Here is a 1,153,433-nt window from a genome sequence, read left to right on the forward strand (position 1 = left end):
CAACCTGGAGACATCATATTTTACCCAGCAGAATCCATCCTCTTTTTTTCACTGTGAGTGTCTCTGGATTTTGAGCCCTAGCTCACCCACCTTTCAAGGAAACTTACCGAACTAGGGCATTTATGTATTTACCCAGAATCCCTTGCAAACCTTAAACTGTGCCTAAAACACAGACATGTTCCTCACATCTTTGTGAGGGACAGTTGTGGAATCTGCAGGAACATATACATTTCTTACCACCCAGTGTTCCCCAAAATCCCCTGGTAAAAATTGTGCCTTACTTGTGTGAGACATTATTGCACACTCGACAGGAAAAGGCCGAAAAAGCATCATGGACAGATACATTTTTTCAACTCAAAACTGACCCTTAATCCTACTAAATCCACACATTTCTGAAAGCTAGATGCCAGGGAAAGTCCAATGTGGCATGACTTGCATGGTTCTCACCAGATTTTTCTTACCAAACGCCCTTGTAAATGTTAGCTTAAACATAGCTTTTTCTGACATTTCTGTGAGGGAAGTTTCTGGAATCGATAGGGAACCACAAATTTCCTACCATCCAGTTTTCACCCAAGTCTCCTGATATAAAATGGTACCTTACCAGAGGGGGCCCTAACACCAGCGACAGAAAAGGGACCAAAATGCAACATGGACCAATTAATTGTTTTCACTAAAAACCAATTTTTTTTTTTTGCACAACAATTTGTTTTGAGTGGAACCACCAAGGGAAACCTAGTAAACCTTACATTTCTGAAAACATTTCTGAAAACTAGGCACCAAGGGGAGTCTAGGGTGGCTTGATGTGTGTGTATCTAACTAGGTATTTTTATCCAGAAACATTTGCATACCTCTAACTTTGTCTAAAAACATACCTTTTCCTCACATTTCTGTGAGAACGGTTCTGGAATCTGTGGGGAGCTGCACATTTCCTACCACCCAGCAGTCTCCCAAGTGTCCCTCTAAAAATAGTAACTTACTTCTGAGGGTAGGTCTACCACAACAGGAAAGGGATCCAAATGCACCATGGGCACATTATCTTTTTCGCTAACGACCAACCCTGTTTTTTGCAATTTTGATAGCTGTGGATTTTGAGCCCAATGTTAGATGGCACATAGGGAAGCCTACCAAACCTGAACATTTCTGTAAAATTTACTCCCGTGGGAGTCCAGGGTGACATGCCTTGCATGGCTCTCATCCATTTTTTTTACCTGAATGCCCTTGCAGGGTCAAACGTTTGCTAAAAAACAAATATTTTTCTCACATTTCTGTGCAGGAAAGTTGTGGAATCAGCAGATATTCACCAATTTCCTACCATCCAAAGTCCCCACACATCTCCTGATAATAACGGTACCCATAGTGATTTCGCAGGTTTCCATCACAGAAATATATGGAAATGCATGTTTCCAACCTGAAATCTTGATTTCTATGTTTCAAAAATGTCTTTGATTGTTAGATTTCTATGTATGGCATATAATTCGCTGGTATAGTGGTGAGATTTTGGTAGTCTTTATGGTAGACGTCACTCCTTGTGCTTTTCACTACACCCTTTTTCTCTCATTCTATTTTCCAGGATTTTTTCATGAAGACCCTGTTCAAATGACTTCTTCTGGTCAAAACATTGTTGCTCTTGTTTTGCTTGAACCAGTAACAAACTGTTGTTGAACATAAATAAATATAAAGACTAATCTCATTAGCCTATGTGATCCTTTTTCCTTTTGCAGTCCAGTCAAGTCATCTTGTTTTGGATAAAGCTTCTTATTCTCTGTCACTTAGTCAGCACTCACATGCTCTGCATTGTTTCATGTTTTAACCTTTGAGGCACCATACAGAGAGATGTATTTGTATTTATAAATGTATAAAATTGTAACTTGTTTGCTCCCAAGTGGACTGTCATTATCTACTTTGAGTGCATTGCTCTTATAAGAGCTCTGTGTCTAATGCAAGCAAACCTGCATGAACTTGTTTCTGAGGATTATAGGGTTGCTCTATCATTGATAGCCTCAGTCTCCTGCACCCACCTGGCCCCTTTGCACAGCACAGAGGGTGCATGCAATGCTCCCCTCTGCAAACCCACTTCATTTTCTGTCCTCTACCATGCCACCCACCCATCTACCCACATTACGAACCCTGCACTGGCTTCCTACTCTCATTTATCATCTGAAGACTTTTGCCCAGAAAAAAATGGGTCCACACAGTTATTATCTATTCCACGGAGATTAACTTGTCATGGCCCAATTTATATGCAGGGAGAAGGCCACGCTGAAGCTACAACAACTCCCACACAAAAGCCACTGCCACAACTGCTTTCATCAAATGTGCAGCAACATCTGTCACAGCAGCAATGACAGCTGCAAGCATAGCATGGAATACAACAGTGGTCACAGTAGTAAAGACTTCAGGGACTGTGGGAGTGACCATTTTGCAATCTCAGCAGGTACCAAGAGTGATAACAGATGCAACAACAGCAGGAACTTCAACATGAAGCATATCAGCAGCAGCAAGAGGCACAAAACTAGCCACAAGAGCTTCAACACCAAAAGCAATAACTACAATGATACTTACATGCAGAGCAACTTCCACTGCAATGCTGAGAGCTTCCACTCCTACTGTATTTTCATCCATCGCAGGAATCAATGCTCATCAAGGTTGATGAATCATTGGACCCAGTAAGTAGTATAGTAGAACCATCAACAAAATTTCAATACAAACGCAAACAATTGAAACACCATGAGCAATGTGGCCAAGGAAGGAAAACACCTATCAGAAATAAAGTTAATGGATTTATTACAAACACAACCTCAAAGTCATATAGACAATGCGCAAAACTACGATATAAAGATACATAATCACCAAGTGTTGCCCAAGGCGACAAAACAAGTTTAGGGGAACTAACATTAATAAAACTAAGCATTCAAATGGAATAATGCATATCAACAAGAATATATGAGTTACAGAGATGATGCATTGCTTAGAGTTAACAGTATCAGTCAATTCAAATTAGCAGAGCCAATAAACCTTGGCTGGGCACAGGTCAACCCTACAACTAACCAAATTAGGGAAATACATGTGTGGCGAGAAACACATGTAGGCAAAATATAAAAAGCATAAAAAGGACAAAAATAATTTGGAAAAAGATAAACTCGGGCTGCAAGATACTAACTAAGGTGGGCAAAAGATGGATAACAAGGTACAACATCGCCATATCAGAAGCTCGATCCAGAGTCCTCTGAAGGGAAAAAAAAGGATAACTAAGTCTAAAGGAGCATTTCAAAGGAGTAATGGTTGAAAGGGAGATACCGCTCCAAGGTACAGGGCATTCAGGAATTCTTCATCAGGAAGGCATCAGGATAAGCAAAGCATCTGCAGGTATCTGGAGCTCTGACAGAAAGGGATTGTGGGACTGTCCAACGTTCATATGCCCATCAATATTGTAGAATTCCCAAAGCATTCTAATTTGTCAGAGGTATTAGTCCATGTTACGTTGAAGGGGCATCATCCAATAGAAATCGATCACATGACTCCAAGTTGACACATCTCAACTCTTTCCTAGGTCTGTCTTGGGAACATCTTCCTTCTGTGTGACTCCACGAAAGTTTGAAACAATTGAATATGATGTCAGTCCATGTTTCACAATGTTCTTCCGTCAAGAACACTACGCTGTATTCTCTCAATGCTAAAACAATAGAGCCTATTACCAAATAGCTAAGCTTCAAATGAGAACATAACCTAAAAGAAAGTTCATATTAGGGAATGAATCAGCATTTCTAGCATGGTCACAAATTATTAGCTTCAACAGGCCTAACTTATGTAAAATGCAAACTTATGAATTCAACATTATTAATATTTAATTAATATAAGTAATACATTTCATTTCAAACAGAAAGGCTTTGTTACTGCATTTCATTAAGTAAAACCGAAAAAGTGCATTTCTATCATTGTTGCACATTTAATTAAAACATCAATCATCAGAAATTCAATATTGTTTCTATATGCAGTTAGTCTAGAGCATCGGTACTCACAAACTTTTTCTCGGGGGCCAAAATTGCAGTATGGTTTGCGGCCGAGGGCCGCACTGAAGTGACAGCGGGGGTGGGGCTTATAGGGGGCACAACCACCCCACCCCCTTTTTCAAAACATTGCTAAACAATGCTGCATCTGCTCTCACCCCTACCCCAGTATCACACACAGCACCATCTGCTCTCACCCCTACCCCAGTAACACACACAGCGCCATCTGCTCTCACCCCTACCCCAGTATCACACACAGCGCCATCTGCTCTCACCCGACCCCAGTATCACACACAGCGCCATCTGCTCTCACCCCTACCCCAGTAACACACACAGCGCCATACACACAGCGTCATCTGCACACAGTGCCATCTGCTCACCCCTACCCCAGTAACACACACACAGTGCCATCTGCTCTCACCCCTACCACAGTAACACACACACAGCGCACACACACAGCGTCATCTGCTCTCACCCCTACCCTAGTATCACACACAGCGCCATCTGCTCTCACCCCTACCCCAGTAACACACACACACAGCGCAATCTGCTCTCACCCCTACCCCAGTAACACACACACTACATTAAAAACAAATAAATAAATAACCAAAGAGCCTTACCTGCCTCAATAAAGCACTGTAAAGATGCCACAAATGTACAACGGCAGGCAGGCGGGCGGGCGGCAGACGTGGAGACGGTGACAGGAAGCAGACGAAAAAGCCCCGTAAAAGTTAGCTGCAAGCGCTGACTTTTAACAGGCTTTGGCTTCCCACCACTAGCCAGGATCGTCATGGAAATGCCATAAATAATGGCCGCCGTACGCAAACATAGAGGAGGGCCGCGGGAGCATGCGCAAAGAAGCCACTATTGTGCATGCTCCTGCGGCCCTCATCTATGTTTATGTACTTCGGCCAATATTATATGGCGTTTCTCGGACGTGTCCGTGGGCCGCCAAGGTAGGTCCGTGGGGCCGCTGGCGGCCCGCGGGCCGTACTTTGAGTAACGTCGGTCTAGAGTCTAAGTTACATTATAACATCAGTTTTATCTCTTTACCATGTGATTTAAATCAAATACCACCCATGTCGAACTCTGAATTACAAGCAAGTACACATTTACTTTGCGTGTCAGTGCAGCTTCTACATTTAAGTGTAGCACTTTAACATAAGACATGAACTGTCACATTCTGATAACCTTTGTGACACGAGGGGCTCTACTAAATATTTAGGGCCGAACTTAGGAAAAGTGGTGCTGCAGCCAATGCTGCACCACTTTCTTGTGCCCCTTAGCACCTCCCTACTGCCACCAAGTGTGCACTGTATTTAATATACGGTGCACCATGGCGAAGGATAGGAGCAGTAGCATCAACGTTTTTTACGCTATTTATGTACTGTGCAGGATTAGTGCCAAAATGTTGGCGCTAATCTTGCAGAGTACATAGGGTCCCATTGAAAACAATGGCGTGCTCCCTTTTAATGCCTACTCTGTGCAGGCACTAAAAATACCCGCTAATAATGGAGCAGTGGAATTTCTTAGATTCCACTGCGCCATTTTTGTGGTGCCCCAAACGGGGAACACCCCCCTTGCATACATTATGCCTGGTGCAGGAATAATGTCGAGCAAGGGGTTACAAAGTGGTGCAATGCATGCATTGCACCACTTTGTAAATATGGCGCTGTGAATTTGGCGTCTTTGGGCCACAATAGCTTAATTAAAAATGACGCTAATGTGTCACAAGAAGGCGCTCGGCCCTCTTAAATATGGGCCTTGGACTACATCTCAACTATAGCTAAAACCAAAACAAAGGCCACATCTGCCACTGGAGAAGGGACAACAGCAGCCATAATAGCAAGGACTATTAGAGCAACCACACCTGTAACAACATAAGGACCTTCAGCAACAGTCACATCTATCACATCTACTATCACATCAGTGACCACACCAGCAACAACAGCTAGCAGTGCCCATAACGTCACCTTGTCAAGGACAATAACAGATACCAAAACAACAGGAGCCACAGCAGCAACCACTGCCCTAAGCACAACAGAGACCACAGCAGGAACAATGGCTGCCACCATGGCAAGGACAGCTGTAGTGTTTGTAGTTGTAACCACATCACAGACAACAGCAACAGTTACCACAACAGCAGAGTCAGAAGTTGCCATAGCAGCTGCCACCTCAAGCGCAGCAGTAACCATAGCCATCACCCTAGTAGAAACAACAGCTGCAAGACTAGTTACAAGCACAGTTGGATCCACAGACTTAAAAACAGCTTTAACTAAAATAGTGACCCCCGCCTACACTACAACTTGGTGAACAGCAAAAATTTGAACTGGGACCACAACAGGAGCAACAGTTACCACACAGAGGAGAAATACCTACCACCAGGATAGGGACTACAACAGTGGCCATATTTGTAACCACTAATTAAAACAAAAGAATGATGAGTGAAATGCTTGAAGTAATATCACTGGTAATCCCTCTCAGCCATATTCCAGTCCATCTGTTTTTGCTCATTACGCCTGGAAGACAGGAGGCAACAATTTGCAAAGCAGCTTTGGTTCTGCTACAAAAGGAACATTCCAGCTCGATCTGCTAACTAACATCCACTCTGGATGGCAACACAAGGATCCCAACTACGGTTTTGTCTTGTTGGGCCTCCTCATACAGATACTTAATGGATTATCTGGGGCAAATAAACTAGATTTACTATTAAGCAGTGTCACTGAGTAAAACAAACATGCATTGGCAAAGCTATAACTTTTGTTTGCAAATATATGTAAATACAAGTAAAAACACATCTACGCGGACTATTGGTGCCTCGTCTATGCAACCTGCTGCTTTCTGTGCCTCCTCGCAGTACCATGTTTTTTAACCATATGTTTGTGGTGGCTTGCAATGCTGTGATAAAACACAAATAGTCTGAGGAGATTTCTGAATGCCTCCGTTTGAATGTATAAGCAAAGTAAAGCATAACCTGTTCCAGCTGCTAATGCGTGTTGTGTGATCTACAGGTTAGCCCCTTTTCCATATCTACTGTATACTTTTCCTCCGGGTGTGCTTTTCTCTGTGAGAGTTTTCTTGCTTTCCTTCTCCTCCTACCTTCCTACAGCTGTTTTGCTGTATCCAGCTAAAATATGAATGACGAGTTCGCTTTGCTGATTGATCATCTGCGTTTCAGAGTAGCAGAGAGCTCCGATCACATCCTTTGGGTGGAACTGCAGCCCACTAAGTGGACTGGCCCAGGACCAATACGACTTGTCCGTCATGAAGGCCACCAGTTTTGCGTCCAGCACTTTCAAGTCTCGTGAGATTATGGTTTTTCGCTTATAGGCTTCATGATTTAATTGGCCTGTTCTTAGCGTTGTACGTACCAACATAGAATAGGGAACTGTGAGCAAATATGAACTTGTACAAAGTCACTGGACCATACCACGAAAAAATGGAAAAAACATGATCTACAAATATTCATTTGTTTATCTTGCTTTATTTATTCAAGCAAACAATCGTTCAAGTCTGCAATTAAATAACTAGTACCTTTACCTATATTTAGGTTTACTGTAAACAAGGCTTAATGGGATTCGCTGTGAGGACAGCTTCATCATGTTAAAAACTCCACAACAACCCTACTACTTTGCTAAATGTATGTACAACGTGACTGTTCGAAATACATGTTGAGAACAGAAAACTTTATAAAGTCCAAGGTATCAAAACAGATCAAATGCGAATTTAAGTTTACAGTCCTGCATTTTTCAGCACGGAACATCAGCTTTACATTTGGCAGGTTTAAGTCTAGTTTGTGTTTTCTTAATAAAAAAAAACAAAAACAAATAAAAAACTATATACACAACATTTTTTAAAAACTCTCCATGAAGGAAGATGTTAAATAATATCAAAATTGTCACACACTACATTCATAAAGAAAACCATTTTAAGCCTACAATGACTAAGTAAGACTATAGGAAGACAACCCTTTACACCTTCGCTAACACAGTTCTCTTGTATTTTCCCGTCGGTGCAAAGAAAAACTTACTGAAATATTGTAAATTTATTGCCTAAAAGTTAAGGCATACTTTCTAAGCACAGTAACCTCTTCGCGTAAGAAAGCAAATACAGAAGGTATCTCACTGAGATCCCTTCAACAGTCTATTCAAATATTGAAACTTCAGCAGCTCGAGATGAATTCTATTTATACCAGAAGAGAATATCGATAATTAAAATACAGCAATCAGGTCTAGTTTTCATAGGCCCATGTCTAAAAACGTGAGCCTTTTAAAGGACAATCCTTCATCTCACAGATAAAAAAGTGTCCAAATCAATATTCTATGATCCTCATTAGGAGGGTTTTCTGGTAATGCATTTAAACCAATGTGATATATTTGAAATGTGGCAGGTTGCAATCTTCAGGGCTTGTAAGTCCAAAACTGGACGTTGAGCCCTTCCTTCCCTTCCAATCCCTAGAGCAGGGGTACTCCTTTCCATCTTCTACCAGAGATGCAATGATTTACTCTGCCACTACAGTGGAATGCTGGTGGAACACTAGCAGATTGATAGCACACTATGCCTCGTGGGACTGTACTAACACATTGACTTGGGAAAAGAGATAACTTGCTGTAATCCACTCCATTGTCACTTCCTTAACCACCCTCGTGGTAGATATTATGTTCTTCCTCTGTGAAATAATATATTGTGAAACTGGACTTTCATGTAAGTGAAAATGTTGCTTATACAAAACAAGCACATCTCATGGAAGCACTAGGATATGGGCGACGGGAGACATCACTGTGAAATAAATTCTGCAGAGAATGTAACTCATATGCACTATTACATTATACGATTTGCAGCACGTTGCAATTCCCTAATATCAATTATTGTTCAAGCACAAATACAATTGATTTTCTTTTGGCCTCAATACTTGTAGTTCAAACGTGTTTTAACTACATCTAAAGAATCCACGAACTAGTTAAATTAATTGAAAATCAAAAGATATATTACATCGCACAATATGTAAGAGTATTTTATATACTTTGCAATGCTTGTCTACAGGGAATGGAACTACAATTTGCATCCCTGCCTGATAATGGACACCATAAAAAATGATAAAGCGCAAAGATAAGCTTACAACTGCTTTGCTTAGTGTTTGTAAAATTCTAGGATTAGTTCTAAAATCGTATGCGTCACAAAAAGGGGCTGAAAAGGGTGATATAAGACCGGTTAGCTCATCTGTACCTTTTGTGGTATTATCATGCCTTACACTGGGAACCGAACAAAGTCCAATGGCTGAATATGGATTTTCCATCACGGAAACAAAATGTCCATATAACACTAGGAGAATTGGGTGGTTTGTGCAGAGTACAGAATAGGTGTCACATGTGCTTTTAAAGTTACATAAAGCATCACTGTAGAAGGCACTACGCAGACCACCCAAAGCAAGACTGGCATAGTGCGCTGGAAATAGTAAACTACATAACTGAAGTTAGTGGCTCATGGTTTTGCACTTCAAGCCAGATAAAGTAGTCTGCAGAAGTGCAGAGAAAGAGCTATTGAGGCATAGTAACTGATTCACATACACGTTTGTGTACATTTACTCCTTTTAGGTATTCACAAACTATGTGGCATATTTGTGATAAAGTGTCGCAGTGCAGCAAGTCACCTTGGTGTGCTGCACTGCACTGCATCACTGGGAACGGGCAGGATTGTGCCATGTTTAAGGCAGTACAGCGCATTCTTGTTCATTCTTCTGTGATGGGGCACAATGGGCCGGCTATTGCTGATGCAGGCACCCTTGCACCATGCTACAATGGCACCTTTGCTGCGTGCAGGATTGTTTTTTAAGGAGGAAGGAGCACCTTACTGCAAAAAAACAATCTTAAGACAATTTTTCCTGTTTCTATGTGTGCTGCAGAGTACAGCACAAACAGAATGAGGAAAGACAATGAGAAATAAAGATATTTGTCCTCATTACGCCTCTCCTGGGGAGGTGTATCTTTTTGGTGCATTCCCAGGTTTACCTGTTCATGTAAATCTCATAATGCATCAAAAGCCATAGACATTGAGTGGGAACACCTACGCAAGACCCATGAAAACACCTCCCTGGTGCATAGTAATGCAACCCATTGATTTGCACAGCGCTACATTACTCAAGATTTATGAAGCCACATATGATTTGGCCTTGCGTAGCTACATAAATTTCACCTTTCTCTTGTGTAGCTCTTGCAGCACGTTGCGTGGTGAAATACTGCCACTAAGTGGCTCATAAATATGCCCTTTTGTGCAGAGTTTTATGACTCTGCGCTCCCTCTACTTATGTGTGCGGAGTTCTCCGATTGCTTGAGTCTTCAGGTGCAGAGAACATCACACACATTAGTATGGGGGGTGCTGCGTCATAACATTCTACATGTAGTTTGAAAATACATAAAAGCAGTAAACTTTGGAAAAGTGTAAGTTTACATTTGTGAATCAGGCCCATAGTTTAATAATTCATTTGACCAGCTGATATTCAAATGCATTGTCCTGTTTCCCAAAGGTAACTTACACTTTTGAGTAATTTACACTTTTGAGTAAGTTTAGTATTTGTTGGCTATTCACAAAATCCGAATTTATTCCAATAGCCTACACTCAGATTTTGTGAATAGCCAACACATAGTAAATTCACATAAAAGTGTATAGCCCTCTGGCCCTTCTCTTTGGTGGAGTCAGGTAAGTTACACTTTAGCAGTAGATTTTGTGAAGAGCCAAAAAGTAGTAAACTTACTCAAAAGTGTCAGTGACCTCCATGAATCAGGCCCTGTGCCCTAACACATCGGTTGTAATGCATTTCAATTAGTGAATTAGTTTTGAACCCTGGTTTAGGAACAGAGCATCTCTATGTAATAAGTGGAGTAATGAATGGCACTCTCTTTGTCATCTGTAAGGAAGCATCTCAGCAAGGATGCTGTATTGTGTATTTTCTGTATTTTTCTTCTTTAAAGTGATTATATCTACATTAGATATCTGCTACTGGATATATGGTGAACATCTCATTACATTGTTCCTGCCATTAGACCAGAAATAGACTCTTGAGATGCATTGATACTATAATAAATATAGGGCCACAACACTATTTTTAAAGTGGACATTACTTTGTTTGCCTAGTAACAATAGGTGAGCGTCTAGGCATGTTTGGTTTAGGACTTTTGCTCCAGAACCAATAAATATATATTTTCCAACTATCTAACTAGAAACCCCTTTCCTACCTTGAGTCAGTAAATATCTACAGCATACATGAATATCTACACTTGAATTCTTAGCCAGGGTCTCTACTGCCCTGCTTAAAAGAAGCAATTCATTATCAACTTTTTCCTCTGAACCTTCTGTTTTTCACTTCATTAAGCATTCTCTTCATCCCACCATCTACAGCTTACCAACCACTTAGACACACTAGACATGCACAGACCTATTCCAGAGTGAAACATAACATTTCTAAATATTGTATAACTTATACATTGAATAGTACATAAATAACTCCACACAGTAATCCAGCACAGGCAGTCCAAATTCTACATATCCATAGGGCATATGATCCTAGGCAAGAGCATGGATTCACTGATATCCCATCTGGGAAAACATATGGAGACCTCAGTGTATAGATTTGATGAACCATTAAGGAGAAGGCCTTATGTGCTAATACCTAATCAGTGGTTATTTCTACAAATACACGCTACTATGAGACTGATGATGTCTCAGATTTGCTTTACTTTAAGATTACAAAAGTCTTCTCTCAGAGGACAAAGTCTTTGCACGTGTGCCTAATGGTTCTGATGCAGAAAATAAAAGATTACGATCCAGCAAACTGATTCCTTCTGTTTCTACTCTTTCTGTTGTTGATGAGAGCCTTCAATTTACCATAGTCCACTTTAGTTTTCTGGATGTCTGATTCATGACGAGTCCGCTGTCTACTTTCTTTGCAGTACTGATTGATCATCTGCATTTCAGAGTGGCTGAAAGCTCCAATCACATCCTTTGGGTGGAATTGTAGCCCACTTAGTGAGCTGGTCCAGGTCCAATGAGACTTGTCAGTCATGTAGGCCACCAGCTCTGGGTTTAACACTTTCAAGTTGATCTTTGCTAGAGTTTGCTTGAAACTGTTCTCTGTGGCAATGCAGTGGTATAGCCCTTGGTCGGCGTCCTGAACGGAGCGGATCAGGAGGCCTTGGTCAGTTGCTATTATTCTTTCATTCAGCTTTACCTGAAGAACAAGAGACACATAATTGTCATTAACATATTGATACACAAGCAATTTACAGTAGCAAAACTGCTGCCACTTTCTCTGTGTCTATTTTTGACTTTCAGCATTTTATGTAAAAACATTTAAACTATGATTTAATATTTTATTTTGACGACTTTGTTTTGCAATATTTAGACATGGACCTGAAAAATGCATATAGTATGGCTGCACTGAAACGGAAGAGACAATATTTTATCAGTAGTACAAATTGAATCTATTTGCACTGGGGAGTGGGTAATTTTAAATGCTTTAAATATATCTGAGTCAGACATATCACAGCAACAAATGACGTCTGGTCTTAATGGGTACATAAAAGTGTCACTAAAATAAACAAAAGTTGTTTAACATGGCATGGTACGCACAGACTATTATAGGCAAACAACTGTGTAGTAACACACCAAATGCCCCATTTACGAGTTTTTGCTGCAGGGCAGTGGAGCAAGTCACTTTGCTGCGCTGTCCTGCATCAAAAGGACAGAGCAGGAATACATTGTATTAATGAAATATGGTGCATTCCTGTCCCTTCTGCCTGTACCAGTGTACAAATTGGTGCTTAAACCCAATGCAGTTAACCTTGCACCATGGTGCAACGGTGTCTGTGTTGTTGGTACGATTATTTTTGTGCAGAAAGAGACACCTTCTGCACAAAAACAATCAATGGAAGCATTTGATACAGCACACATAGAAAGAGGAAAAAACAAAGAGAAATAAAGTTATTTCTTCATGTTAAACCTCCTCTGGGGAGGCACACAGTTTTGACGCATTCCTAGGTTTACAGATCCTTGTAAATCTGGGAATGTGTCAAAGCCCATGGGTGTTGCGTGGGTAAACCCACTGCAACGCCCATGGAACTCCTTGACATAGAGTAAGGCAATGTAGCGCTTTGCACTGCCTTGCCTTACTCCATATCTATGAGGCCATGCAAAGCTTTGCGTCACCTCATAGATATGGTTGAGAGGTCTGTGCCATCGGAGCGTCATAAAAAGTGACGTTTCATGACACAGGCCTCTTGTAAATGACCCCCAAATGCATAATTGCTAGCAGTGATGTAAGGTAATATGTCAAAGGTTGAATGACAATGACATCAGGGTTTCACAGAAAGGAGCTAGGGCAGTTCTTTTTGAATTCTGGTAGAGTGAGCTGGGAGCGCCGGCCAGTTATCTATTGAATATTAGTGCTTGCCTACGGAGCTGCAAGCAGAAGTAAGCAAATCTGGCTCTGTGACCATTTCAATAGTCAAGAAGTATGAATTGCAGAATTTCAAAACACCAAGGCACTGGAACAGAAAACGGTGAACTGAAATTGTTGAAATGTTACCGAATAATTGCTGGTAAGGGCTGCCACTCATCACGTATTACACCACTGAATGACATAAACTCTAGAAGAAGGAGGTAGTGGACGGAGGTGTCAGTGATTCCAAAATCGATTTCTTGATCAGCAAAAAATATACATTTTACAAATGTGAAACAGCAGCTGGCATAAATCCGGGAAGTACTACAGACCAGAAATTAACCCATTACTATTACTAGCTTCCAAAGAACACTCTTGCTTTCTTTGATTTTCACATCACATTAAATCATACTTGTACCATATAGTTGTTCAGGCTGTCCCCATCCTGCTGGAGTCCGGATTATATAAATGAATACTTCAAACCTAAAGTACTTTTATGAAGGTACTCTTTCTTCCTCAAAACAGCTCTTTTATGACATACCGGAAGTTGGGTCCAGGGCTATGGTCCTATAGATTCACACATAGAATTATTGCTTTGCATCAGAGTGTCACTCTTCAAAGGCCTCCACTTTGAGGTCTTTCAAAGGCCTCTACTTTGAGGTCTTGCTACAACCTGGATTTTGAATGGAGAAAATCGGTTTCGTACAGAGCCCAAGAATGTCTAAATAATGCATGTTCTGCATTGTGTGAGAGAAAACAAGATATGGGTGTGACCTACCTCCTTCCGGTTCCTGATTCAGTCTTTTACATGAAAGAATTGATCTTAAAGAGATTTTTTTACATTGGTAAATGATGAATATCAATGACAAAAAGGAGCATTGGGCATATCATGATGGCCTTAAAAAGTCTCAACATCTTTTACAATTAATAGAAATTTGAAGAAAACCAAGGTCCCTCTCTTATCTCGCTCAATTACATTACCAAACCAATGCGTACATTATTGAAACTGGTCTGTTTTTTTAGATGTAGGCCCAATGAAGCCATTAGCAATGTTTACACGTGTTGTAATTAGCAAATTATACCTAACCAGATTCACCACAATATTTTTGCCTTTGTAGCACTTCAACTAATATACTAATATTACATCCTACATCCTACTCCAAGTCTTGAGCCATTTATTTATATACTCATTTTCTATTATGATCAATAAAGTACTCTGTTGAACATTTGGGAAGTCGAGTGTTGCTCTTTCATATTAATCTTCCATTAACTTGGCTGCTCATTTTCAGTTACTTGGGTCTCACTTTGTTTCTAATGAAGCTCGCTGTGTTCCCGAGCATGAAAGTCATAAATTTAAGAAACAAAAACAAGTTTGCAAAATCGAGGAGATGTTGATGCTAAAAATGTGATAATCTTCATTGACCTTTCTTTCGCTCTAGGCACCCTATGTTGAATTCCTTATCACTTACACCATCAGTTCCCCTCCTGACACTTACCCTTTAAATTTACCTAGAGTCCTTGTTGCAACCACAGATTTAGGATAACCTTCCTTACTACAGCAGGGTTACTCGTTCAGGAATCCTGGGCTCCCAACTCCAGGTCTATGCGACTCTGAAGAATGGCATTTATTGAGATGCGTAGATTCTTCAAACACTGCATTACTTTCAATGTCTATACTGACTAGATATAAAATTGATTGATGTCCAAAATGTAAAACAAAAATGTCTCCGTTTAACCCCTGTCACATTTTTCTTTTAATGGAAGTGATAGTTCAAAATATGTACATTCCCATACGTGTTAATGTATTTTAAAGGGGAAACCCAAGAAGATTATAACCTTGTGCGTAATAGAAGCTGAAATTACATGGCAGCAAAAATGCTTTTTGAAATAAGTGTCCTAGATGCCGAAGCCTAGTCTTGGGTTTCCCCTGCCTTTTATCTCACTTATCATAGAACATTGACATGGAGCTGAAGCCTGCCTTATGGCTTTGGCACACGTTTCTTCCATATACAGTTACTAAGTGTACTGCTTTCATGGACTTCATGCATTATATTGCATTTTCAGCAAACTTTTCTGGCAAAATTTACAATTTCAGCATCTGGTTATCTGTCAACACAACTCAACTATTCAAACTTAAAATTTACATGGTTGTGCATTTACTGTTCCACTTTATCGAAAGTGTATTGTGCTGCATAGTGACTATTTTCACAAATCAAAGTCCACCTTCACACCTTCACCCAGGAGAAGTAACACTGCTGAGCAGGCCTTCCTACACCACAAGAATGGCGATGTCTGCATAGTTTGAAAAATAGTGCCCCTAATGTAGGAACTACTTTTTTTAGAGACTGATATTCCGAGCTGGTTTATTTAAACCCACCTCTCTTTACCTTTGAAAATGAATGTTTCTTTCACCAGCTACACTGCGTCTTACAGTCCCACACTTCGTTAAATGAGGCTCACTTATTGTCCTCTTCTAACCTTCGCTGGCACTCAGCTCCATATCAGACAGTAAGTCTGGCATGACTTATATTTAGACTACTTAAATCACTCACCATGAAAGTGTGGCTCTATCTTTGGGTTTTTTAAAAGTTCCATGTGCATAAACATCAGTGTATTTTGACAACCGTATACATTTCCAAATTTTTATTTGCGGCATGGCAGGGTCTTTTCTCCATCAAGTTAGTTTGGAATTTCGACTCCTTCTTCGGTCATCAATCTACTGACAGAGGTATAGAGTATAACTATCTTATCAAACAGTGGTATAGACTAAACCTCAGGCCTTCTTTAATATCGCATTTTTCATGAAATCCCTATCGAACTTTTGTGCTAGTAGGCTCTAGTTTTAAGTCATTGTTTCATCTACAACAGTGATCTCACAGAGGCAATGAAAGGTCACTTCTGACACACAATATTACTAGTTCATCATTTGCCATTCTCCCTCTGCTTCTGACATTTGTATAAATCTTTTAGGGTTTTCAGAATGTATTCTTTCAGACCAGTGAAGGTGCTAACTTGGACTGCAATTTGCCTTTTCCCTTTCCATAGGTCGTCTTCGTTACACTGAGTTAATTTTCACCTGTTTCTCGATGCTCAACAGGAGAAGGATGCCAGAATACAGTTGCCAGAAAATCATGTGACATTTATATTATGTCCCAAATATCGTCTATAAAAATATGACTACTTTAGAGCTAATGGTATTGAGTTGACACGCAATGCCAAAATATATTTGTAAACAATATTAAGGGCCAGATGTGCTAAGCATTTTTAATGTCACAAATATTCTAGTTCGGCACTTGCGAGTGTAAAAGACTTTTTCGGATGTACTAATCCCATTTTAGGAGTCAGAAAAGTATTTCTGACTGCTAAAATGGGATTGCGAATGGATACAATTCGGTATTTGAAGGCTATGTGTTGTAGGCATCCCATCCAAATACAGAATCGGCAAGTCATGTAAAAATGCATTGCAGCTTGGTCACAAAACATTGAAAAGTTAATAAGTCCACAAAGGAGGTGGTAGCCCATTCACAAAAGGGGAGGAGTCGCCTCGGAACCCTCCACCTTTGTGAATCAAGAAAGGTGACCAGCGCCTAATCTCAATAAAAGAAAGCACTTTTCTTTTTAATTGCAGCCCCATAACCTTTAGGCCACCATCAGTGAGATTGCCTCCAGTCATAGTGAGTCACAACTTGTGACCGACCACATTAATATTCTCGTGGTAGGTCAGACTGCCACCCACCACTATTCAGGAATTTTAAATGTTACAAACTGACCTATTAGTGCATAGTTTGGCATGAAAAATTATTTACTGGTTACAAAAATACTGGCGGAAACCTGTGACCAATACTTTGGGACCAGTTATTTGTACATCTGGCCCTTAGTAGGATATTATTTCTGTACATGATATTGTGATAGACAATCATAAGGAAACTGCAGTATGTCCACCAAAGCTCTGTTACAAAAGTGGGGGTGTTATGTCATGCTGTACTTTTTTGTGATGAGTTTATGTTGGGATTTTATCATCATGGATGCTTTCACAAAGGAGAAAAGTGTGCTGTCCACCTTTGTGAAGTTTAAAAGTTATATATCCCAAAATGGAGGCATTTTATCTCTCTAGGTATGCAAACTGGAAAGCTGCCTTTATAATTAAAAGCCCCTCGAGCCTTGCCCATTTTGTGTGGTATATGGAAATATGGCATACACCACCCTGTGTGGTACATGGTAGTATGATTTACAGGGCAAGATGCAATTCTAAGACTTTAAAATGGGTGGTTGAAAAATGCTGAGAGTTTCTCTTGTTCCTATCAGAAGGGAATTGATTGCACAGTAGCAGTTTTCAAATGGAAGATTCTGTTTAGTGCATGACTGCACAGGTGCTGTTCTTTGGCCGTAGGAAAGATTCTAGTTAAATAAAGATTATCCCAGAGCTGATGTTTATGAACTAGATGCAAACACACAAGAATACACTGTTCCAGAAAAGGTCAGAAATCCATTAGACACTTCTATACCTAGAAGCAAAAGCCCTCACACATCCATTGGATGTCATGCTTCATTATAGGGCTTGCTACTCGTCAGACTGGCGCTGCAATATCTGACGGGCCCCTCAAAAAGGGTCTCTTTGCCAGAGATCTTCACTGTTAATCCGTGCCGTGGTTTAAAGTGTGTAGAGATCAATTTTAACATACAGTCAAGGAGAGAAAAAGGGGTAAAATTGGTTCAAAACCCTCTGGAAAACCTACAATTTATTGATCAAGGAAGGGTCTTGGTCAAGGTTAAAAGATACTAGGGAGTGGAATAGAGATAATACTCAGCCATTCTGCCAGGAAAAAAAAAGAAATGGATGAAGGAACTACCTTGAACCACTACAACAGGTCAACATGTTTTGCACCTAAAATGTCCATACGGATCAAGTGGCGCATCATCAGGACCAAACACAAAAAATCAAAAAACTCTTCTCCTAAGCTACAGTGAAAGACCACAATGTGTCTAAAAATGTATGCACAGAAACTCGAGTCACTTACTTAAAAAATCTACATGTCAGATAGTCAAACGTAGAAGGAGACCATCCTCAATCAGGGACAAGACTCCAAAGGAACAAGTGTAGGACTGTCGTAGTATTTGCTGGAAGACAGTCCCCGCCAGGAGACCTACCCCAAGGATGCACTCCCAAAATGTTTATGAACTAGAATCTGTGTTGGCAGTCCTCATCAGCGTGGAGAGCCAGGATTCAATTTTCACCGTAAGGTTCAGATACTGTGTACATTAATCACAGTTTGTGGCATCTAAATGATGAACCCAGCCACCCACATAACCAAGTCTTTCTTGTGTTTTTCAGATTCCATAATAGCAATCTTTCTAGTGTTGTAGTTTGCTGGATTTGTGCTATTATATTTCGCTGATTTCAATGACATTCCTGTTAGTGAGTGCTTTGCTGCATCTGCATTGTTATTTGATTTAGTTTTGTACTCCTGCTGTGCCCTACATATCGCCTTGCCTCATTTGTATGAGTGCAAACCCTAGATGTGACTATCAATGCTTTTATATTTTCACATTATCTTTCACTTTGAGTTTGACATTGTGACAGCAATCTTTGTGCTCCAGTCTACTATGATGCTTCGCATAACTGCACATTTTCTTTGGTACATATCATTATACTTATAACTAATTCTGTGGTAGTAGCCAATGTTACATTCTTTGTTGACAAATATGTAGACGTTGACTTCAGCAGCCTCCTTGATTTCCTTTTCCTGCTTCTCAAAGCGAGTGTTCTTTGGTGACATACGCATTACTTATTTCAGTCAGAGAAAACAAAAATTGGCAGTGGGTTCAAAACAAGGGAGAGAAGAAAATGCACCTATTCCTATCACCAGCTTGTGTATGGTCCTTGTAATCAAAGAATATTGATGATTGGATGTGTGCACTGATCACAGTACCTGCCACCAAGGTACTACCTCAAAGGAGTTTCAATAATAGAAATTTTGAACGTGCACCACAAAAGAACAAAGTAATTGAGTCCACTTAGTACATATTATTACAGGAATATCTTCTCTTTATTAAAGTGTCCTTGAGTATAAAAACAAAACAGACACCGCATTTCGTCCTTGTTAGAGGACTTCTTCAGGGCTTATAATATAAATGTGAATAATTTTCTCCGCATTATTGGTAATTCTTGACGAACATAAATGTCGACAAACAGCCACTACAAGAGGTAAACCAAAATTTAAAGTGATAAGGGAGTGGAATAATGGCTGCATGCTCTGCCGGTACAAAGCGCGATCGATGTAAACCGAGTGAGCAGGTTTACACGTACCTATTTCAGTCATCTATATCTTCCATTGATAGTGGAGCGATGCTTGTTGAAGTTCCAACCATTACTGGCTTAAAACTGAGACCTGCGATGATTTTAGACCGATAACCAGGAGACAAAAAGGCAGGCATTTAGACCCTGGCAGGAGGCATGTCAGCCGTCCAGGTCAATGGAGGCTTTGCCTCTGTTACAGTGGAGGACTGTGTGACATATTTATCAATACTTCCCTGCTACATGGGGATCTCTGTGCCTGATGGGCAGCCTCCACTGCAGCTGCTCTACTGAAGGCACTGATCCTTGGTTGAGTGGTGTGATGTGTGATGTGCTGCTCAGCGAAATAGTTTGTTCTGCAAGAACAAACTCCCAAAATGGGACTTCGCTCTCGTGGTACAATATAAACAGTGATCCAATGTGCAGGGACTTTTTTTTACTACACATTGGGGTCACTGCGTTATTTCACTGTCTGGTACCACCACGTCTCACATTGCAGTCCTGGGCAGGGGGAAAAACTGTGAAAGGGGTGACCACCCCATCCTACTGAGGACATGGTGACCACAACTATAATCTGTCAGTGCCATGGCAGATGGACCAAAGGATTCTGCTGGTGGACTTGACTCTGTAGTTATTTTGTCACTTCTAAACAGGGATTGTGAACTGCACGTCTGAAAGAACAGTACACCTGTCATTTTATGCTGGATGCAAAGAGCCATCAAACTCTAAATGAACCTGAACCTGTTCCTCTGAATGTTGGTGTGAAAGTTGCATGGAGGAGCAAGTCGGGTAATATACACCAGCAGGTTCTAAGCAATGGCTCAACAGATATAATACTCCTTTCCTTCTGTCTTCCTTCAAATGAAGGTTTTTAATGCCAAGTTTTCTGATGGAGTTGAACTGGAAGTACTTGTCAGAAAATGGATGCACGTCCTGAAAAGCGTGCTCCTCAAAGGATTTTTCCCTCCAGCTTTTTTCCATCGCTCATTCGAGCTTGGACTGCATACATCTTCTTGTCTGCGATCTATTGCAGTTTCGTGCTTCGTGAAGTTGAGCTTTCCTCTCATGTGCCAGCCTGAAATCCTATTTTTAAAAACGTTTGAATGTATTGAAACCTGGAAATTATTGCAAAAGAGCAACACATCATGACCACGGGCGGTTAACCAAATGTAGTCTTAGGAATTAACTGAAATTATAAATGTTTCAACATTTAAAGAAAAAACACAAGACCAAAAATCTCAACAAGAACACAATCCCAATATCTTCATTTACAGGGTACAAAACATATGATCTCCTGTATGAGCACCATGTTAATCAGGATGCATCAGGGAAGCAGCTGTTTGCAGTCAGTTGAAAGAAAACAAATGCAGCTCTTGTCCTAGTCCTGAATTAGGCGAAGAGGCGTGGCTATGCACCATGAAGCAGGGATGAAGTCGATTGCACTGGGCAAGTGGGATGGGGGTGAAGAGAAACCACAGGAAATGGGCGTATCGGATTTTAAGCAGAATCTCACGTTTCAATTTGTCATGATTGTTTTAGAGAGGGCGGTCTCGAAAGTATTGTGAAACAGCCTACGACATGTCATGATCTAAAATCTGGGAGTGCGCATCAAACCGCGGCTGGAATGGACTTGTGCAGTTCAATTCACTTTTGGTATCTTTCGGGAGTCCTTTTGGCCTACATAGGAAAGGGCTGCGCTCACTGAGTGGCATTGCAAGCGTTCAGACAGCTCCCACACTCGTACGTCGCATCACTAGCACTTGTAGACATCTGCTTTCAAAGGTTACTCAGAGGTTATTAATTCAATCATTTCAGACTATTAACCCCAATAAAATGTCCCACTGAAAAGCTGAATATAAGGTTCTTAACATTTTGGTTTACGATGCTGCAGCGTAGTAACCCCCGCCAGCACCCTTCCTCCCCCCGCCTCCACCCCCCGGGGGTTGTCACTGTAAATATAATATGACAGACTGAAATACAAAACCTTCCAAAAAGTACCTTCTAGAAGCAAAGAAAAGTGTACCGAGAATAAGAAAGCACTTTTTCTTATAGCTCCTTCTATTGACGGGAGACGCGATACAACGCTTCTAAATTACGATGGTAAAAAATTGAAATATCCTGGTGAAACGCCCTCTGTTACATCTATAGGCCTGCCTGGATTTACCTCTTTTCGCCGATCATTGTCTTTCTGCAGCAGCCACTTGACGGTCGCCTGCGGAGATTTGGCAGTGCACTCTAGGAAGGTCGTATTATTTTTCACTCCGAACTGGGAGCTCTCTTCTGTGTTTCTGTACGCTGGAAAATAAGGCAGTCGTATTTAATAATGTACAGGAGTTGTGTTTCATTGTTACCAGAAGGCAATGATGTCTGAATTTACAGCAGGCACTGAGTTAGATTACAATAGCTCGAGTGATCGCGCGCCTGAGCCCTAATCTCCACCTGGGCTCGCTACCAGTCCTGACAACAGCGGTTCCTTTGTTATTGAACAAGGACGCCATTCTGTCCAAGGTAACTATCATTCCAAGGCGCAACCCATCAAGGATAAGCACGACTTAGGCTTCTGTCTTTTTACATAAAAAGTTCGCAGATGTAATGTGTGAACTACTTTGCAAATTCGAATTTATATAATCAATATCTTGCCACAATATAATATAAATTGAAGGCGGCTACACACTAAAAAGAACTATCAGACACAGGTGAATAACAGATGGCCAGAAGAGTGTTCAGAGAAAACGACGAACACAGATCCATTTTGTGAGGAAAACAATTCTGGCATTTGTTCATGTATATGCAAATTAGAACGTTGTACTTGAAACCCAATAACAGTGTTAAGAAGGAATCTGGAAATCTGCAGAATGAAGTCATATTTCTCAATTTAACAGTTCGCTGCAAACTTTAATTGCTCATTGTAACTGATAGCTTTCAAAACTGTGGGCCGTATTTATACTCTGGTTGCGCCGAATTTGCGTCGTTTTTTTCGACGCAAATTCGACGCTAAACTAACGCCAACTAACGCCATATTTATACTATGGCGTTAGAGGCGAATAGCGCCAAAGTTCCCGGAATGTGCGTCATTTTTTAGCGTGAACCCCTTCCTTGCGTTAATGATATGCAAGGGAGGCGTTCCCGTCTAAAAAATGACTCCCAGGCCTTTACGTGGTATTTATACTCCCGGGCAAAAGAGACGCCCGGGAGTTGGCGTGGCTAAAAACGGCGCATTTGCGCCACTTTTTAACGCCTGCTCAGGGCAGGCGTTAAGGGGCCTGTGGGCTCAAAATGAGCCCACAGGTGCCCTCCCATGCCCCCAGGGACCCCCCCTGCCACCCTTGCCCACCCCAGGAGGACCCCCAAGGATGGAGGGACCCACCCCAGGGACATTCAGGTAAGTTCAGGTAAGTATAATTTATTATTTTTTATATTTTTTTTTGGTGGCATAGGGGGGCCTTATTTGTGCCCCCCTACATGCCACTATGCCCAATGACCATGCCCAGGGGACAGAAGTCCCCTGGGCATGGCCATTGGGCAAGGGGGCATGACTCCTATCTTTACAATGATAGGAGTCATGTTGATGGGGGATGGGCGTCGTTAAAAAATGGCGCAAGTCGGGTTAAGACGATTTTTTCGACGTAACCTGACTTGCCCCATTTTAAGACGCCCATGCGCCATTTTCCCCCTACGCCGGCGCTGTCTGGTCTACGTGGTTTTTTCCCACGCAAACCAGGCAGCGCCGGTCTGATTGCGCCGTCTAACGCCATTCCATAAATACGGCGCCCGCATGGCGCTTCAGAATGGCGTTAGACGGCGCAAAACTTTTTGACGCTAAACTGCGTTAGCGCAGTTTAGCATCAAAAAGTATAAATATGGGCCTGTGTGTCAAAGGAAAGAGTGAAAAAACCACCGTGGAAATTGCGACTTGCGTTTTAGGGTCTGTTCAGGATTTCGTATTTGTTAAAACAATGCAGCTGAAAATTGAATAGGAGTAGATTACATGGCTAGGAGTCTGGTGGAAAAAGTACAGCACTTATGAGGCAAAATATTTTGTCTTATCAGTCAAAATGCCTGTAAGTACAAATATGCACACTGGATATTAAAAGTCCGGATACGAAGTGAAGCTAACGGTTAATAGATTCAAAGGATTATTTTCAAAAGGCTTGGGCCCTGATTCCAAGTTTGGCAGGCGGCGGTTGCCGCCCGCCAAGCAGGAACCGCCAATTGGCCGCCCCGCGGTCAAAAGACCGCGGGGGCCATTTTGACTTTCCCGCTGGGCCGGCGGGCGCCCGCCAAGGGAGCGCCCGCCGGCCGAGCGGGAAAGGGCCTGCAACACAGAAGCCGGCTCCGAATGGAGCCGGCGGTGTTGCAGGTGTGCGACGGGTGCAGTTGCACCCGTCGCGCTTTTCACTGTCTGCTAAGCAGACAGTGAAAAGCATACTGGGGCCCTGTTAGGGGGCCCCTGCACTGCCCAGTGGCATGGGCAGTGCAGGGGCCCCAGGACACCCGTTCCCGCCATCCTGTTTCTGGCAGTGAAAACCGCCAGAAACAGGCTGGCGGGAAGGGGGTCGGAATCCCCATGGCGGCGCTGCTTGCAGCGCCGCCATGGAGGATTAGCCCAGCCGGGGTCGGAATGGGCAGGGAAGCACCGCCAGCCTGTTGGCGGTGCTTCCGTCATTTTAGCCCTGGCGGTCGCGAACCACCAGGGTTAGAATGACCCCCTTGGTGTTAATATGAAGAATAGAGGATATCTCCATGTGTTTGGGATATGAGGTGACGCAAAGTTATACTGAAGAGGATTGTGTCCTCAAGAATGAAATTGCAATAAGTTGGTCCCCTATCATTTTAGTCCTGATGAAGACCCGTGTGTGAGCCCGGAATTAGCCCGAGAGCCAGAGGGGGTCGAAACGTCAAAAATTATGTTTGAGCCTGGATGTGTTTTTTCGTTTTTCTGATGAAAGAAGGACTCTAATGGGGATTTAATACTCTTGTAATTATATTAATAATTCAATGTGGTAAAGGTTGAACCAACATGCTTTCTTTTAAATCTCTGTTTTTATTGGTTAGGTGTCAAATTTACATTTCTCTTTTTTCTTCTTATCACGAGCACTCGTTCTTTTGGCACTCTTTCTTGTCCTTCTACTTCTTTGATAGGGGATTTTGTATGTGAATATGTAATATATTTTTGTATATAAATAAAATAAGTTTTTCAAGTAATTGTCCAATTATGCTGCATATAAATTTTAGTGTTTATGTATGTTGTTTAGAATTGGTTCAAGAGTGGGTAATGTAGTCTCTTAATAATCACTGCATAAACGCAGCTGTGACTCTGAAATATCTGTGAAACCAGTTTGTCTTAATACAGGGAGTCACATGACAGCAGATGTCAATGCATTAATATTCAATATTCAATACCAAATCTTTCTAAATCCCCAGCAAAGTGCAGGACTATTAAAGGCCAATTCTTTTATTTCAAGGTGGCCGTCTAAGGCAAGCTGAAATAATGTGCAGGTACAGAGAGATGATCAGATCTGTGGGAAGGTAGCACGAAAACCCTGTTGAGAGCACGTGAACCTTACGAGAGAGGTGTGTGAAGGTGGTTGTTTGTGGATGACTCTAGGGTTAGTTAGGACACTGAACTGTGTATTTAGCACCAGAGGTGAATGGTGTGGGTTCCGAAAGCAACTGAAGATGGCCCAGTCGCAGAAGACCAACACAGGCGTGGCAAAACAGACAAAAGAAACTCAGCTGGGCTGCCTGCGGAGTGAGTACTAGCACTCTATGGAACCGGAACAACACAGTGAATAGAGGGTGGAGTTCAAAGTCTGTCGTAGTTCAAGTGTAAGCTTTTTCACTGGGTATGAGATCATTTAGATGTTGTCCTTATCACTATCCTATCACATCTAACAAAGTGAAAGTTGGAAAGGAAGACAAAAAGATAGACATGTTTAGTCCAAAGTTCACAGAAAGTGGGTAAATAGTTGTTGAACTTAGTTTATAGCTTAATCTCAGGTTTAAGTTCTAAGTATGGTATTGTGACTACGTTTTGAATTTGCAGACCTGATAAAACAAATGTGCAGAGCCAGTCTCTTAGAAGAAACTCTTCTCGAACACTGGTTTTACAAGTGAGGTTTCAATGAAAACTCTAGGTTTGAAGATGGAAAGGAAAGTACTTAAATATTCTGCACCTTATAACTTTTTTTTGCTGTTCAGGCTTTTAAGGGTACCTAAGTCTTTTATGATATCTTATTGGCATTTGATATAGCACACAACTCACCCTGAGGGGGTATCTTGGCGCTGGGGCTCAATCCAGGGAGAGAAAACTAATGATACTAAGAAAGAAAGTAGCTAAAAGAGCCAAGTTTTAAGGAGCTTTTTAAAATGCAACAGATCCGGGCAGGAACGAACATGCAGGGGGAGTTTGTTCCAATGGTGCGGGCTGCGGTAGGAAAAGGTCTGACCTCCAAATTTAGATGTTCAGACCCTTCAGGGGCAGAGCAAAAGCTGGGTATTAGATCTTAGATTTCTAGCCAGGCAGTAAGGAGCAAGCTTTTGCTGGAAATAGGCAGGGCCTACTCCAGAATAGGACTTGAATATGAGGCATAGAAGTTCAAAGATGCCCCCCTTTTTGATGGGGAGCCAGTGGAGAGACCTTAAAGTGGGCTCAGATGAGGTACGGGGAGGAAGATTGTAAACCAGGCAGGCTGCAGTGTTCTGCATCTCCTACTGTTTGGATATGAGTGATTCGCTTGCAGCTACCAGAAGAGCGTTACCATAGTCCAGGCAATTGACTACCAGTGCCTGTATAAGGGCCCTTCTAGTATAAAAGTGGTAGCCACTGAAACACCTTTTTCAACATTCGCAAAAGACCAAAACAGGAACTATATGTAGAGGCAACCTGCTCCTTCATCGATAGGCAATTGTCGATAAGAATGCTGAGGTTCTTAATGACTGCATTAGGTTGAGGGTGAGCACCTAGTTCTGGAGGCCACCAGTCATCTGACCAGCAGACCCAAGGTTTCTTGAATAACACACTCTCTGTCTTACCATCATTGAGCTGTAAGCAATTCTGTGCCATCCAAAATGCAATATTCCGCATACACTCCTTGAATTTGGGCTTGGAGGAATCTGGATTAGGACCCATAGAGACGATCAATTGGGTGCCATCTGCATATGATATCACATCAAGGTCACAAGATGTGACAGCCCGAACCAAAGGTGTGACATAGATATTAAACAAAGTAGGGCTCAGTGCCGAGCCCGAAGGAACTCTTTTGTCTACAGGCATGCTTCATGATTTATAAGGGCTAAGGTTGAGGGTTTGTGTACGGTTACTTAAAAAGCTTTGGAGCCAATCCCGGGCATTACTCTTTACACCAATCTCTGTGAGTCTATGAATCATGATGGAATGAGAGATGGTGTCAAAGGAAGCCGACAGATCTATAAGCACTACCATAGGTGGACATTCGATGTCTAAGGAAAGTTGAATGCTGTTGAGAGCTGCCAGTAAAGCTGTTTTAGTACTATGGACAGCTCTAAAGCTGGATTGAGACAGGTATAATATGCTTTTACTTTCTAAATAACAAGAAAGTTGTTGATCAACTAGACGTTCCAACATTTTGCTAAGAAAAGGAAGGAGAGATATCAGCAGATAGTTAGCAGGATTTGAAGAATCTAAATGGATTTTTTTCAAGATGGATAGCACTTGTGGACTTATGGAACTTCCCCTTTTCTTAAGGAATGGGTAAACAATGCTGTGATCTCTGCAAGCAAAGAGTCAGAGAATATTGTCACTATATGAGGGGGGCCGGGTCAAGAGGAGACCCTGATTTAACTTTAGTCATGGCCTCTGAGGCCATTTCTAAAGTGATTGGTTTGAATCCGTCAAAGGAGGCAGAGAGGCTGTGCCAGGAAGAAAGGTCATCAGAAATCTGACCGTTTGCCAGGAAAAGGGCTACATTGTTGTAAATTGACTTTATGTTATCCTCAAAAAAGTTTGCCAAGGAGTCACACAGATGTTGAGATGCTGGGCTAGGTGGAGAGTAAGCGGCGGGCTTCAGGAATTCATTTATGACTTTAAATAGTTCTTTTGATGAGTTGCCTGCACTAAGCTTTATAGGGTGAATTTTCTGGGCATACTTGAGAATGTAATGATATTTATTTAAGGCTATCTTGTAATTTATTTTATTTGATGCCAGTTTGGAATTTCGCCAACTTCTTTCTAATTTCCTGCAGGCTTGTTTCTATTGCTCAGTTCATCAGTGAACCATGGAGCCTGGGGCCTACTGGAAGTGGCACATGCATATTATAATGGTGCTACAATGTCTAAAGTAGAGATTACAGAGTCAAGGAAATTAGATAGCGCACTTTTAACATCTGAGAAGTTTATGGAATAGTGAGTTTAAAAAATAGAAGCAAAGGAGGAGGCTGAGATATCTCTCCATGGTCTGATTTGTTTGAAGCTTGGCCCTTGTGTTCTGCCATGGGCCTTATGTACGGAAAGCTGAAAGCTAAGCATTGAGTGGTCTGACCAAATCAACGGGGGGGAAAGTCCGGCTGAAGATCCCCCACATTAGTAAAAAATAAGGTCCAGTGTATGGCCTGCAGTGGGTACAGGGCCTCTCTGCAGTCGGAGATAACCCCAGGGTTTCAAGGTCTGATAGTAGTAATAGTAGTAAGAGAGTTTTACACCCCTCTCTCCTCTTCCTCTGTCACTTTCTCCTATGTCTCAACTTCTCTAGTTCTTTTTCAATTACTCTTTCTTTTACTCTGCCTGATTCCATAATTCCCAGATCTGCAGTAGTATGAAAAGCCATTTTAATATTACAAGCAGCTAGAATCACAACTTTGAGCTGACATACAATGGATCATCACAGTACAGCTGCCAAACAAAACTGAACATACTACTGCCCAAGAGCAGGAAACTGGGAAGAGAACATTTGAACCTTGGATGATATTGATGTTCTACTGTGCACAGAGCAACATAATACACTAACATGCTATGATTCAGCAACGGATGCCAATCAGATCATAACAACGGATGCCAATCAGACCCTTTCTCTTCCCAGATTCCTGTGCTCATCTCAGTATTCTGTGTTTGGATCCTGCCACAGGTTGAAGACTAGCATATGAGTGGAGGTTTGCATTCTGTAAATTACGAAGAGGGGTGGACAGAGTTAGCAGTGCTGGAGTATGGAAGTCGGTAGTAGGCGAAAGCCACAGCCCCAACATACTTGGATAGAGCTGCTCCGGCTTGCATCACTGGCACTTCAGATGCTCTTGCAGTGTTGTTAAGCTACGGAGCTTCATAGCAGCCTGCTCACCTGGTTCTTCATAGTAGGGATATGCTGTCTCATGGCTCTGACGAGAGCTCTTCTTCTCTCAAGTCAGCGATACACAACAATGGTAATATCCATGCCCTTTCATGATCTTCTTACACCTGTGTTCCTTTTCACTTTCTTGCAATTTAACTGTGAATTTATGCCTCTGCAGAAAGTTTCCACCACAAATCATGTATTGACCCATTGTCAGTTCTTAGCAACACCTCAGCATCTGTCTTGGTTTGCAGCAGGGAGGTGTTCACCAATAGGCTGGGAGCTTAGGATATTTGGGAAGAGCTGGATTACTGTTGTTGGGAATTAAATATGATACCCTAGTTCAGGGGATTCCCCACCTTTTCACAATCTCACCACCACCTGCCCAGTCAGTAGGAATTTCTTGTAGATGTAACCGCATTATTTATATTTCACCTAAGGCCTGCATTATAATCCTGATGGTGCCTGGGTACCCTTGGCAACTAACCACCACTTGATGCAAGACTCACTGACTGGCCACCAAACAAAAGTAGTTAATATGAATAAAGGTTTCCAACAAGAGTTATGCATCGATGTTGATGGTTTTGCAATGTGTCAGTGTACTATACTATCAATACACTAATTGCGCATAATGTCAGATTGAAGCATTTACCACTATGCTCCAGGTGGGGATCAATAGTACACATAGTATCAATTTTAATGGCTTTACAATTTGTCGATGTACTATACTGTCACCAAGCTAAATGTACAAAATGTCAGACCAAAGTATTTGCCACTACGCTGTTGCTACCAAGTAACAATGAGTATTATGAGTTAGAAGCAGCAAAGCGGTATATGGTACTGATCAACATGTATATATCATATAAGCACTGTAAGAATATGTCAGTAAGCAAAAACTGCGACACTGACAGGACTGATAGTTATCTGACAAAATCGCTATGTTTGTTCAATTTTCTAAATTGTTATATTATAGAAGTTTTTTGTATGCACTACATGTTCCATGATGCCTCATAATAGGTGATTTGGAATGCTAGTATAATTAACAAAGATAGTTAAGGGACTCACCAACCGTGAAAAAGACCATTAGGTCGAAAATCATCAGTGCAGTTGCTATTTTTCTTTGGAATATAGGAATTACAGAGTTCACAGAGTGTGGTGTGATTTTTCTCTTGGATTGTCACAGCTTTAAGGAGAGCGGTCTACCTCCGTGCACCTGCACCAGCTGATAAGCATGTCGTCATTGACGACTTTGTGGATATGATATATATTTCTGACCTTCATCCGTAGTTTAGGAGGCACTTGTTATGGCAGTCCAAGAAGGGCTCTAGTAGCCCCCAATATGGCCCAAATAATCTCTCACCAAATGAAAGAATTCTTGGCCACTTGTGAACCATCTTACTAAGAGGTTTTGTGGTATTTTATCCCGATATATATATTCACACACAAGGTCTTAAAAGTGGTGCACTCTTGTTGCCAATGCTAGCATAGGAGTAAAAGACCATAAAACCTCCTAGTAATTTAACAACCAAAAGGAGAGAGAAACGCTGTACATCCGGAGACTCCAACAGCCGGTATTGTTTATTGGCAATGCAACAATTAACACCACAATGCGTTTCAACATCAAGTCTTTCTCAAGTGGTCACAGTCATTGATATTTCACACAGCTATGCCTTATGTGTAGTCTAAGGCATTTTGGGATTTGTAGTGTCAATTCTACTAGGCATCTGTCCTCGTTGTTACTTTCAGTTCCATTACAGTTTCGTGCTTATTCTTTGCAGTTCACACATTGCATTTCAAACAATCCCATAAATTATTTTCACTGCATGGCATAGTCTAAAAATGTATTTCCAATTTATCAACTCATGATACTTGACCTCTGGATCCAACTCCAATTAATTGTAGGGTGCATTAGTGAGAATCTGTGAAAGGGCACAGGCTCCTTTGATGAGCATTGTAGGAAAGTACCATCTTGCCTGGCATGTTACCCCCATTTTTCACTATATATATATGTTGTTTTAGTTGTATGTATCACTGGGACCCTGCCAGCCAGGGCCCCAGTGCTCATAAGTGTGCCTGAATGTGTTACCTGTGTTATGACTAACTGTCTCACTGAGGCTCTGCTAATCAGAACCTCAGTGGTTATGCTCTCTCATTTCTTTCAAATTGTCACTAACAGGCTAGTGACCAATTTTACCAATTTACATTGGCTTACTGGAACACCCTTATAATTCCCTAGTATATGGTACTGAGGTACCCAGGGTATTGGGGTTCCAGGAGATCCCTATGGGCTGCAGCATTTCTTTTGCCACCCATAGGGAGCTCTGACAATTCTTACACAGGCCTGCCACTGCAGCCTGAGTGAAATAACGTCCACGTTATTTCACAGCCATTTTACACTGCACTTAAGTAACTTATAAGTCACCTATATGTCTAACCTTTACCTGGTAAAGGTTGGGTGCTAAGTTACTTAGTGTGTGGGCACCCTGGCACTAGCCAAGGTGCCCCCACATTGTTCAGGGCCAATTCCCCAGACTTTGTGAGTGCGGGGACACCATTACACGCGTGCACTACATATAGGTCACTACCTAAGTGTAGCTTCACAATGGTAACTCCGAATATGGCTATGTAACATGTCTAAGATCATGGAATTGCCCCCTCTATGCCTTCCTGGCATTGTTGGTGCAATCCCATGATCCCACGGGTCTCTAGCACAGACCCTGGCACTGCCAAACTGCCTTTCCCGGGGTTTCACTGCAGCTGCTGCTGCTGCCAACCCCTCAGACAGGTTTCTGCCCTCCTGGGGTCCAGCCAGGCCTGGCCCAGGATGGAAGAACAAAGGACTTCCTCTGAGAGAGGGTGTTACACCCTCTCCCTTTGGAAAATGGTGTGAAGGCAGGGGAGGAGTAGCCTCCCCCAGCCTCTGGAAATGCTTTCATGGCCACACATGGTGCCCATTTCTGCATAAGCCAGTCTACACCGGTTCAGGGACCCCTCAGCCCTGCTCTGGCGTGAAACTGGACAAAGGGAAGGGGAGTGACCACTCCCCTGACCTGCACCTCCCCTGGGATGTGCCCAGAGCTCCTCCAGTGTGCTCCAGACCTCTGCCATCTTGGAAACAGAGGTGCTGCTGGCACACTGGACTGCTCTGAGTGGCCAGGGCCAGCAGGTGATGTCAGAGACTCCTTCTGATAGGCTCCTTCAGGTGTTGCTAGCCTATCTTCTCTCCTAAGTAGCCAAACCCTCTTTTCTGGCTATTTAGGGTCTCTGCTTTGGGGATTTCCTTAGATAACGAATGCAAGAGCTCATCCGAGTTCCTCTGCATCTCTCTCTTCACCTTCTGCCAAGGAATCGACTGCTGACCGTGCTGGAAGCCTGCAAAACTGCAACAAAGTAGCGAAGATGACTACTGCAACTCTGTAACGCTGATCCTGCCGCCTTCTCGACTGCTTTCCTGGTGGTGCATGCTGTGGGGGTAGTCTGCCTCCTCTCTGCACTAGAAGCTCCGAAGAAATCTCCCGTGGGTCGACGGAATCGTCCCCCTGCAACCGCAGGCACCAAAGAACTGCATCACCGGTACCCTGAGTCTCCTCTCAGCACGACGAGCGAGGTCCCTTGAATCCAGCAACCCTGTCCAAGTGACTCCCACAGTCCAGTGTCTCTTCAGTCCAAGTTTGGTGGAGGTAAGTCCTTGCCTCCCCACGCCAGACTGCATTGCTGGGAACCGCGACTTTTGCAGCTACTCCGGCCTCCGTGCACTTCCGGTGGAAATCCTTTGTGCACAGTCCAGCCTGGGTCCACGGCACTCTAACCTGCATTGCACAACCTCCTAAGTTGTCCTCCGGCGACGTGGGACTCCTTTGTGCGACTTCGGGTGAGCACTGTTTCACTCCACTTCATAGTGCCTGTTCTGGCACTTCTGCGGGTGCTGCCTGCTTCTGAGAGGACTCCTTGTCTTGCTCGACGCCCCCTTTGTTCCCAGACGCAATTGGCGACATCCTGGTCCCTCCTGGGCCACAGCACCATCCAAAAACCCTAACCGCACGACTTGCAGCTAGCAAGGCTTGTTGGCGGTCTTTCTTCAGGAAAACACTTCTGCACGACTCTCCACAGCGTGAGGGATCCGTTCTCCAAAGGGGAAGTTCCTAGCCCTTGTCGTTCCTGCAGAAACCTCAGCTTCTACTGTCCAGTAGCAGCTTCTTTGCACCCACAGCTGGCATTTCCTGGGCATCTGCCCATCACCAACTTGCTTGTGACTTTTGGACTTGGTCCCCTTGTTCCACAGGTACCCTCGACTGGAAATCCATCATTGTTGCATTGCTGGTTTGTGTCTTTCCTGCAGAATTCCCCTATCACGACTTCTATGTCCTTTGGGGAACTTTAGTGCACTTTGCACTCACTTTTCAGGGTCTTGGGGTGGGCTATTTTTCTAACCCTTACTATTTTCTAATAGTCCCAGCGACCCTATACAAGGTCACATAGGTTTGGGGTCCATTCGTGGTTCGCATTCCACTTTTGGAGTATATGGTTTGTGTTGCCCCTATCCCTATGTGTTCCCATTGCATCCTATTGTAACTATACATTGTTTGCACTGTTTTCTAATACTATTACTGCATATTTTGGTATTGTGTACATATATATTGTGTATATTTGCTATCCTCATACTGAGGGTACTCACTGAGATACTTTTGGCATATTGTCATAAAAATAAAGTACCTTTATTTTTAGTATATCTGTGTATTGTGTTTTCTTATGATATTGTGCATATGACACTAGTGGTACTGTATGAGCTTCACACGTCTCCTAGTTCAGCCTAAGCTGCTCTGCTAAGCTACCATTATCTATCAGCCTAAGCTGCTAGACACCCTATACACTAATAAGGGATAACTGGGCCTGGTGCAAGGTGCAAGTACCCCTAGGTACTCACTACAAGCCAGTCCAGCCTCCTACAAGCATGTCCTAGGAAAAGCAAATTTCGCTAGGTGCTCTTGAAATAGCTCACTCCGCCGTCTCCAAATATATAGTGCTCAGGGGATTAGTATCTCATCTCCCATTTGCTGTTCAAACTCACTGGGAGCAGCCACTGTAAAGTCAGTATTCACACAACGAGGTCTTAAAAGTGGCGCACTCTTGTTGCCGGTACTAGCGTAGGGGCAAAGGACCCCAAAACCCCTCAGTAATTTAACAACCAAAAGGAGAAAGAAGCGCTGCACACCCAGAGACCCCAACAGCCGGTATTGTTTAATGGTAATGCAACAATTAACATCATGATGCGTTTTGACATCAAGTCTTTCTCAAGTGGTCACAGTCATTGATAGTTCACACAGCTATGCTTTATATGTAGTCTAGGGCATTATGGGATTTGTAGTGTCAATATTACTAAGCATATGCCCTTATTGTTACTTTCAATTCCATTACAGCTTAGTGCTTATTCCTTGCAGTTCATACATTGCATTTCAAACAAGCAGCAGCAGGGCAACCACAGAAGAGCAGTCCAGATGAGTCTCTTTTGCAGTCCAGCAGTCCTTCTTGCAGAAGTTCAGCCCCGGTTCCAAAGTGCTCTAAAAATCATTGGGTCAGAGCCACTGTATGTATACCCTGGAGGCCTGCTTCTAGAAGGTGGGAGAAGGTTCCAGGAAAGTCCAACCAGTTCCAGGAGTTTTCCGCGTTCCGTACTCTGGCTCCAGACATCAGTAGGGGGTAAACAAGCCCTTTGTGTGAGGGCAGGACCCAGCATATACAAGTGTAAAGTGTGAATGCCCTCTGCCTCTCCCAGCCCAGGAAGACCATCAGTATGTAGATGAATGCAGATGTAACCCTGTCACACCTAACCCTCCCTGACTGATGGTTGTCTGAAAAGTATGGTCAAAGTGGAGCTTTCTCTCTGTGTAGACTGGAGTCAGGCTGCAAAGCACTAGATTTATAAGCACAAAGAAATGCCCACTTTTTAAAAGTGGCATTTCCAAAATAGGAATGTAAAATCCACCTGAACCAGTTAGCAGGATTTCTCACTACCATTCCAAACATAACAAACATGACCCCACTACTCCTTATACATCAGAACGTACCAGATACATGTACATAAAGGAATTCAGAATGAAAAGGTATGAGTGGGGCACCACTCACAGTAGTGAACAATGAAATAGGCTGTTTGTCACTACCAACCCATGTAACACATAAAGGGGGTCATTCTGACCCCCGCCGGCGGCAGAAGCCGCCGGCCTGGCGGGAACCGGCAGAAGACCGTACCACGGTCAAAAGACCACAGAGGTCATTCTGAGTTTCCCGCTGGGCTGGCGGGCGACCGCCAGAAGGCCGCCCGCCCGCCCAGCGGGAAACCCCCTTCCACGAGGATGCCGGCTCCGAATGGGTGCAGTTGCACTCGTCGCGATTTTCAGTGTCTGCCACGCAGACACTGAAAATCTATGTGGGGCCCTGTTAGGGGGCCCCTGCACTGCCCATGCCAGTGGCATGGGCACTGCAGGGGCCCCCAGGGGCCCCACGACACCCGTTCTCGCCAGCCAGGTTCTGGCGGTGGAAACCGCCAGAACCAGGCTGGCGGGAAGGGGGGCGGAATCCCCATGGCGGCGCTGCTTGCAGCGCCGCCGTGGAGGATTCCCTGGGGCAGCGGGAAGCCGGCAGGAAACCGCCGGCTTCCCTTTTCTGACCGCGGCTTTACCGCCGCGGTCAGAATGCCCCCGGAAGCACCGCCAGCCTGTTGGCGGTGGTTCCGCGGTCAGAATGACCCCCATAATATATGATCTACCTTTAACATACACCACACCCTGCCCATAGAGCTATATAGATCCTACCTTAGGGGGTGACGTAGATGCGGTAAAAAGGGAGTTTAGGCCTTGGCAAGTAGTTTGACTTGCCAAGTCAGTGTGACTGTAAACTGTGCATGCAGGCACTGCAGTGGCAGGTCTGAGACATGTTTTGAAAGGCTACTTTTGTGGATGGAGCAATCTGCGTTACAGGCCCACTAGTAACATTTAATGTACAGGCCCTAGGTATATGGTATATCACTTTACAAGGGACTTACAGGTAAATTAAATAAGCCAAACAGGTGTAGGCCAATTATACTAAGTTTTAGAGGTGATAGCATGTGTACTTTAGCAGATTGATTAGCAATTATAAAGTGTCCAGAGTCCTAAAGCCAACATAAAGAGGGTCAGAAAAACAGGAGGAGAAACACAAAAGGTTTTTGGATAATCCTGCAGAAAGGGCCATTTCCAACAGAGATGCACTATACATATACCCAATTAGGTGGCACTTACTAGTTACCCAGTGAAAGGTACTTAAGTTGGGGAGACATTCTGCACAAAGCAGTGGCCTCTTCCTCAATAAATACGCAGGGCAGGATTAATTCTGGCATGATACTCATTTGACAGAAATTAAACCTCAATGGGAAGCACTTAAAGATACAAACAAAGCCGGCTCCCAAGTTGAAGGTCCCCTTCTGTAAGGTACTAATCATTGTAATTTCTGAAATACCTCTAGCTAATACAGGTACATTTCTACAGTTTTGTACATTTAAAATGTGAGCCTACCAAAAACATCCCTGTAACCTTCGGTTTATTTAAGTGAATTAGATAAAAACATATTATATATTTATATGTGCATAGTTTATATTATTTTTATAAAAGTGTTCAATTATATTATATTAATATGTATTATATTATATTATACTATATTATATTATATTATACACGTTATATATATTTTGTATGTATCTACTTTTCATTTATTTACCAATACCTTTTTTGAAACTGGATAAAAAATGTTGTTGCATTTATGGTGAGGTTACCATTTTAATTCCACTCCCTCCCTTATGTCAACAGTGGTAACTAAGGATCTGATTTAGAGTTTGTAGGATGGGCTACTCCTTTACAAACTTGATGAATATCTTGTCTGCCATATTACAATTGCATTATATGAAATGGCATGTGTGATATTGCAGACAAGTTATCCGTCATATTTGTGATGCACCACTCTAAATCAGGCCCTAAGACAACAAACTACCTCTAGATATCACGCATTTCTTCTAAGTTTTGGGGTCAGCAGGTGCAGTACATCTTTTATAACTTAAAAAAATAAATAAGTGCTATGCTAGCTAGTTTCCATAACTTTCCATATAAAGGGGCATATTTCTGAAAGGCTTGCACCACTGGAGTGTCATTTTTTTTGATGCTCCAGAAGCAAAAGCCTCTCACCAATATCTATGAGGCCATGCAAAGCCACTTTGTGTGGCTTTGCATGGCCTCAGAGATATGGAGTAAGACAAAGCAGCACAGCACAAGTCGCTGCATTGTCTTACTCTATGCCAGGGAGGCATTCCATGGCCGTTGCAGTAAGCTTTCCCATGCACCACCCATGGGTTTTGATGCTGCCCCAGATTTACTTAATCACCTAAACCTGGGGCAGCGCAAAAACGTTATGCCTCCCCAGAGCAGGTGTAACAAGGAGAAATATTTTAATTTCTCCTCGTTTTTTCCTCATTGCATGTGTGCTGCGGCAGCAGATGCAGGAAGAGGAAACAACCTCTCTGGATTGTTTTGTACAGGAAGGTGCCCCTTTTTGCACAAAAACCATACTGCATGCGACGCAGGCATCCTTGCACCATGGTATAAGGGTGCCTGCAGTGGCGCTAGGCAGCCAATTGTGTGTGAGCTCAGCAGGAAAGGACAGGAAAGCACCATATTTCATAAATTCCATGTAGTCCTGCCCTCTCACATTGGTGTAGGGCAGCACAACAAGAACACTTGTGTTGCTGCCCTACACCAATTCCCATAAATATGAGCCATATTTATTTGTGAGAAACCTACACCGTTATGATTCCACAACACCTTTTTCATGTGAAAGTATGGGGGCTGAAATTCAGAACCTTATCTCTCATATCAGTTAAACTTAAAACAGTAGTTGAACCTTATTGGAACCGCTCATGTTCTCACAATAAAATCATTGAAATAAAATTATGTATTTTACAGTTATTCAGACTGTTTTCTTTTTAGATTTGTGTTAAATAACAAAAAACGTAATATATATATATATATATATATATATATGTTAGACAACAATCTTAAATAGAAATGTTATTTCATTTTATTTCATTTAGGAATAGACAACAATACCAAATGAAATACTTAAATATATTCCCTTGATTAGCAAAATGTCTCTCAACTTTCTTTTAAATTGACATGAAAGTTAAATGTTTTTTCCAACTGTAAAACAATTGTTTTGGATTTTGATTCACGGTAAACATTATACTTAGGATATTCACTTATTACCCTAGAAATTGCAAACACAACTGTATTTTAAAAGTTTGCCTCATTATGACTTTTAAAACCCTAGCATATTAAGAAATAAAGCAACACGGACTTTGGATATTATACATATTTTCTTGGTTTGAAAACAATTTCCCAATTTAGTAAAGGTTATAAAAAAAAGTTGCTCACCTTCTTTTTAAACAACTGTGAAGAAATTGAGGTGTTGCCTTTAGTAGCTGCAAAACGTTTCTTATTTCACACTTGCCACCCAAAATGGCTATTGATTATACTACGCAGCTCATGAAGCAACTTGTCAGAGCACTGACAATCACTTCGACATTATTCTTGATGGACCTAAAAAGAATGTGTTGATCTTGCTATAAAATGTATACAACCTGCTCCTATAAGACCGAATCCAGTGTGAAGCAGAGTGTACAATGTGTTATTTTCTTAAGCAGTGGTTAGATGTGGGTTACTGTTATGATAAGTATAAATTAGATATTTACAAATTAAATTACAGTCGTGCCACTGATTGTAATTTGTTGCGTTTTGAATCTCTGTGCCTTACCTTTCAAGTTGAATCCTCGGCACTGTGTCATAGGGTTACCATGTTTCACATCCTGCCTACGACTCCGCCTAAAGTAATTAAAACAAGAAACAAATGTAATTATATTTTCTCAGTGACAATTTATTACAGAAATATTAGGCACTGTAGGAGGCGTATTTTTTATATAAATTCATTTTACTTTCCATATCTGATGTACACGATATACATCTTCAAACGTAAACAGTTTAGTGTATACTAGGGATATTCAGTATAATGTGTGCTCTTAAAAATAGATGTGACACATACTATTTTAGAATAATCATACGCTTGTGCAAGTCAGCCCTATGTTTCATACTATGGAAGATCAACAGAGACATTCTTCTCAGTCCAATAGCCAGCAGGCCTCAAGTGATTTGCCTGAATAAAAAACACAATATATGATATTGACTAAGAATGAGATCGTTACATTTTTGGACAATTTATGATGCTAAAGGTCTAGAGTTCCACATTCTTGAAAAAAACGCACCACCATTGTAACAAGATACACGCGAATTTAAGACAAAATCTGTTTTTTCTACTTTGTACTCTAAGCAAATATTCAGTGGCTCAAGCCATAGTCCCAACACAGCATGTGAATGTACTTGTTATGTTACCTTTCCTGCAAACAGGCACACAGTGCTCTAGATGTACACTTGCCCTGTAATCTAGCTTCTTGTACCTTAAAACAGAGAGAAACTCTGAACTTGTTCCACTGTTTCATGGAGTCTAAATGATAACATAATGTGAGAACAGGCATTGACAAAATCACTAGGCCTTGTTTTTTGTTACAGGAAGCATTCGGTAACAGTTCAGCGACATTCAGGTTGTTGCCCTCATCTATTCTAGAAAGAAAATCTTATTATGAAGCAAGATCCTGGCCTACAAGAATCCGGAAGATAGAAGTAGGGGCTTTTTCCCGAACAGACTGCTCTAGCATAGTAAAACTGTACTGTTAAAGAAGAGCGTTCTAAAGAGGAGACGAGAAGACAAAGTCTTTGTTGTAAGTGGTGCACTTAAAAGGAATAAACAGCAACATATTCCATAGTAAATAATGCTGACAAAGGGCAAGTAGTTTCATAAAACCAACAGATGCATGTGCCTTTTACTTTATAGTGAGAAAACGCTGTGTTGTCAGTAAAATAAATGATTTGCATGGGTGAAAGTTAATAGTACTCTTTTTTTTTATACAGCAAGCTAAGTCAGCCAAACCAGAAGCACTTACCAAACAAAAATGGCATAAACCAGCGATTAAAATGTTTTTGTGTCAACAAGGTAAACGCATCAAGGACCACATATCGTGTCTAGTCTAGTCTCACGAAAGAATTACTTTACCCCCATCACCATAACTTAATAAGAACACAAATGGAAAACTGTAACCATCGACACAATGCCAGGGCTTTGACAGAGTTCAACCAAGCAAAGGCAACCTATGTAAACACAGGAAAAGCAATCAATATCGGAAGCTGGCTGTCCCGAAGCCCATTCTTTTTCTGTACTCCTTGCTGACTTTATCAAAGCGTGTCTCTAGACAGACTGAAAGATCAAGAGACGTATTCTTATACTATTTCATATTGTCCATGCAATATTCAAACAGAAGATAAAAAAAAAGGTTTGCATTGTGTATATTCTGATTCTCAGTGCGCAACTGTACCTACAAAGGCATGTGTCTACCTTATGCTGCACACGCGGGGCAGTTTGTAAGCAGAACATGTGCATAGAGGGAGGAGGGTTTTACTCACAAAAGGATGTCCGTTCATATGCAGCCCTTGGCACAGATGTTGCCAATCAGAGAAGTGCCATACTGAGGAAAAACAATAAAGTAAGTACGGCTCACTTGAGACCACTTTCTGCGCTGATGGAGGTCTGTACCTCAATATCTACGCTCACAATGAGCGTTAATGTAAATTGATTCAGTTTTTAACTTTTGTTTTGCGTGAACAAATATGTTGAATGTAACTTTGCATAGCAGTAACAAACTCTACCTCAATGTGTCCATGTTTTTCTCCAAGTCTGTCTCCATGGCAGAGTCATATGTACAAATTCAGAACTAAGGGTCTGGCCAGGACCGTGGCTTTTGGAGATGCAGGAGAATCCCTGAGTGACAGATGTGCCACCAAACATGGTGTTCGCTTCTCCTACAGCAGGTAGGACCTGGGATAGAGTAAGGTATGCTGGGAAAAGGGGACAAATACTTCCTATGTGCTTCATTATGCATGAGTGGCCATGCTGTGCCAACACTTGTATACTCCACCAGGCCCTCCAACAACAAACAGGGCCCACTTGTGAATACAGGACCTGCAGGAAGTGAGGGGGCACTCACACATTTACCACATACAAGCTGCAGCACTGATGTATGACATACTATTTGTGAATCAGGCTATATACACGTGTCGTTTGCATGCTTAGTTACACCATTTTATGACACACACCCATCCAAGGTAAGGGTCTTTCAGGAAGGTGTTTAATGTTTAATTGAACTATACTTTCACACACACAATACATTATATTCGCCAGACCAAGTATTATTTGCAATATGATATGTTTCTAAGAAGCAAAATCATACATTTTTCTTTCCTTTGACTCCTGACCTGGCCTGGTCCGTGCTGAACTAGAAATGTGACAAGGACATCAATATTGAAAAGACAGGTTAGCACGCACTACTGCTGGCGTGCTGTTTGGTACCCCTGGCACTGCCTCTAGGACCAGGGGTTGCATGGCAAGATCATGAAGGAAACAGCAGGCTGCACAGTAAATAACAATCTGCAAGCCATTTGCACTTTTTTCCACTCCTCGACTTTCCCCTATACCTTGAACAGCAAATAGGAGGCTTTTGAAGGGATAAGTGTGCAATAATGGTTCAACACTGTGCTATTGTCGTGGATCATACGGTGTAGGATATGACTTCATACCCTATGACATTTTGGTGACTTTACATCCATGAAGTCCAAATAAATATATGATGGGGCATTCCAGATACTGTGGTGCAGGGTGATTGAAATATTGGGAGTGACACATGACTATTTTGACTCTCCTGCGAGTTGCAAGTGAAAAAGTTTCTTTTACAATAAGGATAGCATATTTTTAAAATTACTCAAGGGAGCACATACATCTTCAATTGTCCACCTCATAAAGCATATATTGAACCGTAGGTGAAGAGATCCACCTTACTTCTGGATATCTATTTAATAATCAGCCTCAAACCTGCCCTTCAATTGTTATGTCATGTACAGGAGTGATGTAAAAGGTTGGTCCTTTGATACTACGACCGGCCAGCTGCAGCAGCAGTAAATGGCCAACATGGCCATATATAACTCTGCATTTGCTGTTCAGTTGAATATTTCTTCAATTTTTCCCAACAAGCTCCTCCTAAGACAACGTGATGCTCAGTCCTCGTGTCAGAGGTTGCTTCTGCACCCGCTTGCAGCTCAGATCTGAGAACAGACTGAAGAGGTACTGCATTAGCTTTGGTGACTGAGTGAGTACGATCTTGATGGTGTACATTGGTTCCAGGAATACAGAAGGCCCTTGATAAGGCGTGCTGAGGCACTGCTGGGCTATGACTGGGGGAGGGAGCATGATTGGGTGTGTTGCGATCATTTTTATTCACAAAGACGTCTGTCATGCTCTCATTTGCATACCCCTCGGATGCTGCACGGCGAAAGGCTCGTCATTATCGCGAGGGTCTAACTCATCTTCTGGTGATATCAGGAATGTTGCTGTATTCCTATATCTTTAAACTAGCAGAATATCACGACAATATGGGTTGCTTTGCAGGGCATCCTTTGGTCTTGTGTAGCCAATGTATCCTGTTTTTTCCATGACCTATCCTTATTCTAGTGTGTTTGAGGTCATGATATAGGCCGTGTTGTGCATTTACGGGTGAGTATCGCTTGCAGTGACCACATTGGCATGGGATTTACAGAGACCTCAGTATTTTTTTGGGAATGGTAAGTTCTGATGATACTTTGGACTAAATACGCCATCCATCAGACGCACACCTGGGTTTTCATACTTTTTGGGATGGGGTGCTGTGTGTATGGTCTGGTGTTTCCTATTGTTCCACTGTAAGATGCAACTTGCTTCTCTCGTGTGACATTGTGTGGTCATGAAGGCTGCCATGGTGGGAAGCCTTGCTGCAGACTTGACATCTACATCTGGGATAGTTGACCCACAATTTTAAGACCCCCTAGCCTTGTATACCCCCTGCTCTGTCTACATGACCCAATTTAACAAGCATTTTCAATGCAACGGGTCTCGCATTTGTTCGAGTTCGAGCTATTAGCATTGTAAAGTTTTTAAAAATGCAGCGCGATCCGCTATGTAAAATGCAGCGCAATCGCCCTGCGTGGAAAATAAACAGATAAAGTAGTTCGGATTCCAGGCTGAAAACATCGAGCCTCGTATGTTTTTGGTACTTTACTGGTGCCGTGTAGGCGGGCTAAACACTGGAAAAGGCATGACCTATGCATGCCTTTCACAAATGAAAGCAAGCGGAATTTAAAAGGCAAGCCCACAAACCAATGTAAGTGACTGATGTGGCATGCGCGTGGTTTCAAGCCCAAAGAGAGATTACTGAATGGACGGAGCACTTTGTGCTCGCCCATAAAAATGGGCAGAACATACATTTGAGCATATTAGGAATGTAGGTTTGTGTTACTTTTTTTGCGAAGAGTCGAAGGCACAATGCACATCCCTTGCCCTGTTATCACTCCAAGCAGATTTATAATTGTACGATAAATATGCAAATAACATGTGCTGAAATTATTGTTCTACTTAAACATAAGGTTCAATTTAACGTATTAATGAAGTGAGGCAACTGACGAATGACGTTTCACAAACACTACAATGCAATGTGACTTCCTGAAGTGCAATCGTTATATCCGGGCTTTTGGAAACGCATATTAGCAACAGCCTTATAGTAATCCCCCGGGAGTCTGTAACGCTTTGCTTCAACAATGGATGCACGTCCTATTGCTTTTCTTGCTCAGTGTTCATTGTGCATGTCAGACTCACGGGCTGTGCACATATCCACGGGCCTGTTAGGGAATCCCTGGTTCCGCTGTAACTTCTATACACCAGAGCCAAAACTCTGACACACGTTTTCCAGTGCTTCCCTGATTTCCTCTTTATGGTAGATGTTTTAATACTTCCAGGGGAGGCAGGTGTTCTGAAGACTGATGATGGGAAGAAATCCAGAGGGAGACCATACACTTTCAGCGGCATGAAGTAAAGGCTGCTGTCTAGACTTGGAAAGAGACTTGGCTCTAACAGCTGATATTTTATCCAGCATGACATACATCTTCAAGTAGCGAGGTTACAGTTCATTTCCAAACCACGCTTTGAACAAAGAGGGCTCCAGCACAGAAAAATGTAGTTGTTCGCTCTCTCCTTCGGAAACATACAGAGTTCTCATATTTAGCCTGTAGGTGATACTCCAAAGAGAAAATAAACCAAATTCCACGTTGTCATTGCTAACCTCAAGTAGATAAAGCAAAGAGTCAAAAGGCAAATACCAAGTCTCAGGGTAAATTCAAAATTGCCTACATATAAAATTCACTCTAAAATGGTAGCATGAGGGTGTCTTTGCTTTCCTTTCCAAAAGGATTTTCTTAGACAAGGAGTATCATTTTACTTACATTCAGCAATTGTTTTATCTAGGTATCCAAAATATGTTCCTATGGTCTTAGAGCTCTCCCCTCTCAAGATATATATTGAGCTTTGCAGGTTCCAGAGCTCTATTTACTAGTTTCTGAATTTGGTTTATTTTGCTTTCTCTATCAATTGCAACTCAACAAGGGCATCAAGGGGTATGGTTGCGGGGTGGGGGCGGTAAGCAGAGGGACCATCACACCATCCGTGTCACGCTTTCCAGGCCTCTGCTCTCCTTCAGAAAAATTTATGTACAGACTTTAAGCTTGTTTTATTAAATAATAAGAAAACTGCTTACAGTGCTAGAGAACTATATTGCACCAGACACCATGTTCATTTTTGCCTGGAGTACGTTATTTTGTAATACTTTGAAATAGGTGCCTATGGCACGTGACAGTATCGAAAGAAATGAAGCAGAGGGCCCTACAATAAGTATAAGCTCCGGCCTTAAAAAATACTGGCATTCACAAACTCCTCCCATTCCCCTTTCAACTCTGGAAATGATCACATTTTATTCTTACACAGAGTGACTGTAAATCTCCTTCCTTGTTGAGAATGGGAATGGATCACCCCCAGATTTGGATGGGGTGTAAGAGAAGGGCTTTTATCTATGGGTTAAAGTATTTTCCCTGCAAAGTCAACAACCATTGACAAAGCCAATAGGTCTCGCTTATGTGAGATCTGTTCACACTGTCAGTATTTTTTAAGCCATGTTCAACAGCAGTATGGCTCCTGTAGAACATGGTAAAACAACCTTTGTCAAAGCCAAATAGCAGAGCTATTCAGTATTTTATTTTATTTTTGCCATGTTGTACAGTTGTGTGTCTACTGTGCAGAATGGTTGAAAGTAAAAAAAGTGCTATGACATGGCTACTGTTGGCCACATCATAGCAGTTGCTTTTCATCCATGCTGCACAAACGCCCTGCTGATGTACAACATGGCTAACAAATTACAAATCCAGATAGTAGAGCTACTTGGTTTATGAATGTTTTTTTGCCTGTTGTTCAGCAGTGTGGCTTCTGTGCAGCATGGATGAAAGTAAATAATAAAAGCGCTATGCCTTTTTTTTTTAACTTTCAGCCATGCTGAACAGCAACTATGCTGCTGTAGAACATATTTAAAAGCTGACAAAACCAATAGATCTTGCATAGGCAAGATCTATTGGCTTTGCCAATGCTTGCAACACATTTCTCTGCCTGCTGACATAAAGTGGTACTCTTGTCCCAAGGCAGGGGCTATGTAATATCCTTACTGGATAGTTCCTCTGTGGTGCAGCACAAAATAAAATGTATACGCAACATATAGTAGAAATAATAGCCACTCATTGTTCGGTTGTGTAAGTGGAGTTCCTTCATAAGCAAACTCTGGACTGTTTCCATAACCACACTACAACAGTTCTGCACCAATATGCTAAATAACACGGATTTCACTAGGGCAGACGATGCCTTATAAACCACAAATTAGACTAACATTATCACTGCTCAGCTGGTGTAAAATGCAGTTTTTGCAGTGGCCAATTTTTGCTATTTTCAGGTGGGCACAAGTCAATGCAAAATGTTCACTCGCAGTGCCAGGTTGCATTTCACGTGGTCACTGTTATATTTTCTGTTTGGAAGACAAACACGTTTACCATAGGATATGCAATTTCATTCTAAAAGTGGTGTACTTAAAAGCGCGACTAAGGCTCTGAGTGGATCAGTGTATTTCAACCTGTGAGTAAACCCCTAGTTGAGCAACCGTGCACAGATGGAGTCAGGTGACTGCCAAAATTCAGAGATTTTGAGATGGAGAAGCTGTGATTGTATTACAAGCCTCCACTGTGTAGTGTTGAGTGGACAGATTGTGCGCTTATATATAACATACAAATTACTTTAAGCAGCTGCTGAATGGCTAGGGGGAAGTGCACAGACTTAATAAGTTGAACCCGGAAGTAATGGTGATTGTGCTATTGCCATTATAAAGAGGACTCCACATATAACAAGCATTTACAATGCAACGGGTCTCGCGTTTGCTCATGTTAGAGCTGATCGTGTTGTAAACTCCTAACCCGACTTTTCACCTATCGGGCAAAAGTGCATTTATGTACATAACCCGAAAAAGTGAAATTAACTGTGTAAAGCGCTCGACTTCTGCTAAGCGAGATCGCGCTCGTAAATTAGAGAAAAAGAAGTCCACGAGCCCGATGGAAAACAGCGAGCCTCGCATGTTTTCTGTACTTGGTCGCTGCGCTCGAGGAGGGCTAGCCACCGGAAAAGGCATGACGTATGCAAGCCTTCGACTAATGAAAGCAAGCAGATTTTATTAGGCAATCCCCACGAACCAATAAAAAACACTGACGTGAAGTTCAGAGGGCTCCGAGCCCTTTTCTAAATACAAAAGCGTCTCGCTGCGATACGCATGCGCGAGCGCATGCAACGCAGGCTCGACCCTAAAAATGACTGTCCTTTCATACGCAATGCTAATAGTGTATGCACTCATTTAATGTAGCCAGTGACATATAGGCTGCAGTCGAGGCGCCTCAGCAGGCACCTTACCCTACTGAGGTAGTCCAACACCTCACAATGTGAGCATGGAAAGACCTGCGAAGATCAGTTGGGAGATCAGCAAAAATGGATCCTCACAGACATTTCGTCACATTGGACGTGTGGCCAGTCACGGCTCTCAGACAGCAGTCTTATATTTCTGCTGCAAAGCCAGAATGCGCCTGCAAGGGCACTGAGACAGAGCTGACAAAATAATGTCCTTTTCGAACAAAGGAAGACACTCCGTGTACGTGTGTAAACAGAGCTCAAATATTGCTGTTATTCCTGTACATTAACATACTGAAGCACCATGGCAGGCTCAGGCATGTCATGATGATACTTTGTTCCCCTCGACTCGTTCTAGTTTAATCATTACAAACAGTTTATTAGGCAATTTAATACCCACAGACCGTGATATAACCCGCTCCGAACAGTGATATATAAACGACGTACAACTATTATTACAGTTATATTCGATAAAACAGTTACATTAATATAATCAACAAAACAAACTTTTTAAGTTCACTTATTTCGTGATGCTATTTTGCTCATGTCTGTGAAAAAAATAATAAAGAACAAAGCATAACCAGCATATGTAATAAAAAAAACAGTGCGCGTTGCAACAGTAAATGGGATTTTCTACTGTTTATTGATAGGAAACTGCAAATAAGGACATTACAGGGAAGAGGAATGTGAAAATCCAAGTTTAAGAAGGCAAATGAGCGCATTCGGTGGCGCACACACCCATGTCTTTGTAACAGCGATGTAAGCACAATAATAGAAGTGATCCCAAACTTTGAGCACGAAAATGAAAGGGGTTACAATCTCAAACAAGGCTCACTGAGAAAACTGCACGGGAGTCCAGCAGAGGGTTTGCTTTCTATTAAAGAAGTGTGCATCAAGGCCACGGTTAGATCAATGTTTGATCAAGCTGAAAATGGACGCAGAGGGCGTCATGCATGTCACAGGCATGTGCTTCTTGTCATGCTTGTGCCTGCACCCACTGCAAGCAGGTGAAGCACTGCAGACTTATTTCTTGTGGGAACGAGAGCCTTGGATGCGCTGCCCATCCTGGCAACGCACTGTACTGACACGCTTTCTGCCTTCCTCATGTTGAGGAGGTCACACCTCTTAAAGTGGCCAAGTGTATGACAGAAGACACGATACCAAGCCTCACCTTCAATGGCACACAGCAGTTGGTCGCCTCCTACAGTACAGTACCATAGTTTGGCACCCCTTTGGATACTTTTATTTGCATTCTGGGACTTATAGCCCCAATTTTTTAATGGGATAAACAGGTCTATAAATCCCAGAATGCACTTAAAAAATACCTTAACTAGACGAGTTATGCTTGGATCTGGAAATGTTGAAAGATCTTGCATTGATGCCTCCATGCCACCCCCCTCTCAAGCATGGGAGGGCGATCATTGTATGTACAGGGAAAAAACTGGAGACCAAGTAGGTCTGTGGTGTTAATGTATACACAGATTGGGCTGTCGGATCACAGTCCATACAGTGTGTCCATAAACCTGCATGGAGAAGTCTTGCAGGCAGGTCCTTCACACGCCACTTGTTCAGGTGCTGCCTGGAGTATAGTATAGTGCAGTGGTTCCCAACCTTTTGACTTCTGTAGACCCCCATTTTATCAATACTGGAGCCCGGGGACCCCCACTGACTCATTATTGGAAACCAGGGACCCCCACTGATTCATTACTGATAATTGGAACCTAATTTTATTAAATTTTCTAAGCAGTCACGGACCCCCTGAGGAGGCTTCGCGGACCCCCATGGGTTCCCGGCCCACAGGTTGGGAACCACTGGTATAGTGGATTATCATGGTCCCAAATGAGCAGCTGAGCCATTCAATTGCAAGTTGAGGGCAGGGTAGGGCTCGGGGGATGGCTGATATGCTTAGGAGAGCTCTGCCACAGCTCTTAATCTCGTTCTCTCTCTATTTCTTTCTTTTAATGCTGCATGTTCACAAGTTGCGGACACCACTTTTTTTTAGTGGGGCCACGGGTTGTGTGATATGTGTGAGAATAGTGCCTGGACAATAATCCCCCATGACCTCTAATAATTGTCCTTATTCACAGGAGGTGAACACCATTTGTACAACTGGGACAGAAAGAATTTAAAACCAGTCCAGCAATACACAATGATTAGCAATAATATGAAGACCACAGATGGAAGGAGGAGGATGGGAGGGCTTTAATACAATGTGTCTGCCTGAAGAGGCTTTTTTATCAGAAGGCTTCACTGATGTCTGTTTTACCTCTAAGTGCCATTCACACATTCACATTAGGAGGTGAATTTAAAGAAGGAAAAAAAGTGTAGGGAGCAGCAGATAGGGAGAGTGGGGGGGGGGGGGGCAGGTTGGGAGCAGCAGACGGGCACTGATTAACTTGAATCAATCTTTCCTGGATCCCTGCTCCACTGAAAGTCTTGGAAGTGACGTTTGCCCATCCCTGGCGAATTAAGGAGGCTGCTAGGAAGTGATACACTGAAGCACACAAATCATAAGTAAAAGCGGGCTCCAAGCCCTTTTTGTAAACAAGAGTGTCTCGCAAGTGAGGTGCATGGTTTAGCGCATGCTCTTGCAGTCTTGACCCTAAAAATGGCCTTCGGGTAGGGAATCCTATTCCGCCTCTTCAAAGTACTTGGCTATGAAGATATGTTCCATTTGGGAATGTCACATGACCTTCTCAGTACTATGGGCCAAATGTAGGAAATTCCGGCTTTGCGTCTAGAAAATTGCGAGTCTGAGCGACTCGCAATTTGCGAGTCGCAAAGCCAGATGCAGGATGGTGTCCCTGACACCATCTGCGAGTCGCAAGGGGGTCGCAGAGGCCCACCTCATTAATATTAATGAGATGGGTCGCAATTTGCGACCCCCTTGTGAGTCGCAGCACTCACAGGGATGGTGGCCTGCTGGAGACAGCAGACCACCATGTCTGTGACTGCTTTTAAATAAAGCAGTTTTTTTGTTTGTGATGCAGCCCGTTTGCCTTAAAGGAATGCATTACAAACGAAAAAATGAAACGTGTCAGTTTCAGTTTTTCAGAGCCATTCACAAAGGGAAGGGGTACCAGGGGGACCCTTTCCCTTTTGCGAATGGGTTACCACCAGTGTGACACTGGTGGTAACTGCAAATTGCTTTGCGACCGCATTCGCGTCACAAAGCAATTCTGCATCGCGATGCGACTTGTAAATAGGAAGGGGAGCACCCCTTCCTATTTGCGACTCGCATTCCCATTTTGCGAGTCGGTAACCAGCTTACCGACTCGCAAAATGGGAATGGGCATCACGATGTGGCTTTTGCACCTCGCAAACAGCGATCTAAGCTGTTTGCGAGGCGCAAAAGCCTTGCTACATCTGGCCCAGAGTGTGGAAACCTGATTCTGACTACTACTTTCTTTGTGAATCAGGCCCTATATGACTCACACACATCCTCTTGATCACTTCTGGCAGTGATAATCCAGTCCCTACATGACCTCATGCACCTTATAGTTACTTGTGCAGCAACTTGTATTTGAGAGGCTCCACTTTTAACAAAACAGTTTTCTTTTTAGCACTCTGCTGCCTCTGGAATAAGTGTTAGGGTATATAAAAAAACTTAGATAATGAATACAAATATATTTGACTTTTATGTTGTGTTTTCAAGAACATTATTATTATGAAGAGCACATTGAAGCTAGAAGTTTGAGGCTCTAAGTGAATTACTCTACTCATTAGAGTTATCTCAGTTTATTTAAAGATAACTAAACTCTCTTAACCCTGGTTGTGTTTAATCCATTTTATTCATTTACATGAACTCGTAGGAGGAGACAATGGGTCACAGAGCAAAATTATTTGCCAATCATGTTTTTATTTTTAACTATGAGCAGAAAAGGAGCCTTTGAGCAGGCTCCTAAATAGAAGCTGCAGTAAATGACACCTTTACTGGTTACTTCCTCTCACAGTGTTATATTTAGATACTTCAAATCAACTTAATGTTCATAGTACATTTACACCCTTGCTCTAATACCATTTCAGCCACTAACAAATAACCTAATTACAAGCAAACTTTAATGAGCTACTACCATCTATGCATATTATTGTAAGGTATCTAACAATATGTTACATTAGCATTTGCCGAATGTTTAAATTGTTAGGGCAGGTAATTACTACAGCTTGTAGTTGTATTGTTTTCCATTGCATTTCATTTTGTGTATCACACATTAGTCTAATTTTTTAGGATTCACCTGCACAGCGCTTGTGCTGTGTTTGTGAAACCTATTGTATTTAATATAAATCTTAAAAGGGGCTTACATCCCGCCCTTGCTTTTCATTAGTTCTTGTGCTTGCCACTTACGTTTCCTCCATTTCTATTGGCTGTAGCATACTATTTCCCCTGTTCCTCATGTGTTTGCTTTTATCCAGAGTACCAAGCTCCAAGTGCTGGTTTCAACTGCTTTTGGGGAATGTTTTTTTTAACTTTCGCCTGCACAGCAGTTGCACTGTCCTTGTTTATGCTCTCTGCAGTTGCTCTCTGTCTCCCATGTTGCTCCCCCCACTTTCCCCTCCCACTCACCACCAGTAGCTCAAATAGTGAGCTTAGCTTGGCCTGCACAGCACTTGCCTTGTGCTCGTTTATGGCTCTCTACAGTTCGTCTCTGTCCCCCAATTCGGCCCCCCTATTCCCTCCTCCATGCGCCACCAGTAGCTCAAATATCAAGCTTATCTTGGCAATTGTGAGACTGCTGCTATCTTGGAGTCAGGCAGCAGTTGAGCTAATAACAAAAGGTGGTGTAAGTGTCCGCGGCTATAATCTATATACATAGAGTTTGCATTGGAGACACCATCAACAACATGGTTGTACCTGAGTATGGTTTGTTTTTTTCTTCTTATGTGGCACTCACATACTACAGTTGCTCCCTCTTTCTTTAATGTGTGCTCATAGCCTATATTGACATTCTAATTAAATGGGAGCAGACAAGATTGATGCAGTGGCTTACGAGGTGTGGGTTGCATCATTCTGCAAGCCTCACTTTCAGCCCTGAGCCCCACCTGCAGAGTCTAGTTTGCTTCTCAACAGCATGTCTGATGCTAACACATGGCATGCTGCTGCAGCTGAGAGTTCGGCCCCTTAACTGCTGCTTTCTGCTACCAGCATGACTCTCACAAGGTAAGCTTTTCCGCTGTACTTTACATTTTCCAGTGTGGCATCTGCTTTTACAGTGAGAGATATTTTTTTCCTCTCAATTTACTGCACTTATTCCAGTTGCAACATACAGATCTCAAACAGCGCAGTACACCTGCCATCTAGCTTTGTCATCTTCTCAAGCTCCGAAATTAAATAAATGTTTCTCACCGCATCCCAAGGGTGCCACATTTCACCCCATATCTTTTTTCGCCTCTTATTGAAAAAAAAAAGTGAGCCATGTGCGTGTTCCTGATAAATGCACAAATGTGGTAAATGCCCGAGTGTAGTTCAGTGACGTGCATTTTACTTAAGCTTGAATGGTGAGCATAGGATGTGATATTCTTCTCTTTTATTAAAATATTATGAAATATCTGTAGTCAAAATGATGCTCAGCCACACTTAGAACTAACAGCCATCAACCCTACTCAAAAGGTCGCTTCAGCTGTATTGATGGGCAGTGCTGAAGACTATTTCTGAGCTCCATATTCAACCTTTGCCTCAAATTGATGTGTGCAGCACTGCCTAAAGTGATCCGGGAAATCTAGTGTGATGTGTATTTTAATTTATTTATACTGCATTTTTCAACATTTCTTTTTCCCTATGTTCTCTCTTTTTACTTCCTCTCTACACCTTTTCTTTGTTTTTTTGTGATTCTTGATTGGTTTGTTTCTGTGTGCTGACCCTCGTTCTGAACCTCCAACGGGCTGCAGTGTGAGCTTCCCTTGGTCTGCGCTGTCTTGATCTTAGGCACCTAAACTACTGAGAGGCCTTTCTTTTTTTTAGTTCATTGCACCCTTGACTGCTTGGTTCACTCCCTAATCATGTTACATTGTGCACAGCCTAGTGTCATTACCCTAGGAATACACATAACCACATCTACCAATGGGTCAGAAGAAGGGTCTGACAACACTCCCCCTCCTTTTCTTCTTCTCCTTCAGTCTCTTGGCCCACTAACCACCCTACCTCACCCTCAGTCCCCCTCCCATTAACCTCACAACACCCAGCAAAGTTGATCTTCTATATACGCATGATCTATGAATAAGAATCACCTAAACTGGGTTGACCAGCCTTCATTACTAGAATCTGACTCAGAAACGATCCATTACCCATACTTCACAAGGCTTTTACACCCACACAGGTGATCCTCACCCCAGGAAGACTGGACAAGCACTTGCAGTTGTTTTTCAGCACTCCCTACTGACCACACTCTTGCCACTCTCCAATACGAATCATTTTCTGTCAGCTGCTTGCTTACCAAAACTATCACATGCTCATTCTTCATGATTTAAATGACTCCTTCAACCCTCTGAGCATTTGCAGATGCCTTCCTCAACACTACCACAAACATCATCAAAATGCACAACAATCTCTGCATCTGGGAATCCATAAACATTTGCTCTCAACTTGATTCAAGTGTCTCCTTAATATGACACATCATAGTGATGGAATATCGTCCCATCACCTGGAGCCAACACATCATCTCTTTCTATGCCAACTTCACTGTAAGCACTGCCCCTGCTCCATCTGACATCTATGCATTACTTACGAAGCCTTTAACCATGTGCCTTTCTCTTGTTAAACACAGTAAATTGCATGGCAGCCTGCTCACTGCCTGTTATTTCCATTAGGCTATTGTAATTGTAACTCATAACACTTTAACAATGTTTCAGTAACTTATATAGCACAACTACTCAACAAGCTACAACTTGCAGCAAAATATAGTGTATTATTAATCACATAGGTGAAACCTAATGCTTTTACTAATGCTTGTTGCTCCCCCATGAAGTCAAGCCATTCATGGATTATGTTGTGTCTGTGAGGTGTGTGTATAGCGCAAACTCAGTTCATATGCAGAGGAATGCTTTACAGAGTCAGAGGCAAGTATACAGTCAGCAAGTTGGCAATTCACAGGAGAGGGTAGCTGGATTTTGACAGTGAAAGTGGACTTTCAGTGCACAGTCATGCAGCGTTCCTTTAAGTGGTGTGTCATAAGCTCTTTCCTAGATTGTAGCATTGATGGAGGCGTTTATAATGATATGGGGATGTTGATGTAGAGTGTGGGTGCATAGATGGCTTTGAAAATCAATCAATCAATTAATTTTCTTTTGGAGCATGACCTGTCACTAATGAGGGTATACACGCACTGTCAGGGTCCAGGGTCTCAATCAAACAGCTAAGTTTTCAGTGTCCCATGGAGCTCCTGTAGAGTAGGGGAGGTCCTGTGGTGCAGAAGGAGGCAGTTGAAGGTTTTTGGCTGCAAGATAGGAGAAGGATCGTCCTCCTTCTCTGCTGTGTTGTATGCAGGGGGTGTGGGCCTGCACAAGGGAGGTGGAGTGGAGGTGTCTAGAGGGATTGTGGAATCTTTGTCGGTGGTTGATGTAGGCAAGTCTGGAATCATGCAGGGCCTTGTACGTACGGTTGATGACATTGAACTGGAATTTCTTCTCAACCAGAAGCCAGTGGAGTTTTCTGAGGTGGGGGTGATGTGGGTGCGATGTGAGAAATTCAGGATGAACCTTGCTGCTGCATTTTGGATGGTCTTTGAACTAGGTGGGCCTCGATTCCCAAGCAAAGGGTGTTTCCATAGTCCCGTTAACTGGTGATAAGGGCTTGGGTGATGACCAGTCTTATATTTTGTAGAACCCTCTTGAAAATATTATGCAACATACATAGGATGAAGAAGCAGGAGGATGACATTGCATTGACTTTGAACCTCATAGTGAGTTTGCTCTCCAGGATGATATTGAGATTCCTGGTGTGCTCAACTGGGGTTGGAGTGGGCCCCAGTTTTGTGGGAGGTCTCCCAGGGGGAGTTGTCACTTCAGAAGATCAACACTTTATTCTTGTGTGTGCTGAACTTGAGGCAGTTATTCCTCATTCAATTAACGACCCTAGTCATGCTTTGGTGGAAGTTGATTTTGACGGCAGTGGAGTTTTCGGAGAGGGAGAAGATGAATTGCATGTCGTCTGCACAGGATATAATGTTGAGTCCATGAGATCTGACTATGTTGGCAAGGGGATACGTAGATGTTGAAGAGGGTGGGGCTGAGTGATGAGCCTTGAGGAACTCCGCAGATTAGTGGTTTGGGTTCAGAGGTGAAGGGTGGTAGGTGGACTTATTGTGTTCTCGCATTGAGGAAGGAGGCAAGCCATCTGAGGGCAGCTACTTGGATGCCTAAGTTGTGACGTCTAATGATGAGCTTGTGGTGAGAGATAGTGTCAAAGGCTTATGAGAGATCAAGGAGGATAAGGGTGTCTGTTTCTCCTTTGTCAAGGAGGGCCCAGATGTCATCTGTTGCCATAATCAGGGCTGCACAGTCATTCTCAGGCTGCCTTTAAGTAGGTCCTGGGAGGGGCACTAGGAGGTGGTGGGCAGGGCTGGCAAAAATGCAGGTAGGAGAGGGGAGGCAGAACGAGGCAGGAGTGGGAGAAAGCAGTGGGAAAAGGCCAAAAAGGGGCAGCAGCAAAAGTGGACTAAGAGGACCCAAGGAGGGCAGAAAAAAAGCAGAAAGAGAGAAAGCAAAAAGAATGAAGGAATAAGGTGAGAACAAAGCAATAGGGAAAAGACTGAAGTGGAGAGTAAGGAAAACAGCTGAGAAACGGGTGGGAGCAGCAGTAAAATTGGTAGGAATGAAAGAAGGAGCACCAAAAAGGGTGGGAAAGAGAGCAGGAAGAGCCTCGAGAAGAGAGTGAAGCAGGAAGAGGAAGAAGAATGCAGCAGAGGAGAGAATGCTTGGAAGAAGTCAGATCCTGGAGCTGGCTGATGGCCAACAGAGGTAGGTGGAGAGATGGACCCGGGTAGATCAAGAAGGGAAACCTGTGGAGTGCCAGCAGGGTAGGAGAATTATAGTAATGTTTCTTGGGTCCATCAATGAGGATACCCTTGAATGAGCAATTATGGGGACTAGGAGGCTCTACAGAAAGCTTTGCATCATCTAAGTGCAAGAGTGTGTGAGCTTGAAGGGCAATTCAGAAGACTCTGGGATGGACACTTTTACTTACTATAGTAGACAGAGCTGGTAAAAGGACCTTAAAAGCTTTGCGCTAAAAGTCTACCCCAAAGCCATGATGCTGAGTTATTCAAATATGTCTCATGGTTATTCTGCCTTCGCCATATTTGTCTTTTCCATTTTATCTTTCATCAAACACAGGATTTACATTTTCAAACAAACTAATCCTATTTTCCCTTGCTTGTCCATAAAAATATTTTACTTTATCCAAACTTATCAACATAGTTCTCCATTCACTGCATCAGTAATCGCTACTGCTCTGTTTTCATCATTCCATTCCGCTGTTTAGAAACTGAGCCACATATGACTGGCTGCATGCAATATCCACACAATTTTCTTGTAGACTAGTGTGCTTCTTAAACATGTATATAAAGGGACAGCAAGCTGATACCAGCATTCTTGTCAGTATAAATAAATAATTTAAATGACTATTTTAACAGGGGAGGTTGAGACGGTAAACATTATTAAAACATGTATCAATCAGTTCTGTATACCCAGGCATTTTCTCAGTAAGCGTAGGCAATCAATTACATTTTTTAAACATGTTAACAAATTGATATTGATTGATATTTACATAAAGAATACTTTGAGGGGATGAGCCATATCCTACAAGTATCTGTCTCTTGGTTATATACCATACATGAGCAGTGATGAGCCTGCTAAAGCCTTAAAGTCTATAGTATTACTGAAAACAGGAATGGTATATAGTCAAGATGAAAGACAACTACTATAGCACACTGCACAGTGTGTAGCAAATAGCACTACACACTTTCCAGATGTTGACAGGTTAGTGCCTGGAGCTGTGCCTTAGAATGCATTCCGGGCACAAACCACTTCCACCACTGCATTCCTTGTGGTGCTGTTGTTTCTAAGTATCAACATCTGTGGGGTGGTAGACCTCCTTCAGAACAATTTACCAAGACTACATACTCAAAAAATCTATTCCACAAAGACACTCAACACAACCTGCACTAATGATATTTGTTTGTGGATGGTTGCTTTGCTCACCTTTTTCCAGTGGGGTAAAACTTGGAGCAGGATTTGCCGTCCCAGGCACAGTATGGATCCCTTGCAAGGCAGCAGTCCGCGCAGGCGGTGCCATAGATGTGACAGCGGTGCAGAGAGATCTGCGTAACACCCTCCTCCGAGCTTACGTACAGTTGTTGCTGCAAAAGATGAAATTAAACATGTTTTGCATTTACGTGGAAAGAAGCAAGTGAAATCCTGCCCAAACACACTACTGCTATTCAACCTCCAAAGTGGATGCAAAACTCAAATAATTAAATTGAAGCTTGGACGCCGGATATTGAGGAATGTTTCCGCGAATTCCACTGTGAGGCTAACCACTGAAAATAACCGCAAATCCAAAATAAACATAATTCAACAATGTTTAGAACTACCAAATTACTTCTTTCCTTTTTACAAATTTTGGAAAATGATGATGAAGCATTTGAATATATTCAGCGAAATTACAGCTCACTCTGCTCAGCTGGCGCGTCGGGATAATGTTTGTGTGTGTGAATTTGATTGTAGTATTTGTTTAAACAGATTTTGCAGTATTTCAGGTTTTCCGCCTTAATTGTGTAGCATTTCAGGGTATTTTCATAAAATCGGTTAAGGAAGTGAAAGAGGAGACTTCCGCAGTTAATTTCAAATATTTCCATGCGCTGTAGATGTTAACAGCCGAACACTGCCGATCAGGAGCATTCGACGTGACATTTTTTAAATTGCTGTTAGGATTTGCCCCTGGACGGTAGTGACTCATTATTACACCATTATTTCCATTAAAGGAGCAAAATCAGACTCAATTTTCACAGCAGAGACATGAGGTTTAGGGAAGCAGCCAAAAGCCTACCCCCTAAAGCCATCCTCATTGAAACCATCTTTGTAGCTTTTTAGGACAACTCATTCCCCCTGCTTAGCAGCTCTAAGTATTCAATGCTGAAAGATATCTCAGTGCTGTATTTGTTATTCATTTCATTTCGTTTTATTTTTATGGCACTTGCACCAAGGAGCGTAAGACTGAAAAATAGAATTTCACCGAAAAATGTTATACACAACTAAATCACCCCAGATATCATGTTGGCAACATCAGAGATACGAAATGGACAATGGGTAGAGAAAGCTCTGGAGTGTAAATAATCTTTGAGAATGGAGTGAAGGCAGCACAGGATTGGTCCAGGTGTAGACTGAACTTCAGCCTGGATAATGGTGCAATGTACGCATGCACACGTTCTGCTTGCTTTAGAAGGGAGAAAGTGCAGATGGATGTCTGCGAATTCGAGGTCACACGTTACTCACATTTGTATGAATTGTATATTCTATTTTTTGCCGAAGTTACACTTGTGAGAAGCATGGTACATATATTTGCAACAATATCATCATAAATATTGTGTCCTAAACACCGTTTATAAAATTCCTAGTGTCGTTAATAGTAAAACATCTACACTCAAAAGGACATATTTGTGAACAAGTTTTAGAACACATTAATTATGTCAAATTATATTTCTGTCAGTGATGTTCTGACGTAGACCCCTGGCATTCCCATTAATGTCGGAAAATAGTGATCAGAAAAATGCAATACAAATGTCGGGAACTTTCCCTTACAATTGTAGCTTCTGGACATTCAAAAATATATGTAAAGGCATTTCCACATTTTCCACAGATTCAAATTTCAATTGAAAGCGCAACAGTTACTCCAGTTTTCACTTGGTGAATATAAGTGGAAGACACAGGTTACAGAAAACAGTTGAACTGGTAAGAAAAGAATGCCAACCCCAAAAAAGATAGTCCCATTTCGTAAACCTAAACACGCTTATTTTAAGGAGTGCGTATAATACAGGTACACAGAATTCGAAAAATATAGACAAGCAAATGTTTCTACAAAAAATCACAATTTACACATTTGAGCAGAAAAATTTGTGAACAACACAAAGAGGTGTAATTTAATAATAGTTAGAGTTTTGTAAGTTACGTCCATTGTCGTAAATAAGGCTTACGATTGTTGACTCAGCAGACAATCAGAGATATATAATTTCATAGTTCAGGAGGCAATAGTGAGAAATTATGATTAAAAGATTTGAGATCAGTGAGATGAGCTGACATTAAGAAAAAAGAGAAGCCAAGAACATACAGAAATTGACAGCATGTGCACCTAAGAATGTGAACAGAATATCTGCAAAGTAAAAGCTGATCCCCCTAAAATCTGGTAGGTATGGAGTGGTGATGTGGGGCCACATCATTGAGTTGGGGACTCACTATTTTAGAACTTGATACAACCATTCCCTCCTCCATCTCCCTACAAAGTGAAGGAAGGTCAGGCAAAAACGAAACAGAATGGAGGGAGTGGGAAGGGTCCAGGAGGTCCCCTCCCTTTTTTTTAAACAAATGTCCCTGGGACTTGGCCCACTCAGGGGCTTTATAATATCAGAGAGCGGGAGCCCGCACTTCATTTTTATTTTTATTTTATGGCAGATCCACCGCAACTCTGTCTGTAAAATAAAAACAATGCTTTTTAGCACTGGGTGGGACCCTTTGGGACCCCACTACCAGAGCTAAGGGGACAGGGTGTTCCTGCTCTGGTCCCTTTTCTTTATTTTTTACGACTTCTGTTGTTGAAGTGTTATCAGCCAATCAGTTCTCAGCACAATATCAGGAGGGGTGGCAAATTCTTCGCGTCCCTATATATACAAATTTGGATTTTCTTTAATTTCTCTAAAACTACTGGATGGAATTACACCAAAATGAAAAAAAAAAACACTCTTTTGGACCAGGACCTACTTTACTCCCAAATTTGGTGTAATTCCGTCCAGTGGTTTCAGCGCTTTCGCTGTTCAAAATCCCAAGGGAAAAATGAATGAATGGGGAAAACATGTTTAGAACCACCCCTTGTCTTTCAATCTTTCTGTCTAGTGCCTGACTTCCGGCATATGTTTACCTACATTCACATCAACCTTACATTTGCTACATATACGGACATCATACTCAGCAAACATACTGGCTGGTTGCATAAAGGTCTCGCTTTAGCTCACAGCCACATCTCACTTTCTTATTCACAACCCTAATATCAGCAAGTCCAGAAGCTGTTTGCAATGTAATCATAACCATGTGTTCTTCATCATTGTTAAGAACGTGCATCACCTTCATTTTTAGTCTAATAATGTGTTTGAATTCAAGACGACTCAGTTCTTGAGTCCGAATTTCACCACATTCACTTGGGGGGATCATGTCCACTCCATAATATCTCATTGTTCTCCAGGTGTCATCTTGGCATCAAGCTACATGGTTAGTTGTTGCATATGTCAGGTCACAATGTTTCACTGCTCGTATGTGTTCCAATATCCTCTAATTTAACATACAAGTACCTCCAACATAACGGAGAGTACAGGCACATTCAATTTTATAAATCACATACTGCGAATTGCATGTTATTCTATTTCTGAGAGGAATTGTCTTTTGGTCTCTGTTCAGGATGGTATGCATGTTTACTCTTGTCACTCTTTTTGTGTGATCAATGTTTCAGTGCTAGGTTTCAATCTCACCTTTTGTAGGCAATTTTGCAGATCCCTCTGTTTATAACCTCTACATTTCAATCTTTTTATTGTCTCATCAAATTTATCTTCCGCATCTAAATCCCTGGAACAATTCCTTCTCATCCTTAGCAACTCCTCATATGGAATGGTCCTGATTAGTAGTTTTGAATGCAAACTTATTCAGTGTAGGATGTTGTTTGTGGATATTTGTTTCTTATATGGTGCAGTGTGGGTTTTCCCTTCTTGAACATACACTCATACATCTAAGAAATGTACACCGAATCTGCTAGTTGAGCATGTGAACTGTAAATCTAGATAATTTTCATTCAAGTTTTTAACGAACTGCATGAACTCTCCAGTATCATCATTCCAGATTAGAAACAAATTATTGATGTAACTGACGAATACAAAATTTTCTATAGTGCTTGTTGGTTGTTGTGTTCCCCATACAATCTACTTCTCCCCCCATACCTTTGTTAAATTCACGTAATATAGGGAAAAGGAAATGCCCAGGACAGTTCTGCACTGTTGTTGGCATATTTCATGGTTGAAGAGGAATACATTGTTGGTTAGGAAAATCTCAATCAAACTTAAAAGCATCTTCAAATGTTATAGTTCCTCCACATTTGATTGCCTCAAGTCTTCAGACCCATCTACTTTTCTTTCTCTGACTTCCAAGTCGGAGGATGTATTTGACAATCTTGCTGTATACTGGGGATAAGAGTTTTTTTCCTAGCACCCAACAACGTTTAAATAAACTGTGTAAATATTTCAGAACATAACAGAATTACGGACAACATTCTATCCATCTTTCTGTGTAATCCTTTTGGAATATTGATCCTCTGTTATGTGAATTTGACTTACAATCCGTAGACATTTCAGAAAGTGAGTATTTGTTATTTTGATATGTTGGAAAACATTGTAAATCATACCTGGTATTGTTGATGTACTGAAACTCCTCCATTTCATAAACACTATTACATTCGGTTTTACTTTCGTTACATTTGGGGTATTTATTGATTAAATGTTGAATAATGTGTGGAATACAATTGGCTTCCACAATAAGACCAGCAGTCCTGATTTGTTCTGTCTGATAGGTAAACCTGGATGTTATTGTGGAATCCAATTCAGATGCCAGTAAATTGCATTATTAATTATTTTTAATTTATTTGTTTCATTGTAATTAAATCCCTTGTAGCCATCCTTGCTTATTTATTTGAAGTACCCAAACCCACAAGAGGATACTGGGTCACCCTCCTTAGCATTGATGGTATCTATGTAGTGCAGCACATTCCTGTCCCTTCAAAATGCGCTGGTGCAATTTTGTCTACCTTGCTAACTAACTAAGGCACACTTGCATCACACTTGCATCATAGTGCAATGGTTTCTGCGCTGTCTGCAGTATTGTTTTAGTGCAGGAAGGGGTACCTTTCTGCACAAAAATAATCTGGGGGCCTTTTTCCTGTTGTGTGTGTGCTGCAGAATGCAGGCTGCACAGAAAGAGGAAAAATGAGGAGACATGAAGATATTGCTCCTTGTTGTGCCTCCCCAGGGGAGGCGTAAGGCTTTGGTGCATCCCCAGGATCATAGGCTCTCGGAAATCTGGGGATGCGCCAAAATCCATGGGTGTTGCATGGGAAAACCCACCGCAATGCCCATGGAATGCCTCGTTGGCACAGAGAAAGGCAATGCAACAACTTGAGCTGCCGTGCCTCACTCCATATCTATGTGGCAATTCAAAGACACGCAAAGTGGCTTTGTGTTACCTCAAAGATATGGTTCAGAGATGTGCGCTGCCGCTGTGTCACTAAAAGTGACACAACCGTGGTGCCAGCCTCACCTAAATATGCCCCAAAATATATGTCTACAGCCTTTAACACAGTGCCATGAAAATCCATTCTTAAACACTTGTTTGTTTTAAAAATCGCTTTTCGCAGTAAATTGGTGACTTAAGGCTCAAAGCAACTGTCTATCTGAGCTGGGGCCTCGCTGCTTATACTATTCCTAGGCTGTGGTTATGCAGGGGTGAAAGGATAAACAACTCCAACTTCTAACTTTGTCAGTCTCTCACAATCACTAAAAATCTCGTAGAAAAAATATTTTTAAGCGGCGTTTTACCTCGACTCCTTACTTGAGTGGACTTCTTCCCTCACTGAGGTAGGGAGAACATTCCACGGTTAGCTTTTCATTATGTATTTTTATGAGCGTTTATGAGCACGCCTTGGAATTTGCTTAGAAACAGATGCCTCCCTTTCCATTAAGAAAGTCGGAAAGGTATAAAATTCACTCTCCACCAGTAGTTTCTCTGGTGTGCGTTTTGAAAAATAAACTCATGAACAGGATTTCCACGGATGGGGGTGTTAGAGGAAATACCTGCGCCTACTAAAATGGAAAGTCTGAGGCCTTGCACCCGTAACAGAAAACCACTTTTGTGAATTGTCTCGTATTTTACGGGGTCTAAATTCGCTATATAACCAGATTTCAAACTTTTTCAATTTCACTGAAATATAGACGGTTTTAAGGTGGCATGACTTTTCACTGCCACACTCTATTCATATAAACTGCAAACATATCGTGTGCTAGACTTCGTTTGGCGTGTGAAGCAGCTCTCTCTACGCCTCGTCTTAAAGCTGTAGACAGGTAGGTATCACACAGGGATGCAGGTGACGTCTACGTGTGGTAATATAATAAAACGAGACATGTATGTGTGGTTATATCATAAAACGAAGGCTTAATAAACCTCATGCACTTTAATGATTACTTTCGGTTTCGCCAGAAATAAAACCTCTATGGTAGCCTTGGATCATATTTCCAAGTGGAATTTAGATGTCACAGAATAAAGTCCTCTTTGTCTCTTGTGATGCTCCAGATAGTGACAATAGAAATGCTCTCTACAGAACAAGAGGTAACACAAGGGTAACGTTATTAAGGGACCTAACAAACACGAGTATTTTGTTCCTATACACATTTTACAAAACGATATGGTAACTATGTTTTTGCACTTTTTGAGTAAATTGTAAAATTTGAGCAGCAGAACGTACTATAACAATCTGCAAAAAAGACATGTATTGGCAAAGTCAACAGGTCTCGGCTCTAAAGAACCAAGCTATCGGCTGTGCCAATACTTTTGCCAATGCAATGCTCACATGGGCGCCAAGATGAATGTGCACGCATGTCTCGTAATGTTAAAATAAGATTTCTATCTGAAAAAAAAAAAAAAAAAACATTCCGAAATTGCCACCGAAGCGCCCACTTGCATCGGGATACTTGCTCACACATTAGTCTACATACATGACGGACCTTTTTTTTAATTTACTAATCCAACAGGGCGGGGTCCATGTTGAAATGGTAATTTAAAATGTTTATAAAGTGAAAAGTGAGAGCGAGTAAACAGCAAAAAAAAAAAGAGTGCCCTGGCAGCGCTTGAACCTGCTGATCTATTGAAAAAATAATAATCTAAAAATGTGACACAGGGAATACGGGTGGGAACATGACAGGAAGTAAGTGCAGAGCATCCAGGGAGTTGAAAGAGAGAATGTGGGGGAGGGGGTGGAAAAAGTAGAGGAAGTAAGCAAGGAATCTCACACTCTCCCATTGAATGCTCAATACCAAATTGAACAGTTACTGATAAAGTCAATAAGCCTCATATTTTAAAAAGGAACATTGGCAAAGTCAATAGGCCAGGCTGGCTAAAACTTCCATCTTTCAGTAGGGTGGAAAAAGTAAGGCTTGCCATTTACGGTGCTCAGAAATGGCAGCAGCTGGGCATGAAGTACAGGGATATTAAATAAGGGAAACAGAAAAAGAGAAGAAATAATAGAAAGAGATAAATGAGAAAAAAATGAAGGGCGAGATGATGAGTTGGAGAATTAATTGAAATGAAAAAAAAGAAAAAGATGCCAAGAAAGTAGAAAGAAGGGTGTAAAAAGCAAAAGGAAATAAAGATCAAACAGGAAAAACAAAGAACAATATGTGGAACAAAATGAAAGAAACAAAATAAATTAAAGAGAAACAGAGAATGGAAAGAGAAAGAAAAAGGTTGAGAGGGACAAAAGCAGACACAGGAAATGAACGAGAGAAAGGTAAGCAAAATGAAGACAGAAAAACTGAGGACGATTTTACATAAGGGCTTCAATGGAAGATGATTGGCTACTTAGTGGACAATTCTTAATTTTAAAACACAGTTCCATTGGAAACCTTCCTGCATCCTGTGAGCAATTCTCCCAACTGCACTTGTGAACTTCACCTTGTACTGAGCTCCACTCTTCTATTTATATTCCTACAGTATAAATAGTTAAACATAGATACATATATAGATATTGGCAGAACAGCATTCATTAAAACTATGGCATAAGGAAACAGAGATTTGTGGATTCTCCCTCGACAAATTTTGGGAATTCTGTGGATGAAGTAGTGAATTTTAAATCCCATTGACAAGACCTGGATATGATTCAGCAACCATTTTGTGTTTGTAGAGGGCTGGGCTTTAGTGATTCCCCCGAAAACTGAATCCTCTGGGATCTATCATACCCATATCATCCTCTATCAAACTATCATACCCATATCTATCCTCTACACATGGATTTTATGTTTCTTTTATAATGTTTGATAAATGTATAGAACAGAAAATGAAAATTGTTGATCCACATGAAACTTAAATTATGTTGGTGTAATTTGCGAATTTCGAGTGACACTTTCAACAGGAAATTCCTCGAAATTACACCATTATGTCATGTCAATAAATTACTCTGCCATTCATGGCGAAATTACAGCATTAGAGTAATGTGAACACCCATTATGTGAGCAGGTGTTGTTTACAGCAATTGTGATTTTTAAACTATTATTTTATTGTGAAATGCATCTGTGTGTCAAGAATTGATGCAAACACACATTTCACACTAGAATGCACATTAAATGAAGGATTTGCATTTCTTTCCTGAAATTGTGCATAAATATACAAAAGCAAATTATGCAAATTTTGCATGCACTTAGATATTTCAGATACTGTGTTCTGACATCCTGAAAAACAAGCGACCAGTGTCATGTTTTAAGACTGGGACATGAAACAAGGCCAATAAGAAATGTGATTATTTTTTTGGGGTGGTTAGACGCCCACCTCAAGCAAATAATAAAACAAACTTGTCAGGGTGAATCCCAAAAGTTACTAAAATAACCTGCGCTTAACCACATGGTAGCTATGGTAAAGTACAGGCAGGCTTACTTAGGGCGAGGTGTAAAGCATTTATGCAGTGCCAAAACAGTACTATAATCAAAACATCAGCCAATAAAAATCTCAAATAAAATAAAAAATAAAGTAAGATTAAAGAATGACACCAAGCAAACAAAAAACCAGCAAGGGGAAATGGAGAAATGAGTTTTTAAAGTTTTAGGGAGGTTAGCCCCAAAAAGCAATAAGCACTAATACTAGTTTATGGTTGTGGTAGAGCAGGGAATAGTTGCACTCTGAGGCCGACTGCGATAGATCTCAAAGTTGGATAAACCAACCAGGATCACCCCATCAAGGATGTTACCTTTGGACTGAGTCTGCAAAATGGAGGATAATGTCTTCCAGTGGGGCAAGGCAGCAGGATGCATCTGGAAAAGTTGATACAAATTCAAATCCAAAGTCTGATTGCCATTGGATGCAGGCATCCGCTAAAGCTGTTCGCTTAGGTGGGGGGAATTTGAATTTCCTGCCCACAGGGGTCCAACCGTTGTCCAGCTTCTTTCCGAGCCTCAGGCTGATCAACATTTATCTTGCTGGGTCTCTGAAATGGGGGTCCTTTCTTGCTAGCAGGCAAAGTCTCAAGGTATATCCAAAAAGGGCTACACAGGGTTAGATACCTTCTTGCCGAGTGTTTGTGAAGAGTCCCATGAAATGGATTTTCCGCTGCAAAGAATCTCTAGGGAGGACTAATCAGCTTCTTCAGTCCAACAAAGTCAAACCTTTGCCAGATTGACTCTGGTGGTTGGTACAGCTCCTCTGGCAGCTGATGGTAAAAATGTATCTCAGTCCCAAAACGAAGCCAGGGTAAGTACCTTTTTACTCAGCTCTTCACCTAAGGCTCCCAGACTTCAGGGGTTGTTATTATGACTTTAGGGCTTGATCTAGCAAAGGCCATGAGCAGAGCCCAGTGCAAGTCCTGTAAGGAGTAGATAGCTGGGAATCTATGGAAAAGTGGTAGCTCAGCTTTTTGTGACTCTATAGCTACACATGAGGTCAGCTCACTCACCTATGGAGTCTACTTCTTTGTCCGAGTTACAAAAGAGAGCAGATCTAGTCCTTCAGAGCTCCTTTCTGGTTACAGCAATCAGGTCCAGTACTCTTCTGATATTCAGTAGGCCTAGAAAGGGTTCTGAGGAGGGTTCATTGAGGTGCCACACTTATGAGGCGCATTAGCTAATTTGTGGGGGATTCTCATTAACTAAGTAGACAGAAGTTAACAAAATTAATCCTACCCATTTTTCCAGAAGTTCCTGTTTTCCCGACTGCAAATGATAGCAAAGTGGACCTTACTCCTCAAATTCAAAATGGGAGAACTCTGCCTCCGTTGTGCACAGCTTTTGTGTTCACCTAGAGGTGTGGCCAGGGAATTAAGCAGGACCCTCACATGTGCCCACTCCAAACAGGTTTTAGGGGCCACTTCCTTATCACTGGGTTTAGAGTCAGCCTGGCTATTGTGAACCACAAAGGCTTGACTTCCTCCAGGTGTGACTTTACATCTACTTGTAAAAGGACAGGCCTCACCTTGCTCGCTTTTAAGTTAACAAATTTCCTAGGCCCAAACCAAATGTCCTTACTTCAAGGGGAAGAACAATATTACCCCACACCCAAGCTATTGAGAGACATAGGCCCAGGTCAGTATGCCTGCTGTGGGAGCAGGTGTTATACCTCATTGCTTGGGAGGCACTGCAATGCCAGCTGTCCTAGGCTAATTCTGAGTCACCTTACTGGGGCTCTGGCAGAAAAAGTATAACTTAACAAAAGTTACTTTTCCAGATATTTAATTAAAATCTGACTTCATCACTTGATTAGATTTTCATAAATATGAGAATATACTTGTAATGACTAATGTAGCAATTCCCTGTCAGAAGTTACAGATTAAAGTTTAAAATCTGCACTTTTAAATTTTACCGGGCTACAGCTATAGGTAGCACAGTGAAAAAAGCTTTTGGAGACTGGTCACTAGGTGAGCATGCCAACTTTAATTTCACACATGTTTCACTTTTAAATATCAAGTGCCCTTCCTTGTGGGCAATAAGGTGTACTTAGGGGTGACTTCTTAATAATTAAAATCAGAGCTTCCCATCTACCAGAAAGGGTAATTTTGACAGATTGTACAGCAAGTTTTTAGACTGCTGCAGTCAGGCTACACATGGTTTTACAAGCCAACTCTGTGGATTGCACAATCAGTGCTGCGGTCAACAGGTGACATTTAACTTCCAGCCCCTGGGAGCATTTTCAACACCATATACCGCAAACTTATAGGCAAGTTAATTATGTCAATTAAGGGTAAATGAAATGAGCACAAGCACTTCAATCCTGTTTAGCAGGGATAAAGGGCACAGAGTTTCCACGTTCAACAAAACAGATAAGGCAAACACTGGAGGATTGTTATGCCATAAATGGTAATTTTCTACAAGACCTCTTCCCTCTGCTTAATTTATTTTCAGACCTTGCAGCTAAGTCTTAGGCTTGAAGTTGTGGAAAGTAGCACAGTAGACTGAAGTTACTGACTCTTCAGCTTGAAAGCATAGCCAGGCAATACTCTTACAGGTCACATTGATTGTGTGGTTTAGTGAAGTATCAACCATTCTAGAAATGAAAGTGACAACCCCATGGTTAAAAAAAGCAATTCAGTCCAATGATTTTGGCAATGAAAGCGCTGGATACTGCTCTTGATCAGCACAGACCCCGGAGTTGCTGCTTGAAACTCTAAGATTGAGAGCAGCGTTAGGACTAGTAAGGTGCTGCTCAAAGGAGAGCTGGTCAGAAACAAAAAAAAAAATTCATATTCTCCTCTGATCAGCAATATTGAGTTGACAGGTCTCTGTTAAAGTAAAGTGACAATAATGTTGCACTTAAAAAAATGTGCAGAAATATACATGACTTCAGGAAAGCACCGGTGTCATTTCCATAGAAGGAAAAAAGATTCACGGCAGTCTATTACAAAATAATTTATCTTTGTCACATCAGACATAAAACAGACAGAGTTAAAGCAAAGTTATATGGCTTGCAAATTTGTTTCCCGTTAGAGTTCATCATGAGTGAGAGAAAGTGACAGACGTGAACGCTTTTTTCCATTATCATTTTTCAACCTCTTTATATTCACTCTAATTTGAAGTCCTCACGCACTCACTGCTCCTGTCAGATGAGAGACTGTGTGGAGACATGATTTGTTCCATGGAATAAAGATGTTAGAAGATGATGAGGTAGTGATGACATCAGATGGAATGTGAAGAAAGAAGTCAAGAGGGTTGAAAAGAAGTGGAGATCTGCTGAAGATGTCTTATAAAGAAATAAAGAAGATATAAGAAACAGATTTACTGGAGTATGACCTTTACATTGGCGGCAAGCTGGTCTGAGCGGGGAACAGACAAACAGAAGACAGACATCTTCACCCCTGGAAACCTACAAATGCATCATTTTCTGGGGCCAAGTTAACTTTTTTCCTATGAGCTGTTAAATGTGGCAGAATTCGTGAAAGTATAAGACTCAGACCTGGAATCCTTGGCGTGGTCTCCTTTCTCTTTTTTTGCGTCTGATTTCTATGTTTGAATGTTGCTGGACTTTGTTTGTGCTGTTTTGGTACTTTGGGCACTTTACCACTGCTACCCAGTGCTAAAGTGCAAGTGTTCCCTGTGCAAATTGTATGTGTAAATGGCTTTTCCATGATTGGCATATTTGATTTACTAGTAAGTACCTAGTAAAGTTTGCTAGAGTTGCCCAAGGACTGTACATGAGATGCCCTGTAAGCATGGCTCAGACCTGCCACTGCAGTGTGTGTGTGTGAAGTTTTAAACTGCCAATTCGACCCCGCAAGTGTACCCACTTGTGAAGCCCAAACCTTCTCTTTTTGTACATGTAAGGCACCCCTAACGTAGGCCCTAGGTTCCCCCATGGGCAGAGTGCAGTGTATGTTAAAGGTAGGACATGTAGTGATGTGTTTTACATATCCTGACAGTGAAATACTGGCAAATTTGGTTTTCACTGTTGCAAGGCCTATCTTGCGCATAGGTTAACATGGGGACTGCCTTTTTAATATCTTTTAAGTGCAGGTACCCTTTGGAAGCAGATAGAGATATGGAGTTTGGGGGTCTCTGAATGCACAATTTAAAAATACATATTTTGGTAAAGTTGGTTTTTAGATTGTAAGTTTGAAAATGCCACTTTCAGAAAGTGGGTATTTTGTTGCTTATCCATTCTGTGCTTATGCCTGCTTGTGTATTCCACATTTGGGTCAGACTGACAGTTGGGCTGGTGTGAATTCCCTCTAGACAGTGAGGCAAAGGAAGCTGGGGTATAGCCTACATATCCTGATGAGTTTCCTGGGCTAGAGTGGGAAGGGAGGAGCTGACGCTTACACCTGAATGGACTGTGCCTGTCCTCACAAAATGCAGTCTCCAACCCCCTGGTGTGTGTCTGGGGCCAGGCCTGGGCAAGGCAGGATCTTGTGAACAACAGAGTCTTTTGTTGAAGTTTGCCTGCTTCAAAGGCAGAAAGGGGTATAAGTAGTGGACCCAAAACCCCAGAATTGTAGATTACTTCTGGAACCAAGAGGAACCTCTGCCAAGGAGAAGAGCTGAAGAGCTGGAGGAAGAGTACTGCCCCTTCGCCTGTGAGTGTGCTTTACTGGGATGGCCTGCAGTTGTTGCTTCTGCCTGAAAGAGGACAAAGACTGGACTTTGTGGTATATTCCTGCCTCTGAAGTGTCTCCAAGGGCCTGGACTGAGTTTGCCTCCTGTTCTGAAGTCTGAGGGGTATCAAAGACTTCCTCTACCAGCACCTGGACTCTGTGCTGAGACTCATACCCTGCCAAGTGGTACCCTATCAAGTCCCTGGGCCCTTGAAAGGTGGAGCTGGTGGAACCAAGGTGGAAATCCATGCACAGGAGCCGTGCAGGGAAAATTTAGATGCACCACCTGCAACGCAGCTGTAAAAATGATGCACCACCCCATTGCAGCTGAGAAATCGATGCACCACCTGCATTGCGACTGGGAAATCGATGAATCACCTGCAGTGCGGCTGGAGAAACGACACAACACCCGCTTGTGGTTGCAACTACTGAAATCGACACAAGCCCCTCACCACTGTGCGGCCAGATTTGGTATGCATTGTAACTGGACGTCAGCAGTGTGAACCTGCCCAGAGCCGAGGTGCCCGTCTGAAAATCGATGCATCACTGTCTTGCGGGAGGGAAAACGACACATCGCTTACCTGACCTGAGAAGAAATGATGCATGGCCTCACTTGCGAGTAAGGAATTGACGCATCGCTGACTTTTCTGATGTACGCTCGCCCATGCAGCTTTATTTTTGACGCAGCCAGGTACTTTGTGTAACATCAACGCATCCATTTTTTTCTAAGGAGTAAGACTCTTTTTATTGTAAAAATTCATAACTTTACTTGTGTATGTTGGATTTTTGTCATTTTCATTTTGTTTGATTTAGATAAATATTGGCTATTATTCTAAGCTGGTATGGTGCCCGTTTTGTAGTGTTTTCACTGTATTAATGTGTGTATTGATACAAATCCTTTACACGTTGCCTCTGAGATAAGCCTGACTGGTTGTGCCAAGGTACCAAGAGAGTGAGCAGGGGTTACCTTCAGTGTGTATCTCCATTGCCCTGACTAGAGTGAGGGTCCCTGCTTGGACAAAGTGCAAACTGACTGCCAACCAGAGACCCTATTTTGAACAATAAGCAATTACTAACTTAGATATTGATACAAAACCGTTATGAACCATTATCAGCTCGTGGCAGAGAGTGGCCGAAGAAGCACGAGGGAAGCGCAGTGAAGCACACTGATTGAACGCGTGGAACGGTAGGAGTAACAAAGAGACAGTGTGATCAAAGATGAGCGCGAGCAAGTGTGCGCAAGGGTGAGGAAAGCACAGTGGAGCAGTGCGACTGAACATGCAGCGAAAAGTGTAGTGAGTAGCGCAATTGAAAGCACGAGGGAAGCAAAACAAGCAGGGCACAATAAAAACTATGAAATACCATTAAACAATACCTGCTGGCTGCTGAACAAGAATCGACTCCCTCAGGCAATAACAAGAATTGACTCACTCAGTCAATAACAACAGAAATAGGACTCACTCAGTCAATAAAAACAGAAATAGGACTATTTCTAAAAATAAAAATAAATGAGAATCTATAAATAGAATTTATAGATGGTTATTTTTTAGCTAATGATATTAGTTACTTTTGTTAATTTGTTATGTTAAGTTATTATTTTAGATTGATATTTTAGTTTATTTTGTTAAAAACTGTATATTTAATATTTAGGGATAAAGTTGATAAGAAAAAAACTAGAGAAAGGAAGATGGCCACCACCATTTTTGTCAACACTGGGGGATCCACGTATATACCTTGGATAAAATGGAAGAAAATATTCATAACTTATTTGCTAGCAATTAGGGGAGACTGATATGGACCACCTAGACGTCAGGCTATCTGACTACATCATTTAGGGATTGAAGGAAGGAAAATTTATGAGGATCTACCACAAGTATCTTTGGGAATGGCTTGCTGGTGCTCTAGAGCTTGTGAAGGTCAACCTACTTATGCGTTCAATATGTCAAGGCAAATGTTAGACATTCAACTCCCCAAAATAATTTTGTTCTTGAACGCCATAAGTTATTTTCAAGACTTCAGAGGGAGGATGAAGGTATTGCATCATACGTGGCAGCACTAAGAGGCCTTGTAGTGTCTTGTCGATTTTATCAATTAACTGACTCATTAATAAGAGACCAAATAGTAAGGTGTACATACAGCAAGAAAATAAAGAAAAAATTATTAATCAAAGATCCCAAATTGGAGGAAGCTATAGAAATAGCTAAAGGAATGGAACATGCAGCATTGTGTTTACAAGAAATAGACAAGACTGGTGATGAAAAAGAATATGATACAATAAATGAGGTTAAAAGTGTGAGTGGAAAGAAAATAAATAACTAAGACAAAATATAAAAACATAAAAGAAAATATAAAGACATACAAGGTAGAACCAGAGTTGAAGCAGAAAACATTTGGATGGAGAGAGGTGAAATGCTTTAGTTGTGATGCTCTAGGTCATATTGCAGCTAATAAAATGTGTGTGGCAAATAATGCTATTTTTAGACATTTTGGTAAAAGAGGGCATTTTGCTAAAGTATATCGAGCCCAAAGTGACTTAAGAGGTAATAGAAATGTGCATGTAGTAGACCAGGAAGATCAGGACAAATGTGATGGAATTTGTGAGGTGATTTTCAGTGTAAATGAGAAATTAGAACAGTCAAATGAAACTGATTGGTGCAAAATTGAAATGATGATGGAGGACAAGGAGTGAAATCTGAGAGTACTGATAGGTTAGAGAAACCTCATTGTCAAATATGTTTAGATAATATACCCTCAAAAGTGTTAATAGATTCAGGAACTTAATTCACTCTTATATCAAAGGAACCATATGGAGCCAAGTGGGCGGGGATGCAAAATTCTCGGTTATGTAAAGCAGATATAAAAGCAGTAGAATATGCAGGAAAGAGAATAACAATTTTGGGAATTAAATGGATGACAATCACTTTCAAGAAAAGAGCTGTCTAAGGATGGATATATATTACAGATTATGGTTCAGATTTGCTGGGGTGGTGCCACCAGAGGGCTTTAGCTTTAATATTAAATCTAAATGCAAAAGAACCACTTATGTAAACAGAAGAGGAAGAAATAGGAGACATAACTGAAGAAGTTGAAGACAAAGAGGATGAAAGATATCCAAAGGTATTTTTGAATTAGTTGGTTTTATTAAAGGGTTTTCCCATATAATAGTATTGAAAAAAAGAGCAAAACCAATAGTCCACAAAGTAAGAAATACACCCAACATGATGTGAGATCTTTTGAAACAAGAATTGGATAAGTTGCTGGAACACAATATTATTGACCCCATTGAGGCCTCTGAAGGGCTTGCACCAGTTGTAATTGCACCACAAGAAGGAAGAAAAATTTGGCAGTGTGTAGATCTTAGAGATCTTAAAAAACAACATTTGGGTAGACAGGTATACGCTTCCTAATATTTCTGACATGCCAGCAGTGGATGGAAAAGGACTAATGTTTAGTGCTCTCAATATGTCATCCACCCACCATCAGGTTAATTTATGTGAACAATCTAGACATCTTACATCTTTTGTTACACCGCTGGGAGCTTTCTATTATAAAAGAATGCCTTCTAGATTGGGCTTGGCCTCCTTGGTGTTTCAAAAAATCATGGAAAATATATTTTGAGATATAAAGCAGGTATTATTTTCAAGAAGAAATATTGATTGTAGGAGAAAGTGTAGATGAACATGATTTGTTGTTTGATGACGCAATGAAAAGGTTGGAAAACACACAATTTTACCATCAAGAAAGAAAAGTGTCACATTAGAAAACATGAGATAACTTACTTAGGACATCCTATAAACAGTAAAGGAACCAAGTCCAAGAAGAGCATAGTAGAAGCAATAGAAATGGCACCAAAGCCTAGTACTAAAGATGAGTTTAAGTCATTTCTAGGACTTGCGGAGTATTGTTCAAAGTTTGGTAAAACATTTACGGAGATTGTGGAACCCTTAAGAAAGTTAATGAAGAAGGGAGTAGAATTTATTTGGAATGAATACTGTGAACATTGATTTGAAGAAATAAAGAAATGTATCATTTAGGCTCCAACATTAGGACATGTTGATGTCACAGGGGAAATGTACATGACTACAGATGCCAGCAGTGCTGGTATTGGTGCAGTTTTAACACAAAGAAATTATGATAAGGAATATGTGGATCGATTTGCATCCAGAATGTTACAGGAAGCAGAAAGGGAATATTCCATAATAGAGAGGGAGGCTTTGCCTTGTTGTTGTGGAATCAATCATTTCAAATTTGATGTGTGGGATATACCTTTCAAAATAAGAACTGATAATGAACCCCTGACATATATCTTTAAAGGAGGGAGTGGTCTGGAAGGAAATGTACACTCCACAAATTTCAAGAGGGTTACTGTTCATAATGGACTACAATGTTGAAGTCAAATTTGTCAAAGGCAGTAAGAATGTGGTGGCAGATTATTTATCAAGGATGCTGATTACTACAGGGGAAGTTGTGGGTGATGTGATTGCAGAAGAAGACAGAATGAATACAGTGCAGATGGCTAGAAGTGTAGAGGAATGGGATGTTACTAAGGAAAAAGATTTAGGCCCTCATTGTGACATTGGCGGGCGGTGGAGGATGCCCGCCAATGCCATCCTGTCATCCCGCCACCTGTGCGGCCTGAACCACGCTGGCCCTATTATGGCTTCCCTGCTGGGCCGGTGGGCAGAAACAAAGTTTCCGCCTGCTAGCCCAGTGGGGGACATGGCCTTAACATTGTAGCCGGCTCCTATTGGAGCCGGCGGCAATGTGGCGGTGCAGCAGGTGCAGCAGGTGCAGCAGCACACCTCGTGCAATCCACTGCCCATAATTCAGGCAGTAGAATGCGCGATGGGGCTGTGCATGGGGGCCCCTGCACTGCCCATGCCGGTGTTTACCACCATGGAGAGGCTGGCAGATGGGAACTCATAATTTCCAGGGCTGCACTGTTTGCAGCACTGCCCTGGCAGATTACAACTGCCAGGACCGACAGGCTGGCAGCAGGCTGGCAGTGTCTGGCTCCGCCACAGTCATCATTTTGCAGTCGGACAACCACTTTGGCGGCGGTCCAACCGTAACCCTGGTGGTCTAGTGGAGCTAGCAGTCACATAGGTGATTACTTTAAGGTAAAGGAACAGTTGAGTATAGTCAATTACAAATTGATGAGAAGAATTCAATTAGTTCCTCAGAGGGAAGTTTGTGGACATATTATTGACACTGCACATGATGGACATATGGGTGAAGGAGTGAGGAAGAGAAAAATGAGGCAATCATATTAGTGGCCTGCAATGGATCGAGAAATAGAAGAGAAAGTAGAAATTGTGTAGCATGTGCAAATAGTTACCAGACTAAAATGATAAGAAAGCCTCCATTAGCAGTGATGGAATTCCCAGGAAAAATCATGGGAAAGGTTGGCCATTGACTTTATAGGTCCAATTTCTAGTTTAGGAGTGAGACATAAATACATAGTAGTATTTGTGGATTATCATACTAACTGGTTTGTAATAAAGACAATGGAACATTTGAATACGACAGGAGTAATTGAATTTCTGGAGGAAGTCTTTATAGAGAAAGAAATACCTAAAATAATTGTATCAGAGAATGGGGTACAATGTGTCGCTAAGGAAATGACGGATTATTTGGATAGGATGGGAACAATTCATGAAAGAGAAGCTCTTTTCTGACCACAAGCACATGGTTTACTAGAAATAATAAATTGTATTATAAGGGGAAATATTCAACTATCTTTAGCAAATCCACTTTTGTGGAGAAAACAGTTAAGGAAGATGATGTTGTCACACAGAACAACTCCACATTCAGTAACAGGAGTTTCGCCCTTTGAATCTTTGAAAGGAAGGGAACCAGTAATAAAAGAGTGTCCTATGTGGGTGAGAGAAAAGAAAATAATGAAAGTTGATCGTGAGATAATAAAACAAAATGTTATTTGTATGCAAGAGAGAAATGTGCAATATTTTAACAGAAGAAAGTGTGTCAAAATGTGTTATTTACAAAGTGGGGATGAGGTTATTCTAAAGAAGGAAGGAATTATTCGCAAAGGGGAGAGTGGTACTCTGTTCCGCAAAGAGTAAGGGAAGTCAGATGTAATGTAGTAATTTTCCAAAACGGAGCAACATGGAGCATGGGAAATGTATGCAAAGTTAAAAAATGATAAAATAATTACGTCAAATGTATTTTCTATTACTATCTTTAAAGTAACAACACAAAAATATGACAATGCAACATGTATATCAATTATCTGATAAGTTAGTACAAAGTATTTAATGTTGTTAAAATATATGTTTTATCAGTATATAAGGGAACAGATATGTGGAGACATGATATGCTCTGTGGAATAAATATGTTAGAATGTGATGAGGGAGTGATGACATCTGATGGAATGTGAAGGAAGAAGTCAAGAGGGGTGAAGAGCTCTGCTCTGCTGAACATGTATTGTAGAGAAATAAAGAAGATATAAGAAACAGATTTACTGTAGTCCGATCTTTACAGACTGTCTCCTCCCTGTCTAGCTCAGTCCAGCCAGTTATGATAAGAGCAGCATTAGGATTGGTTTGTCTGACTCAGGCATGGTAAAAGGACCTGGAGGCTGTGGTGTCTGTACCTCAGGCTCTCTGACTAAGCACAGGTTGCCTCACATGCACAAGAGACAGGTTTATATCCTGATGTTTATTTGGCCCTTCTTAAAGCCAGATAACCAAAACTAGTGCTCGGCCACACATATACAAACTAGTTTGTTAGTCCAGAGCAGAGTTGATAACTGATGGCTGTTAGAAATGGGGTCTTTGGTTGACAGTCAGGTTATCCCCTGTTCAAGCAAGGACCCTCACTCTAGTCAGGGTAAAAGAGAATCACCCTCAGCTAACCCCTGCTTACCCCATTGGTAGCTTGGCAGAGCAGAAAGCTTAACTTCAGAGTGCTAGGTGTAAAGAATTTGTACCAACACACACAGTAACTTAATGAAAACACTACAAAATGACACAACACCAGTTAAGAAAAATAGGAAATATTTATCTAAACAAAACAAGACCAAAACGACAAAAATCTGACATACACAAGTCAAGTTATGAATTTTTCAAGATTAAACTCAAAAATAGCGTTTAGAAACAAAAAATGCTTCGATGAGGTGTTAACACGGCGTCGTGATGGAGTCGTTCCCAACAAGCCGACACCAGCGGCGCCGGACACGGAGTCGCGTAGACCCCCAAGTACAGTACCTTTGGTGAAGAGTGAAAACAAATCAATGGACGAAGTCAGGGATCGCAGTGTCTGTGCGAAATGTTGAATCCACGCACTTCGAGCGGCGTCGGACACGACGTGGTGTGGTGAGTCGCGGACTTCAGCGGGGCTGCAGCAGTGTCGGGCCTGCGGAGGTCGTCGCGTTCCAGCGAAGATCACAGAGTCGGTTGCAGGCGGCGTCACCGGATTCAGCAGTGGAGTCGGTGCGAAGTCGTCCAAAGTCGATTTCCTTGGACTTCCACCAGCTTTCCTTTCAAGGGCCTGGGGACTGGATAGGGCACCACTTGTCAGAGCAGGAGTCTCTCCAGAGACTCCAGGTGTTGGCAGAGAGAAGTCTTTGCTGTCCCTGAGACTTCCAACAACAGGAGGCAAGCTCTAAATCTAGCCCTTGGAGATTTCTTCACAAGATGGAAGGCACACAATGTCCAGTCTTTGCCCTCTTACTCTGGGAGAAGCAGCAACTGCAGAATAGCTCCACAAAGCACAGTCACAGGCAGGGCAGCACTTCTCCTCAGCTCTTCAGCTCTTCTCCAGGCAGAGGTTCCTCTTGTTTCCAGAAGTGTTCTAAAGTCTGTGGTTTTGGGTGCCCTTCTTATAACCAATTTATCCTTTGAAGTAGGCCTATTTCAAAGCAAAGTCTCTTGTGAATGTGAAATTCTGCCTTGCCCAGGCCAGGCCCCAGACACTCACCAGGGGGTCAGAGACTGCATTGTGTGAGAACAGGCACAGCTCTTTCAGGTGTAAGTGACCACTCCTCCCCTCCCTCCAAGCACAGATGGCTCATCAGGAAATGCAGACTACACCCCAGCTCCTTTTGTGTCACTGTCTAGTGTGAGGTGCAACCAGCCCAACTGTCAAACTGACCCAGACAGGGAATCCACAAACAGGCAGAGTCACAGTAATGGTATAAGCAAGACAATGCTCACTTTCTAAAAGTGGCATTTTCAAACACACAATCTTAAAATCAACTTTACTAAAAGATGTATTTTTAAATTGTGAGCTCAGAGATACCAAACTCCATATGTCCATCCGCTCCCAAAGGGAATCTACACTTTAATCAGATTTAAAGGTAGCCCACATACTAAACTATGAGAGGAACATGCCTTGCAACATTGAAAAACGAATTTAGCAATATTTCACTGTCAGGACATATAAAACACATCATTATATGTCCTACCTTAACCATACACTGCACCCTGCCCTTGGGGCTGCATAGGGCATACCTTAGGGATGTCTGACATGCAAGAAAAGGGAAGGTTTAGGCCTGGCAAGGGGGTATACTTGACAAGTCGAATTTACAGTTAAAAACTGCACACACAGACACTGCAGTGGCAGGTCTGAGACATGATTACAGAGCTACTCATGTGGGTGGCACAACCAGTGCTGCAGGCCCACTAGTAGCATTTGATGTACAGGCCATGGGCACCTCTAGTGCATTGTACTAGGGACTTACTAGTAAATCAAATTTGCCAATCATGGATAAACCAATTACATACAATTTACACAGAGAGCATATGCATTTTACCACTGCTTAGCAGTGGTAAAGTGCTCAGAGTTCAAAAGCCAACAGCAACAGCTCATAAAAAATAGGAGGTAGGAGGCAAAAAGATTGGGGATGACCCTGCATAAACAAAAAAGTCCAACAATGGCCATCCCTACTTTTGAGTGTGACATTTCTTAACCCAGTACTACTAGCAAAATAGTAGGATAACTGTACCAAATGAAGTGAAAGTAAAATCACATAATGACCAAAACAATCTGACATTGGACAGGCAGTTGTATCTGAAAGTTTGCAGCCTGGCCAAGAGAGGTGGGAATGGTGGGGTGTAAGAGAGACAGTAGGAATGGGGTCTCAAGCTAAGACAGCAGGAGACTCTTAACCACAATTGGTTATCCTCCTTTTCTGTGTCCTCTAGGAAAAGCCACAGTATGGGGGCACAGTGGGGACTGACACAGGACCTCCTGGTGCTCGATCACTACAGGAGCAGCCCAGTGGCAGCTCCATCTATAATAACCGAAGAAATTGAGGATGGGGAGCAAGGAAGCTTTGAATGTGAGAATAATAAGAGGACAATGATATATAGCAGTTCCTTTTGAAACCCATAACAGTAACGGGATTTTGTAATCTCTCAAGAAATACTGAAATATAATGGGCTTGATGAACAGCCCATCTAGGCTATGCTTAATCATGAAAAACACAAGAGAGTAAAGGACTAATTTGGGTTGACCCAAAACCCATTGTCTATGTTTCACTATGTGCGGATAAATACTGTTTATTTTTTCAAGTATTGATAACATGACGACTACCAGACAGCTATGACTATCTCTAGTTAGATCTGCAAAAGAAATCCCCTTAGGTGTGCAGGGGAAGATGCAACTCATCTAATCAGGACACTTTGAGACCAAAATGTTTCCGGGGCGGAAAACGACTCAAGACAGTAGGGAGAAAAGCCATAGAATCAAGAGCACAGAACTAAGGCAATGAAGCCAACCAATTCTGGGTAAGTGGCTGGCCCTAATTCCACTGTAAAAAATAGGTCTTGCCAAAGACCGTTAAGGGTATCTTTAGCAGAGACGTAATAAAAGGGCAATGTATTTTTGCAAGATTTTTAGTGTACAAGATGGAGGCAGTAAATAATGTTTATACTTTTTTACAGGAAACTTTAAGATGCAAAAAGGCTCAGAAAATGAACAAGGAGTAGTTGAGAAAGATAGACTATCATGTAGAAACTGGGCTGATGGAGGAATGCGTTTTTGACCGAAGATTTAGTTTTGCTTTGCCAGTAGCTCTAATTTGTTATGGGGCTTCAGCGCTAATCAGGGCATCAAGGCATTAGTGTAGAGTGGAACAAAGGATATTGGAAAGGGTGTCTGACCATGTGCTTCTAGAGTAAAAGGGGGCATACCAAGTCCACAACTGTGTGTGTGTGAGGATAACAGAGACACATACATCTATCATAAACCAGTTAAACACAGAAAAAGTGAATGGCTTGCTGGTACTCTAGAGCCTGTGATGTTTCTGTACGAGTAAATACATTTAATATGAGGTGACAAAAACATGACTTTAGATTGTGGCTCTGGCACTTGCAGCAAAGGACACAGACAGCAGGGAGAGGTAGTGGCCCAAGGATGAAGTACAATGTGGTGATTGAGTGTCCCCATGATGTAATGCAGTGGTTCCAAACCTGTGGTCCGGAACACCTGGGGGTCCACGAAGCCTCCTCACAGGGTCCACGACTGCTTAGAAAATTAAATAATATTAACAAATTAGGTCCCCAGCATTCAGTGATGACTCAGTGGAGGGGTCCCCGGATTCCAATAATGATTCAGTGTGGGTCCCTGGGTTCCAGTAATGATAAAGTGGGGGTCCACAGAAGTCAAAAGGTTGGGAACCAAGTGTGTAATGTATTTGGTAAGTATTCCAAGTTTCAGTATAATGTGGTGTGCTAAAAAGAGGATTGGCTTACTGTCCCTAGAATTTGGGTGGTAGTTTCGTGATTTAGTGTCTTTAAGTGTATGCTGCAGTGTGATGAGGGAGAATACATTTGATGCAGCAGAATATCGTGAGTTACTAATTGTAGAATGCAACCCAGTCAGAGTAGGTTAGAACACAAATGATACGCTGTGGTGGGAGCTTCGGGTACCTACTGGCAGTGTAGTGTATTATTTTTTTAGTGTTTTTAAGCCACCAGAACCTCAAGCTGAACACAGGATATCCTTAAGAAAACTACTATTTCAAAAACTACAACACAAATACAATTCTACCGCTGTGCCGTTCAGCCTAACCATGATATTTTTCCTAAAGCCATTGGAATATGCTTCCACAAATAGGCCCTCATTCTGACCTTGGCGGGCGGCGGAGGCCGCCCGCCAAAGTCCCGCCGTCAGGTTACAGTTCCGCGGTCGAAAGACCGCGGCGGTAATTCAGACTTTCCCGCTGGGCTGGCGGGCGGCTGACCGCCCGCCAGCCCAGCGGGAAAGAGGCTTCCACGATGAAGCCGGCTCGGAATCGAACCGGCGGAGTGGAAGCTGTGCGACGGGTGCAGTTGCACCCGTCGCGTATTTCAGTGTCTGCGCAGCAGACAGTGAAATACATTTAGGGGCCCTCTTACGGGGGCCCCTGCAATGCCCATGCCAGTGGCATGGGCACTGCAGGGGCCCCCAGGGGCCCCGCGACCCCCCCTACCGCCATCCGGTTCCCGGCGGTCGGACCGCCGGGATCTGGATGGCGGTAGGGGGGGTCGGAATCCCCTCGGCGGCGCAGCAAGCTGCGCCGCCTTGGAGGATTCAATGGGGCGGCGGTACACTGGCGGGAGACCGCCAGTGTTGCCGGTCCGACCGCGGCTTTACCGCCGCGGTCGGAATCCCCATTGGAGCACCGCCGGCCTGTCGGCGGTGCTCCCGCGGTCCTCCGCCCTGGCGGTCTTTGACCGCCAGGGTCAGAATGACCACCATAGTCTTCTTTGTTGAACAACATACAGTGCTCAGTAAATAGAACAGCAGCTAGGTGTTTTCATCATGCACCCACAATCTGTGACTATTTTCAGGATTTGAGAAATTGCTGTAGTACCTTTCGTTCTAGGACACACTAATTATTTTCTTGCTTGCAAGTATAAGAAAAATATAAATATTATCCTAATGTGTGAGATGTAGTTGTACCTGGTTCACTGCATATACTTTAAGGCACAAAGAACTGAGGATGCTTCCAGTGCTTCCTGGGACCAGTGTCTGCTTTGAGTGAACCATAAGCCTGACGGTAGCAATACATGTTGAGGCTCGATCGATTCTGGCCCTGTGTAGTTAGGGGTGGTGTTCGACTCATTATGTGTAAACCCCAAACTATGTTTCGTTTTGATTGTGGTTAACTTTTGACATCACTCTGGTGCCTGCGCCCTATACACATTTGCCTGCCTATACAGCAAATATCCTAGTGCTTCTTTCTATATTAAATGAGCCATCCAATGAAGAGAAAATAACAGTTTTCTTTACCCAGACCTGCTTCACTAACAGTCACCATCAATAAGCGTTCCACAATGTTCCGTTGTTTATTCTTCCTTTCTTTCATGACGTTAACTTTGGCTTCGAGACACATTGTGACATCGTTCATCCGATGGTCCCTTTAAAGGTTTAACACAAATTGCCTTTAGCCACCGTTAGTCAAACTATAATTCCACCGCTAGCTCTTACGTGGCTGTTAGACTTTCACAGATACACAGTGAAGCAACAGTACTCAATTAAAATATGTGTTTTCTGCTTTGACTTGCCCTGAAAGTGCAAAATATCTTAGCAGTATATCTTAATGTGTCTTGAATCAAGTCCGTAAAACCTGGAGGAAATAAATTAATACAATAGCAAAAAGTTATCTGTACCTTTTTAGATGAAATCTTCATTGTTGTTATAGGGGCACGATTCTAAAAGAAGAAACAAAGAGCAATTATACAAAAAAGGAATAGGGTACCATGCTTCAGGTTATCTCATTTTATAATTTTCAGTGGCAATGGTATATCTGTCTCTCTGTTAACACAAGGTGGGCAGGTTGGTATTCGAGTGACTGACCAGATAGTCAGTGAGAAGAAAGTCATTCAGTGCTCTGGATAAGAATGTCAGAGTATGTAACATGAACAGAATCCTCTCCCGCTCCCCTCCCCCCAAGAAAGGGTACTGGTATCAACATGTATCAAACCCCTTCGTAGTGATGGTGAGAATCTGGAGCCAGGACAGTGCTTTGGTCTAGCACAGTGATACTCAAGGTACGGCCTGGGGGCCGCATGCGGCCCTCGTGACCTTTACATGCGGCCCCCTGGTCAGGAGCACTGGGCTGCTGCTTTCTTATATCAGCACTAACACTGAGAAGGAAGTTAACTAAAAAGACAAGCCTTTATTTAAAGGTTAATTGAAGTTAAAAAAGGGAAGCAACTAAGTCATCCCACACCAGCTAACTTTAAAAATACATTTGTTTCTAAAGGCATCCTGCAGCAAAAATGTAATAAGGTATTTAAATTTCCAAAGAGTATTTCATTAACATGCAGAACTTTGTCACCTTAGTACATCACATTATATTATATCAGTGCAGCCTATGTACACATCGGTCACATCACAGACAATACCTTTTGGCCCCTGGAATAATGTTTGTGAGTACCCATGGTCTAGCATATACTGTTTGACGAGGAAGGTAAGTGATACTCTATGGTGGTGAGACGAAGCTTTTGCAAATTTTGTCCTTTATTCTTAATACATCCTGAGATGGAGCACGCATAGGGCACCAAGGGCCATATTTATACTCCGTTTGCGCCGAAATTGCGTCGTTTTTTTTGACGCAATTTCGACGCAAAACTAACGCCAACTAACGCCATATTTATACTATGGCGTTAGAGGCGAATAGCGCCAAAGTTCCCGGAATGTGCGTCATTTTTTAGCGTGAACCCCTTCCTTGCGTTAATGATATGCAAGGGAGGCGTTCCCGTCTAAAAAATGACTCCCAGGCCTTTACGTGGTATTTATACTCCCGGGCAAAAGAGACGCCCGGGAGTTGGCGTGGCTAAAAACGGCGCATTTGCGCCACTTTTTAACGCCTGCTCAGGGCAGGCGTTAAGGGGCCTGTGGGCTCAAAATGAGCCCACAGGTGCCCTCCCATGCCCCCAGGGACCCCCCCTGCCACCCTTGCCCACCCCAGGAGGACCCCCAAGGATGGAGGGACCCACCCCAGGGACATTCAGGTAAGTTCAGGTAAGTATAATTTTTTTTTTTTTATATATTTTTTTGGTGGCATAGGGGGGCCTTATTTGTGCCCCCCTACATGCCACTATGCCCAATGACCATGCCCAGGGGACAGAAGTCCCCTGGGCATGGCCATTGGGCAAGGGGGCATGACTCCTATCTTTACAATGATAGGAGTCATGTTGATGGGGGATGGGCGTCGTTAAAAAATGGCGCAAGTCGGGTTAAGACGATTTTTTCGACGTAACCTGACTTGCCCCATTTTAAGACGCCCATGCGCCATTTTCCCCCTACGCCGGCGCTGTCTGGTCTACGTGGTTTTTTCCCACGCAAACCAGGCAGCGCCGGTCTGATTGCGCCGTCTAACGCCATTCCATAAATACGGCGCCCGCATGGCGCTTCAGAATGGCGTTAGACGGCGCAAAACTTTTTGACGCTAAACTGCGTTAGCGCAGTTTAGCGTCAAAAAGTATAAATATGGGCCCAAATATTACAAATATGACGTATAATGAGTCTACTTTTACGTATGCCGCCCCACACAACCACCTTGGAGATAATATTATGAGAAGGTAAAAGCGGTTTTCCCAATGGTATCATCACCAAATGAGCTTCCACTTTAAACATGAGGGGAGGTGGATACCCTTGAACGTTTTGACGAAAAAAGGAGAAATGCATGCAAATTGAAAATGATAGCAGTTACGGTAAAGTGGCTTTGCATCTCAATAGCACTATTTTTAATTCAATATTCAGTGATTGCCTGTGTATGATTACAGGCACCCACCAAAAGTCTATACTCCGGTGGGAGTACAGCTGCCTCATTCACGTGTTATACGTTCCTTAATTATCACATCTATCCCCTTAGCCACGACGTTTGATCCACGAAAACCCAAAGAGATAATGTTTAAGCGGAACCCCTCCTTTAAATATTACAACCTTCAGTCGTTTATCTTTACAAAAGCGCTATCCTCCTCTGCCAGGCGCCTTGCAGGCCTGGCTCGTAGCTCTTCTCTACCAGTCTATTTGTCTGCAGGTGGTGGACGCAGTCAATGCACTGACAGCCGGCTCACGCCATAAGCCGACAATGCATTTCCTTGGTAAGTTAGCCAGTCATCAGCACTCACTTTAGCAGCTGTTTGGAGGTTCTTGCTGCGTGCACTTCTACAGCCTTCCTGAACCAGGCATCCTATGAACACTTAAACATTAGCGCCCGTGGGGGTGAGCCAGTGTTTATCTATCCGCCGAGATAATCCGCGAGGATCATGAAACACCTCATATGGGATGAACACCTTATCTGAGAACAGGAACTCCCAATGCGCCGTTCGAAAAAAGACATATATTAAGCTAATCCTCCCAGGCACGCGTAATTCTTCCGAATTAATATGGGATACTAATGTCTACATTAGCTAGGAGATATGGCAGAACAAAGAAATCCGTTTCCACATAAGGCCTTAATTGCCCGGTTCATCATTTGTGTTTGCCAGTGATTGAAAATGGGAACAAGCTGTATTTTTTCCAACGCCATTGTTTATGTTTTGGACAGTTCTCAGGTTCAGAGGTCACACCGCATTAGAGACAACTGAATTTAATGAGCCAGGTCACAAAATTGTTTTTCGAGTCTAAGATAATGTGCATTTGTACACAGTGTGATTAATGCTTGCGAAATGGGTATACATAGACCCTCTGTGCAATGACGTTGCTCAGCACATATTAAGGGATGTGGAACATGCGGATTTTAGACTACCTCTTATTGACAGAGGGTTGCATTGAAATCTGCTCTTGACCATGTCCCATTCCTCTCAGGCTGTCATTAGAACAGGACCACACGGGAATGCACAGAGTAGACTGGGGTTGGGCCGTTCTGGAAACCACAACAACTTTGGCAAACCAGCTGGAAGTCATGACTAAAGTGGGACAATAGGACAATAAGTAGTTCATAGCAGCGTGTTCCACTCTGAAAGCAGACCCTAAACTACAGCCCAACAGGAAAATGCCTGTGTCTGAATAGGCCTGTCCGGTCTTGGCTTGGGGAAAGAAATGCCCCTCCGTGCAGTTTACACCCCATATGCCACAGTTCATAAAATTAAGGACTATGAGTGGCAAAGACACATGCAAGCTGAGTACCTGAGGATACACCAACCTACCCCTGAGAGCACAGCCAAACTACCTCCTGTTCTTGAAACATCTTTAGGTGAAAAATGCCTTTGAATTCCCTTTTGCCTGGGCCCTGACTTCATGTATTCAATCCTAGGACATACCTTTTTGATGTGGAGAATTGTGGGGCATTTAGGGCGCAACAGGCTTCTTCTCATTATTGTGCATTGTCATAGATCATGATTAGTAAAGGCACGTGTTATGGACTGGTTGTTTGAGGTAGTAGTAGCAGTTTTTAGTATTCAGAGCTCCGTTTGGTACGTAGTTGTCTGTGAACAGGGGTTGGATTTTGAAAGAATGTTTGCCTCTGTTACTATGCATACGAGCCAGCCATGAAATCAAAACTCAAGGAAATGTGCTTCAGTGTATAGAGATGGGTGTCAGAAGAAAGGGAGCCAAATTACCATTTTCACAGAGCATTGTACATGAAATGTGTCAATTGCCTACTTAAGAGGGTCTCAGTTTGAAGGAAAACCCTTGAAAGAGGAAGCAACCTCATTGTCAATCATGTAGCTCTTTATTGAAGATGAAGAGTTGTACTAACAAAATTGTCATTCACAAAAATTCCCTGACATCAGGTGGAAAATAAAAGACAATCATGTATTTCAGCAATAAAACACAGAAGAAGATGGAAGCAAGGTGGTGAAGAGTGTGATGAAAAACAAGTGAACAAATTAATTCCAATGCATCTTACCCACTTGATTGTCTCCACTGAATGTGATTTACCTAGGAATTGACATCATAGGAAAATACCACACTTGATCTTTGTTTAAGGACTTTGAATAACAGTGTATGCGCAGACCACCTTCTTGAGAAAAGATGGTCATAGGGCTTGTCTACACCCCTCTGCAGAAAGTAATGGCATTAATTTCGTAAACAAACAAGAAACCTAGGATTGACATCCTTCAGTCCACACTGGATTCCAGAGTCCCTCCAAAACCCACTAAGCCTGACACTCCAGGCAGATAATGGAACATCCCTTTGGGTTACAACACAGTTGGGAACGCCAGAGCCATCCAGCTGGCATGGATGTTTAGCCATATTCTGAGTGCAGTGTTCTGAACATCCTGGCCAGCATTCCTAAACATGCACAATGTTTGGTAAATTCAAGACAGCTCTCGTGGCAAAGATGAAGCATAGAGAAATATACTATATGGGTTTATCAACTATGTGTAGTTGTTTATTAGTATTTGCCTGTCTTATAAAGACCTGTTCCAGCTTTTTTTGTGTTTCTTTGAAGTTTGAGAAATGCAGGGTAGGTCCAGAATTAAATGAACGTTTGTGAATGTGTAGACCGCCATTGGTATCATCCCAAAAAAATTATAGGGGTAGCAGAAGTAACATTGTCTTTTGTCCCCTGTACCCAATGACATTTAAAAAACCTGGTGAATCTTGATTCTTGCTCCTTTTGATGGGCTTGGTATGTTGTTTGCATAAACTAACAAGGTATAAAGACACACCTATTGAAACATTCAGGTATAAGATTGTCTAAATTATTTGAGATTTGTAGATGTACACAAGGGTTTAAAGTAGCAACACCCTGGATTAAGTTGTTTTGGAATGATGCAATCAAAGGACATAATGTATGCTTCAGTTCACAAATTGATGGCATTGTTTATCCCTTGGTATTCAGAATTACCTTAGGTGAGTGTCACACCACGTCACAGAAATATATGAATCAGACTCTTAATGTTTCACTTAAAGTGGTTTAGCTAAATTCATATTGTAAATATGCTCACTCGCAGATTATGGAATGTTGGTCTGGGTGTTCATTAAAGGGTCAATTACGTAGGCAATATAAAGTATAAGTTATCAAGAATGAATAATAAATTATAAACTCTGTGTATCATAGCGAAGCAATCAGTCATGTCCATTGAAATAGACAGGGTGACTCGTTCAAGAATTCACTGTCTTCCAGGCATGTGGTCTTTGACAATTTTCATTGGTCACATATGCAGACAATGAAATACTATTCTTTGGACTTTTCACAAGAATTAACCAGGGCACATGAACTCTCTCAATAATGTATGTGAACTACCTACATAATTTAGAGCTAAACCTGTAAAACATAGATTATACATATATTACATAAGTTGTGTTTGCAATTGAACTTTGAGTAGTGAATGAGATAACCATTATTTTATTTTGTGCTATGCTGACAAGGACTTAGGTTTCTGGAGAAATATATTTTAACAAGGCAAATCCATAGTTGCAAGTTGTAAAACATATTAACAAAGCTAATACTACTAAACTTTCATACGTATTATACACCATACAAAATGTACATTTGTGTTCAAACTTTTACAACATGGCTGTTTCACTAATGCATTTTAATTACCTTGACTTTAAATGAACAAAATTAATTTAACAACACTTTTGAACTTCTTTATAAATTAAACTGTAACACAGTTTAACAAAGTACCTTTACAGTTTTACCTATGTTTAGTTGCGTGCTAACTTATAACTTCACTGGCAACGTTTTGAGAAGGTGACACATTTTTCAGTTTTATAAAGTGATTTGTTTTTGATTCACAGAAAGAAGTCAAAAGGCAAAAAAGGATTTTTAGGAAAAAAACATTTCCATGTGTAAAAAAAATTGAATTGTACAGTTTTTTTTCCCACAAATCCTACTTTTTAACTGACTTTTTATGAAGAAAACTTCAAGAAATTGCCAAAACACAACTTTGTTAATTTGACATATTTAATGGGGTAAACCACATGTGAATTAATCATATTTGTTCCTCTAGATATGCAAATCCTAACCTGTAGAGGAATGAAATGGAATAGAAGTTGCCTTAAATAAGCACAGAAGCGTAAAATGTTTAGATAATCAGTCATTTCGAATTGCCTGGAAACATATTTTTCTGTAACAGGCTCATCATAAAATTTAATTTTATGACATAATGGGCACTAACAATTCAGAGCGAAACAATCTTCACTATGGTTAAAAAAAATAAAAATGTAAAAAACTAGAATGTGTGTTAGAAGCGAATAAAATAATGTATGAAATATTATGTACACTGTATGTACAGCTAGAAAAAGGAAAAATACACTAACCTACCTTGCATTAAACTAACCATAGCTTGCATAATGTAAGTATGCAAATAAATGGAAAAAAAGATGTCACAGTTTTAAAATAGCACTTTATAAGATAACATGTCAATCGAGGTTAACCAATAGAGTGAATCCACAGTAATTATATCTAGACCAGCAAAAAGCAATAGATTCACAACATCGAAGGCTCTGGAGAAGCTTCAGTGGTCATTTGCATACTTTCAGGGGGCCTTCCAGTTTTTGAGGTCAGTGGAGGCTCCAGCTATCAGGGCAGAGGTTCATTTGCCTAAGCTAGACATTCCCGCCTGCCCGATGTGTTCAAAATGCTTTTGGTGCATCAGCCGATGCATTAGATGCTACAAAGGAAAAAATCATTGCCCAGAAGGCATCATTGGTTTTCCTTTTTTTATTTTACTGAAATAAGCTCCCAAAGCTGGAGTTGGATTCCTTAAAATGGAAATATCAATGTTCATGATGAACAGGACAGTATCAAAAATATTCTACGGTTTCTTTGCCCAGGACTGCCATATCTCATGTGGTGATGGTGGGCAGGGAAATCCAGTGCCTATTACCATGCACTAGATTGGAACAACAGTCATTACAGCTTAGCTGCTCAGTGGCCAACAGGGCGTTTGATCAAGGGTTTCCCATGGTTGGGCCAGCAGATGTCCCACCAAGTGAAACTCTGTGGTTCCTCCATCTCCAAATGGATCAGGCAAAGTGTGGGATTGGTTGGCGGCCTGCATCCACCCACTCCTAAATGTGGTCCCTTTTCTTTGTCACCTTCATGAAAAATATATTACAAATACCAGAAGTAATTGACGGGCAACAATTTAACACCTTCTCATACTAAGTATGCACTAGTAGGATTTCATTTAAAAACTTAAGTGATCCTAACACCTGATGGAAAAAGATTGTTCCAGAGGACCAAAGCATACCAGACAAGAGATAAGTTTACATTGAAAAAACCTCTTACTGTTGCTCAAATAGGAGAAAGGAAAATTCAAATAGTTTGAAAAGTCCAACTTTGAATAACACATGCAGTCTCTTCCCCATTCCAGTTTACTGTTGCAGTAAGCTGGATCTAGGAATCATGTGCAGTACCCGGACACAGGAAATAAGGAGAATGTGGGTCCGCACACACTATTCACTATAAAAATATTAAAAATACTTATATACACTGCCTAATCCTGCCGCCATCTCGGATGAGCCATTGCACACAGCATAAAATTTCAGATTTCAAAATTAAAATATTTCAGGGAAGTGAGACGGGAGGTAGATTTCCAACTCATATAGAATGAGATAGAAAACAGTTTAAACACAACTGGGTTTCATTAACAAAACGAGCATGAATTTACAGCATATAAAACATCAGCCGATTTCAGGGTTTCTTTACAGTTTTGTGTCAACTAGATTAAATATCCACTGAAACATTTGTATATTTGATCTCGTGGAAAGAGCTTTAAGTGTTTGCCAAATACTGTTAGATCAAAGTTTTGCGTAAACATGTACACTTGATTAACAGACAGAGATGCACAAACCTTGAAAACTTCCATTTCCTCCAGGATGAGTTCTCCATTTGCTGAGCTGTTGGTAGGCAGGACAACCACTTTCTGCACAGTTCCAAGGTCTGAAATAGAAGGTATGCTACAAGATCAATTACTCTAGGAATTATTATAGCAGTAAAAAGAGTATTTTCTTGCAAAGATTTACTTTAGTTTCAAAACATTTGATGTTGTATATTGCATTAGGGAAACCCCATAGCTTTTAATTCAAGTTTGGATACCTATCAAATAGTTCGGAGTGATTTAACCTATTTTGCTGAAAGACATGCACTAGTAAGCACACTTTTAGACAACCCAAACAGAATACATAGACATAACAAAAAGCATCTATAATTACATTTTTGACACACTGTATTCTGATTAACCAAGGGGAGCATAGGGGCTGTTATAACAAGTGTTTTAGATCACATCACTCAACATAAAGTGGTTGGAAGAGTTCGAGCACAGGAAGCTGTTTATGGGGCCATACATTTATTTATATATTTACTAAGGGTGCTACACTCTTACCTTGCAGCAGATTGTGTGTACCAAGAGGGAGATGGCTAGAGTTACAAAGCCCTGAATGATGAAAGAAATTAAACCATTCTCTAAATCTATAGTTTGATGGATTTTATGAAATGATTCTATTATCCATTTATCGGTTTATTTATCTTCTGTAATTGAACCATGATCGATTTCGCTGTTATTCAGTGCCGTGTGTAGATCACTGGGTGTTATGTCATAGCACCACTGTGAAAATTATCCCAGTATTTCATTTATGTGATACAATTCTAACTTGTAGAAAACCTGATTAAAGGTGAATGTCTCAGGTTTCTGAGGTTGCATTTCCAATTCACATGAAAGATCAGGTATGAAACCCCATATCAGTCATCATTCATGCCCCAAAGTACAACTCTGCCCTCATTTGCTAAAGGTATTTTTAATTTGCGCTGCACTCATAATACTCACCTGCTGCTTTTGCGTTGGTTTTTCAGTGCTTAATTTGTAAATGAAAATGTGCCGGTGCTCAAAGCCCTCCTCTTAAACACGCGGCTGCTGTAATTAGATGTGTGAACATGAAATACTGACGCAGTGTAATCCTACACAGTGTAATCCTAAAGCCAGTTGGGACCTCTTCAATCCATTACAGCCACTCCCTGTCCCTTCAGCTCACTCTTGCAGCTTTTTGCTTTCTCCCATTGTGCCACTTTTTCGTTTTGCTCTTCTTCCATCTTTCCCATATGTGCCTTTTGTTGGCAGTAAATTCTTGAGGCAGAAAAATAAGTGCTGGTGCCCTGCACCAGAAACCACGAGCACAAGTTAAGCACTGGTTTTACTTCCCCTCATCAACAATGAATGCAGCTGTCTTCCCCTATACCACCTGTGAACTGTCATTCTACACACCCTCCCATCCCTGTGTTTCTTCAACCAATATCTCTTCATTCCCTACACTATGGACTTAAAAATGTAAACAAAATACTCCAGGCCACCTAAAGGAGAACCAGCAGAAAGTGGGAAAGAGGTGGAACTAGTGCCTCACATGTCAACAGTTTTCAAAAGAATCCCATCCTGAACGGTGATTGCAATACAAACGTAACACCGAAGGAACATTTGTCAGGTTACAGTTTCTTGTTTTTAAAACCAATGTGTTAGAGCTGATGGGTATTCACTAGTAGGGATTTGCAATGTGGACACCTCAGTCACCTTCATTTTTTATTATAGGTTGGAGGAGGGAGATCTGGATTCAGTGGTGCTCATGTCCAGATATCTTTCTCTTGCGTTTCATAGCAAAGTATAGCTTGTTTTCATTAAACTTTATGGGCGTCTATGAACTCTTATGTAGTGGAATTTGTGATTGCATGTTGATACACATGCTGTTCTCTTTGTTATATCATCAGAATGATTTAGTTGCGAAGAGGAGACTAAGAAGCTGATGTTTGGTTTATTTAACAGTAATTCTATTATACTACGTCTCTGTTTCTCCTGAAAGTTCTTATGTATACTCTTGCATCTAGGGATTGTTCATACATTTAGTGGGAGGAGGTCTGAGAAGCCGAAATAGAAGTGATTGTTGGTAAGTAATCCTCTGAAGGCCATCCCATGGGGCAAATAATTTGTTTCTTTAGTTTTTGAGCAGCAAGATCCCCATCTATAAAGGCACATTAATCCCCATATAAGTGTAATGACTAGGACAAGGCAAAGATAATGTAATAGGATTACTGATTTGATATCAAACGTGCTCTTGAAGGCTGGCATTGAGGGCTACTGTTTGTTGAATGAATACATCTTGTAGCAGTAAGTTCCAGGTCAGCTGCATTCCAAACCAGATAACTCTGGGCTTGATTTTAGGTTTGACAGATGGTACTCCATCTGTGAGTGTGGCAGAAGGTAGTACCTCCACAGTAGTCCCGATGGTCTACTGACTTTCAGATTTAGAGAAGACCACAGTCCCAGCATGTATCTTGAGGAGAACTGCAGTTTTGGTGATTTCCTACAAGGTACAAAATGTTTGGTAGACGGCTGCCATTGGAAGCCTGGCATTTTTTGGGTGCAAGGCAAGTACTGAATGAGTGTGTTTTGAGGGGGGTTCCTCCCCAAGAAAGTATTTAAAAACAGAGCACATAGGTGCAATTTATCAATACTATTTCTGCATATTATTCTTGTATAGTTCACTGAGGCACAGCCAGGGGTTTATCATGGGCCATGATTGAGAGCGGTGGAGTTGAGGCTGACAGTACTGCGTGTTTCTCACAGTGCCTGTCAGTGGGCTAGAAAGTTGTTCTGAATACGTTGATTGAATCCTTAGCCTTTTTTCCAAGCGGAAAGAGCAGTGATCAAGTACTCCAGTTGCAATTGTCATTCTGTGAAATGCGTGTAAAGGAGGTTCACAGTTGTCAAAATACTAACAAAACAAAAGTAAAAAACAATGTAGCTCTTACAAGCAAGTGGTGTGTTGTGTGTTTGGGGCGTTTTAGCTTCAAGGCTGGATCAGAAGATGACAAGAGCCAGCCTGAAAGCTGAACGCAAAAGATTTTTTTCAGTTTTGCAGTTTTAGGATAGTGCAAACTTGACCCAAAGTTATTACAGCACCTCTAAATGAGCATCACGTACACTACACAGGTCATGCTCATTTGGCAAGGGGAAACTGAGAGTCTGATTTGTCCAGAACCACAGGTTGCCGAGCCGACATTAGGTACTGAACTTTGTACCCCTGCCTCAAAGTCGGCAGCTCTTGCAGTAACAACACCCCGATCCATGAAAAACCAAAACGCAGACTGACAGGCAAATATGTGAGGACTCCATCGACAACTTACCCGATAGTGGCACTGTGCTAGGTCTTGATCTGATCTGACTGGTCAGCAGCACGCACACCTGCCCATAACAGGGTGCACCAATCAGGAGGCCAGGAGGAGGCAAAAGAGGCGCTTCTGCCCTCTCACCCTTTGATTTAAATGATGAGGAGCAATGCTGTAAACAGATACTCCATGCCTAAAGCATGTTAACAGCATGCGTGGGACCCAAAGTCTCTGCGATCCCGTAAATCATTCACAGGCAGCATTTTGTTATCCCACCCTTTCCCAACTCTTCACAAATGACAAGTGGGGAAAGGGTGTTGCTTGCAGCCTGTGAAGTGATTCACAAGCAGCCCCAGGAAACAGAGGGCTGCTGCTTGAAATGCCTGGGACTGCTTCAAAATGTACTGCTCCTGCGCTTCATAATTGGGTGGTCTCTTGAGACCCCCAAGAATTGCAAGCCTAGGCTGACGTGTGCTTAGCATAGGTTTGAAAAAAACAAATGGACACTAGTGCGTAACTGTCTCTGGATAGCGCCTCACTGTCTGACTCTCATGTTAGCGAGGACAAGAAGCAGCGAGGCACTGAGGGAGGCACCCGACGCAGGATTTATTTAAAGCCTTAATATTATTAGGAAAATGTGTGTTATGTGTACGTAATTGTTCTCCGCAGTTACCATCTGCTTAACCAGGAAATCCCTTTGGACGGAGCCCCGATGCCCACTGCTAGGAACCACACCTGGCCCTGGTGCTTCTGGGTGCTGTTTAATTTGTCACTCAGTGAGCTGTCTAACATGGATACTGGACACTGACCATGATGTGAACTGAAGACCCACATTTACTGTTTTCATGATCATGAGAATGGGGACGTGTAGTGGGATACTGATGTTAGTGTTAGTGACATTAACACTTACGTCATCATTTAGATCATTTAGACTATGCACTTAATTCCAAAGCCCAATTGAATCAAAATAACCTCAGGCAACCACTGAATCCTAATATGCTAGTTTTTAGTTAATAGCCTTTACACAGTATTACCCATATGGAGTTGTAACCATGTGGACTCATACAACAAGGAGTACATCTGAGAAACAGTAAGGCCCAAACATCAAGAAACCTAGCAGTAGGAACTAATGCTACAACTGGTGCTATATTCGGTCTGCAAGGATGGCGTGCTATCTCTGTTTCTGGGCCTGTGGGAGTGCTGTAAACTGCCAGTGGATGTGACTGCGGACCAGCATCCCAAAAGGATGCATTGACATTAATTCTCACAACGCAGTTGTCTTTGGTCAATGATTGCACTGATGTCCAGCCAGGGCAATCCATGGGTTTCGTACAATTACAATTTACTCATCACCGTTCGTGTCGTGATAAAAAGTGCACTGAAACGTGATCAAACAGGCGCAATATTTACAGGTGCATACTTCTTCAGTGATCTAACGGTATTGGCATATTTGGGTATTTTACTGGGTATTAGCGCCCCGTGGTCAAGAGCTCTATAGACCTTACAAGGAGTGTATGCGCCCTGGAAACGACAGGGTTATGGAAAATGCAATTTGTGCTTTGTTAGAAAAGTTCTTTGGTCAATGATTGCACTGATGTCCAGCCAGGGCAATCCATGGGTTTCGTACAATTACAATTTACTCATCACCGTTCGTGTCGTGATAAAATGTAGGGACCCGTGGAGAGCAGACGCAGTCTAGTCTCTCCACGGGGGCATTCGGGACAGGAAGTGACACACCAGGACAGGGATTGGCTGGGGCTAGGTGGGGGGAGGGTCTAATGGTGGGAGTATATAGGAGGAATGGGATTAGGGGGACGGCCTCTTCCGCGACAGCCTGCCGCGCTGTCATGAAGTTGGCTGTGGGGGTTTTTTCTTGTTCAATATTGTAAAGGTAGGGGGTGGATTACTAGGTTCTTGGAGGAACTCGCGGTGAGTGGGGGCTGCGCGGGCCGTGCCCCGCGATGTCGCCTGGCCAGCCAGGCAAATTTGCCCAGGCCTGTTTTGTGGGCCGGGCCTCGGGGGACAAGGAGCACTGGAAACATGGCGCAGCGCAAGGCGGAGAGGCCGCTGTACAGCGCGTCGTCCGCGGCTCAGGTGCGGGAACAATCGGTTTTCTGTGGGGCGGGTGTGGCTATTCACCCCCACCTGTTTTTTCACAAATTTGCACACCGCATGTTGTTCTTTCCTGGCCAGGCAGGGCGTTTTTTCGGCAGGGCGGGGATAGCCCATTCACGCGGAGTAGGGCCCAGAGGTTGGGAGCGGACGGGGCGGGGGGGGGGGGAACTAGCAGGGCCCTGCCCAGTCTCAACTTTTATTGGTGGTGGGGGGAGGTGGGAAGCTGGGGAACTGGGGAGAGAGGTTACCCGTTAATACGCAGGCTGTAAGGGCATGTAAAGGTAGAGAGGAGAGGCATAGTGGGGTTTGTGTTTCCCCCCCCCAGGGGGTACCAAAGGAGATGGTTTGGGGTGCACCCAGGTGCAGGTCCCACCCCTCTGGTTGAGCATGACAGCGGGCGGGGGGGAGTGGTATGGCGGGGACAGCGGCAACTGTGGCGGTGGCCCCCCCCCACCCCCACCCCTCGTCCCCCTCGGGAGGGTGAAGGCAATGATCTGCGTGGCTGGCAGGGGACATCGGAGACAGTAGGGAGGTGGGCTCGGGTAGCCGGGGGCGGCAGGGGGCTAGTGGACAGGACAAGGAAAGGGGGGACGCTGGCGCCTTGGTCAAGAGGGCCTGAATTAGTCGGAGTAGTAGGAGGGGGTGCCGCATGAGGATCTTAGGAAGGGGCAGATGGCTGGAGCGGCCAAGGGGGCAGGCAGCGCGCAGGTAGTGCATGGCGCACACGGCCATGCAAGTCGACGAGAGTCGAAGTCAGCTGTGGAGGCTGGCAGAAAGGTGGCGAAACCAACGGGGCGCAACACGGCCCTCGGACGTTGGCCCGAAGCACTAGAGGGGTCACCGGCGGCCTTCTCTACAACGTGGGAACGTGGACACCACACATATGGCACACGCCATCAGGGGTAAGGAGCTGGGGAGTGAGTGCTTGACGTATTTTCTGAAGGTGCTAGGGACACGTGTGTGGGAAAGACGATGATGTGGGGCAATTCATTTTGAGGTGGTGTAGAGGTTGAGAGGAAAGGGAGATTCATGAGTACGTGGGACTTTGAAGCGGGAAGGGGAAGGGGCGCAGGTGCGGCGTGACCCCCCCCCCTTTTGTCAGTTAATGTTTTGCAGAATGCCAAGATGGAAATAAGGAATTTTTTCGCAACGAGAATCGCGATTGCAAGGCAATGGTGGACACTGGAGCAGGCGCACAGTGGTGCCAGGTATGGTGAATTGGGGGTCCAGTGTGATACTTTGCTGGGTAGCTACGGTGCACTGCATGGCATATTGGGATGGGGGATTACTCCATACACGGAGTGCCTCGGTATAGGTGCAACACAGGTGGAGCGCCAGGAAGGGGGTAGTGGCCCAAGAGTAAAGAGTTACGAGTGGGGAGGGAGAGACGATATCGGTAAGGGAGACTGAAGGTGAGGAGACAGAGAAGGGGACACAGGTTAAAGCTCTTGTGCAGGGGTTGGACAAAGTTTTTGGTTTTTCATTTTGTGGAGTAAGCTAAAGATGAGGTTGCGGGGAAACAGGAAGGCGTTGATGTTGCGGGCTGCTTCCCAGGAAACAAAAAAAAAAAAAACAAAAAAAAAAAAAAACATTAAATTACATTGAACAATTAAAATAAAAATTATATATATAAAAATGGATGCATGGGTATGGTCCTGGCGCACTAGCTGAATGGGGGTCATCAACATCATTTCAGTTTGGGTCACTGGGGCCCGAGTTTTTGACGCTGGGGCTGACAAATTGCGGTCTGCACCAGAAGTGGCAGTTTCGGAAATGACGGAGTGCACAAAGAAAGGTCAAAGGGAAAACTTGGGAACATGCAAGTGAGGCAGTGGGTTGTGTGGTTTCCCTCACGAAAAGTGGTACTTCAGATTTGTACACACCCGTCATGGATGGGGAAGGCGTTGGTGAATGATTTCATCATCTGGGTGGAGACGCAGGTGGTACATGCGCTAGCGGATGAGGCTAATCGGCTCATTTTGGGGTGTGGCAGAGGCGATGAATGGGCTGAAGGCGACAGTTGAAGCGACTGTCGATTTGAATACTTATGGGGAGATACTGTTACAGTGCTGAGAATTGCTATTGGGGGGGGGGCAATATAGGGGGCAGGAGTGCTCATGGAATGTGTAATCCACTGTCCTTTCTCGGCAGCCTTTGGTTCATTTCTGATTGGTTTCCTTTCACAAGGGGAGTGGACACCGGTCGGGGCTGCACTGGTGAAATGATTTCTCTTTGAGGGATGGACACGGTTTTGGGGTTGGGGGCTTGAGATTTGCAGGTTTTCAAGCAGCTCGCAAAAGGGAGTGGTGTTTCTGTTGGCTCCATGGCAGACAGAGGGTACCAGGGGGGGTACTGGCAATGGAGAATCAAACTGGACACAGTGGCCTTCACGGCAAGATGCCACGAGGCATGGCAGGGATTTTTCTGGGCACTATGCGGTGTAAGGAATTACTGCGATCAAATTATATGCGCATGGGGGGGACAAGGTACGTGGCAGCTGGGTGGGATTTGTTGAGATGCCGGGTGCATACTTTAATTTCCTAAGGGGCCGGAGGAAGGGTATACGGGTGTGGAACACGTTTCTAGCATGGTTTTACACAGGGTATACAGGGTTTTTGGCGAAAACAGGTACTGTATGGCAGGTGCGGATATTGCCTGATGCGACAGGGGCTGCTTGGGTGTTGGCCAATTTTGGGGATGTACGGTACAGCACGGCAATATGGCTGGAACCAAATTTGTTAAGACAGGAGTATGGTGTTCTAGAAGTTTTTTCACTGTTTGTGGTTTGGACAGAATGGGGAGAGAGGTTGGCCACTCGAACCATCAGCACATGTGTGCAATCTGAAGGTAGTGTTTTTTGTTGAACTGACAGAGGGCAAGGGACTTTAGGGTGCTGCATCTGCGGTGGAATTTTCTGCATGCTTCAGGGCTTTGCTCCACAAAATTTTCAAGGCAGCGCGCGTTTAGCTGCCGATGCACTGGATCGTTGGAGGTGGCAATAATTTTGGAAGCCTGGCTCAAGCAAGAACGAAGGCAGGTCAAGGTTTCTGGAGGAATTTTTGGGAACAGGGGCGTGGATGGTCATTAAGCGGGCCGAAGGGTCGTTAGCCCCACCCATGCAGAGAAGTTTCCCGCTTGACATGGTTGGTTTTTCAGATTTGGTAGGTTTGTGACGGGGCAATTTGGGGACTGCTGAGCCGTACTTGGAAAGGGAGGGTTTACGTGGTTTTGTCTTGGGGTTGGAAGGGTTTCCCGCACGTCACAAGGGTGGACAAGTGGACAGGTGTTTTCCATGGGCATTTTGGTTTACAATGCTATCCCGTTGAGAACGATATTGTGGAAAGGTTGATGGGGTTTAAAAAAAAAAAAAAAAAAGAAAGGACCTGGGGTAGGGAACAGCGGTGAACAAGGTTTATTGCGTTTGTCCACCGGTTTGAAATTGTACGTATTGCCAATATGCTGGTTGGGTGCACTGGAAGTGGCATGGTCAGCTTCGGCAGGGTAGATAGGTTTGGGGCTCATATGGGAGTTTAGGAGTTGACGATTGGAGGGAAGTCGGTTAGCAGGTGTGGGGGGGGTTAGTTGAGTGGCGGTTGGCGGGATAATTGGTATTTTTGGTATATATATATATATATATATATATATATATATTTAAAAAAAATAATAATAATAATAATATAATAATAAATGGGGGGCCAGGGAAGCAGACATGGGGAGCACAGAGGGAGTTGCAGCAGCATGGCTGGTATGTGAATGGGGGACAGTTTCGGGACGCACAGGGTGACGTGAGGGAAGGAAGCTGTTTGTCGGGCAAAAGGGGAAATATATTATGCATTTCCATTTGATGGCGGTCTTGAGGGTGGCATTGTCTGGGTTAGGCAGTAGGCCAATTGTCTGCGTGTTTTTTCATTTATGTGGAGCAGCCACGGTGGCAGACAGTTTAGGTTGGCACTGGTTTTCCTTCTGGTGGGTTGGGGTGGTGGTAAAACGCAGTGTCCGTCAGGTGGGGGGCATGAGCAGTGAGAGTCAAGGCAAGAGGTATAAGGGCATGGTAGCGGAAGCAGAGGGGGGGGGTTTGTGATAGTCTACCTTTAAACTATGGTGCTTCTTTGCAGATTAGTCCACCATTAAACTATGTTTTCTTTGCAGGATACATAAGTGGCCCCGGGTAAGCGGACGTGGTTCCATTGCATTGAGCATCATCAGTCATGTGCGAGAGGGGATATATGCAGAGGGGCAACTTTACAGAGGTTTGCTGGACCTTTGGGGTGGCCATCACAACATTTTTGTGGGAGGAAAGAGCAACATGGAGTGGGGAAGCTTGCATTCCTTGGATGCCTATTAGGCCAACATGGGGGCTGTATGGACAATTTGGTTACACCTGGGGATAATGGCCTGGTACGGCTCCCTGGGGCTCACCCTACGGCAACACATGCAACGGGGCATAGCGTATGTTGCCCAGAATGGGCATGGAATTTGTGTTGTCTGGACTAAGCGGTCCTCAAAAGAAGATGGTGAGGGGCAATGAAACATACCCACGAAAGGGGCTTGGAGGAAGATCAATCTGGCTATGAAGGTTTTTGGTTGGGATTCATTACATGAGTGATGGAATGCAAGGGCATTTATGGTGAAGGAAGCGGGCACTCCACAGATGACGGGTGCATTTTTTCTGAAGACGGGGAATGCATATTACATTATGGTAATGTGTCAAAATCAAAAAAAAAAAAAAAAAAAAAGAAAAGAAAATGATGAGCTGAACGGCTTAAGGTTGCAGTGTTACTGTGGGTTCGCTGGTGGGGCAGCAAAACGCCCAAGAGGGGTTTCTGCTGGGTGGCAGTAGATGGGGGAGGGTGGAGAGCCAGATGCGGGCCTGGCCACCCTTCCACGGGGAGAAGAAGAAACAGGTGAAGGATGACAGAGTGGGGGATGCCCGAGACAGGCAGGGGACGGAAGGAAAAGAGGGATTTGTGGGGGAATGCATGTGGATGCTGGAACGGAGGCAAGATTGGAGGAATGAAGTAAAAAGGAAGAATGGGGAGAGTTCAAAGGGGGAGGTTGAAAGGTCGATAAGTTGAAGTTACAGTGGATATCAATGTTATGTTATGTTTGCAATCCTGTCCTAATAAATGGCCTTTTACACTAATAAGTGAGTGTCGACTATTATGTCCCGATGTAGGGACCCGTGGAGAGCAGACGCAGTCTAGTCTCTCCACGGGGGCATTCGGGACAGGAAGTGACACACCAGGACAGGGATTGGCTGGGGCTAGGTGGGGGGAGGGTCTAATGGTGGGAGTATATAGGAGGAATGGGATTAGGGGGACGGCCTCTTCCGCGACAGCCTGCCGCGCTGTCATGAAGTTGGCCACCCACCCGCCCTACATAGGGAATAAGGTAAAGTGAATGGGGGCTAGGGTGATGGGGCAAGAGCAAAGGGGGGAGCATGCCAGAGTTGGGGCAGGTTTGCACAGTGGTAGCAGTAGATGGGGGAGGGTGGAGAGCCAGATGCGGGCCTGGCCACCCTTCCACGGGGAGAAGAAGAAACAGGTGAAGGATGACAGAGTGGGGGATGCCCGAGACAGGCAGGGGACGGAAGGAAAAGAGGGATTTGTGGGGGAATGCATGTGGATGCTGGAACGGAGGCAAGATTGGAGGAATGAAGTAAAAAGGAAGAATGGGGAGAGTTCAAAGGGGGAGGTTGAAAGGTCGATAAGTTGAAGTTACAGTGGATATCAATGTTATGTTATGTTTGCAATCCTGTCCTAATAAATGGCCTTTTACACTAATAAGTGAGTGTCGACTATTATGTCCCGAAGTGCACTGAAACGTGATCAAACAGGCGCAATATTTACAGGTGCATACTTCTTCAGTGATCTAACGGTATTGGCATATTTGGGTATTTTACTGGGTATTAGCGCCCCGTGGTCAAGAGCTCTATAGACCTTACAAGGAGTGTATGCGCCCTGGAAACGACAGGCTTATGGAAAATGCAATTTGTGCTTTGTTAGAAAAGCAGAAAAGCAACTTAAAGAATGCTTTGCGGACGACGTCTGAATGCAGGCCTGGCCTAAAGTTACAGGGGTTAACTGGGGTCAGTGATCAAGTTCCCGCAGGGAAGTTGCTCCTTCTTGTGGCCCTCTGTTAAATCAGACATATGCTCTGCTTGTGCAATAACTGGATCCCAACCACGACCGTTCTTGCATTCGCCAAGTTCAGCCACTTGTGGAAAGACAAAGGCGTTCAGAATTCCCTAATTACAGGCTTCTAGTTTTACAGCAGTCATCCAACCAGCCCGCAGGCACTTTCCCTTGAATAATATCTGGATTTTGATAAGTTTCGACCTGCACTGTGGCTCCCAATGCAAATTATCTGTTTAATGCGAAATAAGTTTCAGTGCCGGGAGAGTTCAATGTGCAAGGAGACTTTTTTATTTATGTTGATGCTATGGAAACATTTGAGTGTTTGGGGCACGTTCAAACAGATGCGGCTTTCCTAGGATGTTGACAAACGTTAGTCATCGGTGTAAATCATCACTGAGAGACTAAAAATTGGTGCGTGATTTTGAAGCCGAGTTTTTTAGTTCAGGATTTTAAAAAGTATTACAGTAAGTGGGAGTATCCTACCCGTGCTCTAATGACCTGATAAGTCACACTTTGCTTTTGACAAGAAATGTGATGGTGTCCTAAAAGATCACGTTTTACCTAGACTCTGTTAACTGTACTACTGGTCACGAAAAGGTTGATCAGTGTTATTTTGCACTCTTTGTGGCAAGGATCACATAATGCTTTATATATTCAGTTTTTTAAGCTAAACTTTTCTTTTGCTTGATGTATTTTGTTTGTTTCATGAGTCGTGGCGCATATACCATTCATGGCAAATGTATTGTATTCTACACATACTCTAGTGGACTTTGATTCAGCCACCTTCCGCCATTGGCTTTGTTGGCACAGGAACCTTCATCCACCAGCTTTATTCATTGCCAATTTGGATCAGCCACAGAAGTACTTTACTCTCACATTCTTTTTATAGACTGGTTTTGGCATATCCTTTAACGTGCATGACATCCTATTTCACATTTGAAAAGTGCACTCTTTAATCTCACATTTAGGGCCAGATGTAGGAAACACTTTGCGAGTCGCAAACGGCAAATTTTGCCGTTTGCGACTCGCAAATGCGTGTTTCCTATGCAGAAATGCATTTTGCGAGTCGGGACCGACTCGCAAAATGCATTTCCGAATCGCAAATAGGAAGGGGTGTTCCCTTCCTATTTGCGAGTCGCAGTGGTATGCAACTCCATTTGCGACCGCGTACGCGGTCGCAAATGGAGTCGCAGTTACCATCCACTTCAAGTGGATGGTAACCCACTCGCAAATTGGAAGGGGTCCCCATGGGACCCCTTCCAGTTTGAGACTGGACCCCAGAATATTTTTTCAGGGCAGGGAGTGGTCCAAGGGACCACTCCCTGCCCTGAAAAAACCGAAACAGAAGGTTTCGTTTTTTTTTTTAAATGCAGCTCGTTTTCCCTTAGGGAAAACGGGCTACATTTAAAAAAAAAAAAAACTGCTTTATTGAAAAGCAGGTCGCTAACATGGAGGCCTGCTGACTACAGCAGGCCTCCATGTTAGCGAGTGCCTATACTCGCAATGGGGCCGCAATTTGCGACCCACCTCATGAATATTCATGAGGTGGGTCATTGCGACCCCATTGCGAGTAACAGTCGGTGTCTGAGACACCGTACTGCATAGCAATTTGCGACTTGCAAATTGCGAGTCGCAGGGACTCGCAATTTGCAAGTCGCAAATTGCTATCTTCCTACATCTGGCCCTTAATTCTTTATCTCATCCATGCATTGTACACGGAAAGCTGCAAGAAAGGTTTGGGGGGACCATGAGGCAAGCAAGTGCTATTGGTTCTCAACTGTGGGAGTTGGGGTCTTGTATCTCTGATCTCCTGGTGTCCGTCCAACTATGGCTCCACAAACTGGGCCAATTACAACTACTTCAAAATATGATTCTCAGTGGTAGTGACCGCAAGCAGTCACAGGCTTCAAGGGAGGTAGTGTGGCATTATTTGAGCTCAGAGCTCATCAGTCGTACAACAGCACAATAAAGAAATGTCTACCCCAGTGTTTACCTAAAAGACAGTGCTTTAATGCATACTAGAACAAAATACTACACATAACAACAGTAAAATACAATTTAGGGCCTTATTTCAAGTTTAGCAGAGGGGTAAATCAACAGAAACATGACGGACATCCTGCCAATCTTATTACAAGCGCCATTTGATATAATGCACTAGTAATAATGCAGGCAGGCTATCTGTCACATTTGTGATAAAGTTACCCATCCACCAAATTCTAAATCAGGCCCTTAGTGTTCCTTGCCACTATCAGGCAGCGCTGCATCTCTATTTGCTATCTTTTCCTGTCTCTCTATGATCTAGGTGATCTCTTTGCCCAGGGTCAATCAATCAATCATAATATGTGTAAAGCGTGACTAGTCACCCACTAGGGTCTCAATGCACTGGGGAGGGGGCAGTAAGTGATAGGCCGTCGATGATCAGGTGAAGAGCCAAGTTTTGAGTATAAGAGGTATAGGCAAGATTAGAGCTGAGGAGCAGTTCTCACTACTTGATGGATTTGCATTCATAATTATGTTTCTTACCAAATGACTTAGATTAGTCCTCAGGACAGATGCCTAAATCCTTCCTCAGTGTGCTTAGGCTCTTCTGAGATGTGGCACACCAATGGGCAGGTTCATTGGTGTGTGTTGTGATGCCTGCTGGATCACCCCCTGCGCAGACATGGAGTAGTCAGCCATGATTCTTTGCAGGTGGTTGAGCTCACTCATGGACTGTCCATAAGAGTCCTTCAAAGGCTGATTCTTCTAGGTACAATTCAGTCACACAGAAGCCAAGTGTTTGGTAAGGATGCAATTGCACCCGCACAAATGTGGTACTCGGGTGATGAAGCAGCCATGCACAGGCCAATACAGTGGTGACATGTCAATCACTAAAAGGGCAATATGCTAGTGATGATGCGACCATGCAGAGTCGAGTGCTCTGGTAATGACGTGGGCAAGCACAGGCTGGGTCTCTTGACCGACCGAGTTTCAGCAATCATGTTCTCAATCTTCACAGTTCATGTCTGGAGCTATGGTGGACAAACCTCAGGCCCACTGACACAGGGGCCCACAGATCACACTCTTCAGTTTTCTTCCTCTGCATGCCCCACATACATTGGGGACAAGCTGCCCATCACTGATCCTGGATAGTGACACCACCTGCAAGTAGGACAGGTTTCTTGCTGATTCGGGACATGTATAGAGCGCTTCCAGCAAAACACTACATTCAGGTGAAGTCCCAGGTGAAGTACTGTCACTTCAAGGAAGTGGCTGTCAGGGAGACACCAGCTCTGCCTGCACCACAATGCTCTGAGGAGTCTCAGGAGCATTCCCTTCCTTGACTTAGAATTGGAACAACATATGGAGTTGCAAAATCAAGCAGCAGGTTGGTATCTATTTTCCAATAACACAAAATAAAATGATGGATGGAGTGTTGAAACTTTTCAAGCACTCACCCCCAGTCACAGTTCTGGGTTTAATCAATCTTTATTTTGCTTGACACGTCACCCCAGATCGGACCCAGCTATATGCAAATCAGTCTTGACCCTGCTCCCAATAGGAGCAGTCCAGCTGGAACTGCCAAACCAGGTCCTCCCTGGACAGGATTCAAGCATCCTGGTTCTGGGTTCAGGGTATCACCCTTCATCAGCCAGGCTAGCTTGAATCCAGTGGTGCAGCAAGCAAGGGACGCACGTCTGGGCATACCCTAGCCACTTAGGGCGCATAAAGCAATATCACAAAATAAAATGATGGATGGAGTGTTGAAACTTTTCAAACACTCACCCCCAGTCACAGATCTGGGTTTAATCCATCGTTATTTTGCTTGCCACGTCACCCCAGTTCGGACCCAGCTATATGCAAATCAGTCTTGACCCTGCTCCCAATAGAAGCAGTCCAGCCCGAACTGCCAAGCCAGGTCCTCCCTGGACAGGATTCAAGCATCCTGGGACTGGTTTCAGGGTATCACCCTTCATCAGCCAGGCTAGCTTGAATCCAGTGGCACAGCGAGCAAGGGACCCACGTCTGAGCATACCCTAGCCACTTAGGGCGCATAAAGCAATATCACAAAATAAGTGTTTGCATTGTTCAGCACTCCGTCCATCATCCTTTTGTGTTGCTAAAATTGCCTTAAGTGGGAAGGTTATGCCCAAATGTGGGTCCCTTGCTCACTGTGCCACTGAATTCAAGCTAGCCTGGCTGATGAAGGGTGAAACCCTGAAACCGGTCCCAGGATGCTTGTTTCCGGTCCAGGGAGGACCTGGCTTGGCAGTTCGGGCTGGACTGTTCCCATGAGGAACAGGATCAAGACTGATTTGCATATGGTTGGGTCCAACCTGGGGCGGCATGGTGAGCAAAAGAACAATGGATTAAACCCAGATCTGTGACTGGGGGTGAGTGTTTGCATTGTTCAGCACTCCGTCCATCATCCTTTTGTGGTATCTATTTTCTACATCTTCAGAACTGGTTTGAGGTAGTTCTCTTATCAAGTGCCCTTTCCAGGCAGAGCCCTTTTGCAGAGTGATGTGTCTCACAACAGTGTTGTATCCAGCTGCAGCACTAACAGCAGAGGCACAAAGAGATGTGAGGTTTCTATTCCTGACTTTCTGAAATTGCAATCAGGGAAGTACAAGGGGCCAGGCCTCATCTAAAGATTCCCATCACCTTCTACAAAAGAATCTGGTTTCCTACCCCTCATCCGTAGCACCTACCAAATGGCACCAAAACTAATCAGTAGCTCAATACAAAGGCCTAATAAAATTCCCAAAGGACGCCTGTCTCTGCTTCCATCTTTTTAGAAAGAAGGGCTCCTCCCTCCTGCTTCAGGAATGTCAGAAATACATTTACGCTGTCTGGGAAAAAAATCACCTCTTAAATTACCTGTATGTCCCTAGTGTAAGAAATGGGGTTTCTGGTTGGCTAGGGTATGCACCTCAGCCAGGCAGAATTTACCCACTCTAGTCAGGGCAAGGGAGTTACATGTCCAAGATAACCCCTGCTCACCCCCTTGGTAGCTTGGCACGAGCAGTCAGGCTTAACCCGGAGGCAATGTGTAAAGCGTTTGCACAACACACACATACATGTGACGCAATATTCCCACCACCAAGGAAACACAACACCAGATTATATGAAAATAGACTGTATTGTACACAACGTAATTATCAGACCAACATCACATAACAGTACTATCCTGCTACCTTAGCAGTTGTCAGAACGTTACACATTAGTTACTATGCAAACTAGCAGTAGTCACACATAACACACAGGTTACTCAGTATTCTGCAACATAAGCAGTAGTCAGGAAACACGTAATTACATTAGAACACTTATCATAAGGATATCATAAAACGCCCATAGTAGGAACATTAGAAAACCTATGGCAAGTGAGGGAAACATATTAGCAAGTCATGTACATAAAAGGAACATGCGCACACATATGTCAAAGCATCAGGGAACAGGTAGGCAATACATCCTAATTAATAAAGTCTGTAGAAAGAACTTTAGATTATCATCATATTGGTCCATTTTAGACAGTACCTGTTTTGATGAAGCAGGCACCCTCCGTGCCTGAAGACAAAGAAGAAAGGGGCCCCCAGCGCTCCTCTGCGCAAGGAGGGGGCCTCCTTAAAGTCCTGGGGAAGAGGGGGGCGGCACGCACCCCCTCGGTACTGTTGACGGGCCCCTCCTGGGTCCGCGATCACTGGGGGCCCCCCTGGGCCTCCACCAGCCCTCCTGAGGGGGGCCCAGGTCGCCCAATACGCCTTAAAGGTAGAGGGGGCGATCGTGCCCCTAGGGCAGTGACCGGGGAGAAGGGAACTCCCGTTCCTCCCCGTGTCCTGCGTGCCCGGGGGCAGCCGCCCTTGTCCGCGGTGCGGCTGCCCCAAAAGGAAGTATCAGGAGCAGGGACCTCCGTTGAGGTCCCTCGCCGGCTTCCTGAGGCCGCTGCACCCGGTCTGGTGCACGGACCGCTCCTCTGCCGTCCCTCGTCCACGAGGGAGGCAGTTTTGAAAGCGGTTGCCGGCGTGTGCCCCGGGGGCGCTCCGCAGAGCGCGCGTCACCCGGGGGCACGACAGGAGCAGCCCCGCTCCTCTCTTCACTCCAGCAAGTGCCCCGGGGGCACAATGAACAGCGCGGTCCCGGTGACTGTCCCCGATGCGGCGCCCGGGCCGCGGCGGTGATTCTGCACCACAACGAAAGCGCTGGGGAGGGCGCGAAGGTCCTCCCCTAAGCCCGGGTTGCGGCGGTGATTTTACCGGCACGGAGGAGCGTGTTTTCAGCTCCAAGAAGAGGCGCTTTCCAAAGCGCTAATTTTGGCAACTTTTTGAAACACTACTCGTGTTTCAGGATCCATGCAGGGGTCAGGGGCACTGCACCCTGCCCCTGGGGAGCAGAATCCCTAGAACAGGGCCACAGATGGAGGCCCCAACACAGGCCAGCACAAAGGGGGGTGCAGGCTAGGTGCAAGTCCTTCTCAGCCACCAGGCAGGTTACAGGTCAGCACAGAGGCAGCAGTCCATGGCGGTTCCTGGTGAGTCCTTCCAGTAGTCTGTGTCCCGTTCCAGGTAAGTTCAAAACGTCTCCAAATTGTGGGGAAAATTCCCCTGTACTTATAGTCAGTTCTTACAGTGTTTTACAATGACAGGGAGAGGAGGTTCCAGCCAGTTACAACTGGTTCTGGGAGTGCCCCCTCTCTCCTTTCAGCACAGGCTCCAAACATCAGTGGGGGGTTAACGACCCTATTGTGTGAGGCCAGGGCACAGCCTTTACAAATGTAGGTGTGCCCCGCCTCTCCTTTCTCTCAGCCCAGGAAGACTATTCAGCATGCAGATGCACCTAGGTGACACCTCCACCCTCCCTGTGTACAGGCTGTCTGAAAAGTATGCACAAAGCCCCAACTGTCACTCTGCCCAGATGTGGATTGGAGTCAAGCTGCAAAACACCAGAATTATAAGCACAGATAAATGCGCACTTTCTAGAAGTGGCATTTCTGTGATAGTAATAAAAAATACACCCACACCAGTAAGCAGTATTTATTATCACCATCACAACCATACCAAACACGCCTACGCTACCCCTCATAAATCAGACAATACCCTTTACACATAAAGCAGGGCATTCCTAATGCAATCCTATGAGAAGGCAGCACTCACAGCAGTGAGACACCAAGTAAGGCTGTTTGTCACTACCAGGACAGGCCATGCAATATGGCACATGTCCTGCCTTTCTACATACATGGCACCCTGCCCATAGGGCTAGCTAGGGCGTACTTTAGGGGTGACTTACATGTAGTAAAAGGGGAGTTCTGGGCCTGGCAAGTAAATTTAGATGCCAGGTCCCTGTGGCAGAAAACTGCGCACACAGGCCCTGCGCTAGCAGGCCTGAGACAGGTTTGAAAGTCTACTTCAGTGGGTGGCGCAAGCAGCGCTGCAGGCCCACTAGTAGTATTTAATTTACAGGCCCTGGGTATAGAGATACCACTGTACAAGGGACTTATAGGTAAATTAAATATGCCAATTAGGTATAAGCCAATCATACCAACTTTAGATGAGAGAGCACCTGCACTTTAGCACTGGTCAGCAGTGATAAAGTGCTCAGAGTCCTAGAGCCAACAGCGAAAGGTCAGAAAAACCAGGAGGAAGGAGGCAAAAAGACTAGGGATGACCATGCGTATGGCCAAAAGTCCAACACAACCCCCTACCAGCCAAAATCCAGGGGAGAACAATCAATACCTTGATGTACTTTCCTGATTGGGGCGATAGAACAAGGACCCAGGCCCACAACAGCAGGGGCATGTTCCAGTTCTATGCCTTCCTGACTCCACTGGGATCTCTCTGTCAATGCGTCCCAGGCAGCCTAGACCAACCCACGGGGATTCTCTAGCTGCCAATGGCCAGAACCAGGCCCCAGGCCATCTAGGAGCCTCTGGTCTCTGAAACCATAATGAGTGGGGGGCGGTAGCCCCAGGTGCAAAGCAACCTGTCACCACTCCATTTCTGATCAGTTCAGGGGCTCTACCCTGCCACTGATCCACCAACCTAGGGTCCGCACCCATAGGTTCTACAGGGGCTAGAGGCGAGGCTCTCCTCCCTCTACCCCTCCTTCTAGGATCCCGCCCTCCTCTCCTAGGAGGGGTATCACCAGAATCCACACTTGCCAGGGTGCTGGGTACAGCAGCCCCGCACAACTTTCTCGCCAGCCCAGGATCACTACCTGGCGACTGACCACCCAACCTAGGGACGACACCCTTGGGTTGCACCGGGGTCCGGGTCGGGCTTCCCCCTCCCTGAACCCCACTTCCAGAGTCCTGCGTCTCCCCACCTCGGGAGAAGCCACCAGAAGTTTCACACGGGGAGGTGAGCACACTAACCGCCCCCCCAACCAGATCAGAGTTTACCCCCTGAACCTGTCTATCTAGTCCAGGGACGACACCCTTAGACTGGACCATTGCCCAGCGAACCAGGACTTCCTTGGGAGCACACCTACCCCCTACCAGATCAGAGCTTACCCCCTGAATCTGGCAATCCAACCCAGAGTCACTACCCTGCGGTTGAACCACTGCCTGGCACACCAGGACTTCCTTGGGAGCACACGTACTCCCCATCAGGTCAGAGTTTACCCCCTGAACCTGATCACCCAACCCAGAGTCACCACCCTGCGGTTGAATCATTGCCTGGCGCACCAGGACTTCCTGGGGGGCACACCTACCCCCCACCAGGGAAACACTTTCCCCAAGGGCCACACAAGAGTCTGGCTGGCGCAGGTCTCCTGACCTCTGCCCATCGGACAGAGTCTGGATTCCCCCCAGCCCAGAAATGGTCTCACCAAGGTCATTCCTGGGGGGCTCTGCTCTCAGAGCTGACCCCTGACCCTCCAGGTTCTCCACTGGGGCCCGCAGCCCCCTCTCAACCCTATGCCTGGATTTCCGCCTCCTCCGCTGTAGAGCGAGACTACCAGACACCAGGACCGGCGGAACGCTATCACCAGCCACCCGCCTAAGTCCTAATGACAAAATGGGATCCTTCTGAACAGCTGGCCCTACGGCACAGGTTAGGCTCACCTCCTGGCGTTCACTCATGGAACCTTCAGGGGCCTGGGATGGTACATTGGGCACCTTGGGCCTCAGCCCAGCCCCATTCCCTATCCTCAGAGACGAGACATGGGGTCCCTCACCCATCCCAGTCCACTGGGACCTACCTGGGACACTCCATTCCTTTCCCACCACACCTTGTTGGGAAACACCTAGACCACTCTCATTAGGAACACCCCCTAATGTCACACCAGACCCTCTGGTACGCAACCAGAAGTCTGCCTCCTTTGCAAGCTCCCTGGGGTCAGAGAGCTCACACACTGACAAGTGTTGGCGTAACTCTGAAAAACAACAACGAAACAGGTGCTCTCTGAGAATCAGATTAAACAGCCCTTCAAAATTGTTTACTGTGCTACCCTTCACCCATCCATCTAGTGCAATGCAGCAATCCTCCACAAACTCATCCCAAGACTGGTGGGACAGTTTCTTACCACCCCTAAACCTTTTTCTGTATTCCTCAGGGGAAAAACCATACTTCACAATCAGTGCGTTCTTCACAGCGGAGTACCCCTCCCTGTCACTCTCTTCTAGAGTCAGTAGGGCATCCCTCCCCTCCTCAGGAATAAAACTCCCTAGGCCAGTTCCCCAATCCTTCTCAGGGATCCTGCGCTCTACCAGAGCCTTCTCATATTCCTTTAACCACTGACGTATGTCACCCCCCTCTTGGAACCTAGGTACCAGATCTATGGGTATGTGAGGAACATCTTTGCTACAGCACTGTACATTGCTGCCACCACTGGACTCCACCTGCATCGCTGGTGAGTCCAGAACCTTCAGACTGCGCTCTAGAGCGAGTCTTTCTCTGGCAAAAGCCCTCTCTGCCTCTGCCATTCTCTCCTGTACTAAGGCCTTCTCTACCTCAGCCCTTCTCTCCTCAACAGCTAGGCGCGCTAACTGCAACTTCAGGTCCCTCTCTTCCCGCCTATCTCTTAGCTCATCAGGCGTCAAGGAATGAGAGGTAGCCCTGCTTCTTACACTGGACCCAGCAAGGGACTCCCTATCACTGGGGCCTTCCCTGTCAACTGGCGTCCCCAACCGGTCATTCTCACCCTCCTGATCAGTCTCTCTACCACTCTCTAGGGATGAGGTCTGGGAGCCCTCCCATTGGGAACCCTCGCTACACTCAGGATCCTCTGGGTACCCCCTAAGCACACTCCCTCCCTGGGTAAATGTCACAAACCTTTCAAAGAAATTCAGAGATCTCCTGAGGTCCCCTTCTACAGGCAGCCCTCTCTCTCTACAGAACCCCTCTAATTCCCCCTGCGTGTAAAACGGCAGGTCCTCTAAATCAAAGGTAAGCCCCATCTTGAAAAGGTACAAATAACTCAACTGTGACAACCACAATACCCAAGCGTGAGAACTGAAAACAGGAAAAATGACCAAAGAGAGAAAGTTAAGAGAAGCCAAACATGTGATGGTCTAAACGCAATCCTTGTAGTGAAATACTGGGTCATAATGGTATTGTGCAAGCGCAAGTCCAATCCCACCACTGCCACCAATGTAAGAAATGGGGTTTCTGGTTGGCTAGGGTATGCACCTCAGCCAGGCAGAACTTACCCACTCTAGTCAGGGCAAGGGAGTTACATGTCCAAGATAACCCCTGCTCACCCCCTTAGTAGCTTGGCACGAGCAGTCAGGCTTAACCCGGAGGCAATGTGTAAAGCGTTTGCACAACACACACATACATGTGACGCAATATTCCCACCACCAAGGAAACACAACACCAGATTATATGAAAATAGACTGTATTGTACACAACGTAATTATCAGACCAACATCACATAACAGTACTATCCTGCTACCTTAGCAGTTGTCAGAACGTTACACATTAGTTACTCTGCAAACTAGCAGTAGTCACACATAACACACAGGTTACTCAGTATTCTGCAACATAAGCAGTAGTCAGGAAACACGTAATTACATTAGAACACTTATCATAAGGATATCATAAAACGCCCATAATAGGAACATTAGAAAACCTATGGCAAGTGAGGGAAACATATTAGCAAGTCATGTCCATAAAAGGAACATGCGCACACATATGTCAAAGCATCAGGGAACAGGTAGGCAATACATCCTAATTAATAAAGTCTGTAGAAAGAACTTTAGATTATCATCATATTGGTCCATTTTAGACAGTACCTGTTTTGATGAAGCAGGCACCCTCCGTGCCTGAAGACAAAGAAGAAAGGGGCCCCCAGCGCTCCTCTGCGCAAGGAGGGGGCCTCCTTAAAGTCCTGGGGAAGAGGGGGGCGGCACGCACCCCCTCGGTACTGTTGACGGGCCCCTCCTGGGTCCGTGATCACTGGGGGCCCCCCTGGGCCTCCACCGGCCCTCCTGAGGGGGGCCCAGGTCGCCCAATACGCCTTAAAGGTAGAGGGGGCGATCGTGCCCCTAGGGCAGTGACCGGGGAGAAGGGAACTCCCGTTCCTCCCCGTGTCCTGCGTGCCCGGGGGCAGCCGCCCTTGTCCGCGGTGCGGCTGCCCCAAAAGGAAGTATCAGGAGCAGGGACCTCCGTTGAGGTCCCTCGCCGGCTTCCTGCAGCCGCTGCACCCGGTCTGGTGCACGGACCGCTCCTCTGCCGTCCCTCGTCCACGAGGGAGGCAGTTTTGAAAGCGGTTGCCGGCGTGTGCCCCGGGGGCGCTCCGCAGAGCGCGCGTCACCCGGGGGCACGACAGGAGCAGCCCCGCTCCTCTCTTCACTCCAGCAAGTGCCCCGGGGGCACAATGAACAGCGCGGTCCCGGTGACTGTCCCCGATGCGGCGCCCGGGCCGCGGCGGTGATTCTGCACCACAACGAAAGCGCTGGGGAGGTCGCGAAGGTCCTCCCCTAAGCCCGGGTTGCGGCGGTGATTTTACCGGCACGGAGGAGCGTGTTTTCAGCTCCAAGAAGAGGCGCTTTCCAAAGCGCCAATTTTGGCAACTTTTTGAAACACTACTCGTGTTTCAGGATCCATGCAGGGGTCAGGGGCACTGCACCCTGCCCCTGGGGAGCAGAATCCCTAGAACAGGGCCACAGATGGAGGCCCCAACACAGGCCAGCACAAAGGGGGGTGCAGGCTAGGTGCAAGTCCTTCTCAGCCACCAGGCAGGTTACAGGTCAGCACAGCAGCAGCAGTCCATGGCGGTTCCTGGTGAGTCCTTCCAGTAGTCTGTGTCCCGTTCCAGGTAAGTTCAAAACGTCTCCAAATTGTGGGGAAAATTCCCCTGTACTTATAGTCAGTTCTTACAGTGTTTTACAATGACAGGGAGAGGAGGTTCCAGCCAGTTACAACTGGTTCTGGGAGTGCCCCCTCTCTCCTTTCAGCACAGGCTCCAAACATCAGTGGGGGGTTAACGACCCTATTGTGTGAGGCCAGGGCACAGCCTTTACAAATGTAGGTGTGCCCCGCCTCTCCTTTCTCTCAGCCCAGGAAGACTATTCAGCATGCAGATGCACCTAGGTGACACCTCCACCCTCCCTGTGTACAGGCTGTCTGAAAAGTATGCACAAAGCCCCAACTGTCACTCTGCCCAGATGTGGATTGGAGTCAAGCTGCAAAACACCAGAATTATAAGCACAGATAAATGCGCACTTTCTAGAAGTGGCATTTCTGTGATAGTAATAAAAAATACACCCACACCAGTAAGCAGTATTTATTATCACCATCACAACCATACCAAACACGCCTACGCTACCCCTCATAAATCAGACAATACCCTTTACACATAAAGCAGGGCATTCCTAATGCAATCTTATGAGAAGGCAGCACTCACAGCAGTGAGACACCAAGTAAGGCTGTTTGTCACTACCAGGACAGGCCATGCAATATGGCACATGTCCTGCCTTTCTACATACATGGCACCCTGCCCATAGGGCTAGCTAGGGCGTACTTTAGGGGTGACTTACATGTAGTAAAAGGGGAGTTCTGGGCCTGGCAAGTAAATTTAGATGCCAGGTCCCTGTGGCAGAAAACTGCGCACACAGGCCCTGCGCTAGCAGGCCTGAGACAGGTTTGAAAGTCTACTTCAGTGGGTGGCGCAAGCAGCGCTGCAGGCCCACTAGTAGTATTTAATTTACAGGCCCTGGGTATAGAGATACCACTGTACAAGGGACTTATAGGTAAATTAAATATGCCAATTAGGTATAAGCCAATCATACCAACTTTAGATGAGAGAGCACCTGCACTTTAGCACTGGTCAGCAGTGATAAAGTGCTCAGAGTCCTAGAGCCAACAGCGAAAGGTCAGAAAAACCAGGAGGAAGGAGGCAAAAAGACTAGGGATGACCATGCGTATGGCCAAAAGTCCAACACCTAGTATATGGTACAACGTGTATCCAAGGCCTGTGAACTGAATGCCACATATGGATGGCAGGACACAGTGTGCCACCACTACAATGACAGTGAAAACATGGCTGCAGGCCTACTTCTGTTGCATGTCTGTGCAGTTTTAAAGCTGTAAATTAGGACTCTATACATATCCCCATTTATCAAGTCTAAATGCTACTTTTAGATATATTATTAAGTCTCCCCTAAGTAGGCCTGTCCAATATGACAGATCCCACGAAGAAGAAGAAAGAGGCAGTGATAAGCAAAACAGATGACAAAGGGAACATCTGGAATATCCTGTGCCCTGATAAGAGGCGTAGGAGTGCAAATGTGCTGTTCCCATTGAGCATCTGTGGCCATGTAGTACCGAGTGTGAGAAACACGAAGGTACAGTGGACCCCTCAGAAATGATGTGCACCATTCATCAATTCATACCAGATGGTAAGAGGGAAATGGTGGCATCCAAAGACTTGTAGACATGAAGAGGAGGGGCAAGGATCCAAGTCAACCCCTGAGCCTGGGGGGAAGACTAAAGTTAAAGGGCAGATGGGCAGGTTGCCTGGTAGACGACCAAGCATCTGCATGGCTCTGTCCCTGCATCTGCCTGTGACATGATGTGGCGGTTGTTGGACTTCTACACTGGGGCCACAACTTATTTGCATTTGGCTATTCCCTCACCTTAATAACAGAGTGTGGAAAACATGATGAGAAGGAATGCAGCCAGAGCAATCTTAATCATTATGAATAATTCAAGCATTTCATCCATTGAAAGCATTTGTGCTTCGTAAAGAGCACCCTGGATGTGCATCGTCTGTGAGGTTTGACTCTAAGAGTAAACTGAACACCGGCAACCGAAGTCTCAAGGACATTCAAACAATATTTTCTGGGTGTTAGCAGATAAAATAATTTACCCCTGCGACAAAGCTGTCTACAACCCCGAACAACAGTTGCAGGGCTTTTTAAAAATGTGCAAAACAGCTTCCAGGATACCTCACTGAGATGTTGCCACATTATTTCATGACCAATTACCTAGGCCCCATTGCTATGTAAAATATCACAAGTCAATGAAATAGAACAGTAAAGAAACCCTAAATGTTTCAAAAAACGCAATGTACCACGGTGAATGTTGCTGCTCGGTCCCGTAGAAATAAACATGAAGATAGATTATTTTGGCACGGATCGATTTGGCTCGAGCTTTACACTGCTGGCGGCAGAAGAAAGGAAACGTCGCTGTTCTGTCCTGCACGGCCGGGTACAACACATGCCCCTCCGTGTCCTGATGCCACAGATGAGGTTAAAAAGAAGTATTCGTAGCATCTTCGGTTCTAAAGTCTCTAGACGTGCACTCTTAGCATGACCTTTCTATTTTGCTATTTACCTTATTGAAACCTAATGGAGAAAGTGCTAAATATGTTTGTGCATGAAGCCCTGTGCTGAGGTAGGAGACAGGTCACCGACAGCGGCAGACCCAGCTGGCTGCATCCCTGGCGCACAGCAGGAGCTCATCACGAGCGTCTGATTGTAATTGGCGCCAGGCGTCAGAACCCGCCTGTCACTTCTGCGCAGCTCAGTCAGTGGCCTGCAAAGCGCTCATCAAACAAATTGCTACAGTGCTCTGTGGTTTCTATGCTTTTCAGTGTGTGTTCAGAAAGACTGTTCCCCAGTATCAGTCCTGAGAGGGTTTTTTTTTTTTAATTTTCAAGATTCTATTAAAGAACATTATTACCGGCGTAGCGTTACAGCGATAGCTGATTCGAATATTGTGAAGTGGAAAAGGCGTGTCGTTTATTTACTTGTGAAGATGGATGGATGGGTGGATGGATCAGCTTTGCACATTGAGTTCTGTATTCCAGGTAGGAGAGTTGAATGTGGTGGATGTGGTTTCAGCTTAGGTCGAATAGATTTGCTAGAAGACTTATGTGTATTGTATCTTTGTTGATTGATCTATGACACAGTGATGTATGTGATGCTTATCATCTTTATTTTAATTGCTATTTGTATGTTATGCTATTTGGTGTCCATAATTATGTGTGCTTCTGGGAAAGCTGAATTTACTTGCTAATTAATTTATGTGTTTTGGATTAAGAATTTTTATAGAATTTGACTAATACAGAAAATAATATGCAACTTGAAAAATGTGCCTACTTGAGTGACCATCATGAAATACATAATGCTTTTATAAAATGAATAACAATATTAATTGAAGTGCCTGCATTTAGACAACTGTGGTAGTATGTCATATTAATGATTTTACACTATGTATTTGCTTTATTAATTATAGGCCTTAAGTTAGCAAGGTTTGGGCCTAGTCTGCATAGCCTCATATTAAGCTGCACTGTTTAATAAAATCGTGGGAATGTATGTCCACAGAGATCAATTCATGTATTGTTCACACTGTGTTGACCAAATGTTAGCAGATATCTTTAACTTTCTCATGAGAACTGCTTGCTAGAAAATCTTGTAGTAGAAATTGTTATACTGTATAGTTTGATGCATGAGACAGCAATGCTTCCAGGAGCTGACAATGGATGCACTGACTGGAGTACAGATGGATACAAAAAAGGTTACCTGACGAGTCTGACGATGGGAACAAGAGAAGAAGAGCCGGTCATCGACATGTGAAAGACAGTTTAGTTATATCTTAGATTTGGGGTTTAATCCTTATTGGACTAATTGTAAACATACGATTTCCTGACCAATGACAATGTGTAAAGCTCTTTAGGTGATTTTAACTTAGCTCAAGTGCACAAAGAGGAGAGAGGCTTATTCTATTCTGTTTGAGGAGCTGAACAGTTTCTGATGATTTGTTTCTATCTTTAACTTTATTGCTTAAAATTATGAAGTAGAATGCTGATCCCTTAGACATTGCTTCGTGAATGGTTCAGGAAGTTTAGAGATCCCTGTGTCTGAACTATCCCCTTCCGCTGCACGTTGCTGATGCTGACCAAACAGATGTCCAACTGATGAAGATAATCATAGCTTGCTGGTCCATATAAGGAGAGGTATAACAAATGCTATTACTCTTGTTGGAAGTTTGTTCTTTATTCCTAGGTACCAACCACTCTTTTGTTAAAGCCATAGCTAGATGCTTTTCCAAATTAACATTGACTCAGTTGTTTTGCATGAAGTCCAAACACGCCATTTTAATCAGAAGGTTAGTTATGGAGTGCCAGAGAATGCTAACACATTATTGTTAAAAAGTTGATTTTGCTCATTTGCTGAACCTAGATGTATGCTATTTGTATTGTGCAGCTATTCTTGCTATTGATTTGTAATGTGACTCTCAAATGTTTAGTGGTCAATGCTTTAGCTAAATTGAGATTCTTTAGAAGATTTGGTCAGCAGGTGTTGTTATGTACATTTACCATTTGGTTTTGAGATTAATTTATGTGATATTAGCTCTGTTAATACAGGTAAATAAACATTCTAACTTTAAAATAAGGGTTTGGTTATTCGCGACCAGATGGGTAATGGTGTGTGAAGATTACTGACTCATCCTCAGCACAGTACAGTGTATAAGGGCAGCAGGTCCCTGCCTGGGTCCGGGGGGGGTGCACCTACAGGTACTTTGCAGGGGGACCACCTTAATTTTCGTTACACCAGTGCAAGGGATGCATTCAGCCTGGGGTACAAGGGCAGCAATGAGAGTGACGAAACAGAGTGAGCGTGTTTTTGAGAAATATCAAAGAAACAAAGTGAATGAAAGTACATGGAAATGTAAGGGATTTGTGGTTTGGAAAATATGGCAAAAACGGGGGATGACAATGAGGATCTACATCAAGCTTTTATTGACCCGGGTGGATCACATTAAACATTGTACTTTCAATGTTATGCTTGAATGCATTTTAAGTTTGTAATTCTCTGGTTATATCATTAGGAAAACGTAGTAAAATAATTCTAAAAAAAGATGGCGACATCGGTTGTGTTTCATAAAAGCATGAAATTAAACTAAAGTGTAACTGCACAATGCATGGCGCACACGCAAAATCTAAGTAATCAAGGGCCAGATGTAGCAAAAAGCCAATTTGCGACTTGCAAATTGCGAGTCCCTGAGACTCGCAATTTGCAACTCGCAAATTGCTATGCAGAACGGTGTCTCAGACACCGTCTGCGAGTCGCTATGGGGTCGCAATGACCCACCTCATTAATATTAATGAGGTGGGTCGCAAATTGCGGCCCCATAGCGAGTCTAGGCACTCGCAAACATGGAGGCCTGCTGTAGTCAGCATACCTCCATGTTCGTGACTGCTTTTGAACAAAGCAGTTTTTTATTTTTTAAGTGTAGCCCGTTTTCCTTAAAGGAAAACGAGCTGCACTTAAAAAAAAAAACGAAACCTTTAGTTTCGGTATTTTTTCAGGGCAGGTAGTGGTCCCTTGGACCACTACCTGCCCTGAAAAAATAGTTTTGGGTCCATTCACAAAGTGGAAGGGGTCCCATGGGGACCCCTTCCAATTTGCGAGTGGGTTACCATCCACTTGAAGTGGATGGTAACTGCGACACCTTTTGCGACCGCATTTGCGGTCGCAAATGGTATTGCATACCACTCCGAATCGCAAATAGGAAGGTAACACCCCTTCTTATTTGCGATTCTGAAATGCATATTGCGAGTCGGTCCCGACTCGCAATATGCATTTCTGCATTGGAAACTGGAATTTGCGACTCGCAAAAGGCATTGTTTGCCGTTTGTGACTCGCAAATAGTTTCCTGCATCTGGCCCCAAGTGCACAATATGTATCATTGAGAAAGATACTAAATAAGCACAATTGTCAGAAAACCTTGATGTACATTACAAGTGTAAGTAATCAGAATGAAGGAATGAGAGCTGGTATTATTTTCCTAAACCTTCAGTCTGAATATGCCAACAACTGCCACACACACCAATTTCATTTATTGTCTACTAAGTGTAAATTATCTCTGGACAAGTCACTTTCTGTAACAAACATCTTTTAGTGCTGTTTACTGCAGAACGCAATGTAAAACAGAGCAAATGCACTAATTGAAATTAACATTCTATGTTATGCCGTTTTCCTTTTGATGGGTGTACATAGCACATTTCTATTATTTGTATTGTCTGGTAGAACGTTTGAAAGTGGGCGCCCTCTCTAAATGCTTCTGTAGTTTCTCATCAATTGCAGTTAAGGTGGAGCTGAGTAAGGCTCGGTCTGCTCAATGTATTGTTTGGTGAAAATGTCATGGGTTTAAGTATGCGTGTTTCATGAGACTTTTAACACGTAAAACAGCATGTTTACAGGGTTTATGATTAACCAAAGGTAAGTGATGTGAAAGGTGCTTACCATTTTCATTAGCTTCCCCAACACCACAGGAGACGCCTGTGTGACTTTCAAAACCTATTTTGACATGGTGGGTACTCCTTATTTTAATTTTATACATTTTATGATGTTTATGGAGTAAAACGCGTTTCCATTTCTTATTTACTAAAGATTACTGGCTCCATATTCTCTGTGGTCACCAGCTGAGTTCATTTTTTGTTCTCGAGATCAAGAACCTTATTTACCTCCTACATTGTTTGCACTTTGAAAAAATATTATATACGTAATGTTTGCTCAGACTTACGTTTTATTTGCTTTATTACCCAAATTAATTTCTAATTTCCTTCCTGTCAAAAGTGCAGGTCACCTCACTGTGATACATGGAATAGTTGAGTTATAACTTTTTTCCTCACCTACATTTCTGTCAGTTTTATGGGCAAGGCACACACACACGCTATTATTTAAACTGACCTTCAGGGGTGATTAATAAGTAGTGATCAATAGTGGTAATCAGTTATATTATGAATACGCTTGCTGCTGTTAGAGCTTTTCACAGTAAAGTACCTCACTATTTCTCTTCACTTGTGTTAAAACTAACCAACGTAAAGACAGAAGATGCTTCTGACTACATTTTGTATGCAGCAGAATTGCTGTGCTAGGCAGTGGTGGATTGCGAATTTGAAAATGTTGGGTGCTCCAATAGTTTCCTCACATTTGAGGGAGCAAAGCTTGACTTTTTTAGAAGCTTTGGTGGATTCTCCCCTCGAGAAAATGTAGAAAAACATGAGCTCGGCTATTGCATCTTGAAGCACAATTATCACATAAATTTGCTAAAAAGCCATTGACTACAAAAGGGTGTCCATGAAATACTCAAATCATTTCATTGTATAACAACCTTACATTCTACTGGAGCTGACCTCATTTTTTTTCACAATTTGCCGCAGGTGTCCCCCAGTTGTCAAGAATTACCTCCAATGTGCCAGGGCCAGGACTATGTCATGGGTGTGACCTTGTGCCAAGAATTAGCTACAATATACTAGTGTCGGAACTTTATGATTGATGCAACCCACATAACAAAATACCTCCAGTATTTCAAGGTGTGCATGATTGCCAGTATCCCATATGCCAATGTTGACCTCCCTTTCACCAAGAATTATCTCCAGTTTGTCAGTGCTGGAAAATTGGCATTAGTGCCCTCCGTATACCAAGAATTGCTGCCAATATGCCAGAGCCAGCATTTTGCCATGGGCGCCTCTATAAGCCAAACATTAATCCAAGTACGCCAAGCCCAGCAGCAGGCTCCCCAAAAAAACGCAAACACTTAGGCCCATATTCATACTTTTTTAGCACTGTATTTGCGTCATTTCTGGACGCTAAAGCGACACAAACTTGCAAAATACGATTGTATTTTGTATGTTTGCGGCATTTTGCGTCAAAAAGCGGCTCACCTGCTCCCAGTCATTCTCATACTCATTTTTCCTCTCACATTCTTTATCACACTCACTCTACCTCACACTAATAATCCATCACACTTTTTCATCACACTCATTCGCTCACACTCTCACCCACATATATTCACTCAATCACATTCACTCACTCATTTAGTTACTCTTTCACATACTCACTAATATTCAATCACTCACTAACACTTAGTCACTCTCTTTTAATCATTGTCGTCCATTCTGAATCACTCTCACTCACTCACGCACTCGTCCCCACATACTGTTACTCACTCACACTCATTCAAGCCAACTCACTGTCACTCATTTTTTCTCTCTCTCACATACACACTTCCTTCTGTACAGCGTACCCCAAAGAACAACATGCATGTATAAGAATCAAGCAAGCAAGAATCACACTCAATGTGTCAAGTCAATTAATTGCACGCTCTGCGGCATGTTATTACACTAGTGGTTGGTGGCTGGTTTTGGGGGAGGACGGAAGGTCTTAGTCACCTGTGGGAGATTGCACCTATAATATCCTACTGTATATTCTCTCTGTATCTCTTCAAGACACATTGAGTGTGACTCTTGATTGCTTGATTCTTATTCATGCATGTTGCTTTTTGTGGTACGCTGTACCGTCACTCTTGTTACTGCTTTTTTTACATCACTTTGTGGGTTCACAGTTTGAGTTTTTTTACATTAATGTTACTTTGGATTACTATGAGAACTAGATTCCCTGTTTTTTTGTATATAGTCTTGATCATACGTCTTTTCTTGTACATCCAACTTACAGCCTTGAGAAGTCATATTGACGAAAAACGTGTCGGCTGTTGTATCATTGGACTGGCTGTTTTCCCATTGAGTCGACTTTGCTTTGGATGAATAACATTTCTATTACGTTGATGTTGAATTTTAATTGACTCAGCACATCAAGGAATGGACTACCAGGGTTAATGTGGTGTGCCTTGGTAAACCAAGGAATGGATTGATATGTGTTGATTGATTTACAGTTGACACAATTGCACCCAATGTGGTTGGGTGTTGTACCAGTTTGGCACCCTTGGCAGTACTATCTGTGATCAATGGACATTGGACTTTTTACTTAAGGTACACACAGGAGGTGAGAACCAAGAGCATAGCCACTTTGTGTTTGTATCATAATAAATCCAAACTTTGCATGCAAGGCCAAAAAAAGTTGGAAAATGACAGGAATATCGGATACAAGCCAGGAGTGTAACGGACTAAAGTGAAATGGTCGCGTTGCCTTATAATGTTCGTCAATCTCCTCTCGCCAGGAGTGAGAAGTTGTGTGAATGCTGTAGTATGCCTAGGTTAGAATGTTTTAAGTCTTTAGAATAATGTATTTTACACATGTATTAAATAATATGCTATAAATAGAGGGCAAAATTGGAAATTAACTGAAGGATTGAAGAAATACCCACAGAATAAATCTGGCTTGATCATTTATATAATATACAGTAATAAACAGATAAAAAAGATACACGTTATTGCCCCCCCCCCCTTCCTTGAGTAAGACTGAATCCACATATGACTGGCATCAATTTTCTGAAATAAGTTTTGAAATGAGTGCCTAGGTACCTTGTATAATGAAATGCCTACCCACTAAGAAGCACTACTCGTAACCCATCACCAGCACTGATCCCTCTCTTAGTTGATCGCAAGATAGCAACATATAATATAGTATCTTTAAAAAGATCCTATTGGATCTGTAAGTGGCAATACACTATTGACCACATCAGCTTTAAAGTCTACCTCAAGAGATTACTATATTTGGTACTGCTCTCGGATACTTTCAGTTTTTACCATACAGCTATCAAGTACTCTTACTTCCCCTACGCATTACTTTTTTCTATTGCAGAGTCCTCTCTACTTTTGCTAATCTGGGGTTTTCTTAACAGCGCTGGGCAGATTAATTCAGTATGCAGGTATTTAGCTCTACTTTTAAGCTGATAACATATATTCTCCTTGACCTAGGGGGATGTGGGTTTATCAGTTGTGACTTTTTTATCCTGCCTCACTACTGTGAGTGAATTGTTGGAGGGCAAAAAGGTTAAAAGAAATTAACTACAAATAAGGATGTGCTTGTGTCCTGTCCTTTTACAGAAAGTGAACTATTTGGGTTTTATTATAAGTGAATTATGCATTCAGAATAACTCAATATGGTGACCCATGCACCTTTTCTCCATGCAAGGATGTTTTGTGATATTATGTCCCGGTTGACTCTGGTTGTTTATAATATGGCAGTCTCTTCGATTGTAGTCTCAAGACTCAATTGCACAGATACATTTTAATTAGATTCCACAAAGAGTCCATTGGCCAGCTTCAAAACAATCTAAAATGTTCCCTATTTTCAGATGCTGTTCCAAATTATCATGTCTCCATCTTGTTGAAATCTTTTTATTGGCTCACTACAGTTGCTAACGCTAGCTCCACCCCACGGTACTGTGCTAATATGTTTGAAGCCCTCATTTGCTTGAAAAATGTAAGCCTTATCATTCTATCGGAGAAGTTTAGACAGGCCCACCATACCTACTAATAGTCCTGCACTACCAGTTTGAAAGAATCAGCAAGAGATTTCTCTGTGCTGGATCTACCATTATGAATTCGTTTTCAGATTAACAACATAAAACTGTACTCATTCCACTTCATAACATGTAAAGCCCACTCAATTCTCATGCTGAAGCAGTGATGTAAAGAAACTTGAAGGGGCCTCCCTGCAAAGTACATAGAATGCTCCCCTCCTAAACCGCTGCCCCCTGGACCCAGTAAGGAGCTCTCAGTGCCAGCTGTGCTGAGGGGCCCTTGGAGGTCGCCCACCCCCCCACACCACAGGGGCAGAGGGCCTAATGTTCTTCCAATGTGTTGAAGCACCAGGAAACCTTTGGTAACTGTGCTTTTTAGAAATAACGCGTGCACAACATAATTTATAATGTAAGAGAAAGTCCTCTTGTGGAAGCTCCCCTTCACTTCAGGGGTAGAAGCTCTTTGCAAACATAAAGTTTCTTTCTTCCAATGGAAAAGAAGCATAAGTAGATCAAAGAGCATTCAGAGCAAGTGACCCACAGCTCTAGCAAGATTCTGTAACCATTATCAATTGTATTTAAAGCCACTAAGCTATCCATGTCACTACACTTAGGGCCTGATTCTAACTTTGGAGGACGGTGTTAAACCGTCCCAAAAGTGGCGGATATACCACCTACCGTATTACGAGTCCATTATATCCTATGGAACTCGTAATACGGTAGGTGGTATATCCGCCACTTTTGGGACGGTTTAACACCGTCCTCCAAAGTTAGAATCAGGCCCTAAATCTTTACCAGGCTTGTTTATCTAAATACAAAGACAAGAGTCTTCCCTTTAAAAATTCATGGAAAACTTCCTGGAAAACACAATGGGGGTCATTCTGACCCTGGCGGCCGGTGGCCGCCAGGGCCACCGACCACGGGAGCACCGCCAACAGGCTGGCGGTGCTCCAACGAGCATTCTGACCGCGGCGGTTCAGCCGCGGTCAGAAGCGGAAAGTCAGCGGTCTCCCGCTGACTTTCCGCTGCTCGTTTGAATCCTCCATGGCTGCGGAGCGCGCTCCGCAGCCATGAGGATTCTGACCCCCCCTACCGCCATCCTGTTCATGGCGGGAAAGCCGCCATGAACAGGATGGCGGTAGGGGGGGTCGCGGGGCCCCTGGGGGCCCCTGCCGTGCCCATGCCAATGGCATGGGCACGGCAGGGGCCCCCGTAAGAGGGCCCCGCAAAGTATTTCAGTGTCTGCCTTGCAGACACTGAAATACGCGACGGGTGCCACTGCACCCGTCGCACCTTCCCACTCCGCCGGCTCGATTACGAGCCGGCATCCTCGTGGGAAGGGAGTTTTTCCCTGGGCTGGCGGGCGGTCTTTTGGAGACCGCCTGCCAGCCCAGGGAAAAACTCATAATACCCTCCGCGGTCTTCTGACCGCGGAGCGGTATAATGGGGGCGGAATTCTGGCGGGCGGCCTCCGCCGCCCGCCAGAATCAGAATCACCCCCAATGACTGGACATTCATTTAAGGAACGCCTTTTAACCAATGCACCTTTAGCATCTGTGTCCCCAGGTACACGACTGATCACGTACCTTCATGGTACTGGCTGCAAGCATTGATTTGTCTAACAGAGGGGACCATCCAGTGAAAGCAATGCTCCATCTCCTTATACTTCTCAATGTAATCCCTGAGAAGCCCAATAAACTCAAAAGTTAATTGGAATAGAATACAATACATATAATGTGATGCAGATCAGTCCTAAACTATTTAAAAATGAAGCTTAATGCTGGTGAGTGTTGGGCAGTTTTATTTTATTCCATAAGGCCAGGCCCAAGTCGAAAATCTAGCTCTCTCTCTCTCTCTCTCTCTCTCTCTCTCTTTCTCTCTCTCTCTCTTTCTCTCTCTCTCTCTCTCTCTCTCTCTCTCTCTCTCCTAGTATTTGGTGCACCAACATTTATTTCACCGGCAGCGAGCTTCACAAATTAAGCCCTGAAGTGATACCTTGAGGAAAAATTTAAAATCAGACAATATAAATATATTCCTTGAAGCCTTTGACGTAGGACCACCAGAACAACGTTGATCCTGAAAAATGAAACTAAAGTAAAAATGCATACTAACAAACGTTTTAACAACGTAATGTAATTCAAATAACATTTGCCAGAGTTTCATCCTTTTTATACTGGGTCAATGATAGAAACAGTAATACTATTGCAAGTTACTAAGACCATACCATAACATTATAACATTATAACATGAACTAAAATGTACACGCAAATATATGTCCTTCTCACCTGTTCCAAGGAACAAGACATGGTATCGCCCATCAGCTGCATTCACCCTGTCCACAGCTATCTTTGTATATGTGTAATCTGTGCCAATTCTGATAATCAAAGGCCTTTTATTTATCGGGTAGATGGAATTGAACATCAAGGGGTGATTTCTAATAAAGGTGACCACATCATCCGGGAACTCCTTCGTTGTCTTTATGTTGGGTGTAAAGGCTCCTCCGGGGCACTGCAGAGAAACATTCAGGCAGAGTAAAACTCACTGGTGAGATATCTGTGGCGCAGTTTGGTACTTTCAGGGCAGTCAAAGTCACACAAAATGTCGGCATTCCACACGTACAGTTATTTCTCAGAATTGTTGTCTTTGTCTTAATATACACCACATAAGCCACCAAGAAAGAGCTGATGTCTAGATGTGTTAAAGGTTTCCACAAACACATTATTTGTGCACTTGGTCCTTTTCTGGATCTAACATCTCATCCAAGTAGCAAATGGAGCCCCATATTACGTTGCCTCTCCTTAAAGGGCAGACTCAGTGGCATAGGCCATTATACACCATTCAGTGCTTTATCATTACATATTTTTAAATGTTTCTACAGGTTTAATCACTATAAAGTAATTATTTTATAATTACTCTGTAAAACTGCCATTTTGTGTGCCTATCTTTTTCTGCCATCACAATTATGCAATTGTATGCCTGAAATGACAGGACCAGAGCTCAATATTTTGACAGGATGCATGGAGTCTACGGCTTTTCAGAAGGATGAGGACCACATTAGAAGTTGAAAATCCAAAAGTTCAAAAAGCAAAATATTAGGGGGACGCCTTATACAACCAAACTTCCTCACAGTCTGAAAGAAGGAGCCCCAGTGAGTATTGAAAAGGAGTGGTGAGAGATATCCCACTTTGTGGGACTCTAGACCTGATCGGTTGAGAATCTGACAGGAACAGGTCTAGACTGAATTGTTGCAAGCACCAGAATAGACCCAGTGAGAGACAATTTGCTAAGAGAATGTTAAATATACAAATGTCCTCTCAATGAAAGCAATATCAGCAAGTCAGTCAATCAAAACACTGGCAGATCAGAATACTCCTAAGTGGAACAAACATTTGGACAAGGAGGAAAGCCATCATATTGAGGAGTGACAACTGAGATAGACAACAAAGCCATGTTTTCTGAACACTGTTCCAATGCTGTTAGGCCCAGGGCTACTTTCTTTGTTGCAGGGGCATTTTTTGATTAGCACTGGTTATGCCGGTTTTGAAAAGTTATGTCTTAACCAAATGCATTCAGTTTTAATGTATTAACCTGAACATCCTTCAGTTGATTTCATGACTGTTTGCATTGTGTTGCATGTTAACTGTCCCACCAGGGAACTTCGGAATAGAAGTCGTGTGCTCAATCTAGTACGGAAAAGAACGTCTTAGTTCCACTAAAATCCATTGTTTTTTCTTTGTGAATATTGACACTGGAATAAGGCTGGAGATCAGGTCCAGGAACTGGCTGATGATCTGGCTTCTAAACTTCATCCAGGACACCATGTGGAACCGACTCACAAGTATGCTGCAAAGCATCATTTTGTATCTATGAAATGAAGTTTTCCCCCAACAAATCCCTTATTTCATTCTGTCGTGGTCATCATTTATCTCACGAGTCAGCAGTTTAAAGTCTGCTTAAGTAACAAATGCTTAGCGGCCAGTTAAATCCTGCCATCACTTACATGTTTGCTATTAGCAGAGGACCTCGGCATGCCTTTCTTATTCAACTACCATAAGCTCTCTGTTTCCATAGTAAACACTGAAAGTATACATCTACCTGACAGTGTGCTGCTGTCTCATCCCCGCCGTCCCCTCGAAAAGCGCTCGTGTCCCTGCTCTGCTCCCTGCAGAGCCTGCAAGGCTTGCTGCAAATTAGTATTCAACCAGGAGAGGTTTTTATAGTGTAAATCATCCTATTTAAACAACCTGAAAAGAATGCCTTCCAGCAACGTTTCTACTAAAGGCAAAGGAGATAAATCGAAAAGCAAGAATAAACTCTCGAAGGGCACCAGTAGATATATTTACAGATCCAGTTTCCCCAAGGCCTCGATCCATAAATATTCACAGGAGTTCAAAACCACAGAAACACTGAGCAAGCAGGGGGAACAAAAATAAAGATACCTCTTTTCTGCCAAGCTGACTTCTGCTAGCTCTTTCCCAATATTAAACGAGAACAAATAATTACTTAGCAGCCAGAGCCTCTGAAATATGCTTCAGCTTCGAAAGTAGTGAGATTTCACACTCAAGAGCAAGGCTCATCCTACCGATGCATGCGTCCGTTCACCTCAATGCTTTTCCAATCAATATTTTAGAAACCTCTGCCTGAATATATTCCCACTCATTATCTGAGGCTGTCGTGTGTCTCACAAGGTTGGCACTTCGATAAGGTAATTAGGTCCCACTAAGAGCCTCATAAGGAGCTCCGTGGGTATATGTGTGTGGATACCAGCAGTCCCAGGTTCATTTAGGCACAATTTTCTCCTTCCTGGGGGAAACATGCGCCCAAAATAACACACATTTACCACCTGCGCGCAGCAAGTGGTACACATGTGGAGCCCTTTGTCTCGATTGTGGTGTGGGGGACAAGAGCAGCAGATAGGCATACTGGATTTTATTGGGTTGGGGGAGCTGTTTTTGCTCCCCTATGCTGCAGTATGGATTATCCGGACCCGGTAAAATGTTTCAAAGTCAGAATCCAGTGTCTCTGAGCCCGCAAATATCAGATCAGGTGTTTGTGGACCTGATAATTCTGGTCCCAGAGACCAAGGAAACTCTCAGTCGGGGTGAGATACTGCTACTGACAATCCAGGGGCACCACCGGCAACACACATGGCAGGCCTCACTGGTGGTGCAAATTACAGAAAACGGCTAGAAAATGTCTTTTCAGTGTATGTGGGACATTCAAATGGAAATGTTCTGTTTGTTTACAGTGCTAAAAATGTGGGCACCAATCATGTGTCTTACATAGTTTAGAAAGGTACCTTGAAATATTTCAGTTATGTGTTAGTTGGTTTGTGGGCAATTCCATACTATGGGCCTGATTACAACTTTGGAGGAGGTGTTAATCCGTCCCAAATGTGACGGATATACCACCAGCCGTATTACGAGTTCCATAGGATATAATAGACTCGTAATACGGCTGGTGGTATATCCGTCACTTTACCGTCACTTTTGGGACGGATTAACACCTCCTCCAAAGTTGTAATCAGGCCCTATGTATGCCTAAAGAAAAGACTCAGATTCTTACTTGCAGAATATACTTCATTGTTTCTAACTAATATATATTTATTCATCACTGATCAACTTTAATTCGTTAACAATCATGATCTTTAATCTGTATCTATCCCCAATTAAAAGGTGTTCATTTTTCATAGGGAGCTAATCCTGTCTGACTATCAAACCCAAATAAAGCTTCTTCCTGTTTCACTTCCAGGAATGAAGTACCCTTCCAGACACCATGCCACTCACTCTGCCTCTCTCTCTCTTTCAGTCGCTCATCACTCCCGTTCTATGTCTCTATCTATCAAAATAACCGACATGAATTCCAGATCTAACAGGAGTGATGTACATTTCCAATTTACTCAATATTCACAACCAACTATACACAATAGTATTATGTCCGTTAGCAGTACACTTGAGAAAAGGAAAGGGACAAGAGGAAGTAACAGAGACACTGGATACCACCACTCTAACTCATTACACTGCTGAGCTTTGGTGTCTACCCCGAGGGTGCTGATGTCTGGTGGTTCATAGTGAATAGCTGAAGACATTTCAATACATGACCTCTATCCCAACTGATGCAAATTAAATGCTTCCAGAGTATCTCTATGTCTAAGACTTTGGGATATTCACGAAACTTTAGAATTCTTGAACTGAAAAACCAATGTACTCTTCACAAACCATATACTTAGGTCTTGTCAAAATCACACTTTCTTTTCGGATATGAACACAATAGTTACTTTTGTTTGAATTCATGATCTCTGGTTCTACTAAGCAGTTCTATTTCTTTCTTAAGCTATAATATAAACATTCACCAAGATTATATACTTCATACTGATATGAATATATGGTCTTTTCACTAAGCAAACACCACTACCTTAAATACAAGATACACTGTGAACAAAGTAACAGTATTTAAAGTGATGAGGATCCTTCCCATTCCTCACCCACCTCAATATCCAAAGTGCAACAAAAATAGTTTCTACAACTTTGTGTTTTTTTCTAAAATGCTCTTTCACCAACGAAATTCAGTTTCAAAGTACTATTAATCACTTAGATTACGTGTCTCTATTCAACTTCAATTCCAGTACTTGGTACAAGGTTTTCATAAGGTCTGGCTATAAGGTCCTGGTTGCAGCGACAAAGTATGTGGACTGTCTAGCATGGAATTCCTGAACCACAAAGAAATTAATATTTGATAACTTAAAAATGTCCACCTCTGTTTTCGAACAATTTGAGATTTAACTGGATTTTGGGAAGTATAAGTTTGCACTCAGGTACCTCTTTGCAGTGTGTCCTCCAGAAATGGGAAGCCTTAGCCAAGTAGCAATGATGTTCTGGGAGCAGTGAAAGCCTTTCTTATACTGGAGTGAAGATAGTGCTAATGAGTTCACAGTATTGTGATGAGCCCAGGAAAGGGCCTTTATGCCACAGACCAGGTTATTCTGTTTCTCTTGTTCGGTCCCTCTCTCTCATTTTCTTTAAGAAACCTTGGTAAGCATACTTCTTCAAATCCCATAGGGCTTCTTGAATACTCTTTTTTGTTCTGTCCCTATGATTCAACTTACTGTTTTTTGTCTACTGTTGTATAACAACATTCTTTTGCAGCATGGTTGGTAATTAAGAAAACTATCTGTCCGTCTATCTATCTATCTATCTATCTATCTATCTATCTATCTATCTATCTATCTATCTATCTATCTATCTATCTGTCTATCACCTAACAATCTATCTAAACATCTGCATAAAGAAATTATGATATCTTATATAGTCTCTTAACATGCTACCCGGCAACCACTTTCAAAAAGCAATTACATACATTGATGTCAACTATCAGCTTAGAGGATCTCTCTCAGGTATAAATTGTCTTGAAGGACATTAGCCTAGTTCCAGAGACAGAGTTTAGAATTTGCAATTTGGCTCGAATGGGCCACTGTATGCAGAAAAGCCTGTGGTTTGTAAGGGACAACACTGACACAAAAGACATAGTTAAGGGCCAATTATTCTTGCCTGCTGCAAACATATGTGTTTCCTGACCATCTCCCATATCTTGTGTCTACTTCGGGGAAGGGAGCACTAGCTCCATAAATGCTTCTAAAAGAGTTAATATTGATCCCCACAAGTATTATGAGTTGACTACAATTACAAGAGGTTTAAACACACAGTTATCATTATGGGATATCAGCTACTATGGAAACTGATTCTTTACCTGGACAATATTATTACATTTATTTGGTTATCTCCAGGTTTTGAAATGCTGCAAAATAAATGAGTAGTTGCTGGCCTGGTACCAACTGCCACTAATCTTGCAAGTAAGCTGAACCTGAGAGCTAGAATACCTAGTCACTGGTTGACATTTTTCATGCTTGTTTGTCCCCCGGTAGAGAGATGCCTGTGATGTTTCTATGATGGTTTTTACAACAAAGAGATTTAAAAAAATAAAATATCATTGATTAATTGGCTTGTTTTATTTTTTTTATTTTTTGAGAGAGAGTTCCAGATTTATATGGTATTAAAACGTTCAATTCATAATACATCATGTTCAATGCACATGAAAGCTTCTTAGTTCAATGTTTCGCACATTAAATCATCTACAAGGCCTATCACCATCAAAATTAAGATATCACTTATTCAACACAAATTATTATTGCACATATCCCTTCAGCCTCTACTTAATCACCCCTACTACAAAACTGTCCTTTACCCCATGATAATCTTATCCAAAACCCTCCCAAAGCTTTGTGTATTTATTATAAGATCCAGATCTTAAAACGTATTTCCTCTCATGCTCCTTAATTATGCCTAATTTAGAATACCATTGCAGAAATGATGGAGCTACTTCCGTTCGCCTGTTCGGCAAAATTAAGGATCTAGCTACTAAAGCTACAATAAAGAGGTGTTTCACTTGCAGGGAGCTGATTTTGTTTTTGAATGAAACTCCAAATACTTTGAATGTCTAGCGGTTGCTCTATTCCCAACATCTCAGTGCAGCTCCTGGCAATTTCATTCCATAATGGTCTTATTTTAGAGCAGCCCCAAATGATATGCATCCAACTACCCATCTCTTCTAATGAACAGCGAAAACATATATTGGAAATTTGACAATAGACGTTGTGTGCCAAAAAGCAGGGGTTCGATATAAAAGCCATCTAGTACAAAACTGCACATGCCTGAAATTCACATCCTTTGACAAGGAAGTATTAAACTCATTGACCTTATTCCACTGAATGACTGTAAGCACAATGCCTTTTTTGACCTGCCATTTGGCTCCAGCTTTTAAAAATATGATATTAGTTTTCTGCTGCCTAAAAAAAGCAACCCAACAGCTGATAGATCTATGAGTTCTGGACTCCAATAAATCTTCTACTAAATCTAGACTCGCAATTATCCTTCTAGGGTCAATTTCTTTTTTAAAAATGTCACATTTGATTATATGACTATTCTAATACAGATTTAAAGTGCCTAATATTAACCTTGATTTCACTCCAACCCATCCAAGAGTCACTTCGCATAAAGTCCATTACTGTGCGAAAGACGTTGCTTTCCGATTTGTAAATTATATTTTTCTTGAGAAGGGGACGATCCCCAGTAAATATATTAGCCAGTCGGGTTGCCCCGTTGATAACAGGCTTATGATAATGCTTAAATAATTGAGTATTAAACTTTAGCAGCCACTTCCAAGTCTTATATCTCACTTTCTTGGGAGTTTTCGTACGCCTAAGGAAGTCAACAATCTGATAAATCTTGAAAAAAATTTAGATCAAGAAAAACAATGTCACTTAAGTTTACCTTTACATTTGAAGGGTTGTAAAATCTAAATGTAGTATGTGCAAAATGTGCAAAATAGTATTCCCTTAAATCCAGGAGGTCAAGGCCCCCTTCCCTTGTGGGGCAATACAATGTGTCCAGCGACAGTCTGGGAATTTTATTGGCCCATAAAAAAGGTGAAAACATTCCCTTAAGCTCCTTGAAAAGCTTGGTCTGCAGGTAAAGGGGAAGAGCAACAAACACGAAATTACACAGAGGAAGAATGGGTATGCGAATCAAAGCAACTCTGCATAAAATGGAAAATGGCAAATTGGTCCATTTAGAGAACAGTGTCTAGATTTTAACAATGAGGGGAGTATAATTTAAAGCATACAAATCATTATTGTACCCAGAAACAAACACTCCGAGGTAGTGCTTGGGATTAATTAGCTAGCAAAATTCAGGAAGTAAAGTACAAGCTGCACAGTTATATAGCAAAACTTGTTTTGGACTTATTCATTTTATATCCCTCAATCTTTTGATATTCTTGAAAGATTTCAAAGGCCTTTTCCTGGATTTCATTGCCAGGTTTTAGAAAAAAGCAATATCATACTGAATAGTTTAATAGGCGTCATGCACTTATCTGGGGTACCACATCTATTTTTGTGCGAATGGCTATTGCTATTGGTTCAATGAACAAGGCAAAAAGTAATTGAGACAGGGGACAACCCTGCTGCATGCCCCTGCAGACTTCGTACGAACCGACTTTGGTGGAATTCATTATTATTTGTACTGTAGCACCTCTGTATAAGTGCATTACCAGCTGTATAAATCTAATGGGAAAGCGGAATTTCCTAAGAATAATAAAAAGACTTTCCCAACAGACGAAATCAAACGCTTTTCAGTGTCTAAAACCATAATCTGGGCTTGCATTTCATTTTGTGCAAAGTAATCCAGAGCTTCAATCAAATAGTTAGTGTTAGTAAATAGTTGTCTGTCTGGCACAAAGCTGCGCTGGTCAGCTTGAATAACAGACCCCATGAGTTTACACATGCGATTAGCTAATAATTTAGCAAAAATGTTATAGTCTGCATTTAACAGACTAATAGGTCTGTATGAATTGGGATTACCCTTGTACCTACCCTTTTTAAAAAAAAGCTTACTTCTACAGCTGTGCAGAAGGACATCAGAATTTTCCCCCTTCAAAAATATAATTAGCTAATTTCAGTTTCTCAAGGTTTACACTGACGTAAATTTCTTTAAAAATTCCACCAGAAAACCCTCTTCCCTGGGAGTTTTACCGCTAGCTAATGATTTCATGGCCAGCTCTACATCTTCTAATGTAAATCTGGCTATCAAGGCCTGAGCTTGGCTTGTTTGTAACTTGAGGATGGGAAGTTTATTTAGAAAATCTCTTAATCAGGTCACATCTACCTGCTGTAGTTTATTGTAGACTTCTGTGTAGTGTCTCAGAAAATCCTTTTGGAAGTCAACTGGATCCATTATAGGAAAATAGGTCTCCTGATCCGTAAGTGAAATTATTTTATTTTGCGCAACCTGTTCCCATACCTGCCATGCCGAAAACCTGCCTGCATACTTACTTTCCTCATATACCTGCTGAACGTACGCGGAATTGGCGACATGACCTTGTGTCGAATAATACTCCTACATGCGGCTTCTTGCTAAATTAAGTACCTCCTTAATAGCGGGTGTTGGAAAGCCTGATGGTGGTGACTCTGGGTTGGAGGGTCAGGTTCAGGGGGTAAGCTCTGACCTGATGCAGGGTAGGCGTGTTCCACAGGAAGTCCTGGATTGCCAGGCAATGGTAAAGTCTGAAGGTACAGACCCTAGGCTGGAGGGTCTGGTGCAGGGGGTAAACCCTGACCTGATGGGAGGGGGGCGTTTTGCCCAATCACCCCCCGGTGTGACTTCTAGGGATGCTCTCCATTGTGGGGGATGCCGAACCCTGGGAGCAGGGGTTGGGGAGAGAGAGACTCACCCCTGATCCCAGTTCAATACGAGGGTACAGACCCTGGGTTGAAGGGCCAGGTTCAGGGTGTCCCACCTGACCTGGAGGAAAAGGCTACTGCTAACCGTAACATGTTGGATTCTGGGGGGGCACTCTTAGTGGGGTGGTGCAGGACCCCAGAAGGAAGGGGAGGGGAGGGAAGCCTCACCCCTGACCCTGCTCCAACCTGAGGGTACAGCCTGCAGGTTAGAAGACCAGTTGCAGGTTAACACCCCTGCACCGGTGGGGAAATTGTGCATGACTGCTTCCACGAGCAGCTTGACAATTCTGGACTCTAGGGGGTACTGCTCCTAGGGGGAGGGTACAGAGCCCCCAAGGGGAGGACCAGTGTCAGGTTGTCATCCCTGACCTGGTGGAAGGGAGAGTGATCGAAGGGTGGCATGCACCTGGGGCTACTGCCCCCCTACTCTCCACCTTCACAGTGGTTGGAGAGCTTTGAAAGGCTGTGGGCCTGGCTCTCATCCCTGACAGCTGTCAGTGGCCACTGTGGCTTGCTGTCCTGGTGGACAGAGTTGCCCCTGGGGGGACAGGAGTCATGCCATGGGGGTACTGTGTTGGCCATGGTGGTACTGTCTGTCCCCTGGGATACATCTGTGACCAAAGTAATGTTAGGTGCTGCACAGATGGTATCTGCAAATGAGGAGAACGGTTCCCAATGGGTTAGCTTAGTGGGCCCTGAGAGTATGGATAGAGGGATGCAACTGGAGTCCGGAAGTGTAGAACTGGAACATACCCCTGCTGTTGTGGGCCTGGGTCCCTGGTCTAACGCCCCAATCAGGGAAGTCCATCAAGGCATTGATTGGTATTCTCTGGCTTTTTGGCTAGTGGGGGTTGTGTTGGAAATGGCCCTTTTTGCAGGGTCATCCCTAAACTTTTTGCCTCCTTCCTCCTATTTTTTCTGATCTGTTTTTGTTGGCTTTAGGACTCTGGGCACTTTACCACTGCTAACCAGTGCTCAAGTGAATATGCTCTCTCTATATATTGTATTGATGATTGTTTTATCCCTGATTGGCATATTTGATTTACTAGTTAATCCCTAGTAAAGTGCACTAGAGGTGCCCAGAGTCTGTAAATCAAATGCTTGTAGTAGGCCTGCAGCACTGGTTGTGCCACCTACATGAGTAGCCCTGCAAACATGTCTTAGACCTGCCACTGCAGTGTCTGTAAATGCAGTATTGCACTGCCAATTTGACTTTGCAAGTGTACCCACTTGCCAGGCCTAAACCTTCCCTTTTTATACATGTAAGGCACCCCTAAGGTAGGCCCTAGGTAGCCCCATGGGCAGGATGCAGTGTATGTTAAAGGTTGGACATGTTCTGATGTGTGTCACTTGTCCTGCCAGTAAAATAATGCTGAATTCAGTTTTCACTGTTGCAAGGCCTATCTCTCTCATAGGTTAACATGGGGGCTGCCTTTAAATATCATTAAAGTTAAGATTTCTTTTGAGAACAGATACAGATGTGGAGTTTGAGGTCTCTGAACTCACAATTTAAAAATACATCTTTTAGTTAAGTTGTTTTTTAGATTGTAAGTTTGAAAATGCCACTTTTAGAAAGTAGGCATTTTCTGTGACTCTGCCTGTTTGTGGATTCCCTGTCTGGGTCAGTTTGACAGTTGGGCTGTTTGTGCATCTACTCTAGACAGTGACACAAAGGGTGCTGGGGTTTAGCCTGCAGATCCTGATGAGCCATCTGTGCTAGAGTGAGGGGAGGAGTGGTCACTTACACCTGAATGGGCTGTGCCTGCCCTCTCACAATGCAGTCTCCAACCCCTGGTGTGTGTCTGGGGCCTGCCTGGGCAAGGAAGGATCTTGCAAACAAAGAGTCTTCCCTTTGAAATTTGCCAACTTCAAAGGCAGAAAGCGGTATAAATATTGGACCCAAAACCCCTGAAAATTAGATCACTTCTGGAATCAAGAGGAACCTCTTCCAAAAAGAGCTGAAGAGCTGAGGAGAAGTGCAGCCCTGGCCTGTGACTGTGCTTTGTTGGGCTATCCTGCAGTTGCTGCTTCTCCCTGTGAAAGGGGACAAACACTGGACTTTGTTGTGCATTCCTGCTTGAAAGGTATCTCCAAGGGCTTGGAGTAGAGCTTGTCTCCTGTTTTGAAGCCTCAGGGACAGCAAAGGCTTCACCATCGAGTTTTGAGTCTACATGCTGTGGACTCTAGCTTGCGAGAGGGTGTCATTCCAGTCCCTGGGCTTCTGGAAGTGAATTTCTGGTGAAATCCTGTCTAACAACACCGGATGACACCGTGAGACTTCGCTAAGGATGTCACTGCATGGAAACCACAATGCCCCCTGCCCCAGAAGTGCGATGACCCCAACGACTCAGCAGACCTTGCGTCGGCGCAGCCGCTGATCCTGTCTGCTGAGATCGGAGTGTAATAAGTGCGATGTCCGTAACATCCGACGCCATCACAGCCCCTGTGGCCCTGTGACATCATCGTGACCCGTGAGGTCACCTCGCAGCATTGTGACTTCACCGGATTTCATATCTGCCAGAACCAAGGGACCGACACCTCGCAACCACCGCTCTGCAGTAAGGACCCGATGCCTCTTCGCCACGCGTCTGCTCCTCTGCCCCGTAGCACCGGAACTGACGCCGCAACAGATCCAATGATGCCTCGCTATCCCGACTCCGTCCACTGGTCTGTTTTCTACTTGCTTTACAAAGGTGCTGTACCTGGGGATCAGTACGACTCCGTAAACGGCACCAGTGCCATCACATTGTGGGAAATGACTCCATCACAATGCCGCTTAATACTAACTTGCAACATTTGTGCCTCTAGGTACAATTTTTGTGTTTTTAAGTACTAAGATCATATTTTTAATGGTGTATTGTGGATTTTTATCGTATTTAGTCTTTCTTATTTAGACAAAATATTTACTATTTTTCTAAACCTGTGTTGTGTTATTTTGTAGTGGTTCACTGTATTACTGTGTGTGTTGGTACAAATACTTTACACATTGCTTCTGAGTTAAGCCTGCCTGCTCGTGCCAAGCTACCAAGGGGGCTAGCAGGGGTTAACTGAGGGTGATTCTCCATTACCCTGACTGGAGTGAGGGTCCTTGCTTGGGCAGGGGGTAGCCTGACTGCCAACCAAAGACCCCATTTCTAATAGCGGGTGTACAAAATGGCGAGCATTAATACTTGTGAGGTTCAGTGCTGTCTCCTACTCTGCCCTCTGAGCCACCAATTGTCTGCGCTGAATTACTTCATTAGAAGTAATATGACTCCGGAGAGTTGCCTTTAATGCTACCCAAATATTCTCGACCTTAGCAGAGTTGGTATTAATTTTGAAGTATTAATTTTGAAGTAATGTGTAATTCCAGTATCTATGTCTCCACACCATTACTCATTCTCTAAATTAATTCTATTAAAAGACGACCTACCCACTACCCTCTCCACCTTAATACCTGTCACATCCTTTTCAACCATGGTGTGATCGGAGAATCCGTTCTGGGTACGCTTGTAATTTTTGTTGGTGCAGATTGCGAGAGCGAAGAAAAAAATCCAGTTTGGACGTGGAATTGCATTTGTCCTAGTGGTATGAAAACTCCTGGGCAGCCGGGTTCTCATCTCATCGGAAATCTGTGAGATTGACAGCACTAGAAAACTGAGACAAACAACTAGCCATACATGGCTTATTCTGCCTACGCATAGCTGTAGAAGAATCCAGTGCTGGATTTGATGAAAATTAAGATCTCCCCGCATAATCAACAAATCTGGTATACTGAGCAACATCTGGCACAATTCGGTTAAGGGTTTGGTATGGTTTGAAATTGGTGCATATAAGGTAGCTATAGTAAGCCGGGTTTTATTTAACATTCTACTTAATAACAGCCACCTACCTTCAGTATCGACCTGGGAGAACGTAACCTCAAATGGAAAATATCTGATAATATAAAGAGCCACCTTACTGTATGCAGCGGTCGCATTCGGCGTATAGCAAAACCCAGCCCAGGGTGTTAACATTCTATATGAATGGTGCCTCTTATCCATAAAATGTGTCTCTTGCAAACGCACAACATCTGGAGAGTGCCCTTAATCCAAGCTTCTATGGCCCTGGCTTTACTTTTTTTTATTAAGGCCATTAATGTTAAATTAGACTATTCTTATGTGATCCTTCAGGCTCCTCATTGTGGATAAGAAAGACTTATGTCTATATTGAATGTCGTGATTCAATTATTGTAAGGGCTAAATTTATTTTCTAGCTGGCCAGACGATGCAAGGTGCCTAAAGTACTAAAGTGACTACTATACATAAAGCACCATGATTGCCCTGTTATTTTAATGTGCCAGAAGTGCCAATAAAACCTAAAGTGCTTGAAATAACTGAAGTAGCTATCTTCGTGGTCACATTCATCCATCAGCATTTCATCAAATACCATTGCCCCATATTTAGAAAATAGATACATCCACTCCTTTTTGATCATGTATACCATGTGATACTTATGACGCAAATGGTGCCTGGATCACAGATGGCTCCCTTCTGTATATTAACATCATTCTGAAGCCTATCTTAACTACTGTCGATGCTAGTATCCTGTCTGAATTCAGTATCAATAAGTGACCCACCCACCCCTGCTATCCCAAGCGCAATCTGTACCTACCTGAAGGAAAAAGTGCCCACATTTCCTCCTTTCACCCCAAGAGTCCATTGGGTGCCATTTTATTGCACCGCCCCTGTGCACTTAAACAACCAGATCCCAATCTGAGAGGTTCTCGACCCAACACCCCTCCCCCCACAATCCAAATAAATCTCAATCAACCAAAGTTTCCCAATACCAGTGGTGCTCCCCAACTGTTACAGTACAAGTTTATGAATACTCCTCCCTATCTACTGTCCTTGTGGCCAAACTCTTCAAGTAACACTTGCACTTCATCTACATCATTAAATAGAAAAAAGTGTCCCCTTGCTAGAACATGAAGTTTGGACTACTAGACAATATTTGCTTGGGCCCCACTGGCTTTGAATGAGTCAATCATCTTAATAAAGTCCTTGCGCTTCTGTGCAGAGGCTGCTGATATATCAGAGAAAATTTGGAAGTGAGGCACCTGTGGCGCTGAAAGAGTTTTCTTTTTAATAGCCTTTGACAAGATGAGCTCCCTCACCCTATAATCAGCAAAGTTTAATAAAATCGTATTTGGATATTTTGCTCTGGGATTTGTTGTGTAGGAACTGTGTGTGCTCTTGTAATAGTTATATCCCCGGACAGCTCTAGAATTGCCTGCTTCAAAAGAGATTATGACCATTCCCTTTCTTGGGATCCTTCACTCCCTTCCGCTACTCCAACTGTGCGGAGAGTTGAGTGCCGATTATAGTTCTCAAGATCCTGTAGCTTGTACTCCAGGACAGTTTTACTTTTAGTCAATTGCGTGACTTCCTGCTGCATCAAGAGAACCTGATCCTCTAATGTCAAGATCCAACTCTCAGCCTCTTTCAGCCTTTGTGGGAGCAAGACCATCACTTCCTCTATCATAGAAAACCTTTCATTGATCATAGTTATCTCATGTGCCTGTACACTCTTCAGATCCCTAATCTCTGCCAGAATAGTGTCCAAAGTACTTTTTACTGATTGAGCAAATCCCTACCCAAGGTCATTCATTTACAGAGGCTGTTGACTTGGCTGGGGGCCCATTATATTTGTATCTACTGCAGACGGTGGCGACCGCCACTTCCGTTTCACTGGCATTGTGAAGTCTCTCCATTTCAACCTCACCTTCCCCACCTTGGTTGTTATTCTGGGGGTTCTGAGGAGTTAATGGGGTCTGCTTGAGGGTTCATTTGACAGGCTGCTTGAGTGTCTGCCAGAGCTGAGGGTTTTACAGGGCTGTTTCCCAAACAGCAGGTGTTGTTTAAAGCTAGAAAGGGGAGATGCAGGGGCAGCTTGCGACCCTTGAGTGAATTTGTCGTTGCTGCTAACATCGGGTCCGCACCTGAAGTATCTAATACCCCTTGTCCCCTGGCCCTTACCAATTCCTCCTGGTTCCTACTGTTATTTGAACCCCCAACATTCTCGCCACCATGGATAACAGTAATAGTGAATTTGTAATCTGCCGGGATTCACAATGCTCTTTGTTAGAACGTTTCTCTAGGTACCTTTGCATTTTAATTTGGAAGCCAAAGACAATTGCCTAGATGCTGCACCATTCGCGTTGGTGAATCTGTGGTGAGGAGTGCGCATACTGCTGACAAGGGATGACATTGAAAATTATCCTTTAGACTATATTCAAACTACACAGGTCTCCCAGATAACCAGGGAAGCTCTTACAGCGGATATAGGACAACACTTGGGGAGAAGTTTGTTGACCTTGATTACAAGATCTGCTGCAACTTGGGCCCCTTCAGAATCATTTGCCCATTTGCCAGGGGGTGAGACTTGAGCCTCCCGACTCCTCAGAGCGTTTTGCGCTCTCACCTGAGTGACCTGGAGGGAAGGAAGCAGGTCATCCTGCTCCTTGTCTTAATGTGTGGCCTCCCCCGTCCTCTACCATTTGTTTCTGCTCAGCCTCCATGCCTTCTGCAGCTTGACTCCACCCGCAGCCGCTTGCTGCCACCTGCTGTTGCTCGAAGCTCGCCTGCCTTTCTGCTGAGCTCGGAGTCGGGGTCTGCAGTTACACAAAGTGAGCCACTGCGTTTGGGTTCAGGTGCACAGCCTCAGCCCATCAGCAATCACTTCCACTTCCACTTGGCCCAGGGGGGTGTGGCTTGGGTTGGAAAGCGCTCTAGCGGTGAGATGTGTGGGGATTAATTGGCTTGTGTGTTGTGAATAATTGGTGCTCTGTGATGGAATATTGCCTTTTTTTCTGCATGGTTTCCCGTTGCCCAAATTGGGAAGCTGTTCAAACTTTGTGTGCCCGTGCCTTTTTTAGGTTTTGCTAAGGACCGTGTTACTGTCTTTTGCTAGATGTCATGTCATCAACAGATCAAAAAAAGGATATAGAAGTGTAGCTAAAAAGTATGGGGGTGATTCTGACCCCGGCGGTCACGGACCGCCGGGGCCAGGGTCTGCGGGAGCACCGCCAACAGGGTGGCAGTGCCCCGCAGGGCATTCTGACCGCGGCGGTTTGGCCGCGGTCAGATGCGGAAAACCGGCGGTCTCCCGCCGGTTTTCCGCTGCCCTGGGAATCCCCCATGGCGGCGCAGCTTGCTGCGCCGCCATGGGGGATTCTGACAGCCCATACCGCCATCCTGTTCCTGGCGGTTCTCCCGCCAGGAACAGGATGGCGGTATGGGTTGTCGTGGGGCCCCTGGGGGCCCCTGCAGTGCCCATGCCAATGGCATGGGCACTGCAGGGGCCCCCATAAGAGGGCCCCACTTTGTATTTCAGTGTCTGCATTGCAGACACTGAAATACGCGACGGGTGCCACTGCACCCGTCGCACCTTCCCACTGCGCCGGCTCAATTCTGAGCCGGCGTCCTCGTGGGAAGGGTCTTTTGCACTGGGCTGGCGGGCGGCCTTTTGGCGGTCGCCCGCCAGCCCAGTGCAAAAGCCAAAATACCCTCAGCGGTCTTTCGACCGCGGAGCGGTATTTTGGAGGGGGGAAGTCTGGCGGGCGGCCTCCGCTGCCCGCCAGACTCAGAATGACCCCCTATGTGTTAGTTCAGTCCTCTTCAACCATTGGCTCCCATGTGTTTTTCATGTTATGCCTTTGTTTGAATAAATTATCCATCAATATAATAGCGCTTTAAGGATGGTTATGTTGTGCCACTAGTGTTCCCATTAGGTTTTGGTGTTTGGATGAAGTAATTTTTTGATTAAACTACTGATCCTAGTAGCTTAGCACAACATTCTCATGTTTATCTGCCTACCAAATGTACCATACTATACCTACCTACCACATTCAATGTACTATACCAACCTGTCATACCCATCCAACATACCTATCTAACTATACCAAATTTACATATAACACCTACCTACTGTACCTAACCTATCATTCCTACCTACCCACCATATCTACTAACCATACCTGCAATGTTGAATTTCTGTACCTACCCACCATATCTAACTTCTTTTATACTATCCTTGCTTACTGTACTTAACCTTTCTTGTCTAGCATAACTAGTCTATCATAACTTTCATACATACACTGCTGACCTACAAACTCTAACCTTTCATGCCTAAGCGGCCTACCATAACTAACATATCACATCATGCTAACATATCTATCAACCATATCTACTATACCTACCTACCTCTCATACCTACCCACCATGCTTAATCTACCACATTACTGTCCCTACCTACCTATCAAACCTACCATACTTAAGTAACTTTACCTAAAGTATCATATCTACGTTAGTTAACCCAACAAATCTTCAGTACCTACCATACTATTTGTTCTGCTGTTTAAAATGTCTGCAGTGCTGCAACAAAATAAAATGGGCAAAGTCAAAAGGGAGGCAGACCTTGCAGAGCCCATTACAAGCAAGGAATGGGACAAACCATATGCGTAAGTTGAAACCTTTTTAAGCAACACCAGATTTAAGTTAATACAATTTAATTAATGACACATGACCTATTTCACATTAGTGACTGCAGAGAATCTCCTCAGACAGGCCCTCTAGTTGTCCAAAAATGCAGAATGCTTGAGGTGAATGTTTTTCATATGACATGGAATTGCTCGCAAGCTTGGATGTTCTGGTCAGTGGTTGTAACAAGGTTACAGCCAACTATGGAGGAGCTTCCTGCTCTAATTCCTAAATATTGCCTACTAGGTATCATTGTGTGGGGTGGGGGAAGATAAAAAAAAGCTGAAATGTGCAGCGTTAAGGGCAAGCCTTAAGGGCAATACGAGAAAAAAGGCATCTAGTGGTACATTGGTGTTGGCTGCAGGGTGCACTAAATGTTAGCTCGCTCAAACTCATGGAAGAGTGGGTGGTAGATGTAGAAACTCCGATGAAGTTTACTACAATAGATGACACAGATGATCTGGCCGAGTGAGCTACAATATTACAGGAATTAACTGACCACCACGACACTAGACTGCTGTGAACCCAGGATATACTGTGAGGAGAACTGCATTATCAAAGTGTGTAATGGTTGCTATATTTAAGTAAAAGATTAATACGAAGGGGGAACAACTGTTCAAAATAAAAGTCCTAATCATTTGATTGGTTGAGTCTGCTAGGTTTACCTGTTCTAGCAAATCCAGGCATGTGGACAGTTGTTGTTGTAAAATAGACTACACCAACTAAATATGATAAATGTACCTCCTACAGTGTTTATTTTCTTCTGAGAGAAGAATGTTACCATTTGTTGAAAAAACAATAACCATATCTTTATTTAAAAAATCCTACTTTCCATACCTAAAATATCATACCTAACGTACCTACCATACGAAATCTAACATAACCTACCCTATCGTACTATTTTCTTATCTCTGAAACTGACATCCGATAACTACTTACCCAGGATACCTACACACCTACGGTATGTACCTCCCATACCTACATGCCATACCTATCTCACATACCTACCAACCACAAATACCACACATACCGACTACATTTACAGTAGCTTACCTACAATAACTCACTTATAGTCTATAACTAACTTACCATACCTACCCTTCCATACTTATGTAACATACCTACCTTCTGTACCTACCACCCAGAACTGGCCTACCTATCGTACCTAACTTACCACAGCATACAATTTTAAACTTTTTCTTTACTGGGTTTGGCAAGAAACACGACAAGCTTGCAATCAATACTAAAGTGTCATCATTTTTTGGATACAAATCTAAAATGCACCTGTTGGCTAGAGGCTGCATGGCTAACTATATCTTATTATTCACCAGGGTTGTGGATGAGGCTCTTTTAACTGACTTAGTCGAAGTACTGGGCATGTGTTAGAAAAGTATTAAAATGTTTCTCAAAAGACACAACTCACTTATGTCCCCCATATAACCTATATACACTAGGACTACTAGTCAGTAAACATCTGGTAACAGAATTAACCATTAACTCCCTCTGCCATAGCAACAAAAACGCTCAATGTAATAGTAAACAAACAGATCTGAACACTGCATATAGATACAATTGTGTATAGATCTGCAAGGACATTTTGATGGAATAGTTTCTTGGAGGAGGGTTTCCTGAGAACTACACAGTTTAAAAGATTTGCCCTATATGGCCTTCATAGAATTTGTTTGGAGTATGATGTATATGGAAAATAGTTTTTTTCTTTCTCTATCGGCAAGATCATGTTGACTTTTCTTTAGAAGTCTACTGTGTTTTTTCTTTAAAGTGCAGAAGGTTTATTAGAGCTGTGAGGAAGCCACCCTCTACACAAACATAGTCTTACCCGGTGACATTTCTCATGTTAGAGGGCAAAGATCGTAAAGCCTTCAGCACAGAAGCGTCTACTGAAGGAATGACGCTGTTGGGTGGACATGTCTGAAGCACATCATTCCGGGTTTAATATTATTAAATAATTGTACTATCTAAATTCGTCTTGCGTCTCAGGGTGTACACATGATATGTGGGCTGCACAATTCCCTCAACTATTTCAGGGGTTCAGAACAAGACGTTACAAAGTAACACTCTTCTGGAGGGAAATGCTGCCCTTAATTAAGAACAACTTTTACAGCCCGTAAAAACATGACCTATTGTAACGCTATGAGGCTGGGGGAATGTTTAAATATGGTGGACGGTATCAGATTCTTAAAAACCCAATACTTTGCTTTTCCGACAACAGCCTAATAGACTCACACTGGTCCCACGGTACAGTAACCACTGCTGAGATCAACAAAAAATAAACCTTTAATTTGATTGGGAACACAATAAACAATAATTGACTTTTGGTAAGCGTGATAATTGACCTAACTAAGCTTTTTATGGCTAAAAACCAAAGCAGTATGAATCAGATGGTGAGGAAACCGTAATAACAAAGATGTTGAGCCGGATTTACAAAAAAAAATTCCTAAGAAGATTTGCTTTCTATCTTGAAGCTGCTAGCTTTCCTTCTATTCTGAAATTCACAAAAACAACTTTTCAGGGCTACGCCTTTGAAATTCATGACTTCTCTATTTCTGGGCATTTTACCAAGACATAATTGATTGCACAGTACAATTTTGCATTAGGGGAAGGCACCTGTAATATTCAACTGCACATTTTCTTTTTTTTTTCTCCATAGGGAAACATTTATCCACGTGTAGAAACCCATTCCCCTCCACTTCCACGACGTCTGAGTGTTTTCCTTCTCTGTTCCCGCCCTAGAAAGGCATTTAGATCATCCTTTGTCTGGTGTAAATATCTGACCACTTCCAGGGTGGGAAAGGGCTCGGGAGAAGTTTACGAATGCTCACAAGCTGACATTTTTTAGGGCAAAAATTCAGAGGGCTCACTTTGCCCTTTAGTGCTTGCTGTCCCCCTTTTGTGTGCAAGTGACTACTGCACACTGCTGTGCTGGCTTAAAAGCTGAAGTAAATGTATTTATGACTGCGTGGTATCCTTTATTGAACACTTAGCTAGCAAACATCAAGGCGGTTACAGCTGTAAAAGTACATTTATGACCAAAGACTTTGGGAATCACCTCGCTCTGTTTAAGATATTGCTTGGGTCTTTTTAATACTATGGAATTTTGTGATGTAACACAATGAGACTATTTGCACAACATTCTGGAGTACCATGATTTATTTGAACAGCATAATTATTTCAGAGATCCCTTGTGAAAAAGATTTCTCCAAACAGATAGCATTTTTCAATGAAGACATGGCAATGATACACTTTGTGACCAACGAATTTAGAGTCAGCTCATGTATAAACAAATTGTTGAGAAACCACAATTCTGCCTTTTTCTTACATTTTCCAAATCTTCTACCCAAGGTAGAGATGCTTATAAATTCTGAAGAGCACGAGTCACGTGAGATGAGATCGGATAAAGACCCTACTAACTAGTATGATAAAAGAGAATGTTAAATGAACATCCCTGTGCCCTGAACATTAATGTACACAACTGCAAATTACTATTTTAAAGAATGACAACAATATTGTTTTGTTTTTGCTACAACATGAGGACAGCTAGATCTGTTATGCTTATAATCAGTGGGGGCTGGTAATTTTAGCAGGGAGGGTGCAGGTGGGCCAGAAATGCACACATACACACTCACTCACATCCGTGCATTTATGAATACCCTCACACACACACCCATTCAAAACATTCACTCACAAATTCATCCCTTCATATATACACACACACACACACACAAAACATTCAAAAACCTAACACTACCTGAACTGCATCTCAGGAGGGAAGCCTCTGAGGTCCCAGGAGGGTTGGCACCATGCTACCCCAGCCATATGCAAATCAGTCTTGACCCTACTCCCCATAGGAACAGTTCAGCCCAAACTGGACCCAAAACAAGCATCCTGAGACCGGTTTCAGAGTATCACCCCTCATTAGCCAGGCTAGCTTGAATTCAGTGGCATAGTGAGCAAGGGACCCATGTCTGGGCATACCCTGGTCACTTTGGGTTATATGTCATGATTCATGCAGTTGTCTCTAAAAAAGTCTTCATTACCTGCAAAGTATTTATAAGATATGTAATTTTTAGCCTGTAGTGATCAAGTTGATGAGTACTATCTAAATAATTGCATTATTTATGATTCATGTCGTTTTTGGTCTTGTTGGAGGTATAATATAGCAATCTACGTTTACATATTCCTGTGTGGAGTATTCATTATTTTGCTGTGTGAGTATGGTTGCATAAATGCTTGCCCCTGGTGAAAAGCCTGTCTGCTCTGCGCGAAGTCACCAGAGGGTGTACACAGGTTATTGTTGGTGTGTAACTAAAATTTGCCCTGACTAGAGTGATGGGTTCTGCTTGGCTTAGGTGCATACCCTAGCCAATCAGGAACCCCATTTCGAACAAATGGTTTGGACTTGTCCCCTCTGCTTCCCTCCGGAGGGTAACTGGCATCCACCAGGATCACCTACATGCCAGCATGTCTCAGGAATCTTCCCACTGTCCCTGCATACATCACCCACATTGAGACCTTTAAAAAGATGATTAAATGTGGGCACATACACTCACTGTTCCTGCTCAGCAATACTGAGTTGGTAGATGGAGGGGGTATTTGGAGGGGGTGTGGTCACCACTATATAAAATAGGCTCATATCACTTTGCTAGCGACAACGGATGAAGACTCCCGCTAGCTAGCATCTCCCACTAGTAATAATAAGGGTATAACGTACACCAATCAGTAAGTCTGCCCTTCGGGCTATAATCCCTTTACTTACACCAATCCATTATAACCTAGCTGGTAACGGTAATATAAGCAAACCAACCCATCCCATTCCTCTGCCTTGCTATGTTTAAGAATATCTACTAATTATTTGTCTTATTTCAGCTACTAAACTATTTTGTATTTATAGCTATAACTATTTATTTAAACTAACGTGCAGAGACTCGGTCTCTAGTACTTTTGTGTGTTGTGTTCGTAGGTGTGTATAATTTAGCCCATAAACGATATGCGATCAACTTAATTTCACAGGTAAAAATGAAGAGTCTTAGTGCCCAAAACAGAAATGTAAAGGAGGTTTAAATGAAAAACGTATTTGCAACCGTAGGCAAGGTGCCAGAAAATAATGGCTCTATTAAATGAAGTAATAACTGGGTGAGAGGACTGCCACTAAATTATTACACTGGCACTCCAGAGTGATTTCATATTTCACGGAGAAGAGACCATTCAGGACAATACTGATACTATACCTCGTGTTTTCAACCGAGGCGCCTTTCCCTCCTCATTCTAATTTGGCCTAGTAGGAAAGGAGATAACCTAAAAAACACACAGTTACAACTTTGTGCATTTCCACGTTCCTTCCAACCTGTATTACTTGGAAAATTGTGCCTGGGAAAGTCTGGGACTATACAGTAGTACTTATATTTCTATTTTATAGTTGTTGATATAGTGAAACAAAAACCCCATGCTCGGGTGCCAGTGTGCTGTAGAAGGCAAGTACAAGGCAAAATGTTGAAGAATCTAAGTTAACAAGCAGTCTGTACAGCATATTTATGTCTGAAAGAGCCAATTACAATTGGTGCAACTAAGTGAGAGACGCAGTGTGGACATTAAATATATATTTAAATAAGAGAATCACAAACCAAGCGATTGGTGACAGAATGCAGGAAACATCATGCATCCCTATCTCCCAACATGATATCCATTTCAATCTAAAACAGATGAGAAAATAGATTTGGCTGTAGAGAAAGTCTAAGACGTTTGGTACATAATCAAAGGAGAGGAAACGAGTACAGCTGTAGAAGGGGTAGAAGGTGGGGGCCATCGGTAAGAGGCACAAGAGGTACTAGGGTTAGAGTAACAGAGTGATGAACAGTCTGTCAAATGAAAACTAGACCTTGCTTAGGAAGTGATTTTTGCGCTGTTTGGAAAACATTAGGGAGGTATCGAGTGAGACCTGCACAGGTAGCTTATTCCAAATTTTGAGTGTATTACTCAAGAATAACCTTTCAATTATTGGTGTCCCTCTATAACCTGGAGGTTTGAGTTTGAATGAGGATTTGTTCCTAGAGCGTTGCTTTCACTAGATTGTTTTAGCTTTTATGATAGGAGACTGAATTAAAGAAATATTTGTGGCAGTAGCATGATTCTAGAGGAACCTATTGAATGGACTAAGACCATGAATGAGCCAGCCACATAACTTGGCGTTTGTGATCAGTTTGGCTGCTGTGGGAAGGATTACTTGGTAGGAAGACGTCGAGTCTTGGGGTGGCCATGGAGCAGAATATTTCCATACCCATCTTGCAGTACTACAAGTGCTTGCACAGCGGATTTTAAGATTCTTCCTGAGGGTAAATTATTTGGTATTGTGCAATAGCTTGAGTAGGTACTTCACATTTGTAATTACTTCTATGAAATGGGAGTCAAAGTTCAGAGGCTTATCCAGTCAGAAACTCAGAGAATTTGCATAGTTTACATTTGTGGGAGGATGCTGAGCTCCTTGAGCTTATCAGTTAAACTTTTGATAACTTCTTGGTGATTGTCTGGTTGCCTTCAGTGGATTGAGCGTCCTTTCGTCTGTGATTTAGCGGAACCAGTACCCTTCTAAAATGAGACCTACAGAGGATTAGCACACAGACTAGTGTGTCAAAGAATTCAGGGATATATACCCTCATTTGGAGTTGTGTATCAGCTATGTGGTGATAGAAAGTAATGTGGGTCTTTTGCAATAGATTGGCCAGTGGTTTCAAGTAACAATTGAGGAGGAACAGAGCCCAAACTGAACCTTGTACAACTTCCAAAGGAAGAGTAACGGGTTTGCACAAGGTATTTCTGATCTTGATTGCTGCTTTGAAATCTACTAACCAGATATAATTTAAACTATTTGAGAAGACAATATTCTCTTCTTAGTCTGCTACTCAGTACGTGAAGAAGGATGTTATGCTCAGTGGGGTTAAATACTGACATGTAGGCCAAGAAGAACAAGTTACCAGTATCTTCCTTCCTTAAACATCCTTCACCTCTCACACAATTATAAACATAGATATTTCCATCCTATTACCTACTTTGAAACTGGTATAAAAAGGCCTAGCAAATTGTTGTAAGATATCAAATATTCTAGCTGGACTGTTGACCATTCAATGACCTTTGCTGAAAAATTTGTCTAGAAATGAGTCTGTAGTTCTCCAGGAGATGTGAGTGGACATACGGAGCTGAAGGACATTGCCTTTTTTTCTACAAACAAGCCAGTCCTACAAGTGACTATGGCCTCATGGTAGGCAGTGATGAGAGTTTCAACAAGATCTTTTGCTAGTTAGGGGCTATCGGGTCATCCAAATATTAGGAGGGTTTAGTGCTGGCAACAACAGCTTTTCAGAGATGGACAAAAGGTTTGTCCAAAATGCTTCAGATACTTTCCTTATGGGTGTGAAGAATTCAGGTTTAGTGGTGAACGGGGACTGTCAATACACCTTCTCAAGAGTTAAGACTTTGGCAAAGTGTTTTGATAACTCTTCAAAGCACAGTTTCTGAAGGGAAGATGGAAAGTCTGAGGGAATGTTCATGAGAAATTTTGAAAAGTGCTCTTGGTTGATGTACAGCATTTTTAATTCTATTTCTAAACAAGAAGGCTTCAGTCATGTAAAAGAGCTTCGTTTAGGATTTCTTCTGACTGGAGAGTAGAGTGATTGCCCTTTGAAAGGGATTTCCTTTATCTCCTATATGATTGGCTGCAACGAGAGTTTACACCCAATAGTGGTAAATCTGGAAGGATCAGAAGACAGCCCTCTAAAAATACTTCAATCGCAGTTGGCTATAAACCACAATGATTGCATAGCCAACCAATTAATATTAGTGTTAGAGAATAAATAATTCACTGTTAGGCTGCTCCTCAACTCTACATATTTTTTAAACCAACATTTTATTTTAAACTAGTGTTTGGAAACAATTGTTACAATTTGATAACAGCCAATGGGAGCATCTGGAGCTATGTTGAGCATGTAGGCATTACAGATGTAAGATACTGAGTGTTAGACCTGACAGCCTTAGGGTGGTCACTCCTAACTTTTTGTCTCCCCCCCTCCACTTTTTGGATAATATTTTTTCTGGTTTTAGGACTCTGTACACTTTACCACTGCTAACCAGTGCTAAAGTGCATATGCTCTCTCCCTTTAAACATGATGACATTGGACCATACCCAATTGGATTATTTGATTAACTTATAAGTCCCTAGTAAAGTGCACTATATGTGCCCAGGGCCTGTAGATTAAATGCTACTAGTGGGCCTGCAGCACTGATTGTGCCACTCACTTAAGTAGCTCCTTAACTATGTCTCAGGCCTGCCACTGCAAGGCCTGTGAGTGCAGTTTTACTATCAATTCGACTTGGCATTTAAACGCAGTTGCCAAGCCGAATACTCCCCTTTTTTCTACATATACGTCACCCCTAAGGTAGGCCCTAGGTAACCCATAGGGCAGGGTGCTGTGTAGACAAAAGGCAGGACATGTACCTGTGTAGTTTACCGGTCCTGGTAGAGTAAAACCCCTACATTAATTTTTGCACTGCTGTGAGGACTGCTCCTTTCATAAGCTAACATTAGGGCTATCATCATATACTGTTTGAGTGGTAGCTGATGATCTGAAAGGAATAGGAAGGTCATAGTTAGTATGGCCAGAATGGTAATACAAAATCCTGCTGACTGGTGAAGCTGGATTTAATCTTACTATTTTAGAAATGCCACTTTTAGAAAGTGAGCATTTCTCTGCACTTAAATCCTTATGTGCCTTACAATCCACATCTGGCTAGGTTCAGTTGACAACTCCCTTGTCCATTCACTCAGACAAACCCAAAACACAGGATGCTCAGCCTCACTTGCATACACCTGCATTTTGAATGGGTCTTCCTGGGCTGGAAGGGCTGAGGGCCTGACACTTACATGCCAAAGGACAGTAGCCTGCCCTCACACAAAGCACTGCCGCACCCCCTACTGGGACCCTGGCAGACAGGATTGAACTGAAAGGAGACCTTGTACACTTCTAAGCAACTCTTTGAAGTCTCCCCCACTTGAAAGGCACATTTGGGTATTTAAACAGGGCCTCTGCCCCTACCAACTCAGACATTTCTTGACAAGACATTCTTGTCACAGACACTTCCTGGAGAAGAAACTGAAACTGAACCAGAACCTGCAACCTTCCAATAAGAACTGCCTAGCTGCCCAAGGGACTCACCTGACTGCTTTCTGAGAAGGACTGCTGCCTTGCTGTTGCCCTGCTGCCTTGCTGCTCTCTGGCTGTGTGGTAGAAGTGCTCTCCAAGGGCTTGAATAGAGCTTGCCTCCTGTTCCCTGAAGTCTCAGGATCAAAAAGACTTAATTTCTGCAAGAAGAACTCCCTGTGCGGCGGAAATCGGCACACAGATGGCAGAAAACTACGCACAGCCTGCATCCCAGTGAAAAATTCACCACATGCCGAACTGGAACGACGCAGCCCAACTTCGCAAGGAGAAGATCAACTCAGCGCCAGCATAGCGACCGTAAATTCGACCCACGGCGCACTCGATCGATGCACATCCGAGCCATTGCAACGCAGCCCGCCTTCCTGAGAGGAATCGACGTAGCGCCTGCCGTGCGGTAGAAATTTTCACAAAACGCCCACCAGATCGATGCAGCCCCTGTGACTTAATTCTGTCAGTGCCAGATTTCAACGCATCATCACCAGGGCATCCGAAAACCCTGCAGCCCAAAGAGGATCCAAGATCGAGCACCGGAAATCGATGCAAAGCCTTCCCTGCGTGGAAAATAAACAACACATCGGGGTGTACTGCCCAAGAAATCGACCCACACCTCCCTGTTTTCCAAGCATCTCCTCCTCTGAGGTTCCTTGCGGAGATTTTGGACTCAATCCAGGTACTTTGGGCTTGCAAGAGACATTTGTTGCTTTTAAGAGACTACAGACACATTATATCATTTCTACAGTGATATTTTCAACATATACTTATTGCATCTTAATTGTTTTGACCTGCATTTGTCCAGATAAATATTATATATTTTTCTAAATATTGTGTGGTGTATTTTTGTGGTGTTCTACTATGTTATTGCATGATTCCTTGCACAAATGCTTTACACATTGCCTTCTAAATTAGGCCTGGCTGCTCAGTGTCAAGGTAGCAGAGGGTGGGCACAGAATAATTTGGATTGTGTGTGACTTACCCTGACTAGAGTGAGGGTCCTTGCTTGGACAGGGGGTAACCTGACTGCCAACCAAAGACCCCGTTTCTAACACTGAGCTTTTTGCACAGTTGTCTTTTTGACTGCTACTCAAATCCCACCCTTCACCGTCTCCAGATTGAACTCGTGATGAGTAATCCCACACATCAGAAACACTTAAAGTAATAAGGTGTGGCTGCCACATTACACACTAGACACAACAATGGCTTCATGATCCTACCTATGTTTTCTTAAGTCTCATATGGACTACCATGCTAACCAATCTCTTATAATGAATCTCTAGTGGGTACCTGCCTTAAAAGGTCCAACTGCCACACATGCACCCTTGGTTCAAAACTCCTCGCCTTTATTACAAAAGAAGTTTACACTTCATCAACATTTAATGTAAAAGGCCTAAATGCCTTGCAGTGCATGAACATATTTCTGTTTGGTAAGAAGTTAAAATGCATCCTCTGTTACATCATCCCCACTCTTTCGTACCTCAATTCCTCCCTCCACTCTAAAGTCCACACACTCCTAATTCAAGAAGTTGATGCTACTATTCATCTGGATCTACACTGAATCAGCCTCAAGGGATAAGAACTTTTTGCACATCCTTCACTGACAGATGTAATGAGACATTTCCTCCAAGATTAGAAGTGTGCCCCATCCTTTGGGGCAGCTCTAGTTGGCAGAAAGTGCTAAGGCAGGGGCAACACCATCCGAGTGCCACAGTTCGAAAACTGTAAAGCCCAACTTCTGGAACACTTCATAAAAACACAGATGAAAGACAGCAAATCTTGGACTGATGTACAATCTCAGTAGACCAACCTTACTGCAAGGAACAGTGGGCTATCACCCCTGGATCACAAGACTTCTCCGGCACCTTCACCCTTAACCTAACTCGGACAGGGGACTTGGCTATTCCATGGCATCTCCACTGCCTATAGTCCTGCCTAAAACAGTGTTGAAGTCGAGAAGTGGTATCTGTGGAAGTTCTTTCTCAGGTGTCAGTCAGCCCATACTTGTTGCCAACAACAGTGAATTGACTTTTGTTGTTATTCTACTACTTGAATTGTTTCCTTTTTCTTTTAACTTTTCAGGTAGGACATAGGGTGGAAAGGAGTTCTCACAAACCAACACTCACCTACATGTACACCACTGGTACCCACTTAAAGCTGGTCTGCCACTCACCTTCTCATGGTTACAGACCCTGAGCCTTGACTACTATACCCATTGCTCTGAAGGTATCATTTATAATGTCAGAGGACTCAACAATCCCTCTAAGTGCCTAGGCAATCTTGGAAAACTTCACTCCCTCAAAAAAAGTGTCTGCTTTCTCCAGGAATCCCACTTCCTGAATGTGGACACAATTAGACTGCAAACCCATAGGTTTCTGGTACAAGATCGCAGTGTTAAGAAGGAGGGCACTGTGATCCTGCCTGCCCGCTCTGCCCCCTTCTTGTTGAACACAACCACAAGTCAAGTGGAGTGGGAAAATGTGTGGTGGTTAACAGTCTCTGGGAGGGCAGCCCGTATGCTTGGCATCTATTTCCTCACCTTACTCTGGGCTAGAACAGTTTCTGTGAGATAGACAATTGTGGCATTCATGGAGTACCCCCTCATGATTGGTGGCAACTTCAACCTCATCCCTTGTGCTTCCCAAGATAAATCACACCAGCACCACTAGGGGACTCTGAAACTGTCGGCAGAGGGGCATTTCTGGCTCACTGCCCGCGTTTACTGGATGCCTGCCAGATGTGTCACTCCCTCACCATCGATTATTCCCAGTTCTCAGCAGCACACCATACATACACCTGAATCAACTTCATTTTTATAGACAAGTATCTAGAAGACACTATAATAGAGGATGACCAACTCCCCCAACTCCTCTCGGATCATGCATCAGTCTTGCTGATCCACTGCTGGGAAGGAGGTGGGAGACCACAAAGTGGAACATGGTATCATAATAACTTCCTCCTCCTGCTGGTGGTGACTGGTATCCAGGAGAAATTCACTGACTATGCATCCCACAATGACACTGGTGAAGTGGACAAATGAAGAGCATGGGACTCCCTCAAGGTGGTCATTAGAACGCACTTTATCCAAGAGGCAGCCAGACTCAAGGGTACGAAGGAACTAACCAAGTCCTCACTATCCTCAGAGTTGATGACACTTGAACTATAACACAAACTATCCCCTTTTTATTATCGCTGGCAGGAGGATTTGGCAATCCGGGGTCAAATGCACACATTAGAGGTCAACAGAGCTAACTAAATGCTTACTCATATGAGAGCCTGTTTTCACGAGAGGGCAACAAGCTGGGTACATTAGTAGCCCACACACTGCAGGCTTAACACATTGGCAAAATCAGGAAAGACAATGTCACATACATGTCAAGGGAGGGTAAATTCCAATCTCCTCACTCTTTCTACCAATCCCTTTAGGCAGTACAGCTACCTTCATAGAGTATCAAGACACATTCCTCAATCCTACGACACTGCCCCAACATTCCGCAGATGCAGCTGTGGAACTCAGTGAGCCCATTTCAGCAGTCAAAGAATTAGCAGCCATTGACTAACTCAAACCCTCCGAGGTCTCAGGACCTGACGGCTTTACCCTACTCTTCTATATGCTTCACTCCACAGCTCCTCCCCAACCTTACCTTTCTTTTCAATGCCATTATAGCAGAACAAGGAGCACCCTGATGCATGGCAGACACATACAGGGCATTGACACCCAAACTGGTTAAGGGCCCAGCCCACTGCCCCTCCTATGGGCTAGTCTCCCTATTAAATATCAACTTAAACCAGTTTGCAAAGGTCCTGGCCAACTGCCTTGATAGATTGATGCCAATCTGATCCATGCTGATCTGGGAGGATACATACTTAATTGGAACACTAGCAACAAAACTAAACTTGCTTTCCACCATATTGATATAGCCAGGAAATAGAGGAGGGCCGCTGTCCTACTGTCACTAGACATTGAGAAGATGTTTTACAAAGTTGATCGGGGAATACACATCAAGGTTCTCCAGAGTTTTGGCCCAGAGGACAGAATGCGAGGGTGGATTTCCGCACTCAACTGTAACCCTGATGCATAGGTAAGGCCAGACTTCACTGATGGCCTGGAGAAGTCACCTGCTCTCATGGGTGGGGAACATAGCTTTCTTTAAAATGACCCAACTACCACACATCCTGTATTTATTTCAAGCCTTTACCTACCCCTCTCCAAATCACCTGTACGACCTACATTTTGGAAGGGAAACACCTAAGACCGGCTTTTAAGACCTGAACCAAACACGAGAGGGAAGGCTGGGAGTGCCTCACTGACTACGGTCTTACCAGGTGTCCAAGTTACGATATATGGTGGAATGGCTTAAAGGGGAGACCAATAAACCCTGCTGTTTCATAGATCAGAACCTCGGGCTATACCACTGGGTGAGGTCCTGTGTACCTGGGTGAAGACCATGAGATGCAGGCTTTTGTATGCCTCCCCAGTGCCTCCCCAGTCACTAGAGCCACTACAGCAGTTTGGAACTCAGTGTCTATCAAACACAGGCTCACCATCTTTCCCTCCTCTCTTACACCTGTCATTGATTACACAGAATTCAACCCAGGCCTCATGATATGGGACATCTACGTTTGGAGAAAGAAGAGTTGCTTTCTCCTTCAGGACTTCTTCATGGAGAACCAAGCTAAAATCTTTGAGGAGCTCAAACACGACTACAGGAGATCCATTTCTTTCAAGTCAGCTACTGAGTCTCACACAAAACTATAAAAAAGACTCATCACAAGGGCACTCATGCCCCTTGAGAAATATCTTCAGTGTCTCACCTCCTTTAAATCTATAGCCTCCTTAATATACAAACTTCAGTAAACAAACTCCATTCCTGCTACGTTGGGGGAAAGACCTACATATAACTCTAGACACTAAACAATGGCAAGAGGTGCTCATCGCACCACCAACTTTGCTTATCACGTTCAAAGCAGAGGCCTGCTGGTGAGGCTGTGGCGGCATCAGCACCATCATACACATCCAATGGTCATAATCACACCTGGAGATTTTTTGGGATGCCATCTTCTCAGTCATCTCCCAGATCCAGGGCTTCTAGGCGGACCCACAGAGGGATTCTATGAACTGCACTCCACAGCAGGCAAATAAATATCCCATCTTTTCTTAACTACCAAACACAAAATCGTCTACCTGTGGGGGAAACCCACTACCCCCACATATGAACTCTGGCTCCTTAAGCTGCGGCACCTGCTGGGCCACGATAAAATTGCCTTTGATCTAGTGAACAAACCACAGCTCTTTCATAAAATATGAAACCCTGTTCTCTCCTATTTGTACACCGATTTTCGGGTAAGAATTGCCGACAGAGACTCTGTAAGTTGGACTTACTTGACCCATGTCTGTTGCCTTGCTTATGCTCAATTCATGTTCTATAATCCGAAGTGTAAGGGATATTGTTTCAACATGCCACTGATCTGGTATGGGGTGGGACTGGGTTGGAGGGATTCTTGGGCCTCATTTGGGGATGTTGTGTTCTTGATTGCAATGTCTGCGCCCTTATTACATCAAAAGCATAATAAAACCCATTGAAATATAGAAGGGTAAAGGTTTAAAAGGGACATTGGGGGAGAAGGCAATGATCTCAAGGACCGCTATCTACTCCACATGATGCTCAGAACTATTATTCGCACCATAGAAGTTATCCTCACAGACAATTATTCCTGTATGAATGGTGACTGACTGTCAAGTACTGTGCTTACCTTTTAATACTTTGGGACTGCTGCAATGCAAGTCACATGGAGTGGGCAGGGGCGTAGCTTGGTTAGTAAGATTTGGGGGGAGGTAGTTTCAGATTATTCTAAAATAAGGCTGGCATATAATGTTAAAACACATAACACGAAAAGCAGGGTGCATCAGAGGGGGCAAAGGGGCAGTGGAAAGGGATGTGAATGTGGATTGGCAGGGGTACTAAGTGAGAGAAAACAAAATGTTTTGTGAAATAACCAACATTTTGAAGACTTTCAAAGCAGGGAGTGAGACTGTGTGTGCGGTTATGTCTGTGTTTAAGTAAAATATTCTTTTGAAATCCGACAGACACTTCACCATACGTGACTGAAGACATTGATATCCAACTATTTGCCAGAAAATACATTTATTAGGGGTGTGTAACGCCCCAAACACCAACCCCCCAAGCCATTCCCCCTGGGAGTGGAGGTATGCCACACCATTCTCCATGTATTCGCAAGGAATCTCAATCTTGACATTCTGAGTTAAAAAGACGCTTGTGATTGAAAACAGTTTAGTGCATTCTGTTTTCTCATCCTTGCAAAACGCCACGTTGATCAGCAGAGGCTTTGCAGTGATAAAAAAACAAAATGTTGGGATGTAATTATCTAAGGCAGTAGTGCTATGAATTTGTTTCTGTTAACCAAGAACTGACATCTCTTAAAGACACTAAGGGGGTCATTCTGACCCTGGCGGTCGGCGGTGAAGCGGCGGTAAGACCGCCAACAGGCTGGCGGTCTTTTTTCATGTATTCTGACCATGGCGGTTACCGCCATGGTCAGCCGCCGCTTCACCGTTCCGACCGCCACGGCGGTAACGACCGGCGGGCTGGAGATCTGGGTCTTCAGGCTGGCGGTCGTCACATACCGCCGGCGGTATTCCAACCCGCCTGACCCCGGCTTACCGCCATGGATTTCATGCGGTTGGGGACCGCCATGCAATCCATGGCGGTAAGTACTATCAGTGCCAGGGAATCCCTTCCCTGGCACTGATAGGGGTCTCCCCCACCCCCAACCCCCACCCCGACTCCCTCCCCTACCCACCCCCACCACCCCTGCCACCCCCAAAAGGTCGCAGGACCCCCGTCCCCCACCCCGATCCCCAACATATACACACACATACACACATACAGGCACGCATCCATGCACATACACACACACCCCGCATTCATGCATGCATCCATGCACATACACAGACCCCCGCATTCATGCACGCATCCATGCACATACACACACCCCCCGCATTCATGCACGCATCCATGCACATACACCCACCCCCCCGCATTCATGCACGCATCCATGCACACACACCCCCGTATTCATGCATGCATCCATGCACATACACACACCCCCCTGCATCCATGCACGCATTCACACGCCCCCTCAATATACACATACGCACACCTCCATGCACACACACAACTCACAACACCCCCCCACCCCCCTTCCCTAGCGGACGATCACCTTACCTGTTCCTGGTGATCCTCTGGGAGGGAACGGGCAGCTCCGCCGACACCGACACGCCAACAGAACACCGCCACAGCGAATCACAGGTCGTGATTCGCTGGGCGGTGTTCTGTTGGCGTGGCGGTGGAGGTGGAGCTACCTCCACTTCCCCGCCTGCCGCCAGTATGGCTGTTGGCGGCTCTTCGTCCGGAAACGGGCGGAGCGCTGCCAACAGTCAGAATGGCCAATGCGGAAGACCGCCAGCACTGGCGGTCTTCTGTACGGCGGTCCCTCTGCGGTCTATTGAAAAGACCGCCGAGGTCGGAATGACCCCCTAAGGCCTTTATTACAAGTTCCCCGTATTTTGGTGGACGGATACCAGGGGCGAATACACCAATTCCACTAGGTTCCCCCAAAACAAAATACTGGGATTATGAGTTACTATCCCTATATCGGGCTATAACGATTGGATCCAGGAATGCTGGGACGGGTTTTGTTTGTTTTCGCCCATTCCGGGGAATGTACCATGTCCAAATATATATCCATCTACCACCTGTTTGTTTTGACCTGTAGTGAGCGTGGAGAAATGTTGAGGTGTGGGTAGGGCCACTGGTAGAGGAGAAAGCTAACTGCAGCCCCCCCCCCCAAGTGGTAGGAGGAGGGAGGATTGAAGGCATACACAGCAGTTTCCTGCAGCTTCAGCAGTCCCTCTGGCGGGTCCAGCTCCTGTCTCTCAGACCCAGGATTACCAGATTCATTTTTTAGATGCTTGGTAAGGTGGAAAACCTGTAATTGCCCAGAACGGTATGATCTAGGATGTACTTCTCTAGGCAACTCATAATAAGGGCGTAAATAATCACAATAATGTTTCAAACTGTTTACGGTTTTATTGTTATGGAAACCGTACCAGTATTAGTCAAGTTTGAGGCATGTCTGAGTTTGGCTCACAAAGCTACATTTAAAGTGGTTCTGCCTTACATACTCACAACTTTAGGCTCAAGCAAAAAAAAGCAAAAAAAAAGCTTTTTGCAAATTTTGTGTGTGCTTTTATTTTCGTTTGTCTATCCGTGGCACTCTACAAGGTTTCTGTAAGAGAATAGAGATCTGGATTTACCACTGCATTCACATTATAATAAACAGTAATGTTCCAATGATAAACAATCTGTTATTGTTTAGAAACTGGCAGGGATGAAAACTGGTGTACGGGGTTCAGGCTACACCAGAATGTAAACAAATGTTCCTGAGTGATCACTCTTGACAACATAATCTATCTTTAGACCTCAAAAGGTGGTTTCCAGAACCAAATATTACTCCAAACCAAGAAAAGTAAAGGCAATACTCAAAACAAGCAAAATAAAAAATGGTAATTTGCCAGTATCCCTGTTGAATTCATGTAAGCGTGTGATAAAGTTTTCCTTTCGTTCTTAAATACTTGAAAAGTTTATGATTTCATCATAGATGGGTCAGCAGATGAGTAATTTCACAGCTGGGCATTAGGATGGGGAATATTTCCCTGTGATCATTAAATAGAAAATTAAAAACTAAGCTAGAATATAGGTATGTCCCGATTAGATTTACAGCCAGTACTGTCAAAATGCAAAAATATGGAATAGCTGGTCCCATCCTCTCCAACAATATAATCTCCGATTTTAGGGCGTGAGAATTCACCTTCGCTCAAAGATACTGAACACCCCTTGTTGTTTACCCGTACAAAATATAGATATTGAACACAAGAACGGTATTCACCTTACTAAATATTAGGAAGGCTTTAAGAAAATGGGGTTTGACAGGAATCAAGTGTACAGTGCATTTGTCCAGTTGGAGGAGAGAATTGTGTGCCATCTTTCACTGCGCTTGATAAGATGCCTACAGTTTCTTGTTTCGACCACAAACTCCTTACATTTTTCATAGCGACACTGCAACATAATCGGTAGACTCCATGAGCAAAGTTCAAAATCGTTTGTGAAATATTTTCTCAACATCGGTTCACTGGAGCAGACTTTAAAGACATTATCTTTCTAGCAGTTCATTAAAATGATACTCCAGAGGGCCTGTGGCCACTGTCACTGTCTGTATTTACCTCAGTAGTGGCTGCGTGCGAGGCATATACTTCCTCGTGTTACCTGAGAAGGTCCCGGACGCTGATGGAAGCCCCGGCCGCCGTCACAAAGCTTATGTTGCAGGGTCTAGCTCTACATTTAGAAATGTTGCGTGGTGATAGGAATTCACTTTCACATCTTTTAAAGAAGCAGATACACTTTCCGACTCCCGTTCATTTTCAATGTAAATAACAGTTTTTTGTTGGACGAAACTAAGGACTGACAATGACGGCTTGTTACATAGTTATATATTTCATGCATTGAAAGCCCATAGGTGTACAAACCTCTGCATATCTGCATAAAGTAAGGCAAGATTTTGAATTTTTGATCGGCTCCCAGAGCCTCAAAAATGTGTTCATTCTTATCATTCACTATAGAAGATGCAGCTGTTACTGTATTAATTTATTTACTTTTCCCTAGGAAGACAACCTATTTTATAAACACAATAAAAGCACGTCTCAAATTAAAGAATTTGGACCAATTTGAGGCCCACTGAGGTCGTCAAATGGGTGAAAAACTGTTTGGTGCCTCGGATTAAAAGAGTGGTGCCACAGAATTAGAAATGGAAGATGTAGTGTGGGGATGGCACAAAGGGGGTACTACTGAATGGGTACATAAACGGTGCAGAAGGGTTAGGGAAGTTGTCTCAATGATGGGTGGTGAGGGCAGTGGTGCAAAGGGTGAGAAGTACGGTGAGATGAGGTTGAGAGGACTGAGTGGGCAGAATGCATTACCCGAGAAGTGAGCATGTTTCACGGAAGGGATGAACGAATGTTGCTGAGGACAAAAACAGTGCTAGCTGAAGGCTGTAGAGCTGAAAGAAGAAAGTGTTAAGAGGCAGCAAGATGGTACTGCATGAGACTGTTAAAAAATTGACTAGGGCTGGAGAATTATGGCCCAGATTTAAGAGGGCCTAGTGCCATCTAACGACACATTGGTGTCATTTTCTTGAGACTAAAGTGGCGTTAGATGGCCAAAACCGCAGTGCCATATTTACAGAGTGGCGCAATGCATGCATAGCATCACATTATAACCCCTTGTGCCAAATTATGCCCGTGCCATGCATAATGACGCAAGGGGGGCATTCCCCCATTAGGGGGGGCGAAAAAAATGACACAAAGAAATCTAAAAGATTTCTTTGTGTCATTTTTTACAGCATTTTTAATGCCTGCTCAGAGCAGGTGTTCAAAGAGGGCACGCCATCATTTATAATGGGCCCCTCTGTACTGAACAGTACATCAATAGCATCAAAAATGTTAACGCTATTGTCCCTACCCAGCGCCATGGTGCACCGTATTTTAAATACGGCACACGCATGGAGGCTCGAAGGGGTGCTAAGGAGCGCAGGGAAAGTGGCGCTGCACTGGGTGCAGCACCACTTTTCTTAAATATGCCCCTATGTCTTTAGTAACATGGAACCTTCTGTACCCATATCTCTATTGGCTTTGTTCCTCATTACTCCTTTACAAATAAAACCTTCACATGCATTCTCAATGCTCCTTAAACCTGTCATTTCACCTTATATTCTTCTCGATATCCAACTTTACTTCTATAAACACCTCTTCCAGTGCAGGATTTGCAGCATTTTCTCAAGGAAACTCAAGAATTATTCCACACCATTGATTTAACGCTGCTCAATACATCTAAATATGAAAACTGTGTTTTGAAGGTCCTTACCACCACCATAGCTCAGTTTTGCTCCTGTTTGGCTCTGTTTTGATTCTTCTACCACCAAAGGTAGATTTCTAACTCTAATAATGTGTTGCTGTAAACACTGAATTAAATGTTCCACTCTAATAATCATTGTTAATGCAATATTATTTTCATGTATCGTATCATCAACACCTGAAAAGCCAACATGCTCTGTTACTTACCGTGCCGGGTCTCGGGTAGGGGATTCTGCCCTGGTATGGAATCATCTGGTGGTTCGGACCCTCCTTGTGTGCAAATGGCCCGTTAAAGACAGTCTGGATGTCAGACATGTGGTAAACACACACTGCAGAGCCTTTAAAAACAGAGCTGCAAAGCAAGAGAAACATTAGTGACATGGATATTTTGCTCTCTGTTACAAATCAGTTAAAAAGCTTCCATGATTTCATTTACCCATTCAAAATGTACTATATTAAGTATTAAGAGCAGCAGTATGGTTGGAAACATTATGAGTTAAGTCTCCAGAAACTAATGAATGGTTTTGAGCAGTTTATGACATCAAAGGGTGTGGTGATTAATAAATCTAAAACCTTTCCCATGGCCTGTGGCCAAAAGGCAAAGAAATACAGGAGTTTTCATATCTAAAATACACAGATTACTACTGTTAGTTCTTTGAGCTATCTGGGGGTTTTGTTCAGAAGTAATGAGTCATGGGAACAGCAAATTGATTCAGGTAAGGACAAGATGAGAAGTAATTCCTGTGCTATTTTTAGATTTGCTGTTAAATTAGGGAATCACCCCATAAACCCCATGGTGAATATTTACAGGGCTAGCGTTTTATCCACGGTAGTGTATGGAGCAGAAGTGTGGGGTTATGCGAAAAAGTACCCCTTTGCAGATAGAGGAAAGTTTTTTAAAATTTCTCTTAGGTCTACCCACATCCACATCTAATTGGATTGTAAATCAGGAGGTGTGTTTCTAATATTTGGAGGACGTGTTGCAGTTGAGTCCCCTGCTCCTATGGCGCAGTATTTGGTCCAAGGAGGAAACTATTTTTACCACACAACTTATACTGGACTGTTTAAAACTGGAAAATGCCCTGTGTATTCCTTGGCTTGCTTATGTTGACTCTTCCTTGAAAACCTTGTTTAGTATATCTCTAAAATCGGACCAAGAGCAGGTGTTGACACACCCGAAGAAATTTCTTAAGGATACCTTTCTGCAATATAGGTTGGATGGTAGGAAAACCACTGAAATTATAAAATCCACTGTTGGTTTATATATGTCCTTTACTCCAGGGGCAAGTAGAGAAGGATACCCTTCAGGCGTCACTAATATGCAGCATAGGTTTGTTGTGACAAGACTAAGATTGGGAATAGTGCATCATTTGGTAGCATTCCCTAGAATGAGATCTTGTCCTCATGAGCTGGGTAGCTGCCCCTGTGATGAGGCTAGTAAACCGAGCACTTTATGTTATTCTGTAAATTTTATGAGCACCTTAGGTTTTCCTATCTCAAACCCCTTTTTATTGAACATAATATAAGAAGATACCTGGCGACACTGGCATTTCTACTAAATATAAATAATCCTCATGTGTGTTACAGGGTAGCACAATATATCCTAAGTGCCATATAGGTTAGGAAAAGCCTTAGTTTTTAGCTTTGTGAAACCTGGATATGTGTAATTGTTTGTGCTGTACTGCTCGTTTTATTTGTTTTACTCATTTTATGATAATTATCATTATGAACTTGGCTGGATCTGTATTGAATGTTTTATCTATTTATCTTTATTTTTATAACTATTTTATATTTGTGTCATGAATTATGATGAGGCGGTGTTGAATGTTTTAAATATTTATTGTTATGTACTTTTATGGTTATTTTGTATTGGCTGAATAAAGTTTTTTAATCAAATCAAATTGAGTCAAGGAATGAAAGCCAGTCTGTGTCTAAATAACATCTGACTGCACGCAAGGCTGGACATCCCACTGGTACCAACAACTTGTGAATCTATCTCCTTTGTGGTTGGGAAAGGGTTCAAGTGGCAGCACTGGCAGGGGATAGTGAAAGGAAGTCACCTTGAAGATAGAGGTCAGGGGGCTATGGTTATACATGTTCCGAGAAAGGGTGGGCCAACAAAAAGTTGGGCATTGGACACAGATTCTCCCATTCTTGACTTTCCTCATTTCTTAGACCCTCATCTCTGCATGTGTCATCTTTTGGTCAGTCCACTGCCTCACTCTTTTTGTGAAGACACCCTGCCTACTGTCTGACTCCTCTACATTCTACTTTTAATTCATTTATTAGGCCTGGCCCTTGAGGCAACTTTATTTCACTAGACTATTTTTTCAACAAAATACATAACTAATATGTTTAGAGGGGTTTTTGGCCAACAGTCGTCATCCATTGGGCTGGTAAACTGGCATTCACATTTTGCTTCCACTCATCATTTCATACAACCCACTTTTCCATTGGCTTCCTTCACTTCAACTCACTGCACAAACCTGTTCACATCTAGGTAAAATAGTTTCTTTCTTTTCAATGGCAAAGGTGGCATTCTACTTTATTTTCATATTAACTTTAAATACCATGTATTTTTTTTAAGTTGTTGTTATAAAGACTTTAAGTAACATTGCAATACCGTAGCTGCCCGAGATTTGAACCCTTGGTTTAGAGGTATTTTGTCTTCTTCATAAATAATAATGATAATGGCAACATTAAAGGCTTGTTCTTTAAAACAATCACTAATAAAACAGAATCACAGATTTTGGTAAATGTCAGCTGTTAGACCAGGCATCTTTTGGCATGCTTTCCCCTAACTTTTTAATTTCTGACCTCCTGTTTTGATTGTATGCTGAAATACGTTTTTGCTGGCTTTAGGACTCTGTGCACTTTTTCACTGCTGACCAGTGTTAAAGTGCATGTGCTCTGTGTCTCCAATGTGATACATTGGTCTCTCTTTATGAATGGCATATTTGATTTACTGGTAAGACCCTAGTAAAGTGCACTAAGTGTGCCCAGGAACTGTGAGTCAAATGCTACTTGTGGGCCTGCAGCTCTGATTGTGCCACCCACTACAATAGCCTTTCAAACATGCCTTAGGCCTGCCACTGGAGAGTCTGTGTGGGCCTGCCACTGGAGAGTCTGTGTTTGCAGTTTTAAACTGTCATTTAGATCTGGCATGTACATCCACTTGCCAGGCCCAAACCTTCCTTTTTGTTACATGTAAGTCCCCACTAAGATAGGCCCTGGTTAGCCTCCAGGGCAGAGTGCAGTGTATTTAAAAAGTTGGACAAGTACTTTTAAGTGTCTCTTGGCCAGATAGCGTAAATCTCCTAAATGTGTTTTTCCCTATTGCTATGACTATCTCTCCCATAAGCTAATGTTGCGGTTAGCTTTAAACCTCTTTTAAGTGAGTGTAATTTTCAATTAGGTTTCTCTGGACTCACAATTTAAAAAAACACATCTTTTGGTAAAGTTGGCTTTTAAATTGCAGGTCTGAAAATGACACATTTAGAAAGTTGTAATTTTCTTACTTTAACCATTCTGTGCCTTGTTCTGTCTCAGAATACATGTCTGGGTGTAGGTGACAGCTACACTTGTGTATTCTCTCTAGACAGCCACAACAAAGGAAGGGCTCGGTGTGACCGACCATACAGCTGCATTCAACAGCATACTGATAGTCTACCTGGGCAGGGAGTGAGAGAGGTATTTCACACTTATATCCCACAAAGGGCTAATTTACACCCTAATGATAGCCTGGAGCCAGGGCTGTGTTGAAAGGGATCCTTGTGCACTCTAGAGAGTTCCTTTGACACCACCCCTTCATCAAAGGCCTTTTTTGGGTATAAGTACTGGACTCTGACACCATATACTTAGAACACGTCTGGACTGAGGACATTCTGCCAGGAAGAAGTACTGCTGTGCTGCCAGGAGGTACTGCCACTCTGCTGTTGCTTTGCTGGCCTGCTGCTTCTTGCCTAGTAGGGAGAGGATGGACTTAACTTTCTGCATCCTGTAACCTAAAGTTTCTCCAAGGGCCTGACTGAGCTTGCCTCCTGTTTCTGAAGTCTCGTAAGACTTCACCTGTGTCTTGCTACCAGCACCTGGGCTCCTCTGTTGTGAATCCTGCTCTTCCAAGTGGTGCCAAATCCAGTCCTGGGCCCTTGGAGGTGAGGGTGGTGCTGCAACTCAAGAAACTGACACATCAAATCCGGCGCATTGATCGAATCCCGTTGCCTGCACCAAAGCTGTGGACACCGCTATCTGACTGCACAGCACAATGACCTCGGCCTACAACGCAGCCCTGACTAACCCGGCGCAGCACCAATGCATCTGAACTGGTACACATCACTTCTGGAAATCGACACATCAACAACGTTGCCCGATCAGGAAATGACACATCACCTGCTATAGCAACGCATTCCCTCCTTTGGATCAACGCATCGTCCCCGACCATTGACGCAACCAAGGTATTGGCAGCGAGTCTGCATGACTCCTGTACCTGGCCCATGCTCCATCGCAGTTGAACTGAACCTTTGGATTTGCCTTGGTCCAGCTCGAACAGATAGTCCAGTTGGAGGTACTGACTTCTAAGCACTGTTTTTTTTATTTAATCTTTAGAAATTCATAACATGACTTGTGTATGTTTGATTTTTTCTGAATTGGTCTTGTTTTACTCAAATAAATATTGGCAGTATTTCTAAACTGGTATGGAGTACTTTTGTAATGTGATATCACTGTGTTACTGTGTGCGTGCACAAATAATTTACACATTGCCTCTTTAGTTTAGCCTGACTGATCTGTGCCAAGCTACCAGAGGGTGAGCACAGGTAAACCTTTAGTGTGTATCTTACTTGCCGTGACTAGGATTGTGGTTCCTACTTGGACACAATGCAAACATCTGCCAACTAGTGACCCGATGTCTAATACCAGCATATTATTTTAAACAGATGACAGCCACACTTTCAAGGCAGCATGTTTTATTTTTTATATTTGTGATGCATGCTTGAAATAAACAGATAAATAACCACTACACCAGCTTGCCAAGACGGAACTATTGGCTTTGCCAATGATTGTTAATCTTAAGTACTGAATTTAATTTCGAATAGAATTTCTAGAGTGCAGCAATGGACCAATTGGGCATCACGCATTAACTGCAAAAGAAGGCCTGAATAACAGTTTAATTAAACAACCATGCTTTGAATTTGTTCCTGAGAGCCATATGATTTGGTTCTGGTCCTAATTGAAGAGGAAGCTAAATCAAGAGTTGAATGAAATGGAGGTAAAAAGACTTCCATCCGCTCGCTTTTCTGATTCTAGGAACTGACAGTAGAGAATCAGAAGATGAGCAGACTCCATGCTGGACAGTAGCGTTAAATAAGGGTTTTTCAGGTCCATTGGGCCCATCCCAGAGGAGGACTTGTGGCAAATTAAGAATGCCTTAACGACCACTCTTCTGTCACCAGGAAGCCAATACAGACTGTTTAGATGAGATGACAAGAAATTTGCTGTGGTAAACCTAAAAGAGGTCCTGGGAGCTTTGTTTTCAATCAACTGAAATCGGTTCAAAATGGAACAGGAAGATCTACATACAAAATTAAAGTGGTCAAGTCTAGTCATAATCACTGCCTGGGCAACATTCTTAAATTGATGTATAGGCAGGGAGGGCAGGAGCATATGCAGCGGACATAAATAGTAGAACAAGGTTAAAATAACTTTAATGATTTTGGACCAGACTGATAGCTTGCTACAGAAAATCACTCCAATTTATTTTGCCGGATCCACAGGAGTTGGCAGGCGTGCTAGTTCAGCAAGACACAATCTAGAATACCAAAGAGAGACCAAACTACCAAATATCAATACCTCTGTTTTGTCTCAATTTAGTTTTAGTGTTTTAGTCACCATTTAAAAGATAATCTCAGACAAACATTGCCCTCATTAAAAGTAATATTAATTTATATTGTCAGAATACAAGTTTAAACCCAAAGAATGAATAAGCTTTGCCAGAGGGGCCACATACATTAAATAATGTTGGGCTCAAAGATATGCACTACAGAACACCACATGTGAGAGATCGAAAGGTTGAACGATAACAGGAGGGCTGAAGAGCTTGGACCCTGAACGTCAAAAATGAAGTTAGCCAGTCAAAAGCTTTCCCTAAAATACTGCCCAGTGGAAGTCATTTTAAAGTGTATAATGAGATACAACGTCAAAGGTGACACTCAGATGCAGTTAAAGTAAACCCTCTATCTAGTGTTTCACGTAGAGACTTAGTAGCTGATTATAAAGCCAATCCCATACTATGCATTTACTCATTACCTTATGATGAGCAGAGGGCTTCTTCAAAACCGGAATTAGAAGTGCCAGCTTCAAATTAGTATGAACTACAGTCAAGAACAGAAAAGCATTGCATAGGTTGGAAAGGACAGGAGTACGTCAGAGGCTACTAAATGAAGAATGCGGGGAAGTACGGATCCAATGGGGAACAAGATTTGGTTTGCGCAAAATGTTTTTCAATTGCTTCAGTGGTAGGAATCCTGGACTGCATTCATGGATCCAATGACTTAAACAATTCAGATTGAGATAAATATTTTAAAACATTTGAACTAGAGAAGTGGGTAGCAAGTTTACTATCTTTTTCCCAGCATATAAAGAAAGATTATCACACAGATTTTGAGAAGGCATAATGGAGGTAGCTAACTGTGAAGGATTACACATGTTTGGCAGTTGTGAAGACTTCCTGCATGGAGAGTTTAGCAGCATAAATTTTCCTAACAAAACATGTTCTGCAAACCTGTTTACTTTTATTTATATGTTGTTTTAACGCTGGCTGGAAGGCAACATCACCTTCCAGGCTACAATTTAATTGCCAGGCTCTCTATAGTTTCTTACAGCCTCACTTGGCCTTAGCTTAGCTCCTCTGTATGATAGACAGTTTATCTTTAGAAATGTTGCCCCATGAGCAGCATGTAAATGAGCACTGATTCAAAGTCAGACAAATTAATGCACGGCTAGTACACCTCGCCCCTACCCCTGAATAGGGAATGGCATTATGATCTGATCAGCCAGATATGAGAATTTGTTTTATATAGCTCTTTTCGAGCAACAATAGGAAAAAATATGACTTGTGGAATTCGTTGCTTCACCAAATATTTTCAAAGAGTCCTAGCCATATATTTATTATAGGCATAGATCTACCTCGGAGCAAGACATGGCAGCTAGCAAAAGTTAACAGTCCCCAACGCAACGAAGTTAGAGCAATTGATCGAAATTGGTACAGTGACATTGGCTAGTTCCTGGCTACAATGAATATGTGAGCCTGGTGGTTGGTAGAGAAAGAACCCAGACAATAACAGAGTTGTCAGTGCAATTTTAAAAAATAATGACTCTTCTGAGCTACGTATTTTATCCTGGGAAGTGGACATTATTAAGAAAGTTATATAAATAATGGCAAGGTCCCCTTTTTGTGTACGACGATTGTGATGAACAATCAAGTAACCTGGTGGAATGGCAACTTAGAGGTCAGAGTTAGATGCCTCATGCAGTCACGTTTCTGTTACAAACAACACATCTATCTCATGAGCAGTGATAAACAGATCTCTTTCTTCCTTATGTGCAGACACAGAACTAACATTAAGGAGAAAATAGAGCCTGGCAAGTGTGCCATCCCCATAAAGCATAGTATTAGCCGAGGGGTGATATGCCAGATGTTGTGTTTTTCCTATATATCAAAGGTAGGGTGCTTTTTGTGGATAAACTACTATCGGTTTGAATTGCGTTTTTAATTTCCATCAGCTCAGATCTTGAGCACATAACTGGGAGGTGCAGAATCCAAGGCGCCTGCTGCAGACAGGCTTTTCTTGCTTGGTGACCCTAGAGTGGGTGTGCCTCCTCCCAAGATGGCAGCCAAAGTACAAGAAAGTAAAAAGAATGGAAGGACTATTCGTGAAAAGGTGTTGGGCTGTCTAAATAGTCTTTTAACTACCACCTATGACCACAGAACGACTAAAAATGTGCCCCAGTGTTAAAATAAATTTTAAAACACCATTGGCTCAGGTTGTAAAAAAAGAATAGCACAATTCATCAGACACAGTCACGCTAAATGAGAAATTCACCAATAAGTCGTAAAAGGTACCAGAAAAAATGAGGATCAGTGGCAGAGTGAAGACAAAGCGCAAACACTGATTTGAATTCTTTTCTAATTGGAATTGCATCGGAGTGTCCACTTCTGGAAGGAAACATCAGTTTCATAGGTTTTATCCAAATGAAAACAACTATGATGATGATGATTCCTCATAGAGGTAGGTGACGTGGTGAGATACATATCTGTATCCCAATAGGGAAACTAACTACACATTGACGAACACTGAGCACATAGTTCAATGTGGAGGCAAGGCCTGAGGTAATAGTGTTTGAAGTGTTCAAGAGAGTTTGAGCAGGTGTAATTTCAGGGGTGGGAGTGTAGAGCATCAGGAAAGGTGAGCAAGATAATGAAGTGAGGCCATGATGGGCAGATGAGAGTAGAGAATGTGCAGGGACATCTGACTGGTGCAGAACGTGCGAGTCAGCAGGGAAAGTGCTAAATCATTCCAAACGAAAGGCTTTAGGAGAAGGTAAAGTGGAAAAAAAGTGACAGAGATTCTCCACAGGCAGGATATGGTCGTAAAAGGATATGGGAGATTAATAGAACAGGGATACCTACACTCCTCTGAGGGGTGAATAAAGAACAGATGATGACGCAATAAGGTCACCATCATGTGAAGGTTCTAATAGGAATGCTTGTGAGAATGACCTAAGTACTGTGGGCCCACAAGACAGAAAGTAAACTCTCTAACTGATGCGTAATTGTAGTGATTACAGGTGTGTAAATATGGCACACAAGTAGCATTGCCAATGTCAACTGAATTAACTTTAGTAGTAGATTTCTTTCAGAGATAGCAGAGCCTAACATACTTTCGCGATGAAATGAAATCACAAATCGCCGTGCCACACTAATACATAAAGCAGTCCCTTGTTTTGACTTCCGCTCTTCTCTCCCTGTAAACCTGGCATCAGCATGCGCTCTCGGTGTTAATGGGAGTGTAGTACTAAGGCCTGCAGTGTCCTAAGTGTCTCACATTTTGCAGGAGTCAATGTGTTGCCATGAAAGTGCGCTGTTAAACACGGCTCGCCTGTGGCATCCCCCAGCGATCAGCAGATGGCCTCGGCTTGTGACGCTCATTCTGGTGCAGTTTTGGAGACAAATGTGTGCAGCGCATTGTGTTCCTTCGAGTTCATGTGCTTGGCTTTGTTGCCAGCTCCACCTTTGTGATTTCATTCACGGTTTGCTCTTAGTTAATCTTTAGCTCTGTGTTTATTGTCCAGTTGTGAGAAAGTGCAGTAAAGTTGGTTCATGCTTTTATATATACAACGTTGTAAATTACCCCCCTCAGCTCCATTCATCCTTTGCACCGCCTGTTCTTCTTCCTCCCACCGCGCGCACACCCACTCACGCGCTCCAAGCTCGCTAGAGATGAAAAATCCTAAAGGCTGCCTTACTTTGTGAGTTCATACTGGTTATCTATCCCCGAAGATACCCCCTCTATCAGGCTATTTTCTGTATTGAATAAAGAATACCTAATAATAGTCTCTGAAGAAACACTTTACATAAGCATGTGTATAGTTGCAGGTTTTTCGTACTTGTATGTACAACACTCTTGTTTTTACCTTCTAAAAGATGCAAAAGTAAATTAAAAGGTTCAATCAGCTTCAAGCGGTACACTTACATGAACAGTCCTTTTATTTTACATATATTCAAACATATCGTGTTTTCTAGTCTCTGTCTCGGATTGGATGCTTTTTATATGCTTAGCTCTCATACACAAAGGATGCTTTCATACCACCAACAGTGGAGCTTTATCACTTAGGATGAACATAGGGTGAACACAGGGTCAATGCAGACCATGTGCTGTGCGGTAGCTTTCGGTGCAGGAGTAGTTTAGCTCGGTATTGTGTATTTAGTGGTAAAATGCAGGTTCAGCTATGTTACATTTGTAGGCCTCATCATCAGATTCAGAGCATGTCTTCTGCTGTAAATAGAACTGATACTCAGTTGTTTATTTAGCTGGTGCATGTTTTATGAAGTTCTTACTGAGTAACAATATGACTAACAGATTTGGCTCTAATATCAGTTGAGCAAACCTTTATAGAATGACTGTTCACTGGTATGCATTTTTTAAATTTAGTAACAGCTTGCACTTTCAAGACCACATGATTACCAAAAAAGTGTCCTGGTGCTAAAAGGAACAACATGGAGCAAAACAATCTAGGCTAAGCAAGAGTACCAGATAGAAAAAGAACAGATTTGTTAAAGTTTTGAGATAAGGTTTAAGTTATGATCAGTAGATGGAAGGTGCGCCAGAAGTTTGTCCTAGTGATCCTTTAATGTTTTCCCCCAAAGTTCTATATTGCCTCTTGTCATCTTCCACATGTCGGGCAAATCTCTGGGTGCTCCACCCACAGATACAGCAACAAAAAGGATCAATATGCCAGTGATAGACAACTTTACTTGAGTGGATCACCTGCTTCAGAAATCCAATGCCTCAAACATTGCCTGCACACCATCCACACATGTATGTCCAGAAAACTGAACTAGACAGAATTCCCATTATTTGCCGAGAGCAAGAAATAGTACACAATTGACTAAATGGCATGAAGATTGATGGCTTCAAACCTCCAGCTTTCACTGAATGCCAATGAAAAAATATTACTCTGCTCTCTAAAAATTATTCAAACACACAAATTAGCATTAAACACACTTTATGGGTCAGGATCCTTTTTGTATATTCTTTGGGTAAACGATGCAAAATATAGTGAATTATTGTCTTATTCATATTGTCTTGTGCAAATTCCATTCAAATGTAGCCACAAGAGCTATCCAAGACAGAAAGCCAATGCGTTTCATCACCTTGGAACTTTTTCAGGGCTAAAGGTTCTGAATGAGCAATTTAGCGATGATGCAGGATGTGTGCACAGAATATTTGTACATACCAAATCTTCCATAGGGAAGAGTAGTCATAGATAAAGGGTCTTCAAGCTTTAATTATGGACCAGTCACCAACAACAGTGTACTTCCTCACAGTGAGTAAACTTGTTCACTTATACAGAATCGTCTCAAAAGTGCTCTTTGAATTTCAAATGAGAAGAATATCAGTAATAAAAGAATTGACTGCATTATGCATCAAGGACTATTTTCTTTATTTACCCAGAGAATATGCAAAAAACATACTGGGTCCATGCCATGAATTTAATGCAAATGTGTGGGTTTGAATACGTTTTAGAGTAATATTTTCTTATTAGTGTGAATTGGGATTTTTTTCCCTTATTGAGGGTTTATGGTGTCCGATCCCTCATACTCATGCACGTTCTTTAAATAATTCTTAGGGGATAGTGATAGGTGCAGGTTTTCTTGATTGTGCCCAGCTATCCATTGTATTTCTCTGAATTCTAAGCCACTTGGATTCACAGTGGACACCAAAGTCACCCTCAAAGAAAACAGTGTCAAAAAGCACAAAGACAAACTGCTGTCTGCTCTCTCTCGCAAAGAAAGCAAAACAGTTCATTCCAGAAAATGAATGCTGAACTGCTGTTCACGTACTCATGCATCTGGACAGTCGAAATGTCCTGCACCATGACCACTCAGATTTCACATTGCATCCCTCCCTTAAGGACACCTTAAGCAACACAGCACGTCTCATCGAGGACCTGAAGGAATAAGGTCACATCACCCCCATTCTGCTGGAGTTTCATTGGCTTCTCCAGCTGCATTATTTACAAAGTCATCCCAACAAACATCCCCACTTTTGTTACAGACAAGGTTGAAATTTCTGGCGATTCTCTGCACCCTGCATCCAGGACACCATTGACCTGCAGACTAAGAAGTATGAAATATAAGAAAACACAAGTCAGCAGACCTTTCCTATCAATTAGACAGTTGTCTGGAACAACACCCATATATGCATCAGGATGGCCCCTGTGCTGCTCCAATTTAGAAATGAATTGAAGACACGCTTCTTCAAACAGCACTACGTCACAACACATTAACAGTTCACAAACCAGCTACCTCTCTTGTCATTTTCTGACTTCATGTTTACCTTTGACTCTGTGCAGCACATGGCTGCCTTTTCTCATGTGTTGTAGAAATATCACATACATACACACATACAGTGCTTTGCGGCAAGAAAAGAGAAGGCCTGACCACTGGCATGGGCACGATTCTGCTGAGGGCCCAGAAGCAGTTTGGCAGCACACAATCTCAAGAGGCATGACGTGGTGTAATATAGGAATTTGATTTGGCGTTAAAGGGGGCAAACCACGTGAAAGACCTTTTAGGTGAAGCAAAGGGATTTAAAAATGGATGCTCACTACTAAGCATCAAGAGGGGGCAAAGGAGAAAAGGCAGGATTTTCCTGAGTAGTCCAGTTTAGAAACAAAACACAGCCTGAGAGAATTCTGTTAATCTGAGTTGGGGGAGAGACAGAGATGAACCCCAAAGTTTCATGAAGAGATGGAAGGAAGAGAGAAGTACCAAGATGAGTGGCCCAGAAATTTGAAGACCAAGCTCGAGGGCTGTTCTGGCCACTGATCATCATCAGTGTGAAGCTTTAAGGAGTTGTTGGTCGTCCATGAGACGATATAAAGAATGCACTTTTGAAATGTCATCCTTGCCACACAGTATTGGTCGTCAAGAGTTACCAACATTTGGGTGCTCTCCAGTATCACATGACGCAAAAAAGTAAATGAAGGATCAAATAAGTTGTGCAAATAGAAGAACATTGAGGGTGACAAGAGTAGGGCTGAGTGGCAATCCCAATGGGACCCCCTGGGAAGGTTACTTTAAGTGTGAAAGGTAAAGGGGAAGAAAGACTAAACACAGTCTTGAAGAAACAAGATCACAAATGCAGGAGGATGATCAACAGAAAGTTGTGAGAGACCATATAGAAGGCTATGAAGATCTTGAGCCGGATCAAGATCTGAGATAAGAGCATGTGCAGTTGCATATAAATGACATATTTTTTCTCAGCTGCTGAATATTCATAAACTCCAGAGGCCGTATCATGAACAGCTGCTTTAGCTCAGGGCACAGCTAAGAAACAGAAACAGGTGAAATGACTGTGCAGTAAGGAAAAAATGTGTATCTCGCCTGTTTTCCACTTGTGGAACGGGGGCAGATCTGTGGGTTAAAAAACAAATGCTAAAAGCTCAGTTGCTTTTAGACACACACTGAGGGGTTGGGCAATGTAGTTACCTTACTGTTAACTGCATTGGAAACTCTGCCTGGAGCCCTTATGGTGCACTTAAAAACAACTACCTCAGTAGAAAGGTCTCCGGGCCACACCTGCCTGCATGTCTTCTTTGCTCACTAGCACACAGTGTTTTGAAGAGCAGTGCCAGGGTCCAGTCATTGTAAATATATGCAATGTGATTATGATTAACTTAATCATAATGGCCTGCTCCTGACAGTGCTGGATGGCACAAGAATTCCTCGTCCATTCCTCAATGCCAGGAATTCTTGTTTTAAATGGCATTTCCCATGCATCCTCCTCTTTTTCCAATCCAGGGTAGGCGGGCGGGGTAACATCAGCATTACGCACAGTTTTGCACCTGCTTACTGTGGACTGAAAAAACAGGAACTTCGCTCGTGCCTTTTTTTAGGTAATGTCTAAAATATGTACTTATAACTCTGAATTTCTGTAAGTCAATGCATGACTTGCAGACAGAGGAGCTTGAAGCAGACAGAAAAGCACTTGTCACTGTTTTCAAGCTGTGCTGTCAGCAGTGTATGTGTGCATTTACTCAGAGACATTCCTAGTTATATGTATCTCCTTTAAACAATGCAAACTGGAGAAAAAAAACAGGCGCCGGGTTTGTGGTCGAGTTTGCCAGCGCATGTGTTTGTGGTAGGACCCAGGGAATTTAACCACTATTTATTCCTGCATTAAGTCATTTTTTTCTAGCTTGAATGTGTCTCTTTTCCAGAACAAAAAGCTGGCTTTGAAGAATTCTGTGCGAGTTAAGCGGAAGAAAAGTTAAGTGTGCATGTCCACAAAAAATATAACCCCGAAAAGCCCCCGAGTAAAATGTTAATAACAGCATGAAACAAGAAAGCATAACCTTTAGTACCGTAAAACAGACTTCCAATAAAGCTTTCCATATCTAAAATGTAGATAAGTTGTTTACAGAGAATTCTCTGCACACTTCCAGTCAAGCCTTTCAGTAGCTCATTAGAAATGTTTGCTGTGGGCTTTGGTCCATTCAGACAATGTGCCTTTGTTCGTTTCTGAATCAATTTCTGCCAAAAATGAAGCCTGTGAGTCACAAACCAATGCTTTTTTAATTTCTCACACAATTCGTTTTTACTGCAACTAGGAATGAGTCTGCTTTTGTTGCTATTTTTGTATCATTTATTGATGCTTCAGCATGTCAGCCTCTTCGGAAAAGGTGGTCTGAGCATTAACACTATGGGCCTCATTTACCAGGCCCTATCTGCACACTGTGCCACGGAACGTAATTTTTTTTTATACTCCGGTGGCGCAGTGTGCCATCCCATATTTACAAGCCCACACAAGGCCATCTAGAGTGGCTTTTCATGGCCTTATAAATATGGGCCCCTTTCATGTAGAAAACTGCATGAAAAGGGCATTCTATGGGTGCTGTTGTGGGTGTTCCCACGCAACACCCACGGAATGCTAAGGAATCTGATACATTCCCAAATTTACAAGTCTGCGACCTCAGAGGTGGCTTAGAAGGGATGCAACAAGGGAGACATATTTTCACTCCTCCCCATTTTTCTTCTGCATTCATTCTGCAGCACACATAGAAAGAGGAAAACACCTCTAGTGATTGTTTTTGTGCAGGAAGGTCTCCCTGCTAGGCAGCCCATTATGGGCCAGTGCTGGTCGAGAGGATAGTAATTCACTGAATCTCCTAGATACAGTGCGTTTCTGCAGTTTCCCAGTGGCGCAGGGCGGCGCAGCAAGTGCTTTGCTGCGCCACAGGGTCAGGTGCCACACAGCTTGTAAATAAGCCCATTAAAGTCTTGCCAGGGTCAAGACTTTAAAGGTGCACTTTGCACTTTCTGTGCCCATCCCCCCACTGAGACAATTCCCGTAATAACTTTGGCTAATAACTGGAACACGTTCTCACAGATGGAACATTGAAAGCAAATGTGCGTGAGAAAATATTACAAGCACATTCAACTGACAGAGACTTGTTTTTTGATTTGCTTATTTCCTTTGTGTATTTGTTGGATCAGGCATGACATCACACTGTCTGACTGCTACAGTGAATTCAAAACCTGTGTATGTGGTGTAGAAGCTAGAGCTGGTTGGTAGAATTGGTATTCAGGTAGTTTAAACACTTCGGTTGCCATAGAGACAGTTAAGGGGCCTGCTCAAACCTTTCTTAGGAATGGGGAGTGAACGTGAGTCCACGCTCACTTTTGACAAGGTTTGAGAATTTTGGACATTGTTTATGTATGTGGGTGTGTGCTATAAGCTGCTTTGTGGGTGCATCTCACATGTTACATGTTTGATGAAATGCATGAATAATGAATGGTGATATTCAGTACGGTGACAAAAAATAACAATATTTCTGAGGTGCTGCATGAGGTGCAGCATGTGAAGAGTATCATAAGGGAGCTTATATATGAAAGAGACTGTTCACTTAACATTAAAAGGACAGAAAATTTGTAGAAAATTGTGCACGGTTTGGAATCACAAAACGTGGCTGGTGAAAAAATATCCATTCAAGTACAAAAACAGGGACAGGTGCGCAGTCATCATCTTTATGGCAAAGGGTCTGTTTGTGGGTGTGGGTATAGGTGGAGGCAAGATCTCCTCTCATCCTAGTTTTCTTTCTCTTTTGAGTTTGTCCCAGTGTTTGGAAAAAAATGAAGACCCTCTGTGTCCTCTTTCTCCGTGGTTTTTGTTCAATAGCAGGCTGTTTGCAATGTTGAACATGACAGAACTTAAAGTTGTTTTATTGCACCCTATGTTAGAAATTGGGCTCTGGTTGGCAAGAGTATGCACCATGTCCAAGTAGGAACCACAATCCTAGTCAGGGTAAGTCAGAAACACACCGTATATTAACCTGGGCTCACCCTCGTGTAGCTTGGTACACAGGAGGCAGGCTTAACTTAGGAGGCAATGTGTAAAGTATTTGTGCAACACTTAAAACAGTAGCACAGTGAAAATATCACCCAAAAATACACACCAAGTTGAAAAAACAGATCTTAATTTAATTTGTGCCAAACAAGACCAAAATGACAATAATCCAATAAGCAGAAGTCGAGATTTGAATTTTTAAAAACATCTTCCATTGTAGTGTTTAAAAGCTAAAAGTGCCAACCAGGGTTATCTGGTCCTGCGAGACCGGGGTAAAGGCAAAGTTCAGGCCGACCGTAATGGAGTGTGGGCAGGATACAGGGACTAACCTTATTCCATTAAAATAGTACCATTGATGGAGGGTTGCGTCGATGTCGGATATCCTATGTGAGCAGCAGAGGAGGTGATGCGAAGGTGATGCATCAGTTTTGATCCGCACAGTCAGAGGATGCGTCGTCATTGAGCCACGCAGTCACTGATGCAATGTCCTTGATGTGCAGCATCCACCCTTTTGCAATAAGGGCAATGAGTCAACATTGAGCGGCACAACCAGGTGATTCAAAGGCAATGTGTCAGGTTTCATGGTGATGTATTGATCCAGAGGTGTGCAGTCTGCAATGCAAAGTCCTTGTCCTCAGCTGCAGCGGTGTTGCATTGACATCAAGGTGGGATGCAGCTGTTCCGGTTCCGATCAGTGCAGGGTTGCAGCACAGAAAAACCCACTTCCTAGAACCCAGGACAAGGTTGGCATCACTTTGCAGGTGCTATAGGAGAGATGCAGGCAGTCTTTGATGCCCCTAAGACTGCAGAACAGGAGTCAAGCCAGTAATCCCTTGGAGCCACTTGGGTCTGGGAAAGAAGAGATGCAGGTCAATTTCTTCTCACTCCCAGGAACGGAGGGCAGGATTCAGCAGGACAGGCACAGCAAATTGGGAGTCCAGCAGAGTTGAAGTCCTTTCAACAGCACAGCAGTCGTTCGTCCTGGCAGAGTATCCTCAGGTCCAGAAGTGTGCTGATTTGGTAGAGTAAGAAGTCCAGTTCTTATACCCAGTGGTGCCTTTGGAGTGGGGGGTGACTTCAAAGAGGGGCTTTGAATTGCACAGAGGTCCTCCTTTCCTGCCCTGACTCCAGACACACCACATGTGGTAGGCAACTCTTTGGTGTGGGGACAGTGACAGCTCCTCTCTCCCATCTAGCTCATGGGAGGTAGATAGGTAGGTACCAGAATACGGCAGCCCTACCCCTTTTCAATCAGAAATTGCACTTAATAAATTTATTAAGAACTGCACAGGGTTATCCTATGAGAGGGGTAAGCCTCACAGTAGTGAACAACAGATTTGGGAGTTTTTCGCTACCAGGACATGCAAAACTGAAAAGTATATGTCCTGTCTTTTACTGACACTGCCCCTTTCCCTATAGGCTACCCACGGCCTACCTTAGGGGTGTCTTATGTGTAATAAATGGGGAGTTTAAAGCTTAGAAAGGGGTTTTAAATGCCACGTTGACATGGCAGTGACACTGCACATATAGGCTCTGCAGTGGCAGGCCTGAGACATGTTTAAAGAGCTACTTAAGTAGATGGCACAATCAGTGCTGCAGGACCACTAGTAGCGTATAATTTGAACACCCCGGGCACACATAGTGCTCTTTACTAGAGAGTAATAAATAAATGTAATATGGTAATTGTGAATACACAAATGTTACCATATTTTAGTGGGGCACAGGCACTTTAGTGCTGGATAGCAGAGGTAAAGTGCCCAGGGTCCTAAGGCCAACAAAAATAGATGTGCAAAAAGTGAGGGAAGGCATGCAATATGTCTGGGGAAAGACCACCCTAAGGCTGTCAGGTCTAGCACTCTGCAAACCCAAGTTTCTGTACTGTTCAGCCCCAATCTGGATAACCACATTGTCTCAGTGCTAATGTGGGCGCCCCCAAAAAAATATGCTCCAGATCCTAAGTCTCAATGAGCAGAAGTCATACCTTCAAAGACTGAAGATCTTCTGGAGAAAAAGTATGCCACATTTCAAAGATCAACCCAGATCCCCTATCACCTAGTGAGGTAGGCAGAAAAATGGACTGCAGGTGTAGGGACAGGTTGTTCAGTGAATTAAAGGAACAAACAAGTGATAGTAAAGTGATTCAGAAATTTAAATGCTATAACTCCTTCAACACTGTGACGAAGATGGGCCTTTTCAAAATATTGTAAAGTTAGACATTTATACTGCATGTTTCAATAAAATGGCAGTGGGGATGGTTATGGACAATTGTAATATGTGTCTTTGTGTCAGAAGAGTTTGACTGTTGTCAAGGGATCTCACTCATTTCAGAATAAAGTAATCCCTTAAGTATTTGTGTTAGCATCTAACAGGGAGATGTTTGGAATAACTGAGTGGTAGCATTTCCACTTATAAGGAGAGGTCCACATTTGCAGGTCATTTATCCCAACAACACTAGATTCACAGAAAGTCTTCTCTCTTGTTTATAGGGTTCAATGCATGTGAGTTTGTTTCTGGATGAGTTTTTCTATGTATGTGTGTATGCATGTGTATGTGTGTGGAGGCCGAATAGGAATATAGTAGTAGTAGTCCAAGTTCAATAGATTTTATTTCATTAAGAAATGTAACCATAAAAGCACAAGACTTCATTACATATTAAAAAATACTGATACAAAAACTATTTATTCATGGATTTACGGCAATAAGCAGCACTTTTGAAAAAGGTAGTCATTAAGAGTCTGTAAGATAAAAAGTACTGCCCTGCACCGCCTAAAATTGTGCAATGTTAAGATAGGGAATAAAAATAATCAGGTAAATTTCATAAAATTTGCAAAGGTAAAATCCAGTAATATTTGCTTTAATACTTGATTGTACAGGTAAGGCGGGTGACTGTCTTTCCCATAGCAGCCATATAGAAGACATAACGAAATGCAAATAGAGCCAATTCTAAATCTCAGCAGTAGGGATCTCTCCCACTGATTTAGATTATACAATAAGTAGGGTTCGATTCCTGTTGCCGTCTGAGAGAGAAGGTATTGTTTATTAGTTTCCTTAGTGGTGTCCCTCAGATCTCTCTGGCGACACCTGACATCCATAAGAGAAAGTTTAAGTCCAATTTTATCCAGCTTCGTTATGCAGGTAAAGTTTGTAAAGAGATCCAGCCTACCTTGTTGAGAGAGAATTGATCACATATGCTAGCCAGGTTATACTCAGCCACTGCTCACACCTCAGGCAATCATTTATCACCTGCTGCTTTAAGTGGGCAAAATAATTGCTCCATAGAGGTGTTCAAAGCGTTAAGGGTGCAAGCTTAATTCAGACTTCAATAGAGGGAAGCCCTTTACTCATAGCAAACAAAATTGGGACAGCTGAGGGACTGAAATAAAAGACTCCTACAAAATCATTTTGTCTTCTACCTGAATGCTTTTTACATTGTCGTAACCCAAAACACTTGACCCATATGTTGCTCATGAGACACACTGGGCCTTATTATGATTTCAGCGGATGGAAAATCCAGTCAGCCGAAATCCCAATGGGTAGGTTGCTGCCATTGTGTCTGCCTTCCTGCAGGGCCCATTACAAGTTTTCCGCTGAGTCAGCAGGCAGAAACCTCAGATTACGCCCACTGGCCCAGGGGAAATGGCCTACAGCATTGTCTCTGGCTCGTAACTGAGCAGGCGGCAATGCTGTAGGTTGCAGGGTGCACCAGCACCCTTGCAATGTTCACCATCTGCAAAGGAGACAGTGAACATTGCAGTGATGCTGGCCAGGGGGCTCCCTGCACTGCCCATGCCAAGCGCATGGGCAGTACTGCACCTGTTCTCTGCGAGCCTTTTCATGGCGGTAACCGGTGGTGGAGAATGAAGTTACCCAGGTGCAGCGCTGCTTGCAGCTCTGCCCTGGTGGATTAGGACCGCCATGACGACTAATCCTGGCAGTGGTGGTGATCCGACCGTGGTGCAACCTCCGTAGTCGTAATTTTCAGCTTGGACTGCCGCATTGGTGGTGGTCCGACTGCCACCGCCAAGTTTGTAATGAGGCCCACTGTGTTTCAAAAATATTTAAGAAAACAGCTAGCGGTTTGCCACCTACCTGTAGCAACCTTCTTTACCACCTTACCCCTTTGCTTTGTTTCAGAGCTAAATCTAAGTAAATCATTTCAGGGAAATTGTGTTTCAGTATGTCCCTTCTTGACCATTCTACTTGCAGTTGCCACCTATTCCACATCTCTTGCTATCAGAACAGAAAGGGGCAATTGAGTCATGAGAATCCAAGAGGGTCGTCTAAACGTTTCCTTCCTCTCTTTTTTATCCTTATCACAGACCACAAGGAGAGGTATCATTGCAAGTTTAAAATCCCTTATAAATGGTGTGATATGAGAGAACATTTATTTTATTTACAAAAGACATACAGGGTGATTGTGTCACTTTCAAGTCATTTCACAAACTGCTACAATACAAGGAGGTTTCATCCCAGTGCTGAACAGTAGTTATTTGCATATGGAAGAAAATTGATGGTGGTTAGTTCTAGATGTGATACTGCTGTAGTCTGACATACTAAGAGGCAAATTTACTAATCTTTGCACATGTTTGCATCACAATCCAGCACAAAATGTTTTTTTTTAATTGCCTAAAAGTAACACACATTATTTTGCATCATAGAGCATTCCATGGGTGGTACAGGGGCAATCCCATGCAACCACACATGGGTGCCCTATCTACTAATATAAGTGAACAAGGTAGTGTGCCAAAACATGATGCTTTTTTAAGAGTGGTTTTACCTTGGAGAAATCCTTTTATTGCTCCAAACCCTTCCCACTTTGCAAGGTGCAAAAAGATTTAAAGTGGGGAAAGATTTATAGTTTGTCTAGGTAAAGTGTTTTGTACCCAAAGGGTACCCAAAGGGTAGTCTTCAAGCACAAAGCCATTGGTCAACATCAATCACGTTACATACACACCCTTGCACTACGATGAAAAGGTGTGTATTGGGTGCTAAGAAGTCTAATTGTGCACCAGCACTAGGGAGAGAGCAGGACAATCAATATCTAAGTAGATATGTCGTTTTTATGATCTCTCTCTCTCTCTCACAAACAATGCAGAGCCGCAACTTCTGTTGCTGCACTATGTGAGGTTTTAGTAAATATAACGATATGTCAAATAGATTGTTTAAATCAGATTTGGCATAAGAGCTAATCATCTCTTCGGAATGCAGTGGAAGACTTTGAACCAAATTTACCAGTACACTTTGTAGTGCACTGCAGTCTGTAGTGGAGTTTTAAACTGCCGATTTGACCTAACCATTTATTTGTAAAACTTATAGGTCACACCTAAGGTAGCATTAGAGAGCTCATAGGGTAGGGTGCATTGTTTTTAAAAAGAAGGACATGTGGTTTTAAGTTGTACATGCCCTGGTAGCGAGAAACACTCATTACTCTTTTATCACTACTGTAAGGGCTACGTCTCCCATAGGATAACATTGGGTTAGCTTATTACATTTAATAAATGTTAACCTTTGTTTGGAAACTAGTAGGAATGTCATATTTGGACTCAAATGAATCATATGTTAAAATAATTGTTATTGGTAAAGTCAGATTTTAAGTCACAATAGTGAAAATGCCACTCAGAGAAATTGGCATTTCCTACCCTAAATTCTGTAAGGCTTCCTAGGAGATTCCAGCTGCCTGGGCCTATTAATGGGCCCGATAAAGAAAAGATATTGTGCCCAGACAGTGAACAATAGGGAACTAGATATGGGCAGGATGGTTGGGGGTGAAGCTGCCCCATTTCAAAATGCTTGCCACCAGCACACACAAAGTAAACTGACATTAGCCTTTTGTCACTCTAGACCTCTTGGAGCCTTGGCAGGGGAAGGTAAGAACCTTTCAGAACCAGATGTGGGGGTAGCTTAGAAAAGTCTACAGGACTTCCTGTACCACTCTTCAGTATACTCTGGGGCCTGCAGACATTACAAAAGAAGGACTACCTTGTTCCCTGGAGGACTTCCCTTCTGCCTGAAGCCTGTCTTGGTCCCCAGAGGACTGCCCTGCTGCTTGAGGCTTGTTTCTCAGAGTACTGCCCTGCTGCTATCAGTGGACTGCCCTGCTGCTTGATGCTTGCCTTGTTCCCCAAAGGACTGCCCTGCCGTTTGAGGCCTGCCTTGTTCCCTAGAGGTCTGCCCTTCTGCTTGAGGCCTGCTCTGCTTTCTGTGAAGGAAGACAGGACCTTCTTCCTTCATCCCAGGCTACCTAAGTGACTCCAAGGGTCAGTTGGCTTACCTCATGTTCTGAGCTACAAGGACACAGCAAGCTCCAGATGACTCCCTGAAACTGCCCAGTTGACCTACTGTAACAAGACCTGCCTGTGCTTGTGACTGGACCTGCCTGAGCCCCGCTGGCCTCTGTCAGAGTGTGTCCCTGATCCCCAAGAGGTGCCTCCCAGGTCATGGACTGGCATGAGTTCACTCCTCTACAAGAAAAGAAGAAATCTTGAAGCTCTAGAGTTTTTGCACAGGATTATTTCAGCATGATACACCTTGTCCCTTTGTCAATCAGGGTTATTCACCCAATAGGGTATCCAGGTGCTTGCAGTTTCTGGAAGCTTATTTGAACAGCCAGGTCTTGAGGGCCATTTTGAATTCCGTAAGTGAGCTGATGGTCTGGAGGTGCGTAGGGAGGCTGTTCCAGGTTTTTGCTGCAATGTGAGAGAAGGAGTGACCTCTACTTCTGCTTTGGTAGATGCGGAGAGTATGGGAAAGTGAAAGGGAGGCAGAGCGTAGTCTTCTCAATAGTTGGTGGAAGTTTAGGCTTTGTTAATGTGTGCAGGTCCTTGGTTGTGTAGAGCCTTGTATGCATGGGTCAGCAGCTTGACTTGGCATCTCTTCTGTACGATGAGCCAGTGGAGATGCCTGAAGTGGGGTGTGAGTTTGTTGGGGAAGGCAGAGGATGTGTGTGGCTGCTGCGTTCTGTATGGTTTGAAGTTTCTGAAGAATATGTGCAGCAATTCCTATGTAGAGGGGGTTGGCATAGTCCGATCGGCTGGTGATGAGGGCCTGTGTCACAGTGCGTCTCATGTGCAGGGGTAGCCACTTGAAGATCTTATGTAGCATGCACAAAGTGAGGAAGCAGGCAGAGGAGATGGTGTTGATCTGTGATTTTATGGTGAGCTTGTTGTCAATGATGCTTCAGAGTTTTCTGCAATGGTCGGAGGGAGTAGGTGTGGGTCCTAGTTCTGATGGCTACCAGGAGTCGTTCCATGTGTTGATGCTCTTGCCAAAGATCAGAACTTCAGGCAGTTGTTCTTCATTCAGTCAGCAATGCTTGTCATGCATCTGTGGAAGTTGGTTCTGGTGGCGGAGGGGTCCTGGGTGAGTGAGAGGATGAGTTGGGAGTCCTATGTGTAGGTAATTATGTTGAGACCATCGGATCTGAGGATGTTGGCCAGTGGGGTCATATATGTGTTGAAGAGAGTAGGGCTGAGGAATGAGCCCCGGGGAACACCGCAGGTGATCTTCTTGGGTTCAGAGGTGAAAGGTGTGAGGTGGATCATTTGGGTTCATCCGGTGAGGAAAGAGGTGATCCATCTGAGCGTGTCCCCTTGGATGCTGATGTGATGGAGTCTTTAGATCAGCATGTGGTGTGATATGGTATCAAAGGCTGCCAGGAGGTCGAGGAGGACTAAAGCTGCTGTTTCTCCTCAGTCGAGGAGGGTTCAGATGTCATCAGTGACTGTCATAAGACAAGTTTCAGTGCTGTGATTGCTGCAGAAGCTGGATAGGGAGGCGTTGAGTTGTTGGTTCTCCTCTGGATGTGTCATGAGTTGCTTGTTGATGATCTTTTCCAGTACCTTCACTGGGAATCGGACAGGGAAATTAGCAGGTAGTTTTTGGGTTTGCTGGGGTCAGCGGAGGCCTTTTTGAGTAGTGGTCGGACTTCACCATGTTTCCAGACTTCAGAAAATGTTGCAGTGGTTATGGAAGAATTGAACAGGGTGGTGAGTTCCTGGCTGATCCTTTGGTTTCCAAGGTTGAAAATGTGGTGCAGGCATGGGTGTGTTTGAGCGCCCGAGTGGATGGATTCCATGGTGGAGGTGATGTCGTGGGTGGAAAGGATGTTCCAGGTGGTCAGTGTGTGGTTCGTGTCGGTTACAGTGGTGGTGTATATATCAAGGAAGTCCATAGGTGTGGTTGGGTTTTGAAGTTTCTGTATATGGACGCAATCTTGTTGTGAAAGTAGTGGGCGAGATTGTCGCACAACTCCTGTGAGGGAGTGATGTTATTTTTGCTGGCAGCTGGGTTGGAGAATTTCTTAACGATGTTGAAAAGTTCCTTGTTGTTGTTGGCACTGGTTTCAATGCATGCGACAAGGGCGGTCTTCTTAGTTGCCTTTAGCAGACAGTGGTAGAGGTAGAGGGAGATCTTAAAAGCTGCTCTGTCAGAGGCATCCTTGCTGGCACTCCATCTCCTCTCCAGCTGTTTGTTGTCTCATTTTGCTGCTCTGAGTTCTTGGGTGGCCTTTTTGGAGGATTTTCTCTGGTTGTTGCTCTTCATGGGGATGATGCTGTTGGCGTAATTGGTGAGCCAGGCATTTAAGTTTTTCACTCCCTGTGCAAGGTTGGTGGCAGTAGTGGGTTTGGAGGTGCTGAGGGCCTCTGCCCAGCTGGTCTCCGCGATTTTTTGTTCCACCTCCAGTGACAGAAGCTGGTCATCTTGGGGGTGGAGGTGCGGGGGCTAGAGATGCTTAAGTGGACAATGGAGTGATTGGTCGATGTCAGTTCTGTGACATGGCTGCATTTGACGTGGTTGCTGGAGGTGAAAATGTGGTCCAGCCTGTGTCCTGCAGTGTGTGTAGGGTCTTGGATGATCTGGGTCAATCTGAGACTGCTCATACTGTCAAAGAGGTGTGCAACGTTGTTGTTGGGACTGGCCCACTGGGTCTGGCCCGTGCTCCATCATGGTCAGCCTGACTTGTGTTTGCCCAGGTCTAGCATGACCAGATGACTGTGAATGACACTTTGTGCTTTTAGGAGCTATACTTAAGTAAAACATTAAGGGCCATATTTATACTTTTTGACGCAAAACTGCGCTAACGCAGTTTGGCGTCAAAAAAATTAGCGCCGGCTAACGCCATTCTGAAGCACCATGCGGGCACCGTATTTAATCAATGACGTTAGCCGGCGTTAGCCGCCGGCGCTGCCTGGTGTGTGTGGAAAAAAACGACGTACACCAGGCAGCGCCGGCGTAGAGGGATATGGAGCTTGGGCGTCAAAAAATGGGGCAAGTCAGGCTGAGGCAACTGTTTTGCCTCAACACGATTTGCGCCATTTTTTTCGACTCCCAACCCCCATAGAAATGACTCCTGTCTTAGCAAAGACAGGAGTCATGCCCCCTTGCCCAATGGCCATGCCCAGGGGACTTATGTCCCCTGGGCATGGTCATTGGGCATAGTGGCATGTAAGGGGGCACAAATCAGGCCCCCCTATGCCACCCAAAAAAAAATAAAAAATACTTACCTGAACTTACCTTAATGTCTCTGGGATGGGTCCCTCCAGCCTTGGGTGTCCTCCTGGGGTGGGCAAGGGTGACAGGGGGTGTCCCTGGGGGCATGGGAGGGCACCTCTGGGCTCCTTCCGAGCCCACAGGTCCCTTAAAGCCTGCCTTGTCCAGGCGCTAAAAAACGGCGCAAAAGCGGCCGTACGTCATTTTTTTTGACCCGCCCACTCCCGGGCGGGAATTTTGCCCGGGAGTGTAAATACGGCGCACATGCCTCGGAGTCAATTTTTTAGACGGGAACGCCTACCTTGCATATCATTAACTCAAAGTAGGTGTCCACGCTAAAAAATTACGCAAACTCCATGGACTTTGGCGCTAGACGCGTCTAACGCCAAAGTATAAATATGGAGTTAGTTTTGCGTCAGAATTGCGTCAAAAAAAAAGACGCAATTCCGGCGCAAACAGAGTATAAATATACCCCTAAAATGTTACATCTCTGGATCTACTTATTGGATGTTTGTCATTTTGATCTCATTTTATTTATTAAAATATATTCTATTTTTCTAATCCCCATTTTTAATCTCACTCTCTAAATCAGGCACAAATACACAGGCAGCACTCAACGCTAATATTATTTTAGCACAAGTGTTCTGATGCCTGATTTGATGGTCAGGTATACATTATCCTGTCCGCTTCAGACTTGCTCACTTTGGGGCAGATTTACAAGCCCTTGGCACCGCCTTAACACTTATGACACCAAGGCAGCATTAAGGAGGCCATTCCCCCGTGCCACATTTACAAAGTAGCACAATGCATGTATTGCACCACTTTGCAACCCATTGCGCCACATTATGCCTGCATAATGCAAGGGTGGTGTTCCCACACCCGGAGGCCTGAAAAAATAGCACAGTGAAATTTACAAGATTTCACTGCACCATTTTTTCGGTCATTTTTAATGCCTTCTCAGGACAGGCATAAAGGTGACGCACCCATAATAATCCATGGGCCTCCCTGTGCTTTGCTGCACTAGCGTCAAACTTTTTGACGCTAGTGCAGCAAAACGCCACAACAGTATCAAAAATGTTGACGCTGCTGTGGTAACAACCGCCATGGACCACCATATTGTAAATACGGTGCAACCATGGCGTTGTTAGGGAGAGGAAGGGTTATGCAAGAAAAGTGGCGCATCAGGATCGATGCTGCACTTTCTTGTAAATTTGCCCCTTTGTATGCATAATCTCTTATTTTGCGCTTAGCCTCCCAGATGACAAAGTTATTCTTCCAGCTCAGACTTCATTGCCAAATCAAACAGCTTGTTCTAGACCGAGATCTTACAATCAAACTGCCTGTTTTTGCATTTCAGATTGAATTGTGTAAACAGTGATTATCACACATAGCCTGGCTCCTTGCTTCTCAGGCTCCAGGTGGGGGTTGAATGTAACAGTGCTTCTGTTGTTGGGACCGAGTCATCAAGACCACATCACTCTTCGCCTGATAACCAGCAAACGCCCAGCCGTGGCAATAAAAACTAAGGCATTTTGAATATTTGCTCGGTTTAATAATTATTAAGACGTGGGCAGGAAGGCCCGCATGACAGGAACTAGAAGTTACTCATTTCAAGTTAACACAATATATTGTACTTTTACCTGAGCATACAGCTTCAACAGCCCACTGTATAATTAATTAAAAGACTCTGCCACTTGGTCATATAAAGGCATTCCCTGTCACTGGGAATTCCCAGTTGTTTGATGACGCATGCTATTCTTAGAGGCAGAACACTATCATATTCATTACATGCAGTGGTAGTAAAGAAGAAGAGGAAGAGAGAACAGAAGCACCCTAGAGAATTATTAATTTACATTGGAGACGTAATACAGGAGAAAGAGAGAGAGATACAGTCATGGGAAAAAGAACGCCCTCTCTATGGTTTTACATATTAAGAAATATCTAACATTCATCTAAGCACTCTTTTTTGGATCATTGGAAACGGAGAAGCAGGCAGAACACTTTCACCGTATTCATCCAATCAAAATTGTAGCTACCAGTGCATATTATACCTTTTAGCCACTCATCATTTTGTCAGAACTATGCATTCTCCTAAAGAGAATGGTCCACCCTGTTCCTCAACAAGATCTGTTTCTAGTAAAGATCAGAAAACACTGACTCCCCATAAACCTCTGATAATCAAGAAGTAGATTTAGACCAAATGTTCTGCTTCATGGTGATGGCCATCGGGTTCTCCTTGCCTATGTGCTGCTGGATCCTCTGTCTTTGGGCACGAGATGCCAGCAGCAGCTGGTGACCCATATTAGAGAGGTCTCCAAGCAATAATTCTAGTGGCTTTGATAAAAAAATCACACTGACCCTGCTAAGCATAAAAGCTACATTAACAATCATGAGTATGCTGAGAATGAAGGAGACGCTTTGTCTTATATTCTTCCTGACTTAGACCGCAGGATCAGTTTCATCATTTTTCATTTAAATGGGTACTTTGGGCGTGACATGTGAGAAGCATTCAGAATGCACCAATGTCCTAGTTAATAGGTCCTGTCAGTAACTGACTAATGAAATGGGCAACTTGAAAAGGTCCCAGCAACAGAGGACTGCATTTGGCACATCGGCAATGAATAAACGCATTACTCCTGTTCTGAATGCTCTCAGGCTATTCCTGATCGAATCTATAAGCATGTTTAAATTGGCATGAATCACTGACATAGCCCTGCACGAAATACTTAGCACAGAAACTTGGACTATCAAGAGGTAGCAGTTCTTTCACATTTACTAAATTCCTTCACCTGGAACGTTCAAGAAACTCGATCGCTCCTGAGATCGGTACTGACCTTTAGCTCAAAACCTTCAAGAAGAACTTAAAATACCTATTGATGCACAAATGCATAATAAGCTATCTATTCATTGTTGCTTTAAATATGATCCTAGTGCGTTTTTCTCATTCTTGTTTGACTAATTACTTCACTTGTAGCCTCTCTGCTGTTACACTTGAATGCTACTGTATAGTTCCACCATTGGATCTTGTTTGTTCTCTATAAAACTGCAAATAAATACATGAATAATAAACATGAACATGGTTTGTCGAAGGTTATACATTATTCCTCAAAATATGTGGTGAGTTATACATTATTCCTCAAAGTATAAGAGGGTTGAGAAGATGGGGACTTCTTAGCATATCTCTTGTACCTTCCATTTTTCTTTAGCAGATGTGTGGTAACCTAGGTATGCGTAGGTTTGAGTTATCAAATGAATTCTGTCAGCAGGCATAGTTTTTGTCATATTACATGCACATGAGAAATATGTAAGTTTGAAGTAATATCTAAAAGTAAAGAATGTGCACATTTTATAGAGCAATTAAAACATTTGCGAGATCCTTTCATTTTGGAGATTTGTGAAGGTTTGTCTGAGAATCCTATCTTCACTTCACAGATGATGCCCAGTAAGCTCTAAAAGCATGTGTGCTTGCTTTTGTTGTCAGGTTCACAGCCCAGCAACTTGGACGGAACTTCTCTGTTGAGGGCATAATCTAGATTGATTTCCACATACTGAGTCCTCCTCTGCATTGGCACAAGAATGCTAATGGCATGGGCTGCTACCCAGAACAACTCACAACATTGACTCACGCTTTTACATCCATCACTTTTTCAGTGAGTTCCCATAAGTGACATAGGTGTACCGAGAAGAGGGTCAGATGCTTACATTGCCTGTAGATTCAGACTACCTACCATTGATGAGGTTTAGTACGTCTTAAGTTAGTCAAGTGTTGCTTGTGTTGTCATGTAGCAGGATCATTGCCTAGAGGTTCAGGCTAGACCTATTTTTTGTTTTGTATTCTGGACTGATTTGCACATGATTTGAACCCATATCTATGCAGGCTTAGTGCATTTCTTGCTTTCATGAAATGTTAGTTAAAACACAGCCATCCATCATTTTGTTTGTCTATTTATCGACACTGTAAAGGAATATCTAAACATGATTGACTGTCATTTCTACCACGTTTTGGCTTGTATTACTGGAATCTAAATCATATCCTTCATTACCGTGAATACCCACCTCACTACAAGGCTGTGTGCCACATGGGGACAGCAATTCAACCTAGCTTTATCTGTGAAACAATCTAAGATACTTTTTTAGGACATAGGACGTATGTTTCCAATGACATCCATCATTAAAGGGATTCAGGAGCTGGTCTTCGGCATTATCATATCATCAAGAATATGAACTACCAGAACATTTGTCAAGTTCTAAATGCCTACCAAATGTTTGGTATTGAATTTAAATGTTTACGTTTTCTTATATATCTTAAACAAGATACAGATACTATTTTAACTTCCTTCAAGTCCTTTTTAATTTTTTCAACCAGTATGTTAACAGTCTGGCTATCAAATCAATTTTAAACTCTACAAGTGTAGAACATTTCACTGCAACTGATGTTCAGACTTTATAAGTACAAGAAGACGTCCCAAACGTCTAACTAGAAATTCAAACTTCTAACCACTGATAAAACGTTTTAGAACGTTTAGCTTGAAATTCAACATTTGTATTAACACTCGTGCTTTTTTATTTCGAAGCATAAAATGTGAGAATTATGAACTATTTCAAATGTCTTATCTGCTAATTTTCAATTTCTGAAAAATGTGTAGAACCTTTAGCTAACAATTACAACGTTTTGCTAATCATGTGTTACTATAGGCAGAAAGTGCAAAAAGAACAGATGATGGACGGAATGCAGAGCAAATCAAACATTAACCCCCAGTCACAAAAATCTGGGTTTAATCCATCGTTTTTTGCTCACCACGCCACCCCAGGTTGGACCCAGCCATATGCAAATCAGTCTTGACCCTGTTCCTCATGGGAACAGTCCAGCCCGAACTGCCAAGTCAGGTCCTCCATGGACCGGGAAAAAAGCATCCTAGGACTGGTTTCAGGGTATCACCCTTCATCAGCTAGGCTAGCTTGAATCCAGTAGCGCAGTGAGCACGGGACCCACGTCTGGGCATACCCTTCCCACTTGGGGCGACAAATGCAAAAAGAACAGATGATGGACGGAATGCAGAGCAAATCAAACATTCACCCCCAGTCACAAAAATCTGGGTTTAATCCATCGTTTTTTTGCTCACCACGCCACCCCAGGTTGGACCCAGCCATTTGCAAATCAGTCTTGGCCCTGTTCCTCATGGGAACAGTCCAGCCCGAACTGCCAAGCCAGGCCCTCCTGGACCAGAAACAAGCATCCTAGGACCGGTTTCAGGGTATCACCCTTCATCAGCTAGGCTAGCTTGAATCCAGTGGCGCAGTGAGCACTATATGCAGAAAGTGACACATTTCTTTGAATTGATTCTTCAATGTGCATCACTTAACACCCAACAAACATTGAACCAGGGCCAGTGTTGAATCAACGGATAAAACCTTGCTTCCATGAGTCCTGTTGCCCCATATCAATTAACAATTTAGACATCCCTGTCCCCCATGCTCAAGGGAGATTAATCCATGGTTCCACGCCATCCATATACAACAATATTTCAACTCTTCTATATGGCAGATAGTAATAGTCATAGCATCTGACGGACAATCTCCCTTCATGTATCAGCTTCAAACATTCCTATCGCTGTCCACCTTGGTGGACACAGGGTACACACCATTCCACTATTCAAAACATGCATTAGCAGTCCCCATTTGCTCACAAAATCAATACCCATCCTTCTCTACATTACTTGCCAAGCCTGCCAGTGCTACAAGTGGCAAGAGCTTAAGATACCACTATGAGACTGGTGGTGTCTCTTTCCAGTTAAAGGCTATGAACAGTTCTGCAGCTCCCGGGCATTGGAAAATCACATACCATTCCTGTTGTCTTAGGCATTTGTATCATGTCGACCTCAAGCTGAGAATCATGACTGCTGGGTCATCAGGGAAAGGACAAACCAGTTTTTGCTGTAAGGTATTCCTCACTTCAACCCAGGATGATTTTTTTAATGGGCATTCCCACCACATATGCAGTGGTGTACCTTGTAGACCAGCTGTTCCCATCCTGTGGTCCGTGGACCCCCAGGTGTCCGTGACACATTCCCAGAAGGTCTGCAGGCCTAGGCTGGCAGGAAGGCACTGCTCCAGCTGGGGCCTCAACAGAAACATGTGCATGTTTTTATATTTGTTAGTTCATTTGTGTAGCAGTGTTAAAAGCACTGCAAAGTATCTTGCAAGCTTTCAGACAAAAATAAAAGCATCAAGATAACTCTAGTGTTTAATGTACCTGCTGGATAGAGAGGGAGTTTTGTCTAGTGATAGTTTTGACTCATCTAAGGTAGCATAGATGGTTAATATGCCTGCTGCAAAGAACTTGTGTCATGCAGAGAAAAGTATTTTGTGTGCATAGCACAGTGCCTTACTGTTTTTGTCACTGAGATTCTTATGTTACTGTGAGGTTCATAAGTGACAATCATAATTCCTGTTGCCAGTATCCTTTCTGCCAGGGATTTCCTAGCAGGGTTGTCGCCAGGAAATCCCTAGCAGAAAGGAGACTTATAATACTATCAGTGGTATAAGGTGGACTGCTGGGCCGAAGGTGGTACACCTTCAGCCCGGCAGTCCTACCGCCCTGGCGGTACAGGCGGTCAACTGGCTGCTTTACAGCCCATTCACCGCTATGATCATAATTTGTCGGTCCTGCTCTGCCACACTGTCGGCGGTGTTACCACCACTGCCGGCGAGTCGGGGCAGGACCGCCAAACTCATAATGACCACCAGTGCAACCTCTCTTTTTCATCTATGCCAAAGTTTTACTTACACTGATTTAAGGATTGATTGCTCCATCATTGAACATGTATGATGGCATCTTCTATCCTCCTACCCTTCATTTTCAGAACGTACCCTCATTCAGTGCTGAGTGAAATCAGTATTAGAATGAAACTGTGTATTAGGGGAAGGGAATAAGGTCTGGTTTCTCTGCCTCGTTAACTTGCCCCACATATTTAGTGCTGTGGCCACAGGCGTACTTAGGTATACATTTGGAAGGCTGCATTTCCTTCCCAGCCATACAATATCCCTAGTGGTCTGCTGTTTATGTATGTTCTATGAGCAAACATGGCTTATAGGTATTGCAATTTGAACCCAATTTTGGAATTTTAACATATCCTAAAACAAAGTCACAATTTGGGCATAAAATTATGAACACCATTGGCCCTAGCTATGACATATGTTAATGAACATTTTGGAATTACTCGGGGGAGAAAATTCCTCAGGACTATTTAGTGCTCCAGCACTGTTTAGCATTACAGATACTTTTATACTATGTGCTAATAAGAATGTGCTCACTTTGTACAGAATATTAATGAAACCATGAACGTACTATTGATGGTAACCACTGCATCTCTTTTTTCTGGTGTTGTATTTATGGAGCTCTCTAAAGTACCTTGCAATATCATGCAACATTAAAACAGATTAATATCATTTTACAAATACATGACAGTGGGTTTCCTATATGTATCAATTGTTCATCCTTCATGTCAGTCACCATGGAATGTGTCAGCTGATGTATTATGGAATACACAACTTATTCCTATTGCAAAAAACACATACTCTATGACACCATCTTTTTTGTCTAGTTTCTTAGTTAACCTTGGTTAAATGGTAGTGTCCTATTGTTTCCACTTCATGACATATTTCACACAGGTTTGGGAATAATTCCAGAGCTGCCTTTGACAGCATTAGTTCTGTTGTGATTAAACATGTTCACGTCATAAGCTTCTCAACGGATCTCAACACACCATCCTCTAAGTTATTGGTGCCACCGAAGGCTGCTGTAATTTGGTATCTGGAAGATAACGGCTACCCAGTTGTGACCTGTAGAATATCTAAATCTTTCATGAACGTTGGAATACTTTTAACCTGGAAATTAAACAACTCACCAGTACGTGGATACACAACTGATCTATTAGCTATTAGTATGGCACTGGTAAATGGGGTTATTTTTCTGGGAAATACCAGCAACATTTCTAATGAGAACATCATCAAACTGCTCATCAGAGCCAGTTCTAGTCTTGCTAAGCAGATGAGGGCATCTTCATATTAGACCAGGAAGATGTACTACAATGCTAAAGAGGGACATATATGATGTCTCTGGGACACCAATGGGTCTCTGATCACAGGTGGGACAGTTTGATTGAAATTAATTTTTTAATAAGTTAACTTGGCATGAGCTGCTCTTCGGGGCATGTGACATTTGCATTGGACTATTGCAGGCATCTCTAGCCCATTAATCCCATTAATTGTCAGTTACTTCATCCATGGAAAATGGGTAAACAGGAAGCAATCCAAATTGTATTTGAATGCCCCAAAAAGGCAACTAGATCACAGGACTGGGAGCTGGACTCAGGGACTGCATTCGGCACTGGCCACCGCAACATAACGGAAGAGCAGTCTGTGTGCACACACTGCTGCTGGAAACAAAAGGGAGCCTGGCCACTATTGGTAATGAAATAGACTCTCTCAAACAAACACCTTTATGATATCAAGGATCACCTAAGCAGGCAACAGGCTAGACTGCATATACCAGAATGCAGAATTTCAGACGCAAAGATGATTCCTCAATGCAGACAAAGCTTCAGAAAGAACTGGAGCTGGAGCTGGAAAAAGTAAAGGCCAAGAACAAAACCTTTGGAAGCTCGCTCACATAGGTGTAATTTGGTATTACATGAATCTGGGAATATTCCAACAGGCGGTGAGAGAGGACTTTGTTGAAGACATGTCTAATTGATATCTTTAGCCCCAGAAATCTTTCTGAGGTGTTCATCATTGAAAACACACATAGATCCCTAGTGCTTCACCCAGTCAACTGAGCTCTGCTGCACCCAATCATTGCCAAGGCAAAAATGGAATTCAACATGAGTCCTCCTCGATCTCTTTTTTCCTAGATTTTACTCAGTCGGTACAAGAAACCCATAGGAAATTCAGTCACGCCAAGAAGAAACTGCATTCAATACGCCATGCTATATCTGGCCACATTAAAGCTCACCTTCAAAGGTAAGCCAAAAATGTTTACCTCTGCAGAAAACATATCTCCATCTGAAAACCTGGTGTGCCAAAAGAGAGAGAGAGAGAGAGAGAGAGAGAGAGAGAGAGAGAGAGATGGAGAGAGAGAGAGAGAGAGAAAAAGAGAGAGAGAAGCAAACACTCGCCCACCTCCTCATCTAGCCACATCAGTAATGTGGAGTGATGGCCCATGATCTGTAGCTCACCGGAGTTTTGACATGTAACATAAGGAATACTATCTAACCTCCTTTATGCCTCTTAGTTTTAGCTATAACTGCCTCTATATCATTCGTATTTTGTGGGTCTGGAGAATGCTCTGCCTGGATTACAGCTGTGGAACTTTGGGGTGCAATCACATTCAAGATGGGGCTTGAGATGTGACAGCTCATACTATCCGTAAGATGTACTATTCAGATAAATGTCCAATAATTTTCACTTTGGTGTTGTTAATACAATATTTCCCATCAACCCTATCTACATTTTTCCATTCAATGAATCCAGTATAAAGTGAAACAAATTCAAGCACCCATTGTTAGTATTGCATAAAGGAAAAACATACTGACCATGAATTAAGATGGTTAATCCTAGAAAAAGTGGAATCTGTTTGACGTACTATATTAAGAGAATATGTAATTGGTGGATGTCTACAGTAGTACATTTAATACATATTAGATTATGTGTTAGCTGCATCATAGATTGTTTATTCTTTAGTCTAAAATAGGGAGCACTTCACCTCTACATTTCTACTATAGAGCTTGGGACCATCCCTACATGGTGTCTGGAGTAGTTGCTGTTCCTGGGTCCTATTAATGTTAGGGCAGTGAGTAATCAACATGCTGTTGCAGAGTGCATAATAATAGCTGCAACTAAGTGTTTGTTTGAGCTTTAGTGCAAACGTATCATCAAAGATAACAAGGGAGACACTACTATTGAACTCCTGTAGGGATATTGACACCTTTCTAAGATGGCACCTTTAGAAGAGTTTTTTGTTAAGCGACAGTCGGGGAAGTTATTAATCTACATAGAACCAGGTAGTATGTAGTCACAGATAATTTTCAACGTTAACGTTTGGAAGTGCACAATAACAACAGTAACTAAGTGCTTATTTAGCTTCTTTACAGATTCATAGTTATAGAAAATAAGGAACACATCTTGTTCATACTCTTTGAGATTGATACCTTTTTAGGGTGGAGGCTCCAGAGTAGTCACTTGTCCGGTGACCTATCCATGCCAGAGTGGTGGGCATTCTATGCGGCACACAGTAGCATTTAAAAACAGCTGACTTTTAGTGTTGAAGTTGTGGAATGTTTAAATATAGTTGCAACCAAGTGCTGGTTCTAGCTTCATTGGAGAGTCGTAGTCATAGACAGTAAGGAACATACCCTTATTTTACTCTTTCTGAGAGATCGACATCTTGCTAAGTTGGTGCTTTCAGAGTAGGCACTTCTCAGGTGACTTTTCCATAGCGGGATGGGTATCAATTGACATGGTACAAGGTGGTGTTTAAAAACAGCTGATTCTCAGGGTACGTTCTTGGTGTATTCTCATTTTCCACTACAGGGACGCCGGCTGGATTTTTGTCGACTCGGGATACTGGCTGCAATTGAAGTAACTAGAAAATCAGGTAAATCTGTTTAGTCTGGCATCTTGGGAACAGCTTCCTGGCTATAGAGTCTTTGCTAAAGGTACAGGGACTAGAGCTTGGAGCCAAATGGCCCTATGAATTTACTATTATTTTACTCAGATTTTACACTTTGAGTGAGTATAACACAGTCTGTTTATGTATTGCCCTACCTTCAGAGAAGTGAAGTATTACAATCCAAATACTGATTCCGCTCTTGCAATAGAGATACTCTGTAAAGAAATTTGAAACAATTGGAAACTTTAGCACAATGTTAGAAGTAGACTAGTTATGTGCCCTGTAGAAGAACATACACCATATTGTCTATTGTTGTTTCCTATAGATAATGCCCCTCTCAATAATCTGCAGGAACAGTGGCATAACATAATGTAGAGGGAGCCTTGTGTAGTGGTGACATGTGGGATTCTTGCTGTCATATTGGGTATCTTATTATAGTTTTGGTATCAAATATTCTCTATACTTCTTTTTTGTTAGCATGTCTGAGATGTACTTGTGACAAAATCACAAAAAAGATGCAATTGTAATTTGGATATCATACCATTGCCTGGACTTGAACTACATAAGATCTGTACGTCCAATTCAGGGGTAAATGAAAATGTTTTACCTATAGATAGAGCACACTTCACACATAAACTATGTTTTGTAAGTAGTTGGAAATATACATATACCCCCATTTCTCTTTATGGGATATAGACCTATGCTGGCTGTAAGTGATATATGGTTGGACATGTGCACACTAGATGTAAGGTGGTAATGGTGTTACTTAATAGTGGATGTATTTTCTTTTTTCTAATAATATCATGGATTCATTTAGAGTTGTGTAGCACATGTTGCTCTATGAGGTGGTAGTAGCTTTCCTCTTTGTCTACTCTGTGGGGTAATCTTGGAATGCACAATGCACTCTTTTCGTTTAATCTTTACACTGGGACTTTACTGATGATAGAGTGGGATCTGGTGAAGACCTATTGTACATATAAAAGAACAATTTTTATGTTAAGCTCATGTTAATGGAATGTGTGGCAGTTATTGTTTTTAAAATCTTTTTAGAGATTCCACCACGTGTTGGATTGTATTGACCAAAAAGATAAAATATATTAGCTCCTAAAGAAGGTGGCTTGAAGAATGTGTAACTCACCGAAACATACAATGACGATTCTTTGAAATACCAAGCTCAAAATGCATAAATTAAAAGCTAAAGAAAAATGGTCTCTTTCATAAAGATATCCGGACTGGGGAGCCATAGAATCTGTATATATGGAATGTATGAGAGAGAGGTATGAGTGAGATAGAGTGCTTGATGAGTGGGGTAATCAAATTGTCAAAATGAAATGTATTGGGTTGTCTTGATTTTATATATATTGTGATATTGTTTGTGAGATCCATGTACAAGGTTTTTAAGGATTGTATTTATTCAAAGAAAATTGTTGAAGAAATGAAATATAGGAATATTTCAACAAACTTTTAAAAATAAAGGAAACAAAATGAAATAAAAAAATTACAGATAATAATTAATTTCATGGGACAATGTAGATATGGTTGATGGGAAATATTGTATTGATTGTAGTTGTTTTCCCCCTTTCTTGAATCTTACAGTATATATTTGGGGGTTCTCTGTACTGGAACATTTTACTTTGGGGTTGCTGCCTAGTGCTTATTTGTCGAGAAGTTTGGACTTGGTATGATAAGCGCCTTGGGGGCAGTAAATACAGGTGAACAATTAAGGACTATGAATATTGCATCATCACTTACTTATATATTACTATGACATGCACAGTAGATACAGAGATCATTTCCCGGAACATTTCCCGGAAATAATAGACATGGTATAGATATTGCATTAATCCAATAAACTCACTTAGCTACCTAGGAATCAACAAATTTGCTATCAAATTGGGAGCATACTGCTGTGTCTCCTCCATCTCTGCCTAATCTAGGGGGGAAGCAATATTGATGTAACATGGGTTACAGCTCCAGCTGGTGAAAGGATAGAATGGACAAACTGGGGCCCTTTCTACTAGTCCAGTGTTTAGTGGGCTTGGCGCACATTACACTTTTTAATGTGGAGAACCTAAACTTGGAAAATCCCGATATTATCCCGATTTTATCCATGAAGTTGGGATGTGGATTGCTGGTTTTGACAATGCACCATTACATACCATAAGAATGTTTGAGTTGGACAGCACTGGTGTTGGCTCTATTAGACAAAGAAGCACTCGCCATAAGCTACACAACATTATAAAACAACTTGCGCTGGTAGCTCAACAACGCACTACACAACCCACAACCAGAAATTACATTTTTTACTTGGTGGTGCATTAATCCCAGGCCACAACGGAGTTTTTGCTGCGTTCCAGGGATGTCGTGGGGTGGCTGGAATCCATGTCATGTTTACCCAGAGAACTCTCAGATCATTTACTGGTCACCATCACACATAACATTCTATAGTTACAAGCCTGCAGGGACTGTGGAGGCTATGTCTCTCTCAAATGCTGGATGCAGTCTTCAAAGAGATTCAGCAAGCAATGAAAAAGTACTTTGAACTGAATCAGGGCTAGGTAGCTTTTTATCACAATATGGGAAGTGTTTAAAACAGTCATAAAAAGAGTTTATATAAAAAAGTAATGGCATGCCTAAATCAATATAGAGCCAAATTAATGGATTAAATAAAAAATTAAAAAATTGGAACGGAGATGTTAGAAATTGGGTTTCTAGTTAGCAGAGGTATGCACCCTGTCTAAGTAGGGACCACAATCCTAGTCTGGTTAAGTCAATCACACTCCCTAAATTAACCTGCTCTCACCCTCTAGTAGTTTGGCACAGAGCAGTAAGGCTTAACGTAAGAGGCAATGTGTGAAGTATTTGTGCTCCACTTAATTACAGTAACACAGTGAAAGATATCAGAAGAAGACTGCACCACTTTTGGGGAAATAAAGATTATCTATCTGAGTAAAAATGATTAAAAGGACAAAAATCCAATAAATACGTATTAAGTTATACACACTCAAAATATGTAATTAATTTCAGTGCTTAAGAAAAGATGTGGGCTCTCCTTCTAAGGGAGTTATGGTAAGCTTCTGTCTTATACTCTGACCTGTCTTTCTCTGAAGCAGAGAGACCAGCTAGCAGTAAAGAATGCTTTCCCTCTCCTTAGATCTCCTTGGTGTGGTGGGGGTTTACAAACAGGCTGCATGGGCCTAGCGGCACAGTACCTGGGGAGTCAAGATCACGACTTCGGCTGTTGTGGGCCTCGGACAGGGTGGGCATTGGTCAAGGGCACAGTGCTCAGGTGCAGATGGGGCTCAGCAGCAATAGAGACCTTTGTGAGCCTTTGGCCCCGAGGCGTCTGGGTAAGGGTGCGTTTTGCTAGGCAACCGAAAGGAATCCCATGCCGCACGGGACTCCCGACACTGACTGTAGCGAAGAAGCACTGATCGCAGGCCCTTGGCTCACTGAAGAGGCATCATTGCTTGACCTTTGGGGAGCGGGAGCACAGGGATAACCAAGGTACAATGCAGGCAGGCTCACCGGGTGGTGCTGGAGCGAGAATGTGCACCACGCTCGATCTCTAGGTCGCTCCAGCAGCAACAGACATGTACAAAGGTTGTAGAGGCAAGTTCAGTCCCCCCTCACTGCAGAGGTAGCAAGCAGCAGGTCAACACAGCAGAGCACTGTACAAAGTGGCATCCTTCTACCAGTACAGCAATCAGCAGACAGCAGGCCAATACAGCAAGGCAATTGGCAAAGTGGCAGTCCCTCCTGGCAGCATAGGTCCTCTTGTTGCAGAGTCTCCTCAGGACCGCATAGTGAACTAGTTTGGTGGGGTTTAGGGCCTAGTCCTTATATCCAAAAATACCTTTGATATGGGGGCAACTTCAAAAGAGTCCTCTGAAGTGTACAAGGGTCCCTTTCATTCTAGCCCTGTCTGCCAGGCTTTCTGTGGGGTTAATCAGACCTTTGTGCGGAGACAGGACACCACCTATTGAAGTGTGTTAATCCCTCCTCTTCCCTTTGCCCAGGAAGACCCATCAGAATGCAGATGCAGCTGAGTGCCCTGTGTTTGTGGCTGTCTAGAGGGAATTCACAAAGTGTTGCTATTACCAAGCCCAGATGGATATTCAGAGACAGGATAAGGCACAGAATGATTAAAGTAGGAAAATGCCAACTTTCTGAAAGTGACATTTTCAGACTTACAATTTAAATTCCAACTTCACCATAAGCCGTGATTTTAAATTGTGAGTCCAGAAACAACAAACTCCATATTTCTATCTTCTCACAATTGGAAATTACACTTCAAGACACACCTGCAGTGTTCAGACTATTCCATGTATCTTATATTGCTACAGGCAGTATTTGTTTGAAGGTTGCAGAGAGAGTTTGTAAACTTTGAAAATCTATTGCATGTGTATTTGTACCATTGTGCTTTAACCTGACTGAACAGTCTTCCTGAGAACTGTGTGTGGTTGTGCAAACTGTTAGAAGATATAGGATTATTAATTGTGCCCTGGAAGAGAAAGGTTATTAATATTCTTGTTTGCATGCCATTCGCCTTACCCTTTGAAGGTGAACTCATGCTGGCACAGCCTCAGATTTATAAGACTATGATTTAACCTGATTTGTGTGTTATTTGATGCGTACGCATTCTGATTATAATGTGCTGCTAACCTGTTTGTTGCTTTCTGTAAACCATTAGCTTTTAATTAACATTCATTGTTTGATACTAAACATGTCTCTGTCCTTTTTGTGGAGACTAATGTGCTTCCCATAATATTGAATGTATTGATGTTTGACCAGGCTCAGGTGGGGAGCACCAAAATCCTTTAAGGATTAACATCAAATTAACACCACTCCTGGTCCATCCAGACAAGTGCTTTATAATCCCTGAATTGTCATTAAAGAAAAGCACTAAAAGCGAATTAACAGATGTATCGCAAAACTGAAAAGCCTGTGTTTGAAAGGAAAATGCGTGTATTTTCAGAACTCATAAGTTGATGTCTGAAGAAAAATGGGTGAATTTCTAAAATAAATTTAAATGTGAAATTTGAGTGAAAAATCGAAAGGTGTGGGAAAACATATTACTATATTACCTTTGTGCAGGAGCATGCAACTGTATCTGTCATATATTGACCATGTAAAGGTGGCATTCCAAATTGCTAAAGCCTTCTTCACAATACTGCTGGCAACCCTGCCTCATGCAAAGAGATGATCACCACTGGTAATCTTGCTTCAGGTGACCACAAGTGATCTTGTATGATGTGGTCACTATTAAAACACTAAAAATATTAGTAGCTCGGTATGAGTTTTGTTAAACATAAGTAGCTTTTATTAGAGAAATGTTGGAGAGCCATGATTTAGGAAATATTACACATTTCTGAAAGTAGTTTTCAGTCCGAACTTTGTAATGTCCTAAAACAGTGGGTGGCCAAAAAAAATGTGATATGGCAGTAACTCAAGTAAGGTTTCTTCAGATCACTGATTATAATCTTTCTTCCAGGGGTTCCAAATCCCTTTAATGTGGGCGTGATGCATTTTTTCCATATGCTGTTTACGAAGCTGTGAGGCCCACATATACACTTTAAAACTGTTGAAAGCATGTGAGTTTAAATAAATATGAAGCAGAGAAAACAGAAAAAATCAATAACATATGTATACGGGTGGCAGAATGTTCTATAAACATTAAATGAACAAACCTAACATGGCCGTGAAGGGACAACAAAAACTGAAATGTGACTTACTGGCAGGTGACAAAGAAACTTCCAGTTCTAGTCCTAGACCCTCATTACAACAGAATCGCTAATCTCAAATAGCCCACACCAGGAGGATTGGTAATTCCTGGATGCTGTTTGATCACAGTATTAAAAATATTGCCCTATAAACGGGAAATTTGTGTTATCACAGTGATTCCTGCAGGTATTTATCCAATTCAGGATATTTTTCTGGGGAGAAAATCAGCTGTTTGACGCGGCTACTTTGCTACCACAAACATTGGAGTAATAACACGTGAGAAATGACCACATGTGGCATTTACACAGTACTAGAATTCCTCATTCAACTGGCAACCTGAGTTCCAAAAGTAATAAAATATCTGAGGCATGTTATTATTTTCCGATTAACCTCACATGTTCTCCTCACCTTGCTACCACTTCCTGCATTCCAGAATCTGACTGCAGATAGCACGTGGTGCCAAAGAAATCACTAATAAATAGACACATTATTAAAATAAATATATGTAGCTCACTAATCAATGAGAGCAAATCATTGCTACTCATGTTTAATTGTAAATTTGTGTCGCATTCCAAGTAGAACTCAGAATCTGAATTTCCGCTGCTTTTGGAATGTATCATAATCTTGCCAGCAACGTCTTAGAGTTGGGAAATGATGCACATTATTTCAAACAGCTTGCAGCCACCCACCATGAATACACATTGCTCCAACTCGAATTAGCTTGGCTGGGGCTCACCATTACAACGAGAAACTAAACAGGGCCTTTAGTGAACGGACGAAAACAACCATAGACATCCTTGTCTTAACATGGAAGCACATTTCAAAAGATAGCTGAGACTGAGCATTCTGCAGAAATTATGACAGGGTGGGGAGACTTGAACACCATGCATAATATAATTGTTTACAAGCAAATGACCCAGATAAAAGTATATTTTAAAAAGCAGCAAAATGCTGAGGTTGCATCTGAAGTACGGAACAAAGCAAGCAACTAAGATGAAAAGCAACATTACTCACACAACAGCATCCATTATTTGTTAAGGTAGGACCTATCAAGTACAAACAGTAAACTACATCGCACACATTGTATCTTTATCCACAAGGCAAAGTTCACACCAGTAGCCATGTTGGGTGAGGCAACAGAATAGCATTTAGATCCATGTCCAAACAGGACCAATAGTCTTCGAAGATACCAGTCAAGTGTCTTTCAAACAGCTGGCTGTTTTATTTTGCGTGTTCTGTGACAGTGATCCTCTTCGTGCAGGGAAATTACAATATGAAAAGGATACAGGAGAAGGAAACTACTTATATAAAAAGGACTGAAACGTAAATGAAATAAGACATTAAGCTTTAGCTCAGGAACTCACCTTCTTTATTCAGCCTTAACAGACGTCAAAAATATTGCCTATGAGACACTTACACCTCTTGTTCCAACCCTAGTCTAACTGTCATGGCCATCATGACCTCATACCAACCCTGCGTGGTCCCTGTCTTTATCCACTATCTGTGGTCTGTGGTTGTTTCTGTGGAAGGAGTTTCGTATTTCAGCACATGACTCATGGAAAGATGTATGCCACTGCTCCCACGTGGTCATGATAATGAAAATGTTCTCTTTTGTTGATTTGTGTGGCACTATGCCCATAGGATTGAATTTAATTTTGCATATTTATGGGTCATCACTACGTGTAATGGATCCTTTTGAGTGCCCTTAATAATATTGATGGGGCCAGTAACAGATGTTATGGGTCCATGTCCAGGTTTTACCTGAGGGCTTCGGTTTCCAAAAGCAGTAGAAATTTATAGGTGAATCACCAGAAGGGAATATCCAGAAATCAGCATGGAAACACTAATTTCTGAAGGTTATGACACAAAAACATGTAATGGGGAGTATTTTCACACACACCATACCAATATCCCCAGTGTTGGTACTTAGGGTTTGGTGAGGGTTGGGGGAGGGATATTAGGATGAAAAATTATAATCCAGTCCTAATTTACAAACATGTGGCCTCAATTTCAATACCAGTGATTTACAGCCCTTAGTCAATCTACACCAGCTAAATTTCTCAATATAAATTTCTAACCAACTGGCGATGCACATTCTTGCAGACAAAAGTAGATCATGTTATGGAAAATGGCAAGAAAAAGCAACTAATTCGAAAAAAAACAAAAATGTAACAAAATGCCATAAAATGTTTTAAATAAAATGTGAACAGTTTACGGCGGCATTTTGTTTCAGTAAACTATGTGATGTTGAATTTGTAATGCAATCTGCAGTAATCATTATAAGTAATTGCATTTAACCTTTAGATTGATTTGAAGAAATCAACTCTGATTGACAACCTAAGCATCAACCTATGAGATATAACATATGTGATATAAGGGCGAATATCACTTGGGTTTGCCCCTAAAGTCTGCTTTCTGAAAAAGGGGCTTTTCACAGTGCCCCTAAATTTTGTTTACTGTGATTAATTTCTAAATGTGTCTCATCATCATTAAATGAATGCCAGTGATCACTGATCTCGTTGCTTGAATTACATATGTATTTATATTAAGTTACTGGATATATCACATAAAAAACCTGCAGAGAAGATTAAGATGTTTGCAGAAACTTTGTGTTGGATGGTGATAAGTGTACCTGGCCTGAACAGACAGAAGAGAATGGGTGGAGGGTTGCATAATGGAAGATTGACCACATCTTCAGAAAGTGTTGGAAGATTTTTGGGTGGTCCGATATGCTATGTTTGCAATCAAAGGTAGCGTTTAGGGGTGAATGGGCAGACTACGTATGCAAGGGAAGACAGAAAGATGGTCATTTCAATACAATATAATACATTTTGATATTTATGTCTAATGTATTATAATTTTCATTGCAATGAGAAAGCCTGTGTAGTAGGATTGAACAGTAAAGCATGGTAAAAGTTTAGCAGAGCCAGTGCTTCATTTGTGAATAAAAACGTGCCGGTGCCCAAAGCCTCCACTGAAACACATGGCTGCTGCAATTGAATGTGCGAGCGAAGAATACTGTAGCGTGAAGCCATCTCCGGCCCCTTCAGTCCATTTACATCCACTCCCTGTCCCTTCAGCTCACTCTTGCACCTTTCTGTTTTCTCCCTTTGGAACGCTTTTTCGTTTTTCTCTTCCTCCATCTTTCCCATATGTGTCTTTTGCTCACAGTAATTATATGAGGCAATAAAATAAGTGCCGACCCTGACAAATAAGTGCCGGTGCCCAGCACCGGAAACCAGCAACACAAATTGAGCACTGAGCAGAGCGTTATAACCCATTGCAATGTTGTTCATACCGATCTACCGTTCTACTTCATTTAAAGAACATTTAATACAATAATGCAATGAAGATAAAGAAATATGCAACGCCTTGGTACAGCAATAGAGGCTTTGATAAGAATGTCCTCATGTCTTATCATATATTTTCCAACTAACCCAAGATATCAGATGAGAACTGTTGATGACGTTCTAGCTTTAAATTACAGGTTGGTAGATAAGGATAAAGGGAATTATTTGTATTAAACAGCCCCTGCTGGCTCCCACGCTGAGATTCATGTTGCCTGTAGCGTGACCTCAGTTCACCTTGCTGGAGTGCGCTAATAACACCGCAAGGCCTCATGCAAGAATTATAAACTAAATAGCTTCGTTGCCCCCTGTACATCATCAAAGCGGTGTGAAAGCAACGATAAAGTCTTTTTACTGATTGTGGAAACCAAGAAATGCAATATAATGTAATAAAGCAATCATCCTTTGTAGTAGCATTCGAGGTGAAATGAAAATACGTTATGGTTCTTTCGGAATGAGTTGCCACGTGTGGTAAGAACCCTCTGTGTCCAGCTGGTGTAAGAGCACGAGTCCTCCTTTCACTCTAGCTGAAAAACGAAGGCTCCCCTGAGAAAAGTAGCTGTGGTGATGTTTACATTGACAAAACATACACATACAACCTAACATTCCAGCCTGTTACCCGATATTTAAAAACGTACCTTGAAGTTGTGAATACTCCATACACCAAAGTAGTCCGAGGGTTGTCCGTTTCTAAGAAAAACACATCCTCTGGTGGAAAAAAGAACATTTAATCAGCTCTTAGTGCATTTATTAATATTTGGAAAAAACACACATATATATATATATATACACACGATATTTTGTCACCGAATCTTTCAGAATTCAAATGGTCATGTTTATAAACTATTATGACTCATGGTTTAGGTAGCTCACTGGAATGTATTAACATATGTTTGTAGGTGCTGTCCATGGTCACTCAGGTAGGCTTGGGAAGATTTGCTTTGACGTTTTTCTGGACATCTCTCATTGAAACGTCCAAGGATCTGCCTCAATTGTTTTTAATTGCAGCCTTCAATTGTTAACACCGGTGATTTACAGGACTCCATAATAACTTCGTTGAGAGTTTTCAAAGAATACCATAGATTTCCCCAAGATTATGTTACACTGTTCTGGAATTGATCTAATAGATTGAAAAACTGGCTAGTTAGCTAATTCTGCTTCTTACAGAGATGTCCAGTGGGAAAGCACATTTCTTGATATCTGCTATGACAATTACTGATAAAGGTAGACCGTACAGTTGATCTGTATCCTTTGCTGTTCAATAGTGCTATGTGGCTGCTCAAGTTCCCACTGAGCACAACGTGCTACCAGCAGAAATCAGAAGACCCCATGGCTCAAGAATTTATTACTTATAACTGCCCTAGAAGAGGACCTTCAAGAGCCGGCACAACGTGACGTGAGTACTGTTAGAAATGGGTGTAGTATGGTACGGTGAGAGGAAGAACAACCATAGAATGAAACTTCCCAAACAGGTATGTATTCCAAGATAAAGGTACGTTTCTTTATTTGGGATCCACGGCAGGCACACACGTCCAGTACAGAAGAAACCAGGACGGCAAGTGCCAACTGAAGAACATCAGAACCTTAAGAAAGGTTCTAAGATGATGAAAAAAAGCATAACGGTTAAGAGAAAGAAAAGATACACATACAAATGTAAATATAACATACACATATTACAATGGAGTCTCTAGTATACACCCTTGTCCACATAGGGACCACAATCCTACTCAGGGTAAGTCACACACAATCCAAATTATCCTGTGCCCACCCTCTGGTAGTTTGGCACTGAGCAGTCAGGCTTAATTTAGAAGCCAATGTGTAAAGTATTTGTGCAATAAATCATGCAATAACACGGAATAGCACCACAAAAATACACCACAAAGGTTTAGAAAAATACAATATATTTATCTGGTTAAATTAAGGTCAAAACAATGAAGATTCAATAAGCACAAGTTGAGATATCACTTTTGCAAGATTAAAAAAAAGTCTTAAGTCTTTGAAATCAACAGTTGTCTCTTGGTTTCACAAAGTACCTGGTTTGCGTCAAAAATATCACGCACAGTGACCACAGAGGAGGAGATGCGTGGAAAAATAGGGTGTGCGTCGGAATTTCCAGTGAGGCACAGTAGATGTGTTCTTTCTTTCCTTGCTGCAAGGGAATTTGGTTGATTTCCGGCACGCAGTCTTGGTTCCTCACTGCAATGCGGTGATCTTTTTGACACCCACGGACAATGCAGGGAAATCCTGGGGTGCAGAATGAAGTCACAGGTGTTGCGTTATTCCAGTAGGCGATGCGTCTCATTTTCTGTCGCACGGCAGGTGCTGCATCTGTTCTTCACTTGGGAAGTCAGGCTGAGTTGTTCCAGTTTGGATGTGCGGCGATTTCTCGGTCACACCATAGCCATGTATCGTTTCAGGCAGGCTGTGCGTCGATTTTCGGGGCACAAGGAGTTCCTTGAAGAGATGAAGTCTTTTTGTCCTTGAGACTTCAGAAAACAGGAGGCAAGCTCAATTTAAGCCCTCAGAGAGCAGTTCTCAGCAAAGTCAGAGGGCAGCAAGGCAGCAGGGCAACAGCAGGGCAGCAGTCCTTCTCAGCAAAGCAGTCCAGATGAGTCCTTTGGGTGGCCAGGCAGTTCTTCTTGACAGGTTGCAGGTTCAGGTCCAGAAGTGTCTGGGTTGGTCGGGTCAGAGACCCAGTTTATACTCCAAAGATGCCTTTGAAGTGGGGGGAGACTTCAAAGAGTGGTTTTGAAGTGCACAAGTTCCCCTTTCAGTACAGGTCTGTCTGCCAGGGTTCCAGTAGGGGATGTGGCAGTCCATTGTGTGAGGGCAGACCACTAGCCTTTGAAATGTAAGTGTCAGGCCCCCCCACCCTTCCAGCCCAGGAAGACCCACTCAGTATGCAGATGAGTGCAGGTGTGACTGAGTAACCTGTGTTTGTGGTTGTCTGGGTGAAATGCACAAGGCCTTGCAGTGGCAGGCCTGAGGCATGGTTAAGGGGCTACCTATGTGGGTGGCAGAACCAGTGCTGCAGGTCCACTAGTAGCATTCAATTTACAGGCCCTGGGCACATGTAGTGCACTTTACTAGGGACTTAAAAGTAAATCAAATATGTCAATTGGGAATGAACCAATGTTACCATGTTTAAGGGAGAGAGCATATGCACTTTAGCACTGATTAGCAGTGGTAAAGTGAGTAGAGTTCTAAAACCAGCAAAAACAATGTCAGAAAAGTGGAGGGATGCAGGCAAAAATGTGGGGGATGACTACCCTAAGGCTGTCAGGTCTAACAGGTACTGTTGCTCATCCTAAGAAAGGATCTATATTCTACAGAATCATTTGTATTGTTTAATAGTCATAAGGAGGATTTTGTTTGGTATTATACTTCAGGGGACTCAACAAAGGGATACCAGTTTTACACTTCTAGGTGAATGCACTGGCTCGTAGATGGCGACATGTGAGTGTTTCACCGCAATAGGTCTTGAAAATGCATATCTGCATGCCCCAATGCTTGCACTGTCACCAGAACATTCACTAGTTTATTCAGCTATTCAATTTCAAAATTGAGGTAATGTTTTTGCAAGTATTGTAGCCCATCTCGTAGGTCAGTTTCACCTCGTGCAGTTGCAGGACACCTGAACCTAGGGACTTGTCTGATTAATCCGTCTGTGAGCCAGTGGTCTTAGGGGACTCAGAGAGTCTATGCAATGCCAAGCAAACTCAGAATCTTAATCAATACCAAGCAACCTCGTATTTAGTTTCAGAAATTCCTATATGTCATTAGAGTGACATTTTGCATAGACATCAGGGTAGGATTCAAGCATTGCAGGAACATCTGCCTCACTGTTTGTGAAGAATGCCACAATGAGGTCTCGTGTATGAGTAGAACTGGACCATGTGGTAGTGGTCATCTTCTGTAAGCAATGGGAAATATTAGACATGGAGGCTGATTTTGCATAATCGAAGATAAGGAGTTAAGGGATTTAAAGCTGTAACTCAGAAATGAGACTAGCACTGGAACCTTCTTCCCCAATGACAATGTTGATACTAGAAGAAGAAATATTGGGAAAGTGGCCACCAGGCCTTTAAATATGAGAACACTGGAAATGGTCCTGCAAAATACACCTTTTCTTTTACGGGCTAACTCAAGAATTTACATTATTCTTTGCACATACAAAACTTTTATTAACTTGTACCAAGTATAGGTTGTTATTGAGGCCCAGAATATACATCAGTCAAATAAATGTCTTGTTACCCTCGTGGGTGTGCATGGTGCAGATAAAAGGAGTGGTCAGTCAGACTGCAGATGAGTCTGAGCTTTCCTCCCTCACCAGACTTTGCAATAGATATTCTTAAGCGAAAGCTGTCTGCAGTTTGGGAACCCAGCATTGGGCCTGTGTGTTTCTCAGTACAGTAGCGCCCTTTGTTCATCTGCTTGTAAGCTCCCTATTCATTAGTCCCGAAGAGGAATATTCTGCTGTTTCCCCGGCACAATTAATATATGCAGATGGCTCAAGTGGCTCATCTGTTTGCCTTATCTGGTACCTAGGATGAGTTGGTTGTTCTCATATGTGCGGCGCTACTGGTTACCTTCTCCACAGCAAGGGTGGAGATGTCAGAGTTCCAGTCTGTTTTGCATAAAGTATTCCACTTTGAACTTAAAATAAAGAGAGTGTTGCACTGAAAGTCACAGTGGTTTATCTCCAATCGTGGTAGCGTGTTTTTTGGTGAAACAGTTGTACATATAACTGAACGCTTTGGTGCATTATCAAAGGAGATAAAGAACAGAAGGAGGAAAAGTGACATGTCAGTAGTGTTTCCATGACTTAAAAGAAATCCTCACCCTGATGAGTCAATTCATTCTATTCCTTCAGTCTACTGTGGCTCCTTGCATGCATGCTACACACACACCTCTGAGGAAAAGGTACGCAGACAAGTAAAGACATGGTATTCAATAGAAGAATCAGATGCTGCATGTTCATTAGCAAAAAACATAGTCTAATATAAAAGTCAGTGCTGCGGACTCCTCATGGTTTAGGGCCATACCTCTAGTATGCTTTTGATTAGTCACTAATGACCTTACGGAACAACCTACTCCTTTAGGAATAACGAATCAGCAATCTTCAGACAATGCTCCAAACAGAGACATCCTATTTCTGGAGACACCACTCTTCTAAAGGAGGCCACATTTCGAACGCCAAACACCTGAGCTTCTTCCCCACATGGGCAACCTGTGGCACTATGGCAGCCTCTTCTGGCAACCACTGTCCCCGTATTAAAAGCAATCTGCCGAAGTATGTAAAAAGACTCAGTATACGGACCCCTTGTCTCCCTGTCAGAACACTTACATTGAAACAACATGTATGCCTATATGATCTAAATGTGAGAATACATTGGTTTAGATCAAGCACCAACAAGGTCATATCTGAAAATATGCTGTTTTGTTGTGGAATCGATATTCCTACGGGGCAGACATAGCATTTCTGCACAAATATATTTACTGAAATGAGTATACAGTAAAAGATACTGACAAAGAAAGATGTTATGCTTAACACATTTACGTGCATAGATAACGAATGCATCTTATTTACCTTTCTAATACTGGGTCTGATACTCGCTACTACCTTAGAACTGTCCTTGAAGCCAAAGAGCAGTAGAACAATTCTAATGACGTCCCGAAAGTTGGAGGTGGTGGTCTTTGAAGCCTTCTAAGGCATCAATGAAACCACTAGAGCACACAATTTAGTATAATAATGAAATGAAGTGCAATTAAAAACTATTTTGATGAAGGATAACATTAGTTTAAACATAATCTTACCTAACTCATCAAAGTGTGTTTCAGTCCCATCGTCTTCCATCACTGAGCACACTAGCTGTGCCTTCAAGAATGTGGTCCATTTATTGACAAGACTGCGCTGGCCACCGATGTCATTCTAAAAAAATTAAGCAGAGCTTCAGAAAAACAACAAGCAATGCTCTTCACTGTTATTCACATTGCTTTAAAAAGATGCTCAACAAGGATGTAGATTGACTCTGACACTGTTTAGCTCGACTTAATCCTGAATTTACTTAACACATGCATATCCACTGTTTAAAATTCCTCCTGTTTTCAACCCCAACAAAAATAGTTGTTTATTTGGGCCAGCCAATAATAATTAGCACACTCTGATCTAAGTAGGGTATACCATTAATTTGAGCCTTTTGAGGTCTATGACAAGGGTGCTGTTTTGTGCCATTCCTTTTTAATGTATAAATTCTTAACATGAGTGTGGGTGATTAAACTCCAGCGGATCCAGAACGCAGCCGCATGTCTCATCCTGAACCTCCCACGCCATGAACACATCTCCGTCCACCTCAGACTCCTTCACTGGCTACCCATCAGCAAAAGGATCACTTTCAAAATCCTCATCCACGCCCACAAATCCCTCCACAATAATGGACCCGCCTACCTCAACGAAAGAGTGAACTTCCACACACCCACTTGTCTCCTCCGCTCGGCTGACCTTGCCCTCGCCACAGTCCCCCGCATCCTTTGCACCACCTCTGGAGGCAGATCCTTCTCCTACCTTGCCTCCAAGACCTGGAACTCCCTCCCCACCAACCTACGCAAGACCCAGGACCTCCTGACCTTCAGAAAACACCTCAAGACATGGCTTTTTGAACAGTAAATTGGCATCCCCCCGATTTTATTCCCCCCCTCACAGCGCCTTGAGACCCTACTGGGTGAGTAGCGCGCTTAATACATTTTTTGATTGATTGATTGATTAAGTATTCTTTTCTTTGCAAAATCTAAAGTATTTATTTTCTGGACAAATAGTTCAGCTACAGCTCTCCAGTCATTCTGGAATTTCTGCCACAGGTGGGTGTAGCAAATTGTTATTTTCTTCATGCTCAATCCAGATTGTTCACTATATATAGATCCTATTTTTGCTGTTTTTTTTTTTAACTCTGTGCATTTTTTACACCATCTAAAATGGAGTAAGGAGCCTATGCTCCCCTTGGACATAGCTAAATAGCCATACCATGATTGACATATTTAACTTTCCCTTATGTCTATAGTATACGGTGTAGAAAATGCACCCAGGGCCTGGAAGTTAAATGCCACCTGTGGATTGCAGCACATATTGTGCCATTTATAGGGTGGGCCTGTTAAACATGCCTACTTGCCTACCATGCAGCTTGCAAAGCTGCTGTCATACCTGTAAAAATAGATTTTTTGACAGGCAGGAACCTCTGTTTTTAAGTATTATTATATCAACCTTGGGTACACCATGTTATCCACAAAGTAGGGTGCAGGATATTTTAAAATGGAACAAGTATTAAATAAAGTATGAAATATGAAATAAAAGTTGGTATGTTCCTCCAGTGTCTAGCACCCAAACACTATTTTCTCTGGCCAGGCTGTAGCTTGATCCTCAAAAAAAAACAAAGTGCAGATTATAAATTTGATCTTTTAACTTGTGACAGGAAATGGCTACAAAGCTCATTTAAAGACTATCTGTAATATTTATATTTATTAAAAGTCCTATGTAATGGTCAATTGTTTTTCTAATTAATATTTAGGGAAATTGATGTTCAGAAAGTCACCATTTGACTTCCTGGATCTCCAGAAAGCTAATATTCATTAACCTATTGACAGCTGGGGTGGCAATGCTTGAACTTAATACAGTGTGAAAACTGCTCCCAGAACAGGAACAATAGCCTGGGTGTGAGGAGGTGTTTTGCTCCTCTTGCATGAAGCTCAGTTGGGGTGTACCCAGGAACATCACTAACCTTAAACGGAGCACGGTGAGGCCTGCCCTTTCACATGTAAATGTAAAATGAGTCCTGAGGGAGACAAGTATTTGTCCCTCAGGCCCACACCAGACAGTCTGGCCCCAAAGCCAGTGAAAGGGAAGCTGTACCCAGAACCAATTTTGAGTTACCAAAAAGGAGGGGGGCAGGTACTTTTTCAGGAACTTATTTGGGAGGGAACATAGGCTCTGGCAAAGAAGAGTGTGTAGGCCTTTGTCTGGAATTTTATATCCCATTTGTTAGGGAGTCCAAGAGTAACTCCCACCTACCAGCTAGTGCCAGTCATTAATGGGGCACCCCAAGGCACCATAATCAGGATGCTTTCTGGACTGCAAAAGATCAGAAGATCACTGAACCCTGCTTGCAGTAACCTGAGAGGAGGTCTGAAGGACTGGACCTGCTCCCTTCTGTACCAAGGACAAATAACTTGATTGACCTCCTGTATGGGACACAACAAGCTGAAGAACCACTTTTCCCTGGATGTCCAGTTACCCAGTTACAACTGGACCTGCACTGGACCTTGCACAAGGCATTTGCTGCACCAAGACTTGAAGTCCTAAGAGCACCCTGAAGTCAGGGAGCCCTAGAGCTGAGGAAAAAAAAGGCTTACGACTGCACAGTTTAAAGACTTTGACAAATTCTGACTTCCAGCTGCTGAAGGACTGTGACGAATGACCAGACCAGATCCAGCTAAGGTGAAACTTTTCTGGGCTGAAGAAACAGGTTTGTCCTGCTTGGAGCAGTAGCACATCACTTTCAGCAGGCCCTCGTTGAGAAAGTATGCAACCACATGGAGCCTTCTTTGGATGCAGCCTCCCTCCTGCACGAGGAATCAGACCTAAGTCTAAGTCCCAAGGCAGAAATCTTCACCAGGCAAAGACGCCAAAATATCTGACTAGTGAGACAATGGCCCAGGTCACAACATTTGACTCTGAACTTTTCCTGCCAAAATTAATGGCTTCAGCTGGACCTCTTTCAATGCCTATCAGACTTGGGTGAAACCTTCCCAGATACAGCCTACTGCTTCACTCCTTTGAGAGATTCTGACTCTCATTTTGCAGACCAAGTCAAAAGCTAAAATCCTTGACCGGGCTGCACTGTTTGTTATATCAAAATTCAGGATCCAGTGCGATAGACCTCAACTGTGCCTAAGTCCTGGTCTGCTGCAACTATAGGCTGTAATTTGTAATTAGCTCTTTTTGGCACTGTTTGGCACTGCTTCCACCTTAACTTTCAAGTTATAGTTTAAAAACCCATGTCAACAGTTTCTTTTATTGGAGTTTTGTCATTTTGTTTAGTAAAATGTACTCTTTTGTTCTAGTTCAATTTGGGACTTTTATCTTTTGATTTATTGACTTTATCATTGTTTTGGTACTGCATAGCTATGTATATATTGGCCTAAGAATAGCCGGTCTGCTCTATACCCCGCCTACCAAGGGATTGAACACAGGTTAAATTAGTGACCTTTGAGGTTCACCTTTAGGGCATGGTGTTCTAAATTACTGGAGATGGACAATCGTGCAATTCTAATATTAATATAATAATCCACTTTCTTGTAGTAGGTATAAAAGGCGGAGACACAAAATCATTCTGAGGTTTATAATGCCTAATCAGGAAAGGCATGTCTACATTAGGAACATCTTTTGATTATCTAACATAGAGGGGTTTTCCTGGCTTGTTAGTTCAAATTATATTGGTTAAGGATGGGTTTGGGGAGGCGATGTGGCAGTGGTTATCAGTAGGATCAGCCACGCCCAACTGCGGACTGATCCTGCAGCCCATTTTGGCATATGACTGGTGACGGACCAAAGCCTTGACAAAATAAATAGCAAACTTCCTGTTGTTAAAGTTTTCACTGCTATTTTTTGTGGTTCTTAACATTGCTCATTCCATGAAAAATAATGCTTTCACGAATGATAAATGTGATTATACTTTGAGTTAAAAACTCATAGTCAAACTGCATTGAGTGCACTGATTTACAGGCACAGGTTAAGAAAACGTATATTATTACATATCTAATTTTTTGAATGCATGACCTTTACATTGCTTTGCTCAATAGCAATGAAAGATAATGACGGAAAATTATGCATCATCCATTAGACTACTGGAAGGTAGAGGAAAGGACATGTGGAACAGTGCAGGAAATAGTGGTATTGTAGGTGGGCCTAGGTTCAAGCAAATAAGAATCACACTGGAAAAGTTGGATGTAATGCACAGGTCATCCAAAACACATGGGTAGGAACTCATAGCATCATATTTGATAGCTGCACTACTCCTCCTATTGAGCACACAAACAGTGATGAGAGGAATGGAAGGCAGTGGTAGCCCGGGACATATGTCCCAGCATGCACTTGACCTACTTAGAGTGTTCCATCAAACTCATGAAGGGTAGTACGAGGAATGCTTGCAAAGAGTTTAACCACTGTCAATCACTTGGGGTGGCATTGAAACCCATTGTTTTTTGCCCATCATGCCAGCATAGATTAGATCCAGCTATTTGCATTTGGTCCTGCTCCAGGAGGAATAGTCCAGCCCGAGCTGCCAAGCCGGGTGCTCTCTGAACCAGATCTCAAGTAAGCGAAGCTCGGTTTGGCCTCTTCGGTCCTCTTCAATTGGGTGCAGCTTAGTTCCAAAGGCACAGTGAGCAGGGAACCCATGTCTGAACAATTTCTTGGTAAAGTTGTATTTTTAATAAATATTTAGGAAAAATAACTTTTAGAACATTATGATGTACCTTCTTGACCCTCCAGTAGCCTAATAAACATTAAGTTACTGACAGCTAGTCTGCCAATATTTGGCCTTAATAAAATGTGCACGCTGCCTCCCAGAGCAGAAACAATAGCCTTGTTTTTTTTAAGGTGTTTTTCTCCCTTTGCAGGAAGAGCAGTTAGGGTGTACCCAGGAACACATCCTTGTGTGTTTGGTGTTTAGTCCTCCTATTGCCTTGAGCAGTCCATCATTTTTTAAACCATGACTAGCTATGCATTTTGTGTAGCCACCAGTAGTAAAAAAAGCAAAAGTTGACTTGTAAGCCTTAAGGCTTTTCAACTTCGCACACAGCTACCTTGCTTTCATGTAATTTTTATCTTGTATATTTTGTCCTCCATTCCCTCCTTCATGAGATAACAATGTTGTGTATGGAAACTTTTTATTTCAAATGAAATATATAATATATATTTATATATATTAATGAATGTATATTAAGTGTGAGCAGTGATTACGTTCATATTTATTTAGAACACTGCTGCAATTAGTAATATTAATGAACAAACATTAAAGTAATTCTGTAGATCTTGCTGGCAAAGAATGTAATGATGTGGTATTTAAACACACAAGCCATATTTTGAAAGACCATACATCTGTCCAACTCTCATTTCATGCATTCAAAAATACACACGGAGTTCAGAATTATACCGATGTTAGGATTCAGCTTCAGACACTGATGACTTTTTAATGTGCCTCACATATCTACCCTGCCATTACGGAGCAGGAAACATGCTCATACAACCACCACGCACTGCTTTTACTCTCATCTTGTTAGGCTAATTAAATGTACTAAAATAGCAGAGAAACAAATGCTTACTGGGCAGATTCTGGCAATCATTGAATGAATCTGCTTTGTGCTACCGCTGTTATCCGTCAGCCGCTCTTTGAAGAAGAAATACACTTTGGCATCATTAGGATGTGAACCATCTGGGAGGAGCTGCGCATCCACAAAAATTGGCTCTGAAAGAAAATAAATTAAATTGCAGATTCTGACAACACAAGTGAGTTTTCATCTAGAATTCAAAAGTTGTGACTTGCACATTGTTATGGAGTACATGTCTTTTGTGTAAATGTTTCAGGAATGGTCATTTTTTTTATTCACAAGGTACTGAAATTTACAAAGCTCTATTGGTGAGAAACTCTCATAAATTCAGTTAAGAGTAAAACTCAGTGCTACGATCCTAACTCTTTTGAAGAGGGTACAAACCTTTTTCCAAAATTCCCTGGTAGTTGTAGTGTGATTCACTGAGCCACATTTTCCGAAATAGACTGCAAACGTTTTTTTTTTTTTTAAAGGTGGGTCTTTATCAAACAGGCATCTTTGTAGAAGCCCGCATACTAAAGCACCTTTACATAGAAGTCTCTTTTTTACATCAACTGAGGAGTGCTCTTCATTTAAACACAATGCCCCTCAGTACGAGTTTCGTAAATCGTGACAGGGTGGCAACCACCTCACCACAGTTATTAAGACTTTCCCGCAAGTTTGGCGAGCAGCAAACTCAGTTGTCGCCCACCGGCCTAGTTTGAAAACAGGCTACAGCATTGTCTCAGGCACATAATCGAGCCAGAAGCAATGCTGTAGCCCGCAAGGTGCACCAGCACCCTCGCAATGTGCATAGCAGACAATGAACATTGCGATAGTGCCAAGTGCATGGGTAATGCGGTGTTACCGCCATGAAAAGGCTGGTGGAGAACATGGTCGTAATCCGCAGTGCAGCGCTGCATGCAGAGTTGACCTGGTGGATTATGATCTCCGCCATCAACAGGCTGCCGGGATCATGGATCCTGGTGTGTTGGCAGATCCCTGGAGGTCTGACCACCAGGGTTGTAATGTGGTGGTCGGGCTGCCACAACAGAGGCAGTCCTGACCGCCACACTCATAATGAGGTCAAATATATTCTGTAGCACTTACAATTAGATTTTTGTTATCCATTATGGAACTTTATTGCCTCCTAACAGGTATCTGAATGTATGTAAAAAAATATCATATTACCTGCACTGCTCCCCCTCACAGGATTTGACACCTCTAGCCACAAGGAAAGTATAAAATATGGAAAAAATCCTGTCTGGGAAATGGGAATGGGAATGGCTTAGAGTCTAAATCCCTTGCTTGGACTCCCATTTATGTACTCTGATTCAATTCCCATGTTATTTATACCATTCCAATCCTAGGGACTGGTTTATTTCCTTGACCCCACCAACAACCCCTATGTTTGTGGAGGCTGGAATATGGAGGTGTAGATTGGATGATCACTATCCAGACCCAATAGATAACCTGAGGTATGGATGCAGTTATCACAAAATAATAATCAGTGGAGCAGTTACTATGTTACAAGTGTTTTGATGAACACAGAAAAATACCCACTGTGCATGTTTATTGATAAAGTTATTATGAAACCTTTGGAGATTAGCAGCAGTAGGAAATGGTATTGAAAATAATTGGATGATGTAAAATTAAGAGTATATACAAATCTAACAATTCTTACAGAGAGAAAAATTAAACACAGAAAAGAAGGCTGGGTGAAATATTTAAGCTTTGCTTACTGAACACACAAAATGGCACTTTTATAACTAACATGCATACATGTAAAGGTGTTATTAGGCAGATGCTTTTTCAAAAGACATAAAGAATAAATTTTAGTCTTAAGAGGAGAAATAGCAACATTGTTACCAAGGATGACTACTTGAGTCACAATAGAGCACATTTTAATAAGCCCACTCAAACCACAATGTTGGCCAAGTGGACTTGTCCTGACTGAGGAAGTAAAAAGCTTCACTCAATCAAAGCAGTGAGCAAAGAAAGATCAGTTTTTAAAGTTTAGGGATGAAGGATGCACCCTACCTTATATGCCTTGTTATATATATTTACCTGTGTGGATTATTTGCAGCAAAAAGGTATTAGATTTTAATTACATACATTTAGGATATTGATTGATTGCAAAAGATTTTAAAACAAATTTTACAAGAATTAATTATTCTTTGAAGACAAAAACAGTTTACTATCAAACTTGGTATTGTAAGCTCATAATAAATATTATTATTATGTTATATAAAAATTATCATTGTCATTATTCAAAGAGCGACTACACAACAACACCCACAACAGCACAGAACTCTTCAACATCGTCAAAGAACTCTCCAACCCCAGCGCCAGCTCCAACGTCATCACGCCCTCACAAGAACTCTGCAACTCCCTCGCTACGTTCTTCCACCGAAAGATCGCAGACCCACACGACAGCTTCGGACCCCAGACCCCTCCGCCCACCACCGAACCAACAGCCCCCACCACTACACTCAACGCCTGGACCCCCATCAGCTCTAAGGAGACCAGAATCACCATGAACACCATCAACTCCGGCTCCCACTCGGAGCCGTGCCCCCATCATATCTTCAACAAAGCCGACTCCATCATCGCCCCCTTTCTCCGGAGCATCATGAACAGCTCGTTCTCATCTGCCACCTTCCCCGAGAGCTGGAAACACGCGGAAGTCAACGCCCTCCTGAAAAAACCCACGGCTGACCCCAATGACCTGAAGAACTTCCGCCCCATCTCTCTTCTCCCCTTCCCGGCCAAGGTCATCGAGAAGACCGTCAACAAGCAGCTGACCAATTTTCTTGAAGCTAGCAACTCGCTCGACCCTTCCCAATCAGGATTTCGGGCCGACCACAGCACAGAAACCGCCCTCATCGCAGTCACCGACGACATCAGAACTCTGATGGACAACAGAGAAACAACCGCCCTCATCCTCCTGGACCTCTCGGCTGCCTTCGACACCATGTGCCATTGCACCCTAATAACCTGCCTCCGCTCCACTGGAATCCTAGGACAGGCCCTTGACTGGATCATCTCATTCCTCTCCGACAGAACCTAAAGAGTCTACCTCCCGCCCTTCCGCTCAGAACCCACTGAGATCATCTGCGGAGTACTCCAAGGTTCCTCGCTCAGCCCAACCCTCTTCAATATCTACATGAGCCCCCTCGCCGACATTGCACACAAACACAACATCAACATCATCTCCTACGCCGACAACACCCAGTTGATACTCTCCCTCACCAAAGACTCAACCACAGCCAAAATCAACCTACAGGAAGGAATGAAAGACGTCGCAGAATGGATGAAGCTCAGCCACCTAAAGCTGAACTCAGACAAGACAGAGGTCCTCATCCTTGGACAATCCCCTTCACCCTGGGATGACTCCTGGTGGCCCACGGATCTGGGCACCGCACCAACCCCCTCAGACCACGCACGCAGCCTCGGATTCATCCTGGACCCCCTCCTCACTATGACCAAGCAAGTCAACGCCGTCTCGTCATCATGCTTCCACACCTTACCCATGCTCCGAAAAATCTTCCGATGGATCTCCGCCGAAACCAGAAAGACAGTTACCCATGCCCTCGTCACAAGCTGTCTGGACTACGGAAACACCCTATACGCAGGGACCACCGCAAAGCTACAGAAACGTCTTCAAAGCATACAGAACGCCTCCGCACGCCTCATCCTCGACATCCCCCGCCACAGCCACATATCCGCTCACCTGAAACACCTGCACTGGCTCCCCGTCAACAAGAGGATCACCTTCAGGCTCCTCACCCACGCACACAAAGCTCTCCACAACATGGGCCCCGAATACCTCAACAGCCGCCTCTCGTTCTACACGCCCACCCATCAGCTTCGCTCAGCCAGCCTCCCCCTCGCCACCGTCCCACATATCTGCAGAACCACCGCAGGAGGAAAATTCTTCACCTACCTGGCAGCCAAAGCATGGAACTCCCTCCCCGCACACCTAAGAACTACCCAGGACCATCTCGCCTTCAGTAAGCGCCTCAAGAAATGGCTTTTCGAGCAGCAGTAACCCACCCCCCAGCGCCTTGAGACCCTCTCGGGTGAGTAGCGCGCTCTATAAATGCATTGATTGATTGATTGATTGACACTAATAATACTCATCTAATGAGAATATTACTACTACCGCTAATAATAATATTAATAATCATAATCATAATCATAATCATATTAAAGCCCCATCCCCGCCTAGCAAACTAATGAAACTCTCTTTGCTTTAATCAGTCCCACAAAAAATGATCAAACTGTGAGCAAAGGTTTGAGGATATTCCATTTGGCAGGTAAGTTGGTCTCACTCACTCAATTTGATTACATAACCCCCGAACTATCAAAAACTGCATTGGCACCCAGTCATGGAGATGATAAAGTTAAAAATGGTATGTAGAAGGTTTGAAGACATCTATTCTGGCTAAATCAATCAATTTCTCTTCATCCTACACAATTCATAAATAAATAAACCTCCAAGGAGCAAAGAAATACTCACGCTTGAATTCTTCTCAAGAGTTGTGTCCTCCCTCTGAAACACTCCTTCGAGCTCAAATGAGAGGTCAAGAAAATCTCATATTTTGTACAAATGTAAACCTCTCCTATTCAAATGGCACTTAAATTGGCAACTAAACCTCTCCTAAATTCTCACTACTATTTAAACACCTCTTGTTCCCTTCCCTTCCCGTAATCCCTTGTCCTCTGCCTATGTGCTGTGTCAGCTCACTTCTACTCCATCCTCTCTAGTCTCCTGTTCCCCCTTCCATACTCTCCCCACTCTTTAGCATGTCTAATATAAACACTTACTATTATTGAAATAACCTCTTATCGTCCCTATCAGGACCAAATAGTTTGCTGAAACAACTATTTACTATGGTTAGTAAGTTGTTCAACTATGTGTTTTGTCATTGTCTGTAACTTGAAATTTCAGTTTCCATTTGTTTGTTTAATTATAAAGCACCCACACATCTACATAGCAGAACACAAATTGTAAAGCAAATATGTTTGGTTTAAATTTCATCCCTAACTAAAACATTAAAACATCCTTCTATAATGAAATATAAATCAACGAAAAGTACTGTTTCTAAATAGGACATGACACATTTAATTTATGATGTTTCTGATTACTTTTGAGATGTATTATAGTCCCTCATGTACTGCACTGAAAGCACACCAAAGGAGCATCAATAATAGACTAAGCAGCCAACAGCATGAGATGAGAGGTAAAACTTGGTGGAACAAAGGCCCATCCTATATGTATTTTAAAGAACTAGTTGGAAAATGTCTAGTAGACAGCTGCACTGTAAAGTCAGGTCTAAAACTATGTAATAAACAAAAATAAAAATAAAGAGGAGTGATTGTAATGTGCATGTTAAAATGAAAAAACGCAAAATTGAATTTGCATCATTGCTGAAATATCATTCTTCCATTTATCAAGTTTCATTGACAGGGATCCATATTTCTGTCTTTACATGGGGCGTTGACAAGAGGAGGAAAATGGAATGGAGTACATTTTAATGCTTTAATAGTGCTAGGTACAGACTGTACTGTGTAGCTTGTTAGTGGAGGTCTGATAATGTTAACTTTTGATCGCAAGCCTATGCTCTCTGATTTATTAGTAGGAGCATGCAGAAGGGTTTGGTAGCTGATGCATCAACATGTTTTTCAAATGTCATCATCCAGGAGGTAGTGCTTCCTGTTAGGGGGAGATTCTCTGGACAAGCACATCCAACTCATCAACGTGCATTGTGTGTTTTGCAACACATAAACAATACACCCAGTTTTACTGTAACACTGACGCAAAAGAACATTGTTTTCACACACAGCCAGTTCCTATATTAGAGAAGAAGTAAACCTAGAAAATATAAGTTTTTGGGTCACACCTCCAAGTGTCTGTGGTGGGGAGTTGTTGTGTGGGGGTGGTCAGAGCACAGATCTCTCAACACTTCCTTCTGAAAACTATGCTAGCTAGAAACTAGTAAATACTGAGGGCAGCACCGCTTAATTGGCAGCCACACTTCAGGTCTCCAATACAAAAAAGTCTGCCCTTTTATACATGAACTCCACAAACTAAGAATGTTCCTACATGGTAGTTTTCAGGCAAAGACCATTTTGTACGTGAAGTAAGAGGAGGTGCCACCATTGTGTGTCAATTTGTTGTAATGAACAGAGTCTGTGCAATGTTTCTAACATTTCGCAGGTGGTTGTGTTTTTTAGAAATATTGAACAGAATAACATTCTAAGTACTGGCTCATAGAGATGTAATCAGTAATATGTTATCTGTGCTACTATATATGAGCAAATGTGAACATTTTCAGACTTTGTACACAGAAACTAACATTTTGTACAGGGTTTGTGTTATTTTTATAACACAAACCACACACAAAGTGTTATGCTAATTTATTTTTGGATAGTTTCCAAAAGTAACAAAGTTGCGCAATGAGCTGTTTTGCATTACTTTACATCAAGGGGGCAGATCATAAGTGACAAATGGTCATTCCCACACGACCACCCACTGGTTTTCATGCAAATCCTTAACTACAAAATTAATAGATAGGGATTTGCACCAAAATAAATTGAATGCCTCTTTGATGGAGGAGTGACGAGGAGAAATGTGTTACTTTCTCCTTGTTTTTCCTATTTACCAGTGTGCTGCATTGTACAGCAAACATACAAATACAAAGCAGGAAAAGTATTAAAGGATGGTTTTATAGTGAAAGGGTCTTCTGCAGTTCAAAAACGAATCGTTACAGAACACACCCAACCTTGCACAAGGGTATAAGGGTGTGTGCATTGGTTCATGGCAGCTTAACTGCACCAACGCAGGGGAAGAGGAAAACAGCATCATATCTTACTAATATTAGTTTCATGCAATGTAGTGTTGCATTGCATGTATTTGTCATAAATCTGCACCACTGTGTTTACCCTAAAAGCAATGAAGATGCATTCTCTATCTCTGCTATAGATTCCTATTACTCTCCAACTAGTTTTAATCCACTTCCATACCCAACCCATTCATGTTAAGTGCTGTTGTCACATCAGCTGCTCGAATTAAGATAACATTTCTTTGAGGAACTAAATGAAAATACAATAGATATTTGGAAAAAAACATTTGCAGTGGACGTCCTCTTACCACTTAACCACTTAGAATTGTGTTGGTCGGTTCTCACTGCATTACGTTTGGTTACACTTCGGAAAATGGCTGCATCAGTTCCCATGAAATCGATATACATTCCTGAGAATAGTTCTTCATCTAGAGAATTGAAATGAAGACAACAGCGAGACATGAATTAATGATGTGTGAAAGTAGAATTGCCATGAACAAGAAATTACTAAGCTGTTCTGGAAGAATATAAACGAAACAGAATAAATTCGTGAAGCAAATTCCTTTAACAAATAATAACATAAAAAGTAGGGGAGAATGCAATATCAACATCTATGTTATTGGCTCTTCATAACGAAGCCACAGAATTTAGAAATAAGCTATTTACTCCAGACATGAATGTAAAATATTAGTCACAATTTATGTCCACACAGATCTGAAGAGCCACTCAATTTCTCTGGCCCCCAGAAATGCAAATACGCTAATTGCAAAATACACTATTTCCCTGCTAGCTCTAAAACTGCACAGTGAACAAACAGTGGCACAATACGTAGATGCTACAAGTGTATTAGGAACTTTAATAGTTTATAGCATTCAACTACATGTATATGAAGTTTAGTTTTTTTTAGAGAAAGTGTCAACATACCACTCAACGGTGGGGTGTAAATGAAGTGTTTTTAAACTTCTTATGATACCAAAGTGCCCTGGTGACACACAAAATAGGTGCACATATCCGTTGTGCCACAAGGCACTTTCTGTAATATGGCCCTTGGTAGTTACTCTGCTTTTCACAATTACCGTCAATATTAATGTTTTTTTCAATAATTAGGAGAGTAGAACTTTCCTCTACGTTTGCTACACCAGAACATAAAATAATATTACATTCATCACAAGGCTGTAATACATTATTTCTTACTTCTTTAAACTGAGGGGAAAAAATTACATTTCCGTGATCTTAATCACATACATTACACACCAGCAGCTAACCAAAATAATAATGAAGTTTTCCTGCAATATGAAGGGGCATTTTTCCAAGTTCTCCTACTCTGAGACTGGTTCACCTAATGTCAGGAATGTGTAATAAAGGAGATTGTGCCCACCTTCCTGTCAACATTCCTTTTTGGGTTTACTATTTTCCTTGCAACAAGAGAATTTTGTCTCATATACTTCTTGTAGTGACGTCATGCTCCGCTTCTCCTGGCCCTCTATGTGAGCATTAGTGCCTGCTCTTTAGCCAGATGAGTTACTGCAGACTAGATGGGTAAGAGTCTTTTAGTACTAGCTTGGGTAAAAACTCAACCTGGAATATATGTAAAGGAATATCTTCTCGTGTGCTCTTATGAGGTGCTGAAAAATTATTAACCAGTTGATCTGATGTATCTTCTCAGAGACAATCAGGTGCAAACATAACTCCCCCCTCAATCCCTCCGTATGTTTTTGCTTTTGAAATGTTTTGAGAGACTTTGTCATTTGAACTTTTGCTAATTAAATATTTAAATTTATCTGGATATTCTCAATGAAGGGCAGCGGCCTGATTGAGCAAAGTCTACACAAAAAATCAGAAGAATAATGTTGTCCTAGACTGACTAAATATGCATATTGGCACTATTGGGATGATGATCAATATCAGACCAAACCAGAAAGTATTGTGCTAATCTTGCATCAACACATTGACAGTCTCTTTTATGTGAGTAAAAAGGAAAGAATGACTGATAAACATTACTGCGTTCGTCTCTTTGGCAATATCACAGGGAGAGTTTAGAAAAGCCCCTGTTTTAAAATCCATGTGGAAATGTCTTTTGAAATATTTTGATTATAGACAAGCAATTGAGGAGACCAAGGAGTTGTAATAGAGAACGTTTATTCTCTCCTTTCCTTAAAAATAGCTTGTAAACCTGTAGCAAAATGGGACTGACCTGTCGAAAGGCATGAGTGGTATGATAAAGCTTGAGACTTTCTCCAGGTATCGACACCAAAGCAGGCTTGTCTTTCCTTGAAGGCACAATATTGCATCCTTCATTGAATACATGTTAAGTATTTGTATTTCTCTTGTAAAATGTATGCTGCATTTTCTTCTTGAATGGTCCGTACGAGATGGATAGGTGCCTAGCATGTTTCTAGAGTGCCTTTGAGGTGTGGTTCCTATTATGAAACAGGACTGCACGTGTGGGACAGCGGAACTTCAGAATATGGGGGAATGAGTCCTTCCACACCATCCCTAGTCCCGGTTCCTGGCAAGGACACAGCAGCTCAACTGAATCCCTAGCCTTACATGGAGAAGGTGATTTGTGGCAACATGAAAAATGACACTCTGACTCCAAAGGGAAACCGTGGAAACCGATCTTACCCTTTCGTCATGTTACTCATGTGTGCCAAGGTGAATACACAAAGAAGATACATGCTGAGTTTTCAGTATATTGATTGAAACTAACATAATCTTACATAGAGAAGATGAGCTGCAATAACTAGGCAGATGAAATAGAACAAAATAATCAGCATTATTAACAGGGTGAAAACAACGAACATTCTCACTATTGTTAGTTGGTTCTAGAAATTTGAGAGATTCCTACTTGGCCCTATTATCCTAAGGAGAGCATATTTGGGTGTACCTTTCTGCCTGCCCAATCAAAGGGATTAGCCTTAGCTTCATACCTGAAACTGCTGTCAGGAGTCTGCCTGTGTGGTGAATGGCCAGCCTCATCAGGAAGCTGGTGGATCAGTGCCAGTAAAGCTGCATTGTCGAGCACAGTGGTCCCGAGATGGTCGTGGCTGGAATGTCCCTCTGACCCTTCCAGTCAGCACATTGCTTATATAATAAAACTGCACTGTTTTAGAAGATGCAGCTCTGACATGATGCTTGGTCTTGTTATTAGAAGCTGTGACCTAAACTGTCAACGTGGCAGCCAGAACATCTCGTTCTGTAAGTTGCCTGACTATGTGCCTAGAAAGCCAACTAGAAACAAAAATCACAGCCCCTCGGTGTCGCCTCACTCAGTTGCCTCCACCATGGTGAGGGGAACAAGTGGAATGTAGCAAGGCTTACATCAGATTCACTGCCCCTCCATCCAATTCAAAGGGTATTCCCATTTACAATGATCAATGCATGTATTTAGGCCTCCCATGGTGACAGCACCAAAATTAAAGTACCAGCTTTGATTTATAATTGGTGAGTGCAATGAAAACTTTTCCTGGTCCTAGCTGCAATGTTCAATTGCAATGCAATCACGTAAACTAACACAAAAAAAATGTAGACTTGGATTTAAAAGGATGGTATCAAAGAAGACCACAATAGGTTTTATGTATGCAGATAATACAAAAGAATAATTCTGTATTAATCTACCTCTGCCCTCTACTGCCTTGATGGTTTCAAGGAACTTTACTTTCTAGCTGCACTAGTGTTTTTCAGAAACTCTAATTAAAATAAAATTAGACAAAGACAGGTATTGGCATCACATGTGCTCAGACACAGACATGCGCAACCAAATGAGATAATAACAAAATACAAACAATTTGTTTTCTCTCCTTGTTGCTGCACTTATGTGGACTGAGTTTCTTGAAACTAGATATCTCAAGATCTTGGCATTTTACTTACTGATCATCACAGAAACAGTGTTCACCTTTGGATTGAAGGAGCAACGTCCCTTCCCAGACTCACTTTTATAGTCAATTAAGAAAATATGGTCCTGCAAATAAATAAAACACGTATATTGACATTTGAAAATTCTAAGAATTTGAACAATAGCATACTAAAATCTGTGATGTTTGGCACTATTTAACACTTGTAGTTTAAAGTAGATTTATCCTTCCTGTTTTTCTTGTTACCCCTTCCAAGCCAAACACTTTAATATACTAATCAGACCCTGTTAGAATGTGGGTCTCTAGTTGGCAGAGGTATGCACCCTGTCCAAGTAGGTACCACAATCCTAGTCAGGGTAAGTCACAACAAGCCCTAGATTATCCTGTGCTCACCCTCTGGTAGCTTGGCACAGAGCAGTCAGGCTTAACATAAGAGGCATTGTGTAAAGTATTTGTGCAACACACAAGCAGTACCACAGTGAAGACACCACAGAAACACTCCACACTGTGCTAGAAGAATAAAGTATATTGTTATGAACAGAAGAAAAAGACCAACATGACACAAATGCAATCAGTAGAAGTCAAGATATTAATTTTTACAGAATAAATGAAACTGCAGTGCTTAAAAGCAGAAAGCTCAAATCCTGGCTGTCTGGTCACTATAGACCAGGTCAAAGTCAAAAGTCCAGGCTGACCACACTGGAGGTCAGGCCAGATACAAGACCCATGCAGGGCTTGCTGAGCAGAAGTAACTTGGTCCTTGAAATGTGTCGGTTTTGATCGGTGCTACAATGTTGATGAGACAGTTCTGGGTCCATCCTGAAGAAAGTAGTGATGTGTTTCAGGGCCACGCAGAGGGGACAATGCGTTGCATAATCAGCAATGTGGTGCTCCAATTCTCATAGCAGTGACGCATTGTCCTCAATGGAAATGCAGTGTCCTCGATCCTTGCAGCAGTGGCGATGTGGTAGTGAAGCATCAACGGCAAAGTCAAAGTGTCAGTTCTGATTGGCGCAACAAGGTCGATGCACAGTTCTTTGCAGGAGCAGCCAGAAAAAACAACTTCCAAAGGCCCAGGAGTGTGTTAGCGCTTCGTAGCATGGCAGGACTCATAGCTGGCAGGGTCCACAGACTGTAGCTGGATTGTTGGAAGTTCTTTCTGTCCCTAATACTTCAGGCAACAGGAGGCAAGCCAGCAATCCCTTGGAGTCACTCTGGGTTCAAGTGATGCAGGTCCTGTCCTACTCACCTGGGGAGGGGAGCAGCTGGCAGCAGGGCAGCTCAGCAATGCAAGAGTACAGCAAGGCAGGGATATAGTAGAGTTGAAGTGATTTAAGCAGCACAGCAGTCCTTCCTCCTGGCAGAAATGAAGTTCTGGTGTCATGAGTCCAGTATTTATACCCAGTTGTGCCTCTGAAGTGGGGGAGGCTTCAATGAAAGCTTTGAAGTGCACAGAGGTCCACCCTTCCTGCCCTTTGTGTGTGCAGGTACAGCCTATTCAAGTGTAAGTGCGAGGCTGAGCCCAGCCCTTCCCTCCTGTCCTCCTAGGAGATGCACGCAGTCACACCCTGGTTCCCTTTGTGCATGGCTGTCTAGAGGGAATTCGTTAAGCCCAGCTGTCACCCAGCCCAGACGGACCAGAAACATGCAGAAGGCACAAGATAGCTAAAGCAAGCAATTGCCAACTTTCTGGCATTAGTTAAATTACAATTTAGAATCCAACTTTACCATAAGTTGTGATTTTTAAATTGTGGGTCCAGTGACACCAAAGGTGACAAACGTATCTCTTCCTGACTGTGAATTACACTTATAAGATGTGATAAGGTAATCCCAATGATAGCCTATGGGATAGATGGGGCTTGCAGTAGTGAAAAACAACTTTGGCAGTTTTTCACTACCAGGACATGTAAAACATAAAAGTACATGTTTTAACTTTTAAATACATTGCACTCTGCCCTCTGGGTTGTTGAGAGCATACCTTAGAGGTGACCTTTATGTATAAAAAAGGGGGTGTCTAGGCCTGGCAAGAGGTTTATCTTGCCAGGTCGAGGTGGCAGGGCAAACTACACATACAAACTCTGCAATGGCAAGCCTTAGTCATGGTTAGAGGGCTATTTAAGCGGGTCGCACCATGAGTGCTGCAGGCCCACTAGTAGTTCTTCATTTACAGGCCCTAGACACTTGTAGCACACTTTTCTAGGGAATTATAAGTAATTTAAACATGCCAATAGGGGTGCTTAAGCCACTGTTACCATGTTTAGAGCTGAGAGCACAAGCACCTTAGCACTGGGCAGCAGTGGTCAACTCTTAAAACCAGCAAAAACAAAGTCATAAAATGGAGGGAAGCTGGCAAAAAGACTGTCAGGTCTAACAGACCCCAACAAGGACTTTATCGGTTTGAATTTCGCAGCTCACATTTTTCTGTAAAGCTCCCATGAAAATTTGAAAATTAAAAAAAGGGAACCAGCACCACTTTTATTGGTACTGCCAATAAAAGTGGTTGGGGCCATTTGCAGAAGAGTTGTATTCTTTAGTCCTTTTCTCATGCTGTCCCATGTCACCTATCCCCTCCCCTTACTTCCTGTTATCACTCTGGATCCCCTCTCTCCACTGCCTCAATTCTCCTCTGGACACCCTTATTCCCTTCACTCCTCTTTCCTATGTTTCCTGTACTCATCTTCCCTATAGCCCTGTCTCCTGTGCAACCCATTCCCTGTATCTTCGATGGCCACTGCCCCAATGACCCAAGACTCCTCTGCCCCCATGACTCCTTTGCATTCCCATCCCCTGTGACTCCCCCTTCATCGTCAGTTTCTGCCCCTATTTCCCCCATTTCACCTATGGGAAGCAGGTTCCAGTGAGAGGAGAGCTTTCAAATGGCAATCTGCACTCTCTCTAGCAGCAGACAGCATCTTGTTTCACATGCAGAAAGCTTGAACAAGCTATTTCCTTTAATATTTAGATGTGGAATTGCTTCCTTGTTGTAAGAACAATATGATACCTAGAGTTCAGGGTCCAACCAGGTTATTCTTACAATTGTGGGATTTACACAGAAAGGTTGTCTTGACTGATATTTAGTGGAGTACGGCATGATAATAAAATAAGGCATATGAACACAACTCTTGAAATTGTAGGGTTAATTGCTGGGTATTCATAATCTCATAAACCCCCCACCCCCACTGATCAACTTGCATTCTCACTGCAATAGTGAAACAGAAAGCACTGCTCTGAACACTTTCACCATCGCATTGGGTCAAGTTTCTACTTAATTCTTTTCCTCTGCCTGCCACCCCTTCTATCAATTCTCTACTTAATTATTTTCCTCTGAATGCCATCCTTTCTTCTTTCTACGTGTACACTTCTCTGATTAGGCAGTGACCTCCCGCTCTTCTAATAGAAATGGCAGGAGCTGGGAGACAAAAAAAGGGCAGAGGTGTACACAGAAAGCATAGTCAGAGAAATGATGTAGGGGAAGAAGGAAAGTAGAGAGTGAGCTAAAATAGAGAGATGAGTGAGGTAAGAAGTTAAAGAGAGAAGGGGAGGAAGCCAGAGTGACAGATACAGGGTGGGAAAATGAATGAGAAGTAGGTAGAGAAAGAGGTAAAGAGATAGGGATGGTTATAGAGTTAGATAAAGTGAGCTAGATGTAAGGAGATGGAATGTGATGAGGTTCTTCAAGGAGTGCAGTAAGGTAGAAAGTGAGGTGAGTTTGAGAGAGGTACAGTTAGGAATGTAGAGAGGTGAGGTAGTGGGAAGAGTATAAAGTGATGGAAGATAAAAAGAGTGAAGAGGAGAGATAGACACAATCTGATAAGTGGCATAGACAGGTCAGATAAAGCGAGGAGCAAGATAGAGGGAGAGGAGGTGAATGATAAATGATTGCATAAAGAAAAAGTTGAAGTATAGAGACGTTAATTAGAGAAACAGAGGAAACATTGATGGGGAGGTAGGGAGAGTGAGAATCTAAGATAGAAAAAGAGTTTTAAGGTAGTCAGAAAGGAGAAACAAAAATGAGATGGATAATAAAGAGAGAGGTAGAGACAGATGTTAGGAAGAGAGTTTGAGTCGAAATACAGAAGCTAGTCAAGAAATGAAAGCGAAGAATATAATGACATAATGACAGAGAGAAAAAAAGAGGAAAAGGTAGTGAAAAGGAGGAGATGTAAAAGAATAAAGGCCTGATTTAGAGTCTGGTGGATGGGTACCCTGTCACAAATGTGATGAATATCCTGTCTGCCTAATTATGAGTGTTATGATATAGTACACATAATTAGATTATCAGAATATCACTCAGGTTTGTGATGGAGTACAGATCTGTCAAACTCTAAATCAGGCCCCAGGAAACTGAGGGAGTTGAGGCAGAAGTAATAGAGGTCAAAAGAGGAGGTGGAGAGGTGGACAGATGAGGAATTGTACACAGTGTGAAATACATTGAGAGGTGTGGTAGTAAGCGAGGGAAGGTGTGTGGGCTGGAAAGAGATGAAGTCAAGAAAGGGCTGAGAGAAAGGAAAATGAAGGTGAGGAATAAAGAGATGGAGACAGAAACTGAGAGGTACGTTTTGTGAAAAAAAATAAACAGACAGAGAAGATAAATAGAGCTGTGATGGAATAGAGCAATGATGGACAAAGAAGGGGATGAGGAGGGAGAGATGCAGAGATTGATACAAACAAATAGAGAGGTTGTGCTAGAGGTAAAGCGCAGTGGAGTACAGAGGTGCATTCACAGAGGGATGTGGTAGACATGGGTGGCGTAGAGATAGTTGAGCTGGAAAGGTAGAAGTTGGGAAAATAGAAATGAAGAGATAGAGTGAGAAAGAGTGAAAACAAAAAAGAAAACACAGGTAGAAGAGATTAGATAAAGTAAGAAGAGAGAATGAGGAAAAATATATTTTTTGTAATTTAAATGTAACCAACTGCCTCAGAGTATGAGGGTTAAGTTGGGCAGCACAATGTTTTTTTTTTGTTTCTGTAATTACTCTAACAAAGAACCTGCTCTGAGGTTTTTTTATTTATGTTTTTTATTGGTATTTCAACATTGTAGAGTCATCACATAATAGTGTCATGGGTGACATGTTTGACCCACAACAAAGTATCAGAATATTATCATGTAATATATATGAGTCCTGTTATTCCTCTCATCGTCTTTTATACAGATATTTTCTAACACGTAAAGCAATTGTTCATCCACGTTTTGTATAAAACTTTCAAATCTAGAGACATGTTCCCCGAACAACTTCCTCCAGCCCCGTACCACATGCCCCTGCTTCCATATTTCTGGTTAATTTTAAACTTGTACGAACCCCCAGATAGAAAGCTGATATGTTGATTGTGTGACCTGCTTTGTAGAAGGTAGAAGGTTTGTGCAATGTTTGCAGACAATGCCACTGCCGGCCCACCAGTACTATTCGCATCAGGTCCATCTCTCTCTGTTTATGGTAATCCCATAGCTAACCATTGGTGGGGTCTCCCGAAAGTTCGGTCAACATCCGTGTCATCTCCACCCAAGGAAAGCAGGTTCTCTGCCAATTTGTCATCTCGCCTAGTCTGTTGCATGATGACCCTCCTTGGCTCCCACCAATTGTATAATGTCAGACTTCCAGGCCCAGGCAGTGGGGGCTCTGGGACTCAACCAATGAATCATTATACGTTGCTTGACCCCCCCAGCATTGTGTATCGGCTGCTCAACTTTTTCTTGGGTTTTTATAGGATTAAACCTAAAAGGCAAGATTTGATCATGTAGGGGACCACTCATCCAGTGACTAGTTTTATATTGGCCAGTATCTCAGCCCAGTAGTCTGCAATACATAGGCAGCACCATACGATGTGTAAGAAATCCGCAGACAGACCACTACAACAGAGGCTTGCTGATGTACTATTAGGGTAAATAGCATGGAGCCGTTTTGGCGAGAGATATGCCATGGGGATGTAGCTATAGTATATCAATTTAAAACATGCATTTACATCTTCTTCCACTCTTCCATTCTCATCACTATCCCGCTGACACACCTCTTCCACCTGGAGTGGTGCTATCAGGTGATCCACCAGTAGTGTTCAGTATAGTTGAATCATTTGCTTACGCCCCCAGCTGGGATAACATCATAATCACTGTCTGTGTGGGCTCAGGGGCCTCGGGGAAGGAAGGCCAAAGTTGCCTGGCAGTGGCGGGCATTCTCACATATTGCATAAATTGCCAGCGGCCAAGTCTAAACAACTCGAAAGCACCCAGAACCTGCTGTAAAATTAGGCAAGCCGCAAGAATGTTTTTTGCAGTTATCACTCAACCAAAGGCTCTCCTGTAAACCTGGGCCTTGGGCAATTACCCACTTTGGTCATTCCCTAAAACAGCTCTTCTCAAAATATTCTGCCAAAAAAATCCTGGGTGTCTACCCAGTGATAAGAAAAAATAGGTAGTGTGAGCTAAATATAAGGTGATGGAATGTATTGGGATTCAACAAGGGGTGCCATATGTAAACAAAAATAATGCATCTTCCCATTAGTGTTTATTGGTGCACATTGGTCTGTATAAACAAACTTTTTAGTAGTTTTCATTATGCAGCTATAGATGAAGAGATTTCACACACAAAATAAAGGCCATCGAGTATGTTGATCACTCTTTCTTTGGAACATTTGAAGACCCTATTAAGTCGTCATGGCTGCCCAAACTGTAATTGCTCTTTGTAAGCTCAACCAGGGCGACTAAACATGATCTGGCATACTTACGAAAAAAAGATAATTACAGAAAATGATATCCAATGAGAGTGGTCATTGACAGACATAAGGAACATTGATGTTGCCTTGACATGCTATTGTTTGCTAGATACTATTAATGTCTGTATTACGCTTCATGCATTCTTTATGCAGTCATGATGACCGACCAGTGACAAAGTGCAAGTGCTCTCTGACTAAAATGTATTGGTGATTGGTTTATCCATGACTGGCATATTTGATATACTAGTAAGGCCCTAGTATAGTGCACAAGGTGTGCCCAGGGCCTGTAAATCAAATGCTACTAGTGGGTCTGCAGCACTGATTGTGCCACCTACAGGAGTAACCCTGTAAACATGTTTCAAATCTGCAACTGCAGTGACTGTGTGAGTAGGTTTGAATTGTCAGTTCAACCTGAGAAGTGCATCCACTTGCCAGGTCCAAACCTTCCCTTTTATTACTTGTAAGTCACCCTTAAGGTAGGCCAAGGCAGCCCCATGGCCAGGGTGCAGTGTATTTAAAAGGCAGGACGTGCACTGGTGTGGTTTAGCTGTCCTGATAGTGCAATACTGCTAAATTAGGTTTTCAGTGTAACAAGGCCTATCTCTCCTAAAGGGTTACATGGGGATTGCCATGGAATATCTTTTTAAGAGAAATTTCCCATTGGGAGCAGATAGAGACATCGAGTTTGGGGTCTCTGAACTCACAATTTAAAAACACTTCTTTTGGTACAGTTGGTTTAAATTGTAAGTTTGAAAATTACACTTTTAGAAAGTGGGCATTTTCTTGCTTAACCATTCTGTGCCTCTGTCTGGCTGTGGAATACACGTCTGGGTGAGGGTGACAGTTGGGCTGTTTGTGATTTCACTCGAGATAGTCACAAAAGGGGAGCTGAGATGTGCCCTACACATCCTGGTGGGTCTTTCTGAGCTAGAGTGGTGGGAGGAGCTGACACTTGCACCTGAATAGGGCTGTGCCTGTCCTTACACAAAGCAGTCTCCAACCCCCTGGAGTGTGCCTGGGGCCAGGAAGCAAAGGCATAGTCTTGTGCATTACAAAGACTTTCCTTTGAACTTTGCCTACTCCAAAGACCGAAATCAGTATAATTATTGGGCCTCTGAGACCACAACTTTAGAACACTTCTGAACTGAGGACATTTTGCCAGGAAGAAGAGCTAAATGCCATAGGAGGGACTGCCATTGTGTCTGTTGTTTTACTGTGCTGGCCTCCTGCTTGCTGCTTCTGTCCAGGGAGTGAAAGGACTGTAGTTTGCTTTCTATATCCTGTTTTTTAAGGTTGTCCAAGGACTTGAACTGAGCTTGCCTCCTGTTAGAAGTCTCAGGGACATCAAAGACTTCCTCTGCCAGCACCTGGGCTCTCTTGCTGAGAGTCATGACTCACCAAGTGGTGCCAAATTCAGTTCCTGGGCCCTTGGGAGTGAGAGCTGGTGAAATCAAGGACAAACTAAGTGCATTGACTCCAGAGCAACTTCGGAACTGGCGCTGCTGTCTGACTCCACGCTGCTTCCTGCACTGGAGCCGTGGTCTCTGCTGAGTGCAACGACCGCGACCGATGCCAAAGGCCTAATGCTGTTGCAGCACCTCCAAAGTCCTGACACAACCTGAGTCCTGAGTGCCGTATCACTGACATCCAGGACACCCAACTCAGACTCCGCCGCAGCACCTGTGGCCCTCTTGGTGAGAATGCGACACGTGGAAGTCAACACTTCACGTCTTGACCTGCTGGATTCATTTACCATGCCAGATCACAAAGAACTAATGCCTCACCACTAATGCTGCATCACCTCCCCTGCAACCGTAAGGAACCAGCGCCTCACCTCCCCTGCCTCGCAGTAAGGAACTAAAGCCTCACCTCCCTGGTAGCAGTAAGGAACGAATGCTGCACCCGCTCCAGCAACTCCTCACCTCCCTGACTCCATGCAAAGTCTTTGTTTCCTCGTTTTTTAAATGTACTGTGCCTGGGGTCCATTCAACTTCATGACCGGCCTGCACTCTCTTGCAAGTGGCATTGGACTGTTGGGAACTACACCATCAACTACGTTGTGATAGCCCTAGTTGGACCTACTGTGTTTCTATGAACCTTACTGAGATTTAATCTTTAACAATTTGTATCTTTGCTTGTGTATGTTCGATTTTTGTCATTTTGGTCTTGTTTTATTGACATTCATATTGGCTATTTTTCTAAATTGCTGTGGAGTCCTTTTGTAGTGTTTTCACTGTGTTACTGTATGTGAGTACAAACACTTTACATATTGCCTCTGAGATATGCCTGACTGCTCGTGCCAAGCAACCAGGGGGTGAGCAGGGGTTATCTTAGCTCTGTGGCTCCCTTACCCTGACTAGAGTGAGGGTCCCTACATGCACAGGGTGCAAACCACTGCCACCTGGCGACCCCATTTCCAACAAGTGTCTTGTGGAGCAATCACATCCATAAAAAGGGATTTCTCATCTAGATAGTCAGACAGCTCAGTAGTCGTGAATAATTCAGATAGTTTGCCATCATTGAACCAAATGTATTACTTCTGTGAGGTTGCAAGGCTTGCAAAGCTTGCAAGGATTAAAAGAGGCAGGTTCCTCATTTTTCACAGCAGGAAACCATTCACACAACTGCTATTTGACAACAATACCCAGCCCCTTTTTTCCATGCCCCATGTATTTGGTGCACCAGAACTGACCCACAGCACCTAAGATTCCACATCAAACATGTCCTTGCTTGGTTCACGCAAATGCTCCCTCTCTGTCCCTGAGATGACCTTACCTGGCCCCAGCTGCTCCCACATTAAATATGTCCCTTGCCACTCTAGACCCCCACACCAGGGCTTACTTTATCTAGTCCATGGCAATCCCACTTTATAGTCTTACAGTCCAAACTAATCAAATTGATGGCTCCATAAGGCTGCTAATCTCCCCTAGCCACCAACACTATTGGCTTTGCCTTCCCCTCCATGCATCTCTTACCTGCATGAGCCAATAAATGGACACCACATAATTCCTGGCACAGGATATCATGCCCTAGGGATACCCTTCTTAAGGAACTCAAACCTTGCAGTTGGTTGGTTGGAGTTACACTGCTTAGGGAAAAGTTGTGTAAAGTCAGAAATCTTTTCCTGATAATTTATTCAGAGATTACAATTTCTCACAACGTTGGTGCTATTTTCCCATCAACCAGCCATGGCGTGACATTGATCAGTAGCAGGAAATCACAGGACTGTAAATGTGGTTTCCTGACAACATGGATCAAAGTGACTGCCCTAATAAGGGAGATTGCACAAGAAGCAATGCTCAACCCACAGAGATGCTACTTTCTTGATATGTGCTGAGTCATACACCATGTTCCTGCCTGGCACATATCTCTGAGCCTCTGCAAAGTGTTGGTGTCTCAAATCAAATCAGCTACTCACCCGTAAGGGTCTCAAGGCCATAGGGAGTAAGTCATCTGAGCTTCAGTTGAAGATCCAGGTTTTAAGGTCCTTTCTGAATTGAGTCAGAGATGGTGACTGTCTGAGGTGCAGCGGTGGGGTGCTCCAGCTCTTTGCCGTGAGGAGGCGAAGGATCTTTCACCCGCCGAGGACTTCCGTATGTGGTGTACGGTGTACGGTGGCTAATGCTTGTTGAGCGAAGATGTCTGGTGGGGAAGTAGGAGTAGATGCAGTGGTTAAGGTAGGCGGGTCCTAGGTCATGGAGGGCCTTGTAAGTGTGGATGGGGAGCTTGAAGTTAATTCTTTTCTTAATGGGAAGCCAGTGGAGGTCTCTTAGGTGGTTGGAGATATGTTTGCGGTATGAAATGTCGAGTATGAGTCTGGCGGAGGCATTTTGGATGTGCAGTAATTTCTTCAGGTTCTTCTGGGTGGTACCGGCATAGAGGGCGTTGCCATAGTCAAGTCTGCTGGTAACCACGGCATGCGTTACGGTTTTGTGTCAATCCTTTGGGATCCATTTAAAGATCTTCTAGAGAAGTCAGAGTGTGTGAAAGCAGGAGGATGGGACTGAGTTGACTTGACGGGTCATGGAGAGCGATGAGTCCAGGATGAAGCAGAGGTTGCATGTATAATTTGTTGGGGTCAGGAGGTGCTGAGGGCCGATAGTCACCAATGGTTTTCCCCAGGCTGATCTGGATGTTCCCATTTGGAAAGGATCTCAGTCTTGTCGGAGTTGAGTTTTAGGCAGCTGTCCTGCATCCAGGTGAGGACTGCTTCCATCCCATTGTGGAAATTCTTCTTGGCAGTAGTGGGGTTTTCAGTCAGTGAGATGATCAGCTGGGAATCGTCGGCGCAGGAGACAATGTTCATCCCATGGTCCCTGACGATGGATGCGATCGGGGCCCTGTAGATGTTGAAGAGTGTGGGGCTCAGGGAGGAGCGCTGTGGAACTTCGCAGCTGATCTACGAAGGTTCTGACAGGTAAGGTGGGAGCTGACTCTCTGTGTTCTGCCAAACAGGAAAGACCGTATCCATTGTAGGGCCTTTCGTGAATGCCGGCTGCGTTGGGCCTGTCACAGAGGGTGCGGTGTGAGACCGATGTTTCACTTTTCACTTCACGGAGGTATTATCTCTCAGTTCACTAATGGTAGAAAGAAATATAAAATCCCACACCCAAGGATACATGCGTAGTTGGGAACTTTTGCACTTCACTAATACACCCCTAGAAAACACCCTACAAGAGTCCTTGGGCCACCTCTTGATACACAACATGGAAGACTCTGCTGCCACTGTGTTCTCCCGCCATAACTCAGTTCCATATTGTAGGTGAGCATGAGCTTGAATACACTGTATTTGAGTGAGCCATTATCAGGAGAACGTTCTGGACAGTCTTGCAAATATGGCAGGAAAGGGAATCTGTCTCATTATGGGTTTTCTCTGCCGGTGATGCTTAGTAATGTCTGTGTGTTGGTCAAGAACATTGAAGTTAGTATAGCTTTTTTTTGTTTTCCATTTAAAAAAAGACAGAAAGCTGCTCATGAGGCACAACGGGAAGCTTAAGTTCGCAGAGAACAATCTGAGACATAAATACATTTACTTCCATTGGTAAATCTGCCAGTCAGCATCAGCCTAGTGATCTGAAAGCTGCTGTGCTGCTATTGACGTAGGCGGAATGAGCTGTGTGCGCACAACCTGGGCAGGAAGGGCCTGACAGACTCCAGACAAGCAAGAAAGCAGTTTCTGTAATCAATTGATTGGAGACAGTGGGGTTCACGGAAGCCACGCTTTCCTTTCCTCTATGATTGCCATCAGCTGTAATCCCTTCTTGCAATTTGTGTCTTCTTCAGTGCGTCGGGTTTGCCAAATTTCAAACTGCACTCAAGAGAGAGTGCATACTGTTTAATGAATTTCTCGGTTTAGCCCGAGAATGCTACTTTGTGTTTACAGTGGTGGAGACATGGCCAGGAGCACTTACAGTCAAACATGCGCTGTAGTGGTGGCCATTTCGGGCTTTCTTTAGGAATGGTAGTGAGGTTAAGCTATATCTTTTCCGTGCATCTCAGAAGCATAAAGTCCCTTGTTTAGCATAGCATTCAAAATGGATATTGCGATAAAGCGGTAATCATGCTACCACATTGATTGGATTTATTAAAAGTTATTTCAGGTATACTGCCTTTTCCCAAAGAGTTTGAAGTAACTATGTATCTAAAACATAAGGTTGAGACAAAAGACTGCAGAAAGGGGAAGGACTGGGAAACAAAACAAATGAATGTTCAGTTTAAGGTTCCTTCTGGTTTGAATTTATATGGGGACAGAAGATGGGAAAAGGAGGAGGAAAAGGTAGAGAAAACGTTTTTAAAAAGAAGAAAGTTATACCTCGAACTGTTTGTTACCAAATTGAGAATAAGATGTATTACCATAAAATTAGACTTTTTTTTACAGTAATAGAAGGTAACTTGTACCAGTCACTTTTCAGCATTTATGTTCGGAGCAGTAACCAATATATCTTTGTAATTCTTGAAGGTCACGGTTTTTCGGCTAAATGAGTACTTTTCTGATTGAATGGTGCATATGACATGACAGAAGTGAATCATACAATTTGCAAAAAAAGGGAAGGGACGATTACATTTTTAATGAGGAATGACAACAAACTATTTTACCTCTGAGACTTTTAATCCTCTTTCATTCAATTAGGTCAACATAAACAAAATACCATGATATTATCTTCAACATACTTGAACACAAAATGTGAGTTAATACTAAAATGGGTGTAAATGCAGTTACATTGGTGGCCATCAAAGTTGTAGTGATCAGGATAATGAATACAACGTTTAAAAATGCTTCTTCACACTTCTGCGCCGTGCGCACCCTGATACAGTGGACCATTACAATGCTACATTACCGTGGGGGTGGGAAGCGCAGAATGTCTACTACCAAATGGGTGGATCTAACATGTTGCCCCCTTAATAGGAGGTATGTGCATTCAACAGACCTGTGCAGGGGAAAAGCAGCAAATATCATTTACTGAAAGTGCTCACACATCCAATGATGCACAGCGACCCTATTATCATGTAATCTGAAACAGATGTTTTGTCTAGCAAACGTCATAAATTGCAGATTGCTCTAAAACATCATTTGTATAGCAGAACCACAAACAGTTTTGCACTTCAGATGGAAAATCGAAATGTGCATGAGGCAGACATTGGTTATGTTTTATTGAGTTGCAGTGCAATTCTTCTGACAATATAGAAGGCAAGCCGTGGGTGGAAACAAAGAAATATTGACCAGACAAATATGTCAAAAGTATCCAGCCACTGAGGAACCTTCCTTGAGTGCCAAATTCAAATTTCTTCTGCTCAGAGCTTACCACAAAAAACAACAGCTATACCAGGACCTCGGTCAACAGCTGCCTGACTTTGTGGCACACTCCTGGGTTACAGGCTGGTTGGTGCCTTACCCCACTGAAGATTTTCGACTTCCATTTTTCAGACTCAGTCCCAGTGTAAAACTTCTCTACAGGTCAAACCTGGTTTCTGTGTCTGACTCAGCTCGATAGCAATCAGCCTCAAATCATGCCTATGTACTGGTCTACTGCGACTAATTGACAAAGGATGGACCTTAATGCTTTTTGACAAAACATCTATTTAAATGTTCAAAAATTCATATCTCCAGTTTCCCTCATTGGATGTTTGTCTATTTGGTGTCATTGCATTAATTAAAATGTAGTTCTCTAAACTGGTTCACGATTTTTCTTGTGTTGCCCTTTTATTACTGTTTTACTACTGCATAAACACTATACACATTTCCTCAAAGTTGAATGTGTCCCCTCTGCAACTTAGCTACCTGGAGTTTGAGCTCGGATTAATTTAGTGGTTCATTCTGACCAAAGATTGTGTTTATTACTGTACCTGGGTCATCATCCAGCCCCCTCTTCTTCCCCCCTTAATTTATGATCCTATTTCCTGTACTCTGGTTACAATATCATGACTCATTTGGGAATTCCATGCATTAATGCATGTTGACGATTAGGACCTCCTCAGGTAAGCCTTGGGTAAATTCATATACCTGACATTGAACATTTGACAGTCCCACCTACTTCATCATACATACGGGTCCTATATTAAGTGTCTTGTGTTATTCTCACAATACCTTGTAAAATGGCATTTTGTGATATAGTTCCTACAGTAATGACGCCATCACTATGATGAATACGCTGTGCTTTTGAATGTAGCAAAGAATTAACCTCATTTTTTGTGTGCATTTGGTACTTTAGAACAGCACCCTTAAGTAGCCCTCAGATGATGTACAATGGTATACAAAACTTTTAACCTATAAATGGATAAATACCCAAATAAATATACTACAGGTCTAACTATATTTAAATCTATTATTGTGGGGAAACAAATTATATGAAAAATATTGGCATAATAAATGATGATGTTGGTATCATACTTTAAATACTAACCAGCGGTAAAAGTATGACATACATTTAATACGATTTCAATCAAATATACAAACAAAGAAAGTATAAAGTAGCTGAATCACTTACTTCAGACCGGCGTCCTCTGTTCACATAAGTACATACAGGGCTGAAAGCACCGCTACCGCAAATATACAAGTGTGTTCGATTGTAACTCTGGATCACACGCACAAAGTTGCCGCAGCCGTGCTAAGGAGAAGCAAAAATGACAAGTTCTAAATGTATATTGTTTTTGGTTCATTAAACTCAAGGACAGATAAACATTACTTTTCTGATGCACTACTTCGCAATTTTGAAATTATGTATGATAACAAATATCGTTATTTCTTGCAGGTTTTCTTGATACTTCACAACGTTTGTTGGTTAGGTGTGAGATTGGTTTTGATTGTTTAGAATCGTTGTTTAGCCGCGATTTAATGTACTGAGCCGTTTAGCTTTTCTGGTGAAATTTCATACAATGTTGGAAGTTCTACAAAAATATATTTTGTAACTAAATATTGATTGAACGAAGTCAGAAATATGACTTCTTGAAACGATTCCATGACAGACATCAGAAGTTAAAATTACATTTGATATGTTCTGAGTTTTTTAAACATGTTTTCACTGTTTCCTCTTGATTGCAAATATGTTTCATGTGGTACGATGACAAGCAGTTATGAATACACCTCACAAAAATACCTATTTGGGTGACAGTGCACAAGTATGAAACGACTCCAGGAAGCAATTGGCAGAGACAAAGCTACAAAAGCTCTGTTTCCATCTCCTGTGAGCACCATCCACTTCTCTGGACCTATTAAACGTGAGATGTATGGCATGCATTTTCCGCCTAATCTCTGTCCGTTTGCTGTGTATACACATCCTGTCTCCCTCATGCCACCCAAGATCTGCAGAGACTGGGGATTTAATATGTATTTGAGGGGTGTGCTGTGCTGGTGATGCAGATGAAATTGCTGTTCACCCGAAGGGAAAAAACACATCGTGGGAAACGCCATCTTTTAATTTCAAATGAGGTGGATTTTAACGAACGTATCTCTTCGCTCTAGTAAAAAAAAAAAAATTGACGGGGATCTGGAATGTTCTACATACGTTCTCCCTCATAAAACTGATGAATTGCCACACCACTTATAAACCTGCAGCAGGTCCTCACAGGTGTTTCTTCTCCACACGTGCACTTATCTGCTCATCAGTCACTGCCTGATGAGGTGAAGGTCTAAAGCTAAACAGATCGCATATTCCGTCCATCGCACACATTCTCTCCGTTAATGGCACCTGTTTGAAAATACTAAAGGGGCCTTTCGCCCTTTGTTTTAACGAATCTCAAGTATGAGTAATGAGCTGGCAGAAGGAACTTTCTTTGACTCGCGCCTTTTCAGTTTCGTATAAAATGGCGGGGGCTGGGCGCGATCTTTCAACCCTGGGTGTTTTATTATATCATTACCATTTAATTTAGGACGGATGGCGAAGGGGAAGACTGAACGAGGGAATTCATTGGATGCGGACAGGGAGCATGTCAGGATGGTGAAAGGATCACATCTGAGTGTCAATGTGTCCAGGCTGTTAGCTAGATTAACCAAGGTTTGGCTGCAGGTAGGACTTCTTCTTGTAGTATTCCTGGCTTACTCTTGGAATTCAACAGTAAGCCAGAAATACTCTTATTCTTCGAGTTCATCCAGGAGTATGTTACACTATCTCTTTGCCAAATATTCATAAGTGGGCCCAGAATGTATAACCAAATGAAATAACAAAAGCTTCCAGTACCAGAATTTGAAAGTCTTTGTTTAGACAGGCTAGTTTTTCGGTCTGGCTCTTGAGCCAGCTTCAGCTATTTCGCCCGACTATTATTTTTCAAAACATTTATACATAATATGTATACATAGAGGGGCTTTTGGTCATACGTTGGTCTGTTTCATTGTGATCCACATTTTGCTTCCACCCACTGCAGCATACTCATAGGGCAGGGGGCCAACCACATTACTCAATGGATTCCTTCACTCTGAGTGACCGAACAAAGACATAGTTCTCTTTTCATCAGTGACAAGCTGGTTTAAAGTGTGTTTTATTGTATTTATATTCGATAGCAACTGAATTATTGGCTGATTTTCTTGCATTGCTTTTGGTGCCCATTTAGATGGTGATTCGTTTTCCATTTCCTTTTTTAAACTGGTGTAGTTACGTATTTAGGTCACATAGGGCCAGATGTACCAAAGGATTTTACCCATTCTGTGTCTATGAGAAAAAGCATTCGTTCATATGGCCCAAAGTAACATTGCAGCTGACTGCATTTTGAGTGCTTGGTTTGATGTAGATTTATTCTTGTTCACTTCACAAATAATAATTCTAGAATGGACAACCAGGCAACTGAAAAGTGAATCTTTTAAAAATAAATGAGTGATTATTTTTATTTTTTTATGTGGCATTTATTTTCATTAAACAATAAATGTGGACTGATTGGATTTTCCAGTTCTTATTGATTTTGCAAGTAAACCTTCAGGATACAAAATGTCAGGCACACTAAGAACTACATTCTTACCTAAGAAAACCTTTCCTTCATATATTCTGATTTTTGAGAAAAATATTAACAGATGATTATGGCATCAGAATGCATGCTTCTTGGTTACAAGAAAGCACCTTTGCAGTTAGACCACACTCCTACAAAAATAGGGATAACACAATGCAAATTGTGAATGTAATATTTGAAAAACAATTAGGACTACCTTTGCTTTATGTTTTGTTAGCTGAACACGGAACCAGCAAAACACCTACACATTAAAGGAAATAGAAAGAGCTTGTAGGACCGCTCCCCGGTGCTGAAAATTTAGGCCCAGATTTAAGAGGGCCTAGCACCTCCTTATGCCACTTTAGCACCATTTTTGTAATGCTAATGTCAGCCAAAGAGGACAAAATCGCTGTGCCAGCTTTGCAAAGTCACGCAATGCATGCATTGCCCCACTTTGTAAACTTTTGCGCCATATTATGCCTGTGCCAGGCATAATGTATGCAAGGGGGTGCTCCCCAATTAGAGGAGCTGAAAAAATGACTCTAAAGAAATCTTGCACCATTTTTGGGGCATTTTTAATGCCTTTTCAGAGCAGGCGCTAAAAGGGGGTACACCATTGGTTACAATGGGCTCCTATGTACTGTTCAGGGTTAGCACCAAACTTTTGGCAATAGCGTAAAAAATTACAGCACTATTGCCCCCTACCCTGCGCCATGGTGCGATATATTTTCAATATGCCTCACACATGGTAGCGCAAGGGGGGTGCAAGGAAAGTAGCACTCCACTAGGTGCAGCACCACTTTTCTTAAATTTGCCCCTTAATGTTTTATTCTTCAACCACTTCTCACGATGTAATTTACTTTCACTCCTTCCACTCTCTCACTCTCCACACATCATGTGCAAGTGCCATTAGTAATACTGGTTGCTAAGCAATGTTGTGTTTTGCTCACTTCCTTTCTGGTAGAGCCAGCCTTCTTAATGATCCCTTTCCCAATTGTCTGAGGTCCCGGTGAACACATTGACTTATAAACAGCCCAAACAGCCCACATATGTTGACTTTTATTCGGGCACTACTGCACTTTGACTAGCGTTGTGTTAGATTCAGGAGGAAACTATTACATTATTCTTCCATTATTTAACCCTTTCTAAATCTTACAATTTTGTAAATGGATATTAATTTTGCTGAGCCCACTCTTCTTTCTTTGAAATGCAGGATGTCTATAGTTTACACATCCACAGAAATGTATGGACACTATCGTTGCTCACTGCATATATATTCAAAGAAGCACTTGTGAGTTTAAGCATATGAAAGGACACAGAAATATAAATTTGAAATAATCTCCATAATCCATTTCAAGCACAGCACACACTGTAGGAGCACAAAGTGCATGGGCACAGCAGAGAATGTAGCAGGAGAGCACAGAGTGCTGGAACTCAGCAGAGACTGCTACAGCAAAATAGAGACTGGTGCAACATGGCACAGTAAGCAGGAGCCCAGCACAGACTGCCGGATACATCACACAAAATGCAGGCCCTTGGCCCAGACTGCAGAAGCATAGCTGAGACTGGAGTGGCAAAAATAGACTGATGGACAACAGCAGAGACTGCTGGAGCAAAGCAGAGAATAGGAGCGTAGGACATTTGGCAGGAGTATAACAGAGACTACAAGTGTATGACGCCGGAGTTCGAAGCATAACTCAGATTGAAGGGGTACAGTAGAGACTGTAGGAGCAGAGCAGTGCAGATAAAAACACCATGGCCTGATGGAGCACTGCAGAGACCGAAGAACACTATGACTGCATTGACACATTGAGAATGCAAGAAACCAGCACCGATTGGAGGAGCAGAGCACAGACTGAAGAAGCACAGCAAAGCATAGGACTTCAGGGGCAGTTCATCTCAGAGACGTCTGTAAAAGACGTCAATATCACAGCAATAGAGCCAATATTCAGCAGCAGTTATTTTTACTCAGTATGCCCCATGTTTGCTCTTCAAACCCTTTGCCCTCTGTTTGCCCTTTTTATGCCTTTTCGTCATTTTTAGGTCTAGGTAGAGACAGTTTTAGCTCTCCTAATGCAAAGAACTGGGAAATCCAATAGATCTGGCTTGTAACTGCAAGTGGTAATTTATTAATGCATTCACCTGTCCATACACTCAATCACTCATTCCTGCACTGTTACTCATCTTCACATTCATGTTACCTTTCATTCGCCCATTGACTCAATCTTGCATTCGCTGACTATCTGTTCCACAATCCACGCAGACAAAGCACAAAGAACACAATGCACGCTATAATAAGTGCCTAAGCTTAACAAAGCTGAACAAAGACAACCAACGCAGTCAAATGGTGATCAAGAGTAGGTTAATAAATAACAAACCAGAGGTTAAAAAGAGGGGGCACAGGAAAACTTGGAAAGTGGAACCAAGCAAAACTGTTCAATAATGTGACCTGAGCATTGTGGAAAATAAGACAAGCATTGTGGGCTGCTTATAATGAGAAGTCCTAGAGCTTCTCATTTGCAGGGTTCACTGGCAATGACTTTGCAAAATATGCATTCTGCTTTCTGTGAGCTATTGTGAAAATCATGTATTAATGCTAATAGGCCTTTAAGGGAGGATTTCTTTACAGTGAGTTAAATAATGTAGTGTAGAAAGGTATTCTGTTACATGGAACCTGAGCTATTACCATGGTAAACTAGGCATTTGCGATTGGTTAGCCCTTATGACAAACCCTGGGGGGGATAGATTTGTGCTCTGGGAGTCCCTGCTATTCTGTTTCAGGGTAGTTCTATACTGTTTTGTCAGCTCTAATTTTGTACACATTTGTAATTTTATGAATGTATGTTGATGGGTGTTTTTTGACAAAGCTTGTGCTCAATAGAGAAGTTCTGAGATATTTAACTTACCAAGTTAATGATAAAGGCTATACGCTTGATAGGTTCTTTGGGTAACGTTATGTCCAATGTCATAGGTCTGATCTGTTTATTATGAAAATGTATGCCAAAGTCAGTAGACCTGTCCAAATCATTGTTAAAAATGTATATTAAAGCCAATAGGCCTTTACTGGTGGATTATTATTACACTTTATTGAAGCCTGTAGGTAGGTATTGTCTTACATGGATTTACCTACATATATTACTGTAATTGAACAGGGGTTTGGCGTTTCTTACTTTTCTGACAAAACTCTGGGGTAGAAGATTTACATTGTAAAGATCCATGTTAGGCCCTCTTAAGAGGGGCTATATTTTGTTTTGCCAATCTAATTGTTTTACATATTCCTAATGTTATGGTTGTATATTTGATTATTTGATTTTTTTTAAATGATTTATTTATACTTTTACGTATACATCAATTCAAATTCCAGCTAGCAACAGTTATGACATTGTTGGTTACATACATGCAATACATTGGATCTTTGTAAACAGTCTCACATTGATAGACCATGCCCATTTCACGGGACCAATAATTACAGCATATTACAGTAGCAACATCGAATCAGTATCCCTGGCATCCCGGATTAATAGTGTGTGCTGAAAATTCACGTTAATCGTAAACCTGCAACCTACCACGTTGCAAACGGTTGATTCGTATGACTTATGCATATCACTCTTTCTCATCTATTCTCCCTCTGTTTCACCTGTCTATTTTCCAACTAAGTACCTGTGATAAGGTTCGTAGTATTTTTTGGGCCGACTTTTGGGGGAATTAATTAATTCTATGTGTCTGTCTGTGTGTTGCAGTATAACATATCCGAGTGCCTCTCTTTTAAGGTCAGTAGGGCCCACCGTCCCATCTCATAGCTATCCTTTGTTTTGCTAGCAGAATACCCATCGAGACCAGACGTCAGCTTTCCTTCACCACTTCGCTGTTGTATCCTAGGATGGCCAGGAGCGGTGTGCGCTCCAGCCGACCACCCACAATGACCTCCAACTCAGTAAACATGCTCCCCCAAAAGCATTGTATGCCCAGGCAAACCCACGCCATCTGGGGCAATCAGATGTATCACGTAGCCCATATCTGAATAGTCTAAGGGTGTGTAGTATGTCCTGTTAATGATTTTGAAGTGGATGAGCCGGTGCCTTCCATTTAGTGATATGCTTCGTTTCACTGCACAACAGTATCGCCACTGTGTGTCCCTGAACTGTGTCCCTGTGTCTCTTTGCCATTCCACTCTAGCTTTCGTTAACCCCATTCCTCGAGCTTCCTGTAAACTGTGGGCCATATTTATGAGGGAGTTGCGTCGCTCTTGCACCACACAGTTGGATGCATGTGCAAAGAACTCCAAAATTTGATTTTTCAAGCCACACCACAAGGCCACCTTGATAAATCAAGAGTAACGCAACACAGAGGAAATTGCTGCATGACTCCCCACCAGGGAGATGTTACATGGGAGTTGCAATGGATTTTGACTCATTCCCAGGTTTTCCAAAAGTGAGAGAGCCAACAGTGCCTCACATGTTTATTTTGCCTTGTTTTTTCCACCTTCTATGTGGGCTGCATTCAGAATGCATGGAAAAAGGAAAATGCCTCAGAGGATTGTTTTTGTGCAGGAAGTTGCCCGTTCCAGCACAAGAAAAATCCTACTTACAGTTCAGGCACCCTTTCACCATGGTGAAATGGCACCGCCGTAGGGAAAAGCTAGCAATGTAATCTATTCTTTAAAATACAGCACATACCTGTCACGCAGTGGAGCAAGGTGACTTGCTACGCTGTGTGACTTTCTTATAAATATACCCCTGTTTTTTTATTACCAACATATATTTGTAATTCCTCAATCATCCATATCTATTTCAATAGGATTATTTCAGAGGAAAGGATAGAAGACTCTTTGGCATAATGCACCACATGGATAGTATCATCTGCCTGGCAGACTATGTGATTTGAATGGTATGTGCTGCAAACGTGTTATTGGTTCAATCAAAGCTTCACACACATTTCCATTATCTTTTCAGATGTTGTGATACATAATGTCTAAGGGTTTACAGCTTAGTTAAATTTCATTTTGACGATACACCAATAAGGCATTTAGAAAACCAACACCCTTTTTAGCTTATGTTTGGCTGAACTCCAGGTGCTCTGAGGCAGAGGCCAAATTTTCTACATTTAATGTTTTTTGTACTTACTGTAGGATCTTTGCCAGCCATCTTGCACTCTTCAACTTTGTTGGCTGATGCAGGCCAAAAAACCTGTTGGAAAATATTAGAAATAGCATTTTTATTTATTTTGTCTTCACCTAATATATTCTCTTCACTATTTATACGGTCAGTTGTATTGAATAAACATCACTAACAAATGTGCATAGTCTGAAAGTGTTTTCTTAAACTGATATTATAAAACCGAAAACCTTGGACGCTTGGAAAAATAGAGAGAGATAAATGGGTGGATGGGTTGATGAAGGAAGGGATAGAGAGAGAGAGAGAGGATGGATGATAAATAGGTAGCTAGAAAGAGAGAGAGACAGACAGACAAACAGGCAGATATTGTCAAATTATTTATGTAAATGACACATTTCACCAGACTTTTCTCACGTCTATCCTTTCTCCTTACCTTTGTGTGTTCAGTTGTGATCACAAATGATTGAGTTATACCGTGTCCCCCCTAGGCCACTGTAAACAGAGACTCCCACCACTTCCCGTCTTTCTGGTTTCTTTTACTCAAGTAAATGGCTATTTGTTTGTGTTGAGACTAAGGGCTCGAATCATTATTTGTCGGATGGCCTGTCATTCCACCTGGGAAATTGAATAAATTACCAGAGGACCGTCCACCAAACTTTATAAATGACCGCCAAGCAGGTAGTCATTTACAATGCATTTGGAGGGACCGCCATAACAACGGTTTCCGCCAATGTGTTTCACTGGGTTTCATTACCATAACACTCAGGGAGGTTGAGCATTATTACCTTTTACTCTCTCTCAATGCCAGAATTTTCCTGGCAGTGACGGACAGTAAAAATGGCTATATGTCCACTCATCCTGAGTGGGTGGTGGACATATATCCATTTCTACAACTGCCCCTACTCTGTTGGTTCAGTGGAGAGGTTTGGTTATGGCAGTAATGGATGATCCACCAACATTTAAATCAAGCAAGTGGAGCATTATGTTGGTGTAAGAATAACCTGTTGCCATTGCCATCGCAACAGAGTATTGTTAACACCCACATGTAAATCAGGACATAAGAGTCTCCAACCATCAGCTTATGTTTTCTGGAAAAAAAACAAATGTTCATCTCAATTACACTTAATTTTGGTTTACATTTATTATTTCAAGTTAGCAAAATTCTCTAATTATGTAGGCTGGGTTACATACAAGACAGCCACTTTCAGGCTCCTCGTTGGAGGAGACTGGTCTATGCACTAGTGATTTTATATTTTTAAAGAGGAAAGCCGTCCTCACCTTGAGCTGTCCCTATAGACATTGACTTAATTATTTCAGCAGTTTCAGTGTCAAATAAATAATTCTCAAAATCATCTTGTAGTTCTAGTCAGACTTGGCAAAGGGAGGCCATTTAAGAAGTTCTGTCTGATTACAAAGAGTAGTGATTAGAGAAGAAGGAAGGATATTCTTTCATTATTTCTAACAGGAATGTGGTTTGAAATACCATTATTCCTAACAGGCACATGGTCTGAAATACCTCATTCAGCTATTTCACATTCATAGAGCTTGGAATGTAGGATTCTACTCAGCAAGAAACAAACTATGCAAGTTTTATTTCCAAGGATACATGATAGAAATGTGTATTTTCTGCCCCTAGGATAGAGACAGTGCCATGCATACTGTAACATATGGTTTGAAATTAGGTTATTGATCAAACCTCATTCATTGAAATGCCACAGACCTGGGCAACCTGGCCTGTCTAGAATTGGATCTAGGACTGTGTTCCAATCCCTGCCTAGTATGATTTTTAATTTGTCAAATACAGTTAACAGTCTATAGCGCTTGGTGTGAAATTCAGTTTTAGATCCATTGGGGCATAGAAAGAGGCAGTGATAAGGGGTACCCATTAGAGATAGGTTTGTGAATATATTTTGATCGTACTTGTGGGACCATGCACTCCTAATTTGATAAGACACTCTTTTATGAAAAAGGATGGCTTCTCCATCTTTCTTGTAATACAAGGGATGAGGATGAGCATCATCATTAAAGCATTTGATTCCAGAGGAGAAGATAATGTTACGCACCCAGTCTACCGTCAATTTCCAAATTCAGTTTTTAAATAAGTGTGTCTCCCGTAATAGGACTTCTAGGTACCTAGATGCCATAGGGTTTTCCTTTGTTTGATGTACCCCAAATGACCATTGGCATTCATGGACCATATTGAAAGGCCTCTGCTAGTAGATTTCACAAAAGTGAAGACTGACAGTTATCTTGCTGTGCAGTGTGGAGTCGTACTTTTCTGTGATCGAGCTCAACTGCATTCCTCCTCCTGGAAGGAAGCCAGCTGCTCTCCTCTTTCATTTTCAGTGGTTTGTAGGTGGCTGAAACCAAGGACCAGAAAAGATCTCAGGAGGGTGATAATACTTCAAACCTGTCCATAAGGTATAAGGAGTTATTAGAGTTTGTAACAAAGGCAAAAGACAGGGATGAAAAAATTTAAAAAAGGACAACAGAAATGCACCAAAGTGCTTTAACTCTGGGAGCTTAGGCTACGCTTGATGAGTACTGTAGGTCTGGTCAAATAACAGCAGTGCAGAACTTACACGCACCACATTATCCTGATGCTTAGTGTAAGCAGAAAGGAGTGTTAGTTAATTCTTTAGTGTTAAACCTCACTTTTTCCTGTCTTCAGAATGAGCATCTTCTAGAGCTCGGTCCCTCATCACATCACTGCAATGCAGGAACAAGGATTTGGAGGACCTTGAATGAAAACAGTGGTTCCATTTCAAGGCTGTGAATCTATAATTCTGTTACCATGCAATAGTTAATATGGCCAACATCGATCCATTGAAGCTCAACTGGAGTCTTAAAGACACATGCTAGTTCTTCATGGTCATAGAAATCTTTGGATTTACCATTAATGGTAATGAGCATGATGACAGGCCCTAGTGAACCATATCTCATATCTTTCTTTTTGAGTATGAGATGCATTACAAGAACATTTATTTCTTGGGAAAAGTCAACCACAGATAACACTATCGGCCTTATTATGATCCTTGTGGTCTAATGACTGCCAGTGTTGCAGTGGCAGTCGGACCGCAGCCAACATTACGACCACAGCAGTAGCTTTGCAGTCAGACTGCCAGCACTGTGAGTTTTCGTCCACAGGATGGACTGGCGGTGCTCGTAATCCGCCAGGACAGCACTGCAAGCAACGCCTCGCTAGGGATTAACACCCTCCTCTCCAGAAGCGGTTTCATGGTGGTAATCCCCCCATGAAAAGGCTGGCAGAGACGGGGTGCAAGGAGCCCCCGCAGGGGCCACTGCACTGCACATTCACTTGACAGATTGAAGATACATTTCTTTCTAGAAAATACAGATCCCTGAAGAGGTTGTACACAATGTCAGTAGAACAGGTAATGAGACTTACTTTATCAAGCCAGAAAGAAAGAAATGGCTGTGAGGAAGTGAACCAGGAAGTAGTGTGCTGATCAGGCCCAAGTGAAAAATAAAAAATACTGCAAGGTGCCACAGGACTGTGAACATCCCATTTCAACATAGTCAATGATAGCACTGGAGGATGAGGCATGTATATACAGGTCTGCCTTAGTGTTCCCTTGTCAGAGGTTTCAGCCCGTCATTGATGATTGTGCTATGGGTACTGTAGTGGGTTGGAGTCTCGGTCCAGACTTTATTTGTCTTCTGCCTTCCCTGGTTGGGAACTTCAAATGAGCATGTGGAGGCACCTTCGACCAGCAGACATGGCAGCACCAGAACCTCTCACCTGCAGGTGAGAGCGTGCGGTGGAGGTGACGTGATAAGGAGTGAAATGGCAGTGGTAGATACACTACTGGGACCACTAATTAGCTAAAAATACAGAGATCACTTATTCTGGTGTGAGGACGGACTCTAGCCTGAGGACAGGGAGGTTCCACTTTAGCTCTGGTGGAAGCTTTGGATAAATAAGACATGATGTTATAATCAGCTGTAGAAAGCAACAGCTCAGTGGGTCTCTCATGCAAGTCATTCAACTTCCATGCAGTCAGGTTCCATCTATTCCAACTCCACTTCTAGCAATTTAGTAGAGGAATGGCCACAGTGATTGAGACAGTGATAATAAAACAGTGGTCAGTTCTTTTAATGGAGATTAAAGTTATGGGCGTTCACAATTAATGGTGTTGTGAATGTGATGTGATTTACACGATTCGCCTCTTGGATTGAATGTATACATTCGAAATTTCTAGACTGTTTACTACGAATTAATATATTTAGTGAAGGGGGATATTTTAGTCCTTCTAAAAATGTTGCTTATTATTGAGTAAAAAGACTTTTATTAGGAGGTAATATCTTTTGTGCGGCTAGCCTTTGCACAGATTTGTATTATGCTTTATTGGTATTTGCTCTACCCTTAGTACACTCTTTTGTCACAAACCATTTAAAGAGAACTACCCTTCCACTACTAGGCACAAGTGCTGCACCTGCATTCATAGCATTAAAAAAAAAATGTTGGTGATCAGTGGCATTCGAGGACTGCTCATTGTTCACACACATCCCACAGAGATTTCTTTCAAGATTCCAGCAGGGCTGCATACCAGACAGTTGAATCACAAGATGGGAAGACTGATAGAATCTTTCATAGTTTAATTTTTAACGGATACTTCACGTCTTACCTATTTACCCTGAAACTTAAAGGTAAACTCCCAATTCCTTGGCCACTGTTATGAGTTTTACATTTATTTTTTATTTATTTTCGGAGGAATATTTTGGCAGAACCACTCTAAGCTCTAGGATTAATGTGGTTATGTGACTTTTTGCACATTGGGGCAGATGTACCAAGAAGGCATTTTGCGAGTCGGAAATAGCGATTTTTAATCGCTATTTCTGATTCGAAAAAAATGCAGTGTCTCACATTTGCGATTCGGTAATAGCGATTTCTTAAAAATCGCAAACGCTATTACCGAATCACAAATTGCGATACCGGCCCCATTCGCACCTATGGGCCTGTTATCTGCGAATTTTTTGCATTTCCTAAATTGCGATTTCTGAAGTGGAAATCGCAATTTCAGAAATGCAAAACCCCAGGGTGCTGGGGGTCTAAGGCCCCCTCTGCTGCACCCCAAAATAATTTTTTTACAACATGTAAGGTGCACACATGCCAAAAGGGCATGTGTGCTTTAGATGTAAATTTTAAAAATGCATTTTAAATGCATTTTTAAAATTTGCACATGGTTACAACCAGGTTCAACCTGGTGGCAAATAGCGATTCCTAAATGCCCAATTCGCATTTAGGAATTGCTTCTTACATGTCCTTTAGAAATTGCAGTTAAGGAATTCTTATTTGTGATTTCTTATTTAGAGTCGCAAGTTGCGACTCTCTATACAGGGTCGCAATTTTAAAGAATCGCTATTTTTGCGATTCCTTAAAATTGCTTTCAGAATGCCTTTAATACATTCTGAAATGGCTTTTTGCATTCGCAAACGGGCATTCGCACCGTTTGCGAATGCAAAACGCTTTCATACATCTAGCCCTTTCTTCCTTAGTCCCTTTTACAAAAATATCATCTGTACAAAATAGATTCTAATACTATAAAGACACACAAGTCTGACTGCAGGATTTGCAAGCTGCCAGAAGCATTAGACCATGCATTCGAACGTTTCTTGTTGATGTTACTCCTGGTAAAAGAACCTCGTCCCAGTTTTTCTCCTGGGGATGCATCATCCACAGGAATAAATATTTACCACTTTCACACTGTTTGGAGAATGTCATCGTTCTCCTGGAGCATAAAAAACAGAAATTTACATACATTTTAAAAACTATTTTTGATATCCCCAGAACTGGAACCTAGTCACAAGAGCTATAAACCTTTCTACAGACACTTCAATAAACCAGCTATAACAAAAGAACATTAGATCAAAATACAGCTTAAACAAAGGCACATTAGCAATAGTTATTCTCGAAGATGTAATCTGAACTGGTAGTTCTGCAAGTCTTTTCTGAAGGACAGAAAATTTAATTTGAGTGATATGTCTATCGCAGGTGAATGGCATGAATGTGCTGATAACTGATGTCAACACTCTATAAACAGGACAATTATTATTTTTAAACAAAACTATGATGTTGTGAGGCTACAATCGGCGCCCAAATTACTTTTGGTTATAAATGATATACAGACCGCTGAAAATAACTAAAACTCCTTCAAAAGTCAAACAGTGTTGCTGCTTAAATCTTTAATAGGATTAAATGCATGTCCCCTACTTATTGCTGTTTTACAAGATACGTGAGAGCTTCCACTCATGTTTGCCTTTTGTGTTACACAAGTTAAAAAGAGGCATCTGGAATTCTCCAAAAATTCAGTCATCATTAATTAAAGTAAGATCCTGCACATGACTATTAGGACTGCTCACCAAGCACACATTTTAAAACTGCGGATTATTATGGCCTCTGCAGAATGCTTTCAAGAGAACATTTTAAAGTAGGCAATGATTTCGAAAAACTAGCGTTTTTCTATTTTTGTTTATATATATTAGTATGTGTTAAAGTCGCTTTCTTTTTGTAAAGTGTCAAGATCGTATTTCAAGCGCAGTAGGGTCTACAGACAGTTCTAACAGTAAACACTCGTTCTCAGAGGAGAGTACCTATATTTTAGGCAAATTGTCCGATGCTTGAATCATAAGCTGGGTGGTGCCTCCTCGTGAATTCTCTTGTATCTACTTACATGGATCCTGAGTTTCATTGCCTTTCCTATCTTTCTGCTTTCCTGCCTTGCACTCCCCAGATCATGTTCACATTTAGCTTTAGTGTGAAATTTGGAAATCCATTCCTCCTCTGAATGCTTCTAATTCAAACAAAACCTTTTGTTTGTTAGACATGCACATGGTTACAATCTAACTTGTCCAGTGCAGCTGATAATGTGAAATAAAAGCTGGAAAACTAAAGCTATACATATGTTACAATTTATCAGATAATTTCCCTTTCAAGTGGGAAGGGTGTGTGCTAGAACAGGAACACACACTGCTGTGGTTTTCCTGTTGAGCGAGTGGCATGTTCAATAACAAATAAAAACAAAGGGAGGTCACAAGTAGGAAATCAATTCGCCCATTATTGTGTAAAGTGTGGTACCCCCGATATGGCAAAAGAGGAAGGGATGTACCTTCCAAAAATGCATACATTAAGCAATAAGTGGGTCCCTGCTGCACATCTAATATTACTACTAAAATATTTTGACATGTTGATACCAGCCAGTGAGATACTGATACTGCAACGTGTGTTATTTTCCCATGTTACTATTAATGGCTAATCTCGTGTTGTAGAGATCAAAATGAGGTCAAACATGCGGTATCTGGCTATTTCATATTTTGCCTTTTTAGGGCCTCTTTTCTTCATACACATTTCACTAAGTTTTCCAGTATAATGTTGATTTCGGTGCAAACTTCCATTTGCATTGCCTGAACACTCTTATTTAGTCAAAACAAAAAAGAGGCTGGCGGACTCTCTTGTAAGGTCAGTTGGAAAGATTATTCCCAAATCTTTGTTATATCCTCTCCTTTGAAGATGGTCGGCTTAAGGAAGCTTCATTCTCCTTGCTCCAAGTTTTTTTAAGGAGTTTTTTTTCTCCTAAAAAAGGACATGACCCCTCACTCACACTGGGTGACACGCTTCATCATCAGGGCTTGTTCATCAACATCTTATTAGTGCAAGGTGGGTTAATCCTGAGCTCTTTCGAAAAGTATAATCCTACAGACTGACGTATGATGAGGGCAGTGTGTGTTATACTTTTCCATTACATTGTTTCTAATACTACAGCAGCATTCTGACATAGCCAAATGCAAATTGAGCACACTGCCCTTGATTGGGGATACTTCTTTCCCTGTAAACGTTCACACCATTGTGCACATACTTTACACCAAATTCTGGAGATGCATTGGGTTGTGTCAGAAAGATACTGTGTTAACGAAAAAGTGTATTGGAAAAGTGTAAATGAGATTGTAAGTGAAGTGTGACTGGCGCATTGATGACGTGAAATGAACATAAACCGAATTGCAAAGAAAATTACAGATCCTTAGATGTATGCAATCTGCACCTTAAGAAGGATGCTTGGGCAATTTTGGTCTATTTTGGGTGCACCCTTGGTCAAAAATAATTACTGATACCCCTTATTTTAACAAGATAGCTCTATAGTGCTACACATGTTGCTGTCTCAATGTATCAAATCCATCGACACAAATACTGTTGGCCTTGAGAGTAAATACATTTCTGTATAACAAAACATATATATCCATTACATAATGCTAATGTTTAGAACAAACCTCAATGTAACTTTGTGTATTTATATCTTGCCCGTGGGGGACATTTCAGGTTAATCTCATAGATGGTTCTTTTCAATGTTCCATTCATTAACGTGAAATTCTCTTACATATCTACAGATTATCTGTAGCACAGATATACTCACGTAGTTTGTGCATAGAAAATAATGAAAGCATGGGTATTTAAAAAGCCCGCAATCCTGATGGTCTCCTCTTCAGTTTCCCGATTAAGTAGGTTTTGGTATGATTCATGCTCCTCAATGAAAATTAGTGAGAGTGAAACCTCCTCAAAACATGTTGCAAATTGGATTGCCTCAGAACCCTCCTACTTTGATCAGGAAGGGAATTGAATGACAGAGAAATGTGTTTATTTTTCCCAAAATCACATTAATTGTTTAACCGGAAAACACAGGGCTGAAAAAGAGGTCAGACTAGTAGCCTCTACCAAACATCTCCCTCATGGCATGGAAGTATTGAGGTGTGAATATGGTCCAAAATATGACCATCAAAGGATAGCCACTGTGATTCAGATATATAGGGGTGTTCAAGGGGTTTCTATTCTCACTGAATCAGGACAAAGGAATACACATTTGGAATGAATCAGAGTGACACCACTTATTTGCATGTTTCTTATTTTATCTAGGACTCAAAACAGTGGCACTTAAGTGTTGAGAGTATTAGGCTTGCAGCTGGCAACTATCATGATGAAACCCATATTTCCTTCAAATTGAAGGATTGGCAGTTCAATAATCTTGCACTCTGGAAGCACTTGCTTTGAACTTACACTCAGAGAATCTTGGCTTATGTTATTTATATTCAAGGACAGAATGTGGTCTTTGCTGCCAACATAGATACGGTCTTGATCTTCATCCATCAATAATATCCTGTAGTCCAAGGGGTTTTGGGATATGCTGTAAAATTCAGAAGTCCTTGTTTCCTTGAGCTCTGGAAAAGGAAACACATACATTTAGCATGCTCCTCTCATTAATTAACTTGATAAGTAGAATGCAAAACACAAATGGCTGCTGAATATGCAACAGCACACAGATGTGATAACTGTAACAATATAACTGACGAGCATTGCTTAAATTTGCCATTTGAAAAACAACTTTTGAATTTAGGAAACACATTACAAAACTACAACAAAATGATTAAAGTGTTTACATTCTGCTGTGATACAGCTCTGATTCAGACTAAACAAATTGTGTAGTGTCAATACCAAAGTACAAGAGCTCTAAATAAAATCAGCATGTACCTTCATGGAAGGACAGTCCGCTTTGGTACTGAAGTGAACACCATAGTCTAGGAGATAGGACAGAGATTGTATTGACCACAAGCTTTTCCATGCCATTAGGTTTTTGGCTTGGAAATGCCTGCTTCCACCTCTAAGAGCATGCACATCTAAAACCCACATATGTTTTCCTCATGTTTCCACAGGGATCAATGGAATACTTTGAATACAGGTCTGACAAATTGGGAATGTCAAAAATGCAAAGGAAAGGGAGAAAAGAATCATTAATTGTCCTCAATAATAACTAAGAAGAGACTATTTAAAATGATTCCTGTTTCCTGCGCTTTCAGTCAGAGTGAAAAGATATGAACATTGAGTAACCAGACTCTAAGACTTCACATAGAACAGCTCCATTATATAAAGAGTTCAGGATGCATCACATTCTGTTGTGTCAGTCTTGTGTCTGTCACATTTTGGCCACTTCTTTACTGATAAATGTGGCAGGGGGCATTAGGATTACCGACCGATTATTTGACCAGTTTTGCCTATCCAAGTAAGAGATTGCGAACTCTCCTGAACAGACTTCCTCCTTATGGGGGATTTGCACCTCAGTTAGGGAATACACTTTCTATACTAACCGATTATGGTCTTAAAAGTACACTCTCCAAAGAGGTGCAATTACAGGTAGTTCACAAAGTGCAAAAGTTGTTGAAAATCACATTTTTTGCCTAGGTGAAAGGAATTTGACAGTAAATAATACATCCATTGATTTTATTACATTGAACAAATAGGACTGTTTTAATGCTTCTAGTACTTTCTACCATGAATTATATCACAGAACACAACATGTATACTAAAGCAATTGAAATTTATTGCAAACAAGAAAATAAAGTTTGACAGTGAACAAGTAGGGAAGAGATGTTACTGTCGAGAAATTAGCATAGTGTTATGGTTGCTTGCTGAATTCAAGATCGTCAATTATAGCAACTATTTAAAATTGGGTAGTTCATACTTTAGTTAATAATGCTAAATGCACAGGATACATATTATAACCTTACAGATATTCACTGGCTTAGCACAAAAGTTGTCTGTGTGTAGTGTCAGCTTATTTGGATAGCTACAGCAATATCTAATTTATGAGAAATAAATTCAACATTTATTGTAGTTCTAATGTCTTAATGTGGGTGGAAAATGCCACTGCGGCTCAGGATTCAGAATATTGATTTAGTATGTGGGATCAGTATTTTGAGATCACAGGGCCATCTCAATTCACCCTCATTAAAATTAGGCCAGTCACCAGTGATGACAGGCTGCAGCTCCTTCTGTTGGTGGTTTACCACTGGCAGAAGTCTCACATGTCGGTGATGTGCATGCCGTAATGAGATAGAAGCTTTCACCTTGGTAGGGCACCTACCACTAAGTGGATGTTTCTGTAACTGGGCAGCTGGGATCTTATGATGACTTTGGTGCTCGTCTAACACAATTGTGTGATTATTGGCAAACCACTTAATCTTCCTTTGCCTCCAATTGTAAAAGAAGATGTAATACAAAAATGTAAAACCGCGTCTACTGTACACAATGTTAAATTGTCTCCAAGACATCCCATTGATTTACCAACACATACAAATATACAAGTGCATTCCTTACATAATGTTCATTTCCATTCCACAGTGTAATATATGTACAGCAAAATATTTCTGCTTGTTACTTTAGAGTGGAAATATGTATGTAATTTTAATTTATAGAGTCATGCATAGGTTTTATGGTTTTATCCTTTGTATTGTTCAATCTGCGATTGTGTACTTGAACATTCATTATACCTTCAACCAGAAATCCATCTGAAAATTAAAAACTCCAGCCTAAATCTAGGGCAAAGGCGGAGATACAGAAGTGTGTGGCATTTCAGTTATTGGGGAATGTCTGAACTTGAAGTGACCCTTCAAAATATCTCGCTTCCTGAAGCACTGAAGTTATTTGTCACCAGTGTTTCTTATTCTTACTAAATCGGTGTATAATGGAATTACACATTAATACAGTATTTCTCCAAGCTTTGTATTGTTGAGAAATTGAAAACATTTCATAGCAGTTCCTTGAAAGCAGCCTGAAATGTGTCTCGTGCTGTAGTAACACATTGCTTGCAGGATTATGGTTGTCTCTGCACAAAGAACCGACTGTGGGAAGTGCGAGGAACAGTAGAGAAGTGTTAATATAGCTGCAAATTGAGAAGCCGATTCAATACCAGTTTTCTCCACAGATCCTGGCCCCACCCCCTGGCCTTTGTCAGCCTGCAGGATCAACAGCTCCATGGTGTGAAAGCTGTTTCAGTGGAGGTTTACATTGTATACATCTGAGTACCCCCTTACAGTGGACTGAAGAAACCCTTTTATTGCCTTCCAAAGTTTAAATAAAAGGTCCTTAAGTTACCACATTTCCTGCTGCTTGGAAAAGGGTCCCGTCAGAAGTTTTCATGCTGTCTTGTGGCTTTTCAAGCATCAGACAAAACTTTTTCTGCTTAGTTTTACTAGAAAGGCATTACTTTAGCCAAATATGTCACTACTTACACGATGCTTCTCTAAAATATTTTACAGCGCTTTTAAGCCTATTCATGCCTGTCTGTCATTCAAATGCCCAAAAATGCAGACAGAATTACAGTAGTCCCAATGTCGCACTACAGAATGATTTGCAGAAAAGAAAGGTACATGTCCAATAAAAACATATGCTTTCTATTCTAGCCATCCGCGCACTTTATGTCAGATCAGTAAATTTAGTATATTTTGCTACGTGATATTTTACAGACATTGCAGTTGGTGTTACCAATCATGCGCAATGTTTTCTGCTGGACTTACAGTAGTGACAGGAACATGATACATCACATGAAATAAAGCGATCTAGCCAGCTGACCCCTCCTACATGTAGGTCAAGAATGTGATGAACTTCACAGATGTGCGGTTTTATAAACAGAGAATAAATGTCCCAATAGTCTCAGAAGTAGACACATTAAAACATCTTCCAAATAATGCATTAATATGTCTCTCTGCTCCTCCTCCTATTTCTTTCAGCCTCTTCCAGTCTTTGGGGCTCGTCTGTATGCAAGCAATTACAGTATGTATCTATTTATATATTTGCGTAATCCTGTATAGCCTTTTGTATTTTTTATGTCAGCAACTGTGTACAGCATCTCTATTGATGTGGCTCTCTTAAAGTCGCAGACTCATGAACTACAGCACGCCTTTTGATTGGACAATGTAATATGTTATTTTGTACAGCATACACCTATCTAAAGGGCCTTGTGAAGCTGGCATCTTAACAAGCAACACTTTACAATGTATGCACCAGCCTCTTTATGGTTATTCTGAGGACAAGGTATGCAAAATCCCATACTACCAAGCATTTACTGGAACTGATACAGCAGTAGTTGGATGTGTTTCCAAGGGGCATAGTTTCTATTGATGCAGACTGTGTTTTAGCATGGGGGCCCAGAGGGTTGATGGGCCCACTAAATCCTGATTATTACTGTATTTTACAATCCAAGCACAGCCAAAGGGCTCATTTTCTTCCTTGCACCAAGGCCCATGACACATTGGCACAGCCACTGTGTGCAGCTGAGGGCTTGGGGCATTCCATATTAAGAAGGCTGCAACAGAAGAGGACTTACCACCTATGCATTTCCTCTGAAATTGTAGCACTCTCTTTTGGCCCTGATCATCTGATCACGGTGCTCGAGTTGGAAAGTAAGTCAGCTCATCACTTACCAGGAAGGGCTTTCCCAGCGATAGCACAAGGGAGCAAGCACATAGATTTAAACATGATCCTAGAGATGACTATGGGGCAATGAAATCATCAAAATAAAAGAGTGCTTAGGTTTGCAGTCCATTAGAGTGATTCGAGCAAATCAATGTGCAATTAAGAATAATCACTGAGTGATATTTAGACAAGAAATTTCAAAAGAAAGCATTTGTATCAATGGCACAGCGGGAGAAGTAAATTTCTATTTTGAATCTTTCACCCTATTTCCTATTTTGATTCCGACCTGACACAAGTATCCACAGATTCGGTGCATCAGCACAATCCCCTGGAAAATGGACATATGGTTTCTGCTCTTTTTAGGGTCGAGCATGCGTTGCATGCGCTCGCGCATGCGTATCGCAGCGAGATGCTTTAGTGTTTAGAAAAGGGCTCGGATCCCTGTCGACGTCATGTCAGTGTTTTTCATTGGTTCGTGGGCTTGCCTAATAAAATCTGCTTGCTTTCATTAGCCTTTTCCGGTGGCTAGCCCTCCTCGATCACATCGACCAAGTACAGAAAACATGCGAGGCTCGCTGTTTTCTGTCCGGCTCGTGGACTACTTTTTCTCTAATTTACTAGCGCGATTTTGCTTGGAAGAAGTCGAGCGCTTTACATAGTTAATAGCACTTTTTCGGGCTACTTACCTAAATGCACATTTGCCAATAGGTGAAAAGTTGGGTTAGGAGTTTACAACGCTATCAGCTCTAACATGAGCAAACGCGAGACCCGTTGCATTGCAAATGCTTATTAATATTATAATGTGCTCGTCCAATCTAGACCATCTTGGCCCAGGGGGTGGGGGGAGGGGGACACAAGGGACTGTGCAAGGAAAAATACAATAGCTGTTGAACAATTAACAAAACAGGAAAGTTTTGAGGGTTTTTCTGAAATCAAGGTGATTGGCCATAATGTGCATAGTTAATGAGAGACTCCTCCAGAGCTTTGGACCCAGATGGTGCAGTGATCACCCCTTTCCATGCTAGACTGATGCTTTGGCTCTTTAGGCATCTAGTGTAATTAATGCTAGTTAATGAGAATACTTGCCTGGGCAGCCCAAGTCAAGCATGTTATCCCATCGGCAGTTGGACAATATGCATATATAAAAACTGTTCTGTAAACACTCTGCTCACAAGCTTCTATAATTATGGATTTTTCTGGTGCAAATCCACTGTTCTCTCGATTTAGGAGGTATTAGGGAATCTTAACCATTTACTCAGGTTGAGTCTTTGATCAAGTTTCATTGGCAGGCCTTCAATCACTTTTGAAGACAGTTCGTCACTCCATCCATATGTGCAGAGGTTATGTTAAAGGAATCCTACATGGTGCTTGATCTTTCTCTCTGGGGCAGTTCCAATGCTACATTCACTTCACATATAATCACCTCACATCCTCTATTCAAGGACGCGCAATCACTGTGTGTGGCAGAGCAACAGCATGTGGTTGTTCTGCTTTCCTGGATCTAATGAGCTAGCAGTTGCAATTAATACGTATTGTGACCTTCAACAGAATTTGAGCAAAGGAACTGTTAGCTAGGTTGCGGTAAGGCAGATGATATGGAAAGTAAACATGCACACAGCATTAGTATGCAAGCGGGTTTTGCTCAAACTCCTACTCTTGGTCTAGAAATTTCCAAACAGCTTTACTTATTGATGAAATAAGGTTTTTGTGGCTCATGCAGCATACCCTCTTGGACTAAACCAAAATCTTCACTAGGCCAGTTGGATATTTAAATAACATAACAGATTGAGAGTAGTGTCGGATAATTGTATTTTTGAAAAAATTGTGAATGAATTTAAAAACAGAAATCTGCTGATAAACCAGCTGCATTTCTTAGGAGTTCATAATTTTTCTTACAAAAATGTTGTTTTCCCCCAGGAACTAACCAGCTTCTCCTAGATCAAATTAGTTTTTTGGAAATTAATTATTGTTCTACAAAAATAACTTTGTTTATGTCATGAATTAGTTTTGTCACAGGTATAAGGCAGATCCATTAGATAAGAGGTGGATGATTTGTGGTTTGCTGCAAAGCAGAGGATCGGCCAAAATGTACCAGTTTTGCAAATTATCTTCGACAAATTCTACTTCGCTGCAAATATGAATGTCTGTGCAGAAATGTATATTCACAGAAGAAGAAGCAATGTGAACAAGCATTTACAATGCAACGGGTCTCGCGTTTGCTCATGTTAGAGCTGATCGCGTTGTAAACTCCTAACCCGACTTTTCACCTATTGGGTAAAAGTGCATTTGTGTACACAACCCGAAAAAGTGAAATTAACTATGTAAAGCGCTCAACTTCTGCCAAGCGAGATCGCGCTTGTAAATTAGAGAAAAAGAAGTCCACGAGCCAGATGGAAAACAGCGAGCCTCGCATGTTTTCTGTACTTGGTCGCTGCGCTCGAGGAGGGCTAGCCACCGGAAAAGGCATGACATATGCTTGCCTTCGACTAATGAAAGCAAGCAGATTTTATTAGGCAAGCCCACGAACCAATAAAAAACACTGACGTGAAGTTGACAGGGCTCCGAGCCCTTTTCTAAATACAAAAGCATCTCGCTGCGATACGCATGCGCGAGCGCATGCAACGCAAGCTCGACCCTAAAAAGGGGTAGATTTAATAAGGAGTGTGTAGGGAAAAGCATCTGGGGGAAATGGTAAGGTGCTGAGAGGTCACATTCAAGTGATGTATGAGTAAAGAGTGAAAATGCCCATTAAGACCAGTGACACATCAAGAAAACCGCCAAGGATGGAAGGTGCCATACTCAATGTTTCCATACTGAACAAGATCACACTTAATAATAAAACGGAGACTAAACAGTGCCTGGTGCTCAGCAAACGTTTGCAAAAACCCCTCTAGTAAGATCTGTGCTTTCATTTGCCCTCACTGAGAGACTGTATGATAGAAAGGGCTGATCATATACTGTGGCTTTAGGGAAAGAGGGCTTTCGGCATCTCATACAAAGAAGGCTGACGATTATCTCCATTAGCAAGGTCACAGTAACAGAGAGCGAAGGTTGCTACTATAATGTTCTATTTCAGTGCCGTGGTTCAACCTCCAGCATTTAGAACACTTGCCACAAACGTACTCCAAGCAGTATCTGTCAAGAAGCAGAGGTGGTGAATGTATTTTTCAAGAAACCACTGGTATGTAGCCTTCAAAGAACGATTTTTCAATCATAAACAGCAGCCACAATCATCATACTACAGTAAGAGTATCGCCATCTAAGCATATTTAACAAGTAGAGGTGGAGGATTTCTACAACTTTACATAGACTCCACCTATCTGTTGACCAATGTCAAAGTGAAACATCATTGGTTGTCTCCAAATGGCAGAGATGGGGAAGACGATTTCACTTGTCCAGCTTGAGCAATCCAGTTGAATTCCTGCCAAGTGAAGGGACTGCACATTCCAAGGAGATTACTTATTTATTTCACCATCTTTAAAATACGTCACCCTTCTTTCACATACAGGCTACCTTTATCCCTCAAATCTCAAACACAATGCCTAAGCAGAAACGCCTGGTTCATTACTGGCGCATTAAGCTGGATGTTGGATATGACAATGAGCCCCCCTGCAGTGCTGCCAGCAGATCCATAACTCTATCAATAAACACATTAGAAGCTTAATGTACCATGACACCAGACTGCAATGTATGATGGAGCCATAAACATGTCACGAAAACGCTGGTCTGTGTATTCAGGATAATGAATGCCTTCATTATAGTCTTTCATTCCTTTCATTTGAATAAACTGAGGTAACAGGTGTGATTTACACTGTATTGATGTTTTCATTAGGAATTACGGACAAACATTTCCAAGGTGCCTGGGGAGCTATAACATTGACCCATAGCTTAACTAATTGAAACATACATATTTTGCTTCCATAACTTTCTTTTCACAAGCTATTGTTCTCATTTTAAGGGCATGTCGAAATAAACATTTATTACATTATTACAATTGTTATACTTGAATTAAGTACAGAATCATATTTAATGGTTATAGTATTTTATACTTTAATGAAATATCCATGAAGACCAGTGTATAACCCATAACTTAAATAAATGAATTAAACCTTTGTTAAACTGTCCTGGCTAAGTTGCATAGATTCGTTTTCTTCAAAGTATCTGCCCTAAAGTGTATTTAAATTGACAATGCATGTGTTGAGCATTTTTGTCTTCTGTGTGTTTAATCCGAAAATGAGTGTCAATGTGTTTGTGCAGGTCTGTGCTCAACCTGATGCTGCGCATAGATGTATATCTGTGTGTTTAATCTGCGGGTGTCTCCATTCATGTATGTGAATGTGTATGTTAAACCAGAGGATATGTGTGTGTTTCACATCATTACTGTCTATTGTAAATGAGTCACAAGTACGCTGCAAAAAAAATGCTACTTTTTGATTAAGTCTTAGTCTGTCTACCCAGGAGAATTATTGCTTGTACTTGAGACAAGCCCCATATCAATTCACATATCACTATTCCTTCTTTCCGGAACAGCTGCCTGTGAAGATCACTGAATTTGAGTAAAGACCTAGAATGTTCAGGTAGCTCACAGATTGTGCCTGCACTAGGACACAGGCTGCTGGAGGAGACTCATTTTTAAACAATTCACTTTTCCATGTAGGAGGCTCTATATAGATATGAATAGTTCTTCACTTGACTATTACAGGTTACTCGAATAAATGAGCCTCTGAAAGTATTCCTTTCACTTTGTTTGTATTATATTTTTAAAGTGTTACATGTCCTTTGTAGTCCATGAAGTGTTTGTCTATACTTTGAAAAAGTAGTCGCAGTATTCTACCTGATTTGCAAAGCTAATTCTTCCAGATGATTCTATGGCATAATAATGATTTAAAAAATATCATGATACACAAATATCACATAAAAAATGTAGGGATATTAAATATTAGGGTTGCAGATTTGAAATGTGGATAACAAAAATATCATCTACAAACTATTGAGGTACGAAATAACAACATTATATAGGTAAGTCTATATAAAAAAGTATTTACATCTAAAATAATTTATAAAAAAAATAACATGTACATTTATACATCCACATATACATTAAACATTTTAAACCAAATACTACTACAAGAGAAATAAAAGAATAACACGTTTTCTGTTCTAAATTACTTTTATCTTCTTTTTCTCTTAGAGGTGCTTCTTAAATATTTATTGGCAATGCAATACATTGAACATTCTATTTATTGTTAATTTTCTTGTGTGAACAGTTGCTTCTGCAAAAGATGACTTAAGTGTATGTGTGTGTGGCCATGCTCTTGTGGCACCATTATGTATTTTGTTTATGGATTTTATATTATGTATGTTCTTTTATGATTAAATGCATACAATTGAATAAAAATTGGGTTTTATTTACTTTGAAAGTATAGCAGATATATAAACAATGAAAATCAATTAAAAGTATACAATATAATTACTAAATAAGTAAAACCTAAAAACACTATTTAAAGCAATATTGCTAAGTTACTAAATAAAATAGAAATATCAAAATACATTGAACATATACTGTGAAATAAAATCACAAATATAAATATAAAAGACTAACGCCCGTATTTATACTTTTTTAGCGCCGCATTTGCGCCGCTTTTTAACGCAAAAGCGGCGCAAACTTACAAAATACAATTGGATTTTGTAAGTTTGCGTCGCTTTTGCATCAAAAAGCGGCACAAATGCGGCGCTAAAAAAGTAAAAATACGGGCCTAAATGTTACAATGCAACAATAACATGAAACAATAAAATGAAAACAGAGGCACAATTCAAGAATACTAGTATAAAATATACCGCTTAATAAAAATAGATACAGCTCTAACATAAACAGAAAAATAATACAAACATTACATCTAAGGTAACAAACATAAAAAGGTTGAAATAAATATTAAACCATTGGAGTCCATTAAAATAAAAATGAACCCAAAGAAATTAATACAAATAATATAATTCAAAAGTGAACAAAAAAGTTAAAAACAAATAAATGTTGTAGAATAAAATGTACCACTCCCACTTCAACTTAAAATCAGTTTGGAAAATATTGCACTTTTGAAGAATAAAAGTAACTATTATCGCTCCAACCCAGGCAACAGAAGGAAACGTAACCTAAGCAACAGTAAAGAAAACATTGGTCTTTTCAAGGGTGGGATTTACTATAACCACTGCTACCTAAGCAGCAAAGCTGGGCTTTGAGGGGGTCGGCTATACTAATCCCAGTCCACTCCAATTTAAGCAAAGTTGATGAAAGTACTGAACTTTGGAGGGGTAAGATTTACTATTCTCACTTCAACCTAACGAACAATAGGGAAAGTGTTCAACTTTGGAGGGGCCAGTTTTAGTATTCTGACTGAAACCCAAAGAACAGTAGGGGAAGTGCTGGATTTTGGTGTGGTCAGATTTACCATTCTCACTTCAATCTAGGCAACAGTAGGAAATGTATTGGACTTTGGGGGTCAGAATTAGTGTTCCCACTCCACCATAAGCAACATTGGTGAAAGTATTGGCTATTGAAGATTTCATATTTAATATTTCCACCGCAGCCTAATCAACAGTTTGGAAAGTGTTTGACTTTGGAGGGGATAGAGCTACTATTCCCACTCCAACCAAAGAACTAGTATGAAAAGCACTGGACTTTTGAAGGGTCAGGTTTCCCTTTTCAACCTAAACAACAATAGGGAAAGTGCTGTCATTTTGTGGGGGGCACAGGAGAGTGTGATTCAGTATTTCCACTCCAACCTAATGGAGGAAAAGTGTTGGGAAAATATATAATAATGATTTAATTATTTTAAAATATTTTAAAAATAACATTAAAACTAATTTAATAAATCAAACAAATTAATTAAAAAGTCTTTTTTTTAGAAAAAACCTTTTCTATAAACAACCACTCTAAAAAATTACTGTTAAGAATGTACTGTATGAAATTGGATTAATATTTCTGGTGGTTGACTACCCCCTTCAAGGAATAATCATAATTCTTGTCAGGATGAACCCTCAAAGGGGCTACACTTAAGCTCAGTCCCCTTGTAGTGATGGCAAACAGCAGACAGCCTTAACCCAGGGCAATGTGTAAAGTATTTTTGCAGTAACAAAACAGTAATAAAGTCAAACTGCTAAATAATCAAAATCTCAAAACAAATTAGAAAAAGCAAATTAGAGTTAATAAATACAATTACACAAAAATGGTAAACATCCAATACAGGAAACCCGAGATATGAATCTTTAAGCTTTTAAGTAGAAATAGTGCCAAGAAGCAGAACAAGTGGCAATGAAAGTCAATGGTTGCCATAGACGGGGACATAGGCACGATTTGAGGCAATGGAGGGTGGGCCGGATACACCAAACAGGTTCCTCCTGGTCATAATTTTACCTTATTTTACCTTATGAGTTAGTCATGTATCCTCCAATGAACTACAGGAGCACACTTCTGAAGTCCCCTACGACCTCAGAGGCTTAGAGGCTTAGAGACTCACAAGCTATTGGTCAGAGGCCAACAGCAGGCTCCAGTCAATGTCAAGTGGCCACTAGTTAGTTGGCCAGCTGCAGGTTAGTCATCTTGTACCTTGTTATATCCCTGTAGTAGAACAGAAGGTAAGCTTCATGACTCTTGAAGTCCACTTTGTCCTGGGTACAAAAGATACTGGAGGAACAAATCCAGTCATCTAGGGCTCCTCTTAGGTCACAGACAGCAGGTCTGGTGCACTTCTATTCTTCAGGTCCAGCAGTGCTTTGACATAGGTGTCTGGAGGTGCCACAATTGTACACTAGCAAGTGGGTATGAATAATTCCTGGCCACGTCCTAACTAATGGGAAAACAGTTTCCAGGCCAACCCTAACCACTTTGGGCATATTAATTAGCCTTTGATAGTTCAGAATGGTAAAGGGGCACTTTCCAAAAGTTACAGGTCCCATTCCTGAGATCCAGTATTAGTTTTTCTCTATGGACCAGCCATCCTTTTTACATTTAAAATAGCTTTAAGGTGCTAGTTACTGTAATGCCATGTTAACTTTGCATTTCTACATGTCCTACTTTTAAACACAATCTACCCTGCCTTTTGGGATACAAATCCTACATAGGTACATAGGTTCTGTAATCCCCACATTGCACTTAACATCTAGGCCTTGGGTACAGCTTGTACCGCATGTTAAGGACTTAGGTATGTTATATTAGGAAAAAGTCAATTCAAACATGACTACTGTGGGATTAAAGACACTTTAAAGCTAGGTAGCAGGGGTAAAGTGGCCATGGCTTCTTGTTTTCTTGTGTATGGTTTCTGATGCCTAACTAGAAATGTTGTTCTCAAGTTTCCAAATAGCTGATCTTACTCACCATAAGCAGTGTGCCACAGTAGTATAAACCCTCCTAAGAACACCATTGTTAGTGCAGGGCCCGAATGGGAACCCATAGCAGCCGTGGAAAATTTTAGTCAGAGCAGTCCCCATAGCATGCATAGCGAGCAAGCTTGGGCTCTACAATGGGGCTTGGAGGGTTCTCCCCCTCAGGGAAATTTGGGGGAAATGGCAAAACAGTGCATTTTACAACACAAGGTAAATGATGACCTTACAGTGCACCAGGATATGGCAGTCTTTACTGGGGCTCTTCAATGATTGCTTCACCATCACCCGCTAACAGTGCCTCACACCTCTCTATAGTCATCTCTCACTTGTATTTCATTTGTTTTATAGCACCTCTCTTACCACATAGGGTGTTGGAACACACATACAAAGACAATGAACTATACATGTGTAACTCAGTGTATAGAAAACGTTACATGAGACAAAGGGGACTACAAGGTGTAGGATTCACATGTCATCCATACTGGTATGTATTTTTTAAGAGTTCTTGGTCCGGGGAAACAGAAACTCAGGATTTAGAACATAACAGTGGCTAGGGTTAACTTTACTAATAACAATTTATTTCTACCCAAACCCTTTTAAGCAAAATTAGGATAATCAAAGACTGAGAAAAAACATTACTTTCTAACCAGTACCATGCAGTCTGCATGCAGATCTTTGATGGCAGTTTGTAGCTCACTGCGCTAGATTATGAGTCTAAATTAAGAACTGCACAGTAATATAATGATGTATGTGACAAGAACAGTATGCCACTGAGCTATTCACATAAAAACTGTTCTGTGATCTGCATAGTACATGTTCTTTGCAGCAGGCATATAAACCCTCTGCGCCAGCTTAGATGAGTCAAAACTGCCACAAGATAAAACTTCCATCTCGCTCCAGCAGGTACATTAAGCACCAGAGTTATACAAGGTACTCCGTATTACTTTAAAAACTGCTGTACTCCTACAAAATCGGTCCCTCAGTAACAAAAGTGGCTCCCCACCCTTCCAGCCTCCCGGGGAGATGCCTGACACCCAGTATGGCCAGTCAGGTCTTGTCTCTGTGTGTACTGTGGTAGGCCTCTCTCGGTTTGAGAGAACAGTGATAGTGCACTTTGACATTGGAGTGGGTCATAATGTCCTCACAGACGTTTATGCAGACTACTTTCGGCTTTTGCTTTATGTAGACTCTCATTCGAACGTGTGACCAGATTGCAGTGTGTATTACTCTACAATACAGGAGAAGCACTTGAAATGCATCTGCATCCTGTAATTGGCTTTCACCTTAGCTTGAAACTGTTCCAGGTTTAATCTGCAAGGACATGTCTAGTCTACTGCTGCCTCTAAGGCACACTTCACTACCTTTATTTCTAGTCTGACTTTCTAAATCATGTTCAGTAGCTCCTTGCGGTGAGATATTTGGCTCTATTAGTCTCTGTTGGTCACTCCCTCACAGGTGATTAATGCGCTTTGAAAATTGACATAAGTTAACATAATCATATCATTTTTGTGCCATTTTTGCTGGGGGCTAATAATTTAAGCCATCTTTTTTCTAAGGCCTTTTTCACAACTTGTAGTACCTTACAAACTAGGAGCAGTTGTAATTATGCTAAATATGCTAATTCTTATATCTTATTCTTATTATTAATATTACTATTATTATTGTTATTATTAACAATAACAATGATAACATTAAGAATAGGAATAGGAATAAGAAAAAGAATAAGAATAAGACTAAGAATAAGAATGTTTTGTAGCAGCAATATTAGTGTTGTTATTGTTGTTGTATTTGAAATTGTTATTGTGTTCCCCGCTGAACAGAAGCCAGGTAACACAGGACATGACTTGCTGTTTGTTTTGAAGTCTAAAACAAGAGGGTTGAAATTGGGAAAGATTTTGTAAGCCTTCAATGCTCTTCTCACACAAATATCAAGAAACCAAAATGTGGTACTCTCTCATTTCAGACACAATGGCAGGTGCCCCACAGCATTGTGTACAAGACAGGACTATTAGCAGTGAAACAAGCCTACTTAGTAACAATGAAAACAAGGAACTAGCAAAGCCAATAATTCTTGCCTACTAGACAACAGTTATTGGCTTTGTCAGTGTGTATCCATGTTGTACAGTAGTACAGCTGCTGTGCTGCGTGGCTGAAAGTAAAATAAAAGCTCTATGATGTAACCATGGCTGGCCGTGCCGTAGTGCAATTATTTTTACTTACAGGCATTCTGCACAGTAGCCGTGCTGACATGTGACATTACTAACAAAACTGACACATTTTTAAAAAGTGCTGTGATATGGGTAGCGCTTGCCGCATTATAACACTTTTTGATTGATCAGGGTAGGGATTACCACGAAGGGAGGTGGCATGGAGGCAACAGGGACAGAGAAAAAGAGGGGGAAAAAAGTACTTTTTTTGTTTATTGTGGAGGAGTGGTGGGAGGCAAAATGGAGGAAGTGGGATAGGAATGGTGGGGGCGAGCGAATGCAACAACATGAACAGCTGGTGGGATGGGCGGGAAAGCAACACATGGACAGCCAGTGGAAGGAAGAAGAACAACATGGACAGCAGGTAGGGACAAGACCAACACAGACAAAGGGTGAGGCAACTAACAGCACAAGCAGGGGAGGGCAGTGGGAAGGACAGTAACAACATAGATAGCAAGTTGGGGCAAGCAATGACATGGATGCGGGTGGGGCAAGCAAACAACACAGACAGTAGATGGGGCAAGCAATAACATGGACAGTTTGAGGGTACAATCTACAACACGTGACAGCAGGAGGGAACAATAGCAACAAGGTCAGCGACAGGTGAGGCAAGTAACATGGAGGGCAAAGCAACATAGAGGGGGGGCTCTATTTGGGGGCCTGAAACAAAAACTCAGAATGAGTACATGAGGGAGACTGATGGAAAAGACATACACTCTAGTCAAGTGCTTAGAGAAAAAAAGGAGCAGTGGAAGGACACAAGTACTTGGCAATGCTCTTTAGGCAGGACAAAAACAAAAAGAGGAAGTGAATGCCTTGCACACCAACTTATGGAAAGCAAGCAAATGAAAATAACAATGAAGCTAATCAATGGTAAGCATTGGGCGACCAATGTGTTGCATGCGACAGCCCAAGTGTTGTCTCAGGAGAGACATAAAATGTACATCCATTGAAACAGAAGGCCCCTCAGGCTCAAAGATGAGGTAGCAATCCTAAAGGCAAAAATATCCTGAAACCACATGCATATACCTAATAATTGAAAAATGAATTGAAGAACTATAAGGAGGTGAAGAATGACAAAGGGAGGAACATCAGAGAAAAAGAATACCCTCGATTAACAATAGACATAACTTGGAAAAAATGATATACCTTTCAATGCAACTTTCTTCCTATACTCTGAAAGGAAGTTATCTATACCATGGGAACAGATGGAAACACCAAAGTACGGCAAAATGCCAGTGCACAAAGGATCAACAAGGAAATGTTATTCACCGTCTATGCAACTGTAAGTCCTGCAAAAAAACTTCAGAGCATCGCACATGGATAATGCACCAGTACAGATAAGAAACTGAGAAGAAGAATGTCCCTTGTCTGATATGGAACACACACCATCTGAGTTACACTATACATAGGCAGGAGGTGTGTAGCAAAGGCTCCTTGAAATTGAAAGGAAGAGACTAGACATAGGTTGAAGTGCCATATTAGTAATACAATACTGATAGAGCAATTTTTTTGTAAAACACGTGTATTACTTTTTATGAGAGCAAAAATAAGATGAAAGTTAACCTAAAAGCCTCTTTAAAACTGAGCCGAATAATTGTACAGCCGAATCAAATAAAAATCAAGGAGGACAGGGAAGTCTAGATTAGAAAAGGAAATAAGGCGAGAAAAAGGAAAACAAATAAGTATGGGGATTTTGAAAGAAATCATGTTATCAGGAGGTCTGACACTCCTACTTTTAGATTTTCTTCTGATCAACGTAACTAGAATGCTGAAATTTTGGGATGTGCAGGTTATTTTGCATCTGAAGTGGGTGGTCCTAAAATAAACAGCTCTTCTACACACAAACATTCACGCACTGTTTAAAGTTCATGTACCATAACCTTTATCAGTCCCATCTTTGTGTTTACACCTAAAATGGACAGCTGAAGCGTTCGACTATACTTTACTCCAACAAAATGAATGCGAAGTGCTCAGATAAGACACGCATGTTTAGATATCAAATGGATGAGGGAGGGGGGCTTCCAGTTCTAAATTCATGCAGCGGCCCCACATCAGGGATCCCTAGTGCGCCTAGTGCAAGCGCGCGCAGAATAAACAGAAGCGGTTGTGGTAAGTGCCTTCTGGGTACTGAAAATGGCCAAGTGAAACTGTATATGGCAACCAAATTAGAATGGGGAAGGGTTATATAAATACACAATCCTTCAGCTCAAGGTGGTGCTGTCCTCGAAGACGGGGATCGGTCGGCATTATGAATATAGCTATACATAAACCAATGATTGCACTTCGCGTGCTCGTCGCCTGAAATCTAAACTGCCAGCGCTCGCGCTTCTCTGGAATGCTGGATGTAAGCATCCTTTTGGACACATTGATGTATCGTAGCTGAAGTCACGTAAAGAAACGCCGATGGCAGAAGCCTGGATTTTCTTGTATGAGTATTATCCCTAAGTACATTGACAATATGAGCACTGAAAATATTTAATTGCACGTTTGACAATTGGTTTGAGGGCAATTTAAGCTGGTGTGAGTTTAGAACCATATTTCATTATATTTTCATTACGTATTTCGTGTGTACAAATATGCCTGCAACTGATACAAAAAGGGAGGGTGGGTGCAAAGATGTCCATGGCTGCTTTTTGCAAAGTAAGACCGTGGGGGCACCTCGAAGGAGCGCTCATTTCACCCCGTTTTGTGAATCAGCATACTTCTTTCTCTATTTTCAAATTTTTTGGTGTAACTGCCTCTAGTCGCATATTCCCACGATGCATTTGCAAAGGCAAGTAGTGTGATTTTTCACTTCTAATGTTTCTCTGCCTGCTTTTTGCAGCCAATTGTATTATGATCATACATTTTCCATTCAAATATGGCCTAATATACAAATCTACGCCACAGGTTTTAATGACAGATCAGATCTCGATTTATTTTTGCTTTTGCGAATGACGTACATTTGAGCTTGACAAATTTTCTACCTATGGGTGCAATGCATGTGTGCACTTAACAAGAATGACAATCTGTATGTTAAATTATCCACTATGCCAGCATAATTGGACACATTTAGAGAATATCATACTGTGCAAAGAAGTGCACATTTTTGTGGACATGGTGAAGAGTTATATAGCCAACAATGTTCAATCAACATTTGGACCTGGATGACCCACTTACTATGAATATCATATTAAGCCAGGGGCAGCTCCTCCATTAGGGCGGAGGAGTGTTGCCCCCCTGCCAACAACGGCAGCTGCAAAGCCTTTAAAAAAAAGGATAATAAACCTGGTTTATTATCCTTTTCCTTGCAATGGGCAGGGCCACGGTGGTGACGAGTATGAGGGGGAGTGCTCGGCGACTCGGGCCAGCCAAACACACATGCATACAGAGCTCTCTCCAACCTGCTGGGCTGGAGAGAGCCTGCACAGGCTCCCAGTCTGCCTAGGATGGTCCTGGCTAGATGCTCCCAGCCAATCCTGACGCTGCTCTGAGCAGCGTCAGGATTGGCCGCAGGGCAGGCTGGGAAGTTTTCAAATGTTTAATTTAGCTTCTTTATTTGTATATATGTTATTTATTTCAAAGTATTAACTTTCATATTATTTAATTTTGCAAAACAGTAGTAGATCCCAGGGGATCCCTGGACTACGGGTTAAGAACCATGCTCAAAAGTTAAGACCCACACTTTTTTTTACATTTACATACAGTTTGCTCTACTGAAGAACCCATGGACTTAATGGTGAGTGTGGAGAGGAAGCGATATTGCCATGTACTTTAAGTTTCTCCTTAGCCTTTTTTAGGCTATTTGTGACTAAATGAAGATGGAAGTGCCTGGGCACAAGAATGATGGAATTTATTTAAAAAAAAACAAGTGGATAGAAATGAGTAAATGCAGTTTTATGAGTCATGTTCACATTTTACAACGTGCATCAACGTGCTTCAGCTAAAATGCACTAAGCTTACCAAAAGCATATATGTTTTCTCTATGTGTAGATAATAATCGTTTTAATAGATATTCAAATGTGTGACAGATATTTAAGCATTTCTTTTACTGAACACTGTGTAACCATGTAACAAGTAAAAAAATAGCTTCTCAAAGGAAAGTTGAAGAAGCATTTTCACACACTACTCTGGTGCTACTCATAAATGTAACACTTGCTATTAAAGGAAATAAAGCAGACAATTTGGGAGCGGAAATAAATAACACTACTTTTTCTAGCGCAATAAAATTGAGGTGTGGGATAAACATAGACCACCCAATACTCTTGTCTAAAAGTGATTTATTTTACTTTCTTCTATAGAGTAGAACCTTATACAAATAGATATTTGTGCTCTAGTGATGTGTTGAAACCGCGCATGTGTTTTCATACACTAACATGGTTGCTTATCCTCTACTTATAGATGTCCAAGCGGCAAGACGTCCATGTTGAATTGCAGGTAAGATATATTGCCTCACGGTTCCATAACAGGCAAAATTGCAGTAAGCAGGGTCAACAGTAGTTTTTATGTCACATCCCAAGGTATTAATTTTTCATATACTTTTATTTTCCAGGCTGAGCCTCAGGCAGCCACACTAACAGTCCCATCACCACAATGTCCTATTGCCAGTTCCTACGGTGGCCCCAAATATCAAAAATATCTGGTTGGAATAACAGTTTATATGCAGCAACAGAGACAGGTGTGAGCTCACAATGTGACACCCATGTTGGGTAACCTGTAGGTCAGTTTCCTTGATCTTGAGCAAAAGGAGTCCAAGTAAGCAATCTTACTTCCCCAACAGGAAACTTATTTTTACAGTTCAAGATGCAGTCTTCCTGTCTTTCAACTCAAACCTCAGCGGTAAGTGTTTTCACAGGACGTTGTTCATGAAGCACCAGATGGCGTATTTGCCAGTACATGCTACCAGCATCTTCAGAAGAGCCACAGGACTGTTGTGTTGGCAGTGGACTTGCTCCTCTCACAAGTATCTTGCTTCCTCAGTGTTGCAGGCTTGTTGGATCAAGGGGCAATGACAACAGTACCAGAATAAGTTGTAGACCAGGCAGTGACAGCACACGTCCCTCCATATCATCTGCGATGGTGCTAGGTAGCATGTCTTTTGGTTGGTTGGGTGTGCAATTTTCTTCATGCACTGCACAGAGAGACTGGGTGAACTCTCAAGTCTTGGTTGATGACAGCTGGATTCCTGATGTCAGTTAGCTTGTCCTTGGTGCTTCACAAACCAGGAACACAGTTGGGCTTTTCCTTCATAGCAGTTTTTGCTCCTCTTGGGATAGGTACTCTTTTTAACTTGGCTTGCATTGATAAATACACAAATATCAGTACAAGTGTTTGGCGTACATGTCAGCAGAGCTTTACACAATTTGAGCCACTAGGCCACACTACCACTGAAAATGATCTGCTCAGAACTATTGCTATTACTACTACTTTATGTCACCAACGCAGGACATGAACCACAGTCCCATGTCATTATAGTTGGAATGCCTGGGACACTCCCCCAGGTCACAGAACAGGTCTTGAACATAAGCCTTATTATGGTCAGTTTAAGGTTTTAGCCCACATGCTGTACTTGCATGCAAGCTAGGCCAACAAAAAGCGGGAATAACAGTTTCCCATGTAGTTGAGCAATCTGGGCAATGGTTTCATGCCTGTGTACCATGCAGGGTACACTCCCAATAGTGCGCGTGCTTCAAAATGAGGTCATTTGCCTTTGCAGCACCAAATAAAAGTGAACTAACTAGTATTAGTGTGGCCACTAAGACCATTTTACCCCTTGCCTGTACAGAGAGGTATCGATTTCTGCTCAGAGAGAGACTCATTTTGGCAATAGTTCTCTGCTTTGCCCCACCTCCATCAGTAGGAATCACCCACTCATTTGCCATTAGTTTACCAAAACCATGGGCTAGATGTGTATGGCCAAATAAAAAAGTTCTGTACTCTTTGAAACTATAAATATTCATGTTAAAAATGTATGTTACACTGTACCAGCGTGCGATTTGTAACTAAAGCCGCAATTAGTATTTCTCCAACTGCTAATTAACGTGGACTGGTATTACCGCCTTGTAGTGCAATTCATTCGAATTGGGTATCTCACCATCTATCTATCCACCGATGTTAGAGGTGGTTACTTTCACCAGAAAAAATCCCCGATGTTGAAACTCACCCCCCTTCACTGATTGCCTGTTCACTATGAACATTACAGATCATCTGGAAAAGGTCATGCCCACTTCATAGCAGTAAGCTCCGGCTATTTACATAATGAGGGCCAGTATCCATGCTTTAAAACATAACATTTTTTATAGTTGTCTGCGCTACCCCTTGGACACAGAACATACAGAAAATGCATACTTCTGCATCAGTGCCATGAGAGACCTTGGAGAGCAAATATATGCCAGTAATGAGGCCAGACCCAAGAGGAAAATTCTGAATTTTGGAACTGATTCACCAGTTTATTACAATCGATATGTTTTGTTACATATAAAAATTCAGTAGTAAGTCACATGTGCACCAATAGCTCACAAAAAATGGTTTGTGAACCTCCATGTGAAATATTTGAAGTGCATTGAAGAGTTTCAGTCTGCAGCAAATACAGTATGAGCAACTTTAGCCATCTCTATTATAAATAAAGATTTAGTTTTATGTTTTTGCTAACTTAAAAGGCAGGCTACCATCTTCTATTAATATTATGTAAAGATAGCGGAAAATAGGAAGGTTACTCTTTTTAGAGTTAGAGCTTCGTTGGTCAGGCTTGTTCCATTTACATTACCTATATGTAATTTTGTGAATATAAATGAATTGCCAATCAAGGACACAGAACAGCACATTTATTCAATCAATCATTCTTTTATATAGGAATGCAATCCATCAATTTGTTTGGGATTTATACTGAGCTGTTGATGATATCTCATAATATCTCTGATTAAAGGTGAATAAAGAACCAATGACAAATCCATGATTGGCTTAAACCAGTTTGGAATGACCCAATCAGGTGACTCTAATGTATTTACATAACATACGCCTGTTTCCCATATGAACTTTACAAAGATACAGATCTCATTATTGTTCTTCGGAAACAGTTTGCTTTCATCCAACTTTCTTTCATTTTATTCTTAGGTCTCGCCTACATACAGCTTTTAGCTGTCTGTTGCCAAACACCTCCCGGTTATGTCTGTCTTTTTAAACTATTTACACCCTTCCCCCCAACCAGAACCTCTGTTGTTCCCCTCCTTCTTCTGTTGATTGTCAACACTAACAAACACGCCTGCTCCAGCGTTGGTCCCTGCTCTCCATGTTTTTTGTTGTAATGTTTTAAAGGTCCCGCCAGCTAAAATTTGGTACTGGGCTGCTCCTCACGAAAATATGTTCATTATTATACTTTTTTAAATTTACTTCTCGAAAATGGGCGGACACCATCTTGGAATGGCACATTATTGATTTTATTCGGTCTTAGTTTGCTTTTAAAGGCACCAGTATTAAGTAAACAATAAGTTACTAATCGGAAATGGGGTGCAAAGTGTCCAGCTCTAATAGTCTGCATTATTTTAAATTTTTAAGCCATTATTCACGAGAAACGCTTCTCCCTTAATCTTTAATCTTGTATTCTTCTGTACAATTCAACATCCTAGATGTTTGTTTGTAGTTCTTGTGTAGAGTAGATTCTCTTCCGAAATTATATCAGGGTTGGTCTCTTGATAAGGCACTCCCACCACAGTCTTCATATCATAGTCAATGTGCCCATTGAAAACAAATATAAATTCTCCATTTCCGCAATGTTACACAGCTTAGTTGCTTATTCTTTATTCAGAGGTGGGATGCTATCCTTCCATTTTATAGTTAATACCCGTCCTGCTGCCAATGTGCCCAGGAGATGCAGCAAACTCCCTCTTCTTCACCAACCTTTCATCCTCGAACATTGGACTTTGAGTTTTTGTTTTGAGATTTTTTTTTTTTTCAAAATTGAATAAGACAAGAAACTCCTAGAAACTACAAGCAAATGAATCACTGCAAAATGTAGTCCACAGAAGTGAAAGTCAAGACAGTTAAAAAATCAAAAATTGTCACCAGATGTAACCCCAAAACAAATGCTACATAACTCAACATTCGTTCCTATTGACCTTCAAACTATAGCGTTGCATAACACTTTGCACATACAAGTGGGCGATTGGTGGTTAATCAATTGCTTTTTAGTTTGCACTGTAAAGGTGTACCATATCGGCTAGTTTTGCAAAAATGTTAAAGTTTTCCTGGGCACTGGAGAGAATGAAAAAAACGAGTCTGTCGTTTTTATTTCATTTCTGGCATAAGTGATGTGTTTATGCATCAGAAGTCTATTATTATACCATGCACTTTTATAAAATGGCCTTGCAAAACACAACACTGCTATCTCCCGATTGGAAATTAAACTCCCAGAATTAGGCGTCCATGGAGTTGCTTAAATGTGTCCTGAAATGCCGCAAAAAAGTCAGGAATTCTTTTTATAACTGGACCCCAGGTCGAAGAGCAGGAAAGCTGACTGACGAATCTGAAAATGAATGAGAGAGAGGCCTGGAGCATATCTGAGGAGTTTATCATGTTTATGCTCAGAGCTGGCACGCTACACGTTTCACTCTGCTCAGCCTTTATATAATGAGTGGACTTTGCCCTTGCATGTGGTTTGCTTTTCATTTATTATCCCTCCCGCTTACACTAGTTACATTCTGTGTACAGGTTGCTCTAGGAAACCACTACTTATTTAACTCTTTTCACTTTGTCAATTTCATCATCTATCACGAAATTACAGCAACCTGCGATCAGCTGTAGATCAGTGGCGAACATCAGTGCACCTTGTGAATATAATCACGCTGTTATTCAGTTGACTAGTGAGTTTCCTATCTTGGAATATTAACACTTATGCACAAAGTACTAGAATCATGGAATACCAGAATGTGAACTTGGACTCTGCCTTTCAGTGTAAGGTGCCAATTTGGTGTGGTTTAGAAACTTTGAGCAATAATCAAATGACGGCTTAAGTCAACACAGTGTTCACTTCCTGCTTCCACATCCAACGCCTGCTGTGAATAATCTTCAACTGGTTGCCTTAGAACACCAGATGGACCCTCACGCAAACACTTATTACCAGCAGGCTTGACTATGGCAGCACTCTCTATGCCAGAAACTCCAAGCAAATCCTACACAGACTCCAGACCATCCAGAACACCGATGCAAGATTCATACTTGACCTCCCATGCTGCACCTACATCACACTGCACCTCAGGAAGCTTCACTGACTAACCATTCACAAGCACAGCCAATTCAAACTTCTCATGCACACATTCGAATCCCTACACAACACAGGACCAGAATACCTTAACAGCTGCATACACTTTAACTAACCCACCAGACACCTATGCTCTGCCTCCCTCTCACTCATACACATTCCCTGTACAGTAATAGTATAATCAAAACAGCAGGTCACTCATTCTCTTACATTCCACCCAAGGCATGGAACGACCTTCCTCTACACATCAGAGCATCCTCCTCATTTCTTGAGTTCTGCAAGAAGATGAAGACTTGGCTCTTCATATAAGCATCTTGGGAATCACAAAACTTCACACATGCCCAAGCACCTGGATACCCTCTCTGGTGATTAGTGCGCTGTACAAATTAGTATAACATATTATAAAAATGCTGCCCTCTGACTCTGAAAGGGATGCCTTTCAGAAATAATTGTAATATTACAATTTAATGAATTAATCAATAAACTGAAGGATGTGATGTCTTTCATGTACTGAAGATACATGACTGATTGAAAAATAACTGCAATTAACTCTGATGATCAAGAATGTGAAGTCAGATTATTGCTTTATTTTAATAAAAAGTGATTCACATTTTTCAATAAAAACCACTGGTTTTCTGGATTTTGAGATCCTCTTCAGGCGTTTATGATTTATTTATGCTTCTGATATTTTCGATTAACCCCATCATTTACAGCCTACCTTCATTTTGCAGTAATGCCACATTAATGACTCACCAAAACAATGTGTAAACACTGAGGGAGAAAAACAGCCTTGCTCAGTGTGTGGATGATCTGGGAATATTGAAACTTTGGATCTTCTGTTGGGTTGGAGTGCGATACATTCAGAACTGCACAGAAAGTGTGTTCTTGTCCTGGATGCAAGAGCAACAGGAACCTTTCATGTAGCAGTGTATACTTGGGCCCTCAGAGAATAAGGTCATGAAGACTATAGAACAATTTGACCCTGTGACGTGCAGCATGAGACAATGTAAAAGTCTCTCTTCAGTGGCCAATTGGGCATATAATCTCTTGAAACCTCTCAGATAAGAAAAACAATGTAAATAGTGATGAAGACAGTCACAGCTTGGAGTGGGGCTCATAAATGTGTACACACTTGTCAAAGATATATCATCGGTATTTCTGCTCTAAGAAGGAACCATTTTTTTTCTTAATATACAAAATTGTTCTGATTCTTTTTAGTGAGAATAAAATGATCGTGACTGGCTGAGAAATTTAGTTTCTCATTTATGTGCCAGTTGGGGACTTTACCGCCTGGTGTCCATGGGAGTGTTGCACTGGTGCTCCTAAAATGAAAACTAAGGGCCACTTGTATGAACATTTGGAATTGTGATTTCCTAATTGCGATTCCATGTGAATCGCAATTAGGAAATCACAGTTCCAAAAGTAAGAAACTCCACTGAGTTTCTTTTGCCATTCCTGGTGGGTCACAAATAGACCTACCTCATTAATATTAATGAGGTAGGTTGCAATTTGTGACCACCTTGAATTGCAAAAATCACAGAGATGGTTGCCTGCTCAGCTCAGCAGACCACTATGTCTGTAATTGCTTTTGAATAAAGCAATCTTTTGTTTTAAATGTAATCCGTTTTCCTTAAAGGAAAATAGGATGTGTTTAGAAAGACAAAAAACAAGAAGTTTAAGTTAATTTTTTTAAGAGTAGGCTCTTAAAAAATGTTTTTGCATGCAATCACAAAGGGGAAGGGGTCCCTTGGGTTCCCCTTTTGCGAATGGGTTAGCACCAATCTGAAACTGGAGCTAACTGTGACTGTTTTCAAATTGCATTCATGGTCACAAAACAATCAGACATACCATTCAGATTTAGTATTAGCAAGGGACGCCCTGAACACACCCCTTCCTAATACTGAATTGCAAAACCCAAATTGTGGTGCAGTAACAAATTACCAAATCGCAATTTGGGCTTTGTACATCCGCAAAAGCATTCTGCAAATCGACCCATTTGCTACTAGAAAAATACTTTGTACATGTTGCCCATAGCTCTTATTTATTTAAAGCAGTATTTTATTGCTTGAATTGAGGCACTCGTCACTATGCCTGGGGAATATTCAGTGGAAGAACAGAATATGGTCCTGGCAGTAGGATCGATCATCACTTTCTGTAAGTACTGCTACATTTCACATCTGACACTTAAAGTGTCTTCTCTTTTACAGAGAAAATTGAACTAAGTTCTGGCCATTCATCCAACTGGCACTGTATGGCAGGGATGAGAGTTACAAAGTGGCTGAAATAATGAAATGGAGGAAGGGAAGGACATATTTCAAAAGATTGGATAGCTCAAAATTGTACACGTGAGAGGGAATAATAAAGTATTTAGGAATTGATGGGCATAACCAGGGATGAGGAGGGGCAAACCTGGGTGCCACTTTAACCCTGGTTATGGGTGTCTGAAAGCCTGTTTGTTGTAGTTAAAGTAGATCAAGATGTTTAACCCCGCCTTATAAATCTCCTGCTATCATAAACAAACATTAGCAAAGCCACTATGACTTGTCTTTTCAACCTATTGGTTCTGACCATGCCTTTTATCTTTACGTTGCAGCAATGGCAAAAAATACATTTTTGAGGATAAAAATAATTAAAAATGTGCTCAAGGCTCAATAGCATGTTTATGTGTGGCTCAATGGCATGTTTATGTGTGGCTGACTCAATGGCATATTTGTGTGTACATGTCACGCCGTGACTTTAGTGAACTAGCATGATGATGCAACTGCCATTTTATTTTTTATTTAACATTGCAAGATGTCAGGTGCCACTTGAAATGGTAAAAAACATGAATTCAAATGTGCATGAAAGTGCTTTTTTAAAATGGAGTGGCTGACAGCAAATAGTTGTGAGAGGAGGAGTAGGGGAGCAATTGAGATGTTGGGGACGTGGGTGAGGTAGAAGTCAACGAGGAGCAGCAGGGAGTTCCATGGGGGTACCTTGGGAAAGAGTAATGCAAGCCATTTTTCTATTGGCCTATTTCAATGGCCGTTCAGTAAATGTTGCTACCTGCTCTGTACACTGGCTCTCAAGAGGGCTTATGTGTACACAATCCAAGCATTGCAGACCCAGTAGTGCTATAAAGTGGCTTTACGCTTATTAACTAATGTACGAAATGGATGTCAGAAATGCCCAGAGCAAGAATTACACCCCCACCTTACAGTCCATCTTCACCTTTGGCAGAGCCTCCTTCCTTTTCCCCTGATCCATTACTTCTCTCTTCTAGTTAGACTTCCTCTTTACACTTTGCCTCCTTTCAATGAATTGCTTTACTTTGCTGTCCTCGTTCCCTGTTCTAAGTGGTGCAGTCACTCTACCTGTCTTTCTTTCAATTTTATCTACTACCTTTTCTCGATTTCAGGCTCATCTACTCTCAAATGTTGTCCCGTTATTTTTTCTGTTCTTCTTCATCTCTTTTTACTCCATTCCTCTCCATTACCCTGCCTTTCTCCCAGATTTTATATTTACAAATTAGCACTGCAAAATACGTATAGGGAATAGCTTGAAAGGATCACCTGTTGCCTTTTTTCTTACTGACACAATAAATAAGTGCATGTCTTCAATGCACATTAACCTTGGGTCAACAGTTACAGTTCCCTCTCCTCCACCGTGGATGTTATATAAGGTGCATAATTTATTTTTGGAATTCCTTTTAGAGTGGATCGCTATGAAACAAGGACTAGCATATAATGCAAAGGTTACACCCCTGATCTCCGTAGAACCAAATGAAGAATTATAGAAAAAAAACATTAATAAATGGAGATCATTGTCTAGTTAATATATTTAGGAAATTATTTTAAGGCGATATGGGTCAAAATCAAGCCAGGGAAGTTGCTAGTCAATCAACAAGACATTTTAAACTTCTGGATGGCTTCTCCATATTAGGTCTACCTCGGTACTTTGTACTTCTTCTGCCTAGTCAATTTCTGTTTGGAAGATCATCTTCATGGAGTGCACACATAACCCCTGCACGTGCCTCTGACAGGGATGGTTTCAGGAACATGGCAAGGCTGTTTCAAAGATTTATAAAAGACGCTGAAAAAAATATTCACTAAAACAAAATATACTAGATGCTCTTTTGTAAAGTAATTGGTGGCAGGGATCTTTCAACTTGTAAATACTGCCAACTTTCTGTGATGGCACTGATACCACTGTGGGGTCAAGGGCTTTCTGGTGGCATGCAGGGCTAAGAGAAGGGTAATGCTGGGTAATAGCAGGGACATGATAATAAGGAATGTGTTAGGGAAATGTGGGGATTGATGAGAGATGGAGACTGCACATGAAATCTGAAATAGAGTAAGGGTCAGGGAAGGGATTGAAGGAAAGTTGGGGGTCACTGCACAGCATCACACCTTACTGAACACATTATCTCACATCATAACAGAACATAACACACTTGACTGCCAAGCCAGAATGTGCAAGAGTTATCTGTACATGTTGGGAGATGTTGTTCTGAAGTGTAGTGCTCTATATCATACCTACTGCACCACCACACCTACAGTTCAGCCAGGGATACTAGAAATGAGCCTCTGGAAAATATTTGTGGGGTGGAATATGAGAGTAGGTGCTAACGGTCTACTTTCCCCTGCAGGTCGATTTTGCATAGCTGGATGAACCAAAATATGGAAAAGTTTAAAATCCTAGTGTTTTAGTAAAATTGGTAGTAAAGGTTGCTGACCCCAAGGGCAAGGGGAATTGTAAGTAATGGGGTCAGGTGACAGAGCACGTTGACTATTGTGTCTGTATTTCAGGATATACAGTCCCTGCAAGTGGGCAGTATCTGGGACAACTTCATAAAGTGACTGTCACCTCTCTCACCAACTTGATTTAGCAGAACCCTGTCAAGTAAGAACCATGGTGGTAATCAAACCACAGTTCAAGGAGCCTCAAACAGGGAACCAGGGGCAATGGAGTGGAAAGCGAAATTGAGAAAAAGAAAGTTGAGTAATGTCAACTTTAGAGGACACATCTAATAGGAAAAATAAAATATCAAGTCATGAAGACACAGAAACATCTTTGTTCAAATAGAAAGAATTCTAGACAATGGGACTGGAACAAGGTGGCAAAGCTGACCAAAAACAGGACAGATGTACAAAAATTCCATATACCTTGAAATAGTAAAAGTTGGCTAGAACTGCACCCTACTTCAAGAATGAAACACCACAGAGATGTACAGCTGGGCCTCAAATATATTACTTTACTAGTCATCCTCCAAACCACTCACATGACGGAACATCATACACTCTGTATAAGGACCCCCACAACCTTTCCTGCAAACAGAGAGCCCTAGATAAGACAAATCTAAGACAAGGTAACAAAACATAGCTGCATCCCTTAGTTAAATTGCTGATCTGTGCATCCCACAAAACCTCATCCAGGTACATCCTGATCTGCAATTTGGCTACTAAGGCAAGGAGATATCATTTGCCTCTGGAGAGTCTCACTGCCCAGGGTGTTGTGAGCTTAGACTTAGCACAAAGACATGTCCTTGGCGACTCACAATTCTCAGCCTGCCAAATGTATTTCTTTCCACCACTGTACTCATTCTTCAAAAAGCCGAAGGTTATCTGCCTGTGACCTGGGAGAAACAATTTCTCGGTTGGCTTTCCAGAAGCCAAAAATCAATTACTGCAAGATTCAACAAAAAAATGTGTTAAGGGGGCTGGACGATGATGCATGGTAAAATGCCAGCATGCACACAATAATTCTCCTAACAGACACTAACTCTAGAATTTGAGGAGAAAAGAAAAATGAAATGCTGCTCCTTAAAGTAGGTAGATCCTGTAGAGAGGGTGAAGAACGTATTTATAAGTAGGACAATCTACATTTAGAGGAACAAGAGGGAATAAAACAACGTAAAAAAATATAGGCGATTATGGAATTCCATCGAGACAGTTTAGTCCTCAGCTTCGCCGGATCAAAGAATATCTATTTCTGTACTTAGCTGTTACACTGATAGTGAGGACGACCAGTGAACTAAGTAATCGCTTTAGAAAAACAGTACAATTGTTTTCTGAAAACATAACAAAGGCGTTTGACTCACTGCAGTGAACTTACTGTAAAATAAATAAGAGTTAGAACCGATTAACATTTAATCCAGATGACTCACTGCACACGTCATAGCTGTGACTGCAACCCCCCGTATTTCTACTTTTCTAAAAAGATGCACAGTAAAGGAATGTCAAGGCGATGCATTTGTGAAGAGGGATTACCCTTCCTCTAAGGTCATGTAATCCTTCCAAACCAGATGTTTATCTTGGAACAAACAGGTATGCATTTTGGTCCCAAGAGAAAAAATTATTAGTGTTCTTTATATCAAGAGCATTCTGGAGTAAGCCAGAAAAAGGTTTTATTTTTTCAGTGAATTTCCATTTAGCTGTGCCTGGGTCAGTGGCTGTACTTCACAATTTCTGGTAGCACTTAGTATGGCAGAAGGCTGTCTTTATTCTTTTTAGATTGCCAGAAACCTGGGATAGATTGTCCTGAAGAGGAAAATAAAGCATCGTGTTACGTGAGCTAGACTTGACATCCAAAGAAAATATCCCAGCTCTAAGAATCCTTAAAGGAAATGCAGTACGCAGGCATTTAGAAATAAATTTGTACTGAGTTCCACATTCTAACTAAAAGTATACTTGCCTTACGTGCATATTGTGCAGTCAATCATTAATCTGGAATTAGGCATTTTGGCTAACTACTGTCTATGAACCCACACCCGTTGTCATAGATAAGATGGGTGATGTCACCACAATTCTTCGTCCACATTCCTATTCATTGTACTTCTTTCTCCCACCTTGCTACAGGGTCTTCCCTGATTTTGACAGCCCCAAACAGTTTAATATTAAGTGGAATATTAAGAGACATAGGAGGGCACTATGGAGGCACATCCCCTAACATAATTATGGGTGGGGCAAGATGTCTAGATGTGACCCCTGTTAAAAAATAAATTACTGCCTTCTATTGCTGAGGAGATGCTACAGCTGTCGCTCTTTAATAGTTTAAACTATCCGCTCTCAGTCTTCATGACCATTAGCCACACAGTAAGAACTGTGTGGAAAAATGTGGCACAATGGTTAGAGCAGCAGACCCTAATGCAGAGATCTGGCCTGGGCCCAGGGTTCAATTCCCATCTCAGCAGGTATTGGGCTCAGTTCCCTTGGACCAGATAATTCTCGCGTTGGTGCCTAATCTGATTAATGGGTCCCACTCTGGGCAATAGCTTACTTAATCTCCACAATGGACCTCACAGCACTCGGATTTTCTCCCTGGTGCTGTCCAAGAGTGGGCACGTCACAGGGGAAAAGCCAGGAGGTGATCTACAGTGCCTTGAGACCCTAACGGGTGAGTAGTGTGCTATACAAGTGTGAAGTTTACAGAAAACCTGCAGGATGAACTGGTGCCTGGTGGTGGATTTGCATCTTGCTGCCAGAGAGCAGGTGATAACAGATGTTGCCCTCAGTCTCACTGGTGACTTCTTGGGCTCTTACTGGCATAAAAGGAATGCAGGTATTCACTGCACATGGCTTGGGTTCGAGGAGGCTTCAGTGAATCTCTCTCTCTCTCTCGTTCTCTTTCTCTCTTCCCTTACCAGGGTTGTTAAGATGTATTTGCTGCATTAGTTGCATTTTTTGTTCCCACTATATTTATACTTCAGATTTGGGATTACCATTATTTTCTTGGTATTACAATGCTAGTATTTTGTCCACATCGATTAAATCTGGGTCTCAGCATGTCTGTGTGCTCCTAGCCCAAATAGTGCTTGGCGGGTTCTCCTGGGGCACTGGTAGGTTGATTTGCATCGATGTGGTCAAGTTTCTTAGGTCTGGATGTCGGTTTCCTTTTTCTTGATGTCCCGCTCGGCATCTCAGTTTGGTAAAGGTTGTTGATTGAGGCGGTTAAACCATTGACGGAGGTAAGCAGGTTGGAGCCTCTACTGGGTTAATTATTAAGTGGCGTGCTACACATTCCTCAGATTATGTTAATTTGTTTTTTAGGTGCTTACAATTAATTCATGCTATCATAGTGGGATTGATGGCATACGCTCCGGTGCCAGTCTTCAGTGGTTTTCTCTATTAAGCTTGCTGAATATTTTGTTACAATTGGATGGAGGTAAGTGTAGGAGGCTGGCCTGGCTTATAGTGGGTACCTTGTGGTACTTATACCCTGTGCCAGGTCCAGTTATCCCTTATTAGTAGAATAGAGGTGTTTCAAGTAGCTTAGGCTGATAGAAGGTAGCTATGGCAAAGCAGCTTAGGCTGAACTAGGAGACATGCAAAGCTCCTACTATACCACTTATATCATATAGCACAACATCATAAGAAAACACAATACTCAGAGTTACTAAAAATAAAGGTACTTTATTTTTATGACAATATGCCAAAAGTATCTCAGTGAGTACCCTCAGTTAGAAGGTAAGTAATATACACAAGTTATATGTACACAAACCAAAAACAGGTAAGTAATAGTAAGAAAAGGAATGCAAATAGTGTAGAATTACAATAGGATGCAATAGGTGAACATAGGTGTAGGGGCAACACAAACCAAAGGGTGTCCAAGATACCCCACCCCAAGACCCTGAAAAGTAGGAGTAAAGTTCCCCTACTGCCCCAAAAGGACACAATAGTCGTGATAGGGGGATTCTGAAAGAACCACAAACACCAGCAAAGCACTGAAGATGGATTCCTGGACCTAAGGACCTGCAAGGCAAGAGGACCAAGTCCAAGAGTCGCAATAGTGTCCAGGGGGGGGCAGGAGCCCAGGAAACCCCGGATGAAGGTGCAAAGTGGCTGCCTCCGGGTGAAGAAGCCAAAAATTCTGCAACAACGAAAAGGGCTAGGAAATTCTCCTTTGGATGGAAGATGTCCCACGGGGTGCTGGATGTTACAGAAGTGTTTCCACGCATAAATACCACAAACAAGCCTTGCTAGCTGCAAGGGTCACGGTAGAGGTTTTTGGGTGCTGTTGGGGACCAGAAAGGACCAGGATGTCGCCCCTTGGAGGAGGAGACAGAGGGGGCGCTCAACATCTCAGAGCTCCCCAACAGAAGCAGGCAGCACCCGCAGAAGTACCAGACCAGGCACTTAGAAGATTTGTGAACCAGAGTCATCTCAGAGTCACAAAGGAGGGTCCCACGACGTCGGAGTCCAACTCAGAGGGTTGAGCACTGCAGGACAGAGTGCTGGGGACCCAGGCTAGGCCTTGCACAAAGGAGTCCTTGGAGAAGTGCACAGAAGCCGGAGCAGTACACAGGTTTGCAGTCTAGCGTGGGGAGGCAAAGACTTACCTCCACCAAACTTGGACTGAAGGATCACTGGACTGTGGGGGTCACTTGGATCTAGCTCCTGTGTCAAAGGGACCACGCTCGTCAGGACGAGAGGGGACCCAGAGGACCGGTGATGCAGTCTTTTGGTGCCTGTGTTAGCAGGGGGAAGAATCCGTCGACCCACGGGAGATTTCTTCTTGTCTTCCAGTGCAGGGTGAAGGTAGACAGCCCCCAGAGCATGCACCAACAGGAAACAGTCGAAAAAGCCGGCAGGATGAGGCGCTACAATGTTGCTGGTAGTCGTCTTGCTACTTTGTTGCGGTTTTGCAGGCGTCCTGGAGCAGTCAGCGGTCAATCCTTGTCAGAAGTCAAAGAGGGAAGTGCAGAGGAACTCTGGTGAGCTCTTGCATTCGTTATCTGAAGAATACCCCAGAGGGGAGACCCTAAATAGCCAGAAAATGAGGTTTGGCTACAAAGAAAGGAGGTTTGGCTACCAAGAGAGGTAAGAACCTATCAGAAGGGGTCTCTGACGTCACCTGCTGGCACTGGCCACTCAGAGCAGTCCAGTGTGCCCCCAACACCTCTAAATCCAAGATGGCAGAGGTCTGGGACACACTGGAGGAGCTCTGGGCACCTCCAATGGGAGGTACTGGTCAGGGGAGTGGTCACTCCCCTTTCCTTTGTCCAGTTTCGCGCCAGAGCAGGGCTGGGGGATCCCTGAACTGGTGTAGACTGGCTTATGCAGAGATGGGCACCATCTGTGCCCATCAAAGCATTTCCAGAGGCTGGGGGAGGCTACTCCTCCCCAGCCCTTCACACCTATTTCCAAAGGGAGAGGGTGTAACACCCTCTCTCAGAAGAAATCCTTTTGTTCTGCCTTCCTGGGCCAGGGCTGCCCAGACCCCAGGAGGGCAGAATCCTGTCTGAGGGGTTGGCAGCAGCAGCAGCAGCAGTGGAAACCCTGGAAAGGCAGTTTGGCAGTACCCTTGCTAGAGACCCGGGGGATCATGGAATTGTCCCCCCAATACCACTATGGTATTGGGGGGACAATTCCATGATCTTAGACATGTTACATGGCCATGTTCGGAGTTACCATTGTGATGCTACACATAGGTAGTGACCTATGTGCAGTGCACACATGTATTGGTGTCCCTGCACTCACAAGTTCGGGGAATTCGCCCTGAACGATGTGGGGGCACCTTGGCTAGTGCCAGGGTGCCCACACACTAAGGGGGTCATTTTGATCCTGGCGGTACGAGAACGCCAGGGCTAAAATAACGGAAGCACTGCCAACAGGCTGGCGGTGCTTCCTGGGGGATTACGACCACGGCGGAAGTGCCGCGGTCGCACCGCCAGGGCTGGCGGTTTTCTGCCCCAATGGCCCCGGCGGTAGTAATCCATGGGATTACGAGTCCCCGACCGCCATCCTTTTCCTGTCGGTTTGAACCTGACAGGGCCCCATGCGGCTTTTCACTGTCTGCTATGAGACAGTGACAAGCGCGACGGGTGCAACTGCACCGTCGCACGGCCGCAACACCGCCGGCTCCATTTGGAGCCGGCTCCATGTTGCGGCCCACAATCCCGGTGGGCCAGTGGGCGGAAACTCGGTTTCCGCCCACCGGCCCATGGGGATGTCAAAATGGGCACCGCGTGAGTGTGGCTGCATTGGCAGCCGCCCGGCGGTTACAACTTGGCGGGCTTCGCTTGCCGCCCGCCAAAGTTGTAATGACCCCCTAAGTAACTTGGCACCCAACCTTCACCAAGTGAGGGTTAGACATATAGGTGACTTATAAGTTACTTATGTGCAGTAGAAAATGGCTGTGAAATAACGTGGATGTTATTTCACTCAGGCTGCAGTGGCAGCCCTGTGTAAGAATTGTCTGAGCTCCCTATGGGTGGCAAAAGAAATGCTGCAGCCCATAGGGATCTCCTGGAACCCCAAAACCCTGGGTACCTAGGTACCATATACAAGGGAATTATATGGGTGTTCTAGTGTGCCAATGAGAATTGGTAAAATTAGTCACTAGCCTGCAGTGACAATTTTAGAAAGCAGAGAGAGCATAAACACTGAGGTTCTGGTTAGTGGAGCCTCAATGATACAGTTAGGCACCACACAGGGAACACATATAGGTCACAAACTTATGAGCACTGGGGTCCTGGCTAGCAGGATCCCAGTGACACATATCAAACACACTGACAACATAGGGTTTTCACTATGAACACTGGGCCCTGGTTAGAAGGATCCCAGTGAGACAGTAAAAACACTCTGACATATACTCAAAAACAGGCCAAAAGTGGGGCTAACAAGACTAGAAAGAGGCTACCTTCCTACAGTAAGCGTGGTAAACTTTATTCATTTATTTAGCTCAGGTGGCGATACAAACACTAGTTTTCATAACCTCCAAATAGTTTTTATTATTTTAGGAACCTGTGATTGGTTTACTTGGGTTTTGTGTAATTATTGCCACTTTCCCCTGAACACTCCTAACCTGGGTTTGGAACTTGGCTATCTGAACCTTGATTAACTCTTGGAGGCTAGTTTACTTGAGAACTCTAGATATGCAATCTTGATTTGTGAATTGAACACCACTGTGAATGATTTTGTTTTTGATTTATAGGTTATTAGGGGAACATGCCCCTTATATAGAACTTTACAGAATTCACCCTCTGCCACGGTTCTTAGGAGCATATTGCTGATTGATTCTGGTCATTGCTTCGTGACGTTGGTCTAAGTTTATATTTATTGTAATTCCCTCTGATTTACTTATAAAGACAGTGGATTTTAGGTGTACCTACCTTTTAACTCAGCCCTAGATCATGTTCTTAATATCTCTGATTCTCTTCCTCTCTCCTTTGCCACTCCTGAATCATCTACACAAGTTATTGCCCTGATGGTGACGCTTAAATAAAAGGGGGCAAAACGCTGCCCACATCTGAGAGAGCGAAACTCGGCAGTTTGATTTATTACATGATATTTTCTGAACCTTCTTTTTCAATACTTAGTTCACATTCTAAAATCAGATATTTTTTGCCTACGTGCTGTTTTCTTCTTTCTTTTAATGTGTTTCACATGAGCCATTCACAGGCACTGGTTCACGAGCACTATGGGGGTCATTCTAACTCTGGCGGGCGGCGGAGGCCGCCCGCCAGAGTTCCCCCCTCCGAAATACCGCACCGCGGTCAGTAGACCGCGGAGGGTATTCTAAGTTTTTCCCTGGGCTGGCGGGCGGTCGCCAAAAGACCGCCTGCCAGCCCAGGGAAAAACTCCCTTCCCACGAGGATGCCGGCTCGTAATCGAGCCGGCGGAGTGGGAAGGTGCGACGGGTGCTGTTGCACCCGTCGCGTATTTCACTGTCTGCCAAGCAGACAGTGAAATACTTGTAGGGGCCCTCTTACGGGGGCCCCTGCAGTGCCCATGCCAGTGGCATGGGCACTGCAGGGGCCCCCAGGGGCCCTGCGACCCCCCCCTACCGCCATCCGGTTCCCGGCGGGCGGACCGCCGGGAACTGGATGGCGGTAGGGGGGGTCGGAATCCCCTCGGCGGCGCAGCTAGCTGCGCCGCCTTGGAGGATTCCAAAGGGCGGCGGTACACTGGCGGGAGACCGCCAGTGTTGCCGGTCTGACCGCGGCTTTACCGCCGCGGTCAGAATGCCCTTGGGAGCACCGCCGGCCTGTCGGCGGTGCTCCCGCCGACCCTGGCCCCGGCGGTCTAACCACCTATGTGTTCACTTTGCTTTATTCACTGCACTTGCTGCACTTATTGTAGAGAAACGTTGATGCTGCTCTATACATTTTCTTGTTTACCGATCTGATTATATAAACATGGTAACTTTCTTGGTGCTTTCCTTTTGTGCTCCTATTCGTTATGCATTAAGTTGTTGCTCTACTGAGACCTGTTGAGACAATGTTGCAGATATCATTTCGTCATCACACATATCTTAGAAGGTTGGGAGTGGCAACAAAATGAAAGATCTGATTGCCTGAACTGTGTTAACAGCACTTCCAGCACAGGCAGAACTTTCAGGCTCCCCAGGTTTATACACGAGGAGTTCATTAAATCCATGTTTTTCTTTGCATTCTGGGACTTGTAATGGAGATTTTATAATGATCAACAGGACTTTTTCACAAGGTACATTTTTTTTATGCTCCACCACTTTCAAAGTTTGCATTGTTATTGTTTATGTGACTGTACCAGTGTTTGGTTTATTAAACATAAAACTTCTCATATTTTCTCTGAGAATTTATTTGCTGTGCAGTCCAAGATACTAAATGCGAACTAACGCTCTCCTTATTAAAACCTGTTTGCCTTTGTGAGTCTTTTGTTTGGAAAGTTGGGGTAGCACTGATGAGATTTGGAAAAGCAAGAAGGAGAAGATATGATCGCGGTGGTTTATTTAACATGTCCAAACAGTAGAAAGCTAGATCCTCACAGCAAAGAAAACACAATAACTACGAGTGACAAGGGTACAGTGCACCGAGAAAGGGGAGCTAATGGGAAAGTCCAGGAGGGGGTTGAATGTAAATAAAAGAAAGACAAATTCCATTGGGGCATAGTTTGTGGTAGTAAGTAAGGGAATCCTTCAGAGAGGGGCTTGAAGTTAGGAGGCTTAATTAAAAAAAAAAAAAAAAAAGTGTAAACAGATAACTAGAGGATGAAATGGCCAAAATGGAAGGGAATGAAGGGAAAGAGTGTAAATGAGGGCTCCTAAATTAAGTTAGTGAAAGTGTGAAGGAAGGACACAATGTAGCAAACACATTTGATGAATGGAACATGCAAGAGGAGAGGAACAGTGAAATCAGAGGTACAGTTATGAGCTGTAGATAAATGTAAAAAAAAAAGGTAAAAAAGAGACCAAGACCAGAACCAAGCGTGGGACTGAAAGACGACATTTGAATGTGTGACACCTTCTCAAAACATCTGTTTACTTGGAGTCATCAAGGGCCATATGTACGAACACATTTTCCCATAGACACAGAATGGGCAAAACTGCTTGCTACATCTGGCCCCAAGTTTCTACCTTCATTAACAAGAACGCCATGAGGACCCTCAAAACAATTTCAAAAATTTGATTTAAAATCACCAAATATCAAAAATCTATTCTGTTAGATATGTTTACATGTATTATATTTCTCAGTTCATTAAGTTTAGAGCTGGCGTCTATTATTTGCTATGGTAATGATCCAGTGCAAATCATTTTTCATTTTGCATCTGGCACGCCGTTCTGTACTTTGGAATCCTAAGAATTTTTCAAATTAACTTGTGCTTCAATATTTTGATAAGACGATGACTCTGGAAAAATGATACATGAAGGAAATTGTTGATGATTGGCGTAACCCAGTACTTGTCTATCAAGTGCCTTTTAATTAAACGAATGCAGCAAGCCTTGACTTGCTGCCATATGTGATAAACCTGTAAGACGAACTGATGAATTAGGGTAGACAGGAAGACTGTTGTCGAGATGGCAAAATACCAGTACATAGGGCCATTGACTCTGTTGTGCAACCTGCAAGCACCACTTTTCAAAGATAATAGAAATATGAAATGTTATGAAACTTGCTTCTTGTAAGATATTTGCAATGTTTAAGATAAGGGAATTTTTGTTCTGCACTGTACTGTGGAGTTCATATAGGACCACTAAAATACGCATTCCATAGTAGTCTAAGAAGTCATGCTATTTATTGCATAAAAGATTATGAGTGCACCAATGCAATAGATACGAAAAAGTGTACCTGTGATGACATGATTGGAAGCTCACTGGCTCTCTTTGTCACACAAGTGCCACATTGCATGCCATATAGGAAATATGATGGCACAAAGGTACTGTGCAGTGCCTATACTGTGGTACATGTATAGCACAGGCATAACAGTTGGGCAGTGGAATTCCTCAGAGATATTATTAGATAATGGCAGACTAAATTCAGAAAGCTGTTGGTAGTATGTATGGTTTACTCCTGGAAACGTATCAGTAAGCCAGACCTGACTAATGGGTGAGACAGGAGTAGACCTGGCTCAGTGTTTTTGATGTCTTTGTTTTAGGTATTTCGAAAAGCAGATGTGATTTGTCACGTTTTTCTCTTGCAATGTTGAGTTTGTCATTAGGATGCAAGTGTAAGTAAAAAGGATGGCTTTGTAAGTAATGCATGAGATTTTCGATTGTGATGCAGTCTCTGGTGTGGATATGGAGACTTAGGACCTGATTTAGAATTTGGCAGGGGGGGTTATCCGTCACAAATGTGACGGATATCCTGTCCGCCATATTAAGATCTCATTATAGCCTATGGAGTTATTAATACGGTAGACAGGATATCCGTCATGTTTGTGATGGGGTAACCCATCCACCAAACTATAAATAAGGTCCAGAACTCCTCTGTTAGGGAGCCTGACTCTTTTTATACTGTTTTACACTTGGGTTCCATAAAGTCAATTTAATCTGCTGATTCCACATCAAATACTGATCATTATGTGTATGATACTGTAGGACAAAACAACAATGTCTAAACTATGCCTGGGATGCTGCTCCCATAAAATCTTCACAATGCAGAAACATAACTGGAACTCACTGCCTGGAATGTCTTTTTGTACACTTGAATTTACTTCATTTGTGTGCAATTGAAATTGGGAACAAGACTGGGGCATAAAAAGCTTTGTCACACCCATTAAATCTATTGACATGCCCTCAACTGTTTCCAACAGTGACAGCAACCCCTATCACTCGTTTGGAAAAAAAGAATTGTTGTTACAGCCTTAGAATTATCACTCTAGGCAGAACTTTATTCAGAATTCTCCTACTTTCTGTAATGCTCAAGGTAAAGTTGTAGGTGTTATATTGATGCAAAACTCAAATTTTCATTCAAGATCTAACTGCGGTTCAATTCTCCTATTGCCCAGCTGTTGTGTATTGTCAAACAATGGCAAGTTATTGTGTGGAATCATCAATTAGTCCTAAAATGTTCGTGTCATTTCTGCCTCAGCCTTCCTCATCAACTTCTTGCTATACCATAAAGCATAGTAAACTCTGGTGATTAGCTGATAAAGCCGAGAAGGAATTAGTCTATCTCACACCTGTGGGTAAATGGCTCCTAGTAAAGACTACAATATAATTTATTGTTTTAAATCTTAGTAAAAATGAAGCTCTAAATGGGTCGAAAATTCCTAGACATCCGTTTTTGTATTTCTAGGTCCTTTGCTTCACCATAATAACTTCGTAATAATGGCCTCATTCCATAGTTTCCGTTAGGCTTTATTTTGCTTTTCCTACAACAGGCCACAGAAACAAACCCCCTGCCTTCCAACGTTCGGATAAACATCAAACTCTTTTATGATTCAAGAGGCTATCCAAGACACTTCTATGTAATATTCCCTAATATGTGGCCTTCATTGACATATATAACGTTAAATGTCCACAAACCAAAGTTTCGAAATGTTTTTGTTTGTTTCGATATGACACATCACGGAAAAGAACAGCTTAAAGAGAACCTAAACAAGTCTTAAATCAAGCCAACAAACAACCTAACCGTCAGCTCTGAGAATATGGCCTTACTCTTTGAGGTAGTGAAAAAGTATGTATTCTGTTTGACTATAAATTTACTATGAAACACCAAGGTCCTCATTACGAGTTTGGCAGAAAGGCTTACTCCGTCACAAACCTGATGGATATCCCACCCGCCGTATTACAAGTTCCATTATATACTATGGAACTTGGAATACAGTGGAAGGGATATCCGTCACCTTTGGGACAGAGTAATTCTCTCCGCTAAACTAGTAATGAGGCCACGAGTGTTTGAAGTGGTTCTCATTCAGCAGAGAATTATGAGGCATAGTGCTCAGTTTCTTTCACTACTCCACAAAGAGCAGGCCAGAACAACCTAATGCTCTTCCATCTGAATGATTCCATTGGGGCTTACGTAGGCCTCTCAAAATATCTACAACTTAGCCTCTAAATGATTCAGAATGTAAAAATGCAGGTTCTACTCTCTATTAAATCCAATGTACATATAACATTGACTTTGATGCCTTTGCACTAAATCACTATCGAGGAACTTTCGACTTAGTTGATCCTACTGCTGAAGAGGACCCATTTCATATCAAGAGGTCTTTCCACTACATATCAGCAAAAAAAAGTTGTGATCTCCTTGTCTGTGCCATCGTTAAAACTATGAAGTAGTGCATCAGTGGATGTACCTTCTCTTTGTTGGTCACAAACGGATCCAGTGTACTCTTTTTTGAATTACATACAATGACTAATATTTTTGACTGTAGGAACCACCCCCATTTCCTCTTTAGGGGTGACCCTGACTCAGCAGATTGTATTTAGTTATTTTTTGTCTTGCCAGATTAGCATCCATAGACGTTGAACACAAAGCGTAACACAACATAAAAACACAGCACAAAGCAATAAAACATACCACAACAAAATTTAACACAGCATCACATACCAATGTAGGGTAATGTAATGTAGCTTGACATAAAACAAAACGCAATAGAACATAAAACAAAACATAATAGCATAACATCACATAACCACATAACTTGCATAAGCCAGTTTAGCCTATGGGGTGCACTATAAGAGTGGTGATTTTACCAACTCTCCTTCCTCATACAACTTCAACAGACTCTAAGTCTTTTTGCACAGTCCTTCACATCTCCTTTTATTGCTTTGTGCTTATTGTCTTTATCTCTCTGCCGGTCTCTCATTTTTAGATTTTTCTCTTCATGCCAGTTCAGAGGTGACTGTGTTCTTTCTGGCTTCCTTCTTTCTGGTCTTGCATGTCTCCATTTCCCTTGCATACCACTGTTCTGCCTTAGTACACCATGGTCAGCCCTGTGATTCCATTATGTTTATATTCACTCTATAACCGAAATACAACTACGCTGTACCTCCATCTGCTACACACACACACACACACACATATCTTCTTCTTGTTCATCCTCTCCGTGTACTCATGTCCTTCCATCTCCCATGTCACAAATTTAAATGTCCATTTTCAGGACCCCTTTTTTCTTCACTCTCCCCGTTTCTTCTCAGACAACCTCATGTGCCACAAACAAAACCTTGAAACCCTAATACACAGTGGTGGCCCCTCTGCTATGGCAGAGCAGCGTTGCCCCACTGATGAAAAAAAGCTGAAAAATAAAGGGATAATAAAGCTATTGTATTATCCCTTTATTTCTTATGCCTTCGTGGGGTGGGGCAAGGCAAGCTTCCTCCACGTAAAATGGAGGAGGAGTAGTATATACACTTTTAAGTGCACATGTCAGGTTAGCTGGCTGTCAGAGGTCAGCCAAACTGACATGCGCACTTAGAAACTCTCTGCCCGGCTGTATTTTACAGCCAGGTGGACACCAAGCGGAGTGCCCCACTCTCCCCCTGTCCAGCATTTCTTCCGCTCAGGACAATCACTGCACTTCTTTCATGCTGTGTGTTAGACTTTTCATCCTTGGCGTGGTCTCCCTTAACTTTTTGCCTCTGTTCCCCAGGTTGTTGATGTGTGCTGGACTCTGATTTTACTGTTTTTGTTACTCTGGGAACTTTACCACTGCTAACTAGTGCTAAAGTGCAAGTGCTCCTTTACAAAATGAGTATGTAATTGGCTTATCCATGATTGGCATAATTGATTTACTAGTAAGTCCATAGTAAAGTGCCTTGGAGGTGCCAGGGCCTGTGAATCAAATGTTACTAGTGGGCCTGCAGCACTGGTTGTGCCACCCACAAAAGTAGCTCTGTAATCATGTCGTAGACCTGCGACTGCAGTGTCTGTGTGTGCGGTTTTAACTGCCAATTCGACTTGGCAAGTGTTCCCTTACCAGGCCTAAACCTTCCATTTTCTTACATGTCAGACACCATTAAGGTAGGCCCTAGGTAGTTCCAAGTGCAGGGTGCAGTGTATGGTTAAGGTAGGGCATATAGTAATGTGGTTTATATGTCCTGACAGTGAAATATTGCTAAATTTGTTTTTCACTGTTGCAAGGCCTGTCCCTCTCATAGGTTAACATGGGGGCTACCTTTAAATCTGATTAAAGTGTAGATTCCCTTTGGGAGCAGATGGACATGTGGAGTTTGGGGTCTCTGAGCTCACAATTTAAAAATACATCTTTTAGTAAAGTTGATTTTAAGATTGTGTGTTTGAAAATGCCACTTTTAGAAAGTGAGCATTTTCTTGCTTATGCCATTTCTGTGACTCTGCCTGTTTGTGGATTCCCTGTCTGGGTCAGTTTGACAGTTGGGCTGGTTGCAACTCACACTAGACAGTGACACAAAGAGAGCTGTGGTGTAGCCTGCATATCCTGATGTGCCATCTGTGCTAGGAGGGTGGGGAGGCGTGGTCACCCACACCTGAAAGGGCTGTGCCTGCCCTCACAGAATGCAGTCTCCAACCCCCCGGTGAGTGTCTGGGGGCTGGCCTGGGCAAGGCAGGATTCCACATTCAAAAGAGACTTTACTTTGATATAGGCCTACTTCAAAGGAGAAATTGAGTATAAGAAGGGCAACCAAAACCACAGACTGCAGAAACACTTCTGGAAACAAGAGGAACCTCTGCCTGGAGAAGAGCTGAAGAGCTGAGGAAGAAGAGCTGCCCTGCCTGTGACTGTGCTTTGTGGAGCTATCCTGCAGTTGGTGCTTCTGCCAGAGTAAGAGGGCAAAGACTCGACTTTGTGTGCCGTCCATCTTGAGAAGAAAGCTCCAAGGGCTTGATTTAGAGCTTGCCTCCTGTTGTTTGAAGTCTCAGGGACAGCAAAGACTTTGCTCTGCCAGCACGTGGAGTCTCTGGAGAGACTCTTACTCTGCCCTGTGGAGCCTATCCAGTTCCTGGGACCCTGAAAGGAGAAGCTGGCAGCCTAAAGACAAGGAAATTCATGCACAGAGCGCCGCGCGGGGAAAAGATCAAAGCAACTCTGATCTGCGGCCAAAGAAACGATGTGCCGCCGGCTCCGCAGCTGAGAATCAACACTCGCAGGAAACGTGACCCGAGAATCAACACACGGAGCAGGACAAACGACGCGCAGCATTGCTGACGGAGGCTGGGAGATCACCACCCGCGCTGCGGGGTGTGGCTGGATTTCCGACTCAAGTACTGCTGGGCATGGAAAAACAACCCAAGACCTGCCCGGACTCGAGAGTGCTGACCGGATCGACACATCGCTCTCCTGCGGAGAGAAGAAGCGATGCGCCCGACCCACCGAAAGGAGAAACAATGCAAGGTCCCACTTGTGAGTGGAATCAACGCATCACGAGCCCTTTTTGAAGCACCCAAGGTACTTTTTCACGCAAACAGTGTTAGTGTTTGTTTAAAATTACTTAAAGACTCTTTTTGCATTTTTATTAATAACTTGACTTGCGTATAGTGGATTTTTGTTGTTTTGGTATTGTTTTGTTTAGATAAATATTTCCTATTTTTCTAAACCTGTAATGTGTCATTATGTAGTGTTTTCATTAAGTTACTGTGCGTGTTGGTACTAATAAGTTACACCTAGCTCTCTGAAGTTAAGCCTTCTGCTCTGCCAAGCTACCAAGTGGGTAAGCAGGGGTTAGCTGAGGGTGATTCTCTTTTACCCTGACTAGAGTGAGCTTGAACAGGGGGTAACCTGACTGTCAACCAAAAACCCAATTTCTAACACTGTAACAGCATGAAAGAAGTGTTGTGATTGGTTGGGGAGAGAAGACAAGGCAGCTGGAGCAGAGAGGCGCATCATGGAGAGGCAGGTAGGTTTATTTATTTTTTATTCATCTGCCGCCCAGCCTGCGCCTTCCACTCCGCACGCTGTCCCGCTCTGGTAGAAGCTGCGACTGTTAATACTTACTTCTTTGCTTGGCAATTTCATATGCAACTATCCCCCAGTGGAAGTCTGCATGCAGGGGTGGTATCTTCCTAGGGGAGTAGGAGGGTTGCCCCACTCTTTGTGACTTGTATGTAAAACTCTGCCGACAGGTTGTGGGGGAAAACCCCCTCACTTTCAGTGTTTGCCTGAATCATGCTTAAAAGGGCATCAACCCAGTTACCAACTGCAACAAGAACTAGCTGTACCAGACAGCACATCACAACATGGTTTTCCATTTAAGAACGATTGTGTAATATTATTAGTAGTCACGTAAAGCGCTCGAATACCATCGGGTCAAATTCCTTTGATATAAAGCCTACAAAAATAAAAGACATTAATGTAGCAGCAAGTACAGTATGCAGGCCCCGCCACTTATCGAGTCACCACTCGCCGCTGCCTGCCATTGCATTGATAATTCCGTAGCCACTTCATGGACCTCTGACCGTGTTCAATTCATTCTGAGAGTAACAAGTTCTTATCAGGACTATCTATTTGCTGCACCTTCCATGTTTACTGCAAGCTCTCAATATATCTATCACTTTCGCAAACACAGCACCTCAACGTGCCATCATTCTTGTACAGGACGTGATATGTATCCTTAAATCTGCTGTTCCTATTCTCCAGCAAACCTACCCCAGCATTAAACACTCAACGCTAGTCCCCAGCTGACTTAGGTACAATTTACTAGTCTGCATATCCTACTTGTGCCTTAAATATGCTGCTTCCATTATTTCCAAACGATTCCGAGTGCCCCTTTTTCTCCTTTCAAGCACAAAAATATGTATTTCAATTGTCCAGACCCTCTATATGACATCAATGTCACTGTCATGTAGTTTCTCTCTTTTTCCGTTAGTGCTACAATTGCTTTTCTTGCTGGCTGCATGAGACTGATGTGACAACATTGGCTAATGGCAACCTGAGTGGCATTTCCAGGATCCTATTTCTAGAGCCTGTATCCTAGGGAGGTCCAGCTTCGGCCGAGGGTGGCTAGGTTCATTTTGGATATAAAATGTATTTACATAACATTTATTGAAGTGGAATCTCATTTACAAACTCAGTAGATATCCTCCATCTATGGCATGGATGCAGGTCTCGTGGGCTTAGTCTAGTATTGGAACAGTCTACATATAATGCTCCAAAAAAACACAATTTTCGTGGCAAAAGTCCTCATGTACAGGAAGGTGATAATGGGACATCTGAAAAAAGTTAAATGTCTGCCATTCTTTGTACGTCTCATTTAGAATGCAGAATAGTGTTGTATTTTGAGTTGTACAGCAACTTCTGACTCTCTTATCGGATACATCCTTTTCACCGACTTGCCAGTATTACAGATTTAATCAGAACGGATGCTCAAATTTATGGTGGCCTCTCTGATGCCATTTCCACCAGCATCCTTTCAATTCAGGACCCCATTGTGGATCAGAACAGAAAAACTCCAAACATGTTACCACCACATTAGGAACACTCCAAGCATATAGGAAACATTTGTTAATTTAGGGCAGAAGACGGACCATTTTTTAGGGTTATGTTCAGTAATAACATAAATCACAACATCACAAAACAAAATAAAATGATGGACAGAGTGTAAAAACTTTCCAAACACTCTTCCCCAGTCACAAATGTAGGTATAATCCATCGTTATTTTGCTCACCACGTCACCCCAGTTTTGGACCCAGCCATATGTAAATCAGTATTGACCCTGTTCCCCATGGGAACAGTCCAGCCTGAAATGCCAGGCCAGGTCCCCCCTGGACAGAGAACAAGCATCCTGGGACCGGTATTAGGGTATCACCCTTCATCAGCCAGGCTAGCTTGAATCCAGTGGCCCAGTGAGCAAGGGGCCTGCAGCACTCAGGATCTGATAATCGCTGAGGAGTCGCTGGACAACTGGAAAAACTCTAAAGAACCTGAAAGGACCTCCAGGCTTCACAAATTGCCAAGGAACTCCCTCCAGAGTGGAGGTACCATTCTAAATCCACAGGGAACCAACAATCTAGTGCGGTCTGCTTCACTGACTGGATTCCTACTCCAGAACTGGACACCGCAGATAGACCAAACTTCTAAACAGAGACCACAAGGACACACTCTGCAAGTGTGTCAAGTTTCGTGGCACTGCACCCTCCAGCAGCTGACCCACATCAATACCATGGATACTGGTCACCTGACTTCAGGCATCAAGAAAAACAGCCCACCCAGTAAAGTAAAAGGTCTGGGAGAAAGCCCCATTCGAGGATCTTCTACCAGAGTGCCCCCATTGTCCTGCAAATTATCTTTAAACCGACCTACCTCCTGCTTCTGAGGGTTCCTTTTCACACAGCTCCTGGATCACCATCTAGCTCAGCATCCGGCCACCCTGTGGCTTGCATCAAAGAACCTGCTGTGTGCTGAAGGTCCCGTACCACTTGTGACCTTGACACTCCAAGGGAACTCCTAGGATCCATCTTTAAAACCCCCTATGCAGACCTTTTCCAAGTGGTCCCCCGCAGTGGTCAAAGACCAGCTCCAGAGACATTCTCCAGCTGCTCCCGCCATAACCGGGAGCCGTCTGAACTTCTGCAGCTGACCAAAGGAGCCATTGACAACCTCGACCAACCTACAAAAGGAGAACTTGGTAATTGCTCTGCCTGATTTTATATGTATTTTTAAAGGTGATCCACCATTGATTCTTATGGTGCGTAATTATGCACAAAAAGACTATTTTTATTAAACTTCAAAAATTAATTTCTCGAAAAAGAACTTGACCAATTTTGATGGTCTTAGTCTTAAAATGTTCAAAAAAATCTTAAGTATTTTTTATAAATTGGTCTCGAGTGTGTGAGTTGCAAAATTGATACTGTGAGCACAACAAATGCTTTGCATTAATCCAATATTGGCCTAACTGCTCAACCAAGGTATCATAAAAATGAGATCATTAGGTGGTCTAGTTTTTACTCCTGTAAACCAATGTGTGGTTGCCTGGACCCTCTGCACAGTGTGCCTAGCTTTGCACACTACATAGAGGGCCAGCCTCCTACAGTTGGGCTTTGTGTATTCCCCCTAGACAGTCACACAAAATGGGAGTTTAGGTGTGACTGGATGGGCCATCACTGCCAGGATGGAGGGAGGAGCTGGGCCCAGCCTCACTTACACCTGAATAAGCTGTGTCTTGCCTCCACATGAAGGACTTAACAACCCTGATTTGTCACTTTGCCAGCTTGTAGCCAGGGCAGGGGGGGAAGGGAATCCTGTGCACTTCAAAGATGCAGTCAAGAAGCTTCTTGCACCTTCCAGAACTAAGACATCACTGTATAAAAGAAGGACCTCAGGCACCACCACTTCAGTACACTTCTGGACCTGTGGATACTCTGCCAGGAACAACTGTTGTGCTGCTTAAAGGATGTCTCTCTGCTGGACTGCTACTATGAAGGAGCTGCAGCCTTGCTGTGCTGACCTGCTGCCTGCTGCCCTCCGGAAGAATTAGACCGGCAACTCAATATTGAACCCAGGACCCCAGAGTGACTCAAAGGGCTGGTCTGCTGGCTTCCTGATCTGAGTCTCAGGGGCATAAAAGGCTCCCCAAAAGCTCCTGGACCTGCCCTCAGAGAGTTCCTGACCCACAAGAGGTGGCTCTCAGGTCCTGGAACCTTGTTGCAGCCCTTGTGCTCTTATATTTTATGCTCTTCGCATAAGCAAATGAGCCCGTTTGAACAGGAACCATGACGCTTGCATGGAAAATCAGTGTGAGCTGCAACAAGCCCGTCTCTTCCTGCAACAAGCATTGATGGCTGCGGAGGACCACCAATGTGCAGTACCAGTCCGTCCATCCACTTGCCGCCCGGCCTGCTCCTCGCACCATGCCAAACACTGCCAGTGACGCTTTCCTTGCTACCGGCGACTTTCTGCAATGTGAATGGGACTCTTGGCACAAAACTTGAGAAGGTAAACCTTCAGCAGGACTAATCTGGAACTGTACCCAACCATGCTCCATCGCAGTTGGCTTGAGCTTTTGATGTAACCTGGTCCATCGCGACCAGATAACCATGGTTAGTGCTTTATGCTTTTCGGCGCTATTTTGCAGTTTATTCTTTAAAAATTCATACCTCTGGTTCTACTGATTGGATTTTTGTCATTTTGGTCTTGTTTTCTTACTAAATTTAGCTTTATTGTTCTAACCTGGTGAGGGATCTTTTGTGTGGTGTTTTCACTGTTTTACTGTTTGAAGAATTGCACTAATACTTTGCACATTGACTCTAAGTTAAGCCTCCCTGCTCTGTGCCAAGCTGCCAAGGGGTTGAACACAGGTTAATTTGGGGTTTACGTGTGTCTTAACCTGACAAGAATTGTGCTTGCTGCTTGATCAGGGCTCACACCCCAGTCAACCTAAAACTCAATTTCTTACAGTAGCCAACATTAAAATTATAACAAGGATAATGAATATTTAAACCGACTGTCTGAAAAGAGGCATTCAAGTGATGGGTTACCACTCTTAAAAATTGCAAAACATTGACTAGTAAAACCTAGTAGTGTGACCCCAGGCCATTTTGTCCCTAGGCTGGCAAGCATGACTCTAGAGAGATTTAGGACCTGATTTATGAAAAGTTAGTGCTGCCTTTACGTCATTTGTTTTCGCAAAAGCAGCGCTTACGTTTCAGAAATCACACCCTTAGTGGTTTATTATGTGTGAGCCTGGCATGTTTACAATGAAAACCAGTCCTCAATCTGACTGCATGTGTATAGGTGCCTTCTTCTACTCAGTGTGCTCCTCAGACAGTTACTCTAAACAGGATAGCCAGGGCTTCATTTGAGCCCGTAGTTGAAGGTGGGGCCCACCAGCGCTAATTTTTGGGGACCTACACTTATTTTTCCTCATCAGAAATTAACGCAGAGCAAGAGAGAGATAAACACACAAGGGGGAAAGAAGGAGGAAGTGTCTGGAGTTGGATGAAAGAGTCCTGAGGAGGTATCATGACTATGCAGCCTTGGTATTTGGCACACCGTCCTAAAATTGGACTGGCAGCATGCTTCTGGTCAAAACTTTGATCACTAGCACATATATGTTTACAAACGAAGCACTGTTGATAGCATAGACAGCTAAGAAGTTACAACTCTTGTAAGACCATTGTAGTAGCGAACCGAATCAGTATTTTTGTTGCCTCGTTCTTCAACTTTGTTAGAGAGGTCTATGGAAAGAAAGCAAGCAGTCGAGATCGATTGGTGGAATTGCTACCTCATTAGACTTTGCTAGCTACTTAATGGTGTTTCCCTCATTAGAAGTGCTCAGGTGGTACTACGTTTCAGGTAACATATCAGAGTTGGAAAATATTTACTCTTTTTCTTGTTTAGTCTAGGGACTCTCTTACTTATCTGGATATTTGTCAATTTCTGTCACTTTTTCCATGGAACACACATCTTGACATTGAGGCGGGGAGGACCCATTTGAATATGTCATCTAAACAGAGAAGGGATTTCAGCATCTTTGAGCCCAGTGGCAGGATTCTATTCTAATATGTAATAAGTAATATGGATCATCATGAGTTGCAATATATGGATTTATGGTAGCCTAGCCAAACCAATAGATGAATTTAGAGGTATCAACCAATCCTTGACATAAGGAAGGATGGGTAAAATAACGATAGGTACAAAATGACAGGTTAATTTAGAAACTGACCATCTAAACCAAAGCAAAGATCCGAAAGTAGCATGGTGACAACCAGTACATTGGTTTGAAAATGTCTGAGGAAAACTCTGCAGTTGCTTTCAAGAGACTCTAGATCCTTGGCATCATTTAAAAACAGCAGAGATAAAGCAACACATACATTGTAATTGTAACTCATTATTAGCAAGAATAGATATGCTGCTATAATTGCCTTAAGAGTTCTTGTTAAGTCTGACCTTGTCACGGCCTTAGCTTTCTCATCAGCCTCCTGTCTCTTAACAGAAATATGCTAATATGTGCATACTAAGGGAATATTGGTCAGCGTTTATCATCCACTGCTCTGTACAAGTGTTACCCTCATGTTGCTTTGCTTCTGGACACCCTTCATAGAACATGTGGCAAGGGATCAGTCCAGTTAATCCACTAGCTGTCTTGAACTGTAAGTGGTGGCTTTTTGCCTGCTTACATATGCACAGCGAGCTGACATTTACTGCACTTATACTGCCAGACTGGTGTGTCTGGACTGCTGGGCCATTCTGTTATTTAATTTGCAAACTGCTTATGTTTGCCAAATAAAAGAAAAAGAAAAATTGCACTTCAGTGCCAGACTGGTGTATATGGGTTTCTGGGCCACTCCTTTAGTTTTTTTGCATAAAGCATTAAAAAATGCTTCTGTCCAGCATAGAGCATGAATGAGGCAACAGATCAGTCCACTTCATCCATTGGCTGGCTTGTACTATGATTGCATTGTACCTGCTGAACTGTGCACAGCCACCCGAGAAGGAGTGCACTTTAGTCCTGGGCTGGTCTACCTGGGCTTCTGGGCCAATTCTTCTATTTTTTCCATATGTCTGCCAGACTTATTGGTGTTGCCAATGCTTTTTCAAGTACAGGTATGTAATCACTGTTTTTTTTTTTTAAAGAAAAATACTTTGTTAACTGTATAAAACAATTTATTTAACTTGAGTTCTTAAATCAATCCTATTTTTCTGGGTGCGAGAGGGTGTTTCACTGTAGATCACACTGTTAAAGCTACAGCTGAGAACATTAGCGAATCTAATTTTAAGGAAACGCATGTTTCATCCTAACAGAGTACATTGGGAAATGCCTTTAGAACATCACATCCTGATGGAAGGATCACCCTGCCAAATACTTTGAGACACTACTTTAAGGCATAGTTTTACCACTTCAGTCTGCCAAGAAAAGTCATCACTGGTGCCATGTCATTTTGCAAAGGGACATTATATTCTTCTCTGGAACTATGCAAAAAGGCAATTTCTGCGGTGACAAAAAACAGAGCATAGAAATATTACATTATTGCTTGAAGAGCATTTACTGAAACTGAAAATAGAACCCGAATGCCAAACCCTGCTTTGAAGCGGTTTAAGAAACAGAATAATTCCCTGTGTTTCTACTTCAACATTACAGATCACGGCCATGTAGATTTACCTCCCCCTTCTTCTGGTTCGATATGCTTTGGTTTGGCCCCTGATTCACTAGGTCATATCTTGCTGTGGAATGTTGACCAACGTGTTTTTTTTAGGTCTCACTGCTCACTAGGTCCTCTGGAGGCAGTGGCATAAGAAAACTAGAAGCCCCGTCCCCCACTTAGAAAAACAGACTCATTCATGGGGTCTCAGGCCAGAATGCTGTGCAGGCCCCTGGTGCTGGGAGCCCCCGCACCTCGGGTGGCCTTTGTTACACCACTGTTTCGAGGCCCAACAACATTACCTGGTCTTTTAGAAACCGTTTCAATGAGGGGGCAGTTTTCTGCAACAGCCGTTTGCCTTGCAATATACAATGCACACTCCGCTGTGCACCTGATGCATTTCACAAGTTAGTACACAAATGGCAACATACCTCGTGACATGCTAATACATGCACCCTTGCAACATACTCTATTCGGTCTCCTGTGCTGTTCATTCTTCTATGAGCCTCTGTAATTTAATCGTACCTTGCCAAAGTCCAAAATCTTTTTGGATTTGACTATATTCCTATTAGGTACTGCATGAAAATCTGCCAATAGAAATATTATTACTTGCTAGATTGTCGAATATAAACTTGCCTCGAAAGGAGCATTGTATTATCACTGTACCTTATTACGCTACAAATCTGAATGTTTTGCTAAGCCGAAATAATGTAGCACTACAAATTAAAATTTGATATACTCGCCCAACATGAAATAGGGTAAGTTTACATTTGAATTTTGGGTGCAGAGCCCCAGGGTCCACATTAAGGATCTATCTCACTGCCCCACTCTGCATCATGACATGCACTTAAGTCTATGCACTGGGTGTAGACTGGGGCAATATGTTGCTTCATAAAAAAGGTGCTATTCCCAGTGCAGGTGTAAATCTGCAATCAGTACATTAGTGAAGTAAGGACCATCAGGAGATACTGCAGCATGCAGGTGCAGTGAATGACTCCACACACCTGCAGGGGGATGTCTGAGGTGTTTTTGAGACCTACTTTTCTCCCTATCAAAGGCGGCTCTCAGAGGCACACTGAACGTGTGGCATCTGCATGAGATGCATAATCAATGTGTCTTCTGAGGTACTCTTTTCCTTGCATTATAAGGTTCGGGCACAAAGGCAAATCATCCTTCCTTTTGCATGAGGCTATACAATGTAAATGAGGACACGGCCTTTTGTGGTGTAGCACCGGCACGACCTGTATTAAAGAGGGGGCAGTGCAAGTGCTTGTGGCCCTTTCTGTAATGCCCTGGAGGCTCAAAAAGCAGACACTCATGCATGACATGCCCCTTAGGGCACTTTGTATAGCACAGCTCTAGATGATTTTTTGGCTGGAGGATCAATAGCATGCATGAAATAACCCTACACTAAGCAAAGATCCTTGTTATGGTAAATCACCTGGAACCTCAGGTGAACATTATAAAATAACTGACACTATAGTCTTGAACCTGGTCTTCCAACACCCTGCAGCATTGGACCTACTCTTCCAACACCCTATAGCCTTAGGCCTAGTCTTCCAATGGAAGTCCTCAGTGCGTTGCAGTATTCTGTTACCTCTTGCTTGTTGAGTCCTCCCCAGACTGGTATCTGCTGAATGACTAGGCCACACACGGCACAGTGGATCATGCTTCTTTCTTTCTCTGCATGTACCTGTGAACTCCAACATTCTAAAGCAAGCTCTCATGCATTTCATTCTAGTAATTATGTCATACACTGATACAGAGTCCTCTGGGAGCCACAAAAATTATGTTCCAAAACATGCAAGACATTACATCTCCCCTGCTGTTAAATAAAAATGAGACAGACACACATATCTACACGTACAATTAAATCTCTTCAATGAATATTTTCAGTGCTTTGATCTGTTGACCCGATCTGGTTACTGGCAATAGTAAATGGTTGTCTTTAATGTCAAAAGTTGGCAATGATGGTGAGGAATCAGCAACAGTCACTGAGTTCTCAAAATTGGTCATTCTTTCACCATCTTGAGTTGAAGATCGAAGAAACACAAGCCTGAAGTGAGAGGAGTCTCTGGTAAAGGACTTCCCTAGTCAGTGGGAAGTCACAATGTATCCTTTTGTAGACACTACTTGAAATGGTTCAGTATTGTAAGGAGCATCAGATTTTCTTTTCCATAGCTTTCGAGCGATTATCAAATCTTTTTTAAATGAGCAGTCTTTCGCATATCGCCACTTGTCTGCATAGATTTTCATTTTCTGTTTTTGAACCAAGTCCTTTGTACACATAAAGTTGTCATTAGTACCTCTCTCTGTGGTCCATTGGGGTTTCTTGGTTGCCATTGCTGTCCTGAACATCAAAGTCGCAGGGTTTTGACCTGTGGTCAAGTGAGGCATTGAACGATAAGCTCGTAAAGGAGAGAATAATGAGCTTGTAAAGCAGAGTATAGTACTGTTTTCAAACTAAGCTTCTCCAGAGGTGCACACTGCATGTCTTTCTTTAGCGTACTCATAAAAACACTCAACAGGTCCATTGGCCTGGGGTCACATGGGTGGGATAATTTGATGCTTTATGTTCAGATGATCCAGAAATTCTTTAAAATATTTGTTGTTCAAGGGTGGACCATTGACAGACTGCATAATGGCTGGTAAACTCCATGTTGCAAATCTGCCATCAAGCTTTTTGATTACTCACTCAGGTGTAGTGGATGAGAGATCTTTACCAATGGAAAAAGTGAATATTCATCTATTATCACCATTAAATGCTGTCCATTGTCAAGTGGACCAAATAAATTGATGGCTACTTTCTCCCAGGCATGTTTGGGGAGTTCTGAAATGCTTAGCTTATGTTGAGTGACTTTGGTTGACAGGCAATTGCATATGTGACCGGTTTTGATCTCCTTTTCAACTCTTCCCTCTAGGTATGGAAATCAAACTTGGAGAGCTCTCTTTGTAGCAACAATACCACAATATCCTTTGTGAGCCACTGTTATCACTTTTTTGGAAGACCCTCTGGAATCAAGATCCCCGCAGAATTGCTCCTTCCTGAACTATGGATAATTTATCCTTGAAATTCTAGTACTTTTAATATTCACTATCATTACTTAGATGTTGATCATGTCTGTTTCTCGACTGATGTGTAATTATATCTTCTAACTTTAAAACATCACTATCATGACTCGTATCAGGGCCAATCTGGGCTAGCAATACAGCAACTTGATTGAAATTGACGTAGGCCTCAGCCGTTTTAGAAGAAGTGCCATAACCTTGAATGGTCACTCTCATTAAGTAGTCAGCATGATTTTGATCCTTTCCAGGTCGATGCACAATTGTGTAATCATACACTTGCAAACCTAGTCCCTATACTTCAATTTTAGGAGACACCTTGGCCTTTGGATTGAATGGTAGGGTTTGATGCTCAGTCACCAGCATAAAAAGCTTTCTGTACTGGAATACATAGAGATGTTCACATGCCGCTACTACAGCCCAACCTTTCTTTTCAGTCTGTGATTAAGCACTTTCTGTTTGAGATAAACTTCTAATAGCATAGGCCACCATATGTTGCCAAGGGGGCTAGCAGCAACCACAATCTTGGTATAGGGCTTTGGATTGAAGTATGCCATTTCTGTAGCATTTATTTTCTATGGCACGTTTGAATCTCTTGAAATATGTTCCACATTCTTGTGACCATTTAAAAGAAACATTTTTCTTTGTTAACTCTCGTAATGGAGCACTGACAGTGGCAAAGATCTTCATGTATTGTGAGCAGTAGGTGGTCAATCCAAGAAATGAACGTATCATTGAAACATCTTGTGGGGATTCAGCATTTGTTAAACCTTGCTCTTTTGCAGAATCAGGCATCATGCCCCCATCAGACAATATGTGGCCAAAGAATTTCAGTTTTGTTTTATTGAACTCACACTAGTCGGCATTCAAAGTCAAACCTGCATCACTGAGTAATTGACATACTTGTGTGAAGGCTCTGTTGTTCTCCTTCTGTGACCAATATGTCATTGGTATAATGAATTGCATTCACAACAGGTTGTATGAGGTGTCATGTGATGTCTTGGAAAAGCTCTGTAGCTGATGAAATACCAAAAATGAGGGCTTAATTTACAAGGCCTTTGCCCCACTGTTGCATCTTTTTTTTTTTCCGCAGCAGTGATGCTAGCAGTGCTCTACACAGATCCAGATTTACATACTGATGCATTGGGCCTAATGCATCAGTTTGTAAATCCTTTGCCAGGAATAATGTACTCAGGGTAGGTGTTCCCCTGGAAAAAGCCAAACAGAATCACTGCGTCATTCTGCAAATTCACTACTTCAGAATTTTACTGCCTGATCAGAGCAGGTGTAAAATTGATGTTGGGCTTTTCTCTATGGGGGCCTCCTTGCTTTGCTAGAGTGCGTCATTTTTTTTACGCTAGTCCCGCAATACGTGAGTTTAGCGCCAACAGATGTCAGATGTGTCAGAATTTCTGACGCATCTGTGAAAATGTGTGCCATGGAACTCTGTATTGTAAATGCAGCACATCCATGGCATCATTAGGGGATCGTAGGGCAGCGCAAGAAATCTGGTGCATCGGGACAATGTGTCAGATTCTTGTAAATGAGTCCCTAAGTATCTTGTATCTAAACAAACCAACATGTGTAGCAAAGGTTGTAATATATCTGCAGTTTTCATCTATTTCTAACTAATGATATCTTTTATTTAAAACAAGTCAAGAAAAGATCTTGGCACCATTTATTTGTGTAATCATGTTTGCAATGTGCAGCCCTGGATGTTGCTCTCATTCAATTGCTTTGTTTGCTTGGTGCATATCAACTCATAGGCACACAGCACCTTTATGGTCCTTTTTCGGCACCACTATTATGGGAGAAACCCATGGCGTTGGACCAGTGGAAAATTCAAAAATGTCATGCTTTAGCAATGATTCAAGTTCTTTTTCAACAGCTTCTTATAAATGAAAAGCAAATGGTCTATGTCCCTAAGCAACAGGATGGACATCCTCACTAATTTGCAGTTTTATTTTCAAAGTCTTTATCTTTCCCAAACCATAAAACAAAGATGTGAATCAACTTACTTTCTCATGATGAGCATTCATGTTGTAATTCACTGAAATCAGTCCCATGTCAGCAACTGTGTTGAAACTGAGCAAACAGGCACCTGCTGTTGTACAGTGAAGTACACAAATCGGTGTTTGGACTTTTGTTTTCTTATGTTTCACTGTTGCCATAAACAAACCTTTACTCTTCATGGGTGTCATTGCAGCACTTTGGTCTTTGACAGCATGAGCCATGGTAACGGAAACAGTTCATTGTACTTTTCTTCAGGCATTACAATTATTGAAGCACCATTATCGATGATGACAGGTATTTGTAGGAGGCTCGCCCTCTATGTGGTATGTCAGTGCCGTGTAGAGAGTCCAGGGGATTCCCTAATGAGTGGAAAGGGGCTTGCTATGCAATCCCAAAGTGCTCTATTTGGAGGAAGTGTGGTTGAGCAGCCTGAGGCTTAACACAGAGGAGTCCAATCTGCAAGAGTTAAGGTGAGTGGTGTGCAAGGTCCAAGGCAGCACCAGCAATACACTACCAGCAGCACAAGGGCGGCCTGGTGCAGCGTGAAAAACAGCATTGGGTGCCAAATGTGTTTCAAAGGAGAGTGGTCACTGTGAAAAGAGGCTGCAGGTTCTGGCCAGGAAGCCAGTCGGCTGAACGAACAGCAGGGCTCAGGCCTCACAATGTTTGGGCACAGGACCTTTGGTCCTCTTCTCCGCAGCTTGGGCGATGGGTGCAAAGATGTCTTTAGGTACTGTTTTTTTCTTACCGGAGGGGTCACAGAAGAGGGAGGCTGTGTGCAGAGGCTGCAGGAATTGTCAGGGAGTCCAGGAGGGAAGTCCAGGAGTGGTGGTCTACTTGAACCCGGTTCAGAAACGGCGGTGCAGTGGTGACTTCAAGTGTCAGGCTTTGGTGGTTCCGGAGGCTTCAAAGTCTCTTCTTTTGAGTTTGTTGGAGAACAAGTCTGCTGTTCATGGGAGGTCTTGAGTCTTTTTCGAAGGCAGGCAGATCTCCCAGGTTTCTGGAGACACAGCTGCAGGACTAGTCAACCTTGGTGTAGATTTTTGATGAGGGATGCAGACAGGCCAGCGGGTTGGTACCAGGTCAGTTGCTTCTTTTTTCCTGTTCTGCTTTTGTGGCTCTTTCGGGTCCTTGGTCTTCCTAGGTCATCAGGATTTGGTTCTTGCCTAAATACTGAATTTATGAGCGTTAGCGGTGTGTAGAGGAGTAGCCAATGGGTTACTGACCCTTGGGGTCACTATGCCCCCTATATGACCATTTCCTGTGAGAAGAGAGCATAACCAGCATTCCTAGATATGCTATCTCAAAGATGGCTACCACTGAAAAATCGTGTTCGCCTCAGCTGAGCCCATCTTAGAGGTGGTACTAGTCTGAGGGTGGCCTTCCTACTTGATTAGCTCATTTTCCCACCAGTCCAGGTGCCACGGGGCTCTGGACAAGAGGGCTGGCTTCCTCTCCTGTGAGGAGAAGCCTAGATTCACATTTCAAAGGCGGTAGGCCTTGTGATGAGCCCCACCTCCCACAGGTCATCCGGTGGGAGGTGGTGTTACATCCTCTTCCCAGACAGGCTTTTGTTCCGGGCCTCCTGAGAGCAGAAGATTCTCACCCTAGGGGGCCAGAACAGTGTCTTGGGTGGCAGGCTGGCAGAAACCAGTCAGTAAGCACATCAGAGGCTAGTAGGTTTTAAGGTGGGACCTCTAAGGTGCCCTGTGTGTGCATGTACTGATAGGTCCATCACTGGAATCAGTGTGGGGTTTTCAATAAGAGATATTTGATACCAAAAGTCCCTATCTACAGTGAAACCATCATGTAGCTGGGGTACTCGTATTGACCAGTGTCGACCACATGCATTTAAAATGGCTTCCCTAGCCACTTACAATGTCTGAGAATTGAGAAAGACATAGCAGCTATTGCAGATTGCCCTCACATGTAATATAATGCACCCTGCCTTAGGGCCATCAGGCCTGCTGTAGGGGTGACTCACATATACTGCATGCAGTGTTAGGGGACATGGCACACAAGGATGTGTGGCGTGTTTTTACTTATGTCTGCACCAAGACACGCAGCCTGCAATGGCAGCCTGTCATGTGCTTTGTGAGGGTCCCCTTAGGGTGGCACCCCTTAGGGACCTTCTTGAGCACCTCAGGCCCTATGTACCAGGGGTACCATTTCAAGGGACTTACAGAGGGTGCTAAAGGATTTGCCAGTTGGGGAAAGAATCATACAGTTTAGGGAAAGAGATCTGGCACTTAGGACCTGGTTAGCAGGAACCCAGTGCATTTTCAGCCGAAATCACACCAGATACAGGCAAAATGTAGAGGGTAACCATGTCAAAAAGAGCCACTTTCCTACATTTTTGAGCATCCATTTATTTTCAGTGTAATCTTTGGACAGTGTTGGTATAATTTTGTTATTTTGATATGTCGACTCTTCTTTGACTTTTCTCCTCACAACCAATTAGTCCAACATGTAAACGTTTTTCTGAGGTAAACATTGACATGGCACAATCGATTTCTTCACTTTCACTTATTATTGAGCCTGAAGAACTGTTTGATGATGATTTAGATGATGACTGACTTAGTTTAGTATATATTTGTCTCAATTGATGTCACCACTTGACCTTGTGGACGCGCATCAATCACTACTTCTGTAACGTTCTTGTGGCCATTTTGTCTTCACGTTGTGATGCTCTTATTTTTTACTTCACGCTGCACATCATCACAAAAGAGTTCTCTTTACCACAGCCTTTGCACAACTGCCAATGGGGAGACATTTTTCTTTGTGTGGTAATGCAAATCTACATCTGAACCACAACTTATTTTTGCAAGTAGATATCACTTTGTGTCCTTCAGTCTTTTGCTTCACGTTACTTTTCACATTCATGACTGACTCGCTCTAGGCACCTCTGGCCTCCTTGTCGGCAGCTTGCCTCTCAGCACATTCCTCAGCTCTGGCACCCATCAACACTCGCTCCAGACTAGGAGTTTCCTTCAGCATTTGTTCCCTAAATGAACTGGACAAGCATTCATCAATTACTCTAAGCCTCATGGTGTCTTCATCATTAAATTAATTGAACTTACAGTGTTTGATAAATGTGTTGTCTGCCCGCATATTCATTGATTGTTTCACCAACTTCTTGACATTCTTGACTCAAGATATATCATAGTCAACATTTGGTACTGAATTAAACTTGAAATTCAAAGTATTTTTGATCTGACCGTATGTGACCGCTTTGATAGTTCTTGGCATTTTCTTTATGACTTCTTTCTCACTATCACCAGAAAGATCTTTGAGATATTTGATAATCTTCCTGTTATCAGTCTCTTCAAGTGCATCAATAAAATTTTCAAATGCCTGTATCAATGCAGTCCATCTATCACCATTATTTTGCTTTTTCAAATGGTGGTGGTGGTTTGAGGAAGGCGGCAGCATTGTAAACCAGTGTGGAACTTACTCAGAGTAGCACTTTCCCTGGCTTCTCTGAATGGAAATCAGGATCTGTTCCATCTGTGACTTGGTCCTGGCCCTGTGATGGACCAGCCTCAGGGTCATCCTTGATGGGCGCCATTGGCAGAACAGCCTTCGGCCGAGTTTCTGGCAGCTGTGAATATGGACCACTTCTTTAGCACAACCCCTGTGCTTCTTCTTGGGCTCAGCGCCGGCTGTGATGCAGCGACTACAGTGGGCTCAGTAAGTCCTTTACTTTTTTCGTTGTATACTTTAGTTTGTATTGTTTTGCATCTGGTTGATGTACCTTTAGTGCTATTTTGTATTTGATAATTATCTTTGACTGTGCTTTGTAAACCTGGTTGAATCTTCCTTTAAGGTTAACGCTCTGTATATTGTATAACTTTATTTTGCGTGGCAGCATGGTACCTTTTTGTCGGATCATGGTTTCTTAACTAACGATGCGTAGACTTTCCCATGAAGCTCTCTTTCCATTCACACGCTTTATACCTGCCAGAGTTGCACTTTGACTCAATATACCAACGGTTAACTCTGCACTTTGACGAAGACACATGTGGTACGCACAACAGTTCGCTTGGACAACGGCAAACTCACCAAGAGAGTACTTTCCTTTTCAGGTTACTAATCCCATCCTTATAACCAGATGCAACCTTTTCCCTAGCCTGGTACCTGCTGAATGACTAGGCCACACATGAAGCTGTATTCACAAGCCTCTATTGCTCTGCATGTACCTGTGAAGGTTAATATTCTAAAGCTAGCTCTTGTGCATTCTCTTCTAGCAATTATACAGAGTCCAGTACTCCAAGAGCCTGAAAGGTTCCTTCTAAATCATGCCAGACACTACACCACTGAGTTTACATTGTCCCATAAATAGCTCTTAAATAGTCAACAGCTCAGAACTACCAGTTCTCCAGGAACTGGTAAAATGATACATAAATCATCAATTGTGAACAACTATGATTAAGGTTAAGTAATACGATTCGACGCCCGTTGCAATTATGTCTCTTCTAGTGAACGTTATTTTAAAGTATAAAAACAACTTTGTAGTCTTGAGGAAAAATTCCTCAGTGTGGATACGAAATGCATTCGCTGACGACACGACGCCTAACATATTTAAGCGCTTGTTCCTTTACCTTGAGCAAGCTTCCTGAATAATCATTGCTGGCATGACCTCCAGATCAAACAGAGCCCATGCATACTACAAATGCATAAATCCAAGTATGCTTAACCTGGTGAACGTGAACCCCATTTTCAGTCAGCATAGATGCAATTGCAAAAGAGGCATTTGTCTCCTTTCTCTCACAATCAGACACGTATCATTTCTGCCGGAGCCCGCAAAGCATGCCACCGGCAGCACAAAGGCAGGCTCTCCAGGTCACACCCTGGAAGATTCTAGGAGAGGCAACGGCTTCATCGCAGTGTCGCTGACGCGCCGCCATGTCCAACAGCTGCTAAAGTGAAGCCCGCTGCCATCTGTGAAAAAGAGATGTCCAGCTGCCGTTCCGGGCTAACCTTCCATTGCTAGCATTCTGCAGCTTGTGGTACACGCATCTCCACTGAGAGCTGCATCACGGAATTCTCCACAAGCTGGAATTCCCTGACAGAAACGAACAGAGGTGGGATTGAAATGTTACCAAGAGTCAACGGAGCACCATGACACGCAGAACGCAGGTCCTTGAAAATAGTGACCGGCAAAGCCTTGTAAATAGTTCACTCCAGTTACAGAGTTGTTTAAGCAGCATTTCAGCATCTGTCCGCTGAACAGCCAAAACGGCATAAGGGTCTTGTAAAAATCCATCTGTGAGAAAATGCGATGCTTCACTTGTTTAGCAGGTTCAGTGTTGACTAACAAACTGCAGGGGCCCTCCTTGAGAGTTGCTGATTTAGAAACACCATATCACCTTTAATTTGACTCTTCCGCCATCGGTTATGGTAATCGATTTTATCCCTTGCCATCAATTCCACTCACCGTTGTCTTCATAACGCGGCTACATGTGTTAAACACTAATGGCAAACATCTGCTGTAACTCGTTACAGTGCTTAATATGTACTTGTTGTTTCCGGTGCTGAGCACCGGCACTTATTTTTCTGCCTCAAGCAATTACTGAGAGCAAAAGACACATGGGAAAGACGGAGGAAGAGAAAAACGAAAAAAACGTCACATTGAGAGAAAGGAGAAAGCTGCAAAAGTGAGCTGAAGGGGCAGGTTGTAGCTTTAAATGGATTGAAGAGGCCCGAGATGGCTTCAGGATTACGCTGTCTCAGTACTCAGTGTTCACACATTTAATGCAGCAGCCGCGTGTTTAAAAGGAGGTCTTTGGGCACCTGCACGTTTTAACTTACAAATTAAGCACTGCACTAGTAGGTCACGAGCTCAATCCACGCCAAGGCTAACACAGCCTTCCATTTTGGATAGCACAGCCTTCCATTCTGGTAAAGTTGTTATGCTGTGTACCATTAGATCAGGTGCCAAAAATGCTATTTACATCGCTTATAACTGTCATTTATTACCTTCACGTTATTAATAATAAGTCCTTTCAATGCTCCCAGGGAGGATGGCTTTTACTTTCCGTTGCCTCTTGGCCATTTTACTAAGCTCGAGTTTGTCGTTTCTTCTGAACTATAGTTAGACCGTCTCCTTGCAATGGATGCAGTGAGATTACTTGCTACATTTTACATCCACAGATGTAAAATCATGTAAAAGAGGCCCTGCTTGATGTGCAGATGTTGCTCCACTTACAAGTGGCTCCTGTTGTTGTGTTAGGGAGATACACAATGCAAATGGATCGTAACTCAGTGGACCTTCTAAATATTGATGAATATTTACAATATCTTTCTTACATATATCTGCAATTGTAAATTTCCACCTATACTGTACAGTACTTTTGAAAACACTCCTATTTTTGCAGTGAGTAAGCTAAGTTGTGTGCTCCTACAAACTGTTTTATGAACTATGGGAATATGACACAATGTCATGGATTTTATGAAGGTTGCTTAGTATGCTCTATAAGAGGAACTCTTCAATGACATTTGCTAGATTACACGGGAAACGGCCTGAACGCCGACTCCGTAACAACGAAGTCGTGGACAACGAAAGCGGAACAACGCTTTCATTAACCATGACTTCGTTATTTTGTGCCTTAACCACGCATGTGCTGAACCACGCACATGCGTGGTTAAGGGACAGAACAAGGGAGTCGGCTGAGGAGGACGAAGCAACGAGTCAGGTAAGTGGGGCTGTTTTAGGGGCAGGGTGGGGGGTTGGGGTATTTTTAGTTTTAGGGGTGGGGTGTCAGGGGGTTTTAGTTTTAGGGGCCGGGGTGGGGGGTTGGGGTATTTTTAGTTTTAGGGGCGGGGTTGGGTGGGGGTTGGGGTTTTAGTTTTAGGGGTGTGGGTGGGGGGTCAGGGGTTTTTAGCTTTGGGGTGGGGGCTGGGGTTTTAGTTTTAGGGGCGGGTATTTTTAGTTTTAGGGGCAGGGGTGGGGTGTTGGAGTTTTAGCTTTAGGGGAGGGGGTGTTGGGGCGGTTTAGGTTTAGGGGCGGGGGAGGGAGGGTAGGGGTATTTTTAGTTTTAGGGGTGAGGGTGGGGGGTCTGGGTATTTTTAGTTTTAGGGGTGGGAGGTCGGGCGGTTTAGGTTTGGGGAGGGGTATTTTTAGTTCTAGGGGCGGGGTGGGGGTTCTGGTATTTTTAGTATTTGGTGGTGGGGGGTCGGGTGGTTTAGGTTTTCAGGGGTGGAGTGGGGGATTGGGGTGGTTTAAGTTTTAGGGGCAGGGGTGTTGGGGTGGTTTGGGGTTTTAGGGCTGGGGGTAGGGGTAGTTTAGGTTTTAGGGATGGCATGGGGGTTGGGGTTGTTTTAGGGGTGAGGGATGGGGTGGTTTTAGGTTTTAGGGGTGGGTTGGGGGGTCGGGTAATTTTAGGGGTGGGAGTTAGGTTTTAGGGGCAGGGTGGGGGGCTCGGGGTAGTTTTAGGGGGTTGGGGTACTTTAGGTTTCAGGGATGGGGGTTGGGGTTGTTTTCGGGGCAGGGTGGGGGTAGCGGTAATTTTAGGGACGAGGCGGGGGGTTGGGGTAGTTTTAGGGGCAAGGGTGGGGGGTTGGCGTGGTTTTAGGGGAGGGGTTGGGGGTCGAGGTAATTTTTAGGGGTGGGGGTGGGGGACCAGGTGGGCGCATGCTGGAACCATGCATGCCTATAACTAATGCCTTTACCAGAAATGCCTTTACAACAAAAAATAATTGTTAAGGCATTCGTGGTAAAGGCATTAGTGGTAACAACGCAGTGGTTGTTCCAACCTCGTTGTTTAGGCATGCGTTGTTCCAGCATACGTATTTCCGACATACATTCAGATTACACAGCTCAGGGAGCTATAATATGTGTGCACTGAATTCCATACTGCAGTTTTTGCTATTTGTAACAACTATAAATGAAATGTGTTACTACTTTCCAGTGCAATGGTATTAAATAAATAGACCTTGGAAGAATAAAATACTATTTTATGGTTTTGCTGGAATTCCAACTTGTGAGCTTCAAAGAACAACCGATTCTGGCAGCTAGCGCTTGCCTTAGGGACCACATCTCGTGAGCTGAAGAGCAGAGTTAGACAAAGAAGACTTACAGTAGATCCTAACCTAGAAATGAAATTGGTTAAACCTAAAAAAACAGTAGTCTGTGGCTGATTTGCAGAATTGTGCTGAAACAGCCTATGACACAGTGTTACTTCAAAATCCAACCATTTGGTGCGAATCTGCATCTTCAGGTGAAAGGGTGGGGCCAACTTGCAACCAAAGGGTAGAAAATTCAAGCAAATATGTAGGCTATGGTTTATGGAAAGGGAGAACTTCCAGAAAAGAGATGAAGATATGTGTAAAAATAATGAAGAGAGGTATGACAAACAGAGGTAAGGAGGAGTTAATTCTTAAATGGCTAAGACGGATAGACATGCATGCATTGTAATGATATCTGCACTGTCATTAAAGTAGGTCTTACTACATGGGGAATAAAGGAATTTAAGAAAAAAAAATGTTTCGTGATAACTAAGGAAGGAAGTGAAGATGAAATGTATGTTCCATATTTTAAATTCTTAAAAAGCACATGGTGCAAGGCAGAATGTCATTTAAAAGTAAATGAGCATTGCAGACAATCTGCTATTGAAGTCAATGAGAAAATGTCATGCCTCCGATTTCAGGGTGGCTGGATCTATTTTTAAAGCCTGAAGAAAGAGGAGGTGGGGCGGCAAAACTAGAACTTTGAAAATAATGAAGAAATATATCATTTAAGTGAACTAATCGTACGGTTGGTAGCAACCCTTTAACCTTCTGTTTTTTTAATTTAATAATTCATTTATTTACAGTTTTATATATAGGGCGAACCAGATCTGAGAAATGACAGAGCGCTTTGTTATTGTGTGATATTTTCATGGTGAACCTTAATACGTGGTGAAATGAGCAGTGTCTGAGAATGTGATAACAGGTGTATTTCGTCAATATGTAACCCTTTATATAAGAAAGAAACATAAATAGGGTTTGAAAAGCACAGAAACCACCACTGTTGAGTACAGCAATAACATTTTTGCTTGGCAGTTTCTGAAAAGTCTATTAGACAAACACGATTTGTGTTTCTGTGTGTAAATGTAGTCTTATCCGCAAGGATATATTGAAGCTATACGTCAAAGGACCTGGAATGGAACACTGACAACACTCTATACAAGTACCCAGTTTATGAATCCAAGAAGGAAGGAACCACTCATCCAAGAAGGTAAATCTGCAGCCTTGGTATTACACAGATCCGACAACTGTAGCCCTATCCTGCTGAGCAGTGTCATTGGTGTATGAAACGCCTAAGTATTCAGGAAGTGGAAATATGCTCCATTCCTGCTGAGTAAACAAATGTGCTTCCCAATGGCTTAAGATAATTGCTACTTGCAATTACCGCATTGAGGAAAAGCAATTTTCCTGTGCCTTTTCCAAATTCTGAATGCTCCACTAAGCATGATGTACTACTACATATTAACCTTAAAACAAATTGCATGCTAACGTTTAACAAATTAAACGAGTAAATCTCCGGGAAAAATGATTTTAAATGAACAATTTGTTTCCAATTTGCCTGTGTGCATGGAAAGTATTTAATGTGCAAACACATTTGTTTCTGTCGAACTGGCCTTTCCTTGCCCTAGCAGAGTTATGACAGTTGCGATTAAGAAATCACTGAAACAAATATGTTTTTGACCTCACATAACACGTTTATAAACGTCCATTTAACAAAATGATATATATAGTGAAGCCATACACTGTTATTACTTTCCATGGAAAAGTATCTAATTTTTAAAGCCTACCATAAATTGAAGATCTATGCAACTGATTGCTTAACATTTATGATAGTCTCAAGGCCAATAAACAGTCAACAAATGGTTCTGCTGTCAAAGTAACGCAGCACATAGTGGTATCAATTACCCATAGAAAACAGGTGGGAAAACTACATCAAACTCAGGGGCAAATGCAGAATGTTCAGACTCATTGCAGAAAAAGGATAATATTTCTTCAGTGAGGATAGAATGGCATAGTAGTAAATGGCTATTAGGCAATATTGTTCAGCATTAGTCAAAGTTGTGGTTTAAATATTAGTCTTGATTATCTAAGAACACTTTATACGTGCTCTGGGATTCAAGAAAGAGTAAACTCAGCCACATTAGAAATTCTGGTTGACCGATAGCAAATGACTTCATTTATTTTGAATTTTGTAGAGCAAAACATGATACATAAATATAATGAAACACTGCACGAAAGCATAGAATAGAGTAACAATTCATTAAAATAATAACAATAAAAAATGATTTATGCATGAATCAGAAAACATAACAATTTTAAAACAAAAGAGATTTTTAAAAAATTGGAAACTGGCACGAAACTGTGGCCATATAAAAAAAAAATTTGATTACTGATCGAAGTCAATACCATAGAAGGCAAACAGAACAATGTTAAGTTTAGAGCAGGGTAGTCTACCTTAAAAAATATGTTTTACGGGATCTGTAAAATCAAACGAGGAGTGATACAGCTCACTTACACGAAATTTTCAAGTAAAGAGGCAGCTGGAGCAGTTCATAATGGAAATATTCACGTAAGAGCAATTGAATTTATTTTCAAGTGACACTAAAATTAAGAGCGGATTCCAAGGTGAAAGCCAAACATGTCACCATGAAGAAGTCATGAGAGATACAAAGAAGACAACTATGTGTTTCTTGAAGATTTACCCAAGAAAGAAAACAAAAGAAAGTATGTCTTCATGACATTTAGTTTTCAAAAACCACAAGACATCCAGGCTTCAAAGACACATAGGGGGTCATTACAAACCTGGCAGACGGTGTTAAAGCGGCGGTAAGACCGCCAACAGGCTGGCGGTCTTTTTTTGAGTATTATGACCATGGCGGTTACCGCCATGGTCATCCGCCGCTTCTCCGTTCCGCCCGCCAGGGCTGAGACGACCGCTGGGCTGGAGACCTGGGTCTCCAGCCCGGCGGCCGTGACAATACCGCCGCCGGTATATTGACCCGGCTTACTGCTGTGGATTTCCAGCGGTAGGAACCGCCATGAAATCCATGGCGGTAAGCACTATCAGTGCCAGGGAATTCCTTCCCTGGCACTGATAGGGGTCTCCCCCACCCCACACCCCGACTCCCTCCCCTAAACCCCCCACCACCCCTGCCACCCCCCAAAGGTGGCAGGACCCCCCCTCCCCACCCGACCCCGACATTACATTACACATACACACCCGACACGCACGCAGGCACCACCAACACACATACACGCACACACCCCGACATACATGCCAACATCCACAGACACAATCAGACATGCACACCCACATTCAAACATACACGCACAGATCCATACAGATATACCTACAGACATACATGCACTCATTCCCAAAACACACAACACCCCCGCAAGCATACACGCACTCACACACCCCCTCTACATACACAGACGCACACCCCCATGCACCCACACAACACACAACACCCCTCCACCCCCTCCCCTAACGGACGATCGACTTACCTGTTCCGTCGATCCTCCGGGAGGGGGCGGGAGCCATGGAGGCAGCTCCGCCGACACCACACCGCCAACAGAACACCGCCGCGCTGAATCACAGGATGTGATTCGGTGGGCGGTGTTCTGTTGGCGTGGCGGTGGAGGTGGAGCAACCTCCACTTCCCCGCCGCTCGTCAGTATGGATGTTGGCGGCTCTCCGTCAGAAAAACAACGGAGGGCAACCAACAGTCATAATACGCTGAGCGGCAAATTAGAACTAGGCGTGATCACTGTGTGGGTGAATGAAAACCCATCTTCCACCTGTCTACCACAAGCTCCAAGTAAATGTTGGCATGTGGGTTTTTGACATCTAATGAACTGCTTAGAAAACATTACAGTATACTAGAGTCACATCTTAAAGCTGGCAACTGTAAAGGTTTACACATTTTAAAGCAGAGGAAGCTTGTTTCCATTAAATAATACGTGAAGTTTTCAATCAGTTTTGGCTCAAGTACTTCAAATTCAGTTCTCACACATATCCATAACCTATCATTTGGGTAGGGAAACATTTCATACATGTTTCTTCCCAGTGCAGATTTTTTCAGCTCTTAAAATCTTGATGAATTTTGCCTGAAAACATGTGATTACCCACTGAAAAGGTATCCTCACATTAGTCAAAGAAGCAGACTCTTAAAAGGAGGAGAAAAACAAGAGGTTTTGATAGTTTTTAAAATCTAGTATATTTACAGAGAAGGCAAGGCATTGAAAGCTGTAAAAGTAAGAACTGAAAAGGGTCCTCTGTCTAGGTGAGCCCTGCAACATTTGGGAACAAACAAGCAAACGATCGGCTGATCCAGAGCATAGATGTACAGAGGACATTTGTAACTGGGGCTCATGCATCTTGATAAGTTTCCACGGAAGACCTTACAACACAACCATAAGGCCTCTGATCATCAGCTTTTGAATTTGTAGCCAGTGTAGAGACTTTAAATGAGGCAACAAAGAAATATTGGTTTTGTCAAAGAATAAAGCAGCCACATTCAGGATATGTTGAAGTCTGGTTAGTGGATCAGCTGGCAGGCTGATGTGTGCACAATTACAGTAGTACAGCTGGGGGAATAAACATTCTAGGACTAGAGAATTAAGGAATGTAGCTGGGGCAAAGGGAATGATTTTCCTTATTACTGGAAGGATAAAGAGACAGGTTGAAGTAAACTTATCAATGTGGGTTTTGAAAAAGAGCTGAGCCATACATTCGACCCTGCAGTAATGGTTCTCAAAACTGGAACAATATGGGTTATTGGTACTGTCTGACCACCTTCTTCTGAGGAGACCAATCATTTCAAAGAAAGGCCTTTCTCTCCAATATGAGAGAAACGGAAATCCCAAGTTGCATGAGAGAATTTGTCAAAGGCTGCTGATGAGAGGTCTAAGAAAATCAAAGCAGCTTTGCATCGTCCATCTAGTTCATAAAAATGCCATTTGCTGCAGACACAAACAGACTCTCCATGCTGTATGATGAACAAAGCAGTCTATCATATCAGTAACTTAAAAAGGCTGAGCTTTGTTAACTAGGCTTTCCACAACCTTGTCGCAAAAGGCAGACAATAATTTGACTTGTGGATAGCCACCTGAAATGATAAGGGGTGACACATTTACAATGAAATCCGTTGTGATTTATTTGAGTTAAGAGTCATATAAAACACCCCAGCCAACACAAGCCTTCTCTCTGCTCCTCTCCTCCAACTGTCAGATCACCTGGTTACTGTCACTAGGTTCTCATAGTAACCGTAGCCAGGTTCCGTAACAAGGTTCCAGTGAAGGTACTACATACAAGTTCTACATACAGAATGCCACACCACCTCTTTGTGGTTCACGGTGAACTTTTTTAAAACTGGTAGTGCAATTGTTTCTATTCCCTGGGGACACCTCGAGCTCGAAATAAGGTATTACGAAGTTTGGCCAGAAGAGGAATGACAAACGGGGTGAGAGCTTTTACCACTTTCACTGGGTATAGGCCTGAGGGGATCACGTTGATTTTAACTGAAATGAGAGTATTGTTGGCAGGAAAGCAGGTGGAAGGAGTGTTGCATAACTGTGATTCTTGCCACCTCACTGCTGCATCAGACCAGTAGTTGCAGAGGCACCAGAAGAAAACTTATCGGGATTTTATTTACTTTAGACTGGAGGGAGAAAGAGCAGAATGGTTGGAACACAGGGCAGGGGTGGGGGAGTCGCTGTATATTTAATAACACTCGGATTAACACAATGTTTATAGATTGCAAAACTCTTTTACAGTTGGCAGCTGATTTAATCCTGCTATGCGTTATCTAGCCTTCCAAATCGAAACATTTTCTTGTACTTTTGTAACTCCACTATGCATAAAAACTTACCATGTATCAAACATGAGGTGCAGTGTTCACCTGGAGTGCCCTGGTTCTTGCAGTGCCTTTAATGCCGTTACCTAAGCCAGAAGCCAGAGTGGTGATATGGTGGGTTGGAGAAGATTAGAGGCCCTTAAGGGGCCTGCAGAGGTGCCCTTGTTAAATATCAAGGCACACAATGAAATGCCACCCTCTAATTTGTGCCAGTCTACTGATCAGAGGAGAGTGATTGGACGCCGTATGCTCTCGGGTCTTTTGGTGGCAAAAGTGTTGTTAGAAATGGGGTTTCTGGTTGGCTAGGGTATGCACCTCAGCCAGGCAGAACTTACCCACTCTAGTCAGGGCAAGGGAGTTACACGTCCAAGATAACCCCTGCTCACCCCCTTGGTAGCTTGGCACGAGCAGTCAGGCTTAACCCGGAGGCAATGTGTAAAGCGTTTGCACAACACACACACACACATGTGACGCAATATCCCCACCACAAAGGAAACACAACACCAGATTATATAAAAATATACTGTATTGTACACAACGTAATTATTAGACCAACATCACATAACAGTACTATCCTGCTACCTTAGCAGTTGTCAGAACGTTACACATTAGTTACTCTGCAAACTAGCAGTAGTCACACATAACACACAGGTTACTCAGTATTCTGCAACATAAGCAGTAGTCAGGAACACGTTATCACATTAGAACACTTGTCATAAGAATATCATAAAACGCCCATAGTAGGAACATTAGAAAACCTATGGCAAGTTAGGGAAACATATTAGCAAGTCATGCCCATAAAAGGAACATGTGCACACATATGTAAAAGCATCATAGTACAGGTAGGCAATATATCATAATTAACAAAGTCTGTAGCAAGAACTTAAATTATGATTCTATTGGTCCGTTTTAAGGAATACCTGGGAATGATGAAGCAGGCACCTTCCGTGCCTCGAAGACAAAGAAGAAAGGGGCCCCCAGCACTCCTCTGCGCAATGAGGGGGGGCCTCCTTAAACTCCTGGGGAAGAGGGGGGCGGCACGCACCCCCTCTGCACTGCTGACGGGCACCTCCTGGGGCCCGCGCTCACTGGGGACCCCCTGGGCCTCCACCAGCCCTCACGAGGGGGGGCCAAGGACACCAATACTGGTATGGAGGAGGGGGGCACCACGCACCCCCTCCGCTGAAGGACGGGCCCCTCCTGGGGCCTGCCAAACACCACAAAAGGGCCCCGCGGCACGGGGAGCCTCCGACGAGGCCTCCACCGCACCTGCCCAGAGCTGTGGCCTAACAAGGAGGGAGGGGGCCCAGCGAGCCTCGGTCCTCCTCCGACGAGGCCACTCGGGCCTCAAGGAATGAATCGTGCTCCTCCGGGAGCGAGGGCTGAGCCTGCCAGGGCTCCCAGCTGGCCCGGCCGCTCCTCAAGCCAGCAACACGGAGCACTTTGGAGGCGGGACAACTCTGCTGGTTCCCCGCGGATCACTGGAGCCGCGCCCAGGCTGCCCTGCCCGACCGGCAGGTGAATTCACCTTCCCCTGGGCCGCGGTGAGAGAAATACGGGAGGAGTCTCATTGGTGCCCCCGGGGCACTATCAGGAGCACGCCGGCTCCTATCTTCGTCAGGTGGTGCCCCGGGGGTCTGATACAGCGCGTTTCACTCGCGCTTGATGGAAGCAGCCTCCCCGGGCTGCGGCGGTGATCTCGGCCACCACAACACGCTCTCTGAGGGCAAAAGGAAGCCCGGGTCGCGGCGGTGACGGTCTCCAGCCACCATAAACAACACTCAAAAAATAAAAGGGGAATCCCCAAAAGGAGCGCTTTCCTAAGCGCTAGCTTGGACATCACGTGAAGCACCCCCGTGCTTCAGGGTCACTGCAGGGGTCAGGGGCCACAGCACCCTGCCCCTGGGGAGAAAAGGTTCAGGAAAGGCCCACAGGTGGAGGGGCCCTAGCAACAGGCCAGCACAAGGGAAAGGCAGCAAGTGGCAAGTCCTTTACAGTGACCAAGCAGGTCACAGGTCAGCACAGCAGCAGCAGCAGTCCATGGCGGTCCCTGGTAAGTCCTTCCAGCATTTCTGTGTCCAGTTCCATGATGTTCAAAGTCTCCCAATTGTGGGGAAAATTCCCCTGTACTTATAGTCAGTTCTTACAGTGTTTTACAGTGGTAGGGAGAGGCGGTTCCAGCCAGTTACAACTGGTTCTGGGAGTGCCCCCTCTCTCCTTTCAGCACAGGCTCCAAACATCAGTGGGGGGTTAACGACCCTATTGTGTGAGGCCAGGGCACAGTCTTTACAAATGCAGGTGTTCCCCGCCTCTCCCTTCTCTCAGCCCAGGAAGATTATTCAGTATGCAGATGCATCTCTGTGACACCTCCACCCTCCCTGTGTACAGGCTGTCTGAAAAGTATGCACAAAGCCCCAACTGTCACTCTGCCCAGACGTGGGTTGGAGTCAAGCTGCAAAACACCAGAGTCATAAGCACAGATAAATGCGCACTTTCTAGAAGTGGTATTTCTGTGATAGTAATAAAAAATACACCCACACCAGTAAGCAGTATTTATTATCCCCATCACAACCATACCAAACACGCCTACGCTACCCCTCATAAATCAGACAATACCCCTTACACATAAGGCAGGGTATTTCTAATGCAATCCTATGAGAAGGCAGCACTCACAGCAGTGAGACACCAAGTTAGGCTGTTTGTCACTACCAGGACAGGCCATGCAATACGGCACATGTCCTGCCTTTCTACATACATGGCACCCTGCCCATAGGGCTAGCTAGGGCGTACTTTAGGGGTGACTTACATGTAGTAAAAGGGGAGTTCTGGGCCTGGCAAGTAAATTTAGATGCCAGGTCCCTGTGGCAGGAAACTGCGCACACAGGTCCTGCGCTAGCAGGCCTGAGACAGGTTTGAAAGTCTACTTCAGTGGGTGGCGCAAGCAACACTGCAGGCCCACTAGTAGTATTTAATTTACAGGCCCTGGGTATAGAGATACCACTGTACAAGGGACTTATAGGTAAATTAAATATGTCAATTAGGTATAAGCCAATTATACCAACTTTAGATGGGAGAGCACCTGCACTTTAGCACTGGTCAGCAGTGATAAAGTGCTCAGAGTCCTAGAGCCAACAGCGAGAGGTCAGAAAAACCAGGAGGAAGGAGGCAAAAAGACTAGGGATGACCAAAAGTCCAACAAGTGTGAACAATATTGCCTGGTGATCTGCTCAAGAAGGGCCCAAAATAAATGTAAACCTTGTTAGCTTAGGGTCCGCATATAAACACCACCACACCTTAGGGTCAGCAAGCTGAAGATTCAGCATGTGACAGCCACAGTGTGCGGGGACATTAATTACTTGTTGCAAATTTAACATGGCGCAAGGGTGAGTGCATTCAGAAGCCTCCCTGGAAGTGTCACCTACGCAGACATTAACATTGCACAGGAAGATTACTTTGTCAGATTTAAATTTCAATGGCACAGGATGTTAAAAAAAGAATTCACAAAAGAATTTTAATGGCCCAGGAGGGCGGTGACCTAAAATCATTTTTTTACTCAATAAAGCAGTGATTACAATATTAAGAGACAGACGTTCTACATGCAATTGAGAGTGCACCAGTAATTTCGAAATGCGAAAAGGGTGCTTGCAAATGGTGGCTATTACACAGCCTGGGCGATATATGCATCCGAAGCACAGAGTCTAACAGCAGTAAGGGACCGTGAGAGCTAAGCCAGGCCTGAAATAGGCTTTGAACTAAGTGTCTGACATAAAGGGAAAATCAAGATGGTGGCCTATAGTGAAGTTACGGAGATCAACCTTGCGTTGCAGGTCCAAGATGTTACTATAGCTGCTAGCAATGGCATTACCAGTTTCGGGCTTCCTGGAATATGTTCCTGGTAAGGCAGAGTCAATATTGAAATCCATCGGCCATGTTCAGTGATTAGTTGTCAAAACGTTTCTTTAGCCAGTTATTGTTTCCATCCATTTTGGGATGAAAACATTCTACGGTAAGTGAGTGAAGAAGAATAACGTTTGATCATACAACACTACCACCTTTTCAACCTTCAGTATTTTTTATCTTCATTTCATTAATTATAAGGGCCAGTTAGTGCATTTTAGGAATAGTGAAGTTATACTAATGTGAGCAGTCGTCAACGTGAGAATCATTTCAATGTGACACAGAATCTACCTCCGCATCTAATCCCTTGATAATACCGTGCAGGTGGAAATTAAGAATTCGATATTTCAATTGCACATCTCAGTGCAGGGAGAGTAGCACTGAAGTGCAGGGAAATGGACAGATTGGGTGCTAAAACGTCACTTCTCTGGACACCTGGCTCTGTAAAGAGGCGGGGCTAATGTGATGAACAGTAGGGCCAATAAAGAGACGGGGGGATGATGTCACTGTGAAGATATTGACAAATATACATGATGCCATTTTAGATATTTTAAACCTACATTCCAGGCAGAGCTTTAATAAACGAATCACTATGGCAATTAAAATTATACCAGAGTTGCTAAAGACTAGGTCATCAGGCAGTCTGGGAAGGCAGTAAGGAGAGCGAAGATTTCAGCAGAAAAAAGCACTGTGGAGACTGCTAAGTATGGAGGCAGACCCATTTGATGCATATCCTTGAAGGGAGAAACTTCCGTTTTCTGAAGGAAGTCTGAATCCTGAAGGGAATTCATCCATGGAAGTGCCTTCACCTGTAATATTGCAGAGAGGATGAAATTACACAATTCCTTATATCAGAGGATTTTCTGTAACCACTCAATGATAATCGAGGGCACTTTCTCTTTCCGATAATACCGCAAAATTTCCATAAGTGAATGTGTATGCTGGTATTTTGAATAATGCGAATTCCCTATCCAGACTGTTAGTACAATGGATACGTTTGATCAGTATCTAGTATAGCACACACCTCGTTGCAAGGGCTGTCTCGAATCATTAAAGGCCCTCTGCCCGAGTTATAGGCCTGAGCCACTGGCAGAGGCTAATAACAATGGAAAGGGTTTTCTTTCCAGAGGAGTAAGGGTTGCACAGCTTATAGAACGACCCACATACTGAGAATAACATGCTCTAAATTAAAGATGGGCACAACACAACCTTAACATTGGAATGTAGGAGCCGAAATTCTATAACTGCGATTACTGGGCCTCTGCTGCATTTCAAAGCTTTAATAATATAACTTGAAGGACTGCAAGTTTTCCAGTACAGCACAATGAGGTTTTCCGTCTTCCTCTATGTGGCTGTTGCAAATGCCCCCTGGCCAGATTCTAGATCCATTTAATCATCCAGGTTCAGCAAAAAGCGCATTTGGCCCAGTTGATTTCATTATGTGAAACATGCGCTGACAGGGCAGCGCTCCCCAGTGCCTTCAAGCATTTCAGAGATGCCAGCAGCGGGAGGAATCTCATCTGAGAGCAGAAGGGAGGGCAGCGCGGGCATGTCTGATGATATCACCGGGGGCGCTTATCACAAAGACTGGTCATTTGTATTCCGTAGTAAGACGCATTTCCAGGGAAAGGCAGACTGCATCAGCCTAGGCTCCAGGAACGAATGAAGAAGGAGGGGGAATGAAATCCACGTTGTCAGCATCAATTGTCTTTTAAGTGCCCCCTCCTTTTTCTTTATTAATGTACATAGCAATAACCACATAGATCTGAGACACGCTTTTAGAAGGCAGCTCCCCCAGAGTAGTCATCGGGTCTAGGACGGAGATACTGCTGGCCCTACATATGGTGATACAGAGGATCAGAGGTGATGAACTAGATCTGGCCAAAAAAACAAGTTGACGTTTGTTAGAAATGGGGATTTTCGTTGGCAGTCAGGTTACCCCCTGTCCAAGCAAGGACCCTCAGTCTAGTCAGGGTAAAGGAGAATCACCCTCAGTTAACCCCCGCTGCCGATTTCGGTAGCTTGGCACAAACAAGCAGGCTTAACTTCAGAAGCAATGTGTAAAGTATATGTACCAAAACACACAGTAATTCAGTGAAAACACTACAAAATGACACAACACAGGTTTAGAAAACTAGAGAATGTTTATCTAAACAAAACAAGACCAAGACAAAAATCCAACATATACAAGTCAAGCTATGTGTTTTCAAAGAATACAAGTCTTAATCCTTAGATAACAGTGAGAAAGCTGTTATTTCACAAAAGTACCTGTGTAGCATCAAAATAAAGCCGCACAGGCGAGTGTGCCTCGGAAAAGGGCAGCGATGAGTCGATTTCTCATTAGCAAGTGAGACCATGCGTCGTTTCTCCTCCAGTCAGGTCAGCGTGCATCATTTCTTCTCTCCCGCAAGAGAGCGATGCGTCGATCTGGACAGGCACCTAAGGTCTGGGCCAGCTTTGCATTGTTTTTCCGTGCTTAGCTATGTTGAATTGAAAATCCGGTTGCACAGTATCTCAAAAACACGCTGTGTGTGGTTTGAGTCATTACCAGCCTCCATTAGCTGGTGTTGCGAATCATTTCTCCAGCTGCATTGTGTCGATCTTACAGCCGTGATGCAGGTGGAGCATTGATTTCAGCAGCGAAGCCGGCGGCGTGTCGTTTATCAGCCACGTCACAGAAGGAGCGTTGAAACTTTCCATGTGTCGTGGTCTGTGTGTGGATTTTCAGTCTTTGTCTGTCAGCTTCACCTTTCAAGGGACCAGGAACTGGATAGGGCACCACTTGGAAGGGCAGGAGTCTCAGCAGACAGTCCAGGTGCTGGCAGAGGAAAGTCTTTGATAGCCCTGAGATTTCAACAACAGGAGGTAAGCTCAGTTCAAGCCCTTGGAGGTTATTAACAAACAGGAATGCACAACAAAGTCCAGTCTTTGTCCCCTTTCACAGGCAGAAGCAGCAACTGCAAAACAGTCACAAACAGGACAGCACTTCTCCTCAGCTCTTCAGCTCTTCTCTTTGGCAAAAGTTCCTCTTGCTTTCAGCAGTGATCTCATTTTCAGGGGTTTTGGGTCCTCTTCTCCTACTCCTTTCTGCCTTTCAAGTAGGAAAGTCTCTCTTGGTTGTAAGATCCTGCCTTGCCCAGGCCAGGCCCCAGGCACACACCAGGAGGTCAGAGACTGCATTGTGTGAGGGCAGGCACAGCCCTTTCAGGTGTGAGTGACCACTCCTTCCCTCCCTCCTACCACAGATGGCTCACCAGGAAATGCAGGCTACACCCCAGCCCCCTTTGTGTCTCTGTCTAGAGAGAGGTGCAAACAGTCCAAATGTCAAACTAACCCAGGCAGGGAATCCACAAACAGGCAGAGTCACAGAAATGGTATAAGCAAGAAAATGTTCACTTTCTAAAAGTGGCATTTTCAAACACACAATCTGAAAACAAACTTTAGTAAAATATGTATTTTCAAATTGTGAGCTCAGAGACCCTTAACTCCACATGTCCATCCGCTCCTAAAGGGAATCTGCGCTTCAATAATATTTAAAGGCAGCCCCCATGTTAACCTATGAGAGGGACAGGCCTTGCAACAGGGAAAACTGAATTTGCCAGTATTTCACTGTCAGGACATATAAAACACATTAGTATATGTCCCACCTTAAACATACACTGCACCTTGCCCATGGGGCTACCCAGGGCCTACCTTAGGGGTGTCTTACAGGTAAGAAAAGGGAAGGTTTAGGCCTGGCAAGGGTACACTTGCCAAGTCGAATTGGCAGTTAAAACTGCAGACACAGACACTGCAGTGGCAGGTCTGAGCCATGTTTACAGAGCTACTAATGTGGGTGGCACAGCCGGTGCTGCAGGCCCACTAGTAGCATTTGATTTACAGGCCCTGGGCACCTCTAGTGCACTGTACAAGGGACTTACCAGTAAATCAAATATGCCAAGCATGGAAAGCCAATTATACATACATTTTACACATAAGCACTTGCACTTCAGCCCTCAATCGCAGTGTTAAAGTGCCCATAGTAAAAAAAAAAAAAAAAAAGAGTCCAGCACACAGCAACAACCTGTGAACAGGGGCAAAAAGTTAGGAACATTCAAAGCTCTGGTTCAGAAGTTGGCTAGTAGCGATACAAAGAAATTCCCCTGATGTAGACTGTGGACTGGTTCATGTTTATGAAGAAATTCTTACATGGGGAAGGTGGACGCTGTAAGCAATGGAAAAAGATTAAGCCCTCTTGGGAGATGTGGGAATATGACGAGAGGATCACTCCTGGCTGACCACATCTGAGGGATGGGTACTGCTTGAAGAGGATTCTGGCTCAAATGTAATATAAATGTTATTGATAGTGTATTCACTGACCTGAATATAACTGTTGTTATTTCTCATGCTCACATGACGTTCACATGCACAACTGTCCACATCACTGATAGCTTTGGACACTTTTCAAAGGAAAACTTTAAAAAGTCTGTACAGCAATGACTGGACCCAACAAGATTCTGGACTGGATTTACAGTTTGGCGGATGGGTTACTCCTTCATAAACGTAACAGATACCCCATCTGCCACATTAAAATTCTTATAGGATATAATGAGATCCTAATACTACCGACGGGATATCCGTCACGTTTATGACAGAGTAACCCTCACTGCCAAACTCTAAATCAGGCACTCTATCTATTAGCATAGTGTGTACAATGTTGGTGCTCAAAGAACACCGATGGAAGGAGCTCTTCTCGCACACTATCAGCAAGACTGATATTCATTTATAACTTACTTCGGTGTTGATGCATAAACTCGCCTACTCTGTGATTTCAGTATGAGTACAAGAGACCTGTTACTTTAGGCTAGTAATCTATCCTTTCTCTATCCACTCGGCTCCTGTGTTTGTATGGGGAGGGAATATGAGTTTCACGAAACACAAGCAGCAAACCAGGGCGCCACCTTAGGAGCTGCTGCCACGCGACAGATGCGAGGGTGCAAAGCTGAGGCGGTCAAACATTCACTGACAAGAGGACCCACAATGAAATATTTACCACTGCCTGAACTGTCTGGACATTTTGAGAAGAATGTGAGTTGTTATTGACTGTGGGAAGAACTGGAAAATCCATGTACTGGAATACCGACTGAACAAAAGGGAGACTGTATTTTAATTTCCTTGTGCTGAATCATTGACAAAATACAGAGTTCCTTTAGCTTCCTCTGTGGTTTAGAAGCAAAAGGCTTCTCTAGAAGGCCAAGAATAGCTTGAAAGAAACCTGTAGAACCGTGATGTGAGCTCACCGACAAGCCTTACTCATTTCCTACATATTTTTGGCAATATGTGCTGTGCTTTAGCTGCTACATCACTGGCAAGATAGCTGATAGAACGAAGTGCTTGTTTCCACATCAGTGCGTTCCCTACAGTTCACAAGTTTGACAAAGCCCGGCATCCTTCCGCGGTTGAAACATGATTTCTTTTAAATTGGTAACCCATTTTGCACAGCGAATCACATTTTTCGAATTAAACACCTTACTGTTGATCAAATAGGCCAAACAGTGTCTTACTTTAGCAATAGTGATTCAAAAATGTATTACTGCCAACCCGAGTCTGGTATTTCAAGCAGGACGCTATCGTCCAAATGTTCCTTCCACAATTTGATTCTCCTACAAGAGCTTTCTACATGACCCCGCATGACCCTGCAAGTATGAATGTAATACTTCCACACTCAAAGTCTCCCACTAGGCAATATTTTCATGAAGGGAGTGGAGTGGTTTTCCGATCTGGTATAACAGGGAGTCTTTCGAAGAGTTAAGTTTCTCGTGCCACACTAAGAATGAACCTTCCAGGCTTTGGGTTTTAACCTAGGACCAGTACTTGAAATGGAAAAATAGAAGTGCAGGTACTCTGTACTAGAATACCTGCTTGCTTCTGAGAAGTGCCGGTACTCTCCAATGAAAAGTATTACGTTTAGCTTGAGAAGTGCAGGTACTCCCCCTCTCAAAATAAAAAAGTGCTGGTACTCAGTACCGGACAGTACCAGCCCATTTAAAGCACTGCCTGGGACATTTGTTTTTTTCGTGAAGTCTAAGTAAATACTTCTATGCAGACACCTTTGCTCTGTTAACAGATTCAGTACTTCTTCTTGTGCTTTTTGCCCACGGGACAACTAGTGCTGGCTACTTTTCCTCAAAATGCACCTCACAAAGACATGAAGGAATCAAAAAGTTACTCACGTTTTGGGGAGTAATTCGCTTTTTTTTGCCTCCCAATGTTCAAATAAATTGGCTACACAACCCACAGTCGATATTTAGACAAAATATTGGAAAAAATACTGTGTAGACTAAATATTGTGTCAATAATATCGCAAACAAAATATTGTGAAGGTAAGTTTCAATTAATAAGCAAAGTTTTACTATATATAGCTCCTCATATATATATATTAACAATATATCTACATATTCAAAGTACGTAGATGTGGAGCTCAGAATAGCAAATTTACACTTACCTATTTGCACTTACCTTCTCAACATTTTGGTCCTCAATATTTTTGACACACTATTCTGTCCACACACTATTTCTGTTACTGATATTCTGCAAATCATCCCCCCTCAAGCAGCACGCTATAGGGAAGGATGGGGGGTAAGCTCATCTTATGTTGTGATAGTGGAAATGACTATCCTCTGAACCAATATGTTTTAATCACTTGTTCACTTGTTGCCATGGCTGGAGTTGGTTTCATTGTTTTGCTGTGGAGGTATATTTGAGAACTATTTGTTTTATTATTTTTAAATTGATTTTAATAACATTTTATTAACTTATTATTTACATTCACATCTCATTCGCATGTCAGATACATCCGTACTGTGTGTTTAAGCCACCAGCTACACAAGAAACACATCACTGTATCATCATGTATGATCACAATACAAGTTGCATGTACGATAGCCCAAAGTTGATATGATGTGTCCAGTCACTTCAGTTCTTAAAATAGTCCTGTATTTGTCCTAGCCGCATCTGTCTACCACTTTGTGGCTATTCTCTGTCAGAGTGGGGTGAAGGTTTCCTTTAATGTTTAGTCCTCTGAGTTTTCTCCATCTCCCCAACACTTTTTCAACATTTTTGGGGTATTCCCTTGACTTATATACAACTTTGTCGAGGAGCGTACACCAATCTATATTTTTTCCAGACCTTCACTGATTGATGTGCATTGTTTTCCCCCAATTTTGAGCAACTTCTCGTTTAGCCAACATAAGTGCTAAATTACAGACTATTCTTTGGTATCTTGCATTGTGATATCCCTCCATCTTTCTATGATTAATATGTGTGCCAGTAGTCGAAAAGTGACCCCCCACTATCCTACCAATGGGGTTCTTAACTTTATACCAGAATTGCAGAGGCAATAAAACAAAATGATTGAGGCTTCCAGTTGGCAACATCACCTAAGGCCTCTGTCAACCCAGACCTCCTAGATTTCTAGAACTGTACCCTAGTGTATTATATGTGTTGTTGGATCTTTATTTGTACGAGTTTGAATCCCGCGTTGCTCACTACCTTTTTTGGGTGTCTACAGGCTTTGCTCCAGTCTTAGTTTCCAAGTGCACCTAAACCCTGTTACCAGTTATTCTTTAGAGACATAAGTGACCCCAGTGTGTTACTGACAACTGTTCTATATAAGTGGGTAAATGAGCTGCAAGCAATCTGTATTTCAGTGGTGATTTTTCCTGTATACTGTGCAACAGTGGTGCATATTGTCAAAGGGCACGCCAAAGCTGTGTATATTTGTAATGCTGGATATTCAACAGTTCAAATTCCAGCTCCCAGGTTTTGAAGTCTTTTATACTATTTGGACCTCAAATATTTCTGATTTTGGAAATACCATTTTTAGGTTGACTCTGTGTTTCCAATCTATTTTTGGTAAGATATATGCGAAATCCTAACCACAGTGTATGTATTATCCATCCAGGTCTGTGGTATCCACCTGCCATGCAACCCTCTCAGATAGTCCCTGGGACCCAGTACATGTCTATCATATTTAACTGCCAGATTCTCTTCTGATCCAAATGCTCAATCATTAATTGTCACCATCTCTGTTGCCCAATAGTATTTTTCAAATTGGGTAACACAATTCCCCCATCATATAGTCCTGTGCATAGGGTAGTCATAGCTATCCTGCCCCCCTTCCCCTTCTCAAAGAAGGGTTCTAGTGCCAGTCTTTATTTATTTACAATATGACTCTGGAATTAGATAGGGTGTATTTTGTAGTACATATTAAAATTTCAGCAAGATTATCACTTTTAACAGGGCCCATTAAGGAGAGTGGTAATTAGCAAATTTTGCAAATGGGATATAATGGTTTTAAATGTATCCACTCGGGGCATCAGATTCCTCTCAATTAAATTATCTGCCTTTTGTGATATATATTCCCAAATGTTTAAAGTTCTCATTGGTTAATTGTAATGGAACTAGGATCTCTAACCAAGGAATACATATGAATCCATTCCTTTAGAGGATATATTATCCATTTTGGCTCAGTTAATGCAAAATCCAGAGTATTCCCCATATCGGTCAAGTATCACCAACAGTCTCTGAATGGACTGTTTATAGCAACACATCATCTCAGAATGTGCCCATAAATAAATAAGATCAACTTAATCTGGAAACCACCAAAGTCTCCTAAGCAATGCCTCTCCCTAAGTCCAACTCGCTAGTGCTTCTAGGGCCAAGGCAAACAGGATCAGGGATAGTGGGCACCCTAGACTCGTTTCCCTTCACAAAGAAAATGGTTCCAACATCTTGACATTCACCTTGATTTTGGCCATCAGGTTTGCATAAATCAGAAAGATCCAGGACCTAAATGCAGGGCCAAAGCCTATATGTCTTCATACCATCAATAAGAACGCCAATTCTAGGTAAGCAAACATCTTTTTGGCATCTTGTGACACTATTGTCCTGGTTCTTGTACCCCCCCTAGTTCTATGTACGCACTTCAAAAGGCATCTTAAGCTAAGTGTCCCCCTCTAGAACATGAAACCTCATTGGTTTTAACAGATTAACTTAGTCATAATAGTTTACAAGTGGCTAGCCAGTACTTTCCCCCAAAGTTTAACCTCCACATTTGTCAGGGAGATGTGCTAATGTGAGGCAGAGTCTTCCAGATGTTTACCCTACTTATGAATAAGCATTATGGTAGCTCTATGCAGGCTGAGTGAGAATTGTCAATCTTAGCTGGTGCCATAGAACATATCTCTGATTGGTGGTGCTACTTTGCTAGCCAGGCATTAAACCATTTCTATGGGAAGCCATTTGGCCCAGGAGATTTTCAGCTCCTTAATTGTTTTTTCGCTGCTCATATTTCATCCGCGCTTTTCTCTCATTCTAATTCCAAATATTCCTCTCAGGCCATCTAAATATTCAGAAGGTCTCTCACAAAACTCTCCAGCTCCTCCCCACTGCAGTGATTTTAGATTCATACACCTTACCCAGATATCCTGAAAAAGTTTGTTCTATCTTCTCTGCACCCCTCTCCAGTAGATATTCGACTGATCCGTCTGTGGCTTTCTTCTCTTCTGCCATGAGTATACCTGCTTTGTTGCCTACATAGTGTAATATATGCGGTTTGCTGTGGTATTGTGCCCTGCCTTCCTGTTCTGCCAGGCATCTGAACTCCTCTTTCAATATATGCACCTGTTGTATGTGGCCTGTACCCTTTTTTCAAAATATGCAACTAATGTGTGGCCTATTTGGGAGTGATTATCCCTGGTCACATTATAATTTCAACAGTTGTCACTCGATCACCCCAGCCTTTGCCCCCCACTGTCTATGTTTCCACCACCGCCTTATTTGATACTGATTCACCTTAGGGTTGGGGTTACCCTCATTCTATACCAATAGATTTGGCATTGGCCACCAGTCTTTTGGCTCTGTCAATGCATGTTTTGTTCTGTCATGGTTTTTGCCAGTCTTGCAAAACTTAATTTCTGGGAAAGCTGCAGATCCATTAAAAACATTGGCTAAAAGCAAAAACGACCTTTGTTTCCCTCTGTTTATGTTTTAATCTGACCTCTCAATATCAATTTATATGATCCCATATCTGTACATCTGATTATATGAAGATCTTATTCTCTTTGAACTACCAGTCTCTGATATTTACTAGGGTTTTCATTACTTCTTGGTAGGGGAACCGTAGAATTAGCTAGTATTGGATATCCTTTTATATTCCCCTTTGACAATGTGTCATGTCTGTATGTATGTCATAGGCTAGATAGCCTTTTGATGAGCTCCCATATGTACCCATTCAGCCCCAGGGTTGATTGTGGACTTTCTTGAACACTACACTCATGTATTACATCATCTGATCATCTGGCAGAATACTTCCCCTTGCACAATTTTCCATAGGTGCCCCAGCCTTTCTAGATGTTAATCAGCATACAGATGACTTGTCTTCTTAAAGCAAATAGGCATTGTCCCACATGGCTGTGCATTCACTTAACTGCCTCACCTCTATTTTGTGTTTTTCCCCATAGCTGCTTGCCTCTTCTCTCCATGGGTGTCCTCTCAGACTGGAGTGGTGATCAGTGCAGCAAGACTTTGTCAGGGCTGTACCTCCACACCGATTCACCTTTGCCAGTCCAGTCATGCAGCTCCCCACCCTTCCCCACGCACTGGTTTATGTCTTGTTGAATGTCCCTGATATTTTCTGTGAGGTGGTCTGGAGGTCTTCCAGCCTTTGCTTGAGTATGCCATTTCCTAGAGCTTCCTGTTCTCCTTGACTCTGTCTGGTTTCTACGTCATTCCCATCCCCAGTTCATCAAGTACACATAGCCTCCAATGAGCATGTGTAGCAGTGGAGGGGAGGAGGAGAATCTTCAAATTTATTTGCATTCCATCTTCGTGTTCTCTTTCGCAGTGGCTCCTCACTGACTGTATATTTCCATTTTGAAAAAGTAAAAATGTTAGCCACAATACTGCCTGAAGGCCAGGGTTCTTGTCAAATTTGTGCTATCTGAAACTGGACCCCAGGATTAAGCCACCATCTAGCCTTCGTGCTAGGCTACACTCCTCTATTGTTTTACTAATGTTTTATGCTTGACATGGTTTTAATTACCAATTCAATCTCATACAATATTATACTTTACTACTTCAGTGGACAGCCCTTCCCACAGGCAATCAACCTTCCTCTGATAACCCATATTTGGGCATTTATCAGATGTCTAGCAGAAGTGTACATTAAAAAGCATTATACACCATTGGTCCAATTTCACTTATGGAAGACATAACTCAAACACCACACACTAAACCGAAGTGATTCAGGTTTATGTGCATAACCAAAGCCATTTAGCTGGCAAAGCACAGCCAAATCAATGTCAGTGTTATGTACCACACAAACATACATCCTAGTAACACACAGATAAAGTTAGGATACACATCCCTCCCTCAAGCACACCACATCACATCAAAAGACACTGACATGGCTAGTAATGCTTTTACACAAAGCATTGACAAAGCTGATTAATATTACATTCACACTCCAGTGCTAACCAAGACAATACAAAATACCTGCTGAAGTGTAAAACAAACCAAAAAAGGATTTTTTTCTATATAATCCATGGATGATAAAAAGAATGAAAAGTTTCATGACAGAGTGTACTTTTAAAATGTAAAAAACTTCCTTATGCATTCCAAAGAAGGTGGAAGAATACACCCAAACAGTCAATGTAAATAAAGTGATATCAAAGTACTCATGTGAGCTGATTCAAGATGTGACTTACAATGTCCCATGTCAATTGCTAGTAGTTCCTGAGCCAAAGATGCCAATAGGTGAAGGAGCATCAATCACAGCCCCTGGTTTACAGCATGTATAAAATACAAAAGATTCCCAATTAATGGCTTAAGCACTATTACATGTTTGATCTAAAAAGCATTATATTCTGAAAGAGCAGGGGGTAATTGATGCCGAAAGATATTAGAAAAAGTATTGGCAAATGTCATTAGATATGGCAAAGAAAAAGTTTTCCAGAGTTACTGATACACTAAACATAGATTAGTCTGCCATGATGTGAAAATGGGGTCTGGATATGTTGAAAATAACTCAAAAAGAAAACTATATGTTTCTTTATCAGTAACATGGGAACTCACTTTTTTGCATAAAATATAATTTTTAGCAGCTGACAAACTGCTGTTATTTAAGAAAATTCTTATGATATCAAAAGTTATGAAATTTGTGCTTCAAAATCCTGAAAACGTAGGGCCTGATAGAGAACTTGGCAGACAAGTTACTCAAGAAATATCAATATCATAGGATATTCCATGACAGAACGGATCAAACCAAGGACAATAGGATCCCTTGTGTGGAGACTCCTATTGACCTCATTTGGATCCATTCCTGTCACTGACCCTAGGCCCAGCCACACAAGTGGGCAGAGTTTTTATTGGCACAGGTGGGGCAATGCAGGGTGGTAGGAATCTTGTGGATTCCTGTGGATTATGGAAGTTTCCATCACAGAAATGTAGGGAAAATGTGTGACTTCAGGCAAAGCTGGAGTTTTGCAGGGCATTGTGGGGAACAGAAAGGAGTAGGGTGCAGGTAAAACACACTACCTTGGACGTCCCCAATGTCTAGTTTTTAGAAGTGTCTGGGTCTGGTAGGTTTTTCCAGGTGGCAGCCTCCAAAGGCCAAAAAGTGCAGCCATTCACCATAGTAAGCAGGAAGAAACTGGAAGTTAGCCAAGCTCTCCAGGCCCATATGTAAAATCTACACCAAAATGAGTCAAATGTCATCTTACTTGCCATTGGAATGAGATGCTTGAGTCCACATGGGGATCAAAAAGACTGTTGCCTCATTCAGTTGGAGTGAGGGCATAACCACGTCCCTTGTTGTGGGCAGCCCTCACCCCTCTCTCTTTTTTTTAATTATCCGGTTTCTAGTGGGCTGTCTGCCCACCAGGAGGTCAGATTCGGGGTAATTATCCCATCTGACCCACCTCTCTTTAAAAAAATAATAATAATCCCCTGGTGTCTAGTGGGCTTTCCACCCGAGGGGCAGATCCAGGGTAATAATCCCCATCTGCCCCCCCCACAGAATGGCAGAAAGATTGTGCTCATTTTGGGGGGGAGGGCATTGCCATGCCCATTGTGGACAGCCCGTACCTCTACAGTAACAGAAAAAATGGTCTCTTGTATCTAGAGGGCTTTCTGCCCACTCCCCCAGAGGAGCAGAAAGACTGTGCCCATTTCTGTAAAGAGGGGTGTGGGCATTGGCATGTCCGCTTTGGGCAGTCTCCACCTCTACGTTTAAAAAAAAGAAAAATCCAGGTGCCTAGTGGGTGGTTAACAATAAACAACCTATCTATTAACCACACACAAACACACACCAAAAAAAAACATATTTAATCAAACTATTGTCTTCAGTTCAACTGAAGGCCTTCCCAGATCTATATGAGAGGAGGCGCAAGTGCAGAATATGATACAATGTTATGGTATTTGGTGGATGGCGCTAGATACATGAAAAATCACGACACAAATGCTGCGAATGGACGGCACATACAGATCAACTCCGAGATCATGGTTGCTACCACTAGCGTGACAGCATGGCTACCCTCTGGAGGTCACCAAAAGAGGCAGGGATTCACAACTATTCTGCAGATGCGACCATTTCATATAATATATTTGCTTACTTATGGCAATAGTAGATTATGTTTATGTGATTGCTTGATTCATGGATTTTTTTTGAAAATAATAGAATGCAGGCCTCTTGCTTGAGCTTCAAAGACATAACGCCTGCAGTATTTATATGAACTCTAGATGGGCTGTTTACCGAGTGATGGAATAATAAACAGAAAGACTGGACGCGTGCACAATGAAATCTAACAGTGTAGCCTTATTTGAAAAGACTTCCAGAATAATGTATGCGTTGGCAGAAATCACAAAGGATTGTTGTACGCTCAAAACAAGCTTGGAGAATAGTGCAGTCTATTTATTTCAATTAAACAATGTTTAACCTGCTAACATGTAGGGATTACATCTTGAAGATTCAACATTGTTAGCAGTTTGATTTCGTATGCTACATTTTTCAAGTTGAATTGGTGGCAAAAGCAATTTTACAATAATTTATGTTTGTAAATCAAACAATGACTCCTTATGACTAAATGCACTCTAGGCGCTCTTCCATGTTCCACTGAGGATGCCTAACTTGTTTTTACAAGTGAGGGGATTACTATCAAGTCATCATAGTCATCTGCCAAACAAAATTAGGGTAGCTCGACTAAGGTCAAAACAAGCGGGATATTGAGTCAAATAAGGACACAAATTGTAGACAACCTTAACAGACAACTAGAAAATAGCATCTGAGGGTTTTTGTTACATCGATCCTGCCCTCAAGAGGACATTTAAGGCAGTAGTCAAGAGACATAGACACATCTGTCCTGGGCGCAAACGGTCAGAGGCATAACAATGCTACATCTAGGGCTCTGTAGTGGTACTCTGAAAGCTTCTCACAGAGGGATGGACTGCGTGATGCAAGTAACTGCAACAACAAACACATTAAGATATATGTTTCACATAGATATAACAAATAAGAGAGAAGAAAAAAAGCAAAAAAGTACAGGAAGACCAATTAGTGACATCTGCTACATCAATGAGCGACATCACAAAGGCCCTCATTCCAACCCTGCAGCGCCGCCATGGGGATTCCGACCCCCTTCCCGCCAGCCTGTTTCTGGCGGTTTACACCGCCAGAAACAGGATTGCGGGAACGGGTGTCGTGGGGCCCCTGGGGGCCCCTGCACTGCCCATGCCACTGGCATGGGCAGTGCAGGGGCCCCCTAACAGGGCCCCATAAAGATTTTCACTGTCTGCTTTGCAGACAGTGAAAATCGCGACTGGTGCAACTGCACCCGTCGCACCCCTGCAACTCCGCCGGCTCCATTCGGAGCCGGCTTCCTTGTTGCAGGGTCTTTCCCGCTGGGCCGGCGGGCACCCTTTTGGCGGGCGACCGGCGGCCCAGCGGGAAAGTCGTATTGACCCCTGCGGTCTTTTGACTGTGGAGCGGTCTTCCGACGGGGTTACTTTGGCGGGCGGCCTCCGCCGCCCGCCAAAGTCAGAATGACCCCCAAAGAGCCTTAATATGGAGGTGTTTGCTCCTAACTACCAAACACATTGCTAGGAACATCAGCTTCAGCCTTCCACCGACAACACATGAGCATTTCTGGTACCTCCTAGAGCAACTGCATTGTCAGACATGTCTCCTAATGTGAGACTTCAGAAGGTGAGCACATTGAAAAGAAAGTTTGGGTTAAGGGACATTCCAGGGTTACCACTTGTCATCCACCTTTACTACCTGCCACTAGGCAACATTTAGCACAGGGAGCTCTTCCAAGAAGCAGTGCCTATTTGTATCTGGCAAAGCCTCACAGAGTCCCAGGCAACTGCCCCCACCTCTGCCTGTTTCACCATCAGACTTTAGCCTTGGACTTCTCTGAGGACAGACTAATCCTGAGAGACAGGTAGACAGTGCTTCAAAGTCAAGTTCTATCCTGGAACTCTTTGGGGGTTATTACAACTTTGGAGGAGGTGTTAATCCGTCCCAAAAGTGACGGTAAAGTGACGGATATACCACCAGCCGTATTACGAGTCCATTATATCCTATGGAACTCGTAATACGGCTGGTGGTATATCCGTCACTTTACCATGACTTTTGGGACGGATTAACACCTCCTCCAAAGTTGTAATAACCCCCTATGTCTTGTACAAAGGCCTCTTGATTGATGCCTGACAGGACAAACTGCTCCCTGCCCGTTCTTCTTGCTTCCTACGCCAAACATCTTCTGAAGGTGAGCATGCTGAAAAGAAGGTTTGGGTCGAGGGACTTTCCAGGGCTATCACTTGTCATCAATCTTTACTACCTGCCACTATGCAACACTTAGCAACAAGGAGCTCTTCCAAAAAGCAGCATCTACTTGTATCTGGCAAACCCTCACAGAGGTCCAAGCAACTGCCCATCCCTCCCTTTCACCATCAGACTTTAGCCTTGGACTTCTCTGAGGACAGGCTAATCCTGAGAGACAGCTAGACAGTGCTTCAAAGTCAAGTTCTATCCAGGAACTCTGATTTGTATTTGAAAACAATGGAGTGCTGCAGGCTTTTACTGGCCGGTAAAAGCCCGCAGCGCCAACATTCCAATGTTTGCTTTGTTCACAGCAACAGCTGTAACATTGCAATGTATTGCTCCTACAATATCTGGATAACGTGGACAAGGCAAATATTTAGTTGTTTCTGCTTCAAATATTGGTGATATCTTTTATTTCACTAGCACAGCGTTTTTACAAAATCACTGGTCCACATAAAATCATTTTTTGTACGGATTAGACTTAATTAAATAGGCCTTTGACAATATTCGTCTTCATTTATTCTGCCCTGAACATTTCATATTGGGAATGTGTAACCAATTAATATCAATTAGTACCTGTTGTATTATGCTCGATTAATTTATACAAACGTGCTGCGGTAAGCATAAATTATAGCAAAGCTGCTAGTGACACACTGACTTTCAAGCCGGAGTTGTTCCCAAGAGTTAACTTAGCATAAAGCAGGCTTCTTTGAATACCAAATCACATTTAGTGGATTAAAGGGTTTTATATATGTGGGACTTTCGAAGTCACTAGATATTTTTGATCAGCGACGAATGACAATAAAGTCAGATCCGTCTTCTCTTTCACTTCTTTTGTAGGTAGTAAATTAGCACGTTTAGCTTAATGTAGCCTCCCTTTGAAGATGGATCAATGTGCACATTTTGCCTCAAAAGCCCGGTGTGCTCCACTGGAGTTAGAAAGGAGAAGTAAAACACAACTCAGGACAACACATCCTTGATTAAGCTACAAATGAATACAGTAGGAGGAAGTTAAAGACACCTGACAAAATGGACTCTCATCACAGTTCAAGCAATAGTCAGAGAAAAGCTACTGCATATCACAGTCTCTTACATCAGGGTCGTGATCAGGAAAAAAGTGAAAAGTTTTTCATAAAACTGCCATATGCAATTACATAATGCCCCCCTAGCAGTTGAGAAGTAACAGAGTCTGGGACAGACAGAGGGAGCGTGCTTAGACTATACTGTGCTTGCTTGTCTTTGTGGTACAGGTGGTACAGCGGATGCACTACCAGAGCATGAAGTGCCTCTTCAGGTTGACGTTCTATCCCAAAGACCCCATAGAGTTGTTACGGTGCGAGCCAGCTGCCTTTGAATATCTCTACATTCAGGTAAAGAGCTGAAGCTGTGAAAAAAGTGAGTGCCCTGCATGCTAGTTATCGAGAGGCAGGCCACCAATAGCTATTAGCGTTGTAAGCTCCTACGCAGACTTTTCTTGCCACACAAATTAAAAGAAAAAAAATGCAGCACGATTGCGCAATGTAAAATGCAGCGCGATTGCGCTGAAATTGAAAATGAAAAAAATAAGCGCGATTGCGCTATGTACACCCCAGCGAAATCGCGCTGCGTGGAAAATAAAAAGATAAAGTAGTTCGGAAACCATGCTGAAAACATCAAGCCTCGTATGTTTTCAGTAGTTTACCGGTGCTGTGTGGGTGGGCTAAACACTGGAAAAGGCAGGACGTATGCATGTCTTTCACAAATGAAAGCAAGCATATTTTAAAAGGCAACCCCATGAACCAATGAAAGGGAGACTGACGTGACCTGGGCGTGGTTAGAAACCCAAAGAGAGATTACAACAGGGAACGGAGCGCTTTGCACTCGCCCCTAAAAACAGAGCCTGCACAGATGTTGATGATACACCACCCATACAAGATCTGTAATAATCGTAATTGGGAAAGTAGGATTGGAAGAAATGAATAAGGGAGGCATTGAAGAGACATAGGGCCTGATTTAGAATTTGCAGATGGGACATTCTATGACAGACGTGATGGATAGCCAGCCAGACCTAAAACAAGTTTATCCTATACTATGGCACTTGTAATATGGTGGACGGGATATCGTTGTGTTTGTGACGGAGAATTCCATTCGGCAATAGAAAGCTGAAGAATAATACTGATGCTTCTCAACTGGACATGGTATTTAAAAAACGTAGGAATCCACAACTGACTTTCAAATGCGAGACTGTATTCTTTTTATTTTGTGGCTTTGAAAATTAGCAATAAAGGACTAATTGAAGCATTGTGTGGATAGTGTTAGCTGAATGATACACGTTGACTACAAATATCTGATGTTGTGTCAAATTGAATAGTATTGCATCTGACTTCAAGATGGCTCAACTATGGCCGTGAGGACTCATTCCTCTCTAATAAAAACTGCACAGTTTTGAACATTATAATCACCTTAAATCTCAATAAAGATATGAAAATGCCCTAATTTATGTCACTAATAATTCATCTCCTTGTTTTATGGAGATATATATATATATATATAATGTACTCACCATTCATCACTTAGACACAGAGATCACAAAAGTGTTATGGTTGATTTTAGCACTGAGGACCTCATTTACGAGGCCCTAGCGGCACTCTGCAACACCGGAGCATAATTTTTTTGATACTCCAGTGGCTCAGTGTGCCGGCCCATATTTACAAGGCCTTGTAAATATGAACTCATTTCATGTATAACACTGCATGTAAAGGGCATTCCATGGGTGTTGCTTGGGGTTGTTTCCCACAGCAACACCCATGGAACCTGATGGAATCTGACGCACTCCCAGATTTACAAGTCTGGTAATGCGTCAGATTCCTATGCCACCTCAGGGGTGGCGTTAAAGTGGCGTAATGGGGAGAAATAACATTATTTCTCCCCGTTTATTTCTCTTTGTATATCTGCTGTATTCCGCAGCACACATAGAACGAGGAAAACACCATTAATGATGGTTTATGTTCAGGAAGGTTTCTCTTCCTGCACATAAACAATCATCCCTGTATATACACATATATGCAATTAAACTGACGGCTTTTAAACAAAGGGAATTTTATGTGTATAGTAAGTTACAAAACACAAAGGGCCTCATTTACAATAAAATGATGCAGTGTGGTGCTGCAAGCCAGCTTGTTGTGCCTTACTGCATCATTTTGAAAGTGCAGGGATGTGTTGTGTTTACAGATATATGAGGCATCCCTGCACTGGTGCACAAACTGCTTCCTAGTGCCATACAGGGATGATTGTTTATGTGCAGGAATAGAAACCTTCCTGAACATAAACCATCATTAATGGTGTTTTCCTCTTTCTTATTCAGAACTTACATGAGGATGGGTGTTAAGTGCAGTCTCTGATTGGCTCCAATTAACGTAATCATCAACTATATCCAACTGACTTCTGTTAATTATCTGATTATGCAATGATCTGGCTGGGTTGTAAAATGCAGGAGTCAGATTGCAGCACTGGGTCATCCTGGAGGCGTTTTCTAAATCCTTTCAAGAAATGGTAAACGTTCTAGGGGTTTTGGAAATTCCCCACCAGATATAAAACATGAGCGCTTTATTCAAGCGCCTCATTGAGATCTCTTCTTCCCAGAAACCCTTAATTTTCACAAGAGGAGCCAGTTCTTTAATGAGAACAGAGTGTCTCGAACCGGTGATATTGAACTATGACTGCAGCCCGGCAGTGAGATGTGATGGAGGCTGACACAGTGCGCGCCATTGTTGTGGGTCGTGTTCATGTCAGCCTGCCATGGTATGCAGTTCATGCTCTTACATTTCCGTGAAACAGGAAAATCCTCCGGTTTATTGGAATTCGTGACATTATGGTAAAGAAACGAACGTATCTGTGCAGTCAACCAACATGGGGTCTTCAGCAGAGCAGTGGATCAGCACCATCCCACTCCACAGGAAGCCAAATACTTTGAATGTTCACCCGCGTCTACTCCTACTTCCCTAATCCAAAAAACTGGAGAATTAAAAGGACACAGTGCAGATTATATTTAAACATTTTCAGACTTCGGGATCTACATGAAGTTTATAGTTACAAATTTTTTTTTCAGAAACCTTTTATAAAATAAGAGGCAAGTTGGGAAACTGGAAAGTACAACATTTGACAAGTATGAACGACTTCTATCTCTAATTGAAATGTCCTTTGATGCCTCTTTCACCCGCATATACCCATGAGACTCTAGATGGGCCCTGATTTGAGAGAGCAATAGCACTGCATGGAAGCTGTGCTGAAGGGTGGCTATTAAAAGGAAAGAATGGGTTTTGTGATGCAAACAGGAAGGGTACAGATGAAGTGGCTCTTGAGTTAAGATTTTGGATAGTATACCAATTTGTGGATCATTCATAAAGGATAGCAAATTGTTGATTGCGTTCCCATGTACTCTTTCCCTTGATGAGAGTGACACGAGCAATAGGGTAGTGACTCAAAGTGCATGAGGGAATGAGGTGAGAGCCATAAGAGCATTACTTAGTTACCCCAGGTAACAGACATAATAGCTTTCGACCCACTACTACTGCAAAGGGACTATGGGAGTCTCATTTAAAGAGGTGCAAAGAATGCAACAGATTACGGCGTATCGAAGAGATGTATCTAGCATTCAAAGAAATTATAGCAAATAAGGCACATTTAGAAGATTGATGGGAATCAGTATGGAGTCTATAGAGCTGGGTTGGAAAACAAGCAAGGGAAAAAATTTAGTTTGCACTAGTACCGGGGATGTCCTCAAATGTATATGAGGTGAGGGTTCATTCCATATCAGAGCCTGCAAATAAGAATGAGGGACCTCTGTCTCCAGCATAAAACGAAACACACGTTCCCATCTCCATCCCAGCGTTTCATAATCCCACATCCAAACAAATCTGACACCCAAATGCTCTAACTCCCTGCAAGGAAGTGAAAAAAAACAAGAGGGTGAATTACAATCCTATAATATTACCAGAAAGAGTGATAAGAAATACAGTGACCTAGAGGTAGTGACTAGGGGCCCAGTATATGACCATTACAGATTGCGACTCAAAATTTGTGTTTTTTTGTGAGTCACACATTGGGAGTCACGATCTGTAATGTACAACAGTCTGAGACACCGTTAGCGATTCCCAAATGGGTCGCAAAGGACCGGCCTCATTAATACTCATGAGGCAGGTAGGAATTTGCAACCCATTTGGGGATGGCCACACTCAAAGGGATGATGGCCTGCTGGGGACCATCATGTCTGTGACTGTTTTTTCTATAAAGCATTTACTTAAATGCAGCTTATTTTCCTTAAAGGAAAATTGGCTGCCTTTCAAAAACAAAAATGAAAAGTTTCTTTTCATTTTTTAGGAGTAGGCATTGGTCTGTGAGACCACTGCCTGCTCTGAAAAAACATTTTCACTACCATTCACAAAGACAAAAGGGTTCAGTGTGGACCTCTTCCCATTTTCAAATGGGATGACACCAGGTTGAAATTGGTGTTAACTGCAATTGTTTTGCAACCACATTCCCGGTCAAAAAACAATCATACATGGGCCTGCGAGTCGCAATTAGGAAGGGACACCCTTGGAACACCCCTTCCTAATTGCAAGTCGTAATCCCTATTTTGAGAGTCAGGAACAGAATGCAGACTCACAAAATAGGGCTGGTACATTGTATAAGGCCATTTTCCAGTTGCAAAATGCAAAATTTGCCTTTTGTGACCGCAAAATTGCTTTGTACATCGGGCCCTAAATCTTAACATGTGCCTTATATATATATATATACATATACACCAACACAACGATTCGAAGTGATCTAAGCCACCATGGCAGCAATAATGGAGAGATATTCAAGGTATTGCAGAGAAAGATAAGAGCACAGACGGGCTGTTCAGAGGTGCAGGTTGACAAAGTTAACACAGCATATTAATGATTGGTCAGTAGAACATTCTCTCTCATTAGAGTAGTCGTTCACACACTCCCTTCACAAAAGACAAGGAATACAACTGTTGAGACATTTCAGCAGTACTGTAACACGTGGGCAGTGGCGGCCCGTCCTTTAGGGCAGAGGGGCCATGCCCCCCCCCACCTTTTGCGCCTCATGAAGAGTGTCTGTCAGGCTGAACAAAGGTCAGCCTGACAGACACTCTCCATGTTCAGCTCAGGCAGCCAGGAGCAGACATGCGAGATTTGCGCACACTCCTGGCTGCCTGAGCTGAACTTTGCTGGGCTGAGGAGGTCACAGCTCCTATGGGCGTGACCTCCTTGGCTCAGTAAAGGGGCCTCGAGGCCCTCCCCTGGGTGACGAGGAAAGCGTCACCAATTGACACTCTCCCTGTGCGCTTCAGGTTTAAGCCCTGAAGTGCCCAGGGTGAGTGTCAATCAGTGACACTTTGTCACAGAGTGGGGTAGGGTCAGCAGTCTCACTGACCCCATCCCACTTTGTGATGAGGCTGGGACTGCTGGCTTCCCTCATTGGCTGACCTAACCCTCCTGGGACCTGGAGGCTGAAGGTAAGTGTGTGTGTGTGTGTGTGTGTGTGTATGTGTGTGATGTTTTAAATTGAATGTTTGGTGCACACGTGTGTATGTTTGAGTGTTATAAGTGTTGTTAATGGATGTGCATGCATGCATGTGTGTGTGAAAGAATGAGTGTGTGTGATCTTTTAAAATTAATGTTTGGTGCACGCGTGCATGTTTGAATGGTATGAGTGTTCTTAATGGATGCGCGTGCGTGCGTGTCTGTGTGTGAAAGAATGAGTGTGTGTGTGTGTGTGTGTGTGTGTGCGTGTGTGTCCCGCCCGCCCCCTCCCTTCTAAAGCTGCCGGCCGCCACTGCACATGGGTGTAATATCAGAGTTGATAATAAGGAGGCACAAGCTTCAGCTTATTATCTAACATTATTGAATACATAAGCATTTTGTCAAGATCAAATAACCCAAGTCAGAACAACCCACACATGGTAAGTCTTTAATATTAGACTCCTTGATCTTACGATTTCTACGGTGTAGTAGCCACACAAAGCTCTTGATGCTTCTTTCTCTCCTCTTGGAGCAGAAATATCGACAATAAGTTTCTATTTCAACATCTGCATACAGAATTAATTTTAGTAGGGAACAAGACACAATATCCTCTCTTCTAGATCTCTGTCCAGTTAATGTATACAGATGTTATTGGAAAAGTACCTGTAACTTTAAATGCATCATCCAAAAGGGGAAAAAGAAGTTACATTAAGGAATAAACAGAATAATTAGTTTGACAATACTACCAGAACTGCAGAAATTGACAGACAACACTTACAGCACGCATATCTGTAAATAAAAGTAAGAGTTAGCCTCATACGATGACATACAAACATATTTAGATCATATTACAAGAAAACCGTTCTGCGTGCTACTAAAAACTTTGGGAAAGTCTTGGCAATGTCAATGGGACATGATTCTGGTTAGAGGTATATAGATTATTCCTCAACAAGTCCTTGGCTGGCTTCCTATCAGAATATTTCTAACAAATGTCGGGATGATTTGAACCAAACCAACTAGTGAATATTGCTTGAGGCAATTAGTTGTGGAAATTAGTCACCCTTCAAGATTGAACGTATCAACTTTCCTTTGTTAAAGGTTCAGGACGTTGTTTCTATGGTCAGAAACATTAAAGAACCTCATCTTCAGAAGATACCTTCTCACACTTACTGAAGGATAATAATGAGTATGTGGTTGAACACCTGCAGTCAGTCATATACTGTTCACTGAAATTTAAAGGAGTACCAGGTGAAATAAAATGAGCAGTGATCGATCTACTAAAAGGCCAAAGGCAAATTGTAAAGCTCAGTCAAAGCTACCATGAAGGACCAGGTCTCCTATATACATGGACAATTATGAAAACAGGTATTATGACCTTCATTTGAAGCCTCTAAGGGGTAAATGTAGAATATCAACCAGGATTTAAGCTAAATAAGAACCCTGCATCTATGGTACTCCTAGGGCAAGAACAGCTAGCTCTAGAAGACAAATCCAGGCATAGTGCCGTGAACTTATTAGTTCTGTCATTTACTTTTGACACTGTGGACCATTCCATTCTATTGTAATGCATCAATCTGTAGATGAGAACAAAAGGAACTCGCCTAATGTGAGTAGGTCACATTTGACCAATAGAGGGCAGGGTTGGGTCAGAACTTTATACTGCAAGAGGTATATTACTAACATCCCAATTATTCTGAAATTTCACTTTAGATAACATGCATCAGCACTGGTCTTCTGTCTAGAGACAGTGTAGAGGTGCAGGAAGCAACATTACTTCTATCTTAATGTCAGCAATATTGAGGTCTTGTTTGTTATCCTTCTTAGGTGGTCCTTAATTTTATTGGCCTAGGAACCTCTGGTGGACAAAAACTGGATGGGAAGGGTGATGAACAGCCTTCAGGCATTAAGGGTGAAAAATAATTCTGTATAGTATAGGCAACCTCTCTGAGATCTGTCCTTATTATCCAGGCCAAAGAAAACAGAATTGTGATTGGTAGAATGCTTGCAAAAATGGTTCAGCCACTGGCAACTGCTCGACTGCATTCCAGTCACTTGCTTTTTGCCGACTATGCTACCTCAATCATGGGCCTGCTATATCTAAATCAACATTGTTCTTGTTCCAATTGGAAAAGTCCACTGTGAACTGACTGGCCAGGTCCTCTATAAATGTAAACACAAGCCACCCAGACCACTTTCTGCGAATTAAGGCCTAGTAAGGAAGGCATTGTTTGAGTCCTGTGACACAGTGAGTATCCAGGCTCCAAAATGTCCATAGTAAGATACCACAAAGCAGTGTATATTATGATTACTAAAAAATTCAAAGGTAACACTGCATGATGGTACAATTCATTTTTGGAAAAGTTAACAATAAATAATCATTTAATTGGGATTCTTCATTGCGCAACTCTTTATTACTGGACAGAGTGCTTCATAGACAGCCCCTTATTAAATCTTCATATACTTAAAACAGGCATGTCTGTACATGAGCAGGGGCATTTGAGGAGGGTGAAGTTGAATCATCTAAGAAGAGCTTTTTTATAAATGGTCATTATGTCAGTGCCACCAAGAGACAGAGGATAATCTTCTCTAGTCAATATCAAAGTAACTTTTAAATACGTCAGGCAACTCTACCAACTGGAACATTTGGTTTGTGCAATCGTTTCACATAGTTCTAAACTGAAGCTAATGTTAAGAAAACAAGCACTCATTCCTGTCTGATAACCTAGCGGCCACACACTAGCAGCTGTCAGCATCGAAACAGAATCTCTTTATAACGTATGTTTTACATGAACTTTGGAACAGCTCAACTCACTGTTCTCGCTTGTTTATTACCAGCAACTCAGTGGCAATTAAAGAAGAACAATTTCCATCTCACCAGCTGCAAATATTTACACAAGGACCTAAAATCTCCAAGCTCATTGGCTTTCCAGGAGCAATCACGAAAGACTCGTTTACCATGTAATATTCCAGAAATTGCATACAGCACATAAGCAGTGTGGCATCAATTCAGAGTAATGTGTATTTGTTACACACCAAGCAGGAAGACCATCAACAAAAATGATATGCCTCACTGGTACTTGTGATATTCCGCTCTTATCAAGTATACTTTCTATTATGATTGCCAAAATCCCAATCACAAATACTTTATTAAAAACAAAAAGCTCCTGCCTCTCATCATGTTGTTTCCACTGCTTGTTTTCTTTAATCACCCAAGAATTGAGAAGGAACATTGACATTACAGGTAATTAATTTGGGAGGACAGACACACATTATCTCATATGAGGGACAAACAAAGAAAAGAAAACAATTACGCTAATTTGGGAATATGCAGAAGTATACATACATACATTTGGCTTTTTTGAGGATATGAGTTAGTTAATTGTTTTCTGTAAATGCATGCGTCTTTCCCAATGCCTCCCCCCAAAACAAAATCCAGTTTATTGCCAGGTAGAAGAAGCCAAACCCTATAATGATGACCCAGAGCAATTTGCCTGCCCTTCCCACCGCAGCAATGTTTGACTGCAGTTTTCTGGAATGGTTAAAGCATAGTTAAAAAATTAAGACATTCACACTGGCTTAAGAGTTGCACAAATAAACTAAACAACATTTGCAATTGGATTAGTCGCAAATATTTGAAAAGGTCATTTAAAGGGCATTGCGTGAGCGGCATTTAGAGCTGTAAACATGTACAAGTTCTTAAATGCATTTTAATGAGGCTTCATTTGTACATAAGGGAAGGAAGAAGTTTACTATTCATCTTACACTAACAAAGCACAGCCCATCGATTGTGCACCAGAATTAATGAATGTTTAGAAATATTTTGATTTGAACAAAGAAATAGAACAATGACAAGATGTGCTTCAAAGGGAGTCACGTACACTTTAGTGAAGTTGTCTCTTGATGGGATTTGAGGAGTGATTACATCAGCGAGATAGCTAACATTGAGACACCACAGAAATGCAAAACCACCTAACCCCTATGCAGTAATAAAGTCTGCTGTTAAACCCCTATGCAGTAATAAAGTCTGCAGTTAAACCCCTATGCAGTAATAAAGTCAGCTGTTAAACCCCTATGCACTAATATAGTCAGCTATTAAACCCCTATGCAGTAATACAGTCAGCTGTTAAACCCCTATGCAGGAATAAAGTCAGCTCCTAAACCCATATGCAGTAATAACGTCAGCTCTTAAATCCCTATTCAATAATAAAGACAGCTCTAAAACCCCTATGCAGTCAGGTCTTAAACCCCTATGCAGTAATAAAGTTAGCTGTTAAACCCCTATGCACTAATAAAGTCAGCTCTTAAACCCCTATGTAGTAATAAAGCCAGCTGTTAAACCCCTATGCAGGAATAAAGTCAGCTCCTAAACCCCTATGCAGTAATAAAGTCAGCTGTTAAACCCCTATGCAGGAATTAAGTTAGCTGTTGAACCCCTATGCACTAATAAAGTCAGCTCTAAAACCCCTATGCAGTAATAAAGTCAGCTCTTAAACCCCTATGCAGTAATAAAGTCAGCTGTCAAACCCCTATGCAGTAATAAAGTCAGCTGTCAAACCCCTATGCAGTAATAAAGCCAGCTGTTAAACCCCTATGCACTAATAAAGTCAGCAGTTAAACCCCTATGCAGTAATAAAGGCAGCTCTTAAACCCCCATGCAGTAATAAAGGCAGCTGTTAAACCCCTATGCACTAATAAAGTCAGCAGTTAAACCCCTATGCAGTAATAAAGGCAGCTCTTAAACCCCTATGCAGGAATAAAGTCAGCCCTTAAACCCCTATTCACTAATAAAGTCAGTGGTTACACCACAAAGAAAGAGCAAGTGGTTGATCGGTCTCCAGCTAATCAGAAGCCTCTGTACATTACGAGTGTATGAGTTTATATTATGAGTGAAATAGTCGTCAGTTGTATAGTGTCTCTTGATACTACCTTGACATCAATCCAAATTCGTTTTGCCCATGAGTTAAAGGAGTAATCTGTTGGTGACAAGCTCTGTCCTTAACTGCATATTTAATAGCAATCATGTAAGGATGGTTTCTCAGCCCATTAGGAGCACAGCATCTGTTAGTACAATCGTTGGTGCATTAGAACGGAGGGGGGAAGGTGTAAATTATGATCACCTTCCATGTGCAAGTGGATGCCAAGTGCACCATATTAAAGGAGCCCAAAAAGTCTAGGAATTCTGTCATAGCATAGGCAGCCCTGCGTGGTTATTTGTTCAGTATTTCATGGCAAAATTAGGGGACAGATCTGACTAAGAAGCCGGTGCACACTTGTTCCAGTTGGTGAGTTTAATTTCCAGAAAATACAGAATACCTACATAGCACTTCTATTGTATTCGGGTCCCTTTTGCAGAATTCTGTACACTTCCACAATGGCTTTTCCGAGATAATCAAATGAACTAATGTGGCGCAAGGAGGCGCTAGGGACTCTTAAATCCGCCCCTTGGTTCGTGAAGGTTTCCATAACTAATACTCGCCAACACTTTCTGCATTGTTTCAGAGATGAACAACTCATTTCAAAATAATGAAGATTAAGGTAAACGCGTTTGCAGTCAGAGTTACATTTAGAAATATGAATGTGACTAAAAGAAGGGAGAGTATTTCAGAAATGGGTGACAATAAAAAAGGCCATTTTAGAAAATGACTTTCATTTGGGTGCCCCAGGCAATGGGACTGATTTAAATATTTAAAACACATGTTATATAATACATTTGCATGCAATAAATAAATATACAGTAACGGCTCACATGCTTTATAATTTGGAGTTATTGCTGCATCACTTGGCCTCCATCAATTAATGAGCTCAGATAGTAAGATGACATGGTTATTAAACAAACCAGGCAACACAGTCTAAATACCTAGGCAGCTGCCAAATATATTTTGGCATAATAACAAGGCATTCTGGCCAATAAAAAGCACTTCTATCCCTTTGTGTTGAGGGTTTATGTTACTTAAAAAAAAAATGTATTTCTGATCTTACAAGTGTGAGCGATTAGTGTGGCTTGTTTAGGTAGCCGCGATTATGAGACAATATCATGGCAAGTAACGGGGGCGAGGGCATAGTGAATAAAAAATTACGATCCCCCTAAGCATATTTTGAGTCCAAATAGACATTTCGAGAGTTCATCAAAGTTCCCTTTTTTTTATTATACCTAAAATGTTAGGATTGTGAAGTGCAGACGTATATCAGGCAGTGTGCTTCGTTATTACAATTCCTGATCTTATTTCACCACGCAAATTGCCACCGTGTTGCATGTGTCCTCTTCTTAACGATAGTGTCCCATGATCTCATTTCATAGATTTAGTGTTTGTCATTTATAATTCATGTTCAAGAAAAGAAGTGTTATTAGCCTACTGCAGATATGTGCACCTTTAATTTAAATGTCTCAACTTTCTGAATAAGGGCGTATTTCAACCTGCAAAACAGTCATAACAGAACTTTTATTTTTCTCAGGGCCCTGCCTGGGCTTCGGCAGATTATGTGATATGTCTATATTCTGGAAGGACTTCATCTACACCTTAGATGTGTTACCACACCATCGACAGCTGTCTGGAGGTAGCGGAATTTGTACACTACTACCCACTCTGTGATCTACTACCTCTCGTGCAGGCTCGTCTGGACTGCAGGCCCATGATTCCAGATACGGTGCTGAGGACTCAAGCTGTAACCCGGTGACTAATCAGGTGATCCAGAATAACACTACCTACAGCACAGGTTTATGAATGAGCAGTAGGCACGTGCACATTTGGTGGCATCTGAAGAGAAGCAACCAATGTATAAAGCCTATTGGGGTGTCTTCTTGAATCTAGCAGTGCCAGTCTGGTACAAAATTGTGTCCGTTTTGAAACCAGTAATAAGCAATATTAAAGGGCTTGAGGTGTGTTTTGAAATAATGTGTTTTGCTTGAGAAAAAATGCAAACGATCAAGCATATAGGCCCTCATTACGAGTCTGGCAGTCTAAAGACTCCCAGAATCACGTTGGCGGTCCGACCACCGCGGTCCAACTGCAGACGCCGCCAGGTTGCCACCAGTCGATAGCCTGGTGGTCTCCGTGATTGTAATCAGCCACAGTGGCCCTGGATGCAGCACCGTCCTGGGGATTATAACTCCCCAATCCTCCAGCCTTTTCATGGCGGTTGGACCACCATGATAGGCTAATGGAATGGGGGCATAGAGGGCCCCCTGCACTACCCATGCATTAGGCATGGGCAGTGCAGAGGCCCCTATGGACAGCCCCACCGTGCTTTCCACTGCCTGAATTACAGGTCCTGCTGCACACGCCACATCTCCACATTGCCGCTGGCTCGATTACGAGCCGGCTCAATGTTAAGGCCCTGCTTCCCGCTGGGCTGGAGGGTCGAAACTCTGTTTCCGCCTGCTGGCCCAGCGGGAAACTAGTAATAGGTCCGGAGGTGTTATTGCCGCACTGGTGGTCAGATGGCGGTATGAGTTTGGCGGCCCGCCAAATTTGTAATTAGGGTCATAGTCTATTCTCTATAAAGTTCAATTCAATTACATGATCGAATGAGCCGGGGGTTTGGTGGATTTTATCAGACTGGTTATACATGTCTAGTTGGATGATGCTATGATGTAAAGAAGTGACAGCATGTATTTTTCAATGGCTGTAACTTGAGAAAGTCTATTGGGTCCTCTTTTTGTTTTTCTGAAGAAATAGGGACTCCTCCCAATAGCGTCTGTGCCACCCTTCACAGAACAGCATATGTGGAAGGTGTTGTGCCTCCTTAGGAGTGTAGCATATAGAACAAAACTACAAAGGGTGAAAAATCTTCTAAACTATCTTCTACCTCTTGGATCAACATGATGGTGAACTCTGAAGCGGAGCAAGGCAAGAAAGCTCTCCCTGAAATAAAGGAAGAGGAAAGAGCGAAGCATTAGCATCTAGAAATCAAATCAACAGAAGTTTCATCTGCTAGAGCGATAAATCAATGACAGCAAACATTGACAAAGCAAATAGGTCTGTTGTTTGGCTGCCAATCGTTTTGACTTTGTACCTGCTTGTTTTGTTTTCAAATAGATTTTATAAAAACTGTATTGGACCTCCCAAAACAAAAACAAAACATTGGCTAAAACCAAAAATATTTTTGGTCTCAAAACGTTCACATTGCCATAGTAGTCCATGTCACTCAAGGGATCTACTTTGTGTGTGGATGTGCTCTTGGTGAAAGAGCAGAATGCCTTCCATAACAATGAAGTTAGCCACATGTTGAAGAGGGCTGACTCATGCCCCATGGTGCACGCTGTAGTAGGTAGACTGAAAATGTGAGTGACACAACAACAGAACAATAGATAAAGAGGGGAGGCTGAAAGCCCCTATGAGTAAGTATATTTTTTAGTAAAATCACTTGGTGTTAGTTAATGTCAGACCTTAAATTGGTAGCGAAAATACCTCCTTGTGAAAGATTCAACCACAAACCAACATCAGAGGAAGAGACTCTTCTACAGCTTGGATTGGACACCTTGCGTAGCTCTGTATGGATAGACCATCAGCTTGTAAATAGCAGATTAGAAGTGTTGGTCATATTGCTTTCCTGAAGCTAATGGTGTCTGTTTAGCACATGAAGAAGAAGTCTGACATCCTTTGCTTAGCACTGAATTTTGCAGTCCCACTGCTCTCAAAGCTTGGTGATCCACGCAATTCACAAAACACCCCTTTGGATAACTACACGCACAGAGCTCTAGGGTGACCTACTATGCCACGTGCATCCAAGGTGCATTGAGGGTGCGAGGAGCTATCCTCCTTCTCCTGGAGGTGTATAGACTCTGGTAAGTTCACAGTACAGCCATCACTATGGGTAGAGTTCTTTGTATGGATGTAACAATTTTCTGGCTATGATTCCCTCCTTCCTTACAACACTCTTTTGAAGTCAATGAATCAATCAATCAATAAGATTGCTTTGTGGATCTACTCTCGATGTTCCAGGGCTTAAAAATCATGCCAACATTAGGAACACCTCAAGTGAGTGTAATGTGACTATATTTCCATGGTGAGAATGGGCTGGGTATACATTTAATGTTAGTTGAAATGTAAGAAAACACATTCTTCATGCGAGAAAAAATTAAAGAAAAGCGTAATTGCCCTGATGTGAAAGCTTTTTTTACACACACAATATTACGCTGTACAATTATACAGAGGTACGATTTTCAGAAGTATTGCGGGTGTTGCATATTTAGACGAATAATTTGAGAAGCTTTTGTGAATTCCAAAAAAGAATATACCTGCTTCCATGCGAGTGAGTAATCCTACTGTGCAAATACACACACATTTTTGAGACTCAGACAAAGACGTTTTTAGTGCCATTCTTGATTGAAAATAATTATACACGTTATGTAATTAAACTACGGTAAACTTCACCCTACTTGCGAATTCACCTCTATGTGAAATTGAGCAAGGATTGCGAGTGCTGCTTACATTGTGCGCAGAGAAGGGGATCTCGTCTATCCTAGGAAGGAAGCACAGAAACCCGTAGGAAATGGATGCCAGCCTACTGCCTGTTTTTGCAGCTGCATGAATGGGTTGAATGCCGCTGATAAAACAGATAGAATTCCACCCTAACCTCATTAGTATGCACCTATCAGAAGTAACAAAACATTTAATTCTGGCACCATGTCTTCACGATTCATGTTATTCTACCTTAATACCCGGTCATTTACAAATTACACATCCGCATGAAGAAATGAGATCCTCTCCAGAGAGTGCTCGGAGTGCTCATTCTATGGCTGGGTAGGCCACTAGTATAAAGCACACAGGCTGCAGTATTCAGCAGCATGGATGGATTTTGAGCTCAGATGCCCATTGATTCAGTTACAAACTGCACTTTTTTAAAAGAAGCACTTGCAATGCAATTGGTCTTGCATCTGTGAAAGTTAGAGTTCTTGGCGTTGAAAATGGCATTTTTTTGACTTTTGTTTTTTTGTATGCAGTGGAGAGATTTGTGCATAGCGCTATTACCTTGGACTGTCTATACACTCTGTATGAAATTACAACTCCTCGTCAGGGGTAGTAGTAAGAGCTATCTAAATGAAATTTAGTTTTAACAGTGCGGTTGCTTTCGACATATGAAGCAGCGTGCTACCCTTTCAGGGCATGTGCTCTAACGCCTTGTTGGCGGTACAAAGGGCTACATAAATGCCTCTTCAATACAATGACATTTCGCATATTATGTTCCTTTTGTTATACATCTCAGAAAAAACAGCTCGATTGGACTAAAAGCTCGTGATTAAAATGACCACATTTGACACAGAATGCTTTTGATAGCTCAGTCTAGGGATGTGGAAAGGAATTATCCATCCCTTGACTTAAAAGTAATTGCACTGAGGGGAAGAGGCTTGCAGAGAAGTAACACACCTACATATACCACAAATTATGCACAGAAGGCTGGTGACCAACTTTCTAATTAAACGCATGACAGTAGACGCATTCATGGAAAAGAGTTGACTTGAAATACCGCTTACTACCCCTGAAAAGGAGATATGCCGAAAAAGTGTATAGGTTCCCTTCGACCTGCACTGAGTTGTGAAGTATTATACAAAGGAGAAATATTTCAAAAGTTTATGCTTAAATGCATGTTCGACAAACGAGACAGCATCATTAGAAAAAGGGCAGCCAGTGAAGTGCTATCCCATGCAGAGACTAACTCTGCTGTCACATTTTCTTTAGTGATCAGAGATGGGCCCGGCACAGGGGTCCTGTGCCAGGAACCGTGAATCTCCGACAAGCCATTCCGTGGGCACCCTCCATTATGATACCAAGATAGTTCACCTCCTTAACACTGGACATCTCAGTGTCTGCTGCACCTCAACCCCTGAGGACACTTACGGACCTTTAGCCTGCCGGAACTGCATCCTCAGTTTCAGCCACAACAGACAACCGGAACACCCCAAAACTGAAACCACCGACGCCCGCCACAACCTCATCAACTGCCTTCGTCTGAATATACGTTCCCTCCATAAGCACGCCACCGAACTCTGGGACCTGATCGACCCTATCCATCCAGACAACGCCTTCCTGAGACCTGGACCAGCCCTTCTGCCGGACCCGACATCACCATCGCATTCCTGGACGGCTGCAACTTCCTGAGGAAGGACCGACCCTCCCGTCCAGTGGGAGGACTGGCCATCAAACACAAGTCCTCAATCTGCATCATGGTCAACACGGAGGAACACTGCACCACAATGGAACACCTACACTTCCTGATCCACGCCACTTACAACTCCTCCCTCCAAGGCACCCTGGTCTACAGATCTCCTGGCCCCCGCCCACCCTTCCTTGATGCCATTGTAGACATCTCCAGCAACCGCGCCCTGGCGCCAACCAACTATATCCTCCTGGGTGACTTGAATTTCCACCTCGAGGACCATAATGACGAAACACTGCTTCCCTACTTGACAATCTCGCCACCCTCAGCCTCAGGCAACTGATCACTGCACCCACGCACGCCGCAGGACACTCGCTAGACCCCATTTTTACTTCAAGTAACCAGATCACCATCAAGAATACCTGACCGACCAACACTGCATACACTTCACTGTCACTTCACCCAACAGCCACCTCTGAACCCCCAGAGCCCCCCACAGGAAATGGAACAGAATCACCGACGAGCAACTCACCATGACTCTCGCCAAATCAACCCCGCCCCTCACTGACGACGCCAATGCCACAGCACTCAACCTCAACTCCTGGATCACCGAATGCACCAGCTCCTTAGCCACCCCTCCGATCAACTTCGGTCAAGTGCTTCCCAAAAAAAGCAAGCTGGTTTAATGCCGAACTCCAAGAATCCAAACACACCTGCAGGCACCTAGAGAAGAAATGGAGAAACAACAAAACCAGCAACGACCTGGCTTCCTTCAGAGCCACCATTGCCACCCATCAGCAATACATCAAGAGCACAAAAAAAGCTGCCCTCTGTGAACGCATCAACACCTCGCCGCACAACACGAGAGAACTCTTCACGGTAATCAACAAATTCACCAATCCTCACTCCGAAGCCACCAAAATCCCCCCATCGCAAGACCACTTTGACAAACTGGCCACTTTCCTCCACCGCAAGATTAAGGACATCTATGACAGCTTCCTCCCGCAGAACCTGCCCAGCGTCAAAACCTATGACCGACGCAGCCCCCCAGAACCCACCCAAACCGTCCACAGCTGGTCCACTCTCACCACATAAGAGACTGTAATCATCATGAACAGCATTCACTCCGGAGCTCCAACAGATCCCTGTCCTCACCATATCTAAAACGGAGCCAGTGCACCCATCAACACCGAACTGCGCAAAATGCAGAACGTCTCCATCATAACGGCCACCTTTGTGAACACTGGAAACACGCCGAAGTCCGCCCCTCCTGAAGAAACCCACAGCCGATCCATCAGAGCTCAAGAATTTCACTGCTACCCTACCCAGCCAAAGTCCTGGAAAAAGCCATAAACTTGCAGCTGCGACAATTCCACAAGGACCACAACTTTCTGTGTACCTCTTGGACTGGGTTCCCAACAGCCAAAGCACGGAGACAGCTCTTCTTGCAGCCTCCGATGACATCTGCACACTCCTTGACTGCAGCCACACTGCAGCACTCATACTCCTCGACCTCTCAGAAGCCATCAACATGGTCTCCCACAGCACCTTTTGCACCAGGCTCCATGGCGCAGGAATCCACGGAAAAGCCTTGCAATGGATCCACTCCTTCCTCACCTAAAGAACACAGAGAGTCAGGCTCCCGCCCTTCATATCCAAACCAACAGATGTCAGCTGCAGAGTCCCTCAGGGATCCTCCCTGAGCCCAACCCTCTTCAACATATACATGGCACCGCTTACAGCCATCGTCAGAGACCACAAAATGAACATCGTGTCATATGCAGATGACACACAACTCGTCATATTCCTCACTGAAGACCCGGACAAAGCTAAGAGGAACTTTCACACCGGGATGAAAGCCGTCGCCGCCTGAATGAGGGAGAGCCGCCTCAAGCTCAGCTTGGACAAGACCGAGCTCATCATCTTCAGAAACTCCACCTCAGCCTGAAATGACTCTGGGTGGCCCACATCAATCAGCACACCACCTACTCTGATTCACCACGCCCACAACCTAAGAATCATTCCCGGCTCTTCCCTATCAATGACCTGACAGGTAAACTCAGACACCTCTTAATGCTGGCACACACTCCGCCAACTCCGCAAAATCTTCAAATGGATCCCGGTCGACTGCGCAAAATAATCACCCACACCCTAGTCACAAGAAAGCTCGACTATGGCAATGGTCTCTACGCCAGCACCACAACAAATAACATCAGGAAGCTACAACTCATCCAAAGCACCACCACCAGACGTCCTGAACCTCCCCTGACCTGAACATATCTCCCAAAACCAGAGGACCCTCCATTTGCTCCCAGTAGAGAAGAAAATCAACTTCAAACTAGTCACCCACATTTACAAGGCCCTTCACAAGATTGGACCTGCCTACCTGAACCATCACATTTCTTTCCATAACCCTGCCAGACCCCTCCGCTCTGCCAAGCAGTTGCTAGCTACCATCCCAAGCATCCGGAAAACCACTGCTGGAGGAAGCTCTTTCGCATACCTCGCAGCTAAGAGCTGGAACAACCTGCCACAGACAAAGCCCATCTCTTACCATCTTCAGAAAGAACCTCTAAACATGGCTCTTCGAATGAGGCCCAGACTCACCAGCAATGCCTTGAGACCCTCACGGGTGAGCAGTTGCGCTTTGTAAAAATTGATTGATTGATGTCCTTCCGTGTAGCGCCCAGAAGTGAAGTCAACTATGAGGCAGTTTTACGTGGAAAGTTCAAGGTGCCCCATGACTGGAGGGATGGGGGTAGGGATGACAAAGCCAACATGAGCATAAAATGGAGGCCTTTCACGAGGAGAAGCAGGCACCATCTGTTCAATAAACTGCCTGACACTAAACAGCTGGAAACAATTAACTCCAAAACCACTGATCGAGTTTGCACTGCATTAAAATTCAATGGCAGTCATGGAGCGTGACGCGAAGGGGGTGACAAAAGAAAGAAGCATTTGCAATGCAACGGGTCTTGCATTTGCTCGAGTTAGATCAATTGGCATTGCAAATTTCTAACTGGACTTTTATTGCCACATGAATTGAAAATGAAGTGTAAAACAGTTGACAGAAGCAAGCCGATTCAAAGAACCACCGCCTCCATGAGCGCAAGAGTTATTAACTCCCTGCCTGAATATCTAAAAAGGCTCACAACTGTGATTTAAGGCAAACCAAAGCCAGAGGAGGGGCCATCACACGCTGTAACAGGAGGAAGAGTGACGTAGTGTGATGGCCAACAGAAATGTTTAGGAATGATCACTTAGTTAATACGCCGGGGGAGGGAACTCAGCACACAAAAGATGGACATTTCACAAAATGCACCAATAAAACGAAGCATTTAAGACGAGCACAACAAAGAATGAATAGCAAGAGTGGGTGTGGTGAAAAGCCCACTGAGAGATTACAAGAGGCTCTACCCTAAAAATGAGTGTACCCATACTAAAGTATATGGCCGATCGTGCAATAAACCATGCGACAGGGTCAGTCTCAATGTTGGTCAAACGTAAAGCACTTACCAACAACATCAAGGGATTTTTGAAAGGCAGGCCCAGTAATGAATGAAAGTGATGGCCGTGAGATGGGCGTGGTTAAAGCCCACAGAATAGATTACACAACATGCTCAACCTAACAATAAAGGGAGAGACAGTAAAGCACATTTGACTAAAAGTAAATGTTTAAATAACTGCTCATATTTGCATTGGAAAATGGCCACTGGGTTTCTAAGTAGCAAACAAATACCCTTGGGGGAAGTCAGGATTTAGCCTGTAAAACATGGATGTACTTATTGAAATATGCCTCTCTCTGTACATAGTAAAGAAATAACTTATGAGTTTGTGCTGTGTCTTGTATTGATTATAGTTAATGATATGTGAAGGCTATGAATCATGAAAGCTTTGCAGGCATACCAGTGGTGGCCAGTGATTTTAGCAGGGGGCCACATGCGCACACACACACATTCACTTACACCCATGCATTCACACACAGATATCCATTCACAACATTCTCTCACAATTACACGTACATACATACACTCATAGAATGCACCAAACATAAAAAAAACATAATACTTCTCTTCACTGCACCTCTTTGAGGGTGAGGCATTCGGAGGCCAGCCAATGATGGAAATAAACAGTCCCTCACTCATCACAGAATAGGATGGGGTCAGTGAGACTGCTGACCCTACCCCAGGGCTTACAACTGATGATCCCAGGTCCGAGGCTATCAATAGCACTCCCACTCATCATGAGAGGGAAGGCGTCAAGGTACGTTTGCCAGACTGGGGAGGTCATGTCAGTAGGTTGTGAAATCTTCAGCCCTGGTAAAGTTCAGCTCAGGCAGCTAGGCACCTGTGCATTTAGGGCTTGTCTAGTTTCTGGCTGCCTGACCTTAAAAAAAGAGGAGTATCTCTCAGGCTGACCTTTGCTCAACCTGACAGACACTCTTCTTGTCAAGGAAAAAGTTTGTGGTGGGGCCCCTGCACCTGTATGTGCTGGCCCCTTCACCTGAACGTACTGGCTGTGGCTGAGGAATACATTAAAAAAGTAGGTGATCCCCAGAATGTAAAAATTGATGCTACCGCCAACTAAATCTTTATGTAGTCCTTCTCTACTTTTTGATATTCAATAACATGGTTTTCTATTTCACAAATTTTAAAATCACAATGTATCAATCAAGCAATCAAGATTTATAAAGCGCAGCTATTCACCAGATAGGGTATCCAGGCACTTGTAGGTCCCTGAGGCTTATTCAAACAGCCAGGTCTTGAGGGCCATTTGGAATTCTGGAAGTGTGGTGATTGTACGGAGGCGCATGGGGAGGCTGCTCCTGGTTTTTGCTGCGATGTAAGGGAAGCAGCGTCCTCCACTTCTGCTTCAGTAGATAAGGGGAGCATGGGCAAGTGAAAGGGAGGTAGAGCATAGTCTTCATGACTGTTGGTGGAAGTACAGGCGTTGATTAATGTACACGGGTCCTTGGTTGTGTAGAGCCTTGTGTGCATGGGTCAGCAGCTTGAATTGGCATCTCTTCTGTATGGGGAGCCAGTGGAATTACCTGAGGTGGGGTGTGATGTGGGTTTGTCGGGGAAGGCCAAGGATGAGTCTGACTGCAACGTTCTGTATGAGGTTTGCGGTGATTTCTAGGGCATTGCCATAGACATGATGGCTGGTGATGAGGGCCTGTGTCATAGTGCGTCTTGTGAGTAGGGGTAGCCACTTGAAGGTCTTACGTAACATGCGCAAAGTGAGGAAGCAGGCGGAGGAGACGGTGTTGACCTGCGCTTTCAAAGTGAGCTTGTTGTCAGTGATGATTCCAAGGTTTCAGGCATGGTTGGAGGGAGTGTGTGCGGTACTAGGTCTGATGGCCACCAGGAGTCTTTCCATTTGTTGCTGCTATTGCCAAAGATCAGTACTTCTGTCTGCTCTGTATTCAGCTGCATGCAGTTATTCTTCACCCAGTTGGTGATGCTTATCATACATCTGTGGAAGTTGGTTCTGGTGGTGGATGGGTCATCTGTGAATGAGAAGATGAGTTGGGTGTCATCTGCATAGGAAATTATGTTGAGACTGTGGGATCTGACAATGTTGGCTAGCGGGGTCACATATGCATTGAAGAGCTTGGGGCTGAGGGATAAGCCCTGGGAGACACCACAGGTGAACTCATGGAGTTCAGAGGTGATCTCCTTGAGTTCAGAGTTGAAAGGTAGGAGGTGGATCCTCTAGGTTCTTCCGGTGAGGAAGGAGGTGATCCAACTGAGCGTGACCCTTCGATGCAATGTAGTGGAGCATTTCAATCAGCATGTGGTGGGATACGGTGTTGAAGGCTGCTGAGAGGTCGAAGAGGATCAAAGCTGCTGTTTCTCCTTAGTCAAGGAGGGTTTGGATGTCATCGGTGGTTACGAACAGGGCAGATTTAGTGCTGTGATTGCTGCTGAAGCAGAATTGGGAGGCGCTGAGTAGCTGGTTCTGCTCCAGGTATATCATGATTTGCTTGTTGATTATCTTTTCCAGGACCTTCATGAGAGGGAGGCAGCTTTTGGGTTCACTGCGGTCGGCAGAGGGTTTTTTGAGTAGTAGTCTGACTTTGGTGTGTTTCTAGGCATCAGGAAATGTTGCAGTTGTGATAGAGGTGTTGCGCAGGGTGGTGAGTTCCTAGCTGATCCTTTGGTTTCTAAGGCTGAAGATGTGGTGCGGGCATGGGTCTCTGGGACCTCCGGGGTGAATGGATTTCATGGTGGAGGTGATGTCCTGGGTGGAGAGGATGTTCCAGGTGGTCAATGTGTGGTACGTGTCCGTTATGGTGGTGACATATCTTTTGAGGAAGTCCATAGGTGTGGGTTGGAGTTCAAAGGTTCTGTATATAGTTGTGATTGTGTAGTGAAGAATTAGGCGAGATTGTCACACAGCTCCTGTGAGGGTATGATGTTGGTTTCACTAGCAGCCGTGTTGGAGAATTCCTTAATGACATTGAAAAGTTCCTTGATGTTGCTGGTGCTGGTTTTGATGAGTGCAGCAAGGGCTGTCTTTTTTGATGCCCTCACCAGACAGTGGTAGAGGTTGAGGGAGGCTTTGAAGGCTGCTCTATCAGAGGCATCCTTGCTGGCACGCCATCTCCTCTCTAGCTGTTTGCTGTCTCATTTTGCTGTTCTGAGTCCTTTTCGGAGGATTTTCTTTGGTCGTTGCTCTTGATGAGGATGATGCTGTCGGAGCAATTGGTGATCCAGGCACTGAAGTTTTTCCTTCCCTGTTTGAGGTTGGTGACAGTAGCCTGGTTGGAGGTGCTGAGGGCATCTGCCTAGCTAGTCTTTGGGATTTGTTCCACCTCCAATGGAAGGGGGGGGCTCTGGTCATCTTGGGGGTGGAGGTGCAGGTGCTGGAAATGCTAAAGTGGATGATGGAGTGATAGGTCCATGTGAGTTCTGTGTCATGACTGTATTTGACTGGTTGCTGGAAGCAAAAATGGGGTCCAGCATGTGTCCTGCGGTGTGTGTAGGGTTGTGGAGAATCTGGGTCAATCTGAGGCTGTTCATACTTTTGAGGAGGTGTGCAGTGTTGTTGCCGATGTGAACATTTAAGTCACAGAGGCAGATGTAGTCCTTGAAGTCTAAGGCTAGGGGTGCAATGAAGTATGCGATGGTGTTGCAGAAGCTGGGGCGCAGGCCTAGGGGTTGGTATGCCTGGGTTCCTCTAATGGTTGGTTTGTCTTCCATGTCAAGCTTGAAGTTGAGATATTCCATGGTGGTGGTGATGTTGTCCGTGATGATGGTGTACTGTATGGTCTCTTTGTGGATGATGGCTGTTCCTCCTCCCAGCTCGTTAGTGCGGTCCTGGTGAATGACTTTATATCCCTCGGGGATTGAACCAGGTCTCAGTGAGGAAGACGATGTCGGGTGCGAGGGTGGCGATGAGGTCCCATAAGTCAGAGGGATGCTTGCATAGTGAGCATGTGTTGAGAAGGGCCCATGCGAGTTGGTGTTTTGTTCAGGTGGTGTCTGTGGTGTGTTTTGAGTGGGGCTGGTTGGTGGGCTGGTGTGTGTGCTGTAGCAACTGAAGTAGCAGTGGGTGCAGGTGAAAGATCCTAACATGAAGCATGGGTCAGTGTGGTGGCAGTGTTTGCTGCAGTGTCCGGGTTCAGGGTGTGGAGCTTGGTGATGGTGTATCTTCAGAGGGAGGGAGGACCAGAGATTGTGGCACAGGGCATGGTGCAGGTGTGGACTGGCACAGATGGGCTTGCCTTTGTCATGCCTTCGGTGCGCCAGCGGTGCACCCACTGTGTGTGATTGTGCTGTGGCCCACATTAAGTAGGTCCTGGAGTGGTCGGGGCTTCTGTTGGTGGGAAGAAAGGTCCGTGCGTTTATGTATATTTGAAAGCTATATTTTGCATACTGGTGCTATTTTATCCAGCAGAAATGGATTGAATTTTAAGTTTCCAATAATCAGTACAGTTGTTAATGCTTACAGTAGAGAGTCAAAAGGCTATTTAGGCTGCAAAGGACTTTCCTCTCCTTGAAGAATCAAAGGTTCTTATATTATTAATATGACTGTATTGTTCACTGGCACTCCCTACGTTGGCTTCAATGTGAGGAATTGATTGATCATGGGTGCTATTTCCCATACAGTGCTTGGCAAAGTAACAATTGCTAATTACACAATGATGTTAAATTGCAATACATTGGTAGTCTTTTGTGCCGTGGTAGCTCTCACGGTGGAGCACTGATTGCCATTGCAACTCCATTTCTGATGAATAGAGATGCACCCCTTTCCTTGCTTAAGATCAGTATAGATTTTTCTCTGAGCTGGGTCTTCAATGAGGAATTCTACTTTTAGCGAGATAGTATTTCAAGGAAGAATGTTTATTTTGGAAATTAAGAGAGCACTCTTGAATTACCAGATCAGTATGGCCTTACCTAAGCCCTCTTGCACTGTGATTCGGATCTCATTTAAAGACACTGGTACTTCCCTAACAATTTTTCATCTATTGACATCTTTTATTATTTATACAGTGTTTATAGGATATTTTAATAATATTCAAAGGGTGCTACATTTGTGCTACTTCTCACAAGGGGAGTTACACAACACAGGGTGTGCCATTTGAAGACTATTTAAAGTAATACAGAATGCTGCACTGTGAATAAGCTTCAATAATGCACAAGGCACCACTCTTTATAAAATGGTCTCTGTAGATAGACCTCATGCTTTCACCTTTGCATTCTTTGCATTACAATGCAACCTCAAACCTCTAAAATCATGACTTGTGACCTCAAATGCAATTCTAATAGAGAATAGAGGTATCATTTGCAGATACATATTTATGCAGAATTGTAGAAAAATTAAGTCAATTTATGTGCAACTCTGTGAAATGGCAATTTTGCTAAAAAATGTGAAAATCTAAACTCTGTGAACAACAGCCACTCCCATTCTGCTGTTCTCATTGTTCCTGTGCACTTGCAGGAACTTTTACTATGTCTACCACATTACTGCACAATGTAGCATAATAGCATAGTTTCAGGAACTGTGAATAGCAAGAGTAATGTGAAATTACCAAAATTATGCTAAATGACTCCAGTGTAACTCAGATCTCACCTGGGTTTAATAGAGATGCGGGTAAAGTAAAAAAGCTTTTCAGTTCGCTGGATCAGAATAAGAATTAAGAAAGCAGGGGAATAGTTTAGTTGGTGAAATTCGGGGAGTGTGAATCTTAAAAATCCCAATTGAAAAAGCAGTGGGCCACAAGGTGGAGAAGTGAGATGATCAAGGTTTGAGATGGAATGTTCCCATGAGAAACTGGGTAATTAATAATGTGCATTATGTGAGCCTCTGTCTAGAGTGGCACAGTGGGTGAAAAACTATGGGTTGGAATGCTACCCGAGCAGTTGCCAGTTGTTAGACTATTTGCAAGCATTGACTGCATCACCTTTTGGGTCTTTGATTTTCAGTAGTATGTCTGGAATGCTGCCTGGAAAGTTTATGATGCATCTTTGCAAAACTCCTACAGCCTATGTTTGTGAAGTTCAAAAAGCAGCAAATGTGCACCCATTCAAGGAATACTTTCATAGGTCCAAATGTACTACTGTTTTTGTAAACCAGTAACTAAAAATATATATTTAACTTATGGTCTAACAAATTTAGCAAGTCAAAACCTTCCAATGAATGAGAACAATGAGAAAAACCATCACAAGCATTACAGACCCAACTCAGGGACCCAAACCCAACAACCAAGTGCATTTATTTGGGGGGAGCCACACCCTAAGCCCCCCTTAAAGCCACGTCCCTGACAGCAAGTGTGTTATCAGCACATCCTATGAGCTTCTTCCTTTCCTGATGTCATCTGCCAAGACATTTTCATGTTGGCTGGGTGATTTCATGGGACACCAACTGTGTAGAATGTGCCTCCATATTCTATGTAGAAAATCATTTGAAACTTCTTGGATGACTTGCTGTTCTCTTCCAATTACACTGACTAAAGAGTTCTAAAATGCAGTGTTATTGAAGATGAAGTAGTAATACTTGACTTGTCCCTGAATTGCTTACTATTTGGGTGGTCTTTGGCTATTTGTCTTCTTTGCATCAATTATACTGTAAACAAATCATTAACAATGAAACAATAATAATTACTTGTAGAACAAACATGTTGAAGAAGAGATTCAGCTTGTGCTTACTGAAAGTAAAAGTCATTTTAGATTAAAACAGCACTGTGCACTTATCAGAGATGCACATTTTTCACACATTCCTATGCATATGAAAATGTAATATACATAGGAATACGTGAAGGGCTGTTCCGTTAAGTATCCATGAAAAACATGATAAGGGAAATAAACAAAGAATCTAAACACCTAGCAAGTGAGGATTACATGATTTCAATACAAATATTCGATATTTGAGAACAATCACTTGCATTAAAGCAAAATACATTATATTCACTTATTTATGTGCTTTTATATGCATAACATTGTATTTTATGAGAATCTATGTTTGTAATGTAGATAAATCAGTCCTTGTTCAATTCACTGCATATCGTTGCTTAATAACCAGTGGCAAAGCCAAAAGGTCACACCTATGCAAGAGCTATTGGCTTTGCTGATGTCTTTCATGTACAGCAGCGTGGCTGTGGCTAACAGTAAAATGTGAACAAATGCAATATAGGGCAGCAAGCTCTGGCACTGCATCATTTAACTTTTTTTCGTGCAGGGCAGCCAAGCTAGCATGAGGGAAGGGGGTGTAGGTACAAGCAAACAATGACGACAGGGAGGCTTGGGGTAATAGGAACAGCATCACAGAGAAGGGGTGGGTGGGAGGGGGAAGAAGCAATATGGAGAATGGGTGGTTGTGAGTGGGGAGAAGCAACACAGACAAGGGGTGGTTTGGAGGTGAAGGAAGCACCACAGGCAATGGGGGAGGGGAAAACTAAATAGTACCTCATTCACAGCATGAGCAGTGAATGGACACTAATGAAGGGGGAGCCATGTGTGCTTAGTCCATTCTCTACAGCAACAAAAAGAAGTGATGCTTTTCCTGCTCTGGCCAATTAGGATTCAACAAAGAAGAGTGACAATGAAGACAATGATTGTTAAGAACTGAGTGGTCTCCAAGCCCTTTATTGTAAACAATACACTCTGCAGTGACAGCATGTGCGCTGTCAGTAAGCGGGAGCTAAAAAACAAAAATATTTCTGACCACTCTAAGCAGTAATGCATTTTACAATCGATCAATATACACTTTATTCGATTTTAAAACTTAAAAATCATAAAAGTGCTTTAATTCTTCATCAGTTAATTTCACCTAAAGAATAACATTTACTGCATACTTAGAATTAATGACATAATAAAATCAGAGTATACCAATAAAACAAACTAAAACTAACCATACATATTTGTAATATGGTTAGATTGTCTAAGGTGTAAAAACTACTTAAAATTAATATCATCATAGAGTCCAACCTCACCTGGATGCCCTTCCGCCCCCACCTAGGCCCCTCCCACCTCCCTGCAATAATGAAGGGGGTCACTGTGTGGGCGATGTGTGGACTGATGCAGAGGGTGTGCTGCCTGCGTGCCGTAGGCATGCAAAGGCAAGCCCATCTTGGCCCAACAGTGCCTGGACCACTCCCAGACTTGTCAAGCTTCTGGCTGCCTGACCTTAAAAAAAAGGAGTGTCTGCCAGGCTGACCTTTGCTCAACCTGACAGAAACTCTTCGTGTCAGGAAAAAAGGTTGTGGTGGGGCCCCTGCACCTTTATGTACTGGCCCCTTCACCTGTATCTACTGGCCGTGGCTGAGGAATACATAAAAAAAGTAGTAGAACCCTAGAATGTAAAAATTGACGCCAATAAATCTTTATGTAGTCCTTCTCTACTTTTTGGTATTCGGAACCCTGCCCCCTCCATCACTACATCTCCAGGGAGCTCCTGGGCCTGAAGACCAGGCAGCACATTAATCTGTGCTTCACTGCCATAGGATCCTTCATGTGTAAGCACGCCATCACATTCATATCCGAGACATGGCTAAACCCTTCCTCCAATCCAGACATCGCCATGGCCATCCCAGGCAGATACACGATGATACACCAGGACCACAATGACAAACATGGCAGAGTCATTGCCATCATCTTCTAAGAATCTATCCAGTGCGCCATCTCTGATGACTACCCAACGCTTTTCATGGAACACCTCAACTTCTGTCTCCAAACCAATGCCAACACCACAATGAAAGGCATCCTCATGTACAGACCCAGCTTTCAGCAACACCATCGCTAACCTCATAGCCCCCCTAGTTATCGAATCCTTTCATTATGGTCTACTGGGTAATCTCAAATTCTACCTCAACGACTACAACGATGCCAACTCCACCTCTCTCCTAGAAAACCTCAACAGCATCGGACTCAGCCAACTTGTCACCAAACCCGCGCACAAAGACAGATTCACACTGGATGCCATCTTCACCTCGAGGGACAGAATCAACTTCTCACACACAACCAAACTCACCTGGATGGACTACAACATCATCCACTTCACTATCTCCAATGGTCAGCACATCACCTCCAAGCTCCCAGATCCCCCCACCAAAGCTGGGTTAAGGAAACCGAAGCTCACTTGACAGAGAACCTGTACACCCCACAACCCAAACCTATGCCAGACCTCAACCAGGCCATACAAATCTTCACCTCCTGTATCACCAAATGCACCAACAGAGTCACCCCATTAAAACCAGCAAAATCTACCAACACCTCCAGGTCAGCTAGCTGGTACACCCCAGAACTCAGAAATTCCAAATGCAACTGTCAATGACTCGAGAAACAATGGCACCTTAACAAGGTCCCCACAGGAAGATCAGCCTACAAGTCACACACAGGCCCTGAATGACTACCACTTTATCATCAAGATGACCAAGAAAGAAGCAATCGCTGCCCGAGTCGACACCGCAACCAACCACACAAAAGAACTCTTCAAAATCATCAAGGATTTCTCCAACCTGGTAGCCACAGAAACCACCATCATCCTTCACAGGAGCTCTGCGACCCCCTCAAACACTACTTCCACAACAAGATCTCCACCATATACATCTGGTCCCCCATCACCAAACAAACCACTGCAGCCATCATGGTATCCAAGTCCTGAAATGGCCTGCCCATCCACCTCAGAATGGCCCACTCCCTGGTGGATTTCAGAAGGAATCACATGACGTGGCTATTAGACAGATAAGCAGCTCCCACAGTGCTCAGATATCCCTAGGGGTGACAGTGCTGCCCTTTATAAATTATTGATTGATTGAGAGTGCACGTTATAAACCAACTTAAAACTATCCATCCAGTTTCTTTCTGATCTAAATAGCTTGTCTGCTATATGACATTACATAAGCACAGACATCCTTTCTTTGGATGTTTTACAAAAACACCATTACAGCTCTGCAGTGTCTTAACAGATATTTCTTTAGCACAGACTTTGAGTGTACACTTGAGGACATTAAAATAATGACAGAAACATAGAAAAAATAGCTTCCCTTGGGTAAACGTTTTATTGCAGGGGTAATTCGCTAACTCTTGTGACCAATCCGCTCAAAGTGGGAAAGTCACAATGCGATGCACCATGTTTAATCTAAATCGTACTAGCAGATATCATTGATGGCTATCATTGATATGAGCCATATAGGATTCCATTCCCTCATCTCAAAGTGTGGAATATGATATATTGATTATCTTTATCTGCAGATCTGGCCTGATCCAAATGCTGAAGGCACAATATAAGAAACTGGGTTTCTAGTTGGCAAGTTTATGCACCCTACCCAGGTAGGGACCGCAGTCCTAGTCAGGGTAAGTCAATGCCACAAAATACATTAGCCAGTGTACACCGTCTGGTAGGCTGGGGTAGAGCAGGCATGCCTAACTTAAAAGCCAATGTGGATAGTGCTTGTGCAATACACACACTATAACCACAGGAGGTACACCACAAAAAGACTCCACATGGAAGTACAATAATAAAGCTCATTTATCAGGTTAATTTAAGATCAGCAAGATACAGATCCAATTCGTAAATGCACAGATATTTGCTTTGCGGACTCAAAATAAAACAAGGTTGAAATCCAAAGATGTGATCAAAGAGGGGGTGCTGGGAACTCCTCGGCACAAGTGTGCAATCGATTTTCTAGGTTATGGTACTGTCCTGGCTGTGCTCCTTTCGGTGAGCAGATTGGTGATTTTTGGGCATGGTCACCAGGGAAACAGGTGGAGACAGTGGGAGAACGGTGCGGCAGCTGAGTTGAGAAAGGCTGCTTCAGGTGCAAGGAGAACATGGGCTGCGATGACTACTGGGGCTGCTCCAGGTGATTGCAGCTGCACATGGTCCCGTTGGACAAGGCAGCTTGGGTGGATTGAAGCAACGGGCGGCAAGGGCTCAGCAGGGCCACTCCTGGTGTTCATAGATGCAAGTTGCAGAGTTTGGAAAACTTGTTCGGAGCTGATTGAAGCAGCGAGCGGTAAAGGTTCAGCAGGGCCGCTCAGGGTGATCAAAGAGTTACAAGCAGCAGAGCTTGGCAAAGCCGCTCAATAGTGATTGAAGCAGCGAGTGGAAAAGGTTCAGCAGGATTGCTCTGGGTGATCAAAGAGTGACAAGCGGCAAAGTTTGGCAGAGCCGCTCTGGGGTGATTGAAGCAGCAAGTGGCAAAAGCTCAACAGGGCAGCTCTAGGTGATTGAAGATTTAAAAGCAGCAGAGTTTGGCAAAGCTGCTCAGGGGTGATTGAAGCAGTGAGCAGCAAAGGTTCAGCTGGGCCACTCCGGGTGTCTGAAGAGTTGCATGTGGCAGAGTGTGGCAAGGCTGCTCGGTGGTGATGGAAGAAGCAAGTGGCAAAGGAAAGGAAAAAGCTGCTCAGAGTCACTCTGGGTTTGGTGAATAAGTCTCGAGCTACCAGGCAAAGATTAGCAGGCAGCAGGGTGGCACAGCAAAGCAGGTCAGCAGTTTCTGGGAGCAGTCAATCCTGGCCGAGTGGCAATCCTGGCACACAGAAGTCTTTACTCCAGCTGTGTTTCCTTGAGTCCAGAAGTGTACTGATTTTAGTGGGTCTGGGACCCAGTACTTATACTAGAAAGTGCCTTTGATGTGGGGGGTGACTACAAAGAGTTCTTGTGAAGTGCACAGACCCCTCTTTCAGGTCAGCTTTGGCTCCAGACTATCAGTGGGACATAATCAGCCCCTTTGAGTAGACTCTTGTCACTTCCCTTTGAGGTGTAAGTGTGAGCCCGTAACCACATCCTCCCCAGGAAAACCCATCAGTATGCAGATGCATGCAGATGCAACTGAGTATCATTTGTTGTGGGTGTCTGAAGGGAATGCACAAGTGTAGCTGTCACCTAGTCCGAGCCAGACGTGTATTGAAGATACAGGGCAATGAGTGCAGAAAAAACACCCACATTTTAAAAGTGGCACTTCTAAAATAATAATAATAAATCTGACTTTACCAATAAGAAGGATTTATTATACCCATTCCAATGGTCATAACCATGCTGCTGCTGCTGCTGCTACTCTCAGATCAGGGATTACAATTTAAATGTAATTTAAGGAATTCCCAATGCTGGCCTATGAGAGGGGCAGGGCTCACTGTAATGAAAAACAAATGTAGGAGTTTTTCATTACCTGGACCTGAAAACTTAAAAGGATATGTCCTGCCTGTTACTTACATGGCACCCTGCCTTGTAAGAAAAAGGAAGTTTAAGGCTTGGCAAGGGGTTTTAAATATCAAGTCACAGTGGAAATGAGATTGCATACACAGGCCCTACAGTGGCAGGCCTGAGCTATGTTTATAGAGCTACTCAAGTGGGTGGCATCAGACACACAAGTAGCATTTAATTTACAGTCCCAGGTACAGTCCCTGGCACAGTTTACAAGGGACTTATAGGTAAATTAAATATGCTGATTGTGGTTACACCAATGTTACCATGTTTTAGGTAAGAAACACCTGCACTTTAGCACTGATCAGCAGTGGTAAAGAGCTCAGGCTCATATTTATACTTTTTGACGCAAACCAGCGTTAGTGCAGGTTTGCGTCAAAAAGTATAGCGCCAGATAACGCCATTCCAGGACGCCAGCTAGGTGCCATATTTAAGGAATGGTTCTAAGGCCTGGTTAGTGTCAAAATACATGAAACTAACTAGGTAGGGGAGGCATAGGGAAAACTGGAGTTTGTGGGTAAAAGAATGGTGCTAGTCAGGTTAGAGTCAAAATAATGACTCTAACCTGACTAGCGCCATTGTTAGACGCACAACCCCCATGGACATGACTCCTATCTCAGTAAAGAAAGGAGTTATGCCCCCCAGCCCAATGGCCATAGTCCCCTGGGCATGGCCATTGGGCACAGTGCCATGAAGGGGGGCCCAAGTTAGGACCCCCATGGCACTTTAGAAAAACAATAATTTACTTACGTGTACTTACCTCTACTTACCTGAGATGGGTTCCCCTCTGATTTGGGTGGGGGTGTCCCTGGGGAGGGCACCTGTGGGCTTATTCCATGGTGTTCCACCGTGGAAATATGCCCACATGTCCCCTAACATGCTGCCCTGACCCGGGCATTAAATAAAGGCGCTAATCAAGCTTAGTGGCATTACTTAGGCCTGCCTCCCTCCTGTGCTTGATTTTTGCATAGGAGTATAAATAGTGCACCTTGGCCTTTGAGTCATTTTTTGCCCGGGAATGCCTACCTTGCATCTCATTGATGCAAGGTAGTTTTCTGCAGGCAAAAAATTACTTTAACTCCAATATTTTGGAGTTAGACATGTCTAGCGCCAATATATAAATATGGAGTTAAGTTTGCGCTGGAATTTCGTTAAAAAAAATAACATAAATCTGGCACAAACAGAGTATAAATATGCCCCTCAGAGTCCTAAGATCAGCAAAAAGATTGTCCAAAAAAATAACAGGAGAAAGGCAAAACGCCTGGGGATAAGCCTGCAAGAAGGGCCATTCCCAACACTCAAGATCTGTAATTCCCTCCTTCACATCCAACATACTAGGATCATCAAATAAATGAGAAAGTTTCAACATATTATAGAGGTTTGTAATATATCTTAACCTAGGTATGTGACCTGCATGGTCGAGACATAAACAGCCCTGAATTATCATTCTATTTAGTTATGCCTCAGCCGATACCCTGTGCCAGTAAAAGAAGTTGTACCTTAATGAGATCTCGAACAAACAGTACTTCAAGTTCACTGTGTTGCAGAGCGGACAGACGGATAGCAGGGACTGAGAGCAATGTCTTAAGACACACATTTTCTGACTGTTGTATCCTGCTTACATTCACATGTCCCCAAATGGATGCACTATAGGTTGCCACAGATATGTATTTAGCTTGATATATCATATTTAACTTGCACATGGGCTTTATGCCTGCCCTAGAAGAAAATGCAAATAGGGCATTGGAGACCTTCATAAATTGATCATTTCTAGATGTTATCTGCTGAGAAAGTCTTAATCTGTGTTAATTATGTATCTTTCACATAGAAAGAGCAGGAGGCAGCTCTATTAGAGCCACAAGCCATAGTGAATGACTTAGAAAGATTGATCTTGAGGTCTGTCATGAATAAATCAAAGTTGTTAAAAAATAATTGAAGGGCTATTGGAGTCCAGGCCATTAAAACTGTGTCATCCACGTCATGGACGGAGTTGGCCGAGGGCACGTTCCTGCACCTCTCCACAAGCATGCTCTCAAAGTCGTTAATATAAATTGTAAAGAGTAAGGGTGCAAGGACACATCTCTGCCTAACCACCATGGCAATGTGGAAACTGGCAGTGCATTCTCCATTGATGACAAAACCCGCCCTTGCTGCTGCCCCAATGTAGATGTCTCTGAATATATTTAAGATGGACAACTCCACAACCATGACCTCCATCACTGAAACACGGTTGAAAGCGGGTGACAAGTCCATGAGAACTAAGTAGATGTTACCTTCTTAAAATCCCAATAATTCCGAGTTACGAAAAAGGGATGACAGTCCTGTGACAGAAAATATACAAAATACATTAGGAAGTGATATTTTCATCTCAAGAGAAGAGATGATTTTCTATGGCTCTTGCATCAAATTATCTAAAAATATTGCTGGCTGAGAAGGCTTGTGAAAATGTTTTACAAAGGATGTTGTTGTTTGAACTCATAATGCAAAGGGTTCTAGCACTTGGAAAGGTTATGTCATCTTTTATGTCATATCGCTTCATGTAGTCCGATTGTGAGACCTTTCTATTGATCTGCTACCAGTGACGCTCGTGGAGACTATTTAGTAAAATACATAATTCCAAAGAAAGACAAAATCTCGTGATACTTCCAATGGCATTGTCTGAAAGCAATTGTAAAAGAATTATTTTTGTGTTACAATACATGTTACAATACACCATAAACTTGAGTTTTCTATTTTAGAGCTAAACAAAATTAAGAATTAATATCCCTTCAGAACAAATTGTGTCTGCCAAGTTGCAGAAAACATCTAATGTCAATGCATGCATCTTTTGTAGAAGTAAAACAGATCAGTGGCTCAGACAGTTATTCTTTAACCCGATAAGTGCGGGGGTCGGCCATTGGCCGACGCCCGCACTACCTCCGTGGTGCGGGTCACGACCAGTGGGCGACGCCAGGGAGGGGGTTAGAAATTCCTCTTTTTGAATTTTTTTTTCCACTACCCAGGAGACACAGAAGCTTTTCCGTGTTTCCCCCCACTCGCCCCTTTGTGATGTCAGTGCGTCACATTGTTGTTTTTCCCATCGGAGCAGGAAGTGGCCTTACGGCCCTTCCTGGTCCGATGGGGAAAATGGCCCCAAGTGGCCTTCCTCATATTCGGGAAGGCCTCGTATGAAAGGCGAGACTCTCCCCTTTCATACGAGGCCTTCCTGAATGCATTTCCTGGGCCAGGAAACACCACTAGACACCAGGGATTTCACTTGGGGGGGTCGGCCCCCTTGAAAAATGGGCTGCCCCCCCTGGGCATTTTTTGTTATAACGAGGTAGGTGGCCCCTGGGGGGGGGGATTGAGCGCAATCATGCTCAATCGCGCCCCCCGAGGGGTTAATTTAAAAAAAAAGAAAATAAAATAAATCATTTGACAGGGGGTCGCCCTTGGGCAATACTTTTTTTTGTAGTTGTAGGGTTTCCCTGGGGGCCATTTTAGCCCCCAAGAAAACCATACAACTGCTAAAAAAATATAGATCTATATATATATATATATACATATATAGATCTATACATATATATATATATATATGTATAGATCTATATATATATATATATAGATATATCTATTGATACATATATGTATATAGAGTTATATATATATATATATATATATATATATATATATATATATATATAGATAGATAGATCACTTTTGTCAATGCATGTGTGGTTTACCTGGGGGATGCAATCGGCCCCTTGAAAAACCAGACCCACATATCAAAGTGATATATATATATATATATATATATATATATATATATATATATATATATATATAATTTGACACCAATTGTCTTGTAGTTGCAGGTTGCATCTTCAAAGCAATGCACATACTTCATCTGACGCATTTCAACTGTAGCTTCTAGGCAGCAATAAAAAAAGTCAAGTAAGGCTTGTGATTATGTTTGTGCTACAAAACGATCAGACTTTTCTCTAGTGGCAGTTTTAGTGCCATAGAGAAGCGCCGAAGGTTTATATGCCTACTGCAAAGAGCAAATCTGTATTTTATGTAAATAGCGGAGTACATTAGTAAAGTGTGCCATTTCCTACGCTATAATACAAATGAACTGTATGTGCGGGATGGGTGGCGGCTATGGAGAGATGAAAGGCACTTTCGCTGGATAGTAATGAGGGAATCCGAGAAGGAGGACATGGGAGTGGGAGCACTAATAATGATTGTTGGACTGGGCGTAGGAGGTGCTAAAGACTGTGACGAATGGTATGTGAAAAAGTGTTTTTTGAGTGTTTTGAAAGAACGTGCTGATTGAGGGACGAAGCGCAGGCAAGGTGGCCCCTACTGTTGGACGTATCACACACACACCAACAATTTTGTGACTGTCTACGTAGGCTAGTGTTTTAGAGCAACGTTTAGCTAATAGCAGAGATGGCATCTTGATGGATGTCTGCTGCTGACGCAATCACTCGGTTATAGAGGACAGCTCTGATATAGGATCAGAGACTGAGACAGCAGATACTGAGACAGCATCTGAGGGACAGGACAATGGCGCAGACTCTGGGAGTGATTTTTCAGTTGTCTAAGTCCCATTTGATAACTCCTCCTCCAGTAAATTATGAGGGAGGTGATGGTGACAGTCTTGCTGTCCCTTGGCAAGCACAGTCTGCAACGGGGCAATAGTGGGTTAGCCCAACCCAGGGAGCCGGTGAATGCGGCGGCAAGCACAGAGAGAGAGTGCTCTCTTGGGAGCTCCCCAATTTAGTTCAGCACCAAATTCCACCACACAAATCGTATTATGGAGACATCAGAATTATCTATCACAAAACAAACTGGTTTTGTAATGCAGGCACTGTGTTTTTAGTCCTGGGTTTGTTGGCCATATACGGAAACATACTAAACCCAAACATTTCTGGAAACTATACATCCGGAGGAGTCCACAGAGGTGTGACGTGTGCGGATTCCCCAAAGTTTTCTTACCCAGAATACCCTGCAAAGCTGAAACGATGAATAAAAACTAAATTTTTCTTGCATTTCTGTCACACAAACCACAGGAATATGCTGGGATCCACAAAATTCCTACCAACCAGTGATTCCTCACCTGTCCTGATAAAAACACTACCCCACTTGAGTGCCTATACCTAGTGCCTGCGTCAGGAATGGATCACTCCAGGGTCAACAGTTGCCTCATGTAAGGACCAACATTGACCGTTGTGTGATCTATTCCTATCGCGGGCACTAGGCCTACCCACACAAGTGAGGTACCATTTTTATCGGGAGACTTGGGGGAACACTGGGTGGAAGGAAATTCTTGGCTCCTCTCAGATTCCAGAACTTTCTGTCACCATACTTTCTGTCACCGTAATGCGAGGAAAAGGTGTTTTTTTGGCCACATTTTGAGGTTTGCAAAGGATTCTAGGTAACAGAACATGGTGAGAGCCCCACAAGTCAGCTCATCCTGGATTCCCCTATGTGTCTAGTTTTCAAAAATGCACAGTTTTGGTAGGTTTCCCTAGGTGCCAGCTGAGCTAGAGGCCAAAATCTACAGCTAGGCACTTTGCAAAAAACACGTCAGATTTCAGTGCAAAAATGTAATGTGTCCATATTGCCTTTCCTGTCGCGAGCATTAAGGCCTACTCACGCAAGTGAGGTACCATCTTTAACGGGAGACTTTGGGGAACACAGAATAGCACAACAAGTGTTCTTGCCCCTTGTCTATCTCTACATTTTTTCCTTCCAAATGTAAGACAGTGTGTAAAAAAGACATCTATTTGAGAAATGGCCTGAAATGCACATGCTAGTATGGGCACCCCGGAATTCAGAGATGTGCAAATAACCACTGCTTCTCAACACCTTATCTTGTGGCCAATATTGGAAATACAAAGGTTTTCTTGATACCTATGTTTCACTCTTTATATTTCAGCAAATGAATTGCTGTATACCCGGAATAGAATGAAAACCCATTGCAAGGTGCAGCTCATTTATTGGCTCTGGGTACCTAGGGATCTTGATGAACCTACAAGCCCTATATATCCCCGCAACCGGAAGAGTCCAGCACACGTAACAGTATATTGCTTTAAGAAATTTGACTTTGCAGGAAAAAGTTACAGAGTAAAACGTGGAGAAAAATGGCTTTTTTTTCAGCTCAATTTCAATATTTTTTTATTTCAGCTGTTATTTTCTGTAGGAAAACCTTGTAGGATCTACAGAAATGACCCCTTGCTGAATTCATAATTTTGTCTACTTTTCAGAAATGCTTAGCTGTCCGGGATCCAGTATTGGTTTCACACCCATTCCTGTCACTAACTGGAAGGAGGCTGAAAGCACCAAAAATAGTAAAAAGGAAGTATGTCCCAGTAAAATGGCAAAATTGTGTTGAAAAATGCGGTTTTCTGATTCAACCCTGCCTGTTCCTGAAAGATAGGAAGATGGTGATTTTAGCACCGCAAACCCTTTGTTGGTGCCATTTTCAGAGAAAAACCACAAGCCTTCTTCAGCAGCCCTTTTTTCCAATTTTTTTTAAAAAAACTACATTTTAGGTGTATTTTGGCTAATTTCTTGGTCTCCTCCAGGGGAACCCAGAAACTCTGGGTACCTTTAGAATCCCTAGGATGTTGGAATAAAGGACGCAAAGTTATGAAGGCCTAAGCGCGAGCTACCACAAATAGCCAAAAAAGGGCTCAGCACTGGGGGGGAAAGGCTCAGCAGCTCAGAGGTTAAAGAACGTTCAGTCAGTTTGTCAAGTAGTTTTCTGAATGTAAGTTTTCTGTTAAACACATTTGTAATACACAGCCTGTCATCGTAGTACTAATTTCCAATAACATTCTGTTATTCAATTAATGTTGATGTTCCTTTGCCATTTGCGGGTATTCAGATGAGATATAATGTTGCAGAAATGGTTATATATGTATAAGCCTGACTTAGCCGATGAAGAGATATTACCATCGAAAAGAACAATTTGAAAGGATAAACTCCAATCCAAGTTGAAAAACTCAAAAATGCAGACAAGTGGAAGCACTGGAAGACACGGCTAGAAACTAAATATATTTTATTGAGAAATATGCACAAACAAGATAGAACAATCACAGTAGTTTCGCTCAAAATGTGCTCTGACAAAAGAAAACGGAGGGTTCCCAAAAACATAGGTATGGAGATTTGCAGCTCTGCCTGAATGCATTATTGCGTTTTTTAATTTGTTTTTTAGATTTAGAAATGTGCCCGGAAGTTTGTTTAGGTAGAGGTTTCCAGGCATACTACTAGAAATGGCATGTGCTATCTCCCATGGGCACCTGCTCTACATAGCATAGAATGGAAGCTCTATGTACCATAGCACATTTTTCTTCCTTTGTGTTCATTCAAGGGAAACATTTTACCTACTCCTTTGGTATGTGTTCACTCCTGCAATCACTAGGGTGGATGAGTGGATGGTAGGCAATTGGGCTAGGCAGAGCGAGTGGCTTTGGAAAGCATGTAGCCATGGTCAGACTTGGTTCTGGCCTCATGAGAAGTTCAGGCAGGTCTTGTGGTATCTGGGTTATGTGATGAAATTGTGCCAATCAGCCTGTTGAAAGGAGGACTGCAGTGAGAGGAAAGAGTGGACTTGGGAACTTCCATGAAGGTGTCCTTTCAATCATCATGGGATATTATTAGGGCTTGCACTACTATGCATAATTCACTTAAAGGCATGAAAGTTTTTTTTAATTTTTTTATGGAGAACAATGCACTTCTGGCTAACATTGTTATGTGGTCAGTCTGTGAGACTATTGATAGAGAGGAATTAATCCAGAAGTAGTGTAAATCCTGAATAGTAAGTAGGGAATATTGTTATACCTTAATATTTTAGCCAAATATTGATGACCAAACATAGTAAGTATACATAGTTTTTCTGTACCTAACTCCACATCTGTGTATTGTGACAATATATATATATATATAAATATGTGTATATGTATATATGTATTTTGCTAAGGTATGAAAATATTAGTTAAGAATAGTAACTGTACACTTCCCTACATGGACTTACCCTTTGATATTTTGGTCCTCAATATTTTGTCTACAGTAGTAAGGTATCACAATATCCCTCTAGTCGATATTCCAGACTACAACCTCCAGATGTCAAGGGGCTTTATTTCACTTAGTAGAGGGTGGATGGCTGATGTAATGAATTGAAATACTTTCAGCCACTCCTCATTGAATTTGTATTCCTGGTGCCTCTTAAACAGAATGAATTCTGTTTTCTTAGGGTTCAAACTACAATGTCATCTAATTGTGCAGTCTAGAAGTGTATCTAGTATACATGCCCACTACTAAAGAACCACAAAGGGATGTATAGAAAGTTTATAAGAGATAGAATTACCACAACACCTCCCTTCAATATTATCTACACATACTAACATCTAGCACCCACAATGAAGTGGTAGTCAATTTTAGAATGCCTTTTCCCAATCAGGGTTTCTTAGTGAAACCAGGCATATAAATTATAATATGATGGATGTTTTTGGCCGGATTTCCAAAATGTAATATATCTTTCATGCACAAAATGCACATTAAAGTTGAAGTAAGTGCATGACCGAATTCACAAGCCAAATGTGGACAAACTGCTGTATGTACACGCTTTAGAATTTAAACAAGCAAACTAAATTCCTTACTTAAGGTCATGACTAGGGGTGCGGCAGAAACAAATACATAAACCTAATTCTACAACATGCACATGTTTTTTGCACCCACACTGTCCTTTCCTTCCCCTTCTCAGCAGGACCTTTGGCAAAAAAAGGTCCAATGCCCACAGGGGACTAGTGTATTCTCAGTCTACAATACAATGCTCCATACAACAATATTCATGTGGTTATTACATGTTAGTATAAGAGAATTATTCTCAACTCGTTAGGTTAGGATTAGGAATTAAATCGTTGCAGTACTTTGGACGGGCCCTATAAATCAAGTCCACACAAATACACTGCCCCACCCTGGTGGCTGTAGCCAAGGCGGTGTGCTGAAATAAAAGTCCCACGAATTCGATACTTCGTTGTGCATAGAAAACCAGGCTCCACAGCAGTTACGCAACCAGTTTTGACTTCCTGCAACCCAAACCTATATTTGTAACAGGGTTACTGTGCCCCGCAAGGCACAGGGAAACAACCTTAAACTGTGATTAAATAAAAAATAAAGGCATTGACATGAATACACATTCTCTTACAGTAACATATTGACAGAGAACAAGCGACTAACACTTAATACCATGTGAGCATTATTTGCACCAGTCATTGTCTGTCTTTAATTGGTCTTATCTTTGCACTAGCCAGCTTCCCCTACACTGTTCTCGTCTCAAGACCATAATTACAAAGTTAATCTGTGTCTGCTTTGTAAAATAATACGATTTTGTTCATCCCATATCGAAAACAAAGTTATGAAATGAATCTGGAATTTCACATTTGTTGTCCTGGGCGTGGGAACAGCTGTTCCTAATAAGAACATTTTTCTGGCCTGTCAAACTATTACATCAACATTTTTACATACAAATGCTGACCCGCCCTGCTGGCATGATGGCCTCACTGGAACAAGCAAACAACAGATGGGTGGTAAACTACACTTTGTTGTGTAGAAGGTAATTAACAAATTAAGGATGTTTACATTCAGTGTGGAAGATGCGGTATAACGTGAGCATCTTTGAGTACATACCACGTGAATATGTGTGTGTTTGTTTGCACTGCTAGCAATCTGTATGATTGTGCAATGTTCCATTTCCCTCTGAGACAAATGACATGCCTCCCCCCCGCTGCAATTAAAGAGTAGTTTGCATTGCTGGAGGGAGACGGGCAGAGTATTGTGTGCGGATGTATCAGCTGAATGGTAATGATAGTTGGTGGATGTGGGCAGATAGAGAGCTCAGGAGAAGGTAGGCGAAGAGACTGCATGTTTAGGAGAAAAAGGAAGGAGATAAAGATATCATTGGCGTCACAAGGTGTGGCCGCCTGGGCCTACTGAGGGCAGGTGGAAGATTAAAATGACGTGATACAAGCTTGAAAAGTGAAACAAGCTTGCTTTGCTTTATTAAATGTGTTGAAATGGGACACCGTTATCTAAAGCGGGATGGGAGAGCCTAAGAAGTGGGTCAAGGTGTGGTGTGGGGTTTTAGAACATTATTGTTAGAAGATTTGCTTGGAAGTTTAAAAGTAGTCATTTAACAGTGTGAGCACTGCTTGAGTTCAATAAAGTGACCTATTCCACAATGCGCAAGTGTGCCATTGAGGGGTCCCTGTGCCAATTATTAATGGTGGTAGTAGTGGATCCCGTCATTTGGGGCCATGTAAAACTCCAGAGTTGTAATAAAAAACGACGAAGGCCGGATCCAACATTTGACAAGAGGCCATAAAATCTTATTCAACGGGTACTTCGAGGTATAATAAGGAGCTGGGTTGTGCAGAGAGCCCCTGCAATGTAGCTACTTATAAGATGCAGTTGCTCTAAAGCTGCAGCCATGACTTTGTAAGCATGCATATTTTTCATTACTATGTTTAAAGAGGATGAGAAGGTTCTACAGTCATGATACACAGGTACAGTGTCAATGGTGTTGTTTAAGTGGATTAATTAACACAATCCTGTTGTATTTAGTAAATGTTTCAGGCTTGAAGTTCACTTTTGGAATCTCGATGCACTAAGTGCAAATTCTTATGGATGCAACCTGTGTACCAGAATTCAAAACCTGACATTTCTGCTATGTTGTATGTGTGATCTTGAACAAATACATGTCATGCATCTTCTTGTGTCTCATTACATTACACTCACCTCCAGGGAGAGGTATTCATAAAAGTGGGATGGTATTAGACCTGGGATCCTTGGCGTGGTCTCACCTAACTTTTTGCCTGTACTCCCCAGGTTGTTATTACTGTGTGCTGGACTCTGTTGTTGCTGTTTTTATTACTCTGTGCACTTTGCCACTGCTGATCAGTGCTATAGTGCAAGTGCTCCCTATGTGAATTTGTATGCATAATTGGCTTTTCCATGATTGGAATATTTTATGTACTAGTAAGTCCCTAGTAAAAGTGCACTAGAGGTGCCCACGGCCTGTAAAATAAAATGCTACTAGTGGGCCTGCAGCACTGGTTGTGCCACTCAGCTGAGTAGAACTATAAACTTGCCTCAGACCTGCCACTACAGTGTCAGTGTGTGCAGTTTTAAATTGCCAATTCGACTTGGCAAGTGTACCCACTGGCCAGACCTAAACCTTCCCTTTTAATACATGTAAGGCACCACTAAGGTAGCCCCTAGGTAGCGTAGCCCCATGGGCAGTTTGCAGGTTATGTTAAAGGTGGGACATGTACTGATGTGCTTTTCATGTTCTAACAATGAAATACTGCCAAATATGTTTTTCACGGTTACAAGGCCTATCTCTCTCATAGGTTAACATGGGGGCTGCCTTTAAATATCTCTTAAGTGCAGTTTCTCTTTGAGAGCAGATAGAGATTGGGAGTTTGGGGTCTCTTAACTCACATTTTAAAAATACATCTTGTGGTAAAGTTGGTTTTAAGATTGTTAATTTGAAAATGCCATTTTTAGAAAGTAAGCATTGTCTTGCTTTAACAATTTTGTGATTCTGCCTGTTTGTGGATTCCCTGTCTGGATCAGACTGACAGTTGGGATGTTTGTGAATGTCCTCCAGACAGTGGCACAAAGGCAGCTGGGGTATAGCCTGCATATCCTGATGAGCCATCTGACCTAGACTTAGAGTGGAGGAAGCAGTGGTTACTTACATCAGAATGGGCTGTGCCTGGCCTCACACAATGCAGTTTCCAATCCCCTAGGGTGTGTTGGGGGCCTGGCCTGGCCAAGGCTGGATCCTGTAAACAACAGAGACCTTTCTTTGAAAATGGGCAACTTCAAAGACAGAAAAGGCTCCCAAAACCCCAGACTTTAGATTTCTACAAGATTTCCTTCTCGCACCAAGAGGAACCTCAGCCAAGGAGAACAGCTGGAGAGTTGAGAAGTGCTGCCCCTGCCTGTGACTGTGCTTTGTTGGGCTATCCTACAGTTGCTACTTCTTCCTGTGAAATTGGACAAAGACTTGACTTTGTGATATATTCCTATTTGAGAAGAATCTCCAAGGGCTTGGACTGAGCTTGTCCCTTGTTCGGAAGTCTCAGGGCCATCAAAGACTTCCTTTGCCAGCAGCTGGACTCTCTGCTGAGACTCCTGCCCTGCCAACGGCACTGCCAACGGCACTACCTGTGCCCTTGAAAGGAGAAGCTGGTGGAAAAACCAAGAAAAACCAAGCAAACCAACTTCGGACGATTCTGGATGGATGTCGCTGTTGAATCCTGTGACGCTGCTGGAAACCAAAATCTTGGTCCTCTCTGGAGTGTGATGACACCACAGGCCTGACACCGCTGGAGCCATGCTGAAGTCTGAGACTCCGCAGAAGTCGCCGCACCACGTCATGACCACCGGACATCTACTCCACCAGAAGTGCGCTGATCCATTGTTTCGCACCAACGCCGCCTCACCTCCACCGCTCTGCAGCAAGGACCCGACACCTCTTTGTGACGCCTTCACTCCTTTGCTCTACAGCACTGGAACCAACACCGCCTCAGATCCAGCGACCTCATGATTACCTACTCCATTCAGTGGTTATTTCCTCATTTTCACAAGGTACTGTTCCTGGGGGTCCATGTGACTCCGTGACCGGTGCCACTGGCTTCAGGTTGATGGGAACGACTCCATCACAAAACTGTGATATCAAGTAATCGAAGCATTTGTGTATCTAAGTGCTATTTTTGTGTTTGATCTTTAAAAATTCATAACTTGACTTGAGTATGTTGGATTTCTGTCATTATGGTCTTGTTTTGTTTAGATAAATATTGGTTATTATTCTAAACCTGTGTGGTGTCCGTTTTGTAGTGTTTCACTGCATTACTGTGTGTGTTTGTACAAATACTTTACACATTGTCTCTGGGTTAAGCCTTTCTGCTCATGCCAAACTACAAACAGGGTGAGCGGGGTTATCTGGGTGTGTTTCTCCCTTTCACTGAATGGAGTGCGAGTCCTTGCTTGGACAGGGTTAACCTGACTACCAACCCAGGACCCCATTTCTAACAGATGGACTAATACATCTATAGGCTGCTACCTCTGCATGGAATTCTGCCATCATGAGTTAAATACCTCATAATGGGGAATAACATTGGGTGTGGATATACTGCGTGGAGTTCCACACAGAATTCTGTGTTCCAAGGGGTTAACACTCACATTTACCATCTGCTTTGAGTAGTTGGTAAATGAGAGCCAGGTTGGATGGAGGGGGCCTGGCAGGATCAAGAATGGGAAAGAGAAGAATAGTGTTGGCTGCCAAAGAAAAGGCTTTTCAGGGGCTGTTGGACGAGGCCTGGCTGCTCTTCCATGCAAAGTCTCATCCACATATATCAGTCGGCATTATCATCCTGTAAAATCAGGTTCAGAACACTGGGCCGCTTCTCGTCAGGTGCACCAGAATTCCATACTGTAATTCCACTACATTTGACTGGGAAAGAAGGCCTTACTGACAAGAATGGGTTGAATCGGGCAATGCCTAAATTGGTAATTAGGGACATCAGGTTGGAGACTGGCTTCAATTTGTAGGGCAGAAGAGTTTAATGACCTCTTCATTCTTACTACTGTGACATTATCATCATAACAAAGATCTTTGGTGTAGTTCAACACAGGTAAAATGCCATTCACAATTTTACACATTTACAAGCCATTCTAATATCCTTCTCACTCTACATGCAGTGCCTGCTTAGTCTATGTTTTAACAAGACTAGATTCGGGCCTATGGAAAAGTAGCCAAACTTAACACACATACCTGCTAAATTCAGATTGTTAAAAGTATAAGATTAAAAATATCGAAACCATCTTCTGACCATAATTCTTCTGCTATGACAATGCTCAAACGACATTGACTAACTCCACAGGTAATAGTGTCTCCCCATCAGTCACACGTTGCTTGAAAGGCAGTGTCTCAAAGATCCTAGCGTGTAGTAAAACGAGGGGTCATCATCTCCTTCCAACTACTGTCACTACTTCAGCCTCCTAGCAACCTCTGTTCAATGTCAAAGAGACATGAAAAACTGCCATATTTACAGTTTGAGAAATTGGTTTAAGGCAGTAAGATGTGTTTTTTCTATCGAGTCTAAGCTTTATCTGTCTTGCTAACAACATGTAATAAGAAAATCAAGGTAAAAATGCATGCATACTTACAATATAAAGGGGCTTTTAGTTAACACTCATCATCATTGAAGTGTGATTCGCATTGCACTTCTGCAGCACACAGCATGGATTGATGGTATTTTGCTTGTGTACATGTACATATCTGCATAATAATATGTGGTGTTCTTCAGTCTTATGGCTGGTGGCTATGCTCTCATTTCATATTTTCTGTTATTTTTGTGATGGGTGATTTTTTTACATAAGATGCCAACGTTTTCCCTTTTGTTCTCTTTTTACTTTTTATTACCTTGAAACTTGTAATGCCTATTTTTGCAATTTTTTTAACAAATTGTATGCATGCATTGTGCTTTTGTTCTTTCTTTGAATCCAAATCCAGAAATGTGTCCAGGCGTTGATGTCAGATCAGTTTTTCGTGGCCTGTGTGCTCAAGGACAGTTTGGAGATTCCTGTTAAAAGTATAAATCCAATCAATGAAAACAAAGGAACCAAGAACTACTTTAAGCTCAGTGAACTGTCAAGTACCTCTTCTCAGGGCTTTGACCTTCAGCGGATACCGAGGTTGAACAGTCTACGCTTACATTTAGGCGGTGATGTTGGGTAAATCACCTAGCTCAGGTGGACGTGTATTACTTGCAATACATTTAACGTCCAATCAGTGCCTTTTGTAAAATATATGACTTTTATTATTGTTAAGGAAAGAGTCTGCGTAACTTGAATAGGTTTTATGGCTGTATCTCTTTAGGTGACTAACTGTGTGCCATCCTTAACACACACACACATATACAAGGGATAATCCCTAACTAATAGCCAACAGCAGTTGTATCATTTGTGCACAGTTTGATGTGTGATAGTCTTTGCAGTTACCAATGAGCAATGCACTGGGGCTGCACACAGAACTGGGCATGAGGTGGTGAAAGCTGAAGTCAGGGCAATGCAGGATCGAGTGCCACGGGAGCGGGTGCAAATGCCCACCCATTGGAGCGAGATAGAAGAGGGTACAGTGGAAGCTGCAAGAGGATGAACACAGGCCTCACACACGCAACCGCTGCTGATGCAAAAGGCGGCAAATGACAGCTGGAACACATTGGTCTCAAAGGTCAGTAGTTGCTGGCAAAGGATGGAGAAGAAGCGTGCTGATACGAATATATCAATAAAGGGCATAGACACATCTCTCATGAACGCTGGGTGCGCGGCAGGATGGAGCAATGCAGGGTGCAGGTATATGGCTGTCAATCTGGTTACAGGACAATGCACGCTGGCTGCACACAAGGGAAAAGGTAGGCCAGGCAGAGCAGAAGTTCCCAGATCACATTTTTGCAGGCTCTGGTATTCCAATTTCCTCTTGCCAACGCACCTGCTCTGGCAGGATGGGTTCTTTGCCTAGCATGATTGGCAAAGGCATTTTTTTCTCAGCACCGGCAGTATGGTAAGTAACCCTATAAAACAGACAGTCAATGGTTCTACCACTGGTATCCGCTACTCTGATGAGCAGAGTTTCTCAATATAAAGGTGAACTCTGAATATACCAAAGGGGCTGATATTGATTCCAGGGTACAGGTGGCCCAAGCCAGCTGCCCTAACAATTTCAAAGGCAGCCCCAAGTCTTTGATTAGAATCAGTGAAGTAAAAGTGCATTTCTCTTTGTGTGAACCAGATCTCCATAACAACTAGTTGAAGGTGAAACTGCATCTCCTTGCAAGTAGCACATAGCAGTACAGTATGGACCAGAATGCCTTCTGTAAGGGTTGTGAAACTGGGTTTTGCTTCCAGGTCACAGTTAGGGTTTGTCTGGCTAGGCCACATCCCGACCTGCTAGAACAGGTTTGGTGTGAGCCCAGTGCAACAAAAATGCATACCTTGTAATACTGATTTTAGCTAGACAGTCCACTACCTTCACAAAGAATTTTAGGGCAGCGGAAATCTAAGTATCAGTTCAAGGAGACATGCGTACAGAAGGAAGACAACCAACTCTGATTACTACACCTATAAATGTAACAGCAACATACAGGGAAGACTCTTACATAGGTATCCCATCTCACATATCATCCAACCTCACATACTTTGACACACTTCACACCCAATTAGGGGGAATCCGGGACCCAGTCATAACATACTACACCAATATACTGTGACAGTAAGTATATTACCTCTTGACTGGGGTTCAGGATAAAAAGGTTTGTACTAAATTAAGAATCTAGTGGGTATACAGAATATTAGTGTGGCAATGAGACATCAGCCTATCAAAAAAAATAATACAAGGGTTTTTTCTTTCATTTGCAGAAAAAGCCCTGATTAAATAGCGGTACGATTCATACGTAGTTTTTTTTAAACCTACATCCCATGTGTCCCTCATTAAATTATGTCCAACTTAAACGGCCCTGCTGAAACCTGCATTCCAATCAACAATTTTATTTGAGAACTTGACTTTTTTAATTACTAAATCTTTCATTGTTCCTTCTCTTGCCACAATGGAAGAGACAGAAGAACAGGTTAGTGCCAAACAACCCACCAGAGCAAAAAGAGTATACTAATAAAAAGGGGGCCTCTACTAGTGCCCAGCAGAGCAGGATATCCAAGAATTTGAAGCACTCAATAAAAACAGGGGAAACTGCCAGAACAGGCAACTTTTCATTAAGAGACAGAGACACTAAGGCTTTACTATGGGTTGCACGGGCGTTTGTGTAAACCTGGAAAAATGCTGTGCTGAAGTCACAAGCATTTGTAATGGTAAGTAAATTGATGTACTTCTTTAATAAGACCCTCTTAGTGAAATGACGTTGTAGGGCAGAAAATCAGCACTTACAGCTAGTTTAGTATAGAAACTGCATTGACAACTTTGTATTCCTGAATACAGAGAACATCTTACTTTTTCTCAAATGCCGGAGTATGTGCCAAAGATAGTTTGGACGCAGATGAGAATGATAAACAACGAACGTCATTCCAATTTGAGGTGAACTTTAGCAAGACACAGCCACAAATACTAATACCTATTAAGGTCGAGTTCAGTACAGTGTGCTTTACTGCAGCCTGGCTATTTCTGCTATGGCTGCCCTTGGAAACTCACGGAGTTAGCTCAGTATGCTCTCCACCGACAGGAGAATATTCTCACCAGATAAGTTTGTAGGACTCTAAATTTTGACATCTTAAATGTAATTGACACCATCCCCCAGACTGAAGACGGATCTAAATCTACGCAGCGTATGTCACAGCCTGCTGTGCACGTGCAAGAGTGTCTGGAAAGAGACCCAAGTGTGTTTGGGATTCCACAAGGAGACTCCCAAAGGTTACTTTAGTTCTCAGACTGCTCGGGAGAGACACTATCAATGTGAATTCCAGGAAGCGGAGACGGTCCTGTGTATACCCTCGACTCTGAGTGCTCAACAAAATGCCAGTCATCACAAAAAGATCCTGTATCTTGACTTTCTCTCCATACTGATTTTTTTAGACATGCCATACCTTAGAAAGGCAGGGCACCAAAACAGCTGAAATGTTAACAGCTGAAAGCGTGCATGCTGTGTACTCATGCAACCCGCATTCCAGCCCAAGCAGATGTTATCAAAGTGGTTTACTGTTTTCACCAAGCCGGTATGTTGTCTATCAGCTTTACGACCACCTGTCAGTATATGGTGTTCTTTCATATTGAGAGTCCACACAATATCATAATAATACGTGTAACTGCTTATTTTGCATGAGTTTAACCGATTCTCTATGGGTTAAGGTTGCACTTGACATACGATTTAATGATTAGTCAGACATAACCATTATGTACCTTTAACTCCAATGTGATTATCTATTTTTTATTAACAATGACAAACATATTTCTGTAAAACGTTTTTTTCTGACCAAAAAATCACCTGGACCTTGCTTGCAATTCGTTTCCCCCGTAATTGTCATAACTATTGCAATATCAAACCTGTCAGTGTAGGGGGGGTCATACAAAAATTAAACTTTGCTTATATCAAGTTAAGGTTTCCTTTTAATTTCGGACAATGTTTGTTACACAATATGTCTGCTACCACTGCACCATACATACCCACGACAACCTCAGTTGTGTTTCCTGTGTAATTTCTGCCTGCAAGAACAAAATCAACAATAGATGAGGCATGTCAGGGGAAGTAGAACATTGTTTGGTTGAAAAAATGGAGGCAGACGTGAAACTATTTGCTACTCCTGAAGCAGGTTGCAAATGTGTGAATTGTGTGAGTAGTGAAGTGAGGGCATTTTGAAAGCCAGTCGATGCCTTGTTGAATGAATCCTATGAGTCACTAAGGACGATGGTATAACTCATCCAGAGACCTGTGCAATGTGTCTTCTGCACTTCAATAGTCTCTTGGTTTGCCATACTTAACGACATGTTTGATGTCTGCTCTCTCTCATCTTCATGCCTCCAATTTGGGTAGTTGATCCATGCAGGTTCTTGGTGCTGGCGAGTACTCTGGCACTTAAGAACCACACATATTCTCTTTAACTCTGCAAGACTACAGGTCAACAACCAGGTCCTGCTCACATAAGAGAAAAAGTACTATGCAGCTTACATGGCAGTTTGCAAACGTTTTAGAGCCAAAAAAAAGTGAATGTCCATGATTCCTCCCCCTCTATTTTCACTATCAGCGCAGCAGAAGCAAAGCTATGGGAAGCCACAGCTGCTGTGTGGCAGTCACTTGTAGGTATCCAATGAAACCCTTAGGACAGGAAAGATCCCAACATTTTACACTGAAAACACATCTTATAGTCTGACGTAGTGCTGTGTGCTTGACTTTGAACACCACTAGCTAGCACATTACAGATTACCAAGAATCTTCAGATGCATCTCTACACAGCCTAGGCATAGCATTTCACAATATTTTTCAAATTCAGATGTTACAATGAAGTATCATAAACAATAGATTTCAAGGCCACTCTCGAGAAAAGTCAACGGATATTCAGCACTGGCTCACCAACATATTGAACAACCTCACAGAAAAGCTGCTGCACATTACTCTCCTGAAGCAGTTGAAAATACACTCTCACAGTACTCACCATACAAAACACAAATCTTACCTTGATCAAAGAGATTTTCAACACCAAAACCAGAAAATCAATGAAAAGGTTCTTGAACAAATAAATATCAATAGCCAACTCATAACATTATCAATGGGGCAATGCCAGTATCCCCACAATCAAGAACTCTGTGGCACCAGAGGTCGTACTTTGTAGAAATAGTCCAGAAAGATAGAGAGTCTATAACTCTGACAACCCAATGATATCTACTCACGGGATGACATGGGGTATCACCACTACACCCCAGAAGCATCACACCTCAACGTGGTGTCTTCACTATAACATATTCTGAAAATATGCTGCTGGCAAGCGTTAGATCGTGCAAGGAATCATGAGATCACTGTTCAGCTGCTATCTCTGTCAGGCATCCATATGCTCTAGCCAACCCAGTCCTGTCCGTCCTTAGTTCCATGAAGACAGTTAAAGTTGGTGCAGCTCTGAATTGCTCAATGACCACCACAGAATAAAAAAAGCCACACATGACCCAGTTGACAAACACAACTATCAGTCTTCTCTTACAATCTCACACCTTGAAGAAAATAGTTACTGTTTGACTTTAAACCCACAAATAAGCATGCACGTTCCTAAAGGCTACCACTTTTGATAGGGTAACCAACACAGATCTCCTCCACTGCTTCTGATCAGTAGCAGATATTTCACACATACTCTCTGAGGTTATTCATTCCCTCCTTTCTGACTGAAATTACAAAATAAGAGTGTCAATAAGTTTGCTTTCTTACACTTCCTTTTGAAAACTCAAGGCAAATCTCTGATGTATCTGCACAGGAATCATCATATTCATTTTCATGCACCTGCTATACTTTGTGCTAGAGAAGACAAGGATCAATTCTCAAGGAAGTCAAAAGTCCTTGAAGCAAAAGAGTGCATGGTAACATGTTCTAAGTCTTTTAGGTTCCAAAACTAAAAAATGGTTAGACGTATACCCCAGCTACATAAATGAATGAATGAGGCATGCTTGTATGACCCTCTGCAAAACTGCAATTTCCATCAAAGTCTAGGAAGGAACCTAGGCACAATTTAGTATGCAAACCTTCACTGGTTTGCATCCTTCACAATGTTTTATGTAATTTTGATACAGTAAAAGAAAAAGTGATCTACACCCGGATGTCCAAAAGGTTATGGTGATTATTTTTGTGTTGTTTTGAAATATATATATTGAATGTAAATATACAAATGAATTCACAAGTACCAAGTTAATATTTGGATCCATGAAAATGTGTATGTGTTGCTCCACTATTATATTGTTGTAATGTTTACTGGTCTGGTTTTTCTGGTTTCCGGTTCACACATCTTGGCAGCAGATGTGTTATAGTGTTAGAGCATCTTGTTTGTTCATAATACTATCCGATAAATTTAAAGGGATGTGCAGGTGAGTGAGTCATTGTTGCCTTTATTCTGTTGAGATACATCTGAAAAAGCCCTCCTTTGGACATCCATTCAACAATATTTTGAGTTATATGATGTTCCTCCTAGTGATAAGGGATGTGTATGAAAGGTTCAGATCTGCTATCCAGCAAAACATACACAACGACTCGTCTAATGTTTAGCACGAAAAAGACAACTTGTCTTGAAAAGTCAATTTCAAGTCTTATAAAAAATAGGACTCAATGTAACCTGACAGTGTCGCATAAAAGCACATGGGGGCATTTAATTAAAAGGAAAACAAAAACACTTTCAAAGCCTTTTCAAGGACAATCCCTTTTTTGGCTCCCATCAACTGGACTGGTGGTTCACCATGCCTACCATCTCTGTAATTGATTAACTAAAACTGTAAAGATATAATAATAAGTAAAGCTTTATATAAAGTGAAGTGGCAAACCCAAAATTGGATTCTGCCACGGCTGAAGACTAATAGTGAAACACTAATTAATCAACTATGTTTTGTCAGCCTAAGCAGAATAACAGTGGTAATGTTTGGATATTGAGGACGTTCATGACATGAGGTTTCTCACTATTCAGATAATGCTGGCATTGCATAATGGTAGTAAATCATGGCATACTGAGGGCATCCATGACATGACGTGCCCCTCCTAGTATACTGTTCCACTTCGATGTGATAATTGTTGGCATATAGATTGAAATGTATGTGCAAGCATGTCAGAATCTACCCTTGTGTGCTAGAAGCATATCTGAGTACCACATGCATTTGACATCCTGATGTTCGGGCACCAAACATGTATTTACTGATACGCAATGCCGCAATTTCAGTACGGAAATTGTTTTCTAAACTTTCGTTTTTGGGAGTTGAGTTGCTTACCCAAGTAAAAGGTGTGTATTTGATAGGGTAGAGTGTGTATTTTCATAAACTCAAAGCTGATGTTTGGCAATCAAATTATTTCATTTTCAAGTATATATTAAGTTCATGTCTGAGTGATAACTGGTTTTGTTTTTTGAAACCCAGCCTTAAAAGATCTAAGTAACCTTTCTTTTCTACAAACCAATGTTAATACCATTAGTAATATTATTTCTGAACCGGACTGCGATTGTGAGATTGTGTTTTTTTTCACTGCCCATTCTAATCAGATTGTCCGTTTTATACGATTGACAATCTACTTGCACAGAACAGGATTACACTACTAAGTGAAGTATACCAGTGAAGAAACTTGCTATGAAAAAAACATAGGCCTGGGAAATTCTATTTTTTCTGAAATGTCTGTATAATCCATGTCTTCTTAAAATAATTTAGAGAAACGGTGCTGAAAAAAATTCACTATTTTTTTCAAAATAAATCTTGGGGTGCTGAACACCTAGCTCCCTTAGGGAGGATCAAATTTGATGGGTATGCTATAAAGGTTTTGCAATATTCCATAAATGCCCCATTCAGTCTAAATCTACACTGGCAGTTCAGCAAATGTAAGTGAAAATTGCATTGCAAAGTACGTTGCTGGGCTGACGGTTTACAAACGTTTACAAACCTACAACTGATGGCATGATAGTTTTGTAAACAAAATGTAGGACAAAATATTGCTGTCAACCAGAATTTTAGTTTAATCTATGTTGAACATGTCAGCATTTTGGCATGCTTAAGGTGCACCACAGGTAAATCCGTCTGCGCCAATCCGTGCCTGACCACTGCCAGCTGCCAGGAACCCTGCATCACTTAATTTAAAGGTCTCAACTAGGCAGCGCATGCGGTGTCTCTTTTCCACCATTATAGTCTTGGACGTGTAGATGTGAGAAGGACGAGAGGAGGAAAGGAGATGTGGAGGCATGGAGGCATGGGGTGTGAAGCACACTGCTCGGAGCAGCTTGGAGCTTTATGGTGTACACTGCCCCACCTCTCCCCGGACTTCCCGAGCTTGGGCTAACCCAGCTGCCTTCTGGCAGTAGGTGCCGAGCCTAGGTGCCGGCTGCAGCTGCAGTCCAGCGAGTGCTGCGGGCAGTACCCCACAGCTGCAGTCCAGCTGCAGGAAGGAAGACGTGGCAGGACGCAGCAGGACAACAAGTCATGGAAGAAGGAAGGAAGCGTGTGGTACGTGGGATCCTCCTTCCCCCCGGGTTGGGTCTATAGGGGGTGTAGAAGTCCAGCCGCAGTCCAGTGAGCCGTGAAAGGAGTGTGGCCCCAGCTTTGTTGCCAGAGCCGGCAGAGCAGGCAGAACGGAGTAGTGGGACATAGTGTTAAGGGTGGAGCAAGGAGCACCTCTAAGCACCCCCAAGTACGCCGCAGTCTCAAAGCTCCCCAGGCTCCCCAGCCCTCCAGGTCCCAGTTCTGTTGGTGGAAGGGGAGACTTTGTCTTTTGATTGATTATTGATTCACGTCTGGCCATTGATGCTGCCCACCACCTTCTTAAAGTTGTGATGAGGTGAAAAAAAAGGACTGAGTAAGAGCACTGAAGGAGCTGTAAAAAACCTAATTTGGGGGGGAAGCAGAAGTTTGGAGCTGTGACCCTCTGCGGTGGAACGGAAGCGGCTGATATTAGTTCAGTGTGGCCAGCTCTTCCTAGCCTCTCCAGGAGGGCTGCCTCCACAGTTGGTGTCTCAAAAGTCTTTCTGGGAGTTTCTGTGATTGAGGATTGAACTGCTTGCCCCGTTTGAAAAGATGACTGCATCCACCTATTTCATTCTTCTACCGATTCTAGGTGCTCTCCTTACTAAGGTACTGGTAGTGGTTGAGGGCGAGTAAGCCCCTTTTCTGCAAGGATGACTGCCAAACGCCTGCAAAGGAGCAGGACTTTGTTTAGTCGGGCATGCAAAAAGACTAAGGCCCTCAATATGAGGCTGGTGGTCCATGGACCGCCAGACTCATGGTGGCGGGTGGACCGCGGCGAAAGTGGCCCACTATATTATGACTGTGGCGGAGTCTCCACGGTCGAAACCCCGCCACTGCGGTAGCCGCCACCAGGCAGCCTGGCGGTCTCGATGTTCTGAGTCCTATTCCGCCAGCCATTCCATGGCAGTTACCACACGCCATGGAAAGGATGGTGGGATGGGGGAATCTGGGCCCCCATGTACAGCCCCATCAAGCATCTCACTGCCCGAATTACAGGCAGTGAAATGGGTGATGGGTGCTGCTGCACCCACTGCACTGCCACATTGGTGCCAGCTCCATTAGGAGCCGGCGTCAATGTAAAGGCCCTGTTTCCCGCTGGACCGTAGGGCAGAAACACTGACCCAGCAGGATGCTCAAAATCGGGCCAGCGGGGACTTGACCGCACTGGCGGTCAAATGGCAGCAATGAGTTCGCCCGAACTCATAATGACCCCCTAAGTCTAATCCCCAAAGAAATAAGGGTATTCCCCACTTTAACATAAAAAGTATAAATTCCATCCTCTCTTTCATCCAAAAGGAGCCATTTGAAGAACCGATCCTTATTGAACTAAACGGTTTAGCCACTAGCCGTGTAGACAATGGTAGTGAAAATGTGGATTTAAACCTTGGTAGGGGAAAGTCCTCTTCCTCCAGGGGGGACTCTGTGAATTACATCCCTCATTTGGCGAAGGAGGATGGCATTTCTGGAGTAGGGGACTTTACCCTCCCCGATATTGACTTGAACTGCGTATATGGTGTAAGGATTTTTTATGTTAGTTGTCCAAATATGCCTCTGGATGCTAAACCCAAAATTAGTTCCCGCAGTCTAAGGCTGTTTAGTAGCTTCCTTACTGATCATTCACTCTCCCGATTAATGTCTTCATGATGCCAGAACTTGTGTGCTCTGAGAATCTTCCAAGTGGCCTCCCAGATCAATGTTTAGTACTTTTGGAGTCCTTTAAATGTCTTGAGAGAATCTTATCATCGATTTTGGTACTTTTAGAAGAATTACTAAACAATTCAGATCATACTCAAGACATATTACTATCTATATTGAAAGTCCTGTTAGATCAAAAGGATGTTAAACCAGGCCTGAATGAGAACATTTTGATGGCCTCAAAGGATGCTCATCAAAAATTGGGGTGTCAAGGTCCTAGTCCAGTTTTGCTCTCCTCGGACCTTCGTGCCCCCGTGAATTCATTTAATCAGCCCACTCATTCTGATCAGGGGACTCAGGTGGGCAAACCACAAGTGCATTTGAAATATTCAAATTCACAGCAGAGAGTGTTGTCTATTCCTTGGTTATTTACAGCCCATTTTCTACAAGTAAATCGGCCCCTACCATCCCTGAACTTGTTATCTTGAAAAATGAGCTAAATCCTCAGGCGGCCCCTTTTCCTATTTTTATGCCCAAAGCATACCCTCATTCGTCATTAGTGGAGCTTAATGGGATCTTGGCTGTAAAACCTGCTAAAGAGAGGAAAAAGGGTAAGAAAAAAGGGGAAAAAAGGGAAAAAAGGGGAAACAGCTAATCTCTAAAAAATAACCCACGAAAGGTTACATTTGAGGACATGGGCCCTGCTGCAACTTCCTCCAACTGGGAAGAACATGAACTGGTCCGGAAGAAAGAGAGGCCCTAGGACATCAGAACCATTGGATCACCTCCCCCACGGGGGAACAAGACTCGACCCCTTCGTGGGGTGTGCAACAGACTAATCCTCCAGCCACATTGATCATGGTGTCTGATTTAAATCCATGTGCTGCTTCTTTTTGTAATGTGAACGCAAATGCAGTGTTATTGAACCCTACATCTGATCTTTATAAAGGTGGGGAAGTACACAGTAGAGAGGAAGTCACTAAAGGACATACGGAGACCACTGAATGTCCAGAGTTTTCTGCTTTATTTGATCTGAATTTAATTTTAAATTGTTCTCTTTTAATCTCTTGTTTAACAGATATAGAGGAGCTAAAATGTATTGAAAGCAGGGACATTTCTCTGGTATTTCTTAATCAGAGTGTAGAAGCGATAAAGACAAAAGTCTGTTTTTTCTCCAAAATTGTTAGAAATCTGATCTTAGTTAATTGTGAGCAGCTGCAGCGTAAAGGTATTAATGTGGTCCGTGTATTGGGAAAAGAAATTTCATTCAATTGGCAGCCGCCCCCCCCCCCGTTTTATATTTGAATGATACCAATCCTCACCGAGTGCATGACCATATTTCTTCCTCCTTGGAAAAAGTGAAAGTTTCCCTTTTCCATGTTGAAAGAGGGGTGAAGCTTATGGATGATGCCCCTTCACACTTTTCAGGTTCCAAACAGGAAGACTGGAGTTGGTTGGCGGGGCTCTAAATAGCATTTGGGAGAAGGGAAAGTTCTTACAACCCGGTAATTAACCTTAATCTCTCTGTGGTCTCTTGGAATGCTGCAGGAATAGGTAACCATCTGAAAAATTTGATCTTATTTGTTCTTTAAAGGCTGACTTAATTTGCATCCAAGAGACCAGGAGCATATCTGATTTCATCTGTCCCGGGTATACGGTACTATGCCTAAAGGCACAGCCTTCTAAGAAAGGACATGCACAATGGGGTATTGCTATGTTGTTAAGTAACACCCATAAATGGGAATATGTTCGTTTTCCAGTCTCCTCAAATGGTTTTCAGATAGTGAGAGTGTACCCAATATTGGAGAATGGTAGAAAAAAACCCTTACTAATAGTAAATGTCTACATTCCTCCAGCTAAAGATTATGATTTAGCTCTACTACATATGTTTAATCATATTTCCGCTATCTATTCAAATTCACAGGAAAGTGCTGAGGAGTTATTGATAATGGGGATTTAAATTGTAAAATTTCTAATCTATCTCTTTCCATCTTTTGCAATTCAGAGAGGGAAACTGCTTTTAATATCCCTTCCATCTTATTCTCCCCCAGAATTAGGACGGATAATAGGGGGTACATTTTATTGAAAGGTTTGAGGGACCTCGGTTGTATCATCTTAAATGGGAATTTTCTTTCAGATACCCCTGATGCCTTTACACATAAATCTCTGCAGAGTACCTCTATTATTGACTACTTTCTGTCCTCCTATGCTATCGTCCAATTAGTGGAGGACATGATAATCATTGATACACCATTTGGTGATCATAAGATCCTTAACCTATCGTTAAAAATACAGTTATCCTCTATAGAGACCTGGAGATTTAAGGGCAAGGATATTGGTTTTAATGGGAAAAAGTGTAGAATCCATTGGACTCCTGCTAAAATAATATCTGTTAAAGAAGTGCTTGAATACTCAGTGAGATATTTTGACGAATGGAGAGAGGATCCATTAAATTACTTCGACGAATTTATGGGATACATAATTCAAAGTGATCAGCCTAAGCGTATTAAGCCTCCTCAAAAGAAAGTAAAGCTATCTGTCTTATTTACTGTTGAATAGAGAAATCAATGAATTGGTAAGGCAAGAGTATGAATGGGAATCTAAGGATAGGAGTAGGAAAATATCCTTATTAAAAAGAAAACGAGCACAAATGAAGTTAGGTATAAGGAAGGAAGAGGCTGAACAGAAGTAGATCACATTAAGGGAAGCTGCTGTGACTAAAAATTCCTGTAAATTTTAGGCTATTATCTCTGAAGGTTGTGGAAATTGTAAATCTTCTATTGCCCATCCGATAGCCGAGGCTGATTGGAGGGAGTATGTACTCTCCCTATACGCAGGAAATCAGGATATGGAGCCAGAGGAAGTGGACCTGAGTAAAAAGTAAAAGAACTGAATTAGATAGCTTTGATCCCCCCCTCTGTGACTGAGATCTAGGGGTTAACAAGGTGAATGCGAGCATCCGGAGCAATGGGCCATGATGAAGCTCCGATGGCAATAATTAAACAGGAACCTCAGCTCTGGGCAAGAGTTCTCCACCCAGACTTCTACGTCTGCTATTTACAAGATAGAGACTTGGACTCCTGGACTGGGAGCATCATAGTTCCCGTATATAAAAAGGGAGATAAATCTCTTTCCATAAATTATCGTCAAATTGCACTGCTGGACGCAACTGGCAAGATATTTGCGACAAGTATATTAATGCATTTAAATTCTTGGGTTGAGAAAAATGCGATACTCCCTTTGGAACAAGCATGTTTTAGAAAGGAACATAATACTTTTGGTAATATTTTATTGATACAAATAATAAATGAAAAATACATTCAGGTCATGGACTGACTAGTATATGCTGCATTTATAGATTTCTCTGCGGCTTTTGATAGGGCCGATTGGAAGATCTTCTAGAAGAAATTATAAAAGTTGGGTGCCATGCCAAACGTGCAACATTTGGTCATATCTTTGCACTCTTCAACCTGGTGCAAAGTTCTGTTAGGAGGAGAGCAGGGCCTATCTTCTAAATTCCCCCAAAAAATGGTTTGAAGCCAGGATGTTTATTAGCACCATTGCTATTTTCTTTATATATCAATGACTTGCCTGGTTCCTTATGGAATGCTGATGGCTTTGCCCCCAGAATTGGAGGGCATTCAATCACTTGCCTTTTCATGCTGACGATATAATTGTGATTGACCTTACTCCGAAAGGTCTAAATCAACGTTTGGCCACTTTAAATCACTGCTCTATACAGCATAATTTGAAAATTAATATATCTAAGTCTCAAGCGGTATGCTTTCTAGGGAAAAAATCAGTTAAGAAAATTATTTTTTTGGGGTCCCTGGGTCAACAAAGTTGGAGCGGGTAAAAACCTATTGTTTCTTGGGAAAAATGTTATCCTGCACACACAACGACCAAGATCACATTTGTAATACCGTTAGTAAGGCTCTTTCTCAAGCACAAGGTTTAGTGGCCCTCTTTAACGTAGTTGGCCGGTGCCATTTTCTTCATCTACTTACTACTTACCAATGAAAAATTCCTGCCACCTTTTTGTATGCTATAGAATGTACAGAGATCTCTAAATGGAATTTCACTTGACAAGGTGGATGTGCAGATCCTAAGAAGCCTGGCCTTTTGTAACAACTTGGTCTCAGTGGCAGCTCTAAGGCTTGAATTTGGTATCAGGAATATCTTTGTACAGGGCCTAACAGCGGTGATCCGGAGGGCTTTCTGCCTAACCCGTAGTATGGAATCCACACTAAGACACTTAGGCCCTCATTCTGACCTTGGCGGTCTTTTCGCAAGACCGCTGAGTTACCGCCGCGGTGAAGACCGCCGACCGCGGCGGTGTGCCGCTGTGCGCATTCTGACCGCTGGGAGCGTTCCGCCGGAAAACCGCCAGCAGCCACACTGGCGGTCGGCGGGAAAGTGGAGACTGGTCAACCTCCACCGCCACGCCAGCAGAACACCGCCCACAGAATTACGACCCACATTTCTGTGTGGCGGTCTTCTGTTGGCGGTCTTCTGTTGGCGGTCACGTCCCTATGGCTCCCGTCGCCTCCCGGAGGACCAACGCACAAGGTAAGTTGATCGTCCGTGAGGGGAGGGGGTGGGGGGGTGTTGTGTGATGTGGGCGTGCATGGGGGTGTGCGTGTGAGTGTGTAGAGTGGGTGTGTGAGTGCGTGTATGCGGGCGGGGGGTGCTGCTGTGTCTATGGGTAATGTGTGCTGTTCGGCAGGTGCGCATGTCGGCATGTATGTGTGCGGGTATGTGTCCCCGTTGTGTATGTGTGTGTAGGGGGCGTGTATATGTGCATGTTGGGGGTGTGTGCATGTCGGGGTACATGTATGTGCATGTCGGGGTGGGGGTGGGGAGGGGGTTCGTACCACCTCTCGGGGGTGGCAGGGGGGTGGAGGGTGTGGGGGGAGGACTCGGGTGGGTAGTGGGGGGTGGGGGAGACCCCTATCAGTGCCAGGGAAGGAATTCCCTGGCCCCGATAGTGCTTACCGCCATGGTTCGCACGGCGGTTCCCGCCCGCAAGAAACCGCGGCGGTAGGCAGGGTCATAATACCCTTGGCGGTCTTGGGACGACCGCCGGGCCGGAGTGCGCAAACTCCAGCCCCGCGGTCATGACCGCCGCGGCGGTCGGAGTGGAGAAGTAGCGGTCGGTCGCGGCGGGGACCGCCGCGGTCAGAATGCCATTTTTAATACCGCCGGTCTGTTCGCGGTCCGACCGCCGTCTCTCCGCCGACCGCCAGGGTCAGAATGAGGGCCTTAGCCTTCATAGAAATCTTCAGAAGATTAAAAGAAAAATCCAAGTTATTTAGAAACTATAATCTTGCTGTGCAATTGATTGAGCTTGATCCGGATCTGATTCCATCGCTACCACCCACTGTTCTTAAAAAAACAGAAAAAAGAAAAAGAGGCAACTTGGCCCAAAGGCTTTTCCCTGGAGTTTGAGTCCTCTCTTTTAAACAGGAGACTCGTTATATTAAATAAATCAGTGATTTTTCAACATTCTCAGCAATACCTCGCCTGGAATCTCCCGCATAGGGTGAGGTGCTTTTTCATTCTGTTGAGACTAGTAAGAGTGCCTAACCTCCAAATGGGATGGATCTTCTAACAACTGTGATCTTTGCCAATTGGAGGTGCAGAATCTTAAGCATGTATTACTTGTTTGTCCGGCTTTAGCTACATTTAGGAAACAATTGTTGAAACCACTCTATTTGAATTTTAATATTCTTTCTACCGGAGTGGCCCTGGAATTTCGTATAAGCCACCTAATTAAATATTTTATTTTAGGATTTTTTTTTTTCAAGTCATTTTTAAATTTATATTGAGTTTTCCTGTATTGGTGGTTACAAGATGAATGTAAGTGAACTACCTCTGCAGTTTAGAGGCTTTTTATATGATTTTTACCGTGCAATAAGGAAGAGTGGTCATCTTCTTCTACTGAGTTGCAGGGCATGATAATAGTTTATAATGCATGATTGACGGGCAGAGGGCTGGTTGTTTTGTATGCTACAGATCACTTCTTAGTTTGGATTTTAACTACATGCTTTACATTTGTCCTTATGGAAGATAATACTATTAAGCGCTAAGGAATCTAATAAGAGTGGCCTCTCCTTGAGTACTCTTTTTTTGCACTGTATGAAGCACTTTATTGGAAGTATACTGTAAAGAGTTAGAGGTGTTGAGTTTAATGTCTTTCCATATAGAAGCTAAATCTTCTAGTCTGATGCACTTTATAAATCTACAGTACTGTTTGAGATTGATTATGGAATATAAGTTTGATGGAAGCATTGTGATTGTTTTACAGATAATGTAATGTTATTATCCAGTTTTACTTAGGAATTTTATCTTTATAGTTGTATGATATTGTATGTATTATTTTTGCATGTGGGCCACTTCCGAGTTCCAATTCATGAAATAAATAAAATTGTAAAAGTTGTCTGTGTAGAACAGTCCATCTGCCTACGAAGCACAATATAAATTTGTTACAGACTTCAGAATGTTTCTTATTGCATAGAGTTCTCATTAAGATATCTTGGGCTCATGTCCCTAAAATAAAATTACACTAAGTATATGCTGGGGTTTGAAATGGATGTCGAATCACCAAAATGTAGATGTGAAGGACACAGAAAATGCCTCTGACACAAGGCTTAGAAATGGCAGGGTCAAGCTTTTCAAGCCAGTGGTAGCATTATTGATGGCTGTGTGTTGTATCTTGAAGTAGTTACAAGTTTACACAAACAATTGTGTGAACACTCAAACATTGTGTACATTAGTATGTGATGTTTGAAGAGGGTATGTTGAGTCGGTGAGGGCCATTTGAACCCATCCATCCAAGTTGTGCAGTCAGTATTGCTTTCATGCAATTCAACAGTAAAGTGTCATGGGAAAAACTTTTGTTAACAAAAACAAAAGACTGAGCGGGCCAATAAGATATGCACAGGCACACTTACAGTTCACATTAAACAAATAACACATTGTGATTACTAATACTCTATGGTCCAGTGTTCTTATAAGTCATAAAGCAGTGCTCTCTTTATTAAAGATATAGATCTGCCTCTTAATGATTTATGTATAAGTCTTTTAAAGTTAGAAGTACAACCCAATCCCACTAACCATGCGGCACCCGAGTGTAACTTGTATTTCTTTCACAATAATGGGCACATGAAGTTCACATGCTCGTGTACTCCTCAGGAAAAATATACAGAAATAGAAAATGTTCCAAAGTTGACCACACAAGGCTACTGGCGACCGTCATTATCCCCCTCTTGGCTCTTGTGAATGGAATTTTAAACAAACCAAATAAGTAATTCTGTTGAACTGTTTCTCTTTGCCAGATGTCGGCACACAAAAATCTAGCATCTGCTTTCGAAAAAGGGTCTGTTGAGTTCTCTGAGACATTAAAGAGAAATATATCCTACTCTGTGTGTGTGTGTGTAAGCATCTACTTCTACATATTTAACACTTCCCAGAAAGAAGACACGACCAATGATCTAGAAAAATGAATACCATCGTTTTTAAACGCAAAGTGCAACTATAACTGCTTTATATGCACAAAATGATAGTTTACAGGAGCAGAAAAATGTGTTACTGATTTAGAAATGAAAAACGTGTATTACTTTACAAATTCCCAAAACATATATAGCTACATATATTCCCAAATTCCCAAATCATACACAGCTACATGTAAAACCAATATAGTAAAAGTACAAACTGCAAATCACGCTTCCACAGTTTCCACAATTACATGCAAAATTAAATAAAATGTGGCATGCTATATCAATACATTCCTTATTCACAAGGGTATTTATTGTAACGTGCGTCCTACGTATAGAAACTATTTCAGTTCAGGCTGCCATCAGAAGATTAGAGAGAACACATAGCGATTCACTGTGGAAGTACACAGCTCTGATCTTAACCGCTTAGGTGCCACTGGCCGACGCCCACACACCCTCCCTGGTGCGGGTCACGACCAGTGGCGACACCAGGAAGGGTATCAATAAATCCTCGGGTGCGTCGCACCCGAGGATTTATTATTTTTTTTAAACACCCCCCGGGAGACACGGAAGCTTCCGTGTCTCCCCCCACCCCCCCACCCGCCCCTTTGTGACGTCAGCGCACCTCGCGGCGCGCTGACGTTGCAAAGGTGTTTTCCCCATCAAAGCAGGAAGCAGCCTTGCGGCCGCTTCCTGCTTTGATGGGGAAAACGGCCTTTCTCACGTTCGGGAAGGCCTCGTAAGAAAGGGGAGTGTCTCCCCTTTCTTACGAGGCCTTCCTGAAAGTGTTTCCTGGCCCCCCTGTCGCAGCTGTGCTGCGATCGGGGGCCAGGAAACACTTTCAGGTTTCCTGGCCCCCCGATCGCAGCACAGCTGCGATCGGGGGGCCAGGAAACACTTTGAAAAGGCCTCGTAAGAAAGGGGAGACTCTCCCCTTTCTTACGAGGCCTTCTCAAACTGTTTCTGGCCCCCGATCGCAGCTGGGCGATCGCGCCCCCCCCCCCCCCCCCAGGGGATTGTTTTTTTTTTTTTTTTTTTAATAATAAAAAATAAAAAAATGACAGGGGGTCGCCCGTGGGCAGGGTGACCCCCTGTGGGGGCAATTTTTTTTTTAGATGTTGTAGGGTTTCCCTGGGGGCCATTTTGGCCCCCAAGGAAACCATACAACAACTAAAAAAAATAGATCTATATATAGATCTATATTTATATATCTATGTAGATAGATATATCTATGTACATGGATATATCTATAGATATATCTATGTACATAGATATATATATATATATATATAGAGGTAGATCTATATATACCAAAGAGATTTATAAAGTGTGCTACTCACCTGTGAGGGTCTCAAGGCGCTTGGGGGGGGCGGGGGGAGGGAAAGGGGCTGGGAGGTTCACTGTTCGAAAAGCCAGGTTTTGAGGCTCTTCCTGAAAAGAAGTAGGTTTTGGGTCTTGCGAAGGTGGGTTGTGAGGGCGTTCCAGGTTTTGGGTGCAAGGTAGGAGAAGGATCTGCCCCCGGTGGTGGTGTGTTTGATGCAGGGGACAGAGGCGAGAGAGAGGTCAGCTGAGCGGACGTTTCGTGTGGGGGTGTGGAAGGTGACTCTCGTTGAGGTAGGCAGGGCCTGTGTTGTGGAGTGATTTGTGTGCGAGGATGAGGATCTTGAAGGTGATCCTTTTGTCAATGGGGAGCCAGTGGAGGGATTTGAGGTGTGGAGAGATGTGTTCGTGTCGGCGGAGGTCGAGGATGAGTCGTGCTGCTGAGTTCTAGATGCGTGTAGTTTGCGCTTGAGTTTTAGAGTGGTGCCGGCGTAGAGGGCGTTTCCGTAATCAAGCCTGCTGCTGATGTGTGCGTGAGTGACAGTTTTTCTGGTCTCTGTGGGGATCCATTTGAATGTTTTTCAGTATACGGAGTGTGTTGAAGCATGAGGAGGTGAGAGCGTTGATTTGTTGGGTCATCGAGAGGGAGGAGTCTAGGATGATGCTGAGGTTGCGTGCGTGGTTGGCGGGGGTGGGTGCAGGGCCTAGCGTGGTGGGCCACCATGAGGGGTCCCAGGTGTTTTTGTGTGGGCCAAAGAGGATTATTTTGGTTTTGCTTGAGTTGAGTTTCAGGTGATTGGCTGTCATATATATATATCTTTTGTCAATATGTGGGTGGTTTCCCTGGGGGGAAAAGGGTCCGACTTGTCTAGTGGCAGTTTTAGTGCCATAAAGAAGCGCAGAAGGTTTATATGCCTACTGCAAAGAGCAAATCTGTATTTTATGTAAATAGCTGAGTACATTAGCAAAGTCTATGGAGAGATGAAGGGCACTTTTGCTGGGTGGTAATGAGGGAATCCGAGGAGGAGGGAGTGGGAGCACCAATAATGATTGTTGGACTGGGCGCAGGAGGTGCTAAAGACTGTGACGAATGGTATGTGACAAGGTGTTTTTTGAGTGTCTTGAAAGTACGTGCTGATTGAGGGAAGAAGCGCAGGTAAGGTGGCCTCTACTGTTGCACGTATCTCACACACCATCGATTTTGTGACTGTCTACGTAGGCTAGTGTTTTAGAGCAACAGTTTAGCCAATAGCAGAGATGGCATCTTGATGGATGACTGCTGCCTACACTCGGGTTATAGAGGACCGCTCTGACATAGGATCAGAGACTGAGACATCAGATACTGAGACAGCATCTGAGGGATAGGACAATGGCGCAGACTCTGGGAGTGATTTTTCAGTCAGAGGAGTCCCATTCGATAACTCCTCTTCCAGTACATTATGAGGGAGGTGATGAGGACAGTCCTGCTGTCCCTTCGCAAGCTGTTTGTGCAACTGGGTAATAGTGGGTTAGGCCAACCCAGAGAGCAGGTGAATGCGGCGGCAAGCAGAGAGAGAGTGCTCTCTTTGGAGCTCCCCAATTTAGTTCAGCCCCAAATTCCACCACCCAAATCATATTGTGGAGACATCAAAATTATCCATGGCAAAACAAACTGGTTTTGTAAGGCAGGCACCTGTGTTTTTGGTCCTGGATTCGGCGGCCATATAGAGAAACACACTAAACCCAAACATTTCTGGAAACTAGACATTCGGGGGAGTCCACAGAGGTGTGACTTGTGTGGCTTCCCCAAAGTTTTCTTACCCAGAATACCCTGCAAAGCTGAAAAGTTGAAAAAAAACTCAATTTTTCTCGCATTTCTGTCACACAAACTACAGGAATATGCTGGGATCCACAATATTCCTACCACCCAGTGACTCCTCACCTGTCCTGATAAAAACACTACCCCACTTGAGTGCCTACACCTAGTGTCTGTGTCAGGAATGGATCACCCCAGGGTCAACAGCTGCCTCACGTAAGGACCAACATTGACCGTTGTGTGATCTATTCCTGTCGCAGGCACCAGGCCTAACCACACAAGTGAGGTATCATTTTTATCGGGAGGCTTGGGGGAACGCTGGGTGGAAGGAAATTTGTGGCTCCTCTCAGATTCCAGAACTTTCTGTCACCGAAATGTGAGGAAAACTTGTTTTTTAGCCACTTTTTGAGGTTTGCAAAGGATTCTGGGTAACAGAACCTGGTCCGAGCCCCGCAAGTCACCCCTCCTTGGATTCCCCTAGGTCTCTAGTTTTCAGAAATGCACAGGTTTGGTAGGTTTCCCTGGGTGCCGGCTGAGCTAGAGGCCAAAATCTACAGGTAGGCACTTTGCAAAAAACAGCTCTGTTTTCTGTGATGTGTCCACGTTGTGTTTTGGGGCATTTCCTGTCGCGGGCGCTAGGCCTACCCACACAAGTGAGGTATCATTTTTATCGGGAGACTTGGGGGGACGCTGGGTGGAAGGAAATTTGAGGCTCCTCTCAGATTCCAGAACTTTCTGTCACCGAAATGTGAGGAAAACTTGTTTTTTTAGCCACTTTTTGAGGTTTGCAAAGGATTCTGGGTAACAGAACCTGGTCAGAGCCCCGCGAGTCACCCCATCTTGGATTCCCCTAGGTCTCTAGTTTTCAAAAATGTACAGGTTTGGTAGGTTTCCCTAGGTGCCAGCTGAGCTAGAGGCCAAAATCTACAGGTAGGCACTTTGCAAAAAACAGCTCTGTTTTCTGTGATGTGTCCACGTTGTGTTTTGGGGCATTTCCTGTCGCGGGCGCTAGGCCTACCCACACAAGTGAGGTATCATTTTTATCGGGAGACTTGGGGGGACGCTGGGTGGAAGGAAATTTGAGGCTCCTCTCCGATTCCAGAACTTTCTGTCACCGAAATGTGAGGAAAACTTGTTTTTTTAGCCACTTTTTGAGGTTTGCAAAGGATTCTGGGTAACAGAACCTGGTCAGAGCCCCGCGAGTCACCCCATCTTGGATTCCCCTAGGTTTCTAGTTTTCAAAAATGTACAGGTTTGGTAGGTTTCCCTAGGTGCCGGCTGAGCTAGAGGCCAAAATCTACAGGTAGGCACTTTGCAAAAAACAGCTCTGTTTTCTGTGATGTGTCCACGTTGTGTTTTGGGGCATTTCCTGTCGCGGGCGCTAGGCCTACCCACACAAGTGAGGTATCATTTTTATCGGGAGACTTGGGGGGACGCTGGGTGGAAGGAAATTTGAGGCTCCTCTCAGATTCCAGAACTTTCTGTCACCGAAATGTGAGGAAAACTTGTTTTTTTAGCCACTTTTTGAGGTTTGCAAAGGATTCTGGGTAACAGAACCTGGTCAGAGCCCCGCGAGTCACCCCATCTTGGATTCCCCTAGGTCTCTAGTTTTCAAAAATGTACAGGTTTGGTAGGTTTCCCTAGGTGCCAGCTGAGCTAGAGGCCAAAATCTACAGGTAGGCACTTTGCAAAAAACAGCTCTGTTTTCTGTGATGTGTCCACGTTGTGTTTTGGGGCATTTCCTGTCGCGGGCGCTAGGCCTACCCACACAAGTGAGGTATCATTTTTATCGGGAGACTTGGGGAGACGCTGGGTGGAAGGAAATTTGAGGCTCCTCTCCGATTCCAGAACTTTCTGTCACCGAAATGTGAGGAAAACTTGTTTTTTTAGCCACTTTTTGAGGTTTGCAAAGGATTCTGGGTAACAGAACCTGGTCCGAGCCCCGCAAGTCACCCCTCCTTGGATTCCCCTAGGTCTCTAGTTTTCAGAAATGCACAGGTTTGGTAGGTTTCCCTAGGTGCCGGCTGAGCTAGAGGCCAAAATCTACAGGTAGGCACTTTGCAAAAAACAGCTCTGTTTTCTGTGATGTGTCCACGTTGTGTTTTGGGGCATTTCCTGTCGCGGGCGCTAGGCCTACCCACACAAGTGAGGTATCATTTTTATCGGGAGACTTGGGGGGACGCTGGGTGGAAGGAAATTTGAGGCTCCTCTCAGATTCCAGAACTTTCTGTCACCGAAATATGAGGAAAACTTGTTTTTTAGCCACTTTTTGAGGTTTGCAAAGGATTCTGGGTAACAGAACCTGGTCAGAGCCCCGCGAGTCACCCCATCTTGGATTCCCCTACGTCTCTAGTTTTCAAAAATTTACAGGTTTGGTAGGTTTCCCTAGGTGCCAGCTGAGCTAGAGGCCAAAATCTACAGGTAGGCACTTTGCAAAAAACAGCTCTGTTTTCTGTGATGTGTCCACGTTGTGTTTTGGGGCATTTCCTGTCGCGGGCGCTAAGCCTACCCACACAAGTGATGTATCATTTTTATCGGGAGACTTGGGGGGACGCTGGGTGGAAGGACATTTGAGGCTCCTCTCCGATTCCAGAACTTTCTGTCACCGAAATGTGAGGAAAACTTGTTTTTTTAGCCACTTTTTGAGGTTTGCAAAGGATTCTGGGTAACAGAACCTGGTCAGAGCCCCGCGAGTCACCCCATCTTGGATTCCCCTAGGTTTCTAGTTTTCAAAAATGTACAGGTTTGGTAGGTTTCCCTAGGTGCCGGCTGAGCTAGAGGCCAAAATCTACAGGTAGGCACTTTGCAAAAAACAGCTCTGTTTTCTGTGATGTGTCCACGTTGTGTTTTGGGGCATTTCCTGTCGCGGGCGCTAGGCCTACCCACACAAGTGAGGTATCATTTTTATCGGGAGACTTGGGGGGACGCTGGGTGGAAGGAAATTTGAGGCTCCTCTCAGATTCCAGAACTTTCTGTCACCGAAATGTGAGGAAAACTTGTTTTTTTAGCCACTTTTTGAGGTTTGCAAAGGATTCTGGGTAACAGAACCTGGTCAGAGCCCCGCGAGTCACCCCATCTTGGATTCCCCTAGGTCTCTAGTTTTCAAAAATGTACAGGTTTGGTAGGTTTCCCTAGGTGCCAGCTGAGCTAGAGGCCAAAATCTACAGGTAGGCACTTTGCAAAAAACAGCTCTGTTTTCTGTGATGTGTCCACGTTGTGTTTTGGGGCATTTCCTGTCGCGGGCGCTAGGCCTACCCACACAAGTGAGGTATCATTTTTATCGGGAGACTTGGGGGGACGCTGGGTGGAAGGAAATTTGAGGCTCCTCTCCGATTCCAGAACTTTCTGTCACCGAAATGTGAGGAAAACTTGTTTTTTTAGCCACTTTTTGAGGTTTGCAAAGGATTCTGGGTAACAGAACCTGGTCAGAACCCCGCGAGTCACCCCATCTTGGATTCCCCTAGGTCTCTAGTTTTCAAAAATGTACAGGTTTGGTAGGTTTCCCTAGGTGCCGGCTGAGCTAGAGGCCAAAATCTACAGGTAGGCACTTTGCAAAAAACAGCTCTGTTTTCTGTGATGTGTCCACGTTGTGTTTTGGGGCATTTCCTGTCGCGGGCGCTAGGCCTACCCACACAAGTGAGGTATCATTTTTATCGGGAGACTTGGGGGGACGCTGGGAGGAAGGAAATTTGAGGCTCCTCTCAGATTCCAGAACTTTCTGTCACCGAAATGTGAGGAAAACTTGTTTTTTTAGCCACTTTTTGAGGTTTGCAAAGGATTCTGGGTAACAGAACCTGGTCAGAGCACCGCGAGTCACCCCATATTGGATTCCCCTAGGTCTCTAGTTTTCAAAAATGTACAGGTTTGGTAGGTTTCCCTAGGTGCCGGCTGAGCTAGAGGCCAAAATCTACAGGTAGGCACTTTGCAAAAAACAGCTCTGTTTTCTGTGATGTGTCCACGTTGTGTTTTGGGGCATTTCCTGTCGCAGGCGCTAGGCCTACCCACACAAGTGAGGTATCATTTTTATCGGGAGACTTGGGGGGACGCTGGGTGGAAGGAAATTTGAGGCTCCTCTCAGATTCCAGAACTTTCTGTCACCGAAATGTGAGGAAAACTTGTTTTTTTAGCCACTTTTTGAGGTTTGCAAAGGATTCTGGGTAACAGAACCTGGTCAGAGCCCCGCGAGTCACCCCATCTTGGATTCCCCTAGGTCTCTAGTTTTCAAAAATGTACAGGTTTGGTAGGTTTCCCTATGTGCCGGCTGAGCTAGAGGCCATAATCTACAGGTAGGCACTTTGCAAAAAAACAGCTCTGTATTTTGTGAAAAAATGGGATGTGTCCACGTTGTGTTTTGGGGCATTTCCTGTCGCGGGCGCTAGGCCTACCCACACAAGTGAGGTATCATTTTTATCGGGAGACTTGGGGGAACATAGAATAGCAAAACAAGTGTTATTGCCCCTTATCTTTCTCTACATTTTTTCCTTCCAAATATAAGAGAGTGTGTAAAAAAGACGTCTATTTGAGAAATGCCCTGCAATTCACATGCTAGTATGGGCACCTCGGAATTCAAAGATGTGCAAATAACCACTGCTCCTCAAAACCTTATCTTGATCCCATTTTGGAAATGCAAAGGTTTTCTTGATACCTCTTTTTCACTCCTCATATTTCAGCAAATAAATTGCTGTATACCCAGTATAGAATGAAAACCAACTGCAGGGTGCACCTCATTTATTGGCTCTGGGTACCTAGGGTTCTTGATGAACCTATAAGCCCTTTATATCCCCGCAACCAGAAGAGTCCAGCAGACAAAACGGTATATTGCTTTCAGAAATCTGACATCGCAGGAAAAAGTTACAGAGTAAAACATAAAGAAAAATGGCTGTTGTTTTCAGCTCAATTTCAATATTTTTTTATTTCAGCTGTTATTTTCTGTAGGAAAACCTTGTAGGATCTACACAAATGACCCCTTGCTGAATTCAGAATTGTGTCTAGTTTTCAGAAATGTTTAGCTTTCCGGGATCCAGCATTGGTTTCACACCCATTCCTGTCACTTACTGGAAGGAGGTTGAAAGCACCAAAAATAGTAAAAATGGGGTATGTCCCAGTAAAATGCCAAATTTGTGTTGGAAAATGTGGTTTTCTGATTCAAGTCTGCCCGTTCCTGAAAGGTGGGAAGATAGTGATTTCAGCACCAGAAACCCTTTGTTGATGGCATTTTCAGGGAAAAAACCACAAGCCTTATTCGGCGGCCCTTTTTTCCCATTTTTTTGGAAAAAACTAAATTTTCACTGTATTTTGGCTATTTTCTTGGTCTCCTCCAGGGTAAACCACAAACTCTGGGTACCATTAGAATCCCTAGGATGTTGGAAAAAAAGGACGCAAATTTGGCGTGGTTAGCTTATGTGGACAAAAAGTTATGAAGCCCTAAGCGCGAACTACCCCAAATAGCCAAAAAAGGGCTCAGCACTGGGGGGGAAAAGGCCCAGCAGCTAAGGGGTTAAATATGCTCAGCTAAGATACGGAATTCCATCTCTCTGCTCTGGTTACAATCACGTAGAAGCAATCAAGGTAAATTTGTCAGACCCTTCTTGCCTGCATTATTATGGATGGAGGCTGATGTCACCAGCAGATTTCCATCCCCCTGGTGAGCTTCATGGTGAGATCTATGGATATGCAAAAGCAGGGCAATCACCAGGCTCCTCCATATTCATAAGGAGTGTCAGTGCACAACATGTGGTGCGCAGTCAGACATCTTAAAACGCAGCGATCATAATGGTGAATCAGACACACTGGCAGACACGTGACTCAAATTAACCCAAGGGATTAATATTTCAGCCTGAAAATGGTGAGCTTTTTATTGTGACTTAAACTGAATATGTTTGGATTAGAGTTGTTCACGTGGCTAGATTGTTTTTAATTAAAGGAAAGAGGCTAATATAACTCTCTGCATTTTTCTAATATATACAAAGTTTGACATTTACTGAATAAAATATGACAAATATGAAAAATCTTGATTAGGTCAAAAGACCAGTATACATATTCAAATGTAAAACAAATGCCACAACATACATTTTATTTGTTGACCCTATCCAGCATCTTTTATCACCAGCAAAACAGCTGAATTTCAACAAATCAAATAAAGCCAAAATGCAAAATGAGTATTTAACATGCTTCGTTAAAATTATAAGCACATATCTTTCGACATCGTGGCAGTGCCATTCCCACACAGGCCAGAATCATATAAGTTCACTCTTCCTCATTTCTAGTGCCAAGGCGAAGAGTTGTAATTGATCTGAACAAGATATCTCCTAGTGGAAAAAAGAAAAACAATGCACAATAGCAGATTGCGTGCCAAAATATCTGCTTGCCGAAGTACCTCAATTTTATGAACATCTACCTGTTGTCAGTCATTCCACTAACTTGTCCTCATGAATGTTTTTGAGAAATAATCCATTTAAACATGTCTTCTTTGCAAGTGAACACATCTGTTATGTAATTCATTGTCCGTGGCAGAGGTTCCTAAATAGAATGATATCATTGTGATCACATGTTGCAGCAGGACAAAGAGAGGTGTGAACTATGTCTTTATATAAAGAAACTGAAGAAGCGAGATTAAAATACATGTGCTATCTTCCAAGACTCGACCTTTGGGACTCCATCTGTAATCACTGCACAAGGCTTTCATTTCATAAGGTGTGACACGGATAACGCTGACTTTAAAGCAGCTGTGACAACGCTTATATAAAATACACAACAACAAAAATCAAGCTATGAACTTGAGCACAATGCGAATTAGCAACAAAATGATGCATTATATTTAAACAAGTCTAGTTTAAAACTTCAAATGAATGTATCCGGCAAACAATAGGTAAATCTTTTTAATTTGCTCGTTGGTTTCCCTGAGTGTGGGAGTTTATTCTTGGAGAAGGGATTTGTTTCCTGATACACATTTTCTTAAACATTTATAGCTCAGAGGCTCCATATTGAGCCCAGATCATGCAATGAATTATAATAGGGACCACAGTCTGCTTGCCGTCCAACTTTCCCTTCATCATTCACTTTATCTCTTTTTCCCCCGTTTCATCCTCTCACTTCCCTCCTCCCCCAACCACCCTCCATCCCTCTTCTTCCTTCATTCCCTCCTTCGTCCCTCCCTGGATCTTTCTCTTTATTGATTCATTTATCCCTCCCTTACAACTTTTTGGGGAGTAGGCAGCAGAAAAAAGAGGGAAATCCTTTAGTAGACTCTTGATATATATACATTTCAATTTATAAGATGATTATCATTTGTATTTAAGCCAAGGAATGTCCAACAATCCATTTTGGAAAGATCCGAGGCAACAACAAAATAATCTGCTTGTAAAATATGTGTTTATACTGCACTTTAGCAATTTCACCACAATACGAATTCCTTCTGTGAAACTGGATGAAGTGTCTCTCCGAGTAATTGCTGTATTAACGGGCTTCTGCAAGGAGACCTGAAAGCAGGAAATTCAAATAGATCTCAACCGGATGTAGCTATGCACAGTTGAATGCTTTACAAACTTTAGCACTTTATAGTGAAAATTTAGCCTAGTGTGGTGCTTGTTCATTTTAATATCAACTGTAGTTCACCAGGAAAGAAAGTGGGGATCAGTTCAAAATGTTGATCAAAGCTACATTTCAAGTATTTAACCAATTATCCTCATTAGACATGTACACATCTTCAGTGGCATTGCTATTTTCAGTCAAGACTATGAACGTGCTCAGTGTAAAGCAGGAAAGATAGTTTCACTTAAGTGAGAAAACTGAAGAGATTATGGAATGAAAGGTGTGAAGGAGTGCAAGAATCAACAAATTAATGTCTCCTATTTAAAGGTAGGATATTCAGGATATTAGTAATGAGAGCTGAGTGAGAACCCAGCCAAGTGTCTGGCTTTGATCTTAGAGCTCGTGCACAAGCCGAGCCCCGAAAATGTTTACTATGTAAATCATACAGCAAATATTATGCAGAATAAACGCTCTTCAAAATTCAAAAAGGTTCATTTCTTTGACATGCAGCAGCTTTGACATTATTATCTGATGAGCATTGCACTAAAAAGTACTTTATCAAAAAGTGATAGTTTTTAAATATGAACCATTGGTGAATTAAGAGACAATTATCATGTAAATCCTGTAGGTGACCCAGATTATTATAGAACAACACTATAGTCTATTAAATCAAACACAATAGGTTTTTGGACAACTTGTAGTCTGAAATGACATATTTGAAAGTGCTTGCATACATAATAATGAAAATAGTGTTTTGTGGAAATAAAATATTTCCCTAACATTATGCAATATAAGCATGGAAGCCACAATTTATCTGGGTTTGCTGGTTTTCTTTGTACAAATCAGTAGTTATTTGCATTACCTTATGCTAAGGTGTAGGAAGTTGGCTCTGTATGTACTATTTCAAAGTAAGGAATAGTATGCACAGAGTCCAAGGGTTCCCCTTAGAGGTAAGATAGTGGCAAAAAGAGATAATTCTAATGCTCTATTTTGTGGTAGTGTGGTCGAGCAGTAGGCTTATCAAAGCAGTAGTGTTAAGCATTTGTTGTACACACACAGGCAATAAATGAGGAACACACACTCAGAGACAATTCCAGGCCAATAGGTTTTTGTATAGAAAAATATATTTTCTTAGTTTATTTTAAGAACCACAGGTTCAAGATTTGCAAGTAATACTTCAAATGAAAGGTATTTCAGGTAGGTACTTTAGGAACTTTGAATTAGCAAAATAGCATATACAGTCTTCACATAAATGACATATAGCTATTGTAAAACTAGACACAGTGCAATTTTTAACAGTTCCTGGGGGAGGTAATTGCTTGTTAGTTTTTGCAGGTAAGTAAACCACCTACGGGGTTCAAGTTTGGGTCCAAGGTAGCCCACCGTTGGGGGTTCAGACCAACCCCAAAGTTACCACACCAGCAGCTCAGGGCCGGTCAGGTGCAGAGGTCAAAGTGGTGCCCAAAACGTGTAGGCTTCAATGGAGAAGGGGGTGCCCCGGTTCCAGTCTGCCAGCAGGTAAGTACCCGCATCTTCGGAGGGCAGACCAGGGGGTTTTTGTAGGGCACGGGGGGGACACCAGTCCACACAGAAAGTACACCCTCAGCGGCACGAGGCGTCCGGGTGCAGTGTGCAAACAAGCGTCGGGTTTTCAATAGGATTCAATGGGAGACCAAGGGGTCTCCTCAGCGATGCAGGCAGGCAAGGGGGGGCTCCTCGGGGTAGCCACCACCTGGGCAAGGGAGAGGGCCACCTGGGGGTCGCTCCTGCACTGGAGGTCGGATCCTTTAGGTCCTGGGGGCTGCGGGTGCAGAGTCTTTACCAGGCATCGGGTCTTTGAAGCAGGCAGTCGCGGTCAGGGGGAGCCTCGGGATTCCCTCTGCAGGCGTCGCTGTGGGGGCTCAGGGGGGTCAACTCTGGCTACTCACGGTCTCGTAGTCGCTGGGGAGTCCTCCCTGTGGTGTTTGTTCTCCACAAGTCGAGCCGGGGGCGTCGGGTGCAGAGTGCAAAGTCTCACGCTTCTGGCAGGAAACGTGTGTTGGTTCAAAGTTGCTTCTTTGTTGCAAAGTTGCAGTCTTTGTGGAACAGAGCCGCTGTCCTCAGGAGTTCTTGGTCCTTCTAGATGCAGGGCAGTCCTCTGAGGCTTCAGAGGTCGCTGGTCCCTGTGGAACGCGTAGCTGTAGCAGTGTCTTTAGAAGTGGGGAGACAGGCCGGTAGAGCTGGGGCCAAAGCAGTTGGTGTCTCCGTCTTCTCTGCAGGTTTTTCAGTTCAGCAGTCCTCTTCTTCTTAGGTTGCAGGAATCTATCTTGCTGTGTTCTGGGAGCCCTTAAATACTCGATTTAGGGGTGTGTTTAGGTCTGGGGGTTAGTAGCCAATGGCTACTCGCCCTGAGGGGGGCTACACCCTCTTTGTGCCTTCTCCCTGAGGGGAGGGGGGCACATCACTAATCCTATTGAGGGAATCCTCCATCTACAAGATGGAGGATTTCTAAAAGTCAGAGTCACCTCAGCTCAGGACATCTTAGGGGCTGTCCTGACTGGCCAGTGACTCCTCCTTGTTTTTCTCATTATCTCCCTTGGACTTGCCGCCAAAAGTGGGGGCTGTGTCCAGGGGGCTGGCATCTTTGAGGCTCACTGCTAGGCGTTACAGTTCCTGCAGGAGGGAGGTGTGAAGCACCTCCACCCAGAGCAGGCTTTGTTTCTGTCCTCAGAGAGCACAAAGGCTCTCACCACATGGGGTCAGAAACTCGTCTCTCAACAGAAGGCTGGCACAGACCAGTCAGTCCTGCACTGAACAATTGGGTAAAATACAGGGGGCATCTCTAAGATGCCCTCTGTGTGCATTTTTTAATAAGTCCAACACTGGCATCAATGTGGGTTTATTATTCTGAGAAGTTTGATACCAAACTTCCCAGTATTCAGTGTAGCCATTATGGAGCTGTGGAGTTCGTTTTTGACAGACTCCCAGACCATATACTCTTATGGCTACCCTGCACTTACAATGTCTAAGGTTTTGCTTAGACACTGTAGGGGCATAGTGCTCATGCACCTATGCTCTCACCTGTGGTATACTGCACCCTGCCTTAGGGCTGTAAGGCCTGCTAGAGGGGTGACTTACCTATGCCATAGGCAGTGTGAGGTTGGCATGGCACCCTGAGGGGAGTGCCATGTCGACGTAGTCATTTTCTCCCTAACAGCACACACAAGCTGGCAAGCAGTGTGTCTGTGCTGAGTGAGGGGTCCCTAGGGTGGCATATGACATGCTGCAGCCCTTAGAGACCTTCCCTGGCATCAGGGCCCTTGGTACCAGGGGTACCAGTTACAAGGGACTTACCTGGGTGCCAGGGTTGTGCCAATTGTGGAGACAATGGTACATTTTAGGTGAAAGAACACTGGTGCTGGGGCTTGGTTAGCAGGGTCCTAGCACACTTCTCAGTCAAGTCAGCATCAGTATCAGGCAAAAAGTGGGAGGTAACTGCAACAGGAAGCCATTTCCTTACATAAGGTTTTTTTAACCTCAGTGCATTTTTTGCAGTTTTATATAGCACAAACTCGACCTGGGGAGATTAACTGATTTGCCCAGAATCACAAGCTGTTGAGTCGACGCTGAGACTAGAACCTGGGATCCCACGTCTAAGCCAACAGCTCTGTCCATAACGCCACCTCCCAGGTACACGGAAGAAGCCCTTTAGTTATGGGCTCGAGGTTGCAACAGGACTTTGACCTGCCCCACAGCCAGGTTCTCACTTTCTGGGGGCACATCTTGGGGAAATGAATGGCTTTGACACACCACTGCTTCTATGTGCTCCCAGCATGTACTTTGCGACATTACCATTAAAAACCCTTTTATAAGGAAAGGAAACAAGCACTCCTGTGCGGATAGATGTAGGAGACTGGCCTGGCTTGTAGTGGGTACCAGAGTTACTTACACCTTGTGCCAGGTCCAGTTATCCCTTATTAGTGTAGAAGAGGTGTTTCTAGCAGCTTAGGCTGATAGAAGGTAGCTATGGCAAAGCAGCTTAGGCTGAACTAGGAGACATGTAAAGCTCCTACTATACCACTAGTGTCATATGCACAATATCATAAGAAAACACGTTACACAGAATTATTAAAAATAAAGGTACTTTTATTTTTATGACAATATGCCAAAAGTATATCAGTGAGTACCCTCAGTATGAGGATAAATTATATACACAAGATATATGTACACACCACAATTAGGTAAGTAATAGCAAGAAAAGTAATGCAAGCAGTGTAGAATTACAGTAGATTGCAATAGGAGCACATAGAGATAGGGGCAACACAAACCATATGCTCCAAAAGTGGAATGCGAACCACGAATGGACCCCAAACCTATGTGAGCTTGTAGAGGGTCACTGGGACTGTAAGAAAACAGTGAGGGTTAGAAAAATAGTCCACACCAAGACCCTGAAAGGAGGTGTAAAGTGCACCTACTACCCCCAGAGAGCACAGAAGTCGTGATAGGGGATTCTCCAGGAAGAACAAACACCAGCAATGCAACAACAGTGGATTTCCGGACCTGAGTACCTGTAAGACAAGGGGACCAAGTCCAATAGTCGCAACAGTCTCAAGAGAGGGCAGGAGCCCAGGAAATGCCAGCTGAGGGTGCAAGGAAGCTGCCACTGGATGGAAGAAGCTTGGAGTTCTGCAAGAAAGAAGAGAGCTAGGGACTTCTCCATTGGAAGGCGGATGTCCCACATCAAGATGAAGCTTGCAGGGGTGTTCCCACGCAAAAAGACCATAAAAAAGCCTTGCTAGCTGCAAGGGTCATGGTAGAGGGTTTTGGGTGCTGCTGTGGCCCAGGACGGACCAGGATGTCGCCACTTGGAGGAGGAGACAGAGGGGGTGCCCAACAACTCAGGGAGTCCTCACAGAAGCAGGCAGCACACGCAAAAGTACCTGAACAGGCACTTGGAAGAAGAGTGAACCGGAGTCCACGCGAAGTCACAAAAGGGAGTCCCACGATGCTGGAGGACAACTCAGAAGGTTGTGCACTGCAGGAAGGAGTGTCGGGGACCCAGGCTTGGTTGTGCATGAAGGAAATCCTGGAAGAGTGCACAGGAGCCGGAGCAGCTGCAAAGCATGCGGTAACCAGCAATGCAGTCTAGTGTGGTGAGGCAAGGACTTACCTCCACCAAATTTGGACTGAAGAGTCACTGGACTGTGGGAGACACTTGGACAGAGTTGCTGAGTTCCAGGGACCACGATCGTCAGGATGAGAGGGGAGCCAGAGGACCAGTGATGCAGTCTTTTGGTGTCTGCGTTAGCCGGGGGAAGATTCCGTCAACCCACGGGAGATTTCTTCAGAGCTCCTGGTACAGGGAGGAGGCAGGCTACCCCCAGAACATGCACCACCTGGAAACAGTCGAGAAAGCCGTCAGGATGAGGCGATACAAGGTTGCTAGTAGTCGTCTTGCTACTTTGTTGCAGTTTTGCAGGCGTCCTGAGCAGTCAGCGGTCGATCCTTTGGTAGAAGGTGAAGAGGGAGATGCACAGGAACTCTGATGAGCTCTTGCATTCATTATCTAAAGAATTCCCCAAAGCAGAGACCCTAAATAGCAAGAAAATGAGGTTTGGCTACCTAGGAAGGAGGATTGGCTACCAAGAGAGGTAAGAGCCTATCAGAAGGAGCCTCTGACGTCACCTGCTGGCACTGGCCACTCAGAGCAGTCCAGTGTGCCCCCAACACCTCTGTTTCCAAGATGTCAGAGGTCTGGGACACACTGGAGGGGCTCTGGGCACCACCCCTGGGACTAGCCAAGGTGCCCCCACACTGTTCAGGGCAAATTCCTCAGACTTTGTGAGTGCGGGGACACCATTACACGCGTGCACTACATATAGGTCACAACCTATATGTAGCGTCACAATGGTAACTCCGTACATGGCCATGTAACACGTCTAGGATCATGGAATTGTCACCCCAATACCATTCTGGTACGAGGGGGACAATTCCATGCATCCCCGGGTCTCTAGCACAGAACCCAGGTACTGCCAAACTGCCTTTCCGGCTTCTCCACTGCAGCTGCTACTGCTGCCAACCCCTCCAACAGGTTTCTGCCCCCTGGGGTCTGGGCAGCCCAGTCCCAGGAAGGCAGAACAAAGGATTTCCTCTGAGAGAGGGTGTTACACCCTCTCCCTTTGAAAATAGGTGTGAAGGGCTGGGGAGGAGTAGCCTCCCCCAGCCTCTGGAAATGCTTTGATGGGCACAGATGGTGCCCATTACTGCATAAGCCAGTCTACACCGGTTGAGGGATCCCCCAGCCCTGCTCTGGCGCGAAACTGGAGAAAGGAAAGGGGAGTGACCACTCCGCTGACCAGTACCTCCCAGGGGAGGTGCCCAGAGGTCTTCCAGTGTGTCCCAGACCTCTGCCATCTTGGATTCAGAGGTGTTGAGGCACAATGGACTTCTCTGAGTGGCCAGTGCCAGCAGGTGACGTCAGAGACCCCTCCTGATAGGTGCTTACCTCTTTCAGTAGCCAAGCCTCCTTTCTTAGTAGCCAAACCTCCTTTTCTGGCTATTTAGGGTCTCTCCGCTGGGCTATTCCTCAGATAACGAATGCAAGAGCTCACCAGAGTTCCTCTGCACTTCCCTCTTCGACTTCTGCCAAGGATCGACCGCTGACTGCTCCAGGACGCATGCAAAACCGCAACAAAGTAGCAAGACGACTACCAGCAACATTGTAGCGCCTCATCCTGCTGGCTTTCTCAACTGTTTCCTGGTGGTGCATGCTCTGAGGGCTGTCTGCCTTCACCATGCACTGGAAGCCAAGAAGAAATTTCCCGTGGGTCGACGAAATCTTCCCCCTGCCAACGCAGGCACCACACTTCTGCATCACCGGTCCTCTGGGTCCCCTCCCATCCTGACGAGCCTGGTCCCCGGAACATAGGAACTGGGTCCAAGTGTCTCTTACAGTACAGTGGCCCTTCTGTCCAAATTTGGTGGAGGTAAGTCCTTGCCTCCCCACGCCAGACAGCAAACCTGTGTACTGCGTGATTTGCAGCTGCTCCGGCTTCTGTGCACTTTTCTAGGACTTCCTTTGTGCACAGCCTAGCCTGGGTCCCCAGCACTCTGTCCTGCATTTCCCAACTCGCTGAGTTGGACTCCGACGTTGTGGGACCCTCCTTTGTGACTCTGAGTTGACTGCTGTCCTCAGATCCTCCAAGTGCCTGTTCCAGTACTTCTGCACATGCTGGCTGCTTCCGTCAGGGCTCTCTGAGTTGCTGAGCGCTCCCTCTGTCTCCTCTTCCAAGGGGCGACATCCTGGTCCTTCCTGGTCCCCAGCAGCATCCAAAATCCTCAACCATGACTCTTGCAGCTAGCAAGGCTTGTTTGTGGTATTTCTGCCTGGAAACACTTCTGCAACATCCAGCACGCCGTGGGACATATTCAGTCCAAAGGAGAAGTTCCTAGCCCTTTTCATTGTTGTAAAATCTTCAGCTTCTTCCACCCAGAGGCAGCCCTTTTGCACCTTCATCCAGGGTTTAGTGGGCTCCTGCCCCCCCGGACACTTTTTTGACTCTTGGACTTGGTCCTCTTTCTTTACAGGTATTCAGGTCCAGGAATCCATCTTCAGTGTTTTGCTGGTGCTTGTGGTTCTTGCCGAATCCCCTATCACGACTATTGTGTCTTTCTGGGGTAGTAGGGTAACTTTCCTCCTACTATTCAGGGTCTTGGGGTGGGGTATTTTGAACACCCTTACTGTTTTCTTACAGTCCCAGTGACCCTCTACAACCTCCCATAGGTCTGGGGTCCATTTGTGATTCGCATTACACTTTTGGAGTATATGGTTTGTGTTGCCCCTAGACCTATGTCTACCTATTGCATCCTATCGTGATTCTACATTGTTTGCACTACTTTTCTTACTGTTACTTACCTGTTTTGGGCTTGTGTACATATAATTTGTGTATATTACTTACCTCCCAAGTGAGGGTATCCTCTGAGATACTTTTGACATATTGTCACTAAAATAAAGTACCTTTATTTTTAGTAACGCTGAGTATTGTGTTTTCTTATGCTATTTTGCTATATGATTAAGTGATATAGTAGGAGCTTTGCATGTCTCCTATTTCAGCCTAAGCTGCTTTGCCATAGCTACCTCTAACAGCCTAAAATGCTAGAAACACCTCTATTCTACTAATAAGGGATAACTGGACCTGGCACAAGGTGTAAGTACCATTAGGTTCCACTATAAGCCAGGCTAGCCTCCTACAGATCGGTCTTAAGCGCTATCCTTTGTTCTAAAACACGCAATATCCTCACTGCAGATGGAGGAGCACAAGGTGGCACAAGCAATAGCCCAACCAATAGAGAACGATGGACATCAGGCATCCCCCAAGGCTTCTTCGAGAATGGCTGTAGCCCAAATGATGAGCACTATTGAAATCACATCTCCGGGGCTGTCAGAGGGTGCAAACAATATAAGGTGCTGAGAATCCAGCAGGAACAGGAGGAGTCAAGGGGCAGCCCTGGGCAGTCAGTTAAGAGTACGTTTGAGGTGATTCTTGCTGAGATCAGAGAATTAAGAACAGCACAATCTTTGGAAATAGCAGCACTTCATGAGAGACTTACAACAATTGAGAAAAGCAAGGCCAAAGTTCCAGAAAGCCTGAAGGAGGCTGACTCTTAAATTTCATATTTAGAGGATCAGGTTCAAGCCATGCAGCAGGAAGTTAATCAGCTGAAAAAAACAGAAAGGCTTATTGAAGGACAAATTGCAGGATTTTGAAAACTATAACAGGCACTCAAATCTTTGGATAGTAGGGAGTCCGAAAGGAAAAGAAGGGCCTCAAGTACTTGTTTGGGGAGAAGATCTGTTAAGGAAGACAGTTCTGGAGTTAATGGGTGACTTAACTATTACTAGGGCACAATGAGTGCCAGCTAAAATCTCCGCTAACGCTAAGCATCCACGTACAAGTTTAATTATTTTGCCAACCATCAAATCAAAGACAATATCTTGTCCAAAGCCATTCAAAGGAGAACTTTTTCCACCATGGACATTCACAATTTAGAATCTTCTCTGATATGTCTGCTGCTACATCGTGAAAGCGAAGAGACTTTGTCAGGGTGACTCATTTATTTAAAGCCAAAGGATTCCAATTGTCTATTGTACAGCAGTCTAAGCTTAAAGTCCTAGTGAAGGGTCAATTTTATCTCTTTTCCGATGTGGGAGAGGTCCAGGCCCTTCTTTATAGTTTGTCTAGCTAGTTTTGAAATTTGACTTGAATAAGTAACAATGAACGAAACGGGCACACAATGTAGTTTTACGATGCAAAAAACAATTTCCTTTGGTGGCTGAGAGGGATATGGGGGGGCGGTGGCTCTCTAGGTGCTCCATAGCACAAGTGCAAGGGGTGTACAATATCATGGCACCCAGGCTGCTTTTAGGTGAGAGGGAGAAGGTGTGGGAATGCTCTCTCTGGGAGGTTCATGGGCCAATCACAGGAGAGTGTTCAGGAGTGAACGTAGGTCATGTGGTTGATATTCATAAAAAAATGAAGTTTGCAGATGATTATGTGGGGAGGATGCACCATTCATTGGCCACAGAAAAGCAAGGAGAAAAGCACACAATGATTAATGGAGCAAAAGCACATTTTTTAGTATACTGGTTTCTTGGTGCTGCTATGATATGCACCTCTGCACTTTATCTAAGGTATAGTGCAACTGGCAAAGCAGAGTTAAAAAATGGTAAAACAATGCTTGACTATTTCATTCGTATATTTCTGCATCACACTTCATTTAATAGATTCGGTCTATTCTTAAATCTCAACCGTAAACTAGATGAAGATGTATAAAGACCATCTCTGCATAGCCAGGTTTAATGCTAGTGGTCTCAATAAAAAGAGTAAAGCCCGGGCAAAAAAAATGACCCAGCAATGCAACACATCATTGCATCCTGGTTCCACACCCTGACAATGCTTAGGAAGATTTTCAAATGGCTCCCAAGCAACACTAGAAAAACTGTCACTCACACCCTAGCAACCAACAAGTTGGACTATGGGGACACCCCCTAAGCCAGAATAATGAAGAAAATCACTAGAGGACTAAAACCATCCCATTCAGAACTTGACAGCCAAACTAATCTCAACTTCCCACATAGAACTCACATCACACCACACTTCCCAATCCACAAACATGCTCATTTCAAACTCTTCAAACTTTAGTCCCTATCTACCTGAACAGTTGCATCTCCTTTCACCAACCACCCAGACACCTCCCCTCCTACTGGCACACATCACATGCATACACAGAAACAGATTAGGAGGATGGGCATTCTTTTACATCACTCCTGAAGTGTGGAATGGCCTCCCACTTCACTTCAGAGCCACCTCCTCTTTTCTTGTATTCCGCAAGAAGCTGAAGACCTGGCTTTTCAATTATCCAAACTACCTTAAGCACAGGTAGGCAAACACACAACAGCTCAGTGCCAGGATACTGTTGTGGGTGATAGTGAGCTTTACAAATACATATAACATAACAGGGATAACTATTAGACCCCTTTCCCTTTCTGAATGTAAATAAATGTTTGCTGGGGGGGTAGACAGTGTTCCAGGTGGACACTGTCCATTGTCAAACTATTTTTAAAACATTGTTTTTTAAATGCAGTACTGTTTTCATTAAATACAAATGGGCTGCATTGAAAAAAAGTGATTACAAACATGGTCTGTTGACCCCAGCATGCCTCCATCCCTGTGATGTTAACCAATGATAGTGAGTCACTATTTGAGAGATGGCTTATGATTACTGATGAGGTATTTCAGATCGCGATCCACTACCAATAGGAATATTTTTAATGACCTAGTAACACATACCTCAGTTCACAAAATTCCACACTGATCACAAAATTATGCCCAGTACTTTGTGGCCAGTGCTTCTTGCATCTGGTCAATATTTCTCTAGCTGAAGTCTTGTCTCCTTTGTTTGTCCAACTAGTGTTGTCATTTCTGTTTGAATGCTGCATAAATACTTTCCATATTGCCAACATAGTAAGCCAGACTGATTTTATGCCAAGCTACCAGAGGATTTAACACAGGTTAATATAGTGACAGTGAACTTTGGGTTCACCCTGACAAGGATTGTTGTTGCTTGAGAATTGCTTACTCCCCTCTCCAATAACAACCAAATTTCTCACAAGTGGGAGGCAGTTGATTAAGGGAAATCACTGCAATATAGAATGCTCTGAGAAAGAGACAGTGCACCGCTGTCCAACTTCGGAACATTAGAGCTTCATTTTGTGGCACACGTCTATAAAAGAAAACCTTGGTGGAATGAGTCTATGTCAAAAAGATTATATGTAAATCACCCAGCAGGAGTTTGGGGATCCAAACCTCATGGAGCACCAGATTACCAACTTCAGTTGATCATGGATGTGTTCCAGACTTGACCACACAAGAGAGATTGGTAGGCCAGGATACTAGTATTCATCCCAGGATGCCCCAACCCAAAGGGGAGAGGGACATGCACCCTTCTCCTCAGCTCCGGCAGGGCCAAGGACCTCCTCCACTACTATCCAGTAGGAAGAAGGGGGAGAGGAAAATATAGTTATAGCCTTGCTGTGCTCTGTGATCCTTTGTTCCTGCAAGGTGATGAAGATGTCATGGTTACTCCCCAACAACTGTGATAGGAAAATATAATACAAGAGCAGCACTTAAGGAATAAGACAGTCCCCAGATCGTTTATCCTTTGTCACACTAACTGCTACATGAAACTTGCAAGCTGATCCACTCCAGCCGCAAGGTGAACCCCTAGTCCAGCAGGAAGAAACAGCATCTAGGAATCCTGGTCACAAGAGCCATAACAACCACATCAGAGGGAGTGAGGAAGGATAGGTGGATGGGTATTTGCTTTGAGAGTCAATGGCAATGCAATGGCATATGTGAATAGGAAACAATATGTCAATATGGTAGTTTTGGGTAAAGTGAAGGTTAATGAAGCATGACCACCAGACTGACTGGGAGAAAAACATCGCTCTGAGAAGCATACAGCAACCCCACTGATTCAAGTAGAATGAAGCAGTATTTTTGTAAGATCAGAAGTGCTGATGAAGCACGCCCACCATAAATGAATGGTCACCCACAGAGTCTAACTGACTGGTGGACGACTCTCCCCCACCTCCACCGACATGACAGACTGACTGAAAGTGAATAAAGCATGGCTGTGGGTTGCTTGAATTGTTCATAAAAGAGTAAAGCATAGCTTTCTCAAGTGTACAGTCTCAACTTCACCAATACCATGTAAGCCAGACAAGATGTATTGATAGAATGTGCTAGTATGGAATGATTGTCCAGTAAAGATAGAAATGTCTGGAATTAATTGTTCACTGGGGAAATATGTAAAGCTATCACTTTGATTATAGATCACAAAGTGAACCAATGACAAAAGGGTGCAGCTTAGATTTCCCAACTAAAAAAAAACTGTGGGCCACAGTGTGAAGGTGCCAGATGACCAAGGTTCAGGGTGGACTGTTGCCATGTGGAGAAAGGGCAGTACTGATTTACATTAGGTGCGGCTCTGTGGCTGATTTGGAGTGTGGCAGACAGGTACTTTGTTGCAATGGCGAGAGAGCACCCTTTCTTCCAAACTCAAGGTCCGCCCGCCGATTTTGATTCATAAGAAGTAAGCTGTCTGAGTGGATGGTCTGATGGGTTCTTTTTTTCTACTATGCATCACTGCCATGTAAATCCTGTGGGTGAGGGACAGTAAATAAAGAAAATGACCCCCCACAAAACTGGAGATAATGCTGAGGGGTCATTAGTTTTTTTTAATTTTCGAAAACAAACTAAAGCTTTGGAAGTTTTGTGTTTTTTTACTTATTAAAAGCTTTGGAAAACTTTGATGGCCAGCCATCATGTTTGATGAGAGGATCTGTAAAACATTTCCTACACTGAGAGAAACCATCAAGAAGGTGTCTCCTGCAAGTGTACAGAGATGTCCCCAGGCTGCAAAATCCTCTGTCACTCTGTCTGCCTTTACTCCATCTGCTAAACTGTAAATCAGACACTTTGTCTAGTGTGACACAGTGAGAGAAAAAAGTGGTTTGGAATGCTGCCCAGACGGATTGTCAGTGGTAGGGCTTTTGCCAAGCACTTGTGGTAGCAGCTTTTGGGTGTTTGATTGCAGTGGTATGCCACGAAACATGAGACTGGCATACCTTTCCGGGCCTACTGCTGCCAATGTTTGTGAATTCTAAAATGTACTACATTTTAATCTATTCAAATAGTACTTCAATTGGTGCAGATTTACTAGTTTGTTTGGTAAATCAGTCTCCAAGGGCCATATTTGTAAAGAAGTGGTACAATGTAGCATAGCAAGCAAAATTGTTGTGCTGTGGTGCAGCGCCTAAAGAGAGCAGAACTGCACCATATCTTGAAAGAAATGGTGCAGTTCTGCTGTCTCTTCAATCACAGGGACCCATTGGGTTGCCTAGCACCAACGTGCAAGGGTGTCAGAATGCAAGGGTGTCTGTGATATGGTTAGGATAGTTTTGTGCAGCAAGGGGCACATTATTGCACAAAAACTAACCTGTGAGGTATTTTCCTCTTTGTATGTGCACAGAGAAAATAAGAAGTAAAAATAGTTTTCCTCATTATGCAAGCCTTGGGCTTGGGCACCGTTTTGATGCAAACCCATGTCTACAATTCTTTGTAAATATAGATTTGGGTCAAAATCTATAGGTAGATACACAGAAATGCCCATCCACAACCCATGGAATGCCTACCTGGAGCAAAAGGCAGTGCAGTACAAGGTGTTTCTTTACTTTTCTTACATATCCATGCAAATCACGTGGCTTTATAAATACCAAAAAGGATTTTGCGTTGGGGCTGCGTCAAAAGCGTAACACAACCCAGACACAAAATCTTTGTAAATCAGGTTCTATGTAAATATGGGTTTGCATCAGAATCCATTGGTGGATCCACACGAGTGCCCATTCACCACCCATGTAACTCCTAACGGACATAAAGTAATGCAAGGCAGCATAAAGCACTGTGTGGCGTTACTTTGACTTCCAAAGACACTCAAAGACATGTGTGTGGCTTTGCAAATACCAAAAAAGGATTTTGCATAGGGATGCGTTCAAAAAGTGACTTGAACCCGACACAAAATATTTGTAGCCTGGGCCTAAATATATTTAAGATCCTGATCAAACAAACGAACATTTAAATACCTCTAAGTAAAATCAGGATGACAAGATAAACCAACACCGACATAGCAGACCCGACTCAGTATCATCAGACCCAAGTAGCAAGGAAAGAATGTAGTTATTTGGGGATATCACACCCCAAACACTGCCCTTTCGCACCCGAAAGTACTTCCCTGCCCATGACAGATCACTTGTAAGTGAAAGCAGTCAATGAAATGTGGCTTTTATTTTTATGAACAAATAAAGGTGGCCTCCATCACTGCAACTTGGGTGGAGAACTGTGTTGGGGTGCCACTGTTAAGTCATGCTCAAATAGATTCCTAGACCAGAAAAAGTTAACTGGACCTTGGTGTTTATCACAACCTAAATAACAGAACGATGGCTGAAAACATAAGAAACCACCTTCAAGTATTATTAACAGCAGTGGATGGAAAATATTTAGATAAAGCAGATTGATCATGATAAAGTATTCTGAGGACATTTTCTTGTGCACTCATGTGTGAAACTGAATATTATAGTACACTGAAAAGAGCGGTTTCACCCTTTTGGTGAGACACATATTTACAAGAAATTAAAGGTGTAGCAACTATATTGACCTATTTATTTATTTAAAATAAATGTGCTGTGCATATTGTTAAGCATAGAAGGCCAATGCACACTAAGGGCTCCGGTTTTAAATTGTGTCAATGTATGGATGTGTTCCTTAACGCGCCAGTGGAGTGCTGAAAGGTGTCAGGTTTACAAGTCTTTCAAGGAAGCAGTCAAGATCTCTTTGTGCAAAACCAACATAAAGCCCTTTTATAAAGCAAGCTGACACACTCGGTCACAAATAAAGGTAACATTGCTGCAGACTTGCGTGAAAAGTTGATTTTTAAAAAGTTAGAAAAAAAATCTGGACATCTTCAGAGAGAGTAAGATATTATGGCTTTTAGAATTGTCAAAATGCCGCATTGTCCCTTTAGAAGTGCCTTTATGTAGAAAGAATACCCTAACGGCAAAACTCTGTTCATTGAATTTGTTCTTTGAGAACGTGTCCGTTTATATTCGGATTTCGCCTTTTTGTAGGGCTGGCTGTAGTATTTTTTAAGTCTCAGCCCTTGCAGATGGCATCTGTGTCATTAGAACAATCACAAGATTTATGATTATAAAGCCCACACAGCACCAGCAAAGAGTCCATTGAGGAGAAGAAAAAACACAATCGCCCTTGATATACAGCCACCATTACAAGCAAGGCAGTGACCTTCTGACCGAGGGTCACACGGCTCCTCTGTATGTTGAAAAGATGGACGATCCCTACGAGCCCGTCTAATGTTCGTTCAAAGGCATACCAAAGCTCAACAGCTACCCATCGCAAGTGTAGAAAATGCGGATATTTGAACATTTTAGCTACAGAGTCTAACAAAACCACCAGGGCCGCCTTTAGGACTTAGGGTTCAGCAACAAGAAACACAAAGGGGCAAAGGCTGTCTCTTTTCGCACCCTGCGTCGGTTGGCACTTGAATTTAGGAGCCAACTGTACTTTGTCCAGCCGCTACTTGGCGCTGCACAGCCTGTGCATTCATAATTTTTCGAATTTTCCGTGCCTACACACATACATTAACTCGGAAAATCTCCGAATTAGTGCATGAGATAAAGACAACAAAACTGGGAAACGGGCAGCCACAATTGTCTTTCTGTGCTTCCGAGCTGTGCTGTCTACAGTTCACACATCACCTCATAGATTTTGAAGTTAATGTATGTGCTGTAGGGAGCGCATTTTCTGCAAAAACAAATGGCGGGATCGCTCTGCGCCTGTGCAGCAATGAGAGCAGAACCGTGAATGACATGGCCATATACAGGCCGTGTTAATATTCAACAAATGAGTACTCTCCTTTTTTCTATTTTCATCCAGGGTATGCAATCCTAGACCCTCTTGCTTAGTATTTTAACCTTAACAACTACTGTGTCACTCTATGTACCCGTGGTTGGCCTTGTTTCCGCCGATATATTCTGAAAGCTGACCCTACTAAGTGGCTTGTATTTCGAATTAATGTATTATGAAGGATGAAATCAAATAGGACTTCCAATCTTTCCTCCTTGCTGCATTTATATGAAATCAAATTATGCCAGTGTTTTAGAGATATTAATCATAAATATCCTATCAACACCAGACCCCTGATGAATAGGATACACGTGGACTTCCGGCAATAGCTCGTTACCTTTCAACGCCATGCGGCATAGAAACTTGAAAACATGCTAAAACTATCTTGGTGTATTAGTATAGGGAAAATGTAAGCATACACTTTTTCCAGCAAGATTTGTTTTTTGAGGTCAAGGAGGACTATCTCCAAGTATAACAATCACCCTTAGATTAGTATGAAATACCTGAGATATCCTATGAATGTTACGTCTTGAATATAAACTGTGTGTAAAACTCGCTTCTGCAGTCAATGATAAATCATAGAAAATCATAATTTCAAGGACTATTGAGGTGCAATTTGTAGTGCTTTTTAATACGGCCCCTACTTTGTAGAACACACCATAGAGAGTTCAAAAATTATAAATGCATATGTACATTTAATTTGCCATTCATATAGCCATCCACCCCACACATACAGGTAGCCAACCTTCGATCTACTAATGTAAAGTCTCCGTAGAAACCTTAATCTGATTAATTAGTTTCCTGCATAAGAGTTGCCCCATCCCCCAACAGTTCTGCTGAAGAAGTTTAATGCACTGATGAAGAGTTTATTCAATCTTAATTGCTCTCTATATAGTTAAGGGCTGACCCAAAGGTGAGGCTGAGGCAAGCTGCACTCTAGAATCTGTTTCCTAAGTTCTAAATTATATTACATCGATCTCTGTAATGAAGAAGTGAACTACACTAATGATTAACATTTGTAGATCTTCTTGGTTAGTTCTTCATCCACCTCAAATTTCACATCACCAGCAGCAAGCATGTGTGCTATAATGTGAATGTCCCTGTACAGCATTTACACATGATGATTCAACCTTTTGCAGCAACAAATTTATCACCACAAAAGAGGGTGTCTGTTACGGTTAACGTACTATGCGCAGTCAGCTAAACGGTTGAGAAAAGCAAACCAGGACAATTAATTTAATTTTCCAATTTAAGTTATTACATAGTTTAAGGAACAAAGCAAAAGGCAACCTTGTGGTGCATACAACTGAAGGAACATTGAAAAAAGGCTAGACATTAGAGCAGGGTACAAGGTTTTTTGTAAGGCACTAAAGCGAGTTTTCAGTTTTTATTAGTTAGGAGCAGGGAACTTGGCTGTATTTTGAGGAAACGGTACCCAAAACTGGAGATTTTTCACTGTAGACATTTTTTTAGCTTAAGTGGTAAATTGTTATCTTATTTATGGTGCAGAAAATTCTCTTTTTTCCATTAAAGTATCAGCAAGGGAATACATGACTACTGGCAAGTTTTGCCTGAAAACCATTTTCACCTCCCTTCAGTTTTTATTAGTTAGGAGCAGGGAACTTGGCTGTATTTTGAGGAAACGGTACCCAAAACTGGAGATTTTTCACTGTAGACATTTTTTTAGCTTAAGTGGTAAATTGTTATCTTATTTATGGTGCAGAAAATTCTCTTTTTTCCATTAAAGTATCAGCAAGGGAATACATGACTACTGGCAAGTTTTGCCTGAAAACCATTTTCACCTCCCTTCAGAGAGGAATAAAAAGCTGTCATTACTTGTGTGGCTAATATTGTTGAGAAGGAGCCTATCAATGAAGCTTGTTATTCTTGTTTACGTGCCACACGTATATTTACATTTGCAGTTTGCTCAATTGTCATGGTGGCCTGTTTGCTAGTGCCAGTGACCTATTCTGTAGTCAAAAGATCATAGCTGACACATTATGGGAAAGAGGACCCTAGTTGCGCCCATTGCTGACAAACATGGGACTAGTGATTACATGGGCACATCACACTTGGCCAAAGCTGATGTAAGAGGTGGAAAGCATTCAATGATTGTCATGGAGACTGAAACCCCTAGAAAGTAGGTAAAGAAAGCTAGATATAAAAGTCATTTAATAACATTCTTTATTGGAAGAAGATAATGGTATGATACACGCATCACTGAGAAATGAATTATGAGGATGTCTACAAATCTTATAATAAAGTAGATGGCACTTACTAATTTGATCTTGAACATGAATATATATATATTCTCTTAATTTGGGTAAAGGTGCATATATTGATTTGGTCTCTGATACAGTATCAACATTGTTGAGCGCTCTTGGATTCTATTTTATTTACCGAGCACAACGGCTTGCCAAACCTCCAGGGATAACTGAAAGCACTGTGAAGATCCCTGGGATTTAAAACTGCTTTGAACAGCTTTACAGAAGCTTTATTAAGCTTTGCATTATATTCAAAGTGCATGTTCAGGTCACTCCCATTAAAAACTTCCAGGCTGAACAAGATCCAACAGTAGTTGTTGAAAGGGTCAACAAAGCACATACTTGTTATTTAGAATTAAGAATTGAGTTTTGTTTAGAGAGGCAGGTGGACTAGTGCTACAACCTTTGGTGCATACCACCCCAGGAAAATAAAAGTGTTTGCGGAGTCATTATTTATATTTCTCAGTAGATTTCCTCATGTCTATTCTTTCCCTTTAAAGGGTGTTACAATGTATTTCTGTCTATGACCATGAATACCTTTGCTACAACTGTGCGGAGACAAGTGCAAATAGTTACTGTTTGTTTCTCCCTACACATGGAATACCACACTTTTTCTAAATTCCAATATTTGCCAACAAAAGCTCAAATTACAAAGTGTTATTCAGTGAGTAAGGGTGACTTACTTCTGAATTGTTATCAGTAAGTCACACTTTCCAGTGCAAAATCACTTGTTAATCGGGTCCAAGCACTACAATGTTAAAATCAATAGCTTTTTTTAACACATTTTTCGTGGTAAATTATAATTTTTTACCACAAGCAGAACTCATTGTAAGTCTACTGGCCTTATTTTGAGTTTGGCAGATAAGATACTCCATCACAAATGAGGTTGATAGCTGGTGTGCTGTATCACTAGCACATTATAGTGCTGAAATGGCATCTGACTGCTTGGAGCCCTGACTGGCTACAGCTTCCAGCCTTGATATGCTGAAGCATTTTCAGAATCAAAAAAGTGATTAAATCTAAAGGTAAAAATTTGCAACGGAGCAAGATAGCAAATTCAGTCCAGATTTGTTACTCTCAGACTTTTGGAGCCTAAAACAATGGTTTCAGAGGGATCTTGATGATTTATTCAACTTAAGGAGGCCCTCTCTGGCTTCAGCCTTGGACCTTGCCCCAATGGAATACTTGGCCCCCAGAAAAAGACTAGGTCAGTAGGTAAAAACTTGCACCGAGATTACCAGATTGGTGTACTCAACCTCCACTTCACCTGAAATCTTGCTTGGTCTTGGTCAACCAGTTTTGATTGGCACTTTTATTTTTCAGAGCACTTTTGTCTCAAAACGAACATTCATAACTCCACTTCTCTGGGGACTGCCAGCTTCTAGTGCCATAACTATAAAAAATTCTTTAAGAACTGTGTTTTTTCTTAACCAGATTATGTTCATTTAGGTTCTGCCTTCCCACATGAATAACCCATTTCTCGACAGTTACTAAGAATGTATTTACAAATTAACCTCACTTCTTATTTTGAATGTTTGCTGTTGAGATCTGTGTGTAACTCGCAAGATCAAATCTTGGAAATCTGGGAAAATGATGTAGGACATTTTTGCTGCTCATGCTGTTACCAAATGTATTCTTAATTTGGGGCTTTGGATCTCTGCTGTGGCCTAAAGAATGCTATCAAAACAAAATGCTGCCACTGTATGCAGTTTAAAAAATGGCATTCCTCTTCCCCTCAAGTGCAGATACTGTAGGATTCATCTGACATCAAGTTAGGCTAGTAGGCCGAAACTGGGAGGTGTGAAGTGTGAATAACTAATATATTTAATTAGTAATAAAATATTATATGGTAACTGTGGCAGTGAGATGGCCCTCTCAGCCTGCAAAAGAGTTCTTTCAAATGTGCAAATGTAAAGTACCTCAGTGGCAGCCCGGAAGATAAGATTCACAACATAAAATGAATTGTGTCCAAAAAATGTCTGTTTACATCTTGAGACATGGTCGTTTGATGTTTTATTAATATTTTTCTCAGCCAGAAGTAAATTACTGGGAAGTGTACATGTTCATGGCAGAGATACATTCAATTAACTCATGCCAGTAGCCCTACTACGAGGTCTGGCAGTTCCATATTTCAAAGGTGTCTTTGATAAGGGAACAGAAAAGGGGCAGAACTGAAAAGATTTGCCCGATTCTGCAAAAGAACGTATGCAAAGGAACTTTTGTCTGGTTTCCTCGCAGAGTCAGCACCTCCCTTCCACTCTGTCATAGTGCTCTGTGGGAAGTCATGCCTGTTGGGTGGACTAAAGGATAAGGAAGACATTTGTTCCCTTGGCAGGCTTATCTGAGCGAAGAGGGCATTGAAGCTTCCCATCTAGCAAGAGAGATACTATAGACATTTAGTGGCATCAAGTTGTCAGAAAATGGAATAAGGAGGGAGTATGAAATAGTGCTGAATAAACTTTATATGCACAGTAAAACCAGAAGAATCCACTGAACAATCAATGAGTTCCAGTGGATTGAACTTATAAAGAACACTGAGTGGACAGTTAGCAGTTGAGTCATCATGGCCTCCTGTTGATTTTTGGTGCTTGGAAAATTAGAAGAAACACGCAACAGAGAGACTGTGTGGCCACTCAGAGGAATCCCAATAAACCATTGTTTTTGTAAACATTTGTAGATTTAGTTCCAGAGGAGGTACCACATCATCAGCTTTATCTAGAATGATTGGATAAATTAGGAACCAGCCTTGAAGATCTGACAAAAGCACCACTTGATCACCTAAAAGTTAGCAACATTAACACAGGTAGCCTCACTGCAATACACTGTTCATAGACCTCAAACCTGGTTTACTGGCCTTTGTGAATGACCTTTGGCTAAGGGTGTGTGACGAATCCTCTTGATTCTTTGCAGAACTCAGGTTGTTGTCTTCTCTCCTTTTCATTCAGCCACTTTATATAATTGCTCCTGCTCAAGTCAAGATATCAAGAGTTAGCTAAGGTTACTCCTCATGACACCTGTTTCCTCTGTGTTTTCTGCTGTTTGGGCTGTGTGGGAGTTCAGTTAAAGTTAATTTAAAGATTGTGAACTCTTTCCCTATACCCATTGCCATACAATTCAGCCTATTAGGGCAAGTAAAATAAATGTATTTGAGTTAGACAACAATATATTCTCTTATATTAATTGCTTGGAAGCTGGTTAATTTCTGTACAGGTATTATTGTTGTTATTGTTGTTATTACTGTTATTGTTATTATTAGTGTCAAAACCAACAATACTAATACTACTACTACTACTACTAATAATAAAAAAAGTTATTGTTGTTGTTGTTTTTGTTGTTGCATAGTTATTATTGTTGTTCTTATCATCATTATCTACTCTATATTTTCAGAGGGTGATGGAATGCAAAATATTTTTTAAAAAATTGGCCAGTTTAATATTTCTGCACGTCAGCAAACAAGAACATTAATTTATATGAAGGTGAACTATAAGTAACTTAACATCTGAATATTTGTTCTCCTAGTTCTCTTCCATCTGGGTAACACCAGGATACAAGAAGCTGAAAATATGTTTTAAAAAGTTAAACGAATGACTGCTAATAGGCTAACACAAGTAAGTGCAGGCATGTTAACATTGTGTCTGCATGCGCTAGCACATACAAGCACAAACTAGTGGCGTTGCCTGTGCTTCAACCTTTCATTTTACTTGCAATGAAGTGGGCACTGAGCAAACAAAACTAACACAGCCAAGTGCTTTCCGAGCAGAACAACATGAAATGTGATATGAGTGAAAGAGTTTTTCAATACATCTTTGACATTACTCAGTTATTTGTTTGACACAAGAAAGCAAATGGGGGACAAGGAGTATGCTACTGTTGCTGAAGCTAACTCGTATAATAAAAAGATGGAAATCCTATTTTAAAAAATCACACTACATCTTACAACCTCTAACCGCAGACACTGTATAGACATAGGCCCCTGGTATTATTCAGAAGAATGTGTGGTTGTTTAGAATGCATTACCTGTAGATAGGCTGCTGTTTCATTAATTGTGGAAGTGTTTGTTTGAGTGATATGCACTACACCACAGAGAGAAGGTGGCAATGACAACATATGTGTAGGTTAACTAACCTCAACCTGACTAAAAATCTGCACTTTGGAACAGGGGGTAATTTTGACAGTATGTCAGAAGAAGGGTATGTGAGAACTTGTCAGGTGGGATGTTGTACAAGGATGTGTGGTGCACAGGGCTAAGAGGTGAATCAATGACATTGGCTGTCGCACTCAGCTTCCTACCCATCCCCCTTATCTCCTCTTCTCTTCAGAGTGTCACATGAAGACCTGCTGAACAGTGGCACAATGTGTCTGGCTTTCCAAATCATTTTCCTCAGGCACTGAAGATGGAAAAATTAACAATGTTTCAAATGGAAGCTAGCACGCACAGCTGGCTAATACACAGGGAGATGTTTGCAGGCCAGAACAAGCTCACACCTTTAATAAACAAGCCTGAAACAAGGGCAACATACCTTGAAGCGAAAGCCAATATAAGGCCAATCCAGAACAACCCCATTTCCCACTTGCAAAACCCCAAAAAAGGCACAAAGCTGCATATGAATAAACCAAATAAATATAGTGCATTCACATCCTTCAAGTAGCCATTTCCTTATCACTCTGAATGCACCTTTGGATGTTGATTTCAATGGGATACACCTTGTTTTCAAAAAGGCTTCTGCTTTCAAAAGACAGTCTCTGCACTCTTTTGCTGCTTTTAAAAGCAAGCACCTCATGCAAAGAAAAGGAAGCATTCCATAAAAGGTGGATTAATCAATCTAATAGCCAATAGTGTGATGGTAAGAAGGAAATATGCCTTTGGGATGATAAAAGTTATAAATCTTAAATCAATTGCTGAAGGGAGATTTTAAAGGACACCACCACTTGTAGGGGGCTGACCCAAATCCCACTCTCTCTAAATCTATTCAGTAGAAAAGGCTCTGTCTATGCCAAGACTAAAATACCTGTGTCAAATTAAATGAGCATTATGCATGAATAGTCAGAGCAAGTGCCTGTAATTAATATGTAGGTAACAGCCTGCAGTTTTGTTTCTACTTTAAGAAAAGCTGATAACCCAACTTTCAAAAACATCTGCAACAAAAGTGCTATTCTCCAGGTTATACATCACTCAAAATCATTGAAACCGCATACTTATTGCTCGGATTACATGGCAATTGATAACTGTTGATGCATTTGAACTTTTCCTCAGATTAAATACCACTCAATAATTGTCGAGTGAGGCTACTCCTCTACCATTAAATGTTTTATCCCTGGAGGTATTCTTCAGGTTGGTCAGACTTTTGCAGCTTGTTTTGCAGTATAGTTACTCACTAGGTCAACACTGCTCTTAGTGATGTACAAGAGAATAAACTTATCCTGTGAGTTTCCCTGCGCGTAGCAATGCCTTTCACAATTGAAGAGGCATGCTGGAAATAGAATTCTGAGCACTGGCTGAGAAACAATGCCTTGGCTTGTGTCACACATTTCTCAGTAGCCCTAGGAAATATTGCCTGTCCTTGGAGTCAATCCACTGTGACTTGAAACACAATCTCAGATCCGGTTGCATTACTAGTGCTTGCTCTTTTGTCTATGCACCACACTAGCGCATCCCTTTTAAGGTCCTGAATCTCGCTCGTTTGGCCTTTCAAGGTTGTTGCCTCAGGGCCTCCACTCTAGACTACAGTCTTGTGGACAGTTCCTCTCCAAAGGAGATCTCAGCTGGGAAGAAGTAATTTCTATGTTCTTTCATCTCAGCTGTTGAATTTCTCATGATGTGCCTTCAGATTTGGGGTAGAATAATGTGATATCGACGTGCACAGAAGGAAAGTCATTTATTTATTTTGCTAATCCTTCTCTTCCTGAAATTAATGCCCAGCTATGTTGGACTGTATTAATTTATGGAATTTGACCCTACGTCTTCTAAGTGAACATGAACCTCTCTAGTCACACATGCACGCATACACAGACACAGACACACACACGTAAAATTACTCCATGGCACCATTTCAAAATTGCTTGAATAGACGTCTTTTTAAGGAATAAATATTTGAAAAACACACATGTAAAAATATTATTCTAGTGTGAGTTCATCTGAAAGTGTTTGCTGGGTTATATTTGCTGCTTCAAATCACAATTATCACAGACATGAACAATGCATTTTCCGCTAACTACATGTGTTTTCAGTCCAAGAGGTTACAATAAGGTGATGTTTTGAGATTAACACGTATGCAGATCATATCTGCATACATGCTAATGTCTCTGTGATCGTCAGGAATTTATTGTAACAAAGGTTTATGGTGATATGAGGCCAGCATACTAGGTTACTTTATTGACTGAAATGATTAAATGATACGGGCCCAGAAAAGCTCAGCAAATAATTAACCCTACCCAAAAGGGCAAGATATGAGAAAGGATTGCTATTTGCTGAGTGATATCAGCTCCATTTTTAAATACAGATGGATACATCATCTATGCTTATTCAACACAATGATGGATGGGCTAGCTAAAGTAAAAGTATGCGATACAGTGACGATTGCTGATGAAGTTGCTCTTGCAGTGTTCGAGAACACGAGTGAGCGTAATTAAAAGACAAGCGAGCTTGATTATACTGTTATGTTCAATAGAAAGACAACTGAGAGCTTTCCTTTCCGTGGCGTTCTATTTTCAGGAAAATATTGCAAAGGGTGTATTTTTAACAGGCGGCAGTCACTGTAGATGGACACATGCAACTCCTGAATCACTACTATTTAAGGACACAGAGTAGCACGTGTTTGCAAGCAGGACAATTCACAGACCAAGAGCTGCTTGTGTAATGCTTGTTAGAAATAAGCAAGGGAATATAGGTCTGTGTCTGACTGTGATCTGATTTGCTAGAAACTATGTAATTCAGCGAATGTGGTAACTGACAGGTTTCAGACCAAAACCTGAAGACAAAATGAAAGATCAATGCAGAGGTGAAATGAAAGATACATTGATTCACTTTGTTTAGCTGTTGATGCCTAAATGAGGCATTGTTTTGCAAGCGTGCAAATCACGAGGACACCTTGGAAGTCGATACACTAGCTACTGCTGCAACAGCCCGGAAAGCTGTGCACGACTAGAAACAACATCTACTGCCAATCGAGTTCACCTCAAGGAGACTTCACCAAACCAAAAACAATTTGAAAAAAAAGGAAAATCGTTTGTGTTTTATTTCCTTAAACCACAGAAGAATATGTGGAGTAAACTGAATTTCGTTTACTTTTCTCTTTTGTACAGAATAACTCCTACAATTACTCCTACAATTAAGTACAAGCATAAGAGCTTCAGTCTGCAAAGAGTGTGTAGGACTCCTAAAAACAGCGTATATGGTGTTTACGCCCATCGGCAAAAATGGTTGCAACACAGTAATCATGTAATACGTGGCATATATCATGGACCTCCCAAAATAACACGATATATAGAGTGTTAGGTGACCTAGAGTATGTATAAACAGTAACCTGTTTATACTACATATGTATTTGATAGTCACTTTACAAACTGTCAAGTGTAGAACATTGAAAGGCTTGTTTGACTTACACTTATCACGAGCAATCAAAGAATAAACAAATCAAAAGTGGGAGGACAGTTGATAATTGATTTGACCTGTGACCATCAATGAAATGCTAGCTAGAGCAAAAAATGGGTTCAGCTTCTATAGGCTAATGTTAAATGTTAAATGCTTCATTGGCAACAGTCCTTCAAGTAGATAGCGATTGTCGAAGAGTTAACAAACATTGCTATGTGCAATTGATTTAAACTATCTAGATACATGTTAGAAGATGCCCAGGGTAGTCTTTGTATCACAGACAGTGTTCAACAGTGAGCTACAAGATATCTTACGATGAAAATGTTAGTACAATATCCTTAGGCATGCCTTAATTGTAGACTGCAGTGGCAAGAAGCCTGAACCTATATAACCATACAAAGAACACTTTGTCAAATTCCATCCGTAGCGACATTCATTTGTAGTATGATCTATGACATTCATCAAAGGAATGAATAAACTCAGCATTATTAAGGGGTCATAGCTTTGTTAAGAAGTGGAGTAAACAGATGGAGAATGAAGCATCAATTATACTGAGACATTGTAAAACATTCTTAGTCAATGGACTGGGCCATGGCTCTGGCTGTAGCAGTAAACAAAAGATTAAATACTTATATTTACCTCAAGTGAGGTGGAAGGTATGATTTCTTCTTTGAGACATAAAACAGTGTGTTTCACTAGTCACAAAAACATTTTTACATCACAGACACTAGTTTAACAGAAGCAGATGTTTCAAGAGATTGCTGCGACTTTAGAAGGAGTCAAGACATAGTGCATATTTTTAAGATGTAATTTCTTGAATCCGAAAATATGTTCTGGTGAGACACTTTGGTTGTTTCCTAATTGAAAGATGTGCTAGAGAGTCCCTGTTATGTCTTTGGTAAGAAACACAGGTAATTGTATAGCATAGCACTGCAATTCCTTTTGTATACTTGTGTTAAAATGTCATAGTAACTACAGTAAATGGCATAGAATTTGCTGCACAATGTGCCTTGTCTTTAATAATATACCACATACCTTTCCTTTCAACGATGCATCACTTAGTAAACTCTGTCACATGACACAAGTAGTCCTGCATATGACTTACATACTAGGCCCCTCAAGTTTCTCAGTCTCATGCATAAGTGGCACATCCAGCTTAGGTTTTGCCTATAAATTCTTACACTTTAATCCAGTTTATTCCATAATTAATTCAGGGGCTAGAAAAAAAAAATCTGAATAAACTACACATGAATGAAATAGTGAATACTGAGAGCATGGACACACTGGTTTCTGTAAAAAGCCCATTAATGTACTGAGCTTTTGCACTAGAATGTAAAGTGTTGATGCAGTCACGTTCAATATACATTTTTGAGCTAATGAGAGAATCTAGGTTGTAGGAAATGTGAAAAAGCCTTCTTTGGGCATGATCATTTGGGAGAATTCCCCATACTATAGGTCTTAACTGGTTGTGCAAGTTTGAGTTTAAAAAAATATTTTTATTGAGGTATAAAGCAATATTCATGGTACAGGGGTATACAAACAGCAGAGTTACAGAAACATGACTCACAGTCAACAGGTCCTGATCATCCTGGGATGCAAGGGATATCAAAGTAGCAGTGTACAGTAGCTGTTTCATAGAGACAAGCCCTTGGGTATAACACAGATCAGAAAAAACAACAAATGGAACATACCCATAATCCCACACCCACTCAGCGGTTTGAGTTAAGGGCTTTAAAATGAGAGGCACCTCTATTCTTGATGTGCAAGACCACTAGGTCTCCATGCCCCATCTCAACAGAACCACAACAGCACCAGATCATACATATCTGATTACGCATTCTTTCCACCATGTCTATAGAGTCAAGATATTATCATGCAGTGTATATCTATGCATGTAAGAGGGGGAACAGGAAGGGTATTGGTCATCCTTGGTGAGATCATTAAATTGTTCTAGGATCATATTCCAGGCCTGAGTAATAAAGTACTTTCACAAGCCCACTCTCTACTCCCTGTGAAGCAGTGTACTTTCTGCCCTCCCACAAGAGGCCACCGCCCTAGCCCACACCTGCCAGGAGGGGGTCGTGGATAGCTTCCAATGCATAGTAATGGTGTATTTTACTAAGATCAGGGCTAAGTCTAGGAATTTAAGAACAGGCCTTTCCAGTTCAGGTCGAGGAAATAGGCCATCCAAATCCCCCCCCCCCCCCCAACCACCCTCTAGATTCAGGCATGGTGAACCCAGTCATAGTGCTGATCACTTGCAATAATCGGGGCCAGATTGTGTGCAACTGGCTGCAGGACCAGAACATATGGAGAAGGTCCGGCTTGGGAGGGAGCATCGCGGACAGCATGCGTTGACTCTGGGGAAGATCTTATTTATTTGGGCCATGGTGTGGTAGGCCTTATACTAAACAGTGGATTGGAAGTATTGGAGTATATTTGAATGGACCCTTCTAGATAACCTATGAGGGTTTTCAAGGACCCTGGTCCATTCAGTGTCATGGAAGAGCCTGGAAAGGTCATTCTCTCATGTGGTTTAAAGTAAGAGGTGACACCTATCGGACCGATGCTGAAATGCTCTGTAAAGCCATCAAATCTGTTTCTCTCACATTCCGGCTGTGTAGAGTACCTAGTATACCTCATGGGCCAGGAGCTTGCAGAGTCATGTGTGTAATAATGTGTGAAAGGAGTGGAGAAAAAGTTCATTCATAGGTAAGGGACTCTTCCTGTGAAAGATCAAAGTCCGTCAATAGTGTCTCATCATCATGGAAGAGATTGCCCGTGACTGAGCTATCCAATGCATGCCTGGCTTGTAAATGCACCACATGCAAATGCCCTATGGGCAAGGACAGTCCTAGCAGGACAATTTCAGTAGCAAAAGGTTTTTGCTTACCTGTTAACTTGTTAGTTCTGACCAGACAAGCCCTTGCCAGCTGGTAAAATCCCTTGGGCTAGGGAGGTAGATGAACAGAGGGGAACAGGTGATAATATAAATGACCAACCCTATAAGCAGTCAGTGACAGCTCAGTTTCATATAAGGAACAGCCAGAGATCTAGCAGGTTGTCCACTGTAACTGTGCAAAATGTGGGAGAGCCAGCCCTTCCACATCTACCGGGAGTTTCAGTGTAGCAAGTGACACCCAAAGTCGTCCAGACCGTCATATTAATGCAACCAGGGAGGAGTCCTGATGCCAAAACCAAGAACGTGACAGGAGAAGGGGAGATTAGTAAAATAATTTAAAAAATCGGGGTAACAAAATCATTTTCACCAGGGCAACACGGCCAATCACTGACAGGGTCAAGGATGATCAAAAGGATATTTGTGAGCGGAATGTTCGCATCACACTGTCCAAGTTGTTATCAGATAGCTCCTTAGGTGTATGATAAATGTTGATGCTAAGCTATCAAAATATAGTGCATGACAATTACAGCTGAGGATCTAACCATGAGGGGCACAAGGATCATCCCCTGTGGTGTAAAGGAAATATACAAGATTTTGTACAATTCACCCTTAGACCTGAAATAGAAGCAAACTCTGAGAACATCTGCTCAGTGTCTGATATGTCAGAGCTGTTGTTGCAGACATGCAAGAGAAGATTGTCCACATACAGGGAGACAATGTAAGTGGGTCCTTGTAGTGTTATCACCCAAGTTGCTCCCAGAAGGCAAAGCCGGGCCACCAAAGGCTCCATAGCCATTGCAAGCAGTAACAGTGACAGGGGAGGACAATCCTGCCGAGTGCTCCTACCTATGGACCAAGCTGAAACACGCCCCCCACCAGATTTTACTGAAGCTGAAGGGGCAGAGTATAGAAATTTTATTCATGTCTACCAGAGCAGACCTATCCAAAATAACCTCAACACTTTGGGGGTCATTCTAACTTTGGCGGGCGGCGGAGGCTGCCCGCCAAAGTTCCCCCGCCAGAACACCGCAGCGCGGTCAAATGACCGCCGCAGTGATTCTGACTTTCCCGCTGGGCGGGCGGGCGACCGCCAAAAGGCCGCCCGCCCGCCCAGCGGGAAAGCACCAGCAACGAGGAGGCCGGCTCCGAATGGAGCCGGCGGAGTTGCTGGTGTGCGACGGGTGCAGTTGCACCCGTCGCGATTTTCAGTGTCTGCTACGCAGACACTGAAAATCAATGTGGGGCCCTGTTAGGGGGCCCCACAACACCCGTTCCCGCCAGCCAGGTTCTGGCGGTGAGAACCGCCAGAACCAGGCTGGCGGGAAGGGGGTCGGAATCCCCATGGCGGCGCTGCTTGCAGCACCGCCGTGGAGGATTCCCTGGGGCAGCGGGAAGCCGGCGGGAAACCGCTGGCTTCCCTTTTCTGACCGCGGCTTTACTGCCGCAGTCAGAATGCCCCCGGAAGCACCGCCAGCCTGTTGGCGGTTCTTCCGCGGTCGTTGGCCCTGGCGGTCCATGACCGCCAGGGTCAGAATGACCCCCTTTATGTGTGTAGTCCCAGTGCAGGGAATCAAAGGCTTTCTCCAAATCCAACAAAACGCAGGCCACTTTCGGAAAGGAAGAAGCTGACTAATTCTTAGTATTCCAGAGCCTGCAGAGATTCAGAGCGGTGTTGTGACCCAGTTTAATTCCCATTTGATCCTTGTGAATTTAACTTGGAAGTTCCATTATTAAGAGACAGGTGAGTAATTTGGTTAAGATTTTATAGTCCGTATTTAAAGAAGAGACTGGGTGATAGCATGCTAACTCTGTAGGATCTTTATGGGGCTTCAATAGTGTAGAAATCAGTGTGGTATTAAGAGTTGTGGAAAGAAACCCCTGGGAAAAAACACCCTCATTTAAAAGCAATAACTGGGGTGCCAAACGTGGAGAAAACTGTGTGTAGAATTCAGCTGGTAGGCCATGGGTACCTGGGAGTTTGCCACGAGGCAGAGCCTGCAGGACCAAAAGAATCTCAGGGTATGTAATGGGGGAGTAAAGAGACTGCTGAGCTTATGGCATTAGGCATAGAAGCGAAAGGTGGGCAACAAAATGGTCAAACTGGGCATCCATAGGCGATGATGGAGCAGCATATAGGGTTTTATAAATGGCTTTCTGAGCATGAGCCGTGCCCACGGAGGGGAGCATGATAGCGGGGTGGAATCAGGTAAACGGGGGGGGGGGAGCCAATAGTGCCAACACACAACTCGATGTGTCCCTTTCATTGTGGACATTAGCTAAGTAGGTGGCATGGTTGTGAAAACTGCGCAATTTGATAGTGTCAAAGTATTCAGTGAACGCCTCCTGCAGCTCATCGTCAGGGAGAGCACTACTGCTTGTTCCAAAACTAGCCGGGTTAATTCAGCTTTCTCAATATCCCGAGAAACCACCCTACAAAACTCCACCATACTTTTAATGCATTGCTACCTTGTGACAACCTTAAAAACCTCCCACTCTACCAAATTGGAGGAGGTGGTCCCAATGTTGGCCTGAAGAAAGTTGTCAGTATGGTCAGAAAGCACCTGGGTAACACAGGGTCTTCCAGCATTGGAACCAAGAGCCTCCAAGTGGGGATCACAGAGGAAAGAATGCCTGAGGTCGCCATCATAACTAGAGGGTTATGATCTGATAACATGGGTGTAACAAAGGCCTCCACAGCTCCTGCAGTGCGTGGGTCCCCTGAGCTCCAGGGGTCCCCCTCAGCACAGTACCCAGGCCTGAGAGCTCTTGAATAAGTCCAGAGGGTGCCCCTCCATGTACTTTGCAGGGGGAGCCCTCACGTTTTGTTACACCACTGTCCTATAATACCTGAGGTTGATAGCGAATGGAGGTCATGTTGCTGTGAAGGGACATATCACAAACAAAACAATCCGATTGAGAAAGCAACTTATGGACTATGGATGAGCAGAGTACATAAGGTGCCATATGTTATCTAAGGCCCAGTGAACCAACAACTATTGTCACAGCATGTCAGAGTTAAAGCAAGCATGGGATTGTGGTAAAGGGGGCTTTGGTCGGTCCAGGTAAACATCCAGAATTAAATTAAAGTCATCACCTATGACCCACAGGCAGTCAGCAAGTTCACGAGTAAGGTCATCAAAAGGGCCCAAAAGGCCAATTTATTGGCGAGGGGAGCGTACATGGTACCCATGTTCCACAGGGGGGCATTAAGGAAGCCGCTAATGCATACAAAGTGGCCATTGGGGTCAATTTGAGCTTTTTTTAGCCTGAAGGGGACCCACTCCTGGATCCATATGTGACCATGCGACATAAGCAGAGAAACTTGTATTTATTTATTACCTGACCTTTCCACTTAGCATGCAGACTGGTTACCTCCACTGCCACCAGGTGTGTCTCCTGTAACAGAGCAATGTGTGTATGACAATGGAGTAAAGCTGTGTGCACTTTACAACATTTCGTTAAGGAGTTCATCCCCCTGACTTTTCAGATAATCAGATTATATGAGCCAGTGAAAGAGACGACCAGAGGGACTACCATGAGAGTTGGGACCGGAGTAATAGATTTGGGAGGGTCATCCATGTAGTATAAAGAACAAGGAGGGTCTAGGGAAGTAGCCAGCATCATAATCATTCAGCCAGGACCCACAAACTAGTGGAATGCAAAAAGCATTCCCAGGACAGAACAAAACCGGCTGTCCAAAGGTACCATAGAACACAACAAAAGCACAACAGTCAAATGAAGGAAAGGAGAGGAGAACAAGACAACACTGTGACTGTTTCTGATACATAAGTGCCCAGTGAAAAAGGAGGGTATAGTGGTCAGTGCAGAGTGGGACATCCAACTCTGCCAATAGAGTTGAATGAAGGATAGGCGCCAGAGGATCAAGTTATGTGGCAGAAGTCGTAAAGAGTGGGCTAGCAGGGTCCCCACATGTGCCCTCTAAAAGCATGGACAGAGCCTGAGTCCAACAACACCCAATTCAAAAGGAGTACCATGGAGACAGTGTCAGAGGGTAATCACAGCTGCTGGGAGTCATCCCAGATTGGCTATAGATTGAGTGGTAAATGGTGGTATGGAAGATGTGTTGGAACCAGGTTCCTTCAAGGAGGGTTCTTCCCCTGAAACAGCTGACTCTGATGAAAGCAACCGCGGTGGTGCGGAAAGACCCTGCAAGGAGGCTACCAAGGAGGCTGCTTCTAACTGTGCAAGTGATGGCATGTTGCATCATGCCCTCCGAGTGCACAGTTCCCAGACCATGGTTGGGTTGTGGTCCAACCTGCAGGCAGATGGGGATGGAGATTGGGCACAGCTGGATGCTTATTTGTCAAAAGTCTCCATCTATTCCCATTCTGCCTCCGATTGCATGAAGAAATGGGTACACTGGCTGTCTGAAATTGGTAACTTAGAAGGAAATAGTAAGGCGTACTTAAGTCCCATTTCACCCAACTTCTTCTTCACCTGTGTAAATGAAGCCCTTTGCTTCTGCACCGAGAGTGTGTAGTCAAGGAAAAACATCACCTTCTCATTGTCAAGATTGGCAGTGCCTTTTTCCTGGGCCGTGGTCAGGATAGCATCACAGTCATGATAATGCAATAGTCTGGAGACCATGGGGTGGGGCAGGCCACCAGGGGAGGTGCAGAGCTCGCACTTTATGTGCCTGTTAAAGCACAAAATGAGGGTAAAGCTCATCAGCTGAAACATCACATCACCCCTCTCTGCTCCCTCCTGCAGACCCACAATCCACAAATTGTTGCAATGAGAGCTGCCCTCTGCATCATCCAGCTTACTGTGTACAATACGTAGACAGTCTAGAATTGATTCTCTTTGCTCTTCATTTCAGCAGTGGCTTCGGTATTCATGTTTCTGTTGATCATCCCTAAGGATTGCCATATCGTTAGTAAATGAGTCAAACTTGGCTTCATGGCTTCCTGGGATTTTGCAATGGTCACCAGTATCTTGTCCAGTTTATCTGAGAGGAGGCCTCCATGGGTCCGGACATCAACTTCCCAAGAGAGTTCACAGTGCCTGCCACGAGTGCCGTCTGTGCCTAGTATGGCGGCAGTAAGGACTGCATTGCATGTAAGTGGTGGGCTGGAAATGAGGCTTCCTGTTGTTTGCGTTCCTTCTCACATCTATCCATGGAGGGGGGAATGCAGAGCAGTGAGGGAAATGCGGCAAAAGTACAAATGTCCATGGGTGGGCACTAACATGTGAGTATTCTAGGACCTACCTCACCCACGCTCAGCAACAGCAGAGAGCTGTGGGGGCATGAGCAGTCCCATCCACAGTGGCAGTTAAGGGTTGAGGGCCCACCACACTTTCTCCAGAGACTCTACACCTCAGTCCATTAGGGGCTTCCCAACACAGCACATGTACAAGACTCTGTGTATCCCAACCAATGCCCAGCAGAGAAACACTAAGCATCACTTGCCTCCAAACTGTGTATAAGTCTGTTGGCTATCTCACAGTGTTGATACCAATTGCTCACAAGGTATGGGCTTCTGACTTTCAGGGCCACCACCAAAAGTGCTTTATCCCTGCAGGGCCAGTGTTCACCTCCTGGAGAAGCATAGCTCCTGCCACGGGTTCCCACGGGACTGACACGAAATCAGGATCATCGCCCAAGAATGCCGCCAGCACTTACACCTCCAACAAGCTCAGTCCCCAGTGCAGCAGTGCACTGAAATCTGCAGCAGAGTCGATCAGCGGCTTGCAGGCCCAGCCCTGCACCGTGGCTCCCAAAGCATCTTGTGGAGGCACTGCGCACAGCTCTTCGAGAAGGAAAAACACCCATAGGGGTTGCCCGCTGCCACAAAAAGGGAGGATGAGTGGTGCGGAACCGCTATTCCACAAGGATTCACATGAATGATGGCGGCGTCGAGGAGCAGTCCTAGCCAGCGTCCTCTATGTCTGGCAGTCTTGCGGCACCCTCATGCATGTTTGAATTGACATCAAGATATCATCTGCATCATGTGCAAAGTAGATGTGGTCAATATCACTGGGAAGCTAAAGAAATGTGGAGTCAAGAATGAAGAGTGTACATACAAGCAAAAGGACAATAAAAAGGAGGGGAGCTTTGGTACTGTAGATATGCATCTCCGATCTGATAATATATATCAACTACCACAATCTTCTAAACTAATCACTCTCACACACATTTATCCATCTATGGCATACAAGTGGAAGGTAAGACCAAGCTCAAATTGGGAAGCGGATGTAAATTTCACAGAAGTCTGGCATGCAGCATGAAGTGAAGTGGTCCAGCATGACTTGGTACATAATGTAGGATAGAAAGGATCTGAATCAATTCAGTGAGCTGCGTATGGCCTCCTGGCCTCGAGTTGCCAGTGAATATCTGGGAGTGGGATGGTGTTCTATTCACATAGCAGATACAGGCTGATGAACATGGATTGTGACCTTCTGTTTTAAAATGTAGGAAGGTCCTGTTTGATGTAGACTGATTAAGCATGGTACAAGTGATCAGCGACAATCTGTCGTTCAGGCATGTTGATGATACATTAATTTGGAAAAACTGATCTAAATTGATTTAAAACCCTCTCCATCAGTCCTTAAAGGAAGGCTTTGTGAGTACTTCTTCCAGCTCTGTATTATGGGAGATTATAAAAGCCATCATGTATTCTAGCATTGCAGGTGAAGAGTTTATGGCTGTCGCTCTCAATAAATGAAACAACATGAAGTAGAACTGCCACAATAGAAGAATCCACTGGATCAAAAATATGAGGAGGGGCATGGTTCTTCTTTCTCAAATAACAGTTAGATTTTCCAGGTTTATGAGTATCTGGATAATAGGAATCTGCCTTTTGTTGCCCTTGTCTAAGCATTTAGGCTGGGATGAAACAGAAGCAGAAGTGGTCATGCTTCTTGAACACCTGTCCTTCTTCCCTACAAACCTTGTGACTGATTCAAGTCACTAAGAGTGCTTCAATGCACTGGAAGATCTCCTTGATCACATGATACAGGGACCATTGTTCAGTGTCTGATCCATGTCTGCTTGTGGTGTCATCTACATTCTATAAGCATACAGTGCATGGTGGTCATTGTCCGTTCCAGAAACAGTGTAATTGGATTAATAATGAGTTATATTTTTATTTTTTATGCTCTCCTGAGGAGGTGAAACCAACATCATCTCCCCAATGTTAGTGACATATATTGCATGGAGCTCTTGTACCTCCAGCTGCCAATGTAGACCATTATTCGTATATTCTGTGCGCCAAATTCTCTCTGTATTGAGTGGAAGGCTGGTAACAAACATTTTGTACCCTTGACTTACATTCTTGAAAATAGGTGTGAGCATGTTTAAAGCCTGCGAAATTTCTGATGTTATTTAGTGAGGAGGGAACAACCTGGAGTTGTGTAGGTCACTTGTGGCATGTAGAACGTAAACTCTCTTTTAGGCGGGTGGTGTTTCGCTATTCTTGCTCCAATAAAGAGCAACTTCACAGTTTTCAAGCATATGCATTTTTATAACATTGCAGTTGTGCTCATGAATTCAAAAGTGAAGGCACCTGATTTTTCCAATCAATTTTATCCATTTCACATTGGTTGAATAGCTTTTTTCTTATAAGTAATAATTAGTCCTGGGTGAAATTTCATTTACACTGATGTAATCTTGCATAATTACAGGCATTTTGCATTAAACTCGCTAAGCAAAATACCAGAGATTGCACCTTTGCACCAAGTTGCATAATTAAGATGTCAGTCAGGTAAAATCCTACTGTGGAGCAAAGGTGAAAAAAGCGAATGGACAGAACATGAGTGTCTGGATTTCACTTGATTTCACCTTTTTTGGGGCATTTTCATGTGATTTGCCAAAGTAATTTATGCAAATTTCTCCCAGGGTTAGCAAAAACTCCTGTTCCTAACTTGTAGCGCAATAGCTATCACACAGGTTTGCAGCAATGCCTTACTTCTTCATTTGATACGTCTCCCTGGCCTGGGGTCGCTGCTCTGCAGTGTTAGAAGCAACATGAGTGCGCATCACAGGGCAGAGGCAACTATGAGGGTCATTCCAACTTCGGCGGGCGGCGGAGGCCGCCCGCCAAAGTTCCCCCGCCAGAAGACCGCACCGCGGTCAAATGACCGCGGCAGTCATTCTGACTTTCCCGCTGGGCGGGCGGGCGACCGCCAAAAGGCCGCCCGCCCGCCCAGCGGGAAAGACCCAGCAACGATGAAGCCGGCTCCGAATGGAGCCGGCGGAGTTGCTGGGGTGCGACGGGTGCAGTGGCACCCGTCGCGATTTTCAGTGTCTGCTAAGCAGACACTGAAAATCATTATGGGGCCCTGTTAGGGGGCCCCTGTACTGCCCATGCCAGTGGCATGGGCAGTGCAGGGGCCACCAGGGGCCCCACGACACAAGTTCCCGCCATCCTGTTCCTGGCGGTAAGAACCGCCAGGAACAGGATGGCGGAAAGGGGGTCGGAATCCCCATGGCGGCGCTGCTTGCAGCGCCGCCATGGAGGATTCCTATGGCCAGGGGAAAACCGTCGGGAAACCGCTGGTTTCCCTTTTCTGACCGCGGCTTTACCGCCGCGGTCAGAATTGGCCAGGAAGCACCGCCAGCCTGTTGGCGGTGCTTCCGCAGTCGTTGGCCCTGGCGGTCCATGACCACCAGGGTCAGAATGACCCCCTATGTGTCTTTATCTCTACCACATTTATGACATCATCGGACTCTCCATCCTTTCTATACTTCCAGGTGTCCTCATCTGTCCAGGATCCCAGTCCCGCCCAGAGCTATGAAAGATATATTGCTTAGTCGGTTCGGTTAGGTCAATATACATCATTTTAAGGGGACTTGTGATTGAGCTTTATGGGCCCCAACATTGCTAGTCATCATTGGTATAGGATCATTACACATAAAAGTGTAGCCTTGTAACTAGTATAAAATATGTTACGGTAGAACCTATAAAATTGCCTGAGACTGACCAGTCAATCTTAAAGCTTCTCTGCTTGCCCGTCTGCCTTGTCTGTATTCCTTGAAAATAAAGATATGCACATGTTTGATCAAATATTAAACAGACATTTGATGCAGTAATCATATTTTCATGGTGACCCATTTTCCAAATTATTTGAATCAAACTTAAGACACTTAGTATCATATTATTTCTGCTTCTAAGGCATGTTTTCTCTAACGTTCATGTGGGGACAAAGAGGCTCTTTTGTATTTTTCTCGCAACACTTGTTTCAAATTTGACCTTGTTCTAGTCATAAAATGTTTCAAAATCGGTGCCTCACAGAAGCTCATCAAACGTCCATGATAGCTGCCCTGCTACACGCCAGCAAATAATCTAGCATTATAACTCCCAAACCCCACACCGACCAAGGTTTTAGGCTTGTGTTGCTGATTAAAAAAGCTTAAACTAAACCTTGCTCAGGAACCCAAAGGCCCCGGTTCTCTTTCGCATTTTCCACAGAGGCCTGAGCGCGCGCACTCCCGCCTCCTCCGGTATTCTCGACACGGCTGCACCCACCGGATATGCATATATTCATGAGACAAGAACTTCTCAAGCCTGTGTAACAAACACTGGTCTAATCCCTCTGTAATGTAAAGTACACATTCAACATAGCAGAATGAGCAAAGCACTTGAGGAAATGAACCTTTTTCTTCATAAATTGTGTTTTATAAAATTGCATTGGGAGTTTCTCTTTATAATTATATTTGTTCTGCATTTTCTTCTAACATTTGAAATTTAACAATCAGAAAGAGATCAGATGTTTCGTGCGTTTCAGAGCTGCGCGCGTTCCCTGATGGCAAACAAGAGGGGATTATATGCTGACTGGAATTCTCTTGGGTCGCTGCTGGGATGTGAAGAACAGAAAGTGACCTTGTCCGGCGGGGCTCGCCTTAATATCTGTTTTGTAATTCTACACCTCGCGCAGCCACACGCACAATATTGGCCCTTTCTGCGAGCGCTGCTTACAAGAGAACAAAGTCAGCGGCATGTGCACTGCTTGGTGGACTCCCTGTTTCTGAGCTGCGCATTTAAAAACTCACGGAAATGTGGGGGAACTCCTATTTTGCCACTCTCACAAACAGGTGGAATGAAAACAATCCAGAATGTTCGGAAATTCTTCGAATCAGTGAAGGGCTGGTGAGTCACTGCTGATTACTTCCATCCACGTTTAAGCCAAGTACAAACACTGCTATGCAAAAAATGTTATCAGCCTTTCCTTAAGGAAAGGTATTTACAGCGAGCATTCCGAGAATAGAGGAAAATACAGAGAGCAAAGCAAACCACGCCGTTTCCTCGCAAATCATTTAGTTTTCTTATTGTGTAAGTCCTTTGTAAAATAAAAGAAGGTGGTCGTGGGGGAATAGGAGTTGGCATATTAGAACAGTTTTTCATTGTACCTGACTAAAGACGACCCCCTTACAGAGAATTCATTGTTTAATTTGTTTGGCACTTAGCTATTAACTACAATTGCCGCATTGTGCAGAGGTGTAATCCAATGCATTGGGTATTTCATCATTATCTCCCTAGCCTTTAACACACTGATTAGCAATGTTTTGTGTTTGGAGTAATTTGTTGAATAATTTTAATACTTTTATGTAGATAAGGTAAGGTGCCTGGGTGGTGCAACCTATGCGGTAAGAAAAAAAGTAGTAAAAACATAAGTGCGTCCAACTTTAAGGCTGGAGTTAGTTGGCTGCCTTTATTATACAAGGTGCACGTGCGCGCCATGCCGCATGTGTGCTCACATAATATACCCCTTCATGTGTGTGCTAGTGCACACTAACTCAGTGCCCAGGCTGGCCATGATGTCCCAGGCTCCCGGGATGAATTGGCCACTAGATTCATCAGGCAGGCCCGGGGAGGCTGGAGTCCTGCAGGCCGGTGTTTGAGGGCCCTTGGTCACCACCGTCACCTCAGCTGATATCTGCAGATCCCCCTGGGTTTAATGCGGCTGCACCTTGGGGTCATATTCAGAGATAGAGAAAGGGAAAGAAGACAGTGTTGAGGGACAGAGAGCAGAGGGAAAGATATACAGAAGATGGAGAGATCAGAGAGGGAGGGAGTAGAGAGAGGGGGGAGAGAGACAAAGGATGGACAGACAGAGAGGAGAAAGGACGCGTGCAGCTTTGAACATTTTTGCAGGGTTTCCTTTGTTGTGTAATCCGGCCCTGCTAGACGTCACCACCGAAATTGCAGGGGCATGTGCAAAGGCACACACCGTCAGATTAGTGGACAGCGTTTTAAAGAGAAGTGTGGGATTGAATTAAATACCTCAATCTACATGACTCGTGAAATCAGTCATGTCTACCAGCTGCAGAAAGTCTACTCTCGACCCTGAACAAGACACTGTCAGCAGGGTCAGGCAGCTTCAGGGATCCCAGCAATGCAATGAGCTTTAATCAATGACCACTGGGGGGTGGTGTGGGCCCCTCGGCACATTCTAGTGATAGGGATTGCACAAGTGGGAATATGAGATATCTCTTTGGAATAGGGCTCTGCCTCAGACAGATGAGGTTATCCTGCTATAAAACCTGCCAGAGGTCCGCTTATACCTCGCACTGATACAGCAGCTCAATAGCATCCATTTTGAACATGCTTGACTTCAAATGTAACTCTTGAACTAAGGTGCATGCTCTCCTCAATTATTTTTGGAGTGCCACAGTTTATTTCTACAGAGGGGGGAGATAATGGGATTAATTTACTTCTTGAATTTAAATTATTGAGAGTTTTGAGTTAATCAGTTGATGGTAAGGTGAGTAGAATAAAAACTGTTGCATTAGAACTTTTTTATGACGGCCTAACTTTGAAAGGGGTGCCCAAGCTGTTAGATACACAAAGGCAGAGGGAGGACAACACTGCCAAACACAACTTATCAAATTAAGTACAGGAGTGGCATGGCTGCATTGTGACATAAGTTTTGTTTACTGATATACTAGTTTACTTGTGTCTTGTAAGTCACAAATTCGAACCCCCAAAGACTCTAACCAAAAGTTTCATCTAGTCACATTACATTACAGTAATTTAACTCAGCAAAAGCATGACAGTAAGGCTGATATAAAAGCGCTTTTTATTTTTAAAGCTTTGATCAATTGAATATACTGTATTCATATTTTAGCACCTTTCTGATAAATTGCATGGGTCCGCTTTTCTTCCTATCAACGTAAATAACAGCTTCTGTGAACTACAATGTAAGGACAGTTTGTCACAAATCAGTAGAAATGTTTACCCACTGAAAAGCAAACCAGCCTTACAGTTTCACCACCTCTCAACTTGTGCTACACTTCGATCCATAATAAGCAACCACCAAAGCAGAGCTTCGCCTGCTCATTTTAAGCCAATAGATGGGACTTTACTGTTTGTTACAGCCTGAACATTTGTTTTAGTCAGCACACTTTTGTAAGCAAATCATTTTCTTGAGGCACGTGATCTGATTAAAGAAAAGCTCTTGGGTCATTGTATCCCCCAGAGATGTTGCTCTCGACCTAGTCCAGCATAATCCTCGAGCTGAATCCATAACTCCCACAAAACACAAATCAGGTCTTGTAAACAAGAGCATGTTTGCCACCCTACACAATCTGGCACAAAGAATTCTCATTAGAGGAAACCTGTGCACCAATGCTGGAAAAAAGAGAGAAGGAGGCCTACATGAGAACAAGTACATATTATGATTTGCCAATATTTTAAGCATCTCCCAGATAAAGCAAGAAATGCTTCGTGCCTAGTGATTCTCCAGAACCTTGCTATACAAAACCTGGAAACAAATCCTCTTTTCTGCTGAAATCACAGCATGGCGTCTGCTCAAATAAAGTTTCTGAGAAAGATTACCAGAAGAGGAAGAAATATCCAAACCTCTGTCCACGTTGCAGACATAAAGGAGGCCTTCTCCAAAGATTGCAACTAATTTTTCCAGTATACTGGGTTGAATCCACAAATGGATGCTTCTCTAGAACCCGCCTTGTTCATCTTGAATGAAACCAGACCAGGCTCTCTTGATATGGCTTCATATACCAGCAGATCACTTAAGAGTGTAAGGCTAAAGTACGAATTCCGCATGGCAGGTTGGAGATGTGTAAATGGAGAAATCTGGGTATATGTGCTGCAGCTAAAATCCCACAAAAATCTTGTCAGTGGGAACCTTTAGAGGGAGATGAAATACTTTAAACAAGTATCCTTGTCTTACTAGTTGTGAGTGTGGGTTTAGGTGTCGATTCTCCCCACACTTGAGGTGTGCGGGTATATTGACATGACAGTAGGACTTACATGCAATAGGAAACACGGTCCATATAGTGTGGGCAGGGACCTACTAAATATAATCTACAGATGAAAGGTTCACTGGGCTTATTCATAATATTCCGTACCATGTCTGAAACTACAGTAGATCCAGGATCAGTACACGTTAGTGAACTCTCTGCAAAACCTGCAAGATGCTGGGCACATGGTGGGGTAAGTAGTGATTGTCACAGACGTTCAGACCAAATATAAGTTGCAATCAGAGGTAAAGTGAGCAGGGTGATAGTGTGCAGGAGCGAAAATGCAAAACCTTGCCTACAAAACAGGTACACAAATGTCAATCAGGGACAGAAAATGTACATGTCTGGACTTCACCTTTGAAGATAAGCTTGATTGTTCTGCCGAGATCGCCAAACTTCCTCCTGCTTGTTTTTTCATCTCTGGCGTTTGAGGACAATATTGCCAACTTTGTCTGATAACACATGGTTCTCAGCTATTTTTGCTATAGCTTGTTCACGGCTCCATTTTTGTAGTGAACAAGCTACAACTTATCAAAACACGGCAGCCACCCTGAGCCAGATCATATCTGGGGGTTACTTGTTGAGCATCCATCACAAAACAGCTTAATTATCAGCACTGGCTTCCTTTAGCCAGGCTCACTGAAATTATGCAGCAGCGGAGGGCCAAATTATGCAGCAGGGCTGAGTAAATTATACATCAAGAAAAGGCAAATTATGTGGCATTATGCAGCACATTATGTGACGAAATTGCTTCATTATTTTGTCAATTTTAAACTTGTTAAAACTGTCTGAGCATTAGTCTTTAGTACCGGTTTACACCCAAATATAGCAATAAACTACAGAAAGGTGACCAGTCAACCTTTGCAAAGGGCCTTGCACTGCGCAGCAACAAGTGTTGTTTCGTTTTTTGTAACTTTTGAACCTATTGAGCTAGAAACATTTTCTTTGTTCAAATCTGCAGATTATGTAGCAGATGATGGATTATGTGGTAAATGCAGCAAATCTATAACTATGTAAACATCAATGCAGCTGCACAATTCTGCAATTCCAGTGGTCCTGCCTATAACCAAATCAGTGCTATTTAAGAGCTTGAGTCCTTGCCATAAAGTCACCTATAGTAATAGCTCTTCTTTTGTGTGTTAGTCCTTTCCTAGCTGGTATATCATGCTTGGCGTCCACCTGTCGCTTTAGGGTGGTCGCTTGTTTTCTTATTCAGTTTGAAAAAGATGGAATTCTCTGCATTGTCATTTGTGTATCATCCCTAATCATCTAGCATTTAAGAAATCTTTAAAAACTTGGTTGCTCTCAGAATAATTAATGTTCCTGGTGGCATATATTGGTTAGTGGAGGTTAGCTTTAGGATGCTCCAGGAGGTAACTGCGCACCCTATACAACACATAAAAATATATGGCTAGAATGGGGCGGAAAAGCCAAATTCTCACACAAGGACAGGGCAGGAAGAGACGAAATAGAGATCTCCCTCTAATAACAAGAGAGAAAGAAAAGTGATAAATAAAAAATAGAACAATTTAACAAATTCATTATAGCAGCTGTTTGAAATAGAAGTCTGAAAGCAGCTGAAGCAATGGAGAATGAAATAGCAGCAACACTAGGTATACTAAATCTTTAGCAGCAGAGGTAGATCAAGGATTCAAATCAAATCATGCACAGTAGATGCAGAGGAACAAATGAAATGACTTAGCGGTAAAGTAAGACGCAGGCTTCAAGGTGAATGTAGGGAAGACATAAGTGGCTTTCCCAGAGCCCTGCCTAACAGATGTGACTTCTCCTATGCTAAGATACTTGTAATAAGTGGGATAGGATATCTGTCACATTTGTGATGGACCACCCATCCACCAAAGTCGAAATCAGGCCCTTAGGGCGCTGATGTTGGGATGAAGTATTTTACCTTGGTAGATGTCTCCCTTTGATGATATTTCAGACTTTTAAATCGGTATCCTTGCATTTCAGCTGAGCATGTGCGAAATTTCAAAGTGTGCAGACAAATTTATATAAGTTTTTAAAATGTTCTTTAAACTTCAAAAGCTACAGAAATAACAGAGCTTGCACAATACTCGAAAAGAAAGTAGGATAAATGTAACTGCCCATTGTTGTGGTAGGAAACTATTCCCACTGCTGCTCAATGCCTCAAAGAGCCGGCACCGAGTGGGCCTTTGCTGCCTGCTTGCTTTAATAATTTGGCTATCCAACCTTGGCAATAATTTCTCGCCACAGAATGTTCCATATGATTTGAGCAGGGCTTCCTGCAGCATGAAATCGTCCACATAGGCATATCTTTATTCTTTCAGCTACAACGGCATACAGTACCACAATAGTATAAAAATGTGTGGGATACACAACAAACATAATATAATAATAAGAAATCAGCACAACAGGCAAACCATGTGGACTAAACTGCAATCAACTTTGCACGCAAAATGTAAACTTTGTCCGATGCTACCACTTTGAATGCGGGAAGACTCTCACTTGCAAAAAGAGCCCTATTTGCTGGCTTTATTTGTCCATCTGTGCCAACCTGATGCTACGATAGCAGGTGACGAGTCTAAGTGTCAGGATTCAGGGTGGTTTCATATGAACAAGTCGGGCATATCACAATTCATTAAAGCACACAAGGTTCTTTCATATATGTTTTATGCAATCAGCCACCACAATGAGGGCGAAGAGTTTTCAAAACGTCTGGATTTTTGCTTGCAGTGAAAATACCTATTTTCTCTTGGGTCCCACAGCTAACAGACCACCCAAGTCTACAGGTTTTCAAGTATTCACATCAGCTGGCAGGATATATAAGCAAGCGGAGCACCACAGTGGTGGTGGAAGCAGGTTCTGGGTGCTGGCTAGTCCACTCTAGTAGACAGGTTAATCACAAAAGAGTCTATGGCACAAGGGAACAGGCTTACTCTTTTCTCTGAAAAAATCTGGAACAATTTTCAGGCTCCAGAACTGCTTCAAACCTCATTGAGCACCAGCAGGGCATTGTAGGACAAATATCAGGATTTTAGTAGGGACATTTTTAAGTATAGCTTGCCCCATTTCCAGGGTGTCCTTAAACTAAACCACATCCACTTTTAAACAAAGAGGCTTAAAGAAAATAGTGAGTGTTCTTATCTGGTCACTCAGATTTCGTCTGCTCTTTCACGTAATTCCAAAATAAATTGGGGCAAGATTTGTTCTACTCATTAAATCTCAATTTAGAGTAATGCCATGAAACAAACCTGATGGAGTAGCTCTAGTGATGGACTTTGAGCTTGCAGAGGTGGCCTGCTGCCAGTCAGTGCAAACAATAACTCACAGTGTAATCAGCATGAAGCCTCCTTCCAGCATCCCAAAGTGGTACCTCAGTGTAGGATTACCTCTTCCCAAATAATGCAAAGCTAAAGCTGAAGGCTACATCTTTTTGTAAAACGACTGTGATTGGTTCTACCTCAAGATAACACTATGTAACATTTTATGAAGTGATATTTTGCTAACAATCCCTTGTAAATAATTAGTATTCAATGGATAAGCTTCAGCTAAAACTGTCCGATGTCATCAATGTGTGCATTACTACCAAGCAAATACGAACTTAGGCTTTAAATAATAAGATAGACTACTAAATATAATGGCCTGTAGCCATTCTCGTTATCCTTGAGGTTGAGACGTGCAAGCACAATGCCAAAATGAATGAAAGCTGCACAGAAATAAACATTTCTATGAAGTTCATTTTAAACATAAGACATTGTTTTGTAGGAGTTATAACATGCACAAGTCATATTTAATAGGTGTATTAAAAAAATAAGTATTTCTTTTAAAAGCACTTGCACATATATCTGTGTTTACAAGTGTAAATTACTGGTTGGTGTCAACAAAACATGACTATATACTCGCAAAGGAATTTAGGGGGTCATTCTGACCCTGGCGGTAAATACCGCCAGGGCGGAGGTTGGCGGTAGCACCGCCAACAGGCTGGCGGTGCTCCGCCGGGCATTCTGACCGCGGCGGTACAGCCGCGGCCAGAAGCGGAAAGCCGGCGGTGTACCGCCGACTTTCCGCTGCCCATGGGAATCCGCCATGGCGGCGCAGCTTGCTGCCCCGCCATGGGGATTCTGACACCCCATACCGCCATCCTGTTCCTGGCGGTTTGCCCGCCAGGAACAGGATGGCGGTATGGGGTGCCGTGGGTCCCCTGGGTGCCCCTGCAGTGCCCATGCGAATGGCATGGGCACTGCAGGGGCCCCCGTAAGAGGGCCCCACAAAGAATTTCAGTGTCTGCTTTGCAGACACTGAAATTCGCGACAGGTGCAACTGCACCCGTCACACCTTCCCACTCCGCCGGCTCCATTCTGAGCCGGCGTCCTCGTGGGAAGGGTGTTTCCCGCTGGGCTGGCGGGCGGACTTTCGGCGGTCGCCCGCCAGCCCAGTGAGAAACCCAGAATGACCGCTGCGGTCTTTTGACCGCGGTACGGTCTTCTGGCGGTTCCCGCTTGGCGGGCGGCTACTGCCGCCCGCCAAGCTTAGAATCAGGGCCTTAGTGACTAGTGGAATTACACCAACACAATTTTTAATTGAAGGCCACTCTCCTCACAAAGGCAGAAAATGGGGGTTTCTGACAGGGCACACCTGTACAGTTATCTAAACTTCCAGAAATTCACAATTAATGGGAATTCCTACACTGGTTGAAACCCTCTATTTACTGCAGTCACAGGCAAGACTTAATCCAATGCTTAATTTGAGCCAGCGGTTGCAGGTGGGGCCTACTGACACTTATATTTGCACCTGAACTTATCTTTCCTCATCAGACTTTGACTCAGAACAACAATGAGAAAAACACAAAGGGCAGAAAGGAGGAGGAGGAGAGAGACATGAAAATAAGGACAAAGGGAGTAGCAGGGATGAAGTTAAATTGGTAGTTTAAAACTGCACACACAGACACTGCAGTGGCAGACCTGAGCCATGTTTCCAGGGCTACCTATGTGGGTGGCACAACCAGTGCTGCAGGCCCACTAGTGGCATTCGATTTACAGGCCCTGTGCACCTCTAGTGCACTGTACTAGGGACTTACTAGTAAATCAAATATGCCAATCATGGAAAGTCAATTACACATATATTTTACATAGGAGCACTTGCACTTTAGCACTGGATAGCAGTGGTAATGTGCCCAGAGTAACAAAACCAGAAAAAAACAGAGTCCAGCACACATCAACAACCTGGGAAACAGAGGCAAAACGTTAGGGGAGACCACGCCAAGGATGCCAAGTCTAACAGAGAGCATTACCAGTCTATGTATACACCTATACTTTACATAGAAATGAACAAGTCATAGCCCAAACCATACGTCTACTACTGTATTATGTCAATAATGTACCTTCTATTGTGCTTACACCACAGTAAACCAGTGAAGAGCAATCACATCAGTGCATCACAGAAAAAGCAAAATCTACCACACTCACAATCCCCTGCACCCAGTACTATAAATTGAAATATTGGTTTGGGAAATCCATAACTTAGGGGAAAAGCAGAAAATGGATGTGGTCATTAGGGGTTCTTTCTAATAGGACGGTACCAGCAAACTCAGCAGTGGCCCTACTTCTGTTGGATTCTACTAGCCAGCAAAATACTTCCTTGGTGCATCATTACTGAAATGGTAGTACCAACAGTGCAGGCAGTCTATGTACATAACCTTGAAAGATGTCTGTATGAATAACCTTGCAGGCAGTCTGTGTGAATAACCCTGCATGCAACCTATGTCAATAACCTTGCAGACAGTCTTAGTTAGGAACTTTGCAGGCAGCCTATATAAATAACCCTGCATGCAGCCTATGTAAATAGCATTGCAAACAGTCTATGTGAATATCCTTGCAGATAACCTATGTAAATAACCTTGCATGCAGTCTGTGAAAATAACCTTGCCACGCAAATAACCTAGCAGACAGTTCATGTAAATAATTTTGCAAACAGTCTGTGTAAATAACTTTGCTGGCAGTCTGCGTAAACACCTTGCAGACAGTCTATGTAAATACCCTTGCAGGCAGTCTGTGTAAATAACCTTGCAGTCTACGTAAATTACCTTGCAGACAGTCTATGTGATTAACCTTGCAAAGAATCTACGTATTCACCTTTGCAGACAGTCTGTTTAAATAACTTTGCAAGCAGCCTATTTAATTAACCTTGAAGGCTGCCTATGTAAATAACCTTGCTATCAGTCTATGTAAATAACCTTGCAAAGAGTCTGTGTAACCAGGCAATCCATGTAAATAAACTTTCAGGCAGTCTGTGCAAACAGGCTTGCAGTATTTACAGAAAGGACAGGCAATCTAAGATGGTAAAATAGCTACTTGTACTAATGTTACCTCAAGCCACAAATACTTTATAGGCAGCGTCATGAATGACACTCCCATCGGAAATTCCCATCACAGATAAAATACCACATTAAATGTGTATGTGTGACTGAAATGGAGAGCAACGCTCGACTGAAAATCAAAAATAGCCAAAATCACAGCCAAGGTTGTCACTGATGAGAAAGGAGGAGTCTGACTGTCCCCTGTCCTGATCTCCGCCCTCCATCTCCCTTATGGATAGATGTGATTTCAGTGCTGAAAATGCGACGGTAGCAGATGGTTTCCACTTTCCCTGCACTTTACTATGAGTGGTATATGAACCATTGCCTCATTTTGGGAGTAAGGTTGGTAACCTGTAGATGCAAAACCACCAGGATCACGTGCCAGTTCTGAAGTATGTTGGGGGAATATTGTTTTAACAGGCAGTGTTCATCTGTGTCCTTTATTTAGCAATTAGGAATCAGTGCAAGAACATTGCTTTGTTATCCTGACTTTTTATTTTATCACCAGTTACCTGTATTCACTCGGGCATGCAGCATGATTCCTTCGTGTGACTCAGACCAGACCACTGATGTTTGTCTACTCTGGAATTCCTTGAAATGTCAAGACTGGAGTGAAGGACAAAGTATGTTAATGAAAAGCGGTTGTAGTTTTTACTCTTTGGGAACTGAAATTTATCTTCGAGATGTGGACTGAAATGAATAAATGAATTTCACAGACGACAAACAATCCAATTAATGGAAAATAGTGGACATAAATTAATAAAATATTTTGAATATAGTTTTGAAAGTTCATAGGCACATTTAATGAGGTGGTGGGTGGTGCATAGTTCTGGTTCCAAGCAGTGACAGGCTGTGTGCGCCTGGCAAGGCCATGCTGGTCACCAAAAGCAGCAGTGGCAAAAATATTCAAACCAAACACCCCGTCCTCCATTTCTTTGTCTCCCTCTCTCTGTCTCTTTCTCTCTCCTTCTCTCGCTCTTTCTTTCTGCCCATCCTGTGAAGGCTTCCATAAATGACACGGAGCTGAAGCCTGGGGCGACGACCCTCGACCTTCAACAGGCGGCTCCAATGGCTCTAGCCTGGCACAGAAGTGGCACTAACACATCCAAGGCAGAGCTGTTGTCAGGGTAAATCCAGTGTGAAGAGGTCCCGCTGCCCAGATGTATATCGCATTAAAGAAAGAGAGTTTGATGGTTTAATGTAAAGATGTCATACATAGTCATGATGATTCACTCATCATTATGCACAGCAGAAGCCACTCTGATTTATTCTACTAGAGTACTGGGAAAAGTGCCTGAGAACCGGAATCAATATCTGCTTTAACTGAAGATCCTTTGTAGTTTATCCCGTTCGGCGAAGTGCTCTCTGAGCCTGCCTGGGAGATGGATTCAGTACTGATCCTCGCCGCACCGAGTAACAGCGAGGAATCTAGGAGCATCGAGTTACTGTGACATACAACCTAAACGAATGCGGCACAATGTATGTATTCTAAAGAGGCCTGTGCCACCAGCAAGGTCCGGAAACGAAATACAGTGTGAGATCAGATTGAGGTAAATAGTGCCAAGGCCTGTTACTATTTTCAGCTCAGTTCGAGTGACCGAGAGAGTTACTGCTCCCACAAATAAACCAAGGAAGATAACTGCCATGGGATCTTTTCATCAAGTCTGCAGGTGCCCCAAGCCTTACAGGAAGCGCCCAGATGATCCAGGCACTATGAGATGAGCTGCATACAGCAATCACTCCAGGGCACAGGCTGACTGACTTGGGTGTTGTAGGCTCGTGACTTTGTCCACTTGTTCTACAAGGGATCATTGTGGGCTGAAGACACTCTTGTCTGTGCTGGCATGGCAACAATGCACATTGCGCGGCATGATTACATTACACTCTGCCTCTGGAACGGTTCCACCATTTCGCCCTGGTCTCATCACAGGAAGTTATCAACATTTCATTAGTTAACTTTAGAAAAGACAATTGTAGTTGAGATATTCAGTATAAGCTTGTACGAAATTTTGTTGCTTCTCAGAAAAGCTGCCTCCGATACAGGAATCTGAACATCTAACAAGGACAAAATGCTTCTGTGACCTTTCAATCTATACCAGTGCACCAGCAGGGAGGCAACACAACCATCTTGCTGTGCGCCTACTCCCTGCCTTGAGACCATTACTTCGCAGTATGGTATAAGCAGTACAATATAGCTTATAAAAACGCACGCTCTTAAAATTCAATTAATTTAAAGGTATACTGCATACCCACTGTTGTCATACATGTAGTACACGTGGGTGGCTAGTAAGGATCACTAGGACACTGTGAGAAAGCAATGGGACCCTAACACAGGAAATCCAACAAGGGGTGCAGGGACTCAGAGATGGGGACAACGAGAATAGCAATGGGGCATTTGGATTAACCAGATATCAGTATATGTGACACATTTTAGCAACAGTTACATACTGCGTTTTTTAAATCGCACCTAACAATGGTAAACACATGCATCCTTGAAATTCAATTTCCAGGCGCAGAATATCACCCATGTCCTTGGCATGATTTACCTTTAGTCACTGGGATTTCTATAAAGGGCACAGAAAAAGAAGAGCAGCCACAAATGAATTTCAAAAGCCATGGCCTATGCACTTAAGAGCCTCTGTTGCAACACATGAACAACAATTGTGTGCTTTACACAACGTACCATCCGACCAGTACTTGGGGGCTCGTTTGCAGGTTTTCTATAATTGCATCCAAACATATCACACAATGACAAATATACACCAAAAACAAGCCAGACCTGTCGGCCTTGCCAGTGCTTGCTGTCATTATCAGAGAAATGAGTAACAACAATGTGATTGTGATTAATTACAGTTAAAAATGTTTCCCTTCTGAAATTAGGACATTGTGAATTACATTTGACACATATGTGACCATCACTCTGTGCCACTTACTCTCTGCAGACAGGGCACGGATTTAATGACCACTGACCAAAGCTTGAATACCGTTTTACCCACTGAGAGGCACCGAAACACTCACACTGCCCTCAGGCTCCACTCCAGAGTTCTCAATAGTGCCCTATCATGAAAACTGACTAACAACCTGAACTCACCCAGACACCAAAAGGTGAATCAGTTTTCAATATGCGCTATACAACATTGCTATGTTGCATGAAAAAAGCTACACAAACACAGCAACTAATAAAACAAACATGCTTATGGAATACCCTCACTAGTGTAGTCTTGAAAGCCCCCTCAATTGGCAAGAAAAAGGTCCCAGTTTTATTACATGCAGACAATGCAGTTTTATTATTCAAAACTCCCAATGATCGTAATGTTCTATTTCAGGAATTTGTTTCCTTTATGGAGTCATTGGGTCTGGTCACCAATCAAGCAAAGACTTTTATTATGGTATGTAAGCCCAGACACAATAGGAGGTGGAATATTACTTTAAATGGTCCCCCACAGACTACGAAGTTTTCTTAATTGGCGGTTGTTATGGATGCTAGGTCCAATTGGGGGACATGAGCAGCCAAAGTGATGCAGAAATGTGTCAGTGCGATTGGATGCATCTTCGACCTGGCTAAAACAAACAATTGATTAAAAAATCTGTAGCCCCTCCATTGGAGGTCTACAAGAGTAAATGTCTCCCGATGCTTAGCTACGGTGCTCAAATTTGGGGTTATGTGAACTCAAGTCCTCTTCAGGTGGAACAAAATACAGCCCTTAAAAGGCTCCTGGGAGTCTCTCCCATATGTGCTACCTTTATGCGGTCCATCAGGAGCATGGGATAGAGTATGCTGAGCAGGCAATCAAGGTCTTTACCCTGCTCCTTTGGTGTTTCATCTGGGTCAATCTCCATGCAGCGCTAAATAGAGAAGACATTAACGGCTGTCTTGCAAGTGAGAAAGCCTGAAATTCCTTGGTTTAATTATATTAATACTGAATTAACAAAGCTGGGCAGGCTGTCTCTATTTACCAACCCCTCCTCCACACGGAAGACTGATTTTGTGTGAGTTTAAGCTGCTTTCAAGGCCAGAGTAGGAGCAGAGAGGGAGCATCTGGAATTTTATAAATGGTCCGTCGGAGACTACGCTCATTCAGGCTAGGATTTGTAAGGTTGTATCTTGGCTTCCCTCTTGGTCAATTTGATCCCACAAAAGTCCTGTTATGTCCATGAGATGGATCGTCCCCTCAAAACGTCTTACATTTTACTTTCTTTGGTAGTTTTTTTTAAAGACCTGACAAAACAGTTTCCAATTCCAATTATACAAAGTAGGGGAATCAGATCCCCAGGTGCAGCCCTTGTTTATTTACAATTGGATTCTCCTACTTGCTATACCATTTGTTACTTCCTGAAATGTGCTGTCAGCAGAAGAAAACTACTAATGTTTTAGTCTGATGGCCTAACTTCTGTATGAAAGCTGTAGGCCTTCTAATGAATTTTTCCTATGTGATTTAGACTCTGCAATTTGCACTTCATCTGCACTCTTTCACACTGCTGGCTTATTGCTTTCGCATAAGTTGTTGCCTCGTCTGTGACTACCTTATGTTTTCATTGAGTTTTATATCCTACTGCAATTATCTATATATTTTACTTCATTATTTAATGTGTCTAATTGTGATGTTAACCCTGTATACTTTTACGGTCACATTTATGTCTGAAATAAAGTGTTTTTGACTCTGAATGCAGGATGGAGTATAACAGGCAATGTAAGCAGGGACTCCAGCACTGATACAGATTACTATAAGGATTTTTACAGGCATTGTTGAGGAATTGATCAATGTTTTGCCTGTAAACCTAGGGACATAAATACTGGGTTAATAGGGATCCATTTCAAAATCATTTTTAAAATACTGCAGTCACAGTCCTGACGAAAGCTGCCCTGCTTAAATCCTTGCCTTTAGTAGTTTCCCCCCCTGGCTTTAGTTTTATTTCTCATGCAGTGTCAAGTGTTTGCTCTGAAGAAACATGAATAGATTCACCAAGAAGGAAATCGGACAAGGAAACCAGGAAGGCCTAAACCACTGCCCTCCACTTCCTAAAGGCGGCGCTCTTTCTGCTGCTTTCTATAAGAACTCACCCTGGGAGATCTGAGCGCTACTTTGGAAACATTTGCAGCCTGTTTCTGTAGAGAACCACATGGCTGAGGGCTGCGCGTCGATACAAACAACTAAAACTGCTGCTGTTCCATGTCATCAAAAAACAAACAACACTTTTATTGACATTTGATGTATTATCTCCTGATAATTGGCAGCATACTGAAAGTCTGCTACAAAATGTTAAACAAATGATAATTAATAAAGGCTAGTGATGTGCGAAGGAATCTTGAATGAGAGGGAAGTACTTCTCTTCACATTGCTTTTTTCTAGCTACATAGCTAAAGTATGAAAAATAATGTACCACCAAACATTTGGCTATACTATTAAGCAAGTGTTTAAATGACCCAAGTGTGGCAACCGAGTAGAGAGTTTTGTCACATTCACAATTGTTTTTTTTTTTTTGGGGGGCTTTTAGCACAGATCTGAATCCATGAGTGCGTTACAGTGTGAAAAAGAGATCTAAGTCTTACCTTCAAATGTCAGGTAGACCCTTGCCTGCGGCTGGTATATCCCATTCACAGTAGCACTGCAAAGAAGAGTCCACATCAAGAAGTGGGTGACGGAGAAGGCCATCTCTTCCGATTGGTGATCCGAAGTCTATAGGGTAGGCCTATATAAAAATAAAACTTTTCATACTCAGATTTCCATTCAAACAAATCAATCGCATGCAAACAAGGATGATTCTTTTGAGTTTCTTCATTAAGAATCCTGGCCTAACCGAGCAGTGGTGTATCTAGTGTGGCATGGGCAAGAACAATGGACCCTTGTAATTCTATTTAGGCACATTGGCAGGTAAATACAGCCATGTTTAATGAGCAGAAGGCCCCCACGCCCTTGGCCTCAAGTGACACTGCAACTGTTGCACTACTGATAGAACGTACCAGTTTTAAAGTTACAAATGGTGTCTTCTTGGGTCTGCTTTGTGCATCGGGGTGTATAGGAGCAGTGAGAGATGCAACTAGTTTAACAAGACCGCCAGGTAATATTAACAGACTTCACAAAAACTAGTACCAGGAGCCACGAGTGATCACTCTAACATTCTGCAGAGACGTACAGAAGGGGACGGGAACTCATGTATTAGCTAGGACAGTTTGAAACTTGTCAACTGAAATGTCGCGACGGCTTACATTACTGAAATAATGACATTATTGTGATGAGACATGAATTGCATGCGGAAAACTGATTGCACATGGGCATCATAATATGATTATTCTTAGGACCCTGAATGGAATGCTGAGACCGGCTTGGCTTCACTGACTGCTGCTGTTTGACTGGTTTCTAAGTTCAATGAGTGTGACTCAGGTGCATGAGGCAGACAGGCAGTGGACATGGTTATCTTCCTGTGTGGGTGAGACTAGGGGGCCAAGTGTTAAGCTCTTCATTTGGACATGCTAGCAGGCGTTAACACCTGTCACTTGGCCTTACCTTCAATATGTGCCCACGCCTTCAGCTCGGGCCCGTACAGATGGCACTTAACGCCTTCGGAGGGCATTAATTGTCATTACAGTCCTCACCAGCTGGCCATGCAAAATATAATGAAATGGAATTCATCTACATTTTGACAGCTGTGGCTGGTGTGGCCAAACGTAAAAACAACTTCGAAGGATGTAGACTTGGCGAACTGTGGAGTAACATGTCGTGACTAGGTATTTAAATGTATTTCTTTGATGTCAAACCATCTCCTCGGGTTGGAATAGGAGACGGGATGAGAATGCGCGGGTCGCAAAGGGCGCGCCTGCCGCCCATGCTGCATCTGCCTTCACCCATATCATGCTATCAGCTAACGCTGACAAATAATTAGGGCATCGGGTAACTTTGTTGCCACACAAATCGACAAAATCAACGCTGCTTGTAATTGACCGGATACAGCATGTGTTGGCAAGAATAAAGCAATGTTTGTGGGCCCACTGACTGTTCGCCAAAATCCCAGAGCAGTCAGCTCTGAAGCAGGCTCCCCAACCGCAGAGTCCAACGGCGCCCTGTCAGCCTGGGTGAAAGCTGTTACTAGCACATGGGGCTCGTTCCTTTACAGCCCCCTTCAGAAGAAGCAACCGAATTACACACTGAACAGATTGCACTGTCAAGCGAAAGCAAATGTGCGAAGAAGCGAACATGTGGCTCTAACAGATGCGGCGGGATTAGTATTCCACGCTAGTTGTAGTGCCGCATGCCTCATTTGCAAGAATTAGGACGGGAGAAAGCCGCTTTTCAACTAACTCAAATACACATTTCATGCACTTGTATGGAAAATGGCAACGGTTCATTTTAATTGAATTTGGGGAGATCGACCCCATTTAGGAGCACGAGGACAGTTCCCCCGTTCTGTGTGCATTAACTGGCTCTAAAAAATCTATATTCACGACTAAACCGGCTATCTTTCCCTCCATTAGTTCTGTGAATTATTCATGCGTGTTATTGCCTGGCGTGTATCTTTAAATCGAAATGACAGCAACAACTTCAGCAGGCACATATCACGAGCAGATCCCTATTTAAAGGCCGCCTGTCCATCGCAACGCTCAAGTAAGTCTGTGGTGAATTGACTGTGTTAAATTCAGCTCTGTTGGTTATGAGCGAGGGGTCAGAGCGCGCTGCTATCCCCCAGTTAATTTCACCACATTTAATTAGTAGGAAGAAACGCGGTAGAAAACACCGCTCCGCTTTTGAAGAACCCGTGCCCCAGCAGCGTGACTCGCTTTTTTGCTATAAATGGTAATAAAAGTGCCAAGATGTCCTAAAACGATAGTTACATGTTCTCATATCAAATGACTTGTAAAAAGTCACTGTAGCTGCCGCGTTACTTAAGTTTTCCAATGTTGTCTCTGGCAGGTGCCGAGCCAGTAAGAGTGCACATTAAGTTCTCGTTTTCCAAGTGTCAGCCTGTGTGCAGCACGTTTTCAGCAAGCGACCCTGGCAGCCCCAAAACACAATATAATCTACTGCAGAGTCTGTACATTAAGTTCAAGATTGACTTGTAGAAGAAAGAACATTTTAGGTGATCTTACCAACTTGAAGAAAGCTGCAACACGGAGGTATTAGCTGGCATCTGGCTTAGATCGCACTACAAACTCCATTCGCATGAAGAAGATCTTTCAAATCCGGCACAGGGACTTTACGATCAACTTGACTTCTTTGCTTCCAAACAATAACGTCCAGTTCCTTTTAAAATAATGTCCTTTCCGGGGTTTCTTAAAAGCCGTCAGCTCTTCCCTGTCCCTTGATTCCCGTATCAAATGCCTGAGCGGGGATAGAAAGTAGCCGAGCCCTGACAGCAGGCTGTGGTTTCTAGTTACAGTCGCCGCACACTCACTTTCCGCTGCCCTCCCTCCTTAGCCACTGCCTTGGGGAGACAGCACGCCGAGCCGCGCGCACACCGGCAGCCCAGCGAATCCGCGCAGTGCGCGTGCAGCAGAAGCCACGCCCACTCTCGCTAAGTCAGTGAAGGCGGCGAGCGCGAGGAGAGAAGTACTACCGAGCAGGAGAACAGAGCTGCATGGGTGCAGGGACATTTATTTATAACAGCTTAGTAAAGAAATAGACCAACGAGAATTGTACAGTACAAAAGATTTCTACCATACAACTTTAACAGAATGAGCGTTCTTCAACAAACACGGCTAGAGCTGTGTTGTCCCGCTATTGGAAAATATGCTGGCTATGAAATTACAGCGGCCAAGCTAGCGTGGAAAAAGTGAGTGAGTCCTTTTATGGAAGAGAGGTCTGCTTTTGTTCTGAAGTTGAAAGCAACAGCCAGCTATTGTGTTATTCTCGTTAACCGTTTGAATTACTTTTAGCTGCCCCCGAAGCTTGGAAACTCTGGGCCACGATACTAATGTAACTGCTCCCTGCTTCTAATTTTAGGCGTGTTGCAGGTATCACCGTAACCTGCAACAATTGAGTTCTGCAGGGAATTGCAGGCTATGGGTATTTTTCTCCGTAGTGGATGTTTCACTTTCGTTCAATTAAATATTTTTAGTTGACTTGCAAATCTGTCCATCTTAGTGAGATCATTTCATCAGAAGCACACTAAGCTTAATGAAAAACACACACCCCATAGGAACTAATGTTAAATTAATCAAATAATTGAAACTTTTAAATGAGTGTATTTTCACTGAAAAACAGTTAAAACTGAGTAAGGTTGCTAACTCTAATGCAACAAACCACTGAAATTAATCATTTATAGTTGTCAATACACACAACACCATAGCTTCTGCCAGCTGCCATGCTAAAAAAAACACAATTTGCAAATAACCCAGAAACAAAAGAAAGAGCAAACAACGAGAACATCATTTGGGTGGTGCCAAAGTTATGGCATGTGCTGTGTGTGTTGATAGCCATACGTGATAACCCACTTGATATTTTTCAGTGATTTTTATTGTTTTTTGTTAAAAAACGAAGTACTGAATTTGTAAATCCCTTTATGAACAGCCGTTCGTTGTGTGCATTGGGGGTTGGCCGTTGCCATCCATGCAGAGGAGCCAGTCCCCAGTGGCAGGCATATGTTATATGGAATAAATCAAATCATTGTAGACTACTGAATTGGTAATCATAAAACAGATTTTGAAGGGGTCTGAAGCGAGGTTCACCCTTAGTCTGGCTTGTAGTAAGGGATTCATTCACTGTTGAAGATATACTCCTGCTCCCTTTGTATTTGCATGGTAAATAATATGTCACCCACAGAGCAATATTCACTTATCTAAGCTGACTGTACTGTTGAATATTGAGAACAAGAATTTTCTGGCGCACTTATAGAAAAAGTGGAAGGGACAAAATATTGAAAGGCAAGTGCACAGACGGAATTATAGATTTACTATTCTTTACTCCTCATCTATGTACCTTGACAATATATATATATCATCAAGGTGCATATATGAAGAATTAGCAACACAAAAGGATGATGGAAGGAGTACTGAACAATGCAAACACTCACCCCCAGTCACAGATCTGGGTTTAATCCATCATTCTTTTGCTCACCGTGCCACCCCAGTTTGGACCCATCCATATGCAAATCAGTCTTGACCCGGTTCCTCATGGGAACAGTTCAGCCCAAACTGCCAGGCCAGGTCCTCCCTGGACCAGAAACAAGCATCCTGGGACCATAAAAGGAGGCAATATTGCATTGCAAATTGTTAGCAACCACAAGGGCTATAATCAATACCCCCCCCCATCTTTAATTGTCACAAACAACTTACTGGTGCCTTTTTACTGATTACCACCACTGTACCTCTATTTTATGTTCTTGTAGCTGGAAAAAGCATTGCTTAATCCCTGCATAGTTCCACCTATTTCCCTCTTTACCTCAGGTGAAATGCATCTCTTGCAGGTGAACTAAAAATGGATGATACTGTCAGAAGCTTAGAAGGACAGCATTCCTTACAAGTCCGTTGCTCAAACCATTTACCTTATGGCTAACTTAATCTAATTTTCCCTTTTCTCTCCTTTATTTTCTTTTTCCCTTTTTGTTCCTACCCAAAATAAAGCAGTAAAGAGCACAGTCCTTTCAGAGTAAAGAACAGAGAACCCATCTTTGCCTCTCTGTGATGGTAAATACTGTGACCCACTCAGTTCTTGCCCCCCCCACATCACCACCATCCTCCCTCAGGAAAAACCCTCCACCATTCACCTTACCACCCTTCCTCCTCACCCCCAGCTACAAACCTCTAGAGATTAGAAGCTACAAACTCTGCCTGCACGTGATGCGTTCTCCCTGTGCCAACATAGACCTGAAGTTATAGTCTTGCACCTTTAGGACTCCTCCCCATCTGAGATAATAGTCCCTCAACATCAGCTGGGTTAGTGTATACATAGAGACTCCCCATTAAACCTTCAACTTAGCTGGATGTAACAGTTGTGTCTGGGCACCCTTGGCTCTGAGTGTCTCAAGCAAATGTTTCAGTTCCCATTGCTTCCTTGAAGTCTCAAATGCCATATTCAGAAATAACTTAAAAGAGACAATATCCCTGATTTTAACAGATTTCAGCTGGATAGCGTTTTTTAAAGTTTTCCTCTTGAAATCTGAGATCTTGGACTAGGATAGTTCAGGGGGCGGGGTTGATTCCAACCTTTAGGGCCATCAAGGGGTTTGTATGTGTCCTTGCACCGGAACGATCTGTGTGAGAGTCAGACAAAACATATTTAGATAAGAACTTAGCGACTTCCTCAGTTGGGACTTTATGTAGCAGAGACATTTCTGGAACCCCAATAAGCCTTAAATTCAACTGCCTTGATCTATTTTCTAAGTCCTTGACTTTATCCTTCACTTGCTCTATATCCTTGAGAAGTAGTTTCCAAATATAGCTGCTGCACATCCTTCAAGTTGGATATCCATTGTTCGGCTTCAGTGCATCTGATGCTCAAGTTTTGTAGACCTTGATCTATTGTATTGAGTTTTCTCTTTATTTTCCCAGCCATTTGCTTATGTGCCAATTTTATTTCTTAAACCTCCACCAACAACTGTTTGAGAAGGGCACAAAGCAAAGTATTTATTTCTCTAGAAGGTGGCTCTATCATACCTATTGTGTCCTTTATCTCTGACAGATCAACCTGTGGCAACTGAGCTGGTCCCCCCAACCTGGACTTGTGACTGACCAGCAGCAGGGAGCATCAAGTTGTATAAATCATTTGTGTTATTGCTCAATTGAGATGAGAGAGCAGTTATTGCAGATGTTGATTGTTTACTATTGTCCAACACTATGTCAATCTTCTACAGAGGAAACGCATTTCACCCATTTGCCTCTTGAGGATCTTGAGACAATTGTCTGCTAAAGATAGTATATTGTGGTAGATTCATCATATAACACATGGAGCTACAGTCTGAGAGAGCTGCTGACGTGGCTGTGTTAATTTTAGTTGTACTCACTCATGCGGCCCCCTCCAGTGCACTCGCTGTAGCAGGCTCAAGCAGCAGAGAAACAGGTATTGGGGTATCATGAGGATGCACAATTTGCTCAGTCAGAACCCTACAGTCACCCCGGAACACACCCTGGCCCCCTCTGATAATGTGGCTGCAGCACTTCAGTTGGTGCTTGATGACCCACAACCTCCTCCACGTGCACCATCTGCATTTTCTGAGATGTAGAAATGGGTGAGTGGCCCAATGATTTCACTCTTTGAATCAGGCTCCTCATGCCATCACTGCCTACATCAATTTTACTTTTACTAAATGAGGTCCTACGCTCCTCACTCGTTGATTTAGTATTTGAGCTATGTGGGCTTTGAGACTGGAACCTCAAAAAAGAAAGGGCTCACAGGGGATGACATATTCTCCCTTTTGTCTAGTAATAGTAAACAGCAGATCTCGGCTATCCAGGCAGCCTTTCCCACCTTGCATCACTAGTCTGCCAGTTCCATTGTCCTTTCTCTTCACTCCAAGTCCCCCCACCTCTCCTCCCCAGTCTCTCTCCAAGTGCACAACTAATGGCTCCCAACAAACAGCTCCCTCTGTAAACAGGCAAACACTGACACCAACATTAGAAGGACCCCATTCCTCAGCATCCTCCATCAGCAAACTTCAGGCCATGATGATGGGATCAGGAAGCACACCAGTCAGGAAATGAACTCGTCATGCTCTGGCCCAAGAGTTAACTTGTGCAACAGAGTACCTACAATTAGCTAATTCGCTTGCAAACAGGAGACAGAAAAAATAATTTATCCCATGTTCTGTCTGTTGCATTTGTCTTTAGAGTGCCCACTATTTTGTACTGGACATTCATCATAGTGGCTGGCTATTGCTAGAAAGAACCAGTATGAGACAACACTGCACTTCTAAGCTTTTCTCCCATATACTTACAAGTTCCTTCATCTGTCTCATCTCGTACATCTCAATAGCATCGCCCATGGCTTCCCTGGATTGTAAGGGCTCTATTGTGTACTGCTCATAGAATTCTTCCTAATTGTCATCTTCAACATTTTGCAGTTGCCCTCCTATTTCTGTTTCATCTGTGCCTACTATAGACAATATATCTTCAATTCCTACTTCAGCACAATCCTGATGGTTGAGCTTTGGCTATTATAAAGCTTTCTGAGTTTTTCTAAGCTAACCATTTTTGTCATATCTTCCTATCATTAAATGACACCCTATTCACCAAAATTACCATTGCTTCTACAATTTGGCCTCCTATCCCTAGTATTTCTATGCTCTGTTTCCAGATCCAAATGTTAAGTACAGAACCTTGCCTCTGAGCCTCTCTACTAAGGGCCTAATTACGAGTGTTGAGGTGTGGACCACCGCTGCTGGTGGTCCGACTGCCATATTACAACCCTGGTGGTCCGACCCTGTTGGGAGTTTGCGGACGGGTGTTCTCCATCCATCAAACTCGTAATCAGGGCCTGAATCATTTGGGGGGTAGCTTCATTTTCTTTGGTTGCATATGTATTGCTTCATGGAAGGGGTCTATTGTGTTGATCATAAGACCTTCATACATATTTAATCCTTTGATTAGTTGGCTGTGGATGTATCTCCATGCCATTGTGAACTGGCCTAGTAGACATCATGTTGTCAAGCAGATTCCTTTGGCAGTATTTGAAGAACAAGTATGATTCCTTGAAGTCAAATCTGTCCTCTTGAGTACAAGGCTAATCTAAACCTTTGTCTTTCCTCAGAGTCAGACTAGAGTTTATTATGTGAATAATTAAAATCATTACAACGACATAGCATTGAGCACTAAAATTCAAATAGAATAAAATCTTTAGAATAGCATGACCTTCACTGCCAAAATACAAAGTAAACACCCACTCCTTAAAAGTCAGCAATGAGAGGGCCTGAGAATGCTGGTCAGCCCCGCTGTGCTACGGTATAGGTCAGCCCGGCAGGAACATTGTAATATGTTCAGAGGGGAGGTCACCTCTATTGTGTTGGCATCCTCCCTGTGAGTTTGGTTGTCCCATTGTGGGACCGTCTTACTCATAATGAGTCCCAAAGTGTTGATCGATGCTTGCTGAGCATATGTGTGGGGCGTTATTTGACGTCAATCATCCAATCATACCTCAATGTACTAATAGGAGGTCATTATCTCAATTGGGCACCCTTGTATGAAGCAGGCTCCTCTTTTATTAGCTTTTTACTGGTGATCACATCCTTTGTCTTCACAACATCGATCAGTACGTTTTTGCAATACTTGGCCAAGGATTCCTGAAGTCTGTAAGTCAATTTGTCTTTGATCAAAGAGCACTATATCATCTTGCAGTTCTTTTCTTTAGTAGCCTGCTATTTTTTGTGGAAATGTCCTTGCTTCTCTCAGATGTTCTCCTCCAACTGTCAGTAACTGAGATGACTGTGATGTATGATTGGAATGCAAGGGCAAGAACCTCTGCACATTTGTTAGGACCTCATTTGAAAACTACAGTGGGTAGGCAACTCAGCACGAGTAGGCAGCTTAGGCACATGGACCGGATCACCCTTTCCACCTGTTTTCTTGTTACTTCATAGCTGGTTTCTTTGTCATCACTAACAGGTGCTGTTCGAAAAAAACTGATTGCCACAGGGTCATCATTTAAATTCTCGATGTAAGTTTCCCAGCAGACTTGGGGCACTATTAGCTTTGTCTTGATGTAGTTTGGCAGCTGCCATACCATTGATCCATGACCAGAACTTTATTTGTTTGATCTATCTCATGGAGTTGAGCCTATCTGTTTTCCTTTTTCTTTTTATTGGCTTGTATAATTCTTCTATAGGCTGTTTTTAACCATTTATTTTTGTTTTATACAGTCTAGATTTACCTTTTCTCCAGCCTATTTGGACAAATTATTGAATTTAAAATATTGAGTTGAAGAAATATCGTGTTTTAATTATTGTGATCCACAAATATCGTGATGCAGGAATATCGTTGACAAGAATATTTATTTTAGAGGCAAGTGATATTGATGTTAAAAATATCTATGTTGTAAATATAGATGTTAAAAAAATCTATGTTGTTAATATCGTCTACAAAAACATCTTTGTTGTTAATATTGAAGTTAGAAACATCTGTTATAATCATTTACAAAAATTTATGCTGTTAATATCAATGTTAAAAATATTTATGTTGTTAATATGATTTGCAAGAATATAGTTGTCAATAATATAATTTTTGGGCTTACTCTCCATTCATCTCTGGATTTGTGGTCCCACCTCCAGAAGCGCATGTCCAAGCCAGTGCAGGGTTGGAGCAGGAGGACGCCACCATATGCCATCAAGAACACCCACGACCTGAAATGGCGACTATTGGCGCGGTGCTCAGGTGAAGTTGGAGCCCGAGCACATCACTTTGAAAGACGATCAACAGTGCCCCCCCAGCAGCCCACTGTAACTGGTATTCAAGCTGCTTCCAGTGCATCACTGACCGAATCCTAGGGCCAGGTGAGGTGAGTGCAGCACACCGCAACAAGTTGGGGTGGGCTGTGGCTCATCCCGTGCCTGATTTCAGAAGCGCTGTGGCTGCGGAGGGAGAGGAGAGAGATGGCTGAATTGTTTACTGCTATAAGGAAAATTATGCGCCCTCGACACTAGTTTGTAGCAAAGGTGAAACATTGTGACGTGACTGTGATAGTGATTGCTTCTGGAGTTGCTTGGCCTGCCCCCTTCTACTCACAACAAGAGGCTCTTCTGTGCATTCCTTAAAGACCAGTTATACGATATTGAGATTTCCACACTCAGATACGATGCAGTTGCTGCCGAGTTTGCTTTTGACTTTTTAGAACAAATGGACAATGTCTCCCAGATGTCTCTATTCTTAGTCAGCATCTCAAAAAAGAAAGGTTAAGAGGGCCCTATCAAAAGCGCAAAATCATTGTGGACGCGCAGAACTCACCACGGGACTTGGTGTCCCAGGATCTTGCCACAGGACTCAGTGTCCCATAACGCCTCGTGTAGGGGGCGGAGCCAGAGGAAGAAGGAAGCGCTCGTAAGCGCCACAACTACGCCGCTGCGCGAAGCCCGGGCCAAAGGCGGGGCTGTCCCTTGCCCGTCATTGGCCTGAAGAGGCCGGGTTGGGCCACCCCTCTTAGTTCCAGCAGAGGGGGTAAGTGACTGGGCCTCAGATCAGGGGGTAAGTGACTGGGCCTCAGATCTCATAAGGATTGTATATATGGTTTTATTTTTGCTTAATCCCCTTTTGTAATTAACTTTTATGGTGGAAGAAAGTCTTTGACTTACCAGCAATTTCAAATAGTGGCTGCTCCCTGTGATTGACTTGAGAGGCACCTGGGGCACCTGAGGCCTCAGTGGAAATCCGTGAAGATGGGCAGGAGAAAGCCATTGTTAAATGGGGATCAAGGAGGAGGAGAAAAGGGTAAATTGAACTCAAACTCAACACTGGATTCCATTTTAGTGCGTGCTGTTGGCGTAGTCACGAGAGAGACTGATTTGGCAGAAAGGAGACTCTCGCTGGAGTTGGGTGACTGGCAACAAACTTCCACTAAGGATGGGGGTTGTGGGATTATTGAGGGTGAGGATGGACAGTCTTGGGTTAGTCAAGGGGATTTGCCTAAAACCCCAGAGCAAGCTGAACCATAGGGGTCGGGGGAAAAGGGTTTGGGAGGAGAAATGAGGAAGAGCAAGAGGCTTTTGCTGGTCTCTCCGCCGGGCAATAGTAGTCCTCCTCCGAAAAAGAATAAGACAGCAAACAGATTGGGGAAGAGAACTAAATTGCCCCTGCTTGCCTTCCCTAACTTGACCCCTTTGGACCCTATGGATCAGTGCCCTGGTTTCTGTTTTGAAAATTTGTTGCCAAAATTTAAAGAAATGATTGAGTCTTGTTTGGCCCCGATAATGGAGAAACTGCAGGTGCTTGAAACTGCAGTTTCTCAGATGAGTGGAAAAGAGAGGCCAAGGCTGGTTCCAGATAAAGAGGGCCTTTTGGATCTTAGGTGGCAAAGTAATTTGGCCAAGAGGGTACCTCAGCAAAAAGAAAAACTTAGTCCCCTGTTCGGAGGGATCCAAAAACCTCCAAACTATCCCATCTTGAAGGCTGTTGGTCTTCGCGTAGAGACTGTGTTGGGAGATTCCTCAGCAATCCCTGAGACAAACTGCAGGAGGGAGGAAGGTGGGATATTTGGTAGTGGGTATACGGATAGCTTGGGTGTGACTCAAGATAGGAGTCACACGTCAAGATGGGGTAAATTGTCCCCCCCTTGTCTGTTTAGAGCTTCCTTTTGCCTGAGCACCTTATGTGGTGGTGCTTACTGGTGTTCCCCCCTTAGCACCGGGTATAAGTGAATCCACGGCCCAATTAAAGAACAAGACCTGCAATTGCCTGAGTAAAAATCGTGACTTTGTTTGCAAGGACTTTGAGGATATCCTGTTTGTCAGAAGAATAGACTGTGTCGGGCCCCGGGTAAACGTTGTCCATGGGGAGTGTGTGATTGTAAATTGTAGATATCCAGGCCTGGCCCAGAGGATCCTTTTGTCACAACGTTTTCCATTCCAGCTGAAGAGTAAGATTGGCATGGTCCCTTTAGGTTTTTTCTATACCCACACCCAGCTGAGAGATGATATTTTAACTAAGAATCCCAGCTCTGGGCAGGGTGCCCTACAGCCAACTAAAATGGGTTATGACTTTTCTCCTACCACAGAGCTGGAGAGGGTGGATTGACGCTATGCACAGAGCCACTTAGGGGGTTGATTAATTCTCCTTCTGATGCCTTGATCACTGAAGGGCGGGATGGTTCAAATATGAAGTGTTGCCTTCTTTCATGGAATGTAGCAGGGTATGATTCTAAGCTTTTGGATAGCAACTGGTTGAAGTTTGTGGCTCATTACGATTTTATCTTACTGCAAGAGACCTGGTCAAATGGGATGTCTGTATGGGATGATTTTCTAAATTTTACAGTCCCGGCAGTAAGGTCTCAACGTGGTCACCCAAAAGGGGGTTTAGTCACCTTAATTCAATTCTCCAAAATAGCAAGAGCTTATCAAATTACGTGTAATCATCAGGGCTTTCTAATCACCTGGGAAGTTTTCTCAAACAAATTTAATGTTGTACTGGTCAACTTCTACAATGCTGTTTGGGATTCTGGTTGCCAAATTGAGGTGCTTTCTTCTGTTTTGTAGAAACTGAAGTGCAGACTGGAGGAGTTTGGGCTGGCTTTCTGCGCTGTGGTGGCAGGGAATTTTACCGTTAAAATAGGGAGCTATAGTACTATGGAGAAACCTTTTGAACAGGATTACAAGATAAAGTCAGTAGAGGGGACACATGATGTGAGGGGTGGGGTGCTGATTAAAGGCCTAAGGAGTTTGGGTCTTCAGAACCTCTGCGACCTGGGAGTGGTGGGCACACATCAGGCCCCCACTTTTGTAGGGAAGGGGCTTGGAACAACAATTGACTACATTTATGTGTCCCCTCCTTTAAAGAACATGGTCAAGGATGGTGAAGTAGTAGTGCAGCATTTCAGTGACCATAATCCCTCCAGGATTTCTTTTAATTTCCCTGACACAAAGCGGAAATCAGTGCGGGGTGGGCCAGTCTCTGTGAGACGTAAAGACCAGGGTAGATGACTTGGCTGGAAACAAGTTAATATTCGGCAATTAACAGAGAGAGTAGTGGGCAAATTTCTTTTTAAGGAACTCTCTTAGCCAATTCTCCCAGCCCAGGGGAAGTCATGGATGCCATATCCAAAGTAAATAGAGCCTTTAAAGAAAGCATGACTGCAGTTGCCCAGGCCCCATGTAAGGAACAGGGGGGTTGGTTCACCAAGTCCTGTTATGAGGCCAAGCAATCTCTGAGGAAGGTTTTAAAGGAAAAAACGAGAGATATAACACTTGTAAGAGATGCGAGGGCCCACTATAAATCTGCCCTGAGGGCCAGGAAGCAACAACTTAAGGAGCAGGCCTGGGAGGAGCTGGAAAGTGCAGCATTACTTAAGAATCCCGGCTGGTTTTGGACGGTGGTCAACAGGGGCTCTATTGAGGTGGAAGCATCTGAGGGTTTGGGTTGCAATATCACCCCTGAGACTTGGGTGGCACACCTCTGTGGAATTTTCTCTGGGTGCCCCATAGGAGACCTAAGGGGCGATCAGCAGGGACACCCCCCAAGATTTAGCTATTAGGTTAAACCTAGAAGAGGTAAAGGAGACGCTGCAATGTAGTGATAGCCACAAAGCCCGGGTCCCGATACTATTCCAATGGACTTATACAAATATTGTCCACAGCTGTGGACACCCATTTAGCTTAATGTCCTCAATGCAGCGGTTAGTGTAGGAATCCCAGCTACTTGGAGAACGGCATGTATTGTTCCCATTTATAAAAAGGGTATTCGTAATGACCCGAAGTCGTATCGCCCGATCTCACTACTTGATTCCTCAGCAAAAATTCTGGGTCGGATCATCCTAAGACGTATTGAGGATTGGATGTTTGAAAATACAATCTTGTGTAGGGTTCAATACGGCTTCAGGGAAGGGTTAGGTACCCTAGAGCAATGCTTAAATCTGCTTATGCTGATTGGGAAGTATACACAAGCCATGAGGGGCACCCTGTACCTTGCCTTTATGGATCTAAGTTGGGCCTTTGATAAGATTAATCGCAGCAAGCTCTGGGATAGGCTTACCCAGATGGGCATGCTGAGCTGCTGTTATCTCTATTCAGGTACTAATGCCAATATGAGGGTTGGGCTGCATGGTGAAAATACGGAGCTGTTTGAACTAAATAGGGGCGTGCGACAGGGGTGTGGTTTGGCCCCTACCCTTTTTTTGCTATATACAAATGGGTTGTTTGTTTTTTTAGCTGAAAGATGTAAGGACACTCCTAAAATTAATGGCAAGAGTATTCCTGTATTGATATGTGCGGATGATGCAGTGCCTATGGCCCGCACTATGAACGGTCTACGTGAGGCAGTTAAAGCATACAAAACTTTCATGACATCCTTAGACTTGGAGATAAACTGTAGTAAATCATATTTTATGGTCTATGGTAAACCTCTAAGCAAGATACGTGTGGTAAAGTTCAAGGGACAGGTAATTGAAAAGGTGCAGGATTTTCCATATCTTGGAGTGATTTTTTTATGATAAGGGTACCTGGAAATCCTGTATTGCCAAAAGAGGGAGGCTCTTTAACTCCACTGTAGGTGCCAAGTTTGAATTCGCTGCCAGGGTAGGTAACAAACTTATAAAGCCCCTGCATGAGGTATACAGGCACAAATGTCTTCCGGTTCTGTTGTGTGGGGCCCCACTCTGGGGCTACATGGCAAATAGGGCCCCTGCGACTGAGGAAAACCGTTTTTACAGAAGGCTATTAGGGGTGGGAGAAAACACTTCTACGTTTTGTTTGCATGTTGAGCTGGATTTGGATTTTATAGAAGACACCATTAAATTAGCTACCATTTTATTGTGGATTTCAATTTGGACGAATACATCTGCGTCCCTTAACATGGAAATCCTGCGGGATTGTCTGCGCTGCGATCACGCTAAGGAAATTCCCTGGTTGGCTTATGTAAGAAAGGTAGCTAATGCATTGGGACGGTTAGACATCTTTGATGCACCAGAGGGTCTATCCAATGCGGACAAAAGGTGGGTAAAGGAGAATTTCCCAAAAATGGCAATGGCCAAGAGGGAGGAGGAGGAGCTAAGGAAGAAATCAGTGAGGAATTTTATTATGCTAAAGATAGGGGTCGGCCCAGAGTCCTACCTCTTGTAGGTTAAAAATGTATGGGAAAGGACCCTCATTACGCAATTTCGTTTGGGGGTGATTAGAGCTAATCTGTGTTTCCCGTTAGGCCAGTTTGACCAGAACACCATAAAATTGTGTCCGTGTGATGGTGTTTCCCCGCAGACCCTAATGCATTCTACTATGTTTTGTGAGCTATATGCACCTTTTAGAAAACAATATTTAATCCCCCTTTTGAGGGACAGGGGTTTTGTGCAATACCGTCCAGCTTTTATGTGGTTATGTATGACTTCTGATGCGTTTGTGTGGCGAGGGATTGGTTCCTTCTTAAAGGGAGCTATAACTTGGCGGAACAGTGTACATTTTTAATTATGGTTTAGTGTTTAGGCAAATTTTTATCTTATTATGGAACCATCAATTTGAACAATGTAATCTTAAAAGTAATTTTCTTTTAATTGTTTGTAAATGTAATTGGGGGCTATAAGGTTCAAGAAATTGTGATGTGTTGTGTATTTATTTGTTTTTATGGTTGAAAACTTTTAAACCGAATAAAATGATTTGATTTTGATCATTTTTTAATTACTTTTATGTGTTTTAGTATGTATTTTAATTGTGTATGACACAAATTGTTTCTATAAATATTTTGTAAATTGTAATTGTTATTTTAACCTAATTTATATGGTTATTGTCATTTTTAGTGTCATACCGGGATGTGGGTTTTGTAGGGCTTAGGGTGGAAAGTAATTTAATTATAATTAATTAATAATTATTTTTCAATTGGTATTAATGATTTAATTGATAATTAATTATGTACATTTTCAAATTAATTTTATTTTTTCAATTAAGTTGTAGGCATGGGTTGTGGGTTTTTTAGGGGTATAGGATGGAAAGCAATTTGATTATAATTAATTAATGATTAATTTTAAATATTAATGATTTAATTGATGAATAAGTATGTAAATTCTGTAATTAATTTATTTTTTCAGTTAAGTTTTAGGCACGAGTTGAGTGTTTTGTAATGGTATACGGTGGGAAGTAATTCAATTATAATTAATTAATAATTAATGTTTAATTATGAATTATTGAATGGAAAATTAATTATTTAAATGTTCTAATCAATGTATTTTTTTCAGCTAAGTTGTAGGTGGGGGTGTGGGTTTTGTAGAGGTATTGGGTGGGAAGTAATTTGATTATAATTAATTAATAATTCATTTGTAATTGTTATTAATTATTTAATTAATTAATAATGTAAATTACCTAATTCATTTATTTCTTAAGTTATGTTTTAGATGAGGGTTGTGGGGTTTATAGGGATTAAGGATGGGAAGTTAATTAATGATATCCTAATAATTAATTTAAATGATTATTAATTATGTCATTGATAATTATTTATGTAAATTGTGTAATTATGATTTTTTGTAAATTACATGTTAGTATTGTATAGCTATTATAGCCATGTTTTGGGGCACGTTATTTTAGGAACTAAGCCTGCAGTTGTTCACTTTAGCCCAGTTACATTCTATTCAGCTTTGTTATATTTTTCTAGCATAGGCCGCATTTGCGGTGCTGTTTTATTGTTTTATCTAGTTATTCTTTCGTCTAGGAAAGCATTAGGTTACTAGCAGGACATTCTTTTCACTTTGTGCTCTTCACAAGGCTGCAGCCAGATAGAGTTGCCGGCAAAGTGGTACGCTGTGTCTTCAAAATTCAGAGAAACATATACATCCTTATGTGGGGACATTTTCTCAGAACATCAGTTGCTTTATTAAAAAAACACTTCTCTGTCCCAGAGACTTTAGAGGGAGATTCCAGCCTGATGACACAACTACATGCCGATTGCTGATTGCCTTCGCTACAGATGCTTGCTTAGACTACTGGATCCCTGGCCTATTTGGGAATGGTGTCTTTCTAGACAACAGGCTTCCTTGCTCAGGTATGGGGGATAAAGTCTTCCCAGGGAGGAAACCTGAATGGCGGATTAGAGCTCATCACAATGTGCTCCAACATAGCTTAGGTAGGAACCACTTATATTAATCATAGTGACAGTATGGTGGGACTGTTCTCGTGTTTAACTCTCCTTGTCACCATTTTGCTTCTATTGTGTTTTATCATCCTAGTTATTGCAATTCATGCCATTTTATCTAAGATGCAGTCAATTCAATAAACCTTATAGGACCATTCTCTGCCTCTGTTTGTCTTTGAATATGTGAGGCTAATTTGACTGAGAGAAAAGGATGAGATCTGATCGACCTCAATTTCCCTGAGGAGTCATTTTGTCATGCACTCAGTTGCCACAATCATCCCTGCTCTTGGGAAGCGATGAGGTGCTGCAAGTTAGCCAGAAAACCCGGATTAGGCCAACAGCTGTCACATGGTGTGGTATTAGACTCAGTTCCCCACAATTCAGGTGATTCTGCTGGCTGAATCCAGTAGTTTCATTAGGATAATGAGAGCCTATGCAAAATTGGGTATGTGCTGTTGTGTTTTTAGGGTTACAGAGTTGGAAGTTAGTTAATAAATAACTTATTCATAACTAATTATTACTTTACTTTTTAATTGATAATTATGTTAAGTTATATTTTAGATGTGTGTTGTTTGGTTTGTACAGTAAATGGGGATTATTGAAGACATTTTCATTTAAAAAAAAGGTTTTTAATTATTTCATTTTTTTTTTAATTATTTCATAGGTAATTGTGTTATACTTTTATTATTTGTATTACATTTTAATTGTTAGCTGTTATGTTTGTGGGAATATACTATAGTATTTTAGTTATATGAATAATATTTGTGCTAATAAATAATAATAATTAAAATTTGTAATCGTTATGTTATTTGTTAAATTTGTGTTGAAATTAAGAGATTTAGGGGCTGATTATGACTTTGGTCACCTTAGGACTGACGCACGTCTTTGGCAGTCCGACCGCCGCCTCCTCGGGGGTCTGACCACCCGATTACGATCTGTGCAGTGGGATCGTCACAAGACCACCGCTGATGTTTGAGCTACAGCCGCGGCGGCGGTTATGACAGCGGCGTTCAATGGTGGCAGTGCCAGCATAGGCACAGCCATGTGTATTTTGATGTGCCTTTCCGCCGACCTTTTCATGGCGGGAACAGTGCCTTGAAACGGCCAGTGGAAAGGCAGATAAAGAGACACAAAAAAGGGCTCCAGGGTGAATAAGCCCACCGCCATGAAAAGGTCAGCAGAAAGACAGATAAAGGGCCACAAAAAAAGGGCATAAGGGTGAATAAGCCCATGTGGATTGTGGCCGTGGCCCATGTTGTCCCCTCCATGCCTACAATGTCAGTGCATGCACTGTTTGTCATGCATGACATGGAGCATGGAAACTGTGCACCTGATTTGCTGGAGGCACAGCAGTGTAGCCGGCATTGGCTTCAGGCTCTCTCCTAGAGCCGAAGCTTGCCTCTGCCTTGACTGTGCCGCCTACACACTGCCAGCCCCTCTGGAATGTCATAATGTGTCTGTCACGATGCCGCTGGTGCTCCTGACTGCCTCCACTGTGGACTGGCCGTCTGACCGCCAAAGTCATAATTAAGCCCTTAATTTTTATAATTATAATTTATATTTTGGGGTATTTAATAGAGTTGTTAAAATATGTTGTTTAAAGTGAAGTATTCTATTTCTACCTTGCCATTGAGTGGGGTAGGAATAGTAAATGTTACCTCTTCTGGGTCTAATGCATAATATACTGTTGCACCAACTGGGGTGGGAATAGTAAATTTTACTCCTCCTGAGTCCCACAGTTGCCCTACTGTTGCACTTACTGGAGCAAGAATAGCACATTTATTTTTTCTTAGGTCCAACAATTTTCCTACTATTGCACACACTGGAAAGGGAATAGAAATGTTAACTCTCCTGAGTCCTATGCTTTTCCTACCTTTGTACACATTGGATTGGGAATAGTAAAGTTAACCCCTCCTGAGACCAAGGCTTTCCCTACTGTTGCTCTTACTGGACTGGGAATAGTACATTTAAATCCACACACTGGAATGGGAATAGTAAATTTATCTCTCCCGAGTCCAGCGCTTTCTCTACTGTTGCACACATTGGAGTGGGAATAGTACAATTTATCCCTTCTGAGTCTAATGCTTTCCCTACTGTTGCACAGACTGGAGTGGGAATAGTAAAATTAAGCTCTCCTGAGTCCAACAGTTTCTCTAGTGTTGCACACACTGAAGTGGAAATAGTACATTTGACCTCTACTAACTCCTACACGTTCCCTGCTGTTGAACTGACTACAGTATATTACATTTTACTGCTCCTTAGTTCAATACTTTCCCTACAGGTGCACTTACTGGGATGGGAATAGTACATTTTAACCGCTCCTGAAGCCAACAGTTTCCCTAGTGTTTTCGACAGTGGAGTGAGAGTAGTAAATTTTACCTCTCCTGAGTCCAACATTTTCCCTACTGTTGTATAGATTGGATTGGGAATAGTACATTTTACCCCTCCTGAGTCCAATGCTTTCCCTACTGTTGTATAGATTGGAGTGGGAGTGGTGTATTTATTATTGCTATAGTTTATTAATTTTGTTAATATTGTTATAATATATATTACTATTATGTTTGTGTATTTAAGTTTATTTTATTTATATACATAAATAAATGTATGTAGTTTTTAACATAGCTTTAGTTAAATGTATTCTTATCTATTGTTTACTTTTTATTCATAATTAAATTGAAATATTTTGCATTTATTTGCAGTTTATTTCCTTTATTGTTTGTTTATGTAAATATATATGTATATATATTTGTTGTATGAATGCATTAAAAAATAGAAAATTGTAATATAAATGAAAAATAATATTTGTTATAATAGTTTTACAGGATAGATGGGTATATAAACATTAACTTATATATATATATGTGTGTGTGTGTTTGTGAATAAGTATATATTTACATATTTTTTTATACATTACTTAAATATATTTGATTTACATTATATTAATGTTATATGTTCAATTACTTAAGATTTGCTGTTTTTAACCACATATATATTAATAAACTTTATTTTTGTTTTCGATACTAGTGTTAAACTATATATTTTTTCAATATTTTTTGACTTACCATTATATGAACAGGAAAACTATATTTTTGTGATCAATATTTTTGGCACAGTATTTCAGTATCGCAATGTTTGTGATTTATATATTGTGTCATAGAACCTTACTCGAGCATTGGACCCTAGGGGCTCTACCCAGTTTTAATTTCACCCAGCTTCTTTCCTCCTTGAGCAGTCCAGGCTGCATCATGCTGTTGTACGACATGTTGTTACAAGGTTTTCCTGGTTTTCTGCTGGCCTCCTCTGCCACCTGAAGATGGGATATCAGGTCTTCCTATGGGTCCTGTTGTGATAGGTGCCCTAATGCCTAAAGGCCTGATTTAGAATTTGGCAGAGGGGGTTACTCCATCACAAACGTGACGGATATCCCACCCACCATATTATCATCCCATAATAGCCTATGGAGATCGTAATATAGCAGACAGGTTATCCGTCAAGTTTGTGACGGAGAACCCGTCCGCCAAACTCTAAATCAGGCCCTAAGTCAGACACTCCTCATAATCTGCTCCACCACAGGCATGAGCCTTTCTTGGTCCTCTATAAGGCCTTTAATTCTTCTGATACAAAGGAATATTGGGTGATGAGGGGGCCAGAGCTACCACTTTGTATTGCAACATGGCGTGATTGCTGGCCGGTGATGAATGGGCCTCAAATGTACTTATTTGGTGGAAGTGCGCTATTGATGCCCAAATATAGTTGAGAATGGCCATCCAGTTAGGAGAAAATTTAGTGTAAGCCACAGGATAATCTGATTTGACCCTGTCATTCAGGAGGCACAGCCGAATATCGTTTAAAACAGAGCTGACTTATTGGCCATGATTGTCCTATCTTTGGAATTTCACCTGAAGTTGGAGGGGTGTTCCAATTTGGGTTGTCATATTTCAGCTGCATGGTGTCTGTGCCAGAGTTCATTAGATTGGTGTTAAAATTGCGCATAATTAGCCATAGAGACTTTGGGTGGGTCATTTTTAGATCTCTCAATGTGGGCAGTAGGTGAATTAGTGTCTCTTTTCTTTTCTCTTTTGCTGTGTTTAAAGTTTAAATAAACATACCCATTTAACCAGCACCGGAACACTTCTGTTTTTGTCAATTGCCTTGGGTTAGGATAATGATATACCGCCGTTCCCCACAGTGGCTAAGGATGTCACAACAGGCAACTCATCTTTTACATATGTCAGGGCTCCCCCAAAGATTGGCCACCCGCTTTTGATCTACTCACGTGGGACTCATAAGCAGTGAAGGCGGACCGGTGGGCGGAGTTGAGTACCCTGGTCTCTCGTAGGAAAACAATGTCCATTGATCTTAGATTACATTTTATAACCGTTATTATCATCTCCTTTCAGATAACCCTTTTATGTTCCATGAGCGCATAGAATTCTGAGACTGGTAAACTTGCACCTGGAACCGCCGAGTTGGGACCCCTAGAGCCAGGCCCCATCTGTAATTTTTGATTGACGGGCTGTGCATATTCTATCTTTTCCAGGCACGCTGTCCCTAATTGTCAGCTCCCCTGTTGTCACAGTGGCTTTTAGCGCTGACTAGGAGCGAGGTAGGAACCATTGAGCTTCTATTGGCATCTCCTGACCCTCTACAAGTGGTGCCACTAGCTACAAAGGCATCCTGCATAAATATTGCCGAATATTTTGACTCCGTTTGCTTCGCCATTTTTATTTACCATTATTATAGTTGTAGATGGTTTTCCTCCAAGCCTGGACTGTTTTAGGCTGTCAAAAATGCTTTTTGAGTGTTCATCCCCCCGTGGCTAGTGATATGAAAGCGACAGAGTTAATGTCCTTTGAGTCGAGTTATTTTAGGCTGGAAAGAGTTGAGCACAGTCTTATAATGTTCCTTCTGTTTAACATATACCATTTGCTCTGAGAGGTGTCTTCGGAGTAGATAACAATCTCATTACCGAGTCTCTACATATAAGGGTTTTTACAAGTCTGAGAACGGCTGGCTGCTTTTTACGGGGGCGTTCTTTCTCTTTCAATATCATCAGTGGATATTGGGTTTTTCTCCTGGTTTCCTGCGCGAGGCTCCATTTGGGTCCACTCTGGGCACGTTTTGTATGTTTCATATCCGTTGCAGAGGTCAAGGACTGCTATGTTATTTGAGGGCTTTGTTACGCAAGAAAGAAGTTGATCTAATTGGTCAGGTAGAGCTGTTTGAGTCAACGCTGTTTGTTAAGTAATGTACTAACTAGGGGCACTGATGCTTGCTGAATGTTGGAGACTGGACCCCGTTTGGGCTGAGGGACAATTTTTTTTCATTAAATTCAAAAAGTCTCCATAATGGTTTTCAGATGGGTCAGTCTGAGCACTACTCTGCACCAGAGTAATATTTCTTAGTGGGGTACTTTGTGGTGAATTGATAGTTTCTTCGGCCTTGGCCACGGGAGTGACACTGGAATTGTCTGTCGTACCAGTTCTCATCTATTGCTGGTTTAGAATAACACTGTTTTCCCTACATTTTTTGAGCTTCTTAAGTCGTTTCTTATTTTTCCTGGACAGGAAGGGTTCCTGGTTGGCTGATAGTTCCCTGTCCGCAATGAGTATTCACTATGGATTCAACAAGATCCATGGTGTTGGTAGGAGGTTCCGAGGGGAGCAACGAACTGGCAACACACTCCTGTCCCTCAGCTCGGGTGTCTGGTGAATTATGTGCTGCATTAGGCTCCCCTCCAGATTGCAGATAATTTTGGGTCACGTTGCCTTTGCTAGCGCTCCTTGTTCTTAGTAAGTAAACTTACAAGGGGACGCGTATAGGTCGATGAATCTTTTGGATCGCAGAGGGTATTCTAGTCAAGTATAGCGAGTAAAAGAAAAACTTCAACATATCAATACAATCAACTTAAATTACAGTGAACTAGTCTAATCAGAAAAAACACCATCACACATATGAAAGTTAGTTTGTTTTATTCCCTATTAGTTACAATTCTAATCATAAACCTTTATTCAACAATATCATGATTTCTAAATTTTATTAGCAACATAAGCAATGAATTCTCAGCACTTTATTAATATGCACCCAACGTTAAACGAAGCATAGCAATTCATGAGCAAACAAATAATTCAGCAATATAAGTCAGTCAGTCTAAGTCACGCTAAGTCACCCTTGTCAGCCGACCTATCTCCAAATTTGCATCAGCATGTGGGTCTTCATGCTAAGACAATTTAGTCAAAATCATTAATTTGGAAAAAATCTATCTAGAAGAGAAAAAATATTTTAAAACAGTGCAGTTGGTACCTAGAAAGAAAAAACGTTCATTAATCATTCAGGTTATAGCTACCTATCCAAGATAGGTCAGCAAAGAGTCAGTCTTCGTCCCCAGGTGATCAGTCATCAATAAGAGTCGGGCTCACAAGAAGCAAGCCCAAGTTTCAGCATGTCGGACAGCGTCTCCTGACGTCATCAGCTTTCACCTTTCCGTTCTGATTTTTTCCCTCATGTCATCACTTTTTATTAGGGTCTCTCAATCCGTCCCACAAATTGCCCATTGGTCAACCTTATCAGGGGTTATGACTTTAACCACAATGTTTGTTTACCACTTGTCTAAGTTTATTTGAGAGTCAAGTTCCATTAACATGATTGGTCCTCTTGTCGATGAGTACATCATCTGGTTTCTTCGGGTAACAAAATTGTTTCTCCCAACTCTTAGTCTGTAGCTCTATTGTTCGAGTCCTGGGAAAGTACATTTAGCCTACTCTACACATAATTGTATCAATTTGCTCTGATTGTCTCCTGTCCGCTGGTGAGTTTGCAGATTTTTCTAGCAGTGTTACATGGTGAACTCTGTACAGTTCAAGGTCTCTTTTCTCCAGTTCCAGTCTGCGGCAGCTCATCGCGTCTCCACGTTCAAGCAAGCAAGGCCCAGTGCCGACTAGGCCTCTGGTATAGCTAATTTAAGGATATAAAGCATCATAACATAAATTTATATCTCTCCTTATAACACATTAGTACAATTATTAAACATTCACATTATTTAGTACTGGTAACACAGATAGCGACCACTCCCCGTGGGCACATTTTGCACATTACACGTTATTTTCAATTACTGTTAATCAAATATTGAATTTCCTCATCAGTAAATATATGCAACTCATTAGCATATTCTCATACTAGCATATCTGCTGCAACACTCCCTCCTCTGATGACTAAATATGTCATCACACCTTTCCTTATCAAACATTACAAATTACTTTCAGTTACATTCTGATTTCTTCTGTTTCCATTTTCCCTATAGATTCTTCTTCTAGGTGGTTCTTCTCTCCTCTCATTAAACTCCTGGTTCTTTCAACTCTTTTAAATCCTTACTTGCATTAGTTCAATTAGTAAGCAATTCTTTTACTTTTTTCTCATTTGCAGGGATAAAAGAACAGCAGTGCTTTTCGTTAATCATTTTGCAGACTCCTCCGTCTTTCGCTAAAATGATGTCTAAAGCAAGCCTGTTTTGAAGCGTCATAGCCCTATCCGCAGCTAACTCAGTGTTTAGTAATAATATAGCTCCTGTAAAATTAGTTAACATATTATCTACTATAGTTGACAACTTTCGTATCTTGTTTGCGTTCAATATAACTCCTACTGAAGGAATTACTGCTCCAAAAATATCCCCTACTATTGCAGAGGCTGTTTCTCTTCTTTGTCTCATTCGGTGTGACTCAGTCATTTTCGGTATCTTTTTCAAATCATCTATTTGATAGATTTTAGGGAATACTATTCCCAAATAACGTGTCCCATACCATCCTTTAGGGAGTCGGTAATAAGCATTAAGTCCACAAATGTAATAGATCCCAGGAATCACAGGGTCAGCACCATTTAGCATGAACGTCCATTTACTCTGAAACAAAAACACATGCCTACATTCACTCGTTCCCACAAATAAAGTGTCAGTGCGTGATTTTGGCATACATATACAAAGCTTCCCTACGTGTAATGCATATAAAGTGAGCTTCCCTTGTGTTTTAATAGCAGTGTAAGCATAATCATTTTTATAAGTCCTTTTCTCTAACCCTTTTGCTAATTTTTCTTTTAATTCTTTTCTCCTATTGTCAGTAGGCCCAATAAAGCTCTTTTCCATGAGAGTTAATAAGCAAGTCAAATTGTTACGATGCACATAAGTCATGCCAAATGTTAGTGTAGGCTCAAAGAATCCTCTAACTAATACTATATCATGATCCTTAGCTATCTTACTTAAGTATCTAATTTTAGGAATGAAAGAAAATACTAAATCGTAGTTGGAATAAAAGTACTGTATATACTCTTGATTATAAAAGTGTGTTAGTAACAGACTGCAAGTTACACCATAAGTCAGTGGTAGACTATGATAAGTAACCCCTTCTTCCACAGAGGAAGGTATTTGTGTACACACAAGACAATCCTTTGCATCCATCGTTTCCACACACTCACTCAATAAACGATAAAAGACGTTAGAAGACAACTCTCCCTTAGCGTTAGTATAATCATGCAAATATTGCTCATCTAATTTAAACCTCTCTATAGCTGTTAGTGTATTAGTCTCATGCACAGATTTATCTCTCATTTCTTTCATCTCATAAATTGACATTCCCACAATCATTATCACAAACAATATTCCACACACAATCACCATTCCTACACTCAAATATCTACAATACCTAATATGCCTCACGTTATCATCTAAATTAGCCATGATCTGTAAAGAATGAGAAAGCAGAATTTCAACTTCTAATTATTATGCAACACAAAAAAAAATAATCAAAAATATACTTCTTTCTTCACACTTTCTATTTCGCCCGACAAGACCCCTTCTTCCTTTGTCAAAATCAGTTAGCAGCTGGTCAACTCCAGGTTTTAAATGTCATATCAGGTTATCAATGACTTTTCCGGTAAGTAATTTCAAACTTTTTTCTTATCCGACAATGCAGTCCATGTTTTCCTTTTCTTCAGGTTGCGTCAAAATATTGATTCAGAACTACTCTGTCAAAACGAAAGGATATAAACTTGTTCTGCCAGTCACTTGTTGTGGCGTATGCCCACTCTGGTCCATATTTTCGACTTGCCACTCTTTTTCTTTTCAACCTCCTTTCCCCTGTTAGTTCTCCATCACTCAGCTCATCTTTCCTGGTGGTATCTTGTTCTTCCTCTATTGTTTCATTTATTACCAAGTCCTTTTTCTTGCCGATTTGGGATTCAGGCCAATTATCCCCTTTTTTTACATCTTCTGTCAGCAATCTCTTTAAGATAGGACTTTTCTCCTTGACCTTGTCTGAAGTGCCCTCTTTTGATGAGCCTGCAACGGGTTCAGGAGGAGTCAGATCATTTTTGCTCTGACCTGGCTCAACTCTTCCCCCCTCAGGCTCTGGCACTGAGTATCCTTGTTTTTCAGTCCCTTTTGTTTGTGTTAGCACTTCTCCTGTGCATGAATCTTGTAATGTCTTTTCTGCACTGTCTGCACGTTCTGCCTCTTGATTTTCCACACACTCGTCTCTTACTGGGGTGATCGATCCTTTTTCTGCCAGTTCTGGGTCCACTTTAGGCTCAACTCTGGCTCTGGTTCAGGCAGAATTATTCGCTTCGCTGCTGTTGGTGTTCTCAGCAACCCTTCTTCATGATCCTGAGGACTCACCACCTTTTTCGTATGGCTTGCATGTATCCAATTGGGCAATCCTGCACACTTTACAGCTGTGGTAGTCATCAACACCACTTGGTATGGACGTCTCCAACGCGGTTCTAGGCAGGTTTTTTACACATGCTTCTTGATCACGACCCAGTCTCCGGCTCTCAAGTTGTGACCTGGATCATGGATAGGTGGCAGAGTAACAGCTTGTACCTGCTGAGAAAAAGATCAAACCACATCAGCTAGACCTTTGCAGTAGTCTAACACCATATCATCTGTGATATTGACAAGAGCATTGGCTGGTATTGCTGGTAGTCTCATTGCTCTTCCCATGAGAATCTCGTGAGGGGACAAACCTGTCTTCCTGTCAGGTACATTTCTCATTGACATCAACACTAAAGGCAATGCATCTGGCCATTTCAAGTTTGTGGCTGCGCACATTTTGGCAATTCTTGTTTTCAGGGTACCATTAATTTGTTCCACCAATCCTGATGCTTCTGGACGATAGCTGCAATGTAGCTTCTGTTCAACATTCAGTCCTGCACATAAGAGTTTGATCACTGCGTTATTGAAGTGCGTTCCCCTATCTGATTCTAAAGAGATCGGAAATCTGAACCTTGGTATCAGCTCTCTAAGCAATAACTTTGCAACTGTGAGACTGTCATTTCTGCGTGTGGGATATGCTTCAGTCCAATGACTAAACACACATACAATCACCAACACGTACTTCAGTCCACCACATGCAGGCATCTCAATGAAATCCAATTGCATTCTGCTGAATGGTCCTCCTGCTCTTCCAATGTGGCTCAAATTTACTACTGTCCCTTTTCCCACATTCAACTGCTGGCAAATCACACATCTATGGCATACTGCCTCAGCTACTTGTCTAAATTTCGGATTAAACCAATCAACCTTGAACAACCTAATCATGGCATCCCTTCCAATGTGTGCCTGACCATGGTAATACCGAGCCATCTGAGACAACAGACAATTCGGTAGCACCATCTGGCCCTCCTCAGATACTCCGATTTCATCTGGCCTCTGCATGCACTTCAACTTTACCCACAGCTTTTTCTATTCCTTGTCCGCATTCTCTTGCAAAGCTTTCAATTCCTCTAAGGTGTCAATTACCTTTAGAGCTAAATTTGCACAACTGGTCTCTTCTTCTTGTATTAGTTCCCACTTATCCTTGTATGATATACAGTTCAGGGCACAAAACCTTGCTACCTGATCTGCATATCCATTTCCTAAGGAAATGTAGTCTGGTGTTTTCTGATGTGCACTGCATTTTACTACAGCAATTTCCCCAGGTAACTGTATTGCGTACAACAACTTTTATTCCGTCACCATTTCGTACTGGGGTTCCACTGGAGGTCATGAACCCTCTTTGTGACCACAATTGACCAAAATCATGAACAATCCCAAATCCCTATTGGCTATCTGTGTATATTGTCACTCTCAGCCTGGTAGAGACGTAACATGCCCTAGTGAGAGCCACCAATTCTGCCACTTGTGCTGAATATACACCAGGTAGCCAAGATGCTTCTAGGGTCCCCATGATTGTACGCACAGCATACCCTGCTCTCAATGTGCCTGCCTCATCTCTAAGACATGAGCCATCGACAAAAACAATTTCATCATTTTCTTCCAGTTGAGTGTCTCCAATATCAGGTCTAGGCTTTGTACAGAGATCTGTAACTTCAAGACAATCATGCTCTATGTCTTCCTCTTTTTCGACTTCAACAGTATCACTTGGCAGTAATTTTTGCTGGATTCAATACTGTACATCTTTTCAAAGCAACATTTGGAGCTCCCAATATACTGGTCTCATACCTTGTTAATCGGGCCCCCGTCAAATGTTGTGTTTTTGTTCTTGTCAGCAAAATTTTAACTAAATGCGGCACTATTGCCGTCACTGGTAGTAGAAAAATAGGCTACTGGGCGATAAGCACCTCCATGGACCTGTGTCAAGACAGACACAGAACATGCATCACGTTCATGACAAAATAGCGTGAAAGGCTTTGTGTAATCAGGCATTCCCAACGCTGGAGCTCTTCACAAACTCTCTCTCTTAATTCAGTGAAGGCCCTCATTTGATCTTCATCTAGAGTGATTGGGTCTGTAACTCCCTTGTGTGTCAATTGTTGTAAAGGTTTGGCAATCTCATCAAAATTCAGGATCCAATGTCTACAGTATCCTACCATTCCAAAAAACATGCGTACATCCTTCTGGGAAGTCGGCGGATTTCTCTGCAAAATCATTGTAATTCTCTCTCGGGAAACTCTCCTCAACCCTTTCTTAATCTGATAACCCAAGTATTTGACAGACTTCTGACAATACTGCAATTTTGCAGGTGAGACCTTGTGACCAAAATCTCCCAGATAATTAAGTAAGACAATTGAATCATGTTTACACTCATCCCTTGTCCTGGACGCAATCAATAAGTCATCAATGTACTGTACAAGAGTCGACTGGCAAGGTAATTCCAATGACTCCAAATTCTTTTTCAAAATCTGGTTAAACAAAGACGGTGACTCCGTGTACCCTTGTGGAAGCCTACACCAGTTGTAGACTTTATCTAGGAATTTGAAACTGAAAAGAAACTGACTATCCTTGTGAAGTGGTACTAAAAAGAAAGCTTGTGACAGATCGACTCCTGTTAACCACTCTGCCTCGCATGGAATCTGAAACAGTATCACTGCTGGATTGGGCACAATTGGGCAACACTTAACAACCATGTCATTCAACTTTCGTAAATCCTGCACAATTCGCACTTTTCTACAGGGCTTTTTCAATCCCATTATCGGTGAATTACATGGAGTGCTCAACACTTCCTTCAAAACACCCTGCTTCAAGAAATCCCCAATTATTTGTGCCTCCTTCATCAACACATCCTGTGGCATATTGTACTGTGGAAGTTTTGAAAACTCAACATTCAGCTTCAAAGTGATTTTAATTGGCTCCACATCTTTGATCAAACCCACTTCTTTCCCTGTCAAATCCCACACCTTCTCCTTCACTGTTCCCTGTAAATCTGCATGCAATTCCTTCAAAGTGAACATTGGGAAAACCTAAATCAAGGGATATTCCTCAAATGCTTCATTAAGAACCATGGCTGATGCTTGCTCTTCCTCATCATCACTGTTTGTCTGGACTTCTATTCCTTCATCCGTACAATTTATGGAACATTTGGTCTTGCATAATAAGTCTCTGCCTAACAAAGATACAGGACTTGAGTCGCACACTACACATCTATGCAGTCCTGTATAGTTCCCAATTTCAATCTGTACTGCTTCTGTGATCGGATTCGTTAATTGCCTATTCTCCACTCCCACAACCTGCATTGTTCTTCCGGAAAGGGGCAAATCTGGTACTTCGATACTCCTTACTGTGGAGCGCGTGGCTCCAGTGTCAATCAAAAATGACACTTTATGTCCCATTACCTTTCCTTTCACAAAAGGCCCTCTCTGATCTACCTCTAGGGATGCGGCAAGCATACAGGCTCCTTCATCCGAACTGTCACTCATCCATCCATCATTTATTTCATCCTCACTGTGAAATGGGAATTGGTGTACTGTATTGTTACTGTTATCTGATCTCTGACCATTGACCTGCTGAGTAAGCATAACTTGTTGCTGCTCCATCGGGGCTTTAGGTATGTGCATTTGCTGTCTAGGCACCATAGAAATCTGCTGCTGTACCGGTGCTAAAGGAGTAAATTGTGCTCGTGGCACCTGCATCTGTTGAACTGGTAAAAAATGTTGACCTCGAGTTTGAACATTCGGGACTTGGCCCCTCACTCTGGTGACTCTCACTGTTTGTACTGTACTGACATCACCTTCCTGAATCATTTCTTCCTGCACCATTAACGGGCATGCCCGCTTCCAGTGTCCCACGTTTCCGCACAGGTGACATGGCAACATTCTTTTCATCCCCTTCATGTCATTCTGAACAACCACTGTATTCAGATCCGGACCACGCATCACATCCATACCACGTCCTCTACCCCTCGCTTGAGGCTGAAACGCGATAGCTGTCTGTTGCGGCGGCATCAGCAGCACTGAATCTCCTTGCACTCCTGAATGTGCTGCCTTAATCTGCATCACCATCGCTTTTTCCTTCAACCTCTTTTGCTTTAGATCAATCTCATCACTACAATATTTTGCATACTGCAACACCTCATCAATCGGTTTTGCCTGCCAACAAATCAAATGATTCTTAATCATTTGCCCTATTTCAGGTCTCAACCCTTCAATGAATCTAAACACAAAATGCAACACGTCCTTTGGTTTGAATGCTTCCTTACCACTGTACTCCTTGAAAGCCTTTAGCAATCTTTCATAATAGGTATGTATTGACTCTTTGGTTTCCTGAACCGTCCTGTCAATTCTCTGCCAATCAATGTTTTTTGGAGAAATCCTAGTTTTCAAAAACTCAATCACCTTTTTCATTATTTTTCATTATCTCAGGTGACGGTGCACCTGTGATTTCGTGCCTCTCAGGTTCACTCGTTGGCCAATCTACTGCTCTTTTGCACTCAACCCATAAGTCAGCTGGCACAACTATCTCAAACAAAGTGTTCAAATCTTCCCATAAACATTTGGAGAGTTTCACAAACCTCTCAGTCTTTTGCTACCATTCAACTGGCTTTTCTCTCAATTTAGGATAATCATTGGTAAAAGACAGTATGTCACTTCGATGCCAAGGGACATGAACAAACTGTCCCCCTGGAATTTCCCTCATCGGTAACATCTTGACTGATTCTCCCTTTTCTACTCCCTCTGTCTCCCCTTCTGAATCTCGTTTTCATTTATCTTTTCTTTTCCCCCATCTGCCTTCCCACTTCTCTAATGCTCCCCAAATCTGCGCACTCTGCAGCAAATCTCTCAAATGTGCCTTTATTCCGGCTGACCTCATGTGTTAAAAATCCTTTGCTTCAAAGTCTAATCTGTAACTTTATCTCTAATGTTTTGTTGCCTTAAGATCAATGTCATGTTTTTCTGCTACTTCTGCTCATTTCTGGTGTATTTTTTCCACTTCCTTTGTAATCCTCGGACACAAATACCTCAGCTCTTCTTCAGTATAGGTTTCTAACCTGTTCAATCCCATTGTTCCCACAACCAATTCATTTGCCTCGATATTTAGTCCTACTCTATTCAGTTGCTCGCCCACTTTTGAGGAACCTTGCGAAGAACTCAAACTGTCCAGCCAACTATTTACCTGCTGTGCTGTCAACCCTTGTAATGAAATGTTACTCGCACTAACCACTGCCAACTGTTGTACCCCTGTCCCCACAGGTTGTGGTGTCAAAAGTCTCATATTCTGATTCGCATCTGGTAATGCCACTAGAGAACTAAATCCCACAGGAGATTTAAACTCACTGGGACAAATATTTGAGGATGATGTCATCGGTGCTGAGTCTCCCGCTCCCCTTCTTCCTAAGTTCTGTGATATCTCAATTTGTCCCCCTGCTTCTGATTTCTTCTGAGCATATAAGGGTACCACTGGACCAACAGTAATCGGTAGCGATATTGCATCTGGAACTGTACTAGAGCCTGCGCTTCCTGTGAGTGGTACTCCCATTGCCTGATTCATAACTGGTGCGAGATCCACTGATGTCCCAGGGAACTGATTAGGACTTGGCATATTCTGTATCTGTGCTGGCGGCAGTAACATTGGTGTTGGGTCTGTCTGAACTAGTATTGGCTGCGGATGCACCTGGTCCCTCGGCACCACAATATTTGAAACAGTCTCAAGAGTTGGTACATTCGGGTAAATCGCTGGTGCTGAAGGTGTAGGTACCTGCACTTGAGCTTCCACTCTCGTTCCTGCAACTGGCGTACTCTGTACTACCCCTGGTATCTGTCCTCCTTCTGTTTGTACAGCACCCATGGCTCCCTGGGATGTTCCAGGAGTAGCAGGAGGGGCTGTAGCAATATTCCCTCGACCCCCTTCATAAGTTCTCATAGGAGGAGGTCTATCCCTCAGCAACTGTGTGATGTAATCCTCTACATCAGAATGGTCATCTTCTACATAAGACTTTTTCCCTTTTCTTTTCTCCTCATTCTCTCTTTCCTTGTTGTCGTCTCCCTTATCCAAATTGTCACCTTCCGTGATTGCAGGGAACATCTTATTCTCCTTCATGGTTGCCATTCTCCATCTTTTTTGTTCCCAATCCCACCTAGCTTCGGCTACTGATTTCTCTATCTTCTTTATCCTTCTATTGGTCTTTAGCTCGTGCTGCTGTCTGGCCACTAGCTCCCAAACTGCTAAAGCCTCGAACTGTGCTGGTCTCGGTAACGGTCTCATGTCATGCAATGATAATCGCAACTGGTCTAGAACCCTTAAATTAAACATTCCATGCTCTGGAAATGCTAAGGTTCCTTGATTCTTTGTCAATGCGCTCCATTGCTTTAACCAAAGACAAGAAGCTATGCCCTTTTCTGTCATTACGAGATGTGCTGGACTATCCTCCGGGGGGGTTGTTTCCCCCACTGAAGCCTTAATGTAAGATTCACCCTTCATCACACTCCTGAAAGCTTTCAAAAACTTCATTTTGCCTGTTTTATGTATTACAATTCAATAAGTGAAATTACTTTTACTCCCAAGATTCCCTTCACCCGTTCGCTCAACCAATTGCCTCTCACGGACTGCTGATAATCCGGTTGCGGCTCTTCTCAGTAACCGACCTATCCCAGCGCGGCACACACTGACGTCACACTAACACACAGCGGCTGACAAAGTCTTGCGGCTTCACCTTCCTCAACTCAAATTCATTTGACTAATGCAATTAAATTGCGAGCGTCTTCACCAAAAAATAACTAAAACAAATCTGCTGGTCTACTACAGGAAGGGACACAATCGCTTCAGGGACCTTACAGATTTTCACTAAAAGGCACTCTCTGGGACCTTAGCTAATCCTCTTTCTCAGCCCCCCACATCCGCAAGTAAAATTCGACCCGCAAACTTTACTCTTAACTGATTTTTGGGTCTGTCCTGGTGCACATAGGACTCAACAAATCTCAGTCGAAGCTTCTTTTATTCAACATACATTCATTCAGACTTGTTGACCACGCCCGATAAACCTACTAAACCAGACAGATTACAACATATTCCCAAGTGTCTCCTACACTTGTCAATATACTCCGGAGTCTTAGACCACGCAGGGTCCGTACATCACCAACAACCACGTGGACAATTTTTTAGCACAAAGCGCCACACACATATGAAGTTCGATGACTTCCCTACTAACACACCATTTAGGAGTACGCACACTCCTACTAACTCTATACTGGAGTACGCAAACTCCCTACTCTTCACCTCACATACATCACAATTCACCTGCGGTCTGCTTAAGCTTAGGCAAGCACAATTCTACCAGTCTCAGACTATCTCAAATACGCCGGGAACATACCCAACCTTACTCTCGGGATCCAGGATCTGGGAAAGTCATTTCTGGGCTTAAGGGAACATCATCTTTGCTACCGTTATCATTTCATAAAAACAAAATTCAAACCTCATTAAATCCAAACCACTATATTCAATTTTTAAACTACCACCATAACCTTTACTCGTTACTTAACTAGTTCCCTAAGGAAACTAACCATCAAGCTGCTACCAGAAACAGCTAGCGCGCCTTGTCCTTAATAAGTAAACTTACAAGGGGACACGTATAGGTCAATGAATCATTTGGATCGCATAGGGTATCCTAGTCAAGTATAGCGAGTAAAAGAAAAACTTCAACATATCAATACAATCAACTTAAATTACCATGAACTAGTCTAATCAGAAAAACCACCATCACACATATGAAAGTTAGTTTGTTTTATTCCCTATTAGTTATAATTCTAATCATAAACCTTTATTCAACAATATCACGATTTACAAACTTTATTAGCAACATTAGCAATGAATTCTCAGCACTTTATTAACATGCACCCAACGTTAAACGAAGTATAGCAATTCATGAGCAATTGAATAATTCAGCAATGTAAGTCAGTCAGTCTAAGTCACCCTAAGTCACCCTTGTCAGCCTACCTATCTCCAAATTTACATCAGCATGTGGGTCTTCATGCTAAAACAATTTAGTAAAAATCATTACTTGGAAAAAATCTATCTAGAAGAAAAAAACATTGTAAAACAGCGCAGTTGGTACCTAGAAAGAAAAAACATTTATTAGTCAGTCAGGTTATAGCTACCTATCCAAGATAGATCAGCAACGAGTCAGTCTTCATCCCCATGTCATCAGTCATCAATAAGACTCAGGCTCACAGGAATCAAGCCCAAGTTTCAGCACTTCGGACAGCGTCTCCTGACGTCATCAACCTTCACCTCTCCGTTCTGATTTTTTCCCTCATGTCATGACTTTTTATTAGGGTCTCTCAGTCCGTCCCACAAATTGCCCATTGGTCAACCTTATCAGGGGTTATGACCCTAACCTATAATTTTTGTTTACCACTTGTCTACATTATTTTGAGAGTCAAGTTCCATTAACATGATTGGTCCTCTTGTCGATGAGTACATCATCCGGTTTCTTCGGGTAACAAAATTGTTTCTCCCAACTCTTAGTCTGTAGCTCTATTGTTCGAGTCCTGGGAAAGTACATTTAGCCTACTCTACACATAATTGTATCAATTTGCTCTGATTGTCTCCTGTCTGCTGGTGAGTTTGCCGATTTTTCTAGCAGTGTTTCATGGTGAACTCTGTACAGTTCAAGGTCTCTTTTCTCCAGTTCCAGTCTGCGGCAGCTCATCGCGTCTCCACGTTTAAGCAAGCAAGGCCCAGTGCCGACTAGGCCTCTGGTATAGCTAATTTAAGGATGTAAGGCATCATAACATAAATTTATATCTCTCATTATAACACATTAGTACAATTATTAAACATTCACATTATTTAGTACTGTTAAGACAGATAGTGACCACTCCCCGTGGGCACATTTTGCACATTACACGTTATTTTCAATTACTGTTAATCAAATATCGAATTTTCTCATCAGTAAATATACGCAACTCATTAGCATATTCTCATATTAGCATATCTGCTGCAACACCTTGAAGAAGAAGAAGCACCTAGATGGCCCTTATCTTTGTGCTTCGTCTTTCATTTCATCAGTCAAGTTTGTCACGTTCTCAGGCAGAAATACCAGTCTCTCAATCAGAGGGCTGCATGAGCATGGAGACCCTCTTCCGTCATTATCGCTGACCTCTGGGCTCTGAATATTAGCTGATTTAGACAATCCAATTTTCCATCAACAGCCATGATTAAAGCGGCTATTGTTTCCAGAAATATAATCTGTACGTCTAATTTGTCAGCATGCAGTACGGTGGCTTGCACCATGGAGAACAACATGCTGTCCATTGTAACAAAAAAGTTCCACCCAGGGCCTGTCCCATTCTTCGGGGATAATTTACAGAGATGGCTTTTGTACTTGTTGCGCCTTTTGTTCTGGAGGGGTCAAGATTTTGATCTTGTCAGTTGAGGTGTTAGTGCTCTGGCCTTTGTGTTGAAGGTAAGCTGTGGTGATATTGCCAATCGGACAAGGCTTATTTTTATTTTGCTGTCTTCTATGTTGTGATCTTCCTCCCCTATAGTAGGGGGAGTCCCATGTGAAGTAAAGCAGCTGTCCTTAGCTGCCAGATCTTTTATGCTTGATTGAACTTGAGACTGGCTTGATTCAGGGCCAGATTGCTTGACCTGCCCTTTGGAGACAGACTGATTAGTGCAGTGACGTCATAAATCGGTCTTGCTTGTTTTAAATATTTTAATTTAAGGACTCAGGGTGGTGGAGGCTGCCTTCTCACCCCCATGAGAACTTTCTCATAGCGTGCTTAATAGATCATTTGCAGATGGCAACTCTAGCTTCATGGTAGCTGCACGTTCTTGCACCTGAGCCCGACTACCTCTCCTCCTGTCCCCTCTAATCTCTCTAGGCCACCCTAGTCTGCCAGCCAGCTAGCCAGGTCTCAGCACAATCTGCCCCCCTGTTAGCCCACCTGGCCTCCATGCGACCTGCCCCCCCAACAGGAGAGTGCTGAAAATGGGCCGACCAGATTGCAAGGGTCAGTTAAGCTGCAGAGAGAGAAGCAAGGCAGAGGGCAGGTAGAAAACGTACAGGACAGGCAGAACAGAGAAAGTAGACAGAGTCGGGTGAGACAACCGGCAACAAACTAATTCCCACTCCCACAGCACAAGCACCACCAGTCACTTCCACAGCTCTGCGCACACCTCCTCAGCTGATGCACCTGCTTCCTCGTCCGGTCTCCTTCTTGTCATCCAGTCTCATCCTCTACCAAAGCCTTGTGGGTGAGTGACGGGCAAACTTTGAGGTCACTGTGCCATGCACAACAGAGAAAAACACAGTGGCTCTGTGTCTTCCTTGAGAGGGGCCATGCTCCCCCTCTCCTTTGCTCTGCTTTGTGACAAAACTCTACCCACCCAAACAGCACGACAATCTGCATGGATTCCACCTTTCTGGTTTCTGGCTTTTCCCATTAGCTTCAGTTTTAAAGCTTACATTTGTCACACTTGTTTGCTTCTTGTAGCAGGTACCACTTTTTACAATGAATGTGTCTATTTCTGTACACAAAGGGTTCTACACAGTGAAAACTAAGGGCCTGATTTAGATCTTGACAATGTTACTGTCAAGCCGCATTGTCGGTGGACCCAAAAAGACTGTCAAGTCAACAGTGTTCCGCCCACTGAATTTAGATATTACAGCTCTGCCAGCGGTGGACTGGCAACGGATTGCTGACAGAGGGAGACGGCGGGGGAACACAATGGAATTTGTACAATGGAAGGGGCTAATGACTAGAGGTAAGTGACACCCACCCACTGTACCCTTGCCATATGCTTCCCACTGCACTACATACAGCACAACACACCTCATACACACCATCATCCATTACAACTCGAACACAACACAACCGTACATGCCTAAAGCATACATTGACATACATCCTGACACAGCACACACCATTGACACTGTACCCAGACACACAACACAGCAACAACAACCAACACAACTACACACTCAGCTACACAAACTCACACACAAGCACAGTTAAACACATAATGACGTCTGACACACAACACTCACCTGAAAGTGTTACATGGCAACATAACATACACAACATTGATCTCATATGCAAGTGACACACATACAGATACAGCTACACCCTCCACTCCAGCTCTCTGTACCTTAGCCAGCCAATCCACACACACACACACCTACTGACTCACATACACAATAGCTAGCACAAACCTACCACTACAGGTCCCCTTGTAATGCACACATATGGACACCATCGACAAGTGTGATTGTACTGTCATTGTGGTGCCAGCATTCATTTAGCAATGAATAATGACACCACAATGACAGTTATGTATGTGTGTGAAATGCCTATTGTGTCAGTGTATCCCCAGCCATGTGTGACAGAAATGTGTCCCCACAAAATTTGGATAGCTAGTTTAGAACTTCATCATCCGTTCTCCACTACTAACAAGACTTGCTTGGCGTCAACATTTAATGAATGGATTTCCAACTCCCTGGACAATGTACTTCCGGCTAAGACCATCCATAACATTGCACGTACCAAGAAGTCCTCTTCGTTTTCTCCTAAGATACGGCAACATAAAAAGATATGTAAACAGTTAGAAAGGAAATGGAGAAAACCCTATGACGATGACTCTAAACGTGAATATAGGGCAGCAATTAGAAACTATAATGCGGAAATTAAAACCACGCAAGGACTGTTCTATGCTGCCAGAATAGAACAATCCTCCAATTCTCCTAAAGAAATCTTTGCAATTTTTAAAGAATTAACTCAAGACCCTTCTCCTTGCTGCCCAATTCAAGCATCTTCGGAGCACAGTAACAATTTGGCAGCTTTCTTTCATAAAAAAGTTCTTGATATTCAACAAGGCTTCTCCCAGCTCTCCGCACAAGAAGCCACTACGACATTTCAAGACCCTTTGAATGTTACTTTCATAGCGTTTCAGCCTCTGACTGAGAACCTAGTTCTCGATCTCCTACGCACTATAAAATCACTCTCCCCTTGATCTGGCCCCACCGTCTATATTAATCCTCTGCGCGGATGTTATTGTGCCTGTTCTAACTAGGATTCTCAATAATTCTCTCCCCTCTAGTCAGCTTCCACAAAACTGGAAACATGCTGTCATCAAACCTTTATTAAAAAAAGCCTAGGCTTGATCCTAGGTCATTGAGCAATTATAGACCAATTGCCCATCTGCCGATAAAATAAAAAATTATTGAAAAACATGTTAACAAACACATTTCAGGCTTTCTTGAGGATTACAATCTTCTACATCACACTCAGATGGGTTTTAGGACTTTGCATAGCACGGAATCTGCCCAGTTGGCAGTTACCGTGGACACCCGCCAATGCTTGAATTCAGATGGCTATGCAGCAATTATCCTTTTGGATCTGAGTGCTGCATTCGATACTGTAGATCATAATTTTCTCTTTCAGAGAATCTCTCGGATGGGTTTTTCAGGGACCCCATTTCAGTGGCTCTCTGACTTCCTGGAGGACAGGACCTTTGAAGTCCTTGATCGATCTTTTTTTTCTAAACCTCTGCCACTCGGTTGTGGGGCAGAGGTTTAGGTCTCTGAGCCCTACTCTTTTTAACATTTATATGTCCCCCCTGGCAAGAATTATTGAGCCACATGGACTATCTCTAGTATCTCATGTGGATGATACTCAGTTGGTCTAATCCTTCTCTGCTAAGGATACCCAAGAACAGGCTACCTCATCTTCCTGTCTCTCAGATATCGCCAGATGGATGATAGAGAGCTTAACGATGATAAGCTCAACGATGGGAAAACAGAAGTTATGAACGTCGGGAAACCTTCCTTACTTAGGTCCCCATCCTTAGCAGTGAACTTGCCTAAGGATCTACCTCCACCTAAAGATTCCATAAAAACTTGGGCTTTTGGCTAGACCTGCACCTTACAATGGAATGCCATTCTAAGAAACTGGCAGCTACCTGTTTCGGTTTTCTAAGAACCTTTTGGAAATTCTTTAAATTACTTCAATTTTCAGATAAAAGACTTCTTACTCAGGCTCTGATACTTTGATGTCTCGATAATGGGAACGTACTGCTCTGAGGCTCTCCTTCGCATGTTCTAAAGAGATTTCAGGTGGTGCAGAACGCTGCTGCTTGCCTACTCACAGACACCCCCAGACATTCATCTGCCACTCCAGCCTTGGCTTCCCTTCATTGGCTTCCGATTGAACAACACATTACTTTTAAAGCTATGAGTTTTATTCACCGAGCCCTTCGAAACAAGGGTCCAGTCTTCCTTAGACGAATGATCACTCCCTATACCCACCGGAGAATACTCAGATCTTCTTCAGCTTTTTTAGTTAACTCCTTTTGTGCTAAGAAAGTTAGATGGGAGGGTAGATCCTTCGCCTGTAGAATAGCTAAGATCTGGAAATCCCTCCCCTTGGAACTTCGTCATGACATGTCAGAATCTTCTTTTCCTAGAAAATTGAAAACTGTATTGTTCCCTGTTTAGGTCTGTTCCTCTTACCTAGTGATCGTCCTCAGCGCTGAGAGGCCTTCTGGTAGCCATGCGCTCTATAAATCCTCAAAACTAAACTAAACATATGTATGTCACAGTGATGTAAAAAAATTACTGTGGCATGTATACGCCTGCACTGGTCCTGACCTCCCATGCAGTGCCTACCCAACATACCCTGGCAATGCGGCCTCCCTACCTTTGAGTCCAGAGACAGGGGGGTTGTATTTTCTCCATAGGTCACTAGCAGCTGCAATGGCAGGTGTTTTCCAGTCATGTCCAGTCGAAAACAGATGTGGAATCAGGAACAAAATGTGAGCTTTCACCCCCGTATCCTCCCCAATCTGCCAACTCAGAAGTGGAGATCTGACCACCACTTTTTGCTTGGAGTTAAGGCACATCTAAATATGCACAAAGGGAAGGGTGGTTAGGGTCCCACCAGCATCTACTTTTTCCTCTCCCGCCTTTGACGCAGGTGGTTTTTCTTGGCGGAGATGGCGGTTCCAGTGCAGACTTTCGGCTATGGGATAGCTAACATCTAAATACAGCCGGCGGACTGTCACAGCAGCAGATGGGTTTTCAGTTGAAAACTCAATGGTGGGACCATTACTGCCAACAACTAAATCAGGCCCTAAGTCTTCTGCTTTGCTGTTTCATCTTACCTACTTCAATGCATTCCTCTTGCTGTGGTCTTCCAAAGTATTATCTCCAGTGTATATAAACATGTTCTGAACTTGAATGGCACTACTTACATCATTTATATATTGTTGAAGAAGTGATGTGATTTTTAAATGGTCTAGTTTTTGCACCAGCTTCCACAAGCAAATATAATGGATAGACAGCATGCTGATGTGATGGAATACACTCCTATACAGTTTGTCAAACAAGCAAGTGAATGCCTCGATAAATCAAGTGTCATTGCCTAAAGATGGCACATCAATAACAAGTGGTCCAAAGTTCTAATGACCGACAAGGAAATGTAGCTGGAGTTTCTTTTTTGTTTAGCAATAGCACCCATAAAATAAGACATCATTTTTAATAATACCATCTGTGGGACCTGACATCCTTGGCATGGTTCACCCTCAACCTTTTGCCTTCCAGCCTTTTGTTTTTGCTGACATCATTTTTGCTGGCTTTAGGACTCTGCACACTTTACCGCTGCCAACCAGTGTTAAAGTGCTTGTGCTCTCTACTCTACACATGGTGAAATTGGCTTATATTACAATCACATAGTTAATTTGCTTCTAAGACCCTAGCAAAGTAGTACAACATGGCCTGTAAATTAAATGCTACTGGTGGGCCTGCACTACTTATTGTGCCACCCACTTAAGAAGCCCTTTAAAAATGTTTCAGAAATGTCTTCAGGAAACAGGGGTTATAATCCCAGGAATGGCCACACTTTTTGAATTGGGTATAGCCAGAGATTCAGTTGTCTTTTAGAATGGGGAACACCCGACCCATTCTCTAATTATAAAGTGGATGGAATTAGTTTGTAGTATGGGTTGGGTTTCTTTCCCATGTTTATTCACTACCTGTTACATCATCAGACTTGAAAAAGCACCAGGCTTACATGCCATTAGGGGGTAGAACACATGTTGGCTGACTTCTCTCTTTTTTTGATGGTCCTTATTTACATTTTGCAGAGGACACCCTCACACTTGGAAATAAATAAAACACAAATGTGTGCATCTCCTTGGACTTGATTTCTGTCTTTAGCAGGATTATCCAGCAACTTTTCATTGTTGCTACTCAGTTCTGTCCTAATTTCCTCCACAAAAAAGTTTCAGGCCTGACATTGCAGCCTGTGTGTGCAGTTTTATACTGCCATTTCGACCTGGTAGGATAATCATCTTGCCAGGCACAAACGTCCCTTTTTTATATATGTATGTCACTCCTAAGGAGGCCCTACAAAGCCCAGAGGGCAGGGTACAGTGTATTTTAGAAGATGGACATTTACCTGAAAGTTTTACTTGTCCTGGTAATGAGACACACCTAAAAATGTTTTTCACTACTGTGAGGCCTACCTCTCACATAGGATAACATAGGGTTACCATATTACATTTAATAAGAGATAATATTCAATTGGGAACAGGTACGCTTTTTACATTTGGCTTCTATGGAATTGAGATTAAAATCCCTCAGAAATGGTAAAGTTGGCATTTTAGTAACAATGCTGCACCACACATATACATTTTTCTTCCTTCTCCCTCATTCTTTCTTCAAATAGGCTATCTCTGTTATAGTACTTGGCTCGTTTATAGGACTCCCGTACCAGACATCTAGGGAATCCCCATGCTATCAATTTTTGTTGTAAGACTTCTGTACTTCTGTTGTAATCTTGCATGTTGGTACAGTTTCTTCGAAGATGTAAAAGGGATACGCTGTTTCTGGCACCTGGGATGGAAACTATCGAAGTGGAAGATGGTGTTCCTAGCCATCGGTTTGGTGTACAGGGTTACATTGATGTTTTGATTCTTGTGTTGTGTCCATATGTCAAGGAATTCTACTCTCTCCCTACTGTTGGGAGTGAATCTGAGACTTGAGTCACACACATTGATCCAGCTATGGAAATCTTGAGCCCTCTTTTATTCTTTATTTCTTATTACAGAGTCTGTGTTTCTTTTGGACTCCATTGTTACCTTATTTGTCCTCTGCTGTAACCTGCCTCATTGGATATTGGAGCACCCTGATGAAGGTGTTCACATTTCTCTCTTACACTGAAACGCACGTCGGTGCCTCAGTTCTATAAGGCCAGCAAAGTTGTGAGACTATTGTTTTAATTAGAAGGGTCCATCGGACCTTATTTGGCAATACGAACATAAAAACAAGAGACTTAGATTAAACAAGTCATCTCTGTCAGTGTCTGTTGGAGAAGAATATTATTAAGTGAATATGTTAAAAGAGATTATCCTATTGAAATTGGTTGGTTGTTGATTGCAAGTTAGTGAGGTTCAAGTGAGGTCTTTTTCTGAAAGAGAGTGAGTGGTTTGTTGCAGTGGTTTATTAATTTATTAATTTGGGCATCATTACGAGTTTGGCGATGGTGCACACGGTCGTCTGAAGGCACAAACAGTCTGGCAGAGACCATGCTTCTGCTGGATCTATTAGGAGGTTGCACACCGCCAATGTGACTGCAGCGGTCGAACCACCATGGAGCAGCAGGTGGAAACGAACAGTATAAAAGGAGACACTCACCTCCAGGAAGCCATACAGGTCCGATGCCACCATGGAACCATGACCCGACATCATCCAGTTGTTACTGCTCGCCAAAAGACAACAGAATCATCACTGACAACAATCGTAAGTACACACTCACCTATTACAAATGCAAATGAATACATTTGTACAGTTACATCACATAACATAGGGAGTGGGGTGTGAAGGGTTGCACACACACATAACAGCATAGTAACACACACACACACTCACATACTGCATCAAGGACACCCACACATACACATCACTCACACTTCAGCCAGCACACACACACATCACACATCAATACCACATATTAGGCATCGCAACACAGCACAGGCCCAGACACACTGATTCCCATTCAACATACAAACTCGGAACAACAACAGAACAACTGCACATTTACAAAAACATTTCATGTGTTCAAACCCAACACTGGCCAGGGACTGGACACACATACAACACACATGTACATCCATGTGTAATGGAACACACACAACACCATCATACAACCCAGAAATTGACACACACTTCGCACACACACAGCACATTGATCCTATCATGCCATGCACAAAACAGACACAGACAGACAAAACACACAAAGCGACACATCACAACAAGACCAGCACAGCAGCAAGGGGAGCAGCAAAACTATACATGGAAAGAAGCCGTAGTAGGACACATCTGATGTTGAGAAAGGCCCAAAATAACATGGCCACATGAACAGGCCCCACTCAGATTTCATAGACAAACAATACCAACAACAAATGTAATATACAGTCACACATATGGATGAAGTGCAAGGCTACAAAGCATACACTACTCCAAACACCATACAAGACACCAGCCAGCTCTGAGGGACATGCACCTAAATAGTCACATGCAGTCAAAAGCAAGGCATACTTGCCCAACTCAACACACTCCATTTCTGCTATGGCCAAACTCCGCAACACACACCACATGTACACAATAGTCAAATCAGGGAGCAAGGCATACACCATACAGGACCACATTGAACATCACTGCAACAAACACATATCACTCCAACCACAACGCAATACTATGACACCAATGTTTCAGCTACATACACAAACCTATCACACAAACCACCCCAGACCCTTCGGGGACAACAGCACTGCACACAACCTCACATTCTGCTGAAACAATACATGAAGCAGCAAGCAGCACACACACAAATACTGCCACACAACCAATGTCAGCCCAGAACTACAGAAACCTAGGAAAGGAAATGCAGGACAAAGATGTAACCAAGAAAACCAACAACAGGTTGGCTTTCAGAATTTAAACATGAAATAAATGTGAATGTCCAAGGCCATAGGCCATAGGCCAGTCCAAAAGTTTATCTTTGGCACCATACACACAAAATGGTGCCCCAGCTTGACTCTTGACTGCCATGTAACCGCCACAGGTAAGGGCATCAAAGGGGAGAGCAGGCACTTTAGAGGGTATTGGGGAAGGGGTTGTTGGATGGGGGCGTTTGGGCTTGGACTTGGGTGGGGTGGGTTTTGGCTTAGTTTTGGGAGGAACCTTTTTGGGAGGGGTGGACCTTTTCCTGGTGAGGGGAGGGGCATGGGTGCTGGCAGGGGGGTAGCGGAGGCCTTAGAGGCAGAAGGGATGACCTTGGGGAGGGAAACAGCTCTTTTGTGAGTCTCATGTGGAACAGTAGGGAAAAGGTAAAGGTTAGAAAGGTACATCTTTTTAGACACATGTGGATCATCAGAAGGGGGTTTGGGTGTGGAGGGTGAGGGAGTGGTTGTCTGATGTTTAGGTGTGGATGTCTTGGGTGCATGTTTGTGGGAGGTGTATTTGTGTGTGGTGCGTGTCTGTTGGGTGGGTGAGTGAGGGTGTTTATGTGTCTTGTGCTGAGGGGGGTGGAGGTATTGCAGGATGCTGTGGTGGGTGGGATGCTGTGGTTGGTAACTGCAGGTATGGTGCATTTGCTGGATGTACGTGTGTCAGCAGTTGCGATGTCTGCGGATGTGGTAACTGGGGTGGATGTCTGAGGGTCTGCTGGGGTGCTGTCTGCAGGTAGGTTAGGTGTGTTGGTTGGATCACTGAATGTTGATGTGGTATATGCAGGTGTCACAGATGTTGTGTCTGGGATGCTGCGGAGTGGTGGGGGTGTCAGGGAAAGTCATGACTGTTGCTGTGTCTGCAGGTGAATATTGTTTGTGTGCGTGCCAGTAGTGTGTCTTGTGCTGGTTATGTTTGTCTGTGCTTCCCTTGGATGTTGAGGTGGATGCATGCGTTTCTGTTTGTGTGCTTTGGCTGGGTCGGGGAAGGAGAGATTTGGATTGAGAAGGAGAAGTGGAGGTGGGAGTTAGACAAGGGGTGAGTGGCTGCCTTCAGTGTGGAGGCCAGAGCATGAAATGATCTCTGTAAGCCAGATATTGCACTGTGAATGCCCTCCAGGAACCCATTGCTCTGTTGGATCTGGCTTGCCAGTCCCTGGCTGGCATTCGTGATGGCTGCCTGACCCACAGAGATAGACCTCAGGAGGACAATAGCCTCCTCACTGAGGGCAGCAGGGCTAACAGGGGCAGAGGTGCCCGTGGCAAAGGAGACACCCACCCTCTTGGTTGAGTGGGCAAGGCCAACTGGGTGGGGAGCAAGGAGCAACAGGAAGGGCGGTGTTAGAATGGGGGTGATGGACAAAGGTGGTACAGGGGTGGTCCCCAAGGGTCCGCCACCACTAGGGAGTGGCCACTGGAGGAAGAATCTGTGGATGAAGATGTTGATCCAGTCACCCCTGTGGCGCTCCCCTCGCCCTCCGGGCCAGTGGGTCCCTCACTGTCAGTGCTCTCATGACCTGAGGTCCGGTGGCAGATGCTTCCCCAATAGGCCCGGCCCCATCTCCTTCGCCTGCCGGTGTTGATGCTGTGAGAAAAAAGCCAAAAGAAAGGTTATGACTGCAACATGAAGACAGTGCTATTAAATCAGAGAGGCAAAAACATACCATTATATCAACTGACCACTCTCCTCAAGTGACAGCAAAGTGCCACCGTCATGTGCCAATACTAAAACATACATTCCATATGGATCTAAAAAATAAACACAATATCAATTTCTGCTGTCAAAACACTACAATGGCATGGATGTAGTCTACCTAGGACACCAAACACACCCCAGCTAGGTGACCACTCCACAGCAAATTCGTGCAACTTCCAGCACACCACATGGAATCAGTAGCCAAACTAAGGATCACTCTGTAAGATACCCTAACATTTACACTGACACATGCCTATACACACATATCTAAATTGCACTGAAACAATGTTGTATGGACAACTGATGGTGCTAAGGAAAGGAATCAACAATGCTTAAATCATGTCATGCCTGGATTAGGTGAGATAGAAACATCCATTTCACTAGGGACACAACACAAAAACGTACAGCTCTACAATTCACACCTTACCAAAATGACTCAAGGCTGGTATTTTCAAGGTCCACACAGGTGTGGCACACAGCTGAAGTTTCTACAAACTACTTGGACCGAAGGTCCCATTGATCATACAGAGATGTCTCCTGAATACACACAAGAATAGCTGAGTGTGTCTGTAGGAGGTAAGTGTACCGTGCTGTAAGGATTGCAAGGACTGCAATCACTATCAGGAGGACACCATCTCATTTTACAAAGATAAACAACATTGCTACCCACTTCACAAACATGATAAGCATGGCAACTGTCTGTGGGGAATCCCTGACCCAATACTCATGTCCTGCTGACATCACAACAAATTGATCCATGTTGCATCCATACAGTCAGGGCACTTTCCCAAACAACACACACGTTCTGGGGCCCCACCAACATCATACTACATCAAGGGTACTAATCAACATCAAGTGGATCAACACTTTGCCCCTACCTGTCATGTCTATCATGCCTATTTCTGTTACACATGACTAACAACATACTATGAGGCATGAATGTTTCTGTCTGATGACATATGATGGTGACACAGTCCTGTCTCGGACATCACAGTAAATGGACAGCCATTGCAGTAGTATCCTGACTACAACAGGACCTCATGGACACATATGGGAGGGATCTGGGATATCATGCCATCTCCATGGCTATCACATGCCTGCATCTCATACATAGATATGCACCATCTTGGAAATGGGCCAGATGCAGACATATAAATCAATAAATCAATCAGTTTTTGTAAAGTGTGGCTACTCACGCGTGAGGGTCTCAAGTCGCTAGGAGGGAGAGGTTGGAGGGGGAGAGTGAAGCCTCAACCGAAAAGCCACGTCTTGAGGTTCTTCCTGAAGATGGTGAGCGATGGGCTTTCTCTGAGGTATAGGGGTAGGTTGTTCCAGCACTTTGCTGCGATGAAGGTGAAGGATCGTCCTCGAGCAGGGGTTTTCTGAATGTGAGGGATAGTGGCCAGAGCCAGTTGAGTGGAGCAGAGCGATCTGGTGGGGGTGTGGAAGGAGATGTGGTGGTTCAGGTAGGCCGGTCCGACACAAGGCACGTTGGCTACAATGATGACTCATTAACCATGACAATGCACCTTCCCCACTTACCAATGGGAAGTCCCTTGCTACAGCTGCCAATACATTTGCCATGTAAGTAATTTCACATGTATGATGGACACACATTCATCACAGACGGCTGTGAGGCACAAGCACACAACATACAATGGAGAATACTTCACCCTGGCTTGCAGATGTCAACCTACAAATATCCTCCGACACTTGACAGAGGACAGTGTCCCACATCCTACTCACCATTGGACTGGAACATTTGCCTGGAATGATTCCTGTGTGCAAAGTCACATCTAGCAGGCATGTTGCTGCACTGGACACCTCACACTGACATATGTGCTCACTGCTGGTCAAGCATACTGAAGGTACATCATAGTATAATGCTAGGTCCCAAATCCTAAAGGATGAACACACCATTTGGGGACACATGGCCTTTCTTTAAAAAATGGATGCCAGAAGATATGAGGCACATGACACATGCCACATTGTCAGGGGAAGCAGTCTGTCCTGCAATCACTTGGCAAAGGGGCTAGCATGTCATACATATACGTACTTACCCCCTTGTGGCTGCTGTGCTACCTTTGAATGCCCATCCAAGGCCGAATAGGCCACCACCAAAATGCAGGTCATTAGGGGGATCATTGTCCGACAGGCACCCTGTCCCCATTGGGAGGACATCCCCAGCTAGGCCTCCGCGGTCTTCCAGGCCCAGTTTCTCAGGTCCTCCCACCTCTTCCGACACGGTCTGCATCTTCTTGATGATGGCTCTCCATAATCCATTTTTCTGATGGGGTTTGACCTGCACAGAGACATAAATAGAAGAGAAGAAATCATGTCCACAAGCCCATCGACAAGATGGCAGAATCACATACATGTCAGTGTACCAAGTCTAGAACATCCTGTCTATACCTTCCTGTCCACCTGTGGCACATAGCAGGCATTGTACACAGGGACATTACTACAAACTCTCACCATATGGGTGCACAAGACACCACACAGCTCAGGCTCTCCACTGACCAGTTGTCAATACTGTAAGTTTTGTGAATCATTACATGTTTGCCTGACATTGATTATGAGCTAGATGGAACACACCTCCCAAAGTGGCAAGTGTTAATTACAGCTCACTGCAAACAATGCACAAAAAATACACAACCTCTAAATGTTACATGCTGCTAAAAGTCATTTGATGTAACAACAAGCCTACTGACAGACCCATTGTGCATTGAGCACATTTAAGGGAGCGACAGGTGGAGCTAACATAGAGGCAACACTCAATTCACACTCACCACATTTTCTCACAACTTCAAACCTCTCACCTGACAGATACCTGCCCATTCAATCAACCATACGTACACATTTCTTTGCAGATACCAGCTGACTAACTGGCCTCAAACACACGCTAACAAAAGTTGATATAGGTAGTGGGAGATAGTAAGTGTGCACATGGTGCACTTACCTGCTCCTCTGGTGCACCATAGAGCTGTCCATGCAGAGGTAGGACCTCCTACACCAGCTTCTCCAGCTCTTCGGGTGAGAAAGCAGGGGCCCTATCACCTGTTGGGTGTGGCATGATTGCTTCCAGAGGTGGTAAACAGCAGCTCAGGTTGTGGAGATCTTGCTGGCAGCAGTGTTAGGTCAAGTGAGAGAATCTGCAGAAAATGGCAGTGACGCCCACCACATGACGCAAACACTACCATTGGGCAAAGAGTACCACAGGCAGCAATGTTATCCTATGGCAGTGTCCATCTCAGTAGTGTCCACCTTTCGTCATGATGACTTCCGCCGGCAGTCGTGGGCGATTCCTGATGACCAGTGGAGTGGGTCAGGCACACACCATTTTTGAGCCATTTAAAGCAATAACACAAAATATTTTGATGCATCACTAATGAAATAAGTGATGTTCTGGGGGATATTGAGTACTGTCCTAGTCAGGTCAGCTAAGTCAATCCTAGTGCAAGACAAATTGATATGTAGTTATGCTGATATGACAACATGCTTGTAGGTACAGCCACCACTCTCTCCCATACGTGTGACCTAGGAGGTTGTTCATTAGATCACAGGCAGTTCAGCTAGGCATCTGACCATGAACTTTCAGTCCATAAGGATGGTTGCCACATATACCTTAATTATGAGGGCATTAACATCACAGGAAATAAAATAATTAGCCCTGGTGTGTTTGCTCATTAACTTAACAGTGACACACATGACATGTTATTTCCCGTATCACATGTTACATGTCAAATGTAATGGACACATTGAGTGAATGATTTGTTTGTTTTACAACCCACATAGTAACCCTGGGAGGAGACGGATCAGACAACCTCCTGCGTACCGTCCACTTGCTGACTTGCAGAACATTGAGGACAGATTAGTGATTCAGATCTATCACCTGGATAGGCAGAGCTACGTAGTTAGTTGAAGCCAGATCTGATGCCAGCCGTCCGTCATCCAAGTAGCATACCACACATTGTACAAGTCATGTCAGGGTTGCACTTCCTGGCCACAGGATGCTTACAAAATGCAGTGGCCCTATCTGTTGGGATGTCCCAGCCTATGTTCAGTTTGGTCCTTGGAGGATGTCCTCTCAGCACTGTTGAAGCACGTGGACAGCTACATCCGGTTTCCTCAACATGAGGATTTTGGGCATGTAAAAGCAGAATTCTTCGGTTTGGCACACATACCACATGTTGTTGAAGCCATTTATGGTACCCATGTAGCCATGGTTCCACCACTAGGCACTGAACAGGTCTATAGGAACAGGAAAACCTTCCATTCTATCAATGCCCAACTAGTGTGTTTGGCAGACCTCTGCATTTCCCATGTCTGTGCTCAGGACCCGGGTTCAGTCCATGATGCCTTCCTCATGCAGAACAGTGCTGTTCCACAGCTGATGACATGAATGTACCCAGAGAGGGCCTGGATGGTTAGTAAGTCACATATATCATGTGTGTATATATGTATCATGTCTTCTATTAGTGACACTTTGCTCTGTACCCATGATTCCACACATGTTGCCTTGCCTTACAGGGGATTCTGCCTACTCAAATCAACCCTGGTTGTTGACACCAGTGAGAATCCCAACTATGCCAGGGGAAGTCTGCTTCAATATGGGAGAGCACGCCATGTTGTGGAGTGGGCTTTTGGGCTCCTGAAGTCAAGATCCCGTAGCAGTGACAAAACAGGTAGAGCCTTCTTCTCTTCACCTCCAAAACTTTGTAAGATCATTATAGCTTCCTCCATGCCCCACAACCTTGACCGGAGGAGGAAGATCCCATACATTCCTGATGAGGAGGAACCCCATGGGGTGAGAATCTGGAAATGCCAATTGCGGATGACAGTGATGAGGATGAAGGTGGAGACATGCGGGCTGATCTCATCAATCAGTACTTCAACTGAGTGTACATACCTGATGTTCTGTCATTACTCTGACTGCATGAGGTAATGTGCAGGTCATGATATGTTGTGACAGGTATGTATCTTACCATGACACAGGACATATTATACAATACATCATAGAGCTAAGGTTTGCTGGCTACATCAGACTTGAATATGTCCCTCTCCTGAGCATCTCCTTTGATATGTGCAATCATATTGCACTGTCAAGTGATATTACAGATGATGTAACTGATGTTTCTGTTTAGTGAATGCCTTTGCCTGTCTAAACGTCTTGTATGTGATGTTTTTCCTTCCAGGTCTCATCCCCATGCTATCCTCAAGTGAACATTTCTGAGTTGTGTCATTGGCAGGTGGAAGTGAGTCTGACATGTGATTTGGTTATGAAATGGATTTAGGTACTGTGTAGTACAAATTTGGCTTGTGTGAGTACCATGCCCAAGCCGCCTGGACAGTAAGAAGGGACATTCTTGAGCTTGAGCATGAATTTATTTGGCCTAGTTTGCTTATCCAGTGGTCTCACATGTGTGGTGATGTGCCTTTGTGACATGTCCTTGTGGCCAATCCTTGTATTTTCACTTAATTTCACATTGTGTTGACAATGTTGCTATATGCCCTGTATGTGGCTGTCAATGCATTTCCTCATTGCAGGACACAGTGACTGTGCAATTACTCTGACATAAGTGTGTGATATGGCAGTGGATGGCTAAACATTGTAATAGGACGGTCCTCAGACTAGGGATCGATGTACTGTCCTCTGTCTGTGTCATAGGGTGTGTCAATTTGGATAGACATGGTGTTGGTATGGGACAAAGGTGAAGCTGAGGACAATATCTACCTATCTGTTTGCCTATCCTGTGGTACCGAGTCTGACATGGCCCTTTTTCCTATGTTCAGGTGGACTGTACTTTGGGATATCTATACAAGTGAATCAATATTTAGTCATTCTTGGCTATTACACTCCAGACATATTTGCTGCCTATAGGTTGTACATTGCAAATAAATAGTTTTTGGGTGAGCAGCCTAAGGTGAAACCCCTACTTGAGTGTTTGATAAACGGGCAGCAGGCTAAGATGAAGCCACTCCCAAAGCCTTGATAATCGGTGTGGTAGTTCCAACAAAGCCACTCGTGAGGTCTTTGATGTCCCTGAGACCTTGGGGGAGAACAGGGGGCAAGCCAGCATTCCCTTGGAGTCATTCTGGGTACAGTCTGTAGCCCCTTTTGGCAGGGCAGAAGTCAGCAGTTATCAGGGCAGTGCAGCAAAGCAAGGCAGGAGTTCTTGGGAGCAGTCAGTCACAGCAATGAGACAATTATTTCATTGCAGCAGCCTTTACTCCAGCAGAGGTTCCTCCAGGTCCAGAATAGATCTGATTTTAGGGGGTCAGAGGCACAGTACTTATATCAAAAAGTGCCTTTGGCATGGGGGATGACTTCAGAAGGTTTCTATGAGGTGCACAGTTCCCAGTTTCAGCCCAGCTCTGGCTCCAGACTATCAGTGGGAGGTAACATCGACATCACAAAAGTATTGCAGGTAAATGTGCGTATGCCTATTTCATGCCTATTTTAGTACTCTCAGAGAGGGTTGCTTTGCATTTGACAAGTAACGAGCAGCATCTTTCCTGCACAGTGGTAGTCTTTAAAGACTCTTTACAGACTTCAAACCTTCCATGTTCCTTAAGCAAGACAAAGTATTTGCATCACGTTACTTTGGAACAGATGTTCTTTCTCAGTGGGTGTTACATGTATCTTTTTTTTGTAATTTCTCTAGAAGGCAGTGGGAGGCAGAAGACAATTTTGAGTGACGAGCCTCTTGACAACACAGCACAATTCCAATCAAAAGCTAGAGGTTACTACAGACATAAGAACACCCCTGTGGTCTCAAATGGAGCTCTCACACCAACTTGAAAAAACATACACACACAAAAAAAGGAAATGTTTAAACATATTTGTTGGAATATAAACCCACTTTTCATGAATGAAGTTACATGAATGCACAGCGCTTTATGGCGGGATTTTTTTTTACAGGCAACCAAACTTAAGTAGTGTCAATGACAAAGGGCCAGATGTAAGAAACAGTTTGCACGTCGCAAACAGCGAATTTCACTGTTTGCGACGTGCAAACTGCACTTTGCAATGCACAAAACCTGTTTTGCAATTCGGTAACCTGGTTACCGAATCGCAAAATGGGTTTGCGAGTCGCAATTAGGAAGGGGAGTCCCCTTCCTAATTGCGGGTCCCAGTGCAATGCCAGATTGCTTTGTGACAGCGAACGTGGTCGCAAACCAATCGCAGTTTGCACCCATTTGAAATGTTGTGAATGGCACTGCAAACATTTTTTCAGAGCAGGCAGTGGTCCTATGGACCCACTGCCTGCTCTGGAAAAATGAAACAAAAACGTTAAATTTTTCGTTTTTGTAATGCATCTCGTTTTCCTTTAAGGAAAACGGGCTGCATTATAAAAAAAAAAAAACTGCTTTATTAAAAACCAGTCACAGACATGGTGGTCTGTTGTCCGCAGCAGGCCACCATCCCTGTGAATGCCGCCACTCACAAGGGGGTCACAAATTGCAACCCACCTCATTAATATTAATGAGGTGGGCCTTTGCGACCCCCTTGCGAGTTGCAGATGGTGTCAGGGACACCATCCTACATTCCAATTTGCGACTCGCAAATTGCGAGTCGATCTGACTCGCAATTTGCATGTCGCAGATTGGAATCTACCTACATCAGGCCCAAAGTGCTTTTAGCGTAGCCTTACTTAGGCACTCCCATTGCCAAGACAGATTGGCTATGCCATTGCTTGTGTTTAATGCGGCCAGCGCAAACTTTTCACCTTCATTTCTTAAAGCACCTGCTTTATAGCTCGGAACCAGAATGTAATAAAGACACTCTTAGGGAAATTATGTGAAATCAAACTCCATAAATGAACACGTATAGGACTAAGCAGTCACTATCTGCCCCTGTGCCTCAGGAAAGTATAGGAAAAGTCACACATGTTTTTTTCTACACCGTGCCAATCCAAATTGTCCGCTTACGTTTAGAACACACCATTTGGACCTGTTTATAACAAATACCATTTGTACATGCTTATAATTCTTAAATTGGGATTAAAAACCCTTATCAGATAGTTGCATTTTTGTGGACTCCTATCAACAAAAGAGCAGTGGGTGATTCATGGTGTTATGTAGTAGATCAACTATTCCATAGCTGTAATTGTCTTTATGTTAATAAGAGGCACAAACTCAAAGAGAATATTCAGCAAAAACAACAGCATGACGTGCTTATCAGAGATGCTAGGCCAGTGACAAGGGATCTGTTTTGGTTGATGTTTGATGAGGTGTGTAGGAACTAAAGGTGACTCTGGGGTTATTGCTTGCTTTGTAGCCTTTTAAGCACTGAGAGTGGCTTTAGGAGAGAAGGAGTTGCAAAAGACTACGGGTCTCATTATGAGTTTGGCAGTCCTACTACAGGGCCGCCAAACTCACAGGGAGGATGCCACCACCATGGCAGTGATGTTCTCTCCAAGCGTATTACAACGTTCCCACCAGGCTGATTGCAGGACCATTGCAATATGCACTCCAGTCTGGCTGCCCGGTGAGAACAGTATAAGGATATTGGCCTCAGCTCTCTTAAGGGAGCCAAGGCCAATATCCTAACAATATGACACCCTCGGATTGCGATCTGTCTGACAGCAGACAGTGCGCATTCTGACAGTGCTGGGCAGTGGGGCCCCTGCACCGCCTATGCCATGGACATGGCCCCCGGCACTGGCTTCCTGCCAGTACTTTCATGGTGGGCTACCCAACCTGAAAAGGCTTGAGGAAAGAGGGGTTGTAATCAGCCAGGTGGTGCTGAGTTCAGCGCTGCCATGACTGGCTACAAACCCGACCGCTGTCACCCCATCGGGATCTTTGATCCTGGCGGGGATGGCAATCTTTAGGCGGATATGCCCGCCCATCTTGTAATGTGGTGGTGGTCCGACTGCCACCACAGGGCTGGCAGTCCTAGATCAGCGAGCCTCGTAATGAGGCCATAAGTGAATCATTTCTAAATAGTAAATTATGACACTAAAAAATACTACTCTCTTAGGGAATTTTAAAGGGCTTCTGGTGGTATTTTGACCTGTTTCTAATCTCCTCTCTGTTGTTGAAAATAACATGAATTAAGGGGTAAGAATAAGTAATTTGTTTAGGATTACATTTGAAGGGGCAAGGGGTTTATATTTGATCTCAGTGTCAAGCGGGAGGAATATTAATGTTTGCAGAGAAAGTGAGTTTTTCAATAATACTATGTAAGATGATCGCCTAAAGAAGTAATAGCAATTTCTGATCTGTCTTTAGCTTCTCAGAGACAAATGAAGGACTTGTGTAATTTGCTGAAAAGTAAGTACAAGTCGAAGGATAAATGAATCACATATTTGTTGCTACAAGACTATGCAGTAGGTCTCTACATAAAGTTATGAATTTTGTCCCATTTTGCTTTTTCAACAACATTTAGGACTCAGAGAAAAAAATGTGGTTGAAGTGCTGCTGCACAATGTGATCTGTCCAAAGGGAAGCCGTAGCTGCTGCAGTTGGATGGGGTTTCACAGCCATCACGTTTCCCAGGTCGATACAAGATTAGGTCATCCAGTGCAGGGTCTTTTTTGACATTCTGGCACTTGTAGACCTGAATTTGTAATTAGATAATGAGGTAAAAGTAGCAGGATGCCAAGAAGAAAAAACATTGGGTTAGCTCCTTTGACAAACTTGAGAGCTCAGTGCCTTGGGAAACACATGAGGATTATCTACAACAGGGTGGGCAGGGCACACAGATTCTACACTTATGTCTCAGTAGAGATAAGCCCTATCGATGTGACTATTTGTGATAGGATAGGCCAAGCACTCAAGTCTCATAATACCCGAGGATGGAAATGCTACAGCAGTAGAAAGAGGAAAGTTGGGTGTGATGGAGTGGGAACAGTCACACTGCAGCATTAAACATCTGCATTAGTCAGTAGAGGTAAATGTGTGAGAGGTTGGGCAAGACGTCTACCTCTCACTCGCCTTATGAAGGATCTGTCTGAGCAGGGGTGGTCTATGTGTGACAAGGTGGACATGGCGCTCAGCTGGCTCACTGTCTGAACAATGATCTGGCTTACCAGCAGGGATTCTTATGCTAGTAGAGGATGCCTACATCTCTCATGCTGCCATTACATATATCCTTTGTAACAGAAGGTGGCCTCGGTTCATATGAGTGTGGTTTAAAGGTCTTAAACTGTGTTGTCAAAGATCTGCCTCAGTAGATAGAAGTCTTTGTGTGACTGAGTGGTCAAGAATTCACAACTGTCACATTATTCACGCAGAGATCTGTTGCAAAAAGAGATCTGTATGTAATAGGTTGGTCATATTATGCATCAATGGTGGTGCAGGTTCAGTGGCACTGGCAGAGGCCTGAGGGGCCCACTGAAGTCTGATTATTAATGTTTTCTAGTGCCCAAATCCACAGTTAGGGGAGCAATTGTCATTACTTGCAAAATTACTGCCTTTCCATGTCTTTGTTTATTACTGGTGTATCACCTTTGCTGCAGAGAAAGAGGCCATAGCTGATCACATAATATGTCTTGCATTCAAATGGATCAAGTTAAGAAAAGGCAGTTTAGCTGGTGGCAGGCTCTTCAAACTATAATTTGTTTTCAGTAGTTTGGGAAAATTACGAAACTGATTTTGAGGGATTGTAAATGTTTATCTTGTGGCTTGATGTTAGAAATCGACTTTGTGGTTCTCAGAGTATGCAACCTGTACAATCAGGAACCACAGTCCTAGTCAGGGTAAGTCAGATACACACTAAAAGATAACCTGTGCTCACCCTCTGGTAGCTTGGCACCGAAAAGTCAAGCTTATCTAAAGAGGCACTGGGTAAAGTATTTGTGCAACACTTAATAGAGTAACACAGTGAAAACACCACAAAAAGATACCACACTGGTTTAGAAAGATAGACAATATTCTTATAAATAAAACAAAACCAAAACGACAAAATTCCAATAAGTATTTCCTGAGATGTGCAGTTTTAAAGATTTAGGTGAAAATAGCACATGAAAGCACAAAGTGCCTACTGTGGCTATTTGGCCGCGCCAGACAGGGGCAAAGTCAAGATTTCATACTGAACACGATAGAGCGCAGACCATAAAGAGGGAATTACTTAGGCATGAAGAATACATTAACTTAATTCCTGGTGTGCTGTCTGCACTGCATTGTTTTACAAGGCTGTGCAGCGGTTCTAGTGAGGACCACAGAGAGCAGAGCACCGAAGGCCCACTTCCAAGGGTGCAGGATTGGGATGATACGGCTTAGCAGAGCATACTGACAGAAGACAGAGTCCAGGAGCAGGTCGGTTGGAATTTTTTTGAATCTATGAGACTTTAGACAACAGGAGACCAGTCAGCTGGTCCCTGGAGTAACTCTGCATTCTAGGTTGTAGAGATGGAGGTCCAGTCCTTGTCACTCCCAGGCAAGAGGGCAGCATGCACAGTCGGCACAGCAAAGCAGGAGTCCAGCAAAGTAGCAGTCCAGCATATTGACAGTCCTTTCAGCAGCACAGCAGTCCTTCTTCCAGGCAGAGTATCACAGGTCAAGAAGTGCACTGTGCCTTTGAAGTGGGGGTGACTTCAAAGAAGGGTCTTTGACGTGTGGAGAGGTGATTTCTTCCTAACTCTAGATCCATACTATCAATAGGGGGTAATCAGTTTTCTGTGTGGGAACCGGGACTCCCTATTCCGTGGTAAGTGTCAGCCCCCCTCCTCCGTTCCTGCCTAAGAAGAGCCATTAGAATGCAGATGAATGCAGATGAGTGCTCAGACACACTTAACCTTCCAGTGTTTGTGGCTGTCTAAAAGAAATGCACATGTATTGGAAGAGGACTGCAAGGCACACAGAGCAGAAATAAAAGAGAAATGCCTACTTTCTAAAAGTAGCATTTCTAAAATAGTAATGTTAAATCAAACTTTACCATTACCGAGCATTTATGATTAGCATTCCAAATACATGAACCATGATTCACCTACTCCTTTACAATCAGGAATTACAACACAAAAGTGTATTAAGTAATTCTCGATGCTAGCATATGAGAGGAGTATGCCTCACAGTCATGGAAAATGACTTTGGAAGTTTTTCACTACCAGGACATGTAAAACATAAAAGTGCCTGTCCTACCTTTTAGTTACATAGCACCTTGCATGGTGGGCTACCCAGGACCTACATAGGAGTGACTTATGTGTAATAAAAGGGGAGCTTAAGGCTTGGCAATTAATTCTAAATGGCAAGTCTCAGTGGCAGTAAACTGCACACACAGTCCCTGTAATGGCATGCCTGAGACAGGTTTGAAAGGCTACTTATATGGGTGGCACAATCAGTACTGGAGGCTCGCTAGTAGCATTCAGGTTACAGGCCCTGTGTATATTATATACCATTTTATAAGGGACTTAAAAGTAAACTAAATATACCAATCGTGTATACACCAATGTTACCATGCTCAGGGGACAAGCACATGCACTTTAGCACTGGTCAGCAGTGGTAAAGTACTCAGAGTCCTAAGCCCAACAAATAGATTTAGCAAAAAATGAAGGGAAAAAGTGAAATGTTTGCGATGACCCTGCAGAAAAGGCCATTTCCAACATGACTCCACTGCAGTCAAACCCAGGGTAGACTAATCAATACCTTGATGGAATTCGCTGCTAGGGCAATAGAACTTGGACAATGACCCACTACTGCTGGGTCACTTGCCAGTTATATGTCTCTCTGAACCCAATAGGATCCCTCTGTTTATGCTCTCAGAGGCCGCTGAGCTATGGGGAACCCTTCTCCTGATGTATAGGCCCCATCTGTGCAACACCTAACCTTAATTTGCTCACAGATGCATCCCAGTAGGCACACAGTACTACCATGGCCAACAAAGTGATATGGCCTATTCCACCCCTTGGATCAGACTTCTGTCCTCAACCCTAGGAAAACTCTGTCCACAAAGACAGCAAGCAACAGAGGCTACTGACAGCAGTCAGTATCAAAAGCCAGGCCACAGGCCAACCAGTGGTCTCTGATCTCTATGGTTTCTCAGAGTGGGGGCAGTAGCCCCAGGTGTCTTGCACCCTTCCTCCACTCTACCTCCTGCCATTTCACGGGTGGTAGCCTGAAATTAGTCTTTCAATCTTGGGTAAGTTCTCTGAAACTGAAAAAGGGACAGGGGAGAGTTCTCCCTCACACTGCCCCTACATCTGGGCTCTGGTGCACTCCTCTGGGGAGTGGTACTTCCAGAAAACGGAACTGTCAGGGTGCCCTAGGGGTGCAGTCCCTCCTACTTCTCATTCTACCAGGGGTAACCCATTCCTCAGAATGCAGTTTATGGGCATCTGAGGACTAACTATGACCCTCCTCTGAGTCACCTCCCACCCCACTCCAAGGATACCCAGGCCGTAGGGCAGAAAAGCTCCTGCCCATTGACTGGGGTCACCCTACACACCTGGCCAGTTACTTGCCTTTCCACCATCACAGTGTGGCTAGCCCCAGTTGTCCCTCTGTTAGGAGCCACTCACCTCAACTTCAGGTGGTTCTGATGAGGCAGCGATAATCCCCGAATCCCAATGAGAACTGACAGAGCAGTAATGAAGGACACACTGCAAGCTTAGGAGTTTCCAAGGGGAAGGGAGTTGGGATGAGAGAGAAAGAGAAAGAGAGAAATACCAGGACTTCTGTGTATTCAGATTTCTCTACTCCAGGCACTGCTGGGCTCAAGCATATCTGGATTCTGGTTCTGGATTCAGGATAACGGCAATCAGGAGTATTCAGATACAAGGGTCTGGACTCAGATTTCCCTGTAATGAAATCACACTTTAAAACATGGAAAACTAAACAGATCACTGGCATTAACTAATGTCACATCAACATAACAAAAAATCACACTAGAAACATTCCCCAGTGTGATTCAAGAATTATCCAGGAATTATCAAGAACTAGAATTGTCATGTACATGTATTACACTGAGAGAAAATCACTAGGTTAATCACAACAACATTACTTCAAATTATTCAGTAGTTCAAGAGTCTCAAGAGTTCAAGGTTCATATTCAAATATGCAATGGCAATCAGATTACAGTTGTTTTTGGACATTCTGGTGCTGACCCAGATGTCCACATCCTTAGCAAGCTTCCTTGAATCAGTCAGCTTGCTATCAACCAGATTTTGGCACAACTCTGTAAAACTATTGTCAAGCACGTGCTCCTTCATAATTAAGTTGTACAGCCCTGAAAAATCATCAGCTTTGCTGCCCCTCACCTGGGCCTTCATTGCCTTGCTGGCATAGTCCAGGAAATCTGCCCAAGTTTGTGATGAGTCTTGTGGCTGCCCCTGAATCTGAGCCTATACCTCTAGAGGGCCGGTCAAAATGTATTGATTAGGATAGTCTTCATTTCAGTGTGGCATGCCTGGTCCTCCACCTCTAGTGTAACGAGTGTGTCCCTTCCCTTGGACATATCCCTCCATAAACTACCACACCAGAACTCCTATGGGACCGTGTGCACTCTTAGAGCCACTTCATAGGCTGCAAATTATTTGTCTATGTCATCCCCCACCACATAACTGGGCACCAAATCCTTGGGTATCCAGACTCTGTACACACCAGAGGACACTGCAGGTATGCTGCCACCATTACTATTGCCGGACCCTACTTCCATTTAAAAAAAATACAAGAGAAACCTAAGGATAAATAGGAACCTAGGGTGATATATTATTTTGAGAAACATGTGCCTCTAAGCAATCATATAATGAGCAATGGTCTGGGAACAAAACCAGTGAGGTGAAGGATGTGTCTGATCAACTTATGAAAAGACTCTCATTTATTAATACTATTAAAATAGAATAAAGGGGGAGTTACCCCATGGGGCACAATTCAATACGTTATGAACAAGCACACAGACAACAATAAGTGACCCAAAGTTCCAGAAATCAAAGTCATAAATATGTACACTGTAACATACTTGCATCCATATTCAATTGAGTACAATCACAGGGGTCAGTGTGTTTTAGGTCGACAAAGTTTCAATCTACATAAAATGTGGGACCTTCATCAGGACTATCTAATACATGCCTGGTCAAAATTAATATAAATCAATGTAGTAACCTGTTAAAAAAAGGAGAGGAACAGAGGAAAAAGAAAGAAGAAGAAGAAAAATAAATAATTGGGAAAAGTAAATACCATAATAACAATTTGTTTGTGTGAAAAAATGGTGAAAAAATAATGTGATAATCCTCAGTGCTTTATTAAATGTCACACAGCAAACAATATGCATATTAAAAAAACTAATTAAAAGAAGAAGTTGAATGCTGACGGTCACACGCACAAACACCAGCTGTTGTAAGAATATTTCCAATAACTGTTTATGTCGAAATCAATTACCCAGGGGAATTATCCATGGGGCATACTGATGGTATTTGCTTTCAAAACCCGTAAAGTATCCCAACACTTCTGTTGTTGTGAGAGCTGCCAACAAATTAGAAATGCCAGCTAATAAATTGCTCGCCCACCAATTTATTCAATATATGTCAAGAACCACAGAAAAGCCAAGAGGTGCAGCTCGATACCTCCCATTAACTTCAATGAATATCTGCTGGCTGGAGTCAAACCCCTCAATTAAAGACCAATCCTGTAAAGGACAATGTGCTAGGAGGCAAGTATGTCAATCCCCAGTTAAGAAACAGCCTGGAACAAGAACAAATTCCTGAGGTCTGTTCTAGCTGAAAAGGAATGTGAACATGTCTGAATATGGTTACCAAGATGGAAATCTACATGTGCCATAAAAGTCAAATAGAGGTGGAGCTCACCGTCATGCCCGTATAGTTGACCACAGACGGAGCTACATGTACTCTGTGAGACAGATTAAGTGCACATAGTGCATATTGAAACAGGGCTTCATCATATGGTTAATACCTTATACAATGGTATCAGCTGTATTGGAAGAAGGACAAGTATCAAGAGTAGCCCTAGTACTAGTAACACTGGTGGCCATGTGAAAAGGTGACAGATCAGGTAGAATTGAAAGGAAGGCAACAGTATTGGAAAATGAATAATCAAACATTCTGTATGTGGTACGCCATAAAACAAAAAGTATTTCTCACACTGAAGAATATCAAAAGGATTCACATGATGCAGTACTTGAAAATGAATAATCAAACATTCTGCATATAATATGCCATAAAACAAAACTTAAATTAAAACAAAAATTATGTCTCATACTGAGGAATATCAAGAAGGTTCACATGATGCATCTGGAAAGTAACACAATTCTTGTTAGTCAAAAAATGAATGTAAACCTGCAAGGAAAAGGCCAAAATACTGAAAAAGTCCAAAAGCACTCTAAAAACCCCAATACTGTATATAATACCATATTAGACTTGATTTTGTAGCAATGTTTTCAAGTTGGATAGCCAATTAATATATGAAATCATGCATCTGAGAAATGTTATGCATATGAAGAACATCATAATTCTCCATACAGGTCTACCCCTTTTATTCATTATACACACGGGTTGAACGATTGAGAAACAATCTACCCTCTTGGACAAAGCTAACCTGCCAAGACCTGAAACCCATCACAATAGTAGGAGTAATGCCCATTCCTCACATATTTGTGTAAGTTCACCCAACACAACATACTTAATGAGGGAGCCCATTAGGGGTAGGCCTGGGTGGAGTTTGCATAGCCACGCTACGTGGAACGCCACAAAGTCACAAAAAAACTCTGTCGTGCTACATGGAGTTAACTAGTGGGCAGAGATCCTTTCCGCGCCCATTCACCTGATGTTTGAAGTCACTAGCAACATGAAGTACATCCTCTCTTTGGAATTCTCACATGAGCTACACCATGTGGATGACGGTGAAATGAAGAGGTGCAGCCCGTGCCATTTTGTTTAGGTGGAGGTCGCTGCCTTTGCTCTTTTGAGTGCAGCACCACCTCCCTTTGGCAGCAGACCACAGGCCTGAGTTTGGGTACGGCCTCCAGGAGTGCCAGCAAAGCTGGGGGAGGGTGCACCACAGCTGTGGGGTCCACGCACCCAGCAACAGCTAACACATGGGGGGCCAATATCCTGGACTGTGAAACGGACCTGCTAAGATTAGAGGTTGTGGGGCTCAGTGGATAATAATTAATTATTAGTTGTGTTCTGTGCTAATAGTTTCTTCCCAAATAGCAAGCATGCTGCTTATACGAAGGTAAGTTAACCTTATGCTACGAATTATGTGATCATCATCTAGACAGGCGCTCGGTGCTACCTAATTGTATTTGTTTTTGGCGCTTGCTTGGGCTTATTAAGAAGTAATGCAGAGACTCCTCCTGTGCCCTGTCTAAGATAGTCGTAGTTAATATTGGTATTAGTGAGTTAGCATGTTCTCTCACTTCTCTGTGCATATATTGTTTGTAGTTCTTACAGTGCCAACTGCCAAGCACTTTCCCAGTGAGGTGTAGAAGTTTTGCATGCATACATCCAATCTATGCATTAAGGGCCAGATGTAGGAACAATGGAAATTGCGACTTGCAATTTGCGAGTCCGTGCGACTCGCAAATTGCAAGTCGCAATTTGCTATGCAGAAAGGTGTCTCAGACACCTTCTGCAACTCGCAATGGGGTCGCAAAGACCCACCTCATTAATATTAATGAGGTGGGTCGCAGTTTGCGACCCCATTGCGAGTATGGGCACTCACGGGGATGGTGGCCTGCTGGAGACAGCAGACCACCATGTCCGTGACTGCTTTTTAATAAAGCAGTTTTTTTTTTTCCATGTGCAGCCCGTTTTCCTTAAAGGAAAACGAGCTGCACTTGGAAAAAAATACCGAAACCTTTAGTTTCGTTTTTTTTCAGAGCAGGCAGTGGTCCATTGGACCCTGCCTGCTCTGAAAAAATATTTTTGTGTCCATTCACAAAGGAGAAGGGGTCCCATGGGTACCCCTTCCCGTTTGCGACTGGGTTACCATCTACTTCAAGTGGATGGTAACTGCGATTTCATTTGCGACCGCTTTTGCGGTCGCAAATGAAATTGCATAGCATTGCGAGTCGCAAATAGGAAGGGAACACCCCTTCCTATTTGCGAGTCGGAAATTCATTTTACGAATCGGATCCGACTCGCAAAATGCATTTCTGCATAGCGGAGCGGCTTTTGCGCCTCGCAAACGGCGTTTATCGCCGTTTGCGAGTCGCAAAACCCTTCGTACATCTGGCCCTTAGAGATTGAGAATGAGATGAGAGCTGTAGAAGTCATTCATTGCACTTTAGTAGTAATTCCAAAATGTAGTTTAGGAAATTTGAAATAGAGTTAGACATTTTGGAATAGGATGGTCCATGATACTTGTATGTCCCCTCCACAAATGCCAGTGCAGATGGCTCTGCTGGCCCCAGTCAGTCCTCTTGGTATTGCTAATATTAATATTTATTTCCCTAACATTTAGAATTATTTTCTACCTTTTCACTGTGCCTGTCTCCTGATTTTTTTCAAACTCCACTTTGATTTATCTGTTTCATAAATTCTTCTTATCTCTGCATTATCCTATTTACTTTGGTTCTTTATTTCAAGTTTTTTTACTTCAAACTGTCTGGCTGTACTGGTTTGTAGCTTTCTTTCTACTGTTTTGTCAGTGAGCTTTCCCTCTCCCCTTATATATCTTATCTTGTGGATTGGTGGTAAGTCTCAGAGAACCTATGTACTGAAAATTGCGTGCCCATGTAAGGAATTCTACACAACTTTCATGAGAAGGCTTTCTTTTTCTTGCTCCAACTCAATCATTGAAAAAAAGGAAACAAAAAGGTGTTTTTGAACATGGTCATGTAATTGTTTGTACCCTCTAATGTTGTGTATGTATTATTAGTATACTAGAAGTTAATGACCATGTACCATGGTTGGAATTATGAGGAGGAGGAGGGCTCCATTCCATTAGCCAATGAGAACCATGGCCCTCATTATGACTGTTGGTCTTCTTGCAAGACCGCTAAAGCCATGGGCATCAGAAGACTGCCAGTGCTGGCGGTCCTCCGCCCACTATATGACAAGTACTGCTGGATTTCCACCACATTTTGGGTGAAAATCCAGCTGTAGTGGTGCTGGCGGGTGGAGGCACAGGGGCGGTTCCACCACTGGCCTTCCCCGCCAGAAGGACTCCGCCCGCCGTATTATGAGCAGTAATATGTCGTGGCGGTGTCTTGATGGTGGGGCGCTGCCAGAGGTGGAAGCGCCTGTTCCCTGCCAGAAGACCTCCTCCCCAGACCAGGTAAGTCGATCGTCCAACAGGGGAGGGGAGTGGGAGGGTGGGGGCCTCTGTATATGCGTATGTGAGTGGATGTTGTCTATGTGTGTGCATATATGTGTGTATGTGTGTGTGTATACATGTGTGTATGTATGTGTGTATGAATGTTGCATTGAATGCGAGTATTAGTTTTGTGGTGAATGCGAGTATGAGTGTTGTGGTGAATGCGAGTATGAGTGTTGTGGTGAATGTGAGTATGAGTGTAGAAGTGAATGCGTGTATGGATGCATGTGAGTGAATGCATGTATGTCAGTATTAGTGAATGAGTGTGGGTGCCTGTGTGCATGCCTAGAATGAAGAAACAGGGGTGCTTTTCTGGATAGGGATGTTCGTCTCACCTACTTTACTTGCTTGAAACATTATTTATCAAAGATTTGATTCAAAGGGTTGGATGGTAATTCACAGTATTTTTCAAGTGAGGCAGGTAATATGTATCCCAGCATCCATTAACCATCACCTCCCATCCTCACTATGGCCTTTCACTAGTGCCACCCATGATGACCTAACAGCTGCTTGGTTCAATTTGGCAGAATTGGCAATGCAATGTTGGCTGTGCGATGTGCGTCAGTCTGCTTAAGTTAAGTTAAGTTAAGTTAATATGTCAAACACTTTGCATATTCTTGGATTCTTCTTGGAGTGCCCCAAGGTGTGTTTCCCTTCCCTCCCAGTGCCCACTGGGTCAGTTTCTTCCTAGTACTTCACTCCTTCAATCCTTCTTAAGTTCTGTCCCAGACTTCTGAATAATCTTAAAAATCCTATCTTTGCTTGCACCACTTTCTTCTAGCTAAGTGATGTAAATATAATTCATTATGGCTTCCATAACAAATTTAGTTTTGTTCAAGTTTTTCCGTTTGAACATTTGCCAACCACAGTGAGTCACACTACTAGCCAAACCTTAGGCACACGATGATGAGGAGGAATTGATTGATCAGTAAAGTCTGTACTCTACCTACCCATTCTAATCCCCGTCACCATACCCTGCAGTTGAGTAAGTTAAGAAGATTCCTTTACTTACTGCAAAGCAAATGTATTTTGTGGGGAAAAAAGTAGTTATTACAAAGATGGAAGAGGGTCATGAGGACATTGAGTAAAGTGATACTAAGTAAGTGCCTTGATTTTCCTGAATGGGATAGTCTGTGACAAATGTGCCAAACAAAATATATATATATATATCTATATATAGATAGATATATATCTATATATCTATATATATATATATATATATATATAGATATAGATATATATATATATTATATATATCCCATTCCTTAATCCTTTCCCTGTACTTCAGTGCATCTCTTTTACCACCGTCTACTTATGGCATACAGGATTTCTGCATGATTGATTTTATTATTCTACGTGGCGTGGTTCATTCTTAGTGTTTATCGGTCTTGTGTTCCAGGTACAAATAAGAACAGGGCCATTGGTATAAGAACATTTTCTAGGACAGCTGCCCCAGCTGCAGACAATAATGAGTATGACTAGGGTGCCAGCTGAGTTAGCAATGCCATCATTAATTTAGCGCAACAGGAGAGAGAAGAATACTTGTACTCCATAGTGAATAATGGCTGTGACTCTAATCACCTCAAAATTGAATGGCCTGAAGTGACCACCAATGTACTGTTACTGTGCAACTACACTATATGATTTTAAACAAGTGTTTTGCTCAGATCACTGTTTACAATTTCTCTTTTTACTTTTTGTTATACAGCTATTCCTGCTCGTCCACCAGCAAGAAATAGCAGCCCGGCTGCGATGGCAGAAGCTGGAGGCTATATGGGCCGAGTATCAGCGGCTGGTGGTCCTTGAGGAGGAGGAGGAGAAGGAGGAGACAGTAGCAGTTGCTGCCAGGCCTCAGCACCTCTAGCCCAACAACACCAGTGCTGCAGTTCCAGGGCATCCGCCCACCACCATACCATCCCTGCTGCCCCCCACCACCGTTTCTTTTCCAATGCAACATCCTCCGAAGGCTGGCACTATTAGAATGCCCAGCAGCCATGCATGTAGGGGCTCCTGACCCGCCTTTAGTGCCCCCTTCTGCCCCTTTTGTAACCTTTTTATTTTGGTGGGTGGGACTTGTTGTGGGTGGAGGGGATGGTAATGGGTATTTGGGCCAGGACATTTCTACTTTTGTTTGTGTTATATAGACAATTGGACAGTTTTTTAGGGACATTGGTTGGGGAAAGGGACATTTGTTTGGGGTTATGAGTGGGCCAGTTGTGGGTGGGAGGGGTGGGTATTTATTATTTTTGTTAGGGACAGGGGAGAATAAATATTTATTTACAGCTGTTTATGTCTAAAATCTTTTTTGGAGTGTTGTACTTCGCACTGATGTTTTTCAAATCTGCTGATAGTGTATTCCTTTTAGCACAGTATGTTTTAAAATATGATAGTGTATAACAATTATTTATGCAGTTAGGTACCCTTGTCCTAATACTCTCATTGTCTCTGCAGTGCATTCTGCATAGTTTGGCCCATAGGAGTGGGGCAGAGAGATGTGCCATTGACAATTTTATTGCCTAAACAAAAAGAACAACAATTCTCCATAATCCTTTTACCTGAATAGATGAAGTGAGGGCTGCATGGTTTCTCAAGACACCATCGTGCTGTAGTAGTAGCATGATATGAACTAATAGTGAAGGCATCGGAAGTAAGGTCCCACTCCTAGGTGAACTCAAATGAAGATCCTGCACACTGAGTTGGCGGTGCATCCACCATATGCGCCGCAATAAAGTCTGTGATTAATCAATGGTATAAATTATTAAGTAACACCTCAATAAATCACACATCCCGGGGGACAAGGGTTAGGGAATTGATGAATGGATAGGAAAGGGATTTGGGGAAAGGTGTGCCAAAAAGACAAACTCTACACAAACACAATATTCATCTGGGAAATGATCTGCAGCCTGTTGTGGGAGGAATAGAAAAAATGAATATGTATGACACAGATAACTTTACATTCCGTCAGCCTCAGTGAGACCTAAGTTGATATAATATATATCTAAAAATGTTCAGTCACCTATGTTTGCAAAATAGTACATATAATTAATGTTGTGATGAAGCTACAACACACAGTTCTAAAAAAAGATTATTGAAAGAAAAATTATACTAGTCTGAGTTGCCAAATTGGGTGTTGCATCTGCATTCTTCTTGGATTGCCCAGTCAATCTTCTTGGGTGCCTGCCTGAAGCAGTCTGATGAGGTAAGCGTGAGTGTTATGGTGCAGGAGAAGAGAAGGCCTGCAGATTGTAATACAGAAATGATTATCATGATATTGTAGAATCAAGAAGGATTGAATGAAAGGTAAGCTTCATGAGGAGTAGTGTACCAAGAAGACTTAGAGGTGGCAGAGCAAGAGCAAAGACCTTTGTGATCATTCATTTTATGACCAATGTGTAATCAATTAAGTGAGAGCAATTACAAAAACCAACAAACCAACTGGCTGCATGTATTGGGATGATCAAACTCACAGCTGTCATGATCATCATAACATTTAGAATAGAGCACATGCATAATCTGACATCATCCACCACGTCTGTCTCCTCCAGTTCCCTACAGCAACAGGCCCCCAACCCAACCACCTAGTTTAAAGTTTGAGCCAGCCAGCAAACACACGCAGCAACATTGCATTTCTCAAATCAAGTAATCGATGCACCTCTCACCACCAGTCCACAGATTGGAGTAGGCCTTTTAGACTCATCATCCTTCATGTTGATTTCCATGAAGTTAATAACTTTCTTCTTCTGGCAGTTGTTTAAGTTGTCAATTGAAGCTCTGATTCCTTCCATCATCTTCCAGACTCTGATTAAATATTATTATGTCCAACTCCATACCAACTGCCCCCAAAAGCCACAGTCTCCCACCCCATTGAGATAGAGTGACCTGTAGCTCATAGCTGTGTTTAACAGTGGACTAGATTTTTGTTTGTTAGCTAAATGGACTGGTTGGGTCTTCTTTGACAAATGTGAACCAGAAAACAAAGCACCAGAAAAGCAAAGCAGTGGGAAAATGCCAGCAAACAAATTTTGCTAAGTGTCGAAGGGTAAGGAAATAAAATCACCTTCAGGAAAAAAATTATCACCCATTATTATGCCACCAAAATTGTAAATCAATCACGACACAAACACAAGCAAGTGTAACAATGCAGTTAAACAATAAACACCCAATCTCACTATCTGCCACAGCAAGACATGAGTCACTTGAACCATCTCAACATTGAAACAAGTATCCCTCATATGACTCGTGGGGGCATAGAGCATTACTTACCTGTTCCAAACAAGCATAGTGGCACATTGCTGATCCTCTTCGATTCACAAAACGAAACACATTGGCCAGTCAGTTGTAAATCAAATATCAGGGGCAGTCCTGCTAGGGGCCAAAAAGTAAGGACAGGCACAAAAAGGAGGCAGACATTGTCTCTCAAATCTCATTGAAGTGATTTTGGGGGAGGGCTTTTTCAATGCACACTGGTCCAACTCCAATCCGGCCAAACATGTGCTAAAACAGTTGCAGTTCATTAGTCATTTAGACAGAAACAAACAATACAAAATAGTAAGGTTCCACAGCTAGCTATATGGTTCACATACAAGTTGGTCAGATAACAAACTACCACGACCTGAGTCTGACCAATCTTCACCCTCATCCGCCTCCTGTTGTACTTCAGGTATGTTTAATTTAGTGGTATAAAGTGCTGATTCATTTTGATCATGGTCAATCTCTCAATGTTTTGGGGCAAGAGACTGGTCCTTCTCACTGTGACAACCACACCAGCTGCACTGAACACACACTCAGCAGACACACTGGCTACAGGGCAAGCCAGATGCTTTATTGCCAGGCTGCTGAGGATTGGCCATTGGCGCCTCTTCCATACCAATACACCAATGGGTTTTGATCCCGAAAGACCTCCGTTGAGTCGTCCAGGCAGGCCTGGACCCTCCTCTTAATAGTCATTGGTTCTCCACCTTGTTTGAGCTCTTTTGCCTTTGCCTCTGCAGTGGACTTAAGCCCTGCCTTTAGGAACCAATCAAATGCAGATTTTGGGGCTGCTGCTCCTGTTGTTGATGGTGGCTGCTGTAAGCCAACAGCACTGTCCGCAGGCTATATAGACATTACAGGCTGCAACCCAGAACTTCTGTCCGTGAGGGGGCCTCTAATTTTCAGCCATTCTTCTTCTGGAGCTCTGGCTTGCTCAGAAATCCACGTCTTGTTGGTTGAAACATCCCTGTCTGAAAAAAGGAATGAAAGTGGCCAGTAATTGTTTATACCGTGGGTCAAGAATTGTGGCACAGTGTAATGTTTGGATGACACAATGTCTCTTTGCAGCCTTGTTCTAATTGATAAGTGAAGGATTAAGCTCTCTGCCAATTCCTGGGCATCTGTTTTTTCATCTGCACCTGCGTACATTTCAGACACCTCCTTTAGCTGTTTCTGCAGCATATGCACCAATGAAATAGCTTGACCCATAGTACAGTCCTCGTACGTGACTTCCCGTGTGAACATTTCAAAAGGAAGCAGAATCTCTGTCAGGCATTTGACCAAGCCTCATTGGTCCATCTACATGATCATGCCTTTCACAGTTGCATCCCCTCTTTGCATGACATATTCATTGATTGGTCTGTACTGCTCAAACAGACATTGCAACATGTAATACATAGAACTCCAATGTGTTGGCACCTCCTGTATGAGGGCTTTAACTGGCATTCTATTATCATGCTGGATAACCCTCAACAGCTTGTGGGCTTTGAAAAAAAGGCTAAAATTAGTGCAGATTCTTCTGCATGTGGACAATAAGTTGCTGACTCTAGGTTATTTTTTAAGAAAGTCCTGGACAATTATATTTATGCATTGTGCCAAACAGAGGAGCCTGAAATCGCCACCATCTGACATGGCCTTATCTATATTACTGCCATTGTCCATGGCAAAAAATCCCATGTTAAGTCCTCTTTGGCGCAGCCATTCAAATACTTTGTTGTTAAAGTCATCCAAGATGTTTGCAGCTGTATGGGATTTCTCCATGGTGAACATAGCAACTGTTTCATGTTTCTGAGCACCATTAACATTTTCAGCTGTGTCATCACCTGCAGATATAATTTCTCTAACCCCCCCACAAAAGTGATCCAGTGTGCAGTGATGCACATGTAATCAGTGGCTTGGCAACTGGTCCACGTGTCTGTCATCAGGTGGATTGTGTAGACAGCACACTGCTGCAAAGCTTGTCCAGCACATCGTGATGTGACACTGGAACAGCAACCGTGGTGAAATAGGGCTAGCTGGGAACCTTCCATTTCAGGCAGATGGCCGCCACAATTTTAAGAAAACCCACTCCTTCCACAAAAGAAAAAGGGAGGAAGTCTAATGCTCACATTTTAGCTAGCTTCCCATTGTACAAACGTGCTGTTGGATGGTTGTGTTTGTACTGCCCCTCCTGCCTAAACATTGCAGTAATAGTAGCCTGGATTTGTTTCTTTACTGGTGCCACTAATTTAGGTAACTTCAAAGCAGAAGGTGGTGGTAGGCTTAATGTGCGTCTCGGGGGGATGGGGCAGCCACTGTATGTCCTTGCCTTGGTGTTTCAACCTGACTCTGTGTCTTCCTATGCCATTGTGACGTTGGTGAAGTGGGCAACAATGATACTACTGCACTGCTGGGGACAGGGCTAATTTGTATAAAAAAATGTCAACCTCTTCACCTTCCACCATGATTGGATCAGATTTCCTGCTTTCAACCCCTTTACCAACACCACTTGCAGGCTTTTGGCTGTTAAGGTGCATCTCCCAGTAGATTGCGTGGTGTTTTCTCAAAAGGGTTGTTTGGCCTCCAGTTTCATAGTTTGTACCAAGCTTACCCCGACTAACACTTACTCAGCAAATGGAGCATATGGCAATGTCAGGCTCCTTTTAAAAAACCGTAAAGAAGTCCCAAACTGGGGAGGTCAACTTTCTAACACTGGGGACACTACCAATGTCTGAATAAGCGGTGGTAGGTGGAAGTTGTTTTGATGACTTTTGCCTCTCTATAGTGCCTTTTTCTACTGAGGTGGCTGTGGATGTAGGTCGCATCTGGGGCCTTGTAAATATGAAAGCTGGTGGTATCTGTCACACATCTCTTGGAGCAGGTTGAGAAGATTGGGTAATGTTTGACTTCACTGAGGCTGGGTTAACATCATGGATGACTGGCTCATCATCAGACTCGTCATCCTTCTTCTCTTCATCCATAACTCTAAGGCTTTCAGGAACCTTTATTTTCACTCCTTTTCTCTACTGGCATGTCTTAGACTGAGGTGGCATCCAACTGAAGTCTTGATCACCCAAAGGGGGGCCTTGAGGTAGAACATGGCGGAGATCTGGAAGACCGTAGATCTTGTTAAAGAGTGGCTTCTTCGGCTTCTTTGGCTTCCTCAGCATGAAGCTCAACATCCTAATGGGCTTCTACTTCACAAGAAACTGCTATTGCTGGCTGTGGCTTTTGTTGTCCACTAGACTGAGTTTCTGGCAATGATTGGGTACTACTATGAGAAAGAGATAAGTCCATTTGAACATCACTGCTCTTCGGCATTCCTGTCTTTAGAGAGGCGGCCTCTGTGCCAGACATTGCTTGGGCCTAGTTAGGAATGGGGCTTCTGATGCAGGAGTGCTGCTTTCTTGATAGCAGCTTTCTTTGGGGCCATCTTGAAGCTATCAGTTTGCAGTAACACTTAGCTTCAAAAGCTGAAGAGATGTCCATGTGGTCGTTAATGTGGTCACACGTCACATTGTGCCCAGGCCTTCTGTCTGGCAGTACTGTGGGTGATGTCTCTTTCTCTTCATCCACCTAAAAGCAAGCATGCAGGAAGGATCAGTGAAAAGTGGCATTGTTGCAGTTGCATTAGTAGTAGAAACAATATAATTTAATAGTTACTTAACTTGTAAATAATTGTGAAATAATATGATGTATCCATTCGTAAAACCACACCAATATTAATTTTTATTATCATACACTTATGAAGGATAAAAAAGAACAACAACTACAACATACAGAATGTAACTGTTAGCTTTATCTTTATCAAGTTGGCATGTGGCACTCAGAGAGGTGCTGGTGACAAATAGAATAATCCTTTAATAATGTTATCTAGGGCAACTGTACACCTATGGCAGACATGGAGCTAATAGGGAAAATGGAAAAAAAAAATATATATATTAATATTTTTTTTAACTTTATTTAAAAACAAAATTCTAAAACCAAGAAATAGATATATTATTTTTATTATTATACGATCATTATAAAATAAAGTTTGTGAAACAAATTAATATAAAAAAAGAATAAAAAAAATAGAATTCAATTGCTGGTGTATGTACTGGGGAAGGGGACTACCATGAAAAAACACACTTATTTGGAAGGCAAGGAGTGGTGCAAGTGAAAAATGCAAAAAAGTATATAATCAAATATAAGACACTGCTCATATAGTACTTTTAGCAATAAGCAGTAACCTACTAGGCCTACTAAGCACTAACCTACTAGGCCTGATTAACACACAAAATGGCCGCCAGCCACATGATCAAACAACAACCAGCAAGGAGGCATGGCCACCAAACAAAGAAGAACACATGCAGGCCTAATACCGCACTGGCTGCTTACACAAAATGGCCGCAAGGCACATGTTGAAAAAACAACCAGCAAGGAGGCATGGCCCCCGCAACATAGAAGAACACATGAAGTCTTAAAAGCACACTCACTGCCTACACAAAATGGCCACGAGCCACATGGTCAAACAACAACTAGCAAGGAAGCATGGCCACCACAACAAAGAAGAACACATTTAGGTCTAAAACCACACTGGCTTCTTACACAAAATGGCCCCAAGCAACATGGTGAAACAACAACCAGCAAGGAGGCATGGCCACCCCAACATAGAAGAACACATGAAGGCCTAAAAGCACACTGGCTGCCTACACAAAAGGGCCGCCAGTCACATGATCAAGCAACAACCAGCAAGGAGGCATGGCCACCACAACATAGAAGAACACATGCAGGACTACGTGCTGCCTACACAAAATGGTCACAAGCCACATCGTCAAACAACAAGCAGGATGAATAGAAATAAAAACACATATAAGTATAGCACTATACTTGACTATACAATAAGAGCCCATGGCCACATGGCCTGGGGAACACAGACAAATAGTGGCCTATAACATACACTCTCACACACTGGCCAGACAAAGAAGGCATTGGTACAGGAGATAAAAACAGCATCAAGCCATTAATTCCAAAAACAAAAATTAAAGGGGCTAAAAACAACAACACACATCATACAAAGGCATAAAGTACTTTTACTTCGCCATACACTGTTTGCAGAAAGAAATGTGACCGACAAACAACATTTTGTTATCTTTAACCCAATGCCATCCATGGTGTTTCAGTTCAAAAGGCACCACAAACAGTTGTTTCATCGTGCACCCATGACTAGTACTGGGCCTACAGCTGGAAGGCGTGTTCCATTAGCAGACTAGGCCAATTAAGTTAACATTAGCATAGTGAATTAAATGAGTATTGCAAATTTACAAAGCAAAGCATGGAACTATAGGCCCCAAATGCAGGCCACCCACCACAATAAATTCTGAGGGCCATATTTATACTATTTGACGCAAAACTGCGCTAATGCAGTTTTGCGTCAAAAAAATTAGCGCCGGCTAACGCCATTCTGAAGCACCAAGTGGGCGCCGTATTTATTCAATGACGTTAGCCGGCGTTAGCCGCCGGCGCTGCCTGATGTGCGTAAAAAAAAATGACGTACACCAGGCAGCGCTGGCGTAGGGGAATATGGAGCTTGGGCGCCAAAAAATGGGGCAAGTCAGGCTGAGGCAAATTTTTCGCCTCAACCAGATTTGCGCCATTTGTTTCGACTCCCAACCCCCATTGAAATTACTCCTGTCTTAGCAAAGACAGGAGTCATGCCCCCTTGCCCAATGGCCATGTCCAGGGGACTTCTGTCCCCTGGGCATGGTCATTGGGCATAGTGGCATGTAGGGGGGCACAAATCAGGCCCCCCTATGCCACAAAAAAATATATATATATACTTACCTGAACTTACCTTAATGTCCCTGGGATGGGTCCCTCCAGCCTTGGGTGTCCTCCTGGGGTGGGCAAGGGTGGCAGGGGGTGTCCGTGGGGGCATGGGAGGGCACCTCTGGACTCCTTCAGAGCCCACAGGTCCCTTAACGCCTGCCCTGACCAGGCGCTAAAAAACGGCGCAAAAGCGGCTGGACGTAATTTTTTTTGACCCGCCCACTCCCGGGAATGAATTTTGACCGGGAGTATAAATACGGCGCACATGCCTCGGAGTCAATTTTTTAGGCGGGAACGCCTACCTTGCATATCATTAACGCAAAGTAGGTGTCCACGCAAAAAAATGACGCAAACTCCATGGACTTTGGCGCTAGACGCGTCTAACGCCAAAGTATAAATATGGAGTTAGTTTTGCGTCGGAATTGCGTCAAAAAAAACAACGCAATTCCGGCGCAAACAGAGTATAAATATGCCCCTGAGTTTGAATACAAATACAGATAAATCCTGGTGTATGTCCTCTATCAAACAAACTAGTTGTGTATATCCAGGAGATGAAGAAAGCAATCCTTCCAGGTGAAATCCAAGTGAAAAGTGACCAGGAAATGGACAAAGCACTGGGAGGAACCTACTGGTCAGGAACAGGACTTTGGAGTCTCTGGGGAACTTCCTATTGTTGAAAAAAATACATTAAAAAAGTACTCCTCGCACAAGAAAATCAAAGCGAAGGGTCCATTAGAGATGATTTTTAATTTTAGCTGCTTCAGCTTCGCCAGGTTTCAGTAGCAGTCGATTCCGCTCACTTGCGCTTGCCTCCATCACAAAAGATGTGCTGGAAGTCACTGGTGCCGCAGTATAACTCGCAGGTGGGTAAAAAATCTAATTTGTGCCCGCAAGTGACTGGAAGTCTCTCGTTCTGCTTCCCGCACACGCAAAATGACATTAAGTGTGCCAATGGGGGAAAAACTGAAAAAAACTCCACTATGTTGTGGAGGGCAGAGTCTATCGGTAACTCCACGTTCTCCGCTGTACGCAGAGTTGCTGAATTCCTCAAACTCCCCAGCGGAGTGGAGTTTTTTGCCCAAGCCTAATTAGGGGTACACAAATATGGAACTTCGGTAGATACAATGTTTAAACAAGACAAGTAACCCTGAGTGTTGACCTAAAGACAGTACTCGTAAATGCCCTTCGTGAATTCCCAAAGTCGTAAACTTAGACTTTTGGTCTAAGTTTAGACAAATGTCTAAGTTTACCTTTGTGAATAGGGCCCTGTATATTTTAAGATGAACTAGAAAGAAATCAGTGATCCTATTCAAAGGAAAATACAAACGAGCAACAGTATTGTAGCCATGACTCCAATTTCAAATCTGCAGCATTCTTAGATCCAAGCCAAAATGACTGCCTATTTATATCCTTTCATCTTGCAATCCTTGCCATATGTGCGGTGTTCTGAAAGGTTGCTTGTAAGAAAACTTCTCCTTTTTGCATGGTCACACTCAATGGCAGCAGGTGGAACTTAAAAGTTGTGGGGCTGGAGGGAAGTAATTGTTTTTTCAATGTGAGAGAGTTAAGTGAGCGATTCTCCCCATGAGAAAAGTTTTAACAATTGGGGTATATTTGTGCAGAGGGGCAGCCATAATGATACAGTAACAATTATTAAAAATGTATAAAAAGATCTAGGCCCTCATTATGAACACAGCAGTAAACACTGCTCTGCCGGCGGTGGCAGCAAAAACCGCCAACAGAGGAGCGGTCCGGATCGCCAAATAATCAACCAACTGAAACACAGGTATCCTGAAAACCACCCACCGCCAGTAGAGGAGTGCCTACAACAACAGCAAAGTCCGCCCACTGGCCAACAGAAAGGCCCAACTCACCCATCAAATAATGAACCACTAGACCGCCGTCAGTTCCAGGGCAGGAACCACCGCCACACAAAGCCAGGTGGAAACAAACCCAATATAAGGAAACACTCACCGGAGGCTCACACAACACACCGAAGCAGACATGGATAGAGAGCTGCAGATCATGGCAGCCCTGCTCCTTGCCATATACCTCCACTATCAAGACCGCCGACGAAAACAACGGTAAGTACCGCAACCTATGAAACAAGGAAGGAAAGGGCACCGTTACATACCCACCTACTCCCCCCACCCTGCAACGCTCCCACAACCCTTCACAACAGCACAACCCAGAAATCCTACAGCAAGAGGTACTTACCCAACACAAGGCAAATCCAACCTGACCATATTACCTACAAATGCCCCACACCCACAAACAATGAAATGAGAGACCAGGGATCAAGAGTGTGCCGCCAAAACACAGGCCACACATAAACTTTAATGCCGCTCACTGAGCAAACTATTCACATTAAGGCCAATGGCCAGTCCATAGTGCCAGACGTTTTTGGGCTACAATGGCCCCAACCTGACTCCCAAAAGTGCTACGGTACTCCAACTTATGGGGCAACAATGGGGCATCCAGGAACCTCAGGGAACAGGGGCAGGAGGTTATGAGGGTGGGGATTTACGATAGGGGTGGGCCTTGGATTTGCGTTCGGAAGGTGGAGGGGGTTTGGGTTTGGCCTTGGAAGGTGGGGGAGTGTGCTTTGACTGGGTGGAGCAAGATGGAATTGGCTCTGTACGGTGCTTCTTCCTCTCTGGGGAAGGGGCTTGGGAATGTGAAGGGCGGACAGGGGTGGGCTGTGAAGTGGAAAGAGTGGAAAGGGCAAGGAGGTGCGCACATTTAGGGACAAGATGGGGTGGGCCAGTGGGTTGGAAGAGGTCACCAAGGGAGAGGAAAAGATTTTTGGGAGCAATTGGGTTGGACCTGTAGGAGGGTGTGGGAGTGAAGGCAGAGGGTGTGGACGTAAGTGGTGTAGGGGTGCGTGTTGTGGGTGCAGGTGACTGGACAGTATGCTGAGGTGTGGTGGATGTGTGATGAGTAGGTGTTTTGGTGCGTTTGTGTGTTTTTGGAGGAGGGGGATGGACACAGTGGGAGAAGACAGGCTGCCAGTGTGGATGTATGTTGTGTGGGTATCTGCAAGTCTGGTGAGTGTGCTGCATTTGTCAACTACAGTAGTTGTGGTGAGTGCAGGTATGGTATCTGGGGTGCATGTCTGGATGTCTGCTATTGTGGTGAGTGCATGAATAGGCTCAGCAACAGTGACTGAATGTGCAGTGCCTGGCGGTGTGCATGTAGAGGTGACAGACAGGGAGGAGGAAGAGGTGGGCACACTAGGGGAAGTGGATGTTGCTGTGTGTGCATGTGTATGTTGGCTGTGTGAATGGTTGTGGTGGGAGGTGTGGTGCTTGTGTTTGGAAGTGTGATTCTTGTGTGTTGAGGTGCTTGACTGCGTGTCAGATTGTGTGCTTTGGACAGGTGAAGGGAGTGGGGTGCTGGAAGGGGTAGAGGAGGTTGGAGGGGGGACGGAATGACCAAGAAAAATGGCTGCTACCCAAGAGGAGGTCAGAGCCTAAAAAGATCTCTGTAGGCCACGCACAGCACCGTGAATGCCATCCAGATAGGCATTTGTCTGCTGCATCTCTAATACTAGCCCCTGGATGGCATTGATGATGGTTGTCTGCCCCACAGAGATGGTTCTCAGGAGGTCAATAGCCTCCTCCGTGAGGGCAGCAGGGCTGACTGGGGCAAGGGAGGAGGTGCCTGGGGTGAAGGAGACACCCATCCTTCTGGGTGAGCGGGCATGGGCAACTCAGTGGGGAGCAAATGGGAGGGCGTGATGTCATGGGGGTGGCAGAAGATGATGCTTTAGGGGTGTGCCCACTAGGGTCCACCACCGCCAGGGAGCCCCATCGGAGGAGGTATCGGAGTCACTACCTCCAGTGGTAGTTACCTCCCCCGTGGTACTCCCTTTGCCCTCCAACCCACTGGTCCCCTTGGCGTCAGATGACTCTGTCTCCAAGGAACTGTGGGCCGCTGCATCCCCACTCGCCGATGCCTGAGCTCCCTCGCCAGATGATGCTGATGTATACAAACAACACAACAGAACAGGGATGGGGAAACAAAAAAACAGAGACAATTGTAAATAGCTGAAAGGAGTGAACATTTTGGCCATACATACACCCACCCAGAAGACCCTCCAACATGCATCACCTTCCACTATGCCCATGGCCATGCCCCTGACTAGTGACCAGAATCCCTGCTCTACACCCACCCCCTGAACTACCTAAGGACCCGACGTGTAGGAAACCTGACCCAAACACCCCTGCCCCTATGTGGGCCATCATGCAGATGGACATCACTCAGAGTCCCTGCAACTAAGCAGCATAAACCCTAATGCACACACAGACATCCATCAAGGGTTAAGATTGTGATTCCCCTTTGGGAGGACTTCCCCAGCTGGGCCTCACAGGTTTTTCACGCCCAGCGCCGCAGGTCCTCCCACCTCTTCCTGCAGTGGGTGCTCCGCTCGTTGTAGACCCCCAGGGTCCACACCTCCTTGGCAATGGCATGCCAATGTGTCCTCTTCTGGTGAGCGCTGACCTAAAAGGGACAAACAGAAATGTAACACTGCGGTCAGGCACTTGGAAAATAAGTACATCTGGCTATAAGTCCACTATGGGACGGACAGTACAAACATACTAACAGGACATACGCACGTCGCATGTCATGAACCATGGCCCATGCAGGGTCAGAGTTGCACACATATGTACTGCCAACACCATCCATTACACACAACCATTGACCCCAATCCCCCGACTCACCTGTACCTCTGGCCGTTCGTATAGCTTGGTGTACAGGGGCAGGACCCTGTCCACTAGCCTCTCCAATTCCTCCTCGGTGAAGGCCGGGGCCCTTTCCCCTGCAACACGAACCACTTCCATGACCAGAGGCAGGACACAACAGTACACTCAGTGGAGTACCTACTTGCACGAGATCAGGGAGTCAAGTGAAGTTGGGGTGACGAATTCGCGTATGCACCGGGGCGGTGTGCACCGTCACCGCCGGCAGCGATCATGATACGCCAGGATTCCCCATTGGCATCCATGTTAACCAATGACTGTGCGAACGGTGGTAGACACCGCCTTACACTGTTACGTCAACCGCTAGCGGTATGAGGTCACTTCCACCACGACAGTTCTGGATTTCAGGGGGCAGACATTTTGGCTCTAACTACACATTAATAATAATGATTTCTGCACAATGCAGGCCCTATTGTTCACCTGACACACCTATGCATGTGACCATTAACAATACCACACATGACACACCCTGAGCAATCATCATTGTCTAGATGAATTTCTGTTAAAGAAATTTAGCATTTGAGTCCCTACAATCAAGTCAGCAGTGCTCAATGACTGACAATGTGTGCCTATGTATGTGTGTTCCTCACACGTGTTTCAAATCGTCCCTAGGTACCAACCCTTGTGGCGAGGAAGGGCCCCATCGGTGTACAGACCACTTCTGGATATGTGGACCATGGTGGAACGTCACATCATAATCAATTACAGACTCACCAGTGCAACTATTCTCGAACTTTGTACATTACTGGATCCTGCACTGATTCCACCAAATCATAATCAGCATGCTATTCCTACTGAAGTGCAGGTGCTCTCTGTACTCCATTTCCTGGCCACAGGCCCATATCAAGTGACAGTGGGCATGGGTGCTGGATTTTCACAGCCAATGTTCAGCATGATACTGACAAGATTTCTGAATGCATTTGTACGACACCTGCAGTCCTATGTGAGGTTTCCCCAAAGTACTGACCTCCCACCCATCAAGTCGGACTTCTATGTGTTTGCAAACATACCCCATGTGATAGGTGCCATCAATGGCATCCACATACCTATAATACCCCCAGGAGTCAGTGAACAGATGTACAGAAACAGAAAGAACTTTCACTCCATGAGCATTCAATTGGTATTTACTGCAGACCAGTACATCTCACATGTGAATGCCATGTTCTCCGGTTCATCCATGATTCCTTTGTGCTGAGTAACAGTAGTGTGCCACACAAGATTGAACAACTACAAGAGGACTGAGGGTGGATCATAGCTAAGAGTTTCTGTCACTAACTGCCACCTAGCAGACAGCCAGGCTGTCTGACTCAGAGGCTTGACAATGACTGCTTTGTTTTGCACCTTTTTGGCTATCCCAACTTGCGTTGGCTCCTGACACCAGTGAGGAATCCTGGGACAGATGCAGAGAGGAATTACATTGAGGCCCGTAGACGTACTAGGAGGGTGACAGTGCACACAATAGGTCTCCTGAAGGCTAGATTTTGTTGCCTCCATATCTCTGGGGGTTCCCTGGCCTACGGGCCTGAAAAGGTGTGTAGAATAGTGGTGGCCTGCTGCATGCTGCACAACGTGTTGATGAGAAATTCTATCCCCCTCTTGGAGGTGGATGGTGCTGTATATCCAGACCAGCTACCTCAGAGAGGGGACAAGAGTGATGGTGATGATGAGGAGGGGAAGATGTCAATTCCAGGACCCAACTGATACAACTCTACTCCAGGTAACTATCTGGTACTAAGGGCTGAGATGGGTATTTGTGAAACATACTGTCAGTGTTCCTTGTCATCTAGGGGGGGTTTGAATGTACTACTTGCAACTGTGTCCAGTTCTGCATAGGACAGCATAAAATGTAGTGGTTGTTTTTGTTAACATATTTAGGCACAACAACATGTAAGGTGAGTGTGTACCTTCATGCAACGCAGGTACAAATAAAGTAGTTATCAGCCAATTGCATCCATACTTCACTTTGTTCACACATTATGACAGGGGACAGTGTTACACGTGTGATATCTGTTTTATTTGGTGCAGGGATTGAATAGTGCAATTTACAGTGATGGAAGTTGGTTATGGGTGGTTGTCCTCAATGCCAACATGATGGCAGCCTTGTTGTAAATATTGATGGGTCCATCAATGCTTACATGAGTTCTTATTGATTGTTAGCACTGTTTGGTGGTTGATTGTGTGGCATAGTTGGTGGACAGATTGTTGCCGAGTCACTTCTTTGCAGATGCACAGGTGACCTCCAACATCTACCCCTTCCTCCCAAAAAACTGAACTTTTAATCACTTTCACAGGAGCACCAAGCAGTGAGCATTTCTTTTGAAGCTGCTCCATGGTGTTCATTCTCTCCCTTTTGTCTCCTTCCCGATGCTGATAGGGCATCACCCACCTTGTCCATTATAAGCAGCCGCAAGCGGTCACACCCATTTTTTGCTTGTTTTTAGACTCTGTACAGTGCACACTGCCATCTCGTGCCAAATGCGTGCGCTTTTACACGTGTAAAACATCTAAAAAAATTAATAATCCCTGATTGCCACACTTAACTTTTCTATATAACCATATTATATAGGGTGGGAATACACTCATAACATGAAAAGGTAAAGTCACCTGTGAACTGCAGCACTTATTGAACCATCCACCAGTGTGACGAGAATACACGGTTTCAGGCCTACCACTGTAGGTTTTATACTACAGCTGCATAAAACCTGCAGTGCGACCTGTAAAAAAAAAACCTTTTCAGAGGGAAATCTTTCCTTTTAAATACTAGTGAGTCACTCCTAAGAAGCCCCTGTCGACCGCAAGGTATATTATATATATATGATATATATAAGTGGCACACATAGAAAATTAATGATACCACGTTCCAGCAGTGAGAAGGCCCTAACTGTCCTTTGTAGACTATGTAGAAAATCAGAGTACATATGAAAATACTGTATGAAATTGGGTTATTGGGTTATTAATTGAGAGGGGTGGACACCCTACTCAGGCATCAATCACATTCCTTGTCAGGGTGACCCACTAGAGTCACTGAATTATCCTGTGCTTAACACTCTGGTAATATGGCACAAAAGCAGTCAGGCTTAACTTTGAGGCAATGTTAGAAATGGGGTTTCTGGGTGGCTAGGGTATGCACCTAAGCCAGGCAGAACCCACCCACTCTAGTCAGGGCAAGGGAGTTACACGTCCAAGATAACCCCTGCTCACCCCCTTGGTAGCTTGGCACGAACAGTCAGGCCTAACCCGGAGGCAATGTGTAAAGCATTTGCACAACACACACAACACAGGTAATGCAATATGCACACCACCAACTAAACACAACACTGAGCTATGTAAAAATAAACTGTATCGCACAAAACATAATTAGACCAAACACTACTTGTCAGTAATACCCTGCTACCTTAGCAGTTGTCAGAAGTTTACAAAGGTTACTAATACTCTGCTAGAATAAGCAGTATTCACATTAGAACATGTAAGTACTCAAGATTCTGCAACATAAGCAGTAGTAAATAATCACATAAAAGCACTTGTCATTAAAGTATGATAAATGCCTGTATCAAGAGCATTATAAAGCACATGGCAAGTTAGGAAAACATATTAGCATGCTATGCCCATAAAAGGAACATTAGCAAACATATATGTACCATCATAAAACTATGCAGGTTAACCTAGACATCATCATGTCCTTACTGGGAACATTTGACTATAAGTCTTTTTAAAAGTACCTGTTTTATGATGAGAACAGCACTTCTAGTGCCCTGAGGATCAAAAGGGGGGCCCGAAGCTCCTGTGTACAAAATCAGGGGGGGGGGCGTTTATGTCAGGGGGAGTGGGCTGGCACCCCCTCCCTCTGTTTCCTTAATATTGGGCCCCTCCTGGGGCCTGAGATCTCAGAGGCCCCCCCATGGGCCTCAACTGGCCCTCCAGAGGGGTGGCCAAAGCCAGCAAACACGACAATTAGGGCCCAGCGGTGCGGGGAGCCCCTGATGAGGCTTTCACCCCACCCACAAGTGTCAGGGAGACTAGGGAAAAGGTTGCAGTCCCACTCTCCTCTCAGGGGATGCTATAATCCTGTGAGCCCTTAAATGCAGCCCTTCTCCCCTTCCTCAGCGGGAATCAGCAGCCTACGACCACGTCCTCGTGGTCGGACTGCCTTCAGGGAGACACGGCTCCTCTCTCCTCGTCGGGCTGGGCCGCAGCAGTGATGCACCAGAAATAGGTGCCTGCTCGGGCCCCGGGGGCACTGACTTTAACTCTCGTCACCCCGGGGGCACTAACCTGGCCATGCCCCGGGGGTCCCAGGGACAGCACGTCACTCGTGCTTGATGAGGGCAGCCCGCCCGGGCTGCGGCGGTGAGATCACTTACGAGTACCGGGGCAGCTTCAATGAGCCTGGGTGGCGACAGTGAATATCCTTTATAGAAAATTGCACTTAGAAGCGCAGGGGGGGGGGCAGAGAAGCGCTTTCCAAGGGCTAGAAAAGGAGACAGCACTCCTCGTATTTTTGGAAAGTACAGGGGTCAGGGGCCACAGTACCCTGCCCCTGGAGACAGAAGGAGGGGGACCACAGGGCTATCAGGTCCCATCAACAGTCCAGCACAAGGAATGCAGATGGTGGCAGTTCCTCCTAGTGACCTGGCAGATCACAGGTCAGCACAGCAGCAGCAGTCCAAGGTGGGTCCTGGTGAGTCCATTGAGCAGCGTCCTGTGTCCGGTTTCAAGTAAGTCTCTTCAAGTCTTCATGTCTAAATTGTAGGGAAAATTCGCCTGTACTTATACTCAGTTCACAGTGAGTTTTACAAAGTTAAGACTGGTTCTGGCAGTGTCCCCTTCTCCTCTCCAGCACAGGCTCCAAACATCAGTGAGGGGTAAACAACCCTATTGTGTGAGGCCAGGGCACAGCCTTTACAAATACAGGTGTGCCCCGCCTCTCCCTTCTCTCAGCCAAGGGAAGACTATTCAGTCTGTAGATGCACCTCTATGACACCTCCACCCTTCCTGTGTACAGGCTGTCTGAAAAGTATGCACAAAGCCCAACTGTCACTCTGCCCAGACGTGGATTGGAGTCAAGCTGCAAAACGTAAGAGTCATAAGCACAGAGAAATGCTTACTTTCTAGAAGTGGCATTTCTGTAGTGATAATAAAAAATCCACCCACACCAGTAAGCAGCATTTCTCACTACCATTACAACCATACCAAACATGCCTATGCTACTCGTCATAAATCAGATAATATCCCCTACACATAAGGCAGGGCATTTCCAATGCAATCCTATGAGAAGGCAGCACTCACAGCAGTGAGACACCAACTTAGGCTGTTTGTCACTACCAGGACAGGCCACATTTCTAGGCACATGTCCTGCCTTTTACATACATGGCACCCTGCCCATAGGCCTAGCTAGGGCCTAACTTAGGGGTGACTTACATGTAGTAAAAGGAGAGGTTTGGGCCTGGCAAGTATATTTATATGCCTGGTCCCTGTGACAAAAAAACTGCGGACACAGGCCCTGCGCTAGCAGGCCTGTGACAGGTTTGAAAGGCAAGTTCAGTGGGTGGCACAATCAGGGCTGCAGGCCCACTAGTAGAATTTAATTTACAGGCCCTGGGTATAGCGATACCACTTTACAAGGGATTTATAGGTAAATTAAATATGGCAATTAGGTATAAGCCAATCATACCAAGTTTACAAGGGAGAGCACATGCACTTTAGCACTGATTAGCAGTGAAAAAGTGCTCAGAGTCATAACGTCAGCCAACAAGGGTCAGAAAAATGAGGAGGAAAAGGCAAAAAGTTCAGAGAATGGCTGTGTAAAAGGGCCAGGTCGAACAGGCAATATGTGAACTATTTATACAGCACACACAGGACACATGTGAAAACACAACATAAGAAAAATAAAAAAATAAATAAAAACAGTTTAGAAAAATAGAGTAAGTTTTAACAAATAAAATGACACCAGAATGACAAAAATCCAATCTATGGAACCGGAGCTATTCAATTTTAAAGTTATTTTTTTAATGTTTACTGAAAATAGCGCCTAAAAGCTCAAAACATCAATTGTGGTCATCTGTTTGTGCTAGACCAGTGAAACATCACAAGCTCATTCCAACTATGATGAAGAGCATGGGTTGGTCCTTGCTATAGTGCAAAGATATGGTCTTTTCGGGAGCTTCTTGTTGGTGGTCATTGCAAGCTGTCATTGCCATAACACAAAAGGGAGGTCTCACTTTGCCAGTTGTCAGTGACGGTCACTGTCGGCGTAAAGAACAGGTCTCACTGGAACTTTTCATTGGCAGTAATCTTGGGCAGAAGAGTGGGCTGGTTCGCAGTCACAAGGAGCCCGAACATCAGGATTTTCTTCATTGAGGAGCTTCCACTGATGACAGTCAAGGGTCCAGAACCTGGGGGGCACCTCTTGGAGATCAGGACTCACTCCAGCAGAGGCCAGCAACAGGGCTCAGTCAGGAACAGACAAGTCCATGGAAGGCCCAATTGCAGCTGGTCAGGAGCAGTGAAGTCTTTTGAAGCTTGTTATGTCCCTGTGGCTCACATAGGATGTCAGTCAACTGATCCTCGGAAACACTCTGAGATCAAAGTAAGGTGGTCTAATATTATTTTTTTCAGACAGCGAAGCAGTCCAAGCAAGCATCAGGGCAGTCCCCTGGCATAATGACTGTGGTTCATCTGAATCATCCACAGTTTCAGGAGTGTTCTGAAAAGGGGCTCTGGAGTTACAATATTTACACCTGGTGCCAGCCTTTATGTGGGGGACTCTCTGTCCTACCACCACAGCTAGTTCTGGAAAGTTTTTCCCCTTTTGCTGGTCTAGGCTACAAACTGCCTGCGGTGACAAAAGGCTGGGTATGACTGGTATCAGGTCATCCTCATCCTGTCAAGATAGCAAATCCTGTCCATATGTTTACCCCTTTTGTCTCACTGTGTGGAAGCAATACACAGTTATGCGAGAGACCCAGGAAAGTGGAAGAAGGCACAGTTGATGGAGGGAAGAAAATGTGAACTTTCTAAATGTGGCATTTTCAAAATTGCAATTTAAAATCCAACTTCACTATTAATATGAATTTTAAATTACTATTCATTTGAGTGTAAACAGCATATCTCTGTCTGCTCCCAATCTAAAGTTTGTACATATTAAATCTAATAATGTTACCAAGTGTTGGTCAATGGGAGATATAGGCCTTGCAATAGTGAAAATGACCTTAGGAGTTCACTGCCAGAACATGTAAAACTTTAGTGCACGTCTTACTTTATAAATACAATACACTCTACCCAATGAGCCTTTAAGGTCTAGAATGTTAAGCCGAGCAAAAGGTTTATTTTGCCAGGTCAAAATGGCAGTTTCAACTTGCAGTGTTTGCAGGCTGCAGTGACGTCCTGGAGGCATGTTTTAAAGTGCTACTTTAGTGGGTGGCATAATGGGTGCTGCAGGCCCACTGATATCATGTACTTTACAGCTGCTGGGTAAATATAGTACTGTTTACTAGGGAAATGCAAGTAAATTAAATATACTAAATTAGGTGCAGTCCAATTTCACCATGTTTTAGGGAGACAGCACTTTAACACTGGTTAGCATGGAAAAATTGTGCAGAGTCCTAATGACAACAATAACGAATTCAGCAACAAAAGGCAAATATTTGGCTGTGACCCTGCAAAAAGGGTAAGGTCCATCAAATACTATTCATGTATCTCATGAACGAGACAGGGACGAGCTAGAAAAGTAATTGTTGCTTTTGTAGTGAAAACTTTAATATATTAAGAAAGAAGGTTTTAGAAAGTTACTTTTTCCCTGCCTGACCCTTGAGGAGGCTAAATACTATTAGTCTCTGACAGCTGACCAGCTTGTACTTGGTATGAGTGGGGTGTGAAAAGGGTATGAAATTCCTCCCAGTCGCTACACAGTATGTTGATCTGAATGGGCAGAGATGATTCCTCTTACCTCATCAGAATATGCAGGGTGGGGACAGCGGGCATCCTTTTGACAGCATATTGTCAAATCCTGCCTCACAGGTCTGTTTGAGCCACATGTAACACTCTGGCACACTTAAACGGGAGATACCAGGATGGCAGTATAATTCTTGTGTACCCCCTATTTCGATACTGTAGGACACTGCCTTTGTTCTACCAGATATCTGTCTCCTTGTTTGTTGTGGATACAACTCCTGCTTCAAAATGGATTCTAGGGTTAGATGCGGGAGGATACCTTTCACTACCATAATACACTCCCACACACTCCCATAACACTCAAAGCCCAGGTTTAGTGTGGCTAAAGTCTTTTGCGATTTTGAAAATTGCCAGGTACATGGTTTGCTTGCAATAAGGCAAACAGGAACAACTAAAAAAGTGGGTAGGGTTGCCCTCAGGAACTTATACTCCATTGGGTAGGGAGATCCCAGGTGTCAACCCAACCCACTAGCAAATGTGAAGCTAAATGTGGCACCCAAGATACCGCAACAAAATACTTTCTGGACCAGTGAAAAACAGGAAGACTGGACCTGCTGTCTGTGACATGTGAGGAGTGCTAATGGAGTGGACCCACTCCCCTGTATACTGAGCATCAGGCATTTCTCTGGGAGGCTGGAACAGTGGAAGTCTGCGTTTGTTACTGGGGGGGGGGCAGTTTTGTGTCAGTACAACAGTTTTAAAAGCACTGCAGAGTTCCTTGTATATCCAGCAGTTTTCAGGCAACATTAAAAGTGCCAAGGTAATTCAGGTGATTAATGTACCTGCTGGAGAGAGATCGGAGTTATGTCTAGTGGCAGTTTTGACCCATCTAAGGTAGCGCAGAGTGTTAATACGCCTGCTGCAAAGAACGTGCTCTATGCAGATCACAGAACAGTATTTTATGTGCAAGCGTCAGTGGGACACTGCTTTTGTCACAGAGATCCTTTTGTTACTGTGCAGTTCATAAGTTACAAAGATAATCTAGGAGAGTGAGCTATGAACTGCCATCCAAGAGCTGCACGTAAACTGTATGTTGCAGCTTAGAAGGTTATGTTTTTTCCCAGTTTTAATTATACTAATTTTGTGAGCAAAGTGTTTTTTTAGTAGAAATAATTTGTTATTAGTAAAGTCAACCCTAACCGCTGTGTTACATTCTGAATCCATCCTGAGTTTATGTTTTCTTAGACCAAGCACTCTTAAAAATGCTTACCAGTATAGATGACATGTGAATCCTACACGTTGTAGTCCCCTTTGTCCTATGTAGCATTTTCTGTACACTGATTTACACAGGTTTGATTCATTGTCTCTGTATACATCTGATGTAAAATCTACAACACCCTATGCTTGTAAGAGAGGTGCTATAAAACAAATGGAATACATGTGAGAGAGGGGCTAAGGAGAAATGATAGGCACTGTTTGAGGGTGATGGTGAGGGAATCATTGAAGAGCCCCAGTACAAATCATCGGATTCTGGTGCACTGTAAGATCACCATTTACTGTGCATTAAAAATGAATACATATGAATATACAATGAAAAATAAGTTGTAGAATGCACCATTCTTTGCCATTTTTTCTCACATTTTCTTGGCTGGGCAACCCCCAAGCTACTTTGCTATGACTCTATGAGGGAGGGTCTGAGAAAATTTTACAGGGCTTCTTTGGGTTCCTGGACTGGCCCTGTGTGTACCCAGGAAAAAAGAGGGCTCAAAGGGGGACATGACTGCTGGTGGCCGTTACCTAATAATCTGAGAGTCACTAGCTGCTGAAGTCTTGGGGGCTGTGATTGTTTGGGCACCAAGAACAAGTTTGAAAACATTTGAAGAATTTTGCACCAGAGCTCTAAAGCCAAAGAAACTTATTACAGAAAAAATAAGACCGGTAATTTTACAGTATCAAATAGAATTTCAGGTATGTCCCCATGGAAGGCTTCAGCACCTTTGAAAGAAACAACAAAGTCCTATTCTGCCTTAGAAAGAGACCCTTTCAACCTGAAATTTAGAAAATTCCAGAAAGTTAATGGGATCAACCTGCACCAAGTATCTAACCTTCAGTTCCTCTCTCGCAGATACAGTTTCAGCCTTATCTCTCTGACAGAAGTATTTTTTTAAAGAATGACAAAGTCCCTTTTCGATTGCAACTTTTTCAGACTCTTTCTACTACCATTTTTCAGTGGGATACTTGGTGTATTTAACCAGGATTCTATCACAGTCAGTCTCAAATCATGCCTTGGTCCCTCTCTACCTTGGCCATTAACTACTGTTGACAAGATTTTCTCTTAAATATTTTAAAAAGTGTCTGATTCCCCTAATGTGCTCTTTCCTGCACAAAAACAATCCTACCTCCATTGCAGACACCATGGCACAAGGGTGTCTGTTTTGGCACTGGGCAGCCAAAAGGGTGCCAAAGCAAGGACAGGAATGTTCCCTATGATGTTAAATATGGCGCATGCTAGCCTTTGCCCTTTCATACAGCACAACAAGGTGGCTTGCTGTGCTGTGCTGTGTGAAAATTCGATAAATGTGGCCCTGAATTACTTGTGGTGGATTTCCATCCACCCCAACTATATAAGTAATACACCATTTTCTAAGCTTACTAATCTCTGGTTTCAAATTCTAAAGTGTGAGTCACTAATGTGATACATTTTCAAACAAGGAAATGCCACTTGCTTTTATGCACTGAATTAATGTTACATATGAAAGCACGTCTATAGTTGCCATTTGTTCATTAACTATTGAAAAAATAATTCAATAACAATTATCCATATGATTGTGAAATCAAAAGGTCTAAAGTATATCAGTTGCTTTTTATTTTTTTCTAATGTTTGTATCAAAGCTAAGGTTTGAATCCTTGTCAATAAGGCTCACAATTAAAACACTCTTTCTGTAGTTAAAAAGAAGTAGCATACAGAATGGCAGAAGCTAGTGTGCTTACATTTTTTATTTCTAAACAACATTTAGTTTGGCAAGTGTGTATCACGTTTTAAATCCTTGTCTATGTAGTTGACAGTTCAAATAATCTTTCCAGAGCTAAAGAATAAAGGTCATACTAACTGAAAGGTTGTAATTGTCAAAAAGTATTATGCTTCTTGTTGTAATATCAATAATGTATTTGTGTATAACAGCTACATACGTCTGAAAGATCAGAAAGAATAAAAAGAATAAAGGTTGAATTTTTATTTTTGCTAATATTTGAATCAACATTTATACTTACTACATAGTTTACAATTTTAACATGCTTTCCAGAGCTAAAGAGCAACGAGCAGAAAGAATGACAAGGTTTATGTGCTTACTCCTTTTGTTTCAAACCTACATTCCTTATTTCTCAGTGTTTATGTGCTATACTTTCTCAACCCCTGAGTAGCTAAAAAACGCCATAATCAATGTTTCTATTTGAAAGCTGCATATATATAAAATTTACATTCTGCTTACTATAGTCTGTATGAGTATTAGAATACTTTTGTGTTCTTAAACCATGAATCAGTTTGATGTGCTTTTTTCTCCAAAATGTATCATTTGACTTGAGACATAGTTCAAAATCCTTCTCCCAAAGTTTTATTAAATTAAAACTACAGTCCTGAGCCACAGTTATAGTGCCTATCAGACATAATCTGATAGAGGTTAATACACATATTCAGTATTTAATAACCCCGATATAACATGTAAACATTTTTTTCAATGGAAAGGACAAAATTATTCTGTTAGACTGCAACACTTTTTTGTAGTCAACTACTATTTCAAGCTTTTCATATGGCTTATTATTATCATCTAATTTCTCGTATACAAAGGAATCAGGCAGCATATAAGATAACAGTAAATTAAAGTAGTAAATATAAATGTCTGCTTTACTAGAAGCACTGTACTGTACAAATGTATGCTACAAGATACTCTGGGCCTGATTCTCAGCTTGGCGGGCGGCGGGAGCCGCCCGCCAAGCGGGAACCGCCAGAAGACCGTACCGCGGTCAAAAGACCGCGGCGGTCATTCTGGGTTTCCCACTGGGCTGGCGGGCGACTGCCAAAAGTCCGCCCGCCAGCCCAGTGGGAAACACCCTTCCCACGAGGAAGCCGGCTCCGAATGGAGCCGGCGGAGTGGGAAGGTGCGACGGGTGCAGTTGCACCCGTCGCAAATTTCAGTGTCTGCAAAGCAGACACTGAAATTCTTTGTGGGGCCCTCTTACGGGGGCCCCTGCAGTGCCCATGCCATTGGCATGGGCACTGCAGGGGCCCCCAGGGTCCCCACGACACCCCATACCGCCATCCTGTTCCTGGCGGGCGACCCGCCAGGAACAGGATGGCGGTATGGGGTGTCAGAATCCCCATGGCGGCGCAGCAAGCTGCGCCGCCATGGCGGATTCCCATGGGCAGCGTAAAGTCGGCGGTACACCGCCGGCTTTCCGCTTCTGGCCGCGGCTGTACCGTCGCGGTCAGAATGCCCGGCGGAGCACCGCCAGCCTGTTGGCGGTGATACTGCCGACCCCGGCCCTGGCGGTATTTACCGCCAGGGTCAGAATGACCCCCTCTATCTTTAGCACATTTATCCAAATTGTTAGTGTTCATTGGTCACACATATGTAGATAACTCCATCCTTGTTGAGTTTAAGCTTGACTGTTTTAAGCCTGCTGTTAAATCTTTCATGTGTTTGTCTGTTCTTTCTGTTGTTTTTCTTCTATTCAAGCCTGCCCATAAAAACAGAGCCATAAGAAGGATCTGAACTCAACACATTCCTGGCAACGGTGTACAAAAACAAAGTCAGCATATTCAAAAATTATATTTGTATGTGCAACAAGATTTACTTGTTGAATATTATTGTATTGTCTCATTGTGTCCTAATGTCAAATACATTTGTACAACCCTTTCACATCCATTGTAACTAACAGTGTTCAATAATTGCAAGGTGTGTAATGAATTTGTCTTAAAATTATTAGCCTTGTTCATTACTACGGATAAAGATATAACAAGAGATTAAATAAATAGGTCACCAAATTCAGAAAATGTGATGTTTGTCAATGGAGTTATACAAAGATCAATAACTTACTTAGGCTTGTGCAGCTTTTGGAGGAGGAGTCTTGGATGTGCCCCTGTTCAGTTTGTCGCCGTTTGCTGAGCCTTGTTCAAAGCATGGTCTTCTGGTAGTCAGAGTCATACTGATGCCTCCACTCGAATCCAGAGGGGTCCCTTGCAAGTAGCAGACAGCACAGAGTGCAGACAGCTGCAGCAGGCCTCCAGACTGCTGCGTGGCATAGAGGATGTCAAATCTGGGCTTCTCCTTTGTAGTTCTATGGACACCATGGGTTCCTGGTGGAAGGCAAAGCTTGATCATATAAAATATCTAATCTGTAGTATCTCTACTGGGAATCATGTCTACTTCTCAGTCGATGTGACTTGGAAGAGTGTCTTCCTCTGAGTTAATTTCTTGTTTCAGGCTCATTAAGGTAAGTGCTTGAAAATAATGAATACTTTGCAATGCATTTCATTGTTTGATTTCTCATCACTTTCAACACCCCACTGCTATATATTTTTGCTCCTGATTTTTCTGAGCAGATCACAATCATTCCTTCTGAATTTTCCATTTTCTGTTACCTAGGATAGCTTTTGCTGTTTTGTTTTTCTTTTCCTCCCAATATTTTTTGTATCAACTTTCTTGTGCAACTATTATCTTGCTTGGCACTATTCCACATCCTGTTGCCAGGGTGAGTTTTGGTGCCTTCCTGATTATCACCAAGGTAGCCTACTTCATTAATCAAGACCTACAGAGACTGACAAAAACATTTTTCATTGTGAATTTCTCCCCTCTGATGTAATCCTCCAAACCATACACCTGTTAACTTTCAAATATAGTATTCTATGAAGGATGGCACTATGACTAATGGAAGCAGGCAACTATTTCTCCTGCAATCTTGAAGGGAACTCAATAGAGCAACATCACTCCTTCAGATAAATGTTTCAGTTACAGATTTGGGTGAATAAGTACTTATTTTGTGGATCTTAGGTAGAAAATAACTTCTCAGAATTCTTATGCAAGGTATTTCAGTTCATCATCTCCGAGGATCCCTTCGTCTAACCATTTGCATAATTCATTTGCACCACTGAATATCCCTCCTTCAATTTGATTCTAGATATCAGTGTATATCATTAAGTTGTGAATTAGCTTCTTCATTGTAATCCAAGTAGTATACAACTAACACTCTCCTGCCTTTGTCATTGGATCTTATTATTTGTTTATCATCTCTAAGAGATTAATAGCTTTGTTGAATTTAAGTTGATCAGCATTGCTTAAAGAGCACTTGAAGATGATATGAATGCTATTCTAATTAGGTATGACAGGGAGAAAATTAAATTTCAATGTTAAACCACTCTCAACTCTGTGAAGGAAGACAACATCATGTTGTCTAGAAGTATCCTCCAGACTCTTGTCACTTGGAGTGGAAGCAATGCTTGTGTATTGCACAAATCTTAGATTAAATTAGAGAAAACTATAAGGAAATAGTAGCGATGTGAAATGTTTTTTGATGCAGTTTCAAAAAATAATTACGTCTCAACAATATTTTAGATGTAAAAGATCTATTCTTAAATTAAAGATGTTCACATTACAACAAAACTTAAATATTTAGTCAAAACTGATATTTCTATTTCAGTTAGAAAGATTGTCCACAGCATTCAGCAGTCCTGATTCTAATCTGTCAGTTTCATACACATCTTTTCTCCTGGCACTTTCCTTCTTTCATCTTTGCATTGTTGTTCCTTCTGCCTTTTTTGCATTGGTTACACCTGCTTCTCTGCTAGTTTGATTTATTAAACTTCTTGTAACTGTCATAGCAGAAACTTTAGTACTGTCCCTCATGTCATAGAAGTCATCTATATGTGACAGTTTTTGCTTTATGTTAACCGAAGTACTAATAGTTTGAATATAGAGAGAAGCACTGAGAAGTGATTTTAGCTGTGGATTCGTTTGGACTAATGTTAGAAACCTTGGTGGCATTAAGGGTAAATTAAATGTTAGACGGAATAAACTGATGTTTAGGCTCTAGACTAATAGTATGTATTGAAATGATATTGAATTTTTTGTGAATAATGATTTAAGTATGTGTGCAAAGACAGAGAAATGCTGTTCCACATTATACTGACTGAAATAGATTAACAGAGTTATTTCGTTTGAAGTTATGAAAATCTAAATGTCAATGAAGAATTATTAATGAAGAATTTAGAGTTTGTGTATTAAAATGTGTTTAATTTGATGCATTATTGTGCTGTATTACTTCACTCGTATTAGCCTAAGTGAGACATGCTAAGCCTTGTTTCATGTGACTGTGCAAAAAATGCTAAGTCTTTGAGACTTAGTTCCCATGAGAAGACTAGCTTTGGTGATAGACCCCTATTGTTTTATACATAGAGAAATTTGTAAGTTGACCTTGGATAAGGAACATCCTGTACTGTGTATTAGAAATGTAAACATTTGTTTCAAACGTGTGTGGAGCTACATGGATGTATTCTGTTCCTAAGCCAGACCTAGGAAGAAACACTAATGTTGCAGCTTGGAGTTGTGTAATCGATTTCTATTGGATGATGCCCCTTCAGTGTAAAATGAATTGTTGCCCTGAGCAAATAAAATTGCTGTATGAACTTTGGTATGTCATTGACCAGTTGGACTTTGGTCAGATGGATAAGTATCCTGCCTGAAGATGAGAAGCTGAGCCCTTTCTCCTGTATCCTGAATGCAGAGCCTCTTGGCGAGTTATCTTCCTCTCAGCCTTTGCCCCTTTGAAATTTCTTTTTAAGACTTGGGGCCAGATGTATAAAAGGGTTTTACCCATTTTGTATCTATGGGAAAATGTGTTCATACATATGGCCCTTGGAGATTTTCTTCCTATCCCTTGCAGCAGACTCTTGATTGAGCTTCTGACATGCTGATGCTTTCCCTCTTTACCTATCGTTTGCCCACAGCAGTTATCGGCCTGTTGCTCAAGATAATCTTTTTCCAAATTCATTTTGCCCTTTTTGTCTTTTACCATGTGTTCTGTCTCACACATATATTTTCCTATTGTATTTACTTTTAGGGTTTCCCTGTGCACAACTAAATTAAACTCTGCTGATTTGAAATTGACATGATGCTTATCAAACATGAGCAATGCTTGATTTTTGTATCTCAGATAATCTTGTTGATGTTTTGCCTTATTTTTCTTGAATGTATAGTTTTGTTTATGTTAGTTCACCTGAACTCATTTCATGGCCTTGGACAACCCCTGGTGATTTTTTATCTTTATAATTTTGTCTTGCAAATTGTTTACATGACTTTGAGCTTACATTTGTAATAAACCACTTAACTTTATTCCTGACTGGACTGGAGCGTTCCTTGTATGGTCACATTGGCCATATTGTGTAACTTAATTGGCTTGTATTGGAATTGTTTTGTATGTTTATACCACATCCTATGCAGGGTCCAGAGACCCGTCAACCTCAAAGGGCTTTGATTCCTGTGAAGGATGAAAATGCTCCAGCAAATCAATGAGGCCGTTCTTATGGCTTGTGGTGTTTACTGAAGCTTCCTTGTCTGCGTTTGAACCAGCACTAGAAATACTTGATTCACTACAGTCCCTTCTTTCTAAGTTTCTTTCCAGCATTGCTTTTCATAGCTGTATCAAATGTCTTTTAATATGATTAGATGCACTCCATTTTATATTATTTCAAACCTCTTCCAATTTTTGTTCTTTTTGATGTTTCTCATCTCTTCCTGAAATGTCTCTGTTATATCATCTCGAATACCATAGTTCTTTTATGCTAAATCTGGCACTAATGGGAATATTATGTGACAAATTCCTTTACTCCGTTTTTCCAAATGTGCAACTGGTTATACTTTACAGTTATGCAATGTGGCACTGCAGCCCTATGTAGAAATACATATTTTATTTTTCTCCTGTATAGAAAACATTTTCCTGTGGAAAATACATTCCTTAAGTTGTTTTGAAGTTGAAGGGTGATCCATTTCCCTTCCCTTTCAGTGAGGGGCGTTACCCCAGCTTTTTGATGATGCAGTAACACTCTAATCAGTTCTAGAGAGAAAAAGGCTCTGATTCAAGTTTGTGAATATCTACATCTCACAAGCTTGTGGACATTCACAAACATGCACAGCAAACTTTGCATTTTTTATGTCTGCTTCACATCTCTTGACAGGGTGTAATTCTTTGTAATTCTGTTCACTCTTGGTGCAAGCGTACACAGTAGTAAAAACCACAAATACCTATCAACATTCCTTTTATGACTTCCTGACAGGCATAATTGAATATTTCATTTTTACATTTTCTTGTTTAGAGCTGGAATTACCTGTCTGAATTGGGCCTAATGATTTGATTTCTGACTGCAAAAGGCAAATCAAAATACAGTGGCAAACCTACCTTGATTTTCTGTTTGACGTTGGCTTAAATCCACAAATATATGGGTTCAAATGGAGATTAACTATTTCATCAAGGTCATAACAAATAAAATTAAGAATCTTTCATGTTGAATGGGTATTCAAAAAAAGATTACGCTCCTTATGAAGAAATCTTCTTTCTTCGAAAATGTAAGACATGCGATCAAAGTACAGACAAGTTGTGTTGAAGAATAAATAATACGTACTTACTCTTGCTAAATATGTCTAGATGGGAGTGCAAGCAATTAAAATATTAAGCAAGTATTACTCTGTGACATTTCGTCTGCCTATTGGTGCATATTGTTGTTACTATTTGTAATACCCATTATAGTTCAAGTGACATACGTGCCTAGCTAGGGAAAAAGTAGGGGGTGCCTTTCATTGGCACCTCCTATGCAATAATTAAGAGCAAAAACACCCCTCCAATAAATGTGAGCAAAAATTACATTTTAAATGAAACCAGAGCAGTAGGGTGTTTAGCTTACAAGGGTTGTGATTTGATTTGATTTGTGATTTTGACAGGTTTCCCAGCGCTGGCCTCCTCACCAAACAAAAGTAATCAGGGGAATATTTAGAATTTTTGGTGCAAAACTGGGTGGGCTAGCGCAAAAAAAAATGACGTTAGCCGGGTGGGGCTGGCGGTACGGGAGAAGGGGATTTTGCACCAAAAAATGACGTTAGGCTGGTTAAAGCAAAAAAAAGATGACTCTAACCAACATAGCATCATTTTCTGACACAAAACCATCCATACCACATGACTCCTGTCTTAGAAAAGACAGGTGTCTTGCCCACCACCCCAATGGCCAGCACAGGGGACTTGTCCCCTGGGCATGGCCATTGCACCCTGTGACATGCAGGGGGCCCCAAGTTGGGCCCCCAATGGCACTTTAAGAAAAAAAAAATACTTACCTATATTCACCCTACTTACCTGGGATGGGGTCCCCCATCCTCTGGTGTCCCTCTGGAGTGGGTGGGGTGTTCCTGGGGCGTGAGGAGGGCACCTGTGGACCCATTTCCATGGTCTTTAACCAGGGAAATGGGTCCACAGGTCCCTTTACCCTGGTCTGACCAAGGTGTTAAATAATGATGCAAAGCAAGCTTTGCACCATTATTTAGCCCCTCCTCCCACCCGTGCATCATTTTACCACGGGGATAAATATGGGGCCATGGGGTTAGCACCATTTTTTAGATGGGAACGCCTACCTTGCATCTCATTGATGAAAGGTAGGTTCACACATCTAAAAATTGGTGCAAGCTCCTATATTTTGATGTTAGACGGGTCTAAAGACAAAATATAAATATAGAGTTAGTTTTGCGCCGAATTTGTGTAAAAATAAATTACACAAATTTGGCGGAAATGGGGTATAAATATGCCCCATAATGCGTCTTATTTCCACCCAGAAGCATATTGTGGTATCTAGACTTTGCAAGTTTAAACATGTGTCTACTACTCATTGCTCACTTCCTTGCTCCTTAATAATCTAATCATACATTTCAAAGTTCTCTGTCAGGTAGAGTGACCCTAACATCATACTCGTATAAAGTTATTGTCTCACTGACTGAAGCAGCAGGCTGTAAAAATGTCTTTCTTTTAGCTGAAATTACTTGTTGCAAAAAGGAATGTTGTGGAAGGAGATGGTTGGAACTTCAATGTCCCCTGCTTGGTAAACTGGCAAGATACCCCGCCTTGAGCGGCAAAGCTGCATAAAAACTAGTATCCTTGCTTTTGTTTGCCTAGCCAGCACACCAATCTAGTGCTAGTGTGTGTACTGAGGCATAGACCTGTCAATGGTAAAACCAAGTTCCAGAGCTTGTTTGATGACCTGGAGGGATGCATCAAGAATTCCTGTTTAAAAGATATGGCTTTACTGTCCATGTCCTGGGATGTTGACAAGAACCGGTTATGGCAACACACTCATTTTTGTGGATTAATAGTCATGAGTAGGCCTTTTCAATGTTCTAGTGGAGTGGGGTCTACAGGCCCACTAATGTAAACTTCCACTGAGATGTAACACCTAGATCCTTGCACTAATATTCAGTGTGCATGTTGGGTGCCTGTATGCCTGATGGATGTGTGGTACATGACTTTGTGTGGGGTAGAGTCTGTGTGCTGGGACCAGTTGGATATATTCTGAATGGCTCCTACTATGCCTGCCACATGGTCGAGGATAGGATACAGCTTCTTAAGGCAGTTGAAGTATATTGGCTGAAAATCCTGTAGCTAAACAGTGGAGGCAGAGATACTAAAGTGAGAGAAGATGGAGACAGGGTTACCCTTAGACTGAGCACTGCCATTTGGTGGATGTTAGAGGATTAGGAGGTTGTCAGAAGATTATATTGTTAAGGCTGAGGTTGTGAGGGAGTTTCTGGGCAGGGCCTCCCCTTTTGTCTTTCCCCAGTTGCAACCTTAATTTTAATAGACTTTCCATTCTCCAATTCTAGTAATACACTGACAGCCAAGTTCACAGTCCTCGCTTCATTGAGCCCAGGTTTTGGAATGGGAGAACACTATTGAATCCGGACTCCTGGTAAAAACTATTGCTAAACTTGCAATGAAGAATGCAAAGGCTCTGTCAGTAGCAGAAGATCTAAAACACCTAGGAAAAAAGCATGGCAGCTGGACGACAGAAACATATTCACCAAGTTGCCTCCCACTGTACCTGTGTTCACCTCTGGCAATCAGAGCTAAAGCTATCATTATGAGATGGCAATTCTGCTTGTTACCTTTAATTGGTTACTGGTTTGGACATCAAATTGGAGAAATTAACAAGCAATGGAGATTAATCCCACTGAGAAATCTCTGGCTTCGACTTATGTTTCACATTCTAAATATACAATCTTGCAGGAGTGCCATCATATGCTGTTTAAAAAGTGAATCGTGCCAGCATTGAAGCCACTTCATATAAAACATGAGGGCAGTGACAGCCAATCTAAACTTCATGAGCCACTCTGACATTGACCCTGGGAAGCAGATCCTTCCCTCCCTAGGCTGATGAGGAGTAGGGAGATAATAATGAGGGCCACAAAGAGATCAGTGTAATAAACCCCCTAGGGTGCAGTATGCAATCATAATGAAATGTAGAATGAAGGCTGAATAGCTGATCTGTTGATCTATTTCGACTGTATCTTTTTTATCTGGAAGGATGGAGGGTGGGTGGTTATGTACTTTATATGTTCATTTTTACTGTAATAGTTTTAACTAATCGAACAGCCAATACAATTCTAATTCAATTCAATTCATTGGGCCCATGTTTTGGGATACTCCTGCCTTGCTACAGCCTCATCCTTACCTGCTGTGATAGCCATCACCTTTCACAAAGGCTGGGTCTACACTACATCCAGAAATGTACATTTTAAAGGAAACCACCCCAGACCAGTTCTCTGTCAATGCACAACCCATATCCTGAAAATTAAGTATAAAAGTGGGATCCAAACCATCTTACTTTGTTTCAGTTTCAAACTGCTTCATTGATCAAGGAAGCAAGGGCGCCACAGAGGGTCCAAAAAGCTGCTGTGAGGCCAGTGGTGGTGTCTACATGATAGTCTGTCTGCTAGAAGTAAGGGGGCATCATCTGAAGGTGGTGTAACTTAATAGTAAAGCTGTGGGTCTGCCTAGCACCTAGAAGCTTGCTTGACTGCTATGAGAAGAAAGAGAGATTGTCCATTGGTAAAATCCCACCTGTGTTGTTGGTGTGTGGAGCACGCAGAAGAAGATACCTGATGTCAGGAGCCCGAACTACACCCTCTCAAGACATTAGATGTCTCCCTGAGTGATTTATGAGGTGAACTGCATGAGGAAAGTTGCATACCTGAGCAATGTGTACAGTCTGGCTCCATTACAGCATATCCAGAGAAAGTTGTGCTGCTGCTGTCTGATGTGTGGCGTACCCTGCAAAGATCAAAGTTTATGCTCTAGGGGAGGGTTTTCCCCATCGCGTAGATGGTGCAACTACTGAAGACATGCACCAGGGCTGACACACTGTTCATTCAAGTGGCTCAACTGAGGAATGAGGCTGCCACCCATGATCTGAGCTGGCCCTGAAGATGCTTCTGCAAAGAATCTGAAAATCTTGAACTGTGAGGATAAACCTATCATTAGGGGAGTAAAGTTGTTTGTATGAACATTTCATGTTCAAGATCAAATGTTCTGACCTACAGGTTTCCTAACATTGTGAATTTGCTACCATGCCTATTGTTACCTAAAGACCTGGGTGAAATTGACAAACAGCCTAAAATGCTCCTCTCTGTTTATGTTTGTTGGAACCAGCCAGAAAAGAAATGTCGAGAAGACCATAGGAAGAGCAGCACTGTGAAAGAGTCCACAAACGCTTAACGGCTTGAAGTGATCCACAGAGTAGCATCTCGAAAAATATGTTTTTGGGCTTGTAACCAGGTAATGGTGCTAGTGGCTCGCCAGGATGACTTGTGGCTTAGTAGTTCGGACCTCAAGGGCCTTCAGAGAATGTACACTGCAGTGACTCCACGCTTCAGCGAGGAAGTGTAACATAGCGCAAGAGAGCCATTACGGGTTTATGTATATTTGTGGATAACAGTAACAGTACTGTGCAATGAAAAATACATCCAAAAGGAAAATAGATTATAACAACAAATTTGAGACTATGGGCGCATGCTCTGATACAGTTCCGTGGCACACGGAAAGTAGTGCCAGGATCAAGGTACTGATGCCGGAATAAGTATGAAAATAGTAAATACTTCCAAAATAGGTGAGGCAACACCAGATGGCAACAACAGTTGTAGGCAGAAAGCATTGTAGAAATCCTCATTGACTCATGAATTCAGAGCTGAGAGTGCTGAAGTTTCTAAATGTGTGTAGCTGTGCCCACTCATAGCCAATGTGAAACCTTAAACGCTCCTTAGATGGGAAGTAGAACATTTGATTCCAAGTGATACAAACTCCAGCCACAATCGTCCATATGAATGCTCTCTCTGACACTGACCATCCAGTTCCCGAGAAAAATAAACATTCTATAAGAACAGTGGGGAAGGACAATACCACAAGGTTATGCAGGATGGGGGGGAGAACATACAAAGTGTATGAAATATATACAAAATATCACAGCCTCTTAATCCCGTTGGATACCACATATATTTGGGGCACCACAGGAATCAGGAATGAGACGTTAGTGCTTGTCGGACAGATGGCTGTAATCCATAGAGAGAATCATCAAATTGTGTATCGAACACATTAATGTATGTAGTACTACGGTATTCTGTGACATTAAAGTATGACTTTTTATTAAGACAAGCACTGGGCTGGTCAACAAATTATTGTGTCTGTTGCTTGACTATTGTGCTCTGATTTTTTGCCTCCAACACTACATCCATCAAAAACCTTTGATAACTCACCCTGGTTATTCAGAGAGCCAAGTGCAAAAAGGTTGTACTTGTTCCGGGCTCAGAGACAATTTAAGACAGACCCCAGGACTCCATAGACATATGACCTTAACTCCCATGGCTGTGGCTCAGTAACACCTGTCTGGCCTGCTGTCTTACAAACAGGGTCTGACAGAGATCAATCAGAACTCAGGGTCCTAAGCTTCGAAATGCCCTCCTTGTCTATCTTTCACAAACATCTTTAAGCATGTTGTTTTGCAAAAAGATCAAAACCTATTTGCTTATCCTTTCTGACTGATGGGTATTTTCTCCCCCTTTCTGTTCGATGTCTTAGTGTTTGGTAGTCCCAGTGTCATAATATGGTTCATACTTTACAACTAAATAAATAAGTAAATAAATCAATTTACTAGACTTCTGAAGCAATTTGGCAGCAGCCCTATGTGGTTCCCTATTGCTACTGCCGTGCAGAACATTATGAAAGTATCAGCCTATGCTGTAGGTCAATTTGCATCAGAGAGACAATGGTATAACGTTCATTCTTGATGATGTAGCGGTCCCTAAGCCATAATTATCGCACATTATTCTTCTCAGACAAATCCATGTCCCTGTAGTACATATATCCATGGAGCCTTCACACCATTGATAAGGTATTTTTTATTTCATTAGTCAAGTGCCAGGAGTTGTAAAAAAAGGCATCAATGGTAAAGGAGGGGTTTACCTTTCCATCTGCCATTGGAAGAAAATATTATACAGCATATGAACAATTATCTATTGGAAAAATGCAGGCTTTCATAAAACTAGTTTTGAAATTATTACTTGTAAACAAAGGCTTCAAACATCTTTTTACATAATGACTCTTAATACAAGTAAGGCTGAATGAAATTAACACATGCCTGATTAGTAGATATTAGGTTTTTTTCCTCACCCAGATTTAGCAGGGGTCAAATAACCCGGCCCAATTTTTTTTAGCAGCAGATAAGTCTTGTGTTGCTTTTTTTCTATCATATAGGACCTCATTGTGAGTTTGGTGGTCTGTGGTAAGACCACTATGGTTGTGGCTACCAAAAGACTGCCATGTTGGCGGTCATCCGACTGCTGTATTAAGAGATACCCAGCCCAGACCACCAAAAACCAGCCAATTTCCTGAAACTGCTAGGACACTGGCAGATGGTAAAAAGACGGTCAAATCACCAGCTCTGCAAGCCCGACAAAAATCAACCGATCTAATTACAATCTAAAATCACAAGAGCGGTTTCTCCACGGCGGAAAACCATTGGCGGTCTGAACACACATCAGTCAGAACACCATACCACATTGGAAAGTTCAAATACCCCACACCAGACATACATTCACACACCCGACACACCTACATACTGCACTATAAAACACACCCCTGCACAACCCACAATCCTTTGCAACTGGAACAACACTCAAAGCTAGAGAGTAGCCAAAAATAAAAGAACTAGCAAAACAAACAATAGGCACCCCTACACATTACACTCAGTAAACATCCCACATTTGAACAACAAACACAACAAACAATTTACAAAAGCACACAATACACAACACCCGTCACCCACTCACATCACAGCACCAACACCTTATCACAAACATCATTCCCCCTTCTATTCACTATCTCACCGTCTTTACCATCACTATCATGTTCCCACAAAAACACCCACATTTCACTGATGATGAGTTGAGGATCATGATGGATGAAATTGTCAGGGTAGAGCCATATCTATCTGGAGCACAGGTCCAGCAAACATCATTTTGAGGGCCTGACAGGAATACCTGAGAAGTGGAGTCCAGTAAGGCACAGCAGCATTCATGTCACCAAAGAGTTTTATGCTCACTCATTACCTTTCCCTACCCTAATGACCAAACTACCAACCACCTACTGTCCAAATCTCCGAATACCCCTCACTGCCATGCCACATGTCAAGTAAACTCACCTTGGGCCACAGCGTTTGGGAAAGACATGTGAAGTCCTGGGAACTGACAGCACTACAACTCTCAGAAGTCACTGTTTCAACATTAACAAAACCAGAACCGTGCACTAAATTTGAAAGGTCTTGCATGTGAAACTAACAATCAAACTAAACCAAACTGAATGGTCCACTATGTAACAGTTCATGGCAATGACAGCTATGCAATGACCCTCTACCAGTACCATTAAAAGCTGTGTCCCATACCAATGTGGACTCAGAGTAAACATCCCTAATAACGTCATGTACTCATCTTGGGGGGATACCTAAATGGCAAACTGGACGCACTTGCAGTACATCCAGACAGACGACCAAGACAAACTGGAATACCAATTTTGTGTGCCAGCTTTGGTGTCATTGTGCATTGTTCAGCTCCTACTTGGCTCAATAATGCCATACAACTGACTAGGGGCCACATGTACTAAGCTTTTTGCACGTCGCAAACAGAGAATTTGGCTGTTTGCGACATGCAAAAAGCACATCGCGATGTACAAACCCCATTGTATGGGGCAAAACGGGTTTGCGACTCGCAATTAGGAAGGGGTGTTCCTTTCCTAATTGCGACTCGCAGTGCAATGTAGGATTGTTTTGTGGCCGCGAACGCGGTCGCAAAACAATCGCAGTTAGCACCCATTTCAAATGGGTGCTAACCCATTCGCAAAAGGGAAGGGGTCCCCAACAACTTCTCCCAGCCCTGTTGCAACTACATCACAAGCAACCGTTCACCCCAAAACCTGTGCCCCAAGGACGGGCTCCTCCATTGTGTGCCCCCAGTACAGGTACCTTAATCTCCTAATGTCTCACATGACAATGATGGTCGTGCCACCAGTGGGAGTAGGCACACTGTGCCACAGGCACAGGTACGTGGGGGTAGGGTATGTGGGAGGGATGGTGTGGGCCAGAGGATGGGGGCTCCAAGGGGCACAACTGACCAGGAGACCATCTCCCAAGTCTTGGGAGCCTACCAAAATTCCCAAGCATGATGGGCTAGGTACCTACCATGATGGGGGAGATCAGACAGCTGCAGAGGGACAACTACCAGGAAGCCATGCAGCAGTGGCAGGCCCAATATGCCATCCTGGCTTTCATTGATGGGATGCTGAGGTACATAAACACTACCCTGAATAGCTTTGGCACCCAACATCAGGCCTTTTCCACTAGCCATGAGACATCAGGCCCCTTGATATCTGTGGCTGTTACTGGAATTGAGGCCCTTACAGGGAAAGGGAATGCCTCAGGCCCTCTACCCCTTGTAGCAGAAAAACCGCCCCCGCAAATGTGGAAGTCCACGCAGACATCCAGGAAGAGCAAATTCCAAGACTAAACCCACTGCCAGGAAGTGAACCTCTCCTGATTGTTTCCCCTTGTGTGTGACTGATACGCCCAGTTGACTGTTCTGAAATCCTAAATCCATTGTCCTGAGGTGCAAGGACACTGGACCTGTGTTTCCAAAGGGTGTAGCTGCTACCCTGATGATTTCATCCACCATGACTGAACTCTTCAATGTTAACTTTATTTCATTTCTGTTTCAATTCACTCATTCACCATCTCTGTCCGTCACCCCCCTTTCTACCACCAACCCCCATGTAGCTTTCCGCCCAGTTGGCCATGCCCGCTCACCCAGGATGGTTGAACATCTCCTTTTCTGCAGACACCTTGGCCCCAGCACCTGTTAGCCCTGCTGCCCTCAGTGAGGAGGCTATTGACCTCCTGAGGTTGATCTCTGTGCACCAGTTGACCATCGTAAATGCCATCCAGAGACTGGCAAATCAAATCCAACAGAGTAATGCATTCCTGGAGGGCATTCATGGTACACTTGCTAGCCTACAGAGATCCTTCCAGGCTCTGGCTTCCACACTGATGGCAGCCAGTCACCCTTTGTCTATCGTCCCCCATCCACCTTCCTCTTCCCAATCCCAAATCCCTCTTCCCATACCCAGCAAAAGCAAACAGACAGACCGGCATGCATCCATCTCAACATCCAAGGGTAGCTCAGACAGACATGAGCACCACAAGACACACCACCTGCATGCAAACTAGCAACATACAGATTCACACACAGCAATAGTTACAACCTGCCCTGACACCCCCACAACCCCCAGCATCACAGACAACACACCTGACACACCTGAAGACACCACACCAACATTCACAGATCTAGTCACTATGCCTATCCTACCCACAGTCAGCACCACAGCAGACCCTCAGACATCCAACTCAGTTACTACGCCCTCAGACACCACAACCACTGACAATCCTACATGCAGCACATCGATCAGACCTGCAGTCACCGCCCCAACAGACAGTCACTCACCCACCAAGGCATCCCCCAGCACCTCCACTCCCCATCCCAAGACACATAAACACCCTCACTCACCCACCCAACAGACACCAAGCACCCACAACCATACCTCCCACAAACATGCACCCAGGTCACCCACACCAACACCTCTTACATCCACTTCCTCTCCTTTTCCCTCCACAACCAAACCCTTTTGCTCCTTTGTGTGGTTGTGTGTGTTTGTTGTAGGTTGTGTTGTATGGGTGATGTGTGTGTAAGAAATCTTTCCTTTCAGAGTTTTCCCTTTTCCCTACTCCTCTCCCCTGTGAGACCCCTAAACACTTTGCTTTCCTCCTCAAGTCCATGCCTTCCACCTCCAAGGCCTCCCCTGTCCCCCTGCAAGTACCCATGCCCCTCCCCCTGCCAGGAAGTCTACCCTCCCACAAAAAAATAAATCCTCCCCTAAACCTAAACCCCCCCTCCAAGCCACATCCCAAAGGCCTCCCTTCCAAACCTAAGCCCAAGCCCTACCTCGGCAACCACGCCCCCGGATAATCCCCGAGGCGCCTGCCTGCCCCCTTGATACCCCTACCTGTGGAGGTTACATGTTAGCCAGGAGTCAAGTTTGGGGCACACATATGTGCACTGTGTGCATTCAAGACTGTACATACAGGTTTGCCCTATGGCTTTTGAGTTTCCAATTTCTGTTTTACTATGTTTGAAACCAACCTGTAGTTGGTTTCTTCATTACATCTTTGTTATGCACTTCTTTGCCTAATATAAAGTTATTCCTGGCTGACATTGGTTGCGTGTCAGTGTTTGTGTGTGTGTGGTGCTTGTGCTACCTGTATTGTTTGGGCAGTATGTGAGGTTGTGTGATGTGCTTTTGTCCCACAGTGATAGTGTGTATGTTGTGTGATGAGCCATGAGTCTGTTCGACACATTTTGTTGTCATGCTATTGAGTGGGGTTTGTGTTGACATGTGATTATTAATGCATTGTGTGGCTTGATGTGTTTTGACAGTGTGTATGTGCATGTTTAGTGTATAGTATGATAGTTACGATGTGCTATGTGTGAAGTGTCCGTCAATTGGCAAGTTGCATAGTTCTGTGGTTAAGTGTGTTCGTTGTAGGTTGTGTTATATGTGTGATGTGTCCCTGGATAGTGTCTTTAGTTAGTGCTTGCCAATGTATTGACAATGTTGTGGTTGTGGTGTTGTGACGTGTTGTGGTGTTGTGTGTTATTGTGTGTAACTGGGCTGTGCATAAGTGTGTTCTTGATGTGTGTATGTGTTGGTCGCAGTGTGTGTACTGTATATGTGAGGGTGTGTGTGTGGCTGTATGTGAGTGTGCATGTCAGTGTGAAGTAGCCTGTGGTGGTCACCCTTGCACCACCTTCCCAATGGTATATAGTGTGTATGTACATACATTGACAATATAGTTACAGGTAAGTGTTTGTACTTACGGTTGCTGTCGTCCTCGTTGACAAAGATTCTGTTGTCTTTGTGTGAGCAGGAACAGCAGGATGACATGTAGTACTGGTTCCATGACGGCTCCGGACGTGTATGGCTTCCTCAAAGTGAGTGTCTACTTTTATGCAAAGTGTCTTTGTTTCTGCCTAGGTTTCCGTGGTGGTGCAACTGTGGCGGAAACCTTGGTGGTGTGCTGCCTCGCAATCTGTCCGGCGGAAACAGGTATCTGCCGGCCTGCAGATGCCTTCCGTCATCCATTGCCATCAGACCGCAGTGGCGGTGCCGGCGGTACTTTGGTTGTATTCTGTTGGGAATACTGGCATGTCATAATTTGGCAGTGTTCTCCGCCAGCCTGTTGGTGGTACAACCGCACCGTCAACATACCAGTCCCGAAGCGGTAATGAGTAATGAGGCCCATAATGTTTTTCCCTGCTAAAAAAAGCATTCTCCTTACACCCCCCAGATCTCCCCTCAACCCCCCCATGTACTGGCCACACATTCATTTACCACCTGCTCAGACCAGGTGCTAGCGATATGTTTGAAAACCACCTGGAGTAGGGAATTCCATGTGGTTTTTAGCTGGAATAATCAGCCCCAGAGAGTAATTCCCCATCCCATGGGGTTTTCCTCATAATTGCACCCTACTGGGGTGATTTTACTCCACCAAAACCGTAAAATAGAAGGTGATTATACCATGGGTTAAAATTACCCCTGTACCATGCAACTTGTCTTTAGAACCAATGTAGGAAAGTGCACAAAATGAATAAATACGTATAGAAAGTGCAAGTCTTTTTTTCAGTTATTATACATATGCAACAGAGTAGCAACCATGTCAAGAGTGCAATCATCACACACCCTTCCAGTCTGGTTCTCTTGAGTGGAAATTTTTGAATCATTCTATCTATCACCCTCTACTTTCTGTGTTCCTTGTACCCTCTCAGTTTTCCATGTCCCTATTATATCTTTCTCTCTCCCTTGCACTTATCTTTTCTTCCCATTGTTATCTTTATAGTATGTTTTACACAATATTTACCAAGCCTAGGGACTTTCTAGAATTAAAAGTATGGGATGCAGTTTATTATTCATATTGAAGTGATATGTAAGTTAGCCAATAACATCCTGCAGTGGATAGCAGATGTCTTATTATAAGAGTGGGACGTTTCGTATGCAGTTTTGACATTGTTGATACATAATGATGAATTATTTCAATAAATACATGTCTAAAAGTAACATTTTAATTTTTTATTTGTATTGGTAACCAAAACTGTGATCAGATGACTTAAGTGGAGCTGCACTGATGGGCATTTGATTATGCTGAATGTCAAGGGTTAGAATTTTGGTTGGCCCAGCTCAGTCTTTCTTTCTGTCAAGGCAGACAAAGATATAACCTTTGTCTTGGGTAGCAATGCTGTTCACTACTCTAACATTATGAAATGCAAACAACTGAGCCAGGAGTCTCTGGGTTTTGTAGTTCAATGCTTGTACAATCAAAAACAATAAAACATCAAGGTAGTCATTATGACGTTGGCGGTGAGTGATAAAGTGGCAGAAATATTGCCAACAGGCCGGCAGTAATTACCGCCAAATTATGACCATGGAGGTGATCTCTCCCATAGACAGCCAATGTACCACACCATCCGCCAGGCTGTTAACACCACGCACGACGGCAGTAGCCATCAACAGCCAGACGGAAGACAAAGTACTGCCCACCATATCACGACACAGCACACCGCGATGATTTCCGAGGGGGGGGAACCAACGCCATCAAAAGTCTGACAGAACCATCAGAGACACAGAGAAGGACAACACCACCATGGAACCGGAACTGCAAGTCTTCCCAATGCTCTTCTACGCCATGCTCCACCTGGAACACCAACGCCGACGAAGATGATGAGGGTGAGAACAGCCACCTAGCACAGAAGGGAGGGTGGGAAGAAAAGGAGAGTGACACACACCAGACACACACACACCATACACACAACCAACTGCAGACAAAAAACGATGGCACACAGCATAATGATGCAAGGACAACAAGAAGGCCGTAATCAGAATGTATTGAATGGGAACAGCCACCAAATGAACCAATTGGATAACAAAGAGATATGTACAAATATCCACAAAAGGCCAATGCCCAGTCCAAAGTATTAAGGACCCACATGGCCACAGGGAACAGTCCAAGGCCCAACTTGTTTCCTGACATCATCTGCACACAACTATTCAGGGGCATCATTTTGCAAGTGGGCAGGCACCTCAGAGGGATGGGGGGTGGGGGCACCTCAGCCGAAGTCGGGAACTTGCCTACTGGTTCTGGAGGGGGCTCCATGCCCATTATCTTTGCTAGGGAGTACAAGGTCACAGTCTCTCAGGTGGGTGACTTGCCCACTGGTTCTGGAATGGGCTCTATGCCCATTTTCTTAGCTAGTGAGTGCAAGTTCACAGTCTCTCAGGTGTGTGACTTGCCCACTGGTTCTGGAGGGGGCTCCATGCCCATTTACCTATGCTGGGAAGTGCAAGGTCACAGTCTCTCAGGTGGGTGACTTGCCCACTGGTTCTGGAGGGGGCTCCTTGTACAGCAGTCCCTGGAGGGAATAAGCATCACAGTTCCACAAATGGGACAGTTCAGACTACTGTATTGCAGGCCCAAAAAGCTGTAACAATTATTGGATTACAGGTATAAGTCTTTTTTTCTGCTTCCAGCCAAGCCTGCTTCTCTCAGAAAGGCATTGGTCACAACCTTAGAACTAGCCAGGTTTCCTCATCTAGTTTGATAAGGTTGTATTCATTGGTTCTCCAGACAACTCTAAAAGTGCCCATGGCTTGAGTCTTACCTTAGAGGAGCTTGTTATTTCATAAGGGTTACCCACTAAAGGTTTGCTATACAATGATAACTCTCTCACCAGCTTTCAGAAAAAAAGAGCAAAACAATATTTTTTTCTCAACTGGTTTTGCACGTTTATAAACAGGGATACGGTTTTTGCTATTTTTGTGTTTTTTACCTCTGTGCAATTTGTGAGGTATGTAGGTGTGAAACCCTTGTTTGAACCAGAACAATATATATTTCTGAAAGTTTTAAAAATGTAGGGGTTATTTATGTAGATCACTCCAATATTTCCCAAACAAACTAATTGTTGAAATTAGATGCGGATGTAATTCACATGATTATTTTTAGGGGGTTTCAATGTTCCCTAAAAATTACACCTAATTAGGTATAAGTGCATGTAATGTTTGAGAGAAAATTGTTTTCTCTCATGCTTTTCTCCTACAGATTATGGAAGGTGCCCCAGAAGCTGATATGAGAATGTATCTCCTATAATTTCACACTATTTTCCATAGCCATGTGAGAATAAACTCTGATATTCAGATTAAATAGTGCTTCCATCTGCCGTGGCAACCCTGACTTTTGTACTTCTACTTTCCCACAGTGCCCCAATGGAAAACTACAGCCTTAAAATTCTGTATTTATGACAAAAGTATGGCACACCTGAATGCCATCTTGATGGAATCAAAGCTGTTAAAATAAACTGAATGCATTCCTGTCAGAACCCCTTTAAGTGGGACAAGGTGCAAGCAAGGGTTACTGGTCACAACATTGGGGGTTGAGTCCTTTTACACCTCATGTCCCTGGGCACTACCCACTATGAATTCTGAGCAACTGGGCCAAGTTCCCCTTCTGCCCTTGACTCTCAGTAGTACCGTGGATGAGTAATCCAAGGCTCCCTTGGAGGCAGGTGGATACAGGGAAGTGAACACAGGCTCACAACTCGACATGCACATAGCAGCACCAATAAAACATTGTCAGCCAAATATTCACTTTTATGAAACAAGATAAATATTTTATTTCAGCTGCTAACAATGAAAAGGAAAAATACAACATTCACAAGCAACTACACAATTCCCTTGAGGTTGGGGATCTAGTTTTTCCTTGGTGGTTCCCTGTCCCGCTTCCTCTTCACTCTAGCGATAGTGCTTATTCCCCATTCATAATTGGCAGCATCAAGGGTATGACCCACTAGTAGTCTAAGACTCAACAGTCCACTCCGATTTGGTTCTAGAGTTAAAAGTGTTCCAGAACTGATGAGCTTTCTGGCCAGCAAGTTACCCCAGGCCAAGTAGCCCAAATTCAATCTTACTCACACCTGCTGGGTCAAGGGGTCTGAAGTTCCTGAGTGCACCCCCTCTGCGGGTGTCAGAGCAGCAGCAACTGGCCAAGGAGAGTTCCCCAGGCAGGCTGCATTTGCTGATACTCGATCTCCTTCACATGCAGTCATGCTCCTTTGGAAACTGGAATCCCTCTCAGCTATTCATTGCAGGTAAGCTTTTTGGTCTCTTCCAAGATGGGGGCAGAGGGAAAGATAATGAGTTATCAGTGCTGCTTCCTTGTCTGGGATAGACTGTGAGGGCAGTTCTCATGCGGCCTCACTCCAACGATGCTCTGGAACAGTACACACTTCTGGCTAGGCCCAGTGACCCCCTCTGTTATACAAGGCCACCTCAGTAGTAACGTGGTTGAGCAATCCAAGGCACCCTTGGAGGCAGGTGCATACAGGGAAGTGAACACAGGCTCACAACTCGACATGCACATAGCAGCAGCAATAAACCATTGTCAGCTAAATACTGTACATAAGCACCGATCCACTCAATACAGCAGGTTTCAGCACATCAGCCCCTTCTGGCATACAAGGATACTGATCCTCATCTGCACATGGGCTCTGGCCCAATCAACACAGCATTCATCATGGTTCACTTCTCAGTGGCCCTCTTTCAGCATACAGGGGTTGATACGTTTGTCTTACACGCAGGCAACAACCAGGTTGGTGCAGCAGCCATTTCATCACACCTTGCAATGGGAATCCACTCAACAAAACTCCTCACTGAACCTCGCTCTCCTCTTCCTCACTGGGCTCTCTGGTTTCAGCATGCATGCAGGTGATACTACTCCCTGCTCCAGGGCAGGTGGTCTTAGATTTTCTGGCTGATGTCCCCTCAACCAGCATGGAGGCTAGCAGACTTTGGCCCCCAGTCATGGCCACAAGCAGAAATCTTGCAGATCTTCCCTTTTTTACATAGCCCTTCTGGCTGCTTGGCAGATGACAATTTTTGGTGCCTGAAACTCCACTTTTTATAGTCCATTTACAGACACCAAATGTGATTTAGCTTGGGATTTTAAAGTGTATGTTGGGGGTCTGCTTATTTTGAAGTGCCCATTCCACTGACCTCTTCTGCTCCTCCTGTAACAGACTGGAAAGCAGTCTGTTACAGCAAGAGTGACTCCAATACTGATAGCCACACAACACAGTCCATGGGAGTGTCCAGAGTTTACACCTGGATGTCAGTCGCAGTGATATGTGTATCAAAAGAATAGCTCAAGGCCCTAGCCCTATGTTTTATGATTCTCTTATCAGACCCATCTCCTTCCTGAGATGTGCCTACCTCCATTTCTCGGTGACCACTCATTAAATCAAAGAGCTCCACTGCAGTGTGCACAGGAAGCATGGCTTTCCCCTTTCCTGTGCATGTCCCACCCAGCTTACAGGAATGCAACAATACACAAATGTCTGTGGGGGCACAGGGTTCCTCTATCTCCTCATCTTTCATCATGCAGGCCTTGGACTCCCAAAATAAAACTGAAGGCCCTCCATGTGGAACCATTCACTGGCACACACTCTTCATGTATTGTACCATTCACAGATTCACGTACACACAGCACATGTATTAACCATGCACACACTACACATCAGTACATACTTCCTGCACTGTACCACTCAAAAGGCACACATCCAGGACGTGCACCTACCATGAATGCATTGCACAGTGCTGCATTATCCCTCTACTGTAACCTTGCCAGGCACACATACATCCAGTGCCGATACACTACTCCTGCACTGTGAAGCACTTCACAACAAACTGATGTAGGCTACGGGTTGAGCTACGCATGCAGCAACTGAACTTTAAAATGAGTGGCCTTGTAGTCCCCCCTTCAGCGACACAGGACCTGTTTATTCCTACTGATCACTACATGGTATGTTGCCACCACCGTGTTTGTGCTGCCCAACTCCTGGTGAAGTTGGTAGGCATCCTCCACTAGGAGGATAGCACTTTGGGCACCCCTACTGGTCCAAAAAGTTGGCAATCCATGAAACAGGCCAATGTCATGGCACCCACACATGATCATTGTTTACCTATGACAACAAAAATCAGCATTAGGAATCCAAACAGTATAGTTGGGCACTCTAGGCATGAGTGCACGTTCATTACCTTGTAGGGGACTTTTCCATTCCCACAATTTCCTACAGATAATACTGCAGTAAATTAACAATATGAAGGGTTTCTTTTTTGTTATAGTTATTTTGATTAGTGCTCTTGAAAGCTAAAATTAGGACAAAATCTTAAATAGATTCTTCATCAATGTCAGACGTCTGGTAAGGTGGATGAAACATATACTTCCAACATTTCAACAGCATGTCAGTTCATTCACCATTCCTCTACTACAACTTCGTCACAGTATTCTAATGAATACCTAAAGCGCTAACATTATGCATTTATGTCAAACGTGTAGCACACCTGAATGCCAATTTGATGGAAAAAGCTGTAAAATTGAAAGCATTGCTTACAGGGGATACTGCAGTAAAATAAGAAATGAGGGTTTATTGTCATAGAAATCAAGGTTAGTTCTATAGGAAGATGGAAACAGGTCACATTTTCTATGATTTCTCAGATAGTTCCCTCATTTATGTCAGTAAATAATTGTGACATGCTGAATGCAATGGATTTCCAACACCATCAGCAATCTGTCAGTCAACTCCCTAGTGATCAACTGCTCCTTCACCGCAGAGTTCTAATGAACAACTGGAGTAATAACATGTTGAATTCAAGACAAAAGTGAGGCACTCCTGAATGCCATTTTGTTGGAATGGGAGCTGTTGAATTTAAATCCTTTCCAGAGTAGCAGGCTGAAGTAAATGAGCATTGAGATTCCCTTTCCACATTTGTGTTCTCACCCTACACATCATCTCATTCACTTAATGTTTCCCTAATTTTGAAATAGTAAACACTTTGTTAGATAAACCTTGTGAACAGAGGTGCTTTGCTGTTCACACAGGGTTCACAGAAGGGTCTGGCCATTAGGCCAAACCCTGAGGGCAACCCTTGATATGCACTTTGTGTGCAGGTGTGATTGGGTACCGGGATGCCAGTGAAGGATTGGGTGCAGGCCCAGTGGCCAATCCTGGCTGCACATGGCCAGACACTGTGCACAGTGTAGGCTCGTAATACATATTATGCATTGTTTTTTTTTGTTACAAGTTTTTAAACTAATTTTAGTATCCTTTAAAAGATTTAGAGCAATGAAACAGCATCCTTTTTTACTATTTATAGTCTGCCTGAGACTGCAGGAATGTCTGCCAATGTTGTGAGAAATGCGTTTTGTGTTGAGGATAATGTGCAAACTTTTAAAATGAGTTTTATGCAACAATATATATCATTGTAAATCACATTTTAAATTGTCAGCAAATTAAATAAGGAGAATATATTAAAATGAACATTATATAACAAAATTAAAAACAGGCATTCTAAAAGGCTTTTCTTTTGTAGTATGTTGACAATGTTGGCTTAGGTGTAACCCTTTTATGGCTAGGCCTTTTCCCCCTAGAATACAAAGCCCCTTTTTTGGCTATTTGGGGGAGTTTCCGCTTGGGTCTCTAAAATGGCTTTTTCACATACAATATTTATGCCAAATATGCATAATTTCTTTCCAACATCCTGGGGATTCTAAATGTGTCCAGGGTTCGTGAATTCCCCTGTAGGGTGCTGAGAAAATAGCCAAAATCTAGCACATTTTGACAGTTTTGGGAAAAAAAGAAAAACAATTATTCTACAGAAAAGTGTCTGTTTTTGTCCCTTAAAATGACATCAACAAAAGGTTTGCTGTAATGAAGTCACCATATTCTAAGTTTTCAGGAACATGCAGAGCTGAATCAAAATATATTTTTTTACCATAGTACTTGGCTTATATTTCCTCATTGTTGTGCTTAGTTTCAACATACTTTCGAAATACTTCCAGTGTATGGTAGAAACCACTGTAAAACCCATCAAGGGGTCATTGTGTAGATTTCTCAGGGTTTTCCCAACAAAACTTACCAAACTATTGAAATAAAAAATATTGAAAACGAATTGGAAAAAAAGTCAATTTGTGTCAATATTTTCATTTTTAACTTCTTATCACGATGACAAAAAGCAAAAAACAATATTTTATTACATCTATTAGACTCTTCTGGTTGCTGTGACATACATGGTTTGTAGGTTTTTCAAGAACTTAAGGTACCCAGAGCCAACAGTTGAGCTGCACCTTACAATAGTTTTTATTGTGTCCCGGGTATAGAGTAATTTATATGGTAAAATATAAAGAGTGATAAAAGCTATTAAGGAAAACTACTTATTTCTGAAATGTACACGAGAGACGGAGATTAGGAGAAGTGGTTATTTCTATAACTCTAAATTTGTGGGTACCCATAGTAGCATGTGAGTCAGAGGGCATTTTGCTAAATGTGTTCTTTCTTACACACTTACATTTGGAAGGCACAAATTAAGAGAAACATAATTGTCAATAACAAACATTCCACTATTCTGTATTTCTGCAAGTCTCCATATAAAAATGACACCTACCTTGTTTGGATAGGTCTAGTGCCCTTGACAGGAAAGGATCCTCAACACAACTTAGACACATCAAATATTTCCACTGAAGACTTACCCTTTGCGATGTGGGTAGCTGTGGATTTTGGGCCCAAGCTCAGCTGGCACTCGGTAAAACCTAGCTACCAAACCTGTACATTCCTAAACAATAGTAACGTAGTCCACCCCAGGGGAATCCAGTGTGGGTGACTTGCATGGTTCTCACCATGTTTGTCTACCCAGAATTCTTAGTAAACCTCAAAATGTAACTAAAACCCACATTTTCTTCTAATTGATGTGAGGAAAACTGTGGTGAACAAAAGGTTTCCTATCAAACATCATTTCCCCAAGTCTCAAAATAAAAATGGTACCTTACTTTTGTGGCTAGAGCTAATACTTGTGACAGGAAAGGCCTGAAAACGCATCATGGACACAACTAATTTTTCACTGAAAACTGACTTTTTTATGAGATGTGTCTACATGTGGATTTTGGACTTAGCTCAGTTGACACCCAAGGAAACCTAGCAAACTTGCACAGCTATAACAAATAGCACCTGGGGAAATCCAGGGTGGGGTGACTTGCATAGCCTGCACTAGGTTTTATTGCTCAGAAACTCTTGCACATCTCAAATGCTTGATTAATAACACACATTTTCCTCACATTTTAGTGAGAAAAACTTCAGGAATCTGTGAGGCGCATGGACCTATCACATTTTTCCACTGAAAATTGACCCTTTTTTGCAATGTGGGTAGCTGTAGATGTTGGGCCCTAGCTCAGCCAGCACCTAGGAAAACGTAGCAACTAGACATCAGGGGAATCCAGGGTGGGGTGACTTGCATGGCCTGCACTAGGTTTTCTTACCCAGAAACTCTTGCAAATCTCAAATGTTTGATTCATAACACACATTTTCCTTACATTTTAGTGAGAAAAACTTCAGGGATCTGTGAGGCGCATGGACACATCTCTTTTCCACTGAAAATTTCCCTTTTTTTGCAATGTGGGTTGCTATAGATGTTGGGCCCTAGCTCAGCCAGCACCTAGGGAAATGTATCAAACCTGTATATTTTTTAAAACTAGACATCAGGGGAATCTAGGGTGGGGTTACCAATGTGGGTTGTTGTGCCCAGAAGCTCTTGCAAACTTCAAACTGTGACTAAAAACACATTTTCCTCTCATTTCTGTGATTGAAAGCTCTGGAATATGTGGAGAGCCGCACATTTCCTACCATTCCCTAAAGTTTCCTAATAAAAATCACAACTCACTTGTGTGGGTAGGCCTAGTGCCCAAAACAGGAAAGGTTTAAAAAATCAACATGGCCATATCACATTTTTCCACTGAAAACCAACTCTTTTTAGCAGTGTGGGTAGTTATACACTTTGAGCCCTAGCACAATTGTCACCTAGGAAAACCTAGCAAACCATCAGACACAAAGGGTCCCCAAAGGGGAAGTGTTGCCCTTGACTTCCACGGCCACTCTTTTTATTGTTTAAAAACCATTCTTGGAAGGAAATTCTTTGGAGATTGTATATCAGTCTATTAATATCAAAACAGGAATGTCATAATATCATGATACTAAAGGTGCTCCTATACAGTGATGGCGCAGTGCAGAGTGACAAGAGAGAAAAAAGTGCAACTGGTGCTATCTAAGGCCTGTGACATAAATAAGCCCAAAACACAATGTGGAGATATCTACATTTCCAGTTTAAAAGATGATCTGATTTGGCAATCAGGGTAGCTGCGCTTCATGGGCCAGAGCTTAATGGCAACCCAGGGAAAACTTACCAAAGACAAACATTTCTGAAAACTAAACCACAAGGCTAATGGCAAGAGGGAGGGCATTCCAGAGTCTTGCTGCCCCCACCAAGAAGGCTTTTTCCCCCATCTTACCATATGGCAGCAAGGTACAGACATAAGTTGCTGAGTAGAAAATCTAAGCAGCCGGCTGGGCTGGTAAGGCTGCAGGACCGAACTAAGATAATCACAACCTTATAAGTTAAGCAGATTGTCTTAAACATAATGCGTTTTTCCACAGGAAGCCAGTGGAGTTGTCTAAGACTCCAGCTGGCTGATGAGGAGCGCTGCTAATCTAAGACCACGTTCTGAATAAGCTGTAATCTATGGAGTGCGGACTTGCTGATATTTAACATTAGGGTGTTGCAATAGTCCAGTTTAGAAACACAAGAGCCAGGACCACCACAATTTTCAGGTCTTCCTGAATGAAGGGAAAAATCTTTTTGAGCATTTTCAATGCCCAGTAACAACATTTCACCGTCTGGTTAACTTGGTGCTCAAATGATAGAGATTTGTCAAACACAATACCAGAAGGGCACGGGACTGAGCGCTCACTACAGGACTCTGGCCACCAGCGGGGGCCCCATAAATTCGTGTCTACCAACTGTTGATCTTGCTCATACATTGATAGAATCTGTCTGCCACCTCCTCCCAATTGTGAGAAACCGGAATAATCAGCTGAGTGTCGTCTGCATAAGACACCACTTGGAAGCCGAATAAACGTGCCAATCTGGCCAGTGGTGCCACGTAGAGATTCAACAAAGTAAGGCTAAGTGAAGACCCTTGTGGACCCCCACAAGGTAGTTGAAATGGAGTCGCCCTATAATCTCCGCATGGCACTGTGATGGATCTGCTCATGAGAAAAGACTTGAGAATATCAAGTGCCCTATCTCTGACTCCTGCCTGATGCAACCGCTGGATCAGCAGTTGAGGGGATATAGGGGGTCATTCCGACTCCCGCCTGCGGCGGTAACCGCACGCCAGAAGGCCGCCCTCCGGCCCAGCGGGAAAGCGCCTTCAACGAGGAAGCCGGCTCCGAATGGAGCCGGCGGAGTTGAAGGCGTGCGACGGGTGCAGTGGCACCGGTCGCAATTTTCAGTGTCTGCTTGGCAGACACTGAAAATCAATGTGGGGCCCTGTTAGGGGGCCCCTGCAGTGCCCATGCCCCACGACACCCGTTACTGCCATCCTGTTCCTGGCGGTGGAAACCACCAGGAACAGGATGGCGGTAAGGGGGTTGGAATCCCCATGGCGGCGCTGCAAGCATCGCCGCCGTGGAGGATTCCCTGGGGCAGCGGGAAACCGGCGGGACACCGCCGGTTTCCCGTTTCTGACCGCGGCTGTACCGCCGCGGTCAGAATGCCCATGGAAGCACCGCCAGCCTGTTGGCGGTGCTTCCGCGGTCGTTGGCCCTGGCGGTCGGTGACCGCCAGGGTCAGAATGACCCCCATAGTGTCAAACGCCGCAGAGAGATCCAGTAAAACCAGGATGGCACCCTCCCCCTAATCCACTCTCCTTTGAATGATATCGGCCAAAGATACCAAAGCGGATTCCATGCTATGAGCTTGTCAGAAACTGTGTTAAGAGGGATCGAGTCCTCCACTGGCCTGTAGAAAGTCAGCCAATTCGGTATTCAGATGTTTTTTCAAGAATCTTGGCCGTGGTGGTGTTGTAGTTTAGCAGCAATTAGATTAAGCATTAGCAGAAGACATCTTGAATTTAGCAACTATTGTGAACATTTCGCGGAATCCATTTTGTATTCATGGCAGCCATATTCTCTGCCACATGCTGCCATGTGCTCACCATGTGCTCTGTCCTACCTTTCTGTTAACTACTCTTGAAAATCTGCCTAGTGACGAGTTATATTTAGCATCTATCACTTTCGCACATGCCCAGTATGGTCTGCAGCTGTTAGTCCTTGAAAACTGTTAGCCCCTCCTACCTGTCGACTCTGCATTTCCATATGGCCTTACATGTATGTACGTCTTGCTTCTATAATTGTACCACCTCCTTTTAGCCCCTGCGTGGGTATAAAAGGACCATGCTCTCTCAGTTCAGTGTGCTACTTCAAACATTACCGAAGGGTGCTGTTTGAACTGTAGTACCACCTCATGAGGTTTAATAAACTTTGTCTTTTATTTCAGTTTCTGTGCCAACTTCTTCCTATATGGTCTGAGGACTTTGTGCAGAGAAGGGTGAACCCCTTGCACTAGTAAGCCTTGCTGAGGCTTACTTCAACAAATTGGCACCCGAACAGGGACTCATCGGCAACTCGGACGCCCAACGGATTGGTCGCGACGAAGGATTGGGATCTCGCTGCGGACGATCAATGCCTGAGGAGACCCGAGTCTTGGCAACCACGGCGTTTTTCCCTTCTTTCTGATTTGACCATCCAGGTGGCGCCGGTCCTCGACTGAGATCATTTTTGTTCATTCGTCATGCAGTGACCATTTGGTCGATTTTAGAACTTGGCAGTTGGAACCTGGACACCCAGTGATTGGTAAGAGCCGTTTTACGGCACATGCTGTGGGTTTTGATGCCTTTGTTTGGTAATGAAGTTTAGCACTACTTACTGTGGCTCTCGTGTTTTGGTTGACTAGTCAATTTGTGTCCTTTGAATTGATATAGAAATTGCAATTTATATAGGCAGGTAATGAGGAGAATTTTCTCCAATTTAATTTTGATTTGAACTGCACCTTAAGTGCTACTTTGATTATAATATTGCATATTCTGCACTATTTTTGGCATGCCTGTTTTTAGCGCACTTCGTAGGATGTGTTGCTTTTGTAATGGTACCAATTTGAGACTGGAAGAATCGCAACCGGCACCCCCAGAGGGGACGCCTAATAGAGATATGTATGTTAAACATGGTCTTTCTTCTATAATGTACAGCACATTATGGAATAAATACACTCGTGCGGATCCTGAGTTACGTTGGCCTATGCATGGGTCATTTGATTTGCAAAAGATTGAGTATGTGGAACAATGTATGTGTAAGCGAAAGTCTAGGCAAGATATGTTTGACTGTGTATGAATGTGGGAGAAAGAAGTGCCTGGACGAGTGAAGCGTGAGCAAGCCTTGCTTGACAAAGAGCAGCGGAAGAATGTATATGTGAAAGCATTGGAAATGAGAAAGAAATAAATAAATGACTTAAAGGAGCTAGAAGAGAAAGAACGTAAATTACAGGTAACTGGCCAATACACCGTTAGGCAACCTCTCTATCCTATCCTTAATAAACCACATGATGATTTTTTGTTACTAGATCGCCCTCCACCTCCGTATGTCATTCCTTCTGCCCCTCATGAGTTAGCTAAGACCTCCGGTTCGGAGCAACAGAAGATACGAGACAGTCGCTCTATGTTGCCTGCTGACCGTGCATCTGAGCTTAGATCTATTGCTCTTAAAACAATCTGTAGCGTTGTCTCTGCTTCTGAACTTTTAGACAACATGAAAGGGTGGACGGAAAAGGAGCAGCTATATTTTACTGAGGCATTTGGCACAGAAGTTATTGAACTATATCGGAAATATTCTGATGAGTTAGAGCCCGATGATGTAGCAGCTGATCATAAGCAAATGTGTGATGGTCTTTTTGTTTTCTCCCAGGTGTTTGATGAAATTATGTGTTGTGGCAGTCCGTTTGCAAGAGGAGAAAAGGGCTGTGAACGTAGTTGCACGGACATCTCAGACCGGCGGGGTGCAAGCTTCCATCTTTGGAACAGATAAGACTATGATAGTTCACGCGAAACCAATGCGGGAGGCCGCGCCTTTGTATGTTCCTCCTAAAGGATTGGGTACAAGTGATGATAAAACTTCTGTTGATGCTAAGGGTTATTTTATTTATAATTGGGTGTATACTCCTTGGAATAGGGCAGATGTAATGGCACTTAAAACAGCATTACCTGACCCACGGAAAAATCCAGCCGCCTTTTATGAGGAAGTTGAGGGAGCAATTAGTTCTTGTACTATGACTTTGGCTGACATTGATTTATTTTTCGGATTGATATTACCACCAGATATGTGGAGAACTGTTCATAAAATTGATGATCGTGTAGTTTTTGGGGCATCATGGAAAGAATTAGAACAGATGGACGGGGATAGGGAACCTGCTAAAAAAACATATCAGTTGATTCTAGATCTTCCTGCAGCCATATTAGTTAAGTTAAAAACGATTATTCCCCCTAAAAAGATAGATTGAACTGTTTTAGCGTCTTGTAAGCAAAAGGCAGATGAACCGGTCTCTGATTTCTTTACACGCTTTGAAGAAGCATTTCATGATTTTAGCGGCCAGTTATTGTCAGATGATACGGGCAGGCATTTGTTTGTCGATAAATATGTCGCAAATCTGTTACCAGAAATAGCTAGTCGTCTAAAAGCTAGTGAAAGTTCATGGACTACCTCTACTCCGGTTTCTCTTTTGACTATGGCTCAGTATTATGAACATCAGGAATTAGAAGCAAAAGGTAGCAAGGATAAAAAGATTAAAGAATTAAAGACGAAGGTTATGTTGGCTCAAGCTTATGGTCCGCCTTTTAGAGGTAGTGATAGAGGTGGACGTGGATCTTATGGTTCTTCTTACACTCGTTCGAATTTGTCTGTTGATCAGTGTGCGTATTGTAAGAAATTTGGGCATTGGGCTGCCGATTGTCAAGCACTACGTGTTCAGCAGTGTTCACGTGGTCGGGATAAATGAGAAATCGCTCAGGATATTCAGGACCTAGAAGAAGCACGAATGATCATGCCAGGGTTGATGCTAATGTACGAGGGCAGGATGGGTTTAACACTTTTGATAGACGCAACCAATACCAGATGTCTAACTATGTGCTGCCTGATTTCCACGATTCTGCTTATGCATAGGATTGCCTAGGATGGGGTAAGGAATCAGTTGAAGTTCCAGTAGATCAGATGGGTCCCTATGTTACAGCACATGTTTTGGGTTCTACTGATCAGTTTCTGGTTGATACAGGAGCTACTCGTAGCGCCTTGTCTAAACAATTGATTCCAAGGGCTCCCCTGTCTGGCTTAACCATTACATCGATAGGTTTCGATGGAACACCTTCCCCTAGCCCATTGTCACAACCACTTGCATTCCATGTTGATAAATCTACTGCTCCATGTCCATTTTTGCTTACTCCAAATACACCAGACAATATTGTGGGTCTTGATGTGCTCAAGTATTTCAGGGCTACAATACAATGCTCTCCTGAAGGGGTGCGTGTTATTTTGAATGATAATCATCCTGTGATGGAAAGAGTTTGTCTTGTTAAAGAGGACATTGCATTAGCTTCACTCCCTAGTACTTTGTGGGCTACTTCAGATACTGATATGGGACAAATGATTATTCCACCGGTACATATTAGTGTCAAGGAGGGAGCTGTATTGCCACGTTTGCCTCAATACAAAATGTCACAGGAGGGCGAAGAAGCACTCACACGAATTGTGCATGATCTTATTGCAGTTGGAGTTGTTGAGGAAGTTCTGTATAATGTTTATAACAGTCCGATTCTTCCTATTCTGAAAAAGGATACTAATACTAGGATTTACTGATTCATTATTGATTTACGAGAAGTCAATAAGATTGTGATACCACAATATCCTGTGGTATCTGACATCACAACACTTCTTACTTTGGTTCCCCCGACAGCAACTATGTTCTCTGTGATAGACTTGAAGAATGCTTTCTTTTTGATCCCTATTCATCCTGACAGCCGATATTTGTTTGGTTTTACTTTGAATAAATGACCACATACATTTTGCAGAGTTCCTCAAGGCTATAATGAGAGTCCAAGTATTTATAGTCAAGCGTTAAAACGACAACTTGATTCTTTTGTTTTGCCTGAAGGTGTGGCTCTCATACAATATGTCGATGATATTTTGTTGGCAGCTGATACCCCTGAGCAATGTGAAAAGTGCACTTTGTCCTTACTTTCTTTTCTTGCTTCACACCATCATAAAGTGTCACGAAAGAAATTGCAATATTGTAGACCAAAGGTAACCTATTTAGGTCACCTTTTGTCTAAGGAGGGCCGTGCACTTACATCAGATCGTATTCAAGCAATTTTAGAGACACCAGTACCCTATACTCAGAAAGATGTTTGTGCATTCCTTGGTCTTACTTCTTTTTGTAGGCAATGGATATTAGGGTTTTCACACATTGTCAAACCTTTGCTAGCACCTTTGACTAAAGATACTCCAATGCCCCTCCCATGGATAGATGAATGTGAGACTGCTTTCCGGCAGCTAGGACAAGCCCTTTGTTCAGCACCAGTGTTAGGTGCTCCAGATTACATGAAGCCTTTTGCACTTTACGTACATGAGAAAGATGGATGTGCATTGTCAGTTTTATAGAGACACATGGCGATAAGCAGCGTCCCTGTGCATATTTTTCAGCAGTACTTGACTCTGTCGCTCGAGCGTTGCCTGGGTGTTTTCGTTCAGTTGCCGCAACAGCTGTGTCAATATGTCAGAGTGAAGGGATAGTTTTGTCACAAAAACTGTTGGTGTTAGTACCCCATGTGGTTGATGCTCTTTTAAATCAAACAAAGACACAACATTTAACTAGCGCTCGCATTACAGGATAGGAATTGACATTGCTGGCTCTTCACATTACACTGAAGAGATGTGCAACACTAAATCCAGCCACTTTGTTGCCATATCCGGTGACTCAGCCTCAGTCACAAGAAACACATGATTGTATATTCCTTACCAAAGGACAGACAAAGGGTCGTATTGATTTACAAGATACGCCCCTTCCAGATGTAGACGGGGAATTGTGGGTTGATGGGTCTTGTTTGAAGTTGCCAGACGGTACGACCTCAGCTGCGTATGCAATCACCACAATACACACGGTAGTGGAGACAGCTCGTATACCACAGAAGTCAGCTCAAGCAGCTGAACTAATAGCTTTGACACAAGCATGTGAGCTTAGTACTGACTTATGTGTGAATATTTATACAGACAGCCGCTATGCTTTTGGAGTGGCTCATGATTTTGGTTTGCTTTGGAAGGAGAGAGGCTTTCTCACATCCCACGGGATGCAGATAATGCATGGAGAATTAGTGCATAACCTCTTGACTGCATTGACATATCCAAAGAAACTAGCTATTGTGAAATGTAGTGCACATAAGAAAGTGACCGATAAGATAGGGCAAGGTAATGCTCTTGCGGACTGCGTAGCACGTGAGACTGCGATGCAGCAAAGTACTACTTCTATGTATGTAGTGAAGTTACAAGCTGAACGTTGGCATAATGCTAGACAAGACATATTAGATATACAGAAATCTGCTTCTGTGAAAGAACGTGAGCAATAGTCTGAAGAAGGAGAATTGGATGATGAGGGCTGTTGGCGGAATAAGCAGATGGATAAATGGAAATTACCTATAGCTTTTGTACAACCTATGGTTCAGATGGCACATGGGCTGGCACACGTTGGAGCTTCAACAATAACAAAGTTGCTTACGCAAGTTTGGGAGCATCCAGAAATTTCCAATTTCCAGTACAGCTAAGAGAGTACAGATCAGTACAGTCTTGTTTGATCTGTTTACAATACAATCCTGGAAAAGGGACACATACTCCTGCTGGAGGGTTTGCTACACCAACTGCACCTTTTGAAGTTCTACAAATGGATTATATTCAGCTTGAACGCTGCAACAATTTAAAGTATGTCTTGGTGGTGGTATGTGCCTTCAGTAAATGGATAGAGGCGTACCCCACAAAGGATAATACTGCCATTACCACAGCAAAGGTGCTTTTGAAAGAATTTTTCCCTAGGTTTGGTGTTTGCAGACTTTTATGGAATGATAACGGACCTCATTTTGTTGGGAAAGTTATTAAGTATGTCCTGAAAGGATTAAGGATCAAACAGAAGTTCCATGCGGTTTTCCACCCACTATCAGCAGGGTTGGTGGAAAGGTATAATGCTACTTTGAAGCTGAAGTTAGCAAAGATACAGGCTTCCACATCCTTAACTTGGCCGGATGCATTACCGTTGGCATTATTGTCTATTAGGTCAGTGCCACACTCTCGAATCGGCCTTAGTCCTTACTACCAGTGGTGTTTGGAAGGCCAATTAACATTTGGGGAGTTCCTAGGCCAAATTCTGTATATGATGTACCTTGTGTCCTGATGAATGATTATTTGGCACAGTTAACCGACAATTTGGTTTCTATTCATCAACAGGTTCGAGAAGCACTTCCTGACAGATCTACAGGTGAAGGCCATGAACTCCGACCTGGTGACCAGGTGATGATTAAGTCCTTTGAAAGATCAAGCAGCTTGGAACCAAGGTGGCGAGGCCCAGAACAGGTGCTCCTTGCGACAAGGACAGCAGTTCGAGTGACGAACCAAAAGAATTGGGTCCATAGTACTCACTGCAAGAGAGTGCTACCTACCTTGGTGGAACCTGCTGTGCTGACCGATCATCGAGAGATTTTGACTACTGAGAAAGGCCGTGCTATATCACCTAACGAATCTGCAGAGTTCTTCCCGGACCATACGACTTCTGGAGTGTTGCGATATAATTTGAGACCGAGGAAAGAATCTGAATTATTTTTTTTTTAAACTGGTTGAGCTACCGCCCTGGGTTAGTGAAAGGGAGAGCCAATGTGATCAGCCTTGCATTAGAGTAGTGACACCCGTCTTGGCCCGTGGTAAAGAAATCAGCGGCTGCCCAGGGATAAGAGCTCCAACCATTGTTTTTAACTAATTTCTGAAAGGGTCGATTACCACTGTTGCTAAAATGAATAACAAACTGATCATTAGTACTATGGGGTTTGTTGTTGTTTTGGAGGTTATAGCAATAATCACCTGGTTTGTTGAAACGAAGGCTCCTGCTCGTGAGTTTTTTGTTGCCACTACTCCAGTACCAGGGGATCAATATTACTTTACGCTTCCCTATCATGAGCAGAAGCACCGTCAATCGTACTTCAATAATACTTTCATTCAGATGTTGCATCATACTCATAATGCTACAAATACTACTAACAGTTGGGTACGTGGAATGATACCTGCGCATCAAAAGAAAAGAGGAACACCTTTCATTCCTCTTCCTTTTTCACACAATGGCTTTTGTCAAGCTTGGTACACGCTTTTGTTTGCATCTGGAAAACGTACAGAGGGCGGACTTCTTTTTCGCCTTAATAAAGTATGCTACCAAGACAAAGATGGGTATTCTCAAGCCAAAGGAACTAAATGGGAATGGAAAGAGTATCAACCGGACAATGTTTCAATACAATATGTCTTCACAAATATAAGAGACTCTGACAAGAAAGAACAATTTGTGATTTCTGTTACAAAAACTAAAGCAGATTTATGTATACGTAGCATTGGGCGAATTCCAGTAGGGATAAGCGATTGTACCTTGATTTTAACTATTGAGAGTGTAAATAATAGTACTTTTACAGCTTCACAAAATCATTAAAAATAGATATAAAGGGACAATAAGTACAAATGAGGTAGACCAAACAGACACTAGCCTGCAACAATATGTTGATTTTAATTTAGGGTTGTTCTCCTTTGTGGGTGCTGCGTTAAACAGTAGGAAAGTGAGACGATTGACTAGGGTTGTGGAAGCTGTTACCAATCAGGCAGCTCTGGCACTTGGGAGTATTACGGAGGAGCTCCAAATTGCGAGGATTGTAACGCTCCAAAAGCGTATGGTACTAGACGTGATATTAGCTGATCGAGGTGGTGCATGTCGCATCATCGGTAGTAGTTGCTGTGTTTTTATTCCAGATCACTCACCTTCAGTATATGATGCAATATCTAAATTGCATAAAATTGCTGCAGAAATCCACACAGAGACTGGTACTTGGACTTTTTCTGGATGGTTTTGGGCTCTTGTTTCCACTTGGGGCTGGAAACTACTGACTATCCTGTGTGTAATGATTGCAATATTTTTCACATGCTGTATCTGTATTCAGTGTGGTCCAATGTTCTGCTCCATGTGTATTACTGCTTGTATGCCTACCAAAGGAAATATTACAGAAATGAAAGCACAACACATGTTAGATAAGGAAATAGCTGAAATGATAAGCATAAATATACAAGATGAATATTTAGATTATCCCAGAAAGACAAATGTCTTCAGCTAATGCTGAAAGGATCGTCTGTTGTAGTTTAGCAGCAACTAGATTAAGCATTAGCAGAAGACATCTTGTATTTAGCAACTATTGTGAACATTTCGCGGAATCCATTTTGTCTTCATGGCAGCCATTTTCTCTGCCACATGCTGCCATGTGCTCACCATGTGCTCTGTCCTACCTTTCTGTTAACTACTCTTGAAAATCTGCCTAGTGACAAGTTATATTTAGCATCTACCACTTTCGCACATGCCCAGTAAGGTCTGCTGCTGTTAGTCCTTGAAAACTGTTAGCCCCTCCTACCTGTCGACTGTGCATTTCCATATGACCTTACATGTATGTAAGTCTTGCTGCTATAATTGTACTACCTCCTTTTAGCCCCTGTGTGGGTATAAAAGGACCATGCTCTCTCAGTTCAGTGTGCTACTTCAAACATTACAGAAGGGTGCTGTTTGAACTGTAGTACCACCTCATGAGGTTTAATAAACTTTGTCTTTTATTTCAGATTCTGTGCCAACTTCTTCCTAAATGGTCTGAGGACTTTGTGCAGAGAAGGGTGAACCCCTTGCACTAGTAGGCCTTGCTGAGGCTTACTTCAACAGTGGGTAATAGGGAAATGGGTCGTAGATTTTTCAGGTTCCCCGCCTGGTTTCTTAATGAGCGGGATCTCAATGGAGTCCTTCCAGGAGGGAGGAATATACCCTTCCCTGAGGATATCAGCATATACTGGTTCCAAGGCTGTTAAAACCAGTTCTGGTACTAACTTTAGTATCCGGGGGGGGGAGACAGGGGTCGTTAGGTGACCCGGACTTGACTCTTTCCAACAATTCGGTCATTCTATTGCCCGATAAGGGTGAGAAACAGGTCAGAGCGAGATTCACTTCTGATTGCCTCCATCCCGTTCCAGGGGGAGTTATGCAAAATTTGCATGGAGGTGAACAATTTTATTCTTAAAAAAGTCAGAAACTCTTTGGCAAAAGGTGGAGGAATTCTTCAGTCCGGAAGAGGAAGGCGGAAGGGTTAGAGTCCCAACCACTTTGCAAAGTTCCCCCGATACATTCTGTGCTTGGCTGATATTGTGGGAAAAGTATTCCGTTTTAGCTTTTTTGGTAGCTACTTTATAGTTCTCAAGGGAGGCCCTAAATTTGCCTCTTTCCACCCACATCAGTTTTATGTGCCTGCCATCTCAGAGTACCAGGAAGATGAAGGGAACCACCCCGGCTTGGGACCTAATTTCACCAGGGAGCCCAGTGTGTCGATAACCACTCTGAGCCCTATTTCAAAAGGCTCCAACTTGGGTAAGCCCAGTGCTCTTGCATGATCCCATCCTGATTTGAGAGCCCTGGCCAGGCTCACCTCCTCCACCTTATGCCATGGTCTGTTGAGCCTAGCAACAAGGGGCGCCTTGGTGGCCATCAAAGTGCTGGCTACTTTAAAGGTCAACTGATGGTGGTCTGTCCAGTTCAAGGCCGTGTTATCTAGCCCTGTAAAATTATTGTGCCGGATGTGTCCAGCATGGTGTGAGGGGGCATGGTCAGATAGATCCCAATAAAGACTTAACATCAGGCCTAAAAACTCTCTTGTGGCTGAATCCAGATTGTCTTCCAGATGGAGATTAAAATCACCCAATATTATAGCTTTGGGTGTCAGGGCAATGGGTTTGATTATAGCCAGCCATGCAGAAAGAAAGTCATTCTTGGGGCCTGGGGGGCGATAAATTAGAAGGCCCTCAAAAAGTATGGAATATTGTAAACGTATCTTAAAGTGTGTCCCTTCACACATGGCCGGTCTAATATTTAAGTCTTCAAATGTGCAATAGAGATTGCTCCTAGTAATTACCGCAAGCCCTCCTCCCCTCTTCCCCATCCTGTCCAGTCTGGAGAATGAGTAGCCCAGGGGAAATCTGCCAGGAAGTCCGGATCGGAATCTTCTGTGGCCCAAGTTTCAGTGATGAAAAGGCAATCAAGATTAGTGGCTTCAATCAAGTCCCTTATTTCAAGCGAATGCTTGTCCAAAGAGCGGGCATTAATTAACCCTCAGATAATATCTGGCCTCGTGGTACCTCCATGATTGCTACTCTGAGACACGGTTTGTGACTTCGGTACTTGACTAATGTTATGTGATGTTGCTGTAGGGTGCCATGCGCATCCCCCACATTTCCATCCCCTTAAATGATCTGGATCAGCGTGGTCACAGCGCATGTGTCAAAGCCCAGCTCACCTGAGTCCTTGTTCAGTTCTGATGGAGGTTGAAGACAATCCGACCCCACCCTGAAACTGCTTGTTCCAGCACACTAGTTTTTAAAACAGTGCACTAAGAACAGAAGCTCAAGGGAAGGGGGGAAGTGGGTAAAATAAAATAAAGAGACAACAGCGTTCTTGCGTTTCCACTGTTGAAGTGCTGCACAAATCTGCGGCCCTTTCTGACTTCTGTAGAAACTGGTGCCTAATGAAACATAAACAAAGAACAGATAAGTACATCCTATTCCTAACTCGGGTTCCTGACTATCCCTTTATTTATTAGAAATTTTCTTCTAAAAGTACCTCTTGGATCCTGGTCTCTAGTTTCCAGGTTTGGAATGTGTTACTGCTCTGGGATGTGCTTTCTATTACTCTAAAGCTTCTAAAACATTAAACAAATACCGTTATCAGAATTACCAATATCAAACATTCATCTTAATATAACTAAAGCCTAAATTGCCAATAGCAGACTCACTTTTCCCATATTTCCAGAATCTTTTATAAAACAAATACTGTACTTTTACGTCAAAATACAGCATGTAATTTGTGCAAGTCCTTGATTTACTGTTTGCCTTGCTGTTAATGGTTTCCACGGTTCGATTCTTAAAAGTTCCATAAAAAAAATGTTTGCTTCACAAAGTTCCGCAAAGTATTCTTGTAACAAAGAGTTTGAATCACAATGTTCGTGGAAGGTATCTTGTTTCAAATTGTCTATACACGAATCCAGAAATTGTTGTCAAAGTTCTTTCAGGTAATAAAAGTTTTGCACTTACTTGTTGCTGGCAAGAGATACTGATCAGTCTAACCTTGTCTTCTTTCTCTTTTGCAGGTTGCTTGTAGGAGAGAGGCTGAGGCAAGGAGGAACCGGAAACCGGAAGAAGGAAGAGCCAGCAGCTGCGCCCATTGAAGCCAATGAAAGTCTGTAGAGAGCAGGAGTGCCAGCGCCGAGGGATCTGTCCTCAGGTAAGCGGGAGGTAGACGAGCACAAGCACTGGGTGAGGCTCGGGGTCTGCCTTTTATAGACAGGGCTGGGTGTGGTCCTCACATGCTGCACATGTTCTTGAAAGGTGTGCAGAGCTGGGTGTGGTTTGAAGAGCTGGGTGTGGTCCTCACATGCTGCACATGTTCTTGAAAGGTGTGCAGAGTTTCAGTTATTATGCAAATGAGTTAAATTAACACATGGCCTAGAGAGGAGTGTTTTAAAGAAGCCTTGGTAAAAGCAAGGCCCAATGTGTAAACAAAACAGCACATTAAACAACATACACAGAAGCCTAGGGGGGGGGGGAAGGTGAGATAATAAGAAAGGCTTTCAATAGTAAGTGTAAAAGGGCGCTATTACAGAACCCACTAGTGCAGTGAGAGGGGACATGCTCTTTGCTGTGCACAAACCCTCACAGTTGCCCCCCTCAAAGGCCCTCCTACAGGACGGGGTTTTCCTGGATTTTTTAAATAAAACCGTCTAATCAGCTGTGGGGCATGTACATATGATGCTGGTTCCCATGAATTCTCAGATTCATCATATCCTTTCCATTCTACTAAATAAAACAGACGTCCACTAATTCTTTTTGAGTCTTTTATACTTTTCACTTCATATTCTAGATTTCCCTTAATTGGTATGGGTGGAGGTGGTGGTTCAGGTCGGGTTTTTGGATTGTACGGCTTAAGCAAGTACACATGGAATGTAGTATGTACTGGATATTCTTTTTGTAAATCTAATTTTACTGTTACCGGGTTTACTATGGCAGTTATACTAAAGGGTCCAATGAAACGTGGTTGCAGCTTTCGGGATCCCTCTATGTTTAGGTTCTTTGTGGAGAGCCATACCTTGTCACCAATTTTATACATTGGGGCCTCAGATCTGTGTTTGTCTGCTTGTCTTTTCATGCTTTCCTTGTACTTTAATAAATGTTTCCTGGCTTTGTCTTGTATGTCACCTAATCTTGTTAGTCTATCCGTTACTGTAGGTAACAGAGAATCTTCTAACAAAATGGGTATAGCTCTTGGATGATACCCCTGCAAGAAATAGAATGGTGAGCAAAGTAGAGCTGAATGCTCAGTATTATTATAAACAAACTCCGCTACAGGGAGAGCTTCCAACCATTCACTAGAATAATCAGCCAATAAACAACGTAGCGTTTGAAGTAAGGTTTGGTTCAGTCGTTCAGTCTGTCCATCTGTCTCTGGGTGGAAAGCAGTGGATAATGCCACATCTATTTTCAGTTTTTTACATAATTTTTTCCAAAATTTAGAGTTGAACTGGCTCCCTCGGTCTGACACCACTTTGCTTGGCAAACCATGTAAACGCACAATTTCCCTTATAAAAATATCGGCAAATTCTGCCGCCGTGGGTAATTTCCGTAATGGTACAAAATGTGCCATTTTAGATAAAAAATCCACTATAACCAACACTGTTGTGAAAGATTTTACAGGTGGTAAACCTACAATAAAGTCTACGCTCACAGTGTGCCAAGGTTGCTTGGGTGTTGGCATTGGTATTAACAAACCGTCAGGGGCCTTATGAGAAGATTTATGTCTTGCACAAATTGGACAGGTAGTGACAAATTGCTTAATGTCCTTTCTTATAGTGTCCCACCAAAAGTGTTTTTGCACATTTTCCAGGGATTTTACCCAACCAGGATCACCTGCCAACGGTGAGGCGTGATGCCAAATTATCACCTGTGTTTGTAATTCAGAGGTGGGCACTAACAGCATGTTGTCGTGATACAATAAACCTCGTTGTATTGTGTTATGGGAATCCTTTAACCAATCCTGAGGTGCTATTTGCATGTGTGCATTATATAGATCTGTGATGAAATCCTTCTGTTGTACTGGTGCCAAAAACTTTTGGGGAGGAATAATGGGTTCTCCTATTTTATCTTGTTTCATGTCTGAAGTATGTCCGTATCTAGATAACACATCAGATTGAATTTGTTGTGCACCTGGTCTATAGGTTATTACAAAGTCAAATGTGCTAAAAAAATTTAACCAGCGCATCTGACGTGGTGTTAGTGCTTTAAGTGATCCAAAAAACTGTAGGTTCCTATGGTCAGAAAAGATTGTAACTGGGTACTTGGCTCCCATTAAATGGTGCCTCCATTCTGAAAAGGCTACTTTGATAGCTAGTAGTTCCCTTTCAGCCACAGTGTAATTTTGTTCAGCTGGTAATAACTTTTTGGAATAGAAGGCTATAGGATGTAACTGGCCATCTACTGCATCTCGTTGAGAGAGAACTCCTCCTAAAGCTACTTGTGAAGCATCCGCTTCAACAAAAAAAGGCAAGTCAGGATCAGGATGTTTCAGAATTGGGGCTGAAGTGAACTTTTGTTTTAGGAGTTGAAAGGCGTGTGCCGCCTCATCAGTCCAAAGAAATCGTTGCCCTTTCCGCAACAAGGTAGTTATTGGGGCCGCAATGTCTGCAAAATGTGCAATAAACCTCCTATAAAAATTGGCGAAACCCAGAAATTTCTGAATATCTTTTACAGAGGATGGTTCTGGCCAATCAGCAATAGCACTGATTTTCTTTACATCCATAGTTATTCCTTGAGGTGACAGGCAGTATCCTAAAAAGTCCACCTTGCTGACATTAAAAGTACACTTTTCTAACTTAGCAAAAAGATGATTTTCTTTTAACTTTGATAATACTGCACGAACATGTTGGGTATGTTCTTCTGAGTTCTTAGAGTAAATGAGGATGTCGTCTATGTATACTATGACACAAACGTCCAGGAATTCGTGTAGGACCTCATTTATAAAGAACTGAAAGGCCGCAGGGGCATTACATAACCCAAAGGGCATTACTGTGTACTCAAATAAACCAAACTTTGTCTTGAAAGTTGTCTTCCACTCATCCCCCTCTTTTACTCGGACCAGGTGGTAAGCTCCCCGCAGATCTAGTTTAGTGTATACAGTAGAATGTCTTAATTGATCCAACAACACAGGTATTAGAGGAAGAGGATATTTATTCTTTATTGTAGCCTTATTTAGTCCTCTATAATCGATACACGCGCGCAGGGATTTATCCGGCTGCGGGATAAAAAAGAGTGGAGATGACTCCGGAGATGTGGAATGACGGATGAACCCAGACTGTAGTAGGTCATCTAGGTAGGTTCTTAAGTATTTGGTTTCTTCGTCAGTCAAAGCATATACTCTGTTATTAGGTAAAGGGGCCCCTGGGATAAGATCTATACGACAGTCATAAGACCTATGTGGGGGCAGCACACTAGCCTTTACTGGATCAAAGACGTCTTTAAAGTCAGAATATTCAGGAGGGAGACTTGGTTCATCTTGTATAACACTAGCACAGTGTAATACTGTGCTCTGTTCTGTACCTGCTTCTTGATAGCAATTGGTTCTACAGAAAGAGGAATCCAAAGTAACATTTCTATTCACCCAATCAATTTTTGGGTTATGAGTTGTTAACCAGGGTAACCCGAGAATCAAACCAAAATTAGGAGTATCTATCAGATCAAAGCTAATCACCTCTGTGTGCCCGTTCTGACAGACCATAACAAGTGGACTTGTTTGTTTTGTGATTAATCCAGAGGTCAATTCTGACCCATCCACTGCACATACTGCTTCTGGACAAGGCTTTAGGCACATAGGAAGTCCTAAGTTTTCAGCTAACTTATTATCCACAAAATTTCCTGTCGCGCCTGAGTCCAGTAGGACAGGGAGAGAATGCCTCACTTGGGTAGTAACAATTAAAACGACCTGAATTATGAAATGTCTAGGTATGTGCGGTACCATGAAGGCTGCAGCATTAGAGGTTTGATTAAGATGTTTTCTCGAACAAGTAACCTCTCCCCTTGTCGAGCTTAATCGTTTCCCGATTCAGTTGAGGAGGTGGAGGAAACAGCACCCTTTCATGGATTTTTAGGCTTTACTGGACATTCTCTGGCAAAGTGACCTGCCCTTCCACAATATAAACATAATTGAAGTTTTCTCCTTCTTTCTTTTTCCTCTGATGTGAGTGAACCTCTGAGTGTCCCTATTTGCATAGGCTCAGGTTCAGGGAGTTTATTATCTGGGTCTTTCTTCTCGTGTCTAATAAAAGTTAACCGTGATTCCAGTTTGTATTTATCTCCCTTTCTTTCTCCTAGTCTATGTTCTAATTTCACAACTAAATCTACAAAGTCCGAATAGTCTTCTGGCAAATCAACGATATGAGCCAGCGCGTCTTTTAACTCGTTTCTCAAACCTTTATAGAAAAGGGAGACACGCTTTTCTTCTGGCCAGTGTGTCTCAGTGAGTAAACGATTAAAACTAGTGAGATAGGTCAATAAATCCTTGTTACCTTGTTTAAGATTTAAAAGCTCATTATCACTTGCCTGCATGAAAGTGTGTTTTGCAAAAAGGCTGGTCATGGTACGTTTAAATTGATTCCAATTATGGAGGATGGGATCATCTCTCTCCACGAAAGGAATTGACCAATTGGCTGCTGTGCCACCCAAATAAGACAAGACGAATGCCACTTTCGTAGCATCAGTAGGGAACTGTTGTGGCTTACAAACGAAGTGTAATTGACATTGATTGATAAAAACATGGAATTTGTTAAGATCTCCATGAAAACGTTCAGGTGCTGCTAAGGGCACAGCATTAGGAACATTAACAGTGACCTCAACTGGGGGAGGCAAAGTTGTATGTTTTGATGGCGCCCCTGTCTCTGAGGAGGTTTTAAACAAAGGCGTAAAAGCTGTGTTCCACTGAGATACCCTAAATTTATACCTGCTTAAATCCTGTTTTAAAGAGGTATTCTCCATCTGTAATCTCTCTATTTCCTCTTGCATATGTTGCAAGATGCCAGACACTGATTCATTATGAGCCAAGTCCTCATTTAGGGCCTGCGCCATATCCGTGACGTCAATGCCCTCTATTTCTTCCCCGATATTCATCGTCCACCAGAACTGATTTTTATTTTTTATTTTTTTTATTTTTTATTTAAGGCTTGTGCTTCTGTCAAAGCCCAGCTCACCTGAGTCCTTGTTCAGTTCTGATGGAGGTTGAAGACAATCCGACCCCACCCTGAAACTGCTTGTTCCAGCACACTAGTTTTTAAAACAGTGCACTAAGAACAGAAGCTCAAGGGAAGGGGGGAAGTGGATAAAATAAAATAAAGAGACAACAGCTTTCTTGCGTTTCCACTGTTGAAGTGCTGCACAAATCTGCGGCCCTTTCTGACTTCTGTAGAAACTGGTGCCTAATGAAACATAAACAAAGAACAGATAAGTACATCCTATTCCTAACTGGGTTCCTGACTATCCCTTTATTTATTAGAAATTTTCTTCTAAAAGTACCTCTTGGATCCTGGTCTCTAGTTTCCAGGTTTGGAATGTGTTACTGCTCTGGGATGTGCTTTCTATTACTCTAAAGCTTCTAAAACATTAAACAAATACCGTTATCAGAATTACCAATATCAAACATTCATCTTAATAGAACTAAAGCCTAAATTGCCAATAGCAGACTCACTTTTCCCATATTTCCAGAATCTTTTATAAAACAAATACTGTACTTTTACGTCAAAATACAGCATGTAATTTGTGCAAGTCCTTGATTTACTGTTTGCCTTGCTGTTAATGGTTTCCACGGTTCGATTCTTAAAAGTTCCATAAAAAAAATGTTTGCTTCACAAAGTTCCGCAAAGTATTCTTGTAACAAAGAGTTTGAATCACAATGTTCGTGGAAGGTATCTTGTTTCAAATTGTCTATACAGGAATCCAGAAATTGTTGTCAAAGTTCTTTCAGGTAATAAAAGTTTTGCACTTACTTGTTGCTGGCAAGAGATACTGATCAGTCTAACCTTGTCTTCTTTCTCTTTTGCAGGTTGCTTGTAGGAGAGAGGCTGAGGCAAGGAGGAACCGGAAACCGGAAGAAGGAAGAGCCAGCAGCTGCGCCCATTGAAGCCAATGAAAGTCTGTAGAGAGCAGGAGTGCCAGCGCCGAGGGATCTGTCCTCAGGTAAGCGGGAGGTAGACGAGCACAAGCACTGGGTGAGGCTCGGGGGCTGCCTTTTATAGACAGGGCTGGGTGTGGTCCTCACATGCTGCACATGTTCTTGAAAGGTGTGCAGAGCTGGGTGTGGTTTGAAGAGCTGGGTGTGGTCCTCACATGCTGCACATGTTCTTGAAAGGTGTGCAGAGTTTTAGTTATTATGCAAATGAGTTAAATTAACACATGGCTTAGAGAGGAGTGTTTTAAAGAAGCCTTGGTAAAAGCAAGGCCCAATTTGTAAACAAAACAGCACATTAAACAACATACACAGAAGCCTAGGGGGAGGGGGGAAGGTGAGATAACAAGAAAGGCTTTCAATAGTAAGTTTAAAAGGGAGCTATTACAGAACCCACTAGTGCAGTGAGAGGGGACATGCTCTTTGTTGTGCACAAACCCTAACAATGTGTGTCAGCCTGGATTGAAAGCAAAGTAGTTCCTGTCTAGAATATTTGAGAGATAAGGGAGCGCAAGTCCCTGGGGCAGAGTGTCTGGCCCTCGGCCCAGTTCAGGTGCAGACGGGCGCAGACGGTCTTGTCTTAGGCACGTCTTTGGCGTGCCAGCGGAGGACCGTGTTCCCATTTGATTAAATGCAGAAAGGGGAACCGGCCAGTTGAGCTTGCAGGGCGACCACTGGACCACCCACGGCCTCCTACCTTCAAGATGGCTGCCGCTACGGTCGAGGAGGTCTCTAACAGGCCCTACACCCGGAAAGAAGAACCAGTTGTAGCATGTGCCACCTGGTGAAGCAAGAATTGTAAAAGTCTGTCAATACCCCCAAAAAGATGAAAAAATCCAATGTTAAAAAGTTAAAAGAGATTAAGGTGGTCATTACAACCCTGGCGGTCGGTGTTAAAGCAGCGGTAAGACCGCCAACAGGCCGGCGGTAAACAAATTGGAATCACGACCGTGGCGGAAACTGCCAACAAAGACAGCCACTTTAACACTCCGACCGCCACGGCGGTCCAAACAAACAGCACGGCAGTCACCGCCAACAGAGGAGGACAATGTACCGCCCACACTAATATGACAGGCCAATCCGCCACCTTTTCCGGGGCGGATTCACCGCGGATAAAAACACGGCGGAACCAGTAATCCCGAAGGAAAAATGCTCACCTCTACACACTCCACGAGGAACGAGGACGCCATGGAACCAGAGCGTCACATTTTCCCAGCCTTCATCTTCTTGCTCCTCTACCAGGAGCACGAACGCCGGCGGCGAAGACCACGGTGAGTACTGCACCTACGACACAGGGGAGGGGGGAGGGAAAAAACAGGGACACACACATGCAACACCCCCACCCTCACCCACTACAACACACACACTAATACAGCATGAAACATTACAGTTACACACCCAAACCCCCCGGAAGAATGCAAAGACAATAGAAAATGAGTGTAACCATTGTAATATATTAAAAGCAAGTAGGCAGAAATAGATATATACACCATGTACATAATAAATACCAAGCAAAGTAGTCCAGGTAGTGTTCTAAGAAAGTCCGTGGAACACTGGGACCACACGGTATGGGCGAGGCCCACACAAGATCCCCGACCATGATGGAGAGAACACTGCAGGGGCATCAGACAGCAACTAAACAGGCACCTCAGGGGGAGGGAAAGGGGGGCACCTCAGCCACTTGAGTGCACAATGACAAATCCACGAGGGGGCCACATGCCCACTATTCCATCCTGGGGAGTGCAAAGCCACAGTCTCTCAAGTCTCACAAGTGGGTGGGCTGCCCACTGCCATATCCTGGGGAGTGCAAAGTCACAGTCTCTCAAGTCTCAAAAGTGGGTGGGCTGCCCACTGTTCAATCCTGGGGAGTGCAAAGCCACAGTGTCTCAAGTCTCTACAGTGGGTGGTTTGCCCACTGGTACATCCTGGGGAGTGCAAAGCCACAGTCTCTCAAGTCTCTACAGTGGGTGGTTTGCCCACTGTTACATCCTGGGGAGTGCAAAGCCACAGTCTCTCAAGTGGATGCCTTCTCCACTAGTTCTGGAGGGGGCTTTGTGCCCAGAGTGCTTCATCCTGCTAAGGACAGAGGGAGTGAATGCCTTTCTCCACTGGTTCTGGAGGGGGCATGGTGCCCAGAGTGCTTCATCCTGCTAAGGACAGAGGGAGTGGATGCCTTTCTCCACTGGTTCTGGAGGGGGCATGATGGTTCCCAGAGTGCTTCATCCTGATAAGGACAGAGGGAGTGGATGTATCTCTACACTGGTTCTGGAGGGAGCTTTGTGCCCAGACTGCTTCATCCTGCTAAGGACAGAGGGAGTGGATGTATCTCTACACTGGTTCTGGAGGGGGCATGGGGCCCAGAGTGCTTCATCCTGCTAAGGACAGAGGGAGTGGATGCCTTTATCCACTGGTTCTGGAGGGGGCATTGTGCCCAGAGTGTTTCATCCTGTTAAGGACAGAGGGAGTGGATGTATCTCTCCACTGGTTCTGGAGGGGGCTTTGTGCCCAGAATGCTTCATCCTGCTAAGGACAGAGGGAGTGGATGCCTTTCTCCACTGGTTCTGGAGGGGACTTTGTGCCCAGAGTGCTTCATCCTGCTAAGGACAGAGGGAGTGGATGTATCCCTTCACTGGTTCTGGAGGGGGCTTTGTGCCCAGAGTGCTTCATCCTGCTAAGGACAGAGGGAGTGGATGTATCTCTCCACTGGTTCTGGAGGGGGCATGGTGCCCAGAGTGCTTCATCCTGCTAAGGACAGAGGTAGTGGATGTATCTCTCCACTGGTTCTGGAGGGGGCATGGTGCCCAGAGTGCATCATTCACCCCGTGTCGGACTCAGTTGCGTCAGTGCCCTTGCCGCTCATGGGCCAGTGGTGCTTGAGACAGCGGTGTTCTGTTCAGCGGTGCTTGGGATGGGGGTGCCCTGTGCAGCGGTGCTTGAGACGGCGGTGCCCTGTGCAGCGGTGCTTGAGACGGCCGTCTCAATTGCAGGGTCTCAGCTGCTGGCGGTCCTTCATGGCCCAATGGGGCTTTTGCTGGCGGTCCTTCATGGCCAACGGGGCTTTTGCTGGCGGTCCTTCATGGCCCAAAGGGGCTTTTGCTGGCGGTGGCCTCCTGGGCATCTGGGCTGGTGCTGGCGGTGGCCTCCTGGGCAGCAGGGCTGGTGCTGGCGATGGCCTCCTGGGCAGCAGGGCTGGTGCTGGCGGTGGCCTCCTGGGCAGCTGGGCTGGTGCTGGTCTCCTGGGCAGCGGGGATAATGGCGGTCTTCTCCACCGTGCTGCTCTTCCCAGACTTGCCGGGTTTCTTGTGGCCCTTCCCCACCTAAGGTGTCACAGCTGACTCCACACTCCCACCCGGACCCCTGGGAGCGGCTTTGGTGGCTGGAGTCTTCCCCCTATCCCGCCGGGCACTGGCCAACTTCTGATGCTTCACAGGTGGGGGACTGTCTGTGCTGTGGCTCCGTGCCACACTGGCTGCCCTGGTGGCCGGTGCACTCCAGATTCCGGTGACTACAGGTACCACTGGTCCCGGAGATGTTGTGGCTGAGGTGCTAGTTCTGGACCTATGAGATGGACGGGGTGGGGGAGGTGTGGGAAAGAGGTCAAGGGTGGACAGGAAAAGATTTTTGGACACACTGGGATGGGTAGCTGTAGGGGGTTTGGGAGTGGAGGAAGAGGTGGTGGTTGTAGGAGGTGTACGTTTGGTGACTTTGGGTGAAGGTGCATGCGCTGGAGGCTGTCGTGAGGTGGATGGCTGTTGGGTGTGTGTGTGCCTGCGTTTGTGTATCTTGGGAGAGGGTGTCACAGACACTGGGAGAGGACACATGGGACGTGTGAATGGTAGTGGGGGTGGTGACTGCACGTGAGCGGGGTGTGGTGGTGGGTGTGCTGCAGAGGGACGTAGTGGCTGTAGAGGTAGTGGATGCAGGTGTGAGTGTAGACGTCACTGGGAGGAAGGAGGGAGATGAGCAGGAGGGGGACACAGTGGAGGCAGTGGATGTTGGTGTATCTGCATGTGTGTGATGCTTGCGTGAATGCCTGTGGGCTGTGTGGTGCTTATGTTTGCCTGAACTACCCTTGGGTGTTGACGTGTGTGCATGTTGGTCTGTAGGTGTGCTTGGGATGGGCTGAGGTAGAGGGGATTGGGTCTGGGTGGAGGAAGTTGGAGGGGGGAGGCTAGAGACGGGGATAATGGCTGCCATCAGTGCTGAGGCCAGAGTCTGAAAAGCTCGGTGAAGGACCGCCTGACCAGAATGAAAGCCCTCCAGGAATGCATTAGTTTGTTGCAACTGCCTCTCTACACCCTGGATGGCATTCAAAATGGTAGACTGCCCATCAGTAAGGGATCTGAGAAGGTCAATGGCCTCCTCACTGAGGGCAGCAGGGGTGACTGGGGCAGGGCCTGAGGTTCCTGGGGTGAAGGTGATGCCCACCCTCCTGGGTGAGCGGGCACGGGGCAAAGCCTGAGGGGCTGCTGGGAGGGCGGTGCTGGTAGGGGAGGTGGCGGCTGTACCTGTAGATGCGGGGGCACAGATGTTGCCGCCACCACAAGGGAGCTCCCATCAAAGGACGTGTCCGTGTCGCTGGTCTCATCTCCTGTCCCCGCCGTGGACCTCCCCTCGCCCTCCGTCCCACTGGTGAATTCAGAGTCCGTAGTGTAGCCCTCCAGGGCCATGTGGGATGCAGCTCCCTCCTGCTCCGGTGCCACTGCTCCTCCACCTGATGATGCTAATGCACACAAGAACAGGGAGACCACAAAAAGGGGGGGAAGACAGAAGAGAGACATGTTGAGTGCATGCATTACCGCTACCGTTGGCGGACACAACAGAAGCCCCCTGCACTACGCCACGCTCTTGGGCTCCACTGTTCAATTCCAGGGAAATGGCCTACAAGGCTATGTACGACATCTGCACACATAGATGACACAGGGGCATGACTAGGTGTACTTGGCACTCTACAGAGGTGGGCTGGGGTGTCACATGGCCTGCCTTACGGAGGGGCCTTGCCTACGGAACTCGCCCTGGCCTAGGGAAACCCACAGCCCACCTCCCCCACCCAGACAACTCCTCTGCGTGAAAAGTCAGCAGAATGCGAGTGTACTCACCCCCTTGTGTCTGCTGTAATGCCCTCAAGCGCCCATCCAACACCGGGTATGCCACTGCTAGGATCCTGAACATCAGAGGGGTCATGGTGCGACGGACACCCCTCCCACGTTGGGAGGCCATCCCCAGCTGAGCCTCCGCCGTCTTCTTGCTCCAGCGGCGAATGTCCTCCCATCTTCTCCGGCAGTGGGTGCTCCGTCTGTGGTCGACCCCCAGGGTCCGTACGTCCTTGGCGATGGCACGCCAAATATCTTTTTTTCTGGTGGGCGCTGACCTACCTGAAATGTACAGGGGAAAAAGAGTAGTTATTACCAACTGCACCGTCAAAGTGATTGGCCCCCATCCCTACCCTTGCCATGATGCACATGCACTCACCGTCGTTTCATGCACGCCACAATCCCCCCCCATCTTTCATCCACCCCACTCCACACACTCATAGCCCATACAGCATGCTCACAGTGTATTTACCTGTTTGTCTGGAGGACCGTAGAGTAGCGTGTACTGGGGGAGGATCCCATCCACGAGCTTCTCCAACTCCTCCGATCTGAAGGCAGGGGCTCTTTCCCCAGACACTCGAGCCATTGTCTCTTCCAGACCAAGGTTACAGCAGCACTTGCAGTGTAGGTCCTCTCCTGTCGAAGATCAGGTATCGAGTGATTGAACAGATAGAAAATGGCGGTCACGTCCACGGCGGTGCGTACTGTCACCGCCGGCGCACATCGTCATTGGCTCCTGGGTCCCATAGGGTCCAATGTTAACCAATGCCGCATTGCGCCGCGGTCTTCGACCGCCAACTGCAACGGTGTACAATGCAAGCGCAGTTACCTCACATCCCATTGTCCCACTTTAGAGGTCAGGCATCCGCCATTTCAGGGGCCCACATGGCTTCATTTCCAACTGCGTCACACATACCTAGGCCTAGACTCAACACACATACAGGCCACCTTTTGTGTATGATTGGTGTTCGGTGTAAACTGTGGGTACGTACCTCTGAGTTGTTTGACTCTGTGCTCGCTGTTGTCCTTCATAGGCACCGTCCGCTGGGACATGTGAGGAGATGGCGGCATCCTCCGGTGTACCGACCGTTGGTGGACCTGTCGACAATGGAGGAGCGACATGTCATAATCACATACAGGCTTGACCGTGCCACAATCCAGGAACTGTGTACCCAGTTGGAGCCAGACCTGATGTCAGCAATCCGCCATCCCACAGGAATCCCCCTTCAAGTGCAGGTGCTGTCAGTGCTCCATTTCCTAGCAAGTGGGTTATTTCAAACAACAGTGGCCATAGCATCAGGGATGTCCCAGTCTATGTTTTCCAACGTATTGTCCAGAGTGTTGTCTGCCCTTCTGAAACACATGCAGAGCTACATCGTGTTCCCTCAGGTGGAGGATCAGCCTACAGTGAAAGGGGATTTCTATGCCCTGGGACATATCCCCAACATTATAGGTGCCATTGATGGGACCCATGTGGCTTTGCCCCCCCCCCCACAGGAGTGAACAGGTGTACAGAAACCGGAAGAGTTATCATTCTATGAATGTACAGATGGTATGTTTGGCAGACCAGTACATCTCTCATGTGAATGTCAAGTTCCCTGGCTCAGTGCATGACGCCTACATCCTGCGGAATAGCAGTATCCCTTATGTGATAGGTCAACTCCAGAGGCACCTATGTGTGGCTATTAGGTGAGCACCTGGAAGCAAGACAGTGGGAATGGTTGTCTGGGTCTGGGGTTACCCTACAGGTTAGTGTGTGTCTAATACTTGTCCCTCGCCATTTGCAGGTGACTCTGGTTACCCCAACCTGTCATGGCTACTGACCCCAGTGAGGAATCCCAGGACAAGGGCAGAGGAACGCTACAATGAGGCCCATGGGCGAACTAGGAGGGTGATCGAGCGGACCTCCGGCATCCTGAAGGCCAGGTTCCGGTGCCTCCATATGACAGGTGTATCCCTATTCTACTCAACAAAGAAGGTGTGCCAGATCGTTGTGGCCTGCTGTATGCTTCATAACTTGGCATTGCGACGACAGGTGCCTTTTCTGCAGGAGGATGGTCCAGATGGCGGTGTTGTTGCAGCTGTAGAGCCTGTGGATAGTGAAGACGAGGAAGCAGAGGAAGAAGACACGAACAACAGGGACTCAGTCATCCAGCAATATTTCCAGTGAGACACAGGTAAGAGTACAGACCTGCCTACTACATGTACTTAAACACTACTACCACTCTACTGTCTGTCCTTTTCACCCAGTGTGTGGTCACTGAGTTGTCACTTTCACTTACGATTTCACAGATGTGGGTCCCACTGTGTGACATCTGCTTTGATTCCTCATGGACTTGAGCTGTGTGATATAGGTATGTTGACATTACAATTGAAAGAGCATTTTGTCACTGTAATTGCTAATACACTATTTCGAAATACCAGACAGACTGCAGATTTTTGTGTGTTTTAAGTGTATTTATTTAAGTGCTCAATATTGGAGGGGGTAGGGAAATGGTGAGGGGTGATGGCGGAGGAATGTCCATGGTAGAGTCCAGTCTATTAGTCTCACAGGTGCATTGCCCAAATGGGCATAGGAAATGGAGGTTGGGCAGTTTAAGTATGGACAGGGTGACAAATTGGGACAGTAGGATGACAATCAGGGTGGTCTAATTTCTTGGCGGGGGTCTTGGCATTGTGCTCTGTCTTTGTCCTGGGTCTCAAGGAACCGTTTGCAGGGTGGTTCTCCCTCTGCAGGGGGTGGGGTGCTGGTGTGGTGGTCCTGTGGCAGGGCGTCCTGTCCACTAGCGCAGGCGGAGGTGGTGGGCAGTTCATCGTCCATGCTAGTGTCAGGGGCCCCTTGTAGTGCCACAGTGTCCCTCCTGGTGTTCACGAGTTCCTTCAGCACCCCTACGATGGTGCCCAGGGTGGAGCTGATGGTTCTGAGTTCCTCCCTGAAGCCCATACACTGTTCCTCCTGCAGGCGCTGGGTCTCCTGAAACTTGGCCAGTACCGTTGCCATCTTCTCCTGGGAGTGGTGGTAGGCTCCCATGATGGAGGAGAGGGCCTCGTGGAGAGTGGGTTCCCTTGGCCTGTCCGCCCCCTGTCGCACAGCAGCCCTTCCAGTTCCCCTGTGTTCCTGGGCCTCCGTCCCCTGGACCGTGTGCCCACTACCACTGCCCCCAGGTCCCTGTTGTTGTTGGGGTGGTGGGTTAGCCTGGGTTCAGTGTAGTGGTGGACACACAGCTGATTGACGTGTCATGGGGATGGAGGTATGGGCCTGCTGGGTGGGTGCTGTGCTGGTGTTTCCAGAGGGGGGAAGGTCTGTGATGGCCTGTGCCAGTCTGAGGGGAACCGACTGTCCAGAGGTCCCTGACGGGCCGGGCTGGCCATCTAGATCCAGTTGGACAGAGGTGCTGTCATCACTGTGGGCCTCTTCTGTTGGTGGTGTGGACATGTGTTGAACCTCCTGTCCGGTGACGTTGGGTAGGGGTCCTGCAGGGGTATAAAAGGATGGTTATTACATCTGAATATGTCATGGTGTGCAATGGGTGGGTGACCTGTGTACCCCAGTGCTTGCATTCCTGTGTGGGACCTTGTGTGATGGTGGTTTAGGGGGGTGTATGGGTAAGTGTAGTGGCCATGCTTTAGTGATGGGTGTCCATGCTCTGTTGTTGCATACAGGGCTTGGTGTTGGGGTGGGTGGTTTGTGATGTTGGGACATATGTGAGGAGTTGGGGTGCTGGGGGTGAGGGTGGGGGTATGTGATAGCATGCAGGTAGGGTGGGGGATGTAATAGTTAAGATTTGACTTACCAGAGTCCATTCCTCCGCCTACTCCTGCGAGGCGCTCAGGAGGCAGAATCGCCAAGACCTGCTCCTCCCATGTTGTTAGTTGTGGGTGAGGAGGTGGGGGTCCGCCGCCAGTCCGCTGAACCGCCTGGTGGTGTCTTGAGACCACAGAATGCACCTTCCCCCGTAGGTCGTTCCACCTCTTCCTGATGTCCTCCCGATTTCTTGGGTGCTGTCTCACTGCATTGACCCTGTCCACTATTCTGCGCCATAGCTCCATCTTCCTTGCAATGGAGATGTGCTGCACCTGTGATCCGAATAGATGTGGCTCTACCCGGACGATTTCCTCCACCATCACCCTGAGCTCCTCCTCCGAGAACCTAGGGTGTCTTTGCCGTGCCATGGGGTGGTGTAGGTGGTGTGTGGGGTGGATTGTGTGGTGATAAGTGTGCTGATACGTAGTGTTGTGTTGTGTGAGGTGCCTGGAAGTTGTGTGGGTGATGGTATTGTGTGCCTGTGGATGCTGTTGTTCTTGCTGGTGGTGTCTCTCTCTGGCCTTCTTTCTGGAATTGTTGTCGTAGGGGTTTGTGGGTGATGTGGGTGTGTGTTTTATATTGTATTGGGTGTGTGGGAGTGGTGTATGTATGTGTATCAGGTGTGTGTATTTCGAACTGTCCAATGTGGCTGTGTTTTGTAAATGGGTGTGTATTTTGAGCGCGGCAGTGTGTACCGCCAATGGAATACCGCGGTTGAAAGACCACCGCGTGGATTTGTGTGTCGTGATAGTGTGGGCGTAGTTCTGTTGGCGTGACGGTTGAGGTTTTGTTTTTGCCAGTTTATCACTGACCTTTGGTGTGGCGGACTTGTGTGGGTGTCTGAATTTTGGCGGATTCCGAAATGTGGGTGATAATAGCTGTGGCAGTTTTCCGCGGCCGTGGCGATGTGTTGGCGGTCTTCTGCACGGAGGTAAATGGCTTTTACCGCCAATGTTGTAATGAGGGCCTAAGAGTGTTAAGGACGCGAGGACTTCACCCTGTACAAATTCAAAATATAACAGATGAATAGTGGGGAGGTGAGCGAGTAAAAAGCACCTCCTGTCCACCTACACCTCCCAGAAAGCCAAGTAATGGCTGGGGAGAGCACTGATATACTTAAAACAAATCAACATACCCAACACTCACAGTATCACCTCAGCGCGGCCGCGTCCCCATCTGCTTAAATACGGAAAGGGGAACCGGCCAGTTGAGCTTGCCGAGCGACCATTAGACCAGCCACCGCCTCCTACCTTCAAGATGGCCACCGCTACGCTGGTCGGGGAGGGCTCTAACAGGCCCTATACCCGGAAAGAAGAACCGGTCGTAGCGTGTGCCACCAGGTGAGGCAAGAATTGTGAAAGTCTGCCAATACTCCAAAAAAGATTTAAAAAATCCAATGTTAAAAAGTTAAAGTGATTAAGAATGTTAAGACAGTGAGGACTCCACCCTGCACAAATTCAAAATAAAACAGATGAATAGCGGGGAGGCGAGCGAGTAAAAAGCGCCTCCTGTCCACCTATGCCTCCCAGAAAGCCAAGTAATGGCTGGGGAGAGCATTAATATACCCAACACTCACAGTATCAACTCTGATATTATCAGATGGATAAGGCTACCTTTGTCAACTGCTTCAGAACTTCCAATATGGCAATGGTGATTTTTCCTCAGCTGCTTTCCATTTTCTTAATATACCAATCGCATTGACCTGCGCATTTTAATGGAATTTATAACAACTGATCAACACGTTTGCTAGGCAGATAAGCCACCCAGGGTTGATTGGTTCATGTTTGTTCTTCCTTACAAACAGGATGGCCTGGCGGCTCCTCACTTAGAACTCTATTATTATTTTGCCACAGCCAATTTGTACATTATTGAGTCTGTGTCTCTTCCCATCTTCTCAATTTGTAGATTGAGAGGGATGCTGCTTCACCCTCATCCCTTGAATCACAGGTGCTTCAGCAAGCCATTATAAAAGTTAACAGCATTGACCCTGTGGGGACCACTGCACAAATATGATACTGGTTGCTGAAGAGCTGTTGCAGTACCTTTCAATACTCCCTGGAAATGTGAGTGATATGTTTTGCTCCCAATATGTTTCAAGAAGGCTATGTGTGAACAGTTTGTACGATTGCAGATTGTAACTGTGGGGGACTTGTTCCATAAAACCAAATTCAAACACTCCAGACCAAGTTTGCAGGTAATACCTAGCCTTCAAAGCTCAAGTTATGTTCTTGTAATAGAGAATTTGCAGAACTCTTCATGTGCTTATTCCTGATTTTCCCAGCCTAGCCTAAACCCTCTCCACTATTGGCTCATTTGATACACAATGCTAATCTTCAGCACATAAGCTCTCCCTTATAGGCTTTGACTTTGACTTGGAGCAGTGGACTGCAAGCCGAGACAGGGTTCCACCAGAGATCACAGAGTGTTATGAATTGTGACATTTCTGATGAACAGTGGTTGTTCTACAGTGCAGCTATCAAAAATAGTTGCCATACTGATGCAGTTGAAATTTGTACAAATATATTACTATAGTCCTGTATAATGTTACAGGTTTGGATTAAGGGAAGATGCTAAATGTCACAGCTACCATGAGAAAGGGGCTGACTTTATGCATTTGGTTTGGGAATGTCACGGTCTACAGCTATTCTAAAGTCATGTATGTGCAAAATTTGCTGAAATGGTAGTTATTAGAAGAGAGTCTGACCTCTTTGTGGCTCTGCTTGGATATGTAAAGGATTTCCTACTACGTGTCAGAAATATCCTGCATTGGCATTTCTTCCAGCTAATTGGATTTTGTGTGCATGCTGAGGTTAAAAGAGTTGTAATGTAGTTCTAGCCACCATTTTTATATAAGCTGGAGATTTATAAGGTACACCTATTTATGTTTAAAAGTTAATTGAAAATTGTGTTACATTATAGATTGCTGAAGAATTTATAATATATGGATGGCTCACGTACATATGGTACAAGTTGTAGCATGATTGCAATACTCCAATAGTGGTGTGCACCATTTCTCTCATTTCAGGAATATGTGCAGTGCATTTTTACAAACTACAAGGGTTGTCCATGGTTGTACATGCCACATCTCTGGCAAGTGCATTGATTTGAAACTTATAATTTAAAATGCCCACAATGTTCTAATGAAATGCTAGACTGCTAACAATCTATATTGAGGACAAAAGTGGCACACCTGAAGCCACCTTGATGGAATCAAAGCTCTAAAACCTAAAGCATCTCCTTTACAAATTAGCAAATTTAGAGGGATTTATTTTATCTAGAAAGTTAAAAGGAGGACAAACAGGAAGCAGGTGCAGTGACAACACAATGGAGCGTGGTGGGGAGAAAGGAGAGTGCAGTGGCATGCACATGGAAACCAGAGAACAGAGGGGTGAAAGGGGCAGCATGCTGGCCACGGAGTGCAGGTTGGCGGAACAATGGATCATGGACAGCAGGAGAAAGGAAGAAGGGGCAGGCACATAGAGAACAGAGGGCATTGGACTGCTATCAGGGGCATGAACATGACAAAAGACGGCTGGCCAGCATTGTCAGGGGAAGCAAGCTGACCATAGGGGGCAGGCAGGAGGAGGTAGGGGGAGACAGAGAGAGAACAGAGGGTGGGCAATAGAGGGGTGGGGGCAGGGGCAGCAAGCTGAAGACAGAGGGCAGGCTGGCATGGGAAGAAAGCTGACCATTCAGAGCAGACCTGCCTGGTAAGGGGTAGCACAGTAATGAATGGGGGAGGGGCAGGCGCATTAGCAACACGCTGATAAAGGTGGGCAGGCTGTAACAAGCAGGGCAGCACAATTGACCATGGAGAGGCATCGAAAAACAGAGGCCATGGGACTATGATAAGGGGTAGCAACATGACCACAGATGGCAGGCCGGCATCAGCAAGGCACCAAACTGACCACAGATAGCAGGCAGGAGGGGAAGACAGATAGAGAATAGAAGGCAGGCTGAAGAGGGGTGGGGAGAGCAGGCTGGCCACAGAGGGCAGACTAACATCGAGCAGCAAGCTGACCACAGGGATTAGGAGGGAGGCGAAAAGCCAGTTGGCAATAGAAGGCAAGGGCACTTGTGTGCGAAATGGAGAGCAAGGAGAGTGGGACAGGGGCAGCAAGTTGATATTGGAGGGGTTGCCAACATGTGCAAGAGTAACAAGCTGACCATGAAAAATAGGCAAGAGGGGGAAGGGGCATGCAAATGCAGAACTGAGGGTAGGGGGAGGGAGTAAGGGTTAGAAAGCTGAACATGGAGGGCAGGCCAACACAGTCAGTGGTAGCACAATGGACTATGGTAGGTGGGAGAGAGTGGGCAGAGACATGTACACACTTAATGGAGGGCATGCAGGAGGGGAGCAGGGTCAGCAAGCTGACAACAGCTGGACTGTTCCCATGTGAACAGGTTCAAGACTGTTTTTCATATGGCTGGGTCCAAACTGGAATGGCATGACAAGCAAAACAACTGATGGATTAAACCCAGATCTGTGATTGGGGTTGAATCTTTGATTTGTTCTGTTCATCATCTGTTGTTTTTGCATTTGTTCCCCTAAGTGGGAAGGGTATGCATAGACGTGGGTCCCGTGCTTACTGTGCCACCACATTCAATCTAGCCTGGGTGATGAAGGGCGATACCCTGAAACTGGTCCCAGGATGCTTGGTTTTAGTCCACAGAAATCCCTGGCCTGGCAGCTTGGGTTGGACTGCTCCCATGGGGAATAGGGTCAAGATTGATTTCCATATGGCTGGGTCCAAACTGGAATGGCATGTCAAGCAAAAAAACTGGTGGATTAAAAATAAATCTGTGACCGGGAGTAAATGTTTGATTTGTTCTGTGTTCTGTCCATCATCTGTTGTTTTTACACAGAGGACAAGCTGGCATGAGCAGGACCAGCAAGCTGACTATGGAGTCTAGTACGGGGGCGAGAAAACAACGCAGACAGAGAACAGAGGTCAGAGAGGAGGAGGGCAGAAAGAGGAATACTCTGAACTCCTAGGTCTTGAGGTGGGATCCCTCTGGGGCCAAAATGACTCTTTTTGCTTCTTGGGCTGCCCTTTTTCAATAAAGGTGGTCAGCACATTTTTTTATAATATGGAGAGGTGACTGTGTGTGAGCCCCTATTGCCTAGCCTGATGTAGACCACAGGAGCCATATTCCACAACACCAGATCAAAGATTTTTTTTAATTAGGAAAAGAGGATAGGATGGGGTCCTATGTGTCGTTTCTCTCCCCAAGCCAGATATTGGTCACAGGGACCCGAAATCAGTGTCATGGGGGAACTCATCACCTGGTAAACTAAATGTTGAATGCTCTTGTCTCTGATAGGAGCACAAATCTATCCCCCTGCCACACTCTCACGGGCAGAGAACCCATTTTGGTAATGGAGCAGGAGCTCAGAATAAGGTTGCTCCCTCTGTGTGAGAGCATATTGGATGTGGTCACCTCTCACCAGGAACTCAGGATGGGTACTGGCTCGGGAGCTGATGGGGCTGTGGATTCTTTGAGCCTCCCCCCGACAAGCTGAGCTAAAGGTGCCTTGGGTGGGAGCAGGGCACCCATCAAAAAAAGAAAGTGTGTGCAGCTGCTGCATCAGCACCCAAGATGGGTGTTACCTTGAGAGCTTGTGAGGCCACAGGGACCTTGAGCCTCCCCTAAGGACATTAACAATTATGTCAGTTGTGGGTGCCCATGGTGGAACTGGGGCACCCTGAAAGAAATAATAAAAAAAGATATGGTGTACTATGCTGCACAGTAAAATAGCAGCAGCTTAGCAGCTCATAAAATGTTCACTGATCCTGAACAAAGCATCTTATAATGCCCATCAGGGGGTTTGTTGCTGCATTTTCTGTTTATGGTTTTGCCTAAAAGAGAGACAGGACACCTTCAGTGATTTTTTAAATGTTGTAGGGGCTATAGGAACGGAAGCAGCCCCCAAAAAATGACACAGTAAGTCTCCTGGGTCATTGAATACATGACCTTGGGAGAGCTTTCTATAATTTTCAAATCACTCCAAAATGGATAAGGATGCTTTTCAGCTGGCGTGTGGGGAAACCTTGTGGTTGATTCTGTGGCTGCATTATGTGGCCTGAACAATGTTAAAAAGAGACTCAAACAGGTTTTATTATAGCTTTCTTTAATTAAACATGCTTTATTTATATATTTTAGTGACAATTACTATTTTTGCGCATTGCAGTGTGTGATTTAATAATTAATTAATTGTATTATGTTTATTGATTAAATATTTTTAATGGTAAATTATGATATGGCTGACTTGTTAATGTGGCTATCATTTGGCAAAGTCAATGGGCCTGACTCTTATACATTGGTGTTCTGAATCTTTGACAAGCCCGTAGGGCTGCCTCATTTAAAATGACACCCCCTTACATTGTGATGGCCAGGCTCTGTGGCCAAAGCCATATGGTGAGCCCAGGCCCTGCAACAAACCCTTTGTGGCATGTGGTCTGAAGGCTGTGCACTGTGGGCGGGTGGCATAGTTAGGTGTGGTAATCAAATCTTACTTTATATTAAAAAACACATTAAAAAATCACTTAACAAAGTTAAACTGACATTTGAAGTTAGTATGGTAATAATATATTACATTACATTTTAAAAAAATAAAGAAATTTACGGGAGAAAAAAAAGTTAAATTGACATTATATTTAAGGGAACATGTCATTGACATCATAACTTTAAACTCAAAAAGCTACTGAAATTCACCAGTTTACTGTGCTAACTTTAACTTGCTTCCCACCATGCACTGCTCATGATCCCACATATTACGTTACTCCTGACATGTTCACTGACAGCATTGGTAAAAATAAACCACGGAAACAAAATAAATTGCATAGTAAATAATTTGGACAAGGGGACAATATGTTAGGTGCAGCTACAAAAAAGGATACACCCATGCACATTTTTACTTGCTGAACAAAAAAGCTCTAATTCAACAACATGTTAGGGCAGCAGCAGCAAAATTAAGCAAATTAGTCTGCTGCCATGATTATAAAAATGGCTTTGTTTGTGCCACAAAGGCAAAAAAGCCAAAAACAATCGATTAAAGTGCCTTCATCTCAGTAAAGTAACTACTCAACCTACACATATTGACTTATGACATCTACATTTTACCAAAATGACTTCTTGGACACCATCACTATTGGAAAACAAATGGGACAATGCAGCCATCTTCCAAATACCCTATCCTTGCCAGACAGACCATCCAAGAAATGCAAGCCATGAAAAACCCATAAAGGTTGCCAGAGATTTTAACTGTAAATAAAAATCCATTAACTAAATTACATGTATGAGTGAAAACTAGGCTCAGCCGCACTTAAAATGTGCACTTTCCTTTCTAAGGGTTGCATGGCCTGTGCTGCTTGACTTGCTAATATTGACAAATTCCACTAAGCTTAATTCAGCATAAATGGTACAGAAATTATTCTATCATAACCTGTGCATAACACAAACTTCCTCCTTCTAACAAAGAAAGCTACATTATTTTATTTTTTCAATCTTACTGTCCTGCATCGGAAATTCAAAACTTGCTAAACTAATCGGAAACTTGCTTCTTTATGAATAGGCTTATGGTGCGAAGATGTGGGAGGATAAAAAGACGAAGTGCAAATGAACTTATAAATAAACACATGTATCTTGTTTTTCAGAGAGTAAAGTGTATTAGAAAGAATGCCTATATGTCCAGATTAATGTTTGAGAAACAATTTGTGTTACATGTCTGGACAGCTCTTTGATCAGAAAGTCTCATCGACAGCAGGTGTTCCATTGCCATGAAATCACTGCTTTTGATTTGATGTCCAATATCTTGACTAAAGAACACTTTGCTAAAATGTATTCTTCATATTATGTGTCTAAATGTTTTCCCATGGAGAGAATAGATAGCAGCAAAAGCAATAGCAGCAAGAGTGACAGAGTGATAGAAAGACATCAGCTGCATACTTATTCTCAGCCCAGGACTCTCTATCTCTTAGAGCTCTTGGCACAGACTGATTGTTCTCTGCCTACATTCTCTATTAGAGTCTGTCACAGTATTCTTTATGAGTGCTGAGGGCTTTACTGACTAGACTGCCTCTTAAAAGCTTGTTTTCTTTTGATAAGTTTGACTAAGATGGTTGCTTACAATGATTTTGAATATTAGTATAGGGATGGATTGTGGGACACACTTTATGCAACGCTCTTTAAGCTTTAAATGATTAATAAAGAGAGACTAAATATTTATGGAAATAAAGCTTGAAAAAAAAAGCTCTCGTTATTGACTCCTGAAGAACTATTAAATGTACCATTGATGTTGAATTGCAGCTTATGCTGTATACCCATTCCAAAGATTCCCTACTTGGGGACCTAAGAGGTGAGAAGTATAATATGAATGTAAGGATTCTTCACTCTCCCAAGGGTAATAGCTGAAGTGGGCTGACCCAGTGTCCAGTCTCTGTGTGCTGCAAAGAGAGGCCTTTCACAAATGGAAAGCTGTCTGCAGCAAGCCCTAAAAAGGTCAAAAGAGAAAACGGAACAAAAGTGAATACCATTAGTGAATATCCACTGGAAATTTAAATGTATGCTGAGAACATGATGAAATGCTTTAGGCATTTGTTAAGCACTAGTCACATTTGATGTATTGTTTAAATACTTACATTGAATAAAGATCAAATAAGTGGTATTGAAATCATTCCAAACGATTTATTGAAGAGGATGACGTACATAAGAGGTAAGAACCTTCCATTTCAGGACTAAAGCATTAGCTTATTTCACACATTTTGTGGAAAAAGGATCTATTGTTAGCACTGACTTCCATGCAACTGGCTTTTCGTGTTCAATGTATGACACTGAATGCTCATTTCATGATTAAGTTAAGGTATATTATCATCCATTTCTTAAAATATAAAAATGAAGTGGTGTGAGCAGTTTGTAATTAACACTTATTGTATGGAAAATGGAGCAGCTGATTTGTACATCTCCAGGTGTGATTTTTTCAGTGACGATATAGCCAACGATACGCATATTCACAGTTTCATTTAACTCTTACCAGTTTGATTACTTCAATTAGTGTTTTTGTTCTTTTTTTTCTGGAAGTTTCAATGCCTATCTTTTTAAGGGGATTTTTAAATGTCTATTGTTAAGAAAAGGATGATTTGACTGGCATTGAAATAATAATCTGCCGCAAAGTCAGGAGGTGATCCCCAAATAACAGTTAGTGTGTTGACACTGCATCATTTTCTTTTTTTTTTAATTGTTTATTGGCAATATGTGAAAAGATACCAAATCATACAGTAGCAACAAAGTGAATAGTTTAACATTTTCTCAGAGCATAAGCCAGTGAGAAATAAATTCCTGAAGCATACTCATGCATCCACACCAAAGCCATGGCACCTCGACCAGGACCATATTTTGGACACATAGAACAGTAGAGGTTTAAGAAGCTGGAGGGAGATACCAGTAGGGGAAGGCCGATGCAGCGGTAAGGAAGGTGGCAGTAACGGGGTTCAAATGGCAATTATAAACAAACATTTCAACTGTAGCCATAATTATTGGAAGCTAAAGTTAAAGCCCATGTAAAAGCATTCCTCAACCTTTACCAACTGCTGTGAAACAGTTTTTTGTTTTTTAATATACAGCACTGCATACTAAAGAGAAAATGAAATACATTTAAATACATTTGAGACATAGGCCCTCATTACAACCGTGGCGGTAAATGCCGCCTACCGCCGTGCTGACGGCCTCCAACAAACCGTGCCCGGGGAGGTATTCCGCTACAGGTATTATGACCCACACTGAGATTTCAGCCACAATACAGACACCCACACAAGCCCGTCAGCCCAAAGGTCAGTGATAAACTGGCGATAGCCAAACCCACACTGTTACACCAACAGGAATATGGCCACAGTATCACGAACCACAAATCACCGCAGCTGTCTTTCAATCGTGGTAAACCATTGGCGATACATACCGTTGCGCTCAAAATACACACACATTTAGAAAACACCACCACATTTGACAATTCAAACTACACACACCTGACACACATATGCACGCCACACCCACACACTCACACCACTATAAAACACACACCCACATTACCCACAACCCTTTCAATGAAAAAAAAGATTGCCAACACAGAGAGACACAAGCCAGGAGCACCCACTCAATCAGAGCCACAGAACACCATCACCCATACACCATCCATGCACATCACAGCATACACCCCAACACATCACCCCAAAATTCAGCCCAAACATCCTCACACATATCACACACACCACATCCATGGCACCCCAAAGCTAAGGGTCATGGTGGAGTAAATCATCCAGGCAGAGCCACAGTTATTCGGATCACAGATGCAACAGACGTCCCTTGCAAGGAAGAGGGAGCTATGGCGGAGAATCATGGACAGAGTCAACGCCATGGGACAGCACCCAAGAACCAGGGATGACATCAGGAAGAGGTGAAACGACCTATGGGGGAAGGTGCGTTCCGTGGTTGCAGTACAGTGGACCCCCACTTCCTCCCCCACAACTAACAACATGGGAGGAGCAAGTCTTGGCAATTATGCATCCTGAGGGCCTCGCAGGAGTCATAGGAGGAATAGACTCTAGTAAGTCAAATCTTTATTTCTTCATCCCCCCATCCTGCCTGCCACCACAAACTCCTACCGCTACCCTCACACCCATCACTCCAACACCTCACATATACCCCACTATCACAACCCACCCATCCCAAAACCAAGCCCTGCATGCAACACCAAAGCATGGACCCCCAACACCGACCGGCATGGACACCCATCACCACAGCATGCCCAGTAGAGAGACTCACCAAGCACACAAAATCACCACTCACACAAGGCCAAGCTGACAGGGAAATCACAACCATACAGGGAAACACACCCATGCACAAGATGGCACACGTAGATACATTAACACTGCATTTGCATGCCCACAGGACCCATACTCAAAGTCACCGGAGAGAAGTTGCCAGCAACATCCAGCAGCTCTGCACGCCTGGATCAGGATGACCAACCTGGCCCATCAGGGACCTCTGGACAGTCAGGTACCCAGCCACAGTCCCAACACACCAAAGAGCCTCCCCCTCAGGAAACACCAGCACAGCACCCATCCAGCGGGCCCATGCCACTGTCCCCAGGACACGTCAATAAGCAGAGACCCCAGGCAACCCCACAAACACAGGACGATCAGGGACCTGTGGTTAGTGGCAGGGGGCACACGGTTCAGGGGACAGAGGTACAGGACATCAGGGAAGCTGGGAGGACAGCTGTGCGACAGGGGGAGGACAGGCCCAGGGAACCCACTCTCCATGAGGCACTCTCCAACATCCTGGGAGCATACCACCATTCCCAGGAGACGATGGGCCAGATACTAGCCAAGTTTCAGGAGACCCAGCGGCTGCAGGAGGGACAGTACTTGGAGATCAGGGATGACCTAACAAACATCTACACCATCCTGGTCACCATTGCAGGGGTGCTGACTGACATGTCAATACCATGGGGGAGGCAGTGGCACAACAACGGGCGCCTGACCCTAGCCAAACCGATGAACAGCCTTCCACCTCTCCCGGCGCTAGTGGACAGGAGGCCCCGCCACAAGAAAAACAGGCCACCAGCACCCCACCCCTTGCAGAAGGAGAACCACCCCGCAAACGGTCCCTGCGATCCAGGCAGAAGCCAGAGAACATTGCCAAGACCCCGTTGGGAAATAAGACTCTCCTGATTGTCACCCTTCTGTCCCACTCTGTCACCCTGTCCACCTTGAACTGCCATTACTCCCCTTCCTATGCCCCATTGGACAATGCACCTGTGATACCAAGAGCATGGACTCTATACTGGATTTTCCTCCACCATCAGCCCAGCCCATTCCACATCCCCCTCTACGTATTAGCACCTAATAAACACCCTTGGAACAAATACTAATCTGGAGTCTGTCAAATGATTCACAAATGTATTAGTACAACATTATCAAAGCATTGCAACTCAAATGTACAGTGAATTATACTTTGGAATGACCTTTGGTGGGCAGCAGTACACATAGCAGGAGCCAGAGTGGGGCACAGAGATCTGAAAATAGAGATGCCAAAGGGTAAAGTTAGTGGCCATAGACATAGGGTAAGAGGCTGCCTTGTACAATGTCCAAAAGATAACTGAAATATAAAGTGAACTCACAGTGTCTTACCTGTGCGTCACTGGAAGTACTGCTGAATTATATTGATTCTGTTGTCAACATCTTCTTCCTCTGCCTCCCCTTCTTCCGTGTCCACAGGCTCCACCGCTGCCACAAGACCATCTCCAGGCACATCCTCCTGCAGAAAAGGCATCTGGCATCTCAAGGCCAGGTTGTGCAACATGCAACATGCAACGATGATCTGGCACACCTTCTTAGGTGAGTAGTACAGGGAGCCACCTGTCAGATGGAGGCATCGGAACCTGGCCTTTAGGAGGATGAAAGTCATTTCAATAATCCTCCTTCTACGCTCATGTGCCTCATTGTAACGTTCCTCTGCCCTTGTTCTGGCATTCCGCACTGGGGTCAGTAGCCATGAGAGGTTGAGTTAACCACAGTCATCTGCAAATATCGAGGGACCACTGTTAGACACACAGTATCCCTTAGGGACAACCCCATACCCAGACACCTACTCATAGTGTGTGGGGACCTTTGGCTCATTTGTTAGCCACACCCGGTGCCTCTGGAGTTAGCCCATCACATATGGGATGCTGCTATTCCTCAAAATAAAGGCATCATACACAGAGCCAGGATATTTGGCATTCACATGGAGATGTACTGGTCCGCCAAACACACCATCTGCACATTCATGGAGTGATAGCTTTTTCTATTCCTAAAAACCTGTTCATTTCTCTGGGCCGGGGGACAAATGCCACATGTGGACCATCAATGGCACCAATGATGTTGGGGATATGACCAAGGGCATAAAAGTCAGCTTTCACTGTGGCCAAATCCTCATCTTGGAGGAACACGATGTAGCTCTGCATGTGTTTCAGCAGGGCAGACAACACTCTGGTCAACATGTTGGAGAACATTGGCTGAGACATCCCTGGTGCCATGGCCACTGTTGTTTGGAAGGAACCACTTGCATGGAAATTGAGCACTGACAGGACCTGCACTAGAGGGGGGATACCTGTGGGCTACAGGATGGCTGACATCAGGTATGGCTCCATTTGGGCACACAGTTCTTGGATGGTGGCCCAATCAAGTTTGTATGTAATGATAATGTGTCTGTCCTCCATTGTTGCAAGGTCCACCAGGGGTCTGTACAGAGGAGGATGCCGCCATCTCATATGCTGCCTCAGCGGTTGAAGACTATGGAAGAGAACGGTGAGCAGAGGGTCATATTCCCACACCTATTGCACTAATGATGATTTGTTTACTTTACAGAAACAAAATGTGAACCCGACAATCAGTGTCCATGCCACTGTCTGCTGTAACGCAGTTAGGTGCCATGCCCTGTGCCCCCCTTAAATGGTGGATGCCTGACTTATGAGGAGGGACAAGTGGAAATGAGGTAATTGCACTGGAGTTGTGTGCCGTTGGGGTAGGCGGTCGATGATCGCCGCGCAACTTCGCATTGGTTATCATTGGGCCCTATGGGTTCCAGGAGCCAATGGCAATGTACTCCGGCGGTGACGGTACACACCGCCGCAGACGTCACCACCATTTTCTATCTATCCACTCACTTGCTTCCTGACATTCAACAAGAGAGGACCTACACTGTAAGTGCTGTTGTGACCTGTGTCTGGAACCGACCATGGCTCATGTGTCTGGGGAAAGGGCCCCTGCTTTCACTGTGGAGGAGTTGGAGAAACTGGTGGATGGGGTCCTACCCCAGTACACATTACTCTACGGTCCTCTAGACAAACAGGTGAGTACACTGTGAGCATGATGCGTGGGCAATGAATGTATGGAGTTCTGTGTATGTAAGCCACATGTGGGGGGAGGGCAGGGGCGTCCTGGCCAGAGTGCAGCATGTAACGTAGATAATGTATGTGCGTCAGGGGATGGGAGGGATCTGGTGGGCCATGAGTCTGATGGTCCGGACGGTTGCTTAATTCCCTTCCTGCTGTCTTTTCCCTGCAGGTCAGCGCCCACCAGAAGAAGGGTATTTGGCGTGCCATCGCCAAGGAGGTGCAGACCCTGGGGGTCTTTGACAGGCGGACCACCCACTGCTGCAAGAGGTGGGAGGACCTGCACCTCTGCGCAAAGAAGACAGCAGAGGCTCAGCTGGGGCTGGCCTCCCAACGAGTAAGGGGTGCCCGTCGCACCTTGACCCTCCTGATGTTCTGCATCCTGGCAGGGACCTATCCAGAGTTGGATGGGCGCTTGAAGGTATCACAGCAGCCACAAGGGGGTGAGTACAGAATCTGACTCCTGACTTTGCGCGCATTAAGAGGTACCTGGGTGGGGGATGTGGGCTATAGGTGCCCCTACGCAAGGGTGAAGATGGCAGGGTAGGTCCCTTGATGGGCAGGCTTTGAAGCACTCCTGCCCCAATAGTGTAAGTGGGCATCTACTACTGGGCAGGGTCCAGTGAGTTTCTGGTGTGAGGCTGGTGGCGTTAGGCATTGTACCCCATGGGCTGGTGACTATCCTAGTAACTGGTTGGGCATGGCCTAGTGCATAGGGATGCTCCCTGAGTGTTGTGTCCGCCAACGGTCGGGGTGCTGCTGGAATTGACCAAGTGTATCCTCTGTCTCTCCCCCCCCCTTTTTGTTTTGTTGCCCTGTCCTTATGTGCATTAGCATCATCTGGCGGAGGAGCAGAGGCACCGGTGACGGAGGGAGCTGCATCCCACATGGGCCTGGAGGCTGAATCCGCCGACGGTGAGGGCACCAGTGGGATGGAGGGTGAGGGGAGCACCACGATGGGGACAGGAGGGGAGACCACAGACAGCGACTCCTCCTCCGATGGAAGCTCGCTGGCGGTGGCGGACACCTCTGTGCCCACCACAAGAGCAGGTACAGCAGCCAACCCCCTACCAGCACCACCCTCCCAGCAGCCCCTCACCGTGTTCCCCGTGCCCGCTCACCCAGGAGGGTGGGCATCTCCTTTGCCCCAGGCACCTCAGGCCCTGCCCCAGTCAGCCCTGCTGCCCTCAGTGAGGAGGCTATTGACCTCCTGAGATCCCTCACTGTTGGGCAGTCAACCATTCTGAATGCCATCCAGGGTGTCGCAAGGCATTTGCAACAAACAAATGCATACCTGGAGGCCATTCACTCTGGCGTGACGGCCCAACAGAGAGCATGTCAGGCTCTGGCCTCAGCACTGATGTCAGCCATTGTCCCTGTGTCTAGCCTCCCCCCTCCAACTTCCTCTACCCAGTCCCAATCCCCTCAACCCCAGCCTATCCCAAGCACACCTTCAGACCAGCATTCACCCAAATCAACACACAGAAGTGGTTCAGGCAAACACAAGCACCACACATCATCCCACAGGCACTCACACATGCAGACACACCAACATCCACTGCCTCCACTGTGTCCCCCTCCTCTTCATCATCCACCTCCCTCCCAGTATCATCTCCACTCACACCTGCATGCACTACATCCTCATACACTACCTCCATCACCAACACGCCCATCACTACTCACCCCTCACTGGCAGTCACCACCCCCACATCCATTCACACGTCCCCTGTGTCCTCTCCCAGTGTCTGTGACCCCTCCTCCCAAAGTACACAAACGCAAGCACCCACCCACCCAACAGCCATCCACCTCACAACAGCATCCAGCACATGCACCTTCACCCACACTCAGCAGACAGACATCTCCTACCACCACTCCCTCTTCCTCGACTCCCAAACCCTCTCCCTCTTCCCACCCCAGTGTGTCTAAAAAGCTTTTCCTGGCAAACATTGACCTTTTCCCTACCCCTCCCCCGTCCTTCCTCTCGGGCTAAGGCATCCAGAACCCAGGCTAGCTCCTCAGCCACCGAGTCCGCATCCGCTGTGGTACCTGCAACTCCCAAAGGTTCAAAGGGGGCACCCGTCAGGCCAGCCAGTGTGCCACCAACCCCTGCAAAGAACCAAACCATTCCGCCACTTGCCAAGGTGAAGAAGGGGACAACATGCAGCAAGGGCAAAGAGCACGTCCCACCCCGCAATGCCTCCTCCAAAACTACAGCTGCCAGAGCCATGGTCACAGCAGCATCTGCCAAGGTGAGGAAGGGGCAGAAAACCCAAGGCAACGCACGTCGGAGGCTGCAGGTGAAGGTCTGGTGCCCACCAGCAGAACTGACAGCCTCGCCACCTGCACCGCGGGTAGCACCGCCAGCAGCCCCACCACAGGCACTGCTGCAAGTACCGCCACCTGCACCGCCACCTGCACCACCACTGCCACCACTACTGTCAGCAGCATCATCCCCAGTGGGCAGCTGTCCGGGGCTGCAGGAGAAGGGCTGGGGCCTACCTCCACCACTGGCAGCACCGGCACCTGCACCACAGCCAGCACCGCCAGCAGCCCCTCCGCAAGCACCACCGCAAGCACTGCCACTTGCATCGCTGACATTAGGACCACCACCAGCACCAACAGCCCCAGTGGGTGGCCGTCCGAGGCTGCAGGAGACGGGCTGGAGCCTCCCACCACCACTGGCAGCACCCCTACGAGCAGCAGCACTACAACCAGGTTGCAGACTTAGGCGCCGCAGGATGGAGTCTAGCCCTGCCTCCATGGATTATCATGCAACCTGGTCCCTGCAAATCTCGTGCCTCAGACACCCAGGTGAGGGAATGTGAACTGCCACAACCCAAGTGCTGCATCACTCGTCGCAAGGCCCCCTCCAGAACCAGTGGAGAAAGGCATCCACTTACCCTATCCTTGGCAGGATGAAGCAGACTGGGCTTCAAGCCCCCTCCAGAACAAGTGGAGAAAGGCATCCACTCACCCTATCCTTGGCAGGATGAAGAAGACTGGGCACCAAGCCCCCTCCAGAACAGTGGAAGGAGCCATACACTTGAGAGACTGTGGCCTTGCACTCCCCAGGACCAAGCAGTGGGCAATCCACCCACTTGGGAGACTGTGGCTTTGCACTCTCCAGGACCAAGCAGTGGGCAGACAACCCACCTGAGAGACTGTGGCTTTGCACTCCCCAGGAGCAGGCAGTGGGCAAACCACCCACTTGAGAGACTGTGGCTTTGCACTCTCCAGGACCAAGCAGAGGGCAGACCACCCACTTGAGAGACTGTGGCTTTGCACTCCCCAGGACCAAGGGGTGGGCAGATCACCCACTTGAGAGACTGTGGCTTTGCACTCCCCAGGACCAAGCAGTGGGCAAACCACCCACTTGAGAGACTGTGGCCTTGCACTCCCCAGGATATCGCTGTGGGTATGGAGCCGCCTCGAGGAGCAGTGGTCTTATTCCATCTTCCGGCTGGGGTGCCCCCCATTCCCCATCCCCCTGAGGTGCCTGTGTGTTTTCGACCTGATGCCCCTGCAGTGTTCTCTCCGTATTGAGGCAGGAGTCAAGTGTGGGCTTGACCCATGATTTTTGGCCCAGTGACCCACGGACATTTGGAAAGGTTAATGTATGGCCTTATGTACATATTGTATATTTTTGTAGATACTGTTTTCATAATCGTTACGTATATTTGCCTATTTCTAAAATATCAATGATTTAACTCTATTCCTTTTGTCCTTGCGTTCTTCCAGCGGGTTACGGGGTGTAAATGTAATGTTGCTGCATGTGTTTGTGTGTGTGGTGTTGTGGGTGGGTTGGGGATGGGGGTGTTCTGTGTGTGTGTGTCACTCTCTTTTTCCTTCCCACTCCCCTGTGTACTAGATTCAGTACTCACCGTGGTCATCACCGCCGCCTTTGGTATTCCTGGTAGATGAGGAGGTAGGCCAGCATGGGCAGTACCTATAACTTGGGCTCCATGGCGTCCTAGTTCTTTGTTGAGTGCTGAGAGGTGAGTGGTTTCCCTTCCAAACACTGTTTCTGCCGTGCTTTTGATGGAATTGGTACCACCCCAGAAAAGCTGGAGGATTGGCGGGTTGTGATGGGGTGGGTGGTACATTGTCTTCCACCTGCCTGTTGGCGGTGACCGCCACGGTGTTTGTTGCTACCGCCATGGCGGTCGGAGTGTTAAAGTGTCTGTCTGTGTTGGTGGTTTATGCCGTGGTCGTGGTCCCATTTTTTTTTACTGTTGGCGGTATTACCGCCACTTTAACACCGACCACCAGGGTTTTAATAAGGGCCATAATCTCCTTGTGGTTTAAAGAACTATTGCCATATTCTATTAAAAACTGACAACTTTTCATCTTGTTACTTTGGGCCAGATGTACGTAGTTTTTGAATTGCGACTCGCAAATTGCGAGTTAGAGAGACTCGCAATTTGCGACTCGCAATTCAGAATGCAGGATGGTGTCCCTGACACCATCTGTGACTCGCAAGGGGGTTGCAAAGGCCCACCTCATTAATATTAATGAGGTGGGTCGCAATTTGCGACCCCTTTGAGACTCGCATCACTCACAGGGATGGTGGACTGCTGGAGACAGCAGACCACCATGTCTGTGACTGCTTTTAAATAAAGCAGTTTTTTTTTTTTTTGTAATGCAGCCCGTTTTCCTTAAAGGAAAACGAGATGCATTACAAAACGAAAAAAATGAAATGTTTTCGTTTCATTTTTTCCATTCACAGAGTGGAAGGGGTTCCATGGGGACCCCTTCCCTTCTGCGAATGGGTTACCACCAGTGTGACACTGGTGGTAACTGCGATTGCTTTGCGACCGCATTTGCGGTCACAAAGCAATATATCATCATGCTGCGACTTGCAATTAGGTAGAGGAACATCCCTTCCTAATTGCGACTTGCAGTCCCGTTTTGCGAGTTGGTAACCAGGTTACCGACTCGCAAAACGGGGATTGGGCATCGCGATGTGCTTTTTGCACGTCGCAAACATCGAAATTCGCTATTTGCGACGTGCAGAAAGTTTGGTACATCTGCCCATTGGTTTCTTAAATGTGTTTCTTTCGTAGACCTCTGAGAGCAATTCTATGGGATGGTACAACAGCCGTTCACCAATGCTTCAATACCCAAACTTATGAAATAGTCCTCTGGTGTGTTCACCATGCAATGCAACTGCTTCGGCTTTTGCTAATCGGATGAATAGGGCCAGCCATTGTTCAGCAGTTGCTCAGTGGGTGATTCCCAGTGAGCAGTGATCGTTTTCTTGGCCAGTATGAGAACCAGGACAAGGAAACACACTGCAACTTTGCATTTACATAGCCTAGATTATACTCCCAGAGCACCCTCCTCCAATGTAGAGTTATTCAAGATGCCTATGAGGCATTCCAACCATGAGTGAAAAGTGTTCCAGTAGGTTTACAGCTGTGGGCAGCCCCATAGGATGTGTTTCAGACCAGCCCCCAGAGTGTTACATCTGGCAATGGTACAGGAAAAATGGCTGCAAAATATTTTAGGGATAAGTATGCCAGGTGAAGTATGTAATATTAGATTAGTTTTAGGTGGCTGTTGTGAGATACCCTCCATGGGAATGCTAATGCCATCTCCCATTCCTTATCATGAAGTGATCTGCCAAACTCCATCTTCCAGACACCTCCCTCAAGGAGTTGAGTGATATCTGTTTATGTGCAAGTATGGCTTTTGTGAACAATGTGATTAGCCTGCAACCTGTGCTCGTAGTGTGCAGCATTTTTAGAACCTGCTTTGTAACTGGTTTGAAGGTGCACATTGCCCACATGTCCTCCATCACTCTCCTTATGGAAGCATAGAGGAGGAAGTGTCTTTCAGGGAGCTCAAACTGGCCAGTCAGTGCCTTGAACACCACCAGGCACCCTCCGAGTGAAGGTCACCAATGTAGATGATGCCAGCATCCTCCACTCTCTGTAGTCAGCCACTATTGAGGGGCACCCTCTGGGTAGGGAATCTGAGTAACAGAATTGCTGGAGAGTACAGGGGAACATGTCTAGTAAAAGGAAGTCCTCGCATCAAGCATGCAAGAACCACTAGTGGGAGGAAGGGCAAGCCCCTGGGGGGCGGTATGCGAAAGTGTGTTCAGAAGGTGAAGAAAGGTTTCATTTGAGAAAGGAGGACTGGTCAAACCTATGCCTTCTAAATACCTGTCTGCCAGGCAGTAGGACAGCCATTTCAGTTGGGCTGCTAGGTAATAATGGCGCCCCTGCTCCAGGGGGAGTTGGAGTTGTGCCAAGGGCACATGTCTGTGTGAGCTCCACCCACACAAGTCCCCCAAAAGGACATGGAGGTCCCAAAATAGTAAACAACAAAGGGAGAGTGGAAGGCTCATGAAGTAATGCAGAAGGAGCGAGGATGATCATCTTGGAGATTGCCACTCGGCCCTCCATTGACAATGGGAGTGACCTAATGGAGGTGACCACTGCCACAATATTACCTTCAAGAGTGATTTTGTTTTTTAAGAAAGTTCTTCTAGACCCTGAACTTGACTCGAGGCATCATATCACTGAACAAGGTACTAATTTCAGTAATACAAAGGTTTACAAATGGAGCTGTTTACACATACTTGCTCCATAATTCCAATAGTGTATAGTGCATCTTTGCATAGCCTGGGGAGCATTTCAATATTTCAAGGGCCAGATTTACAAGGCCCTAGTCCCACTGGAGCACCACTTGTAGTGATGCTCTGGTGGCACTGTGCAGTGCACCACATTTACAAGTGGTGCTAAGCCACTTTTTGTGGCTTGACGGCACCTTGTAAATGTGGGTCCTTCTGACGCATTTATCTGCATCAGAGAGTTGAACAATGGGTGTTGCTGTGGGTATTCCACCACAACACACATTGCTTTTGACGCTGCCACAGATTTACTAGAAGGGGTAAACTAAGTAAGGTGTCCCTTCCTGCACATAAACAATCATTCAAAAATTATGATTTGGTAATTCTATGTGTGCTGCATTCTGCAGCACACATAGAAGTGCCAAATCACCATTGTAGATTTTTTATTTGCAGGAAGAGACACCTTCCTGCACATAAACAATTACTCCCCTCAATGCAGACACACTTGCACTATGGTGCAAGGATCCTGAGGTGGTGCAGGCTGCTTAATTTAGCACTGGCGCAGGGGGAAGCTCAGGGGTATGACATATTCTTGTAAAAATGACACATCCCTGCTTTTCAAAACTGGCACAGCGTGGCACTGCTATTTTTAGTGCAGCACTACGCTGTGCCAGTTTCTTGTAGATCTGGCCACAAGTTTCTACATTAGACACTCTATAATGAGTTTGCTAGTGGCATATATTTGTCAGCCATTGTTTCATAGTTACTGAGAGACTGGAAAGGGAAAGGAAAAGATTAAGGACCTGATGTAGATGTTGGCGGCGGCACCACCAAGCCATGTCAGGCTCAACCAGAACACACCGTCATGGCGACAGTCTTCCACCCTCCATATTTAAATCTTCCACTTCTGCTGGCAGTCTGAATGGCAGTGGTTCGCTGATGACAGTGGGACTCCATGGACTATGTACAATTACAGGCTATGAAAGAGAGGTAAGTGACACACACACATTGTCCCTTAGCCATAGGTGTACCCCACACTACACACTATACAACACAACACATGCAAACAATTACCCATTGCCATTCTGACATAACACAACCAGTACCTGCCAAAAACACACATTGGCATACATCCATGACACAAAAAACACACACTACTGGCACTGCACCCACACATAACACAACCACAACAAACAACTACACACTCAGCTGCACAAACACACTCACACACACCCACTCCTCCACCTCAACCAGCACATACATGTACTGACTCACACATACAACTCGCAGCACAACATGACATGTACAGACCCCCTGGCAATGTGCACACATGGACACAGTTGGCAGGTGTGAATCTACTGTCATTGTGGTGCAACATTCATTTGCCAATGAATACTGGCACCATACTGACAGTTGTGTATATGTGCGATATGATACTTACTAACTGATCATTGTCAGGCCATAATCACATACCAACACTTTCAGTTGGTTTCCCTCGCACTGATCTCACAGTGGCAGCCAAGAGCTATTAAGGCTGAGAGTTCTCGTGCCCCCTCTAACAGAACACTAGTTCTTAAGTATAAAATGAAAAAGTGATTAGCAAAATCTATTTTTCCATGTGAGTAGAGGTGATTTGGGCTGTGTCTCGATTCACTATAAAAAAATATCACAGTTAACCTAAAAATTTGACTTCCTAGTGTGAGAGCTGAGATTTGCTTGATAAAATGTTTAGCCTTTATGTAAATGTACTTACAGATTAATGTGTAAATTAATGGAAGAATAATATTGTGTTTACGAGAATTGTGACTAAGTGAAATGGCCACCATCTGATATGTGGCCTATATTTTTTCTATGCTAACTTGAGCTGATGAAATTATTCTGTCTTTACAAGAGAGTGTGTTTCTTAACTAAAATAAATGGTGGAATTAAATGTGTATTTATTGGCCTCTGCTGGACTGAAGTAGAAGCAGATGCAAGGTCACTGTGTAATGCAAGCTGTATAAAATGTTTCTAATGTGTTCTGTAGTTTGACTTTCTTCATTGTTTAAAGATAAGTTCCTAACTTGTATGTCTTTCCTCGAGGGAAAAGAAATGGTGTGGTAACATATTTTGTAACCATTTTACTGTGACTTCGTATTCCGGTGCAGTGGAAACAATGGATCCACAGATGAAGCTGAAGAAGAGGAAGTATAGAATACAAAAAGTATTAGTTTAGAATTCTGCAATGGAATAGCAGGAAATAGAAGAGCTTGTAGTATAATTGTGTAATTTTGATATCTGTTAAGGTTCTGATTGGTCATGTCTTTCTCACCTCATACTTTATCCAATCATTTTCATTCAACAAGTTTAATTTATTGCTCAGTCATCATTGCTTGGGGGTTCATTTTTCTATGGGATTTTCGGGTATCTTGAGTCCTAGAGATTTCTATTACCTTCTGAACTGTCACTTTGGCTTATCATGTTTCCAGGTAGTCTATAGCCATTCTGGTGTTTTTATTGGCTTATTTCTGTTCAATATTGAACTTATGCTTAGATGGTTTAGTGTATTTTATAGTCCAAATTCGAAAACATAACCCCTGTCCTATTCCTCTTTCCTGTCTTGATGTTGGTGCCTGATGTTGCTGTCCCACTGACAAAGTAGACGTTCTTGCTGATTTCCGTAGTGATTGGGTAATTGTATGAAATGTGAATTATTATTTGTCTTTTGTTTTTCAGGTAGCAGCTGCAAATGTTAATTTACTGCTGCTTATTTTTGATGGCGTCTTAGCTAGATGTTTCCTAAATTTGTGTTACTAAAACTTTTACATGAAGCCCAACATGTTAATGCTAATTAGAGGTTAATAAGGTGTTACTCACATGCTCATTAATTGGAGTTGATATTTTCTGTCTTATCATTATTCCGATGTATTCAATTTCTCTTGCTCAGATTCTTCTGCTATGGATTTGTGTTATAACCATTGAGATAATTTGTCTTTTTGCATTGATTAAACTGAGATATATCCGGTGTTCAAATCAACCTTTGTTGTTTCTCTACATGTATCATTTGTGTTTGAGAATTATATCTGTGACTTTAGCCTTGTTAATATAGAGAAATAAATCATTAACTTAAAAAACTGGTGTGGTTATTGGAGTTAAATTGATTGTCATATGATATATGTGATGTTTTATGACGTAATTCAAATGGCATTTTCTCAAAACAGATTTGGTTCGGTTCATCGACCTAGAGTGTGAAATCCACTATCTAGTCTCTTGTGACTGAAATATAGCTAGGTTTCTCCGCTTCAACAATTTTGGTAGCAGAGTTCCGTTATGCATTTTTTTGATGATGTCATTGCTTGCGTCATAAATTGTGAAAATCATTTGTTGTGTTTTGATTATTATTTTTGAAAATGTTGTTCAAATTTGATAAAATGAGTTGCTAAATGCCTAAAGTTACTTTCCCCAGTCCTTGGAGGTTTTCTGGATTGGTAGGGTATATTCTTAGCATTCCGTTGTTAGATTGAGTGAGTAGAATATGCGCTTGCACAGCTTTAGCTAATTTCCGTTGATTGAGTTGTTTGTGAGATTTTAGGGAGTTGGCGTACTCCAGAAGAAGAAATAATGTTAAAAAAGAGAGTTGGGGTACTCTTAAGTATGTAATTAGGGAGGTCGGTGAACTTCACATGTGTGTAGCGCTTGGAGCTCGGAAAAATTGTCCACGTGGCTGTTGACAAGATGGACCTGAGGGAAGAGGTCAAAGACACCGGAGTATATTGAAAAGTTTCATGAGACTGTGATAGGACGCCGGGGCCCGGGCCGGGAGAGAAGTGCCTTGGGGGTACTATGCGATGGCCTGAGGCTGAAAAGGAAGAGGCGGGCGTTTTTCAATTGTCCCATGCCGTGAAAAAGAGAGCTTCAGTACAACGGAGGAGGTCGGTAGCGCAAAGGAGGGAAGAGGCAGAGATCATGAGAGGAACTCGCAGCAAGGAAAACGGAGGCAAGAAGAATCATCATCCTCAAGAGATGCTGAGCCGCTGGCCCAAAAAGGAGAGTTACAACTAGGTCATGGTGAGACGCGGCAGCACTGAAGAGAAACACTAAGAGCAGAAGACAGAGGGAGAGAAAACGCTGTAGGCAGCCACGTTCTAGGAAGAACGTGGCCGGAGCAGGTATGGGGTGTATTCTAGGGAATGGGGAGTAAAGAAGGGAAAACTCACTTATAAACCCTGACTGCATGGGATAAATAACTGGAAGTGGGGGGGAGAAAAAAAGGGGAAGAAAAAAGAAAAAAAGAACCAAATAAAAGACGCACAACCCTTAAGAAAATCAATATAAAAAAACAGGAAGGCACTGGTGAAAGGGCAGCACGTACTAACCTCAGAAAGATACAAACCTAGGTATAACATACAAGGAGAGTATTGAACCAAGAGAGAAAAGGAAAGGCGAAGAGTCGCTTAAAGAGAGAGAGAGAAGAAAGAACTTCACTAACAATACAGGGAAAACAACAGGGGAAAGTAAGGAGAAATTAAACGGTAGAAGAAGAAAAGAGAGAAGACAGGAGAATAGGCCTGTAAGTTACCAACCAACATACTTTCTAAAATACTGCTTCTTATTTCTCTCCCTTTGGGTGTCGTTGTTGGTCGGAGTCCGAGATGAGTGCCTGAAGGAAAGAAGCCCCAGTTACGAAGACCCTGAAGAAACAAGACCAAGACTACCCTGCAATAAAGACACAACCTGAGAAAGAAGAGACAAGCAGAGACATACGTTTTAGAAAAGAAGGCGTGGAAAAATTAAAATAAAAAGATCACATATCACAGCCTAATGTGCCTTCGATTGACACTTGCCTGTCACAAGTGGTGTCAGAAGTGGGATCCTGGGTAAAGACTGGAAGACAGGAACGTGTAATGGAGGAAAAACCCACATTGGCCGATATGATCGTTCTGCTAGCAGAGGGCCAAAGACACTTACAATTGGTCAGAGAAGAACAACTGAAGGAGGCAAAAGAAGAACGTGAAGCCTTACAGACTGCGTTGAAAAATCAAGCAACAATTATTGCCAACAACCAGTTAGTACATGAGACTGCCCTAGGTAAACTAACCAAAACCATCAATACTACCAGAGTGCATCCAAATGTACCCAGCACGGTGTTACAAAAATACCAGGAACATGATGAAGCGGATGCATTTTTAAACAATTTCAAACGGGTATCCAGTTCAGCTACTTGGCCTATGGAAATGTGGGGTCAATATATTGCTCCACTCCTCACCGGCCCTCTGCATGCTGCATATCAAGCCGTTAACCCTGGGGGTATAAGCCCTTATGAAGATATAAAGAAGGCCATCCTAGAAGGGGTTGGGCTAGACCTGGAAAGGTATTGCCTTAGATTTAGACATACTAAATGGGCAAATCAGGAAAATCCCCGAACATTATATTACAGGGTTTATCATGAAGCCAACAAATGGTTAAACCCTGCTGAAACCACCAAGGAAGACATGTTTGAGGCAATAGTTTCGAAGCACTACCGACCTCCACAAGGAACTGGATTAGACAACACCCAGGGCTGAATAATACCACCACTGTGGAATTAGCCTGTGCCTATCATTGCGCTCCCGATTTCCGGGGCACCAGTACGGGGCCCACTAGTTCTCCTTCTCAAAAAACAGTGAACTGTCAATCCATTCCAACCAAACCGGTAGTAGGATCAAATATAGAAAGACCATCTCTTAATCGTGCTCCCTTAGAAGAACCACTGACCACTCCTCAATGTTTCAACTGTGCTAAATGGGGACAAATAGCCCGATACTGTCCCCAAAGAAAAAGTCAGGGTGAACCTATGGAGATTGGGATGATAAAGGGAGGGTGTTATGGTTAGGCCATACCATGGCTCAGTATTCCACTTTTCTCCTAGTCAAGCAAGAAAGATGACAGACATTAATAGACTCTGGATGCAGTCAAAGCGTTATCAATCAAAAGTATGTCAAACCAGATCAGTGGATCAAGGGTAAACAAGTCCTGATCACCTGTGTACATGGGGATAGCAGAAAAGCACGGACCATGCTAGAAATGCTGGCTGAACAATGGGAAGAAAGCGATGAAGAAGCAAAAGATGTCCTCACATATACTAGTGAGCTAAAAGACAGCTTACATACCATATGGGAAGAAGTCCATAGACAGCTACAAGAAGCTCAAGCGAAGCAGAAAACTCATTACGACAGGAACAGTAGAGTCCGTGAGCTAACGATAGGACACAAAGGCCCTCATTCTGACCTTGGCGGGCGGCGGAGGCCGCCCGCCAAAGTCCCGCCGTCAGGTTACCGTTCCGCGGTCGAAAGACCGCGGCGGTAATTCTGACTTTCCCGCTGGGCTGGCGGGCGGTCGCCTTCAGACCGCCCGCCAGCCCAGCGGGAAAGAGGCTTCCACGATGAAGCCGGCTCGGAATCGAGCCGGCGGAGTGGAAGCTGTGCGACGGGTGCAGTTGCCGGGATCTGGATGGCGGTAGGGGGGGTCGGAATCCCCGCGGCGGTGCAGCAAGCTGCGCCGCCGTGGAGGATTCAATGGGGCGGCGGTACACTGGCGGGAGCCCGCCAGTGGTGCCGGTCCGACCGCGGCTTTACCGCCGCGGTCGGAATCCCCATTGGAGCACCGCCGGCCTGTCGGCGGTGCTCCCGCGGTCCTCCGCCCTGGCGGTCTTTGACCGCCAGGGTCAGAATGAGGGCCAAAGTGTTGGTTCTTCTACCAACTACAGAAAATAAGCTACTGGCCCGGTGGCAAGGACCTTTTACCACAACAGAGACATACTTGTCAGAAAAGAATGCATGGAAAAATTAAAATAAAAAGATCACATATCACAGCCTATTATGCCTTCTGGTATCCATTGACACTTGCCTGTCACAGAGACACTTGTTTTTTGTTGTTGTCATTTGTCTATTTAGTAGACCAATCGGGCGTGGCTGGTAAGTCGAGTTTGCAAGTAAAATTGAGTGTTTGGAAATTTTTGACTGAGATTTGGCGAGTTCTATGTGCACCAGGACTGTCTCCATTGATCAGTTGAGGATGAAATTTGCAGATCGAATTTTGCTTGTGAATCTGAGGAACTGAGAAAAAAGAATAACTGCAAGAGCAAAAGCCGATAGTGAAATTTAGAAGGTTCCTGAAGCGATATTGTTACCCTACCTGTAGTAAATAGACACATTTGTTTTTATTGGTTTTGACAGAGTGCTTGCGATTAATTTTTGCATTAAGTTTGAGTGTTTCTGAGTTTAGGAGGACAAGCCGCAAGACTTTCTCAGCTGCTGTGCGTAAGTGTGATGTCAGTTTTGTGCCACGCTGGGATAGGTTGGTTAGTGAGAAGGTCTACGCACGGATTGGTGGACAACAGTGAAGGCCAATTTGACGAGAAGGGTGTCAAAAAGGATAATGGGATTGTAGTCACTTCCTGATTATCGATTTTTGAAACACAATTGTGAAAAATTAGGTGTTTCAAAGCTTTAAAAAGTGTTCTTAGGGGAGATAAATATATTCCTGTGAGGGAAAGAGAAATTTGCCCGCCAGAAATTACTCCGGCATATATTGTAATTGAGGAGAAAGGTACCAGAGCATGTCTTCGGTTAAAACACTGGATTAAGTCTAAAAAGAGTTCTTCAGCAGTCAAAGATCAGACATCAAAAGAGCCTAAAAGGGGTTTGCTTAATAATGATGAATCAGACGATGGTGAGTTTATTACATAGATTTTGAGAAATCGACTACCATCATGTGTGGCTCAAGAAGGTTCTACTACCAGTTGTATAAATCCCACTGTTCCGATACCAGTTGTAGTGTCACAGAGTTCAGTTCATACTGATCATAACACAACTGAGAGTTTTGTACAGGTTAATCCTAACATGAAACAGAGTTCAGTTCAGAGTTTACAAAGCTCAGGACAGACTAGTCCTTTAGGGCAAATACCGAAGCAGAGTAGTTTAAATCAGTCGACAGACAATAGATAGCTACCAGAGATTAATGTTCCTGAGATTTAGCCAGATGTCCAGATTGTGAAGACAACTACTAATTTAGTGTTATCTTCGAGTCAGAATCCACAGCAGCTGAGATTGATTCAGAAAGAGCCTATTCCGTTATTATTACCACAGATGCAGGATATGGGAATAATGCAGTCTCAGAATGTAGAAACCAGAAGCCCAGATGTGATTTCAGTACCAATTACATTTGATCTACCTATGCCTTTATATGTCCAGGGAAACAGGCATGTAGCAAATCAAGCAGTTCAAATATGGAAACATTAGGTTAATGTCATCCATAGGACAGTAGCTAAATAAGTCAAGATCTTTAATAGATTTGTCTCCTGTTAAAAATTCTGAAATAACTGGATCATGCAGTGGCCAGGAAAGGCGATTATTAACTCCTCAATATGTGAGTTTAATGCAGCAGCAGTTACTGAGTGTTCAGCCTGTTAATGTTTTATTAAGGGGGCTGACTGCACAGGAAATAAATAAATGGTTAGAGGATTTGAGTGTTTTAAAAGTCCCAGAGAATCAAAGTAAGGGAAATGAAGTTTTAAACAAAATAAGCTTGTCAACGGAAGTGGGTGAACTTCTTGAAGGGACAATGGGAGTAAATAGACTTGAATCATAAACTGAAGCCCAGTTGAGATACTTGTGTTGATTAATTACAGAGGGAGCAGCTGAAGTACATCAGCAATTACAGGAATTAGCAGACAAATACAAAATAGATCTTACAAAAACAAAGAACCTGAAAAGAAGTTATATGTCACATTTCAGGTCTGCAAGGATGAAAACACATCTTAGAGAGTTAAATGAAAGAGTCAAAATTTGGAGAGCATTAGAAAAGTGGGAAGGCAGATGGGTCAAGAAAAGAGGAAGGCCGAGGAAAGGTTCAGATACTCCTCTTATAGATATAACGCAGACAAGAGAACCAGTGAAAATTTGGCCAATGAGAGAGACTCCAGGAGGGAATTTTGTACATGTACCTTGGATTAGGAGTGATGTTTAATGTTTTACAAATGATGACCCCAAGTTGAGAGAGAAACCAGTGGAATAGTATTAGCAGACAAAGAGGTTTGTGAAACTTGCGAAATGCACGTGGGAGAACTTGAATACTCTCTTTGAGATTGTTGTTCCAGCAGATTTGTCGACTGAGTGTAAAAGGAGTGTAGACTGGCCTACAAGTGAACCACAAAGAGATCAGAAAACAAGTGCACCATCTCCTGAAGTAATTAAATATTACTATAGGGTCATTGAGTTCCTGAAGGTAAGAGTTTCGCAGAAAAATATTGATTGGCAATGCATAGATAGAACAGCTCAGGAAGGGAAAGAATTGATTCAGGCGTACTATGAATGGATGTTAAAATTGTTTAAACATTACACTGGTACAGAAAAAATCGAGACAAAAGACATGATTCATTTTGTGTTTAGGTTTGTCGAAGGATTGAGACCAGAGATTATCCAGATGATTAAGAGTCATTTGATCTGTTGGCAAGCAAAACCGACTGATGAGATGTTAAAGTATGCAAAATACTGTAGTGATGAGATGGAATTTAAACAGAGAAAGTTGAAAGAGAAAGCTATGATGATGCAGATTAAAGCTGGAAATTTTCAGGAGCAGCCGCAGGGAAATGGTATGTTTCAAAATCAAGGCAGAGGTAGAGGACGTGCTGGAATTACACTTCTGGTTGTTAATCAATTAAATTGTGGATTTGAATTCTGTGATGTGCAAGAAGAGCATCAGGGAAAAAGAATGTTACCTTGTCACGTTTGCGGGTCAATGGGACATTGGAAACAGCAGTGTCCAATATTAAATCAAGGGGGTGTTGTTCAACAGACAGATGGTATCAATACTTTTCAGAGAATGAGAAGACCAAGAATGAGAGGTTAAATTCTAACTTTCCAGAATGATGTAAATCCAATGCAGGGTTTCCAACCTTTACAACCAATGCAGCATGTGCGAAATATACAACCTCAGGTACAACAGGTACAAATGCCTCAAGTACAGCAGAGACAGCCACAAGTGCAGATGGTGCCTGCACAACACATTCAAATGCCTAGATATTTGCAAGTACCACAGAGCCCTATGGATCAGCAACAGATGATGCTTTCTCAGGTGGTCATAAGTCAGAAATTAAACCAAGTGACAATACAGTACATCAATTTCCTTTACATAGTGAGAATTATGTAGGGTTGTTGGATAGTTCAGATGAGGAGGAGTATGTGATGGCTGCATCATTAGAAGTGGATCAGAAGGGTCCTTATGTTGACGGAAAGTGCATGGTCACAAAGTCTCTTTTCTCGTTGATACTGGAGCTACACACTCAACGGTGAGATATGTAAAGGTTCCAGATTTACCCCTGTCAGGGAAAACAGTTCATATTGTGGGAGTTGCAAATAAACATTATTCGAATCCTGTCACGGAATGAGTTATTTTTAAAATTGGTAATTTTAAGGGTTTGCATAAATTTGTGGTTTGTGACTCAAGTCCAGTGCTACTACTGGGTAAAGATCTGTTGTGTAAAACAAGATGTTCAATTACTTGTACAGATGAGGGTATTGTGATTCAGACAAACAGTAATGATGAAGACCCAACACTTAATGTTAACAATGAGTCGGTGTCTAGGGAATTTCTTTTGATTAGTCTCAATGAGCCAGAGGTTGAAGAAGCACCTTTGATTAGTTTCTTTCCAGTTTTTGAAATAAAAGATCTTCCAGTTAAATTGCAGAAGACTGTTAAGTCTAGAGTTTGGGACCTTTCAGGAAAAAATATTGGGTTGATCAAAGAAGTAGGACCAGTCAGGGTTGCAGTGAAACTGAATGTGGTATTCCCTCAGACTCCCCAATAACCGATGACAATTGAGGCAATCAAGAGTGTAAGACCTTTGCTAGAGCAGTTTTTTGGAGAAAGGAATTTTGAGAGACATGTTGAGTAGCTCATGTAATTCACCAATTATGGGTTTGAGAAACCCATGTGGCAAACATTTTCTTGTACCGGATCTGAGAAAAATAAACAACATTGTGATTAAGTGTTATCCAATTGTGCCAAATCCAGCTGTGATTATGATTCAGTTCCCATGTGAATCTGAATGGTTTACTATGTTAGACCTGTGTCAAGCATTTTTCTCTGTGTCACTTCATGAGAACAGTAGATATCTCTTTTGTTTGACATTCTTGAGAAAAGTCTACTGTTGGTGTAGAATTACACAGGGGTTTTGAGAGTCACCATCTATTTTCAACCAGATCTTGAAAAGGAATCTAGAGTCATTGATGATACCTTACCAATCAACATTGCTGCAATATATTGATGATCTATTGATTGCATCAATGACAAAGGAATGGTGTAAATATGATACAATTGCATTGTAGTTTTTCCTGGGAGACAATGGTCATAAAGTGTCCCACTAAATTGCAGTATTGTCAGAGAGAGGTGAAATATTTAGGTCATCTGATTGAGAAAGGAACTAGGAGAATTTTGAGACAGAGGGATGCGACAGTTATGCAGATGAAAGTACAGAGTACACAAAAAGATGTGAGAATGTTTTTGAGAATGGTTGGTTATTGTCGCCAATGGATTTTGAATTTTTCAGTTCTTTCAAAGCCCTTACAGAGACTGACTCATAAAGATGTTTCCGATCCTATTACAATGGATTCAACTTGCATGAAAGTGTTTGCTGATCTGAAAGAGAGTTTGTGTCAAGCTCCAGCTTTAGGTATGCCTGATTACACCAAGAGTTTTTGTTGTTTTTTCATGAATGTGATGCATGTTCTTTGTCTGTCTTGACTCCGACACATTGTGGTGTCAATCGTCCAGTAGCATATTTTTCAGCTACTTTGGATCCAGTCGCAGCAGCTTTACCAGGATGCTTGCGGTCTGTTGCAGCAGTAGAGCAGAGTATCGCTCAAAGTGAGAATATTGTTATGGGCTACTGTCAACACCAGGACAGTGCGCGCTCTACGGGCATCTAGAATGCAAAAACCCAACACTCGCAAGATAATGTAATTTATGCATTGTGATGATATGTTATTGTTTAACCTTTTGCATTGCAGAATTCCATCCAAAAGATTAATTTTTAAGGTGCTTATAAATACTGTACATTTGCAATGTATTGCTGCAGACATTCAGAGTGTGTTAGGGTGTGGTCCCTTTCCAGGGCCTTCTAGAGACTTTCCCTGCAACATGCCTGGGCGTGGTTCTAGGCTGGGCCAAGACTCTATAAAAGAGAGTCAGCCCAACTTCCAGTGCTCACTATTCAGAGGTCCCGGTGCAGAGCAGCAGCTTCTTCCTGAGCTCCTGTCCCGGCGGCCTATTTGGATTTCCAGTCTTCATCTCTCATTGGTGATCACTGTTTCCAGGCGGTAAGACAGTGTTTGGACATTTCCCAACACCGTAATTGAGAATTTTCATATTCTTGATTTTAATTTTTAAATGAATAACAGATTACTTGTGTGCTGCCATTTTTTGACATTTGTATGGTGGTTTGCAAATAGGGAGGACGCGCAATTTATTCCATAAAGATTTCACTTCGTTATTACATTGTTGTTCATTGCGCGCTGATATTTCTTGACATTTACATGATGTTTTACGAGTTGGCAAGACGTGCAACTCGTTTCATGAGCATTTAACTTTGTTGTTCATTGCGGGCTACCATTTTCTGGCATTTACATGGTGGCATTCGAATCGGCAACATGCGCGATTCTTTCCTTGAGTGTTTTTTAATGTTATTCATTGTGCGCTACCATTTCTTGGCATTTGCATGGTGGCATTTGAATCGGCAAGATGCGCAATTCTTTCCCTGAGTGCTTTTCATGTTGTCATTGTGCGCTACCATTTCTTGGCATTTGTATGGTGGTATTTGAATCGGCAAGACGCGCAATTCTTTCCTCGTGTATAAATAATGTAAATTACTGTGCGCTACTATTCTAAGACATTTTCTTGGTAGCATTTCAAGTTGACACGTTGCGTGATTTATTCCTTGAATCTACGTTGTGTGATTTCATGGTGCACAATCCTTTATGGTGTTTAATACTCATATAAAAATCTGCAATGTGCGCAATTCACTTCCCAATGTTTTTTCTGAGATGAACACAACAATACCAGAGTTCTAGATGTAATGCTGTGTGTTCCTGATATATATTCTTAAAAGGAGATTCATATGGTTGTTTAGAAATTGCTCAGAGTGTTTCCTGATTCTCATGCTAAAGAAAGTACTCGAATCTGAAAGTCCTATTTAACTTTTCCTGTTTCCTCCTCAGGCATTTGGTCATCTAAAGTCAGTTTTAGAACTATTCTAGGGTTGTTCATGTTTTTCGGAAAAGGCGAAACTTAGAGTTGTAGCATGGTACTGATTTTATGAGATGTAATTTTGATGTTTTGTTTTAACCTTTTGCTTCCTACAGGTCTCCTTCCCAGCTGTTCCCGTCCTAATCCCCTTTTCCCCACTTGGACTCTCTTAGACTCTGTGATAAATCTAATCAGAGTATTGGAGCTGTCTTGTGGTGGAAGTGTTGGGAACGTGCACAGACCCCGAGGATCTGGTGACTCTGACAGCTACCCTCTTACTGTGATGTTCCCCATTCAATAGAAATCCTGTTGACTCATTCAAAGACACAGTATCTGACCAGTTCTAGACTGACCAGATATGAGACTGCAATCTTGGGATCTCCAAATGTGATGATTAAGAGATGTACAGTGCTTAACTAAGCAACTCTACTTCCAATTGCAAATGTTGGTTCAGATAAGTTGGATGATACCAAACTTGATTGTTTGGAAATTACAGAGTTCTGCATAAAACCCAAAGCAGACATTAGAGACACCTGCCTGGAAGACAATGATCAAATTATTTTTGTTGGTGGTTCCTGCATGAGACATAATGTTGGCACTTTGAGAGCAGGATATGCAGTATGTACTATCACTGGCATACTGGAAGCTTCATGGCTTCGGGGAGTGTTTTCTGCACAAGTAGCAGAATTGGTGGCGCTTACTAGGGCATGCCATGAAAGTACCAATGTACACAGATAGTCAATATGGTTTCGGCATTGTGCGAGACTTTGGCCAGATATGGTCACAGAGAGGTTTATTAACTTCTTCTTTTTCATCAATAAGGAATGGTGAGAAAATTCATGAGTTGTTACAAGCTGTTCAATAGCCAGAGAAAATTGCTGTGGTGAAATGCAGTGCACATCAGAGATCATAAGATTATGGCCCTAATTACAACCCTGGCGGTAAATCCCGCTTTCCGCTGTGCAGAAGACCGCCAACATACCGCAGCGGACGCGGAATTCCGCTACAGGTATTACAACCCACAGCTCGGAATCCGCCACAGTACAGACACCCACACAAGTGCGCCACACCAAAGGTCAGTGATAAACTTGCGATAACAAAATCGACACCGTCACGCCAACAGGAATACGCCCACACTATCACGACCCACGAATCAATGTGGCGTTCTTTCAAACGCGGTATTCCATTGGCGGTTCACACTGCAGCGCTCAAAATACACACACATTTACAAAACACAACCACATTGGACAATTCCAAGTACACACACCTGATACACATACACACGCCACTTCCACACACCCAATCCAATATAAAACACACACCCACATCACTCACAAACCCTTACAACAACATTTTTGAAAGAAGTCCAGAGATAGACACTACCTAAAACAACACCAGCACCCACAGACACACAACACCATCACTTACACAACATCCACGCACCTTAAACAACACACACCAACACATCCCCTCACACATCACAACCAACACCATTTCACACATCACCCACACCACATCAAGGCACCTCAACAACACCCCAGGTTTCCTGAGGAGGAGCTCAGGGTCATGGTGGAGGAAATCGTCCGGGTAAAGCCACAGCTATTCAGATCACAGGTGCAGCAGACATCCATTGCTAGGAAGATGGAGCTATGGCGGAGAATCGTCGACAGGGTGAATGCAGTGGGACAGCATCCAAGAACACGGGATGACATCAGGAAGAGGTGGAACAACCTGTGGGGGAAGGTACATTCCGTGGTATCCAGACAGCAGATTGCCATACAGAGGACTGGCGGTGGACCCCCACCTCCTCCCCCACAACTAACAACATTGGAGGAGCAAGTCTTGGCAATTATGCATACCGAGGGCCTCATAGGAATAGCAGGAGGACTGGACTCTGGTAAGACATATCTTTACTACTTTATCCCCCACTACCCACCTGCATGCCATCGCATACCCCCACCCTTACCCTCACACCCATCACCCCAACAACCCACTGATACCCCACTAACACAACCCACACATTCTAAACCTGCATGTAACACCAATGAATGGACAACCATCACCAAAGCATGTCCACTACAGAGACTCACTCATGCCCCAAAATCACCAATCACACAAGGACCAAGCCAATAAAGCAAGCACAGGAGTAGAGGGTCACTCACCCATTGCACAAGATGGCACACACAGATACAATAACTATGCATTTACACCCCAACAGGACCCATACCCAGCATCACTGGGCAGGAGGTGCCAGCAACATCCAGTCTCCCTACAGAAGAGACCCACAGTGATGACAGCAGCTCTGCACGCCTGGATCAAGATGAGCAGGCCAGCCCATCAGGGACCTCGGGACAGTCGGTTCCCCTGACACAGTCACAAACCACCACAGAGCCTCCCCCCTCAGGAAACACCACCACAGCACCCACCCAGCGGGCCTATCCCTCTGTCCCCAGGACATGTCAATCAGCAGTGTGTCCACCACTACAGGGAACCCATGCAACCCCACTAACACAGGACAATCAGGGACTTGGGGGCAGTGGCAGAGAAACCACTCTCCACTAGGCACTCTCCAACATCATGGGAGCATACCACCAATCCCAGGAGACCATGGGACCGGTACTGGCCAAGTTTCAGGAGACCCAGCGGCTGCAGGAGGAACACTACCTGGGGATCAGGGAGGACTCGAAGTCCATCAACACCACACTTGTCACCATTACAGTGGTGCTGGCAGACCTTGTCAACACCATGAGGAACACAGTGGCACACCAACGGGCCCCTGACACTAGCCTGGATGATGAATAGCCCTCCACCTCCGCCGGCGCTAGTGGACAGGAGGCACCGCCACAGGAACAACAGGACACCAGCACCCCACCCCCTGCAGATGGAGAACCACCCCGCAAACGGTCCCTGAGATCCAGGAATAAGACAGAGAACATTGCCAAGACCCCCGCCAGGAAATAAGACTCTCCTGAATGTCACCCTTCTGTCCCACTATGTCACCCTCTCCATACTAAAACTGCCATAGCTTATCTTCCTATGCCCCTTTGGACAATGCACCTGTGAAACAAATAGACTGGACTCTGCCATGGATATACCTCCACCATCACCCCGGCCCACTTCACAAACCCCTCCACTTATTTGCACAGGAATAAACACACTTCAATCACAAAACAATCTGGAGTCAGTCTGTGCTTTCACAAATGTGTAATTTCAATATCAATGGAACATAGCAATGTCAATTTATTGGTTCACATACCAATGTAACACAGCTGTAGGCCAGGAGTAAACATAGCAGAGGGCACAAAGTGGGACCCAGATCTGTGAAATGGGAAGTCAAAGTGACAAGTCAGTGTCCATACACTGAGTGAAAATGAAAGACTTATGCTAGCTCCAACAATAGTATGAGATGTGGGAAGCAGTAACATCTTCTTTCCTGTGTCTCACTGGAAATATTGCATGATGATGTTGTTTTGGTTGCCGATATACTCTTCTTCTGCCTCCTCTTCTTCACTGTCCACAGGCTCCACAGCTGCCACAAGACCACCATCTGGCCCATCCTCCTGCAGAAAAGGCACCTGGCGTTGCAAAGCCAGGTTGTGCAGCATACAGCAGGCCATGATTATTTGGCACACCTTCTTCGGTAAGTAGTATAGGGAACCACCTGTCATTTGGAGGCACCGGGATCAGGCCTTCAGGAGGCCGAAGGTGCATCGATTATCCTCCTAGTTCGCCCATGTGCCTCATTGTAGCGTTCCTCTGCCCTTGTCCTGGGATTCCTCACTGGGGTAAGTAGCTATAACAGGTTGGGGTAACCAGAGTCACCTGCAAATGTCCAGGGACAACACATTAACCCTTAGGTACAACCCCAGACCCAGACAACTATGTCAACTGTATTGGGACCTTGGCCTCACCTATTAGCCACACATGGTGCCTCAGGAGTTGTCCCATTACACAAGGGATGCTGCTAGTCCTCAAAATGTAAGCGTCATGCACAGAGCCAGGATACTTGGCATTCACATGGGAGATGTACTGGTCTGCCAAACACACCATCTGCACATTCATCGAATGGTATCTCTTCCGGTTTCTGTACACCTGTTTATTCCTGCGGGGGGACAAATGCCACATGTGTACCATCAATGGCACCAATGATGTTGGGGATATGTGCCAGGGCATAAAAATCACCTTTCACTGTGGGCAAATCCTCCTCCTAAGGGAAAATTATGTAGCTGTGCATGTGTTCCAGCAGGGCAGACAACACTCTGGACAACACGTTAGAGAACAACGGCTGGGACATCCCTGATGCCATGGCCATTGTTGTTTGAAAAGACCCACTGGCCAGGAAATGGAGTTCAGACAGGACCTGCACTAGAGGGGGTATCCCTGTGGGATGCCGGATAGCTGACATCAGGTCTGGCTCCAACTGGGTACACTGTTCCTGGATTGTTGCACGATCAAGTCTGTATGTAATAATTATGTGTCTCTCTTCCATTGTCGACAGGTCCACCAGGGGTCTGGATACCGGAGGATGCCGCCATCTCATCACCTGATCCAGCAGATGTGTCCTATGGAGGAGAACAGCGAGCAGAGGGTCATCCAACACTGAGGTATCACAATGTGTGATTTGCAGAAACGTTAGTAATCCGCTATGTGCCGGTATCTGTCTGTTTTCCCAGCCTAGATAGGTGTGACGCAGTTTATTTCCATGCCATGTGGCCCCCTGAAATGGCGGCTGCCTGACCTGTAAGGTGGGACAAGGGGACATGAGGTAACTGCGCTGGCGTTCTACACCATCGAGGTGGGCGGTCGAAGACCATGGCGCATTTCTGCATTGGTTAACTTTGGGCCCTATGGGTTTCAGGAGCCAATGACGATGTACGTCGGCGGTGACGGTACTCACCGCCGCGGACGTGACCGCCATTTTCTCTCTGTTCACTCACTTGATACCTGACCTTCAACAGGAGAGGATCTACACTGCAAGTGCTGCTGTGACCTGTTTCTGGAAGCAACAATGGCTACAGTGTCTGGGGAAAGAGCCCCTGCCTTCAATTCGGAGGAGTTGGAAAAACTAGTGGATGGGGTCCTTCCCCCAGTACACGCAACTCTACGGTCCTCCAGACAAACAGGTGAGTACACTGTGATCATGCTGCATGGGCAATGCCTGCTTTGAGTGGTGTGGATGGAAGAAAAATGGGGGGGGGCTGAGGCCTGCATGTGCGGATGGTGAGTGTATGTGCATCAGAGCATGGGTGGGAACTGGTGGGCAATGACTATGATGGTCCGGATGGCTGGGTAATTTCCTTTCCCCCTGTACTATTCCTCTAGGTCAACACCCACCAGAAGAAATGGATTTGGCGTGCCATTGCCGAGGACGTCCGGACCCTGGGGTCTACCACAGACGGAGCACCCACTGCCATAAAAGATGGGAGGACCTGCGCAGCTGGAGCAAGAAAACGGCAGAGGCCCAGCTGGGGATGGCCCCCCAACGTGGAAGGGGTGCCCGTCGCACCATGACCCCCCTGATGTCCCAGATCCTGGCGGTGGCGTATCCGGAGTTAGATGGGCGCTTGAGGGCATCACAGCAGCCACAAGGGAGTGAGTACACTCTCATTCAGCTGACTCTGTGCGCATTACAAGGTGTCTGGGTGGGGGAGGTGGGCTGTGGGTTCCCCTAGGCCAGGGTGAACTTGGTAGGTAAGGTCCCTTGTGAGGCAGGCTATGTGGCACCCCAACCCCACTAGTGGTAAGAGCCATCTACACCTAGTCAGGCTCCTGTGGGTTCCAGGTGTGCAGCAATTGGGCTTATGCCTCGTACCCCATGGGCATGTGAAATTTCTAGGAACTTTTAGTGCATGGCGTAGTGCAGAGGGCTGCTCCATGTGTGTTGTGTCCACCAACGGTAGTGGTGTTGCATGCACTGAACATGTTTTTCTTCTGTCTTTCCAACCCCTTTTTGTGGTCTCCCTGTTCTTGTGTGCAATAGCATCATCAGGCGGAGGAGCATTGGTACCGGAGCAGGAGGGAGCTGCAACCCACTTGGCCCTGGAGGGTGAAGCAACGGAGTCTGAAGCCACCAGTGGTACGGAGGGCGAGGGGAGCTCCACGGCGGGGACAGGAGCATACACCAGTGACAGCGACTCCTCCTCTGATGGGAGCTCCCTTGCAGTGGCGGGCACCTCTGTGCCCACCACACCAACAGGTACAGCCACCACCTCCCTACCAGCACCGCCCTCCCAGCAGCCCCTCAGCGTGTGTCCCGTGCCCGCTCATCCAGGAGGGTGGGCATCTCCTTCGCCCCAGGCTCTGCCCCAGTCAGCCCTGCTGCCCTCAGTGAGGAGGCTATTGACCTCCTGAGATCCCTCACTGTTGGGCAATCTACCATTTTGAATGCCATCCAGGGTGTTGAGAGGTATTTGTAACAAACAAATGCATACCTGCAGGGCATTCATTCTGAGCATGCAGCCCAACAGAGAGCATTTCAGGCTCTGGCCTCAGCACTGATGGCAGCCATTGTCCCTGTGTCCAGCCTCCCCCCTCCAACTTCTTCCACCCAGACCCAGACCCAGTCCCCTGTACCTCAGCCTATCCCAAGCACACCATCAGACCAGCATGCACACACATCAACACACAAGAGTGGACATGGCAAACATAAGCACCACACATCCCACAGGCACTCACACAAGCACCATCCCCATGCAGACACACCAACATCACCAGCACGCCCATCAACAAACACTGCTTACGTGCAATCACCACCCCCACTACCATTCACACATCCCCATTGCCCTCTCCCAGTGTGTCTGTGAGCCCTTATCCCAAGGTACACAACCGCAGGCACACACACACCCAACAGCCATCCACCTCACAACAGCCTCCGGCCCATGCACCTTCACCCAAATTCAGCAGAGGTACACCTCCAACAACCACTACCTCTTCCTCCACTCCCAAACTCCCTCCATCTTCCCATCCCAGTGTGTCTAAAAAAACTTTTCCTGGCAAACTTTGACCTCTTCCCTTCACCTCCCCCCCCGTCCTTCCCCTAAGGCCAGGCTTTCCAGGTCCCAGCACAGGACCTCAGCCACCAAATCCCCAGGCACAGTGGTGCCAGGAACTGCGGGGTCATTGAATGCGCCACCCATCACGGCTGCCAGTGTACCACATAGTGAGGGCAAGGAAATTCCGCCACCTGCCAAGGTGAAAAAGGTGCCCTCATCCCAGAGGGAGAAGCCGAAACAACCAGCCACCAAGGCCTCAGCAAAAATGAAAGGGGATAGTGGCAAGACAACTGTGACACCATCAAAGGTGGGGAAGGGCCAAAAGCAGAAGAGCAGGAGAGGGCATGGTGGCACCGACTGAGGGACCAGTGTCACACCTTCTGTCCATGACCACACCAACCTGTACGGCGGCGAACACTGCTAGCTGCCCCGCCACAGCCACCACAACTGCCACCTACACCGCCACCTGCACCACCACTGGCACGTCTACAGCCTCAGCGACAGTCCCCAGCCTCTTCCCCAGTGGGCAGCAATCCGAGGCTGCAGCAGACGTCCTGCTGTGTCCCTCAGTAGGTGCTGACCCATGCACCGCTGCCAGAACCGCCGCCACAGACACCGCCGCAAGCACCGCCGCCACAGACTCCACCACAAGCACCGACACCAGCCTCGCGACGTCCTCGGACAGTGGCACCACCGCTGACATGGCTACCATCCGCAGTGGTCACTCGTCCGAGGCTGGAGGAGAGTTCCTGGACCCTTGTCAGCTTCCATGAGGCATCACTTCTATCACTGGTTGCACCTGCTGGTGCAAGGCGAAGCCGCAGCAGTGTCAGGTATGTCTCTGCCTCCATGGTGTATCATGCTACCTGTACCTCAGCAATCTCGTGGCACACACACCCAGGTGAGGGAATTGTACCGGCCACACTGCACGTCGAGCACTCTGGGCACAAAGCCCCGTCCAGAACCAGTGGAGAGATACATCCACTACCTCAGTCCTTGGCAGGATGAAGCACTCTGGGCACAAAGCCCCTTCCAGAACCAGTGGAGATTCACATCCACTACCTCAGTCCTTGGCAGGATGAAGCATTCTGGGCACAAAGCCCCCTCAAGAACCAATGGAGAGATACATCCACTACCTCAATCCTTGGCAGGATGAAGCACTCTGGGCACAAAGCCCCCTCTAGAACCAGTGGAGAGATACATCCACTACCTCAGGCCTTGGCAGGATGAAGCACTCTGGGCACAAAGCCCCCTCCAGAACCAGTGGAGATTCACATCCACTACCTCAGTCCTTGGCAGGATGAAGCACTCTGGGCACAAAGCCCCCTCCAGAACCAGTGGAGACTGTTATCCACTTGAAAGACTGTGGCTTTGCACTCCCCAGGATAAGTCAGTGCGCAAACCACCCACTGGAAAGACTTGAGAGACTGTGGCTTTGCACTCCCCAGGATAAAGCAGTGGGCAAACCACCCACTGGAAAGACTTGAGAGACTGTGGCTTTGCACTCCCCAGGATACAGCAATGGGAATTGAGCCCCCTCGTGCAGCAGTGGCATTGTGATTTCATCTGGCTGAGATGCCCACTCTCCCCCTGCCCCTGGGGTGCCTGTATATTTTCAGTGTGATACCCCAGAAGTGTTCTCTCCGTTTCAAGTCAGGCATCATGGGTGGGCTTTGCCCATGCAGTTTAGGCCCAGTGGTCCATGGACAATGATTGGTACACTATCCGGACTTGTGTAGTTGGTGTACATATTTGTATATACTGAATTTTGCATTTTGACTATCTGATTTTTCATGATTACACTGGTTACAATCATTTCCTTTTGTCCTTTTGTTCTTCCAGGGGGTGTCCATGTAATGTTGCTCCACGTATTTGTGTATATGTTGTTGTGGGCGAGGGTGGGGGTGGGGGTATTACGTGTTGCGTGTGTGTGTCACTCTCTCCCCCCCCTTGTGTTGTAGGTGCAGTACTCACCGTTCGTACTCCTGGTAGATGAGAAGATACACCAACATGGGCAGTATGTGTAACTCGGGCTCCATGGTGTCCTGGTTCCTCGTTGGGTGTCAAGAGTTGAGGGTTTTCCCTTCTGTGTACTGTTTCCGCTGTGCTTTTGATCGCGTTGGTATGGCCCCAGAAAAGGTGGTGGATAGGCGTCTTAAAATACAATGGGCGGTACTTTGTCTTCCGCCTGTCTGTTGGTGGTGACCGCCGCTGTGTTTGTTTCTACCGCCGTGGTGGTCTGAGTGTTAAAGTGGCTGTCTATGTTGGCGGTTTCCGCCATGGTCGTGATTCCATTTTTTTTCCGCCGGCCTGTTGGCGGTATTACAGCCGCTTTAACACCGACCGCCAGGGTTGTAATGATGGCCTATGTGTCATTGGGAAATGCATATGCAGATCAGGTTGCTAAGTTTTGTGCCCTGGATGGCATATCTTTCAGAGGAAATCAGGAATTGTTACCTGAGAATGATGACGTAGATACAAATTTACTATGCAAATTATTGGTACTTTGGAAGAGCTGAAGACTCTACAAGACAATGTTTCTAAAGAAGGACACAAGCATTGGATCAAGCTTAAATGTGTCCAGAGGGAGGATGATGTCTGGGTGACAGGAGAAGGGAAGGTGGTTCTGCCAAATAGTCTACTGACTCAAATGGGTAGATACTATCATGGTCAAGCACACATAGGGAGAGATGCAATGGTTCGAAATTTTAAGCAGCACTCGTTTAATCCAAAGTCTAGACAAGTTGCCTTAGCAGTTTGCCATAGATGTGTCGTTTGTCAGCAAATTAATGCTGGCAAAGGAACAGTGGTTAATATGGGACACATTGGCATTGCAGGAGGACCATTTAGCAGAATGCAAATGGATTTCATTGAGATGCTTGCATGTTTTGGTGATTGTGTGCATTTTCAGTCACTGGACTGAGTTTTTTCCAATAAGAAGAAAAGACAGTCTCACAGTAGCAAAATTACTGCTTAGAGAGTCAATTCCACGGTTTGGTTTCCCGGTCTCTTTGGAATCAGATAGAGGAAGCCACTTCGACAATAAAGTGATTACGTTACTCTGTTCAGCTTTAAACATTGAGCAGAAACTCCATTGTATTTATCGCCCAGAAGATTCAGGACTTGTAGAGCACATGAACTGAACTCTAAAGTCCAGACTGGCAAAGAGGTGTGCATCTATGAATTTGAAATGGCCAGATGCTTTGCTGTTGGTTCTAATGTCAATGAGAAGCACTCATGACAAGAAAACAGGATTGTCGCCCCATGAAATCCTCAATGGGTAGAGCTATGAGACTACCAGCAGTACCTGCAAATGCTCTTATAAATATTACAGATGACATGGTGTTAGACTACTGCAAAGGCCTAGCTGATGAGGTTTGATCTTTTTCTCATCAGGTGGAAGCAACCACACTTCAACAATCTCAGGGCCGCCAAGGACATAATCTGAAGGCTGGTGATTGAGACATCATTCGTAAGCATGTGAGGAAGTCGTGCTTGAAGCGAAGGTAGAAAGTACCCTAACAGGTGATATTAATCACAACTACAGCTGTGAAGTGTGCAGGACTTGCGAAGTGGATACATGCAAGCCATACTAGGAAAGTGAACAATCCAACATAGCAAGAAGAAGAGCTGTTGAGATTACCTGCAGCTAAACGTATTCCAGGGCAAGAGAGAGAAAGAGAAGAACTGTAGACTGTACCTGGAAACGTTCCATTTGATTTACCCACTCCTGTATCAGATGAAATGGAGAGTATCTTGGAAGAGAAGGGTGAATCATCCAAGAATGAAGTGGTAAGAGAACTGGTTCAAGGAGAACAAGAGAGAGTACCGGTCGAGAGAAACACTGCTCAGAGGAGGGTGTCCTCAGAATCAGGTGGTCTGACGAACCAGACTGAAAAAGCGAATGACTCCAGTGGAAAGGGAGTTGAGACAAATCCAAGCCAAGAGCGTTTGACTCCTCCTGAACCAGTTGTGGGAACTTCGAAGGAGAAGAGTTAGAGTTCAATTCTGAAAAGAGTGCTAACAAGAAGGCCTTTGGCCTGAGAAACGTTTAGAAACAGGAAAGATAAAGGTGGCTCCACCAATTCAAGAAGAAAATGAGTTAAACGAAGGAGAAGATCTCAGTGAAGAAGAAGCTGATAATAGTCAAAGAGCGAAAAGAAAGAGAGTTGCAAATTGAAAATATTCTGGTCCAAAATGGGCGTATGTAACTATTAATGAATGGTAAGAAGAGTTTTTGAACTTTTGTTTTGACAGAGATATTCCGAAATTATATTTTGGTATGTGAAGAGATTAGGGGAAAAGCTGATGCTGAATTTTTGAAAAGTAAATGAAAAGACTTTGATGAATTCGTACCTAAAGAGATGTTGATAAACTTACTTGACAAGCAGCTAAATTGGTTTGACAATTTTTTTTATTGAACTTTGAGAAGAAGAATCCTGATAGTTTGAATGAGCTTTTGAAAAAAAGAGAAGAAAAAAACACAAAAATTAAGAGAGATTGAAGATTTGAAGATTGAAAGTTGAAAGTTGAATATTTTTGACATTTTTTACTTTTGTTTTTTGTTTTGTGTGACTTTTGCTCCATAGCTATAATTTTGTTTACTTCTACTTTTTGGTTCTTTTCAGACCATGGGAAACTTTAGAAATCAACACACTAAAAATAGTCATTGTAAATGTATAGTTATTGTTTTGGCAATTGTTTGTGTAATAGTATGTTTGTTATTGATTGTGAGTGTGATTGTTTCTGAGACGAATGGAGCCAACCATTCTGTAGAAGCACTCATAACTGTTAGTCCTTCAGAGCCTACTACTACTCTTTTAACAATAGATAGGTTTAAAATGGATGATACATATTTACATGGAGAGAAAGAACTTTCGCCTAATGTTTTCTATCGCTTATTGCGTGAGTATGTTGATGACATGGATGTGAAAGATTGTTATGTCTGTACTTAGATTCCAGCCTCTGTTGAGGAGGGAATTACTTATCATAGTTTACTGCTTACTTATGCTATAAGGTGTAGTCTTTTACTAACATGTTTCTATGAACAGGAATATATTCAATATTTCTTTTCAAATTATGATGTAGTATTTTCCTATGTACTTATAACTAGATATTTAAGTAAAGTAGCAAAAGAAAATTACATAGTTTTAGTAAGGGGTTTCTTTGAACCTACATTAACTTTTGGAACTGCTTTTGTTCATCGCAATTATCTTACCTATTTACTTTCGCCTATAGAAAAGAAGTTTCTAGATAAGACAGAAGATTAAAAAAGAGCAATCAAAGCTAAGATAGATAAGGGAGTAGTTCACTGAAGACCAGGGATTGATAACGCTTACACTGACAACACTAAACAAGGGAAGTTAGCATCAGATGCAAAACATGTAGGAAAGCTTTGTACTGTATATACAGGCCGCAAAGTTGCTTTGATAGAATATATGTGGGTACAAGTGAATGTAGACATGTGTTTTTGTTTCAGAGTAGATGGAATTTTATGTTAAATGGTCAGGATCCCCCAGTGCTTGATGTATATTATATTTGTGGGAACAATGCCTATTATCGTCTTCCTAGAGGATGGTATGGCACATGTTATTTGGAAATAATCTTTTCGAAAATGTACCAGCTGCAAGGCTTAAGTACATTTCCTAAATTTACTGAAATTCAAATGAGACGCAAGCGAGAATCAGTTTCTAACATTGTGGGAGGCATATTTGGAGCAATAATTCCTTCAGTGGGAGTTGTTCTGAATTCTCCAGTTGTGGATAACATGCTAATGTATTATTCAGGAGCTATTCTCCTCTTAGATACTGAAATGGCTGCTACAAGAGCTACGGCTCTTCAGAAGCACCTTGCGTTAGACATTCTTTTAGCAAAAGAGGGAGGAGTTTGCTAAATTACTTGTTCCGCATCACTGTGGTTTATACATATCGGACAATAGTAAATTAGTGAGAGGTTTGATTAACAATTTAACAAAAGATAAAACAGAGCTAAAGGAACTAACTGAAACCACTATTTGGAAAAAAGCTTGCAAAGGAATTGCTTCAGTGGGAAATTGGCTTGGCAACTTGGGAGAAGGTGTTATATTAAAATTAGTGAAATAGATTTTGATTATTGTATTCTGTCTAATTGGAATTTGGGGAATATATTAAATATATCAAATGATTCAAAGAAGAACATTTGAAAAGAATCCGAGTAGGGTAGATGTTCAAATAGAAAGATTTTATGGGAGAAATTCAAGGAGAAAGGACATTTATAAAAAGATGAATTAATCAAGATTCTAAATTATGAAATGAAATAAATAAATGTACTTTGGGTTTTTGTGTGATGGCATATATAGTCATTAGAGGAGGGATTGTCAGAGCTGAGATTTTCTTGATTAAAGGTTTAGCCTTTACATAAATATACTTACAGATTAATGTGTGGATTAATTGAATAATCATATTGTGCTTACGAAAATTGTGACTAACTGAAATGTCCACCATCTGATGTAAGGCCTATACTTTGTCCATGCTGATGAAATTATTCTGTCATTACAAGAGAGTGCGTTTCTTAACTAAAATAAATGATAGAATTAAGGGGGTCATTATGACCCTGGCGGAAGGCGGAGAAGCGGCGGTAAGACCGCCAACAGGTTGGCGGTCTTTTTTTTAGTATTATGACCATGGCGGTTACCGCCATGGTCATCCGCTGGTTCTCCATTCCGCCCGCCAGGGCGGAGACGACCGCCGGTCTGGAGACCTGGGTCTCCAGCGCGGCGGCCGTCACTATACCGCCAGCGGTATTTTGACCCGGCTTACCACCGTGGATTTCCTGAGGTTGGAACCACCAGGAAATCCATGGCGGTAAGAACTATCAGTGCCAGGGAATTCCTTCCCTGGCACTGATAGGGGTCTCCCCCACCCCCTACCCCCGTCCCAACTCCCTCCCCTACACCCCCCACCACCCCTGCCACCCCCCAAAGGTGGCAGGGCCCCCACCCGACCCCCAACATCACATAACTCACACACACACAACACACATGCAGGCACCACCAACACACACACGCACACACACCGACATACATGCCAACACACACACACATACAGTCAGACACGCACACCCACATACAAACCTACACGCACACATCCATACAGACATACCCACAGACATACACGCACTCATTCCCAAAACAAGCAACACCCCCGCAAGCATACACGCACTCACACACCCCCTCTACATACACAGACACACACCCCCATGCACCCACACAACACACAACACCTCCCCACCCCCCTTGTGATTCGGTGGGTGGTGTTCTGTTGGCGTGGCGGTGAAGGTGGAGCAACCTCCACTTCCCCGCCACCCGCCAGTATGGCTGTTTGCGGCTCTCCATCGGAAAAAGGATGGAGAGCAGCCAACAGTCAAAATACGCCGAGCAGCAAACCGCCACAACTGGCGGTCTTCCACACGGCGGTCCCTCGGCAGTCTTGTAAAAAGACCGCTGAGGTTGTAATGACCACCTAAATGTCTATTTAGTGATCTCTGTTAGACTGAAGTATTAGCAGATGCAAGGTCACTTTATAATGCAAGCTGTATACAATGTTTCTAATGTGTTCCGTAGTTTGACTGACTTAATTGTTTAAAGACTTGTTTCTAACTTGTATGTCTTTCCTCGAGGGAGAAGAAATGGTGTGGTAACATATTTTGCAACCATTTTCCTGTGACTTCGTATTCCGGTGGAGTGGAAACAATGGATCCACAGATGAAGCTGAAGTATTAGTTTAGATTTCATCAATGGAATAACAGGAAATAGAAGAGCTTGTAATATAATTGTTTAATTTTGATATCAGTTAAGGTTCTGATTGGTCATAACGTTCGCACCTCATACTTTATCCAATCATTTTCGTTCAACAAGTTTAATTTAATGTTCAGTCACCATTGCTTGGGGGTTCATTTCTATTACCTTATGAACTGTCACTTTGGCATTTCATGTTTCCAGATAGTCTATTGACATTCTGGTGTTTTTATTAGCTTATGTCTGTTCAATACTGAACTTATGCTTAGATGGTTTAGTGTATTTTATAGTCCAAATTCTAAACCATAACACCTATCCTATTCCTGTTTCCTGTCTTGATGCTGGTGCCTGATGTTGTTGTCCCACTGACGAAGTAGACATTGTTTCTGATTTCCATAGTGATGGGGTAATTGTATGAAATGTGAATTGTTATTTGCCTTTTGTTTTTCAGGTACCAGCTGCAAATGTTTATTTACTGCTGCTTATTTTTGATAGTGCCTTAGCTAGATGTTTTCTAAATTTGTGTTACTAAAACTTTTACATAAAGTCCAACATGTTAATGCTAATTAGTGGTTAGTGAGGTGTTACTCACATGCTCATGAATTGTCGTTGATATTTTCTGTCTTATCATTATTCTGATGTATTCAACTTCTCTTGCTCAGATTCTTTTGCTATTGTTTTGTGTTATAACCATTGAGATAATTTGTCTTTTTGCATTGATTAAACTTAGATATATCTGGAGTTCGAATCAGCCTTTGTTGTTTCTCTATATGTATTATTTGTGTTTGAGAATTATTTCTGTGACTACCATTGTTAATTTGGGGAAATAAGTCATTAACTTCTTAATAAACTGGTGTGGTTATTTGAGTTAAATTGATTGTAATAAGATACATGTGATGTTTTATGACGTAATTTGAATGTCATTTTCTCAAAACAGATTCAGTTCGGTTCATCGACCTAATATGTGAAATCCACTATTTCTTGTGACTAAAATATAGCTAGGGTTTCTCTGTGTCAACACTAGCCACGGTTGTGAGATTTGTGCAATACTGCTCAAACATACATAGTTATATTTAAGTAACAACAACACCCGCAACATCAAGACCGCCCCCTGGGTCACCACTGAACTTCAAGCCTCCAAGCGTGAATGCTGCAAAACTGAGAAAGCATGGTGCCAAGAGCCCTCCACGAACAACTTCTCCACCCTCAGAACTGCCATACGCAAACACCACCAACTCATCCAGACCACCAAAAGGGCTTACTACAAAGAACCCATAGATAGTAACTCGCATACCAGCAAGTAACTCTTTACCATCATCAAAGAGCTCACCAAACCCAAATCCTGCACCATTGACCCCCCACACACACAAAACCTCTGCAACTCCCTCTCCAACTACTTTCACCACAAAATCTTAGACATACACAACAGTTTCACACCATCCGCTCCCACCATCACCACCACAGATATGAGCGACAACCCAACACCCCCACCCCACCCTGCTTCTCACCTGGACACCTACCAACGTCGAAGAAACCAAAAAGAACATGACCGCCATCCACTCAGGCTCCCCCACAGACCCCTGCTCCCACTAAATCTTCAACAAATCCAGCCCAATCATCGCTTCCCAGCTCCGTGCCGTAATCAACAGCTCCTTCAACACCGCAACCTTCGCAGACACCTGGAAGCACGCCGAAGTCACCGCACTCCTCAAAAAACCCAAAGCAGACCCGGAAGACCTCACCAACTACCGCCCCATCTCTCTTCTCCCCTTCGCCGCCAATGTTGCTAAGAAGATAGTGAACACCCAACTGTCTCACATCCTAGAGAAAAACAACGCACTTGACGCCTCCCAGTCTGGATTTCGTAAGAACCACAGCACAGAGACTGCCCTCATTGCCTGCACTGACGACATCAGAACCAGAGTCGACAAGGGCGAGACCGTTGCTCTCATCCTCCTGGACCTCTCCGCAGCCTTCGACACTGTTTGCCACCAAATCCTCTGCGCACGCCTTTCCGACGCAGGAATCGGCACAAGGCCCAAGACTGGCTCACCTCCTTCCTCGCTGAAAGAACCCAGAAAGTCTGCCTCCCACCCTTCCAGTCCCCAGCAACCAAGATCATCTGCGGGGTCTCCCAAGGGTCCTCCCTCAGCCCTACCCTCTTCAACATTTACATGGCCCGCTCGCCAACATCCTCCGCCCCACGGAATCACCATCATCTTCCATGCAGACGACACCCAGCTCGTCATCTCCCTCACCAGGAACCCTTCCACCGCCAAGACAAACCTCCACGCTGGACTCCTCGACACCGCCAAATGGATGACAGCAATCCACTTCAAACTCAATTCCAACAAAACAGAGATCATCATCTTCAGCCCCAACAAGACAGTATGGGACGACTCCTGGTGGCCCACCGCCCTCGGATCACCTCCAACACCCTCCACCCACGCAAGCAACCTCGGCATCATCCTAGGCTCATCTCTCTCCATGGCCCAGCAAATCAACACAATATCATCCGCCTGTTTCAACACTCTTCGCATGCTACGGAAGACCTTCAAATGGATTCTAATAGAAACCAGAAAAACTGTTACCCAGGCACTCATTAGCAGCAGATTAGACTACGGAAATGCCCTCTACGCTGGTACCACAGCCAAGCTTCAGCAGAAACTCCAACGTATCCAGAACGCAGCCACACGTCTCATCCTCACCCTCCCACGCCACAAACACATCTCCGCTCACCTCAGATCCCTTCACTGGCTGCCCATCCGAAAAAGGGTTGTCTTCAAAGTCCTCATCCACGCTCACAAATCCCTCCACATCACTGGACCAGTCTACCTCAACGAACGAGTGAACTTCCACACACCCACTCGTCTCCTCCACTCTCCTGACCTCGCCCTCGCCGCAGTCCCAGGCATCCAATGTACCACCTCCGGAGGGAGATCCTTCTCCTACCTCGCCTCCAAGACCTACGCAAGACCCAGGACCTCCTGACCTTCAGAAAGCTCCTAAAAACATGGCTTTTTTAGCAGTATTACGGCATCCCGCCCACACTCCCCTACAGCGCTTTGAGACCCTCCCGGGTGAGTAGCGCGTTTAATAAATTTTTTGATTGATTGATTGATAAAAATAGGGTCAAATATTCAAATCTCATTAAGCTCAATGCACAATAAGATGTTAACGGGGTTCCTGGCTACAAACACTACAGCGGAACTCTCCTGAAACAGAGACACATCACAATAGTAATGCAGTTACTTAAATGATGGAGTTGTTCAGTCACTGTTTGCAGATGCAAGCCCATTTTTAGTGCTGCATTTGCATAATTTTTTTACACAAAAAGCGGCGTAAACTTACAAAATATAATTGTATTTTGTAAGTTTGGGCCGCTTTTGCTTCACAAAATGACGCAAATGCGGCGCTAAAAAACTGTAAATAAGTTGCACAGTGTGCATGCTAGTGCGATCGGTAATTGATCACAGTCACAAAACTGAAAATGTTTATTACAGCCTTCCAACCAAAATGTGTTATTTTCTATTGGGTTCGAAAACCTTTACTGTTTGTGATAATTCTGAACACCTACACTGAAAACAAGCTGAAGCTAAAAATGCAGAGCGCAAATTCTAAGTACATTGTATCTTTTTAATGCAAATTAAATTACCAGTGGCTCAAAGTTTGAGGTCAGTGAGTTGCTGCAACCAGCGCAGTATCTCTATCTGCCACTTTATAGTTAGATGAGGATACCTCGGACCTGATTTATACTTCTTGATGCAAAACTTCACTAACGCAGTTTTGCGTCAAAAAGGTTAGTGTTGACTTGCACCATTTTTTAACGCCACTTGGGCGTCAAATCTTCACCTGTAGGAGTTCCCGGTAGCACCAGCCCATGCCACATGGGCAGTGTTTTCCTTAGTCCTATGCTTGACATAATGCCAGTGTTGGCATTCTGAAAGATATGCACTCCACCTCAACACACTGTTGACCTCTCTGCTATGGACTGCTATTGTCCTGAACGTTCCATTTGGCAATTTAATGTACTCCTGCACTGCAAGACATTTTACCCAAACATGTCCCATGATATGTCCCTCAAACCTGGACTTGTATTGTGTCCCAGTTAGATGGATTCCACAAATGGGGTCACAGACCTGGACATTGTATATACTTTGCACTGTTACACTTATAAATAAACACCACCTACACAACAAGCATTTTTATGTGTGTTGTGAGACTTCTACTATGCCTTGTGTTTATGATATGTGTAACATGTCTCAAGTCACAGAGTGTCAGTACAAGAGTACATGTATATGTGGGCACATATCTATGCACATGGTGCCTACATGTTGTACGTTGATGTTGGCCTCATCCCCTACAATCAAATCACTGAACATGTGATATATTCTGAAAACATGTATGCTACACCCACTACATACCGCAAGAATGGGTGTGAAACAGTCATCGGTCAATTTCGTCAGCTAGGAGTACAACTAGACACATTGGTGTGAAACAGAGGGACTCAAACTCATCCATTATTGCCACTGGTCAGTTTAGCAGGATAGGAATGATATGTAGGCAGTACTAATATGTCTCACAGTGACCAACACTCCAAAACAAAACACATACAATGTTAGCTGAATTCCCACACCTATCCTGTTCTGTACATGGTCAACATAGTCAGCTTGAGTGGTGGGAACACTGGAGGATGGCAGGTGCACAGGTAAGTAGATGTGTTGTAGCTGCCAATGTCACAGCTCAGTCATAAGGAAGTGTTGAAAATGTCAAGAGAGGGATTTGGATGCAGGACGGAGTCCCCAGGACAACACACAATTTGCACTATACACCCATGGGAAGACCCTGAGACCCAAGCATATGACACATGAAGTAAGGGAGTACCCAATAACATTTATTATGATAAATAAATCAATTAAACAATAATAATTAACACCTATCCTAATCTAACCTATCCTAACTATACTAAACCCACAATAGACCCTAATGACTCTATGCTACACTTACCTTACACATTTAACTACACACTCTAAACATTCGGCCCCACCCCCTTTATATCACAGGAGACATGTAGGACAACATACACTGAACTACACATTTATTAACTATAACTAAACAAATATATATTTTTTTGTATAAACCCATAAAAGCCCCAACATCACCCCAGACATAGTAAAATAAAAAAGTAGTAAATCCACCCCCAAACCTAGTTATCCTAACTAACCCACTAACCTATTCTAGACAACAACTAACCCCCTAATACTGACAAAAAAAACCTGAAAAAAGGAGTGGGAGTGAACTTGGGAGGAGTGACATCATGCCATTTAGAGATTGGCCCTTTTCAGTCTCCTCTTATTATTCTTGAGGGCCTTAGTATTTTTTGCCACCTCCTTTTCAATGGAGTCCAACTTTTTGAGAACCTGTTGTACATCCCTCTGTAAATCAGTGATGGCACTAATGTCCATGGTGTGTTATGGTAGTAGAGGGTGAAGCAGCTGGAGCAATAAGTATTGGCAGCTGTAGGCCCCTGCACAGCTGTAGTGCTTGGTCCAGCCTGTGTAGGCAGTGTGGTTCCCCCTTGGCTGAATGCCCAGAACTCACCAGTGGATCGCTCCGAATGATAGCGGCGTGCCATCCTCCTGAACCCAGATTCCACTGCAATATGTGCCTATAGCGGACTGCCCTCTACTGAAAGCCACGGAGTTGGTCGTTATTCATGGTGGCAGCTGTTAAAATTAGACAGGCAACCATCAGTGTCATCATTGTGTGGAGTAGGTACAGTAAATTAGCTTATTATCTACATCGATTTAGCACATTCCAGATGATACAATGGCCCTGATGGATGAAATGACAATGCTGCCTTAGCACCATTTCCTTGACATCATAGCCACCCACAACCATATAAAGAATCAAACCTAGTTAGATCTGCTTAGATTTTGTACCATGTGTGACAATTCTAATGCAGCGTCAAATTAACATTGATCAGGGCCACTATTCCTCATCATCTGTGTCAAATTTTCTAACACACATCACCAGAAACTTGCATCTGTTATTGGGAGTATGGGATGCTGTTGGTAACCATAAGGGTTCAGTGTTGATAGGTACACATGCAAGCCAGATCAAAATGACTGTCACCTACACTGTGAGCATCACATCTACCTACACATTTGTTGTACCCACCCCCTGTGCCTCCAGGGGTATGACCAATGAGTTCAACATCTCAACTGTCCAGGTCTTCCACCAATGCATGCCCACTCATACATGGAGTCAGGGAGTGGACAATATGTTAGGTGATGACAAAAATGAAGTTGGTATCCATAGTCTCTCACTTCTACATTCATGTGTCCAGGTGTAGACACCCATCAATACCTGATCAGCCAATACCATTCCTCACACACCCATAACCATGCCAGCACACATTTGTACTTGACCTCCATGCACGCCGATCAAATTCCATTTAGTTGTCATGTAGGTGGACTACAAGATTATTGGCACCATGCTAGTAGACAAATGCCCACACATTCCTACATGTACATCACAATATAGGGATGGCCCAATTTGTTAAGAAAATTATGCATCACTGTGTTGTGTGAATGAGGGTGTGTTCCAGTGGAGAAGTGTGGCACAATGGTTAGAGCATCAGACCCTGATGCAGAGATTTGGCCCGGGACCAGGGTTCAATTCCTGCCTCAGCGGGTCTTGGTCTCAATTCCCTTGGACCAGATAATTCTTGCCTGGTGCCTAATCTAATTAATGGGTACCACTCTGTAACTCTGGGCAATAGCTTGCTTAATCTCCACAATGGCCCTCACAGCACTTGGATGCCTGGCTTCACCCTGGGGGTACCAAGGAATGGGCGCCTCACAGGGAAAAGCCAGGAGGGGTTAAACAGAGGTATGCGTACAGCGCCTTGAGACCCTAACGGGTGAGTAGTGCGCTATACAAGTGCAAAGTTTACAGTTTTTCCAGTGCCATTACATACACAACGGTGCACATCTGAGTCACATAAGGAGCTACATGTGGCTTGTCATCACCTTGTTTACATAATGCTGGCCATTGAGCGCCAGAAGCCTCACATGATATGACTATCTGCTTGTGCGCGGGGAACCACTTAAATGTGACACATTGTCACCATCCATCGTAATCTGATTTCTGGACATTTTACAGCTCATCACTCCTAGCATTGGGTGCTGAACACATGACTCACTCACACTAAACACTTCAACACTACACAGGACAAACAAAGTCACACTTACTGGATACATCTGGATCCTCAAATCTTTCCACTTTACCTATGGTGTAGGGGGAGGTCCACCTGAAATATATGGATGGAAAACCATGATTAATATCACATAACTGTCACTACCAGTGGGCGACATATGGCAGTATGTGCTATTTCAGAAGAGTGAGGCATTCATCCAGGTTGTGGACAGTGCAACAGACACACCACTGCATACTCACAATGAGACTGTCACTCTGGTATATGAGAGACATAGATCTGCACTCTTACACTGGGCCTGAGACTCATGCATTGCTACACCCTGCAACAACCATGTGTGGCTAATCTGCAGAAGATGGAACTCCATGGTTGAGGGGGAGTTGGGTGACAGAAAAATGACACGACCCTTGTGCTCTGCAAGACAACTTATGTAGGTATTCTGGCTTGTCCTGTCAAGCACACAGAGGCACTTTGTGGAAGACAAGCGGCAAAATAGTTAGTCTGCAATTCACATGCATTGTGTGATCTATGACTGATGTGTGATTTCAACGGATTTAGTGTGCATGCTCCATTTCTCCTATTGCTTATCATACCTGGGCTAATCATGTTGGGCATTGTCACCAATGATGTCCCCACCTTGTCACACATGCCCCATGGAGCCATTGGAAATCTCACACTGGGTTGGTTTAGTAGTCTGTTCAAACTTTACCGCCCCACCATTTCTTGACATCCACTGCCTCATGTGTGGATCCCTTATTTAGTTCCCTTTTAGACATGTTGTTGTTGTGTGTGATGTGCTATTGTTATACAAGTTGGCAACGTGGATGTAAATTATATGTAGTGGTCCATAAACTGTGTCCTTCAGTTGTGACATTCAAGTGATGGGGCTAATTGTGATGTGTGTGATGATAGCAGTTCACTCTTTTACTTCACATGTGATGCTGCTACAGTACGCTTCAGATTTGTATTTGTGACAATCTCCCTTAGGTTAGACTGCTAATCCTAAAGTATATGTTGGAGAGATTGAAGACACCAAAGCCAGATTGTGTGGATGAGTGAGATGTTTATTGACTAAATTTACAAGGTGAGTCACGTGATGATTATGTGAAGAAGTTCTGTACAATTTGCAGTCTGCTGCATATTCTAGCAGTTGTGTTGTGATCTTCCCCCTCATTTACTTCTCCACCATCCTCCTCTTCAGGCAGGTCATCAACCTGCTCATATAATGGTATGCTGATCCATACACATATGTTGTGCAGGTTGGCACAGGTCAATATGATCTTGCAGACCATGTCTGGGGCATATAGAAAGCTGCCTCCTGGCATGTCCAGGCACCTGAATCTGGACTTCAGGATGCCAAATGTCCTCCCACAAAGGTCCATGTCCTCCGATGACCCTCATTATATGCACACTCTGCTGCTGTGCTTGGGTTGTGAAATGGGATCATTATCCATGGCTGTATGCCATAACCCAGATCCACTGCAAAAGATTACAGGAGTAAATCATTGTGAGGGCTTGCAAGATGTAAGTCACATAGCATGGCAGTTGATATTAGGATCTGGTTGTGGCTCACACGTATGTGTGTTTTGGTGTGCATTCCTAACCTTGTGTGATCTTTCCTCAGCACTAGATTGTTGGACATGACAACCTTGTGTATCGTTCAAGGACCTAGAACACTTCATTTGGATTCCACACTGATAGTCATTCTGTATGTATCATGAGTTTTGTAGTGCACATTTGTATCATTGTGCTATCAGTAGAGGGGACATGACACATCCGGACAACACAACAGGGTCAGATGTGGTAGCAACATGGTTGCACTACAGTGCCTGGACATCAGATCACTTTTGACATGTATCAGTGCAGATGAGGTGTGACTCTCAGGGTCTAATTTATGAAAAGTTAGAGCTGCGCTTACATCACTTTTTGATGCAAAAGTGGTGCTAACTTACAAAATATTATTATATTTTGTAAGTTTGTGCCACTTGTGGAAAAAAAAAAGACTTAAAAGTGGTGCTAACTTTTCATAAATCAGGCCCTTAGCACCTATGAAATTGGTTAGTGTGACTGCACACCATGTCTCCTAAATTGGCTGCTGTGTCCTGCAACATTTCAACAATGCAAGGATGCCCCATGTGTGACATGTTACTTGGTAACCCTTTGTTGTCTCCTGCTCCAGTTGCACATGTGTAGCCATGCACCATTGCTACCTGCCCTACACCAGGGTACCTGGCTATCTGCCATGTGGAGGCGAATGTATCTGTGCTGGACGGTACACTGCCCTGGACAAAGGCTTTTTTGATGGCCAATTGGCTCTTTCTGTGTGTGCAGAATGTATTTGTGCCACATTCATCTGAGTTCATAGCACCATCTACCTCCTATTTGCTAACTGCATACTGCACCCCTGGGGTGGTATTTGTTTCTTGGCACTTCCTGAGGTCTTGGGGGACACCAACATGTGAGTCTGCACCTTCATGCTATGTATTCTGTAGTGACAGACCTGTAGCAAGAAATATTGCACACCCCTTCCACGCTACATGCAGCATAGGAGAGTGGCCAATTTAGGATGTGGCTTAAAGTAATGTAGAAATGGTCATCTGCCAAGATGTACATACAGTGCAGGCCATGACTATGAAACTGTGGTCTATAACATTGTTCCCTTGGTGTTCCAGAGTGGCAGCTTATGTTTGTCAGACATGAGGTGTCTAAGGCTGTGTATCCCATTGTCACAGGATTATCAACATAACTAACGGTGTCTCTCCTATATTCCTAAACAATACTGTGCATTTCTACTGTCAACATATGCACAGTGCAGGCTATGGGATATAGCTCAGCTACTTAGGAAATGTGTCCCTTGGCACAGTGCACGTGAGGTCAGTGATCTCCTTTTGTCTCCTGCTGGGTCCCACTATGACATCCATGATCTGCACTGTCTGACTGTGTCTCTGCCCTGTGTTAGGCCATTTCTTATATCTGGTACAGACATGATGGTGTTGTGAGTCAGTGAGTGTTGCATGTGAGGTTGCACTACAGTGACTGTGGGTACACTTCTAACACATCTGGCACTTGGTATGTGTTAGTGATTGATCTTGTATTCCTATGTGTGTGAGCCACTGCATCAGGCAGTTGTCTCTGCACATTACAGGTAAGTTAGGTATGTGTTGATGAGATGCAGTAGGTATTGGCACAAGTTGTCTGGTGTTTGATATTTGGAAAGTACTAGTGGGGCACTCAATATGTATGTATCAAGAAAGGAAACACTCCAGGACAATTCCAAATAGTAACATTTGGGGAAGCATATTTCCAAGAGTCATAGTAAATATGCAAAAAGATATAAGTAAATAGGTGAAAGTCATATGGGTGTATAAATTCTAGTCTATCAAATAATGATGGCTTTAATGTTGATAAATTAACAGAAACACAAAAAAGATAAAGATATTACATATATAGACCAAAATACATGCATAAACATAGGAAGTGAAAACACTTTTCCACTCAATCCAAAAACACAGTAAAAAAATAAATATCCATTTGTATATCCCAAATACAATTTGGCTCGATACAAGAACAAAATTGGAGGTTGGTGTCCACGCTTATCAATTTCTAACAGTCCATTCTCTGTAAAATATCAGCCAATTGACAGAACTCCAAATCATAGGATGTATCTCCAAATTGTACAATCTCTAAACATCTGTCCATGGATAATGATATATTTCAGCACATATAAGAACTCATAACCGCCAACACATGCTTTGTACCAATCTGGACTTCATCAAGGCAAATGAGGATGTTAGTTGTACCTTCAATAATATGCTCATTTTACTTCATCGTACAATTTCCTAAAATGGCATTCTTTAAATTTCAAATTATCAAGAGCTATCTTTTACAGATTGAGCGACGATCCCATTCTGCACACAGAGTCTAGCGTTTATACCTAGACCTATACCAATTTGAATTTTGAACCTTTTAAATACACTGCATCCCGCCCTAGGTGCTGTCTAGGGCATACGGTCACTGCCATGGTGTCAGTGATTTTTTTCTCTTAATAGCATGTTAACTTGGTTAGAAAATGCATGATACACTGTACATCAGATCTGCTAGAGCATTTTTAAATATCAAGAAAAATAATAAAATAATGTGCAGAATTAGGCCCTGATTTATACTTTTGGTACAAAACTGCACCAATGCAGTTTTGCAGCAAAAGGTTTAGCACCGGCTTGCACCATTTCTGAGCACCAGCCAGGAACCATATATATGGAATTGTGAAAGCTGGTGCACAGGGTAGGCTAGCATAAAAAAAAATGAAGTTAGCCGGGTGGGGCTGGCGGTACGGAAGAAGAGGGTTTTGCACCAAACAATTATGTTAGATTAGAGTACAAAAGAATGACTCTAACCAGCCTAGCATCATTTTCTGATGCAAAACCATCCATACAACATGACTTCTGTCTTAGGAAAGACAGGAGTCATGCCCACCACCCCAATGGCCAGCACAGGGGACCATGGTACCCTGGGCATGGCCATTGCACCTAGTGCCATTTAAGGGGGGGCACTTCAGGGCCCCCAATGGCACATAAAGAAAATACTTACCTGTACTTACCTATACCTGCCTGGGATGGGGCACCCCACCCTCTGCTGTCCCTCTGGTGTGGATGGGGGTGTCCCTGGGAGGGCTCCTGTGGGCTTATTCCATGGTGTTCTACCATGGAAATAGGCCCACAGGTCCCCTAATGCCTGCCCTGACTTAGGTGTTAATTATGGTGCAAAGCAAGCTTTGCACCATTATTTGACTCCTCCTACCCCACATGCGTGATTTTAGCACAGGGGATAAATATGGTGCTAAGGCCATAGAATCACTTTTTGCAAGGGAACAGCTACCTTGCACCTCATTGATGCAAAGTAGGTTTCCACAACCAAAAAATGACCTTAACTCCATAAATGTGGGGCTAGACAGGTCTAGTACCAAAGTATAAATATGGAGCTAGATGTGAACCAAATTTGTGGTGTAAAAAAATGAAGCAAATTCGGCGCAAAATAAGTATAAATATGCCCCTTAATGTGCAGGCTATAATAGAAAATAATGCATTTAAATGCTAAAATTATCGTAGGCAAATGATGGAGCATCTCAGGTGTGCTCTAGACAAGGTCAACATATCTTTTCACCCTTGCAGAAGGGGTGGAGACAAAGTCAGCATACATAATTAAATCAACATTTAAACTGACAGTATGACCAATGTGCCCACAAAAGGAAAACCCAAGTTTGGAATAAAGTAATGGGCTTTATTACAAGCTGAGACTCGGGTTCATATAAACAATTCTCAAGACAAAGCTATAAAGATACATAGGGCCAGATGTATCAAACTATTTTGCATTCGCAAACAGTGCGAATCGCAGATTTTGGCCGTTTGCGAATGCAAAAACGTGGTCTGCGATGCATGAAAGGCACTCGCAGGCCAAAAACAAGGAATCACAAAATTTGTGAATTTTAGTGAAGCGACATGGTTTTGCGTGTCGCATTTTGCTTCTCGCAATTTGCGACATGAAATATCGAATCACTATTAGCATTTCGCAAATTGCGAGTCGGAATAGCGACTTGCAAATACAGATTCGGTATTTCACGTCGGAAATTGCGAGCCGCAAAATGCGACACGTAAAACCATGTCGCAATTCGATGCATCAAAAAATTTGCAAATTGTGAATTTTCGCAGAATGGCCTTTTGCACATGCAAATTACCACGGAGTGAAACCAGGTGGTAACCAGGTGCAACCTATATAAAGAGGCCCAGAATGCCTTAGACTCTTTTCCACAATGGCTGCACTCTACGTCATGGCGAGGAGAATGAGGATCTTGTCAGGTTTGAGGAGAGGGAGGAGGAGACAGGGGCGCATTTTTTGAGAGTGTGCATTACCCTGTTTGACCAGACTTAGGAGGAAATATATGAGAAGTACAGGTTGAACTCAGCCATGATACTTGACCTGATAGCTGAGCTACAACCCATACTGCAGCGCACAACACATAGGACTAACAGCATACCCACCCATGTGCAGGTATTATGCTCCCTGCACCTACTTGCCTGAGGGAGCTATCAAGAGGTCATAGCAGCAGCTGGAGGAGTATCACAGAGTGCCCTCTCTAGATTTTTCAATGCATTTCTAAACGCCATGCCAGTACATCAGATTCCCCCACACCCCACACGAAATACGCAGACAAAAATAGATTTCTACCAGATAGCACAGTTCCCCACGTCCTATGTGCCATAGATGGGACACATGTTGCAATCTGTCCACCATCGGCCACAGAGTATGTGTACCGCAAATGTAAATACCAACATTCCATGAATATACAGGTGATATGCAATGCCTCCTACATCATAACTGATCTCGTGGCCAGGTACCCAGGGAGCACACATGATTCATACATCTTTCGCCACAGCGGGATTCACACAAGACTGCTAGCTGGCGAATTTGGTGAAGGATATCTACTAGGTATTTTCCCTCTGTACACTGGTGCATTGATGGCAGTGTGACGTCAGATGGCTCAGCTACTCATTATACCCTCTGTTCCTTCCAGGAGACAGTGCCTACACAGTGCGCACCTACATGATGACACCCTATCTAAATCCTGCAACACCAGCAGAGCGGAGATACAATTCAGCACACAGGGCAACACGCAATGTGGTGTAGTGTACCTTTGGCCTGCTGAAGAATCACTTCGGGTGCATCCACAAAAGTGGAGGGGCACTACAGTACAGCCCGGACACGACCTGTAGAATAGTGGCCACATGTGCGATCTTGCACAATATAGCTACCACCAGGGGCATACCTGTGGAAATATCAGATCCAGACTGAGATGAGGATGATGATCCCATACCACCTCTACAGCCAGGACCAGTGCAGCAGAGGGCAGACAAAGGCGTTCTGACATCTCACACAACCATTTCAGATGTAAGTAATGACAACACCACCTCACTGACATGTGTTCTGGTAGTAAGCACCTTTATTACCTTGACTTCAGGTAACATACGTGCCACTAGGAAAAAAAAGAAACACATGTGTCATAAATGAGCCATTTACAGTGTCTCACTATTGTCTTCATAGTTTACTGTAAATGAACATGTGCAGTCAGTCCCCTGTGGCCATCAAAGTCACTTTTTATGGCCACGCATTCCACTCGAGTGCGCAGTGGCCTCCCCGGCACCTCTTGTATCTGCCTCAGTGGCAGTGCTGTGCCTGGCACTGCGACGCCTAGGATCCGTCGTGGGCACTGCAAGGCTGCTGAGGCTAGATGAGTCCTCAGTATCCCCTAGTCCAAGTTCACTGGGTGTAGCACTGCAATTAGCCAGCATAATATCCAGAACGTTTGTAATCTGGACCAGTCCGTGGGCTACATCCCGACTGCTGTGTGCTGCCTCCACCTGTGCGGCCATAGTACGCTGTGATATGAGGGCAGTAGATGTCCCAAGGCAATTGACTGATCGACAAAAGCCACTAAACATCCCCATGAATTGCCTTTCATGCCAGCGGTGGCTGACTCTCTCATGCCTGATCTCTGTACAGAGTTCCTTCACTGCATTGGTCAGTTCCCTGGTGTTCTCTGCAGCTGTAAGCTGCCCCTCATGCAGCTTGCAAATGTTTGCATTAAGGCCCTCCAACTGCTTCTGCAGCCCCCCATGTTAGCATTGTGTGCCTGCATCTGCCTATGCATTGCCCTCATGTTCTTGGTTTGCAGGCGCTGCACTTTAAGCATTGATGATTCCAGGCCACCGAAGAATGATGGGCCCTCACCTACTTCCACGTGCTGTGTGCCTGCATCGTGAGGCCTCCTGCGGGCGTTGAGTTACGCTGGGGCAGGGACTGCTGCCTTACGGTGGATCTGGCTTTTGGGGATGGAGTGTGGCCTTCTTCCCGCATGTCATCCGAGTCCAGGCTCAAATCGGGGAGAGGTACAACCCTTGCCCTGCGTCTGATTGGCGCAATACTCACTGACTTGCTGGTGTTGGAGTATGATGGAGGCTGTGTTTCAGCATCCCCTACAATGGCACAATCTGCTGCTGCTGGGCCTGGGCCATCTGCAACGACAATGTGCAGCATGTCATTTATGTATGTATCTCCAAATGTTGCACAATGGTAATAAATGTACAGTTACATCGTATCACTATGTAGTGGTGCTGTGTTCTTCTGGGTGCCGCTCTACTTAATTACATTCTATGTGCTACTTTAAGCTCTGGGTTGTGGACTACCACTCCCATAAGGCATTGTTGTGCCGCATCTAAGATGTGGAATGGAGTACTTATCACAATGGTTTGCACAACTTGCTATTTCCTAAGGGGCATTTGTACATACACATATGGGTTTACATTTCATTATTGAACTTACCTTTACTGTTGCTGGGTGTGCCAGATGTGTCTATGTCAGTGACCCCACTGGCAGCTTCTGGGAACAGTGTCAACTCCACCAGGTCTTCCAAGGGGGTGGAGGATGTCTGGGTAGATGCTTCGCCTCATGTGCTCCTTGCCTCCTGTAGTCTGCTGGCCACCCTCTCCTTGGCACGGGAACACAGGTCGTACCACCTCTTTCTTATCTCCTCCACTGAGCGCTGCACAACCCCCACTGCGCAGATTTTGGTCTGTATGTCAGCCCAGAGTTTGTGCTTCTCACTCTCTGGGACATGGAGTGAGCTCTTCCCAAAAAGCCGGTCATGGCTCCCCACCACCTCCTCAGTGAGCACCTCCAGTTCTTGCTCACTGAACATCAGTTTTCTCTTCCTCTCTCCCTTCTCCTTCTCATTAGCAGCATTGGCCATGGTGATGTAAAGTCCTGCCTTGCTCACAGACTTGCTCCCTGAGGCTGGGCTGTGTCTCTATCACTGCTCCTTTGGGTGTGGCTCCTGGAAACAGCCTGGGCTGACTCACTTCCTGCTTGTGATGTCATCAGGCTGTGCCAGGTGTGCGTTTTTGCAAATTGCAATTTTCAAACACCGAATTGCAAATATTTTTGCGATTCAGTGTTTTGGCTTCGCAAATTGCATTAGCGAATTTTAAGAAATCGCTATTTCCAAATCGCAATTTTGTTACATTGCATTTTGTGACTCAGAAATAGCGATTTCTGAAAAATCGCTATTTGCAATTCACTAAGGTTTTTTTTCATACATCTGGCCCACAATTACCATGGGGTGTTCAAGTATAGGGTACAGCCGAAGCTTAACTAACATCCAACAGACTAATAGTTCTATTAATAGAAAAAATAAGCACCAGAATCTGGTATTCTGACAATAAACGGTGGCCAGTCCTTCTGAGCATTTGCATAAATCTCAGTTTTCCAATCACTTCTCTAAGCAAGTGGGGATCCCTTAAGGGCACAAAGTCCAATTTCTCTTAGTGCTGGGTTACAAGACACGGGGACAAAAAGCATTTGGAAAAAAACAGCATCTGGAGCAGGATAAAACTAACTAGAGTTGGCAAAAAGTGAAGGTGTCAGCATGTCTTCTCATGGGTCAAAGGAAAAATCTACTTCTCATCTCAGCATTAGGGAAAGTTGGGGGCTAAGGCAAAGAGGTCAGTAGTCCCCAAAGTCAATGGGAATCAGGAAGAATGGCTGGTAATCCAACTAGCAATCCGTATATTAAAGTTCAAAGTGCACAATGATTTGTTCATCCATCACACCACATGAATCGAAAACTTGAACTGTACAATCACAGTCCATCATGTAACAATCATTTGAAACATCAGGAAAGATTCCCATTACTAGCATGGCAAAGGCATCCTTCTTCCTCTCCTATATGATTTGAAACAATTGTATATCATAAATTTCCACAGTTCCTCAATGTACCCAGTTCAAGGTTACTTGTTCAGGCTCTCTAAGCATGAACCAATAGGACATCTATTTCCAAGCTAACATTCTATGGGAACAAAGTCTGAAAGAAATGACATGTTAGAAAGGAATGACTGTCCATTTTTCACACGTTTTATAAAATAAGGCATTATTAAGTAGGCTAACTAAAAGGAATTAAATTGGCACATTCAATTTTGCTAAGCAAAGCACAAATAACATTTAAAATTCTTAATTCATCATTAATAATCTTGTTTAGTGTCCATGTCACAATTTAAAACAAACATTTTTGTCAATACATTTCAGTAACTATAACTGAGAACAACATTTTTGACACTAACTTGTATCATTAAAGCATTTCCTTCTAGAAAATCGTTCTCGTTTTAGTGAAAACTATTAATTAACATCATGGGGAAACACATTAAATCAAATTATTGATAAAACATCAAGTTTTAGGGTTATACCTATCAATTTAGATCACTGTTCTACAGAGAATGCATTTTAATATAGGATTTCAGTGTATCCCTTTGTCCTATTCTTGTTACAATTTCAAGCAATAAAATGCAAACTCAGTAAAATATAGATGATTATTGTGACATTAAAATAGCAATAACATTTCAGCTACATCACAACCATATTTATTTGTACTAGGCCTGAATAGCTGAATCAACATTTCCAACATTTCCTGACAAGCTGTGATATCTAAAGAATGCCAAAGCAGCACAAAATGTTTATTTTCTGATCTTCTCATGGACATATTTTTCACAATGAATGGTAGTTGCTTAATTATTTTCATTTAACATTGCAAATATTTTCATATAAACATAGAACACTGTTAATTAAAGAATAAAGATTTTGTTTTAGTGAGCTAATGAGAATTAATTATGTGAACCTGTAAGATAAAAAACATTGTAGTTGACAAGCAACAGCTTAAGCTCATTGGCATGATTCACAAAGGTAAACTTATACCAGAAATCTAAGTTTAGAACAAAAATCTAAGTTTGTACCTAAAGTCTAATTCTACTATGGGCAAAATTAGACGTTTGGTCTCAGTTTAGACTTTTGGTTAAGTTTAGACGTAAGGTCTAAACACACACCAAAAGTCTAGCTTTACCTCGAGAAAAGTTACACGTTTGCTCAAATTTAGACTTTTGGTCTAAACTTGCACCAAAAGTCTAAACTTAGACCAAAAGTCTAACTTTACTATGAGTAAAGTTGGACTTTGGGCCTCATTACGAGTTGGTGGTCTAACGGTACGACCGCCGCAGTGGCGGCCTCCTAAAGACCACCATGTTGGCGGTCATACAGACCGTCGTATTACGAGTCACACAGGCAAAACTACAGGAAACCGTCCAAAATGCCAACACTGCCAGGACTCTGGAGGATGGGAAAGAGGCAGTTCCACCACCAGCACTGCCCACCCATCAGAAATCCTCCAAAATAATTACGACCCACAAATCACGATAGCGGTTTTCCATGGTGGAAAAGCAAATGTGCAAACACAGTATTACACTACACGACATTGGATAGTTTGAATACCACCCACCTGACACACACCCACACACCCAACATACCTACAAACAGCACTAAAAGTCATACCCCTTCATACACCACAATCCTTTGCCATCAGAACGCCACACTCAGAAGACTGAGTGCCATTTAAAAAGACATCCTGAGGGATTGACAGGAATACCTAGGGGAGAGGAGTCGGGTAAGTCACAACATTGGAAATGTCATCCTAAAGTTCTGTCTTGCATGCTCACTGATCACCTTTTGACATCTTAACAGCCAACACACTCACCCCCGTGTCCAACTATCTGCCATACCACATGCAAACTAATCTCACCTGGGGTCCCAGGGCGTGTGTGTGGAATGGGTAGTACAGGGACTGATAGCAGTACAACTCCCAGCAGGCACTGTTCCACCATTAAGAAAACTAGAACAGTATACTACAATTAAAATTGCCTTGAACGTTAAACTAATAAACAATTCAACCCACCTGAATGCTCCACAATTGTGCAGTCTGTGGCAATGACAGCAGTGCGATGGGCATCTGCTAGTAGAATACCACCAACACACAGCTACTGCTGTGTCCTCTGCTAAAATGGCCCTATTACCTCCCATCACCCATTGATAGGTACTCACCTCGGGGGTACACACATATCTGCAGTGTGCTGCACCAGGTGTAACCTGATCTATATGGTCAGGTAAAATTGTTACACTTAAGCTGATGTACAGGACAGTATCCACTTTACATTCTGCAGCTGTCTGGTGACTCAATACTTACCTACTGCCAACTAGGTGGTATTATTAACAACATCAAGCTATACAGTTGACAAGACATGCGTCTATCGACATGCCTCCAACTGCCAAACAAATGTGATATCCTGTAGCAAGGTGTATGACATAGGAAGTCCCTGTATCCCAAATAGCTGTACCCCTGATTTGAAAGCAGGTTTCACTGTCATATCAGGGGATCCAGTAAAGCCTTCCTGTACATGGGTCAAAGCACATCCACATGTCAAAGTATGATACCACATGTTGCATTACAATCTGTACCTGTTTGTTCCACTTATCCAAAAGACCACCTACCCATTGTGAGCATGGAGAGGACACCTGAGACAGCCACCTCCCCACTGGATGAAGCCCCCAGTGAGGACAACACCTTTGGATATAAGGACAATTAGGACAAGTCTGGCCCATCTGGGATACCTGGTCAGTCTACACCTGGCAGCCTCACCCTGCCGACAACTACTCCTCCCAGCCCTGTTGATTCAACATCCCAGGCAAACATTTACCCCCAAACCTGTGTCCCAGAGGCAGTTGAGACCATCATGTGCCCCTCACTGCAGTACCAGAGTCACCACTAGAGAACCCAGACAATGAAGGACCTGGCACCAGTGGGCGTGGGCAAACTGTGAAAAGTGCACAGGCATGTGGGGTAGAGAGCATGGGAGGTATGCAGTGGGCCAGTGCATTGAGGCTGCCAGGGATACAACTGGCCAGGACACCATCTCTCAAGTTTTGGGAGCCTACCAACAGAGCCAAGGCACGATGGGCCAGGTACTTGCCATGATGGGGGAGATCACGCAGCTGCAGCGGGACAACCACCAGCAAGTCATACAAAAGTGCGTGGCCCACAGTGCCAACATGGCCTCCCTAACAGGGGTGCTGAGAGACATTATCACATCATCAGACCCATTCCATTTCCCATGTTACATCAGGCCCCTCTACATCTCTGACTTCCAGTGGAATGGAGGCTCTGCAAGGGGAAGGACATGCCTCAGACACCCCTGCCTCTGTAGCTGAAGAACACCCGCAAACATTGACGTCCACCTAAACATCCAGGAGGAACAGATTCCAATAACTCAACCACTGCCAGAAAGTGATCCTCTACACATTGGTTCCCCTTGTGTGTGATAGATACACCCTGTTGACTGACTGACACCACTCTCAATTTTCCAAAGTCAGAAGGACAATTGACTTGAGACTCCAAATGTTGCAGCAGCTAGCCTCATGATAACATCCACCATGACTCCACCCTTCACTGTTTGCACTAATGATTTCATCCCATTCCTTTCACCTACCTGTGCACATGTAAGTAAACACTGGGAGTCAATTCTTTGCTATATTGATTAGTAAACTGTAAAGTTTGTATGCACATGATATTCACATATGTTCCCATTCGCTAATGTCCCAGCTCACATGTACAGTTGATTCTGGGTCTAATATACTTAAAATTGTACAAGTGGACACACACCCTTTCCTATTTAGTGCCCTTGCCAGCTCATAGGTTGACAACATGCCAAATATCACACAGGGCAGTATAGCCACACAATGTAATTATTCTGCATAGGTATAATTAACTAGAACCCCACAGACTACTGAGGTTAGGGACATGTCAGTCTTTGGCTGTCCATTGTAAACAAACAGATAGCTTTGATGTAGCATCAGCTAAAGCCTTATCACATTCCCATACCATACTTCCCAAATAACCACACCCTATATTACTGACAGTGGTCAGTACAACTGTTCCCAGTCAGGGAACCTTCCACTTACCACGGAAAAGTATCCATATGGCATGCTACTCACCTATGTCAGTCTTGACAGACATGCGCAGTGGCCTGCAATGAGGAAACACAGTGACAGCTACATCCAAGTTAATTAGTATAATTGTCAATCCAATGAGAAGGGTAAGGTGATGGAGTACACAGGATCACATGTGTCAGAAACACAAGGCCACACATATGACACCATTGGACCCAGAAAACATGGCACACAGGTCTATTGTGTGGAACAGTACATTACCATCCCACTACTCCGACAGTGTAGGCATGGAACTCAGACACCAACAGACCTGCAAATCACACCAACCTGAGACACAATTCAGATTTGAGCACATCAGCATGACCTCATGAAGAATTCTGCAAAGTAAAACTGTAATATAAAAGGTATAGGAAGGGAATGATAATGAACACACAAAAGACATGTTCCAAATATAATTGTCACACTGACTGTGCAGTGTCATAAACAATAAAAAATGAGATCATCTGGATAGCATATCTCCATGTAGAAATTTAAATGCACATCTGAGCTAAGTACTGCTAGGCAACAAATGAGTTGTCTGATGGTCCTGCTAAAACCCTTCACAAATATCTCTAAGCCCCTTAATTACCCACTGAGTGAAGCAATATGCAGAACAACACATACCTACAGTCAGCTGAAGTACTGATGTATGAGATCTGCACCGCTGTCTCCACCTTCATCCTCATCACTGTCATCCTCACTTGGCAAATCTGCATTTTCACCTGATGGAAATGCTGGCTCCCCCCCATCTGCTATAAATGGAAGCTGACGTCTCAGGGCGAGATTGTGAAGCATGCAGCAGGCAACCATGATTTTGCAGACTTTGGTGGTTAGGTAGAGGAGGGCTCCACCTGACTTGTCAATACAGCAAAATCTGACATTAAGAAGCTCAAAAGTCTGCTCCACGATGTGCTGTGTCCTTCCGTGGGCTTCATTGAAGCAAACTTCCCTTGGCGTGGTTGGGTAGCTCACTGGTGTCAACAACCGATTTGGGTAGCCAGAATCCCCTGTAAGGAACGGTTACATGTGTGCAGACATTAATATTGGACATCCTTACATTTGGCAGCAAATATCAGATGCTCACACTTATCACATATATGAATTGTGTCATCAGCTGTGGGATATTGCTGATCCACATGATGAAGGCATTGTGAACTTAACCTGGTGCTTTGCACATACTTGGGAAATGTAGAGGTCTGCGAAACAGACAACTTGAACATTTATGGAGTGGAAGATTTTCCTGTTCCAATACACCTGTTCGTTGCTACTTGGGGGATCCAAGGCTATATGCGTTCCATCAATGGCTCCCACCACATGTGGGATGTGTGTCAAAGCATAAAAATCTGCTTGCACCTGGGTCAACTCCTCATGTTGTGGAAATCTGATGTAGCAGTCAGGGTGTTTTAACAATGTTAATAGTACATCCCTCAAGACCAGATTGAACATAGGTTGGGACACGCCTCTAGTTAGGGCCACGGTATTCTGAAAGGACCCCGTGGCTAGGAAATGCAGCACTGACATGACTTGTACAATGGGTGGTATGCTATTTGGATGACGAATGACAGGCATCATATCTGGCTCCAACTGATGATGCAGACCTATGATTGTTTGCCTATCCAGGTGGTAGATTTGGATGACATGCCATTCCTCTTCAGTCTGCAGGTCTGCTAGTAGACGGTTGTCTGACCCTTCTCATTCCAGGGTAACTATTTGAAGGAATAGAAGAAGGTATGTTGATCAGTCATTGTGTCCATTGTAAATGTATATGCACATATGTCACACACGATGCATGGGCATGCCCTATGACATAGTTGAACATGTTACACAGAACATAACCAGGTAAATAAAGCCCAATTGCTGCAATGTCATCCCCTTACATCGTTGTTCACTAGTAAATGGATACACATGTCCCTGAAAGTCTCCATGATAATGACATACATATAATGTTTCACACATGATAGGCACTAATACCATCTATCCAATTGTCATGAGGGTGCAGAGCATGGCACTTATGATACACATATCATGTATTGCACTATATATATGTGTAATCGGATGTTAAATACACGGTTGCTCGCACCCAGACCTGAATATTATGGCATAGATATGTTTGTCACCTCATGACACATCATTATTGGGTCTTATTTGACCATCTAAGGACTTTAAAATGGCAGCTGTCTGACCTATTACACTTGACATTAGGAAATTACCTATGTCCACCGGTGGAAGTCGTCATGCTGGTAGGCAGATACCACAGCGATGGGAATTGCCATTGGAACATATTGCTGCCTTTGGCGGTCTTGGTCTAATAGCGATGTCTGCCGGTGGTGAAGGTGTCTCACCTGGCAGACATGACCGCCATTTCATACTTCATCTCTCACATGACTACTGATATTGCTGGCAGCAAGACCTCCACAACTTGAGCTGCTGTGTACTTCCTCTGGGAAACAATCATGCCACGCCCTACAGGTGATAGAGCGCCTGCCTTCTCACCCAAGGAGCTGGAGAAGCTGGTGGAGGAGGTCCTACCCCTGTATGAACAGCTCTATGGTGCACCAGAGGAGCAGGTAAGTGCACCATGTGCACGCAAATCTCCTTAGACCAAGTATACCTTGTGAAACTAATCTATGGCTGATGGCCAATGTTTTCTGAATGTGTGCTCAATGTCTGTAGGGTGCCAAAGTTGTGACAGAATGGAATGAGTACATGATCATGTACTGACGTTTGGTGACAGATTGTGAGTCCTGACACGTTGTGAAGAGTGTTTGATGTATGTTCCCTGACCCACCTTGTAACTGTTGCACAAGGTTAGTGGAGTGGGAGTACCAGACTCCTCCTAATATTATATATTTGCATATGTGTTTGCTGTCTGGTCATATGTGATGACATGACAGCTGGTGCTGGAGATGCATGTTGTCTGCCTGTTTCCACCTCACATCTGGCCTGACTGCATATGCCCATCTATCAGTGTTGGGGAAGTTAATGGCATTCTAGGGGTCATTCTGACCTCGGCGGTAAAAGGCTCTTACCGCCGGTCAGAAGACCGCCATTCTACCGCCGTGGCCGCGGTAACCCGCCACGGTCATTCTGACCAACAAGTGCCAAGCCGCCAAAAACCCGACATCCACGGAAGGCCGCCTCATCAGCGGGCAGCGATAAACTGGAGATGACCAAACCTCCACCGCCACGCCAACACAAACACGCCCATGCCATTACGACCCACCAATCCACGCGGCGGTATTTCAACCGCGGTATTCCATTGGCGGTACACACCGCCGCAGTCAAAATACACACCCAGGCTCCAAAACTCAGCCACATTGGACAATTTGAAATACACACACCTGATACACATACAAACACCACCCCCACACATCCAAGCAACTATAAAACACACACCCACATTACCCACAAACCCCCACTAGTTGGAAATCGGAGAGAAGGCGAGAGAGAGCGAGCGAGCACAGCAATCGAAAACCCCAACACACACAGGAACCCAACATCATCAACCACACCACATCTACGCACACATCACCACACACCACCACTCACATCACCACAAACACCACCCCACACCTCATCCACACCACCCCATGGCACCCCAAAGACACCCCAGGTTTTCGGACCAAGAACTCCGGGTCATGGTGGAGGAAATCATAAGGGTAGAGCCCCAGCTCTTCGGCACACAGGTGCAACACACCACAATAGCCAGGAAGGCGGAGCTATGGCAGAGGATTGTCGACAGGGTCAACGCTGTGGGACAGCATCCCAGAAACCGGGAAGACATCAGAAAGCGCTGGAACGACCTACGGGGGAAGGTACGGTCGATGGTCTCCAGACACAACATCGCTGTGCAGAGGACTGGCGGCGGACCACCACCCACCCCTCCCGAATTCACAGCATGGGAGCAAGAGGTCCTTAACATCCTGCATCCTGCGGGCCTCGCTGGAGTAGGCGGAGGAATGGACTCTGGTAAGTCTAGTCTCAACTACTCCCCCCCCCAACCACCAGCATGCCAACCCACACCCCCACCCTCACCCCCAACCCCCCAGCACACATCCCCCCTGCCAATGTCTCACCAGCACAACCCACCCAACCCAAAACCAAACCCTGAATGCCAACACAAACCATGGACACCCATCACCTATGCATGACCACTGCACATACCCATCCCCCCCACAAACCACCCTCACAACTCCTGCCACAAGGGAATGCAAGCACTGGGGGACAAGGGCAACCACAAATCGCACACCATGGAACACACAGAAGCAATAACCATACTCTTTCACCCCTGCAGGGCCCGAACGCCAACACACCGGCCAGGAGGGTCCAGATATGTCCATCCCACCCCCAGAACAGGCCCGCAGTGAGGACAGCAGCTCTGTCGACCTGGAACCTGACGACCAGCCCGGACCATCGGGGACCTCTGGACAGTCGGTTCCCCACACACAGACACAGGCCACAGCAGACCCAACCCCCTCTGGGAATATCAGCACAGCTCCCACCCAGCGGGCCCATGCCTCTGTCTCCAGGACAGGTCAATCAGCGGTGTGTCCGCCACTACAGGGCACCCAGGCTGACCCAACACCCCAACAACAACAGGGACCTGGGGGCAGTGGTAGTGGGCACACCGTCCAGGGGACAGAGGCCCGGGGAAACAGGGCAACTGGGAGGGCTGCAGTGCGACAGGGGGGGGAGGACAGGCCCAGGGAACCGACTCTCCAAGAGGCCCTCACCACCATCATGGGAGCATACCACAGCTCCCAGGAGACGATGGCGACGGTAATGGCCAGGTTCCAAGAGATCCAGGCACAGCAGGAGGAACGGTACATGGGGTACAGAGAGGAGCTTAGGAACATCGTCCAGGCCCTGAACCTAATAGTCACCACATTGCGGGACCATGTGGCACCCCAAAGGGCCCCTGTCACCAGCCCGGACCAGGAACAGCCTACCACCTCCGCCGGCGCTAGTGGACAGGAGGCCCCCACACAACGACGGGCCACCAGAACCCCACCTCCTGCTGAAGATCAACCACACCGCAAGAGGAGCCTGAGATCACAAAGGAAGACAGAGTAGGATGCCAAGACCCCCGCCAGCCTAAGATCCCCCCGGATGTCATTCCACTGTCCCACATCGTCACCCTGTCCAACCTTGAACTGCCCCTGCTCCATCCTTCCACAGGCATATGGACAATGCACCTGTGCGACCGAGAACTGGACTCTGCCATGGACATCACTCCACCCCCACCCATCACCGTTTTACTATCATGGACCCATATGTAGCACTTCAAATAAATCACTTATTGCACTTAAAACATTCAGGAGTCTGCTTGTATTCTTAACAAATGTATTACACATAACGGGTCAAAAATGTACAGTTACATTGTGATGACAACATACCAATGTCAATTTGCTTTACTCCATGGCCGAACAAACCAGAAGTCACGCAGTGGGTCATACAGCTCTGAAAAGGCAAGGGAAAGCCACAATTCAGTTGAAAGGAACTGGGGGGAAACACAGAAAGTAGAGATGCAGGAGGCCAGAAGTAAATGTAAAATGACGTGGGGGATTCTCACCTGGGTGCTACTGAAAATACTGTTGTATGACCGTGTCCCTGTTGTCCGTGTCGTCCCCGTCGTCTTCCTCCTCTTCACTCTCCACAGGCTCCACAGCTGCTACAACACCACCATCTGGACCATCCTCCTGCAGAAAAGGCACCTGGCGTTGCAATGCAAGATTGTGAAGCATACAGCAGGCCACGATGATCTGGCACACCTTCTTGGGTGAGTACATTAGGGATCCCCCTGTCATATGCAGGCTCCTAAATCTGGCCTTCAGGAGGCCGAAGGTCCTTTCTATGATCCTCCTAGATCGCCCATGGGCCTCATTGTACCGTTCCTCTGCCCTGGTCCGGGGATTCCTCACTGGGGTCAGTAGCCACGGCAGGTTGGGGTAACCAGAGTCACCTATTAGCCACACACAGTGTCTCTGTAGCTGTTCCATCACATAGGGGATGCTGCTTTTTCGCATAACATACGCGTCATGCACTGACCCCGGGAACTTGGCATTTACATGGGAGATGTACTGGTCAGCCAAACAGACCACCTGGACATTCATTGAATGGTAACTTTTCCTGTTTCTGTACACCTGCTCATCGTCTTTTGGGGGTACTAAGGCCACATGGGTCCCATCAATGGCACCAATGATGTTGGGGATATGTCCAAGGGCATAGAAGTCAGCCTTCACAGTGGCCAAATCACCCTCCTCAGGGAAAATAATGTAGCTCCGCATGTATTTCGTCAGGGCAGACAACACTCTGGACAAAACCTTAGAAAACATAGGCTGAGACATCCCTGATGACATGGCCACTGTTGTCTGAAAAGACCCACTTGCCAAGAAATGGAGTACTGACAGAACCTGCACCAGAGGGGGAATTCCTGTGGGTTGATGGATGGGGGACATCAGTGCTGGCTCCAGCTGGGCACACAGTTCATGTATAGTGGCTCGGTCAAGTCGGTAGCGAAGTATTATATGACGTTCCTCCATTGTCGACAGGTCCACCAGCGGTCGGTACACGGGAGGATTCAGCCTCCTCCTCGCAAGTCCCAGCGGACGGTGCCTAGGAAGGACAACATGGAGCACAGAGTCAAACAACCCACAGGTACGTAACTACAGCTTCCACAGTACACGATTCTCAATGCATTGAATGGCTTGTATGAGTGGGAATGCAAGGCCTAGGCCTGTGTGACGCAGTAGAAATAAGCCATGTGGGCCCTTGAAATGGCGGCTGCCTGACCTGAGAAGTGTGACAGTGGGATGTGAGGTCAATGCGCTGGCGTGACACACCGTGGCGGTAGGCGGTTGAAGACCGCGGCGCAAAGCCGCATTGGTTAACATCGAACCCTATGGGTTTCACGAGCCAAGCTGCGCCGGCGGTCGCGGAACGCACCGCAGCGGTACGCGCCGCCGCGGGCGTGACCGCCATTTTCTATCTGATTAATCACTCGAGACCTGATCATCCACAGGAGAGGACCTATACTGCAAGTGCTGCTGTGAGCTCGGTCTGGGAGATACAATGGCTGCTGCGACTGGGGAAACTGCCCCTGCCTTCACTACAGAAGAGTTGGAGAAACTTGTGGATGGGGTCCTGCCCCAGTATGCGCGACTCTACGGTCCTCCAGACCAACAGGTAAGTACACAGTGTGCACGTTGAATGGGCTATGCCTGGGTTGTGTATGGTGGATGTAAGATGGTGGGGTGGGGGGACAATGACGAGTGCAAGGCACGACAGATGAGAGCATGTGCCACATGGCAAGGTTGGGGAGGGGGGGCCAATTGCATCTATCATGCGGAATATTGATGATATTTAAATTTCCACCCTGTACATGTCAAATAGGTCAGCGCCCATCAGAAGATCGACATTTGGCGTGCCATCGCCAAGGAAGTCCAGAACCTGGGGGTCCACAACTGACGGGGCACCCACTGCCTCAAGAGGTGGGAGGACATCCGCCACGGGACCAGGAAGACCGCCGAGCCACTGCTGGGGATGGCCTCCCAACCTAGGAGGGGTGCCAGTCGTACCCTGACCCCCCTGATGTCCCGGATCCTGGCGGTGGCCTACCCCGATTTGGATGGGCGCGTGACGACATCACAGCAGAAACAAGGGGGTGAGTACCAGCACATTCAGCTATCTTTACGCGCAGTGGAGGTGCCTGGGTGGGGGAGGAGGGCTGTGGGTGACATTAGGCCAGGGCGCTTTCTGTATTGTATTCCTCTCCTTTAGCCATGTCCCTGTGCCCCCGCCCCCCACCTCTGTACGGTGCCAGGTACAGCTAGCCATAGTCCTGCATCACCCATGTGCGTGTTTGTTGTCCCTAGACCTGTTGGCCCAGTCACAAGTACTCAATAGTGTATCCCGATTGCGCGGCTTAGTGCATGAGGCTCCTGTGTCTGTCCTCTCCGCCAACGGTGTTGACAATGCATGTACTCATCCTTTTATTATGTCTCCCCCCACCCTTTTCTTTATCTTCTTGTGCATGTGTGCTTCAGCATCATCAGGCGGAGGAGACTTGGCACCGGAGCACGAGGGAGCTGCGACTCACAAGGCCCCGGTGGGCCATGGCACAGACACCGAGGCCACCAGTGATACGGAGGGCGAGGGGAGCTTCACAACGGGGAGCCGTGGTGAAACCAGCGACACCAACACGTCCTCGGAAGGGAGCTCCCTAGCGGTGGTGGCAACATCCGTGCCCCTCGCCTCTACAGGTACAGCCGCCACCCAGCGCACCAGCTCCGCCCTCCCAGCAGCCCCTCAGCCTACGCTCCGTGCCCGCTCGCCCAAGAAGACGGGCATCTCCTTCGCCCCAGGCACCTCAGCCCCTGCCCCTGTTACCCCTGCTGCCCTCAGTGAGGAGGTCATTGACCTCCTGAGGACCATCATTGTTGGGCAGACTACCCTTTTGAATGCCATCCAGGGGGTAGAGAGGGAGGTGCATCGTAGCAATGCATACCTGGAGGGCATTCATTCGGGTCAGTCTGCCCATCAACGATCGTTCAATTCTCTGGCCTCAGCACTGACGGCAGCCATTGTCCCTGTTTCCAGCCTCCCTCTTCTAACTGCCTCCACCCTGTCTCTGTCTCCTGTTCCTCTGCCTATCCCATCCACACCATCAGACCAGCCTGCACACACCTCAACATCCAAGGGCAGCTCATCCAGACATAAGCACCACAGATCACACAAACATTCACCCAAGCAACACCCAGATGCAGACATGCCAACAGCCACTACCACCTCTGTGTCCCCCACCTCCTCGTCTCCCTCCTCCCTCCCTGTGACGTCTACACTCACACCTGCATGCACACCACCAACAGCCAGTACACCCATCACCAGCACACCCTCCAGTACAGTCCGCACACGTGCAGTCACCACCCCCACTGCCGTTTACACGTCCCCTGTGTCCTCTCCCACTGTGTCTGTCACCCCCTCTTCCAAGACACACAAACGCAGGCAGCCACTCACCCAACAGCCAACCACCTCACGACAGCCTGCAGCCCATGCACGTTCACCCAAGGACAGCACACCTGACTCTCCTACAACCACCTCCTCTTCCTCCACTCCCATAACCACTGCACCTACCTTTTACCTTGGTCCTAAAAAGTGTTACCTCTCCAATCTTGACCTCTTTCCCTCACCTGACCCACTTCCTCCATCTGCTAAGAGTCCCAAGAGCACCTCAGCCACCACCAGCCCGGGTTCACGTGTCAGCGTAGTCCATGGATTTTGGAGTCCCCCCTTTGCCAGCAGTGAGACATCGGTCAGCAGCAAGGGGACAGCCAGCCCCACCCCCCCCCTGGAAAGAGGACCCGGAAAGTGAGGGGCCGCCGCGGGAGGAGTACCACGGCTGCCCCCAAGGACCAAAGTTCGGACACTTCACCTGCCACAACATCCAGGGAGGCAAGGCCCAGAGAGCCACAGCGAAGGAGGGCAAGGGCAGCAGGGCGGAGAAGTCAAGCAGCAGGAGCGCGGACCAGGAGGGCCCCACAAGCCCCATCCCGGGTGTGAGGGAGGACACCCAAGGGCCCATGACACCGTCACCCAAGGGTCCAGCAACTGCACGGTCGGAGGGCGACTAAGCAGGGAGTCCTGCCCAGGTCTGACTCCCTGGAATTACAGGACAAACACCGCTGAAGAGGGCCCCGCCGTCCAGAAAGGCACCGCTGAAGAGGGCCCCGCCGTGCAGGAAGGCACCGCTGAAGAGGGCCCCGCCGTCCAGAAAGTCACAGCTGAAGAGGGCCCCGCCGTCCAGAAAGTCACCGCTGAAGAGGGCCCCGCCGTGCAGGAAGGCACCGCTGAAGAGGGTCCCGCCGTGTAGGAAGGCACCGCTGAAGAGGGCCCCGCCGTCCAGAAAGTCACCGCTGAAGAGGGCCCCGCCGTGCAGGAAGGCACCGCTGAAGAGGGTCCCGCCGTGCAGGAAGGCACCGCTGAAGAGGGCCCCGCCGTCCAGAAAGTCATCGCTGAAGAGGGCCCCGCCATGCAGGAAGGCACCGCTGAAGAGGGCCCCGCCGTCCAGAAAGTCACTGCTGAAGAGGGCCCCGCCGTGCAGGAAGGCACCGCTGAAGAGGGCCCCACCAAGACAGGCCCCGCTCCGCTGGGCCCTTCCTGTCAAGCACCGCTCCGCTGGGCCCCGCCGTCTCAAGCACCGCTCCGCTGGGCCCTTCCTGTCAAGCACCGCTCCGCTGGGCCCCGCCGTCTCAAGCACCGCTCCGCTGGGCCCTTCCTGTCAAGCACCGCTCCGCTGGGCCCTTCCTGTCAAGCACCGCTCCTCTGGGCCCTTCATCTCTGGCACCGCTCCGCTGGGCCCTTCCTGTCAAGCACCGCTCCGCTGGGCCCCGCCGTCTCAAGCACCGCTCCGCTGGGCCCTTCCTGTCAAGCACCGCTCCGCTGGGCACCGCCGTCTCAAGCACCGCTCCGCTGGGCCCTTCCTGTCAAGCACCACTCCGCTGGGCCCGCCGTCTCAAGCACCGCTCCGCTGGGCCAATGACTGTGCCGGTTCTGTGTCGTGCTAATGTTCACGCTGCACTCGGCCCACCCTGCCTCCTCCATTGCCTGTGGAGACTGTTATCCACTTGATGGACTGTGACTTTGCACTCCCCAGGATATGACAGTGGGCAAGCCACCCACTGTTGAGACTTGAGAGACTGTGGCTTTGCACTCCCCAGGATTGGACAGTGGGCATGGTGGCCCCTTCTTGGATCTGGCGTCGTGGACTCATGTGGCTGTGGTGCCCCCTCTTCCCTCCCCCCTGAGGTGCCTGTAGTTTTGTCATCTGATGCCCCTGCAGTGTTCTCTCCAACGGACTCAGGGCTCCTGTTAGGGCTTTGCCCAAGTGTTGATACACTTCGGCCCACGGACATTTGCAAATTCTGTGACTGTGCGGGACTTTCTGCCTCTATTTCTCGGTCACGCAGTGTTTACATTTGAAATCTTTTCCATCATTTACCTATTTTGCCATGTCTTCGATGAACCTATTTTGAACATAAATGTTGTTTCTCACTTGAATCATATCTTTTCGTTATTCCGGGGGGTTTGGGTGGGGTCACTTTGACTTGGTGCTCTGCATTGGTGTGTAGATAGTTGGGGGGTGGGTGTAATGCGTATGTGTGTGCCCGTAACCCTTCCTCCTCCCCCCCTCCCCTGTGTCGTAGGTGCAGTACTCACCGTTGTCGTCTGCGCCGGAGTTCGTACTCGTGGTAGATGAGCAGGTAGACGAGAGCGGGTAGGATGTGTAATTCGGGCTCCATGCTGTCCTCCGTCCTAGTGGAGAGTATAGAGGTGAGCGTTTTCCCGTTCGTAGTCTGTTTCCGCCGTGTTTTTATCGGCGGGGCTCCCGCCCCGGATGAGGTGGCGGATTGGTGAGTTGTGATAGGGTGGGCGGTACATTGTCTGCCGCCTGCCTGTTGGCGGTGACCGCCGCGCTGTTTGTCTGTCCCGCCGTGGCGGTCGGAGTGGTAAAGTGGCGGGCTCTGTTGGCGGTTCCCGCCAGGGTCAGAATTCCATTTTTTGAACCGCCAGACTGTTGGCGGGTTGGCCGCCGCTTTATCACCGACCGCCAGGGTCAGAATGACCCCCTCTGTGTTGGACTTGCTGTACCAACTAGTTTTGACTAGTTTTGACCCTGTCTGTTGTAGTATGGTACATGTGGATGACATACTTTCTTATCAATGTCATCCATGCAGGTCAAAGCCCATCAGAAAAAGGAGATTTGGTGTGCCATTGCCAAGAAAGTGCATGCCCTGGGGTCCACAGCCAGAGGAGCACCCTCTGTCAGAAGAGGATAGCCACAAGGGGGTAAGAACAGACTTCAGTCATGGTTGTCACTTTGCCAGGTGATTGATTGAAGGAACTGGATGTTGTCTCAGACAATTTGGTAAGTGCAACATGCCATATACGACACACAGGAGTGCACATCCATATGTATTTAGAGGCATGTCACTCAACTATATTGTTCCCTCAGTGCAATTGCATTTACTGGTGCACATATGACTGTGTCATATGTGTCCCACTATACTGCATGTTCCACTTAGATGATTGAAAATATCCACTAACATTTAATTTTTCCCAATGTAATGGTGATAAGGTGTGTAGGTCCTTGTACTCTGTCCTCTGCAATGTCTGAATATTTCTCTTGTATTGCATCATAGGGCAGACATATATTATTCATTACTATCTTACTAATACATTGTGATAAGTGACAGCAGCATGTGAGGCTGTGATGTCCATCTGACATACATGACCTACATGGTTAACATCTTCACGCCTATTACAAGTTATTCCCCCTTGGTAAATGGGGGAGTACAGGGACATTGGTGATGCCTCATCAGATTTAGACAACATGCATGTTAGATACCATTGATGTGTTCCAACATTTCTATGGGTGAACACATGTTGATAGCATAAGCTAGGAATGTTACAACTTTATTAATGTTCTGTGAGTGGAAAGTGGCCACACAGCATTTTCCTCGGGCATGCTTTTGTAGGCATTACGCATGGGCAATGGTAGCCTACTCATGTGTTCATACTTGACAGATATGTATCTACATCATGTACCATTGTAAAAGGTTTAGGAAAGAATCTACATTGCAAATTGTTATGTATACGTGCATTTGCTATGAAGGATGTGGCAAATGTGTCCTAGCTATTTGGGAGACTAATGTTGGCCTGGATACCTATATGGTGCTGAGGTGGTGGTTCAGACACACATGTGAGTAGTTATTTACGTGTACCTGGGCTTGGGACTTGCATCATGGTAGGTGTACCTGTCATGGTAGCAACAGATGTGCTTTGGCACACAAAATATACCACAGAGAAATGTAAGGATTGCCATGTCTGATATATACTCACTCAAAGATGGACACATAGCATGATGAGGTAGGTCTGATTGTCATATTGCAACACAGTTTAGTTTTCCATATTTCTGGTACACTCTGATAGACATCTTGTCTTGTGGTAGTGTGTGGGGCATAGGTCAGAGGCAACTTGTCCCTTACTTAACAGATGATGTTAGTTGTCTGACCTAGTTGTCTATGTCTACTCTATTGTTCAATCCATGATACATCATAATTGGCGCACGTGTGTGACTTGTATTCTGAATCCTTTACCTTAACTAGCAATACATGACAATGCGAGGACTTACAGGTTTGAATAGGTCCATTGTGTATGTCTATAAGTATATGAAATGATGTAGGTTTGGCATGTCTACACCAGGCTTGCTTCCCTTTACTTTCCGACATGTGTAATAACCTGGTATATGACATCAGGTTAAAAGTATTTGTACGTGTTGAGTATGTGTTCATGATCTATCTTGAGTAATTTGTAGTGACATGATATTGGCACTTTACTGGCACTACCTGGGGGTATTGTTGACCAGGATGTAATGTGATTTATATGTACTTTATGATGGAAGTGTTATCTTGTGAATGTGATGACCATACCTGACTTTGTGCTTTTCAGCATCTGCACCGGCAGACGAAGGAGACGTGGTACAGCCAAGCTTCTGGCCACGGGACCTCCAGTCACGAGAACACCAACAGTGAGGGAACCAGTGGCCTGGAGTGCGAGGGGAGTTCCACAGGGGAAACCGGATCCACTATATCTTCTTTTGAATCCTCCTCCAGTGGCCACTTCCTGGTGGTGGTGGATCCATTGGGGATGACCCCTGTAGCATCTCTGTCCACCATCCCCCATTCTATCACTGCCCTCCATGTAGCTCCCCACCCAGGTGGCCATTCTCGTACAACCAAGAGGGTGGGTATCTCCTTAGCTACAGACACCTCTGCCCCAGCCCCTGTTAGCACTGCTGCCCTCTTCAATCATGAAGCCCCAGTGAGGAGGCTGTTGACCTCCTGAGGTCGATCTCTGTGGGTCAGTCGACCATTGTGAATGCCATTCAGGGATTGGCAACTCAAATTCAACAGAGCAATGCATTCCTGGAGGGCATTCACGGTGCACTGGCAGGCCTACAGAAATAATTTCAGGCTCTGGCCTCCACAGTGACAGCAGCCAGTCACACTTTGTCTAACATCCCCCCTCCACCTTTCTCTTCCCAATCCAAATACCCCCTTCCCCGACCCAGTCGAAGCACACAAACAGACAGGCATGCATCCACCTCAATATCCATGGGTAGTGCACCACAAGACACACCACCAGCACGCACACAGATAACATCCACTTGCAGACATAGCAAAAGACACGACCTGCCCTGAAGCCCCCACGACCCCCAGCATCACAGACACAACACCTAGCACACCTGCAGCCACCAAACCAACATTCACTGATTCAGCCACCAAACCTATCCTACCCACAGACATCACCCCAGTAGACCCTCAGACATCTACCTCAGTCACCATATCCACAGACACCACAACCACTGACATGCCTACATGCAGCACACCTACCATTCCTGCACCCCAACAGACAGCCACCCACCCACTACAACATCCTCCAGCTACTCCACACCCTCTCAGCCCAAGAAACATAAACATCCGCACTCACCTCTATGAGACACCCACCACCCACAAGCACACCTCCCTCAAACACACACCCAAAACCATCCACATCAACACATTATACAACCACTCCCTCACCCTCCAATCCCAAACCCCCTTCAAATGACGGTGCCTGTGTATCCAAGAAAACTCCTTTCAGAGTTTGACCTTTTCTCTACTCTTCCTCTCTCCATCTGTTTCTCTACCCAAGCCCATCCCTTCTACCTCCAAGACCTCCCCTACCCCCTGCCAGCACCCATGCCCCTCCCCCACCAAGAAGAAGTCCACCCCTCCCAAACAGATCTGCCCCCTTCCAAGCCCAAGCCTAAACCCCCCTCCCAAGCCCAAGCCTAAACACCCCCTCCCAAGAATAAGCACAACCCTCCCCTCCCCCACCACCTCCCATGGATCCCTGAGTTGCCTGCCTGCCCCCTTGATGTCCCTACCCATGGAGGTTAGATGGCAGTCAGGAATCAAGTGGGGCACCATGTAGTGCCTCTGGCACTGTTTGCACCAACTATGGGCTGGGCCACGGCCTTGGACATTGTTTTTAAATAACGGTTTTCACATAAAGGAAAAACCAACCAGTTGGATTTAACGTCCAGCCTTTCCTTTCCTAGGTTTGAGTTGTTCATGGCTGACATTGGTTGTGGCAGTATTTGTGGGTGTGTGCTGCTTGTGGTTCAGGTATTGTCTGAGAAGTCTGTGAGGTTGTGTGCAGTGCTTTTATCCCCCAGAGATTGTGTGTGTTTTGTGGGAGGGATGTGGGTATGCAGCTGATTCGCTGTTGTCATGGTGGTTTGTTGTGTTAGTATTGATATGTGTTTTGTTGTAGTGTTGTGTGGCTTCATGTGTTTGGCCTGATTGAGTCTGTGTGTATTGTGCATGGCATAATGGGTTTGGTGCACTGTGTGTGTGTGTGATATGTATGTGGATTGCTAGGATGTTTGATGATGTAAATGTGTGTGTTTCTTCACAGATGGTTGTATTTTGTTTTGTATGTGTGTGGAGTTCCTGGCCAGTTTCAAATTGTGAGTGTTTGACATGTTTACATATTTGTGCAGTTGTGGTGTTGTTATGAGTTCATTTGTTGTATGTGAATTGTGCTGTGTTACCGTGTATCAGTTTGTGTCATTTATGTGTGGTGCGTGTGTGTGCTGCTTGCAGTATACGTGCTGTGTAAGTGTGGTTGTGTTTGTTGCTGTATGTGTGTCACTGTTCTGTTATGTGTGAGTTTAGCCCTCCCCATTGTATTTTATGTAACAGTTGTAATTTGTACATTTTACTAATGTAACTGGTGAGTGTATCTACTTACCACTGTTCTCTTCCTTGTTGGTGATGATTCCGGTGTCTTTCGGCAAGCAGGAGCAGCGGGATGATGTCTACTGGTGGTTCCATGGCGGCTCCAGATGAGTATGGCTTCCTGGAGGTGAGTGTCTCCTTTTATTCTGTTTATTTCTGCCTGGTATTCTCTGGTTGTCTGACCGCTGTGAAACATGGTCTCCGCCTGACTGATTGTGGCTCTACTACATTGCTGTGGTCTGGCCACACTGATGGTGTCGGCAGTGCTTTTTCGGGATCCTGTATGCATCATTATCAAAGTCAGAATTTGCCGGTCTTCTCTGCCAGCCTATTGGCGGTCAAACTGCCACGGCCAAGCTCGTAATTAGGCTCTTTGGTGGTCATTTTGACATTAGCGGTGATTGATAAAGTGTTGGAAATACCGCCAACAGGCTGGTGGTAATTACCACCAAATTATGTTCATGGCGGTGAGAACTCCTATAGACAGCCAATGTGCCACACCATCCGCCAGGGTGTTAACACCACTGACCACAACGGTAGCCAACAACAGCTAGGTGGAAGACAAGGTACCACCCACCATATCATGACCTGGTGATCTGCCACGATTTCTGGGGTGGAACCAATGCCATCAAAAGCCTGGCGGAAACACTGCACAGAAGAGCAAAGACTCACCATCAGGGACACAGAGAAGAACAATGCCACCATGGAACCGGAACTGCAAGTCTTTCCAATGCTTCTCTACGCCATGCCTTTACCTGGAACACACTTGCGAAAGAAGATGACAACGGTGGGTACAGCCACCTAGCACACAAGGGAGGGAGGGAGGAAAAGGAGAGTGACACACACATTCACAACACACACCAGACACACACACACACACCATACACACAATCAGCTTCAGATGTAAAACAATGGCACACGACACACAGCATAATAAAACAAGGAATAGATTTTGGAAGTACTGAAAATGTATTATCAAGGGAAAAGCCACCACATGAACCAGGTATGTACAATTATCCACACAGGGCCAGTGCCCAGTCCAAAGTACTAAGGGCTCACACGGCCACAGGGCACAGTCCAAGGCCCAACTTGTTTCCTGACGACATCCCTAGCAGGGGCTTCATGATTGAAGTGGGCAGGCACCTCAGGTGGAAGGGGGGTGGAGGGGCACCTCAGCCGAAGTCGTGAACATACCCACTGGTGCTGGAGGGGGCCCCTTGCCAATTTTCCTTTGCTGGGGATTGCAAGGTCACAGTCTCTCATGTGGGGAACTCACCCACTGGTTCTGGAGGGGGCTCCATGCCCATTTTTCTTTGGTGGGGAGTGCAAGGTCATAGTCTCTCAGGTGGGGAACTTGCCCACTGCTTTTGGAGGGGTATCCATGCCCATTTTCCTTTGCTGAGGAGTGCAAGGTCACAGTCTCTCAGATGGGGAACTCTCCCACTGCTTCTGGAGGGGGCTCCTTGCCACTATTCCTTTGCTGGGGAGTGCAGGTTCACAGTCTCTCAGGTGGGGAACTCACCCACTGCTTCTGGAGGGGGGCCCATGCCCATTTTCCTTTGCTGGGAAGTGCAAGGTCACAGTCTCTCAGGTGGGGAACTCACCCACTGCTTCTGGAGGGGGCTCCATGTCCATTTTCCTTTGCTGGGGAGTGCAAGGTCACAGTCTCTCAGGTGTGGAACTCGCCTACTTCTTCTGGAGGGGGCTCCTTGCACAGCAGTCCCTGGAGAGTGGCCTACATGTCCACTGCTGGAAGAGAGGGCTGCACCATTTCAGCTGGAGGTGAGGGCTCCGTGACCACTGGTGGCGGTGGTGGTGGTGGTGATACCATGCTAGCCTCTGCTGGAGATGAGGGCTGCTGTGTCTCAGTTGGGGAAGGTGCCTCTTGGGCAGCCTCTGCAGGAGGTGAGGGCTGCTGCGTGGCAGCTGGAGGTGAGGGCTTCTTCACTTCCATGGCAGGAGATGAGGGCTTCTTCCCTGTCCTGGCTGTTGGATTGGGATCCTTCCCCTTGGTGGCTGTTGGTGTGGGATCCTCCCCCTTCCTGACTGTTGGAGTGGGATCCTTCCCCTTCCTTGCTGTTGGTGTGGGATCCTTCCCCTTCCTGGCTGTTGGTGTGGGATCCTTCCCACTCCTGGCTGTTTTTGTGGGATCCTTCCCCTTCCTGGCTTTTGGTGTGGGATCCTTCCCCTTCCTGGCTGGTGGAGTGGGATCCTTCACTGTCTTGCCTCCATGAGTAGGATGTGCCTCCACTGTCCCTGTGGACTGTTTGGCGGAGGTGCTGGGCTGGCTTGTTGGGACCCTGCTCTCACAGGCAGGGCGGGGAAAGGAGGGAATGGAAGAGGTCAAGTTGGGCAAGGGAAAGCTTCTTAGGGACGGTGGGGTGGGATGAGGGAGGAGGGATGGGAGTGGAGGTTGAGGGAGAGGTTGTTGGAGGAGTTCGTCAGCTGCACCTGGGTGCAGGTGCATAGGCAGTGTGTTGATGTGAGGAGGATGGCTGTTGGGTGTCTGGGTGCCTGTGTTTGTGTCCTTTAGGGGGGACAGACAGGGTGGGAGAGGACACAGGGGATGCGTTGATGGATGTTATGGAGGCATCTGCTAGTGAGTTGTGTGTGCTGCTTGGTGTGGTGATCCTGGTGGTGGATGTTGAAGCAGAGCATGCAGGTGTGGTGTGGACGTGACTGTGATGGAGGCGGAGGAGGAGGAGGAGGAGGTGGAGACAGTGGAGGCAGTGGATGTGGTTGTGTGTGCAACTCCCTGTTGTTTACGTGAGTGCTTGTGGGCTGAAGTTTGCTGCCTGTGTTTGACTGTGCCACTCTTGTGTGATGGTTTGTGTGCATGCTTGTCTGTATGTGTGCTTGGGATGGGTTGGGGCTGAGGAGACTGGGACTGGGAAGTGGTAGTTGGAGGGGGGAACGGTAGGAACAGGGACAATGGCTGTCATCAGAGAGGAGGCCAGAGACTGAATCAATCTCTGTTGGACTGCCAATCTACTGTGGATGCCCTCCAGGAACGCATTGCATTGCATTGCTGCATCTGGGATGCCAGCCCCTGGATAGCATTTACAATTGTTGACTGCCCTACAGAGATGGATCTCAGGATGTCAATAGCCTCCTCAGGGCAGCAGGGCTCACTGGGGCAGGGCCTGAGGTGCCTGGGGCGAAGGAGATGCCCACCCTCCTGGGTGAGCGAACAGGGGCAACTCACTTAGGGGCTACTGGGAGGGTGGTGCTGGTACGGGGTGGTGGCTGTAAATGCAGCTGGGGTGGTCACAGAGGTGTCCGCCACCACCAGGGAGCTTCCATAGGAGGAGGTATCTGAGTCTGTGTTGAAGCCTCTTGTCTCCACAGTGGTGCTCCCCTCGCCGTCTGTCCCACTGGTTCCCTCGGTGTCAGTGGACTCTGCCTCTTGGGTCCTGTGTGATGCAGCTCCCTCTGTCACTGGTGCCCCTGCTCCTCCGCCAGATGATGATAATGCACACATGGACAGGATGACAGATGAAAAAAGGGGGGAGAGAGAGAAAGGAAACACTGGGTCAATTACAGCACCAACACCACAGTTGGCATACACAGCACCGTCACTCACAGGGATCAGGATTCAGCCCTATGCATTGCACTAGCATTGATTTGGCTAGGTGCCACAGCAAGATGAGGGCCAAACACGGCCAACTGCACCCCTCCTGGGACCCACTAAGCCCTGACTGACATGGAATGCAAACAAGCTAGGTTACCTGCATTTACCATACACGCATTACCCTTGAGTTGGATCACGCTGCAATGTATGGCCTAGCATTAAGGGGCACCTACTAACTCACACGCAGCACCCGGATCCCATGCCACCTACCAATTATTGTAGTAATGCCCATTGTACTCACCCTGTACCACCTTGTGGCTACTGTGATGTCCTCAAGCGCCGACCCAGCTCTGGGTAGGCACCACCAGTATGCTGGCCATCAGGGGGGCCAGGATCTGATGGGCACCCCTTCCTTGTTGTGAGGCCATCCCCAGCTGGGCCTCCGTGGTGTTCTGTGCCCAGCGTCTCAGGTCCTCCCACCGTTTCCTACAGTGGGGGCTCCGCCTGGTGTAGACCCCCAGCCTGTCACACATATGGCCCACCAATCCTGTTTCCATCACCACTGGCACACACATCGTCCGGTGCCCGCCATGTACACTACCACTAGACATCACCCCGATGACACGATGCTTAAACACACCCTCTTGCATCCTTCCCACATGCATTGTGCCCATGATGTACTCACTTGTTGGTCTGGAGGCCCATACAGCAGTCCATACTGAGGTATGACCCCATCCATCAATCCCTCGAACTCCTCCGAAGTGAAGGCAGGGGCCCTTTTTCTGGTCAAACGCGCCATGCTAGGTTCCAAACACAGGTCACAGCAGCACACGCAATGTAGGTGTTGTCCAGTGGAAAGTGAGGGAACAAGTGAGGATTTGGATATAAAATGGCAGTCACGTCCACTGCGGTTTATACTGTCACCGCCCGCGCAGATACCCATTGGCCACTGTACTCCATAGAGACCCATATTGTCCAAAGAAGAATTGCACGGCGGTGCAAGACTTCTCCTGCCACAACGCAGAATGTCGGCGGGGTTACCTCACTTTCACCTGTCCCAATACACAGGACAGGTGGTCACCATTTCATTGTGGTGGACAAAGATCAGATAAACCATAACTGCGTCATTGCCTAAAATAGAACATACATTGCCATTCCAACTGTCCCATCACATTGATGCTGTATGTACACTGAACTGGTGGTTCTATTTTTCAAATTGTGACAGACTACTCACTCTTGTGTCCCTTAGATAACTACCACTGCGGATGAATAGGAGGAGGAGACAACCCCCATGTACAGACCTCTTGTGGACTTGGCTACGCTAGAGGACAGGCGCATTATACTCACCTATAGGCTGGACAGGGCCACAATCACAGAGCTGTGTGCCCAATTGGAACCTGACCTGATATCAGCTATCCATCATCCCATTGGGATCCCCCCTCTTGTGCAAGTGCTATCAGTGCTCCATTTCCTGGCAACTATTTTTTTCCAAGTGACAGTGGGCTTGGCAGCCGGAATGTCACAACCAATGTTCTCAATCGTGCTGTCAAGGGTTCTGTCTGCCCTGGTAGAACACATGGGCAGCTAGATTCTTTTCCCCCACATGGAAGATTTGGCCACTGTTAAGGTAGGATTCTATGCTATGGGGCATATCCCCAATATTATTGGGGCAATTGACTCAACATATATTGTGTTAGTCCCCCCCGCCAGAATGAACAGGTGTTTAGGAATCGGAAGAGTTTCCACTCACTGAATGTGCAAATGGAGTGCCTGGCTGACCAGTACATCTTCCACGTCATTGCCAAGTATCCCGGGTCGGTGCATGATGCCTTTGTCCTGAGGAATAGTAGCATCCCAAGTGTGATGGCCCAACTACAGAGGCACAGGGTGTGGCTAATGGATGAGCCAGAGTCCCCAACCACTGTATGTCAGTGTATGCCTTGAGCTGTTATCCCCATAGGATTGTGTAAGGTTAAAGTTTGTCGTTCAGTATTTGCAGGTGACTCGGGCTACCTAAATGTTTCGTGGTTCCTGACCACTGTGAGGAATGCCAGGAAAGGGGCTGAGAACTGTTATAATGAGGCACATGGGCAAACCAGAAGAATAATTGAAAGGACCTTCGGTCTCATGAAGGCCAGGTTCAGATGCCTCCATCCGACTGGTGGATCCCTGTGCTACTCACCCGGGAAGGTCTGCCAGATAGTAGTGGCATGCTGCATGTTGCACAACCTAGCCCTCAGACAGCATGTACCTTTTCTGCAGGAAGAGGAGCCTGGAGATGTCCCTGTGGCAGCAGTGGACCCTGAGGAGAGTGAGGATGAGGAGGCAGAGGATAAGGATGTGGACAACAGAAGATCAGTTATACATTAATACTTCCAATGATACACAGGTGAGACAGTGGAACTGATCATTGCTCTGAATATTGATTTCATCTGTGTGACTGTGGCATGATGGCATTCGCTTCCTTTGCATCTAAACTTACTGTCAACTATGGCTTGTAATCTTACATATGTTGGTGATATGACAAGTGTCCTGATGTGACTACTATAGAAAGATAGAGGTCATTAATTGTATGCTATCACAGTGTCCATAACATTTTCTCCACATGTGACTGTTCCCCTAAATGCACATTTTCAACACATAAAATACTATCAGTCAAGTTGTGTTCAGGGGTGTTTATTGTGGTGATATAAAATTGAGAGTAAAGTGCAATGAAATGGGATGATGGAAGTCCAGGGTATTGTCCCAGTCTGTTTGTAGCACAGGTGCAGTGTCCAAAGGGCCATAGGAAGGAGAGCAAAGGCAGTTCAAAGTGGACAAGGTGACAGTCAGGAGAGTCTCATTACCTGGCGGTGGTCTTGGTCTTGGCAAGTGTCTCTGGCTTCTGTCTGGGTCGCAGGGAATGTTTGCGGGGTGTTTCACCTTCTGCAGGAGGAGTGGTGCTGGTGGCCTGTGGGTACTGTGGCGGGGCCTCCTGCCCACTAGCTTCGGCGGAGGTGGTGGGCTGGTCAATAGACTGGCTAGTGGAAGGAGCCCACTGCTGTGCTGTCGATTCGCTCATGATGTTGACCATGTCTGCCAGCACCCTTGCTATGGAGATCATGGTGGTGTTGAAAGCATGTAAGTCCTCCCTGATCTCCTGACGGTGTTCCTTCTACAGCCGCTTGTTCTCTGCATGTTGTCAAGAATTGGCCCATTGTGTCCTGGGATTGTTGGTAAGCCCCCAGGACATTAGTGAGTGCCTCCTGGAGGGTTGGTTCCCTGGGCCTGTCCTCCCCTGGTGGGGTTAGTCATATGTGTAGGTGCAGTGTGTGGGATGGAGAGGAATGATGGGAGTGAGGGTGAGGGTGTGTGTTGGGATCCAGGTATGGGGGGGTGATAAGTAGTAAATATTGATTCACTACTGTCCAGTCCTCTGGCAACTCCATTGAGTTCCTCAGGATGCAGTAATGCCAAGACTTGCTCCTCCCATGCTGTGAGCTGTGGGGGAGGACATGGGGGTCCACCACCAGTCCTTTGTATGGCGAGCTGGTGCCTTGCTGCTGTGGAACGTCCTCCTTCCCCGTAGGTCATTCCACCTCTTCCTCATGTCGTCCCTTGTTCTTGGATGTTGTCCCATGCTGTTCACCCTGTCCACGATTATCCGCCATAGCTCCATCTTCCTGGCAATGGATATCTGCTGTACCTGTGCTCCAAACAGCTGTGGCTCTACCCTGACTATTTCCTCCACCATGACCATCAACTCCTCATCTGTGAAACAGGGGTGCCTTTGTGGGGACATGGGTGTTGTGTGGTGAGTGTAAGTGTGTGGGTGTTGTGTAGTGTGGTTGGGTGTGCACAGTGGTGTGAGTGAAGGATGCATGGGTGTCTGTGGTGTGTGTGTCTAGTTGTTCGCGGTGGTCTTGGTGTCAGCCCAGTGGCAATAATTTGTATTTGTAAAGGGTTGTGTGTGATGTGGGTGTGTGTTTTATAGTGCAGTGGGTGTGTGGGTGTGGGGTGTGTATGAGTGTCAGGTGTGTGTTTTTGGTATTGGCCAATGTTGTGCAGTTTAGAATTTGGGTGTCCATTCTAAGCACGCCGGGGTGTACTGCCAATGGTTTACCACTGCTGAATGTCCGCTGTGGTGATTTGTGGGTCATGATGTAGTGGGCGTTGTTTTGTGGACGTAACGGTATGGGTATTGGTACTGACAGTTTAACACTGACCTTTGGGTTGGCGGATTTGTGTATGTGGCAGTATTCTGTTGATTTGGTGTGTGTGTATCATAATATGGCAAACGGATATTCGCCACCGTGGAGGTATGTTGCCAGCCATCACTGTGGCGGTAAACAGGATATACCGCCAATGTCATAATGAGGGTCTTTATGTCTAAACTTAGACTTTTGGTCTAAGTTTACCTTTGTGAATCGGGCCCATTGTTTTCATGGTGAGAAGATGAGGAACAATCTTGTTCCCATGAGGGCACTAAAAGATGATTGGCTGGCTGAAAAAAAAAGAACCATTGGGCTGCAACAATGAATATATGTAGTCTATAATAGTTTGTGTTCCCAAGAGTAGGTTAGTCTTGCCCCTTTCAAACACATAGCACTCTGCTCATGCTGAGAATCTTCTGAGTTCCTTGAACATCTCTTCATGAGACGTTCTGGTTTGACTGAATATTGATTTATTGAGCTTATTTTTGATACGGAAGCTTTTATGTTTATGTTCTTTCTCTCTCTAATTGGAACATTTTATAGGTTCTAACTGACAGCTTTTCATTCTCATTCATAGTATAGGAATAATTTCCTTAATGGAACACGCTTAATTCATCTATTATGTTTTATTGATTACTTATTTTGATTATTGACTAAACTAATGATTGATGTTGATGATCTTATATTGAGGATTCCAATAAAGAAGAAATAGTAAAATAATTGGTTAAAACACTCTTTAACTCACTTTATTGACTGAATATAGATTAAAGATTGTGATGACAATTAAATGCTGATGTATATCTCCTGGTTAGTCTTAACCAACGTCAAAGATCCATTGACCTATGGAGTAAACAGTAGGGATTTCCCTCTGCTGAATTGTAAATTCTACACATAAACCAGTGCCTCAACTGAGATTCCCACTCCAGCACATCAGATGATCAGTAAGGAAAAATGCTAGTAGAGAATGAAATCCTTACATGTTAGAGAGGTCGTTGATAACCCTTTAGTAAATGTAATGAAAGGAAGTAGACCAGGACCATGTCTACAGCAGGATGCAGGAAGCAGCAGAATACAGAAAGGGAAGTGGATTTAGGTAGGGGTAGGCAGAGCTTGTGGAGTTTCAGGCTGCAGAATTCCACAGAGTCACATGAAAACTCTATGAGATTCCGTTCCGGGAACGGGCAGAAATAGGCATGTTGTGCAGCTTCTGCTGATTTTTAGTGCCGGGAGCTTGTTCCACTTGGATAAATCATCTCAAAGTGCACCATTCAGCATGCCAAATGTGGCTGCTTCTCTAGTTGATTTTGCTACTGCTCAAGTAGATGTCCTACTCGAGGAGTAACTTTCTGGCCACGAACGGTTTCAACCACCTGTGTTGCAGAAATCTTACTGGGTGCCCTCCTAGCGACTGAAAATCACACTAGGGGATGCCAAATCTCACTCTTCAACTTACCGTTGGCCAGCCGTGCACAAGAAAAAAATGCACCATTGGGTGACTGGCGGAATTTGACTGGAACTCCACGTTACCAGTGTAACGTGAAGTGGCCAAAATTCCACCTACACTGGTGGAGTGGAATTTATCAGCCACCCATAGATCTATGCACCTTGTATGAGTTAGGCAAAGGCCATATGTCACCATCATTTCAATGCACATTACATGTGCTACATACTCTTTCATCTCACCAGGGAGCCAGTATCCAAGTGGCGTTTCACAAAGGCTCTGATTATATTGGCAAACCTCAATCAAGACGGGAGTCATTACTGTCTTTGAAATGTTAGAAGTGTTGAAATTTCTATCAAGTAAACCATTACTTCATGCCAATTTGAACGTCATAAAATAGTCTTCTATACTATGTAGGTGCCTTACACTATGGTGTTTTTATGACTGGTTACCTTATTGGGGCTTATGTGGTTTTGGCAAATAGTGGATCTAAGCACAGCAAGTACCAGTCCGGGTGTGAGGTAAACGGCATCTACTTCCATGTGCAGTGCGTAAGTTGATTATGTATGCCACATCATGTATTGTTTGGCAATGTGCTCACACTTCACCAGCTTGTGAATTTCCAATTCATTTTTAAATGAGGACATTGCAATCAACCTATTTCTAAAATAATAACATTTTAAGGAAGATAGATCTATTTTAAGGCCTATTAAAATCTAATGGAATTTCAGTATACGATTGGGGATGATCTGCTCCTACAAAATAACTTTCCAAGTTCTTGTCTCCTACTTACCCCCGTTTTCTGTCAATGGCGGAAATACGTTATATTTAGCTTTAAAAGCATCCTTCTTACTTTATGACAAACTCATTCGTCACAATCATGTAATGTGAAGTGTGTGTTAGGAAGTGAGTTAAGCAGATACAGTTCCAATTTCTGATTGTGAGGACACACATTTGGACATACTAATTAGTCACAATTTTATTTATAATGTTTTAACCAAAGCTTCGCTGTTGTTAACATGTTACACTTTAAAATATAGCTCCAGAATATTTAAGTTGTGCTTATGTTAAGTTTATAATGTAATGTTATGCACAATGATTTTTAGTGTAGCCAGAAAATATATACAATAGAACGTGAAATAGCAAAGTCAAGAAATGGAAACGTCTCAGTGGAACTCACAACAAACATCAGGAGTAATAAAATAACGTGGAACATATGGTAATCCGCGTGCCCTCGGGACTTTGCTTCGCAACTACTGTTTAACAGCAGCAAAAACCACTTAAAAAAACATTAGACTGAAGAACAACCCTTCATCGTCTCTCTGGCACCAGCGTCTCTCCGAGAATCAATTCAAGTGACCGACAAACATAACTCCAAAAGTTAAAAGAGAACCTATTACTAATGTGATGTAACTCTTAATGTACTACCAAAGAAATGTGTTTCTTGACTGGGACGTAACCAATTAAATTAAAACATACTTCTCACAAAAGTGAGTAACATTATTTAGTGTAATATCTTTTAACTACAATGATTCTGTTATTTTTTCAGGTTACCTTTAAAAAGCAGGGGGATGATTCACTTAAACATATGCGGTATGCAATAAGTTCGTCGTTCTAAAAAACAGGTGTGTTTTGGCTAATTTTCAGTAAGTCACATGAGTCATTTTGCCTCGAGTGTGCTGACAAACCTCCGGGCTGAACCAGATTTGATGCTTCCTTTTGAGACTCTTGTGACAGTATATAGCAGAAAACACTCTCTCTCTCTCTCTCTCTCTATATATATATATATATATATATATATATATATATATATATATATATACACACACACATATATACATATATATATATACATATATATATACATTTATATATGTGTGTGTATGTGTATATACATTAGTACACATACTCACACACACATATATATTACACTGTGCCAGTCACACTGTGTAGTTATAGTTAGGTCAGGCTAGCATATTGCCATAGGAAGTGTGTGACAAATCTTCAAAAAACTTTAAAAAAAAAATGTTTACCAAGTTAACTCCATCCTGGAAAGTTATGGGGTGATTTGTAAAGTGGGGATCAAGGAAGGTAAGCAGTCCTAAAATGATTTATTTCCATGCAATTAATGTAGGGAAAACTAGACAAAGATACAGGAAAAACAGCTGAACACAATTACACCAACTGTGGCAGAAAAATAAATGTTTACTCAGAAAGTGGGCATTTTGCCATTTGGTGTAATCCTGTTCAACCATTTTAGAGAAGTTAAGGTCAAACAATTATTCATACCTTACCTGGCTCCCATGGGAAAAAGAGTCATAATGTGCATCCAAATAGGCTGGTCCTATGGGAGTCCAGTGGGGCCTAGGCATGTATTTAGTGGTTGCAACATGATGACAAATGCTGCAGCTGTCAATACAGGACACAGGGACCTACTGGTCTTGATCACAGTAACTTAGTCCTATCTTCATGTCCCCTATTTATAGTGTCTCTCCTATGACCCCTATTGGTGCATTGTGTGACATGTAGTCTATTAAAAATAAATTAAATGTTGTGCATTAAAAACCAAGCTCCCACCACCACAGAACCTGCCCTACGCTACACAAATTGTCTAAATGAATATGTGCAAAGAATATCACTATTCACAACAATCATTATGTCCATTTCTATTTTGTTGGTACTATTAACCTTGCTTAATACAATTACCTCTGTGGTTGCTATATGTACCTGATAATAGATTGGTGCACTTATCTATTATTGTTTTCATACTTTCTCATATACATCCTAAATTTACCTCATTTTCTCCTTGATATTTATCTATAAATGTCCTCTATCCACACATCCACAGGTAATCTTATCTAATAACTGTTAGCAAGAGCGTTATATATCCTCAACCTACAGATGATAATGCAATTCTTCATCCCCATTCAGACCCCTCGGGCTTTTGGTTTTGAGCTGTATTGTGAACCGTGACTCCAAACGTCTCAGTTGTAACTCTCTATCTCCTCCCCTTTCATTGCTCTCTACAGTCGCAATACCAAAAAATCTCATGTCTGTCCATTTACCTCCATCATGAGTCATAAGGTGTTTTGCAATAGCATAGCTTGTATCCTTATTTTGCACAGCTCTAATGTGTTCCAAAATGCGTTTTTTCAAAGGACAAATTGTACTGCCCACATAACGCAGACCACATGTGCATTGAATCACATATACCACATAATTGGAATTACATGTGATCTTTTTGTTGATAGTCATCTTGTTACCACCAGAGTCCTCGAATTCCTTCACATTCATCCCAATGCGACATGCTTTGCACTTCTTACAGCAAACAAAACCATTTGTTTGGCTCGAGAGCCAGTTTGACTGTTCTTTGATCTGAAAGTGACTATTAACCAAAAGGTCCTGTAGAGATGGTACTTTTTTATAGGTAACCATAGGTTTCTCCCCAACCAACTTTCCCACCTCTGGGTCCTTCCTTATAATGTACCAATATTTCCTCAGAATTTTCGAGATTAAATAACTCTCCTTGGTTTATGTCATAACAAATCTAATAGTTGTGTCTTCCTGAGGTTTTTTCATCATTGTTTTGTTCAGTATATTATCTCTGGTTCGAGCTCTTGCTTTTAGTTATCCAGCTCTAATATCTTTGTATTTGTATTTTCTTTGAAGAAATCTCTGTCTCGTTTCAGTGAATTTTTGTTCCATTTCACTTTCTGTGGAACAATTACGTTTTATTCTGACAAATTCTCCATAAGGTATACTCTTTTTCAATGACATTGGATGGAAGCACTCTCCATGCAAGATGCTGTTAGTTGACGTTTCCTTCCGAAATAGAGTTGTCTGAATCCGATTGTTCTCTACATACACCATCACATCCAAGAACTGGACCCGTTCTTCACTTATATTATATGTGAATTGGAGGCCCATATCATTTTGATTTAGTTTTGCAAAGTATTGCAGAAATTCATTTTCTGTCCCATTCCAAATGATGAAAAGATCATCTATAAATCTTAACCAGATCACAGCTTTCTCCGCTAGTTTCTCATTCTCACCTCCCCAGGCTATCTGTTTCTCCCACCAGCCCATGGTCAAGTTGGCATAACTTGGTGAGAAGGAAACGCACATTGCTGTCCCGCGGATTTGGGCAAAGATTTGATGATTGAATAGGAATATATTATTGTTCAGACACAATTCTATCATCTTCAACAGCATTTGAGAGTGTTTTAACAGACTAATGTCACGTTGTTGTACAAAATATTGCACTGCTTTCAGTCCAATCTCGTGGTCAATAGATGTATAGAGAGATACCACGTCAATAGTGACCAATTTATAGCCTTCTTCCCATCCAATGTCAGCAAGAATCCTCAGGAAATCAAGACCAGTAGGTCGAAACGCATCAGTGGTGAAGGATCGTGATTTAATCCTGACTGCAATAAAAATAAATAATTTCCTCCTGGAGTGCGGTTGTGTAGTTGCTTGCAACTGTTTGTTTTTGGATTCATGAGAGGAAATGGTCCATTCCTCACACCTGCACCAACATGAAAGAGCGTGCCAGAAGCTGGACCAGTTTGTTTTCTCATATATATATATATATATATATGTATATATATATATATATATATATATGGGGTTATGTATGGTCCCACTGGAATCCTATCGGACCAAAAAAGAGTACCCCTCTCCCTTGTGGTTGTGTGGGACTGAAAAAAAAAAAAAAAAAAACAACAACAACAAAACAATGGTTTTGCACTGAACCGCATGCTCGGCAGATGGCTGGTTGCCACAAGTGGGATGGAGTTCATTGCAGGGCTTGGTTGCCCACAGGGGGACTGCCCCCCTATGGGTTAGGTGTCGGGCTTGGCATCAGGCCAAGCCCTGGTGACATCCCCCTCTGTGCTCGGCCAAAGCCATGTATACAGGGAGTTGGTTGCCGGTGGAGGTTAAGTATGGTAATAACATCTTACTTTATGTTAAACAAATCCTAGCAATTCACTGAAAAACACAAAAGCTAAAGTGACGTTATAATTATTTGAGAATTGACTAAAACTATTCTGACCATCAACTCACACCTCACTTGTTCAAGTGATCATACGGTGTATGTTTTTAAATGCCCTCGTAACTTGAGATATATTGGCAGCACCATCCATGCAACCAGAAACCAGATATTTGAACATATGAGAGCATAAACCCATGTTGATCCCCACCATCCAGTGGCAAGACATTTCAATTTGGTTCCTAACAGGGATGTATCCAAGCTCATATATTGTATCTTTGACAGGGTACCACCTAACAAGCGTGGGGGGAACAGAGAATTACAGTTGAGGAGATTGGAATCTCAATACATTATCAGTTTAAATACCAATGTGCTGCATGGTTTGAACAAAGATGAGGAGCTGGTGGTACCCTTGGGGTAGTTCTCTGATGGGTCATCTGTGGTTGTTGATAAATTAAAAATTAGACAAAATAATTAGCCTCCTAAAGCCTCCTCTTGTGTTGTTTGTTGTAGCCTCCTACGGGGTTTGGGATTTTTCACAGTTATTTTAAAGCTAGGTTATGTTCTCACTTTTTATGGTGTGGACACTTATTGTCCTTTTTCCTGATATGCTTGAGGCGCTGTATTAATTGACTGTTTCTTTCACTTTTTGTGTCTTCTCCCCTCCCCCTTCTCTGTGTCTCTCGTACTGAGTTTCCTATGTGGGATAAATAGAAATAGGACTGAGAAGGCAAATGCCCTGGAGATTATATTAAAAAGATGAATCTCTGATTCTGGCAGACAGTTGCTTACTCTACATGGACAGTACCGTATTTTACTATTATAGGGATATGATGTGAACACACAATCAGAAATGAGTTAGTTTTATTGTTAATATAGTGTTAATATCTGTTTGCGGTAGGCAGACATGTACTATTAACATGCCCACTGGGGCAGTATTAAGTATTAAAATTGGATGTCCACGTGGGCAGGGTCATGGGATTATCATGTGGCTTGCAGATATATTATGTGTTAGTGAGATAATTTTTCCACATACATTTACTTGGTAATTGCATGTCATATTGGGGGGTAACAGGCAGTGTAGTGGTTGACTTCACAATTTAAAAGTATGATAGGGGACGATGTGGCCAGGAACAGCATTAAATAATATAATAATACATGGGTTGGTAAATTTCATTGCATGGCCACTATAGTCCCATTAGGAAGAGGTAATGTTTGTTTTTTAGTTAACTGTTTCTGTTATCTGCACTATGTTGGGGTTGAAATGCTGTATTGTATTCAACAACCTACCTGTGATCAAGGCATCATTGCCGAAATGCGTTGGGTGTGTCATCTGTGTATTTTTCATTTCATGAATTAAACAAATTGCTCGATTTTGGTTCCTCTATACGCTGTGGAGTGATCATGCTTTTATCCGCTGAAGTTTCATTAATTCGGAGGAGAAGTTAACAATTTGGATGGGGGGCCGACCAGCACGGGAACCACCATCATGACGACAGAGCAGTATTGTGGCCTGGATGTGGAACTTTCAATATGTTCATATATGTATATGTATATTCACTTTCAAAGCCAAAGGTTACAGGAACGTGATATATAGATTCTGAATTTACTTGCACAAAACCACAGAAATTCAGGAGTTTTAGTTATGGTTAGCTCAAGTAATTATAACTCATGCCGTAAGGTAACTATAATTTACCCCCCCTATTCATAATAAAAGATAACAAACAAAACAGACAATAATGCAAGGGGAAAATAAGTGAAGACATTTATTCATTTCATTAATAATAAAATCAATATTCTGTATGAGCCAAACTGAGATTCTACTAAATTTTTAACATAATATTCTATTTAAAAAAAAACCTGACCTTCATTTTAAAATTAATATATTTGCAATTCAATCCATATGTCACAAATGCTTAGAGATTGTTGCCATACCTCTGTTGGAAACTGAGTTTCTGGTTGTTAGAGTTTGCACCCTGTACAAGCAGAAACCATAATCTTAGTCAGGGTAAGTAAGACACACTAAAAAATAACCCTGTGGTAGGTTAGCACACAGCAGTCAGGCTTACCTAACGAGGCAATGTGTAAAGTATGTGTGCAACACAACACCGAGTAGCACAATGAAAACACCACTAAAAGACTAAACACTAGATTTAGAAAAATAGACAATACTTCTATAAATAAATCTAGACCAAAATAACAAAAACCCAATAAGTAGAAGATTAATTATGAATGTTTAAAGAATAAAAATAATTCTACTGCTTAGAAGCAATAAGCACCAATGGGAGTTATCTAAGGTCAACAGTTCATGCCAACCACAATGGAGTGCAGGTCGGGGACAAGAGCCATGCAGACCCTGTGAGCAAAGTACCTTGATCCTGGTTGCAACAGTGAGATGCGAGGTCCAGACGAGCAATCAGTTAATGCCGGGCCCGCAGTTGAGGTAATGCATGATTTTCTTCACGCAGTGGTGGCGATGTGTCGGTTCCATTATATCCGTTGACAAACATCTTTTAGTTCCCAGTGAGGCTCCAAGCCCATGATAGTTTCTATCTTGGCCTGGAGGGGCTGCATTGTACCCCTGCCCACCAAGTGTCCCAAATTCAACACAGACCCCTGCCCTTTCTGGCATTTCCTGGCATTGATAGTCAGGCCTGCCTGTTGCAGATCCTGAAGCACTTCCTGGAGGTGAAAAAGATGGGCTTTCCAGCCGCTACAGAAGACATCTATGTCATCCAGATGAGCTGCCCTGAAGGTCTCAATACCAGCAAGGAACTGGATCTGGAAGGTGTCCAAAGGACATCACTCTAAACTGATAGTGGGCCTCTGGAGTAGAGACACCTTGCTCCTTCTCTAAGGATGATCTGCCAAAGTCACTTTATTACTGGGCAGCCTCTATCCTGTCAATAAGCTCATCAGCCTTGGGGATGGGATAAGCATCTGCCTTTGTGACTGATTTGAGGTCTCTATAATCCACATAGAACTTCAGTTCAGGTATGGTGCCGGTGTGGCACCTTTTTGCACCAGAAACACAGGACTGGAGCAGGGGCTACTGGAGGTTTCTAGCACCTCCAACTCCAGCATTTTGGAAACCTCTTCCTTAATGCTGGCCCACACCTTTTCAGACAGACTGTAAGATTTGTTCTTCACATGAAGTTTGTCTCCTGTGTCCACATTATGGGTACACAGGTGGGTAGTCCTAGGGATGTAGGACAATAGTAAGGAGTACTACCCCATCACTTGTTGGCAGTCCCTCTGCTGCTCAGGAGTCAGACTGGAGGAGAGAGTTACTTCCTCCACAGACTAATCTTTCTCCTTGGAGACTAAGAGGTCAAAGAGAGGTTCACTCTCCTCTTCATCTTCTCAATCTGTCACCAACAGCATAATGAGCTCAGACCTCTTGAAGTGGGATTTGCGGTGGTTTAGATGGAGCTCCCTCTGGAGGGGCCTAGGGGTCTTGAGGTCCACCAGGTGTGCGGCCTCACTCTTCCTTTTAACCACCTCCTAGGTTGCAGACCAGCAGTCCAGGAGGGCCCCAGACTACACAGCTCTCTCACCCCTACTTTCTGCCCAGGTTGCAATTCCACGGTGATAGAATTCTGGTCCTACCACTGCTTCATCACTTCCTGACTAGCTTCTAAGTTGTCCGAGGCTTGTTTCCACAACTTAGCAATGGGTCTCCTGAAGGCCAGCATGTGGCTTACTACATCTTGGAGAATCTTCTTGGGAAATGCTCCCATCCTTCTTTCACCAAACTCCGAGTTCCTCTGACAGGCTGCCCATACAGAAGAACAAAGTGACCAAAGCCCACTCCCTTCTGTGGTACTTTACTGTACGCAAAGAGAAGGCATGTCAAGAGGACATTCCAATAATGTCTCAAGGAGTCAGGCCCGGGGGGGGGGATATATTGGACTATGAGGACACTGAGAATGAGGACACTGTAAGAGAATTCGCCCCCCCCTTTATTATTTTTTTTTTTTCCCACAGCGCATGTTCAGGCTATTCTATTTTAGTCTCTCTAATCTATGGCCTAGGGTGCTATGACAAGGCACCACGCTAGGGAAGAATGGGGACAGGGGGTGGGGGAGGGATGTGGCCCCGGGCTGTCTGGGCGTGAGGGTTCCAGGTGTGGGCCACTGAGGGTGAGGGATTGGGGGAAGTAAGAGGGGGGGGGTTGGGGGGAGAGGGGGAGAGGTATGGACACCAGGATCCGTTTTTGTCACTTTAGAGGATTGTTATGTCTAGGATAGTGTATTTTACTCCAGATTAGGGGGGACCATATGCAGACTAACTTAAGGTATAAATAAATGACAAAATCTTTTCTTCCATTAAGAATACTTTCCTGGAATGTTAATGGATTAAATAACCATAGGAAAAGGCCCGCTATCGAGGAAAGGGTATCTGCTTTCAGTCCCTCAGTTATATTTCTTCAGGAGACCCATATTCCACTTAATAAAGTTTTGGGTTTTCACATGTTTAAAAAAATGGCTGATTTTAAAGTGGTTGCTGCAGCTTCAGCAGCTCATAGAGGTGTGGCAGTGTTTTTAGCCAAAGCCCTTAATGCACAACCATTGGACTTTTTTTCTGACCCCGATGGGCTTTGGTGCTGGGTTCAGTGTTTAATCGCTAAGGAGAGATTCATTTTTCTTAGTTTCTATGCTCCTCTGATAGATGATCCAGCCCCTTATGTAGGCCTGTTTCACTCTCTCTTGCAATTGACAGGAAAAATTATTATTGGAGGGGACTTCAATTTTCTCCAGGACCCAGTCTTAGATACTACGGTAAAAGGTAAAAGACAGCAGAAACCTAAAGTAGCAAACATCTTCCAAGATTATGTTAAGGTTTTGGCGCTGTGCGATCCCTGGAGAATGAACACTCCTGATGCGATGGAATATACTTGTATTTCGTCTCGGTTGAAAAGCTACTCGCACATAGATTTTTTACTGATTTCAGAAACATTGTGCTATCGATCTCAGTCGGTCCCGTACTCTGGTCTCTCTGACCATGCCTTTTTGCTGCTGGAAGTTTCTCTCTATTCTACAGCTTATATAGCCCAGACCAAAAGGTGGATTTTTAATCTCCGGCTCCTTTCAGATGAGGGGTGGATACAGACTTCACAGGCCGAAATAAGGGTTTTTTTTCAACGCAATCAGGGGTCATCAACTCCAGCGGTAGTCTGGGATGCATTTAAGGCCTTTTTTAGGGGCTGGGTAATTGCCAAAGAGGCAGCTGATAAACGGTTTCTGAGACAACAAATTGCTGTATTGGAAGATGCAGTTCAAAAATGTTTAACTACCTATTTATATGCCCCCTCGGATACTAATAGGCAGGCCTTCGAAGCTGCCAAGAAAGCGCTGGCGGATTTTTTTTTTAAGAAGGTGGATATAGAATATCGGACCTATAAACAAAAGGTCTACGAAGAGAGTAATTTTACAGGAAAATTCTTGGCATGGCAAGCTCGAGATCGTATTGTTGGCAATGTCATACACGCTCTAAGATGCTCAGTCACTGGGGCTAGACGCACTGACCCCGGAGACCTCGATAAAATTATGCTGGAACATTATAGACAAATCTACAGTGATGCCCCAGTTATAGATCCCAGGACTATTGAGAAGTTCCTGATGGACCTCGATATTCCTCGATATTCCTCGTCTCTCAGATGAAGACTGTGTGGCACTGTCTCAGCCATTTACGAAGCCAGAACTTCTAGACGTCATTAAGAACCTTCCCACGGGGAAAACCTGTGGACCGGACGGCTTTCCGGCTGAGTTCTATATGACCTTTATAAATGCATTTGCTGAGGAGTTTTTGGTCTTACTGAACGGCCTGCTGCAGGGCGAACAGATCCCTAAGACCTGTCATTCAGGAAACGTCGTTAGCTTCCCTAAGAAAAACTAAGGACAGGGAGGATCCAAATGCATATCGTCCAATTTCGCTGTTAAATTCAGACTATAAAATAATGACAAAATTATTGGCTAATAGGCTTAAAGGGGTAGTTAATAAACTGGGGCATCCTGATCAAAATGGTTTTGTGGCTGGCTGACAACTGGCTACAAACACACATTAATTAGCTGAGGCTCTCGATTATTTTGCTACCCTGCCAATATTCTTCTGCTGGATGCGGAAAAAGCATTTGACTTGGTTGTCTGGGGCACACTTTTCTCAGTCTTGTCTAGCTATAAGATACCCTCTCAGGTCATCGCACTAATTCAAAGGTTGTACTCAAACTCTGAGGGCAATATCATTATAAACTCGAAATGTGTCGGACAACTTCAAATAAAACAAGGGACTAGACAGGGATGTCCTTTATCCCCCATTTTATTTGCCCCTTTCATTGAGCCTCTCGCCTTTAAAATTAGACAACATAGTCAGATTCAATCTCCGTTAAAATCAATGGGAAAGATTAAACGTTATACAGACGATATCATTTTGTTTTCAGACACAGAACGTTCTTCTCAGGAAGTGGCCTTTAATTTATTTAATGAATTTCAGCAAATTGGTGGCTATAAGATTAATATGAGCAAGACTGATATTATTCTTTGTGGAACTTCCTGAATTAAGAGGATGTGTAAATGCCAATCCAAAGAGATATTTAGGAATTTATTTCTCAGCCAACATAGGGTATCTCTACGAGTTGAATTTCGTTCCTTTACTCCAGAATACTCAGGCTCTACTGAATCGTTGGGGGTCTCTCCCCCTCTCTATATTAGGCCAAATTGCGTTAATTAAAATGTCAATTTTACCACTTTTCAATTTCTTGTTTGCGGCTATTCCGTGTGTTCTAACGCAATTTTTTTTTAGAAAACTGGAATCCCTATCTCGTCCATTTATTTGGCAGAACCGAAAGGCCCGAGCCGTTTTAAGTATATTGTATGCCGATAGGGAAAAGGGGGGACTGGCCTTGCCAAATTTCAAAGATTATTATTATGCATTTTTTGCACATTACTATGCCAGCTTTAATTTGGATCATTTCGCGGGCTCCAGGTTTTTTATTGATTTTCGGGTATTAATATGTAGGGAGCATAATATGCGGAACCCAGCTCTCTTGGTGAAATCACCTAAAAAAGTTTGTTATAAGATTCTTAAATGGTTTTTCAAGAGAAGATCAGACTTTTTTAGAAAATATTCAATCCCTTCTTTACATTTTGACACTCCACTTTCACAGATTTTTCTGCATTCAGGGGCTCAGCTTAATGAAATCTTGGTAAAGAGTTGGGAGCTCGTTGGATTCTGTAAGATTGGAGATTTTCGGGCTGAGGACAATTGGGAAACTCTATTAAATATCCTGATTACTGTTAAAAATGATTTTTTGTTGGTCGGATCTTATAATAGTCTGTTAAATTTTTTGAGGGATTTAGACGTTAATTCCATCATTAATGCCCAGCCATTGGTAACAGAATTGGTCGACCCTCCTGGGATAAGGAATGCAGGGTCATGGAGTAGGCTTCTGGCAGAAAGGGTTAAAGTAGATCTTGGGACAAAAGCTCAGACAAAATGGGCTCGTCAGGAAGGCCTAGAGGTCTCAGGTGACTCCTGGGAGACCATTAATCGCCTGAATTTCTCCGTGCTTCGAGGGGCTAACTGGCACTGAAGATATTTTTCAGTAAATGGTTACTGTATCGAACCCCGCAGGCCCTATCCTGTAGGGGGACTGACCATCCTGATATGTGCTTTCGTTGCAAGGAAGTAGGAGCGGCAGGTTGGATCCATATGACTGCAACATGTCGATGTGTACAGGGATATTGGGGGGGAGTTTTTGTAATATTAACAACTATAGCGTCGGTATCCATATCTCCAAGCATTCGGTTAATGAGCTTGGGCTACAATCCCGAGGCAAGGCTCTCTTCTAGATGGGGGAAGCTCGGATTTATAGCCACTGCGGTTGCTAGGTCACTTCTGCTGAGAAATTGGCATTCCGAACTATCTCCTGCTAGTCAAGAATGGTATTGTAAGATGGTGCAAGTTAGATTTCAGGAGATGAGATATGCTAGCAGAATAGGTAGTGTTAAAAAGTTCTCTCTGATCTGGGGGGATTACTTCTTAGATATTTTTGGTTGATTTTATTTTGCTTCATTTTCTGAAAGTGACAATGTATCTTGTTTTGTTTTGGTGTTTTTTTTTCCTGGTAATAAAATTAACAAATGATCAAACAAGGAGTCAGGCAGGCCCTTGTTGAACCTCTCAACAAGCCCCTTGGTTTGTGGATGGTAAGAGGTGAAGTACCTCTAGGTTACCCCATACTCCTTCCACATTGACTGCATGTAAGCAGTCATGAATTTGATGCACTTATCAAACACCACCTCTTTGGGGGAACCCTCTCAAATAAAAATTCTCATTGGAGCCTTTGCCACTGCAGGTGCCGCCCTGGTCCTCAGAGGGATTGTGCCTGGTTACCTAGTAGCATGAATCACCAGAACAAAGATAAACCTGTTGACTGAAGCAGTCTGGGAATCAATTGGCCCAATAATGTTGATTCCCATCCTCTCAAAGGGGTTGCCAACAACGGGCAGTGAATTAAGGGGGGCTTCCCACTGGCCTGGCAGGTCACACAAGTACTACAGAATGCAACTGAGGAAGTCTTGATGTTAGGCCAATAGAAGTGGGGAACAAGTCTTGCAAAGGTCTTTTCTTGCCCAGGTGCCCTGTCAGGGGAACTCCACAAACCAGCTTGGATAGGAAGGCCCTGTAGCATTGGGTGACCATCAGGGCCCTTGTTGTCCTATGCACAGGATCCTTAGACTCACTGTAAAGGAGGTTGTCCTACCTGTAATTGTGATGGCTAGCAGAGGCAGAACCTGCTACTTGGGCTTCGGCCTAATGCCTCATGCCCTCAAGGGTTGGGCACTCCCGATGTGCCATATAGAACTCCTACTTGATGGGTCCTCCTTCCACATGACATCCAGCAAGCTCTGGCAGGTCATCAAGGGGAGCATTGTCTTCCTCAGTGGGTTCTGTGGTGGCCACCGCTGTTGCCTCATCCACCTCACCGGAATGACATTCAGAGGCTGGTTTTCCATGCCCTCTGCCTTCCCCATCTTAGCAGTTGGCTGGGCCATTTTGCCCAGGTTCTAGCCTTTTTTGACTCAGATCCTGGGCAGCTATGGACCTTGTGGTTGCACAGATCCAATCAGGCAACACCACCATCTCCACATGAGCCTTGAGCTCCACTTCTTTCCAGGTAGTGTAATCAAGGTCATTACTGAACAAACAGTCCACAAGCATGGCCTAGTGCAACTTTCAGAAGACCTGAAGCCCCCCTCTTAAATTAAACAAGGGCCACTGGCTAGTGACCCTCTATGTTGTCATCCACCACAATCTGGTGGAATACATTGGGGACACCAGCCTACTCCTTACCATAGTCATGCTGGCACTTGTGTGCCTCAGAGCCTCAACACCTATCCCATTGATGGTGAACCATCGCCTATACTTTGTAGTATTGGGGGGACATGGATCTAAGGAACCATCTCACTATCACCCAGGGACACCACAGTAATCCCACTAAACTCCCTGACATTAACAAGTCAAACTCCTCCCCCAGCACTATACTTAACATCCCTGGGACCTTTCCTCCAGTGGGAGGTTATGCTCTTTTTGGACACTTGGGATCCCCCTTATAGTGTCCATACTCAAAACACTCATAGCACTTGAGAATCTTCTGGTGGCCAGATTGGGAATGGGACCCTTTCCTCTGAGTTTCTTTGGGGGCCTTGTGAGAACTCCTTCTTTTTATCTACCCCTCTATGATCTGATAGGAATCCCGATCACCCTTTTGGGAGTGCCCTCCACCCCAGATACCTTCCCGGACCCATATGTCCGCCTCCTCAGGCAGTTTCCTGGGGTCAGAAAGTTTATTATCAAACAGGTTTTGGCGCAGCTCTGGAGAATAAATATCAAACATCAAACATGTGCTCCACCAAAATCAAACTGTACAACCCTGAATCATCATCTATCTTGCCACCCCTCACCCATCCCTTCAGTGCCTTGCTAGCATAATCTACGAAATCCACCCATGTCTGTGATGAGATCTTGTGACTGGCCCTGATCTTTTGCCTATACTTTTCAGGGGTCAGTCCAAACTTACTAACTAAGATGTCCTTCATTGCAGTGTAGCATGTCTGGTCCTCCATCTCCAGTTTAACAAGTGTGTCCTTCCCCACTGTGGACATGTACCTCCACAGACCCAGTACTCCCTTGGACCTTGTGCACTCTTAGATCCACTTCATAGGCTACAAACCATTTATCTATGTCATCCCCCTCCACATAACTGGGCACCAAGTCTTTGGGTCGGTAGTTTTTTTATTCACTAGTGGACACTGCAGATATGCTGCCACCATTGCTGCTGGACCCCAACTGAAGTGCTATGATGTTCAGCACTCTGAGGCTCAGCTCCTGAGCCATCTTCCTCTCCTCCATGGACAACAACCTCTCTTCTGAGGCTTGTTTTTTCTCATCCAAATTAAGTTTCTCTTCCTCCTCTAACTTAGCAAGCCCCAGCTTTAGCTTTCTCTTCTGCCTGCAGCTCCTTTAGTGATAGGTTCCTTGAGGAGACACTGCTCCCTGCTCTGGGAACCACACTGCTTCTAGCAAATTGCTGGCCCCCTCCTCAGGGAATCCAAGATCCACATTAAACTTTAGGATCACCTCCACATCCTCCTCCATAATTTCTTGCACTTCCTCTTCTGGGGTCTCAGCCCCTGCATTACATATCTATGCCCAGGCTCTCAAAGCCTTCTCCAGCTCCACCTTCTGGGTACATGCCTTTAGAGGACACTCCTTTGCGAAATTCTTTGAGTTGGACCACAATGTTGGTCTCTAACTGGACCAGCTCAGAATCAGACGATGCAGGTACAGATGTTGCTTCTCCAGATAGGGACATGGTTTTTGGAAAGAAAATCAAAAAATAAATCTAGGGAGAATTGAGAAAGGCTCAGATTGGTCAGTAGTATAGAATACTAGCAAACTCTGAGTTACTATATGGTATTGCACAATTACAAGTCCTATCCTCACTGCTGATCACCAGTGTTAGAAATTGAGATTCTGGTTGTCAGAGTATGCACCCTGTACAATCAGGAACCTCAGTCCTAGTCAGGCTAAGTCAGATTTCACACTAAAAGATTACCTGTGCTTACCCTCTGGTAGCTTGGCACAGAGCAGTCAGGCTTATTTAAAGAGGCAATGTATAGGAGACCAGCTGAAGGCACACACAGCTGTAAGAGCAGAGAAATGTCCACTTTCTAAAAGTGGTATTTCTAAAAATAGTATAAAAGTAATAGGAAATCCAACTCTACCATTAAAGAGGATTAATCATTACCATTCCAATGATATGAAACATGATATCGCTACTCCTTCTCAATAAGGAATTACAGCTGAAATATGTAATGTTTACGTATGACAGGAGTAGGCCTCACAGTAGTGAAATATGAATTTAGTTGTTTTTCATTACTAGTCCATGGAAAACTTAAAAGTACATGCCCTACCTTTTACTTACACAGCACCCTACTCTATGGGCTTCTAATCAGTGCTTACCTTAGGGGTGACATATGTAATAAAAAGGGAGTTTAATGCTTGGCAAAGGATTTTAAATACAACGCCGAGGTGACAGGAAAATTGCACACAGGCTCTGCCATTGCAGGCCTGATATATGTTTAAAAGGCTACTTGTGTGGGTGGCACAGGCAGTGCTGCAGGCACTTTGGGGAATAATTATAGTTTTTTTGTGCAAAACTGCCCTAACGGAGTTTTGCATCAAAATGTTTTGCACCGGCTTGCACCATTCTTGAGCGCCAGCCGGGCACCATATTTATGGAATGGTGCAAGCGGTGCAAAGGGTAGGCTAGCGTAAAAAAAAATGATGTTAGCCTGGTGGGGGTGGCTGTATGGGAGAAGGGGGTTTTGCACCAAAAATGACGTTAGGCAGGTAAGAGTAAAAGAAAATGACTCTAACAAAGCCTAGCGTCATTTTCTGACGTAAAACCACCCATACCACATGACTCATTACCTGTACTTACCTATACTTACCTAGGATGGGGTACTCCATCCTCCCCTATCCCTCTGGTGTGGATGGGGGCATCCCTAGGGTTGGGGGGGCACCTGTGGTCTTATTCCATGGTGTTCCACCATGGAAATAGGCCCACAGGTCCCGTAACGCCGGCTCGGCCCCAGGCGTTAAATAATGATGCAATGCAAGCTTTGCACCATTATTTGACCCCTCCTTCCCCTGTGCATGATTTTAGCACAGGGGATAAATATGGCGCTAAGGCCATAGAGTCCTTTTTTGCACAGGAACACCTACCTTGCATCTCATTGCGCAAGGTAGGTTTCCACATCTAAAAAATTACTTTTACTCCATAACTTTGGCACTAGACGGGTATAGAGCCAAAGTATAAATATGGAGTTAGTTTTGCATCAAATGTCCGTAAACAAATCAGGCAATTTTGGCACCAAACAAGTATAAACATGCCCCTTAATTTACAGGCCCTGAGTACAGGGTATACCACTTTACATGGGACTAACAGGTAAATTAAATATTCTATTTGTGTATACACCAATGTTACCATCTTTATGGGAGAAGCACATGCACTTTAGCACTGACCAACAGCGAGTCCCAAGTCCAACAAAAATATTCACCAAAAAGGTGAAGCAAATAGGCAAACTTTTGGAGGAAGACCGCCCACCTCCTAAACAAAAGACACAGAGACAAGAGAGAAAGGAAAAAAGGAAGTCAATATACCAAAAACTGACTCCATACACTATTGAAAATAACACCAGTTAAGACATAGGGGGTCATTACAATATTGGCGGTAAAAGTTGCTTACCGCCGTGCAGAAGACCGCCAACACACTGCTGCGGCTGCGGAATTCCGCCACAGCTATTATGACCCACATCTCGGAACCAGCCAAAATTCAGACACCCACACAAGTCTGCCACACCAAAGGTCAGTGATAAACTGGCCAAAACAAAACCTCCACGTCACGCCGACAGAAATACGCCCACACTATCACGACACACGAATCCACGCGGCTGTCTTTCAACCACGGTATTCCATTGGCGGTACACACTCTCTTACAAAACACAGCCACATTGGACAATTCAAAATACACACACCTGATACACATACACACACCACTCCCACGCACCCAATACAATATAAAACACCCACCCACCTGTGGTGATCTGTATAAGCATGGGACATCTTGACATCATTGCCATGATGTCATGGTGTTCCATGTTCTATGGTGACAGTTGGAGCGACAGAGAGCTTTGTGCCCCTTATGATGGATACACGTCTGTTTTATGCTCTACATCTTCTTGATTAAATTCATTTTAAATCAAATGCTGCTTTGACCGCCTTACTTCAATGGCGACGAGGATCAAAATGGATTGAAAACTCTGGAAACTGTTCGTTTGAAGCTTTCTACTTATATTTTGGTCTCCACCAAAATATCATCGGTGTTTATGTAAGCTATTTTTAGTACATTTTCAACTTTCAAGGGGCACAGAGCGTGTGAGCGGTGGGCTATACTGATTGAACAAAAGACTTTAATTTTACTGACACGTTGAGCATATTTGCTCGTGTCATTGTACTAATGTGATCAGTTTCATGCGGTGGTGCAGTGCGGCACGAGTACAACCAGCTTCAGGGCGGCATGTTATACCGATTGAACAAAAGACTTTAACTTTGCTGGTACGTAGAGCATATTTGCTCGTGTCACTGTACTAACGTGACCAGCTTCACACGGTGGCGCAGTACGGCACGAGTACAATCGGTTTCAAGTGGAGATCGAATGTTTGTACTCGCGCGTCTGCTTGAGCGCGTGCAACCTTCAATTTTTATATTGTGTACGCGTCTCGATACGAGCGCGTGTTAGTTAAAAAAAAAAAATTATAATAGAAGGAAGCAAAAACTCTTACCCGACACCGGCGATTGTTCACCTTGAATAGTCCATTGAATCCTGAGATCGGCGATCGCTCAAACTTCTTTAAAAAAAAAAAAAAAGAGTGATAAACATAGAAAAGGGGTTCAGTGTTAACCCTAGCATTGTAATAGATGAAGGACTTTTATAGGTTGTTCATTCATTTTTCAGCCATCTTTTAGTTGGTAATTTTGCCTGTACATTTAGGAGAAACAAATATAAAAGAAAAAGTAATATAAGAAGCAATACAAATTTATTGAAATAAAGAAAAACATGCAAAACGTTTTACCACCGGCACCTTTTCTACAGGATCCTGGTGATCCACCTCTTGAATGGAAATTGTGGCAACGCTCGTTTAAGGCGTATATTGGTGCCATAGATGGCCATAAATTTAGACCAGAAAGAAAAAAAAGTTTATTATATTATCATTTGGGGGTTGAAGGTCAGAACATTTTTGATCATCTACCGGCTTATGAATTGGCTGAAGAGGAAGAGCTGGATGAGTTTGAAATGGCTATTGCACAATTAGATAAATATTTTATTAAAACAAAGAACATTGTAGTACATCGTTACAAGTTTTTTACAAGATCACAGAGCTCCAGTGAAAGCATTGACTCATTCATTACTGCGTTGAAGGTGTTAGCAGCTAAGTGTGAATTCGAGAACTTCACATCACAACTCATCAGAGATCAGTTAATTGCCAGGTGTCATTCGAAAAGGATTCAAGAGAAATTATTAACATGCAAGGATCCTTCATTAGACAAAGCCATTGACATTGCTAAGAGCATTGAGTGTTCGATGGAAGACGCCAAACAATTGGAAGCTTCTATGTCCAATACAACTATTTCTGCAACAACTATTTATGCACAGAACAGCAACAACAAGAAACAAGATCATTTTGTTAAGAAAACAGACAATTCTTCAGTCAAGAATAAGTTTAATCAGAGACCAATTTGTTATAGATGTGGTTCTTCTATGCATGTGTCATCTTTTAAAAATTGTCCAGCAATTCATCAACAATGCAGAAATTGCAACAAAATTGGGCATTTTGCGAGAGTATGCAGGAGTGCTAGAAAGAACAATATTAGCTGTGTGTTGAGTGATGAAGCTGAATGTGTTGTGGAAGAACAAATGAACGAGTATGTGTTAGTTGTCAAAGATGTTAGTGGGGTCAACAAGGTTGTTTTTGATCCGGATGTTGATGTCATTATTGAAGGGACTAAAATTAAATTATTAGTAGATACAGGAGCTCGTTTAACTATAATAGCACAAGACAGGTACAAGGAAAGTTGGGCTTCCAAGATTCTTTATCCCCCAGATGTGGTCACTATTGCATTTGAGGGCAGTAAAATTGACTTATTAGGTTACTTTTGGGCTTCTTTGACTATTTTAAACAAGACTTTGCAAGGTAAGATTTATGTTGCCAAGAAAGGTATCAATGTTTTAGGGCTGCTTCATCAAGCAGAATTCAATCTTACCATCAAGCCGGGTCAAGATAAGCCTGTTGTAATAGAAAAGGGAAATTTGAGTTCTATCAAAGTTGCTTCTGGTCATGTACTTGATTGGCAACAGAAATTTAAAAAACTATTTTGTGAACGGCTAGGTAAAATCACCAATTATACACATAAGATAAAACTCAAGCATGATTCTGTTCCTGTTAAACATAAATTAAGAAATGTCCCTCTAAGCGTCAGATCTGAATTGTCTAATCTATTAAAAGAAATGTGTCAACAAGGGGTGATCGAAAAAGTGGAAGCAACATTATGGTTATCTCCAATAGTTTTAGCCAAGAAAAAAACTGGTGATTTAAGAATGTGTGTGGACTTGAGGAGTGTAAATGAGGCAATATGGGTGGACAGTTATCCTTTGCCCAGAATTGATGATTTAATCACTAAGATCGGTTCGGCAAGGTGGTTCACCAAACTGGATTTAAAGTCGGCCTACCATCAAGTAGATTTAGATCCGGATTCTAGACATCTAACAGCATTCATCACTCCTGATGGAACTTTTCAATTCTGCAGATTACCCTTTGGCTTAGCTTCGGCGGCTGCAGTGTTTCAAAGATTAATGTCGGACATGTTTCCTAATAATTCTAATGTGGTAATTTTTCAAGATGACATTTTGGTGTTTTCATGTGATGAATTGACACATGATAAGATTCTAGAAGAAGTTCTATGTACTTTAGAAAATAGAGGCGTGACATTAAGAGGAGACAAATGTGTGTTTAAAGCCAGGGAAATTGAATATCTTGGCCATGTTTTTTCAGAGGGTGGTGTTAAACCTAAACCAAGTTTGGTCAGATGCATTTTAGAAGCACCTGCTCCAAAATCTAGAGACCAACTGTTATCTTTTCTTGGGTTATGTGAATTTTATGCTAAATTTCTTAAAAATTTCGCCAAAAATACAGAACGTTTTAGAGTGGCTTTGAAGAGTTCTGTATTCACGTGGTCTGATGAATGTAACAGAATGTTTGAACAGATCAAACGTGAAATTGTTCATGTTCCTGTTTTACAACCGTTTTTGGAAAAAAGAAGTACTGTTGTAACTGTTGATGCATGTGAATATGGTCTTGGAGCTGTTCTTTCTCAATTATCTGATGATGGGAGAGAAAGTACAGTGGGTTTTGCATCAAGAACACTAAGACAAGTTGAACGCAAGTATTCTGTTATAGAAAAAGAACTTCTAGCTTGTGTGTGGAGCATTGAGAAATTTAAGCAGTATCTGTGGGGTAGATCCTTCACGCTGAAAACGGATCACAGGCCTCTGGTGGAAATACTATCTGGCAGGAAAAGGAAGCGTTCAACGGCGAGAATTGCTAGATTGTCTGCCAAGTTACTGGAGTTTAACTTCAGAGTTGAATATATACCTGGTGGGAAAAATAGGAGGGCAGACTGTTTATCTAGATTACCTGTAGAGGATAGTGAGGAACAGGAATGGGAAACAGAGATAGAGGAATGCTTTGTTGCCTGTGTAACTGAAAGTGATATGCCATTAGACGAAAAGGAATGGACAAAGGCAGTGTTGAATGACAAGATGTTGTGTGAGGTAATGCGCATGGTCAGAGTAGGATGGCCTAAGGAAAAATGTCTACCTTCAGAGCTGCAACCTTTTTGGAAGATCTCTGACGAGTTGTCCATCGAAGGTGACAAATTAGTTAGAGGGAAGAAACTAGTTCCACCTTTATGTTTGAGGAGGAATTTGATTACTGCATCTCATGCTGGTCATCTAGGGGCCACGATTACTAAAAGAAGGTTAAGATCTGATTTTTGGTGGCCAGGGATGGACAGAGAAATTGATGATTTTGTGAGAAACTGTACGAGATGTTACACCAGTGATAAGGTGTTAACTACTGAAGGTGTGACTAGTGCATTTGTTCCATCTCCCACAAGAGCTTGGCAAAAGCTTGGTCTAGATTTTCTTGGCCCTTATCACATTCTGCCTCCCGATATGAGATATTTTGTGGTTATTAATGACCATCTATCCAGATGGGTAGAAGTTGAACCAGTTAGGTTTCCTACTACTCAAGTGGTGATTAACTGTCTTAAGAAAATTTTCAGTCTTGAAGGTTTTCCGGGAGCAAATTCTAACCGACAATGGAGTTCAATTTGTGTCATCAGAGATGTTCCAATTTTTAAGTAAATGTGGTATTAAGCACATAAGAACTCCACTTTATCATCCACAAAGTAATGGCATGGTGGAGCGATTTAATCGTGTCTTAGTAGACTGTATTCAAGCTTCTTACAGGAATCACTCATCAGTAGGTCAGGCTATAAAGGAGCTAGTTTGGTCTTATCGAACCACACCTCATGTTGCCACAGGGAAATCCCCTTTTGAGCTGATGAGAGGAAGATTAGCTTCTACAGAAATATGTCCTTTTTGGATGATAAAGTTATTCCATGAAGGGAGTAACATGAAAGAGGCCTGGAAAGCTGCAGAACATCATGCCAATTTGAGTAGTTTACAGAGATTAGATGAGAATAACAGATTTAAGATTAAGGAATTGCAAGTGGGAGATTGGGTGAGAGTAAAGAATCCTGTATTAGTTAAAAAGGGTTTATCCAAATATAAAGACTCACAACAAATCTGTGAAATACGTAAGAATGCGGTAAAGCTATCTGATGGGAATTGGTGGAGTACTTCACGTATCGCATCAGATCCGGTTGTTCGGACACAGGTTGAGAATACGAAACGGCTTGAGAATACTCATTTTAGAAAAATAAGTAGTCCAAGTGGTGGGTACTATAAAAATAGAATGAGTACCAGAATTTGCCACAAACCTAAGAAATTTCAAGACTTTGTTGTGTATTAGCAATATTAGCATGATATTTAAATGCTTGTTTTATGTATTTCAACATATATATATTACAGCAAGTTACAGTAATGTGGAAGTAATGTTTTTTGATGTTGTTTTATTATAGTCTTAATTATTTCAGTCTTTAAAAAAAAAAAAAAAAAAAAGGGGAAATAATGTGGTGATCTGTATAAGCATGGGACATCTTGACATCATTGCCATGATGTCATGGTGTTCCATGTTCTATGGTGACAGTTGGAGCGACAGAGAGCTTTGTGCCCCTTATGATGGATACACGTCTGTTTTATGCTCTACATCTTCTTGATTAAATTCATTTTAAATCAAATGCTGCTTTGACCGCCTTACTTCACCACCTCACCCACAAACCCCTACTAGCAAAAATTGAGAACAAAGCACAGAGAGAGACACCACCAGCAAGTACAACAGCATCTACAGGCACATAACACCACCACCCACACAACTTCCACGCACCTCACACAACACACCACTACATATCACCACACTTATCACCAACCCACACATCACCTACACCACCCCATGGCACAGCAAAGACAGCCCAGGTTCTCGGAGGAGGAGCTCAGGGTCATGGTGGAGGAAATCGTCCGGGTAGAGCCACAGCTATTTGGATCACAGGTGCAGCACACCTCAATTGCAAGGAAGATGGAGCTATGGTGAAGAATAGTGGACAGGGTCAACGCAGTGGGACAACACCCAAGAAATCGGGAGGACATCAGGAAAAGGTGGAACGACCTACGGGGGAAAGTGCGTTCCGTGGTCTCAAGACACCACCTTGCGGTTCAGAGGACTGGCGGCGGACCCTCACCTCCGCCCCCACAACTAACAACATGGGAGGAGCAGGTCTTGGCGATTCTGCATCCTGAGGGCCTCGCAGGAGTTGGTGGAGGAATGGACTCTGGTAAGTCAAATCTTAACTATTACATCCCCCACCCTACCTGCATGCTATCACATACCACCACCCTCTCAAACTCCTCACAAATGTACCAATATCACAAACCACACATCCCAACACCAAGCCCTGCATGCAACAACAAAGCATGGACACCCATCACTAAAGCATGTCCACTGCACATACCCATACACCCCCCTAAACCATTATCACACAAGCTCCCACACAGGAATGCCAGCACTGGGGTACAAGGTCACCCACCCATTGCACACCATGCCACACACAGATGCAATAATCATGCCTTTCCACCCCTGCAGGACCCCTACCCAACGTCACCAGACAGGAGGGTCCAGACATGTCCACCCCACCCACAGAAGAGGCCCACAGTGATGACAGCACCTCTGTCGAACTGGATCTAGATGACCAGCCCGGCCCATCGGGGACCTCGGGACAGTCGGTTCCCCTCACCTAGTCACAGGCCATCACAGACCTTCCCCCCTCTGGAAACACCAGCACAGCACCCTCCCAGCGGGCCCATACCTTCGTCCCCAGGACACGCCAATCAGTTGTGTGTCCACCACTACAGGGAACCCAGGATAACCCACCACCCCAACAACAACAGGGACCTGGGGGCAGGGGCAGTGGGCACACGGTCCAGGGGACGGAGGCCCAGGAACACAGGGGAACTGGGAGGGCTGCTGTGCGACAGGGGGCGGACAGGCCAAAGGAACCCACTCTCCACGAGGCCCTCTCCTCCATCATGGGAGCATACCACCACTCCCAGGAGATGATGGCAACGGTACTGGCCAAGTTTCAGGAGACCCAGCGCATGCAGGAGGAACAGTATATGGGCTTCAGGGAGGAACTCAGAACCATCAGCTACACCCTGGGCACCATCGTAGGGGTGCTGAAGGAACTACTTAACACCAGGAGAGACACTGTGGCACTCCAAGGGGCCCCTGACACTAGCATGGACGATGAACTGCCCACCACCTCTGCCGGCGCTAGTGGACAGGGAATGTGACAACTCAGTGACCATACACTGGGTGAAAACAACAGACAGTAGAGAGGTAGTAGTGTAAAAGTACATGTAGTAGGCAGGAATGTATTCTCACCTGTGTTTCACTGGAAATATTGCTGGATCACTGAGTCCCTGTTCTGCAAGTCTTCTTCCTCTGCTTCATCCTCATCACTGTCCACAGGCTCCACATCTGCAACAACACCGCCATCTGGACCATCCTCCTGCAGAAAAGGCACCTGTCGTCGCAAAGCCAAGTTGTGAAGCATACAGCAGGCCACGATGATCTGGCACACCTTCTTTGGTGAGTAGAATAGGGATTCACCTGTCATGTGGAGGCACCTGAACCTGGCCTTCAGGAGGCCGAAGGTCTGCTCGATCACCCTCCTAGTTCGCCCATGGGCCTCACTGTAGCGTTCCTCTGCCCTGGTCCTGGGATTCCTCACTGGGGTCAGTAGCCATGACAATGGCGAGGGACAACTGTTAGACACACACTAACCTGTAGGGATAACCCCAGACAACCATTCCCACTGTCTTGCTTCCAGGGTCTCACTTAATAGCCACGGTGCCTCTGGAGTTGACCCATCACTTAAGGGATGCTGCTATTCCACAGGATGTAGGTGTCATGCACTGAGCCAGGGAACATGGCATTCACATGCATGATTAGGTCCATTGAGATGTTTGTCGCACCTTGTAGTTAATCATGGGAGTTGTAGTACAAATCACCTGCTTGCTGAACCGTGTGCTGTTTACTACCCCAATCATATACCTACAAAAGCAACAAGTAACAACACATGTAACAGAGCGTTAACACCAGTGTGGCCAAACTGAAGTAAGTTATTTACAATCATTTACACAGTTTACAGTCTGGGGATGCCACATTTAGGCATGTTTTTATTTAAAAATTAAGCCTTGCAAAAAATGCATGTGTAATATTATCCACGCACAATTTAATACCAGTTTTTAAACAGTGGCGCCAATTTATTTGCATTAATTAGTTCCTGTGAGTAGACTAAAAGATGCATATATGCAAAACAGATGAAGAAATAAAAAAATGTCACACAGGGAGATCGTGTTCCGGTTTGTTAATTTAAAATGATTATTCTCTATTGCTGCACTGTGTCTTTACAAAAAACACTTTTGTTTTGTTCTATTTTTGAAAATGTCTGGGGTCTCCTCCCACTGCTCTACCGGGTTCCCCTGTAAGTTCCACTCATCCCTCTCCTTGGGCTGTGGGGTCTCCTCCTCCTCCCCCCCTATTCGGTCTCCTTCATCCCTGGTAGAAGGCAATGCATTGCAATCCCTTTTTTTATTAGGGTCGAGAGCGCAGGTACTCTGGCCTGTTGTATTATCTCTGCGGGATTTTACCCATAACCACTACTGGTATTCGTTCTTTATTGTGCTTGTCTTAAATGCTTCATTTTTATTGGTGCATTTTGTGAAATGTCCCTCCATTGTTAGCTGAGTTTCCTCACAGGCAATTTCACTAACTGAACATTTTTGTTGGCCAAGGGTGTGATGGGCCCTCCTCCAGTTCCGGTTTTCCTGTCATGCCAGCCACAATCCTTTCTAGACATTCACACAGGGGGCCAATAACTCTTGCTCTCATACATGGCAGCCGTGGTGCTTTGAATTGACTTGCTTATGTCAACTGTTTTACTTTTCATTTTCAATTTATGTGGCAAGAAAAGTCAAATTAGGAATTTATAATGCTAATCGCTCTAACTCGAGAAAACGCGAGACCCATTACATTGCAAATGCTTGTTTCTTTTTTCTATTGCTGGAAATATTCCCAGGGCCAGACTGGATACTAAATTGAGTCCTGGTAAAAATATGTGAGGCTGCCGCATACAACAGGAGGGCATGCCCAGAATGTGACCATGGAGCTTGATGAGGTCATGGAAGCCCACCCTCCTCTGAAAGAAGACACCTAGCCTACAGCCCACTATGGACATGTCAGAATGACTGAATGGCCTGTCCAGCCCTTACAGGTTTCCCTAGGATGGGGTAAACAGCCACTAGAATTTTGTTTTACAACTAGCGTCTGTGGTATCTTCTTTATCTCACAAAATATCAGTGCTTAACCCTCTTAAACTAGTTCACTTTGGAGTCACCACAAGCCTTTAGGTGACTACACTGAAGAAATGTAAGTTCAGAACAATGTTCTATTTGCAGTCTAACTCAGACTGATGTTCATATAGGAGAGAGCTGACCCAGTGGTAATGTACTAGTTTGGAAGAATTTCCGTTTATTGTAAAACACTCTTGACTACATTACTATAAACTTTCAGGCGGGCAACAATTAATGTCGCCCCACAAGTATAAAATGAGCAGATCTGCAATGTACAGCTGTTTCAAAAAAATTCAACAGGTTCTTCTAGAAGTGCATGGGATTAAATGTGCAAATTTACAAATGTATTTCCAAAAAAAAGGAGATGGTGTAGGGAGATGGGGTGGTATTAACAAATCCAGGATTGAAGACAGGATAAAAGGAAGGACAAAATATGCTTGCAGTTATGCAAGCAGTGCACACAACTGTGCTTTGACACTGTGACACATTCTAATAAAGTTGGCAGTGGTTACAGGCCTGCAGGCATGGAACAGTACATTCAGAAATTAAATTTAAGGCACATGCCCGAGAGAGCAGTTGCTGCAGTGCCTTTACCATAAAATGAATCCTTGTGTGCACCCAGTTCCACTGTAGCTATGAGATGTCTGGCATCAAAAGTGACCACCTGTGTCTGAGATAGGTCACAAATACCCCAAGTACTCTGGGCTTTGTGATATTTTACAGAACCTGTTGCCTTTGCTCTCTTACAGCTTTTTATCTCAAACACGACTAAGACTGATATCTACTGGACTGGGTTGACGGATAAGGATCAAGAAAATGTCTGGAAGTGGGTGGTGTCCCATTGCAACCAGAAAAGTAGGTCACTTTCAAAGTAAAAAGTTCACAATTTATGTGTCTGTGTATTTTAGTTTCCTTTTTTATTTACCTTGTTTTACTTACTAAAGTACTGACTGTAGAACAGTGACATGTTGACCAAAGGTATCAAGTATAGGCAAGTATGGACAAAGCTAGTAGGTATTTCTTATTTCTAAAAAGGCCTCTTCAGTCCTTGGTGAGTTTGACTGATATCCACTGAATTGGTCTGACAGATAAGGATTGAGAAGGTGTCTTGGAGTGGGTGAATGGCGTGAATTACAATCAGAAAAGTAAGTCAGTTTCAACGCGAAAAGTTAATAATTAATATTTCTGTATATTTTAGTTTTCTTCTTTCTACCTTATTTCATTTACCAAAGCTACACATCTAGAGCAGAGACATATTAACTAAAGTTAACAAGCATAGGCAAAGAAATAGCTTCACCTGTTCCAAAAATGCATCTTCAGTCACTGGTGGGTTTGTGCAAGAAATAACTCATCGTATCTGTTTTAGTATTTATCTTCAATATTCATACATCCAATCATCTATCTCATGATGCAATCTTGTATTATTACATTTGTCAAAAAGGTTGTATGGAAGGAACAAAGGAATACATCATATTAAAGAAATGTGTTAAACTCAGAATCCAGAAATTATAGTTTTAGACAAATTGTGCGATAGAAAGCTTGAGAGATTGCATCCAAATAGGAAGTGGCTGAGTAAAACAAGAGATCAGAGATTTAATTTCACAGGTAGAAGAAGAGAAATAATAAAATGTCAAAGGATATCCATACAATTGAACCACAACTTGGGCTTGTTGCTAGATGCAGACTGCACCCTGTAAACAACCAGGGAACGGGTTGGTATTTACCTGATGTCCAATTAAGGGCACATTTTCATTGAAGCGTGTTGGAATTGGGGATGACGTACTACTAGAGGATGTTACTTCCCACGCTGAGGTCACCAAAGAGCACATTTGCCCTTTTTGCCCACCCAGATTTCAACTGGTTGTACTAAACCCTGGAGTGTACAATTTGCTCCCAGGTTGAAATCCTGAATTTGGCTGCTTTCAGGAGATTGCACTCATGTAAAAATGGTGAGAGTAAGGAAGGTGTAAGCTGTAAATGGCAAATGTTGAAGGGGAAGAGAAGGATCAGACCTTTGTGTTCTTGTGAAAGACTTTCTGCAGGAATACAAAGCACAGGAAAAAATGTACAGTGGAAAATTGAGGAAGGATAAAAGTAGGATAAAGATGATGGTCAATAGCAGAGAAGAATGGTTATGGCTGAGAAAAAGAGAAGAAAATACAGGAAACAAGTAGACCAGGGACATGGGACAATAGTCGGATTGGTAGACAGATAGTTCAATGAGAAAAGGCACTTTCTTTTTTTTTATTCTATTGGTTTTATTGGTAGGAGTCACCAGATACAGTAGACCAAAAAAGAGAATAACAATCCACTCAAATACACACCAGATAGATAATCAGATCATCGCAGATCTCATTATTAAGAAACATTACCTGAGCAACTAACCCCACATCATGTGACACTGCAGCATCCAAGCAAGGATCGTCACGGAACAGATTAAGCCCCCTCCACCTACCCTGAGCTGATAATTCCCATAGAGATATAGCCCGTTCCTCCAGAGAAGAGCCGGGGGAGTTCAGGCACAAGAATCCTGGAGGTGAGCAAGGGCATCCGACCTTTCCCCTCCTTGGTGTATCAGTGGTACGATGTCAACGGAGCCCAGATGTCTTTAGGGTGAGAACACATCAGCATCAGTTCCCAATGGGTGTCTAATTGTTTTTGGCAGCAGACAGCATTTTGTATCCAGCTAGTCAGTCAAGGCACATGGCGCCGGCCGCAATTCATACCTGCCCTCTGCTTAGCCAACACCAGCAGAATAGCAATGAGTTTACGGAAGTCCGTGGGGGCGTCTTTCACACAGCCAAGCAGTGCAATCACTGGTGTCTTGATGGTATTACAAACTTGGGGCTAAAAGCGTGCAACTCGAGAGCACTCCCATCCCAAATGTAAGATGTTTGCAGTGGGGCAGTGTGGCGCAGGCAGGTGAACCATCCACTAAACCCATCCCATGGAGCTGTGCAGGTGTACGGTACAGTCTGTGTAGGTATTTAAAATGGACCAGACAGAGCCTGTAGTTCTGGGACAAGGCCAGGGATTGAGCGCAGCAATATCGATAATGGTCCTCACTAACTGGGGTCATCAAATCAGCTGCCCAAACAGTATATGTGCAAGGTGTGCTGATCATCACCATCTTTAGCATCATAGAGTAGAGTCCAGTAAAGAGCTTATGTGGCAACGGGTTAGTGAGCAGTGCCTCCAGCAACAGGAGAGGTGGAGGGGCAGCCAGGGAGGTATCATGAATAGTCCATAAGGCCAATCGTAGCTGATAATAAGTAAGAACGTCCAGAAACATAGATTCAGGAGCCTCAATTACTTGCTGTGGGGGAATAAAAATCCCCTCTGGGTAAACGTCTTCAAAGAACTGCAACTGCAGGCGTCTCAAGTGACTTTGTGCACTTGCTGTGAGAATAAGCAGGGGGCTACACAAGAGACACCGCTGGGGCATATAAGAAGTTTATGCCCACCCGTTCATGTATCCTGTCCCATGCCCATACCGTAAAAGCCAGAGTATCGACCCCAGTATGATGGTTCTGGGAGGGAGGTACAGAGCAGCCTCTAGCAGGCAAAGGGCTAGCTGGTCATGCTCAGGTGCCGTGGAGCATATTGTGCTTGTGTGCAATAAAACTATGTCCATATTCGGTCACAGAGCCAACCCTGCTCAAAAGGGAAAGTCAGCACCTCCCAAGCCAGTCGAGGCTGCTTCCTCACCCAAACCAATGTAAGGGTGTGAGATCAGAGGTATTAAAGAGACTGTCAGAGGGCTAGGGAGATTCACAAAAAGATAAAGGAATCCAGGAAGTATAACCATTTGGTCAATGCAATCCTCCCAATAAGAGACAGTGGCAGCCTTACCCATGCTGCTGTTCTGCCTTCGAGCCATGTCATCAAGCGTCTATCATTTTCACACCATAATTCGTCCAAGATTCTGGCTGAGCCTAATAACTAAATATATAACTAGATCAGTCGCCCACTTCAGGGAAAACTCACACTCAAAAGCCTGCATAGCATCAGTGAGCGGGAATATGATGGACCTAGACCAATTGATATTAATACTGGCAAAACCTCCAAAGTAAATTGTCTCCCGAATTAAAGTATTCAGGTTTCCTTGGGAGTCTCCAACATACAAGACATCGTTATCTGCATATATAGAGACCAGTAGTCTCTTGGGGGTGAACGCAAGGCCCTGGTGCGCATGGTGCTGCCGCAACCAAGCTGCCAGAGGCTCGATTGCATCAGGAAAAGAATGGGTGACAGCGGGCAGCCTTGCTACGTCCCCCGGATACAAGTCACTTTCTTATAGGCTTAATATTGCTTAACTAGACCACGGGTGACGAATTACCCATAAGGAAGCCAAAATTGATGAGATTTGCTCCCAGGCAGAAGGCAGAAAAAATAGAACAAGGTGTGTAGCACAAGTCCAGGCTGGTGGAAGAAGACAGAGGAAGAAGGGCTGCAGGAAGAGAAGAACAAAAAGTGTTGAGGGATAGGGCTCTGCAGTGATGGATATTGCTGCGCTAAACAATTTGAGAAGAAAGTCTTCCCTCAGTGCTATGTGTAGTATAATACTATCATTTTTAGGAAGATCACTTTATCAAATGGGGTTCTTTCCTAATTTTCTCCTTCTTACCTCCTCCCTCTCTCTCCCCTGGTCTGTTTTTTCCAAATTCAGGCACTGTCAGACATCCTAGAGTTGCCAAAAACCTAACATAACATGGCATCTTAAGCATGGCCAAAAAGTATAACGCAAAGTAACGCAATGCAACACAATAGAACACAACACATAAGACAGGACAACAAAACATATAGGCCCTCATTACAACCCTGACGGTCTGTGTTAAAGCTGTGGTAATACCGCCAACAGGCCGGCAGTAAAAAAAATGGAATCATGACCACAGCGGAAACCGCCAACACAGACAGCCACTTTAACATACCGACCGCCACAGCAGTAGCAGCAAACACTGCAGCGGTCACTGCCAACAGACAGGCGGAAGACAATGTAACGCCCACCCCATCACAACCTGCCAATCCGCCAGCTTTTCCAGGGTGGTAGGAATGCCATCAAAAGCACGGCAGAACCAGGACTTGCAAGGGAAACCACTCACCTTCCGACAATCAACAAAGAACCAGGATGCCATGGAGCCCGAGCTGCACGTCCTACCCATGCTGGTCTACCTCCTCATACACAAGGAATATCACAGGAGGCTGCGGCGACAGCCACGGTGAGTACTGCACCTAGCACACAGGGGAGGGGGGGAGGAAAAAGAGAGTGACACACACACACGCAAAACGCAACACCCCCACCATCACCCACAACACCATACACACAAAAACATGCATCAACATTACATTTGCATCCTGTAACCCCCTGGAAGAATGCAAGGACAAAAGGAATTGAGTCAAATCTGTGATATATTAGAAATAGGCAGATATACTTAACAAATCCAAAAACAGTATATACAATTATTTACAATATGTACAGAAGGACGTACACTGTCCTTTGTAAATATCTGTGGCCCACTGGGCCAAAAATCATGGGCAAATCCCACACTTGACTCCTGCCTCAATACGTTGAGAACATTGCAGGGGCATCAGGTAGAAAACACACAGGCACCTCAGGGGGACAAGGAAGGGGAGGGCACCTCCGTCCTCAGCGAAGATGGTACTATGCCACTGCTCCTCGAGGGGGCTCTATGCCCACAGCGATGTACTGGGGAGTGCAAAGCCACAGTCTCCCAAGTGGGTGGGTTGCCCACTGCTTGGTCCTGGGGAGTGCAAAGCCACAGTCTCTCAAGTGGGTGGGCTGCCCACTGCTTGGTCCTGGGGAGTGCAAAGCCACAGTCTCTCAAGGGGGTGGCATCTTCACTGGTTCTGGAGGGGGCTTTGTGCCCAGTCTGCTTCATCCTGCCAAGGATAGGGGGAGTGGATGCATTTCTCCGCTGGTTCTAGAGGGGGCTTTGTGCCCAATCTGCTTCATCCTGCCAAGGATAGGGGGAGTGGATGCATTTCTCCACTGGTTCTGGAGGGGTCTTTGTGCCCAGTGATGCTGCACTTGGGGTGTGGCAGTTCACATTCCCTCACCTGGGTGTCTGAGGCATGAAATTAGCAGGGAACAGGTAGCATGATACTCCATGGAGGCAGGGCCCAACTCCATGCTGCGGTGAATAAGGCTGCACACTGGTGGTAGTGCCAGTGCTGGTGGGGGTGCTGCTGCTGACATTTGTTGTGGCAGCGGCGGGGCAGGTGGTGAGCAGGTGGAGGTGCTGGCGGCAGGGATGATGGCGGTGCTGTCCGTCGTGCAGGTGCTGGTAGTGGTGGAGGGAGGCACCAGCCCGTCTCCTGCAGCCTCGGATGGCTGACAACTGGGGATGCTGCTGCTGACAGTTGTTGTTGCAGCGGCGGGGCAGGTGGCAGTGCAGGTGGCGGTGCTTGCGGCAGTGCTTGTGGCTGTGCTTGCCGCTGTACAGGTGGCGGGGCTGTCGGTTCTGATGGTGGGCACCAGGTGTCGCTGAGGACAGAAGTGCTTTGCCTTGGCTTTTGTGACCCTTCCTCACCTTGGCAGATGCCGCTGGGACCTTGGCACTGGCAGCTTGAGTTTTGGAGGAGGCCTTGCTGTGTGTGTCGTGCTCCTTGGCTGCATGCTGGCCCCTTCTTCACCTTGGCAGGTGGCATAATGGGTTGCTCTTTTGAAGGGGTCGGTGGCACACTGCCTGGCCTGACGGGTGCCCGCTTTGATCCTCTGGGAGTTGCAGTGGGCACAGCGGATGCCAACTTGGTTGCTGAGGTGCTGGGCTGGGATCTGGACACCCTGGCATGAGGGGAGGGGTAGGGAAGAGGTCACCGTTAGCCAGGAAAAGTTTTATAGACACACTGAGACAGGAAGATGGAGAGGGTTAGGGAGTGGAGGAAGAGTGAGTGTTTGTAGGGGGTGTCTGTCTGCTGTGTTTGGGCGAAGGTGCATGGGCTGGATGCTGTTGGGAGGTGGATGGCTGTTGGGTCGGTGGGTGCTTGCGTTTGTGTACTTTGGGAGGAGGGGTCACAGACACACTGGGAGAGGACACAGCGGACATGTGCATGGTTGTGGGGGTGGTGACTGCCAGTGAGGGGTGTGTTGTGATGGGCATGCTGGTAATGGAGGTAATGGATGAGGATGTAGTGCATGCAGGTGTGAGTGGAGACGAGACTGGGAGGGAGGTGGATGAAGAGGAGGAGGGGGACACAGTGGAGGCAGTGGATGTTGATGTGTCTCCATGGGCATGGTGCTTGTGTGAGTGCCTGTGAGATGAGGTGTGGTGCTTGTATGCCTGAGCCACTTTTGTGTGTTGATTTGGGTAAATGCTGGTCTGAAGGTGTGCTTGGGATAGGCTGAGGTTGAGGGGATTGGGACTGGGTAGAGGAAGTTGGAGGGAGGAGGCTAGACACCAGCACAATGGCTGCCATCAGTGATGAGGCCAGAGCCTGAAATGCTCTCTGTTGGGCTGCCACGCCAGAGTGAATACCCTTCAGGTATGCATTTCTTTGTTGCAAATGCCTCTTGACACCCTGGATGGCATTCAGAATGGTTGACTGCCCAACAGAGAGGGATCTCATGAGGTCAATAGCCTCCTCACTGAGGGCAGCAGGGCCTGAAGTGCCTGGGGCGAAGGAGATACCCACCCTCCTGGGTGAGCGGGCATGGGAAGCAAGCTGAAGGGTTGCTGGGAGGGCGGTGCTGGTAGGGAGGTTGGTGGCTGTACCTGTTGTTGAGGTGGTCACAGAGGTGTCAACCAACACCAGGGAGCTTCCATCGGAGGAGGAGTCGCTGCCTGTGGTCTTCCCTCCTGTCCCTGTCGTGGTGCTCCCCTCGCCCTTTGTCTCACTGGTGCCTTCACCCTCAGTGGATTCGGCCTCCAGGCCCATGTGGGATGCAGCTCCCTCCGTCGCCGGTGCCTCTGCTCCTCTGCCAGATGATGCTAATGCACACAAGGACAGGGTGACAAAACAAAATGGGGAGGAAGAGACAGAGGATACACTTGGTCAATTCCAGCAACAACACCACCTTTGGCGTACACTACACACAGGGATCAGCCCTATGCACTAGGCCATGCACTACCAGTTAAAGAGCTAGTCACCAGCCCATGGGGTGAAATGACTAATGCCAGCATCTGCACACCAGAAACCCACAGGACCCTGCCCAGTAGTAGATGGCCACTTATACTATTGGGATAGGAGTGCTCCAGAGCCTGCACAACAAGGGTCCTACACTACCATCTTCGCCTTGGCCTAAGGGCACCCACAGCCCACATCCCCCACCCAGGTAACACCTTTATGCGCGCAAAGTCATGACTCTGAATATGTACCACCCCCTTGTGGCTGCTGTGATGCCCTAAAGCGCACATCCAACTCCGGATAGGCCACCGCCAGGATGCAGAACATTAGGGGGGGTCATGGTGCGACAGGCACCCCTTCCACGTTGGGAGGCCAGCCCAAGCTGGGCCTCCGCCATCTTCTTTGACCAGCGGCACAGGTCCTCCCATCTCTTGCGGTAGCGGGTTCTCCACCTGTGAAAGACCCCCAGGGTTCGCACCTCCTTGACAATGGCATGCCAAATACCCTTCTTCTGGTGGGTGCTGACCTGCAGGGAAAAGACAGCAGAAAAAAAGGGTTAGTCATACCGTCCGGACTGTCATACTCATGGCCCACCATATCCCTCCCATCCGCTTATGCACATACATTGACCAAAAAACACAAAAAGGTATGGGGTTCACTTATAATGAGGAGCTGTACCCAAAGGAGATTTTCCTGGAGCTCCTTGACCTCACTGGGTGTATGAATGAAGTGTAAGTGCTGTGAAGTGGTGATGGGGGGGTGTTTCCTTTACGGACTAGGTGATCTCACACATTATATAGGGGGTCACTCTAACCCTGGCGGTAAAAACCGCCAGGGCGAATGACGCGGTAGCACCGCCAACAGGCTGGCGGTGCACCGCTGGGCATTCTGACCGCGGCGGTTCAGCCGCGGCCAGAAACGGAAAGTCGGCGGTGTACCGCCGACTTTCTGCTGCCCTTGAGAATCCTCCATGGCGGCGGAGCGCGCTCCGCCGCCATGGGGATTCTGACACCCCCTACCGCCATCCTGTTCCTGGCGGGTCTCCCGCCAGGAACAGGATGGCGGTAGGGGGTGCCGCGGGGCCCCTGGGGGCACCTGCAGTGCCCATGCCAATGGCATGGGCACTGCAGGGGCCCCCATAAGAGGGCCCCAAAAAGAATTTCAGTGTCTGCCAAGCAGACACTGAAATTCGCGACGGGTGCTACTGCACCCGTCGCACTCCAGCAACTCCGCCGGCTCCATTCGGAGCCGGCTTCATCGTTGCTGGGTCTTTCCCGCTGTGCTGGCGGGCGGCCTTTTGGCGGTCGCCCGCCAGCACAGCGGGAAAGCCAGAATGGCCGCCGCGGTCTTGTGACCGCGGTGCGGTCATTTGGCGGTAACCGCATGGCGGGCGGCGACCGCCGCCCGCCGTGGTTAGAATCACCGCCATAGTGTCATGCTTCATCATTTGACCACCTAGCCCCATCCAGGTAGGGCAATGCCACCTGGGTGGACTCAATCTCTCCGTTAAAAGAACGGGAGGGAGTGCATACATTTTTATATTCTTGAATTAGTGGGATCCAGCTAAGCTAGGGAAAGATATAAAAACACATAAGCAGTTACCAGTGTGAAATCTACACTTTTAATAATGGTGTCTGCTGGTGTGTTTAAAAACAAGGATGGGACACCTTAGTGAGAACAAGGACTCACTGGGTCACCTATCTAAAAATGGCCGACATGTTTCTGCCCTCTACAAAGAGCCAAGGAAGGTCTGGGGGCATTCTTCAGGGCCTAGGATCCCTTAAAGTCATGCATTGCAGAGACAGACATCCAACACTCAGTAAGAGAGTGGGTACAGTAAAGTGAGAAATGATGCGGCCTACCTGAAGCGAGGAACTACCTAGCGTAGGCCTAAGGGAACAGAAGCGTAATTAACGTTTCGTGACACACAGCACAGCAAAACATACACAGGGGTGACACAGCAAGCCAATGTCATGCAATGTAAAAAGGTGTAACATGTATCTACAAAGACCATAACATCTTACCCCAAGTCTAAAGGCTACTTGCCCCCAGTCTCCAGGAGGGGGAGTGTCTCCTTATAGTCACACTCTAAGGGAAGGGAAAAGAAGTAGGATAGCAGTCAGTATAAACAAAAGAATCACAATTCTGTGGAGGAGTGAAAAGTCCGTTTCTACACTCCATAAGGATCATTTCAGAAGAATACCTCTGTAAGATAGCGAGATGAAAAGAAATCTTGTGTCAAAAATAGGTGCAATATAATGGGTACCTCAGAAGGAGAATGGTAGGCAATATGCTCAAACCGAGATCAAAATGGCAAGCAACCAGTCAAATCCCATTATCCTTACATACTTAAATACCCAAACGTCTATGCCCCAGATCGGGGAAACGGCCGCTGGGTAAGATAATGTACAAACACTATAACAAGCAAACACACAGCCAGACAAATGGTGCTTATCTGTAGCGTGGCAGAAGATCTCTGAGGAAGGAGAGGAGGAGGTGCTCCGGCACTCACTGCATCAAAGGAGGTGCTCGCTGTGAGCCTAATCCGTCCCCTCACTGGACCGCTTGAGGTGCGTGGTCCAGTGTGGTGGCGGGTTAAGTAATAAGGGCAATTAAGTCTTAACGAGGTACGCCCAGCACGTCCTCATCCGAGCCAGTGCCGTCCGGTGTACCTGCTCGGCGCTCCGCGATCGCGTGTGGGGTGCACGCGACGTGACGGAGCGCTCTGGAGGCTGGGAAATGTAGTTCCCAGTCTCCGAAGGAGAGGAATGCCTCCTTTCGCCATAGCGCGTGACGCGACGGAGCGCTCCGGAGGCTGGGAAATGTAGTTCCCAGTCTCCGAAGGGGAGAAATTCCTCCTATTGCATTAACGGGAAAGGAGGGGTGTCAAAGGAAAAAGGCAGCGGGGAAGAAAGGCGAGACGGGGGGGTTGGAAGAAGAAGAGATGGGGAAGGAAGAAAAAGGGGAAATGGGGAGGGGGTTGGGGGAAAGAAGAGGGAAGGAAAGAAGGGGGAAAAAAAGGGGGGAGGAAGGGGAAGAATACGAGGAGACAAGGGAAATGAAGAAAAGAAAAGACAAGAAAAGAAGAGGAAAAGCTACAGAGAGAAGACTAAGAAGAGGAATAAGAAAAAGAAGAGGATGGGGAGAAAACGGGGGAGTTGAGGGATAAGGAAGGAGGAGAAAAAAGGGGGAAAAAATAGAAAAAATTGAATAATTAGAAAAAATAGAAGAAGGGGGTGGGTAAGAAGACCAGAAGGTACCGGGACCGAGGTAAATGGTACTTTACCCACGGGTACCCAGATCAAGATGCTACATTGCTAGTATATGTTGAAAGGGTATGGTCATTTGTTGAGTGAAGACCACCATACCTGCAGCAATCTGCCCAGGACCCCTCTGCCCCCCCCCTACATGTGACCTACACACACAGCACTCCTTACATTCATGGCCCACGCATCATGCTCACAGTGTACTCACCTGTTTGTCTGGAGGACCGTAGAGTAACGTGTACTGGGGTAGGACCATATCCACCAGTTTCTCCAACTCCTACACAGTGAAGGCAGGGGCCCTTTCACCAGACACATGAGCCATTGTCGCTTACTGACACAGGTTACTGCAGCACTTGCAGTGTAGGTCCTCTCCTGTTGAAGGTCAGGTAGCAAGTAATTGAATAGTTAGAAAATGGTGGTCACGTCCGCTGTGATGCGTACCGTCGGCGTACATCGCAATTGGCCCCTGGAACCAATAGGGCCCAATAATAACCAATGCGAAGTTGCGCGGCGGTCATCGACCGCCTACCGTGATGACGCATGACGCCAGCGCAATTACCTCATTTCCACTTGTCCCTCCTCACAGGTCAGGCAGCCGCCATTTCAGGGGGGCACAGGGCATGACACCTAACTGTGTCACAGCAGACATTGGCACAGCAACTGACTCTCGAGTTCACATACTGCTTCTGTAAAGTAAACAAATCAACATTAGTGCAAAAGATGTGGAATGATGACCCTCTGCTCACCATTTTCTTCCATAGGCTTCAACCGCTGAGGCAGCGTATGAGATGGCGGCATCCTCTGGTGTACAGACCCCTGGTGGACCTTGCGACAAAAGAGGACAGACACATTATCATCACATTCAGACTTGATCGTGCCACAATCCTAGAACTGTGTGCCCAATTGGAGCCAGTCCTGATGTCAGCTATCCGCCAGCCCACAGGAATCCCTCCTCTAGTGCAGGTCCTGTCAGTGCTCCATTTCCTGGCAAGTGGTTCCTTCCAAACAACAGTGGCCATGGCATCAGGGATGTCTCAGCCAATGTTCTCCAACGCATTGACCAGAGTGTTGTCAGCCCTGCTGAAACACATGCGCAGCTACATTGTATTCTCCCAGGTGGAGGATCAGGCCACAGTGAAGGCTGACTTTTATGCCCCGGGACATATCCCCAACATCATTGGTGCCATTGATGGTACACATGTAGCATTTGTCCCCCCCCCGGAGAAATGAACAGGTTTACAGGAATAGAAAAAGCTATCACTCGATGAATGTACAGATGGTGTGTTTGGCGGACCAGTACATCTCCCATGTGAATGACAAATATCCTGTCTCTGTGCATGATGTCTGTATATTGAGGAATAGCACCATCCTATTTGTGATGGGCCAACTCCAGAGGCACCGGGTGTGGCTAATAGGTGAGCCAAAGGTCCCCATCCATGTACATGTTGATGTCTGGGTATGGGATTGCCCCTAAGGGTTAGTATGTGTCTAACAGTTGTCCCTCGAAATCTGCAGGTGACTCTGGTTACCCCAACCTCTCATGGCTACTGACCCCAGTGAGGAATGCCAGGACCAGGGCAGAGGAACATTACAATGAGGCACATGGGCGTACAAGGAGGATTATAGAGCGGACCTCCGGCCTCCTGAAGGGCAGGTTCCGGTGCCTCCATCTGACAGGTGGATCCCTGTACTACTCACCCAAGAAGGTGTGTCAGATCATCGTGGCATGCTGTATGTTGCACAACCTGGCCTTGAGACTCCAGGTGCCTTTTCTGCAGGAGGATGTGCCTGGAGATGGTCTTGTGGCAGCGGTGGAGCCTGTGGACAGTGACGAAGAGGAGGCAGAGGAAGTAGATGTGGCCAACAGAACAAACATAATACAGCAGTACTTCCAGTGACACACAGGTAAGACACTGTAAGTTCACTTTACATTTCAGTTTTCCCTTTGGACTCTCTATTTTCAGATCACTGTGCCCCATTCTGGCTCCTGCTATATGTACTGCTGCCCAGCAAAGGTCATCCTGTAGTATATTTCACTGTACATATAAGTTGCAGTGCTTTGAAGATGTTGTACTAATACATTTGTGAATCATTAGACTGACTCCAGATTGTTATTTGTTTCAAGGGTGTTTATTTAGGTGCTAATAAGTATAGGGGTATGTGCAAGGGGCTGGGGTGATGGTGGAGACAATGCACCTGTGATACCAAGAGACTGGATTGTAGAGTCCAGTCTCTTGGTATCACAGGTGCATTGTCCAAGGGGGCATGGGAAGGGGAGCAATGGCAGTTCAAGGTGGACAGGGTAACAGAGTGGGACAGAGGGTGACAATCAGGAGAGTCCTATTTCCTGGCTGGGGGCTTGTTCTTGTTCTCTGTCTTCTGCCTGGATCGCAGGGACTGTTTGCAGGGTGGTTCTCCTTCTGCAGGAGGTGGGGTGCTGTTGCCCTGTTGGTCCTGTGGCGGGGTCTCCTGTCCACTACCGCCGGTGGAGATGGAAGGCTGTTCCTCGGTTTGTTGTGCCACTGCCTCCCTCATGGTCGTGCTCATGTCAGCCAGCACCCCTGCAATGGTGACCAGGATGGTGTAGATTTTTGTTAGGTCATCCGTGATCCCCAAGTACTGTCCCTCCTGCAGCCGCTGGGTCACCTGGAACTTGGCCAGTATCTGGCCCATCGTCTCCTGGGAATGGTGGTATGCTCCCAGGATGTTTGAGAGTGCCTCGTGGAGAGTGGATTCCCTGGGCCTATCCTCCCCGTCGCACAGCAGTCCTCCCAGCTTCCTTGTTGTCCTGTGCCTCAGTCCCCTAAACCGTGTGCCCACTGCTACTGACCCCAGGTCCCTGATCATCCTGTGTTTGTGGGGTTGCCTGGGGTCTGTGTAGTGGTGGACACACTGCTGATTGATGTGTCCTGGGTCCGCTGGGTGGGTGTTGTGCTGGGGTTTCCTGTGGGGGGAGGCGCTGTGGTGGTTTGAGAATGTGGCAGAGGAACCGACTGTCCAGAGGCCCCTGATGGGCCAGGTTGGTCATTGTGATCCAGGCGTGCAGAGCTGCTGTTGTCACTGTGGGGCTCTTCATGAGGGCGGACTGGATGTAGCTGGCACCTCCTCTCCGGTGACGTTGAGTAGGGGTCCTGTTGGGATGCAAATGCATTGCTAATGTATCTGCATGGGCCATATTGTGAATGGGTGTGTTTCATCTCTGATTGTGATTTCCCTGTCAGCTTTGCCTTGTGTGAATTGTGATTTTGTGGGCTGGGTGAGTCTCTCTACCGGGCATGCTGTGGTGATGGGTGTCCATGCAGGTCTGTGATGGGTGTCCGTGCATAGATGTTGCATGCAGGGCTTGGTATTGGGATGGGTGGGTTGTGATGGTGGGGTATTTGTGAGTTGGTGGAGTGATGGAGGTGAGGGTAGGGGTAGGAGTTTGTGAGGATATGCAGGTAGGGTGGGGGATATAGTAGTATAGATTTGACATACCATAGTCCAGTCCTCTTGCTACTCCTGCAAGGCCCTCAGGATGCATGATCGCCAAGACTTGCTCCTCCCATGTTGTTAGTTGTGGAGGAGGAGGTGGTGGTCCACCGCCAGTGCTCTGCACCAGCAATCTGGTGTCGTGATACCTCGGAACGCACCTTCCCCCATAGGTCATCTACCTCTTCCTGATGTCCTCCCTGGTTCTTGGGTGCTGTCCCATGGCGTTGACCCTATCCACTAGTCTCTGCCATAGCTCCATCTTCCTTTCAATGGATGTCTGCTGCACCTGTGATCCGAAAAGCTGTGGCTCTACCCAGATGATTTCCTCCACCATTACCCTTAGCTCTTCCTCAGAAAACCTGGGGTGTCTTTGGGGTGCCATGGATGTGGTGTGAGTGATATGTGTGAGGATTTGTGGGGTGATGTGCGGGGTGATGTGTTGCGGTGTATGCTGTGATGTGCGTGAATGGTGTATGGGTGATGGTGGTCTGTGCCTCTGATTGTCTCTCTTTGCTTGGTCTCTTTTTTTTTCGACGTAAGGGGTTGTGAGTATTGTGGGTGTGTGTTTTATTGTGGTTTGGGTGTGTGGTGTGTGTATGTGTGTCAGGTGTGTGTATTTTCAATTGTCCAATGTGGTGTTGTTTTGTTTGGGTGTGTGTATTTTGAGCGCTGCGGTGAGTACCGCCAATGGTTTACCGCGTTTGAAAGACCGCCGTGGTGATTCGTGGGTTGTGATAATGTCGGCGTATTCCTGTTGCGTAACGGTGTGAGTTTTGCTATTGCCACTTTATCACTGACCTTTGGCGTGGCGGACTTGTGTGGGTGTCTGTATGGTGGTGGAATTCTATGTGTGCGTCATAATACCCGTGGCGGATTAGCGCCGCGGTCACGATATGTTGGTGGCTGTCAGCACGGCGGTAGGTAGCATTTACCGCCAGGGTTGTAATGAGGTCCACAATACAAATCACTTAACAGTTACCACATAATATAACCTGGTGTATGCGGTTGTAAGTGTTATCTCAGTTAGGTTGACCTGTGACAATACTGTGGGGCAGAAAAACCTCCTACGCATCAGGCATCACTACGAATGGGAATCAGAAGTGTGTACTTCTTGCAAAGATCAGCTTCTGTGCTCAGTAGATGTAATGCCCACTGCACTTCAAGCCTTGGCCAGCGGTGGTCTAGTCTGGTGGCTCAGTGGATTAATGTATTCACTGCAGAAACCTGTGTTTCACCTCATAGCCACAGGTTTGAGTCCATTGGGTTCACTCAGTCCTTCATTCTTCTGAGGTTGATAAAATAAAACCAACAAGTTGGGTTACAATAAGCACCTGTTACTCAGCCCTGAGTTTTACAAATACACAATATAATCTGACGGTATCAGACAGATACTCAAACATTTCCGTTAATTGTAACACATTGCTTGTTCCTTATTTTTAGGTCGAGTGCGCAAGAGCTTTGACCTGTTTTAAGTATTGTGGGCTTTTAACCACACCCACTGCACGCTCATCACTATCACTCGTTCATGGGCTTGCCTTTCAAAAATCATTTATCATTGGTAAAGGCTTTATGTTTGTCCCTCCTTGGGGCAGTTTTGTTACTACCTTGGGCACCGACCCTGTTACATGGATTATTGCACGATTGCTGATACGTTGGACTGCGAGTGAACTTCTTTTTCTTTTTGTGTCTCTCCTTCGTGCTCATGCTCATGGCAGCCGTGGCGCTTTGAATCGGCTCGCTTATGTCAACTGTTTTACTTTTCATGTTCAAATCCAGTTAGGTATTTACAATGCTATCAGCTCTAACACGAGCAAACGCAAGACCCATTGCATTGCAAATGCTTGTTATAGTTTGCACCTGGTTACCACTGGATCCGATTATATGGTAATAGCATTTCCTAAATGCCCAATTCGCAATTGTGGAGTGCTATGTACATGCAATTAGGAAATCGCAAAGAGGAAATCCCTATTTAGGATTTACTATTTGCGAATTGCAAATTGCAATTTCTGCTGGGTAGAAATGCCTTTTGTACATTGGGAAAGGTAGTTTTGCATTTCTTAATGATTTGAAATTGCAATTCGGTCTGTTAAGATACACAAATTTCTTTAGTACATATAGGCCACCAGGCACCAGCAAAAGGAAGGACAGTAATTAATTGAATCACCATATGTGCATTAAAAAATTGTCCCAGGAGAAATGCCATGTTATCATGCACAGTGAAAAATAGTCCTTCCACACTTTCTGTGCAATCCAACAATGCAGTATGGGAGTGGAAGTCCATACTTCAACAGTGAACCTAGAACAAAGATTGCAGCATTGTGTATAACCATACAGACAGACAGTACAAAAGACAATTAGACAGACTATGCCAGGGCAACTGTTTACTACAAAATGTAACTGTGAACTGAGACATGAAAAAAGTATTTAATAACTGACATACTGTGCATTGATGTTGCAGATGTTCCTGCACCAGATGCAGCAGAAACAGAAACAGGGGGGAATGAGAAAAGCCAGCCACAGTCTGAGACCGATAACATAGTGTCCATTACACCAGCACAACCCAGACTCAGGGCAACAGTTTACTCAAGACTTTGATGACTTAATAGAAGATGTGCATAGACCACATTCTGATCGTAGAGGCACCCACAGACATCAGTCCCTTTTCCAGCAAACAGTACACTTCCCTCAGAAGACATAGAGCAGGTGTCAGACAGAGCTCAGATGAAGGTGAGGGCTCATCTCTGTGTGGTGGTCTGGAGGCAGCCACATTAAAGGTGTAGCGTCTACAATGTAAGCACATGAAATCAATGGACAGTCAGTTGGTGTCTCTCAATCACAACATGTGCCAGCTGAATGCAACAGTGTAGGAAGGACATAAAGCTACAGCAGACAATCTAAGGGTGATGATAAATGCAATTTAAGAGCTCTGCACAGTAATGCAGCAGGACCATGTGACCCTCTGTAGGCACCATCACCTATTGATGGGTAGAATGGATGGGTTCAGCATATCTATCAATCGCCTCACTAATGCAACTGCTTTTCCATCACGACGTGCTGTGGGCATGCAAGTGGAAATGGCACATTGCAGTAGGGATGTTGCACGAGGATTGGTGCTGGTTAGCAATGCATTGGAGAACATGCAGACAGCCCATATTGCTGTGAACAGTAACCTGTATGGAGGGGATAGTGAGAATCTCTCTAGTCTCAGTAGTGTGACTGACTCTGTGAAGGAGCATAGGCATCGCAGTTCCAGACACAGAACTGTCTCACAACCCTCAACAAGAGATACCGCTGAGGCGACTGAGCATTCTAGTGGAGTGCTTGGATGCAAAAAATTAATGTGGACATGTGCTGGGCCTTGCATATTTTGTGACATTGCACTACTTATATGAGCTGATAGTATATAATTTGATTTAAGTACAGATCGTGCTTTTGGACTACCTATGTTCTATGCCCTCATATTTGACCTGAAGTTAGGCAAAAAAGGAATAATACGTGGTGTTGTCATTACTTACATCAAAACACATTGCGTGTAATATCTGCACGTGTTTGCCTGCCGTCTGCTGCTGTGTTTCAGTCTGCTGGGTAAGAGGGTGACAATGAGTTGTCATCCTCATCTGAATCTGTATCTGTGGGTTCCAGAGGTATGCCTCTTGATGGTGTGATGTTGTGCAACATGGCACATGTGCCACAATCTTACAGCAGGTCTCAGGACTGTATTGTAGCGCCCACCCACTTTTGTGCAGACATCGCAGCAACTCTTCAGCATATTAAAGGTCATCCCAATGACACTTTGTGTCCTCCTATGTGCCACATTGTAACACTGTTCACTTGGTCTCACTGGATTGACGTGTGGTGTGAGGATGAAGGACCACACTGCATATTCACCGTCTCCTACAATGACAGAAGTGAAAATGAAGTAATTGTCATCACTGTATAATATGCTATATTGTTCTGTGTTAAATTACCAAGAAGGTATCCTTCTTCAAACTCTTCAGCAAGTAGCTGTGTGTATGTTCCACTCTGAAGATGTACGAGTCATGTGTGCTACCAGGGAATCTAGCCACTAAATCAGTGATGATGTGTGAGGCACTGCAGATGACCTCTATATTCATGGAATGGCTAGTTGTTCTATTCCTGTAGATGTACTCAGTGTCAGATGGTGGACAGATTACGACATGTGTCCCATCAGTGCAGCCAATGACATGTGGGAATTAATTTTGTAAGCTGCACGTCTTGTGGGGTGTTAGGGAATTTTACGTGCTCACTGATTTTACATAACATTGCATTCAGGAATGCATGGAAGAAGTGTTAGAGCGCACTTTGGGACACACCCCCAGCTGCTGTTATAACTCTCTTATAACTCCCTGAGTCTAAGAGTTGAAGGGAACATAACACCTGCACATGAATGGGTATCACATTAATTTGTGTGTGTGTGTCGCTGCAGTTGTGGTTGTAAATCTGTTATTAGGTCTAATATCATGGCAGAATTCAACCTATACTCATCATAACTCTCCTCCTCCGTTTGGTCAAACAAAGTAATGCACACTCTAAAAATGCGCTCCTGTCTCCTCCTCCCTCTCCTCAAACCTGCCAGGATCCTCATGCTCCTCGCCATGACGTAGAGTGCAGCCACTGTTGGAAAGGGCTGATGCACTCTGGGCCTCTTTGTATAGGTTCCACCTGATTACCACCAGATTTTAGTTAGTGGTAAATTGTACATGCAAACTTCCCATTTTGCGACCAATTGCAATTTGCGAATGGTTCATTAATTTATTTTGTGATTACCTATTTGCGAATTGCAAGTTGCGATTTGCAAAATAAAGTTGCAATTTTAATGAATAACTATTTTGCGATTCCTCAAAATTGCACTGCGAATGCCTTTCGTACATTTTGTATGGCTATTTTGCATTCACAAATGGTGGAATTTTGCGATTTGCACCCTTCATTTGCGAATGCAAAATCCTTTGATACATCTGGCCCTTAGTCCCTAAATCCTTAGCGGTTCTTACCAGTGAAGTACATCAGTATACTTTTCAACGTTGCAGCTTTTTGTGCAATGAAACAGAGCCTCTATTTAGCACTCTATTTAAACTACTATTTTCTTGCCAATCCTTTGGACAATTCATTCCAACTCAGAAGAGCAATGTTGCACATTTCGACCACCATTATTCAGTTCAATTCACTATCCTTATACCTGATAACATTTTTTGAAAAAGGAAGTTGGATAGCATGAATAAGACAGAAAGAATATTAACATTATTTAGATAAACTCCTAGAGTTAAATTTACTTTCCAACATATGGTGATCTAATACAATTATGTTTATGATTCACTACACACAAAGAAATGCAATGGTGGACTCGACCCCCTCACCTTTGCACTTATGCACCAGCCACATGTTACCTATGTACTGGTTTTCATCTTATTCACAATGTACATAGGTTACCTATCTGATCTATTTATTTGAGATCTACCTGTATGAAGGGCTGAACTCAGCCCTTGTTGACAATGTGTAATATTCATAAAACAGATAGAGAAAAAAAACAAAATAATATAAAAGTTGCACATTATTTTAAATCTTCTTTAATGAAAATTACGCATAATCTTTGAAAAGAAACAGAACTGGTCTTTGCTCGATCTCGGACCCTTAACAACCAACACTGTGACATAGTGTATGATACTGTGCTATACAGTCCATGAGCTCTTTCAGAAGTATGTAGTATTCACAAGACAAAGTAAATAAAAGAATACAAACACAGCCCATTATTTAAACGCTTCTTTAAAGACAGTTACATGATCCTCACAAAAAAAACAAAATCTCACTGCTTAGTCTCAAACTCTTAACAGCCATCACTATGACATGGTGTATGATGCCATTGTGCTATATAGTTCATGGACCGAAAACCTTGTAGTGAACCTCTGACTGCAAGAAGGTCAGGAAGTTCAGGTTTTAACAGTATTGTTCTGCCAGAGGTAATGTTGACTCCTTCCAGTAGCCTCAATGCCACCAACAAATGAAAGCACCTAAGCCAATAATGATTCTAGAAGTCCGTCCCAGATGGAGGAAAAAGCCTGAAAGCAAAAAACCTCTGAGTAGACAGCAAGGCTCAGAGTGACAGTAGAAACCCAAGAAAATGAGGCTGAGCAGGAGACTTCAAGATTTACAGGAATAGCCAGGAACTGAACTAATATGGCTGAAGAGCCTCAAATTCCTAAAGCAGACCAGGAGCAAGGAAACACACCAACAGGTAGCAAGAAGTGTTGTGAAGCAAGAAGACCATAGCCATATTGGATTAGGAATAACCTTATAGCAACTAATAGTAAGGAATCCTTGCTATAGAATTCCAGGAAACAGAATGTAGAGCAGCATGGAAACCCAGAAGATGTCTTCCACCATGGCCCACAAGGGAGAAGAGTGAGAGTGCAGTAAATCATACAGGCATGGGCCAGCCATCATGAGGTAAGTCTACAGCCATGTGCAGTGGCCGACAGCAGCAACCTGGTCTAAAACCACTCATCCCACTCACTTGAGATCAGAACAGCCATCAGGAGGTACACGGAGGCAACAATATAGTTCATGTTCACTTACAAAAAAATAGAACTCTTGTAGTTGTAAAACAATTCTCACACACAGCAAAAATACAACACAGAAATGAATGATCCACATTAAGTCACAATTGTACAGTTTTTAGCTTATTTTTCCAGTATATTTATCTAATTATGACTTTAAGTTTGATGTATTCTCCACAACAATCTGATTGCACACGTTCAATACCTATTAATTTATGTTTTTCAATGAGATTCCTATTATGTTTCTCAGTAATGTGTTTAGCTATCAGATTTTTGACAGCACAATTCTTAATAGCCCTCATATGTTCTATGCAATGTTGTTTAAACTTAAGAGTTATTGATGTAATGTATTGAAAAACACAAATATATATGACCATATATACACAATTAGATGTGTTGCAATTATTGAAGGGCTTGCAACAAATACTTTCCCCACATCATTTTAAATGCTCTCTCAACCAAACTCCCCATTTAGAGTCACTACCTTTATGTGCTCTTGTGTCCTCAAATTTAACAATACCCTTGTCTGTCCAATTTTCTAACATTTTCCAATATGTAACTGTGCTGTCACTGTTGCTGTTCTTCTCTTTACTAGTCTGAGTATAGTTCTCCTTCACATCCAACAGCTTCCTTGCCTTTCCAATGTACATCTATCTCAGCATGATAACAATATTACCTCCTTTGTCAGAAAATACTATGGAACTGGAAGAGTTTTTCTTTTTAATATATGAATATCTTCACATTTCAGTGCTCTACCTAATTTCTAAGAAACAAAAGAACAGTAACAACCTTCCCAGCAGACCAATAGTATCTTCTAAAAGAAGCCCGTTGGAGAATACTTCTAAATATGTTGTGTTCTTTTTAAGACCATTTGTGGCCGTAATTCCTTCATACACTAATGACTTCCTTAAAAGAAAAGAAGGGACACAATGGGGAAAATACTTTGTGCTCATGACCCTTGATGTTACATCATTGTATACTATTATACATCATCAGAAAGGCATTGCGGTATGTGAACATTTCTTGAAAGCAAGACCTGTGACATATTATGAACATGCACAAATGATTATAGACATGATACAATACTTTCTGGAGAACATTTTTCTGTTTAATGGTGGCATTTATAAATAACCATGTGGGCCTTTCATGGGACCTTCTTTGTCCCCAGCTGAGCAAATTTATTAGTGGGCTGGTGGTAGGAGCAGGTGTCCTGAACACCCGAATTGGAAGAGGACTTAGGGAGGGTGATTTCATGGTTGAGATTCATTGATGACCTGTTTGTGATATTGGTGTGGTACTGAATTTGCTGCACACAGGTTTGTTAATAACCTTAACAAAAATACTTGTAATTTGAAACTTATTTATGAGATTAGTTACAATAAAATAGCATTTTTAGACACTGAAGCAGAGGTACCAGGGTGTCACCTAGAAATAAAGTTGTATCTGACAGCAGGTAACACTCCATTACATGCCCAAAGTAACCTAAATCAGCCACCTTGAAGTAATTAAATGGAACATCCCTTATGGGGAAATGCTCAGGGCAAGGGATAATTGCAGCTCTCTTGATAGTATCAAAGCAGAACTTGGGATTATGTTCAACAAATTTCAAAGAAAAGGGTTATCCGGAATGGGTGATTAACCAAACCATAAAAAGAGCCTCTGAACAAACAGAGAATACATGCTTTTTGGTTACACAAACATGGAGAAAAAAAATCCTGACTCAGATAACATGCATGATCACTATCTACAATAATAAATTGTGCAGGGTCAGAGAAATTAGGAGAAAAGATGGGACATTATGAAAAGTGATAGTGTGATAGGCAGTCAGATCTCCCCACAATCATAGGTTGCTTTCAGAAAAAGTAAATCACTTTGTGATTCGTTAGTGCATAATGACATTACAGTTATGCAAAAGGATACAGGAGTGGATAAAACACTCAACGGTTTCTTTGTGTGTGGCAAATTTAAGGCATGTAGAACCAGTAGAAACATGAATATGCCAATACAATCGGAATATAGATCAATTGAGAGATTCATTACATGCAGCACCACACATGTAGTTTAGATGTTGAGATGTCAGTGTGGCAAGATATATGTTGGAAATATGATCCAGCCTCGTAAAAAGATGTATGCTTGAACACATGAGACCAAGTGAACAATGTGGATACCCATTACCGAATGGGCCAACATTTTTCAAATGTCCACTGTCCTGATTGTACCCATTGTTGTATAGCTATTTTAGCCATACTTTAGACACTTTGGCCCTCATTATGACATTGGTGCCGCTTACCGCCATGCTGACTGCCGCTAACATACCGGGACCGCAGCGGTATACCGCTACGCATATTATGACCCACACATAGAAATCCGCCACTATACAGACACACACACCCAAGTCCGCCACACCAAAGGTCAGTGATAAACTGGCGGTATCCAAACCCGTTACACCAACAGAACTACGCCCACATCATTATGACTCACGAATCACCGCAGGGGACATTCAACCGTGGTAAACCATTGGCGGTACAGACCGGCACGCTCAAAATACACACACACATAAAAAACACCACCACATTGGACAATTCAAACTACACGCACCAGACATACATACACACACCACACCCACACAAATATAAAACACACACCCACATTACCCACAACCCTTTCCCACTACAAACAATTTACAACAGAGAGAGACAGACACACCAAGAGCGCCCACAGAACCAGAGGCACAGAACACCATCACCAATACACCATCCACGCACCTCACAGCACACATCCCAACACATCACTCCACACACCCTCACACACACCACTCACACTACACCCATGGCACCACAAAGACACCCCAGATTCTCTGAGGAGGAGCTAAGGGTCATTGTGGAGGAAATAATCCGGGTAGAGCTACAGCTATTCGGATCACAGGTGCAGCAGACATCCATTGCAAAGAAGATGGAGCTATGGCGGAGAGTCGAGAACAGGGTCAACGCAGTGGGACAGCACCCCAGAACAAGGGATGACATCAGGAACAGGCGGATCGACCTACGGGGGAAGGTGTGTTCCATGGTTGCAAGACACTAGATAGCTGTACAGAGGACTGACGGTGGAGCCCTACCTCCTCCCCACAACTAACAACATGGGAGGAGCAAGTCTTGGCAATCAGGCATCCTGAGGGCCTGGCAGGAGTTGCAGGAGGACTGGACTCTAGTAAGTCAACTCTTTACTACTATCACCCCCCCACCTGCATGCCATCACATACCCCCACCCCTACCCTGACCCCCATCACACCTCCACCTCCCACATACCCCACCATAACAACCCACCCCTCCCAGTACCCAGAAATGCAAGCAACAGCAATGCATGGACACCACTCACAGCCCTGCATGGACACCTATCACCACAGCATGCACACTAGTGACAATCACTTAGCCAACCAAATAACTACTCACACAAGCCAAAGCTGCTTTGGTAACAACAACCATGGCACAATAAGTGGCCATAGTAGTGGGAACAGCAGCCAGGCTGTGAAAATTCACTTCACAAAACAGGAATGGAAGGTGAGGTTACAATGTCTTACCTGTGTGTCACTGGAAATACTGTTCAATTATAGTTGTTCTGTTGTCCACATCCTCTTCCTCTGCCTCCTCTTCGTCACTGTCCACAGGCTCCACTGCTGCCACACTCCCATCTCCAACCTCATCCTCCTGCAGAAAAGGCACTTGGCGTCTCAAGGTAGGTTGTGCAACATGCAACGATGATCTGGCAGACCTTCTTGGGTGAGTAGCACAGGGATCCACCTCTCAGATGGAGGCACCTGAACCTGACCTTCAGGAGGCCAAAGGTGTGCTCAATGATCCTCCTTGTCCGCCCATGTGCCTCATTGTAATGTTGTAATGTAATGTAATGTAACTCGAGATTTATAAAGCGCGTTCCTACTCAAAGAGCATCGAAGCGCTGGGAAGAAAGCACGTAGTAAAAAATAGACAGAGGATAAGAAAAATAACAGAAATAATGAAGATAGAAAAACATCAAATGGAAGAAACTGAAACGAACTAAATCAAAGACCCTGATCTTGATGTACCAAAAAATTTACGAGGAAAGAGTCAAGTTTTCACCATTTTCCTATATTTCATATAACCTGATTCTTGCCTAATATTCTGTGGGAGAGAGTTCCATCCTCTGGCTGCAGCTACTGTAAAAGCTTTGTCTCCCCATTTGGCTTTATGCGTGCGAGGGACCTGAATCAAGAGAGCTTGGGAAGACCTCAAGCTTCTTTTAGGTACATGCAGGAGGAGTCTGGAAGTCAGGTACTGTGGTCCTATTCCATGAACTGCCTTAAAAGTAAGACAGAGCGACTTAAACTGGATACGCTGCGCCACTGGTAACCAATGTAATTTCCTGAGACTTTCTCTAACTGATATACATTGTGGGAGATTAAGAACCGCTCTGACAGCGGAATTCTGAACTAATTGGAGTCTTTTTATCAGCCCCTTATCCAGATTAAGGAACAGTGCATTACAGTAGTCTATCTTTGACATTACCAATGCCAGGATAGCAGATACTCTCCATTCATGTAACAGATAAGGGAAGATTTTTCTGAGCATTTTAATTGACCATAAACTGATGTTTACCACATGATTAATCTGTTTTTTAAAAGACAGATGTTCGTCGAACAAGATACCTAGGTTTCTAGTAACAGTAGTGGGCACAGGGCAGTTACCACATTCAGAGGGCCACCACCGTGAGTTCCATAAATTCTTTCCAGGTCCGAAACATAAAACTTAACTTTTGGTGGCATTAATTTTTAGCCAATTGGTCTTTATCCATTTACTCACTTCCACCATACAATTACTGAACCGATCTGCAACCTCCTCCCATGGCTGATTAATAGGAATAATAAGCTGGGAGTCATCAGCAGAGGAAGATGGAATTAAACCAAAAGTACGAATTAGACTAGCCAAAGGCGCTACATACACATTAAACAATGTGGGGCTGAGGGGAGATCCCTGTGGAATCCCACATGGCAGAAGATAAGGTCTAGATTTAAAATCACCACAGCTAACTGTGGTCCATCTATTTGTAAGAAAAGACTTCAAAAGTTTAAGCGCCTTGTCCCTCAAACCCACATGATGCAAACGAGACATTAATAGTGTGGGAGAGATAGTGTCAAAGGCAGCGGATAAATCTAAAAGAACCAAAACGGCCCCCTTGCCTTCATCAACCATCCTTCGAATAGTATCAGAGGATGAGATTAGGGCAGTTTCAGTACTATGCCCTTTTCTGAACCCGTATTGGGAGATATCAAGAGCATCCGCTTTTGTTAAAAACTCGATCAATTCAGAGTTCACATTTTTTTCTAGAATCTTTGCCAAAAACGGGAGATGTGCTATTGGCCGCAAATTACTCATGTCCTGATTATCCCCCTCTGGTTTTTTCTTAAGGGGTACTACTATTGTTTCTTTCCAGATAGATGGGTACTCCCCAGACATAGCTACCTCTTGGTAAATGGGGACCAACATCCGTGCCATTAAATCTGGAACCAAGTGAAAAATGGAAGGAGGACACGGATCCAGAGGGGAGCCTGATTTAATTTCAAGAATCTTCTTTTTAATAGTATCCATGGAAGGGGGTTGAAAATATGACATTAGTGACTGGCCATCTGCTGTAGAACTCTCTGTTATCATGGGGGGTAATACTTCGGGAATGATCTGGGTATGAAAGTTGCTATGCATTTGCAATATCTTATTTTCAAAATGAAAAGCAACTTTGTCACAGAAACCCTGAGAGTTTTCTAGACCAGCCGGCTTCATGGGCACAGTTAGGGCCTTAATAGTCTCAAAAAGTTCCCTGGGGGCATTAATAGCCTCCTTTACTTTGGTAGTATAAAATTTAGATTTGGCCATAAATTGTGCTGCTTTATAAGCCTTTAGAGTGGACTTAAGGGCCACCCTTTCCTCAGGTACTGGATTAAGTTTCCACCGTCTTTCCTGCTGTCAATACTTTCTTTGAAGGAGTTTGATGTCTTTTGTAAACCAAGGGTGACCTGGTTTCTTCTGACTATTGGGCCTTCTAATTACAGGGGGTACCATTTCTTCCATAGTCATTTCCACTCCTTTCAGAAAGCTGTCAATCAGGGGCAAGGCCATAGCTTTAGCCTTATCCCAACCAGCTTCTAAAGCTGGGCCTAATTGCTCTACTTTAAAATGTTTCCATAACCTGACTACCTTACCACGTTAGCAGCCCCAACATTCTTTGAGGTGAGTTTAAATTTCAGCAGATGATGATCCGTCCAACTCAACTGTATCATGGTTACCTGCACCTGTTGAGTAGCTCGTGCAAACACCCCATCCAGAATATGCCCTGCAATATGGGTGGCCAACGAGACTCTGGAGGTCCAATCCAGGGCCTCCATAAAGTCAATGAATTCACGGATCTTAGGAGTTGACGTCTCATCAAAGTGCGTGTTAAAATCGCCCAATATCACAGCTTTTGCAGACAGAACCATAGGTTCTATCAACTTAGGCCAAGACTGTATAAAATTTTTAGTCTGTCCTGGTGGACGATATATCAACAGCCCCTCTAGTAGTACCCCACTGTTTTGAGAAATTGTGAATGTCATTGCCTCACATGAATCTGTCGAAGAACTAATGTATGTGCATGCCAACGTAGACCTATAGATAATGGCCAGAGCCCCCCCCCCTGTTCTGAGGTCTATCAAGTCTGTGGAAGGTAAAACCTGGTGGAGAGGCGACAATAAAATCTGGGTCCGATTCTACTTTACCCCAGGTTTCAGTAATAAATAGACAATCAATCTGCCAATTATCAATCATTTCGCAGATTTCCTGTTTATGTTTGGGAAGGGACCTAGCATTTATTAAGGCATACTGAAAGCTGTAATTATGAAATGCCTTCTGTTTCATTTATTTCCCTCCCAACCCTGCCGGCCTAATATCTTGGTTTCTTACCTTTGTTGCCTCTATAGGGACTTGAATAGCCCAATTACAGGTTTCACAGGTCCAAATAGATCCACCCTTCTTAAAGGCTTAGATACTACATTATTAGTGGGATTAGGCGATAGTTTGCTGTAATCTTCCTCTCCCCCAGATACTGCACAGCTATGAAAAAGGGCAGCATTTCTGGCCCCGGGGCCCGTTCGGGCACGGACGGGCGCAGACGGGCTTGCCTTTGGCGCGCCTTCGGCACGCCCGCTGCACGCGTCCGCTGCGCGGTCGCTCGTTCCGGCACATTTATGCCTGCAGCAACGAGGCCCAGCCCAGAATCGGCTCCCTAACACTAGACCGCTAACTTGAGGTCCCAACAGGAAGGAGGGCTCTTACTGACCCTCACTTCCTGTTTAATACAAGTAAAAACAATTTCCACTCCCTCCACAGGCTATTTTAACTAAACTCCTCTTCCCCAAACCCCCAGAACATTAAAAATACTCAGAAATAACTCTTGTACAATTTAAAAATGCTAATTTTAAAAAACACACACATTGATTAAAAAACGATTTTCCCCTTTTTTTCTATTCTATTTTCCTCTTTCTATTAAAATACTAAAATTTAATACATCAAAGGTACAGTAAGCAGATGTAAACACACAAACCTTAAAAACAGCAAAAGCTAAAAAAAAGTGCTTTCTCTGTCCTTGTCCTGGCATTCCTCACTGGGGTCAGTAGCCATGAGAGGTTGGGGTAACCATAGTCACCTGTAACTATCGAGCGATACCTGTTAGCCAGACACTCACCCTTAGGGCCAAACCCACACTCATATACCAAAAGACACTGGGTGGGGACCATGGGCTCACCTATTAGCCACACCCTGTGCCTCTGGAGTTGAGCCATCACATATGGAATGCTGCTATTCCTCAGGATAAAGGCATCACGCACAGACCCAGGATACTTTGCATTCTCCAGGGAGATGGTCTGGTCCACCAGGCACACTATCTGCACATTCATAGAGTGAAAGCTCTTTTGATTTCTGAAAACCTGTTCATTTCTCCAGGGGGGGGACAAAGTCAATATGTGTACTATGTGTACCATTAATAGCACCAATGATATTGGGGATATGTCCCATTGCATAGAAGTCAGCCTTCACTGTGGCCAAATCCTCCAACTGGGGAAATACGATGTAGCTGTGCATGTGTTTCATTAGGGAAGACAACACTCTGGTCAGCACGTTTGAGAACATAGGCTGTGACATCCCTGCTGCCATGGCCACTGTCGATTGGAAGGTGCCAAAGAAATGGAGCACTGATAGGACTTGCACAAGAGGGGGGATCCCAGTTGGGTGACGGATAGCTGTGATCAGGTCTGGTTCCAATTGGGCATACAGCTCTTGGATTATGGCCCTTCCAGTCTGTAGGTTGGGATAATGTGCCTGTCATCCATTGTTGCCAGGTCCATCAGGGGTCTGTACACGGGGGTATGTCTCCATCTCCTATTCATCCTCAGTGGTTGAACTCTAGGGTGAAAAACGGTGAGCAGATGGTCATATTCAAAGATATCCTCAGAGTAAAATGCCTTGCATTTCGTGACAGAAACAGGATGTGTACGTGTATTTCCGTTATTGTGCCTATGTCTGCTGTGACGCAGTTAAGTGCCATGGCCTGTTCCCTCCTGAAATGGCGGCCACCTGACCTTTGTGGAGGGACAAGTGGAAATTAGGTAATTCCGCTGACATTGTGTGCCGTTGCAGGAGGCGGTCAAAGACCACTGTGTAACACCTCATTGGTTATCATTGGGCCCTATGGGTTCCAGTAGCCAAAGGTGATGTACACAGGCAATGACGGTACGCATTTTCTATCTGTTCACTCACTTGCTACCTGACCTTCAACAGAAGAGGACCAGCAAGTGCTGCTGTGACCTGTGTCTGGAAGCGACCATGGCTCGAGTATCTGGAGAAAGGGCCCCTGCCTTCACTTCGGAGGAGTTGGAGAGACTGGTGGATGGGGTCCCACCCCAGTACTGTTTACTTTATGGTCCTCCAGACCAACAGGTGAGTACACTGTGAGCCCAATGCATGGGGCATGAATGCATGGAGTGCTGTGTGTGTAAGCCTCGTGTAAGGGGGGTAGCTGAGGGGTCCTGGGCAGAGTGCTGCATGTATGGTGGTCAATGTCTGTGCGTAAGGGGATGGGAGGAATATGGTGGGCCATAAGTGTAACAGGCTGGACGGTATGACTAATACCTTTTTCTATGTATCTGTTTCTGCAGGTCAGCACCCATCAGAGAAAGGGTATTTGGCATGCCATCGCCAAGGACATGCGGACCCTGGGGGTCATTGACAGGCGGAGCACCCACTGTCGCAAACGGTGGGAGGACCTGCGCCGCTGGGCAAGAAAGACGGCAGAGGCCCAGCTGTGGATGGGAAAGGGATGCCCATCGTACCCTGACCCCCCTGATGTTCCTCATCCTGGCGGTGGCCTATGCGGAGTTGGATGGGTGCTTGAAGGCATCACAGCAGCCACAAGGGGGTGAGCATAGTTTCTGAATCAGAAAATTGCACCTGTTGAGGTGTTATCTGGGTGGGGTATGTGGGTCTGTGGGTGCCCCTAGGCCAGGACGGACATGTCAGGTGTGCTGCTATTGGCGTTAGGCATTGTACCCCATGGCCTGGTGACTAGCATTGCAACTGGTAGTGCATGGCCTAGTGCATAGGGCTGTTCCCTGTGTGTTGTGTATGCCAACATTGGTGTTGTTGCTGGCATTGACCAAGTATATCCTCTGTCTCTTCCGCCCCCTTTTTGTTTTTTCACCCTGTCCTTGTGTGCATTAGCATCATCTGGCAGAGGAGCAGAGGCACCGGCAATGGAGGGAGCTGCAGCCCACATGGCCCATGAGGCTGAATCCACTGACAGTGAGGGCACCAGTGGGACAGAGGACGAGGGGAGCACCATGGCGGAGACTGGAGGGGACAGTTCGGACAGTGACACCTCCTCCGTTGGAAGCTCCTTGGTGGTGGCGGACACCTCTGTGGCCACCACAACTGCAGGTGCAGCCGCCACCCCCTGTTCCAGCAGCGCCCTCCCAGCAGCCCCTCAGTGTGTTTCCCGTGCCCGCTCACCCAGGAGGGTGGGCATCTCCTTTGCCCCAGGCACCTCAGGCCCTGCCCCAGTCAGCCCTGCTGCCCTCATTGAGGAGTCTATTGACCTCCTGCGAACCATCTCTGTTGGGCAGTCAACCATCGTGAATGCCATCTAGGGTCTGGCAGGGCATTTGCAACAAACAAATGCATTCCTGGAGGACATTCACTATGGCATGGCGGCCCAACAGAGAAAACTCCAGGCACTGGCCAGCTCCATGATGGCAGCCATTGTCCCTGTCTCTAGCCTCCCCCTCCAACTATCTCTACCCAGTCCCATTCCCTTCAACCCCAGCCTATCCCAAGCACACCTTCAGTCCAGCATGCACCCAAATCAACACACAGAAGTGGCTCAGGCAAACACAAGCACCACACATCATCCCACAGGCACTCACACAAGCACCATCCAGATGCAGACACACCAACATCCACTGCCTCCACTGTGCCCTCCTCCTCCTCATCGTCCACCTCCCTCCCAGTAGCGTCTCCACTCACACCTGCATGCACTACCTCATCATCCACTACCTCCATCGCCATCACGCCCATCACTACATGCCCCTCACTGGCAGTCACCACCCCCACATCCATGCACACATCCCCTGTGTCCTCTCCCACTGTGTCTGTGCCCCCTCCTCTCAAAGTACACAAACTTAAGCACTCAGACACCCAACAGCCATGCACCTCACAACAGCATCCAGCCCATGCACCTGCACCCAAACACAGCAGACAGACACCTCCTACCACCACTCCCTCTTCCTCTACTCCCAAACCTTCACCCTCTTCCAGCCCCAGTGTCCCTAAAAAGCTTTTCCTCTCCACCCTTGACCTATTACCTGCCCCTCCCCCCTGTCCTTCACTTCAGGCCAGTCCACGGCCACTGCCGTTTCTGCAGCCACTGCAGTTGTAAGAGGCACCTTGAAGAGACCCGTCCACACAGCCAGTGTGCGTGTACCAGCTGCCTAGGGCAAACATGGAGCACCAGCTGGCAGAAGCAAGGAGGTACCACCAGCTAGCAGAAGCAAGGAGGCACCACCAGCTGGCAGAAGCAAGGAGGCACCACCAGCTGCCAAGGGCAGGAAGGGAACACCAGGTGCTGAGGGCAAGGAAAAAGGCACAGATGCCGCAGGCAGGATGGATCTGGTGCCTGGTGCTGGAGCAGCATCTGGGCAAACAACAACAGCCATGGCACTTCAGCCATCCGAGGCTGCGGAGGAAGGACTAGAGCCTCCCCTCACCATTGGTAGCACCACCACCAGCACCGCCACTTCCACTACTGAGCAGCCGTCACCGCCGGTGGGCAGTGTGTAGTCATGCCTCCATGGGTGTAGTGCGTCCGGGCCCCTGCAACAACTGTAGGTGTGAAACCCAGGTGAGAGACTGTGGCCTTGCACCCTCCAAGATCTGCATTGCTCGGCACAAAGCTCTCTCCAGAACGAATGGAAGAAGGCATCCACTCACCCCCTCCTTGCCAGGATGAAGCACACTGGGCACAAAGCCCCCTCCAGAACCAGTGGAGAAGCCACCCACTAGAGAGACTGTGGCCTTGCACTCCCAAGGACCAAGCAGTAGGCAAACCACCCACTTGAGACACTGTGGCCTTGCACTACCCAGGACCAAGCAGTGGGCAAACCACCCACTTGAGAGACTGTGGCCTTGCACTCCCCAGGACCAAGCAGTGGGCAAACCACCCTCTTGAGAGACTGTGGCGTTGCACTCCCCAGGACAAGCAGTGGGCAAACTACCCCCTTGACAGACTACAGCCTTGCACTCCCCAGGACCAAGCAGTGGGCAAGCCACCTACTTGAGAGACTGCGGCCTTGCACTTCCCAGAACATCGCAGAGGGCATGTAGCCCCCTCCAGGAGTAGTGACGTTGTACCATCTTCCGGCTGAGGCCCCCTGCTTCCCCGTCCCCCTGAGGTGCCTGTGTGTTTTCGACCTGATGCCCCAGCAGTGTTCTCTCCATATTGAGGCAGGAGTCAAGTGGGGACTTGGCCTATGTCATATGGCCCTGTTGACCACAGACATTTTGGACTGGGCAGTGTCCATTTGTACATTTTGTAGATACTGTTTTGTGCTTTGAGGACGTATTTCTCAAAATGTATATTACAACACTGACTTTACTCACTTCCTTTTATCCTTGAGTTATTCCTGAAGGGTAGGGGGTGGATATGTAATGTTGTTACATCGGTTTGTGTGTATGGTGTTGGGGGTGGTGGTGGGGGTTGGGGTGTTGCATGTTGCGTGTGTGTCACTCTCTTTTTCCTCCCCCCTCCATTGTGTGCTAGGTGCAGTACTCACCGTGGTCGTCTTTGCCGCCATTTTGTTCCTGGTGTAGGAAGAGGTATACCAGCATGGGAAACACCTGCAGTTCAGGCTCCATGGCATCGTGGTTCTTCCTTGAGTGTCCAGAGGTGAGTCGTTTCCCTTTTGTTTTGGTGGGCGGTACATTGTCTTCCACCTGGCTGTTGGCGGTTCCCGCTGCGGTGCTTGCTGCTACTGCCGTGGCGGTTGGTGTGTTAAAGTGGCTGTCTGTGTTGGCGGTTTCCGCCATGGTCAAAATTATTTTTTTTTTACCGCCGGCCTGTTGGCGGTATTACTGCAGCTTTATCACCAACCGCCAGGGTTGTAATGAGGGCCTTTATGGTAGCAAGTAGTCCTGCCATTGATTGCACTTTAATCCAGTTACATTCTATTCAGCATCGTTTTACTTTTTTAGCAATAGCCATGTTTGTGGTGCTGTTTTATTTTCTCTATTTTATTGTCCTTTCACCTAGGAAAGCATTACGGCCCTCATTACAACATTGGCGGTATATACCACCTACCGCCGCGGCGACGGCCACCAAAAGACTGTCGCAGCGGCTGCCAGCCGTCCACCAAATTATGACCATAGCCGGAATTCCGCCAGAAGAATGGCGGAATTCCGCCTGCGGCCATGGTGGGGGATGCCGGTAAGGTGGCTTTGCTGCCAGCAGCAGAGCCACGCCAGTAGGCCGCAGCAGACCACATCATGACACATCATACGGCCTGGCGGTGCTCTGCTGGCGGACGCTGATGCTGGCAGCAGTGCCCCATCCCATCTCCTGCCGGAGGACCCCCTGCAATCAGGTAAGTCGGGTGCTCCGACATGGGGGGTGTTGTGTGTGTGTGTGTGTCTGTCTGTGCGTGCGTGTATGCAGGTGTCAGATGCGTGTTGTCCGTGTATGCGTGTATGGATGTGTGAGTGCGTGAATGTTGTGTTGTATGCATGTGTGTGTGCATGTATATATGTCTGTGTGTGTGGATGTGTGTGTGAATGGATGTATGCATGCGTGGATGAATGTGGGTATGAGTGTGTATATGCGTGTGTTAGATGGTGCATGAAGGTGCGTGTATGTCGCGAGGAAGGACTAGAGTGGGAGAGGGGATGGGGGGCACCTGGGGAGGTGGAGGGGGCAGGGAAGAACCCTATCAGTGACAGGGAAGGGATTCGGCAAGGAAGCCACTAAAACCATGGTGGTAGGCGGAGTCGTAATACCACAGGCGGGCTAGTGACGGCCGCCTGGCTGGACACTGCAGTCTCCAACCCGGCGGTCGTTACCACTGTGGCGGATGGTGTGGTACAGTAGCGGTTTGGCTTGAGCGAAACCACCAATGTCATAATATGGGGAAACGTACCAACAGCCTGTTGGCAGTACTATTCTCCATTTTACCGCCGGCCGACAGGGATGTAATGAGGGCCTATGTTCTTAGTAGGACATTTATTTCACTATGTGCTTTCTCCAAGGCTACAATCAGATAGGGTTGCCGACAAACGTGGTATGCTGTGTCTCTAACATTCACAGAAAACATACACTCATACGTGGGGACCATTTCTTAGAATATCAGCTGTTTTATTATAAAAACACCCCTTTGTTCCAGACACGTTAGAGATTCCAGCCAGATGACCACAACTGTATGTTGATTGCTGATTGCTACGTTACAGCTACTCGCTTAGACGGCCAAACCCCTGATCCATATGGGGGCAATGTCTTTCTAGATTACAGGCTTCTTTCTGCAGGTGTGATGGATGATGTTCTCCCAGGGGAAAACCTGAAGGGCAGATTAGGCTTATTATGCCATGCTCCAACATAGCGTAGGATGGGGAACTATAAATCACTCCTAATTGACAATAAGGTAGGACTGTTTTTGTGTTTGACTCTGTTAATCACATGCTTGCTTTTATTGTGTTTTATCATCCTAGTTATTGCCATACATGTTATTTCATCTAAGATGCAGTTACTCCAATACATTCTTATTGAACTATATTCTGCCTCTGTTGTCCTTGCCTATGTGAGACTTCTGTAACTGAGAGAAAGGGATCAGATCTGCTTGACCACGATTTTCCTGAGGAGTCGTTCTTGTCATGTGCCTGGTTACCACAATCATCTCACCCAGAGATGAGGCACTGCTACTTAGCGGGTGAACCCGGATTAGGCCGACAGGTGTCACATGGTCTGGACTCGTACTCAGTACCTACAATCCATGTGATCCTGCCTCCCTAATCCAGTACCCTCATTAGCATAATAATAACCTACAAAACACTATTACAATATTATGGGATAGACAGAGGAGATGCGGACACACAAGGAGGTAATCTGGTGTTGCAACTGGGGATAAAGGAGTTTAAATACATAAGACCCCGAAAAGTTAAATATGGATGAAGAACTGAGGGCCTCATTCCGACCCTGGCGGTCATGGACCGCCAGGGCCGGGGACGGAGTAAGCACCGCCAACAGGCTGGCGTTGCTTCTGGGGCAATTCTGACCGCGGCGGTAAAGCCGCGGTCAGAAAAGGGGAACCAGCGGTTTTCCCCTGCCCCAGGGAATCCTCCACGGCGGCGCTGCAAGCAGCACCGCCATGGGGATTCCGACCCCCTTCCCACCAGCCTGTTCCTGACGGTTTACACCGCCAGGAACAGGCTGGCGGGAACGGGTGTCGTGGGGCCCCTGGGGGCCCCTGCAGTGCCCATGCCACTGGCATGGGCACTGCAGGGGCCCCCTAACAGGGCCCCATTCAGATTTTCAGTGTCTGCAAAGCAGACACTGAAAATTGCGACGGGTGCCACTGCACCCGTCGCACACCAGCAACTCCGCCGGCTCCATTCGGAGCCGGCTTCATCGTTGCTGGGGCTTTCCCGCTGGGCGGGCGGGCGGGCAGCATTTTGGCGGTTGCCCGCCCGCCCAGCGGGAAAGTCAGAATGACCGCCGCGGTCATTTGACCGCAGTGCAGTCTTCTGGCGGTCTCCGCCCAGGGGGCGCCGCCCGCCGCCCGCGGGGTCAGAATGACCCCCTGAGTGTATATTTGTGGGTGTAAATACTCTTACCAAATTTATACATACTCTGCCATGTTGAGTTTTATTCTCTGATGTATGGTTTGTAAATCTGTTGTTTTTTTACTCAACTTTGTTTTAAATCACCATTAATCACAGTTATGAATTTTTCCGTTTTAGGAGACGAAGAAGGGATTCTAAGTGAGAGTTGGTTGGCATCCCTCAGCCTTGCCTTTATGGAAAGTTATGGCTCTTCTCTTCGAAGGAAATATATCTTCACTCAAGTATTATTTTTTTACCAAAAGTGACTTAGACCCATAGTTATACTTTTTTAGAGCCACATTTGCATCATTTTCTGACACAAAAGCAGTGCAAACTTACAAAATACCATTGTATTTTGTAAGTTTATGATGCTTTTGTGTCAAAAAGCGGCACAAATGCGGTGCTAAAAAAGTTTAAATATGGGCCTTAGAAGTTTAACTTTCTATTGGTGCCAGAGAAATGAGCCCACTTGGGCAAGAGCTGGTTAATTAGAATTTTCATAATTACTGCATGCTGTTAGACCAGTAACTGCTAGAGGAATAAAGGTAAACAAAATATCAAATCTAATTTTGTTAATACTATTGGGTATCTCTCCTCTGTGCCTTTCTGTAATTTATTGCACTTTTTGCACATATTATTCTGGGTTGACATTGTACACCATTGTATCCTTCGAGGTGGTGTCCCTTTTTGATATCCACCTATGTATATTTGAACTTGACTTTCCATTAAGGTCGTTATGTGATCAAAGCTGTTTGCAAGTCAAAATCAATTGGGGCAATTTCATCCTGGGTGACAGTCTTTTCCTCAATATCATTGTGGAATTTTAAAGAACTGTATTACTTGAGCCGCTACTAGTGTTGACGCTACACCACTGTGGGGTCCACACACAGAAATGTCTGTTCTTGTCTCATTCCATCACCTAATTATAACACCACTTTAGCCTTTATTTGTTTGGTTGTGAAACTCCGTGGTTGGTCATTTTCATCCTGATCAGCTTTTACTTAACATGTAATGGGTTAGTGTATATGGTCTGTGTGAGAAATTGGGTTGTTGGTCGAGTTGAGTGTTAACACTGCTCAAGCAACAGCCAAAATCCCTATCAAGGTGAACCACAACAGTCACTAAACACGCCTACATTTTAGCCTCTGGTAGTTTGGGACAAAAGCAGTGAGGCTTAACTTAGAGGCAATGTCTAAAGTATTAGGCAACAGTAATTGTTGGACCTGATATTTTTGGTGTATTGTTCCCCAACTTTTTGCCTTCTAGCCTCCTATTTTGCTGACTTTGTTTTACTGGCTTTTGAATTCTGCATATTTTTACAACTGAAAACTAGTGGTAAACTGCTCATGCTCTATCCTTTAAACATGGTAAAATTTGTGTATTTAATTTACTTATACATCCCTAGTAAAGTGGTACTACATGTACCTAGGACCTGTAACTTAAATGCCTTCAGTGTGGTCTGTGGAACTCATTGTGCCACCCACCTCAATAGCCCTTTAAACATGTCTCAGGCCTCCCATTGCAGCCTGAATGTGCAGATTTCAACTGCCAATGAACCAGGCCTAACCCTTCTTTTTAATGCATGTACGTCACTAGTAGGGTAGGCCCTAAACAGCCATAGGGCAGGGTATAGAGTATTTAAAAGTTGGACATGTACATTTAAATTTTACATGTCCACCTAGTGAAAAACTGTTAAATGTATTTTTCGCTGCGTAATGCTTGCCTCTCCCGTAGGGTTAACATATTACATTTAATAAGTAATAACTTTCAATTGGGAGCAGGTAAAATGGTGTCTAAAGAGCCGGTAAAATGGTGTCTAAAGAATTGCAGATTAGTCTCTTTAATGGTAAAGTTGGATTTTAAGTAACAATTCTAAAAGTGGAATTTTTACAAAGTTGGCATTTTCTTTACCAAACCAGTTGGTGTTTACAGTCTGTTTCCTGGGTCACATGACTAGGTGTAGCTGGCAGTTGGTCTTTATATTTTGCTCGCAAACAGTGAGGCAAAGAAGCATAGGTTTTGGCAGGATGGGCCATCTCTGACTTGTAGGAGGAAGCAGTGAGTGGTGATAAGAGTGAGAGGAGCTGTCACCTTCTGATGAGGTGGAGAAGCTGTCACTTACCACCCTTGCACATCCAAAAGGGTCTACCTTCTCCTACTTCAATTTGGGCACCAGGGGCCATATTACAGAAAACACCACAGGACACCACCAGCATGTGCGCCCACTTTGTGTACCCCTGGTACACTTTGTTGTTACAGAAGTGGACAAAGACACATCTGAGCCTCCTTCTGTAACACTGATAGTGCTGGTACATATGCAGCACCAGCACTATCTCAATAGGGCATTCCCTCATTTGCATGGGGGCATGGCCGCACACAAATGAGAGAATCATTTTGCCTCTGTGCCCAAATCTTATTAGAGACATGGGCACAGAGGCAAATATGCCACAAAAAGGTAGCCCACATTTAGTGCACCTCCTAAGGGTAGCCCTCTGACGGGGAGAAAGGGACTGTCATGGACCCCCAGATATCCCCTTGCAGGTGAATGCAGCCACTCACTGCAACCTTCCTGCAAAGGGATCTCTCTCCCCTCCTGAAAGACCAAGGCCCTCATTACGACCCTGGTGGTCGGTGATAAAGTGGTGGTAATACCGCCAACAGGCCGGTGGTAACTACCACCAAATTATGACCATGGCGGAAAGATCTCCGAAAGACAGACAATGTACCACACCGACCACCAGGTCAGAAGCAACAGGCACCACAGCGGTAGCCGCCTACAGCCAGACGGAAGTCAAAGTTCCGCCCGGTTCCGCCGACCATATTACAACACAATCCACCACCTTTTCTGCGGTGGTACCAACGACATCAAAAGCCTGGCAGAAACAGACCTCAGAAGTGAAAGGACTCACCTTTGGAGACAGAGGGAAGAACCATGCCACCATGGAACCCGAACTGCATGTTTTTTTGATGATATCCTACGTTCTGTTCCACCATGAACAATAATGCCAGCGAATACGACGAAGGTGAGTACAGCCTCATAGCACACAAGGGAGGGGGGAAGGAAATGAGAGTGACACAGACACACGCACCATACACATCACAGACACACACACACCATACACACAACCAGGTGCCCAAGAAAACAAGTTAATCCCCGTGAATCAGCGGAATAATGCAAGGACAAAAAGAATTTACCAAAGTGATTGTAATAATATCAACTCAATATAAATAATAATTTAGGCAATGTAACAGATATATTCAAATGTACAGAACATGGGACACTGCCCAGTCCTCAGTTTGTGTGGGCCACATGGCCACAGGCCAAAGTCCAAGGCCCCAGTTGTCTACTGCATCAACACTGAGAGAACACTGCAGGGGCATCAGTTGGTAAATAGGCAGGCACCTCAGGGGGGCGGGGTAGGCACCTCAGCCGAGAGCTGAAACAAGATCACTGGTTCTCGAGGGGGCAACATGCCCTGTGCTTGGTCCTGGGGAGTGCAAGGCCACAGTCTCTCATGTGGGTGACTTGCCCACTGGTTCTGGAGGGGGCAACATGCCCTATGCTTGGTCCTGGGGAATGCAAGGCCACAGTCTCTCAGGTAGGTGTCTTGCCCACTGGTTTTTGAGGGGGCAACATGCCCTATGCTTGGTCCTGGGGAATGAAAGGCCACAGTCTCTCGAGTGGGTGTCTTGCCCACTGGTTCTGGAAGGGGCAACATGCCCTGTGCTTTGTCCTAGTGAGTGATAGGCCACAGTCTGTCAAGTGGGTGTCTTGCCACTGGTTCTAGAGGGGGCAACATGCCCTGTGCTTGGTCCTGGGGAAGGATGGGACACAAGTCTCTCAAGTAGGTGTCTTGCCCACTGGTTCTGGATGGGACAACATGCCCTGTGCTTGGTCCTGGGGAGTGCAAGGCCACAGTCTCTCGAGTGGGTGACTTGACCACTGGTTCTGAAGTGAACAGGCTGCACAGCAGCCCATGGACGCAGGATTACATTGCGTCCGCTAGCCGTAACAGCTGCACTGTGTTGGTGGTGGTGGGAGGCTCCTGCACAGCCCCTGCACCCGCAGACGGGTGCACTGTGGTGGTGCTGCTGGTGGTGGGAGACTCCTTATCATCCCTTGCACCCTCGGACCGATGCACTGTGATGGTGCTGCACAGCAGCCCATGGACGCAGGATTACATTGCGTCCACTGGCGGTAACAGCTGCACTGTGTTAGTGGTGGTGGGAGGCTCCTGCACAGCCCCTGCACCTGCAGACGGATGCACTGTGGTGGTGCTGCAGGTGGTGGGAGGCTCCTGCACATCCCCTGCGCCCTCGGATGGATGCACAATCATGGTTGGTGGTGAGGTCTACGTCACAGCTGCTGGACCAGGCTCCTTGCCCTTCCTGCCTGCTGGTGCAGGCTCCTTGCCCTTTCTGGTGGCAGGTGCAGGCTCCTTGCCCTTCTTGCCTGCTGGTGCAGGCTCCTTGCCCTCCTTGGCCTTTCGGGTGGCAGGTGCTGGCTCCTTGCCCTTCTTGCCTGTGGTGCAGGCTCCTTCCCCTTTAGGATGGCTGGTGCAGGCTTCTTCCCCTTCAGTAAATGTGGCCTGGATTCCTTTCCACCATGAGTGAGGTGCTTGGCTGGGTTTGTGATACCCTGGCCATACGTGCAGGACGTGGGGGAGGGTAAGGGAAGAGATCAATGGTGGATAGGAACAGTTTTTTTAGGGACAATGGGGAGGGAAGAGGGAGAAGGAATGGGAGTGGAGGATGAGGGAGTGGTTGTCCGAGGTGTCTCTCTGCTGCATTTGGGTGCAGGTGCGTGGGCTGTATGCTTTTGTGAGGTGGATGGCTGTTGGGTGTCTGAGTGCTTGTGTTTGGGTTCTTTAGGAGAGGGGACAGACACAGTGGGAGAGGACACAGGGGACGTGTGTATGGATGCTGTGGAGGTGTCTGCAAGTGAGGTGTGTGTCCTGGTTGGTGTGGTGATGATGCTGGTAGTGGATGATGATATAGTGCATGCAGGTGTGAGTGTGGACATAACTAGGTGGGAGGTGGAGGAGGAGGAAGAGGGGGAGACAGTGGAAATAGTGGATGTTGTTGTGTCTGCATCTGGATGGTGTTTTTTTGAGTGCCTGTGGGATGAAGTGTGGTGCTTGTGTTTGCCTGTGACACTCTTGGGTGTTATCTTGTGTGTATGCTCTTCTATATGTGTGCCTGGGATGGGTTGGGGTTGCGGAGAATGGGACTGGGCAGTGGTAGTTGGAGGGTGGACGGTAGAGACAGGGACAATGGCTGTCATCACAGAGGAGGCCAGAGCCTGAATCGATTTCTATTGGGCCGCCAATCCAGTGTGAATGCCCTCCAGGAATGCATTAGATTGTTGCATCTGGGATGCCAGCCCCGGGACAGCATTCACAATAGTTGACAGCCCTACAGAGATGGATCTTAGGAGGTCAATAGCTTCCTCACTTAGGGCAGCAGGACTTACTGGGGCAGGGCCTGAGGTGCCTCGGGTAAAGGAGATGCCCACCCTCCTGGGTGAGTGGGCAAGGGCAACTCGATGAGGGGCTACTCGGAGGGCGGTGCTGGTACGGGGGAGCCGGCTGTACCTGTAGCTGGGGTGGTCACAGAAGTGTCCACCACCACCAGGGAGTTTCCATTGGAGGAAGTATCTGTGTCTGAAGTGTCCCCTCCAGTCTCCCCCGTGGTGCACCCCTTGCCCTCCATCCCACTGGTGCCCTCAGCATCCATGTACTCTGCCTCCTGGGTCCTGTGGGATGCAGCTCCCTCCGTCGCCGGTGCCTCTGCACCTCCAGCAGATGATGCTAATGCACATAAGGACAGGATGACAAAACAGGAAAGGGGGAAGAGACAAAGGATAGTCAATGGCTGCATGAACACCACAGTTGGCGTACACAGCACCCTCACACACTGGGAACAGGCCTACTCACTATCCATTGCACTACCAGTGATATTGCTAGCCACCAAGGCATGAGAAGGGGCACACCTGGGACCCACACAGCCCTGACCAGTACTGGATGCCTACGGGTAGGTAGCAGGATTATCAGAACCATAGCCACCAGGGGACCTACGCTACAATGTCAGGCCTGTCCTAGGGGCACCCACTGACACACATCCACCACCCGGACACCACCCTACCATGCGTAAGTTGTAATGATGGGCACTGTACTCACCCCCTTGTGGCTGCTGTGATGCCCTCAAGTGCCCATCCAGATCTGGATAGGCCACTGCCAGTATGCGGATCATCAGAGGGGTCAGGGTTCGACAGGCACCCCTTCCTCTTTGGGAGGCTATCCCCAGCTGGGCCTCCGTCGTCTTCTGTGCCCAGCGGCTCAGGTCCTCCCACTGTTTGCGACAGTGGGTGGTCTGCCTGCCATAGACCCCCAGGGTCTGCACCTCCTTGGTGATGGCACGCCATATACCCTTCTTTTGATGGGCGCTGACCTGCAGAGGCAATACACACAGGAAAACACCATTAGAAATCGAGTCCAGCCTGTTACAGAAATGGCCCACCATACCCGTTCCCATCACAATTGGCACACACATAGCCCAGCACACAACCTTTACACCGCCAAGAGGACATTCAACCACCCCCCTTGCATGAGGCCTTCACACACACAACTTCATGCATCCTTCCCACATCGTGCCCACAGTGTTCTCACCTGTTGGTCTGGAGGCCCATACAGCAGTCCGTACTGGGGTAGGGCCCCATCCACTAGTCTCTCCAACTCCTCCGAAGTGAAAGCTGGGGCCCTTTTCCCAGTCACACGGGCCATGGTAGGTTCCAGACACAGGTCACAGCAGCACATGCAGTGTAGGTCCTCTCCTATGGAAGGTCAGGTAGCACGAGGAATATGATAGAAAATGGAGGTCACATCCACGGCGATGCATACCATCACCGCCGGCGTAGATCACCATTGGCCAGTGTACCCCATAGGGCCCAATGTTAACCAATGAGGATTTGCATAGTGGTTCCCGACCGCCTCCTGCCACAGCGCACAACAACAGCGGAATTGCCTCACTTCCACCTGTCCCTCCACACAGCACAGGCGGACACCATTTTAAGGGGGTGCAGGCCTCTGGAATAATGCTGCATCACAAGAGATATTAGCACATACTGGACAAATCACTCTGACCCATTACATGTTTACAGAATGCAAACTACTGTTGTAGCTCCATTGTTCAATTTGTAACCTGCTCCTCACTCTTTTGTCCCTTAGATTCCTACCACTGCAGATGAATAGAAGATGGAGACATACCCCTGTGTACAGACCCCTGGTGGACTTGTCAAAAATGGAGGACAGGCACATTATCCTCACCTATAGACTTGACAGGGCCACAATCACAGAGCTGTGTCCCCAATTGGTGCCTGACTTGATATCTGCTATCTGTCAACCCACTGGGATCCCCCCTCTTGTGCAAGTGCCATCAGTACTCCACTTCCTGGCAACTGGTTCTTTCCAAGTGACAGTGGGCTTTGCAGCAGGAATGTCACAACCAGTGTTCTCAAACGTGCTGACAAGAGAGTTGTCTGCTCTGATAAAACACATGTGCAGCTACATTGTTTTCCCCCCATGTTGAGGATTTGGCCACAGTGAAGGCTGGGTTTTTTGCAATGGGACATATCCCCAACATAAATGGGGCGATTGATGCAACACATCTGTCCCCCCCTGGCAGAATGAACATATGTTCGGGAATCATAAGAGTTTCCACTCCATGAATGTTCAGATGGTGTGCTTGCCGGACCAGTACATCTCCCACGTCAATGCTAAGTGTCCTCGGTCGGGGCATGATGCCTTTGTCCTGAGGAATAGCAGCATCCCAAATGTGATGGCCCAACTACAGAGGCACAGGGTGTTGCTAATAGGTGAGCCCTGGTCCCCACCCAGTATATGTTGGTGTATTGGTATGGTGTGGGCCATATCAGATAGTTTGTGGCTAAATGCTGTCCCTCAATATCTGCAGGTGACTCTGGTAAACCCAAACGTATCATGGCTGCTGACCCCTGTGAGGAATGCCAGGACAAGGGCAGAAGAACTTTATAATGAGGCACAAGGGTGAACCAGAAGGATCATTGAAAGGACCTTTGGCCTCCTGAAGGCCAGGTTCTGGTGCCTCCATCTAACAGGTGAATCTCTGTGCTACTCACCCAAGAAGGTCTGTCAGATAATAGTAGCATGCTGCATGTTGCATAACCTGGCCCTCAGATTCCATGTCCCTTTTCAGCAGGAGGAGACTGGAGATGCCTGTGTTCCAGCAGTAGACCCTGTGGACAGTGAGGATGAGGAGGCAGAGGATGAGGATGAGGACAACAGAACATCTGTGATCCATCAATACGTCCAAAGACACACAGGTAGGACAGTGTAACTGTACATTTCAATGACTTTGGTTGTAATCTGTGTGGCAATCGCATGGTGATATTTCCCACTTCTATGCCCACTTACTGTTCCCTCTGCAATTCATTTTGCAGATGTGGGTGACCTGACAAATACTTCTGGTGTGTTCACTAGAGCCAGCTACAGGTCATTAGTCTATGCTCATTCTATGTACAGTTAATTTGCAATGTTTGTACCTGTTTCAATGAATACATATTTGATATACATAACATACACCAAATGGATTTTTTTCAAAGGGTGTTTATTGAAGTGCTAACATATAGGGGGAAAGCGCAATGGGATGGGTAAATGATGGAGGAAAGTTCAGGGTATTGTTCCAGCCAGTTTGTAGCACAGGTGCATTGTCCAAGGGGCCCTAGGAAGGGGAGCAATGGTGTTCAAGGTGGACAGGGTGACTGAGTGGGACACAAGGGTGACAATCAGGAGAGTCTAATTTCCTGGCGGGGTTTTGGCAAGTGTCTCTGACTTCTGTCTGGATTGCAGGGAATGTTTGCGGGGTGTTTCACCTTCTGTAGGGGGAGGGGTTCTGGTGACCTGTGAGTCCTGTGGCGGGGCCTCCTGGCCACTAGCGGCAGTAGAGGTGAAAGGCTGTTCAGATGTCTGGCTAGTGGCAGGGGCCCGCTGGTCTCAGACTGACTTTCTCATAATGTTGGCAATGTCTGCCAGCACCCCTTTTATGGAGATCAGGGTGATGTTGATGGCCTGCAAGTCCTCCCTGATCCCTGGTACTGTCCCTCCTGCAGCCACCTGTTCTCCTGCACTTTGTCAAGGATCTGGCCCATCGTGTCCTGGAAATGGTGATAGGCTCCCAGGATCTCAGCTAGTGCCTCCTGGAGAGTCGGTTCCTTGGGCCTTTCCTCCCCCTGGTGCACAGAAGTCCTCCCGTGTCCCTGGTGGCCTGTGCCTCTGTCCCCTGAACTGTGTGCCCACTTCCACTGACCCCAGGTCCCTGATTGTCTTGGGGGCGAGGTGTGGCCTGGGGTCCCTATAGAGGTGGACACACTGCTGATTGACGTGTCCTGGGACCGAGGTGTGGGTACGCTGGGTGGGTGCTGCGGTGGTGTTTCCTGATGGGGGAGGCTCTTTGGTGGTGTGTGACTGGGCATGGGCAACCGGCTGTCCAGTGGTCCCTGATGGGCCACGTGGGTCATCCAGATCCTGAAGACCAGAGTTGCTGTCATCACTGTGGGCCTCTTCATTTGGGGGACTGGATAATGCTGGCACCTCCTCTCCGCTGACATTGGCTGGGGTACCTGTGGGGATGTAAATGATGTGTTATGGTTTATGTAACATATTGTAAAGCTGTGGCTTCCCCTTTATGGTTGGATTTGCCCTGCCAGCTTTCACTCGTGTATGTTAGTGTATGGTGGGATTGTTAGTTCTCTATGGTGTGCATGCTTTAGTGATGACTGTCCATGCAGGGCTGTGAGGGGTGTCCATGCATTGGTACAGCATGCAGGGCTTGGCATTGGGATGAGTGAGATGTGATGGTGGGGTTTGTGGGATGTAGTTGAGTGATTGGAGTGAGGGTGAGGGTTAGGGTATGTGACGGCATGCAGGTAGGGAGGTGATAAAAGTAGAGAGTTGACTTACCAGAGTCCAGTCCTCTTCTGACTCCAGCCAGGCCCTCAGGATGCAGGATTGCCAAGACTTGCTCCTCCCATACTGTGAGTTGTGGGGGAGTAGGTGGGGGTCCACCGCCAGTCCCCTGTATAGCGAGCTGATGTCTAGCTGCTATGGAACATACCTAACCCCGTAGGTCATTTCACCTCTTCCTGATGTCATCCCTAGTTCTGGGGTGCTGTCCCATGGCGTTGACCCTGTCCACGATTCTCCACCATAGCTCCATCTTCCTGGCTATTGATATCTTCTGCACCTCTGCTCCAAGTAGCTGTGGCTCTACCCTGACGATTTCCTCCACCATGACCCTTAACTCCTCCTCTGTAAAACGGGGGTATCTTTGTGGTGCCATGCGTGTTCTGTGAGGTGTGATGGTGAGGGTGTGTTGGGTAATGTTTTGGGGTGTGATGTGGAATGTGTGAGTGGTGTATAGGTGTGAGTAGTGTGTGGCTCTAGTTGTGTTAGTGATCTTGGTGTCTCTCTGGTGGCAATGGTTTGTAGTCATAAAGGGTTGTGGGTAATGTGGATGTGTGTTTTATAGTGGGGTGTGTATGTGGGTGTGGTGTGTGTATGGGTGTCAGGTGTGTGTTGTTTGAATTGTCCAATGTGGTGGTATTTTGTTTGTGGGTATCCATTTTGAGTGCAGTGGATTGTACCACCAATGGTTTACCTGTGTTGAATGATTTGTGGATCATAATGTGCTGGCCATTGTTCTGTTGTCGTAATGGTGTGGGTTTTGATACCGCCACTTTATCACTGACCTTTGGGCTGGCTGTATTCTTTCGGATTGGTGTGTGTGTGTCATGATACGGTGAACAGATTTCCGCCGCCATATCGGTAAGTTGGTGGCTGTAAGCATGGCAGTAAGTGGGATTTACCACCAATGTCATAATGAGGGCCTAAGTCCTGATTAAGATTGGTGGTCTCTGGACATACATGGCTGAAGCGGCAGTCAACCGCCATTGGCTTAGTGGTCGGACCAAAACATTTATGATGCATGCAGTTCCATAGATGAAAGATCACTGTGGTCCTGCTGGCACAGCCAGGCAGTGCAGACCACCACAGTGTCACACAGGTCAATCAGGCCAATGGAGTTAATGTTTCCGCTGGATATTTTATGATGTTGCCTTCCGCCAATGTGACCATGGTGGTCCAAAAATCACATTCTAGCAGGCAGAAACAGAGAATATAAAGCAAGGAACTTACCTGCAGGCAGTGTCACACGTTCTGTGCTCCCATGGATCCCATCGCATACGTGCTGCAAGTACTTCTGTTCATAGATAGAGCCCAAACTCCATGCTGCTGAGGACGGAACTGGTGGTAAGAACACAAACCTACCTGTGTCATAAAGCTCAACAACAGATCTGCGTGCCGCCATCCACATGATATGGGGGTTACACTACGGGGACCAAGTACACTGATTGTGTCTTCGGTCAGAGTTATTCACAATGAATGACACATTCACAGCTATTAAACACCCCATTTAGGCAGGTCACTGACACTGTAATGACACACTCCACAGTAACACATCTCTGCTCATCTTAGGCACAGGGATAGTAAAGTGTATAGAACATTGTGCTACACAGCAGCAATACCACATCAACATCACATCTACCCATTCAACTGACACTCTCACTTTGCTCACATGCCATGGACTGTCATCAGATTGAAGACACGTATGTATGGATGTGTCATGGAACACAAATACCCCTCTCATCAAACATCCCTTTAATGGACATTCACATATCACCCACTGTGCAACACAATGGCAGGTTAATTGGATGCAAAATATTTTGTGAGACAAATACCCAAAGCTCACAATGCAAACAATACCTGCAAAGCATACCTGCACAATAGGGATGGGGCATCAGGAGCACTCCTGGCAGAATGCTGCATGGGACACAATTCACTTTGCACAGGAACTGGCCCTTCATGTACCTCAGGGAGAAACAATAGTAGAGCCAAGTGACGTGCCTTTCTGCCAAATGTGCAATTGCAAGTCAAGGAAGCAAATACACCAGCAACAACATGGGCCATACATGTAGATGAAGTAGCTGCATGGTAAGCACATCAGAATTAACACATGGCCAGTCAAATGTAAAGGAAGGTAGCATAGTTGAACACCCTCCATGTGTGGGCAAACAAAACTGTAACTCCCACACATGAGACGAATGTCCAATCCATGTCAGGGGACAAGTCTACCACCATACATGCTGACATTGGCCAACCCAAGATGAAATACTTACCATAGCAAACATAACACAATGCAATGACACTCCAATTGGATTAACAAACACACATCCATACAGTGAACTTCTACCCTTGTTCTGGGGGACGGCCCACAAAGTCAAATTTTGCCAACCACTGCAAAAGAATCAGCAATCAGGGTGAAACATACACAACTGTAGGCATACAACACAAATTACTCAGGAATAACAGAAAGTTAGAAAACTAATGGTAGGACACATGTATATCTAAAAAAACATGGGTTTACTAAATGCAAATGATTCCAATCAAAAGGCCATTGGCCAATCCATACTAGTCCATCCATAGTACAATGCCCAATCTACCCTCCCAATCCTCCCCCACCACCTCTCTCCTCTGGGGGATGGTTGAAGTGGTAGATGCGTATCGTCAGTGAGAAGGCCAAAGACTGAAAAGTCCACTGTAGGCTAGATATGTCATTATGAATGCTTTCCAGGTGTGCATTTGTCTCCTGAAGTTGGCTTGCCAAACCCTGGTTGGCATTCACAATGGCAGTCTGCCCCACGGAAATACTCCTCAGGATGTCAAAAGCCTCCTCACTCAGGGCAGCAAGGGTAACAGGGGCTGGGGGTGAGAGGGCACAGTCAATTGGGTGGGGAGCAACAGGGAGGGTGACAATAGAATTGTGGTAGCAGACCAGGATGGTACTGATGGGTCTGCCACCACTAGGGAGTTGCCACTGGAGGTAGGCTCTGAAGATGACGAGTTCACTCCTGTGTTCTCCGTGGCACTCCCCTCTCCGTACGGGCCACTGGGTCCCTTTGTGTCAGTGGTGTCATGATTGGAGGTACCATGGCCAGTTGCTTCCCTGCTTGGGTGCGCCATGTCTCCTTCACTTGCCTGGGTTGATACTGCAAATACAATGAGAAATAGGGTCACCACATGTTCCTGATCACACTTGAACAACAGCTGTGTTTAGCAAACATTACCGTGACCTCAAGTAGGCCCCAGCAACAAGCTAAAACAAAGTGGCTCCTACATTTACCACACCATATGTATGCATGCCACTTGAATTGTCAACAGTTTCCCACAGGAAAATCAAAATCTCAGGCAACTCCAATTGCATGGGTGAAGTTGTGTAACACAGTAACCATTGAACAAGTAGGCTACTTCATTACCTTCAATGATTTGCTTCATGGAGCATACCTCAGTTACCTGTTGTCATACAATTTTAGGCCAATGCCAAGTTCATTCCCACAGATCTCACACAAGGTCATGCATACATCTATTTGTCACATACACAATACCACAACAAAAGGAAATTATGGTCCTAAATCCTGGTATGTTTCTGACACAAGTGCATTAGCTTGAAGAAGATGAAATGGAAATACCCATGTCACACTGGAAACAAATCAGCAATGCTCACTTCACCATGTGTAACTTGTCGTAATGGAGTCATGGAGGTTGCACTAATGTTGCTCAGATATACTACACATCTGACATGGAAATGTATACTATTGACAAAATGTGCAAATTGTCAGGGAGCTATGTCTCCAAACTCCACAACACAATGAATCAGCTAGACCCAGAGAAATCGACTGTAATGCATAGCACCCCTTACAATGACATTCTCTGATTGCATCAGTAGAAGCCAATAGTCCTTTGAATGTTGGAGAGGCCCAGGGACTCTCAAGTACTTGTAGAAGGCCCTCAGCATGTTGCCTAATGGGAAGCTACATCACTGACTCCATTTTAGTCCTGCAAACCCAGATATCCATATAGCAATGGTTGTACCGAACCACATGTTTCCCACATAACTGCAAGTTACTCCATGATGCATGGCAACAGTCAGGTAATGACCCTTCCACATTTTACATGTGCAGAGCACTTTGCTACGTGATGCCACATCAATGGCATGGAAATGCAATTGTGGTTAAAAACTATGGTGGTCATTATGATCTTGGCGGTCAGGTTACTGCCACGCCAGCGATGGCGGTAGTACTGTCACCAGGCCGGTGACATAGACAGCCAATGTACCACACCAACCGCCAGCACTGTACGAACACTGAACACGGCGGTAGCCACCTATGGGCAGGCGGAAGACAAGAATCTGCTCACCATATTATGACATAGCACACCACCAGGATTTCCGGGCGATAGCAAAGACACCAAAAGCCTGGGGGAAACACATCATATAAAAGGAGATACTCACCGCCAGGGACTCACAGGAGTTGCCGGCCGCCATGGAACCCGAACTGCAAGTCTTCCCAATGCTGTACCATGCAATGGCCATCCGGGAGCACCAACACCGACGAAGACGACGACGGTGAGTACAGCCACCTAGCACACAAGGGAGGGAGAGCGGGGGGAGTGACGAACACACGCACAACATATACCATACACACACACATACCACACACCCAGAACCAGCTGCAGAGTAAATTGACAGTAACAGGACCCACAAGCAGAGAAAGCTAGGACACATACCTCTGTTCCAACCACTGTATTCTTTTTGGATGAATATTCAAAATACAAAAACATACAGACATGCAGGCCCAAAGGCCAGTCCAAAGTCACAAATGCCCAAAGGGCAAAGTCCAAGCCCCAACTTGACTCCTGACAACATCGTGACTTCACCGTTCAGGGGCATCATGTTGGTAATGGGCAGGCACCTCAGAGAGGAGGAGGGAGGGGGGCATATCTTTGGGAGGGCTCTCCCTGCCCACTGGTTCTAGAGGGGGCTCCTTGCCCACTGGTTCTGGAGGGGACTACCTGCCCACTGGTTACTGAGGGTCTCCTTGGCCTCTTGTTCACGATGGGGCTCCTTGGGCTCAGTTTTGGCTGGGGCTTCCTTGCCCTTGGTTTTGGCTGGGGCCTCCTTGGCCTCAGTCTTGGTTGGGGACTCCTTTGGCTCAGTCTTGGCTGGGGCGTCCTTGTCCTTGATTTTGGCTGGGGGCCTCCTTGGGCTCAGTCTTGGCTGGGGCCTACTTGGGTTCAGTCTTGGCTGGGGCATCCTTGTTCTTGGTTTGTCTGGGACCTCTTTGGCCTTGGATCTTGGTGGGGCCTCCTTGGCCTTGGATTTGGGTGGGGCCTCCGTGGCCTTGGATCTGGGTGGGGCCTCCTTGGCTTTGGATCTTGGTGGGGCCTCCTTGGCCTTGGATCTGGGTGGGCCTTCTTGGCTTTGGATCTGGGTGTGGCCTCCTTGGCTCTAGGTTTGGAGGTGGCTCCATGGTATTAATAGTTTGTTTGGGAGGGGGTGGCACTATAGACATCCATTTTGGGGGGAGTAGTGTCCCTGGTGGGAGGGGGGCAGCGTCGCACTTAGTTGCAGCTGGAGACTTTGGGGGTGGAACAGTGTCAGACTGGGTGCTCGAGGTACTGGGCTGGGGGTGGGACCTTCCTCTTCCGACCAGGAAGGGGGAAGGGAAGAGGTCAAGGCGGGCAAGGAAAAGCTTCTTAGGGCCAATGGGGTGGGATGTGGGAGGAGGAATGGGAGTGGAGGTGATGGTGATGGCGCATGTGGTGTGTGGGGTACATGTCTGCGGGTCTGCTGTTGTGGTGACTGTGGGCAAAGCAGTGTTGGTGGCAGGTTCAGGGAGTGTTGATGCAGTGCATTGAGGTGTGAGTGAGAATGTGACTGTGAGTAAGGAGGAGAAGGAGGGGACAGTGGAGGCAGTGGATGATGTTGTGTGTGCATCTGTCTGTTGGCTGTGTGAGTGCTCGTGGACTGAAGTGTGCTGCCTGTGTTTATCTGTGTGAGTCTTGTGTGTTGTTTTTGGTGCATGCTTGTCAGAATGTGTACGTGGGATGGGTTGGGGGTGAGGGAACTGGGACTGGGAAGTGGTAGTTGGAGGGGGAACAGAGGAAACAGGGACACTGGCTGCCATTAGTAAAGAGGCCAGAGCCTGAAACGATCTCTGTAGGGCCGCCAATCCACTGTGAATGCCCTCCGTGAAGGCACTGCATTGCTGCATCTGGGATGCTAGCCCCTGGATGGCATTCACTATGGTTGACTGCCCTACAGAGAAGGATCTCAGGAGGTCAATAGATTCCTCACAGAGGGCAGCAGGGCTCACTGAGGCAGGACCTGAGGTGCCTGGTACGAAGGAGATGCCCACCCTCCTGGGTGAGCGGGCACCTGCAGTGCTGGTAATGGGGGTGGTGGTAGAACCTGTAGCTGGGGTGGTCCCAGAGGGGTCCGCCATCATCAGGAAGCTCACATCGGAGGAGGAATCAGAGTCAGTGGTATCACCTCCTGTCCCTGCCGTGGTGCTCCCCTCGCCCTCTGTCCCACTGGTCCCCTCAGCGTCGGTGGACTCTGCCTCCTGGGTCCTGTGGACTGCAGCTCCCTTACTCGCCATTGCCCTTGCTCCTTCGCCAGATGATGCTAATGCACACATGGACAGGATGAGAAAAGGAGAGAGGGGGTGGGAGAAAGTAAGGGAGCACAGAGTCAATCACAGCACCAACAGTACAAATGGCATACCAATCACTGTCACACACTGAGACTGAGAATGGACAGAATGGACCACACTGGCATACCATTGGCTTAGTACCACAGCAGGTAGGAGGCAAACACTGCCAGCTACATACCAACAGGGACCAGCCAAGCCCTGTCCGCCATGGGAAGCCACCTAACTAGCTATCAAAAACATCTATTTCACCCTATTAACCTAAGCTGGACCAGGCAGCAATGTCTAAACTGGCATATTTGGGCATCCACTGACTAGTACCCTGCACCCAAACCCATGTCAGGCAACAGACACAGTTGTCAAACACATTGTACTTACCCCCTAGTAGCTGCTGTGATGCCCTCAAGCACCCATCCAGCTTTTAGCAGGCCACCACCAGTATGCAGGCCATCAGGGGGGTCAGGTTCCGACGGGGACCCCTCCCTAGTTGGGAGGCTGTCCCCAGCTGTGCCTCCGCAGTCTTCCAGGCCCAGCTTCTCAGGTACTCCAACCGTTTCCTGCAATAGGTGCTCTGTCTGCTATAGACCCCCAGGGTCCGCACGTCCTTGGAGATGTCATGCCATAAACCCTTCTTCTGATGGATGCTGACCTGCAGAGGCAACTCAAATAGAAGGACAACATTAACCAAACAATCCAGCCTGTCACACATATGGCCTACAAAATGCATTATCCCCTGTCGGTCTGGAGGCCCAAACAACTGCACAAACAGGGGTAGGACCCCATCCACAAGCCTCTCCAACTCCTCGAATGTGAAGGCTGGGGCCCTTTCCCCTGTTACACGAGCCATGGCAGGTTCCAGACACAGGTCACAGCAGCACACGCAGTGGAGATGTTGTCCTGTGGAAAGTCTGGAATCAAGTGAAGTGGTAGAAAGAAAATTGCGCTCACGTCCACAGCGGTGAACACCGTCACCACGAGCGCTGATCATCATTGGTTCCCATACTCCATAGAGGGCCATGTTAGCCAATGAGGAATTGCACGGTGGGGCAGACCGCCTTCCGCCACAACTTGAATACCAGTGGAGTTAGGTCACTTCCACCTGTCCATGAATACAGGACATGCGGGTGCCATTTTCTAATGCTGGCACACATGTACAGATTGATAAGTGTGTCATTGTAGCTGAATGTTCTCACCTATACAATTCCAGTGCCCAACATACAAGCATGCTCTGTGTACTGCTGTAGTGTGTTCATGGCTCTTGTAGCCACTCCCTTCTTACTTTTGGGTCCCTTAGGTACGAACCACTGCGGAAGAATAGGAGGAGGAGGCAAGCACCCATGTGCAGACCCCTTGTGGACTTGGCTATACTGGAGGACAAGCACATCATACTCACTTATCGTCTGGACAGGGCACAATCACAGAGCTGTGCGCACAATAGGAGCATGATCTACTACCTGCTATCCGTAGCTCCACAATAATACTTCCTCTTGTGCAATCAATCAGGAATTTGAAAAGCGTATTACTCACCCGTGAGGCTCTCAGGGCACAGAGGAGGGGAGGGGGAGAGGTGGTGGAAGGTGCTGCTACTGCTTGAACAGCCATGTCTTGAGAAGTTTCCTGAAGGTAAGGAGGTCTCTGGTCTGGCGCAGGGGGGTCAGAAGAGTGATCCATGTTTTGGCGATGAGGTGCTAGAATGATCTACCACCGGTTGTAGTTTTGCTGACGCGTGGGATGGTTGCGAAGGTGAGGTTGGCGGAGTGGAGATGCCAGGTCGGGGTGTAGAAGGAGAGTCATCTGTTGAGGTATTCTGGTCCAGTGTTGTGCAGTGCTTTGTGAGCGTGGGTGAGGAGTTTAAAGGTGATTCTCTTGTTGACTGGGAGCCAGTGCAGGTACTCTCAGTGCTCCATTTCCTGGAAACTGGCTCTTTCCAGGTGACAGTGGGCTTGGCTGCAGGAGTGTCACAGTCAATGTTCACTATTGTGCTTGCAAGGGTTTTGTCTGCCCTGCTCAAACACCTGTGCAGTACATCGCATTCCCCCAGGTAGTTGATTTACCCCCTGGGAATGCTGGGTTCTATGCAATGGGACATATATTACATGTAATTAGGGCCATTGATGGGACCCATATTGCCTTAGCCCCCCCCCCCCCAGGGCCAATGAACAAGTGTATAGGAATCGGAAGAGTTTCCACTCACCCAATGTCCAGATGGTGTGACTTGCTGACCAGTACATCTCCCATGTCACTGCCAAGTATTCTGGGTCAGTGCATGATGCCTTTGTCCTGAGGAATAGCAGCCTCCCACAGCTTATGGCACAACTACAGAGGCACAGAGTATGGCTAATAGGTGAGCCTGAGTCCCCATCCAGTGTCTGCTAGTTTATGCCTTCAGGAGTCATAGCCCATGCCATTGTGCAGGGCTAATGTGTGTCCCTTACTTCTTACAGGTGATTCCGGCTACCCAAACCTATTCTGGCTCCTGATCCCTGTTAGGAATCTGAGAACAGGGGCTGAAAATAGGTACAATGATGCTCATGGGCGTACCAGGAGGATTGTCAAAAGGACTTTAGGTCTCCTGAAGGCTAGGTTCAGGTGCCTCCATGTGACAGGTGGATCCCTGGGCTACTCCCCTTAGAAGGTCTGCAGCATTGTTGTGTGCTGAATGTTGCACAATTTGGCCCTCAGATGGCATGTGCTCTATCTGCAGGAGGAGGGGGGTGACAATCCACCTGTGGCAGCAGTAGACACTGAGGACAGAGGGAGGAGGTAGAGGAGGAGAATGTGGACAACAGGTTACATATGATCCTGCAGTACTTCCAATGACACTCAGGTAAGCCTTGAACTAAACATCTGTATGTTTTAGTGTTGTGCTTTGTGACTGTAACATAATGCAAGTCATTACTTTTGCATCCCACCTGACTGTCACCTATGCCTTCCCTTATTGCAGATGTTGTTGTGGTTACAAACGTGTATTGCTGTGATGTGTACAGACTGTTGAGACACATTTGTAGGATGTGTCAACATGTTACTAGACATTTACACAGGATCATGCAGTTCAATCCAGTTCTATACATTGTACATTACTTGTAGATAAAGCACTATTACTCATGTTGTGTCCAAGGGGGTTTATTGAAAATTGGTATACAATGGGAAATGCAATAGAGTCGGGTGATGGTTGGGAATAGTCCAGTGTAGTGGGCCATTCTGTTTGTAGCACAGGTCCAGTGTCCAAGGGGCATAGGAAGAGGAGCAATGTCAGTTTAAAGTGGACAAGGTGACACAGTGGAAAACAAGGGGGACATTCAGGAGGGCCTCGTTTCCTGGTGGTGGTTTTTGTCTTGGCAAGCGTCTCTGGTGTCTGTCTGGGTCGCAGGGACTGTTTGCGGGTGGTTTATCTTCTGCAGGGGAGGGGTGCTGGTGGCCTGTGGGTCCTGTGGCAGGGCCTCCTGTCCACTAGCTGCAGCAGATATGAAGGGCTGATCAGTGCACTGGCTAATGGAAGGGGCCCCCTGGTGTGCTATATAGTCCCTCATGATGTTGGCCATGTCACCCAGCACCCCTGCAATGGAGACCATGGTGGAGTTAAGGGCCTGTAATTCTTGCTTGATCTCCTGGTGGAGTTCCCCCTGCAGCTACTGGTTCTTCTGCATGATTTTTATCACCTGACCCATCTTGTCCTGGGATTGTTGATATGCCCCAAGGACATTAATGAGTGCCTCCTGGGCAGTCGGTTCCCTGGGCCTTTCCTTCCCCTGGCGCACAGCTGTCCTCTGACCGTCCCTGGCCCCCTGTGCCTGTGTCCCCTGAACAGTGTGCCTATTGCCACTGACCCCTGGACTGTCATTGTCTTGCCTGTGAGGTGTTGACTGGGGTTCCTGAACAGGTGGGCACACTGCTGATTGATGTGTCCTGGGGACAGAGGTCTGGGGACGTTGGGTGGCTGCTGTGGTGTTGGATACTGAGGCTCTGTGGTGGACTGGGTGTGGGTTGGAATAGTCGACTGACCAGTGGTCCCTGATGGGCCAGGGAGTTCATCCAGATCCAGTTCTCCAGAGTTGCTGCCATCGCTGGGGGCATCTTCTGGTGGGGGGACTAGGTAGCTGTGGGACCTCCTTGCTGCTGAGATTGGCTGCGGCACCTGTGGGGATGTAAGTGGTGTATTATGCTACATATCTGTGACTTATTCTGCATCCCTAGCTTCTCCTATATCATTGCTGTTACCCTGCCACCTTTGTTTGTGTATGGTGATGGATTGTCGGATTGTTAGTTCTCCATGCTGTGCATGCACTTGTGGTGGTGTACATTCAGGGCTGGAAGGGATGTGCATGCAGAGGATATGGCATGTAGGGCATGGCATTTAGCTTTGTTGTTTGTGGTGTTGCACTGTGTGGGATGGAGTGGGATGATGGGAGTCAGGGTGGGGGTTGAGATGACATGGAGGTATGGGGGGTGATAGGTAGTAAATGTCGACTCACCAGTGTCCAGTCTTCCGGAAACTCCAGTGAGTCCCTCAGGATGCAGGATTGCCAAGACTTGCCCTCCCATGCTATCAGCAGTGGGGGAAGAGGTGGGGGTCCACCACCAGTCCTCTGTATAGCGAGCTGGTGCCTTGCTGCTATGGAACACACCTTCCCCCGTAGGTCATTCCACATCTTCCTTATGTTGTCCCTTGTTCATGGATCCTGCCCCACGGTGTTCACCCTGTCCACGATCCTCTGCTATACCTCCATCTTCCTGGCAATGGATATCAGCTGTGCCTGTGCTCCAAACAGCTGTGGCTCTAACCTGACTATTTCCTCCATCATGATGTCAAATCTTCATCGGTGAAACAGGGGTTCCTTTGTGGGGACATGGGTGTTGTGTGGTGTGTGTAGGTTGTGCAGGGATGATGTGGTGGGGTGTGTGATGTGTGATGTGTGGTGTGTGGCGGCTGAATTGGTAGCTGTGCTGTGTGCAGTTCTCTCTTGAATTGTTCTTGCAAAGTGGAGTTGTTTTATCTTGTTTGCAGAGATTTGTGGGTGATATGGGTATGTGTTTTATAGTGCTGTTGGGTGTGTGGGGTGTGTGTGTTTGTGTCAGGTGTGGGTTTTTTGTTCTGGCCAATGTTGTCTTGCTTTGTATTTGGGTGGCCATATCAGCCACGGCGGTGATCACTGCCAATGGTTTACCATTGTTGAATGTCATCTGTGGGTCTTTATTTGGAGGGCATTGTTTTGGTGGCGTAACGGTATGGGTGGTAGTTCTGTTAGTTTATCATGTTCAGTTGGTCTGGCGGATTTGTGGTTGTGGCTGTTTTCTGTTGGTTTTGTGTGTATGTGTCATAATGTGACAGACGATGTTCGCCTCAGTGGCGGTATGTTGGCGGCAGGCAACGCAGCTGAATTTGTTTTTTACAGCCAATGTAATAATGAGGGCCTATATTCCTATCTGTCATATCCCTCATTGCTACTGCAGTTGTAAATGCCAAATGACATGCAATGACAGGTGAGGGTATGTGTGAGCCAGAAATCAATGATGACACACTCTTGTCCAGGGCACCACATGAAATGTAGCCCCACCATATATGTCCAATTCCAAACACATGTTGGCATGCGCATATATGTGAGGGAAAACAGAACTCATTCCATGAACACAGGTAGACCATCCATGAAACAGCAGTGAAAATAATTTGTCAAAAGTGAAAGGAAAACATGCTAACATGTAGGCACAGGGCATGTTGGCAACAGCGATGTCACACAAATCATGTCAATGGACCTTACACACTTACCAAGGGAAAGTACTGATCTGTAGCTGCACCCAAAGAACAATGTATGCTCTGTCACATGTATGATAGCCACCTTCACCTGAAAGACAGTAGTGAGGTACCAGCAGTCAAGATACACCAAAAAGAAGTGGCCTTTGGGGGGCAGATCCCAATTTGCTCACTTGAGCAGACACATGGCTGAGGACTGTGATTCATCAGTTCATTTTGTTTGGGCCTCAACACTGAGGAGTAGTGGACTATTGCATAGAATTTAGACCTTCAAAAACCAACATTGATCACTGTAGACAGCCATGTGTTGGCTCTGAAGAGCAAATTGAATGTGGACTGTACCCAGTTGTGTCCTAGGTCCCTGGGCCAATAGGCAAGGCACGTCAGTATGCACCAAGTTCCAAATCTTCACTAACAGTTACTTATCTTGTGTGTCACACATGGCCCATCCTCAATCGCCAGGAGGAGATGTCAGAACTTAACACTTCAACTTGGCTATGTGACAGTCAGGAATATGCCCTGTATTCACCCCCCTGTGGCTGCTGTGTTCCGCCCAAATTCCAATCAAGCTCCGGGAAGGCCACTGCCAGAATGTGGGCCTTTAGGGAGGTCAGGTTCTGATGTGCTCCCCAGCTGGACCTCTGCAATCTTCCAGGCCCAGCATCATAGGTCATCTCACCTTTTCTAACAATGGGTGTTTTGCCAGCTATGGACCCACAGGGTCCGCACCTTCTGGGTGATGGCGCTCCAAGTCCCCTTCTTCTGTTGGACATTGACCTTTATGGATGTAAGAGACAAATCAAAAGATTACAAACACAAGTTTTGGCATAAAAGGTTGTGTCACACACGTGTCATAAACACCAAGCAGAAAATGGGCAATTTGTCAGCAAACCACAAGTGTAAAGCACACATGCTGATAAGTACAGCAACATCACACACACTTTTGGAGTTATCTGTTCACTAACTCACTACTCTGATCATCGCCTACAATGACTAAGCAAGCCTACTGAAATCAGGTAGCCCATGCTCCAGCAACATATACTGTGATTCGAGTCCCAATGTAACACTACACACCAATGTGGCTTCTAAAGGGTAAAATCCTTAGGCCTGACTGGACTAACACATATGCAACATTAACTCACTGCATACAGTCACTACAGGCAACAACCATAGTACAGACTTCACCTTAAGACTTCAGTGACAATGAAAGGGCTGGCATGGTGGATATAGAAAGTTTAAACCCTATGCATGTGTGGACATTTGGCCTACCAAATGTCAACTCATGCCAGTTCACTGTGGATTTCTGTAGTATGTACCTGTACCAAAGAACACACCTTTGAACATATGTGGCAAACCTACAGAAAAACAAAGGTATGTTTGGTTCAGTATCTGCTATTTAACTAAGCTACTGAGTCACATGTCATGTCCTTCCTGGAATCTACACATTATCTGCACTGTAGGTTTGTCAGTTGTGCAACACACCTGCACTGGACAAATATGACATATGTGAAGGTGACAACAGAGCTTTAGGAGTAAGGGACCTGTCATGAGTCAAAGACATACATGGATAATGATGCAAAATACACATATATACTATTTTGTGGATTTACCACAGTTCCCATTCCAAATCTAGTCAATGGACTGAGGCATTCAGGGCAAGTTTTGCCACTAGAGCCTCGTATTGGTCACATGACAGGATGTGGAGTTTTATAGAAGGGGGCACAGTGGCACAGTTGCATAGCCACAGCGGCTTTCCCACAGACTTGAGTATGTCCCATATTGGGAGATGCATTTGACAGACCCTGGTCCGTGTAGGCTGAGCATACAGAACCTACATGACACCCACATTTCGATCACTTCCATGCATGACAGTATATCATGTGGCCATCAGCAATGTGGCTTGTGGCTTGTGTGGCAACCGGAAGGGCACAGTGACTCATGCTATGCCTTCCAGACAACAGTTTGGCAAAGCCATATGTGGGGTGAAAGGTTTGTGTCACAATACGCATTGCTTACAAGATCCTCAAATGACTCAGACAGCTCATGCTGTTATGCACATACATGTAGTCTAACATTTACAACCACCATAAACAAAGAAATGTCACTGTATGGCAGTAAAGTTTCCTTGTCTAGTTTTGTGCATCCACACAAGGAGGATCTAGGGCCTCAAAAAACATCACACAACACAATGTGAATGTCCACAACATACAGTACTGATCTCCAATACCTGCACCATGTACATTCCATTGAATCCACACACACTGCGACGCAACAGACACACAAGAAGTCTAACTAGCACACAGGGATACATTGTAGCATGAGAGGAGGGAAAGGATGGTGTTTTACAGAGTCAGTTGTGCCTATGAGGGACCTACCTGCTCCTCTGGTGAGTCACAGAGCTGAACATACAGGAGAAGGGCCTCATTCAAAAGCCTCTCCAGCTCCTCTGGAGAGAAGACAGGGGCCCTTTCACTTGCTGGGCTGTGGCATGATTGCTCCCAGAGGTGTCACATAACAGCTGAAGTGGTGGAGTAGTTTTTGGTAGCAGTGTCAGGAGCCAAGTGACTGATTTTGCAAAACACAGTGTACATGTACACCACATACACAGTCATCACCGATAAAGGACACAGCCATTGGCCTGCAACTGCCAAGGGCAACAACATTAGCCTATGGCTGTGTCTGCCGCGATTGGTACCACCCACTGCATGGACGATTTCCGCCAGTGGACATTGGCGCTTCCTGATGTCCAGGAGAGTAAGTCCCGCATCCGCCATTTTGGCAATTTGAAATACTGTATATGGCCTTGTTAAATGCTTCACAATAACAATATATGTGTAGGATCATCAAAAATCCTAAATCTGTCTTATTGTGTAGGTCCTACTACACAACCACAAGTGTAGTGTTTTGCAGGGCACAGATGGCATATGAGGGTGGTGCACTGCCCATCACCGTATTTTTGGCTATCAGAAAAGACTGTCACATTTAGAGGGTCAATTGAGTAGCAGATAGTTGGGTGTTGACCCAATCCTTCTAACATACAGTGTTCCTATATGGTGGTAAGTCCCAACCTATGTTCAGTCTGGTGCTGAGTGATTTCCTCTCAGCAATTTTGAAACACATTGACAGCTATATCAGGTTCCCTCGATGTGAGGATTTAGCCAATGTGAAGTCTGAATTCCATGGTTTTGCCCACCTGCCACATGTGGTGGGAGTCATTGATGGCACACATGCTGCTTTGGTGCCACTGCAGGCCACTGAACAAGTCTATCACAACAGAAAAAGTTTCCAATCCATCAACATGCAAGCTGTCTGGTTGGAGGATCTCTACATCTCAAACGTCTTGCCTCTTTTCCTGGATCGGCCAATAAATTCTTTAAAATGCAGAACAGAAAAATACCCAAGCTAATGTCACAACTTCAAGCAGAGAGGGCCTGGCTGGTTGGTAAGTCATGTCTGTCCCAATTGTGTGTGAGCAATGTCAGGTGCTACTATCAAGAAGTCAGTGACTCATTGATGCAGTTATGCCCCATTAATTAACAGGAGACTCAGCATATCAAAACCATCCTTGGGTATTGACGCCACTGAGGAATCTAACTACACTAGGGGAAGTTTGCTTTCATGAGGCCCAAGAACACGACGGGTAGTGGAGCGGGCTTCTGTGGTCCTGAAGGCCATATTTTGCTGTCTGGACAGGACTGGTGGAGCTCTCATCTACTCACAGGGGAAAGTGTGTCAGATCACGGTGGCATGCTGTATGCTACACGCCCTGTCGAGGAATTACCTGTACATCCCGGGGAGGGGGTGCTGCAGTGCCACCAGGTGACAATCGGGTGAAGAGGAAGGATCTGACTTGTGAGAAGATCTCATTCACAGCTTCTTCTCCTGAGTGTATGTCATGTGATGTCATGACTGTGACTTTACAATGTACTGTAGTTGTGAGAATGTGTGGGGTTGAATTTGTTTAACCAGTTAGGGTGCGGATACGCTGCAAAAATAAGCAAAAGGCTGATTGGTAAGATAGATTTTGACACATCCCCACCTTGATGATGTTGCTTTGTTTGTGTCAGATTTCTTGTAATGTACTTTGTTCCCCATATGCTTGCTGTGTGGCTTGTGTCATATGAATGGTTTCATGCCTATACTTTTTGTTTTGTTCTTTGTACAGGTACCTTCATCATGAAATCTTTATGTGGGCATTTCAGAGTTGTGACATTGGCAGGTATGTAATGCTGTTCTGACATACGAAGTGGACATGGATTATTCCAGGTATTGTAGGTCACAGAGTTTGGGTGTACGAGACCTGTGCTAAGACAGCTTGCACAGTGTTTGCATGGAAGTTTAGAAGTGCCCATTGGACTTATTTTGTGTCCTGTGGTGGGCCTGATGCATAATGTGTATCATCATGTGGCCAGAAAATATGTAGTCCCATGCGATGACCATGTCAGTTCCCCTTCACATTGGCTAAACACTCTTTTTGTATGACCTATATAAAGCTGCAGATGTTTCATCTTTGTAAGCCAGAGTGCCTGTGGAAAACACTAACATATGTCTGTGTCATACCAGCAGACGCATGAGCACTGGAATATAATGACCCTGTGATCAGAAACTGTTGTACTGCCATATGTCTGAATCTCAGATTATGTGATGTTGGATTACTTTAGTGTGGTATGTGATAAGGCTCCAGCTGATGACATCAACCACTTCAATGTTTACCTATTCTACAGGACAATGTCTGATAAATCCCTTCCTTCTGTGGTCAGGAGGTCTGTACCTATAAGTATGTTCATTTACTCAGTATGATCTAATCATTTCTGATTTCCAATAGTTCAGACATATTGACAGCCTATCTGCTGAACACTGTAATAACATTTTTTTATTTGACCAGACACTTGTATTTATGTGTTTGTGTGGGATGGCTGTAATCCTGAGCTGGACACTGTGTACATGCAACATATCCCAATTTGAACAAGTTTATTGGATCATCATCATATGGTTTCCATTGTCTGACATACCTGCATGGCTAAATGTGAAATTAAAAACAGCAGACAATGTGTCAGTGATGGGCGGTTTTATTGTGAAGATACAACTAACAGTAAATATATGTGACATGACTCAACAAAAAAAGAAATGTGAAGGGATCAGCCATGATGAATAAAATCATTGGAGTAGATGTCACAGTGTTGGAAATCAAAGTCCAGAGTACTCCTCCCATTGGAAATAGAAGGTGGTTCAGAATCAGTCCACAGAGTGAATGTGTGACACACAAAGGAGGACCTTAAAAAGACTATTATTGCTGGCAGTAGTGGGTGTGTTGCCATCCTCACCTCCTGGATTCTTTGATGGATATCCCCACTTGTTAGGGGGTGGGGATCAGATGCTATAGAAACAGGAGTGTCTGTGGCTGGTTGTTACTCTGGCAGGGCCTCTTTCCTGTGACTGGTGCCGATGTACATGCACCTGATGTTGATGAGACAAAGGAAGATTGGTTTTGAAGAGCCCTACTCCGGGTTGTGTGAATGCCCCTCAGCATCCCTGTTAGGGAAGCCATGTTTGAATTGTGAACCTCCATTTGTTCCCAGGTCCCTGTGCATGTCCTTTTGTAGCTGCTTGATTTCCTGAAGTCCAGTCAACACCTGGCCCATCTCTTCTTGGGACTCCTGATAGACCCCCAAGACCTGGCTGATGGTGTCCTGGCTGACAGCAGCCCCAGTGGCCTCAATCTCCTGGCCCACAGCATCTCTCCCGCACACCCTACCCCCACAAGCCTGTGCCCTTAGCACAGGGTGCACTCTCCAAGTTGTTGATGGACCCTCAGTGTCTGAAGTGTTGAGTTGCACCTCAGGATCCAGGAATGGGGGGCACAAGATGGTGTAAACTGCGCTAGATACAAGGGAGGGGGTGCATGGTTTCCTGTAATTTAGAAGTAACAGGGCTGGGAAGTGACACTGTGGCCACAGTGAGACTTACTGTAGACATCTGTCCATGTTGCCCATAGGTGCCAGGACCTTCGTCAATGTCCTCAAGTCCAGGAGTGTTGTTGTCACTGAGGACTTCATCCAGGGAGTAGTGGTATTCTGTTCTCTGGCCTCCATTTGCCCAGTGGCAGATCCACCTGTTGATGAAAAACATACATTGTTACTGGTTGAATTGTGACATCTACCTCTAAACGTTTTGTGTTACAGTAAGCAGAGACCTTGGACATAGTTACGTTGTAGGCAATCCAATTGTGCAAAGTTACCATGGTATTGGGTTATTTGACATAATATCTGAAGCATGTCAAACCTAGTTAACCAAACCATTGATGGTGAGATGTGTAGATCGGTTTCACTTGGGAAGATGGTCTGAAAATGACATCTTACCACCAGTGAAGACACAGTGGAGAGGCAACATGTGGCTTTGACCACTTAGAGGACTACTTGTGTGAGATGCAGGCTAACCTAGGACTTTGTTGTATATGTGACTGGAGTCATCATGTGCACAGTGCTATGTCAATGTGTCTACAGCCAATACTAATCCGGTGATGCAGCTTGAGGCCTTAGGAATACTTTTTGTACACACTGGGTAAGGTGTCATTCCTGTCCTCAATAGTTTCATCTTGACTTAGCAGGTCAATATGGAGCTACGTAGACAGACACATCTCTGAGTTGCGCATGATCCAAATCTTGGTCACTCCTAGCTGAGTAAACGTCAATTGAGAGTTAGTAAACGTCCAAATAAGGTATTTGGACAAGTGCACACTGTGCTGGTGTGTGGTGTAACTGGAACAGGGCCTCCTGTGAGTTGCATTCAGGTCACTCCCTCTACTTCCCAACACTTGACAAATGGTACAGTCCCAGGAGAGTAAACTTCATTTACAGTTCATAAACAGGTGCATTTGGGCAAGTGAACACTGGGCTGGTGGTTGGAGTTCCAGAAACAGGCCTCCTGGCCTTAGCAGTCTGTCACTCCCTCTACTTCCCAGCAATTGACATATGGTAACCTCCTAGGTGAGTAAACATCATTCAGTAGTTAACTTACACAGTTATTGGGCCAAGTGAATACTGGGCTGGGCTTTTCTTCTGAAAAATGGGGATTTTTTGGAACGTGACATTCTGGACAAAAAAATGTGGGTGACAGGGAATTACTTAACAGGGGAAGTGCAATAATGAGTGAATGGACAAGAGTGTGTGCAGGGTGTTCTCTGGGATGGTGGAAAAAAGGGTGCCTAATCTATGAAAAATTCAATAAACGGTGGTTGTGATTTTTTGGCTCCCTGCGGAAATGCAAAGATTGTTGTCTGTGAAGGGGAGTGTTTTATAGTGTGATTTGTAGTTGTGTCCACCGGATCAATGTGTGTCAACTGTGTTGTTTTTTAATTTATCCAATGTGCACTTGTCTGTAACTTTGCTGGATGTGTACCGCAGTGGTCAACCGCCATTGGGTAACCACCGTGACAAGACCGCCGCAACACTGAAGATCGGGTTACCTAGATACAAGCTATCATGCCGCTGGTGGTCTGCTTTTGCCTGACGGTCTGAGGTCCTGCCTGTTTGTATCATAACATGGAGGTCTGGGGACTGCCTGTGCAGGGGTCTTTTAGGGACTGCCAACATGGCAGTCTAGCAGGCAGACCGCCAAAGTTGTAATCAGGCCCTACGTGGCTTAGAACTAGCTGTTATGTATTTCACTTGAATGAGCTGCCCTCAGGGCAGCAAAAGTTTGCAGCTGCCCTGAGGAAGCACATGCGCTCTAATAGGGTACACTTTCCCTGTTTGCTGATGGTGCACTTGGTGCACCTTATCATAATATGGCCTTGGTGTAAATATTGGACCCTCAGACTCAACTCTTCAGTACACCTTCAGTTCACCTCTGGACCAGTGGAAGACTCAGGAGGGCTATAATCCTGCTCTACAAGAAGGACTGCTACTCTGTTGCCCTGCTGCTCTGTTGCCCAAGTGAAGGACTGGACCTGCATCTTGAACCCAGGTTCATCACAGTGACTCCAAGGGTTAGCTGGTGGCCTCCTGATCAGAGCTTCAGGGATGGAAAACCACCTTGAATCCAGCACCATGATTGTGTCTGCTGTGAGTCCTACCCCCAGAGTGGTGCCACTCCAGCCTTGGACCCTAGAGGGGCTGTGCCAACAGAGCTGTGATCCTCTGGGCAGAACAGACACAGTATTACCTATGTCCTCAAACACATCCCTGGTGCAGTACTTTGCATTGCAGACTTCAGTCTCCTCCGTACCGCCGCTGTTCAACGCATCATCAATCCAGGCCTTCGCATCACAAGAACCTCATTAACAGCATCCATGACAATGACGCAGGACTCTGCATCAGCCCAGCAGCTTCATCAGAAATGTTTGTGCTTGACGAATCTTCGAGGCAGGACTCTGCATCGTATGCCTCTCGCTGACAGTACCTTGGACGATGATGGAGGACTTTGCAACGCAGACTATGCGATACATGCTTGACGCAGATCTCACAATGCTCTGCAAGCCAGATTTAAAGTACTTTGCTCTGCAGGCCAAGCTACCAGACAGGTAAGCATAGGTTATTTCAGGGTTTGCTTGTGTTTCAGCCTGACAGAGGTAGTGGTTGCTGCTTGATGACGGTTTCACCCCCTAAACAGGAGTCATGCATTTTTAAAATTTAAGGGAAAAACTGGCTCCTAAAAGTATCATGTAAACAAATAAATGAAGCTCTCTGTGACATCTCCAAAACAAAAGGGTTAATACTGAGGCCCTCATTACAACCCTGGTGGTCGGTGTTAAAGCAGCGGTAAATACTGCCAACAGGCCGGCGGTAACCAAAATGGAATCATGACCATGGTGGAATCCGCCAACACAGACAGCCACTTTAACACTCCGACCGCCACGGCGATAGCAACAAACACCGCAGGAGTAACCGCCAACAGCCAGACGGAAGACAATGTACCACCCACAGAATTACAATCCACCCATCCGCCAGCTTTTCCGCGGCGGTACCAACGCCATCAAAAGCACAGTGGAAACAGTACTTTGAAGGGAAACCACACACCTCCCGACACTCAAGGAAGAACCAGGACGCCATGGAGCCCGAGCTGCATGTCCTCCTCATGCTGGTGTATCTGCTCATATACCAGGAGCACCAACGCTGGTGATGATGACCATGGTGAGTACTGCACCTAGCACACAAGTGAGGGGGGGGAAGAGAGTGACACATACACACAACACCCAACACCCCCATCCACCCCCTCACCCCCAACACCATACACACAAACACATGCAACAACATTACATATACACCCCGTAACACTCAGGAATAACGCAAGGACAAAAGGAAAGGAGTCAAATTAGTGTAATATTAGAAATCCTTAGAAATACGTACATAAATAAATGAACAGTATGTACAATATATACAATATATACAAAATGAGGGACAATGTCCACACAAAAATAGTCCGTGGCCCACTGGGCCATAACATATAGGCCAATCCCACACTTGACTCCTGCCTCAAAACGGAGAGAACACTGCAGGGGCTTCAGGTCGAAAACACACAGGCACCTCAGGGGGACGGGGAAGGGGTGGGCACCTCAGCCGGAAGATGGTAGTACGACACTGCTCCTGCTTGGTCCCGGGGAGTGCAAAGCCACAGTCTCTCAAGTGGGTGGTTTGCCCACTGCTTGGTCCTGGGGAGTGCAAAGCCACAGTCTCTCAAATGGGTGGTTTGCCCACTGCTTGGTCCTGGGGAGTGCAAACCCACAGTCTCTCAAGTGGGTGGCTCCTCCACTGGTTCTGGAGGGGGCCTTGTGCCCAGTGTGCTTCATCCTGCCAAGGATAGGGTGAGTGGATGCCTTCTTCCACTGGTTCCGGAGGGGGCTTTGTGCCCAGCGTGCTTCTTCCTGGCAAGGAGGGGCTGAGTGGATGCCTTCTTCCACTGGTTCTGGAGGGGGCTTTGTGCCCAGTGATGCAGCACTTGCGGGGTGTCAGGTCACAGTCCCTCACCTGGGTGTCAGAGCCACGAGATTTGCAGTGGCCAGGATGCATGATACTCCATAGAGGCAGGGCTAAAGTCCACCAGCGGGCGGCTAAGGCTACACAGTGGTGGGAGTGCCAATGCTGTTGGGGGTGCTGCCAGTGGTGGTGGGAGGCTACAGCCCTTCCCCTGCAGCCTCGAATGGCTGCCCACTGGGGCTGCTGCTGCTACCAGTGGTGCTACTTTCAGTGGTGCAGGTGGCGGTGCTTGCGGCGGGGCTTGCGGCGGTGCAGGTGGCGGTGCTGGCCGCGGTGCAGCTGCCGGTGCTGCCAGTGGTGGGGGGAGGCTCCAACCCTTCCCCTGCAGCCTTGGATGGCTGCCCACTGGGGCTGCTGCTGCTGACAGTTGTGGTGCTTGCGGTGTCCAGGTGGCGGTGCAGGTGGCAGTGCTTGCGGCGGTGCAGGTGGCAGTGCTGGCCATGTTGCAGGTGGTGGTGCTGGTGGTTGTGCTGGTAGCCACCAGGCATTCACCTGCAGGGTCAGATGGCTGAAGTGCCTTGGCTGGTGTTCTGTGCCCCTTCCTGCCCTTGGCAGATGGTGGTGTCACCTTGGGTCTGGCAGCTGGAGTCCTTGACGTGGCCTTGCTGGGTGGTTGTTGCTTCTTCTCCTTGCTGGATGCTGTCCCCTTCTTGACCTTGCCAGGTGGCGGAATCTTCTTGGCCTTTGCAGTGGTTGGTGGCACACTGGCTCGTCTCTCCAGAGAGGTCAGGTAGCCGCCATTTCAGGAGGGCACAGGCCATGGCACCTAACTGTGTCACAGCAGACATTGGCACATCAACTGACTCTCAAATTCACATACTGTTTCTGTAAAGGAAGAGATGCATCACTATTTCAAATGATGTGTGAAAATGACCCTCTGCTCACTGTTTTTCTCCCTAGACTTCAACTGTGGATGAATATGAGATGGAGACATCCTCCCATGTACAGACCCCTGGTGGACCTGGCGACAATGGAGGACAGACACATTATCCTAACTTACAGACTTGATATGGCCACAATCCAAGAGCTGTGTGCCCAATTGGAGCCAGACCTGATTTCAGCTATCCGCCAGCCCACAGGTATCCCCCTCTAGTGCAGGTCCTTTCAGTGCTCCATTTCCTGGCAAGTGGTTCCTTCCAAGCGACAGTGGCCGTGGCATCAGGGATGTCACAGCCTATGTTCTCCAACGTATTGACCAGAGTGTTGTCTGCCCTGCTGAAACACATGCGCAGCTACATCGTATTTCCCCAGGTGGAGGATTTGGCCACAGTGAAAGCTGACTTCAATGCCCTGAGACATATCCCAAAACATCATTGGTGCCATTGATGGTACACATGTAGCATTTGTACCCCCCCCCCCTCGGAGGAATGAACAAGTGTTCAGGAATAGAAAAAGCTATCACTCTTTGAATGTGCAGATGGTGTGTTTGGCGGACCAGTACATATCCCATGTGAATGCCGAGTATCCTCGCTCTGTGTATGATGCCTTCATCTTGAGGAATAGAAGCATTCCATATGTGATGTCTCAACTCCAGAGGCACAGGGTGTGGCTAATAGGTGAGCCCATGGTCCCCACCCAGTTGATGTAGGTATATGGGTGTGGAGTTGTCCCTAAGGGTGAGTGTATGTCTAACAGGTATCCCTCAAATATCTGCAGGTGACTCTGGTTACCCCAAACTCTCCTGGCTACTGACCCCAGTGAGGAATGCCAGGACAAGGGCAGAGGTACATTACAATAAAGCACTTGGGAGAACAAGGAGGATCATTGAAAGTTCCTTTGGCCTCCTGAAGGCCAAGTTCTGGTGCCTCCATCTGACAGGTGGATCCCTGTACTACTCACCCAAGAAGGTGTGCCAGATCATTGTTGCATGTTGCATGTTACATGTTGCATGTTGTATGTTGCACAACCTGGCGTTGAGACGGCAGGTGCCATTTCTGCAGGAAGATAAGCCTGGAGATGGTCTTGTGGCAGCGGGGGAGCCTGTGGACACTGAGGAAGAGGAGGCAGAGGAAGGAGATGTGGACAACAGAAGATCACTCATACAACAGTACTACCAGTGGCACACCGGTAAGACACTGTAACTTCTCTTTCCATTGCAGTTTTGTGATGGACATTGTACATGGCAGCCTGATTTTCCATATTGTATGGCCACTTACTGTACCCTTTGGCATCTCTATTTTCAGATCTATGTACCCCACTCTGGCTCCTGGTGTGTTCCCTGCTGCCCACTAAAGGTCATACCTATGTATACATGACTGTACAGTTGAATTGCAATGTTTACAGCTTGTTAAACGAATACATATTTGAATCAATTGACAGACTCCATACTTGTATTAGTTCCAAGGGTGTTTATTTATGTGCAAATCAGTGGAGGGGGTATTGCAATGGGCTGGGTTGATGATGGAGGAAAGTCTAGGGTAGAGTCCAGTCTATTGGTATCACAGGTGCATTATCCAATGGGGCATAGGAAGGGGAGCAATAGCAGTTTGAGGTGGACAGGGTAACTGAGTGGGGCAGAAAGGTGACAATCAGGAGAGTTTTATTATCCTGGCAATGTTCTCTGGCTTCAGCCTGGGTCGCAGTGACTGTTTCTGGGATGGTTCTCCTTCTGCAGGGGGTGTGATGCTGGTGGCCGGTTAGTCCTGTGGTGGGGCCTTCTGTCCACTAGCACCGGCAGAGGTGGAGGGCTGTTTATCGGGGTGGCTCGTGTCAGGGGCCAGTTGGTGTGCCACTGCCTCCCTCATGGTGTTGACCATGTCAGCCAGCACCCCTGCAATGGTGACCAGAATGGTGTGGATGTGTTTGAGGTCCTCCCTAATCCCCAGGTACTGTCCCTCCTGCATCCGTTGGATCTCCTGCAACTTGTATAGTATCTGGCCCGAGGTCTGCTGGGAATGTTGGTATGCTCCCAGGATCCCTGCAAGTGCCTCGTGGAGACTGGGTTCCCTGAGTCTGTCCTCCCCCTGTCGCACAGTAGTCCTCCCAGTGTCCCTGTTGTCCTGTGACTCTGTCCCCTGAACTGTGTGCCCACTTGCACTGACCCCAGGTCCCTGATCGCACTGTGTTTGGGAGGTTGCCTGGGGTCCCTGTAGTGGTGGACACACTGCTGATTGACTTGTCCTGGGGACAGAGGTATGGGCCTGCTGGGTGTGTGCTGTGCTGGTGTTTCCTGAGGGAGGAGGCTCTGTGGTCGTATGGGACTGTGGCAGGGTAACCGACTGTCCAGAGGTCCCTGATGGGCCAGGTTGGTCATTGTGATCCAGGTGTGCAGAGCTACTGTCATCACTATGGGCCTCGTCTGTGGGGGGACTGATTGTTGGTGGCACCTCCTCTCCAGTGACATTGAGCGGGGGTCCTGTGGGGATGTAAATGCAGTGTTATTGTCTCTGCATGTACCATCTTGTGCATGTTCCCCTGTATGGGTGCGATTGCGTCAGCTTTGCCTTGTGTGAGTGGTGATTTTGTGGGCTAGGTGATTCTTTCTAATGTGCATGTTTTAGTGATGGGTGCCCATGCAGGTCTGTGATGGGTGTCCATGCATTGGTGTTGCATGCAGGGCTTGGTTTTGGGATGGGTGAGTTGTGATAGTGCAGTATATGTGAGGTGGTGGAGTGATGAGGGTGAAGGTAGTGGTAGGAGTTTGTGATGTCATGCAGGTAGGGTGGGGGGTATAATAGTAAAGATTTGACTTACCGGAGTCCAGTCCTCCTGCTACTCCTGCGAGGCCCTCAGGATGCATTATTGCCAAGACTTGCTCCTCCCATGTTGTTAGTTGTGGGGGAGGAGGTGGGGGTCCACCGCCAGTCCTTTGTACGGCTACCTGGTATCTTGCAACCACGGAACGCACCTTCCCCCATAGGTCGTTCCACCTCTTCCTGATGTCATCCCTTGTTCTGGGTTGGTGTCCCACGGAGTTGACCCTGTCCACGACTCTCCGCCATAGCTCCCTCTTCCTTGCAATGGACGTCTGCTGCACCTGTGATCCGAATAGCTGTGGCTCTACCCAGATGATTTCCTCCACTACGACCCTTAGCTCCTCCTCTGAAAACCTGGGGTATCTTTGGGGTGCCATGGGTGTGGTGTGAGTGGTATGTGTGAGGGTGTGTGGGGTGATGTGTTGTGGTGTGTGCTGTGAGGTGCGTGGATGGTGTATGATTGAGTGGGTGCTCCTGGCTTGTATCTCTCTCAGTTAGCAATTTTTTTTTTCATTGAAAGGGTTGCAGGTAATGTGGGTGTGTGTTTTATAGTAGTGAGCGTGTATGGGTGTGGTGCGTGTATGTGTGTCAGGTGTGTGTATTTCGAATTGTCCAATGTGGTGTCGTTTTGTTGGTTTGTGTGTATTCTGAGCGCAGCGGTGTGTACCGCCAATGGTTTACCGTGGTTGAAAGACCGCCGTGGTGATTCGTGGGTCCTGATACTGTGGGCGTATTTCTGTTGGCGTAACAGTGTGGGTTTTGGTACTGACAGTTTATCACTGGCCTTTGGGCTGGCAAACTTGTGTGGGTGTCTGTATAGTGGCGGATTTCTTCGTGTGGGTCATAATACCCGTAGAGGTATACGGCTGCGGTCACGGTATGTTGGTGGCCGTCAGCACGGCGGTAAGCATTATTTACAGCCAATGTTGTAATGAGGGCCTAAGTCTGTCATTTGATCTGCCAACTCCCCGATAACTAATTCCTACGAAGTGGTCAGCAGTTAACACTTGTTTGTTCTTCCTTGCTTAGAGACAGGCAAGTGTCCTCTGTGGCAGTAATGTTAATCTTTGAGCCAAGGACGTGTGTTCCGTTTTGGCAGGGCAGCGTGATAAAACTGGCTTTAGGCCAGTCTGAGTATAGGTAGCCTACAGAGTAAAGTGGCATTTAGCCGTTATTTCATAATGGGAGCACACTAACCCCAATATGAAGAGTGTATATATTAGTGCCCTGCACAAAGGGTTTACAAGGCACACTTTAGCGATAAGTGTGAATATTTAAAAATTGGCTTTTCCTACATGGCCATGTTACATTTCCCTGCCATGTGGCCATATATTGCATTTAAACGTCAGCTCAGCCAAAGCACAGTGGTGCTTCTTGTAGATATACATTTGTAACATAAATGGGGATGGTGTAAAGACAAACTGCATAAGTACATTATCCACAATGTTCTTAAAAGACAGTGAAATAAGGCAATTTTGCTGTTACCATTTTAAAACCAGAGCACAAACACTGTGGCTCTGATAAGCAGTGTCACAGGGCACAGAGTCCTAAAACCAGTAAATATAGGGTCCAAAAAAAGGCAGAGCATATGGGGTGAGCATGCAGGAAAGTACATTTGCTACAGCAACCCTTGCACAAAATCACTTTTTGAGAAACAGAGCACCAACGGGGACTGGCAAAAGAGATGTTCTGTTTCAACCTTTGTACCAGCTCATATGTCATAGTATTGTTGGCACAAATTTGTGCTGAAGCACGTTCTGCAATGCCTGGGAACATTTTCACATTAGCATGTGTCAATATACATTGATGCACGGACAGAATTGTACTCAGTGTATGGAGATTACTTTGAAATTAGAGATGCAGTGATAGCACAAATGTATGAGAGCCAAGAACAAAGCTGTCAGTGGAGTACCAAGTTCAGTGGCAATGGGGCTGAGAGGCAGGACGGTGCCAATGCACTGACTGTTATGTTCTTTAATATTTTGAAGACAGACTTTGAGTGCACATCAAATTTCTCTCATGCTGCTTGCACAGCCTCCACAACAGCTTCAATCCTCTACTAATAGTTTTAAACTCCTACGAGTAGAAGGGTAGTGATTTACACTGAGAGCTTCTGAAGGAAACCTGCAGCTGGTTGTTTATTTTGTGGTCAGGATGTGTGCTTTATTGTTGCCGGTGGTCCGACAAAACATCATGGAAAAAATATTGCGAGACACAAATATTGTGTCATACATATCATGCTGTCAAAAGTATCCTGGGTCAGAATATTGCAGCTATGATTATCAGTTTTTTACTATATTTTATTATAGTTGCTGGAAACATAGGTGGTCAGACCGCCAAAGCCGCGGGCACCAGAAGACCGCCCACCATATTACGGGTACTGCTGGATTTCTGCCACAGTTTGGGTGGAAATCCAGCTGTAGTTATGCTGGTGGGCGGAGGCGCATGGGCGGTTCCACCACAGACCCCACCCCGCCAGAAGTACACCGCCTGCTGTATTATGTGCAATAATATGGTGTGGTGGTGTCCTGATGGTGGGGCGCTGACAGAGGTCGAAGTGCCCCTTCCCTGATGTATGACCTCCTCCCTGGACCAGGTAAGTTTATCGTCCAAGAGGGGAAGGGGGAGGGAGGATTGGGTATGTTGTGTGTGCGTGTGTGAGTGGGTGTTTGCATGTGTGTATGTATGGGTGTGTGTATGCCTGTATTTATGGGTGTGTATATGCATGTGTGTATCTGCATGTTTGGATGGGTGTATGCATGTGTGGTTGGATGGGTGTGTGCATGCGTGGTTGAATGCATGTATGAGTGCTGAGGTGAATGGGAGTATGGATGAGTGTGAGTGAATGCATGTATGTAAGTGTAGCTGAATTAGTGTATGCGTGGTGCGTGTGGGAGTCTGTGTGTGTGTGCATATATGCAGGGAGGGTGCACTGTACCTTGAGGGGGTGCTGTACCTGATGGGGGGGGTTTGTGCTTGCTGGAAAGGTGGAGGAGTCATCTACCGGACCGCCGGGACGGAGATGCTCATCTCCAGCCCAGCGGATCCGACCACCATGGAGGTATGATTCGAGATGTGGTGGGTTGACAAAGGCCAACCATCACAGTCATAATGTGGTGGTCTTCACCACCAGTCTGTTGGCGGTGAAACTGCCACCTTTGCCCTGGCAGTCAGGAGACCACCAGGGTCATACTGACCACCATAGTGTTTTATATCGTAATTTATATTGTTTTTTAAGTGTTTTGGGTATAGTAGTTTTGCATGAATATCTTGGACACATTTTTAAAATGTTTGCTTCTTGTAAAACAATTTTATGATTGGCATGTTGGCTTTCCAGAGGAATAGGTAAGGGAGTAGATAAAAAGTTTGAATTGTATAAGTTTGTTATGCATAAAATTGTTATTGTCTGATTTTTAAAAATATACACATTTTGAAAAATACATTACTTTTACAAAATTATTCAGGTCATTTTCTATTTTTATGCTTTTTAATTATGTAAAGTACACATTTGTTTCACAATTTTTAACATTTCATTTTAATATATTTTAATATTTTATATTTTTTTTATTTGTAGGAAATATGTTTTTCTGTATATAATTTTATGAAAAGGTTTTTGTTCCTTTCTGTTCAAATTATTTTTATTTTTAATACTTTTTAAATATAATAATATTGATTTTTTATATATATATATATATATATATATATATATATATATATATATATATACATGTTGTTTCTAGATAAAGATAGGCTTATATTTTTTTTATTGGGAGTTAAAATATGGATTCTCATTTTAAAATACAATATATATTTTTTTTCTTTACTTCTCACTTTTAATCTTTTTAAAATTATAGTTATATATTATTAAGTTATAATAAATATTTATAAAATGTCTTTGTTTACTTTTTTCCTACTACTCCCAATGGACCTTTTTTCTCTCATGTAGTTTATTTTTTGGGTAGGGAAAATTATTTATTGTAAACTGTTAGTTTTAGTTTAATGTCTATTCAAATGTTATGGAAACAGACAATTAAGAACCATAAAAGTGCATTTCCTGCTATGTGGTTAAGAGTGGGGTGGGAATATTCAATCTGAACCCCACCCTACCCCTTGTCCCAAATTTTCTCTAATGCTGTTAACTTTGGAGGGGAAATAGTAAATCTGAACTACCCCAAAGTGCAATACTTAACCAGTGTGTTTTGGTTTGGAGTGGGAACAGCACATCTTACTCATCTAATAATGTCTCAATGTAGTTCAATTTGGATTAAGAATAGCAAATCTGAACTCTCCAAATTCAAAAATTTTTCCCAATACGGAAAAGTCTGGAGTTAAAATAAGAAACCTACTTCCCGCAATGTTCAATACTTTCATCATTGTGGTTACATTTGGAGTAGCAGTAGTAAATCTGAATCCTGCAAACTCCAACACTTTCATCAAAGTGGGTACCTTTGAAATAGGAATAGTAAATATAAAATCTGTAAAGTCCAACACATTCCTCAATGTGGTTAGGTTTTGAGTGGGAATACAAAAATGCCCAATGGTTTCCTCAATATGGTTATTTTTGGAATACGAATAGTATCTCTGAACTTCCCTGTAGAAAATGTGTATCACCCAATAAATTCCCATGGATTTTTCAATGCTTTGACTGCCAAGTTTTGTACATTACTATGAGTGAGCCTCACTAATTGAGTCTCACTTGCAGTAAGCTCTGTGGAAATGGACTTAGAGTGTCAGCCTTTTAGGATTAGGTGCACTGCTGCACAGTTTTTATAAGAGGCTCTGGTCTGATTACATGTGAACATTCCTCACATGTAAGCATACACATGTGCACACATGTGGGCTACGCATGTGAGACTACTATCTAGCTTAGCCTGTTGCAGAAGGGATCCTTCAGGAATTGGTGCTGATGTAGTCTTATAACACAAGTGGGCATTCATAGTGTACATCTGTAATGATCACTGAAATATCTGAGGGCCTGATTTAGAGTTTGGCGGAGGGTGTTATTCCCTCACAAATGTGACACATAACCCGTCCTCTGTATTACGATACTCAAAAAACCCAAGGTGGACCCAAAGGACCTCAAGAACTTCCAGCCTATCTCCCTGCTCCCCTTCCCGGCAAAAGTCATTGAGAAAGCTGTCAACAAGTAACTAACCTGCTTCCTCAAGGAGAACCGCACCCTGGACCCTTCCCAATCCAGATTCCACAGCAACCACAGCACCGAAACCGCCCTCATCGCTGCCACCAACGACATCAGAACCATACTGGACAACAGCAAAACCACGAACCTCCTCCTCCTGGACCTCTCGGCATCATTCAACACTGTCTGCCACCACACCCTACGCTCACGCCTCAGCAATGCTGGAATCCGTGACAGAGCCCTGGACTGGGTCACCTCCTTTCTCACTGGCAGAACCAAGAGAGTCCGTCTCCCCCATTCCAATTGGAGGCCACCGAAATCATCTGCGGCATACCCCAGGGTTCATCCCTAAGCCCGACCCTCTTCAACGTCTACTTGGCCCCACTCGCTAACATCGCCCGATCCCACAACCTGAACGTCATCTCAGATGACGACGACACCCAGTTGATCTTCTCCCTCACCAAGGACTCTGCCAAGACCTACCTCCACGACGGAATGAAGGCCATCGCCAAATGGATGAAGAGCAGCTGCCTCATACTCAATTCGGACAAGATGGAAGTCCTCATCTTTGGCTCCACCCCCTCCACATGGGATGACTCCTTGTGGCCTGCCACTCTCTGAACCACTCCGACTCCCACCGACCACGTACACAACCTAGGATTCATCTTGGACCCCTCACTATCCATGACCCAGCAAGTCAACGCCATCTCCTCCTCCTGCTTCAACACCCTCTGCATGCTCTGAAAGATCTACAAATTTTTACCCATTGAAACCAGAAGAACAGTCACCCAAGACTTTGTAAGCAGCAAGCTGGACTACGGCAATGCCCTCTACACAGGAACCACAGCCAAACTCCAGAAGAGGCTACAACACTTCCAGAACGCCTCTGCACGTCTCATCCTGGACATCCCTCGCCACTGCCACATCACAGACCACCTGAAAAACCTGCACTGGCTCCCAGTCAACAGGAGAATCACCTTCAAACTCCTCACCACGCTCACAAAGCACTGCACAACACCGAACAAGAATACCTCAACAGATGACTCTCCTTCTACACTCTGGCCTGGCATCTCCGCTCCGCCGACCTTGCCCTCACAACCTTCCCACGCGCCAGCAGAACTACAACTGGCCGTAGATCATTCTCGCACCTCACCGCCAAAATGTGGAACACTCTTCCCACCCACCTGCGCCAGACCAAAGACCTCCTTACCTTCAGGAAACTTCTCAAGACCTGGCTGTTTCGGCAGTAGCAGCACCTCTGTCAGGTATCAGTCCTAGGGTAAAACTGTAAAAAAAAAAAAAGTGGAGAAGTGTGGCATAATTGTTAGAGCGGCAGACCCTGATTCAGCGATCTGTCCCGGGACCAGGGTTCAATTCCTGCCTCGGTGGGTCTTGGGCTCAATTCGCTTGGACCAGATCATTCTCGCCTCGGTGCCTAGTCTAATTAATGGGTCCCACTCTGTAACTCTGGGCAATAGCTTGCATAATATCCACAACAGCTCTGAAAGCGCTTGGATGCCTCGCTTTACCCGGGGGGGTGTCCAGGAGTGGGTGCCTCACAGGGAAAAGCCAGCAGTGGTATGCGTACAGCACCTTGAGACCCTAACGGGTGAGTACTGCGCTATACAAATGCAAAATCTGCATTTTATAACAGGAGAGTCAAACAACTCTCCACACAATAGAGCCGTTTGAGAGTAATTGATCCAATTCCAAGGAAAGGGAGGGGTGGGGTGGAGATCTGCATGTGTTAATTAACTCTTCACACTGCAGCTGGACTGTAGACGCCCAAGCCCATTCCCACAATAACAAAGGAGGAAGGCCAGACATCTGGAGCTAAACACAGAGAGACCTTGTCTTTGGAGCTTTGTTGGAAAAAGATGAAGCAACTCTGCCAAGTGGGCATGGAGATGAGGCTCCCAGGAAAAGTTATTTCCTAGACTACTACATGCTGCCATGTTGAAATGTTCCAGAATGCTGGGCAGGAGGGATGGGGCAGAGATGGAGAGATGATTTGACTTTCCACAATTTGGTTAGGATTAGTACACCTGAACCCTTCCTCCCCCAGTCCCCCAAAGCCCAGTACGTTTGCTGGTATGGCTACGTTTGGAATAGGAATTAAAGATCTGAATCTTCCATAGTCTAGCACTTCCCCAATGTTTAAAGACAGTATGGAGTTGGAATACTAATTTGAAATCCCTCCAAAGTCTCCAAATATGTTAAGTTTAGGGGAGAGAATAGTAACTATGCTCACATCCCAAAAGAAATCCAACATTTTCCTCTATGTAGTTTAGTTTGGAGTCAGAATAGTGAACTGTCCACCTTACCCCAATGTTAACTTTCTTCAATGTGAGTAACTGTTTATTGGGAATAGTAAATGTAATAGCCATAAACTGTTAGAACTTGTTTGTATTTTTTGTTTTATTTACTAGCAATTTAGAGTAATGAATAGTATGAGTTGTTTAATGATATAGTTTTTGTAAAGTATCATTATTTAAATGCTATACTTATATATATTTTCTGAACATCTCTGTAGGAAAGTACCCTCTTTCTTGGCATGTTTACCCCCATTTTCCGCCTGTTTGTTAGTGTGTTAGCCTGTGTTACTGAGATCCTGCTAACCAGGACCCCATTGATTATGCTCTCTATCTTTAAACTTGGTTACTTGAACCACATACACCCCACATTTGGCATAGTGGTACCCCCATGTAAGTCCCTAGTGTATAGTACCCAGGTACTTAGGGCATTGGGGTACCAGGGTATCCCCATGGGCTGCAGCATGTATTATCCTACTCATGGGGAGAACAGGGAAAATGTGTCTGCTGGCTGCATGAAAAGGTGCATGCACCTTTTCACTACAGGTCACTGCACCAGGTCACTGTAAGTATACCCCTGTGGTAGGCCCTGCTAGCCCAGGGGCAAGGTGCAAGTACCTGTGTGTGAGGGCACCCCTGCACTAGCAGAGGTGCTCTCACAAACTCCAGTTACATTTTCCTGGACTTCGTGTGTGGGGGAACACCATTCTATGCATTTACTGGACATAGGTTGCTACCTATGCCCAGCTACATAAGGGTAACTCCGAACCTGGGCATGTTTGGTATCAAACATGTCAGAATCATACCCCAATACTGTTGCCAGTATTGGAAGTATGATTCCATGCACTCTGGACCCCCAGCATTGCTCCTATCAGCCTTCTGGGGATTTCAGCGCAGCCCAAGCTGCCGCCAGCCCTCAAACAGGTTTCTGCCCTCCTGCTGCTGGAACAACTCAAGCCCTGGAAGGCCGGACAAAGGATTTCCTTTGAGAGAGTGGGGTAAAACCCTCTTCCTTTGGAAGTAGGTGTTGCATGGCTTGGGAGGGGTAGCATCCCCAAGACACTGGTCTGCTTTGAAGGGCACTTTTGGTGCCCTCTATGCATAAACCAGTCTACACCGGTTCAGGGACCCCAGTCCCTGCTCTGGCATGAAACTGGACAATGGAAAGGGGAGTGACCATTCCCCTGTCCATCACCACCCCGGGGTTTGTGCCCAGAGCTCCTCCAGAGGGTCCCTTGATTCTGCTATCTTGTATCCAAGGTGAGCAGAGGTCCCTGGGAGCATCTGAGAGGCCAGATCAGGCAGGTAACATCAGAGCCCCCTCCTGAGAGGTGGTCACCTGCCTAGCTGACCAATCCCCCTTTCAGGGCTCTTTAGGGTTTTCCTCTGAGGTGGGTTCTCAGATTCGGGTTGCAAAATTCCAGTAAGACACCTCTGCAACTTCTACTTTCACTTCTAGCCACTGGAACTGCGACTGGACCGCCCAGGAACAGACAATCGCCATCCATGAGGAAGACTCTGCTTGCAACATTGATTCCATGGCTCCTTCCAGCTTCTGCAACATTTCCCCAGCTGTGCATCCTCTGAGGGTGGCAAGTCTTCAGTCTGCATGAGAAGGAATCTCCCTTGGATTGAAGGAGTGACTCCCCTGCATCCGTAGGCACCAACTTCAACGATGACCGGCTGCGTGGATTTCCTCTCATCCTGAGCTGAATGGATACTGCATCACGGGTAATGGCCTGGAGTAGTCCTCTTGGCCCTTTCTTCCAGCTGTCCAACTTTGGTGGAGGGTAGCCATTACCACGCAGGATAGTACCCCATGCACCATGTCTCTTGCAGCTATCAAGGCTTGTTGGCATATCCTCCAAGAGATCTTCAGGCTCCGTGTAGCCCCACCACTCTTCCCTGTGATACACAGCCCTCTGCGTGGTTCTCCTGTGGCATGGGACCCTTTCGCGGTTGTGCTGAATGGGCTCTTCGGCGACTCCTAGTTCCTTCTTGAATCCAAGGTGAGCAGGGAGGTGGGTCTCCTGTGGGGGCTGCCTTTTTCTTCTGTAGATTCTTTGCCTTGCTGAGGGTCCCCCCATGACTTCCCCCATGGGTTACGACCTTCTGGGCCATGGTAGTCCGCGGCAACTCCACTTTTGCTTCCTCGTGACTTCTGCCTTTGCCAAGGTTTGTTGGTGGCTTTTCCACACCACGGACTGACTGCAATCTTCCATCCAGCAGGAGACATTGACTGTATCCTCTAAGAATTCTTCACTGGCTCCAGGACTGCATTGCTGACCGTCTTCGTCCTATCGTCAACCAACTCCTGCAACTATGGATGGGTGGGTAGTTGCTCCTGCCACCACTGGATGCTCCTGAAACTTCTGGACTTGGTCCCCTTCTTCCACAGTTCTTCATATTCAGGAATCTAACACTGGTTTCTTGAAGTCTTGTCTGGGTGTTGCATTATCTTCTTTTTAGTCCTTTTGGGTGCTTTGAGGAAAATCCAATAACTTGCTCCTTTCATCCTGGTCGCTTGGGAGCACTGTGGTATTTATCTTTGGGGTTTCCTAGTTCCTCCAGCTCCCCTCCACATATTCCACTTACCTAGGTGGGGGTCCTGCATTTGCATGAACTTTTTTAGTATATGTTTGGGCTCCCCCTGTGGTCACTATTGTTTATTGCTATTTGCACTGTTTTCTTTTGCTATTTATGCCTATTTCAGATTATTAGTGTACATATCTAGTGTGTTACTTACCTCCTAGTTACCTTACCTCTTTAGTACTTTTTGGTATTTGTGTCATTAAAATAAAATACCTTTATTTTTGTAACACTGAGGTCCTTGTTACGAGTGTGGCGGTCTTAATGCCACCACACTCACGGTGGCAGTTGGACCGCAGCCAAAGTGGCGGTCCGACCTCCACATTCCCACTGCGGCAAAAGCTGCTAGCAGCACTGCCCTGGGGATTATGACCCCTGTGTCTGCCAGCTTTTGCACGGCAGTTCCACCACCTTGCAAAGGCTCATGGAGATGGGGTGCCGGGGACCCCATGGGGGCCCCTGCACTGTCCATGTTCTTGGCATAAGCAGTGCAGGGGCCCCCATGGACAGCCCTGTCGAGCTTTTCACTAGCTGATTTGCAGGCAGTGAAAATGGCGAGAAGTGCTGTCACACCAAACACACCGCAACATTGCCACTGGCTCGATTACGAGCGGACGTCAATGTTGTGGTGAGTTTCCTGCTGTGCCAGCGGGCGGAAACGCTAATTCCACCCGCTGACCCAGCGGGAAACTCGTAATGGGGGAAGTGGTTGAAAAACTGGAGTGTAGCAGCCTCCACCGCCCGCCAAATTCAAAATGACACCCTGAGTATTTTCTTTCATGTGTGTAAGTGCTGTGTGATTACAGTGGTTGCTTGAGCCTTGCCTGTCTCTTAGATAAGCCTTGGCTCCTCATCCACAGCTACCTCTAGAGAGCCTGGATTCTAGACACTGCCTGCACTACACTAATAAGGGATACCAGGACCTAGTATAAGGTGTACGTACCTTAGGTACCCTCTACACACCAGGCTAGCTTCCTACAATCTCTTTTAAGACGTGCCATTTTTTTACTGTACATTTTATGAATAATTATGATTTGTTTTTTGGAATATGTTTATATTTACAAGAAAAAATATATTTTTACTTCAGAATCATTAACTTTACACATATGACATAGCTGTAGAGTGCATTCATTCATTGCTAGGCATTGAGAGGTCAGTTGAAGTTAGGAAATAAGTGACAGTTAAATTGCTGGCTCCTCTTCTTGCCCATCTGCTCACTCGTTTACGTTCACCACTTCCCCTACCTCTTGTGTTTGAGGACTGGAGGATCAGGCTATTTGTGGCCACCAACTGTCCCCCAGCTCTATTGGTTAGTGAGTGGTCTCTTCCCTAATTTCTCATTGCTTCCCTGCCTCTGTTGTGGAGTGGGTTGCAGTGCAGAATGAGCTCTCGGTGTACATGAAGGGAGGGGATATTACACAGAGCAACCATAGAACATTGCATTGAAACTTGTAATCACACAAGGCTACCCCACTGTGGCAGACATTGGGCAGACATTGATAACTGGAGGAAATTGGGACTCTGGACATCAAGATGATACCATCCTGTTTCTGGTTTAATGGACCTAGGCATTGTATCTGCTCAGACAGTAAGGCGGAGGCAGCATTGTCTCTTGACAGGGCAACATGGGAGACCTGCCACCTGTCACTGAACTTTGTTGCTAAAGCTGACTTATGAGGTTGTGAGGTCTAGGTCTGACCATTTGATCAACTGATAGATAACATTTGAAAAGGTGCTTCTAAAACATGCCTCTAGAGAACAGTAGGGATCCTGTGGAGCTCCAAGGAGCTAAGAGATGACACAAGACTTTTAAGGTTGTTAAGCTTGTGTAATTTGCATAGCTCTAGTTAAAACAAAACAAGAAGCCTTGATCGCAAGCAAGTCTCTACACTTTGTCAATACTTTGTTCATTGGTTTTTGATCCCTCAATCCCTCAGAGGTTGTCCCGGGCCAACAGTAAATATTTATCCTTTTTCAAAGTGGTAAGTCCTGTGAGAGCAGGCTTGAGGCCTAAACTCTCCCAGATGAGAGTTTGGATGGGATGAGGAAAGTCAAATGTTACCTGAAATGGAAATGACTAGTCTAGTAACCTTGACAGGTCCACGGGTGACTCTTCTGTTTCCAGTCCAGGGCCTCGTTTGTTACCTATCCTGTCCCCAACTCACAACTAGCTTGTCTTCCAAACATAGGGAAAGTTGCGCACCTAAATTCATCTTCCTCTATACAAAATTTTGTCTCAAAATACTGTAAAGTCACAGCAGCCAGAGAGCGATTGACACCCAAGCCTATGGTCAATGCATCTCTTCGTCTGTGTCTGGGACAGCTTCTATCAAATTAGATACTAATCCAAAGATGGGTGTCTCTCTCTATGATCTCTTTCCTCGACAGACTTTGGCCCTCATTCCAAGTTTGGCGGGCGGGGGCCATTCTGACTTTCCCGCTGGGCCGGCGGGCGCCCGCCAAGGGAGCGCCCGCCGGCCCAGCGGGAAAGGGCCTGCAACACAGAAGCCGGCTCCGAATGGAGCCGGCGGTGTTGCAGGTGTGCGACGGGTGCAGTTGCACCCGTTGCGCTTTTCACTGTCTGCTAAGCAGACAGTGAAAAGCATACTGGGCCCTGTTAGGGGGCCCCTGCATTGCCCATGCCAGTGGCATGGGCAGTGCAGGGGCCCCAGGGGCCCCAGGACACCTGTTCCCGCCATCCTGTTTCTGGCGGTGAAAACCGCCAGAAACAGGCTGGCGGAAAGGGGGTCGGAATCCCCATGGCGGGCGCTGCTTGCAGCGCCGCCATGGAGGATTCGCCCAGCCGGGGCTAATCCGGCGGGAAACCGCCAGACCCGGATGCCGCGGTCAGAATGGGCACTGAAGCACCGCCAGCCTGTTGGCGGTGCTTCCGTTGCCCGCGGCCCTGGCAGTCTTTGATTGCCAGGGTCGGAATGAGGGCCTTTGTCCCAATCACTGGATACTGAACTTTTTCACCGTTGCAACTATCATCCTCTCATATTTCTAAATAACAACAAATGGTCTACCGAAAGCAGCAACACAATCCGGGCCTTATACCTTACCCAGGAGAAAGGGCAAAGTGATCATGAGCTAGCCCTAATTGACAATAGTGTACTTTCTTCAAGCAATCCTACTGTGACTGAACCCATAACTGAGCCTACTTTGAAAGCTATCTTTTGTAGTAGAGGGCATAGGACTCTCTAATCCTACTGAATATTGTTCACTAAAACTTGAAGAGACAATGGAATTTTGCTACTAAACATACTATCGTTGATGCAAATTTCATTTGAGGGCATGCTTAGAGCACCAGAAATACTGGTGTTATTCTCTGCAAAAGTAAACAGTGCAAGATAAGGTTGGACATCAAGGCAGGCTGGGCACGGGTAAAGATTAGCTAAATGGGCAGTCCACGAGCATTGCCCTCTTGGTTCGGAATGTTCTTGGATTTAATTCCATTGACAAAAGACCTGCTGGGTGACAGTATGAATAGATTTGGGTTCGTAAAACTCCAAGAAAAGGTGCCTATGGATAACCCCCTTATCCAAGAATGCACTAGATTTTCTAAAGATGTAGTTGCCAGAGGACAAGGTTGACTATTGTGGAGGTGGGAGGGCTATTGGTATTGGTAGATGTTTCAGTGAAAACAAGCACTATGATGATCAGCACATATTGCTCCTGGAATTTGGCTGTCATTTTGGAGTTTGCTTCACCAGTAGGCAATTTCCAAAATAAGCCACAAAAATAGGCCATGATCAGACAAAATATGATCTATTCACCCTTTATTGACTGTTAATTTAGCAAGTGATTTGAACTTAAAATTCTCTCTTAGTCAATTGGAAATTGCACATTCAGACATAATAATGTCTACTGAGATCCCAAAATCCATTGTACAATGGTGCAACTGTACAGGGAAGACAGAACAAGTAGGGCGGGACTGATTTATATATTGATTGATGGGTTACTTCATCAAAACAGTGACAAATATCCCATCTGCGAAAATCTAAATCTCATTTTCTTCTATGGGATTTAGATTTCGGTGGACGGGATATCTGTCACTGTTGTGACAACGTAACCCATCTGCCAATATCTAAATCAGGTCCTAATGTTTTTGTGGCACAACATGACCTAATTCATTTAAATGGTCATTTTATATCTGACAGCCTTGCAAGAGCCACCTTCCAAGACTGGAAATGGCCTTCTTCTGATTGATTCTGCATTCATTTCAATGAAATATTTTGAGAAGTGGAATTTAGATAATAATCATGTTAATTAACAGAGAGTTTACAGCTTTAGAAACATTAGGCAGTGGTCCTGACTGCCAAATTTAGAAATGGCTGTCAGGTCAAAGGCATTTTCTGTGAATGCATTGTAATTTTGATGTATGTCAGAGCCACACAGCAAAGTTAGAATTTTTTTAACTCTCAAAACAAAACCCCCAAGTGGGATTTTATTTGGTTTTTAAAGTAAAAAAGAACACCCTACCCCCAGCCACGGGAGTCATCTCCCATGGCACAGGAGGCTTTTTTATGTTTTTACTACAGTATAGGCAGTAAAAAACAACTAAATGCCCACTATCTAAATTGGGTGAGCAGCTGTATAGCTAAGTTTGCGATGGCCCTCAATCCACGCCGCCATTAGAGAAGTTTGGCCATGGCAGAGATAAAATTGTCTCCATCACTATTGTGATGGAGTATCTTTTCCACCAACATAAACAATAGATCTTTTGTCTTAATAAGACCTCTAATTGAAGTCTTTGGGTTGACAAATTTAAAGATTGTCAAAATAGCGATTTCAACGTACATGATCTTTATGTTAGCATGGGGAACTCATTGTCCATATAATGAGGTATTTTAAATGTATTAGTATTCTTTTTAATAAATGTGTGTTAAAACAACATTCTTATAGTGGGTGGTTTCATGAGCCCAGATTTCCTATGCAAAGTTCAATTCATAGCTGATACTTTTTGTAGGCCCTCTATTCAAAGTTTTTAAATGGACTTCAGAGAAAGTGGTGATCCCTGACTCTTGCCATGAGGTGATTTTAAAACCTGTCTTAAGGTAGGGTGATATATTTCTACATCTATTTGGAATAGTATCTACATTTATGCTAACGTTCCTCTAAAGATTTTAACCAGATGGATAGCCAAAGAAAACCTGATCCCACCAGAGCAGGGTGGCTTTCACCCACACCATTCTACTTTTTGGTTTTATGGTCATTAGCCATTATAGTGAGAGTCTACAAACAAACTGTGTTATTGTTTTGTGGACTTCCTCTCTGCTTTTGACCATGAATATAACTAGTGGTCTCCTTTATATGATCCAGAAGTTACATTTGAATAATTAGGTGCAGGTGGATCTAAATGACAAGGGCATTCTGACCAGAAGGTTCGTCATTGACAGTGGTGTATGTCAAGGGCACTTCCTTGTGCCTCTTTTGTTTAGCTTTTTTCTTGGAGGACTGTCCTGATACACTTTAAACCAGCCATTCATTTTCACCCTCAATTGCTAATTACTATGTGGCATATTTAATGTACACTGGTGATATCATTTTGTAGGATTACACCTGATTGGTTTACAATTAAAGATTACTGTGTTGGGGGATTATTGCAGTCATAAAAAATGATTATTGTTGTCAACAAAACTAAAAGATTGATTTTGTCTACAAAGTTAACTAAATTCCAGTGGTATTTAAATAATCAAGCAATTTAACAGGTCCGGGGCTTTAAATATTTGGGACTTAAATTGAACTACAAATTTCATTGATCATAACAGTTCCCTTTTTGAGGAGTCCCCCATTGGGCACAGTCAATGCCCTTAGAAGGTTTGATACCACGGATGGTAGTTACTCCCTTAAACTGCTTCTAAGAGCAGTCTCTGGTAAACTATTGACCAAAGCCCTGTATGGAGCCGAACTGTTTGCACCTGACCAAAGATGTGTGTGTGAGGAGGGAGGGAGGGGTTCCCTTTTAGGGTTGTGTATAAAAAGACTGGTAGGTCTCTCCAAAAATAATGATTAAAGCATTTCACTTAGAATGTCATTTGTTTGTTGTAAAATTTACTGTATTAGTTAATAAAAACCATAAATATGAGAACATACATCAAACAGTCTGACATAACCATTCAATAAGAAAAATAAAATATGATATAAGCACAAGGTTAACTGAAGAGCATCAATGCTTAGATATGAGAGTACCTCTGTGGGTGTTTCCTCCCTAATTCCCCCATGGCATGATTAGAAATCCTGGGGCATGGCTGTGTATCTATTATGCTGTCAAGTGCACAATGCATAGTAGATTGTCCCCCTGAGGGGGCCTCCCCACTGTATCCCTCCTGTAATAGCAGTACAGATTAGAAACCCCTTGATAATGACAGCCTGGGTGTGTCCTCATATCTGTCATGCTGCAAAGTGCATAGTCCATTATAGATTGCAAGGTGCGTCCTGCTCTCCTCCTTGGTCCAGAGATGATATACAGCAAGATTTAACCATAAATTTGGCAGGCAACAATAGCAATTTTCAGAGAGATTAGTCAACCATTCACTTTAAATATAAAAACACGAGAAGAAGTTGGATAAACCAGAATTAAGTGACTGGAAACAGTTGACAAACAGGGTGCTTATGCCTTAACATGTTAGAAGCGCCATCGGGAACATCACCACGTAACTTTATGCTGTAAAGTGCGTAGTGCTTAACAAGCGAAGGCTACAACCAGATCCTCTACTGAGAGATTCCAGCAGGGTCTAGCCATGGCAGTGCCTAGGAGCTTTTGATTCCCTGTGGCTGGGAAGTATGTGGGGTTTTTGGTATGCCCCTATGGCCCTTATGGACCACCACAGGCAGGATAGGGGGTACAGTATTCTTCTTGCTCTCACACCTAATGTGTACTAATAGCAGCCCATCTTTCAGGCACCTTCTGTTCACCTTCTGTGAACAACCACACCCTGCATTGGTACTTTTTTGATACAAGGAATCTGGAGCCCTACTTGGGAGAGTCTTTGGCCTTAACCAAACTTATAAAAATGTCAAGAAACTGCACCAGCCAAATAGTCAACTTGATGTTTCAAGGATTTAAAGACTCCATGACTGTTAATCTGCAAGTTCTAATTCCTAAAGCTGGAAATTTGTTACGTAGAAGGACCCTCCAATGCACAAATAGTCATGGACAGAGGACGTACAACAATGTTGCCTTTGCAAGATGGCATGAACGGCACCTTTTGTCCTCAGGTTGTCCCTCCACCTGCCACTTAGGCTTGAAATGCAGGGTAGGGAACAGCCTATGTCTCATCATAAATTTCCACTTGATGTTCACCGCATAAGCAGCTTCTAAGTCGGACTGTTCATGTTGGACATCATAAGAATTTAAGACTAGCCACCCACGTGCTACATTTGTCCTCAACTTTCTTAAAGACTTGTTCACTTCTGTCCAGGTGCCATTATTCATTAAGGCTGAGGATCTCTATACTGTCCTGTGTATACTTTTTAAAGCAAACTTTCCCTCTTTGTAAGTTGATGATTTTAGACCATAGATAAAGAAGGAAAGAATCTTTAGGGGTTTTCCTCATTTTGTGACAACATTTTATGAATGCCCCCGGATTTGATAAAGATTGCTTCACCAGGAAGAATTCAAGTCTGACTTGCGCATGCGAGGTTGACCTAGTCAGCTGAAAGGTTCATTTAGAGGTCTGAGTTATGAGCTTATTCAGGAAGTTTGAGCATGTCCGAGCATTATCTCGCCACCATAAGTTAAAGTAAGGATCAGTTTCGACTTGATCACCATAATAAGGGGCTTGAGGTTATGTCCCCAGAGCCTTTTTGCTAGGGTTGAAAAGGCAAAGTTTAGGGCATTTGCTTTCTCTGTAATAACTGACTTTTGTGGTGTAAAGGAGGCCCTCAAATCCAGCTTAACACCCAAATAGGAGTAAGTGTTGCTTCTTCTAACAGGGACCATTTAAGTAGCCATTTGCCCTGGTTGGAAATGCGCAAATTAAGGAGATTACTTTTGTTTTCTTGATATTGATCTCTAGCTAGTTTTCGCCGGTGTATTCCACAAGGCAGTTGATCAATCTTTGCAGCCCTACTCATATGTTACTTAGAAGAAGCAGATCATTTGCATAGAGGATGTTGGACAAAGGCAGACCACCAAGGCTCAGAGCATGGGACATCATCTTATCCAGGGCAAACAAGAGGTTTGAAACATACAGGTGCATTAGGAGTGGTGCAAACACACAACCCTGCTGCAGGCCTAATGATGTACCCACTTCTCTGGACATATGACTTACATCCCCATCCTTGATCCTAACCCATGTCTTCATGTATAATAAACGTATTGCCTTCAGTAGGTTTTGTGGGATCCCCCAGTGCTGTAACTTTTCCCACAGTATATCACATGGGACATGGTTGAAATCTTCTTTGTAGACTTCAAAGCACATGCACAAAGGCATGCGGGTGTTGCACACTCTTTTCCCAATCAGGCCCATAGCCATCAGGCTGAAAAGGGACCCCTGGCTCTTTTTGAACCCCTCCTGGTTCAGGGTTAGTCTTCCAACTTTTAATGTTCACTCAGACAGGTGTTGTAGCAACAGGGTTGAGAAGTATTTGACGTCTAACAGCGCTATCAGACAATAGTTTCTTGGGATGAAGCTATCTCACCTTTGAAAATAGGGTGAATAATTGAGCCTCGCCAATTGGTTGGTATGGTATTAAACACTGCATCCAAGTAATTAGCCTAGGTTGGTATATTTTGTTTTAGGAGGGCTTGAGAGATACCATTTGGGCCATTGGCACAGTTGGATTGTGAATTCTCAATGATCTTAATTACCAATAATATAGAGTATTCCAATGGAATAGGGACATCGCTTTCTATGTGGAAGGCCTTTTGGGATGGTGCAAGAGTACTTAAACCATCCGAACTCCTGGTGAAGTGTGGCTTTAAATACTCCACCAGGTGACCCTCAGTGATGTTTGCATTATTTGCCGCCCATGGGCCTTTTTCATTCTTGTTGATTAACTTCTAGAACTTCTTCTGGTTCTCTTGTGTTGATGAATATAGGAGCTTGGTCCAAATGGTTTTGTGTCTGCTTTTCCTGAAAGCCCAAACCTCACTTTTAAGCCTTCACCGATTATCAGGTATGGTTTTAGCAGAGCTGGGTTCTGAGAAAAACACTGCAATTGCCTGTGAGATCTGCTGATTTTTGTTCTTAAGAGTCAGATCGCTTGCACCTTTGTGTGATCCTTTGGATATTTTGCCACCAATCACTCAGCGAAGCGTTGCCAGGCCTCTATTGGATTTAACTGATTGGTTGTGGCAGTTTTTAGGATCTCTGCTACAACAACCGCCAGTTTGTGGATAGTATCTGCATTCCACTTTAGGCACTTTGGCGGTCATTCTGACCGCGGCGGTCGCCGCCCGCCAAGCGGTTCCCGCCGAAAGACCGCTCCGCGGTCAAAAGACCGCGATGGCCATTCCGGCTTTCCCGCTGGGCCGGCGGGCGAACCCCATAAGACCGCCGGCCGGCCCAGCGGGAAAGCCCCTTCAACAATGAAGCCGGCTCCGAATGGAGCCGGCGGAGTTGAAGGTGTGCGACGGGTGCAGTGGCACCCGTCGCGATTTTCACTGTCTGCAAAGCAGACAGTGAAAATCTTTGTGGGGCCCTGTTAGGGGGCCCCTGCACTGCCCATGCCAGCGGCATGGGCAGTGCAGGGGCCCCGAGGGACCCCACGGCACCCGTTCCCGCCATCCTGGTTCTGGCGGTGGACACTGCCAGAAACAGGCTGGCGGGAAGGGGGTCGGAATCCCCATGGCGGTGCTGCAAGCAGCGCCGCCATGGCGGATTCCCTAGGCCATCGGGAAACCGGCGGGAAACCCGCCGCCGCGGTCAGAATCGCCCAGGAAGCACCGCCAGCCTGTTGGCGGTGCTTCCGCTGCCCTCCGCCCTGGCGGTCATGGACCACCAGGGTCGGAATGACCCCCTTTATTTTTTCAAAAGGAATGTCTTCTTTCAGGATTCTTCTGGTCCAAGTCTGTTCATGTTGGCTCTAATCCAGATGGTTTGTGGATGGTGATCACTCTCAGATTATGACCCAACCATATATACTATAGTTTACCATGGAATAGTCAAGGTAGAAAAAAGTTTTATCTGACAACCTGGTCCATATTGGCTGGATGTCTCCTGGAAGGAGGCTATTCAAACTATTTATGCAGCCTATTCACTGTCTCTCAGCAGTTTTTCCAGATCTTATGTTGAAGCCAGTGATGTGGATAGCTTTTATCTGGCAGGGTCCCAAGTGCATTTTTGTGATTCTCATTTCGGGGATGGAAAACATTCAAATTGAAGTCTTAGGTGATTACTAGGTTAGCTCCCAGACTGTCTTTTTAGCTCCTGTAGATGGTTGGTCCACATGCCCATTATCATAGATTATTCTTTTGGGTTAATGTAGACATTGACAAGGATCAAAGGGTCTACCAACTGCTGAGACTCGCAACATATGAACAGCCAATACCATGGTCTCTATACATCCATCACTGTATCCTTTGAGGATAGATTGCTACTTGCATAAACTGCTAGTCTGCATTTTGCTCTCTCAAAGGTGCTGGTTTTGTGAGTACGTCTGCTATATTCATAAACCCTATGAAGGGTATACTGGCTGTTCCCATGTCTCTATTGGACTGCTTTTATATCAAAGGTTTTCAGATAATCCAGATGAGCGCATCCTCATTTTTTGCAATCAGCCCTGCCATAATCCAAGAACATATGCTTATGTTACCCTGTTTGGTTGCACTTATCATAGATTGCTTCGCTGTTCAAGGCTTGGGATAATCCACTATCATGGCTGATGGGAGCCAGCTCAAGCTATCTGTGTCATTTTGTTTGATTAGAGTTCTTCTCTGTTCTGCTGCCGTTCGGTCCATTAATGCTATGATTGGCAGCCGGTAGGCCAATAATGTGATAGCTGTCCCACTACACTTTTCAGTATTGAATTTGTGGTTCCTTTCCCTTTGGTTAGTTGGTCTTGCTGTAGAACGATGGTGGGTAGTGGTCCTCCTGTAATGTTGCTACCCCAGCTTTTCAACTGGTCTTTATTTTCTAATATTTTTGTTTGAAGGCATGAGGATCAGCGTATAACAGGGGTGGTTCCTGATGCCAGTTTACGTCAACTGGGTAGAAATTTAATAGAGAAGATGTCCTGAGAGGCCACCTGCTCCTGTCCCAGGAGGGCCCTGATCAATTTAAGAACATTTTCTTGATTTAAAGTGTCCTGGACTCTGCTTGATTTGAACTCTGGAATCCACAGTAGGCTTGCCTTGTGACCATTCTGTTCCAGGGCATTGGGGTGCAAGACTTTATTCACTTCCTGGGATTCAACGCTTTCTTTTCCTTGTGTGCCTATAAACAGGGGTGCCAGGGCTGCCTTTTCCTTGGTGTGAGTTCTGCACAGGATGCAGGGTGACATATCACCACTAGGCTAAGAACTTTGAGAGCAAGTCCTAAGATCCCTTCCAGCTTTAGTGTCTTGAGTGGTCTCTGGTCCAAAACTCACGTGGGGATGACAGATTGGCTATGATTGTCTTCTGCTAACAGTGATGACAGATTATCTCATTTGAATGGTCTTGATAAGCCTAGGGTGGTGGAGTAAACACTGTGTTCGGCAATATAGTGGGCTGTTTGCTGGCCCTGCTGCTTCATTGGACACCTTTGACTGGCCTCAAATCTCTTGATGCAGTAACTGTTATGTGCCACTCCCTTACTGGTTGGAAGAAGCCAACTCAGGATCAACCACCATCATTCCCATATTTCCAACGTGGCCCTTATCCTGCTTAGGAAGCATAGTTAAGTGAGCTCTCAGGTGAGTGGCTATCTTGGGATGGATCCTATTTTTGCTTTTCTGACGTGCTTTCTCTCTTGCTTCATCAATCAGGAGGATGCTGTGGTGTTAACTGATTCCAGCCCTTCATTGTTTGAATCTATGTTGACAAACCCTATGGCTTCAGTTTACTCCTTGCACGATTGTCTCCTCTGCACATGTTAGTGTTGAATCGTGGGAGCTTTCTGGGGCAGGTATTTTGTCTAGAGCATTATTTCATATTTTCCAGGTAGGCAGACCATTAATTGGGTTGGGGGCACTCTTATTTCTCCCAGGATTCTTTTAGTACTGTTGGTTGCTGTGCCAACCTGTCAATTGCTTCTTTATATGAGCAGATGGTAAAACTTGTAATGTCCTTTGACTGAACTTGCATCACAAGGGCATTTCATTTATTTAATATTTCTTGCTTTTTATTGATACCTGGCAGAAAAAGAGTTCCAGAGTGCTGAGTAGATCTAATTGTAGGTGAATTGTGTTGGTGTGATGGTTAAGTGCTGTCACCTTTGTGTGCTTGGAAGTTAAGATAGCCCCCCAGAGTATGTTAGAATTTGTTGTTGGGGCTCTTGTATCCTCACCTCCAAGGGCATCTGTCAAATGCAAAACCAGGGTTCTGGGGAGTGACTACATGGTCCTGCTCCAGGGATGGGCTATCAGATCTTAAAGCATGTGTAGGCAGAGTTACACAACTGGAGGTGACCTCCCTAAATTTTGGGAATGAGCACAATGTGCATTGAGGACTTTCCAGACCAGGGGCCGAAATTGGGGCGGGGTGAGGGGGGAGTTGGTGGCCAATACCTGTTGCTGGATAGCCGGTGACCAGGCATGTTTGAGGCCATTCTAGCACTGCCCTTTTGAGACTGTCCTGGGTAGGCGAGGAGGGAATTCTTCTTTTTATAAGCAAAACCATTAGGGACAAGGGGATCAGGTGTGAACCCTCTATGGTTTTTATTGTATTCTCCTTACGGTCAGACTCTTGGTTTTGGGTTAACACTGTGGGAATTTGGAGTAAGATTGTCAATGGGATGCTGCCCCTGACACTGATACTACAGCTGTGTTCAGGACATGTGGCATCATCACCATTCAGTGAGAAGAAGAAATCTGATCTTTTTGAGGCCTTGAGGGTCTTACCTGGCCCTCGGGGTCACACAGGTTTTATGCCTGTCTTGTGCGTAGATCCTAGTTTGGCCCGATCTCATCATGGGGTACAACTGTAAAGTCATGGTGGGGGCAATACATAATAGGCAGGCTTGTAGTCACAAGGGTTTCTAAATTGGTTTACTGATTGCTGCTGCAAATGCTGCTCCGAGGGCCCAGCAATCTTGGCTAGCCCCAAGAGATCTTTACTGCAATGTCCTTAGCGGTGTCCCTAGCCTCTGTTGCTCCTTGCTGCTTCAGCGTACTTCACCTGTGATTCAAAGACAGATCTAATCACTAAATCACAAAATGCTGAGAGTATCACAAGCTTTTAAAGCTGATGAGTGACTGTGCTCAAAACTCCGCCAATTATCACTACAGTCCCCCTTCCCAGGGCCTTTAGGAGACCATTAGTGCTCTGACTGTGGGTTTAGAGAGCACCAGTAGCCCGTTACAGGATATGCGGGCCCCCCTGATTCAATACTGGAGTGCTAGTGCACTGTGGAAAGCTGTCCAGCACTGAGTTGAACTGAGTTTGCAGGTGGCAGAGAGGACACGGGTGGGAGTTCACCCAATGACACAAGGTGCACCAGAACCTGGTTGGTCCCTTTAATCTATGCACACTATTCCCCCCTGATCACCCTTGCTCTTTCACCAGCACTCTGCACTGGTTGGCTCCTCACTCCTCTTCCACCTTTCTTAATCTACTTTGGACTGCTGTTTAGGGTCAGACATCCAAGCCCTGATTTCCTGTATCCTGCTGGCCCCCAATTTGCAGCTCCCAGGGGGCCTGAGCAGGAGGGCTGGGTACAGGGGCCATAAGATATGTGGGACCGAGGGAGTATACCACGAGACTGAGCAGGACAGACTCCTCACCCAGGCCTCACTTGGGCCTCGCTGCTTCCCCAGAAATGCATCGCACAGCAAGTGTTGCTTATCTCTCCTCCTGTTGCACTACCCAAATGTAATCTTAATGCATGGAACCTGCTTGCTTATGCTGGATCAGTCCAGGATTTCTACCAACTAAAGCAAACTGCAAAAAAGGTCATATCATTTTTTTATAGTTAGAATGAAACACTTTAGATGTTAATTTGCACACATTGATTTCTCCCCTCAACATGGATTCCCCTTTGTCAGATGCGCCTTGACATCCATGTAAAATGAAACAATTAATTCAAAAATGGTTCAAGGAGCAAGACTTAACCTTGGTTTATCTTATTTGGTGACTCAGTAAAACACTTTGCTTAGTGGATAGGCTCAGAGGATATAAATCCCTATCTAGTAGTAGACCTGGGTAGACAGATATTCTTGACCATGCAAGTTAAATAGCAAACTCTCCAAGATCCTTATTTTTCTTGACTGACTCTTATATTTTTTTAGAGAGAGCAAGAACAATTTTTATCCTCTCTCACTGAAAACAAATGCCGGGATTAGGCTACTGCGTTAAACTGTTTTCTTCCTTAGGCCAAAATAACTTTTGCTATTGGATAATTGTTAGAATTTTGAAGGTGTCTCTTACAACATTATCCTTGTTAAATACCACTGCACTGTGGGTGGGCTGTTACCCTTTGATTTAAAGCTAGTTTTCTGGTTGTAACCTGTTTTTCATGATTATCCCCCCACTCCACAGAGATATGGGGAAGGAAGTTAAGAGAATATCTAGGTAAAATCGGCTTTGATTTGTGTTGCCTTTAACTGATTTTCTAATTTGCTTTACCTTACTGCTCCATTTTGTCTTGTGGAATTATTGGAAGCAAGGTAATCCATGTAAAGTTTACTACTGGTGTAATTTATTGTATCAATTTGTGCCCATTTTTATTTCTTGGTATTTCTATGTATGATTAATTTTTGGTATCTCATAAATGTTATTATTAGACAAGAATGGTAGAAACGTAAATTAGCATTCCTTATTTAACTGCACTTTATTGGTATTATTATCAATCCATAAACCTTGACGTACTATATGGCTCAAATCTTGGTTTTTTAGAGCTATAAATAGTCATAAACAAAGAAATACATTTCATTGCTTTCTAAAGAATGGAAGAATTTTTTATTTTCATTTTCTGCCATTTTTCCACAATTTCTTAGGTCTTTTTTCATAATTTTGAGCTATTCATGAAGTTTGCGGTTGTGGTTTTCCATTGATGGTCTCCAATTCAGGTATAACTACTTTAAACCTATTTTCTAAGGGTTTAGTGGTTGGTGGTCGGACCGCGCAAATCAGGTGGTACGACTGCCAAATTACGACCCTGGCAGACGGGCCACCAGGGGACCGCTGTTCCCATAAGGTACACGGTTCACAATGGGCTGATGGCGATCGGACTCGTGGTCGGCCACGGTGGCGCAAAGTTCAGCAACCTAATGCTCATCATAATTCCCCTTTCTGCCAGGCATTTCATGGTGGTTTAGCCCCCATTAAAGGCTGGTGAAAAGGAAGTGCTGGGGGCCACAAGCTGTTCCCTGCATTTCCCTCAACCATGTAAGACGATATTCCCGCTGGTCAGCCCAGTGGGCACATAATAATATGACTGGAGGTGAGGCTGCTGGGTTGACGGTGGTTTCATCCCTGCGAGTTTGGCAGCCGACTCATTCAACTGCCAAACTCATATTGAGGGCCTTAGCTAGGCTAGTTGTTGTTATTTAATGTTCTTTTAATATATTATTGATAATGTATTGTGTGTTGGTTTGTGGTATTGCAGTAGGCCTCATTATGAAATGTGTTATTTATTTATATTTTATCTGTGTCTTCTATGTGTCTAACATTGGTTTCAAAGTGTTTTACTGTGTTCTGTTTTCTAAGAGGGTGGTTTGTGTTTTGGGGGGGTTATGTGCTTTAACCTTTACAAGTTTTTTTTCAGACATAAACTCTCCTAATCTTAATGTGTTTATTTTTTTCAAGAAAAAAGAGTTGGTTATTTTTTACACTTTTTTCTTGATTTTTCTGCTTTTCTGCAACATTGGTTTAATTTTTCCTAGTTTTCCAGGTTTGGGATGGATTTCCTGAATTATTGGCTTCTCTATGACATACTGTATCATTATGCTTTAGGTGTTTATGTGTTCCTTTGGGCACTACTTTGTTTTTTTCCTGCCTGCTGGTATTTCACTGTAGGTGTGTATTCTCTCCAGCATGCATAGAGCCTCAATCTTTTCAGTTGCTCCAGTTTCCATTTTGGAGGCGGTGCAGCTTTTTATTTTTTCAGCACGATGATCGCTTCATGGATGCCACGCTTCATGTCTCAGCCACTTCATGTTTCAGGTAACTGCCCTGTTAAGCCGTGCAGCTTTTTAAATTTTCAGCACAGCACCCACTTCATGGACGCCGTGCTTCATTCAATTAGGAGTCTCCAGTCATCATCAGGAATATTGATATTTATGCCAAAAGAGAGCACTTCACACAGCAATCAGCTCGGTGCCAGCTTCAGGGCCACCACACTTCATCACACAGCAACAGTGCAGTGAAAGAGCACTTCACACAGCAAGCAGAGCGGTGCCCATGCAGGGCTGTCGGGCTTCATCACACAGGAAAAGTATATCATCCTGATGGTCTCTCCTAGTTTGCACAGCTTGGCCTTTAGAATCATTGCCACGAAGGGCAGAGCAAAAAAGCTGGCAAAACCGAAACCCCGAATAGGCTGCCTAAGATGACCTCCGCCCACTGCCGGTACAGGGAAAGCTGATGCAATATTTGAAAGGGAAAGGGTCCCTGTTTGTTCTAATCACAAATAGATATGGTCTATAAAATAGAATGAATTAAACTTGACTTTTATTCTTTATGCCGGGAAGTGAACCACATCTTTATTAAACTGTGAATAATTTGATGTTCAGAACATTTGTTGGTTATTGACTTTAAAATAGTTCTATGTATTTCATAGAAGCAGTCTACGTATTTATTAATGATTTACAAACAATTAAATCTTCATTTTTTTCTATTTGGAACTCATACATATGAAGATGGAAGTGTCTCTCTTCCATGATGGTGGTCTCATTAACGTCAGTCTGAAAGCAGCCATTTCACTGCCCATTGTATTTAGGCCCATATTTATACTTTTTGACGCAAAACTGCGCCGGCATAGTTTTGCGCCAAAAATATTACCGCCGGCTAACGCCATTTTGGTGCGCCGTGCGGGCATCATATTTATACTTTGACACACGGCGGCGCAAACAACAGGTGGGAGTCATTATCTTTGACGCACACCGCGGCGTCAAGTCGTAAAGGAAAACGACCTTAACGCGGCGGAAATGACTGTGGGTCGATTTACGACACCGCAAACCAGATATGCGCCATTTTTTTGGGACGCAATAGCGTAAAAAAAAACAGCGAACACTGCCATTTCACCAGAGGAGAGACAAAATGGATCCCAGATGCCACTACAGACCCCAGGAAGATGACAGCAGACCAGGAACCAGCCAGGAGAACCCACACAAGAACCAGGACACTTTTAAGAAGAAAAGAAAGTGTTGCTTTAGTGCAGAGGAGCAGGAAATTCTGGTTAAAGAGGTGACGGAACACCAGCACTAACTGTTTGTCACCTCAAAGTTGCCAATCAGTAGGAGAGAGGCCATTTGGCAACAAATTGTCGACAAGATTAACAGTGTGGCTGAAGTACGCAGAACTGTCATCGAGTGCATGAAACGCTGGCATGACTGCAAGCGCAGGACCAAGGAAAAGATGGCCAGGAACAGGAAGGCAGCACTGCAGACTGGAGGGGGGAGTCCAGCACACCAGGAGGCCCTGGACCACATGGAGGAGATGGTCGCAGCCGTCATCCCTGAGGAGATCGTCACAGGGATTCAAGGACAGGACAGCGCAGACTACCAGGATACAACTCACATGCAGGGTAAGTCGCATGGGGAATTAAAATTCACTAATGTCATCTACAACCGGGGGGGGGATACCGACCACTAAATGCATGGAAGTCATCTAATACATGGAGTGGCATGGGTAAAGGGGCACGGCAGGGGGGCATGGCCCGTTCTGAGAAGACCTGGGGCACACCATTACACAACACCAACAACAGTCCCATGGGGGCATGCTGTCATGCCAACGATGGAGCAAAGGGAAAGCCACGCAAGGAGGGAAGGCCACTACGTCAAACTGACATCCTGGCACACGTCAGCCAATATACCCCCTACATTAACTAGGGCCCTATTAACAACCTCTAGCCATACCGACAACTGGAATGTAACTGCGACAACAGTTGCCACTACCACCTCTGCTCTGTGTGCAGCTCAAGTAGCCAATGGCAGTAACCTCCCCATGGATCATACACACCTAAATTAGGGGGTGAGGATGACAACTGCAAAAATCCCCAGAAACAAGACAAAGGCCCCAGTACTCTCAAATGTCAATGCCCATAGTTGTCCCAAACATCAGCCAATGTAAACAACAATAGGAGCTACAGAGCACTAGGGACACACCCATTCTGCATATGTCAGGGACCATCCTATGCCTGGGTAACAATGCAACATCGCAAATGTCATACTGCTCAGACAACAGCATTGAGGAGGGGACACATGTAACTGGTCACTGAAAAACACCTGCACAGTCAGAGGAGGAAATAGGACACTGATACGATTATCAGGGCAATCCAATGTAACACACATTCCCCAACATCAGCAGGACACATTACCAATGTCAACATCTATATCGGATCATAACATTGCCATGCATAGGATATGCTACATGTCAATTACATTTAAGTGGATGTGAAAGATCAGAAATTGGGGCAGGTCCAGATTGTTAAGTGTGCTGCCAGGGCCATCAGAACACCCACAGCCAGTGAAAGGTCTCACCATGAGAATGGATGTACACAGAAAGTTGAGTAGGACAAGAAGGTGGCAATTCTCTATTTGGCATAAACTAACACCTAGAGGCAATGAGGATGACAAGTCTGATAACTCAACAACATACATGTGGCACACAGGTGGGCCATAGGCCTGGAAGAATGCCCATCTGAAGGACTGGAGAAATTAACACAAAAAAAGATCACAAAGTGAATTCATCAAAAGGCAGGCACATCACGTAAAAATTGCCACAACACAGACACACTAATTGTACACTGTTTCATTGCAGAGGGAGATGGATCTCCTGCCGTAATGCCTGTCCCAGATTTCCCTGATGACATGGATGACGAGCCGATAAACTTTCCCCAGGAGACTATCCAAAAGGTCCTTGACACCCTCCAGACCCCACCTTCAGTCACAAGGAGGAGCACAGAACAAGCAGCCATCGCAGAGGATCCACCCACCACCCCAATTGTAGGACCTGCCAGATCCAATACAGCTGAGGACTCTGACGACACTGGCACCAGCTTTGAGAGAACTGTAGTTGGAGTACAGCGGGAGCTGGCCAAGGAGGTGCGGATGGGGATGCAAACTATGGCAGCCAGCCTTGAGGGGATGCGTTTGTGCATGATGTCATCTGCAGATCAGGCAGCAGCTATGCAAGCCCTAACATCCATACTGCAAGGACTACAAGAAACTGTCAAAGAATTCACCACTGCATTAAGGGAGTTGCCACAACACATTGCACCCCAAACCTTCCACTGCATGCACCAATGCAATCATGACTCCCTCAGGGCCGACCTGGCTGCCGACCATCGTGATGTGGCTGCTATTCTCAAGAACCAGCAGGCCCTCCTTGCTGCAGTACTGCCCTTAAGACCTTCACAGGGAGCAGCGACCGGGATGTCTGACTCCACGTCTTCTAACACTGAGGTGTGTGTTGCCCCTTCACAACCAACAACAACAAGGACAAAGCAGGCAACACACACATCAGAAGAAGAAGACATGGAACAGATCACATTCACAAGGAAAATGACCCGGAAGCACTAGTCCCTACCACATGGCCCACATTTACCAAGGTCCTGCGCATTGTAACTTGCCAGTCTTGCAACAACTTTACTCGAACACTGTTCTGCAAACCACTGTATATCTTGTCATCCAGCCCAGTGATTGTCTCTCTCCTACTCATTGCCAAATCCTATCCATCTGCACTGTCTGAAACATCAACCCCAGCATGTCAAAAGCATTTCTGTAACCCCTTGTGTTGGATCCCAATTTAAGATATCACTATAATGGACTCACAATCATGGACAATGTACAGATAACACTACAGCACGTTTCAATAAATAGCACTTACACAACAAATTTGTCTCTGGGTAATGTGACATATCAACTGTGAAGTAGATAACTGAAATGTGCCTACTGTCAAATTACGTAGCTTGTCAATACAATCGTCCTGATAATATGTAGTCAGAGAATTGTGCATAGTGCCCATGATTGCATCATAATCTGCCCATCCTGAGGGACAAATCGGATGAAGTGAGAAACCATAAACCACCATGCTGGGTTGGACAGAAGAATGCTTCCTCAGGGGATAACTATGTCATCAAATAGTGGCCTCAAAATGTTGTAAACATGCAAAAATAACACAATAAACATGCCACACTAATCTAAGTAAACACTAAAAAAAACTGCACAAATGAAGGGGTCTGAGTTAACATACAAATAGGTAATCGTGCCGAACTGTGTCACAAATGATGTATGAGGGTCATGAAGACAAGAATACAAGATTGCCATTGAGAACTCATCTTATAAGGGTGTGCATGATCATCACACTGCAGTCAGACCTAAAACTGTTTCCCCAATACCAAGTCTGGAAGCACTGTTAGTGACTTTGAAAACACACTTATCAACAGAAACAGATTGGGATCCATATTAACTGTGATTGGTGGTTGCAACGAAGGGTCGACACTTTGCAAGGTAGCTCCGGGCTAGCTGCCAATCGTACAGCTCAGTTGGGATTTGTTTGTAGCATAGGATACAGATGCTATAGTACCAAATTGATGTACACTGAATCCAAACCCACGATCAAGTACCATTCAACACATACAATTAAGGGTTAACCAAATATTTATTAAATGCTAATCACAGATGAGGAAACTGAGGGAAAAATCTTACCTACCCTAATCTACCCTGACTACTCATTACCCACAACTGTCCCTAACTAACCTAAGCTACACTTACTTATCACATGTAATGAAACATTGTAAACATCTACCCCCAACCCACCTTATGAGACGGGACACATGGAGGACAACACATACTAACCTAAACACATACTATACTATCCTATAGAGATATATATTTTTTTGGATTGTTTTTTATTTTTTTTGTTATTTTTTTTTTAACACACAAGAACCCTAACATAGCCCCCCACCCACCCACCCACACATGTAATAAGTAAAAATAGAAACAAGCAGGCCCCCCACCCCACACCCACTAACACTAACTAAACTAACAGCCTATACTAACCTAACACTAAGCCCCCTAAGCCCACTAACTATAAGAACAAGGAAAGAGGAGGGAGGGGAGGGAATCATGTCCATCAAAAAAGTGTCTAGAGGTTGGCACTCCGGAGAGTCCTCTTAATGAACTTAACCCGCCGGTTAATGTGCTGCACGTCCCGTTTCAGGTGGCTCAACTTGCGCAGCACTTTGTCCATCTTATGTTCCATTCGGTTGAAGGCTGCAGGGTCAACAGATGGAGCAGTGGCAGTCTGTGTACCGGTGGAGGAGGTCTGTGTGGGTGTGGTGCCAGGCCTAGTGGGCTGGGCTGCACCAGTGGCAATGCTGGGGCCTAGAAGTTGTGGGTGGGGCCACCTGGCTCGTATTGGTGGTTGTGCTGGTGGTGGCTGTGGTGGGCAAAGTAGGCACACCCTGTGGGAAGGCTCTCCATGCCCCGGAGGCCCATTCATGGCGATATCGCCGGGCCATCCTCCGGAACCCCGACTCCACCAGCAGGATGTGCTGATATCGCATGGCCCGGCAGTGAAATTCACAGACCTGGTCTGGAGTCATGTTAGCAGCTGTGAAGACAAATGCAGATATTCTACATTAGTAACTACATTGTGTGAAATGGCACAGCAAGTTTATCAGACATTACATCTACTGTACTTGCTACAGCTCATACCACAATACAGAGCATTGAATGTCCCTGAGGAAGTATATGGCAGGCCAGACTACAAAGGTCACATCACACAAAGCACATCCATAACCTACAAGATGGGTAATAACTGGCTTTGATTTGCAATCTGAGTTCTACCAGTTATCATCTAAGAATCATGCTGCATATCCTCCGCCAACACCTGGGCTACAAATGTCAGTGCACGGAAAGCAAAACTAAAGCCACATGGTCTGCAAGTTGTAACTGGACTTCCCAGTATAGTACCAAGTGCCAACCCTGAGTGTGTATACTAGTATGCAACCAAACCGTCACTTATTCACATGTATGTGTAACATACTGGTAGCATCAGTACTAGGTACCCCATTCACAAACCCATGCCTGTGTTTGAGGGGGGGTAGATACACAACTATAATTTGCCAACAACATGTACACTGAGGAGCGTATAGGAAACTCCACACATGTTTGTCTCTACAGACACACCACAGGTAAGGTCTATCTACAATTAGGAGTCAGCAAACCCTAGAGCACTCATAGGGTCAGACATGTCAGGAAATGCAGAACTTGGTACACAAAATATATTTCCAGTGAGGCCTGACTTACATCAGACACAGAGTTGCTAGAACACCCATGATCATGAATTGCATGCACACCTAGGCCATTGCACTCAGGTTCCACAGACTTGTTGCACTACATGTGGAAGTACATGCTCCTAGGAGATTCTACCTAATGTTTCAAAATAACGTAGGTAAATAGGGAGCAGATGTCTATTGGAAAGCTATTTGCTGTACCAATCTTAGAGAATGTGGGTCTGACAGGCTGACTAAATTGGGGCTGACTTCCATTGCGACTCTTGGTGATACAAGTGTCATACACATGACTAACCCCTGTACTCACAGTGGGGCCTACAGGGATGTCCTACAATCCCTACATGATACCATTGGATACGCATTGGCAAACTCAAAACATGTGAGAACTGCATTCCCACTCATGGAACAAGAGAAAAGCTTGCCCAACGCATCACACCTTGCTATGCGTCAAACTCACACGAGTCCATAACCAGCAAACACAACACATAACAGACATATCAACAATTACTGGAGTGGTCGGGGTCCTCAAATGTCGCCACCTCTCCCACAGTGTAGGGTGCCAGTCCACCTGTAAGGTATGGAAGGAAGAAATGTGCTCAAAATCTGTGCACAGTGCAACAATTTCATAAACATTTACAATGTGTAGGATGAATAAGGAAATGGCAGCCATTCAGACATGATGGTACTGCATCTGATATATCACAGCCAACTTGTACATAGCATGGGTCTCCTGTGACAGTTACACACATATATGCACACATACATTGGCCCTAACTATCATGTGGTTGCAAACATGCCCCGTATTTGGTGAGCACTAAAAAATATGGAGTGTAATCGTCTCATCATGTGCATACAAGAGAGACATCCAAAGCCTGGTTACTTGAGGACTGCATTACCAGTCAAACATGCCTTGTGGCCATGACACATTTATTGCACATAGGTCCAATGTACAGAGGGAGGGGCAGGGACTTTTGTAAGCCATCCTGTTGTTACAGTTTATGCAATTGATGTGGCCCAGCTATGGTGATTTGCACCAACCATGGAGATGTGAGGCCATGTGCATACACTTGGACTGCCATCCATATTTGGATTGTGGCTCAACTAATTCCAAAAAACATTTTAAGATGTTACCTGAGGGCACCTTACACCTTTTCACAAGGTTTTCAAATCAAGAACTGACATGTATCCAAAAAGATCAAGGAACACAATAATCCCACACATTCATAGTACTTCCGTGAACGCTTTCCTTCCACACTCACCAGACTCACATGAGACATATGTCTGAGCCACTTTGCTATTATCAATTGACGTGAAGGCAGCACTCATTTTCTGCATCATGTAGTGATTCTAAAGTCAGTCTAGCAATTGCGTCAACATAGTTGGCCTAAATGTTGGTACATCTGTACTTCTCTGTCAATAGTACCCTATATAGACATGATTGGCTCATATTTTGTTAGCAAAAAGGCTGCACCAATTTCCTTCATGGAAAAGTAACCTGTAAGTTTCCTGAGCACGTGCTACCTGACAGCTAGCAATTGTGATCCTTGCCATAGTGCATCAATGATCCTCTTATATTTCCCCAGCATTACACAAAGTCAGCAAGTTAGCTGGCAGACATTGTACTAATCCCCTGATGTCACCACAGAGCATTTAATCGTGCACATTAACATAATTCGTACTCACCAACAGTGCCACCAATCATGATTCCCAGGTGGTCCAAGAGATCTTGCTCCCTGGTGATGAGGTCAGCCCACCGGTGCTTCAGCTGGTGGTCACTCCTCTGACTGGCATACACACGCTGCAGGTGATGCAGCACCTTTCCTCACCGGATTCTGCACGCCTCTGTCAGATACCCCTGTATCACCCTGCCTGGATCATGAGCGGCAAGAAATGCGTCACAAGCCAGATGAACCTCCCCAACTCCTCTTCCCCCATCCTGCCAAGACGTGGCCTACCAGACATACTTAGAAGTGAAATGGAATAGGGGTAAAAGAAATAGAAAGGGGAAAAGGGGGAAAGTAGGGGTACAAAGACAGAAAAAAAGTAAACCTACACACTAGAAGAGCCCAACTATCCCCAAACTAACACTACCCACAACAGACTCCCACAAACAAGAAAAACACAAGATAAATGGACAAATGTAGAAAAAACACAGTAGTACAGTATACACCAGCAATATTTATTTCACAAATTGACAATATAGATAGCACACAGGACAAAAACAGCACAAAATTTCAGGAAAAACACTCTCTACACAGCCACACAGTCTAGAAGGATCATAGACTGCAAAGTGAAAGTGAAAGTACACCCACTGTACATGATCTGTAAACAGCATATCCTATTACATCACTTCCTGTATGAAAAGTCCCGCCTTTTTCACGTTATGCGTCATTTTTTGTTTACCAAAACTGTATTTGCGTAATTTTTTTTGACGCACAGAAGTGAATATTAACCCGCTTCCACATAATGGTACATGGACGGTACAAATATCTGGATGCGGGCTAAATTTCACTCCTGTGCGTCAAAAAGAAATGACGCAAATACAGTTTTGGTAAACAAAAAATGACGCACAACGCTAGGGACGTCAAAATTACAGTGCATTAACTGGTTTGGGGGCATTTTTACTTGTATTTTGGTTATGTTACATTTGGGACACATCAGAGATTGGCTAATTGAAGACAGTATGGTGTTGATGGTGTATGTTCACATGTGTGACATCATACTGCAGCGGAATATGATCCACTACTCCCTTCACAGTATTTTTACAGTTGGCTGACGCAACAGATGGTCATAAGTGTGGCCTATATATATGTGTTGCACAAATTGTGCATGTTTGGCATAAGGAGAGGATAGCAATGTGACGCACATATGGACAATACCTAAATGCCTTCGGCTCAAATTGTGTGCTTTGGCAACTAATGTGTTGGTTGACCAAGTGTGTGTGTATCACATGATGCATAATTGTACATATGGTTGTATGAATGTGACATCCATGTGTCCAATCCTTAGATGCAAGTCATATTGGAAATGAGCGAGGGCATGTGTTAGTCATACATGTAACAACACCCGTAAAGTGTACTTCCAAGTTTTAGGGTCACGTAGACACCACATGTAACATAGCATGGACCAGATGGATGGCAGACGCTTGTTCATGTCAATGGTCCACATTTTCTACATCCTATGTCCTAGAGTATTGGTAAGAGCTTCCTAGGCACTACTTGGAGAATCCCACAGTGAGTCATACACATGCATTGAGGAAGTGGGTACCATGTTGTTTGCACAGACAGACAAGGGTGAATCTCAAATGTATGATGACACCACAGTTGAGGCCATAGAAGTGAGCCCCAACTATCAAGTGGCTGTGGTGGACCAGCATACAAGACAGCACGTGTCCACTTATTTCCAGTGATCAATTGCACATAGGTGTCTTGTTTATGTGTGTGGTCCAATGATGATCCTGTATATTTTTTGGGGTGTAATTTGTCACTGTTCGGTCCAGGACTCATCATGAGTCAGTGGCAGCTATTCCTGTATCTACTGAGTATCCTTGGTTGATCAATGTGAGTAAAGTGGATGTGGACATGTAAACCAACATGTGGATGGTCCCACCCTGTCACTAAAGACGTGTAATGAGACAGTCAACAGGGCAACCTTGGTGTGCTGAGTGAGATATTGTCTCAGGTGTCATGTTCCGGCAGGTGTCATTACAACATTTGTACACAGGTTGGCCTCTGCACTTCCCACTGCATCTGGGAACATCATAGCCTCTGTGCTGATTATTCTTGCAGCTATTCCCCACACACGGCCCATCACTATGTTGTGCGCACTGTGATTCTGTGTGTGAACTGTCATGGTCCTGACATTTGTGTATTATTCATGGATATTGTCAGAGGTTGCTGCTTGTGCTGAACGCCCCGTACCCAATCCCTGCCTACGGCCCTGGGACACTGTCACACTTTGTCATTCATGCATAAATGCAACCCAGACAAGGGATGGACCATGAATTTTGCTTTTCCAAGAGAATGTAACTCAAATGGTACAGTTAAAAGGCAGATTATGCTATACAATGTATTTGTGTATGCATGGAAGAAGCCCATGCCCAATGCCCCCGATGAATGAGAGGTTTGCTAACGCAAGTGTGGCACATATGGCTGTGTTACACGGCTTAATTAGTATCAATGCTTGACTGTGTATTTGACATAATGGCAACTCCTATGCTGTTCCAGGCATCATCAGGGGCAGTGCTTTTTGAAATGGGTGGTGTGCATGGAGATGATCACAGGTGTGGGCTGCATCTGTTTCTCACCAGTCCTGTAGGTGAGACTTGCATTCTAAGTGCCAACAGACATTTTCACAGAGGAAGCAATCTACATGTGCTAACAGGGCTTTGAAACTAGAAGACAGTGTATAAATTGAACTGACGTCCTTGCAGTCAGATGTTCTATGACAATGGCATACCATAGGAAAGGGTGTAGCACACTGGTTTGCTAATGTTGGTCTGTTTGTGTAGAGGAGGTAATATCAGGGTACACATCTTAGTATTCCAGGGACCTTTTCCGACAGGTGGGTTGTGACCAGGTGCATGGGTGTGTCAGGAGTTAGGAAATGGGCTGACATGTACATGGAATGTCATGCGTGCACTTGTGCTGTCTCTGTTCTGCTTCTATGGGACTCTGGTCACAGATGGTCCTTGCAAATATTGGATGCAGTTGAACTTACTGCTGTCAAGGGTCTGGTCAGGCATTCCTGGTACTGATGCCAAAGCACATTGACTGCCTCATGTATGAGGCTTGTTTTCCCCTTATTGAGTGATGGTGTCTTAGTTGTGTGCCATATGCTGCGTTGGACCTAGATTTCAACATGTATGTGTGAAATAGTTGTGGTCCTCTGCTACTGGCCTTCAAAGGAGAAATGTACATGATATATGTCATTAAGAGTGTGTGTGTATGTGACCATTGTATGTTAGGCATCACATTAGCTCTGGGATGTTCCGTGTCCTACTCAGTATCTCAGCAATGCTCCATGAGGCAACACTCTTATTCTGATAAGTAGAGATGAAGGTGTGCAAAAAGGAATAGCCAGACCATGATATGGTTATTAGAATAGGTGTTTATTTAAATTCGTTAACTAAAGTGGTGAAGGTGATCATATTCAAAAGAAATTATTTACGATCTGTTGCCGCCTGCGTATACCAGCAGCCGTGTTCTGTAGTTCCCCCTCCTGTTGCAGGCCAGCATCCTCCTCTTCCTCCTCTTCAGGCATGTGTGGCTCTGGTTCCGGGAGGGGAATGTTTCTTTTGATACAAATGTTGTGCAATATTGCACATGTGGGGATGATCCTACAGACCATCTCCGGGGAATATAGGAGGCTACCACAAGTGATGTCGAGGCAGCGGAACCTTGAGTTGAGGATGCCGAAGGTCCGCTCGACAATGCTGCGTGTCCTCCTATGGGCGTTGTTGTAGGCACGCTCTGCAGCAGTACTTGGGTTGCCAAATGGTGTCATGATCCATGGCTGGATGCCATACCCCTGATCAGCTGCAAGAGAAAATGATTGGGATCATGTTGATGTAGCTGGCACTATTGAAATGACCTTTCATAGCAGTAGTTGTCTTGTGTTGTCTGTGACTCTTTTGTGTACTAATGTGGCATCCTATGCTTGTAGGATGTACCATCTGCTTTGTGTTGTTTCCGTGGCTGAACGAGTGTTTGTCTGCTAACCGTTTGTCAGCAGTATGTTTTGGGATTTGCAGTACAGTGTGCCCTCCCTAGCATTGTGACTTGTCATACAGGTGTCTGTGTCTTCATTGGGGGTGAGATGATAGTTCCATGCACAGTTAAAATTGACAGTGTTGTTAACACGTTCATATCAATGTACCCTGGACATCCCATACCTTTAGACTTATGCAATGAATTAATGTAAAGGTCATTGGGACACTTACATTTTGCAAGGTGACATTTGGGCAACCCACTCCACACGTTGTGATCTTTGACGTCTTAACATTAGACTGTACAGTAATTTCTGATGTGTGACAGGTTCAATGGTGACCTAAGAAACATGGCTAGTGATGTCACAACCTCAGTGTGTTCCTGTTCACATGTTGCTGTTGTGGTGTATGTGTTGTGTGTCCTCGAGGGTTGCTGTGCAGTGTGTATATAAGTAGTTTTTTGTACTTACCAACAAGTAGTCCATTGCCATACCGTCCATCCTGGAAGTGTTCATTGATGGTGCAGTGACGGAAGATGTATGAGTCATGTACACTCCCAGGATATTTAGCCACGATGTTGGTCATCAATCCCTGGTGATCGACTATGGCCTGCACGTTGATGGAATGTGTGTGCTTCCTGTTGCGGTAGAGGTGTTCAGTTGCAGCAGGTGGCACAAGGCGTACATGTGTGCAGTCAATTGCACCAAGGACGTGTGGGAAGCCACTGATGAGGTAGAACCCCTATTTTGTTTTCTGCTGCTTCTGCAGTGTGTTAGGGAAGCAGATGTGGCGGGGTGTCAGTCGAATGATGGCATCCAGTACTTTGGGCAAAAAGGCGGAGAATGATGGTTGTGATATTCAGCCAACCAGGGCACCAGTTGTTTGGAAAGAGCCACTTGCCAGCATATGAAGTATGGCCAGCAGCTTTGTTTCTGTTGGGATGGTGCGGGGTGTCACCAAAGTGGGGGCCAACTGCTGTTCAATGTTGCGCAGCAGCTGCTGAATGGCCTGCCAGTTCAACCGGTACCTCTGAATGATGTTGTGTTCCCTGAGGCCCTGAAGGGTGGTTCTTGGGTGGAATATCCTCTCCTGCCTTCTGCGCTGCCTTTGGGGTCCCTGCTGGTGTTGTGGTAGCTGCTGTTGTTGCTGCTGGGCTCTGCGTCTGCGTGCACGCTGGATTAGTATCACCTCCATGGCTCCCTGTTGCTGCTCTGCTGCTCTGCTGCTTGTTCTGTGTGTTCTGATTAAATACAGGTGTGTTTGCCCCATTTTAACACCTGCCCTGACCCAGGCGTTAATTTTTTACGCAAATCGGGCTGTGCTACATTTTCTGGCTCCGCCTCCCGGCCGTGCGTCATTTTTGCCCAAAAGCATAAATACGACGCACGCCCCTTTAAGCCATTTTTTGGACGGGAACGCCTACCTTGCATATAATTAACGCAAGGCGGGTTGCCGCATCCAAAAAATGACGCACACAGCGGAATTTTGTCGTCCGCAGGCTCGGGCGCCAAAGTTTAAATACGAGGCAACGTTTGCGCTGATTGTGCGTCAAAAGTTTTGACGCACAATCGGTGCAGACAGAGTATAAATATGCCCCTTAGTCTTTCTTTTTGTTCTACGATTGCTTGAGCACAATAACACTCCATGTGCGCATTCTCTGGATGTGTTGTCCATTGGTGCAAGCTGTATCTGTTCAAACACGGTCTAGACAGGTGCAGTTTTTCTTTGATGGCACCATTTCCATTAGTGTTTTCTGTTTGAGGTCTCACAATCTCACACAGGAAGCCACACCAACAAACATCTGAGGACAGGGAAGAACAATTTGAGAGAGCTCTGTGAGGGTGAAGGAATGGCAACCAACCAAATATCAAGACTGGGAAAGCCAATAAGGGCCCAGAGCTGCATGTTTCCTATCAGCTTTTTGTCAACACGTTCCAAGGTGGAGATATTTGTTTTTTTTACTTTCAGTTGTGGCCCTTGGGTTGACAATGTCCAAAAAATCATTACTTGTGTTAAACAGTGGAAACAAGTCCTCTCACAACTTGCTCTCAATTGTTACCAGCGCTATAGGCGCTATACGTGAGTACTGCCAGGCACTCATATTTCTGGTCTGCCCTTCCACCTGTGAGATGAACAAAAGACTGCAGCGGATGTGAACAGTAACTAGATAACCACCATATCATAAGCCCCCCTGAACAGTAAACAAATGTGTTTAAGCAAAACTCTAATATTTTTTTTACCTTTATATGTTTATTTACTCGAGGGTAAGTTAGAATTCTGTCCTGAAGCGGAAGTTTGTAAATTAAGTTCCAGCCAGAGTATTACAGCATGTGTTTTTATCACATCATATTATGGGGTGATTCCTCCAATGATGCACAGCATTTTATAAAATAATTCTCCTGCATGCATGTATACAGCCGGTAAGGAGAGAAATTATGGCATTGCTATGATTGTATTACCATGTCACAAATAACTGAGCTATGTGGTTTCATCATGTTTATACTGGATTATAGCATGGAAAAAGTGCTTGGCCAGCACTATCATAAAGCTAGTAGAATGTCTGCGAACATTAATGTGAAAATACCTGCAGAAACCTTTTTGCATGTGATATTACTATTTCATGGTACAAAACTCTCAATTCAAGGTTATTAAAAGGTACATAATATTGGATGTGAAGTACATCATCAGAAAAAATACAATATGCCATTATACGAGAGCTGACCACATGCATAGACAATACTGTCTATGCATGTCTGAAAATCAAGTCTACCATGGCAGCTGCCACACACCTTCAAGTGCCCTGTGCTACTGTGGCATTCTGCAAAGGCTGCTACGTATTTGATCTCCCTGTTTCCATTGCTGCGTTTGCCAGCTTCTCTCTATTTCTCAGCATAAGGCAGTGAAGATGTCAAAGGGGTGCAGTCTGTGGGCTGATACTGCTCATTTTGATAGCCTGGCTTTAATCATGCAGATGCTGTTTGCCAGATTGTGTGATAAAGTGTAGGAGCCCTCTGGAGAAGAAAAAAAAAATGTTTGTGGCTCTGTCTTTGGTTGTCTGTGGTGGTACCTTCTGCACACACACTCTCACCTGAACCTCAGCACTATTGGCTGAGGGAAGCACAAGTACTCTTTAATAAAGTCTCATGAAAACATGAAAGGAGTTCATATGGTCTTGGGTTTCTCTCACAAACCACAATCTTATCTCAGGATCCATTTTGAGTATGGATGAGTAGTCATTCTTAGGAACAACATTCAAAGGTATTTCACTCTCATACTACATATTTCCAATACACAACTTCACACTACTCCACACAATTCCAAAACAAACAATTCCAATCCAATCCAACACATCTCTCCCTTCCACTTCCAACAATCCTGTCAACTGTCCCCTTATCTGTCCCTCGCACTGCCACTACCCCTTCATAACCCAATACCACTGTCTCCTCTCATCCCTCCCTCCCTCACACTCCTTATCTCCTTTCTATCCTGCCTTGGTTTCTGTCCCTCAAAACTAGACTCTCCTCCTCTTTTTAGGGTGTCTACTGTATAAACAGGTCCTCCCTCTTTATGTGTCTGTGGCCTACTCTCTCCTTCTTTCTCACACACTCTTTCTGCTCCTCTGTCTCAAGTTCATTCACCACTTCCTGCACAAATTACCTATTTCTCTCCATCTTCCTTTGTATTTATTTTGTGCAGCTCTCACCTCTATCTACTCACCATGCCACACAATTCCACTACACAAATATACTTCACACCACAAAGTTCCACCCCACACAATTCCACAACTAACAATTCCAATACAACCCACATAATTCCACACCATACCACATACATCCACTACAAACCAAAACATATAAGTAAATGAAATTGGGGGTCATTTTGACCCTGGCGGTAAAAAACGCCTACCGCCACGGCAACGGCTGCCAAAAGACCGTCGCTGTGGCTACCAGCCATCAGCCGAATTATGACCACAGCTGGATTTCTGGCAGAAGGATGGTGGAAATCCGGCTGTGGCCATGCTGGCAGAAGTGGGTACAGTGGCCACGCCAGTAGACCACCGCAGACTGTATCATGACCCATGATACGGCCTGGAGGTGTTCTGCTAGCAGATACTGCTGCTGGCAGCAACGCCCCGTCCTATCTCCTGCCAGAGGGCCCCCTCACAAGTCAGGTGCTCCGACAGGGGAGGCGGTGGGGGGGTGTTGTGTGTGTGAGTGGGTGTGGGTGTTTATGTCTGTGCATGCGTCAATGCGGGTGTGTGTTGCGTGTTGTATGTGTGAATGTATGGATGTGCAAGTATGTGTATGTTGTGTTGTGTGAATGCGTGTATGCTTGTATATACGTAAGTGTGTGTGGATATGTGTGTGAATGGATGTTTGCATGCATGGATGAATGTGGGAATGAGCGTGTGAATGCGTGTGCGTGTGTGGGAATGAAGGTGCATGAATAAAGGGGTGGTCTGGAGAGGGGGGTGGGGTGGAACCTGGGGAGGGGTGCAGGGAAGACCTCCATCAGTGACAGGGAAGGGATTCCCTGTCACTGATAGTACCTACCGCCATGGTTTTCGTGGCGGCATGGTTGCCACTAAAACCGTGGCGGTAGGCGGGGTCATAATTCCACAGGCGGGCTAGTGACTGCTGCCGGGCTGGAGACTGAAGTCCGGCGGGCGGTGTGGTACATTGGCAGTTTGGCTTGTGCCAAACCACCAATGTCTTAATATGGAGAAAAGTACCTCCAACCTGTTGGCAGTACTTTCCTCCATATTAACGCTGTCGTTTGTGGTGCCAATAGTTCTAACTCTCACAAATGTGAGACCGATTGCATTGCACATGGTTGTTTTTAATATGTGAAGGAATTGGTAGAGTGTAGGATGGCTTCTTCTAAGTGTTTCATGGAAGGAATTCGACCACCCTGCATTGCATTATTTGTCTCTGCTTCTTGGGACATGGAGCTGTCATAGATCTTCCATCATGGAAAGTAGTGATCAGTCCAGAGGACCAACTGAAGTTTCCTCAAAATACTCCATTCATGAAGCTAGTTTTGTTTCCTGTGGTTGCTAATGAGTTGGATTCAATTAGCTTTTCAGAAAGTTTAGTGGCTTCAGTCACAGAGACATATACTAAAGTTATTAACTTTTTAATTTAATTTGCAAATTCTTGATTTGTTAAATATTCTATACGCAGGGTGGATTTTTTATTTTGTAGGTGCTTCCATATGTTCTTGTTAAAGTATTAGTAACATCACTGCAGTTCACTGTTGCAGTGTTATACGTATGTTCAAAATCATGACAAAATCATGTCATATTCAAAATATATGGTGATTTGTGGAATGTAATAGTTGTTTGCTTAATGTTTTATATATGTTAGTATTACATTGTAAGTTGTATTTTGTTTGTTAGGTGACAATGTGCAAACCAATGTGATTTTTGAATTTTGATATTGACCACGTGCTGTGTATATTTTACTGAAAGGTGCAACACGCAGCTTAAAAGTGCAATCCATCCTCTGTGTGTTACATTGTGTAAAGGCTAGTAAATTGTTAGTGGTACAATAAATGATAATTGTGTTATCGTTATTGGGGTTCTCATATAAAAAGGTCTCTTTTTTATGTGTTGGCATTTGTTGAATAATGTGTGTATTTTATTTTTTGTAGTTGCAGTTGGTGTTTCCAATGATCGATGTGTTCTAGCATTTTATCTTTTTCACAACTGGTATGCAAGGGAGTTGGCCTGTTGCTTCTTCGGGAATGTTTCATGTAATGTTTTTAAGTATTCATCCTGTTCATTCTTGTGAGCATCTACTTGCCTCTTCGAGGTCCTGTAACTATTTCTGACATATATTTCACAAATATTGAGAGAATAGTTATACTCCCTAATGTTTTTCCCCTAAATCCTTTTCAGTGATAGTCTTGCCATAGTATGTGTTTGAATAATATTTGGTGCACATCCAGTATGTTTTCTCACCAATTGTGCTGTGCATACTATGAGTACATCCTCTACAATTTAGTAACAACTTCCCTATTTACATTTGATTTCTTTGCTGTTTTTGACATTTTATCTGTGGACTTTAGAATACATATACTATTATTTTAAAAAAGCACAAGTGCTATTATTATTATTACATTTTCACATAGTAGCTGCATATTTCAACCTATGTTCTAGATGTTTTCCTTACTTCATTTTAGTTGTAGATTTTTGCTTTATTGTCGTATTTGGTGTTGTTTTTGGCACAGTTTCCTTCTATTACAGTCTTTTGAAAGAAAGACATTTGTTACTTGTGTTTTAGTTAAAATACTTAATTTTGTTGGGGTCTTTTTTGTATTTTAATTGATTTGGCGTTTTTGTCTTTATTTTCTTTTCGTTTTACTTTTTTTTCTTCTTGTTGAGTATGCACCAGTATTTTGGGGAAATATATATGTAGCATAATTGTAATCATTTGTTATTACATTTCTTAGCTTTTGTTTGTTGAGTATTTAGCTGTTCCTTGAAGTGCTGAAGTACTTTTTTGTAGATTTGAAATCCAACAGCGTGATGATATTCTGTTACAATTGGTATCCAGGAAGCATTATATTTTGCATTTTTGTGGCCATTTAAAAACTGTTTTGTTTTTAAATTAGAAAAGCATTTCAATTTGTTATCTGTTTTTAAGTTTAATTTGATAGGTTGATTGAAGAGTAGTTTTATTTTTGTTTTGCACCATTCATAATAAATGCTATTTAGTGTTTTAATTAGTTAGTTAGTGTATCCGAATTATATTTTGACTTACTTGACTTGAGAGTGTGTATGTATGTGTGTATGTATCTATTAAATGTAATATCATGCGTTTTATGTTAATTTTCTAGTGTTTAATATTTTGGTGTTTGTCAGTGATTTTATGTTCCCTTAGTTTGAATGTGTAGGTGGTATTTGGTGTTTCCTTATTCTTTATTTAAGATTTTGTTGTATTTTAGATCTTTTTCCGCAATATTTTACTGTTAAATTATAGGGTTGCCATAGTTTTGTCTCCAACATTTTTTGGTAATATTTGTGTATGACATTATAGTTTTTCTCGATTTTGTGTGAAACAGCCATTATTGTGCATGCCCACTGACACTGAGACACTGAGTTACGGGCCTGCACCGTGCATGCTCATGTTCCATAATGTAGCACAAGGGCCTTAGCCCTGGATGTTTGCTGCTTATTTTGGGGAATAAATACCTTGCCTGGTTTACAAAGTACATTGTTTAGAGCTGGAGGACAATGTTGGCACTCAGTTGAATTAGCAGCACAGAGTGCTGGGAATAGACTATAAATGTTCTGATTAGACATGGAACATGTTAATGTTACATTTGTACAATTAAGTGAGTGGAGGTCATGTTGCTGTGCCTGAGACATTTTTCTTGGATATGGCAAGAAGAGTCTGATTGCTCCTGTACTTGACGTGTTTTCTGCATGAGGGAAGCTTACACCATGGCTACCCCTTGCTTACCTCTTCTCAATTTAAGGAAGTTCTCGTTGCTACTGATTTCCTGAACATTATCTTTGTACATTTAAAGCTTGCACAACCATTTGAAGGGTGTATTTAACTTATGCTAACCACACTTTATCTGTGCTCTGTTTGAATAAAGTATAGAAAGCTGTCATCCACTGCTGAATCTGTTCTGTGTGTGAGAGATGTCTACATTGTTTAATTTGTTTGTGGGAAACTTTCCCTGTTGTTGCATGTTCTGTGTGTGTGTGAGTCAGGCCTCCACTCTTGCATTACAATGCTTCACCTTTTTTTTAAGCAGGATAAAAACCTGAGTTTAATGAAAGATGGCACTGATTTTGTCCTGTGCTAGACATCTCCCTCCCTGTAGCCAAGTTAAAAAAGAAATACTCGTCCTGTGTCTGCTTGTGACTCAAAGAATGATTACACTAATGCTACGGGTGCTGCATCTGCTCAAAGTGTGAGATGAGCTTGTAGTGACTACTTTCACTGACAATTGTGACACACCTCTCTTGTATCAATACAATCTAATACTCAAGAAAAAATATGTTAATAGAGCAAGAACACATTGATACAATGGCTGTATGCTCAGTTAGTAGTAAAAACGGAATTAAAAAGGAAAGTAAAGCCCAGGTATGTTGCATAAATAGGGATCTGCTTTTTTGATGTTTTCTTCCATAGCTACTGAGCTTCATGACACCGAAAAAGTCAGTTATCACTATTATCCAACTCAGTAGTACTTCATATGGCATGATGGATGGCTGTGCTTTTTTTTTTGTTTTGGAATATGTGATTTCCTGGTTGTGCGACAATCTCGAAAGCAAGAATATCAGGACACAGAGCTGACCTAATGGTCATCTTTGAAGCTTCTATTGAGATACAATCAGAAAACTAAATATCCACTATGTTGACTGCTAAGAAGTACCAGAATCATGAAACATGATTTTGGTTTGTGCATAGTGTAAATATGGTATGCAAATGGATTTTCAAGGTGTAGATTTATTGAAATATATTCTATATTTCTTACTGAAATTACCTCAACTTTCCAACTTCAATTATTTTACATATTACATTTCTGGCATTATTTTTAATTGTAAAGTAATGTCTATTCCTTAAACTATTATTCTGAGATGCAGATCAAGGTGGTCATTATGAGTTTGGTGGATGGAAAACTCTGTCCGCCAAACTCCCGGGAGGGTAGCTGCTGCCTACAAAGCGACCTCCTCGTTGGAGTCATTAAGAGTTTTCCGCTAGGCCAGCGGGTAGAAACTTAGGGCCAGATGTAGGAGGCGTTTTGCATGGCGCAAACTGCGAAAATCGCAGTTTGTGCCATGCAAAACGCGCATTGCGATGCACTTTTCCATTTTGCAAGTCGGTACCGACCCGCAAAATGGGAATGCGACTCGCAAATAGGAAGGGGTGTTCCCTTCCTATCTGCGACTCGCACCACGATGCAGAATTGCTTTCTGACCGCGAACGCGGTCGCAAAGCAATTCGCAGTTACCACCAGTGTCACACTGGTGGTAACCCATTCGCAAAAGGGAAGGGGTCTCCATGGGACCTCTTCCTCTTTGTGAATGTCGCCATTAATGTTTTTTCAGAGCAGGCATTGGTCCAATGGACCACTGCCTACTCTGAAAACCCGAAACCAAATGGTTTCATTATTTTTTTGTATTGCAACTCGTTTTCCTTTAAGGAAAATGGGCTGCAATACAAAAAAAAAACTGCTTTATTTAAAAAGCAGTCACAGACATGGAGGTCTGCTGTCTCCAGCAGGCCACCATCCCTGTGAGTGCAGGGAATCTCAATGGGGTCGCAAAATGCGACCCACCTCATTAATCTTAATGAGGTGGGTCTTTGCTACCCCATTGAGATTCGCAGACGGTGTCTGAGACACCGTTCTGCATCCGATTTTGCTATTCGGAAATTGCAAGTTGTACCGACCTGCAATTTCCGATTTCAAAATCTGATTTTTCTACATCTGGCCCTTAGTTCCTGACCGCAAGTTGGTGGTCTGAAGACTGACAAACTTGTAATGACCCCCCAAGTGTTTTATGTGGCCAAAAATAATAACACAAGTGCAATGAAATATGTTGTTTACTCACTAATGTTTCTCTTTTACGCACCATAGTTCACAATACACACTATGGCCCTCATTATGACATTGGCGGTAAATGTCAATTACCGCCACGCTGACGGCAGCCAACATACCGCAGCGGTGGCGAATATCTGTTCTTCATATTATGACACACACACACCAATCCAAGAGAATACTGCCACACACACAAATCCACCAGACCAAAGTGGTCAGTGGTAAAGTGCCGGTACCAATACCCATACCATTACGCCAACAAAACAACTCCCACCACATTATGACACAAATTACCACAGATGGCATTTAATGACGCTAAACCATTGGCGGTACATACTGCCACACTCAGAATGGGCAATCACATACAAAACAACAGTACATTGGCCAATACTAAAAACACACACCTGACATTCACCCCCCACACCACACCCACACTCCCACACCACTATAAAACACACACCCACATTACCCACAACCCTTTGCCAACACCAAAAGACTGCAAGAGCTAAGCATCAACATCAAAGAGACAACTACACACACACCACTTACACCCATACACCCCTCACGCACCCCACATCACACACCACATCACATTACTCAACACATTCTCACCAACACACAACATACAACACCCATGGCCCCACAAAGGCCCCCCCGTTTCACTGAGGAAAAGTTAAGGGTCACGGTGAAGGAAATTGTCAGTGTAGAGCCACAGCTGTTTGGAGGTCAGCAGATTTCCATTGCCCGGAAGATGGAGCTATGGTGCAGAATCGTGGACAGGGTGAATGCCGTGGGACAGCACCCAAGAACAAGGGACGACATCAGGAAGAGGTGGAACGACCTAACGACCTACAGGGGAAGGTATGTTTCATAGCATCAAGGCACCAGCTCGCCATACAGAGGACTGGCGGTGGACCCCCACCTCCTCCCCCACAGCTCACAGCATGGGAGGAGCAAGTCTTGGCATTACTGCATCCTGAGGGACTCGCTGGAGTAGCCAGAGGAGTAGACATAGGTAAATCAACCCCTGGATTCTATACCAATGCATTGCCATACTTCCCAGCCCTGCATGGACAGCCATCACCAAAGCATGCAAAGCATAGGGGAACTAACAATCTCACAATACATCACCATACACATGCAGGGCAACAGCAACCATAGAGGGGAAGCCAGGGATGTACAATATGTCATACAAATGAAGCATAATATATCACTTACATCCCCACAGGTACCCCAGCCAATGTCAGTGGAGAGGAGGTGCCACAACTATCCAGTCCCCTAACAGAAGATGCCCCCAGTGATGACAGTAACTCTGGACTTCTAGATCTGGATGACCTACCTGGCCCATCGGTGACCACTAGACAGCTGGTTACCCAAGCCCACTCACAGACCACCACAGAGCCTCCCTCATCAGGATCCAATATCACAGCATCCACCAAGCGTATCCACACCTCTGTCCCCAGGACATGTCAATCAGCAGTGTGCCCACCTGTACAGGGACCCCAGTCCACATCTCACCCCCCAGATAATCAGGGAACTGGGGTCAGTGGCAGTGGGCACACCGTTCAGGGGACACAGGCACAGGCCAACAGGTACACTGGGAGGACTGCTGTGAACCAGGGAGAGGACAGTACAGGGAACCGACTCTTCAGGAGGCACTCTCTGAGATCCTGGGAGCCTACCAACATTCCCAGGACACGAAGGGCCAGCTCCTTGACAACATGCCGGAGAACAGGCAGCTGCAGGAGGAACAGTATCAGGGGATCAGGGAGGACTTGCAGGCCATTAACACCACCCTGATCTCCATAGCAGGGCTGCTGGCAGACATGGCCAATATCATGAGGGAGGCAACAGCACAGCAGCGGGCCCCTATCACTAGCCAGTCCATTGACCAGCCCTCCACCTCCAGGCCACCAGCACCCCTTTCCCTGCAGAAGGTGAACCACCCGCAAACGTTATCTGCGACCGAGACAGAAGCCAGAGGCACTTGCCAAGACCACTTCCAGGAAATGAGACTCTCCAAATTGTCCCCCTTGTGTCCCACACTGTCACCTTGTCAACTTTGAACTGCAGTTGTTCCCCTTCCTATGGCCCCTTGGACACTGGACATGTGCTAGAAACAGTCTGGAACAATACCCTGGATTTTCCTCCACCATCACCCCATTCCATTCAACTTCCCCTCAATTTCTTAGCACTACAATAAACACCCTTGGACACAACTCGACTACTTGTATGTCATGTGTTGAAAAAGTGTATTTATGGAAACAGTTTCATCCATTGCAAACGTACTGTACATTGTGAGAGCATAGAAATTATGTCTTGTGGCTGGCTGTAGTCAGCACATCAGTACACAGTTGTTATATCACCAACATCTGCAAAATGACAAACCATAGGTGACAGTAAGTAGAGGTAAAAGGAAGTGAATGCCATCATGCTACAGCCACACAGAATACACCAATAGTCAAAGAAATGTTAAGTTGCACTGTCTCACCTGTGTGTCATTGGAAATACTGATGAATAACTGATGTTCTGCTGTCCTCATCCTCAGCCTCTTCATCCTCACTTTCCTCAGGGTCTACTGCTGCCTCAGGGGCATCTCCAGTCTCCTCCTTCTGCAGAAAAAGGTACATGCCGTCTGAGGGCCAGTTTGTGCAACATGCCACTACTATCTGGCAGACATTCTCGGGTGAGTAGCATAGGGATCCACCTGTCAGATGGAGGCACCTGAACCTGGCCTTCAGGAGGCCGAAGGTCATCTCGATGATGCGTCTGGTTTGCCCATGTGCCTCATTATAACGTTCTTCAGCCTTTGTCCTGGCATTCCTCACAGGGGTCTTCAGCCACAATAGGTTTGGGTAGCCAGAGTCACCTGCAAGTATTGAGGGACAACAAGTAGCCACACACAATCCTATGTGGTTGACACCAGAGGCGTACACTAACATACAGTGGCTCACCTATTAGCCACATCCTGTGCCTCTGTAGTTGGCCCATCACATTTGTGATGCTGCTATTACTGAGAACAAAGGCATCATGCACTGACCCAGTGTTAGACTTTTCATCCTTGGCGTGGCTCCCTTAACTTTTTGCCTCTGTTCCCCAGGTTGTTGATGTGTGCTGGACTCTGATTTTACTGTTTTTGTTACTCTGGGCACTTTACCACTGCTAACCAGTGCTAAAGCGCAAGTGCTCCTTTACAAAATGTGTATGTAATTGGTTTATCCATGATTGCCATATTTGGTTTACTAGTAAGTTCCTAGTAAAGTGCACTAGAGGTGCCAGGGCCTTTAAATCAAATGCTACTAGTGGGCCTGCAGCACTGGTTGTGCCACCCACATGAATAGCTCTGTAATCATGTCTCAGACCTGCCACTGCAGTGCCTGTGTGTGCGTTTTAACTATAAATTCCACTTGGCAAGTGTACCCACTTGCCAGACCTAAACCTTCCCTTTTCTTACATGTCAGACACCCCTAAGGTAGGCCCTAAGTAGCCCCATGGGCAGGGTGCAGTGTATGGTTAATGTAGGACATAGAGTAATGTGTTTTTTATATGTCCTGACAGTGAAATATTGCTAAATTTGTTTTTCACTGTTGCAAGGCTTGTCCCTCTCACAGGTTAACATGGGGGCTACGTTTAAATCTGATTAAAGTGTAGATTCCCTTTGGGAGTGGATGAACATGTGGAGGTCGGGGTTTCTGAGCTCACAATTTAAAAATACATCTTTTAGTAAAGTTGATTTTAAGATTGTGTGTTTGAAAATGCCATTTTTAGATAGTGGGCATTTTCTTGCTTATACCATTTCTGTAACTCTGCCTGTTTGTGGATTCCCTGTCTGGGTCAGTTTGACAGTTGGGCTGGTTGTACCTCACACTAGACAGTGACACAAAGGGAGCTGGGGTGTAGCCTCCATATCCTGATGAGCCATCTGTGCTAGGAGGGAGAGAAGGAGTGGTCACTCACTCCTGAAAGGGCTGTGCCTGCCCTCACACAATGCAGTCTCCAACCCCCTGGTGAGTGTCTGGGGCCTGGCCCGTGCAAGGCAGGATTTCACATTCAAAAGAGGCTTTACTTTGAAGTAGGCCTACTTCAAAGGAGAAATTGGGTATAAGAAGGGCACCCAAAACCACAGACTTTAGGAACTCGTCTGGAAACAAGAGGAACCTCTGCCTGGAGAAGAGCTGAAGAGCTGAGGAAGAAGAGCTGCCCTGCCTGTGACTGTGCTTTGTGGAGCTATCCTGCAGTTGCTGCTTGTGCCAGAGTAGGAAGGCAAAGACTGGACTTTGTGTGCCTCAGGGGCTTGATTTAGAGCTTGCCTCCTGTTGTTTGAAATCTCAGGGACAGCAAAGACGTCTCTCTTTCAGCACCTGGAGTCTCTGGAGAGACTCCTGCTCTGACAAGTGGTGCCCTATCCAGTCCCTAGGCCCTTGAACGGAAAGCTGGTGAAAATTCAAGGAAATCGACTTCGGACGACTCCGGACCGACGCCGCTGCTGAATCCGGTGACGCCGCCTACAACCAACTCCGTGATCTTCGCTGGAACACGACGTCCTTCGCAGGCCCGACATCACTGCAGCCCGCCGAAGTCCGCGACTCCGTGGAAGTCACCACACCACATTGTGACCGATGCCACTCGAATTGCACGGATTCAGCGTTCCGCACAAACGCCGCGATCCCCGATTTCACGCATCTGGGGGTCTACGCGACTCCGTGTCCAGTGCCACTGGTGTCGGATTGTTGGGAACAACTCCATCACAACACCGTTTTAACCCCACATTGAAGCATTTTGTGTTTCTAAGACCTATATTTGAGTTTAATCTTTAAAAATTCATAACCTGACTTGTGTATGTCTGATGTTTGTCGTTTTGGTCGTGTTTTATTTGGATAAATGTTTCCTATTTTTCTAAACTGGTGTTGTGTCATTTTATAGTGTTTTCATTGAGTTACTGTGTGTGTTGGTACAAATACTTTACACCTAGCACTCTGAAGTTAAGCCTACTCCTCTGCCAAGCTACCAAGGGGGTAAGCAGGGGTTAGATGAGGGTGTTTCTCTTTTACCTTGACTAGAGTGAGGGTCCTTGCTTGAACAGGGAGTAACCTGACTGTCAACCAAAGACCCCATTTCTAACATTGGTGATCAGCGGTTGGGAATTGGACTTGTATTTGTACTTGACATTCAGTGATTAAGTATACACTACTGTTTTGAGTGTAGAATACTACGTGACCACATACTACTTGTTTGGTGATAATGATTTTTCTCATTTGCTTGGATTTTTCCCTACATCCATTTTTTTGGTAATCTTTGATCGACTTCTGAACTTCATTTCGGAACTTTTCTGCTTTTTGGAACTTTGCACTTTTGTTGACTTTTCATCATGTCTCAATCTGGAGATGCATCAGTTGGAGCAGCTTTTGACCTGGACAAATTAGATAGCTATACCAAGGCCCAGTTAAAAGAGTTCTGTAGAAGCTTTAACTGTCCCATTAAGAGCTCATCCAAGAAGGAGGAGCTGCAAAAGGCGCTGAGGGCCTGGGTGACAGCCAAGAGCACTGGAGGGTACACAGAGGATGAGGAAGATGAGGAGGAGGAAGTTCAGTCCATACACAATGGTATTGTGGGTGGGCCTGTTATGTCCAGGGAGACGGTCTCCAGGGCAGGTAGCAGTGTCTCATCTAAGGGTCTGACCCCTGAAGAATTGCAGGACAGACAGGCAGAGAGGGAGCACCAGAGGGAGTTGGAGAAAATGAGGATGACACTAGAAGAGAAAAAGATTTTGTTGGCTCATAAGCGTAGCTTGAGAGAGCTGGATCAGAGGAGCCAGTCTAGTAAGGATGGTGGCAGCCACATCACAGTGCAGCCTGAAAGGAGGGTGCACATTCCTAAAGATCTTGTGAAGGATTATAAAAGGGAGGACGACATATACTTGTGGTTTAAGGGGTATGAGTCTGCTCTCCATATGAATCTGGTCCCTGAAGCTCATTGGGGGGCGGGTCTGTGGAAGCACTTTGAGGTAGAGGGGAGGGATACACTGACAGCCTTAGGGGATGCTCAAAATCTCACCTACTCTAGCATGAAGGATGCCTTGCTTACAAGGTATGGTCTTACCCCTGAGCAGTACAAGGATAATTTTAGATCCTACAAGAAGAAGGAATCCCAAACATGGTTGGAATGTGTTGATTCTTATTGCAGGTCACTGGATGGTTGATTGAAGGGCAGTAAGGTAACTACGTATGAGGGGCTTTACAATCTGATTGCTTTGGAGCACTTGTACAGTTTATGTTTTCCAGAGCTGCACCAGCACCTGATTGACAGCAAGCTGACTGACCCCATGAAACTTGCCTAGGAAGCGGATCGCTGGGGGAGCACCAGGGTCCAAAAGAGGTAAGGGGGAGACCAAGTCAACGGTGGGCAAGGTACCTCTCAGAGGAAAGGGGGGGGTAAGCGTAAAGGGGGGAGTTCTCTAAAAGGCCCCAAACTGATACCCAGGGTAAGGGTTCTCAACCCCCCAGTGAGAAGAAGCCATAGCTTTCCAAAGGGAAGCCAGTGGCAGGTGGTCCCCCAAGTAAGTGCTAATCATGTGACCAGGTGGGTCATGTGAGGGGGGACCCCAAATGCACCAATGGTACACCAGCACCCACTGGTGCGCCGTCCCAGGGTTTGGCCAGTGTAGTGCTTGGGGAGGAGTTGGTTTCAGGTGGGTGGGAACCAGCTGAGATGACCCTTGTCTCACTAGGGGACAGTGAGATGGTCCAGAGAACCCTAGTGACTGAAAACACTAAGAAGTACAGGCAGTGGGTGACCATTAATGGACTGAGGGTGGAGGCTCTGAGAGACACAGGAGCCAGAGTGACTGCAGTGAGGAGTCAGCTGGTGTCTGAAGAGCAGATAGATCCCCAGGTACTTCACCAAGTAGTTGCAGTGGGCAACTCAGAGCGCCTGTGCAGAGTGGCGCAGGTTCCCTTTGAATGGGGGTGTCTCAGGTTCCTTGAATGTAGCTGTGAGTCCAACCACGCCTGCTGATTGTTTGCTAGGCAATGACCTGAAGGATTCCCCTTTGAAGGAGGTGGAACACAGGTCTCACTTGGAGATGTTGGGTGTGCCTGGGTGGGTCTGCGTATCCACCCGGTCAATGGCAGCCCGTCAGGGTAATCAAGAGCCCCTGGAGCCTGAAACAGTGGCCCAGGGTCCGCCAAGAAGAGGAAGGGCAGGGGGCACGGGAAACCGGCACCAGAAGTTCCCAGGGTCCGGGAGGAGGCGGAGCTTGAGGCTGACACCCCGGAGCCTACAGGGGAACAGGTGGCTGAACTGGTGGAGGTCCCTGATCGGTCACAGTGGCAGCAGGAAGGGGGGTCCACCAGGGAAGCATTCTGTGCAGCACATAAGTCATGCCCTACTTTGGAGGGTTTACAGCAGCAGGCTGCAGACCAGGCGGCTGACAAGGAGCCAGGATCACACCTGATAATATTGGGAGGATGGCCTCCTGTATAGTGAGCCTAAGGTTCCTGAGCCTGGGTCAGCCTGTGTGCTAGTGGTACCCCAATGCTTCAGGGCCTTCCTACTGGGGTAGGCTCATGATGTGCCTTTAGCTGGCCATTTGGGGCAGGACAAGACCTTTGAGAGGCTTGTCACCCACTTTTACTGGCCCCTAATGCGCAGGCACTCAGATGCACATTGCAGGTCTTGTCAGACTTGTCAGGCAAGTGGCAAGAGTGGGAGGAAAGGTAAGGCTCCCCTCCAGCCTTTGCCTGTTGTCAGTACTCTCTTTGAGAGGGTAGGCATTGACAGTGTGGGGCCTCTGGATCCCAAGACAGCAATGGGCAAGAGGTTTGAGGCGGAAGTGGGACGTCCTCTTGCCATGCCTTCTATTCGTCTACAGGGAGGTGCCTCAAAAGGGACTTGGGTTTAGTCCCTACGAGCTGACTTATGGCCACCCTGTGAGGGGACCTTTCAGTCTGGTTAAGGAAGCTTTGGAGAAAACTCCTAGTAAACCCCCCAGGGATGTATTCAGTTACATGCTGGCTTTGAGAAACCAGACTGTCCGTTTCAGGAGTCTCGCTCAGGAGAACCTGGAAGCAAGCCAGGAGGACATGATACGCTGGTATGACCAGAATGCCACTCTGGTCGAGTTCCAACCTGGACAAAAAGTGTGGGTGATGGCACCAGTGGAGCCTAGGGCGCTTCAGGATAAGTGGACTGGGCCATTTGAGGTGGTGGAGCGTAGGAGCCAAGTCACCTACCTGGTGGACTTGCGGTCTCTAAGGAACCCTTTAAGGGTCCTGCATGTCAACCGCCTCAAACCTCACTTTGAGTGGACTGAACTGTCCATGCTCCTTGCGACAGATGATGGGGTAGAAGAGGAGAGTGAGCCTCTTCCTGATCTCCTGTCTGCAGGAGAAAAAGATGGGTCAGTGGAGGGAGTGATCCTCTCCCCCTCCCTGACTGAGGAGCAGCAAGGTGACTATCGCCACGTGTTGGGACAGTTTTCCTCACTGTTTTCCCTTATCCCAGGAGTCACACACTTGTGTACACATGATGTCGACACTGGGGACAGCACACCCATTAAACAGAAGGTTTACAGGGTGACTGACAGGTTCAGGGCATGCATTAAGAATGAGGTAGTCCTTGGGCCAGCCCAGTCGTATTGGTCCCAAAGGCTGCTGCACCTGGTGCCACTCCAGAACTCAGGTTCTGTGTGGACTACTGGGGACTCAACGCAGTCAGCAAGACTGACGCACACCGCATCCCCCGAGCTGATGAGCTCATTGACCGGTTAGGCGCTGCGAAGTACCTCAGTACGTTTGATTTAACATCTGGGTACTGGCAGATTGCCTTAACTGAGGGGGCCAAGGAGAGGTGGAGAGGTCAGCATTTTCTACACCAGATGGCCACTTTCAATTCAAAGTGATGCCATTTGGAATTAAGAATGCCACTGCCACCTTTCAGAGATTGGTCAAACAGGTGTTGGCTGGACTGGATGAGTTCAGTGCCGCCACCCTGGACAACATTGCTGTGTTTAGTTCCACATGGGAGGAACTCCTGCAACACCTCTGGAGAGTGTTTGAGGCCCTGCAGAAGGCAGGCCTCACTATTAAGGTGAGCAAGTGCCAAATAGGGGAGATGTACTGGTCCGTTAGACACACCATCTGCAATTTCATTGAGTGGAAACTCTTACGATTCCTGTACACCAGTTCATTCTGGCGGGGGGGCAAACGCAATATGTGTCCCTTCAATGACCCCAATTATATTGGGGATCTGTCCTATTGCATAGAATCTGGCCTTCACAGTGACCAAATCTTCCACCTGGGGGAAAGCTATGTAGCTGTACATGTGTTTCACCAGGGCAGACAAAACTCTTGCCAGCACAATTGAAAACATTGGCTGTGACATTCCTGCTGCCAAGCCCACTGTCACTTGGAAAGAACCAGTTGTCAGGAAATGGAGCACTTGCACAAGGTTGAGTGGGATGACGGATAGCTGATATCAGGTCAGGCTCCAACTGGGCACACAGCTCTGTGATTGTGGCTCTGTCCAGTCTATAGGTGATTATTATGTGCCTATCCTCCAGTGTAGCCAAGTCCACCAGAGGTCTGTACACGGGGGTATGTCTCCACCTCCTATTTATCCGTGGCAGTAAGTATCTAAGGGACACAAGAGTGAGTAGGGTGTCACAATTGGAACAACAAAACCACAATTGCAGTCCACATGGTGCCCTTATGTATTGGGACAGTGTAAATGACGTAGTATGTGCCAATCTAATCTGTGATGCAGTAATTGTCATTAGGCCTGCCTCCCCCCCGAAATGGCAACCGCCTGTCTTGTATGGAGGGACAGGTGGAAGTGAGGTAATTCCGCTGATGTTGGTCGTTGTGACGGATGGCGGTCTTGCACCACCGTGCAATTACTCATTGGATAATGTGGGGCTCTGTGGAGTACAGTGGCCAATGGGGATGTACGCCGGGTGTGACAGTGTACACTGCCGCGGACGTGACCACCATTTTCTATCTGATTCCTCACTTGTTTCTCGAACACCTAAACTGCATGCGATGCTTTGACCTGTGTCTGGAACCTACCATGGGCTGTGTGACTGGGGAAAAGGCCCCAGCCTTCACTTCGGAGGAGTTGGAGCGCCTGGTGGACGGGGTCCTAGCCAATATGGACAGTTGCATGGGACTCCAGACCAACAGGCGAGTACATTTTGGGCACAATGCATGTGGGAAGGATGCATGGAGATGTGTGTGCAAGCATCGCGAATGGGGGTGCAGGAGTTGGGGGAATGTCTAGTGGCAGTGTACATGGTGTGCGCTGGGATATGTGTGTGCCAACGGTGATGGAAACGGGTATGGTGGGCCATTTGTGTGACAGCCTGGACTGTTCGTCTAATGGTGTTCTCCTGTCTGTATTTCCTCTGCAGGTCAGCGCCCATCAAAAGAAAGGAATATGGCATGCCATCGCCAAGGACGTGCAGACTGTGGGGGTCTATAGAAGGGGGAGCACACACTGTCAGAAACATTAGGAGGACCTGGGACGCTGGGCATGGAAGACCGCGGAGGCCCAGCAGTGGATGGTCTCCCAATGAGGAAGGGGTTCCCGTCAGACCCTGACCCGACGATGGCCAACATACTGGCGGTGGCCTACCCTGAGCTGGATGGGCGTTTGAGGGAATCACAGCAGCCACAATGGGGTGAGTACAGTGGGTATAATTACATATTTTGGCTGGTGGGGTGGCATCCGGGTGGTGGATGTGTTTTAGTGGGTGCCCTTAAGGCCGAGCCAGACATTGCAGCATGGGTCATCTGAAGGGTAATGGGTGTATGGCAAATACAGGTAACCTAGCTTGTCAGCAGTCCATTTCAGCCAGTGCATCGTGGGTCCCATGAGTCCAGCAGTTGGAAGTGTGTGCTCCTCATCTTGCCTTAGTGACTAGCCATATCACTGGTAGTTCAATGCATAGTGCTCAAGCCTGTTCCCTCTGTGTGACGGTGATGTGCATGCCAAAAGTGGTGTTGGTGCAGTCATTGACCCAGTATATCCTTTGTCTCCCCCACGTTCTTGTTTTGTCATCCTGTCCTTGTGTGCATTAGCATCATGTGGTGGATGAGCAGGGGCACCGGTGACAGAGGGAGCTACATCCCACAAGACCCAGGGGGAAGAGTCCACCGATGCCGAGGGAACCAGTGTCACGGAGTGTGAGGGGAGCACTACAGCGGAGACTGGAGGAGACAACATACTCAGATTCCTCCTCCGATGGAAGCTCCCTGGTGTTGGCGGACACCTCTGTGACCATCGCAGCTGCAGGTACAGCTGCCACCCCGTACCAGCACCGCCCTCCCAGTAGTCCCTCAGCGAGTTGCCCGTGCCCGCTCACCCAGGAGGGTGGGCATCTCCTTCGCCCCAGTCACTTCAGGCCCTGCGCCAGTGAGCACTGCTGCCCTGAGTGAGGAGGCTATTGACCTCCTGAGATTCATCTCCGTAGGGCAATCAACCATTGTGAATGCCATCCCGGGGCGGCATCCCAGATGCAGCAATGCATTCCTGGAGGGCATTCATGGTGTATTGGCAGCCCAACAGAGATCAATTCAGGCTCTGGCCTCCTCTCTGATGGCAGCCATTGCCCCTGTTTCTACCGTCCCCCCTCCAACTACCATTTCCCAGTTCCATTCTCCTCAACCCCAAACCACCCCAGGCACACATATTGACGAGCATGCACATAAGACAACACCCAAGAGTTGCACAGGCAGATACAAGCACCACACCATCTCACAAGCACTCACGCAAACATCAGACAGTTGCAGACACAACCACATCCATTACCTCCACTGTTTCCCCCTCCTCTTACTCCTCCCCCTTCCTCCCACTCACATCCACACTCACACCTGCATGCACTGCCTCAATATCCACCACTAGCATCACCACACCAAGCAGCACACACACCTAACTAGCAGACACCTCCACAACATTCATCCACTTGTCCCCTGTGTCCTCTCACACCATGTCTGTCCCCCCTCCTAAAGGGCACAAACGCAAGAACTCAGACACCCAACAGCAATCCACCTCACACACGAACACTGACCATGCACCTGCACCCAAGTCCAGCAGACGTACACCTCCAACAACCACTCCCTCAACCTCAACTCCCATCACTCCTCCCTCCTCCTGCCCCACCATCCCTAAGATGCTTTTCCTTGCCCAACTTGACCTCTTCCCTCCCCTGACCCCTTCCCACCTATAGAACCAGGGTGCCAACCAGCCAGCCCAGCAGCTCAGCCAAACAGTCCATGGGGATAGTAGAGGCACCTCCTAGTCGTGGAGGCAGGACTGTGAGGGTTTCCACTCCAACAGCCAGAAAGAGGAAGGAGCCCACAACACCTACAGCCATGAAGGGGAAGAAGCCCACAACACCTACAGCCAGAAAGGGGAAGGAGCCCACAACACAAACAGCCAGGAAGGGGAAGGAGCCCACAACACAAACAGCCAGAAAGGGGAAGGAACCCACAACACAAACAGCCAGGAAGGGGAAGGAGCCCACAGCACAAACAGCCAGGAATGGGAAGGAGCCCACAACACAAACAGCCAGGAAGGGGAAGGTGCCCGCACCTCCTGCCATGAAGGAAATGAAGCCCTTAACTCTATCAGAGGCTGGGAGGGTGAAACCACCACCTGTGGTCACAGAGCTCTCACTGCCAGCAGAGGCAGGCCAGGAGGCACCATCACCTGTTGCCACAGTGCAGCCCTCACCTCCAGATGAGGCAGTGCAGCTATTACCGCCAGCAGAGTCAGACCAGGAGGCACCATCACCTGTTGCCACAGAGCAGCACTCCCCACCAGCTGAGGCAGTGCAGCTTCCATTACCAGCAGAGTCTGCATAGGAGGCACCATCACCTGTTGCCACAGAGCAGCCCTCACCACCAGCGGAGGCAGTGTAACTATCACCACCAAGGAAGGACATGTAGGCCACCCTCCAGGGGCTGTTGTACAAGGACCCCCTCAAGAAGCAGTGGGCATGTTCCCCAGCTCAGAGACTGGGACCTTGCACTACCCAGCAATGGGACATGGGCATGGAGCCCCCTCTAGAACCAATGGGCATATTCCCCAGCTCAGAGACTGTGACCTTGCACTCCTCAGCAATTGGACATGGGCATGGAGTCCCCTCCAGAACCAGTGGGCATGTTCCCCAGCTAAGAGACTGTGACCTTGCCGCCCCTAGCAATGGGACCTGCAGAACCAGTGAGTAAGTTCTCGTATTCAGCTCAGGTGCCCCCTCCACCCCCTGAGATGCCTGCCCACTTGCAAAATGATGCTCCTGCAGTGTTCTATCCGGATGATGTCAGGATACAAGTTGGGCTTTGGACTGTGCCCTTTTGACTTTTGACTTTCGACTGGGCATTGGCTATTTGTGAACATTTGTATATAATTGGTTTGTGTGGTGGGTTTTGCCATGCTAATACATTTTCTGTACATCTGTACTCTGGTCCTTGTGTTATTCTGTTGTGTGTTGTGTGCCATTGGTTTACGTCTGCAGCTGGGTATGTGTTTGGTGTGTGTGTGTGAATGGTGGGTGTTGTGCGTGTGTTTGTCACTGTCGTTTTCCTCCCTCCCTCCCGTCATCGTCTTCATCTGTGTTGGTGTTCCAGGTGGAGCATAACGTAGAAGATCATCGGGAAGACTTGCAGTTCGGGGTCCACGGTGGCATTTTTCTTCCCTGTCTCTGATGGTGAGTCCTTTCTCTTCTGTGCTCTGTTTCCCCCAGGCATTTGATGGCATTGGTACCGCCCCGGAAAAGGTGGCGGATTTGTGTGTCATGATATGGTGGGCGGTACTTTGTCTTCCGCCTGGCTGTTGGTGGCTACCGCCATAGTGAATGTTGTTTCCGCCCTGGCGGTTGAGGCGGGACATTGGGAGTTATCTCCGCCATGGTCATATTTTGGCGGTACTTACCGCCAGCCTGTTGATGGTATTACCACCATTTTATTACTCATGGCCAGGGTCGTGATGAGGGCCTATGTTTTGCTCTTGTTAATCAGCTTTTTTTTCCTCTACCATTTGCAAAAATGGTGTATTAAGCATGGCAACAGGAGCATTGGTTCTGTGCATTGCAAATTGAAGCTGGTGAATTTCAGAGGATTATTCAGTCTGAATTAGCTGAAACATAATTACCTTTTAACAGGTTTTTCCATGGATTTCTGTATTTTGTATGATGTTCTTCAATAACCTTCTTTATGACAATCGTGTTGTGCTCTGCCCTGTGCTGCACTGAAACCCAAAAGCCAAGCTCGGCTTTCATCATGATGCAGGTGGCCATCCCAACTATGTGTGACCTTGGCTCAAGTGTAGCGGTGGTTGAGCAGAGAGCCTGCCCTTCCACCAGATCTGCAGCATCAGCCTGTGTACCCTACCTTGGTGTTTTGTGAACCATAAACCTGTTGTTAAAAAAAATACTTATTTTATGAAAATTAGATTTTTTTTCACAAAATGTTTAGTTTTTTTCCACTACAAAACATGTCAGGATTGTCAAGAAAATCATGATTTTACCATAGCAGCCTTATTTCAGTTTTTTGTCCCAATTTTCCCTGACTCAGAGTGACCCCAAGCACTACCCTGGTGGCAGGTACCTTGCATAGCACCCCTTCTTTGCTGTGGAGTTTTCTTTTTCCATGGCATGAAATTCAAGATTTTTCTAATAATCATGAATTTTAAGATGGCAGGCAAAAACAATAAATCCCCTTTATCAGCCTGCCATGTTTCTCAAAACAGTCAAACATGATAGACAGAATGTTTAAAACCATGATTTTAAACATCAAAGATATACAAAAGAGAAAGCACCCTTTTAAAATGAACTAAATGGATTTACACCAAATGAATGAAACTACTCTTTCTGAGTAAAGTTTTACTTTAATGCCAAGTGTGGTTTAAATTCTATACATACTGTTTCTTTGCTTAGGTTTTTCACCATCTCATTGCGTTTTTTTGTGAATGAACATTCCCTTCTCATTGTTTTTTTTACCTTGTGAAACTTACCTTAATCTATTTCAGTAGTAATCAACCCATAACCCCGTTACATATAACTGCTTACTTTTATACCCTTAATCTCTTTCCTCCAGGCTCCTTACCCTTAGTCCATTGGTCATAACCTCTTACCTTTACAATATTAATCTATTTTCCGTTCCCCTCACAACTTAATCTTAACCCCATCTCTTAACTGTGGAAACCATTATCCTAACCCCCTCCTAATCCCCTCCTATTAGCCTATGGCTCTAAACCTTACCCCTAGCCTTAATTCCTTACCTTTAAATACTTAACCGTTTACCCCATATCTTAAACTCCTTACACCTTATCACCTCTCCTTTAAAGCTCTGTTGCCTTGTCATTACCCCAATTCTTTTCCTCGTAACCTTCCCCAAATTCCTTATACATTTACCCATTACCCTCCCTATGCTTAATACATGTACTAACCCCTTAACGTAATCACAATACTCTTACCCTTAGCCTCTTACTTTTACATTTAACCCCTTATTGTTATGTTTTTAACATCAACTATTTACCCATAACACCTTACCCTTAACTCTACCTCATTTATTACTTATAATAAAATCACAAATAATGAGGCAGTATACACGAAATTATAGTGCATGAGGCAATTCCAGTAAGGAAATGGCATGACAAAGAAGCAGAGGCAAACAAATAGTATCTTCACAGTTAAACCTGTTCAGCGTTTTGTTTTTGCTGTAGGAATGAGTAAAACGTTCTATGGTCTTTTTTCACATCCATAATTTTGTATCCTCTGCACAGAACTACATCCAAATTGGCATGTCAAACCTTAGGTGAGCAGGCTAAGAAAGTGTTGAATTTGATGTTCCTTCACCAATGAAAGCCAAAGTTATCGGCAAAGGTCATGGCTCGTGACAGGCAAAGATCTATATAAGGTATATTAGTATAACTTGGACCGCCATAGATATCAGTTGTCATCAGTGATGTGCATGGGATCATAAGCAGTGCATCATAGGGTTGCAAGGTATACTTTTTCAGTTATGTAGAACTGGTGAATTTCAGTTGTTTTATTTTGAATGCTAGTGAATTTTCTGTGAATTTCTATGGTTTATTTAACATAAGTTAAAATCTTACTCCACTTTAAACTTTGCTTTTTTTCCAGTGAATTTATATATTGTTTTCAACATGAAGTAATATCTTATTGCTATACATTTTCAGCCAACCACCTGAAGGTGGCCGACTCCCCATGAGTATCCAACCAGTCACAGACCCCCACCCTACATTTTCTTTTTTTTTTTGTTACTTTTTTTGGAATACCGTGAGACACCCAAGGGAACTTGGGTGACTGAACAGGGCCAGTCATGGCCCCAAATGTGCTTTTATATTTTTAATTTCAGGACTTGGGGACCATGTCTTTGAGTCCTGTAATGGAAGGTTGCATCACTTTACTTCATGCTGTTCACATTGCTTGGTCCTATGGGACTCCCTCTGGCTGACAAATAAAAATGCTTTTTTTACATCTTTTTCCTGCAGGAATTCCTCACCAACAGATATCTATAAATTTTGAATCTTAAGTTCACTAAAATGGCTGAAACAAATTACACCAAATCCCAAACAACATGCTTTCTGGGCAAATTAAAAAAAAGACTCTTGCACTCCTTCTATGGAATGGCCAATGTGTAGTTATAGATAGGTTAGAGCTTCCATTTGAAGATCATTATTTTGTTTTGTTAATGTATTTGCTGACATTTGATGAATCTTGACAAAACGTTCAAAAACAAAGTTCCTCCAACTCAGCTTCTTCATGGAAAGGTGCACAGCAAAAGTTAAAGTGACATTAAAAGTTAGGTGTTGAAATAAGATAAAACATGTAAAACCCAAAAACACACTGAAATTCACCAGTTATAATTATTGAGCTAACTATAACTTGCATCTCCCACATATTACATCCATCATATGTTCAATGACATCATTAATGAAATCTCAAATGTCACTATTGATGACTATCACTGATGATGCCATTGATAACACCATAGTCATGTACAGCTTACAGTTACTGATTGTACACCTGTGGGTCCATAGCATGGCAATAGCATGCAGCCTGGAAGAGTCAGGCTCTTCGCCCATGGACACAGCCTGCACCAGATGGAGGGAGAGCATAGTGCTAGATGAGAAAGCTTCAGGATGAATTCAGGGATATCAATGATGCAGCTGCAGCAGTGGCACCTCAGCCCAGAAGTGATAAGGGGGTGCATAGAGCATTGCACAAGCTATATATTATTCTACAGACAATCCCTTCAATTAGAATGTTTTTGTTCATTGCGATTGTCTCCTGCTTGGATCAGTTGACTCTTTCTGGGTGGGGGGAAGTGGAAGATAGTTATGGAGAGCGAAACAGACATGGTGCCTCGCACCACTGGAAATTACAGAAACTAAAGGAGAGGAGGGCAGACATTCAGGCCCTCATTAGGAGTTTGGTGGGTAGAAAAGGCCACCTGCCAAAGGCCCACAGGTCAGAAAACCACTAGTGCAGCCACCTTACCACTAGACCTATTATGTGTGCGGGGTCAGTGGGAAACGCACAACAACATTGATGCTGGCTTATAATAGAGTACAGTGGCAATTCTGTTGTGCGTTGGGTGCACCAGCACCTGTCGTGCAAATCACTGTTTGCTCTGCAGAGCAGACAGTGATTGTTGCAATGGGGCTGGCGAGGGGGGCCAAGTGCATTGGCAGTGCAGGGGACCCCCTGGGGCCCCAGCACCCTGTCTCCACCAGAATTTACATGGGGGTGAAACTGCCATGTTAACATCAGTGGAGAGAGCGTCGTAATCCCCAGGGTGGCGCTGCTTACAGGTCTGCCCTGGCGAATTGGGACTGCTGGGTCCTGCCAGGCCGTCTGAAATGGCTGAAATGTGGCAGTGCTGGTGGTCCAACCGTGGCACTTTCACGACGGTCGTAATGTTACAGTCGGACCGGTGCCGTCGGACCACGACCATGACCCTGGCAGTCTGGTGACCGCCAGGGTTATAATGAGGCCCTCAGAGTCTGATTACTTGGGGTTCACCATGAACAAGACCGAAAGTTGTTTTTTCTGAAGATGAAAGAAGCAGAAACTAAAGTATAGAAGAGTGGACTAGAGGGCAGAAAAGGGAAGGAGTGGTGGGAGAGAAAAGGTAAACAGCAAAAAAGTATGAAGTAGATACCTGCAGAATAAAAGAGGTCATGAGGTCATGAGGTGCTATATGGTCGAGAACAGCTTGAAAGGTGATAGAGAAGAGAGCGTGGGGATACAATAATATACCATAACATAATGGAAAGAAGGAATGGAGAGGGTGAGAAAATAGACCATGGGGATGTGAGGGAGATGGCATAAATGAAGAACAGAAAGAGTAAGAGCAAAAGGAGCAAAGGAGAAATCGCTAAAGCATAAAGAAAAAATAGAAAAAAGATGAGAGAGAAAAAGTAGACAGTATGAATGACAGAGAGAATGGAAAGAAAGGCAAAGGCTAGGAGAACAATGGAAAACACATAGGATGATCAGAAATAATGGAAAGAAAAAGATGGAAAATCAGAAGTAAGGAAAGACACATGAAAGAGAAAGAGCAATGGAAAGGGGAAATGTAAGTATTCAGTGACAAATGGAGTTCATAAACAGGCTGTGCAAAGAAAAAAGAAAACAAATGAAATGAGAGAGGACAGAAAAAGAAAACGAAATTATATTGGAATGAGAGGATGGAAAAATGAGAAGGGGCTGTAGAAAAAAAATGAAGGACACAAAGTGAGAAAGGAAGAGGATGGGAAGGGAGAGATACAAATAACAGATGGAGAAAGATTGAGGAAGAGGGAAGATTTGAACATAGAGTTAGTGTAGGCAGAAACATAGAGGGCAAACAGAAAGAAATTGAGATAATCTTGCGAGTTGAGGTAGAAAGGTGGGTGAACAAAGGCAGGAAGAATATAGGAATGAGTGAAAGAATGGTGGGAAAAAGAAAAAAAGGAAGCACAGAATGAGAAAGGAAAGTGAAAGGAGATGAGGAATACAAATAGGTACTGTCAGGCCTGTAGACACAGACTTGCAGTGGGTACACTGATGCTCAGAGGATTTGGAGGCTTGCTATCTGAATTATGCCTGCTTTAATACAGACCTTAGGTGCAAGTGGACCCATTTTCTTTACTTACATTAGGCCTTGACAGGACACCCTTACTACACAACTGCACTACACTGGAATCAAACAGAAACTTCTCATTAGTGAAGATCAAGCCCTGTAGTGGAGATGAAGCCCTAATCCTAGCAGGGCTACAGGTGCACAGTGTGATTTTCAGGCAAAATGTATTAGAAGCTGTGGAATAAGCATGTGTCACAAGATTAAGCAATACATCTATTAAAGGCCTAGCCTATATTAAAGCTCAAAGATGACACATGCTTAGCCTGTAGGGTAAACATGCAGGGTGTTTCCCTGAGTGAGTGTCTTTTTGAGACACAGGGAGCCTTGCTCTCTAACTGCATCTCTCAGAATCGTAATATCTGACATAAAGCACCAGGATACCCTCGTGGGTGATAAGTAGCACTCTACAAATTGACAGATTGATTAATTGATTTAGTGATTGATTTACATTACTCGTAAGGCCTACCACTTTCCTCCTCAACCTGATTTATAGGCATAAGGCCCCTGGGCAATCTGTCAAGGTGCCAAAAAATCAAGCCACCTGCCAGCAAAAGGCCTTAGGGTCAAATAATTAAAAAAACATGTAATATTTAACAGTGGAAGATTTTGGAGACGGTAGTAGAAAGGCACTTTCATCTGAGGCAAACTGACCTTTATGGAAATCCAGACATTTTTCAGAACATGCTGGTATCTATGAAAGGCCAGAGTTGGAATCAAGTCAGTCAAGTCTAGTAGATGCTTTCTACGTATAACCTATCCTGCGCTAGCCCTTCCAGCATTTTAGAGGTACCAAATCTGCCAGTGTCCACAAAACCTACTGGAGATTCACTGGCAGCACTACAAGAGAGTGTAGGATACAAGTGCAAAAAGCATACATACAGCCCAACTTCAAGATATGCCAGACCTCTGTATCAACAGACTTGGTATGCTTCACACTTGTTCATCAGTAACTTTAGGAAAGTGACCACAAGACCTTCTTACACTTTCATCATCACCACGCTAGGTCTACAGACAGCAGGTAATGCTAAACTCTTATATCATTACTCATCAGTAAGTGACACCATAACCCTGTAATCTGATAAACAATGACTTTAGAATCCTAAGAGGTACAGGCAGGATAAATTAGTAAAATTGCCATGAAGGCTATTAGGTTGGAGTTATTCAAATATTATTAAAACAAATTATTATTAAATGCTCACATTGTAGATAGCCTTGTTTTTCCAACCCCCAAAACTACACTTCAAGAGCATGTCCTCTAAGCATCTGATTACAGATTCCTCTTGAAGCTCGTGAGAATAGCTGTGTGTTGCCAGTGATGATATTTAATCTGAACACAATTGCTTGCTCTCCTTTCCCAATTTAAGAAAATAAATAAATAGTGAAGTAAAGGTAGAACAATAAAATTGTAATAGATTAAATAATGGAGTGTAATTCCTGCCCCTGACATAACAGTTACAAGTTCTATAGTCTGCTCTTCTAGTCTCCTCTCTAAAGAGGAGCAGCTTGGCCGCTCTAGATCAGTAATAAACAATGGCTTCTCTTTAACCTCACCCTTTCCCACTCAGTACAAAATGGGTATGTAATTAATGTTGGCTGTACCCACCCGAGCCAGTGACTAGTGCTTGTTTCTGAAAAACAAAAAAACAACAGCCTCCACACAGTTAGTTTTTTCCCTATCCGGGGCAGCCAGTGTTGCTTTTCTTTGTCTGGAATGGCAGACCCTGACAGAGAGCTGCATCAGGAAACCCAGTGCTAACAGAGCAGATGTTAGACGTGGCATCCTTGGTGTGGTCTCATCTGTCTTTTTTGCCCCTGCTCCACATGTTTTGACTGTGTGCTGGGCTCTGTTTTTCTGGTTTTGTTACTCTGGGCACTTTAACACTGCTGACCAGTGCTAAAGTGCAAGTGCTCCCTGCGTAAAGTGTACTTGTAATTGGCTTTTCTATGATTGGCAATTTTGATTTACTAGTAACTCTCTAGTAAAGTGCACTAGAGGTGCCCAGGGGCTGTAAATAAAATGCTGCTAGTGGGCTTGCAGCACTGGTTGTGACACCCACATGAGCAGCCCTGTAAACATGGCTCAGACCTGCCACTGCAGTGTCTGCGTATGCAGTTTAAACCTGCCAATTCGACCTGGAAAGTGTACCCATTTGCCATACCCAAACCTTCCCTTTTTATGCACGTAAGGCACCCCTAACATAGGCGGTAGGTAGCCCCATGGACAGGGTGCAGTGTATGTTAAAGGTGGGACATGTACTGATCTGTTTTACATGTCCTAACAGTGAAATACTGCCAAATTCAGTTTCCACTGTGGCAAGGCCTGCTTCTCTCATAGGTTAACATGGGGCTACCTTTAAATGTCTTTTGAGTGCAGTTTCCCTTTGGGAAGCAGATCGAGATGTGGTGTTTGGGGTTTCTGAACTCACAATTTAAAAATACATCTTTTGGTTAAGTTGGTTTTTAAATTGTCAGTTCGAAAATGCCACTTTTAGAAAGTGGGCATTTTCTTGCTTAAATCATTCTGTGACTCTGCTTGCTTGTGTATTCCCTGTCTGGATCAGACTGCAGTTGGGCTGTTTGTGAATCCCCTCTAGACAGTGACATAAAGGGAGCTGGGATGTGGTCTGCATATCCTGATAGGCCATCTGGGCTTGAGTGGAGGGAGGAGTGGTCACTAACTCCTGAATAGGCTGTGCCTCCCTTCACACAATGCAGTCTCCAATCCCCTGGTGTGAGTCTGGAGCCAGGCCTGGGCAAGGCAGGATCTTGTGAACAACAGAGACTTTCCTTTGAAGTTTGCCAACTCCAAAGGCAGAAAGGGGTTTAAGTAGTAGACCCAAAACCCCAGATTTTCAGATTTACTTGTGGAACCAAGAGGAACCTCTGCCAAGGAGAAGAGCTGAAGAGCTGGAGGAGGAGTACTGTCCCTTTGCCTGTGACTGTGCTTTGCTGGGTTGGCCTGCAGTTGCTGCTTCTTTTTGAAAGAGGACAAAGACTGGAATTTGTGGTATATTCCTGCTTGTTGCGAATCTCCAAGGGCTTGGCCTGAGCTTGCTCCTCCTTGGAAGTCTCAGGGCCATCAAAGACTTCCTCTGACACCACCTGGACTCTTGAAAGGTGAAGCTGGTAGAAAAAGGCTGAAATCCACCCACAGGATGCTGTGCGAGGAAAATGTTGATGCACCATCTGCAATGCAGTGGCAAAAACGATGCAACCCCTTGCAGCGCATTTTTTCCATCACTGTGCAGCCGGATTTCACATGTGTTGATTCTGGGCGTCAAAATCATTGTGAACCTGCATGGATCCGATGTGCCCCATCTGGAAATTGATGCATCGCTCTCTTAGGGGACAGAAAAACGACCCATCACCTACCGACCAGAGAAGAAACGAAGCACGGCCTCACTTGCGAGTAAGGAATTGATGCATCGCTGACTTTCCTGATGCACGTTCGCCTGTGCGGCTTTATTTTTTTCACAAACCAGGTACTTTGTGTAAAAACAACGTTTACATTGTTTTCTATGGAGTAAGACTCTTTTTACTTTAAAAATTCATAACTTGACTTGTGTATGTTGGTTTTTTGTTTCTGGTTTTGTTTGATTTAGAGAAATATTGCCTATTTTTCTAAACTAGTGTGGTGTCCATTTTGTAGTGTTTTCACTGTATTACTATGTGTGTTGGTACAAATACTTTACGCATTGCCTTTGAGATAAGCTTGACTGTTTGTGCCAAGCTACCAAGGGGGTGAGCAGGGGTTCTCTAAGTGTGTATCTCCATTGCCCTGACTAGAGTGATGGTCCCTGGTTGGACAGAGTGCAAACTGACTGCCAACCAGAGAACCCATTTCTAACAGCAGATCTCCCCGAAGTACTGGTGGTGAAGATCCTGTGGTGGATAGACTATCACCTACGAAAAACTGCAGGCAGACTGGGGCTCAACTTTTAGTGCACATTACCTCCGCCATCCAGATTTACTGGTAATGCTCATAAGAATAACTATGGGGTGTGAAATCTTTGGAATTACCAGGTGCTACACCTGGGAACTCAGAATAAGGCCTTTTGGTGGCTAGATTTAATTTGAATCTGCACATCCCTTACAAAGCTTCTCTTTTATTTAGGTGTAAGTGAGGGGAACATACACTCATTCCCTAAAGTTTAATTTAGTTAATAAAATAATATTACTTTAATAAAAAATATGAATACAGCTTGTTTTCAGTGTGAATGTAGTAGAGCATGATCATTACACAAGAATACGTTTTTTCTCTTTGATACTAACTATATCTAGGAAGCGCTGCTGATGTCAGGTGGATGCAAGCGGCAAAGGTGAAGTTCTCCTAATGAGTGGCTGGCAACTGTGAGGGTATGAGCATTGTGGTGCCCCTTAAGGTTGTGTTACGATATTGTCTGGAGAACATAACATCCTTTGAACATAAGTGGCAAGCTCTTCTTTAGTAAAACTTAGGGAGATAGAGACCTCTACAGATAACTAGGTTACATTTATCTACATCTATATGCGATCTAGCACAATGCATAGGAAACCAATATCAGAAGCCAGGTTCATTTCCAGGAAATGTCTTGTATGACTTGTGATTACACTACCTTTTGTGTGCCATTATATAAAATGCCAACAGTCACTGATAACAGAGTGAGTATTAAAGAGATAATTTTTTGCCTTTGCTCATCTTTAATGTATTACTCTGCATTATTGTCAATGTATTCTAACCAACTCTTCACCAGAACATGAAGGTGCAACTTGTGTGAAGTTATCCATCCGCACCATATCATTCTGACATTCAAGGTTATGGGTACAAATGTTTTTGGGGTGCCATGAAAGGGACACGCTGGTCAACTATAGTAGGGGGTATTTAAATGAAGTGTAACATAAAAGGGTGGTAGCGGGGAGCATTATCTGATCGATTTGTGAGTAAAGAAATGTAAGCTTGGTGATAGGTGATAATTTGATCAGCATTACCAAGAATTGAAAAAGTATTGACAAAGACATTTAAACAGCGGAGTCAGCACCAGGGAGTCTATTAATGAAAGTGTCTGAGATTTTGATACTATTAATAATGTGTTTTCATTATTTGATTTTTTAAACCATGACATTTGAGGTTACGCTGCTCCTATCAATCAACCAAAGCACATTTCTTTTTAGGGTCGAGTGCGCAAAGCGCTCTGTCCTTGTTGATATCTCTCTACAGGCTTGTAACCACGCGGAACACTTTGGTTGGTTCGTGGGCTTGCCTTTTAAAATTTGCTTGATTTGATTAGTGAAAGGCATGCATACGCCATGCCTTTTCCGGTGTTTAGCCCTCCTTGAGCGCACCAGCCAACTACTGAAAACATACGAGGCTCAATCTTTTCATTATGGTTTCTGGACTACTTTTTCTCTTTGTTTCGTAAGCAGCAGTCATGCGCTTTGCATGACATCAATCCTGTTACATAGATAATTACATTGATAATTGCACTTTTGCCGGTTACATGTAATTGCACTTTTGCCGGTAACATGGACAATTGCACTTTTGCCCATTTATTTTCACTGCGAGCTGACTTCTGTTTCCTTTTGTGTGTTTGCTTTGCGCTTATGGCGGCCATCGGCTTGCTTATGTGAAACTATTTATCTTTTCATTCTCAGTTTATGTGGCAAGAAAAGTACGGTTAGGAGTTTACAACGCTAATAGCTCTAACTCGAGAAAACGCGAGACCCATTACATTGCAAATGCTTGTCTCAATTGCCAGTATCTGCCTGTAAAATGACACGTTTGAATTCGCAACCTCAAGAAAACCCTCACACCGTTTTTTAACACAAATATGCGTTCTGAGGAATCCGTGCTTGGCCTTTTAGTGTTCCGCTAAGCAGGCTTCACAGCGAGAGATGTCCAAGTAGAGCCCACCGCAGATATTGATCTGAAGAACATGAGTATGTATGTAATCATTTATGAAGTTCCGTACATAACTGTTCTGCTTTTAAGCTGCGGGTCGCTGCAATAAATTATTTCCAACTGTTGGCCTTTTCTGAGAATACACAGCAAGCAAAAGTATCCGCCAAAATAAACAAGTCAGCCCTTTTCTATCAAAGAGTATGTAATTGTGATAATAAATTCTTTGAGCTGCAATGATGACCCAGGCACCCCATAATGCAGTATATTGTTAAGTATCCTACCTCCGGTTTTTCTATTCAATTATACCAATTTACAGCCACTGGAGAGGATTTGATGTACATGGCGCTACACTGTGGACATAGCACAGTTTTTATTTTTATTTTATTTTTTAGGCAACTAACAGCAGAGAGGTCTGGGTTGCATTGTAATTATGCCTATGATAAATAAGCAAAAATAAAGTAGCCTATTCAGTCCTTGTCTAAAATCTGCTCTGTGTTAATCTAGTGCCTGTTTGAGGGTCCGTCCTCGTTCACAGATATGAACTGATTACTCCACCCGTCAACAACAGAGCTAGAATTTGTGGTGTGGTGTATTTCAAGGAAGACAAAATGAGGCAAGAATGTACAACAAAATCATATTTATTTGTTAAAAGGATATATTTGTAGTTTAATGAGTATTCTTTTGTATATTAACATTTATAGAAAGTGGCACTTCCTAATACAGTGATCAGCGAGTGGAAATGTTTAGCCTGTTTAAATGTTTCGCTGCCAGGCCTTTTCCCCCTCCTATGCCAAGCCTGTTTTTGGCTATTTGGGGTAGTTCGCACTTAGGCCCTCATACGTTTTTGTCCACATAAGCTACCCAGCCCAAATTTGCATTCCTTTTTGTTCCAACATCCGAAGGGTTCTAGAGGTACCCAGAGTTTGTGGTTTGCTGTGAAGGAGACCAAGAAATTATCCAAAATACAGCTAAAATTTCGTTCTTTTAAAAAAATCAAAAAAGGGCTGTAGAAGAAAGCAAATGTTTTTCCCCCCTGAAAATGGCATCGACAAAGGGTTTGTGGTGCTAAAATCATTATCTTTCCAGTTTTCAGGAACAGGAGGACTTGAATCAGAAAACCAACATTTTCAACACAATTTTTGGCATTTTACTGGGACATACACCATTTTTACTATTTTGTATGCTTTCTACCTCCATCCAGTTAGTGACAGAAATGGGTGTGAAACCAATGCTCGATCCTAGACAGCTAAACATTTCTGAAACGTAGACAACATTCTGAATTTAGCAAGGGGTCACTTGTCTAGATCTGTCACGGTTTTCCTACAGAAAGTAACAGCTAAAATAAAACAAATATTGAATTTGAGGTGAAAAAATAGCAATTTCTGTCCATGTTTTCTTCTATAACTTTTTCCAGCTATGGCAGATTTTTTAAAGTAATATACTGTTACATCTGCTGGACTCTTCTGATTGTGGGGATATGTAGCGCTTTTAGATTCATTAAGAACCCTAGGTACCCAGAGCCTATAAATGAGCTGCAGCTTTCAATAGGTTTTAATTGCATACCGGGTATACAGCAATTCATTTGGTGAAATATAAAGATTGAAAAATAGATATCAAGGAAACATTTGTATTTCCAAAATGGGCACAAGATAAGGTGTTGAGACGCAGTGCTTATTTGCACATCTCTGAATGCCGGGGTCCCCATACTAGCATGTGAATTACAGGGCATTTCTCACATTGACGTCTTTTTTACACACTGTCTTACATTTGGACGGAAAAAATGTAGAGAAAGACAAGGGGCAGTAACACTTGTTCTTCTATTCTGTTTTCCCCCAAGTCTCCTGATAAAAATGGTACCTCACTTATGTGGGTAGGCCTAGTGCCCATGATAGGAACTGCGACATGGACACATCACATTTTTACATTTACATTTTGGAAAGTGCCTAGTTGTGGATTTTGGCCTCTAGCTCAGCCGGCAACTAGGGAAACACACCAAACCTGGGCATTTTTGAAAATTAGACACCTAGGGGAATTCAAGATGGGGTGACTAGTGGGTCTCTGACCAGGTTCTGTTATTTAGAATCCTTTGCAAACCTCAAAATTTGGCAAAAAAACACTTTTCCCTCATATTTTGGTGCTGCAAAGTTCTGGAATCTGAGAGGATCCACAAACTTCCTTCCACCCAGCATTCCCCCAAGTCTCCTGATAATAATGGTACCTCACTTATGTGGGTAGGACTAGTGTCTGCAACAGGAAGTGTCCCAAAACAGTACATTGACACATCAAAATTATGAATGATAAAACTACCGTTTTTGCAGAGGGGGCACCTGCGTTTTTGGTCAAGGGCTCAGCAGCCATCTGGGGGAACCTACCAAACCCAGACATTTCTGAAAGCTAGAAACCCGAGGGAGTCCAGGGTTGTGTGATTTGCGTGGATCCCACAGTTTTTACTGACCCAGAATCCTCAGTACAGCTCAAATTTAGCTACAAAAAATCTTTTTTTCCCCATATATCTGTGTGGAATCACTGCACCAGCACAAATTTCCTCCCACCCAATGTTCCCCTCTGTCTCCCAATATAAATGATACCTCACTTGTGTAGGTGGGCCAAGTGCCTGTGACAGGGAAGAGCCAAAAACATGTAGAAAGTGAGGGGAAACCAAAGCGGGTCCAAAGGGCAGTTAGGAAAAAAACATTTTTAGGTTGACAAGTGGGGCAGAATTCTTACTGGGATAGATGCGACAATGCTGGGTGGTAGGAATGTTGTGGATTCCTGCAGATTTCGGAAGGTTCCATCACAAAAATGTGGGGAAAATGTGTGATTTCAAGAAAAGTTGGAGGTTTGCAGGGCATTATGGGTAAGGAAATGGTGCAGGTTGCATATGAAGCACATCACCCTGGACTCACCCAGATGTTTGGTTTTCAGATGTGTGTAGGTCTCTAGATTTTTGTACGTGAGAGCGTCCCGAAGTCCAAAAAGTGCAGCCCTCACCATTCCAAGTGGGACGATTTTGAGAGTTAGCCAAGCTCTCATGGCCCAATGTAAAATCAAAACCCAAAATAATCAAATGTCCTCTTGCTTGCCGTTGGGATAAGGTCTTTCAGTGTGCAGGGAGAGAGCTGAAAGTCTGTTGCCCCTCAGGGGAGTGACCCTTGCTTAAGGGGTCGCTCCCCATCTGTAAAATATAAATGTAAAAAATCCTTGGTGCCTTGTGGTTTTTGCCCACTGGGGGGGCAGAAATGGCCTAAAATAAATTGCCCCCCCCCAGGGGAGTAATCCTTGCCTAAGGGGTGCTCCCCTTGCGTGAAATGGTTGTGAAAAAAAAAACAAAATCCCTGGTGTCTAGTGTTTTCTGCATCCCTTGGGGGCAAACTGGCCCAATAAAAATAGGCAGATCTGCCCCTGAAGGGTGCCGACATGCCCTAAAATAAATTTGCCCCCCAGGGAGTGACCCTTGCCTAAGGGTTCGCTCCCCACTTATTAACAAAAAAAAATAATCTCTGGAGTGTAGAGGTTGCTGCCCCCCTTTGTAGCAGGTGGGCCTAATTAACATAGGCCGATCTGAAATGGCCTTATAATAAATTGCCTCTCTTGGGGAGCGTTCCTTGCTGAAGGCGTGCTTACCTTCTTTGTTTACTTATGGTAAACAAAATCCCTGGTGTCTAGTGGACATTGCTGCAGAAATGCTCAGAGAGACATGAAGAGGAAAGGAACACATTTTCCTTTCCTTTTCATGCCTCCCTGACCTCTCCTGCCCCTGTACCGAGGAGAAGGGTTTCTCTTCGGATCGTGCCATGCTTCCAACGCAAAGGAGGTGACCTATGATGAGGTCAGTGCACAATCGTCACTGGCCGGGCAGGGGTAGAAGGGGAAGCGATTCCCCTTCCATCCCTGCCCAGTGGGGGACACACCCACTGGTGCAGGACGTAATGGTTACATCCTCGGCACCTGAGCGGCGCAGCTGAGGATGAAACTGTTTTGTCCATGGCACCCAAGGGGTTAAATTTGATAGAAACTGGCTAATGACTTAGAAATGCGTATTTTCTGTTTTCTAATAAAACAGTTATCAGCTATCCTGGAATGGAATAGCACAAACTTATGTATAAAACACATTTTCTCTACCAATTGAAAATAGTAAATATTATAAAAACACAATCTAGAACCAAATTTGTGGCCAAAAGGTGGAGGAGTTTTGTAGCAATCTGCTTGCATTTGAGGTAATTTTTGGGCTCCAAGGACTAATATTAAGTTTTATCATTAAATTAAATTTCAATGAAGATTACTTAAACAGACTATGACTCAGATTTGCATTGTCATTGCATCACACAAGGGGACGTAAGGCAATGGAAAGGCAAAAACAAAATAAAAAAAATACACAAGGGGTGATTTTCACTGTCTTATGTGACTTTGTAAAGAAATGTAAAACAAAGTTTCATTTTTGCCATGTTGTGTTACATTTCATAGGAGTAGGTGTTCAGTGGGTGGATCATGGAGATTACTGCACATCCATCTATGGAATTTGATGCAATCCCAAATTCAATGAAATCAGTAAACTTGGGATTGCATCAAAATATTACGTGACCCCCAACCATGGCAAAATGAGGAGGAATATATTTAGTTCTCCTCCCTGCTTCTTCTTTCTATGTGTGATTCATTCTGCAACATGCATAGAAAGAGGAAATTGCCCCTTGGAATTATTTTTGTGCAAGAAAGTATCTCTTCCTGAACAAAATTAATCTTGTTCATAATTCAAACACTTGTGTACTATGATGCAAGAGTGGCTTGTGCCAGTGCAAGTAGAGAACTAAAGAGCACCATATCTTAGTAGGCTCAAGCACACACAACTGTAGCCACACAATACAAGTCAATCCAGAACAACATTAAGATAAAAAAGGAATTGCACGACAAATGTATACCCAAAATAACCAACTGTTTGGAATTTATTAGTGATGAAAATATTCAAGTCCAAGGGCCATTGGCCAGTCCATATATTTGGTCCCAAAGTAGCACAGTATTGTTCCAAAACTTCTAACTTCCAGGGAACATCCACAGAAAGGGGCATCAAAGAGGCAGGCACCTGAGAGATTTTCTGGGGGTGGGGATATCAGATTTGGGAGGGGGATCTCGGCTTGGGAGGGAAAGTCATCTTCTTTGGAGGGGTGGGCTTCTTATCCGAGGGGGTGTAGGTATAGGTACTTGCAGAGGGGGCCGGAGAGACCTTGGAGGTGGATGGGATGGCCTGGGAGCTGGGTGGAGTCCTTCTGGGTCTGAGATGGGGGTAACCGGGCAAAGTTCAAGGTGGGACAGAAAAACTATTTTGGGCTCACTGGGACAGTCATCAGAAGGGGTCAGGATTTGGAGGCTGAGGTAGCAGTTGTAGTCTGTACAAGTGTGGATGTTGTGGGTGCATGCTTATGGGAGGTATGCTTGTGTGTGATGGCTGTCTGTTGGCTGGGTGATTGTGCGTGTTTGTGTGTCTTGGGGGATGGGAGGTGGAGGTCCTGGGGATGTGAGAGTGGCAGATGTGTGTGTGTCTGTTGGGGTGGTGACTGTGGGTTGGCTAGATGTGGTGGATGTATGTGTGTCTGTAGTTGTGGTGTCTGGTTTGTGGTTCTTCTGGTGGATGTCTGCGGGTCTGCTGGGTGGTGTCTGCAGGTTTTATGAGTGTACTAGGTATGCCTGTGACTGTTGGTGTTATGTCTGTTGGTAAGCGTTTTGTTGTGTCTATGATGCTGGGGGTATTGGGAGTGTCCAGGGAAGTAGGAAGTTCTGTTGTGTCTCTAGGTGGATGTTGTTTGTGTGTGTGCAGGTGTGAATTGTGGTGCTTTTGTTTGTGTGAGCTACTTTTGGGTGTTGAGGTGGATGTCTGCGGATCTGTCTGTATGCCTCGGGTAGGTAAGACGAGGGGGATTCAGATTGGGAAGAGGGAGGTGGAGGAGGGACGAAAGTGTGGGGTGACTGGCTGCCGTCAGTGAGAAGGCAAGAGCCTAAAAAGTTCTCTGTAGGCCAGCCATTGCACCATGAATGCCTTCAAGGAATGCATTTGTCTGTTAGAATTGAGTTGCATTCACAATGGCTGACTGACCCACAAAGATACTCTTCAGGAGGTAAATTGTCTCTTCACTGAGGGCAGCAGGGGTAACAGGGGCTGGGGCGGAGGTGCCTGTGGCAAAGGAGATGCCCAACCTCGTAGGGGAGCTGGCATGGCCAACTGGGTGGGGAGCTGAAGGTAGGGCGATGATAGAACGAGGGGTAGCAGAAAAATATGGTACGGGGATGCCCCGTAGGTCCTTCACCACTTTGGAGTGGCCGGAATCTGATGATGATGAGGATGTAGATCCGGTCTCCCCCGTGGCACACCCACACCCTCGAGGCCACTGGGTCCCTCTGTGTCAATGGTGTCTTCACCCAGGGTCCCATCGTCAAATGCTTCCCACTTGGCTCATCCCTGTCTCCTTCGCTTACTGGTGCTGATACTGCAAGTACAAAGAGGAATCGGGTCATCACATGTCCATGAAAACACATGACTCACATCTCTGATTAACAAACAATACCATTATGTCAAGTACGCCCCAGCAAAAACTTGCACATAAGTGGCACATACATCTGCCATAACATCTGTATGCATGCTGTGTGGATTTCCTAAAGTTGCCCACAGGAAAATAAGGAGCTCAGAAAACTAGAATTGCATGGCTGAAGAACCACAATAACCCTAGAACAACTAGGAGACCTCTTCTTCCTCAAGGCTGTCCCACATTCAGCAGACCTCAGTTAACTAATGGCAAACACATCTCCCTGGCACATATGTAATGAACAATGAGAAAGGATGCGCTGACATCCTGCTATGTCGCTTACAAAAGTGTAATATCCTGGATTAGGTGACATGGGAATACCTATATCACACTGGAATATATCAACAATATACCTGTGTCCCAACGGAGTCAAGGAGGTAGTATTAATGTCAATCATATAGTCCACACATGAGGCATTGAAAGGAACACTTATAAGGTCAGGTTCAAAATGTAAGGTAGAAATGTCTTCAGAATACACTAAACAATGAATCAGCAAACTCCAGGATAGTCAGCACTAATGTCTGACACCCATTGCAATGACATCCTCTGAGTATTTCTGTAGAAGCCATCTGTTTTTTGTATGTTGTAGAGACATGGGAATTGCAAGGTTTATTAGAAGGCCCTTACCCTGTTGCACAGTTTGAGGTATCATCACTATCCACACATTGGACATGGCAACCCTGGTGTCTGTCTATGAATGAATGATTGTTCCCAAACACATGTTATGACAACATCATTGCAAGTCACTCCATGATGCATGCCAACAGTCAGGACACAACCCTTAAGCATTAAACATGTGCAGTCCACTTTTCCACATGACTGCACATCCAAGGCATAGATATACACAAAGTGATTACACATTCTCTTGGCCCCCATTGCTACTACAGTTCTACATGACTAATGACATACTACGACGCATGAAGTCATCTGTCAGACAAGAAAAAATGGTGACACACTCCAGTCTGTGGCACAAGATGAAATGTAAACCCATTGTAAATGTGCAATCCCGCAAACTGGTTTCCATGCACATATGTGAGGGAATACAGACATCATCTTATCAACATAGGTAGAAGCTGCAACTTACAAATGCAAATGCAAATGAGAAAGGGACACATGTTTACATGAAGGCACAAGGAATGTTGGCAACAGTGATGGCACATCATTCATGCCAATTGACAATCCCCACTATACCAAGGGAAAGTAGTTTGCTACACCTGCAAACAATTAGCCATGTCACATGTATGATGGACACCTAAACATCACAGACTTCAGTAAGGGACCAGCACCCATCACACACTGAAGATAACTAGTGTCTGGGTGGCACATATCTATATACACAAATAGATGGACACATGGCAGAGCACAGTGATCGATAACTAACTTACCCTTGGCCTCCAACATGTAGGAGTAGTGATCTCTTGGATGCAAATTTCACCCACCACAACAACAAACAGTACATGAATTATCACTGTACCCGGCCATTTGTGCTCCCTGCAGAGCAAGTGGTTTCTGGACTCTCACTAGTTTTGTCCTAGGTCCCAGGTCAAAAAGGCAAGACATACCAATGTAATACACTTGACACGTCAACACAATCTCCCATCCACTGTGTGACACGTTGCTCATCCTTCATTGTCAGGGTTAGCAGTCAGTATCTTACTCAATCACCTGGCAATGAAACAGGCAGGAATTTGCTGTGTAGTCACCCACTTGTGGCTGCTGTGCTGCCCTCAAATTCCTTCAAGCTGCGGGTCGGCCACCGCCAGAATGTGGGCCATTAGGGGGGTCATGGTTAAAGGAGCACCCAGCCCATGTTGGGAGGACAGAATCAGTTGGACCTCTGTGATCTTCCATGTCCACCGTCTCAGGTCCTCCCACCTCTTGCAATAGTGGGCTGTGGACCACCCAAGTCTGCACCTTCTTGGCAATGGCTCTCCATATCCCTTTCTTCCGATGGGTGTTGACCTGCATGGATGCAATAGACAAGACAAGAAATTATGGCCCATATTTATACTTTTTGACGCAAAACTGCGCCAACGCAGTTTTGCGTCAAAAAAATTAGCGCCGGCTAACGCCATTCTGAAGTGCCATGCGGGCGCCGTATTTATTGAATGACGTTAGCCGGCGTTAGCCGCCGGCGCCGTCTGGTGTGCGTTAAAAAAATGACGTACACCAGGCAGCGCCGGCGTAGGGGGATATGGGGCTTGGGCGTCAAGAAATAGGGCAAGTCAGGTTGAGGCAATTTTTTCGCCTCAACCCGTTTTGCGCCATTTTTTTTCACTCCCAACCCCCATAGAAATGACTCCTGTCTTAGCAAAGACAGGAGTCATTCCCCCTTGCCCAATGGCCATGCCCAGGGGACTTCTGTCCCCTGGGCATGGTCATTGGGCATAGTGGCATGTAGGGGGGCACAAATCAGGCCCCCCTATGCCACAAAAAAAATAAAAATAAAACACTTACCTGAACTTACCTTAATGTCCCTGGGATGGGTCCCTCCAGCCTTGGGTGTGCTCCTGGGGTGGGCATGGGTGACAGGGGGTGTCCCTGGGGGCATGGGGGGGCACCTTTGGGCTCCTTCAGAGCCCCCAGGTCCCTTAACGCCTGCCTTTTGCAGGCGCTAAAAAAATCGGCGCAAAAGCGGCCGTACGTCATTTTTTTTGACCCGCCCACTCCCGGGCGTGAATTTTGCCCGGGAGTATAAATCCCACGCACATGCCTCGGAGTCGATTTTTTAGACGGGAACGCCTACCTTGCATATAATTAACGCAAAGTAGGTGTCCACGCTAAAAAATGATGCTAACTCCATGGACTTTGGCGCTAGACGCGTCTAACGCCAAAGTATAAATATGGAGTTAGTTTTGCGTCGAAATTGTGTAAAAAAAAACGACGCAATTTCGGCGCAAACGGAGTATAAATATGCCCCTATGTCCACAAGTCTCACCTAAAATGCCTGACTCACATACATGTCAATATACTAAGCTTAGAACATCCTGGCCATCATTACGACCTTGGCGGATGGCTGAAGCTGCCCGCCAAGATTGGACCGCCGGGCGGCCACCAATGCAGCCGCACTCCCGCCACAGCCATCAGGTGATCCCCGCTGGGCTCCAACACAGAAGCCAGCTCCAAATGGAGCCGACACTGTTGCGGCCGTGCAATGGGTGCAGTTGCACCCATTGCGCTTTTCATTGTCTGCATAGCAGACAGTGAAAAGCACCATGGGGCCATGTCAGGGGGGCCCTGCACTGCCCATGCCAGTGGCATGAGCAGTGCAGGGGCCCCCAGGAGCCCCGCGAGTCCCCGTACCACCAGCCTTTTCCTGGCGGTTCAAACTGCCCGGAATAGGCTGGCGGTAGGGGGACTTATAATCCCCTGGGAAGCGCTGCTAGCAGCGCTGCCCTGGCGGATTAAATCCGCCGGGACCAATGTGGGGGGAAACCGCCGGTCCTGGCGGTGCGACCACGGTGCTTTCGCCGCGGTCGTAATACTGTGGATTTCACCGGCAGCTTGCGGGTGGTGAAATCAGCCACAACAACCCTGGTGGTCCAAGACCGCCAGGGTTTTAATGAGGGCCACTGTTTTGCCCATACTGCCCAAGTATGGCACATGCGAGTCATTGAGCACAGGGATATGACTACAAGCACTTAATAATCTGCGGACCAACCCACCACCCTGCTCAAGCCCTGCAATGACTAGGTAGGTCAACTGACTTCTTGTGGGATATGATCTAGCAACTTGACTGAGATCTGAGAAACTATGTGATACATCACACCTCTGTGGCTTCTAAAAGGTAGACTCCCTAGGCATGAATGCATCAACACCTCACAATCTGTAAAAATGGTCCTCTGCATACAGTTCCTACAAGCTACTGACAGGGTACAAACTCAAACATTGCACATGGGTAACAATGAAGATATTGACATGGTGGTTATAGAAAGAGTCTAGCCTGTACATGTGTGGACATGTGCAAGAACAAATGCAGACTCATTCCACTTCAGGGGGTGGGGTTCTGTGTGTCTTATCATTAACACAGAACACACTTTTGGCCATATGTGTCCATATTACATACATTATATCAAAAACAACATAGGCATGCATTGTCCATTCCTACAATGTGACTAGATTACTGAGTCACATATCATGGGTTCCCAGAAAACAACATACCGTTTGCACTTTTGAAATTTCCGAAATGCAAGGAGCCTGCGCAGGACATATGTGATATACATGAAGGTGACAACAGGACTCTGGGATTAAGGGATCTGTCAGGGGTCTGAGACACACATTAACAATGATGCCTAGTGCACATTAGTCACACATCATTACCTTCCCAATAAAACCATTTAAATTCTTATCAGAAAAAAGAACCTCATTAAGCTGCATATTAGCGCAGACCCAAGATATGGCCTCATAACAGGATCTACTGGGATACAGGGAGTGGGCGCGGTGCCCCAGTTGCACAGCAAAAGTGATTCAAACCAAGCCTAGACTTGGACCCATACTGTAAGATACATTTGACAGGCCCTGGTCTCTGAGCAGACAGAACCTACATGAAACTCCATTCCCATCATTTCCATGCATGACAGTACATCATGTAGCCAACAGCAATTTGGCATGTGGTGTGTGTGGCAACCTGAAGGGCAAACTGAGTAAAGATATGCTTTCCAAACCATAGGTTAGCAAGGGCAGATGTGGTTTGGAATCTCTGTGGCAGCATACGCATTGCTCACTTTATTCACAACTGACACACACAACATGCATACACAGCTCATGCTGTTGTGCAAATACATGTTGTCCCACATTGACAACATCGATGAGGTAAGAGATGACTGAGGATGGTTGTAATGTCACCTTAACTAGTTATGTGCATCCAACACAAGGTGGCTCATGGAACACTCAAAGCGCACACACCACAATGTATTAGAATTTAACATCTGGTGCTGAACACAAATTCATGCACATTGACTCTCCCATTGATGCCACACTGATTGCACCTACATGGCCTTGAGTTCACATTCTGGAATGCATGGGCACAATCTAGCCTGTGAGGAGGGAATATAAGGTGAAGTACAGAGAAAATATGTCCACATGAGGCACTTACCTGCTCCTACGGTGCACCATAGAGTTGTTCATAGAGGGGTAGGACTTCAGACACCTGCTTCTTCAACTCCTCTGATGTGAAGGCTGCTGCCCTATCACCTACTGGATGTGGTGTGATTTCTCCCAGAGGTGGTACCCAGCAGCTCAGTGTCAGGAGGCAAGTGAAAGATTTTGCAGAGCATGACAGTCACGTCTGCCACGTATGTGGCCCTTACCGCCAGCGGACACAGTGATTGGCCTGCAACCGCCACTGGCAAGGTTAGCTTAAGGCTGTGTCCGCCACGGTTGCAACTGCCTGCCTCCTTGACGACTTCCGCCGGTGGTCCTGCATGCTTCCTAATGTCCAGTGGGGTAGGTCAGGCAGCCGCCATTTTAGAGGTCTGAAATGGGTTATATGGCTCTGAATTATGCATCACATATCTGAAAATGTATGTATTTGCAGTAATGAGTGCTTGTATTATCCGGTCATGTAGGTCCTACTACTCAAACACCATTGTTGTAGATTGCTAGGCACATATGATAATTTGCACTGGGGCACAGTCCTCTCCCTCTCCCCCGGCAAAGGTAATTTTTAACCTTGGGACATCAAATCACAGTCCGTGTGGCATTTTTAATGCACAAATTGTTGATGACCAGCTACATGATGTGTACACATGTGTTGCAAAGCAAGAGGGCAACATGTGACTTCTGAGTTATTATCAGTTGTGATGTGTACTGTGTATCATGTCCACATCTTACTGCAAGCCTTGTCATATTTAATCAATTACATGCATCTTGTATGTTGCAAGGGACACACTGGATAATGGCAATACCCATTTCTTGTCATACATAGGGAACCCAGGAAGGGGAAGGATCAGATAACCTCATGTCTACCGTCCACTGCCAGATCTTCAGACCATGGAAGAACACCATATCATCCAGATCTACCATCTGAATAGGCAAACAATTGTGGACCTATTTCATCAGTTCGAGCCAGATCTGATGCCTACCATTTGTCATCCAACAAGCATACCACCCATTGTACAAGTTATGGCAGTGTTGCACTTCCTGGCCACAGGGTCCTTCCAGAATACAGTGGCCATATCTGCTGGGATGTATCAGTCCCTGTTCAGTCTGGTTTTGAAGAATGTACTGTCAGCAATGTTGAAACACCTGGACAGCTAAATCTGGTTTCCTCAACCATGAGTATTTTGCCCATGTGAAGGCTGACTTCTATGGTTTGGCACACATCCCACATGTGGTGGGAGCCATTGATGGTACACATGTTGCCTTGGTCCCACTGCATGGCAATTAACAAGTGTACCGCAACAGAAAGAGCTTCCCTTCCATCAATGTCCAAGTTGTTTAGGGGATCTCTACATTTCACAGGTCTGCACCCGTTATCCAGGTTCAGTCCATGATGCCTTTATTAAGCGGAACAGCGTAATTCCCCAGCTAATGTCATGACTGTACCCAGAGAGTGCCTGGCTGGTTGGTAAGTTACATATGTCCTGTTTGTGCATGTGCAATGTCTGATGCAACAAATCTGATTAGAGGGACTCATAGTTGCACTTATGTCCCATTCCATAACAGAAGACTCTGCATACCCAAACCCTCCACAGCATGTTGTAGAGGGGGCTTTTGGGCTCCTGAAGGCCAGATTTAGATGTCTGGAACAGATAGGTGGAGCCCTCTTCTACTAACCAGAAAAAATGTGTAAGATCATCGTGGCCTTCTGCCTGCTCCACAATATTGCTCTGTGGAGGAATATCCCATATATCCCAGATGAGGGGGAGCTGGCCATGCTCCCCCTCATCCAAGGTAGGATGGTAAGGATGAGGAGGAAGATGAAGACTTGCGGGCTGATCTCATTAATCTGTACTTTACCTGAGTGTAAGTATGTAATGTGATCTGATTACTGTGACTGTATGAGGAAGTGTAGTTGTCAGGATGTGTGGAGTAGGGTGATTTTTCAAAAAGATAGGGAACCTTGTGCTTTGCAGTATACCGCCCAGGTTTACTTGCTAAGTCAGACATTTCACTACCTTGTTTATCTGCTGGGTTTGTGTCAGTCTCATTGCAATGTAAGAGTATCAACTGATGTTTGATATGAGCTTTTGGTCATAGGTATGCATTTCCAACTGAAACTCCTTCTATTGCTTTTATCCAGGTACCTTCATCATGAGATCCTCATGTAGGTATTTCAGAGTCGTGACATTGGCAGGTATCTGATGCTGTTCTGACATAGGAAGTGGAAATGGATTGATCCAGGTAATGTTGATCACAGATTTAGGGTGTACGAGTCCAGTGCAAAACCAAGTTGGACATTGGGTGGGTGGAAGTCTGAAGTGCACAATAAACTGGTTTGATGTGGTGTGTTGGGCCAGTTGTTTCATGTGTGTGATCATATGGCCTTGAGAAATGTTGTCATCAAGTGCAATCAGTGGATTCTCCCTTCACATTTTGTTGACAATAATCTTGCATGACCTGTATGTAGCTGTAGATATGTTTCCTCATTGTAAGCAACAGTGCCTGTGCCACAACGCTGACAATAGGTTTGTGTCGTACCACCAGACGCTTGGTCATTATAATGGGATGCACCTATAGTCAGGGACTGCTGTACTGCTCTCTTTCTGTGCCATGGCTTTGTTATGTCGGCAGCCCTGGTTTTGGATTGTGATAAGGCTCAATCTGGTGACAACATCCACAAATCTATTAGCCTATTCTATGGGATGAGGTCTTACAAAGCCCCTTGTCTGGGAAAACATACCTTGGTATATTTACCCTGACACACTATGGTTCAAGAATTCCTTGCAATGACAGTCCAGACATGTTGACAGCCTATGCGTTGTACAGCGCAATAAATTGTTGTGACCAGACACTTGTATCAGTGTGTTGCTATTAATCCTTAGCATGATGTTACCTGTGACATTTCCCTCCTTCCATTACCATCTTGTGACTGCCTCGTGTGCATCACATGAGCTTACATCTCAACATTTAAAAACGTTGAACAGAAGCAAGCAAGCAATGATTTTTTGATAGGTGAGTTCATTGACATAGACGCAGGAAATAATAATGTCATGCAACACAAGAGGAAAGTGAAGGGATCAGTCATGGTGGATGTAATTTTTAAGTAGATGCCACAACATTTAAAGTCCAAAGTCCAGAGTCCTACTACCTTAGAAAATGGAAGGTGGTTCAACAGAGTGAATATGTGGCACACAAAGGGTTTCCTTCGGGAAGACGTCACTTGCTGGCAGTAGTTGGTGTCTTGCAATCTGATGCTCCTGAATGCTTGGTTGGATGTCACTGCTTCCGGGGGTTCTGCTGTTACAGAGCCAGGGGTGTCTGAGCCGGGTCCTTCCCCTGACAGGGCCTCCCTTCCAGTTGTTACCACAAACGTTGAAGGGACTGGTGTTACTTGGTCAAAGGAAGGGGTGTGGTGTTGCTCATGGTCCCTGATCAGGTTACTGCTTATCTCCCCGAACACCTCTGATAGGAAGGTTTGGACGGTATTGGTGTCCTCCAACATTTCCAGGGACTCACAATGGAAGTTCCTCTGCAGCTGCTTCATTTCCCTGAGTTCGGTGAGTACCTGGACAATCATGCTTTGGGATTCTTGATAGGCTTCCAAGACTTAGCTTGGACACTGAGGGTGTCCTGGCCAATACCATCCCCAGTAGCCTCGTGCAGCTGGCCCACAACATCCCTCCCATGTATCCTACCCCCACATGACTATGCCCTTGCCACAGATTGCCCCCAACCACTGGTTTCAGTAGAGTAACAATAGCAGTGCTGTCAATCCCTACTCAGATGTTCTTCCCCGAGGTGAGTCTACTTCATATGAGAGATGCCAGACTGGGGACTATAGACAGGTGGACACTGGGCTGGTGAGTGGGGTGACAGTAAAGGTGGCAGAAGGTGAGCAGTGAGCATACATGACAATGCATTATGGTGAGATATTTTTGTGTGATATCTTACCAGGCGCCACTTCCCCAGGTATTCCAGTCAAGCCCTCAGAATGAAGGATGGTCGAGACCTTCTCCTCCCAGGATGTGAGTTGTAAGGGAGGAGGGGGTACCAGCACCACTCTTCCGAACCTGCAGCTGCTGCCTGGATACCATGGAATGGACCTTCCTTTGAGGTCAGTCCACCTCTTGCTGATGTTGTCCTTTGTGCGCGGGGTGGGGCCTACAGAAATCACTCTGTCAACTATCCTTTGCCACATTTCTATGTTGCTGGTGATAGTGTTTTGGACTTGGGCTCCAAATAAATGTGGCTCTACTCTTATGATTTCATCCACCATGATTCTTAACTCATCTTCAGTGAGATTGAGATTTTTCTGGGGTGACATCGTGGTGATGAAAAAAAGGAGCAAATTAACAGATGACTGTGAGTTTATGGATTTGGGAAGAGCAAATGATTGTGATTGGAAATAGAAGTGTGTTGAGAGTGTGGGTTATGTGTTTAGGGAAGGTTGGAGGGGTGCCTATTCTGAAGTTTTGTTTTTTGGATTCACTCTGGCTTCTGTGTTTGGCGTTGGAGATGCAAAGGATTATGGTGTGTGAAGGGGTGTGTTTTACAGTGTGCTTTGCGGGTGTGTTGAGTGTGATAATGTGTGTCAGGTGTGTTGTTATCAAATCCATCCAATGTGGTGCTGTATGTTACTTTGGCATTGCGATTGGCAGACCGGCATAGCTGATGGCCACTGCGACTTTTGACTTGTTGGTGGTTGGTTGTCGGGCTGTCAGTGCTGGTAGCCAGACTGCCTACTTCCCACCCTCAACAGTACTGGTCGTCTGGTATTTTTGACTGGGTTTAGGTGGTCCTGCCTGTGCAACTCATAATACGGTGGTCCGTAAGACCGCCAATTTGGTGGTCTTTTAGGTCCCGCCACTATGCCTGTCTGGCGGTCCGACCACCAAACTCGTAATGAGGTCCTTAGACTCTGAAGTAAAAAATGAGTGGGACAAGGCAGCAGGCTATGGCAGAGGAGGACTCCAGGATGTAAGATGAGCTCTCAGTGAAGCCATTGACTTTTGGTGGGAATGCTTAGATCATAGGAAACTCACATTTCATGCTCAGAAAAGGTCCCTCACTGGCTGGATACTTTTGGCATCTTCGTCTCGTGAAAATGTTTACCTTTTGACTTAGCCATATGCTTGGAGCTAGGACCTCTTCAGACCACTTCAGTGGAGCAAAACTGTAGGCTGTAAGCAAAGAGGTTTCCACAATGCTGGATACCTTCTCTGCAATGTCCCTCTGAATCAGATTTATTGCTGTGGAAAAGCTCAGCATGAGGGAAAACTGAATCTCATAGCTCTGTGACAATATAGGTTGCTCACGGTTCTCCGGAGGTCTTTGGGGCTAATAAGTTTCTATGTGACAGGTTTCTCAGGATGTTAGGAGGTGTACAGCTTGCCACAACCCAAGGTTCCAAGACCGCAAGAACACAACTTGGGAGATCAAGACTCATTCCAGCAGAAGCCACCAGCAAGACAGGCCCAGTTGGAAAGTTATGACCCTTGGAGTCCACAATTTTGTCCTGGGTACTAGACTGCTGGCTGGTCATGCCTAACAGGCCCTTAACAACAGGTCTCCAACAGCAGATTCAGACCTTTTTTAATCTTTCACAGGTCGAGGAGTGTTCTGAGGTGAATACTGTGGGTGCCACACTGACTCCTGCCACCTGCCTGTGAGTGTGGGTGACTCCTGGCCCTTCCATATCCAAAAGGGTAAATGTTTCCAACAGTATTCCTATCCAGTTTTGCAGTAGTTCTTGTGTGCCCTACAGCAAACAGCTTCACAGGGTCGCTCCCTCTATACATCCAAGATGACAAAACCTTTCTTTGACTGTGTAGAACTTGTATGCCTACCACAGAAGTGTGGCTGGTGAAATGTGCAACACTCATCTGTGGCCGTCCTAAACCAGTTTTGTGGGTAGATCCAGTCCCACTGTGATTACAGCCTGATTAGCTGGAAAAACAAAGAATGGCCCTTCCCAGATGTCAGATAGCATATACATGCAACTGGGTAGGCCTCTTGAAGTTAATCAGATTCCTAGCCAAAGACCAAATGATCACACTACCATACCGATGGAAAAAACTCCCCAAACCAAAGCCTTTGTCCTCTGCTCTGGGAACAGTTTTCACATCTCATTCAGGGTTAAGGACTTTTAGGGCTGCTGCTAGAGCCTATTTGCAAATATGCACCCAGAGGCTTTACACAAGGAAAAGGTATCTTTCTAAAAGTACCCTTTCCATTATATTTATGACAAATCACACTTCACCAATGAATTGGGAGTTTAATACATATTATAAATAGTCCAGAAAATAAATTGGTAGCTGTTTCCTAGCTGGAGATACCATTATTATATTTTAAATTGCATCCCAATTATTTCTTATGGAACAGTCAATGGCTTTTGTTTTGTTTTGCTTTTTTTCATTGAAAGAACATGTGTAATAATACATTTCTATATGTCCTACTTTGAAATACTGTGCACCCTGCCTTATGGGCAGTTAAGCCTACTTAGGGGTGACTTATTAATGATTATTTTGACAGGTTGAATTTGTAGTTTAAAACTGCAAAAGCCAGCTACAATTATAAGTCTATAGTCATATTTGCATTGTCACTCTAGTACAGTGGTCTCCAAACTTTTTAATGCCACACCCCCAGTTGAAAAATAAAAATCATTGCCCCCCTTAAAGTTTTTCACAAAAATGTCATAAAATAGCAATGTTTAAATTTGTCTAGTTGTGCTTAAACATTGCAGTAAAGTATTGTTACCATTTACAAAATGCAATAGCATGTTTCTGCTTTAAACACTGTTATCTGTGTAATGCTTCTTTTGGCCAGAGCCTGGCGTCCCCCCTGGGATCACTTGAGGCCCCCTTAGGGGGGCCTGCCCCCCAGTTTGAAGACCCCTGCTCTAGTATATGACACAATGGGAGCTGTAGTCCACTACTGAACTTCCAGGTCCTGGGTATACTTTGCCCCATATGCTAGGGACTTAAGGGTAAGTTAACTATTCTAATTATAGATATGTCAGTTACATCATGGTGAATGGGGGAGCACAACCATTTTACTTCTGGCTAGCATGGGTAAAGTACACAGAATTTTACAGCCATAAAAAAGCAGCCAAGGCAAAAACTGGCGGTGCACCACTTCCAATCATGCATAGGACTTTTGATGCTTAATATCAATTCAGAAGTTTCCATCAGCAACTATTAAAACCATTATGACCTAATTCAAAATAGATAAGCAATCCATCTCTGAGTATATATTGACAAAATCCCCATTTGCCTATGATTGTGTTGAATAGTTTAAGGTCTCACACATAGTTGGCAAACAATTATGCAAGTCTAACCTACATGCCATTAAGGTGTGATCGAGATTTACGTGCCAATGGACAAGCTGGTATTATGTGTGAAGGGACAGAATGACTGGATTTAAAGTAGTAGAGCCATTTTCTGGTGACACCTAACGATTGGGTGACACATATATTTTGTAAACCTTTGCAATCTAGTGTCACAAAAACAAAATAGTTGTGACATTTTGTATGACAATGAGTGAAGTCACAAAATCAACAAATCAGACAGTAAGGCACCAGTTCTCTGAGACTCAGCAAGACTCTGAATAGAAACAAACCATATTTTCTGATTACATTGCTAAGAATGGGCACATGTCATACACATTCTGTTACAAACATCCAGGGGCGGCCCCTCCGCTATGGTGATGGAGCGTCGCCCCACTCCTGAAAGGCAGAAAAATGAAGTTACTTTATTATCATTTTATTTTTCTGCTTATGGAGGGTCAGAAGGGAGGGGAGCAGAAAAGCACCGAGGCGGAGGGCGCAACGAGACAGCATCCTGCAGGGCAAGCATTTTTTTTTAAATGTATTATTTCTAACCCCCACCAACCAACCACCTCTTTGTGCACTGCCCCTCCGACCATCCCTGACAGCGGCCGCCACTAGAAACATCCAGTCACTTAATCTGCAAAGATTTGTAGTGACATGAATTAAGAGTGTAGACTGCCATCTTAACGATCCATGATATTATAAAACAGGTGTATGTTCACTTCTTTATTACTTAGCTTCTTTATTAAAGACTGCAAACTGTAGCACAAGACCTAGGCCCTCAATACGAGTTGCACAGAGCCGATTTACTGCCTAATTCTTTGCATTAAATCTGCTCCACACAATTACAAGTTTGTGATCAAATCATACTAAGTTTTGCCATGTGTGATTTTACCACACCCAGATTTATCAGTCCTGATTTTACCACATCTGGAAAGGAACTTTGCTCGGAACGGAAGTGCCTTGATGTGCCATAGACGCTGCGGACGCGAGGAGGAAGAGGCGGAGTGGAGCACAGCAGCAGTGGCTGTGGGCTGCAAGAGCTCTGGAAGCGTCTGTGAGGTGCTGTGAGAGGATCCCGCAGAATCACAGGGAGCCACTGCTCTCTGCTCCTTGTTCCTCTGAGCTTTCGGAGCTACAAGAGGGGAGAAGAGAAGTTAGTGGCAGCAGCAGCAGCGAAGAGGATGCTGCGAGTCACAGCATCGGTGCTGTAGCGAAGAAGATTCCGTGGGCGTGGTGTGGCTCCTGCTCCCTTCTCCCGCTCCTGAAAGAGCAGAGCAGCAGTAGTGAAGTGGCTGCGAAAAAACACGACAAGACCCCGCAGGAAGGACGCTGTACTCCCGGTACAGGGGGAGCTGGGATTTTGGCAGTGAGAAAGACCACGAGGGTGGGAAAAAGAAGGAAAGAGAACCACCCCCCCCGAGCACACAAGGGAAGGCACCTGATCAGCACTAGGGAAACATCCAGGAGCCAGCGGCTCAAAGGATACAGGTCAACAGGTCAGCAGGGGCCAAAGTGGACAAGGGGGGGTACCTACCCAAACCTACCCTGAATCCCCCAAAGCACCAAAAATAAAAACCTGCACTGCACCAGAACGCATGGTGCGGGCGGCACTGCCGAGAAGAGGTGGACAGAGGACCACGGGCTGTGGTACAACCGCGAAGCACCCAGGAGGCACCTAGGAGGCAGCTGGAAGCAGAGTCACCTGGGGTAGAGGAGCCAGGAAAAAGAGGTATGAGTCTAGTAAGCAGGTGCAGTGTTTCTTGAAGGATAAAAAATAAATATAAAACCTTTTAGTGGTTCACGCACGAAGCGACCCATCTGGGCAACACAAACTGATAAGGCACTAATGCTGCTGCCTTTACTCTACGCCGCTGTTTTACTCTACTCCTGTCCTGTCCTGCCATGTCATCAGCAACCTGTACCTTACAGCAAATCTGGGTATGAACACTACCATTTAGCAACAAATGCACTGCCACCAAAGGTCCTTCTGCGCTGTCGTTTCAGGAATTCCCACTAGTACTAAACCCTCACTACAATAGTCTTCCTTCAAAAAGAACTGGTGCTGTCTCAGACCCTCCCTCTCCATAGTTCTCTGCCATAAAGATTTCTGACTCATCAACCTACTGCCTCGTTATTTACCATACAGCCTACCTGAACTTCTACACCACCATACTTTGCATGCGGCAGGGCTGTGAATGTGAAGAAAATGTCGGGTGAGTCCTACCACCACAAAAGCGGCCCAGCCAGGGTTGGGTGCGGCTTGTAGCGGCAAACCTGTTTACCCGTAGTCAAGGGTTCTGGAAGTCCCGGAGGAAACTCTAATTGTCTCAGCAGGCCCTGACCTTCAGTGACCTCAACAAAAACCAGTAGAAATTTTGGGCAGCATTCAAGGAAACCACGCATGCTCAAGCCCTTCAATCCGAGGAGTGGTGGCACGTGCATCAGGCGACAAAGAAGAAGACAAGAAAATCCAAAGGGTAACTTATAGACAGCAAAGATGCCATCATGAAAAGAAAGAGCTTTTCAGCCACAAGCAAAAAGAAGTAAGAAGCTTAACAAACCCTCCTCCCCGCCCTCAGCGTCGAAAAAGGAACCAAATATAAAGTTAAAACATCAACTCTTGATTTCCCCGATAACTCCCTTCTTTCAAAGATTTTCAAAATCAGCGAAAATTCCCTGCAAAATAGACTTCCTGAAGGATCCTGTAGATGCAATTTTTTCCTTACCTAATGGCTCCATGATTCTACCTCATCCAATCTCCCCTATAAAAAGTGAAAGCAGCCTGCTCTTCAAACGCGGCGACAAAAGTGAGATGAAGGAAGAGGGGTAGACTGGAAAAACTGCCTTTGATAACACCAATATATCAATGGATAACAATCATAAAGAAAACGACTGGGGGTCAATCAGTGACCTAGAATTACTGACCCTCTGGTCATCTTCACCGTCCCCCGATACTTCCAACTTTCCACCCTCGGAAAATCTAACTGACTTCTCACAAACAGGTATTCAACCTCCTATGTAGGTAAACATAATTATTAAAGGAGCCAAGGACTCCAAAATAAGTCTACCTGCCCCGAGGCCACAAGAGGCTGGTCAAAGAGGGGAAGGGAATCACCCTCCAGAAAATATCCTCACCTTGGAGAACCCCAAAAACCCACTATCACTAGGGCTAAATCTTTCTCGACCACAAATGGATCTGAGTTCCGCCACACACACCTCTAACGGGCCCTTCCTCCATGACATGGGGTGAAATCCAAATAAAGAGCAAGCTGAAATTTTAGGAACTCAACTGGACACTTCTGCCCCCGAATACAGTTCCCCAAACGCCTCTGTCACATCGAAGACAAAACTAACTGTAATCAGAACTAAGGAGGTAAATTATGAGACTGTATCACCTTCACAAAATATACAAAAACAACTGGATCAAAACGCTATTTGGGATATTTTCTTTAAAACTTTGCAACTAACACTGGATGCACTGTTCTATCAGTCCTCTAAAATGAATGTCCAGGTGGACCTATTGAACGCCATGGCTAAATCAGTATCAGGGATCGATCAGAAACTAGCAAACTTAAACAATTTGATAAAGCGAGCTCAGAACCTCGCAGAAATGACAATAACTGAGTGCACTTGTGAGCCCATAATCAACAAGCTGGCCTCACTCCCATAAGTACTAAATTAAATGATAATAATCTCAAAGAAAATCTGAATATGAAAAGAGGGGGTGAAATTTCAGTTGAAGAATCACAAAGGCAAACGGAGGAAGTCATCCAAAACAGAAATATGTGCAACAAAGCTTATGGCAACCCTGTGGAAATGACTGACATGGAAACAGAATCCCTGGAAGAATCAGGATCTGGTAAGAAAATAGCACCAAGGGGAAATGCGTGCTCATCAAAATCTCAGGAGATCAAGGAAAGAAGTGAGCCTGAGTTTCAAACAAATACACCTCCCCGCTCCCCCAAATCTGTGGGACACCGGTTATGATTAGAAAATCAAACCACGAAAAGACAAAAGAAAAAACAGTGTAAAGCAAGAAATAAAATGAGGGTTGTCTCCATGGGACCCCCGCTGTTAAATCAAGCCCGTCTTTAAATCCTGATAAAGGAAATGGTACGTCAATGTCTCATGACCCCATAAACAGCAAGATATGTATCCCAACGACAAGTAAATTATTTCCATTATTCAATTCCCAAACGAGGGGCCCACCCCACAAACCATAAGCAGCAAAATAAACCACACTCAAAGGTGCAGTTAATTCAATGTAAGGACAAAGAAGTCACCACACAAATCACAAATGTTATAGGCATTCTTTGAACATCAATCTACAACAACGGGAAGCGGAAGTCAAATCAAGCCTTAGTCCTGCAACTAACATGATGCCATTTGATGAAGAGGGTACAACTATAACAGTTCCCAACTTGATGCTGAGCATCAAGGAGCTCAAAAAGTGGCACAAACGGCTCGGCACCAGCCAAAAATAGAAGAAATGCTTAGGCCACTCTCGGAAGAAGAATCCCCAAATAGATCAGCTGTGAGGCAATTTGTTGCAAATTCAGAATGGTCAGATAGAGACTCTCCATCATGGTTAGAGACGACAGAACATAAAAGAACAATCAAAATGGGAGTACCGGGGGTCTCTATAAGAAGCCCTGATTACGTTCCATCTAGAGACCTCAAAAAACTAATTTTGGAACCACAATATGAATCTAGGGGATTACATGACATCCTTAATAGAGGTAACATTAAAATTGTTACAAGCAATTCTGGTTCTAAAAGATATAAAATCTACTAACATTATCTCAATAGAATTCCTACAGGTGGCTAAAAACAATGAAGGAAGATCATATCAACCCTGGTAACATGGAAGAAGTTGCAAGTGCTTGGAAGAGTTGTCAAAGAAGAAATCTCCTTCTTAAAATGGGGAATTAAATTAAGCATACCCAAACAAATGGGCTATCCTGATACTCTAGAGGACCAAATCAATATGCCAAACCTAATAAATTCAAAAGAGTTAAAAAAAAACCTTTTCAGTTCTCAGGTCTGCAGTTGGAAAAAATGATGATCACTCCACAGGGTTCCATGTGTCTAGTACGCACCCCCTGCTGTAGCTAGATCTGGGCTGGATGATGGAAGCAATTCATTTAGAAAATTGTAAATGACTTCTGAACACCCTGGCCCCTATGGGGCAGTCAGCTCCACTTGATAAACCCCTTCAAGTCTGCTCTTGGAACATAAATGGGGTTAGATCAAATATCAAACAAAAAGACTTGACAAGCCTATTAAAAAAAAAAAAAAAATCATATTACCTTTCTGCAGGAAACTTGGGCTACACACCCATTCGCAATTGATGAATTTATGTGTTTTTTCCCCCAGCAATCAGGGAGAAAAGGTTTGGCCACCCAAAGGGGGTTTAGCAATTTTTATTTCAGCAGGGTTAAATATATCTTGCTCACGATTATATGAGGAAAACAAAGATTTCCTGCTAGTTAAGCTAGACGGATGGAATAAAGAACACTTAAGCCCTCTCTTATTAATAAATGTATACATCCATCCAGATGCACAATCCAAGAAACACTTATCCTCCAAACTGATTGACATAATACTAAGGCCCTCATTCCGACCCTGGCGGAGGGCAGAGGAAGCACCGCCAACAGGCTGGCGGTGCTTCCCGGGCCATTCTGACCGCGGCGGTAAAGCCGCGGTCAGAAAAGGGGAACCGGCGGTTTCCCGCCTGTTTTCCCCTGGCCCAGGGAATCCTCCATGGCGGTGCTGCTTGCAGCGCCGCCATGGGGATTCCGACCCCCTTCCCGCCAGCCTGGCGGGAACGGGTGTCGTGGGGCCCCCTAACAGGGCCCCACAAAGATTTTTACTGTCTGCTTAGCAGACAGTGAAAATCGCAACGGGTGCCACTGCACCCGTCGCACCCCTGCAAATCCGCCGGCTCCATTCGGAGCCGGCTTCCTCTTTGCAGGGGCTTTCCCGCTGGGCCGGCGGGCGATCTTTTGGAGATCGCCCGCCGGCCCAGCGGGAAAGTTGAAATGACCCCTGCGGTCATTTGACTGCGGTGCAGTCTTTGGGCGGTTTCCGCCCGGCGGGCGGTGCCCGCCGCCCGCCGGGGTCGGAATGACCCCCTAAGTGCCTATCAGGATTTGGGATCCCTGGAGCTTCTAATAGCTGGGGATTTCTACTTGAAACTACTAAACCCCTTTGAAAGGGATGCCCAAACCATCATGCAAGATCATTTATGGGCAGTACCCCAGCAGTCAATGGGGTTAATAGAGCGAGGGAAACCCAGTACAATGGCATTTTTCTTGGTTAAAGATCTTGAGGCCCTTGGGCTCAGACCCCTAAATGGCAGGTTTCCATAAGACACTCAGCCTGCAGCCACCTGCTATGTCACCGGAACTCAAGCAACAATTGATTACACTGTGGCCTTCTTATTTTTACTTACTCTAATTAATAAATATTACATTGTAAAATCAGATAAGAGTGACCATGGTCAACAATGCCTGGAGATTAGATGTGGCGTTCCCATATTTAATACTGCACTGACTGTACCAAGGGATGTTACCACAACAAACTACAAAAAAGTTTGATGGACTGAAAAATCAATGGAATCTATTGGAGAATGGTCAATGGCGACAATTGACCAATGTTATAATGATACATCCAGGGATGCAATAAAAACCTGGTTGACGTTCCTGGATTGATTTGCAGCTGGTCTCCTCACAGCTAGTTCACAAAAGAATTATCAAAAGGAAGTAAAAACAAAAACAACCATGAATAAAAAGTTTCAGTCCACATGATTAAATTAAGAAGCAAACGAAACAGACTCCTAAAATTATATAAGGAACAATCAACAGACTTACGTGTGAAGGCGACCTAAAAAATGTAAATAATATTTATCGGAAGCAAATATGGGATCATAAACAACAGGAAAATCATGTCTTTTGGGCAAATGCCTTATTTCTAAGCAAAAAATCCAATGTACAGGGATTTTGGAGAAAGATAAATGACTTAAACAAAGCCCCAATGACCCTGACCAGCTCCAATATAGCGGAATCTGTATGGACTTAATATTTAATCAGCCATTTTGGTGAAAAAAGGGAACTATCGAAAACCTGGACAATATAACAAATGAGTCAAGCCCGAAAGAATCTAAAATAAAGTTCCGCACTCACCAAAAAAAATCTGGAATTTTGACATTTAGAACGTCAGAAGTTGTAAATTTAATAAAGAACAGTAAAAATGGAGGTGCTCCAGGTCCAAATGGGAAACCAAATGCACTATTCAAAATGAACCCAGCCTTTTGGGAGAAAAAAACTGACAACAACTGTAGAGAACTCGGAAGTATTCCAAAATCATGGAGGGGAGCTATAATCCATCCGATATTTAAAGGTGGTAGTAAATTTTATCCTGAAAACTATAGTTTGATTAGTTTAATGGATGTAGAGGCCAAATATTACGCCAGGCTTTTACGGGAGGAACTTCGCAGGTGGGCAACCGAGAATACTACTATTCCCCCCCAACCAGACAGGCTTTGCAAAGGGCCCAGGAACCGCCACAAATATTCTAACTCTCTACACTGTCATTGACAAATGTAAACAAAAGAATCAACCGTTTTATCTGTGTTTTGTAGATTTCAAATCAGCTTTTGATTTGGTACAGCAACGCCTTCTATGGGAGAAACTAGCCTCCTGGGGAATACCGTAAAATCTGCTAAAAGCCATCCAGCTGCTATACACAGATCCATGGGTTAGAGTTAAGATTGGTGACGGTTCCTTCCTTTCAAGGCAAATTAAGACAAAACAAGGTCTGAAACAAGGCTGTGTGCTGGCACCGTTTCTTTTGAAACTTTTTTGTCAGATCTGACTGCGAAACTAAATAACATGAACGCCCACTCCCCTAAGGTAGGAGACATGCCAATCTCCAACTTGTTATACGCCGACGATGTAGTACTTCTGAGTCAAACCAAAGTAGGATTACGTCCGCTCATCGTCAAGTTATCTGAATACGTTGCACTAAATGGAATGGAAATTAATCAGAAAAAAAACAAAGCGATGGAAATAAGTAATACAATCTCAAGATTTTAAAAATGGCACACCCAAAGGGGAGTACTGGAACAAGTAAACCAATATAGATACCTGGGCGTACTGTTTGATGAACGGGGGTCTTTTCTACCTCAGAAGCAGGAACTATATTGTAAAGGAAACGCTCTACTGCTTGCTTTTCGCACCTTGAAGAAGCAGCTTAATGGCCCTAGCTACCGTCCCCTGCTGCAAATTATTGCAGCCAAACTAAATTTGACTTTAGGATACGGTAGTGAAGCACTGTGTGGGCAAGATGCAACCATCCTCAACAGAATCACTGGGAAAATATTTAGGTCTCTATTCAAGTTACCAGGGTATACCTCCAAGCACCAAATTAGACTGGAGTTTGGTCATTTAAACCAGTGCCTAGCTAGGCAATCCAGTTATATCAAAATCTGGAAACACTTGGAGCTAACTAAAGAAAATCAGCTTTGCCAAGCACTTTGGAAGGAGATTAGTTCCAATCCTAAGACCAAGCAAAGACAGTATTTAGATCAGGCATTAGAAGGCCTGGAAGTATGGGATCTATAGGACTCAAATCTCTCCTATAACACGTTAAAAAAAATATTAAATCGAACAGTGAAGAAAAGATCGGTAATTGTGGCTAACAGCCTGTTAGCTACCAGATCACACTCTTGGATGATAATAAACAAATATAAACTTCTGAAATATCAGCCTTACTTGGAAGCTGGGTGGTTAAAATCTGACAAGGATCTTTTCATTAGACATCGATTTGGCATTATTCCTGGTGATGCCCATCGACCCCCATGGAAACGCACCAAAACAATTCCTCAATGTAGGTTGTGCGGATGCAGACTGGAAGATATAACCCACCTGATCTGCATCTGAAACAGCTTAAGAAATGAACGAAAACTCCTCTTTAAGGCAGCATTTATCCAAAGGGGAATATGGTCCTGTAGACAAGCAGTGATTGCTTGCTTTAATCCTTCAGACTTTGGGGGTCATTCTGACTCCCGCCGGCGGCGGTAACCGCACGCACGGCGGGAGCCGCCGAATGACCGCACTGCGGTCAAATGACCGCGGCGGCAATTCTGGCTTTCCCGCTGGGCTGGCGGGCGACCGCCAGAAGGCCGCCCGCCGGCCCAGCGAGAAAGCGCCTTCAACGAGGAAGCCGGCTCCGAATGGAGCCGGCGGAGTTGAAGGCGTGCGACGGGTGCAGTGGCACCCGTCGCGATTTTCAGTGTCTGCTTGGCAGACACTGAAAATCAATGTGGGGCCCTGTTAGGGGGCCCCTGCAGTGCCCATGCCATTGGCATGGGCACGGCAGGGGCCCCACGACACCCGTTACCGCCATCCTGTTCCCGGCGGTGAAAACCGCCAGGAACAGGATGGCGGTAAGGGGGTCGGAATCCCCATGGCGGCGCTGCAAGCAGCGCCGCTGTGGAGGATTCCCTGGGGCAGCGGGAAACCGGCGGGACACCGCCGGTTTCCCGTTTGATGCCCATGGAAGCATCCCCAGCCTGTTGGCGGTGCTTCCGCGGTCGTTGGCCCTGGCCCCCTTTGTTTTGAACGCAAAATTTACAAAGTTTTTACGCTTGATATCTAAAAAACTACAACAAGTTGTAAACTAGTATAAATGTAACATATGTACCTATGTACCTATAAAAGGGCGCCCGCCGGCCCAGCGGGAAAGGCCCTGCAACGAGGAAAGGCCCTGCAACGAGGGGTGCGACGGGTGCAGTTGCACCCGTCGCGATTTTCACTGTCTGCAAAGCAGACAGTGAAAATCTTCATGGGGCCCTGTTAGGGGGCCCCTGCACTGCCCATGCCAGTGGCATGGGCAGTGCAGGGGCCCCCAGAGGCCCCACGACACCCGTTCCCGCCATCCTGTTCCTGGCGGTAAGAACCGCCAGAAACAGGGTGGCGGGAAGAGGGTCGGAATCCCCATGGCGGCGCTGCAAGCAGCGCCGCCATGGAGGATTCCCTGGGCCAGGGGAAAACCGGCGGGAAACCGCTGGTTTCCCTTTTCTGACCGCGGCTTTACCGCCGCGGTCAGAATGGCCCTGGAAGCACCGCCAGCCGGTTGGCGGTGCTTCGGGGGTCCCCGACCCTGGCGGTCATGGACCGCCAGGGTCGGAATGACCCCCTTAGAGTCCTTGACTGATTCTAGGGAAACTTTTTTTTGTTCCTCACTTCAGATAAAAAATTTCGGACCTAAAAATTATCTTTATAGTCTTTAGGATCTTTTGTATAAAGATGTGGACACACAGAAAAAGATATATTATAACACGATACAGAAATAAATATACCTATGGAAATAGGGATTACTGTTAGTAATAACATTTAAAAAGTTTACTCTTCCATGGAATATACACTAGGAAAGTCGCGGTTAGGCATGCAGGATTTCACGTCTACACCTGGAAGGTTTTTTAGATTAAAAATGGGAAGTCTTGATCTTTTTTTAATGTGTAAGGGAGGGTATGTATTTATTTGTATTTTATCTTTTTTTTTAAAGAGTGTATGTGTGATGCATTGGTTTTAATTAACTACGCATTTAAAATAAACTTGAACTTGAAGACATCTGGATTTACTTGGTGCAATAAAATCACACCCGGAAAATCGATGTGCAGGACTAGAAATCCTATTAGAAGTTATGTTGGACATATCAGAGACGACGAATTGCCACCAACATTTTTTATTTGAGTCAGTACCACATAGGAGAAGTATTGACAAACACGTATAAAAATTGTACAAATATTTAAAGATGACTAAAATATTGCAGTTTAGTTTATCTTTGTCAGAGAATAACGTTTTAATACATGTGTTAAATATGCATGCACACAATGGGAATACACCATGAAAACCTCTCAATTACTTTTTCCCCAACTATTAAATAAACGCTAAACTGTATATGTAAATAATACATCCAGCATCGAAATTTCTTTGTCACTATTTATTTTATGAACAGTACATTAGATGAATATCAGAGTACAAGTCACATCATCAAGAAAGAAACAACGCTTATGGAAGTCGGTAAGCAATCTGACAATAAAGAATGAATGAGAAGAATCATACAAAATTATGTTTGTTGAATTTCTTTTTAAGTTATTTTATCTAATAATATGCCACTGCTATAAAGGAAAGTATAACTATTTCACAATTCATGTTTAGTAAACTCTACTTTACACAAAAGTAAAATAAACTTGTATTACACAGGAAAACACAGTCACCACATGCTTCTCATTTCAAATGTACAATTCGAATATTGGTTTGGAAAAACAAAGTGATATTTTAAAGAGTCGCACTATTATTATTATATATTGGTGTGTCAAACTAAAGTTGCATTTCTTCATCACGCGTAGCCCTCTTCTAAGGTCTGACTGGGAAAAGCTGTTGTGAGGTTTGTAAGGTTAATGATATAGAGGGGCGTGAAGAGCTGGTAGTATTGTGTGTTTCTTCCTACGCAAAGTGTCTGTGTTCTTGTTACTTCACTTTTCTGTAAAGCAAAGGAGTGGGACTCAACTGAAGTCAACATTGTTACGTCGTCCTTTGTAATATTTTTGTGGATTCTCTTATTTCATGTATACATTGCCCAGCAGCTCATCTGCTGGCCCTATTGTCTGCCAGTTTCAGGACACGGTGCTTTTGCTCTCAATGTTCATATTAAAAACTTCCATGGGGTCCTCATCTTACTGTTCGTCACGAACCTGCTCTGGCTCTTTGATGACACTGTTCTCTGATTGAGTGGCATCAACACATACCATGGCCTGGGAGGAGTTAGCACTGGTTATTAGCATGCATACAGAGGGCTTTTCACCTGAGGCATCACTGGCACAGTGAAGGAGGGTGTACTACTGATACAGGCAGTAGCAATAGAGATTGCTGTATTTTGTGGATTCACGTCACTTGTTCTGAGTTATCGATCTGCTTTTCCCTCTTTCTATAGGTGGTGGTTCATTGGTTACTAGTGTCTCTTCACTAACAGCTACAGAAGAATACGGACACATAGCAGCCATATAAGTTGGCTATGTACAGTTGATATGTTCCAATGGCAAATACAAAGATCATACATGTAGCTTCTCTATTTGTAAACATAAAATATAAATTTTTAATGAAAGGAAACTAAAATGTGACTAGTCTTGGTCCTCCTTTCTTCTTCAGTGCTTTCAATATTACATTTTTGTATTATAGGTCGTATTCTTTCCTCCCAGGATTCTATGTACAAATCTGGTGCTGTCCCGCCACCATTAGCTTGTGATTCTTGCTTATATTTACCAGGGCGGGACTGGGAACCCAAAGCAGCCCTGGTGAATTTTGTCAGACCAACCCTCATAGGATGTACAGTGAGTGATTCTGACCACTACAATGAGGCTAGGGGAATATTTCCCCACAAGAAAATATATTTAAAAACTGGCAAAACATTCTACACCACCTTTTTCATTATATATTACATTGTATTAGCTTTTAAAGCATAGTAAATTATGACCTTACAGCACACCAGTACACAGCAGTCTGTATTGGGGTTCTGCAATGATTCCCTCACCATCACCCTCTAATAGTGGCACTAGTCTCTCCATAGCCCCTTTCTCGCATGTATTTCATTTGTTTTATAGCTCCACTCTTTCTGACGCAGGGTGTCGGAGCACTTTACATCACACACAAGTACATAGTCAATGAATTATACATATGAAAATCAGCGTATATTAAATGGTGACAAAGGAGACTACAAGGTGTAGGATTCACATACCATCCATACTGGTAGGCATTTTTAAGAGGGCTTTTTCTGGAAAAGTATGAACTCAGAATTTAGAATGTAACATAGAGGTTAGGGTTGACTTTAATGTTTTTCTATCCAAACATTCCCTTTTTAGCAAAATTAGGATAATCAAAGACTAAGAAAAAACATAACTTTCTAATCTGTACCATGCAGTTTGCATGCCGCTCTTTGATTGAAGTTCATAGCTTACTACTCCTGGAGAAACGTCCAATGTCTGGTATGGCCAGTCCATACTCGATGCCTACATATTAGGTCCTGAGGAAGTCGCTTCGGGTCTTGACACCACATTTTATAGTCTTCAACTGTGCATTTGAATTGGAGAATGGCAGACACACATTCTTTGGTTCTGCAGAAGAAGTTTCCAACAGGGCAGTAGTTCTATGTAGTAGATATGTAGGGCCATATTTCTGACAAAGTGAGTTAGTGCCGGAAGACACCTTGCTGTGCTGTGTCACAGGTAAAGGGCAAGAATGTTCATATTTAAAAGAATTCAGTGCATTCCTGTCTTAGTCCCTGCGCTGGCCCCATTTTGACTGCCTAGCACCAATGCAGTCACCCACTGCACTGTTGTTCAATGGTTCTTGTGTTGTAAGGAGGATTGTTTTGTGCAGGAAGGAGCCCCTTACAGCACAAAAACAATCCTCTGAGGCATTTTCCTTTTTCTATTTCTCATAGAAAAAGGAAAAAACAAGAAGAAATAAAGATATTTCTCCTCATTACATCTTGGCTGCAAAGACGTAGCATTTTGGTGCATTCCCAGGTCTACCACTTCTGATAAATCTGGGAATGTGCCAAAATCCATGAATGTTGTGTGGGAACACCCATGCAACCCCCAAGAAACGCCTCCCTGGGGCAGAGTAACACAAAACAGCAATTTGCGTTTTGTTGCTTTGCTCCAGATTTATGATGCTATTCAGGACCATGCAAGGTGGCTTCATAAATCTTATTTTGGCCTTGCATTGCATTTGCACCATGTTGCGTAGTGCAAGAGCAATGCAACTCTCTTCATAAACATGCCCCTTAGTATTCTAAGTAGCCAGAGTATTTTGACAGAATCATCCCGGCATGACAATTTCTACATAAAATAGAAGACCTTGCACACTAGGTACTAACCTATGTACATGTGTTTGATTAGCTTCAGAAGATGGGCTATCTGTAAATTTGTCACCACATTATGAAAGATGCAAGTAGTATGTCCTTTAGCACCTTCATACCGTAAGATTTGTTTAATGAATAGTATCTCTGCGGACAACTTTACAAACAGTATTGTACAGAGTAAAGTTTCTCAACAGAGTAAACACTGCTTACAGTATCCACTTTTCTGCTCATAATCACTTAGGGCCTGATTACAACTTTGGAGGAGGTGTTAATCCGTCCCAAATGTGACGGATATACCACCAGCCATATTACGAGTTCCATAGGATATAATGGCCTCATAATAGGGCTAGTGGTATATCCGTCACTTTACCGTCACTTTTGGGACGGATTAACACCTCCTCCAAAGTTGTAATCAGGCCCTTAATTTCTCACTGTTGGTTTGGTGACTCTGAAGGATTTGATACAGGTAAAGACTGTCCTTAGTAGCTTTCTCTGTACAGTTGTATAGATATTGAACAACTGTGCAAAGTGGGTGTTGCCGTTCTATCTATGGTTGATTATTAATAAGAACTTTGCTACCCATGAAGTGTATGGCATAGGGTCAATGTTGCACATAACACAAGCTTGCTTTGCCGAAGGGACTTGTATGTGTGATGGCATTAATTATGTTTTATATTATTCTGAGCTATTTCGCACATACCTTCAGGCTTGTAATGCCACACTCGTTTATAGAGTAACATGTAAATAAGAAGTTTGGATGATGTCATCAGTGATGTCATCAATTATGTCATTTGAGATGTCATCAGTGATGTTATAAATAATGTCATAGAACAGGTAATGAGTGATGTAATATGTGAAGTCATAAGCAGTGCGTGGCGGAGGCTCAAGATATAATAAGCTCTGCAGTGCTCTGATGTGGTTATTTGAGTTTAAAAAAAAATATGTTTGCACTGACATATTCACTTAACTATAATGCCACTTTTATTTTTATTTTTTTCAGTGAATTTCTAAGCATTTTTTAACGTAAAGTAATATTATTTTATCTTATATGAGGCCAACCTCCTATCACACATGGCATTTGGCAGTGCATGGTTGGCCTCTGGCCAGGCCCTGCACCTATGCCCTTGCAGGAAATGATGCCAACCCAATACATAGCCTTTGTGTGTGGGGTGCTTCCAATTTGCCTCAGTGCATGTTCTGCAGTCAGGCTCTGTGAATGATACTCTGTGGGCACCCAACCCCAGCCACACATGGTCTAAAGCTGTGTGGTATGGGTTTGGCCACAGGGCTCAGGGGCATTCAACCTCCTCCCCTAAAATAATTGCTTTTGGCCCATGGAACGGAGTCTCTGGGGCCTCTTAAGGCTCAGGGAGGAGGCCACATACCACCTCCCCTACAGTTAATTTTTGTCCCAGGGAACAGGGTCCCTGGGGCCTCTTTGGGATCAGAGAGGGCAGCCACATGCACCGTATCTAATATAACTATGTTTTGCCCATGGCATGGGGTCCCCATGGCCTCTTATGACTCAGGGAGGGGGCTCACGTGCCCCCCTGCCTTATAATTTGTGTTTAGCACAGGGGATGGGTTCCTTGGGGCCCATTTGGGCTTGGGTAGTGGTGCAGTGAACCCCCCTCCCCTAATATAAATGTTTTTGGCCCCTGGGATGGGGTCCAGGGGTCAATAGTGACTTGGGAGCTGGCTGCCTGTGGGTGGTTGGCCTTGGAATCAAGTGCATTAAAATCCTACGCCATAATTAACATTGCCTCCAGGAACTTTCTGAATACCTTACAGAATGATTAATCAAAGTCCTCAATTTTGCGATGTTCCTCTTTATGAATGTACACATTTATCAATACAAAGTGCATATATTCTTGCTCTTTTCCCACAGGTCTACTACTGAGATTTACACTCCACTACACAAGTTGATTATATTCAAGGTGCTGTTAATTATCTTGGTGGAGATTAAAGTCAGCACCCCGCAGAGGCTCTGCCCTTTCCACACTTACCACAGATACTGTTGATAGCTATAAAGTTCTCAATGGGTTTGTCCTGCAGGAGTACTATACGCTATGAACGTAATCGTCCACGTAGATGACCATGCTTCTTAATTCTCGCAGGCTCACGGATGAGCTAGCTTTGGATTTTTCATGTTGTGAGAGAGCTACACACTTTATGATTCATTTACCCAGTTATCTCAATCTTGCATGCCCGATTATGCATTAATAGAGCAAACCAACTATTCTGCTCACATATGTGGATTGACCTTCTATACTCCAGTGGACTATCATTTGCTATTACAACCCATCAATTCTTTGTGGGATGTAAATCCATCCCATATCTCAAGTATTTAGTCCCTGAGGTTACCCCTTTTGGAGAGCAGAATTATATAAACTCCCTCTGGCTTGCAGCTACCCTTCCAAAGGAATTTAGAATTGGGATTGGTCTAGGTCCTTTTGCAATAAACTCATCCACTTCAGGGATTCTTATCTCCAGCCCTATGCTAGCTACATATTTTTCAGCTTCAGCCAGCATGTTTCTGACCAGAGGCAAAATAAAATCTATTTTGGTTAATTCCGTACCCTCCTCCCCAATTTATAATCCAACATGGGTTAGATCTCCTGAAGAGATCCCAGAGTGAGAGGGGATCCATTGAAATAGGGCCAATATTTCAGAGCAATTCAAGAGCGCAATTTCTGAGCTTTCTTCTCCCTACAGATTATGTTTTACCGTAGCATATAGGCCCCTCAATTAAGTATAGGGTTCTTCTCCCAGAGGGGGAAGGGGGTAGTTTCTTTCCCTTTCTCTTGGCTCTAGAAAACGTATCTCCCTCCCATCCACCAAGATTAGAACCTATGTTTTGTTTAATTTCTTGATCCTTTGCAAACTTGTTCTTTCTAGCTGGCCATCTTTTACCTCGATTTGATGTCTCTTCAGAACCTGACACCACAGCCACACTACAACAGGGATGGATAGGGATTTCCTCTCTTTTAAACCTTAAACACTCTTAAGCGGCTTTACTAAATATACTTTCATGTTTTTCCTTTGAGGTTTCTTTCCTTCAGTCAGCCTAGATTTGTCCCCACTCTCCGACCCTTGGCAAAACAATAGCTTGAGGAGAATTTGAGGCACACATAGGTATGTTGCCTTTTTCTAACTAGCATCAGGCATTTCAGAGCTAACTACTGAACTGGAGAATTGTTCAGGGCCCTGGAGATTTTATAGTCCTACATTATACATACTTAAGCTGGGGCTTTTTTCTCAGCAGAACCCATTACTGTTGGCAAACAATTATGAACTTTACATAGCTCAGTATGAAACTCCTTCAGATGGTTAACTTTAAGTGCTTGATTGCAACTAACAACCACAAGAGTCTCCAAAATTCCTTGCAGAGTCTTCTGTAATAATATAATGACATCCAGCAAGGACAATGATGCTGATGGTAGAATAACAGCTGGTGCTGATACAGATGCCTGATTTGTATCTACCAAATGGATCAATTGCTCTTGCGTCAAGGAAGTCCCGTTCAGTCCCGGAGAGTCCAGACTAATTTGTGATCCTTGTGCTTTGGGGGCATCTGCCTCCATTGATTCTACCAAAAAGCAAGACAGGGTGAGGATAAAAGTATAAGACCCTTCTCCAAATTAGTGACAAGAGCATAGCCAACACCTACCTATATCGTCTTTAGAGGCACCTTGTGCTTGGGTATTTTGTTCCATTAAAGGCCTGGGGCGAACATTAAAGTGTTTCATGACAAACCTCCTCATAGAAGTGGTTATGAGAGAGAGACTTGCACTTTCCTTTGTCACAAAAGTTACTGATACATTGTCTTTGGCCTCTTTTTCTAATGCTTTCCTGTTTGTACTGGACCTCTCATTCCTCTTACCCTTAGCATTCACAAGATATGCCCAATTAGAGTGTGGAATTGGAGGGGAGAAATTAGAGGCTAGGTCCATGGTGGTGCACTGAGTCTGATATAACACAAAATAATTACCAAAAAGTCCTGCCCACCTGAGTTGGGCCTAAAAAAAAGCAAGAAAAAAAAACACTTATTTCCTCCCTCATCAGTCAGCCATGGTGTACACTGCTATTGCCTCCATCACAAACCCCAGGACATTATGGACCCATGCCTAGATGAAACTCTCCTACCCTTTTTGGGGGTGGCTCAATCCTCAATCTAAGTCCTCAGGCCAACTACCCCGGCTAAATTATTAAAATGATGGGAGAGTGAAGGAATGGAGCGGTACAACACACAATGGGAGAACTCAGAGGTACTAAGGGCACCTCAATGAGAGGAAGATTTGTGTGGCGCGTAGGGGTACCAGGGTGTTCTTCACCTTGCCGCACCTCCAGACTGCCCACCTGCTCCACAGGGTGTAGAACAAAGTAGAGAAAGGGCACCCCATAAAAGTTCACTCACAATCCTAGTGCCGCCTCCAAAATAGTAGTGTATCAGAGGCAAACTGCCTATGTCCTGTGTGCTAAGGTCTCACTTTCTGGCATCTGGATTGCAGCAGTGGGTCCCAGATCGAACTCCAACTACAGAGCTGAGCATCTCGCAGCATTTTAAAGGGTGGGCACGAGCAGCATTACACAGCAAAGTGTAGTACCAGGGAGGAGCCAATGGGAGTCAAAGCAGCACAGTCGGTATGTGACTCGTTGAATAGTGTGACAAGAAAAACATTGCTTCAAGCCTACCACTGTAGCCTGACAGCTGCAGTTTAAACCTGGAGTGCAGCCTGGTTAAATATACCTTTCCACAGGTAAAAACTTCACCTTTTAAATATTAATGTTACCTCTATGTAGGCCTCGTAGTCTAGCCCACATAAGGTATTGTGCATGGTACTTAAATGTATGTTATGTAGACAATTTATGTTATAATGTCCTTACTGTGACAAAGTCGTAAAAGATATTTTCACTGTGGTAGGTGTAGATTTCTTATGTAGTAAACAAGAGTACAGATAGGAATACTTCTACTGAATTGCAAGAATAGGACCAGCTAGAAAAAAATCAAATTCTATGGTGAAGTTAGACTTCAATAAATATTAAGGAAAGGTGTATTTTAAAAAGATATTTTTTACTTGTCTTAACTGTTAGAAGGCTATTTAGTATGAGCATTTGCCATCTCCCATCCTATGGTAAGCCCGGGAAGAGGTGGGAAAGAGGTGTGACAATCCTCCCAGGAGCACACAATAGATTGACCTCAATGGGCAGGACTGACTCCTTTGAACTCAGTAGAGGGTGGGGCTCTGCCCCTCCTGTAGTATCAAATCCTGCATGTCAGGTCTGCCTGAAGCACATGTAAAAATCTGGCACTCTTGACAGAGAGAAAACAGGATGCCAGAACATTTCTTGTGTATCCTCCATCTGGACCCTGTTTTTGTCCTGGCAGACTTCTGTCTCCTGGTTTATAGAGGTTACACGGCCTGTTTCAAACTGGAATGTAGTGTTAGTTATGAGTTGACACTGGTGATCTCCATTGTCCAGACTTGAGTAATATAAACAGAAACTACGGAAAAAGTGGGTGGATTTGCCCCTGTGAACTTTTATCCCATTTGGATAGAGAGTTTCCAGGAGTCACCCCTAGCCATTAGCTGGTGGCAGGCATAAATGTGACACCCCAAGGCACCTTCACAGAATACCACTGGACTTGCAAAAGGATACCACACAGACTGAAAATGGTGCACCTGTGACCAGAGGGAATTGGCCTGAGGCAGTAGGACCCATTTCCACTTAAAATCCTATGACAGGAAGACCTCCAGTAGTCATAAGGCCTACCCCCTCCTTGGTTGCTCCAGGAACATAACAAAGCTGAACAGGGCATTCCTGTGAAGACTCCCAGCGGACCAGTGGCAACTGGACCTGTGGCTGCCGTCTGTCTGACCACCGGAGAGTTCCTAAGTGCTCCCAATGAGATCCTGTGGACCTTGGGAGTGTACTCCTCTGGTTGTTGGAGCACCATAAAAAGTTTGGAAACTTTTTTAAAATGTTTGCTCTAGAATTTCAACTATGAAATGTATCCAATCAGCAGTTCCATGGTGTCAGATTCAGTTTCAGGTTTTTTTCTGCATGGAGGAGAGTTTTTCCTCCGAAAAACAACTAAGCCCCTTTACAGAATATGACTTAGAATATTTTTCAGTGTACTTGGTTTATCCATTGCACGCTCCATTATAGTCAGCCACAAATTGCATCTAGGCCCTTGTCTATTGCGACTATTGACTTGACTACCATTGTTGCTTTGCTCTTTTAGGCACTATTTCTACTTAAATCTTTGAAATTCATATCTCTGGTACACCTTATTGGATTTTTGTTGTTTTTATGTCATTTTACTCATTACGTTTTTCACTATTTTCAATTAGAGTGTGATTTTTATAGTGTAGTGTCTTTGACTTTATAAATGTTTTGGCACCTCTAAATGCTTTACACATTTTCTCAAATTTACGCCTGTGTGCTCCATGCCATTACATCTGTCTGCTCTGTGCCATCCCTAACAAGGGTTGAGCTCTGATTTAAGTGACTGAAAACATTAACTTTGACCTAACAAGATAGTGACCTTATTACTTGTGGTGGACATCACAATACCCCAACAAATAAATCATCTTCTCACAACTAATTATTCTTATTTTCAGGCTTCTTTGAAGACAATCACAAGCCCAACCTGTGTATGATTTATGACTAATCTTTCTATAGATACTGTAATACTTTCCAACATATTGATTATGTTTCTAAGTGATTTTAATGAACAACTCGTTAAAGAATGTAGAATGGGGTGCCTTAAAAATGGATCCTTTTGTGTTTTTTAGGAAAACAAAAACAATTTAACACCTTATGTAGCAGCTTATTGTCAGCGGTTTTAAATGGCATCATATAAATTATTTTAAAGTCACTGTTGAAATCCCAAATATTTCGTCTATGTGACATCTACAAAAGTGTATGTAGGGAGAACATGCAAGTCTTGAGTCTGTACCTCAGTACAGCTTACAAACCTGCCGTTCACATATGCTTCATAACAATCCTACAAGCCTCTGTTGGATAAAAGATTTTATCCGGAAATTGCAAGACTTAAAAAGATAAAGTGAAGAAAACAATTATTATTAGATATTTTCCTATAATGAAGCAGCGAGGGAGTGCGTCCTTGATATCACCAGAACAAATCTCAGTACTGGAACTCTGAACAGGATTCAAGATAAATATCTTTTGAAGTTGAAAGTAAAAATGTTTAGAATGGACTTGTAATGTATTCTGAAACTGATTTCCATTTAGATTATTGTTCTTTATCCTCCCGAAGAAGACAAACCCTCGCAAATAATTACCAAGGACCTTGTGGAAAGGAAAGCCCGCATTATGGGTACTTGTTTAATGAATATCCCCCTTTTGACTTACAATACAACAAAAATACGCCTGAAAGATACTAAATTTTATTTTCGTATGAAATTATGTATCATAATTATTCCTTAAAAAGTAATTGCAACGACATTGCAACAGTACTATTAAATGCCATGTAGAATGCATGAAGCTTAAATGAGACTGTGTTTTAATTGTGCATCTTGAACTGCAGCTACCGTTTTCAAAGTGCTTTCTGCTATACAGGGTCAAATTAACATTACATTACATTGCATTGCAGGAATATAAATTAAATTAAAAGAACTCCAATAATGCTGCAATTTTTTGCAACAAGATTACATATTTTCCATCGTATGTCTCAAGAAAAGCATTAACTAATCAAAAGCCAAAATAAGAAAATGTTCACTTTAACATTGAAATAATTGATTCCTTGATTACCACAAGTGCTTTAAATACACCTATAATGAAATTTTTTTTTTAATTCTCAACAATATATATTTAGTATGAGGGTAATACAATACAATTATTGACTGATTTAGGGAGAGATTGTTTGTTATTGTGAGAAATAGAGGAAATCCCAGTTCTAGACGTGCAAATCTATTGCTGTGTTCTAGGCAATCTTCGAAAGAGCATCAAACCCTTTTTTTCTCAACCTCCGTTTTCCCACCTGAAGCCCGAGTCCACTTATTCTGGTCATGGATGATGTTCTCCCCAAAAAGCCAAAGGATTAAAGTGTCCGCATCTCTCCTACACCAGCGATCGGAACCTTAAAACCATATTAGCACTCGCAGATAGAGGCCAAAGTAGCATTTGAGCTCCTTATTTCAGACGAAGACAATCTCATACTTTCAAGCTAAATCCTGTGGTACAGGTTAAAATCTCTGTGAGACATGCACATACAGAAGTAACTCAACTCTATCCATTTTAAAAGGTCTTTCTTTTATTATAGCTCAACACTACATGAATAACTTTCATAAGAGAATATTGATATAGATGCTTCAAGGGAAAGGTCGTGTATTGGGAAGGGTAAATAATTGGGAAGCACAATACTGAACTTTGGTGTGCTGCACTGCATGAAAGGGATAAATCAGTAATTCTCCATGTTTACAAAGATATGGAGCATTTCTTCTCTCATTGTGCTGGCACATTGTGTGCAACAGAGGTACAACAAAGGCCCCTGCAGCACTCACATTACGGGGGGACCCTGACTTCCAGGGGGCTCCCTCAGGCCAGCTCATGCCATGAGTGAGTCCAGAGGGGGGCCCCCTCCATGCTCTTTTCATGGGGACTCCCTCAAGTTTTGTTATGCCACTGGTCTGCAGCCTAACACCAACACAGGCACCCTTGTGCCATAGTGCAAAGAGGCCTGCGTTACAGGTAGGGTTGTTTTTGTGCAGGAGGGAATATCTTCAAAAACAAAAAAAGCATTTTCCTTTTCCTACGTGTCCTGCAGATTTGTTAAGGTTTTTGGGTGAAAAAAAATTTGAGTGCCACAGGAGTCACAGCACCACGGGCTCCTCAAGGTGTCTAGTTTTTAGTAATATCTGGACTGGGTTTCTTGGGTTGCAGCTGAGATCAGACCCATACTCCACAGCTATGCACTTTGTAAAAAAAAAAAAGTTGGTTTTGTGTGCAAAATATGACTTGGCCTTTTGTGGCCTTTGTTGTCACAGGCGCTAGACCCATACACAAGAGGGATACTGTTATTATTGAAAGACATGTGATCACACTAGGTGGTAGGAAATGTATGGATCCCTGCATATTGTAATTCTTTACCTTATAGAAATATGAAGAAAATGTGTGCTTAGTCAAAGTTTGAAGATTGCAAAGGTGTCTGGATTACAAAATCTCATGAGATCCACAGATACTCACACTGTCAAAAAAGGGGTCAGTTTTGAGTGGAAAAATTTGACCTGTCGATGTTCCGTTTTAGGCCCTTTCATGTTGTGGGCACTAGGCCCACTCACACACACGTGAAGTAGTGTATTTATCGTCAGACGTAGGAATGCTGGATATACAAAATTAGTAGATCCCCTAAGATTCTGAAGCTTTACCGTCACAGAAATGTGAGAAAAATGTTTTTTTTTCCCCAGTTTGAGGTTTGCGGGGCTTCTGAGTAAAAAGAAAACTCTTGTGTTATACACACAATTTGCACTAATCTGGACTTCAACTTTTTAGAAATGTGTGGGTTTCTATCAGCGGCAGTAGAGTCTTGCTAACATTTGCCAAAACAAGTTGTTTTTCCTCTCAGATTCTTTGCTGTCTCCATGTCATGTTTTGGGAAATTTTGTAGTCACAGGCACTAAACCCAGACATGCAAATGAAAATGTGGGAATGCTGGGTGGTAGGAATTTTTTTATCCTTCCTGGTTTTGTATCTTTCCAATGTTTGAGATTTGGATACAAAAACATAATTGGATCTACACATCACACAACTCTATGTATCCTGGGTATTTGTTTTTCAGAAATATCTGGGTTTGGATGCTTTCTATAGCTGAGCTAGGGCCCCAGATCAACAGCTGCCCACATTGTAAAGAAATTGTTGATTGTACTGGGTATTAAGTAATATATCCAGGTCAGGTTTTGGGGTGTTTCTTGTCCCAGGAGCTATGTCCAGCCTCATAAGTGGAGGGACCTGTTTTACCAAAAGACAAGAGGGAACCCAGAAAAGTAGAATATTTTGCTATTACCAATTGGATTTCTCAGCATTTTTTGCGTCCAAATGTAAGTTGGTGTGCAAGAAAGAACACATTTTGCAAAATGCCATATGAATCACATGATGGAACGGGTAACTCCAAATTCAGAGGTGTGCATATAACAACAGTTCCTAAGCTCAGTATATTGTTCATATTTAACAAAATACGTTTTCTTCTTATCCATATCACATTCATTCAATTTTAGCATATGGATTGCTGCAAGGTCTGTACACAATGAAATGTCAATATAGGTTGGAGGTCGGTTGTTGGCTCAGGGTATCGTATGTTTTTGGAAAACATAGAAGTCCTATATAGTCTTGTGACCAAAAGGGTCTGATTAATGTAACAGTGTATTGCTTTTGTAAAACAGCCACCATGACAAAATAAAACAGCTGAAAAAGATTGCCACAGATTGCTATTTATTTCATTTATTTTCAATATATTTTTTTATTTCAACAATTAGTTGCTTTGGTAATACCTTTATGGATCGAAACAAATGATCCCCTGATGAATTAAGAATTGTGTTTACGTTTCAGATATATATGGCTTTTCAGGAGCACCCTTGAATTTTATACATATTTCCACCAAAAAAAGCAGGTAGCATGACACAAAAAAAATAGAAAAAATTGACTACTACTTTGAAATATGCAAAAACTGCTTGTTTCTAAAAACTAAGAAGATGGAGATTTTAGTACAGCAACCTTTGGGTTGAGGGCATAAAATAAATGAAATTAAATAAACACTTTCTTGAACAGCACTTTTTCCCATTGTCCTAAAAAAATTATCAATAATTTGGCTATTTGGCTACTTGCTTCATTTTGTCCAGGATAATCTCCAAACTCAGGGTACTTTTAGAATCCCAAAGACACTGGAAGAAGAATGCATATTTGGCGTGGTTACCTTAGATGGAAAAACAATAATGAAGGAATAATTGCAGAGTATCTAAAACACAAAAGGCTCAGCACATAGGGTGCAAACTCCCCAAGAGCTAAAGGGTTAAATATTTTTCTATGACAAACATCACTGAAACTACATAAACATGGATGTGCTTTCATTGGCCATAAAACATGTGCCATAGTGTGCAACATGTTATGTGTTTTGGAACTGTGGAGTGTGGTTTTTAACCTTAAAAGTATCCTGACACTGGAGCAGGTGTGTAAGTCGTTTGCTGGAGGTTAGTTAAAGAGCCTCGTCTTCAGCCTCTTATGGAATTCAACAATTGAGGAGGAGGCCCTGTCTACAAATATTTTTAGTTAAGGCACTCTGTCAAAACCCATGGGTGGTTGTATGGAGGTGCTGTGCACCAACCATGGAACACCCACTTGACAGACGGTAGTGAAAAGTAGCACATTGTGCTGCTTTGCCTTACTTTTCGACAAATTATTAATGCTTTTGAGCTAGGATGTAAACCATAATTTCTACATTTTGCACCTGTATGCTTAGCTCTAGGTGACTTTTCACTGGTACAAGGTGTTAATAAATCTGGCCCAGTACATTTTTCCTTTGTCATTTAAAGCCATAAACTGCTTTAGCAGGTTGTGAAAGGAGAAAGTAAGAAATCAAAGCTGGTAGAAACAAGAGAAGAGTAAGTAAGCAACATATTTGGAACATACTGTAGTTGTTATATTTCATGATCGGTAGATGAGGTCCCGAATTGAGAGAAAGTTAGCTAGACTACAGACCCCCAAATACCCAAAAGCTGCAAAGGTTGCTAATAATCAGAGTGAATAATGGAAGTTTTGCTTTCATCAGAAAAGATGCTATTACTGTAGGTTGTCAATGGTTACTCTGAACCTAGTTGGGCACCATGTTCATTTATCATTTTGAAGCAGATGTGCTTAGACACAATAACTCAAGCACAGCAACTCGAGTACCTGTACTGTATGTGCAGAATGATTTGCTTGTATGCACCGACTCGTCGTATCTTATGCTGACATATGTCAGCCTGACAGTGCAACCATACTTCTCGTGGCAGCTGCTTTGAGAAATAAGTTGGTTCAAAATGTCAACTTTGAATTTACTGAATTCTACATATTGATACTAAATAGTAATCCTTGGTTGTATTTTACTCATCACCAAATCATAGTTTGCTGTTTCCATAATCTTGTCTCAGTGGAAAATGAAGATCTTCTTTGAAAAGGAAATTTCGAAATAATTTTTCTCTCTGAAGTGGCTTTAGGAGAGTTTTTTGAGTCTGGTTTATTTATGCATGTGTTTAAATGTTTTTCACAGGGCATTTCTGTACCAACCAGTATTAGAGAGTTTTACAAAGAAGGTAAGAAAACATTTTAATATACATAAAATACTTGGCTGTAGATAAATGAAAAGTTAGGGGGTCACCTATTTTATATTTAATGGCTTTATTTATTTAGAAAATATATGGTGACAGAGAAGTACAAGAGTGTCTGTTGCTAAACCTTAGTATGAGGAATGGATAGATTATCTAACTCAGGCTTTCTCTTTATTCTGAACCACTAGACACCATCGATCCAAGTGCAACTTGAAAAGGTTGACCTTCAGACCTTTTATGAATGTCAGTCAATGTTGGTAGTTGTACTGGAATGATGTTCAAATATTCGCAGAAGCACTAGAGAACATTTGCTTCGGCGTCGTTCGGAATTTTGGAGTTTCCTAATGAAACATGGTTTTGCACCTAGATTCTCTCAAACCTCCTGATTCTGTTATTAAAATTGGTAGGTAGCTTAGTCAACCAAAGTTCATTGTATGGATATTATATTTTTATGAATTATGTACTTGTATCTATTTTTATCCTAGGATTTTACATTTTTATTTTATTTATTGTGGTTTTGATTAACTTTGATGGGAGACTGCCAAATAAAGTTGTTTGAATGGCATTGCTTTGAATGTGAGACAGCTGATTTTAAATTTTATACGAACTTCCCCTTAAGCCATCACCATGAGTAGTTCGTCCGCAGTGCCAGTTTCCAACATATATTTTGGAAGGACAATATGTCACACATTGAACCTTATTCATTTGATAAGATCATTGATGAAGTTAATCTGAAGTAAACACATACATTAGTAACTGAAAGACAACGTCGTTCGCTTGCATGGCGTTTGTGTCATGAGTTGGCATGACACATTTTATGGTGCACAACAATACAGATCCACTGTTTTCATACAGATAAGGCAAGAATATAGAAAATCAATCACTAACACTGTCACAGCCAACTCTAGCTTCTACTTCGTGTCATGCAGAATGGCCTGGCGCACAAGAGAGGGAATTAGCTGGTAAAACCTTTTCATCGTATGGACTTCTGGTTCTGAAGTATCTGCATTTAAGTATGACATTATACTTTTCAGAACCGTAAATGTGGATTGTTTTCCTTTCTCCATAAAAAGCAACAAAGGAAAATATTGTTTCATGGTTTTCTGCGAGTGGAAAGTTAATTGGAAAATGTGACATGACATGATTTTGCAAGCAAGTCTGCTAACAAAGTCAATTGATAGGGAAAGGGTTAAAACTTCAGTGTGCTATGTAAGAAAATAAATAATTTATCTTTATAAGCGATTTTAGAACTAAATGTGACTCAATCCTCTCATTAGAGTGAACACTGCAATTTGTCTGTCCTATATATTATTGAAGATCTCTTTCAAATTAAAAAATAGTTCTGAAGTTGGAACTCGGCTTCCAAAAACGAAACGTTGTAGGTTGATGAAGTTAATAAGATGATTTATTCAGTGCTAGAATCACCCTGCAGGCAGGGGCTAGCAAGATTGCCAGGGGCCCTCATCCAAAGAAGGGAAATGGGCCTCCCTCAACTATGGCTGATATAAAGACTGCTACAATTGTGGTAAAATGGGCCCCTCCGATCCTTGGTCCCCGGTGCCACTGCACCCGCTGCACATTGATAGCTACTCCTCTACCTACAAGCACCCCTTGTAGCACAGTTCCTCCTTGCCTTCATACACTAATTATGAGATCACAGTCAGACTACCAGTGGCAGAACACACCATACACCTTAAGGTCCCGGATACTGGCCAGTACAATCCAACATTTAACAAGCGTTCCAAATAAGAATAAAATGCTTGCAGCACTGACACACTTGTCAGAAATTACACTAGCTCATGTGCAGAGGAAACAAGCTGTGCTCCAAATCCAGACACTTGAGTCAGCTGTCCTGCCTGTTTCCGGAAGGCGTTTGTTTGCTTTTAACACCTCTGTAATCTAAGCCACTGTTCATCGGAAAGCAGACGTGTGACGACAGAGGTGGCAGCTGGTCTCTCTTCTTCCAAGGTTTCCAAGTGCAGAGTTTGCCAGACTGCGCTTTCTGCACAGAGTATCCACATTGAATATGATGGCACAACTCTAAAAAAAATTCACATCTTGCTTCCTAATGTTAAAACAAGCTCTTAAGAAACTATTGCAAATACCCATCTATATCTGCCCTATAAACTATACACGTTCATGGCAAATGCTCGTTAGTCCAGACTGTTGATAAATTACTGCTACTTGTTGTTAATATGATCCCCTTTTGCAAAACAAGTATTGTAAAGCCACTAAATTGATCATTGGCTGCCTGGATTTATTAGAAAGTGATTACAAAGAAATTGACCCCCCATACTTGCACATGCCCATAAGGATGCACAGGCCGCTGTCTTTGAATATCGTTGTATTAAACTTTGAGAGACACATTGTAGGAAAATGCCTCTTTTTGCATGATCACCCGCTGGTATTTGGACACTGCACACTGGGACACTATTGTCCACGAGTCAGTGCATGTGATCTGACCCTTAAAACATAATGAGATAGGCTATAATCCTAATTGGCATATTCAATTAACCTATCAGCAGGGCCACTTCAATCATGCGGCAAAGGTGGACCAAATTATGTGGCAGGGTTGGCAACAAGAAAATGCTAATTATGCAGTATAATGCAGTACATTCTGTGCTATCATCCGTTCATTATTTTGTCATTTTTGCACGCTAACACTGTCTCGACAAAGGTTTCACCTCCTCAACACAAGTTTAATATTTAATACCCAATTTCAGCAATAAGCAATTGAAAATTTACCTGTCAACAATTGTAAAGATTTTTCCACTGTGCGGCAATAGGTGTCTGCACGTTTTTAGTAACTCTTGTTCCTTAGGAGCTAGAAACACATTTTTTGTTGTTAAAATCTGCAAATTCTGCAGCAGATAATGGATTATGTGCAAATGTGGAAATCAATAACTATGAGAAAAACCCTGCAGCTTCAGAATCACATGAATTTATGGTACCAAGTGTACCCATGGCCTGCAAGTTAAATGTCACTGTGGTTTGCAGCACATATTCTGACGCCACTAGAGTGATGCCGCAAAACATGCCTGAGGGCAACCTATCAAAGCCTGTCTGTTCAGTCAAAATAACCTCTTTTGACAGTCCGGAATCCTTCTTTTTATATTAATGTCACCCCTGAGTAAGCTTTAATACCCAGCAAGGTCCCAAAAGCAGTTTTCATTGTAGCAGGGTTAGCCGACCCATAGGAAAGCACTGGGATATAATAGTAACATTAAATAATGTAATCACCATTTAGGAAACATCTACAAAGTTCATTGTTGGACTTTTTCAACTATTTATTACAAGCCCAATACATTAGTTAATTTTGATTTGTAATACATAATTTCCAAAATGTACTTTTAAAATGACAGCATTTGACTGCCATAAGTATCCAGAAGCCCCACATATCCAACAGGAGCTGAATAGCTCCTTTGATGAGGTATGAATGTGGTCCCAGAGCTGAGACAAAGACCTTTAGTTTGGGGAGGTGTTCTGTTCCTTTGACAGAGTGACCATCCGGGCTGTGTCCAGGAACATAATTAATTAACTTCAAAGATGTCTTCCCTGTCATAGGTAGATTTGTTAACACATGGGCCTGCCCTCTCCATTGTCCCTCCACTCAGCCAGGCACCAATCCCAGAGGGAGAGGAGCTGCTTATGGAACTGGCTTTGAGTAGTGCTCATTTCCCTGGCCACTGCTTTGAGATGAGAAAAGGAGCTCTGAACAAGGGGAGAAAAGTTCTGCTGTGTTGGATTTAGGCAGAAAGATACATTGAGGGCTTTCTTGCAGTAGGGAGACAGGAGCCACTGAAAAAGTGGATAGGGTTATCACTGGGAACTTTTTCCTTATTGGCTAGGGAGGAGCCAGGAGGCGCCCACAGCCACAGGCTAGCACCAGGCATAAATGTGGCCCCACAGGGTACCCCCTTTGGAGAATTACTGAATCTGTGGAAGACAGAAGAAGGACTGCACTTACTTTTGAGACTTGTGAGCAGAACCATAGGTGCTGGATCTGGATCTGCTCTCACTTGTAACCATCAGTTGTTCGATTTCCTGTTCAGATACATGGATAATGTAAAGCTACAAGAAGCACATTGTCCTGGAGGATCCCAGCTGACCTGTATCAACTCGACTTGCCCTGGCACCCTTGGTTGGTGTCAGAGTTCACTCCTCCCGCCTAAACCTAGAAACTTAGCGCCTTGGAAACTTTACGCTAACTTTTGCCTGGAGACCCATTGAGGGACTGAAGCCAACCTGCCAGTCAATTGCTCATGGGTACATCACCAGTGGGATTGACTTTGCCACAGCTCCCACTACATTATAGCAAACAACATTGAACTCTGCTCTGCTGTGACCTGCTCCCTTGCCCCGCTGAGGAAATCCAACTTTCAGAAAAGAGTCTAAGCTCAAAGATAGAAAGCTTCACTGAGCCTGATGCTGAGCAGCATCAGATCGATGTTGACAATTTCCAGGGCCTGAACTCCAGGCTTTTCCCATTCAGAGCTTTTCCCGCCTTCATCGAAGGCTTCATCAACAACGAAGTCCTTCATCAACCCGTCATCAATGAGCCTGTATTTGGATCCAACCTGCAGCCTTGCTACACTAAATGCTTTTCCTTCCATTTATTTTTCTAGCAGTGAAGGTAACTTTCCATTAAAAGAATTTGCAACTGCACATGCATATGCACCCATGTGCCTGCATGAGGAGCCCAAGGGTGTCAGTGAGGCATTGCCAAGGGTCACATTTGCAACCTCTGTTTTTAGGTTTGTGATACAAAAGGCTTTTCAAGGCTGCTTTGAAGCTGTGTGGACTGTCAGTCACTGCCCTGACATCAGCTGTTAGATATATTGCAGGAAATAAAAGGATAGGGAAACAAACGAAGGACTACATTTTCTCTAGGGCTACAAACGTTGTACATGTCTTACTGCTCAGATGAGGTAAAGATGACACATCACAGTGTGCCCAGTCCTGTTGCCAGCACACTATAAAAACTGCAGTGTTTTCCCACATATCACAACTGCAGCTTGTTGGGCTGTAGGGTGCCTTCACCAAGATCTGTGATTCTCTTAGAGTTCATTAAAAGTGAAAGTAATGCACCCTTTCCTGACCCTTCATGGAGATAGATTCAGAGGGAAATGTGGCGAACTGGCTTCCCTTACAAAGACTTAAGAGGCTAAACTAATCTGTTTTATAGGAAAGGAAAATGCTGGGGGATGATATGTGACTGTACATTAATAGGCGTTTTTGGCTCCATTGTTCTAGGATGAAGAAAATGAGATGACATATTAAGTACATTTCAGAATTGAGCAGTTGAAAACTATTTCGAAACAATTGCTGGCACTCAATATGTTGCTCACCAGACACTATAAAGACATAGATGTCAAGTGGTCCATGTCATGTTTGACTCCTACAGACAGTCCTTACTTTTGAATCATTACCACCGTGCTTTCTGGTGCATTTTGTTTCTTCTCCTCATAATTATGAGGCTAAACATTTTTACACTGAAAATGCTTTTGGTCATAGTGTCGAGACTGACTCGAGGTGTTACACAAGCAGTTGGGGTACTAGGTTCTAGCAATGCATAGTTTTTCTTTGTTATTCTTCCCCTCCTAAGCTTTCCTCAAAAAAGGCACGGCCACTGGAAGCATTTTTGTGCAGGCCTTATAGTTGTAACAGTGCACAACCCAAGGATTTAACCAGGACTTAGATTGTACTGCGATCCACAGGTACAAACAGACACGGAGTATAGTCAAGAGCATAGAAGAGCTTAGAGGAGGAATTGAGCAAGGCAGAGCAAGAGACAAGAAGTATAAAAGGAAGAAAGGTATGAAAGCATATGAATGAAGAGTAAGGGCAGAGCTCATGTAGTTCTACTCTGTGGAATTCCGCAGAGTTATCTAAAAACTCATTGAAATTCCTCTGAATTTTGCATGTAGCAGAATGCTGTCTGGTCCTACTTTGCCCTCCTTCACAAACTTGCCATGGATGGCCAAACACACCCACTGTCTTGCAGCAACCTTGCGCTTGCTTCTTTTGCACATGCACACAGCATCAGACCACCCTTTCTTTAAGGCCCAGCACTAGCAGCAAGGAACAAACCAGCTCAACGCCAGCAGTCTGCCATTTTCACAAAGTGCCTAGTCTTGCTTGCCACTGGGCTCCAAGGCAGTCTCTCAGGCTACACATATCTCTATCTGACGGGGGCTGCAAGACCACCTCTCAGCAGCTGCTACTCACCTGGTCTCCAGCTCTCCCTGCTGGCCGCAGCACCACACTGCATAACACAACTTCCTTTCTTAGGGAGTCTGGGGAGACAGGAAAAGAACCTGCAAGTTTTCTTTTCTCCAAGCACACATCTCCCTCATATGCAAATAATGTCCGTGCCCAGTGCCCCTGCCCACCGTGCCCATAGAAGAGAAACCGAGACGAGGGGCTGAATGCTATCTGGACTCAGGGTCTCCATTGCCAGCTGCCTGGCTCTTTGCCTCCCTCTGCCCCCTGTTCCTGGGCTGCTGGGGATGGTGAAAGGAGGGAGGTGCACTGACGCAGCCCCTCAGCAGCAGCAGCTCAACACCAACCAGCAGAAAGAAAAACCTTAGTTAGGAGTCCCCTTGGCTGTCAGAGGGCAAATGGTGTATTCATTTTTGGCTGAACATAAAGGGGGTCATTACAACCCTGGCGGACGGTGTTAAAGCTGCGTAAATACCGCAAACAGGCCGGCGGACAAAAAAAGGGAATTATGACCCTGGCGGAAACCGCCAACATAGACAGCCACTTTAACACATTGCCCGCCACGGCGGTACAGACAAGCAGCGCGGCGGTTCCGGGGCGGATTCACAGTGGATAAAAACACGGCGGAAACAGCTTTTGCAATGGGAAAACGCTCACCTGAACACATCCCACGAGGAAGGAGGCCACCATGGAGCCGGAATTACAAATACTCCCTGCCCTTGTCTTTCTGCTCCTCTACGACCAACAGCTACGTAGGTGCCGAAGACACAGGTGAGTACTGCACCTACGACACAGAGGAAGGGGGGGGCAAAAGTTAGGGGGACACACACCAAACACCCCCACCCTTGCATATTACAACATACACACCAATGCATTTAAAAGAATCACAAGAACAACCCACAATCCCCCTGGAAGAATGAAAAGACAATGCGAAATTCGTTCAAACATTATAATGTGCCAATATACATGTCATACAAAAATATACAGATATATATTTGAAAATCAGTCATAATTATATATACAAAATAAGAGAAGTAGTGCAGATATGTACACAACAATGTCCGTGCACCAACAGTCCAAAAATGCATGGGCGAGACCCACAAACGATACCTGACCACTATCGGAGAGAACACTGCCGGGGCATCAGATCGAAATACTACAGGCACCTCAGGGGGAAGGGAAGGGGGGGGGTGCACCTCAGCCGGATGAATGCAAAGCCAGATCCACGACGGGGCTCCATGCCCATTGATGTATCCTGGGAAGTGCAAAGCCACAGTCTCTCAAGTCTCTACAGTGGGTGGCTTGCCCACTGTGCCATTCTGGGGAGTGCAAAGCCACAGTCTCACAAGTCTCTACAGTGGGTGGGTTGCCCACTGTTCCATCCTGAGGAGTGCAAAGCCACAGTCTCTCAAGTAGATGCAGTTCTCTACTGGTACTGGGTGGGACTGGTGCCCAGACTGGATGAGTCTCCCCGTGAATGTTCCTGTCCTGTCACTGTCCCAGGTGCACATGGGATAAGGATGCCTGATGTGGCGGGCTATTCATTCCTACACAGTGCTTGCCCTGTTCAGCGGTGCTTTGCCATGGCGGTCTTTGCCCTGTTCAGCGGTGCTTTCCAATGGCGGTTCTGGACTGTTCAGCGGTGCTTTGCCACGGCGGTCTTTGCCCTGTTCAGCGGTGCATTGACATGGCGGTTCTGGACTGTTCAGCGGTGCTTTGCCATGGCGGTCTTTGCCCTGTTCAGCGGTGCTTTGCGATGGCGGTCTTTGCCCTGTTCAGCGGTGCATTGACATGGCGGTTCTGGACTGTTCAGCGGTGCTTTGCCATGGCGGTCTTTGCCCTGTTCAGCGGTGCATTGACATGGCGGTTCTGGACTGTTCAGCGGTGCTTTGCCATGGCGGTCTTTGCCCTGTTCAGCGGTGCTTTGCCATGGCGGTTCTGGACTGTTCAGCGGTGCTTTGCCATGGCGGTCTTTGCCCTGTTCAGCGGTGCTTTGCCATGGCGGTTCTGGACTGTTCAGCGGTGCTTTGCCATGGCGGTCTTTGCCCTGTTCAGCCGTGCATTGACATGGCGGTTCTGGACTGTTCAGCGGTGCTTTGCCATGGCGGTCTTTGCCCTGTTCAGCGGTGCTTTGCCATGGCGGTTCTGGACTGTTCAGCGGTGCTTTGCCATGGCGGTCGTTGCCCTGTTCATCGGTGCTTTGACATGGCGGTTCTGGACTGTTCAGCGGTGCTTTGACATGGCAGTGCTGGACTGTTCAGCAGTGCTTTGACATGGCGGTTCTGATACGGACATTGGTGTGTGGCATGACGATCTCTACACTGGGCATTGGTGTGTGGCATGACGTTCTCTACACTGGGCATTGGTGTGTGGCATGACGTTCTCCACACTGGGCATTGGTGTGTGGCATGACGTTCCATCATTGCCCAGCGGGGCTGTTCCAGCCGGGGCCCTCCTGGGCTGTGACTCCGGCAGTGGTCTCTGGACCAGTGACGATACTTGTGCCCTCCTGGGCTGTGACTCCGGCGGTGGTCTCTGGACCAGTGACGATACTTGTGCCCTCCTGGGCTGTGACTCTGGCGGTGGTCTCTGGACGGTGGTCTCTGGACCAGTGACGATACTTGAGCCCTCCTGGGCTGTGACTCCGGCGGTGGTCTCTGGACCAGTGACGATACTTGAGCCCTCCTGGGCTGTGACTCCGGCAGTGGTCTCTGGACCAGTGACGATACTTGTGCCCTCCTGGGCTGTGACTCCGGCGGTGGTCTCTGGACCAGTGACGATACTTGAGCCCTCCTGGGCTGTGACTTTCCACCGGTGGTCTCTGGACCAGTGACGATACTTGTGCCCTCCTGGCGGTGGTCTCTGGACCAGTGACGACGGTGCTGGCGGTTGTGTCTGGACCGCCGGAAATGATGGCGCACTTCTCCACCGTGACACTCACAACAGGCTGGGCAGACTTCCTCTGGACCTTCCCCACCTTTGGTGGAGTCACAGCTGACTCACCAATCCCCTTCGAACCCATGTCAGTTGTTGTCCCACCAGGAGTCTTAACACGGTCCCGTCGTCCACTCTCCAATTTTAGAGCCTTTACAGGGGGTGGGCTGCCAGTGCCTTGGCTCCGAGTCCTACTGCCTGCCCTAGTGGCCGGTGCACTCCACAAGCCTTGAACATGCACCACTGGTATTGGAGGCTTTTTGGCTGAGGCGCTACTACGGGACTGATGAATTAGAGGGGAGGGGTGGGGGCAAAAAGGTCAATTTTACACAGGGACAGTTTCTGACGAACACTGGGATGGGTAGCTGGAGGGGGTCTGGGAGTGGAGGAAGAGGAGGTGGTTGTCGGAGGTGTCACTTTAGCTGTTTTGGGTGCAGGTGCAGGTACTGGAGGCTGTCATGAGGTGGATGGATGTTGGGTGAGTGATTGCTGGCGTTTGTGTACTTTGGGAGGGGGCGTCACAGACACACTGGGAGAGGACACAGGGGACGTGTAAATGGCAGTGGAGGTGGTGAGTGCAGGTGAGCTGCTTGTGTGCTGGGTGTCCTGGTGCGATTCCTGGTGCCTGTAGATGTGGTGCATGCAGGTGTGTGTGTAGACGATACTGGGAGGGAGGAGGGAGAAGAGGAGGAGGGGGACACAGTGGAGACAGTGGATGTTGCTGTGTCTGTATGGGTGTGATACTTGTGTGAGTGCCTGTGGGATGTGTGGTGCCTATGTTTGCTTGAGCTACTTTTGTGTGTTGGCTTGTGTGCATGCTGGTCTGTAGGTGTGCTTGGGATGGGCTGGGGTACTGGGGATTGGGTCTGGGTGGAGGAAGTTGGAGGGGGTAGGCTAGACACAGGGACAATGGCTGCCATCAGTGCTGAGGCCAGAGATTGCAGGGTTCGCTGAAGGACAGCCTGACCAGAATGAATGCCCTCCAGGAATGCATTACTGTGTTGTAACTCTCGTTCTACACCCTGGATGGCATTCACAATGGTAGACTGCCCAACAGTGAGTGACCTGAGGAGGTCAATGGCCTCCTCACTGAGGGCAGCAGGGGTGACTGGGGCAGGGCCTGACGTGCCTGGGGCGAAGGTGATGCCCACCCTCCTGGGTGAGCGGGCACAGGGTGAACGCTGAGGGGCTGCTGGGAGGGCGGTGCTGGTAGGGGAGGTGGCTGTACCTGTTGAAGTGGGAGGCATAGATGGTGCCGCCACCACAGGGGAGCTCCTATCGGCGGACGAGTCCGTGTCGCTGGTTGGTGATCCGGTGGCCGACGTGAAGCTCCCCTCACCCTCCGTCCCACTGGTGCATTCAGAGTCCGTGGTGTGGCCCTCCATGGCCATGTGGGATGCAGCTCCCTCGTGCTCCGGTGCCACTGTACCTCCGCCTGTTGATGCTGATGTACACAAGGACAGGGAGAGCAGGAAAAGGGGGGGGGGACACAGAAGAAAGAGAGTTTTAGTGCATGGCATTCCGCTACCCTTGGCGGACAAGACAGACGCAGCAGCCCCCTGCATTACGCCGTGCTCCTGCACTCTGCACACGCAATTTCTGGGTAATGTCCTACATGGCAATGGTGGACATCTGCGCACATGGATGCCACAGGGGCAACTATACCTCGACTTGGTACTCTGCTGAGGTGGGGTTGAGTGCCACATGGCCTACATTACGGAGGGGCCTTGCCTACCTAACTCGCCCTGGCCTAGGGACACCCACAGCCCACCTCCCCCACCCAGACCCCTCCACTGCACGCAAAGTCAGCAGAATGAGGTTGTATTCACCCCCTTGTGTCTGCTGTGATGTCCTCAAGCGCCCATCCAACTCCGGGTAGGCCACCACCAGGATCCGGAACATCAGGGGGGTCATGGTGCCACGGGCACCCCTCTCACGTTGGGAGGCCATCCCCAGCTGAGCCTCCGCCGTCTTCTTGCAGCAGCGGCGAATGTCCTCCTATCTCTTCCGGCAGTGGGTGCCCCGTCTCTGGTGGGCCCCCAGGGTCCGGACCTCCTTGGCAATGGCACGCCAGATGTCCCTCTTACTGGTGGGTGCTGACCTACATGACATGCATAAGGGAAGAGGAACAGTCATTACCAACTGCACCGCCAATGTGAGTGGCCCCCTCCCTACTCTGGCCATGTGGCCCATTCATTCCCATGCATTAATGTTCTATGAACTTTGCCCCCTTCCCTCTTCCACCTAGCCCATACAACGTGCTCCCTGTGTACTAACCTGTTGGTCTGGAGGACCGTAGAGTAGCGTGTACTGGGGGAGGACCCCATCCACAAGTTTCTCCAACTCCTGTGCAGTGAAGGCAGCAGCCATCGTCGCTTCCAGACCGAGGTCACAGCAGCACTAGCAGTGTAGGTCCTCTCCTGTCGAAGGTCAGGTATCTAGTGATTGAACAGATAGAAAATGGCGGTCACGTCCGCGGCGGTGTGCATCATCACCGCCGGCACACCTGTTCATTGGCTCCTGAGACCCATAGGGTCCAATGTTAACCAATGCAGCATTGAGCCGCGGTCTACGACCGCCTACCGCGACGGTGTGCAACGCCAGTGCAGTTACCCCACAATCCCATTGTCCCAGTTTAGAGGTCAGGCAGCCGCCATTTCAGGGGCCCACATGGCTTCATTTACTACTGCGTCACACATAGCTAGGCCTACACTCAACACACATACAGGAAGGGTTTTGTGTCTGGTGTAGTCTTGTGTGTAACTGTGGGTACATACCTGGAGGAATAATGACTGGTTCTTCGCTGTTGTCCTTCGTAGGCACCGTCAGCTGGGACATATGAGAAGATGGCGGAATCCTCCGGTGTACAGACCGCTGGTGGACCTGTTGACAATGGAAGAAAGACATGTCATCGTCACCTTCCGGTTTGACCGTGCCACTATCCAGGAACTATGTACCCAGTTGGAGCCAGACCTGATGTCACCGATCCACCATCCGACTGGAATCCCCCCTGATGTGCAGGTGCTGTCAGTGCTCCATTTCCTTGCAAGTGGGTCATTTCAGACTACTGTGGCCATGGCATCAGGGATGTCCCAGCATATGTTTTCCAATGTGTTGTCCAGAGTGTTGTCTGCCCTGCTGAAACATGTAAGGAGATACATCATTTTCCCTCAGGTGGAGGATTTGCCTACAGTCAAAGGTGACTTCTATGCCCTTGGACATATCCCCAACGTCATAGGTGCCATTGATGGGACCCATGTAGCTCTGGTTCCCCCCCCCCCCCCACAGGTGTACAGGAACAGGAAGAGTTATCATTCCATGAATGTCCAGATGGTCTGTTTGGAACCAGTACATCTCGCAGGTAAATGCTATGTTCCCTGGCTCTGTACATGACGCCTACATCCTGCGGAATAGCAGCATCCCTAGTATGATGGGTCAACTCCAGAGGCACTGTGCATGGCAATTGGGGGACTCTGGTTACCCCAAACTGTCCTGGCTATTGACCCCAGTGAGGAATCCCAGGACCAGGGCAGAGGAACGGTACAATGATGCCCATGGGCGGACTAGGAGGGTGATCGAACGCACCTTCGGCCTCCTGAAGGCCAGGTTCAGGTGCCTCCATATGACAGGTGGATCCCTATTATACTCACCAAAGAAGGTGTGCGACATTATCATCGCCTGCTCCATGCTCCATAATTTGGCTTGGCGACGCCAGGTGCCTTTTCTGCAGGAGGATGATCCAGATGACGGTGTTGTAGCAGCTGTGGAGTCTGTGGAGCCTGTGGACAGTGATGAGGATGAAGCTGAGGGAGAAGACAACGACAACAGGGAGTCAGTCATACAGCAATATTTCCAGTGACACACAGGTGCGAACATTTTCAGGTTTAACATTACATTAACATTCACACGTCTACCTCTATCCTGTTTCTCAATTTCAATCACTATTTGTTAACTGAGTTGTACCCTTCCATTACGGTTTCACAGGTGTGGTAACCTACGTGTCAACTGCTTGCATCCTTCAAAGGCTTTTGATGTGTGACATAGGTATGTTAGCCTTACAATGGTACAGCCATTATGACACTGTCCTTGATAATACAAATTACCAAATCATAGACTGACTCCAGATTGTTTTGTGTTTCAAGGGTGTTTATTTAAGTGCTCAGAAAATAAAGGGGGGTTGTAAAATGGTGATGGTGGAGGAATGTCCATAACAGAGTCCAGTCTATTAGTCTCACAGGTGCACTGCCCATCTGGGCATAGGAAGTGGAGCTGGGGCAGTTCGAATATGTACAGGGTAACAAAGTGGGACAGTGGGAGGACAATCAGGGTGGTCTCATTTCCTGGCGGGGGTCTTGCCATCTTGCTCTGTCATGTTCCTGGATCTCAGGGACCGCTTGCATGGTGGTTGTCCGTCTGCAGGGGGTGGGGTGCTGGTGTGGTGGTCCTGTGGCGGGGCATCCTGTCCACTAGCGCCGGCGGAGGTGGTGGGTAGTTTATCATCGTGGCTAGTGTCAGGGGCCCCTTGGAGTGCCACGGTGTCCCTCAAGGTCTGCTGTATGTCCTTCAGCACCCCTACGATGGTTCCAGGGCGGAGCTGATGGTCCTGAGCTCCTCCCTGAACCACAAATACTGCTCCTCCTGCAGGCGCAGGGTCTCCTGCAACTTGTCCAGGACCGTCGCCATCGTCTCCTGGGAGTGGTGGTATGCTCCCATGATGGAGGATAGGGCCTCGTGGAGAGTGGGTTCCCTTGGCCTGTCTGCCCCCTGTCGCACAGCAGCCCTCCCAGTTCCCCTGTGTTCCTGTGCCTCCGTTCCCTGGACCGTGTGCCCACTACCACTGCCCCCAGGTCTCTGTTGTTGTTGGGGTGGTGGGTTACCCTGGGTGCCCTGTAGTGGTGGACACACCGCTGAATGACCTGTCCTGGGTAGGGAGGTTTGGGCCCGCTGGGTGGGTGCTGTGCTGGTGTTACCAGAGGGTGGAAGGTCGGTGTTGGGCTGTGCCTGTGCAAGGGGAACCGACTGTCCTGAGACCCACGGTGGTCCGGGCTGGTCATCAAGATCCAGTAGGGCAGAGCTGCTCTCGTCACTGTGGGCCTCTTCTGGGGGTGGAGCGGTGTTGTCTGGACCCTCTGGTGTGGTGACGGTCCTTCGGGTTCCTGCAGGGGCATAAGAGCATGATTATTGCATGTGTGTGTGTAATGGTGTGCAATGGGTGGGTGTTTGTGTACCCCAGTGCGAGCATTCCTGTGTGTGGGTTTGTGTGATGATGGTTGGGGGGGTGTTCTGGGTGTATGCAGTGGGCATGCTTTAGTGCTGGGTGTCCATGCTTAGTTGTGTCATGCAGGGCTTGGTGTTGGGATGGGTGGTTGGTGTCATGGGTACATTAGTGAGGAGTTCTAGTGATAGGGGAGGGGGTGAGGGAGGGGGTGTGTGAGAGCATGCAGGGAGGGTGGGGGATATGATAGTTAAGATTTGACTTACCAGTGTCCCATCCTCCACCGACTCCTCCGAGGCCCTCAGGATGCAAGATGGTCAAGACTTGCTCCTCCCATGTTGTTAGTTGTGGGGGAGGAGGTGGGGTCCGCCGCCAGTCTGCTGCACCGCGATTTTGTTCCTGGAGACCGTTGAATGCACCTTCCCCCGTAGGTCGTTCCACCTCTGCCTGATGTCCTCCCTATTTCTTGGGTGCTGTCCCACGGCGTTGACCCTGTCCACTATTCTGCGCCATAACTCCATCTTCCTGGCTATTGATGTGTGCTGTACCTGTGAGCCAAATAGCTGTGGCTCTACCCGGACGATTTCCTCCACCATGACCCTGAGCTCCTCCTCGGAGAAGCGGGGGTGTCTTTGGCGTGCCATGGGGTTGTGTGGGTGAGGTGTGGGGTGGTGTATGTGGTGATGAGTGTGGTGAGTGTAGTGGTGTGTGGTGTTTTGTGCGTGGATGTTGTGTGGGTGATGGTGTTGTGTGCCTCTGTGTGATGGGGTTGTCAATTGCTGTGCTCTCTCTCTGGCCTTCTTTAAGAATTTCTGGTCGTACGGGTTTGTGGGTGATGTGGGTGTGTGTTTTATATTGTATTGGGTGTGTGGGAGTGGTGTGTGTATGTGTATCAGGTGTGTGTATTTGGAATTGTCCAATGTGGCGGTGTTTTGTAGATGTGTGTGTATTTTGAGCGCTGCGGTGTGTACAGCCAATGGAATACCGCGGTTGAAAGACCGCCGCATGGATTCGTGGGTCGTAATAGCATGGGCGTGTTTCTGATGGCGTGGAGGTGGAGGATTTGTTTCTGCATGTTTATCACTGACCTTTGGTGTGGCGGTGTTGTGTGGGTGTCTGAATTTCGGCGGATTCCGAGATGTTTGTCATAATAGCTGTGGCGGTCTACCGCGGCAGCAGCGGTGTATTGGCGGTCTTCTGCACAGCGGTAAGCGGCTTTTACCGCCAATGTTGTAATGACCCCCAAAGTATTTTACCAGTTTTCAGTTTTCCTTTTGCCAAGATATGGGCTACATGCATTTCAATGTTTTTGTCCATTATAATGTATTTTGTCACAAAGGAAAAAAGAGTAGAGGAAATAAAAAAGTGAAAAGCAAAATTAGAAAGGAAGCTGTGTAGTTGAGCTACTGACGAGTGATAACGTGTCCAGTCCTTATAAATTACTTGTACTTGGACACGCTGGAGGTCGGTGGACCTTTTAACCTAGTTGGGCTCTCCTTCTCCAAGAATAGTCGGATCACTCAAATCAATCATCAATAACTAATTATAATCAACAACCAATAATCGATTAGTAATCAATCAATACATTAAGAATCAATAACAATCAGTAATTGTCACACCATGACCTTTCAGTCATGAATAACCACACCAGTTTATTAAAAGTTAATGAGTTTATTTCCCTATATTAACAAAGCTAACACAATGTATATAAGTCTCAAAATCAAATGATATATGTATACAAACATTACTAGCTGTCCATAGCGGCGAAAGAAACGCAATCTACGCAATATCTGGATTATAATGCACTCGGTTATAGCAATGCAAATCACTAATATAAGCAATTGAATTTGACTAATTTCATACATCGGTCAGCATAACAAGATTTCAATTTAGCATGATGCATCAGATGAATACCTCGACTAGCCTCTAATTAGCATTGGCATGTGGGGCTTCATGCAAAACGAAATTAGTCAACAAAAATTTAGAAAACTTCTAGCTTGGGCCCTATCAAAATAAGCAGTTGGTACCTAGGAAGGAAAACACAATGCATAATACAATTATCCTTTCATATTTACCAGATACAATCAGCATTCAAGAAAAGTCTTCGTCCTTCAGGTATCGGTTCGATCAGCATGGGGCAGATTTCAAAAGGGGGCAGAGTTAAAGCAAGTTTCCTTGCTGCAGCAAGGAGAATGGGGCAAAGTTACTACATGGGCAAGACGGGGCAAAATTAAAGTTAAAGTCTCTAGGGTGAGAATTCTTTAAAGCCTCTTTCTCTGCGACAGAGAAAAAGTATCAAAGGGCTTGTTCCAAAATGGCTTCTTGAATCTTGCTTCAAAATGGAATCAAGGAAAATGGCTGTCTTCTCTTAGTCTGGTGGGTTTAAGTAAGAAACATTCCAAATACTTCAGGGTCTTCCATTGGAGGTTTCATAGGGTGGCTTCAATTTGACCAATGAATAGTGTCTTTCTCCTAGTACTCATTTTTGCATAAGGTGTCCTTGGAGCCTTGGAACACAAGTTGCAACAAAGTTTGCCAATTATTTCGGTATCAGTGCTTTTATTGTCCGCACCTGCAGAAACTGACCTTCCTTCAAAAGGGATTAAACTAGCCTAGCACGAAACCTTGAGATAAGTGTATTAGTCATTTCTACTGGAAAAATACAACCTTAAAGTAAAAGAATATGTCTTTGTTAATACAAGTGAAAACCACACAGTTAAATTTGAGACCAGACAACTAGGCCAAAGCCTCTGCTAAATTTAAGCTAAGCATAAAACAGTTTCAACAAGAAAATCATAGGATACATTTGCAATTATGACGGATTACTACATTTGTCAATTCTTCATGATTAATTAAGCTCGTTTATAATAATGGCGAACTACCCCGTGGGCAGAATTTCCCACGTACATTATTTTTCTTTGCTAAAATCACACTACCTTACACGATTTTGATTATATGATATATGAATATTTGTTAGCCCTTCTTTTCTGCGTCATCAATCCCTCCTCTGATGACTAATTATGTCATCACATCAAATCTTCCACCACAAATTTTATTTCATTAAAATTCTGTTTTAGTAATTTGGCACTTCAGTCAATTCCCTCTTTCTTTTGGTTCCTTTAGATTTTTCTCTGTATATTTCTACCATTTTGTTTTGTTATTTCTCTTCTCTTCTCCTTTTGTTTCTTGTTTTCAATAATTGAATAGCTTTCCATATTCCCCAATACCTAATAAGCAAATTAATATTATTACTATACCTTTTACTATTTTCAATATTAGTCCATTCCAAATGTTGTTGACCCAATTTCCCACAGAAGTAAACCCTTTTCCAACCTTCTCCCATACTCCTGGTTCTTTCAATTCCTTCAAATCTGTACTTTCATTAGTTAAATTTGTAAGCATTTTCCTAATTTGCCCGCTGTAGTCCGGAATATAAGAACAACAGTGACGTGCACTAAGCATTTTGCAAACGCCGCCATCCTTTGCTAAAAGAATGTCTAAAGCAAGCCGATTTTGAAGAATCATAGCTCTTTCTGCAGCAAGTTCAGCATCCATCAGGATTATAGCTCCTGAGGATTTTGTCAACATGTTATCCACAATAGTAGACAACTTTCGTATTTTAATTGAATTCAATATGACTCTTATAGAAGGAATCATTGCTCCAAATATATCTTCTACAACACCAGAAGCTGTCTCCCTTTTCTGAACATGATGTGATTCAGACAGCTTTGGGAAATTCTTTAACTCGTCCAATTGATAAATCTTTGGAAATACTATTCCCAAATAACATCTCCCATACCATTCTTTTAGAAGACGATAATAGGCATTGGGTCCACAGATATAATATACTCCTGGAATAGCTCGATCTAGGCCATTTAACATGAACGTCCATTTAGCTTGTTTACATTCACTTGTTCCCACAAAGATTGTGTCATAATATGATTTAGGTCTATATATACGAAGCCTCCCTACGTGTTTTGCATCTAAAGCTAGTTTCCCTTGTGTCTTTATCGCGGCAAAAGCATAGTTATCTACAGATGTCCTTTTGTGTAATTCCCTTTCTAATTTCTCCTTCCCCACTTTCCTCCTATCGCCAGTGTGATCTAAAAAACTTTTCTCTATCGGTGAAAGCAAGCATGTAAGGTTTTCTCTGTGAGCGTAAGCTGTGTGAAAAGGTGACAATGGCTCAAAGAAACCCCTAACTAACTTTTGTATAATAATCTCTTGCTACTTTACTCAGATACTCAATTATGGGGACATATGAAAATACAACATCATGATTGGAATAAAAGTAGTGAATATACTCCTGGCCATAAAATCTGGTTAGTAACAAACTACACGAGATCCCATACGTGAGGGGCATGCTATGATATGTCACTCCTTCTATTACTGAGGTAGGTATTTGTGTGCACACATTACAATCTTTCACATCCATTGTCTCAACATACTCATTCAGCAAGCGATAGAAGACGTTAGAGGATAGTTCTTTCTTGTTGTGTAACTATTTTTCATCTTGTTCGAGTTTCTGCAAAGGGGTTAATCCAGTAGTAGGTTTAGAAGTAGAAGCATCATTCGCGTCTCTTTCATTCTCTCCATGCATTCCCAAAACTATTGCTACAATTATTAGTATACATGCAGTTATTAAGCCTATACATGTGTATTTACAACACTTCCTTTTATGTCCCTTTGTATTATTTCCTGGCATGATCTATATAGAATCAGAAAGTTGAAGACACTTTATCAAATCAGATTTGCAGATATATATATATATATATATATATAAATATATATATATAAAGCTGAACGAGTTCAATGTTCACACGGTTTTCTTTAGCAGCTTAGTCTCTTATCGGTTAGCAGCTTTGTCTCAAAATCGGTTTCAAAGTCAATCAGGTTGTCAATGTCTTATCCGGTAATGTTCATGGAATTTTCATTTCTCAAGTACCAAAGTGATGTTCTGCTTCTTCGTTTTCGAGACTGAGAGATAGAAATTCATCTGACCAATCGGTGGTGGCTGTGTATGCCCACTCAGGACCAGAATATCTTCTGCTCAGTATTCTTTTCCTTTTCAATTTTGCATCACCTTTTGATTCTCTCTTGCTGACGTCTTGTTCTTTGGCTGTGCCTTTTTCTTCACTTGGTGATGCTATTGTGACAGACACTTCTTTTCTTTTCTCCTTCAACTTTGGCCCTTCACTTTCTTTTAATATTTCTTTAGTCTTTGATCTCACTGGCGATATGCTTTGTCTCCTTTTCACACTGCTTTTGCCTGATGGACCTGCAACCGGTTATGGAAGAGGTTGAACTATTTCACTCTGTCCCACCTTGTTTTCTCCCCCAAGGAGGTCAATCAGGTTTACTTTTTCTTTTCCTGTATCGTCTGTTTCTGGGAAAGCCCTCCTCTGATCAGGCTCTCCTGCTTCTTCACCTATCGCAAGTTCTTTGTCACCTTTAGGATCTTCGTCACTTCCCAAGGCTCCTCCTCGGTTCTCCTCAAATGGATCAGCTGCTTCTTCTTCAGAAAATATTTCCCCTTCCTCTATTTCTGCTTGTTCGCCTCCAGGTTCTCTTTGTCCTGTCTCGGTGCCTGGTACTCTCTTGTCAGTCACTGGTGATTTCAACGCTTCAACTTCCTCTTCTGTGGGACACGTCACCCTTCTCGTGTGACTGGCATGAATCCAGTTGGGAATTCCTGCACACTTCACTGCGGTGGTAGTTGTCAGAATCACTTGGAAAGGTCCTTTCCAACGGGGTTCTAGACACGACTTCCTCACATGTTTCTTTATCACGACCCAGTCACCTGCCTTCAGGGCCTGCGCTGTACCTTGGATCGGTGGCAAGGTGGTTGCCTCCACCTGGTGAGAAAAAGAGCGTATCACATCAGCCAGACCTTTGCAGTAGTCCAATACCATATCATTGCTAATATTTACAAGAGCATTTGCAGGGACTGCTGGAAGTCTCATGGCTCTGCCCATGAGAATCTCATGCGGTGATAGTCCAGTCTTTCTATCAGGGGTGTTTCTCATTGACATTAACACCAAGGGCAATGCGTCAGGCCATTTCAAGTTTGTTGATGTACATATTTTCGCCATCCTTGATTTCAATGTGCCATTCATTTGTTCCACTAGTCCTGATGCTTCAGGGTGATAGCTACAATGCAACTTTTGTTCAATGTTCAGCGCTGCACACAACAATGTTATTACTTCATTATTGAAGTGACTTCCCCTATCTGATTCTAAAGAGATCAGGAATCCGAAACGTGGTATTAGTTCTCTCAAGAGTAGTTTTGCAACTGTGAGACTGTCATTTCTGCGTGTAGGGTATGCTTCAATCCAGTGACTAAAAATACACACAATCACCAACACATACTTCAAGCCTGCATGCATAGGCATCTCAATGAAATCCATTTGCATCCTGCTGAATGGCCCACCTGCTCTTCCAGCGTGGCTCAAATTCACTACTGTTCCCTTCCCTGCATTCATTTGTTGGCAAATGACGCAATGATGGCAAACTGCTTCAGCAACTTGACGGAATTTGGGATTGAACCAATCAATTTTGAATAGTCTAATCATGGCATCCCTTCCAAGGTGGGCTTGTCCATGATACAACCTGGCCAATTGCGTTAAAAGACTGTCTGGTAGAACCAATCTCCCTTCACTTGAAACCCCCAAATCATCTGGTTTCTTTATGCATTGTAGTTTGCTCCATGAGAGTTTCTCGTCCTTACTGACATTATTTTGTAGGAATTTCAATTCTTCAATTGTATCTACAACTTTTAGAGCAAAGGCTTCACTTGGTTCAAGTTCTAGCTCATTTATCAAGTTCCATTCGTCTCTGAGCAATATACAGTTCAATGCGCAAAACCTTGCGACTTGATCTGCATATCCATTTCCCAAAGAAACAAAGTCTTGTGATTTTGAGTGTGCACTGCATTTTACCACTGCCACTTCTCCTGGCAACTGGATAGCGTGTAACATTTCTCTTATTCTTTCCCCATTTTTTCACTGGTGACCCCGAAGAGGTCATGAAGCCTCTCTGTGACCACAGTTGTCCAAAATCATGCACTATTCCAAATCCGTACTGACTGTCAGTGTAAATGGTGACTTTCATTAGTGCGGAAACTTGGCAAGCTCTAGTAAGGGCTACTAGTTCTGCTACCTGTGCAGAATAAATTCCTTGAAGCCAAGATGCTTCCAGAACACCTGTTATTGTACAGACGGCATATCCTGCTTTCAATATTCCTAGTGCATCTCTTAGACATGAATCATCAACAAAAATAATTTGATCATTTTCTTCCAATGGGGTGTCTTTGATATCAGGTCTTGGCTTTGTACAAAATTCAGTCACCTGAAGACAGTCATGCTCGATGTCTTCAGCGTTCTCAATTTCAACATTTTCACTGGGAAACAAAGTTGCTGGATTCAACGTAGTGCACCTTTTCAGCTGCACATTGGGTAACCCCAAAATGATTGTCTCGTACCTTGTAAGCCTAGCACCGGTAATGTGCTGTGTTCGGGAACGTGTCAAAAGTATCTCGACTGAGTGAGGGACCATGACTGTTAAAGGATGTCCCATCACTATTCCTTCACTCTGATTTAGGCTGATACCAACTGCTGGTACGGCACACAAGCACCCTGGCAGGGCTGCTGCGACCGGATCCAAAGTAGCTGAAAAATATGCTACTGGTCTGTTTATGTCACCATGGGCTTGAGTCAAGACAGACAAGGAATATGCATCACGTTCATGACAAAACAATGTAAAAGGCTTTGTGTAATCAGGCATACCTAAAGCTGGAGCAATGCACATGCATTCCTTTAATTCAATAAAAGCATCCATTTCATCTCTTTTCAACACTATTTCATCCAACGCATCTTTCTGGGTCAGTTTCAGCAAAGGCTTGGCTAGAGCCGAGAAATTGGGAATCCATTGGCGACAATAGCTCACCATTCACCAAAATATTCTCACATCCCTCCTCGTTTTGGGTGGACTCATTTGAAGTACACTTGTTATTCTTTCTTTCATTATTCTTCTCGACCCTTTCTCTATTTGGTGGCCCAGATATTTCACTTTCTTCTGGCAAAATTGTAATTTTGAAGGGGACACTTTGTGTCCATTCCTTCCCAAATTGTTCAATAGGGCAATAGTGTCAACCGTACAGTCATTTTCTGTCTTGGATGCGATCAGCAAATCGTCAATGTACTGTACCAAGGTTGATTCAAAAGGTAATTCTAATGATTCCAAATCTTTCTTTAGGATCTGATTGAAAATCGATGGTGACTCTGAAAACCCTTGGGGAATTTGACACCAACTGTAGACTCTGTCCAGGAATTTGAAGCAAAAGAGAAATTGGCTGTCCTCACGAAGAGGCACAGAAAAGAATACTTGTGACAAGTCGATGACTGAGAACCACTCTGCATCACAGGGAATTTTAAACATTATCACAGCTGGATTTGGTACCACGGGGCAACATTTGACTATTATGTCATTTATTTTTCTCAAATCTTGAACAACTCGGACCTTTCCACAAGGTTTTATTAATCCCATGATTGGTGAATTACATGGACTACTTAGTACTTCTTTCAGTATTCCCTGTTTCACAAACTCATCAATGAGTTGGGCGACTTTTATGAGAGTGTCTTGTGACATATGGTATTGTGGAGTCTGAGGAAAATTTGCATTGGGTTTTACAGTCACTATCACTGGTTCTGCTCCTTTAACCAAGCCTACTTCTTCCCCTGTCATGTCCCACACTTCCTTTCCAACTGTTTCCTGTAATTCTGCAGGAATATCTGCTTCAGTGAGCATTGGATAGAGAGTAATCAGGGGATACTCTTCATCAACAGTCTCCACTTCGTCCCCTCCTAAACTGCCCTCTTCTTCCCCATCACTGTTTGTCTGAATTTTAATTCCATCATTCGAGCACATAATCGAGCATCCCAATTTGCACAATAAATCTCTCCGTAATAGTGAGATCGGGCTTGAGTCACATACCACAAATTTATGTGACCCTTGATAGTTACCGATTCTGACTTGCACTGGATCTGTAATTGAGTTTGTCAGATACCTATTTGCTACTCCCACTACTTGAACTGTTTTCCCAGAAAGTGGCAAATTTGGCACTTCGATAGTCCTGACTGTAGAGCGTGTAGCTCCGGTGTCAACCAAGAACGAAACACTATGACCCATAACTCGTCCTTCCACATATGGTCCCTTTTGATCAACTTCCAAAGATGCTGCAAGCACACAATTTCCCTCCTCATCTGAACTTTCACTCTACCACACATTGTTTATTCCATTCTCACTGTGTAACGGGAATTGGTGTACTGTATCATTTTGATTCACTCCTTGACCCGTGACCTGTTGAGGAAGCATTACTTGTTGCTGATTCATTGGTGCTAAGGGTATTTTCATTTGCTGATTAGGTACCATGGGAAACTGCTGTTGCATTGGCTGCAACTGCGCCATTTGTACACGGGGCATTTGCACCTGCTGTGGTTGTATGGGTTGTAGACCCTGCATCTGATTCACATTATTTTGAAAATGTGTATTTGGACCTCTCATTTTCGGTCCTCTCATATTCTGAAATGAATTGACATCATTATTTTGCTGAGCTACACTTTCCTGCACCAACATTGGGCACTCCCGTTTCCAATGCCCGACGATTCCGCACGGGTAACATGGCATCACCTTCTTCATTGCCTGTATACCATTTGGAACCATGACAGTATTCAAATCAGGACCATTATTCACAAACCCTCCTCGGCCTCTGCCTCTCATCTGTGGCTGAAACATAGCATTTCCCTGCTGTTGCAGCTGCGGCAACTGTTGTTGGAAACCTTGCAAACCTTGCAAACCTGTCTGAGCTGCTCTAAGCTGCACCACCATCACCTTTTCCTTCAACCTTTTCTGCTTTGTCTCAATCTCATCACTGCAGTATTTTGCATAATTCAACACCTCATCGATCGATTTTGACTGCCAACAAATCAAATGCATTTTAATCATCTGGCTGATTTTGGGTCTCAATCCTTCCACAAATCTGAACACAAAGTGGAGCATGTCCTTTTCCTCAATCGTTTCCGTGCCACTGTAATTTTTAAATGCTTTCAACAATCTCTCATAGTATGCATGTATCGACTCTTTAACTTCTTGTGCTGTTCTGTCAATTCTCTGCCAATCCACATTTTTCGACGCAACCTTTGTTTTCAAATGCTCAATCACCTTATGGTACAAACTCATTACCGTAGGCAATGGTGCACCTGTGTCTCTGTCTCTTTCTGGTTCACTTGTTGGCCAACCTACAGCCCTTTTACAAACTTCCCACAAATCTGCTGCAACCCCGATTTCGAACAAGGTATTCAGGTCTTCCCAAAGACATTTTGCGAGTTTCACAAACCTATCTGTTTGTTGATACCAATAGATCGGTTTCTCTCTCAATTTGGGGAAATCATCCATAAAGGACTGAATATCACACCTATGCCACGGTACATGAACAAGCTTTCCCCCTGCCGTTTCTCTCATTGATAGCATGGTTATCAGATCATCATTCTGTTGTACTTTCTCATTCCGGTCTAGGGTACTTTCTTTCTTCTTGTCCTTTTTCTTAACCAAACCTACCTGCTCTCCCATTTGTCTAAACATCTCCAGACCTGCGCGCTCTGCAGTATCTCTTTAAGGTGTGTTTTCATCCCTGCAGATCTCATGTGTTCAAAATCTTTTGTCTCAAAGTGTAGCCTGTAACTTCTGCTCAAGTGTTTGGTCTTACCTATATCGATCTTGTTTCTGTCTGCAATTTCTTGTAACTTCTTATGTATTCTGCTTACTTCTCTTGTAATTCTAGGGCAAATGTATCTCAGCTCTTCTTCGGTGTATGATTCTAACCCGTTCCGACCCATCGTTCCCTCGACTAGTTCATCTGCTTCCATGCCCAACCTTATTTTATTCAAATACTCTTCTCCCTTCCCGCTGGGTGTACTCTGTGGGGCGTTCAGGCTATTCAACCATTGTGTTAACTGTTGTGCGTTCAGTCCCATTAATGTGGCACTTACATCTACTGCTACTGATGGTTTCTGTAACATTTCTGTTTTTGAAGTTAGCGGTACTATTAGTGGTGGACCTGACCTTACCAAAGTTGATGGAGCACAAGCTAGAATTGGACTAAATTCCAACAAAGACCCAGATCTATTTGGCAGTGTTCCTACCGGAGTTGTTCCTGGAGTATTTTCTATGCATCTTCTCCTTGTCTCATTTTGTGTCATTACCCCTTGGTCGCATACTGCCTGTATATACAATGGTACTGGCGGACCTACAGTGATAGGCAGAGATATTGCATCTGGATTCTGTCTGTTCCCCGAATTCTGTGGCATGTTAATTCCCACATTATGGTTCATCATGGCTGGCATATCTAACTGGTTTTCTGCTATTTGAGTGTACCTCAGCACTTCTTGCATCTGCTTTTGAGGCATCAACATTTGTGTTGATTCGGCTTGAATCAATGTCGGTCTTTGGTAATTCTGTCCTCCCTGCGCCATTAAACTAGAAGTCATTTCCAGATTATGCTCATCACAACAGCGCCTTTGAACCTGCGGCTGATAATCATTGACATGTTTCAATTTAGGCACGTCAGGATATATCCTCTGAACTTGTGGTATTTGTGGTGTAAAAGGCATATCGGAACTGCTTTGCCTCTGTGATATTCTCAAATTCGGTGTTACATTACCCTGTATTGGTTCTGGAGGGGCAGTACTGGTGCTTGGGCCATTTTCGTTTTCCATATATGGTGGCGGGCGGTCATTTAGCAATTGCATAATGAACTCCTCATCGTCTGACTCGTCTGACCTTTTCGAATTTCTGTTATTTTCTCTATCTCTGGACTGACTCCTGTTTGTTTTATAGGTAGCTTTCCTTCCTTCCGTCTCTGCTTCGTCAGTAATTGCTGGAAATAGTTTAATTCCATGCAATACGTCTGATCTCCAAATGTTTTGAGTACTATCCCATCTAGCATCTGCTAGTGCCTTTTCTACTTTTCTCACTCTTGTCTCAAATTTATTTTGTTGTTGGTTTCTAGCCATTAGCTCCCAAATTGCTAATACTTCAAATTGTGCTGGTCTTGGTGGTACTTTCATATCGTATAGTGCGCATCTTAGATTCTCCAAAACTCTCAAATTAAACGACCTATGGATAGGGAATGCTACACTTCCATGCTTTTCTGTTAATTTGCACCATTGCTTTAGCCAAAGACATGGTGCGACACCCTTTTCTTCAATCACGATGTAAGCTGGTGTACCCTCAGGCGGTGTTTCTTCTCCTACACTTGCTTTAATATATACATCTCCCCTCATGACACTCTTAAATGCTTTGAAAAATGTAATCCTTCCGTCTTTTATTTTCTCTTAAAAAATGTAATCAATAAGTGACTTTAATTCCCGGAATACTCTTCGCTTGCCTTTCCCCACCAATCGCGCTTCACGGACTGTGTCCAATCCATGCGCGACCCTTCTAACCGACCAACCTATCCCAGCACGGCTCCTAGTGACGTCACACACTGTGGCTGACAAAGTCCCGTGGCTTGTCCTCCTTCATTCAGCTTCACTCAAAACTAATTTCTGCAATATATAGCGAGCACTAACCAAAAGAAGAAAACAAATCTGCCGGTTTACTACAGGAAGGGTAATACAATCGCTTCAGAAACCTTAGGGATTTTTCACTAGCCACAGCAGTTATTCCATCTTTCTCGGTTTCCCACTTTTGCAAGCAAAATTTGACTCGCAAATTTTACTCTCAACTGATCAATGAACTATTCTAGCGCGCCTTAGAATTCGTCAAATCTCAAAGTCAAACATTTTCTTTCATTCCTCAATATTCATACTGACTCGTTGACCACGCCCGATCAACCTATTAAAACTGAACAGATTACAACATCAATCAAGTGTCTCATACACTTTTCAACATACTCCAGAGTCTCTTGACCTCGCAGGGCCCGTCTCAACATCAACTACCACGTGGACAATTTTCCTGCACAAAGCGCTACACACATATGAAGTTCGACGACTTACCTACTCTCACACTTTGGAGTATCACTCCTCTAAAAATTTTATTGGAGTTCGTAATCCCCTAAAATCCTCACAAACTTCACAATTCATCTGCGGCATAAACTGTGCAAGCGCGAAACCCTAACTTCATTCATACCGTCACTAGAAACACCAAAAACATTCTCACACCTCCATTTCCTCCATTCGCAAGCTCTGAGATTCTGGGAAAGTCATTGGGGATTTAGGGCATCATCATCTCTCCAACTTGTTTTATCAAAGAAAATTCTAACTTTACTCCGTCTATTGTTCGGATGGGGTCCCAAAGGGCGTTACCATCCTCTGCTACCATCTACTGATAGCGCGTCCAGTCCTTATAAATTACTTGTACTTGGACACGCTGGAGGTCAGTGGACCTTTCAACCTAGTTGGGCTCTCCTCATCCAAGAATAGTCGGATCGCTCAAATCGATCATCGATAACTAATTATAATCAACAACCAATAATCAATTAGTAATCAATCAATACATTAAAAATCAATAACAATCAGTAATTGTCACACCATGACCTTTCAGTCATGAATAACCACACCAGTTTATTAAAAGTTAATGAGTTTATTTCCCTATACAGTATTAACAAAGATAACACAATGTATATAAGTCTCAAAATCAAATGATATATGTATACAAACATTACTAGCTGTCCATAGCGGCGAAAGAAACTCAATCTACGCAATATCTGGATTATAATGCACTCGGTTATAGCAATGCAAATCACTAATATAAGCAATTGAATTTGACTAATTTCATATATACATTGGTCAGCATAACAAGATTTCAATTTAGCATGATGCATCAGATGAATACCTCGACTAGCCTCTAATTAGCATTGGCATGTGGGGCTTCATGCAAAACAAATTTAGTCAACACAAATTTAGAAAACTTCTAGCTTGGGCCCTATCAAAATAAGCAGTTGGTACCTAGGAAGGAAAACACAATGCATAATACAATTATCCTTTCATATTTACCAAATACAATCAGCATTCAAGAAAAGTCTTCGTCCTTCAGGTATCGGTTCGATCAGCATGGGGCAGATTTCAAAAGGGGGCAGAGTTAAAGCAAGTTTCCTTGCTGCAGCAAGGAGAACGGGGCAAAGTGACTGCATGGGCAAGACGGGGCTAAATTAAAGTTAAAGTCTCTAGGGTGAGAATTCTTTAAAGTCTCTTTCTCTGCGACAGAGAAAAAGTATCAAAGGGCTCGTTCCAAAATGGCTTCTTGAATCTTGCTTCAAAATGGCATCAAAGAAAATGGCTGACTTCTCTTTGTCCGGTGGGTTTAAGTAAGAAACACTCCAAATTCTTCAGGGTCTTCCATTGGAGGTTTCATAGGGTGGCTTCAATTTGACCAATGAATAGTGTCTTTCCCCTAGTACTCATTTTTGCATAAGGTGTCCTTGGAGCCTTGGAACACAAGTTGCAACAAAGTTTGCCAATTATTTCGGTATCAGTCCTTTTATTGTCCGCACCTGCAGAAACTGACCTTGCTTCAAAAGGGATGAAACTAGCCTAGCACGAAACCTTGAGATAAGTGTATTGGTCATTTCTAATGGAAAAATACAACCTTAAAGTAAAAGAATATGTCTTTGTTAATAAAAGTGAAAACCACACAGTTAAATTTGAGACCAGACAACTAGGCCAAAGCCTCTGCTAAATTTAAGTTAAGCATAAAACAGTTTCAACAAGAAAATCATAGAATACATTTGCAATTATGACGGATTACTACATTTGTAAATTCTTCATGATTAATTAAGCTTGTTTATAATAATGGCGAACTACCCCGTGGGCACAATTTCCCACGTACATTATTTTTCTTTGCTAAAATCACACTACCTTATACGATTTTGATTATATGATATATGAATATTTGTTAGTCCTTCTTTTCTGTGTCATCACAAGCACCACCTACTGCCAGTGAGATGACTACCATTTCACGTGCCCTTTTGGCTCTTCCCCGACTTGTTTTCACATTGTGGTTGGGGGAGGTCGCTCCGCCAGGGGTCAGTTCTACCATTTCTTTGTGTAAATCAAGTATGTTAAACCTTAAATGTGCAACATGTTGTCTCTTTACGATCACCTTGGACTACTGATTCTCATGCTCTACCCATCTATTCATTGAATACATTAAAGTAGTTTGCATTGTTCCCGCAATGCCGTTCTGTATTAGTTCTGTCCGTGCACAAAACAAGGAAATGCCATAATGGCAGCAATGTCAAGCATGGTTTTGATAAAAGAAAATCCAATTTAAACTCACTGAGACAGTTTCTCATTTTAGAGAATGTTATGCTAGAGACTGCCCGCATGCTGATTCTCTGTTCTCTCCCCAGCGTTCACTCCTGAAGCTCTCCTTGTCATGGGCTTCGGCTCACGACTCTGCTGTCTCTCCTCTCTTCATTATTCCTTCTTCCTTTCGGTATGTGACACAGTGACAGGAAGCAGGAGAAACAAAAGCAAGCCCACCCACCAATGAAAATACCAACTGATCCTCCTCAACTCCAAACAACAAGGACGGGCTGAACATGCAAATGTTAAAAATTTCTCCCAAAGAAAAGTGGTGGACACCGGGCAGTAATAAACTCTGCCATGTGGCAGATGACAGAGTTTTTGCTGAACTCAGTGTTCCAAGCGGAGCAAGGAGCAGACAAAGCTGAGCCAACACCGCCTGCGGAGCGGACCTTACCGCCTTAATAAATAGAGACCTAGGAATATAAATAGAAGAAAAATGAGAAGTAAAAAGGAAAAGAGGCATATATTAAAGATAATGAGGACAATTAAGACACAGAGAGTGACAAGTAGGCATTAGACCTGTCAGCCTTAGGGTGGTCCTCCCCCAAACATTTTGCCCTTACCCTCCAAGTTTTGCTGAAATTCATTTTTGTTGCTAAAGTGCTAGTGCTTTCTCCCTTAAACATGGTAAAATTGCCTTACATCTGGCACATTTAATTTACTTGTAAGACTATGATATTTCATATTACCATGGCCTGTGAATTAAATGCTACTACTGGGTCTGCAGGACTTATTGTGCCGCTACCTTAGTAGTCCCTGAAGACCTGGCTATTCGGCTAATCATTGTAATTAAAAGGTTGACATGTATGTTTAAGTTTTTCATATCCTTGTAGTGAAAAAGTCCTAAATTCTTTTTTAGCTACTATGAGGCCTACCAATCCCACAGGGCAACATTGGATTGCTTTATTACATTTAATAAATGATAATTTTTGATTCAGGACAGGTGAACATTTTGTGTTTGGTGTCTGAGAAATTGTAATTCAAAACACAGTGTGATGGTAAAGTCATATTTTAAGTTACAATTTTGAAAATGCCATATTTAGAAAGATTTCCTGCTCTATTTGGTGCCTACAGCATGTTATTGGGTGACATGACTTGGCGTAGTTGGCATTTAAATGTTGTTTATTCTTCCCAGGCATCCACATAATAGGGGAATTAGATGTGTGGATGGGCCATCAACTGGCAGGATGGAAGGGCAGAGCTGGGCATAGCCCAGCTTACTGCTGAATAGGCTGTTCTCTCCTTTCACACAAAGGTTTTGTCACCCCTGCATTGTTCATGCAGAAAGCCAGAAGCCAGTGCAGTGGAAGCAGAAAACTTCAAGTACTTCAAAGGGAATTCTTTAGAAATGTACCCTCCTCCAATGATGATACTAAGTATAAACATAGGACCCTCAGACCCACTCTTCAGTTTAGTTTCTAGACCTGCAGAAGGCCTCTGAGAGGACTGCCTGTTGCTGTGGCCTGCTGTGTACTCCACAAGACTGCTTTGATGCACCCAGAAGGACTGCTTTCCTGCCTGGATCCTGTCTTGAACCCTTAGCAGCCCACCCTGCTGACTGAGTCCTCTTCTACTGCTTGACACAAGGACTACCAGAGCAACTCTAATGGCTACTTGGCTGGCCTTCTGATTAAAGCCTCAGAGACGGAAAAGGCTTCAACCATCTCATACATGTGCCTGGACCCAGCCTGAGTGAGTCCTAACCCCCTGAGTGGTGCAATTTAAGGCCCTAGATCCATGGTGTTGGTGTTAAACATGCCCAGATAGTCAAACAACTGAATTTAGGTGAAGAAAGTGGGTTACTGGTTGAGGGGGTGAAACCCTACTCAAGCAGGAACCATAATCCTTGTCAGGGTGAAGTCACAAGCAACCCTATATTAACCTGTGCTCAACCCTTTGGTAGCTTACAAAGTGCCACCAATGGATTTCTGGACACGCTAGACTGGGAGAAAATCACAAGTTCAGGTCGACTGCGGTGGAGCGTGGGTCAGCTACAGGAACCCAGTTCTTCATCAGAACTCAACAAGTGACACTCGCCCCCTTCCTCGCAGACCCCACAACCTGCGGAGTGCCCCAGGGATCCTCCCTCAGCCCCACGTTGTTTAATGTCTACATGGTTTGGTTTTCTGCTGCCTTTTAGTGTTGTTTAGCGTTTTAATAATGTGGGTTATTTATTGTGTTGTAGAGCAACAATTATTGTGAGTTTATCCACTTTTACACATTGTCCTGAGTATGGTCTCATACACAGTTTGAGCCTTGGGAGACCGAAAAGTCGACCTTATACTCTCCAGGATGCAATTCTTTGCATGAGCTGCTGGAGTCCATTAGGAGTGATTTCTGATTGTTTGAAAGACTGCATATAGGACTTAAACCTTTTGTGATTGGCGAGTCATGAGGGTTGGTGCTCTCCTTCTGTCCCTTGGATGTAAAGTGATTGTGGACTAGAGGGGTCACCAGTGCATTTGTATAAAAACACTAAAAATTATCTTTGTTGATTTGCTATATTGCTGAATATATTATTAGTGAATATATAAAAAATCTTAATTTTTCCAGAAACGAATTACACACTGTTTGAAGGTCTATTCGTATATGGAATTTGGTCTATGGTTAAGTACAACATTAATAGTATTTAATATCGCTGAAATATTTGTATGCAAATGATTCCTCCATGAACATTGTGTGCTTCAGAGTATTTTAAATGGAGTGCACACATGTGGCGATAGGCGGGCGCAGGGGTGCGCAACAAAAGTGGCTCTGCATTAGATGCAGCACCAATCTTCCCTAAATTCAGCCCTAAATAGCTAAGGCAAGAACTTGCCAGCTTTCCAAAAGTCATTTTCAAAATTGTAACCAAAAATACAACTTCACCCTAATTACAATTCCAAAGATACCAAGCAGTAACTGGTTATCTGTTCACATTTGGAAATTACAGTTTATTAAATGCAATAAGGTAAATGCAATGTTATCCTAGAGGAGAGGCAGACCTTGCAGCAGTGAAAAACGAATTCAAGGGTTTTTCACAACTGGGACATATAAAACTTAAAAGTACATGTCCTACTTTTAAATACACTGCACCTTGCCACCTGGGCCTTCTAGGGCCTATGCTTGGGGTGACCTACATGTATTAAAAAACAAAGTTTTGGCCTGACAAGACGTTTATTTTGCCAGGTCAAAAGGACAGTTTAAAACAGCACACACAGAGGCTGAAATGGCAGGTCTGAGACATGCTTAAAAGGCTACTTAAGTGGGTGGCACAGTCAGTACTTCAGGACCACTAGTAGCATTTACTTTAGAGGACCTTGACACATATAGTGCCACTTTGCTACACACTTTAAAATAAAATAAATTAAATATGCCAATTGGGGGTAAGATAGTCTGACCATCTTTTAAGGTATGAGCACATGCACTATAGTACTGGTTAGCAGTAGTAAATTGTGCAGAGTCCTAAGGACAGCAAAAAGAAGTTTAGCACACATGGAGGAGGAAGGCAAAATGTTTGGGGGGAGGCCACCCAAAGGGTGACAGGTATAACAAATGTGATTCAAAATTCTGTGCAATTTTCCCTGGCTTTAATGAGGTTCCAATAAAGCCTTGCCTTATTTCAGGGAGTGTATGCTGCACAAGCGACTCTAATCATTAGTAAAGGGCTGAGCTACAAAACTGACATTGTGCATCACTTATTCTTTAATTGTGTCTTTAAGATATTTGGCTATGGCAGGACAGATCCTTTAAAGATATATAGTTTAGAGCAATAAGAGCTAAATGTTTTGCAGGATCTGGAGTGTATCCTTGTGGGTTGTGCTTGTGCCATCTGCAATATGAGTAATGTTGTAGGCAGCCCAGGGATGTTTAATCATGGGTGTTGGACCGGGCCCCTTTTACACGGTCATCCCCAAACTTTTTGCCTTCCTCCTTCTATTTTTCTGACCTCTTTTTGTTGGCTCTAGGACTTTGAGCACTTTACCACTACTGATTGGTGCTAGAGTGCATGTGCTCTCCCTTCTAAACTTGGTATGATTGGCTTACACCTGATTAGCACATTTAATTTACCTATAAGTCCTTTTTATAGTGGTATCTCCATGCCAAGGGACTGTACATTAAATGCTACCAGTAGACCTACAGCGCAGCCACCCACAGAAGTAGTATTTCAAACCTGTCTCAGGCCTGCTACTGCAGAGCCTGCGGGCACAGGGACCAGGAATCTAAATGCACTAGCCAGGCCTGGAACTCCAATTTTACTACACATGTTACCTCAAAGGTAGGCCCTAATTAGCCCCATGGGTAGGGTGCTGTGTATGTAAAAGGTAGGATATATGTTTTTATGTACTACATGTCCTAGTAGTGACAAACATCCTATTTGGTTTCTCACTACTGTGAGTGCTGCCTCTCTCATAGGATTGCATCAGAAATGCGCTAACATATGTATAAGTGGTATTATGTCATCTTTGTGGGGTAGCGTAGGCATGTTTGGTATGGTTGTATTGGTAGTGAGAAATGCTGCCTGCTGGTGTAGGTGGATTTGTTATTACCATTATAGAAATGCCACTTTTGAAAAAGTGGGCATTTCTCTATGCTTATGACTGTTTTGCAGCTTGAGTCCAATACACGTCTAGGGCAGAGTGACAGCTGGGTTTTGTGCAATCTTTTCAGACAGCCTGCACACAGGAAGGGTCGAGGTGTTGCAAGATTGCATCTACATACTGAATAGTCTTCCTGGGCTGGGAGAGGTAGAGGCGGGGAACACCTGCATTTGTAAAGACTGTCCCTGGCCTCACACAAAGGGCTCATTTACCCCACTGTGATGTCTAGAGCAAATGCTGGAGGAGAAAGAGGGCAGTCCTGGAACTGGTTAGTTCTGGTTGGAACCCATTCTCCCCCTTTTGTGGATACTGCACAAAATTAGTATAAGTACAGGGGATTTTACCCACAATGGGAGAGCACTTTTGGACTTGGGACTGCCGGAGGGACTGCATGACTGCACAAAGGACTCACCTGGACTGTATTCCTTAGTTGCCCTGCTGCCTGGTGGTTACTGGGTGGCTTAAAGGACTCATTTGGATTGTGTTTCTGTATGTTGCCCTGCTGCCAGCCTTTCCTCTGAATCTAGACTGCCAAGGTTCAGTGAGATCACTTGGAGGAACCGTCACCTCAATCTCTTCTTGTGTGCTTGCCTGCCTACCCCATTGGGTCCCCTCTAGTGCCCCCAGGAGCCCAGCACGTGGAGAACACTGTGTCCTACTTCCTGGCATTTTTTTCAACATTAGCGCATGGAGAGCGCTCACCTTCACCATAACTGGTCCAGCGTGTGAGGGGCGCTTCTCTCAACCTGGAACTAGCACGTGGCTAACACTTTCCTCATATCCTTTCGCGGCTCCAACTCATTGTGGTGAGCCACGGCTCCTGCTGTCGTTGGAATACACCCTCATTTGGCCCCCCTCCACCAATGAGAGATGGAAGTCAGCCTTGTTTCCCCTTTGCCAGCTTGCAGGGACCAAGCGCGGCATGACAGGCTGCTTCCAGCCTGAAACGTGTACTCCGTGGCTGCTCAGAGAAGCTGCATTTGTCTTTGAGAATGGGGAGCAGAAGCATCGCCCGTCGAGGAGCTCCCTACCAGAGCCCCAACTCTGTAGCAGACAGAGGGAAGCCCGCATCTCTTGGTCTTGGCTGACTCGGAGGGACCAAGAGCGGCAGGCCTGACAGCTTCTTTAGGTAGTGTGCGCTCGAGATCTCACTCCTGACGGGTGCGCTGTCCATCCAGAGGGAAGCTCCTGCCCCATTGCCACAGCCATGCAAGGCCCCAGGTCCCCTGCTAGGAGTGCAAGGGTTTTTGCATCCCAGGTAGAGGACGGCTGCCTGGCACCTTCCTCCTTTGCAAGGGCCCAGAGGAGGGTTCCCCTCTGTAGCAGTATCAGACACTGTAACCACCCTGTTGAATGTATACCGAATGATTGCCTCACCCTCAAGATCTCCCTATCGTGCTCATGCCCTCAGGTGCCTTTGTCCCATATGTGCTGACCTGGGATATTTTGTTAGGTGTTGCGCCCTACTGCGATAACAAGCATATCAAGGTCTGCACTACACTACAAGCCTTGGGGGGGTGGAGTGTGCTTATGCCAGGTGGAAATGTATTCCCTTATTACATCCATGATGATGTCTTGGCATTTCGGATGTGGTTATTCTGACATTTGTCCTGATGTGTGCCAGATGCAAATGTTTCATTTTATGTGCACCCATGTTGGTGATATGGTTTTATGACTTATGCCACTGGGAAATGTTTATCTCATATTTGCAAGTCCTGATGATGTCTTGGCAGCTCTGATGTTATGTTTATGCTGATCTGTGCATTTTTGGTAATAATGACAACCTGACTACTGCTGGTGTTGCAGAATACCAATGACCTATATGTTTACCTGATTACTGCTTGCTTCTGCAGAGTACTTGTAACCTGTGTGATGTTCTGACAACTGCTTGTGTACCAGGGTATCACTGATATATGTCATTTTTGGTCTCATGATGTTTTTGTAATACAGTTTATTTTTATATAACTTTTTGTTGTGTTTCCTTTGTGGTTTACTTATTGTGTCACGTGTGTTTGGTGTGTTGTGCAACCACTTTACACATTGCCTCTGGGATAAATCTGGCTGTTTGTGCCAAGCTACCAAGGGGGTGAGCAGGGGTTATCTTAGGTGTATAGCTCCCTTGCCCTGAGTGATGGGTTCTGCCTGGCTTAGGTGTATTCCCTAGCCAACCAGAAACCCCATTTCTAACAATGGTGGACTGCGAGCTTCCCGAGTGCTCTCCTTCCCCAAATACTTGATATCTTCCAAATTTCCACAAAGCCTGACTTATTCCCTGCTATCTCAGAGTACCCTTTGAGTTTATCTCTTTTATGCACCTGGACCTGTTTGAGATTGGCTGCTTTTAGGGGAACCCGGTAGAGCGTTCAACTCAACTTCCAGTCGAGTCAGGTGTGCTTGAAGTGTTTATAAAACCTTGATATGTTTAGCAATGTATACTCCTCTAGTTATATCAATGAAGAATTCCCATATCTTGCACATATCACTCACTGATCCCAGGTTAATCGGAAAGTACTCCTACATGACCATCTGCTGATTGTTCACAAAGACCATAACCTAGAAGAGTCTTGGAATTTGAACTCCATTGCTCTCTTTCAGCTGTCATCCCCGGGATCCATATACATAAATGAACTGTGGTATGATCAGATAGAGGGCGTGCCAGGTGGTGCCCATCCCCAATCCACAATCCCACAGACTGCATGAAAAGCCAAAAATCATTTTTAGATCCCGTATTATGTACTGCAGGCTGAAAGCTTCCCTCCTGAATCTGGGGTTTCACTCTCTCCAGATGTCTAGGAGCACATGTTCCCCTTATAGCCCATTGGTGCCTGAGAGGCAGGGATATCCCCCCAGACACAGCTCCTGAGAAATCCATAGAATCATGTATTGTGCATTTGAGCTCTCCTCCCCAAATTAGCGAGCTAGGGAAAGCTGCCAGCACCCTCCCTCGCAGTGTGTTCTAAAATCTAGGGCTGTCTGTATTGGGGCCAGAGCAATGAACTATTGTGATATGTGTGTAGGAATTTGGCCCTTTATGTGGTATATCTATTCCATTTTAAGGTTCCAGGGCTTCCCAAGTGAGTGGACAGGGGCTTGCTATTCAATCCCAAAGTGCTATAGTTGAGACACAAGACTCAAGATGGAGATCCACACCAATTTATAAAAATAGCAATTTTCTTTATATATGATTAGGCATCAGAGAAAAATTGTTCAGGAAAGTATGTTTTTAAATAGGAATTCCAGGATTTAAGGTTATTGGTGGACAAGGTCGAAGGCAAAATCATCAGTACACCACCAGCAGTACAGGGGCAGCCAGGTAGAGAGTGCAAAACAGCATTGTGCCCAATGTGTTTCACTGGAGATCGGTCACTGCGAAAAGAGACTGCAGGTTCTGGCCAGGAAGCCATTCAGGCTCAACCAACAGCGGGGATCAGGTCTCATGATGCTCGGGCACAGAAGGCACCTTTGGTCCTCTTCTCCATTGCTCAGGGGCGATAGCTGCAGGGGTGTCTTCAGATGTCCGTTTTTTCCTACCAGAGCGGTCGCGATAGAGGTAGGATGCGTGGAGAGGCTGCAGGCATTGTTGGGGAATCCAGGAGGGGTGAAACCACGATGGACTTGGACTCTGGAGGGCTGTCAAACCTTGTTGCCATCGGTGGACCACTTTAACTTGGGTTGGAGACAGCGGGTGCAGTGGTGACTTCAAGTGTCGGGTCCTGGCAGTTCCAGAGGCTTCAGAATACCTTCTTTGGAGTGTGCTGGAGAACAGATCCACTGTTCATGGGAGGTTTTGAGTCTTTTTCAAAGACAGACAGCCCTCCTGGGTTTCTGGAGACACAGCTCCAGGACGAGTTGACTTTGGTGAAGATTTTGATGAGGGATACAGACAGGCAGGCAGGATGCGTGCCAGGTCAGCTGCTTCATTTCTCCTCTTCTGCTTTCACAGCTCTTCGGGGTCCTTGGGCTCCTTAGGTCATCAGGATCTGCTTCTCTGCTTCTCGGGCTCACCTAAATACTGAATTTTGGGATGCTGGGCGTGTGTAGGGTAGTAGACAATGGGCTACTGACCTTGGTGTCACTTTGCCCCCTATATGACTACTTCTTGTGGGAAGTGTGCATAACCCTGTCCCAGAATTTCTTTGTATGCCACCTCAAAGATGGCTACCTCTGAAAAATCTTGTTCACCTCAGCTTAGTCCACCTTAGGAGTGGTACTAGCCTGAGGGTTGCACCCCTACCTGACTAGATAATCTTTACTGCCAGCCCAGGTGCCAAGGGGCTCTGGCCAAGGGGGTTGGCTTCCTCTCCTGTGCAGGAGCCTAGATTCACATTTTTAAGGGTGAAGTCCTTTGAAGCTTGCTGCCTTAGGAAGGCTAATCAGAAGGTCATCCTGAGGGAGAGGGTGTTATACCCTCTTTCCAGACTGGCTTTTGTTCTGGGTCTCCTGAGAGCAGACGGTTCTCACCCTAGGGGACCAGAACAGTGTCTCGGGTGGCTGGCCGAAACCAGTCAGCAAGCACACCAGAAGCTGATAGGTTTTCAGGGGGCAACTCTAAGGTGTCCTCTGGGTGCTGGTACTGATAAATCCATCACTTGAATCAATGTAGGCTTATCAATACGAGACGGTTGATACCAAACATCCCTATCGTCAGTGAAGTCATCATGTAGCTGGGGAACTTGTATTGACCATTGTCACACACATGCATTAAAATGGCTTCCCTGGTCACTTACTATGTCTGAGAATTGACACAGACATAGAAGAGACATACATGTTGTGTTTTCACTTTTGTCTGCACCAAGACATGTAACCTGCAAAGACGCCTATCATGTGCTTAGTGAGGGGTACGTTAGGGTGTCACAATATGTGCTACAGCATTTAGGGACCCTCCTAAGCACCTCAGGCCCTAGATACCATAGGTACCATTTACTAGAGACTTGTAGGGGGTGCTAAAGGATTTGTCAATTGGGGAAACAATTGTACAGTTTTGGGAAAGAGATCTGCAACTGGGGACCTGGTTGGCAGGAACCCAGTGCACTTTCAGTCAAGATCACATCAGGTACCAGGCAAAAAGTGGGGGGTAACCATGTCAAAAAGAGACACTTTTCTACACTGTGTCAGTCCCCTTTGACCCTATTGCACTGGGTAGCATCATTTATCATTAGAGCAAGAGCCCAAGATGGCAAATGGTGTGCCACTTTCAATGAAGATAGCAATTTTTCAGGTGTGCAAAGTATATGGGGATAACTCACACTGCGCCACCCTTCCGTCTTTGTGTACTGTGATGGTAAATTCAGGATAAAGTGAGATGTCAGTCCTCAAAGGTTAGATTCCATGTCTCCCTGACCAAATGAAGTGCTGTATTTCTGTCTCTGAAGTTCAATAGCTCGGCAATGATGGGACCAGCAGAGCTACCCGGCAGAGGCCTAGATCTATGCGCTCTCTCCTCTACCAATAAACACAAGATGCCATTTGACCCGAACATTTTCAGCAGGAGTCTCTCCCCAAATTCCTTCATTCATTCTGTGTTAGCTGATTCAGGGATACCCAGGATCTGGATCTTATTTCTCTGAGCCCTCACCTCTAGGTCTTCATTTTAAACACTGATGACAAGGAGGACTTTTTCCATGATATGAAGAGGTAGTCCCTTTGTCATAATTGTGTCCTTTACAAATAAGAGCCTCTTTTCTGCATCTGTTAGTCAACCATCACATATTTCAAGTTTCCTTGTACTTGAATCCATTTGGGATGTGAGTGCCTCCATTTAAGTCTTTGAGGAGCAGGCCCTACTGCATTGTCTTTAACTTCATGTCATTGTCTCTGTCTCCTGGATCTAATGCAGTGCCTAATGCCCCTACTGGTGATGGTTCATCTGATACCGTTCTGCAGCCGTGCCTGGGGTCAAATGGCAACTTAGATTGGCGATTAAATGTGCTCCCCATTCTGCAGAGGTAGTCCAATGTGGCCTGGGGAGGAGGCGCGCACAAATACATTGTGAGTATCTGTGATGCAGAACAGGGCCTGGCACTAGTCATCGTATTTTGTTTTGGTGATCGATATTTTCCCAACCGTTTGCCCAGCAATTACATATATCTCAGTCCAGGACTTTCACCTTCTAGTGAAGCGTGGCTGGGGTATACAGCATATGGTGTATCTTTATTACCTTCATTCCTATAGTGTGGGGCCCCAGCCAGGACTTTGTGCCACAACTATGCTGGCTGCCTGCCTGTAGGGCCAGTGATACTAACTAACAGATGTGAAACCAATCTTGCATTCAAGCCCTCTTTCAAGTAACCACAGTGGGACTAAGAGGCCTTATATTCTTTTCCCCAGCACTCTCTGGCTCTGCTCAAGTGGGATGTTCTAGCATTAGCCCCTAAATACTATTGCAGCAGCCCATAGCTTCCACCTTCTCCCTGCGCAGTGGTCAACTGATCACCAAGGTGCATGAGCAGACCAAAGCCCCATCTCACTCCGCAGGTCCAGTGTCTTAGAGAGGGAGGAGGACCCCGTGTTGAACACCCACTAGGGGAAGCCTCAAGGCTATATTCCACCTTCTGTGACCATGACCCATTCCAGCCTAGTACTATGAGCAGCTGGGCAGCAGGACAGATGGCAGCTGCTCACATCTGAGTTGCTGCTCCATATTTTGGGAAGACACTGCTGATCCTTGTATTTGTCCTCACCTGGTTGAGTACTTATAGGATGTTTGCCCCAAGACTATGTTTCTGCCTCCAACATGACAGGTCTCCACACTGATGCGCAAATCCAACTATTTTAGAACCACTCTCCTCTTGAAAAAGAATAGTCCCTGAACATGCTAAGAGACACATGTGCAATGAGTGTTCATATCCAGGCCCACCTCATGGCACAAATGAGAAACCCTGAGGAGTCTCAGCGGCAGTCACACTCGCCACGCAGTTAACAATTCCCCAGCTGCCATCTTCCTCGAGTCCTTCCTGGATCTGGCACTTCTCACTGCATTGATCTCATTAGGCATATCTCCACAATTCCAGCTCCACCAACACTTTACATTTACATCACAGGACAGTTCGCCTCCATATTACATTCGATTTTGCCCCCTGACTGCAGAATCCTCATTTGAGTGTGGCCATCATATGCGCAGGCTCTTTGGCAGCCCCATATGGGAAGGTTTAGACACCATCTAAACAGCAACAACATACTCTGTGGTTTATAATTTTGAACCATGTTAGTGACAATCAGTATCTCATTCTGGTGATGACCAAAAAATGAATACCACTTAGTGGGGCAAAATTAAATGATAGTATAAGGCTTAAGACACAGAGGCGGTCATGGACCGCCAGGGCCGGGGACCGTGGGAGCACCGCCAACAGGCTGGCGGTGCTCCCAAGGGTATTCTGACCGCGGCGGTACAGCCGCGGTCAGAAACGGAAAACCGGCGGTGTACCGCCGGTTTTCCGCTGCCGCCGCCATGGGGATTCCGACCCCCATACCGCCATCCTGTTCCTGGCGGCTTTGCCCGCCAGGAACAGGATGGCGGTATGGGGTGTCGGGGGGCCCCTGGGGGCCCCTGCAGTGCCCATGCCAATGGCATGGGCACTGCAGGGGCCCCCATAACAGGGCCCCACTGAGAATATCAGTGTCTGCATAGCAGACACTGAAATTTGCGACGGGTGCAACTGCACCCGTCGCACCCTTTCCACTCCGTCGGCTCCATTCGGAGCCAGCATCATCGTGGAAAGGGGTTTCCCGCTGGGCGGGCGGGCGGCCTTCTGGCTGTCGCCCGCCAGCCCAGCGGGAAACACAGAATAACTGCGGCGGTCTTCTGACCGCGCAGCGGTATTCTGGCGGCTCCCGCCGGCACCGCGGTTACCGCGGCCGGCGGGAGTCAGAATGACCCCCAGAGACTCTTTCCAACACATGCATTAATTTATAACCTGCAGTCTACACATAGATCACCCAAATGCAATACTTCAAAGAGCCTATATTTTGCCTCTTGTAATAAAGAGTTGTGGGGCATATTTGTTTAAGGGATGCATTGCTCTTGCACCATGCAACAGGAAGAGCGAAGCAATTCTTAAGTTAGATTTAACCTTGCGTGGCCTTGCCTGGCTTGATAAATCTAGAGTAACACAGCACAAATCACTCTGTTGCATTTCTCTGCCTTGGTAAGGCCTTCCATGGGTGATACAGGGGTGTTCCCAAGCATCCACCCATGAATTTTAGTGCATTCTATAGATTTTCCATTATTGGTAGATCTGGGAATGCACCAAAATCCTGCACTTCTCCAGGTGAGGAGTAATGAGGAGCAATATCTTTATTTCTCAGTACTTCCCAAGATAGAGTGTGACCTAAGTGATCACCAGTGGCTGAGATTAATCAAAGCATTCTTTCCATCACTATGATGTTTAGCAAAGCTTTTGCTTCAACACCAGTCTCCAGCATATACCATAATATGAGAAGGTGCTCATCTTCACTGGAGAGAGACTGGAGAGAGACTGGCTGCTCTGCCACTCCTCTGTCCGTGTACCCTCATGAGCTATTGTTCATTGTCCTTGGATGAAACCTGCTTCTTTTCTGATCTGTACCTTGTCGACCAATTCCTTTGTTCACATTCCTCTGGTTCCCTACTAATGGGTCTTTTTGGACAAGCACTCAGCCCATTTTCCTCTTACATAGAGGTTGCTATACACAGGACACCAAGGGCCTGATTTAGAGTTTGGCAGAGGGAGTTATTCCATCACAAACTTGATGGATATCCTGTCCACCGTATTACAATTCCATTATAGCCTAAGAACTTGTAATATGGCGGACGGGATGTAATCCCCTGCACCAAACTCTAAATCAGGCCCTAAGTCTTGACTCGGTGCCATAGTGTCCAGCAAAGCCAATCGGTTTTGCCTATGTGAGATGTATTGGCTTTGCTAATGTTTTTAGCTATGTTGCAAATGGCTAAAAGTAAGGGCACAGCCAGAGTTGCCCTTGTTATAACACTTTTTTATTTACAGTTATGCAGCACTAAAGCTAATGCTGCTGTATAATAACATTGACAAAGCCAATAGATCTCGCATAAGTGAGACCTATTGACCTTGTCAATGCTTGGTATTTAATGCCATATGGTAAGTTAGAAATGTTTATAACGTGTTTACAACAGTGGAACTGTTAATGTTATAGAATGGAAAATGTCCTTGCTAAGGTGTTACTATGTCCAGATTTAGAAGCATGTAACATAGGTTGTAGGTAGGCAGAAAAGTCCAATAGGTTTTAGCTTCTATTACAGTGATGCTTTAGGCTATGTGTTACTTTGGCTGCATTGATTACAAAAGAATCAAAAAAACACTCCTGCTGCTTGTTTGGTAGTACAATATAGCAATAATCAGTGCTCAGTTGGTTTCCAAGAGTCTTTGGCCCCGGTGTCACTGCACCTGGTGCACCATTCAAATTGTGTCCGCTAGTGCCTTCAAGGTAACAGCAGATGTGACTGTTATTCCATAGTAACATATAGCAATATTCAGTGCTCAGTGGAATTCTTAGAGCTTTTAGCCCCTGTGCCACACCTACAACACTATCCAAATCATGGCTCTAGTGCCTGCAAGGTAACTGCACTTGTGACTGCTTGCTGAGTGGTAGCATATAGCAAAACTCAATGCTTTGTGGGTTTCCTAGAGCTTTTGGCCTCTGCACCTGCTTCACCATTCAAATCATGGCCTTAGTGCCTGCAAGATAACTACACTTGTGACTGTTTGTCTAGTGGTAACTTAGAGCAATAATCAGTGCTCGATGGGATTCCTAGAGTTTTTGGCCCCTGTGCCGCTGCACCTGCAGCACCATCCAAATCATGTCCTTAGTGCCTGCAAGGTAACATGAGTAACTCATTTATATCTAGTAATAATATATGTGTTCAGAAAAAGGCACAGTTGTAGAGAGAATACAAAATTATTTTGTAGGTAAACAAACACAAAAGCTTTAATAAAAAGTGCCTTTAGACTTGTCCAACTCTCCAAAAGGAGTTGCCACAGATGTCATAAATAAAGCATGTGCTTTACACTTCAAAGTTTCCAAGTATTGTTAAATTGTTTTACAAAGTGTCTGTCTCTTTTCTGTGAAAAGATCTTATCCTGTGCTTGACAATGAATGGGATATAAACAATGTAAATTGTCCAAGATTTCCAAATGCTAAGCTGAGGCTCTAACTGAAACGCTGTTTTGTACTTTGTTCTTAAAAAGGCAGTTTCACAAATTAAATGGACTCAAAGAAGAAGAGTTTTGCAAAGAACGTGCAAAGGTTTTGTGAACTTGAAGAAAAAGATACCTTTTGAGATGGCTATGTCTAAAGTAAAATTTAAAAAAGGGAACAGGCAGGGTCCCTGGAGAAAGGCTGCATTCCTCTTTTCTATTAGAGCTGGTAATTTAAGATCAGCAGAAAGAAAAAGAAAATAACCAGACTCTTAACAAAAATACAGCTTGACATTTGACCTCAGTCTTTGAATGCCCCAAAAACATGACAGGTAGGAATGAGGCTTCAAGGTCTGTTGACAGAAAAGGGGTTTGTGGAAGTATTCAGTGAGCACAGCTTTCTCATTGGGCGGGGCAAACAACCTGGAGAGCCTAAAACATTTACAGCCAGCAAATAGGAAGGAAGAAAATGTGTGTTTAAAACTACAAAGCCAATGGCAAGTGATGGGAAGAATGCATTCCTAGGTCAACTTCATGAAAGTCCCCAAGATGTCTTTAGCAAACCAGACACCTCCTCTTTCTGGTATGCTGCAACCTAAAAATTAATCTCCTGTTTGAGTCTCCTATACCTCTTGGTGGTGCTGATTAATGACATCCGCACTGGTGTTTCATTCACACCTGGCTGCTCTGTCAATCGAACTGGGATCTCTGGCTTACCTTCAGTCATTCTCTGTTTTTTTGTTAAATCAGCAGCCTTGATGATGACCTTTATTATTGAGTTGTGTCAAAACACTATCACTTTTACCCTTAAACCCAAATGATGATATACCCTATATTTTTTTTGTAATCTGGACACATTTAATACAATGCCATGATTTGACTACATTTGGTCATTTAGTGATCCCCTTCTTTTAATACTTGTTTTTTTCTAAATACTTAGGGCCAGATTTAAGAAAAGTGGCGCTGCACCCAGTGTAGCACCACTTTTCTTGCACCCCTTAGTGCCCTCCTATGGCACACACACGGGAGAACGCCCGCTTTGCATACAATATACCTGGCACAGGCATAATGTAGCGGAAAGGTTCCCATAGTGCCGCAATGCATGCATTGCACCACTTTGTAAATTTGGTAAGGAGATTTTGGCTTCGTTGGGCCACATTAGAGTAAAAAAATACTCTAATGTGGCGCATGGAGTCACTAGGGGCTCTTAAATCTGTCCCTTAGTGTGCGTCACCTGTGAGCATCGTACGTTTTCTCATTCATTCACTCATGAATATATGGCCCACTGTTTATATAAAAATATATTGTTTTCTATGCATATTGGTAGTTGCCCATGTGTTTTTTGAAGAATATATGTCTGTTTAGAAAGCGGTTGCAATTTTTTCATTTGTCCCTTTAAAAAATGTCTAAACACAAACGGAAATAACTTTAAAAAACTGTCACAACACTAAGCCCCTCATTCTGACCTTGGCGGGCGGCGGAGGCCGCCCGCCAAAGTCCCGCCGTCAGGTTACCGTTCCGCGGTCGAAAGACCGCAGCGGTAATTCTGACATTCCCGCTGGGCTGGCGGGCGGCCGCCTTCAGGCCGCCCGCCAGCCCAGCGGGAAAGAGGCTTCCACGATGAAGCCGGCTCGGAATCGAGCCGGCGGAGTGAAAGCTGTGCGACGGGTGCAGTTGCACCCGTCGCGTATTTCACTGTCTGCGCAGCAGACAGTGAAATACTTGTAGGGGCCCTCTTACGGGGGCCCCTGCAGTGCCCATGCCAGTGGCATGGGCACTGCAGGGGCCCCTAGGGGCCCCGCGACCCCCCTACCGCCATCCGGTTCCCGGCGGTCGGACCGCCGGTATCTGGATGGCGGTAGGGGGGGTCGGAATCCCCTCGGCGGCGCAGCAAGCTGCGTCACCTTGGAGGATTCAATGGGGCGGTGGGACACTGGCGGGAGACCGCCAGTGTTGCCGGTCCGACCGCGGCTTTACCGCCGCGGTCGGAATCCCCATTGGAGCACCGCCGGCCTGTCGGCGGTGCTCCCGCGGTCCTCCGCCCTGGCGGTCTTTGACCGCCAGGGTCAGAATGACCGCCTAAGAGTCATGACCTTTCCCTCGGCCTATGGCAACAATCCCATCCACGGCCCCCATACCTTCTCATATTTATGAGGGTAGCCCCTAGATTCGTATACCAGTTTTTCTTGCGCACCAGTCCACACCCCTTCTCCACTTTCGGAAGGACGGACCTGTAGAAGAATTCCAGGCAGCCGCAATGTCTCTCTTCGCAACCAGAAGGGCTGTACCCGCAAGGGCGCGCTTCGCCTGCGCTCCTCCCATCTCATCCATCACCCCCAACGATGTTTTGAAATTGGAGCTGACTGTGCTGTCTGTGCCTTCTGTCTTCCACTGCTTCTTCTTTAAAAACAATAACAATTTGTTTATAAAAAAAATATATATGTATTCGAAGTCCATCTATAACTGTTTGCTCTGATGTGATATGTAGCAATAGAATTTTATTAGTGAACATAAATTTAACTTCAACCAAACAGTGAAAAGACTTTCTCTTAGGCAATTACTTTAGCACCTTTTTATGCAAGTCCCTTTACTAAGTCTACCTCATTTCCAACACCCCTAACGGTCACTTCCTGTAATGTATTTTATTTGGTAGTAAAATGTGTTTTAAACATGAATGCACTCTAATCTCTAATGGCATAGTCAATCGACATTGAGATTCCATAAATCCAACGCATACAATTTCCAATAAGGCTTTAAATCCGACTGACTGCTAGATTGACAGCTAGTATGCGGTTTTCAGTTTGATCAATAATATGTATTTAAAGAATCAATACTGCTCTACAGCTATTCTATGCACTCTCCTGGTTAACGGCCACTGTCTTTGTGAGAAGCTAATCGGTGAAAGACATTTTATTGCACAGTCCATTAAGAGATCCCAGGAAGCAAGATTGGGAGAACTGACTCAGACCTTTGATTTGTCTTAATGTTTGATGCTATGTGTCCAAGGTCATATAACTTTGATTGAGTTAAGATATCTAATACATCAAAGTTAGGTCCTTTTATTACAGGGGTAACCGTCCAAAGGGTTACAGGTTTATGTAAAACACCAACAAATCATGATGGAGTTGGCTGAAAATATAATAGGGAAAACTCCTTCGACGTATATGGCGATGAGGATAACTTCAAAGAAGCCTTCCTGGAGGTTCTTGGGAAATGTAGGGATAGATTACTTCTCAATTAAAACCTAACCGTTTCACTGGGAAGGCATTAACCCAGATATTTTCAAAAGGATGTTTTAAGTGCTTGAAAGTTTCTAATTCACCAGTGGTGGGCTAGCAAAGCTATTGCGTGTCAGCTTTCCAGCTTTAGTAACTACCATCTTGTATCCATCAGCAACTGAACTACTAGCTGAACAAAGTTCAAGCTGATCATTATTAATGCCATCTCCAGTATATCAATGCAGCAGATCTCTACCATTCCATCCATAGCAAAATATAGAGACTATGGGGGTTATTCTAACTTTGGAGGAGTGTTAATCCGTCCCAAAAGTGACGGTAAAGTGACGGATATACCACCAGCCGTATTACGAGTTCCATAGGATATAATGGACTCGTAATACGGCTGGTGGTAAATCCGTCACTTTTCCGTCACTTTTGGGATGGATTAACACCTCCTCCAAAGTTAGAATAACCCCCTATGTGTGATCCAAACCGCTCAGATTTAGATGATGGAATTTTAAATGATTCACCCTACAAACCATTAAATCTTCCAGCAGAGATCAACACCTTTTTACATTTTGAAACTCCCTTGGCAGGAAACATCTAGATTACTTCGAGCAAAGGGGTGTTAGGACAGTTTATTTCTGATTTAAAAATAATAAATATATTACATGTCTTAATTTTATGGGCTATTTAATAGTAGATTGTCTCTTATGTGAACCACTCATTCATGAATTTTAGAAAATACACCTGGATTTAAAATATGCCTATATGAAATTTTCCATACACCCACATCTGTAGAGAAATATTTGAATTAATATGTTTTGTGTTAAAAATGTTTCAGTTCTTGGGAAAAATACACTAACGGCGTCATTTACAAGCTTTTGGCGCAGAGCAGCGCCTCAAGCCTTCTTGCGGCGCTGCCCTGCATCAAAAGAAAAGGGTAGGAATTTGCCACATATAAAATTTACAATTCATTCTTGTCCTTGCGCTGGTGCACAAATTTCTACCATGCGCCAATGCTGGCAACAGTGCACCATGGCGCAACGATGCCTGCATTGTGGGGATGATTGTTTTTGTGCAGGAAAACAATAATGGAGAGGCGTTTTCCTCCTTCTTGCATTCCCAGGTTTACAAAGTCTTATAAATATGGGGATCCATCACAATTCATGGGTGTTGCATGGGAACATCCAGTGCAACACCCATGAAATGTCTCCCTGAGGTAAAGTAAGGCAACACAGTGACTTGCACTGCATTTCCTTACTCCATATCTACAAGGCCATGTAAAGCCACGCAAAGTGGCTTTGTGTTGCCATGTAAATATGAGTCATCAGCCTTCACCACTGTTGTGTCACAAAAAGTGATGCACTGGAGGTGCAGTCTGCTTGTAAAGAAGCCCCTAAGGATTTTCCAGGAGAAAATCAAACTTGCAAATGTAGGGGGTTTTAATGAACCGGCTGTCAAATACAGGTGGGATAGTGAAACCTAAGTGCACATGTCTGTTTGGCTGGCCTAAGACAGCCGGTGAAACTGGCAGGCACATGTAAGTACACTCCACTCCACCTGCCTCCTCCCATGGCCAAGCCGGGCCCCTCACTGCACAAGCTGGCTCAGCCAGTATTGAAAAATACAATGATAACAAAAAATTGTTTTATTTTTCAGCTGCTGGCTCTGTGCCAGTGGGGCGACACTCCACTGCCATTGCAGAGGAGCCACGGATGCAGACAAGTGGCAGATAGAATGTAATTTTATTTTGAAGTTAATTTTGTTTTATTTGCAGACATATAGCAATGAACATCCAACATATAAACCACATCGTTTCTGAGTCCTTGTAAGCAACTACATACAAAACTACTGACATACTCTCCTGTCTGCCATTACACACTGGGGGGGTGTAACTCTTAATCGCTCTCAAAAATAGACAGGTTCATCTTGTAGGGAGGGCTTACCCATTCTTGCCACCCGTAGTAAGACATTAAGGCCTCATTATGACATCAACAGTCTTTTTTCAAGACCTCCGATGCCACGGGCGTCAACATACCGTCATTACTGGTGGTATGTTTGGCACCACATTACAACATTTCCACTGGGACAGCGGACGTAAACTGGGTTTCCGCCCGCTGGCCCAGTGGAAATGCCACCACAACATTGAAGCCGGCTCGCAATGGAGCCGGCGGCAATGTTGAGGTGCGTCAGGTGCAGCAGCACCCGTTGAGCATTCTACTGCCCGTAATTCAGACAGTGGAATGCGTGATGGGGCTGTGCATGGGGGCCCCTCAGTGCCTAGGCCAAGTGCATAGGCACTGCAGGGGCCCCCAAGCTCCCCCCGAGACTTATATACCGCCAGCCTTTACATGGCGGTGTTTACCGCCATGGAAAGGCTGGGGGATGGGGACTCACAATCTCACAATTACAACCGCCGGGACTGCCGGGACCGCCGGGACCACCAGGCTCCAGTCTGGCAGCAGCCTGGCGGTATCGGTGGTATTACCGTCGCATCTCCGCTATGGTCATAATGTGGCGGTAAGTACCGTCAGACTGTTGGCAGTACTACTGCCACATTATCGCCTCCCGCCGGGGTCGTAGTGACCCCCTAAGCCTTAATTACATCCCTTAAGATTCTGTCTGTAGTAAATTTAGTGATACAGTCCCTGCTCTATGATGCACTTGAGAGGATGTGCATTGATTGGAAGTCCTATTCATTCATTTGCATGTCTCTAAAACAAGTTCTTCCCTACGAGGTGCTTATGTAAGCAGGGCAGTAAGGGTAGTAACGAGCCCCTGTCTGTCTAGAAGTGTCAGGAACTTGATAAGAATGGGTTCAACTCCTGCTAAATTATTTATATTTGAGAAAAAAAAAAGTATTCTTATACAGATGAAACACATAGGGGGTCATTCTGACCTCGGCGGTAAAAGCCGCTTACCGCCGGTCACGAGGCTGCCACAACACCGCCGCGGAACTCAGGGTCATGGTGGAGGAAATAGTTCGGGTAGAGCCCCAGCTTTTCGGGACACAGGTGCAGCACACCACCATTGCCAGGAAGATGGAGCTATGGCAAAGAATAGTGGACAGGGTCAACGCTGTGGGACAGCATCCACGAAATCGGGACGACATCAGGAAGCGGTGGAACGACCTACGGGGGAAGGTGCGTTCCATGGTATCCAGGCACAATATCGCGGTGCAGCGAACTGGCGGCGGACCCCCACCTCAACCCCCAGAATTTACAACATGGGAGGAACAGGTCTTGAACATCCTGCATCCTGAGGGCCTCGCCGGAGTAGGCGGAGGAATGGACTCTGGTAAGTCAAATCTCCACTACTTCATCCCCCCACCCCACCAGCATGCCAACTCATACCCCCACCCTCCCCCCCACCACCATCACACATCCTCTTTGCTAATGTCTCTCCATCACAACCCACCCATCCCAACACCAAGCCCTGCATGCCACCACAAACCATCGACACCCATCACCTAAGCATGCCCACTGCACACACCCATCTCCTCCACAAACTGCCATCACAACAGCCCCCACAAAGGAATGCCAGCACTGGGGTGCACGGGCACCCACCCATTTCACAAAATGGCACACACAGAAGCAATAACCATACTCTTATACCCCTGCAGGACCCGAACGCCACCACACCGCCCAGGAGGGTCCAGAAATGTCCATCCCACCCCCAGAAGAGGCCCCCAGTGATGACAGCATCTCTGTCTCCCTGTACCCAGATGACCAGCCCGGCCCATCGGGGACCTCGGGACAGTCGGTTCCCCTCACACAGCCACAGGCTACAGCAGACCTACCCCCTCTGGGAACACCAGCACACCACCCACCCAGCGGGTACATGCCTCTGTCTCCAGGACACGTCAATCAGCGGTGTATCCACCACTACAGGGCACCCAGGTTAACCCACCACCCCAACAACAACAGGGACCTGGGGGCAGTGGTAGTGGGCACACGGTCCAGGGGACAGAGGCCCAGGGAAACAGGGGAATTGGGAGGGCTGCTGTGCGACAGGGGGGGGGGACAGGCCCAGGGAACCCACTCTCCACAAGGCCCTCACCTCCATCATGGGAGCATACCACCACTCCCAGGAGACGATGGCGACGGTCCTGGCCAGGTTCCAGGAGATCCAGGTACTGCAGGAGGAACAGTTTATGGGGTTCAGGGAAGAACTGAGAAACATTAGTTCCGCAATGGGCACCATCGTTGTGGCTCTCAACCAGATTGTCACCACATTGCGGGACCATGTGGCACCACAAAGGGCCCCTGTCACTAGCATGGACCAGGAACAGCCTACCACCTCCGCCGGCGCTAGTGGAAAGGAGGCCCCGACACAGCAACAACCTGCCACCAGAACCCCACCTCCTGCAGAAGAAGAACCACCCCGCAAGCGTGGCCTGAGATCTAGGAAGAAGACAGAGTAGGATGCCAAGACCCCCGCCAGGAAAGGATACCCCCTGATGTCATCCCACTGTCCCACATTGTCACCCTGTCCAACCTTAAACTGCCCCTGCTCCACCTTCCACAGGCATATGGACAATGCACCTGTGAGACTGAAAATCTGGACTCTGCCATGGACATTCCTCCACCATCACCCATCACCGATTTTCAACCATGTCCCAAAATTTAGCACTTTAATAAACACACTTATTGCACACAAATAATCTGGAGTCTGCCTGTATTTTTAAAAATATGTATTAGACATAAACGTGCAAAAATGACCAGTTACATTGTGATGACAACATACCACTGTCACACAGATGTAGTCCATGGGCAAACAAAGCAGAGGTCACGCAATGGGGCCCACAGCTCTGAAATTGAAGGGAAAGTCACAACTCTGTTAGCATACACAGGGTGAAAAGGACAGACAGTAGAGAGGCAGGAGACTGTAAGTAAATGTAAAATGCCGGTGTTGATTCTTACCTGTGTGTTATTGAAAATACTGTTGTATCACTGTGTCCCTGTTGTCTGTGTCGTCCTCTTCGTCTTCCTCCTCTTCACTCTCCGCAGGCTCCACAGCTGCTTCAACACCACCATCTGGACCATCCTCCTGCAGAAAAGGCACCTGTCGTCGCAATGCCAGGTTGTGAAGCATACAGCAGGCCACGATGATCTGGCACACCTTCTTTGGTGAGTACATTAGGGATCCACCTGTCATATGCAGGCACCTAAACCTGGCCTTCAGGAGGCCGAAGGTTCTTTCTATGATCCTCCTAGTACGCCCATGGGCCTCATTGTAGCATTCCTCTGCCCTTGTCCTGGGATTCCTCACTGGGGTCAGTAACCACGACAGGTTGGGGTAACCTGAGTCACCAATTAGCCACACACGGTGTCTCCGTAGTTGTTCCATCACATAAGGGATGCTGCAATTTTGCATGATGTACGCGTCATGCACTGACCCAGGGAACTTGGCATTTACATGGGAGATGTACTGATCAGCCAAACAGACCACCTGGACATTCATCGAATGATAACTTTTTCTGTTCCTGTACACCTGTTCACTTTCACTGGGGGTACCAAAGCCACATGTGTCCCATCAATGGCACCAATGATGTTGGGAATATGTCCAAGGGCATAGAAATCACCCTTCACTGTAGCCAAATCCCCCACCTCAGGGAAAACGATGTATCTTTGCATGTGTTTGAGCAGGGCAGACAACACTCTGGACAACACCTTTGAAAACATAGGCTGAGACATCCCTGATGAAATGGCCACTGTTGTTTGAAATGACCCACTTGCTAAGAAATGGAGTACTGACAGAACCTGCACTAGAGGGGGGATCCCTGTGGGTTGGCGGATGGGTGACATCAGGTCTGGCTCCAACTGGGCACACAGTTCCTGTATAGTGGCTCGGTCAAGCCTGTATGTCAGAATGACATGTCGTTCCTCCATTGTCGACAGGTCCACCAGCGGTCTGTACACGGAAAGATTCCTCCATCTCCTCGCATTGACCAGCGGTCGGTGCCTAGGAAGGACAACAGCGAGCACAGAGTCAATCAACCCACAGGTAAGTTCCCACAGCTTGCACAGTACACGATTCTCTATGCATTGAGGGCCATATTTATACTCCGTTTGCGCCGAAATTGCGTCGTTTTTTTTGACGCAATTTCGACGCAAAACTAACGCCAACTAACGCCATATTTATACTATGGCGTTAGAGGCGAATAGCGCCAAAGTTCCCGGAATGTGCGTCATTTTTTAGCGTGAACCCCTTTCTTGCGTTAATGATATGCAAGGGAGGCGTTCCCGTCTAAAAAATGACTCCCAGGCCTTTACGTGGTATTTATACTCCCGGGCAAAAGAGACGCCCGGGAGTTGGCGTGGCTAAAAACGGCGCATTTGCGCCACTTTTTAACGCCTGCTCAGGGCAGGCGTTAAGGGGCCTGTGGGCTCAAAATGAGCCCACAGGTGCCCTCCCATGCCCCCAGGGACCCCCCCTGCCACCCTTGCCCACCCCAGGAGGACCCCCAAGGATGGAGGGACCCACCCCAGGGACATTCAGGTAAGTTCAGGTAAGTATAATTTTTTATTTTTTATATTTTTTTTTGGTGGCATAGGGGGGCCTTATTTGTGCCCCCCTACATGCCACTATGCCCAATGACCATGCCCAGGGGACAGAAGTCCCCTGGGCATGGCCATTGGGCAAGGGGGCATGACTCCTATCTTTACAATGATAGGAGTCATGTTGATGGGGGATGGGCGTCGTTAAAAAATGGCGCAAGTCGGGTTAAGACGATTTTTTCGACGTAACCTGACTTGCCCCATTTTAAGACGCCCATGCGCCATTTTCCCCCTACGCCGGCGCTGTCTGGTCTACGTGGTTTTTTCCCACGCAAACCAGGCAGCGCCGGTCTGATTGCGCCGTCTAACGCCATTCCATAAATACGGCGCCCGCTTGGCGCTTCAGAATGGCGTTAGACGGCGCAAAACTTTTTGACGCTAAACTGCGTTAGCGCAGTTTAGCGTCAAAAAGTATAAATATGGGCCTGAATGGCTTGTATGAGTGTCGATGCAAGGCCTAGGCATGTGTGACGCAGTAGAAATTAAGCCATGTGGGCCCTTGAAATGGCGGCTGCCTGACCTTTGAAGTGCGACAATGGGATGTGAGGTCAATGCGCTGGCGTGGCACACCGTGGCGGTAGGCGGACGAAGACCGCGGCGCAAAGCCGCATTGGTTAACATTGAACCCTATGGGTTTCAGGAGCCAATGACGAAGTGCGCCGGCGGTCGCGGGACGCACCGCCGCGGTACGCACCGCCGCGGACGTGACCGCCATTTTCTATCTGCTTAATCACTCGAGACCTGATCATCCACAGGAGAGGACCTATACTGCAAGTGCTGCTGGGACCTCGGTCTGGAAGATACAATGGCTGCTGCGACTGGGGAAAGGGCCCCTGCCTTCACTTCTGAAGAATTGGAGAAACTCGTGGATGGGGTCCTCCCCCAGTATGCGCTACTCTACGGTCCTCCAGACCAACAGGTAAGTACACTGGGACCATGCTTTGGGGGCAATGCCTGGGTTGAGTCGGGTGGATGTAAGATGGTGGGGAGGGGAGCGATTGAGGCATTCATCAAAGGACGGATGACAGTATGTGCCACATGGCAAGGGTGGGGATGGGGGGCCACTCACATCTAGCATGCAGAAAATCCTAATAATGTTATTTCTCCCCCTGTACATGTCACATAGGTCAGCGCCCATCAGAAAATCGACATTTGGCGTGCCATCGCCAAGGACGTCCGGACCCTGGGGGTCCACAACAGATGGGGCACCGACTGCCGCAAGAGGTGGGAGGACATCCGCCGCGGGAGCAGGAAGACCGCGGAGGCTCTGCTGGGGATGGCCTCCCAATGTAGGAGGGGTGCCACTCATCAATTGACCCCCCTGATGTCTCGGATCCTGGCGGTGGCCTACCCAGATTTGGATGGGCGCGTGAGGACATCACAGCAGACACAAGGGGGTGAGTACCAACACATTCTGCAATCTTAGCGCGCAGTGGAGGTGTCTGGGTGGGGGAGGAGGGCTGTGGTTCTCCCTAGGCCAGGGCGATTTCTGTAGGCTAGGCCCCTCCGTAAGGCATGGCCCTGTGCCCCCGCCCCCCACCTCTGTAGGGTGCCAAGTACAGCTATCCATGGCCCTGTGTCACCTATGTGTGCAGTTGTCGTCCATAGGCTTGTAGGCCAAGTCCCAATGATTGAGTAGTGTACCCCAAGTGCGCGGCGTAGTGCAGGGGGCTTCTGTGTCTGTCCTCTCCGCCAACTGTGTTGCCAATGCATGCACTCAACATGTCTTTATTTTCTCCCCCCCCTTTTTTGTGGTCTTCCTGTTCATGTGTGCATTAGCATCATCAGGCGGAGGAGAAGTGGCATCGGAGCACGAGGGAGCTGCATCTCACATGGCCCTGGAGTTCACCAGTGAGACGGAGGGCGAGGGGAGCTCCACAACGGGGACACGTGGAGACATCAGCAACACAGACACGTCCTCGGAAGGGAGCTCCCTTGTGGTGGCGGCAACATCCGTGCCGACCGCAACAACAGGTACAGCCGCCACCCCGTGCACCAGCTCCGCCCTCCAAGCAGCCCCTCAGCGTTCGCCCCGTGCGCGCTCACCCAGGAAGGCGGGCATCTTCTTCGCCCCAGGCACCTCAGGCCCTGCCCCAGTTACCCCTGCTGCCCTCAGTGAGGAGGTCATTGACCTCCTCAGGACGCTCATTGTTGGGCAGTCTACCCTTTTGAATGCCATCCAGGGGGTAGAAAGGGAGGTGCACCGGAGCAATGCATACCTGGAGGGCATTCATTCGGGTCAGGCTGCCCATCAACGATCGTTCAACGCTCTGGCCTCAGCACTGACGGCAGCAATTGTCCCTGTCTCCTGCCTCCCTCCTCCAACTTCCTCCACCCAGTCCCACTCCCCTGTTCCTCTGCCTATCCCAGACACACCTACAGACCAGCCTGCACACACCTCAACACCCAAGGGCAGCTCATCCAGACATAAGCACCACAAATCACACAAGCATTCACACATGCAACAGCCACATGCAGACATACCAACAGCCACTGCCTCCTCTGTGTCCCCCTCCTCCTCGTCTCTCTCCTCCCTCCCTGTGATGTCTCCACTCACACCTGCATGCACAACATCATCAGGCACTACGTCCATCACCAGCACACCCACCAGAACACTCCGCCCACGTGCAGTCACTACCCCCACTGCCATTTACACGTCCCCTGTGTCCTCTCCCAGTGTGTCTGTCACCCCCTCTTCCAAACCACACAAACGCAGGCAGCCACCCACCCAACAGCCATTTACCTCATGACAGCCTCCGTCACAAGCACCTGCACCCAAAGACACCAGACTTGACTCTCCTACAACCACATCCTCTTCCTCCACTCCCATACCCACTGCACCTACCCTTCCCACTGCTCCTAAAAAGTAATTCCTGTCCAAAATTAACCTCTTTCCATCACCTGACCCACCCCCTCCATCTCGTAAGAGTCCAATCTGCACCTCAGCCACCACCACCCCTGGACCTACAAGGACCATAGTACAGGGATATTGGAGTCCACCACCTTCAAGGGCAGCTACATCGGCCAGCAGTAAAGGGACAGCCAGCCCACCCCCTGGGAAAAAAAAACAAAAAAGGAAAGGCCCGGTGCGAGAGGCCAGAGACGGCAGCCTCCAAAGGCACTACCCTGGCACCGTCAGGAAGTGGGGTGCCACCTGGCACATCTACAAAGGGAGGCAAGGGCCACAGAGACTCACGGAAGGATGGCAAGGGCAGCACGGCCGACAAGTCCGGCAGCAGGCGAGCTGCCCAGGAGGGCCCCACCAGCCCCATTCCGGGTGTGAAGGAGGACACCCACGGGCCCGGGACTCCAGCACAGGAGGGCCCCGCAAGCGAGAAGTCGGATGGCGAGTGAACTCCAGAGATTGGCCGGATATGGTGCCCTGGAGACACATGTGAAGAACCGCTGAACAGGGCCCTTCAAGACAAGAACCGCTGAAGAGGCCACCGCCGTGTCAAGAACCGCTGAACAGGGCCCTTCAAGACAAGCACCGCTGAACAGGGCCCTTCAAGACAAGCACCGCTGAACAGGCCACCGCTGTGTCAAGAACTGCTGAACAGGGCCCTTCAAGACAAGAACCGCTGAACGGGGCCCTTCAAGACAAGCACCGCTGAACAGGGCCCTTCAAGACAAGCATCGCTGAACAGGGCCCTTCAAGACAAGCACAGCTGAAAAGGGCCCTTCAAGACAAGCACCGCTGAACAGGGCCCTTCAAGACAAGCACCGCTGATCAGGGCCCTTCAAGACAAGCACCGCTGAACAGGCCACCGCCGTGTCAAGAACCGCTGAACAGGGCCCTTCAAGACAAGAACCGCTGAACAGGGCCCTTCAAGACAAGCACCGCTGAACAGGGCCCTTCAAGACAAGCACCGCTGAACAGGCCACCGCTGTGTCAAGAACCGCTGAACAGGGCCCTTCAAGACAAGAACCGCTGAACAGGGCCCTTCAAGACAAGCACCGCTGAACAGGGCCCTTCAAGACAAGCACCGCTGAACAGGGCCCTTAAAGACAGGCACCGCTGAACAGGCCACCGCCGTGTCAAGAACCGCTGAACAGGGCCCTTCAAGACAAGAACCGCTGAACAGGGCCCTTCAAGACAAGCACCACTGAACAGGGCCCTTCAAGACAAGCACCGCTGAACAGGGCCCTTCAAGACAAGCACCGCTGAACAGGCCACTGCCGTGTCAAGAACCGCTGAACAGGGCCCTTCAAGACAAGAACCGCTGAACAGGGCCCTTCAAGACAAGCACCGCTGAACAGGGCCCTTCAAGACAAGCACCGCTGAACAGGGCCCTTCAAGACAAGCACCGCTGAACAGGGCCCTTCAAGACAAGCACCGCTGAACAGGCCACCGCCGTGTCAAGAACCGCTGAACAGGGCCCTTCAAGACAAGAACCGCTGAACAGGGCCCTTCAAGACAAGCACCGCTGAACAGGGCCCTTCAAGACAAGCACCGCTGAACAGGCCACCGCCGTGTCAAGAACCGCTGAACAGGGCCCTTCAAGACAAGAACTGCTGAACAGGGCCCTTCAAGACAAGCACCGCTGAACAGGGCCCTTCAAGACAAGCACCGCTGAACAGGGCCCTTCAAGACAGGCACCGCTGCGCTGGGCCCTTCATCTCAAGCACCGCTGCGCTGGGCCCTTCATCTCAAGCACCGCTGCGCTGGGCCCTTCATCTCAAGCACCGCTCCGCTGGGCCCGTCATCTCAAGCACCGCTCCGCTGGGCCCTTCATCTCAAGCACCGCTGCGCTGGGCACCGCCGTCTCTTCACTGCTCCGCTGGGCCCTTCATCTCAAGCACCGCTGCGCTGGGCACCGCCGTCTCAAGCACCGCTGCGCTGGGCCCTTCATCTCAAGCACCGCTCCGCTGGGCCCTTCATCTCAAGCACCGCTGCGCTGGGCACCGCCGTCTCTTCACCGCTGCGCTGGGCCCTTCATCTCAAGCACCGATCCGCTGGGCCCTTCACCTCAAGCACCGCTCCGCTGGGCCCTTCATCTCAAGCACCGCTGCGCTGGGCACCGCCGTCTCTTCACCGCTCCGCTGGGCCCTTCATCTCAAGCACCGCTCTGCTGGGCCCTTCATCTCAAGCACCACTCCGCTGGGCCCTTCATCTCAAGCACCGCTGCGCTGGGCACCGCCGTCTCTTCACCGCTCCGCTGGGCCCTTCATCTCAAGCACCGCTGTGCTGGGCACCGCCGTCTCAAGCACCGCTGCGCTGGGCCCTTCATCTCAAGCACCGCTCCGCTGGGCCCTTCATCTCAAGCACCGCTGCGCTGGGCACCGCCGTCTCTTCACCGCTGCGCTGGGCCCTTCATCTCAAGCACCGATCCGCTGGGCCCTTCATCTCAAGCACCGCTCCGCTGGGCCCTTCATCTCAAGCACCGCTGCGCTGGGCACCGCCGTCTCTTCACTGCTCCGCTGGGCCCTTCATCTCAAGCACCGCTCCGCTGGGCCCTTCATCTCAAGCACCGCTGCGCTGGGCACCGCCGTCTCTTCACTGCTCCGCTGGGCCCTTCATCTCAAGCACCGCTCCGCTGGGCCCTTCATCTCAAGCACCACTCCGCTGGGCCCTTCATCTCAAGCACCTCTGTGCTGGGCACCGCCGTCTTTTCAACGCTCCGCTGGGCCCTTCATCTCAAGCACCGCTCCGCTGGGCACCGCCGTCTCAAGCACCGCTGGCCCATTGGCAGAATGGGCAAGGCCGGATCTGTGTCGGGCAGGGCTGCACGATGCACTCTGGGCACCATGCCTCCTCCAGTACCAGTGGAGTCTGTAATCCACTTGTGAGACTGTGGCTTTGCACTCCCCAGGATGGCACAGTGGGCAATCCACACACTGTATAGACTTGTGAGACTGTGGCTTTGCACTCCCCAGGATGGCACAATGGGCAATCCACCCACTGTATGGACTTGTGAGACTGTGGCTTTGCACTCCCCAGGATGGCACAGTGGGCAATCCACCCACTGTAGAGACTTGTGAGACTGTGGCTTTGCACTCCCCAGGATGGCACGTGGACTCATCTGGCTGAGGTGCCTCCCCTTCCCTTCCCCCTGAGGTGCCTGTAGTTTTTCTATCTGATGCCCCCGCAGTGTTCTCTCCAATGGATTCGGGTCTCCTGTGTGGGCTTTGCCCATGTGTTGAGGCCCATCGGCCCACGTACAATGACTGAAACCCAATTTGGACCGGACAATTTACATATGTGTATATAGTTATGGATGTATGAAAAAATTCGTTTTACGTAGCCTTACAATATATTTTGAATTTCATGGTCATTTTATTTTGTCTTTGCATTCTTCCGGGGGGTTTGGGGAGTGTCACTCTGAGTTGTTGCTCTGCATTGATGTGTAGGTAGTTGTGGGTGAGGGTGGGTGTGTCGCGTATGTGTGTGCCCGTAATCTTTTCTCCTCCCCCCTCCCCTGTGTCGTAGGTGCAGTACTCACCGTTGTCTCCTGCGGCGGCGTTCGTGCTCCTGGTAGAGGAGCAGGTAGACAATAGCTGGTAGGATGTGTAATTCGGGTTCCATGTTGTCCAGATTCCTCGTGGAGTGTGTAGAGGTGAGCGTTTTCCCGTTCGTAGTCTGTTTCCGCCGTGTTTTTATCGGCGGGGCTCCCGCCCCGGAAAAGGTGGCGGATTGGTGAGTTGTGATAGGGTGGGCGGTACATTGTCTCCCGTCTGTCTGTTGGCAGTGACCGCCGCGCTGTTTGTTTATCCCGCCATGGCGGTCGGAGTGTTAAAGTGGCGGTCTCAGTTGGCGGTTTCCGCCAGGGTCAGAATTCCATTTTTTGCACCGCCTGCCTGTTGGCGGGTTGGCCGCCGCTTTAACACCGACCGCCAGGGTTGGAATGACCCCCATAATTTTCTTCACCCTATATGTGCATGCTCTTTGTATTAAATACACTGCACATATATCACATAAGGAGATAGGTGTTAGTAAATAATGGGATTCTCTAACAAACATGCACATACTTCAAACAAACACAACAAGAGTATGTCTATTAGTACCCAAAAAGCAGTAAAGTTTGCACATAGCGGTCTGATGGTTCAGTGAACTAATACATGCGTTTCATGGGCATGCTGACTCAAATTGAAATTCTGCTAGGTCAGTTTTGTCTTTTACCCTTCCAAGATCAAGAAGGTGACAGTAGACATATGTTATCAGTGCAGAGGGAATACTTTGGGGATTATTTCGAGTTTGGTGGATTGGGTACTGTTTCTCAACAGAATACCCTTTCTACAAAAGTCACATCTTGCCTGCTCATTTTAGAGTTGGGTGAACCAAAACTATGTCAATGATGTGGCCTGCTTCATCTCTGCCATGGACATACTCCTCAAAGGGCCATAGGAAATATGAGTCATTAGAGGTTAGCCATCTAACAACCCACCCATTTGTGAGTATGCGGTCAGACGGATTTACTTTGCTGTTTGTCTCTGCCAGGTAAAACCTAGTGACGAGCGACAGTAAGAAATAAATAATTACCCCTCACACTATTGGAGAAAACTTCCATGATTTGGGGGCCATTAGTTTTTTATTCTTTAAAAACAAACTCCCGCTTTGGGGGCTTGGTTTGAAAAAGTGAAAAACTGTGTAGAAGGCTGAAGGGCAGCTGTCCTGTTTGAGGGAACCATCCCTTAGACTTTTACAACACGGAAAAGAACCATTGTGACAGAGTAACAGTTAGGAGGTGTTTGCAGAGCTGGCTGACAACTTGAGATTTGGTGAACAGAGGTCCCTTGAGATGGCAGGGCAATGTCTCCACCATCCGGATGGAGTATTCTATGCCAACCAAACTTTATAATAACCCCTTTGATGATTAACAAGTGCTTACAAAATAGACTGTGTTATATGGAGAGTGTAATGTAAGCATTGGATAGTGTTCTTTTTTTAGGTCGAAGCCTTTGTTAAAGACATCCTGGGTACATTCAGAAAGATTCCCTGGGAATACATTCTGCCCAACCCTTACTATTGGCTTTGCAGCTTGTAGCTCACATTTTTTTTAGACTGTCCAGCTTGAGTTTGTCCCTCCCAATAAACAAAGCCTTTTAACAGTACTGCTCCATGTATTCTTCCACCAGTGCTCCTTTCTGTAAACAGGCCTGTAAATCTTGTTCTTACCTTGTCAAATTTGCCATGCATTGGAAGAACGAGGTCAAATGTCAGGCCCTGTCTTCTGAGGGAGCTTGGTGTTTACTTTTCTTTTTCTATCTTCCAAGTGAGTGGATTTATGGGACAATCTTCCTGGATTCTGGGGGTAGGAAATGTTTTTTTTCTAGCACACAACAGTATTTAAATAAGCTGTGTAAGTATTTAAAAATATATTAGAATTAGAAAAGCATAAATTAAGCTAATTTTTGTTAATTTTGAAATGTGTTGGAAACAAATACTTTAATATGATCAAAACAAATCAATATGCCAGATGATGCCATTTCCATACTTTGTGCCCTGTATAGTTTTACTAGTAAAACTGTATATCTGTGCAAATGAAATGGCCACTTCAATTGAAAATGTGTTGTCTGTAATGGAAGTGTGCTACCACACCATGCATACTCCACTCCAAGCCACTGCAATCTACTCTGCATCACTCCACTTTACACCACTCCATGCCACTGCACTCTGTGCCACTGCACTCTACTCCACTCAGTACCAATTTACTCTACACCACTGCCCTCTACACCACTCTGCTCTTCTCTCCATAATTCTACTTTACAACACTCCATGATGCTGCACTCTATGCCACTCCACTCTACACCAATGCACTCTTTGCCACTGCATTCTACACCACTCCAGTCTAGGCCACTCCACTTTACTCTCCACAACTCTAATGTATGCCACTCTGTGACACTGCACTCTACATGCCTGCATTCAATGCCAATGCACTCTACTTTGTGCCACTCAACTATGTGACCCTGCAGAATATGCAAATCCACTGTACGTCACTCTATTAAACTCTGCACCACTGAACTCAATGGCAGTGCACTCTACACCACTTTATTCTACTCTATTACACTCTAAGCCACTCTACCGTATATCACTGCAATCTACTCCACTGTGCGCCATTATACTCTACACCAATAGACTCTCAGTGGTCTCCAAACTTTTTAATGCTGCACCCCCCAGTTGAAAAATAAAATCATTGCCCTCCCCTCAGAATTTTTCACAATTGTTTTCTAAACATGGCAATGTTTAAATATGTCTAGACCTATTTAAACATTGCAGTTAAGTACTGTTACCTTTTAAAAAATGCAATAACAAGCTTCTGTTTAAAACAAAGGTATGTTATCTGTATAATGCTTCTTTTGGCCAGTGTCTAGCACCCCCCCGGATCACTTGAGGCCCCCCTAGGGGGGCCAACCCCCAGTTTGAAGACCTCTGCTCTATACCAATGTATTCCATGCAAATGCACTCTACTCTCCACCACTCTACTCTAAACAATTGCACTCTATGCCAATGCACTCCACATCACTCTATGACACTGTACTCTGCAACACTGCACTCTCCACCATTGAACTCTATGCGACTCTTCTCTGCACTACTGCACTCTAAGCAAATGTACTCTACACCACTGTACTCTGCTCTGCTCCATGTCACTGCAGTCTGCACCACTTTACATCACTGCACTCTACTCTTCACCAATCTATCTCACTGCACTCTACTCTGCACCACTTTATGCCACTGCACTCTAATCTGCACCACTGCACTCTGAACCACTGCACTCCATGCCACTGCACTGTACTCTGCATCACTGTACTCTACGCCACTGCACTCTACTGAGCCTCACCGTACTCTGACACTCTACTCTGCAACACTGCACTCCACGTCACTGAACTCTACAGCACTCTACTCTGCACTACTGCATTCTATGCCAATGCATTCTATGCTACTGTCCTCTACATCACTATACTCTGTGTCACTCTACTTTGTGCTAGTGTGCTCTGCACCACTTTACTCTGCACCACCATGCACCACTGCACTGCTGCACTCTGCACCACTCCATTCTACTATGCAACACTGCATTGTACACTGCTAAATTCCATGCCATTGCACTCTACACCACTATACTCTGCAACAATCTACACCACTGCATTCTACACCTGTCCTCTCTACTCTATGCCACTCCACTGTACGCCACTGTACGTAACTCCACTGTATGCCACTCCAATACACAACATTTTATGCCACTCAATTCTATGACACCCCACTCGACTCTTCTCCATTCCACTTTATGACACTCAAGGCCACTCTGCTACTAACTTAAAAGCCATGCTGAGCAGCAGCTATGCTGGTGTACAACCTCAATATAACACATTGGCAAGGCCAGTAGCTCTTGCATAGGTGAGACCTATAGACTTTGCCAATGCTCCTCAATCATGTGTCTCTGTATCTATGCTCCAGGAGATTTACCAGCATGTAACTCTTTTGGGAACAACCCAGAGTAATTGACTTCTAAAATATATTCAACATATGGCGGGACAATGTGCTTGTAATTAAAGTAGGCACCCCCCAGCAAGTGCTCTGTAAGAATTTGAGATTAAGGTAAATTCAATTCAGGTGCAAGCAACAGCACCAGAAGTACCGGGTTAACGATGGGTTGAAAACAAACATTGCTGAATTAAGCAGGAGGCAATCAGACAGGGTTAATGAAATGCTGAGTTTTGAGGAACGGATTAGAATTTTCCGGATGAATCAGATGCATAATTGTAAAGGTGGACGTCTTGCCTGGTTAAAAAAGCTCTTACTTCACAGACAAATGTACACATGGTAGAATGGGCGAATAAAGCCCAAGCCAGAAGACCTCAATTACACCTTTGCAGAGCCAGTGATTCATTCGTGCAGCAAGCACGACCTGGATCTCTTTACACATTTTAGTCAGTGCATATCATTCCTCGGATCTGAGAGGTAATCTTGCAGCTGCGTGTACATTCTGTTCTAACAGAAGTGTGTGTGGTGTTGTCTTTTGGGTCAAGAATGTGGCTGTTTGGTATAGTCCAATGTAGAATATACTACTACAATCGTCACCAGAGGTTTTAGTGGCCCTGGAATCCGGTTGATGTCGTTACTTAAATTGGAAAGATAATAAAAGGTAATTTTATGACTGTATCTACACTTAGCTTCCGGGTAAGGTGGCTCAAAAAAATAGGATCTAAACTAAAGGTTAGAGTAATTGCTTAGCTAAAAAAAATACTACTCTAAGGGGAATATAGCAATTACTTAGGTAAAGAGACACAATTGATCCAAAGAAATGTAGATAATTAAGTTGATTGAGATTGTCAGTTAACATCACATGCATTGTACTCCATTGTAATTTCAACCAGCTGCGATGCGTCTACGCTTGCCCTTCTTGCAGACAGTATAGCAACATGACGTATTGATTGGGAGACTCCACCAGGACTACGACAATTTGTGTATTGTCTCTGTAGTACTAGAAACTGAACTCCCACCTTATACCATAATCAAGTAACCTAAATAGATACGGGGTGAAAACAATGGGTTACGAAGGTACAGAGTAGGTTGCGAAATCCAATTTTCTTGACACGATGGCACATCAATTTACAGCACTCTAATAAAAACCTGAACCGGTGGGTTAAGAGGGATGCCTTCCACCCTGCCACTGTCATCAGTCTCCGGAATAGAACCAGCTGGGTTACAGCATAAAAGGTTTTGGGCAACCCAACCTGAAAAACACGAGTCTGTAGTCTGATGACATATATCTGATGATGTTTGTTAGGTCCAGTAGTTTATTTTCACTCCCATGGATTAAACTAAACCTCTGAATTTTTGGGTCATAGAGGTTGTGTGCCCTAAATGTTCCTCCCTATTTTTTGGGTATCGTACCCACAGGGCTGCCATTCACCTGTGTCTGACCTGTTTGTTCAGAATCATGCAAATATTTGCCAAAGAATATTAAGATTTTCACAGACCGTCATTTAAATTGTCATGTACTATTAACATAATCACTGCACAGAAGATTAAATTAAAGCAAATTGTTTCTCACGAGTGTACCTATTCTGAGTGGAAAAACGATGCATGCAGTACTGATCAATTTTGAGTTGGCTCCCTTACAGCATCATTTTACTTATCTTTATTAGAATAAATCTGTAGCCCTGACCTAGCCCGAGAAGGCATGGGAGGAATTCCATAAGTAAGAGTATATTTGCCAATGGGTGCGGGTTACAGAAACGGATGAACGTTTTTACAAACCTACAGGAATCGCATAATTTCAGGCAAGGAAATGGATAATCCACCATAAAAATTACTTCAGGAACGTCAGGAAATCATTTTTAGCCCCCGAGGAAGATTATTCCAGCGACCTCTCAGTACTCAAACAATCTGGAGAAATTAGAGCCGATCAAGTTTGTTTGGTTGGGAGAATGGATGAATTGGCTATGCCAGTAGTTCCCAACCTTTTGACTTCTGAGGACCCCGCTTTATCATTACTGGAACCTGAGGACCCCCAGTGGATTATTAGTGGAATCCAAGGACCCCCAGTCTGAGTTATTACTGAAAGCTGGGGACCCAATCTGTTAAAATAACTTTTCTAGGTCATTGCTGACCCCCTGAGGAGGCTCCACAGGTAGGTAACCACTGGGATATGCCTTATTTAGAAAAAGTTGGGAATGATGCATGAGCTCCTGATGTGTTCTTGCCATGTGGCAATGTTGCAACGAAGCTCTACCATCTGGTACAAGTAACAAGGTTAAAAGAGCTTTATGAAATGGGGTAGAGTGAGCTCCATGCAGCGTTTGCCCTGTGTGCCTGTTTGACGGCCCGTCGCATGAGGTGGGTGATACTCAACTGTTTCTATTAAACGTATTGGTGTGTAGCATTGAGATAGCGTAGGAATTCTCGGAGGAAATTATTGTAGAAGCAGTACTTTTTTGTGACTCATTTGGAAGTAGGTTGCTTTTAATTGGTTTGAGGATTAGAAATCATTCCAGGAGTCTAAACATTAAAAAGTTAGTGGCCATAAGACTAGGGGGCATATTTATACTCTGTTTGGGGACATTTTGTTTAACGCAAATCCGGAACAAACTTAACTCCATATTTATATTTTGACGCTAGACCCATCTAGCGTCAAAATATTGGAGTTAACGTCATTTTTTGCCGGCGGAAAACTACCTTGCGTCAATGAGATGCAAGGTAGGCATTCGCGGGCAAAAAATGACTCTAAGGCCTTTGCGCCGTATTTATCCTCCATGCAAAAATCATGCACGGAATGAGGAGGGCCTTAAATAATGGTGCTAAGCCTGTTTAGCGCCATTATTTAACACCTGGGTCAGGGCAGGCGTTAGGGGACCTGTGGGCCATATTCCATGGTCAGAGGCCATGGAAACAGCCCACATGTGCCCTTCCCTGCACCCAGGGACGCCCCCACCAACACCTGGAGGACACCTAAGGATGGAGGGACCCATCCCAGGTAAGTCCATGTAAGTTTTTTTGTTTTTTTAAGTGCCATAGGGGGGCCTAACTTGGGCCCCCCTACATGGTACTGTGCCTAATGGCCGTGCCCCGGGGAGGTGAGTCCCCCGGGCATGGCCATTGAGCAGGGGGGCATGACTCCTTTCTTTACTAAGACAGGAGTTATGTCCATGGGGGCTGTGCGTCAAAAAATGACGCTAGTCAGGTTAGAGTCATTTTTCTGACTCTAACCTGACTAGCGCCATTCTTTGACACACAACCTCCTGTTTCCCCAACGCCTCCCCCACCCGGTTAGCGTCATTTATTTTGACGCTAATTGGGCCTTACCGCTGGCTAGCATCATTCCTTAAATATGACGCCCGGCTGGTTTCCAGGAATGGCTCTACTGGAGGTAAACTTTTAGACGCACACCTGCGCTAACGCAGCTTTGTGTCAAAAAGCATAAATAAGGGCCTTTTGTGTATTGGTAAGGGTTTCCAAACTCTTCTGGCTTGGACTAAGAAGGAGCAACCTCCCATATAAAATGTGTAGGAGCATGGCACTTTTATTTGTAGTAAACATGTTGGAGTGAGGCTGCATTGTGGTTGGTGTATGTGAGATATTTCCTGGAAAACTTTGGTCATTTTCCTTGGAATGCTCAGAGAATGTCCTGTGAGACGTATAGAGCACTTTAATTGTAGTAGTAGTAAAATTAGTAGTAAAACCTTAATTGTGATCTGATGTGAAAATTAATGTCAGTCAATCACCAAGCGTGCTAGAGTAATTTGATCCAGTAGTTTAAGATGCAAAAGCCACATTTTGAACCTATTGCAATCTGTTTATGAAGCATGCTGGTGCTCCTAGGAATTTATTTCACTTTTCACTCAGCCTAGATGGAAAAGTATGAGATCAGTTGTGGCTTGTCGTTTAGGGGGAAACTTGGATAGGGGTTTATCCATCTTAAAATCTGATCACATTCATAGAGGATTTCTCTATGGTCTACATTTGAAGTTCCAATGTAAGTGCAGCATATAGGGGACTGTTAATGTGTGTAGTGTGTCTATTGAGGATGGTGCCTGACATTGCCCTGTGATCACGGTTTGCAAGGAAAGGATCCTAGCCAGTAAACGTTTTTTCTATGAATACCCAAGTTTTGTCTGGCTGCAAGGCTTGTTTGCTTCCAGTTACAGCTTTCTCTACTCGAGTCAATGACAATGCAGCCAGGGTAAACAAGGGACTGCATTTCTTTTTAAATCCTCAGAAGAACACACATTTCAACATTAAAACACATTTAGAACATCATTCAAAGCATCAAATACATGAAACTATGCATTAATATTGCATTTCCAAACCATCCATTTACACACAGGTGAACCACCCGCATATTTACTCAATGGAGTGGATCCAGGGCCAAATCTATTTGGGTGCCAGTCCCATAATCCACCCCTTCAATCACTAAATACTGTAGAGTCATAACCTCTGCAATGAGATCAAGAGGTAAACCTCTTGTTCCGCCAAGGGTTGTTCATCCCTAATCCTAGGGGAAAGCACAGAAGGAAAATACTTCAATATATTCATCAGTGCTATCATGATGTAATTAGTAGGCAACCTCACAGAGAATTGTACATCCTTGCAGTTCTATCAAGACACAACAGTGAGCAGAGCAATCAGGCCATTTGCCATCCCACCCCTAGAATGTATACTGCAAAGATTCAATAAACAAATACTTTTCCTGCTTTAAAAAATGAAGGAACATCTGGACACCCCTTATCAATTTATGTGTCTTTTCCCTGCATATAATTTTGCCAGTTCTCAATTAAGGCATCTACCAGACATTCATGAACTTCACTCATATGCCGGTTACCCAATTTCGCGTCATATGTTACCACGCTATGACAGTGATCATAAATATTTTTCATACCCATGGGAATCCACTGACAATAAGTTCATACAGTCCTTTTCTCCCTAGGGTCACTAGATCATTGCTACGTTACGTTACAACTCTGCTGGGAGTTGATGGGAGCTCAACTGCTGCCATAACCCTTCTGCCTCCCCCACATGCCTCCCTGCCTGCCTGCTCACTTTCCTCTCACCCCTGCTGCTGTGATACCTGACCACCCGAGGATGCAACAGTCCAGGACTTGCCGGGACTTGCTGGGACCTGCTTCTCTTGCTTTCCACCTTTCATTTCTGTGTTGCTGGTTTCCTGGCCCAGGCCAGTTAGAGCTTTCAGGCAGCGTGGTGAGGTGAAACAAGGAAGGAGGGGCTGAGAGCTGGCAGGATGGGCACAGTGTGGTGGGTGTCATTATAACACTTCAATGTCAATAACGGCAAGAACTCTGTACACCGGGAGCTCCACGCACCCTCAGACAGCTTTGGTGGAGGTGGAGAGTGGCCCAGAATGGTTGCTGTTAGGGTTCCCGCAGCTATGGGAGATTGCAGTGTATGGGGAAGCGAATGCACTAGGTGTAGTGCTGCTTTTCGCACTGTGATTTCCTGGCACTCATCTGGCCTCACCAAAGACAGGGCAGGGGCAGTGGCAATGGCTGCGATCTTACACCACCTCTCATTAGCACTCTTACAACTACATGCCTGTAATCTGCTGTAAGTGCTGAAAGCTTAGAAGCTTGGACTGTGATAAGCTGCACCAGCGGTACCAACACCAGAGACGCCAACACTACCAACAACCCAACAACCGCCCCAATAGTGATCTGTGTGGCCCACAGTAAGCACAGAAAACTTAGAAATGTAGACTGCTACACCAGTAATTTCAACACATGAGATAGCAACACATGAGATATCAACAACAACAACTGCCCCAATAGTGAACCTGCAACCCAGCAGTGTGTTGTGTTGTCAATACTGTTGTCAATACTGCTCTTTTGGTTTTCAACTTTTTCAAGCTTGAAACACAATCCTAGACTCAATCAACGGCTTTTCAGCATATGAGCTCTGAGTGAGCAGCCCTTTCAGCAATTCTGCCCTTGAACAAAGTATAAAATATCATTAAAAATATTGCCTTGTGCAGGTGGAGCATGCATGTAGCACTATTAAATCTGGCACAGTAAGGCGCCAGAGCCCTCTGGTGGCCAGTAAAAGAAAAGGGAGCCACCAGGATGCAGCAGGCACTAGTAAAAACAAGCATTTGCAGTGCAAGTGGTCTCACATTTGCTTGAGTTAGAGCTATTGGCATTGTAAATTAATACCTGGACTTTTCTTGCACAAATAATTGGTCAACCTTGCCTCATAATTTCGTCTTTTCCTGCCACATAATTCCAGTGGCCCTGCATATAACTAAAGTACTTCCAGTTACCTTCTTCCTCTAAGGGCAGCAAAAAATGAAAATGTTGCTATTTAGCACCCTAATTTAAATCTGCCAAGCTAATTCCAATAGAATTCCACTTTCACCACTCCATCATCAGAGTTGCTGACCAGCTAAAACAATTTCCTAAAAAACAGCCACAAGACAGCCACAGAGGAGAAATAAACTAGAATGGTCACCCAAACATATCAAGAATGTTCAAACAGTCATAGTGTAATGAGGACATTATGTTGGCCTAAATCATGCTCATAATTATAATAAGGAAATATTATTAAAATATATAGAATTATCATATAAAACTTTATCAGAAATAAAGTTTTGGATTTAGACTGTAATGTTCAAAACAGCCCCTCGAGGGCACCAAAAAGAAAATATAATTTGTAAGAAACATGGTCATGTAACCGTCGTGTTAGCCCCTAAAGGACATAACCCCATGAAAAAAACAGGAGAAGGTAATGGAGAGTGAACATATACTGAGCCCCGAGAGGGCATTTTAGGGCTAGCAGGCCTACTGCAATGATATTACAAACAAGCCCTTTAAAACAAAACTTGTGCCAGCTGCAAATCAAAAGTTCTAGCAATGAGAAAGCTTAAAAGACACTGAATGATGGGAGGGTTATTATTTTGGGGTCCTCACTGAACTAGTTTGGGGATCCAGAGATGATGTAGACAGAAAGATTGTTTTGAAGGTGGTCCCAGTCTCCTAGGACCACCACAGGATGAGTTATGAGCAAAAATATTTTGTAAAAGTAATGTCCTGCAAAGCGTGGTGGGGCAGGTTTCTATGCCACAAATATTAAAGTATGTTGACTGCAATTCTCAGAACAGCCCCTAGATGACACTACAATAAAAACAGCATTTGAAAGAAACATGGTCATGTAACCATACAGTCAGCCCTTAGAGAGCATAACCACATGAAAAAAGAATAAGAGAAACTAAAGCAGTGTAGTCATATATGTAGCCCCTAAGGGGCATAGTGCATTCCACATTTTTAAGGCTAGTAGGCCTATTGCAATTATATTACAAACAAGACCCATAAAACCTAACTTCTCCCAGCAGTAAAACAAAACCTCCAACCGTGAGAGAGCTTAAAAAGATAATGAATGATGGTGGTAGGGGCTATTATTTTAGAGTCCCCACTAACATAATGTGGGGACAAATAAATAGCGTATAGTGGTCAGTGTTTTGAAGGTGGCCCCATTGTCCTATGACCACCACAGGTCGAGGTATGAGCAAAAACGTTTTGTAAAAGTAATGTCATGCAAAGCATTATGGGGCAAGTTTCTGTGCCACAAATATTGTAGTATGTTTCTATTACTGTAATGTTTAGAACAGCCCCTAGAGGACACCACAATGAAAATAGCATTTGAAAGAAACATGGTCATGTATTTATATAGTTAGCCCCTAGAGGGCATAACCACACAAAAAGAAAATGGCAGAAAGTAATGCACTGTAACTATTTATTTATCTCCTAGAGAGCCTAGTACATTGCACATTTTCAGCAGTAGCAGAGTTGCCACAGTGATTTTACAAACAAGGCCTTTAAAACAAAAGATGTAAAACAATAGTTCCAGGCATGAGAGCTTAAAATGACACTGACTGGTGGGAGGGGTTATTTTTTGGGCTCCTCATTAACCTAGTGTGGGGACCCAAAAATGACCTAGACCGAAAGGGTGTGTTGTGCTGACAGTTTTGATGGTGGTCTCATTGCCCTAGGACCAGAACAGGTTGAGTTATGAGCAAAAATCTTTTGTAAAAATAATGCCCTGCAAAGCAATATGGGGTGAGTTTCCAGAGTGCAGTGAATATTGTAGAATCGGTTCTAACACTGTGCTGGGAGAGCCGCTTTCGCTTAAGGGTTTCTGTGTTACGTAAAGCATTTCGAAATTTCAAGTGTTTTAAGGAGAGAGCCACAAGAAATGGCTCTGGTTGGGTAACTGTGAACAATGTGACCAGAGCTCCAATACCGCTGATCGAGTTCACGATTTTGTGCCTGTTCATCCTGTGCAAGCCATGCCCGCCATGCAGCATGAAGGAGAAAGACAAAAGAAAAAAATGGTTTGCCCTCAATGAAGTATATCAGCAATCGTGCAATAATCCATGTAACTGGGGCAATCTGCAAAGCATCACACAAATAGTCCCCATGGCGGTACAAACGTAAAGCATTTACCAATGACATCAAGTGATTCTTAAAAGGAAAGCCCGTGGATGAGAGAAAGTGATGGGCGTGTAATGCATGTGGTTAAAAGCCCACACAATTTACAACAAGTCAAAGCACTTGCGGGCTCGACCTAAAAACATTCAACTCATTCAAAATTACAGTCATTATCCTGACCTCACATCTTGACAAAACTGAATCAGGCACCAGCCAGCAATTGAAATACTTGTGAAGTTACATCCTGGACTAACAAAAGGCACTGTGATGCCTTACTAATGGCAAAATGGGAAATACATAGAAGTTATTCAACAGTACCTAGAATAGAAAAAGTTGTTCCTAAAGTTGTAGCTGAGCCTGACCCCTCCATTCCCATACCACAATGGCTGGAATGTTATCCCACAGCACTGAGTTTCTTTTTGGCCCCAATGTTTACATTTTTAATTATTGTGTTAATACAAAAAACTGCTGCTGCCAGACTAATTGCAAAACCATGGAGGTGTGCTCAATATTGTGCATCAGGTCTTCTCTTGGATCATGTGTGTGTGTCATCAAATTCTTGGTGTGTCACGACCACGCTTCTGTGGCTTTTTAATAAAAGACAACACAGCAGCCACATGTTTACTATTTATCTCATTGTGTGTGTAGACAGAAGTAAAGGAAATCTTGTTTTATTCGGATCGTGCTAAACTCGACCAACTAGAATGGAGGATAAAAGAGGAATCAAGCCAAGATCAAATTTTGGTAGTAAACATACAAGAAGTGATGGGAGGAATGCTAGCAAATAGTCAAAAGCACTGGCAACTGCTTTAGGTAGCATTCCAATCCCCCGATTTTACCCACTGGACCATTCCAGACAGGGGCCTGTCTTCTGCAGACCAGTACCGACCCTGCTCCTGGTGGCAACAGTCTTTCCTGAACTGCCAGAAGAGGCTCCCTCGAGGAGGGACCATAAGCAACCCCAGGCAGGCTTCAGGCTGGTTAGGCGTCATCAGTGAGATATAGCTTTATGCTTGGACGATATAACACCTGACAGTGATAGGGTCCAAAGAGTTTTTTTTATTTATTTCTATTTCAAAACAACAAAGATTAGAATATGAGTAGTGCACCATGTTGTTTTTTTCAATTGAGAAATATTTACAGGATGCTATGATTACTTTAGCCTGTAGGACAGAAATGCAAATGTTCTCTGGATCTAGGGAATTAGGTTTGCCAAATACTGGGTGGTACCAACGCAGCCCAATATAAAGTGTCCATCACTGAAGTCATGTTTGGATTGTACTCGGCATGAATGTAATCCTCTGAAAAATTGAACCTTTCACTCTTTTGACTTAATATCACAGATGCTATTGACCCCTGCAGTAATAGACAACTGTTATTACCAGAGGATTTAAATGCATTTACCAGGTGTGTATCACAATAGTGATACCAAGAATATAGTCTGACTGACATACTGTGTCATAAATATAGATTACAAAAATATAGTCCCATTAACTCTTAATGAAGTGATATTTTTGTAAACTATATTTAGAATGACACAGTTCTGTGAGATGATAGTTTACTTACGCTGTTCAGGTCCTAAACCCATTTATCGATGTTTCAGTCTAAGCATAGCTTTGCTTTTGCCTAAAAGGATGACTAGTGTATTACATTTTGAGTTGGCCATTATGGTTAGATACGTCTAAGGAGAAGTTGATAAACACCACACGCCACTTCCAAACAAACCATCTTTCCTCCCCCTCAGGGAAACTCCTTGAAAACTATGAGCTATGGTTATTGCAACTCGCGCACCGGACACCGTCACGTGCAGGGATCTTACCTCCGAGTGAAGGCTCGAACCGAACTGAGCAAGATGTGCTTCTAAACTATATATATGTCCACAAAGAAGCCACTAAAGAGGAGCTTCAAAAAAAGAGCCGGATGGGTATACATTTGCATTGTCCCTGATATTTACAATGTTCACAGTCATCAAGAGTCCTGGGGGCCATAGGTTACTGAACTGCTAGCCACACTGGCTCAAGTGCTCCTGCCTACATTCCCTTGCAGTTCCCATCTAATAAGCAACGGTCGGATTAGAGCATGGCTGAGGCTGTGCAAAATGTGGAAAGGTTATGTAGATTGTGAGATGAAAATACGCAGTGTAAGAGTGTGGGACATAAATGTTGATAGATGGTGGTGGGGAGGCAGGGCCCCTGCAAAGCACAGCCAGCGAGTTATATGAATTAAAGATGTACGCAACCGCTCTTTCTTGCTCACTGACTGCAAAATGTAGGTGTGCATATTAACTTAAAAAATCTGCAGTGAAAGAGAGCTGTACAGTACATGAGCTTATCATCGCCATGGGCATGCAAGACAATATTTTGCAGGGCATGGCCAAAAGTGTGCAACTCTAGCCAAGGCTATCCACACCTTGGCAGTGACGGGGGTGTGCAGAGCGTAACACGGCTGAGAGCGGCCAGTGTGAAAGAGGGTAGGGCAGGGCTTGGTCGAGAATGGGCACAGTGGGGATCATACGTGCAAAGTGGATGCGGCCTGCTGCACATTGCGGAGAATGAATGGCTGAGCGTCGGCAGGGTACGAGTGAAGGTGTACAGAGCATGTCTGGTGGATGCGGGCCTTGTAGAGATTGTGTAGTGCGTGGCACGGGTTGTGTAAGTTCTGCAGAGCCAGAGTATGGTCGCCAGGGTGTAGGACGTGGCTGAGGGAATGCAGGGGGAGCGCTTTTGAGGCTGTTTAGAATGAGGGGCAGGTAAAATAGTGTCAAGGCATGAAATCCTATTGTCTACATGGATGACAGAGCATAACACTTTAACTGCAGTAAGAAAGCTGCTATGTCACTGCTGACTGGTTGGACATGAGTAACGCAGAAGGAGACAGCTATAAATCACTGTCCTGACTTGTCTCCACCTTTCAACTCGTCGATACCTATAAAATGACTATCTTTGAGTGGGCTAATAATAACGTGTATTTTTCCAAAAGCAAATACAGTTTAGGGTGTAAAGCCGAATTAGGGTCAATGGTGTGTTAATAATACTCAACAGCAAACACAATTAATTCTCATTGTATTTAACAATAGTAATTTCATTTCAAGCAGTAATAAAGAAATAACCAGCGAATCCAATGTACAACGTGAAAAAGAATTGGGCATTTCAGATATTCACGCAAACAGTAGGGGAACCCCAGGAAAAAGAAGTTAGAGCTATTAGCGTTGTAAACTCCTAACCGGACTTTTGCTGCCACGTAAACTGTAAATGAAAAGTAATAGAATGTCACATAAGGGAGACGATTAAAAGCGCCACACCATGAGGGTGAAGGTGACTAATCAGAACAAAAAGACCTAATAAATAATAATAAAAAAAACAGCATGATCGTGCTGTGTAAAACCTTGAATTTGCAAAGGAGTGCTAGGCTAAACAATAGAATTAAACTGGTAGTCATGAAAAGCGCTCAATTACTGCCCAGTGAGATTGCAATGTCTACAAAATAGAGAAAAAGTAGTCCAGAAACCACGTGGAAAACATGGAGCCTTGTATGTTTTCAGTAGTTTACCAGTGGTTTCGAGGAGGGCTAAACACCGGAAAAAACATGACGTATGCATGCCTTTCACAAATGAAATCAAGCGAATTTTAAAAGGCAAGCCCACGAGCCAACCAAAGTGATGGGCATGACATGGTCATGGGTAAAAGTCCACAGAGAGATTACAACAGGAACAGAGGGCTTGCACGCTCGACCCTAAAAAGACACACTAAGACAATTTTATAAACTGCTATAATGACCACAACTATAAGTTACCAACTGAAAATGTTGACCAAGTTCACGTTCCCGAAAGACACCAGCACAATGCTGTGTTCAAGCAACAATGGTGTCCATGGGCTTTCATTGCCGCTACAACTGGTAACTATCGATCACACCAAAGATAGTTGGGAATGCCGGGGAGGCCACCTGAGGCCAATTGAAAAGGAGACTGGTCCAATATCGGCCCCAGCAGATATTACTGAACATACAGGAATGACAGTATTAGCACGGAAGACTGATAGGGGGATCATATCCATCCATGAAACTGGCAGCATTGCGGATGATGAGGATCCATGGCAGGGGGAGACAAACCAATTTAGGAGAGGCCAAGTGGATGATCCAGAAGCAGAGGGTGAGGGAGCTCTACCCACTCGGGATCCACCAGTGAGAGACTGGGAACTGAAAACGGCCTTAACAGATGATATCCCTACTCCTCCTCCTGCAATGTCAGTGAGTAGGCAATTCACAAAGCAACCCGTTGGAATTTAGATCAAAACAGAAGAAAAATTCCAATGAAAGGAGGAATCCCCAACTGCTGAAGCCAGGTTCCTTAATTCTTAGAAGCCCTAATGAAGAACCTTGCGGCACTACCAAAGACGCACCACAGGGAATGGCAGCCATCCAGAGCACCAGCCAGGCTCTTAGTTGTCTTAATGATATTTCACCTAAGTATAAGGCTACTTTACAGGACCAAGGTCCAAGGACCACAGGACCAAGATTACTCTACGTCTTATCTTGCAACTCAAGAATGAGAGGAGCTAGTAGCCTCATGTACACCCAACCTTCCATTGGAGGGAAATAATCAATCCACTAAAAGTGAGTTAAAACAGAAGAAACAAGGTCAGAAAGACACTCTATGGTCAACACTTCTGAACACCATGCAGCTCTCGGTAACACCCTGCAGTATCAATCAGACAAGATGGATTAACAACTCTCGCTCCTCAACTCTCTAGCCGTCTTTGTTTGAAACTTAGATGAGGAACTTAGAGACCTAAACAACGTTATCAAGCAAGACCAAAGTGACAACCAGACTCTGCAACCAAGCTGCTCTTGTGCTGCAATTATAGAAAAATCAGCAACCTTGCCTTTGATGCTGGGCGACCTCCTGGCCAACATAAAGCAAACAACTAAACCTCTAACTGCACCCTTTCAAACTGCCCTACTCCTAGGGAGGACGGCACCTGTCCTGGACACCTACTCACCAGGCAGGAAGCTCAAGTGGCAAGTACAAGCATGGATCAGCTACAAATGCAAGTCAAGACCTTATGAATTAGCATAGGAATCAAGGAGGCAGAGACTCTTACAAAGCGGGTGTAGGAAGTTGGCTCTGTATGTACTATTTCAAAGTAAGAAATAGCATGCACAGAGTCCAAGGGTTCCCCTTAGAGGTAAGATAGTGGCAAAAAGAGATAATTCTCATGCTCTATTTTGTGGTAGTGTGGTCGAGCAGTAGGCTTATCAGAGGGTTGTGTTAAGCATTTGTTGTACACACACAAGCAATAAATGAGGAACACACACTCAGAGACAATTCCAGGCCAATAGGTTTTTGTATAGAAAAATATATTTTCTTAGTTTATTTTAAGAACCACACATCAAGATTTACAAGTAATACTTTAAATGAAAGGTACTTCACTCAGGAACTTTAGGAACTTTGAATTAGCAAAATAGCATATACAGTTTTCACATAAATGACATATAGCTATTTTAATACTAGACACTGCAATTTTCAACAGTTCCTGGGGGAGGTAAGTGTTTGTTAGTTTTTGCAGGTAAGTAAACCACCTACGGGGTTCAAAATTGGGTCCAAGGTAGCCCACCGTTGGGGGTTCAGAGCAACCCCAAAGTTACCACACCAGCAGCTCAGGGCCAGTCAGGTGCAGAGGTCAAAGTGGTGCCCAAAACGCATAGGCTTCAATGGAAAAGGGGGTGCCCCGGTTCCAGTCTGCCAGCAGGTAAGTACCCGTGCCTTCGGAGGGCAGACCAGGGGGGTTTTGTAGGGCACCGGGGGGGACACCAGTCAGCACAAAAAGTACACCCTCAGCGGCACGGGGGCGTCCGGGTGCAGTGTGCAAACAAGCGTCGGGTTCGCAATAGGTTTCAATGGGAGACCAAGGGGTCTCTTCAGCGATGCAGGCAGGCAAGGGGGGGCTCCTCGGGGTAGCCACCACTTGGGTAAGGGAGAGGGCCACCTGGGGGTCGCTCCTGCACTGGAGATCGGATCCTTCAGGTCCTGGGGGCTGCGGATGCAGTGTTTTTACCAGGTGTCGGGTCTTTGAAGCAGGCAGTCGCGGTCAGAGGGAGCCTCGGGATTCCCTCTGCAGGCGTCGCTGTGGGGGCTCAGGGGGGTCAACTCTGGCTACTCACGGTCTCGTAGTCGCCGGGGAGTCCTCCCTGTGGTGTTTGTTCTCCACAAGTCGAGAAGGGGCGTCGGGTGCAGAGTGCAAAGTCTCACGCTTCTGGCAGGAAACATGTGTTGTTTCAAAGTTGCTTCTTTGTTGCAAAGTTGCAGTCTTTGTGGAACAGAGCCGCTGTCCTCGGGAGCTCTTGGTCCTTCTAGATGCAGGGTAGTCCTCTGAGGCTTCAGAGGTCGCTGGACCCTGTGGAACGCGTCGCTGGAGCACTGTCTTTTAGAAGAGGGGAGACAGGCCGGTAGAGCTGGGGCCAAAACAGTTAGTGTCTCCGTCTTCTCTGCAGGGTTTTTCAGCTCAGCAGTCCTTCTTCGTCTTAGGTTGCAGGAATCTATCTTGCTGTGTTCTGGGAGCCCCTAAATACAGAATTTAGTGGTGTGTTTAGGTCTGGGAGGGCAGTAGCCAATGGCTACTGTCCTTGAGGGTGGCTACACCCTCTTTGTGCCTCCTCCCTGAGGGGAGGGGGGCACATTCCTATTTCTATTGGGGGAATCCTCCATCTGCAAGATGGAGGATTTCTAAAAGTCAGAGTCACCTCAGCTCAGGACACCTTAGGGGCTGTCCTGACTGGTCAGTGACTCCCCCTTGTTTTTCTCATTATCTCCTCCGGCCTTGCCGCCAAAAGTGGGGCCGAGGCCGGAGGGGTCGGGCAACTCCACTAGCTGGAATGCCCTGGGGTGCTGTAACAAAGGGGGTGAGCCTTTGAGGCTCACCGCCAGGTGTTACAGTTCCTGCAGGGGGAGGTGAGAAGCATCTCCACCCAGTACAAGCTTTGTTACTAGCCACAGAGTGACAAAGGCAGTCTCCCCATGTGGCCAGCAACATGTCTGGTGTGTGTCAGGCTGCTAAAACTAGTCAGCTTACCCGGGTAGTCGGTTAAGGTTTCAGGGGGCACCTCTAAGGTGCCCTCTGGGGTGTATGTTAAACTAAAATGTACACTGGCATCAGTGTGCATTTATTGTGCTGAGAAGTTTGATACCAAGTATTTCAGTTTTCAGTGTAGCCATTATGGTGCTGTGGAGTTCGTGCATGACAGACTCCCAGACCATATACTCTTATGGCTACCCTGCACTTACAATGTCTAAGGTTTTGCTTAGACACTGTAGGGGCATAGTGCTCATGCACTTATGCCCTCACCTATGGTATCGTGCAACCCTGCCTTAGGGCTGTAAGGCCTGCTAGAGGGGTGACTGACCTATACCTATAGGCAGTGGGAGGGTGGCATGGCACCCTGAGGGGAGTGCCATGTCGACTTAGTCTTTTTATCCCCACCAGCACACACAAGCTGGCAAGCAGTGTGTCTGTGCTGAGTGAGGGGTCCCTAGGGTGGCATAAGACATGCTGCAGCCCTTAGAGACCTTCCCTGGCATCAGGGCCCTTGGTACCAGAGGTACCAGTTACAAGGGACTTACCTGGATGCCAGGGTGTGCCAATTGTGGAAACAAAAGTACAGGTTAGGGAAAGAACACTGGTGCTGGAGCCTGATTAGCAGGCCTCAGCACACTTTCAAATCATAACTTGGCATCAACAAAGGCAACAAGTCAGGGGGTAACCATGCCACAGAGGCATTTCCTTACCCAACCCCCCCCCCCAAACGAAAGAGGATGAGACTAACCTTTCCCAAGAGAGTCTTCATTTTCTAAGTGGAAGAACCTGGAAAGGCCATCTGCATTGGCATGGGCAGTCCCAGGTCTGTGTTCCACTATAAAGTCCATTCCCTGTAGAGAGATGGACCACCTCAACAGTTTTGGATTTTCACCTTTCATTTGCATCAGCCATCTGAGAGGTCTGTGGTCAGTCTGAACTACAAAGTGAGTACCAAAGAGGTATGGTCTCAGCTTCTTCAGGGACCAAACCACAGCAAAGGTCTCCCTCTCAATGGCACTCCAACGCTGCTCCCTGGGGAGTAACCTCCTGCTAATGAAAGCAACAGGCTGGTTAAGGCCATCATCATTTGTTTGGGACAAAACTGCCCCTATCCCATGTTCAGAGGCATCAGTCTGCACAATGAACTGATTGGAGTAATCTGGAGCTTTGAGAACTGGTGCTGTGCACATTGCTTGTTTCAGGTTGTCAAAGGCCTGTTGGCATTCTATAGGCCAGTTTACTTTCTTGGGCATTTTCTTAGAGGTAAGTTCTGTGAGGGGTGTCACTATAGATCCATATCCCTTCACAAACCTCCTGTAGTACCCAGTCAAGCCAAGGAATGCCCTGACTTGAGTCTGGGTATTTGGAGCTGCCCAGTCCAGAATAGTCTGGATCTTAGGCTGGAGTGGCTTAACTTGGCCTCTACCTACAAGGTGTCCCAAGTAAACCACGGTTCCCTGCCCTATCTGGCATTTGGATGCCTTGATAGAGAGGCCTGCTGCTTGCAGAGCCTTAAAAACCTTCTTCAGGTGGACCAGGTGATCCTGCCAGCTGGAGCTAAAGACAGCAATATCGACAAGATAAGCTGCACCAAAGGACTCCAAGCCAGCAAGCACTTGATTCACCAACCTTTGGAAGGTGGCAGCGGCATTCTTTAAACCAAAAGGCATAACCGTAAACTGATAATGCCCATCAGGTGTGGAGAATGCTGTCTTTTCTTTTGCTCCTGGTGCCATTTTGATTTGCCAGTATCCTGCTGTCAAGTCAAAGGTACTTAAGAATGTGGCAGCACCTAATTTATCAATCAGTTCATTTGCCCTTGGAATGGGATGGGCATCTGTCTTGGTGACAGAATTAAGTCCTCTGTAGTCCACACAAAACCTCATCTCTCTCTTTCTATCTTTGGTGTGAGGTTTGGGGACTAAGACCACTGGGCTAGCCCAGGGGCTGTCAGAGTGCTCAATGACTCCCAATTCCAGCATCTTGTGGACTTCCACCTTGATGCTTTCCTTAACTTGGTCAGACTGTCGGAATATTTTGTTTTTGACAGGCATGCTGTCTCCTGTGTCCACATCATGGGTACACAGGTGTGTCTGACCAGGGGTTAGGGAAAAGAGCTCAGCAAACTGTTGCAGGACCTTACTACAGTCAGATTGCTGTTGGCCAGAGAGGGTGTCTGAATAGATCACTCCATCAACTGAGCCATCTTTAGGGTCTGTGGAGAGGGGATCAGGGAGAGGTTCACTCTCAGCTTCCTGGTCCTCATTTGTTACCATCAACAGATTCACATCTGCCCTGTCATGGAAGAGCTTGAGGAGGTTCACATGGATCACCCTTTTGGGGGCCCTGCTTGTGCCTAGGTCCACCAGGTAGGTGACCTGGCTTCTTTTCTAGCACTGGGTAAGGGCCACTCCATCTGTCCTGAAGTGCCCTGGGAGCCACAGGCTCCAGAACCCAGACTTTCTGCCCTGGCTGAAATTCAACCATAGCAGCCTTTTGGTCATACCAAAACCTCTGGAGCTGTTGGCTGGCCTCATGGTTTTTACTTGCCTTTCCCATATACTCTGCCATCCTTGAATGCAGGCCTAGTACATAGTCCACTATATCTTGCTTAGGCTCAAGAAGAGGTCTCTCCCAGCCTTCTTTCACAAGAGATAGTGGTCCCCTTACAGGATGGCCAAACAGAAGTTCAAAGGGGGAAAACCCTACTCCCTTCTGAGGCACCTCTCTGTAGGCGAAAAGCAGACATGGCAAGAGGACTTCCCATCACCTTTTGAGTTTTTCAGGGAGCCCCATGATCATGCCTTTCAGTGTCTTGTTGAATCTTTCTACAAGTCCATTGGTTTGTGGATGGTATGGTGTGGTGAAATTGCAAGTCACCCCACACTCATTCCACATGTGTTTCAGGTATGCTGACATAAAGTTGGTACCTCTGTCAGACACCACCTCCTTAGGAAAACCCACTCTGGTAAAAATACCAATGAGTGCTTTGGCTACTGCAGGGGCAGTAGTCGACCTAAGGGGAATTGCTTCAGGGTATCTAGTAGCATGATCCACTACTACTAGAATGTATTGGTTCCCTGAGGCTGTGGGAGGTTCAAGTGGACCCACTATGTCCACACCCACTCTTTCAAAGGTGAACCCCACCACTGGAAGTGGAATGAGGGGGGCCTTTGGGTGTCCACCTGTCTTGCCACTAGTTTGACAGGTGGCACAGGAGACACAAAACTCCTTGACCTTCTGGGATATGTTGGGCCAATAGAAGTGGTTGACTAACCTCTCCCACGTCTTGGTCTGTCCCAAATGCCCAGCAAGAGGAATGTCATGATCTAAGGTCAGAATGAACTCCCTAAACTCCTGAGGCACTACCACTCTCCTAGTGGCACCAGGTTTGGGATCTCTTGCCTCAGTGTAAAGGAGTCCATCTTCCCAATAGACTCTATGTGTTCCTGTTATTTTTCCTTTGGACTCTTCAGCAGCTTGCTGCCTAAGGCCTTCAAGAGAGGGACAGGTTTCTTGCCCCTTACACAACTGCTCCCTTGAGGGTCCCACTGGGCCTAGGAGCTCAACCTGATAAGGTTCTAACTCCATGGGCTCAGTTCCCTCAGAGGGCAGAACTTCTTCCTGAGAAGAGAGGCTCTCTTTTTCTTGTTGTGTTGAAACTGGTTCCCCAGTTTTCTTTCCTTTTCTCTTGGAGGGTTGGGCCCTTTTTCCAGGCTCCAACACCCCTTTTCCACCCTGAGCTTTGCACTGTGCCCTTGTCTTGACACACACCAGTTCATGGATACCCAGCATGGCTGCATGGGTTTTGAGTTCTACCTCAGCCCATGCTGAGGACTCCAGGTCATTTCCAAGCAAACAGTCTACAGGGATATTTGAGGAGACCACCACCTGTTTCAGGCCATTGACCCCTCCCCACTCTAAAGTTACCATAGCCATGGGATGTACTTTAGTCTGATTGTCAGCGTTGGTGACTGGATACGTTTGTCCAGCCAGGTATTGACCAGGGGAAACCAGTTTCTCTGTCACCATGGTGACACTGGCAGCTGTATCCCTCAGGCCTTCTACACTTGTCCCATTAATTAAGAGCTGCTGCCTGTATTTTTGCATATTAGGGGGACAGGCAGCCAGTGTGGCTAAATCCACCCCACCCTCAGAGACTAGTGTAGCTTCAGTGTGAACCCTGATTTGCTCTGGGCCCATTGTTGATCCCACTTGGAGACTGGCCATTCCAGTGTTAGCTGGAGTAGCGTTAGAAGTGGAACCTTTCTTGGGACAGGCCTTGTCTCCAGTTTGGTGTCCTGGCTGATTACAGCTACGACACCAGGCCTTTTTGGGATCACAGTTTTTACCCTAGTAACCAAAATTGGATGGTGAAGAGGCTCTGGGCCCTCCCTCCTGAGCAGGTTTTTGGGGCCCTGTAGAAGACTCTTTACTATTTTTCCCTTTGGATGTCTCAACACTCTTCCCCTGGGGAGTCTTTGTGACCCCTTTCTTTTGGTCACCCCCTATGGAAGTCTTGGTCACCCTAGTCTTGACCCAGTGGTCCGCCTTCTTTCCCAATTCTTGGGGAGAAGTTGGTCCTAGGTCTACCAGATGCTGATGCAATTTATCATTGAAGCAATTACTTAACAGGTGTTCTTTCACAAATAAATTATACAGCCCATCATAATCATTTACACCACTGCCTTGAATCCAAACATCCAGTGTTTTCACTGAGTAGCCAACAAAATCAACCCAGGACTGGCTCGAGGATTTTTGAGCCCCCTGAACCTAATTCTATACTTCTCAGTGGATAATCCAAAGCCCTCAATTAGGGTAGCCTTCATGAGGTCATAGGATTCTGCATCTTTTCCAGAGAGTGTGAGGAATCTATCCCTACACTTTCCAGTGAACATTTCCCAAAGGAGAGCACCCCAGTGAGATCTGTTTACTTTTCTAGTTGCACAAGCCCTCTCAAAAGCTGTGAACCATTTGGTGATGTCATCACCATCTTCATATTTAGTTACAATCCCTTAAGGGATTTTCAACATGTCAGGATAATTTCTGACCCTATTTATGTTGCTGCCACCATTGATGGGACCAAAACCCATCTCTTGTCTTTCCCTTTCTATGGCTAGGAGCTGTCTCTCTAAAGCCAATCTTTTGACCATCCTGGCTAACAGTAGGTCATCTTCACTGAGGCTATCCTCAGTGATTCCAGAGGTGCTGGACTCTCCTGTGAGAGAAACAGCATCTCTGACTATCACATTTGGAGTCAGGGTTTGAGGGACCCTGTTCTCCCTAACTAGGAGTGGGGGTGGGAGATCCTCCACTTCACTGGCTTCCCCCTCTGTGAGGTCATCCTCAGAGGGGTTGTTCTTGGCAAACTCTGCCAAAAGCTCCTGGATCGGTATTTTGGTAGGGTTTGAACCAGTTCTAATCTTTTTTGTTTTGCAGAGAGACCTTAACTCTTTCATCCTAAGATTCAGGTAAGGGGTGATGTCGAGTTCCATCACATTCTCTTCTGCATTAGACATTAATGGGGGTCATTCCTACATTGGCGGGCGGCGGGCGCTGCCCGCCAAGCGGGAACCGCCAAATGGCCGCTCCGCGGTCAAAAGACCGCGGAGGCCATTCAGACTTTCCCGCTGGGCCGGCGGGTGCCCGCCAAGGGAGCGCCCGCCGGCCAAGCGGGAAAGGCCCTGCAACATTGAAGCCGGCTCCGAATGGAGCCGGCGGTGTTGCAGGGGTGCGACGGGTGCAGTTGCACCCGTCGCGATTTTCACTGTCTGCTATGCAGACAGTGAAAATCATGCTGGGGCCCTGTTAGGGGGCCCCTGCACTGCCCATGCCAGTGGCATTGGCAGTGCAGGGGCCCCCAGGGGCCCCACGACACCCGTTCCAGCCATCCTGTTTCTGGCAGTGAAAACCGCCAGAAACAGGCTTGCGGGAAGGGGGTCGGAATCAAGCAGCGCCGCCACGGAGGATTCTCCCAGCCGGGGATAATCCGGCGGGAAACCGCCGGACCCGGCTGGGCGACCGCTGTTTTACAGCTGCGGTCGGAATGCCAGGTGAAGCACCGCCAGCCTGTTGGCGGTGCTTCCGGCGACCTCCACCCTGGCGGTCATAGACCGCCAGGGTTGGAATGAGGGCCTATGTTTCTAAAAGTTGCAATACTTTTTAAGAATCTAAAACTATCTAAAGAACTTAATTCAAACTTTTATAAAACTTTTAAACTCTAAAAGAAATGCTAACAGGGACTAACACAAGGCCCTAGCAGGACTTTTAAAAATTTAGAAAAATAGCACAAATTTCAAAAATCAGTTTCTAATGAAAATTTTTGGAATTTAGTTGTGTGATCAGGTATTGGCTGAGTAGTCCAGCAAATGCAAAGTCTTGTATCCCGCCGCTGCCACCAATGTAGGAAGTTGGCTCTGTATGTACTATTTCAAAGTAAGAAATAGCATGCACAGAGTCCAAGGGTTCCCCTTAGAGGTAAGATAGTGGCAAAAAGAGATAATTCTAATGCTCTATTTTGTGGTAGTGTGGTCAAGCAGTAGGCTTGTCAGAGGGTAGTGTTAAGCATTTGTTGTACACACACAAGCAATAAATGAGGAATACACACTCAGAGACAATTCCAGGCCAATAGGTTTTTGTATAGAAAAATATATTTCCTTAGTTTATTTTAAGAACCACAGGTTCAAGATTTACAAGTAATACTTTAACTGAAAGGCACTTCACTTAGGAACTTTAGGAAGTTTGAATTAGCAAAATAGCATATACAGTTTTCACATAAATGACATATAGCTATTTTAAAACTAGACACTGGGCAATTTTCAACAGTTCCTGGGGGAGGTAAGTGTTTGTTAGTTTTTGCAGGTAAATAAACCACCTACGGGGTTCAAAATTGGGTCCAAGGTAGCCCACCGTTGGGGGTTCAGAGCAACCCCAAAGTTACCACACCAGCAGCTCAGGGCGGGTCAGGTGCAGAGGTCAAAGTGGTGCCCAAAACGCATAGGCTTCAAAGGAGAAGGGGGTGCCCCGGTTCCAGTCTGCCGGCAGGTAAGTTCCCGCGTCTTCGGAGGGCAGACCAGGGGGGTTTTGTAGGGCACCGGGGGGGGACACCAGTCAGCACAAAAAGTACACCCTCAGCGGCACGGGGGCGGCAGGGTGCAGTGTGCAAACAAGCGTTGGGTTTGCAATAGGTTTCAATGGGAGACCAAGGGATCTCTTCAGCGATGCAGGCAGGCAAGGGGGGGCTCCTCGGGGTAGCCACCACCTGGGCAAGGGAGAGGGCCACCTGGAGGTCGCACCTGCACTGGAGGTCGGATCCTTCAGGTCCTGGGGGCTGCGGATGCAGTGTCTTTACCAGGTGTCGGGTCTTTGAAGCAGGCAGTCGCGGTCAGGGGGAGCCTCAGGATTCCCTCTGCAGGCGTCGCTGTGGGGTCTCAGGGGGGTCAACTCTGGCTACTCCCGGTCTCGTAGTCGCCGGGGAGTCCTCCCTGTGGTGTTTGTTCTCCACAAGATGAGCCGGGGGCGTTGGGTGCAGAGTGCAAAGTCTCAGGCTTCCGGCGGGAAACAAGTGTTGTTTCAAAGTTGCTTCTTTGTTGCAAAGTTGCAGTCTTTGTGGAACAGAGCCGCTATCCTCAGGAGTTCTTGGTCCTTCTAGATGCAGGGTAGTCCTCTGAGGCTTCAGAGGTCACTGGACCCTGTGGAACGCGTCGATGGAGCAGTGTCTTTTAGAAGTGGGGAGACAGGCCGGTAGAGCTGGGGCCAAAGCAGTTAGTGTCTCCCTCTTCTCTGCAGGGTTTTTCAGCTCAGCAGTCCTTCTTCGTCTTAGGTTGCAGGAATCTATCTTGCTGTGTTCTGGGAGCCCCTAAATACAGAATTTAGTGGTGTGTTTAGGTCTGGGAGGGCAGTAGCCAATGGCTACTGTCCTTGAGGGTGGCTACACCCTCTTTGTGCCTCCTCCCTGAGGGGGAATCCTCCATCTGCAAGATGGAGAATTTCTAAAAGTCAGAGTCACCTCAGCTCAGGACACCTTAGGGGCGGTCCTGACTGGTCAGTGACTCCTCCTTGTTTTTCTCATTATCTCCTCCGGCTTTGCCGCCAAAAGTGGGGCCGTGGCCGAAAGGGGCGTGCAACTCCACTAGCTGGAATGCCCTGGGGTGCTGTAACAAAGGGGGTGAGCCTTTGAGGCTCACCCCCAGGTGTTACAGTTCCTGCAGGGGGAGGTGAGATGCATCTCCACCCAGTACAGGCTTTGTTACTAGCCACAGAGTGACAAAGGCAGTCTCCCCATGTGGCCAGCAACATGTCTGGTGTGTGGCAGGCTGCTAAAACTAGTCAGCTTACCCGGGTAGTCGATTAAGGTTTCAGGGGGCACCTCTAAGGTGCCCTCTGGGGTGTATGTTACACTAAAATGTACACTGGCATCAGTGTGCATTTATTGTGCTGAGAAGTTTGATACCAAACTTCACAGTTTTAAGTGTAGCCATTATGGTGCTGTGTAGTTCGTGCATGACAGACTCCCAGACCATATACTCTTATGACTACCCTGCACTTACAATGTCTAAGGTTTTGCTTAGACACTGTAGGGGCATAGTGCTCATGCACTTATGCCCTCACCTATGGTATAGTGCACCCTGCCTTAGGGCTGTAAGGCCTGCTAGAGGGGTGACTGACCTATACCTATAGGCAGTGGGAGGTTGGCATGGCACCCTGAGGGGAGTGCCATGTCGACTTAGTCTTTTTATCCCTACCAGCACACACAAGCTGGCAGGCAGTGTGTCTGTGCTGAGTGAGGGGTCCCCAGGGTGGCATAAGACATGCTGCAGCCCTTAGAGACCTTCCCTGGCATCAGGGCCCTTGGTACCAGAGGTACCAGTTACAAGGGACTTACCTGGATGCCAGGGTGTGTCAATTGTGGAAACAAAAGTACAGGTTAGGGAAAGAACACTGGTGCTGGGGCCTGATAAGCAGGCCTCAGCACACTTTCAAATCGTAACTTGGCATCAGCAAAGGCAAAAAGTCAGGGGGTAACCATGCCAAGGAGGCATTTCCTTACAGCAGGTTTCCCCAGAGGGGACACCAACTAACGGCATGGCACAACTAACCCCAAATGAAGTAGACACTACACATGCACTGAGCACCGGCCCTCAGCAGTGACAAAAACAAAGAAGGAAGGGTAGAAAAATGGAAGCCTGCTTTTTCAGTTTACTTTTTAGTGGGCTCTACAACCCAAAGAACCAGTAATGACCCTCAACGATCCCACAATGAAATAGCTGCATGTGTTCATAACGTATCCAACTGCATTATTTTGGACACAATCATGGAGGCAACAGAAAACAAAGAGAATCTCTGCAGAAAAGGCCAACCTCAAGATAAAGGGGTGCCCAGTTTTTTAAATGCTGACATGGTAATACCTGGGGTCTTGCCCTCTCATTCTATCAAGCAATGAAACAGGCTTAGTCAAACACTGCAGTCTGGTGAGACATTTGGCCCATGGGAGGCATGTGGTTCAACTTCTGGAAGAGTCCCACAGTGGAATCAACTCGGGTGCAAAAGGGAAATGACAGATAACAGATCACTGTATCATTAAAAATTGAAGAACACCAAGGAAAGCAATCTATTGAAAAGGACTATAAGGCTCCATTGACTTTACTACTGACAGGTGTCATGCAACCAGATCTAACATCAAATGTCTGTGCAAATCAGCCTGCAACAGTGATCCCATCAAACGAAGCTACAACATGTACAACCATCCCAATGCAAGAACATGCAGAAACTACAATGACTCTCTTCGTGCCGGAATACAAGTCCAAAGGCCAAGGTGACATTATGAATAGGGGGAACATAGTACCATTATATACCTGGCAGCTGTTGGCATGGTTTCTCTGTGCTTTTTTCTTCCAACCTCCTGTTTTTGGACCCTGTGTTGTAATTAGATTTTGGCTTATTTTTGATACTCTGTTCATTTTACTGCTAACCAGTGTTAAAGTGCAAGTGGTGTCTATCTAAATTGTATTGGTGATTGGTTATCCATGATTGCCATATTTGATTTACTAGTAAGTCCCTAGTAAAGTGCACTATAGATGACCAGGACCTGTAAATCAAATGCTACTAGTGGGCCTGAAGCGCTGATTGTGCCACCCACATGAGTGGCCCTGTAAACATGGCTCAGTCATGCCACTGCAGTGTCTGTGTGTGTAGTTTTAAACTTCCAATTAAACCTGGCAAGTGTACCCACTTGCCAGGCCCAAACCTTCCCTTTTACTACTAAAGTAGGGCCTGGGTAGCCCCATGGGCAGTGTGCGGTTAATTTAAAAGGTAGTACATGCACTGGTGTGTTTCACATGTCCTGATAGTGAAATACTGGCCAATTCAGTTTTTGCTATTGCAAGGCCTATCTCTCCCATAGATTAACATGGGGACTGACTTTAAATATCTTTTAAGTGCAGTTTCCCATTGGGAGCAGATAGAGGAGTGGAGTTTGGGGTCTCTGAACTCACAATTTGAAAACACAACATTTGTTAAAGTTTTTTTTTTTTAGAATGTCTGTTTGAAAATGCCATTTTTAAAAAGTGGGCATTTTCTTGCTTACCCATTCTGTGGCTCTGCCTGCTTGTGGAATCCACATCTGGGTCAGACTGACAGTTGGGCTGTTTGTGAATTCCCTTTAGACAGTCACACAAAGGGAGCTGGGGAGTGTGCTGCATTTCCTTATGAGTCTACTGGGCTAGAGTAGGGAGGAAGGAGCCGACACCTACACCTGAAAGGGCTGTGCCTGTCCTCACACAATACAGTCTCCAATCCCCTAGTGTGTGTCTGGGGCCAGGCCTGGGCAATGCAGAATCTTGTAAACAACTTTGAAGTTTGCCTACTTCAAAGGCAGAAATGGGTGTAGGTAGTGGACCCCAAACCCCAGTCTTTTAGATTACTTCTGGCCCAAGAGGAACCTCTTCCAAGGAGAAAAGCTTGATGCTTTATGAGGACCTTCCACTCTGCCTGTTGCTTTGCTGTGCTGTCCTGCTACTGCTGCTTCTGCATAAGAGGGAAACGACTGGACTCTGCTTTCTGCAATCCTGCTTGTGAAGTATCTCCAAGGGCTTGAACTGAGCTTGCCTCCTATTAAGAAGTCTCAGGGACAGAAAAGACTTCACTTACTAGCTTCTGGTTCTACCTGCTGTAGAATCCAGCTTGCCAGGTGATGCCTACACCAGTCTCTGGGCCCCTGGTAGTGAAAGCTGCTTGAAACACAAGAAAAAAAAGTGCACCGACTCCAGATGATGCCCAGAACAGTGCTGCTGCTTCAGTCCACAACATCACCTGTAACCTAAGCCGAGGTCCCCGCTGGAGTGTGCTGACTCCGCTGACATTGTAGGCCTGATGGCGCTACAGCCCCACTAACGTCCTGTGACTTTGTGAGTCCAGAGTACAGTGTCACTGACATACGTGACACCCGACTTTGCCGTGGTGCCTGTGGCTCCTTGGAGTGACCGCGACCCCATGAGGTCACCCCACCGCGTCTTGACCTGCCAGACATCAACCCTGCCAGAGCGTAAGCAACCAATGCCTCGTGCTGACTGTGCATCATCTCTCCTGCTCCACAGTAAGGAACTTACGCTGCACAGGATCCAGCGAAGCCTCTCCTCCCCGACTCAGCGCACCGGCTTGTTTCTTCGATATCAAAGGTACTGTATTTGGGGGTCCATGTGACTCTGTGACCAGTGGTGTCGGGTTGTTGGGAATGACTCCGTCACCACGCCATGATAGCTCCGAATTGAAGAATTAGTGTTTCTGAGCACTATATTCAAAATTAATCTTTAAAAATACATTACTTTGCTTGTGTATGTTGGATTTTTGTCATTTTGGTCTTGTTTTACCCAGATACCTATTGGTTATTGTTCTGAACTGACTGGTGTTGACTCCTTTTGTGGTGTTTTCACTGTGGTATTGTGTGTGTTTGTACAAATACTTTACACATTGCTTCTGAAATAAGCCTGCTTATGCCAAGCTCAAGCTACCAAGGGGGGGAGCAGGGGTTATCTGAGCTTTGTATCTCCCTTACCCTGACTAGAGTGAGGGTCCCTGCTTGGAGAGAGTGCGAACTGACTGCCAACCAGAGACCTCATTTATAACAAAATATTAACAGCAATCAACTGTCTGGAGGATTTAAAATCATCTGACTTGAAATCCACAGAATTCACTGGAGCCAGCAATTATTCAGGCATTAAAGCAACAAAGGCTACCTGGACATCCATGGACACTTCAAGGAGGGTCAGGAAGGCACAAGTACAATGCAGGTATTGGGAAATTAAGATTTTGCCTTACTACAACCCGGGCTACCCTGAGCCATTGCTTTACAGGTATCCAATAACCCCAGGTCTCATCTATGAAGAATCCCTACTCTGTTCGTAGAGGTGCCCGGGAACATCTCACCTCACAAAGAGCCAAATCAGTTTCTCAAATGGCTGTATCACACTTGCCAGGAGTCACAGTACTACAAGAGTGGGCCTGTCTAGCCAGCACCATAATCGTCTGGTAAATGACCTGGTGTCAAAGTAGAAACCACACACAAGCCAGGAAAAGCACCCTCCGTCTATGCTCATGTAATATATATGGATTGAGAAACAAAACTTCAAACTTCCAGCTACTAGTATATTTACAATCCTTTTACCTCATCACTTTGCAGGAGACCTAGCTGGATCAACCATTCCACCTACAGGGCTTAACAGTTTACAATCTCCCCGCCCATAAAGGATCAGGATTCGGACACCTACTAGGAGGTCTTGCAATATATTCTTCAATAGCAGACATCAGCAAAGTCAAAGAGTTGCACCTTCGGTCAACCACAGCAAGTGCCCTGCAAGTCATTAGAGTAACAGTTAGATGTGAAAAATAAAGAAACACAGATTGTAATAATAAACTTATATCTGCATCCAAGGCACAAGGCAAAGGGATCTGCCATGTTGATACACGAGGTAGCAAGGCTGCTAGAAGAGGAGCTCACATTGTATTACATTCATTATTATGGGAGATTTGAACATGCACTTAATATGGTCCATTGATGACAATGAGTTTTTGGCAAATCAATCTCTCCAATGGAATATGTCCCCCACAGGTAAACAATCAATGGGAAAAGCAAGACAAATCTGAAAAGGAGCTATTGAGGGACCTTGAACATCTCAGCTTCAAAGCCCTTAATGGGCGCTTCTGCAAGAATTGCACTCCAGCAGCAACATTTCATTCTGCTACGGCCAGCACAATAGATTAGACCTTTACAACTATTTCATTATTTCAAAATAAACAGACAAAACATAAAATCAATTCACTACAAAATCATGAAACCTGGTAGAACACTGTGGACGAGGGCGTAGATTGTTTGGACCATCCCCACGGGTTGAGGTAACCGGACCAGCCAGCCCGGATCCAGATGTAATAGATTCCTCAACCAACTGATCGCCTGAGCCATGATCCAACGCCATACTACCACCAGGGTTTTGCACATCAGGACACAAACCACCATCAAGAAATGCATCATTGGTCTCAAAACCTGAACTTTGCAACATAACATCATCATAATCTTGATCCCCAGACGAAATGTCTATCGGTACTTGAAAGTCGGAAGCATATACCTTTTTATAGAATGAAATATTCTGTGTAATCGACTCCGGACCCCGCTTAGCAGTGATCATAGTCCCTCTGACGTCACTCACTATCCAAGGATCCTTCTCAAAAGGCAATACAAACTTACTTCCCCCTTTTCTACATTTCACCAGAACCATATCACCAACACAGATGTGACGTTCCTTAGCCCCCCTCTTCCGTGACATCTTATAATTTCTGTCCTTCCTCCGTGACAGTGCCTTCCCCACCTGTTGGTGCAGATCATTACATTCCAAAACATTAGGAATGGTATCCCGCACTGGTCTATTAATACAGATAGTACTCTGCACTTCTCCAGTAACAATATGCGGGGTCAAACGATATTCTCTTAAAAACAAATACACAGCACAGTCCACATTCTGGCCTTCAGCAATGGCTATACGCAGTACCTTGTTCAAAGTCCTCATAAATCTTTCCACTTCTCCGTTTGCTTGAGGCCACCGAGGAGTAGTTTTCCTATGCACAATTCCCCTAGACGATAAATAATCAGCAAAGTCTTGGCTGGAAAATGGAGGGCCATTATCAGTACGTATCTCCTGCAATAGACCATGAGTGGCCATGATCTTTTCCAGCCGTTGATTAACTTGGGCTGCAGTAACAGAATCAATAATTTCCAGCTCTGGATATTTCGAAAAATCATCTATCACAACAAAGGTGTGACGACCATCTGGCAAACTGTCAAAATCAGCACTTGCTCTAAACCAGGGAACAGGAGGAATGGACTCGGTAAAAATCGGTGGAGGCCGTTCACCAGGACCAACAGCCTGACACATCATACACTGACGTACCACCCGCTCCACATGATCATCCAGTCCCGGGAACCACACTTTACTTCTCAATCTGGTCTTAGTCTTCACCATGCCTTGATGGGAAGCATGGGCCAGTTCCACAACCGACTGTTGCAATGCCATAGGTATGACAAGCCTGTGTCCTCTCAACAAACATCCATCAGGTGACACAACCAGTTCATGTCAAACTTTATGTAACGAGGACAACATGGTACGTGCTGCAGCCGTCCGAAGAGCCAAGTTCCTCAAAAGGGAATGCCACTTTCCGGATGCCACAGCTGATATCACCAACTGCAAGCACTCATCCTCCTTCGTGGCTAATCGAATGTCATCAAGAGACATAGGCAGTGGGCGAGACCGTTCCACAATCAAACGTACATATTCCTCAACATCCTCGGCGTCTGCAACCTCACTAGACGTAGCAGGTCTGGCATGTCGCGACAAATAGTCAGCAGGATTCAAACTACCAGGACGAAATACCACCAGGAAATGATAATCTTGTAATTGCAAAATCCACTTCTCAATACGTGGTGGTGGCTTAGATGAGGATCCATTAAACAACGGAATCAAAGGTTTATGATCAGTATACACAACAAATGGCTGACCATACAAATATAGATGAAAATGTCTACAGCCCCAATGTACAGCAATGGCCCCTTTTTCAATCTGTGAATAGTGTTGCTCAGTTTCTGTTAAAGCTCTACTGGCATATGCCACAGGAGCCCATTCCACATCCGCCTGCTTTTGAGCCAACACCGCTCCCAACCCTGTAGGACTAGCATCAACCGACAGTTACGATTCTTTAGTAGGATCAAAATAAACCAGGGTGGTATATTCAGAGAGTGCCGATTTAGTGGCCTGAAAAGCAGCTTCTTGGTCAGGCCCCCACTCCCAAACAGTGTCAGCTTTAATAAGATCCCTCAAAGGTGCCGTCAAAGCTGTAAAAATTTTAATAAAGCGCCCACAGTAATTCAGCATACCCAAATAACTGTGAACACCAGACACATTGATGGGAGCCAAAGCAGCTTGAATGTCTTTAACTTTATCTGGATCAGGCAACACTCCATCTCCTGAAAACCGATGTCCGAAGAAAGCCACTTCTGATTGCAAGAACGAACACTTATCTTTGTGGAGTGTCAAACCATTTTCATGGAGTCTTTGAAATGTGGCTCTCAGTCGTACCAAATGTACTTCTTTACTTGGCGCATGCACCAAAATATCATCACTGACATTGATGACCCCTGTCAGACCAGCAAGCACTCCACGAATAGTGTCCTGAAAAACTTCAGCGGTGCTAGAAATCCCAAAACGTAACGTTTATAGCGCCTAAGACCCATATGAGTCGAAAATGTGGTAATGTCCCTAGAATCCGGATGTAATAGCAACTGGTGGTATCCTGCCCTTAGATCCATCTTCGAAAACCATTTCGACCCTGACACCTCAGCAACAAGGTAATCCACAGTAGGTGTCAAATGCCGTACACGCTTAATAGCGACATTGGGCAGGCGCATATCAACACAAATCCTCACCTCCCCTGGCTGACGGGGCTTCCTCGCAACTACAGTGGGCGACACCCAAGGCGTAGGTCCATCGACCTTCTCAATAATATCAGCGAGTTCCAGCTTCTTTAATTCTTCCTCCACCTTAGGCCTCAGATGGAATGCAACCCTCCGATGCTTCCAAGCCACAGGTTGTATAGAGTTATCAATATGTAAATGCACCATACGATCCTTCAAACAACCTATGCCTTCAAATAATGATTGAAACTCAGTTATTATGTTCTCCACAGTCCCCAAATGAACACTGAAGGCAAAGGATATAAGATTAAGCTGTTCTGCAGTCCGGCAGCTTAATAACATGTCTGACCCCATGGTGGTAACAAACACTTTTGCTGGTATCGACTGGTTTTCATGAGACAATAACGTAGTAAACACCCCCGCAAATGGCAATGGCTTTAAAGATCCAAATGTATAAACCTGAGTTGTTGTAGGCCGTAAATGGGGCTGGAAAGGAATACGCTGCAAAACTGAAGTTGCTATAACATTGATGGAAGCACCAGTATTAATTAGTGCATCAACTTTATGACCCACCAACAAAACTGAACATCGTGGCACTCGGTTCCTAGGATGCCCACCAGGCTGCAATGCATGGATCATATGAACTGTACCCTCACCATTCTCATCCAAATTGTCATCATCCATGACAACGACCGGCTGCACCGAATGAACAACCTTAAATTTCTGTGGTCGAGAACGGGACATGGCTTTACAGACTTTAGCAAAATTATTGAGTCTCTGGAAATTAGAACATGTCTTGCCTTGTGCCGGACACACCCCTTGATGAGGGAAAGGACCCCCGCAAGAATAACAAAAACGGGGCAACGTAGAAGTCCTAGGTTTATACTTCCTCCTCTCCCCAGGTGCAGTAGTAACAACATTCACTGGCTCCACTTTGACCTGAGTCTGCAATGCTGCTTCCATATGAGCTGCACACACCTTGGAAAGTTCTTTAGACCGTCCCAACGTGAGGATATTCACCATTGACATGCCAGGCACTTGTAGTATATGTTCCCTTAACTTCACAGAGGTACACCCCTGTATAAACTGCGCACGTACTTCATCCTCCACATCCACCAAAGTGCAGGTACGAGCTAAATCCTTAAGCCTAGCATAAAAGGCATCCACCGACTCATGCAGAAATTGCCTCGCTTGTCGAAGAAGAAACCGTTCATAATCGGGATTTGCCAAAGGTTCAAAATGCGCAGTCAGTGCCTGTTTCAATGATTGATAAGTATATGGCGGACCCTCCTCCACTACGGATCGACCCAACTTATGAACCGCCCCACCCCCAAGATGTAACAACATGGGACGGTGTCGATCATTCTCCACAGCCGTTGCAGCAAAATAAGTTTCCAAACGATCTACCCATTCCTTCCACCGGGCAGCGAGAGCAGACGGAGGGCCATCAATAACAAAAGGCTCCAATGCAGGGATAGATGCCATGATGACACCAACCACCAATTGAAAAAAATCCCAAGTGAAGTGCCAAATCACACTGCCCCCCCAAACCCCTGAAACACGTCCAAGAAGAGTTAAAAAAAATCCAACTTCCAGGACACCAGCAATGGAGGGCAGGGCACACCACAAAGGAAGAAGGAGAAGGCACCAAAACCCCTCACCGGGCAGGAAAAACAAGGCTTCACCCGCACCGAAGCGAAAAGAAACGGACAGAATCCGTCATACAGCAAGCTTCTCCAGAAGAACGCCAAACGCGGGCCAGGCAGCAGCCTCCAGGCAATGCCAGACGCGTCCTAGGCAGTTTCCAAGCAACGGGAAACCCACACATCGGCTCAGACGGTCTCCCGGCAACACAAGACTCAGCCTTCACAGCGGCTCCGGGCAGCGTCAAACAACAAACACGGTTGCTCCAGCAACCACACTCCAACCCGGCAGCCCTGCAAGGCTCCTCCAAGCACGAAGAAAGCAGGAGAGCCACAGGGAAAATACACAATAGGTCCACCACCCTCCTCGTCGCCAATCTGTGGTGTTCAAGGAACGTCGCAGTAAGCAGCCGCCAGCAGGAAAACAAACGCACTCCACCAGGAAATGATTTGTTGCTCCACACGCTGGGGAAAACCTCCCCAGGGTATTTATTAGACAAACAATTAAGGAAACAATTAACTACATCACGGACTCTACCATTGAGGAATACCACTAGAGGGGGAATTAAAACCATTCCCCTTCACTAATTCCTCGATGGAAGAGCCCACAAAACATAACAGTGAGGCAAGGAAGACATTAAAAGGAGGCTTCTATTAACTTGAGGCTGTGAGGCCCTAGGGTTCGGACAATATGATATTGTTTTTTATCTTTTTTTGTGTGTGTGACCTTGATACACGTCATTTTTATTGACTATAGTCTCGGATCTTGATACAGAAGCAAATGCATAACTGTTGCTTTTTCTACATTTCAAACGAGGTGGAGACTGCACTTAAGCATTTTAAGGCTTGTTTTCAGTTTGTGCAAAATTGAAAATATTGTCTATTTTAAATATTGGCATTACGATGTACATGTTTTAAAATATATTTTTTCATAATATGATTTATTGTTGCAATGGTTTCAAGTAACCAAGCAAATTAATTAATAAACTTGAAACTAGATCATTGCTAGCAAGGTGAAGAGTGGGGAAATTCCAGGCTGAAGCCCGTCATGACTTCTTGTTTTGTGCGTTGTGTCATCCAATTGTGTCACAAGAAGCCGACTGATTCTGAACCAACTGAATGTGTGCAGCGGACAAATGGCTGTCACTTTGAGGTCACAATGTTGATTTATAAGTGACCATAACAGAACTACAATGTGTGAATTAATGATAAACTAATGTAAAGTGGTATAATTAAAGTAAATAATGAGGTACATTTAATATAATACTAGGAGAAAATGTACTGTGTGGTACAACTGTTATAAGTGGAGAACTGTGGCATAATGGTTAGAGCGGCAGACCCTGTTGCAGAGATCTGGCCTGGGACCAGGTTTCAATTCCCACCTCGGTGGGTCTTGGGCTCAATTCCCTTAGCCCAGATAATGATCGCCTTGGTGCCTAATCTAATTAATGGGTCTCAGTCAGTAACTCTGGGCAATAGCTTGCTTAAACTCCATTCCCTTAGACCAGATAATTCTCGCCTTGGTGCCTAATCTAATTAATGGGTCTCACTCTGTAACTCTGGGCAATAGCTTGCTTAATCTCCACAAGTCCCTGACAGCACTTGGCTGCCTGGCTTCACCCTGGGGGTGCCCAAGAGTGGGCACCTCACAGGGAAAAGCTGGGAGGGGTTCTGCAGCGGTATGCGTACAGCGCCTTGAGACCCTAACAGGTGAGTAGTGCACTATACAAGTGTAAAGTTTTAATTGAAATGTAACCATTAATTATGATTTTATAACCATCCTTAAATTGTTTGAGAGTGTTTACCCTTGAAATTATAATGATTTTCATCATGTATGTGTGCTAATGTTGTTGATTTATGTTCAACAAGTGCTGTTCTCTATCATATTCATTTACATGTGTAAACTGTTTAGTTCATTTTATCTTAACTGTAACATGAAGCTTAAATGAGAATGTAATTGACATTATATAGCACAGAAGCCAATGCATAGACTAGCACAAATTAAATGTGAAATTGTAGTATTGTCTTAGCTTGACTTTACTAGGCCTCAATTTCTCTAACATGAGAAACTGTTTTGCATTACTGCTAACATGTTATTTTATTGAAGGTGTTTTCATATGAAATGTTAATTTGGGAATAGATGCACTGTTGTCTTACTCATAGAGATCTTGAGAAAACAACCTTGGAGAAGGTACACAGAGAGACTGACAATGTGAAGATTGCCACTATGCGTGCATGCTGCAAAGTCATAAAAGAGACCAAGGACAGCCACCTTTTGAGAATGGATTTGGGAATGCAGAATAATGTTTCAAGTTTGTCGTACGATGTGAGGAGTTTGAAACACGTGATAGCCTGAATAATGGGCATCACCAAATGGACTAATCACTGTATTAACTATAACTTTCACTAATCAAGTGCAGATCAGATTTATTTGGACTTGAAGAGGTACACACTTCTTTACCCTATCCTGCCTTCCCTATTCTTTACTGAGTGTGACTTAAGCTTATACCTGACACTCTGAGAAGACTCCTGACAGAGCTTCTGAACTGCTGGCACCTTCCCCATTTGCCTACTTTTTGACTTCATTAGTTACTTTGTTTTTGCTCCAGATGTCCTTTCTCTAGATTATTTTTGTCCTATATTTGATTTTTACCTTTTGTCCCTATGCTCTGTAGTCAGACCTTTGGAGGAGTTCTTGTTTGCCCTTAGCTAGCTTAGTTCGATGATTCCGACTTACACTAATGTGTAAGAGACTTGACAAGTTATAATTCTCAGAGTGCCAAATTCTTCTATTGATATTCTGCATTGCGGTCACTGAATGTTTGGTATGCCTTATTCTGACTAGATTACAGCTTTTTTTCCCATTTAGGCTACCCTTGTATTATTGTATCTTTATGGTATTTCCCTGAGATTTGTTTACATTCATCTGATTGTTAACCTGTAAAAAACCTTGAATTTTATTTCTGATTTTGGGGTTTTATTGTGTGGGCAAATTAGTCATACTGTAAATTAACTGTTGATTGATGTATTTTTGTAATCAGATGCTTAACTCCTGCTCATGTGCCAAAATCCGTCGACCTTGAATAGAGCATACAGAAAATGCTCCACCAAATGCAACTCCTGAAAGCTCCAAGGCTCTTGACCTATGACAGGACTGTGGCCTGGATGCAGCCAGTCAGTCACATGACTGGCCCACCGCGCACATGCTTTTGACCACCATTGTGATAGAGTCAAATGCATAATCAAGTCACAGTAAATTGGGGAGCACAGAGAGTCTGTAACAACCGTAAAGACCACTGCCTAGCTTATATACTTGGCTTAAACTGAAACTCACCCCTGCCTTTGGAGTCTCTGCAACAGTATGTAAGAAGTTGATCAAGAAGTACAAAGGATCAATACTGGCACCTGCCTAGTGGGAGGAAAACTCCTCTGAGAACTGATATCACCATGGCAATGACAGTAGACACCTTAGGTGGTTATCCTGACAAGGATGTACACTACGTGGTGCTTCCTGTTTATCTACAGCTCAATCCTGATTTAGGGTGGTGGCTGCTGAGGTCTGTAATCTGCTTCAAGAAGCACTGATGGTTGATAATGGAGTAGGAGGTTTGTGTGCAAGAGGTCGAATGAGCGCCTGGGTGTCCGTTCCATGATCTTGATCACTTCACAGGGACCATGCAGGCAATCAGGCAAGTGGTGTTCAGGGACAAAACTTTGAGTAAAACATATCTGCTCATCAGTTATGCTGCCAATGTGTTTCCTGTGTAATACATCATCACTGTGTTCAGCAACTAATCTTCTAATGTGGTGCTTGGCACAAAACTCTTCATCCTGCTGTTTTGGAATATAGCCAGCCAGAAGGACAATGGCAGACTGCTTCCATTGTTTTAGATTTACAACTTGATATATTGGCTTTTCACTTGTGAGCTCTGCATCATTTGTAGACCTCTGACATCGTTGTCCCACTCTCCTATCATGTTTGATGGTAACGAGTTTAATATGAGGAACGTTAAGGACACTTTGAAAAACTGACAGAAAGACGTTAGTTCAAGTTTGAAAGAAATAAATTAATTCAAGTTACCTATGCACAGATCTTGTCATGGCAAATGTAACAGGTAAAATAAAATACCTGTAATGCTCTGCACCTACACAGAGTGGTCTGAAAATAGCCTTTAGTGAAAATATTTGGGATTTTCTCTGTCGATCCACTGTCGAGAAAAGGAACAGAAAATGCAGGATATTACAAAAATCCAGGTCCCAACTCCTTTGCGCGTCTGATTTATAAAGCACTTTTGCTACTGGTCAGACTAATCACTATTGGCAAACCAGCCAATGAACAATGAACCATGAATGTGCTGTCTACAGTAAGCGCTAAAACATACATTGTCTGCAAAAATGGTTAGTTTCTTATTTTAACTAATCTAATTTGGACATATTTCCACAGTTCGTTATACTTAGTAGAAGATGATGCAGTTCAATTCATTTTTAAGCCATTAAATAACTTTTGTGAATCTGAACAAGAGGATTTGGAATTAAAATGAATGTGGTCTCATAGTCAACTACTTTTTATGATCCGTTTAACAGCAGTTCAGCTTTGGTTCTGTGATTTAGTTTGATCCTAAGTACGGTATTACTAAGGAAAAGGTTGTGCACATGAGTATGTAGAAAATTTTTGCATTTGTCAAATTATACGACGTGACAGTAGAGCACCAGGTAAACCCCTACAAAAGTGACTTTCAATAGGTTAAACATAGTAGGTGGAAAGGTTGTTGTTTAGGTGAGTATTCATTTTTCTTATTTTCCTTCAAAGCAGGATATTCAATCGTTACAGTTCTTAAATGATCATTCACATTGATGATATTCAAGTAATTTTTTTTTTTGTAGAACCTCTGAGAACCTCTTGTTTTTCACAATTTAATATTGTGTTTTTCGTATACTAAAAATGTAAACCATTATCCTTTGTGGTGCTAACTTTGATCATGTAAACTAATGCGCTTTCCAAGAAACTTTCCTTTGAACAATGTCAGGTGTAAAAATCAATCAATTGAACTTTACAAATATAGGGCCAGATGAAAGAAAAGTTTTGGTAGATTACATGTAGTGCCACTTTTCTTGCAGCCCCTCGTGCTCCCTTACCCCCACCATGTGTGAGCCGTATTTAAAATATGGGTACACCATGGCGCTAGGTACAGTACATAGGGGCCCATTGAAAACAATGCCATGCCCCTTTGAAAATCTGCTTCGAGCAGGCGTTAAAAGTGCTGAAACAAATGACGCACAGAAATCTTTTAGATTTCTCTGTGCCATTTTTTCAGCCCCCTACCGGGGGAACGCCCCCTTTGTATACATTATGCATGGCACATGCATAATGTGGCGTAGTTTTACAAAGTGGCACAATGCATGCATTGTGCCACTTTGTAAATATGGCGTGGGGAAAAGGCCACCTTAGCACCACCTTAGCGTCACAAAAATGACGCTAAGGTGGTGCTGAAGTGGAGATAGGCCCTCTTAAATCAGGGACATAAACTTTTTATGCTTTGGTCATTTTTAGGTGAAGAAACGTCATTAAATATGGCTGTTTTGCGAGGTTTACAAAACTGCAGCTACTAATACTGTATTTGACCTCACCCTAACGCATCCCATAATTACTGTTATATTAGATATGAGAGGTTCTGTGAAGCAGTGCTAGTAATAATGTTATGTCCATCCTCACCACTGACAGAAATTACACTGCACCCAAACACTGGAACAAAATTTAACAACGCAAAAGTTGTAAACTTGTGAACAGTGTTTTACATTGCTTTTGCTAAGGTGTGTAGTGCTTTACATGAATACTTAAATTAATAAATCCTTAAAATCTTGCACTAACACATATTGTTTTCGATGACAACACAGACATTTTAAAATGCCTGATGAATGTAGATGTAAGTCCCATCCTATCTGATTTGTTTTTGAAGAAAAAAGTTTGAACGTTATTTAGGCAGTGTTAAGGGTGGCATCCATCATCGGCATCCCTTCAGCGTGGTCGATTTCAGGCTTCCCTACTAACTCTCCCACTCGGAAGGCCACATTATAAGGGTGGTGCTGTGAAGAGTTTCTCAAAACTTAGGGTGGGGCAATTAAATAGCAATTGCACAGGGCAGATATTTAGCTTCTGGACGTCTAGCGGATAGCTGATATATTAATTCCTTAGTGCTACCTGGTCAACTCAGCTAAAGCCCTCTTAATAGGGTGAGAATAATTTTCCTCTGCCTCAGATAAATTGGTGAGAAACCGTGGTGTGGTAAATTAACTCAGTAGTAATTGTCAGCTCTCCTTCGTGTGCTGCTCTTCAGTGAACAGAGGGGAAAATATAATTCCGTCTCTTGGTATGCAAGAATGTTATGCATGCCCAGAAAGTCATCTCATAAGCACTGTGCATTCTTGATCCTAAAGAAGCTGTAATCAGCTAGCATGATGAGGCTCTAAACTTCTATAACTCTTCCAGGAACCCCATCCTACTTTTGGCAGCCTATAAGGGTGTCTTCTGAATTGTTGCATTTTTCAACTAGACAAAGACTCGGCAGCGTTATTCAATATTGCCAGCATATGCTTTCCCCCAAAATTGATGTTTTCTTTAAGACATAACAAAATAAGATGTCTCCAAATTCTTAAATCCATTTTCCAATACGCTCTGTGATTATTTATCCAATTAACCCTAACCATGTAATCTGATCAGAAAATGACGCACTGGTCACGACAATGGACCAACATGACCATAGGGAATAATTCCAGAAACATCACGTTCACCATGCAACTGCACCCAAACATGGGATTCAAAACACCCACTTGTCTGTAGCATGCAACACATTTGCAGCAACTAGAGAAAGATCCCCTTACTTCCCACATCAATTGACAACAAAGTAATTCCATTTGGGTCCATGCCCTTGCTGCTCTCCTTAGCTCTAACTACTTCCATTTACTTCACTCATTCCGATGATCAGAGACTGTGGAAGAGGATTGCAACCGTTGAGACAGGGATAGGGTGAAGAAGGAATCTTTATGCTCCTGACGCCACCACTGTAGAATGTCGGAGGTGGCCACTTGCAGGGCTGCCCAATGTCTTTGGATGCCTGTAGCCTGCCAGTGCACCCAGACCCAGCTACGATGATGAAGAAGCAAGCATAAAGCACGACAGAGGCAAGAACATGATGAGCTTGAGAAATCCACAGGTTGTAGTGGTGGTCCAGGTCGGAGAGCAAGCGGAAAGGTCGAGGTCATAGCCTCCTGACCATTTATACGCACCTTTTCCTGTGATTTGAACTGGCTTTTATGCCACTGCTCTGAAGCACTGAGCCCCACCTCACAAAAGAGCCAGAAGCGACTCACCCACAGAGCCCGGTGGCCTTGGAATATGCATTGCGGTAGTTGCACCTTCCCCTGCAACGTGTGACCAAAGAGTCTGTTAGGCAGGGTGAGCTTGGCCACCCCCAGTTAAATTTGTTCCATCCACATTATCAGAGCACACACTTTCAACAGCTGTTTGAGAAAAGCGTTGTCAAATGCAGAAGAAAGGTCTAAAATAATTATTATTTACGAATGTGCACTGGCTCTGAGCACATTGGTAGTTCAAATTAGGATACGTTCAATTCATCTGCAGGGGCAGGAGCCAGGGTGTGCATCTTGCTATATAATTTAGCCACAAACCAGGGTGTTTAGTCTTTCATATCGCTTCTCTGAATGCTGATTATGAGAAGACCAACGTGTCCAGCAGCGTCATTCTAGTAAGATCTCAACTGGAATGCATAGAGATCCTGCTGGGGTCTCGTGTTGCATTGAAGGGCTGGTGTTGTCTAAAGGTGGGATGGTCATGTTAGCTAACGTGGTCATGTGATGTTAGCTAAGGTCCATGCAGCTTGTGACATATCTTCACCTATATGAGGCTGTGCCTCATTCTTGTATATGGGTATAAAAATAGCAGAGTACGTTATAGTGTTATATACCCCAAAAGTAGTCCCATCCAAAACATTCAAAGAATATGCTGGTGCACGCAAGAGGTAATGCATAAATTGTCATTGTTACACTTGGTTTTGCGTGGCTGGTTATCTCAGCGGAAAACAGATTAAATGAATAGTGATCATGAAAGGAATGAATTTAGATAAGGGACGGCGTGGAACACATTGTATTGAGTTAGCAAGTATGGATCTCTGAGAAAAAAAAAACATGTGTATTGGCATTTCACCTGTCACATAACCAACTTAGACCGGAAATTCGCCCTGCAGTAAAAGCCATTCATTCTCATTCTCTCTCTCGCTCTCTCTCTGTATTCTCGGTCATCTGGGCCTTTTGTTATAAACCCGGGGGAGCAGAGGAAGTGACAGAGGCAGCAGCTGTGACCCTTAAAACTGGATGAAATAGCTCCCTCACTCCCAACCCCCTGCTCTTGGGAATACTCAATCGAATCAATGGCCAGTCCGGCCTAGGTCACTTTGAGATATTAGGCTCATTCCTAAATATACCGAGGCAAGTCATTGAGCCCGATAAAGTGCAAAAACATCCAGTCTCACAATGTTCTGAAAGTAGAAACCTGGTGCCAATATTCGATTTAAGATTAAGAGGCATTGTACTACAAACATACTCTATGCTGGTTTATTAAAAACACTCTCATTAGGCAATACATTATTGTACTCAAACTCAAGTGAGCTGGCTCCTGTGAACAGGTGATCTCTAAAAATGGCACCTGTACAGTAACATCACACTCATAGAGTGAAAATGTGTAAAGTGGGATACCCTTAATAGTGAAAACGAGTCTTTCTTCATAACAGATGCGAATAAAAGACCACTGTAGTTTATAAATGATAAATTATTTTGCACAAAGAGTGCCCTCGACAAATACACTAGTTTAAGCTACAAGTCTTCACATGTGCACGGTGCTCATAGTCTGGACTGCACCAACTTCGAACTGGCAACCCGCGTGATCTCAGGGGAATTGTGGCATGTGGGCACCAAGTGGAAAGCGGGAAGTGATGTCCCTCTTCCCCAGATGCAGAATGGGAAAAGGGGCCCCTGAAACTCAAATATCTCACACATGTACTTCTTCCTGTGCTATAACGCTGATCTAGGCGACTCACTTGAAAGGGAAATGGTAGCATAGTCAGGAGCAGGTATGCAAGCAAAAAAAACTCATGGTACAGAAGAGGTTAAAATATAAATGATAAATGTCTAAAAGGACAGAGGAAGGATGTGCACGGCTAGTAGAGGTAGCACTCTTTTGTGAGGTCAAGGCTTGAAATATAGCTTATTCCAAGAGAGAATTCCCAGTGATTATGTCTTTTTCGTACACATTATCCAACACGGCGTTTTAGAGGTGGAATAGAGTTCCGTTCTCAAACAGTATATTAAGTGACAGACAGTACAGTACGGCAAATCATTTGGAAAAGTGATTTTTCTAACTTGAAGTCGATGTGAACTTCGCACATACTTCAGATGACTGAAGGCAGATGGAAAGAGTCGTGGGGAGTAAGTGTGTGTCTCCTTAGCTCACAAGAGGGGTCATTTCCCCTTCAGATTTATACGCTGTTTACAGGGGTTTACAACCTTTTCGTGTTTATGTTATCATTAGCAGCGCCATTTGTAAAATAAACAGAACCATTCTATTAAACCATTCGTTGGAATGCAACTCGCGTCGTGTTAACAACCTTCATTCACCTCACCCTTTGCTACCAGCCTCAACCGTAGCGCAGGGCTCCTTTCTTCAGTGGCAGCCCCAGAACGGACAAGGACAGCACAAAGTAATTAGCCTCTTTTAGGAAAATGAGAAGACAAGACTCACTTAACACTTTGTCAGGGTCTAAAAGCAGCTGTTGTTTTCCAGAGAGGTGTGGACCGAAGAGCACAACAGACCAAGCGGCATACTTAGCACAGAGAGAGGACGATGCGGATAAGGTGAAGTGACAACAAACAGTGATGACGTGGGACGGAAATCTTCCGCTCTCATCCACTCAGGCGTGTCCACTGGTCCTACCGCACAAAGCTTTCCGTCGGCTCCCCTGAAAGCAACAAAAAGCAACAACAAGGAGTTAGAGGTAAAACAACACAGCGGAAGGGCTATTTTAAAACATTTCGACCAGTATTTATACTTTTTTAGCGCCGCATTTGCGGCGTTTTTTGACGCAAAAACGACGCAAACTTGCAAAATACCATTGGGGCATATTTATACTCGTTTTTTTCGACGCAAATTCGGCGCAAAACTAACGCCATATTTATACTTTGGCGTTAGACGCGTCTAGCGCCAAAGTATGAGGAAAGAGCGTAGTTTTTTTGCGTGAACGCCTTCCTTGCGTTAATGAGATGCAAGGTAGGCGTTCCCGTCCACAAAAATGACTGCGACACAAATGCGTCGTATTTATACTCCCGGGCAAAAATCACGCCCGGGCAAAAAAAAAACGCATTTGCGCCTCTTTTTAACGCCTGGGTCAGGGCAGGCGTTAAGGGACCTGTGGGCTCAAAATGAGCCCACAGCTGCCCTCCCATGCCCCCAGGGACCCCCCCTGCCACCCTTGCCCACCCCAGGAGGACACCCAAGGATGGAGGGACCCATCCCAGGGACATTCAGGTAAGTTCAGGTAAGTATAATTATTATTTTTTTTTATATTTTTTTTTGGCATAGGGGGGCCTGATTTGTGCCCCCCTACATGCCTCAATGCCCAATGACCGTGCCCAGGGGACATAAGTCCCCTGGGCATGGCCATTGGGCAAGGGGGCATGACTCCTGTCTTTACTAAGACAGGAGTCATGTAAATGGCGTCTGGGCGTCGTTAAAAATGGCGCAAATCGGGTGGAGGCGATTTTTTAGCGTCAACCTGACTTGCACCATTTTTAAGACGCCCTAACGCCATTTTCCCCAATGCCGGCGCTGCCTGGTGTACGTGTTTTTTTTCCACGCACACCAGGCAGCGCCGGTCTGCTAGCGCCGGCTAACGCCATTCAATAAATACGGCGCCCGCATGGCGCTTCAGAATGGCGTTAGCCGGCGCTAAACTTTTTGACTCTAAACTGCGTTAGCGCAGTTTAGCGTCAAAAAGTATAAATACGGGCCCATTGTATTTTGTAGGTTTGCGCCGTTTTGCGTCAAAAAGCGGCGCAAATGCGGCGCTAAAAAAAGTATAAATATGGGCAATTCTTAGGAGGAAAGACAGTCTACCACTAGTCAAAATCGATGTGTTGCCTGTGGGATATTTAAAAATTAAGGGGCATATTTAAGAGCCCCTAGCACAGGCACAGCGTAATTCTTTTGACTCTAAGGCGAAGCTAAAGTGATTTTTCTGGCGCTCCATATTTACAAAGTGGCGCAATGCATACATTGCGCGACTTTGTCACCCCTTGTGCCACATTATGCCTGCGCCAGGCATAATGTATGCAAGGGGGGCATAACCCTGCTCTAGAAGGCTCACAAAAATGGCACAGTGACATTTAAAAGATTTCACTGCGCCATTTTTGGTGTAATTTTTAAAGCCTGCTAAAAGCAGGCGTTAAAATGATGTTCCGGTAGTAACCTATGAACCTACTTGCACATCACTGCACTAGCGTTAACATTTTTGACGGTAATGCAGCAAAGCACCACAATAGCATCAAAAAGTTTGACGCTATTGTGCTAACGACCACCATGGTGCACCGTATTATAAATATGCTGCAACCATGGTGTCATTAGGTGCCGGTAGGGGGGCACAAGGAAAGAGGCGCATCATAGCTGATGCACCACTTTGTCTTAAATATGAGCCTAACATTTTAGACACATGGGGGCATATTTATGATGTCCCTAGCGTCACCTTGTGCCACATTGCGCCATTTCTTTTAATGCAAATTTGGCGTTAAGGTGGCATTTCCCAGTTGGTAAATTTACAAATAGGCGCAATGCCTTTGTAAACCCTTGCGCCACATTTTGCCTGCTACAGGCATAATGTATGCAAAGGATGGGGGCGCTCCCACGTCACGAGGCCCAGAAAAATGGCACAGTGAAATTTACTAGATTCCACTGAGCCATTTTAGTGACATTATTAAGGTCTGCATAAGACAGGCATTAAGATGACACTCCCATTGAAAACAATGGGACTTCTTGTGCTTTGCTGCATTAGCACCATAATTTATAGCGCTAATCCAGCAAAGCCCAACATTAGCGCCATGGTGCGCTGTATTGTAAATACAGCGCACACATGGTGTCGGTAGGGGATGCAGTGGAATGCGAGAAAAGTGGTACATCATGAATGATGCACCACTTTTCCATAAATATGCCCCACAGGGGCATATTACAAGCCCCTTACGCCACAGAAGCGCTACTTTCAGGGACTCTCTCGTGATGCAATGCCTTGTGTCATATTTACAAGTTGTTGTTAAGCCACTTTTTGTGGCTTAACGCCACCTTGTAAATATGGGCCCCTGCGCAGTTTTCTGCAGCAGAGAGGCGTGCAATGAGTGTTGCTGTGGACGTACCCATGAAACACTTATTGCTTTTTGCCGCTTCTCCAGATTCACAAGGAAACGTAAACCTGAGGCAGCGCCAAAAGCTAACGCCACCCCAGGAGTGGCATTAGCATGGCGCAGAGGAGGAATGCTTTTATTTCTCCTTGTTTTTGCTTTTTTGAATATGTGCTGAATTTTGCAGCAGGCAAAGAAAGAGCAAAACTCCATGAATAATTATTTATGTGCAGGAAGGATTTCCTTCCTGCACATAAACAATCATTAAGAAATGACAATTTGCTACTTCGAAGTATGCTGCATTCTGCAGCACCCATAGAAGTAACAAATTACAATTATTGATTGATTATGTGCAGGAAGGGAAACTTTCCTACACACAAACAATCATTCCCTGCACCACAGGCACCCTTGCACTATGATGCAGGGGTGCCTGCGTTGGCGCTAAGCAGCAAAATGTAATGCCAGTACTAGGGGAAACACAGGGGTGTGCCGTATTTTGGTAAATACACCTCATTCCCGCATTTCTGAAGTGATGCAGCATTGCGCTGTCAATTTTGGCACAGCCCCACACTGTGCCGCAACACTTTCTTGTAAATCTGGCCCACAGCGTTGTAGCCACACACATGTATATGTGGAAGAATTTAAAATTCACACCCATGGTTCTTTCCTCTTAAGCATAGGTAATCACAAACATTTTCCCAGGGTTCGCATTGTTTAGTCTGTGATGTGACCGAGGGCCACATTGATGGCAGCAGGGTGGCGGTCAGGGGTGGGGTGCTAGGGGTTGGTAGCACGGTGGATGTAGGAGAAGCAACACATACAAATCTAGTGTCTGAGTTGTAAAATGTGAAACAAAAAAACTTGGACATAATCCCGGCTCTCCACTTAGCCACATTGTGTGATCTTAGGAAATTGTATTTCACTCTACCTCCTTTTTCTTATTTATCATATGTGAGTACCTTTAAATAACAATATGTCTAAAACAGGCATGCAAAAGTAATAATGTTTAAGTAGACTGATTGTACTAGGATGTAAGTTTAATTATGCTTAATTATCTGCTGTTTTATGGAGCATTCTCCCCCAACCAGGTTTCAGAGTGCTTACAGAAGAAAGGTGTGAGAGCATCAGGCAGAGGTTTACTATGCGTTAAATGAGAGTGTTCGATTTGGGACTAATAGGGAGTCTACTAGTTAAAGGATTAACGTACCTGGACACAGACATTTCCCACACCCCACTAGACCCAAGAGGTAAGGCCTTGGAGGCAAGGAGAAGTGGGATAGAGCTGCAATTTACTCAATAGTTTATCAACATTTTTATTATCATTCTGTTTGATAGGAGTCGATAATACAATTTTTGGTGTAGTTTCAATTCTTTATTTAAATTATTTTAGTAGTTTAGGGCCTGATTTAGATATTGGTGGATGGTTACTCTGACACAACGGTGATGGATATCTCCTCCGCCGAAATCTAAATTTCATTATTTCCTATGGGATTTAGATTTTGGCCGACAGGATATCTGTCACCTTTGTGATGGAGTAACTCATCCGCCAATATCTAAAACCGGGCCTTAGTAATGTATTAGCATCTCATAATATTTTCAAATGAAATTGCAAGAAAAAGCATGCAACATGTTCTATAAGATTATCCCTTTTCTAAGCTAGATAAAATGAAATAGAATATCAGTGGGACCAATAAAGAGTTTTCTGTTTGAGAGGTGAATGCATGTCAGAACAGCATAAATTTAAAGTATAAAAATCAAAGGCCCTCATTCTAACCGCGGCGGGCGGCGGTAACCGCCATATGGCCGCTCCGCGGTCAAAAGACCGCTGGGGCCATTTCAACTTTCCCGCTGGGCCGGCGGGCGCTAGCCAAGTTAGCGCCCGCCGGCCCAGCGGGAAAGGGGCCTGCAACACTGAAGCCGGCTCCGAATGGAGCCGGCGGTGTTGCAGGTGTGCGACGGGTGCAGTAGCACCCGTCGCGCTTTTCACTGTCTGCTAGGCAGACAGTGAAAAGCAGGCTGGGGCCCTGTTAGGCATGGGCAGTGCAGGGGCCCCCAGGGGCCCCAGGACACCCGTTCCCGCCATCCTGTTTGCCAGAAACAGGGTGGCGGGAAGGGGGTCAGAATCCCAGCGCCGCCATGGCGGATTTGGGCAACCGGGGGAAATCCGGCGGGAAATCAGGGTCGGAATGACCCCCAAAGTCTTTCCCAGAATGAATCTGGCAAATGCAAGCAAAGAGTCTTAGTCGTAATGTATCTGAGTCAAAGTGCTCTCAAGAAAGTGTACAAAAGGGGCTGTTAAGCAGTCTAGGAAAAAGACTCTCCTAATCCCAAGTCCAGGAACACACTGTTAGAAATTCGGTCTCTAGTTGGCATAGGTATGCACCCTGTCCAAGTAGGGACCACAATCCTAGTCAGGATAAGTTGCAATACAACCTAAATTATCCTGTGCTCACCCACCACTAGCTTCGCTCAAGCAGTCAGGCTTATCTAAGAGGCATTGCATAAAGTATTTATTCACACACACACGCACACACACACACAAACACACAGTAACACAGTGAAAACACCACAAAAGTACTCCACACCAGTTTAGAAAAATAGCCAATATTTATCTAAGTAAAACCAGATTCAAAACGACAAAAATCCAAGATACACAAGCAAAGAAATGGTTTTTCAAAGGTTAAATCTTACTATACTGCATATAAACACAATAGCTTCAACTATGGATCTCACAATTTCTTGAAGGAGTCATCTCTAACAGCCTGATGCCACTGGTGAGGGAGTGCGGGCTGGTCACAGAGTTGCACGGACCCTGTTATAGTAGTTGGAAAAACGATGAGGCAACAAAGACTTTGCACGGAGTCTGGGAGGTGAGGCGGTGCTAGAGCCAGTGCAGCATCGGTTCCTTACTGCCATGGGGAGGTGAGACGTCGGTTCCTTACTGCTAGCCAGGGGAGGTGAGGCATTGGCTCCTTATGGTTGCAGGATAGGTGATGCGGCATTGGCGGCAAGGCATTGATTCCCTACGACAAGGAGGGGTTGATGAATCAGGAAGTCAAGACATGAGGCACTGACTTTGTGGTCTCGAGATCACACCACAGGGCCACAGGTGCTTTGGCGTGGTCAGAGTCGAGTGCCACAAAAGTCAAAGACACAGCACTCAGGACTCATGCAGTGGTGGGACATTAAAGGTGCTGCAGTGCTTTGGGGCTGTGTTGCAAGTCGCAGTCATTGCACTCATTAGGGACAATTGCTGCTGTGGGGGCAGCGGTTCAAAGTCAGACAAAGGCACCAGTTCTGAAGTCGGTTCCGTAGTTGCTCTGGCATCAATGTGCTTGGTTTCTTCTTAGTTGCACCAGAGCTCCCTTCCAAGGGCTCGGGGACTAGCCCTTGGAAGTCCGGACTCTCAGCACGAGAGTCCAGGCGCTGGCAGACGACGTCTTTGATGTCCCTGAGATTTCTTAACAGGAGGCAAGCTCATTCCAAGCCCTTGGAGAACCTTTGGAAGCAGGATGTAGAAAGCTAAGGCCAGTCTTTTTACTCCCAGGACAGAAGCAGCAAGCAGCAGGCCAACACAACAAAGCAAAAGCCAGAGTGGCAGTCCCTCCTACGGCATCCAGCTCTTCTTCCTGACATAGGGGGTCATTCTGACCCCGGCGGTCAGAGACCGCCGGGGCCAGGGTCGGCGGGAGCACCGCCGACAGGCCGGCGGTGCCCCGCAGGGCATTCTGACCACGGCGGTTCGGCCGCGGTCAGATGCGGAAAACCGGCGGTCTCCTGCCGGTTTTCCGCTGCCCTTGTGAATCCTCCATGGCGGCGGAGCGCGCTCCGCCGCCATGGGGATTCTGACACCCCCTACCGCCATCCTGTTCCTGGCGGGTCTCCCGCCAGGAACAGGATGGCGGTAGGGGGTGCCGCGGGGCCCCCGTAAGAGGGCCCCACTTTGTATTTCAGTGTCTGCTATGCAGACACTGAAATACGCGACGGGTGCCACTGCACCCGTCGCACCTTCCCACTCCGCCGGCTCAATTCTGAGACCGGCGTCCTAGTGGGAAGGCCGTTTTGCACTGGGCTGGCGGGCGGCCTTTTGGCGGTCGCCCGCCAGCCCAGTGCAAAACCCAAAATACCCTCAGCGGTCTTGCGACCGCGGAGCGGTATTTTGGAGGGGGGAACTCTGGCGGGCGGGGGTGAGAATCACCCCCATAATGTCCTCAGTGCAGAAGTGTTCTAACTATGTGGTGTCAGAGGTCCATTACTTATATCCAGTTCTGTCTTTGAAATAGGCAAACCCCAAATAGGAGTTTTTGTGGTGTAGAAGACACTACCTTTCCCTGCTCTAGACACACTCCAGGGGGTTGGAGACTGCTGCTTTGTGTGAGAACAGGCACAGCTCTATTCAAATGCAAGTTTCAGATTCTTACACCACTCTAGCTCCCTTTGTGTGACTGTCAACAGTAAATACATAAACAGCCCAACTATCATCCTGACTCAGACATGTATTCAGCACACAGGCAAATGCACAGAATGGTTAAGCAAGAAAATTCCCACTTTCTAAAAGTGGCATTTTCAAACTTACAACTCAAAAACCAACTTCACCAAAAGATGCATTTTTAAATTGTGAGTTCAGAAAGCCCAAACTCCACATCTCTATCTGCTTTCAATGAATGAGAAATGATGGTTAAAATATATTTCTAGGCATTTCCCATGTTACCCCAAGGGAGAGATAAGCCTTGCAATAGTGAAAACTCAATTTAGTAGTATTTCACCATCAGGACATGTAAAACACACCAGTACATGTCCTACCATTTAAGCACACTGCACCTGCCTATGCTGCTGTCCTGGGACTATTATAGGGATGACTTACATGTAGTAAAAGGGAAGGTTTGTGCTTGGCAAGTGGGTGATATTTCTGGGTCAAAATGGTAGTTTATATCAGCAGTGGAGGGTCTGAGACAAGTTAAAAGGGCTACTCATGGGGGTGGCACAATCAGTGCTGGCTGACCATTAGTAGCATTTGATTTTCAGGCCCTGGGCACACATGGCGCTCTATACTAAAGATTTACTAGTAAATCAAATATGCCAATCATGGATTAACCAATCACCAATTCAATGTAGACAGACAGCATATACACTTTATCAATGGTTAGCAGTGGTAAAGTTCCCAGAGACCTATAGCCAACAAAAACAGGTCCAAAAAATAGGAGGAAGGCCAAATGTTTGGGGGTTACCCTGCAAAAATAGCCAGGCCCAACACCCAGGTTCATTGGATTATTCAGTTCTGGAGCACTCTTTTCTTCCAGCATAAATACTTCCTTTGAACCTGCATCAGGGCTTGGCCTTGCTTCAGTCCTGTGCAAGCATCATCCCCATACTCAGCTCCTGAATTGCCCGGATCTTCCAGTGCTCTAAATTTCTACAGTTCTTGTTCTTCCGGTGATTCCCTGGGCTCCAGCTCCCTCAACGCCTCTTTCATCTCGGCCTCCTGCACAGCTCTTCCTAATCCTCAGCACCTTTAAGAGTCAAGTTCCCAAGTCGTTCTTCGAACGTCAGACAAGCTTTAGACCATGGCTAAGTACTCAATATCAGGTTAGTGGTCACTAATCCTCTAGTGGTATGCAGGCCTGGGTATCAGCATCTTTAGACTATAGAGTTGACTCCAGTCCCTTCTCTGTGATTTTCCTCCAGATCACCTTGCTTGCTCGTACTTCAGACCGTCCCCGCAACCTTGATGCTTGAACTGCTATTACACAAGGACTAGAGGCTTAATTGTGTAGTTTCACTGATGAAGAGAGGTGTCAATAAGAACGTTTGTTTAAAGCGATTGGCGGCGGTGTCCTTGGCGGCGGTGCTACTGGGGGGCTCACTGTGCATGTGGCGGTGCTGGTGGCAGTCTTGTCCGCCGTGCAGGTTGGCGGCGACTTCCCTTTCTTTCTCTGCCCCTTTCCCACCTTGGATGGTGGCGCAGCTGTCTTGCCACTCCCAACTGTTGTCCTGGCCGAGCCCTTGGTGGCAGGTGTTTTGGCCTTTTCCCTCCAGGCTGTGGGCAACTTCTTTTGTTTTGGAGGTGGGGGAATGTTCTTGGCCTGGCTCCTTGGGACACTGGCTGCCCTGCTGCTTGGCGCACTCCAGAAGCCGGTTATTGCTGGCACCACTGTTCCCGGTGATGTGGTGGCTGAGGTGTTGGGTTGGGACCTGGAGAGGCAGGCCCTAGGGGACAGAAGGGGTGGGGAGGTGAAGGGAAGAGGTCAAAGTTTGACAGGAAAAGTGTTTTAGACACACTGGAACGGGTAGATGGAGGGGGTTTGGCAGTGGAGGAAGAGGTAGTGGTTGTAGGAGGTGTTTGTTTGCTGACTTTGGGTGAAGGTGCATGGGCTGGAGGCTGTTGTGAGGTGGATGGCTGTTGGATGGGTGTGTGACTGCGTTTGTGTAGTTTGGGACGAGGGCTCACAGACACACTGGGAGAGAACACAGGGGATCTGTGAATGGTAGTGGTGGTGGTGAGTGCACGTGAGCGGTGTGTGGTGATGGGTGTACTGGTGATGGACGTAGTGGCTGAAGATGTAGTGCATGCAGGTGTGAGTGGATACGTGACAGGGAGGGAGGAGGGAGACGTGGAGGAGGGGGACACAGTGGAGGCAGTGGCTGTTGGTATGTCTGCATGTGGCTGTTGCATGTGTGAATGCTTGTGTGATTTGTGGTGCTTATGTCTGGATGAGCTGCCCTTCGGTGTTGAGGTGTGTGCAGGCTGGTCTGTAGGTGTGTCTGGGATAGGCAGAGGAACAGGGGAGTGGGACTGGGTGGAGGAAGTTGGAGGGGGGAGGCTAGACACAGGGACAATGGCTGCCATCAGTGCTGAGGCCAGAGTCTGAAAAGCTCGCTGTTGTGCTGCCTGACCAGAATGAATGCCCCTCAGGTATGCATTTTTCTGTTGCAACTGCCTCTCTACACCCTGGATGGCATTCAGAATGGTAGACTGCCCAACATTGAGGGATCTGAGGAGGTCAATGGCCTCCTCACTGAGGGCAGCAGGGCTGACTGGGGAAGGGGCTGAGGTGCCTGGGGCGAAGGAGATGCCCACCCTCCTGGGTGAGTGGCCACGGGGCACACACTGAGGGGCTGCTGGGAGTGCGCTGCTGGTAGGGGGGGTGGCGGCTGTACCTGTAGATGCGGTGGGCACAGAGGAGCCAGCCACTGCAAGGGAGCTCCCATCAGAGGAGTTGTCGGTGTCGCTGGTCTAAGCTCCTGTCCCCACCGTGGAGTTCCCCTCACCCTCCGTCCCACTGGTGAATTCTGAGTCCGTAGTCTCGCCCTCCAGGGCCATGTGGGATGCAGCTCCCTCCTGCTCCAGTGGCACAGCTCCTCCGCCTGATGATGCTAATGCAGACAAGAACAGGGAGACCACAAAAAGAGGGGGAAAGAAAGTAGAGAGGCATGTTCAGTGCATGGAATACCGCCACAGTTGGTGGACACTACAGACACAGCAGCCCTGTGTACTACGCCATGCACTTAGAGTTCCCTAATTAATCCCAGGGACATGAGGTACAAGGCCTATGCCCCTTTGCTGCACACATGGAAGTCACAGGAGCCTGACTAGGGGTAGATGGCTCTTAACACTGGTGGGGTGGGGTGCCACATAGCCTGCCTCTCTAAGGGACCTTGCCTACAAAACTTGCCCTGGCCTAGGGGAACCCACAGCCCACCTCCCCCATCCAGATACCTCCAATGCATGCTGAATCAGATGGATGTGACGGTACTCACCCCCTTGTGGCTGCTGTGAGGCCCTCAAGTGCCCATCTAACTCCGGATACGCCACTGCCAGGATCCGGAACATCAGGGGGGTCATGGTGTGACAGGCACCCCTCCCACATTAGGAGGCCACCCCCATCTGGGCCTCTGCTGTCTTCTTGCTCCAGCGGTGAACGTCCTCCCATATTTTACGGCAGTGGGTGCTCCGTCTGTGGTGGACCCCCAGGGCCCGGACGTCCTTGGCGATGGCACGTCAAATATCCTTCTTCTGGTGGGCGCTGACCTACAGGAATAGTACAGGGGAAAAGGAAAAACTATAGCCGTCCGGACCATCACAGTCATTGGCCCACGTTCCCACCCTTGCCCTGACGCACATCCACTCACCGTCGTTTCATGCACGCCTTATTCCCCCCCATCTCCCATCCACACCACTCCAAACAGGCATTGCCCATACAGCATGCTCACAGTGTACTCACTTGTTTGTCTGGAGGATCGTAGAGTAGCGTGTCCTGGGGGAGGACCCCATCCACTAGTTTGTCCAACTCCTCCGATGTGAAGGCAGGGGCCCTTTCTCCAGACACTTGAGCCATTGTCGCTTCCAGACTGACGTCACAGCAGCACTTGCAGTGTAGGTCCCCTCCTGTCGAAGATCAGGTATCAAGTTGGTGAACAGTGAGACGGTGTACAATGCCAGCGCAGTTACCTCATATCCCCTTGTCCCACATTACAGGTATCTAGGCCTTGCATACGCACTAAGACACATCACAAAACAAAATAAAATGATGGACGGAGTGTTGAAATATTTCAAACACTCACCCCGTCACAGATCTGGGTTTAATCCATCGTTATTTTGCTCGCCACGTCACCCCAGTTTTGTGATGTTGCTTTATGCGCCCTAAGGGGCAGGGGTATGCCCAGACGTGGGTCCCTTGCTCACTGCACCACTGGTTTCAAGTTAGCCTGCTGATGAAGGGTGATACTCAGAAACCGGTCCCAGGATGCTTGTTTCCAGGCCAGGGAGGACCTGGCCTAGCAGTTCGGGCAGGAATGTTCCCATGGGGAACAGGGTCAAGACTGATTTGCATATGGCTGGGTCCAAACTGGGGTGACGTGGCGAGCAAAATAACGATGGATTAAACCCAGATGTGTGACTGGGGGTGAGTGTTTGAAAAGTTTAAACACTCCGTCCATCATTTCATTTTATTTTATTTAGTTTTGTGATGTATTCACTAAGACAGGCACATATCGGATTGACAAATGTGTGCAATAAAGTTGTTTATTTCGTCCCTCAGTGTTGGCTGACCCTCTGATCGTTGTTCTCATCCATAGGGCATGTCCGCTGGGGCAAGTGAGGAGATGGCGGCATCCTCCGGTGTACAGACCGCTGGTGGACCTGACGACAATGGAAGAGCGACATGTAATAGTCACCTACAGACTTGATCGTGCCACAATCAATGAACTGCGTGCCCAGTTGGAGCAAGACCTGATGTCAACTATCCACCATCCCAGAGGAATCTCCCCTCTAGTGCAGGTCCTGTCAGTACTCCATTTCCTGGCAAGTGGGTCCTTTCAAACAACAGTGGCCATTGCATCAGGCATGTCCTAGGCAATGTTCTCTAACGTGTTGTCCAGAGTGTTGTCTGCCCTGCTGAAACACATGCGCAGCTACATCGTGTTCCCTCAGGTGGAGGATTTGCCTACAGTGAAAGGTGACTTCTATGCCCTGGGACATATCCCCAACATCATAGGTGCTATTGATGGGACACATGTGGCCTTGGTACCCCCCGCAGGTGTGAACAGGTGTACAGAAACCAGAAGAGTTACCATTCAAAGAACGTGCAGATGGTGTGTTTGGCCGACCAGCACATCTCCCATGTGAACGCAAAGTTTCTTGGCTCATTGCATGACACTTACATTCTGAGGAACAGCAGCATCTCTTATGTGATGGGGCAACTCCAGAGGCACAGTGTGTGGCTATTAGGAGAGGACAAGGACTCTATACAGTGTGAATAGTTGTCTGGGTCTGGGGTTGTCCCTAAGGGTTAGTGTGTGTCTAACAGTTGTCCCTCGACATTTACAGGTGACGCTGGCTACCCCAACCTGACATGGCTACTGACCCCAGTGAGGAATCCCAGGACAAGGGCAGAGGAACGCTACAATGAGGCACATGCGCGAACTAGGAGGGTTAAAGAGAGGACCTTCGGCCTCCTGAAGGCCAGGTTCAGGTGCCTCCATATGACAGGTGGTTCCCTATACTACTCACCAAAGAAAGTGTGCCAGATCATCATGGCCTGCTGTATGCTGCACAACTTGGCTTTGCAACGACAGGTGCCTTTTCTGCAGGTGGATGGTCCTGAAGGAGGTGTTGTGGCAGCTGTGGAGCCTGTGGACAGTGAAGAAGAGGCGGCAGAAGAATAGGACATAGACGACAGAAACACCGTGATCCATCAATACTTCCAGTGAGACACAGGTAAGGAGACCTCACTGCCTCCTACATCTGATAAAATTGTTCGACCTCTCATCTGTCTGTCACTTTCACCCAGTGTATATACCCTGGTTTGCCACTTTCCCTTTCGATTTCACAGATGTAGGTCCCACTGCTGTGTCCTCTGCTATGTTACCTCATGGACTAGAGCTGAGTGACATAGGTATGTTGACAATGCAATGGACATTGGTATTTTCCTTAGTTATAGCAAATACACATTTGTGAAAGCACAGACTGACTCCAGATTGTTTTGTGATTCAAGGGTGTTTATTTAGGTGCAAATTAGTGGAGGGGGTTGGAAAATGGTCAGGGGTGATGGTGGAGGAATGTCCGTGGCAGAGTCCAGTCTATTTGTCTCACAGGTGCATTGTCCAAAGGGGCATAGGAAGTAGAGCTAGAGGAGTTTAAGGATGGACAGGGTGACAAAGTAGGACAGAGGATGACAATCAGGGTGGTCACATTTCTTGGCGGGGGTCTTGGCATTGTTCTCTGTCTTTTCCCTGGATCTCAGGGACCGCTTGCGGCGTGGTTCTCCATCTGGGGGTGCTGGTGTTGTGGTCCTGTGGCGGTGCCTCCTTTGCACTAGCGCCGGCAGAGGTGGTGGGCAGTTCATCATCCAGGCTAGTGTCAGGGGCCCCTTGTTGTGCCACAGTGTCCCTCCTGGTGTTCACGAGGTACTTCATCACCCCTACAATGGTGCCCAGGGTGGTATTGATGGTTTTTGAGTTCCTCCCTGAACCCCAAATACTGTTCCTCCTGCAGCCGCTGGGTCTTGTGAAACTTGGCAAGTACCGTTGCCATATTCTCCTGGGAATGATGGTAGGCTCCCATGATGTTAGAGAGGGCCTCGTGGAGAGTGGGTTCCGTGGGCCTGTCCTCCCCCTGTCACACAGCAGCCCTCCCAGTTCCCCGGTTTTCCTGGGCCTCTGTCCCCTGAACAGTGTGCCCACTACCACTGCCCAAGGTCCCTGATGTTCTTGGGGTGGTGGGTTAGCCTGGGCTCCCTGTAGTGGTGGACACACTGCTGCTTAACGTGTCCTGGGGACAGAGGTATGGGACCGCTGGGTGGGTGCTGTGCTGGTGTTTCCTGAGGGGGAGGTTCTGTGGTGGCCTGTGACTGTGCGAGGGGAACCGACTGTCCCGAGGTCCCAGATGGACCAGGCTGGTCATCTAGATCCAGTTGGAAAGAGCTGCTGTCATCACTTTGGGCCTCTTCTGTGGGTGGAGTGGACATGTCTGGAACCTCCTGTCCGGTGACGTTGGGTAGGGGTCCTGCAGGGGTGTAAAGGCATGATTATTGCATCTGTGTGTGCCATGGTGTGCAATGAGTGGGTGACCCAGTACCCCAGTGCTTCCATTCCTGTGTAGGACCTTGTGTGATCATTGTTTAGGGCTCTGTGTGGGTATGTGTAGTGGACATGCATTGGTGATGGGTGTCCATGCTTTGTTGTTGCATGCAGGGCTTGGTGTTGGGATGTGTGGTTTGTGATAGTGGAACATATGTGAGGAGTTGGAGTGATGGGGGTGAGAGCGAGGGTGGTGGTATGTGATAGCATGCAGGTAGGGTGGGGGATGAATTAGTTAAAGATTTAACTTACCAGAGTCCATTCCTCCAGCTACTCCTGCGAGGCCCTCAGGATGCAGCATAGCCAAGACCTGCTCCTCCCATGTTGTTAGTTGTGGGGGAGGAGGTGGGGGTCCGCCACCAGTCCTCTGAACCGCAATGTGGTGTCTTGAGACCACGGAACACACCTTCCCCCGTAGGTTGTTCCACCTCTTCCTGATGTCATCCCGTGATCTTGGGTGCTGACCCACTGCGTTGACCCTGTCCATGATTCTGCGCCATAGCTCCATCTTCCTAGCTATGGTGGTGTGCTGCACCTGTGATCCAAATAGCTGTGGCTCTACCCGGATGATTTCCTCCACCATGACCCTGAGCTCCTCCTCAGAAAACCTGGGGTGTCTTTGCGGTGCCATGGGGTGGTGTGGGTGATATGTGGGGTGGTGTGTGTTGTGATGTGTGGGGTGATGTTTAGGGGTGTGTGGATTTGTGTGCGTGGATGTGTATGTGTGATGGTGTTGTGTGCCTCTTGTGATGGTGTTGTTTGCCTCAGTATATGACAATGTACGCTGGCGGTGACAGTACGCACCACCACGGACATGAACACCATTTTCTCACTGTTCACCAACTTGATACCTGATCTTCGACAGGAGAGGACCTACACTGCAAGTGCTGCTGTGAACTCAGTCTGGAAGCGACAATGGCTCAAGTGTCTGGGGAAAGGGCCCCTGCCTTCACATCGGAGGAGTTGGACAAACTGGTGGATGGGGTCCTCCCCCAGTACACACTACTCTACAGTCCTCCAGACAAACAGGTGAGTACACTGTGAGAATGCTGTATGGGCAATGCCTGTTTGGAGTGGTGTGGATGGGAGATTGGGGGGGGAATGAGGCGTGCATGAAACGAGGGTGAGTGTATGTGCGTCATGGCAAGGATAGGAACGTGGGCCAATGACTGTGATGGTCCAGACGGTTATATCTTCTCCTTTTCCCCTGAACTATTCCTGTAGGTCAGCGCCACCCAGAAGAAGGATATTTGGCGTGCCATCACCAAGGAAGTCCGGACCCTGGGGGTCCACCACAGATGGAGCACCCACTGCCAGAAAAGATGGGAGGACTCTTGCCGCTGGCGCAAGAAGACTGCGGAGGCCCAGCTGGGGATGGCCTCCCAACGTGGGAGGGGTGCCCGTCGCACCATGACCCCCCTGATGTTCCGGATCCTGGCGGTGGCCTATCTGGAGTTGGATGGGCACTTGAGGGCATCACAGCAGCCACAAGGGGGTGAGTGCAGTCACATTCATCTGATTCAGCGCACATTGGAGTTGTCTGGGTGGGGGAGGTGGTCTGTTGGTTCCCCTAGGCCAGGGCGAGTTTAGTAGGCAATGTCCCTTCTTAAGGCAGGCCATGTGGCACCCCACTCCACCAGTGTTAAGAGCCATCTACCCCTAGTCAGGCTCCTGTGACTTCCATGTGTGCAGCAATCAGGCATAGGCCTTGCACCCCATGGCCCTGTGATTAATTAGGGAACTGTAAGTGCATGGCATAGTGCAGAGGGCTGCTGTGTCTGTAGTGTCTGCCAACGGTAGCGGTATTGCATGCACTGAACATGTGTTTCTACTTTCTTTCCCACCCTTTTTGTGGTCTCCCTGTTCTTGTGTGCATTAGCATCATCACACAGAGGAGCAGTGCCTCCAGAGAATGAGGGAGCTGCATCATACATGGCCCTGGAGGGCGAGACTACGGACTCCGAATTCACCAGTGGGATGGAGGGCGAGGGACCACCGACACCGACTAGTCCTCTGATGGGAGCTCCCTTGCGGTGGCGGGGCCTTCTGTGCCCACCGAATCCACAGGTACAGCCGCCACCCCCCTACCAGCACCGCCCTCCCAGCAGCCCCTCAGCGTGTGCCCCGTGGCCGCTCACCCAGGAGGGTGGGCATCTCCTTCGTCCCAGGCACCTCAGCCCCTGCCCCTGTAAGCCCTGCTGCTCTCAGTGAGGAGACCATTGACCTCCTCAGATCCCTCACTGTTGGGCAGTCTACCATTCTGAACTCCATCCAGGGTGTAGAGAGGCAGTTGCAACAGACAAATGCATATCTGGAGGGCATTTATTCTGGTCAGGCAGCACAACAGCAAGCTTTTCAGACTCTGGCCTCAGCACTGATGGCAGCCATTGTTCCTGTGTCCAGCCTCCCCCCTCCAACTTCCTTCACCAAGATCCAATCCCCAGTACCTCAGCCTATCACAAGCACACCATCAGACCAGCATGCACACACCTCAACACACAAATGTAGCTCTGGCAAACATAAGCACCACACATCCCACAGGCACTCACACAAGCATCATACCCATGCACACATACCAACAGCCACTGCCTCCACTGTGTCTCCCTCCTCCTCGTCTCCCTCCTCCCTCCCTGTCACTTCTCCACTCACACCTGCATGCACTACATCTTCAGCCACTACGGGCACCACCAGCACGCCCATCACCACACACCGCTCACGTGCACTCACCACCCCCACTACCATTCACCCATCCCCTGTGTCCTCTACCAGTGTGTCTGTGAGCCCACCTCCCAAACTACACAAACGCAGTCACACACCCACCCAACAGCTATCCACCTCACGACAGCCTCCAGCCCATGCACCTTCACCCAAAGTCAGCAAACAAACACCTCCTACAACCACTACCTCTTCCTCCACTCCCAAACCCCCTCCATCTACCTGTCCCAGTGTGTCTGAAAAACTTTTCATGTCAAACCTTCACCCCCCCCACCCCTTCTGTCCCATAGGGCCCGCCTTTCCAGGTCCCAACCCAGCACCTCAGCCACCACATCACCGGGAACAGTGGTGCCAGCAGTAACCAGCTTCTGGAGTGTGCCAAGCAGCAGGGCAGCCAGTGTGCCAGGGAGCCAGGCCAAGAGCAGTCCCCCACCTCAGAAACATAAGAAGTTGGCCAAAGCCCGGAGGGAGAAGGGCAAAACACCTGCCACCAAGGGCTCTCCCAGGACTACAGTTGGGAGTGGCAAGACAGCTGCGCCACCATCCAAGGTGGGGAAGGGGCAGAGAAAGAAAGGGAAGTCGCTGCCAACGTGCACGGCAGAGAAGACTGCCACATGCACTGCCGCCACTAGCACCACTTCCCAGGACACCGGCGCCACCAGCACCGCTGCCCAGGACACCGCCGCCACCAGCACCGCTGCCCAGGACACCGCTGCCACCAGCACACCGCTGCCACCAGCATCACTGCCCAGGACACCGTCGCCACCAGCACCGCTGCCCAGGACTCAGCCGCCACCAGCACACTCACTGAGCTGCCCACCAGCACCGCTGGCCATTGAGCGCCGCAAGCACCGCCGCTACTGAGGCCGACGCAAATCCCGCCGCTGCTGATGCCGCCGCAAGCACCGCCAGCGGCCACGCCACATCATGTGCCAGTGGCACCACCGCAGACATGGCTGCCATCCCCAGTGGTCAGTTGTACGAAGCTGGTGGTCAGTTCCAGGGGCCTGGACAGTTCCATGTAGGCCCACCGTCAGTGGAGTGTCACATCCACTACCTCTGTCCTTGGCAGGATGAAGCACTCGGGGCACAAAGCCCCCTCCAGAACCAGTGGAGAAAGGCATCCACTACCTCTGTCCTTGGAAGGATGAAGCACTCTGGGCACAAAGCCCCCTCTAGAAACAGTGGAGTATCACATCCACTACCTGAGTCCTTAGCAGGATGAAGCACTCTGGGCACAAAGCCCCCTCCAGAACCTGTGGAGAACTGTTATCCACTTGAGAGACTGTGGCTTTGCACTCCCCAGGATAAAGTAGTGGGCAACCCACACACTGGAGAGACTTGAGAGACTGTGACTTTGCACTCCCTAGGATGCAGCAGTGGGCAAACCACCCACTGGAGAGACTTGAGAGACTGTGGCTTTGCACTCCCCAGGATAAAGCAGTGGGCAAACCACCCACTGGAGAGACTTGTGAGACTGTGGCTTTGCACTCCCCAGGATAAACAGTGGGCAAACCACCCACTGGAGAGACTTGTGAGACTGTGGCTTTACACTCCCCAGGATACATCAATGGGCATGGAGCCCCCTCGTGGATCTGGCGTCGTGCACTCATCTGTCTGAGGTGCCCCTCCTTCCCTTCCCCCTGAGGTGCCTGTTTTATTTCGATCTGATGCCCCTGCAGTGTTCTCTCCGTTTTGATCGGGTATCTTGTGTGGGCCTCGCCCATGCATTTTGGGCCCAGTGGTCCACGGACTATGTAAGCGCAGTACATGGACTTGAATTCTTGGTGTATATATTTGTTATTAGTGTATACATATTTTTGACTAATGGATTTTTACTCCTTACAATCGTTCAACTAATTTCCTTTCGTCCTTGCGTTCTTCCAGGGGGCATTGGGGGTGTAAATGTAATGTATCAACATGTATTTGTGTGTGTGTGTTGTAGTGGGTGAGGGTGGGGGTGTGGGTTTTGCGTGTTACGTGTGTGTGTCACTCTCGTTTCCCTCCCCCTTCCCTGTGTCGTAGGTGCAGTACTCACCATGGTCGTCGCCGCCGGCGTTCGTGCTCCTGGTAGAGGAGCAGGAAGAAAATGGCAGGTAGAATTTGGAGTTCCAGCTCCATGGCGTCCTGGTTTCTCGTGGGGTGTGTAGAGTTGACGGTTTTCCCTTCCAAGTCCTGTTTCCGCCTTGTTTTTGTTTGCGGTGAATCCACCCCGGAAAAGATGGCGGATTGGCCTCTCATGATACTGTAGGCGGTACATTGTCTTCTGCCTGTCTGTTGGCGGTGACCGCCATGCTGTTTGTTTGTACCGCCATGGCGGTCGGAGTGTTAAAGTGGCTGTCTATGTTGGCGGTTTCTGCCACGGTCGTGATTCCATTTCTTTTACCGCCGGCCTGTTGGCGGTTTTACCGCCACTTTAACACCGACTGCCAGGGTTGTAATGAGGACATCAGTGCCCTGTAGTATAAGATTATCTTTTTAATATATTATTGCCCTTTTATGTTTGGGTATTTTGCCCGCATGTCATTTTCCCCACACATGTATTTCCCTGATTTGGTTAGTTGTAGGGTTGACCCGTGCCCAGCCAAAGATGCTTGATTTTGCTAATTTGAATTTACTGATGGTTGTTAACTCTGATATGCATTCTTCTTCTTTAAGGCTTAATTTTATTAATGTTAGTTTGCCTACATTTTCTTTAACACTTTGGGCAACCCTTGGTGATTATGTACCTTTATAACATGGTTTTCAGCATTGTCTACATGACTTCGAGCTTGTGTTTATAATAAACTCTGTAATTTTATTTCCTGATTGGAGTTTTTCCCTCTGGAGCCACATTGGTGATGGTGTTTCAATTGTTTGGGGTGGTATTGACATTTTATTGATGGTTCTACTACATCACTTACAGTGTCCAAACATCCATTCACCTCAAAGAGCATTGATTCCTGTGAAGAATGAAAATGCTGCATCAGTTCTGGGAGCAGAGGTATGGTTTTATCCCATGTGGGCAGAGAACCATTTTTTGTTTAGTGTTAGGGAGAAAGGATTGTCCCCATGTGATTACCCAGTCTAAAGATTGTTCACCCCAAATCTTGTCCGATGATTCGTTTCGAGGACTGGTGAAGTTCCAGTGTTGTGTCTACAAGTGACAGTTGCATGAGTCTAAAAAGTGTTTTACGCTTGCGCTGCTTTGGCTTGAGATTGCAGTGAAGTGTAGTGTTGTGAAGTGTTTTGCGGAGTCATCATACTCAAAGTGACTGTGGCACTTTTTGCTACAAAATGTCTGCAGTATTTGTAGTTGACAGGTCCGTCATGGCCTAAGATCCAGGGATAATGCAGAAGTATAGGAGACACTTGATTAATTTATTGTCTGCAGTGAGGTGCTTGTCATGAGATGTCCTTGACGGTGGCAATAGTTTTCCTTTATTGAGTGTGAGTTGTTGATTGGTATTTAGTACAGCTTAAGGGCCCATGGAGGATCTAAATCAATTGGAGTGAGAATTGCTGGTCCAGTTTCACTCGTTGTGTTATTGTGAAAGCTACAGTCAGAGAAGTGTAAGCCCATACAGCTTTGGAGTGTTTGAATTCCTACCTACAGTATACAGAGAGGTTGTTGTTTTTTGCTCGTAATATTTTGCATTAGGTGTGAGGGAGCGATTGTGTGAGAGACAATTGCAAAGTGTTAGACCTGACATGCCTTAGGGTGGTCACCCCTAACTTTTTGCCTGCCTCCCTCCACTTTTTGGACCCTGTTTTGCTGGCTTTTAGATTCTGCGCACTTTACCACTGCTAACCAGTGTTAAAGTGCATATGCTCTCTCCGTTTTTAAACATGGTAACTTTGGATCATACCTGATTGGACTATTTAATTTACTTATAAGTCCCTAGTAATGTGCACTATATGTGCCTAGGGCCTGTAGATTAAATGCTACTAGTGGACCTGCAAGCACTGGTTGTGCCACCCACTTAAGTAGTCCCTTTAACCTTGTCTCAGGCTTGCCATTGCAAGGCCTGTGTGTGCAGTTTCACTGCCACTTCGACTTGGCATTTAAAAGTACTTGCCAAGCCTAGAACTCCCCTTTTTCTACATATACGTCACTCCTAATGTGTGCCCTAGGTAACCCCTAGAGCAGGGTGCTGTGTAGGTAAAAGGCAGGACATGTACCTGTGTAGTTATAGGTCCTGGTAGTGTAACACTCCTAAATTCGTTTTTACACTACTGTCAGGCCTGCTCCCTTCATAGGCTAACATTGGGGCTGCCCTCATACTTTGTTGAAGTGGCAGCTGCTGATCTGAAAGGAGCAGGAAGGTCATATTTAGTATGGCCAGAATGGTTAATATGATGTCATATTGTGCCTCGCTGGTATGGGTCAATTAGTGTGAAGCCACATTAGTATTGGTCGACAGTGCCATGTTGCTGTTGGTTGAGAACAGTGAGGGCAAAGAATTGGGGAACTGAAATTATTCCTGATTGAATCACAAGTTGTGGAATTGATTGAAGTTCATCAAAAATTGAATTATTCAAAGCATTGAAAAGTGCGTTAAGGGGACATGTTTTTATTGCAGTTAGAGATAGTATTGAAATGCCATCAGAAGGAACTCCTGGATATTTTTTCTTTGTCTATTAAAGGGTTACGTGCTTGTACGTGGCTTGACCAATGGTGTAAAATCACTGAGAAAGAAGGTGCCTTAGCTTTTCCCCGATACAGAACATTTAATTTGAGATGTTTAGATAATGTGAGGCAAATAATGCATGAAATTAGACCGTCTCCAAGACCCTCACAATTTGAAGCCCTTAGTATTTGGCAATTTATTAACCGTGAAAGAATGTCAGCTAAATATGAGAATAGGATGGAGAAAGCAATGAAGACACTTTCGGAAGTTAGAAGGGATGCAGAGAAGAGAATGTGGAGTGCAGATATATTAGATGGATTTACAATGTTTCCAGCTAATTTAGATGAAGGTGACAGAATTACAAAACCTGAGACTCAAAAGAAACAGGCAGAGAAAACAGAATAGACAGCATAGGCCGAGAGTAAAAAGATTATAACATATGACAGGGATTCAGATGATGAGTTTATAATTCATTTATTAATGAATCATCCACCACTGTATCATTCAGTTGAGACAGGAACGAGAAGTGGAGCAGTGCAGAATATAGTCCTGAATGTACCAACCGCTCCAGTTGCACAGATCCTGAATCAGTTTATTCCAGATACACCTATAAAGGCAGATACATAAGTGCCCAGGGTTTATTCACCAGTTGCGACTGCTAATACACTTCAGCCCGTTTCAAGTCCAGTTGTAAATCAAATTGTCCCAGATCTTAATGTGAGTAAAATGGTGCAGATACCTCATCTGAATCAGCCCATTCAACATTTTATCTCGCATTAGTCAGTACCAATGTTTAGTCAAGTTCAATCAATGCTAAATATTACCCTGAGTCAAACAGGAGAAAGTTTTGGTACTTCCTGAACAGGACAGAGTGCAGGAATGCAAATTCCTCCGAATCAAACAAATCTTATGGTTTCCCATACACTAAGAGTTCCCATGACTATAGGTCCAGTTGTTCCCTTGTATGCTTCAGTAAATTCTGAAAGTAATACCCATTCAATAAATGCTCCGACTTTCCTGAAACACCAGTTACGTTTGCCGGGATATCACCAATTCGTATACAGAGATCAGTATATTCAAACAATTCTTAGATGGAGAGAACAGCTTCTCTTGTTCCACCATTAACCCCTACACAAATTGCGAAGCCTTACCAGATGTTAAATCAAGCAGGACCAGTTCTTGATGCAATGTTCCCTCAGGAAGCCCCACCGTATCCCATGCTCAGATCCGATCAGATTCCAAATGTACATAGCAGTACCCACCAGACACACCCCGGAAAAATAATATCAGTTTACAAGGTTTCACAGCACAGCAATTGACAGATTGGTTAAATGATTTGAGTCCACACGGTGCAACAGGATTTACAAATGGCAATGCTAGAACAGGAGAAACACCAGAGAAAGACAGATCAGTGTATGTGCACAGATTACAATTAGAATTTAATGAATTGATTCTGGGAATATTGGACATAGATCAATTGCAAACGTACACAGAAGATTTGCGGTTCATGTGCAAGGATGTTACTCAATGTGCAAGACAGGTGTATGAGAGACCAGATGAATTAGCTGAGAAATATGATGTAGATTTAGAAAAATCAAAACCCTTGAAGAGAAGTTACAGATTCGAGTTCAGTTCAAAAGACTTAGTTAACATGAGACCTCCTGGAATGAAATTTCACATCAAGGACTTGATTACCTACATACAGAGATGGGGAGCATTAGATGAATGGGAAGGCAGATGGGCCAAGAAAGGTGATCAGAAGAATGCAAAGCCAAATGTACCATCAGCAGGAGCAAATCAAGCCAAGGGCAATGTAAAAATGATGTCCATGAGAGAAACACCAGGAAGAGGTTATGTCCAGGTACCTTGGAGTAGAACTTATATACTGTCATTCACCAATGATTACCCGAGATTGAGAGAAAAGCCTGTAGAATGGTACAAGCAGACAGAGAGATTTGTAAAACGTTTGAAATGCCAGTGGGAGGATTTGAATACATTGTTTGACATTGTGGTTCCAACTGATTTCTGGGCTGCATGTAACATGCATGTTGATTGGCCTGAATGTGAACCTCAGAGTGGTCCAGTAACGGGTGCATCATCTGAAGATGTAATGAAAAAGTATTACAAGGGTATTGAGTTCCTGAAAAAAAAAGTGTCCTCAAAAAATATTGATTGGCAGATGATTGACAGCATAGGAGACTAAATAATTGATTCATGCTTTATTATGAGAGATTGTTGCAGGCTTTCAAGCACCACTGTAGTACTGAGACTATACGAGCTAAAGATATGGATCATTTTGTTTTCAGATTTGTACATGAATTGAGGCCAGACATGGGCCTAATAACTCAGCAGCACCTGATCTGTTGGCAGAAAAAAACAATTGATGAGATCCTGAGCTATGCAACGTATTATAGTGATATGAAATAGAAGAAACAGAAATATCTGAAAGAAAAAGTCATGGTTTTGCAATTGAAAGCTGCACAGAAAGTAAATTAGAATCTGCAGATGACGGTGAACAATAGTGGAATGCAAGGAGAACCATAGCAGGTGACGAATGTTGACCAGTCTAGAGGTATAGGACGTAATGTTCAGATGGATCAGAGTGGAGGTGTTCTTGATGTCCAGTCTTTGAAGAAGACTTATCCATGTCATGTGTGCTGCGTTTGGGTCACAGGCAACAGAAATGTACACATAATAATGTATATGTTCAAGTGTAGATTGCGAGAGTTGCTCAGATTCAAGGTAATAATCAGGTTCAAATTCAAACAGTTCAAAGACCCCGATTTCAGAATGTACTTGTATTTTCAGGACAATAGATGCAGGAACAACTAACCTCAATAACACAGCAGCAGGTGATTGGTCTTCAGCAAAACATGCATCAAATGGTGAATGCAGACACAAAACGTTGCATTCACCATGAAAACATTTCACAGTGATAGTTCTGAGGATGAGGATTGCATGCGAGGTGCATCCTTAGAAGTAGATCAATGTGGTCCCCATGTAAATGCAAATGTTATGGTCCATGAGGTGGACAGTGGAGCTACACGTTTCACTGTCAGAACTGCTGAAGTAACAAATTTGACCCTTTCAGGAAAGAGCGTTCAGGTGGTAGGAGTCGCTAATAAGCAATTGACAAATCCTGTAACAGTATGTCCTTGTTAAAATAGGTTCACTTGAAGATAAGCACCAATTTGTGGTCTGTGATTCAAGTCTGTGATCTGTTGTGTAAGCTGAATTGTTCTATCAGTTGCACGTCTGAAGGAGCAGAGATTCAGACAAATGAGAAAGACATGCCCTGTAAAATTGTAGAGCAGTGCATGAGTGTCACATTATGCCTAATGATGACATGCAATGACATGGCCGAAGATTTGAGGGAGACTGTGACATCAGAAGTTTGGGGTCTTTCAAGAAAAGAAATAGGACTCATTAAAGGTGTTTGTAATGAAAAAGGTATGCAATTGGTCTAGTCCAATTATATAGTGAGCATGTCCAAGTTGCTAGGGTTTGTTGTTTCTCCAGGCCTCGTCTGGAACTGTATTCCTAAAGTGACGTATCATAAGCATGCACATCTTTTTTGAGTTTGAGGTAGGTCGTTGGGATCCTAAAGCTGGGTTAAACTCATTCCATTCAAATGAACTCAGGACTTTGATAGTTCATCCTTCATGCTGTTTTCATCTGGATTTGCTTTGTTGGACAGGGTTTTTAGATATTAAGGCCCTCATTACAACATTGGCGGTAAGTGCTGCTTAACACCATGCTGACTGCCGCCAACATACCGCGACAGCAGCGGTATACCGCTACCCATGTTATGACCCACACATAGAAATCCACCACTATACAGACACACACACAAGTCTGCCAGACCAAAGGTCAGTGATAAACTGGCGGTACCAAAACACACCGTTAAGCCAACAGAAATACACCCACAGCACCATGATCCACGAATCACTGCGGTGGTCATTCAACTGCGGTAAGCCATTGGTGATACACACCGCCGCGCTCAAAATACACACACACTAACAAAAGAACACCACTTTGGACAATTCAAACTACACACACCTGACACACATACTCACACCACGCCCACACACCCACACCAATATAAAACACATACACACACTACCCACAACCCTTTATGACCCAAAGATTTTGGAAAGTGAGAGAGAGATAAGCCAGGAGCACCCACCAAATCTGAGCCACAAAACACCATCACCCATACACCATCCACGCACCTCACAGCACACACCGCAACACATCGCCCCACACACTCTCACTCATACCACTCACACTACACCCATGGCACCACATGGACACCCCAGGTTTTCAGAGGAGGAGCTAAAGGTCACGGTTGGCAAAATCACCCAGGTAGAGCCACAGCTATTCGGATCACAGGTACAGCAGACATCAATGCAATGAAGATGCAGCTATGGCAGAGAGTCGTGGACAGGGTCAATGCCGTGGGACAGCACCCAAGAACAAGGGATGACATGAGGAAGAGGTTGAACGACCTACGGGGAAGGTGCATTCCGTGGTTGCAAGACACCAGATAGCTGTACAGTGGACTGGTGGTGGACCCCCACCTGCTTTCCCACAACTAACAACATGGGAGGAGCAAGTCTTGGGGATCATGCATCCTGAGAGCCCGGCAAGAGTAGCAGGAAGACTGGACTCTGGTAAGTCAAATCTTTACTACTTTATCCCCCACCCTACTTGCATGCCATCACAAACAACAACCCCTACCCCCACCCACATCACCACACCACCTCACATATACCCCACCATCACAACCCACCCATCCCAATACTAAGCCCTGCATGCAACAACAATGCATGCACACCACTCACAGACCTGCATGGACACCCATCACCACAGCATGCACACTAGTGACAATCACTTAGCCAAACCAATCACAACTCACACAAGCCAAAGCTGTCTTGCTACTAACAACCATAGAGGGAAACGTACCCATGCACAAGATGGCACATGCAGAAACAATAACACTGCATTTACAGACCCACACACCCCCACTCAACGTCACCGGAGAGGAGATGCCAGCCACATCCAGTCCCCCCCCCCAAGAAGAGGCCCACAGTGATGATAGCAGCTCTGCACACCTGGATCACGATGACCAACCTGGCCCATCAGGGACCTCTGGACAGTCGGTTACCCAGGCACAGTCCGAACACACAACAGAGCCTCCCCCTCAAGAAACACCAGCACAGCACCCACCCAGTGTGCCCATCCTTCTGTCCCCAGGACACAGCAATCAGCAGTGTGTCCACCACAACAGGAACCCCAGGCAACTCCACAAACACAGGACGATCAGGGACCTGGGGTCAGTAGCAGTGGGCAAACGATTCAGGGGACAGAGGCACAGGACAACAGGGAAGAAGGGAGGACTGCTGTTTGACATATACCTACATCAACTGGGTGGGGACCATGGGCTCACCTATTAGACACGCCCGGTGCCTCTGGAGTTGAGACATCACATATGGGATGCTGTTATTCCTCAAGATAAAGGCATCATGCACAGAGCCAGTGTACTTGGCATTGACATGGGAGATGTACTGGTCCGCCAAACACACCATCTGCACAATGAGAGTGAATGCTTTTTCTATTTCTGAACACTGGCCAAATCCTCCACCGGGGGGAATACGATGTAGCTGTGCATGTGTTTCAGCAAGGCAGACAGCACTCTCGTCAGGATGTTTGAGAACATAGGCTGTGACATCCCTGATGCCATGGCCACTGTCGCTTGGAAGGAACCACTTATCAGGAAATGGAGCACTAACAGGATCTGCACTAGAGGGGAGATACCAGTGGGGTGGCGAATAGCTGAGATCAGGCCTTGCTCCAATTGGGGACACAGTTCTTGGATTGTGTCAAGTCTGTAGGTCAGGATAATGTGCCTGTCCTCCATTGTCACCAGGTCCACCAGGGGTCTGTTCACGGGAGGATGTGCCCATCTCCTATTCATCCTCAGTGGTTGAACTCTAGGGTGAAAAATGGTGAGCAGAAGGTCATATTCATACATATTTCAACATTAATATGCAATTTTTGCTTTACAGAAACAGAATGTGAACTAGTAAGTCAGTTGATAAGCCAATGTCTGCTGTGACGCAGTTAGGTGCCATTGCCTGTGACCCCCTGAAATGGCGGCTGCCTGACCTGTGAGGAGGGACAAGTGGAAATGAGGTAATTCCACTGGCTTCGTGCATTGGTTATCATTGGGCTCTATGGGTTCCAGAAGCCAATGGCGAGGTACGCTGGCGGTGACGGTACGCACCGCCGCGTACGTGACCGTCATTTTCTATCTGTGCACTCACTTGCTACCTGACCTTCAACAGGAGAGGACCTACACTGCAGGTGCTGCTGTGACCTGTGTCTGGAAGCGACAATGGCTCGAGTGTCTTTGGGAAAGGGCCCCTGCCTTCACTTCGGAGGAGTTGGAGAGACTGGTGGATGGGGTCCTACCCCAGTACCCTTTACTCTATGGCCCTCCAGACAAACAGGTGAGTACACTGTGAGCATGATGCGTGGGCCATGAATGTATGGATTGCTGTGAGTGTAAACCTCGTGTAGGGGGGGTCTGAGGGGTCTTGGGCAGAGTGCTGCATGTATGGTGGTCAATGTATGTGCGTAAGGGGATGGGGAGATTAGTTGGTCCATGAGTATAACAGTACGGACGGTATGACTAATACCTTTTTTGCTGTTTTTTTCTGCAGGTCAGCGCCCACCAGAAAAGGGTATTTGGTGTGCCATCGCCAAGCAGGTGCAGACCCTGGGCGCCTTTGACAGGCGGAGCATCCACTTCCACAAACGGTGGGAGGACCTGCACCACTAGGCAAGGAAGACGGCGGCGACCCAGCTGGGGCTGGACTCCCAACGAGGAAGGATTGCCTGTCGTACCCTGACCCTGATGTTCTGCATCCTGGCGGTGGCCTATCCGGTGTTGGATGGGTGCCTGAAGGCATCACAGCAGCCACAGGGGGTGAGTACAGATTCAGAATCATGACTTTGTGAGCATTAAGGTATTACCTGGGTGGGGGATTGGGGCTGTGGGCACCCCTAGGCCAGGGTGAACATCGCAGGGTATGTGCAATGATCGGCAAGCTCAGATGCACTCCAAACCCAATAATGTTAGTGGGCATCTACTGCTGGGCAGGGTCCTGTGGATTTCAGGTGTGCAGCTAATGGTGTTAGGCATTCTACCCCATGGGCTGGTGACTATCATTGTAACTGGTAGTGCATGGCCTAGTGCATAGGGCTGTTCCCTGTGAGTTGTGTACACCAAGTGTAGTGATGTTGCTGGCATTGACCAAGTATATCCTCTGCCTCTCCCCCCCTTTTTGTTTTGTCACCCTGTCCTTGTGTGCATTAGCATTATCTGGCGGAGGAGCTGAGACACAGGCGACGGGGGAAGCTGCATCCCACCTGGGCCTGGAGGCCGGATCCACCAACGGTGAGGGCACCAGTAGGATGGAGGGAGAGGGGAGCACCACGATCGAGACAGGAGGGGACAGTACCGACAGCGACACATCCTCCGATGGCAGCTCCCTGGCAGTGGAGGAAACCTCTGTGCCCACCCCAACTACAGGTACAGCCGCCACCCCTGTACCAGCACCGCCCTCCCAGCAGCCCCTCAGCATGGTTCCCGCGCCCGCTCACCCAGGAGGGTGGGCATCTCCTTCGCCTCAGGCACCTCATGCCCTGCCCCAGTCAACCCTACTGCCCTCAGTGAGGAGGCTATTGACCTCCTGAGATACATCTCTGTTGGGAAGTCAACCATACTGAATGCCATCCAGGGTGTAGCAGGGTATTTGCAACAAACACATGCTTACCTCGAGGGCATTCACCCTGGAATGGCGGCCCAACAGAGAGCATTCCAGGCTCTGGCCAACTCACTGATGGCAGCCATTGTCCCTGTCTCCAGCCTCCCCCCTCCAACTTCCTCTACCCAGTCCCAATCCCCTCAACCCCAGCCTATCCCAAGTATTCCTTCAGACCAGCAATCACCCAAATCAACACACAGAAGTGGCTCAGGCAAACACAAGCACCACACTTCATCTCACAGGCACTCACACAAGCACCATCCACATGCAAACACACCAACATCCACTGCATCCACTGTGTCCCCCTCCTCGTCATCCACCTCCCTCCCAGTAGCGTCTCCACTCACACCTGCATGCACTACATCCTCATCCACTACCTCCATCACCAGCACGCCTATCACTAAACGCCCCTCTTTGGCAGTCACCACCCCCGCATCCATGCACACGTCCCCTGTGTCCTCTCCCACTGTCTGTGCCCCCTCATCCCAAAGTACACAAAAGCAAGCACTCAGACACCCAACAGCCATCCACCTCACAACAGCATCCGACCCATGCACCTGCACCCAAACACAGCAGACTGACACCTCCCTCTTCCTCCACACCCAGACCTTCACCTTCTTCTCACCCCAGTGTCCCTAAGAAGCTTTTCCTCACCACCATTGACCTATTCCCTACCCCTCATCCCCCCTGTCCTTCACCTCGGGCCAGGATGGCTAGAACCCAGCCCAGCACCTCAGCCACCCAGTCCACTGCGGTTTCTGCAGCAACTGCAGGTGCGAGAGGCTCCATTGAGTTACCCTTCAGCCCAGCCAGTGTGCCAGCACCACCTGCCAAGGCCAAGAAGGGTCCACCGCCTAGCAAGGGCAAGAAGGGAACACCGGCCAGCCAGGGGAAGGAGGCACCACCAGCCAGCAAGGGCAAGAAAAAGACACTAGCTGGCAGTACCAAGGAGGCACCACCATCTACCAAGGGCAGGAAGTGGCACACAACACCAGCCATGGCACTTCAGCAGTCCGAGACTGCAGGTGAAGTCCTGGAGGCTACCACCACCACTGCCAGCACTGCCACCTGCACTGGTGCCAGCACCGCCACCTGAACCATGGCCAGCACCACCACATGCACTGCCGCCAGAAGCACCACTGCCGGCAGCAGCAGCCCCAGTGGGCAGCCGTAAAAGGCTGCAGGTGAAGGCCTGGAGGCTACCACCACCGCTGCCAGCACCGCCACCTGCACCGTGGCCAGCAACGTCACTTGCACCGCTGCCAGCAGCGCCGCTGCCAGCAGCAGCAGCCCAGTGGGTAGCCGTCCGAGGCTGCAGGCCTGGAGGCTACCACCACCACTGCCAGCATCGCCACCTGCACTGCATCCAGCACCGCCACATGCACCGCCACCAGCAGCACCACTGCCATCAGCAGCAGAACCAAGCAGTGGGCAAACCACCTACTTGAGAGACTGAGGTGCCTGTGTGTTTTCGACCTGATGCCCCTGCAGTGTTCTCTCAGTATTGAGGCAGGAGTCAAGTGTGGCCGTGGCCTATGTGTTATGGCCCAGTGGGCCACGGACATTTTGGAGTGGGCATTGTCCCTCCTTTTTTATATATTGTATATATTGTGCATACTGTTTATTGTTTAAAGACGTATTTATCTAAAATTGTACTATTACACTCATTTTAATTCATTTCTTTTGTCCTTGCGTTATTCCTGAGGGTTACGAAGTGCATATGTAATGTTGTTGCATCTGTTTGTGTGTATGGTGTTGGGTGTGGGGGTGGAGGTAGGGGTGTTGCGTGTTGCATGTGTGTGTCACTCTCTTTTTCCTCCCCCCTCCCTTGTGTGCTAGGTGCAGTACTCACCGTGGTCGTCTTCGCTGACGTTCGTGTTCCTGGTGTATTAGAAGGTACACCAGCATTGGGAAAAAGTGCAGCTCAAGCTCCATGGCACTGTGGTTCTTCCTTGAGTTCCGAGAGGTGAGTCATTTCCCTTCAGTGTTCTGTTTCCGCCGTGCTTTTGATGGTGTTGGTACCCTCCAGAAAAGCTGGCGGATAGGCGTGTTGTAATGTTGTGGGCGGTACATTGTCTTCCGCCTGCCTGTTGGCGGTTACCGCCGTGGATTTTGTTGCTAACGCCGTGGAGGTCGGTGTGTTAAAGTGGCTGTTTGTGTTGGCGGTTTCCACTGTGGCCATGATTCAATTTTTTTTTACCACTGGCCTGTCGGCGGTGTTACCGCCGCTTTATCAGGATTGTAAGTTCTTTGTGTACATATATGCACCCATATTTTGCAGGTAGACTAGGTCGTCTTCCTCAAAAATCATTATGCCTGTAACACAAAACCCTAAATTTGATCCCTTGGGGTTGCAGGGCCAGTAGAGTATTTTGGGATGGATGTACGTGCTAACACTTATTAAGGTTCATCCACATTCTGGCAGTTTTTAGTTCAGTTACAACATAACATATGTTTTATTTTGCAGCCTCCAAACTATGAGGGCTCTTGACAGTTCAATTAGACAATACGCATGTTATACTACGTACATCTGCAAACTAGAGAAAATTGAGAGTTTGCACTTTTTACTACTGAATTGAACAAAGGAGTGAAGGATAACTCAGAGTCAAATAAGACTACTAGATTTTCTTTTTGCAGTGGAGTTGGGCATTGACCCAGTACAAGAGGGCATGCAAAAGCAGGTTATTAATAATTTTTTGGGTCACTCTGTAGAATAGTATCTTGTTTTTCTCCTAATTCAGAGAAAGCTTTCCCTCATGTAATAGATAACATGGCTGATGCATTTAGCAATTAATTGTTGGTTCCTAAAGTCCCAAACCAGCAGGCATTGCCTATGAGTAGAAAAGCATGCACTTAGGATTAAAGGTGAGTTTTAAAATGTTCCTAACTTGAAGGCGATTATTTAGACCCCTAAGGTCTTCAGGCAGAGAGTGTGTGTCCCACAGCTAGGAGCAGTTCTTGAAAATTCTTGGTGAAAGTGTATTTACTGGATTCCAGCCCTAGATCAACTCTGCCTCTGAAGTATGGGTATGAGTAATGTTGATGATTAAGTACCTAAACAGTGATGCAGCCCAATTTAAAATAAATTCCGATGGTATCAGAAGGCAATGGACATCTTTCAGCAACAGTATGATGTAAAACTTTCTCTTTCCAGACCAGTCTCTTTGCTAAATGTAATCCAGCTTAAGGGGAGCCAAAGCATTTTGGAAATGTTTATCATGACAACACTCCCAAAATTAATTTTAGAGATCTTTAAAAATTGCCCCACTGAGGCCAAGTCTTTGGAATTATGGTAAAAGCCTGTTATTTTGAGATCCACCACATCTAAAGCTAGGCATGCTGCTAGAACACACCAGCTCAAGCCCTACACAACACTGGATCATAATACTTGAAGAGCCCTATACACTTTACCAACCCACCATATACCCACGCTCTGCCTCACTCTCACTCGCACACATTCCCCGCATCTGCAAAAGCAAAACTGGAGGTTGCTCATTCTCCTACATCGCACCCAAGACATGAAACAATCTCCCTCAACATATCAGAGCCTCCTGCTCATTTCTACAAGAAAACCTGTCTCTTTGTATATATACTTTGGAACCACAAACCTACACACCTGACCAAACATATGTATACCCTTTTGGGTGATTAGTACACTATACAAATTCACATAACATAAAAAAGCAGCCAAACCCACTAGTTGACATTGTATGCATCTGATGAACCACTTACAAATCAGCGGTTCGCCATTCTCTGGTGGCCAATAGGAAGTATTAGCAGTGCTTTGTAGAAATCACAATATAAATAAATGGATGTTTTTTAATTAACTATGAGCACATAGAAGTCTCTCCCATGCACTGATTTACGATGACTTACTAGTCATGGTGAACACAGTCGGGACACAGTAGGTTACTCAATTTAATTAATTCAGGAAACATTCCTCTTGTTTGACTAAGAGGCTAAATAGATACATTATTGCACATGTCACTGCAACTTCAAATGTGGCCATAGATGTCTTTCTGGGTCACATAGAAGCTCCGATTGCAATACTCTTCTGCCGTTGAAGTCTTTGAATGGTACACAGTAAGAATGGTGTTGGTAGGTGGTCCTCAACATGTAGTTTGTGAACAACTTACAGCACCCTACAATGCTGCTCACCAGATGAACCAACCTGTTTGGAATCTTTTTATCAGGGAAGGAATAGGAAGCTTTTCATCTTGTATTTCTCCTGTCTGCTGCTCACCTGATGCCTATTCCAAAGTTTGCTAGGAGCCTGGGATCTGAGACACTGAGTCAGGATCTACACAATGATGTGCTGGCATTTGTTATAGGGTGTTGAAAGCTTTGTTTTAAAGTCTTCAGCAGAATTAAAAGAATTTAATGGCTGACAGGGGCATCAAGTGGCTGTAAACATCTGGGGAGCTTGAGACTTACAGAGAGACAGTGGTTGAATATCTCTTCCAGCGTTCTTCTGCTACTGCCAATAACTTCTCTTTGCAAGGCAGACCAGAAAGTGCAATGACAGTCTGCAAAGTCTGTAAAGTTCCTTTATCCTATGTAAAATGAGCAAATAATGTTCATTATTAGCATTGAGGAGGCTTGCAACGTGCACTAACTGGAGAATTATAAAAATAAAAAACTTTTGCTTAGTTTATTTTAGAAAGTAGAAAAGTGTGTAATCAGGTCTTTATAGAACACTCTACAATATACTAGCTGAGAACATATTTGGAAATCATGGAATCAGTGGCGGCTCCTTTGCAATCTTGAAGGAGCGTTGCCCCCTGACTAAGCCAGGAGAGGAAAGATTAAACAATATATATAATTATCGTTTTATCTTTCATCTGCTGCCTCAGGTGTGTTCAGGGAGGGCTGGGGCTGGGCCATGGGAGGTGGGAGGGGTGAGGAATGGAGTGCACTAAGGGGAATATTTAAGAGCCCCTAGCGCCACTAGAGTGTCACTTTTTGTGATACTCTGGTGGCGCAATGCCCTGTGCCGTATTTACAAGATGGCATTAAGCCACTTTTTGTGGTTTAACGCCACCTTGTAAATACGGACCATTCACACGCAGCCCTTTGCATTGAAGGGGCTTGCAATGGGTGTTACTAGTGTCTTTTGATGCTGCCTCAGATTTTTGAGTTTTCATAAACCTGAGGCAGTGCCAAAATCTAACGCCCCAGGGGTGGCGTTAGCAGGGCACAGCAAGGAAGAACACTTTTATTCCTCCTCATTTTTTGCTTTTACTATGTGTGCCGCATTCTGCAGCATGCATAGAAAGAGCAAAATGCCAGAAATCATTGTTTATGAGCGGGAAGATGTCCCTTCCTCCACATAAACAATCATTTAAAAATTAAACGTTGGTGCTCCTGTGTGTGCTGCATTCTGCCTTAGTGATTGTTTATGTGCAGGAACGGACACCTTCCCCACATGAACAATCAAACCCCTCAATGCAGACATCCTTGCACGATGGTGCAAAGATGCCTGCGTTTGTGCTGGGAGCTCAATTTAGCACCAGGGCAGGGGGAAACCCTGGGGTGCGCAGCATTCTAATAAATGCAGCACTTTCCTGCATTTCTAAAGTGACGATTTCTAAAGTGGCTCTGCCAATTTTGGTGCAGCACAGCGCTGCGCCACTTTTTAATAAATCTGGCCCTTAGTGTGCATGTGTGTTTGGCCGACCGTCTCAGGCTGGAGAAACTCCACAGACCCCAGGGTTGTGTCTGAGCAGCAGTCCAAGCCGCTGAGACCAATTCTGGTGCTGCTTTCATGCTAGGTTTAGCATGAAAGCAGCACAAGGATTGCTGGGGAGCTTGTGCTGGTGTCCCAGCAAATGCTGGGACACCACAAGAAGACCAGAAGAGCAACACGGCAGGAGGTGGCGACGAAAGAAGGTAATTCTTTTTATTATTTTATTTTTTTATTTGTCACTCCATCCCTGTCCCGCCCCCATCTGCTCCCCTTGAGATTTGTGGGAGCCGCAGCTGCATGGAATTTGCAAAATAGGGTCAGAGGTGGGACAGTAGAAGCCAGAAAAACAAAATATGCTGGATGTGTTATGTAAACCTGGAAGGTGGAATACCTGCTGTGTTATCTAAAATTGTTGCGTGTGCCTCTACTCATATGTAAAGTACTCTTGTACTCTACTGAGTCCCCCATTGTTAGTGGTCTATTTTGCCATGAACTGCAACAATTCCTTTGAAAAAGTCCTTGGCATCCCTTCAAAGTAGCTTTTTTATAGCCTATTCTATTGTGAAAAATAGTACTGAAAGATTATACTTAACCTGCACCATTTTTTACTATTCTTACTGAAACTTGCCAGTTAAGAGCATCCAACACTCTTCGTGAAGATCTTTAAATCCTGCCAAATTTTACATAATGGTGCTGGCATAAAGACTTCTGTATATAATTTGGTACTACTTTTCCCAAACATTGAGTGGGGTGGGACCTCCGAATGCCTTTGCAGATTTGTGTTTTAATTCAAAAGAAGCTTGTGACAGTGTTATTTTTCTAACGTGCTTCATACTGTACCCTTTGACCACAATTTATGCAAATATATATGAGAAGAGCTACTAGCTCCCTAGTTTTTTAAATTTTATTTCAGGACTTTTTATTGAGTGTTGTTGGACTTTTTTGCTTATGCAGGGTCATCCCCAATTTTTTTGCCTCCTGCCTCCTATTTTTTCTGACCTGTTGTGGTTAGCTTTTGAGCTCTGAGCACTTTACCACTGCTAACCAGTGCTAAAGTGCATATGTGCTCTTTGTAAATTATATTGTTGATTGGTTTATCCATGATTGGCATATGTGATTTACTAATAAGTCCCTAGTACAGTGCACTAGAGGTGCCCTGGGCCTGTCAATCAAACGCTTCCAGCGGGCCTGCAGCACTTGTTGTGCCACCCACATTATTAGTTACTTAATCATGTCTCAGACCTGCCACTGCAGTGTCTGTGTGTGCAGTTTTTACTGTAAATTCGACTTGGCAAGTTTACCCACTTGCCAGGCCTAAACTGTCCCTTTTCTTACATTTAAGGCACCCCAAATGTAGGCCCTAGGTAGCCCCAAGGGCAGAGTGCAGTGTACGGTTAAGGTAGGACATATAGTAATGTGTTTTATATGTCCTAACAGTGAAATATTGCTAAAAAATGTTTTCACTGTTGCAAGGCCAGTCCCTCTCATAGGTTAACTTAGGGGCTACCTTTAAATTTGATTCAAGTGTAGATTCCCTTTGGGAGCGGATGGACTTGGAGGAAAGACTATAGTAGTCCCTCCAAGAAAATTTATTGAGAAGCCATCAGAAACTATCACGACAACTTTAAATTAGCCAAATCTCTGTTCTATAGCACTAAAATAGAGCAATCGGCAAACTCTCAGAAAGAGATCTTTCATATTTTTAAAGAACGTACCCACCTACCCTCTGACGAGTCACCTATAGAGGCTTCTACTGAATACAGTAATGAGCTGGCAGCCTACTTTCAAAGAACATTACTGATATTTACTCTTCCTTTCCAACTACAACCATCCAGGAACCTATGAGTGAGCAGTGTGCCAGTCCCCAGCCCTCAGGGATCTCACTTGCAGTTTTTCAGCCTATAACAGAAGCTTTGGTTATAGACCTCCTCCACAATATTAAGTCAGGATCCCCTCTTGATCCCGCCCCTCCCGCTATTATGGCATCGGTCTCTGACGTTATTTTTCCGCTACTGACAAGGATTCTTAATCATTCTTTAATTTCAGGAACCCTTCCACAATCCCTTAAACATGCCAACATCAAACCACTTCTGAAATAGCCTTATCTCGCCCCTACTTTTCTCAGGAACTATAGGCCTAGCGCCCTTCTTCCAATTTTAGCTAAAGCCATGGAAAAGCACGTCAATAAGCAATTGACATGCTTTCTTGAGGACAATGAACTTTTAGACTCCTCTCAAGTGGGATTTAGACCCCAATACAGTACTGAGTTGGCCCTTCTGGAAGTCACTGAGTCCACTCGGCAACTTCTAGATCACGGAGGTCACGCAGCCATCATTCTATTGGATCTCAGTGCTGCTTTTGACACTGTGTATCACAACACCCTCCGCCATAGGCTCTCCAGTATAGAGATAGAAGGTACAGCATTAGCTTGGTTCTCGTCTTTCCTTACAGGAAGAACCTTCCAAGTTTTGGACTGTTCTTTCTTGTCTGATATTTTCCCTCTGACCTGTGGAGTCCCTCAGGGCTCCTCGCTAAGCCCTACTCTTTTTAATATCTATCTTTCCTCCTTAGCGAAAATTGTCACACCACATAACCTCTCAGTGGTCACCTATGCGGATGATACTCAATTAATAGTATCTCTTTCGAATACCAAGGATTTTTCTTTAACAAATCTTTTCTTCTGTTTAGCGGACATTGGTAAATGGATGAATATGTCCAAACTGAAACTTAATGATGGGAAATCAGAGGTGATGATCGTAGGCAATGGCGCCCCCTCGAATCTTTTGACACTGTACCCAGAGGCTCTTAGCAACTTTCCTCCTATATAAAGAGCCTTGGCTTCTGGTTGGACTGTCGCCTAACAATGGAACAACAATCTAAAAAGATCTCTTCCTCTTGTTTTGGTCACCAAATCTTCAAGTTACTACCCCACTGGCCAGAAGAATTCTTATTACTCTCTCAGCTCGGCTACGGCAACTCTCTCTTTCTCAGCTCTCCTGATTATGTAGTAAAGAAACTCCAGGTCATACAGAATGCGGCCGCAAGACTACTTATGAATTTATATAGACATAATTCAGCCAATTCAGGCTTAGCTGTGCTTCACTGGCTACCAATAAAACAGCTTAATTCACTTTAAAGCCCAATGCATGATACATAAAGCTCTGCACAACAAGGGACACTTTCTTAGACAAATCCTCTCTCTTTATGGCCCCACCAGAACACTGAGATCCTCCACCACCCAGCTAGTGCACATAGCACGGTTTAAGAGGTCTTCATGGGGAGGTAACTCCTTTTCAATTAAGGCAGTGCACCTTTGGAATTCCCTACCTCTAGCTCTCTGGCAAGAACCTTTGGAGCTTCTGTTCCGTTAAAAACTAAAAACTTTCCTGTATTCGATCTAACTCTCTTTCCCTTGTCAGTCAATATTTCTTTGTAATAGAGCTGTTAGTTCCTTTTTAGCACTGGGAAGCCTTTGGTTAGCCATGTGCTTTACAAATCTTTCAAACTAAACTAAACTAAACTAAACATGTGGAGTTTGGGGTCTCTGAGGTCACAATTTAAAAATAAATATTTTAATAAGGTTGATTGTAAGATTGTGTGTTTGAAAAGGCCACTTTAAGAGAGTGAGCATTTTCCTGTTTATACAATTTCTGTGACTCTGCCTGATTGTGGATTCCCTGTCTGGGTCAGTTTCACAGTTGGGCTGGTTGCACCTCACACTAGACAGTGACACAAAGGGAGCTGGGGTGTAGCCTGCATATCCTGATGCGCCACCTGTGCTAGGAGGGAGAGGAGGAGTGGTCACTTACACCTGAAACAGCTGTGCCTGCCCTAACATAATGCAGTCTCCAACCTCTTGGTGAGTGGCTGGGGCCTGGCCTGGGCAAGGCAGGATTTCACATTCAAAAGAGACTTTACTTTGAAGTAGGCCTACTTCAATGGAGAAATTGGGTATAAGAAGAGCACCCAAAACCACAGACTTTAGAACACTTCTGGAAACCAAGAGGAACCTCTTCCTGGAGAAGAGCTAAAGAACTGAGGAAGAAGAGCTTCCCTGCCTGTGACTGTGCTTTGTGGAGCTATCCTGCAGTTGCTGCTTCTTCCAGAGTAAGAGGGCGAAGACTGGACTTTGTGTGCCTTCCATCTTAAGAAGAAATCTCCAAGGGCTTGATTTAGAGCTTGCCTCCTGTTGTTTGAAGTCTCAGGGACGGCAAAGACTTCTCTCTGCCAGCACCTTGAATCATTGTGCGCCTGAATTTCCGACACAAACACCACTGGCCGTGTAAAAACAACACAAGGCCTGCCCGGAGCCGAGAGTGCTGACCGGATCGATTCATCGCTCTCCTGCAGAGAGAAGAAATGATGTGCCCCAACCCAACGAAAGGATTTACGACGCATGGTCCCGCTCGTGAGTGGAATCGACGCATTGCAAGCCCTTTTTGACGCACACTTGCCTGTGCGGGTTATTTTTGACACGCCCAAGGTACATTTTCACACTAACAGTGTTAGTTTGTGTTTAAAATTACATGAAGACTCTTTTAGCATTTTTAGTGATAACTTGACTTGTGTATTGTGGATTTGTGTTGTTTTGGTCTCGTTTTGTTTAGATAAATATTTTCTATTTTTCTAACCCTGTGCTTTGTCGTTTTGTAGTGTTTTCATTAAGTCACGATGGGGGTCATTCTGACCCTGGCGGCCGGTGACCGCCAGGGTCACGGACCACGGGAGCACCGCCAACAGGCTGGCGGTGCTCCCAAGGGCATTCTGACCGCGGCGGTTCAGCCGCAGTCAGAAAGGGTAAACCGGCGGTTTCCCGCCGGTTTACCGCTGCCCCATTGAATCCTCCATGGCGGCTGAGCACGCTCCGCCGCCATGGGGATTCAGACACCCCCTACCGCCATCCTGTTCATGGCGGGAAACCCGCCATGAACAGGATGGCGGTAGGGGGTGCCGCGGGGCCCCTGGGGGCCCCTGCAGTGCCCATGCCAATGGCAATGGCATGGGCACTGCAGGGGCCCCCGTAAGAGGGCCCCACAAAGTATTTCAGTGTCTGCTTTGCAGACACTGAAATACGCAACGGGTGCAACTGCACCCGTCGCACCCCTGCAACTACGCCGGCTCAATTCTGAGCCGGCGTCCACGTTGCAGGGGCATTTCCGCTGGGCCGGCGGGCGCTCTTTTGGAGAGCGCCCGCCGGCCCAGCGGAAATGTTTGAATGGCCGCCGCGTCTTTTGACCGTGGTGCGGTCATTTGTCGGCGGTACCTTGGCGGACGGCCTCTGCCGTCCGCCAAGGTCTGAATGACCCCCTGTGTGTGTTGGTACAAACACTTTATACCTAGCACTCTGAAGTTAAGCCTACTGCTCATGCCAAGCTTCCAAGGTGGTAAGCAGGGGTTAGTTGAGGGTGATTCTCCCTGACTAAAGTGAGGGTCCTTGCTTGGACAGTGGGTAACCTGACTGCCAACCAAAGACCCCATTTCTAACACATACATTTTACAATCCTAATTTATTATTGATATTGGTCTATAGTTTTTGGGTAGAGTGTGATCTTAGCCTTCTTTAGGGATGAGTGTTATAGTGGCTTCATAAGTGGTCCTGGCTATACTCCCTGTATTGGCGTAGTTTTGGAATAGGTTCAGTAGAAGGGATTATAGTTTCTTTATGAAGATTTTATAGAACTGGGCTATAAAACTGTCTGGTCCAGGTGCTTTACCAGATTTGAGTGAGCTAATTGCCTGTTTCATCTCTGTAGCTGAAGTAAGATAATTCAAGGAAGAATAGTGTTCATCACCAAGTTTGGGAATATCAAGTCTGTTGAGGTATTTTCGGCTTTCCTCTTCTGAGATGTTGGTTTTTGTGTGATATAATTATGTATATAAGTCTAGGAATGTTTCAGAGATCTTCTTTGGATCTAAATGAAGCTGACCAAAGTTGTCTCTGACAGGGGTTATCTATCTGGGGCTTATTTTGTTTAGCTTTCAAATATCAGGCAAAGTTTTTCCCAGGAGTGTTATTTGTGCATACTTTAAGTGTGTTCCATTTTTCCACCCAATATCCTGCTCTTGTACTTAGGAGTTTATTATATTCATACTTTTTATTAATTTAGAGTATCCAGTAGGGGGCATACCCTTCTCTGAATACAGCCTGGTTTTGAGGAATTTTATGTCAGTCTCCATTTTCTCAAGACAGGCATTATCTTCTTTGAAAATATTTGCATTAATACTGATAATAACCCCTCTAATAGTGACTTTAAAGGTGTCCCAATATAGTTGAATTGGGTAATCTTTTAGGAAGTTATCTAAGAGGAAGTTTTTAATGGCCTGTCGGATCGGGTATATATTCATCATGTTGCAGGACGTCCTAATTTAGTCTCCAAGATTTGGCCTTGATAGTACATGGACCCCAGAATAGAGAGGCTGTTATCGCAGAATGGTCTGAGATGAGCCTAGGTTCTATGTTGGAGATGAAGATACAATCAATGCTGGTGAATGGGTGGTGTGGTAAAAAAATAATGTATAGTCCCTTTCAGCAGGATGTTGTATACGCCAAGTGTCCATCAAGGAAACATTGGAGCTTATCTTGTGAAATAATTTTTGAGCGGAGGATGGTTTGTATTTGACTCTAGAACTGTGGTCAATAATAACATCTTGTGGTAGGTTAAAATCCCCCCACTGCAGAATTATGCAGGAAGCGACAGGGAGATTAGCAAGCAGGTCGCTGATTTTCCTCCAAAAGGTGGGGTCATGGTTGGTGGGGGCATAGAGGTTTAGCAGATAAAATTCCATGCCATATTTGGATCCATCTCCCATTTTTATCAGTATGAATGTCTAGGACAGTGATAGAAGTTTTTTTTACAAATAATGGTATGAACTCCATTTTCTTTGTTAGAGGCTTGGGAGGCTACTTACTTCTGAAAACCATGAGGCATTAAAGGAGGAAGGCAGTGAGGAAGATAGTTTACAATCTTGTAAAAGAATCAGATCGGATTTAAATTTGTATACGTATTCAATGATTTTCCTCCTTTTGATGGGATGGTTTAGACCCTTTATATTAAGAGATAAAGGCCCTCATTACAACCCTAGCGGGCGGTGTTAAAGCGGCGGTAAGACCGCCAACAGGCCGGCGGTAAACAATTTGCAATTACGACCGTGGCGGAAACTGGCAAAAAAGACAGCCACGTTAACATTCAGACCGCCACGGCGGTACAAACAAACAGCGCGGCGGTCACCGCCAACAGAAAGCGGGAGACAATGTACCGCCCACACTATTATGACAGGCCAATCTGCCACCTTTTCCGGGGCGGATTCACTGTGGATAAAAACACGGCAGAAACAGGAATTTAGAAGGGAAAACGCTCACCTCATCACACTCCACGAAGAACAAGGACACCATGGACCCGGAACTCCAAATTCTACCTGTGATAGTCTTCCTGCTCCTGTACCAGGAGCATGAACGCCGGCGGCGAAGACCACGGTGAGTACTGCACCTACGACACAGGGGAGGGGGGAGGGAAAAAACAGGGGGACACACACGCAATACCCCCACCCACTACAACACACACACTAATACATGTTGATACATTACAGTTACACCCCCCAAGACCCCCGGAAGAATGCAAAGACAAAAGGAAATGATTGTAACCATTGCAATCTAATAAAATACAGTACTCCAAAATATATATACACTATAAACAAATATATATATACCGATAATACAAGTCCAGGTATTGCACCATTTATAGTCCGTGGACCACTGGGCCCAAAATGCATGGGCGAGGCCCACACTCGATACCAGATCAAAACAGAGAGAACCCTGCAGGGGCATCAGATAGAAATACAACAGGCACCTCAGGGGGAAGGGAAGGTGGGGGCACCTCAGCCGGATGAGTGCACGATGCCAGATCCACGAGGGGGCTCAATGCCCACTGTTGAATCCTGGGGAGTGCAAAGCCACAGTCTCTCAAGTCTCTACAGTGGGTGGTTCGCCCACTGTTCAATCCTGGGGAGTGCAAAGCCACAGTCTCTCAAGTCTGTACAGTGGGTGGGTTGCCCACTGTTCAATCCTGAGGAGTGCAAAGCCACAGTCTCTCAAGTCTCTCCAGTGGGCGTGTTGCCCACCGTTCACTCCTGGGGAGTGCAAAGCCACAGTCTCTCAAGTCTCTCCAGTGGGTGGTTTGCCCACTGTTCAATCCTGGGGAGTGCAAAGCCACAGTCTCTCAAGTGGATAACAGTCTCCACTGGTTCTGGAGGGGGACTGGTGCCCAGAGTGCTTCATCCTGTGAAGGACAGAGGGAGTGGATGGATGTCTCCACTGGTTCTGGAGGGGGACTGGTGCCCAGAGTGCATCACTCACCCCGGACCCAGTTGCGTCAGTGCCCCTGCCGCTCATGGGCTAGCGGTGCATGAGTTGGCGGTGCCCTGTTCAGCGGTGCTTGAGTTGGCAGTGCCCTGTTCAGCGGTGCTTGATTTGGCGGTGCCCTGTTCAGCGGTGCTTGAGTTGGCGGTGCCCTGTTCAGCGGTGCTTGATTTGGCGGTGCCCTGTTCAGCGGTGCTTGAGTTGGCGGTGCCCTGTTCAGCGGTGCTTGATTTGGCGGTGCCCTTTTCAGCGGTGCTTGATTTGGCAGTGCCCTGTTCAGCGATGCTTGAGTTGGCAGTGCCCTGTTTAGTGGGGCTTGTGCTGGCGGTCCTTCATGGCCCAACGGGGCTTGAGTTGGCGGTGCCCTGTTCAGCGGTGCTTGATTTGGCTGTGCCCTGTTCAGCGGTGCTTGAGTTGGCGGTGCCCTGTTCAGCTGGGCTTGTGCTGGCGGTCCTTCATGGCCCAGCGGGACTTGTGCTGGCGGTCCTTCATGTCCCAGCGGGTCTTGAGTTGGCGGTGCTCTGTTCAGCGGTGCTTGATTTGGCGGTGCCCTGTTCAGCGGTGTTTGATTTGGCGGTGCCCTGTTCAGCGGTGCTTGAGTTGGCGGTGCCCTGTTCAGCGGGGCTTGTGCTTGCGGTCCTTCATGGCCCAGCGGGGTTTGTGCTGGTGGTCCTTCATGGCCCAGCAGGGCTTGAGTTGGCGGTGCCCTGTTCAGTGGTGCTTGATTTGGCGATGGCCTGTTCAGCGGTGCTTGAGTTGGCGGTGCCCTGTTCAGCGGGGCTTGTGCTGGCGGTCCTTCATGGCCCAGCGGAGCTTGTGCTGGCGGTGGCCTCGTGGGCAGCTGGGCTGGGGCTGGCGGGCCCTCCTGGGCAGCTGGGCTGGGGCTGGCGGGGCCCTCCTGGGCAGCTGGGATAGGGCTGGCGGGGCCCTCCTGGGCAGCTGGGCTGGGGCTGGCGGGGCCCTCCTGGGCAGCTGGGATGGGGCTGGCGGTGGCCTCCTGGGCAGCAGGGATGATGGCGGTCTTCTCCGTGCTGCTCTTCCCAGACTTGCTGGGTTTCTTGTGGCCCTTCCCCACCTTGGGAGGTGTAACAGCTGACTCCACACTCCCAACGGGACCCCTGGGAGCGGCTTTGGTGGCTGGAGACTTCCCCCTCTCCCGCCGGGCACTGGCAAACTTCTGATGCTTCACGGGGGGACTGGCTCCGTTCCACACTGGCTGTCCTGGTGGCCGGTGCACTCCACATATCTGTGACTACAGGCACCACTGGTCCCGGAGATGTTGTGGCTGAGGTACTACTTCGGGACTTATGAGATGGATGGGGTGGGGGAGGTGTGGGAAAAAGGTCAAGGCTGGACAGGAAAATTCTTTTGGACACACTGGGACGGGTAGCTGGAGAGGTTTGGGAGTGGAGGAAGAGGTGGTGGTAGTAGGAGTTGTACGTGTGGTGACTTTGGGTGCAGGTGCATGCGCTGGAGGCTGTCGTGAGGTGGATGGTTGTTGGGTGGGTGTGTGCCTCCGTTTGTGTATCTTCAGAGGGGGCGTCACAGACACACTGGGAGAGGACACAGGGAACGTGTGAATGGTAGTGGGGTGGTGAATGCACGTGAGCGGGGTGTGCTGGTGGGTGTGCTAATGAGGGACTTAGTGGCTGTAGAGGTAGTGCATGCAGGTGTGCGTGTAGACGATACTGGGAGGGAGGAGGGAGACGAGGAGGAGGGGGACACAGTGGAGGCAGTGGATGTTGGTGTGTCTGCATGTGTGTGATGCTTGCGTGAGTGCCTGTGGGATGTTTGGTGCTTATGTTTGCCAGAGCTTCCCTTGTGTGGTGAGGTGTGTGCAGGCTGATCTGATGGTGTGCTTGGGATAGGCAGCGGTACAGGGGATTGGGTCTGGGTGGAGGAAGTTGGAGGGGGAGGCTAGACACAGGGACAATGGCTGCCATCAGTGCTGAGGCCAGAGTTTGAAAAGCTTGGTGAAGGGCCGCCAGACTAGAATGAATGCCCTCCAGGAATGCATTAGTTAGTTGCAACTGCCTTTCTACACCCTGGATGGCATTCAAAATGGTAGTCTGCCCAACAGGTCAATGGCCTCCTCACTGAGGGCAGCAGGGGTGACTGGGGCAGGGCCTGAGGTGCCTGGGGCGAAGGTGATGCCCACCCTTCTGGGTGAGCGGGCACGGGTGAAGGCTGAGGGGCTGCTGGGAGGGCGGTGCTGGTAGGGGGGGTGGCGGTTAGATGCGGGCAGCACAGATGTTGCCGCCACGACAAGGGAGCTCCCATCAGAGGACGAGTCCGTGTCGCTGGTCTCAGCTCCTGTCCCCGCCATGGAGCTCCCCTCGCCATCCGTCCCACTGGTGAATTCAGAGTCCGTAGTGTGGCCCTCCATGGCCATGTGGGATGCAGCTCCCTCGTGCTCCGGTGCCACTGCTCCTCTGCCTGATGATGCTAATGCACACAAAAACAGGTAGACCACAAAAAGGGGGGGGAACGGAATAAAGACATGTTGAGTGCATGGATTACCACTACCGTTGGCGGACAAGACAGACACAGAAGCCCCCTGCACTACGCCGCGCTCTTGGGCTCTACAGTGCAATTCCTGGGAAATGGCCTACAAGGCTATGGACGACATCTGCACACATAAATGACACAGGGGCATGAATAACTGTACTTGGCACTCTACAACGGTGGGGTGGGGGGCCACAGGGCCATGCCTTACGGAGGGGCCTAGCCTACGGAACTCGCCCTGGCCTAGGGAAACCCACAGCCCTCCTCCCCCACCCAGACAACTCCACTGCGCGCAAAGTCAGCTGAATGAGAGTGTACTAACCCCCTTGTGTCTGCTGTGATGCCCTCAAGCGCCCATCCAAATCTGGGTAGGCCACCGCCAGGATCCTGAACATCAGGGGGTCATGGTTCGACGGGCACCCCTCCCACGTTGGGAGGCCATCCCCAGCTGAGCCTCCGCCATCTTCTTGCTCCAGTGGTGAATGTCCTCCCAACTTTTCCGGCAGTGGGTGCTCCGTCTATGGTAGACCCTCAGGTTCCGGATGTCCTTGGCGATGGCACGCCAAATATCTTTCTTCTGGTGGGCGCTGACCTATATGAAATGTACAGGGGAAGAAGAGAAGTCATTACCAACTGCACCGTCAAAGTGAGTGGCCCCCATCCCTACCCTTGCCATGTGGAACATTCACCCACCGTCTTTCATGCACGCAGCACTCTGCCCCCTTCCTTCCTACATCCAGCCCTCTCCACACAGGAATAGCCCATACAACATGCTGCCTGTGTACTTACCTGTTTGTCTGGAGAACCGTAGAGTAGCGTGTACTGGGGGAGGACCCCATCAACGAGCTTCTCCAACTCCTCCGATGTAAAGGCAGGGGCCCTTTCCCCAGACGCACAAGCCATTGTCTCTTCCAGACTGAGGTCACAGCAGCACTTGCAGTGTACTTCCTCTCCTGTCGAAGATCAGGTATTGAGTGATTGAACAGATAGAAAATGGCGGTCACGTCCACGGTGGTCACGTCCGCGGCGGTGCGTACCATCACCGACGGCGTTCATCGTCATTTCTCTCCTGGGACCCATAGGGTCCAATGTTAACCAATGCAGCAATGCGCTGCGGTCTCCGACCGCCTACCGCGACGGTGTACAAAGCCAGCGCAGTTACCTCACATCCCATTGTCCCACTTTAGAGGTCAGGCAGCCGCCATTTCAGGGGCCCGCATGGCCTCATTTTATACTGCGTCACACATACCTAGGCCTAGTCTCAACACACATACAGGCCACCTTTTGTGTATGATTGGTGTTCTGTGGGTACGTACCTCTGAGTTGTTTCACTCTGGGGTCGCTGTTGTCCTTCATAGGCACCGTCCGCTGGGACATGTGAGGAGATGGCAGCATCCTCCGGTGTACCGACCGTTGGTGGACCTGTCGACAATGGAGGAGCGGCATTTGATAATCACCTACAGGTTTGACCGTGCCACAATCCAGGAACTGTGTACCCAGTTGGAGCCAGACCTGATGTCAGCAATCCGCCATCCCACAGGAATCCCCCCTCAAGTGCAGGTGATGTTAGCGCTCCATTTCCTTGCAAGTGGGTCTTTTCAAACAACTGTGGCCATGACATCAGGGATGTCCCAGCCTATGTTTTCCAACGTATTGTCCAGAGTGTTGTCTTCCCTTCTAAAACAAATGCGGAGCTACATCGTTTTCCCTCAGGTGGAGGATTTGCCTACAGTGAAAGGTGATTTCTATGCCCTGGGACATATCCTCAACATCATAGGTGCCATTGATGGGACCCATGTGGCTTTGGTCTCCCCCCCACAGGAGTGAACAGGTGTACAGAAACTGGAAGAGTTATCATTCTATTAATGTACAGATGGTATGTTTGGCAGACCAGTACATCTCCAATGTGAATGCCATGTTCCCTGGCTCAGTGAATGATGCCTACATCCTGCAGAATAGCAGCATCCCTTATGTGATGGGTCAACTCCAGAGGCACAGTGTGTGGCTATTAGGTGAGCCCCTGGAAGCAAGACAGTGGGAATGGTTGTCTGGGGTTATCCCTACAGGTTAGTGTGTGTCTAACAGTTGTCCCTCGCCATTTGCAGGTGACTCTGGGTACCCCAACCTGTCATGGCTACTGACCCCAGTGAGGAATCCCAGGACCAGGGCAGAGGAACGCTACAATGAGGCCCATGGGCGAGCTAGGAGGGTGATCAATCGGACCTTCGGCCTCCTGAAGGCCAGGTTCAGTTGCCTGCATATTACAGGTGGATCCGTATTCTACTCACCAAAGAAGGTGTGCCAGATCATCGTGGCCTGCTGTATGCTTCACAACTTGGCTTTGCGACGACAGGTGCCTTTTCTGCAGGAGGATGGTCCAGATGGCGGTGTTGTGGCAGCTGTGGAGCCTGTGGACAGTGATGAGGATGAAGCAGAGGAAGAAGACATGCAGAATAGGGTCTCAGTGATCCAGCAATATTTCCAGTGAAACACAGGTGAGAATACATTCCTGCCTACTACATGTACTTTTACACTACTACCTCTATCCTGTCTGTCGTTTTCACACAGTGTATGGTCACTGAGTTGTCACTTTCCCTTACGGTTTCACAGATGTGGGTACCAACGTGTGTCATCTGCTTACATTCCTCATGGACTAGAGCTGTGTGACATAGGTATGTTGACATTACTATTTCAAGAACATTTTGTCACTGTAATTGCAAATACACTATTTCGAAATCGCAGACAGACTCCAGATAATTTATGCTTTAGGTGTGTTTATTTAAATGCAAAATATTGGAGGGGGAAGTTAAATGGTGAGGGTTGATGGCGGAGGAGTGTCCATGGCAGAGTCCAGTCTATTGGTCTCACAGGTGCATTGCCCATATGGGCATAGGAAGTGGAGCTGGGGCAGTTTAATTATGGAAAGGGTGACAAAGTGGGACAGTGGGATGACAATCAGGGTGGTCTCATTTCTTGGCGGGGGTCTTGGCATCGTGCTCTGTCTTGTTCCTGGGTCTCAGGGACCATTTGCGGGGTGGTTCTCCCTCTGCAGGGGGTGGGGTGCTGGTGTGGTGGTCCTGTGGCGGGGAGTCCCGTCCACTAGCGCCGGCGGAGGTGGTGGGCAGTTCATCCTCCATGCTAGTGTCAGCGGCCCCTTGGAGTGCCACAGTGTCCCTCCTGGTGTTGAGTACTTCCTTCAGCACCCCTACGATAGTGCCCAGGGTGGAGTTGATGGTTCTGAGTTCCTCCCTAAAGCCCATATACAGTTCCTCCTGCATGCGCTGGGTCTTCTGAAACTTGGCCAGTACCGTTGCCATCGTCTCCTGGGAGTGGTGGTATGCTCCCATGATGGAGGAGAGGGCCTCGTGGAGAGTGGGTTCCCTTGGCCTGTCCGCCCCCTGTCGCACGGCAGCCCTCCCAGTTCCCCTGTGTTCCTGGGCCTCCGTCCCCTGGACCGTGTGCCCAATTCCACTGCCCCCAGGTCCCTGTTGTTGTTGGGGTGGTGGGTTATCCTGGGTTCCATGTAGTGGTGGACACACAGCTGATTGACATGTCCTGGGGACGGAGGTATGGGCCCGCTGGGTGGGTGCTGTGCTGGTGTTTCCAGAAGGGGGGAAGGTCTGTGGTGGCCTGTGCCTGTGTGAGGGGAACCGACTGTCCCGAGGCCCCGATGGTCCGGGCTGGTCAGCTAGATCCAGTTGGACAGAGGTGCTGTCATCACTGTGGGCCTCTTCTGTGGGTGGAGTGGACATGTCTGGACCCTCCTGTCTGGTGACGTTGGGTAGTGGTCCTGCAGGGGTGGAAAGGCATGATTATTGCATCTGTGTGTGGCATGGTGTGCAATGGGTGGGTGACCGTGTACCCCAGTGCTGGCATTCCTGTATGGGACCTTGTGTGATGATGGTTTAGGGGGGTGTATGGCTATGTGCAGTGTGCATGCTTTGGTGATGGGTGTCCATGCTTTTTTGTTGCATGCAGGGCTTGGGGTTGGGATGGCTGGTTTGTGATATTGGTATATTTGTGAGGAGTTGAAGTGATGGGGTGAGGGCGAGGGTGGGGGTATGTGATAGCATGCAGGTAGAGTGGGGGATGTAATAGTTAAGATTTGACATACCAGAGTCCATTCATCCACCTACTCCTGCGAGGCCTTCAGGATGAAGAATCACCAAGACCTGCTCCTCCCATGTTGTTAGTTGTGGGTGAGGAGGTGGGGGTCCGCTGAACCGCCAGGTGGTGTCTTGAGACCACGGAACGCACCTTCCCCCGTAGGTCGTTCCACCTTTTCCTGATGTCCTCCCGATTTCTTGGGTGCTGTCCCACTGAATTGACCCTGTCCACTATTCTTCGCCATAGCTCCATCTTCCTTTCAATTGAGGTGTGCTGCAACTGTGATCCAAATAGCTGTGGCTCTACCCGGATGATTTCCTCCACCATGACCCTGAGCTCCTCCTCCAAGAACCTGGGGTGTCTTTGCCTTGCCATGGGGTGGTGTAGGTGATGTGTGGGGTGGTGTGTGTGGTGATAAGTGTGGTGATATGTAGTGGTGTGTTGTGTGTGGTGCTTGGAAGTTGTGTGCGTGATGGTGTTATGTGCCTGTGGATGCTGTTGTACTTGCTGGTGGTGTCTCTCTCTGTGCTTCGTTCTTAATTTTTGTCGTAGGGGTTTGTGGGTGATGTGGGTGTGTGTTTTATATTGTATTGGGTGTGTGGGAGTGGTGTGTGTATGTGTCTCAGGTGTGTGTATTTCGAATTGTCCAATGTAGTTGTGTTTTGTAAATGTGTGTGTATTTTGAGCGCGGCGGTGTGTACCGCCAATGGAATACCGCGGTTGAAAGACCGCCGCGTGAATTCGTGTGTCGTGATAGTGTGGGCGTATTTCTGTTGGCTTGATGGTGGAGGTTTTGTTTTCGCCAGTTTATCACTGACCTTTGGTGTGGTGGACTTGTGTGGGTGTCTGAATTTTGGCAGGTTCCCAGATGTGGGACATAATAGCTGTGGCGGAATTCCCCAGCCGCGGCGGTGTGTTGGCGGTCTTCTGCACGGCAGTAAGCAGTTTTTACCACCAAAGTTGTAATGACCCCCAAAATATGTAGAGTGCCTCCTTTTGACATGAGGAGTAGAAACAATTAGTAAATGAGATGTCCTAGAAAGTATAAGGTGTATTCCCATCAAACAAATGGGTGTCAGGTTGTCCACAAGCGTGCAGTACCACCATGTGTTAGTTAAATCGTTAAGGCGATCATGGAAATGTGGATAAAAATACAGGAACAGTGAGGTAGAAAGAGCAATACAAACAGCAAAACAAAAAGAGGGAGCACACCTACTCCAAAGCCCAAACCTACCCACCCAACCCCCCCCCACAGTCCAATGTCGAAGGTACATGGGACACAAAGGAAGATACAATCCATTCCTCAGGTGTTGCTTATCGATACATTTGTATCTGCATGCAAGTAGGCTGCTATAGGTTGATGAAAGCCTAAAATGTCTGACATTTAAGAGTGCTTCACAAATAGGTGTTAATGAATTTGGAACATGGTAATCTCATAAAAAGGAAGCAGTAAGCAAGTTAACCTATAAAAGGCAGGATTTTTTTTACATTAGATCAGTGAGGCAATAGTTCAGCAAGGTAACAATACACCGTCTATATGGAAAAAACGGATGGCGTATCAAACCATGTTACATAGCGTTGGGAAACATAACAACAATCAATGACACATTAGCAACAATGCGAGGGAATCTCACCATGTTCATGTCCATGTCCAAAAGTATTTGTTTAAATATGAAAATGTTTGTACATCAGTATGGTAATGATATCAATGACAATAGAAATGGCATAAGATATAAAACAATCATGGACTCACCATAGCCAATGCTCGATTGTATGGTCATAAAGTTACTAGAAGAACATCAAGCATAACTATGGCTGTTAATGGGGAAGAGCTTCATAAAGGATGCAAAACATGTTTATACGTTACAAAGCAGTGGATCTTGGGGAGGCTGTATCCATTTCAGCCTCCTGAACTTAGTCAAAGAAAGCGTGCAAGTCACTGTGGTCATGGAACAAGTGGGACGATCCTTTATAGACGATGTGGAATCTTGCGGGGCCTGAGAAAGAAAAAGGGATGTTCAGATTTTGTAGTTTCAGTCTTAGTGCAAGAAGCCTTTCATTGTTTGTACTGTCTGCTTTAGAGAAGTCTTGTGATACAGTGATTCGATGACCTTCTCAAGTGATGAATCTGTGTTGACGGATTTAGTCCAGAACCAACTCAACATGCTGGTATCGGAGAGGCTTGCGTATTATTGGTCTAAGAGAGTTCGATGAGGAAGCTTGGAAGTTTTGATGTAAAGGAATATGATGGGCCCTTTCCAGTTCAAATTTGTCAGAGAAGGCATGTTTGTGGTGTCCTTCAGGACCCAAATAATCTCAAGTTTCCTCTCCTATTTCTATCCTCAAGCTGGGCTATGGAGCACTGCATGGCATAAATGTTTTTTGTATGATGGTGACGTCTTTTCTCATGGTAGTAGTTTTATCCTCAAGATTTATTATACACTGTTCTGCCACTGACATTTTCTCAGTTATTTGTTTTATATCTGTTCTTATGCCAGAGATATCCTGCTGCATAATGCCCATGCTTACTATGGTAGTCTGTGAAAGATTTAGAACATCTAAGAGTTTTTGTAAAATGGAGTCCATAGTTTCCTTGAATTCATACTTATTTTTAATAGGAGAGTCTGTGGTTGGTGGTTCTGATTTGGTTCTTTTGTATGCAGATTTAGGTCCTTTTTCAGCCATCCCGCTGGAGTTTGTTGCAAATTGGAAATTGCATGGTAATGAAAGTCTGTGGTGGTCCTAGATCCAAGAAAGGAGATGGCTCTGAATGATGTCGGAAGTAGGCGTAACCTACTTGTGGAGCTTAAAGTACATTTACAGCACTCGGAACCACTGAAGTATTTATATTGCCTGGCCACTTAGACATTAGGTTGCGTAACCTATTTATGAGGCTTGAATCACAGTTACAGACCTTAGCACCATAGAAAATATTAGCGTAGTCTTATCAAAGATGTTGGTAATGGCCACACTGCAGGGCCACCCCCAAACTTTTTGCCTTCCTCCTCTTCTTTTTCTGACCTTCTTTTTGATGGCTTTATGGCTCTGCACATTTTACCACTGCTAACCAGTGCGAAAGTGCATATGCTCTCTCCTTACAAACATGGTAACATTAGTTCCTACCCATTTGCCATATTTGATTTACTTGTGAGGAGAGACGGGCACAGTTATTTTACGGACTCGGGTACGACAGAGGCTTCTCGGGATTGAGAAGGGCTGTAGAGGTTATTAAAGTAGAGTACTCAAGCCTCTAGTGTAGCCTGCACATTTTCCAGGCTATGGCTACGGAGTTACATGGACAGCAGCTCATTTAAAAAAGGCAAACATGACAACATCCGGATGAAGCTCTGGCTCAAGCGGCCATTTCCCAGTCAGGCAAAGCCCCCCAATAGCTCCCTTGTTAGGACCTCTTGATTTGGAGTAGATTTTGTGAAACAATGTTTTAAGAATTAATGTATAACTTTGGAACAGTAGGTGGCATTAGGTGGCAGTGTTAGTCTGTCACTGGATTTTTCTGTATCAGTAAGCATGGTAAAAGTATGCGTGGTAGTTGATTGCATGGTTAATGTATTTCTCATGAGTGAATGTAAATATGTGGTAGTGGTATGCATTGTAAAATCTGCATAATAAAGACATGCATGAGAAGGAATGCATGGTAATGTCATACAACCCCGCCTAGAAGGAGATCATATATAAATGCATTGGGCCTGACATAAATACTGGCGTACGGTCTGTAGGACCACCAGGGAAACAGAGGATATCACTCTGTTTCCCTGGTGGTAGGATCACCCTCCAGATTCATAAGGGACCACCAGGAAGGCAGTCATTTATAAAAGCATCACCATGGGAATCTTCTCACGTGGTTTAATTATTACATTTTATTACCGCCAGCTTTTAAGGAACAGTACATAAAACCTACGTACATATTCACCCATCTAAATTGGGTGGGTGGACTTGTAGCCATTTCTCCAACTGCCTTTGCTCCCTAGGACCATCGGAGGAGATTAATCATGAAGAAGACAGCAGTCTCCACCATGATTGACCCTTAGATCCACCCGCATGTAACTGCAACAGGCGGACCACTAAATTGGCGGAGAGGGAAATCCGTCATTGTTGCAACAGAGTACCCTCTCTACCTATAAAGATACATTAGGACTTATGTTCCTTACAATCCTAGATTGCACATTAATGGTTTAACCAATGCATCCATAGCATAATTTTCCATTGTGATTTGGCTCATCATTGATTCTATCTTGATTCATCTGTTCGGGAAAAGATGGGGTCTCCTGGTACAGGCCATGTACAAATAGACAAAACACTGCTCAACATCTGTAGATAGCAATTCATTTTTTTGAAGCAGTTGTCTCTTGATTTTCGGTTGAGAGGGGCTTGCCAGTCCTGAGTTCTGAAAACAGTAAAACACAGACTAAAGTTTAAAGGCCACAGTAAGAAATGTCAGCACTGCAGATTGTTCCTAGAACATTTTTTCCTTCGCATGTTACAGATTTCTTAAGAAGAAGGTGATGTAAAAAGTGGTCTTGGGCCTGCCAACCCTTTCACATTATTATAGCCCCATAGCTCTGCCCCACATAGGCCTGCAGTGAGGACTTGCACTCTGTAGGCTTCAAGGGGAGGGGCAATCAGTCTGCTCTCCTGGCTTCTAGCAAAACAGAGTATCTCGCCAACATATTGACTCAATATCACATCTCCTTTAAGCAGTTTGACTGACCAAGCCAGCTTGGAGTCAAACCATGTTCCAAGGTAATCGTAGTGTTCGGTACAGTCCAGCGGTTTTCCATAAATTGTAAAAGAATTTATCAGTTCAGGACTTCCCTTTGTTATTGTGTATTTTGTTTTCGCAATGTTAATGCTTAGTTCCTTTTTGTTACACTAGCTTTCAAAAGCATACACGAGCTAGTGCATGGCTGTATCTGAACATGACAGAAGCACCACGTCGTTGTCAATGAGCAAAATTGTCATTTTTGACCCTCACAGACCGGTAAATCAAGATTTAGGTCCCCCAGGTAGTCGGCGACGTTGTTAATGAAAATGTTAAACAAGGCTGGAGCCAATACAGATCTTTTTCAGACGAAAGAAGAATTATTACTGATAGTTCCTTAATAGCTGTTTGTCATATCTCAGAAGAAACGAATCTCTAGGCTGCAAATGATCCTTGGTGATACTTTCACCCAATAGTATACCTGCATATAGTGAAGTGAATCCCTTCACTTCATTTCTAGTTCTAGAACACCCTCCTGGGTAGCAGACACATTTTAATTAAAAATATTAAAGTAATCTCCCTGTCAGCTTCTCATTGTGGTGACCAAGATGTGGTACAGCTATACCACGATTGACCGCACTAATCAACGAGAGAATGTACAAGTACTACACCCTGCTGGGCTGCAGACGTGTTTTTATTAAAAATATTAAAATAATCTTCCTGGAAGCCCCTAATGTTGGTGGACAATGTACATCACATCTATGTCATTGAACTATTGACCGCATTAATCAACGAGAAAATGCGCACGTTTGTACGGATTTGTATACCATTTAATACTATTGTTAAAAGACACAGGATCCAACCAGCCTGGTCACTGCCGTCCTCAATGTTCTGCAACACGCTGGAGTGCGAGGACTCCCCTCTCCAGACAGCGTGTCGGGCGAAAGGGCCTCTTAACTCTGATGATTTCTGCTTGATAATGTGCCTATGCAACCTCTCGACTTCTTTATTTATATGTATGATATTTATGTTTGGGGATGATATATTAGAAGTATGTTGATAGTGCACCTATACATTCACCTCTGGTAATTGTAGCAATAGTAGTTAATCAAAGATCGTTCTGCAAGGTAGGGGAAATCCCAGGTAAGACAAGTGTGACATGGCAGCAAATGTTTTTTTTTTGGGGGGGGTGGGAGCGGGGGGAGTCACCATGCCATCCCGAGATGAGTTAAATGTCACTATAGTTCAACTCCAAGGTCAGATGGACGCCATTCTTCGTTTGCTGAATGTTTACTTTCCTCCGCGTCTTTCTCTGCACGTTTTACACCGCTATGAAAGATATTCTGTTAGGCCCTGGCAGGACACCCTAATGACCTTGGCAACAACCTAAAGTCATTATACACTAGGTCTCAAAGATCTGATGCCAAATTTTTGCTAATCAACTCAAAATGGTAACAAAATCTGTGCTGCCACCTTGCTGAGATTTGTATCTGAAAGGTCAGTGTTCGAGTAGAAAACCACAAATATGTTGTATATTACTAATATGAGGTGCCCCTTGACTTTTGTATCACAGTAGAAACGTGTTGGAGGGCAACTTTTCATTTCTGGCACCTCCTTGTCTGACAAAACAAGCTTCTTTTGTTCAAGTGGTGTAGTTACAATTCTTGTTTTCTGCTCGTGAAAGGAGCTGTCATGTTATAACTCTGTATTATGAATGCCTGGACGCGAACATGACACCTCTGATCAGAGGAAAGAAGAGACGCAGTCTACACAAGTTTATTGTTAATTACCCATCATGTAAAAGAAAAATGACCTGACTCATATATTTCTTTTCCAGATATAAATTCCCTTTACAGTTGAAGCAGAGTTAAATATACTTTTCTACTGCATTCGTTGGGACACACATTTCTGAGAATATTTCTGAGATTTCCACTTGTCTTTCTGATTCACATTACGTCAGATATACCAGCAACATACCAATAAGTTGATGAACTTGCACATGCAATGTGTGGCATTCATGTGTTTTACTAGTAGATGCCAATTTCCTATAATTCTTCTTATGTAGATGCCCTGCTGAGGTTCCTAATCCAGAGGGTCACAAATATCTTTTAATTTCTTTTTTCCATGAAAAGATTTTTGTGTATTGCCCTGTGCATTTGCCCTTGGAAAACTGGAAACACCATACACTTTTGTTCACTTTTTTATGGTCGAGCCTGTGTCGCATGCGCTTGCGCATGCGTATCGCTAGCGAGGCGCTTTAGTAATTAGAAAAGGGCTCTGAGCCCCATCTACGTCAGGTCCTTGTCTTTCATTGGTTCGTGGGCTTGCCTGTTAGAATCTGCTTGCTTTCATTAGTGGAAGGCACGCATACGTCATGCCTTTTCTGGTGGTTAGCCCTCCTCCAGCGCAGTGACCAAGTACAGAAAACATGCGAGGCTCGCTGGGTTTGTGGACTACTTTTTCTCTATTTTCACAGCGCGATCTCGATAGGCAGAAGTCAAGCGCTTTGCATAATATCGACCCTGTTACACAGTTAATTGCACTTTTGCCGATAGGTTTCATTACCAGTGAACTGTAGCAGCGCGCTCGTTTTTCTTGTGTCTAACCATTCAGTGAAATGTCGGGACATGCTTCCTTTGCTTGTGCTACACGAGGTTTATGCCATTACAAACAATAGGCAGTTTATAGTCCGAAAACAATGCATGCAGATCACCGGATGCCCTGGGTTTCATTTGTGAACTCTTGAACGTTTGTCTGTACATAAAACCAGGAAATGAAATGTGATATTGAGGGCATGGGTTTGTTTTTTTCATTTACCTGCAAGGACCCGGAAGTAAAGAATGTAACATCGCCATTAATGCACTGTCTTGTGATTTGTGGCAAGAGTGTGGAAATGGAGTTTGAGTGAACATTCAAATGTACAATTATTTAGGAAGTGAAGAGGGATGTGAAAAAGGTGGAAAGTAATATATATTTTAAGAAGTTTTACTGCATGTCAACTTAAGCGATACACATTTTGTAAACTGATATGTTCTCGCAATGCTATTTCACTCAACAGAAGCCAAACATTTTTCTGTACATTTCTTTTCTTATGCCAATATTAGAAACAACATGGAACCCATAAAAATCAATTAGGTCCGCCAATGTGAAATTAACAGCACTTTGTTACCATATTCCGAAAACATTCGAACATGCATGTATGTGACTTTTCGGAATGAAAGAAATATCTATCTAACAACTGTTTTTTTTTAGGTCGGCATACATTTAAATGTACATATTTATACATAAACATATATCCTTAGTAACTCCCTATGCTTATTTTACCAATATGGGATTTGGAAAAGGATGTGTGACTCGCTCCACCACATTATTGATACTGTAAAACTGCACCAAAAGTAGTGTTTTTTTGCTGCAAAATGTTAAACGTGTTAAATAGTTAAGTGTGCATCCATTGGATATTCACACATATTTACTACTTCATTTTGGGGACAAATCAAAACAAGTCCGTATATATTTAATAAACATAACGATCAGGCATTAAATTGACTCTCATGAAAAGTAAATCAAATTAGCCTAAGGGAAATGTTTTACCTCTATTGACTCTCTCCATTCAAGTCCCACACATATGACAATAATGTACTTGTAAGCAAGAGGGATGTACATGGGTTGCCAGCTAGAATGCTAGGCCTTTCTGTGGTGCCAGCAGGCCAGGCAGAATCTTGTCTGTCATCCGAAAGCCAAACAGCAAAGATCTTACATAGTGCTGTTAAAGTATTAGAACCTATCAATTAGGGCAAATTAAGTGGACATGACAAACATACTTCAAAGACTGTAAGCCATCTTGCACACTGATTGGACAAAGTGGTGCTTAGCTCTGTTTTGGAGGACAATTTTTGTAATGTAGCCACCGGCTCTTCTGAGTGTTTCAGAATTATAGAGATCCTATTTTGTGCATTACTGGTATCTCGATGTAGACATTGCGCAGGTGCTTGAAACATTCGGCAGTAGTAAGTGGTCATATGTTCAGGAATAATGCAAGGATTATTGACATTATAGGAAAACATTGCATGTGGGACATAATCTTTGGCAGCAAAATGGGCTTTTAGTTGCAATATAGTACCACTTGCTGCACTTCCTGCTGATGGCGTTGTAAGACAAAACCATTTCTGATTTGAACTTAACTTCTGTATGTTTGGCTGGGGAAAACGTATTGGGACATCTCTTGTTCAAACTTTTTACCTATTTTCTCCCCTGTTTTTTAAAACTTTTTTTCCTGTCTTCCTTTCGTACTCTCACTCTACGTATCCTTTTTTCAAAACCTTCTTCATAAACGTGCTGAGCATTTAAAAGTTTTTTTTGTACCTTTAATTTTGTAGAACTTTGAATGGACAATTCCCTAGTATTGAGGTAACATCTTCTCCATCTCACCCATTCCATTGTTTTTCATATTTGTTTGCCTTGATGAGCAAGAGTCATTAAGCTTAATTTAACAAACGTTGCTGTTTTAGGGGCGAATGCAAAGCACTCCGTCCCTCTTCTAATCTCTCCTTATGGGATTTTAACCATGCCCATGTTACATCAGTCACTTTCATTGGTTCGTGGGCTTGCCTTTTAAAATCCACTTGTTTTCATTCGTGAAAGGCATGCACATGCCATGCCTTTTCCGTTGCTTAGCCCTCCTCGAGAGCACCGGTAAACTACTGAAAACATACGAGGCTCCATGTTTTCCGTATGGTTTCTGGACTACTTTTTCTCTTTATTTCGCAGTCACAGCGCGATCGCGCTCGTTTTTGATATTGTATTTAATGTGGCAAGAAAAGTCTGGTTACAAGTTTACAACGCTAATAGCTCTAATTCAACGTAATGCGAGACCCATTGCATTGCAAATGCTTGTTTTTACAGCAATTAGATCTATATATAACAAACATAGATTTTGATGTGCAGAAATTCATCACAATGCATTAAAAAATTGGGTGTGAGAACGCGCAAACTTACAACCGCGATTTAACCTCATTGGCATTCCATTTCTCTGGCCACTCTCTGACACTCCCTTGGAAACTGCCCTGTATACTCATCTAGAAGTCGCTTAATTACACCTCACGATTTGAATCTTATAAAATATATGGATGTATGCAATTTGACTTATTGCAAGCAAGTAACATATTCTCCACAGTAGATGACTTAAATCAATAGACCCATAATTTGATTACAATTGCCTCCCAGAATGAAATATGAATCATGATATTGTTTAAAATTTCTTGCTATTGAAGGCCAAACAGTATGATCAGGTTATGTGGGAGCATAAAGGTTCAAAACAGTTAGATGAATATTATCTATGAGAATATTAATAATGGCCCATCTTCCCATATTATCTTTTTCTTGTGAAAGCACAGTAACTGTAAGAGCTTTCTGACATAAAACACCTGCCCCATTCTTCTAATTAGTTGACAGGGATACAAATACCGATCCCACCCAACTCCGTTTTAGTTTTAAGGCTTGAGATTTAGTAAGGTGAGTTTTTTTGAGGAGAACTGAATCAGGATTAGATTTGCCTAAATTGGATAACACCTTCTGTCTCTTGATCAGATTACTAAAGCCTTTAATATTCCATGAGATTACTCTGAATTTAGCGATAAACATACAAGAAAAAAATCATGAGAACAATCTAACATAATAGGAAATTTCCATAAAACTCAGAATCTATATATAGGGAAGAAAACAATTAAATAAGGAACAGAGTAGTAAAGAGTGGAAAAGGAAAAAAAGTAGACAGAAAAAAAAGAGAAAAAAGGGGGGAAACAATGAACAACAAAAAGAGAAAGTACATGTAAAAAAATTATGATTGAATACACATACCAGAATGGGCAAGAAGTGGGGAAACGGGGTGGTGACAACACACGTAGAGATGACACATCCAAAAAGGGGAAACTTTGCCCCACAGCAGGACCATACATTGATAATAGGGAGATTGTAGACTGCAAACATATATGGCAAATCTGTAATGGTAAAAAGGAAATAGAAGTCAAAACACCTACAGAAACATCTTAGACTACATATCAAGAACTCAGTAGAACATATACGAACCCTGTCAGACAAGATAATCAATGAGCTGAAGGACCAGTTGTGTCCATCGTATCAGTAAATCAGCTGTATGAGCATTTAAAAACTTTTTAAGTTCAGCTGGGTCTTCAAATGAAGTGGTATTGTTCTGATAAATAACTTTGAAGATGCAGGGATGGAAGAGACTAAATCAGACACCCAAAGTATGCAATGCAGGTGGATCATTTAGGAATTCTTTTGTCTGGCAGCAGTGGTATTGGAAACATCTTGTGATAGGAAAATCGTTGTCTCTGACCAAGTGATTTGTTATTTAAACTTGGCTGCAGTAAGAACTTTCGTAATAAGTCAGATAATTCCAGGAATAGGATAATAACTCCTCTCGTTTTAGCAGATGTCGCGAAGGAAGTGGGGCATGTCCCAGCCTTTGAGCTCTTTGTACGTTGAGCGAGGTGGAAGAATGTAAATCCAAAATCTTTGGGAGAAATTAGGTAAAAAAGGAGACCAGGTCACTTCCTTCTGTTCCCTCAGGGAGGCAGTTAATGTGAAGATTATTCAGTCTATTTTAGTTTTCCAAATCTTTAGCATTCTTATTTAACTGGAGCACTTCTTTTTCTAAAAGAGTAATCTTATTTGTTTCATCATGTACGTCAAGTTTCTATGTGAGTCCACTTATCATCATGAAGCTGAACACATTTGTTGGTCTCTTCATCATCATTACAAAGTGCTTGAATGTCCTCTAATAGTATCTCAAGAGAAATAGGAGATGGAGCCTTTACCAGTGAAGGAGGATAATGTTTTAAGTGCTTATTGACTGAAAAAGGTGATAGAGCTTTGTTTAAGAACATTGATCTGGACAATGCATGAGGAGTAGTAGAGTTAGCCATTTCGCCAGAAGAAGCTGGTTTATTGTCGGAGGCTGGCCTGGCTTATAATGGGTAACTGATGGTACTTACACCTTGTGCCAGGTCCAGTTATCCCTTATTATTAGTAGATTAGTAGTGTTCTAGCAGCTTAGGCTGAACTAGCAGACATGCAAAGCACCTACTATACCACTTATATCATATAGGTACTATATCATAAGAAAGACAATACTCAGAGTTACTAAAAATAAAGGTACTTTGTTTTAGTGACAATGTGCCAAACATATCTCAGAGTATATACTACTGTAGGAGGGAAGTAAAATACACAAAATATAAACACAAACTAAAATCAGGTAAGTAAACAGTTAGAAAAATAGTGCAAACACTGTAGAATACAATAGGATGCAAAAGGCCTAGGGTCAACACAAACCATATACTGTGAAAGTAGACTGCGAACCACAAATGGACCCCTAGGCTAGTGTAGTGTGTAGAGGGTCAATGGGAGTGTAAGAAAACATTAAGGGTGTCCAAGATACCCCACCGCAAGACCCTGGAAAGTAGGAGTGAAGTACTACTATTTCCCCAGAAACACACTAAACGTGTGATAGAGGATTTTTTGCAAAGACCACAACAGACTGCAATGCACTGAAGATGGACCTGGACCTGAGGATCTGCAAAGGAAGGGAACCAAGTCCAAGAGTCGCTAAAGTGTCCAGGGGGTGCAGGAACCCACTAAACCCTGGATGAAGGTGCAAAATGGCTGCCTCCAGTTGGAAGAAGCTGCATGTTTTGCAACAACGGAAGGAGGTAGGAAGTTCTTCTTCATGCAGAATATGTCCCACAGCGTGCTAGAGGATGCAGAGTTGTTTCACTGAAAAAATACAGCAAGCAAGCCTTGCTAGCTGCAATAGCTGCAGTTGAAGAACAATGGTGCTGCCCGGGCCCAGGAAGGGCCAGGATGTCTCCACTTGGGAAAGGAGACATATGGGGCCCTCAGCAACATAGAGAGCCCATGCACAAGAAGGTAGCACCTGCAGAAGTCCTTGAACATGAGTTCAAGAAGTCTGAACATGGCGGTCATCTCAACTCTGCAAAAGAGGGTCCCACGAAGCCAAAGGTCAACTCAGGGAGTTGAGCAATGTAGGACAGAGTGCTGGGCACCTGAGCTTGGCTGTGCATGAAGGATTCCACAGAAATGTGCACAGGAGCCCTAGCAGCCGCAGTTGATGCGGTGCACAGGATTACTGCCTGGAGAGGGGAGGCAAGGACTTACATCCTCCAAATTTAGACAGTTGGACCACTGGACAGTCTGACTCACTTGGGTCTACAACCTGTGTTCCAGGGGCCACGCACATCAGGATGAGAAGGGGTCCCAGTGTACCATTGATGCTGATGTTTGGTGCCTGCTGGAGCAGGGGGAAGATTCTGTCAAACCACTGGAGATTTCTTTGTGGCTTCCAGTGCAGGGTGAAGGCAGGCAGCCGCAGAGCATGCACCGACAGGAAACAGTTGAAAAAGCAAGCACGATTAGGCACTACAATGTTACTGGTAGTCTTCTGGCTACTTTGTTGCAGTTTTGCAGGCGTCCTGGAGCAGTCAGCGGTCGATCCTTGGCATAAGTCGAAGAGAGAAGTGCAGAGGAACCCTGATGAATTCTTTCAAGTCCTAATCTGAGGAAAAGCCCACAGGAGAGACCCTAAATAGCCCTCAGAGGAGGATTGGCCACCTAGTCATGTAAGCACCTATCAGGAGGGGTCTCTGATGTCACCTGCTGGAACTGGCCACTCAGAGGCCTCCAGAGTGCCCTCACTCCTCTGGATCCAAGATGGCAGGGATCTGGGACACACTGGACAAGCTCTGGACACCACCCCTGGGGTGGTGATGGACAGGGGAGTGGTCACTCCCCTTTCCTTTGTCCAGTTGCGTGCCAGAGCAGGGACTGGGGGTTCCCTAAACCGGTGTATACTGGCTTATACAAGGAGGGCACCATCTGTGCCCTTCAAAGCATTTCCAGAGGCTGGGAGAGGCTACCCCTCCCTAGCCTTTAACACCTATTTCCAAAGGGAGAGGGTGTAACACCCTCTCTCAGAGGAAATTCTTTGTTCTTTCTTCCTGGGACTGGGCTGCCCAGACCCCAGGAGGGCAGAACCCTGTCTGTGGGGTGGCATCAGCGGTAGCTGCAGAGAAAACCCTAGAGAGCTGGTTTGGCAGTACCTGGGGTCCATAGTGGAGCCCCGGGGATGCATGGAATTACCAGCTTTGGCATGCGGGGAATAGTTTCATGATCTTAGACATGTTACACGGCCATATTCAGAGTTACCGTTGTGAAGCTACATATAGGTATTGACCATGCGTGTAATGGTGTCTCCTCATTCACAAAGTTCGGAGAAATGGCCCTGAACTATGTGGGGGCACCTTCATGAGGGCGTGGGTGACTGTTCTTCTTGTTTCTAGGGGTATCCATTTGAAAGTCTTGCATAGCATGCAAAGGGTGTTGAAGCAGGAGAATGATATGGCGTTGATTTTCTGAGTCCAGTATGATGCCAAGTTTGGGCACGTGAGTGGTGGGTGCTGGGGGTGGTCCGAGGGTGGTGGGCCTCCAGGAGTCATTCCATTCTGTCTTGTTGGGGCCGAAGATGATGATCTCTGTTTTGTTTGAGTTCAATTTGAGGTGACTTGTTGTCATCCATTTGGCGATGTCGAGGAGTCTGCCGTGCAGGTTAATCTTGGCGGTGGCTGGGTTCTTGGTGAAGGAGATCATGAGCTGGGTGTCATCAGCATAAGAAATTATGGTGATGCCGTGGGGGTGGAGGATGTTGGCGAGAGGAGCCTTGTAGATGTTGAAGAGGGTGGGGCTGAGGGAGGATCCTTGGGGGACCCCAGAGATGATATTGGTGGCTGTAAACTGGAAAGGCGGGAGGCGAACTCTATGGGTTCTTTCGGAGAGGAAGGAGGTGAGCCAGTCCAGTGTCTTGTGGCGAATTCCGGCGTCAAGCAGGCGTGCAAGAAGGGTTTGGTGGCATACAGTGTCAAAAGCTGCAGAGAGGTCTAGGAGGATGAGGGTAACGGTCTCACCCTTGTCCACTCTGGTCCTGATGTTGTCTGTGCAGGCGATGAGGGCGGTCTCAGTACTGTGGTTCTTGCAGAATCCAGATTGGGAGGTGTTAAGTATGTTGATTTCTTCAAGGAAGTGAGATAGTTGTGCGTTGACTATCTTCTCGTCAACCTTTGCGGGGAGAAGAGAAATGGGTCGGTAGTTTGTGAGGTCTTTCGGGTCTGCTTTGTTTTTTTTTAGAAGAACGTTGACTTCAGGGTGCTTCCAAATGTCTGGGAAGGTTGCGGTGTCGAAGGAACTGTTGATGACAGCACGGAGCTGGAGAGCGATGATTTGGCTGGCCTATTTGAAAATGTGGTGGGGGCACGGGTCTGTTGGGGAGCCTGAGTGGATGGAGTTCATGGTTTTGCAGAATTCTTCATCATTGGTGGGGGTCCAGGTGTTTTTTCGGTTGGTGTGGCAGGGTGTTGTGGTGTTGGTTGTGTCGGTGGTGGCAGTGGTGGGTGCTGATGATGAGGGTTTTGTGAAGCTGCCGTGTATGTCTGCGATTTTGCGGTGAAAGCAGTTGGAGAGGGAGTTGCAGAGGTCTTGGGAGTGTGGGGGGTTCATGGTGCAGGATTTGGGTTTGGTAAGTTCTTTGATGATGGCAAATAGTTCCTTGCTGTTGTGTGTGTTGTTGTCTATGCGTTCTCTGTAGAATGATCGTTTGGTGGTCCGGATGAGTTTGTGGTGTTTGCGCATGGCTGTTTTGAGGGCGGAGAAGTTGCTCATTGAGGGTTCTTGGTGCACACTTTCCCAGTTTTTTGGCCTACTCGTTTTGAAGATTGAAGTTCTGTGTTGAACCAGGGGGCGGTCTTGGTGGTGCGGGTGATGTTGTTTGTTTTCAATGGGGCGAGGGAGTCTGCGCAGGTTTCTAGCCATAGTGTGAGGTTGTGGGCGGCGGTGTTGGGGTCATTGGTGATGGGCAGTGGAGTTTGTGAGAGGTTGGAGATCAAGTGTTCCTTGGAGATCTTGTTCCACTTGCAGTAGGGTGTGTTGAGTTGTTGGTGGTGGGTGGTGGGTTTCATGAAGGAGAAGTGGATGCAGTGGTAGTCAGACCAGTGGAGTTTGGTGGTGTGATTGAAGGTGATGTGGTTGCTGGAGGTGAGGATGGCGTCTAGCGTGTGTCCTGCTGAGTGGGTGGGTGAGGTGACCAGTTGCTTGAGGCCGAGGTTTGTGAGGTTGCCCAATAGGGCTGAGGTGTTGCAGTCGTGGGTGTTTTCCAGGTTCACCAAGGAGTAGGTTGTCTGTGGAGGAGAGGGCGTGGGAGCTGATGGTATCAGCGATGGTGTCACAGAATGGTGGGCGGGGAACTGGTGGTCTGTTGATGAGGGTTCCTCTAAGGGTGGTGTTAGCGTTTACGTGTATTTGAAAGTGTAGGTGTTCTGCGTTGTCTAGAGAGTCATTGGTGTTGGTGGAGATTTTGATGGAGTTTTTGTGTATTATGGTAATACCTCCCCCTGGTTTGTTGGTGCAGTCCTCACAGGTGATTTTGTAACTCTCTGGGATGGCTTTGGTGATATCAGGTTCTGATGAGGGGTTCATCCATGTTTCAGTGAGGAAGGCGATGTCAGGGAAGTTTGTGGTGAGTAGGTCCTGAAGTTCGATGGCGTGCTTGTGGACGGAGCGGGTGTTAAGGAGGATGCAGTTAAGATGGTTGCATGGCTTGGTGTTGTTGCAGTGCTTGTTGATGTTGCTGGTGTTGATGTGAGTGCAGGAGAAGTGGCAAGAGTGGCATGAGAAAGGTCCGCCTCTGTGTGTGTGGAGTTGGCCTGGGCGCAGCCGGGATTCGGGCCTGCGTTGAGAGCAAGGAGTTTAGTGGAGGAGTAGTGGTAATTATGGGGGTCGGAAGAGCGAGGACCAGGGGGACAGGGGCTGGGTGCGGTCCAGGAGTGGACGGGCGCAGACGGGCTTGCCTCTGACGAGCCTCCGGTGACCCAGGGCATTGCCCGATGCGCGGCTGCAAAGCAGCCACCATTAAGAAGGGGAGGTGGGCGGGAGGAGCAGCTGGGAGGCGGGAGGGTGTGTCCAATGGGGGCCTGAGGGGGCAGGGTCGCAGAGGATGCAGCGGCTTGGCTCCGCTGGGAAAAAAGGGAAACAGGCACAAAATGGATCGCAAAACAAAGCTGGGCACAAAAGGGCACAGTCAGGTGCAAATACAATTTCTAAAAAACGAAAACTAAACGCAGAAAGTAAAAAGCAATCTGTAGAAGGAAATAACAGGCACACCTACCACTAGGCACCAGGGATGCGGCGCAGGCAGGTGCCTGCGGGTGGTGGAGGGCCTCGAACTTTGTCAGTGGCAGTCACGGCAGGGACAGGGGCACGGAGACAGGCAGGTGGAGCTGAAGTGTACTCCTGGCCCGAAGCAGGTCAGGGGGTCAAACTAGGCTCTGCGCAGCGGCCGCCATCATGAAGGGGAGGTGGGAGGGAGGAGCAGCTGGAAGCCGGGAAGGTGTGTCCAATTGGGGCGCAAAGGGGGCGGGGCCGCAGGAGACGCAGCGGTGGACTCAGCTGGGAAAAGGGTGAAACGGGCACAAAATGGAGCACAAAACAAAGCGGGGCACAAAAGGGCACAGTCAGGTACAAATACAATTTCTAAAAAATGAAAACTAAATGCAGAAAATGAAAAGCAATGTGTAGAAGGAAATAACAGACACGCCTAACACTAGGCACCAGGGATGAGGCGCAGGCGGGTGCCTGCGGGTGGTGGAGGGCCTCGAACTTCATCAGGGGCACGGAGGCAGGCAGGTGGAGCTGAAGGGTACTCCTGGCCCAAAGCAGGTCAGGGGGTCACACTAGGCTCCGCACAGCGGCCGCCATTAAAAAGGGGAGGTGGAAGGGAGGAGCAGCTAGGAGGGTGTGTCCAGTGGGGGTGCGAGGGGGTCGGGACGCAGGGGACACAGCAGCTGGGCTCGGCTGGGAAAAAAAGTGAAATGGGCACAAAATGGAGCACCAAAACAAAGCGGTTCACAAAAGGGCACAGTCAGGTACAAATACAATTTCTAAAAAACAAAAACTAAATGCAGAAAATTAAAAGCAATCTGTAGAAGAAACTAACAGACATGCCTACCACTAGGCACCAGGGATGAGGTGCAGGTGGGCGCCTGCAGGGGGTGGAGGGCCTTGAACTTCATCAGTGGCAGTCACGGCAGGGACAGGGGCACGGGGGCAGGCAGGTGGAGCCCGAAGCAGGTCGGGGTTACACTAGGCTCCGCGCAGCAGGCACCATTAAGATGGGGAGGTGGGCAGGAGGAGCAGCTGGTGGGCGGGAGGGTGTGTCCAATGGGGGCGTGAGGGGGATGGGGCTGCAGGGAATGCAGCAGCTGGGCTCGGCTGGGAAAAAAAGTGAAATGGGCACAAAATGGAGCACCAAAACAAAGCGGTTCACAAAAGGGCACAGTCAGGTACAAATACAATTTCTAAAAAACGAAAACTAAACGCAGAAAATGAAAAGCAATCTGTAGAAGGAAATAACAGACACGCCTACCACTAGGCACCAGGGATGTGGCGCAGACGGGTGCCTGCGGGTAGTGGAGGGCCTCGAACTTCGTCAGTGGCAGTCACAGCAGTGACAGGGGCACGGAGGCAGGCAGATGGAGCTGAAGTGTACTCCTGGCCCGAAGCAGGTCAGGGGGGGTCACACTATGCTCCGCGCAGCAGCCGCCATTAAGAAGGAGAGGTGGGAGGGTGGAGCAGCTGGGAGGGTGTGTCCAATAGGGGGGCGCGAGGGGGGAGGGACGCAGGGGATGCAGCAGCTGGGCTCGGCTGGGAAAAAAGTGAAAAGGGCACAAAATGTAGTGCAAAACAAAGCAGGGCACAAAAGGGCACAATCAGGTACAAATACAATTTCCAAAAAACGAAAACTAAACGCAGAAAATGAAAAGCAATCTGTAGAAGGAAATAACAGACAGGCCTAACACTAGGCACAAGGGATGAGGCACAGGTGGGTGCCTGCGGGTGGTGGAGGGCCTCGAACTTCGTCAGTGGCAGTCACGGCAGGGACAGGGGCACGGAGGCAGGTAGGTGGAGCCGAAGTGTACTCCTGGCCCGAAGCAGGTCAGGGGGTCACACTAGGCTCCGCGCAGCAGGCACCATTAAGAAGGGGAGGTGGGAGGGAGGAGCAGCTGGGAGGTGGGAGGGTGTGTCCAATGGGGGTGCGAGGGGGGCGGGCCGCAGGGGACGCAGCGGCTGGGCTCGGCTCAGGAAAAAAGTGAAATGGCACAAAATGGAGTGCAAAGCAAAGCGGGGCACGAAAGGGCACAGTCAGGTACAAATAAAATTTTTAAAAAACGAAAACTAAACGCAGAAAGTGAAAAGCAATCTGTAGAAGGAAATAACATACACGCCTACCACTAGGCACCAGGGATGAGGCGCAGGCGGGTGCCTGCGGGTAGTGGAGGGTCTCGAACTTTGTCAGTGGCAGTCACGCAGGGACAGGGGCACGGAGGCAGGCAGGTGGAGCCGAAGTGTACTCCTGGCCCGAACCAGGTCAGGGGGTCACACTATGCTCCGCGCAGCAGCCGCCATTGAGAAGGGGAGGTGGGAGGGAGGAGCCGCTGGGAGGTGGGAGGGTGTGTACAATTGGGGCACGAGGGGGCTGGGGACGCAGGGGAAGCACCAGCTGGACTCGGCTGGGAAAAAAAGTGAAACTGGCACAAAATGGAGCACAAAACAAAGCGGAGCACAAACGGGCACAGTCAGGTATAAATATAATTTCTAAAAAACTAAAACTAAACGCAGAAAATGAAAAGCAATCTGTAGAAGGAAATAACAGACATGCCTACCACTAGCCACAAGGGATAAGGCGCAGGTGGGTGCCTTCGGGTGGTGGAGGGCCTTGAACTTCGTCAGTGGCAGTCACAGCAGGGACAGGGGCATGGAGGCAGGCAGGTGGAGCTGAAGTGTACTACTGACCCGAAGCAGGTCAGGGGATCAGGAAGATTGGAGGAGTGTGAACTTCAGGTTTCTCTACAATCACAGTGGAGTAGCTTGTGAAAATATATATTATAAGAAACAGGGAGTGAGAGGGTCTTAAGGGCAGTGCACATTGTTAGCAGCATTTAAAACACAACATTTTTCAAATGAACCAACAATTTTAAGGCCTTCAAAACACCTCGGATCCACGCAGATTCGGGTTGATTTGGACACCCAAGGATGCTGCATGGAAAATCCAGTCGTACGGTATCAGAAAACCGCACTCCGTGGGGTTTGCGTTCTTATCAGTCTCCGTAAGCGGGTGTTGCGCATCGTTTCTCCAGCCGTGATGCGTCCATCTTCCAGCCGCGATGCAGGTTGAACATCGATTTCAGCCACAAAGCTGGTGGCACATCGTTTATCAGCTGCGTCGTGGAAAGGTGAGTCATTAATTTTCCCACACGGCATTCTGTGGATGGATTTTCAGTTCATGGCTGCCAGCTTCACCTCTGAAGGGCCCAGAGACAGGAAAGGGCACCACTTGGAAGGGTAGGAGTCTTAGTAGAGAGTCCAGGAGGTGGCAGGGGAAGTCTTTGAGGGCCCTGAGACTTCAACAACAGGAGACAAGCTCAGTTCAAGCCTTTGGAGAATCTTCTCAAGGAATGCGCAACAAAGTCCAGTCTTTGTCCCCTTTCACAGGCAGAAGCAGCAACTGCACAATAGCTCAACAAAGCACAGTCACAGGCAGGGTCAGCACATCTCCTCAACTCTTCTCCTTGGCAGAGGTTCCTCTTGGTTCCAGAAGTGATCTAATTTTCAGGGGTTTTGGGTCCACTACCTATACCCCTTTCTGCCTTTGAAGAAGGCAAACTTCCAAGAAAAGTCTCCCTTATTTGTAAGATCCTGCCTTGCCCAGGCCAGGCCCCAGACACACACCAGGGGGTTGGAGACTGCATTGTGTGAGGGCAGGCACAGCCCTTTCAGGTGTGAGTGACCACTCCTCCACTCCCTCCCATCAGAGATAGCTCATCAGAATATGCAGGCTACACCCCAGCTCCCTTTGTATCACTGTCTAGAGGAGAGGTGCAAACAGCCCAACTATCAAACTGACCCAGACAAGGAATCCACAAACAGGCAGAGTCACAGAATGGTTTAAGAAACCAAATGCATACTTTCTAAAAGTAGTATTTTTAAACACACAATCTAAAAACCACCTTTACTAAAAGATTTATTTTTAAATTGTGAGGTCAGAGACCCTAAACTCCATATTTCTATCTGCTCGCAAAGGGAATATGCACTTTAATAACATTTAAAGGCAGCCCCCCTGTGCTACACCACCTCAAATGGCCCAGTCCACTTGTCCTGGAGCGTCCTAGGCTCCACTTGCGCCATTACCCACACTTTTTGCCCAGGCTGAAACTCAACCAGAGTGGCATTCTGGTTGTAACAGCATTTCATGTCTGCCTGGCTTCCTTCCAGGTTCGCTTGTGTGAGAGCTATGAAGTGAGCAGTCTGGTTTCTGAAGGCCAGTATGTGGTTAAATACATCCTGTGGAGGTTTACTGGGGGCTCACAAAGTCTTTAGGAATGTGCACCCTCCTCTCAGGCTACACTGTGATATTGCTGCCCCCATCCCGACTGGACTGGCTCCTATGATCCAGCTCTCTCAAGCTGAGCTCATGAGCCAGCAGTAATTTCTTCTCCACTATGGCCATCCTCCTTTCTTCCTTCCTAAACATTTCCAACTCCAGCTGGTGAGCCCTCTCTGCCTGTCTGTCCTGTAACACTTCAGGAGTCAGATCCTTGGATGACACACTGCTACCTGCCCTGGAGACCATCCCCCTCTACATAACAGGCCCACCCACTGTATCATTCTGTATGGATTGCACCTCCTCATCCTCATCCTCCCCTTCCTCCTATGTGTGCCCCTCAGCTTCCTTGACTGTCACCCAGGCCCTCAGTGCCTTCTGCAGCTCCTCCTTCCTGGTGGAGCCCCTAATGGGGCAGGCAATATTTTTGCCATGGGGCTACCTAGGGCCTACGTTAGGGGTGCCTTACATGTAAGAAAAGGGAAGGTTTAGGCCTGGAAAGTGGGTACACTTGCCAAGCTGAATTGGCAGTTTCAAACTGCACACACTGCAGTGGAAGATCTGAGCCAAGTTTACAGGCCTCCTCATGTGGGTGGCACAACCAGTGCTGAAGGCCCACTAGTAGCATTTGATTTACAGGCCCTGGGCCCCTCCAATGCACTGTACTAGGGACTTACTAGTAAATCAAATATACCAATCATGGAAAGCCAATTACACAAACATTTTTTACATATGAGCACTTGCACTTTAGCTCTGGATAACAGTGGTAAAGTGCCCAGAGTATCAAAAACAGCACAAACAGAGTCCAGCACACATCAACAAACTGGGAAACAGAGTTGAAAAGTTAGGGGAGACTACACCAAGGTTGCCAAGTCTAACAAGGGCCATTTCCAACTCAAACCCCTCCCAGCCTAAAACCAGGATAGGACAATCAATGTTTTTCTGGACTTTCCTGTTTAGGGTGATAGAACCTGGACAATGGTCCACTACTGCAGAGGATCATGCCAGTTCTACACCTCTCTGAACCCAGATGGACCCCTTTGGCTACACTCTCGGAATCCACTGAACTAACCCAGGGGGAACACTTCTCCTCATCCGCGGACTCTATCTGTGCAGCACTTAACCTTACCTTGCTCACAGATGCATCACAGTAGGCATACAGTACCACCTTGGCACATTTCACCCTTGGGTCTGAATTTGGTTCTCAACCCGGGAAAACTCTGAGCAAATGGACAAAAACCAACAAAGGCCACTGACAGCTGTCAGTGTTAAGAGCCTTAGCACAGGCCATCCCAGAGTCTCTAGCCTCTGTGGTTTTAAAAAGTGGGGGGCAGTATCCCCAGGTGCATTGCACCCTTTTTTCACTTTGCCTCCCACCAGTTCAAGGGTGGTATCCTGAGAATGGTCACTCAACTTAGGGTCTGTACCCTCAGGCTGAGCAGAGGACAGGATTGGGCGCTCCCTCCTCCTATTCCTCTTGCTGGGGTCCTGCACCTTCTGCTTTGGATTAGTACCCCCAGAAAATTGAACTGTTAGAGTGCCTTTGGCATCTGCCCCCCCCAGTTCCCCTGAATGGCAATTCATTCCCCAGAAGGCAGTCTATGGGCATATGGGTACTAACTATGACATTTCTCTGGGTCACCTCCCCACCCCACTCTAGGGAAACCAGAGCCATAGGGTGTAAACGGTCCTGCCCATGGACTAGAGTCACTCCACACACCTGGCTAGTCTACACCACTGGGGAAACTAGCCATTCCCTAACCATTGTCTGGCTAGTCCTGCCATCTTCCAGAGCAGTGGGAACCCCTCCACTTTTACCTGGTGGAATTGTTGACTCCCACCCTCTGGGACCATCAACTCACCCTCCGAGTTCACCCCTCCCAGCTAAGGGGGCCATCAGTAAGGGTTTTCTTAGGACAGACAGAGTCCCCTTTCTTGTGTTTTTTGCTGGGAAAACTCAAAACAAAGAGGTTGCTAAATGGGGAGCCCTGGGCTACCACCCTTCAGCTCCTGTCACATGGAAACATTTGTCTCCCCTCTTAACCTGGGACCTGCCTGTATCTCCCTTGACCACTCCTTCCTTCTACTCTTCGAGACCCAGCCCTCCCTTGGCTGAGTCTTCCAAATACAACTTCTTTTTGACCCTGGTGCTGTGCCAGCGGTCCGCCTCCTTGGCAATCTTCCTAGGATAAGAAAGGTTGCTGTCAATCAAGTGCTGATGACTAGACAAGTGCTCCCATGCAATCAAATTGTACAGACCCTGATAGTCCGTTACATCACTGCCCTTCACCCAACTATCCAGTCTCTGCAGAAAGAATCACCATGCTCCACCCAAGTTTAGTACTCTCCCTAAACTTTGCTCTGTAACTCTCTGTGGTGGGACCATACTTTCTGGTCAGGTAACCCTTCATGGTAGGGTACCTCATCTGATCCTCTGGATCTAATGCCAACACGGTGTCCCTCCCCTCCACTGAGAAATACTTCACAGTCCTGCCCCCCAATCTCTCTCAGAGACCCTGTGCATTATCAGCGCCATTTCATAAGCCCTGAACCCCTGCTCTATGTCATCCCTCACAACAAAATCCTTTGCCACATCCTTGGGTATATACACCATCCCTTCAGACTGCACTGTGGTACTGCTGCCACCATCTGTGCTAGACCTGCTCTTTAGATCTAGCGCCTTCAAGCTCAGCTCTTGAGCTAAAAGTATTTTCTTCTCCTCCATGATGATTTTATATTTTTCCATTGTGATTTTCTCTTTCTCTGCCTCTCTTTAGAACCGAGCTAGTGGAACGGCAGCCCATCTCATGCTTCAGCTTGAGCTTTTCCAGCTCCATTTGGAGCCTCCTACCCTCCACATGTCCTCCAGCTCCGATGGGGTCAGAACGTTTCAGGAAACACTTCTGCTTGCCCTGGAAGGTGCCCTACTCTCAGGCAGATCCTGATTCATAATCAAATCATAAATTAGGTTTTACTCTTCTTCCTCCAGAATAGCATTCTCTTCCCCTCTGTGCTCATCAGCCTCCTTTGCTGCCAACCAGGCCCTCAGCGCCCTTTTCAGCCCCTTTTAGTGAGGCCTTTAGAAGGATATTTGAGCTCCTTGCAGAACTTTTTGAGCTGAGGCATTGAATAGGTCTTCAACCATTCCTGCTCAAACACCAACTCTGCAACTCCAACGGATGGCTCTACAGACTGAGACATGATTGTGAATCAAACTCAAAAGTTGCAAAAAGAAAAAAATCAAGCCATTTGTAGTGGTCTGCAATTTGGAAGTAGTGTACACCAATCACTGTATGTAAAGTACAAATACAAGTCCTATCCTCCTCACCGCTTATCACCAGTGTTAGAAATGGGGTCTCTAGTTGACAGATGTTTGCACCTTGTCCAAGTAGGGGCCCTCACTCTAGTCTGGGTAAGGAAGTCATACAGCTAAGATAATCCCTTCTCCCCCATTGGTAGCTTGGCACAAGCTGTCAGGCTTTTCTCAGAGGCAATGTGAAAACACCACAAAAGTATTCCACACCAGTTTAGAAAATTCGCAAATGTGTATATGAGTAACACAAGATGTAAACAACAAAAATCCAACATATACAAGTAATAATACACATTTTGAGTGATTAAATCTTAGTAAAGTGCTTAGAAACACAATAGCTCCAACTGGGGCTATAACTGCTTCTTGACTGAGTCATTCCCAACAGTCTGACGCCACTTACAAGGGAGTGAGGGCCGGTCACAGAGTCACAGTACCTTGGAAAATGATGAAGAAACAAAAAAAGTTGACGAAGTTGGGAAGGTGAGGCGTCGCTGGAGCCAGTGCTGTGTTGGTTCCTAACTGCTACCAGGGAGGTCATTCTAGAGTCGATGTGCTTAATTTCTTCTTAGTTGCACCCAAGCACACTTCCAAGGGCGCAGGAACTGGATATGGCACCACTTGGCAAGTCAGGACTCTCAGCAAAAGAGCCCAAGTGCTGGCAGGTGAAGTCGCTGATGTCCCTAAGACTTCTTAACAGGAGGCAAGCTCATTCCAAGCACTTGGAGAACTTTCAGAAGCAGGATGTGGAAAGCAAAGTCCAGTCCTTTCACTTCCAAGGGTCAGAGGTCCAGTACTTATATCCATTTGTTCCTTTGAAGTATGCAAGCTTCAAAGTCTTTGAGGGGCACAAGACCCTGCCTTTCCTGCCCAGACACACTCCAGGGGGTCGGAGACTGCTTTATGTAAGGACAGGCACAGCTCTATTCAGGTGCAAGTGTCAGCTCCTCTCACCACTGTAGCTCAGGAAGACCCATCAGTATATGGAGGGCACACCTCAGCTCCTTTTGTGTGACTGTCACAACAGAAAATCTTCTTGTGCTCCACTGTTTCTGGATGGCTCCTGTGTCCTAAAGACATTTTAAAGGCAAGATGAAGAAAAAGTGTGAGGACCATCACAAACCCATCTTTTGACCAAGTCCCCAATACATAAAAAGGTTTTTGCTTCAGGGTCTGGGGATACCCATGAGAGATTCGCTAACCCCAACAAGCGTATGTCCCATACATTACTGATCAATATTCTGTGATCTTGCTACTGATATGGTGTACTATGAAGGGGTGCACAGCATCGGGCCAATAGTTTCATGGCTGTGGTACTGCTTCTGAGGCCGTGGATAAAAGGTGCCATTTTGAATGGGGTAAGTGCACAGCTTTGCTAATAATACCACAGACAATTAAATCTGTGGACCAGTTTTGGGTCACCCTCTGTAGTCCATAGTGTTGTACAGAGGCCTAAGACTATGTGTATCATTTTAGTTCTGTTAAAGGAGAAAAATGGTAGGTAGCAGCAGAAGTCAATTCCCAAATGAACGTGTTTTCACTACATGGAGTGCAGGACCAACATCTGGTGTGGGGATAAGACTCCCAGGATTGTAAATGAATCAGTACAAGAAAGGAAGAGCTTGCAGATCTTATAGGTGGCTCTTTACCACCAAAGTTCCCAAAAAGAGTGAAACACAAAAAACTATAAACAAAAAAAAGAATCTACTAAAACTAATTTTAAAAAGTTTGCCATTATATTCCACTGAGCCTGCAATGTCACCTGATGCAGGGTCTTAACAAGGTACAGGCCACACAGCGAATGCCTGATGTGCACAGCCAAAAGCCATGGTCATTGGTGGTTGGCCATTCGCTGTGGATGTAGCGCAGGGACTGGCTATTGGTAAGGCCTTGCAGCCTACCTCCATTAAGCATACCATACACAGCTTGGCTTGGCACCAGCACCAAAGCCCAGGCCCTGTGGTCAACACTGCTGCATACATTAGCAAGCCAAATATAATTAAAAAATCCAGGGCCTCATTTATAAGAACTGATACATCACTGCGATGCGCCACAAAATGTACGATGCGTAAAAATTGCTTATGTCACCATTGATGCGTCATATTTACAATAAGAGGCACCATGGTGCAAGGACCCAAAGGTGCTTCAGAAATTCTGACGCATCTGTGAAAACTCTGCTGCAAAGCATCAGCCCCAAAAGTGGTGCATCGCTAAAGATGGTCTCACAACTGACGTAACTTCAGCGATGTGTCAAAAATCAAAGGCGATGTGTCAGTTCTGACTGACGCAAGTAGCCTAATGTTTTGGTACCAAAGAGATAGCCTGTAAAATAGTGGAATAACACCTTGTATAATCTCACATTGGTCCTGGATGTAGTGTAAGCAATATGGCTATGAGTCACATAACAGTGGGCATAGTCTGTGTATGCATGTAGAGACCTGAGAATATGTGACATAGTGAGTGACAGTGTTATGAGAGTGAATACAAGTATATGGTGTAATGTAATATGGCAATACATGCATTATCCAACTTATGTGTATACCTACCTGTTCTCCTTTGAAGTATGCATGCCTGGACATGGGAACCCCTTCCTCAATGGAGAATCGGCAATCCTGGCCTGTCCCTTACAAAGAGTACACTAAGTCACATTGTCTTCCAGATGTGGATGTTGATATCTCAGGTGCCATGGTCTCAGGTTGGTCAAGGGGTCCTAGTAAGTTATTACTGCATGCAAAGTGACTTTAACTGGTCAGATTACTATTAAACAGCCACTGCTCCATTTCCTATGCTGGGTTAAGGAGGGGTAGGAATTTTGATGCATTCCAGGCTAAATGCGACACATCTCAAAGATGCAAAAACAACAGATGATGGACGGAATGCAGAGCAAATCAAACAGATCTGGGTTTAATCCATCAGTTGTTTTGCTTGCTATGCCATTCCAGTTTGGACCCAGCCATATGCAAATCAGTCTTGACCCCATTCCCCATGGGAACAGTCCAGCCAGAACTGCCAGACCAGGTCCTCCCTGGACCAGAAACACGCATCCTGGGACCGGTTTCAGGGTACCATCCTTCAACAGCCAGGCTAGCTTGATTCTGGTGGCATAGCAAGCACGGGACCCACATCTGGGCATACCCATAACAATGGATTAAGCCCAGTTCTTTTTGACTGGGGGTGAATGTTTGATTTGCTCTGCATTCCGTCCATCATCTGTTGTTTTTACATCTCAAAGATGCGTCACACATTAGAAAAATTTGGAAATATCACTGCGTCAGACAAAATGGGCTTTTACAAAGGAATTCCTATCCTACATACATTACAAACTGCATGTTGCAGCCGCTTCGAGCGCAGATATTCTTTGCCGCAGGCCAACAAAAACTGATGCATTGGGCCCAATGCCTCAATTTGTAAATATGGGGCAACAAGAACCAGAGAATGTGATGCTGATGCGTAAAAAAAATGATGCAACAGCAGTGCAATCTCCTTGTAAATATGACCCCAAGTTTGGCAGAAATCCACTGAAAAAACTAGTTGAACTGGAAGAATGATCAGGTTTGGTTAAACATGCTTAAGATACGTTAAAACTCTTTGAATCTCACTAAAAAGCTCAGTTAAAATGAAGTTATAATTACACAACAAAACAACAGAAATTTGGGATTTAAGATAAACTGTGCAATCCATAACTCACACAACAACCATGCAAACTATAACTCGTAGATCAAAAGCAATGCTTATTATGCCATAATATATATACCAATAAGTAACAACCAAATACATATCATAAAAAAAAGACATTCTCAATCCAAAAAATGATGCTATGTTCACAGTCATCTCTTTTATAATGCTATTGATAATGTGAGATGTTATCCATGGCTCGCATACAGAGCCATTAGTGTGAACAGATGGATCCTGAATCCTGTAATGCAAATGCGTCGTATTTATGTTCCCGGGCAAAAATCACGCCCGGGAGTGGTCGGGTCAAAAAACCCCGCATTTGCGCCACTTTTTAACGCCTGGGTCAGGGTAGGCGTTAAGGGGCCTGTGGGCTCAAAATGAGCCCACAGGTGCCCTCCCCTGCCCCCAGGGACCCCCCCTGCCACCCTTGCCCACCCCAGGAGGACACCCAAGGATGGAGGGACCCATCCCAGGGACATTCAGGTAAGTATACATTTTTTTTTTTTTTTTTTTTTGGGTGGCATAGGGGGGCCTTATTTGTGCCCCCCTACATGCCACTATGCCCAATGACCATGCCCAGGGGGCATGACTCCTGTCTTTACTAAGACAGGAGTCTTGTAAATGGCGTATGGGCGTCGTTAAAAATGGCGCAAATCGGGTGGAGGCGATTTTTTGCGTCAACCTGACTTGCACCATTTTTAAGACGCCCTAACGCCACTTTTCCCAACGCCGGCGCTGCCTGGTGTACGTGGTTTTTTTCCACGCACATCTGGCAGCGCCGGTCTGCTTGCGCCGGCTAACGCCATTCAATAAATACGGCGCCCGCATGGCGCTTCAGAATGACGTTAGCCGGCGCAAAATATTTTGACGCTAAACTGCGTTAGTGCAGTTTAGCGTCAAAAAGTATAAATACGGGCCATAATTCTATATGCAATCTCGTCTGTAATATTATCATCTATAACATTTGTAATTGCATTTGTGACGAAGGGTGAGGGTGTGAATATTGCATTTGGTGTGGCAGTCCTGGTTTTTATGGCTGTTGTGTGGTATGCCGACTGCAGCTATTAGTGGCGAAATCTTAAATCAAGCAACACTTTCGACCAGGAAGTAAAGAAAGGGAGAAAGAACTAATCGTTGCTGGCTGTGGGAAAATATTAATAATTAGACTCAAATAAAAATACACTGATGGAGGTTCTTTCTGTCATTGCCAATGGGTTTTCTGTAATGGAGCCATGCGATTACCATTTCTCAAAAGTTTCAGGATGCTATTACATCTGCAGTGGAATAAAGGTAAAAAGTACTACAGTGTGGGTTATGTAAAATAGAATTTAGAGTGTAAGATATATTCTTTTGATTGTCCTGTTTATGCTAATGTATTTCTTATGGCCACTTTCTCGCGTTTGATTTCTATCTCCCATGGCTGAGTTTGTCTTTCTGTCCTCTTAATTCCTTAAGATCAACAGCTATGTATACACTTTCTAAGTTACACTTCTTGCCTAGTACAACCAGCTGCCATGTTGTAGAGAGCACAATATTTCTCCATTTACTTTCCTTGGCTAACTTTCTATAAATTATCTGGCGGGAGAAATGTGAAATAGTTTCTTAGTAAAAATAGTTTTTTGGTGTTAGAGCCTTGGACGTTCACTGAACTGAAACAGAAAATGGAATAAAATTGCAGAATACTAAAGAATTCTGACCAAAAACTGGACTGTTCTGCGAGGTTACATATGCAATCCTTCATACTTTGCTGGGCTAAATATTACTACTTTAGAGGCTGAATACACTTTATGGAAGACCATAGTATGCATCGGAGATGCCGCTTTATTTAAAGTAAAAACGAAATGTTTACGACCTAATATTGAACATTCAGAGGATTACGTTGTATAATGCACAGCCATGGATAATATGATATCGAGGTAAGAGACAAAATGATGTGTTTATTTGCTTTTGTGCCGAATTAGTGGATATTTCTGCACAGCTAATATATTAATTTCCTTGTATGACATATATTTCAACAAATACTGCAGGAGATGGTCTTTCTTCTGCCAACATAAAACACAGACCACTAAACTAGTTCAACTTAATCAACATTTCCGCACCTGTATTTAATACCCTGTGCAATTGTGAAACATGTGGGTGCAATTTTTCTTACAACAATCATCTAGTGTTCATAGAACCACCATACAAACTCCTTCTAAAATTCTTAGTCATTAATTATATTCTGTGTTTATTTAGTAATGATTTGCAAAACATCCCATTCCACAATTGCCAGTTTCGATGGTGCAGCAATTTAATGCCAACCTTCTTGCAGTTGTTGGTGCAGTGAGACCCAGCGATGCATGTTCTGCAATATAGAAGGTTAAATAGTGTACAACATGCACATGGTAAACTCAGAAGTACAACCTTGTACTATATACATTTCTGAATGGATGGATGGGTGGGCATGGTTTGCAGTAGCCTAGAGGATAAGGCTATCTGTAACTAGCTTTCTGACTCTTAAATGGCCTTAAGAATGGGGAAGGGTGACAGAATGCATGCTCAGGGACTAGGTTAAATAAAGCACAGACGTGGTTTTATTTTCTCCCAGGGTTCTCTATGGCACCAAATTACGCTGTAAGAATGGAAAAATTGGTCTCCTTTAATAATTTTTTTCTGCATCAGCCAGTGCTGTTTTTCAGCAGTACCAATCGATGTTCCCATTTTGTCTAAATGAAAATAATAGGCACATTAAAGAACAGCAAGCAAAGCACATTGGTTCTTGTCTACTAAAAAGATGTGCAAACCTCATGGTAGATGTCAGCCACCAACACGCTTACATTGGCTGTGCCTGGATAGAAGTCAATGACTTAAGAAGGGACATCACTCGAACAGCATGTGGAAGCTTCAGTGCTCACTTCTGAGTATTCTTTCTTCTTCTTCCTACCTTTCACTACTTGCTCAGGTCAAAGAAAGCAGGCTCCCTTCGCACCCACATAAACTACTCTACAACAAAAGAGTTAGAACATATTACTAGACAGGGGCAGAAAAAAGCACACTGGCGATAAACTACAGGGAGATTTAAATCCTAAATCCAGAGACACCTACATTAATCTCAAACAGTCTTCATAAACTGATGTCTACTAGCACAAATACAATCAGGACTCCAAGCATGCCCACTTCAAAATTTAATTAAGCACTGTTTGCACCTACCCATGACAATGCTGTGCTCCTGTAACCGAACACTCGTTCCCCAGTTGGTAGGAAAAAGCCTGACAGATAAGCTATATGATCCAATGACTACTGATGGCAGATGCTATCTAAATTGATAACAAATAGGATTTATTCACCATAAAGAAATTTCTATGAGCTAATCACATTGTATTTGTCTTACCATGATCCCAACTGCTTCCCGCGCGCAAACCTCAACAGCTTCTCTGTAGAAAACATCTAGCTAATCCAAAAAGACACTGCCCACTTACCAAACACTCACCTTCTAGATCCTTCCTTCAACCACAATTCACGTTACCCGCACCCCTAAGTTTCTCAGGTAAACTGAATAGATCTGTTAATTCATCTGCTGATAAAATGTGTTATAATAGACAACCCGTATGGCACAGACCTTTCTCACAGCAGTGACGAGGAAAGTTTCTAAAATCCTATCCAGACATGAAAACAATATCATCATCAATGATTAGCTCACTAAAGGGATTACACTCATAACCTTTAAGATAGCTGTCCGCACTCCTTTTTCTGGAAAATGGAACACAAATGTACTATGCAAATATCACTTGACTGCTTGTTTCCCCTGAATCTGTAAAATTCTTGAAAAAGTAATTGCCATCCAGCAGTTTGTCTGTCTTTTACATTTCTCATCTTTTCAAAGTATGCCTCTTTTTCAGTCTAACCCCCAGTCAGTACACACACTCAGTTTTGTGCCGACAGATCATTATTAAGTACAAAAAGACATGAGGTAAAAACACGTATGAAGCAATGTCTCGTTTCTAATGAAATACATGAGAAGAAATTATAAGAAAGTATGATGAGACTAATACATATGTAGAACCATTGAAAGTAATGCATTTTCACGTTTGCATTCATTTTATCAGAACTTGCAACAAAGACATTAGGAATGTTAACGCAGATAAACCCTAGCTATATTTTAGTCACAAGAGACTAGATAGGGGATTTCACACACTAGGTCGATGAACCAAACCAAATCTGCTTTAAAGAAAATGTCATCTGAAATATGTCATAGACAACACATAAGCATATGATAATCAATTCAACATCAATAACCACACTAGTTTATTAAGAAGTTAATTATTTATTTCCCTATATTAACAACGCTAAAGTCACAAGAATATTTCTCAAACTCAAATGATACATGTAGAGAAACAATAAAGGCTGATTTGAACGACGGATATATCTAAGTTTAATCAATGCAAAAAGACAAATTATCTTAATGGGTATTGAATAAACTCATAACAATAGAATCTGAGCAAGAGAAATTGAATGCATCTGATAACAACAAGACAAAAGTATCAATGGCTATTTTTGAGTATTGAGAGTAATATCTCACTAACCACTAATTAGGATTAACATGTTGGACTTCATGTAAAGGTTTTAGGAACATAAATTTGAAAAACATCTATCTATGGCGCTATCAAGAATGAGCAGCAGTAAATAAACATTTGCAGTTGGTACCTGAAAAACAAAAGACAAATAACAATTCACAGCTCATACATTTACCCAATCACTACTGTAATGAGTAACAATGTTTACTTCATCAGGAGGACAGCAACTTCAGGCACCAACGTCAGGATAGAAACAGGTAGCATCAGTAATAAGAGTAGTGGTGATGGTTTAGAATTTGGACTATAAGATACACTAAACCATCTAAGAATAGGTTCTGTATTGAACAGACATAAACTAATAAAGTACCAAAATGTCAATAGACTATTTGGGAAAACATGAAATGTCAAAGTGACAGATCATAAAGTAAGTCTCTGGAACTTCGGATAAAAGTCTGAGAACATCAGAGTAGGAATGCTTAAATGATGAAAAAAACGCCTCAAGAACCACAGTAACTGAACATTAAATTAGACTTGTTAAATGAAAATGATTGGATAAAACATGAGGTGAGAAAGTTATGACCAATCAGAACATTAACAGATATCAAAATTATATGAAATGTTTACTCTAAGCTCTTCTATTTGCTGTTATTTCATTTGCGAAATCTAAACTAACACAATTGTATCTTGTGCTCCTCCTCTCCGGCTTCATTAGTGGACCCTTTGTTTTCATAGCACTGGAATACGAAGTCACAGGAAAACGATTACAAAATATATTACCACACCATTTGTTTTCCCTTAAGGAAAGACATACAAGTTAGAAACATAACTACAAACAACAAAGTCAGTCAGACTGCGGAACACACTAGAAACATTTTATACAGCTTGCAATGCACAGTGACCTAGCATCTGCTTTTACTTCAGTCCAGCAAAGGCCACTAAATACACGTTTAATTCTGACTTTTATTTTAGTCAAGAAACACACTCTTTTGTAAAGACAAAATATTTTTATCAGCTTAAGTTAGCATGGAAAACAAAATATAGGTCTTACATATGATGGCGTCCATTTAGTTAGTCACAATTCTCGTAAACACAATATTAATTAAATGAATTCACACAATAGTCTGTAAGTATAATTACATAAAAACTAAACATTTATCAAGAAAATCTCAGCTTTCACACGAATAGACTATTGTAAAATATTGATACTAATATTGTACCACAGAAGAGAGTGTACTACTGGTTTATATCACCCTATGTGATCCAAAAGTGACTAGAGTTTTAAGAAAGAGGTGAAAGGGTATCGGTTAAGGAGGACACACGTGATAAGTCCAGAATGAGTGGTGTTGTCCCAAAACAAAGAGGGTGGTCATTACAGAGTCCACTTATCAGTGATGGGTTTCTTTTTAAAGCATTATCTTCAGTGCTTTTTTATGGGATGATAAGTTAGGCAGAGCCCATAGGACCTTGTCAAGATCAGTCCACAAAGGCTTGTCCTGTACACTCATTTTTTCCTTCTGTATGTCTGCATGTGGGGCAGCCTGGTGCTTCAAGACCTAAGGATACATCAAAACTTAAAAACTTTTTTCGCCAAAGTTGGCCTAATCGAGGCATCATTTTCTTGACATTCAGATGAAAATTCATAATTTAAATCACTTGCAATTCACCCAACCCACATATTGTCTGTAAGATACCTGTTAGTTGCTCTTGCCGACAAAAACATGGATGCACATGGAAGTCACTAAAATAAACAATACAATCTTATACTTCCGCCACATACTTATGAAAATGAAACTGGTATTAACTCCTGGAGATTTTCCTCTGTTCTTGCAAGACGTGGTCCTTGTGCATCTGGTTGAAAGCAATACCCCATTTGCAGGACTGTCCTTATCCAAGCTTCTAAATTGTCTTACACTTAGACACTTGCCCCCATTGTGTCAAGAATAACTTTCAAACTAAGTAGTATCACCAACAAAAGCTGGATGTATCTATCAGCCATCTTACTTTCATCAGAATCTCATCATAGCAAGAGGTTGAAAATGGAGTATCATTGTAGTCAGACATTTAGACTTGGAGCAAACCATGCCATATTCTGGAAATCTCGAAAACTAAAACTTTGACACTGATGTTGTTCTGCTAAACTTCAAAAAACTGTATGCACGTCCAGAGAACACCGGGGCCAAGCTGTTGTTGCTCACCTGCTATAATTATTTTAAATATATACGTATTCATATACTAACTGTTAAAACAACAGCTGTAACTTAACACTAATTTAGTTTTTTTTTGTCCTGGGTGCTCTTTTTTTGTACTTGTAATTCTATCACATCATGTTAGGTCATATGCACTAAGTACTTTAATAAATAATATGTGTTAAATGAATATAAACACATGAATTTAATTATTGCAGTTCGGTTTTCCCATGCAAAATATTGACATGTGGAGAGCCACTATATACAGAAAATATTCAGCACGAATGTACTAGGAAAATGGTCTGATGAACTCAAGTTTGCTCTAGGTTGTGTGAGTCATCTGTTTTATGAATCTTTGAGCAGTGGAAGGGCCTAACACAGTATGTTCCTAGTGCCTCGTCGCTGCATCTCCCACAGGTATACATCACATCAAATCTTTTCTTCTTCAATTTGAAATAATACAGAATTTGAAATTACTTTTTTTTATAAAAATGAGTTAAACCGTCACCGCTGATCTTTGTGGTGGCTTTTTGCCCTCCTAATTACATGTCAGATTTTCCCCAACAATTTTGCAATATGTTTTGGCCTTTACTGGTCAGATAGCGAAAAAGTCTCTTAATTGGTGACTTCAACTACCAGGGCCAGGATAGCAAAGGAGATAAGAGGGGTCAAGGATTCTTTGAATTAATAAACAGTTTAAGGTGATACCATCCCATACTAGACCCAACTCATATCAAAGTGAAATCCTTGGACCGGCTATGGGCCTTAAACTCCGAGGTTATCAATTTGAAAGTATCTCCTTGCATTTCTTCTGATCATCAATTGATTACGTTTGGGCTTCCCTCTTCCTTTCAAAACTAACAAACTGTATTGTTGGGCAATAATATTCTAGCAAGTGATTCTCAGTAAATATAGAAAGGATGACAATCACCCTCCTCAACTCCACTCCCTATTTGGATTCAAACATCAATGTAGCTGTAGTGGATTATTCAGAGACTGTCATAAATAACTTCAAGAATAAAATGATGGAATACAAAACCCTTTACAATTAAACCAAAACCACCTTCTTTATGTCTAGGATATTTGAACTACTCAAATAAACAACAGGATACATTTAAAACAGTGCTGCAATTGACAGCGCTTGACAGAAATACCTTGTCAATCACTCCCTACTCAAGACTTCAGTAGTTTGCTGAATGGATATTTGATAGACAAAATTACCAAGGTCAAATAGAGTTTTCCGGCTATCCCCATTAAAACTGAAATGTCAGCATTCTATCATGAAAGGAACTCTGTTACAATGGCTACCTAGTCACTTATTAGCATAGAATGTCTACTTTCCCCAGATCCCCTTTAGACCTTTGTCTCCTTTGAACTTTGAAATCTGTCCAGGTTGCAGTGCAAAATTCTCTACAATCCCTTTTGAATGAATCCCTGCCTTAGGGATAGTACCCAATTCATTTAAAGAGGGCATTGTTATTCCATTTCAAAAGAAGCAGGGTGAAGATTTTAAAAAGTATTGCACTCTTTTACTTATGCCATTCTCCTCTAAAGTTCCGGAGGCTCATTTGACACCTGAACTCTGTCGTCACCTACAGAAAACTAATTTCCTTGATCCTTTTCAAGCCGGATTTTGACTGGATTACTGCATTGAATCAGTCATGTTATTTGTACGAAATGACATGCTCAGTACTGGGGAAGGGCGACAGGGGGACAATCTGTGGCTCTGATGTTACTGGATCTGTCTGTGGCATTTCACATAGTCAACCATGAAATCATAGTGGACCATGTGAAGTGGACTGGGTTGAAAGGCTGCATACTTGAACGGATCAGATAATTACTATGCAATCATTCACAAGCAATAAACCTTGGTCCATTCAATGCCACCACATGAGGTCTCTCATTAAAGAACTCAGGAAGAGCGATTGTCTTATCTACAACTATGCCAATGTCATCCAGATCCTCTTTTGTATAGATGGTGTGATTGCCTTACAGGAAACATTCCAGTTTCCATGCACATTATCTGGGAATGGATGGGCAACAATCAATTGAAATTAAATACAGACAAAACAGAAATTGTCATCTTAAAAAGCAAGAACTATGGGCCTGATTTAGATATTGGTGGACAAGTTATTCCATCACAACTGTGACAGATATCCTGTCTGCTGAAATCTAAATCCCATTATATCCTATGGTGTTTAGATTTCAGCAGACGGGATATCCGTCACAGTTGTGACAGAGTAACGCATCTGCCAATATCTAAATCAGGCTGTATCTGGTGAATCAACTATACTGGCCATAGAAGTGGGCCAGGCCCTCACACCTAAGGGTCAAGCAAAAAGTATTGGAATAATTATCAATGGCGATCTGACTATTCCTTATATCAAGGGCACCCTAAATATTGATTCACAGAATGCAATGTGTTCAGAATCAAGAAGCAAGGCACCTAAACACTCACAGGTTAACCCATTGTTCAGAGAACTCCATTGGCTTCCTCTAGAACCGAAGACTAAATTTAAAGTCTCTTTTTAACTTTAAAGCAATCCTAGAGGAGGGTTAATCTTTTTTAGGAGGAAGATTAAAGACATACTGTTCAGTTCAAGAGCCTTGTTCTTCTGCCTCTTCTCTCCTGGTCATCTTTCTATAAAGAAAGAATGGCTCCCTACCCCTGGAACTCTCTTCCTGTTACTTTACTTTCTTACATTAACTATTTTGGCTTCGGGAAATAACTCAAAACCTGGCTCTTTAAGCAGCCACAACCCTTCTTCCTAACAGCATATACCTCACCTATCAATTCACCCACAGTGAATGAGCACTTAATAAACCACAGAGTGGTGAATGAACACTTAATAAAGTTAAAATAACATAAATAACACAACATAACATAAAATAACATATGTCTCCTGTAGGAAAGTACCATCTTGCCTGGCATGTTACCCCCATTTTTACATGTATGTCAGTTTGTTTTTGCCTGTCTCACTGGGATCCTGCTATCCAGGACCCCAGTGCTCATAATTTGTGGCCTGAATGTGTATACCTGTGTAGTGACTAACTGTGTCACTGAGGCTCTGCTAATCAGAACCTCAGTGCTTATGCTTTCTCTGCCTTTACATTTGTCACTATAGGCTAGTGACTGTTTTTACCAATTTCAATTGGCATACTGGAACACCCTTATAATTCCCTAGTATATGATACCTAGGTACCCAGGGTATTGGGGTTCCAAGATATCTCTATGGACTGCAGCATTGGTTTTGCCACCCATAGGGAGCTCAGACAAACCTTTACACAGGACTGCCACTGCAGCCTGAGTGAGATAACGCACATGTTATTTCACAGCCATTTTCACTGCACTTAAGTAACTTATAAGTCACCTATATGTCTAACCTTCACTTGCTGAAGGTTAGGTGCCAAATTACAAAGTGTGAGGGCACCCTTGCACTAGCAAAGGTGCCCCACATAGTTCAGGGCCATTTCCCTGGACTTTGTGAGTGCTGGGACACCATTACACAAGTGCACTACATATAGGTCAATACCTATATGTAGCTTCACAATGGTAACTCAGAATATGGCCATGTAACATGTCTAGGATCATGGAATTGTCCCCCCATGCCAAATCTGGTATTGTGAAGCCAATTCCATGCATCCCTGGGGCTCAACTATAGCCCCCGGATACTGCCAAACCAGCTCTCTGGGGGTTTTTCTACTGCTACCGCTGCTTCTACCCTACAGACAGGGTTCTGCCTACCTGGGGTCTGGGCAGCCCAGTCCCAGGAAGCCAGAACAAAGCATTTTCTCTGAGAGCAGGGTGCTACACCCTCTCTCTTTGGAAATAGGTGTTAAAGGCTGGGGAGGGATAGCCTCTAGAAATTCTTTGAAGGGCACAGATGGTGCCCTCCTTGCATAAGTCACTCTACATCGGTTTAGGGAACCGCCAGTTCCTGCGCTGACACAAAACTGGACAAAGGAAAGGGGAGTGACCACTCCCCTGTCCATCACCACCTCAGGGGTGGTACCCAAAGCTCCTCCAGTGTGTCCCAGACCTCTGTCATCTTGTTTCCAGAGGTGTGAGGGCACTCTAGAGGCTTCTGAGTGGTCAATGCCAGCAGGTGACGTCAGAGACCCCTCCTTTTAGGTGCTTACCTGACTAGGTGGCCAATCCTCCTCTAAGGGCTATTTAGGGTCTCTCCAGTGGGCTTTTCCTCAGATAACGACTTGCAAGAATCCAGCAGGACTCCTCTGCACTTCTCTCTTCGACTCCTGCCAAGGATCGACCGCTGACTGCTCCAGGACGCCTGCAAAACGGCAAAAAAGTAGCCAGAAGACTACCTGCGACATTGTAGTGCCTAATCCTGCCAGTTTTCATTGACTGTTTCCTGGTGGTGCATGCTCTGGGGGTTGCTTGCCTTCACCCTGCACTGGAAGCCATGAAAAAATCTCCTGTGGGTTGACGGAATCGTCCCCCTGCTTCAGCAGGCACCAACCTTCAGCTTCACCGGTACTCCGGGTACCCTCTCATCCTGACAAGCGTGGCCCCTGGAACACAATTGGTGGTCCCAAGTGAGCCAGACTGTCCAGTGGTCCAACTGTCCAAATTTGGAGGAGGTAAGTCCTTGCCTCCCCTCTCCGGACAGTAATCCTGTGCACAGCGTGAACTGCAGCTACAAGGGCTTCTATGCACATTTCCAATAAATCTGGCATGCACAGCCGAGCCTAGGCCCCCAGCACTCTGTCCTGTGATTCTCAGCTCCCTGAGTTGATCTCTGGTGTTGTGGGATTTCCTTTTGTAGTGTTGAGACAACCGCCGTGTTCAGTCTTCTTGAACCCAAGTTCAAGGACTTCTGTGGGTGCTTCCTGCTTGTGCGTGGGCTCTCTATGTTGCTGAGGGCCCCCTCTGTCTCCTCTCCCAAGTGTGACATCCTGTACTTTCCTGGGCCCGGGCAGCATCCTTTTTGTCCAACCATGACTCATGCAGCTAGCAAGGCTTGTTTGTGGAATTTTGCCAAAGAAACACTTCTGCATCCTCCAGCACGCCGTGGGACATCTTCACCACAAAGAAGAACTTCCTATCTCCTTTTGTTGTTGCAGAATCTTCAGCTTCTTCCAACCGGAGGCAGCCATTTTGCACCTTCAGCTGGGGTTTAGTGGGCTCCTACCCCCCCGGACACTTTTGCGACTCTTGGACTTGGTCCCCTGCCTTTGCAGGTCCTCAGGTCCAGGAATCCGTCTTCAGTGGTTTGCAGTCTGTGGTCTTTGCAAAATCCCTTATCACGACTTCAGTGTGTTTTTGGGGAAATAGTAGTACTTTACTCCTACTTTCCAGGGTCTTGGGGTGGGGTATCTTGGACACCCTTAGTGTTTTCTTACACTCCCAGCGACCCTCTACACACTACACTAGCATAGGGGTCCATTCGTGGTTCGCATTCCACTTTCTTAGTATATGGTTTGTGTTGCCCCTAGGCCTTTTGCATCCTATTGTATTCTACAGTGTTTGCACTACTTTCTGGCTGTTTTACTTACCTGATTTGGTCTGTTGTGTATATTTTGTGTATTTTATTTACATTCTAAGGGAGTATATCCTCTGAGATATTTTTGGCACATTGTTGCTAAAATAAAGTACCTTTATTTTTGGAAACACTGAGTATGGTCTTCCTTATGATATAGGCGGTCATTACAACATTGGCGGTAAAAGCCGCTTACCGCCGTGCAGAAGACCGGCAACACACCGCCGTGGAATTCCGCCACAGCTATTATGACCCACAGCACGGAATCCGACAATATTCAGACACCCACACAAGTCCGCCACACCAAAGGTCAGTGATAAACTGGTGAAAACAAAACCTCCACCGTCACGCCAACAGAAATACACCCACACTATTACGACACACGAATCCACGTGGCAGTCTTTCAACCGTGGTATTCCATTGGTGGTACACACCGCCGTGCTCAAAATACACACACATCTCCAAAACACCACCACATTGGACAATTCGAAATACACACACCTGATACACATACACACACCACTCCCACACACCCAATACAATATAAAACACACACCCACATCACCCACAAACCCCTATCACCACAATTACTGAGAGCAGGCCAGAGAGAGACACCACCATCAACAATACTAGCATCCACAGGCACACAACACCATCACCCACATAACTTCCACGCACCTCACACAACACACCACTAAATATCAGCACACTTATCACCCCACACACTACCCCACACATCACCCACCACCCCATGGCACGGCAAAGACACCCCAGGTTCTTGGAGGAGGAGCTCAGGGTCATGGTGGAGGAAATCGTCCGGGTAGAGCCACAGGTATTCGGATCACAGGTGCAGCACACCTCCATTGCAAGGAAGATGGAGCTATGGCGAAGAATAGTGGACAGGGTCAACGCAGTGGGACAACACCCAAGAAATCGTGATGACATCAGGAAGAGGTGGAACGACCTACGGAGGAAGGTGCGCTCCGTGGTATCCAGACACCACCTTGCGGTTCAGCGGACTGGCGGCGCACCACCACCTCCTCCCCCACAACTAACAACATGGGAGGAGCAGGTCTTGGCGATTCTGCATCCTGAGGGCCTTGCAGGAGTAGCTGGAGGAATGGACTCTGGTAAGTAAAATCTTAACTATTACATCACCCACCCTACCTGCATGCCATCACATACCCCCACCCTCACCCCCATCACTCCAACTCCTCACAAATGTCCCAACATCACAAACCACACATCCCAACACCAAGCCCTGCATGCAACAACAAAGCATGGACACACATAACCAAAGCATGGCCACCATAAACCACCATCACACAAGGACCTACACAGGAATGCAGGCACTGGGGTACACGGTCACCCACCCATTACACACCATGCCACACACAGATGTAATAAACATCCTTTTATACCCCTGCAGGACCCCTACCCAAAGTCACCGGACAGGAGGATGCACAAATGTCCACACCACCAACAGAAGAGGCCCACAGTGATGACAGCACCTCTGTCCATCTGGATCTTGATGACCAGCCCGGCCCATCGGGGACCTCAGGACAGTCGGTTCCCATCACACAGTCACAAGCCCCCTCTGGAAACACCAGCACAGCACCCACCCAGCGGGCCCATACCTCTGTCCCCAGGACACGTCAATCAGCAGTGTGTCCACCACTACAGGGAACCCAGGCTAACCTACCACCCCAACAACAACAGGGACCTGGGGGCAGTGGGCACACGGTTCAGGGTCCAGGGGACGGAGGCCCAGGAACACAGGGGAACTGGAAGGGCTGCTGTGTGACAGGGAGAGGACAGGCCAAGGGAACCCACTCTCCACGAGGCCCTCTCCAACATCATGGGAGCATACCACCACTCCCAGGAGACGATGGCAACGGTACTGGCCAAGTTTCAGGAGACCTCTGCGCCTGCAGGAGGAACAGTATACGGGCCTCAGGGAGGAACTCAGAACCATCGATTCCACCCTGGGCACCATTGTAAGGGTGCTGAAGGAAGTACTCAACACCAGAAGGAACACTGTGGCACTACAAGGGGCCCCTGACACTAGCCTGGACGATGAACTGCCCACCACCTCCGCCGGCGCTAGTGGACAGGAGGCACCGCCACAGGACCACCACACCAGCACGCCACCCCCTGCAGAGGGAGAACCACCTCGCAAACGGTCCCTGAGATACAGGACAAAGACAGAGAACGATGCCAAGACCCCCGCCAAGAAATGAGACCACCCTGAATGTCATCCTTCTGTCCCACTTTGTCACACTGTTCATCCTTAAACTGCCCCAGCTCCACTTCATATGCCCATTTGGGCAATGCACCTGTGAGACTAATAGACTAGACTCTGCCATGGACATTCCTCCGCCATCACCCCTCACCATTTTGCTACCCCCTCCAATATTGAGCACTAAAATAAACACCCTTAAAGCACAAAACAATCTGGAGTCAGTCTGTGATTTCGGAATAGTGTATTAGCAATTACTGTGGCAAAAAGCTCTTTCATTTGTAATGTCAACATACCTATGACACACAGCTGTAGTCCATGATGAATCAAAGCAGAAATCACACTGTGGGACACACATCTGTGAAATCGTAGGGGAAAGTGAAAACTCAGTGACCATACACTGGGTGAAAACGACAGACAGTAGTGTTAAAGTACATGTAGTAGGCAGGTTTGTATTCTTACCTGTGTCTCACTGGAAAAATTGCTGGATCACTGAGTCACTGTTGTCCATGTCTTCTTCTTCTGCTTCCTCTTCTTCACTGTCCACAGGCTCCACAGCTGCAACAACATCGCCATCTGGACCATCCTCCTGCAGAAAAGGCACCTGTCGTCGCAAAGCTAAGATGTGAAGCATACAGCAGGCCATAATGATCTGGCACACCTTCTTTGGTGAGTAGAATAGGGATCCACCTGTCATATGGAGGCACCTGAACCTGGCCTTCAGGGGGCCGAAGGTCCGCTTGATTATCCGCCGGGTACGCCCATGTGCCTCAGTATAGCGTTCCTCTGCCCTTGTCCTGGGATTCCTCACTGGGGTCAGTAGCCATGACAGGTTGGGGTAACCAGAGTCACCTGCAAATGGCGAGGGACAACTGTTAGACACACACTAACCTGTAGGGATATTCCCAGACAATCATTCCCACTGTCTTGCTTCCAGGTGCTCACCTAATAGCCACACAGGGTGCCTCTGGAGTTGACCCATCACATAAGGGATGCTGCTATTCCGCAGGATGTAGACGTCATGCACTGAGCCAGGGAACTTGGCATTCACATGGGAGATGTACTGGTCTGCCAAACATACCATCGGTACATTCATGGAATGGCAACTCTTCCGGTTTCTGTACACCTGTTCACTCCTGCGGGGGGGACCAAAGCCACATGGGTCCCATCAATGCCACCTATGATGTTGTGGATATGTCCCAGGGCATAGAAATCACCCTTCACTGTAGGCAAATCTTCCACCTGAGGGAAAACGATGTAGCTCCGCATGTTTTTCAGCAGGGCAGACAGCACTCTGGACAACACGTTGGAAAACATAGGCTGGGACATCCCTGATGCTATGGCCACTGTTGTTTGAAATGACGCACTTGCAAGGAAATGGAGCACTGACAGCACCTGCACTTGAGCGTGGATTCTGTGGGATGGCGGATAGCTGACATCAGGTCTGGCTCCAGCTGGGTACACAGTTCCTGGATTGTGGCGCGGTCAAGCCTGTAGGTGATGATCACATGTCTTTCCTCCATTGTTGACAGGTCCACCAACGGTCCGTACACTGGAGGATGCCGCCATCTCGTCACATGTCCCAGCGGATGATGCCTATGAAGGACAACAGCGAGCACAGAGTCAACCAACTCAGAGGCACGTACCCACAGCCTACACAGAACATGAATCATAATCCAAAAAGTGGCCTATTTGTGTGTTGAGTCTAGGCCTAAGTATGTGTGACACAGTTAAAAATGAAGCCATGTGGGCCCCTGAAATGGCAGATGCCTGACCTGTAAATTGGGACAATGGGATGTGAGGTAACTGCGCTGGCGTTGTACACCGTTGCGGTAGGCAGTCGAAGACTGCAGCGCAATGCTGCATTGGTTAACATTGGACCCTATGGGTCCCAGGAGCCAATGGCGATGTACGCCGGCGGTGACGGTACGCACCGCCTCGTACGTGACCGCCATTTTCTATCTGTTCAATCACTCGATACCTGATCTTCGACAGGAGAGGACCTACACTGCAAGTGCTTCTGTGACCTCAGTCTGGAAGAGACAATGGCTCGTGCGTCTGGGGAAAGGGCCCCTGTCTTCACAATGGAGGAGGTGGAGAAACTCGTGGACGGGGTCCTCCCCCAGTACACGCTACTCTACGGTCCTCTGGACAAACAGGCAAGTACATTGGGAGCATGCAGTATGGGCTATGCATGTGTGGAGTGGGGTGGATGTAAGAAGGGGGGAGAGATTGTGGCGTGCATGAAACGACGGTGAGTGCATGTGCCACATGGCAAGGGTAGGGATGGGGGCCAATGACTGTGACGGTGCAGTTGGTAATAAGTTTCTCTCCCCCCTGTACAATTCTTGTAGGTCAGCGCCCACCAGAAAAAAGATATTTGGCGTGCCATCGCCAAGGACGTCCGGACCCTGGGGGTCTACCACAGACGGAGCACCCACTGCCGGAAAAGATGGGAGGACATTCGCCGCTGGAGCAAGAAGACGGCGGAGGCTCAGCTGGGGATGGCCTCCCAATGTGGGAGGGGTGCCCGTCGCACCATGACCCCCCCTGATGTTCAGGATCCTGGCGGTGGTGTACCCGGAGTTGGATGGGCGCTTGCAGCCACAAGGGGGTGAGTACACTCTCATCCCGCTGATTTTGCGCGCAGTGGAGGTGTCTGGGTGGGGGAGGCGGGCTGTGGGTTTCCCTAGGCCAGGGCGAGTTCCGTAGGCAAGGTCCCTCCGTAAGGCAGGCCATGTGGCACCCCACTCCACCTCTGTAGAGTGCCAAGTACACCTAGTCATGCCCCTGTGTCATCCATGTGTGTAGATGTCGTCCATAGCCTAGTAGGCCATTTCCCAGGAATTTAACAGTGGAGCCCAAGAGCTCAGCGTAGTGCAGGGGGCTTCTGTGTCTGTTGTGTCTGCCAACGGTAGCGGTAATGCATGCACTCAACATGTCTTTCTTCTGTCATCCCCCCCCTTTTTGTGGTCTCTCTGTTCTTGTGTGCATTAGCATCATCAGGCGGAGGAGCAGTGGCACTGGAGCACGAGGGGGATGCATCCCACATGGCCATGGAGTGCCACACTACGGACTCGGATTTCACCAGTGGGACGGAGGTCGAAGGGAGCTCCACGGCAGGGACAGCAGCTGAGACCAGCAACACGGACTCGTCCTCTGATGGGAGCTCCCTTGTGGTGGCGGCAACATCTGTGCCCCCCCCATCTACAGGTACAGCTGCCACCCCCCCTACCAGCACCACCCTCCCAGCAGCCCCTCAGCCTTTGTCCCGTGCCCGCTCACCCGGAAGGGTGGGCATCACCTTCTCCCCAGGCACCTTAACCCCTGCCCCAGTCACCCCTGCGGCCCTCAGTGAGGAGGCCATTGACCTCCTCAGGTCCCTCACTGTGTCGAAAGGCAGTTGCAACAAACCAATGCATTCCTGGAGGGCATTCATTCTGGTCAGGCGGCCCTTCAGCAAGCTTTTCAGACTCTGGCTTCAGCACTGATGGCAGCCATTGTCCCTGTGCCTAGCCTCCCCCCTCCAACTTCCTCCATCCAGACCCAATCCCCTGTACCCCAGCCTATCACAAGCACACCTACAGACCAGCATGCACACACGTCAACACACAAGGGAAGCTCAGGCAAACATAAGCCCCACACATCCCACAGGCACTCACGCAAGCATCACACACATGCAGACATAGCAACATCCACTGCCTCCACTGTGCCCCCCTCTTCCTCGTCTCCCTCCTCCCTCCCAGTCTCGTCTCCACTCACACCTGCATGCACTACATCTACAGCCACTACTGCCATCACCAGCAAACAAACCACCGCACCCCGCTCACGTGCACTCACCACCCCCACTACCATTCACACGTCCCCTGTGTCCTCTCCCAGTGTGTCTGTGACGCCACCTACCAAGAGACACAAACGCAGGCACACACCCACCCAACAGCCATCCACCTCACAACAGCCTCCAGCGCATGCACCTTCACCCAAAGTCACCAAACATACACCTCCTACAACCACAACCTCTTCCTCCACTCCCAAACCCCCTCCAGCTACCCGTCCCAGTGTCTCCCAAAAACGTTTCCTGTCCAACCTTGACCTCTTTCCCACACCTCCCCCACCCCGTCCATCTCCTAGGTCCCGAACTAGCACCTCAGCCACAACATCTCCGGGACCAGTGGTGCCTGTAGTCACCGGAATCTGGAGTGCACCGGCCACCAGGGCAGCCAGTGTGGCACGGAAATCTGCTGTCAAATATAACTTTACTGTTTCTCTTCTAACATACAGGACCAGCAAGAACAATTCATGATAGGACCAAATACACGAAAATAAATTTCCATTACTTAACTGTTACCCTCTTGTCAGTTACTTCGCAACATCAAGCCACCTTAGTTTTACCTTTCTAAAAGTAAACATTGTTACACTGACACTCCATATTAATTTGGCACCTACAATTTCCACTGTGAAAAATAAGTCTTAATTGGTAAATCGTTCTCATTAAGGCATGTAGCCTTCAAAATTTTAGAAAAGGGCTGCATCTTATTTTCTGTCTAAGACTTAATGCAACACTTCGTTTTCTGTCAAATAAAAGCAACTAGCAGGCATCATTTTATTTTTTTAGAGCGGAGACACAAATGTGTCAGTTCTGCAGAGCTGAAGAAACCCCTTTTTTTTATATTTTCCCTTTGGAATTAAGTTCTTTAATTGTATTGATGTTCTTCTGGAGAAACCAGAAATCCCACTTGGGTCATTCTGCATTTCACAGAGACAAGGCCCTAATTTAAAAGGTCACAAGTGTCAACATGACAGCCTCCTCCATTGTTTATGGGAACACTAAAGATAGCATCTCAGCAGCGTGACTTGAGCCAGCCTCTGTAGCTCTCCTAGCTTCTGCCACTCTGAATCTGTCAAAGACAGTAGGCCTTCCTGTTTTCCTTCTAACCTGCAATAATTCACTCTATTTAAAAAAAAAAAAAAAATCCTTTTTAGGCGCTAAAATTTTTTATCTCTATTTCCAGATTATTAAACTACATTTACTGTGAATAATTCACAAACCTTAATAACACACATACCAGTTGTTAGAATAAATGCTTGTTGCAATCCCATGCAATGGTACATATTTCATCAACCTCGAATGAATGAACGTCTCAGTAGGCCCAGCTGAAGTTAGAACCTTCAACCTCGATATTAAAACAAGCCTTTGTACTGGCACATTGACTCATTGAATCATAAGAAGGCACAACCTGCAAATATATATCAAACCTAAATGTATGCATTTACTGAAGCCTGAGACACTTTAAAAAGTACTCTGATTGAAAGAAAATGCAGTTTAAACAGTGCTTTTGCCCAAAATCGACTTTGATATTTTAGGCATTAAAAATCAATATCCTACAATTTTCTTGCATAATATGCATTACCAGAATGTCTATTACACAATCCATGAGTCAGCCATTGAAAATATTAACTTATACTTTATAGAAATGAGCTTGTTTGCTCCTGCGCCAAGGGAAAATTGCACATACAAATGTCATTTTAGCGGTGCAACATAACTTAAATTAAATTTTAATGCTAGGAGGTCATAGTATAGGTATTAAGCTTTATAAATTTTAAAAAACGATTTTGAAAGGCACTTATTTTTTAAATACTTTTTCCATAATTAATAATTTTTTTTTTTTTTTTTAAAACCAATTATTCTTTTTTTTGTGATAATTCCACATATAAAAGCAAGCTGCATCCCTTGCCTATTATTTGGGATACATTAACTCACAAGCCTAAGCGCATAAGCCTAACTTGAAATGCGTCACATTTTTGCGCCACTTTCATTTAAAAGGAAGGTTATGCAAAATTCCACCCGTGTTTAACTGGGAAACTGCTGGCTGAATTGAACATTCCTATCAAATATACTGCAGCTGAAAAGTTTGCCTGTGAACATCTAATACAATGCATCTAAGAAAAATGCTGTAAATTTATTTTATTTTTTGCAAAAACAGATAATTTCGGTTTTTTTTTTTGGGGCCCTATTTATATCCATTGAATGTGTTTTTTAATTTATTAAGTATTTAACGGCAGTTTTGTATATGTGCACAATTGCTCATTCTATAAATTAAAGAGCAACATATAGCTATGTTAGCACATCACATGGTTCATTTCTGGATTTTTTCTAAGTTTCTACTTAATATTAATTAACCAACATTTTACTTAACAAACTGAAAACATCAAGAAGACCCACAAACACACATTGAGCTCATTTCAGATATAAACAGAAAACACTCAGGACACACAATACAGCGCGCTTTAGCCATTTTTCATAAATAGCGCCGTCGCAATTTACTTACAGAACCGTTTGCAGATCCTAGTTGTAAGTCATATTTACAAGAGAAAAGAAAACTTTTCTCAATAGTGTTCCAAAAAACTGCAAAAACAGCCTCACAGACATTTATTTCCAAGAATAGCGGACCCATACTTTATTAAACGTGATGGGGCCCACTCCGTGCTTCACATATAGTTCATAGGTTGGAATTCCAATCGGAGGAACCGGACATGAGTCCTCCAACCGGGAGTCCCTTTTACAACCAAGACAAAACAAATTTCCAAGTCTGCTAAGACCAGGCATCTTCGCTCACTAGTCTAGCTTCAAACTTCAAAGGATTATCGTTTACGATAGTCTCGTGAATACACGAGTCCTTCGGCTTTGGTACTTGCAAGTTCCAAATCAAAGTGATCCCGAAGGGATACCAAACCAAATGTCCAACTAAGGACCAAACCAAGTGTCCAACTAAGGACTGGGAGACGCTCCACTTATACTTAACTGAAAATATCGATGACGTCACCAGAAGACTCGTCTTATCGTTTCGCTCTACCAAACATCAAGGGTCCAAATCAGGGCGATAGCCAGGGCAGCAGTCCTTAGTAGCCGTCGGGAAGCGGGGAACCTCGCAGCAAAGACTTTCGGACCACGTCGACATGCAGGGGTCGATGAAGTGGCGGCCTTCCTCCAGAATTTTCACACAAAGCTCCTCACGGACCTCAGGCTTGGACCGGTACCGCTGGTATCGCCCAACGTTGGGTGCCAACTGAGGTACTGGGTTTTTCAGAACCGGTACTGATCCTGGATCCCAGTGGTGCCAGGGTACACCCAAAGACCTCGGGTACTTTCCTGATTCAGACCACAGAAACTCAGAGTCTTCTAGGTGAAGTCAAAGATCGAATTTATTGGCTGCAACCAAGTGACAAGCGTCCTAGAAGTACAACAGCACGGTTTGTATGTTCTCAGGAGACTGTGTTTCAATGCAAAGTCAGGTTTCCTTATATACAGTTTTTTAAGCTGTAGGCAAACATTCTTGACATTTTGGTTGGTCATTCACATGTTTTCACTACAAAGGAAAAAACAGTGTCATGATGAAACCTCATATTTCATGTCATCCAACCCATAATAAATTACCCGGCAAGGCCTAGTATTTTACATCAGATAAGTGTGGACCCCCAATAAAAACGGGCACCTCCCCCTCGTAAAGTAAGAAGAAGAAAAGAGCAGGTGCAGGTGTGAGCAAGATTAGGCAGGGTGTGTGAGCGATAATAAGGGTTTTATGGCATGGTGTGCCTTGATGCTATCTGATTCGGCCACTGGGAGAGGGACTGACCAAACAGGTTTGGCCTGAGGCAATGGTTCCAGCTTGCCCAGGTCAGAGAAAAGTCAATCAAGGTGTACGTGTCCTTGGAATCAAATCTGACTGTATTATAAGCCTATGTGAG

At 44.5% G+C, this 1,153,433-nt stretch overlaps 1 protein-coding gene across 2 annotated transcripts; it reads right to left on the bottom strand.

The window, feature by feature from the left end:
- Window positions 1–7,475: 7,475 nt before the first annotated feature.
- On the bottom strand, window positions 7,476–487,748 carry SEMA3C (semaphorin 3C). Of its 2 annotated transcripts, XR_011202287.1 has the most exons (19): window positions 487,349–487,694; window positions 484,817–484,956; window positions 264,256–264,416; window positions 255,198–255,260; window positions 247,647–247,766; window positions 232,970–233,060; window positions 229,408–229,527; window positions 222,267–222,409; window positions 216,708–216,822; window positions 211,529–211,598; window positions 165,742–165,886; window positions 127,821–128,043; window positions 91,351–91,439; window positions 83,257–83,298; window positions 57,259–57,416; window positions 38,869–38,936; window positions 21,900–22,030; window positions 10,647–12,231; window positions 7,476–10,584 (listed from the first exon to the last, which is right to left on the bottom strand). XR_011202287.1 is itself a non-coding variant. In XM_069228681.1 (18 exons), the coding sequence occupies exons 2-18, from the start codon at window positions 484,917–484,919 to the stop codon at window positions 11,821–11,823; spliced, it is 2,253 nt and encodes a 750-aa protein (XP_069084782.1). In that variant the 5' UTR covers window positions 484,920–484,956; window positions 487,349–487,748; the 3' UTR covers window positions 7,476–11,820. The 2 variants fall into 2 exon arrangements, 1 of the variants encoding a protein (XP_069084782.1); XM_069228681.1 differs by having other exon boundaries at window positions 7,476–12,231; window positions 487,349–487,748.
- Window positions 487,749–1,153,433: the final 665,685 nt, after the last annotated feature.

The sequence above is a fragment of the Pleurodeles waltl genome, chromosome 4_1, assembly GCF_031143425.1.
Source record: "Pleurodeles waltl isolate 20211129_DDA chromosome 4_1, aPleWal1.hap1.20221129, whole genome shotgun sequence".
Lineage (NCBI taxonomy): Eukaryota > Metazoa > Chordata > Amphibia > Caudata > Salamandridae > Pleurodeles > Pleurodeles waltl.

Bases quoted from the DNA above. Each gene is read 5' to 3' on its own strand.
- SEMA3C (XM_069228681.1), bottom strand. From the start codon at position 484,919: ATGGCCTTCTCCGTCACCCACTTCTTGATGTGGACTCTTCTTTGCAGT. The intron at 222,410-229,407 runs GTAAGAGGACGT...ATTTTCTTTCAG, and splicing joins CAATTCTAAGTGGTTAAGTG to AGCCAATTTTTGTGGATGCG. The intron at 22,031-38,868 runs GTAAGGCACAGA...CTTATTTTCCAG, and splicing joins CCGAGGATTCAACTTGAAAG to CGTACAGAAACACAGAAGAG.